The following is a 1,153,433-nucleotide window of genomic DNA, read 5'->3' on the forward strand; positions in this document are numbered from 1 at the left end:
CCTTTGCCCATTTTTAAATTGGATTGTGTGGGGAGAGGTTGGTGTTGAGTTACATGTGTCCTTTATAAATTATGGATATTAACGCCTTATGAAATGTATCATTGGCTAATACAGTCTCCTATTCAGTAGGTTGTATTTTCATTTTGTTGAAAGTTTCTTTTGCTGTGTTTAAAATTTTTAGTTTGATGTAGTCCCATTTGTTTATTTTTTCTTTTGTTTCTTTTGTCCAAGGAGACATATGAGAAAACATATTACTAAGAGAAATGTCAGACATTTTACTGCCTATGTTTTCTTCTAGGAATTTTATAACTTCAAATATTACATTTAAGTCTTTAATGAATTTTGAGTTTATTCTTGTATGTGATATAAGAAGGTGGTTTAGTTTCATTTTCTTTCTTGCAGATATCTGCACAGTTTTCCCAACACCATTTATTGAATAGACGATTTCACCCTATTGTATGTTCTTGACTCCTTTGTCAAATATTAATTGACCATATGGGTGTGGGTTTATTTCTGGGCTCTTTATTCTCTTCTATTGATCTATATGTCTGTTTTTATGCCAATACCATGCTGTGTTGATTACTATGGCCTTATAGTATAGTTTGATATCAGGTAGTATGATTCCTACAACTTTATTTTTATTCTCAGATCGCTGTGGCTATGTAGGTCCTTTTGTGATTTCATATAAATTTTCAGATCATTTGTTCTAGTTCTGTGAAATACATCATTGGTATTTTTTATAGGAAGTGCACTGAATCTATAGAATGCTTTGGGTAGTATAGACATTTTAACAATGTTGATTCTTCCTATCCAGGAACAAGGTATATGCTTCCATTTATTTATGTCTCTTTCAATTTCTTTCTTCAGTGTTTTATAATTTTTCAAGCACAGTTCTTTTACATACTTAGTTAAAGTTATTCCTAGGATTTTTTTAATGCAATTGCAAGTGGGATTTTTTTAGGTTTCCTTTCTGGTAGTTAATTATTGGTGTATAAAAATGCAATTGATTCTGGCTATTTATTTTGTGTACTGCTAATTGACTGCATTCATTCATTGGTTGTAGTAGCTTTTTTGTGGAATCTTTAGGGTTCTCCATATACAGTATCATGTCATCTGCAAATAATGACAGTGTTATTTCTCTCTTTCCAATTTTAATGCATCTTATTTCTTCTTCTTGTCTGAACGGCTATGGCTAGGACTTCTTTTTCTACATTATATTTTATTGATTATGCTGTTACAGCTGTCCCAGTTTTTCCCCTTTCGTCCCACTCCATTCAGCCCCATCCCCAACTCCCTTAGGCAATCCCCACACCATTGTAATATGTTGAATTAAAGAGTAGTGAAACTAGACATGCCTATCTTGTTCCTGACCTTAAGGGGAACACTTTTAGTTTTTACTCATTGAATATGATGTTAGCTGTGGGTTTACTATATATGGGCTTTATTATGTTAAGATATATTCCCTCTATCCTCACTTTGCTGAGGATTTTTTTCATAAATTGGTGCTGGATTGGACAAATGCTTTTCTGTATCTATTGATATGATTATATAATTTATGTCCTTCATTTTGTTTATGTGGTGTATAGTGTTAACTGATTTGCTGGTATCATACCAACCTTTCATCCCAGGAATAAATTCCACTTGATCACAGTGTATCATTTTTCTAATGTATTGCTGGATTCAGTTTGCTAATATTTTGTTGTGGATTTTTGTGTCTATGTTCATCACAGATACTGGCCTATAATTTTATTTAATTTTTTTGAAGTGTATCTGGTTTCAGACATCAAACAATGCTGGCCTCATAAAATAAGCTCTGGAGTCTTTCCTCCTCTTGAAGTTTTGGGAATAATTCAGAAGGATAGATGTTAATTCTTCTTTTAATGTTTGGTAAAATTCGCCTCTAACGCCATCCAGCCCAGGAATTTTGTTTGTTGGAATCTTTCAAATATAGCTTCAATTTCATTAGTTGTGAACATTACAGTCAGATTTTCTGCTTCTTCTTGATTCAGTTTGGAAGATTGTATGTTTCTAGGAATTTATTCATTTTTCCAGATTGTTCTCTTTGTTAGCATAATATTTTTTATAATCCTTTGTGTTTCTGTGGTGTAAATTGCTACTTCTCTTTCATTTCTGGTTTTATTTATTGTGGTTTTCTCTCTTTTTTTCTTGACAAGTCTAGTTAAAGGTTTATCAATCTTATTTATCATTTTAAGGAACCACATCTTGACTTTATTAATCTTTTGTATTCTTTAGACTGTATTTTGTTTTGTTTTCTCTAATATATGTTATTTCCTTTCTCCTGCTTTGGGCTTTGTTAGTTTTTGTTTTTTAAATAGTTCCTTTAAGTGGAAGTTTAGATTGCTTACTTGAGATTTTTCTTATTTGTTGAGGTAAGCCTGCACTAATATAAGTTTCCCTCTTAAGACTACTTTCTCTGTGTCCTCCAGATTTTATGTTGCTGTGTTTTCATTTTCATTTGTAAAGTTTCTTTCTCAATCTCAATGTTACCTATTTATTGTTCTGTGACATATTATTTATTCTCTGTGTTTTCCAAGTTTTTTCTTATAATTGATTTTTAATTTCATAGCATTGTGGTTGGGGAAGATATTTGATATAATTTCAATCTTATTAAATTTATTGAGAATTTTTTGTGCCTCACATTTGGTTTATCCTAGAAAACATTCCATATGCACTTGAAAAGAATGTATTTCCTGCTGCTTTGGGGTGAAATGTTACAAAAATATAAATTAAATTCATCTGGTCTAGTGTGTGAGTTAAGGCCACTGGTTCCTTGATGATTATCTGTCTGAAAGATGTATCTGTTGATGTTGATGGGGTGTTAAAGTCCCCAACTATGACTGTGTACTGTCAGTTTCTCCATTATGCCCATCAATATTTCCTTTATATATTTAGGTGCTCCTATGTTTGGTACATAAATGTTGTCAATGGTTATATTCTCTTATTCGATTGATTTTTTATTATTATGTAATGACCTTCTTTGTCTCTCATTTGTCTCCCTTTGTTTTAAAGTTTTTCTTATACAAGTAACTTTTTTGTTTTCTTTTGCATGCAGTATCTTTTTCCATCCCTTTACTTTTAGTGTGTGTGTGTCTTTTTAACCTGAAATGGGTCTCTTGTAGAAAACAAACATAAAGGTCTGTTTTTTATCCACTCAGCTACCCTGTACCTTTTGATTGGGTCATTTAATCCATTTACATTTAAAGTGATTACTGATAGGTGCATACTTATTACCATTTTATTATACATACATATTTATGTTCCTCTTTTTATCTTTTCTGAAGAATATCCTTTGACATTTCTTGTAATACTGATTGGACAGTGATGAACTCTTTTTGTCTTTTTTGTCTGGAATACTTTCATTTCTGTTTCAATTTTCAATAATATCCTTGTTTGGTAGAGTAGTCTTGGTTGTCAGTCTTTACTTTTTATCACTTAAAATGTTTAGTGCCAATCTTGTTTTTTTGATAAATGTTTCTGTTAAAATATTAGCTGACAGTTTTATGGGAGCTTCCTTATAGGTAACTATATTTCTCTTGGTGCTTTTGTGATTCTCTCTTTGTCTTTAACCTTTGCCATTTTACTAATTTCATGTCTTGAGGTAGACCTCTTTGTGTTCATCTTGTTTGGTACTCTGTGCTTTCTGGACTTTAGTGTCTTTTTTATTACCCCACCAGGTTAGGAAAGTTTTATTTCTTCCAATAGGTTCTCAATCTCTCTTCTCCTCTTGTTACTGATTTTGTAACTCTTAATGTTGTTCCAGAGGTCACTTAAACTATCCTCATTTTTTTTAGTTATTCAATTATAATTGTTCTAATTTTTCCCCTGTTGCTCTCCCCTGTCTGGCCCATGCTCTGCTCCCAAAGCTGTCCTCACCCTGTTATCCATGTCTATGGGTCCTTTGTACATATTGCTGGAAGAGACCCTTCCCCTTCTTTCCCCCATTATCCTCCTCCCCGCTCCCCTCTGGTCACTGTCAGTTTGTTCCTTATTTCTGTCTCTGTTTCTATTTTACTTATTTTTTTTATTCATTAGTCTCCACTTATAGGTGAGATCATATGGTATTTGTCTTTTGCTACCTGGTTTATTTCATTTAGCATAATAAAATCAAGGGGGTAGGGGTTTCTTCTTTCTGCTGCATAGTATTGCATTATGTATATGTAACACAGGTTTTTGACTCACTCATTTACTGACGGGCACTTAGACTGTTTCCAGCACTTGGCTATTACAAATGGTGCTGCTATGAACATTGGGGTGGATAGGTTCTTTTGAATTGATGATTTGTGATTCTTAGGGTATAATCCGAACAGTGGGATGGCTGGATGAAAAATCAGTTTCATTTTTAGTTTTTTTATGAAATTCCATACTGTTTTCTACAGTGGCTGCACCAGCCTGCATTCCCACCAACACTGCACTAGGGTTCACTTTTCTCCACATCCTTGCCAGCACTTGTTGTTTGTTGATTTGTTAATCATGGCCATTCTGACTGGTGTGTAGTCTCTATAGTCAACTAATATTTGACAAAGGGGAAAGGGGCATAAAATGGAGTAAAAATCGCCTCTTCAATAAACGGTGTTAGGAGATCTGAACAGGTACATGAGAAAAAATGATACTAGACCACCAGCTTACACCACACACAAAAATAAACTCAAGATGGATAACAGACTTAAATATAAGTCATGACACCATAGAAATCCTAGAGGAAAACATTGGCTGAAAAATTTCAGATATGCTATGCAGCAATATTTTTGCTAATATATCTCCTAAGGCAAGGGATATAAAGGAAAGCATAAATAAATGGGACTATGTCAAATTATAAAGCTTTTGCATGGCTAGAGAAAACATCAGCAAAATTAAAAGGGAATCAACCATATGGGAAAACATATTTGTCAATCATTCCTTGGACAAGCTTTTGATCTTAAATTATATAAAAAACTCATCCAATTCAACACCAGGAAGGCAAACAATCCAATTTAAAATAAGGGACATGGCTCCAAGGACGACATACAGAGGGACCATAGACATATGAAAGAATGCTCAACATATGTAGCCATCAAAGAAATGCAAATTAAAACCACAATGAGATACCACTATCCTCATTTTTTAAACTTATTTTTCCTTTTTGCTGTTCTGATTGGGTGGGATACCATGTCTTCCAAATCATTGATTTGATCCTCTGCTTAATCTAATCTGATGTTGATTACTTCTAGTGTAATCTTTATTTCAGATATTATATTCTTTATTTACTTTTTATGGTTTCTATGTTCTTTTTACACTTTATACTATCTATTTAAATGTAATTTCAACTATCTCTTTAAGCTCTCACTGAGTTTACCCATTCTTCTCCTAAGTTCCTTGAACATCCTTATTACCTTTGTTTTCAACTCTGTATTTGGTAGATTTCTTGCCCTCATTTCATGTAGTTCTTTTTTTCCTTTCCTTGAATTTGGGGCACATTTCTTTGTCTCCCCATTTGGCTGCCCCCCATATTTGTTTTTGTGTATTGTGTAGATCTGCTATGTCTCCCAGTCTTTGTATTGTGGCCTCATATAGTAGGTGTTCTGTGGGGCTCAGTGGTAGTCTCTCTGACCACCTGAGCTAAGTGCTCCTGGAATTTCTCTTGTGTGGGTTATGCAATTATCCTGTTGTAGTTTTGTCTCGATTGCTGATGTCCCATTTGTGGGTAAAGTTGACCCTCAGGCTGGCTTAACTGTGAAGATTCCCCTGACCACAGTGTATGAGCTGTTGTGCAGAGGCTTATCCCATGAAGTGGAATTTGCTCCAGTAGTTTGTGGCACCTGCCAAAATCTCTGAGTATGCCACTTGTGGAGCTAATCAGATTGTACTCTGATGCTGTCTGAAGCCTATCACTAGGTGTATTGGCTCTGGGGCCTCTTGGGAGCGACTCCGGCACAGATCAATGTCAGATGCTGCCTGTGAATGGCACTGGGCTACAAAGTGATCCATAGGTGGTTAGTGGTTCTCTCTGCTAAGTCTAGGTTCACATAAGAGGGGCTACACTGCATACTATGGTCAGCTTCCACCAGTACCAGCTCTAGGGTAGGCCAGCTAATGCTCAAAGCACCCCAAGATTTACCTTTGCCTGCTGGTTGCCTGCTACTTGCATGAGTTAGGTTTTCTATTAGTCATGAGATAGGGCAAGTGGTGTTTACTGGGTTTATACACATTCAAACTTGGCACCAGTGCTGGGCTTTAAGTCACTCAGCAAAATTCTCAGTATATACCTTGGCCAGCTGCCAGCTGCCTGGGGCCTGTGGACCTTTGTGGTAGGGCAGCGTCCTAGAGAGTCACAGGTTCAGTCAAGTAGAGCTCATGAGGCTAAAACAGATTTGGATTTAGTAGTAGGAGGGTGGGCTCTACACAGCAATAGTGGCACTGGTCAGGGCAGGGCATGGGGAAGAGTTGCCCTTGCCCTAGAACCACACAACTTAGTCTCTCCCTGTGCATCTATAATACCTCTAATTCTGCCTGCACCTCCTTGAAAACCTCCCAAGAAAGACTGCACTGTGGACTCACATTGGCCACAGGTAGCTGATTTCTCTGCAGTGCACAGAACACAGGGCATGAGAATAACAGGAGTGTTCAAAGGGAGTTGGGAGTGTGGGGCTATGTTCTCTCTCCTAGCTGATCACATAGGGGATGGTGCTGGTCTGGCATTCAGGAAAAATGGCCCTTGCCCCAGAGCTATTGATTCAGTCTCTCCCTGTGCTTCTCTAACACCCTCTGAGTCTGCCCACAACTCCTCAAGAGCCTTTCAAGAAGCAATGCCCCATGGGTTCAGGCTGGCCTCACTTCACTGATCCTTATGTGGGGCAGAAGCCTGGCAGGGCAAAGCCCCAGGGAGTCAGAGGATGGGGCTGGTGTATCTCCCCAAATTGATGCCATATGGAGGGGAGTGCTCAGCCAGGAAACATGGCATCTGTGGGTGGTATGGGAGAGGGACTCAGCACAGGGTCATTGGCAGGTATCCCTGAAGCCCTCTCCCTGAAGCCACATAACTTAGTTTCTCCCTAGATGACTCCTATCTACTCTGAACTTCTGTCCCTCCACCAGAGCCCAGGGTGAGTGGCCACAAATGAGATTTTGTGTGCTGACCCTTTAAGAGGGTGACTGGGTTTCTAGCAGTTTCACATATTACTCTGATGGATGGAATCCCCACGGATTTTCACAGCCAGATGTTATGTGGTCACCTTTTCCCAGCAAAGGTGCTCCTAAGGGGGAGACTTTTGCAGCTGAGATATCCCTCCTGATTCTCAACTGCACCATGTGGTTGACAGGCCAACCCTTTTCACATCCCTACCTTTCCTACCAGTTTCAAGGTAACTTCTTTTGTATATCATTGGTTATAGGACCAATGATATAGTCTTTTCAGCTAGTTTCCAGTTGGTTATTCAGGTTTATTGTTCTATAATTTAGTTGTAATCCCAATTTGGTCCTGGAAGTAGGTGTGTGTAACTTCTTCCTATTCTGCCACCATCCTGGATCTTGAGCTTAACATATTTTTAAGTGTGTAATACAGTATTTATTGACTGTATTGTGTTATACAGATCTCTAGGACTCACTCATCTTGCTTAACTAAAACTTTATACTTATTTCGTAACTTACTTAGTATACTTAGTAACTCCCTATTTCCCATCCCTTCCCCTGGCTACCAGCATACCCCTCTTTGAGTCTATAAATTTGACTATTTTAGTTACTTCACATACATGGAATCATGCAGTATTTGTCTTTCTGTGACTGGCTTATTTCCCTTTTAATAATCCATATTGTTCATATTGTAGAATTTTCTTATCTTTTTAAGACTGATTAATATTCCATTGTATATAAATACCACATTTTCTTTATCCATTCTTCTGTCAATGAACATTTAAGTTTTCCACATCTTGGCTATTATGAATAATGCTGCAGTGAATACAGGAGGGTTTATATCTCTTTGAGATATTGATATTGAATCTTTTGGAAAAATAGCCAGAAATGGGACTCCTGGATAATATGTTAGTTTAATTTTTAATTTTCTGAGAAAACTCCATACTATTTTCCATAGCAGCTGCACCATTTTTCATTCAACAAACAATTTATAAGGTTTCCCTTTTCTCCACATCCTTGCCAACATATGTTGATTTTTACTTTTTAATAATAGCTTTCTGGAAATGTGTGAGGTGATAGTGTGTTTTTTAATTAATTTTCATTTTGATGTCATTTAACATTGAAGTTTTTTCATATATGTACTGGCCATTTTATAAATCTTCTTTGGAGAAGTGTTTATTAAAGTCCTTAACCAATTTTATTTCTTTTTCTTTTTTTAATTTAATTGTTGTCCAAGTACAGTTTTCTGTCTTTTACTCCCATCCCAGCCAACCCCCCGACCCCCCATATCCCTCCCATTTCCACCCCCCTTAGTTTTTGTCCATGTGTCCTTTATACTTGTTCCTGTAAACCCTTCCCCTTTTCCCTTGAAATTCCCTCCCTTCTCTCCTCTGGTGAACCTGTTCTCTTGGTTATATTTTGCTTTGTGTGTGTGTGTGTTTAGGTTCCTGTTAAAGGTGAGATCATATGGTATTTGCCTTTCACCTCCTGGTTTACTTCACTTAGCATAATGCTTTCCAGTTCCATCCATGCTGTCACAAAGGGTAGGAAGCTCCTTCTTTCTTTCTGCTGCATAGAATTCCATTGTGTAAATGTACCATAGTTTTTTGATCCATTCATTTACTGATGGGCATCTAGGTTTCTTCCAACACTTGGCTATGAACATTGGGGTGCATAAGTCCTTTTGGATTGGTGTTTCAGGGTTCTTAGGATATAATCCTAGCAATGGAATTGCTGGGTCAAAAGGCAGGTCCATTTTTAGTTTTCTGAGGAAATTCCATACTGTTTTCCAAAATGGTTGTACCAATCTGCAATCCCACCAACAGTGCACTAGGGTTCCCTTTTCTCCACAACCTCATGTCCAAGGGGATGCTTCTCACTGCTGAGTTTTGCTGATCTGGGGTATGGAATAATGTAGGTAAAATGCTTCTTCTTTTTTTTATGTGACTGTCCTCTGCTTTTGTGCTTTACTGGATCACTGCAGCTTCTTTATGTATTACAGCACTCTTCCAGAGCTATTTTAGTTTGTGGATATTTGTGGAGAGATTCGTGCCGGAACTTCCTATATTCCCAACTTGATAACATCACTCTTGATAAATCTTTATTTTGATTTACACAAATGATCATACTGTTTACACTGTTCTGTACTTGGCACTATTCACTTACTATACATTAAAGACCTTTCCATAGAGGCACATGCACATCACTCTATTATCTTTCTTTCCCTCCTTTCCTTCTTGACTTTCTCCCTCCTTTTTATCTATTGTTTTTTACTTCCTACCCAGAAAGAAAAATTTTGGTGTTGTTCTCACTTATATTTTACAGAAAGAAAGTGAAGTTAAAAATGTCTATAGTTTTTTAATCAGAAAATTCTACTGTAACAATACCTGTTTGTTCCTTTAATGTATTTCACATTTTTCTGAATGCATAAATAATATTTTCTCATTGCAAAAGAATAAAGCGATATGTGACCATTCAAGTAACAAAGACTTATCTACTGCTTACTCTGTCCCTAGTTCTGTTCCCAGTGCTTTAAATACTGACTCATTTAATTAACTTCTTATTTAATTAATGTCTCAGTTTCCTCAATGATACAATGGATTTATAATACCTAACTCACATGTGAGTTAGATGAGGGGATTAAGTGAATTTAATGATTATAATGCAGCTGAGGTGGACTTCAAATTCAGCCTATCTGGTTCCAAAGCCTGTCCCCTTAGCCACTGTGCTCTGTGCCCCATCTCAAGACTCAACTGACCCTAGGGTAGTTTAGAAACCTCATCTTGCAGTCACCACAGAGTGATCTTTTGGTGTCCATCTTTTCATAAGATATTGGTGCATGTATTTGTGAGCATACATACATCTTCAAATATGTAAACAACACAAAACACATAAAATTTAGGAGCTTTTTTGTCATTAACTCTTACAAAAGTGGGATTGTATTATATTTCCTCTGCATCTTGCATTCTTACTTTCACAGCTTCATGAAATTTCTGCATGTCAACTAGTGTAGCTCTAGCTGTTTTTTTAATAGCTGCATGCTATGCTTTGGTCAGCTATACCTCCATTTATGTAACCATTCACCTATTTATGTGTATTCACTTTGTTTTTTAGGATTTTTAGTAGTATGAAGTATACTGAAACAAACATATGAGTACATATCCCTTTTTGTATTGGTACTTTTATACCTAGAGATTATATTTCCAGGTTTGGGGTTGCTTTTTTTTTTAAGAAAAATAGATTTTGCTAGATTATTTTCACATAAAGCTGAGCAATTCACACTTTAATCATCAGTGAACAAGCATCCCCTTTTCTTGACAGTAAGATACCAACAACAGGTGCAATTCCTTTTAAATATTTGCCAGTGTTGCTGATAGATAGTGACACTTCATAATTTGACTTCCCTACTACCACAAAGCTTAAAGACCTTTTGTTGGTCACCCAAGCCATTTGGGATTACTCTTCTGTGACTTGCTTATTTATAATCTCTGTTCATTTTTTTCTACTGAGTTTCTTTTGTGTGGTTATACATTTGTTATGGTTGTTTATACCCTTTAACTGTTATACCCATTACAAGTGGGTTTTTTTCAATTCACTGTTTGTATGCTATTTCCATATTTGTTATATTTTACCTTTTAAAAATTTCAATATTTATAAAATCAAATATGACCAATTTTTTAATAACTTATGAGTTTCTTGCCCCACCAACCACGAGTTTGACATTTCCTTCTAAATTTTATTGTTGTATTCTTTACATTTAAGATTTTACTCCATCCGGAATTTTTTTCTTTTAAATTCTTCATTGTATTTTGTCCACTACCATTTACCCTCCCATACTCTTTTCCACCTCCACCCATCTCCCTCCCCACCCCCAATCACCATACTGTTGCTTGTGTCCATGGTTTCTTTTTCTTTATTTTTGTATGAGAGATAGGTATCAAATTTATTCTTTCCAATGAATAGTCAGTTTTGCTAGTATTATTTATTAAATAAACCACTCTTCCCTGCTGAATTAAAAATATTTTTCTATATTAAATTCCCAAAATAAGTGGGATCTATTTTGGGGTGCCGTATTCTACAAAGTTCTACTTATATTTTTGCTGTTCATATGCCAACATCATACTGTTTTTATTATAATGGCTTCACCTGTTTTAATATATGGTCCTTTCTTTCAAAATTTTGAGTATTCTTGAACATTTGTCCTTTCATATGAATTTTGTTTATTTAATAATAATAAAAAACCCAGATCAGAGATGTGGTTTGGATTGCTCTTAATTTCTATACTAATGAAAGGATTCAGATTTTCATAATATCAAATTTTCTCATAAGGAATGTGATACAATTTTCTGTTTATTCATGTTTTATTTTATGCCCTCATATGGAATTAACCACTGTATGTCTTCATGTGAAGCCATGAAGGGTAGACTTGTCAGAACTCTTTCACTTGAGTTGACTCTGAAGTAGGAGTAATCCTCCAAGTACCTTTTGCATCTGCCACCTGATCTCCCTAATGGTGACTTTGCTAATCTCATCCCATGCTCTTGACTCTTTTAAGACACTGCTATTGTCCCTCAGTGTTCTCAGTTGAATCTCTGAGATCCTATTTACTGAGCTGTCACAGGACATTTGTAGCTGCCACTCACTGATTCCAGGGCCTTAAACATTTGTCCCCCAACTTTCCTGACACTGGTTATGTTCTAGGTATATTTCTGTTTTCATTAATATATAGAACTTTGGCTTCTTGGCAAGCCACTTCAATTTTGGATCTCTATGTTACTTGAGAAGTGAGTCAAACTGAGCTAAGAATGTTCTTGCCCCAGCTGTTATGCCTCAGTTGGTTGGAGTGTCATCATACAAATAGAAAGGTTACAGATTCGATTCCTGGTCAGAGCATATGCCTAGGTTGTGGGATCAGTCCCCAATCAGAGCAAACACGAGAGGCAACCAATCGATGTTTCTCTCTCACACATTGATGTTTCTTTCCCTTCCTTCCCCTCTCTATAAAAAAAATCAATAAACATGTCCTCAGGACATACTTATTGTTCTTACTTTTTCTCTGTGCATTCTCTTTACAAAGAGGAGAATGGCCTTCTACAGCATGTTTTCTAAGACACTTAGCTTTTGACCCAAATGGTGCTTGAATTCAAGCAAAATGGACCCATGTGCAAACTGAATAAGGACTTAAGGTCACAATTTATGCTCCCAGGTACCAACCCACCCCTATTTCTGAAAATAAAAAAAATCAGTCCCACAAGTGCCCAACAGTTTCATTCTGTAGGCCAAGGATTTTATGGGGAACATATAAACTACAGAACATAGTTTATATGTTCAATGTGTCCAGAAGAATCTGAAGACATAGATAAATGAATATACTCACCAAAGAAGTAAGCAATTTCTGAAGGAGGAAGATGTGCAAACAACTGTGTGCCCCCAGCAATAAGTCAACAACACCCCATTAAGAGTCTATCTTAATTCTGGGACTATTGGCAGATTGAAATCATTTACAACCATGGCACACATATTAATAATCTTGGACAAGTTACTTAGCTCCTTTCTACCCCAGTTTCCTAGTCCTTAAAATTAGGGTAAAAATGGTACTTCTTTCATAAATTTATGTTGAGGGTTAAAATAGTTAATATATATGAAACTCTTGGGGCAGCACCAGGATCATAGTCAATGCTTTAAAATTGTTGTCCTCATCCTGTTTGTCACTGAACTTCATTTCATACTCTTTCTTCTCAGTGTTACCATTGCTAGGATGCCTTTTTTTTGGTCTTTCTGGGATCCTGTGGGAATGGATAGAAAAGAAAGATCAATCTGTTTATAGAACCTTAGAATATTCTGATGTTCTTCACGAAATCCTTCGTATTCAGAAGAGTAGCCATAACAACATTTAATATCATATCAAAAGAAAAGACTTTTGCCTCAAATTTTTATAGACTAAGCCCCTGGTCACATTATAATGCCTTCACAAATACTGCCTGCCTCCATGTTATCACAATACCCACATCCCATAATATAACTTCAACTTTTAGCAAGACAGAAAGGCAGTGAGAAGCTTTTGATATTCCTCTTCAATAATGTTTTTTTTAATATTCTTCCTTTGGGCTCTTGGTATCTTATCCTATAGTGCCTATAGTACTATTCATATAATAATTTTAGGTGCATCAAAATATCCAGTATGCCAATGAAATCCACAACTCTCTGGATATTATCCACACAATAAAATAAAAGAAGTACAAAATAATACAATCCAGACTTCAAAATACAACAAGCATCTGAGTTATTTAACTCTTACATAGTGTATAAATTATATCATACTACATACTAATCATTAATTCACTTATGGTTACACACACATGCTTTAACCAAATATTACTGAGTACCTGCTCCATGGGTGTCAGGCACTGCACTAGGCACTATGGACATACTGGAGCAATGGGGGAGGCAGTTAAGAGTCCAGTGGCAGCCCCAAAGACTTACCAAATATAAATGCTAATTAACAAATGCAAACATCAAATTTAGATAAGTATTTTAAAGAAAAGAAATGTAATGCTGACCTAGGCTTGTGGAGCATGAAAGATTTCTCTGAGGGAGAGACAGTTAACACATAAGGAATGTCTGGAGTTATCTAAGGAAAGAGACAGGAGGAACATTCCATGCAGGTAGATTAAAATGTGTGTAAATGTCCTATGGTGGGACAGAGAAGGCCAGTAAGATGTGTGAGGAATCCATGAGACAGGGATCACTGGCAAAAGACCAAATTTATGGGGGAGGAACCTGGGTTTGGTCTTGGACATGAGGTGTCTGGAGTGCCTTTGCAACATACTGAGGGATGATATTAAATTGGTGTTGGATATCTGCATCTGAAACACAAAGGTAATGTCAGAGCCTAAGATATAACTGGATATAAGTATAATGATCTTAGGTGGGATTGCCTAAAAAGAATACATTCACTGAAAAAAAAAAGACGTAGACCTTGACAAGTTTTGAATCTAATGACTGAGTAGAAAGCAAACCCACAAAGTAGGCTAAGAAGGGGCAGGCAGAGAGGTAGAAAGGAAACCAGCATTCAATGTAGCAGCATTGAAGGCAAGGGGAGGAAGTGTTGCAAGAAATTAAAAGTGACTAATAGTGTTCAAGAACATGCTGAATTGTGCAGTAAGATAAAGTCTGAAAAATGTCCACTGTTGGAGGACATGGTGGTCATTGTTGACCTTATTAGAGCTGGCTCAGAGAAGTGACTGGCAGAGAGGGGAGTGTAGAAACTGGAACAGGTTGAGGGGAGATCAGGAATTAAGAAAGTGGAGACATAAAATACAAACTTCTCTTTCAAGAAGTCTGGTTGTGAAAGAAAGAAGTATGGTGATGGGATAAAAATTGATTTGAGATTGAGAAAAGGGTTTGTTTTGTTTTGCCTTTTTAATCATGAAAAATTTATGTATACAAAAGTGTAACATACAAACATAGTTTAAAGAATAAAATAAACAAATAGCCATAGACCCACAACTAACTTCCAGAAAAGAACATTACCAGAATTTCAGAAGCCCTACTCCCATGTCACATCCTCCTAAAAGGGAGGTTATTTTTAAGAGAGAAGGGACTTGAGCACAGTTAAATGGTGTTATGAAGGTTCTAGCTGGGAAGGACTGGTTGAATATACAGAAAGAGAAGGGATATTTGATAAAGGTGTGAGTGTGATAGCAGGAACAAATAAAGTCCAAGGCACAATAGAAGGTGTGTACTATGTATAAGGGGAAGGACAGTTGGGTGTAGATGTGGGTAGGTTATGTAGGTTTGGTATTAGGAAGTTGATGGATTCACATTTTTCAGTAAAATAAGACATGGTCTCATTTGCTGAAAACCAAAAGGATTCAGAGAATTATGGAGCATGATTTTAAATAGTTATTGTTGAAATCAGGAGAGTTGATCAGAGAATATAATAGTATTGCTCACACTAGTCAGTGTGAGTGTATATTTGAGACAGATGATTATGTATTTTAAATAACAATTTGCTCTATAGTTTGTCTTTCTCCAGGGGTATTTGGCCATTTGAATGTAGGTATAAGAGAATCCAGAGTCTTTCATTCACGTTTACTCTGGATGAGTTGGAAAGGAGAAGTTAAAAGTGGGTACCCAGCTCTTTCTCCCTTATCTCCTTCACCACACCAGGAAGTGCACATTCTGATCTGCTCTCCTGACTTCCTCAGGGGGAAACCTGTACTTTTTCAGCTGGGGAGATGCATCTAATTTGGGGGCCCACTATCAGGAAGCTTAATCATGGCTGCTCAGCTAAATCACACTCTCTGATCTAGCTATTACATGTAATAAATAAATTCATTTTCAGCTGTCTGATTTCCTCTATATATTATAATTAGTATAGAACTTAGTTAGAGGAGAGGAGTGGGACTATTTATTGTCCTCTTCAATCCAACAGTATGACTTTGGGAGATGGTAGCTTGAGAGGGAAAGGAAAAGGTCATTAGAGATAAAGTGATTGAAGAATGGAAAAAATTACATAATAGATGGGTTGTTTCAATAGATGTGGAAGTCACCTAGAATGAAGAATTTGGAATACAACTGATTATCAACCTGATTTCAAAATTTTTAATAAATGGAAAGGATTAACTATGAGCTAGACTAGTGGCTAATAGATCAAGTATGATAAATCCAGTGGTGTGAGCTTCCAAGGAGCCAAGTTTTTTTTGTTTACTTTGTGATACAGTGGTGTCTAATGTTTGGAAATGGCAATGGGAGCAAGGAGGGATACCAGTTCCACAGCCCATAAATGTATCAGGAACATAGTCAATTGGAGCATTATAGGGATGATGGCAGAGTGAAAGATTAACATCCATGACAGCTTACATTTTGTCACTGAAGGACAGGGATTCCGGGCAGAGTTTAGATTAAACAGTTTCTTTGAGTAGTCATAAGTTTAGCTTCCTCAGTGTGAGAAGATGAAAGAACTTATTCCCAACAACTGCACTCCCTGCTCATATGGGCTGGCTGATGACCAAACCCAAAAGTTTACAGTGAGCATTCATTTAGGGGTGGCTCTAGAGCTTTAGGCCCAAAGTCTGTGACCTGGGGAGGTGGTCTCACAGCCTAAGGAGGTGAGCCCTGTGGCTGAAACCTCACAAAGCAGGCTGTATCCACCCCGCGCAATGAACCCCTCCCCCACTGCAGTCCATTCTTATTTATGGACCCCCCCACACACACTAGCTAAATGACAATACCTTCAGATGACTCTATCATTAAGAAATTGAAATACATCTGAGAAAGCTATTATCCATTCTAACAGTTGCTATGTGATGGGTCTTAGATAAGGCCTGTCCAGTAGGACAGGTTTTCTATCCTAAGGGTTTCTAAGCAAACCCTTAGGATAGAAAAGTTATGCAAAGTTATAAAGGAAACTGAAGAAGGCAGGCCATTTGAAAGTTTAGTATCTTCTACCTTTAAACAAGAAGTGAGAGTGGTGTCAGTTGTATGACAAAGCAGATGTATGAAAAGAAATAAACTAAAAATTACTTTTCTAACAGATCTCATTTCCCTTTATGAGATCCCATTCCTTCTCAGCAGAACCTAACTAGATATTGACCTTGTCTCTTCCAGCTATTCTAGTCACTACTATTTTAAAATTGCATCTCATCCAGGTAAATAGTCAGTTGAAGTAAAATATTACTTTAACCATAGCTTCTCCTCCCAAACTCTTTACCATCCTAAGATCTTCCTCTCACCTCCTACTGATCCTATTTCTATTTCCACAGGCTCTGGTGTTCCCATCTCTGGGAAGCATCATGAAGAAGTGTCTGTTTCCATGGGGAGCACTTGGATGGAAATGCGAGGAAGTCACATATGTCTTCATTTTCATCAGATTTGCTGGTTCTGGTGCACAAATGCCGCTGATGATGGCTCTTAGCTTATCATCCTGGATGTACTCAATATAGGCTTTTTGTTGTGACAGTTAGATGATTTTCAGGTACCTAGGTGGGCCCTCCTGCAGCCTTGTCACTGGCTGATCCTATGGGAAGATGACCACTTTCTCCCATACTCTATTGCTTGGCACCTTACAGCTTTGTCACTGCCCCAGCAGCACAGCTGTCTGCAGATGCCACCTCCTCGCAAATTCCAGTACAAAGCCAACATCAGTTCTCTATGGTTTTGAATAAAATTCCTCAGAAAAAGACTCTGAGATAAGTATTTGGATGCATGTGATTTATTAAGGGGATGCTTTCAGAAAAGACAAACAAAAAGAGAGTAGAAGGTGGCTAGGGGGTAAAGGGGACAAAGGCAAGAAAGGGTACACTTTCAGGCAGATTCTCAGGAGAGGATGGCTGCAGCCTGATCCCTCAGAAAAACTCTGGAGTGTAAATGAGCCTCAGAGATGTCTGCACCTGAGTAGGGAGGCCAGGCAGTCTTAACTACCCTAAACCACAATAGTCCATCTGACATTGATAAGGTGTATGGGCGTGGGGTAACCAACTCCCACTTACCTGGGGCTCTATGCTCCTGTAGATAAAAGCTGCTCCAGAAGGCTGTGGAAGTCTTCTGGAAAAAGCACAGGTGCAGAGCTCTGGGGGCAAAAGCAAATGGAAGCAGGGGGAAAGGAGACAGAGAAAACAATCCCAGGACTGGGAAGAGCACAGGCAAAGCCTGCTACATCTATATTTAGAATAATTTTCCAACTTCAGAGAAGAATTCATCCTTTCTGGACTCTGCGGAAGGCAAGGGGCAACACTCCATGTATCTTAACTCCAGCAGAGCTAAACAAGCAGTTTTTCTGGTCTGTAGACCTTCCCCAACCCCCTTTATCTCACAACTGGCCCATTCACATCGCTATCCCTGTCACTGTCATGTCAGTCCTTAGGTTTGTATGTCTCTGTGTGTGTCCATGCACATCTGTGTGTACACACATGTGCATGCCTGAAAGCATCAGTCATGGGGGGAAGTGAAGCAGGCTCACCATTTTTGTCTCAAATTCTCAATTATTCCCATACTGCCATAAAACAGGAGAGTTTTCCTCTCTGAAGCCCATCCAGCACTTGCCTTTCTTCACCCAGGTGTCAGCTTTTGCTGAGCAGAGCCTACAGCAAAGCTGTCACATTCCCTTTAGGCTGCTGGACCTTTTCTTCTATTGGGCATGCATCCTATTACAGCTGTCACAGACTGATCCTGCCAGCCCCCTGCTTATTCCAGCTACAGGCTGGCTGGCTCCCTCTAATTATGTGTTTATGGCTTAGAAAACTGCTTGTTGAAACACAGTCACTGTACTTGCACCTCTAATCAGTTGAGGTATATTTAATTATATTTATGTTATGAATTAAATGACCAGGTATAGGAGGAGGTACTAGTAACACCTCCTCTTCCCTGACACCAACACCATGTGCCTAAACTGTCCCCACAAGATAGAGTCACAGAAGGACAATGGAATTGCCACTGTGCTGATAGATGTAAGAGAGACAGTATTAAAATGTTAGCCCAGAATTAGTCAAGGTGTTTCCCAGGCCTCCCTCTACTCTCATCCCTGACCTTCACCAGGCCACCAGATGAGGTCTCCACTGCTCCAGAGGGACTCATCATGGCAGAAACAGCAAAGCAAGGCATCAAATTCCAGTCTTGCTTTGGACTGGGGTAACATGTGTGCCTTCCAGTCTTAGGGTAACATGTGTGCCTTCTGTAACAGTAGAAAGTCATCTTCATGATACCTCTTTTCTTACAATTTGGGATAAATCTGCAGAACCCAGATTCTTTCTACTGTTTCCTGCTCTCTCAAGCAGGTCCATTTGGGTTCAAACATCTAACCAGCTTGTACAATGGTCCTGTTTCCTCTCTAGTACATGTAGGGCTGACACTGTGCATTGGACTAGAGTACTCTCTTCCCGTTTTCATTTTGTCTTTTAGCTTAAACATTTTTTTCTTAACATAATTGCACATTATCTTCCAGGATCCTCCACAGTAAGATATCTTAATGTAACAAGTCCTGAATCTATAAGAGCACATATTTTTTAAAATCATGCTCACCTCTATACCTCCACCTTTCTAAATGGGGCAATTTGACTACAGAAGCATCCTTCCATTACCCCAACATCTAATGATGGCTGGCATTCCATTCTTTTAGTGGTGACCAACTTGTCTTCACTGTGCTTTCATCCCATTCTTCCATTAATCCCTCAGCAACCCTGATTTACCTAAGCAAAGTTTCCAAGCTCACCTTAATTTTATTTCTAGCTTTTTGAGTTTATAATAATTATGCATTAGTGGGGATGGGTTAAGTTATGCTGCAGTAACAAACAGCACCAAATCTTAGTAACTTATAATGGTAAAGGTTTATTTTTCACTCACATGACCTGTCTATTGTGACAGCTTGCTATGGTTTTGCTCCATATCATCTTCATGCTGAAACCAGGCTAATGGAGCAGTCTCTACCTGAAATATTGCCATTTGCTGCATCAGAGAAAAAAATAGACATGAAGAACCACGTACTGGCTTCTAAAGCTTCTGCTTAGTAGTAACATATATCACTTCTGCCCTTATTTCATTGGTCAATGCAAGCCACTTGGCCACTCCTGATTTCAACTGTGTAAGAATATATAGAACTGCTGCAGAATAAGAAAGGAAAGCTAAAATATTTGGCCAAAAATAATACAATCTATTAGAATCCACCTTAACTCAGGATGAGATAGTTCTTGTGTAATAAGACCCTCAGGCATCTTCATCTATTTATTGGAAATTAAATTCCATCACCCACTGAGATTTAAATGATAGTTCAAGTCATGAAATCCCGAATGCAATTAAAGGGTATATAATTAGCAATCCAAAGATAAGTTGTTACATGGGGGGTTGGGGGAGGAAGGAGGTGAATCCAAGAGTCTGCTCAAGCTACATAAATCCAAGAAGTCAGTTGTGCCGTGTTTCCTTTCTTGTCTCTGGGTACACAACTGGGAATACTGATCCAGGGCCACATGTCTATGCCTGCAGCTAATAAACCAAAGTCCCTGAACATTATACATGAGAGCTCTGAAGCATATGAGGAAATTAGGTGCTTTTTGCAGTTTACCAGCCCTGTATGCTGTCCTGACTGGTGAACAGATTAAAAGGGAAAAGAAGCTGTGACAGCAAAATAGCATTCTCCCCCAAGCTGCCTGTCTAAAGCTCTGTCTGTTCTGAAGTCAGCCTTAAGTGGAATTAAAAGAATCTCCATTTCCAATAATGTCATACCAGCCTCACCTACTCTATCAACTTCCACAGCTGTCCAATGAACTGTGGCTTCCCCTGAAGTACATTTGTCTTTGACTGCCAGCCTTGAGGTTGTCCTCTCTGGGCTGGGCACTGGTGTCTATGGTTCATGCCCCACAATTCATCCTTCTCTCCTTTTGCATTCCCCACTGAGGGACTGAGAATTAACAACCAAATGAGAAACATACCAATTTTATAAACAGCTAAACATATAATCTATCATCTAAACATGATTTTTTTGAGACTGAAAAAGTTTAACAATGAGTCATATAGTTTGAAATATTTAGTTATTTACCTTCAACTGATTTTATGATGTTGATAGGCTTATGAAATCAATCCATAAAAAATATTTTTTAAAATAAAATACTTTCAAGCCCTGGCTGGCGTAGCTCAGTGGATTGAGCATGGGCTGTGAACCAAAGTGTCGCAGGTTCGATCCCCAGTCAGGCCACATATGTGGGTTGCAGGCCATGGCCCCCAGCAACCACACACTGATGTTTCTCTCTCTCTCTCTTTCTCCCTCCCTTCCCTCTCTAAAAATAAATAAATAAAATCTTTAAAAAAATAAAATACTTTCTAAACAATAAAAGTAACATGTTTTTATTTATATTAAAGCAAAATTTATATTAAAGCAAACCATATCTGTTTCTGTCTTCTAATATTTTTCTGAAAACTTAATTTTAAAATGTTTTTAAAACTTTTAAAAATTGCCAATAATCTTCAATGTGTATTTTATGGTTAATAAATTTAAAATTGTTCTCACCTTCACTTGCCTCTCCTCTGTATACCATAATTTATATTTTAACTGAGAAAATACTATCTTTACTAATATGTACTAATATGTACTATATGTACTAATAGGTCAAGAAAGAGCAGAACAAATTCTGCCAAAGAAAAAATATACTTAATTCTAATTTTATATTGAAAAATGTAAATATTTCACTCTAAATATTTTCACAGATCTTGTATTTTGCTTCCCTTCAAGGTATCTTTAAGCAAGAAAAAAATTACTTACATTTTTAAATTATCATAAAATATACATAAAAGTTACCATCTTAACCATTTTTAAGTATAAAGCCCTGTGGCATTAAGTACATTCACATTGTTGTGAGCACCACCGACCAGCAGAGCTCGTTTCATCTTTCAAAACTGAAATTCTCTTTCATCACCTGGCTTATTCTACTTAGCATAATGCTTTCTAGTTCCATCCATGCTATCAAGAAGGGTAGGAGCTCCTTCTTTCTTTCTGCTGTGTAGTATTCCATTGTGTAAAACTATATGATTTCACCTATAAGTGGAATCTAATCAACAAAACAAACAAGCAAGCAAAATACAACCAGAGCCATTGAAATAAAGAATAAGCTGACAGTAATCAGAGAGGAGGGGGGAGAGGTATAATAGGAGAAGGGCCATCAAGGAACATGTATAAAGGATACATGGACAAAGCCTAAGGGGGTAGGTTTGAGGGTGGGAGGCAGGCATGGGTGGTGTGGAGAAGTGTGGTGGGGTGAAAATGGAGATAGCTGTACTTGAACAACAATAAAAAAAACAACCGTGAAATTCTATACCCATTAAACAATAGCTTCTCTTTCTCCCCTGACCTCAGCCTTTGGCAACCCCACTCTACTTTCTGGCTCTATACATTTGACTACTCTATGATTTAGGCTTTTCTCATTTGTCTTTGCCTCCACACTGGTCACCAGAGTAAACTTTCTATAGTCAGCTCCCTCAAATGGCCTTTCATTACTGTGTGCTGAAGTTCAAACTCCTTCGCCTGGAAGACAGTGGTTCCTAAAACTGATTGGGTACCTAAGCTTCATCTCAGATGCACTGAATCCTGAGGGTGGGGCCCAGGAATCTGTGTAGTACTCTCCACACAAACCTTCCACAGGGTGACCTCAACCACACTTCCCATGTCCCCACAACCCACCATACTCTGAGGCCACATAGATTATTTTCCATTTTCTTACCATGACAGATGTGTGCTGAGTAACTTTCTATATCTTTCCTAGTATGTTCTTTCCTGCCTTCCTTGCCTTCCTCATTCCAGGCACTTCAACATCTAGCCCCAATAACATCTACTCTGTGGGGTGCTTATTTTTTCAGTGGGAAGAAGTGGTTTCCCCTCAGTGCTCTACAGACTTACATACTTATTATACACATGTCCTGTTTCTTTCTTTTTGAGTCTTTATGAGCACAGTAAAGTAACGTCTCTCTTTCTTGCCTAGTTCTAAGAGAGAAACATAGGAAACATCAGTTGAAAATCAAAATTTCAACTCCATTACTAATAGATAGTATCCTGGAAGCTGAAGCTTAAGTGTGTGGTCACATGGGCTTACGACTACACAGTCTTGTCAAAATGAAACTATCTCCATCTGATCAGAATTTGACCTATCACGTGCCCTTTAAGTAGAGTGGCAGAGAGCTTAAGAGCAGGAGTGGAATGAGGGGAGAGAGAAAAGCAAAGAAATAAGTCCATTTTCCTCCTCCAAACTCTCCATTTACCCCTGGCCAGCTATTAGTGAAGGAGAAAGAAGGTGGGAGGGTGGAGAAAAGCCTAGTGTTGTCTAATGAAGCTCCTCATGAACTTGGGAATAAATGCCTCTTTAACAGTACTGTAATTATGTTTATATGATCATCTCACATTCTGCCTTTCTAGATTCTTCAAATCCCAGAGATGCTTTTGCTTATTTTTGAATTTCCTGTGCCTGGTACTAAATTCAATAAATGTTTGTTAAATGAATGCTTAATTCTGAAATGATATTTAATACTTCAGATATTAAAGATAGTGGTAGCTCAGATTTCTAAATCAAATGGCTTCCAGTAGTTTCTAATTTCCAGTGGACTCTCTAATATAATTATGTTTTATTGGTTATATCTGAACATTATCTATAAGTGTTACTTGTTGTAGAACTTCCTTAAATAGCTAAGTCTTCCATCTATTTTTAGTTGCTTTTTAAATTATATTCAAACAGGACAAAAGCCAGTATCTAGGTCCTGCTGCAGTGTATACAACTTAAGAATTATTTCTAAATGTTGGCTGGTTTCTATGAGTAGAGACCTTGTGCTGCACCACTTAGCTAGATTGATGGGAATCAGATGAGAAGCATATGATCCTGATTCCAGAATCCTTCACATAGGAGAGGGGCTGGCAGGTAACAGCTGAAAGTTATCCTTATGCATAGAGGGAAAATATCCACAAGGCAGACCATAGCTACATCTGCCTAGTCAAGCTATGCAACAGTTTGGATATTGGCAAAGATGGGGAGATGCTAAAACTAACCTCAGGCACTAGAGAGTAAAGTAGAAAGAGCAAAAGCATTGAAACCAGAGGCCCTGGAGTTGGAACTTGGGCAAGTCACATTTCAAAGTAGCACAATTTTTTCATCTCTGAGAGGGGTTAATATTGCTTCTGCAGAGTTGGCCATGAGTACTGAGTGAAGCCAGGTATGGCCGGTGGGTGAGCAGACACCAGTCACCACCACTTGTACCTTAGGCTAATAGCACAAATGTGTTATGAGCATCACCCTCTTTCTGTGTCAGCTCTGTGGACACAGGAGTGGACATTTCATCTGAGTAAGTGCATTTTTCTCAAAAAGTCTTTCTTAAGCACAGCCCTATGTTCAATGGTTGATTTTTTTTTTCATCTGTGAAAATGTGAAAACACCCTTGGGCACTTCCCCTACCGTAGCTGTGCTAGTTACCTTTTTGCTTGAACACAAGCTGTAAGTTTCAATGCTCATCTGGTCTGCTTGGCTAACAGGATGATTTTTATGCCACTTAAGAATGGTTGACATTTAAATGTCAACTGTTGGAATACTTCCAGGTTAATTTTGGAAAATTGATTTAAATCCAATTTTTTTCCTGAAAGGAATCATAAGAAACTATTAACAGTGTTCACTTTTGGGTGACAGGCACATGGGGGGAGAGAAGTTGTGGCAGACAGCCTCTAAAATGACCCCACCTCCCAGGATTCACACTCTTGCACAATCCCCTCCTCCTGACTGTAGGCTGCACTTATTGACTTGCTTCTAATGAGCAGAATTCAGCAGAAGTGATGGATCTCACTTCCAAACTTAGGTTATAGAAAGACTGTGGCTTCCACCTGGGGTGTTTTATTTTGCCTTTTCTTGTCTGGTCACTATGTTGTGAGATGGCCTGTACACTGGCTCATGTGGCAGGGAACTGAGGGGCCTACATCCAACTGCCTGTGAGGAACTGAGGCCCTGAGTCCTTTATCTGTGAGGGACCAGATCCTACCAACAACCAAGTGTGTGAGCTTGGAAGGAGATCCTCCCCTAGTGGTGCATTTAGATGAGACTTAAGTCCTAGTCAACAGCTTGACTACACATCATGAGAGACCATGAGCCAGAGACAGCCGGCTAAGTAGTTCCTAGATTTCTGACCCAAATAAACTGAAATGGTAAATGTTTCAGTGTAAAAGCTCTACATTTGTCCCTTATACAGCAACTAATATAGGAAAAGAGAATGGAAGGGTATAAGAAACTTTTACATTTTATTTTATGCCATTGTTAGTCAAAATGATTCCTGATACTTTAAACAATGTGACTGCCAGTTTGCCTGGAAGGGATGGGTACCTACCACCTGCAGGGAATATTCCTGCATAGAGAAATGGGCTCATTAAATTGCTTAAGGTTTGGATTTATAGAGTCCTTAAAAAGCACATGCCTCCTGGCTACAAGCCTCTTGTGTTAGCAGGAAGCCCCAGCCCTCCCTGGCTGAGGAGATTTAACTGCCTTGTTCCTGTCCAAGGTGCTGCTTCTATCCATAAATTCCCTTAATGATCTCTTGATGTAATTCTGGTGTCATTTTCTTTGGTCTCTCAGCCTCAGGAAATCCCCAACAGCCTTCTATACTGTGTGAATTTTCTATCTGTATAGATGCATTATTTGTATTCTTTAAACTACTGTCAATAAGTGTTATTAAGGTGGATAGATATGCCAATTCTACAAATTGGCTCACTAAAGACAAACTCCTACACCCTCTATTGCCTTCCTGTATGGTTAGAAGTTGGAATTTTTTTTTAAAAAAGGTATAAACCCACCTTTCCCATTCTCTTTTGAAGCTGAGGATCCATATGTGACGTAGCTTTCATCAAGCACACATGCCATTTGTTTAAAACTTAGAAGAAGGGACTTTGCAATTTGAGATGATAGAATCTCCTGGCAAATCTGTGGGTGGAGATACCTATTATTTTATACTAACTGTGGCAGAGGCTCTGCTCTGAGAGTAGCTTAGACTCAAACCTTTAATATCAGAAGTGCCAAATGACAGGGTATGGTGATAATGGAGTTTCCAAAAGAGCAGTTCTGTAGGGTGTTGTTTTTGGTTGTATCTGTTCCTGTTGGGGTTACATCCATGACAAGAATGTAACTCACTCTAACACTCCTCTCTCCTCTCCTTCTGCTCCTTCTAAACTTTTATTTTAAAATTATGTTTAATTTTTCTTTTGGTATCTTCAAACCTCAATTAATATACACAAAGTTTTACTTTTTTGGTTCAGCCAAATTTATCTTGACTTTTCTAACCTCTCCCTAAAACGCTATCCTTTTCTCCAACTTTTTTCCCCTTTGCTTCACTAAAACATTTCTGAGAGTGAAAAAAAAAAGGCAACACTAATAATTACACTGGGACAATAAGTATGATCAAATGAATCTTTGTCCATGCCATGTAAGTAGAATTGTATACCTGCCAGATCTCCTTCCACCTGAATAGGAAATTTATTTACAAGTTTCTACTAGCAAAAATGTAACATCAAAATTCAATTATATACATTTTCTCTCAATAAGTTAAAATACATAGAAAAATATAGAGAGGACCTATGCAAAAATGTCAGCATTGTTTACTTCAGGTGGTATGATGATGTGTAATTTTTATTTGTTTCTCTACATTTTCCATGCATTCCCAACTTTCTCCACTATGCATGAGTTATTTTTAAGCTAGAAAACAGAACTTATTGGGAAGTAAAAATAAAACAAAACCTTCCTTATAACTCATCTAAATGGACAAAAATTTTTATATAGTATTTCAAAAAACTTTGTATATTCAGAAACCAAGATCATTTATTTTTGACCAAGTTGAAGAAGGAGTCAGCACATAGTTCCACTATTTAAGAGCCTGTTGCTGGTCATGAGGAGAAAGGAAGCAAGAGATTTTTGAAGTTTTTTTAAAAATATATTTTATTGATTATGCTATTACAATTTTCCTATTACCCCCTTCATTCCCCTCCACCCTGCACACCCTCTCCCACCCACATTCCCCCCCTTTAGTTCATGTCCCTGTGTCATAAGTTCTTTAGTGTCTACATTTCCCATACTATTCTTGCCTTCCCTCATCTATTTTCTACCTACCATGTATTCTACTTATTCTCCATACCTTTCCCCCTCTTTCTCCTCCTCCCACTCCCCTGTTAATAACCCTCCACGTGTTCTCTATTTCTGTGGTTCTGTTCCTGTTCTAGTTGTTTGCTTAGTTTGTTCTTGTTTTTGTTTTAAGTGTGGTTGTTAATAATTGTGAGTTTGCTGTCATTTTACTATACATGTTTTTCATCTTCTTTTTCTTAGATAAGTCCCTTTAACATTTCATAAAATAAGGGCTTGGTGATGATGAACTCCTTTAACTTGACCTTATCTGAGAAGCACTTTATCTGCCTTTCCATTCTAAATGAAAGCTTTGCTGGGCGGAGCAATCTTGGATGTAGGTCCTTGCCTTTCATGACTTTGAATACTTCTTTCCAGCCCCTTCTTGCCTGTAAGGTCTCTTTTGAGAAATCAGCTGACAGTCTGATGGGAACTCCTTTGTAGGTTACTGTCTCCTTATCTCTTACTGCCTCTAGGATTCTCTCCTTCATTTTCACCTTGCCTAATGTAATTATGACGTGCCTTGGTGTGTTCCTTCTTGAGTCCAACTTCTTTGGGACTCTCTGAGCTTCCTGGACTTCCTGGAAGTCTATTTCCTTTGCCAGATTGGGGAAGTTCTTTATTATTTGTTCAAATAAGTTTTCCACTTGTTGCTCTTCCTCTTCTCCTTCTGGTACCTCTATAATTCAGATATTGGAATGTTTAAAGTTGTCCTGGATATTCCTAAGTCTCTCCTCATTTTTTTAAATTCATATTTCTTCATTCTTTGCTGATTGTACGTTATTTTCTTCCTTTTGCTCCACTCCATTGATGTGAGACCCAGGTTTCATTCCATCACTATTGGTTCCCTGTGCATTTTTCTTCATTTTACTTAGTTTAGCCTTCATTTTTTCATCTAATTTGCAACCAAAATCAACCAATTCTGTGAGCATCCTGAACACCAGTGCTTTGAACTGTGCATCTGATAGGTTGGCTATCTCTCAGTCGCTTAAAAGTACAGCTTGTGGGGCTTTCAATTCTGTTTGAGCCATCTTCTCCCCGCCCCCTTTATGTATGTTGTGCCTGTTATGTATGAGGGGTGGAGCCTTAGGTGTTCACCAGGGCAGGGCACCTCAGTCGCTAGGTTGTCATGCTGTATGTGGGGGTGGCATCTGAGAGGGAACAATGGCACTTGCTCCACTTTCCGTGGGACCTCAGTCCCTTCTGCTGCTTCCCTTGAGCAAACTGGGCCCCTCTGGTGCCAATTCCCATGTGGGTGGGCTTGTGCCCCGTGGGACTTTCCAAGGACCTCTCCTGTGAGGCTGGGAGTCTCTCCCTATGCCTCAACTCCCCCAGGTGTTTTCAGCCAGTGCCCCAGGGCTCTATTTCCCAGCTCTGTGATCCTAGGTTGCACACAGTGCCTTGCTTCACAATTGCTGGGTCTGCTGGTTGCCACCCCTCAGCCAGGGTCTGCCAGCTGCCACTTGTGCACTCAGGGTCCACCTGCTGTGGTCTTGCATGCCCTGGATGCCTTACTCACCCAGTCCCAACTCTCTCTGCTCTCCACGCCACACCCAGCACCCAGCTGCCCTACTCCGCCCCTCTTACCAGTCTGGATGAACATGTCTATTTTAACTTCTTGGATGTCTGACTTCCATACAGTTCAATTTTCTATCAGTTCTGGTTGCTATTCTGTTTCTAAATTATTGTTGTCCCTATCTTGGTTGTGCAAGGAGGCACAGTGTGTCTACCTATGCCTCCATCTTGGCCAGAAGTCCCCTGGAGGTCTTAATAAGGATTCCCAATTTGGAGGATGTAGGTGACTATCTGGGAAGCCAAGAGAGAAGATGGGTCTATGGCCATACCACCCTGAACACGGTCTCAGATCTAGTCTTATTCAGAAGCTAAGCAGGGTTGGGCCTGGTTAGTACTTGGATGGGAGAAGATGGGGCCAGTATCTCACTCAACATTATACAGACCTAGGTAATTTATGAACCCTAATCCATGGTTGACTGAACTACTTTTCGCTATGTTTGTGAGAAATTCTGTGAGATATTCTAAGGTCTGTCAGAAGAATGTATGAGAACAAAGTTACCAGATAGCCTAGTTTCATTCCCAGTCCATCAACCATCTTAGGAAATGGACCTAGCATGGGTCTACTAAGGTGCAAGAAACTTAAGAGGTCTCAACAAACCTAGGAGACCAGTATGTAGATAATTTGGTGTTATGGTCTGCAGTAGAGGACAAGCAAATGAAACAAAAACTCATATATGCTTGAAGATGCTTTCAGAAAAAAATTCTCTAAGTGAAGGAAGGCAGTGATCTTCAGGTTAAAAATAAAATGTATAATTGATATTCAAGGCCATGACATATTCTGGTGAACTTGATAAACTACAAGGTTAAAGATAGTCTTATAAATAAATACTTATGTCACACTATTAAGTGTAAAACTGAAGATGAACTCAGACATCTAAGTAGCATTAAGTACTAATAGATTTCAGAGCAGTGCCACTCAACTGTGGACTGTAGACTGGCAACTTCAGCATCACCAGGCATATTCTTAGGACATCAAATCCTAGAGCCCAACCCTATACATACTGATTTCTATTCTCTGAAGTTGGGGCCAAGAATTCTGTTTTAATTAGTCCTCCAGGTGATTCTGATGTATGTTGAAGTTTGAGGAGCTCTGCTTCAGAGTTGTTTTTGTTGTTTTTTTTTAATAAACACAGTGAAAGCCATGAATTCTAAACCATACTCCACTGACATTTACATGAAAGTTTAACAGACAACTATCTCTTCTATGTATAGACTCAGGAAATCTATTTATCATGAGCATTGAAACAGGGAAATTGAATGAAGAAAGTCTGTTTCACAATTGCTGTAAGAGTTAAGCTAATAAGGGCCAATGAGACCCTTCAATATTAGCCACAGCAAGTCTCTCAGCTGTCAGGACAAAGGTAGCCCAGGAGCCAGAGTTATCTGAAGGAAGCTGACCTGTCCAGCAGGAATGGAGATATTGTTTGAGACACATGAGGAGTTGGTGCCTGAGATGTTATCTGAAGTGTACAGGACTAGGGAGAAATTCTCTGCTTCACCCTTCTTCCATTGTTCCAATTTCTTATCCTCATCTCCCATTAGCTAAACCTTGCTGAGAATCAGCTGACTCAAGGACCTGGGAAAATATTCTGCAGAAACAAGCCTCTCTGTGATTCAGAGCAAGTAGGAGAAGGGTGTAGAACACAGGTGGCAAACACAAGGCCCGCAGGCCAAATCTCATCCTCTACCTTGTTTTATCCAGCCAAGCACCTCGTTTCTACCCAGCAGCAGCCTCAAGCTCTTTGCCTCTAGTTAAAAAGTAGTTACATTTATATAGTCCTAAAATTGCATTTGGCCCTTTGAAGGCAACCACAAGGCTGACGTGGCCCCTGGTAAAAATGAGTTTGACATCCCTGGAGAAGGAATGTGTGGCTAGCCAGTATAGGACTGGTGCAAAGTCTTAACCCAGTCTATCAAATGGTAAATCAAAATGACTAACAAACAGGCAAGTTATGTGAAAAGGCTGTAGCAGGGTCTCCTCCATGAATATTACAATCCATGCAGCTGTATGGGGCTCATACTTCAAAGAGCCCCATGTGGTTAAACACTTTGCTGTTGCCATCTGAAAATTCTTATTTTTGAACAAAGAGCCCTATGTCTTCATTTCTCACAGGGTTCTACAAATTATGTAGCCAGTCCTGGCTAACAGTAAACATCAAATTACTTAAACATAGCATAATTATGTTTATAATACAGAGTGTAGGTGTTATACCTATTTACAGAAAAGCCCCATAATATTTAAAATAATAACAATGATTGGAAAAAATCCTAGTATATCCTGACAAAAACTGACCTGATATCAGAAAGAAGTTCAAATGGGTTAATTCCCTCACCTTCCACAGAAGTAAATTTATAAGTATTAAAAGGTTTTATTTTGCTTATAAAGTTAAATGAAATTGATTTGAAATATCCACATTTAATTTTGTTAAAGTTGAAATAAGATCATTCTTAGTAATTTCAAGTTATCAAAGAGAGGTTAAGATAAATTCAAAGGAAATATAGGCCATGTAGCAAAAATGAGAAATAAAGAAATCATACTCACAAAAGTGACAATGAAAATGTCTACCGTAACAATACAGATATGTGTATTTTTTTACTTATGTATTGGATCACAAAATTAAACTGATGAATTAATATCTTTACAAGATATAATTCAAACAGCAGGTCTATAATTATGAATGTCTATAAGAGATCTCAAACAAGAGCAATCAAAGCTTAAAGTAAAAAGATGGACAGAAGATATCCAAGACCAGAGGAGTAAGTGGAAGCTACACCAAACTCCTCTCAGGACCAATCTGAAAGTACAAGTAAATTATAGAGAAATCATCCTGAAAAATCAATAGAATACTAGCTGGAGAGAAGCCTTATAACAAAGGAAAGACAAAAGAAACAACTTCAGCACAACGAGACTGGTAGGGAGTGAGGAGGTGGCACAAAAGGCCTAGCTGGGCTCCCACAGGCAGCAGCTGAAGTTCTTGGGGGATATTTCACTGCCTGGGGGGTTCCACTAAGAAGTATGGGCTCTAAATCCTAAGTGGGTTTCCACAGCCTACAGCACTAGAGCTGTAAAAGAACCCAGAAAACATCCAGCTGTGAAAAGCAGCATGATTTTCAGTCTGCCAGGGAGAGACAGCTAGATACACAGACAGCCTCTTAAAGGGCCAATGCACAAAATTTTTTTTCAACCACTTACCTTGGGCTCCAGGTAAAAGAGTATAGAGTGGACTAGAGATGCTTGAGGAAAGTCTGGGGTGGTGCTCTGGGGAGAGAACTGAAGGAACAACTGACAGGATCCCTGTGCTGGGTCATTCCCCATACTGCATTTGCCATATTTCTTAGGTAGAGCACTCCTCTCAAAGCATAATCAGCTTGAGGGGAAGCAATATGCCTGCCTGCACCACCCTGTGCCCCCCACCCTGTGGTACTTAAACCCAGATGCTGATTACAGTTTAATACTTTATCACTGATCAGTTTAACAACTAAGGTGGAAAAAAACAAAGTAGCAGCCAAAATGGGAAGACAAAGAAACAGACCCTAAATGAAAGAATAAGACTTCTCCAGAACTAGATGAAATGGAGCAAGCAATTTATCAGGTAGAGAAATAAAGTAATGATTATAAGATATCAGCAGCATGAAATAGATATAGAAACCATAAAAAAGGACCAGACAGAAATAAAGAATGCAATACCTGAAACAACAATACACTGGGAGGAATAAACAGTAGGTTAGGGGAAGAAGAGGATCAAATCAGTGATGTGGGAGACAAGGTAGGAAAAAAAACCCAGGGAGCAGCAAAAAGAAAAACAAATTTAAAAAAATGAGGAGAGCTTAAGAAACATTTTGGACGATATGGATTGTAACAACATCTGCATCATGGGAATACCAGAAGGAGAAGAAAGCAAGCAAGGGACTGGAAGGCCATTTTATAAGGCCAGCATTATCTTAATTCCCAGACCGGATAAAGACACTACAAAGAAAGAAAATTATAGGCCAATATCCCTGGTGAACATAAATGCTAAAAATATCAACAAAGTGAATATAGCAATACATCAAAAATATCATACACCATGATCAAGTGGTATTTATTCTGGGAATGCAGAGTTGTTGCAACATTCACACATCAATAAATGTCATTCATCACATAAACAAAATGAAGGTTAAAACCCACATAATCATACCAATAGATACAGAAAAAAATTGATAATATCCAGCACCCACTTATGATAAAACTCTCAGGAAATTGGGATTAGAGGGAACATACCTAAACATAATAAAGGACATATATTGTGTGTGGGGGCTCCACTCACAGGGTCCCCCTGTCCACTATGAATGAGAATAAGTCTACAAAGACATGATCTGCTTGGGGAGGAAAGGTGGCTAATCTCTCAAAGGATAACCTATTCCTCAATGGGCTTTTATTGAGTTTAATTTGCATAGAATACAAGGCATATACATAAAGCTCATCAATCATTGTCAAGCAGTAATGATCAAACAATAGATAACATTCAAAGAACTCTGAGGGCTTATTCTGAGTCAGAGTCAGAGTCAGATAATTAAAGGGCCATGAAACTTTGGGGAACAAACTCACTTCCTGTTTGGACACTTATTATTTAAATTGAGGGTATCAACAAAGTAGGTTTCACAGGATTTTATGCATTCTTTCTTAGGCTTGATTGTCCTAGGGAACCTGCCCTTTCCAGCACAGGGCCACACCCACCTCAGGCATTGTTTTAGGCTTAAGGCATTGTTTCAGGCTTAAGTCAGGTAGGGGAAGTAAGGCGACTGAGAGATCAGGAGACTTCTTGCAGACAGAATGAGAACTCAGGCTATGTCAAAGCCGAGGGACTATGGTCTTTTACCCCCTTTCTCCATAGCCCCCCAAGTCCTTCCCTGAGGTCTCCCTCATGACCACATCTGTCTTAGGTTGTCCCTCCCTTGAGGAATTTTACCCGTCATTGGCTAACCAGTCATGCACTGGTAGGGTGCCAGGCAGGGTGAAGTAAGGTGGGCAGAGGCAGTGCTCCTGCCAGGGAGATAAGCTTTGTCCCCTCAGTGGCTTAGGGTCTCAAAGTTCTTTTACACTGCCTTAGCCATGGAGGGTTACAGCTTCTGAAACCAGGCAGGGTGGTTCCCAACATATATGACAAATCCACTGTCAGCATCATACTTAATGGACAAAAAAACTATAAGCATTCCCTTTACAATCAGGAACAAGACAGGGATGTTCGCTTTCACCTCTCTTATTCAAAATAGTACTGTAAGTCCTAGCAATAGCAATCAGACGAGAAGAGGAAATTAAAGGCATCCAAATTAAAACAGAAAAAGTAAAACTGTCATTATTTGCAGATGACATGAGACTATACATAGAGAACCCCAAAGATTCCATCAAGAAACTACTAGAACTGATAAATGAATTCAGCAAAATATCAGTACACAAAATAAATATCCAGATATCAGTTGTATTTTTGTATTCCAATAATAAACTATCAGAAAGGAAATTAAGAAAACAATCCCATTCACAATTGCTTCAAAAAGAATAAAGTAGCTAGGAATAAACCTAACCAAAGATGTAAATGTCCTGTACTCAGAAAATTATAAGACACTGAAGAAGAAATTGAAGACAATACAAATAAGTGGAACACATACTGTGTTCATAGATAGAAAGAATTAACATCATTAAAATGCACATACTACCCAAAGCAATCTTTAGTTTCAACACAATTCCTATAAAGATTCCAATGATGTATTTCATAGAACTATATAAAATATTTCAAAAAGTTATATGGAACCAAAAAAGACCCTATATAGCCACAGCAAACATGAGAAAAAACAAAGTTGAAGGAATCATACTACCTGATATCAAATTATACTATAAGGTAATTTTAATCAAAACAGCATGGTACTGGCATAAAAACAGACACACAGGTCCATGGAACAGAATATAGAGCCCAGAAATAAACCCACACATTTATAGTCAATTAATATTCAACAGAGGAAGCAAGCACATACAATAGGATGAAGATAGTTTATTCAATAAATGATGGTTGACCCTGGCTGGTGTGGCTTTATAGGAGACCATTCTGCATGGTGTGGGCCCAGCTTCCACTCAGAAAGGCCAGTGGAAATCGAGGTCCGGTACACAGGACCCACGCCCATGGATGGGTTCTCCCATGGGGAATCAGGCCTGCACTCTACCTAGGCCACTTTGAGACTCGCTTTTTGCTAAAACTCCCTCACCCTGAATTGAGGCAGCAGCTTTAAAGTAACTTCCTAAAATCTATGCTAAACCTTCCAAGGACAAGTGCAACCAGATCAATCACTTTTCCCTTTGCATTTGCAAATATCCTTCTTCTGTGATGTAATTAGTGGCATCCTCTCCTTTGTTTTCTGTAAAAGTGAACCTTAAGCAAAAAACCACCTAAAGCAAACCTGTGCATAGTAAATGAGGACTATCCTTAATGTAATGTGCTCAGAAAAGCAAAAAAGCTTGTCAAGGCAAGGGCCGGCGCTCTCTCCTCTTGAGAGAGTGGCCCAGGTGCTCTGAGGTGCTTTCCCCTTGAGAGACTGACCATGCCATCTCTTTTCCTCTACAGGACTCGGTAGTCCATGTGAATTTGTCCTGTCTCATCCATAATGCTGTGGACCCCATGAGCTGGGGTCCTCATCATAGCTCAGTGGATTCAGTGCTGGTCTGAGAACCAAAGGTTTACCAGTCAATTACCAGTCAGAGCACATGCCTAGATTGTGGGCCAGGTTCCCAGTTGGGGGCATGCAGGAAGCAACCCCACATCAATGTTTTTCTTCCTTTCTTCCTCCCTCCCCCCCAAAATAAATAAATAAATAAAAATAGTGTTGGGAAAATTGGACAGATATATGCAGAAAAATGAAACCAAACCACCTTTTTATAGCACACATAAAAATATGTTCAAAATGGATCAAAAACTTAAATGTTAGACCCAAACCCATAAAAATCATAGAAGAAAGCATAGGCAGCCAAATCTCAGACATTGCTCATAGAAATATTTTATCAGATATATCTCCCTAGGAAGAGTAAGCAAAAGAAAAAATAAACAAATGGAACTATTTCAAACTAAAAAGTTTTTGCACAGCAAAGGAAATCATCAAGTAAAAGACAGCCCACAGAATGGGAGAAAGTATTTGCTGATACATCGAATAAGGGGTTAATATCCAAAATGTATAAAGTACTTAAAAAGCTCAACACAAAAAAACAAACCACCCAATTTAAAAAAGGGAAAATGACCTGAATAGACACTTCTCCAAAGAAGATATACAGATGAACAATTGACATATGAAAAGATGCCCAAAGCCAATCATTAGAGAAATGCAAACTAAAACCACCATGAGATATTCCTCACACACGATAGAATGGTTATTATCAATAAATCAGAAAAGAAGTGCTGGTGAGGATGTGGAGAAAGGGGACCTCTTTGACATTGTTGGTGGGAATGCAGACTGGTGCAGTCATTGTGGAATGCAGTATGGAGATACCTCAAAAAATTAAAAATGGTTCTGCCTTTTTCCCCAGGAATCCAATTTCTGGGAAATATCCAAAAGAACCCAAAACATTAATTTAAAAGAATATAAGCAACTCTATGTTCATTGCAATGCTATTTACAATTGTCAAGATATGGAAACAGTCCAAGTTTCCATCAGTGGATGATTGGATAAAACAACTATGGGATATTTACACAATGAAATACTACTCGACCATAACAAAGAGGAAATTTTTACTCTTTCCGACAGTATGGGTAGATCTGGAGAAAATGATGCTAAGTGAAATAGGTCAGTCAAAGAAAGACAAATATACAATACCATATGATTTTGCTCATTGTGGAGTCTAATGAAAACACTGAACTAACAAAGAAAATGGGTACAGACTCATAGATGGAAAGCAAGATGACAGCTGGTGGGGGTGGTTAGGGCATGGAGGGATTGAACAAAAAGTAAAAGGGACTCATGGACATGGACAACAGTGTGATGATGGCTTGGGGGGGGAGTTGAAAGGGACTAAATGGTAATGGAGAAAATACAATAAAGATTAAATTTAAAAATAAATTAATAAAATTCCAAAAAATAAAATGACAAAAAAGTAAAATAAAATAAATTGTAAAAAATGGACAAAGTATGTTAGGGAAATGCAAGCAAAATGAAATATAAGTCACATTTAAATCAAGTTAAATTAAGCAAAGAACATTAAACATGCCTGAGAGTATCACTTTACATGGGTGATGGGTAAAGAAATTCATAATATGTTCCTAATCTTTATAAACCCATAGCATCAAAATATCATCTAAACAATTCTCTCTTTAAAAAAATATATTCATACTCTGCTTAGTGGTTCAGCTGGTTGGAGCATCATTCAGTATACCAAAACATTAAGGGTTTCATTCCCTGTTAGGTCACATACCTAGGTTGAGGGTTTGATTCACACTAAGGGCATGTATGAGAGACAACCGATTAATGTTTCTCACATAGATGTCTCTCTCTCCCCCCCCCCCGTTTCCTCTCTTTCTAAAAAATCAATAAACATATTTTTGAGTGAGGGTTTATATATAAATATATATATACATATACACACATATATACATATGTATATATATGTACATATATATGTGTACATATATATGTATATATATTAAAACTAGAATTTATTTATAGAACATTGTGTATTTATTTTTACATGTTTAAACTTCAGTCACCTTCAAAGTACTCTCCATTTGATGCAATAAACCTATGGAGACTTTTTTCTCCACTGCTCAAAACAGGTTTTGAACTCATCAATTCTGATAGCTTTTAGTGCTGTTGACATTTTTTGTTTCACTTCTTCCACATAGGCAAACATTTCCCTTTGAAGACTTTTTTATCAGGGAAACAAAAAGAAACAAAAAGAAAAGTCACTCAGAGTTACATCAGGTGCATAAGGAGTGTGGGGCATGGGGATCATGCCCTTTTTGGTCAAAAACTGCCAAACACTCAGCATGGTGCAGGCAGGTGCACTCATAAATCACCCATCAAGAAAGTGGCAAATGTATTGAAATACCTAGTCTTCAAATAAATTCATTGAAGCAGAACACAGCTTTTCACAACATCAGCTGCTACACTGATACAGATGGGTTCCTAGTACACCCACCTAGTGGGAGAAGCCTGTACTACAAGGGGCCTGCCCTCCAGAAGATAATTCCGTTTTGTTTTGATTTTTGTTTTTGTTTTTACGGGGGTAGTGGGAGGTGGTCCCACCTCATATATATTCGTAATAAAGTTTAGAAAAATGTAATGTGCCAAAGATTGACAATGCTTTAAGTTACAAAGGGAATTTTATTCTAAGAGACCTAAATAATATTAAGATTCCTAGTTACACCTTACCTTACCAATCTGTATCATCCATTACAATAGCTACTAATTACCTATGAGTACTTTAGAGGGCTTGAAAACTGAGCTGGCCTGAAGTGAGATACTAGAAGTATAAAAAGAAATACCAGCTAAGTCCTAACAAAAAAAATCAACTATCAATAAGATTTAATATTTAGTATATACTGAAATATTTTGGAATCATTGGGTTAAATATTATTAAATTAATATATTTTCTACATTTTCCCCCTTTTAATGAAACTACTAGAAAGTTTAAAGTTACCTATGTGGCTTATATTATATTCCATTGAACATTGCTCTTCTATATAACCATCTTTATTGATAAAATTTTGATTTAATTCATCTGGTTTCTTTAATTTTTCTTTATTTTTATTTATTCTTGTTTATTATATTACAGTTGTTCCAGTCTTTTCCCCCTTTTCCCTCCTCTGCCCAGCACACCACTTGCTCCCACAGTCAATTCCCACACTGTTGTCCATGTCCATAGGTCATTCATACACGTTCTTTGACATTTAAGCCCTTCCCTTTCTTCCCACCATTCCCTTCTCTTCCCCCATTCCTCTGACAGTTGTCGGAGTGCTTTATGTTTCCATGACTCTGGTTCTGTGGAGGATGCCAGCCAGCAGTATCCATCTCGGCTGCGGATGCTCACCGAAACATGCTAAAAACATACACAGAGACAACCAGGTCCTGTGGGGGAACAGGAACAGCAGGGCCACTCCTCACGTGGGGAGCACCTCGTGTCCATATCCAAGCAGATTTTTATTGAGAAAACAGACTTAGTTTGTGGATTCACAGTCTGGCAGAAAAGATCAAAAGATGTAAACAACTTACAAAGGTGGGGACAGCACTCCTGCTGAGATTCCGGGCAAGGTTTGTGGTCTTTAACATATTGCTTAAAGGGCTAGTTTTGGTTTCCTGTCTGTGTTTTTAAATTCCAAGTTAATAACATCCTCCAGCAAACAGATCTCACAGGATCTTATGTATTCTATGTCCCAGGCCTGATTACCCCAGGGGGTCCGCCATTTCTGGTCTGGGCTGTTTCACCCCTGCAGGTCTCAGAAGACAAAGGCAGCCAGGAGACTTGGATTTCTCACATCCAAGAGCAAAGACTCAGGCTTTGACAAAGCCAAAGGGGGCAGGGGTTGATGTCTGATCACCCCTTCATTTTCCACAGCCCTGTGAGTCTTGTCCCTGTCATTCCTTCGTGAGCGCCTGTCCTAGATTCGTTCTCTATCGAAGAGAATTGTTACCTGTCATTGACTGCCATTCAAGCCAGGGAAATAAGTTTTGTCTCCTTAGTGGCTCCTGGTCTGGAGGTCTTTCACTCAGCCTAAGTCATGGGGGGTTACAACTTCCTGAGACTAGGCAGGGCAGCCCCCAACATGGTTCTGTTATGCTTTCTACTTTATTTTGTTCATTAGATTCCTCTTAAACTGAGATCATAAGGTATTTTTCTTTTACTAACTGGCTTATTTCATTTAACATGAGCCTCCAGTTCCAACCATGCTGTTGCAAAACATAGGAATTCCTTCTTTCTTTCAGCTGCATAGTATTTCATTGTGTAAATGTACCACAATTTTTAATCCACTCATCTACTCTTGGGCATGTAGGCTGGTTCCAGCACTTGGCTGTTATAAATAGCACTGCTGTGAACACAGGAGTGCATAAGTTCTTTTGAACTAGTGTTTCCAGATTCTTATGGTATATTCCCAGCAGTGGAATCACAGGGGCAAAAGGCAGTTCCATTTTTAGTTTTTTTAAGGAAATTCCATACTGTTTTCCACAGGGGCTACACTAGTCTGTATTTTCACCAATAGTGCACAAGGGTTTCCTTTTCTCCACATTCTTATCAGCACTTGTAGTTGATTTATTAATGATAGCTTTTCTGACAGGTGTGAGGTGCTATCTCATTGTGGTTATAATTTGCATCTCTCTGATGGCTAGTGATGTTGAACATTTTTTCATATGTCTATGGGCTCCCTGTATGTCCTACTTAGAGAGAGAGAAATGCCTATTCAGGTCCTTTGCCCATTTTTTAATTGGATTGTTTGTCTTCCTGGTATTGAGTCATATGAGTTATTTATATATTTTGAAGATTCAATTCCAGTCCAATATATTATTGGCAAATATATTCTCCCATACAGTCATTTCCTTTTCCATTTTAATGATGGTTTTTTTAGCCAAGCTGTAGCTTTTTAATTTGATGTAGTCCCATTTGTTCATGTTTCTCTTTCTTTCCCTTGCCTTAAGAGATATATTGGTTAAAATATTGCTATGAGGAACATCTGAAATTTTACTGCCTATGTTTTCTCCTAGGACTTTTATGGTATCATGGCTTATATTTAAGTCCATGTCAAGGCTTATATTTTATCCATTATGAGTTTATTCTGGTGTATGGTATAAGTTGGTGGTCTAGTCTCATTTTTTTTGGACTGTACCAGTCTAGTTCTCTCAACACCATTTATTGAAAAGGCTATTTTTCTCCCTTGTAAGCTCATTCCTCCATTGTCAAATATTAATTGAACATAGAAACATGGGTTTATTCCTGGGCTCCTATTCTGTTTCATTGATCTATGTGTCTGTTATTATGCCAGTACCAGGCTGTTTTTGTTACAGTGGCCTTGTAGTATTGTTTGGTATCAGGTATTTTTGATCTCTCCAACTTTGTTCTTTTTTCTCAATATTGCTGAGGCTATTCAGGGCCTTTTCTGTTGCTATATACATTTTTGAAGTATTTGTTCTAGATCTGTAAAGTATGTCAATGATATTTTAGTAGGAATTGCATTTAATCTATAGATTGCTTTGTATAGTATAGACATTTTAATGATGTTAATTTTCCAGTCCATGAATAGGGTACATGCTTCCATTTATTTGTTTCTTCCTCAATTTCTTTCTTCAGTGTTGTCTATTTTGCTGAGTGCAGGTCATTTACATCCTTGATTAAATTTATTCCTAGGTACTTTTTTTTGTTGCTATAGTAAATGGGATTTTTTTGAAGTTTCTCTTTCTGATAGTTCATTGTTAATATACAAAAATGCTATCAATTTCTGAATTTTGACTTTGTATCCTGCTATTTTGCCAAATTCACTTCTTAAGTCAAGTAGTTTTTTGGTGGAATCTGTAGGGTTTCCTATGTATACTATCATGTCATCTTCAAATAATGACAGTTTTACTTCCTCCTTTTTGATGTGTATGCCTTTTATATATTCTTTTCTGATTGCTATGGGTAGGACCTTCAGTATTACATTGAATAAGAGTGTCAAGTGGACGTATTTATCTTATTCCTGATTTTAAGGAAAACAGTTTTAGTTTTTGCCCATTGATATAATATTGGCAGTAGGTTTTTTCTATATGGCCTTTATTATGTTGAGGTACACTCCCTCTATTCCCACTTTGTAGTGGGAGTGTTTTTATCATATATGGGCGCTGGAATTTATCAAATGTTTTTCTGCATCTATTAATATTGTGTGATTTTTGTCTTTCATGTTAGTTATGTGATGTACTACATTTATTGATGCAAATATTATATCATTCTAGCATCCATAGCATAAATCCCACTTAATCATGGTGTATGGTCTTTTTAATGTACTGTTGGATCTCATTTGCTAGTATTTTGTTGAGGATGTTAGCATTTATGTTTATAAGAGATATTGGCATGTAAATTTCTTTCTTTGTTGTGTGTTCACCTGGTTTGGGATTAGATAATACTGGCCTCATAAGAAAAGTTTGCAGTCTGCCCTCTTCTTGAATATTTTTTAAACAGATTGAGAAGTATACATGTTAGTTCTTCTTTGAACATTTGGTAAAATTCACCTGTGAAGCCATTTAGTCCAGGGCTTTGTGTGTGGGTTGTTGTTTTTTTTTAAATTACTGATTCAGTTTTGCTAGTTGTTAGTCTATTCGGGTTTTCTGCTTCTGCCTTTTTCAGTTTTGGAATATCACATGTTTCTAGAAATTTATCCATTTCATCCAGGTATTCCCATTTCTTGGTATAGAGTTGTTCATAGTAATTTTTTAAAAGATTTTATTTATTTATTTTTAGAGTGGGAAGGGAGGGCGATAGAGAGAAAGAGAGAGAAACATCAATGTGCGGTTGCTGGGGGTAATGGCCTGCAACCCAGGCATGTACCCTGACTGGGAATCGAACCTGCAACTGTTCGTAGTAATTTTTTACAATCCTTTATATTTCTATAGTATCAGTTATTTCTTCTCTTTTTCATTTCTAATTTTATTTATTTGTGTTCTCTCTTTTTTCTTGATGAGTCTGGTTAATGGCTTATCATATTTTTTTCTTATTGAAGAACCAGCTTCTAAATTCATTGATCCTGTGAATTGTTTTTATAGACTCTATGCCATTTAATTCTCCTCTGACCTTGATTATATTCTTCCTTCTGCTTGCTCTGAGCTTTGTTTGTAGTTGTTCCTCCAGTTCTTGTAGCTGTAGGGTTATGCTGTTTATTTGAGATTTTTCTACCTTCTTTAGGTAGGTCTGTACTGTTATGAACTTCTCAGGACTGCTTTTGCTGTGTCCCATAGGTTTTGGGTTGTTGTGTGCTCATCTTCATTTGTTTCCAGAAACTTTTTGATTTCTTCCCTGATCTCATTGTTAACCCATGTATTATTTAATAACATATTATTCAGTGTCCATGTATTCGAATATTTTTGAGTTTTTTCTTGAGGTTGGTTTCTAGTTTCAAGCCATTGTGATCCAAGAAGATTTGACCTGATTTCGATTTTCTTGAATTTGTTAAGGCTTGTTTTATGTCCTATCATGGTCTATCTTTGAAAATGATCCATGTGCATTTGAGAAGAATGTATATTTTGTTTCTTTGGGTTGAAATGTTCTATAAATATCAGTTAAGTCCATTTGATCAAGAGTCATTCAATGCTACAATATTTTTGTTGATTTCTTGTTCGGAAGATCCACTTATTGTTGATAGTGGGGTGTTAACATTCTCTGCAATGACTGTATCACTGTCTATCTGTTTCTTAAAGTCCTCCAAGATTTTCCTTATATATTTAGGTGCACCTATATTGGGTGCATAGATGTTTGCAAGAGTTGTATCCTTTTGTTAGACTATTCCCTAGGTATTATGTAGTGACCTTCTTTGTCCCTTGTTATGTCCTTTGTTTTAAAGTCTATTCTATCTGATATAAATATTGCAACTGTAGCTTTTTTTCATGCCCATTTGCATGTAATATTTTTTTCCATTGCTTTACTTTCAGTCTGTAGATCTTTTGTTATGAGGTGAGTCTGCTGTAGGTAGCAAAAATGCAGGTCATTTTTTTCTTATCCATTCAGCTACCCTGTGTTTTTTATTGGAATATTTAATCCATTTACATTAAGTATCTGTTACTAATAGATACTTATTCTTTGCCATTTTTCTTCTTTGTACCTCTCTCTCTCTCTCTCTCTCCCCCCCATTCTTCTTAAAGCATTCCCTTTAGCATCTCTGGCAATGCTGGTTAATGGAGATATGCTCTTTTAGACTTTTTTTGTCTTGGAAGCTCTTTATTTTGCCTTCTATTTTAAATGAGAGCCTTGTTGGGTAGAGTAGTCTTGGTTATGAGCCCTTGTTTTTGATTACTGGGAATATTTCATGCCAGTCCCTTTTCACCTATAATATTTCTGTTGAGAAATCAGTTGACAGATTTATTGGAGTTCCCTTGTATGTTACTAGCTATTTCTCCCTTGCTGCCTTTAATATTTTCTCTTTGTCTTTAAATTTTACCCTTTTGATTGTGTTGTGTTTTGGAGTGAGCCTCTTTGAGTTCATCTTGATTGGGACCCTATGTGTTTTTTGGACTTGTGTGTCTTCTTCCCTCACCAAGTTAGGGAAGTTTTCTGTATTTATTTTTTCAAACATGTTCCCTAGTCTTTTCCTTCTCCTTCTGGCTTACCTGTGATATGATATTGTTAGTTTTGTGTTGTCCCAAAACTCCCTTAATTTATCCTCATTCTTTTTGAGTCTTTTTTCATTTTGTTGCTATGACTGGGTGTTTTTTCTACTTTGTCTTCCAATTCACTGATTTGATCCTCTGGTTCATCTATTCAGCTTTTAATTCCTTCTAGTGTGTTCTTCATTTCAGATAATGTGTTTTTCATTTCCAACTGGTTCTTATTCAAGGTTTCTATGTCCCCTGTCATGCTGATGTAATTCCCACTAAGTGTCTTATAGTTCTCACTGAGTTCATTAAGCATTGTTTATAACCATTACTTTGAACTCTATGTCTGATAAAATGTTTGCCTTATATTCCTAGAGATTCTTCCTTTTGTTTTGTTTGGGGGTTGTTTCTTTGTCTCCCCATTTTAGTTGTGTCTTTGTGTTTGTTTCTATGTATTAGATTAATTTGCTTTGACTTTATATCTTGTGGAGTGGTCTTGTGTGTTAGGAGTCCTGTGGGACCCAATGGTGCAGACTCCTTGAACTCTTATTTGTATGCTCTAGGATTGTCCTCTGTTGACTCCTCTGTTGTATTTGGGTCTTGATTGTTATTGGCCCATTCATTGGTGGGAACTCCCCTCCAGCTGGCTGACTAAGAGACTCAACCCCAACCATATGTTGTATGCTATTGTATTTGTGCCAGCAGAACAAAGCAAAACAATACCAAAACAACACCAAAACAAGCAACCTCCCTGACAACCACAGCAACATGAATGACAAGAGAGTAAAGAATAATAAAAGAATAAAGAGAAATGGAAGAGTAGATAAGGGGAAATGGAAAAAGAATGAGAAGACCAGAGGAAAGAAAAGTGATTATGAGAAGAGGAAGGGGAAGAAAACTACTATAAATAATGAATTGAAAGAGGAAAATGGGGAAAATCAACACAGAAAAGGTACCAAAAATAATAAAAGGAGAGAAGGGAAGAATGGAGTAATTAAAGAGTAGCATAGGTAATAAAAAAGAAAAATTAGAGCACCAAAGATAAAGAAAAAATAGATTAAGAAAATACATAGGCCATGAAAAAGAAAAAAATAGCTAGGATAATGAAAAAAAAAACCAAGTATATTTGTCTCAGTGCAGTTTAGATCTTGCTTTCTCGTTTCTCCCTTTGTATACCACTCTGATGTCCGAGTCTGGTGTAAGCGAATGTGAGGTGCTGTCCACACCTGGCCCTCAGCTGCCTTTTCAAAACTACAGGCAATCCATAGTTTGTAACTGATTCCTCTGGGCTTGCTTGGCTGCTCTCAGGATGGGCCAAGCTGCTCTGCATATTTGGCTTATATCAGCTCTGGGTCCAGGGGTATGTCAGCAAATATCCCAAGTCTCCACAGGATCTGCCTCTGCCTTTCTCTGCCTGCTGGCCTGCTGTCAGTCTTAGACTAGTTTCAGACCAAACTATTTCTGGTAGGACTTCTGGCGGAAACAAGGGGCTGTGATTCCTGAATCTGCCATGGGAGGTGCCTTTCAGACTTCGGGGAACATGGAGTGTTTGTTCCCCGTCCCCTGAGTCACTAGTCTGAGTCAGTCCAGGATTATTTCCCTGTACTAGGCAGGACAGGGCCTCTAGTAGGCTTTCAGAGCTTAGATTTTGTGCCTTCTGGATGCCAGGAGAGTGTCTCTGTGGCTCTCCCCTGAGGGGGAAGCACCAGCCTGTTTCCCAGGATAGTGTATGTATGATTGTGCCTTACTACCAGTCTCTGATGACCCCTGAATCTGTTTATGTTGCTGTCCCCTCAGCAAGGGTTAAGATGCAGGATGGGAGAAAAGAAAAAACAAAACTCCAAGCAAAACAAAATACCAAGATAGAGCAAAACTGGGAAAAGAACAAAAAAAAGAGTTGCTAAGTGAAGCTAACAGGATTTCAGGTGAGGTAAATCCCAGAAGGTGGTGGTGTGGTATTCCACCGGTAAGGTTATTGATTTTTTCCCCTGGGAGGGACTAGCTCTTCTCAAGAAAGATGGCTATCCGGGCCCCCAAAATCCCACAGCTGCTTCTCCAAAACCCTCTCCAGTGCCTCCCACTCTAAATTCTCCTTGTGGAACTCCAGTCTGTGTCACCTCCCCTCACTGGGGCCCAAAGTGGGTAGCTGCAAACACAAAACCTGTGCTTTGCCCCTTTAAGGAAAAAAAATGATGATGGTTTTGTCTCTAGCAGATTTCGTCTCTCCCTAGCACAGAGTCCCCATGGTGCCAACTCCTTGATCTCCTGAACTGGATGCTCTAGGAATGTCCTTTATGTGGGTTATGTGGATTTTTCTGTTGTATTTGGGTTTTGATTTTTATTGGCCTATTCATTGGTGGGAACTTTCCCCCATCTGATTGACTAGGGGCTCAACCCTTACCACAACCACTTCTGCCTTGAGAGGGCTTCTTGGTGTGGGTTTGTCCCCATGTCCAGGCATGCACAGAAGGCCACAATTGACACTTCTCTCTTACATCAATGCCCCTCTCCCTCTCTCCCAAATCAACAGAATATATTCTGTATGCATGGGCTTCTTCCAAGTCATATCATCCTCATGGGGTGGGGGAAGGAAGGGAATAGTCCATAAGCAAAACAATAACATGAGATGGTGGCAGAGTGCTTCTGCTCCCTCCAGTGAGCCTCTGCCTAGGGCTTGTTCTGCTGTACTCCCAGTGTGGTCTCTGCAACCACAACCATCCTAGCTGAATGTCTCCCCCTGCCCCCTGGCTCTTCTGGCTCCTTGGCCTATCCATATCCTCCTCAGTCAGACTCTGTTCTGTTTCTGGTTCCAGTAGTGCCAGGGACAGGGGAGGTGACAGCCTCCTCCCCAGAAAGTACCACAATCCCCGGACTGTGGCTCCCAGTGTGCAGCCCAGTGCAGAGGGCACAGAGGCAAGTCCAGGCACTGAGGCACAGCTGCTCCAGCTGTTTCTTTCTGAGAAGGATGTTGTAAATTTCACAAAATGGCTCCCACTCCAAATCTGCACAGCCAGAAGCACCAGGCTGGGAGGAGGTGGTGGTGGCAGCCTGGTCCACCCTCCCCTGAGTGCCTTCATAGGAGGACAGGGATTTACACAGTTGCATGCACACCCACCCACTTGCCCACACATACGTTCATCCACATGCAGCCTCAGATTTAACTGGATTTGTGAGTTGATTGCTCTGTGGTTTAGCTGCAAGACCAGTTCTGGGCTGAAAGCAAGTGGATGGAGCTTTCAGCCACTCTGCAGTTATCTTGGAACCTAATTTTGCTTTATTTTATAATAAGTGCCTGGATATATCTGAAGATGTGCTATTTTGGGTACATCTGATGAATTCCATCTGTATTGTAATAGAATTAAGCATATAAAACTACAATTCTTACCTCTAGTAGCAACCCATTTATGTTCATGTGTTTCAATCATTTTTATAAAAGTAACAAAATGCAATTAATATTCAGATAATTTTATAAGACAAAATAATAACAATTGTAAAGTGTACTGTTGTTTTGTTGAGAGACACCACTACCATGAAAGAATTCAGCACAACAAAGTTGATATAGAGGAATCAACAGCTACTTAAAAATGTATAAAAGTTTAACTGTTATGAACAAATGTAAGTTGAGGATTACCTTTAAAAAAACTGCTTAAAATATAAAGAGAATGTGACAGAAACATAATCATGGAGAGAAACTTAAGTCTTTTAGCCACTGAAATGTTATATTGATAAGACTATAGTTAAATAATATAATTAATAATATGTAGATTCTTTTATTTTGAAAATATTTGTCCTTTAAGAAAACTATCAACATATCTCTGATTGGGTCCAAAGATTCCACATTGTAGAGATGCCATATCTTCCCAAATATATCAACAAAATTAAGTGCGGTTGCAAACAAAAACAAAAAATTCTTTATTTTTGTTGTTTGCTCAAATAATTTAAAGGTCAAATGAAAGAATATATTACAGAATAGCTAGGAGAAATTGTAAAAAAGAAAGTAATAAGGTTGATTTGGCCTTTGCATGTAAAAATACATGAAACTATAATAATTAAAATAGCACTGACAAAGGACTAGACAATGGATGAATCATGGGAAATTGGTATGTGGTAAGAATCATTTGTGATTGGTGTGGGTATTCAGTCAATGGCTAACTACTTGGGAAAATAAAACTTAATCTCTTCCTTCTTATAACAAACAGAAATCTAAAATGGATCAAAGTTTATATAATAAAACATAAAACCTTAACATGTGTAAATATTGACCTACATTATGTTGCATAGCTTTTATGGTTTGTTTTTTATGGCTTGTTTACATTTACATCTTTAAGCTAGATACTTAGGGGCTAGTCTATTCCAGTGATATTTATTTTTCTTATTACAACTTTATAATTTTAATATCTTCTAGGGATAGTTCATCTTCATTACTTTCTTTTTCAAACATTTTCTAAACATTCTCACAGGTGTTTTCTGCTATGTTAATTTTAGATTAATTTTTAATAGGCTGTATAAGTAATCTTTTGGGATTTTGACTGAAATTGTGCCTAATATACAAGATTAATGTGGGAAGAACTGCTCTCTTTATAATTTTGAGTCTTGCACTCCAGAAATCAGAGGTGTGTCTCTATTTATTCAATTATTCATATGTTTCCATAAGTTTAGTTGTTTTCTTCCTATTGATCTTTTACACTTCTTTTTGCCTTTGCTTCTAAGTACTTATAAGGTAAGTTCCTATGATCACTTTTTTCTTCCTTGTAGCTTAGTCACAGAGGTTTGGGTTAATAACATCTTTTACTCCATTGATCTGCACAAGACTTCTTATTTTCATTTTTATTTTTTGTTGATTTGTTAATTCATTAGTTATTAGGTGCTGTATCATTGGGTGTGCATAGATTTGACTAGACCGGGCAGTACTCTTGGGAATGGCTGCCTCAACCTTGGTCTCCTTGTGTCTCACTCTCAATGTGCACCTCTCTTTGGGAATCATCAAATGCCTAAATGGCGAATTCCCTGCAGGATGTGGAATTCCTTCTCTGCAGTTTCTCATTCTCTGGATCTTGGCTTCTCACTTCTTAGCTGCCGTGATAGCTCTAAACTCCAGTTATGACTTCCCAGCCCAGAGAGACCATGTCAACCTCTATTCTAACCCAGTATTGGACTCTTTTGGGCCTCTTTGACCTTCACTGTGAATTAGCAAACACTCTGCAAATAAGAAAGCTCTAGCAGAGGTCCATCTCACCTCTGTGAGTTTCCTCTGGCACCATCAACAGCTTTGTTTTGTTTTGATGGGGTTAGAGGGGTGTTGATTTCCAGCTTTTATTGTTGGGTAAGTCAGATAGGTATAGCCACTCTGCTATATCCAAGTGCAACTCCTCCAAGTAGCTTTTGGTAGTTAAATTATTCTGTATCCTTCACATGGGCTCACAATTGCAATCACATGTTTATTAAGTGTAAAGTTAAATAAATAAATTACCCTAAAAGATGACACCCAGATTGCATGACCAAGAACATACCTGTTTTTAAAATTTAGGATTTTGGATACTCTCTTAATTGAAAATTTACCTTTGGAGGATAGATCTCTAGCCTCTTTCTCCCCAGAAAATGTACTTTCTTCCTGACAAATACTAAATATCAGGTAACTGAAGGGGCCTCTGATCTGAAACTCAAGGTGAGGAAAGGGACACTCTTTTTCACTTAACAACACACAGGAGAGATGCCTGGGGGATGATCATAGCAGTGTGAAACAGTTAATTATCTTTTAATTAGGTAATAGCTCCCCTCCATTCTCTGGTCTGAAAGGATCCCTCTCCTTTCTGGCTGAACCAAATAAAGCTGAATAGCAGAAGCTTCCATCAGAGGCTGTGTTCAAGTCCTGGATGTGGGTTACAGGTAATGGGTTAAAATGAGCCCTTATGGGCCGTGGGAGAGAGATGCAGGGGAGGGTTTCCCTGCTGAGTGTGAGAGGTAGACAGGTGTTACTCTGAAGGGATTAGTTTTAGCAAGTTTGCTGGAAATTTAATTATAAACTAATCATATGACCTAGGGAGACAAATTGGAGTAGAGAAGCAGTATCTACCTCTCCTTAGTACTGCAAACTCTGCATGGGCTGGAATGCACCAACTGCGTTCTAAGTGAAGGACTGCATCTACCTTCCCTGTTCCATATGTACTGTCTTTAGGGGACCATGGGACTTTGGATAGGACCATCCTGGGATCTGAATCAAGCTATCTCATGGATGCATCTGGTTGGCAAGCTATTGCTTTTTTCAAAGTCTAGCAGGCTTTTCCTTTCCCATTGGGAATTATCTAAATGTGGAGAGAATGTTCGGGAGATTTGGAGTACTTGTGAATGACAGATTTCCTTACACATGGAGACCTCTGGGACAGGAAGTGACTGTTCATCTTAAAAGAAAATGGAAGGCAGAGAAAATCAGTTTTAAAAACATCCAGAAACACAGAGGCAATAGTATTTACTACCCATTGAAGGGTTATTCTGTGCCAGGTCCTTTAAATTCTCACCACCACCCTTGAGGGTAGATGTCACTTATTTCCATTTGACAGAGGAACAAGATGAGACACCAAGAAGTGAATTGTTCCAGGTCCCATAGGTTGTGTGTGGCAGAACCAAGATGACACACACATGGCCCCTTCCTAAGCCTCAGCTCATCACCTCCTCACCAGGTTATTACTCTTCTGTGGTGTAGACACCACAATCCTTACAATGCTGGTGTTTATAATTATGACAAATTATGTTTAGTGTCCCCTGATAATAAAAGGTTAGCATATTTCCACTGAACATTAAAATTTCACTAGGAAGCACAAAACATTTTAAAATTATTTTTAAAAATCATGTATGTGGATAACTTCATTTTTGTGACAAATAAAGGATGCACACAATTGTTATACAAATGCATATCAATTATGGAGTTTTAGATAAATTATGCTACAGCCATAACTCACACAAATATGGGAGGAGAAATAACCATTACTAGTGTCCCTGGCAAGTAGAAAGAAGTAGAAAGAAAGACCTCAAGCACTAGACCCTATACAAAACTTAATTTTACATGGATCATATTCAAGTAGCAAACAACATAAAAAACAGCTGGCAACAAGGCCACAGTCTTCAGGTGGCATATAAACTACATGAATTTTCTCATGCTCTGTGGGAAATATGCCCATTAGGATATGCTCCAATTTTAGAACTTGTTCTGAGTCTTCATGAAGTGACAGAAACCTGAGAGGAAGGGGCTGCAGGAAGGGATGGGAAGGGACCCATGAGTAAAGAGGAACTCAGGCTGGCCCTGGTCTGGCTCATTAGTGGTGAGCCTACTTTATTAGTACTTATTAGTGGAGCAAGTCACATCTCCCTCTGGCCTCAGTTTCCTTCCTCTGTAAAATAAAAGTTGACATGACACAGATGCTTTTATTGCTAGACCATCAAGACTTTGAATATATTAATGTGCTTTTTCGTATTTCCAAGGTGGAAACAGAATTTGTAATATTCCTTAAACTTATTTCATGACAAAGGCCCTCATTGGGAAACAATGGACTGGGGAGAGCTCTGAAGACTTAATTCTAATGTTTTAGATTTGTCCTGAAGGTGATAGTGTAATGTCTCTCTTTTTCTGCTCAGAAACATTTATCCTACACTGTATAACACACTATGTCACTTCAGGTAAGATGAGAAGAACAGGAAGCAAAGGAAAACTTTCATTCACTCAGCAGGTACTTGGCCAAAGGAAGGGTCAAGTAACATGTCTACTGTAGGTGTTGGATTTTAGAGAAATGAGACACGCAATTTGAGGTCTGCTGGAATAGTCATTTGCCATCTGTGATTTCCAAGGTGTCCTGAGTGCCCAGTTTCTGAAATTATGGGTCCACTGCCTTATTTGAGGGCTGTACACTGGATTGGGCAGGAGAGAGTGGTATGGTCGTAATAGGGCAGAATATCCTGAATCATCACATACAGGCCAGGGAAAGCATTCTGGGAAAACTGGAAAATTTTCAAGATGTTAAGTGGTTTCTACCAGACTTGTGATGTTGGGCAACTTCTGTGATTTTATTTTTTAATTGTTATTATTTTTTTTAGTGAACATGTATATCTTTTCCAATAAGAAAATAAAACATTGATTTATTGTTTTTAATTATGGCTAGGACATTGGTCTAACTAATCCATTTCATCTTAATGAAGTTTCCAGGGAAAATGGTGTTAGGAAACAAGCAAATGATTTGACATTTCATTTTTAAATAGTGAGAAAAGATCAGGGAGATGAAAAATTAGATGCTCTCACCTGCAATCTATCAGAGTGTTTACCCACAGCAATTCCAAAGGTCAGGTTGCCATGATAGAAATATAATAAGGGCTTTCCCTTCAATATCAGGTATGTCCCCTAAAAGAACATACGTGCTTACAAACAGATATGTCAGAGTTTACAAGCTAGACATTTTTCCTACTTTTTATTCAGTTTTAGTTCTTTCTGTGTGGTTTTACTTCAACTGATAGCTGAAATCACACCAAGTGGGGGAATTGTCTCCCACACATACATTCATGAACCACACCATTTCCTTTTCTGGACTATTTTCTTTTAAAAAGATTAATTAATTAATTAATTTGTTTAGTTATTTACTTTATTGTACTTTTTATTACTGTTTATCCTCCTATGCCCTTTTCTACTTCTGACCATCCCCTACAATCACCACACTGTTGTTCATGTCCATGGATTTTTCTCTCTCTTTTTTTTTGTTCAATCCTTCCATCCCCTCAACTCCCTCCTGAGCTGTCAGCCTGCCCTCTATTTATGAATCTGTATCTATTTCACATCTTAGTTCAGTTTGTTCATTAGATTCCACATATGAGTGAAATCATGTAGTACTTGTCTTTCTCTGACTGGCTTATTTCACTTAGCATAATGTTCTCCAGGTCCTGATGGGTGTGGCTCAGTTGGTTGGAGCATCATCCCGTACACCAAAAGCCTGGCCTCTTTTCTTTTCTTGAACAAATAAGGCTTTCTTTTTTTTTCAGTGAAAAATATTTTTTCAACTGCTTCCTCCAAATGGACAAGAAGACACTTTTCTGCCTGTGCCCTAGGAAGTGAAGCCATCCTACTGAAACCATCTCTCTGTGACTCACATGTCAGGGCTTATGTACCTGAGCACACATATCCAAGTAATCCATAGGGAAGAGAATGGAACCCTGAAACCTGCTCCTCACAGCCATTAACTTTACAGGAACCCAAACCTGCCTTATTCTTCCTTCTCAGTAATCTCCCCCTGCTTCTGTCCATTCTGGGCATTCAGGGACCCCCATTCCATTAGAAATGAACTCCTCTACATCCTAGAACAAGTCCTCCCATGTTTCACCCACAGGCTGGTCTGTTCTTCCTGGTCTGTGTTCTCAGAGTACACCAACATGGGTAGCTCCTCTTAGCCAGCCCTCCATGCCAGAAAGCAGATTCCACAAGTTCTACCTCCAGTGCTTCTTGCCTCACACCTTCATTCCTCTAGCTGGGGCAAAATTTCCTGTTGCACTGACCCTTGAGCCTGTTATTTTTACATCATTTCTGATGGCTCAGTTGCTGAAGTCCTGGCCCTGCCTCACACTTCCTGCAATGTCCAGGAAAGTGACCAAAACAACACACATGCGCATCTTTGATAACCTCCCCTTCAGCTATGCACTGACAAGGCCACACCATAAACCTTGTAGTTACCTGGAATTACTCATCTCAGAAAATTGTAACACAAGCATCCATTCTCTACCATGATCTCCTATCCTACCAGCCCAGCACTTGTTCTTTCTCTTCTCAGCTTCATCACAGTCTCTATATCTTTGGTTTTCCCATTTATCAATGGTGGTCTAGTCAAAACCATCTTCCTTTTCTTGATTCCAATAGTTAACACCTCTAGGTTAAGGGCCCATCTCTTTACTTCACTGTCCTGGGTCTCCAGCCAGACTATAGAGAAAGTCATTCAGTCTCACAGAGCAATGGGTACAGACTTGTGTCCCCTGACCTCAACAGGACCTTCACACAGTCTTGCATTGATCTCATCTTCCATTCCTTGGCAGCAGTTTGAAATCCTTACAACTTGAATATGTTCCCTAACTCCCCTCCCTGTTCTGAGTATAGCAAAAAATGTCCTCTTTCCCAGAAAAACTAATAAGCCACTGGGCAGAACTCATTTTGTGTATCACCCTCTAGTGATTGCTCAGTATTTTCCATCCTCACCACAGCCACCTCTTCTTCCTGTCCTCTGGACCACAATCACTCATCCTTCCTCAGGCCCTCATTGCATCTGTTTTTCTCTTGTGCTCCAGCCAGTCCCTCTATCTAGCTTTTTTTCTGCAAGCATTAAAGATGCTCTAGCCTTTCCCATTTCAAACAAACTCCCTTTCCTCTGGTTATCACCTGTTTCTGTCCTTGTCTTATTTGTTTTGTTTTGTTTTAGACATGGCAGATGTAATCCACTTTGTCCCTCCCTAGTCACTGCAAACTCAGGTGACTAGGGAGCAACAAGGTGGATGTATCCAGAAGGCATTTGGATATGTGAGTCTGAGGTTTCAAAGAGCTATCTGGGCTAAAGACTTGAATCAAGTCATGGAATTTAGAGTAATTGGCAAACAAGATAATATGAAGCTACAGAGTGGAGGTGATTGTCCAGGGATGAGGTTTAGAGAGAGAGAAGAGGTCCAAGGTAGAGGAGCCCCTCATATGCAAAAAATTTCTATGAATCTTGGGAGCCACCCAAGCTTGGGAAGCTTGGCACAAGTAGTCTTTTCAATCTCTAAAATTACAATAACTAACATATACTGAGCCACAACTATGTGCCAGTAATTGCTCTAAGTACTTCATAATTCTCACGACAACTGTAAAAGCCAGATATTAACATTCTCCACTCTACAGAGAAGGACACTGTGGCTCATAGAGGTTGTATTATTGTGGTAAAGTTTCAGGTAACCAAATAATGGGACCTATGTTGTAGCATTTTAAAACCTAATTCTTTAACAGTGTCCTATACCATAACTTCTTCTCAACAGTGAACAGAGCAAGAATATGAGAGGTCAGGAGAGTTTTTATTTAATTTGTGTATTAAGGGTTTTCTATATGCATAGACAGAGTTAATGAGAAAATCCTTATAAGGATTTCTGGCCTAATAATCCCATTAATATACATTCATACCTTCTCCTTGCATTTCTTTATTTTTTTAAGTACTTTTGATTTTTATTGCTGTTCAAGTGCAGTTTTCTGCCTTTTCCCCCTACCCCTCCTCACCTCCCGAGCCTTTCCCACCTACCTCCCCTGTTTCTACTCCTCCTTGTGTTTGTCCATGTGTCCTTTATAGTTCCTGTAAACCCTTCACCCTTTCCCCTCATTATCCCCTCCCCTCTCCCTTCTGGTTACTGTCATCTTGTTCCCAATTTCAATGCCTTTGGTTATATTCTGCTTGCTTGTTTGTTTTGTTGATTAGGTTCCTGTAAAAGGTGAGATCATATGGTATTTGTCCTTCACTGCCTGGCTTATTTCACTTAGCATAATGCTCTCCAGTTCCTTCCATGCTGTCACAAAGGGTAGGAGCTCCTTCTTTCTTTCTGCTGCATAGTATTCCATGTGTAAATGTACCACAGTTTATTGATCCATTCATTTACTGATGGGCACCTAGGTTGCTTCCAACACTTGGCTATTGTAAATTGTGCTGCTGTGAACATTGGAGTGCATAGGTTCTTTTGGATTGGTGTTTCAGGGTTCTTAAGATATAATCCTAGCAGTAGAATTGTTGGGTCAAAAGGCAGCTCCATTTTTAGTTTTCTGAGTAAATTCCATATTGTTTTCCATAATGGTTTCACCAGTTTGCAATCTCACCAACAGTGCATTAGGGTTCCCTGTTCTCCACATCCTCTCCAACACTTGTTGTTTGTTGGTTTAAGTATTTACAAAGAACTGTAGCCTGTGGCAACTATTCAAACACTAGTAAACCGTGAACATGACTGGGTAGTACTCAAATAATGTCTGGATCTCCTTAGCAAGGTTAACACATCTAGCAGAATCATGTGTAGAAACTAATAATTTAAAGATTTATTTTGCTCCTAAAACTTATTTCTTGAGATCCCACTCATAGAATTTATTTTTTAAACTTTGTTTCCTTTATTGAAACTAGAGAGGTTAAGCAAGGGAAAGAGAGAGGGAGTGAATCATCGATGTGAGAGAGAAGCATTGATTTGTTGTCTTTTGCACGTACCCCAACAGGGGACTGAACCCACAACCCAGGCATATTTTCTGACTGGGAATTGAACTTGTAAATCAATGCCCAACCAACTGAGCCAAACCAGCTAAGACTCACTCATAGAATTTATATGAAGTATACCATATATACAAATTTATTGCTATTTATTTTGTTTGCAAGAATGACTCATAGTTAGCAGCAGACAAAAATCACAAACACTCATGTATGACATGGCAACAGCTACAAGCAAGATAGTGGGATGAGATGTAACAACTTCCCTTCTCTGTGTTCCATTCCTGAAAATGTTGACCTTAACCTTTGATTCCCATATTGGGGTTCCTGTCCTTGATGTCAGTGAATTCCCTTGAAACAGTAATGCCTCTGTGTTGACTATGAAACTTTCATCATTAATGAATTATACTACTTTTTCCATTTTCCCAATTGCTTACTGATTTTTTTCTCAGGATTTTCAAAAACTAATAAATTTTGGATTCAATTCTGAGAAGGTAACCCTGTGTGAGAACACTAAATCCAAGTAGAAAGTCACAAAGAACTTAACCAGATCAGCAGTAGTGGGATAGGGAGGGGCCTGGATTTGAGCAATCTCTTGAAGGTAGAGGCAGGATAATTTAGTATCTGCTAAGGGATGTGAAGAGTAAGAGAGAGAAATTATCCTAGAATGACTATAATAATAACCTATTTCTGTACAGACAGGGCTGTCTACCCTAGGTACAATGATCAAGAGAAATGCGATTAATATTCTAGTTATCTATTACTGTGTAACTAAATCATCCCTAAATTTTGTTGCCCTCATTATGGAAGTTAAAACCATAATGAGATACCACTTCACACCCATTAGAGTGGCTATCATAAAAATAAACAAACAAAACCAGAAATAAGTGTTGGCAAGTATGCAGAGCAATTGGAACACTTGGGTATTATTGGTAGAAATATAAAATGGTGTAGCCACTGAGGAAAACAACACAGCAATTCCTCAAAAAATTAAACTAGAATTACCATATGACCCACTGATTCCACTTCTAAATATATACCTAAAAAATTAAATTAGTGATTTGAACAGATATTTTGTACCTCAATGACCATAGCAGCATTATTCATGATAGTCAATAAGTTGAAACAACCTAAATGTCCATTGATAGATGAATGGATAAACAAAACATGGTATATACATACAGTGGAAACATTCAGCCTTAGAAAGAAATGAAATCCTGACACATGGTATAACATGGATCAACCTTAAAGACATTATGCTAAGTGAAAAAAGCCAGTCACAAAAGGACAAGTACTATATGAGTCCACCTATTTGAGGTACCTAGAGTAGTCAAATACTTAAAGGCAGAGAGTAGAGTGGTGGTTGCTAGGGGCTGGAGAGAGGGAGGAATGGTGAGTTAGCATTTAATGGGCACAGAGTTTCAACTGGAGAAGAAGAAGAAGTCCTGGAGAGGGTGGTGGTGATAGTCACACAATAATGTAAATGTATCTAATACCACTGACTGTACACTTAGAAATGATTAAAATGTCCTTTCACCAGCAGTTTTTGAAAGCATGATCATAATCTTCCATGATTAGTGGGGCTGGAATAGAAAATCAATTGGTTTTGAAAGGTCAGGGAATCTAGAAGGAATCTAGAGATGTTATATTTATTTTACTACACTCACACAGAAAAAAACTAGAGCAAACTGTTGTTCTTGACTGGGTCATGAGCCAGTAATAAGGTGCATTGGGGCCTGCACCAGTCCTGAGTGAAGAATAGGAATTGAGAGATATAGCTTCTGTTCTCCGTTCATGTAGCTTTCTCCTAGAGCACAGGAGGGGAAGCCTGTCTTGGGCTATCTATGCAAGCCAGGCAAGCCATTTCCTCACTCTGGAACAAGGTGGGTGGACTGGACAGCCTCCCAGGCCCCTCTAGGGCTCATTTGGTACCCTTCCAAGTAACAGGACACTGAGGCAGAAAGGAGATTGGGCTCTACACTCATCTGGATCTGAAGCTCAGGTTGCCGGTTCCTACTGGGTAGTGTTGGGAGATTTACTTGATTCTTCTGTGGTGTCCAACCTTTTGGCATCTCCAAGACACACTAGAAGAAGAGGAGTTGTCTTGGACTACACATTAAATACACAAACACTAATGAAAACTGATGAGATAAAAAAAAGGTTTTAAGTGAATTTATGATTTTGTGTTGGGCCACATTCATAGCCATCCTGAGCCATGTGTGGCCCGTGGGCTGTGGGTTGGACATATAATAGGATGGTTGTGAAGTTAAGTGAGAAAAATTCTTAACAGTATCTATCACATCATAATTGCTTAAGAGATACAATTATTACTACTAATAAAACACCTCTAGTAGCTCAGAACAATAGCAATCATTTTGTTATCCTTTATTGTACTGGGGGTTGACTGAGCTCAGAAAGGCATTTCTTACTTGGAGTTGCACTTACATGGTGGCTGGGGCTAGAGTCACCTCATCCATGTGACTGCCTTATCAGAAGCTATCATCTGGACCACTTGCATGGTGTGGCCTCAGAACATGGTCGGGGAGCTCTAAGAGAACAACATGGAAGTGCACGTCATTTTTGTGACCTGGCCTTGCTCACCTGTGCCACATTCTAGTGGTCAAAACAATAGTGAGAACAGTATGGGAGATATACTGTGGAGTCCATCTTAACTTTTACTAGTAATTATTTTCTTTTATTTTCCTTGATTTAATTCCCTTATCCATGAAGTGCTTGAAGAAGATAGACAATCAGAGGTTTTCCCAGGTCACAAATTGTCCCAAGTATGATGCTAGATAAATTCCTATTTTGTACGTATTTCAGCATGCCTGTGTTTTATTTAAATAGCCATCAATGGTGGTGATACATACAAAGGATGAAACACAATAAAAGAAAAAGTAACTTAGAATTTCTGTAATTGGAGCCAACGAAAGACCTCAGACACATCCACATCTTTCCATATACTGAGACCAAACTGCTGCCCTGGATGTTTTCCTCGAAATCATTGCACAATGCTCTTTCATCTAACATGCATGTTCATGACCAACATACTGAAGTGGACAATTTCTTGTCCCCCTTTATCTCCATAGGCCTTCTGCATATTTCTTTCAGGAAAATGTCACTGCTCATACCATGATGTGCCTGGCTGATGAAAGTTTCCAGATTATCTTCTTAAAAGACTTCAGAAACATTTTATTTTCTCTTCTAATTTAGCTTAAATTAAAATATTTTTCATCATTGATCCTAGCAATTTTCTCAACATTGGTCACAAGATGCACAGATTGAGAAAATAAAATTACGCCTTTCAAAAGAAGGCAAGGCAAGTTTTGCTGCTTTCTTAAAAAATGTGCATCACCCACAAGCCAGGTGATGTGGCAAATGCACAGCTTGAGTTGGCTATGAGAAAATGCCTTAGAAGGTTCATTCTAAAAGTGTATCTTCCTTATTAATCAAGACTGCAAAGTCACAGTGGTATCTAAGCACATCAAAAGAGTAGCTGATATAAATATATTTTTTTGGTGTTATTAAGAAATTCACTAACCAGCAGCTCAATCTAGAATTCTTTCCAGATCAGGATGCATGTGGAATTGAATTGTCAATTGGAAGAACTGGCAATAGAGAAGCAGTAAGATGGAAGTGAGGTAGGTAGGCGGGAGTGGAGCCCAGTTTTCCCTGTGCCCAGGTGGAACACCTAGCTGATCTTCTGAGAAACAGAGTGAACAGCCAATGGAATCCCAGCTTATAAGAAGTCTGTAGGCCAAAAATTGTAGAGGACATTGAAAAACAGGTGGTGAGGAGATTGCACTGGGATGCTAAGGTCCCTGGGATATGTGGAGGGACCCAGGCTTCTCTGACCCCAGGCCTCGCACCTGCCAAAGGATACAGGGAGGAGAGTTAGATCACCAGTTCCCTCCCCTACCAGAGCAGGGAGGGCAACCCGGTACCAGGAAGGACCTAGATGCTGGAAGTCGCTGGGGGGAATGGAGATGGAGTGGGAGACACACAGAAGCAGTATACATCCACTGGGACTGTGGATGCTGGTGCCAGAGAAATTGGGGCACCTGGTGATACCTGGAGAAGGGAGGAGTTGAACTATGTCGGACCCTGACTTGTGTAATCTCCAGACTGGTTGGAAAGTTGGGCTGTGTGAAAAGCCATGTGTTTGTTAAGAACAGTGGGCAGCTGCTTTGTAAGGAACTCTCAAGCAGTGGCTTGCTCTCCCGAGGGTGATTTGAGCTGAGACTGGCCCAGAGACTGAGTGGTTGATTTGAGCCTGGCAGCTCATGGAGGACCTGGGCCAGAGGTTGGGCAACTGTGAATATTGCAGCCCAGACCTGGTCCCCATCCTCTCAAAACTATAGAAAGGGAGAAAAGTGAAGCCCAGGTCCCTCTTCCTGTGGCTTCCAGGAAGACCAACACTACTTGCTGAACAGGTTTAAAGTCAGTAGGAGGCTTATTTTTTTTCTTTACTCTCTCTTTCTTTCCCTTTTTTTCCCTTTCCCCAAGTGAGAAAATGAGACATGGAGTTACAAAGGGTCCAGAGACAGATCCAAAGCGGGAGTACAAGGCTAACCCCCAAAATTGAGAAACTGAAACAAATGTCATTTTGCTATCCCATAGAGCTGGCATTTTATTGTTTGTGTGTATTATTATTATTATTTTAATTATTTTTAACACATTTATTTTAATAGTATTTTTATTTCTCTTTCTTATGTTTAGTTTTCCTAATTTTATTTCTCTGTTTAATTGCAATGTTTGACTGGTTTTCCTTATTCCCTCTTTATTGTATTTTAATTTTCCATCTTTCACTTCACTCATGTTCCAATAACACACTACTCTTGATTGTATACTTTCTTTCTGGTTATCCAAACCATATATTTCTTGTCATATTATTGTTGTTCCAGTACTATTGTAAATAATTGTTGTTCCATACAATTGTACATACTACACAGCAACCTTTCATGATCTTAGCCCACTTCACTGTATTCCTGAGCATTATTATTGTTGTGTTATCCCTCTGTTCTCTCTCACACTATGCCTACTTTCTATCCTTTACTCTCACTATATCTCAGCATCTAACCTTGCACAAGCGCTGTGTTTTCTGGACTCAGCTCATAATCCTCCTCCCCTTCAACAAGAGTCTTATCTCTCTTTCACCTTTTATAAAAAATGGCTAGTTCGGTGAAATATCACAGTTAACACTATACTTATCCAAAGAATCTCCTATCCCTTCTCTACTTACTGGTACTTTAAATCCCATAAAATACTCTTCTGCTGTCTTACTCCATTTTGCCTATCCCCTGCCACGTATCACATACAAGAATAGGTGGGAGCTGCAAACATTAGTATACCTGCTGGAGGAGAGAAACTACCAACAAAGGAACCACCAAAAGGTAAAAACGCAAGTACAGCAAGAGAACCCACACAAACAGAAGAAAGGGCAAACCTAGAGCGTCCAGACAAGGAGATCAAAGAGACCACACCACTGAACCCCATAGAATTCCTACCATAGAAGTGCATGCTACAAAGACAGCTAGCAAACCAAAACACCAGGAAGCTCAGAAACAAACAAAAAGAGTCACCTGAAATGGGGAGAGAAAAAGAGAACATGCAATCAAAAGAAATGGAAGACTCCTCACTAAAACAGCTAAATGAAATGAAGGTAAGCAAACTATTAGATATAGAATTCAAAAGAATGGTTACCAGGATGCTCAAGAAACTCACAGACAACTACAAAGAACTGAATAAGAACTACAACAGAATTAAAAAGGAAATAGAAACTATAAACAAAAATGGGGAAGAAATGAACAATAAATATTGGGATAAGAAACATCCTAGAAAGAATTACAAGCAGGCTGGATGAAGCAGAGGACTGAATAAGAAAGCTGGAGGACAAGGCAGAAAGAAACACCCAGGCATAGCAGCTGCATGAAAAATATGAAAAAATATGAAGATAGCTTAAGGGAACTCCAAGACAATATGAAACTCAATAACATTCAAATCACAGGAATACCATAAGGAGAAGAAAAGGAACAAGGGATAAAAACCCTGTTTAAAAAATAATTACAGAAAACTTTCTGAACCTGGAGAGGGTAAAACCATGAAAATTCAGGAAGCAGAGAAACTCACAATCAAGATGAACTCAAAGAGGCCAGCTCCAAGACATATCATAATTAAAATGCTAAGTATTAAAAACAAAGAGAGAATCTTAAAAGCAGCAAGGGAAAAACAAGAAGTAAGATACAAAGTGGTTCCAATAAGGCTAACAGCTGATTTCTCAATAGAAACACTCCAATCCAGGATAGAATGGCAAGAGATATTCCAAGTAAAGAAAAACAAAGGACTGCAACCAAGATTACTCTACCAAGCAAGCTCTGTTATAAAGGAAGGTGAAATAAAGAGTTTCCCAGACAAAAAAAAAAAAAGACTGAAAGAATAAATCTCTACCAATCCACCCCTACAAGATTTAATAAAGGGACTACTGTAAGAAAAAGAATGAGCGAAAGAGAGAGGAACACAGGTACAAAGCAGGAGAAATGAACAAATACCTATCAATAATAACCTTAAATGTTAATGGATTAAATGCTCCAATCAAAAGATACAGAATAGCTGAATGGATAAGAAAACATCACCCACACATATGTTTCCAACAAGAGACCCACCTGAGAACAAAAGACCTACACAGACTGAAAGTGAAGGGCTGGGAAACAAATATTCCAAGCAAATGGACAGGAAAAAAAAAAGCCAGGGTAGCAATACTTATATCAGACAAAATAGACTTCCGAAAAAGTCCATAAAAAAGACCCAGAAGGTCACTTCATAATGCTCAAGTGAAGAATCCATCAAGAAGACATAAACATTGTAAATATATATATGTACCCAACATAGGAGCACCTAAATACATAAAGAAAATCTTGGAGGACTTCAAGAAAGATGTTGACAGCAACACAATTATAATAGATTTCAACGCTCCACTGTCAAAAATGAATAGATTTTCCAATCAAAATATCAACAAAGATATTGCGACACTGAACAATGTCTGAGATGAAATGGACTTAACTGATATACATAGAACCCTTTATCCCAAAGAAGCAAAATACACATTCTTTTGAAATGCACATGGAATATTTTCAAAGATAGACCACATAATAGGACAAAAACAGGCATCAAAAATTTCAAGAAAAACTGAAATCATACCAAGCATTTTTTCTGACCACAAGGGACTGAAACTAGAAACCAACCTCAAAGAAAAAGTAAAAAAAAAAAATATTCAAAATCATGGAGATTGAATAGCATGGTATTAAACAATGAATGGGTCAAAAATGAGATCAAGGAAGAAATCGAAAAGTTTCTAGAAACAAATGAAAATGAACTCACAACAACCCAAAACTTATGGGACACCATGAAGGCAGTCCTGAGAGGGAAGTTAATAATGATAAAGGCCTACCTAAAAAAGATAGAAACATTTCAAATAAACAATCTATACCTACACCTAGAAGAACTCAAGGAACAACAACAAAAACAGCCAAGAGCAAGTAAAAGAAAGGAAATAACCAAGATCAGAGCAGAATTAAATGACATAGAGGCTAAAAGCACAATTCTAAGGATCAATAAATCCAGGAGCTGGTTCTTTGAAAAGATAAACAAAATAGACAAGCCTTTAAGCAGACTCATCAAGAAAAAATAAGATAGGACCCAAATAGACACAACCAGAAATGAAGGAAGAGAGATTACAACTGATACCATAGAAATATGAAGGGTTGTAAGAAATTACTAAAAAGAACTATATGCCAAGAAATTTAAAAACCTACATGAAATGGACAAATTTCGAGAGAAACACAACCTTCCAAAATTCAATGAAGAAAAATCAGAAAGCCTGAACAGACCAATAACACCTGACGAAATTGAAGCAGTAATCAAAAAACTTCTGACACACAAAAGCCCTGGACTGGATGGTTTCACAGGAAAATTGTTCAAAGCATTTAAGGAAGAGCTAATCCCTACCCTTCACAGACTTTTCCAAAAAATCCAAAATGATGGAAGACTCCCAAACTCTTTTTATGAAGCCAACATCATCCTAATCCCAAAGCCAGATAAAGACACAACAAAGAAAGAAAACTCTAGGCCAATATTGCTGATGAATAAAGATGCTAAAATCCTCAACAAAATACTGGCAAACTGTATCCAGCGATACATTAAAAAGATCATACACCATGATCAAGTGGGATTCATCCCAGGGATGCAAGAATGGTACAATATTCACAAATCAATAAATATAATACATCACATAAACAAAAGCAAAGACAAAAAATCACATAATCATATCAATAGATGCAGGAAAATCATTTGATAAGGTATAGCACCAATTTATGATAAAAACACTCAGCAAAATGGAAATGGAGGGAGCATTCCTCAACATAATAAAGGCCATATATGAGAGACATACAGCCAACATCATACTCAATGGGCAAAAACTGAAAACTTTTCCACTAAAATCATGAACAAGACAAGTTTGTCCACTTTTACCACTTCTATTCAACATAGTATTGGATGTCCTAGCCATAGCAATCAGACCAGAAAAGCAAATAAAAGGCATCTGAATTGGAAAAGAGGAAACAAAACTGTCATTGTTTATAGAGGACATGATAGTGTACATAGAAAATCCTACAGACTCCACCAAAAAACTGCTCCACCTAATAAATGAATTTGGCAAAACAGCAGGATACAAAGTCAATATTCAGAAATCAAAGGTATTTTTATATATTGTTTATGAAATATCAGAAACAGAAATCAGGAACAAAATCCCATTTGATATAGGAACAAGAAAAATAAAATACCAAGAAATAAACCTAACCATGAAGCAAAAGACATGTACTCAGAAAACTACAGAACACTGAAGAAAGAAATCAAGGAAGACACAAACAAATGGAAACATACACCGTGTTCATGGATCAGAAGAATTAACATCATCAAAATGTCCATATTACCCAAAGCGATTTATAGATTCAATGCAATCACTATTAAAGTACCAATGACATATTTCAAAGATATAGAACAAACACTACAAAAATTTGTATGGAACCAAAAAGGACCCCGAATAGCTGCAGTAATTTTGAGAAAGAAGAGCAAAGTAGGAGGGAACACAATACCTGATAGCAAACAGAATTACAAAGCCACTGTAATCAAAACAGCCTTGTAGTAGCATAAGAATGGACACATGGACCAATGGAACAGAATAGAGAGCCCAGAAATAAACCCAAGAATATATGGTCAGTTAATATATGACAAAGAGGGCAGCAGTATAAAATGAAGCAAAAATAGCCTCTTCAACAAATGGTGTTGGGAGAGCTGGAAAGCTACATGCAAAACAAGGAAACTCAATCACCAACTTACATCATACTCAAAAATAAATTCAAGGTGGATAAAAGACCTAAATATAAGTCATGACACCATAAAGGTCCTTCAAGAGAACATAGGCAGGAAAATCTCAGATATTCCATGCAGCAATATTTCAACTGATATGTTCTCTAGAGAAAGTGACATAATGAAAAGAATAAACAACTGGGATCTCATCAAAATAAAAAGTTTCTGCATGACTAAAGAAAGCAGAATTAAAATGAAAAGTGAATCAACCATATGGGAAAACATATTTGTCAATTATACCTCAGACAAGGGCCTGATATAAAAAATATACAACTCACACAACTCTACTCTAAGAAGACAAGAAACCCAATTAAGAAATGGGCAAAGGATTTGAACAGACACTTCTTCAGGGAGAACATACAGAGGGTCCACAGACATATGAAAAGATGCTCAGCATCGCTAGCCATCAGAGAGATGCAAATTAAAACCACAATGTGATACCACCTCACACCAGTCAGAAAGGCCATCATAAACAAAGCAACAAACAAGTGTGAGAGAGGATGTGGAGAAAAGGTAACCCTAGGCACTGTTGGTGGGATTGCAGACTGGTGCATCCACTGTGGAAAACAGTATGGAATTTACTCAGAAAACTAAAAATGGAGCTGCCTTTTGACCCAGCAATTCTACTGTTAGGATTATATCCTAAGAATTCTGAAACACCAATCCAAAAGAACCTATGCACTCCAATGTTCACAGCAGCACAATTTACAACAGCCAAGTGCTGGAACCAACCTAAGTGCCCATCAGTAAATGAATGGATTAATAAACTGTGGTACATTTGCACAATGGAATACTATGCAGCAGAAAGAAAGAAGGAGCTCCTACCCTTTGTGACAGCATGGAAGGAACTGGAGAGCATTATGCTAAGTGAAATAAGCCAGGCAGTGAAGGACAAATACCATATGATCTCACCTTTTACAGGAACCTAATCAACAAAACAAACAAGCAAACAGAATATAACCAAAGACATTGAAATTGGGAGCAAGATGACAGTAACCGGAAGGGAGAGGGGAGTTGGAATAAGAGGGGGGAAGGTGAAGGGTTTACAGGGATAACTATAAAAGACACATGGACAAAAACTAGGAGGGGTGGAAACAAGGGAAGTAGGTGGATATGGCTGGGGAGGTGGGGAGGGGTGGGTGGAAAAGGTAAAAAACGACTTGAACAATAAAATTAAAAAGTATTAAATAAATAAATAAAATGCTTTATATGTCTCAAAAAGGAAAAAAGAGGAAGAACTGGCAATATAGTTTAATTTCTTAGTCAGGTAAACATGGAGGGATCTACTGTAAATTAGAAGATGTAAACCAGAAGGCATATTTACTTTCAAGGAGGACAGAAACCTGATAACTGTAAGAATCTGTATTTTTTACAAGTTATATTTCAGACACCCAAATAATGTATAAATACATTCTTATAAATACAATCCAGACAAAGCCAAAATATCTTTTACAGTTCTTTCTCCAATGTGTCTTGCCACTCCAGAGATAACTTACTGTTTCTACTGCTACGCATTTGCCTGCTTATATACATGCCTAAGGAATGTGACTGCTTTGTTTTCTTGTACATAAGTGGAACCATTTTATATCTACCATTTTTTGACTTGTTTACTTACATTTTAAAATTTGTCTAAGAGATTGGTCCTTTTTAGGACTTAAGCTGTTCTCCAGAATTCCATAGCATGAACCAGGGCTTATGCAAGACTTTCCTGTTTGACATTTACAATGGCTACTACCATTGGGCATACTTTCTGTGCATAAGTGTAAGAATTTCTCTAGGATTACTATCTACAAGTTGAATTATTGTGATGAGACTATGTATATTTTTAATTTTAATTAATGTTGCCAAATTACCTCCCTCAAGACTGTGACCACTTTACACCTCCAACATACAGTATATAAATGTTTCTGTTTTCTGTACCTTCACCAACAGTCCTGGCACTTTTTGCTCCATTTGCCTAAGAGTTATTGATGTTGGACTTTTTCTATCTGTCATTCTCCCATTTGTCTTTATCATTTCAGTACATTGCTTCTTCCTATCTTTTGTAACTTTCTTACTTGGGCATTTGATTCTTCTCTTTTTTTCCTTCTAAAAATTGATATTAGTTAATTAGATGCTTTAGATATTTAGAGGAATTTCTAAAGTCCTGGGAGGTGGAATAATATCTTTTTTGTTCCTTGGACCTACCAATGTGCTAAATTATTTCTGTGGTGTTTACAAAATTAAAAACCATTTTTAGTTAAGCCTCAGCTACTTGTGAGATTGCAAAGCCACATAAAAAATAGACATAAAATAGTAACTAGACTAAAAGTTGATATCCTGACAAGGACCAGCACTGTGCAGAAATATTTGGTGTGTAAATAAAAAAGATTTAAATACATTTTTATGAGGAAATTATCATATTCTTTTTTATTAGAAATTAAAATGGGAGCAAGGGAGGAAAAGTGAAAAAAAATCTGTGTTCAAGGACAGATTCACAATTTGATTTCACAATCAGGAAGGCTCCTGGATGAACAGGCTGGAACTGACTGGAAGGGCTTTAATCCTTGGTTGTCAAGACAACTCAGTTCCAATAGACTATGTCGGCAGAATTCTTAAATAATTCTCAACGTTCCTGCTGCTTGTGAAGGTCTCTTTGACTGTTAATGTCCCCTTACTCAGTAGACCAGGTTTTTACATGGCTGTCTGATAAAGAGGCTGCTGACCTGACTCTGTTCCCATGATGTAACAGCCCACCGTTCTCCCTGACTCATCCTCATGCTTGTCTTCCCCAAAGCCCTCTTCCTGCCTCTCTGACATCTCTGGACTTCAAAATCTCCCCTGACCTTTCCAGACCAATCAATCTTCTATTCCATCCCAGTAATCACTGAGGCTTATGCTCATGTTTTCAAGCACTGCTGTTGTGAATACAGATTAATGCAGTCTTTCTGGGGGACAAATAGCTAACATGCCTCAAAATATCTTAAAAATGAACGTATTTTGGGCTGAAGATTTATTTTAAGGACATCATGCAACAAAAATATATAGAAACACATAATCTATAGATAACTATGTCAATATTTATCTATATCTCTCTATCTAAAGACAGTGTGGAGGATGGGAGTGGCAGAGGACAGCAATGGTAAGTCTTTCCACAAGGTGGCGTTCTTATGTTTTCTTTCTGTTCCCTCTTTACCTTGAACTGTATCAGGAAGGAAATAACATCAAAATGTTGATTATCTTAAATACTGAAAATAGGGGTGATTTTAATTATTTATTTATTTATTTTTAAGATTTTATTTATTTATTTTTAGAGAGGGAAGGAAGGGGGAGAGAGAGAGAGGGAGAGGGAGGGAGGGAGAAGGAGAGAGAAACATCAATGTGCGGTTGCTGGGGGTCATGGCCTGCAACCCAGGCATGTACCCTGACTGGGAATCGAACCTGCGACACTTTAGTTCACAGCCTGCGCTCAATCCACTGAGCTACGCCAGCCAGGTAGGGGTGATTTTTAAAACAATTACATTGTGCAGTTTTGCATTTTCCAAACTTTCTTTAATGAAAACACAAACTTACTTTTATAATCAATAAAATATTTTATTAATACTAAAAACTATCAAGAAATAAATTCTTAGTGGGGGGGAGAAGAGAAAAGGATAAACCTAAACCTATAGCTTAAAAAAGAAACATGTCAATGTGACTTACTTGGCCTATGATTTGAACAAACCATAAAACTTTTGAAGAGAAACAGGTTAGTGTGATTTATAACTAGATATATAATGATATAAAGAGATTATTAATTTTTAGATATAATACATCTTATTATAAAGTTTTTATGTTTTCCTCCATGTACATAAATATTTATGAATGAAATAATATAATATAATATTTGCTTTAAAATTATCTAGTGGTGTAGGGAGAGGATGGGGAGGGTACAGAAGAAACAAGATTGAATAAAAACTAATAATAATTGAAGTTAAAGGATGGGTACTTAAGGGTTTATTACAATTTCCCTATTTTTGCAAGTGCTTAAAAACTTTCAAAACAAAACATAAATAGTAACAGTGGATAACATACTTAGAGCCCCATGTGGCACAGCAGGGATATGTAGGGGTACTGCAACAGGCCTGCCCTTTGTTCCCCCAACCAATTTTATCCACATCTCTCCCTGTCCATTGTTTTCAACTGTCACACTCATTTGATCCAAAAATCCTCTCATATTTTGTGCCTCAAATATGAAGCCATTTAATCTCCCAATTATCATCCTCCTTGCTTCTGTCATGGGCTTAAAATTTTTTCTCTGTCTTGGCCAAGAGCCCATTGACCTGGTAACTCTTAAAAATACTCCCCTTGGGACCTCCATCCTCATTTCCTTCTTTGCCTTGACTGGGCATAGAGCAAGCCTACAGGATTCAGTCACTTAACATGTAATCAATGTCCATTGTCTACGATTCCTAGTAGTAGAGGGTTTGCTCCAGTCACTTTCTAGCTGTGTTGCTGTTATGGTTAACGCATGTTGCTGCTACCAATTCAAAGGAGAATATCAGCCTTTTAAAGGTGAGCATTAGTTTTTTTGAAAATAAATCTTGTGGATACATGTTCTGTATCCATCCTAAATGACCCCAAAGTTCTCATACTAACTTGAACTGACAGTGGAAGTAAGCAATATATGTTTTCCCTATACACACTTTTGTTTCTTAAAATAATTATTACTAAGTATACTCATGTGCCACATAACAATATTTTGGCCCCTGATGAACAGAATTTGCAATAGTGGTACGCCATACAGCCTGGGTGTGGAGTAGGCTAGACCACCTGAATTTGTGTGAGTGCACTCTATGATGGTCACACAATGATAAAATAGCCTACAAATTTCTCAGAATGTACCCCCTAGTTAAGTGGCACATGGTACACATGCAGACTGCAGCAGTGGGAGTGATAGTAAGAGTGCACAGCATATCTTTCTATTATCTCTCATCCTGGGCTTTGATAAGCATGCTTTGTAACCAGCAATATCAGTCTTTACATTGTGATGACTCATGTTTCTTGCTAAGTATATTGAATTTTCCATTTATAATATTCTCAAGTGTAACATATTCAAAATATGTGCAGTGTCAGGCTGAGTTGGACCACAGTTTCTCCCAAGTGGAACTAAGCTCATATGTAAGGTGGGTAGCCTCCTATGAAGGGTGCTTTGATTGACCTAGAAAAGTCTGAGTCCTAAAGGCATGTTTCATGCCTATGTTGTTACCACTGACTTTATGGTTTTCCATATCAACAAAATTATCTCTGCAGTTTGATCATGTCATTCCCCAACTAAACACTTCAATGATTCCCATTTCCCCCTGTCCGTCCCCATACTCCATACTTCTCTTAGGAGTAAAGGCCAGCCCCACAGCATAGCCTATACATCCTTCACAGCTTCACTCATTTACCTGTCTCCTCCTATCTTGCATTTCCATTATGTGACAGACAGCTTTCTCACATAAGCTGCTGCCTCTACTTGATCTCTCACCTGCCTTTTATTTTCTGGTACAAAAAGGCATTTTAATACTGATGAATTAAGAAATATATAAATTGCTAATATATATGTATCTTTTCAGAATTGGCTCAGGTTATTTTCCTCAGTCCATATTGGGTTAGATGATTTATTCATCTGCTCCTATGGCATTTTATACTTTTTCCTGGTTTGAAAGAATCTGCTTGCATCATGGTGCTGGTTATTTATTTATTATCTCTAAGCCCCCCATCTGCTCTTCTGTATTTTGTTGGGGCTGGAAGTCTGCAAACTACATTTGGCCAGATTTTTATGATCTGCCAATACAAAACATGAATGGGAGCTCAGATGGCAGGAGGAAGAAAACATCTGACTTCTGACTCCCATGGTATGTGCAGTTTTTAAAAAAATTTTTTTTAATCATTGTTCAAGTACAGTTTTCTCCCTTTTACTCCCAATCCAGCCCACCCACCCAACCCTCCTCTCTTCCCTCCCATTACCACCCTCCCTCTAGTTTTTGTCCATGTGTCCTTTAAATTTGTTCCTGTAAACCCTTCCCATTGTCCCTTGAGATTCCCTCTTCTATCCCCTGTGGTCACCGCCAGCCTGTCCTCTATTTCAGTGTCTTTGGTTGTATTTTGCTTGTTTCTTTGTTTTGTTGTTTAGGTTCCTGTTAAAGGTGAGATCATATGGTATTTGTCTTTCACTGCCTGGCTTGTTTCACTTAGCATAATGCTTTCCAGCTCTATCCAAGCTGTTGCAAAGGGTAGGAGCTCCTTTCTTTCTGCTGCATAGAATTCCACTGTGTAAATGTACCATAGTTTTTTGATCCATTCATTTACTGATGGGCATCTAGGTTGCTTTCCACACCTAGCTATTGTAAATTGTGCTGCTATGAACATTGATATGCATAGGTTCTTTTGGATTGGTGTTTTAGTGTTCTTAGGATACAGTGGAAGTGGAATATAATTCCAGAAGTGGAATTGCTGGGTCAAAAGGCAGATCCATTTTTAGTTTTCTGAGGAAGTTCCATACTGCTTTCCATAGTGGTTGTACCAGTCTGCAGTCCCACCAACAGTGCAACAGGGACCCCTTTTCTCCACAACCTCTCCAACACTTGTTTGTTGCTTTGTTTATGATGGCCATTCTGACTGGTGTGAAGTGGTATCTCATTGTGGTTTTGATTTGCATCTCTCTGATGGCTAGCAATATTGAACATCATTCAATAATAATGGCATAATTAAAATTTTGCCATTTTAATTATGATGTGTCTTGAGGTGGGCCTCTTTGGGTTCCTCCTGATTGGGACTCTCTGTGTTCCCTGGATTTGTGTGACCTTTTCTCTCACCATATTAGGGAAGTTTTCCTTCATTACTTTTTCAAATAGGTGTTCTATCCCTTGCTCTTCTTCTTCTCCGTCTGGTATCCCTATTATATGGATATTATTACGTTTCATATTGTCTTGCATTTCTCTTAATCCCTCTTCATTCTTTCTGAGACTCTTTTCCTTTCCTTGCTCTTTCTGGGTGTTGTTTTCTACTTTGTCCTCTAGCTTGCTAATCCAATCTTCTGCTTCATCAATCCTGCTTTTCATTCCTTCTACTGTGTTCCTCAGTTCAGAAATGTCATTCTTCATTTCCTCTTGGCCCTCGTTGAGAGTTTCTATTTCCTTTTTCATGTTTATATAGTTTGCAGTGAGATCATTGTAGCTTCCCTCTAGTTTCTGGTAGCTCATTGTGAGTTCATTGAAATTCCTGATAATCATTGTTTTGAACTCACTATCTGATAGTTGAGTTGCCTCTATTTCATTTAGCATTTTTTCTGAGGCTTCCTCCTTTCCCTTCATTTGGGGATTGTTTCTTTGTTTTCTCATTGTTCGTGGGATTCTTCTTGTTAGCCTCTGTTTCTTAAATTGATCTGTTCTGGTTGCCTGTGATTAAGGTGTGAACTTCTGTGGTAGAATACCTGTGAGATTCAGTGGTGCAGTCTCCTTCATGTATCCTGGTGTTCACAACTTCCCCCTACTCTTTTTTCTGATCAGTTGGAGGAGTAAGGCAAAATGGTTTAAGACAGCAAGACAGTATACTATGATATTTATATTAGCAGCCAGTAGAGAAGAGATGGGATATCCTTTGGCTACTTATAGTGTTAACCGTGATCCTCTACCCCACTATCCATGTTTTAGAAAGGATGGAAAGAAGGTAAGACTCTTATTGGGGATGAAAGGACTGTTAGTTGGATTTAGAAAGCTGTGAGGCTGTGGGAGGTCAGATTCTGAGGTAGGGTTGGAATAAAGATTAGTAAATAGGAGTAGTGTGCAAAAGAATAGAGACAACCCCCACAATAATATAGTTCAGGAAATTGCAAAGTGGGCTGAGATCAGGTAGGGGTGTTGAGTAGTATTTACAATTGTATGAACTAGGTCTTATTTACAGTAATAATTAAAGCAACAATCTTGTGGCAGAATCTATGAGATCTAGATAACAAGAATAAGGAGTATAGAACCTTGAGAGGTGTACTAATGGAACACAGATGAAGGATAGTAAATTATCAACACACTGTGACTGAGATAACAGGGGGAACCTATCAAATGACAGCCAAGCAAGGAAGATTATACAGAAAGAAAAGGAATACCAAAATACCAAAGGAATACCAAATTTGGGCTTGTGTTAAAATAAAAAATGATGGAGAAGTGAGAAAAAGATAATACAAATTTGCAGTAACTTTCAAGCTCAAGAAAAAAGGGGGAAAAAGCAGAAGATGGAGTGCAGGAGAGATAAATTTGGAGTGGAAGGAATAATACCAGGATGAATGGAAGAGAAACATAAGGTATTGAGAGATATAAAAATAATAAGAATTGAAAAATAAAAAGTCACTTAAAACACAAGATAAAATCAATCAACCAACAACAGCCAAAACAAAACAAAACAAAACAAAACCTCTTGTTGGTTTCTAACTGGGCAGAGCAGTTTTTCTGATCTTGCTGGCTTCAGCAGGCTGAGGGGCGTTTGAAATGCTTATCACTCTTCCCAGTCAAATCTCAGTAAGTCTCTCAGGTACTATCCCCAGGGCCAGCAGGGCACTCTCTCCTGGGCCAATCTGACTTTCCCCTACAGGACCCTGGGCTCTCCCGAGCACGGTCTCTGGAGCTCACTGCTGCGGTCTCTGGGGCCCCACAGGGCTCCTGCGTGTTTTCGATTTCACGGTGTAAGCTCCTGCCCTTCCCCCAAATTCCACCGTGGTGGGCGCTATGTTCTCAGGAAGCACCCACAACTTTTTTGGATTCACGGTGCAATCTCTCGGGATCGTAAAAGGGCACACCCATCCACCAAATTTTTGAGTTTTGGGCTTTAGGAACGCACTAAGCGCTGCATCCCTTCTGGGTTCACAGCGCTAGAGTCAGGATTCCCGAGGGGGTGCATGCTTCCACAGTTCAGCACTACAGGCTCCAGAAACCTGAGAACCCCAACGCCCTTTCCTTGATCGGGGCTTCGAGGTCTGGGTTTTCCACCAATCCACACTCCCACCAGGCTGGGGGTGTGGGCCTACTTCCAGGCTGCCCCTGGTTGTGCCGGCTGGAGGCACTCACTTCTCCCAGGGCTATGCGTGGGTGCTTGCAGCCCCTGGGCGACTCTCTCCCAGTCCAACTTCCCTCTCTGTGCCTTCAAGCCACAGGGTCTCCCCTGGTGTTACTCAACCCCCGTAGTCTGGGGAGGGAGCAGCGACTCCGCTCTCCTAGGTGCCCTGGGGCAGACCTGGGAGCACTGGGCCTGGGGACTGCAACCCCCCTGGTCCCTGAGCTGATCCCTGGGTCCCTTTTTTCCTGAAGCAGTCTCCTTACCGTCTGGTTTTTCAATGATTGCTATAATTTTTGATGTCCTGTTTTCAAAAATGTTTCGGTAACCTTGGCCACTTGCTCTGTTCTTCCACTGATCTGTGAGTTTCCCTCCTCTTCACAGAAGCCGAGAATCATGCTGCCTGGAGCAAAGCTGCCATCTTTCCTCTATTCCCAGTATGTGCAGTTTTGCTGGCAGCAGCTGATAGTTGCTTGTGGTTGCTAACGCTGACATAGTAATAGCAGGATTGGGGTGATCTCAGACTCTAGCAGCACCTTTCAGCAGTTTCATCACTGGTCAATGCAGCATTGCTTTGAGATATGCAGAACTGAAGATGTCTCACAGCAAACTGGCAGATCACACCTGTCTATGGGCTCCAGCCCAGAGGCATTCATATCTTCTAGTGTTTGAGTGTCACCCCTTCTTCCCATGTGCCTTGCCAGTCTTTTTTTCCTTTTGCTTTTTTAAAGCCTTTAGGGCATCTTTGTCAACATCCCTGTGTTAGATTTCCTCTGTTTGAAATATGTTATAGGGGTTTCTCTTTATTTGATCTATCTGAGAGAACCTCTAATTAGTTACAGTTTCTTGAGGACAGGGACTCCCTTATTTAATTTTTATTTTAACCCTGCTCCCAGGGCAGTACATAGAACACAATAGTCTTATGTGTGAGGATAGATTGTGGAAATTCTTTTTAAATTTTATTTATTTTTATTTTTAAGTATGTTTTATTGATTATGCTATTACAGTTTTCCCAATTTTTCCCTTTATCCCCTTTCCACCCTGCACCCCCACCCCCCTCCAGTAACCGCCCCCCAGTTCATGTCCATGGGTTATACATATAAGTTCTTTGTGTTCTCTGTTTCCTGTACCATTTTGACCTCTCCCCATCTATTTAATTCATACCAGTTATGCTTCTTCCCTGTACATTTTCCTCCCTATTCCTCCCTTCCCACTCCCCACTGAAAATCCTCCATGTGATGTCCATTTCTCTGATTCTGTTCCTGTTGTAGTTGTTTACAGTTTTTGTTTTTGTTGTTTTCTTTCATTTTGTTAGGTTCATTTGTTGATAGTTGTGAGTTTGTTGTCATTTTACTGTTCATATTTCTTATATTCTTTTGCTTGGATAAGTCTCTTTAACATTTCGTATAATAATGGCTTTGTGTATTGAACTCCTTTAACTTGACCTTATCTGGGAAGCACTTTATCTGTCCTTCCCTTCTAAGTAACAGCTTTTCGGGATAGTGTAATCTTGGATGTAGGTCCTTGCCTTTCATGACTTCAAATACTTCTTTCCAGCCCCTTCTTGCCTGTAAGGTTTCTTTTTGAGAAATCAGCTGATAGCCTTATAGATACTCTTTGTAGGTAACTCCTTTCTTCTTGCTGCTTTTAAGATTCTCTTTGTCTTTAATCTTGGGTAACTTAATTATGATGTGCCTTGGTGTGTTCCTCTTTGGGTCCAACTTCTTTGGGATTCTCTGGGCTTCCTGGACTTCCTAGAAATCTATTTCCTTTTGCCAGATTTGGGAAGTTTTCCTTCATTATTTGCTCAAATGTTTTCAATTTCTTGCTGCTGTTATTCTCCTTCTGGCACCCCTATAATCTGGATATTGGGGCATTTCAGGCTGTTCCAGAGGTTCATAAGTCTCTCCTCATGTTTTCGAATTCTTGTTTCTTCATTCTGTTCTGGTTGGATGCTTATTTCTTTCTTTTGTTCCAAATTGTTGATCTGAGTCTTGGTTTCCTTCCTGTCACTTTGGTTACCTGAATATTTTCCTTTATTTCATTTTGGGTATCTTTCATTTGTTCTTTCATTTTTCAACCAAGCTCAATCAGTTCTGTGAGCATTTTGATTACCAGGGCTTTACATTCTCCATTAGATAAGTTGGCTATCTCATTGCTTAGCTTTCTTAAGTTTTGCTCTGTTCTTTCATTTTGGCCCTATTTCTTTGTTCAGGGCACCTGTTAAGTTGTAAGGGGGTGTGGCCTTAGGTATTCACCAGGGCAGGGGAGCACTCCTGGCTGCCTTGCAGCACTGCTTGTTGGGGAGGGGCCAGAGAGGAAACAATGCAGCTCTCCTGCTTGTTGCTAGCCCATTTTTCAATAAACTCTCGTGTGAGACCAGGAGTTTCTCCCACTGAGGCAACTGCCACAGTCCACAGCCAGCTCTGAGTCTGTTTTCCCTTAAGTCAGCCCGCTGCCTCGCTGCAGCCAGCCCCACCTGCACTGTCCACCACCTCGCTAAGGGTTCTCTCTGTCTACCACTTTACCTGTTGGTTGTTCTGTTTGACTGTTTAATTCTGTGGTTTTCGGAGTTCCATGCAGTTTGATTCTCTGGCACTTTGGTTGCTTATTGATTTTAGATTGGTTGTTATCCTCCTTTTGGTTGTGTGAGGAAATGAAGGGTTTCTACCTATGCCTCCATCTTGGCCAGAACTCCAGACTGTAGAAATTCTTGAGGCGGTTTTTTTTTTGGGGGGGGGTTGTTTTTTTTTGTAAATAGGTTTATGGGTGTTCATATATTTAAAATATGTTTACTTTAATGCTTCCTCCTAACCCAGTATCCTTCCCATTCCCAATGTCAATCTTTGTGGTTAGTTAGGATGGGACTGACTCTTATCCAATGGCTCCAAGTGTATCCATATGAACCAATTTGGGCTAATCACAGTTAATAGAATTTTCTGGAACTATTGGAAGAGGGCTCTTTTCTCTGAGCTGTGCCTCATGTGGACTCTAAATACCTTTCTAGGAAAAAATCTTAGTTAAGTTTTGTTGAGGCGAGTATGTCTTTCCCATTCAGGAACATAGCCATTTGTTACAGAGAAAATAGACTTTCCATTATTTTTGTGGCCACAAATAAAAATTATATTCATAAAATCTTAGCTGTGGATACTGCCAGAACAAGGCTTCTGAGGGTATTAAAGTCATTTTTTTTCTATATTAAATGAATATGAGATTGTAGGCACTATGAGAAGAAAACTACAATCCAGTGTGTTCCAGTGATCCTGAGGTAGTACCCTAACTATGAACCAAGAGTGCATTCTTGAATACAGGGTCATTTAAAGGTTAATTGTCAGGGAATCAAAGATGTTTCAGATGGGACTGAAGTTGCTATTGAGGTATAAAGAGGAAAGGAAGCTAAAAACTAAGCATTTTAACTCCTTGGTGGGTCTTCCATATTGTGCATCAAAAATGGTGTGTCTTAGGAAACTGCCAATTTCATGAGCACTTTCTGGATGACCATGAAGTGGAATCATTCTCCCACCATCTTGGCTCACTTCTGGATTTGGTTAGCACAATAAGAGGAGGCACAGCCATCAGTAAAGTTGCACCAGCACCCTTTTGGGAGCATTTAAGTCAAATATAAATTGAGAACCTGATGTATTTAAAATACTTTGTTAGGAGTTGAGGCAGAGAACACCTCTTAGCTTTCACTCTTCATTTTATTCCTGTGACAGAAGGACATGTTGACGGAGATTTAAAAATAAAAATGTACAGTTGAAAGTGTAGTATTGTAGAGGCTGGAGTGTCAAAGAGTCACAGAGACTGCTTATAACTGACTCGGACACTTTCCAATTTGAACAAGTCATTCTGCCTCTTTGGGGCTCAACCACTATCTTTGTAAAAGAAAGACAACAGCACTTCTCTTGTGGAATTATTGTAACAATTTCATTAGATAAGGTATGTACCTAGAAGACAGAAATGAATGTGAAGAAACATTCTAATTATGTACTGAGGATACAGCCTTGAATTAACTGGTCATCTCAAGTCAGCAATTACCAGGTATCTTTGGTGTCAATCTTTTTCAGGATGTTTTTGTCCATTTACAGGATACCTGTAAAAGATTTATTAAGCCTTGAAGGTGTAGGAACTCTCTTAGATATGCCCTGAGATATCTATATGTGAAGAAAAAGCCTTTGCCTTCCAGGGTTCCCATATGCTTGAGCAGATAGACACGTGGATGACTAGAACATGGTATGGCAGAGAAATATGCAAGCTGCTAGGTGAACACAGAAAAGGAGAGGCCAATTCTGACTTATTCTGGATGTAGAAAAGCCAGAGGTTTGGGAAATGAGCCCCTTAACATAACTGCCCTATTATCAAATTGTTACAGTTCACAGGCTATTCTCTTCACTATAGAACCTATTGACCTCCCAATTCTAAGGCCAGTAATTTTTCCCCTGGTTTTTGTTCTTCTCCATCTTCCTCTCCTTTCCTCCTCCTCCTGTTTTTTTTCCTCTACTTTGTCCTTCTTGAACACCCCCACAGCATATAGAGGACCATACCTGATTGTTTGAACTATCTCCAACCACAATGACTAGACCACTTGACTAGAGAGGGAGACAGAATAAAGATTGGCCTAGGAGTAGACATTACAGGGGCTAACATGTCTTGGCTTCATCTATTAGATTTGGGCCCGAGAAGACTGCAGTAGATGCAGAATTAACTCTACTGTTATCCTACTAATCAGTGAACATACTAGATTTGCCAAAAAGTTCAATTGTTTTTTTTCTGTAAGATGGCTGTTATGGTGCTTAGTGGTCTTGAACTTCATTCAAAACTATTTTGTTAGATTGTATTGTGAAAACTGTCATATCACTGTGCATTAAAAAAAGTTTATCAAAATTGGTGAATTTTTGCAGTCATTTTAACATTGAAAATGGAAGAAAACGGGCAATATTATTCAACATATGCTTTATTATTTCAAGAAAGGTCAAAATGCAACGGAAACACACACACAAAATGTGCAGTGTATGGAGAACGTGCTGTGACTGGCTGAATGCTTCAAAAGTGCTTTGCAAAGTTTCATGCTGGAGATTTCTCACTGGACAATGCTCTGTGGTCAGATAGACCTGTTTTGAAGTTGATACGGTCAAATTGAGACATTAACTGAGAACAATCAACATTATAACACATGGAAGATAGCCAACATACTCAAAATATCCAAATCAAAACAGTTTTTGGTGAAAATGAAAAATGTCTTTTATTTCATGGAAAAATCCACACAGACTTTTGGCCAACCCAATATATTTGAGTGTCTTTTATAGAAAGCCCAGGTACACAACTAGGCACTGGGGATAGACATAGAATTGACTCCCCTTGCTATCTGGGAATTAATAGTCTAGTGGGAATCAAATGAATGATTAAGGAATTTCATGAATTCAAAAGTATTTAGAGATATCCAGGTTGCTATAGATGTACTTAACAGGGAAGCTAGCCTTATCTGGGAAGGCAGAGAAGGCAACTCTAGGGAAGCCATGTTGAAGCAGAAGGATATGTAGGTGTTAGTGAGGAGGCATTGGGAAGAGTGGCTCATTCTCCTACTTGTCATCACTTTCTCCTCCATTAGTGTTGAGCTCAGACCCCCTTACTCATCATGGAGGAGAGTGCCCCCCTCCACACTAGATGACACTATTCACAACTGAGAAGCAATATGTGAGAATGTAGCTAAAAGTGCTTGCCCAAGTCTTGAGGAACTGCCCATCAGGTAAAACTCCAGGCAACCATGGATTCTCTCAGGCTCATCAGTTTTCTCTCGATTGCATAGGGAAATTAGACCGTGGGTGCTACGTCGTCCAGCAAGTCATCTGTGTCACCTTAAGCTGCCTGAAGGTCTCTTTTGCAGTTAGAGCACATACCTCACCATGGTCCCCACAGCCCAGGCACATCATCCTTCTTCCAGTTCCATGACCCTTACCACGAATTCTCCATTTTGTCCAAGCTTAGTCTAAATAGTTTTCCTCTTACTTGCAGCTAAATCCTGACCAATGCAGTCACATTACTGACTGTATAGGTGAAACTACATATTTTGAACCTAAACCTTAGCAAAAACATTTTTATTGAAGCCAAAAATAATCATAAAGAAGCTACCTATGTTAAAGTGAACTTCAAATTAGAGTAACATTATCTACAAATATTTTGCTGAGCTCTTATGAGCACCTCTTTTAGATTTTTGAAATTAGAAATGTATGTTCCTGAGTCTTTTCACATTGGTTTAAACAGACAATTCTTGTTATGCTCTCATCAGTACTTTTTGGTGGGGAAGCCTGGCACCAAAGAATCTGAAAGCATGTTAGATAACACCTAGAGAGATGATAAAGACATATGGCATTTTGGGAAGAGATCCAGCATGTCAGTGGGCAAAGTGTCCTGTCTAGTGTTTATCAGAAGTGCAGGCAGCGGTCCCTTGGGCAGGGAGTGGCAGCATGTTCCTGTTGCTGAGACAGAGTCCATTTATGGAATGAGGAATTACGTTGTATTCCCTTGCTTGGAGTGCCATAACACAATATCACACACTGGATGGCTTAAACAATAGAAATGTATTTTCACATAATTCTGGAGGCTCAAAGTCCAAGAACAAGGTTTCCTTAGCTTTGGTTTCTTCTGAGGCCTGTCTCCTTACTTGGCAAATGGCCACCTTCTCAATGTCCTCCTGTGGTCTTTCCTCTGTGTGTGCACAGACCTGTGTCCAAATTGCCTCCTCTTATAAGGGTAGCAGTCATATTGGATCAGGGCCCACCAAGGTGACTTTATTTTACCTTAACGACCTCTTTAAGGGTTCTGATCTCCAAATACATTCTGAAGTGCTGGGGATTAGGACTTCAACATACAAATTTGGGGGGAAACAGTTCAGCCTCAACACAGGTGGAAACACAAATTTTCCTTTTTAGAAAATTAAAAGCAATGTTGGCAGTTCTGTAAGAACTGGCATTATTATGATCTGAATAATAATATACATTAATCTGGCAAAAAATAAAGCTGTAAAATGGTCAAATGGGAGAGATGAGTGGATCTTGCCTGGGGGGAGGATAGGAGAAAGGACCCTGTATTGACACTAAAAGAGTAAGCCAGCCAAAGATATGGGTATTCAGACACATGGCAGATGGGCACAGGATCTGAGTATAAAAATAAAAAGATCATGAGAGGAACTGACTAAATTTTGTTTCTGGAGGGATCTAGATATGCTTAGAGTTCAAAGGGACTTTATACACCAACTACTCTAATTGGAGGCCCTGGGGTCAGCCAGCAGTAACCGGGGCTGAAACCAGCCCCACTCCTCCAGGGTGTGACCCTAGTGGGACTCACTCATCTGTTACTGGACACCTTGGATGTTACAAAGTTTTCTTACATTGAGTTTACATCATTCTTGCTGTAGCTTTTACTGATTAACCTCAGCAACTGGACTTCTGGGCCAACAGAAATGTATCTTTGTCCTTTGTATGTGACATATTGAACTTCTAAACCTTGTAGATTAGTATGACCCTCAGATTTCAGGTCTTTGAAATAAGTTACTTTCCAATTCCTTCACTTGTTCTTTAAATGGTATGATTTCAAGTTCTGTCACTCTTCTAGCTACTCCTTTCTACTTTGTCAAATCACTGTTAAAAATCGTTCTAAACAAAGTACTCTCACATGCAAAGTGGAGAATGTTGCTTTGTGTGAATAGGACAAATAGTCCAAATGTTGCATTAGATTTTTTAGCACTCACTGACTGATGGTCCATATTTGTGGTCAAGGAACAGTAAGCAGGAAGTTAATAAAAATTTGCTATATCAGTTACCTACTACTGCATAACAAATTCTGCCCCCTAACTCCCACATTTAGCAACTTGAAATAAAAAAAGAACACTTATTATCTCACAGTTTCTGAGAATCAGGAGTTCAGAAGTGGCTGAAGTGGGTGGTTCCAGTTCAGGGTCTTGCACAAAACTGCAGTCAGCTGTTGGCTGGGGCTGCAGATTCTGAAGACCAGATCAGCACTGGTGAACCACTTGTGAGCTCCTTCCCTGCTCTAGGCAGGAGCTTTGCTTCCTCACAAAGTGGCCTCTCCATTCCCAACATGGCATCCCCTAGAGCAAGGAGTGTCAAGCCACAGGTCTTTTATGTCCTAACTTTGGAAGTGATGTACCATCAATTTTGCCATGTATTATTAGTCACGGGCCAACACTGGTAAAGGTGGGGATCATGGGGATCATCTCAAAGGCTGGCATTTATGAAGTATTTGCTTCATGCCGGTTACTTTTCCTGTGCTTGTACTAGCTGAGTACTTTCCATGCATCATCTCAATGCTCTCAACAACCTCCAAAGTAGACACTATTATCATCATTCTGTTTTACATTTGAGTCAACTGAGGCTTAGAAATGCTAAGTAGCTTAACCAAATTGTTTCTTAAGGAGAGCACAGATTAAGACATAGGTCTAAACTCAGGGCAAAATGGTCTTTTTTTTTTTTTTAACCAAAAACCTCTATTCACTGAACTACTAACCAGGTCTCTCCAAATCCATCCTTGTACAAATAATTTTTTAAGTATTGATTGAAGAACTTTGCATTTCACCTCTATTAAATTTTGCATACTTATTAAATATTACAAGGGAATTTTCATTTGATTCTCTCATTTGTGAATTCCTTTCACCTATTTATGCCATCTAGAAATCCTTCTCCTATTTGCACACAGGTCATGATGGAAAACAATGCTGAAGAAACCAGAACGCACAGATGTGTCTATAAAACAGAGTATACATTAGGATAAAAAAAAGTCTGTTGACAAAATATATAGTTTTTGAAGTAAAATTATCTATATAATTGAAGGTTAAATTTGTCCTCCATAGCCAAATTTGTCAATATGGATATACCACAATGGACCTGCCCAGTCTGTCCTATGACACTTACATAAAATTGTCTCAAGACTTTTATCCCTTTCCCTTTGAGAAGATCAGTTCTCTCCCAACATTTCAGCAGGTTCCAGGTTTTCATATTCCTTTCTTCACCTGTGCGTCTGAATTGTTCCCAGTCAACTCAAGCAGCTCCTGCCACTGTTCACTTCTGCTCTTCAGGGTCTTGGTTGTAGAACACTGCTCATCTATTTTTCCTAGAAACTACTTACAAGAGACATTATTTATATACCAGACTTTACTAGACATTTTGGGGAGATGGAAAGATTCAGTATCAATGTAACATAAAATTGAGTATTAGTATTTCCTTTTCTTAAGAGTTCTTTGAACAGCTGTGTTGCTTGTTCGTATTGCCTAAAATCCTTAACTCTCAACTCCCCTCACTTCAGAAAGCAGAGCAACTTGGGCCTGCATTCCTGATAGAACTCTGGGCTTTCATTATATAAGGATTCAATAATTTGCTCTGCTTTCAGCAAAGAATTTGAAGAGGTCTTGATGTTTCCATGTTTCCTCTCTCCCTCTTGAGCCTCCATGTCTATTGTCCCACCTGTCTTTATAAGTAGAGATGAACAGTGTATTTATTTTTTTCACTGGTAGGCCTTACACAATTTCCCTTAGAAGGTAGAACCTACTGTCAGTTTTGGTTTTAAGTAACATTATTTTCTTTCTTCTGTTACAAGCAGGACTGAACCAACAATACTATGAGATACAGAGGGTTACCAGGGAGAGTCCAGTTGGCTTGGAGTAGGGTTTTTTTTTTTTTTTAGTTTAAGTAATTACTTTTTTAATTTAAATTACTTTATTGTTGTTCAATTACAGTTGTCTGAATTTTCTCCCCACCCCTTCAACCCCCTCCAACCCCACCTCCTTCCCTTGCTTACACCCTCCTCCTTGGTTTTGTTCATCTGTCCTTTATAATAGTTCCTGAAAACCCTTCACCCCACTGCCCCTCCCTCCTCCCCGCTGGCTATTGTTAGATTGTACTTAATTTCAATGTCTCTGGTTATATCTTGTTTGCTTTTTTATTTTCTTATGTTCCAGTTAAAGGTGAGATCATACGGTATTTGTCCCTTACCGCCTGGCTTATTTCACTTAGCATAAGGCTTTCAAGTTCCATCCATACTGTTGCAAAGGGTATAAGCACCTTCTTTCTCTCTGCTGTGTAGAATTATATTGTGTAAGTGTACCATATTTTTTTGATCCACTCATTTGCTGATGGGTACTTAGGTTGCTTCCAGCACTTGGCTATTGTAAATTGTGCTGCTATGAACATTGGGATACATAGGTTCTTTTGGATTGGTGTTTCAGGGTTCTTAGGATATGATCCCAGCAGTGCAACTGCTGGGTCAAAAGGCAGTTCCATTTTTAGTTTTCTGAGGAAATTCCATACTGTTTTCCACAGTGGATGCACCAGTCTGCAATCCCACCAACAGTGCACTAGGGTTCTCTTTTATCTGCATCCTCTACAACACTTGTTTGTTGATTTTTATATGTTGGTCATTCTGACTGGTGTGAGGTGGTATCTCATTGTGGTTTTACTTTGCATCTCTCTGATGGCTAGTGGTGCTGAGCATCTTTTCATGTGTCTCTGGGCCCTCTGTATGTTCTCCTTGGAGTAGTGTCTGTTCAAGTCTTTTTAAAATAAATTTTTAAAAAGATTTTTAAAACTGTATTTATATTTAGAGAGAGGAAAGGAAGGAGAGAAACATCATTGTGTGGTTGCCTCTTGTGTGCCCCCAAGTTGGGACTTGGCCTGCAATCCAGGCATGTGCCCTGACTGGGGGTTGAACTGGCGAAAATTTGGTTTGCAGCCTGTGCTCAATCCACTGAGCTACACTAGCCAGGGCTTGTCTGGTTCAAGTCTTTTGCCCATTTTTTAAATTGGGTTATTTGTCTTCCTGGAGTGGAGTCATGTGAGTTCTTTATATATTTTGGAGATCAAGCCCTTGTCTGAGGTGTGATTGGCATATATGTTTTCCCATACAGTCGGTTCTCTTTTCATTTTAATGTTGTTTTCTTTAGCCATGCAGAAGCTTTTTTAATTTCATGAGGACCCATTTGTCGCCTTCCTTTATGTCCCTTGTTTTAGGGGACAAATCCGTGAAGATGTTGCTGAGATGTCTGAGATTTTCCTGCCAAAGTTTCCCCCTAGGACTTTTATGGTGTTACAACTTACATTTACGTCTTTTATTCACCTTGAATTTATTTTTGTGTAGGGTGTAAGTTGGTGATCAAGTTGCATTATTTTGCATGTACCTGTCCAGCTCTCCCAACGCCATTTGTTGAAGAGGCTATTTTGGATCCATTTTATGCTTTTTCCTCCTTTGTCAAATATTAATTGATGGTAGAGACTTGGGTTTATTTCTGGGCTCTCTGTTCTATTCCATTGGTCTATTCATCTGTTTTTATGCCAGTAGCAGGCTGTTTTGATTATAGTGGCCTTGTAATACAGTTTGGTATCAGGTATTTTGATCTCTCCTACTTTGTTCTTCCTTCTCAAACTTGCTGCAGCTATTCAGGGTCGTTTATGGTTCCATATAAATTTCTGAAATGTTCATTCTGTATCTGTGAAATATGTCATTGGTAATTTAATAAGGATTGCATTGAATCTATAAATCACTTTGGGTAGTATGACCATTTTGATGACATTAATTCTTCCAATCCGTGAGCTTGGTACATACTTCCATTTGTTTGTGTCTTCCTTCATTTCTTTCTTCAGTGTTGTATAGTTTTCTGCATATAGGTCTTTTACCTCCTTGGTTAGGTTTATTCCTAGGTACTGTATTTTTCTTGTTGCTGTTATCAAATGGGATTTTTTCCCCTGATTTCTCTTTCTGATGTTTCATTGTTGGTGTACAAAAATGCATTTGATTTCTTAGTATTGATTTTGTACCTGGCTGTTTTGTCAAATTCATTTATTAGGTCAAGTAGTTTTTTGGTGGATTATGCAAGATTTTCTATGTACACCATGATGTAATATGCAAACAGTGACTTTTGTTTCTTCCTTTCCAATTTGGATGCCTTTTATTTCTTTTTATTGTCTGATAACTTGGCTAGGACTTCCATACTATGTTGAATAGGAGTAGTGTAAGTGGGCATCCTTGTCTTGTCCTGTCCTGATCTTAGAGAAAAAGCTCTAAGCTTTTGTCCATTGAGTATGAGGTTGGTCATAGGTCTCTCATATATGGCCTTTATTATGTTGAAGAGTGCTCCCTCTATTCCAACTTTGCTGAGTGTTTTCATCATAAATGGGTACTGCACCTTATCAAATGCTTTTTCCACATCTATTGATATGATTATGTGATTTTTGTCTTTTGTTTTGTTTATGTGGTATATTATGTTTATTAATTTGCAAATATTGTACCATCCTTGCATCCCTGGGATAAATCCCACTTGGTCATAGCGTATGATCTTTTTAATGGATTGCTGGATCTGGTTTGCCAATATTTTGTTGAGGACTTTAGCATCTATGTTCATCAGCAATATTGGCCTGAAGTTTTCTTTCTTTGTTGTGTCTTTATCTGGTTTTGGGATTAGGATGATGTTGACATCATAAAAAGTTTGGGAGTCTTCCATTTCTGAACTTTTTGAAATAATCTGTGGAGGATAAGGGTTTGCTCTCCCTTAAATGCTTTGTAAAATTTTCCTGTGAAACCATCTGGTCCAGGGCTTTTGTGTGTTGGAAGCTTTTTAATTACTGTTTCAATTTCATCAGGTGTTATTGGTCTGTTGAGGCTTTCTGCTTTTTCTTTATTGAGTTTTTGTAGATTATACTTTTGTAGAAATTTGTCCATTTCACCTAAGTTTTCAAATTTCTTGGCATATAGTTCTTTATAGAATTTCTCACAATGCTTTGTGTTTTGTGGTGTCAGTTGTAATCTCTCCTCTTTCATTTCTGATTCTGTTTGGGTCCTCTCTCTTTTTTTCTTGACAAGCCTGCTTAAAGGCTTGTCGATTTTGTTTATCTTTTCAAAGAACCAGCTCCTGGATTCACTGATCCTTAGGATTGTGCTTTTAGTCTCTATGTCATTTAATTCTGCTCTGATCTTAGTTATGTCTTTTCTTCTACTTGCTCTGGGTTGTCTTTCTTGTCGTTCCTCAAGTTCTCATAGGGGTAGAATTAGGTCATTTATTTGAAATGTTTCTATCCTTTTTTAGGTGGGTCTGTATTGCTATGAACTTCCCTCTCAGGACTGCCTTGGCTGTGTCCCCTAAGTTTGGGGTTGTTGTGAATTCATTTTCATTTGTTTCCAGAAACCTTTTGATTTCTTCCTTGATCTCATTTTTGACCCATTCATTGTTTAATAGCATGCTATTCAATCTCTATGATTTTGAGTTTGTTTTTTCCTTGATGTTGGTTTCTGGTTTCACTCCCTTGTTTTCACAGAAAATGCTTGCTGATTTCAGTTTTTCTTGAATTTGTTGAGGCTTGTTTTGTGTCCTATCATGTGGTCTATCTTTGAAAATATTCCATGTGCATTTGAAAAAAATGTATATTTTGCTTCTTTGGGATGAAGATTTAAGTCCATGTGATCTAGGGCATTGTTCAATGCCATGATATCTGCTGATATTTTATTTGGAAGATTGGTCCATTTTCTGACAGTGGGGTGTTAAAATCTCCTACTATAATTGTGTTACTGTCAATATCTTTCTTGAAGTCCTCTAAGATTTTCTTTATGTATTTGAGTGCTCCTATATTGGGTGCATATATATTTGCTATGTTTATGTGTTCTTGATGGATTCTTCACTTGAGCATTATAAAGTGACCTTCTGGGTCTCTTTTTATGGTTCTTTTTTGAATTCTATTTTGTCTGATATGAGTATTGCTGCTCCGACTTTTTTTCCCTGTCCATTTGCTAGGAATTTTTGTTTCCTGCCCTTCACTTTCAGTCTGTGTAGGTCTTTTATTTTGAGGTCAGTCTCCTATAGGCAGCATACGTGTGGGTCATGTTTTCTTATCCATTCTGCTATTCTGTGTCTTTTGATTGTGGCATTTGCTCCATTCATGTTTAAGGTTATTATTGATAGGTACTTTTTCATTGCCATTTTTTCTTACCTGTGTTCCTCTCTCACTGATTTCCTTTTTGTTTATAAAGCAGTCCCTTTAGCATCTCCTGCAAAGCTGGTTTGGTAGAGGTATATTCTTTGAGGCTTCTTTCATCTGGGAAGCTCCTTATTTGGCCTTCCATTTTAATTAAGAGCCTTGCTGGATAAAGTAGTCTTGGTTGCAGGCCTCTGGTTTTCATTACTTGGAATATTTCTTGTGATTCTCTTCAGTCTCGGAGAGTTTCCATTGAAAAGTCAACTGCTAGTCTTATCAGGGCTCCCTTGTATGCTACTTCCTGTTTTTCCCTTGCTGCCTTTAAGATTCTCTCTTTATCTTGGAATTTTGCCATTTTAATTATGATGTGTCTTGAAGTGGGCCTCTTTGGGTTCCTCTTATTCGGGACTCTCTGTCTCTCCTAAATTTGTGTGACTTTTTCTCTCATCAAATTAGGGAAGTTTTCCATTATTACTCTTTCAAATAGGTTTTCTACCCCTTGCTCTTCTTCTTCTCCTATCCCTTCTGGTATCCCTATTATACAGATATTATTATGTTTCATATTGTCTTGCATTTCTCTTAATCCCTCTTCATTCTTTCTGTGCCTCTTTGCCTTGTCTTGCTCATTCTGAGTGTTTTTTTCTACCTTGTCCTTCAGCTCACTGATCCAATCCTCTGCCTCATGGAGCCTGCTTTTGATTTTTTCTACTGTGTTCTTCAGTTCAGAAGTTGTATTCTTCATTTCCTCTTGGCCTTTGTTGATAGTTTCTATGTCCTTTTTCATGTTAATATAGTTTTCAGTGAGTTCACTGTAGTTTCCCTGTAGTTTTTGGTAATTCTCTGTGAGCTCATTGAGCTTCCTTATAACCATTGCTTCGAACTCAATATCTGATAATTGACTTGCCTCTATTTCATTTAACATCTTTCTGAGACTTCCTCCTTTCCTTTCATTTGGGGATTGTTTCTTTGTCTTCCCATTGTTTGTGAGACTCTTCTGGTTAGCCTCTGCTTCTTCTTGTTCTGTTCTGACTCCCTGGGTTTATTGTGTGAACTTTTATGGTAGAGTACCTGTGAGATTCAGTGGTGCTGTCTCCTTGATCTCCCAAGCTCATTGGTCTTGGCTGTCATTTATGTTTGCTCTCTGTATGTCTTTGAGTTTTGATTGCTGTTGGGGCTTTCTTTGGTGGATCTCTCCCACCAGCTGGTTAACTGAAGGTCACTCTGTCCACCACCTCTTGTATTCAGTTGTACAGGTGTGGGCAGGTTGTGTTGAAGTTGGTTCTTCTGTGTGTACAAGATTTTGAGGATTCTCTCTTGTTCTTGTTCAGTTGTTTGTTCTGGGTAATTTCTCCACTATTTAGCTGTATTTCCAGATAGGTCTTGGGTTGAGTTAGTGTGGCTTCTACTCCCTCCTTCACCTTCTTCTGTTTTCATCTGTTGGTGGTTCTTTTGTTGATGGGTTTCCTCTTCCAGCTGGTACCCTGGTGTTTACAGCTTCCACTTACTCTTTTTTTGTGTGTGATCATTTGGAGAGAGAAGGCAAAATGGTTTAAAACAGCAAGAGTGTATTTTATGATATTTACAGTACCAGCCTGTAGAGAAGAGATAGGAGATCCTTTGGATATGTATAGTGTTAACCATGATATTTCACCAACTAGCCACTCTTTAGAAAGTGTGGAAAGAAGATAAGACTCTGGTTGCAGGGGAAGGATCTTGAGTTGGATCTAGAAAGCAGTGAGCTTGTAGAAGGTCAAATTATGAGGTAAAATGAGAATAAAGCATAGAAAATAGGTGTAGTGTGTGAGAGAATAGAGTTAACCACTACAGTAATAGAGTTGAGGAAACTGTGAAGTGGGTTAAGATCTGGGAGGGGTGCTGTGTAGTATTTACAATTGTATGGAACAGCTATTATTTACAATAATAATGGAGCAATAATCATATGACAGAATCTACATAATACGTATAAGGATAGGGACTATAGGACCTTGAGTAATGTGCTAATGGAACACAAGTAAAGTGAAGGACAATAAATTAACAATACACTATGAAAGAGAGAACCAAGGGAAAACAGTCAAACAATGCAATTTAACCAGCCAAGTGAAGAAGACTAATCAGAAAGAAGAGGAATACAAAAATACTAATAATAAAAGATGTAAGAATAATGAAAAAAATAATACAAATATTCAATAACTTGCAAGTTCTCTGAAGTAGCAAAGTAAAATTTGTCTCACTGTCTCAGCTGTTGAGATGCCCCCTCTTTGGGTCCAACTCTGGTCTTTTCACAGTTTCAGGTTTTTTTGTCTCAATTTTGGGAATTATTAAAACAAAAAAAAAAGAAGGAAAGAAGAAGAGATAAAAAGGGAAAGAAAGGAATAAGGAATAAGAGAGGAAAGAAGGAAAGAGAGGAAGAAGGAGTTAAAGTTAAAAAAAATTTAAAAAATAAAGAATTACTTAAAAAAATAGTCTCCTGTTGGCTTCAAACTAGCCAAGCCAGTTTTTCTCTTCTTCCTGGCTGCAGCAGGCTGGGGGGTGATTGATTTTGCTTTTCTCCCTTCCTGATTGGCAGTCAGCCTCCAGCCCAGTTCCCCAGCAGCCTCTGATCCCACAGGTTTGGGTGTGCACTCTCTCTGGGCCTTTGGATGTGGGCTCGGGGCCTTCTACAGAATGCACTCTCCTTGGGTTGTGGGCATGTGCGCTTGGCCTGGCCATCTCCAGTCCTTTAAGTTCAGGCACGCACTCTTCCTAGGGCTATGGCAGTGTGCGCAGGGCCTTTGGCACCACCTTGGGGGCGCCACGCAGCTGAGTGGGGAGAAGGCTGGAGTAACTACTGCAGGAGAATTCCCCAAACAGCCGCCAAGCATCTTTTTTCACTTTTTCTTTTTGAGAAATTCTTCCTGTTCAAGCCTGACACTCCCTACAGAAGCCTGGCCTCTCTCTCCCACAGCCCAATTCTCCAACCAGACCGGGGACAATCGGGGTCAGGGCCTGTCCTGGCCCAACTCTTAACTCTCCCCAGTCGGTGTCCACAGACTCTGTGGGTGCTCACAGCCCCCATGTGTTTGCCACTTAGTTCTTATTCCCCTCTCAGGGACTCCAAGCAACCAGGTCTCTCCCAGTGCTGCTCAAACCTTGTTTGACAGGGGACAGAGCCACTGACTTGACTCTCTCCCAAGAACCCTGTGGCAGACACAGCAGGTGCCCAGCATGGGGCAGCAGCTGCTCTGGTCCCCAAGCTGGTCCTGGGGACCTTATTGTCCTGAAGCACTTTTCTTACCATCTGGTTTTTTAATGTCCTCTATAATTTTTGGTCTCCTATTTTCATATATGCTGGGGTACTACTGCCTGTTCACTCTGTTCCTCAGTAGATCAGCTAGGTGTTTCATGACTATGTAGAGGGAAGTGGGCTCCACTCCCACCTACCTCACCACCACCTTCCTCCTCAAGTTCATGGAGTAGTTTTTTAAAAGTGCTTCCTCACATTCTCAAAAAGTCCTGGTTGGGATCACAACTTACACAATCATTCTAGTCAATGACAAGTTGACAAAATTTTTAAAATGTCATTGATGTGACAACATCATACCAAAAAGGAACTGGGGCAAACACTAGATTAATTTTGGAAAAAATGTTTTAGTTTAATGCCCTTGAACACATTGACCAGTAGTGACCTGACCTATTCAGGCATTTATAGTTTCTGCAGTAGGGACCTTACCAATGTGTCTCATATTTTTACAGTGTATGGAGAGGTTCATTTTTAGAAAATAACAGCATGAAAGGGGAACTAAGGAAAGCAGATGTGTCTGTGTACACATCAGGTATCAATAAAGATAAATCACAGGAGCTCCCTGAGCTAGCAGGTCTCATCTCTGCTCTGTTTCTGCCATAGCATTTCCCATATTCCTTCCTGAGGAAAGAACCCAGGGGGAGAATGAGGCGCTTCTCTGTCCACTGGGGAACATTGCAGCATGTCTTTGGAGAGTCTACCAGATTTGTTTCCTCTAAGGAACAATTTTTGAGGGGATAAGACATATATACAGGATAATATATCACAAAAAGCTTTGTTATGTTTGTGCCACAGTGACTGGATGTTGAAGTGCAAATTAATATAGGTTGGGGGTAGGCAGAGTGTGTTGAGAAAGAGGATGCGGAAATTGTAAGACATTAAACTAGACTTTGAAGGCTGGAGGGGCATTCAGTTGATGAAGAGATAGAAGAGAAGAATTAAAGACATGGGAAGAATTTATCAGTAGAGATTTTAAGCCCTGTGAATAGCAAAGTACCTGGGATCTTCATTGGATCAGTCTGGAAGGAAGATTAATGTAGAAGCTGGGTACATAATAAAATCAGAAAAGTATAGATACTGGAGGCAAGAAAACTGGGAAGGAATCAGTTAAAACCCATTCAGATGCTAGATAAAAAGAACCTGGGTACAAGACAGTGGCAATAAGTGTGCAAAAGACAGTGTGATGGTGAGAAAGGATGGCTAACTGGTTGGGGAGGCAAAGCTGGAAGAACACTGAAAGATAAGGTTTCAATGGGATGAACATGAAAATAAATTGTGCCCTGTTACAGAAGTAAGAAAGTAGACAAATGGGACTTTTTTTTGATAGCTGTGGTAAGGATCAAGAGAGAGGAATACAAGGGAGTAGAAATGACAGCAGATTATAGATAAGAACATGCACCAGGAGAAGGCCACATGTACAAGCCATGTCACTCTTTGACATAGAATGCTATAAAACATACATCTCTGTGTCTATCTGTCTATGATTTATCTATCTTGAACAGGGAAGGAGAACTGGCCTTACTTTCCTTCCTTCAACATTTTCAAGTGCCTCACTCCACCATGGGAATTATTAACACAATGAATTCTTTGTCTTTACTGAGATCACAGTCCATAGTATGAGGCCAACAAGTAAGTGGAATTGGCAGAATCGTATTTTGGTGTAGTGATCAAGGTGGGGTGCCCCCTGCCCCTGGCCTTTCTCCTATTGCTCCCTTGTTCATAGTAAAATAGCAACAAGGGCAGGAATGATACAGCAGGGAAGGAAAACCAAACCTTTAAATCCAAAAATTGAGTCTTAAAAATTTAGAGTCCAGAGCTTAGAGAAACCTCATCCTTTTGAGTATCAAAAATCAAAGTTGACACCAAAAACAATAAATGATGATAATGTGAGAGCCAGTCCCACTGCCCCAGTAAGAATGTGTTGGACTGCATTGGAGTGGGGCAGGAGGACAAGGCTCAGGGAAAAAGAGAGCTGAGAAGGAAGGGCACCTTGCTCCATACTCTGGAACTGAGTTCTTGGGGCAGGGGTTTGGGAGATGGTGTAGAGGCAGACCCAGCAGAGGTTTGGAGCTTTGCAAGCAGAAGGTCCCCACTTTCCATTTCTTTTGAGAGGTAGCAAGTCTTGTAAACCAAATGTCCACCTTCTCCAAACTTTCCCAGGGGCATGGATGGTGAGGAAGCAATAAAGGCCAACTTGGTTGGCAAGAATTTCTCAGAGCACCAGAGCCACAAGGCAGACAGAGGTGGGAGTCTGAAGAGGGTTGGTGGCTAGAGGTTGGAAACAGCAGGGTAGTACAAGAACCAAGGACTGAGATTAACTGCGGCTGCTGACATGGGGAGCGGATGCAGGTGACTGAAGGCTGTGGGATGATGGCATTTCAACCAATGCCAGTATGGACAGAGGTTAACTGATAACCATATGCCACATCCTCACTGATAGTGGACCAATGGGATCACCCCTACTATCACTCCAAAACTTACTGGTAATACAGGAGTCCCTGAACTACCTAGAAAAGCCTGATTTATCTCAGTTCAGAATGAACTGAGATGAAATTTAGGCCACTAGGTATACTAAAGACTTGGCAAGATTTAAACATTATCCTTTTATCGATCTGAGTTTGTGGACTGAGATTATGCTTGCTTCAGGATAACTGCAGTGTAGTGTGACAAAGGCAGATGGAGCCCTGGGTGCTCTATGAGGACAAGTAAGAGGTCTATCCAGTCTGATGAGGTTGGAGTGAACAATGTGCCACACTGAGCAGAGTACTGTGGGGTGAAGGAGAGCAGTGGTGAGGGGTGAGGTAAGGGACCCCCTTCCTAGCCAACCCCTAATGGCCACAGTTCAGGGAGTGATAAAAATGAGGCTGCCAAGTGAAATGCAATGGGTTGACTGGGTCAAACCCAAAAGCCCTTTCACATGCAGTACATTCCTGAGGTTTGAAGAAGAGGAATGACATTTTCATTTCAGAACAACCATTCTGGGTGAATGTAAAGAAAGGACTGGGGACTGGCTAGCTAACTAGCTGCTTCTGGAGGCTGTTTTTCATTCTGCCTCCTGTCTTATCTTTACTACTGATACCACAGTGATCCTAATCATCCCAAAGCCTGCACTGCATCAGAAAAGAGGAAAGCGCTTCTTTCCAAGTTTTATAAAGTGACAATCAACAAAGAGTCCAGAAATAAGTGTTTGGGAAGTAAAAGTTACTGTTAGTATCAAAATTGGTGGAGTTTTAATAGCCCAGTCTTAAGTTTAGAAAACAAAATAAGCTGGTGTGATATAGCACATAGAAATGTCTCCTACACACATATGCACACACCTAATATTCTATATTTAGTGTTACTGAGAGGGAACTTTATAATAAACTGAGAAATGTGTATACTTTTATTTACTCGAAGTTTACTTTAAAATAATGATTGAGATATTTATTGAGAACTCAAAGATTCTCAAAGATGAACAAACAAACTAGTATAAAATCCTTTTGGCTAAAAAAGGCAAAATAAAACTGCTATCACAAAACAACTTTGAACTTGGCTGTTTCACACTCAGAGAATGGCTTTCTTTCAGGGAGGATACGAAACATGCACTTTGCAATGACGTTCTTCTTTTCTAATATAAGTGGAAGTAGCTTAGCTTTCTATTTCTGATTCAAATTAGATTTACTTGTGAGTTTGTTCATTTTTTGTTGTTGTTTTTATTGTGATAGAAGGGCTTCTTTGGTTAAAACAAAAACAAAAACAAAAACTGAAAACTAACTTTGTAGCAGAGAGACCACTAGTCTTGGGAGAAGAGAATACTGAGATGACTGAGAGTTACATTCAGTAACAACAAAGGAATTTCCAGTTCTAAATATTTAAGAATACCAGAAAGAGTCTGTTATCTAATAGAGAATATCCTTTTTAACAACAATGCAATGAGATGCACTGCACATTTCCTCAGAGTTTGGCCCTATGATTGTTCAAAGTGGAGCCTTGTGTTCTGAAGTAAGGCAGTCACCTCTGCCACTGTGATAACATCTCCACATTTTGGTTTCTTCACCAGCAGACTGAGGGATATAATATCTTCTTCTTGGGGTTCCATGAGAATTAAGTAAGTTGTTGCTAAGGGAAATGCCTGCACCAGTATTGGGGTTGGTATGTGCTCAGTACTCATTAGCATCCTGCCCTCTTCACCAAAAAACTGAAGCAGAAAGCTGCATTTATTTCTCTCCATGGAACTAAGAGAGTGGGGACATTGAGTATATATTTTTCATGTTTTTTCACCCTTTAAGGGCTGGCAATATATCCCAGTATAGATGAAGCTAATAACAAGAAAACAGTCACAAGTTTCCATTCTCTCTCTCTATCCTACGCTAAGTTATACAAGGGCAGAGAAAGCACTAGAGAAGAAAAACATCATTAAGCCCATCCTCTGGCATCAGACAGTCCCATTTCTCCTGAGAATCCTTCAGAGTATCTATAATAGGACTCATTTCCTCTGGTTGGGCAAAACCTAAACACAACCCATCACATTCCAGGGTGCTGGGAGTCTGTTCTGTTCCTCAAGAGGGTGCCAGAATTCTTGACTGAAGCTGTTCAACCCAATAAATAAAGAGTCTTCCATGTGGGGAGAGGTAACATTTATTCAATCAACAAATGCTGAGTGCCTGCCAGGACCACTGCTAGTCATTGGGATACATAGAACATGTGATCAGTCAACATGAAACTGCATGACATCAGCATGCTCATGTCATGCAGATGCCACTGAATAAGTGACAGTGTGCACAATGTTTCATTAAACACCTATTGACATAATAACAACAGCTGATGACATTACAAAAAGACAAACTCAGATGCAAGAACTGCAGAGCATACAGACCAAGGTCCAACGCAGCAGGAGCTAGCTGGACAGCAACATGGGTGATGCTTAGACAGCTGGGGACGACCCCTGACAGTTCACTTTAGGAATGAACAATTTTACTATGATTTAAAAATTTCTAATTCCCAAACTGATGTTTCCATTCCTCAATAAAGAGTGAGCCAAACAAATGATGAAATATTGACTGTGAATCCAACTATTTCATGCATGGATGGGGAAAAATCTAACATCTTTATCAACTGCAAAGAGAAAACTCTAGTAGACAGGTAAAGATGACAAAAGTTTTTCTGAGCATAACATAAACATACAAAACTCAGCAAATGCTTCTGTTGTTGCAAACACTATCTTCAAAAAGAGTGGTGAGGAAGATACTGACAATGGGACAAAGCTATTTTTTCATCTCCAAAATGGCACTTCCTGGTCCACGGTGCTTAGCGCTGCAGATGTTGCAGAACTGTGCAGGAGAGGTCTAAAATATAATTTAAAAACACAGATAAAAAAAACCTTTTGTTTCTACTTTCATATTCAGAAATATTATGGGAGCATGAGTCAGGGGACAGGGAGGATGCTATGAAATGTCATTTCTTTTCCTTGAGATTATTGCTGATTCACATAGGATTCCATTTAGAATAGCTGTTATTCAAAGAACACCCCACAGAAAAACAAGTCCAATGTGACAGAGAGGAACATGACACTAAAAGAGAGCAGGGCCATGATGCAGAAATTAGGTTGAGAGCTGTACAAAACATCAAATGGTTTACTGTATCATGTCTCCATAGCTCAACAGTCATCAATTTTACCTGAGTAAATTCACTTCAATGAATATGATTTTATAATGCTTAGTTTAATAAACATTTTTATGTTTGAGTATTAGATGAATTAATTTTCCTAACATGATATAAAACTCTATTATAATTTTGGGAACTCAGAGAACCATAGGATGACAGGCTACAATTTTGAGCACATCTACAGAATTGACTGCATCAATTTCTCTTTAGTTAATGGCGGCTAGCTGCCAACTCACCATGCTGGGCACGGGCAGGCACTCCTTGTGGAACATATGCCGGCAATGGAAGACCACCACACTGAAGAGCTTAGCTGCGTCTGGGGGCAGAGGGCAGAAAAGAGAGAAAGACTCAATGCAACAAGCAGATCAGAAACTTACAAAACCAGTCTTTTTTTTTTTTTCCCCCATTCTCTCATACCCTTCCCTTTGGCAACTGTCAGTTTTTTTCTATGTAGATCTGTTTTGTTTATTCATTTTTTAAAAAGATTCCACATATTAGTGAAATTATATGGTATTTTCCTTTTTCTTTCTGACTTCACTTAGCATAATATAATACCCTCTAGGTACATCCATACTGTTGCAAATGGCAAGTTTTTTTTTATGACTAATATGCCATTGGATATCCCACATCTTCTTTATCCATTCATCTATTTATTGATGGATACCTAGGTAGCTTCTATATCTTTGCTATTGTAAATAATGCTGCAATGAACATAGGGGGTACCTAAGTCTTTTTGAATTCATGTTTCTTTCAGATCAATACCAAGTAGTGGAACTGTTGGATCATTCAGCAACTCTATTTTTAATTTTTTTTCAAGGAATATCCATACTTTTTTCCACAGTGGCTGCACTGATTTATAATCCCAACAGTACAAAAGTGTTCCCTGTTTTCCACATCCTGGCCAAAACTTGTTATTCATTGATTACTTGATGATAGCCATTCTGACATATGTGAGGTGATATCTCATTGTGGTTTTAATTTGTATTTCCCTGATGATTAGTGATATTGAGTATCTTTCCATATTTCTGTTAGATATCTGTATATGTCCTCCTGAGAGAAACGTATAAAGAGGTCCTCTGCCCATCTTTTAATCAGACTGTTTGGTTTTCTTAGTGTTAAGTTGTGTAAGTGCCTTATACATTTTAGATATTAAACTCTTATTGGACATATCATTTGCGAGTATCTTCTCCCATTCAGTAGGTTCTTTTTATTTTGTTTATGATTTCCTTCAGTTTAACAATTTTTTTCAGTTTGATGTAGTCCCACTTGTTAATTTTTGTTGTTGTATACATTCCAAAAGATATTGCTAAGAGCAACGTCAAAGAGTTTATTGTATGTTTTCTTCTAGGAGTTTCAGGTCTTAAACTTAAGTCTTTAATCCATTTGGAGTTTATTTTTGTATATGGTCCAGTTTAGAAAGTGGCCCCATTTCATTTTTTTTGGCATGTATATGTCCAGTTTTCCCAACACCTTTTACTTAATGAGACTGTTTTTAGCGCATTGTATATTTTTGCTTCCTTTGTTATAGATTAATTGATCATATAAGCAAGAGTTTATTTCTGGGCTATTTTATTCCATTGATCTATATGTCTGTTTTTATGCCAGTATGCACTGCTTTGATCATTTTAGTTCTGTAGTAGTTTGAAATCTGGGAGTATGTCACCTTTCCCTTTGTTCTTTTTCAAGGCAGGGCCTTTTGTGGTTTCATATACATTTCTGGATTACTTGTTCAAAGAAATATGCCACTGACATTTTTAATAAGGATTGTAGTGCATCTGTAAATGACTTAAGATAGTAGTAAAGACATTTTACAATTACTAATCTTTCCACTCCATGAGTGTGGTATATCCTTCCATTTATTTGTTATCTTCTTCAATTTCTTTTAATATCTCACAGTTCTCTCTGGACAGGTCTTTCACCTCTTTGGTTAAGTTTATTCTGAGGGTTTTTTAAATGTAACTGTAAATAGGATTTTCTTAATTTCTCCTTCTGGAGAAATTAATTCATTACTGGTTAATGAAACAGTAAAAAATTCTGTATAATGATTTTTATATCCTGAAATTTTACTGAACTCACTTATTAATTCTAATAGTTTCTTGGTAGAGTCTTTAGGGTTTTCTATGTAAAGTATCATGCTATCTGCAGATAATAAGAGTTTTATTTCTTCCTTTCTGAGTTAGATGCCTTCATTTCTTTTTCCTGCCTGATTGTTCTGATTAGGACTTCCAGGGCTATGTTGAATAGAAGTGGTAATAGTGAGCATCCTTGTCTTATTTCTGATCTTAGAGGAGAGGCTTTCAGCTTTTCACCACTGAGTACAATATCAGCTGTGGGTGTGTCATATATAGTCTTTATAATATTGAGGTAAGTTCTTTCTATACCCACTTTGTTGAGAGGAGTTTTTATCAGAAAAGGATGTTAAAGTTTGTCAAATCCTTTTTCTGCCTCTACTGAGATGATCCTATCATTTCCATCGTTCATTTTGTTACTGGGGTTGATTGATTTACATATAATGAAGCCTCCTTGCATCCTTGGAATAATCATACTTGGTCATGGGGCATAATCCCCTTAATGTATACTTCATCTGGTTTACTAGTATTTTGTTGAAAATTTCTGCATCTATGTTCATCAAGCATACTGGCCTCTAATTTTCCTTTTTTGGTAATGTCTTTGGTTGAATTTGGAAGTGTTTCTTTTACTATAATTTTTAAAATAGTTTAAGAAGAATGAGTATTAATTCTTCTTTAAATGTGTGGTAGAATTCCCCTGTGAAGCCATCTGGTCCAGGACTTTTATTTGTTGGGAGTTTTTTGATTATTTGCTCAATTTCATTACTAGTAACTGGTCTGTTTAGATTTGTTATTTCTTCCTGTCTTGTAAGAAATTTATCCATTATGTGTCAAGTTTGTTGGCATATAATTTTTCAAAGTATTGTTTAATGACTCTTTGTATTTCTGTGGTGTAAGTTGTTAACTTCTCTTTCATTTATGATTTTATTTACTTGGCCTCTCTTTCCTTTATTCTTGATGAATTTGGTTAAAGGTTTAATTTTATCTTTTCAAATAACCAACTCTTAGTTTCACTGAACTTTTCTATTGTTCTTTAAATTTCTATTTTGTTTATTTCCATTCCAATCTTAATTATTTCCCTCCCACTGTTTACTTTGGGTTTTATTTGTTCTTCCCCCCCCCCCCCCAGTTCTCATAGATGTAGAGTTAGATGGTTTATTTGCGATTTTTCTTGTTTCCTGTTGTAGGCCTGTATAGCTATGAATATCCAACTTAGAAGTGTTTTTGTGGCATTCCATAGTGTGTTTAGAAAAGTGGTGTTTTTATCTTCATTTGTGTCAAGGTGATTTTGAATACCTATTTGATTTCTTTGATCCACTGGCTGTTTTTTCATGTACTTTAGTTTTCATGTATTTGTGTTTTTTTCTCCCAGTTTTCTTTCCATAGTTGATTTCTACTGTCATGCCATTGCAGCTGGAAAAGATGCTTGATAATGATTTCAATCTCTCTGAATTTACTAAGGCTTGCTATATGGCCCAATATGTGATCTATTCTGGAGGAGGATCCAGAAAAGAAAAATTGCACTTGAAAAATTGTGTATTCTATTCTCAAGTTTTTGGATGAAGTGTTCTATAAATATCTATTAAGTTGACCTGGTCTAATGTGACACTTAAAGCTATTATTTCCTTATTAATTTTGTCTCAATGATCTATCTATTGATGAGAGTGGAGTATTAAAGTATCCTCCTATTACTGAATTTCTCCTTTTATCTATCTATTAACTTTTGCTTCATATATTTAGTTTCTTCAATGTTGGGTCACAGATATTTGTGATTGCTATAGACTTTTTTTTTTGATTGACCATTTTACAATTATGTATTTCTTTGCCTTTTTGTTACATATTCTATTTTAAAGTCTATTTAGTCTGATATGAGTATTGCTACCCCAGCTATCTTTTCATTTCTAATTGCATGAAATATCTTTTACCATTCCTTAACTTTCAGTCTGTGTGCCCTTTGATTTGAAGACCCTTGTAGGCAGCATATAGATGAGTCATATTTTTTAATTATTCATCCCCTCTGTGTCTTTTTTAAAAGTATTTTCTATTTCATGTGTTTATTTTTTAGAGAGAGTGTAGGGATGGAGAAAGAGAGGGAGAGAAACATTGACTTGTTGCCTCTTGCATACCACCAACGGGGACCTGGCCCACAACCCAGGCATGTGCCCTGCCTGGGGATCAAACTGGCAACCTTTCTATTCACAGGCCAATGATCAAACCATTAAGCCACGCCAGCCATAGCACCACTCTCTTTTTATTTGAGCATTCACTACATTTTACACTTAAATTAATTATGATAACTATGTGCTTATTGCCATTTTGTAAATGTTTTTGGTTGTTTCTATAGTTGTGTTCTTTCCTTTTCTTCTCTTGTTCTTTTCCCTTTCGGTTTGCTGATTTTCTTTAGTTTCTTGTTTGAGTTCTGTTCTCTTTATTCTTTGTGTCTTTTGTAGGTTTTTGGTTTGTGGTTGCCAATAGGTTTATGTATATCATTCTATATCTATAGCAGTTTATTCTAAGCTGATAGATATTTAAATCTGAATATACTCTAAAAGGACTATATTTGTATACCCCTCTCCATGCTTTAAGTTTTTGATGTCATATTTTAGATGTTTTTGTGTTATGTATCTTTGAACTATTTATTGTAGTTTGAGTTGAGTTTGGTACTTTTATTTTTTGACCAAAAGGCAGTAGCTTTTTAAATGTCTGATTTGCTACATTTATTAACTATTTGGCTTTACCTGTGATATTTTTCTTTTCTCATATTTTCTTATTTCTGGTTAGTGTCTTTCCTTTTTACTTAAAGCAGACCCTATAACATTTCTTGTAGGACTGGTTTAATGGTGATGAATTCCTGTATTTTATGTTTGTCAGGGAAACTCTTTTCTCATCTTCAGTTCTGAATTACCTTGCTGGGTAAATTATTATAGGTTGTAGGTTCGTAGGTTCCTTTCTTTCAGTACTTTAAATATGTCCTGCCACTCCCTCCTGGTCTGGAAAGTTGAGGCTGAGAAATCAGCCTTTTGGGGTTTCCTGTTTTCAAGATTGCCACTTTATACTTTACCAATATAATTACTATACGTCTTGGTATGGGTCTCTTTGGGTTTATCTTATTTGGAATTCTCTGTGCTTCCTGAACCTGGATGTGTATTTCCTTTTGCAGGTTAGGAAAGTTTTCAGCTGTTATTTCTTTAAATAAAGTTTCTGTTCTTTCCTTTTCCTTCTGGAACCTCTATAAATGCAAATGTTTGTGTGCTTGATGTTATCCCAGAGGTTCTTTAAACTATCTTTGTTTTTTAAAATCTTTTTTCTTTTTACTGTTCTGATTGATTTCCACTAGTCTGTTTTCCAGGTCACTGATTCATTCTTCTGTATAAGCTAACCTATTATTTATGTATTTTTCATTTTAATTATTGTGTTCTTCAGTTCTACCTGGTTCTGTGTTATGCTTTCTAAGTTTTTGTTGAAGTTCTCCGTAAATTCCTCTATTTCACTCTCAAGTTGGTGAGCATCCTTATGATTGGTTCTTTGAATTGCTTACTGGGAAAATTACTTGCCTCCATGTCCTTAAAATTTTCTTCTGGGGATTTTTCTTATTCCTTCATCTGAGAGGTATTATTCTGATTTTTTCATTTAGTTTGATTTTCTATTTTGTTATATAAAGACAAAATAGCCATCTCTCCCAGTCATGAAAGCAGTGGCCTTGTATAGAAATACCTCTCTGTAGGGTGTGTCTGCTGGATCGTTTTAGCAGGCCAGCTGGAGCAAACAAGAGCCTACAGTGTCCAGGGCCCTCGCCTATAGTGCTAGAGCAGCTCTGGGTGGGGAGGCTAGGTGAAGCAACTTTGTCTGGAGCTGAAAGAGCTCAAGTGACGTGTCAGGGAATACAGTGTGGTGACCTTGCAGCTGGGCCAGAGCACTTGAATATAGCTCCTGGCCACCAAATGGAGCTGTGAGGGTGGGGGGTGGTATGGAATGTAAGCAATGGCGCTCACTAGGCCCCTGGCCCAGACATTTTCCATAGCTGCTGGAGAGCTCCTGTGTTTCCCAGTTTTTTCCATTTGGTCTCTTTTTCTAGTTTGTTGGTCAGAAGCTGTTCATTCAGCACTCATTGTCTCTCAGGAGTAACTGCTCTCTATGTATGTGTATATTTTAGTTTGCTCGTAGAAGGAGGTGAGTTCAGCGTTCTACCATTGTTGCCATCTTGAATCTATATCTTAAAACAGTCTTTTTTCCCCATCTGTTAGCATACTTTTTATAAAATTAATTTAAATTTACCACAGTGACACTGGTTAATAAAATTATAGAGGTTTCAAGTGTACAATTCCATAATATATCATCTGTATACTGTATTGTGTATTCAGCAGTCAAACCAGTCTTAATGAAAATCCAGCTGTAGTTAAATCAACTGCTTTAGAAGGATTGCTTATTTATAAATGCATTCCTGAGTTGGGGTGGTAGTCAAATGAAAAATAGATATTCTATTCATGTTGCCATGTGAGTCACAGGTTACTTGCTTGGCTTTTATGCCATTTACTACAACAACAAACTGGGGAAAGTTCCATAAGCAAATTTATCCATGTTTAACCATATTAATCATATTAGAGCCAGTACATGTTTGTGCATCCTCTCCTCCTGAACCCTGCTCCTACACAGAATTGTTACATTCCACATAGTGAGGTCAGTTTTGTGGCTTTATGAAAATGCTTTCTGCCTGTTCACCTACTATCTTTGTCAAGACCATCTTCTGATTTCAGGGCAGAACTTGGTTAAACTGTAGGCTGTGACCTTGCATTGTATCTCACTTCTGCAGGAATTTAATCTAACTGTACAGTGCCAGTGTATACAGTCTCTTTCTGTTAAAATGCTGCCTAAAACACTATGGAAGCTCACTTCTTTCCCTGTGCCCACTGCAGTTTGTAACATAAACAGTTAAAATCCAAACGTATTTATTTCTTCTAGAAAAGGCCCTAAGTGGAAAAACTTTTCATGCTCCTGCCATATTTTTCATGCTCCTTATAGCTAAGTAAATGCTACATCAACTAGATCATTCAGTATTTCTCTAAGATGAATTTATATTAAAACAACAATAACAAGAAAGATTTTTTTAGTATCCTGACAATGTTCTTTAATTTCTACTTTTAAATGACAGACTTTTCCTCTTCTCATGTCAGATTATCCAATGTAAGATGATTTGATTATACATGAAGATAAATAAACCACAAATTATAAACAAATGTTTATGTCTCTTAAGAAGTCACCATTCCAATTAGATGGGGAGGGGTGTGGTTAATTATGTTTCCATTGACATGCGAGGTAATTTGGATGCCAAAACCATATAAGAGAGAAAAGGTTTTAAAAAAGGGAAAGCCATATAAAAAAATTTCCCACATACACACATTGTTCTTCAACCTTGGAATTTAAACACATTGACAGTAAGTTTTATTTTGTTTTACTCTATAGCAGTGCTTTGCAAAGAATGGCCCCTGAACCAGTAGCATCAACATTGTTTGGGAACTTGTTAGAAATGCAAATTCTCATGTCCTACCCTGGAAATACTAAATTGGAACCTCTGTGAGTAGGACCAGCATTCTGGGCTTTAACAAACATGTCAGGTGATGCTGACTTACTCCACAGTTGAAGATCCTTGGTTCTAAAGAATGGCACAATCAGCAGGCAACTGAGTAGAGATGTGGGCTGAAATTATTCTGTAAACTGGATTATTCTGAAAGTTATATAATTTTCTTAAAAATTCACTCATCATTAACACATATTGGGGATTTTTGCCCCTCCCAAGCATCTTACCTGATGGAAGAATAGGGGAAAGGCACGATTCACAAATGTTCTCCTCTGCAAGGAAACGCATACACTTGAGATTACACAGTGTTTCTGGTTTCTACTTGCTCTGTCTCTTCTGAAAGCTAGACATATAGTTCCATATGATTATTGCAATTTTACCCACCATCGACCAGAATGCCTTTCATCTGAGTACGATGCATTTTCTTCAGTAAAGACAGAGAGTCAGCTACCAGAATCTTCTTGCAGCCTTCACGAAGCAGAATCTAATGCATACATTGTAAGAGAAAAGCCATCTTAAAAAGATTCAAGTATCTGGGCTGGGGGGGAGGACCCTCTCACTGGGCCCTCAGAAAACTGGTGTCATTAAAATACTTCAAAGAGACCCACCCTGGCTCCTGCCCACAGCACCCTCCTCCCTCCAAACCTTTGTCAGACCCACCTTGCTAGCTTCCATTTGGGTATGACTATACAATTTTTCTTAGCAACATATCATGGTTCCTGCAGTGCTTGTAACAAAAATTCCAATTCCAAAGTCTGACGCAAAAGGCCTTCTATTAACTACCTCTATTGTTTTATAGGTCTTCCTAATACAGATTCTCTGGAACAGAGTTTGGCCCCTATGTGACCTGCTGATTCCAAACCCCAGATCTTTGCCCAGGATGGAAAACCTGCTATTCCCAAATCATTTATTTCATAAAGCCATCTATTTACTACACAAATGTTTTACTGTACTGGATTTCTATCATATATTAGGCATAAGACATGGTGTAATAAATTAAACAGACATGATTTCTGTCCTAAGTCCCCTCTAGGGTACTAACTGTTCCGTTCTCTGCAAATCTGACCCAAACCATTTGGCAATTAATGTAGTATATTAGTGTAATGGACTATATCAACCCCAAAATTTAATGAGTCTGAAGTGTCTGGCAAGTGAAAAAAGACCACAGATATTACATATTCTGTCACAAGATCATTTTCTTACTCTTCATTCCAGCACTGTACTTTGTTCCTTCCTACATGTTCGTTACTCCAGAGGCTTATTTCCTTACTCTCTGCCTGAAGAATGATGCAAGCTAACACTTCAGCACCCTCTGAAGTCAGGATGCAGACAGCAGAGGTCAAACACCTGGTTTTTGATTGATACCAACTTCATGTTGCAGAGCTGGGGAAACAAAACTGCCCAACTGCTTTTAGGCAGGTAAGCAGCAACCCACCTTATTTTTGAAACCCATTCTGTTGGGCATAGTGTGAGTTCACACTCTTTTCTGAGTTTTCTTTGGTATTTTATTAGAAATTGAGAGATGCTGTATGAGGTGTGCTTAAGCCAGATGACATTTTTTTTAACCCAAACTCCCTGCTTTTCAAAGAGGGAAATACTCGAGACCTAAAGGGCTGAGCGGGTCTCAGGCAGTGTCTGCAGCATCCCAATGTCTTCTGTGCAACTCCATGTAACTGCCATGGAAACTCACATGATGACACTGCTACCTCACTGCAGCCAGCTTTGCATCACCACAGTTTGCTTTCTTATGTTTTCAGGTAAAGGAAGTGAGAGACTGGCCAACTTGGAGCTCCATCCTTAGTCATCTGCAATAACAGGTGCTCCTCTCAAATCACAAAGAGCACTGACTTTGGGTGAATGAAGCCAGAGGGCTTCTCCCTAATGATATGAAGGCTAATATTCAAGAACACAAACGTGATGTCCAGATTAAAGTTTTATACCCACCATGTCTAGTATTGGTGAGCAGGAAATAACTAATAGTAGTACTATTTCTACATTAATTGAAGCAGTGTGTATAGTTTTATTTTTAAAATGCTATTAGAAATAGAATTTTTCTGATTCATTTTTAAAAAGATATTAAAACTTTGACATCATTAAAGCATAGAGAAAAAATAATAAAGATATCTAAAAAATATTCATGTCAGTAAACTTCAATAAAATTTGTAAGCAAACAATATAAAATTCCTCAGCCTCTGATACCAAAATAAACATTTAAGAAAAATAGTAACAATCATAGCCTCTTTGGTGAAATGTTTCCAAAAGAGCTAGCTCTGACCCTCACTGGGTGTTTTAGGTCTACTACATGAAACAGGGGTGCCCAACCTGCAGCCCGCCAGCTGCATGCCACCCAGGATGGCTATGAATGTGGCTCAACAAAAAATTTGTAAATTTACTTAAAACATCTTGAGATTTTCTTGTGATTACATGTTATCATGTATTTAATGTGTGGCCCAAGACAACTCTTATTCTAGTGTGGTGCAGAGATGTCAAAAGTTTGGACACCATTGGAGAAGCCACAATATCTACAAACTTAAAAAAGAAAACAGCAAAAAATGCAAACCAAGAGGAACTATTTTTTTCACCAGTTTTACATTTTGAAAAATAGGTCTAATCTGTTTGCCTGCATAACATATTTTCTAGGGAAAACTTTATTATTAAGAGGCACACAGCCAGGAGAATAGAAAATACACAAATACAGCTGAGTATGTTACTTTCTACTTCATTTGATCAAAACCCACCCAGGCTTCAAATCAGAAAAACACGAAAACCTTTTAACTTCATTTACATGATGCCAACTAGGTGTATATAAAGAGACTATCATCTGTAGGAAAGAAGTACTTATTCTATAACATCTGTAGTACTCTGAGGCAATCAGAGGTGGTGAAACACTTGTACAAGAATAATGTACTATTGCACAGGTACTGTTTTACAATACCAGACACACGGCAATGCATTATGTTAGTCAACATAACAGATTCCCGATAGCAACTACATCAGTGATTCATGAAATCAGTTGTTTATACTGAGTTTACACTCGAAAGCTAATACTTGGTATTTCCCATGAATGCATTTAGTAAGAGACTAATTAGTGAAAGTCAGATGCAGTAGCATTTTGCCTAAGGAGGGGGTCTTCATCTCTTTCTGACTTTCACACTTATGATTTCTAACTATGTCCATATTCCAAGGTCATCTGCCCAGCCTATCTTCCCAGCTGTGGAGTCTCAACTGTCACCTGTCTTCTTTCTATCCTTGAACACTTGATGTTATTCACAAACTTAGGGCACATGTACTTTCTTCTGTCATGCAGTTTCCCAATGACCAGAACAGCATAAAATCACTGCTACTCACATTCTGAGTACTATGTTCTATTATTTTGTGCTATTTTTCTTTTTAAAATATGAGATGTTTAAGTTATACAGAATAAAATAAAATAGACTGTCTCCACCACCTAAGTTGAACAAATCTATTAATACTTTGCCATCTACTTCAGATTTGTTTATTTCAGAAAATAAAGTATTACTGACATAACTGACACTTCCTTGCTTTCACCTTCCTCCCTCCTTCCTTACAAACACACTCCAACTTTGTTTAGTGTGTCCAACTATCAAAATATGCAGCGGGCTGGGGTTCATGCGACATAGATCTGGTCAATGAGATAAACAGAGCCTGGGGAGACATTTCCCACAAAAAAACAAAAGCCCCACTAGGAAAATATCCCTTTGCTTCTCACATCTTCTTGCCTGGAATATGGACATGAGGCCTGGAGATACAGCATCCACTTTGTGAACAAAAGGCAGCAATCTGGAGGTGTATTATTCTGTTGATGGATGTTCAGGCTGTTTCCAGTGTAGGAATATTAAGGATAAAGCTACAGAAAACATTCTTGTACAAATCTTTTGTGGACCTGCTTTTTATCTCTTGGGTAAATAGTTAGAAGTGACATGGCTAGGTCATGAAGTAGGTGTATGTATAATTTTTTAAGTAACTGCCTAACAGTTTTCCAAAGTGGTTATATACCATTTTATGTTGCCACATATTGAGCACCGATACCTGATGAATCTACCTCTTTTTCTTCTTGGGTAATCTTAGCCCTTTACTTTTTAATATATAATTTAAAACCCCAATAAGGTCTTTTGGCATGACTAGAATTTTACTAAACATATAGATGATTACTTTGGGGAGAACTGATAACATGATATGTATCTACTTTTAATAATTAAGTAAGTGGTCCAATTCAGTTTAATGATTTATATAGAATTTTTACATTTGTGTTAAAGAGAGAGGGCTATGATTATTTCATAGTGCCCTTGTGGGATGCTGGTAAGATTAGATTTAGCATCCCATGAGGAACTGAGTTTTTCCATTCTGTTCTCTGAAAGAATTTATGTAAAATAAAACTTGCCTATATTTATAAGTATGGTAAAGATTATCTCTAAAGTTGTCTATAGAATAATGATTTATTGTGGCTATGTTTTGACTACTAGTTTATTTAAACACTATTGGCCTATTTTATTTGCTCTTAAGTAAATTTTAGTACTATATTTCCTAGAAAATTGTTTATTGGATTTATTTTATATAAAACTGTAGCATTTACTTTGTTTTAAAATTTCATCTGTATCTGTAGTTCTGTTCCCCTTTGTTTCTGATATTTGCTTCTTTTTCTTGATCAACTTTGTTAGAGATTTTCCTATTTTATTAATCTTTCAATTCTTTCCTTTGGAACTTTGGTGAGGACATTTTCATTCTAACATCCATGTTTCTGTTAACAGCTCTTTTATATTTTCTATCTCTTAACTATTCTGTGCTTCATGCTAAATGATTTAATCAGATCCTTTTCTGAGTTATTTAATTTTTTTCAGCTGTATCTAATCTACTATTTGCCTTGTCCACCCAGTTGATAATTTAAATTAATACACTCACACAATTTTTATTTAGCTTTTCTTTTCAATTATTCTTATTTTCTATTATATTGTTCTCTTTCATATTATGGCGTCTACTTTTTCTTTCATGCCTTTATTTTAAATGGACTAATTAGTAAAGCCTTTGAGATTAGTCTTATTTTCAGTTCCTGGAAATATGAAGATTGTTGTAACATTTTTATTCTTTTGTGTAGAGTATCTCCTGACTACCATTCATTATATAATTTATAATTCTTTTTATGGTAAGCTCATCATCAGTGGAGAGTCCTGTGCATCCTAGCTGAAGAAACACCATTTTGAGTATTTCACTTCTGCTTTTTTTGAAGTCTCAAGGGGTTTCAATGGTTCTCGAAGAGTTTTCCCAAGCAGGATAGCATAAATGCAGATCCTCCAATTTCTTATGGGTAAGCTATTCTTTTCCCCAACCTTCTCTCCCTTGTTAACCTCTGAGGAGATGGCTAGCTCCTTTGTCACTACACAGAACCAGAAGGTAGTTATTTAATATGGCTTGAGACTCAGGCTCTGTAGAAGGCATTTGATTTTAGTTCCTCACTTCAGGTGGGCCAATGACCATTTCTCCTGCTCCCATTTAAGTTTAAGAAGCCCATAATCTAGAAATGGTTTCTGCTTATCTAGAGGACTACCATAATAACAATATTCCCTTCCACTTTGGATTTGCTCTCAGTATTTCTGGGTACCTGTTCCGATCCCTTTTGGAGATGAGCTATGAATTAAAAATGAATTATTTTTAACATTCTAGTTAACATTCTTTTTAACAGGAAGGGAGTATTCAGTTTAGTCTATCATATATCCAGAAATCTAAATCTTCTCTGGTTAAGAAACATAAATTTCTAGTATACATACTGTTGAGAATGTTAAGTAAAGCAAATATCTATAAGCATAGACTATATCTATATTTACTCTCCTCTAAATGTATTTTACTTGAATTCTTAGAATCTTAATCTTTATCACTGACCTTGACAGTTGATTACATACTTTTATGCCTTATTGATTTTTTTTATTTTTTAAAGATTTTATTTATTTTCAGACAGAAGGGAAAGGAGGGACAAAGAGAGGGAGAGAAACATCAATGTGTGATTGCCTCTCATGCATCCTGCCTTGAGGAAACTGCCTGCAACCCAGGCACGTGCCCTAGACTGGGAATTGAAGCAGTGACCTTTTGCTTTCAGCCCGACACTCAATCCACTGAGCCACACCAGGCAGGGCTCCTTATTGAATTTAGATATTAAAAATTTAAATAGACTTACAAGGCCTTGTTTTGATGTTTATCTTTTAATTTCTTCTTTACTATATTTTTTTTCCATTGCCATTTTGCCTTTGTGCTCCCCTCCCCCAACAATTACCACACTGTAATCCATGTCCATGAGTCCTTTTTCTTTTCTTCTTAATCCCTCCACCTCATACCTCCCACTCCCACTAGTTATAATCCTGCTCTCTATAAGAATCTGTCCCAATTTTCCTTGTTAGTTCACTTTGTTCATTCGATTCCAGATATGAGTGAACTCATATGGCATTTGTCTTTCTCTGACTGGCTTATTTCACTTAGCATAATGTTCTGCAAGTCCATCCATATTGTCGTAATGGGTAAAAAAAATTTTTTACAGCCAATTAGTATTCCATTGTGTAAATGTCCCACAGTTGTTTTATCCACTCATCTACTGATGGACACTTGGGTTGCTTCTATATCTTGGCAATTGTAAATACCAGTGCAATGAACATAGGGGTGCTTATGTTCTTGCAAATTACTGTTTTGGGTTCCTTCAGTTATACTCCCAGAAGTGGGATTGATGGGTCAAAAGGCAGATCCATTTTTTAATTTTCTGAGTTATCTCCATCCTGCTTTCCACAGTGGCTGCACCAGTCTGCATTTCTGCCAACAGTACAAAATTGTTCCCTTTTCTCCACATCCTCACCAGCTTGTTGATTTATTGATGATAGCCATTCTGACAGGTGTAAGATATCTCATTGTTTTAATTTGCATTTCTCTAATGATTAGTGACGATGAGCATCTTTTCTTATGTCTATTGGCCATCTGTATGTGCTGTTTGGAGAAGTGACCATTCAGGTCCTTTTGTTTCCCTTGCCAGAGGAGATACATTTAGTAGCATATTGCTATGAGCAATGTCAGAGACTTTGCTGCCTATGTGTTCTTTTAGGACTTCTATGGTTTGGGGCCTAACATTTAAGTAGATGATCCATTTTGAATTTATTCTTATGTGTGGTACAATGTGGTCTAGTCTAATTTTTCTGCATGTTTCTGTCCAATTTTCCCAACACCATTTATTGAATAAACTATCTTTAGCCCATTGTATGTGCTTGCTTCCTGTGCTGCATATTAATTGCCTGTAAAGGTGTGGGTTTATTTCTGAGCTCTCTATTGTGTTCCATTGATCTATGTGTCTGTTTTTGTCCCAGTACCATGCTGTTTTGATTACTATGGCCTTGTAGTATAGTTTGATATTAGGAAGCATGATTCCTCTAACTTTGTTCTTCTTTCTCAGGATCACTGCTGTTATATGGGACCTTTTGTGGTTCCATATACATTTGTGAAATATTTGTTCTAGATCTGTGAATTACATCATTGGAATCTTGATAGGAATTGTGTTGAACCTATTGATTGCTTTGGGTAGTATGGACACTGTAACAATGTTAATTCTTCCTATCAATGAAAACAGCATATGCTCCACTTATTTGTATTGTCTTCAAATTCTTTCTTCAGTGTCTTATAATTTTCTGAATGCAGGTCTTTTACATCCTTGGTTAAGTTTATTCTGAGCTGTTTTATTCTTTTTGTCGCAATTGTGAATGGGACTGTTTTCTTAATTTCCCTTTTTCATAGTTCATTATTGGCATATAAAAATGCAACTGATTTCTGGATATTAATTTTATATACTGATACTTTGCTGAATTCATTTATCAGTTCTAGTAGTTTCTTGATGGAATCTTTGGGGTACAGTATCATGTCATCTGCAAATAACAACAGTTTTACTTCTTCCTTTTCAATTTGGATGCCTTTTATTTCTTCTTTTCTGATTGCTTTGGCTAGGCCTTCCAGGACTATGCTGTATAAGAGAGGTGAAAGTGGACATCCCTGTCTTGTTCCTGATTTTAAGGAGAACACTTGTGGTTTTTGCCTGTTGAACATGATGCTGGCAGTTGCTTTGTTGTATATGGCCTTTATTTTGTTTAGGCATGTTCCCTCTAAACCCACTTTGCTGAGAGTTTCTATAATGAATTGGTGCTGTATTTTATCTGATGCTTTTTTCTGCATCTATTGATATGGTCATGTGATTTTTATCCTTCATTTTGTTTATGTGGTGAATCACATTTATTGATTTGTGAATGTTGTTTAAACCTTGCATTTCCAGAATAAATCCCACTTGATCATGGAGTATGATCTTTTGATGCTTTGCTGTATTACTGTATTTTTAGGACTATAAGACACATCTAGGTTTTAGAGGAGGAAAATAGGAAAAAAATTGCGAAGCAAAAATTGTGGTAAAATGTTTAATAACCTGTGACCCTGCTCCACTGCCCCCCACATAGGTAAGCTAAATTCAGACCATAAGATGAACCCCCATTTCCTCCCAAATTTGGGGGGGAAAGTATGTCTTATAGTCCAAAAAATATGGTAGATTTGCTAATATTTTGTTGAGGATTTTACCTTCTATGTTCATCAGAGATATTGGCCTATGCTTTTCTTTCTTTGTAGTGTCTTTATCTGGTTTTGGAATTAGGATAATGCTGGCTTTGTAAAATGAGTTTGGAAGACTTCCCTCCCCTTGAATTTTATAAAATAGTTGAGAAGTAGAGGTGTTACTTCTTCTCAGAATGTTTGATAAAATTTACCTGTGAAGCCATCTGGTCTAGGGCTTTTGTTTGTTAGGAGTTTATAGATTATTGCTTTAATTTCAATAGGTATAATCTGTCTATTCAGATTCTCTGATTCTTCCTAATTTAGTTTTGGAAGACTGTATGTTTCTAGGAATTTATCTGTTTTGTCCAGGTTATCCAGTTTATTGGCATACAGTTGCTCAAAATATTTTCTTACAATCCTTTGTATGTCTCTAGTGTCAGTTATTTCTCCTCTTTTATTTCTAACTTTATTTATTTGAGTCCTTTCTTTATTTCTTTTTGATGAGTCTGCTTAAAGGTCTGCCAAGCTTGTTTATCTTTTCAAAGAATCTGCTCTTGGAGTCATTGATCTTTTGTATCTTTTTTTAGAGACTATTTCATTTATTTCTGCTCTGATCTTTATTATTTCCTTCTTTCTTACGCACTTTGGACTTTGTCGTTCTTTATCCAGTTCCCTGAAGTGTGAAGCTGGATTGTTTATTTGAGCTTTTTTGTTTTCTTTCTTTCTTTTCTTTTCTTTTTTTTTCTGAGATAGGTTTATAATGCTATGAATTTGTCCCTTAGAATTGCTTTTCCAGTGTCCCATAGATTTTGGATTGTTGTGTCCTCATTTTCATTTGTTTCAAGGCATCTTTTAATTGCTTCCTTGATTTCATTGTTAACCCATTCACTGTTTAGGAATATGTTATTTAGCTTCCATGTCTTTGTATGATAATCAGTGTTCTTGTGATTGATTTATAGATTTATAGCATTGTGGTCAGAGAAGATGCTTGATGTGATTTCACTCTTAAATTTATTGAGACTTGCTTTGTATCCTAATATGTGGTCTATCCTAGAATACATTCCACATGTACTTGAAAAGTATGTATATTCTGCTGCTTTGGAGTGAAACGCTCTGAAGATATCAGTTCAATCCATTTGATCTCAGCAGGGTGTCCAACCTTTCAGCATCTGTGTGCCATACTGGAACAAGAGTTGTCTTGGGCCACACGTTATACACATTAAATGTATTGTAATATGTAATCACACAGAAAATCTCATAGTGTTTAAAGTAAATTTATGATTTTGTTTTGGGCCACATTCACAGCCATCCTGGGCTGCATGCAGCCTGAGACTGCAGATTGGACACCCCTGGTCCTAATGTGTTGTTTAAAGCTGCTGTCTCCTTGTTGATTTTCTGGCTGGAAGATCTATCCATTGAAGTCAATGGGGTGTTAAAATGCCTGACTATGGCTGTATTTCTGTCATTATTTCCCTCAAGATTTGCTTCACATATTTAGGTGCCCTTATTTTATGTGCATAAATGTTTACTAGGGTTATATCCTGTTTTTGGATTGTTCCCTTTACCATTATGTACGGTCATCCTTTGTTTCTTCCTATAGCCTTGATTTTAGTCTATTTTGTTGGATATGATTACTGCTTTCCCAGCTTTTTTTCCAATTCCATTTGCATGAAATATCTTTTCCTATCTCTTTAATTTTAGTCAATGTGTATCTTTTGAATTGAGATGGGTCTCTTGGAGGCAGCATATATATTGGATCTTGTTCGCTTATTCATTCAGCTACCCAATGTCTTTGGTTGGAGCATTTAAGCCATTTACATTTAAGGCGATTGTTGATAGATACATATTTAGTGCCACTGTATTGTTAGACTATTTTCTTCTGTTTTAGTTTTCTCTTTTTTTCTTCTTCTTAAAAAGCAAGCCCTTTAGCATTTGTTGCAGTAGTGGATTAGCGTTTATAAACTCCTTTAGCTTTTTTTTTCTTGTCAGGGAAGCACTTTATTTCTCCTTTGATTTTAAATCATAGACTTTCTGGGCAAAGTAGCTGTGGTGGTAGGTCCTTGTTTTTCATCACCTTGAATATTTCACACCACTCCCTTCTGGCCTCAAATGTTCCTGTTGAGAAATCAGATGACAGTCTAATTGGTGCTCCCTTGTATATAACTAACAGCTTTTCTCTTGTGGCTTTTAGGATTACTCCTTGTTTTCAAGCCTTGTCACTTTCATTATGATGTGTCTCGGTTTAGGCCTCTTTGAGTCCAACTTGTTGGGTACTCTGAGTTTCCTGGACTTATGTGTCCTTTTCCTTCACCAGATTAGGGAAGTTTTCAGTCATTGTTTCTTGAAATAAGTTCTTGATCCATTGCTCACTCTCTTCTTCTGGTATTCCCATGATGCTTCATGTTGTCCAAAATGTTTCTTAAGCTCTCATTTTTTAAAATTTATTTTTCTTTCTGGTGCTCTGCCTGGGTGTTTTTTTCCTACCTTGTTTTCCAAATCACTAATTCAATCCTCTGCTGCATCTAACTTACTGTTTACTGTTTCCAGTGTATTATTTATTTCAGATATTACATTCTTTATTTCTGACTGGTCCTTTTAAATGGTTTCTATGTTGTTGTTTTTTACATTGTTGAATATCCTTTTTATTATTACTCTAAATTCTCTGCTAAATTGTTTGCCTCCATTTCATCCAATTCTTCTTCTGGAGAATTCTCTTGTTCTTTCATTTGGAGTCTGTTTCTTTGTCTTCTCATTTTGGCTGCTTATTTGTATTTGTATGTATTAGGTAGATCTGCAAAGACTCTGGTGTAGGCCTTTGTCAGATACTGCTGTGACTAGATGTGCTCAACCTGTTTGGAGCTATCAGTGATTCACAGCATGTTGCTCTCTCTGCTGGGCCTGTTTGTGTGCTGAAAGAACCAGGCTGCACACTAATGCTGGCTTTTGCCAGCACTGGGCCCTGGGAAGGGTCAACTGAAATCTCAGAGGTGTGCTTTAGTTGTTAAACTAATAAGGATATAGTCTCCAGCTGTAATCAGCAGCCAGGCTTAAGCACCAAGGGTGGGCAGAGTAATTCCTGTGGACAGGCTATTCCTTCCCCTCAGGCTGACACCACTTGGAGAGGAGTGCTCTGCCTGAGAAAGATGGCTACTACAGTATGGGGGATGACTCAGCACAGGGATCCTGGAGGCTGTTCCTTCCGTTGTCTCCTCAGAGACACCAACCCTAGACTTTCCTCAAGTGTCTATAGTATACTGCCTTCCCTTTGCTGGAGCCCAGGGAAAGTGGCTGCAAATGAAATCTTGAGCATTGGTCCTTTGTCTCTAATTGTCTCTCCCTGGCAGACAGAAACTCTGCTGCTTTTCACGGCTGGATGTTATCTGGGTTCCTTTCTCTCTCTGGTGCTCTAGGCTGGGGAGCCCAGTTTGGGGTTTAGACCCCATACTTCTCAGAGGGTACCCCTCTGGCCGCTGAAATGTCCTTCTGGAATTTCAGCTGCCTCCCTTGGGAGCACAGCCAGTCCTCTTGTATCTCTTCCACGTACCCTACCAGTCTTGTTGTGGTGAAGTGATTTATTCCGTCTGTCCTTGGTTATAAGGCACAGCCAAACTAATCTTCAGGGGTTATTCCTTATATATTTATTTATTTACTTACTTAGTTACTTACTTATTGTTATGCTGGTGGTTTCCCCATATTTTTTTCTCAGTCTTTATGGAATTTACAAATACATACATTTTGTGATGTTTTCAGAAAATTTTAGGCTACAAAAGTTAAGCTCAGAAGAAGTTTTAAGGATATATGGCCTGTCTCCCATAAATATACTCTCTGTCTCCAAAGGATGCCTTTTGCCTCTCAAAGATCAAGTCATTTTTGGCTCAGCAAAATATTTCTGTTTCCTATTTTATTCTGTGTAGGATGGCCTCTGATATTGCTTTCAGAAATTAAAATCAGTTTGAATATCCTTTATTGTGTCATCTATACAATGTCTCCACCTGATAAATGAGACAACACTGTTACTAAACTTTGGTTTGTAATCTATATCTGATAACTGTAACTCTAAAGTTTACCAAGGTAAGTAAGCCACTGTCTGATCTTTTCCTTCCTTAACTTCATAATGGCATTAGCTTCCATCTCAAAACAAATGGGTAGGCATTTCTTACCATGTACAATATTATTTTACCTACATATATTTTCCTTATGGGACTTTCCTTTGTTTTTTCAAGGTTATTCAATTTGATGGGCCAACTTCTTCCTACCTCCTTCTCTACCACTTCTGTTTTCCTAATAATGTTCCTCTCTATAATTCCAAGTTTTTCTGAATTCTATATTTTATTAACATTACCTTTATCCTTTGTCCTCAACATTCTCAAGACAACCAGTTGTAGCTTCTACAAAGTTACAAGCATACTTTTTTCTATTGTAAATTTAAATAACAGTGTATTTATAAGATAGCTACTGAAAATGAACATGAGACTCTAGATTCTCTCTACTTTCCTTCTCTGTAGTTCATCATTGATAATAATTCTAACCAAAAGCAAAGTAGCAAACTCATGGATATTTACTAAAGCAATAAAAGAACTGAACATCAGTGAAGTTATTATGGTTCATTAGAAATAACTGCCAGGGAAAATGCCATGAAAATTGCTAAGTTCCTGAAATTTTTATTTTAAAAGATTCTTTGAATGTTGATCTTTTTGCTGACATTGGTGCTTATTCATACTACAGTGCTTATCATTTGAACTGCAAATGTCAGATAGTTACCTGGTTTTTACAAGCATCCAATATTATATCAGAGCTATACTGAGAAATCATTTTACTTAATTTCTAATTCATTATTTATGCCACAGTACTATGGGATTCAAATTCTACTTGAAAAAGCTTTGCTTTTTGTTGGGATTATTATCAAAGATGAGGAAGTGGAGCAAAACAAGAAGAAAAAGCTAGAAAGACTCTAAGGCCTCATGTTAGAGATAAAGAACACTATTATAGTTGGTTGTCACAGGTCACTTATGTCACATAAAAGCTGTGATGAGGCCAACCTGAAATAATGTGAAAGGGAAAAAAATCCATGTTATTTTAAAAATCCATGTTTATTTCAGGGTTATAAATTTAAAAACTATGAGCCAAAAGAAACCAATGTGTCCCCCCAAAAGTACAAGTAAGAAAGAAGTCATTATTTCCTCTTAATTCGTCTCTGTTTTCAAAGTAGAGAATTTGAGAAATTATAAAGAAATATGGGAGTCATAGCAAATGTAAATAAGTGAAAATAACTTTGATAGTCATGGAGACATCTGGAGTCAGTTTACCTCTCTTTGTGTGTGTGAAGTTTAATAAAATGCAAGTGTTAAACCTTTGTACTTCACACAGAAATAGTAATTCAAATCACTTGAGCAAGGGCTGCATCCTACTCATTTCCAGGTCCATGAGACATTACATGGAAGTCCTGTTAGCACTCAGCACCATATCTAACACAGCAGGCACTCAAATATTTAAATAAAAGTATTTATAAACAAGTGTATGCCATTTAAAAAAATTACACCTTCACTGTGTCCAGATTACTGAGTGTTCCTGAGACACCTGTCTTCTGTCTCCAGAACACATGACTCACAGTGATAGTGAGACACAGCAGTTTACTGTGCACACTTACCCAGCATCAGCAGTGGTGGAGACCCAGCCTTGCTTCTGACAGGCTGCACCACTGGGTGTTCACTTTTCATCATCACTGTGTACAGTCAATGCTTGAAGGGAACCAACTACAGAAACACAGCTATGCATACATTTATATATAACTTATACACAGATTTGTACATGAAAGATAAAGCCTAAGGGCCTGGATTTTAATGAGATAAACAAAATTACAACTAAAAATCTAAGCTACTTTGTTACAGATTTAAAGAAAGGTACTATGCATGATTTACACTGAGATATTAAGTTAACATTCACTCTATAAAGGTGGGTTTCTGAAAATACTTTGTTAAGAACTTGAGAGATAGAAGGTATTAATTAGATCATCTAGTTCTGAGGTCCCTAAATGCCAATGCACAGTATTTCGGGGACAGGTCGGGTGTACTTCACCAAGGTACTTTAAGGACATACTCCCTATCTGTCCCCAAGAAATTCTAACCCAGCAGATCTGAGGTGGTACTTGAATCTAGGTAATTTAAAGAAGAATTCAGGTAATTCTGGTGTGTGGCCAGGCTTGACAAACAATGATTTAATTTAATAGGAAGCTGAAACCCAGAAAGTTTATGCACCCTCCCTGAGGTCAACAGGCTTGTTAGTGGCAAAACCAGGACTAGAGCTCAGGTCTGCAAACATCCTGTCCACTGCTTTTTAAAGATAACAGCCTGCCTGTTCATTTTCTAGGCCAGTTCTAGATATTCCTCTGTTGTAACTGGCCAGGACATAAGTGCCTTTCCAGAGACCAATGCAACAATTAGTGAGAAATACACAAGATTTAATTAGAAAATCTTGCTTCAAACCTAGTTCATCAGTTTCCCAGATCAGCGAGGCATTTAACCTTTGTAAACTCATTCTTCTCGTCTGTAAAATAGAGGTGACAGGTCCTTAAGGACCACTGTGAGGATGAAATGACTGGCTAGTAAGTCTATCAAAAGAGAAATATTTCAGAACAAAGATGCTTAAGGGGGAAAAAATAGAAATGGATATAAATGCTAAATAAATAAAATAAAAATGTTTTTAAAATATAAAAATTTATTCCATAAAAATAATTTGGAAATTGTGGCCATACATTGGAAGTATCATTTATACCATATTGTTTTATAAATAATTTCTATCAAAATAAATGCTATTTGTCCTTGAAATCAGGCCTAGATTCGTTTTAAGTTTATGAAGTATGACAGGGGTAACTTTTATCATACTGGCTTCATGAAGCTTTTAAAATTTGTTGAATAATTATACTAACAGTGTAAGAATGTATAAAACCATAATAAGTTAAATACATTTTTAAAAACTTAAACATTAATAATGTGGTTGATTATATTATTTTCTTAACTTTAAGGATGTCATCAACATCTAACATGCCTTATACTAAACTTCAGTTGAAGTTGTTTAATTTTAGAAAATGTAAGAGTTTAAAACGAGAGACATTTATTTAAAAAATTTTCCCAGAACTTTCTCTACCTTCCCTCTTTATGTAATTAGCAATTTGCTAATTAATGATCTCTCAAAACATTTTCAGGGGCCAAATAAGTTTAAAATGCTGCATATTCTATTGTAAATCCACCCCTTTGAGATTTCCAGGCATATTATATAAAAAGAATCTGAGAAGCCTCGTGAAAGACTTTCTTTCACATTTGACCACGGGTCATTATGTTTACTGACTGGGTCTTAATATCCCCTAGAGTTGTTACCCCTTCTGGCCTTGCTGCCCTTTCTCATATGAAGTATGTTCCAGATTCTTGCAAAATCTAGGAGCTACAAAATTTCCCCCCAATTTTCGGGAAATTAACAGGGTTGGCAACTTTCTATCCTGTTAAAACATGTGAAAATCAACTACAGTTTTATGGAACAAAGGACTAGATAGAATGAAATTAAAACATGTATGTGAAATTTTTATGGAAACTTCAAAATGTTCTATAAATAGATTTGTTATTTTTATGGTGATCCCTAACTAGGTTGCCCAGAGAAAGAAACAGTTGTCAATATAAAAACAATAGGCTTTTCCATAGGAAAATCATCTAAACACTTTCTTTATATCTATTAAGTAGGAAGTATCCTCTAGAATTCTTTGAATCTGCCTGAATAGAGCATTCTCTCTGGGCATCTTCCAGTAAGACATCAGAGCTCCAGTGGATTCCCACAGGCTCTGATGCCTTCCCTGAGGGTCCCTTCCCCTTTGTTCCACAGAATCTTAAGAAAAATCTCTCAGACCATTAAAAAATATAATTAAGAGGATAAAATGTTGGGTTAACAGCTGTTTTAGTGGATAATCTTTTATATGGAATTCATTCTACATTAATAATTTTATTTTTACTCCAGTTGACTCAGAACTATGCAAACTTATTCATGAAAAAATGAATGAGCAGTGATACCCAGTAGTGTCCATGACCTTGGCTCTCTAGGTTGAGAGCCTAGTAACAGGGATTTACTAGGCATTTCTATAGGCATTGTAGAAGCTGGGAAAAAAGTGGCACATTTTTCAACCCACAGGCTAGGCTTCATGCACTATAGCTGGAGGATAGAAGGGGTAATTATTTCATCACCTTCCTCAGGGTAGAACTGTTCAAAGACACCTAAATGGCTTCTTCACAAATTTGGATTAGAAACTGAGCATATCCCAGCACACTCAGGGGTAGTTAAGAGCCGGTGAAATATAGACCATTATCAAGCTCACTCATACCCTGAGCTTTAAAAGGTCAGACTGTGAAACCACTTCACCCAAAGTCCCATGCTAAGCCTCAGAATTAGTAACTTATTCCCTGCCTGGATTGCTCTTCTGCATCCCTTGGGTACTACTACACAACGCAAGCTCCTCTTGTCACCACCTCTACTCAACTACTGATCCACTCCCATGTTACTCTTTCCTTCCTTAATTTTCTCATTCCCCTTCTGATCTCCATTCCTTGGGTCATCTGCGAACCTCCAAATTCCACTGTAAATAAATAGCTGTATATTTTGGAGTATTTTGCAGAATTGGCCTCTCTTCCTCTTTACCTTAACCTGTTTCTCTCCCAGGACCCTGAATTCCCATAAGCCCTCCTGAGTGAAGGCTTCTTGTTCTCTCACATCCCACCTCCAGGAAACCTCTTCTCCTTTAAAGTTTTGTTACCCACTAATACCACAGTCACCTGTGGGCTGTGCATCTAAGCTCCCAGCTCACTGAGAATGCTGGAGCCTGGCTTACAGTCCCCACTCCTCCCTCCTCTGTGCCCATTTGGATGACTCACTGTGCCCTCACAGCTTCTCCACAATTCCTCCAATGATCTTTACCTTCATCCCACTCTTTGAACATGTTTGAAGTGACTCCAGAAATTTTAATGTGACAATATCCCACTCTCTGGCCACAGCTCTTGTCCCTCCAGCTCTGTCACTCCTTTGTATCTCCTACATCTCCTCTTGTGCCAACAATCTTCCTTAATTTCTCCTGCTTCTCGCCCTGCCTCTTAACTGAGGCCACCGCCCAAGTCCAACAGGCAGCTGCACTTGCACCCTTTATAGTGACTGCGGGCCCCACAAATTCTAATCATGACCCCCTCTCTCCTTACTTAGCCCAATTACCACTTCTCTTCCCCACACCCTATCTTTCAGCTCTGTCTGAAAAAATCTTGTTTCCAGGAAAGCAATTTCATCCACATTATAGCAAAAACTCATTTTCAAATAAATTAGACAAAGAATAGTCTGATCTATTAAAGAAATATGTTTGAAATAGTTCTGTGGCAGCAACCGGCATCCTAAAAAATAATAATTGTTAACAGTCCTTTTAAAGAAAAGATTGGGATACTATGTAATTAGCATATTAATTTATATGAAAATAGTGTTTCAATGCTCTTATCACACATTCTAAATTATTACAGATAAAAAAATGGTACTCATCTAGGAAACAGACAAATGGTTAAATAAAAGATAGAATTTTAACATATTTTGGGCAATAGGTTACTGAGCAGCTTCAAGGGAATTATTAAACTATTTGAAAAATATTTTTTTTATTCTCTCAAATGGACATAATACCCATTTTACTCAAAATGGTTTGGGTGGTTTGATCTAATGGCCATGGTAACTACCCCTTCCCCAGTGCCATGCTGTATCTACCACATAAATGTAAGGATGCCTACTCATCAATAAGAGAAAATTTGGGGATAGTTCAAAATCAGATGGCTTCCTTAAAGGGTGATATTTCTTAGTTTCTTTATTTGAACAGTTTTCCAAATATCTGGATCTATATAAAATATAAGTATCAAATTGAATGATTCTACTGATACCTAAAATAAACCTAGAAAAGTTTATCCATAGTTATCAACTCACTCAGCATGTTTATTTCTCCAAGAAAGGATACTTACTTGTAAATTGTAATCTTGCAGAATCTTAACCAAGGAATCTCTCAAATTGGGAATCTCCATTCCTTCCTTGATACGGTGAATCAGCAGAATTGGGTCAACATGTGTGCCAATGTTGTTTAACAAGCCAGTAATGAATGCTACAAAATACCACAAAAAAACAACAGACAGGCAATGTACATAATTATTGGGAACTGTCCAATTGGTTTCAGAAGTTGTAACCTCCCATGGCTAAAGCTGAGTAAAAAGACCTTGGGACCGCAAGCCACTTAGGAGACAAATCTTATCTTCCTTGCAGGCACTGCCTCTTCCCCTTTTCACTTCACCCTGCTTGCCCCAGATGGATGACTGTTAGCCAATGATGGGTAAGATTTCTCAAGGGAGGGATGACCTAAAACAGGCATGGTCGCAACGGGGCCCTCAGGGAAGGGCTTGGGGGCCTATAGAAAAAGGGGGTGATGGACCCTAGCCCCTTGGCTTTGACATAGCCTGATTCCTCATTCTGTCTGCAAGAAGTCTCCTAATCTCTTGGCTGCCTTACTTCCCCTGCCTGATTTAGGCCTGAAACTATGCTTTAAGCCTGAAACAATGCCCAAGGTGGGTGTGGCCCTGTGCTGGAAATGGTAGGTTCCCTTGGGTGATTGGGCCTAAGAAAGAATGCATAAAATCCTTTGAAACCTGCTTTGCTAATACCCTCAATTTAAATGATAAGGGTCCAAGCATGAAATGAGTTTGTTCCCCAAAGTTTTATGGCCCTTTAGCTATCTGACCCTGACTCAAAATAAGCCCTCAGAGTTCTCTGAATGTTATCTATTGTTTTATCCTTACTGCCTGACAATGATTGAGCTTTATGTATACACCCTGTATTCCTATGCAAATTAAACCCAATAAAAGCCCATTGAGGAACAGGCTCCTAGCTCTTCTCCTTTGAGAGATCGTCTACCTTTCCTCTCCAAGCAGATCATGTCTTTGTACACTTATTCTCATCTGTGGTGGATGGGGGTTGGGGAGGCTCTGTGGGCTGAGCTCCCCGCACACATAATGCAACTTTAAGCCAAAAGTAACTCAAAGATAAAACTATTTCCTTCAAATTTGAATTTTTTCTTCTTTTTTTTGAATTGTCCATGTCCGTCCATCATGACTTTACCCTCATGAAGGCAAAATCAAAAATGATTGACACAAGATTTTCTTTCAGCAGGATAACAAGTTTGAATTTCTAACTCTCAAGAACTAATCTTCCTTTACTTTCCTCATGACACAAAGGAGAAGCTAAATTTAAAGAATTTAAAACAAAGCACAAATGACTACTTCAGAATACTGTCTGCAATGTTAAAGGGTGTGCAACTACTATGATTCAGCTATCTGTGAGGTAGGAATGCTATTTGTCTCCATTTTACAGCAATGGGACATGGAGTGGTTAACTAATCCATCCATACTGCTAGCAAGTTACAAGCCCAAATTCAAACTCAGGCCAGACAGTTCACTATGTATTATATTATACTCACTTTGCTTCTTTTGAGATCCTTAAACTACTACTCTTGTCACATTAACATTATCCTCTTACACCTCTTTATTAAAAAGATAATTATAACAGCAATTTCTAGAATCTGAAAATTTTGAAACAGATAAGCCTTCTAACTAAAAAATAAAAAAGAGAAGGGGGAAGATTTAAACCACTATTGCTAGATTCTGAATCATTTCTTTTTTCTCCAAAAGAGAACCTGGGTTACTGTTAGGAACCCGCTTTTGTTTCTTTCCAAAATGGGAGACCCACGGCAAATGGTCAAGCAGAGGGCCAACAAATATATTCCTGGTGCAGTAGGTAAAAATATGCTTCATGGGGACACAATTACTATCATTAAGTTAAGCACTTGTTCTTTATCACTTTCAGGTAACACAAAGTGATGGGGCTCTAGGCCTCTCTGCACAGGAATAGTATTGCAAAGTGTTAAAATGTGGCCTGCTTTTATTAAAAATACTTAACCATATTTTTAACTCAATGTGTCTTGAGGTAATTCTTACTGTAGACATAACTGGCTATTCTGAGAGAAAAAAATTATGACAGCAGATGGCTTTTCTGCTTACGTGGTTTGTCGATGGAGTATAAAATCAGATCTTCCCAGAGCTCTCCATCGTCCTGCTCCTTGGCAAATTCAATCGCTTTATCAACATCATGTAATTCCTCCATGATCATCTTCAGGGCACTTCGGCTATTACCCATTCGGCCTAGAAAAGATGTGAGAAATACTTCATTTAGGACACTTTAATAAAGTATTGTTAAAGAAACAGCATACTTCATAATTTGTTTACACAGTTTGAAAGCTAAAAGTATATTTTCATATGTGACATTAACATAACATGGTAAAATAAATGTCTGCTATTTACTGGGTGTGTTCTATGTGCTGTGTACTCATTTAAGTTCTTCACACAAATGACATCACTTCATCATCACTGAAATCCTAAGAGGTATGTTATACTAATATTTTGCTATTTTATAGAAGAGGACACAAAAATGTTAGTAACTTTCTGTTCAGTGGCAGATTTGGTATGTCAGATGCTGACTTCCTGGTCACAGGCCTGTATTTCTTTTGAATGACTTTATACCTAGATACAATTAAGACTTTTAAAAGGCTGGGTGAAAAAAAGGTGAAGGGATGGAAAAGAGGGTCAAGGGAGGAAGCAGAAGGTAAAGTGGGAGTAAATGGTGATGGACAGAGACCTGACTTGGGGTGGTGAACACACAATACAATATATAGATGGTGTATTATAGAACTGTACACCTGAAACCTATATAATTTTATTAACCAATGTCACCCCAATAAACAATTAAAAATTTTAAAATTAAATACATTAAAAAATAATTATAAATAAAGGCCTTGGAGTCCTTCTGCCTCTTTAGGTAGCTTTGCATATTGCTCTTCTGATACAGTGTGTGCCAGCTTCAAATTCAATTATCAGAGGGCCACCTCATCTTCCTTCTTTTTCAAGATCATGGGAAAGCCTTTCAATAACTCTCATGAAATAAAAGAACTTACTATGTTTCTATTTGATCAATTATCTTCATATATTCTGCTCACTGATTTATTGGCATTTTAATGATTTTGGTAACAATTTCCATGAGTTTTTAATACAGTACACATAGAATACTTTACTCAGTGCAAGGACAGCAACTGCCTGGCTGTGGGCTATCACCCTTGGCCTTGGCCCCTGGCCCACAGCAGGAACTGTTAATGACCTCAAGTCCTCCTCGCTCTAGGCAGCCATTATCAAATGATAACAGCTGGCGTGTACATAAAATTATATCCCATTTGTTGTATCTTCTATAGCATTTTGCTTTTCCTATATTATTCCCGCAATTTGTCTTTACAAAATCCCTCATTTTTAAAAAATGTGTGTATGATTTTTAAGATTTTATAACTTAGGAAGGATACTATGTTTTTCTTGTAAGTTCATTTCTGCTTCTAAGACAATATGACATTATGGCAAAAATTTTCTAGAATTTATCTTGGAAGCCATTCTGTTTGGAAGAGGTAAACTGATGAGCTACTTGAGATTGTGATTGGAACCGCAATAACATAAATTATAAAAACACTGTCCCAAAACACTTTTCCTAAGGATAGTAGGTCCTAGAACTGATGAACAGTTTTAGGTTTGCTGTTAAATATCTATAAATCTGCATACCCATTAATCAGAACACAAGATTTGAATTATTTTCACTAGAGAAGCCCAAGAAGCCAATGAAGCTGAGTGCTGTAAGAGGGGAAGACATGAAGTGGAAAAACCCTACTGTTGTAGGGAAGAGAAGTGACACTGGCTGGAGGAACACCTAATATGAACTCTGTTTTAGGTACAAATATCTGCACAGAGCTCCCTTAGGAAATCTTTAAGAGTCTACATTGCTTTCATGCAAGTGGTTCATTTTGGGAGAATGTTAAAAGATACTAAGTTCTTTTTCATGGTTTACATGGTACAAAGACTATGATACATGTAGAAGTAGCAACCTCAGGACCAGGGACAACTGACAGCTATATCATATTAAAAACTTTTTCTCTTTTGAAAATTCTGATATTCAATCACATTCCCTCCATTATTTAGGGTATGATTTTTGAAAATGAACATTATTTAATTTCTATCAAGACGGTGGTAATATAAGCCAATATGTTTATTATACAGTACTAATAAGTTACCTCATCAGCACTTATTAAATAACTCTTCCTTCTCTACTGAGCTGTGAAGACTCACTCCTTTTCCATGTATTAAATTCTTATATAAAATTGGTTTTAACCTCCCAGTTACTTTGGTTTAAAACCTATGTCAATTCCTAGACAATTTAAATCACATTGTCACCCCATTTCTTAGTTTATGGGGGCCAAAATGAGTGAAAACTACTTACTCAGAAGATAAACTGTCTCTTCCACAAAGTTTCTCTGTTGGCATATCTCAAGAGCCTTCAAATAAAGCAGGGGAAAATATTACTGAGTTACCAGAAAGAACAAATGTTAATAGAATCACTGAAAACACACAAGTTTGAAAGATTTTTTCCACTGCCTCACTTAAAAAAAAAAAAGGAAGCAAACATATAAAAACACAGATCTCCTTAGGTGTTACTGGTGGCTGTGCCCATTCATCTCTCACAGAGGTGCTGGTTCCTATGCAATTTAAGCACTAATATACAGCTCCAAACATTCCATGAGTAAAGACAGAAAGCAACATGCTGAAAGGCCCTTTCCCACCAAGCTTGCTCTCTTTTATGCTGCTTTAGGCTGCTTCACAGCTTTCCTGTCCCCCAACTGACCCACAGTCCCTGGTTTATACTCTGTTTCCCTTCACTGGGATGTAGCTGCAGGAAGGACCTGTCCAGGTCTACTGAGCATGTTCCCAGTAGAGAGTGTACCACAGCTCAGTAAGCATTTGTTACATAAATAAATACTGGGAATATTTCCACTGCTAGCTTACAGGTTTTAAATAACTCTGTTCAAGGATCTGTCAAAAGCGAGAGAGAAAAAACATATCTAACAATTTGGAAGGATCAAGAAGGAGATCAAGTGAAGAAATGAGGAAATAGACAAATGACAGCATTTCCTTGAGTAAAACAATAGGTGATTATAAATAATTCAATAATGTAAATGAATTGGCACAAATTTACACTCTGCTGGGCACTAGAGAGTCAGGCTGGATGGAGGTTCAAAGATGATAGTAACACAAATGCTGACTGGTGACATATCAAAGGGCAACAAGGAGGAAATGGAGGTGGCTCAGGAGAGAGGGAGGCAGCATGAGTCCACCAGGGAGTACAGAGTCTAGAATGTGGCAGAGATATGACAACATAGAATCCCATGACCAGAGGGAACATGAACAGAGGGCTATGTGCACAGATATACGACATCAGCTTCACAGAGGAGGCAGCATCTGAATGGGGTACAGTATGAAGATTAAGAGCTCACCAGGAACCTCCCTCACACATCTACTATGGAACCCTCCAACTGTTATTCTGCTCCAACTTAAAGTGGAGAATCTTTAATGTGCCCTCGGATGCCCTGCCACTTTGTGTAGCAACACCTCACACCCTGTTCATCTCTATGCTATTGACCCCTGGACCTGGAATGCTGCCCTCCCTCACCACTCTCCACCCCTGGCAAATCCTTCAGACAAATCCTCATTGGACCCACACTAGGTCAGAACCCAGGCACTTAACTCTGCTTATACCCACACCCATCTTCACAAACTCCCATTTCTCTGATTTCTGTCAGCTGGGACCATGAGTACCTCAAGCCCTGTCCTTTTTTGCATGACTGGCTTATGGGTGTGCAATAAATTTTTTTTCAATAAATGAGCAGGCAAAAAAGGTCTCAGGAGGAAGATTACTGGATTGCATAGTTACAATAATTATTGAAAAACAGCCAAGTTTGTTTTAAAAACAAGAACGAAGGAGATAGAACAGTTCAGGGTAATTAGCTCTTTCGGCTCAATAATCTACCTTGGGAAATGACAAGCAGGAGCTAGTTTTGAAATTCTGATTTTTTACTTAAAATATTGTGTAAAATATATATTTAAATCTATGTCTTTTGTTGGAGGATTAACAACTAAAAGGGAGAAGAACAGCTAATCTTAGAGATCAATGTAGGGGGTAAAACCCAAATAAAACATAAAAAAGGAAAAAAATAACACCTTACTTTGGCATGACAATGAAATTTGGATGACATTTTAAAGTATACAAATCAGTCAGGTGTGTGTGAACCTGCCCAGAATTAAAAAAATAAAAATATCTTTGAGTCTCCACATGGTAGGTGAAACCTATGTGATTAATGCCCCCAGAGATGAAACAGAAATATGGAAGCTTCTGGAAAGGTTCTTTATGAAGCGGCATGTGTGAACCCTTTGCTTTTTTTATTTTTAGTCCTTTCATCCAATCTGATCCTGGAAACAAGGATGCTACTGTCTCATATCATGAGGTCAGGGTCATACAAGGTCGGGGAACAAAAGAAAAGGGCCTGGGTTTCAGGCCTGGTGGCATGCTACCACCAGCAGGGACACTCCACCAGGATATCCATGTGACAGAGAACATTGCTACTCTGTTTAAGCCACTATCATTTGGGGATTTTTACCACTTACAGCTGAATCCAATCCTAACTATCACTTAGAAAAAACCTCATTCATTTTGATTAAAAATATGGTTTACTTCTCTCTCTACCAACATACCCTTACCAACTCTTAACTCTTCTAGTATGATAGTAGAGAAGCTTCAGGGATACACATGTGAGAAGTTTAAATAGTAAGGGAAAAAGCAAAAAACCTGAAATCGGAGGACCTGGGACTATTTCAACAAAAAATTATTGAGAAACCAACTAAGTGCTTAGATTTGTGCTAGCTGATGGATAGTCTATGGTTTAGTGGGACTGTCATTCACAGATAAACAGATAATGGTAACACAATTGGATAGGTACAATGTTTAGAGCAAGATAGTGTGATTAAAGATGAATATGCTGCCTCAAGTATTTTATTACTGAGAGGTATCCATAAACCAATTATGTACTTGGAAGTTTACTGCCATTTAAAAGTCCTAGCAGAAGTTTCCAACAAAACCACATCCCCTTTTCTTGAGCAAATGTAAATTCTTCAGAACATGTTTGTCTGAAATCACAAAGAATTTGCAGTCTGAGGGCTCTTCTGAGCCATCCAAGGCAGCAGCCACTTGCTACATACATATGGCTACTTAAATTTAAGTTAAATTAAAAATTCAGTTCCTCACTAGCCACATTTCAAATAGTTGCAGAGCATTGTACAGGATGGTGCTGCTGAAAGCTCTTTTAGGGTACTATCAAAAATGGTCATTCATATACAAAAAATATCTAAATGCAAGTCAGAAGTTAAGAATGGTCTGGAGTATAAGCAGATGTGTCACACCAAGCTCAAAGAGTCTCTGAAATTTGAATTTCACAGATTTTTAAATGTTTTACGACTGGTTCCTAACAGTATCTTAAATTATCCTTTCTCATATATGAGAAAGTAGAACTTCTAGATTAATCTCTAGCAGTTCTGAGTAAAGTGTAAAAAATATTTCTGATATGAAGGTTTTTTTCTATTGTTGACCACAGTGAAGCATAAAAGCATGCTTCCTTATTTTAGATTCTTGAATGTTCCTGGGCCATAGTGCTCCCTCTAGAGGAAAGAGTAAGGAAACAAAGATTTTTTAAAAAATATATTTTATTGATTATGCTATTACAGTTGTCCCATTTCCCCCCCTTCATTCCCCTCCACCCTGCACACCCTCTCCCACCCATATCCCCCTCCTTTAGTTCATGTCCATGTGTCATAAGTTCTTTAGCTTCTACATTTCCCATACTATTCTTGCCTTCCCCCTGTCTATTTTCTACCTACCATCTATGCTACTTATTCTCTACCTTTTCCCTTCCTCTCCTCCTCCCACTCCCCTGTCGCTAACCTTCCAAGTGATCTCCATTTCTGTGGTTCTGTTCCTGTTCTGTTTGCTTAGTTTGTTTTTGTTTTAGGTGTGGTTGTTAATAATTGTGAGTTTGCTGTCATTTTACTATACATGTTTTTTATCTTCTTTTCTTAGATAAGTCCCTTTAACATTTCATAAAATAAGGGCTTGGTGATGATGAACTTCTTTAACTTGACCTTATCTGAGAAGCACTTTATCTGTCTTTCCATTCTAAATGAAAGCTTTGCTGGATAGAGCAATCTTGGATGTAGGTCCTTGCCTTTCATGACTTTGAATTTCTTTCCAGCCGCTTCTTGCCTGCAAGGTCTCTTTTGAGAAATCAGCTGACAGTCTGATGGGAACTCCTTTATAGGTTACTGTCCCCTTATCTCTTACTGCTTCTAGGATTCTCTCCTTCATTTTACTTTTGGGTAATGTAATTATGAAGTGCCTTGGTGTGTTCCTCCTTGGGTCCAACTTCTTTGGGACTCTCTGAGCTTCCTGGACTTCCTAGAAGTCTATTTCCTTTGCCAGATTGGGGAAGTTTTCCTTTATTATTTGTTCAAGTAAGTTTTCCACTTGTTGCTTTTCCTCTTCCCCTTCTGGTACACCTATAATTTGGATGTTGGAATGTTTAAAGATGTCCTGGATGTTCCTAAGCCTCTCCTCATTTTTTTGAATTCTTGTTTCTTCATTCTTTTCTGTTTGGTTGTTTCTTCCTTCTGGTCCACTCCATTGATTTGAGTCCCAGTTTCCTTCCCATCACTATTGGTTCCCTGTGCATTTTCCTTCATTTCACTTAGTGTAGCCTTAATTTTTTCATCTAATTTGCAACCAAATTCAACCAATTCTGTGAGCATCCTGATCACCAGTGCTTTGAACTGTGCATCTGATAGATTGGCTATCTCTTGATCACTTAGTTGTATTTACTGTGGAACTTTGATCTGTTCTTCCATTTGGGCCTTTTTTTTTTTTTTTTTGGTCTTGTCACGCCTGTTACATATGAGGGATGGAGGCTTAGGTGTTGACCAGGGCGGGGCAACCCAGTCACTGGGTTGGGGAAACAAAGATTTTTAAAGCTAACAGGACACACAGGTAAGAAGAGAATAATACTAAAAATAAAGGTGAAAAGAATAATGACAGAAATTGAGTAAAACATAATTTTAGTTTTCTTTTTCTTATTTAGTATATTGGTAAGGAACATAGAAGTTTGGGGGTAACTAACAGGAACCTGATCAACCATAAATTAAATAATTATTTCTACCTTGCCTTGAGCCTGTCATCTTTTATCTAATTTTGTCTTTAAATTTATTTAATGAAAATCTACTAACTTTATGTTTCCCAGCTTTATTTCTCCAAATTCATAAATACTGCCACCCTGTTAACACCACTAGATAAGAGAGATCATACATTAAAATATAAATTTGCTAAAGCTATTAAGCAGATATTCTGCTTTTAACTATTCTGTGCATAAGCAAGTCAGATTTGCAAAAACTTATGCCTGATTTCCAAACCTGGAAATTATAGAAGGCCAGCTTCACAGTTTAAAGACTTGTATCTTTCAAATGAGGTGGCGGGGTGTGTTGATTGCGGCCTCCCCAGCAAACACAGAGATGCAGATCTTTGTGAAGACCTTGACTGGCAAGACCATCATCCTTGAGCCTGAGCCCTGACAAGGTTGAGAATGTCAAAGCTAAAATCCAAGACAAGGAGGGCATCCCACCTAACCAGCTGTGACTGATTTTTGCGGGCCAACGGCTAGAGGATGGCTACATTCTCTCAGACTACAACATTCAGAAACGGTCCACCCTGCACTTAGTGCTTTGCCTACATGGTGGCATCATTGAGCCCTCCCTCCGCCAGCTCACCCAGAAGTGCAACTGTGATAAGATGACCTGCTGCAAGTGTTATGCCTGCCTGCACCCCTGCACTGTCAACTGCTGCAAGAGGTGTGACCACACCAGCAACCTGCGCCCCAAGAAGGTTAAATAAGGCCCCTCCATCACCTCCTCTGGCCTACACTTCCACCTAACTGGGGCCAAAATAAAGTTTCCCTTTCACTAAAAAAAAAAAGATTATATCTTTCACGATTCTTGCAATATTAGAAAATATCTTTAATATTGTTTTTGTTACTATTTTAATTAGCTTTTTAAACCAGAAAAATATTTCCTCACCATAGTGTAAAGAATATGGGACCTGAAGTTAAGACATCCAGGTTCCAAGGCTTGGTTCTTTAACTTATTAGCTCTAGACTTTGGGGTGTTTCTTTCAACCCCTGAAGACTCAGTTTGTCATGTACAAAATGACTTTAACCACCTACCTACACTAAATAAAAAACAAGGTACATGAAAGCACAGCACATATTATAAAGCACAATATAAACAAATAATTTTATTCTTTTTAATCTGCTGTAGAATCAGGGGTGTCCAACCTGCAGCCAGTCTGGGACCTGGGATGGCTATGAATAAGGTCCAATACAAAACTAAATTTATTTAAAATATCATGAGATATTTTTCTGTGATTACATCTTGTAATGCATTTAATGTGTGGCCCAAGACATCTCTTCTTCTTCCTGTGTCGCCCAGAGACGCCAAAAGGTTGAACACCCCTATATCCTTACTACCTTTGTATATCCTTTATATTGAACAATTTCACAGATGTTTATGATTAATTTTGGAATTTAAGAGTTCTGGTGATTTTAAATCTTGAACTCTAGTCTTTGATAATCCTAAGGGGCTTCTGATGTCATGTCATAGATTCTAAAAAGTTTTTGGCCAAATACCCTTGATTGTGGGATTTCAATCAATTCAAAGTAACTCTGACTTGGATTCTTGAAGATTCCAACCTACCTCTCCTGTCAACAATTACCCAATCCCAGCAAAGTTGAACAAGCAGAAATGAGGAAGACAGAGCTGCTATTCTGCCAGAAGTGAATTATGAACAACAGTAGGTCAACATGCTCTGAATAATGCCTTGAAACCTTAAACACCTCTCATTTTAAATAAAAACAAAAATCAAAATACCACCTAAGCATCTATGAGACTAAACAATCTACAAGATATTATGAAGTACAGACTTCTGGGGTGGGAGGGGCATTAAAAATTTTAAGTTCTTAACTTTATATCCAGAAAAAAAGACCAGCTTTTCTGAGTCTGTCTTTAGACAAAACAGGTGAGCATGAACTCCATGACCTTCACTTCACTGTTAGCCGGCTTGGGAGACATTTACTGGGGGAAAACCTATTTTGCTTTTTATGAATTGGTAGATTTTTCATGTTACAAGTAAACATAAAAGGAATTAGTTTCTAAGATGAGTAAATATATACAGAGTTCTTACTTCTAGAGCAAAAGGAATGAGATCCTTCATGAGTTAATAAAGTCAAGAATGTCTCCTTTAATATGGCTTTGGGTACCTGAGCAAAAATAGTGACATGTTTTTTGCAAATATACAAATTTCCCACAATGGAGCCTGATGAAAAAATAATCTCTCATGAAGAAGTCTAAATGACCTGTAACATAAAAGCCCATTTAAGGAGCTCTAAAAATGTGGGTTTTTGACTTGATTATTTTACAATGCCATGTTTCCACCATTACCATCTCTAATCCATTTTATTCAAAATTCTCTTTCAGTGGAAAACATGAGATAACTAAAAAAAAAAAAACTATTTAAAACATAATTAGTTTCAATATGCTTGTGTCAACTTTTTTTACATGCAATTTGTTCTTCTCAGTAGATGAGAGAAAAATTCTACAAAGTCTACACAATTCTCTAAGCGAATTCTATGTGTTAGAAGTACCATTTGTAGGTTTGCAAATTTGCTGATGCTCCCCTTCAAGTGGAGCAGTGCACTTTCTGTTGAACTGTAAACCAGATGGGTGGAAAGTGTGTGAGTAACAAACATATTGGAATTTGGGTAGCACCTCTGTTCCTGTGTTCAGTGAATAAGAAGGAGTCCTTCAACCACAGACAGCAATGTCTTCCTGGAAACAAACAATGTTTTCTCAAAAATGAGATACAAATGAAAGGGCACTGTGCAAAGAGTAAGATTCTCATTCCTTTTCTAGATTATAGGTTCCATAGTTAGAAAAAAAGGGGAACATTTGCTTTTATTTTTAAAGTAAAATGATGTATTTCCAAATGTATTCTTGAGAGAATGTCTTAGGGCTCAAATATAAAATATTAAAGTTTTTTCATAAATCAAGGTAATATGCAGGTAAGGTATTTTTTTCATTAACTAGATTTTGAAAATCCACTGAGCTGACACTGGTTCATAGTAAGTCCAACATATTTAAAATTATTCGATACCCTGCCTGGTGTGGCTCAGTGCAATAAGTGCTGGCCGGCTGGTGAACCAGAGGGTCGCCGGACTGATTCCCAGTCAGGGCACATGCCTGGGTTGCAGGCCAGGTCTCCAGTAGGGAGAATACAAGAGGCAACCACACATTGATGTTTCTCTCTCTTTCTCCCTTCCTTCCCCTCTCTCTAAAACTAAATAAAGAAAATTTAAATAAATAAATAAAATTAATAATCATGGGTTGAAGAAGCAACTAGGTAGTGAGTACACATAAGGTACATGTTATCAATCAACTTCTTACTACGTATTTCTTATGAGTCAAATGCTTTTTTGTTTTGTTGAAAAGTATTTGTTATATGGCTATCTAAATTTAGTAAGACACTTGTAGATGTTAGATAGCATTCCAGACGTTATCAAAAATCACTGGAAACAATACTGACGGCCTTAGATTGCTTAGTTTCTAGTACTTTCACAGGGAGTATTACAGATTATTTTGAAACAGCAAGTATATAAAACTTGATAGTTTGTATTCACCCTAACTAGAACCTCGTGTGTATTAATTTGGTCATTTATGTACTCACTCATGATGCAACAAACATTAAATGTCTAATGTGTGCTGGTTACTGGGTTCACCAAAATAAGAAAGAAAAACTCCTTGTCCTTGTAGAATTTACAAGACAGTAAGAAAGAGACACTTATATATATATATTTATTTATTTATTTATTATAGTTATGATTGGTGTAGTATGCTAGAGAAATAAAATGCAGCATGAGACAGAAATACATAAACACATGAGGTGGGTATTTAAAGCAGACAGGGTCCAGGGCCTACCAGTCCTTGTCTCCCCACCAGGCTGACTCTGAGGTCCTGTGCTAATCCTGGTAAAGTGACTCAGACTCCTGACAGTTTCTGCTATGTGAATGAATCCTAGACCCTAGATTATAAACCTTCATTACAATTAAACCTGGCACAGAAATACTTGAGCTCCTAACCCAAATCTAATCTATCAGGACCTGCACTTCTCATCAGAATGCCCCAATGAAACCTAGAGCAACAGTCTTCACCTTGAAGAGGGATAGGTGAGCAGAGACAGGGAAACTAGAAAAAACAAGAGCTTACCTATGATGACAACTTCCCCTGCTGAAGTGTGTGAGTGGGGGAGGCTATAACTTACCTTTTCAAGTGGGCAGTGGGTACTATCTCGGAGAAATGGAAGTAAGTTTGGTCGGTCGTATTCAGCGTAAAGGCTGATCTGTTTTTCATGGTAGCACTGCCCCTTATGGTGGTCTCTCTTGAAAAGCTTATGCAGATACTAAACAAAACAAAGGAATAAACCATGAATGTTATAATAAGAAAAGCAATACCTGTTTAACACTGCTATTTTCAATTCTAAACAGCTTCCACAGAGAGGCTGGAGGAAAGAAGTTTCTAGAGAAAAAAAACTGAATGTAAGAGAAATATCTTTGTGAGAGTAAAGAAATTCTAACACTTTCTCTAGAATGACCCAGAGTAACTTGGCTCTATCACTTACTAACCAGGTGACCTTGGAAAGTCACTAACCTCTCTGTGATTGAGTTTCTTTATCTGCTAAAATCTCATTGAGTTGTTGTGAGGCTTGAATGAGTTATCATTTGTAAATTTCTCAGAACCATGCCTGACATACAGTAAGCACTACAGAAATGTTAAGGATAGTAGAGTTGACCCTTGGTGCAACATGGGTTTGAACTGTGTGGGTCTACTTACATGCTGATTTTGTTCAATAAACATATAATCAGCCCTCTATATCCTGGGGTTTGCATTTGTGGATTCAACTAAGTGAAGATCAAAACCAGGATTTTTGATCTGCTGTTGGGAATCAGCTGTTGGATGTGGAGGGCTGAGTGTATGCATTGTTCTACACCATTTTATATAAGGAACTTCAGCATCTGCACATTTTGGTATCTGCAGGGGGTCTTGGAACCAATTACCCAGGGTGCAGGGGGTAAGGTAGCTAAGTTTTGGAGGAGTCAAAAGTTATCCTTGAATTTTCAACTTTGTGGGTTAACCCCAGCATTGTTCAAGTGTAAACCATAGTTGTTAATACTGTCACCATCATCTCCTCTGCCTCAGAAATAAAAGGCTTGATTAATGGTCTTTCTAGAGCATAAAAATTCTTGCCTTTATATATAAGGAGGAGAATCATGGGATAAGAATATGGTCTTAAAAATTCAAGCAGCATGAAATATCTGAGATTTTCCTGCCTATGTTCTCCTCTAGGACTTTTATGGTATCGTGACTTACATTTAAGTCTTTTCTCCACTTTGAATTTATTTTTGTGTATGGTGTAAGTTGGTGATTGAGTTTCATTTTTCTGCATGTAGCTGACCGGATCTCCCAGCACCATTTGTTGAAGAGGCTATTTTAACTCCATTTTATGTTTCAGTTCTCTTTGTTGAATATTAATTGACCATAGAGACTTGGGTTTATTTCTGGGCTCTCTATTCTGTTCCATTGGTCTATGTGTCTGTTCTTATGGTAGTACTAGGCTGTTTTGACTACAGTGGCCTCATAATATAGTTTTATATCAGGTATTGTTATCCCTCCTACTTTGTTCTTTCTCAAAATTGCCAAAGTGGTGGAAGACAGATAAATACCATAGGATCTTACCTACAAATGGAACGTAATCAACAAAACAAACAAGCAAGCAAAATATGACCAGAGACACTGAAATAAAGAACAAACTGACAGTAACCAGAGGGCAGTGGGGAGGGGATAATGGGGGAAAATACGGAAAGGTCCACCAAGGAACATGTATAAAGGACACATGGATAAAGCCAAAGGGGATAGGTTTGAGGATGGGAGGCAGGGATGGGTGGGGCAAGGGGGCTGTGGGGGATGAAAATGGAAACGACTGTACTTGAACAAAAATTAAAAAAAAAAAAGAAAACTACAGAACACTGAAGAAATAAATTAAGGAAGACACAAATAAAGGGAAACATATACTGGATTCATGGATTGGAAGAATTAAGATCATTAAAGTGTCCATACTGGAAAAAAAAAATTCAAGCAGCAAGCACTAAGTAAATTCTCATATAGTCCTCATCTCCTGTCTGTTAGGATTATTGAGAATCTGTGTTTGCAATGAAATGCTGCCTGTACTGGTGACATCAAAAACAAAAATAACAAGTAAACATCAAGAGGAGTACAGGTATTCTATACCAATTTTTAAAACGGATTCCTTTCCCTAGCTGTTTAAAACAGTTAATGGACTTCAAAGGAAATGAGGAATTCACTTTCTACTCAGAGGCAAGAGTAAGTCTATCAATATATTACAAAGAAGCTAGAAATCAATGTTCAATGTTAAATGTAAACAAACATCCCACAACCCACCAGAGATGAAAAGATTTCATCACAACATTTATATAAACTGCACTCACACCCTGAGTGATGGTTCAAAAGAACCACAGAGCATCTGCCTGCCCTTGCAGCTGTGACTGACAATGAATCATTGTGAAATTTGATGTTCACAGTTGTATACAGTCACAAAAGAAGCCTAACTATGACAGATGCATACTGAGAAACCACTCTTCAGGTTAAGTGTTCACATCTCCCTAAAGCAAGAAAGTGGGAGAGCAGCTGGACAGAACTCCATGCAGTCTGATAAAGGTGACTATCAGTCTTCTGGTCCGGGATCAGTGTGTGAGCTGGACACCTGGTGCTATTTCCCAGGAGCACACACAGGATAGGAAGGTTCTGTCACATCTATTGAGGCACATTTATAGAGAAATTACATTACCTGACAGGAAGGTGAACCATTTTAGTGTGAGCTGTGCCACCATTTCACCACTGCACTAATTAGACTTGTCACACAAATACGTACTGCCTGTAATCCTGTCTCATGGTATGAGGAGTCCAGAAATCACTGCTTTATAAACAAATCCCAAGGTGGCCAGCATAATGCCACCTGTCTTGGGCCAGAAAATGATCTTGAGATTTCTAATCATGAGCAACATTGCAATAGCATCTGCACAAAACTAACTTTTTTATTGTTGTTCAAGTACAGTTGTCTTCCCCCCCCCACTACTCCCCTCACACCAGCCATCCTCACCTCCTACCTCCCACTGCTGATCCTACCTCCCCTTGGTTTTGTCCATGTGTCCTTTACACATGTTCCTGAAAACCCTTCCCCCTACATCCCCCATTAACCCCTCCCACCTCCCCTCTGGTTATTGTCCATTTGTTAATTTCAATATTTCTGGTTATATTTTGCTTGCTTGTAAGTTTTGTTGATTAGGTTCCATTTATAGGTGAGATCATATGGTATTTGTCTTTCACTGCCTGGCTTATGGTATTTGCCCTTCACTTAGTATAACACTCTCCAATCCCACCCATGTGGTCGCAAAGGGTAGGAGCTCCTTCTTTCTTTCTGCTGTATAGTATTCCATTGTGTAAATGTACCATAGTTTATTGATCCACTCATTTACTGATGGGCATTTAGGTTGTTTCCAGCACTTAGCTATTGTAAATTGTGCTGCTATGAACATTGGGGTGCATAGGTTCTTTTGGATTGGTGTTTCAGGGTTTTAGGGCAAAACTAACTTTTGAATAAAATATTCTATTCCCATGGCCTCCTTCTGGGTACAGAAAAGTGGGCAAAGATAAAGAGAACGCATGGTATTTGATGCTCATAGTCCTACAGGAATAATCCCTATTTTCAATGAAGCTTTTTCTTGTATAATTTTTAAGGGAAGTAGAAAACATCTACTCCTCTTTATTCACATGATGATAGCAATGCAGAGAATCAAAGTGTTCCCCCAAAAGAAATCCAGGAAAAAGGGCCTTCACATCACCACCACCAAGACCACCCTAGAGAAGTAGGGTTTGCTACTGGCAGGTGAGGAATGAGAAAACAAGACTCCATTCCTTGATCATGCTGTGGTATTATAATTTATGCTATAATTACATTAAACAGTAACTATAGGAGGAAGTGCTTAGTCCCAGGCACAGTTTGATAATACAAAAATGAATATGATAACTTTTTAAAAATCACAATTCAATTGTGAATCAAATTAAAGTGGCGTATCTGTAATTAATCCCTAACCTGGATTCAGAGCACATGTTGAATTTTAATAATTACGGAATACTGTTTGTGGTCAGACCTTCTATCTGAGTATTAACCCGAAGAGTTCTCTCCAGCATTCCCACATCAATACTGAAAAGTGATGTGCCCCACTAGGCCATCAAAAGAGCAGCAGAAAACAGCTTTCATGCTCACCACATGCTGTAATTCTGGTCTGTCTTCTAACTCTTCCACTACCTTTTTTATCTAGGGAAAAAAGACAATTTTAAGCATAGAGTTATGAGGATACAAACATAACTGCAAAATTATCTGATAAACATCTCTCCTCTTTTTGGCTATCATGGTCCTAGATACTGACCTGGTAATATATACAAAAATAAAAGACACTCACTGAAATTTTATCTTCATTGTCCAAAAGCATGTCAACAGCTTTCTGAAATAAAAAAACAATAGCCACAGTCACTAAAATTTGCCATCTAAGTAGAGATCATTGAACATGACATAATGCATATGCTGTCACAGTTAATAGTAGAAGGCTTATTTTCCATACATAAGGAATCCCTTAGCTTTCAACCACCAGTAAGTGATATATTTATAAAAGAATGCATTTTAAAATGGGCCTCAATCTGAGGTTTATGTGTTTTGTATACTATTGAAATGTTATCTTGTTATAGCTCACCAAATACAAACTATCCTGACTACATGTATTACAGCCTCCTTGATGTCTCAGACACCTTCACAAGTTCTCACGTGACTCTCAGTACTTAGGGAGAAAGTGTTATTCCCTGTACCACAAAAATAAGCTTTTCTTCTGGTCATCTGATTATTAACCAATTCCCTCTATAGATTTCACAGATTTAAGGAGCTGGTCTTACATAAAGAAGATAAAAGCCAAAAAAAAGTAAGATACCTGAAGTTTCATAATGATATAAGGCTTATGAACCTTTAGAATTTAGAAGTTAGCTACTCTTAATATGCATGAAACACAAATTAGAGTCTGTAACAAGAGCCCACCAGACCTGGGTCCAGTTCTTGCCTTTGCTACTACTTACCTCTCTGCTCCAGACAATTTTTCCCTCTGAAATATGAGGTATTAGAAGAGATTATCCTATATATATGTTATAATTAAAAAACCCTATGATTCCTTAATTTTGGTTCATACTCTTAAATAGTAATTAGTTTCAGCTCACTCACCTTTTTTTCTATAACTACATATGAAAAACTAGACCCTTGAGACATACTGGTAGATGAGTAAAGAGGCATGAGGATATGGGCAAATGTAATTAATTTTTATATAAGCATCTCATCCTCTTGATCATGTTATGCCAAAGAAGGAGAACCTGTGTACCTAAACTTCCTGGGAACTGCACTAATTCTTTTTAGGTCTGTAGTTCCTAAGGATTTGATTCATTTAGAATGAAAAATGGGCTAAAAGCATTTTTCAGAAAAAAAGAGGTCTATTTAGCTCCTATTTAAATTAAGTTTAAGCTTGTGAAGACTAATAAACAGCACATGGTATATGTATATGTATATAAAATATACATACACATAATATAACATATAATACCCTTAAATACATTAAAATAAAATTGAAAATTCCAAGTAAACATTTTAGATCCTTAAGGTTCTCCTCTTTATCTAAAATTTTAATTTTGTGAATAAGAACTACTCTGTTTTATGAACCTCTTTATTTCAATTACTAGCAGTTGTCATTAGCTTTCTTTTTTAAACACACACACACACACACACACACACACACACATACACACAGAGTTTGCATGCCTGTACAAGAGCTGCTGTGAGCTGTGGAGGCTGGGTGCCATCATTAATCAAGCAATCCACCATTCAAATTTGTCTTAAAATAAAATAACATACTTCCCTATCCTGGACCTAAGTGTCATCTGAGACCCATGGACACCACACATGCTAAATCTGTAAATGCCAAGGAATAAAATTACAATAAATAGATTGAAGTAAAAGTTTACTTAAAATTTTAATTCTGGGACATACAATTTGTTTCTATGAATTACATGAATTGTTTGACTAAAAATTTACTTCACACAAAATTTCAAAGGTTACACATCAAATTATGATTGCTTTTACAGAAAAATCACATCAAATAAAGGATTTTTGAATGCCAGCTTCTAAAATACCTAACATCTAGAAAGGGTCCAAGTGCTCTGAACATCATGGGCACACAGCCACGGTATGTGATTTACTATTCTAGCATTTGGATATATGTCTAGTTGCTAACAATTTGGAAGAGTAAAAATAAATTATCAGTATTAAAATTTAATAAAAAAACCCCACACATTACCTCGGAATCAAAATCCATTAATAAAACAATTTTATCCTTGATAGAGCTAAATAGATTATGCTTGTGAATCAACTGGAAAACATCCTTATGTCTTAAGGTTAAGTATATCTCCAGAGCGTTGCCATAGTTTTTGTCATAGGTGTACCTGGTAACAAAAATTTTTTACATTAATGTTCATCAATACTTCTGATTAAACACTCATACTCATATATACTTTGCTCTTCTTTCTCAAAACTGCAGAAGCTATTCGGGCACATTTATTTTTGATATTTTTTAATTAATGTTCCAATACGGTTGTCTCCATTTTCCCACCCCCACCTACCACCCTCAATCCTACCCTCCTTTGGCTTTGTCCATGGGAAGGGAAAGGGTCATAAAGGAGTCTGAGGTTTGAGAGACTAACCAACTTACAGATCCAAGAACAACAGAATCCAGAGCCTCAATTTGCCTAATTAATCTAAGACCTGCATCCTTCCCTCCTAGAACCACTGCCACTGCCCACTATTGCTGACTAGGATTCTTCTCTGGGGAAGAGATTACACTACAATTGCAGTTTCACACATTTTTCTTACCTCTTTGTTGTGCACTGAAGGTTTATGAAAAGTTTTCACTAAGAGTGAATATAAAAAAAATGGTATAAAAGGCTCAGTCCTCTGTGTCCTCCCTATTCAGTTTACTAGATCTAATATATGAAAAACTTTCCATATAGATTGATTTGAAAAGAAGAAGCACTAAATTATACTCACAATTCTGCAAGGGTTTGAAGTAAGGTCCTGTTCTGACTATCTTTCTTCAGGTGATCTCGAACTGCTTGAACTATTACTGAATTGTTGTACAGATCTCCGGGCCATTCTCGGATCAGAGTGGCAAAACCCTAACCAAGAGGGTAAAAAGAACACTCTTTAAATAGGATAACAATTCAAATATTTTAAACAATGTCTAAAAGTATTCATGTAAACAGCAGAATAATTTTATGATGAAAATTTGCTCCACAAGGATCACTTTCCAGACTATGGGTTTCAGGCTGGCCAAGGGAGACAGAGAACTACTGCACACTAATCTCTATTTGCCACTCCTGAGAAGTAGGTGGTGCCATCCACCTCTGTTCTTATCTGATGAAATGTACAAGTAAGAAAGGCACTCAGGTCTGTCAATAAAGTACCTCTGCATAAGCAGAGTGTAGGTCTGACTTGCTATGTCCTCACTCTGGACTAACTACAACATTTGGAAGACATCTTTAACACCTTACAGATACATGATACATGTCAGATCTGGGCAGCATAGCTGGCACACTGCACACCATGGCCTGTCCCACAGTGGAATCACCTGCATCCTTTAGCAAGTTAACATCTTTGTCCTCCTTTCATGCCCTCCTCTGACCCTAATTTTGTTTGGTAATTTGAGACTTTGGCTCAAGTCTTATTCTCTAGTTCTTACCCTGACTATCACTGGAGCACAAAATTTGTGGTTCTGATAGAAAACTCCAAATATCATCTGGGGTTATCATCTGATTGGATCCTGTTTCTCCCTCATCCTGTTTCTTCCCAAGTCCTAGGAAGCCCCTGCCCTCCTGATTCCCAACTTTAGCCCTCAGGTTTTGTAACTCAGTACAGCAGAGCATTTTACTTACTGATCCTTTACAACTTAAAAACAAAACAAAATGTATGTATTTAGAAGACAGCAAGTAGAAGTAATAATCTTTATACTATAAATTATATTAAAAATCATATTAAGTAACTCAACCAATGCCTTAACTACTTTGAATGTGTTTAAATGATATTTAGAAATGAAAATAGTGACATAAAATTTGCTTCTATAAAGTGTGATAATTTGGTAAGAAGAAAATTACAAAAGAATCAGGAATACAGTCTGCATTAAAGTCCTACCCACTTTCTCCTAAAGCGATTCCCAGAAAGGATGGCAAAAGACAGAAACAATGGGCTATACTTTCCATTCAAACTGCAACCTCTCTAGGTATTAGCATGATTGCAGTTTGACTTGAGACATTTGTGAAGGGGGTCACACTGAGTAAAGATGATATATTTTACAAAACTACTGAATCAGAACATTAAAATGTTCTCTAAACCAAAATGATAGTTTGGATAAAGTTTCTGTTTTCTTAAGGCTGTACAATTTATAAAATGAAAACTCAAAAGATTTCCACCAGAATAACTGGCAGCTTTCAGTATCCCTGAGACCAAGAATAACACTATTCAAGGAAAGAAGAAAGCTTGGTTCCATTTCCTCTTCCTCATGTTTACGCAACAGCCTCGTGCCACTGCCAACTTATAATACAAAATAAGACAAACTGGTCATGTTGTGTGATAAAAGCATGATGATTCCTACATAAACTGAATTAAGCATTTATTACATGTCTTATTAGGCTTTCCCCTCCTTAATGGGCTTTGTGCTAAGAAATACTGATGAAATTAACACTGTGGCCATTATTATTAATTAGAAAAGAGAGTTATCAGGGAGCTGTTATGACTGAGTGAGCAAAGTTAGAGAACATCTCAGTGCCCATTAGTTAGTAAAAGGTTAAAAATATTCATTAAATGAAATGCCATAGAAATTGTCTCACTTGTAACATGCTTATACATTTCTAATTAATATTATAAAACAAAGCTTAACTATTTAGAACTATTTTGCAAGGTTGTAAATGAAGAGTCAAAGAAATATGCATTTGGGTAGAAACCCCATAAAAATAAGTCATGAAGCATCATCACCATAGAAGAAAATTCTAAGCCACTGTGTATACTCAGAACATACTGGAAAGAAACTCAAGTCCATTATAAGCTTTACACACTGAAGAAACCTTTTCTAATAACTATGGGCAATAATGGCCTCTCTTTCAATCTCTTAGAGAACATGTTGCTCTGTTACTTATTTTCTAGTTGTTTGAAGCCTATTAGTATGGTCTCCCTGGTTAGTCTGTAAATCCACTGAAGGCCAGGACTGTGTTAATTTTCAGAAAGAAAAGAAAGTTGAGAACTCAATATTCCAGAAGTACAGTTGTTTTTTAAATCTGCTCTTTAGTGCTGTTTAACACCACAAAATTTTCATGTACGTAAGTGATCAAAAGTCTTGCCACAAAATACTGCTAGCTGATCAAATATGTGACAATTTAATTAAAAATTAAGATTGAAACTGAGAATAATAAAGGCTAAATATGAATTATTTATAAGAGCTTATGACAATAAAAATTGTTTATAACCTTCTTAGTAGGAACCAGGAAGATACCCAAAACATCCAGAGGAAAATAATCTCTAAGCTGTGAGTTTAAGTCACAATTATTTCTTTCAGGCTCAGTCAAAAGTCTTCTAGATAAGAATCAAAAGGGTAATTTTTTTATCTTCACCTATGGACATTTTTCTACTGCTTTTAGAGAGAGAGGAAGGAAGAAAGAGAAACATTGATTAGTTGCCTCCCATACATGCCCAGACTGGGATCAAGCCCACAGTCCAGGCATGTATCCTGACTGGGAATTGAACCTGTAACCCTTCAGCTAAAGGATGATGCTCCAACCAACTAAGCAACACCGGCCAGGGCAGGATAATTTTGATGGCACAAAAATCGAGTCTCTTGAAAAAGTAAGAGTTGAATCATGTGAAAAAAATTGTAACAGAACCATAAAAATAATAAAGTTGCTTTTTATGGTTAAATTGCATTACTTTAAAAAGAAGACAAGTATAATAAGCTGTAATATCTCTAAGTAAAGTATATATGCTTTCCCATCCTTTTCACAGAACACTCATAATTTTCTTTTGGGATGATGTATAAAGACAGAATAGAAACACAAGTCCATTATAAGTCTTTACCCACTGAAGAAACCTTTTCCAATAACTATGGGAAATAATGGCCTCTCTTTCAATCTCTTAGAGAACATATTGCTCTGTTACTTATTTTCTAGTTTAAGCTTATTAGTATGGTCTCCCTGGTCAGTCTGTAAATCCACTGAAGGCCAGGATTCTGTTTTTTAATTTCTCTAGCATCCAACTGAGGACAGTTCGAGAACATGGTAGCTTCCCAATAAAGGTATGTTGAATTAAACTGAAAAGGAAATAAACAGAAACCATAGTCTACATTAGTTGGTATCTAGCATAAATGGCAGAAACTATTACCATAAAATCTTCTGTACAGATCCAGAAAGGAATAGATTCATGCTGTTAGAGAACACTGGATTTTTAACATACATGCTAATAAGAAAAGATGAGGAAACACTGCCTCCATTAGTATGTATGATTAAAAGAAATATTGATATTTTGTTGTAGTTGAACTCATGCTAAAGCATCTAATTTCTTCCTATAAGAACACAGGCCTATAAAAGTAAAGGGACTATATAAATACATGCATCAGGATGCTTGGATCTTATATATCCAGGAATACCTGGTTGACAGTAACTGAGCAAACACTTCTGTTACTAGGGTAAGAGATCACTATTTTAAAGGTCCCTTAGATTCTAAGGTATAAAATATCATTTCAGAGTTGAAACAGTGTTTGCCATATTACCACTCCTTAAACTAAATCAGTTATTGGTTAAAAAGAAGTCTCTTAACAAGGTGTTTAGTACTCAGTAGGCACTCAAAAACACAGGAGTTCATTTTCTCATTCCCCCTCTAGTCTTATTGCCTCTTTTTATTTCTGTATGTTAACCTTTGGCAAGCCACCTCACATTATCATGGGAAAAAGAAAGTTGTAAACAAAGCCTTCCTTATCTTTAAAACCTAACATAAGAATAAAAAAGAAGGCAATGACAACCTGCATCATACTGTGAGGTACCAAAAATTAAAACTGATCACAAGGTTAGGGCCCTGAACTTCACAAAGACTAAAGGTGGTTCCACTTTTATGACCCTGCAAGTTGGCCCAAAGCTACAGAACATGTTACAGCTCCTCGTTTATGGATCTTCCTAGCACCAGTCACAGCTCTGGAAGAGTTTACTGGCCCTGTCTAGAACCTGCCCACCAGAAATCTCATCTTTTTCTTTGGTCCGAAGGGGAACTAAGCTGAGTTTTAGCCACAACACTTTGTTGATGCTGTATGAGAGCATCCAGCATATTATGTAATAATGTATCTTTATATCAGGGTTCTCAACCTTAGTACTGGCATCTAAGGATAGACCACTCTTGGTTGTAGGGGCCTGTCTTGTGCCATTGTGAGATGTTTAATAGCATTTCTGCTGGCCTCTGGCCACTAAATGACAGCACCAATTCCCCAGAAGGAACAACTAAAAATGTCTCCAGACATTGTCAAATGTCCCCTGTGGGAGAGAACCAGTCATTGTCAAGAACCACTGGTTCACATGCTTGGGTGTGACTCATATTGAGTGACTGCTGAAGGGTCATCATTCCATTCACAATTGTAGGCCTAGGGCCTACCATATTCCTGGAACATAGCAGGAACTAAACAGATACTTTCTCAATAAATATGTGTCAAATTAACAAACCTTAAAAATTATAATCCATTTTGGGTAAATGCAAAGAATAAACTTAAATTACAATCTAAGCATACTATTTATTAAATGTATAGCCTTGGACAAGTTATTTAATTTCTTCATTTTTTAGTTGTCTCTTCTCTAAAATTGGACATTACTACTCATAGTGTTGTTAGGAATAAAATCACAATTTGCATGTACAAGTGCAGAGTTACAGTAGATAAGCAATTTATGTATTGCCTTTTTCCTTAATCAATAAGCACACAGATCATTTCCAATCCCTTTCCCCATTACTGCCCCCTCAATTTCTCTTTAATTCTCCTTTGACAAACTTAGTTCTGAGTTTCACCCATTAGAAAGGTCTGCTTTCTTTAGGGGTAGTATAAATGTTAACAGAAGTTGCTATTCTATTTCTGAAATCCCCAAATGGCACTCAGTCCCTTTTCCTATTAACGGTGGTAACTTTAAGGAATTCTCCAAAATGTACATGGATTAGAGATTTTCACTATCTACATAAACATTAGTTATCATTAGAGTTTATCTATCTCAGTTTCATCTACCACACACAAACTGCAAATCAGTTAACTTTAAACCAGTTGCTCCATTACATTATTTTTTTTAATGTGTTAACATTTTCTATTGAGAACAAGTAAATATGACCATGCTTGAATATTGTACCTCATAATCAGTTTCCAAAAATTCGTGTAAGATCATTTCATAGATGAGTGGTTTCAGAACTGGATCCCCTCTTGGCAAATAAGGACTAATAGCCTAGGGAAGGAAAAGGAAAAAAACAAAACAAAAACAAACCCTTAAAAAGTGGCAAAACAAAACTATACTCAAATTAAGCAGAAAACATAAAAGTATATTTCCAATTTTTTAAAAGTGTACTTTATTGGTTATGCTATACAGTTGACCCAATTTTTTCTCCCCTTTTCCCCCCTCCTCCCTGCTCCCCCACCCTCCAGCATTTCCCCCACCTTAGTTCATGTCCATGGGTTATACATGTAAGTTCTTTAGCTTCTCCATTTCCTATACTATTCTTAACATCCTCCTGTCTATTTTTGTGCCTACCTATTCTGCTTCTTATTCCTTGTACCTTTTCCCTGCATTCTCCCTCTCCCCCTCCCCACTGATAACCCTCCATGTAATCTCCATTTCTGTGATTCTGTTCCTTTTCTGGTTGTTTGCTTAGTTTTTGTTTGTTTTTAAGATTCAGTTGTTGATACTTGTGAGTTTGTTGTCATTTTACTGTCCATAGTTTTTGATCTTCTATTTCTTAATAGTCACTTTAACATTGCACATAATAAGGGCTTGGTGATGATGAACTCTTTTAACTTTACCTTATCTGAGAAGCACTTTATCTGCCTTTGCATTCTAAATGATAATTTTGCTGGACAGAGTAATCTTGGATGTAGGACCTTGCCTTTCATGACTTCAAATATTTCTTTCCAGCCCCTTCTTGTTTATAAAGCTTCTTTATAGAAATCAGCTGATAGTCTTATGGGAGCTTTGAGTTACTTTGTAAGTAACTCTCTTCTTTCCTCTTGCTGCTTTTAAGATTCTCTTCTTATCTTTAATCTTGGGTGACTTAATTCAATTAATTAATGATGTGTCTTGGTGTGTTCCTCCTTGAGTCCAATGTCTTTGGTACTCTCTGGGCTTCCTAGACTTCCTGGAAGTCTATTTCCTTCACCATATTGGAAGTTTTCTTTCATTATTTGTTCAAATAAGTTTTCAATTTCTTGCTCTTCCTCTTCTGTCTCTAGCACCCCCATGATTTGGATATTGGAATACCTAAAGTTGTCCCAGAGGTTCCTAAGCCTCTCCTCATTTTTTTTGCATTCTTGTTTCTTCATTCTGTTCTGGTTGAATGTTTATTTCTTTCTTTTGTTCCAAATTGTTGATCTGAGTCCTGGTTTTCTTCCCTTCATTATTGGTTCCCTGTATTATTTTCCTTTATTTAACTTTATGTAGTCTTCATTTCTTCCTTCATTTTGTGATTGAGCTCAATCAATTCTGTGAGCATCCTGATTACTAGTGTTTTGAACTCTGCATCAGCTCAAAATGCTGGTAATTAGGATGCTGGAGCTTTGATCTGTTCTTTCATTTGGGCCATATTTCTGTCTTGGAGCACCTGTTACATGGTAAGAGATGGAGCTTTAGGTATACACCAGGGCAAAGCAACCCTCTTTGCTCCACTGTGGCGCTGTCTGTGGGGTGTGGTCAGAGAGGGAACAATGCCATTTGCTCCACTCTTGTCCCACTTTCCATCACTTCTCTCGCTTCCCATAAGCAGCTTATGAACTCTCCTGTGAGGCTAGGAGTTTCTTCCACTGCCGCAACCCCCACAGATTTTTTACAGCCAGGGGTTTTGAGACTTTGTTCCCTGTGCTGGAACCCTGGGTTTTGCTGTCTGTCTCACTTTCCTGCTGTTTCTCCCTGCTAATATGTGCATAAATGTGGGATCATACATGTGGTCTGCTGCCTTGCATTGCCGCATTCCTCTCCGCCCTGGCTGCCCATTTCTGCCCTTCCCACCAGCCTGGCTGAATGTTTCTTTTACTCCTTGGTGGTTAGACTTCCACACAAATGATTTTCTGGCAGTTCTGGCTGTTCTTTGTTTTTAAATTGGTTGTTATCCTTCTTTTGGTTATTTGAGGAAGTGAAGCATTTCTGCCTACACTTCCATCTTGGCTGGAACCCTACCCTGTATATTTTCAATTTGAAAGTTTAAGGCAACAAAGTACTTTGGAAAATTACTATGTAGAGAAAAGATTCAAATAAACTACTTGCAACATATAACTATATATATGTATATATTTAATCTTATCCAAGGATATGTTTTTATTGATTTTGAGAGAGAGGAAGGGAGAGAGGAGAGAGAAACATCCATCAATTGTCCCTGGTACCTGCCCTGACCAGGGATCGAACCCACAACCTAGGTATGTGCTCTGACTGGGGATTGAACCTGCAACCTTTTGTTGTGTGGGACAGTACTCTAAACAACTGAGTAACCTGGCAAGGGCTATAATATTTTTTTAAAAAAATTTATGAGGGGTATGTGTGCATGAATGAATGAATACAAAATTGCCCAGGTTAACCTATATCTCTGTTCTTCCTGATGAATTAATGAAAATCTAAATAATAAGAGGGAGAATGCTACAAACACGATAAAAGTCAATTTCATAAGTAATCAAGCAGTATAGATCGCCTATTCAACATTCTTCCCTTCAACTGGAATGTATCAACCTTTAAAAACTCACAATCATCTTTTGAAATTAGGGGCAAATATGTTATTGTGTTCTTCAGCTATTCAGAACTATGTTAAGGGTCAAATTTCCAAATACTGTCAAATGACTCAGCAGTATACTGTGCACCAAAATCACCATTCCAAGAAGCTCACAGTCCCAGAGGAAAGGTCAATGAACATCTAAATAGCCAACTGCAATATTACGTGGGAAGTGATATAAGAGGGATTAACAAGAAGGTGTGGCAAATCTTACACATTGAAGCTGAGATCACAGAAGCCGAGGTCTGTTTAGGCAAAGAAAGTGAAAAAAAAAAGGGCACCCTGGCACGGGGACCAGCATGAGCAAAGGCATGGAGCCATGAATGCACACCCTGCATTCAGGGATGTCACAGATGTAGAATGGAGTCACTGAAGGGAGATGAGGCTGGAGAGGAAAGTGAAGTGGTGTCATGAAAGGAACTCAGATTTTATCCTATGGGCGGGAGTGAAACAACAGATATTAGGGAAGTGAGAGAAGCACATTTATTTTTTAAGCAGTTAACTCTGGGTGACGGTTGCCTATAGATCTATCAAGAGTTAAGGCAGTGTTGGGAACCGCCCTGACTAGTATCAGAGGCTGAAACCCCCACCTAGGCTAAAGCTAAGGGAACGCCCTTGGAACCGTAAGCCGGCAAGGAGATAAAAGCTTATCTTCCTGGCAGGAATGCTGCTTCTGCTGCTTTATTCATAACTGAACCCCCAAAAAGCTTGGTCAGTTAGCCAAAGACGGGTAAGATTCCCCACGGGGGAACGACCTAAGACAGGCACGATCACTTTGGGAGGCCCCCCCAAAAGAAGGACTTGGGGGGCTGCAGCAAAAGGGGGTGATGGACCCTCGCTCCTCGGCTTTGACATAGCCTGAGTTCTCAGCATCTGGGAGAAAATCTCCTTATCTCTCAGTTGCCTTAGTTCCCTTGCTCCACCTAAGCCTGAAACAATGACAGGGTGGTGCAGCTCGGTACTGAGAACTGCAGATTCCCCAGGGTGATCAGGCCTAAGAAAGAATATGTAAATTACTGTGAAACCTTCTTTGTTTAGAATGCTCTCAGTTGAATGAGAAGGGTCTTAGGAGGAAGTTAGTTTGTTCCTCAGTCTTACAGCTCTTTGACCCCCAACTCAATAGACCAGCAGAGTTCTTTGTTTTCTATAGTTCCTTACTTCCCCCTAATGAGTACTGTACTTTACCTGAATTATTATGCAAAATGAGCCCAATAAAAGCAGGTATGGACGGTAAATCAGTGCGCTCCCCACTAGGGGGGGGTGGCCATTCTGTCCCTACTTCCCCACAGAAACTAGTCTGTCTCTGTGCATGTGTTGTTTTTTCTCGCATGTTTATTGTCGAGCCATCCACAGCGTTCCGTGGTCACTGCTGGCCGGTGACCCACGCGCAACAAGGCAGCAGTACCAGAAGGAAAGAGGAGAAGCTGAATTGATACTGATGGGGTAAAACTGACAAGAACTGGAGGTTAAATAGGATAAGGTAAGTTAGACATTCTCATCGAAACAGTGGTTTTGAGCTATTAAGCATGGAAAAGTGAGTATAATGTAATGTCATAAACACAGATTAAAAGGAGAAGAATCAAATTTGGGAAGGAAAGGGATTCAGATTAAATTTGAGTGATCCTTATTAGCATTATATACAAGGAGAAATGGCCATCACACACTTTCAATGTAGATAAGGAATTCAAAAGAGAAGTCTGGGTTATGGAGCTGTCTAGGTAAACATGGCCACAGGTCCTGGTAACACCCTCGAGGAGCAGCCCAATAAACTGAAGAGAGTGTCCTTGGGGTTTTCCAGGGAAGAGAACACTTATGAGGCTGAGCAGCTGAGTAATTGGGAATTTTTAGAAGAATATTCATATCATTAAGAGAACATTGAAAATGTTCAGTCATAAGAAAAAGTTTTTAAAAACTTTTAAACAAACACTGAATACTTTATTGATTTGGATATTATGCACCAAGTTGAAAGAAAAAAATGAAGTATAAAATTTATTTGTTAGAGTTACATGGTCAAACTTTTCCACTTATTTTCCAGTAAGTAAAATATTATTTCAAAAAGCATTAATCTTAATTTCAGAAAAAAAGAACCCCATGTCTTACAATCTCCTGCATGAGACTATACCTGTTTTCCATATTCATTAAAAAGAACATGAAAACTTCATCTGAGCACAGAACTAGGAAATAAAGTAAGCACAATGTATATGTAATATATTATACATATAAAACATAAACTATGTTTACATTTTGAAGCTAACTTCTAAAAGTTTGAATCTTCCTGGCTGACATAATTTGCTTCCCAATAAAGAACTGACTACTACTGTCTTAATTTTATTTCCATCTCAATAAACATATACTTTATTTTACTGTGCTTTACTTCATAGCACTTCACAAATATTGAAGATTGTTTTTTTTTTAGGGGGAGCAACCCTGTGTGGAGCAAGTCTACCATTTTTCCAACAGGCTCAGATGATGATTGGCATTTCTTAGCAATAAAGTATTTTTTAATTAAGGTATGTGCAGTGTTTATTTTTTAGACATAATAATGCTACTGCACATTTACTAGACTACAGTATACTGTAAACAACTTTTATATGCACTGGGAAGCAAATTCATGTGACTTGCTTTAATGAGATACCAGTATTTGCTTTATTTGTGCTGGTCTGAAAACTAACCCACAATATCTCTGAGGCATGCTCATATTAATATACTACATATAAAAATTAAGAGTTAAAAATAAAGTAATGCTTACCTTAAGCTGTCCAATTTCTTTAAATTTATAAACTTCATATTCCCAGAGTGCTGCATTTTTCCCAAGAATTCTCTGGCATTTGCTGGCACCCAAAACATCCCAGAGAGAAAGCAAGTTTTAAGTAAAAGAATAAACAGAGATAAAATAAATATACATTTCTCCTAGTGTTTTAGATAATCTCTCATTTCAGAGTTTTGACAAATTTCTATCTCAAGTACCACTGAATATAAAGCTATTATTGGTGCTCACTTGATTGTATATGAAAGGTTGATGAAAATCAATAAAATTAATATAAAAATACTTATAGATAAACATGAATAGCTTTCAGAAAACTACAATTAGGAGTTTTCCCCATGACTTTCCTGTGTTGAGTTGCCTATTTATCCAGATGAGCACCGTTCACTTGGGGTCTTTCTTGACTTGAAGAAATGTCATCATCCCCCGAAGTGCCAATTTAAACCACTTCTTGAATGGCTTTAAATAATGGACTACAAAATCAGACTTAAGAAAATTAGAATCCTATCATAGTATGTAACGTGGAGAAGTGTTTGCATATGGATAAAACCTTACACATTTTGCACATCAAAGAAACTTATTTCCCTAAATCTCAGGGTATGAAAAGTAGGCCTGAAGTCTGTCTTCCTGGTCTGCCATGTACATGTAGCCCTGGCAGAGAGCACTGCACAGCTGCAGGGAAGCCACTCAGACAACACCTACACGACCACATGTCTGCTTTCTGTTCACCATAGACTCCTGTGAACCAGGAATCTGGGGTCTGATCACATCCATTTAACTGCCACCCTCTTGTTGAGAGATAATTCTGCTTGAATTGTGAGCAGACGTGCTGACTGTCTTTATTCTAGACTACCTTCTCAAGGATGCTTCTACAGTGAAGAACCCTGAAAGTTAGAGGACCCAAAGAGTGCTTCCCTCCAGAGCAAAGGGAAGGTTTGTTTTCTGTCCAGTATAGTAAAAGTAACACTTTCCTCTGCAGCCAAAGGAAGGCAAGCTTAAAAGAATTAGATATCCAAAGTTCAGAGTCTTCCTCCTATAACACAACCCACTGCCTGTGTAGTGCCACCTGACCCTCCTTGTGTTCCCTGTGAGAAATGGAGCTGTGGGATCGATCTGGCACAAGTGCTGGTCCTTTGGCTACTACTATTGCTGAGGCGCCCATGAAACTGTGACAGGCTAACCTGTCACCATATAGAAAGGATAAAATCTCATACTCTTCATGGTTTTTGATACCTTTCTCATTAAGTAATAAGAAAAATATTTCTTGTTTGGTGAAAATGAGATAGTTAAAAGGTATATAATAAGTTTTGATCCATTCTGTTTAAAACCATTAATAGTCAAAAATTACTCATTAGAAGGATCTTTAAAAATGCCTATCAACTGCTGAGAACAGCGTATGTTTGCTGTTAACATTGACCAATTCTATTTATATTAACAAGTTAATGTCATTATTACCGTGCTGCTATGTCATACTCTCCTTTTTCCACCAGGTGGTTTATATATGCCAAGCCAATGTCCTAGAGAAAATCAAATAAAGGAATTTCGTAATTAACTGGAACGACTGAAAAGCTGAGTCACAGTTTCTGGGAAGGCCGTGACTTTAGGGTCCTATTAGCACTTGTGATTGAAACCTATTTATATATCTTAGTTTGCTTTATGTAATTATGTTTTTTTTTCTTAAGCATAGTTTTGTAATTGTGCTTATTTCCTTCCTAATTATATTTAAATATACTTGCTACACAAATTTTCAAATTTACAATAAAAATGTTACTATTTTAAAGCCTTCTAATTTGCCTCCTTCCAAGAGATTTTTTACAAAAGAAATCTCCACATATTAGAAACATGATCTAAATTGGGACAACTGTAACTGAACAACAATAAAAAAATTGCAACATAAAAAAAAGAAAACTGATCCAATGATTTAATGTTGTCAAGGATATAAAATTGTTTTCTTGTGCTTTCATCTATAAAATGTGAGCTATCCGTCTCCTATATCAAGTCTGAAGAAATGTAACCCGAAAAACACAATGAAAGAAAATCATATTAAAGGGCAATATTAAATATTAAAGTTAACATTCAAGTGAAATGAGCTCAGAAAATGTGTAATTGAAACCCATGTGTTAACAGATGAGGAAACTGGGCCTCAAAGCAGAACTGACTGGATTCAGAGTATTTCATGTTCATTCACTATTTCCACTTCGGACTTGAAAGATTTGGTATAACCTGTGGCAGTGGAGGCATGGGAGCTCTTGCTTGGCCTCCCCATGACTCCTGTTATAAAATACTACTTTCGCTTAAAAGCATTTTCATGAGAAGCTTAAACTCAGCATATGTAACAAAATTTGGATGTTAAGTTCTACTTTATGTACAAAGAAGTTTTTGTGAACTTCTTCCTGGATGATAAAATTGGCAGGAGATTATTTCTCTGCCTGCCTGCTTATGGAATTACAATGTACCAGGAGAAAAAAGTCTATATATAACCAATGTATTGTACATGCCTATTCCAATAATGAAGAAAACACCCATGATTCTTAGTTTATTATATTTTTACTTTATTGACTACAATGTAGGAAATCATATTTTAAAACTATAGGAACTGCATAGTGAGGAAAGGGTGCCTAAATTTATTTCTCTGAAAACAGACCACATCTCAATATCAATGGAGAGTCTTCCTGTCCAGGTTCAGAGGTCTCCTTTGCAGTGCCAATTTCTACAAACTTTTTCCTACTGTCATGCCCCCTCCTCATGTGGAGTTTATTCTGCCACTCATCTTCTTTCTCTATTAGACCTTGAACTTTAGTCCAATTTTATATCTTTTCCCTTAACATAACATGTTGTGTCTCTCGTATACAAAATACCCACCATCACCACCAACCTTCCCATGATGTCACAGCCCCCAACCAACCAGTCCTCACTCTCTTCTACCTCAGAACTAAACGGTCTACATTAAACTCTATGTTATCATCTCCTATCAATTTTCCACTTCCTAAAATGTTAAGAATAAATAATACATATACATAAAATTCACTAGTCACTTTTGTAACTACCACACCAAATGTACCACTGACTAGCTGAGGTTGTCTTACTTTTGACGCACTAACTTCAACGATTTAAAATTTATCTCTTATTACCCTGAAATCCTCTCCTTCAGCTCCCATGACACAACCTTCCTTTGGCTGTGCCAAGTCTGCCTGTATGAGTGTTCCCAATTGTTCCATTCACAGTCCTCTGTTCTCTAATGCTAGACATTTGCTCTGTGTGGATTTGCCCAAACACTTCTCTGTCACTGAAGAGTCTCTCAAATTTATTTCTGAGTCCAGACATCTAGGGTGTTCTGTAAGTGGCAAAAACTTAAATGTGTCTAAACCAGAATTCACCTACCCCTCCTGCCACATACCTGATCCTACTAGTACTCCCCTCCCTTCCCCTAATCTCCTCTCTTTTCTTCCCTCCCCCCTCTCCTCCTCCTTCTTACCCCTCCTCCTCTCTTTCTCCCTCCCCCACCTCTCTCCCCCACCTGTCTCCGTGACTGGGAGTCAGCCTAGAATATTCACTCTCACTTCCCTGTGCACACAGAGTCAGTCAACAAATCCCAAAGAGTCTAGTAGACCGTGTCTTCCATCTATCTTCACCATTCCATTCCTATCAACTCTGCAGTTCTCATCACTTCCACCTTCACACCAAGAAGGGAATTGTATCTTATTGATTCCCATTTCAGCGGGCTTCCCTCTGGCCATCTCCAACAGAGAATCTTTCTAACAAGCAAATGTGATGTAGCAATGAAAGCTTAAACTATGTCTAGAGGTTACAAGACAGAGCAAAGCCCCTAATTAAACATGGCCCTTTAGGATCAGACTCTTCATATGTATAAACTCTCCACTGCTTCACATAACCAAGCAGGCCAAGCAGTTTCACTTCTCTGTACCATCACATATACTATTCTATTGGCTGGAACACCTTCTGTTACATTTCTAGATAATTTTTGCTTATTCTCCACAATTTTTAATGAAAAAAAAAGATGCTCTGGTTATTTCTCTGTTTAGTTACTGAATTATTTTGTTTGTACATTTTGGGAATTAGGCTTTTATATGGAGTTTTACAGAGAAGTTTAAGGTGGGGAAGTGTAGGCAAAAGGAATTTGTGCTGAAAACCACGTAGCTCTGATAGACTAAGTTTTCAGTTTTCATCTATAAATAAGAGTCCTGGACTAGACGTTGTCTAAGGACCCTTCACACTCAGAGGGTAACATTTCTTTTCTGCTTTCATTCTGCACATTCACTGTCATATCTAGCAAATAAATAGGTTTTCAGTCACTATATTTTTCCGGAATCCAAATGTAATAAAAATGTATTTGATGTCCTAGATTAGTCTCCATAAGAAAATCAATTATTATGAAGACACTAAAGCAATCTACTTTTATGAAACCACTCTTGATATTTTGTGATAATGTGATTTTACCTATGATTTAAAGAAACTTTCCCACACATAACGGGGGAGCTTTATATTTAAAGTGTATTTCACAAATCCAGTTTCCAAATTACCTAAAACCATCTCCTAGCAGACGTTCGAGTCTCTTGTTTACATGCAGAAACTGACTCAATAAAATGAAATACTGTGACCTTACATGTTGGAGAATTAGTTTGAAATAAATTCTCAAAAGGAAGGAAGAAATCAGTCCTTTTCATTCAGTCTCATTATAACCTACTGAAAGGTAGTTATATTTCAAATAATAAAATTACATACTTACCAGAATCTTATGTCTTTTAATGTTCTTTTGACTAATTTCAGCTGCCATCAAAGCTTCCTATATTTACACAAGCATTATAAAGTTAGAGAAGGAGGAGAAAAAATGGGAGAAAGTGGGAAAGACACTGAGATTAAAAATATTATATTTATTATGTTTAAAGTTCTGGACTACTTAAATAAAGCCCCATTTTCCTGTAGTTTTTGCTTCAAGCACAGGAATTTCTAATGTTATGGTTGAATGAACCTCACTGCATTCCAACGCTAACAAAAGCAGTCAACCAAAATAAAGACTTCTCTTATTTGAATTTATTTTCACATTAAGATATTAAAATTACTTTTCAGACAGAAATCAAAATACATAAAAAATTTCCAGGTTCAAACAACAACAAAAAATTCATCTGTCATCATAAATCTGTATGACATATATTAATGACAGGGTACCTTTCCTTTATGAAATATAAAAAGTAAACTATATGTATATGTTTAGATATATCTACAAATAAGATTTTGAAAATCTCTGATTTCATTTTTATTCTAAGAAGTTTACAATTATTACTTCAACACAAATGTTTAAAACACAGAATTATCTCTTCAAGAAACTACTGGAGGTAAAACAATATGGTATGAACTTGAGGTCAATACCTGGACTCTAAATAGTTTATACATTAAAAACATTTTCCCCCAAATCCTTTCAGGTGGTTACAAACTTAAAGCAACATACAAATGGACTATTTTTTGTTTGTTTTTTACTGATTAATACAAAAGCCCATCCAGTTTCTATAACTAAACTAATGCAATAATGCCTTTCTGACTACTAAAGTTAAAAAAATGGTTTCTTTTTTTAAAAAAAAAACCTGATAACACATTATTTACTAAAATTAGTCTGAACCAAGGCTCAACAAAGCAGACAATATCATTCTATCCGAACCGGTAGTTCAAACTATTCTAAGTGAGCATTAATTTGATAGCTTTCCTTTTACATAAGAAATAAGTACCAAAGGAATGATTTCACAAAAATATCCCAAATTCACAATTCTGAAATACTAGCTCTATTTCATTTTCCTTAAAAAAGCACAGAATAAACACTTCAATAGGCTGGATCTAACCTACTCCCTCCCTCTGCTACTAATTCCTCCTCCATTAAACAGTGAAGCCAGTTACTCTCCTTATAATCTTTTTGCTCCCAAATTTCTAAAAAGAAAATTGTAAAGTTATTAGCCTCCAACATATTTCTAGCTTAGGGCATTCTAATTCATCTACATGAAAGATTTACCCCCCAAAACACTTATCCTCTCTACGGTACAGACATGTCAATACTTTCAAGAAAGTGAAATCAAAATTACTTCATATTTCTTCTTTTCAAGGAGCCAGTCAATGTGGTCATCTTGGTCCCGTTCCTTGGCTACTACGACATCTCTTGGACTCACGATGTAGAAGAGTGATTCCCCTTCAGAGTACTCTGTAGTTGAGACAAGAAAGGAACATCTCAGGTGACTCAACAATAGAAACCTTGGCAGTGGTTTCATGGGACATGGTTAGACAACTCAGCTTATTAAGAGTGAACAGAAAACTCCCTTATCCTTGGAATAAGTGTGTTTGGCTCTGTTTGAAGGAAGGGGTGGGACATGGTAGAGAATGACAGAATATATACCAGTGCTTTAAAAAGTATTTAACTGTAAAATTATTTGGAAGAAAAAAGAAAGGAAGGGAGGGAGGGAAGAAGGGAATACCACCAAAAATTTTTTTTTAATAACATGCTTTTTTTTTTAAAGATTTTATTTATTTTATTTTTAGAAAGGGGAGGGAGGGAGGGGAGAGAGAGAGAGAGAGAGAGAGAGAGAGAGAGAGAGAGAGAGAGAAACATCAATGTGCGGTTGCTGGGGGTTATGGCCTGCAACCCAGGAATGTACCCTGGCTGGGAATCAAACCTGGGACACTTTGGTTCCCAGCCCGCGCTCAATCCACTGAGCTACGCCAGCCAGGGCTAAATTTTTTTTAAGTATGGTGGGTTTAAAATTCTGTGTTTAATACATTAACATTCTGACCTCAGATAAAAATAGGTATTCAAAATTCTCCATGTCTCCTACATATCAGAATTCATTTACTGCATATAAACATTTATGGTCATTTACAACACTGTTCTATTTTTATGGAACAATCACACCCCACAACCTGAGATAAATGTTGCTTCCTCATCAAGGTCAAGGCCATCTAAAGCATAAATGACAGATGCCCCAAGCCCTGGGGATATAATCTGACATTTCAGCATGTTGCGCACAGTGCCAGTTGTGAGGGTTTCCTGAAGATTCAATTATAAAACCTGTTCTGAAGGATGTCTAGGTATGCAGCAGTTTGCTCTGAGCAAAATACCTTGATTGGACACTTTCAGTTGTGAATCACGTTTGCTTTTTGCCAAGTCCAGAATATACTATTCTCACATTTCTCAGCTGATTAGGTGCTTCATGTAAGGAAGTTCAAACATGTACAGAATATACCTTCATTTCTTTGGGGTAAAATGAGAACAGAAAATATTTGCTACAAAAAGGTGAATTGTTTTTAAAAGCAGAAAGAACTTATAAAAAGCTTAAGCTGCTCTATTTTCATCAATGTATCTTTCAATAAAGTGATAACACCCAAATACAGACGCCCCAGGTATGACTAAACAGCACTGGCTTTCCCTTTATTTCTGAGCAGTGCTTTAGTATATTTATCTATGCACAAAACAAATATTCAGTGAATGCCTAGTTTGTGCCAAGCGCTCCTCTAGGCTCTGAGCATTTGGTCACAAAGAGAGAGATAACTTTTCTGCCACCCCAGAGTACATAGTCTAGGAACGCAAGTTGGGAGTGATTAGAACCATGATGCTTGACATCAATGTAAGTTAGGCATCACATTAAATAGTTAAGATAATAGACCAACTATAAGAACAAAGATCACAGAGCTGACTCACCTCCATCCAGGCCTCCTCTTTTCCCCTCTCTTCTGCTGCTGGAGCTCAAGCAAGTTCTACAGTATCGCTTGGTCTCAATGACCACATTTGTAATGTAAGAGGCCTGCCTGGATACTCTTTAAGATTCTTTCAGAAACTCAATTTAAATTCCTGTTGTGCTACTTGCATGGAAGGGGAAAAATTAAAAATGTAAGAATAACACAAGCCAGATCCTCAATCTCCCTCACCTAAGTGATAATCTCTACATTCATTTTCCTGAAAGCCTCTCACGGTCAGAGCATCAGAAGAGATCTCTTCGCAAGTCTCGGAAAGTGGCTGGATAATATCCAACCTGGGCCTGGCACAGTATTCTCTTTCCTAGGGCAAAAAAGAGAGGGAAAAGGCTCATTTTAATTACATTTCTATAAATTATACAAATTAAATTTAGTTACACATAATTAAATGCCTTGTTTTATCATTTTGGCAGACATAAGCCCTTCTAAACACCACAGATGGCCTCATAGCTGTGTTTTATTTTCTGGCCTTTTGCATGAGATAAACAGAATAGGTACTGCTGTGTCATGTCTGCAGCCCCCTACTGCAGCCCATTCAACTCCATGACTACCACAGCCTTAGGCAACTTTGTTATACCCCTTCCTGAAAAATGTGAGAAAAGTAAAAATAATATTACAAGCTACTCCATTATTCAAACCACTGCCACTACAGATAAACTTACTGGTAATGCTAAAAAGCCAGAGATTCTAAAGCAGAACTTTCTGAGATGATGGAAATGTTCTCTACCTGCATGGCCCAATGTGACAGACATAATACACAGGTACCTACTGAACACCCAGAAATGTGACTACAGTGTCTGAGAAACTGAGTTTAAATTCTATTTCATTTTAACTAATTTAAATTTAGTTTTAAATTAATTTAAATTAAATACATGGTCAGTAACTACAGTTTTGGACAGTGTGGTTCTAGATAAAGATAGAAGAGGAAAAGATTTATTGAGGGCCTCTGACAGCCCCACTAACCTAGTATGATTATACAAAGACTATTTTCTTGGGGTTCTTAAATTACCCTTAGTAAGTTTTATTGTTCCTCATTTTACAGATGAAGGAACTGAGGACCAAAAAATTTAGCCAGGTCAAAGTTACATAAGTAAATGGTGAAACTGGGATTTATAGAAAAACTGGGACTTATGGTAAACCCTGAATTTCAAATCAAGTTTGTTTTACCTTAAAGTTCATACTTTTTGGGTATTCAGCACCCAGGCATAAAACATAGGTTGACTATTTTTGAAAGCAACAGGCCTGGAGCAGTGTGACACTGGTGAAGAGAACACAGATGACAGAAACAATGAAAGAAGTCCAGAACTACCCCCAACTCTCAAGTTCCCTAAGTAAACAGTAAGCCTCACAAATTTCTTTCACCAATTTTGTTAGGTTAACTGAGAAGCAATTATATTAGCTCTGCGCTTAATACATTGAAAACATTCTAAAAATAAAATAGTAATTATAAAAGATCAACTAGCAGAGGAAAAAAAACAGTAAATACAGAGCATAATTTTCAGAACTATAGAGAAATGAAAACTATCTCAATTTTGAAACAAAAAAATGAAGGAAAAGCTGAAAGATCTGAATACTTAAAAAATTAACCGCTATAACAAAGACAAAAATAACAAAATAGAAACATATTTGAACTAAATATTAAAAAAGAAAACTGCCTTGCTAGACCACATAAAGAGCCCCTTTATATGTGTAAGGAAACCATCACTTCATTGTTTGATAACTTTTGCTCACTGGCAAAACAAGCCCTGCTTATCTGTGAATTCCTAGGAGCAGGAATTTGGTCTTATTGATCTCCAATTCCCAATGCTTAGCACAATTTTTCACACACATGTGCTTTATTAATGAAGGAAAGAAAAAGAAAACATTAGGGGAGCAACTTAACACATTAGGATATATCAACCAGATAAAATAGTACACAACCACTCTAAATGATAATGATGGTAGACAACACGGCCATAGGGAGAGAGAATGGAATAAGGCTCCAAAAAATATGGCAGTGCAGGATAGCACGTAACTATGACTGCAACTGTGTGGAAAAATGCACACATATAAAAGGTATAACTGGAAAAATATGTTGGGAGATACATCATATAAAAGCAAATTTTAATGTTGCGGTTAAGCTATGTTTTTGATATGGAGAAAAAAGGTGGAAGGCATGGATGGCCCCAAGCTGCTTTTTTATCCTTTTTGTCTTAATTTCATCAGTTTATTGTTTTAAAGATTTAAGGTATACTTTGGTGTTATGTGAAATGAATATAATGACACATACATTTTTAATTCATCTTCACAACCCTCACTTCTTTCTCTGAAAAATGCCATTTTCTTATTTGCTCTGAGGTTGGTCTTTCTTGGTTTTCACTCCTTTCCAATGCTCTCTTTTATTAACAAAGGTTTCTTCTCTTTCTTTCTCTCTTTTTTTTTTTGTCAATTGTTTATTAGGCTTTTCCTTTTTCATTTCAATGCTTCTTTCCTTATGTCTTTGAATCACATCCTCAATCCCCCCCACATTTCTCATCAAAAAGCACCATATTTACTCCTTCAGGAGCCACTGCTTTTCTTTATTTAAAAAAAAATTAATAAACTGATATCCTGCAACAGAGCTAGAAGCCAGCCCTATTGATTTTAGCAGGTTTGAGTGTTCACTTAATTCTACAGCATCCCATTGCCTAGCAACATGGGCATCCAGAGCTTCAGGTTACTATAGTGATAGCTTCCTGATGGAAGTGCTAGCTCAGAGAAATGCTTGAGAGCAGCTACCACTTCAAAACTGGGGCTCCCAGGGTTTTTCTCTCTATTTTATTCCTTGGCATTTGAGAAACGGTGGGGGAGGAGAGGGTACAGAAAAGGAGGGCCTACTTACTGTAAAGGGCTAGACAATCAATTGCAATTTTTTTTATATACAGGATGCAAAGAAAATCCTTTACAATAAGCTCTCCTTGTTTATGCCTTGAAGCTACCCCCTCCCTTTCCTGATAGGACTCCTGGACTCAGACAGTAAAGACTCACTGCAAATGGGGCCCGCCTAAGCTTCAAAGGGAGACTGTGTGTATATGCCTCTACACTGGACCATATAGATACAGGCTTTATTCCAAAGTCACATATAACAAAACTCAGATTCTCTGTTGCTTCTTATCTGCCATACATTTCATACCATCACATTAACACTGATAACTGAGAGTTAGCAATAATCATTGTATTTAAAAGCAAGAATCATGCTACTCAGAATCACTGGGGCACTGGGAAGTAAACAAATATGTCTGGACCACAGGAAATAATGAACTGCCTTTTCTGTAATTCCCTCTGACCACAGGGGACATGCTGTTGCAGCAGATCAACTTTACTGCTGTCATTTCTGGTAATGCACAGTGTCAGCTTAGTTTCACTGCCTTTCAGCATGAGGAATCCTTCATTCCTTTCTACTAAAATACTGAGACAGATAGGAAAAAAAATTACTTCCCTTTGCTCAGCAAAAGGAACAAAGGCAGGCAAAGAGTAGAGCTTCTGAAAGGCGAATATGTTAGGTCTACAGGGTAATCTCTGCTGACCTTATTTTATAGGTCAGGAAGTTCTGCTCAGCAGAGCCCGTTCATGGACAACCTGGTCTGGGTATAATGATCTGGGTATAAATCCCTTGTATTTGTGGTGAAATAAATTACCGTTTTTTCTGAAACCTCCTTTACGTAGGAAAGCACAACAAGCTGATCACAGAGAGGTGCAAGACCACTGATGTAGAATTCAGTTTCAAACTGCGACACTGCAAACAAAAAGGATACAAGATTCACCATTAACAAGAGCAAAAAGCAGCACAAAAGGAAAGGACACATCTACTCTGAATTCTTGATGGACTCATTTTAGAAATCTAACACAAAGGGACATGGATAAACATACCTTCTTGACAACAATCAGTACCAGAAAAGTGTATCTGGAAACCTACACTTGAAAATTTCTATCACAAACAACAAGCAAACCTGACAATAAGAGCAGCATGAATGGTCAAATGTGACACAATGACATAGTTAAATACCATGAAATCCCAATGTAAACTTTATTAGTAAAGAGTAATAATATCTTAAAATGGCCCTAGTTTAAATTTTTCATAATTAGAGCATTACAATTATAAAGTTAACAAGGAAGGTTATTTTATAAGTATCAAAATACTTTTTAGTTTTATTTACTATAAATATAGTATTTAATTTTAACATTTAATAAACATTTTATTTAAAGATTAAAAGGGGAATTAAGTGTATAGATTACATTATGATAAATCTATTATTTCTTAAGCAAAATAAAGATCAGAGGAAACAAATTCCTCTCTCCTTTTTATTTATTTTTATAATTTATAGTTCTATAATTTTCCTCTTTGCCCTTCTCCACCCAGCCCGCCCCCCACTTCCACAGTCAATCCTCACCCTGTTCCATGTCCATGGGCCCTTCATATATGTTCCTTGACTAATCCCTTCACCTTCTTTCAAACAGTCCCCACTTCTTTCCTTCCTCTTACTACTGTTAATGTATTCTATTATTCTATGTCTCTGGTTCTATTTGGATGGTTTTATTTGGTTCACAGGTTAGTCTTATAAGTGAGATCATGTGGTTATTTGTCTTTCACCGCCTAGCTTATTTCACTTAACACATTAGTATTAAGTTCCATCCATGCTGTCACAAAAGGTAGGACTTCTTTCTTTCTGCTGTATAGTGTTCCACTGTGTAAATGTACCACAGTTTTTTGCTCCACTCTATTGAAGGGTTTCTAACTCTTGGCTATTGTAAACAGCACTTCTGTGAGCACAGGGGTGCATAACTTCTTTTTAATTCATGTATTTGGATTCTTAGGGTATATTACCCGCAGCAGACTTGCTAGGTCAGAAGGCAGTTCCATTTTTAGTTTTCTGAGGAATGTCCATACTATCTTCCACAGTGGCTGCACCAGTCTGTATTCCCACCAACAGTGCATTTTTCTCCATCCTTGCCAGCACTTGCTTTGTTCATTTATTAATGATAGCCATTTTGGCAGGTGTAAACTGGTATGTCACTGTGGTTTTAATTTGCATCTCTGATGGTTCGTGATGTTGAGCATTTTTTCATATGATTATCGGCTATCTGTATATCTTCCTTGGAAAAATGTCTATTTAGGTCCTCTGCCCATTTTTCAACTGGATTGTTTGTCTTCCTGGTATTGAGTCATATGAGTTCTTTACATATTTTGGAGATTAAACCCCACTCCAACATATTATGGCAATATGTTCTCCCATACAGTGGGTTCTCCTTCCATTTTGATTTTTTTTTTTAGCCATGCAGAAGCTTTTTAATTTGATATAGTCCCATTTGTTTATCTTTTCCCTAATTTCCTCTGCCCTAGGAGATATAACAGCAAAAATATTGCTGCATGAGATATCTGAATTTTTACTGCCTATGTTTTCCACTAGAATTTTTATGGTATCATGGCTCATATGTAAGTCTTTTATTCATTTTGAGTTTATTCTGGTGTATGTTGTGAGTTGCTGGTCTAGTTTCTTTCTTTCTTTCTTTTTTTTTTTTTGCATGTACCAGTACAGTTCTCCAAACACCATTTATTGAATAATCTATTTTTACTTCACTGTATGCTCATGCCCCTTTTATCAAATATTGACAATAGAGACATGGGTATTATTATGGGGATCTCTATTCTGTTCCACATATCAATGTGCCTGTTCTTATGTCAGTACCAGACTTTTGTTTACGGTGTCCTAAGTATAGTTCAATATCAAGTATTATAATCCCTCCTACTTTGTTCTTCTTTTTCAAGATACTGAGGCTATTTGGGGTCATTTTTGATCCATATAAATTTGGGGGGCATTTGTTCTACATCTTTGAAATATGTCGTTGGAATCTTCACAGGAGTTGCCTTAAAATCTATTGATTGCTTTGGGTAATATGGACATCTTAATGATGTTAATTCTTCTAATCCATAAACATGGTATATGCTTCCATTTATTTGTAGCTTCCTCAATTTCTTTCTTCACTGTTCTATAGTACCCGAAGTACAGGTCTTTTACCTCTTTGGTTAAGTTTATTACTAGGTAATTGTTTTTTGTGTGTGTGTTGCTTTATTAAATGGGAATTTCTTCTTAGTTTCTCTTTCTGATAGTTCATTGTTAGTGTACAAAAATGCCATCAATTTCTGGATATTGGCTTTGTATCCCATTACTTTGCTAAATTCAATTATTAGGTCAAATAGTTTTTTCAGTGGATCCCATAGGGTTTTCTAAGTACACTATCATGTTGTCTGCAAATGACAGTTTAACTTCCTCCTTTCCAATTTGGATGTCTTTTATTTCTTGTTTGTCTGATCACTGTGGTTAGGACTTCTAGTACTATGTTGAATAAGAGTGGTGAAAGTGGACACCCTTGTCTTGTTTTTGATCTTAAGAAAAACACTTTTAATTTTTGATCATTAAACATGATATTGGCAATAGGTTTTTTTGTATATTGCTATTATTATGTTTAGTTATGCTCCCTCTGTTCTCACTTTGTTGAATGTTTTCATCATAAATGGATGCTAAATTTTATCAGATGCTTTTTCAGCAGTTGATATGATCATGTGATTTTTGTCCTTCATTTTGTTTATGTGATGCATTACAGTTACTGTTCTGCAAATATTGTACCATCCTTGCATCCCTAGCGTAAATCCCACTTAGTCATGGCATATGATCTTTTTAATATATTGCTGGATCTGGTTTGCCAATATTTCCTTAAGGATTTTAGCATCTATGTTCATCAGAGATATTGGCCTGTAATTTTCTTTATCATGGCATTATTTGGTTTTGTAATTAGGATAATACTGGCCTTGTGAAAAGAGTTTGAGAGTCTTCTCTCTTCCTGAATTTTTTGGAATACTTTGAGAAGGACAGATGCTAGTTTTGTCAGGACCTGTACAACAACATAGGAGATCAAGGACACAACACCAGAGTCCCACAGGACTCCTACCACAGAGGGTCACCCCACAAAACAGAGAGTCACAGCAGATCAATATGTAGAAACAAAAAAAAAGAGTCCCCTAAGATGGGGAGACAAAGAAATAACCCACAATTGAAAGGAAAGGATGAATTACCAGAAAGAGTGCTAAATGAAATTAATCAGACATAGAGTTCAAAGTAATGGTTATAAGTATGCTACAGGAACTCAGTGAGAACTACAAGGAACTTAGTGGAAACTACGTCAGCATAAAAAAGTACACAGCAGCTCTGAATAAAAACCAGGAGTAAATGACGAATACAATAACTGAAATGAAGAATAAACCAGAATGAATTAAAAGCAGGCTAGATGAAACAGAACACTGAATCAGCAAGTTGGAAGACAAGGTGGATTAAAAACACCCAGTCAGAGCAACAAAACAAAAGGAGACTCGAAAAGAATGAAGATAGTTTAACGGAGCTGCAGGATAACATGAACCAGAAGGAGAAGAAAAGGAGAAAGGGATAAAAATCCTTTTTGAAAAAATAATGACAGAAAACTTTCCTAACTTGGTGAGGAAAAAAGTCACGAAGTTCACGAAGCACAGAGGGCCCCAAACAAGAAGGACCCAAACAGGCCCACTCAAGACATAACCTAATTAAAATGGCAAAATTTAAAAACAAAGAGAGAATCTTACAGGCAGCAATGGAGAACCAGCCAGTAACATACAAGGGAGCTCTGATAAGGCTAGCAGCTGGTTTCTCAACTGAAATACTCCAAGCCAGAAGGGAATGGCAAGAAATATACCAAGTAATGACAAGCAAAGACCCAAAACCAAGAGTGGTCTATTCAGCAAGTCTCCCATTTAAAACAGAAGGTTAAATAAAGTACTTCCCAGACAAAAGAAGGCTAAAAGAATACATCTCCACCAAACCAGCATTGCAAGAGATGCTAAAGGGACTGCTTTAAGAGAAAGAGAAAGAGAAGAAGACAAGCACAAAGGAAAAAAATGGCAATGAATAAATACTCTTCAATAACAACTTTAAATGTAAATGGATTAAAAGACATAGGAAAACTGAATGGATAAGAAAACACAACCTGCACATATGCTGCCCACAAGAGACCTACCTCAGAACTAAAGATCTACATAGGCTGAAAGCGAAGGATGAAAAAAAATATTCCAAACAAATACACATGAAAAGAAAACTGGGGTAGCAATACTTGGATCAGACAAAATAGACATCAAAACAAAGGCCATAACAAGAGACTACAAAGGTCAGCATATAATATTTAAGGGAGTTGTCCAACAGGACAAGAGGATAGAACTCTTGTAAACATACATGTACCCAATATAGGATCACCTAAATACATAAGGAAAATCTTGGAGGACTTTAAGAAAGAAATCAACAGCAATACAGTCATCACAGGAGATTTTAACACCCCACTGTCAACAATGGATAGATCACCCAAACAAAAAAATCAACAAATATATTGTGGCATTGAATGAAATCCTAGATCAAATGGACTTAACTGATATTTATAGAGCATCTCAACCCAGAAAAGCAAAATATTACATTCTTTTCAAATGCACATGGATCATTTTCAAAGAGAGACCACATGGTATGACACAAAACTAGTCTTAATAAATTCAAGAAAATTGAAATCATATCAAGCATTTTCTTGGGTCACAATGGCTTGAAACTAGAAAACCACCTCAAGGAAAAAGACTCAAAAACATTCACATACATGGAGACTGAATAACATGTTATTAAATATGAATGGGTTAACAATGAGATCAAGGAACAAATAAAAAAGTACCTGGAAACAAATGATAACTGAACACACAACAACCCAAACCTATGGGATGCAGCAAAGACAGTCAGTCCTAGAGGGAAGTTCAGAGTAACACAGGCCTACCCAAAGAAGATAGAAAAATCTCAAATAAACAACCCAATCCTACACCTAAAAGAACTAAAGGAACAACAACAAATAAAGCCCACGGTGAGTAGAAGGAAGGAAATAATCAAGATCAGAGCAGAATTAAATGACATAGAGACTAAAAAAATTCACAAAATCAGGGAATCCAGGAGGTGGTTCTTTGAAAAGATAAATGACATTGACTATGTCATTATTTATTTATTTATTATTATTTATTTATTATTTATATGTCATTGACAATGACATATAAATAAGAGGTTGTGGCTGCCATCACTCCTGAGGTTACTAAGTTTATGAACTGACTCTGGTAGAGATGAATTTGAGTTCTGTTTTACTAAATCACATTCCATCAGTGAAATGTTACACAAATAGTTCCCTTACCAGCAACCTGGGTGAAGAACAAACAATTGGAGATGCCACAGAGACTGTTTCATGGGCATCACATGAAGGCTTTGTAGATATTAATATGTAGATGTAATATTAAATGTAGAGTCAGGAAATCTAGGTTATAACTTCAACTAAATTGAACTTGAACAAGTCATTTTAATTTCTGTGGGTATAACTTTTCCTATTATAAAATAAAGGAATTAGAGGTCTTGGCTGGGTAGGTCAAGCGTTAGTTAGAGCATCATCCCAATATGCCCAGGTTGCAGTTTCCATCTCTGTTCAGCACACATATAAGAATCAACCAATGAATGCATAAATAAGTGGAACAAATTGATGTTTCTTTCTCTTCCTCTCCCCACCCTTCCCTACCCCTCCACTCTAATCCACTCCACTCCCTTTCCCTTTCTCTCTAAAATAATAAAAAGTTAAAATTAAAATAAAAAATTAAAATGAGGGAATTAGAGTATAAATAAAATCCATAATGCAGATGAAATGAGGAGCTACTGAATTTTTCTTCTTCCTCCTCTGCATTTTCCTTGCAGATTATTGTTACTTGTCTCTGCCTCTCTTTAATAACTGCTCCTTAATAAAACTGTTTTCACAATTTAATTTTCACATAAAAATGAAATTGAGGATAAACAAAAAAATTACTCAACAGTTAGTAATATGTTAAAAGAATAATATTTCTTATGTTTTGTCCTTAATTAGATCTCATAGGTGGTACCAGTGCTCTGGACAGAATCAGAAGTGCAAAGGCAAGGCTCAGGAGCTAGCTCTGCCACTAACATTGTTTTCCTCAACCTCTGAGGGTTTGAACTGAATATTCTTATCCAGGCACTTAAAAAATAGTTTTGATAATGTGATATTGTGATAAAGGTTCACATGAAGCCCATGTGTAGAAGACTACCTGCACCACAACCACATGCTCAGAGATGAGCACAGACAGCATAGTCAGAGCCTGAAGCCTCCAGAGAAGCTCCAAGGGCTATGTTAGTTGGGGTGGATGACAGGGGAGGGTTGAAATGTGCAGAATGCTATGAAACAGTGTGCCTCCCCGACCCAAAGAGGTGAAAATCTCACATTCTAGAAGACATAGAGGCATATAAATAAGAGGTTGTGGCTGCCATCACTCCTGAGATTACTAAGTTTATGAACTGACTCTGGTAGAGATGAATTTGAGTTCTGTTTTACTAAATCACATTCCATCAGTGAAATGTTACACAAATAGTTCCCTTACCAGCAACCTGGGTGAAGAACAAACAATTGGAGATGCCACAGAGACTGTTTCATGGGCATCACATGAAGGCTTTGTTGTGTTTGTCTGCCTCAGCTACCTGAGGGAAAACATCATCTAAGAAGTGGTGGGTGAACTAGGTAGTCTCCCCATTTGGGATGCCAAATGGGCTGCCTAGGCTCACTGACAAGCAACATCAGTGTCTCTCCTAAAGGTAACCAGATACACATTAAGGCCTTGGTTTTTATGAATGAGCTGTAAGATACAGAACAGAGAGGCTAGAAAATAATCCTATCCAAATCTTTTCTCCTCTACATCCTGATTTCCTAGTCCCCAATAGCTTGCACTAATGAGACAGAACATTTCCAGTTCTCTAATTAAGAACATGATAGAAAATCTAATGTGTTCTTAAAGGAAACAAGAAAAGCTTTGTACAAGCACATATCTATTTTACTTCTCAATTCCAGGTACTATAATAAATGCTTATTTAAGTACTAAATCTTACAAGATTTTACAAACTGAGAATTAGCAACAGTTTAAGCAGAGACTACATGAAGTGACTAAATTATAAACTAAACAAAAGTGCTACTTATGAAAGAAAATACATGGTCCATTAAAATAGCATTGTTAAGATTCCAAGAGGCACAGTTAAGGAAGTTATCGACAACCAGATAGAGTTGAAATTAAATACTTCTTTTCATTTTATTAAAAATTAAAACTTACATCAACAAAAATCTTATGGAAAACAAAATTGCTACTATAGTCATACCCAGTATTATTCACAAACTGAGTTAAAAAATAATGATGGTTTATCTTCCATTGAATATTTCACCACTTAGCAAATTATTTCCCTTAATCATGTAGAAAGAACTCACTTCCTAATGTGAGTTCTTCATTTAGGAAAATGTTTATAGGTATTCTGCATTAATAAAAAATTCAGAATGATGTTGTTTTGCTTTTGGATCTATCATGATTCAGTTTATTCTTTATATTAATGTTGAATCCAAGGGCTGGTTATAGACAGCGGTGTTAGAATGAACACGAAATTATTCTTCCTACTGAACAGATATAGAGAAAGAACTGTTGAATGTTAATATGCATTCTTGTGAAAAACATACATAAATTATGTAAAAGTTTATGAACTGACTCTGTAAAATATCTTAAATTAATTACTGACTTTCTATTGCAAATTTTCAACAGGCCAATGAAAGGTTCAGTTTGTTTACCCTGAAATTCTATCTTCCCCAAATAATGATTTAAATAATTTTAATAAAAATTATTTTTCTTTTCCTAAATGAAAACCAATTTGAATACAAGTGGCTTATAAAAGTAAGCTCCCTTTAAACTAATTATCTGAAAAAGATAAATCACAAAGAAAATAAAGACAGTATCTGGTGGAGAGCACTAAAATAGAAAAGCAAAAGCTGGAGAAAAAGGAAGAAGGAGAGAAAATATAGAATTTCTAGAGGGAATCACAAAAAAGAGAGTACCTCTGTATCAGATCAAGATCTAGAAAATGAGGCAATGGCTCTAGAGCCCAGCAGGGAGTGTGCCATGTTCCCTTTGGTTACTACAGACTTAGGCAAGGTACCTGTTATAGCTGGAGTACAGCCTTCCTCACCCTGATACAGATGAAAAGATTGCTGAACTCCGGTTTGTTCTGGAGGACAAAGCATTCCTAGATATGCTAGAAGAAATAATTCAAGGGAAAAAAAAAACGAAGATATTCTAAGTGGATTAAGAGAGAAAGAGAAAGAGAGAGAGAGAGAGAAAGTTAAAGTTTCAAAAGGACTATTCACATGAAATTCTATCCAGGGAGATTCTTTGGATCCCAGAGAGAGGACTATTCTGGACACAGCCTTCATCCAGAAGGGAAGCTAGAATTCTTCATCAGTTCTGTCCAATAGAATATTAAGCAAATTTTACATTTTCCAGTAGTCACATTAAAGAGTAAAAAGGGGTGAAATTTTTACAAATACATTTAACACAACATATCCAAATATTATCATTTTAATATTTTAATACATAACGAGGTATTTTACTTTTTGTTTTCATACTACATCTTTGAAACCTTATATGCAGCACATTTGAATCTGGGTTTACCACATTTGGAGTGCTTAATTAATAGCCTCAAGTGGCTAGTGGCTAGAGTTCACAGCACAGGTGTAGTTGCCCAAAATATTTGTCTTTAAAGTGCAGGAATTTAACTCAAATATATTTTGATGGTGTTCATCATGGGTTGCTATTTTCAGATACACACTGTACTATTTTAATTTATATGAATCTAAGTTTTGTTTCTTTGTAGTTTTAGAAAATTGTTCTCAAAATATTATTTTTGGTATTTATTGTATTCTCTCATTTTGAGGGGCTCTTATTTGTAGGTTGGATCAGTTTTGCCTGTTTTCAGTATTTATCACTCAATTACAAATTTTTTTCTTCCTGATTTCTTTTTTTTTAAGATTTTACTTATTTATTTTTAGAGAGGGAAAGGTGGGAGAAAGAGAGAGAAACATCAATGTGCAGTTGCTGGGGGCCGTGGCCTGCAACCCAGGCATGTGTCCTGACTGGGAATCGAACCTGCGATGCTTTGGTTCGCAGCCTGAGCTCAATTCACTGAGCTACGCCAGCCAGGGCTTTTCCTGATTTCTTTTTTATTTAAATTTTTTCTTCTACTTCTCATGCAGCATTATCTTTGTGTGTATTTGCTCATGTTCCTTCTAGTTTAATCTTCATTGCTGAAATGATCTTTTACTGATATTTTCTGAGTTCTGTCATCTTACTTGAGATTATTAAATTCTTATTTTTGTTATTCTTTCACACCTATATCACTTCTTAAAAATGTCTTATAACTTGTTCTAAATAGTAAATTACAGTTGTGATCTATTTTGTGGGTGTTTCTTTTTGGTGTACTTCTGTTGTCAAGGATGTTATTCTACTTCATGTTCACTTTTTCTTAAAGGTTAGTATGGGAACTGACCTTGGTACTTTTCTGGTCTTGTTTTCAGGCTCTGGCAGAAAGTGCTGGCTGCTCAACTGTGAAAGTTCACAGGGGCTTCTGGGTTGCCCAAGCCCCTTCATCTAACTACAACCCTGCACCCACCCTTCTCAGAGGACGCCATGGTCTTTGCCAGGAAACTCCAGTCAGCTGATTCAATGTTCTCCTGGCTTAAGTCTGCTAGACACTCCCTTGCTCCTCTCTACTTTTTTCTCACACAGACACTGATACCACAGTGGGACTTGTGGCTATTGGTGGTTTTTCCCATCCACTTGGGGTTTTTAGGACCATCCTGTCACTCAATTTTATTGCTAATGTTGCCTATGGGTATTTGGCTGTGATCCAGTTGTTCCATTTTTATGTGAGGTCTTGGTCATCCTGAAATATTATGCTTCCATTGCCATCATCTTCCTAGAATTCTCCAAGCAAAAAGTGTTAACAGATCAGTGTTATATGTATTATATACACCTAATATAAAGGTGTATATGTGATATAGCCTTTATATTAGCCAGAGTGGAGTCAACTTTAGAGTTACAGATGCATAAATACTGCTGGGCCATCAACAGTGCATGTGCTATCAGTTTCAGAATGATTGCCATGCGATTGGAATAAAACGTAACAAGAGTTTTCTTGTACTTTCAGTCTTATATCCCTGAAATTATGAACAACTTAAAGAATTACTAAGTACCAATTAGTCATAAGACACTCTTCTAGAAGTATCAAAATGATGAAGACCCTTTCTATAAAAGAGACTATGAGTCTAGAAGCTAAAGAAATAATTAAAATACCACATGGAAATAGGTGTAAATCAAGAAACAGTACAAAGCAGGAAATTTTATTTCTGAGGAGGAGCAGGGAGAGGAAACAGCAGCCATAATCATGACTATAAGCCCCTTAAGGGTGGAAATGATATTTATATCATGAGACAACATTTCATTAAATATTCATTATAAAGTTTCATGAAAAAAATTTCATTAAAAAAAGATTTTAAAAATTAATGTATGTTAGAGTGTGAAGGATAAAAATCAAAATTTTATTTAGGTCTGAATAAAAAGACCATCTTCCAACAATTAACAATTAGATTACCTAAATTAATATTAGTATATTCAAACCTTAAGGGATATATGAAGCTAGCAAGATGGTAGAGAAGTGAATGAAGCCACACTAACCTCCTCCCAGGACCAATCTGGAATTACAACTAAATTGTGGAGAAATCACCCAGAAAAAAAAAGGAACAATAGTGAGAGAGAAGCGTTAAAGCCTCAGACAGATAGAAGAATCAGCTTCATTACAACCTGAACGGTAAGGAGTATAGTAGAGACTCAAGAAGGCTGGCTGGACACCCACAGTGGCAACGCCAGAGGGATAATTAAGCGACTAGTTGGATCCCCCTGAGAAATATGGGGCCTAAATCCTAAGCTGGGATGCCCAGCCTAGAGCATTAGGGCTCAAAAAGTACACACATAACAACAGGCAGCAAAAAGCAGTAGGGTTGCTTTCTGCCAATGAGAGACGGCTAGAGACACAGAGTCATTTAAAGGAAATGCACAAATTTTCGTTTGCAGCCACTTACCCTAGGCTCTGTCAAAGGCAGGGGCAGAGTAGGCTAAAGATGCCTGAGGAGAGACTAGGGATGGAAGCTTTGGGGAAAGAACTGAGAGAGTAGACACTGGGATCCTGGTGATAAGTCATCACCCCTATAGCAGCAGCCATCCTGCTCAGGCAGACCACTCTTCCTGAGCAGCAGCATTCTGAGGGGAAACAATAGCCCCAAGGGTGCTTAAGCTGACTGCTGAGTGCAGAGTAACTAGATTAACAGCTGAAAGAGTCAGCCACAGATAGTAGATCCCTGGCAGTCTTGGAGCAGGTGGCCTAAGGTCAGACGGGGTCAATATCTGACATTATCAGAGGCAGATCCAGAAAGAGAAAACAGTGGTAAATACTAAAGGTTACCAAGATGAAATCCACTGTGGTCTTCTCCATGATTTGCAATATTTTCTTTCCTGCATAGCTATTTAACATTCGTTTCTTGTCCAGCAAGTTTGTGCATATTAAGTCACTAGATTTTATACTATAGTTTATTTCTCTCCTTTCTTATAATAGTCTTAATCTCTTTACACACTTATTAATACTGGTTCATTTGCTGTTAATAGTGGGATTGTGGGGGGGTATTTTTGTGGATATGGGTTTGTTTCCTGGGCTTTGTGGTTTTGTTCTGGCAGTACCTGCAGAACAGCATACAAGGCAAGGTGGGTGGAGTGACCCTCAGTCAACCAGCTACAGGGAAGGACCCACGAAAGAATGACCCAACAACAATCAAAACCCAAGTACATCCAGAGAGCCAACATAAATGACATAAAGGGCATCGCAAGAGTATCAAGTTGAGATCAAGGAGGCTGCACCACTGAATCTCACAGGTCTCCTACCATAGAAGTTCACACCACAAACTCAGGGAGTCAAAACATCAATTTAAGTAGCAGAAGCAAACAAAAGTCTCACAAATAATGGGAAGACAAAGAAACAACTTCAATCAAAAGGAAAGGAAGAATCCTTAGAAAGAATGCTAAATGAAATAGAGGCAAGTGAACTATCAGATATTGAGTTCAAAACAATGGTCATAAGGAAGCCCAATGAACTCAGTGAAAATTACCAAAAACTACAGGGAAACTATGAGGAACTTACTGCAAACTATATCAGCATGAAAAAAGACATAGAAACTATCAACAAGAGCCAAGAACTCTTGGCTCTTGTTGAAATGAAAAATACAATTTCTGAATTGAAGAACACAGTAGAAGGAATCAAAAGCAGTCTAGATAAAGCAGAAGGCTGAATCAGCAAGTTGGAGGACAAGTTAGAAAAAACTCCCAGAAAGAGCAAGAAAAGGAAAAAGACTAAAACAGAATAAAGAGGGTTTAAGGGAACTGCAGGACAACATGAAATGTAGTAATATCCATATAATAGAGATACCAAAGGAGAAGAAGAAAAGCAAGGGAGAGAAAACCTGTTTAAAAAATAATGATGGAAAACGTCCCTAATTTGATGAGAGAAAAAGTCACACAAATCCAGATGCAGAGAGGGTCCCAATAAAGAGGAACACAAAGAAGCCCACTCCAAGACACATCATGATTAAAATGGCAAAATTCACAAACAGAAAGTCTTAAAGGCAGCAAGGGAGAAACAGGTAGTAACATACAAGGGAGCCTCAATAAGGCTAGCAGCTGGCTTCTCAATGGAAACACTCGAAGCCAGAAGGGAATGGCAATATTCCAAGTAATGAAAAACAAAAATGCAACCAAGAGTACTCTACCCAGCAAGGCTCTCAATTAAAATGGAAGGCCAAATAATGAGTTTCCCAGACAAAAGAAGCCTCAAAGAATATACCTCCACCAAACCAGCACTGCACGACATGCTAAAGGGACTGCTTTAAGAAAAGGAAGAAAAGGAGTGAAAGAGAGGAACACAGGTATAAAGGGGGTAGAATGGAAATGAATAAGTACCTATCATTAATAATCTTAAATGTTTATAGATTAAATGCTCCAATCAAAAGACAGAGGGTAGTTGAATGGGTAAGAAAACATGACCCACACATATGCTGTCTACAAGAGACCCAGCAAAGAATAAAAGACCAACACAGACTGAAAGTGGAGCATTGGAAAAAATTACTCCAAGCAAATGGACAGGAAAAAGCCAGGGTGGCAATACTCATATCAGACAAAAGACTTCAAAACAAAGGCCATAACACAAGACCCAGGACACTTCATAATACAGACCTGTAAGAGATATTTAAGTCTATATTCTTTTTTTTTAAGATTTTATTTATTTATTTTTAGAGAGGGACGAGAGGGAGAAAGAGAGAGAAACATCAATGTGCAGTTGCTGGGGGCCGTGGCCTGCAACCCAGGCATGTGCCCTGAATGGGAATTGAACCTGCGATACTTTGGTTCGCAGCCTGAGCTCAATTCACTGAGCTATGCCAGCCAGGGCTTTAAGTCTATATTCTTGATTATTACTTGTACCTCTATCATAAATACATTTATATCTATGTAAGTGTATCACATATATATTTATATCTATGTAAATATGTCATGGATATATGTATGTCTATGTGGCTTAAAGATATATTTTAGTGAGAAATACAATTATGAAATGTATTAATCTCTTCAGAATAATTTAGTAAAGGGTTATCTATATCTTTCCACCAATTTTCTTTCAATTGATTTTATTGAACACAATAGTTTAATTTTCTGACTGTTAAAAAATAAAACAGTCTTTCTTTTATTGAATAACTAAATATATTGGTAACATTAACAATAACTTAATAATAACTCTCACTTAATGACTATTAGGTTGAGATGCAACATGCTAAATATTTTACAGACATTATCTATTTTTACCATAATAACCCTATATATATATATATTTTAGAGGGCACTGATGCTCAACAAGGTTAAGCAGCTTGACTAAAGTCACTTAAGTAGAAGGTAGCAGAAGAATTTGAAGTCTTACTTTTCCCAGTTATAAGTCACACTTGAAAACAAATCAGATCATAGAGATGCTAGATTAGAAATGAACTACAGTTAGAGAAATGGAAGTTAAGGGCTTGACAACCCTCTGGTAGAGTTGCATGCATGTAGCCATGGTACCCCAGCCCCTCTCTTGAATTTGCTAGGCTGTGACAAGAGCAGAAGTACCACAATACACGAACTTTTACTGCTTTTTAATTTTTGGCCTTTTTTTCCCCCTTTGCTAGTGGTCTCAAAAGGGCCACTAGCTAAATGTGATGCAGAAGCATTTGGTATCTTACTGATGCTAAAGAAGTGATATCCTATAGATTTTAGCTTCTATGATTCTTAAAAAGCAGATGAAAAAGGTATGTCAAGCAACCTATAAAGATGAATAATTACTTTTATTGTCTTATATTCACTTATGAAAAAGTATTAAGGCCATTTTATGATATAACATCCACACACTTTTCATTAAGTTTGAACATTGTCAGCATGAGCACTGACCTAAGAAAATACATTTGGAAATCACAACATTACAACATCTTCAATACTGTGCTATGAAGCAGATATATTTAAGTAAAAATGACTTCACAGTGCTTTACGTCAGCAAGTTATGGAGAAGACCTAGTATTTGGGAGCGAAAGAGAAGAGAATGACTAATGGATGAAATAAAAATATTCAGCTCAGGAGGTAACAGTACACACAAATCAAAACTATTTATAACAAGTTTAGTCTGCAATTTAATTCCATCTTTTCTAATCAACATTCAGCACACTTCTGTGTTAAATGACAAAGTTAAGCTGATGTGATTATCTCCTTTACTAAACTTCAGCACTCCTGAAGCAGCACTGAGAAAAGAGTGAATTCAGTGAGTAGCCTACAACACACTGCTTAAACAACAGAAAAGGTAAATGATTTATGATCTGCTGGGTCAAAAGGCTCAAACCAGAGTTATACTTTAATAGGTTATAAAAAAAAGAAAACAAAAGACATCGAGTGTTGGTGGGGATATGAAGAAGTTGGAAATCCTGAACACTGTTGGTGGAAATGCAAAATGATATGGCTGCAATGAAAAGAGTATGGAAGTTCCACAGAAAATTGAAAATAGAACTACCTATACAATCTGGACACATACCCAAAAAACTGAAATCTGGATCTTAAAGAGGTATTAGCATTCCTATGTGTCTTACAGCACCATTCATAGTAGCTAAGGTATGGAAACAACTTAAATGTCCATCCACAGAGGAATGACTAAAGAAAATGTGGCATACACATACAATGAAACATTATTCAGCCTTAAAAAATTCAGCAACATGCAACAATATAGATAAACTTTGACAAGATTATGCTGAGTGAAATAAACCAGTCACAGAAAGACAAATACTGCCTGATTCCACTTATATGAGGTATTTAAAAACAGTGACATTCATAGAATCAAAGCGTGGAATGGTGGTTGCAAGGGCTGGTAGGAGGAAAAATGGGGAGTTGCTAATCAATAGACATAAAGTGTCAGTCACACTAAACTCCAGAGAGCTGCTTGCACCTGTGGTTAACAATACCATATTGTATACTCAACAATTCGTTAAGAGGGTAGATTACATGTTAAGTGTTCTTACCACAATAAAATAAAATTTAAAAGTAAATAAATAATTTCAGAGACCAATAAGATCCCCAAACTACTTTGATTCATCAATTACATTTATCAAACACTAACAAATAGCAAACAAGAGCTCTTCTTCTTTGTCAAAAAGTTGAAAGAATCACATCACAGTCTGGATTTGGATTCCTTTCCTTAGAAACAAATTTGATAGCCAGCCAGGGCAACTATGTTTAGTCCCTAACAATCTGAAGGAAAAACAATGAAGGGCTGTCAATCCCAGGATAAAACAACAAGAAATATATTTGTTACTTTTCGACATGAGATAAGTCTCTGAACCAAAATAAAAGAACAAATCTACTGCACTTCTGTTTCATTTGGCTGTATGAAGAAAAGGTAAGCAGACATCACTGATATATTAAAAGGGATCTCTGGATTCTACAGAATTTCTTCCCTACGCTTTTTATTTAAATGCCCAGAGCAAGCCTCTGTCCTTCCCATGAGTTCTCTGGCTGCCAACAAGGTCCAGAGGTCAGGTAGAGGGAATACATGGGAAGAACGTATGGCACAGAGATTATGAGCAAGAGATGAGAAACTAGGTGTATCTGAGTTCAAATGTTGCCTTCTTTGCTTATAAATGTAATCTTGAGCAGGTTGCTTAACCCTTGTAAACCTCAGTTTCTTCACCAATAAAATGGGATAAGAGCTGCTCCCTATTGAGATCATTGTGAAGATTAAATGAAATTTTAATGTATTTAGCATTTGCCTGGTAGTTGTTCTTATAAAAGGGATAAAATATATTTGTTACTTCAGGTACTTCAGATTTTTTACCAGTACTTATTACTGAAAAAAATATTAATTCTTCTAACAACAATAAACATTTGAGTCTTTAGCACTGAGAGGGAAAGAGTTCTTACTCTGAGGAGGAATGGATAGAGAAATGACATAATAAAAAGCATATATACATAACACATAGACACAGACAACAGTGTGGCGATAGCCAGAGGGAAAGGGAGGTGGAAATAGATGGAGGTGGGCAAAGGCGGGTAAAAGGGGATGAAAAGGGACGTTGCTTGAGGCAGTAGGCACATGATGCAGTGTACAAGTAATGTTTTATTGAGTTGTACAATTGACACCTGTATCGTTTTGTGAACCAATGTCACCCCAATTAAGTTCAATAAAACTAAATAAATGAAGCAAGTGTAGTAAAATCTTAACTGCAGAATCTAGGAAGTGAGTATATGGGTGCTCACTGTAAAATTCTTCACCTTTTTGTATGTTTTAAATATTTCATAACAAAATGTTGAGGAAAAAATTCAATGCAGAACAGGAAAATTAACAGACTATAGACAGTCAAAGTGAATTATAGCAGAACAGAAAACCACACATAGCTAGATCCTTAAGCAAAACACCTTGAATGATGCCAGAGCTGTCCTGACTCTTGATGAAACAGACTACCAGATGGACCACATCATGCACATGAGAACTGTGCCACTGCTGGAACCTGCATGTCAGGGTCAGAACAGTAACAGGTTAATGGAGAGACACATTTAGACCTAAGAAAGACATTTATTGCCCTGGCTGGCATAGTTCAGTGGATAGAGTTCGGGCTGCGAACCAAAGTATCGCAGGTTCAATTCCCAGTCAGGACACATGCCTGGGTTGCAGGCCACAGCCCCCAGCAACTGCACATTGATGTTTCTCTCTCTCTCTCTCTCTCTCTCTCTCTCTCTCTCTCTCTCTCCCCCCTTCCCTCTCTAAAAATAAATAAATAAAATCTTAAAAAAAAGAAAGACATTTATCTTACAGTTCTCCTCCACCACAGACATAGCTTCTGTTTCCAGGTCATTGTGTTCCTAACCAAGAGGCTGAAGATACAATGATATGCTAAATTCTAAGAGTCACAGTCACTGACACCACTTAATTAAAATGAAAAAGATGTCCCATCTTGTTCCCTCCCTTTTTTTTCTTGGATTCTTTGTCATTTTATACAGATTCCCACATAGTTTTTCTCTATTATTATTTTTTGAAACAAATTTCTACATAAAACAAGATTAGAAAGTAAAAAATTAATTCTCTGCATGTAAGTCATCATGTCATCAGCCCCTGAAAGCAAACACCCAGAAAATGATATATAAATAAATATTGGCTTCATTTCCAAAAATATTGGCTTCATTTCTAACTACAATTCTATAAGGACCATGCGAAACTTTGGTGAAAAGTGCCAAAGGATTAGGGAGTCCTATGAGAACACAGGAGATCCAAGTTAAAATGTAGGGCAGGTATGGACTGTAACCTGCTTTTATCAATGTAATCTGAAAAAAGAAGTGACATAAAAAAGCCTTAAGTATACAGAATACCTTCATGAGTTGGTGACTAAATAGTAATCTTATCATCATTATTATTTTTCATTTACAAAAATAAATTAATATCCTATTGAAAGGAGTAGCTTTTGTGTTGTTTTTGAGATTCTGACTTACAAGGAAGAGTTATAAACATCTGACTTCTAAGAAATGTATAGCCACAGATGCTTCTTTAATCTCAATGTTGTTTTCACCTCATTTCCTGAAGAACAGTAGATCATACTATTCAGGGCTAAAGCAAATTATAATCCAGACCTCCTAATATTTCTCTTTACCTTATCCTACTCAAGGACTCTGATCTAAAACACTCTGCCTCCTGCTGTGGAAATGGTTTATATTATTAAAGGTTTGTTCTAAAGAGGGGAAAAATGGTACTTAACCACTAACCATAGTAGTAAAATGTCAGTAATGTGATATTGTTGGTACAAGCACAGTGTATTTCACATAAATTGTAGTACAGATGAACTACACTCTAATAGCATGATACCAGGGTTCCAGGGCCACTACTGGGACAGCTATTGGCAGTCACAAAGCTGGGATGGAAGTTTGCATGGTGATAATAACCACCATGATTCAGTGAGCACCTACTGTCTGCCGAGCACTGTGTGACAGACGTTATTTATGTCATGTCTAATTCTCACAATGGAGGTGAAGTAACCTTATCAAGAAGATTCTACCCTTTTAACACTATAACAGTAAGACAGTGGTCAAGTTATTTATGTCCCAAAGCCCCATTTTTTCCATCTATAGAATGAGAAGCACACTGCCTGCCCTTCAAAGGGCTGCTGTGAGAGTGAACTAATGCAGGGAAAGTGTACAGCACAACACCCCGTATCTACTACATGAGCAATAAACATCAACTAATGAGCTATCAACTACACTTTTATGCCCATAAAAAGAACAAACAGAACAAAAACAGAAAAAAAAGTTCCCTGAGTTCTTGCCTTTTTAAAAAACATCTGTATTTAAAATATTTTAACACTTATCTCTGAGGACACTATGTATTGAAATGTTCAAAGCTTTTTTTAAAATTTAATCTTTATTGTATTTTTATTCCATTACCATTTAGGTCCCTTATACTTCCCTCCCTACACAGTAATCACCACACTGCTGTTCATGTCCATGAGTGTTTTTTCCTTTTTGTTCAATTCCCCCACACTCTAATCTCCTTTTGTTTGTTTGTTTTTGGTAGGCAAGAGGACAGCAGGAAAGATGATAGAGATAATAAAATAATTATCTTTATCTTAGTGTTATCAGTCTTCTTTATTATTTTATTCTTGTTTTTTTTCAGTACCATTACATTCTGCCAATACCTATTCTGTCCATATGCTGAGCAATATGAACTATGTATTTATGTATTTATTTATCCTTCTAAGGCAAAAAGTTATTAAAACCCTACCACCAACATCTGACTTCAAGTACAAAATATCCTAGATTTAAATGCTATAATCGTATTAGCCATGTGGGTAAGATACGTCTTTCTTGGTTTTAGAAATATGGTAATGTGCAAATGATTTATCTTGGCCTCACTTCATTATAATTACCCATCAAATTTATATTCCCTATTCATCATCCAAATGGGTAAATAAAATTTTCAGCTGACTTGTAAGACAGCAAAACTTTTCTTGCCATGCAACTGTTACCTATTGCTCTCAGTTCTAAATAATATAAAAATAGCTTTTACTATACCTGTTTAATTGACAAAAGTCAGTCAGTTTTCATCCTTTCTATCTGAATGTAACTTTTGCATTACATTATAAAACTCAGTTGTAGAAGTAAATGATATGTCATCCTTGGCATACTTCTGAACAGTTCTTTCTCCTAGTCACTGATTCATTCAACACAATATTATTTAGCACCTACTATGTGCCAGGCATTGTACCAGGTTCCTAAGATACAAACACTGAGCAAAAACAGACCAAATGTGTACTCTGAGGGAGGCTATAGTTTTGTGGAAAAGACAGAAATGTAATAAATAATCATACAATCACTGCAACTGAAACAAGTGCAACACAGAGGAGTCTTCTACATGCCCATAACGGGAGAATGGGACCTAGTTAGGGAGGTCCAGAGGGCTTTCCCAGGAAAGCAATACTTGAGCTGAGGTGTGACTGGGGATGATTATGGGTCAATGAAGTAAAGAGGCATGAAGAGCATGCTAGACAGAGGAGAGAAAGGACCAGGGAAACGTAAAAGACCAGTATGGCTGCAGCAGAGACTAAGGAGAAGCTTGGCTGATGCGTGAGGGCTGACACAGATCCCTATAGTTATGTTCAAGAGTCTCCTTTTTACCCTAAGAACAACAGGAAGAGGCTGATGAGTGGTGACATGATCTGATTTGTATCTAGACTACGCTAGGGAGATGAGATTACAGTAATTCACAGGGAAAAGAGATAAACCAGTTAGGAGGCTGCTACAGTGATCCAGAAAAAAAGATTATGGCAGTTTGGAGCAGAACAGTAATGATGAAAATTAATACTCAGAAGATACATGGCGACAGAGCCAGATGTCAGTGTTGTATTATGAACGGTGCATGTATTAACTTTTGGAATTCTTACAAACGGCATATGAGATGGGTACTCTTTTCTATTCTTTTTTATATTTTATAGATAAGAATATTGAGGCATGTAGAAACCTGTCCAAAATCCAGGTGGTAAACAGAAAACCCAAACCAATAGTCAATGCCAACTACAAAATTATTGTGTAAAAAATTAGACATATAGCTAGAAAAAAGGGTCTCTATAAAGAAGTTTAAAAACTTAAAAGCTTCTTGACCTATTTCATCAAGTTCCCAAGTGATAAGGCCTGAAGAACACAGCCTTAGGTTTCCCCACAAAAAAATGGATTCTCTTTTGATGATTTATACTTATGGAAGGCATACCTATTTCAACATATCGACTTGGCAAGTCCCTCATTTCACTGGCATGCCGTTCCTTCACTGAGCATATCTAGAAAATAAATTCATAGGTTATTTCGTTCATTTGATGAATAACTCTTCATAACATTTCTTTCCACGTATGATACTTTCATTAAATCAGCCATGTAACATTGAAGATGGAATGCATACAATCTACCTACTGATTTAAATGACAAAAAATAATTTCAATAGCATACATATAGCTATTGTTACTTATATTCTTCAATATTATTCTTTGATAAAGTCTTATTCAAAGGCAAAGAAAGAAAGCAAACTATAAAATAGTTTTGTTTCCAATGATCCATTCTCTGCAACTCTGCTTATTTGTGTGATAACAGAAGTATCTGTTATCACACAAATAAAGCTCTGGCAGAAATACATATCCAAAATGCCCAACAGCTAATCTGGGCAACATTCATATTAGGTCTTGTGCTCCTAATTACATATTAGTAATTTATTTTACTATTGCTAAATAATACTTTGCACAAGTGGCACATGCACTTTTTCTTTTGAGTGTATTAAAATCAATGTACTACATAGTTTTAAATCAGGGGTTGGTAAACTACAGCTTGGCCCTAGCACAGGCCTGTTTTTTTTTAGGTCTGCAAGCTAAGAATAGTTTTTATACTTTTAAGGGCTTGGAAGGAAAGAAGGATGGAAGGAGGAAGGAAGGAAGGAAAAAGGGAGGGACAGAGGGAAGAAGGAAGGGAGGGAGGGTGGGAAATACTCAGCAGAAACAGAATGTAGTCCATAAAATCTAAAGTATTTAATGCTAGAAAGTCTGCCAATCCCCATTTTAAATTATATGTATACAGTTTAGGTATATATGTGTGTATTTATCTATCACACACACAACACATGGTTGTTTTAGGGTTGTAAGACTATAGATATTTTCTATTTTCTTTGTCATATTTTCTAAGGTAAATAAGACAACAAAATTTTAAGTTTAGCCATGGAGGTAAAAACAATCTGAAGTTAAATACTAATTATACCCACTTTTGTAAGGGATCAGGTTTTTTCCTTTTTCTTTAGATAGCATTTATTATGTTCTTTTATAGCTGCTACCCTAAGTGTAGCTACAATATAGAAAATTCTAAAATATAGAAAACCCAAAAGGAAAAAAACAAATACTATTCATTGTTCCTTCACAAGGTGAATGCCATTAACCTTTTTTTAAAAAAGATATTTTATAAACCTAACAACTTACTACAAATAATAATACATTATTTAAATATTCTTCCACAGTTCTTTAATGTCTTTATAGCAACATTTCATTACATGAGTATACTATAATTTACTCAATCAGTTCAATTTTAGACAGTTTTTGTTTCTATCTATAATGCAAGCAATAGTACTATCAACATGGTTGGACTTGAAAACTTTTGGACTTTTGATTCCTTTGGACAAACTCTTACAAGTAAAACTGATAGATCAATGAGTATGTACAAGGTTTTCTTTGGTTTGCTTACATACACATCCAAACTGCTGTCCAGCAGCACAGTGACTATGTGAGAGCCCTCACTTTGTCTAACACAGGACTTGAACACATGCCTGTGGAAGTATACACATTTACTTAGAAGTGACCAGCTATTTTCTCTCTTGATTGTTTTTTTTTTCATTTGTCTCCTGTCCATCTCAGACAATTTCCTCTCTACTTCCCCAGTATTCACAATTTCCTCCTCCTTTTGATAGACTTTTGTTATTCACTCTTCTGTCCACAATGCCAAATGAATAACCGTTTTACTAATAAAAGTACACAAGGATAATGTTTCAAAGGGTTTGAAATATAATAATATAATGAATGAATGTATGTTTCTGTGTGTGTGTGTGTGTGTGTGTGTGTGTGTGTGTGTGTATATATATCAGTTGTTTGTATGGAAAAGGACATGCAGGTTATGATTATTATAATAGTTTTATTAACTCAAAGGATGTCACAAGGCAACTGTAGACCTACTTTTGCCCACCCCTGTATGTGTAATATTAACTAGCACTTCTGAGCAACTCTGGACACCATTCCTCAATTAAGGGCTTTATAAAACAGACATAGCTCTTTTCTCAGGAAGATTGTGGTACAGTGGCAGAGACACACACTTAAACAAGGCATTTTCCTCAAGTGTAATGGGGAAGTGCAGAAGTGTAGAGCAGGGCATCTACACGTTGGGGAGAAAGGCTTCCTGGAAGAAGTGAGCTAATGCCAGGCTAAACTGTCTCCAGGGCCATGCTACAACTTCTCCCAGGACAAGGACACATGGTACCACTGGCAGCAAGGTCATGGCTCTATTCTACCCTCCACAGTTCTGTGGTCTGAGCTCTTATCCCAGCACCTGTCTTACAGATGAGTGGCAGCTGGTTCAGGTGTGTGAATAGCAAAGTGCTTCCCGAAGCTCATGTCCTGCATAAGAGCAGATCAATGATTTCAAGAGTCCTTTTTACCTTGACTGGTAGTTTCTCGCCCACAGACACTAATTTGCTTCATCCAACTCTCTCCCCCAGTTCTCCACTTACAAGTTTAGTAGGCATCTCAAGTAGAAACATATAAAAACAACTCCTGACTTTTCCCCTCTAAGCATTCTTCATTAAAAGTCTTCCTATTTCAGTAAAAGGTAGCTTCATTTTCTAGTTCCTCAGGTAAAACAAAAACACCATTAACTTCTTTTTCTTACATGCCATATCTAACCATGAACAAATACTGTGAGGTCTACTCTCAATGTATATCCAGAATCCAGTCATCCCTTTCCTGCTCCACCAGCTCATCCAAGACACCACGTTACTCTGAGGTGACTTGAGTAGCCTCCTAACCAGTCTCCTCTCTTCCCTGCACCTTTGCTATTTAGCTCCACAAGGCAACCAGAGTGAGCATTTAAAAATCCAAGTTGGATCATTTAACTAATTCCTCCTCTCGAACCCTCTGCTGGCTTCCCAACCCTCTCTGAGCCCCCACATGATCTGCTCCACCACAAAACCCACATGCATCAGTCTCTACTGTCCCTCTCCTCTGACCTGCTCCACCTACTCTGGTGATGGTGGTTTCCTCCAGTTCCAGAAAGAAACACCAATCAAACTCTTGCCTCCAGGAATCTGCCCTTAAGGCTGCTACCTCTGCTGAACCCCTCCCTGACAGCTGCAGCTGCAGGGCTTCCTCCTTCCAGATCTGTGCCAGGATGACACACAAGTTAAGAGAGATGTCTTCTCTGAACCACCATAAATTAAATGGCACCCATCTCCATCCCTTTCCCTACTTTCCTGTTTAACTACTGCCCCTGATTTTCACCACCAACATGGAATGTTGACTTATTTATCCATTTCTACGCACTAGAATGAATATAAATTTGCCCAGAGAGGGAATTACCCATTTGTTTATTTATTTATTTAGGTATCTGCCACACCAGAACATTGTCCATGCACATGAACGAATGAATGAATACATGAGTGAAATGGTTAGCTCCAATTTTACACTTTTCTACACTGTGGTGGTTATTTCTCCCCAATAAGATTGCTCTCTCTGCCCTGAGTGGTGTGGCTTAGTGGACTGAGAACCAGCCTGCGAACCATAGGGTCACTGGTTGATTCCCAGTCAGGGTGTAACAGGGTGCAGCCAAGGGGGAGGTGGGTGGTCCAAATAGGGATTTGTAATGGGGTCCAGAACTCAGGGTGTCCAGGAAATGTTAGAAAAAAAATAAATAGGATGTCCTCACTCTTACAAGTCTGAGCTGTGGGATGGGACACATGGAGCAGGGCCATTGAAAGCTGTTTTGCAGCAACAGTTTTGCAGTTAATCTCTGGCATGGTCATTTAACATATCTATAAATTTTAACTGGTTTCATGGATATGTTAAATAGCTGTGGCCATGCTTTGAGCTGGGGGATGGAAGTAACTTCCACCCAAGTTGTAACTGGGAGGCAACTCCCCCTGGGTACAGTGCCTGTGTGAGAGCTTGGAGATGACTGGCTCCACACCGTGAGGTCATGCCTGCCCAGACTTACCATGGCAGCCTGGTAAAGCTGGACAAATACGGGAATGTTGGCAGGTGTAGCTAATTGTGGGAGAAGTCAGAAATTAGGCTGCAGAGGAAGACTGGTGCTGGGATTTAAACCCAGACATGGCAGCCATGCCTGGCTGGGACCCATGACTTTGGAGTAACATTGGAACCACATGGTTTTGGGGTGCTCTCTTTTGCCATGTGGCTTAGAAAGCAGGAGAGACTTTGCCGGGAAGAAAAGGGGTGAAAGGATTCTTGCTGCTGGGCCATGAAAAGGTGCCACATGGTTTTAGATTAACTGAAGGTCACAGTGGTGACACAATGGATGGTGCCAGAGCCTGAGCCACAGACTTCTACTTCTTTGCCTGAGATATGGTACCCTGGACTGGGCAGAGGGAGAAGGAAGTGTGTGTCTGTGGATATTCTAAAGGACTTTAATATTTTAATGAAGACATTAAGTCATTACTCTAAGTCTATATAACTTTTTAAATAAATAATTTCTTTCCTTTTCACCAATCTCTGGCATTGAGAGATAGTCTTTCCCCTGGCAGCAGGCAAGTCAAACCTAGTACAGGGAGGGGGATCCCTGGAGCAAAAGGAGGAAAGGGGGAGTCCTTTTGGTAATAGTATATCGTTCACCACCCCCATCCCGTCCTATTCTATAACAAGAACATATTATGCCTGGGTTGCAGGCCAGGTCCCCAGTAGAGGGCGCATGAGAGGCAACCACACACTGATGGTTTTCTCTCTCCCTCCCTTCCCCTCTCTGTAAAAATAAATAAATAAAGTCTTTAAAAAAAAAAGAATGCTCTGTCTGAGAGAAAAAGATGATGTCCTATCTTATCTTCCCTCAACAGCAGGCAGAAAGATTCTCCACCAAGAAGTACTCAATATATATTCCTAATTGATTCTGAAGAAGAGGAATCCCCAACAAACTGAAATATTTGACAAGAAAAATCATGACTTGGATTGTAATTCAGGTACAAAGTGCATTAGTTTCCCATGGCTTCTGTAACAAATTATCACAAACTTGGTAGTTTAAAATAACAAATCACTTCTTTCATAGTTCTGTAGGCAAGAAGTCAGATCAGTTTCACTGGGCTAAAAATCTAGGTATTGGTAGAGTTGCATGCCCTCCGGAGGCTCTAGAAAAGCATCTAGAATCCTTGCTTCCTCTAGCTTCTGGGGCTGCTGGCACTCCTTGGGTGAGTCACTCCAATCTCTGCCTCCATAGTCACACTGTCTTCCTTCCTTTGGTGAGAGCACTCCCGCTTTAAGAACAGGTGTGACTGCATTTAGGGCCCACCCAGTTGATGCAGGATAATGTCCCCATCTCAAGACCCTTAATTAATCACATCTTTTGCAATAGTATTCTACCATTTAAAGAAACATTTCCAGGTTGCAGGAATTAGCGCTTGCTCTCTTGGGGGCTGCTCTATGCATCCTCATAGAGAAAGCATTTCTTATAGAAATCAGCAAACTACTTATGTGTCCCTACAGGCTAATTTTCCTTGTTTTTCACCAAAAGAAAAAGCAACTTTAAAGCAAACAAAAAAAAGCCACCTGGTCCATTTAAAGAACTTTAAAACTATCAACAACGTAAGGTGTTTTTTTTTTGTTTTTTTGTTTTGTTTTTAGTGAGTAATGACACACACGGGATAGGGAAACTGGAGAATCATTTTTTTTTATCCTAGGCTCTGGACATAACTTCCTTCCCATTATCATTAATATGAATCAGGCTGTGTTCATTAACACAGGAAAACAATTAGCGCATGTTAAATTAAGAAAGAGAACTTGAATCCTACCAATGTGAGAGACAGGAGGTACCTAACCTCAGGTAAATTATGCTTTTGTTTTGGTAATAAGAAGCATGACATTAATTATTTTTATGCTTCCATTTTCCACAGAAGAGTAAATTTTAAAAAGCCATGTCTCTTTAATGACTTTCCTAGAATTTTATGATATAACAAAGACAACTAATATTTATTAGACGTAATAGGTCAGATTCTATGCTAAGCTCTTTATTTGCATTACCTCATTTAATCCTCCACAAAATTTAGGATGTGAGAATAACTAGTACTCCCATTTTGTGGATGAGGAGATTTAGTCTCAGAAAGGATCACACAGGAAGTGAATGGAGACCTTGTAATTGATGCCTGATCTGACTCTAAAGCCAGAGCTCTTCCATTGGACTACTGCTCGTATACTTTCTCATACCATTTTTACCTCAGCTAGTTTCTATTTTATTCTGTTTAGGTTAAGCTATATAGCTTTTGGGAAACAACTTTTGGCTCTGAAGTATCTAATACAAAACAAGCACTGTGATCCATGAAATAAATGTGAGTAAGCTTTGGGCCTCTTTTGTAGAATAACTAAATTTCATTTACTTGGGCACATAAAGGGGATAGTTATATGCCACAAAATAGTCCTAAGTCTTACTGACAAGAAGCCTGGGCCTCTACTCCTTTATATTATTACCAAGCAAGCAGGATGATTTAGTTTTATCCTTTCTCTGCCATTAACTCTAATGAAAGAGCTAAGGGAAATGGAAAGAAGAATAGAGAAAGGAAAACCTGATGAACCCACAAAACTAACACCATGTTCTATAACTAGCCAAAACCAAATGGGCTATAGGAAATTTTAAAAAAGACTTTAAAAAAAGTAGCATCTTGTGAACATAGAAAAGTTCAGTTTGTTTTCTACAACGTGGGAAAGAAAGACTGTCTTAAAACTTATGCTTAGGAAAGGACTGAGTATTAAATGATTATCACATGGCAAAAATACTATGGTTGCAATAATACTCATGGTGAAAATATTCTGGTTGCAAGGAGTCATTCAAGAACTCGTATTCCTTTGGACCAACCTCAATGGATCTGTAACAACATGAACTTATTATAAGCCAAGCAAAACCACCTTGACAGATGTCCCCCAGCCGATAATCAGTGTCACACTGTCCTTCCAGCAGAGGCTGCAGGGATACATATCTGGGCGAAGACTTATATCATCCCGGGGCACATTGGTGATTCTTTGCTTTGAGGTAATGTCAAAAATCTTCACACCCTGTAAAATAAAATAGCATTAAGCAGCCTCTTCTTGGGAGAAGAAAAGTAAAGAAAAATTTATTAACAGCCACTGCTACATACCACTGATAACTAGCACTACAAAATATTGACAGTGTTTATTGAGTACTGCTGGGAGCCATGCAAAGGAAATGCTCCTACTCCACAGAAACCTGTGAGAACCCCGAACAAAAGAAAACCTCAATATTTCTTTCTGGACAAAAGCAATTTTATTGGTAGATGCCATCACTGGCTCAAATACAACACAAATGTGAAATGTATAGAATGTCAACAACTGCATTTCTAAAATGAAAGACAAGTAACATTTCTAATGTATCATTCCACTCACTACAAAATGAAATTTGCTGTTTAGAAACACTTTGAAATTGAAAATCCACTACTAAAAAAAAAAACTACACCTGACATTTAAAGTGCTCAAATGGAAACATCAAGCAAGCTGCTAACTAAAAATAAACCAAGGGACCACTAGTTTGTTTACCTTTACTTGACCAAGGAAAACAGTAAGAAAAGTCCTGAATAGCAAAGTAGATTCCGGGAGAAAAGAATAGAGCTAATCTACTAAGTTATATACCTTGAAATTTCAAAGGATATGCCAGCTGTCAAAAAGACAATTTTTAAACTATCAGCTCTAATTCACATTGAGTAAACTTTAAGTCTGGCACCAAAAACCATGATCCACTTTTTAAAAGGCAGGCACATATTTTGCTTGTGATTATAAGGGGAGTGAAAAAATAGAATTGGCAATATTCTGTACTTGTTTCATATTCACTGTTACTTGCCCTTGGCTAATAAGCAGATGGTATTTTCAAGACCACATTCCCAATGCAGCCTTTCAGTTAAGATGCTTTTTTATTTTCTTGGCTATTCTCCATACCTCAGGTTTCTTCCTCTAAAATAGAGTACAGAATATGTTGGGAGTTACTCTATTATGAAAGCCAAGAGCAATCTAATTTCTTTAACCTTCCGGGTATGATATGAATTGCCATTTGTATCTTTTAGAAATGACCATTGCAGCAAGTGGCATCTTCTCCCTTTGTTACCTCCCTCTCAGTCTGGCCCCTCCTTTGGCTCTGCAGAAGCATTAGGAAGAAGGAGACATGCTTTTTACCATATTATTGGCCCAAGCAATCAGATGGCCTCTCCACTTCACATTCCTTATGTTCCCTTCCCCTTCATGCAGAATAGAAGACTTCCACCTGCTCATCCAAGATCGTTCAAACAGCAGCAACTAGGGACAAATATAAAACTGAATTTCAAAAATGAAGAAAAATGTCTTAGATACTTTTCTCATTATTTTTGCTTGGCCATTGACCAAATGACAAACAAGTCATTCCCAACAATTTTTATGCAGACTGATAGTACTACATAATTTGTATTTTGGAAAGAATTTCCACTATTTTCTTCAGCCCAGGATACTGTTTAAAATGTGAGAGTGGAAGTTACTACAAAGTCAAGCCACAAGGTGGCACCAAAATACCAAAATTCATGGAGAATAATACACAACAGTCAGTTAAAAGATGTATCACAAAATGTTCTTCAAACAATTGCCCAAGAATTTATTTACTTTGTAAACTGGGAAATCAAAGCCTCATAATCTTTCCCTAAAGTAACATATTAATTACAGATTAAACCACAATAGTTAGAAGCAGTGGGTTTTTCATTTAACCCAAGAAAAGTAACTTAACAATGACATTTGAGTAGTAATTCAAGTCATAAGAGAAATAAATTTGCTTCAGTATTAAACTTCTTTTAAAAGTTCAGAGTAGCTGGGGTCTTTATTTTAAAGGGAAGAATCTATAATAAAAAATCTGCTGGGTAAGTTTTACTATCAAATATAACTGATCAAAACCTCTAACTATAGTTCTAATAATTCATACATTATTAAGGATACAATAAAATATTTTTCTTAATATATCCAATTTAAATATTTTAAGAAAAGACATTTATACATGTATAATATTATACATGTATAATATATACATGTATAATATTATACATGTATAATATATACATGTATAAATGTATATCATTTATATACATATAACTTCACACATGTAATCCTGAAACGTTTACCATTTAAAAGCAAATATTGATGACAGATTCCCTAACAGAATTTTTTTAAATTACTTTATTATTGTTCAATTCCTAACAGAATTTTTAAAGTTCCTATTATCAGAGTCAATTTCAGTTTACTTAGTGTATTCCGTGTCCCTTCCTACCCCCAAAGAAGGGAGACAATAGGTATGGGAAGAGAGTAAAATTCATATTTTACTTATATTTTTTATATATCTTTCCCAATACTTACAGTCATATAGTCAGAAAGTGCACAATAAAGAAAAAAAACCTAAAACTAAATTAGTGTCCATCTTTACAAATAAGTAGAGTACGGCCACTTTTAAGTGCCACAAGTGTCTGAAGTTATCTATTATCCTTGGAAAAGAAAGGAGGCCTCACACAGTCCACTATGGAGACTGGAAGCAGGGCTTTTACTAACACATGTACTCCTGTCTTTCCATTAGATAGATATAGGACATCCTCTCACAGGACCTTCTAAATCCCCTTCTTGTCCTCTCCTACCTCAGGTCCTAACTAAGAAATGTCTCCACCACCATGTCTCCCTACTTCCTTAGGCCTGCTCTCTGTCTGTGATTCAGCCTCTCCCTAAAAGCCAAGGAGGTCCCTGAATGTGTTCAGTATTTTGTACTAGGATAGGTTTGAAATTCAGGGAAGGAAGAGAAAGTCTGAGAATATAGCTCCTGCTACACATTCCACTAAAGATGGGGAGCTAAAATTAATTATATTAAACATGAGGAAATGATAAGATTGAAATATCTATCTTCCATCTGTCATCTGGATTGGGTGGGGGTGACTGAGGGCTGGGCTCAGGGAGTGCTCCATCGCCACCTGCTGGAAGGAACCGTGGCGGGATGGCCAGGATGAAAGTGTGCTGGAACTCAGCATCAAGTTCCTGTCCCCCACCAACTCCTACCTAGAAATGAATGATGCAGTATTAAAAGGGAACAAATTGCACCTGGGTTAGAAAAGTTAAATATGCCCCAAATTTTAAATTAAAAATTCTATGAAATGATAGAAATAAGACCCCAGTGAAGGCATGACTCAACTCACTACAAGAAAAATCCTGCCTCTTCTGGGCAAGATGATGGTGTAATAAAAGCAGTACACACCTCCCACAACCACATCAAAATTACAACTAAACTATAGAACCACCATCATTCAGAATGCCTGAAATCTGGGTGAATGGAAATCCTACAACTAGGGAATTAAAGCACAGGCCACACTGAGACTGGTGCAAGGGTTGGAGACAGAACAAGCTGGCCCCACACTCATGTGTGGCTGATAAAAATTGGGAAAGATATTACAGTAGCAGAGGTCCCCCCTGAGAAGCGAGGGTCCCATCCCTACACCAGGCCCTCCAGCCCAGGGTTCCAGTGCCAGGAAGAGAAGTCCCCACAACCTCTGGCTGTAAAAACCAGTGGGTAGTGTGGCTGAGGAAGACTGAAGGCTTCAGGAGTCCCAGGCAGTTCCTCTTAAAGGACACAGACTTAGTAGGACTCACTCCCATCTGAGCTGCAGCACTGGGGTTGCAGCTTGAAAGGCACCAGAGACATACTGGAAGAAACTTAATTGTCTGGCACGAGGATGAGAGCTAGGGAAGAAGGGAGACAGCTTTCTCTCAAAGAGAAGTGCTGTCAGAGTCCAAGGTTCCTTTGATGAGCCTTCCTTGCACAGAGCCAGCAGGTGGGCACCATATCTGAGTCTTCAGCAACCTGGCTCACAGTGTCCTCCAAGGTGATTCTCTGAGCTGCCCCACCCAACTTTCAGGCCCTCCTAAGCTATTTCCAGTGGCTTTTCCATACTAATGGCCTATCTTGGCTCATGCTTCACATATTTCCCTAAAACCTCTCAAACAAGCAGCACGCCCCATACCACTTACTAAATGGCTCCAGCCCCGGGCACTCATAGCAGCTGGCCTGGGTTCACAGCCTGGCCTCACCTGGGCACCTCCAAGCCCAGCACAAGTAGCAGCCACCTGCAGATACATTTGCAGTTTATGCCCAGTGGCCCTGGGCAGAACACAGGTGGCAGCTGACCTTGGCCTGAACCTCCTAGGAGATCTCAGAGTCAGTGTACCCAATCAACAGCCTCAGACCATGTCAAAGCATCACCACCCAACCACCTCCACAAAGATATACTCAAGGGGTGGACTCAGTGGGCACCAGAGCTCCACTAGAGTGAGTTCTGCTCCATGGAGTCAGCAGCTGCACAGCTGATCATCCACAGTGGCCAGAGTTCCATAGTTGGTGGTCAAAATCAGTCCTTGCAGTGGATCAGCCTGGGGATAAACCCCTCCTAGTGATGTTGCAACAGCATTCAAGGCTCAACTATAAGAGGAGGGTATACAAAGCCCACACCCACATGAGGGGGGGCAACTGGAATGCCCACCTGGAGTGATCAGAGAGTCTGGTCACTAGAGAGCCACTACACACTATAGAACACCTACTACATTAGGCCACACTACCAAGCCTGGGAGACATAGAAGCTCTGCCTAATAAAGGGAAACAAACACAGGGAGGCTGCCAAAATGAGGAGACAAAAAAAACATGGCATAAATGAAAGAAAGAACAAAATGCCAGAAAAAGAACTAAACAAAATGGAGATAAGCAATCAACTAAATGCAGAGTTCAAAATACTGGTTATAAGGATGCTCAAGGAACTCAGGACCTCAACAGCATAAAAAAGGACCAATCAGAAATGAGAGACACTAATTGAAATGAAGAATAATTTATAAGGAATCAACACTAGAGTAGATGAAGCAAAGAATCAAATCAATAATTTGGAATATAAGGGAGTAAAAATACCCAATCACAACAGCAAGAAGAAAAAAGAAACTAAAAAAAAAATGAGGATAGAGTAAGGATTCTGGGACAATTTCAAGCATACCAACATTTGGTTATAGAGGTGCTGAAATGAAAAGAGAGAAATCAAGAAATTGAAAACCTATTTGAAAAAAGTAGTGACAGAAAATTTCCTAACTTGGTGAAGAAAATAGACATACATGTCCAGGAAGCACAGAGAGACCCAATTAAGACGAACCCAAAGAGGCCCACACCAACACAAATAACTAAAATGCAAAAGGTTAAAGACAAAGAGAGAAACTTAAAAGCAGCAAGAGAAGAGCAGTTAGTTACCTAAAAGGGAGTTCCCATAAGACTGTCAGCTAATTTCTCAACAAAAACATTCCAGGCTGAAAGGGATTGGTAAGAAATAATCAAAGTGATGAAAAGGAAGCACCTACAATCAAGATTAATCTACCCAACAAAGCTATCATTTAGAAATGAAGGACAGAAAAAGAGCTTCCCAGATAAGAAAAAGCTAAAGGAGTTCATTACCACCAAACCAATATTATATGAAATGTTAGTCTTCTTTAAAAGGAATAAAAAACATATCAAAAATATGCACAATGAAATGGCAACTCATACATATCTATCAACAATTGAATCTGGAAAACAAAATAAACAAACAAGTAGAACAGAAACAGATTCATAGATACAGAGAACATTTGATGGCTGCGAGATGGGTGGAGGATTGGGGGGATGGGTGAAAAAGATGAAGGGATAAGAAGGACAAATTTGTTGTTACAGAATACTCATGGGGATGTAAAGTACAGCATAGGGAATATAGTCAGTAATATTCAAACTATGCATGTTGTCAGATGGGTACTGGATTTATTGGGATAATTATTTGTAAGTTATGTAATGTATAATTATTGGTATAATTAATGTATAATAATTAATGTATAATTATTATACCTGAAACTAATATAATAATGTATGTCAAAAGTAATTGAAAAATTAAAATGAGGAAGGAGAAAAATATGCAATATAAGCCTATAAGGATATCATATATAGAGTACATAAAGTAATGAAAATATAAAAATGAAAGTTCTCCCTTTTTATAATAATTTCCATATTCCCTGTGTGATGTGTATACTTTTGGACTTCTTCATGGCCCTACAAACAACATATATTTACATGCATGTATAAATGAGTGGGTTTTCCAAAAAAGCTGCCACCTGCTATCAGTGGACAAAAAAAATAGCATTCTGGTTTAACATTAGTCAGAAAAATGTTTATTGTTTCTCAGCTTTTTTGTTATGACTCAGAGTGAGAAACACAACTTACATCACAATGGGTATACAGATGCCTGTGCGTGTATGTATGAAATGGAAAAAATGTATTTACAAAACACAACATTTCCCCTTAGTATATTTAATTTACTTGAGTGCTGTCTGGCTCTATTTTATTCTTTTCTTTTAAATTAAAAAAAAAAAATCTGGTGGCAATCTCCTAGATTGATGTTGTGACCAACCCATGGATTGTGGCTTACAATTTGAAAAACTAATTAAAATGGTTTCCTTGAAGCTTATTTTTTCCAGTAATTCGTTGTTACCCAGTTCTAAATATCTTCTGCTTTTATCTGGATGATATCTTGAGTGTATGGAGGCGGCTCCCAGGATTTCAAGAGACGGAAGGTAGGAGACACTAAACTTCTTGGCAAACATTCTCACACATGTTAATTTTTGTGTACTTGTGTATTTCTATAGTTATGCATTGCTAAAGGTGTAAATGTTGGATCAAAAAGTATGTGCTTGAGAAACTCTGATGTGCGTATTTCAAATTGCTTTTCCAGAAATCATCTGTACATGTTCTATAATATGTAAATACATGCAGGGCCTACAGATGCCCAATAATGGAACATCAAGGCAATACTCACTGTCACTCGATGTCTAACCAATCCACAGATACTTTGTGTTTTTAATGTACACATCAGTATAAAATAAGTATTAAAGAACACATAAGGAGGTAACCATATTCTCCTTTCACATTAGCATTACCATCCTTGGGCAAGTCTGAAAGGACACTCCTCATATTATGTCTGTTTCACTGATGTGTCCATTTTTAGAACAGAATTGTATGCTCTCCTGTCTCTCAAAATGACTCTAATGTGATTTTTATATAAGTACTCATTTTATTTTTTAATGGTAGTATGAAATAAAATTTTTAAGGGATAAATTAAAGTGTGGAGGAATGTTTACTTGTGTTACATGTCACATGTTTAGTGGCTAATTAGTTTGTTTTTGATCCTTATATGTATAGAACTGATGACTCAGGCAGCAAGCTCAGGTTCTGCAGCCACCACCAGGTATACTCCTTGGTCCTATAGCTCCAACACTTGGAATTGGGCCTTGGTTTGTGTATAGCAAAAGTCTCTAGTCTACTCAGCTGGCGTCGTTGTTTTGCTTTCCAACTTCATAAATTATTTTGAAAAATCGGGAGATTATATACATACACACACCTGATTTTTCTTGAAAAATTAAAATATGCAGCAGCACTGGTTTACATTCTTTGTGTTAATCATTAACCAGAACTGAGTCACAGCCACCCACTTTAGATGGAACTTGAACTCGTTCCTGTTTGCCATAGTGAGGGTTCCCAATTTTTTAATTAAATTTCCCTTTTAATTTCATCTCCAGCTCCTCTAGATTTGAATTTGAGACTCCTGAGGGTCACTGGAATTTATTGGCAAGCCTCCACCCTTTCTAAATTGATTATATTCTAGATAATATAACATAATGAATGGATGATTTGACTATGCTCTACCATCCCTACATCATCTAGACAGGCTCACTCATTACCCCACTGCCTGGTTTGCGATCCTGGATGCATATTTGAATCACCTGGCAGCTTTTGATGATACTGGATATTCTGATAGATATTCTGATGGAATACAAACATAAGTTTTATAAAAATCTTCCCTAGTGTTTGCAATGTGCAAGTTGGGTTAAGAACTGCTTGTCTAGTTGGTGCTTTGTACAGTTTTATTTTACTGAGTAATTTAGCAAACAAAAACAATGAAAAATTCTAATATGTAAGCAGATGCAACAAGAAGGGTGTAATTACCACCAGAAATAGATGGATCTAAGCCAGGGCTGGCGAGTAGAAGATTCTAAGAAATATGCTGAAACCCACTGCTCTGCAGCAGCCTTGATATCTGCATCAAGGTTTCCTAGCTGTCCCCAGATCGTTAGCTTGAATTTGATTAATATTAGAATAAAGAACCCTTTATGGTGCTAAAGAAATTTAGTTACCTTTCTCTGAGCATGAGCATCTTTTTATACAATGTACAAATATATGGATTTCACACTCAAAGGAGAGTTTCCTATGGAAAAACTATGGTGATATTTTTAAGTTATATTTAGGTAACAGATTTCGCTTATGAATTCTTGGCTCTTTACCACTATCTACAGTGAAGATTCTGTGAAAATCTATGCTTGTGACCAGATGTTAATTTTCAAGGGTTGATATTTATTATGTATAAAACCTAACTTCAAAATACAGTTGATCCTTGAACAATATGGGTTTGAACCGTGCAGGTCCACTTACATACTGACTTTTTTCAATAGATACTGTAAATGAGTTTTCTCTTCCTTATGATTTTCTTAATAATATTTTCTTTTCTCTAGCTTACTTTATGGTAAGAACATAGTATATATATAGTAAACTTAACATACAAATATGTGTTAATTGACTTTTTGCATTCGCAGTCACTGCTGAACAGTAGCTGTCACAGTAAGGCTTCCAGTCAATGGTAGGCTATTAGTAGTTAAGTTTCCCTCACCCTGGCATTATTCAGTGTCAACTGTAGCTACTTTTCTTTCAGTTATTAGAAGAAGCTATATTAGATCAGTACATGCTAATAAATGGCTCACCATTAAATCTTATATTCTTGAAATTAAAAAAAGAAAAAGAAAAAGCCTGCCTGTGAAGTAATGGGTTGGGCAGAGCGGGCTGGAGGTGAGCTGAGTCATAGAGAAAATGTCACCCAGGGTCACAGAGGCTTTGGTCAGCACTGGTAGCTGACACTTGAGTAGCTACTCCTACCATCGCTTGGCAACACATTTGAAAAGGAAAGCAAGCACACTGGCAATAGGAAGACACCTATCAAGAATAGTTTTGCCCAGTTATGACAGGTGGGCAGTACCTATACACACTTCAAATTGCCTTAGTAAATGCAGAAAGCAGGCTTTTAAAAGATACAGCACTTCCCTGTGGCATCAATGCTTATATTCTTTGGTAGCCATTTTTCCAACAGACAACTGTGTTCCAATTCAGGCAAACACAAAAACTTCCTTCTCTACCATTGTCCAGAATAAAAAAGTTCAAACAAGTTCTCAGAGAATCTACAATAAATTCACAGCAACTTCAACTCTGAATACTGAAAACAGAAAATGAAAATGTTTTATGAGACAGTCATAAAACAGAGAACTTTAAAAATAATTCTTCTTGTTCTCAGATGACAATAAAATTAACCAAGAAATTAGTAACAAAGGATAAGCAAAACAAAACCAAAAAAGAAAAAACTTAAGTAAAAAATAAGTAACCTCTATTAATGGATGAAAGAGGAAATCAAACTATATCCAGAGCACTCTGGGAATGAGAACACAAATACTACAAATCTAAACTTTAGGGGATGCAATCAAAATTATAAACAAGAAAAAGTCCACAGCTCTACAAGTTAATGAACAAAAACAGATGTGCATGTACTAGCTACATGACAAAAACAAAAATATTTTATCGAGATACGTAAAAGGAGAACTAAACAAATGGAGAGAGACATCACATTTCTGAATAAAACAACTCAAAATTCTCACTGAAGACTTTGTCTTACTAAGTTAACCTATGATTTTAATGTAAGTCCAAAGAAAATCTCAAAGGAATCATTTGTAGAACTTCTAAAATGCTATAAATTCATTTGAAAATATGTAAGAACAGAAATTTTTTTAAAAATTATTTTATTGTTGTTCAATTAGAGTTGTCTGCACTTACCCCCCACCACTCCCACTCCAACCCAGCCATCCTCACCTTCCTCCCCTGCTTCCAAGCCCCCTTGGTTTTGTCCATGTGTCCTATATAGTTGTTCCTGAAAACCGTTTCCCCCTTTCTTCCCATTATCTCCTCTCACCTCCCCTCTGGTTACTGTCAGATTGTTTTTAATTTCAAAGTCTCTGGTTATATTTTGCTTGCTTATTCGTTCTTTTCATTAGGTTCCACTTAAAGGTGAGATCATACGGTATTTGTCCCTCTCCACCTGGCTTATTCACTTAGTGTAATGCTCTCCAGTTCCATCCATGCTGTCGCAAAGAGTAAGAGCTCCTTTCCTTCTTTCTGCTGCATAGTATTCCATTGTGTAAACATACCATAGTTTATTGATTCATTCATTCACTGATGGGCACTTAGGTTGCTTCCAGCACTTGGCTATTGTAAATTGTGCTGCTATGAACATTGGGACGCATAGGTTCCTTTGAATTGATGTTTCACAGTTCTTAGGATATAATCCCAGCAGTGGAATTGCCTGGTCAAAAGGCAGTTCCATTTTTAGTTTTCTGAGGAAATTCCGTACTGTTTTCCAACATTGGCTGTACCAGTCTGTATTCCCACCACCAGTGCCCTGGGGCTCCCTTTTCTCCAACACTGCCTTTTGACCAGGCATCCTCTCCAACACTTGTTTGATGATTTGTTTATGATGGCCATTCTAACAGGTGTGAAGTGGTATCTCATTGTGGTTTTTGAATAAAGCAATTTGTGTATGGACTGACCCTGCCAGACAGCAAACATTTTATAAACTTAACACTCAATAAACATTTTATAAAATTTACACTCAAAACGCTGTAACAATGGCCCAAGTACTGGCAGATGAAGGAAAAAGAAAAGAACTGACAAAGGTGAATCATGACAAGGTCAGGCATTGTTTATGTGTGTACACGCATACACAAAGGAAATGGTACCCTCACACTACTGAGCAGTAATCCCACCATCTTCCTGGAGGATCCTTTGGGATTATGGACTCATAGTTTAAAATGAAACCAGTTATGTCCATGCCTAGAAATTCATGTTAAGAAGTGATCAGGCAAGAGAGTAAACATGTATGTAAAGTTATTTATAATGACCAGAAATGAACTAAAAAGTGTGTATTAATTGAATAAAATGTGGTAGGTAGAGCTAGACATATGAAGCATATGCATCCACTTTTAAATGACTTTGTACATGTACACTTATTAATATGAAAAGATGTTTAAGGCATATTAAATAAAAAAGCAGATTGCAAACTAGTACTAAATATAATGACCTTTAAATAAAACATGAATGTGTGTCCATGTATGAAAATCTAAAATATATTATAAAGTAATCACAATTAATTCTAGAAATAATTGATAGGTTTTTATATTGTTTCAGTTTTATAATTATTTCTCATGAAACTTATGAATTATTTTTATAATGTTAATAAATGTGGCAATAAAAATCCATTCTCTTACTTTGCAATTAGAATAATTCAGGGGAATAGTTGAAACAAAACAATAAAACAAATAAAAAATTCACTGGTACTTAGAGAAAGAAGGAATGTGTGAAGTTCCAGGAATATGTATTAGAATTAATTCACATAAACTGTAACTATTTTTTAAACAAAACATTAACTGTGGAAAATTATTAGTAAAGTCTTGCAATAGCAACCAAAATCCCAACCCACTCCAACTGATCCTTTCAGTTGTGGTTGGTATGCTTTTGGTTATGGGAGGACCCTGAGGGCCAGCTGGACCCTGGCCTCCCTTTGTCTCCTACTCTAGCTCCAAAGAACACTTCTAGAAGAGGGCAAGAAAAAAAGGAAGGAGAGAATTCTGAATTCAGTCCATCTCACAGTTGAGTCTGAGTTTCCAGAGTTCCATTACAACAAGTCTTGTATACTCTGCTCTGATGTGGAATCAAAGGAACAAAGAAGCTTCTCCCTTAACAACCTTTTTACAGTATAGAGGACACACGACATTCTGTGCAACTGATGGGGTGATCAAAAAAGTGTAGGAGGCTAATATACTAACTTCTGCAGAAGAAACAGATGTTAATTAACTTGCATTACAATTTTAGACATGATTCATGTTATTTTATGTTTTTCAAATAGTAGTAACTTCAATCACTTCATCTTCATATTTTGTGGATGAAAATAAGCAATAATCTGTATATAAATGCCCTTAAATATATTAGGAAGATCATCATTTAGAATTATTCTTTTATAAGTCAAAAAATTTCCCCCTAAATTCTTGGTTCAGTATATCTTTTAGGGTCATGCTGTTTCTATTGAGGGATAATGAGAACCATATTCTATCTTGGTTATTGAGATTCATGTATTTACCTTTCATCTCCCAGACTGCAAATGCTTTGGGGAAAGGACCACATCTTATACTTTGCTAGACACACGTCATAATAAATAACAAATTCTGAGTAGGGTTTCCTAGGCCTACCAGTCTTAATCTTTACTTCATTGTCCAAACATACAATGTGTTTGCTTTAGGATAAGGGTGTCAAACTCATTTTCACCAGGTGCCACATCAGCCTTGCAGTTGCCTTCAAAGGGTTGAACATAATTTCAGCTCCTCAACAGTTAAGGAGTAGTTACATTTATATAGTCCTAAAATTACTTTGGCCCTTTGAAGGCAACCATGAGGCTGATGTGGTCCCTGGTGAAAATGAATCTGACACCCCTGCTTTAGGAGGAGCTACAAAAACTCTCCAGGTACTTAGCCCATCTGCAGTTAGTAATGTCCAGTGGAATCTGCCCTAATCTCAAAAATCTAAAGAAAAGAACCCTGTGACTGTTCCCATAATATATATCCTTGCTTTGAGAAAGGAGCCACTTATACTGACCCCATGTCCCATTCCAGAAATGTTGGTCTATATCCCATTTCTCAATGCAAGAGGATATAATTTATGCACAGCCTGTCAAAAAGTTGAAAACTACTTTTAAGGTTAATATTCCCCTATTCAGTTTAGATAATTGCAGTTCCTTCATTTTAGGGATGTCAACTTGGCCTAGAAAGTGTTTACTTGAAATGTGTCTGCCTGCCTGCAGAAGGCTCTCTGGGTTGCTGAAGTGCCCACTTCTCCTCATTGTCTTGCACCCAGCCTGCTTCTCTCCTCTATGTTACCTGCCTGGCCCTTGAAGCATTTATTTTTGCATTCCCTTTGCACTCCACTTTATTCTTTACTAATGAATCTTATTTTCCAACCCATATATAGTATAAAAATCTTAAATATCAGCTAGTAATTATGGAATCATTCCCATTACTAGTCTTCGAAACTCTCCAAATACATCTGCTGCATATGCAGGATTTGATTTGTAACATTTTGTAGGACATACAGTTTCATACAGGACAGAAAAGGACCAGACAATACACTCTCCATTTGCTTTTTTAATCCTAGTCTATGGGAATTTCAAGCAGAAACACATTGCCTGGCAGGAATGCCAAGAAAAGTTATGTTCCAGTGACTTCAGTAAAGAGAAGCTGCTTTTCTTACAAATATTCTACACTAATTTAACTATCACAAAACTATCTGCCTGTATTTCACCAACATTTAATAAAATCCATTTCTTTCTTCTAGTCATAAAACTGCCTAGAAACCTACTGAGCAGGAATTTTCTACAAAGCATTTGAGAGGGTTGGCCACTGAGTAAAGTACCTTAAAAGCCGCTGGTTAATTTATTTGGTTCATCTTCCACATCCTGTAACACTGAATTGTCATTATCACAACACTGAGAGAAATTTAAGCTCAATGGGAGCTAAGTACATAGAGAGAAAAAACTGTTTCCAAAAGGTCTATTTTTTGTTGTTGTTGGAGAAAGTATTTTAGGGCTTTATTTCCCATAAATCCACATTCTGGCAGTCAGCACTCTCGGTACTTATATTTTAGTAGGAGCCCTCACATCTTCAGCAATATACTTTATTTTTCTATGTTTTGTGCTGATAAATCTATCTAGTACTTTCCTACAGTACACAGTATAAGGATGCACATCCCAGAATCTCCCTTACATGTGGTAAGATTCCTACTGGACTGTAATAAAACTGCCAATTCTAGTCGCCTAACACCTGTCATTACCCATCACCCACTCTTTCCTGTTGGAGGAAGGGGAGTGTGACTGGACCCTTTATAATCATCTTGTGATTTTTCAGGTATATAAATCACTGGACTCCTTCAGGCTTCCTAAACCCCTGCAATACTGCTTGCTCAGAGGCAAAGAAGAAAGCTGGAACAGCTGTGGCCTGGGGTACAAGGCCCTGGGCAAGTCTCAGGTACCAGGTGCATTCCTACAGGAAGCACCCAAGGGGCTTAGAGGAAACGACTCCACAAAAAATAAAATGATTGATCAGAGAAAATTCTGGAACTCAAGATAATAAAGTAGAGAAACAAAGAAATAAAAGAAAAACCCAGAAAATCATGGCATGCCAAAGACGACTTTTCTCCTTAAAAACAGACAGGGAATAATGATGAGGAGGACCTGTCACAGAAGGATTTACAAACCCAAGATTAGGAATTAAATTTTAAAAGTCAAAAAAACAAATGAGAAAAAATGACCTGGGATGGTAGCTGGCTGCTGACAGAAGACAGGAGGCTTCAACCTGGATGGAGGCAGGAGTGACTGGAGGAAGACCCCAGTGAACTACAGAGAGAGCCTTTTTCTTGCTTCTTGGCTTTGGGCTCAGTACCAAAGTTTAAAACACATAGCTTTTTTAAACACCATCATGAGAGAACATAAGACACGTAGGAAGAAAAAGGGAATTTCCCCAATATATTATTGCTTTAAATGTAGTGGTTATTTTCTGAACAAGTTACAATCCTTCAAACTCCCTTCTTTAAAGGTTATTTAACAAGTTTAAGAGCAGTTTAAAATAGGCCAAATACTGCTGCCATAGAAAGTCTCTGTATATAGATGGGTTTCCAAAACCCACTTGACAAGCTGCTTGCTTCCACACAATATTTGAGTAAACACAATTCCAATGCCACACAGGTTTTGGAAAAGCCCTAGAAGTTAACTAATCCTGTGACAATGATGTAGATGAAATTATGTTTTTAAATTTAATAGGACTCAGTATCAACATAAAGAAGAGTCAATTCACTGACCAAGAAATCCAAGCTATGGGTTCAAGGTGAACAAAAGAAACTGAACACTCTCAGTGCCACTTAGGAGTAGTTTCCTTTATATTAAAAACTTGTGATAACAGATGGCTATAAATCTATGTATTTACCTGCTCACCTGTATGGATTTAGGAATCAACTGTAGCCAGCATGTGAGATAGACTCCTACTTAAACTAGTGATCTGCAATTTCTGCATAAGCAAACACAATCACAACTGTGATTTCAGAAACAAAGGGGACATTTTAAAACAATTTACCACTGAAACCAAACCAAAACAAAGGTTCCAATATTGATTCCACAGATTTAATAGATCTGGCTGTTCAAACATCTTGGGTCGATTTTTCAGTTTGCAGCTACCTGAGGCTACATTTCCCAGGGCTGGGTTCAAGGTTGGCCCCTTCAGCAGCTAAAGACAAACAACATAAAAGTCATCTGCTGTGTAAGTAAACTTGAATTAATGTTCTATGTGATGAACAAATATCTCTAATTTTAACTATACATAATCTCAATCATAGATGACTGCAGTGAGATTCTGCACATCAAGGACATGAAAACAATACAATACTGCTAAGTCCTGACTAACAAAAAAGGTCACCTGAACACACAAGTTTATGTATTTGAATAAGCACTTTAATTAGGTAAAAGAAAAGCAAGCCCTGACCAGTGAAGCTCAGTTAGTTGGGCATCGTCCCAAAAAGCAAAAGGTTGCTAGTTCGATTCCTAGTCAGGGCACATGTCTGGGTTACGACCTGGACTCTGGTCAGGGGGTGAGCAACAGGGAACTGATCAATGTTTCTCTCCCTCCCTTTCTCCCTGCCTTCCCCATCTCTAAAAATAAATAAATAAAAGCAAAATGTTTAGCTCTGGCCAGGTAGCCGAGTTGGTTAGAGCATCATCCCAATATACTAGGGCTGTGGTTCAATTCTTGGTCAGGGAAAATATAAGAATCAACCAATTAATGCATAAATAAGTGGAACAACAAATCATGTCTCTCTTTTATTTCCTGTCTCTCTCCCCCTTCTTCTCTCTCTAAAATTGTGTGTGTGTGTGTGTGTGTGTGTGTGTGTGTGTGTGTGTGGCCCTGGCTGGTATGGCTCAGTGGATTGAGTGCCAGCCTGTAAACCAAAGGGTCGCCAGTTTGATTCCCAGTCAGGGCACATGCCTGGGTTGTGGGCCAGGTTCCCAGCTGGGGCAAGAGAGAGGCAACCACACACTGACATTTTTCTGCCTCTCTTTCTCCCTCCCATCCTCTCTCTCTAGAAATAAATAAATAAAATCTTTAAAAAATTAAGTATATATGTTATATATACATGACCTTTCTTTAGTCAAAAAGAGGAAGAAAAGAAACAGGAGGAAAAACAAAAGGGCAGGGCATTACAGAAGAAACTAAGTCAAGTAAACCTGCCTTTAACTGGGGGCACTGGCCTGTCCTTAACAGCTTAACAGACTCTGCAGAAGTGGCAGGACTGACGGTTTGGGGCAGATGCACATCTGTGTAGTAGAATATATTCATCCTCTTTTATACACTTCAGTGTCTACTCTAAATGCTCATTATGACTCCTATATAAAGCCTCTGGGAGAAAAGAATAATTATTCCAGATTTAGCCAAAATTGGAGAAAAGGCCACAGGCTATTCAGCAAGCAGCAATAATTTGCACTCAAACTGACAATAAATATCAAATGGACAGTCTTCATTATCTGGGCTTCTATGGCAATATTAAAAGCTGCCCCAAGCAAAGCATGCAAGCAGACAAATCACAAAGGAAGATATGTAAGTGGCTAGTTAGTAAAAATGCCCAAAATCACTAATAATGCAAAGAAATTACAAAATAGAACAGTAAACTATCTGTATACGTTAAATTGGCAAATAGGATGTGGTGAAACAGGTCTGCTCATACACAGTTACTGTAAAATTGTTATGTGTTCTGAAACACAATTTTACTTTGCAGTATATATCAAAAGCATAAAAAGTAACCATAATCCTTGATTCAAGAATTCCCAAATTAGGAATCAGAGCAAAAAAACATTCAGAAGCACAGACAAAAGTTCATGCCCAAATATCTCTAGCTTCCTTGCAGTTCTATTTATTAACCAAATACTGGATACAACTTAAAGGTCCAATAATATGAGAATAAGTTAAGAAAATTAAATAGATTCATAGTGTGGAATATTATGTCACTATTAAAGACCTCAATAATGTTGGGAATTTAATTTGATTTACAATGTTAAGTTTAAAAAAAATCCAGAGTTGAGGTGACTATGTATTCTTTTATTATTATAAAAGTAATACCTATTTACTATAAAACTGCAAGAAATAAAAGGCAATGAAGGCCAGAAAGAACACTTTTAATTCTACCCAGATATTTTTAATAATATAATAATAATATTGCTAACAATTTGCTATAGAACATTCCATAAATATTGCTACATACATAATCATATATCTACCAAACAAAACAAAATCAGATCATACATATATTTTTGAGTACATACCTCAATTGAAGCAATCTAGCTAATGCTGGGCATCTGACTTGTTCCAACTGAGAAAGAGAAAAGCTGACATCCAGGACTGATCTGGCACTTAACACTAAGCCCTGGTATTCTTCGGACGAACATAAACAATTTCACAGAACACCAGCATCAGACCAAGCCTCATGACCATGAAAGATCAAGACAAAAACACCACCACTCCATAATCATGTCTGAATGCAGACAAAATAGAAATGTTTTCCAAGCCACATGAATGACCAAGCATCCCCCTAATCAGGCTAAAATGAGTGACTGTTGCTTCTACACCAAGTATGTTTTTAGCCTTGGTTTAGTCTTTCCTCTTTCCAGATAAGATTTATTAAAATATGCAATCAGAGAATTATTCTTACTTCCTGACAGTATCGAATCTAGAGCAAAGCCCTTTTTTCCTTAAACCCTCCCAAATCACCTCATACCAACACAAATCCTACAATAACTTCTTTCTAACACCCTCTTCCTCACACCCCATTGGTGTGTTCCCGGTGACCTTTGGCTGCATGTCAAGACATAGCTAATTCACTATTGTTAGACATTTAGGTTGTTCCAATTTTCACTGTTACACACACATCAAAGAAGGATATTCGTTAACACTGAATAAAATTGAAAGGAAACAAATGAACAATAGGGGAGAAAACCCAAAATGCTCTATAACAAAAGATTATAAAATTACCACATAATGATACATACATACATATACACACGTTCTTCCTTCTCAAAAGATTTGAAATACTCATTTTCTACAAATCACATTCAGATTGTCTTATTGTCTAACTGCTTTCCAATAATAGCATTTTACCTGTTTGCTTTTGGAAATATACTGTCATTCTTGAAATCCAGATGCTACATACTCACAGAACCAACATGGACCCTGACACAAAATTGTCTTCAAGAAGCCAAAGATTCCAGCGAAACGCATGAGATTTACTTTGTATTAGTGAACCAACTTAACAATGGCTGAAATTATGACCACTTGCTTTATATAGCCTTATCTTTAAATAAAGAATAGAAGAAAAAGGAAAAAACCTCTTAAAATTAGTAACAGTAGTTAATAGAACCTTGTTAAAAGAGACAGAGAGAGAGAGAGAACCACCCAGTGTTAATGACAGTCAACTGGTATTAAACTCAAGAAAACATGATAAACATTCTGAACTAGGCAACGATTTTCACAGTCATTCGCTATTCAAAATATTTAAGAACAAACAGAGCATTTTCAATGTGCAAAGGAAAATATTTTCTGCAGGAGCAAAGGTAGTTCGATTGTTCTAAGGAGACAGATAGTAGGCCTAACATCAGAATTCAGAGGGATAATGCAATCCATATGTAGACATTACATATGAAAAAGTTAGTTGAAATCATTAAAAGAAAAGAGCTTCCATTCTCAACAGGCTTTTGATGGACATGAAACAAGGAGAATCACTGAGGAAAATACAGTTGCCATGGATACATCTCAAAGACTTTGGGAGTCCTACATATTGGCCTGAAAAAAGTAATTATTCAATATATTTAGACAAACTTAATTTTGAGAGCAATGAAGAACACCTATTTTTGAGACTAAACATCTCTATTTTCATCACTGGATTTCTATTTTTAGCTTCAGTTTGGCACATAAAGAAAACTATACCCAAAAATACTTTTACAATACAGTTATTTTACAACTTAGTTTTACATATATAAAAAAGTTTGTAAACATTGTATTTGTTTTTACTTCTCATTAATTGGTGGTTTTTAATCAATTTTAATATGATTAAAGCATGAAATAAATTTCTAGGAATGGAACCACGATGTATAGCATAGTACTCAGTAAAACTTAAGGTATTTATTTACAGTGGTTCAACATGCAACCACTAGGACAAAAAACTGATAGTTGCCTGTGGAGTAATATGTGAGAAAAGTTTGTATATACAAGGCTGCCTAAAATCAAGCATCTGTCCACTTGCAGAAATATCATTTTAGAGATCCACTGAACAGCAGACCAAGAGGCATAACTGATGTCAAATCCCTTTTGACCCTAAGAGCCCTAGTTCCAATCTGACCAGAAGATAAGCAAACACCGCTACATTTCCGTGTTTAGCGCTCACACTGGTTTGGGCTGTCTGAAGTCTAAGACCAAACTATTACAAAGAGCTACCCTATTAAATCCTCTCCCAAAAAGATTTAAAATGAAATCTGCCATTGCAAATCACCATTGGAAACTTATAGAAACTAGTTAATGCTACCACCTCTGTCCTTCAGGGAAAATTTGCCACAACCTTCAGCCCTGATGTGTGAGACACTTTTCCTTACTTCATTCATACAGGTCCTTTCCTCATTTGCTGAGTGGTATTTTCCAGCTTACAAAGCAACCTATCCTATGGCCAGGCTCTCTCATTCTATACCACCACAACACTAAATGGCTGACTATCTTGTTTCTAAAAATTAACTCTGCTGCAAACAGTACTGCAACAATTTAATAATTTGTCAAAGTAGTAGAAACAGTTATTACGAAGTGTATTTCAAAGTTCAGAGATAAAGGTTGTAGGAAGCTAAAATTTACCTGATGACAGAGAAAGTTGAGCAATTAAAAAAAAATCCAGACAAGTTCTGCTTGGCAGACTTATTTCTAAAACAGAAACCTCACTGCTATGCTCATGTACTAGAATTCTTGCTGCACGAGGAGGTTACACTTAAAAAAAAAAAATTGGTTCACATGTTTGAAAGCTCTCTCCAATGGCACTTTTAAAATACATGCTTTTTCTTTAAGTTAGACATCTCTTTCAAATAGTCTTATGAAATAGCAGCATGAATATCTCATCGTGAGACTTCTATTTTTCCTATTTCACTTCTCTACCCTCCATGCAACTTTCACCAATGGTTACAGAAGTTGGCATATGATTCCAAGATTCATTTGACTGTCAGTCTATGGAGGATCAGTGTTCTTAAGGGTTAGGAATGCCTTCATTCTACATTACACCTTCATCTGGCTAGTCTTTACTCCAGTTTTTATTTTTGAAAATTAAATTATTTCTTAAAGGTAGAAGGTCTTAACCTCTCAGTTACATGATATTTATCTTGACTTCTTTTTCTTCCCTTGGTCTTCCATCTGCTCTAAAGAGAGAGGTCTTAATATCTACAATATATAGTTATTGCAAAGTGAACACCATTTGCTGAATGTTGGACTCTCAAACTTGTCCTGCTAGTTTATGATGCTAGCTGAAAAGTATAATTGGAATGAGCAGTGTTATGAGTGGGCCAATGTAAATCTTTGCTCTTTTCATTTTTCAAAGGTCTAAAATACTGTAACTTGGTTATTTAAAAAGATCAAAACAACTCTTCTTAAAAATGTGCTCTTTAAGGTGAAAATAATTATTTTACAGTAGTTCCCCTTTCTTAATTAAAAACTTTTTTCTTAGTTTTTAAAATCAAAGACATACTCCTTAATGAAATTAGAAATATATTTCTTAAAATATCTTCACTTAAATAAATCTATTTTAAAACTAGCAAAACATATAAAGGCCAATACTATACGGCTTGAATAATCGTTAAAAGTGCATACAGAAAGAAGAACTTTCTTTGAAGATTTCTGCAGACCATACCACACTGGTGCACATTTTGGAAATCTCTATAGTTATTTAACTGTACACAAAGAGGTCACTATAGTTTATTGAATATACACTACTTTTTACTACTAACTAAATATACATTTACATAATAAATGTTAATGTATCCAAAGAAATCAGTCAATAGTTTGTATGTTTCAAGTCCCTGAAGACACAGAAGACACATTTACATACCAATGTTTCTTAAGCCCCTAACATAAATAGAAGAAATTATGGCTTTTTAAAGGGAAAGAACTCAAAATCAAAATGCCTGAAGAGGAGTGTATTTGTTTGTTAACCCATAAATAATTAAAACAAAATTGGTGGCTCTAAAAGGGATACTAGTACAAGAACAGATTAATATAGATCATTAGAAAAGAAAGTTCAGAAATTTATGGTTAACTGATTTTTGACAAAGGGGCCAAGACAATGGTGAAAAAAGTCTGTTCAATAAATGGTCCTAGGACAACTAGACATGCATGCATATGGAAAAGACTGAAGTTGGACCCCTCCCTTATACTATACACAAAAATTAACTCAAAGTGGATTCTAGAGCTAAATGTAAGAGTTAATACTATAAAACTCTGAGAAGAAAACACAGGTGTAAGACTTCATGACCTTGAATTAGGCAATGACTTCTTAAATATAACACCAAAACCACAAGTGTCAAAAGAAAAAAAAATTAAATGAGACTTCATCAAAATTAAACTTTTGTACTTCAAATATCACATCAATAAAGTGAAAAGACAACTCACATATTGGGAGAAAATATTTGCAACTCATATGTAGAGAAGGAACATATATATGTATGAAAATATTTGCAAGTCATATGTAGATAAGGAAGAGAATATATAAAGAATATATATAACTGTATAGTAAAAAGACAAATAGTGCAATCAAAAAATGGGCAAAAAATTCAAATTGACAATTTTCAAAAAAAATATGCAAATGGCCAATAAGTACATGAAAAGATGCTCAACATTAGTAGCCATTAAAAAAATGAAAATCAAAACAACAATGACATACCACTTCACACCCAACAGATAGTTATCATGGAAGAGAGATAAAACTGAGTGTTAGTGATAATGTGGAAAATTAACCATCACATATTGCTAATGAGAATGTAAAATGGTGTGATCACTTTTGAAAACAGTTTGACAACTCCTCAAAGTGTTCAGCATAGTTACCATATAACAACAATTCCACACCCAAGACACATGAAAATGCATGGCCACACAAAAAGCTGTACGTGAATGTTCACAGCAGCTTTATCCCTAATAGTCAAAAGGAGGCAACAACTTAAATGTATATCAACTGATAAATGACTAAATAAAATATGATATATCCATACAATGAAATATGATTTGGTCATAAAAAAGATGAAGTACTAAAACATGCTATAATATGGACATATCTAGAAAGTGAATGAAAGAAGTCAAATAAGAAGGCTAAGCACTATATGAGTCCATTTATACAAAATATCCATAATTTATATGAAATATCCAGAAAGAGAAAATTTATATAGAAATAAAGTAGATTAGCGGTTGGCTAGGGCTAAGAAGGGGAAGAAAGGAGTTAGGGAATGATGTTAGTAGGTATAAGTTTTCTTTATTGGGATGAAGAAAATGTTCTAAAATTGCACTTGGTGATGATTGCACAACTCTATAAATACATTAAAAACGATTGAATTCTATGCTTTAAATTGGTAAACTTTATCATATGCAAATTATATATCAACAAAGCTATTAAAATTTTTAAAAAGTGACTTTACAGTGTATGTTTCTTTACTTCAAAACACCATACATATACTTTTATTATGACCAATAAACTAAGCTCTTTATGGAATATACTAAACTTATAGTGTGTTTTTTCTTTTACATTATTTTAATTAGAAACACTACCTTAATAACATCATTTTTAAAAGTTTTCACCAGATGATCTAAACTGTTTTTATTCTGTATACACTTAATTAAACACCTTTTCGTGCTTGGGAAGAAATGTCTACAGATGCGTTTCTAGAGAACCGAATAAGGAAAAGGGAGATATGAGAATGTTCTCTCATAGACACTAAACATAGAAAAACTTGTCAAGCAGTCAAATACAACCAAAGAGATAAACCAAAAATCATTATTTTCTTTCCTGTTTCAGCATTCAGTGAATTCTACTTATTTTGCTGTTTGCTTATCAGAATGTATATCTTAGTATAAATTCTAACTTCTTTCCACATTACCTCACCTGTACTTGGATGATGGACTTCTCTGTTGCTTACATAATGTCCATTTATCTACTCAATGTGCTCTAACCCAAACAGCTACATTTACACTGTCCTTTCTATAGATGTTTACAAATGATATCAAATGCTAAGTAGAAGAATGGAGACTATGTTATTGGCACAGTTAAGCCAGATATACTGCAGGTTAACAACACATTCATGTAGGAAAACTGTGGCAAACTTGATGAGACTACAGATATCCTTCACAGGATAAAAACAATCATTAAACTCCACTAATCAGCTGATTATTAAGAATACAAACTAACTCAGAAAAATCTCATCTCTCATCTTACCCCTTGGGCATCACTAGTCATAATATCTCTAATATGTTCTTTCATTTCAGAAATAAGGCACAATTGTAAAATCTCTAACTCCTGAAATTGAAACTGGAGCTCCAAAATTATATCCCACACTAGGAAAAAATGTAAAACACAGTGATTTATAAATATTTTAAGTTATCAATATTTTATGAAGATTATTATTAAAAAGATAGCAGACATCTTAGAATCAGATTCTCCAGCCCCAGTCAGGCCTTCAGATAACTGCAGTCCCAACCAAAATCTAGACTGAAACCTCATGAAGGATCCTGAGCCAGAAACATGCAAGGCAAGCCATGCTTTAATTTTTGAATTTTACATTTTTGTGAGGTGAAAAAATATATTGTTTTAAGCCACTTAAAAAACAAACCAAAAAAGTGGCTCAGCATTCTTTCTCCCTACTGTGTTTTAATTTAAAAAATGCATGACTTTAAAGTATAGCTAAATGAATGTATGCTAAATCTGACATAACATGTGCTACATGAAGAGAGTTCAGTAAAAACTACTTTCACAAGAGGAATTTGAAAGCTACCCTTTCCTGAGATCAACAAAAGCAAGTTATTTTTTAGGAGTAAATCAACTGCACGTGTAAGCTACAGAATGACTAAATCTGCAATTCCCACTGATGAATTCCACAGACAATTTATATGAGGCTAATGAGGCTAAAGCCTAAAGATAACAGAGGCCTGATGGGTGGGAGGAAAGAAACTGGCTAGCTTGCAACCAGAAATCAGAGCTGGTGCAATTGTGGCTCAAGCTGTGAAATGGAATCAGGATCTACAGGACCTATCACTCAACCATGACAATGAACTAAAACCACTGCTTGAAAAATGCTGGGTAAGGTAATAACCAATATGCTTTACTGCCTTATTGAAACAGCACACTGATTCTGCTCCCTTAAAGCAAATTGGTAATTAATACAATCTTTGAATTATTTTACAAGGACAGTTGTAGTGTGCATGTACCAACCCAGTCATCAATATAAACCTGAAACCAAGACTCTTCAGTCTACAGAACTCTAGTAACAGAATTACAGTAACTCGAGTAACTCTAGTTACAGAACTCCAGTAACAGTAAAAGATGATGCAGTGTCTAGATGAAATATGGACAAATTTAGAACTGACCAAACAATTTCTTTGTGTTTTCTCTTGCCCATCAACTCCAAACCATAATTGGCAAAGTTTCAAAACCCTCTAATCAAAACTTGCTCCTCAGCACTACCACATACCACCCTATTCTCCCTTACCCTTAAAATTTGTCCAGACCCCAGATTGGGAAAAGAGATTTGAGTGGTGCCTCCTATCTCTGAGGGTCAACTCAGCAATAACAAAACCGTCTTTCCTTTTTCCAAAACCAATGTCATAGTTTTGGCTCTTATGTGTGTTGGGCAGCTGGTCCTTACTTGGTAACACTATCATTCTGCAAAGCAGCAGAACAAGGGAAAAAGACATAACTACCATAAACCACTAGAAACCACTTAATATCTGGGCATCAAAGGAGCCATTCCATAGCTATGCACTGCCACAGAAATAACCACAGACTACCTCCTTTCACTGCTCTAAAGTGAATATACAATAATATTCACAGTTCCAGCACAGTAGTGACATTTTGTTATAGAAATGGGTTTTAGCTCTGGCCAGTGTGGCTCAGTTGTTTGGGTGTCATCCTACAACCAATAGATCTTTCTCTCTCACACAGATGTGTTTCCCCCTCTCTATCTCCCTGCCTTCTCCTCTCTAAAATCAATACGCATATCCTTAGGTGAGGATTAAAAAAATGGTTTTAAATGTATCTCTGGTTCATAAAAATAGAAAAAAAACTAACAACCTTCTATAAGTAAAAATACTGCTTTACAATTTACTATATAAACAAACATGCACAAAGGATTATCTTATTCTCTTAAAAATCACACTAAGATAATAAAATATGCCAAGGACATATCAAAGAACAAATACCAAGAACAAATAGTCAGAATTGTTCTAAAACTTTCTCAAGGCCTGCAAGAGATTTTCTATAAAGGGAAAAAAAACACTAGTTGAATTGCTTTTTTGTTATTTTTAAATGCTATCTCTTTTGGGGGAGGAGGGGGGAGAGACAACATTTCAGAGTTAGAAGGTAGTTTGAGTAACACACAACCTATCCCTTTCTGCCTTGCACTGAAGCCACTCCAAAGGAATGTCAGTGAGAAACACTGGGGCCACACCTCCCCCATGAGACAATGGTCTTAGTGTTACATTGTTATTTCTCAAAATATCTCCTAATGAACAGTCACACATTCAAAATATTAAGGATAAATGAAAGAGCAAACCCCACCCCCGCCCCCCAAAAGACTGCACATTATGGTAAACAGTGTTTACCTTCTTCCCTCCAGTCACAAACTGCTTGCAGCTGGATTTCACAAAATGCGGATGCACAGCAATGATCTACAAGGGAACAAGGACCCGACACTAGTTTAGGAATCATGGTTAAGACACAGTATAAAAACTCTATGCATTATAGGGAGCATGATCTAAAAATCATCCTTCTATCATAGTAGGAAGTAATCTATTCAGGTAATATGAGGATGTCTGAGTTTTGCTCTTGTGTGAAAAGATTTCTGCTATGAAGCCAGGTCAAAGTTAAAAGATTAGAGTGAACACTAGATCTAGTTTTGGCTGAGTGAGGACTCTGAGTAGGCACGCTCTCTGTATAGAAGGCAAAGTAGACCAATCAAGGTAGAAAGATGTCACAAATGCTTGCAACTGAATATAGTTCATAGAAGGATCCCAAAGAAAGAACCCAACTAGCTCCTTCCTTGTCCAGGATGCCTTCCAATGATTGAAGGCACCAAGTGGAAGAACAGGTAGGGCAATGCAGCCTCATAGACACTTAGTGTAGCTACATCAAACAGCTGTAGGATCCAACAGTTATGGAGCTAATCATTCAGGATCTTCTCTTTTAGCTCCAGCCTCAGTTCCTGTCCCTGATTCTCATTGACTTTCCACTCAGCCAGTCTCTTCCCAATCCCTTACACAGATTTCTCCCCAAGCTGTTCCACCCCTCATCACTTCCCACTTCATTTGCCAGTGGCTTTCTGAAGGTGCAGTGGCACCACTCAGTGCCAGACTGTCTGAGGGACCCCCTTCTGTTGCTGTAAGCCTGCATATATGTAATCACCAATACATTTTGTTTTTTTCCCTAACTTAACATACAGACTATTTTCAGGCATTAAAAAAATCCACACAATTATACTTTCATAAGCCTTCAACTAAATACATTTTATGTTCTTATAAATTTCCATTTCCAATGGAATGAATTCTTCCTCCTACACTATCATTTTAGGGCTTGTGGAAGGACCCCTTCTTTCTCTAAACACACCTCCTTCCCAGGCTGGCCCTTCTTTCCTTCAACACTTTTCAATTCTGTCCTAGATACCAATGAAATCATGTATTCATTCTGTTGTTACACATTCTTCAACCCTCTCATTAGAGTACTTCTAGTGTTCTTGTAATACATAACCCTAGGTAGCAACTGTTATTCCAGACATCCTCTATGCAACTCAGTCACATTATCTTACCCTTTCCCTCCTTCACCACTAAGAAAACAAGGCCATCAGGGTTACTACCCTAACTACTTTTCCTTCACCCCCCAACTTAGCAGTAGTTGGGCTTGGCAGAGGCCTCACAGGCAGAGGCTACAGGACTCTTTCCCAAGGCTATTCTCTGTCCCTGCATGGTGGATTGCATTCTTTCCTGCTGTTCCACTAGGTATTCCCTTCTTTTGTTTCCAATGTTCCCCTGCTACTATTTTTTTGCTTTTACCATCTACCAAAACATGATCTGCAGAAATCTCTGGGGACTGACCTCTCCCTACCCACCAGATGATCTCTCTTCTTCGTTACCAAATTTCTTGAAGGAAGAGTCTAATACTAGTTATTTCTATCACAAAATAACTATATATCTATCTAAAGAAGTTATTTCTATCTTCTTTATCATGAATTTACTTCGTAATATATGGTGATCCTCTTACTCTTGAAACTGTCCTCACTAAGGCCACCAATGCCTTCACAATTATCAAATAAAATGCCGTTTCCATTCTTACCTTGTGTGATCACACTGCCTTCCAACACTGCTGCCCACTAATTCCTTTGTAAACCCTCTCTCCTTTGTCTTCCCAACACCATTATTCTGGGTCTCCTCTCTTCCTTCTAACTGATTCTTCTTAGATCCCTTGCTGTCATTCACCATACCCCCCCAACACCCCCACACCCCACTACCTGACTTTAATTTCATCATCTAGATTTCTAGAATTACTAGATACTAGATCTCTTTAAAAGTGGCTTCATTTTACTCAACTCTGGTTATCAACTTTGTGTTTTTAGGCCCAATCTCCATCCTGAGCTCCACACTCATGTTTCCAAAGTCTCCATAATATACTATAGTTATCTAAACTCAAAACCCAATCAGCAACATCCTTACTCAAATCACCCTTTATTTGCAAGATGGCATTCCCACACCAATGCCAAAGCATGTACCTAGATTTACCCTTATCTCCTTCACCTTTCATCACTCTCATCAAATCTATCACTAAGGCTTGTTAAATCTACCTCCCAAAGGCTTTCCAAATTCATTTCTTCTACTCCATCTTGAATATGGGCATACCTCATTTTATTGCACTTCATAGGTATTGTGCTTTTTAGAAACTGAAGTCAAGACCCTCCACTAGCAAAAAGATTTATGACTTTCTTTATTGCCAAAATTGCTTTATTACAGTGGTCTAGAACCAAACCCTCAATATCTCTGAGGTATGACTATATTCACTATTGCTCTTTTTAAATTTTTTTTTATTTGTTGATTTTAGGGGTGGGGGTAGGGGGGAGAGAGAGAGAAAGAGAGAGAGAGAAAGAGAAAGAAACATCAGTTTTGTTGTTTCACTTTGTTATTTATGCATTCATTAGTTGCTTCTCGTATGTGCCCTGACCAGAGTTCAAACCCACAACCATGGCATAGCAGGATGATGCTCTAACCACTGAGATATCCATCTGGGCCTCACTGTTGCTCTTTTTACTGATATCCTGTAATGCCCTTGCCTACAATACTGCATTAGCCTTCTAAATTGTCTCTTGTCCACAGTCACTTTCCTCTTTAAATCACCCTTTATCGTGACAGATTTGACTTTCTAAAACACTATCTGACCTTATCTCCCCTTTACCTGTCAACCCATAAATGTTAGAATAAACAAGTGAAAACAATAAATGACCTCTTCCTCCCAACTGCAATAATCACTTTAACTAATGAAACTGTTATCTAAAACTGGTCTTCCTGTCTTGTGGCTATCAGCCCCCCAATCTACATTACATACAGTTGCTATATTAATTTTCCTTAAGTTTAGCTTAGTTTATATCACTTTTTTTCTCTTAAACATTCAGCAATTTCTCCCTATCAGACAGAGTCCAAATACCTTAGCCTAAATATACAGCCAGCCCATCTGTCTATATAACAATCCTGCCAAATCAGTATTTTATGCACCATCTAAACTAGACTATTTGCCACATCCTGAACACAATTTGAACTTTCTAGCATCTCCACTTCTATTACATTGTTCTTCCACATGGAAAGCCGACTTCTCCATCTGCCCTGTCCATTTACTAAAGTCCAGTCAAACATCACTCCATCTAAAGCCATCACTAACAAAAATAGCTAAAAGAAACTGCTCTCAGCTTTGGACTGCTTAATATTGTTTTACCAGCTTGAGTCATTAATCAGATGTTGTGTGTGTGTGTGTGTGTGTGTGTACCACTGTACCCACTACAAGAATATTCTTGAGGATAAGCTGAAATCACAATCACATAACATACATCCTGTGCTCCCTTAAAGCATCAAATAGTATCTAGTACATTGTGTTTAATAAATGCTTACTGACAAAATTAATGGAAAATTGGTAGTACTCAAAGTATTAGAATCCTTATGGCCTTCAGTGAGAATACCCTTAGAAAAATTAAAACTTACTGAATACCTACTTTAATGGGACAGTCAAAAGTCTCATGAAATTCTTCTCCAGAATAGAGTCCAAACACTTGCACCTGAAAAGGAAATAGAACTTGTCATTTCACCATGAGAGCAACAAAGAAGGCTGCTGAATCAGTGAGAACACACACTTTCAAAAAAAAACCAAAACAAAGTAAAACATTTAATAATCCAGGGCTCTTGTGATCTCCATCACATATCCAATAAAAATAATTCTCATAGGGTGAGAGTACTCCACTGCAATCTCATGGATAGAGTTCCCTTTACTCACTACACATTTTTTTTTTAGTTAAATGATGACAACTTTTAAAATAAAACATATATGAATAGGTTATTAGTACTCTTTTATCAGCCTCTCATATGATATCCTAAAAGAATTATTTTCCAGCCCTGGCTGGCGTAGCTCAGTAGATTGACCGCGGGCTACGAACCAAAGTGTCACAGGTTCAATTCCCAGTCAGGATACATGCCTGGGTTGCAGGCCATGACCCCCAGCAACCACACACTGGTGTTTCTCTCTCTCTCTCTCTATCTCCCTCCCTTCCCTCTCTAAAAATAAATAGATAAAATCTTTAAAAAAAAAGAATTATTTTCCTTCCCTTAAAGGAAAAAAGAACTTCATTTTTGAGATATATATATATTAGGTGAACTGCACTTCATTTACAATCTTATGCTGAATATATTAAGAATGTATAAATGTATGATTTAAGTTTCTACTTATCAGTGCCTTCCTTAAAGTTGTTCCAGGCTACTTTACTCATACTTATCTAATTTCTCAGTTGTTTAGTTAAAAAATAAATAACATATATTGTAAGGGGTACAAATGATAAATTTACAGCTTCACAAACTTTATGACATGAACACACCCCTGCAACTACCACCCAGACCAAGAAACAGAACCCAAGAAGTTCTTTTGTGTCCCTCCCCCATCACAAACTATTACTCTGAAATTGATCACCATATATAAGATGTGGAGGTGCTTAAATTTTATATAAATGAAACCATAATCTATTTTACTGGCATCTTTTGCTCAACATTTTCTTTGTGAGATTTACCCATACTGTTGTATATAGCAGTAGCTGGTTTTTTTCACTGCTATGTAGTATTTCAGTATAAGAAATTTATGTATCACCCATTTTCCATCGATCACCTGGGTTATTTCCAGATTTGAGCTATTATGGTAATGAAACAATAAACATTCTTTACAAATCTTTTGGTGCATTTATGTACACAGTTATATAACTAAGAATGAAATTGCTGAGTCAGAAGTTATGCATCTGTTCACATTTAACAGCTACCCAAACTATTTTACAATGTGATTTTGATCAACATATACTCTCAAAAGTAGAGCCTAAGAATTCTAGAAGCCCTCAAACACTTGAAACTATTAGGCCACTCAAAAAATATTTCCCAACACTTGGGATGTGTTTACTGTTTTTTCTAGTCTCTAGAAAAGCGGTATTATTCCTTCTTTAAATTCTGTAAGAATTCACTAGCTATGACATCTGAATCTAATGGCTTCTTTGTGAAAAGCTTTTAATTACAAATTCAATTTCTTAAACAGATCTAAAACTATTTTAACTTTTGATTTCTTTTGTTTTAATCTTGGTAAGATGTGAGTGATTCATTGTTGAAAGTTCAAAGAGGAAAATTTACTCATGTTATAATTATTGGAGACAAATCTATTCAATGAAAGCTAAAGTCATAGGACTCTCCATTCATTTTATGACTACTGATTTTAACCCTGTGCTAAATATGTTATTTGGATCCTAAGAACAGCACATGGTACAATGTAACAGAAGGAATCTGATTTACCCTGAAGTATTCTTTTAGAATGTATTCTTTTTATTAAAGATTTTTATTTACTTATTTCTAGAGAGAAAGGAAGAAAGAGAGGGACAGAAACATCAATGTGTGGTTGCCTCTTGCACGCCCCCCACTGGGGACCTGGCCTGCAACCTAGGCATGTGCCCTGACAGGGAATTGAACCAGTGACCCTCTGGTGATCAATCCACTGAGCCACACGAGCCAAGGCAGAATGCATTCTTAACATGACAATACATGTATGCCCACCACCACTTTCTCATTATTTAGAAGGTATCAAATCACTACTTTTATATAAATGTATATGCAAAAGAGGCAATAGACTTCTTATGTAAAATGGTGATTAAGAAGTAGGAAAGAAAGGCATTGCATTCAGAGTTTTACTTTACCCAAGTGAAGTTTACCCTGATCAGTCCCCCAAAATCCAAGGAAATTGGGTAAAAGTAAGGGTGGTACTATATCATCTGAATCTTGATTAAGTAAATCAAAAAGTAGTCACCTTACTGAAGTTAGTTACCTCAGTTGAATGTCAGGCTGAACTAGGAAGTTTAAATTCTTCCAACACAAGCTATTTCCCTTCTGTACAACCATGTGACATGTTCCTATGTCAAATCATGTATTACGATCACTAACATATCTCTAAATGCTTCCACATGCTTTACCTTAGTGGTTCTGGAACCTGCCTGCACTGCAGTGACTAATGGCTAGACTCCAACCTAGACAAATTAAACTTTTTGGTGCAGGAGGGCGGGGCAAGGGGATGAAACTATATTTTTAGAGGTCTGTGACTGACAGGATGTAGTCAGCACTGAAAATCCTGCCCTACCTCCTTTGGTCCTGATAGCAAAACCATTAGATATGGGAGCAAACACCATTATGCCTATTCAACAGATGATTCTGCAGAAAAATAAATGACTTGTCTAAGGTCATCAAAAGCAAGAAAAATGTTTCAAGTCCTATTTTTCTAGATACTATCATTATGTGAGATAGCCTAAAATTTGCAAATAAGAAATTTATATTTCTATATAAAGTTAATAAAAGTAAAATAGGAAAAAAAATTCAAAAATAGCAAATATTTGCCAAATTGAAGATAAAGTCTAATGACTTTGAATTATGCAACTCTGTCACAGAGGCTGAAAAATGAAGCAGAGTATTAATTCAAAAGTATAAACTTCCTTCTGTCTATAGTAAGGAAAAAGTGATTTTAAGAATAAAAGTTAAGTGACGTTCATTGCAGAGAAAAGTATTTGAGATGTACACAAATGATGCATAAGCCTGTTGAAAAAGATTGAGGTATTAGTAAATGAGAAGATAATTATTAGGATTGTGACTCTAATGGTAAAAATTAAATTATAAATTGCCAGGGCTGAACATCCCTGTAAAATTATGAATCCATATTGAAGAAAAGAGAGCAAATCAAAGAATTTCTTAACAAATAGGCTGACACTCATCACTACCCATGAGAATTAGTCAGAAGCAAAAATTCTGTCACACCCAGAGTGGGACTAGAGGAGCGTTTCCTGAAGGTAGGAAAACTAAAACTCTTAGGTCAGTCTCTATTACTATGTTTAACTAAATAACATTTTCCTGAACTGTCCTTATCTTTTCCTTCCGGATAAGAAACAAAACAAAACAATATAAACTTCACAAGATCTCAGATACTTTATCAGTACAAGAGGGTGATTTGTAGAACCTTTGATGTTTCAGTTTATTTCACTTATGCAACAGCCCAAACTAGCTGGTCTTAGTTATATTACTAAAACTAATAAAATCCAAAATAATTCTCATTCATTTCCTTACTGTCCTTCTTACTTACTTGGTCATTTTTTCAGTGAATATCCTATTCATCTGTGAAAAGACTCCATTGAATGACAGCCTAGGGAGTTTTTAGGAAGACCTCACCTAAGAATCATACAAAGGTTAAAATAGAGAGGATTCTTTTGGAAATGGTATCCCCTATAGCAATCCTAAAAACCTCTTCCAATTTGTCAGCAAAATACCTAATGAAGGAAAACAGAAAATTCAGAAAAACTGACCTTATAGACACACTACTGCAAAGTCCTAAAGGAGTTCTCAATGAACTACAAAATCACAGAGACATATGGTAAGGACCAAAGAAGGTATGTGATACATGTTTTACTGCCTGAAGTAAAGAAGAGCTACCTTCCTGAAACAATAAGGAAGGTATGTATTCTTCTCCACTTTAGCATAGATTTCTACGTATTTGCCAACCACAGAATTGGGTGACAGGCCATCTGATGTAGAGTGACTGAGTGAGGTGGCAAGAGGGTCAGACAATCCTGCCAATTGGTACTTCCCTTTTAACAGTCTCTCAAACCCCAGCTTTCCAATAACAACATGTCAACAATTTAAACAGGGATGACCATGCAAACTGTCATTATATTGAGGGAGGTAGTTGAAGGAGGGTACCAGTGGGGAAATTGCTGGTTTTTATATTTCCTACCCCTGTAGTGTTAGAGAGCAGGGAGAGATGACAAGAGAAGCTCCCACTTCATTCTGGGGCAGCTGCCTTAACTAATTACCTTTGGTGAGAGGAAATTGAGCTCATTAACTGAGCCCGTGTAGAACTAAAAAGTGATTCTACAACACTCAAAATTGTAACATGCATGGCCAAGAGTAGTCAGACATCAATCTCTTTGCTAACAGAGGTTTAAGAAAGAGCTCTTCTTGTTCTGAAATGAATAAACAAGCAACAAACACACACACAAGGGCTATTAAAAAGAATACTGCAGAACAAAATTCCAACTACTTTGAGAGAGAAAAAAGAAAGAAAAACTAGAACACTCTTTGGTAACTTGAATAAGAAGAAAAGGCCTCCATGAATCTGGCACAGAAACAAAGGATGATGTCACTGATGGTGATGATAATGAAAGGACGATAATAGTTAATAATTACTACGTGTTTCTTCTGCTCTCTTTCCCAAACAATTTACATATATTAATTCATTTATTCCTCCTGATAATCAATGAGGTAGGTACTATTATTATCTTCATTTTATAGAGCTGGAAATAGATTAAGGCACAGAGAGATATGAATAACTTTGTTGGCATCGCACAGCTAAAACCAGGGGCAGATAATTTCACTCAACCAATAGACCATACAGCCTGACCCTCTATGACATATAAGAAGTTGTAATAAAAAAATTAAGTATCTATCAGGCTGATATGAAAATAGAGCTATGAGAAGAAGATTTCGGGAATATTAAAAATGCAAAATGGAATAAAACTCTACTTCACGAAGTAAAGTTGACACTGGAAGAAAAACAAATCAGCAAAGGGAACAAACAAGTAAAAGAACGTACCCTGACTACAAAGAAATGAGAGGATAAAAATAATGAGAAAGCAAAGCACATATGTAGTGGTGGGGCGGGAGGGGGGGTTATGCCATACAATATGACCAATTTTCTTACAACTTATATATTTTAGGAAAGAGAGAAAGGGTGAATAGTCCTGATTCATTCACCCTTTTACCCTGAAAAGTTAAGGTACAATAATGTAGGCAGAGAAGAGGCAAGAATGCAATGGGTTGAGAAATGAATGGTTAGCAATAAAAATGGTTAATCTAGGCTGAGAGCTCACAATACACTTGTCACCTTGAGACATTCCCACGCAGGACTCCCACTGTGCTCACTGCCCAGTTAAGGAAGCAGAGGTACTAAGAGGGCAAACATTATGCCCACCATGGTTCAGGAGAGTGGTTCCACCACATGGGCAGGTAGAATACAGAGCTCTGCTCTTAGCCTCTGCATGGTACTGCCTCCAGCATAAGCGTTATTGAGTTATTTCTTTAAAGAAATGAAAACAAATGGAACTGAAGCAATAATCAAAATCAGAAGTGAAGTAAACTTTCCTGAAATGAAAACAATACTTCAGAATATGGATCAAAAGAACTTACTGTGTTCCAGACAAAATTAATGAAAGCAGACCCAAACAAGACATAATTTAGCAAACTGCATTACAAGAGATGTTTATTGTCATTGTTGTTGCTACTGTTATTAGTCTGAGCTCCAAGACAGGACAAGGAAAAAATTAAAAAGGTTTTGTGAAAGAACCAAAGTAGATAGATAGGCCTCAGATAGGTCTACAAGAATAAAGCTTAGACAAAAGGGAAAAACATGTCCAAAATTTTGAGAGAAAAATTATTCAACCCAGAACTCTATACTAAATTGATTCTAGTATATGTATTAAGGTAACATTTATATATATAAGAGATTAAAAATAAATCTTGTATGCACTTATCAGAAAGTTAACTAAAAATGTATGCCCATAAACTGAAACCACACATGCACAATATATGTGTGAATGTATCTCAAAACTTAGAACTGAAGCACAGCAAAGCCCTGGAATAAAGATAGAAATGAATACCAGCTGAATAAACAGAGTACATTTTAAACAACTGTTAGAATTATGACTTTAAAACTGAATACAAATATCAAAGTTTATCTTTGAAACAGTACACAGATGATTATTATCTAGGAGTCTTAATACACTAAAGAAAGGAAAAGCACAGTCCTTTTAAGATGCATTCACCTAGATATTTACAGTCTACCTATGTAATGATCTCTATCGTCACTAACCACTTTACCAGGTCACTCTATGCTAGCTACTAAATTTTCACAATACTGACTAACCCATGGTAAAGGCAAGCTTACACAAAAATGTGCCCTGAAATACTTGCAATTCCACCTTTACTAATAAAATATATAAGAAAAGCATTTTTAAAAGGTATCATGAGTCTACACAAAAATACAGCAGTTACAAATTTGACTAAAATTAAAAAACAGAGGTGTTTGTCAAGTGTACCCTACAAGACATCTGAGGGTCATCTCATTATTCACCAAAAGTAGTTAAAATATCCACCCTGCCACATCAAATAATAATTCTTTAATATTTAAAGTTTGAAAATTTCTAGATGAACTATCATAGTAAAAAAAAATTTAATTCAAAAAATGAATATTTTCTTTCAATAAATTAGTTCAATTAAATTGATAACAGCCCAGAAGGAATTCCTCATTGTTAAGAAAATAAAGATCTTTCTTACAAGTATATAAATATAAGAGTGTTTCAATGGTTTGGATAATTCTCCTCAACTTCTGTACATACCAACTCCTCCCACAATCTCTCTTTGACAGTCTGATTCACTGCAGAATTTCAGAAGGTACTGTAAAATCTGACAGTGCTTTTTGAAAAGCACAAGTGTTCTAATTACTGTTTCAATACACTCTTTAAGAAACATTAGGTATAGATACATAAAATGCATTCCTGCATGTCAAGAAGGGTTCATTTTTCTTTTGTTAACAGATTAAATGGGTATAAATCTTTTATACTGAGGATGTTTTTAATTTACTCATCCTAATGGCACATTAAATTTAGATCACATAAAAAATACAAAATTAGATTAGCAAATCTGCTCTCCTCAGTCAGGAACAAGTAAGGTTCTATAATGATTCTTAATGCATTCTCTTTTTAAACTGTTATTTTAGAAAAGTATCTTCAATACATTGTGCATGAGAATTTTATCATTGCAAACCAACATTAGAAAAGACTTCCATGGACTGAAAAACAAAAAAGACATTCCTTTAAGTGGAAAATCAATCACCACAACAACTAATGTCACAGCTCAACATCAGCAAGAAGCACTGATAATTGTTAGTTATACACTGCACAAATGATGTATGTCCTCAATCGAGGAAGTGGGTGCCAGGTTTTTAGAAAACTGTACATATATTGATTTTATATTTATTTAATGTGACTATTGTAAGATACTTTATTCTTCTGATAAACTATGATTGCTTATCAAAAGATTCTATGGTTCAAGAGAAACATTCATAACTTGTGTGAAAATGAAAGCCACCGGCCCACAGAAATCATGCCCACAAAATCCAATTTTGTGGATTTATGGCAGAAAGGCATTAAACTACTGGAACTGCAGACTAGTCACTGAAGTCTAAGTGGCACAGCAGTAATGATTAAGGTGACAAGTCCCCCTGCCACAGCTGTTAATCAGCTTAATACTAGTTATATTATTGACATTCTCGTAATTACTTTTCCTAAGGCACATTTGTGAAAAAATATATTTTACTTTAATTATGAGCAATCAGAAGCAAGTTCATACCCAAAAAGAATAACCAAGTTTCTCCTAATGCAGGTATACAAGAAGCAGAGTGCTTTTCCAAGCACCTGGACTTGGGTAACAGCTCAGCCCTCAGTGCAAGAATGCTTTCAAGGTGACCACATCAGCACCATACCTTGCCATCCTCCGAACACACGCCCATGTGTTCTCCACTTTCATCCAGGCTAACCTGATTTACCTTCACAGGACTCTATAAAAAAAAAACACACACACACATAAAACTTTAGGAAAATACATACTGATAATCAAATGTTATTTTTCTTACATGTTATAGGCCTTTTATTTAAGTTTTTAAAAAAGATTTTACTTATTTATTTTTAGAGAGAGGGGAAGGGAATGAGAAAGAGAGGGTGAAAAACATCAATGTGTGGTTGCCTCTTGCCTGCCCCAAACTGCGGACCTGACCCACCATGCAGGCATGTGCCCTGACTGGGAATGAAAGAGGCAGCCCTTTGGTTCACACGACCGCATTCAATCCACTGAGCTTAACCAGCCAGGGCTGTTATATGCCTTTTTATTCGTTTTGTTCTATTCATGCCACACTCCTAAAATTCTTTCCCAACCAAACCCTTTAAAAGAACGAAACAAAAGCCAAAATAAAAATCATGATGTAAAGAAAAATTTTAGTTGTTTGACTTTGGTTCACCAGACAATCTATTTGTCCTTCTCTTACAAATTACTAAATCAACTTTTATTTATACTTTATGCTTAGTACTTTCTGGATTTCCTCCAGAAAGCAGTACTAAGTTAGTTATAACTAACTAACTATATATTAACTAACTGTTATCCCCATTCTCTTGAGTAATCTCAAATTTAAAAATCTATCAAGATACAAACCAGGCTTTCTACTTCATCTGTATTTTCCCAAATATAATATAAATATACAACTGTACATTAAAAATTTTTTCACTGCTTCCCAGTTCTCTATATAGCTGTTTATTTACTAAAATATTCAAGTAGGTAGATATTCTAATAGAAGTAAAAAATAAATCAGTAAATATTGAGAATAAAAAATGACAAGCTCTTCTTTTTTCTTACTTCTTAAATAATCACAATCCTCAATATTTTACACAAAACATGACAAAAACAACATAACCCCCAAAAGTAAGCCTTCACTGATTACAACATGAGCTTGCAAATTAGTTTTTTAAAAATATCTAACCTTAGCCCTGGCTAGTGTGGCTCAGTTGGTTAAGAGCTCCATCCCATAAACCAAAAGTTTGCTAGTTCAATTCCCAGTCAAGGTACATGCTTGGGTTGCAGGTTCAGGCCCCAATAAGGGTGTATAAGAGAGGTAACCAATTGATGTGTTTCTCCCTACCTCTTTTCCTCCATTGCCCTCTCTAAAATTAATAAGCATGTCCTCGGGTAAGTATTAATGTATATATAAACATTAGCCCTGGCCAGAGTGGCCAGTGTGGCTCAGTTGGTTGGAGCATCATCCCATGCACCTAAAGTTTGTGTGTTCAATCCCTGGTGAAAGCACATACCTAGGCTGAGGGTTCAACTGGTAGGGGTGTTTATGGGAGGCTGCTGAACAATGTTTCTTTTTCACATCAATGTTTTTCTCCCACCCCTTTCTAAAATCAAGAAACATATTCTTGGGTAAGGATTAAAAAAAATGTTCCCAGAATGTTAGAAGAAGAAAGGCCTTGGAGACAGATATTTGATCCACTTTGCAGGGGAGTAAACTAAAGCCCATGGATAAGAACCACAACAGAAAAATGGCAGAGCCAGGGCTCTGACCTTGAGAGCAATGAAGAGGTGTCCTACAAGGGAACCCTGTGATGGCAGTGAGGTAACACAAAAGCCGAAAAAGGAAAGCACCAAGAACCAGCATGTCTGCACTTCTAAGTATGAATGCTCAGAGCTTCTACAGTCTTCTGTGGATAAATGCTTTCCAAAATAAATACCTTCTATTAACAGTTTCTTCATCCTGGTCTTCTGTTTACCAAATGACATTTTAATACTCATTTTATTCTTGGCATATATAAACCTAACATACCTCTGATGTTTACAAGTGGGACTTGGCTGTAATCTACCTCAAGCTATAATTTAATATATTAAACCAAATCAATGTCAAGGATTCCTGTCCTGTTCAATAGAGTACTAACCACATATGACTATACAGAAATTTAAATTAGTTAAAATTAAACATAATTAAAAATGTATTTCCTCAGTTGCACTAATACATGCCAAGTGCTCCACAGACACATCTGACTAGAGTTATTAGAAACCAGTCACCACAGAAGGTTTTCATCACTGCAGAAAGTTCTATTACACAGTACAATTCCAAGACTACGAAACTCAGTTCAATGCAGAATGCAAATCCTTTACAAGCCCTTCTCCAGTACAACATACATGCAGAAGTACATTTTCTTCTCAGATATACTTCACAATTTACATAATTTGTTCTTGAACTTGTGCTTTCAAAAAGCTCTTGCCCTAAGAAAAAGAAGATTAAAAATATGAACAGTAAAATGACAAGAAACTCACTACTATCAACAACTGAACCTAAAAAACAAAAACAAAAATGAACTAAGCAAGTAACTAAAACAGGAAAAGAATCCCAGAAATAGAGATCACATGGAAGTTATCAGCAGAGAAGAGCAGGGGGAGGAGGTGAATGGGTGAAAAGGTACAGGGAATAAGAAGTATAAATGGCAGGTACAAAACAGACGGGGAGGTTGAGAACAGTGTGGGAAATGGAGAAGCCAAAGAACTTACATGTATAACCCATGGACATGAACTAAGGTTGGGGAATGATGGTGAGAGGGGGATATGGGGGGGGGGGAGGGGAGGAAAAAATGGGACAACTATAATAGCATAATCAATAAAAATATATTAAAATTAAAAAATAAAAATAAAAAGCTCATGCCCTGAAGTAATATCCTCTGAATCACAATGTATCATTTCCAAAGCCCTGACAGACAAATGATCTGATCCTTACAAACTCAGGGGAAAGCAGTCAGTGCAGATAGATGGTTCACAACAAGGAAAATGAGGCCTCTAGAACCACAGTGACTAATACTCAGAACCTAACCCACCAAGAGGTATTCTACATACAAATAAACCAAACTTTTCATTACAATGTGTTTCTGAGTAGAAACTTTTTGTGCCAATGCATATGCCATACTGGGGTGGTGGGCAGAGTTATACCTATAAGGTATTAGAATCCTCTATCCCTCAATCACATTTGTTAGCCACAGAAGTTATTTTTTAAATGCTTTTTTAATTTCAAAGATCAATATTCATTGATTTATTTCCCTATTAATGAACTTAAATATTTTTCTAAAGTCTTTTATTGGCCAATTAACTTGAACTTATGCAAACTGCTTGTTCACATTTCTTACCAATTTTTCTATTACAAGTTTGCTGTTGTCTGGTAAATTTCCTTTTTTAATTTTTAGGATATGAGGCCTAGGCACAATTCCTCAAACAGACATTGTATATGTAGTCTACTATGTTTTTTTGTAAGATGGTTATTGCTTTCTAATATTTAAGTCTTTAATACTTACAAGATTCATTTTTATTTTCTTCCACTTTCTTCCAATGGATATCCAGTTGGGCTTGCTCCATTTATTAAATAATCCACCTTTCTCATTCTAAAAAGAACTATGTTTATTATATTATAAATGTTTATATACACTGAAATAACCATCTGGGTTTTCAATTCTGGTCTCTTTGTCTACTGCTATTTCATTTTTTTCAAGTACTGACTATGTTCTAGATATATTTTTTAGGTATATTTTTTATTATACTATTACAATGGTCCCAATTTTCTTCTCCCCTTTCTTCCTCCCACTACACCCTCACTTGCACCAGATTTCCCCCACCTTAGTGGGGGAATTCTGGTATGATTCATGTGCATGGATCATACATGTAACTTCTTTGGCTTCTCCATTTCCTATACTATTTTTAACCTCCCTTGTCTATTTTGTACCTACCTTTTATGCTTCTTATTCCCTGTACCTTTTCCCTTATTCTCCCCCACCACCTCCCCACTGATAATCCTCCATGTGACCTCCATTTCTAAGATTCTGTTCCTGTTCCAGTTGTTTGCTTACTTTGCTTTTGTTTTTTTAGGTTCAGTTGTTACTCGTGAGTGTATTGTCATTTTACTGTTCATAGTTTCGATTATCTTCCTTTTCTTAGATAAGTCCCTTTAACATTTCATATAATAAGGGCTTGGTGATGAGGAACTCCTTTAACTTGACCTTATCTGAGAAGCCCTTTATCTGCCCTCCCATTCTAAATGATAGCTTTGCTGTATAGAGCAATCTTGGATGTAGGTCCTTGCCTTTCATGACTTTGAATACTTCTTTCCAGCCCCTTCTTGTCTGCAAGATCTCTTTATAGAAATCAGCTGACAGTCTGACAGGGACTCCTTTGTAGGTAACTGTCTCCTTTTCTCTTCCTACTTTTAAGATTCTTTCCTTATCTTTAATCTTGGCTAATGTAATTATGATGTGCCTTGGTGTGTGCTTCCTTGGGTTCAACTTGTTTGGGACTCTCTGGGTTTCCTGGAACTCCTGGAAGTCTATTTCCTTTGCTAGAATGGGGAAGTTCTCCTGTATTATTTTTCCAAATAAGTTATCATATTTCTTGCTGTTCCTCTTCTCCTTCTGGCACCCCTATGATTCAGATGTTGGAACATTTAAAGTTATCCCGGAAGTTGCTAAGCCTCTCCTCATTTTTTAAATTCTTGTTTCTTCATTCTGTTCCAGTTGAATGTTTATTTCTTCCTTTTGTTCCAAATTATTGATTTGAGTCTCGGGTTCCTTCCCATCACCGTTGGTTCCCTGTACATTTTCCTTTACTTCACTTTTCATAGCTTTCACTTCTTCCTCTATTTTGTGACCATACTCAGCCATTTCTGTGAGCATCCTGATTACCAGTGTTTTGAACTGTGCATCTGATAGGTTGGCTATCTCTTCATCACTTAGTTGTATTTTTTTCTGGAGCTTTGATCTGTTCTTTCATTTGGGCCATATTTCTTTGTCTCAGTGTACCTGTTATATGGTAAGGGGCAGAGGCATAGGTATTTTTGAGGGCAGGGCAACCCACTTCACATTGTTGTGGTGCTGTATGTGGGCGAGGCGTCTGAGAAGGAAGAATCCTGCTTGCTCAGCTCTTAGCCAGCTTTCAGTCACTTCCTCCACTACCCACAAGCAAACTGGGCCCTTCAGGTGCTGATTCCTGGGTGGATTGCTTTGTGTATGTTCTAGGACCCTGTGGGTCTCTCCAATGGACTCTCCTGTGAGGCTGAGAGTTTCTTCCACCACTGCAACCACCAGTGCTTCCTGCCTGGCCTGGCTGGAGCCACTGCCTTGCCATGTGTCCTCTCTGCTTCAGCTGCCCATCTTCACCCCTCCTACCAGTCTGGATGAATGTTTCTTCTTTCATTCCTTGGTTGTCGGATTTCCACACAGTTTGATTTTCTGGCAGTTCTGGTTGTTTTTTCTCTTTAAATTTAGTGTTGTCCTTCCTTTGGTTGTGCAAGAAGGCAAAGCGTATCTACCTACGCCTCTACCTTGGCTGGACGGTCCACCGCTGTATTAATTCCACATTGATCTAATTGTAAAAGATGTATACAGTATGTTCTGATATTTGGTAGTGGCAAGACTCAGTTATAATTCCTCATACTTTCCTTGGCTTTTTAAAAGAATTTTAATTCCTCCATGTAAATTTTAAGATGAAATGCCCCCCCCCCCCGTTACTAAATGTAACGATCATTATTCAATCCTAACTTACTTTACCTAATAGGAGCATGTAAAACTGATGACAACTCTCTCCTCTTTGTTGCCATATTACCATCCTTATTTTTCTATTGAATTTCTGGTTGTTCCTTCTCAGTCTCTTTGAGTAGATACTCCTGATTTCCTAATCTCTGTATTTCATGGTTAGATCCTTCCGCCTCTTCTCTTTTACGTCTACACTGGCTCTCTTGATATTCCCTTTCAGGTCATAAAATGACTCCTAAATTTCTGTCTCCAGACTGGACCTCTCCCTACTTCACACCAATATACATAACTACCTATTTTACATATGTACTTGGATACCTATTAGACATCTCAATTAAAACATATCCAAAATTGAGATCCTGATATTTCCTCATAAAAAGGCCCTACTTGATATCATGCCCATCTCAGTTAAGGACTAATACATTCTTTTTGTTGTTCAGGGCGAAAAACCTCAGAGCCATTCTGACTCCTGATTTTTTTTTTCATGCTCTCTATTTATCTGTCAGCAATTCCTATCATCTCTTCAAACAAAATTTATCCAGACTTTGGCCACTTTTCCTCACCCCTATAGCCACCATCATTCTTCTCTGAATTATCCTAGTGATCTCCTAATTAGTTGACCTACTTTGCCCTAACTTTCCCAGAAATCTATTCTCAACAAAGCAGCAGTGCGATGTTGTTAACAAGCTGATCAGATGATGTCATTCCTTTCCTGAAAATCCTCTAATGGCCTCCAATCTCAATATAAAACCCAAGTTTTTACTATAACCTGATAGTCCTAAGAGATCTCATGACAACCCTCCTTGCAACTTCTGACCTTATCCACTCTCTGCCTTATTCTGTCTCCTCCAGCCACAATGCCCTTCTTGCCCTTTAGCTGCCACAGAGTCTTCGCATTTATTGGATGAACTCTGGGATGCTCTTCTCCCAGCTCTCCCCGGTAGCCTTCCTCTCAGTAACATTTCTTTGGCCATATGATCTACAATCTCAATATATCACCCAAATATATTAAAACTCCTTCACTGCTCTATTTTTTCTTAGTATTTACAACTATCTTATTTATTTTTACACTTTACTAACTTATATCAGTAAACTATTATTTACTACTTACGTCTTTCACTTGTTTAGTGTTAAACACACTAACTAGAATATTAACTTCAGAAGAAACAGTTCAAAAAATAAAAAATTCCAATCATACACAAATTCTTCTAGAAAACATGAAAAAGAAAATGCTCCCAACCTTACCATAACAAAACTCAACAAAGGTGTTACAAGAAAGAAAAAGTATGAGTAAATCTCACTTGTGAACAGAATCAGAAAAATCTTAAAGAAAATATTAATGAAGTCAGCACATATAGAAAAGCCAAGTTTATGCCAGAAATATAAGACTGATATAACTTAAAGAAATAAATCATTATATTATAATTTTCTGCACTAATAAAATAAATGAGAAGTATTGAAAGATCATTTCAATAGATGCAAAAAGTGTTGATGAAACGTAACACCCATTCATGGTAAAAACTCTTAGCACGCTAGAAGAAAAATTGTTCAATCTCACTTAATAGTGAAATGTTGAGAGACAATGTTGAGATGGCAGTGAGGTAGGAGGAAGTGGATTCTACTTTCCCCTACACACAGGAGAAAAACCTAGCCAATCTACAGAGAAACAGAGCAAACAGCCAACAGTACCCCAGCATATATAAAGATACAAGACGAAAAACTGTAGAGGACATTGAAAAACCAGACGGTAAGGAGAGTGCTTGAGGACAATAAGGTCCCTGTGACCTGCGCTGGGACCATGGCGGCTGCAGCCCCAGCCAGGCACCCGCAGGGTCTGCCACAGTGTTCTTCGGGAAGAGCCATGTCTACAGCTCCCTTCCCTGCCAAACAAGGTTTGAACAGCACCGAGAGAGACTGGGTTGCTTGAAGTCGCAGAGAGGGGAATAAAAACTAAGTGGCTAACACACAGGGGCTGTGAGCATCCAGGGAGTTTGTGGACACCGGCTGGGGACAGTTGAGAGTTGGGCCAGGAGGGACCCTGACCCCAATAGTCCCCAGTATGGTTGGAGAATCGGGCTGTGTGAGAAAGAGGCTAGGCTTCTATAAGGAGTGGCAGGCTTGAGCAGGAAGATTTCTCAAAAAGAAAAAGTGAAAACAGGCGCTTGGCGGCTTTTCCCGGAATTCTTCTGCAGCAGCCACTCAGGCCTCCTCCCCACCCAGCCTGCAGCGCTCCCGCTCCCAAGGTGGTGTGGAAGGCCCTGCACACTCCCATAGCCCTGGGAAGGGTACCCACCCAAACCTGAGGGGCTGGGGGGCAGACTGGCCAAAGGTGCATTCCTGCAACCCGGGGAAAGTGCACCCTGCAGAAGGCTCCAAGCCCACATCCCTAACCCCAGGGAAACCTGAACTCTGAGGAAAACCTGGACCCTACACCCAAAGCACCAAGAAAAGGCACCCAGCTAGCCCTGGGGAGAATGTGCACCCAAATTGTGGAACCTGAGGGACCAGAGGCTGCTAGAGAGCTAGGCTGTAGGCTGACTGACTGCAGATCAGGAAGGGAGAAAATTGAAACCAATCCTCCCTCATCCTGCTGCAGCTAGGAAGACCAGTCAAACCAATTTTTCTTGATTAAACCCAGCAACAGGCTTTTTTTTTTTTAGGTAATTCTTTATTTTTTATCTTTCAACTACTTTTTCCTCTCTTTCCTTTCTTGTTTTATCCCTTCTTCTTTTTATTTCCATTTTATCTCTTCCTCCTTCCTTCTTCTTTTTTTTAAATTCCCACAAGTGAGACAAACAAACCTGGAACTGTGAAAAGACCAGACTTGGACCCAGGGAGGAGTCATCCCAACAGCTGAGATGGTGAGACAAATTATACTTTGCTACTACAGAGAACCTGCAAGTCATTGCATATTTGTATTATTTTTTTCATTATTCTTACATCTTTTATTTTATTAGTATTACTGTATTCCTCTTCTTTCTGATTAGTCTTCTTTGCTTGACGGGTTAAACTGTATTGTTTGACAGGTTTCCCTTGTTCTCTCTTTCATACTGTATTGTTAATTTACTATCCTTCACTTCACTTGTGTTCCATTAGCACACTACTCAAGGTCCTATTCTCCCTACTCTTCTTATACAGATCACATAGATTCTGTCATATGATTGTTGCTCCATTATTATTGTAAATAATAGCTGTTATATACAATTGTAAATACTACACAACACCCCTTCCAGATCTTAGCCCACTTCACGGTTTCCTCAACTCTATTACTGTAGTGGTTAACTGTATTCTCTCACAAACTACACCTATTTACTATCCTTTACTTTCACCTTACCTCAGAATCTGACCTCCCACAACCTCACTGCTTTCCAGGTCCAACTCACAATCCTTCCTTCCCCAACAAGAGTCTTATCTTCTCTCCACACTTTCTAAAAAGTGGCTAGTTGTATGGAATGTCATGGTTAACACTATACATAGCCAAAAGATCTCCTACCTCTTCTCTAATGGCTGGTACTGTAAATATCATAGAATATACTCTTGCTGTCTTAAAACCATTTTTGTCTTCCCCCTCCAACTGATCACAAAAAAGCTTAGGTGGAAGCTGTGAACACCAAGGTACCAGCTGGAAGAGGAAACCCATCAACAAAGGAACCACCAACAGATGAAAACAGAAGAAGGTGAAGGAGGGAGAAGCCCCACTAACTCAACCCAGGACCTATCTGGAAATACAGCCAAAAAGTGGAGAAATCTCCCAGAAAAAACAACTGAACAAGAGCAAGAGAAAACCCTCAAAACCTTGTACACACGGAAGAACCAACTTCAACACAACCTGGCCACACCTATACAACAGAATACAAGAGGTGGTGCACAGAGTGACCTTCAGTTAACCAGCTGGTGGGAAGGACCCACCAAAAAAAGACACAACAATAATCAAAACCCATAGATAAACACAGAGCCAACATAAGCAAAAGCCTAAGACCAGTAAGCTCAGGAGATCAAGAAGACAGCACCACTGAATCTCACAGATATTCTACCATAGAAGTTCACACAATAAACACAGGGAGTCAGAAGAGATAAATTTAAGAAGCTGAGGCTAACAAGAAGAGTCTCACAGACAACGGGAAGTCAAAAAGAAAAAAAAATAACAATCCCCAAATGAAAGGAAAGTACGAAGCCTCAGAAAGAATGCTAAACAAAACAGAGGCAAGTCAAATCTCAGGTACTGAGTTAGAAGCAATGGTTATAAGGAAGCTGAACGAGCTCACACAGAATTACCAGAAACAGCAGAGAAACTACAATGAACTCACTGCAAATTATATCAAAATGAAAAAAGAAATAGAAACTATCAAAAAGGGCCAAAAGAAAATGAAGAATACAATTTCTGTACTGAAGGACACAGTAGAAGGAATCAAAAGCAGGCTGGAAGCAGAGGATCAGATCAGTGACTTGGAGGACAAAGTAGAAAAAAACACCCAGAAAGAGCAAGAAAAGGAAAAGAGGCTAAGAAAGAATGAAGAGGGATTAAGGGAAATGTAGGACAATATGAAATGTAATAATATCTGTATAATACGGATATCAGAAGGAGAAGAGCAAGGGATAGAAAACCTGTTTGAAAAAGTCATGATGGAAAACTTCCCTAATTTGATGAGAGAAAAAGTCACACAAATCCAGGAAACACAGATAGTCCCAATCAAGAGGAACCCAAAGAGGCCCACTTCAACACACATCATACTTAAAATGGCGAAATTTCAGGACAAAGAGGGAATGTTAAAGGCAGCAAGAGAGAAACAGAAACATACAAGGGAGCCTCGATAAGGTTGCTAGCGACTTCTCAATGGAAATGCTACAAGCCAGAAGAGAATGGCAAGAAATATTCCAAGTAATGAGAACCAGAGGCCTGCAATCAAGGATAATTTAACCAGCAAGGCTTTCGATCAAGATAGAAGGCCAAATAAGGAGTTTCCCAAACAAAAGAAGTGTAAAAGAATACGCCTACAGCAAATCAGCTCTTCAAGAAACGCTAAAGGGACTGCTTTAAGGAAAGGAAGGAAAACAAAAAGGGAGAGGGAAACACAGGTATGAAAATGCAATGAATAAGTACTTATGAATAATAACCTTAAATGAAAATGGATTAAATGCCCCAATCAAAAGACACAGAATAGCTGAATGGATAAGAAACCATGACCCACACTTATGCTGCCTACAAGAGACCCACCTCAGGACAAAAGACCTATACAGACTGAAAGTGAAGGGCTGGAAACAAATTTTCCAAGCAAACAGACAGGGAAAAAAAAGCCGGGGAAGCAATACTCATATCAGACAAAATAGATTTCAAAAAAAGGGCCATAAAAAGAGACCCAGAAGGTCGCTTCATAATACTCAAGGAAATGATCCACCAAGAAGACATAAACTTTGTAAATATATATGCACCCAACATAGGTGTACCCAAATACATAAAGGAAATCTTGGAGGACTTCAAGAAAGATACTGACAGCAACACAATTATAATAGGGGATTTTAACACCCCACTGTCAAAAACGGACATATCTTCCAAAGAAAATATCAACAAAGATACTGTGGCATTGAACAATGCCCTAGATGAAATGGACCTATCTGATATATATACACCCTTCATCCCAAAGAAGCTAAATACACATTCTTTTCCAATCCACATGAAACATTTTCAAAGATAGACTGCATGATAGGATACAAAAAAGCCTCAACAAATTCAAGAAAATTGAAATCATATCAAGCATTTTCTCTGACCAGGAGGGACTGAAACTACAAACCAACCCCAAGGAAAAAAACTCAAAACACTCAAAATCATGGAGATTGAATAGCATGCTATTAAACAATGAATGGGTCAAGAAGAAAATTAGGGAAAAAATCAAAAAGTTTCTGGAAAATGAAAATGAATTCACAACAACCCCAAACTTATAGGACACAGCAAAGACAGTCCTGAGAGGGAAGTTCATAGCGATACAGGCCTATCTAAAAAAAATAGAAACATTTCAAACAAACAATCGTACATCGACAAGAACTCCAGGAACAACAACAAAGACAGCCCAGAGCAAGTAGAAGGAAGGAAATAACCAGGACCAGAGCAGAACTAAATGACATAGAGACTAAAAGCACAATTCTAAGGATCAATGAATCCAGGAGCTGGTTTTTTAAAAAGATAAAATCGACAAGCCTTTAGCAGGCTCATCAAGAAAAAAAGAGAGAGGACCCAAATAAACAAAATCAGAAATGAGAGTGCAGAGATCAGAACTGAGACCACAAAAATACAAAGAATTGTAAGAAATCACTATGAAGAACTATATGCCAAGAAATTTGAAAACCTAGATGAAATGGACAAATTTCTCCAAAAACACAATCTCCCAAAACTCAATGAAGAAGCAGAAAGCCTAAACCAGTAGCACTTGATGAAACTGAAACAGTAATAAAAAATTGTTCACACACAAAAAATTCTCCTGTAGGAGAATTCTACAAAGCATTTAAGGATGAGCTAACCCCTAACCTTCACAGAGTATTCCAAAAAATCCAAAATGATGAGAGACTCCCAAACTCTTTTTATGAAGCCAGCATCATCCTAATCCCAAAACAAGATAAAGACATAACAAAGAAAGAAAACTTCAGGCCAATATCACTGATGAACATAGATGCTAAAATGCTCAACAAAATATTGGAAACCCACATCCAACAACACATTAAAAAGATCATACACCATGACCAAGTGGGATTCATCCCAGGGATGCAAGGATGGTACAATATTCGCAAATCAATAAAAGTACTACATCACATAAACAAAAGCAAAGACAAAAATCACATGATCATATCAAGATGCAGAACAAGCATTTGATAAGGTACAGCACCCATTTATGATAAAAACACTCAGCAAAGTGGGAATAAAGGGAGCATTCCTTAACAAAATAAAGGCCATATAAGAGAGACCTACAGCCAACATCATTCTCAATGGGCAAAAACTAAAATCTTTTCCACTAAGATCAGGAACAAGGTTGTCCACTTTCACCACTTCTATTCAACACAGTACTGGAAGTTTTAGCCACAGCAATCAGACAAGAAAAAGAAATAAAAGGCATCCAAATCGGAAAGGAGGAAGTAAAACTGTCACTGTTTGCAGATAACATGACAGTGTACATAGAAAGTCCTATAGACTCCACCAAAAAACTACTCAACCTAATAAATGAATTTGGCAAAACAGCGGGATACAAACTCAATATCCAGAAATCAAAGGCATTTTTGTATACCAACAATGAAACAGCAGAAGCAGAAACCAAGAGAAAAATCCCATTTGATATAGCAACGAGAAAAATAAAATACCTAGGAATAAATCTAACCAAAGAGGTAAAAGACCTATACTCAGAAAACTACACAACTCTGAAGAAAGTTGTGTAGTCAAGTTGTGTCTTCCTTGTGAAATCAAGGAAGACACAAACAAATGGAAACATATACCATGTTCATGAATTGGAAGAATTAACATCATCAAAATGTCCACACTACCAAAAGCAATTTACACATTCAATGCAATACCTGTTAAAGTACCAATGGCACATTTCACAGACATAGAACAAACACTTCAAAAATTCATATGGAACCATAAACAACCCTGAATAGCTGCTGTATTTTGAGAAAGAAGAGCAAAGTAGGAGGGATAACAATACCTGATAAACCAAAGTGTATTATAAGGCCACTGTAATCAAAACAGCCTGGTACTGACATGAAAACAGACAGACAGACCAATGGAACAGCATAGGGAGCCAGGAAATAATCTCAAGTCTCTACAGTCAATTAATATTCGACAAAGGGGGCAGCAACATAAAATGGAGTGAAAATAGCCTCTTCAACAAATGGTGTTGGGAGAGCTGGACAGCTATATGCAAAAAAAAATGAAACTCAAGCACCAACTTACACCATACACAAAAATAAATTCATGGTGGATAAAAGATTTAAATTTAAGTCGTGATACCACTAAAGTCCTATAGGAGAACATAGGCAGCAAAATCTCAAATATTTCTCACAGCAACATCTTTATTGATATATCCCCTACAGCAAGGGACATAAAAGAAAGAATAAACAAATGGGATCTCATCAAAATAAAAAGATTCTGTATGGCTAAAGAAAACAGTATTAAAATAAAAAGAGAACCAACCATATGGGAAAACATATTTCCCAATGATACCTCAGACTGATACCTCACACAAGGGTTTAATCTCCAAAATATATAAAAAACTCACATGACTCCACTCTGAGAAGACAAGCAACCCAATCAGAAAATGGGCATAGGACTTGAACAGACATTTCACCTTGGAGGACCTACAGAGGTTCCAGAGACACAAGAAAAGATGCTCAGTGTCACTAGCTATCAGAGAGATGCAAATTAAAACCACAATGAGATACCACTTCACAGCTGTCAGAATGGCCATCATAAACAAAGCAACAAAGAACAAGTGTTGGAGAGGTTGTGGAGAAAAGGGATCCCTAGTGCACTGTTGGTGGGATCACAGACTGGTACAACCACTATAGAAAACAGTATGGAATTTTTCAGAAAACTAAAAATGGACCTGTCTTTTGACCAGGCAATTCCACTGCTAGGATTATATCCTAAGAACCCTGAAATACCAAATCAAAAGAACCTATGCACCCCAATGTTCATAGCAGCACAATTTACAATAGCCAAATGTTGGAAGCAACCTAGGTGCCCATCAGTAAATGAATGGATCAAAAAACTATGGTACATTTGGAATTCTATGTAGCAGAGAGGAAGAAGGAACTGGAAAGTATTATGCTAAGCGAAGTAAGCCAGGTGGTGAAAGACAAATACCATATGGTCTCACCTTTAACAGGAATCTAATCAACAAAACAAACAAGCAAAATATAACCAAAGACACTCAAATAGAGAACAGGCTGACAGTGACCAGAAGGGAGAGGGGAATTTCAGGGAAAAAGGGGAAGGGTTTAAAGGAACTAGTATAAAGGACACCTGGACAAAAAGAAGGAGTGGGGAGTGGAGATGGGAGGGAGGTGGGCAGGGCTTGGGGGGTGGGCTGGGATCAGGGTTAGGGGCAGAAAACTGTACTTGAACAACAATTAAAATAAAGAAAAAAGAAATGCTGGAAGCATTCTCTTTGATATACCTACAATATTGATTCTTCTAATCCACAAACATAAATCATTTCTCCATTTATTCTGGCCTTCTTTAGCATCTTAACTAAAAGTTTTATACTTTTCCCTTTAGAGGTCTGACATTTTGTTTTATTTTGGGAGTAGCAATGATAGTGAGCATCCTTTCCTCACTTCTGATATGTTTAATCCCATTAATACAACATACAAAAGTATAGCGCACAGTGAGTATACCTACAGGATATAAAGTGGAAAAAAAAGCTAGGCAGTTATTACTGTAGTATAAGGTTGAGTACAGTGGGACCCCCTAAGGGAACTGTGAACAGAAGGATTACATGATCTACTCTTAACAAAGTGATAGTTACATGATTGTTTGTTTTATAGCTGTTTTACTGCACATATTATCTACTTTTTAAAGTTATATTTCACAATAAAAATAATCGTGGAAATTTTTTAAAGAAAATGAAAAAGAACCCGCCCATGAAAATTTCTGGGATCACGAACTTCAATGGGTTTATTCCTTAGATTATGTTCTTTCCCATGATTGTCAAATGCTCTAATTTTATTATGGTCATTTATATTTTCCTAGAAAACAATGCATTTCAAATTCCTAGTGATAAAAATATTTTTATTTTACTTTATTGTTCATTTAATATTTTAATAATACTAATATATTAATTTTATTCTAATAAGTAATAATATTACAACTAAGTTAATATTTATTATACAATTATTATGCATCAGGCTTTATTCCATGAGATTTATACATATCTTTTAATCCTCACATCAATTCTATGAGGTAGGTGCTATTTTTCAATTTCATTTATACAAATTACATAGCAGTATCTTACAGGTATTCAAATACTTTATTCCTTTTTTTTTTGATTACCTTTATCAAGTATTCATCAGTTGTAGAGGCCTTTTTCATCAATTGGCCATACTTTTTAATGTTTTCTATTAGTTTCTATTCTTAACAAATATTAATTTTCCCTTTAAGTCTTAGAACAATATTGTTTACCTCACTCTTCCTCACATTAATATACATAGTTCTTGTTCATTATAATTGCTCATTTGTTAATCATAAAATAATAGTGTTTCACATTTTCTTTTGAGTATACCATTGGTCATAAACCAGAGACCAGAAAATTATGTGAAATGCAATAACTATTTCCTCTTTGAGAAAAGTAATATTTTATTTCATTTCATTTCTAAGGATGGTGACAGCATTATTTGCTTACCTATCTAGTTATTAACAAACTCTGTACCATTATAATAACATTCAGAGAATATGGTTTGTATATCTATTTGTAGAAATTCACATTTCTCTTTGAAACCTAAGCTATTAGCCTTTCTTATTCTCTATTTGACCTCAAAATAAATATATTTTAATCATGTTATTTGTATTATTTAATTTCTATGTATCATTTAATGTCTTAAAAACTGATAGCAACATATTTCAAAATCTTCCCACTATAATAGTAATTTGTCTATTTGTCCTTGAATGTCCAACTTTGGCTGGATATTAGATGCCTTATAATTTGGCACATCAAAGCGTATATATTTCCCCTTTATCTTGTAAATGTGATCAGTATGATGTATCTTCTACTAGTTAATGCTCTTTGCCTTAAGCTTTACTTTTTCTCACACTTTTATTGCCGACATGTATAGCTTTTGTTTGGCTTTTCATAGTCTACTTTGCTCACATCTTTGTTTTTTACTTCCATCATCTTATGAGATACATGTCCTTCAAAGCTGAGGCAATTTTTCTTTTAGTAACAAGTTATCTGGCCCATTTAGTGTTACCTTGGTTGCTACATTATTTTATACATTTTAGAATCATGTTTTCCCTTTTCATTGTTCTTCTTTTGCTATAGTACTCAAATTGTTTTCTCTTGTCTATGAAGGAAAATTTTAGTTTTGTTCATTCTATTTTTATCTTATTAATGATTATCTTTAAGTTATTATAAGTTACAGTTGAATTATGTCTCCCCCCAAAATCAACACAATTGCATTAACTGACTCATTCAGAAGATAGGGTATTTAGCACATGTTCATTTACCACCTCCTTCTTTACCTATTTTAAAGTGAGAGTACCAATACTTTGTATTTCTTGAGCCACTTCAAATAGAATTGAAGAAAAAAGCTAGCTAATGTATCAGTAAAAACTGCAATCCTAAACTATTACTTCTAGGCCTCAATTCAGAGAAAAAGACCATTTTACTACTAGAGTGTCCATAATTTTAAAGCTGATTCACAAGAGATTATTATAGATTAGGGATATTTACCCCTTGTCACATACATTGCACACAATTTTGCAGTTTACTGTATATTTTAAAATTGTATTCGATTTCTAAAGAAATTTGGATTTTTTACTCATAAACAGTTAACTCACAAAATAAATACTATAAACCGTAGGTAAATGAGACCAAGAGTAAACCTCTGTAATAACAAATACATGAAAACTAAAATAGATGTTTTTCCTATGGAATCAGAAAAAATGTTTTTAAGTACCTAGTTTTGCCAAGGAAGTACAAAGGTAGATACTCCTCTTACACTGCTGGTAGGAATTCAAATTTGGGAAAACTTTCCAAAGTAACATTTCACAAGGCAAATAATAATTCTTTAAAATATATATTGACTATTATACCCAAGGAAAAGATTATTTTACAAAGATGTTTTTCACAGCAGGTTTCTTTTGCAAGACACTGGAAATTATCTTATTTTCTAAAAGCAAGGAATCTAAATGATAATTAAAAGAATAAACACAAAATAAATTACATTTGTTATTCAGAGTTTTATGTAGAAGAGAATTTGGAATTGCCCAGAGGCCTAGCCTTTTCCCTTGGCTTCTGGGAGATAATCTGTCACACCAACATACCTGATAGAGATGTCTTCATTAAAAGCAGGGGCCTGTCACACCTGATATGTGGGCTGGCCATGCCAGAAAGACCAAGCCTATGATTTAGGATCAAGTCTTTGGGTCACAGGGCATCAGTCAACCTGGAAGCTGACATCAACCATGTGGAAAAACCATCTACCAATCATGACTACATAAGAGAGCCCCAATTAAAACCCTGAATCCCAAGATGAGCTTCTAGGCACACATATGCCAGGAGGGTAAAATGTCCTGAATACCATGGAAGTGTCACTTTTAGAACCATGCCAGGCTCTGCCCTATGCATCTCTTCCTCTGGCTGATTTTTCAACCTGTATCCTTTCCCTGTAAATAAACCATAATCATGAATACAGGTGTGAGCAAAAGTAGGTAAATTACCAGCCATCATTACCCAAAAGATAAATCATAAGTAAGGATAAAAAATAATTAACTAATAATAATAAGACAAATAATACAGTAACTAACAATAAATAAATAATACAAGAATAAACTCTGTTTCACATACTCACAACTGTAAATCTACTTTTGTCTACCCCTGTATAATAGCTTTCGGTGAGTTCTATGAGTCCTTTAACCTGATCAAACATGAGGGCAGATTTGGGAACCCCCAGAACTTGCAGTTGGTGTCAGAAGTCTTTAGCAGGCTTGGCAATCTGGAGGACTGTGCCCCTAAACCTCACAATTTGGCTAACTCGGGGTAAGTACAACTCAGTGTTGATAAATACTATTATAGTCACAGGTATTTATATATAATACAGGTGACTAGAAGTACATACTCCAAAATATCACCATTGGTTATATCTAGAGCTGAGATATTATTTAGGTGGTTCTGTTTTATGTTATACTAATTTTCTAAAACAAATATTTATTTTGTTTGTAATCAAAAGATAAATATTTTTAAAATAATCACGTAGCAAATTCATCAATCTAAAAACAAAAAGAAACCAAAATAAATCTTGACTGATAAATAACAGTTACATAACATTTAATGAAGAACAAATAAATAACTGGATTTCAATATTACAGCTGTTAATGATACAAAATCATTCCTCTCAGACATAGAAACAAATGTCTTACATGTATCTGTCATTTCTATATACTAGAAATAAACAATAACAACAATAGAAAAAGAAACAGGAAAAAAGAGAAAGAGTGTAAGAAAAAACTAGATTGCAAGATTTTGCCTTTCTTCGCCACTGATTTTTTTCAAAGGGCCTGTTTTGTACATATAATTTAGGGGTATATTTACAAAAATGGGATACTAGAATAGATATAGATAAGGGTAAGAGCCCAGAGGCAAAGAGACCAGAGAAAAAATGTCCTCAGCTGTATTTTCCATTAGCTACAATTTTATTCCTAATGGAGACATGTTTAGAATACTGAACAATATAAGTGAATTTGTTCAAAAATCAATAATGTCAAGCTGACACTATAGAACATACAAAAATGTTTCCTTAATGGAACAAAAAAAGAAGTCCAAGAAAGCAGGAGGGGGCAAAGACTTGCATATACCTTCTAAATCCAAGTCCACTACAGGTGGTCTCAAGATCTTACACTTAAAGAAAAGGCAAAATTACCAACATGTACTCCTCATGTGATAATCAATTACCTAATGTAAAATGCTTGAAATAAATATACTCAGTATGGATTATGTCAGCTCTTCAATTAGGAATAAATTCACAGTCATTTCAAAAGCTGCTTTTAATGGTGTTCTTTGTGGCAACTTCTTTTCCCCTGACGCTCCTCATCATCCCAACTTAAGCTATCGGTCCTCCAACAGTGAACCTTAAAAATCAATCTGCTAATGTATAATTTGTAAGGCTCCTCTAACAAATGGATAATTGATTCCTTCATAAATGTTGCATCCCCATGGACACAGGGTGGAATGAATAAGAAACAGAAGATGGGATTTCATTTTCATTTTCTCAGAGATCCACTAGTTAGCAATCCCAGCATCCACATGGCTGCCTATGCAGCTTTGTGCTCTTCAATCACAGTTAGCAAGCAAGCTATATTTATAGTACATGAGTGAAAAGCAAATGTTTGTTCTTCATACTTGGGAAGAGCTTATCTTACTCTTCCCTGATGATACACCCTAAGGTTAAGCAAGACCTCCATCAGGATTTAAGAAGTGGGTTTTCTACAAATCTACAGAAACATTTATTTTCTCACTGACTTATTCTGTAGTCAGAAAGACATAACTTTTAACTATAAATTCTCAAATCTTCTCATTTGCTCTAAGATTTCACCTCTAGGTTCGCTTAAGATCCTTCTTTAAATTAAGATGGAATAAATTTACCAACAGGCAATCTTGAAGTTGGAGAACTTTTATGAAGCTTTCCTGAAAGTCTCAAAATATGAGTTTATAAAAGCAGAAGAAAAGATGTAAAGCCTCCAGCCAATTCCCTGGGAGATCTGCTTAAAGTTCCCACAGCCTCATTATCTCCGAACCTCCTGATATGGTTGTTGTCCATCCTTCCACTGCCAATTACTCTCCCTGGGGCTGAAGTAAGGGAACTCTTTCAGCCTTACCTTTTCTTTTTGGTTGAAATCATATTTTTAATATCTAACTACAAAAGTGAACACTGACATTTTTCCCATCTCTTAGACATAGACATGAGTCTAAGAACCAAAATGTGCAGAGAAAGTAAGCTACTGCTCTGCCCTCCTCAGTCCCCATCCTGTGGTTTAAGCGGCTGCCGGCCGCCCCTCTTTTCCAATATGCACAGAAATTCACAGTGGCTGCTATACTACAGCTGTAATGCATTTTGTATTTCATATAGTGTACATATCAAAACAAAACAGCCAGGTAGACATCCTTCCCAATGGCCCCCACAATGAGATACTGAAGAGATCTTCTGGTCAGGAGTCAATTTAGCGAAAGATGTGGGATGGGCAGAGCTGGAGTAACCATCTGCACTGCTGCACTCTGGTATCAGAGTGAGGACAGAAGTAATAAGTCAGGGTAGCTTGGAGGGCACATTTGCAAGTAAGGAGTCTCTCTGTGACACATCATGGGGAAAATTCTCCCAGCGAGGTTTAGATTCGTCAATGTGCCAAAGTTTAAAAAAAATCAGCCATTCAAATACTATGGAGTTTCAAATTTCTCCCACCAAGACAGATCAAAAGTAGCAGTAACAATCTAGATCTTTCCAGGAAGTGAAGATAGAGCCCCTGGTATTCCTCCTGAGAGTCCTATGTTAGGCCCTAAAAGTATCTGCTACTGATGCAGTTGCTGCTGTTGCTCCATGTGCACCATTTTCCAGGGCTGCCTTGTGGATCGGGACAACTTCCTTCATGATCCTGGTTCTTCCTGTTGTCTTTGAGACTAAGAAGTTGCAATCAGCCTGACTTTAACTCATCCACTATGACAACTGACCCTGCTGATCACTGCTTTCTTCCAACCTTCTCTTCCCCCAACAGGGGTAATCACATTCTCTATTGTTGAACTTACTACAATGAGCTATATAAACACTGTTGAAAAAGAAGAAAATAATAAGGGCCCTTTTCATTATTTATGGTCTTATGACAGAAGCTAAATACATTATACTTACCTGGCACAAAACACAAACAAACAAACAAAACTTTAAATGTCAAGTGAATATGCATAATACTAAGGGAAGAAAATGTTTAAAAAAAAACCCTGCAAGACAAGATGAAGGACATACTTGTAGTCTGGCTTTGAAGCAATATTAAATTATGGATATTTAATAAATGTGAAATTAAAAAATTAAAATTTTAAAATCTTCAATAATGACAACAAAAGATGGGAACAATGATAATAAACATATAATGAAGAACTGGTTCAAAATTAAAACAATATAGTGCAAAAGTCAACATAAAGTTTAAAATGACAGAGACAAAACTTAAGAGTCTATAAATATCAGTTATTATCAGTAAAAACAACTATGGTATTGATTACCAGGAAGCTAGGTTTCTGGCTTTCACTTGAAAGTAAGAATACATAATGACCTTCACTTAAACAGTAAAGCTATTCAATTTTTGTGCACCAGGGACAGATCATAAACATCCACTCCTCTGGAAAGGATCCCAATTTACTCTGGCTAAATGGGATACCCCCCTTGTGTATTCCCGTATCACACTCTATCAGAGAACACCTGTTTCAGAACAGTAAGTCACTCTATCGTCTGCCTCTGGCACTTAACTTGAGCTCCTAGAGAGCAGAAATCTACTTTAAACCCAGCAGCTGTCACAAAAGGCTCAATGAAGCTGCCAAAAGAATGGGAACCACAGTCTTTCAGAGTCTGAGGCTTTGACCGAGAAAACAGGTAAAACAAACAAATAAAAGCTCTGTAAAAAGACAACTAATTAAGAACAAACGACACAAAAACTGGACCAAGTCTGTTAAAATGGTATAGTCCTAAAAATGAATAAAGTTTTCTTTGTCTTTTTTTTTATTTTAATCATTGTTCAAGTACAGTTTTCTCCCTTTTACTCCCATTCCAGCCCACCCACCCAACCCTCCCCACTTCCCTCCCATTACCACCCTCCCCCTAGCTTTTGTCCAGGTGTCCTTTAAATTTGTTCCTATAAACCCTTCCCATTCTCCCCTGAAATCCCCTCTTCCCTCCCCTCTGGTCACTGTCAGTCTGTCCCCTATTTCAGTGTCTTTGGTCATATTTTGCTTGTTTCTTTGTTTTGTTGTTAAGGTTCCTGTTAAAGGTGAGATCATATGGTATTTGTCTTTCACCACCTGCTTATTTCACTTAGCATAATGCTTTCCAGCTGCATCCAAGCTGTTGCAAAGGGTAGGAGCTCCTTTCTTTCTGCTGCATAGAATTCCATTGTGTATATGTACCATAGTTTTTTCATCCACTCATTTACTGATGGACATCTAGGTTGCTTCCAGCACCTAGCTATTGTAAATTGTGCTGCTATGAACATTGGGGTGCAAAGGTTCTTTTGAATTGGTGTTTTAGTGTTCTTAGGATATAGTACCAGCAGTGGAATTGCAGGGCCAAAAGGCAGATCCATTTTCAGTTTTCTGAGGAAGTTCCATACTGCTTTCCATAGTGGTTGTACCAGTCTGCAGTCCTACCAACAGTGCACTAGGGTCCCCTTTTCTCCACAACCTCTCCAACACTTGTTGTTTGTTGCTTTGTTTATGATGACCATTCTGACTGGTGTGAAGTGGTATCTCATTGTGGTTTTAATTTGCATCTCTCTGATAGTTAGCGATATTGAACATTGTGTCATGTGTCTTTGGATCTTCTGTATGTCCTCCTTGGAGAAGTGTCTATTCAAGTCCTTTGCCCATTTTTTAATTGGGTTACTTGTCTTCTTAGAGTGGAGTCGTGTAAGTTCTTTATATATTTTGGAGATTAAACCCTTGTCTGAGGTATCATTGGCAAATATGTTTTCCCATATAGTTGATTCTCTTTTTATTTTGATACTGTTTTCTTTAGCTGTGCAGAAGCTTTTTATTTTGATGAGGTCCCATTTGTTCATACTTTCCTTTATGTCCCTTGCTCTAGAAGACATGTCAGTAAAAAAGTTTCTGCATGAAATATCTGAGATTTTCCTACCTACGTTCTCTTCTCAGACTTTAATGGTGTCACAGTTTATATTTAAGTCTTTTACCACCTTGAATTTATTTTTGTATAAGGTGTAAGTTGGTGCTCGAGTTTCATTTTTTTGCATGTAGCTGTCCAATTCTCCCAACACCATTTCTTGAAGAGGTTATTTTTATCCCATTTTAGGTTGCTGCTTCCTTTGTCAAATACTAATTGACCACAGAGACTTGGGTTTATTTCTGGGCTCTCTGTTCTGTTCCATTGGTCCATGTGCCTGTTTTTAAGCCAGTACCAGGCTGTTTTGTTGATTATAGTGGCCTTGTAGCATAGTTTAGTATCAGGTATTGTGATCCCTCCTACTTTACTCTTCTTTCTCAAAATTGCAGCAGCTATTTGTGCTAGTTTATGGTTCCATATAAATTTTTGAAGTGTTTGTTCTATGTCTGTGAAATAAGCCATTGGTATTTTAATAGGTATTGCATTGAATGTGTAAATTGCTTTTGGTAGTATGGACATTTTGATGATATTAATTCTTCCAATCCATGAACACGGTATATGTTTCCATTTGTTTGTGTCTTCCTTGATTTCTTTCCTCAGTATTATGTAGTTTTCTGGACACAGTTCTTTTACCTCTTTGGTTAGGTTTATTCCTAGGTATTTTATTTTTCATTTTACTATTTCAAATAGGATTTTTTTCTTGATTTCTGCTTCTGCTGTTTCATTGTTGGTTTACAGAAATGCCTTTGATTTCTGGATATTGAGTTTGTATCTCGCTGTTTTGCCAAATTCATTTATTAGGTCAAGCAGTTTTTTGGTGGAGTCTATAGGATTTTCTATGTACACTATCATGTCATCTGCAAACAGTGACAGTTTTGTTTCCTCCTTTCCAATTTGGATGCCTTTTATTTCTTTTTCTTGTCTGATCACTGTGGCTAAAACTTCCAATACTATATTGAATAGAAGTGGTGAAAGTGGACAGCCTTGTCTTGTTCCTGATCTTAGTGGAAAAGATTTTAATTTTTGCCCATTGAGAATGATGTTGGCTGGAAGTCTCTCATATATGGCCTTTAGTATGTTAAGGAATGCTCCCTCTATTCCCACTTTGCTGAGTGTTTTTATCATAAATGGGTGCTGTACCTTATCAAATGCTTTTTCTACATATTGATATGATCATGTGGTTTTTGTCTTTGCTTTTGTTTATGTGATGTATTACATTTACTGATTTGCGAATAGTGTACCATCCTTGCATCCCTGGAATGAATCCCATTTGGTCATGGTGTATGATCTTTTAAATGTAGTGTTGGATGCAGTTTGCCAGTATTTTGTTGAGGATTTTAGCATCAATGTTCATCAGTGATATTGGCCTGAAGTTTTCTTTCTTTGTTGTGTCTTTATCTGGTTTTGGAATTAGGATGATGCTGGCCTCATAAAAAGAGTTTGGGAGTTTCCCATCATTTTGGATTTTTGGAACAGTCTGTGAAGGATAGGAGTTAGCTCTTCCTTAAATGCTTTGTAGAATTCTCCTGTGAAACCATCTGGTCCAGGGCTTTTGTGTGTTAGGAGTTTTTTGATTACTGCTTCAATTTCTTTTGCTGTTATTGGTTTGTTCAGGCTTTCTGCTTCTTTTCCATTGAGTTTTGTAATATTATATTTTTCTAGAAATTTGTCCATTTCATCTAGGTTTTCAAATATCTTGGCAAACAGTTCTTCATAGTAATTTCTTACAATCCTTTATATTTCTGTGGCATCTGTTGTAATCTCTCCTCTTTCATTTCTGATTGTGTTTATCTGTGTCTTCTCTCTTTTTTTCTTAATGAGTCTGCTTAAAGGCTTGTGGATTTTGTTTATCTCTTCAAAGAACCAGCTCTTGGATTATTTGATCCTTAGAATTGTGCTTTTAGTCTCTATGTCATTTAATTCTGCTCTGATCTTGGTTATTTCCTTCCTTCTGGTTGCTCAAGGCTGTCTTTGTTGTTGTTCCTTGAGTTCTTTTAGACGTAGGGTTAGGTGGTTTGTTTGAAATCTTTCTAACTTTCTTAGGTGGGCCTGTATCGCTATGAACTCCCTCTCAGGACTGCCTTCGCTGTGTCCCATAAGTTTTGGGTTGTTGTGAGTTCGTTTTTATTTGTTTCCAGAAACCTTTCTATTTCTTCCCTAATATCATTCTTGACCCATTCATTGTTTAATAGCATGCTGTTTAATCTCCATGATTTTGAGTGTGTTTGGTTTTTTTCCTTGGGGTTGGTTTCTAGCTTCAGTCCCTTGTGATCTCAGAAAATGCTTCGTATGATTTCAATTTTTTGAAATTGTTGAGGCTTGTTTTGTATCCTATCATGTGGTCTATCTTTGAAAATGTTCCATGTACATTTGAAAACAATGTGTATTTAGCTTCTTTGGGATTAAAGGCTCTCTTCATATATCAGTAAAGCCCATTTCATCTAGGGTATTGTTCAATGCCACAATATCTTTGTTGATATTTTGTTTGGAAGGTCTGTCCATTTTTGATACTGGGGTGTTAATATCCCCCACAATAATTGTGTTGCTGTCAATATCTTTCTTGAAGTCCTCTAAGATTTTCTTGATGTATTTTTGTGCTCCTATGTTGGGTGCATATATATTTACAATATTTATGTCTTCTTGGTGGAGTCTTCCCTTGAATATTATGAAATGACCTTCTGGGTTTCTCTTTATGGTCCTATTTTGGAAGTCTATTTTGTCAGATATGAGTATTGCTACCTCGGCTTTTTTTTTTTTCCTGTCCATTTGCTTGGAAAATTTGTTTCCAGCCCTTCACTTTCAGCCTGTGCAGGTCTTTAATCCTGAGGTGGGTTTGCAGGCAGCATATGTGGGTGGGTCATGTTTTCTTATCCAGTCAGCTATTCTATGTCTTTTGATTTGAGCATTTAATCCATTTATGTTTAAGGTTATTATTGATAGGTACTAATTCATTGCCTTTTATGTACCTGAGTCCCCCCCCCCTCTGTTTTCCTTCTTTTCCTTAAAGCAGTCCCTTTAGCATGTCTTGCAGAGCTGGTTTGGTGGAGGTGTATTCTTTTAGACTTCTTTTGTCTGAGAAGCTTCTTATTTGGCCTTCTATCTTGATTGAGAGCCTTGCTGGGTAAAGTAGCCTTGGTTGCAGACCTCTGGTTCTCATTACTTGGAATATTTCTTGCCATTCTCTTCTGGCTTGGAGTGTTTCCATTGACAAGTCAGCTGTTAGCCTCATTGGGGCTCCATTGTATGTTACTTCTTATTTTTCCCTTGCTGCCTTTAATATTCTCTCTTTGTCTTGGAATTTTGCCATTTTAATTATGATGTGTCTTGAGGTGAGCCTCTTTGGGTTCCTCTTGATTGGGACTCTCTGTCTTTCCTAAATTTGTGTGACTTTTTCTCTCATCAAATTGGGGAAGTTTTCCATCATTACTTTTTCAAATAGGTTTTCTATCCCTTGCTCTTTTTCTCCTTCTGGTATCCCTATTATATGGATATTATTACGTTCCATACTGTCTTGCATTTCTCTTAATCCCTCTTCATTCTTTCTGAGCCTCTTTTCCTTTTCTTGCTCTTTCTGGGTGTTTTCTTCTACTTTGTCCTCTAGCTCGCTGATCCGATCTTCTGCTTCATCGATCCTGCTTTTCATTCCTTCTACTGTGTTCTTCAGTTCAGAAATTGTATTCTTCATTTCCTCTTGGCTCTTATTGACAGTTTCTATTTCCTTTTTCATGTTGATGTAGTTTTCAGTGAGTTCATTGTAGCTTCCCTGTAGTTTCTGGTAGCTCACTGTGAGCTCATTGAGCTTCCTGACGATCATTGCTTTGAACTCAGTATCTGATAGTTGAATTGCCTCTATTTCATTTAGCATTCTTTCTGGGGCTTCCTCCTTTCCTTTCATTTGGGGATTGTTTCTTTGTCTTCCCATTGTTTGTGAGACTCGTCTTGTTAGCTGCAGCTTCTGAAATTGATGTGTTCTGGCTCCCTGGGTTTCTGGTGTGAACTTCTGTAGTAGAATAGCAGTGAGTTTCAGTGGTGCAGTTTCCTTGATCTCCCAAGCTCACTGGTCTTGGGTTGTCATTTCAGTTGGCTTTGTGTTTGCCTTTGTGTTTTGATTGTTGTTGGGTCTTTCTTTGGTGATTCCTTCCCATCAGCTGGTTAAATGAGGGTCACTCTGTCCACCACCTCTTGTATTTTGTTGTTCTGGTGAGGGCAAGTTGTGTTGAAGCTGGTTCTTCTATGTGTATCAGGTTTAAAGAATTCTCTCTTGCTCTTGTTCAGTTGTTTGTATTGGGTACTGTCTCTACTGTTTAGTTGTATTTCCAGATAGGTCCTGGATTGAGGTTTGTGTGGTTACCACTTCCTCCTTCACCATCTTCTGTTGTTAACTGTTAGTGGTTCCTTTGTTGTTGGGTTTCCTCTTCCAGTGGGTATCCTGGTGTTCACCACCTCGACCTATTCATTTTTGTCATCAGTTGGAGAGGGAAGGCAAAATGGTTTAAGACAGCAACAGAGCTGATATTTACAGTAGCAGCAAGTAGGGAAAAGATAGGAGATCCTTTGACTATGTATAGTGTTAACTGTGATCTTCCACCCAGCTAGCTGATTTTTAGAAAGGATGGAAAGAAGATAAGACTCTTGTTGGGGAAGGAAGGATTGTGAGTTGGATCTATAAAGCAGGGAGGTTGTGGGAGGTCAGATTCTGAGGTAAGGTGAGAGTAAAGGATAGTAAGTAGATGTTGTGTGTGAGAGAATAGAGTTAACCACTACAGTAATAGAGTTCAGGAAATTTTGAAATGGGCTAAGATCTGGGAGGGGTGTTGTGAAGTATTTACAATTGCATGGAACAGCAATTATTTACAATAATATTAGAGCAACAATCATATGACAGAATCTATGAAATCTAGGTAACAAGAATAGGGAGTATAGAACCTTCAGTAGGGTGCTAATGAGACACAGGTGAGGTGAAGGACAGTACATTAGCAATACACTATAAAAGAGATATCAGGGGAAACCTGTCAGGTGATACAATATACTAGCCTAGCAAAGCAGACTATACAGAAAAAAGAGCAATACAAAAATACTATTTTAAAAAAAGATGTAAGAATAATAGAAAAATAATAATAATACAAATATGCAATAACTTGTAGGTTCTCTAATAGCAGAATGAAATTTGTCTCACTGTCCCAGCTGTTGTGATGCCCCTTTTTGCGTTCAACTTTGGTCTTTTCACGGATCCAGGATTTTGTCTCACTTGTAGGTATTTAGAAAAAATTTAAAATAGTAAAAATAGAAAAGGCAGATGAAGGAAGGAAGAAGAGATAAAATTGGAGGAAAGGAAGGTGGAAGGAATAAAACAAGAAATCAGGAAAGAGAGGAAAAAGAAATCAAAAGAGAATAAAAACAATAAAAATTAAAAAATTAAAAATTTGTTAAGAAAAATAGAATCAAATAAAAAAGTCTCTTGGTTTCAAAGTGGCCAAACTGGTTTTTCTGCTCTTGCTGGCTGCGGCAGGCTGAGAGGTGATTGGTATGCCTTTTCTTCCTTGGTCAGCGGAGTGCGCATTGGCTCCTTCACTGTCTGGGAAGCTAACGTGGTTCCTCAGCCTTGCGCCCTGGGTGTGGGAATCAGGTCTTTCCCCAGGGTTACTGCTGTGGACTGGGGTGTGGGGATGCTCTCCCTGCACACGTGCCCACGTGCCCACGGCTGGGTGGTAGGGAGGCTGGAGCGACTGATCACTTTAGGAGAATTCCTCAAACAGTGTCTGTCCATTCACTACTTCCTCTTGAGAAATTTCTCCTGTTCAAGCCTGCCTCTCCGCACAATGGACTGGCTTCTCCCACAGCCCCACTCTCCAGCCAGACTGGTGACTGTGAGGGTCAGGGCCTTGATGCCTGACCCAGTCTCTCTGGTGTCCACAGCCTCCAAAGGTGCTCACAGCCCTGTGTGTTTGCTAGCACCTGGATTCCTCCAAGTGCTGCTCAGACCTTGTTTGGCTGGGGAGAGAGCACTTGTCTCGGCTCTCTCCCAAGGACTCTGGCAAACCCAGCAGCTGGCCCTGGGCCTGGGGCTGCAGCCCTGGGACCACACGCTGGTGCCCGGGACCCTACCTTGTTGCAGCACTCTTCTTAGGGTCTGGTTTTTCGGATCCGCCACAATCCTTGGTCCCCTATTTTCACATATGCTGAAGTATGTTGGTTGCTTGCTTCTCTACTCCATAGATCAGTCAGGATTTTCTCCCCTGAGCAGAGGGAAGCCAAATCTGCTCCTTCTTACTCCAAAGCCATCTTAGCCTTCGCTCTGAATAAAGTTTTTAAAAATGGAAAAGCCTCAAACTACCTTCAATGGAAAGAGTTAACTTCTAACATACCCCTCCTTTTTGAGGGGACCCAAGGTTTTCAGTACTCAATATAGGCTTGAATAGCTGAAGAAGAGTTGATTATCTACATATGGCAGGCATTTAACAAAAGCCAATGTTTCTGCAGATAAAGGAATATGTTTTATTAGTAGCAATTTATTCCAATTCGAGAAATAATTAGGAAATTTAAAAGCTGCAAAGTCATTTACTTTTCATTCTGAATAAACAGGAGTAGTGGTAAAATATGGCATAGCTGCATATAAACTACACTTAAAATTATGCACAATAATGTGGCTGAATTTACTTTATTCTACAACCATTGATCACCTATCATAAATTTATACTTTAAAAGCTCATCCCTTCCACAGAAACAGAAAAACATCCTAAAATTCATATGAAACTACAAAAGACTCTGAATAGCCAAAGAAATCTTGAAAAAGGAAAAGCTACCCTGGCTGGCGTAGCTCAGTGGATTGAGCTCGGGCTGCGAACCAAAGCATCACAGGTTCGATTCCCAGTCAGGGCACATGCCTGGGTTGCAGGCCATGGCCCCCAGCAACTGCACATTGATGTTTCTCTCTCTCCCTTTCTCCCTCCCTTCCCTCTCTAAAAACAAATAAATAAAATCTTAAAAGAAATCTTAAAAAAAAGGAAAAGCTAGAAGTATCATACATCCTGATTTCAAACTATATTACAAAGCTGCAGTAATCAAATCAGTGTGGCACTGACATGAAAACAGAGACACAAACCAGCAGAACAGAACTGAGAGCTTAGAAATAAACCCAAGAACTGAGAGCTTAGAAATAAACCCTATACAGTCAAGTATATTTGACAAGGAGCCCAAAAATATTCAATAGGGAAAGGACAGTCTCCTTAATAAAGAGTGGGAAAATTGGATAGTGGATAGTCACATATCAAATAATGAAACTGGACCCCTATCTTATACCACTCACAAAAATTTACTCAAAATGGATAAAAAAAACTTATTTTGGCAATGATTTTTTGCATATACACCAAAAGCATAAGTAATAAAACCAAAATTAACAAGTGAGACTACATCAAACTCAAAGCTTCTGAAAAAAATCAACAAAATGAAAAGGCAGCCTAACAAATAAAGTATTTACAAATCATATACGTGATAAGAGATTAATCTCTAAGATATATGTGGAATTCATACAACTCAATATAATTCTCCCTCAGTACCCCTGGGGGATTGGTTCCAGGGCCCATGCTGATACCAAAACTAATGGACACTCAAGTCCCTTTTATAAAATGATTATAGTATTTGCATATAATCTCTGCATATCCTCCCGTACACTTTAAATCATCTCTGTATTACTTAAAATACCTAATACAATGTAAATGTATCTAACTAGTTATTATACTGTATTATTTAGGAAATAATGACAAGAAAAAAAAAAGGTTATATATATTCAGACACAACCATCTGATTAGTGATGTACTCAGCATATGTACATAGTTAGGCCTATGTAGTTGTACACATAACTACATAGTACATGTTGGCAACGTAACTTTCTTCCCCCAAATATTTCCATCCATGGTTGGTTGAATCCATTGACATGAAACCCAAGAATACAGAGGGCATACTATAGCAAGAAAACAAACAATCTGATTTAAAAATGGGCAGAGGACTTCAATAGTTCTTCGAAGAAGACACAGAAATGGCCAGCAGGTACAAGAAAAGCCATTCAACATCATTAGTCAAAGGGAAATGCAAATCAAACCACAATAAGCTTCACCTCACACCTGTTAAAATGGTCATAATTAAAAAGATAAGAGATAATAAATGCTAATAAAGATATGGAAAAAATGAAACATTGGTGCATTGTTGGTGGGAATGTAAATTGGTATAGCCACTGTGAAAAACAGGATGGAGACTCCTGAAAAAAGTAAAAATACAACTACATTATGACTCAACAATCTCACTTCTATATACTCAAAAGAAATGAAATCAGCACTTCAAAGAGATATCTGCACTCCTATACTTACTACAACATTAATCATAATAGCAAACACATGGAAATAACCTAAGTGTTCACAGATGAATGGATAAAGAAAATGTGATAAATGTACTTATGATGATACCAACAGATGTTGAACGCATTATGCTAAGTGAAAGAAGTCAGACAAAGATAAATACTGTATAATCTTTCCTCTATGTGGAATCTAAAAATATTCAACTCAAAGAAACATTGTAAAATTGTGACTGCAGGGGCTGGGGGTGGGTAAATGGGGAGATGTTGATCAAAGCACACAAATCTTCAGTTATAAGATGTACAGAATAGTTACTGTAGTTAGTAATACTGTATGATATATGTGAAAGTTGCCGTAGGAGTAGAGCTTTAAAATTCTCACCATAACAATAACAACATCAAAATGGTAATTATGTGAAGAATGTGTTAACTAACCTTATTGTGGTAAACATTTTGAAGTATGTATGTAAGTGTAGGAAATCATTACTTGCATAACTTAAACTTATTGAACATTATATACCAATTATATCTCAAGAAAGTTTAAAAAACAAAATAAAATCACATATTGTAAAATGAGGTAGTGCTTCAAGTAGCATTATAGTTCATCATAGCTTTCCATTGGTGCTGTAAAATTAATATGAATATGAAATGATTACTTTAGGGTACAGAGTACACTGACTACATATATCTCCAGATAAGCTTAATAAGTATTATATAACTTCCACAAGAATACAGTTTGAGAGGAAAACATAAATTTAAGTATCTCTAATTAACCAATTTAACTGCTGCTCTAATGATCAAAAAATAAAATTACCCTACAAGAAAATGAATGTCCTTGATTTAAACTCTAACTAATATCTTGGAAATAATCTAATAGAAATAAAAGTTATTTGGGAATGACAAGAATGGAAAGAAGTTTTAAAGAAGAATTACCTTGTTTGAAAAGAAAACAATTTTGTCCATTCATTGTGTCATCACTATTTTAACACTTGGGTTTAAGTTTTCTGAATTTATAAGCAAATTTATATATCAGTCTTTGCTATTCATTGAAAAAATTCCTAAGTACTTTTTTCTTTTAACTTTAAAAAATATCCTCTAACAAGAGTTTTTAACCACCTCCCCCATAAGAGCACACTGCGTGGGATTTAGATGCTATAAACTTACAAGGACCATTTGCAACCTCATCTGACCCCTCAAACCCCAGGATACTATCCCTGCCCACCGCCCAAGACCCACAGGCCCTATGCATAGCTGACTTGTGAGAGGCTCAGACATTCATCCACTGCTGCGCACTGCCAGGACGGTACAACCTCAGCAGAGGCAGGGGCACAGAACAGCCTTTCAGCCTTCAGAAGTCTTATTAGATAATGTTCGTTTTCTAAATCCTAACAACCTTGAAAAACACAGGGAGGATTTGGAAAGGATTGCCTCCTAAGAAGCAGGCATACTGCTGATTCCTAGCACTGTTTTCCTTTTGTTAAACTTCATCTTCTGCTTGTGTCTGCCACATCCCCGCAGAAAATAGTAGGAGGCTGGCTGCACACAATATGCAGTCAAGACAGTTATTCACAACCTGGGCACTGACTGAAATGGAGCTTCAAAAAAGGCTAAATCAGGTCTTTGGTCCACATTTCCTCTTTTATTCACATGCCACTCACTGTGCTGGATGCCAGCACACACAGTGAAGATGGTAAATGTTGCCCATATGAGGCTTGCAATTCACTGAAATACTGTTCACGTTGAAGACAGTGACCTTCTGGAAATTCTGCAAATCTGCAGTTGTCCTCTGAAGAGAGATGAATGAATAGCTAATCAAAGTCAGAGTTTATTCTCCCCAGAGCTTGTAATGTCCACCTGCTTAACAGTTCAGAGTGGACATTTTGGAGAAGTCTCCTGATGATGCTTTGGATGGTTGTGTACAGTACTAAATTTTGGCATGTGAGTGAGGAAAACTCTAGTAGTAACTTCTAAATAAGTCAGCTTTAAGCAACAGCATAAGAAGCCAGCAAAGTTTCTCTTACTAGTATCTGTGCTAGAATTGCTAAGCTCCTGCCCATTACCAGACACTATGCTGTTGGTAGTTGTGATGCCATTGTAAATCAATCCATTTTACTACAAAACCATTGTTAGAAGAGTTTATGTTTGTTCTGTATATAAATGACCTGAAAAGAAATATAACTGAAAGTTTTCAAAAGTGAAGTATAATGTGTGAAGTATGATTAAAATTATTTGTTTAAACTGAGTCATATTTTCCTTGCTTAGACATGTATCCAAAAGAGATACAAAAGGAGTGATTTAAAAAAAGGAAAGCTGAGTTATCAAAGAAAGCTAAGTCATTGAAGTATTGCAAAGAAATAGTACAGAAGAGAAATTTACTACTAAATGCATTTAATAAAAGAGGAACTAATATTACCAAAACCCCTACATGATACAAAGAGCATTAAGTAAAAACTGGACAAAAAAGGCTTGCCTTCAAGGTATTTTGTGTACAGTGTGATCCCAGCACTTGGTAATACTTCTGTTTTAGAATTTAACATTTTATATTACCAATCATTGTTTACATGACTAGCTCCAAAAGTAATTAGAGCTGAGAACAGGGGGCTGCATTTAATTATTCTTTATATCCCTTGCACATCCTTACAGAGTGTTTGCTGAAGGAATAAGAAGCAAACTCCTGAATGAATATGAAATATGTACTCTTCTGTGTAAGGTCATCAAGGAAGGTGTCACAAAGCAGATAGGATACTGGGCATTGCCATAGGCAAAGATGGGAAGGTACATTCTAACAAGAGCAAAAGGACAAAGTCTGGGCACACTACAGGCCACAATGTGGAGAGGACTGTAGCCCAGACAGTGAAAGCTCTGAGGGCCGCAGAGAAGAGCTTTGTTTTATTCCACAGGCATCAAGGAGGCACTCAAGTGTTTTCAGTCAGGGGAGTAACAAAATCCCTGCACTGCTCTGGGAAGATTACTTGGGCAGTTATGTGAAGGATGGATTAGGAGAGGCATAAGGTGGGGAGATCAGTTGGGTTTCACTGCATTAACCCAGGTGAGACTCAATAGACTTGAACAAGGAGGTGGGGGGGACTGGCATCATAAAAAGTGAGCAAAATAAAGAATGAGTTAAGAGAAGAATCTAGAGAATATACAGGGAATAATGGAGGATATAAACATCACAGAGATGGAAGTAAACACTGTGGAGTAGAGAAAATGGGGCTTTCTGATTGATGATATTCATCAGGAGCCTGGACTACCCTACTCTTCTTTTCAATTAGGCAAACACTGAATTTTCTTGGCTACAGTACTTAGATTAAAAACAATAACAACAACAACAACAACAATAAAACCTTTATTTGCCCTGGCAGGGTACCTCAGCTGTTAAGAGCCCTGTCCTGATACACCAAGGCTGTGGGTTTGACCCCTGGTCAGGGCACATATAAGAATCAACCAATGAATTCATAGATGAGTAGAACAAAATCTCTTTCTCTCTCCTCTCTGTCTGTCTCTCTTTCCCCTTTTCCTTTTTCTCTCTAAAATCAATAAAAAATAAATAAAAATAAACCTTTACTTTGGCCCACTAGATCCCACTGGTAAAGAAATAAGGACTTAGGAAGGATACACTGTCTAATTGAAAGGCAGGACCTTGTTAGGAGCAGTTTAGTGCTGTCAGGCCAGGGAGGCAGGACTCAGCAGAAAAGGTGCAGTGTGGTCCCTTCTGTCCCGATGGTATTCACAACACAGACCCTGCCATGCATCACACAACCCAACCTGACTAAATAATTAAAACACTGATGTGTTAATACCCAAACATGGGTTTGGCTGAAAGGTGATACAGTGAGTAAGATGTCTTCTGCAGTTGGCCATACTACCAAGATTTCTAGTCTACAAAATTCTAACACTACAATTCCAAAAAAACAAAATTCCTTTTTTCCTAAAGAACATTGCCCCAAAGTATATAATTTTTTTCTATAAGTTAATACAACAAAAATGAGACTGTCACTCCAGAAATGTATAACTGGAAAAAGAGTAATTAGCATATTATTATTCTTCAAAGTTAAGTCTTAGAGGGTTACCTGTTAGACTATCCAAGTCCTAAGCATCTGCTATGCTACACCTTTAAGGACAAACTTCATGAACAAATTCAGCTCAAGAAAGCCAAGCATGGTGCAAATCCATGATGACTGCAAAGGTATGCGAACATCTCAGCAGAGCCCACAGGTATCCTTGCTTAATTTCTCAACAGATAAGATACTATCAATGATAAAGGAAAAATCTGTTCAGAGTAACAGATTTTTTTTCTCACTTTTATTTATAACCTAATAATAACAGCAGCATTGCTAATACATTCTATTTATCTAAAAATATCTGAGAAAGTAAAGCCTTTATGTTTTCACAGGTGGGGAAAAAATCACTTATTTAGAAAGGACAATCCAGATGCTTTAAATACAGACTAAGATGAAGTTATTAATCAAACAGAAAATGCCCAACTTGTTTTTCAGACATAACATGAAGACCATTTAAAAAGTCACAAATTCAGCCCTGGCTGGTGTGGCCCAGTGGACTGAGCACCAGCGGCTGAACCACAGGGTCACTGGTTTGATTCCCAGTTAGAGCACAACCTGGGCTGAGGGCCAGATCCCCAGTAGAGGGTGTGTGAGAGGCAACTACACATTCATGTTTCTCTGCCTCTTTCTCCCTCTCCAACTCCTGGCTCTGGACCAAACCCTGCCAACTCCAGGACCTGGCCCACCACTATCTGCTGGCCTTACTGCCCTGTCCATCTTCTCCTCAATCATCCCATCAGCACTTCTCTTTCTTTTTTTTTTTTAATTTTTTAAGTGAACTTTTTTTTAATTTTACTTATTTATTTTTAGAGAGGGAAGGAAGAGAGATAGAGAGAGAGAGAGAAACATCAATGTGCAGTTGCTGAGGGTCATGGCCTGCAACCCAGGTATGTACCCTGACTGGGAATCGAACCTGCAACACTTTGGTTCGCAGCCCACGCTCAATCCACTGAGCTACACCAGCCAGGGCTAGCACTTCTCTTTCTAACATCCATTCAGTGTAGCTGAATTCCTAGTAATGCAACCAAGTCAGGACCTAGTACGGCAAAGGAAAGAAAATAGGAAATCAGTAGTTTCAGGGGATTGCAAATCTTTGTACAATTATTTTCCAGGCAAGGCAAGAATAAATTCTTCTTGCAGTACAGTCAGGATTGAGGAAGGCTGAAGACTTAAATGTAAAAAGCAAAACTAAAACTTTTGGAAGAAAATACAAAAGAACACCTAAAAAATACAAACCATAAATGAGAGGATTGGTATTCAGATAAAAAATTTTCTGAACAGAAAATACAAAAACGAGGAATTAAAAGATAAGCCATAGACTAGAAGGCATCTGACACTCTTGCAACAAGGAGCTTCATCCAGACTCTAGGCACCCTGTGCCCTGGAGGGCAGCGCCAAGTCCCTGGCTCACCTTTGTCTGTTTTCTGGTATTGATCATACGTTTAAGTGTTCTTCCAAACTGACATGTGTGAAATGGTACCTTACTGTTAATAAATTCACACTTCCCTGATTACTCCTTGATTACTAGAGAAATCAAGCATCTTTTTATGTGGATATTGGAGACATTTCAAGGTTTCCCTTCTGGGAACTTCCTGTTCACACTGTTTGCCCAGTTTCTTTATGGATTGTTTGTGTTTTCCTTATCAACCTGTAAAAGTTTCTATAGAAGTAATATTTTAACAAAAATATATTTTAACACTGTTAATGTTGCTACAAATAGCTTATGATTATAGCTTTTATAGAACTCAAAGAGTCAAAACAAGTAAACAAACAAAAACAATGAAGTTCAGATTTAAAGTACTAATTTAGTATGAAAATGGATGCTATCCTAAAAGGAAATCATCAGCGCTTCATTCAATAATTGAAGACTTATTTGCAAGTGCTAAATTTGACTTGCTGGTGATTTCTGATTTTAAACCATCACATACACCACCATGATCAGTGTTACCATTTTTTTAAATAAACAATCAACTCTTTGATTACAGATCAACGTAGAACTTTACACATATACTAACAAAATATACAAACTGACAATTCTCAAAAGAATAAACAGCCTCATTAGTAATCAGAAAAATACAAATTAAATCAAAAATTCCATTTTCTAGAAATTGAAGTGGTAAAGAATTTTTGAATGATAAAACCAATGCTGGTGATGAAATACAGTGACATTCTCTTATTGTGCTGATGGGAATACAATTCGGTATAACTTGAAGTGCAATGAAATGCAGCAATCTGCAGCAAAACCTTACGCATGTTAACAGTGCTTCACCTAGTGATTTCACCTCAAAGTACTTGTTCAAAAGAAATAAATAATCAGTCACAAGATTCCCCTGCCCACCCACGAATGTCCATTTCACATACCTAGATTTAGCATCATTCATTAAGTGTACATTCATTAAGGGCACTGGAAAGTTGGTTCCTGGACAGCTCCAGGCAGTAACAGACCTACTTTTTTAAAGAAAATGATTCTATATGAGTAGAGTGGGGCTCAACCTCTGCCCTTAATTCCACTTCTAACTAAAGCCTAACCAGAGTATTCTATCAAAGGACGTACAGCTTCAGGTAGAAGTACATACCCCAACCAAGCTCATCAAACCTTGCTCACAGTTTTTTGCCAATTATTGAAGAAGGAGTCCTTTCATGTTTATGAGGACTACAGTGCTATGACATCAGTCTTGGACTGTTGGCCAACCATTATGCCTACCAAGTGAAAAAAGCCTATCCCAGAGATGGGACTCAGCAAAAAACCAGGAAGAGAAAAAGCAGTTAGTTAACTACAGCAAAGTTCCCATAAGATTATCAGCTGATTTCTCAAAGGAAACTTTGCAGGCTAGAAGGAATGGGCAAGAAGTATTCAAAAGTCATGGAAAATGGAGACCTAAAGCCAACACTCCTCTGCCCAGCAAAGATATCACTTAGAATCAAAGAGCAGATAAAAAGCTTTCCAGAAAAAACTAAAGGAGTTCATCATCATGAAACTATTACTGTATGAAATATTAAAGGGACATATTTAAGAAAAACAAGATAAGAACTATGGACAATAAAATGGCAACAAATACTTATCAACAATTAAATCTAAAAAACAAACTAAGCAAAGAAGAACGGAGACATAATCACAGATTGAGAGAGCATTTTGATGTTTTGCAGGATGGGAGGGGTTATGGGGGAGTTGGTGAAGAGAAGGGGATTAAGAAGTACAAATAGGTAGTTATAAAATAGTCACAAGAGGGTAAAGTACAGAATTGGAAATGGAGTAGCCAACGAAACTATTGATGACACATGGATATGAACAATGGTGTGGGACTCTGCCTGAGGGATTTGTGGGCGCTGGGTTGAGTGGGGCAAGAGGGAGAAATAACTGGGAAACTATAATAGCATAATCAATAAAATATAGTTTAAAAAGATATTGATAAATCCCAAAACAAGAAAAAGACATAACAAAGAAAGAAAACTTCAGGCCAGCATTGGTGATGAACATGGACACTAAAATCCTCAACAAAATATTAGGAAACTGCATCCAATAATATATTAAAAAGATCATATACCATGATCAAGTGGGATTCATCCCAGGGATGCAAGGATGGTACAATATTCACAAATCAATAAACATAATACATCGCATAAACAAAAGCAAACACAAAAATCACATGATCATATCAATAGATGCAGAAAAAGCATTTGACAAAGTACAGCATACATTTATGATGAAAACATTTTTTATCATAGCAAAGTGGGAATAGAGGGAGCATTCCTGAACATAACAGAGGCCATATACGAGAGACCTACAGTCAACATCATACTCAATAGGCAAAAACTAAAAATTTTCCCACTAAGATCAGGAACAAGACAAGAATGTCCACTTTCACCACTCCTGTTCTACATGGCATTGGAAGTCCTAGCCACAGCGATCAGACAAGAAAAAGATATAAAAGGCATAAAAATTGGAAAGGAGGAAGCAAAACTGTCATTGTTTGCAGATGACATGACAGTGTACATAGAAAATCCTATACACTCCACCAAAAAACTACTCAACCTTATAAATGAATTTGGCAAAACAGTGGGATACCAAGTCAATACTCAGAAATCAAATGAAATATTAGAAACAGAAATCAGAAAAATAACCCTACTTGATATAGCAACAAGAAAAATAAAATACCTAGGAATAAACCAAACCAAAGAGGTAAAAGACCTGTTCTCAGGAAACTATGCAACACTGAAGAAAGAAATTAAGCAAGGCACAAACAAATGGAAGCATGTACCATGTTCTTGGACTGGAAGAATTAACATCATTAAAATGTCCATACTACCCAAAGCAATTTATAGATTCAAGGCAATTTCTCTTAAAGTACCAATGAAACATTTCACAGATATAGAACAAACATTTCAGAAATTTACACGGAACCATAAATGACCCGAATAGCTACTGTAATTTTGAAAAAGAAGAACAAAGTTGGAGGGATCACAATACATGATATCAAACTGTATTACAAGGCCACTGTGACAAAACAGCCTGGTACTACCATAAGAACAGACACATAGACCAATGAAACAGAATAGAGAGCCCAGAAATAAACCCAAGTCTCTATGGTCAATTAATATTTGACAAAGGGGGCAGAAGCATAAAATGGAGTAAAAATAGCCTCTTCAACAAATGGTGTTGGGAGAGCTAGACAGTTACATGCATAAAAATGAAACTCGAGCACCAACTTACACCTTATACAAAAATAAATTCAAGGTGGATAAAAAACTTAAATACAAGTCATCACACCATAAAAGTCCTATAGGAAAACATTAGCAGGAAAATCTCAGACATTTCACGCAACAACATCTTCACTGATATGTCTCCTAAAGCAAGGGACATAAAGGAAAGAATAAACAAATGAAACCTCATGAAATTAAAAAGCTTCTGCATGGCTAAAGAAAACAGCATTAAAATGAAAAGAGAACCAACTGTATGGGAAAACATATTGGACAAGGGTTTGATCTCCAAAATATATAAAGAACTCACACGACTCCACTCCAGGAAAACAAAAAACCCAATTTAAAAATGGGCAAAAGACTTGAACAGACACTTCTCCAAGAAGGACATGCAGAGAGCCAGGAGGCATACGAAAAGATGCTCAGCATCACTAGCCATCAGAGAGATGCAAATTAAAACCACAATGAGATACCACTTCACAATGATGAGAATGGCCATTCATAAACAATTCAACAAACAAGTGTTGGAGAGGCTGTGAAGAAAAGGGAACCCTAGTACAAAGGGAACCTTAGTACAGTCTTGTACTAAGAATACAGACTGGTGCAGCCACTGTGGAAAACAGTATGGAATTTCCTCAGAAAACTAAAAATGGAACTGTCTTTTGACCCAGCAATTTCCCTGCTGGGATCATACCCTAAGAAATCTGAAACATCAATCCAAAAAACCTATGCACCCCAATGTTCATAGCAGCACAATTTATAATAGCCAAGTACTAAAAGCAACCTAAGTGCCCATCAGTAAATGAATTGATCAAAAAACTATGGTACATTTACACAATGGGATACTATGCAGCAGAGATAAAGAAGGAGCTCCTAGCCTTTGCAACAGTATGGATAGAACTGGAAAGCATTATGCTAAGTGAAATAAGCCAGACAGTGAGGGAGAAATACCATATGATCTCACCTTTAAAAGGAATCTAATAAACAAAAGAACAAAGCAAGCAAAATATAACCTGAGACATTGAAATTAAGGTGGGAGGGATAATGGGGAAAAAGGTTTTCAGGAACAACTGTAAAGGACACATAGACAAAACCAAGGCAGGGGGTTGGAAGCAAGGAAGGGAGGTGGGTTTGGCTGGGGTGGAAGGGGAGTTGTGAGGGGGTAGATGCAGACAACTGTAATTGAACAATAAAATAATCTTAAAAAAAGATATTGATAATATTCATAAAATTCTCTCACAGCTCATGTAAAACAAACTTTTGGTATATTCTCCAACTATAGTTCATTGGTCAGAAATAAGGAAAATAATTTAAAAATTTAAAAGACAGATTTTGTTTTTTTTCTTTTGATTCATGACTTAAAAAAGGTCAAAGAAGCCAGTAATTGAATAATCTAGAACAGATCCCACTCTGTACAGCAGGAGTGTCAAACTCATTTTCTCCAGGGGCCACATCAGCTTCACAGTTGTCTTCAAAGGGCCAAATGTAATTTTAGGACTGTATAAATGTACTTGCTCCTTAACAGTTAAGCTAGAGCCTGGCACTGCCACCAGGTAGAAACAAGGTACGAGCCCGGTAAAACAAGGTGGAGGACTGGATTTGGCCCTAGGGTCCTGTGTTTGCTACCTGTGCTGTACAGCGTCATTTAAAATGTCAAGCACCTTAAGAATACCCAATAGTTTAAAGTTACCTACACGCAAATAACCTAAGTATTTTGATGTGTAAACATCACCTCTGGGAACTATTAATCTGTGTTTTTTTGATACTTTGTCTCTTTTATTATTATTTTTAACAGCACTGAGGTATAAATGGCATACAATAAACAGCAGATATTTAAAGTGTAAATTTGTAAGTTTGAACATACATATACACTTGTAAAACTTTGCCACATTTTTATCAGCCTTGAGAATCTCATGCCACTTTATGATCCATCCATGCCATCCTCTGCCCATCTCTAAGCAACCATGATCAGTTTTAGCCACTATACATTTGTCTGTATTTTCTAGAATTGTATAGAATTCAGCCATACAATATATACCCTTTCAGCATGGCTTTAGTCACTTAACATAATAGTTACATCCATGCTAGAGTATTTATCAAAAGTTCATTCTTTTTTTCTCAGTGAGTAGAATGCCATGTGTGGATATACCACATTTTACTTACCCACTGACCTGTACATGGGCATATAGGTTGTTTCTACTTTGGGACTATAATAAATAGCACCAATATGAATATTCATGTAGAAGTCTTTGTATGAGTACATGCTTTCACTTCCTAAGGATGGGATGGCTATGTCATACTGTAGGTGTACATTTAACATTTTAAAAAACCGTTAAGCTGTTTTCCAAAGTGGTTATATCATTTTACATTTCCACCAGCAGTCTGTGAGAGTTCCACATTCTCCATATCCTGGCCAACACTTGGTATGGTCAGTCTCTTTAAAAATCATATGGGACCCTGGCTGGCATAGCTCAGTAGATTGAGCGCAGGCTGTGAAACAAAGTGTTGCAGGTTCGATTCCCAGTCAGGGTACACACCTGGGTTGCAGGCCATGACCCCCAGCAACTGGACATTGATGTTTCTCTCTCTATCTTTCTCCCTCCCTTCCCTCTCTAAAAAATAAATAAATAAAATCTTTAAAAAAATCATCTGGGAAAACTTTTTAAAATAGAGATTCCACAATGCTCCCACCCTCTGCCAAAAAAACGCACTGTTGATTGGGGAGGATTTTGGACAATTGCTTCATGACTTTTACTACTGGAATCAAAACTATAAAAGCCATGAATGGGATAAAGAAATAGATAATGTTATGCAAATAGAAGGTATTATTATTTTACCTAATTTTATTTTGTTTAATTATTTTCAACTAGATGTGAAAACTAAAGTCAGGGGCATTTATTCATTCATTTCCCCCCCTAATACAGGGTACTTGTTTCACTCTAGTTGTGTTTCTAATGAAGAAAAAAAAGTTCTTGATTAAATATGGTGATTATTATCTTCAAAGAAAATTAGCAAATTCAAGTCATAACAGTGTTTTTAGAATTGAAAGAAGCCCTTTTAAGAGAAATAATACAAAGCCCCACAAAGCAGTTAAAACATCAGAGACAGAAAAATAAAATAATAAAGGAAAAAACTCATCAGAGATGAGAAGCTAAAGATTAAGGCTCCTTTCAAAAGATAATGTCAACCTAAAACTGCTCATCTGAAAGTTAAATATCTAAAATGGCAATAATCATGAAGAAGTCAGGGCTTCATGTAACACCCACAGTAGACTATCAAATTCTTAAGTAAGGTAAACAAATAAATAAAACAGCACCAAACCACCTTCCTCTCCTGCTAAAAAAAATAAGTGCAAAGCTAAAGAGAACTTAGTTTTCAAAGATGTCATGTAAGCAGGACACAAACAAAAGAACTGAAAAAAGGTGTATACAAATTTAAAGATGATATAAGTTACCTAAAAAAGGATATAAGATATACTTGACATAAAAGAACATCAGAGAAGATTTAACTTAAGGTATATACTGAGTAGACACAAGATCGTACTAAATAAATAAATGAGAGAATACATGAATAAACCCTACAGTATTTATTTTTTCTTTTCTCTTTTGGCAATGGAACCAGCAGTGTATGTCCCATGAACCTTAGCAATCAAACACAGCAATCACTATGCAATATTAAAAAGACATTAGAAGCAGGGTGTCACATAATCACCAAACTAGAGTGGGAAATTTAAGAGATCATACAGGCAAGGTTTTTTAAAGGCGAGGAGATATGACTAACACCACAAAAGAGACCTCTACCAAGCACCAGCTCCCTGTTTTAATGGATGGCAATTCAAAGACTAAGTGCTTAAGTCATCAAGTTGGGTGTCTGATGTCCAGGAATAAATGAGGGAGTGCCAAAAGTATTTTCTTCTTGCCTAAAAGGGATGCTAAAGCAAAAAAAACCCCATAATTTTCCTGATGTATCAGTATATTTAGAGCATATAAATCCCTTTCTGAACTATTCCAAAGATTCTGTCATCATTCAATCATTCCATTTCCTTTTTAAGCAAATAAACAAATAAACAAAAAAAAACCCAGTCCTTTTCCTTTCACACACAATATGTCAACTTTCGAAACTACTGTCTCCTTTTTAAACTACATCAATACCTTATAATGGATCTTTCAATAAGTACTAATGCTTTCTTCAAAAAAGTATTATCTGTTCCCCAAAATGATCACCTTTTCACCCCAAATGTTCACATTCATACAACCACAGATGATACTTGAAAGGTACAACCACTGATACTTTAAAGGTACATCTTAAACACCAAAGTCAAGTTTCAAAATCAACGTTTCCTTCCTCCTTAATGATTCCAAATCACAATTAAAAAAATTAAAAAGCAGCCCTGGCTGGTGTAGCTTAGTGGGTTGAGCGCGGGCTGTGAACCAAAGCATCGCAGGTTTGATTCCCAGTCAGGGCACATGCCTGGATTGCAGGCCATAGTCCCCAGCAACCGCACATTGATGTCTCTCTCTCTCTTTCTCCCTCCCTTCCCTCTCTAAAAATGAATAAATAAAATTAAAAAAAATTAAAAAGCCCGAATCTTTGCTTTTGATTAATATAATTCACATAAAATATTAGCTTTCTATGTTTAGAAGAGAGAAAATGAACCAGCAAAGTGATCAATTGATTTTCTATTACATTTGGCAACTGAATGAGATGGAGATGACAGGCATGTATATGCAAATGACACCAGTGACCAAATGAGGGGGTTCATACTTTTAAGGATTCCACATACCCTGAGTATGTAAATGAGTACCACTGTTCACTAATGAAGGTTTTTTCTTTTAATAACATTTCACCTAGACATTCTACAGCATTATAATTTAAAAAGAACACACAGAAGTATTTTAAATGCTCCACTTAGGCCAAATGGATAACTATAATTAAGTAAAGAATTGCAATTAAATGGATTTATAAGAGAATTTTAAATGAAATTTGTATATAAAAATAATCAGTCAAAATATATAATATATACATGTAAGACTTCTCTCTAAGTTCACCTTTAAAATTTTTAGGACATACCATAACAGTCAGAGTTGTATATGGTATATAACTATATATATAGTACATGTTCTTAGCACTTGGCTTTAATTGATAAAGACCCTTTATGCTATTAAAACAAATTGCTAATATTCTAAAGCACAAATTTTTGCATAACATTTAGCTCACACATTATTTTATACTGTATACTTACTACATCAAACTTCTGAGTGATGTTCCCCTGGACATCAAGTAAATAAACCTTGCCATAATGTGTGCCCAGTGCCAAAAACTGTAAGAAAAACAAAGGGATCAGTTTACTAATGTACCATTAACACACAATTACTAATAAAACCATTTTCAAAGTCAAGAGTCTCTATCCTTAGTGATCTGTAATGCCTTAGAAGACATGCAATCCTTGGAGATGGTCCATTTCCAGCTTCAGGGAAATAACAGAACAGGGCCCACTTTATCCTTATAGTGCAAGCTAACTGTCAGAATGACTCACTGACACAGGAGGACCTTCGTCTACTGACAGCTAATAGTGTGTATGTGGTCTTTATACAATAAACTGTGGCAGCAAATTAAAATGCAGCTGTGAAAGCATGGCCAACCTAAGGTTGAACTCAAAAGTCAGCAGGGAATGATTAAGCAACTCACCTTAATTATGACAAGTATGTAAATTTGTGCTATCATTAAAATTCAATACATATATACAAAGTAATATTTTTAGAAAGAAAAATTTATGCCATATCAAGGAATGAAAAATATTCAGATATACTTACACAGTTAGCATTAGAATGCCTCCATGTTAATGTAATAATGAGTGTAATTTTTTATATTCTAATGCAAAAATCCTTTTCTGTTTCAAAATAACTGTTGAGCTACATATTCATTTTATGATATGAACCTAGTTCAGAACTTCTTTTAATTCTCTGAACTAACCTAAGCAAAACAGAAGAAACTTTAGGACGTGAAATATGACATGAGATTTTTCTTCCTTTTTATTTCTTTATGCATTACTCAAATAGTTTCAAATTCTCTGTATTTCACTGCATGTGAGCATGCTTCATTGCAACCTATAATGAAATGCTCAAATTTACAGGCACTACCAGGCATTTCAGTCAAACAGCACAATCTTTAAAAAATTAACCTATAGAAGGTCAAGATTTAAAAAGATTTATCAAAATGGAATTGCTTAAAATTAAGTTTCAGTTGAGGCACTGAAAATATAAAGCTACACTAAAAAGGAGTCACAAAAAGGGAAAGAAGGGGTTCATTAGAAATTCAATCCCAGCAATGCCTTTCACTCCTGCAAGGTTGCCTTTTTTCAAGAAAAGTCCCCTGGGTAAAAAATCAATACTGGTTAATAAAACATCAGGTGTGCAGACATAACTAGGTATGACGATTCCGCTGCACAATCCTGCCTGAATGCACCAGGTGCCATGGCGAATATTCATCTTCAGCAGACAGCAAACATGGTGAAAACAGGATGCCTGGGTCCTAGAAAGGGAAGGGGCAAGTGATAATTCTGGGGGGGAAATTAGTTTGAATATATAAACCAAACCAGGATGTTTTCACCAAAGCAAAAGAATATTATAATCAGAAACACAGGACTCAGATGGTTTTAATTTTTCCTCTACAGTGACACTGACAATATTTCAATTAAAAAAACCACTTAACACTAACTAAAAACAAACAGTACTTCAACTCATTATACCCCAAGTACTGGACAGTACTGATTCTCCTCATAAATACTGCATTTAGTTTATTAGAAAACTAAGGAGAACTGGATTCTTCAAATGTTTTACTACTACATCATCTCTGACACCTCTGTGAAGGCCATATTTGAACTTCCAATTATACTTTATTTTATTAAAGTTTTAAAGGTTCTAGCCCTGGCTGGTGTAGCTCAGTGGATTGAGCGCGGACTGGGAACCAAAGTGTCCCAGGTTCGATTCCCAGCCAGGGTACATTGCTGGGTTGCAGGCCATAACCCCCAGCAGCCGCACATTGATGTTTCTCTCTCTCTCTCTCTCTCTCTCCCCCCCTCCCTTCCCTCTCTAAAAAAAACAATAAATAAATAAAATCTTAAAAAAAAAAGTTTTAAAGGTTCTATGTAGGGTACATTAGTTCCTTTTCTTTTTCTTTTGTCAAAATTACTAACTGAATCCATTTAATATTTAAGATAGAAAGGAAACATAAAATAATTATTTTGATTTTATAGTTTTAACCTAGAATTATAATTACTTTAGAATTATTTTGAAAAATACAGTGCTTTTGACAAACTACCTTTTGTTTACAAAAATATTTCATCAATTAGACAAATTACTGCTATTCCCATTTAGAAATAACTGTATATGCTTAAAAAATAACAAGTTTGGTAAGCCAAGTGGAGAGGTCTTCAAAAATGTATTTAACTATGAAAATTATTAATGAGTCACATATTTGCTAATGGTTTTGACTACTTAAATACAACAACAAAAAAGCAAAATTGTCCACAAATCACAAATGTAAATACAAATTATTTAAATGTGATTACCTTTCCAGTCATTAAAAGTCTTGAGTGTTTGTAACTATTAATTATTTTTAACATGAGAGCACCTACAATCCAGGATGGGCAAAGAATAAATATAACTTAATTAGCCCCTTTCATGTTTGATTACAGAAACTTGACTCATTTAACAATCAGATTGGGCATCTAATCCTTCTGAACCATCCTCTAGCATAAATGTTTTTACTTTGAATAACTGGGGTTTTTTTATATAAACAAGTGGAAATGATAAGCAATCCTTTAGATACCACAGTCAAAACAAGAAGTAGCATATTTTAAATGTGCTCAGCTATAGAATATCATTTATGTTTAACATAGCATTTTCCAAAGTAGGGAGTGCCTTTAATTACATAAGCAGAAATAAGTCTGACAGTTTATGTGATTTCCCTAGAAATAGCCAATGAACAGCAGAGCTAGGGTCAGAATTAAGAGATAAAAAACTCCACTGGACCAGAAACTTCACTAAAAGTTAACAAAAACAAAAACAAAAACATGGGCCTCAGATCAAAGTGTATGGTCTAAAAGTTAGCACATATTACATTTCCAACAGTCAGGCTCCATGGCAAGTTTGTTTAAGCATGGTGATAATGAAGTGTAATCTGAACAGGTACACTTTGTTCTCTATTTAATTCACTCAATAGTTCATTCAACACACAAAAACACAAAAGTGACTGGCATGTAACAGAGGGGTCAGGACTGATCACTGGGGAGCAGGGGAAACCTCAATCCAGTGGAGAAACCCTGAGACTGCATGAGAGTCTGCACTTCCCCTGAGATGGGGCAGGGGTCACAGAGGAGGCTGCCCAAGGCAACAGTGAACAACCAACAAGGCTCCAGTTGCCCCAGTGTAATGCCCAAATCTGGGCTGAGACACTTGTGCCCCTGCATGTGGCTGGGAAACTCCTACCATTTTCCAGATCATGATGGCCAGAGGGGCAAAGATACTGGGCAGACTGACACTCATGGCGGGTGTTGACCTGGAATTGGTTGGGATCTGGACACTCCCACAGCGTGCAGGATTTAGGGGAAAAGATTTAAAACAGTGGACATGCAGAAGCTTCCTCTCTCTCTTCCTCACCCCTTGTTCTTCGTCATATTGGGACAGGGAGTGTTCACAGGATCCAGTGGGATGCCAGGCCCAGCTCACAGTTCTTGCCTTGCCCTGCTCACAGGGTCTGGAGTAGGTCCATATGTAGGACATGCACCTCACCAGCAGCAGGCAAACAGGACACTATGCCGCATGGGACACAGGTCCTGGACTGCTTCCACTCCCTCATCCTGACAGCAGCACACAAACACACATGCCATAAAAGTTCTTGAGCAGCCTTGGACACTGGAGACCAGTGACTTAGCCCCTACCACAACCAGCTATAGTAACCTGGCAGTACACTCCAGGCCCCGGGAAAGAGAAAAGCTGTGTGAGGTGATGGCGACACTGAAATCCACATGTGTACACATCGGAGAGAGCCAGAGGATGGAGATCTGTTCATGTAGCCACCTTGGGCTCCAAAAATATCAGATAAGAATGGAGAGAAACTTCTGGGCGTGGGTTTGGATTTCAGTCTTTCTGGGAACAAGAGGAATTTTGTGTTTTGCAGTAGAGAATGGCTAGGATCAGGGGAGACTACAGCTCCCTCAAACTATGCATCCTGTTAATATAAACCATTTCCCTTCCCCACTAATCTGTGTTTTATTGTTGTGTACGGTGGCAGGTAGCCAAATTCCAAATTACCCTGTAACAGAACTGGACACCCTTAGATGGGACAAAGCAAACTATAAGCCTATTCCAGCCACCTATGGTAGATCGACCCCAGGAGCACAGCTGTGGGAATTTCCCAGTTTAAGGAAACTTCCCTGCACTCCTACTCAAGGTGCCAATCACTGGGAATGCCAGGATAATAGAAGGAAACAGTTTGGGGGAGAAAAGGGACCCCAGGACTGGGTGAACTGTACTGGCATGCATACTGGGGGTTGGGCACAGTGCCACATGCATCCAGTTAGAGCTACATGGGGTACCACTTGGCAGGCCACCTCTGCCATGCAGGCTGCAGGTCACATGGGGGTTGTGCCAGTTGGGCTGTGTCATGTAAGTGCACCGCCACACAGGGTATGCCACCTGGGTTTCACTTCCATTTTGGCTCCAGGCAACCTGGTGGGCCACACCCACCATTCGGCTACTTGCCTGTTTTCTCCGCAACTGGGATTTGATGGAAACAGCTCTGGTTCTGGGATCATAAACTGGCATCTATGAGAGACCATCTGAGCTCACTGGGATCATTTGAGCTCTGGAGGCCATGTACCAGTGTCCAGTGGGGGCCACTCTGGGAGCCATAACCTGGGCTCTGGTCAAGGACTATCCACACATTGGGAAGCTACTGAGGAAACAGGCCTTCTAGAAAACAGAGACTCTAACAAGGTGTGAGGATCACCCAAGCATTTGGGGGGCACCATTCAGAGGCCACTATTTGTTCCAGCCCCACGCACAGGTCCCCAGGAAAGCCATGTGGCTAGGATTGGGTGAGGATCACCAGAGTTTTAAGGGGCCACAATTTGCCCCTGGTTGGCAAAGATGAGACCCCAAAACTTGCTTATGAAATGAAGTTCTGGGTTCAAGTTCTGCTTCTATGTTCCCAGTTTGCCTGGTGTCTTGTTGGCCTCATAATTATGGGTCTGTACACCTGGGTCAATAAAGGTTATTCTGTTTTGGCTACTGGAGTGAGCCCACTAGGCAGATTTTTAGTAGACTGGACTACATACAGTCATCATCCAATGTGTAAGGAGGAGCTGGATTTCCATTGCAACACTGTTTGGCCTATGTACACTTTGGACTATGGGGAGAAATGGCCCATAAATGGTTCCCAATATTGTTATACCATCTTGGAGTTGGAGTGCTATTGCCAATGGTTAGGAAAGTGGAAAAAGATCCAGTATGTTCAGGCATTCAGGTCATTGTACAACAGGATTCCTATAGAGTCTGTTTTGCAAGAAATTACAAGATCTGCTTGCAGACCTAAGGACTTGTAGCTGCCTCATACAGAGTTAAAGCATGGTCCTTCCCATTGTTAAAAAGGACGAAGACTGAAAGTGAGTTATGGTTATTTTTGAATGAGTATAAGGTATATAAAAAGTTGAAGAAGGTTTGTAAAGTTGATCAAAGTTTGGTAGAAAAGTTGTGAAGACTATAGAAGGTTTATGAAAATTGCACGAGGGTTCCAGAAAGTTAGCAAAGGCCTTTGAAAGTTGTAAGAGAATATGTAAGGTCTGTGAAAGTTGCAGAAGGTGTGTAGAAAGTTGTAAAGGTATGTAGGAGGTTTTAAAAATTTTAAACTTGAAAGAAAAGAACTTCAGCCCTTGGTAACAGCTATTCTTTTCTTGCTTTCTAAATTTCTGGGGATGTTAGTTGAACTTTGCTGTTTTGTGCACAATGGGAATTCTCTGTTTCTACCATGAGACCAGTGATCAATAGGGTGTCACTGCCACTGGACCTAGGAAAGGTCAATGGGTGCTGGCGGCAGGCCAGCTGCGGTGAGCGATCATGTCTCAGCCATGAGACCAGCTAGAAAGAACATGTATCTGCTGTGAGATCAGTTGGTGCACTAATAGTCAAGACAGTGTCTCTACCATTGGGAGCTGGGGACATTTGGACCTATGGAAAGGTCATCTCATCTATGTTACTGGTTGGTATGAACAGTTGGTGTGAGTCAAGATTCTAAGTCTAGTCCTACTGCCCCACTTTTTTTGGAACTCTATCTTTGCTTTAGATTTTGCTTCATTTCTGTCTTGAAAGAAAACTGAGGTTTCTGAGAGTTAAAACTTTAGATTAAGTTGGAAAGTAAGTAATGAAAGGTATAACACATGGAGATGCAATTTGATGGATATTGGAAGAATAAGGATATACCTTTTGGCTTTGTATTTTTCTCCCTTACCTGATCCCTCCAGAATTTGCTTTTATTAATGACTGAATGATGGCATAAAGTTTCTTTGCATAAAACCAGTAAGACCAGCTGACAATGGTGGTTTTCTTAACCAAGACTTTCACTGGAAAGACATCCCTGATGGAGGCATGCCTGGACTCTGGCTCTTACCAGAAAGTCTTGAGGAACTGAGAAGAACTTTCAAAGCTAACAAAAGCCCACTGGAGAAATGGCTGGTACCTTGTTTGGTCATGTGGTTCACGACAGTCTTTCTAGGGAAGGAGCAAAGGTTACTTTCCTGAAAGAGGACAAGGAGGAACCTTAAGGCACATTGGGAACCTCAAGGACTTGAGGAATATAGGTGCTACAAGCAAAGCCTTATGTCAGGTGTGTGGATTGGCTTTTGTGCCCTGAAGGGCCGACTAAAGCTCAATCTAAAAGTTCCTTGTAAAAGTTACAGCAAAGCAGATTTAAAAACCCTATGTGAGCAATTGCTGTTCTTATTGTGTTTATGCAAATAAACAGGCAAAAATTAAAACTGGCAGTCTTTGACAACAATGAGGGTGATCTCAAGGAGAAAAATTGTGTTTCAAGGATAATCACAATGCTTGGATGTGGACATTGGACTCTGGTAGAGCTAACTGTCTTCAAAGTTTTGTTTTCTTTTGAAAGATGAACTGGGTTTGTGATATCACCAGAGATGTACAATATACAAGCAGGAAGGATGTATCAGATTGTCACCGTTTAATGTCATTCCAGCAAAGGCCTTGCAAGTGATGTCTTCTCAAAAGACAGTCTCATGGACTCAGAGACTAGTCTGTGATTAGTTATGTGAATTAACCTGGGTGTTCTTCCTTCTATTTTCATAGGGTATATGCCTGTGACTTCATCTACCTGGGTGTTTGGTTACATAGCATAGGCTACACTTCAGAAGTCCATCTACATCACCACTTCCTGAGACTCAACAGTTTGACTGCACTAGTGGTTGAGTTAGTGAGTATGGGGTAGCCTATCAACCTCGATTTAAAACTGCTTTCCTTTTCTGCCCTAATGGTTTAGATAGAAAAGAGCCAAAAGTGTTATATGGGGAATCATAGAATATTACATATATCCAATTTAGGTATAGAGGGCAAAAGGGCTGCAGATGGTGTGACACACCTTTCACATTATCCTGCAAGGAAGCCACTCTTTCTTAATCTGCAACATTGTAGAGTTAGTTCCTACCTTTGTCATTTAGTTGTTACGGTTCTGATTGCAGCTTCTAATAACCCTCTTGGCAAAGCTGTCACCAAAAGTACCAGAGGGATGCCAACTTGTCCAGCTGTGCCATTTATTTGGACATGACACATGCTGCCTTCCAGGGACAGTCAACTGCCCTGGATTCTGCAAGATCCTTCCCATGCAGGAAGGCCACCCTCCACTCCAGATCCCTATTCTGTTAGGGATCTCTGGAACAGGGGATAGGTAGGACAATTCCCAAGGTCAGCAGGAAGTAGTTACAGAAAACAAGACCTTTGCCCATTGTCTTTGAAAGATTACAAAGTCCAAAGTGTTAAAGGGAGAAACTGTAACACAGGGATTTGACCAGATTGCTGCAGACCAGGAGACACCCCAAGCCAGGGGAGAAACCTTAGGCATGCATGAGAGCCTGCACTTCCTGGGAGATGGAGGGATAGCCACAGAGGAGGTTGCCTGAAGCAACAGTAAACAAAACCAAAGTGGCTCTAGCATGAAGCCCCACTGTGGGCTGAGATGTTTATGCCCTTGTGTATGTCTGGGAAACTCCTAGCCTCTTCCAGATCTTGGTAACCAGAAGAGGGACAAAGGTATAGTGCGAACTGACACTCATAGTAGATGTTGGCCTGGAATTGTCTGGGATTTGGAGAATCCCACAGTGTGTGGGATTTGGAAGGAAAAATTTAAAATGGTGGGCACACATAAGCCCACTCTCTCTCTTCCTCATGCCTTGCTCCAAGTCAGGGTGGCATACAGAGCATTCACAGGACCTCACAGAACACTGGGACCAGCTTGCAGCTCTTGCCTTGCCTTGCTTGCATGGTCTGAAGCAGGTCTGCATGCAGGATATGAACCTCACCAGCCATGGGTCAGCAGCACACTGCAACCTTATGCTGCACAGCTCATGGGACCTGGACTGCTTCCACTCTTTTGTCCTGAGAGCAGCAAACTGATGAGTAAATCAGGAAAATCCCTCGGTCCCAGAGGCACAAGCAGCCTTGAATGCTGGGGTCCAGAGGACTAAGGCTCTAGGATGACCAGCTGCAGTGACCTGGCAGTGCAACCTGGCTCTGGGAGGGAGAAAGAAAAATTGCACGAGGTGATGGTGACATTGAAACCCACAAGTACATGCACTGAAGAGAGAGCCTGAGAATGGAGACCTGATCACGTTGCCACCTCAAGCTCCAAAAAGGACAGAAGCATGTGGGGGACCTCTGGAGATGGGTTTAGATTTTAGTCTTTTTGGGTATAAGGGTATAAATTTCTATATTTTGCAGAAGAGAGTGACTTGGAGCAGGGGAGACCTCAGCTCTCCCAAGCCTTGAATCCTGTTAATAAAAACCTTTTTCCCTCCCCACCAATCTCTGTTTTATGGTTGTGTATGGCAGCAGGTGGCCAAATCCCAAATTAACCTGTCACATGCATAGATAATAAGTATGCCTTAAAAAGGTGACAGTACAATCGGAGAAATAAAAAAATGGTTGATTATAATTAAATTTAAAGAGTTTGCTTAACATGGAATATCTCTAAGACTTTATGGAACATCAGAGATGACAGCCGTGCTGACCTTTGAATTTTTAAGGAGTTAAACAAGACACTAGGCAAATGTGGCTGGCTGTGAGAAAAACGATTTTAGGCAGAGTGAATACAACTAGATCAAAGGCATGGAGTGAAAATAGCAGAAAAAAGTTAAGAAATTACAAATAGTTTTATATGACAGAAGCATCCAGTTCATGACCATGGGAGGAGACAGGCAATGGAATGGGAAAGATTGGTTAATAGAAGGTATTAATATTTATGGAGATAAAAGGTAGGAAAGTTAAGGGAAGGAGTGTATGTGTCCAAATCATGAAGACATCAGAGAGCCAATGAAGAATTCTAGGAAGGAGGATTAGAAGATCAGCTTTGAGTTTCTAGATTATTTTAGTGTAAAGAACTGTGAGGCACAGACTAGAATGAAAGCAAATCTGAAGGAAAACAGATTGGTTCACCCTGCATGCATTAGTTCCAGGAAGAAACAAAGAATTTCTGAAGTGAACCAGAAGGGTCAGGATGGGAATGCATTCAAGCAGCTGAGATGGGTTGGAAGCCAGGCAAGAGATGTTATGAGTTAAAATAGCCAAGCACTACAGTCAGAGTACCATCTTTACGGCCAATTACATAGGAGGCAAGATCATACAGAGTCTTACATACCACATTAAGGAACCTTGGCTTTATTTAATAGATTATGAAAATCATACAAGGGTTTTAAAATCTGTATTTTTGATAGATGATTCTGACAACCAGGATGCAAATTGGTTTAAATTAGAAAAATTTGAGTGCTGACAGAAGATGAGGGACTCAACTAGGGCACGAGTGATAAGAAAATCACCATGCCATAGGGAATGACTGGGTAGAGAGGGAGAAGAAGTCAGCTTTGGCCTACATGACAAAGGAGATAGTGACACCACCAAATGAGAATCAGAATAAAAAATAAATACAAGGTTAGATGGAAAAGAAAATGAGTTTGTTATGAACATACTAAGTTTCAGGTCAAAACAGAAACATAGGAAGCATGAAATTTAAAATCAAGAAAAGTACAAATTTAGAATAAATGTGGACAATGGGCCAAATACTGGGATAACCAAGATGTACAGGAAAGGCAGAGGTGAAAGTAAGTGAAAGAACCAGAGGGAGAAACAGAAAGATCAAGAAAACAGTAACAGAATGGTATCATGATTAAGGGGGTAGGGGGGGTAGATGCTGGTGCAGCTAAAAGGCGGGCACCTCAAGGTGTTGTTTCTGGTAAAAGGAGAGACAACAAATGTTCTAGAGATATGATGAATACAGGAAACATGTTTATAATGGAATATAATTTGAAGTACAAAGGAAATGGGTGGAGTCGAGGATGAGCAACAATAACACAGGATAAAGTCAGGAGATGGATCAGAGCTGGGGAGTCTGCCTTTTGTAAAAGATAAAGCGTCCTCACAGGGCTCATTGGGCAATGAATGAAACTGCCTGCCTCTAATACCCAATCATGACACATTTTGCTCTAGCCCAAGAACAGGCAAACAGTACAGCAGTACTTAGCCTGTTGGTGGGACTCAGAAAGTTGGTGGGAGCTTTGTTACAGCAAAGACTCAGTGGAATAAATTAATCCATTCATATAATATATGAGTAATAATTTGTGATCTTTCTGCTGATTACTGCCAACATAATCCCTTCTACCTTTGTGAAAGCACTGAGATCCACCAAGTTTCTAATCTTAATACTTTTCTACTATACTTTGAGGAATTATGTGATAGTGCTTCCAAGAACCACTCACTATAAATCTTGCACACCCATCATTGTCTAAATTCTATCATACAGCCTTACAGTGTGCTCTCTGTGAGTGTACAAATACACACATAATATTTTTTATTGTTCTTCTGATTTTTTTATGGTGAGGAAGAAGAAGGAAGAATGGCAGAAGGCACAATTACTGTGAAAAATCACCATTAAAAGCATGAGGACTGCAAAGTATAAACAAACTTACAAAAGAAATGACAAACAGAGGAATCTTCTACAAGGGCTATCTTACCTTATCATGGACTGTCATGCAGCTAGCAGCATCCTTCTGAAGGATTTCAGTTACCCCATTGGAAAGCCTTTCATACTTAAGTTTGGGTTCCTCTTCACTCTCTTCTTCCTGTACAAAAAGCAGAGAAAATAACAGCTGTCATGGATTTACCTGATATTGTCAAAGATTCAAAACATATTTCTTAAGGGAGACCCAGAAATGGTTCCCTCAGTGATTATAAATAACTACAACTATAGCTAAAGGTTAAGATCTTGATGTTTCACTTTTCCAACTGGGTGTATCAACCTCTACAACTACACTGGTAGAATAAATTCAAAGATTGAAAACAAGGTTATATATACTTACTATTAACACTAATCAACTCTGGCATATTAGAATAAATATAAAACTGGCCCACTATGTAAATATATGCCAAATTTTCATTTTAATTAGAAAATATAATTACAAAAAATTAAATCAAAGTGAACTGGAAATTTTATATACAGAAAAATATATGCTTCCCCTTCCACATTAAAAAATATTTAATATTTCTTTTAACTAACTGATAATCCATGAACAATCACTGCTTTTTTATGTCAGAAAATATTTGTTTACTCTCATACAAATAAACCTACTTATGCATTAAAAATTTTTTAATCGTTTTATAGGTATTATTACTAACTTTATATGTTTAAACTCATTATGATACAGCATTATAAGATATCTTTAATCCTCACAGTTATGGAATAAAGTTAGGAATCTCTATTGACTATAACGGCTATTAATTAATAAATCCAGGATTGTTATAAAAATTAATACAGTGATTCAGAATAAGACTTTATTTAATAATGAGAAACAAAAAAGAACATGCACATATCAATACTTATGACAGCACAAAGCTGGCCAAAACAGAAGTTCACAAAAATAATCTACTCATGGACTTTTCCTTAAAAATAATTGTACAGTCTTTACCTTTCAGCTAGTATTTAAGTAGCCTGAGTCATACCAATGCTCCAGTCCAGAAAAACTAGAAAGGCTTAATGAAATACATGGCAACATCAGTCTAAGGCATAAATTAAAAGGCTGCTGGGGCAACCTGAACTACAAGAACCAAGATTCCAAGGTAGCAGAGAAAGGATAGAGAGGTAAGCTTGAGTTCTACAGCCATTCTTCCTAGAGATTTTCACCAGTTCTGGGTACAGTACAAGGAACTGAACACTCAAGATCTGCTTGGGAAGATGGCCACTGCTGGAGTTATGAAAAGCAGCAAACCTTTTGGTACTTGTGGGGATAGGATGACAAACTGGAGACCTGAGGGGCTAAGATCCTAGTGCAAGAGTGAGGCAGCCACTTTTCTCCACAAAACAACTGCCAATTTTCAAAGCTATATGAGCTATATATTGATTACATTATTGATTATGAGGCTAAAAAGTTAAAAACAGAAAGCCTCAAAAATGCAAACAAACCAGCTACGTCAATATGCTGAGAAAATAAGAATTAATGTTCAGGAGCCATCAGCAAATAAGGTTCTGGTGAATACCACAAACTTTCAATTGGAACTCTGGGCCCCAGGGCACACAAAAAGTTATTTACCAAAATGTCAATCTAGCTTTGACTCAGTTCAACGCTGGATTGGAATAAGGTATGTAACTCCAATCTATCTGTCCAGTAAAATAATGGGTGACTCCTGGAGAAAGAAAACTTCTCCCTGGAATTTTCACTTACAATATTGACAATTAAATAAAAAATGACTAGGTATGCCACAAGACAGGACAATGACCAGAAATCAAAGAGAAAAAAACAAACAAACATAAAAGTAGGCCCATGGGTGACCTAGATATGGCAATTACCAGAAAAGAATTTTAATATAACTATGACTAATATATCTATGTTCAAAAAAAAAAAAAACAAAGGAAAAGATGGAGAAAATAGATGAAAAGATAGAAACTTTCAACAAGAATTTATAACCTGTAACAGAGATTCAAAAAGTTTAGAACTGAAATTAAGAACTCAATAGATGGCTTAACAGAAGATGAACAAAGAAGACGACAGGATTGGTAAAACGGAGAACATGTCAAAATATATCCAAAGGGAATCTTAGAGAAAAAATGGATTAAAAATAAATAAAAGAATGTATGAGATATGTGGAACAAAACACAAAGGCCTGACATACTTTTAATTACAGTCTCAGAAAGATAAGGAGAATGGGAGGCAGAAACAACATTTAAGAAGTAACAACTCAGAATTTATTAAAACAAAAGGCATCAACTCACACATTCAAGAAGCTCTACAAGCCCAAGCATGAAAAATATGAAGAAAATCACAAGGTACATCATATTATAAAGAAAAAATGACTCACAGCGTAAGAAGTGCTGGGCCTACTGAAGATTTTAAGACTTGATAGAACACACTAGGAAGAGACTGCAAACTCAAGTGCTTATGAAAGTTTCCACCTCCATGGCTAAGAACTGTATCTTCACATGGAAAGAGGCCAATTTGTGTATAAGGGGATAGGATGACACATATCAAACATTATGCCATAAGCTTAATGTCAGATCTCTTATTTCATACTGACTCTAAAAAACACTATTGAGAGTTAAATATATTTATTTCATTTTAAAATTTTTCAGTAAACACTAATCAGAAATTTTAAGTAATTTCATTAAGACACACACAATGACAAAATTCAAATTCAGTTATAAATGCTCTCAAGTCAATGCTCTGAATAACACACTACCCAATCTTCTATGAAAGTAATGCTACAAATCACAACAGAAGCCTCCCTCACAATTTTTACGACTACAAATAATATGAACTATGGGATAAACAGAAAACGTTTTAAAATGTATTTATTTAGCAGATGCATTAGTTTTCTATTGCTGTTATTGTTATACTAATATTTATTGACTTAAAACAACAAATATATATTATTTCATATAGTGTCTGTGGATAAGCAACACAGAAGTGGCTTAGCTGAGTGATTCAGACTCCAGGTCTCTCATGGGACTGCAGGCAAGATGTCAGCTGAGGTATGAACCATCTGAAGGCCTGACTGCAGGTAGAGTATCTACTTCCATGATGGCTCACGCAAATGGTCAGCAAGCTGGTACTGGTTGTTAGCAGGAGGGTTTATATTTATATTTCATTGCCTCATCATGGACCTCTCCCTAGTGCCCCATGAGTGTCCTCAGGTCATAGAAGTGACTTCTCCCAGAGTAAGTGATCCAAGAAAGAGCAAATTGGAAGCCTCAATGTTATATATGACCTGGCTTCAGAGGTCATACACTGACACTTTAGCAATATTTTTTGATCATACAGGTCAGCCATGATTCAGAGTGAAAAGGGAGGATACAGGACAGGAATAATAGGAAGCAAGGGTCATTGGAGGCCATTGTGTAGTCTAGCTACAAGAGTAGTAATTACATTTTAAGAACAATAAACCTGGTTAAAAATAAATCAGTATGCCATACATATGATGAGCTGTCTTCTCCAAGCATATATAAGCTATTAGATGTTTATTTAGAAACAGAGTGTTAAAATCAAAGAAAACATTAACTACTATTAATTTTCCAAGAATATCTTTAAGAACCACTAGCAACAAATGTGCATGTAATGAGCAGTTATGTAAAAGACCTATACTATTTTTAATTATATTTTATTGATTATGCTATTACAGTTGTCCCAATTGTTCTCCCTTTCCCCCCTCCACCCAGCATCCCTGACTCCATCAGGCAATCTCCACACCATTGTTCATGTCCATGGGTCATGTGTAGGTTCTTTGGCTACTTCATTTCCTACACTGTACTTTACCTCTCCATGGCTATTTTGTAACTACCTATTTGTACTTCTTAATCCTTAATCTCTTCACCAATTCTCCCACCTCTCCTCCATCTGGCAACCATCAAAATGCTCTCTGAATCTATGATTCTGTCTTTGTTCTTCTGGTTTACTTAGTTTGCTTTTTAGATTCAATTGTTGATAGATATGTATTTATTGCCATTTTATTCTTCACAGTTTTGATCTTCTTTTTCTCAAACACGTCCCTTTAACATTTCATATAATAATGGTCTGGTGATGATGAACTCCTTTAGTTTTATCTTTTCTGGGAAGGTCTTTATCTGCCCTTTTATTCTAAATGATATCTTTGCTGGGTAGAGAAATGTTGACCACAGGTCTCCATTTTTCATGACTTTGAATAGTTCTTACCAATCCCTTCTAGCCTGCAAAGTTTCTTTTGAGAAATCAGCTGACAGTCTTACGGGAATTTTGCTTCAGGTAACTAACTGCTTTTCTCTCACTGCTTTTAAGATTCTCTCTTTATTTTTAAGCTTTACCATTTTAATTATGATGTGTCTTGGAGTAGGCTTCTTTGCCTCCATCTTGTTTGGGATTCTCTGTGCTTCCTGGACTTGCATGTCTATTTCCTTCACCAAATTAGGGAAGTTTCTTTCATTACATTTTTCAAACAGATTTCCAATTTCTTACTCTTACTCTTCTCCTTCTGGCACTCCTACAAAGCAAATGTTGGAACACTTGAAGTTGTCCTAGAGGTAGCTGACACCATCCTCATTTTTGGGGATTCTTCTTTTTTCTTATTGTTCTGATTGGTTGTTTTTTGCTTCTTCATATTTCAAGTCATTGATTTGATTCTTGGTTTCATGCACTCTACTGCTGTTTCTCTGTAAATAGTTCTCTGTTTCAATTAGTGTACCCTTTGTATCTGAATGGACCATTTTTATGCTGTTGAGGTGTTCAATGAGTTCCTTGATCATCCTTATAACCAGTGTTTTGACCTCTGCATCTGATAGATCGCTTATGTCCATTTTTAGTTCTTTTTCTGGAGTTTTTATGTGTTCTTTCACTTGGGCCATGTTTCTTTGTCTCCTCATTTCGGTAGCCTCCCTGGTTGTTTCTATGTATTAGGTGGAGCTACTATGACTCCCTGTCTTGGTGGCATGAGCTAATGTAGTAGGTATCCTATAGGGTCCAGTGGCACAACTTCCCCTATCACCCAACCTGGGTATTGAGATATGCACTCCATGTTGGCTGAATACACCTTCCTCTTGTAAGCTGAGACTTGATTGCTGTTGGCAGGTCAATTCAAGGAATTTACCCAGGCCAGTCAGCTGCAAAGATTGGCTATGACCACTGACCACCAACCTCGGCTCTCCATGGAGGATCAGCTGTGTGGGGGCAGGGTGGTGGTGCTTCAGCATGATCTCCAGCTGTCCACTGGTTGTGCAGGCTCTGGGGTTTCACAGGTGGTGCAGGCCAAGGTCAGCCCCCTCCTGTGTTTTACCCAGGCCACCCTGCATGAGCTACAAATCAATCAGATGGCTGCTACTTGTGCTTGTCTTAGAGGTTCCCAGGCAAAGCCAAACTGTGCACCTAGGCTGGCTGCTACTAGTTCTGGGCCTGGGGCCACTTAGCAAGATGTATGGAGCTTCAGGCTCTTTGAGGCTGGCTGTTGCTTGAGAAGATTTAGGAAGTTACGAAGCATGAGCCAAGACCAGCACCACAGTTAGGACTTCTGGCCAACATGGAGGCGTAGGTACACACACTGTGCCTCTTCACACAACCAAAATAAGGACAACAACAATTTAAAAACAAAAAACAACCAGTACTGACAGAAAATTGAACTGTATGGAAGTCCAACAACCAAGGAGTTAAAGTAGACATATTCATCCAGACTGGTAGGAGGGGTGGAGTCAGGCAGCCAGGTAGAGACAGGGCGTGGCAAAGTGGCAGCTGGTGGACCCAGCAAGGCGGCAGATTGTGGAGGGGGCACAGTGTGCAAGGCAGCTGGCAGACGAGGCAGTCCCACATTCCCATGCAGTGAAACTGGGAAGCAAGACAACCGAGCAACGCAGGGTCCCAACCCGGTGAAATAAAGCCTCAAACACCGACTGAAAATACCTGTGGGTGTTGAGGTGCCAGAAGAAATGCCTAGCCTCACAGGAGAGTTTGTAGGAGAGACCCACAGGGTGCTAGAATGTACACAAACCCACCCACCCAGGAATCAGCACCAGAAAGGCCCAATATGCTTGTGGGAAGCAGAGGAAGTGACTGAAATTCAGCAGAGAGCAGAGCAAGCAGCATTGTTCCCTCTTGGACCCCTGCCCTACATACAGCATCACAGCCCAGCAATGTGGGTTGCCACACCCAAGTGAACACCTAAGGCTCCACCCCTCACTATGTAATAGGCACATCAAGACTAAAAAAAACATGGCCCAAACAAAAGAATAGATCAAAGCTCCAGAAAAAATACAACTAAATGATGAAGAGGTTGCCAACCTATCAGCTGCACAGTTCAAAACACTGGTAATCAGGATGCTCACAAAATTGGTTGAATTTGGCCACAAACTAGATGAGAAAATGAAGGCTATGCTAAGTGAAATAAAGGAAAATGTACAGGGAACCAACAGTGATGGGAAGGAAACTAGGACTCAAATCTATGGAGTGGGCCAGAAGGAAGAAAGATACATCCAATCAGTAAAGAATGAAGAAACAAGAATTCAAAAAAAAAATGAGGAGAGGCTTAGGAACCTTCATGACATATTTAAACGTTCCAACATCCAAATTATAGAGGTACCAGAAGGAGAAGAGGAGAGCAACAAGTGGAAATGTTATTTGAACATATAATAAAGAAGAACTTCCCCATTCTGGCAAAGAAAATGGACTTCCAGGAGTCCAGAAAGCTCAGAGTCCCAAAGAAGTTGGACAGCAAGGAGGAACACACCAAAGCACATCATAATTATAAGATAAGGAGAGGATCTTAAAAGCAGCAAGACAAAAGGAGAAAGTTACCTACAAAGGAGAGCCTATAAGACTGTCAGCTGATTTCTCAAAAGAGACCTTACAGGCAAGAAGGGGCTGGCAAAGAAGTATTCCAAGTCATGAAAGGCAAGGACCTACATCCAAGACTGCTCTATCCAGCAAAGCTTTCATTTAGAATGGAAGGGCAGATAAAGTGCTTCTCAGATAAGGTCAAGGTAAAGAAGTTCATCATCACCAAGCCCTTATTTTATGAAATGGTAAAGGGACTTATCTAAGAAAAAGATAAAAAAACAAGTACAGTAAAATGACAGCAAACTCACAAATATTAACAACCACACCAAAAACAAAAAACAAAACAAACAAAGCAAACAACTAGAACAGGAACAGAACCACAGAAATGGAGATCACATGGAGGGTTAGCAACAGGGGAGTGGGAGGAGGACAGAGGGGGAAAAAGTACAGAGAATAAGTAGCATAGATGGTAGGTAGAAAATAGACAGGGGGAAGTTAAGAATAGTATGGGAAATGTAGAAGCCAAAGAACTTATAAGTATGACACATGGACATGAACTAAAGGGGGGGAATATGGGTGGAAGGGGGTATGCAGCGTGGAGGGGAGTGAAGGGGGGGAAATGGGACAACTGTAATAGCATAATCAATAAAATATATTAACAAAAAAAGAAAGAAAAGCCATAGGTAACTGCTTGTCTGTGGGCCTGTATGTTGTGTGGGACAGAGCCTCAGAGAATCTCTAGGTCAGGGGCAAACACTGTTAGCTAGGTAGATGGAGTCACAGAAATGGCACCCCCTGCTGGCTCTGTGGTTCTTTGAAGGAAGGCTTCAGAAAAGGGAAAACGGCCTCTGCCCCCCTTTCTGTCTTAGAGAAATCTGTTTCCTTGCTCTTGCCTTTATGCCACACACCAGTTCCTCCCCATATGCTATTGGTGCTTTTCAAGATGCTATTCCAGTGTTGAAACTCAGAGGGAGTGGGTCTGAGTAAGTCCTTGTTCAGGCCCTTTAAGAGGCCCTTCTTGGGAATCTTGGGATTCCTTTCACTGACTCAAACCCCACTGGTTTTTACAGCCAGAAGTTATGGAAGCTTATTTTCCTAGCACTGAAGGACCTAATGTGGGGTTGGGATCCCTCACTCCCAATATACCCCACCCAAAAATGTATCTACTATATGTGGATATGAAACCAGCCCATTCCACATGTCTGCCATGCCTATCACTCGGGATGGATGTGCTTTCTTTAATTCTACAGTTGTTGCACTTCTATTTTACTGGATTTCTGACAGTTCTATGTTATGGTTTTTTCTATAGTTTGGTTGTAATTTTGATGCGGTTGTGCAAGTAGGCAAGCCATGTTTACCTATACCTCCATCTTGAGCAGAAGTCAAGACCTATATTTCTTATAAAAACTAATGTCCCAGACAGTTGGCTCAGTTGGTTGGAGTTGATGCCATTTGGCAAAAGGTTGAGGGTTCAATCCTGGTTGGTGCATGTGTGGGAGGCAACTGATTGATGTTTCTCACAAAATAGTCTTTCTTTCTTTCCTCTCTCCCTCTCTCCCTCTCTCCCTCTCTCTCTCTCTCCCCCACTTCCTTACTTTCCTCTCCCTTACTCTTTCTCTCTTGCTCTCCCCATCTCCCTCCCTTTTCTCTCTCCCTTCTCTAAAATCAACAAACGTAACCTTGGTGAAGGTTAAAAACTAAAAATAAATAAATTGAAAAATAATGATAACTCAACCCAAGGAGCTGTTACCTGTCAAAAAGTGACATGTTGTTAAAACATGAAACAGCTAATTAACCAAGTCTAAAGAAACTAAAAAAAGGAAAAGTCACAAAAAGTGACAAATAGACACTTCTATTTATGTACCTACAGGCAAAAAATAGAAATCATTACAAAGTTAACATTAAATGTAGCAAAAACACTGTGTGCATTCTGAAGTAAATGTAGTAAATACAAATTGAATCTTGAATGGTAGTCTTTATAATAAGATGTCACATATTGCTCAAGTCTGGACATCAAATGTGCATCCAATGTGAAAAGCTAATTCTAGCCTCTTGACTATTTTGCATAAAAGCACTCATCCACGGACCATTAGATAAACTTACTGTAAATGACGTTTGCCTGTCTTATTTACAATTGAAAACTAAATAATTCCTCTCACATAAATGTACAAAAATACTTTCACAACCCAGTTCACTGATGTATTTGTGCCAGGCTTCAAAAAACATAAATAAAATGAAAACCTCAATATTAGGCATTTGATATAGCAAATATATTTTTCTGACAGGTATCTTTTATGTTAAGTTCAAAGCAGGCTAAAGGTGAATTTTTAAGGTGTTTTTCTACTAGCTGTAAACAAAGAAAATGGAAAGTGATTCAAAAATACAATTCACAGAGGTTATTCTACTGCTGTAGACTATTTATCACATTTTAAATAAAAACATTTTTTTAAAAATCAAGCAGATGTAATAGTTTCACTTTATAAAAAATTTAAATACAAAGAAGACTTCCATACAATTTGAACTTCCATGGAAAACCACCAGTGTTAATAAAAAGCTAATCATATTTTTTGTTAAAAAGCTAATCATAATTTTTGCATAATTATTAACATTGTTAAATGTTAATAATTGTGCAAACCTACAAATAAAACCATCAACAGTTTGAGTTGAGATGACAGTTAACTGTGTTTCTAACACAACCTAGTGGTACAGTACAAGTCCTAACTTGCAGCTAAGCAAAGATAAGAACAGACTGACATTTACCCACACTAGAAAAATTTGTAGCTTTCCTTTCAAAAAAATCAAATAACATAGATTTTCACTAAGTGTACAGCATTTTTAATTCAAGACAAGTCCTTTAAACCACTGTATAGGATTCTAGAACACTCTGAAAATAAATTTCATACCATAGTCATTCTTACTAAATTTTGAACTTAAAAAATTTACTTTTAGGATAACAAATTAAGGCAATTAAAGATTATAATTTTGTTACTAACTATAGGAGACCGTTCTGCATGGCGTGGGCCCAGCTCCCACTCAGAGATGCACAAGACCCATGCCCACGGACAGGTTCTCACGTGGGGAATCAGGTTTGCATTGTACCTAGACTGCTATGAGACTTGCTTTTGCTAAAACTCCCTCATCCTGAATTGAGACAGCAAACGATTACTGCAAATCTTTAAAGTAACTTCCTAAAATCCATGCTAAACCTTCCAAGGATGAGTTGTAAACCAGTTCAACCACTTTTCCCTTTGCATTTACAAATATCCTTCTTCTGTGATGTGGTGATTAGCACCATCCTCTACTTTGTTTTCTGTAAAAGGTAACCACCTAAAGCAAACCTATGAATAGTAAATAAGGACCATCATGTAATGTGCCTAGAAAAGCATTAAAAGCTTTTCAAGGCAAGGGTCAGGGCACTCTCCTCTTGAGAGAGAAGCTGTGCCATCCCTTTTCCTCCACAGGACTCGGTAGCCCGTGTGAATTTGTCTTGTCTCATCCATAACATCGAGAACCTCAGGAGCTGTGGTTCATGTCAACTAACACCAAAGGATAAATTTGCATGGACAGAGTCCTCAAGAATATTGCATTTTTCATCTCATAATTTCAAATTTGTGTACAAGAACATTTTTTGTGTCTACGATCAAGTTTTCATGCTGTCTTAACTTTATCCATATCTTCCTCACATCAGTACATTTTAAAAATCATTATTATAGTCCAAATAAACCCTTGGATTTTACTTTTTAAAACTGTGTGTCATATGATTTCTGGAGGTTAACCAGAATATCACTAAATTTTCTATTGTTACTATTAATACATAGAACTTAAATTTTTATTTCTGGATATCATTTATTAAAATCCAGTTCTATCTTGTGTGTTTTTTTCCCTACAAAATAAAATGATACTAACTAGACTGAAGGGGAAAAGTAAGATAAAAAGTTCAATTAAATTAGTGAAAAATAGCACCAGTTGAGCACTCTTAGACAATTCATAATCTTACTTTATGGAGATGGCCTTTATCCCATCCCATTTCACCTATGAAAAAGACTTCAGCTGAACTTGTAGGGATATCAATAAGGTGAATGGTTTAGTTCTCTTACCATCGACTACATCTGACTAGGACAAATCCTTTTAAATGAATATCCAATGTTTTAAACCTAGATATAATAAGGAACACTAACATATTTTAAAAAACTCTTATTGTTAAGAAGATGCAATTTAAACTTCCACAATGAAAAAACAAGTATTAATAAAAGCAAATTAATAATCAGTGTGGGTATGAAGGTACAAAATAAAGTTTTTCCTCCTCTAGAACATTCTCCCTTGAATTCTAATTACCTTAAGGAAAATTGAAATTTTCAAAATTAGTAGTCAACCTTTTAAGTTTAAAATATAAAGAAGCCATTAAATTTTAATATCAAAACATTTGAATTTTAGAACATTTGAATTTAAAAATTTTTTCTTTTTACAAAATCATACTCCATGACACACTAAAATATTTCTTTCTGATCATTATTAGAAAAAAATAGAGGGAAAACAATAACAAAAAGTTGGTGTCAAATACAAATTAAGATTTTTTTTAAAAATCATAATTGAAATTATACTGTAAGTCAATCACATTGAAATTGAGTTTCAAAAACAAAACTAACAAACTTAATAACACATCTCTATAACATGGTACTATCAACAAATTCAACAGAGTCAAAAACAACTACCTATCATTGTACAAATCATATATAAATAAACATTTATTTGAAACTATAATGGTATCAATAAATGTACACAGACAACATAGGACATCCCCAAATATATCAATTTTGAACTTCTCCAGAAAAAATAGAAGAGATCTATGATGAGAAAATTTGTATTAAAAAAGACCCTACATATTAAGATTCAAAATTAATTAAGGACAAATGAAGACTTTAATTAGTTTTGTAATACCACCACCCCTCCCCACCCCCACAAATGAATAGAACTTCCTAAAAAGGTAAACTCAACTATTAATTATTGTACACAACAGTACTATTACAGAAAGATGATTTTACTTACACAAAAAGATGATTGCCTGGTAAGAAAGATGGCTTTACATATACTTCTAAAATGTCAAAAGATATCAAGAAAATTACATAAACATGCTGAGAGAGTAATTTCTGGTGTTTATTAATAACACAAGGTATTTAGCTGCCTCAATGACCAAACTTTTTAAGAAAGTGGCATAGAAATAATAGAATTCATGTACAATAAAACAACTGTGGTCAAAACTCTCAGGATGCCTTTCATTCAGACTGGTGACAGGTAAGCAATTACATTCATATATGAATGCAAATAATGTTATCAACTTCTTGGTTTTCAAGCAATACTACTATTACTAAAAACATATTAACCCCCCTAAATTAGCTAAAATTAGGAGATAGAAAATGTAACCTAGATGATATGGGTCTACTTTATCATATAGAGAGAAAACTCATAATGAATCTATTCATATCCATATATTATTTTAAAAAGCATAAAATACATATGGTTAAATAAGTGGTCTTTAACTGGAGATTATTTTGTGCTTCTGGGACATACATTAGGTGATGTCTGGAGACATATTTGTTGTCATAACTGAGTGGGAGGAGATGGTGCTATTGGCATCTTGTTGGTAGAAGCCAGGGATGATGCTAAACATCCTACAATGTATAGGACAATCTCCCAGAGCAAAAAAATTATGTGGCCAATGATGAGAAGGATGAGAAACCCTGGGTTAAATAAATTTCACAAGATTAAATATTGTACAGACATTAAAATATATTTGCAAAGACTAATAACAAAGAGAAATATTCTCAAAATATTTTATTAGGTGAAAAACACAGGTCATAAAACCTGTGTTGCATGATTCAAGTTTTACCGAAGAAATTTATATACATATGTGGTGGGGAATCAGCATAACTACCAAAACCACAGTAACTGTTCCATGCTTCAGTTTCTCCATCTATAGAATAGAAATGATAATAGGACCCATATCATGGAGTTGCTGTGATCATTCCAGAAGACAGCAAATAAAATCACTATTGTGAGCTATTGTCAATATTTTCTAAATTTTCTAAAATAAACATATATTTATTACAGAAATAACTATATGACAAAAATAAATATTATTTTTAAAGCCATTGTTCAGCATCCTCTTCAAAACCTTATATCGACTGAACTAAGATACTAATCTCTCAAAGCTGTTTTCCTTACCATAGTATTTCAACTGGACAAGTGAGAAAAAGTTGAGCTTTTAGTAACTGAAGAGCTCTACTTAAGATTCACAGGATATGAAGTCTTCATAAACCCTGGTCTCTCCTTTGCCCTGTAGTATCAGAATTTCATGCTCAATTGAAGGAGGAAAAATAAGGTGAAGGTTCCTATGCCCCAAGACAAATACCATAAACAGGATCTACTCCCATCATTTATTTTATATTGGGAAAGCAATAAGAATACATAGAAGATAAAAGAGAGAGAGAGAGAAAAGTAAATAAGCTTTTCATTTTCTTCAGCCATTTGGAAGAACCTTACCAATCTTCCAGATACGCCACTCAGGTGGACAATTCCTGCCACTAAAGCCAACAAACATAACACTCTTTTCTTTTCTTTTCAATATGCCTTGGTGATCACAACATCCTTAGAAGTAGGGTTTATGCCTTTTCATTGTTCTGAACTTCACCCAACAAAACTACGGGTACCTAATAAAGACCAGTGAAAACAAAAGTATCATATTTTGCTATGCATAAAATGCTCCTGTATATAATGCACACCCATGTTTTTTGTGCATATTACACATGTGATTATTATACCCATTACTGCACCCATGGTATGTAATAATGATATCCATGTATAATGTACATCCTTATTTTTCCCTCAAAAATTTGAGCAAAAAAGTGCACATTCTACACAGCAAAATATGGTACCTAGTAACAATAGACCATATTACTAATAAGAAACTTTCCTAAGACACTCTCATTGAGATTTTCACATAGGAAAATTCAAATCATACAATATCAGCCAAAAGGAACCTCTAAGAGCATCTGAACTATGTAGTATTTTACAGACAGGGAGGTGGAGGTATCAAAGAAAGGGAAAGGGGGGGGCTATTTTGCAACAGTATAAATTAGAATTATAGATAAATGTACAGAAATGAAGCTCTATCACCATCTTCTAACATCAGTAGCAGAGGTCCTACAAACTAAATTTTCATGAAAATTTACATTTATTTATAATGTATATGTTTAATCTTATATAAAAAAATGCTACAGTTCTCAGGATTATTTTATGTTTTAGAGGAGATTAAATACCTCTGAAGCATTCTCAATTGCACATTCATAATCCAGGTGCAAAGAAGCACCTTGTTGACCACTCCCAACAAAGCCCCTGTCAGCTTCTCAAAAGTTTCTATGAAGAAACAAATAAAGATAAAAACCTACAATAGCAATAAAAATTAAGATAAATGGTTATCAAAATCAAGGAAAATCAAATACTTATGTTTAATATGAATTAGAATTCATGACACACCTTGATTTGTTTGATGAAAACATAAACCACCTGAACAAAAGGTAGAAACCACCTGAACAAAACCACCTATCAACCCTCCACACTCAAAACTTGGAGCCTGCCTCTCTCAACTGAGCAGATACCCACCTCACCCCTTAGGCCCTGTCCTTCAAAAGGAGGTAACTATCTGCAGCCTCGCCCATTGTTTCTCCACAGCGACACTTTCAGCTGGGGCTACCAATTATCTACATCTTTCTTCTACTAGCAGAACCACCAGTCCCTAATAGCTGGGCAGTGTATTATCAATGGCCTACAAGTCCCTGCCATAACCCCTGCAGGAGTAGAGAACACTGATAGCAGGAAGATGGGCACTGCAGGGAACCGAAGAACACTAACAAAGTTAAAGCAAAAATGCATTAATAAACTAGAAAACTGAGTAAGTAGTAAGTCTAAGGATGAATACTTTTTAAAGACAAATGGAATAAAATAGCCACAGAATAAACCAAGAAAAGTCAAAATACTATAGCTTATCTCCTGCAGAAAGGCCTGCACAGTTTTAGCAGCAAGTTCTATTAACTCTCAAAGAATAGGAAATTTGTAAGCTATTTCACCAGTTGTACAACATGTAGATATTAAAAACTTCTCAATCATTTTTAAACCCTGATATCAAAACTCCCAAAGTATATCAAAGGAAGAAAACATAGTTTAGTCATCTCACATAAAAATTTAAATGTGGAAGGTCTAAATAGAATTTCATAAATTAAATCCAGGCTGCAAAGAAAGAAATCCCTTAAAGTTTTGATCCATTTATTCACTCAGGGAACAATCAAGCCCTAATGTCAAGTGTGATTATCATTTAAACAACATTCTTGAACAATTACTGAAAAAAAAGATACACATTTTACTAAAAATATAGCCCCTGACAGTATCAGCAGTTTCAGCACAACTATTTTTTCCCTTGTTGGATGTACTTTATTCCCAAACCCTGAGAAATAAAGCCTAATGAAAAGTATAAGGGAACAAGATCATTCAATCACATTGTTTACTGTATTAGTTTCCCATATCTGCTATAACAAATTACAATAGACTCAGTGGCTTAAAACAATACCAACTTGCTGTCTTACAGTCCAATACAGATCTCACTGGGCTAAAATCAAGATACTAGCAAATCTGCATTTCTCTGGAGGCTCTTGGGGAGAATCTGTTTACTTGACTTTTCCAGCTTTTATAAGCCACCTCCATTCCTTGTTTATGGGTCTCCTCCTCCCTCTCTATCTTCAAAGCCAGCAAGGGTGAGTTGGGTCCTTAATCACTCTGAACTCTAGCTCCATCCTCTACTGGTAAAGACCTTGTGACTAAACTGGCCCAGCCTGGATAATCCAGGATAATCTCCCTATTTTAAAGTCAGCTGATTAATAAAGTTAATTCCATCTGCAACCTTATTTCCCTTGCCACCAAACAACATAGTCACAGATCCTAGGAATTAAGACATAGGCATCTTGGGGAGACCATTATTCTGCCAACCAATTTTCTGCCATTACTAAGAACAGTATAAGAATCAGAGAGAATACAAATAATGGTGGGCTATGGAACTGAATGCCCCAAGCCAAACCCAAAGCTAAAACCCAGTTCTAACTTGTTTGTCCCTAAATTAAATCAAAATACTTTCATGGAATACAACAGTTCTCTGCTTAAGTCAAGAGGCCAGGAGTGGTCCTTGATATCTATTTTTGATAAAGGGATCTCAAAACCCCAGTTTCACCATTCCCGAAATAAAGACATAATGCTAATTTCATATAGCTGCTGTGAGAATTACTGAAATCGATCCATTTATTCACTCGTGAGCAGCTCTGCTAGTGAGACCATAGTGACAGGGTCCCTGCCCTCATGAAAGTATCTGGCATAGAACTGGACAAATAATAAAACAGCATCAACCACATGCTTAATGAACACCTTCTAAAACAGGCATAGTGCTAAATACATATTACCTCCTTTAACAGTTATTCAATAAATGTGTCCCTTATGAGCATTCTAGATGTCACCAATTGAAAATACACAGTAAAGAACTTCCTAGAGTATCAAAAACATTTTGCCAACCCAGTCTCTCTTATGTCCACTCCAGCCAGGTCCTACCAGCACCCCAAACATTAGGAGTCACAACTGCTCTTGTGAGGATCACCAATGGCCTCAACTTTGCAGATCCAAGGATGAATCCCCGAAGTTCATCTGATTCCTCCTCTCAGGAGCATTTTGCACAGTTGACCATGCTCTTCTTCTGAGATGCATTCCACCCTCACCTTCTTGGACACCATTCTCATTCTGTTCTCTTCCTACCTCAGTGACTACTCATTTTCAGTTTCCTGTGCTGATTTCCTGTCATGAACCAGATGCTGCAGTACCATTGATGATCGGGCATCAGACCTGATTCATCTGACCTCATGCCCTAAATGATCTCAATCCAGTTTCATGGTTTTAAACGCCATCGAAATATTGACTCAAATTCTCTCCAGCTCAGACCTGCACTAGTATATCTTCATCCAACTACCTACCTAAAATTTCCCCCTGGATGTCTAACTGACATCTCCAATTTAAAATACCCACATTGAAACTCCTAATATACCCCCCACCACCAACACCTCACCCTGAACATCAAAACCAGTTATAGCCAGTCTTCACCTATCTCAGTTAACCTCTCTACCTTTCTAGTAGGTCAGCCTTGATTCCTATCGTTCACTTGCATGCCCACATCCTAGATAGGAAATATATTGACTTCACTTCAAAATGTCCTAAGAGTTCAGTCAAAGCCTCCTAACTGATTGTGCTGCTTCCTATTTGCTACCTCTCCCACCCATTTGGTTTTTTTTTCAAACGGCACCCAGAGTGATTTTACTAAAACAATGACTCTCCAGTGGATTCCCATCTTACTCACAGTAAAAACTGAAATCTGTAATTGACTTACAGGCTATATGTTCTTGGCTACTCATTACTTCATTCCCTACCACACAGCTCCAACCCCAGTCATATCCTTAAAGATGTCTAGCATGACCCCACTTGACAATACTGCATTTGCTCTTGCTTTTACCTACAATACCTTTCCCCCAGATATTTACTCAAATGTCTTCTTCTTACAGAGGCATTACCTGACCAGGACAAACAGTACCTCTTCAGCCCACTCCATAGGCCTCTTAACCAATGTTATTTTTTTATTATCTACAACATTTATCACCACCTGATATAACTACGTATGTTTCTGCCTGCTGTCTCCCTCCTTAATCAAATACTGGTGTATGTTAGCACCCAAAGATGAAAGTATTCAATAAATATTTGCTGAGTAAATATAATAATAATCAATCAGTCTATTTTGGCCTACTTAAATAATTTTTCTCCTAGGTAGTGAAATTAAATTCTGTTCAAAGATATATCATACTAGAGTCATGTTTATCTTTCCAATCTCTAACAAATAGCAGAAATACAGGTTCACAAATCTGTACTGCATCCAGAAAGTTTCTACTAAGTTTCCAAACAAATAATTTTTATAATATATACTTCAAAGGGAATGTTTATCCATGCCTGAATGATGCAATAATTCATCATTCAGAACCTGTTAATATTAATAGCTCATTAAATGAAACAGCAAGGTTTTACTTCAAATGTATTTGAAAGAATATATAATAATTCTGTGGTCTATTTTTCTCAGCAATCAATCTCCTAACAAGACACATTACCATTTTAGTTACCAGTTGCTCTAAGTTTGTTTATTAAAACTAATATATGCAAAGAATCCATTTATATTTCACTAAATGATTCACAATGTTCTGCCCACCAGGTAAGATAAATAAATTATTTTTGTGTGATGTATTTTCTGATTAAAAAAAGCTATCTACTGATTTCTCATAATGATTGATTTTCACTTTAACAAAACTATAAAGAACACTCCTTGTGACTGATGCATCTAAAAGTAGCATTTTAATATTAATTTCCCATATACATTGCATGCAGGTTTATTTTAAATAGCTATTTGTCAGTCCATTTGGTTTATAGAAATTAATATATATAACATATTAAAGGCCTCCTATTTGTGATATTTGCAAGAACTAAGCCAGATATTAATGGACATCTATGCAGGGAGTATGTTTATTAATAACAGAAGTTACAAAGACAGGGGTAACACTAATTAAGTCTCTGTTATTACATGCCATGGTCCAGACAAGGTGTATTGTAATTTATAAGCAATATGCAATCTTTGCTACAAAGGAACACAATACAAGCAGAATAAGCCTGAGTTTAACTATTCAATTGCTTTCACAAATAATAAAAGGACACTGGAACCCATACCTGGTACAAAGCAGACCTTATTACCTATCAATTTCCACTAGGTACAGTCCTCTATTTCCTTGTCAGCCCTCTTCAGCCTAATTGGTTTTCCCTTGTTGTTATTCTCTGTGCTGTACAAGTTCAATCTTGAAGTGTTAAGCTAACAATTTGAGGCTTCTACTGCAAACTTCTCTGTATAACACACTAAACTCTTTTAAAAGGTAAAATATACTTCAACATAAACAATATACCAAGAACCTATTCAAAATAAGCAGAGCTTTAGAAAATACACTTCTCTATGAAACAGAGCTGCTTCAGTTTCCAGCTATATGATCAAAGTATTACATAGTACACTCGTCCATACATAAACAGGAAAACACTCTACAGAAAATGATGACATTTCCGTATTGTTGATGACATAATTTCCTCTCCCTGCACCACTGAATCTACTCAGAAATAAATGTATTCTCTGTTAAGCCACTATAATTTTGGAACTATTTGTTACTACAGCACAAACAGCCTCTCCTGCCTCATACAGTACCTGATAAGACTGTAACACATATTAAATGAGATAATTCATGCAAAAGCACTTAGCACATAGTAAGTGGACCTGAAAATTGAAGCAACTGATGATTCGTCATTATTTAAATACTGTTTTCCTTTAAAATGTACAAGAATGAATCAGAAGTTAGATTTATCTGGCCAGGATTTTAAAGCAGCCATCATAAAAGTGCTTCAATAGGCAATTATAAATCCCCTTAAAATAAATGAATAGGATATCTCAACAAAGAAAGAGATATCATTAAAAATGAAACATTTATAACTAGAAAATATAATAACCACAAGAAATAACTCACTGAAGGACTTCCAGCCAAGATGTAGGTAGATACACTTTGCCTCCTCGCACAACCAAAAGAGGACAACAAATTTAAAACCAAAACCACCAGAACTGCCAGAAAATCGAACCATATGGAAGTCCAACAACCAAGGAGTTAAAGAAGAAACATTCAACCAGACTGGTACGAGGGACAGGGACGGGAAGCCAGGGCACAGAAGACAAGCAGCAAGGCAGCAACTGGCAGAGGTGGCTGGCAGTCCCACATTTGCACAAGGATAAACAAGGAGGAACAACAGGGGAGTGAGACAAACCACACACTCCAGGGTTCCAGTGCAGGGAAACTAAAACCTCAAAACCTCTGGCTGAAAAAACTTGTGGAGGTTCCAATGATGGGAGAAACTCCCAGTCTCACAGGAGAGTTCACCGAAAAGACCCACATGGTCATAGAATGTACACAAACCCATCCACCCAGGAATCAGCATCAGAAGGGCCCAATTGCTTGTGGGTAGCAAGGAAGTGACTAAAAGTTGGCAGAGAGCTGACTAAACGGCATTGTTCCCTCTCAGATCCCTCCCCCCACATACACAGCAACCTGGGTTGACCCACCCTGGCGAATACCTAAGGCTCTACCCCTTACTACAAACAGGCAAGCTGAGACAAAAGAATATGTTCTTTGAAAATGAAAGAACAGATCAAAAGTCCAAAAATAGAACTAAGCAACAAAAAGGCAGCCAACCTATCAGATGCAGAGTTCAAAACACTGGTAATCAGGATGCTCACAGAAATGGTTGAGTACAATCGCAAAATAGAGGAAAAAGTGAAGGCTATGAAAAGTGAAATAAAGGAAAATGCACAGGGAACCAACAATGAAGGGAAGGAAAATGGGACTCAAATCAATGGTTTGGACTAGAAGGAAAAAATAAATATTTGACCAGAAGAGAATGAAGAAACAAATATTCGAAAAAAAAGAGAAGCTTAGGAACCTCCAGGGCAATTTTAAACATTCCAATATCTGAATCAGAGGGGTGCCAGAAGGAAAAGAGGAACAGCAAGAAACTGAAAACGTAATGAAGGAGACCTTCCCCAATCTGGCAAAGGAAATACACTTCTAGGAAGTCCAGGAAGCTCAGAGAGTCCCAAAGAAGTTGGACGCAAGGAAGTACACACCAAGGCAAATCATAATTACATTAGCCAAGATTAAAGATAAAGAGAGAATCTTAAAAGCAGCAAGAGAAAAGGAGACAGTTACCTACAAGGGAGTTCCCATAAGACTCGCAGCTGATTTCTCAAAAGAAACTTTACAGGCAAGAAGGGGCTGGAAAGAAATATTCAAAGTCATGAAAGGCAAGGACCTACATCCAAGATGACTCTATCCAAAAAAACTATCATTTAGAATGGAAGAGCAGATACAGTGCTTCCCAGATAAGGAGATCATTATCATCAAGCTCTTATTACATGAAATGTTAAAGGTACTTATCTAAAAAGAAGACGACGATCAAAAATACGAACAGAAAATGACAACAACCTCACAACTATCAACAACTGAACCTAAAGAAAACAAAACAAAAACAAAAAACAAACTAAGCAAACAACTGGAACAGGAACAGAATCACAGAAATGGAGATCACATGGAGGGTTATCAGCGGGGGAGGGCAAGGGGAGAATGGAGGAAAAGGTACAGGGAATAATAAGCATAAATGTTAGGTACAAAATAGAGAGTGGGGGTTAAGAATAGTATAGGAAATGGAGAAGCTGAAGAACATATATGTACAACCCTTGGACATGAGCTAAGTGAGAGGAATGCTGGTTGGAGGGGGTGGATACAGGGCAAAGGGGAATAAAAGGGAGGAAAAAATGGGACAACTATAATACCATAACCAATAAAGTATATTTAAAAAAAACACTATAAGCAATATCAACACAAATTTAATAGACTGTAACAGCTACAATCACATCGATATTAATCTCTAGCTGTTTATCATAAATATATTAATATTCTTCTGAGCTAAAAATATTAAAAGAAAATATATAATTATTATTAATACATCTGTATAATTGATGCACTAATTAATCTGTATTGTGCTTAAAACTTTTTCTTCTGCAGTCTTGAAAAGGAATTTTTTAAAAAGCCCTTCCTTATATATCACTTGTTTTCCTTAAAATACAATCTTTAATACAACTTAGTTCCCAACAGCTTTTAAGGTAACTATTTCCCTTTTGATTTTATGAAATAAGCCATCAATTCAATGACTCAGATATTTCAGCAATGAGTACACCATATTTATGAAAAGAATGAGGTAAGAATAAATATTGTAGAACCCACAATGGTTGTTTTTTAAAATAGGTTTATAAAATGTCAAGATTAGTTTATAAAACTTTGTGTCAATTTTCCCATGCTCCGGGTTAACAGACTGTTCAACAAAAGGAGAAAACTTTTTTGTTCCTTTTCTTGTCTGTTTTTGAAGATAATCCATTTAACATTTTTAAAGACAACTGGTATGTTTTTCCCCAAGGGCTCAATCACTTATGGCTCTAGTTTATCATCCCAGCCTTGGGAACGCTGTATTTAGCAAGACTGAAGATGGTCATGATGATAACGTGGTTAGCTAGAAATCCTCAGGCTCCTGAATCACCACCTTACCTCAGAGTCATCAGTAGATTCTTCAAGAGACCCAGTTTCCTACAAAGCATAAAGGGGGAAAATGGTCAGAAAAATTGAGAAAAGAATAAAAAATATTTTGTCTTTTCTTTTGTTTTTGAGTATATTTATGTTTATTTGTCCCCACCTCCACTTTTTAAATATATTTTATAGATTATGTTATTACAGTTGTCCCATTACCCCCCTTTATTCCCCTCCACCCTGCATACACTATCCCAAGCACATTCCCCCCTTTAGTTCATGTCCATGTGTCATAAGTTCTTTAGTGTCTACATTTCCCATACTATTCTTGCCCTCCCCCATCTATTTTCTACCTACCATCTATGCTACTTATTCTCTGTACCTTTTCTCCCTCTCTCTTCCTCCCACTCCCCTGTTGCTAACTCTCCATGTGATCTCCATTTCTGTGGTTCTCTTCCTGTTCTAGTTGTTTGCTTAGTTTGTTTTTGTTTTAGGTGTGGTTGTTAATAATTGTGTTTGCTGTCATTTTACTATACATGTTTTTTTATCTTCCTTTTCTTAGATAAGTCCCTTTACCATTTCATAAAATAAGGGCTTGGTGATGATGAACTTCTTTACCTTGACCTTATCTGAAAAGCACTTTATCTGCCTTTCCATTCTAAATGAAAGCTTTGCTGGATAGAGCAATCTTGGATGTAGGTCCTTTCCTTTCATGATTTGGAATACTTCTTTCCAGCCCCTTCTTGCCTGTAAGGTCTCTTTTGAGAAATTAGCTGACAGTCTGATGGGAACTCCTTTGTAGGTTACTGTCCCCTTATCCCTTGCTGCCTCTAGGATTCTCTCCTTCATTTTCACCTTGGCTAATGTAATTATGATGTGCATTGGTGTGTTCCTCCTTGGGTCCAACTTCTTTGGGACTCTCTGAGCTTCCTGGACTTCCTGGAAGTCTATTTCCTTTGCCAGAATGGGGAAGTTCTCCTTTATTATTTGCTCAAATAACTTTTCCACTTGTTGCTCATCCTCTTTTCTGCCACCCCTATAATTCGGATGTTGGAACATTTAAAGATGTCCTGGAGGTTCCTCAGCCTCTCCTCATTTTTTTGAATTCTTATTTCTTCATTCTTTGCTGATTGTGTGTTATTTTCTTCCTTCTGGTCCACTCCATTGATGTAAGACCCAGCTTTCTTTCCATCAATATTGATTCCCTGTGCATTTTCCTTCATTTCACTTATTGCAGCCTTCATTTTTTCATCTAATTTGCAACCAAAATCCACCAATTCTGTGAGCATCCTGATCACCAGTGTTTTGAACTATGCATCTGATAGGTTGGCTATCTCTTGGTCACTTAAAAGTACTGGTTCTGGGCCTTCATTTGTTCTTCTGTTTGAGCCACCCTTTTTTTTTGTCTTGTCACACCTATTATATATGAGGGGCGGAGCCTTAGGTGTTCACCAGGGCAGGGCACCCCAGTCACTGGGTTGTGATGCTGTACATGGGGACAGGGTCCGAGGGGCAACAATGGCACTTGCTCCACTCTCCGTAGGACTTCAGTCCCTTCTGCCGCTTCCTCCAAGCAAACTGGACCTTTCTGGTGCTAATTCCCATGTGAACCCCATGGGTCTTTCCAACAACCTCTCCTGTGAGGCTGGGAGTCTCTCCCTGGGCCTCAACCCCCACAGGTGTTTTCAATCAGTGTACCGAGGCTCTATTTCCCAGTGCTGGGACCCTGGGACTGCCTGGTCAGCCAGCTGCCTTGTGAGCAGTGCCTTGCTTCCCAATCACTGCCTCACTGGGTCTGCCAGTTGCCACCCCTCAGCCGGGGTCTGCTCGCTGAGGTCTTGTGAGCCCAGAATGCCTTACTCCAGTCCCACTGCTCTTTGTTCCATGACCCCTCTCTGTGAGGCTGCCCGACTCCACCCCTCCTACTGGTCTGGATGAATACGTATATTTTAACTCCTTGGTTGTCCGACTTCCACACAGTTCAATTTTCTGTCAGTTCTGGCTGTTATTCTGTTTCTAAACTTTGTTGTCTCTATCTTGGTTGTGCGAGGAGGCATAGTGTGTCTACCTACACCTCCATCTTGGCCAGAAGTGGAATAAAAAATATTTTCAAGGGAAAAGAGTCCTATGTCCCCACCACGAATATCCACCTTCCCTTTTTTTTGAGATAATCTGCAAATACAGTTTAAAGGACTCCATATGGCCCAATTCTCACAGGTCTCTTACTTCTCCACACCTTGCAGGTCTGAGATGGTCACTCTGGGGCCACACGAATCCACTCCTCCTGATGGCCTCCCTTGAGTGGTCAGCAGGCTGACAAATAACCCCAGAAATTGTCATGTGAGTATATGGAAGGCTTTTCCCTTGTTAAAAATATAAATTGCTTTGGCAAAACAGCCTTACCAATCTCACAAGGGAGGAGGGAACTGCCATCTCAAATTATCTATAAGCCAATTTTTATACTGAAAAGCTCCTGTGCTATTAGTTATTATGCTATTAATCTAGTTGCATAGAAATAATTGTCTCACTTAAACAGCATTTAAAAAAGAATCCCCCTACAGTGGCACCTATCAGACACTGTGCAAACAAGTTGTATAATTTACATCCACTCTTTAAACCATTAACTGGAAGACAAATTCTACCATTTAACAGTTTCCCTCTTGCTAGACAATGAATCTTGCTGCTCTGTAGAAAACAAAGCAAAAAGGGAAAAATTGACTTGGTCCCGCTAATCTCTCACCTGTCCACTGAAAGAGAGAATCTGCTGATGCCATGCATCCTCAAACAGGTCAGCAAAATGAAGATTTACTTAACGTACTCATAGATATCAATAGCAATAAAAAGTTACAACTAATATGCTGACACTGAATGTAAGATTTTACAATAATCCATGAGATAAAGAAGAGAAAAAAATGAGTCAAGGACATTTAGACATAACAGATATTTTTTCAACAAAAAGAATGACCATTTTAAAGAAAGTATGATGTGTATATATATTACTTAATACAAATTGGACAAGAGGACAAACATAAATTTGGTGTTTGAAAACATTTTAATTTCATTCATGGAAAATCAGTAAGAACCTGGCAGGTGGCAGGCTGCCCAGGTACCAGCCTTGTGGACAATACAGTCCCTGCTCTCAAAGACCATCTTTAAAATGGGGATGAATGTTACCTGTAATTAAGAATTTTATTATAGTTATATTATTAACCATGATGAAGATGAGACTCTTCTCTACATTCCAATGCATTCTATTTACTTTCATGTTATTCTAAGTATTAGGAAGTTCTTAATTAACTTGGAGCCACAATCTCTCCACAGTAACTTTTTAAGACCAATAAGACACATAAAAAATGCAATTATTCTACTACTATGTGATAGCTCTCCACTGAATTAATAACACAGAGTATGCCTATCCTTCTAAATTGTTTCTCCTTTGTGCTAACCATCCCCAGTTCTAAGTTTTAGTACACTTACTATCCTCTTTAGAACACACTCCACTTAATATTAAGTCACTATTCTGACATCTTTACTGAGCATCTATTATATATATTCCCATAATGCTAAATGCTTTACAGGTAGCATCTTGAAATGTCCTAATTATCCCTGATATTAGAACACTGAGGGTTAAAGGCGAACTTCTGAAAGTCCCTGAATATTAAATTATTAGCATTAGCAAAACTAGGCTTTGATAACTGTGCCAATGAATCACACATAGGTTCCTACTCCCTAACTCTAGAACTCTGAAAGGACACCTGACTACTCTTTTCAGAAAAATGACATTCAACAGAAGGAATTTTTTTTCTTATTTGAAAGCCATTCAAATACATACATGGGCAAAGTGCAAATGTCCCACTTACATTCTTGATTAAAACAAAAACTTCAGTCCCCACCCAGCAATTTCAATCCAAAAATTCTAAACCAGGTTATACACTTGCTCCCCAGAGAAAGCAATCAGACTGCAGAAACAAAAGTCTTCAGGGAAAACCAGGCTTTCAGAGGTACTTCCCGTGAATGATAGTATCAATCTAGCTCATTTACTCCAGGCCTCACTCAGATTGATCCTCAGCAGCAGCACAGACCTCCCAAACATAGCATGGCCTCAAAAACTTACACTTGTGTCCACAACCCTACCAGATCAATGAATGAGTGACTTTGAGAATTATCCTGGTCTGTTATTTCTTAGCTTCATTCATTCATCAAGCCCCTGTGTTTAATAAGCTGTAGAGCCAGGCAAACAACATGTGACATCAAAGTCCCCAGTGAAGGATCTAAGAAATAAGGATGAAACTTGAGAAACATTACAATTTAGGAAGTCAGTGGTTTTCAAACATTTTGTAATGTCACACTCTATCTTTGAAAGAATCTAACTTCAAATCATGAAAATACAGGTTATAAAACTGTGTTGTTCTCTATGCAAAATAAGCCAGATACAAAATGACAAATATTGTAGGATTACTCTAATATAAGAAGAAAGTAAAATAGAGGTTGGGAAAGCTAGGGAAGGGAGCACTGAAGGGTACTATTTAATGGGTACACAGTTTCAATCTGTGATGATGAAAAGTTGGTGAGGCTGAAGCAGGTGATGATTGCACAACAATGTGAATGTACTTAATGCCACTGAATCATTCACTTAAAATGGTTAAAGTGGTAAACATTATGGTATGTATATTTTACCACAAAAAAAAGTGCTGTTCTGATTGAAGCAAAAATGATGAACTAGAAGGTATGCAGTGACAGAAATGCACAGCCCAACAAATTCTGGGCAACAGGTTGAAAGCTACAGTCAACAACTAACTGCTTTTACACACCAATCCCTTAAACTCAATCATCTATCCAAACCCAATGCTCTCCATAGCTTGAAATGTGACCTCTGAAATCTATTCAACTGTGTCAGATTACATTCCCAAACCTCATATCAGGCTGGACACTGCCCTCCCCAAAGAATCCTCAGGAGTCAGGAGATTTCAGATTCCTCAGCAAGGTACTCAATGACCACCCTGGCCCCATATAAACACCTCAATTCCCACTCTGCACAACCCAGGGCCCTCCAGCCCTGGGTAGTATCTTTAAGACTGCCATATAAAAATCTGTATTTCTGCCTTCATAAAAATCAGACAATATGTCTACTAGGATCTACATTTCCACACAACATCAGTTGTAGCTACGCAGCTATGTCCCCGAGATAGAATGCACTTCACCCACCCATAGCACGCCCAGTTTCCCTGTATCAGGACAATTCTACTCATTTCTATTGTCAGGTGCTTGCCCTGAACTTGCAGTGTTTGTACTGAGCCTTTCCTTAAGTGTTTCCCTCAGCTTAGAAGGCCCTTGTCCCAACTCCACACTCATCCTAGCATTCTTCCAAATCCCAACATGTTCTACAGGTTTGGTGAAACCCACAGGGGCACCTCTGGAAGGTAGGTAGTCAGGCTAAGGGGCTTCACTCTTGCTTCACCAACAGAGTTAGGATTCCATGGTTGATACTTTCATGTTGCCAATCAGGTTTTTTTAAAAGTTTAAAACACATTGGCCATTTCTAAATCCTAATATTTCTTCATAGCCCAACCTAGGTCCCACCTCTTTCACAGAATAGTCTCTAGTAAGCCCAAAACACAAGGTCCAAATCTGAGCTCCTGTGGACTTTGTTTTTTCCTATAACCCTCAACTTGTAATATTAACAGCCTTGTCCTAATGGTTACCCTTTAAAATACAATGTAGATAAACCCAAATGTTTTTGCTTCTTGTCTCCCATTATCTTATCTGAAGGAAAAGCTCAACATCCATCTGTTGGTGATGATTATTAAAAATAAGCAATTGATCTAACATTCTCCCTCCTCTATATATTCCTTTTCCACTTATGAGCAATACCAGGTGTATTATCTCCAGGCTTGAATTATTAGTTTGTGGCTATAACACAGTTACAGAGGGGGCCTGCAGGGAGGCAGCAACAAACAAGCATAGAGAAAGTCAAACAAAATGTTAACCACCTGGTAAAAGTCTGAGGAAGGGAATAATAGGGCTCTCAGATGACACTTCTAATAAAAGCTATCAATCTATCACTCCCATTTCCAACATCAGCATGGGGCCCATGACAGTAGCTTGGGAGAAGACTCAGCACAGCTGGCCTTAGAGGCAGAAGGGTCAGGAAGGCTGTCAGCCCAGGAGAGAGAGAGACCAGGACCTCCAAGGTAGTGAAGCCCTCAGAATTCTGAGGGTATACTCACTGTTTGTTGGGGGGTGGGGGTGGGGGTGATGGGAATTTGGGAGAGGAATGGGCAGCTGGAGTTTGAGGAAGGCCAGCTGCAAACTCTGCAGAATGAAGAAACAGAACAAAGACCAGGGCTCAGGAAACCAGACTGGGCTGGATATGGACAATGAACATTCAAGGTTGTACTGCCACTTTCACTCCCTTCCCTGCAATCTGTGTGAAAGAGCAATGCTTAATGGAAGAGGTGGTGTGAGAACTCTCAATATCTGACACAAGCACAGGAAATGGGGTATATTCTATGTGGTATGTATTTGATAGCCTTGTATAAGAGAGACTCAATTTCAAAAAGTTTTGAGGTGCCTTGGAACTGGCTGGTTTAGTAGGAAAGAAAACAAAACATATCTAGGGAGCTAGCAGGAGCAAGGAGACTCAGGTGACCAACCCTGTTCAATTCACTAGCCTTAGCTACTGCACTCATCTTGCTCTGCAAGTGAAAAAACATCTTGACACTTGCCCCAGCTTGGTGACTTAGTGACTCAATCCCAAAATCTGACATTGCATTAGAACCATCTAAACTCAGTTTGGGGAACTGGCTAATACCTGCCAATACATGCCATTTTGACAGATTCTGATTCAGTGGGTATTAATAAAAGCCTAGAATCACAAGCATTTGGTACAAAAACATTAGAAGAATCAAGTACCTAGAAGACAAAAAGGCAACTACAACTAGGCAGGCATGAATGGGGAGCTGCATGAAACCGAGAAGCCCCTGATTTGATGAGAACTCCCTCTCCAAGGTGGCCATACAACCTCTAGGAAGACTACTAATAATCAGCTAGTGACGTCGGCCTTCAGCCAACCAACCCAGACAAATATGAGAGGAAAAAACTAACAAGGCAATAAACACGTCCAGCTAAGCTAACTTGTAACTATACTTTAGTTACATGACACTAAAGAGTGGGCCATCTAAAAATTTATCTTGCAATTTATTTGGGGCTTTGATTTTCCTTTCCATATTAGTAGATCCTTTTAAAAGTCTGTCTTGGTCAAAATTAAGAGAAGAGAAACATGCATACCTAAGCCAAGCCCATATTTGGATGATAAATTACTGTGTTCTTTATAAGAAAATCATTTCAATCTGGACACTTTAAAATGCTTTATGTCATATAAGAGCTCTGGAGAGTAAAACCCCCATTTACAGGCAGAGAAACTGAGGCATTCAATTATTTATTGACTTGATTTTTCCTTTACACATGGGACACAACCACATGAAAGTATACATGTTCATGAATATGTCTCTGATAATAAGTAAATGCTCTACAATAAGGATAAAATTTCCCTAAGTTTTAAAACATAGAGAGAGAAGTCAAAAGAGAAACTATCCTATTTGGTTAAGAAATGCATGGTCTGATTGATCAAATAGTTTAACACCTAAGTTCCCTGCTGTGAGAAAAATGAAAGAGTACCTGGGAAGCTGGCAGAGTAAGGAGTCTACATAGGGGAAGTAATCTACAATACATTTGAATTAGTAACTTTCAAAAGTTTAGAGTAAGATAAATAACACCACAAAGTCTATTTAACCTACTTACAATTTGACATTTTCAATTCAGAAGGCTATTCTTCCCCTAATAAATTCATTTAAACATTTTATCAAGCTCCTAGTACTAGCCCTGTGAGATTTACAGACATGAGAAAGCTCTCATCATTCTTGAGGACTTAGCAGTCTGTAGTAGATAAGACAAATATACAAACAACCAGACTTGAAGCAGAATGTTATTCATGAGAGGTATAAACAAATATGGTTGAGCATCTTATGATTATCAAGATCAACTGTAAATTATTTTGGTCCTAGATAAAACTGTAGTTTAGAAGATTTCCAGGCAGAAGGCAGGGTATTAGTTCTTCCTGTGAACTATATAACATATATGTAAGTATTTTTGAGAACTACTGTACCTTTACCATACTCAGCATATACAAAGATATCTCAATAGCCCTTAAAAAATATTTATTCATATCCAAAGATTGATTTTTAGTTTGAGAGTTTACTGTTTGAAGTTTTGTTAACTCAATACAGATATCACTATTGGTTCTCCCTAATATTAAAGCAATCATCAAAAACAATGCTCAGAAACAATAACAGGGCAGATTTAGTTTTGTCATGGAGGAATGTTTGCATTTACAATAAAAAAGCTTCCTTTGCCCTAACATGTCATTATAGTTAGTTCTTAAAGCATTTGGAGGAGAAAAATTATGTGAAGATTTTCTAAAAGGTTCAAAGTATCAGAACAGAATCAGCAAATGTACTTAACTCCACTTTAGTGCACTTTTAGCCTTCAAAAAAACTGTATAATAAAGGCTCATTATCTTATAGTTGAGGTTATAATGGCTTTCAACTGTAAAATGTGAACTGCACAAACAAAAAGTGAGAAAATTTTAACCATTTTTAATCTATAAAGGATTAATAATATAGATACAATTATTTATTAGCTTTCTTTCAAAAAATACACAAAACAACAATTTGTAAATGTCTGCTCCGTTCTGCTGTTGACTGGTCTTTTTGAAAGGACACTAACACTACTGGGGTGGGGGCAGAGAGCAGTGAATGCCTGCTCCAATCCTTTCCTGGCTGTTAAAACATCAAAAGTGAAATAATGACTTACAGGAAATGTATAAAGGTGGTAAGGGCTAATTCTACTTCATAAAGTTAAAAAAATATTTAGGATTAGGTTCTTAAGTATTTTTTAAAAGACAGGATGTTCTAGTGAAAAATTATGAGCTTTGAAGATAGATGACTAGAGATATAGATCTCCAGTCTGATCAAGCTACTTAAGTTGTCTGAATTTCTATTGTTTACCTAGAAAATTTTAGTATGTACTGACTATTCAATCATTTTAATATGTACTGAGTATTAAGCACTACTCTAGGTATCAGGGAGACAGCGGTGAACAAACCCTTGTCATCATGGAGTTTATGTTCCAATGGGGAAAATATACAGAAAGATTATAAGAACATACAGAATACACAGAAAAGATAGACGAGCACAAAGAAGAAAATATGAAGGAAAGAGGTTTCAAAGAATGATCAGGGAAGGTCTCACTCAAAACAGATAACACTTGAACACAGACATAAAGGGAATGAGGGAGAAAGCCCCTGTACCTATCTTGGGTCAAAAAAGCATGCAGCATGAGCAAAGGTGCTTAGGCAGAAACATGCCAGTCTTGTAGAAAAAAACAGTAATAAAGCCAGCATAGCTGATTCAAAATGATAGAAGGGAAGAAGAGTTGTGGAAAATGAGGTCAGAGAAAGGGGACAGAGCGACTGGGGCAACGTCACGTACAGCATCAAGTCTATTATAAGGACTCTGGCTTTCCCTCAAGAGTGCAATGAGAAGCCACTGGAAAGTCTGGAACATGGGCTGGACCTGACATAAATATGAGAATAAACATTTACCACACAGAATTCTTTTCTGAGGACCAAATGCAAATGTGAAAGGGTTCTTTATACTGAAAAGTACTGTACAAATTCAAAGCACTGTCATTTTATCATGAACTTTCTACATCAGGCAGCTTTGCAAAAAACTCCTGCACAAAACAACAGCAAAAACTAAGAGTAACTCTCTCCATTTCTACTACCCTATATCTAAGATTTGAAGGAGGTTTTTTTTTTTTTGCTTTTGAATCAAACCACCAAAAAATTATATTTCAATATGAAAGGGAAACAGTATGCAAACCAATCACACTAATATCATCAAACCCAACAATGAGCCATGAAATTACATGTGCTTAATGAACATTTTCCTTTGAAATGCCCAAAACACAAAGGAGGCTCCAGTGGTAAGTAGGAGACTCTTATCTCAATGACCACCCAAACCAAATTTCTACCTTATTCCTTAATCATTGGCATAGATCAAATGTACAAAGGGCATACTTTCATTATGTAAGTATGTTGCAAATGGTACAAATTATAAACTAGGTAAACTTCTGTTATTATGTTGCTAACCAGCTCATCACCAAATCACTTCTTAGAGGCGATTATGGATACGGATGGTCCTGTTCATTTGTGAGGAGAAACAGTGCTAAGCTGAAATGACCCTCAAAATGGAAAATTAAGGTATTTCTCCAACTTCCAGCCTTTGTCCTCTCTTTTTGTCTTCTTTATGTTACTCTGTCATTTCAACTAATTTCTGGCTGCCACTCTTGCCTGTATGAAAATAACTACTGCCATCACTATTTCTCCCGTAAACTCCAGTGTCACTTTGCCAGCTGTTGCCTGGACATTGTCACCTTATGTGCCAGCAACACATAATTCCTCTCCTAATTTTATGCCAACTTTAACTTTGTGTACTAATTCATTCCAATTTAAACCACCTTACAAAGACGACACTATATTATTTCTGTCTTCTATGTAAAAGTTAAATAACCTCAAGTCATATATTTAAAAAGAGAACCAGCGCTGGAGCCTACTCATTTTCACTCCAGAATACATGCACTTAACCACCGTTGCACGGCGCAGCGATTTAGCTTTGTAGTTAAATGCAATAGATAAGAAACAAAAATCATCATCTACTTTCTCCCATGACTCCTGCAAATCGCTCTCACTGCCCTTCTTCGAGTATAAAGCAATTTAAATTCAGTCACCTGGACTCAAAACTCAAGTCATCTCTTATGCTTCCCACAGGCAGTCAGCCGCTGGGGTAGCCCAGGCTGCCTTCAAGCCAAAATTTCACTGAGCACAGGCCACAGTAGCAGAGCCAGGAAAAGGAACGCCTCACAAAGGCTCGCGGTGGGTCACTGGGCATTCCCAGGCTGAAGGCCCTCCAAGAACAGGCATCCCACCCGCGTCTCTGCTCCTGAAATGGCCTTTCGATGCACGCCCTGCTGTGGGCCTACCGGGCCCTCCAGCAGCTCCACACCTCCACACGCTGCTTTCCAAGCCTGGAACCACCTCACCCTCATTTCCCTTCCCTTGCCCAGTGGCCTTTACCTGTTCCTCAGCTTCCGCCATGGCGCAGTCAGGGAGTCCTGGGACAAACCCGGAAAGGCTAGAAGTGGGGACACTGTGACCCAGTGCCTGCTGGGAAATGTAGTTTTAAGCGCATGTGAGCCGGGATGGTCTTTCTATCCGGTTAGGTTGTTAGGCCCTGGTTTCGGCTTCTGACTCTTCAAACTTAACAAAGCCATGCTTTGAAGAATCTAAACATAACCATTGTTAATGCTTTATTTTATTGTTGGTCTTATTTTTTCCGTGATTATTATGGTATTTATTAATATTTACTATGTATCAGGTCCTGGGTTTATAAGTTTGCATAAATTGTCTCATTCAATTCTACCAGTAATCCCTCCTACTTTTATCCTCCTTAAAGAGAACACTGTGTGTCCGAGGTCTCACAGCTAATAAGAAGCAGAAATAGGATTTAAGTTTGGCCTCATCTGATGCTAAAGACTTGATTACCAACTACTGCTTAGTCTAAAAGTGTTCTTGCCTTTTTTAAAAGGCATATTAAGGGAATGTAAAGCACTCTTTGCAGGAACAGCCAAAAAAACATTTTACACTCCAAAAATATTTATTTAGCTTCTACTCTTGTTACTTTAAGTTGACATCTTCTTCTGGCATCTGGACATTGACATTAAATTCTCTGTTGTTTAATTAAATTATTCATTAAACTATTATTGAGTATATTCTATAGGTAAATATTTGAAATAGAATAAAAATTTGTTCTTTGTAAAACACTGTAAAACCACTGTATTACCTACATCCTTTAGAATGAACGACCCCCTTTTCATGTTTCCAGGCATTTTAAACTTTCCTACCTAACCCTCAGGAATTTGCAGTATCTTATCCAAAGGCAGGCATTTTCTTCTTTCCACTCATCTCCCATAGCTGGTAACAAGCAAAAGGTATCATGTATAGCAGCAAGTGCTGTTTTCCAGATGTCCTTTTGGACTCCTTATTCTTATTGACTCTGACCTAGTAGGTAATCATAGACTTAATATTCTGTGCCTCCCAGGTGTCTAGCTATACCCTGCTCAACCCATGATTCCCATGGCCAGAGTGACTTCATCTGAGACACTTGTCTTCTCCCCAGGACCTAAACAGTTTTAGTTACACCCTCTTCCTCCAGGCCTTGCTGGGATATGTTTTCCAGTCTGCTGATCACTCAGTCATAAGTGAGTGAAAACCAACCCCAAGACATTGAGATATCCATAGTGAAGTACCCAGTACAATAAGATCTTCTCTTGAAAAGCAGCCCAGTACCAAGTATTTCTCATGATAAGCTTCAAGTCCAACAAGGACTCTTTCTTATACAGACCAAAGATGTTATGGAAACCCTCCTCCACAGGAAAAAGAAATAAGCCTAGCCCCTCTACTTTTCTGACTTTCCTTACAAACTGTAATGCTCCCATATGAGATAGACCTACCCATAAACCTCTAATGGGCCTGACTGAAGATGTAGCCAAAGTTTATGCAGATAACTACCTTACTCACACAACCTCAGAGCCTCTGGATCCCCAAATCTGTTCCCCATTAAGTGTTCTGTCTTGACTATAATAAATATGATGAGCATTGGATCTATTATTATCTCCTTTTAGACAGACTAGAAAGGTAAAGAGACATGGGTATAAAAACATGAATTAGAAGAAGAAACCCATTAGAGGCAAGCAGGTTCATGCTGGGCCCATGAGCAAGATGAAATTCACATATGACCTCCAAACACCAAGTTTTCTCAAGTGAAATTAAAGTTTGAGGCTCCCTTATCTAAGAAGTCCTCTATCTTCCTGCTGCTCAAAATGTGGTCCATAGACCAGCAGCATCTATATTACCTAGGAGCTTGTTAGAAATGAAGAGCTTAGTGCCCCTCCTGAGACCTACTGAACCAGGATCTGAATTTTAATAACATCCTCAAGTGATACGTACATTAAAGTTTGAGAAATGTTTGACTTAACATTCTTTCATTCTCTGGAAAAATCACCTGTTTCACCTTTCTCATCTTCAAGCTATGGAGGTGGAGGTAAGAGTCAATTTCTCATTGATAGTCTATAGGAGCTAACACAGTGAAGAGACTTCAAACTAACCCTAGAACACTATATTTGCAGAGAAGTTTACTGATTTTAAGAATCTGCCTCATAAGTTTGTTGTATAGGTTAGAAACAATTAAAAACTCAATAAATTGTAGGCATTATTCATAATAACCTATGTCATCTTTTAGACAATATGAATGCCTTCAAGATTTTCCATTTAAGACAGTGTTTCTAAATTTAGTTAACTTGAAAAATCAGCAAAATGGAAAAGTTATGTAAAAATAGTAGCCCCTATATTCTTTTCCCAATCTTTGGCTTCCATTCCTTCTTCAATTGCTACCTTTTTCAGTCTAGTAGTCTTTGTTGATTGCCAGTGACAAGGAAACTTACACCACATTAAATTACTAACTCCAAGCAATGTTCTTAGCTTTTCTTTAATTTTCTTTCACAAATAGTTAAAATAGTATTTGTTATTATTAATAATTTTGGAAAGCCTCAGCTTATTTTGCAGTTTAGATTTTCAAAATGTGTACCCACTGAAACCTATTACCTCCAAGAATTTTGGATATCATTTAAAAATATAGTTTATTGGAAGGTTTCCTAAACAAACACAGCAGATTTTTAAACAACATTTTCTAATTACAAAAGTAATGCATATTCATGATAAAGAATTGGGAAAATACACATGAAAATAAAATTCAAACGCCAGTTATAATTTTTTTCACCCAGATCATCATTGTTGGATATACTTCTTTTCCTTCCCTCTCTCAGTCTCTCTCCCCTCTCTTTGTTTTATTTAAAGCAGTGATCTTTAACCTTTTTCATCTTATGGTACACATAAACTAATTACTAAAATTCTGTGGCACATTAAAAATATATTTTTCCAATTTGACAAAAAATAGATATAATTTTGATTCATTCATACTAGACAGGTACTGATGTGTTGGCTGTTGTCATTTTTCAATTTGACAACCTAAGGGAAAAGACGTCAATGCCCCTGATTAAATAATCAGGTATTTCATGTTTTAAAAATTCTTGTGTGACACCAGTTGAAAATCACTGATTTAAAGTGTTTTCAAAGAAAAGTTATTATCTTCAAGTTTTATCACACTGGTGACAGGCACATTGCTTTCTTCACTTATTCACAACTCAAGATCATTTTCCAATAACATTATAAAGTGTTGTTCAAAATATGATTTCATGGTGCACATTAAAATCACATTCTATGAAAATACCATAATTTATATAATTCATTATTTTAATGTATATTTTGAGTATATTTAATTAATATCCATGCACATAATTGGGGGAGACACTTTAATTATCTGCCAAAGGTAGTGTAACGTAGTATCATTGGAGAAATTAATGAAAACCAACTAAATGAGAAAAATCCAAGGCTATTTATACAAAAACTGCTCTAGCAAGGAAGTCAACCACTATCACCTGCATTTTGACAAGAGATACTAAGGTGGACAAGAGTGGAAAAGTGTTATAGTAGAAAAAGGGAAGGCTTCAGGTGTGATGTTTTGGAAGCTATTCACATGGGGAAGATGTAGGTGGGGTACCTAGAAGGGGCATTCTGTGTGATTGGTTAGGGGTGCATATTTAGCTCAAAGTTGGAAGTGGAGATAAAAATTAGGGAGCTCTTCATTATCTAAATCAAGACCTAGCCACTTTAGGGGAACTGTTACAATTTGTTTTGTTTGTTTGTTTGATTGTTTTTTAGCTTCTTGGAGTTGTACTAGAGACAACAGTCTGGTTTCCTCCAAGTCTGCTTTATAGCAGGCTGGCTTCCTGAGCTGCTTGTTTTAGTATAAGGGGTTGGTTTCCTGAGCAAGTTGTGGCAGATTGCTGGTCAGAGTATGGTTTTTATATATAGTCTGATCATTGTCTTTTTATATCTTCCATCCCTCACAATTTATATTCCCAAAATCTATATGATTTGTAGCCTTCTAGGTATTATCATTTTCTTGAAAACTTTATCAATTTATTTGATGAGAAAATAGTACTTTACGTTTTTAATATGTAGTTATTTGAATTTAGGTAAGTTGTTATTTTTCATAAATTTGCTCGCCATTTTCAATTCTTTTCTGTATTTTCTACTCTGTTCTTTACTCATTGTCTGTTGGTAAATTGATCTTTTCCTTATTGAATTAAAAATGGAATCTCCAGCAGACAGCTGATTATTTAGTTTTGAAGCTAAGAGAAGTCTGGTACTGGAGATAAATATTATGAGATCTTCAGCATGCAATTGATATTTGAGGTACACAGGGACTAACCAATAAAGGTAAAATGAAACCTAAAATATAACCTTTTGGAATACATAAATTTGAAGGCACATTGAAGAGGATGGAGTTTAGACTGATTCCAAGAAAATATGTAAAAGTCCTAAGTGACATATTTTCCCAAGTAATTAAAGTTTTACTGTAAATTGGGAAATGCTATGACTTTTTAATTTTAGCAGAGATATTTCTTGATTCTAGCTGGTCACACATTTATATTTCTTCTTAGAATCTTTGATTTTGCCATTGCAGAGCTACAAACAAATATAAAGACAAAAACATTGAAAATAATAAAGAAATACTAATAAGAGAATCCAAAGAAACTATCAGACTTGCTTTGACAGCTCCTTATTTTTAAATAAATATATGCCCAGCACCAAGCACAGTGTCTGGCACATAATGGAGTTTAATAATTATTTGTTGATTGAGTCAATCAATTAACTAGTTGATTAATTTAACATATCTCCTTATCATGATGTGTTCCCAAGAAATAGACTTTCTTGGTGTCCTGCCACCATCTCTTCTATGAGTAAACAAGGAGACATTGAAGATTTAGAACAAGGCAGTTGATGACACAATGAAGGTGGTGTTTGGGATATTTATATCAGCAGTTGTATGAGAGTTCAAAGAAGGGTGTGAATAAATCCATGGTAAAGTTCAAAAATGACTTCATGGAGGAAGTAGCACATCAAGTGGTGCTTAAAGGATAGGTAACAAAGTCTCAAAGGATGGGGTAGAGGCTCATATTAGAAAGAAGAAAAGGAAAAAAAAACTATGTAAAGGAAACAGTTTGGGAAGAGACATCAAGATGTGAAACAGAATCCAAAGAGTCGGATATAGGACTAATTAGGGTGGATGGTGTTTGAGTCAGTCAATGCCAAACACATTTCTGGCCAAGATGGAGGGATAGGTAGAAATGCTTCCCTTCCCTGCACAACCAAAAGAAGGATAACAACCAACTTAAAGACAATAAACAACCAGAACTGCCAGAAAAATCAAATTGCATGGAATGCTAACAACCAAGGAGTTAAGGAAACACTCATCCAGACTGGTAGGAGGGATGGAGAGGACGCACAGGAAGGTTGCAACTGGAGGACCGGGCAGGCAAGGTGGGGCTGGTTGACTGGGAAAATAAAGACTCAAAAATGTAGCTGTAAAATACTGTGAGGGTTGTGAAGGTGGGAGAAACTCCCAATCTCACAGGAGAGTTTGTTGGAAAGTGGAACTAGAGTGGAGCCATCAAGCAGCATTGTTCCCTCTCTGATCCCTCCCCAACAGACAGCGCCATGATGCAGCAAAGAGTGTTGCCTCACCCTGGTGAATACTTAAGGCTCTGCCCCCTTACAACTTAACAGGTACAATGAGATGAAGAAATATGGCCCAAATGAAAGAACAGATCAATGGTCCAGAAAAAGAGCTAAGTGACAAGGAGATAGACAACCTATCTGATGTAGAGTTCAAACACTAGTAATTGGGATGCTCACAGAAATAATTGAGTACAGATGCAAAATAGAGGAATAAGTGAAGGCTATGAACAGTGAAATAAATAATAATATTCAGGGAACCAACAATGAAGGAAAGGAAACTGGGACTCAAATCAATGATTTGGAACAGAAGGAAGAGATAAACATTCAACCAGAACAGAATGAAGAAACATGAATTCAGAAAATGAGGAGAGGCTTAGGAACCTCTGGACAACTTTAAACACTCCAACATCTGAATCATAGGGGTGTCAAAAGAAGAAGAGCAAGAGGAAGAAATTGAAAATTTATTTGAACAAATAATGAAGGAAAACTTCCTCAATCTGGTGAAGGAAATAGACTTCCAGGAAGACCAGAAAGCCCAGAGAGTCCCAAAGAAATTGGACCTTTTTCTAGGAGGATAGGAGGAACACACCAAGGCACATCATTAACTTACCCAAGATTAAAGATAACAAGAGCATCTTAAAAGCAGCAAAAGGAAATGAGAGAGTTACTCACAAAGGAGTTCCCATAAGACTATCAGCTGATTTCTCAAAAGAAACCTTACAGGCAAGAAAGAGCTAAAAAGAAGTATTTGAAGTCATGAAAGGCAAGGACCTACATCCAAGATTACTCTATCCAGCAAAGCTATCATTTACAATGGGAGGGCAGATAAAGGGTTTCTCAGATAAGGTCAAGTTCAAGGAATTCATCATTACCAAGACCAAGCCCTTACCATATGAAATGTTAAAGGAACCTATCTAAGGAAAAGAAGAAGACCAAAAATATGAACAGTAAAATGACAACAGCCTCACAACTATCAACAACTGAGCCTAAAAACAAAAACTAAGCAAACAACTAGAACAGGAACAGAATCATAGAAATGAAGATCACATGGAGGTTTATCAGTGGGGAGGGGGAGAATGAGAAGGGGAAAGCTACAGGGAATAAGAATCATAAATGGTAGGTACAAAATAGACAGGAATAGTTTAAGAATAGTATAGGAACAGAGAAGCCAAAGAACTTATGTGTATGACCCATGGACATGAACTAAGGTGGGGGAGAATGCTGGAGGGTGGAGGGGTACAGGACAGAGGGGGGATAAAAGGGAGGAAAAAATATTATTACAACCATAATATCATAATCATAATAAAATATACTTAAAAATAAAAAACATACATTTGTGCATAATTCCATAGGTAGTTGTGATAGAAATGCCTATTTTCTGCCTAGCATCCATTTACTTCCACTTCTTTAACAAAAGCACTTCTATAATACTGGGGGCAGCAATTCCCTTAGGTAAAAGACTACATGTCTTGCCCTCCAAAACACGTTTAGGTGTGTCTATGTGTTTAGACTGCAGTCAATGATACATAAATGGAAGTGCTATGTGCCTTCCAGGAAAAACTCTTAAAGCGGTACAGATAGCTGGGGGTAACCTTTTTACTCTTTCAGTTACCAGATTCTCCAGTAACCATCTAGTCTATGAGGTAACTTTAAGGATGGAAACCAAATGTGAAGGACGAAACAGAAAGATAGAAGGAGCTGGGTTCCTGATGACTTTTGGGAGCCACCATGCCCACCTAAACTACATGCCTCCAGGTTGATCCTTGTGCTTGTGTGGGCTATCTATCATGTGGAGCCAGGCTGAATCACAACTGATGCAATGGTGGAGACATACTGAGGATCTGGGGGACTAGAAATGACCTGGCCATAAAGACATCACCTGTTGCACAAGAGTGAGAGATCACTTTTTTATTTGCACACCTGAGAATAGAAAATGGAGGATAGGAAAGATCACACAGGCATGTGTGTGAGAACAAAATTTTATATTACAAACTTTTTGGATCTTGGGACATAGGGCTAGTACAATGTCCCTGGGGTATAAATTTGCCTTTGCTCTTTGAAGTTCATTGTGATGTCAAATGTGATAACAGTACCTTCCTCCCAGGGTTGTTATGAAAAAATAAATGAGGAAAAGTATGTAAAGCTCTGATCAGGATGTTGGGGCTTAGATATCTTTATTATTGTTGTGTGGCTATTGTGTTTTCTGCAGTTGAATATCCATGCAACAAACATTGCAGTCTCCTCTCCAGGTTTCATTTTTCATGATCCTCACTTAAAGGCTCATACCATTCTCCAGCCTTATTCATTTTCATAAGGAGAAAAAGAATTTGGAGGATATGCAGACCTGTCCTTAACCTGGCCTCTGAAAGGACACATTATGCAGGAATCATCAGATGCCTTATATGGATAAGTCAAAGTTTGGCCTAAAAAATATTCTCTGAAGACTTCCAATTTCAGTTTCTTCCATGTAAGGAACTTGGAAGTCACCACTCTGTCCTAACAACAAGTAAAAAGCTGAACAAACTGAAATATCAACACTCTTCTAGGACCTGTAACAGAGTGGAGGCCTCAGGGCAAACCCCTATCCCCAAGATTGATTGGTGAGACTAACGGGAGAGTAAGAGGGAATCATAGCATCCCAGAGCAGAGATCACAAGGAGAAACCACCATGAAAACCAGTGCCAGGATAGGAAATCCTGAACTGTACTTGATGAATTACTGGAGGCACAGAGCATATTGATCTGAGAGTTAGAAACTCCAGGGAGACCTAGTCATAGTGCTCCCCCAACCCTCTAGTGCACACACAATATTGTGAGATTTACTTCCAGGACTTCAAACAGATTCTTTCAGTAAATATTAAAGAAAAATTGCCTCAGTCTTCAGGCAGGGAAGGCAAGAAGGAATCATTATGAAATTAGCCAGAGGACTCTGTTCTTAGCAAGATATGCCATTAGGGCAAACTATTTAACTAGAACCTAACTGAACTGAGAAAAGGGAAATACCTAATCCACTCTAACCATCCTGTTTCACTTAAGAGGGAGGAAAGTACTGAGAGACAATTGTGAAGTTCACAGTCTCACTAACAGCACAGGCTCACTAAAAGAAGAGACCTAATCATGGGACTATAGAGCCCTTTCCCTTCTCATGCATCTTATTGCCACATTTTTAAAGGCCTCTTTACAGTAGTTCCTTTTCCTAGTGTATCATGTCCAGTTAATGAAAAAAAAACAAAAACTACAGGGTATATCAAAAGGCAAAGAGTGGGAGAGAGGGAAGAAGGAAAGGAGGGAGGGAGGGACGGAGGGAGGGAGGGAAGGAGGGACGGAGGGAGGAAGGATGGGAGGGAGGGAGGGAGGGAGGGAGGAAGGATGGGAGGGAGAGAAAAAAAAAAGAAAGGGAAGAAAGGAAAGAAAAAGAAAGAGAGAGAGAGAGAGAGAGAGAGAGAGAGAGAGAGAGAGAGAGAGAGAGAGAGAGAGAGAGAAAGGCAAGAACAATTTGAAGAGACAGAGCAAGCACCAGAAACAGATATAGCAGGAATGTTGAAATTATCAGACTGGGAATTTAAAGCAATTTAAAACAACTATTATTAATATGATAAAGGATCTAATGGATGAAGTAGACAGCATGCAAGATCAGATGGGCAATGTAAGCAAAGAGCAGGAAATCCTAAGAGATTAGAAAAAGAAATACTAGCTATAAAACAAAACAAAACAAAAGTGTAACAGAAATAAAGAATGCCTTTGGTGGGCTTATTTGAAAACAAGACTTTGTTAAGGAAAGAGTCTCTGAATGAGAAGATATACCAAATGTTCTTGAAAAGCAAAAAGCAAAGAAATAAAAGACAAAAAGAGCAGCATATCCAAGCACTATGGAACAACTACAAAAGGTATAATACATGTAATGGGAATACCAGAGGAAAAGAGAAAAGGAACTGCATAAATAGTTGAAATAATGACTGAGAAGTTAAAGAGAGACATCAAACCCCAAATACAGGAAGCTCAGAAAACACCAAACAGGGTAAATGTCAAAAATTGCACATAGACATATAATTTCCAAATTATAAAAAATCAGAAATAGAGAAAAATTCTCTATAAAGCCAGGGGAAAAAACCCTTTATCTATAAAGGAAAAAAGATAAGGATTATATCCAGCTTCTCCTCAGAAAGCATGCAAGCAAGAAAAGAGGAGTGATATAATTAGAAAAAAAAAACACCAACTTAGACCAGTGAAATGGTTTTTTTATATTGAAAAAGAAACAGAATTTCTCAGCAAACAAAAAATGAAAGAATTTATTACCAGTACACCTGCTTTGCAATAAATGTAAAATAAGTTCTTAGAAAGAAGAAAAATAATACAGATCAGAAACTCAGAGCCACATAAAGAGAAGAAGAGCATCAAAGAAGGAATAAGTGAAGGTAAGAATAAAGCTTTTTACAAAATTCTTAACTGATCTAACAAATAAAAATTTATTCAAAATAATAATAGCAACACTATATTCAACTGCATGTTTAATACAATATATGTTTATATATGTTTTATAAGTGAAATAAATGATAGCAATGGTACAAAAGACAAGAAGAAGGAATTAGGATTATTTAGTTATATCATACTACCTGTGATATAATATTAGTGTTATTTAAAAGTGGATTTGTATTAGTTATAAATGTATACTGCAAACTCTAAGGCAACCATCTAAAACTTTTTAAAAAGAAGTATAACATATGCTAAGAAAAGAGAGAATATGGAATCTCATAAAATGCTCAATTAAGACTACAAGAGGCAGAAAAAAAGACAAAAATAGAAACAAAGAACATGGGCAACAAATAGAAAGTAGTAACAGACATGGTAAATATTAATCTAACTATGTCAATAATTACTTTGAATGTCAATGGTTTAAAAGCACCAATAAAAGACAAAGATTATCAAATTAGATAAGAGAACACAACCCAACTACATAGTGAGTATAAGAAACCTGTGTTAAATATAAAGACATTTATATTCTCTCTCTCTCTCTCTCTCTCTCTCTCTCTACTATACTATACTTTACTATATATATATATATATATATATATATAGTAAATGTGAAAAGAAAAATATAACATGCTAATACTAATTAAAAGCATTAGTAGCCCTGGCCAGGTGGCTCAGTTGGTTAGAGTGTCATCATGTACACCAAAAGTTTGCAGGTTTGATTCCTGGTCAGGGCACATATGGGAGACAACCAGTTGATGTTTCTGATCCTGTCTGTCTGTTTGTCTGTCTCCTTCCCTCCTCTCTTTCTAAAATTCATTTTAAAAAGTGTGTCTTTGGGTGAGTATTAACAAAATAAAAATAAAATTTTAAAGCAGGAATAGCTACATCAATTTCAGACAGAGCAAACATCAAAGTAAGGAAAGTTAGGGATAAAGCCGGGCATTACATAATGATAAATGAGTTCAATTCTCCAAGAAGACATAACAATTCTTAATATGTATGCAGCTGATAACAAAGTGTCAAAATATGTGAGGCAAAAATTAACAGAATTTCAAGGAGAAATTGATGAATGGGCTATCATAGTTGAGACTTCAATACCTCTCTAACAAAAATGGACAGATCAAAACACCAGAAGATCAGTAAGGACATAGTTGAAATCAAGAACACCATCAGTCAATTGGATATTAATGAATATCTATAGACTACTTCATTCAACAACAGCAGAATACACATTTTTTTCTCAGTCTCACATGGAATGTTCACCAAGATAGACCACATCTGGGCCATAAAAAATACCTTAACAACTTTAAAAGAATAGAAACCAGACAAGTCTCACAGACCACAGTGGAATTGAACAAGAAATCTGTGAGTAAAAAAAAATTGGAAAATCCCAAGGTACATGGAGATTAAATGAATGCTTCTAAAAAAATGCATGAGTCAAAGAAGAAATTTCAACAAAATAATAAAAGTATTTTGAACTAAGTGAAAATATAACTCAGTTTATCAAAATATGTAGGATACAGTGAAAGCAGTGTGTAGAGGGAAATTTATAGCATTTAATGCATATATTAAAACAGGAGAAAGATCTAAATTTAATAATCTATGTTTCCAGTTTAGGAAACTAGCAAAAGATGACTGAACTAAATCCAAAGTAACCAGAAGAAACTAAATAATGAGAATTCAAGTAGATCAGTGAAGTTGAAAATAGAAAATAAGTGGGAAAATACCAACAAAATCAAAAGCTTATTCTTTGAAAAGATCAATAGAATTGATAAACCTCTAGCCAGGTTAACTAAGAAAAAGGAAGACATAAATTACTAATATCAGGAATAAAGAAGGGACATCACAACAGATCCCATGGACATTAATAGGATAATAAAGGAATGCTATGACCAACCCTATGCCCATGAATTTGATAAGTTAAATGAAATGAACCAATTCCTTGAAATACTCAATCTGCTAATACTTACACAAAAAGAAAGACAATATGAGTAGGCCTAAATCTCTTAAATACATGTAATCAATTAATAATTGATAGCATTCCAAAAAAGAAAGCAGCAGGCCCAGATGAGTTCACTGGTGGGTTTTGCCAAACATTTAAGAATGAAATATACAATCTCTTTCAGAGGATGGAAGCAGAGGGAATATTTACTAACTCATTCTGTGAGGCCAGCATTACCCTAATACCAAAACTAGACAAAGACAATACAACAAAACTGCAGACCAATGTCTTTCATGAACATAGATTCAAAAATTCTAAACAAAATATTATCAAATCAAATCCAAAAAAGGATAAAATTATACACCATGACCAGATGGGATTTATTTCTGGTACACAAGGCTGGGTCAACATTTGAAAATCAATTAATAAAATACATCATATTAACAAACTAAAAAAGATTAATCATGTGATCATAACAGTGATACAGAAACACCATTCATGATAAAAATTCTCAGTAAACTAGGAATAGGGGGAAATGTCCTAAACTTGATAAAGACCATCTACAAAACAACTACAGCTAACATCATACTCAATGGTGAGAAACTCAAAGCTTTCTCACTAAGCCAAGTACAAGGCAAGGATGTCCACCCTCACCAGTCCTTTCAGCGTCCTACTGGAAACTCTTGCTAATGAGATAAGGTAAGAAGGAGAAATAAAATAAATACAGATTGGGAAGGGAAACATGAAACTAACTTTGCTTGCAGATGCCATGATAATATAGAAAATCTGAAATAATTAGCAAAACAACCTCCTAGAACTAATAAGTGATTGTGGCATGGTTGCAGAATACAAGGTTAATTTACAAAAGTCAATTGTTTTCCTGTATACCATCAATGAATAAAAAAAAATTTGACCTTAAAAACATAATACCATTTACATTAGGACCTCAAAATCGAAATTCCAGTTGTAACTCAAACAAAATATGTACAAACTACACAACTGTGGTGAATGAAATTAAATAACAACTAAATAAATTGGAAACCATACCATGTTCTTGAATAGGAAGACTCAGTATTGTCAGAGGTCAGTTCTTCCTAACTTGATCTACAAATTCCATGCAATTCCATTCAAAATCCTAGCAATTTATTTTATGGATATTGGCAAACTGATTTTAAAGTTTATATAAAGAGGCAAAAGGTCTGGAAGAGCTAACACAATATTGAAGGAGAACAAAGCTATAGGATTGATGCTACTCAACTCCAAATATTACTATAAAGCTACAATAATCAAGTCAGTGTGGTATTAGTGAAAAATCTATCAGCCAATAGATCAATGGAACAGATAAGACATGATCCACAAGGAAATAACTGTTAAGTCAAATTTCATTAAAATTGAAAACTTCGGCTCTGTGAATGACAATGTCAGAAGAATTAGAAGACATGCCATAGACTGGCAGAAAATATTTGCAAACGACACATCTGACAAAGGACTTACCCAAAATATACAAAGAACTCTTCTTTTTTTAGTTTTCTATCTCTTTTTGATCACTCCCTTCACCCATCCTAGCTCATGCCGCTCCAACAGCTGTCAGCCTGCTATCTGTGACTCTTAAGAAAATAATCTAATTAAAAATTGAGCCAAAGACCTAAATAGACATCTCACTAAAAAAGATATATAGAGGCCAAATAAGCTTATGAAAAAAAGATGCTACATATCAAATACAGAGAAATGCTAATTAGAACAATAGTCAGATACCACTACACACCTATAAGAATGTCCAAAATCTGAACACTGACAACACCAAATGCTGGTGAGGTTGTAGAGCAATAGGAACTCTCATTTACTGCAAGTGGGAGGGCAAAATGATACTTTGGAAGATAGTTTGGCAGTTTTTTACAAAACTAAACATTCTTTTATGATACAATCCATTAATCTTGCTCTTTGGTATTTACCCAAAGGCGATTGAAATTTATGTCCAAACAAAAGCCTGCACATGGATGTTTATGGCAACTTTATTCATAATTGCCCAAATTTGGAAGCAACAAAGATGTCCTTTAATAGGTGAATGGGTAAATAAATTGTGATACATGCAGACAATGAAATATAATTCAGCACTAAAAAGAAATGAGCTATCAATTCATGAAAAGATATGAAGGAAGCTTAAATGCATATTACTTAGTAAAAGGAGGAAACCTGAAAACACTACCTACTGTATGATTCCAATTATATGGCATTCTGGGAAGAGCAAAACTATGGAGACAATAAAAAGGTAAGTGGTCCTTGGTGGGTGGAGTGGAGTTGGAGTGAGGGTAGGATGAATAGGCAAAGCACAGAGGATTTTTAGTGCAGTGAAAATACACTGCATGATATTATGATGGATATATGTCCTTAGATAGTTGTCCAAACCCATAGAATATACAACATCAAGACTCAATTCTAGCACTTGCTGGTGTGGCTCAGTGGACTGAGCACAGGCCTGTGAAGTGGAAGGTTGCTGGTTTGAATCTCAGTCAGGGCATATGCCTAGGTTGTGGGCCAGGTCCCCAGGTGGGGGCTTGGGAGAGGAAAGCAATTGATATTTCTCTCATACACTGATCTTTCTCTCCCTCTCTCCCTCCCTTTCTGTCTCTCTAAAAACAAATAAATAAAGTATTTTTAAAAATGAGCGAACTCTAAGGAAAACTATGGACTTTAGGTGATTATGATGTGTCAACACAGGTTCATCAGTTGTAACAAATACACCACTCTGCTGAGTGATGTTTGTAGTGGGGGAGCTCATGCATGTGTGAAGATGGGAGTATATGAGAAATCTTTGTACCTTCCTCTCAATTTTGTTGTGAGCCTAAAACTGCTCTACAAAAATCAAGTCTTTTTAAAAAAATATTTCCTGTGTAATTATAGAGAGTATCAGGTTGTATCTTGACCATAGTAAGGGTAGAAAATATTATGGTAATACTTTTCTTATCATAATTTCCCTTAAATAATCATTACTTTATGCATGTTAATTCATCACATCTATGATTTTTTTAAAGGGAATGGTGAAGTTTAATCTCTTTGTGAAAAGACCTGTCAAATATTACACAATAATAAGAGAGAAGAGATTTTTAGAAAGATTTTTTTCTTCTTATGTTTATTGTGATAGTTTTGTGGGTTACTTTTCCATACTATTTTTCTCATATGCATATACAGGGAACTACCTACATGTGAATTTTAAATATAATTTGGATCATACCCTATAGCTCTGTGGAGCATTTTTTAATTATCAGTATATAAAAATGTAATTTCACATAAATATGCATTTGGAACTACATAACTGTCTGTGCTTATATAGGCTTCTATTGAATTATTATAACTTATGTATCCAATCCCCCACTTTTGAACATTTAGATAGCTTCAGTTTTTCTTATTGCAAGCCATACTGTGATGAACATTGTATCTTTGTGCACTTTTACAATTTATAAATATTTTCTTAGAAAAATGTCTAGAAATGGAATGGCTTGGTCAGAGGACCTTTGAAGTTGTCATATGAGTTCTTTGGAAATAGCAAGAATGCCCTAATGTGATAATTTTTAATAATTTAGGAAATCTTTTATTCATCCTTCAGATTTCTATTATATGTCTTACTAACAAATATTTCAAAGGCCATCTGTTTCAGTTTCCCCCAGACATAGACTGCTTATGTGCAATCTATTTACAGAATTTCCTTCATATTTTTGACAGGAAAACACAAAACTAATTTTTTAGCTTAAAGCATGGATTCAATCTGTTCCGAATCCAGGTGTTTAGTTGTGCCAAGAAAACATATTATTTTATAGAGAATCTTTCATTTTCAATCAAAATTTTGAAACAAAATACTTAAACACATCCTGCCATTGGATTCAAATATTATTTGTGAAACAAGGTCCATTTTTCAGCAAGAATTCAATTTCAAGGTATGTTTGTGGAACAAGAGCCTTTCTCTTCCATATATTTGAGTCCTTCAAACACAAAGACACAAAAATTGAAAAAGAAGAAAAAGAGGAGAAAAGAAGAGGAGGAAGAAGGAAGGGTCTGCTACACTAAGCAAAAGCAATGGTGCCTCCAATTGTATTCCAAGATTTAACATAATCATTACATTAATTAAATAAAACTTAATATTCACTTTTTGTGTAAACAGTAATGCAAATGTTTCTTAGCCAGAAAACTATTTAATCCACAGTACTGTTGAATCTATGCATGTTATGAAAGAGAAAACATAACTGTTGCGGTACCAGCAATTAAATAAAATAAAAACACCATGATGTTGGTTCAATGGTTTTGTGCTTTCATAGCATTGGTTCATGAATGAAACTACACTTAGTCATCACAAAATGTTGTTTTTACTTTGTCGTGCTTGTCCGGAGTTCCAGTTATTTATTGAAATGTGACAACCTAGGAGTTTATACACCATTTATGGCAGTTACCACAGGATGGCACCACCTTAGCTGCAGATCACTGACCTAGAAATGAGATTCGGGTCTTTTGATTGTTGCTTTAAAGAGAGAAATAACTTTAACCATCACTAAGGAAGCCTTATCCCCTTAAAAAGAGAGCATATCGGGAAGACTATAAGGAAGCAGAAAGTTCACAAAATGAATGCATAAAGTAACACTGCATACTAAAGTGAAACCAGCCCTGCATCTTTAGGTAATACTTGTTAGATTCCCATGTGATATTTCTAGCTGATTCAGGAGCTACTGGAAAAATATTGTTGCCTAGTCCCCATTATACTTATATAGCAGCACAAGAACCTAAGGCCTAATATCTCTAGATGATATATCACCAACTTCTTTGAAATATAAATGCCTGAAAAATTTTGGAGGGACCCCTCTACCCACTGTTCCCCTCCCATTCCCATCTGCAATGCTCTTCCCTTCACACCTTTCCTTCACACACTTTGATTCTTATAGATACCACTTCAAACTGGGATTTTCTGGCCTTCCTGTTCCCACAAACCAGTTCCTACTCCTCATTCTAGAGACACTAAGTTTCAGCCACTAACTGATTTTACCATGCCTTCTTTGTTGGATTTCAGACAGGCAATTGCAGATTAGCTGGCTACTAGGCCAGGATCCAGTGTAAAGGCAATTTCAAATTCAGGAGAAACTATAATACTGAGTGCTTTTAGCACTCAGTATTATAGGATACTAGCTCATTTATATGGTTCAGGGACTAAGTCAGTAGAGTACTAGCCTTGGGTCCCTGCTCCTGGTTGACCTGGAGGTGGGTTGACTATGAAGGAGAGAGTGTTCAGGAAAATCCTGAGGCCAACCAGGAAGCCAGTCAAAACCTACATGCAATTGTCATAGCATTATGACTATTTGAGTTCAAAGTAACACATAGCCACTTGTTTGAGTGTCATGTGGTTGAAAGAGACGTCTCTTGCTTGTTGACAGAAAAAAATAAAGCACTGAACAACTAAGACTTAGACATGACTTTCTGCATTCCAACCCTTCCTAAATAAGGTACTGTTTGCTCTCAGAGATTGAATTTCTACCTTCTTTGAGTTCTCATCTTACAATACTTGGAAATTTTCCTCTTCCACAAACAAACTGAAATGAATTGGTATTTCTCTTTATAATAATCTAAAATGTTGCTAAATTTGCACTTTGGCCCACAATTTGTCAGTGTTATCTAAGATGCTTCTTCTATGTTAAACTGCAGGATTGAGGAAATAGTTAGATCTTAATGTTGATAGTCTTTATAGACCTGGTGTGATTTCAGTGTAATTTCATACCTGGGAAAGGATTCACTACTAACAGTTATATATCATGCTCCAAGTGCCACATAGCTGCAAACAGCTGGAGGATCAATGCATTTAATGTATCTATAGACTCAGAGTCATTTCATCCTGTAATAGTGGCTCTTTTCTGTGTTTGCTCTTCCTGAATTCCATGAAGTGAGCTAGTCTAGATGAAAGTCTTAGAAATCACACCAGAGTGACTCCCAGATCCACTGGTCATGCAAGAACTGTGCTACCCTGTGGATAACATGTATTTCAACCAGAAAGTCCCCTCCCAGCTTTTTTTTTCTTTTAAAATCCTCACCCAAGGATATATCTATTGATTTTTTAGGCAGAGAAAAAGAAATATCAATGAGAGAGAAAAACATCAATCAATTGCCTCCTTTACACCCCTAGCCGTGACCAGGAATTGAACTAAAACCTAGTGATTTCCAACTGGGAATTGCACCCACAAATTTTTGGTGCCTGGGACAATGCTCCAACCAACTGCGCCACCCAGCCAGGGCAGTCCTCTCCCCACTTTAACAGAGTGTGGATTCTTGCAAGGTAAAGGCAGTTGGCTCCTCACTGGATAGTACCCCAACTTATGTTAGGAAGTTATTCCTTACTCTGTGCATAAGATATTGGTATTTATAATACAGCAGATCTTTGAATAACATCATTTTGTTCAACATCATTTCATTATAATATTGATGACAGGCCTTAAGAACTTAATTCTTGTTTACATCAATTAACCTATGGAAAAACTAACTTTAAGTTGTTCCGCTTAAAGTCACAGAACCTACAAACAATGTTAAGTGAGGATTTACTGTATATTAAGTCTGGTGCTGTGTAGTTAATATTGTGAGAGTAAAATGTGCTTAAATACTTTCTCTCATTGTTTTTTGAAGGAAGGTTTCTGAGAGAATTTTTATTCAGCCCATTCAAAAGATTATATGGGGCAGCAGCTTTACCTAGGGCTTCCATAGTTTGTTCTGAGTCTTTACTGAATTCTTTCATCCACAAACTGTGTCTAAGATCCTTATTCACTCAGAAATATTAACAATATATTATTACTATGTAATTTTCTTTGAATATTGTTCCAAAGGCAAGGCTTTTATTACTAATTTAGGCAGATGGTGTCATTCATTTAAGGATTAGTCTGTAGTAAGGGTAGACACATGAACCCCCCAAATAAGAAACTGCACATTATGAGAATGTTCAATGAAATTTACAGAGACTCAAATAAATTGCTGCCATAAGATATCTTATTATTACCAACTTTTTCTCTCTTTCTTTGAGGATATATCTAAAACTAATTCCATTATCTCTTATCCAAAACCTCCTCCTGAATTTTCTTTTCCTGTGATTGGAACCACCTTACAATAGTTGCCCCAGTTAGAAATAAGGTGTCATCTCTGATGTATATCCTTCATTCATACTTCCGTATCCCAACAAGTCACCCAAGTTCTGTTAATTTGACTTGTTCACATCTCTCTCTGTATACTTCCCTTTCTTCCCATTATGTCTTTCCTAGTTCAATGCACCATTAACCCTCTCCTAGATTACGTTAATAGCCTCCTAATTAATTGGTCTCTCTGCCTCTTTGACTACTTCTCTCTCCTTCCTTTTTCTCATTGCAGCTAGTGATATTTTAGAAAGGATACATGTTTGCAAAACTCCTCTGCTTTAAACTCTTCATTGGCTCTCCACTGCTCTTGGAATAAAATCCAGGGGCTTTATATACTCTACCTCTCCAGCCTAACATGCTGCCACTTCCTCTTCTACTGTCTTCTCCAACCAAACAGAATCACTTGGAGTGCCTTATATGCCTCATTCTCTCTAATTTCTGGGCCTTTGCATGTGCTATTCTCTTTATCTCAAATAATATCCTGTCCCCTGTCCCCTTTACCCCACATCCATACTTGTTTGCTAAAACTTCTGGCTTCAGTGTTGTCACTTGTTGTTGTTGCCTTCACAACATCAATACAAATTGTCTATTAATCTTTTCCATTGGGAATATAGTTTCTATTTTTGGTTTGTACTTGTAGCAAATTTCCTAAGATTTTGGCCATCTCAAGATGCTAGTTTATCTATGCCTGGTTATCATGAAACTATAACATTTTTTGCAGACATAGAATGGTTCTTTTATTCTAAGCAAGTGAGTTATTGTAAAATAATGTAGCCCTCAAAAAAACCTTTGGTTCTTGGAAACTTAGCATAGTTTTTCTGAATCTTTGCAGATTGCTGTCCTGCCTTCTGAAAGACATACGACTCCAATGCTGCTTAGTTACTAGATGAAGTGTGCCACTTATGTTGTTCCACAGCCAGCCAAGTGGACTGTCTATTTCTGAGTTTACAGCACCAAATCTAGAACATTCAAACCATGGGCACTTGTAAGCACTATAGGGATTTTTGGTTTCATTGTTTTCTAATGGTCAAAGCCTTTAGAAACATCTTGATATAAAGTCATTAAATATGGAAAGTAAATTTGATTTCTTAATGGAAATATTTAATCTTTCCAAGTGCTGAGTAGAATTAATTTTTATCTTCCAAAGAATTAAGAGTATGCTTTAAAAGTCTCTCTGCTAGGTGGGTTAACTTAGTGTACTTTAAAGGTTTTTGATTCTTTTGGGTTTTGTTTGTTTTGTTTTCTACCTATTGCATCCCACAGTAAGAAATCTATATATATGAAATAATACTTACCTGTAGTTTATGTAATTCACATTGGTATCATTGAAATTTTTTATTTTTTCTAAACCTATGCTATGCTATCCTATAATATTATGGCTAGTACAATTAAGCAAAACCTTGCAATTTTAAAAGCATTGGATTATTATTTTTAACAATATGATGACAATAAGGCAAGTAAGGTACATTGTACTAACTCTAGGGTTTTTCCTTTCCTTTCTTTTCTTTTCTTTTCTTTGCTTTTTCTTTCCAGAACATTTTCCCAATCTTTTTTCTTTTCATCTACAGGTGATCCTGGTGGGGCTCAAAAACTTCTCTTTAAAATTTCACTTTCAGAGCAAATGTGGAATATGGCCTCTTTCTTTTGGGGTTGCCAGCTTGTGAGATATGGGTGTGGGCTGTTGGCAGTCCCTTTCGTCTTGCTGGAGAAAGTGTGAATGAATAACAAAACCAAGGTCTACTGAGGGATGGCAAGAGACAGAAAGAACCCTAAGAGCAATGTTTGAACAATTAGGTAAAGATATGAAGTATTCTATATTTACCTTCCATTTCTAAGGTGTGTAAGGATAACATAGTCTTCTTTAAAGCAGATGGATACAGAGGGCTTGATATTTGTGATGTGCATGCAAAGATCATGTGCCTGTACCCCTACTGGAAATATTAAAGGCTATCTTTTGGCTCTTTCCTTAAATCCATAAAGAAATCGGCTGTTCTGTGACTAATGTGGCAGGAAATTTTATTTTAAGAGTATTTTAAGTATTAATTCATATGTCCTTTCCCCTATTGGTTCTTCTACTCCTTGCCTTTCCCTCCATTCAGTCAGCTTGGCATTCCTTATTAATTTCCTCAGAAAAGGGATGGCACTAAAGAGATACAAAGTTTTGGCTTTTCATTTTCAATTGCCTGGGCTTCAGGAGAACACTAAGGAGATGTGGAATAAGAAAAAGAAGCTTTCTAATTGTAAGGCTGATACAGGGTGCAGCCAAGGGGGTGGGGAAGGGGAAAAAACAGATTTGGAATGGGGTCCAGAACTCAAGGTGTCTAGAAAATATTAGAAAGACATATAAGATGTCTTCACCCCTTCCCCCACAGGTGTAAGTTGGGGGAAGGAACACATGGAGCAGGAACATGCAGAGCTGTTTTGTACAGCCACAGCTTTGCAGCTAATCCATGGCATGGTCATTTAACATACCTAAGGCCTTTGGCTGGTCACTTAGATATGTTAAATAGCTGTGGCCATGTTCTGGGCCAGGGTGATGGAAAGGGATTTCCCCCCATCCAAGATGTGACTGGGGGGAAGGTCCCCCAAGTTACAGTGCCTGTGTGGGAGCTTGGAGAAGACTGGTTCCATGACATGGGGCCACTCCTGCCTAGACTAATGATGGCAACTCACTAGACTTGGAATGATACAGGAATGCTGGAATGTGTAACTGATGTAGGAGGAGTTGGAAATGGGGGTACAGAGGAAGATTGGCACGGGGATTTAAACCCAGACATGGCAGCCATTGTAGAGAGAGCCAAGAGGTTTGCCAGGATGGGGACTCCCGCAGCTTTGGTGGAGAGAAGGACCATGCAGTCTTTGCCAGAGTGCAGACCCCTGCAGCTTTAGTAGAACAGGAACACAAGGCTTTGGGATGCTCCCTTTGACCATGTGGCCTGGGAAGCAGGAGAAACTTTGCCTGGAAGGAGGGTGAAAGAACTCTTGCCAAGCAGCCTGAAATATGGCTTTGGATTAATTAGAGATCCTGCCTGGACTGTGATACAGCTGATGGTACCAGGAGCCTGAAACACCGATGTTTGCCTCTTTTTCGGAGTTACAGCACCCTAAATTAGGGCAGGGGGAGAAAGAAGCACTGTGGACCGCTGTGGGTATTCTATAGGACTTTGATATTTTAATGAAGATGTTAAGTCACTACTTTAAGTCTGTATAGAATTAAATAAACATTTCCTTTCCTTTTCACAAATCTCTGGCATTGAGAGATGTCTTTCCCATTGGCAACGGACAATAGAGCTCAGTAGGGGTCCTTTCAGTGGTAGTAGTATATTGCCCCAGGCCCCCTGGGTTCTGTAACAAGGCTAGAAAGGAATGTCCAGGCTGAGTGGAGTGAAAGATGAAGGGGGCATGAGTGGAGAAAGTTCAGAGAGGTGCTAAGAAAGCCACCCAGTTCTGCTCCAGCATCTGTGAGAATCTCTCTTCTACAGTGGTAATTACACAAAAGGCCCGAGTATTGGGGAAGATGCCTCTCTGAATCCCTATGTACGCACTCCACAAACCCTGAGCAGACAACCTCCACTGGGACACACACAAGCCTCCTGAAATAGAGTGTGAGGTCTGGGTACACAGAAAGATATTACGGAGAATGAAGAACTGAGAATGAAGGAAACCCTACTGCATCTGAACTTGGATGAAGCAAATTATTAGCAGCCAGAAATCTCTCCAGAGCTAGGCAGTAATAAGAATCCAACCTGACTCCCAAGCCTCCTGTGCTCAACATACATCATCACCACCACCACTGCTGCCACCACCACCACACCATCACCTCTGCACTTGAATATGTACTGAACAGGGACTCAGTCAGTCAGCACTAAACTATTTTATATACTTTTGTATCATAGCTTTTCAACAAAAGTTAATCAATGTTAATTCAGCCCAGTGCCAGGCACTGTTGGTATATAGATGACTAATAAAAGATTCCCCACTCTGATGTTGCTCACAGTGTAGGGGAGTGGGTAGGTGCCGAAATGCAACTGATTCAAAGGGCTGATGGAATAGGGATCTGCCTGGGTGGCCTCCCAAGACCTCTTCCATTCCAAATCTGTTATTTTTTTATTTTTAGTCAAAAGCTACCCTGCATTGTCACAAACTTTGTTTGGTTTAGCCATAAATATTCAGCCTGTATAGTTCAATGAAGGAGTTTTCTTATAATATCTCCTGAGGAGAAAAATTTGGCATTAATTGCAGTTTAAAAAACCCAGAGTAAATGATGCATGAAACAGTCTTTGATAGATCTTGTCCCCAAGCTTTTTTGATAAATTCTGACAGAAGTTCATGGCACCAGTTCCATCTGTCCCAAGTGCTTTCCACTGGGTCTGGCTCCCAATCACACACAGCTTTGCCAATGGGATAACCTCTTTTAGTACAATTTCCACTCCAGTGCTGTATCAATTCTCTTCTCTTCATAGAAATAGCCTGCCCTTCCTATTTCCTCTATTTCTACCCAAACTCCTTCAATAATTGTCAAAATCCCAGAGCCCAAAGGCCGCAACACTCATTCTTAGACAACCCTTGATTAAGAAGTCACCAAGTGGCAGCACCCTACGTCAGAATCTTGATCTCTGCACGTCAGCTGCACACCATTAAATGGTACTTGAAAGAGCCTGCTTAAGTACATGGTTTCATGGTGGGTTGTGCTGTTTTTCCCTCCACTTCTTCTCTGAACCTTTCTAAGGAAATACATTTTGAGCTAAGAGCCTCTTCCAGGGTAGAGACTACATCAGCAGGTTTCACGGCATTAAAATCCAAGCTGTGCCCCCCCCCCCCCCAAACATAATTAAAATGGAGGCAAACATCTGTCCTGGAGGAGGCTGCTGCTCTTAAGGAAGTGACCCACCTTACTAATCAGTAAGAGAAAGAAAGAGAGGGAGGGGGAGAGGAAGACGGAGATGGAGACACAGAGAGAGAGATTTTTCAGAAACGGAAGATGTGCAATTTTGAAAAAATTATGTGACATTCCAAAGACACACACTTTAAGTAGAGCATTCCAAACTTGTTGTAGGATAAGTTAACTAAACTGATCAGGCATTAAGTACATGCAAAGCATTTCCCTCAACAATAGCTTTTCTACATTATTTTCATTCTGTAGACTCAAACAAAGTATTTTGATGGATCATAAGCCTTTTATGAACCCATGGCCAGTATTTAGAAAAGCTGTAATCACTGCATGCTGATCTTTTTTTCTTTAAAGATTTTTTAAATTTATTTACTTTTATAGAGAGGAGAAGGAAGGGAGAAAGAGGGAGAAAAACATCAGTGTGTGAGAGATACATTGATCTGACCCACAACCCAGGCATGTGTCCTGACTGGGAATCGAACCTGCAACCTTTTGGATCACAGGCTGGTGCTCAGTCCACTGAGCCACACCAGCCAGGGCCACATGCTGACCTTTCATAATAATCAGAGTTCCTCCTTCTGGCTTGCAGCACCAAAATGAATTCTAAAGGATAAAATTCAGAAATCTGGAAATACATATACTAGGAATTATAACCAAAGTTTAACATAACCTTATTACATTTTGGCAATAAATTAACTAGTTAGATGTCATATTAGGTGGAACATATTCCTGTTTATTGTCATGGACTAGATATTGAACTTAAGTGCCATTGTTCATATATTTGCTTTATAGCCACAATATAATAGATGCCTCTCTTTAAAACAACAAAATTCACCTTACTCATGTTCTTCACATATATGGCTGCAACTTCATTACATTAACATGTTCCAAGGCTGGCAATGGAGAGAGAATTCTCAGATTAGAAGGCCTGGCTGCCTCCCTTGGCAGAGGCCATTTTCCATACCAATGTAGACAGCTCTCAAGCATTCCTTAGAATACAGGCCAAAGAAAAAGATAACTGGAGACAAGCAAGATTTACTTCTGGCCACTGATTAAGGCTCAGTTTCCAATTTTCAATTCCTTTTCTTGGATATTTTTCCAGTGTGACTGACATCTAGAAAGTTTCCTTAATATCTCTGAACTGTGGGGGAGTGGTCCTACTTTAACCCCATAGGATATCATATTAGAACACAGTTCTCCAACATCAGAGTAAGAAATAGTATGTAGGTCTTTTCCTTATGTGATCACCTACAAATAGAATTGTAGTGCTTTGCAGAAATGTATTATGTTTATATATAGGTGCTCCTTAAATTTTCTCAACATTCTGATGAGAATTATGAGAATCAGAATATCAGAACTCAATAATCACAATCACGCCCCTTCCCTACTCAAAATTTTCTACCATCTCTCATCTAACTACAAAGTAATGTCTAAGCTTTTTAGCATGACATTCAGGGCCATTCAAGGAATAGAAGGAACAATAAAGGAACAAAGTTGAACAACATTAAATTTTTATCTGTGGCCAATTCATTTCTAGATTGTGGTCCTCACAGTGTATGATTGCATTTCAATTCTGTCTCTGTCATTTTCCATTCATGTGACTTTGGAGAAACAACCCAATGTTTCTAAATATATAAGGAAAATGAGCTTCAGAAATATTAGTTTCCCCAAGGTTATCTGGATGGGAAATGGCAGATGGGATTGGGACCCAGTCTGATTCCAGAGCTGAGCTACTTTAGGCTCCTGAGAGTCAAGTCACTGATGTTTACAAAGTTTGGGACAGAGCAGAAGCTCAATACACGCTCATTGTTATAGTAAGTCCTTCTCCCGCATGGCATCCAGAGTTAATGCTTCTGGTTATTGGCACCTCATGTATCTTGCATTAATGGTCAGATCAATTACTTCCATATCTCAAATGAGGAAAATGAAACTAAGGAAGATTAAATGGCCTGCATGGTTCTAGTGGCAAAGTTGGGATTAGGACACAAGTGCTTTAATTCTTAGTCTACTGTTCTTGCCATGTCACTCACTAATCATATGTTTTAAACTTATAATTAAGGAAAGAGATCATTGAGAACAAAGAATGAACATTTAAACTTCCTAAAATAAGAGATTTTTTTGGAGAAAAATTCACCTGATTCCTCTACTGACAGGATTGACAAAATATCTATTGTCTTAAAAGTGATCTATTATTGCACTTTTAGAACAGAATCTTAAAGTAAAATCCATCTTTCCCTGTAGATGAGTAAAACCAAATTTTAGCAGGCAGGCTTGGAGGGGCTGGAAGTATATTTATGATAAATGGAGAGGAAATCTATTTTTATTGATTAAATCCTTAGAATATCAGAATGAAAGTAAATGTGTGTGCTTCTGCATTATTCTCCTAACCATTTCCCCCATTTCAATGCCCATCTTACTTGAAAATATTGGGTGGAAGGGGAGACCTAGAATTTATAGTAGATTTCTTAGCTCTGATAAGTATTGAATAACAGAAAGCCACAACCTAAAAAGTTAGATGTAGTCTTAGCCAAAATGAATATGTTAGGTTTTCTGCCCACTATTTGTTTCAGAAACTCATCTAGCACTGAAAGTGAATATAGCCTTAAGTTTCAAAAAAGAAAGGAAAAGAGAATTTTCCCCTTCTAGTGTTAAGATACCCCATTAAAAGCTTGAGAATAAAACTCCTGCCCTATCAGTGTTTTCCTTTTCTATTAAGCAAATATTGATTTGCCCTCCCTTGCTTCTGATACAGGAGTCCAAATGACCATGGCCCTTTACTTTGCTGTCTTCTTTGTGTACTGGTGACTCACAAGGCGGCAAGTTTATGACTTGCTGTTGCTGCTGGGCAGCCAACAGGGGGTGCTCACTGCATATTTGGATGAAGGGGAAAAGATTTGATTTGAAACAACCCAGTTTTATTTTTCCTTAAATTCAATGCAAAACTAAAAACTGTAGTTCTCCTCAAACACAAAGATTTTGCAAATATGTTCAGAATCAGAGTGAAGGAATGCAGAGGTCAGTGAAGGGGGCCTAAGAGAGAGCCAGTATTTACACATGGATCAGGACTGAGATTCTGTGGTATCGGGATGCCTGAAGAATTTGGGTCATTGATCATGAATTATATCTGAATTCTCTTGGCTAAATGACTTAATTTATTGGATAATTTATCAACTTCTGACTTTGTGTGCCCAGAAACAGAGTGAACAGTGAGAAAATATCCTCTAATTTTCCTTTTTCCCCTGTTACTCCTAACACATAACTTAGCACTCAGTTTCTGCTGTACACATATAGAATGCAAAATGTTGTTGTGTGTTCCCATGGACAGTTTCTTTTAGGAATAAACTTCATGGAGTCCAAAAAGCAAATGAAAATAAGGCATTTTATTATATAAAATTCTGAGGACAACCACACATTTTAAGATTAAGGAAAAACTGGAATGGTGTTAGGATTTGAAGTAGTTCTTACCTACTTAAAATTCAGATTCAGTTTGAATTTATAAAAGCCGGGCCCTGGCTGGCGTAGCTCAGTGGATTGAGCGCAGGTTGTGAACCAAAGTGTCACAGGTTTGATTCCCAGTCAGGGTACATGCCTGGGTTGCAGGCCATGACCCCCAGCAACCGCACATTGATGTTTCTCTCTCTCTATCTCCCTCCCTGCCCTCTCTAAAAATAAATAAATAAAATCTTTAAAAAAAGAATTTATAAAAGCCCTAAAAAAAACATGTGGCATATTTAAATATTGTCTGGTTGTAATGTTTAAAACAAAGCTTAAACTTTGAAGGGTAGTAAAAATAAGTTGCTTGAACATCAACAAATGCTAACAGAAACAAGTTATTTTGAACCATTTTGAAGACAGAGATGAGAAAGATCAGAAGCTCTCATTAGAAGAAAATACAGCATGTGGCAAGTCCTAAAAAATTTATCAGGATATATTATCAAAGAAATACCAAAAGTCACAGGTATATATTGATAAATTTTAAAAAACAATTAACATTGCTTTCTTCTTATCAGAGTATTTAATAAGTTTTCCTGCAAGATTATCAAAGCCTTTGTTTGATTTATACAGCCAAGACTTCGAAAGAGTGATGGTCTTGCTCATTATTCAACAAAAACCACAAGGAAAAATGTTCATCTTAGAAACATACTTTGTTTCCTTTTTCTGGAGCCCAAACAACTTCCAGCTAAAAGATATATTTTGATTAAGATAATATTTTTCCCTAATCAATATTTTTTACCTCTGGGTTATTACTTCCTTGAAGGCTTCTCTGCCTTTTTTTTTCTTTCTAAATTAATCCATGTAGTTTATGAGAAATCATCGACACTGCCATATACTGCTGTTTACATTAAATCTTTCCCTTAATATTTACTGCTGGGTGGCAAGGCATGTCTCTAGCTTTTATGGTTAGACATCAAATCTTGAAATGTGTATTTTATACTTAATTGGAATGGGGATAGGAGTGCAGGAGCAGAATTAACCATTAATAAAATAACACTCCTGTCGACCAACTTCACCAGTTTCCAACCTGGTTGGCAATATGTCTGAGCTCTCCTTGGTGTAAAACCATACCTGTTGGGGTGTGCTTGCTTTATGCGTGTGCCTAGAATCATGTACTATTAGATGTGCATCAAATTTTTCTAAAAGTATCTGAACGCTTACTCTGGATTTTTGTACTTACCTCACTGCAGACAGGTGGCATATGGTTCACAGACCAGCACTCCTTTTGATCTTGTTAACCTCCTGTGTCCTTTGTTTCCCCACTCAGTAGCTAAGTCCCACCCTCACCTCACCGTAAAACATGTAACACACAGTGATGTAAGGCCTAAAATGAAGGTTCAATATTATGTGCTGCCTTGACATTTGATAAAATTGGGATGGCTTTGAATGGCATAACGACCACAAGCTCCCCTCCCAACTCTTCCCACAAATAAGGTACTATCCCAAATAAAGAGCCAAGAACAGTTTCTACTTATTTCTTACTGCTAAGTTTCAGTTCCCTCTCAGTGCTTGATATTATTCAAACAAGCCAATCACACACTCCCATGGGAACCAGGGGCAGGTACCTTCTTGATAACTGCAAAGACTGCCTCTCACAAACCCTGCTTGTTCACTCTGCTCCTGAACGTGAACCTTATGTGGCTCTGTGTGGTGTGTGGTATTCTCCTTGCTGGATTGTGAGTATACATAAATGATGAACTGCTGTTGATATCACCTGTCCAGTATTGGTTCGTGTGTTCAGCTCTCCCCCTAACCCTAGGACTGGGGATACCTTCCTCATCAATAAAGTAAATAGGATGCAGTTAAACACACACACAAGTGTGTTTACACACATGCCCCCACACACAGGGTTCCTGAGAAGGAAGAGGTCTACCCTAAGCCTAAATTCTTAGGAAAATGCCTTAGTAAAGTCCTGTGCTCTAAATCAGTGTTTGTATTTTTTAAATGAGGGGGGAAGAATCAGGACAAGGAACACTTGGATCTCCAGGTTTGGAATCAGAAGATGTAAGAGGAAAATGGACAGTATCAGAGATGCCCTTGCGTATTATTAGCATTTTTTTAAAGATTTCATTTATTTATTTTTAGAGGGAGGGAAAAGGAGAGAAAAAGAGGTGGGGAGAAATATCAATGTGTGCTTACCTCTCACGTGTGCTCTATCGAGGACCTAGCTTGCAACCCAGGCACATGCCCTGACTGGAAATTGAACCGGCGACCCTTCGGTTTGCAGGCCCCACACTCAATACACTGAGCCACACCAGCCAGGGAGCACATTATTAGTTTTTAAAAATGTACAAACTTTCCCACTCCTTTGACAGAATCATTGTGTGGTCTAATGTGATATTGGATGTCATTTTAATAAAGTGTTGTATGTATATTTTTAAATAGGAAGAATCTTAACATGGCTAGCTTATAGATGCTGATTTATTCTGCCCTGTTTTTCCAATGAAGTATCCATGAAATTGAATAAAGACATGTAGCATTGCAACTACACTGCACTCAAAGAATGGCTAGTGTCTTGACAGGAGCAGAGTCTATGATGCTTTTGGTGAGAGAAGTCAGACAGTTCTCCCTTGTTCCTTTCATTCTCTGCACCCTCATTTGTTCTCCATATATCCAATCTAAAAAAATGCAATTGTGGCAATGTTTAACATGAAATGTACTATTTTTACCATTTTAAAAAGTACTGTTCAGTAGGATTAGGTACATTCACATTGCTGTTCAACCTCCCTTCAGAACTCTTCATCTTGCAAAACTGGACCTCTATACTAATTAAACAACTCCCCTTCACTCCCTCCTCCCTATTGCCTGGCAACCACCATTCTACTTTCTATCTCTATGATTTTGACTACTTCAAATACCTCATATAAGTGCAATCATATAGTATTTGTTTTTTTTTTGTGACTGGCATATTTCGCAAACATGTAACAATAGTTCCAATTTCTTTCCTTTTTAAGGCTGAATAATATTTCATTGTATGAATATACCACACTTTGTTTACCTACTCATCTGTCAGTGGATACTTAGGTTGTTTCCACATTTTGGCTATTGCGTATAATGCTGCTATGAACATAGGGGTGCATATATTGTTTTGAATTGTTTCAGGATTACTAGGATGCATTTCCAGAAGTGGGACTGCTGGTTCAAAAGGCAGTTCCATTTTTAATTTTTTGAGGAAACTCCACAGTGGCTGCACCAGTCTGAATTCCCATCAATAGTGCACTAAGGTTCCCTTTTCTTCACATCTTCTCCAGCACGTGTTGTCTGTTGATTTATTGGTGACAGCCATTCTGGCAGGTGTGAGGTGGTATCTCATTGTGGTTTTAATTTGCCTCTCTCTGATGACTAATAATGTTGAGCATTTTTTCCATATGTCTATTGGCCATCCATATGTCTTCTTTGGAGAAGTGTTTATTCAGGTCCTTTGCCTATTTTTTAATTGGATTGTTTGTCTTTCTGGTCTTAAGTTGTGTAAGTTTTTTATATATTTTGGAAATTAACCCCTTATCAGATGTATCAGTGGTAAACACATTCTCCCATACAGTGGGTTCCCTTTTCATTTTGTTAATGGTTTCTTTTGCTGTGCAAAAGCTTTTTAACTTGATATAGTCTCATTTGATTGTTTTCTCATTTATCTTTTCATATATTGCTACATGAGGTGCCTAAAATTTTATTGCTTATGTTTTTTTCTAGTATTTTTATGGTCCGCAACTTACATTTAAGTCTTTTTTCCATTTTGAGTTTATTCTTGTGTATGGTATAAGTTGGTGGTCTAGTTTCATGTTTTGCATGTACCTGTCCAATTTTCTCAGCACCATTTACTGAAGTAACTGTCTTTATTCCATTGCATGTTCTTACTTCCTCTGTCAAATTTTAATTGACCACAAAGACATGGGTTTATTTCTGAGCTCTCTGTTCTGTTTCATTGATCTATGATTCATTTTGAGTTACTTTCTGCATAGGTGTTAATTAAGGGTTTAATTTCTTCATTTTGCATGTGGATATCTAGTTTTCCAGCACGACTTATTAAAACACATACTTTTTAAATGCATCCTTAAATTTTATTTATTTATTTACACACTATTTATTTATTTATTTGTTCAGTCTTGGAGGAGGCATGTTTCCTCATTTGTATGATAGAGAGGCACCAACCTGGGATAGAGGATAAAATCAGTAGAGCAGAACAGATAGTGTATGAACTCACTGGCCTGAAAGGCTGTTTTAGCCATTAGGGAAGAATTGGGAAGTTGGAACTGAAAGAGTTGTATTTACAAAATACCCTATGAGAGGATGGGTCTTTTTTAGTTATCTCCTGCAAAATAATACATTACTCTAAAACTTTGTGGCTTAAAACAATGAACATTTATTAACATGTTAGGAATCTGGATGCCAGTTAGGCATGTGCCTCTGACTCAGGCTTCCCATGAGATTGTAGTCAGGTTGTCAGCCTGAGTGGTGGTTTTATCTGAAGGTTTAACTACAGAAGGATACACTTCCAAACTTGTTGACATGGTTATTCACACAATTCAGCTCATTACCGGCTGTTGAACTAAGGACTTCAGTTTCATGCTGGGTGTTGGTTAGTGACCTCCCTCAGCTCCTTGCCACACATGGCTCCCCCATAGGGCAGTTTACAACATAGCAACTGACTTCCTTCAGTGACTCAGCAAATACTACCAATGGAAGCCTGTTTTTCTGAGAATCTGATCTCATAAGTGGCATTCATTCATTTCCGATGCATTCTATTCCCTAGAAGCAAGTTGTTGAATGCCTCACACACTCAAAGGGAATGAATTACACCACAGTGGGAATACCAAGAGGTAAGGATCACTGGGGTCCATCTTAGAAGATAACCACATGGTCCATTATAAAATAGTGACCAAGGGTCACACAGTTTTGGAGAAAACCATTCATTCTCTATGTCCTGTGTCACCACAGGCCATAGTACAGAAGACCTACCAGCACACTCATCCTCCACTGAGACAACCATAGAGAAGGCTTTGTGTTGAGAAAGAATCACGGTAACATTGAAGCAGCCTGGATACACTTTCAGGTAGAGGAGAGTTGTCCTCTGCAGTAAACAATAGGTATAGATGAACAAGAAAATTTTGACTGTATTGAGCCTCTGGGATTTGGGGGCTATTTGTTACTGAAGCACATCTTGGTCTTTCCTAACTAACTCAATTGTTTTCCTCTTTCACTGTTGGCCTTTGTGATAACACTGTGGGGTTATAGAGAATGGGAGGAGTTTTGGCGTCCTCACTTCCAGTAACTTTTGAGGCAGCTGAAACAAACTAGTAAGAATGTGTTGATTGGAGTAGGATCTCTGTGGAGACAACAGTTGTAGTCTAGCCTTCAGAGATGACTCTAGGTTCCTATTCTATTGGTAGATAGGAAGGAAGACTATGATTATTTCAAAATCAGACTCCAGATGGCCTCAAGTTTTTGTTCTTTAATGCTGAATTTGAGAAGAAAGTGGATTAATATCTACGGGGTTCTACAGGGATAGATATTACTCTAGGATTATACAACCAGCCAGTTTTTAAAAAAAATATTGGCTAAATAAACAAATTCTCTGGTCAGGACAACACAAGGAATAAAACCATGTATTTAGCAGAGATTAAAATAATATCAAATGTTATGTAATAAAAATTGGAAAAATATGTAATAAAATTTTTTATAAAATATATACTTTTCTTAGAGAAAAAGGTATTCAAATTATTGGAAATAGAAACAATGTGGAAGAAATACCTGAAGAGAGAGAAAAATAATTAAAGTTCTGAATACAATATCAAAGAGTAATATTTTTAAAATCTTCAGAATCGCTTAGTTTTACTGGAAAATTCCATTGCATTATAAATGTTCCAGAGTATTAAAGTAAAATGTAGGAAGCTGTATACTCCATTTTTATAAAGTTATCTTGACTCAGATATAGAAATTTGATAAAAGTAGCATGAACATATTGCAAACTGATTTTAATATTTAATTGCATAAATAATAAGTAAAATTCTCATCTTAACCTGGAACAATACTACTATTTACATGTCATGAGGATTACATGAGATAATGATATATAGCATCTGGAAGCATTAGATCACTTAGCAATTATTCAATAAATGGTTGCTATATTAATTTTGCAACATGTTATAAATATAAAATATTTTAACGAATGATATCCCATTCTTGTTACAAAGATATTGGTTTTACTAAAATGAATTTATAGGTTTATGACAATCAAAATACAAAGGAAAGGCTTTTATGAACCAGAAAAATATTTCCAGTTATTCTTGAGGAATAAAATGGCAATAACAGCACAGAAAATTTTTAAAAGAGAATTACTATTGAGGTATTTTTCCTAGCAAGTATTACAACATATAACAAAGCTAGAACAGTTAAAACAGTGTGTAGATACAGATTAGTAGAATAGAATAAAGAGCTTAAATTTATTCTGCTTATTATTTGACCAAAAACACCACAGCGACATGGTGAAAGATGAATTCTCCAATAAATGGTGTTTAGAATGTTATCTACTTGAATAAACAATAACACAAAGCCTATACCTTATATCTAGTATGCCAAAACAAATTGCAAATGAAGTTAATGTTTAAAAAAATAAAATACCATATAGTTAAATACGTTTAAGTAATCTTAGCATGAAGAAAGACTTTCTGATTATCAATGCAATAAATAAAAGAAAAAATGATAGGTTTGATTAGTATTATGTACACCAAAAATCATTTAAAAGGAAAGAACAATGTTGGAAAAATATTATGTAATACAATTTTTTATAAAATATATACTTTTCTTAGAGAAAAAGGTATTTAAATTATTGGAAATGGAAACAATGTGGAAGAAATACCAAAAAGCACCAATGTTCTTTCCTTTTAAAGGACAATTCTTATAAGAACAATTCTTATAAGAAAATGTTCATCTTTATTTTTTATTTTATTTTTTAATTTTTAAATTTATTTTTAGAGAGGGAAGAGAGGGAGAGAGAGAGAGAGAGAAACATCAATGTGAGGTTGCTGGGGGTTCTGGCCTGCAACCCAGGCATGTACCCTGGCTGGGAATCGAACCTGGGACACTTTGGTTCCCAGCCCGCGCTCAATTCACTGAGCTACGCCAGCCAGGGCTGAAAATGTTCATCTTTAAAGATGACATATACATTAGTAAGAAACCATTCCAAGAGAAAAGGAGAAAAGACAATTCACAAAAAAAGAAACTGAAATTGCCAATAAACTTATGAAGAAACATAGTATTTTGTATTTAAAGAAATGTTAGATCAAAATAACAAAGAAATACTGTATTTTACTGGACATATAGAAAGCTGATTTTTTAAATGTTAATACCCAGCACTGGAGAGAATCCAGGGAAACTCTCTTAGGAATCTCTGTGCATAAATATTGCACACATGTTGTCCATAACCACAGGAGAGAATTCTGGGGGCTGAATTGCATTTCCAGTGAGGCAGCAGGGGACAGGGAAGGGTTTACAGTCAGTAAGAGTGGTGTCACAGCAAGGGGCAGGGGAGTAGCCGAGAACAATGTCAGGACAGGCCAGATGCCGCTTATTGTCTGTCAGGACTCTTGAAGCAGCAGACAATTAGCTTTTAGTTTTAAAAGACATTTGTTTATCTCAAACGTGTTTGAGTCAGTCAATAAATTTCTCTCTTAGGCAATAATTTTGTGAATACCTGTCCATATGAAAAATGTGAGATGCTACTATTAAAATGATCATTGTTTTTTGATCATGGGATAAGATCACAGGTGATTTTTTTCTGCCCTCCCCCAATACAGGCAATTCTCTTTGTTGAGTTTCTTGCACAGCACTAGATTTAATTAGATCCTAAAATAGGCTTCCTGATCATGAAGAAAAAATTAATGATCTTCCTTACAAAAATACATGCCTTTTTTTTTTACCAGAACCAATACTCAAAGGTTTTAGAAAATTCTTATATATAGCAATTCCTGCATTTTATACCAGCTGCTTTAGGAATAAAATGTAATGTCTCATGTCTTTTTATGTCAATTTCAAGATCAGTGGAACAATTTTGTATCATTTCAAAATCAAACAAACTTTTATGTTCAGAGACTGAAAATGGCATTAAAACAACAGTAGAATTATAGATATTCACAGCCTCTAACCACTAATTTTCCTGTTTCTACAACCTAAGTGTGATTCTGGCCCAGTTGTTTTATATTTAAGACTTGGTATTGGCATATTTTTGCCTCTCTGAATGGGCATGCCTATGAGCATAACAAAGTAGACTGTTTAGGGTTTGTATAGCTCTAGTTTTAAGCACCACCTTGTAGATGTATCAATGCTTGTTTACACTGTCTTCACACAAGTTTATTACTAGTCTTGGTTTTAGTGACAGGTATTTTAAGATAAATTATGCAGGGAAAGAACCATATTGGTCCAAGATTCTAGTTCCTTCTGCATCCTGGATGAATGTAGAAGGAACCTGCACAGAATTAGGAAATCTGTGAGAGAGAAGGGACTTTCTGAGTACAGAATCCTTGGGGAAACATATATGTAATTTACCTCCTTTTTCTTATTTCATGATTTTTTCTAAAAGAGGTATGTTAATAAAGGGCTTGCAAACTCAAATGGTAAAAGGGGCCAGCAGTTGACAAAAGTGAGTTGTTATGATTTGTTAAATTAACATTTGTTAAGTGGAGTACAGGATGTTGGATGGTGAGTTCACAGTTCAACAACAGCCCATAAGAAAAACTGGAATAGAGAAGTTTCTTACCCACAGTTCCTCGAAGAAGTACACAGCACACCACAAGGGGCCACAAGGGTAGGTCAAAGCAGAGTGCAGACAGAGAAAGCAACAGGACTTAGGACCCCTGCCTTTATTATGGTCCACAGGTGTAGTAATTTGGAATTCCTGGGATAAGGTCAGAGTACTCAATTCAAACCAAAAGAGAAGGGTTTTTATCTAAGGAGATTGTCACAAGGTCTGTCACATCAAGAATTTACATTTGCTGGTGAGGATGTGGAGAAAAGGGAACTCTAGTGCACTGTTGGTGGGAATGCAGACTGGTGCAGTCACTGTGGAAACCAGTACGGAATTTCCTAAAAAAACAAAAAATGGAACTGCCTTATGACCCAGTGATTCCACTTCTGGGAATATACCCTAAGAATCCTGAAACACCAATTCAAAAGAACTTATGTGTTGGGAACCTCCCTGCTTGGTTTCAGAAGCTGTAACCCCCACTCCTCCATGACTAAAGCTGGGTGAGCAACCTTGGGACCATAAACCACTGAGGAGACAAAGCTTACCTCCCTGGCAGGAGCACCATTTCTGCTCCTTTTACTTCATCCATAACTGGCCCCCAGTGCTTGGTCGGTTAGCCAATGATGGGTAAGATTCCTCAAGCGGGGAATGACCTAAGACAGGCATAATCACATGGGAGGCCCCCAAGGAAGGACTTTGGGGGGTACAGCAAAAGGGGGTGATGGACCTTCACACCTCAGCTTTGACAAAACCTGAGTCCTCATTCTGTCTGCAAGAAGTCTCCTAATCTTCTGGCTGCCTTACTTCCCTTGCTCCATTTAAGCCTGACACAATGACAGAGGGTGGTGCAGCCCTATGCTGGAAAGGGTGATCAGGCCTAGGAAAGAATATGTAAAATCCTGTGAAATCTGCTTTGTTTAGAATGCTCTCAATTAAATGATAAGGGTCCAAGCAAGAAGTGAGTTTGTACCTCAAAGTTTTACAGTTCTTTAGCTATCTGACTCTGACTCAAAATAGGCCCTCAGAGTTCTTTGTTATCTATTGTTTGATCCTTACTGCCTGACAATGATTAATGAGCTTTACCTGTATTCTTGTGCAAATGAACCCAATAAATGCCCATTGAGGAAAAGGCTCCTGGCCCTTCTCCTTTGAGAGATCGGCCTCCTTTCCTCCCCAAGCAAATCATATCTTGGTAGACTTATTCTCAACTGTGGCAGCTGGGGGAGCTGTGTGGGCAGAGCCCCCCACCCCAACACTTATGCACCCTTGTGTTTATAGCAGCATAATCTATAATAGCTAAATATTGGAAACAGCCCGAGTGGCTATCATTAGATGAATGGATTAAAAAACTGTTGTACATTTACACAATGGAGTATTAGAAAGCAGAAAGAAAGAAGGAAGTCCTACCTTTTGCAATAGCATGGATGGAACTGAAGACTATTACTCTAAGTGAAATAAGTCAGCAAAAGACAAATACCATATGACCTCACTTATAACTGGAGTCTAATGAACAAAACAAAATAATGAGAAAAATAGAACTAGAAACATGAGATCATGGAACAGGCTGACAGCTGTAGGAGGGGAGGAAGAAATGGGGAATGGTGGAAAGAAGGGGAAAGAAGGTACATGTATAAATGACTCATGGACATGGACAACAGAGAGAGGATTGACTGGGAGAGATGGTTACACTGGGTGGAAGGAGGCAAAAGGAAAAAAAAGGAAATTGGGATAACAGTAATAGAATAAATAATAGAAAATTTATAAAGTCAAAAATATTTTTAAATAAAAAAATAATTTACATTTGTGCCCTAGATGGTGTGGCTCTGTTGGTTGGAGCATTGTCCCATAGCCAAAAGGTTGTGGGTTTGATTTCCAGTCAGGGCATATATCTAGGTTTTGGATTCAATTCCTAGTCCCTAAACAGATGATCATCTGTCCCAGGGGGTATAGAATGCAACCAGTGGAAGTTCCTCTTTCACACCAATGTTTCTCTCTCCCTGTTTCTCCTTTCCTCTCTCTCTAAAAGCAGTGAAAAAATGTCCTAGGGTGAGGATAAAAAATCATTTATATGTGCTTGTGAATGCCATGTACAGCATGTGCTTGTAGGAGAGGTCTAGTATCTATTTAGCATCACTACAGGCTGGTTGGCCAAAAAAAAATGGATGCTGAAGCAGCAATACTGAAGCAGCTAAGCAAAATCTGGATGTGAGTGGGATGTCTGAACTCAGCCAATGATAACTGGAGAGGGATTGCTCCCCCTAAAAGGGTTTATTAGCTCCTGTCTTCTGATACCATCCTGGCTGGAATGCAGCCCAGTGAGGTCACTCAGTCAGTATTTTTATGAGAAATTTCCTGGTTTTTAGATATGATGGTTACAAAGTAAAAAAGAAAAAAACTCCAAAGATTGTGGGTAAAGCAGGAAATGTCAGCAATGCGTACAGCCACTGGCTCTCTAGTGTGTGGTCCCTCCTTACCATTACATCAGGTTCCTTTCCCTGGTGAGACAGAGCTGTCTGCTTAACTATTCTTGAGAAACAATAGTACTTCCTTCCTGGAGTTTTGATGCACAGCATCCTAGCTCTGAGAGAATTTATGTGGTTAGTTCCTCAGTAAAATGAGGATACTAATACCTACCTCCCAAAATTTTTGTGAGGCCTGAACAGATTGGGATGTACAGATCGGGATGTACAGATCTGACATGTTAGTTCTGTTTTGTTGAGTCTCTTGGCTCCACCTTCATCAGTTGCATTACTTTCTCTTTTTCTTATTCACTGTGTTTATTCTTACCCCCTGCCTTTCTTCTAGCTGTGCCCCTAGTCCAGAAGGTTCTCCCTACTTCCTTTATCCACTCTAAATACCCTACCACAGGGGTGTCAAACTCATTTTCACTGGGGGCCACATCAGCCTTGCGGTTGCCTTCAAAAGGCCAAATGTAACTTTAGGATTGTATAAATGTAACTACTTCTTAACAGTTAAGTGAGAGCTCAATGTTGCTGCCAGGTAGAAACAAGATGCCAGCCAGAATAAACAAGGCAGAGGGCTGGATTCAGCCCTCGGGACTTGTGTTTGCCACCTGTGCCCTATCTACAAGATCTAATTCACCTTGCTTTCTACAAGACATCCTCTTATCTTTGTTCCACCCACACTGATCTCTATAATCTTATTTCACCATTTTTCCTTTTGTAACTGCAGTTCCAGGCACAAAGTAGCACTGAATGAAGTTGTGTTTTCCCAATTACAATTAAGATTCCTCATGAAGGGTTTTCAAGAACTACTATAAAGGTCACATGGAAAAAAACAAGGGGCAGTGTGGAAGCAAGGGAGGGGGGTGGTTTGGCTGGGGTGGGGGCAAGTGGTGGGAGGAAAATGCAGGCAACTATAATTGAACAACAATAAAATAATTTAAAAAAAGATTCCTTGTGAGTAAGGATGTAATTTTGATTTTTTTTAATAGTCCATAAAGTTTAATGTAATGTTTTCACAATAATGAGCATTAAAAATGTGATGAACAAAATAAGTTAGATATTCATATCTGAAGAAAAAGGTAGCCTCTCAAGGTTTGTAGGTCAGATCACCAGAGTTACCACAGAATGTACCAAGTAAAACAGGATATTTGTGAAGTGCCTTGTAATGAGTCTTGTGCTTCCTTGACATTGAAGAGTGTTATTTATGTGCTGTTGGTACAGAGGCTAGGAAATGCCAAATACATGCTAAATTGAAGCATATTGTTAGGGTCCACATAAAATGTAACAGTAAATATTACCTTAAAGTAACATAATAGACAGACTTGTAAGATTCAATGGTAGCAAAATTTAAGGTAAAACTTTTCTAAAGAAATCCATAATTGCAAGACAATCAGAACATGTCAACAGAGAGGGAGCCTTGGTCATCAGCTTTGTGCTCCATTATCAATGTCATCCATATCGTAGAGAAAAATGAGACAAAAACAGCATAACCTGGTGGTTTAATGTTTGATTTGTTGATTCAGTTACTTAATACTTATGTTCACTAGGTAACTTTAGTTTTGTGCGTGTGTGTGGCAGAACTATTTTTACTATAAATAGTGAGGCCTTCTCCCAGACATCCCTGATGACCAGGATGGCACTGTCCTGGGGTAAGGTGGTCTTGTAGTGGAAGAGGCAGACAGCCCACCCTCTTCTAACCCTGGGCACCTTGCCCTGAAGCCAGCTCACAGAGCCTGCACTCCTTCTGGAAGTGGATGAGGACATCTCAATGGTTCACCCCCTTCACCAGTTTACTCAGGATCTGGTCTTCAGCCTGCCCCTCGGCAACTGCCTTCAGGATTTTTTCCTGGTTCACATAGCCTTGTACCTCCTGGTTCAGCTGCAAATGTTTCTTCTTAGAGCTCAGCTCCTGGACTGTAATCATGAGCTTAGTCTCCTCATCCACTAGGCTGTTTTTGTTTTTTTTTTCCCCCTGAAGTGTAGCAATTCTGGGGAACTGCTCTGGTTCCTCAAGGCCTAATCCAATTCCATTCTCTAGGCCTTCAGCTCCCTCAGGCCAGCCACAATCTCATTTAGTCTCTGCTGGATGGTTTGGGCCTTGCAGAATCTCTTCATCTCCTGCAGCAGAGTCCACTGACACATTGGGTGCTTGTTCATAGTTCTTAGTGAAGATTGAAGGTCAGCAGGGCCTATTCCACATCTAAGTCCAAAGCTACATTCTCCTCTTCCTCTTCTTCCTCTTCACTGAAGAAAGGTTTCCCTTCATTCTCTCTCCCCATGGCCTTAAAAACCTGAGGGCTCTGGGTTGGCACTGCCCATCTCACAAAGCTGCCCACCAGGGCATGGAGGGCCAGGTAAGAGCAGCTATGAGGGGTTTCGGTGGAGACTCCATTTCCTAGTCAAGGTTCAAATTAAGGAAGGACAACCGCTGGTGTTCTAGGTTAGAGAGGTGGATTAGCCAATGGGTAGACTAGCTGAGGCTTGGGACAGGACTGGCCCCCTCCTGGGGGACCATGGGAGTTGAGGGGCCTGATATCATGTTATTTTCATCTGGAGTGGAGACGTCCTGATTCTCAGGGCCTCTGTCATTGCCATCTTCTTTGTGGCCTGGCTGGGACAAGTGCTGGAAGCAGTAGAAATGTCCATCTCCTGGGGGCTGTCCATAACCACTGAGCCACAGTGTGGCCTCACAGACATGGCAGCAGAAGCAGCTCAGATGATAGGCGTAGCCATTAACACACAGGTGTTCCAGGATAGACAGGTGTTCTCTTCCCCACAAAGTGCACATAAGTTCTTGCCATCAGCCTCCTGGTATTATAATGGGAAAGTCAGGGGTATAGCAGACTCTGGAACAGGGGTCTCAGCCTCTGTCTGCTGGTGTTGCTTCTTACCACCTGCATTCTCCATTTTCCTGGGTCTGGCTCCATTTCAGTGTCCTCTACAGTTTGACAAGAAATAGTACAGCACTGGAGTCCCTGGAGAGCCTTGGCTGATGGTGTGCTCTTGAAGGAACTGTGAAAGTGGCTGAGGTAGGTGATGAGGCCCAATAGGTCACTTCCTGACACCACTGTTTCTGTGGACAATATGGGTGATATGCTCAACTTATGCTCTACCATCTTCAGTGCCCAAACAGTCACTTCCAGAGCCCCTACCCTCTGCAGCATTGAGAGGTCCAGTAGGCTAGGCTGAAGCTGGTTCACCAAAACACCAGAGCCAGCCCATTTGCCCAGGAGGAAAAAAGGTTGGCGACATGGACATGAGGGTACCTGAAACCTGCTCCTGGCACCAGCGTAGCAGTTCTTCCTGTGTGCTCATTAATCTAATGTCAGGCTTTCCTGAGTCAGTCTTGTTACTCTTCCTCCACACAAGTTCCTTGGCAATCATGTCATGTAGGACTCACACCTGATTGGGGGACATAGCCTAGAGGTTCAGGTTGGGGTAGGGAGTGACTGGGTTGAGCCCATACTGGGCCAAGTTGTGGTGCATGTTTTCCGGGGATATCTATGACAGGAGCTGGTACAGGCTTTCACATTCTGCCAAAACTTCTAGGGGCCCAATCCCCTCCACCCACCACTTCACCATCCAGGTGGCATCAAAGACTGCCAAGAAGCCCCAGGCCACTCCAGTGACCAGGGATCAGAAGGGCTTCAGCAGGCATTCCCCCACCAGCCCCAACAACAGGCAGATGCTGTGCTTCTCTTGTGCACAAGCAAAGCTATCTGCCCACACCATGCTTGTAAAGTCAAAAGCAGAGATGTCAAGCCATCCATGGGCATCTTGGGCAAACTCCAGCCTCCCAAGTTTGCTATGGGTGGCGATGTCAGCAACTGCACAGGCAAAGCCCTGCAGACCCTGAGGCTCCACATTGGCACTGCTCAACAGCCAGACAGTTTCTGGTCACTGCTGATGTAGCACCCCCAGGTGCATCAGGCACTGTTTCTTGGCTTCCATCACAAAGTAGGTGCATTGTCTTTGTAGTATACAATGTTTTCCAGGTCAGTGCCTGACTTTGAGCAGGCTCTGGAAGAAGCTCTGGTTATGGATCCTGGCCACGCTGCTGATCTTGGGCACCTGTGTCTCTTCCATGGTGCACCGTTCACACAGTTAACCATGATGCTAATAGCCAGTTCACTGTGCATTTCTCACAGTACAAAATTTGTCTTCAGGGACAAATTTACCTTGAACAGCAGAGATGAGAACATCAAATTCATAGTTGGCCAGTTGGGCAAGGGGATTGGGCTGGAGCTGGGCCTACCAGCCACTCCCTTTTTGGGAGAAGATGGAGGCCAATGAAATTGACACCCCAGTGAATTTCCACCCCAGCATTAGTGCCACTTTCAACAAAAGCAGCTAAAGGTGTGAGATACTAATGTAGTCCAGGGTGCCTTTGCAGAAGTACTTATAGAACTTCTTGGCACCAAGTGCCCAAAGGTCATGAATGATGATGGGCCGGAGGTGGTGCACATTGTACCAAGAGAACTTGGTTTACTTTTCCACCAGGACCACACAGGCCCCCAGTAGTGGCCAGCTGCATAGCAGCCCATAGACCCCAGGTTCAGTGTCAACCACCAGGCACTTCATGCTAGTGGAGGCCCAGCCCTGCTGGTAGACAGGCTGGCCTGCTCACTTGTCCAGCTTGGCCCACATAGACTTAGTGTTCCAGTAGTTGAATTGGGCCTTGATCTTGTGCTACTAGGGTAGCTCCCCACCAGGATCCAGCCCCAGGGACCAGCATAACCCCTGGAAGGTGCTCAGCACATTCTGACACAGCTGGGCCCACAGGAAGCTCTCAAAGTGGGCATGTGCTGGGCCAGTGGAGGTGGGTGAGGCCATGGAGGCCCCTAGGTCTCTCAGGGAAGGGAGCAGCTGGGTATAGTTAAGTGGCTGAATCTGGATCACAAAGTCTGGAGAGGGGCTGAACAGGATGGGAGTGAGGGAAGACAGACTGGAGGGCCAGGAGGGGTTTTGGAGCACCCCTGTTAGCATTTCCCCAGAATTGCACCCCCACACCACATCTCCACCCCATAGTGGGCAGGGGCACATTAGGTAACTTTTTAATTTTGACTTGTCTTAGCATTATGCTCTAAGACTTTCCTTGGTCATGTTAATGTCAGAATTTTGGTCCAAATGACCTTCGTTTCTCATCATAAATCAACACACTGATAGTTTTGGTGCTCGTTTAGTTTTTCAAATGCTTTAGTTTTTCAAAAGTTCCTCCAGCCTGATCACTCCTGTATACTAAGAAGAGTTTCTGATTTAGGTACTCCTCTGTGAGACCCTGTCCTAATGTAGTCAACCTGTCTAATTTCACCTCTATCATGTCCATATTCAAACTTCTACATGACACACCAGCATGACAATTTGAACAAATATAATCCATTTTCCTCTTCATCCTTATCTCCCCAGTAGTCTAGTTAGATTTATGGTGTACCCTAGTTATTCATTCATTCAGCATTTACTAAGAATACACGATACATCCACTTTTGTGCAATGTACTGTGGAAGCCAATACTGACCCTGCCACAGTGGGTTTTGAACCCATCTGAGTCATGTGCAACCATTAGGTTTGTTTAAGTAGATACTGGTAGCCACTAACAGCAACTCACTGACAGCTAATCCTCCACAATCTGGTTTTAAAGACAGCAAGTCTCAGGATGAGTTCTATCACCCATACAAATGTTTGTTAGATAAACATGTATAGCAATCAGGTACATAAAAACCATTATAAAACCCATTCTGTGAGTTCCACAGAGAACTAGCTCTCTGCTCTTAGAGTGATCTGTGAACATCTTGAATGGAAAGTTCACTGCAAACAAATATAGCCACAGTTCCAAGATATCATTTAGTTTACTTGATAATTGGCAGCAGACAACCATTAGCATTTAAAATTGAGACTGGAATCATATCCCAGCTGCTGTCTTGAGGGTTTGCTGGTTCATGTAAGGTAAGGGCCTACCTAAAGTAATTCACTCACTCGACATGCCTCAAATGTCACTTGTTTAACTAATTTAGCCATTGTTAACATTCTTTACATTAATGATCTAGCCAATAGTTCCACCAACACAAATTCATTTTGGTTGCAATTTGTAAATTACCAATGCGCCTAGTTTAGATTGCACATAAAGATAGCTGTAGCCTCTGGATAGCTGTGGCCTTTCTGATTAAATGTTAGCTGACCTCCCTTTGAGTGTAAATTCCTGATTAGAATAAGTGACCTCCCCGAGGGTGTAAATGAAAGTTAACACCCATATCCATTTACATCATGCTGTCTGTGTCAAAGTATTTTTAGGTAAATTATAGACTTTATAGCACAGGGTTTTAAGATATATATGGTTTTAATACCATTTCAGTTTATTCCAAATAGTATTAAAGCTCAGGAAGAAGAACTTCAGAAGAATGGAGTTTTGGACTCTTCCCTGGAATGATTTATATTAAAATACTCCTTAATGACAACTCTACTAAGAAAAGGAAAAACATTATTTTAAATTTATTTAGCTATCAATCTATTAGTTTTTTAGTTTAAACTGGCAGGACTAAGAGAAAGGCAGAGTTTCCCTAAGGGTAAAAACTTCAGTTTTATAGAGTAAATTAGCCTATTTGACACAAAAAGTCTGTAGGGCACAGCCTGGAAACTTAAGATGGAGGCCAATAAAGAATTAAATTACTCTGCATTAAAAAGTCATTAGGAGGCTCCAAGCTTGAGTGGGAGTTGAGATGGAGAAGTCAAGTTATGGCTGAAAGAAGGTACTTGGAGAAATGGAAGCAAATGAAGTCTGGAGGGTTGAAGGACCCACAAAAATTATCTGCAGCAGAGATGACCTCTCTAACTCTTAGCACAGTGATGTCTAACACTCAATTTTATGTGGTTGCCAATTCTAACCTCTCTGTATGTGATTCACTTCTGTTAGCCTAAACCTTCAATAAAATGTCTGTTACCCAAAACAGCTATGGTTAGTGATCCTTTGAGAACATGAAGAGAGGAGGGGTATACATGGATTAAGGAAGTTCAGAGAGAGGACAACATCTCAGGCACTGACCAATGAATATTGATTTCTCACTGAACTCAGTTGACCAATTGAGAACTCAGAAACAGCATACATATAGAGTGGGAGGTGATCATGAACTTGTACAGTACTACTGGGAATCCTCTAAAATATACAATCTTATAATACTCCCTACAGTACATGCAGCATAGGTTGGTGCCATTGTACTTCAGGTATTAAAGCGACAGATAGCCCCAGGAGACTGGAAGACATCTAGACCTAGAAGTTGATATTATGTAAAAGCAGATCCAAATCTAGGATGCATCTCTTGACATTGATTTGATCCATTTGTTACATTTTCTCTTAGATAACTAAACAAATTGAACTTACAGTAGAATGAGAAAAGTTTCATCCAATATTGACTGTTCCCAAAGCAGGGAGTTTGTTCAAGGAATTTGCATTTATTCAACAGAGAAAATGAATTGTTTTTTTTTAATTGGAATTTTTTTAAGGAGGCAATATTCTTTCTATGATTAAACTATGTTCTTATTCAAAATGTTTTTGATTCCAGAGTGATCTGGTGTTTAAAACAAAATCATGTCATGAGTCATAGCTGCTATGCCTCAGGCCCTATCCAGTACCATGGGTCTGGCTTGGAACTAAGTGTTGAAGACACATAGAGAAAAAGACATTTACTGTCACATTTAAGCTTCTTTTAGCAGAAAGACAAATGCTGTTGCATTTAATGAAATCAGTTTACTCCTTTTTCAACCTAAGCAGCCTTCTAAAACTTAATATGATGACTTTAAGATCATAAAATACACATTCCACTGAAATATATCCTAATGAGCTTCTTTGGGATGCGGATATTCTAGGAAGATTCAACCCTAGAATCTGATTCTGAGGAGGATATATTTGTCTTTGAGACTAAAGTTTATTCACAAACAAACAATTCCTGTGCATCTTCTGCACTCCATCCAAGATGTTAAAGCAGTTCTCTAAGTCACTGATAATTTTGGATTTTCCATTGATCTTATTTATGTGTTAACATATCTAAAAACATTAGGCTGTGCTTTTTTTGTTTGGAATATCTGATTATCTTTATCATATAAGTACATGCCCAGTGTGTTCCTATGTATTCAGTATCCAGACAACACTAAAACGGAGGCTTATTTGGCTTTCTGAGATGTAGTATAATACAGAGAATGCCAGGGCAGTTACTTTTGTGGTGCTGGTGTACACTGGATGGGGTAGGTATTAGTTACAGTCTGGAGGAAGATTTAACATAGTAAGTCTGAGAATGTAAAGTTGTGACTTTTCAGAGAGAAATGGGCAGGCTGGGAATGATTAGAGAAAGAAAAGGGGTATTTGTGATAGGATATATAAGCTGGTGTGTTGCTGCAAAGGGTGCAGGTGAAGAAGATGCAAAGTAGATAATTCATGTTCTGATCTCTCACCTACGATTTGGTGTCAGACCATTCTGATGTCCTCTTTTCTTTCCACACCATGATATAAATAATGCTTCATGAATCAGATTTTAATTCCAAGACCCACTATTATTTACCATGAATCTTTGTGAAAAACATGTTACCTCTCTTACTCTCAGTTCCTTCATCAGTAAAATCAGTATAATCGTGTTAAGCAAAGATTTTGGTCAGATTACTATATTTCGCTGAATGTAAGATATGATTGATTATAAGACAGAATTATTTTATTGCAACTAAGAAAAGGTTAAAACTCTGTCAATTGAACTGATGTTAGAGCTATTGAAATGTGAAATCTTGGAATCAATGAGATAGAAATATTTAATGTTAATGAGTTTTGCAAAACATAAAGTACCATATAGATATTTATTATTTATTTATTGAAATGTACAATGACATGAACCTGATGGATACACACAAATGATGAACTTGCATCAAATTTTGGCTCATGAGAATCCCATGAGAAGGTAGCAACTTTATGGAATACTACATTAAGGTTTGTATCATAAAGGTGGAAATAAATGCAAAAGACAAACATTTTCTTATAAAGCAGCAACATTATGTACCACAAGTGAGCATTATTTTTGTGTTAGAACATAAATATATAAGGTCTATTACATATAAGATCATACTATTCAGTTCTCCCCCAGAGAAAATGCAAGAGGTCAGATTTAGAGCAATAGGTTTTGTTACATTCACTGTAAAAGTTGCAATGAATTGGGCACTTCTCAGTAAGCCAGAGGAGGTCCAAAGGACAGGAAGTCAGTGAATAAAAAGGAGAATCACAAGGGAGGAGTATGAAAACTAGGCAGGGAATGTTCTTGAGTAGGGAATGCTTATGGGCTGAATTGTGTGTGTACCCAACTGCCACTTTCTCCAATTCATTATTGCATTATTAACTCTCAGTACCTCAGATTGTGACAGTATTTAAAGATAGCACCTTTAGAAGGTAAGTAAGATAAAGAGAGGTCACCCTGGCTGGGTAGCACAGTTGGTTGGAGCATCATCCCATGCAATAAAGAAGGTTGCAGGTTCAATCACACTCAGGGCATGTATGGGAGGCAACTGATTGATGTTTCTCTCTCTCTCTCCTCTCCTCCCCACCTTCCTCTCTCTCTAAAATCAATAAAAATATCCTTGGGTGAGGATTTTAAAAAAAGATAAATTGAGATCATATAGATAGGCCCTAATCCAATATGATGGGTGTCATTATAAGAAGAGAGGATTAGGAAACAGATACACACACAGGGGGAAATAGTCACCTACAAGCCAAGGAGAGGGGACTCAGAAGAATACAACCCTTTGATTTTGGACTCCTAACCTCAAGAATTGTGAGAAAATAAAATTCTGTTGTTTAAGCCATTCAGTGTATAGTACTTTGTGAAGGCAAAGCTAATATAAAGTCATTGTTCGATACTTCAAAGCATTTAATTTTAACTGCCTTCAGGTAATCATATCAATATTAAGTTTGTGTCAAATAAAGCTTCAGGGCATTAGACTTCCAGCCAAGATGGAGGTGTGGGTAGATACACTTTGCCTCCTTGCACAACCAAAAGAAGAACAACAAATTTAAAAATAAAAATAACCAGAACTGCCAGAAAATTGAACTGTATAGAAGTCTGACAACCAAGGAATTAAAGAAGAAATATTTATTCAGACCAGTAGGAGGGGTGGAGACAGGCAGCTGAGGTGGAAAGGATTTACAGCAAGGCAATGACTGGAGGACCAGGGCAGGCAAGGAGGCAGCTGGCAGAGTGGGAGCTCCCACACTTGCATGCAGATAAACTGGGAGAAACCACTGGGGAACAGGACAGATCATGCAACCCAGGGTTTCAGTGCAGGGAAATAAAGCCTCAAAGCCTCTGACTGAAAAAACCTGTGGAGGGTGTGGTGGCAGGAGAAACTCCCAGCCTCACAGAAGACTTCATTGGAAAAGCCCATAGGGTCCTAGAATGTACACAAACCCACCCATGCAGGAATCAGCCCCAGAAGGGCCCAATTTACTTGTGGGTAGTGGAGGAAGTGACTGAAAGCCTGCTGAGAGCCGAGCAAGTAGCATCTCTCAGACCCCTCCCCCACAGACAGTGCCACAACACAGCAATGTGAATTGCCCTGCTTTGGCAAATATCTAAGGCTCTGCCCTTGCCATATAACAAGCGAGCCAAGACAAAAAAAATGGCCCAAATAAAAGAACAGATCAAAGCTCCAGAAAAAGTACAACTAAATGACAAACAGCTAGCCAATCTATCAGATGCACAGTTCAAAACACTGGTAGTCAGGATGCTCACAGAAATGGTTGAGTGTAGGAGCAAAATGGAAGAAAAAGTGAAGGCTACAAAAAGTGAAATGAAGAAAAATGCATAGGGAACTAACAGTGACGGGAAGGAAACAGAGACTCAAATCAGTGGTTTCGACCAGAAGGAAGAAACAGACATTCATCCAGAACAGAATGAAGAAATAAGACTTCAAAAACAGGAGAGGCTTAGGAACCTCCAGGACAATTTTCAGCATTCCAACCTCCAAATCATAGGGGTGCCAAAAAGAGAAGAGGAAGAGCAAGAATTGAAAACATAATGAATGAGAACTTCCCTAATCTGGCAAAGGAAATAGACTTCTAGGAAGTCCAGGAAGCTCAGAGAGTCCCAAAGAAGTTGGACCCAAGGAAGCACACACCAAGGCACATCATAATTACATTACCCAACATTAAAGATAAGGAGAAAATCTTAAAAACAGCAAGAGAAAAGGAGACAGTTACCTACAAAGGAGTTCCTTCCTATAAGACTCTCAGCTGATTTCTCAAAAGAAATCTTGCAGGCAAGAAGGGGCAGGAAAGAAGTATTCAAAGTCATGAAAGGTAAGGAGCTACATCTAAGATTACTTTATCTGGCAAAACTATCATTTAGAATGGAAAGGCAGATAAAGTGCCTCTCAGATAAGGTCAAGTTAAAGGAGTTCCTCATCACCAAGCCCTTATTATATGAAATGTCAAAGGAACTTATTGAAGAAAAAGAAGAAGATAAAAAATACGAACGGTAAAATGACAATAACGTCACAACTATCAACAACTGAACCTAAACAAACAAACAAACAAACAAACAAAAACACTTAAGCAAACAACTAGAACAGAAACAAATCATAGAAATGGAGATCACATGGAGAGTTATCAGCTGGGGATGGGAGGCAGGAATGTGGGAAAAGGTACAGGGAATAAGCAACATAAATAGTAGGTACAAAATAGACAGGGGGAGGTTAAGAATAGTATGGAAAATGGAAAAGCCAAAGAACTTATATGTATGACCCATGAACATGAACTTAGGTGAAGAAATGATGAGGGGGCACAGGGCAGAAGGGAATAAAGGGGAGAACAAATGGGACAACTGTATTAGCATAATCAATAAAATGTATTTCAAAAAAGCCTCAGAGAATTATCATGTGGATAAACTGCTGGCATAGTCCCAAATTGGCTTTTTAATTCTCAAATATTAAATAAATACCAAAAGAGAATATTTCCCTCTACCCTTAATCATGGGTAAGATTGGTAAGAAAATAAGCCTCTATGGCATTTAACCTCTTATGTAATGGCTGTCTGTTTAAAGTGTATTTCATGAAATATAGAGTAGTTAGTAGTTAGTAGTTACCTGATGAGGTGTTTGATAGCTAAGTTCCAGTTAATATTTGTGGGCTAACTTCAGTCTACAGCATTGGCTTGCTCTCATGTTTAAAAAGGTATCCTTTGATAACACCTATCCAACCTTTTTTGGAGGAAATGGTTTGGATGATCTTTTAAATTTCAGGTTTAAAATTTGTCAATTTAATATTAGAGGATTTGGCTTCTTCAAAATTTCTTTTTTTATTTTTAGATCTTCATCTGAATATATGTTCATTTGAGAGAGAGAGAGAGAGAGATAGATGTGGTTTGGAAACAATAATTTGTTGCCTCCCACACATGCCCTGAACAGGACTAAACCCTAGGTATGTGTCCTGACTGGGAATTGAACCCACAAATTTTTGGTGTGCAGGAGGATGCTCCAAACACCACCTGGCCAGAGCAGGATTCTATTGTCTTTTTTTAAAAAAAAAAAACCTTCACCCAAGGGCATGGTTATTGATTTTAGTGAGCCGGAAAAGGAGGGAGAAAGGAGGATACAAACATTGATGTGAGAGAGACATAGACTGGTTGCCTCTCATTCATGCCCTCGGGACTGAACCCATAGTCTAGACATGTGTCTGACTGGAAATCGAACCCAAGGCCTTTTATTTATGGGATGACATTCCAACCAATTGAGCTGCACCAGCCAGGGTTCTGCTGCTTTTTAATGTATTCTGTTTACTGTGCTTAATGTGAAGGCTATGGGATACCTGCAATTGCAAATATTAACATTCAGGTATGTAAATGATATTGTCTGTGTTTAGTTGTTACAAAACTACGATTTCTTAACATCCAAGACACTGCATTGGACTGTTAAAATAGTCCTCTTTGATGCACTCTTAGCCTGCTCTTCAGTAAGATATAATTGTGCCCATAGTGGAAGATGTGTTGGAAGTATTCATAGCAGGATATACTTAAAGTAACTCATGTTGAATGGAGTTACATTATTAAGACTGCAAATGTGGTGAAAAATTTGTTACAGTGTTCCCTAACAAGTTAGATGTCTTATTTGGAGGGATGACTATGATTTTCCATTTATTATGAAGTCTGCCTTTTATATCAGTAATCAAGTGAAATAGATAGCAAAAGATGTCTTAGATCATAGTTTTTCAGAATAACATCAGAAACTTTTGAACATAGAGTTATCATTTGCTCTGGCTAGAACACAAGAAATAAAATACCACAGGTTTTATTTTGGTATATGGTTTGCTGCTAGTTATTCAGTAAGCAGTATATATTCAGTATAGAATTGAAGGACAAAGTTAAGGAAAGGTAAACAGTCTAGTTTTGGATGGTTCAGAAGAGTGGATTTAGAAGAAGAGTGCAATATAGCCAGAAGGTCAAAATTTACATATCTCAAAAAAAATTCTATTCACAATACAAACCCAAACCAAAAGCTATCTAGCACAAGGACCTTAGCAAGAGATGTGAGGAATTATAAGAAGCAAATAAAACTTAAAAAAGAAAAGTGAATAAGTGAGAATATTAGATGGGTAACAAAATATAGTAAAGATACTGATTATTTGCAAATTAATGCAATTCTAATAGATTTACTAGTAGTGTTTTTTGGTGCTTTCTATTCCCATGGCTCCACTTTTCTGTAGATACTAAATTTTATAAAAGGTGCATGTATATTTTTTAGTGACAGCATACAGTTGTTCATTTAAAGGTCCATTGTCATTACTTGAGACTGCAGGGCTGCTATTTTGCACATTCATTTCTGAGAGTGCTGCATCTATGTGAACAGCACTCTTTGGAGTTGTACAGTGTACAATCTAAGCTGTTGTACAGGGTGACCTGCCTGTTTCTGCACATTGAGATTTTTGATTTTGCCTTTTTCCTACATCCAAGAGAAGTCTCTTACTCTTTTTGTTTAAAAAATAAAAACTATTTATTTTTAAGATAACTTGCCTTACCTAAGAGTTTATATCACCAAGTTATAGAAGCTTCACCAGACTGAAAACAAGATTGTTGTAAAGCTCTGAAGGTATTTTTACAGCTCTCCATTGCTTTAATGAAAAACCAGCACTCTGTACCAAGAACTTTCTGAACCCTAGACAAAAGTCTTTGTCAGAAAGAGAATTTAAGTGTTGCTTGGAAAGCCAGTCATTAGCTACCCTTCGCTTAGCCGAATTAGTAGTGGCAATGATGCCAACTGTTTACTGATTGTGCTATAAAAAGGACTGATTTTGGTTTTAAGAAACTGTTGGAATCATTAATTTCTGTGAGTGAATATGTAATTCCTTATTCCTTTACAAAATTTAAATGTACAATAAATTGTAAAATTTTTGTTTTACTTTTATTAAGCTCTCAACAATGTTTGTCTCATATTTCTTTCAAATAGCAACAATGAGTCTACATTGAGCCCACTGCATATATTTAATGGCTTTCTTGAATAGAATAAGAGATTTAGCTGAGTGAATACACTGTTTCCTTAGTAATTCTATGAAGAAACAAAAATGGCATAGGAGAATGTGTTTAACTGTTGTCATAACAAGCAAATAAAAAACTGAATAAATGTTGCACATGAGAGAGACCCAAGATGGTGGAGAAATAAGTGGAAGGTACATTAACTTCCTCTCAGGACCAGTCTGAAATTACAACTAAATTGTACAGAAATCATTATGAATAATGAACTGAACACTAGCTGAACAGAAGCCTTATAACCACAGATAGAAGAAAACGCACTACAATGAGACATAGGGAGTAAAGAGGAGGCACAAGAAGGCTGGATGGGCTCTCATTGATGGCAGCTGAAGTTCCAGAGGGATATTTCAGTGGCCAGGGGTTTCCGCCTGAGAAATGTGGGATCTAAACCACAAGCTAGGCACCCCAGCCTACAGCACAGAGCCTAGAAAGGAACCCAGAAAACACCCAGCTGTGAAAAGCAACAGGGTTTCTGTTTGCCAGGGAGAGATGGCTGTAGAGACAGAGAGCCTCTTAAAGGGCCAAACAAAAAAAATAGTTTGTAGTCACTTACCCTGGGATACAGCAGAAGAGGGCACAGTGTACTAGAGACTCATGAGGAGAGTTTGGGGCTAGTGGCTGTGGGGAGAGAACTGAAGGAACAGCCTCCAGGATCCCTTTGCTGAAATCATTCCCCATACTGCAGAGGCCATCTTTCTTAGGCAGAACAACTCCTCTCCAAGTAGCATCAGCCTGAGGGGAAGCAATAGCACCCTCCCCCGCCCACCCAGGAATACCCTGTGGAACTTAAGGTGGCTTGAGGCTGTATCAGTGATTAGTTTAACAACTAAGACATATTTCTGTGAGGGTTTTAGACTTTAGTGGACCCACTCCCAAGTCCAGTGCTGATAAAAGCTAGCCTTGGTGCCCAGCCTGGTTCGTTCTGCACATATCCAGGCCCAGCAAAGAGAGCCACAGGCTATGAATCATCGACAGCTCCAAACATGTTGCCCAGGGACAATCACACACAGAGTCTGACAAAGGTCTTTATCAGAGTCTGCAGATATACCTAATACATAGAAACAAATACAAAGAAGCAGCCAAAATGGGAAGATAAGGAAGCAGACCCCAAATGAAATAACAAGAGAATTTTCCATGAGAAAAACTAGGTGAATGGAGGCAAGCAATTTATCAGATAGAGAGTTCAGAGTAATAATTATACAGGCACTCAACAGCAGGGAAAAAAAGACATAGAAGCCATATAAAAAGGGCCAGTCAGAAATAAAGAATGCAATATCTGAAATAAATACTACCCTAAAAGGAATGAACACTAGGTTAGATGAAGTTGAGGACTGAATCAGTGATTTGGAAGACAGGCTATAAAAAGACACCCAGGCAGAGCAGGAAAAAGAAAAAATAATTTAAAAAAAATGAGAGCTTAAGAAACATTGTGGACAACATGAAGCATAGAAATGCATGCATCATGGGAATAGCAGATGGAGAAGAGAGTGAGCGAGGGATTGAGAACCTATTGGAAGAAAAAATGACTAAAAACTTCCCTAATCTGGTGAAGGAAAAAGACCTACAAGTCCAGTCTCAAACAAGCTCAGAGAGTACTAAACAAGTTGGACTCAAAGAGATCCTACACCCACACACATCATAATTAAAATGACAAGGTTTAAAGACAGAGAGAATACTAATAGCTACAAGAGAAAAGCTTTTAGTTACTTACAAGGGAGCACCAATGAGACTGTCATCTCATCACTCAACAGAAACATTTCAGGCCACAGTGAGTGGCATGAAAATATTCAAAGTGATAAAAACAAAGACCTACAACCAAGCCTACTTTACCCAGAAAGTCTATCTTTTAAAATCAAAGGATAATAAGAAGCCTCCCAGAGAAGAAAAAGCTAAAGGAGTTTAACACCAAACCAGTGCTGCAACAAATGTTAAAGGGCTTGCTTTAAGAAGAAGAAAAAGAAAAAGAAAAACAAAAACAAAAACAGAAGAAAACAATCTAACAACAAAATAGCACTAAATACTTACCTATCAATAATCACCTTAAATGTAAATGGCTTAAATGCTCCAACCAAAGACATAGGATAGCTGAATGGGTAAGTAAATAAGACCCATATATATACTGCTTCCAAGAGGCCCATCTCAGACTGAAAGATACACACAGACTAAAAGAGATGGAAAAAGATATTTCATGGAAATGGAAAAGGAAGAAAACCTGGGGTAGTGATACCTATATCAGACAAAATAGACTTAAAAACCATGGCTATAATAAAAGAGAAAGAAGGACACTACATAATGATAAAGGGAATAATCCAAGAAGAGGATATAACCCTCGTAAACATTTATGCACCCAACTTGGAACACCTAAATATATGAAGCAAATCTTGATGGATATAAAAGGAAAGATTGACAGAAATATAGTCATAGTCGAGAATTTAAACACCCCATTGACTTCAATGGGTAGATCTTCTAGACAGAAAATCAACAAGGAGATAGTGGCCTTAAATGACATGCTAGCTCAAATAGGTTTAATTGCCATGTTCAGAGCATTTCACTCCAAAGCAGCAGAATATACAAACTTTTCAATTGCGCATGGAATATTTTCTAGGTTAGATCTCATGTTTGGACACAAAGCAAGTCACAGTAAATTTAAGAATGTTGATATCATATCAAGCATCTTGTCTGACCACAAGGCTAGAAATCAATTACAAGAAGAACACTATAAAACACAAAAAGACATGGAAGCTACATAATATATTAGTAAACAATGAATGGGTCAACAATGAGATCAATGAAGAAATTCAAAGATACCTTGAAATACATGAAAATAAGAACAAAACAATATAAAACCTGTAGGACACAGAGAAAGCAACCCTAAGAGAGAACTTATAGTATGACAGGTGTGATTTGAAAAACAAGAAAAAGCTCAAATAAACAATCTAACTTTACACTTAAAGGGACTTGACAAAGAACAGCAAACAAAGTCTAAAGTGGATAAAAGGAAAGAAATAATAAAGATTGAGCAGAAATAAAAGAAGTAGAGTCTTAAAAAAAGATACAAAAGATCAATGAATCCAAGACCAGTTTCTTTGAAAAGATAAACAAGACTGACAAACATTTAACCAGACTCATCAAGAAAAAAAGAGAGAAAACCCCAATAAATAGAATAAGAAATGAAAGAGGAAAAATAACAATTTACACCAAGGAAATACAAAAAATCATAGGAAGAGATTGTGAACAACTATATGTCAACAAACTGGACAATCTGGGTAAAATGGATAAATTTTTAGAAACATACAATCTTTTAAAACTAAATTAGGTAGAACAGAAAATCTGAATAGACAGATTACACCTATTGAAACTGAAGCAGTAATAAAAAAAAAACCCAACTCACAATAAACAAAAGCCTTAGACTGATGGCTTTACAGGTTAATTTTACCAAACATTCTGATAAGAACACCTTTTCTTCTCAAGATATTTCAAAAAATTCAAGAGAAACTAAGGCTCCCATGCCCATTTTATGAGGTCAGCATTATTCTAATTCTAAAATCAGATAAAGACACCACAAGGAAAGAAAACTATAAGCCAACATCCTTGATGAACATAGATACTAAAATCCTCAACAAAATATCAAATTGAATACATCAGTGCATCAAAAAGATCATACACCATAGTCAAGTTAGATTTATTTTTGGAAAGCAAGGGTAGTACAACATTTACAAATCAATAAATGTGATTTACCACATAAAAATGAAAGATAAAAACCATATGATCATATCAATAGGTGCAGAAAAGTTGTTTGCTAAAATGCAGCAACTATTTATGCTAAAAACTCTTAAGAAAGTGGGAGTAAAGGTAACATACCTAAACATAAAATGGCCATGTGTTACAAATCCACTGCCAGCATCATACTCAACAGGTAAAAACTACAAACATTCCCCTTAAAACTGGAAACAAGATGGGGATGTCTACTTTTGCCTCTCTTATTCAACATGGTACTGAACTTCCTCGCCACAGCAATCAGACAAGAAGAAGAAATAAAAAGCATTCAAATTGGAAAGAAAGAGATAAAGCTGTCATTATTTGCAGATGACATGATACTGTACATAAAGAATCCCAGAAATTCCACCAAGAAACCACTAGAGTGATCAATTAATTCAGAAAGTAGCAGGACACAAAATTAATATCCAGAAATCAGTTGCATTTTTATATGCCAATAATAAACTAATAAAAATGATATTTAAAAAATTCTATTCACAATTGCTACAAAGAGAATGAAATAGCTAGGAAAAAACTGTGCTGGCTGATGTGGCTCAGTGGATTGATTGCCAGTCTGTGAACCAAAGTGTTACTAGTTTGATTCCCAGTCATGGCACATGCCTGGGTTCTGGGTCTGGTTTCCAGTTGGGGGCAAGCGAGAGGAAACCACACATTGATCTTTCTCTCCCTCTCTTTCTCCCGCCCTTCCCCTTGCTCTAAAAATAAATAAAACATTTTTTAAAAGATTTTATTTATTTACTTTCAGAAAGGGAAGGGAGGGAGATAGAGAGAGAGAGAAACATCAATGTGCAGTTGCTGGCAGTCATGGCTTGCAACCCAGCCATTCCAGGCATGTACCCTGACTGGAATCAAACCTGCAACACTTTGGTTCGCAGCCCGTGCTCAATTCACTGAGCTACGCCAGCCAAGGTTAAAAATAAATAAAATCTTTAAAAAAATAACCTTACCAAGGATGTGAAAGACCTCTACTCAGAGAATTGTAAGACACTGAAGAAAGAAATTGAAGAATATATGAATAAGTGGAAGTACATGCCTTGTTTACTGATAGAATTAACAACATTAAAATGTCCATACTACTCAAAGCAATCTGTAAATTCAACATAATTTGTATCAAGATTTAAATGATGTGTTTCACAGAACTGCTGTGATGTATTTTACAGAACAAATATTTAAAAACTTTATATGGAACCACAAAAGGACCCCTGATAACAACAGCAATCCTGAGAAAGAAGAGCAATGTTGGAGGAATCATGTTACTTAATATGAAACTATAGTACAAGGCCATAGTAAACAAAATGGCATGGTACTGGCATAAAAACAGACACAGGGATCAATGGAATGGAATAGAGAGCTCCCAAATAAACCCACACCTTTATAGTCAATTAATATTTGACAGAGGATGCAAGCACATACAATGGACTAAAGATAGTTTATTCAATAAACTGGTGTTAAGAAAATTTGACAGATACATGCAGAAAAATAAAACTAGACCACTTTCTTATACCATATACAAAGATAAATTCAAAATAGATTAAACACTTAAATGTTAGACTTGAAACCATAAAAATTCTTGAAGAAAACACAGGTAGCAAAATCTCAGACTTTGCTCGTAGGAATATTTTATCAGACATATTTCTCTGGGCAAGGTGAACAAACAAACAAACAAACAAAAACAAATGGGACTACATCAAACTAAAAGTTTTTGCACATCAAAGGAAGTCATCAATAAAATAAAAAGATAACCCACAGAAAGGGAGACCATATCCACCCATACATCTGATAAAGGGTTAACATCCAAAAGTTATAAAGAACTTACAAAACTCATCACTACAAAAGCAAACAATCCAATGAAAAATTAGGCAAGAAAACCTGAATAGATACTTCTGCAAAGAGAGCATACACATGACCAATAGACATATGAAAAGATATTCAACATCACTAACCATCAGAGAAATGCAATTAGAACCACAATGAGATATTAGCTCACACCTATCAGAATGTCTGTCATCAATAAATCAGCAAACAACAAGTGCTGGTCAGGATGTGGAGGAAAAAAAACTTTTTGATTTTTGGTGGGAATACAGATTGGTGCAGCCACTGTGGAAAGCAGTATGGAGATACTCCAAAAAATTAAAAATGGATCTGCCTTTTGACCCAGGAATCCCACTTCTGGGAATATATCTAAAGGAATCCAAAACACTAATTTGAAAGAACATAAGCAGCACTATGTTCATCGCAGCATTATTTGCAATCTCCAAGATATGGAAGCTGCCCAGGTGTCCATCAGTAGATGAGTGGATAAGTACAACTATGGGACATTTACATGATGGAATCCTACTCAGCTGTGAAAAGAGGAAAAATTCACCCTTTACAACAATAGGGATGGATCTGGATAACATATGCTAAGTGAAATGAGCCGGTCAGAGAAAAATACCATATGATTTCATTCATAGGTGGAATCTATTGAACAAACTGAATTAACAAGCAAAATAGAGACAGATTCACATAGATAGAGAGCAGGATGACAGTCAAGATGGGGCAAGGTTAGGGGGTGGAGGGATTGAGCAAAAAGGAAAAAGGACTTATGGACATGGACAACAGTGTGGTGATTGCTGGAGGAAGGGAAGTATAAGGGGACTAAATGGTAATGAAAAAATAAAATAAAAAGAAGTGCTAGGCAGAGAAAGTAAACACACACACACACACACACACACACACACACACACACACGAGAGAGAGAGAGGGAGAGAGAGAGAGAGAGAGAGAGAAATTTCAATTCCCCTCTTAAATTTTTCTGTTGGACATTTAAGTTTTAAAACAAAGATGAGATTAATTTTAAGAATAAGGTGGTTTTATTTTATTAATTAATTTACTAATGAAAATGATTAATTTTCAAATTAAAATTTTTATTTTAATTACAACAATATATAGGCTTATAGTTAAAAAGTGAAATCATTATTCAAGGCTTATAATGGAACACAGCTGTCCCTTCTATTCTGGTCCCCAGAAGCAACAGATTTCAAATTCGTAGCTTTCTCTTCAGCTATACCCTGGTATTTCCTTTCTCTTCTCTTCCTAAATTGCAAACTGTAAGTACTGGTTTACTCCTGTTGTCACAGCATTATTTACAATCTCCAAGATATGGAAGCAGCTCAGGTGTCCATCAGTAGATGAGTAGATAAAACAACTATGGGACATTTACATGATGGAATACTACTCAGCTGTGAAAAGAAGAAAAATTCATCCTTTGTGACAGTAGCAATGAACCTGGATAACATTGACCTATGATTGTATCAGTTAGCTTCCATTGGAAAGCACCTGCTTGGAATAGCCACATACACTGCTATAGGGTGAAGCTGTAGCATCTTCTCTTGTTAGGTGCTCTATTTCTAGTAAGCAACTTCTTGGATCACCTGGTTAATTCATCAAAGTAGCACATGAAAATTGATATCTAATATCTAAAGATGTCCATCAAGTATTTTGACTTTTCCTATAGGTAGGGGATGGAAATTGCAGCAATTTGTTCTTTACTTTGGAGCAAATATCTTGATATGCCCCAGAACACTGAATCCTCAGAAACTTCAGATTGCAGAGTTTTGTATTCTAGATGTTTACACATACCTTCTGTTATGCCTATGTGTTATCAGAACATCTAGAGTTCCTGATCCTTCTAGTGTTTCAGGCCCTTTCAGCAAGATATTTACGGGGCTCAGAACAGGCCATCCCAAAATATGCCACTTTTGCATATTGGTTATTTTGAATTAAAGTTACTTGAGAACTAGCTGGTGCAAAAAGAACACTCTGACCCTCCTTTGTCCCCCTGAAAGCAGAAAATAAATCTCCCATATGAAGTTATCCTTCCTATACAAAGAGGATAAAAGTCCTTATCACCAGAGAGGGAATTCAAAGCCAAGAAAGTTGTATAAACAAACATTGTTGCTTCTTCATTAATTTGCTATCCCAAGCAAAAACCTCTTCATTTATCAAATCTTCACACACAAAAAATGTTTCTTTGTCTAAAATGTATAAAAGCTACTCACTTTGGTCACTTCTTTGACCACCGTATCTTTGGTGTTTCCATATGTATGAAAGTAATTTTAATTTTCTTCTCTTAATCTGTCTTATGTCAATTTAATTATTAGGCCAGCCAAAGAACCTAGAAGGGAATAGAAAAACTTTCCTTTCCTACAATGTCATTAAAATAGAAGACAAGTCTGATGTCTTTGTTTTTATTTTAATCATTGTTTAAGTACAGTTTTTTGTCTTTTACTCCCATCCCAGCCCACCTCCCATTTCCACCCCCTGTAGTTTTTGTCCATGTGACTTTTATACTTGTTCCTGTAAACCTTTCCCCTTTTCCCCTAAAATGCCCTCCCCTCTCCCCTCTGGTTATTGTTAGCCTGTTCTCTATTTCAGTGCCTGGTTATATTTTGCTTGTTTGTTTGTTTTGTTGTTTAGGTTCTTGTTAAAGGTGAGATCATATGCTATTTGTCTTTCACTGCCTGGCTTATTTCACTTAGCTTAATGCTCTCCAGTTCCATCCATGCTGTCACAGAGGGTAGGAGCTCCTTCTTTCTTTCTGCTGCATAGAATTCCATTGTGTAAATGTACCATAGTTTTTTGATCCATTCATTTACTGATGGGAATCTAGGTTGTTTTCCAGCAGTGGAATTGCTGGGTCAAAAGGCAGATCCATTTTTAGTTTTCTGAGAAAATTACATAGTGGTTGTACCAGTTTGCAATCCCACCAACAGTGAGTATACTAGGGTTCTCTTTTCTCCACAACCTCTCCAACATTTGTTGTTTGTTGCTTTGTTTATGATGGCCATTCTGACTGGTGTGAAGTGGTATCTCATTGTGGTTTTAATTTGCATCTCTCTGATAGCTAGTGATACTGAGCATCTTTTCATGTGTCTCTGGATCTTCTGTGTGTCCTCCTTGGGGAAGTGTCTGTTCAATTCCTTTGCCTATTTTTTAATTGGGTTGCTTGTTTTCTTAGAGTGGAGTTGTGTGAGTTCTTTATATATTTTGGAGATTAAACGTTTGTCTGAGGTATCATTTGCAAATATGCTTTCCCATACAGTTGCTTCTCTTTTCATTTTAATGCTGTTTTCTTTGGCTGTGCCATCAGTAAATGAGTGGATCAAAAAACTGTGGTACATCTACACAATGGAATTCTACACAGCAGAAAGAAAGAAGGAACTCCTACCCTTTTAGACAGCATGGATGGAATGGGAGAACATTATGTTAAGTGAATTAAGTCAGGTTGTGAAAGACAAATACCATATAATTTCACCTGTAAGTGGAACCTAATCAACAAAACAAACAAGCAAGCAAAATATAACCAGAGACACTGAAATAAAAAATGAGCTGACAGTAACTGGAGAGGAAAGGGGAGAGGGATAATAGAGAATAATAGGGGAGGGTCTAACAAGGAACATGTATAAAGCACACATGGACAAAGCCGAAGGGGATTTGAGGATGGGAGGTGGGGATGGGTGGGGCATGGGGGAGTGGTGCAGTGAAAATGGAGACAACTGTACTTGAACAACAATAAAAAAAAAGAAATTGATCTAAATAAAAATAGTTTCTACTTTAGGAAGGAGTCAGGTGCTGGTTGATAAAATATGACATATTAATCCACCATGTGTATTTAGAGATTACTCAAAGTTTTACAGGTTTCATTGCTCTCTGTCTCTTCCTTTGGGCCTCTTAGGACCAATAGTTGAATTTCTTATCTTGGTTATTTTCACAGAGCTCTAGAATATTTCTTTGGGTCTTGCTGTGTGTGTGAGAGTTTATTTTTTAAGATTAAAGAAATTTAATTGCTTTTAGAGGAAGGAAAGGAAAGAGAGAAAGAGAAGGTGGGGAGAGAGAGAAATATTGATTTCTTATTTCACTTATTTATGCATTCACTGGTTGCTTCGTGTATATATACACTGACCAGAGATTGAACCCACAACCTTGGCATATTGGGATGACATTTTAACCAGAATGACAAATGAGCTATCTGGCCAAGGGTAAGACTTTTTAAAAGTAGTTCAAGGCTCCCAGAAAAATTGAGACGGAGAAATTTCCCTTATGTCTTCTTCCCCCACACATTCACAGCCTTTGCTATTATCAACCTCCCCCACCAGAGAGGTATATTTGTTACAATGGAAGAACCTATCTACATTGACACATCATAATCACCCAAAGTCCATAGTTTACATAATGGTTCACACTTGGTATTGTACATTCTATGGATTTGGATAAATATATTATGACATGTATCCATCGTTATGGAATCATACAGAATATTTTCACTGATCTAAAACTGTTCTCTGCTCCACCTATTCATCTCAGCCTCCCCTCCCCAACACCTGGAAAACACTCAATTTTTTGCCTTTACAGTTTTGCCTTTCCCACAATGTCACCTAGTTGGAACCATGCAGTATATAGCCTTTTCAGATTGGCTTCTTTCCTTTAGTAACATGTATTTAAGGTGCCTCCCTGTCTCTTAATGGCTTGATAGCTCATTTCTTTTTAGCACCGAGTAATTTCCATTCTCTGACTATATCACAGTTTATACATTCATGTATAGAAGGTCATTTTGGTTGCTTTCAAGTTTCAATAAGTGTGAATGAAGTCACTATTAAAATTTATATGCAGATTTTTATATATGCATAATTTTTTCAACTCTTTTGGGTAAATACCCAGGAGCAAGATTACTGGATCATACAGTAAGAATATGTTTAGTTTTGTAAGAAACTGCCAAACTGTATTCCAAAATAGCTATATCATTTAGAATTCCCATCAGCAATGAATGAGAGATCCTGAATGAGAGATCCTGTTGCTCCACCTCCTCACAAGTATTTGATGGCAATGTTTCAGATTTTGACCATTCTAATAGGTGTGAAGTGGTATCTCATTGTTTTATTTTTTATCCTCACCTGAGGACATGCTTATTCATTTTAGAGAAAGGGGAAGGGAGGAAGAGAGCAAAGAGGGAAAGAAACATTGATGTGAGAGAGAAACATCAATTGGTTGCCCTCATTTGCACCCTACTGAATGAATTCACAACCTAGGCATGTGCCCTCACTGGGAATCAAACTCACCACTTTTTGGTTACTGGATGATACTCCAACCAACTAAACCACACTGGCCAGGGATCATTGTTGTTTTAATTTGCTTTTCCTTGGTGACATATGAGGTGGAATATTTCTTCATTCACTTATTTGAGATCTGCATATCTTCTTTGATGAGGTGTCTGTTAAAGCCTTTGGCTGATTTTTAAATCAGGTTGTTTATTGTTTTGGGGGTCATTTTTTTTTACTAAGAATATAGTAATGAAATACATCCAGAAACTCTCCATATCTGAAAATATTCCTCTGTTGTTCCCACTGAAAAACAATACATTGGCTGAATACAGAAATACTGTAGGCATTATTCTAATATTTCCCTTAATTTTAGATCAAATCTAATGACAACCTGAATTTAATATACTTTCAAATATTATGAAGCTTCTAATAAAGAGATGTCAAGGTGAGAGACAAAAATTAAGAATTAATCAAGCCCTGGCTGTCATAGCTCAATAGATTGAGCATGGGCTGTGAACCAAAGTATCACAGGTTCGATTCCCAGCCAGGGGACATGCCTGGGTTGCAGGCCACGGCCCTCAGCAACCGCACATTGATGTCTCTCTCTCTCTCTCTCTCTTTCTCCCTCCCTTCCCTCTCTAAAAATAAATAAATAAATCTTAAAAAAAGAATTAATCAAAGAGTTATAATTACCCTCCAGCACAAAATAAAGCATATTGACAAAAAATAAAATACATTAGATTTATACAAGAAAAAAGTTTAGAGTTAGAAAAGATCCCAAATAGAAGATTAAGCCCACCAATCACATTCCAGGAACAATTTACTAAGGAAAGAATAGAAAACATCCACCTTGGAGACCATTCTCTGTCTGACAGCAGGAAGATGTCAAGAGGCTATGCAGTATTTTTATTTTCAATTGCTTAATGAACTTCTTGAGAGAGTGGTGGGAAACAGAATAACTGGAGATGCAGGAAACAGGAAGCCCACAGCCAACTTTATAGCTACTGAAAATAATCTGCTGAGCAAAGAAAACTGTATTAGAAAAAAGGCTAAAATACAGTGGGTTCAGAGAATCCAAATGGAGGGATTTGGAATAAAAGGGGGACAATGTTCCTGGGTTGTGGATGTTCCTCTTCCTAACTCCTTCCTAAACCATCAACATCCAGCTTCCACATCACTAATTTTAAAAGTGAAAGATTTAGTCCTGGAGTATCAAACTCATTTTCACCAGGGGCCACTTCATCCTTGAAGTTGCCTTCAAAGGGCCGAATGTAATTTTAGAACTGTATAAATGTAACTACTCCTTAACAGTTAAGTGAGAGCTCAACACTGCCGCTGGGTAGAAACAAGGTGCCAGGCCAGATAAGACAAGGTGGAAGGATGGATTTGGCCTGTGGGCCTTGTGTTTGTCACCTGTGATTTAATCAATATGTAAGTAAACAAGGATAGAAATTGAGCAAGACCCAGCCATTAATATTCTCGGCAAAATCATAGGTATAAACAGAACTGGCCCCATCCCAACATGAACATACCAAAAACTATATAAATCAGTGTAGAACCTATGCAAATATTCTGCAAAGTTATACAGTAATAAATTTGAAAAATGTTCACTGCCAATCACAAACATAGTTAGTAATAAATGAAGCAAAAATACTCAAAGATACAATAAATTTAAACTTCCCAGAAATGAAACACTGCTTTTGTGCATCAGAGTAACTTGTTTTATTTCTGAAAAATAAGCAGATAGATAAGAAATGACCAAGAATATTTTTTATTTTATGAATTATTTTATACCCTAGATTAAACAAGCATATATTTATCTTAATGTAATTTTGAACCACAATATTTACCATGAGAAAAACAGAGGCAAGAGATAGAAGTATAAAATAAGTGAGGTAAAAAAATCTCTAATTTTAAATTTTGAATTGGAAATATCAGTGTGAATTCATAATTTTTATGTTAATAATTTTTCTAAGTTTTTTATCTCTTTTGAGAAATCAGCTGATAGCCTTATTGGCACTCTTTTGTAGGTAACTCTTTCCATTCCTCTTGCTGCTTTTGAGATTCTCTTTTTGTCTTTAATCTTGAGTAACTTAATGATGATGTGCCTTGGTGTGTTCCCTTTTGGGTCCAACTTCTTTGGGACTCTGGACTTCCTGGACTTCCCAGAAGTGTATTTCCTTTACCAGATTGGGGAAGTTTTCCTTCATTATTTGTTCAAATAAGTTTTCAATTTCTTGCTGTTGTTCTTCTCTTCCTGGAACTCTTATAATTCAGATATTAGGATGTTTCAAGTTGTCAAAGAGGTTCAAAGGTCTCTCTTCATTTTTATGAATTCTTGTTTCTTCATTCTGTTCCAGTGGATGGTTATTTCTTCCTTTTGTTCTGAATTGTTGATTTGAGACCTGGTTTCCTTCCTGTCACTTTTGGTTCCTTGAACATTTTGCTTTATTTCATTTTGGGTATCTTTCATTTGTTCTTTCATTTTTCAGCCAAGCTCAATCAGTTCTGCGAGCATTTTGATTACCAGGGCTTTAAATTCTCCATCAGATAGGCTGACTATCTCCTCATCACTTCATTCTCTTTCTGATGTTTTGCTCTGTTCTTTTATTTTGGCCCTATTTCTTTGTTCAGGGCACCTGCTAAGTTGTAAGGGGGCAGGGCCTTAGGTATTCACCAGGGCACAGCAACCCTCCTTGCTGTGCTGTGGAGCTGCTTGTGAGGTAGGGGTCAGAAAGGAAACATTACAGTTTGCCTGCTCATCTCTATCCACTTTTCAATGAACTCTCCTATGAGACCGGGAGTTTCTCCCACCGAAGCAACCATTGTAGTCCACATCCAGCTCTAAGTCTCAGTATCCCCTTAAGTCTGCCCTGCCCAGGCAGCCTGCCCCTAGCCACACCCAGCCCCACCTGCCTGGTCTGCTGCCTAACCATGGTCTCTCTCTGTCCGACACCTTACCAGTCTGGTTGCTCTGTTTGACTATTTCTTTAATTCTGTGGTTGCTGGAGTTCCATGAAGTTTGATTTTCTGGAACTTCTTGTTGTTTATTGATTTTAGGTTGGTCATTTGAGGAAGCAAAGGGTTTATACCTATGCCTCCATCTTGGCTGGGACTATCAGTTGATTTCTCAAAAGAATCCTTACAGGCAAGAAGGGGGTGGAAAAAAGTATTTGAAGTCATGAAAGCCAAGGACCTACATCCAAGAATACTCTATCCAGAAAAGCTATCATTTAGAATGGAAGGGCAGATAAAGTGCTTTCCAGATAGGGTCAAGTTAAAGGAGTTCATCATCACCAAGCCATTATTATATGAAATGTTAAAGGGACTTACCTAAGAAAAAGGAAGATCAAAAATATGAACAGTAAAATGACAACAAACTCACAACTATCAACAAATGAACCTAAAAAATTAAAAGAAAAACAATGAAAACAAAAACTAAGCAAACAACTAGAAGAGGAACAGAATCAGAGCAATAAACATCACATGGAGGGTTATCAGTGGGGAGGGGGGAGGGAGGAATGGGGGGAAAGGTATACAGAATAAGAACCATAATTGGTAGGTATTAAATAGATGGGGAGAGGTCAAAAAATGGTATAGGAAACAGAGAACTCAAGGAACTTATATGTACAACCCATAGACATGAACTAAGGGTAGGGGGATACTGGAGGGTTGGGGATTGCAGGGTGGAGGGGAATAAAGGGGGGAAAACTGGGAAAACTGTAATAGCATAATCAATAAAATATACTTAAAAATAAGTTTTTGGTCTCTTAAAATATTGCATAATCATTGGATCTAAGTACCACTCTTCTCCAAAACAAACTTAGAACTGGTGTAGGAAATGTATAGGAAGAATATGGAGCATTTTGTCTGCACAAAAAACAAAGAAGCTATTAAAGGCTGATGAGATCATATCAAAGCTTGATGGGTTTCCATAGCAAAAGATGTGACAATTGGAACATCAATGAGAGTAATGATTGCACTTGTTTAAAACTCACTGAAAATATTTTTAAAAAGCTTGAATTTATTGATATTTAAAAATAAAACATAACCCATTGTATGGTACTGGAGGTTGCTAGGGCATACACTCTCTGAAAATTGATAATGAAAGGAAGAAAACTGAACATTTGTCCTGTCTTAGCAGTAGGAAGTGTGCTGCGGAGGAACCACATATATCCTGTGGATGAGAGCAAGCTTTTTGTACTAAAACTGCTAATACATCAGAAAAAAATCACAGCATTAGAAAAATTACCATTTTGCAACGTCTAAAGCATAACAACTTCAGACAATAGTCATCAATGGATCATAAAACTATTGGATGAAATGTCAATGGAAATTTTTACAATAAAGGGAACAGGATTTTAGCATCTGAACCTTGAAGTTAATATCCCCAAAAGTGAGACAACCAGATTTTAGGTGTCTCCTAATAAAATGTAATGTGAAACTACAGCACCATCAATGATGAAATTTGTAGCTGAGTATAAGCAAGTCTATAGATGTAATTCTCAGTCTTCTGGAGATATAGGAGACAGAGAAACAAGTTAAATCATATTAGAAAAAACAATCAGCAAAATTCAGAACATGGAACACAATATCTTAAAAATTTAAAGTATAAGAAACAAAATGAAGAGGAGATATTTTGTGGTAAAAGTTTCATGAGAAACTTAAAGAGATACAAAAAACACAATAAATATTTTAATATTAATTAAACCAAACCAACAGTAATAAGACATTTTTGACAATGTGTCAATTTTGAGAGTTTGAATATGCAGTGGATATTATAAGACTGATTATTAATATATGAAAAATTGACTAATAGTCAATAATAATAATAATAATTTATTTTTAATGGACTGTGGTTATGTAAAAAAGTAGCCTTTTTAAAAAAATTCACATTAAAATATTTAGGGGTAAAAAAACATGACCTGTTCAATTTGCTTTAGAATATACTAACCAAGAAAGCAGAGAGGAAGTACTAAAAAAGGTCTAATAGTGTGGATGGTTCTTGAGGTTGGATGGTAGTTACACATATCCATTGCCCCAAATGGTTTCTCCCAGCTCTTTTAATTTCTTCCTGCCCCCTGTCCCATATGCATGTCAAAAATCCAAGATGGTGGCAGAGTATCTGGAAACTCCATCTACTTGCTCCTGGACCCAGATGGGTTAGGCAGTCAAAACACACAGCAGTTGACTTGAGACACCACCAGAGAGTGAGAGTATGTGTGAGTGAGCACATACGCAGATGAGAGTACAAAGACTGTGCAGGAGTGGGCAAGAGCCTGCCTATTTGCAGGGTCCCCAGGAGCTGCCTCCAGGGCTCTCCAAGAGCACTTAAGGCTGCTCAGAATCCGGGCAGCTGCTGATTGGCTCAGGAACCAAGAGCTAGGGCTGCAGAGAGACAGTGGGGGAGGTGTGGGCTCCAGAAATAGTGCAGTGGGAGCAAGCCTGCTGGAGGTTAAAGATCTCTGGAGGAAGCAGAATCAGCTCTTCCATCACCCTGTGTTATAACATCACCACGTGTCTCTTCCAAACGTTATTTGTGAAAGATCCAGAGAGAAAGTTTATCTAAAACCATCACAGGCTCTGACAGGCAATGGACAGCCCTGACTGTGAGGGACTCTGTGATCTTTGTTTTTTGAAGGGGAGTGCAGAAGAACAGGTAAGCTTAGAAACTCTTTTTTTTTAAAAGATTTTATTTATTTATTTTTAGAGAGGGAAGGGAGGGAGAAAGAGAGAGAGAGAGAAACATCAATGTGCAGTTGCTGGGGGCTGTGGCCTGCAACCCAGGCATGTGCCCTGACTGGGAATCGAACCTGCGATGCTTTGGTTCGCTGCTTGCGCTCAATCCACTGAGCTACACCAGCCAGGGCAGAAATTCTTTTAAAAGGGGAGCTGAGGCAAGACCTAAGACTTGGCAAGGACCAGGAGCTCCCACGTACGTGCTCGCAGGTGAAACGGCTCTACTAACCAAGAACTCAGAGGGGTATAGTCACATTGAAGGGACATAGGACCCAAGCCAGCACCACTGGTGGCCCGGGAGCTGTTCAGAGTGGAGAATTTGAGCCTGAACCCCTTGCAAGAGAGTGGCAGGTTAGGGGTTGGAAGGCAGGAGTTAACACCTGAGATTTGCAGCGATCAGCCGAATCCCATCACAGTCAGGTGAGTCTAACCCCCACCTACAGGTTTATAGGCTAGGCAGATCAGGAGTCTCCTGCTAGGTACATTTCCAAAGGGAAAAGAAGAAAAAGTTCTGAAAGGGCCCTTCACCAGACACTAAGAGCTGTACTGTTCCTTGGGTTCTGATTTACTAAACCTAGCAGAGCACAGATAATAGAGACAGGTGTATCCTGAGGTGTTCAGGGCCCCACCCAGCCTAGGTGTCTAGACAGGGCTGTTGCATGGGCAAACAGGAAAGAGCTGCCCCTTTTACACAGATTAGCCCCCCACAGGAAACAGTCAGCTGATTCACCAGAAACCATACATTACTGGAAAGAATCTGGAACAGAACAAGACATGTGGCAAGGGGATGAGGAAACACTCCTACCATGTTCCCTGAAGACTGAATAATGTCCCCTAGGATGACCCATCCATCACCAAGGCCCCCTGTGGAGGCAGGTGGGGAAGGCACTGGCAGTCCTTTTGGGTCTTTAAATGAACCACTCCTGGACCCACAGCTGATGGAAAGACAGCAGGGCAGAACAGTGGGGTCCAGCCAAATCTGAAGGAGACAGACACAGACTATGGATCACATGCAGTCTTGAAAAGGCGAACTAGAGCTAGACTGGGACACCATTGGAAACCAATAGGGGCAAATTCAGAAAGAGAAGACAGTGGTAAACACTAGATTCTACTGAGACGAATTCCACCACAGTCTTCTTCGTAATTGGTGTTATTTTCTCTCCTGCATAGCTTTTTAACATTCATTTGTTATCCTTTGAGTTTCTGCCTAATATGTCACTAGATTTTATATTACAGTTTATTTTAAATTTCATATTTTGCTTCCCCCTTCTCTCACTCCATTTTGCCTTCTTCCTTCCTTTTCATAGTTTTGTTTTAAATTCTATTTTCTCTATTGCTACAATTTGTTTCTATTTTACACTCTTACTATTTTTCTCCCCACCAGCCTCTCAAAACCATTTTTCTTGCCTAGAGGCATCTTACATTCTTTTTCCTGTTCTTAAAATACCCTTATTCTCTCCTCACCTTTATGAATCTTTGCTCATTAGTTCTGGATAAGGTGGTAGTTGTTGCATTTATTCAATTTTATTTCTAGATTGTCACTATTTTGTATTTCAAATTGTTACAGAACAGACCCAGTGGGGGGAAAATGATAAACTATTACTGAATGGACTCACTCTTGTGATCTGGGGGGATCCCCCCTCATACTAGGTTTTCCTTGCCCACTGCCAGGGAAAGATGTCTCTCAATGTCAGAGATTGGTGGAAAGGAAAGGGATTATTTGTTTTAAAAGTTATACAGACTTAGAGTAATGACTTGATGTCTTCATTAAAAATACTAAAGTCCTTTAGAGTACCCACAAATATACAGTCATCCCTTCTCCCCTCTGCCCAGTCCAAGGTACTGTATTTCAGGAAAAGGAGTAGAAGTCCATGGTTCAGGCAGCTCCTCAGTTCCAGCACCATCAGCTGTGTTGCCACTGCAATCTCCAGTTAATTCAAAACTATGTGGCACCTTCTCATGACCCACCAGTAAGAATCCTTTCACCCGTTTTCTTCCAGGCAGTCTGTCCTGCTTCCTAGGCCATATGGCAAAAAGGACACACCCTAAAACTTCACAGTCCCAAATTTTGCCAAAGCCATGTGGTCCCAAAAAGCCCTGCATGGCTGCCGCACCTGGCTTTAAAGCCCAGCGCCAATCTTCCTCTGAAGCCCCATTTCCAACTCCCCCCACAATGAGTTACACCTGCCAGCATTCCCTTATTCTTCCAGCTTTACCAGGCTGCCATAGTAAGTCCAGGCAGGCATGGCCCCATGGTATGGAGCCAATCATCTGCAAGCTTTTATACAGGAGCTGTACCCAGAGGGAGTTGCCTCCCAGTTACAACATGGGTTGAAGTCATTCCCATCTCCCTGACTCAAAGCATGGCCACAGTTATTTAACATATCTATGAAACCAGTTAAAGTTTATAGATATGTTAAATGACCATTCTAGAGGTTATCTGTAAAACTGTTGCTCTTTAAAACAACTCTCAATGGCCCTGCTCCATGTGTCCCATACCCCAGCTCAGGCTTGTAGGGGTGAGGACATCACACACACACACACACACACACACACACACACACACACACAGTATTTCCTGGACACCTGAGTTCTGGACCCCATTACAAATCCCCATTTGGCCCCCCTGCTTGGCTGTACCATGTAATAAAATCTCAAATTTTACTGTTCCCTTCTCCTGCTCCATTTTGCCTTTCTCCTGCCTTGTTTTTTAGGTTTATTTTTAAATGTTTTTTAATTCATTTTGTTCCCTCCAATTTGTTTTTTTTTAAGATTTTATTTATTTATTTTTAGAGAGGAAAGGGAGGGAGAAAGAGAGAGAGAGAAACATCAATGTGCAGTTGCTGGGGGCTGTGGCCTGCAACCCAGGTATGTGACCTGACTGGGAATCGAACCTGCCACACTTTGGTTTGCAGCCTGAGCTCAATCCACTGAGCTACGCCAGCCATGTTTTTTAGGTTTAAATTTTCATTTTTCCATGACAGCCTGGTTTTAATTCCTCATGTTTAGTGTTCTTTCTCCTTCAATTATCTCAAAATCACCTCTTTTCCCTCTAGACATCTCTTAAGCTTCTTTCTTTCTTTCTTTCTCTCTCTCTCTCTCTCTCTCTCTCTCCCTCTCTCTCTCCCCCACCTCTCTTTCTTTCTATTTCTTTCCTCTTATTCCCAGACCACCTATATTAATCTTAGCTCATTTGTTGTTGATATTGCTGTGGTGGATCTTCTTCTCCAGTTTGGTCCCTATTATATATACATATTTTAAACTTCTGTTTAAACCTAATACTACATGCTTCTTTTCTCTTACTCCATTCCTACTACCTGCCTCCCCTTTTTATTTATAATATAAGTTTTATTGTCTGCCTCTCTTTTCCTTGTTTTTAATCCCTACACTTATTATTGCTCCTTCTCCTACCCTCACAAAAATCACTTTTCTTTCAGTTAGTCATCTCATATTCATTTTTCTTTTCTAATACTATTCTTAATCTCTTTATACATTTATTAATGTTGGCTCATTTGTTGTTGATAGTGTGGTTGTGTGTGGGGGTTATTTTTTTTTTCTGTGTAGGTTTCTTTCCTGGGCTGTTTGGTGTTGTTCTGGAAGCACCCATACAACAGCATACAAGACGTGGTGGGCAAAGTGACTCAGTCAGCCAGCCAGCCAGAAGGATGAACCCACCAAAGAATGACCCAACAACAAACAAAACCCAATCACAACCAGAAAGAACACATAAATAGCACCAAGGGCATGCCGAGATCATCAAGCTCAGGAGATCAAGGAGACTACATCACTGAGTCCCACAGGTCTCCTAACATAGAAGGTCACACCATGAAGACAGGGAGTCAAAGCAGATCAATCCAATATGCAAAAAACAAACAAACAAAAAAAAACAAGGAGAGTCACCTAAAATGTGGAGAAAAAGAAATAAACTCCAATTGAAAGGAGAGGAAGAATCCCCAGAAAGACTTAAATAAAATGGAGACAAACAGTCAAACACTGAGTTAAAAATAATGGTTATAAGGATGCTCAAGGAGCTTAGTGAGAACTACAAAGAGCTCCAAGGAAGCTCCAAGGAACTTACTGTGAACTATACCAATATGAAAAAGGACACAGAAACTATCAATAAGACCCAGAAGGAAATGAAAAATGCAATATCTGAAATGAAGAACACAGTAGAAGGAATTAACTAAAAGCAGATTTGATGAAGCATAAGATCAAATCGGTGAGCTGGAGGACAAGGTAGAAAACAATTCCCAGATGGAGCAATAAAACAAACAAATAAAAAATGCAATAAGAATGGAGAGGGCTAAAGGGAACTATAGGACACTGTGAAATGTAATAGTATCTGTATAGTAGGGATACCAGAAGGAGAAGAAGAGAAACAAAGAATAGAAAACCTATTTGAAAAAGTAATGACAAAATACTTCATTAACTCGATGAGAGAAGAATTCATGCAGGTCCAGGAAGCACAGAGGGTGCTAATCAAGATGAACCCAAAGACATGACTGCAAGACACATCAAAATTAAAATGGCAAAATTCAAAGATGAAGAGAATCTTAAAGGCAGCAAGAGAGAAACAGCTAGTAACATATGAAGGAGCTGATATCAGCAGATCTCTCAAAAGAAACACGATAAGCCAGAAGGGAATAGCAAGAAATATCCCAAGTAAAAAAAGCAAAGGCCTGCAACCAAGACTGCTCTACCCAGCAAGGCTGTCACTTAAAATGGAAGGCAAGAGAGAGGCAAGATGGTGGACGAGTAAATGGAAGCCACACTAACTTCCTCCCAGTACCAATCTGGGATTACAACTAAATTGTGGAGAAGTCACCCTGAACAAACAACTGAACAATAGTGAGAGAGAAGCCTTACAACCATGGACAGACAGAAGAATTAGCTTCAGCTCTAACTGGTAAGAAGTGCAATGGACACTAGAGAAGGTTGGCTGTGCACCCACAAGTGGCAGTGCCCCTGACAAATGTGGGGTCTAAACCCTAAGCTGGGATCCTGAGCCTAGAGCACCAGAGCCCAAAAACGTACATAGATAAAAGCCAGTGGTGAAAAGTGGCAGGGTTGCTCTCTGCCAGAGTCAAATGGCTAGAGGCGCAAAGAGCTGTTTAAAGGGCCAATATACAAATTTTCATTTGAAGCAACTTACACAGGCCTCCAGAAAAGGTGATGCAGAGGGGGTTAGAGATGTCTGAGGAGAGTCTGAGGATGAAAGCTTTTTGTGAGAGAGCTGATAACTCAGCTGCCATGATACCAGTGCTGAGTATTCCCCATATGGCATCAGCAATCCTGCTCAGGCAGACTAGTCCCCTATGAATGGCGGCAGCCCGGGGGGAAAACAACAGCCTTGCCCCTAAGAGGGTCTCTGTCCCGACTCTGTGGTACTTAAGCCTAACTACTGATTGTGGCTAGATTAACAACTGAAGGAGACAGCCATAGAAAGTAGGTCCCTGGCAGTTTTGGAACAGCCTGCCTAAAGTCTGAAGGGGTCAACATCTGACCTCACCATAGGTGCACCCAGAAAAGAAAAACAGTGGTAAATACTAGAGGTTACCCAGACAAAAACCCACTGTGGTCTTCATGATTAGCGATATTTTGTTTTCTTCATGGCTTTTTAACATTAATTTCTTGTCTATTAAGATTGTACATATTAAGTTACTAGATTTTACTATAGTTCATTTCTCTCCTTTCTTATAATAGTCTTAATCTCTTTATACTCTTATTAATACTGGTTCATTTGCTGTTGATAGTGGGATTACAGAGAGGGGATATTTTTATGCATGTCAGTTTGTTCCTTGGGCTTTGTGGTTTCATTCTGGTAGCACCTGCACAATAGCGTACAAGATGTGGTGGGTGAAGTGACCCTCAACCAGCTGGAGGGAAGGACCTGTCAAAGGATGACCCAACAACAATCAAAACCCACAGACATCCAGAGAGGCAACATAAACAGCATAAAGGGCATCCCAAGAGCATCAAGTTCAGGAGATCGAGGAGACTGCTCCACTGAATCTCATAGGTCTCTTACCATAGAAGTTCACACCACAAACTCAGGGAGTCAAAACAGATCAATTTAAGAAGCATAGGCAAACAAGAAGAGTATCACAAATAATAGGAAGATAAAGAAAAAACTGCCAAATGAAAGGAAATTAAAACCATAATGAGATACTACTTCTCACCAGTCAGAATGGCCAGTCATAACCAAATCAACAAACAACAAGTGCCAGTGAGGTTTTGGAGAAAAGGGAACCCTAGTACACTGTTGGTGCAAAGGCAGATTGTTGTAGCCACTGTGGAAAATAGTATGGAATCTCCTCAGAAAGCTAAAAATGGAACAGCCTTTTGACCCAGCAATTCCACTGCTGCATTGTACCCTACGAATCCAGAAACACCAATTTAAAAGAACCTGTGCACACCAATGTTCATTGCAGCACAATTTACAATAGCCAAGTACTAGAAGCAACCAACAGCCCATCAGAGAATGAGTGGATCAAAAAAACTATGGTACATTTACACAATGGAATACTACACAGCAAGAAGAAAGAAGGAGCTACTACCCTTCATGACAGCATGGATGGATCTGGAGAGCATTATGCTAAGTGAAATAAGCTAGGCGGTGAAAGACAAATACCATGTGAACTCACCTATAAATGGAACCTAATCAACAAAACAAACAAAGAAGCAAAATATAACCAGAGACATTGAAATAAAGAACAAGTTGACAGTAACCAGAGGGGAGGTGTGAGGGGATAATGAGGGAAAAGGGGAAGAGTCATCAAGGAACATGTATAAAGGACACATGGATAAAGCCAAAGGGGCAGGTAGGAACAAGTGTGGGAGGTGGGGATGGCTGGGGTGGTGAGAGTGGTGGGGGAAAATGGAGACAACTGTACCTGAACAAGGATAAAAAAGAGAAAGAGAGAGAGAAATAATAAATTGGAAGGCAAAAAATGGAGTTTCCCAGCAAGGAAGGCTAAAAGAATACATCTCTACCAAACCAGCATTGCATGAGATGTTAAAGGGACTGCTTTAAGGAGATGATGAAAAAGAGAGAGAGAGGAACACAGGTACAAAGAAAAAAATGGCAATGAATAAGTACCTATCATTAATAATCTTAAATGTAAATGGATTAAATGCTCCAATAAAAAGATATAGGGTAGCTGAATGGATGAGAAAACATGACCAGCATATATCAAAAAGATCTACAGACCAAAAGTGAAGGGATAGAAAAAAGTATTCTAAACAAATAGACAAAAAATAAAAAGCTGGGGTATCAATATTTATATCAGACAAAATAAGTTTCAATACAAAGGCCATAAAAAAGACAAGGAGGGCACTTTGTAATACTTGAGGGAATAATCTATCAATATGATATAACCCTTGTAAACATATATGCACCCAACATAGGAGCACCCAAATGTATAAGGAAAATCTTGGAGGACTTCAAAAATATATTGATAAGAACACACTCATAGTAGGGGATTTTAGCACTCCACTGTCAACAATGGAGACATCTTTCAAGCAAAGAATCAAAGGATATTGTGTCATTGAACAACATTCTATATCAAATGGACTTAATTGATATATACAGAACCTTTCACCCCAAAGAAGCAAAATATTCACTCTTTTCAAATGCACATGAAACATTTTCAAAGATAGACCACCTGGTAGGACAGAAGGCAAGCCTCAACAAATTCAGCAAAGTTGAAATCATATCAAACACTTTTTTGGATTACAATGGCTGGAAACTAGAAACGGACCTCGAGGAAAAAGCTCAAAAACATTAAAATTCATAGAGACTGAACAACACGCTATTAAACAATGAATAGGTTAAAAATAAGATCAAGGAAGAAATAAAAAAGTTTCTGGAAAAAAATGAAAATGAATACACAACAGCCTAAACCCTATGGGACAGAGCAAAGGCAGTCCTAAGAGAGAAATTCATTGAAAGTCAGGTCTACCTAAAAACAATAGAAAAAAGTTCAAATAAACAGCCTAAACCTATATCTACAAGAACTGAAGGAACAACAACAAACAAAGACCAGAGCAAGTAGAAGGAGGGAAATAATCAGATCAGAGCAGAATTAAATGACATAGAGACTAAAAGAACAATCCAAAGGATCAATCAATAAATCCAGGACTAGTTTTTTTGAAAGATAAATAAAATTGACAAGACTTTAACCAGATTTATCAAAAAATAAAGATGGAAGACCAATATATAAAGTCAAAATTAAAGAGAAGAAATTATGACCGATACCACAGAAATAAAAAGGATTGTCAAAACTTACTATGAACAATTATAGGCCAAAAATTTGACAACCTGGGTGAAATGGACAAATTTCCAGAATCACATAATTTTCCAAAACTGAATTAAGAAGTAGAAAGCCTGAACAGACCAATAACAACCTGTGAAAATGAAGCAGTAATCAAAAAAACTCCTGGTACACAAAAGCCCTGTTCTGGACAGCTTCACAGGCAAATTTTACCAAACATTTAGGAAAGGGCTAACTTTTATCCTCAAACTATTCCAAAAGACCCAAGAAGAGGGAAGCCTCTCAAACTTTTTTTATGAGGCAAGTGTTATACTAATTCCAAAATCATGTAAAGACACAACAAAGGAAGAACACTATAGGCTGATATTGCTGATGAATATAGATGTTAAGATCCTCAACAAAATATTGGCAAACCAGATGTAGCAATACATTAAAATATCATATACCATGATCATGTGGGATTCATCCCAGGGATGCAAAGGTGGTATGATATTTACAAATCAATATATGAAATATACTACATGAACAAAATGAAATACAAAAATACATGATTATATCAATAGATACAAAAGGAGCATCTGATAAAGTACAGAACCCTTTTATGATAAAAACACTCAGTATAGTGGGAATGCAGGGAGCATACTTCAACATAATAAAGGCCAGATATGAAAAACCTATAGCCAACATCATACTGAACAGGCAGAAACTAAAAGCTTTTTTCCTAAGATCAGGAACATGATAAGGACATCTGCATTCGCCACTTTTATTCAATAGAGTATTGGAAGTTGTAGCTATAGCAATCAGAGAAGAAAAAGAAATAATAGGCATTCAAACTGGTTAGAAGGAACTAAAACTGTCATTATTTGCAGATGACAGGATAGTGTACATAGAAAACCCTATAAACTCCAACAAAAAACTACTCCACCTAATAAGTGAATATGGCAAAAGAGCAGGATACAAAGTCAATATTCAGAAATTGAAGGCATTCTTGTACACTAACAATGCACTATCAGAAACAGAACCCAGAAAAAAATCCCATTTACTATCGCAACAAGAAAAATAAAATACCTAGAAATTAACTTCACCAAGGAAGTAAAATAACTGTACTTAGAAAAGTACAGAACACTGAAGAAATTAAGGAAGACATAAATAAATGGAAGCGTATGCTGTGTTCATGGATTAGAAGAAGCAATATCATTAAAATGACCATACTACCCAAACCAATCTATGGATTCAATGCAATCCCTATTAAAATACCAATCACATATTTCACAGATCTATAAAAAATATTTCAAATATTTATATGGAACCAAAAATGATCCTGAATTGCTGAATAGTGTCAGAAATTTTGAGAAAGATGAACAAAGTAGGTAGGATCACAATACCTGGTATCAAACTATATTACAAGGCCACTGTAATTGAAAGTCAATTATTAGCATAAAAACAAACACATGGATCAATGGAACAGAATACACCTATGTATCTATGGTCAATTAATATTTGACAAAGGGGCAGAAGCATAAAATGGAGTAAAAATAGCCTCTCCAACAAATGGTGTTTGGAGATCTGGATAGATATATGCAAAAATATGAAACTAGACCATCAACTTATACCATACACAAAAACAAATTCAAGGTGGATAAAAGACTTAAATATAAGTCATGACAGCATAAAAGTCCTAGAGGAGAACATAGGCAAGAAAATCTCAGATATCCCCTACAGCAATATTTTCATTGATATGTCTCCTAGGACAAGGGATAGAAAGAAAAGAATAAACAAATGAGACTACAACAAAGTAAAAAGCTTCTGCATGGCTAAAGAAAACACCAGCAAAGTGAAAATTTAACCAACCTCATGGGAAGCATATTTGCCAATGATACATTAGACAAGGATTTGATCTCCAAAATATATAAAGAACTCATAAGACTCAACAACAGGAAGTCAAATAATCCAGTTAAAAAAATGGGCAAAGGATCTGAACAGACACTTCTCCAAAGAGGTCATACAGAGGGCCCAGAGATATATGAAAGGATGCTCAGCATCACTAGTTTGTATCATATAGATACAAACTGAAGCCACGATACCACCTCACATGGTCAAAATGATGATCATTAACAAATCAACAAACAACAAGTGCCAGCAAGGTTGTGGAGAAAAGTAAACACTAGTACACTGTTGGTGGGAATGCAGACTGGTGCAGCTGCTGAGGAAAGCAGTATGGTGTTTCCTCAGAAAACTAAAAATGGAACTGCTTTTTCATCCAGGGATTCCAGTGCTGGGATTACATCTTAAGAATCCTGAAACACCAATTCAAAAGAACCCATGCACCCCAATGTTCATTGTAGCAAAATTTACAATAGCAAGCGTCGGTAGAACCTAAGTGCCCATCAGTAAATAAGTGGATCAAAAAACTATGGTACATTTACACAGTGGAATTCTATGCAGCAGAAAGAAAGAAGAAGCTCCTACCCTTTGTGACAGCATGGATGGAACTGGTGAGCATGATGCTAGTGAAACAAGCTAGGCAGTGAAAGACAAATACCATTGATCTCACCATTAACAGGAATCTAAACAACAAAACAAACAAATGAGTAAAATAAAACAGGAGGCATGGAAACAAGGAACAGACTGACAGTGACCAGAGGAGAGAGAGGAGGGGTAATGGGGGAGAGAAGGGGAAGGGTCTAGTCAAGGAACATGTATAAAGAACCCATGGACATAGACAACAGGGTGCAGACTGATTGCAGGGGTGAAGGGGATGAGCAGGACAAGGGAGAGCAATGGGGGGAAAATTGGGACAAGTGCAACAGAATAGCATTAAAATTTAAAAAATAAATAAAAAAAAATAGAGCAGACCAAATTAACATTTCAAATAAAAAATTTAAAAAATGAATAAGCATTCTCTACAAAAAAAGTTTTCAAGTAGTACATTTTAAATATGTCTCAATTATATGTATCAATTATATCCTAATTTGCTTTCTGTTGCTATACATTAGTTTGCATTTTCTAGAATTTTATATGAATGAAATAATACAGACTACATTTTTTGTCTGACTTCTTTTAGTCAGAGTAACTATTTTGAGATTTATTCACGTTGTCATGCATGTGAACAATTCATTTAATTTTTATCGCTGGGTAGTATTCCATTGTATGAATATACATAACTTATCCATTCATCTATTGATGGAAATTTGAGTTGTTTTCAGTTTTGCCTACTACAAGGAAAGGTGCTGTGAATATTCATGTACAATTCTTTGAATAGTCATATGCTTTCATTTTTCATGGGTAAACACCTAGGAGTGGAATGGCTTCATCCTATGATACATATCCTTTTAACTTTTTAAGATACTCAAACTGTTGAACAAAGTGGTCACACTGATGTGGACCCTGGCCTGCAAGGTCCATGTTGTGGCTGCGACAAACAAATTCACACCAACTACAGAAGTCCTGTGAAGAAAAAGGGATGGCATGGACCACTGTCTGAGTGAGAGAGGACCCCAACCACTGCCTGGACAAGCTTTTATTGCTTTTCCGGGCACATTACATTGAGTATGGTCCTCATTTACTATGCACAGGTTCACTTTAGGTGATTACCTTTTACAGTTAACAAAGGAGAGGAAGTTGCTAATTACTACAAAGAAAAAGGATATTTGCAAATGCAAAGGAGAAAGTGGTTGAACTGGTTACACTTGTTCCTGGGAGGTTTAGCAGAGATTTTAGGAAGTTACTTTAAAGATATGCAGTAAACATTTGCTGCCTCAATTCAGGATAAGGGAGTTTTAGCAAAAAGCCAGTCTCATAGCAGCCTAGGTACAATGCAGGCCTGATTCCCCATGGGAAAATCAATCTGTGGGTTTTGCTTTCTGTGTGCTGACCTTGCTCCCCACTGGTTTTCTAAATCAGGGGCTGGGCTACATTTGCCATACCACACAGACAGATTCCCTATATCATACCATTTTACATTCTTGCCAGCAGTGTAGGAAAGTTCCAGTTCCTCAACATTCTTGCTAATACTTGTGTGGTCACTCTTTAGTTTTAGACATTCTAATAAGATTAGAGTAGTACCTCACTGTAATTTCAGTTTGTATATTCCTAATGAAAAACTGACATCTTTTTTATGTATTTATTTGTAATGCGTAGATCTTCTTTGGTTCCAGTGTCTGTTCAAAATCTTTTACACATTTTATTATTGAGTTTATTGAGTTTGGAAGTTACCCATATATTCTGGATACAAGTCCTTTATCAGACATATGATTTGCAAATATTTTTTCCAATTCTATGGTTTGCTTTTCATTCTCTTTACAGTATCTTTTTTTTTATTCTCACCCAAGCATGCTCATTGGTTTTAGAGACTGGGGAAGGGAGGGAGAGAGAGGGGATGAAATATCAATCTGAGAGAGAAATATTGATTAGTTGCCTCTTGTATGTGTCTTGACTGGAGATCAAACCCATAACACAGGCATGTGCCCTGATTGATAATCAAACCTGCAAACTTTTGGTTATAAGACAACAATCTAACCAACTGTGTCACCCTGGCCAGGGCATACTCTCTTTACAGTGTCTTTTGAAAAATAGTTTGTAATTTTAATGAAGTCCAGTTTATCACTTTGATCACTTGTGTGCTTTTGGTATCATATTAAAAAATTTTTGCCCAGCTCTAGATCATAATGTTTTTATCCTATATTTTCTTCCAGAAATTTTATAGTTTTAGGTTTAAAATTTAGGTCTCTGATCAATTTTGAGATAATTTTGTGTGTATTGTATAAACTATGAATCAAATTCTTTTATATTTCTATGTGGGGCTATCCGATTACTCCAACACGTCTTATTGAAATTCTTCAACAATTAATTACTTTTTCATTTTAATAAAAATCAGTTGTGCATATATGCATGGGTCTATTTCTGGACTCTATGCTCTTTTCTATTGATTCATTTATCTGTCTTGATGTCAGTTCCCCAGTGCACTGTCTTCATTCTTATAGCTTTACAATGTCCAAGTCAGCTAATATTAGTCCAACTTTCTCTTCTCTTTCAAAGTTGTTTGGTTAGTCCAGATAATTTACTATTCATATTATTTTTAGAATCAGTTTGTCAATTTGTAAAATGAAGCCTGCTATGCTATGATTTTGGTTGGTATTACATACAATATATTGATCAATTTTGGAAGAATTGACATATAAAGAATATTGAATCTTCCAATACATAAATGTAGTGTATCTGTCATTTATTAAAATTTCTTTTAATTTCTCTCAGCAATGTTTTATATTTTAGTGCAGTTATTTTACATTTTTACTAAGTGGATCCCTAAAAATTTTATATTTTTATGCTACTGTAAAGTGTATTTTTTAAATTATAATTTTCATTGCTTATTACTAGTATATAGAAAGCTATTGATTATTATTTATTTCTCATGAATCTGGCAACATCTCTAACCTCATCAGTTCAGTGGCTTTTTTATGGATTCTGTTATATTTTCTACATGAAATTTTAATAGGAAAGTAGTATAAGAATGCCAATTTTGTTTATCTATCTTGGGAATGGGAAGAGACAGTACTAGACACAACTGTTCTGAGGGTTTTTTCCATAAAACGGCAAGGAAATGGGGTAAGAGCTGAAAGAGGTTCATGTGACAGGTGCTTTAAAAGATAATCTAGTATGTTCTTTATACTAATAGACATACTCTACTAAAGATAGAAATTTTGCTGCTGCAGAAGAGAGTGGGGAAGATTGTAAGAACAAAATCCTCGAGGAACTGAGGTGGCATGAGGTCTTGTGCACGAGCCACAGTGTTCTTTTTATTCATATCATGAGGGAGGGGGAGCGTTTGGTACAAATATACATAGGTTGGCAGATTTGGTGGCAGGAGTAGGTAGCTGTTCTCTGTTCCTGTGGTTGTGGTGAAAACAGAAGCAGGGCCATCACTGAGAAGGAGAACTATGGGATTGCTATGGATTTCAGGAGAGGAGAAAAGGAAACATTGTGCATTTGGAAAATGGAAAGTGATTGGACCAGGAGAATGGTATTGGATTGTAGCCAGCACCAAGGCTTGTCTCAGATAAATGGGCTTACAATAAGACCAGTGGGCATGATTTTGTGTGTTTCTCCTCCTACATTCTTGCACTTGAATGTAGGAACAGAGTAGAGAAAGTGTTAGATTTAATGTGGGCTGGGTTTTCCCACTAGTATGACTGGTGAAGAGAAGGTAAGGTTGTGGTCAGTGCCTTAGCTGGTTGGGGGCGTCTGGGGTTCAGATGGACAATCCAACCCATGAGAAACAATGGACTCCACAAAGTCCCAAGTTTACTTAGATTTAAGAAAGAAAAAAAGATAGACAACAAAGGATACAGAGTGATGGCATAGACAAGGTCTGTGACCCTTCAATGAACTACCAGTTTCCCCATCATTCTGCACTTGGGATGTACACACTCAAGATAACATTGGCCCAGGGAAGCTATGTACTCAGGGTCTCCAGCTTTTATACTTAGATGGTCATAAAGCTCCTCAGGAGCAAGTTCTCAACTCACTGCTTCCAAGTGTTTGGTCTAATACCACAACCAGCTTCTCATTCATCAATTTGGTAGAAGGTGGACTACTAATGACTCCTTGTGTTAAAGTTCCAGGAGGGACCTAAATGCTAGCCAAATTTTCAGGTGTCCCTGAGGCTAGAGGAAAGATCACAGAACCAGCTGTTAATCCTTTCATTCTAACAAGTAAATGAGTATTATTATGAACCATGATTTTTAAGCTTGATAAAAAGGGAAATAACATCAAAGAGGATAAAGGTCAGTTGTTTGGGGTATCAGTGGAGTCAAAGGAATGATGGAATTCTGTTAAGTTCTAGATATATGGAGGGTCATAGGTGACTGAGATGCTTGGAGTTGAGATGATACAGGTTGCAGTGGTTGGGAGGATCTAGATTTGACTCTGGGAGTAATTGTCTGAGATGGGTGGGGGGATAAGAGCACTGAGCATGAGCAGGTCAAGAGTCATCTACCAGTTAGTAAACATACATTCTTTAATCTGTACAATTAAAATAGACTAAGATACTAATTTTTGACTGCTTGGGTTTGACTGCTGCTTCTAGAAAAAAACTTCCTAAAACTTCACTAAAAATGACTTCCAATAGCATGGGTGTTTAACAAAATTTATTGTTTTGTTTTATTGCATTTAGAATAATTCATCCTTTAAGTGTGATTTTTGTGTCTTAAGCTACATTCCCATCTTATTACCAGATCAACTTTCCTCTTACAATGAGCCCAAAGTTCAGTTTTTACTTGTCCTTTCACTGTACTACTTCTTGCCGTCAGCATCCTTTCTTCCTATTAATCCCACCATTCTGCCTTCTCAGTGTCCACACCAACAGCATCATATATTTGAATGCATTCGGTAATGGGATATGTGAAACAACACAAGCATTTTGTGGTGTTTTATTTATGTCCTTATCATTTCTATTTATACTGACAGCCCCAAATTTCTGTATACTGCAATAAATACAACTATACCTAGGTATTTCTCTATACCAAGGTAGCATTCCATTTTTCATGTAGCTTTATAACTTATAAATCTTCTTTCTCATTTAAAATGTGTTTCCGAAACTCAACACTGTTGCTTAAACTCCAAGTTATATTAAGTACATTCTGTAGAAGAAAAGAAGAAGGAAAATAGAAGGGAATTAAAACTTGTAAAAATGTACTGTTATACCAAGCACTGTAATAAGTATTCATGAATGTTGTCTTTTAAAACTCAGAACAACCATCAGGTCAGCTGAGTTCAGCCAATTCTTGGCAATTTGGGTAAAAGTGATGCAAGCCTTGCTTATCATTCACAAAACTTTTGTGAATTCTCAGAGTTTGTTGTAGTAGACTTGTTTTTTTATTGTCCCTCTTCCTACTCAGTATTAATTCTTTTTTCTAAAACCCCTGATTGCAGTTTGTATTTTCAGGACTTCTGATTCTTGCCTCTAAGAGAAGACTACTGCAACAGGTAGCACAACTGAGGCTAAGCCATCCTGTGTATCCTAGCCCATTGACCACAGAAGTTGAGGGCTCCCTATGTAACCTAATCTGGTCTAATCAAAGAGAATCTCTGTACTTTTGTTGCAGTATTTGAAACAAAGGGTCTCTTTCTCGTTCTGGATGGTGTGTCTGTGCTGAGTGAGGTGTAAGGCTTGGAGCTGCTGTAGCCATTTGCTATCATGAAGGAAGTCAATCAGAGGCAAATCAATGTTCAGATTGAAACACAGCCAAGAGATTCAGGGAGAGATGTAGCTCTGTTGACATTATAAACCTGTAGTCTAGATCAGACCTCTGTACATTTTAGTTTTGTGAGCCAGCAAATTCCCTATATTGTCCAAGAAAGTCAGAGTCCAGTTTTACATTTTGCATATGATAGCAGATACTAGTTTACATTCTGTCACTACGTTAGACTTTGCCTGAACTCATTGCATCTCACTTTTTTTTAAATCCTCACCTGAGGACATGTTTCCATTGATTTTTAGAGGAGGAAGACAGAGAAACATCAGTGTGAGAGAGGAACATTGATCAGTTGCCCCCTGTAGACACCCCAAATGGGGATTGAACCTGTAACCCTGGTTGTGCCCTGAGCAGGATTAGAACCTGCAGATTTTTGGTGCACAGGATGATGCTCCAATCAAGTTAGTCATGTGACCAGGGCTGCATCTCATTTCCTATAGCTCTTCTGTTTACCTGTTGCTATTGGCTCAGATGTGAATTTCAGGTCTTCCTCTGAAAGAAGTGTTCATCACACAAGAATTTGTGTGTGTAGCAGATTTTGCTGAAGGTTTGGAAATCACAGAGTAGACACAATGCAGGAAAAAAAACAATACTAACAACAGTATATTCAATTAACATTGAAAGTTTATTGCTGTTTATGTCTTTCTCATTCACCCCATGGGATATGGTGGAAAATTTCTCACTCACTCCCCCAATGCTCTTAACAACCCTGTCCTTCTTTTCTGTTCTCCCTGACCTAGAATTGTATTGTAGTTTGCTATGTTTTTGTTACTTGTCTTCTTCAACCTTGCTTTTGGGCCTTCTTGGCTAAGCAGTTTATCAAATATTGTCCTGAAGAAATAAAATTCCCTCCCTAAAAGGATAATCCCAAATGGCATGGCTAGATAATTATTCCATTGCATACATTCTGTTCACGGGTGTCATCATTTTTTTTTTAGTCCAGCACTTCCAGCTATAGTTTTATAGTCAAATAAATGTTTAAGAATTATAAATATTACTCTTTTATGTTCTGTATAGATTAGACTGCCTACCTGATATGGGGATTTGGCACATACAAATTGTTATAACTAGAAAGGGTATTAAAAGTCCAACATCTTCATTCAGGCCCAATGTCATAAAGATGTTAGTGGCAGAGACAGGAGTGGAATCAGACAATTATTATTATTTGGGGCTTTACTTTGGGGCATGTGACAGTTACCTGGGATAGTCTTCAGTTACTGTGACATGGATTTGATACTGATTACAGATGAAAATTTCATATAAGACCTTTAAAGACACTAATTTAATGATTTTTATAAAGCTTCCATTCAGGAAGTATTGCATAGCTCAGTTTACTCATATATAAAATTATTTTTTGCATATCCCAGTTTACCTATATACAAAACTGTTATGTTGGTTTGTTGATATCTAAGGACCTTTGTATTTATAATAGTTAAAATACTGCAATCAGTCTCCTTATTGTAAAATCAACATAAAAAATGATCTACCTGCTAAAGCCAGTGTGAGGATAAAATGCATTATACAGCACTTCATAGGACAGTACATGGCACACAGTAAATATCATACTATGTCTGCAATTCTCAGACTTTTTGGTCTTAGTACCTCTTTATTGTTATAAAATTATTTAGCACCCCAAAGTTTTTCTGTTTGTGGGCTATATACAAGAAATCCTCAAAATGTTTATTTGTGGCTATGGAAGTTCATTGGAACATCATCCTGTACATCCAAAGGTAGGGGGTTTTATTTCTTGTCAGGGCACATACCTAGGTTTTTGGTTTTATCTTCAGTCAGGGTGCATAAGGGAGGCAACCAATTGATATTTCTTGCTCCCATCCTCTCTCTCTAAGATCAATAAACATATCCCCTTGTGAGAATTTAAAAATGTTTATTTGTGAAGTCATTTAAATAATTATATAATAACATAATTTTTAAATGGAAAGAAGCCATATTTTCCCTAAATTAAATAATTAATGAGAAGAGTGGCATTGTTGTATGTTTTTGCCAGTTTAATCTTGGTAGTGCCTGGCTTATTGAGAAGATAATTGGAAACATATATGTTTCTGCATTCAATCTGCTATGAAATCACAAGTCAGAAAACCTTGGAAAAAATTGTACTCACCTCATAAAAATGAGAGTTAAAAAAGCAAATCTCATTTTCTTATTCTTTTGAGAAAGTTTTGATTCTGTGGGCCCCCTAAAAGAGTCTCAGGGACCCTCAGGAGTCCTCAAACTAAACTATACTTTGAGAATCACTTCTACATTTTCTATTGTTAGCATTTTTATGATTACTAATAATAGTTCTGACAGAGAAGTGGATTTTCCAAAGTTAGAGCTGCGAAGTTCTCTTAATGAAACTGGTTCCATGCAGACATCCATTTAAAAATGCTTGTCTTTGAAAGAGTGGAAATAGGTTAGGGTTGAAGTGCTGTGAACTATTGACATGACAAAGAGCATTTTCAGCCATACAGAGCTATAGCAATGAAATAAAGAGGAAAATTTCCTCTCGTGTATTCTTTAAAAAATAACACCTCTATTTTTATTGTTGACACTGTTACAGATGTCCCCAGTCCCTTCCCTTCACCCAGTCCTCATCCCTTCCCTCATGCCATCACCACACTGTTTTCTGTGGCTATTGGTTATGTATATATGTTCTTTGGCTAATTCCTTCACCTTCTTTCATCCAATATACCACCCCTCTGCCCCGGACAGCTGTCAGTTTGTTCTGTGTATCCATGCCTTGGTTTCTATTTTATTAGTCAGTTTATTTTGTTCCTTAGATTTCACATATAAGTGAGATCATTTGGTATTCATCTTTCTCTGACTGGCTTACTTTACTTAGTATAATAATATCTAGGTCCATCCATGCTGTCACAATTGGGAAGATTTCCTTCTTTTTTATGCCTGTATAGAGTACTCTTGCTGTAAGGAGACAGAGCATGTGTCTGTGCTACCATGGAGAATTTTCATGAGAAGTTATGGGTTAGCATTTGCGCTCAGATATCAAAATTGCAGATAGTACAGTGAACCTGGGAGCATTTGATTGACTTTTTTCCTGAGAATGTTCAGGGAGAAGAAATAGATTATGGAAAACCAAAATGCATAACTGTCATCAAATCATTTCATGAAAGGGGCAAATAAAAACCAAGTGATAATTGCCTCTCTGTGTTGGTTTTTTTTTTTTTTCTGTTTTTATCTTGGATACAGTCACCTGGTAGAAAAGATGACAAAATCAGAGGTCTAATAATGAATTCGTATGCTCAGAGGCCATCCTTGCTGGGAGTCCACAGGCTCTTGAATTTCTCAGCTATTTATTTGAAAGGTGAAATTTTGTCCCTTTGTCTCAGGGGAACTTATATTGTAGAAGAAATCAAAATCACAGGTCCTCACAACCAATGGTGCCTGGCTCAGCATTGCCAAGCCACTCCCCTTCCTGTAGTCCCTGGTTCTTGTTGTGAAGTTTCTCTCCTCCTCCTGTTCTCTTATAAAAATAATCATTTGGCTTTGTGTACTTTTCCTGTGCTAAATTTCCCTAGAAAGAGTAAGATGATGACAACAATAACAACAAATTCCAGGATTTTTAAGGGCCCATAAAAGTAAATCCATCTAAATGTTGCTTAAGGAAATTGATGATGGTTGAAAAGACCATTCCAGAAAAATGATCTACAAAACTTGAAAGTATAGGCAAAAATGTGGTATTGAGCAGGGTGCAAGAGAGAAAGCAATGGATCATTCCAAAAGCTGATGATTCCAAATGAAATTCTGGGGAAAAAATGACCTTAAAAAAAGAGGGCAGTAGTTGTGCCAAAGGGGAGTGAACTAAAGACTGTGGAAAGGGAGCCAACAAGAAGTCTTCACTGTGTACTTACTCACACTATGCTGTCTCCCATCCACCTCGTATCTGCTTCCTGCAGTAGCCTTGAAAATTATGCAGCAGGTGCGTGGTGAGCAAACTCTAGAGAATTCTCTACCATGATTTATATTCTAGGAAAAAGGCTAAAGTCATGTGGACATGTAAAAAATGTGAGGTTGTGGGAGACTTGGGATAAAACATAAACAGACTAGTTGAAAGATTGGTGAGATGAATATTTTTAGAGATCAGGAAGCAGAAGAATAAAAGGCAAAAAGAAGTAGAGAAATAAAAAATAAAACTGTAACAAAGGAACAAACAAGAGAAAGAACAGGTCTAACACAGAGAAAGGGCAGGAGTATAGAACTGAAGTAAACCTACATGTTATAATAGCATAAATGGAAATATAGTAGAAGTGGATCCCTTTTGATTTTTGTTGAATATTTTCTCTTGGTTCTGGCATTCTAGAGGCACTCAGCTATACAGTACCCTACCCTCAATAATTTCACTTTCCACAGTTTCAGTTATCCACATTCACCTCTGATCCAAAAATATTAAATAGAAAATTCCAGAAAAAAGAAATTTATAGTTTTAAATTACATGCTGTTCTAAGTAGTGTGATGAGAGCTCTTATTACCCCACTCCTTCCTGAACAGGACATAGTTCATCCCTTTGTTCAATGTCTCTACTTTATATCCATTAGTCATTTTGTCACTTAGTAGTTGTCTGTTATCAGATCAGTTATTGGAGTGGGGGGGGAAGACCACATTCACATAATTTTTATTACAGTATATTATAATTGTTCTATTTTATTATTAGTTATTATTATTAATCTCTTACTGTACCTGATTTATAAATTAAACTATCATAGGTATGTATGTATAGGAAAAAAACATAGTATATATAGGTTTTGGTACTATTACAGATTCGGGCATCTGCTGTTGGTCTTGGGACATATTCCCCTTGGATAAGGGATGACTGCTGGATTTTCTCTTCTCACCTTAAACATTGCAAATGATTTGCTGAATACTAAAGATGACTGATACCTCCACTTTGTCTTTGTTCTCTGTGTGACATTTATCTCTCAGTCTACTTTGTGGTTTAATGATTAAGATATTGAGAACATCCCTATCATAAGAAGTTGGGGGCTAGGTTTAACTTGTGGTGACCTCTTGTTGTCTTGTATTCAAAATGGTCAGCCCTGGAACAAGGGCAGGTCTAGATGACCTGTGATGTAAGGAGGGAGACTTAGATGGCTGGAAAAAGCATGATTTTATGGAAATTTGGTGGAATGGAGAGCAGAAGAGGTGATGCTAATGTTAAATGTTTCACTTAAGGAATTTTCTTTCCTAAATTCTATTGTGGAAGTGGGAGTAAAAGTTAATTGAAATACATCCTGCCCTTTGCAATTTATTTTTCATTTCTAACCTTAAAAGCATCTACCACCCACATTAATGGTTTTGCTCATGCCATTCCCTATGACCTGAATACAAAATGACCTCTGTTTATGTCAAAATCCTCCCACCATCTTCATGGAGACTTCCTCAGTTCCCCTGAAGAACTCATCTTTCCTATCTCTCTATAATCCTCACATATGAGAAAATAATTAACATTTGCGAGGTACTTACAGAGTATAACTCAATAAGCTCTTACAAAACATGATCTCCTCAAATCCTTATAGTACCATTGGGGAGTTTTCAGAAACTGCACAAAAAAGTTTTTTCCCAAGGCCACACCTAGTCAGAGGTAAAGGATCGAGTAGATCTTAATCCAATCCATACTTTGCAGTGCCTAAAAATATAAGCATTTTCAACCAGGTAGAATGAAATGATCGTCACAGATAAATTTTTATGCATTCAGTTTATTTTTTTAAAACACAGTCTGTGCTGTATTTGAGTCATTTATATGTGTCTGTGTTTCCTACTAGGTTAGTAGTCTTTGAACATCAGGAAGCACGTCTTATTCAAATCTCTATTATCCAGAATGCCTACCAGGAGGTGGCTACATATATATTGTTAATTGAACAATTTAAAACTACCTTTGCATTTTTATCTTCACATCCTTCCTGCCATTGCCATGTTAGACTTGGAGGCCAGTCTTTCCATTTTATTTGAGCGGGGTCTTAGGCTCCCAACCATACTTTCAGGCCGAACTAATCCATGTTATATGGAGACTCTTCATTATGGGGGCTCCTAAGAATGGTTTTGGTTATTGATTTTACCTTGGTTGCCTGGTAAGAAGATTTTAATCAACTAGGCAATGCCAGAACCACCAACTTGTTCCAGAGCAGCTTAATGGAGGTGCCAAGAACCTTGATTTTCCCTCATATGAATGTTACCTGCTACTTCCTCATTGTGGGAAAGTTTCTTTATCCCTCAGATTCCTAGATTTTTCTTTTTAAAAAGGGGGATAATCATTCATACCCTGAGGATTGTAGTGAAAATAAATCTCAAACCAAAATTGTGATATCTACCACCTTCTCCCAACATAGTCTTCTTCTAAATTCCCCAGCTCAGGAAATAGCATCGCCAGCTGTGCATTTTGTGCAAACCAGAAACAATCTTTTTTTTCTTCAAGTTCCATTACCAATAAACCACCAAATTCTGTGGATTATACCTCTTATCTTGAAATCATCAGTTTCCTGCATCACCAGCACTATCACCCCATAACTAAATTGTCCCACCAAATCCACGTTTATTACCCCCACCCCACTCCTAATTTTCCACTATAGCCAGAGAAATGTTTCAAATGAAATATGAGACTACATTGTTTAAAGTACTCTCAGTGGCAGTGCAATGCTTCTTGCTAAGGTAAGGGATCTTTGATACAACCCTAAAGAGCCTGTGTGCTCTGCTCTGCCTCCAGCCTCTCTCTCCCTTGCTGGTTCGACACAGGCACCTGGCTTTCTTTGCGCTCCAATAACCCATGTTCTTCCCCACGTTTTGCACATTTCTTCTGTGGAGAATGTTTACCCCCCTCACCCAATACCCCCTTACCTGTGTTCACCTAACATTCTTTCAGTTTTAGTTTATTTCAAGTTAATTGCTCAGGGAAGTTTGCTGACTCCCCTTTGCTCATTTATACACTGAACACTAGGTTAATTCCTCTCATATAGGTTGTCATATTACTCTTTTGCTTTTTTTCCGTAGCTCTCAGCATAGTTTAAAATTTTACATTTCTGTGATTATTTGACAAATATCTTTTGAAACCACTAGAATGTAAAATTTCTGAGGGACTATGCCTGTTTTGCTGTATCACTAGCACATAATACAATACCTGGCACATAGTACAGGCTCTATAAATATGTATAGAATGAACCCCATTTAGAATATTCCTTGACTTCCAGGTTTCACACAAAAAGCTTCATCTTTGAATTCAAAGCGGGTTCGAATCAAGGCCCTGTTTATTTTGGGCACTTATCTTTTTTTTTTTTTAGTCTCATATGTAAAATGGAAATAATTGTATCTGCCTTACTGTGTTTCATTGAGGATTTAGTGAGCTAATGTAATGTCAGTGTCTGATCCAGTGCCTGGCTCAGGACTCCATCAGTGTTGGCTGGTAATGACTGTGATTAATATTGCTTAGAAGGTCAGCTAAACAACCAGAGTGTAACCTGCGTTGTCTCTATGCCGACCCGGACCACCATAATTTAGAAGACGGAACTTCAAAAGGAGTATTCGGCCTCATCTGGCAACCTGGACACCTCTCCACCCCCGCATCTCCCTGGGGAGGTGCTCACGAAGCTTAGATTCCAGAGGGGAGTTGAGCTTGCAGTGAGGTGGCTTCCAGTGCCACCCAGGCTGAGGTACCGAGGTGCGGGACTGCCACCCAGCTCCAGGCTCGCCTCCACCTCTCCTGCGAGGGCGCAGGAGGTGCAACTTCGGGCTCTTGGGCGACTGGTAGGACAGCACCGCTGAGGTTGGGGGTTCGGGAGCCAGTGGAAGCTACTCAGCTCGCTCCTCTTCCACAACTTTCCCTGGTCCCCCACTCTCCGTGCGTGTCTGGTGTTTGCGTGGGCAAGGTCCCAGGAAGGTGACACCGGAGCGGTCGCGCCTCATATGCCCTCTGCGAGCACGCAGGGCTTCTGGCAAGGCAAGTTTGACACAGCTGTGGCTGGTTCCCACCACGGCTCGGGCCACTTCCCGGTTCAGCTGCCACTGCTTCTCTCTTTCCCCACGCCAGAGCAAGCAGCGTCTGGATCTGGGGTGACTGACGGAATACCCGGGTAGGTCTGCCTGTATCTCCAGGGGCATGTTTAGGAGGACTTTTCCAGTCGTCAGTTTCCAGTTTCCAAGAGGGCTACCCAGTTGGTGCACGGTTTCACTTTGTTTGGGGATGCTGAGGGGTGTGTGTGTGTGTGTGTGCGCGCGTGTTTATGTTGTGGGCCAATTCTTAATGATGTCTATGAGACATCACTCTCCTAAAGCTTTCTTTTAACATGCTGATCTTTTCACCTTACTTTACATTTATTTTATTTAATTTTAAGCTATGATATAATACAATGTCATAAAATATGCATTTTAGTCTATAGTATATAGTCTGTATTAAACATTTCTCATAACTTCTCTCCCTCTCAATCTTAATGCTAGTTTTGAACCTTGAAAATGTATCCCCATTTTAATAACACAAAGTTTTACTGTAATTTTTTTCTGAAAAGATAAGAGTGGGCCAACTAATGAACTTAAGTTAAAGAAGTGGACAAATGCAAACTTTAATAACTCCACAAGGTTACCAAATTAATGGATACTATTATGGTTTGGGATTTTCAAAGAGCAACCTCACTCTACCTGTTAGGTTGTACTGAAAATCAGTTTCTGATCTTAATTGTGAAAGGGTTAAATAGCTACTAGGTTATATTCATGTTACCTTTACTATAGCTGTTCCATAACACATCAACAATCCCAGAGTGTGGCATAAAAATAATTAAATGAAAAAAGTTGAAATATTTGTCATCATATTATATCAGTTCAGATGAGCTGGAAGTAAAGCATTTTCTAACCTTTTAGAAGATGAAAAGTTTAAGTGAATACTATTTACACACTTTAAATATTTTATATTTTGAGTGGTCATCACAGTTTATACAAATGATTGTATATATCCATTTTTAATCAATACATATCAGGACATCTTTGTTATGTGGTGGTTAACATTTATGGCATTTATGGGACGGTTAACATTTCAAGCTTTTCTAGGAAGGTGATGTTAATAAAACTGCCGAAATTACTGTACATTGTCAAAAGGTTGTTTAGAGAATGTGAAAATAAAATCACTTGGGGCAGCTTAAGAAAAGTAAGATAATTAATTATAACTGAAAACATTTATATGGAAATCAAGGTCTCAAATAGCACATGAAACAGTTAATTTTGTTTTAAACATAGGTTCCTAGAGCATTAAAAAATCCTTTTAGGATTATTAAAGTGTTAGTGGAAGATTACAGGCAATGTTTTGTCTTTGGTGAGTAGCTGTTTGTCTCACTTTATTTACTTGCTATTGGATATTTGTCAATGTCATTTCATATCTACAGAAAATTCTTACGCTCTATGGAGGTAGTGAATGTGTGTGTGTGCCTGCCGGAGGTCACATGACGGTTTCATCCTATTTGGTGGAACAGCTTGACTTTTTCCCCCTTGCTTTTGGTGATGGTTGTGAGTGCAGAAGTTGATTGACAGATGCATGCCAGAAACCCCTATTCTCCTTTTCAAAGACAACATATGATGGATTGCGATCTCTCGGCCCAGCAGAACACGGGGACCATGCAAGCTGTAATTGGTCAGGTACGGAGTCAGCCATTTCTCAACTCCCCTTTTTTCCATGAGGGTCTCACCATATCATTCACATAATTCATATTTACAGTACCATCTTTCTATCTGTATCTCCGGCTACCTGCCAGCATAGTGCTGAAAGTGCAAAAGGCAAAAGGCACCCATTAAATCTAGCCAGGAAACCCCAGCTTGAAACTTCATCACAATATTTAAAAACTAAAACAACAACAACACACAAAATAGAAGAACAAATCTAATTTATAATTTGGTCTGGATGTTTTAAAAATTTTATCTTTAAGAATTTATTTTCCATTGAGATTGTGATCTCTGAAAGAAATAAAGAGTGAGAAGAGAATAAAGTGTTATATTTCCTGGGGAGTAGTTAAAATTTTTCTGTTCAATATTTTCTGTATTCTCTCTTCTCTCTCTTTCTCTCTGGAAAATATAAATATACAAATACACATGCCTTAACTTCTAACACAGAAGGTGTGTAATTGAGCTTGGTAAATGTAGTAGTGGTCTTGGCTGCTGCAGAGGGGCAGGCTGCAAATTAAACACTGACACACTCTGAAAGGTCCAGGTGGTCCGCTTGTGTTTCCTAATGCAATCCAACACAACAGCTTTAATAAACAGCTCTATTTAGTTCCTCCTCCCTGGATACTGGTCTGGGGCTGCTGATGAAATACCAGAAGAATATCTCTGGGAGGCCTCACAAGCTGATTTTTAGAGCTTTCCTCTTTTGTCGTCTTTGTCTTCCAAATGGGTCAGTGAGTCTTGCTTTCTGTTCTGTGCTTTCTGTTAAATCGGTACTTTCTGTTTGTGTTGAAATGTTTGCATTGTAAGCTAATGGGGAGAGGAAAGGATCATTGTATTTTCATTTGCCTTCAGATAACTGAAGTGGCGGAAAGAATGCTAGTGCCTGGTTGCAAAGGAAGGGTGATTTTTCTATGATGGGGGTGGGGTGAATAAAAAGGGAATATATGTGGTTTGTTTCTTTTTTTTTTGTAATGTTATTTTTGACCAAAATTTTTCCGAGTTGTCACTGCTTACTTATGAACTGTTAACTTATCAATCAGAATATGGTTACGAATATTGATAAACAACTGAAAGTTTTTTTCACACTTTCCAATCAAGACATGCTGGCAAAGTGATGGCATAAAATTTGTTTTCTGTGTGTTAAAAGTATGGGGGGAAATGCACCATCTTACTCTGTTTTCACAAAATTATAGCAAAGCACTTCAGGGCTCTGGAAATACATGGTTTATTAATACCAGCATGCTTCATAATGTACTCTTAGATGGAAAATGTCATATGTAATACCATGTTTCTACAGACTTACACTCTTAAAAGCAGTTGATATCTGTTTCAATAGAACAATATTTTTGAAACTTTCAAGTTGGTTTTGTTATACAGGCACACACATATAAAGTGAAGTCTTCAGGCATATATTTGTCAGGAGAAAATATGTAAAGTCTGAATTTATATACTGTTAATAGCCATTTCAGTGTAAGTGTTCAATGATGAGCAAGTAAGTCTATGGAATATAGATAAAATAATGAAACTTGACATAGAAAATTAAATAAATACCTGTTAAAAAAACTTTTTTTGTGTATAAATAAAACAAGCTCCTGATAAGTGCCTTGTCCTGTTTAATAAGACTTTATTTAGATTGCAAGCATGTTCTATCTTCCTTACATAATAGTATGATCTTACTGTTTCAGTCACAAATAAAAAATGGCATTTTACTTTGTATATATTTTCTTATTTGGGTAAAGAGAGGCTGGTGAAAAAACAGGAGATATATCTGTAAGTTGTTGTTTAATAATGTTTACAAGAAATAGTTTCAAAGGTATTTGCACCTTTTAAAAGGTTCAAGTATATGTTTTAAAATGGGAATTAGTATTCACTTTAAAGATACCAGATTTAACTTCTAATTTGTCAGCATTTAAAATTGGTTATTAGATAGTTCTGTATTTTATATGTACTGTAATTTTTAAAGGCTCAGTATGTGTAGGAGCTATACATGTGAGTGACTTGTTATGAATACTTTATAAATCGTTGTGTTGAAATTTTCTGAAAATTTAATTTCTCCAATTATTTGTTTAAAAACTCAGATACTTATGTCAAGCTAGTAAATTATAAAGCTATTGTAAAATTTTCTGTACTGAGAATGTACAAACTAAAATACTTATTATGTTTTAGAACTGAAACACTAAGTATTCAAAAGGAAAGAAAAATAGTATACTGTCCCCTATGCATAACATAAAAGTAAGAAATCCTAAATTTAACCCATATGCATAAACAAAAAAGAAGGATGGCATACACATTTGAAATACTTTTTTTGTTATAGCACAGATAAGAATATTGACTCGAAAATGAGTACTTCTAATAGTAAATACAAGAATGTGAAAATATTTTTATTGCTTTGCAGTCATTCATAATCAGAAAGAGATGGTTTATATTTCAGCTCTTGATTTCAGTATTGCATATACCTATTCAGAAGGTGTGACAGTTCCATTTGATAATGCAAATGTTTATGTGTGTTTCTTCTCAAATACATATTGTAATAATTATTTGTCCTTTTTTCTGTTTTGAGTTTTGTTCCTAAATGACTTAGGGCTGGAGGAGCAAATAAACTGTTTTCAATGTCATTTTCCATTCAGAATACTGAAAGATTCCCTTGAAATATGATCTTTAGATTTCTTTCATTCATCTCTAGAATCATATATCTAGTTGCTTTCTACTGGAGGGAAAGAGTAGACCTCTGTGTTGCTGGCCATGGTCCAGCTCAGGAGTGTACTGGCTTAATGGAGTAGATGTTGTTCATATATGTTTTTCCCCCAGGATTCTCTCTCTCCAAAGCAAGCAATTAAGAAATCTAGTACTTAACATACTTCCAATCTAGTACATCAAGATCAAGAAACTTGGTTCTTTCATACAGTTTTAGAAAAGAAATCCAGAGTTTTGACAGTTATCTGTAGCCAGCTTTCTAACCCTTAGAACCATAAAATGGATTGTTACCTGCAGATGAGTTTTTAAAACACTTCAAACCAAACATTTAAAGAAGGTTATGAGCTGTAGATTTGAATATCATTTAAAAATGAAGACTCACATTTCTACCTCTCATAGTCATTAAATGTTTACTTCATCTTTTCTTTTTTTTTTTTGCCATTTTGAGCTTGTGAGTGACAGATTAGTTCATCAGTATTATAGACCTTTTCTTTTTTTTTTTTTCATCTAATGGAGAGATGAGTCACTGTGTCCAGTCCTCCTTCTGGCATTTCTGTTCCCAGAGGACCCTTGGCCAACCTGCCATCTTGATGCACAGGCCTGAGGGTCTGAGCTGGCAGCATGTGTCTATATACTGACTTCTGCAAATATTACAGAACAGGGGATATTAAATTAGTTGTTAATAAGAAAACAACAGATGAGGCAAATTATATAAAAGTATTTATCAAGCATATCTACGGGTGTTTTGGGGAATGGAACAGACATAGCAGGTTAAAAGTGCTCATGGACACACTGATAGTGGACATGGCTAATGAACTAGTGCAAGAGTGAAGAAACTAGGTTTAAGGCATTGCAAGTGCAATCAAAGGCTTTTGTGATTTTCCTTACCAGTAAAATGGGTCTTTTTTTTCAAGGTAAATTTAGGTATTTTAAAGCAGTTAAAAGTGGCACATTGGAAAGTGAATGCAGTTATCCCAAACAATGCTCAATGTGCTAATAATGGCTCACAAGGGGAGTGAAGGTAATGATGCATTTGGCTCAACAGTATCTCAGTGCTTATTTTCTCATATGAAGTAAGACACAAAAATATTTCAATCTTCTAGTAGCAAAATAATTTTATGGATCATTTTATTTTTCTCTCCTTTGTTCCAAAAAGTGTTTAATGTGGCTCTAAGAACAATGTGCTTACCTGGAACATACTCAAGCCGATGTGAAACCGAGGTGGCCTAGAGGAGAGGACTCAACAGTAACAACACAACCACAGGTTGTTCTCAATCTATTTAGATTGACTTTCATGCTCTTTATGTGAAAATTCAACTTTGGTGCTATCCTAACCCTGTTTTACACATACCAAGCATAATTAATATACCCTAAAGAGTCATTTTTGTTGGAATCACTGTCCCTCTTTTTTGAAACTGACATATCATTTAAACAAATTTATATATTTTGGAGATGTGAAATTGTTGTTTGGATTTAATTATAAATATCTTTTTTGAGGGTATTACAGGTAAATAGTATACTAGGAAGATACAAATTAAAGATGATTCTTTCTGAGTACAAAAGAGTGCTAGTATTCCTTTTTGTAAGTGTGGGACTCACCAAAATTGAATTTATATTATACATTTTTAATTGACCTTACATACTTCATTCAATACTCCACTTAAACTTATAGGAAAGTTGAAGTTAGCTTTTTATATTTATTAAATGAACTAAATTTTTATTAGCTTTAAAATATTTTAAAGTTGAAGTTCAGTGTATTTTACCTGAGCAAGTGTTTTAATTATAAAGCCAGTTTTGTCCATTAAAGTGAAATTTATCAATATATTCATAATGTTATACAATACTTTAACAATAATACTAAACAACCAGCACATGAAATCTGGCCTCAAAACCAAATTTTCTTTTCAATTTCTCAGTTCAATTAATGGAACTCTCTCTATATTTTATTCATTTCAGTGTTTAAGAATTTAAAGTTTTTGAATTCATATCGCTAGATCATGGAGAAAAGTTGCTGAAACACATAAAATATAAATGCTTATGAAAGAAAGTTTGGCTGTAACATGGTTATGTGTAAAATCCATCGTGCTTGTTGTGGAGGTGAAAGAAGACATTCCTTTGTTGGCTGTTTCTTCACTGTATAAAGTACATTTTATCACACAGTTTAAAACATCTTTCTCTTTTCATCATTATTGTTTCCAAAATTAGAATTTAACTAATGTCTGCAAATACTGTAGAGCCTTTTTTATTGCATTGTGATATCCTACAAGCTGTTGCTTTTTTACAACACTTGATTGAGTAGAAAGTAAGATGGTGAAATAAGATTCAGATTAAAAAGCATGAAGAAAAATATGCAAAAAAGATAGATATTGACCATAATTTGGACATTAACAGAAAGCCCAAATTATGCGACTTTTAAATTAATTTTTATTTTGTGGCCAAACTTTTACTTGAGAGATAATAGCTGTTCTAAATATAATTTGAAACCTGCATTTGTGTTCTTTTTTTCTCTCTCTTCCTTTCTTCTTCCCTCTCTCACATTCTTCCTTCATTATTATTATTAGTAGTAGTAGTAGTAGGTGAGATGTGTGTCCAGTAAATTAAATTACCAAGTCAAGACTTGTTCTGGGATTGCATGTCAATTACTCTGTTAGCCATGCTGTCCTGATCTGGTTCAAAACTGTAATCAAAATTTGTACCAATTTCACTCTACACATTTCTTCTAAGTCTTAGATCGAAGAAGGGGTTATGTGAGACTGTCATTACATTTCAGTAAGATCCATTTTTCTTTCTATTATTTTCTTGCTCTTTCCAACTCTATAATGTGAGCCAATTATGGCAAAAATTGCCTACTTTTTATTTAATAACTTTCTTCCTGGTTTGCCCTGTGCTTGTGTTATTTTCTTTACTCCCCTCCCATAACTGACCATATTGTTATTTCAGAGCTACCCTTCCTTCTAAATATAAAATCCATTGTATGTAAATAGTAACAAAATAATTGCGCACGTCTGATTATTATATTAAAGGCTGCTCTCTAGGCTTTGAAAGACTTTATTTTTCAATTTGGCTGGTTTAAGATAATAACTTTTTGTATTATCACTTGCTTTAAAACTCCTATGATGAGAAGGACTCTTTCTTCCAAAGAGAGAGATTAGCTGTTGGTAGTTGAAACTGATTTCTGGTGAGCTGCAACTTTATTCCCTTCAGTAGCATTTTTCTAACCTTTGACCTCCTACCTCCTAAGGTCGAAGATGCAAAATAATGTGTTGACAACTTGAATGAAAAGGAAATAGTTACTCAAATGCATTGTTCTGGTATTTTGCTCTCTCTCTTTACTGTCATTTCTACATCAGCTTTTCTTCTCCTTTCCATTGTAATCCATAGTGAGTTTCATGAGTAATAAGTGAAGAGTGAATCCATGTGGGCTTTTTAGGCAGCAAAGGGCACTAGAAAGATACAAGAGCTGAAGCAAAACAAATCAAAACAGTAGCAGAAAACTCGCAACACACTTGCTTCTATAGTTAGTATTTTTATTACATTTATTTTTTAAAGATTTTATTTATTTATTCTCAGAGAAGGGAAGAGAGGGAAACATCAATGTTTGGTTGTCTCTCAAGCGCCCTCCCACTGGGGACCAGGACTATAACCTAGGCATGTGCCCTGACTGGGAATCGAACCTGTGACCTTTTGTTTTGCAGGCCAGCACTCAATCCACTGAGCCACACCAGCCAGGACCATGGTTAGTATTTTTGTTAAGATATTTTGTAAGCTTACTTCATCTCACCTATCAATTTTAGATCACACAAGCAAGCAATAAAACAATACCTTAGGAGAGACATATAAAACTATAAAACAAAACCAAAAAGAATAAAAACACTTTATAGTGCTTGTGCCATGGAACACAAATTTCAAAATTAAGGAACAGTTTGTTTTTGGATCTTTCTACAAGAGCTTAACTGGTGCTTGGGTGCTGTGAAATAACATCTATTGAAATAGATGATTCTAGCTGTTAATATGATGTTGACTCTGTTTGCATATTTTACAACTTTGAGTTTTTCATGAATAAATAGAAGTTATTTTAAGAAGAAAACATTTATTCCTGTCACCCCCAAACTTAAAGAAACAGATATACTTTTTAAAATTAAATACCTACTAGATGGTACTTTTAGCATAGACCTGAAGAACTCACTCAGGCAAACTCTTGAAAAGAATAGAGTGCATCATTTATAGATAGCTTAGTTTTCAGTATAGAATTCCTAAACAGATTTTTTAAAATGAAATTATTGTTGAGAGTGAGGGGCAAACACTGCAACAATACAAAAGCATGAGTGCTAGAAACCCTAACTGTTATTGAAGCTATATGAAAAAATAATAGGTAGATATTTCTTAGATCTTTAGCTGTATTCCTCCAAAATTGAAGGCCAGGGTGAGAAAGGAGCCAGGCACATGACACTAGGCTGAACAGGCCTGACTTACTTCAGACAGAGCCAGTTAACTTTGTAAACCTTAAATAACTCCAGAAAACAAGGCTCCTTAAACTTCTTGGAGAAAAGGTTGAGAGTTGAGACAAATGTAAAATTTTGCTTAATGTGCATGAATAAAGACAAGAATATCAAGTTCATTTCACTTAGTGTCAGTCCCAATGATTCATCACTATGGACAGGGCAAACTGTGGTCTCTGGGTTGCAACAAGTTTATCTTTTAAAAAAAAAAACAAACCAGAATGTTCCAGCTTGGATCATTCCTTAGGGTTACAATATTGAATTCTGAATCAGGACACTTAATCTTGCAACCAGATTTGACAAGATGCTGGTTGAATGGTGGGCAGAAGCGCTGAATGTGGGATGGAATGCCCCAGGTCAGAATTTGGGAAAATAAGGGATATTGTGGAAATTTGGTTGTGATACAAGAACCTCAACTTTGAAAATTTGTCACTGTTCACATCAGCAGATATTCTAGGATCTGAAAAGTAGATCACTGGTGTATTCATTTTCTTTGCTTCAAATCTTTTTCTAAAAGAGTGAGTTTTTACACATTCTTAGATGTATTTCTTAGTGCATTTCTAATTTTGCTAATATAAAAGGTGTTTCTAGTGATATTCAAAGGTTTTTGGGAATCAAGGATAACATTATTGCACAAGACAAGACAGTCATACTTCGTTTCTTGGCAAAATGTTAATTATTACTGAATTTAGGAACTAAAATAGCTTCTCTTTTGACAACTTTTTCTATTTGTAAATAAATCAATGTGTGGATTTCCAGGAACTAAAGAATTCAGAGTAAAAATGAAAATGAGGCAGTCTAATTAGTGAACACACACACACCCACCTTAGACATTTTAGAAATACCTGACTATCTAACCTCTAATAATCTAAAAATATTTTAGGTCTCTGTTTTCAAATTTAATACATTAAAAATTATGGTAAGTGTTTACTTAAAATACTGCTCCTCTCAACTAAGTTGGTCAAGAGAATAATTCAGGCAGAACTAATGAGCATTTGTATAAAACCTACGGGATATGAACTCAGTTATTATATAGAAACAATTAAGGTGAGTTACATGGCAGAACTCTATGAGTCTTTGGAAAATTTTTATTAAACAAATTATAAAAGTAATCTGAGCTTAGGACAAATAATTTCAACAATACAGGAGAGTATAAAGTGAAAATTAAGTGCCTTGTAATTCCACTCTCCACAAATAACCACAGTAAATAATTTCTTATACACTCTTCCAGAAATTTTTTATGAATATATAAAATTGGTAAAAACTTCATTCAACCTGAGTAGATCCATAATATGCATAGAAGTCTGCAACTTACTTTTACATTGTAAAAACTTATGTTGGCCCTGGCTGGTGGCTCAGTTGGTTGGAGCATTGTTCCCTACACCAAAAGTTTGTGGGTTTGGCTATTACTGGTCAGGGCACATTTCTAGGTTGTGGGTTCAGTCCTTGGTCAGGGTACGTATGGAAGGCAACCAGTTGATGTTTCTCTCTCTCTCTCTTCCTTCCTGTCTCTCTAAAATCAATAAACATATCTTAAGGTAAGGATTAAATAAATGTTGTTCCCTTCTATGCTAACAAGTAGAGATGTTTAATTTCTCCTAGAATAAAAAAATTCAGAATCTTCCAAATGGGTGTTATTTTAAAAGTGAAAGATAACTTTATGCCACAAGAATAGGTATTTGTCATTGATATATTGAACACTCAAACTAATTATAAAAATAGCAATAAAGATCACAGTATTTTATTTAGTAACAAAGAAGTAAGAGATAATGACATAAAAGCACCACCTCTTAAGCAAATACATTATGACTTTAAAACCTCTATGTTTGTTCCATCCACCAGCTCAAATGAATGAAATACACAGCTTATTTCTTTCATGGGCCTCAATGTTATTTATTAAAATAATTGACAGAGATATATGTGTGCAATGCATTATTCAGTTAGTATACCTAGATTAGTGAAAAAGACCCTAGAAAAAATTCGTGGTAATTAATGTCAGTTAAATTCCTGTTTTCTATATTTTGTATTGTCAGACCAATCTTTCAACCATGATTCATAGGTTAAATAATACAGTCAGGAGAAAGGCCAAATCAAAACTAATCAGACGTAGCCATTGAATTCAACTAACTTCGGGTTTTGGTAAGGTAAACAAAATATATACTACTTAAATATTTAAGAGAATGTGCAAAAAACTACAGTCTACTTTTTTTTCAGGGCATGTCTCTGCTCATTCATCTTAACCACATCCTTTCACATATGCTAAGAAGAAAGTGTAGAGGTTAGTAATGAAATCTTGTATTTGTATGAAATGGAAGTGTGAGATGACTGATACCTTTCTCACAATTGATTCTGTGGAACTGCGGGTTGGGTGGGTATAGGTTTCCTCCCTCTCCATCCTCCCCCACAGATGCTGGTACAAGTACCCTGAATAGGAAATGATAATACTTCATTTATAATTTTAAAAGCAGCTGGCTCCCTCGCTGGAGGCTCAAAAGAGGTTCTCAAGAGCAAATTGTGGAGTATACCATCGAGAGTAATGCTCTCGTTTGAAACCTAAACTTATGAGAAACAGCTACAAATTGTCATTCTCATTTTCTGGAAGTGGATACTGACTCAGAGAGGTCCAGTGTTGTATAGCCATCTACTGAGTAGAAGTGAGGTTGGAAGCCAGACATTCTTTCTAAGGGTTCACTAGAAACCTTAGTGTTTGCTCTGCATAGTTCTTTTTTATATAAATATTTTTAAAATTTATTTTTAGAGACAGCAAGGGAGGGAGAAAGAGAGAGAGAGAAACATCAATGTGTGGTTGCCCCTCCTGTGGCCCCCACTGTGGACCTGGCCTGCAACCCAGGCATGTGCCTTGACTGGGAATCGAACCTGTGATGCTTTGGTTCGCAGCCTGCACTAAATCCACTGAGTTATGACAGCCAGGGCTCATAGTTCTTAACTATGCCTGCCTTTTAGAATCATGTGGAAGAACTTTTGAAAATAGGAAAATAGGACACATTCTTAGAAATGTGATTCAATATATCTGGGTTTTAGTATTTTAAAAGAGGTTTGCAGGTGATTCTAATGCATTATATTAAGTACCTCTTAAAATTAATGAAGATTATTTAAAATAGAAAGGGAGCAGTGAAAATTAAATAATGCAAGCCCCACCCCCCCATCATAAATTCACAGGAGAAAAAAAGACTAGGTTAGTCTGGTATTTAGTGAGAGTATGTGTGTTCAGTGGGAATCTTGTAACAGAGTAAGTGGAAGCTACACTCACCTGCTACTGGCCCCAAACCAGATTTACAATTAAATTATAGATCAATCAACATGAATAACCAATTCAGGGCTAGCTGAACTGAAATATAATAACCAAAGACTTCCAGAAGAAGCCATATAGAGACAGGTAAGAATGGCAGAAACTCAGAAAAGGCTGGCCCTCACACAGAGGTATGACAGTGGCTTAGGAGCCAGAGGGATATCAAAGCTGCAAAACTCTCTGCCCTCAGGAGCATGGGGTCTGAACTCCATGCAGGGGTCCCCAACCCAGACCAACAGAGATGGGAAGAAGAGTCTGCATAGCATCCAGTGGTGAAGATCAGTGGGGATTCAGTCTCCCTGGGAGACCCAGACGCTATCTCCCCAGGTAAAAGCACTCCTATTGTTACAGAACCAGCCTGGGAAATGTGCTGACCAGTCTGACTGCTGGAAAGGCCATGCTCTCATACTCGGATCCTGCAGAAGGGTCTGCTCTCTATACCTAGCAATGACTTTTGCAATCCTCTTTTCCTGGGGAGGCTTTTGGCAGAGACTCAGACAATGATTAAAATATGTGGCTTTGGAAAGAGGGTTGGGTTCCCTCAGCTCAGGGCACAGTTAGTGCCTGTCCCCACAAGTCTCTTGGCAGGCCCTGTCCTGCTGAGTTCAGCAGTGCAGGGCAACCAGAGTGCCAAGCAGAGCTAGAACTTTCAGATATTTGTCTCCCTGGGAAGCTTTTGTCTGGGAACCAGGAGGGCATGTGCTAATGGGTGTGGCTACATTACAGGTGCGGGGTGCAAATCCTGACTCTCCTCTGAGATCAGCCCACCCTACTACAATAAGAAGGGGAAGAAGTCCTTGCCCCTCTCTTATAGGCTTGCTGGAACCACCCTCAACGGGAGACTGGATTAGCCCTGCCAGGTCCTGGATACCCTGCCCCACTGGGCTCAATTCTGTGACAGAAAGGAAGAATGACTCAGAGCTGAGACATTCAAAGTCCCTTGAGGGCTATTGTCTATGACCCGACCCACAGGGACAAAGTGCTTAGCCTCTTCCCGCAGGCTGGGCCAGCATCACTCCCAATGGGACACTTTTGATCTGTCCTCCTGAGACTGGGGTGGCTGAGCTTTCTTCCACAGACCAGAAAACCAGCTGTACCCAACCTGAACCTGTACTGAGTCCTTCTAGGGTTACTAAAGTTGGAGATTCTGGCAGACACTGAATGGTTTAACTCTGGGGCAAAGGACGCCTTCCCCTCACTGAGTGCCTGATTGCATGATCCCCAAGAAGGGATCCACTAGCTCTGACCTCCCAACCCCAGTTTCCATGGCCTACCAAGTCCACAACCTGTGGAAGGTGCTTTGGTTTGCAGCCAGCTTGGGGCCACCCTAGTCTTTCTTTGGAAGGTTCTGAAAGAAGACCAGGCAACCTCAGGGAGAGGTGGAGTAGCTGACAGGTAGAGGTGAACTTCAGGGACCCTTGGTCCTTTTACAGATCTGTCCCCATCTGTAAGTGGGAGGAAGTCAACACTTATACACGGACTGGACCCTCCCAGGTACACCAAGGCCCAGTAGACACAGCCACCAATAGTGAACAGCATGATAGTTCCAGACATATAGCCCAAGGCTGGCTTCACACAATATCTGACATTGACCTGTGCTTGAACCCTTCCCAAGTGTACCCAGAACCAACACAATCAGTGTGGGCTTCATACTACACACAGCTCCATCCAGCTAGCCACACAAGCAGCATACCCAAAGGGAGATTCTGGAAAGTACAAGATCCTGCTGAGAGCAACTCTGCCTTGGAGGACAGCCCCTATACAACATATAGTGATCGAGGTTTACCCTTATAGTCAGCCAACCTGAAAAGCTAACTCCATTCACAAAGAACAATGGCATTCAAGAGTCAATTACAACAGCAGGGTGCAGTTAACCCACAAAAAACATTCCTGGAGTAAAGAGATAAGGTGATCTGGAAGATTGCGTCACTGAGCCCCAAAAGACACTTTTATCGTCAAGCCAGCATGACAAGTTTGGGAGTCGTAGGAGATCTACATAATACACAGATTTAAAGTCAGAAGACAAAGGAATATGCCCCAAGAGAAAGAACAAGCCAAATTCCCAGATAAATAATTAAATGAAATGGAAGCAACCAAAATACCAGATGCAGACTTCAAAATAATGTTTGTAAGGATGCTCAAGGACCTTGGGGAACAATGGATAATCTCAGAACTTAAACAGAGATAGTAAGCATTAACAAATACATAAAAACCATAAAAAACAGTCAGAAATGAAGAATACAATGCCTGAAATGAAGAATACACTAGAAGGAATCAACAACAGGTAAGATGAAGCAGAGGATCAAATCAGCAATTTAGACAAGATAACACTAAACACCCAAACAGAGATTCAAAATGAAAGAGAATTTTTTAAAATTAGGAAAGTCTCGGCCAAGATGAAGGCATAGGTTGATACACTGTGCTTCCTCACACAACCAAAAGAGGACAACAACAAATTTAAAAGCAAAAACAACGAGAAATGCCAGAAAAATCAAACTGTATGGAAGCTCGACTACCAAGGAGTTAAAGAAGTACATTCATCCAGACCACTAGAGGGGGTGGAGATGGGCAGCCAGGTAGGAAGGACTGGTGGCAAGGTGGCAGAGGGCAGACAGGGTGGTCCCACATTTGCATATGGATAAATGGGGAGGAAAAACTGGGGAGAAAGACAGACTGCACAACCCAGGATTCCAGAGTAGAGAAATAAAGCCTCAAAACCTTTGACTGAAAAACCTGTGGGGTTTGAGGCAGCAGGACAAATTCCAAGCTTCACAGGAGAGTTTGTTGGAGAGACAGATGGGGTCCTAGAACGAACACAAACCCACCCACCCAGGAATGGGCCCAATTTGCTTGTGGGTAGTGGAGAAAGTGACTGAAAGCTGCAGAGAGATGAGCAAGCAGCATTGTACCCTTTTGCACTCCTCCCCCACAGATAGTGCCACAACACAGCAACATACATTGCCCTGACCTGGTGAGTACTAAGGCCCTGCCCCTTACTACAAAACAGGTGTACCAAGACAAAAAAGAAAAAAATGGCACAAATGAAGTAACAGATCAAAGCTCCAGAAAAAAAATACAACTAAGCTATGAAGAGATAGCCAACCTATCAGATGCACAGTTCAAAATACTGGTACTCAGGATGCTCACAGAATTGGATGAGTATGGCTGCAAAATAGAGGAAAAAGTGAAGGCTATGATAAGTGAAATAAAGGAAAAATACAGGAAACCAACAGCAACAGGAAGGAAACTGGGACTCAAATCAATGGTTTCTACCAGAAGGAGGAAATAAACATTCAACCAGAAAAGAATGAATGAATAAATAAAAATTCAAAATAATGAGGAGAGGCTTAGGAACTTCCCAGAAAACTTTAAGCATTCCAACATGTGAATCATAGGGGTGCCAGAAGGAGAAGAAGAAGAGCAAAAAATGGAAAACTTATTTGAAAACATAATGAATGAGAGGTTCCCTAATCTGGTAAAGGAAATAGACTTCCAGGAAGCCCAGGAAGCTCAGAGAGTCCCAGAAAAGGTGGACCCAAGGAAGCACACACCAAGGCACATCATCATTAAATTACCCAAGATTAAAGGTAAGGAGAGAATCTTTGCCTACAGAAGAATCATTGCCTACAAAGGAGTTCCCATAAGACCATCACTTCATTTATCAAAAGAAATCTTGTAGGCAAGAAGGGGCTGGAAAGAAGTATTCAAAGTCATGAAAAGCAAGGGCCTACATCCAACGTTATTCTATCCAGAAAAGCTATCATTTAGAATGGGAGGGCGGATAAGGTGCCCTTCGCAGATAATGTCAAGTTAAAGGAGCTCATCATCACCAAGCCCTTATTATATGAAATGTTAAAGGGACTTATCTAAAAAAAGATCAGAAATATGAACAGTAAAATGATAACAAACTCACAACTATCAACACTTGAACCTAAAAAAACAAATGAACAACAACAACAAAAAACCCCTAAGCAAACAACTAGAACAGGAAGAGAATTGCAGAAATGGAGATCACGAGCAGGGTTATCAGCTGGGAAGGGGAGGCAGGAATGTGGGAAAAGGTACAGGGAATAAATAACATAAATGGTAGGTAGAAAATAGACAGGGAGAGGTTAACAATAGTATAGGAAATGTAGAAGCCAAAGAACTTATGTGTATGACCCATGGACATGAATGAAGTTGCGGGGGGGGGATTCAAGTGGGAGGGCATGGGCAGGGGGAATAAGGGGGGAAATGGGAAAACTGTAATAGCATAATCAATAAAATATATTGAAAATAAAAATAAGAAAAATTATGAATGTGTAAGGGACCTCTGGGACCACATTAAGTATAAAAACATCCACCTCATAGGTAGACCAAGAGAATAAGAGAGTGAGCAAAGTATGGCAGACCTGTTTGAAAAAATAATGGCTGAACACTACCTTCACCTGGTGATGGAAAAAGTCACACAAGTTAAGGACGTACAGAGAGTCCCAATCAAGATGATTCTAAACAGACCCAAACCAAGACACATCATAAATAAAATGGTAAAGTTAAAGACAGAGAGCATATTAAAGGGAGCAAGAGAGGAATGGTCAGTTATCCCTAAGAGAGTTCCCATAGAACTGTCAGCTAATTTCTCAACAGAAACACTTCAGGCCAGAAGGGATTGGCATGAAATATTTAAAGTGGTGAAAAGCAAGGACCTACAACCAAGAATACTTTATCCAGCATGGCTATCATTTAATATTTAGGGTGAAATAAAGAGCTTCCCAGACTTCCTTCCCCCGCAAAAGCTAAAGGACTTCATTACCACCAAATCAATATTGCAAGAAATGTTAAATTTCTGCTTTAAGAAGAAGAAATGGGGGGGGCAGAGATGGAGACAGGATAGAGAGAGGAACATAGGTATAAAGAAAAATGGCAATAAATAAGCACCTATCAATAATAACCTTAAATGTAAATGGGTTAAATGTTCTAATCAAAACACATGATTAGCTGAATGAATAAGGAAACATGACACATATATATGCTGTCTAGAAGAGACTCACGTCAGAACAAAAGGTACACAGAGACTGAAATTGAAGGGATGAAAAAATATTCCATGCAAATGGAAACAGACAAAAAAGCTGAGGTCGCAATAGTTATATCTGACAAAATAGATTTCAAAACAAAGGCTATAATGAGACAAAGGACACTACATAATACTAAAGGAATCAATCCAACAAGGATATAACTTTTGCAAACATATGCACCCAATATAGGAGCACCTACATATATGAAGAAAATATTGGTGGATATTAAGGAAGAGATCAATAGCAATACAGTCACAGTAGGGGATTTGAACACCTCACTGTCATTAATGGGTAAAATGTCCAAAAAATCAAGAAGAAAACAATGACTTTGTTGGATTTAATTGATGTTTACAGAATGTCTCATTCCAGAGAAGCAGACTATACATTCTTATAGTCTTAAAAAAATGCAAGGAGATTGAAATCATCAAACATCTTCTTGGATCACAATGGTATGAACTAAGCAATCAACCACAATAAAAAAAGGAACTGAAAAAAAACATTCAAACACATGGAGGCTAAATAGCATGTTATTAAACAATTAATGGGTTAATAACGAGACCAAGGAAGAAATAAAAAATTACCTAGAAGCAAATGAAAATGAACATGTAACAACATAAAATCAATGAGACACAGCAAAAGCAGTCCTGAGAGGGAAGCTCAAAGCATTATAGACCTACCTCAATAAGCCAGAAAAATCGCCAATAAACACTCTAATCCTACACCTAAAAGAGTTAGAAAAGAACAAAGCCCAGAGTAAGTAGAAGGAAGGAAATAATAAATATCATAGTGTAAATAAATGACTAAAAAAAGCAATACAAAAGATCGATGAAATGAAGAGCTGGTTCTTTGAAAAGGTAAACAAGATTAACAAACTTTTATCCAGACTCATCATGAAAACAGAGGAACCAAATAAGTAAAATCTGAAATGAAAGAGAAGTAGCAACTGACATCACATAAATAAAAAGAGTTGTAAGAAAATACAGTGAACACTTTACCTGGAACATAATCAACAAAAGAAAAAAGCAAACAAAATATAACTAGAGACATTGGAATTAAATACAATCTAATAGCCAGAGGGGAGGAGATGATGAGGGGAGGTTTTTCAGGAACTACTATAAAGGACACATGGACAAAACCAAGGGGGAGGGTGGAAGCAAAGGAGGGAGGTGGGTTTGGCTGGGGTGGCGGGTAGTAGTGGGGGTAAAATGCAGACAACTGTAATTGAACAACAATAAAATTATTTTTAAAAAGAAAAGAAAATATGATGAACAACTAGATGCCAACAAATTGGACAACCTGGGTGAAATGGATAAATTCCTAGAGACATGCAATTTTTCAAAACTGAATTGGGAAGAATCAGGAAACCTGAATAACCAATTACAACTAAAGAAATTAAATCAGTAATCAAAAAATTCCCAACAAACAAAAGTCTTGGAAATTTGGCTCCACAGGTGAATTTTACCAAACATTCAAAGAAGAACTAATACCTAACATTCCCGTACTATGTCAAAAATTTCAAAGGAGGAAAGAATCCCAGGCTCTTTTTGCAAGGCCAGTATTATTCTAACTCAAAGCCAGATAAATTTACTATAAAGAAATAAAAGTATAGGCCAGTATCTCCAATGAGCATAAATGATAAAATCCTCAACAAAATCTTAGCGAACAGGATCCAGCAGCACATTAAAAAGACCACACACAATGATCAAGTGGGATTATGTGAGGGATGCACGGTTAGTACAATATTTGCAAATCACTAAATGTGATACATCACATAAACAAAATGAAAGATAAAAATCAGATGATCACATCAATAGGTACAAAAAAGCATTTGATAAAATCTTGCACCCATTTATGATAAAAACCCTTAGCAAAGTGGGAATAGAAGGTTCATACATCATATTATACATCAACATAATAAAAGCCATATATGACAAACCTACAGCCAACATCATACTCAATGGCCAAAAACTAGAAGGGTTTAATCTCTAAAATATATAAAGAACTCACACAACTGCACTCTAAGAAGACAAGCAACCCAATTAAAAAGTGGGCAAAGGACTTGAACAGACACTTCTTCAAGGAAAACATACAGAGGATACAGAGACACACAAAAAGATGCTCAGTATCGCTAGCTATCAGAGTGATGCAAATTAAAACCACAATGAGATACCACTTCACACCAGTCAGAATGGCCATCATAAACAAAGCAACAAACAACAAGTGTTGGAGAGGTTGTGGAGAAAAGGGAACCCTGGTGTACTCACTGTTGGTGGGACTGCAAACTGGTACAACCACTATGGAAAACAGTATGTAATTTTCTCAGAAAACTAAAAATGGATCTGCCTTCTGACCCAACAATTCCATTGCTAAGATTATATCCTAAGAACCCGAAACACCAATCCAAAGGAACCTATGCACCCCAATGCTCATAGCAGCACAATTTACAATAGCCAAGTGTTGGAAGCAACCTAGGTGCCCATCAGTAAATGAAATGGCTCAAAAAACTATGGTCAATTTACACAATGGAATTCTATGCAGCAGAAAGAAAGAAGGAGCTCCTACCTTCTGTGACAGCATGAATGGAACTGGAGAGCATTATGCTAAGTGATATAAGCCAGGAAGTGAAAGACAAATGCCATATGATGTCACCTTTAACAGGAACCTAAACAACAAAACAAACAAACAAGCAAAATATAGCCAAAGACACTGAAATAGAGAACAGGCTAACAGTAACCAGAGGGGAGAGGGGAGGGAATTTCAGGGGAAAAGGGAAAAGGTTTAAAATTAAAATAAAATAAAATAAAATAAAATAAAATCATTTCTTTTAAGACCAGGAACAAAACAGGGATGTTTGCTTTCACCACTCTTATTCAACATAATACTGGAAGTCCTAGCCACAGTAATCAGACAAGAATAAGAAATAACCCTGATTGGTGTGGCTCAGTGGATTGGGCATTGTTTTGTAAACTGAAAGGTTGTGGTTCAATTCCCAGTTAGGGCATGTGCCTGGGTTGCAGGCCAGTATCCCTGTTTGGGGCATGAGAGGGCAACTGATCAATGTTTCTCTTGCATATAGATGTTTCTCTTTTTCTCTTTCTCCCTCCCTTCCTCTCTGTCTAAAAATAAATAAATATTTTTTTTAAAAAAGAAGAAGAAAGGCATCTAAGTTGGAAAGGAAGAAGTAAAGCTGTCAGTATTTACAGATGACATGATACTGTATAAAGAAAACTGTAAAGACTCCACCAAAAAGCCACTAGATCTAATAAAATTCTGCAAAGTAACAGTGCACAAAATTAATATTCAGACATCAGTGGCATTTTATGCACCAGTAATGAACCATCAGAAGGAGAAATTAATAAAACAACCCAATTTACTATTGCAACAAAAAGAAAAGGTACCTAGGACAAAATTTAACCAAGCAGGTAAAGATATGTACTTGGAAAACTATATGACATTAAAGAAAGACACTGAGGAAGATACAAATAAGTTGTATCATTTACACCTAACATTAACATCATTAATGTATGTCATTGGAAAAATTAACATAATTAAAATAGCCATACTACAAAATGCAATCTATAGATTCAATGCAATTTTTATTAAAATACCAATGGCATATTTCACAGACTTACAACAAATATTTCAAAAATTTATATGGAACCATAAAGGTCCCAAATGGCTTCAACAATTTGAGAAAGAACAATAAGGTTGGTGGGATCACAGTACCTGATATCAAACTATACTACAAAGCCATTGTAATCAAAGCAGTCTGGTACTGGCATAAAAACAGGCATAAAGATCAATGGAACAGAGCAGAGAGCCCAGAAATAAACCCATGCCTTTATGGTCAGTTAATATTTGACAAAAGAGGCAAAAGCATATGATGGATATAATGGATATAAAAACAGTCCCTTCAATAAGTGTTGGAAAAGTTGGACTGGTACATGCAAACAATTGAAACTAGACCACCAAAACATACCATACACAAGAACAAATACAAAATGTATAAAAACCTTAAATGTAAATTGCAAACCATAAAAATCCTAGGAGAAAACAAAGGCTGTAATATCTCAGAAATCTCGCATCAATATTTTTGCTGATATATCCCGTGAGCAAGAAAAACAGGAAAAATAAACAAATGGGACTACACTAAATTAAAAAAGTTTGGCACAGTAAAAGAAACCAGCAACAAAATAAAGATGGAACCCACTGTATTGGATAACTTACTTGCCAGTGACAACTTCTAATCAAGGTTTAATTTGACAAAGATGTGAAGAACTTATACAACTTAACACCAGGAAGATAATCCAATTAAACAATAGGCACAAGACCTGAATAGACATGTCTCCAAAGAAGATATACACATGGACAACATATGAAAAATCATCAGAAAGATGCATATTCAAAACACAATGAGATATCACCTCACACCTGACAGAACAGCTACCTTCAGTAAGTCAACAAACAACGAGTGCTGGTGAGGACATGCAGAAAAGGGAACCCTAATGCATTGTTGGTGGGAATGCAGACTGGTACAGACAGTGATCCCACTTCTAGGAATGTATCCTAAGAAACCAAAACACTGATTGGAAAGAATACATGCACCCCTATGTTCAATGCAGCACAATTTACATTAGCCAACCTCTGGAAATAGCCCAAGTATCCATTTTTAGGTGAGTGGCAAAAAAAGCTGTTATGCATTTATACAATGGAATGCTATGTGGCTATAAAAAAAATGAAGTCACCATTGGTAATAGCATGGATGGACCTGGAGAGTATTATGCTAAGTGAGATAAACTACTCAGAGAAAGACAAATGCCATTTGTCTTTCATTTTTTTTCATCTCACTGACACATGGAATCTATTGAACAAAACGAAGTGACAAACAAAATAGAAACAGAGGCATGGATACATGAAACAGACTGACAGCTCTCAAATGGGAGTGGGGAGGAAGAATTGGATGAAAGAACGTGAAGGATTAGCCAAAAACCAGACATAGACAACGGTATGGTGATAGCCAGAGGAAAAGCGGGGGGGGTTAGGTAGAGGTGGGCAAAGAAGGGGGAAATGGGGACATTGGTCATAGTGTCAACTTTAAAAATAAAATTTTAAAATGTTTAATAACAATTTTCATCCAGAAAAGAGATAGTTATCATTTCAGAAGTAACAGCGACACCAATAAATCTACCAATTAGTACTACTAGTTGCTGAGCACTTAACAAGCATAATTTAATCCTCAATGACAGGTCTGTGGGTTAATTACTGTTATTTTTTATTACTATCATATCATTTTTATTCATTTTATTTTCTCTCTTTTTTTATTGTTGTTCAATACAATTATCTCCATTTTCTCCCCACCACTCCCATCTACCCCAGCCATCCCCACCTCCCACCCTTGATCCTGCCCCCTTTTGGCTTTGTCTATGTGTCCTTTATACATGTTCCTTGATGACCCTTATCTCCCCTTATCCCTTCACACCTCCCCTCTGGTTACTGTCAGTTTGTTCTTTATTTCAATATCTCTGGTTATATTTTGCTTCCTTGTTTGTTTTGTTGATTAGGTTCTACATATAGGTGAGTTCATATGGTATTTATCTTTCACCACCTGGCTTATTTCACTATCATCATGCTCTCCAGTTCCATCCATGCTGTCGCAAAGGGTAAGAGTTCTTTCTTTCTGATGCATAGTATTCCATCGTGTAAATGTACCACAGTTTTTTGATCCATTCATTTACTAATGGACACTTAGATTGCTACCAATACTTGCCTATTGTAAATTGTGCTGCAATGAACACTGGGGTGCATGGATTCTTTTGATTTGGTCTTTCAGAATTCTTAGGGTATATTCTCAGTAGTGAAATTGCTGGGTCAAAAGGCAGATCCAATTTTAGTTTTCTGAGGAAATTCCATACTGTTTCTACAGTGGCTTCATCAGCCTGCATTCTCAAAAATAGTCTATTAGGGTTTCCTTTCCTCCACAACCTCACCAGCACCTGTTTGTTGATTTGTTTATGATAGCCCTTCTGACATGTTTGAGGTGACATCTCATTGTGGTTTTAAGTTGCATCTCTCTGATGGCTAGTGATTATGAGCATCCTTTCACATGTTGCTGGGCCCTCTGCATGTCCTCCTTGGAAAGTGTTTGTTCAGTTCCTTTGCCCACTTTTTAATTGGGTTGTTTGTCTTCCTGGAGTGGAGTCATGTGAGTTCTTTATATATTTTTGAGATCAAACCCTTGTCTGAGGTATCATTTGCAAATACATTTGCCCATATGTTTGGTTCCCTTTCCATTTTGCTGATGTTTGCTTTAGCTGTGCAGAAGCTTTTTATTTTGATGAGGTTCCATTTGTTTATTCTTTCCTTTATGTCCCTTGATGTAAGACATATTGGTAAAAATATTGCTGTGTGGAATATCTGAGATTTTCCTCCCTATGTTCTCCTCTAGGACTTTTATGGTATCACTACTTATATTTAAGTCTTTTATCCATTTTAGTTTATTTTTGTATATGTTGTAAGTTGGTGGTCAAGTTTCATTTTTTTTTATGTAGCTGTCCAGCTCTCCCAACACCAGTTGTTGAAGAGGCTATTTTTACTCCATTTTATGCTTCTGCCCCCTTTGTTGAATATTAATTGACCATAGAGACTTGGGTTTATTTCTGGGCTCTCTATTCTGTTGGTCTATGTGTCTGTTCTCATGACAGTACCAGACTGTTTTGATTACAGTGGCCTTGTTATATAGTTTGGTTTCAAGTACTGTGATCCCTCCAACTTTGTTCTTCTTTCTAAAAATTGCTGCAGCTATTCAGGGTCATTTATGGTTCCATATAATTTTTTGAAGTGTTTGTTCTATATCTGTGAAATATGTCATTGGTATTTTAATAAGGATTGCATTGAATCTGTAAACTGCTTCTGGTAGTATGGACATTTTGATGATGTTAATTCTTCCCATCCATGAACATGGTGTATGCTTCCATTTATTTGTGCCTTCCTTAACTTCCTTGTTCAGTGTTATGTAGTTTTCTGAGTACAGGTCTTTCAGCAACTTGGTTAAGTTTATTTCTAGGTGCTTTATTTTTCTTGTTGTTATATCAAATGTGATTTTTACTCTGATTTCTGTTTCTGGTATTTCATTGCGGGAGTACAAAAATGCCTTTGATTTTTGAATGTTGATTTTGTATTCTGCTGTTTTGCCAAATTCAATTATTAAGTTGAGAAGTTTTTTGGTGGAGTCTATAGGGTTTTTTATGTACACTATCATGTCATCTGCAAACAGTGAGAGTTTTGCTTACCCCTTTCCAATTTTGATGCCTTTTATTTCTTTTTCTTCTCTGATAACTGTGGTTAGGACTTCCAATACTATGTTGAATAGAAATGTTGAATAGAAAGCAGACATTCTTGTCTTGTTCCTGATCTTAGTGGGAAAGCTTTTAGTTTTTGCCCATTGAGTATGATGCTGGCTCTAGGTTTCTCATATATGGCTTATGTTTTGTTGACATATGCTCCCTCTACTCCCACTTTGCTGAGTGTTTTTATCATAAATGGGTACTGTACCTTCTCTAATGCGTTTCCCACATCTATTAATATGATCATGTGATTTTTGTCTTTGCTTTGTGTGATGTATTATGTTTATTAATTTGTGAATATTGTACCATTCTTGCATCCCTGGCATCAATCCCACTTGATCATGGTGTATGATCTTTTTAACACAGCTGGATGTGGTTTGCCAATATTTTGTTGAGGATTTTAGTGTCTATGTTCATCAGCAATATTGGCTTGTAGTTTTCTTTCTTTCTTGTGTCTTTATCTGATTTTGAGAATAGGATGATGCTGGCTTCATAAACAAGAGTTTGGTAGTCTTCCAACATTTTGGATTTTTTGGAATAGTCTGTGAAGGATAGGGATTAGCTCTTCCTTAAATGTTTTCTAAAATTCTCCTGTGAAACCTTCTAATCCAGAGCTTTTGTGTGCTGGGAGTATGTTGATTATTGCTTCAATTTTGCCAGCTATTATCAGTCTGTTCAAGGTTTCTGTTTCTTCTTCATTGAGTTTTGGAAGAATATATTTTTCTAGAAACTTGTCCATTTCACCTAGGTTTTCAAATTTTTCCTCATAGTAATTTCTTGCAGTCTTTTGTATTTCTGTGATATCATTTGTAATCTCTCCTCTTTCATTTCTGATTTTATTTGTGTCCTCTGTCTTTGTTTCTTTATGACTCTGGTTAAAGGCTTGTTGATTTTATCTTTTCAAAGAACCAGTTTCTGGATTTATTGATCCTTAGAATTGTGCTTTTAGTTTCTATGTCATTTATTCTGCTCTGATTTTGGTTATTTCCTTCCTTCTACTTTCTCTGGGCTTTGTTTGTTGTTGTTCCTTGAGTTCTTATAGATGTAGTGTCAGGTTGTTTATGTGAAATGTTTATATCTTTTTTAGGTAGACCTGTACCACTATGAACGTCCCTCTCAAGAGTGTCTTTGCTCTTTCCCATAAGTTTTGGACTGTTTTGAGTTCATTTTCATTTGTTTTCAGACACTTTTTGATTTCATCTTTGATCTCTTTCTTGACCCATTCATTGTTTAATAGCATGCTATTCAATTTCCATGAATTTTATTGTTTTTTAGCAATTTCCTTGAGGATGGTTTCTAGTTTCAGCCCCTTGTTGTCAGAGAAAATACTTGATATGATTTCAATTTTCCTGAATTTGTTGAGACTTGTTTTGTGTCCTGTTATGTGACCTATCTTTAAAAATGTTCCATGTGCATAGGAAAAGTGTATTTTGCTTTTTTGGGATGAAAGGTTCTATATATGTCTGTAAGTCCATTTGATCTAGGGCATTGTTCAATGCCACAATATCCTAGTTGATATTTTTTTGAGAAGAGCCATCCATTTTTGACAGTGGCATGTTAAAATCCCCTACTCTAATTGTGTTTCTGTCAATATCTTTCTTGAAGTCCTCCAAGATTTCCCTTATATAAGTGGGTACTCCCGTGTTATGTGCATATATGTTTATAATGTTCAAGTCTTCTTGATGGATTCTCCCCTTGAGCATTATGAAGTGCCTTTCTATGTCTCTTTTTTTTTATGGCCTTTTTCTGAAGTCTCTTTTGTCTGGTATATGTATTGCTAACCCAGCTTTCTTTTCCTGTCTATTTTCTAGGAATGATTTTTTTTCCAATCCTTCACTTTCCGTCCGTGTAGGTCTTTTTTTCTATGGTGAGTCTCTTTTAGGCACCATATGTGTGGGTCATGATTTCTTACCCATTTAACTATTCTATGCCTTTTGATTGGAGCATTTAAACCATTTACATTAAAGTTTATTAATGATAGGTACTTATGCATTGACATTTTACTACCTTTACACCTGTGTCCACTCTCTCTCACTCTTTTCTTCCTTTTCTTAAAGCAGTCCCTTTAGCATCTCTTGCAGTGTTGGTTTGGTGGAGGGGTATTCTTTCAGCCTTCTTTTGTCTAGGAAACTCCTTATTTGGTCTTCCATTTTAATTGAGAGCCTTGCTGGTTAGAGTAGTCTTGTTGTAGGCCTTTGTTTTTCATTACTTCGAATATTCCTTGCCATTCCATTCTGGCTTGGAGTGTTTCCATTGACAAGTCAGCTGCTAGCCTTATTGGAGCTCCCTTGTATGTCGCTACCTGTTTCTCTCTTTCTGCCTTTAAGATTCTCTCTTTGTCTTGAAATTTTACCATTTTAATTATGATGTGTCTTGGAGTGGGTCTTTTTGTGTTCCTCTTGACTTGGACCCTCTCTGCTTCCTGTATTTGTATGAGTTTTTCTCTCACCAAATTAGGGAAGTTTTCCATCATTACTTTTTCAAACAGGCTTTTTATCCCTTGCTCCTCTTCTTCTTTTGGTACTCCTATTATATGGATATTATTACATTTCATGTTGTTCTGCATTTCCCTTAACCTCTCCCTTCATCCTTTCTCTGTCTCTTTTCCATTTCTTGCTCTTTCTGTGAGTTTTTTTCTACCTTGTCCTCTTGCTCGCTGATTTGATCCTCTGCTTCCTCTAGCCTGCTTTTGATTCCTTCTACTGTGTTCTTCAATTCAGAATTTGTATTCTTCATTTCCTCTGGGCTCTTGTTGATTGTTTCTATGCCCCTTTTCACACTGGTGTAATTTGCAGTAAGTTCCTTGCAGCTTCCCTGTAGTTTTTGGTAATTCTCACTGAGCTCATTGAGCTTCCTTTAAACCATTGTTTTGAACTCAATATATAATAGTGATTTGCCACTAGTTTTCATTTAGCTTTCTTTCTGAGGAATTTTCCTTTTCTTTCATTTGGGAGTTGTTTCTTTGTCTTCCCATTTTTTTGTGAAACTCTTCTTGTTTGCCTATGCTTCTTAAATTGATCCATTTAGACTCCCCGAGTTTGTGGTGTGAACTTCTGTGGTAGGAGACCTGTAAGATTCAGTGGTTCAATCTCCTGAACTTGATGCTCTTGGGATGCCCTTTATGCCACTTATGTTGGCCTTTAGGATGTGTTTGGGTTTTGATTGTCGTTGGGTCATTCTTTGGTGGGTTCTTTCCTCCAGCTGGTTGACTGAGAGATAGTCTGCTCATCATGTCTTTTAGGTTGCTGTGCAGGTACTGCCAGACCAAAACCAGAAAGCCCAGGGAACAAACCCACACACATAAAAATATTCCTCCCTCCATAATCCCACTATCAACAGCAAATGAGCCAGTATTAATAAGGATATAAAGATATTAAGAGCCCTGGCTGGTGTAGCTCAGTGGATTGAGTGCGGGCTGCAATTCAAAGGGTCACTGATTCAATTCCCAGTCAGGGCACATGCCTGGGTTGCAGGCCAGGTCCCCAGTGGGGGCCACATGAGAGGCAACCACACATTGATGTTTCTCTCTCTCTCTCTCCCTCCCTTCACCCCTTTCTAAAAATAAATAAATAAAATTAAAAATATAAAAAATAAAAGATATTAAGACTTATAAGAAAGGAGAGAAGGAAACTATCATATAAAATTTAGTGACTTAATATGCACAAACTTGATGGACAAAAACCAAATGTTAAAAAAACTACACAGGAAAGAAAATATCGCTAATCATGGAGAAGACTCTAGTGGATTTTGTCTTGGTTGTCTCTAGTATTACCATTCTTTTTCCTTTCTGGACTGCCTCTGGTGATGTCAGATGTTGACCCTGTCTGTCTTTAGGCAGCCTGGTCCAAGACTGTCAAGGATCTGCTGTCTGTGGCTCTCTTCTTTGGTTGTTAATCTAGCCACCCAGCACTCAGTAGTTAGGCTTAAGCCCCATAGGGTGATGCAGAATTCCTCACCATGGGGTTGGGATTTTTTTCTCATCTACCTCACTTCTCTCCCTAAAGCCTCTGTCCCCATCTTTCCTCAAGCACCTCTAGTCCATTCTGCCCCCACTTTGCCAGGAATCTACTGTCTGTGGCTATTTCCTCAATTTTTAATCTAGTCACTCTGCACTCAGCAGTCAGGCTTAAGCACCACAGCACCTGGGCAGAATTTTTTCTGCGGGTGGGGCTGTTGTTTCCCCTCAGGCTGCTGCTGCTCAGAGGGGAGTGGTCTGCCTGAGCATGATGGCTGTTGCCACATAAGTGATGACTCAGCTCTGGGTCCTGGCTACTCTCTCATTTCTGTCCCCAAAGCTTCCATCCCTAGTCTCTCCTCAGGCATCTCTAGCCCATTCTGCCCCTGCTTTTGATGGAGCCCTGGGTAAGTGACTGCAAATGAAAACAAATGAAAATTTCTGTGTTGGCTCTATAAACAGCTCTTTGAGTCTCTAGCCATCTGTGTCTGATAGAGAACAATCCTGCTGCTTTTCATCACTGGTTGTTATCTGTGTAGGTTTTGGTCTCTAGTGCTCTAAGTTGGGGATTCAGCTTAGTGTTTAGACCACATTGTTCTCAGGGCGATCCAAGCAGCCACTTAATTCTTTCTCTGGTGCCCCCACCTGCGGGTTCCCAACCAGCCTTTTCAAGTCTCCACCACACTCCTTATCAGTCAGATTGTGCTGAAGGTGGTTCTTTTGTCTGTCTGACATTATAAGGCCTCTCTCTGGCTATTGTTCAGTTTTTTGTTCCAGGTAATTTCTCCACAATTTAGTTGTAATTCCAGATTGTTCCTGGGAGGAAGTTAGTGTGGCTTCCTTTTACTCCTCCACCATCTTGCCTCTCTTAATTACAGTTATTATGTACATTTTCCCTATTAGATATTTAAGGAAGTGGCACAAGATGACATAGATAATAAGTGGCAAAACTGGAATTTGACCTAAGGATGTTGGAGGATGGGGTGTAAATCCTTAATCATACACAAAATCATGGAATTGAAACATGGCCTTAGCAGTTTTCTTTGAAAAGTATAATCCTTAGTACCATCTCTTGAATAAGACAGATTTTTTTTTTAGATGTTACCAATTTTATAGTTGCCATCATTACCTGCATAATTGTGCTGTACACAGTGGTTTTGGTTGTGGGAGGATGGAAGAGCAAGTTGGTGCTCTCTGCTATGCTTGTATAAAAAGTTGCTCCTAATCAAGTAAAGAGTCAGACTGGCCTTGATTTTCTAGTGGTCCATGAGATACGCTTTCAGACCCAACAGACCTTAAGCACTGTGGCCAGTAGGCACTATTCTACATTTGTGAGGGATACAATTTTTTAGAAAATTTCAAGGAAGTTTTAAAAACAAATATACTTTATTATATGTAAGTAAAATATTTATATTTTATAATGTATATTTTATATTATAATTTATATAATATATAAAACAAGTTTATATTTTAATAGTCCTCACTATTTGAAATTAATAGTATCACTCTTTTGTTTTTAATTCTTTAATTGATTAACATCCTATTATATCTATTGTGTATTTGTCTATCTATGTTATCATCTATCTGTCTATCTGATTAACATTCTTGCCTGAATTTGAATTCAGGCATTAAATTTGCAAGATGAGTTTGTTTTCTATCTTTATTCCTTTCTATTGTATTTTTTCCATTATCACTTAACCCTCTTACACCCTCTCTGCCTGGCAATCACCACACTGTTGTCCATTATCCATGACATGTGGAAAAAAAGGAAAAAAAGACTTTTCTCCTTTTTGCTCAATCCCTTCATCCCCTTAGCTCTGCACCCCCAGTAGCTGTATTCCTGCTCTCTATCTATGAATCTGTCTCTGTTTTACTTATTAGCTTAGTTTGTTCATAGATCCCACATATGAGTGAAATCATATGGTATTTGTCTTTCTCTGCCTGGGTTAATATTCTGCAGGTCCGTACAAGCTGTAGCAAAGGGTAAAATTTTCTTCTTTTATGCAGCTGAATAGTATTCCATTATGTAAATGTCCCATAGTTTTATCCACTAACCTACTTGTGGGCACTTGGGCTGCTTCTATATCTTGGTAATTGTAAGTAATGCTGCAGTGAACACAGTGGTGCTTATGTTCTTTTCAATTAGTGTGTTGGGTTCCTTCAGATATATTCCTATAAGTGATATTGCTGGATCAAAAGGTAGGTCTATTTTTAATTTTTTGAGAAGACTCTATACTGTCTTCCACAGTGGCTGCATCAGTCTGCATTCCCATCAACAGGGCAAAAGGGTTCTCTTTTCTCCCCATCCTCGCCAATACTTGTTGTTTATTGATTTATTGATGATAGTCATTCTGTCATGTGTGAGGTAATATATCATTGTGGTTTTAGTTTGCATTTCTCTGGTGATTAGTGACATTGAGTATCTTTTCATATGTCTAATGGACATCTGTATATCTTCTTTGGAGAAGTGTCTATTTAGGTCTTTTGGCCATTTTTTAATTGGGTTGTTTGTTTCTTTGGTGTTGAGTTTTGTAAGTTCTTTATACATTTTGGATATTAACCCCTTATCAGATGTATTGTGTTTTCCCATTCAGTGAGTTGTCTTTCTATTTTGTTGATGGTCTCCTTTGCTGTGCAAAAACCTTTTAGTTTGATGTAGTTCCATTTTTTTTCTTGCCTGGGAGACATAGCAGATAAAATATTACTATGAGCAATGCCTGAAATTTTACTGCCTATTCTTTCTTCTAGGATTTTTATGGTTTCAGGTCTAATATTTAAGTCTTTAATCCATTTTGAATTTAATATTGTATGTGGTATAAGGAAGTGGTCTAGTTCCCTTTTTTGCACATATCAATCCAACTTTCCCAACACCATTTATTGAGTAAGCTATCTTTAGCCCATTGTATGTGCTTTCTTCCCATGTCAAATATTAATTGACTATAAAGGTGTGGGTTTATTTCTATGCTCTCTATTCTGTTCCATTGATCTATGTGTCTGTTTTTATGCCAGTACCATGCTGTTCCGTTCTTTGTAAAAAAACACAACTAAATTGCAGCCAAATGTGCATTGGCATCTCTAAATTAATTTTTATGAACTCATTAGATTGTTTAGTTAAGTATTATGGTTATGGGAAATCACTGATTCTACTAAGGATATATTTTTAACTCAATTTTGGACAACTTTTTAATAATATTGTGGGTTTTATTCTATTTCAATTCCATTTTTTAAAAAATTGAAATAAATGTAGGATATCTTAGTTTGCTTAACTGTTTTCAACTACATTTCTCCCTGTCAAGTAGAATTTTTAACATTTGTGGCCCTGGAGGCTCTTGTGGGGCTGAAAAAGATAAATCTTTCCTCTACTCAGTAATTTGAAATTATTTCATTTGCATTTCTGTGGTATAGATGCAGGACCAAGTAGTGTTTTCTCTTAAATATCTCCTTTAACTTTTACACTTTATTCAGTTCTGTTTGAACTTACAGATATATGGTTAAGAAACAATATGATGATTTGGTGAAAATAAATTACCACGATCTTAAACAAAGTACTAATTGCTTTGGAACATCAACAGTGAACATAATACTTGGTAAAGACTGTGATTTTTGCCTGGGGCTTATAATCCACTGTAGTATATCTTACATCTTGTCCCATAACCTCTTCCACACGTACACGCCTTCTCTTGGTGATCACTCTGAACAAAGGGAGGGGACATGCTCATTGTTCAGACAGATGAGCTGAATCTCAACATCTCCTGCAACAGCACAGCAGCGTGGGGAATTGTTGAGATGCAATACTAGTGAGGTGTATGCTAGAATTTTAAAAAGCAGACAAAGATATTAGTCAAAGATTTTGTGCATTAAAATCTTTGAAGATTTTTTTCATCTATTAACACCTGTCTTCCTTCAGTATTTCTTGACAGTTTTCTTTCTTTCCAGTTGGACCAAATCTTCATAGAAATAGAGTTTTGAAGGAACCTTTGAAGGTGAGGGATCATTCTGCCTCCTGGTTATTTGATTAAAGTCAGCACATGAAGTTGATACCACATCATAACATAGGGGGTCAAATTATGTTTATGAGCAAGTGAATGGGAGAGTACATTTCTGATCCACCAGCCATTATATAATTTTAGGAAAAATATGATTATAGATTAATAAAAATAAAGAGGTGCCTCATGCAGTCATTTATTTTATTCTTATTGTGGTTTCAAGGGACAATAAATGAGGTCCTTTCTTTAATTCCTGAGTTTATGTTCACTTTATTACTTACAGAGCTTATTGAAAATGTGGCTTTACATTTACAGCCAGATAGGCCTGTTAATTTCTCATGTGCATACATTTTGGTCTTGGAACATCCTACCAAAGAAAAGTTTGAGTCTGATGAAGAGACCCATTTACTCTGGATTCTGCTTTCTGTGGGAGTGAGGCAAAGAGGGAGAAAATGTCAAATCCCTGTATACATGTGGAGGACCATGGGTATCAGACTTGTCACTCACCATTATGATACAGAATTTCTCCTCTTGTAGGTAAGAAGTCCATTCACAGGAAAACAGAATTTCCCCCACTATCCATTTCCTAGGAAATTTCTTTTGGCCTTTTTTGCATGAAGTGGGTAATATTGGTGTCTTATTGGAGCCATTGTCAGACTGAGAGTCCAAACAAAGGGGCTTGAATAAAATCAGGTCCTGGGCTCTTTGTATTATTGGATTCCACTGGTACATAAATGCTTTTTCCTTTCCTTCCCTTTTCTTCCCTACCTTTTTATTATTCTTTTGCTTTTTCCCTCCCTACTTCCCCCTCCCTCCTTCCCTCTCTTTCTTTCTCCCTCATTCCCATCCATCCATCCATCCATCCATTTTTCTTTCTGTGAAAATGGCCAATAATCATCTAGAATAGTTACAGAGTTTAAAAAGTTTCTGTAGAACATAAAGATTTTTTCTCTTTATATTCACTATCTTATGCTCTCCCCTTGCTCTCTACTTTCGAAAATAATATTTAGGTCTTTCTAGAGGTACATCTTAGCACATCCTTCTTCTAATATATATCTTGGTAGAATATTCTCACATGGTATTACAATTTCAAGTTGCCCTTCCTCCATTTAATTCCTTCTCAATATTATTTGTCTGAGAACTTTTGTGTGTGTGTTCTACTCCTAGTTTTATTTCAGGATATATAAGTAGATTATCCTTAAAATTAGTATTTGATTTTTTATATTGATATCTAAAAGGAAAGGGGCTTTCTTAGCTATAGTTTCTTATTCATATTCTATGTTGCATTTAATTTAAGCAACTACTGCCAAATAAGAACCCAAGTGGGTTCTTATTTTTAGCACAATTTAATGTTGAATCTTAGTACATGAAGAGGGATGCAAGGTCCTATTTAACAGACTTTATAAGACACAGCAGAGTGAATAATGGGGGCACAGAATTAGTGTTTCAGAGTTTATATTCACTACATATTATGTTGTATGTGGATCAAATAAACAAGACATGACCAAAAAACATGACTAAAAGAAATCTTATAAATCTGATATCATAGTTTTTAGGGATTTCATGAAAATATTATTATACCAGTTTAGTGGTGAAAAGAAATTTGCTTTAAAATGTAATCACATATTCCTTAAAATATTTCTGTGGGTGGAATGATACTCACTTTAGCATTATTTTATGCAATACAAACTAATTGACTGTGAATAAATTTTATCTTTCTATGGTCTTGGAAGTTGATTATCCAAATTATGCTTTAAAAGTCTTAATACCAAAGACAGCACAGTAATTGGCATCTACATATATGCTTATCATTTGAAAAGGTAATAAATAAAAAAATAATGAATGAAGAGATTATTTTTGTACTTGGAAAACAATGCTATAAGTTTATGATCTGCTCTAGTTGATTCTTGAATAAAATTTTCTCAATATAACGTATAAGCAAAACAAACTGGAAATTTCAGCCAAGGTGGAGGTGTATGTAGACCACTGTGCCTCCTCGCACAACCAAAATAAGGACAGCCACAATTTAGAAACAAGATAACAACCAGAAATGGCAGAAAATTGAACTGTATGGAAGTCAGACAACCAAGGAGTTAAAATAGACACATTCATCCAGACTGATAGAAAGGACAGTTGGGCAGCTGGGCAGAGAAGGGTCCTGGAACAAAAAGTGGTGGCACCAGATGCACAAAGCATCCCAGGCACTCAAGACCACAGCTGGCAGACCCTGGGCCCAGGGTGGCAACAGGCAGACCCAGCAAGGCAGCGATTGTGAAGCGAGGCACTGCACACAAAGCAGCTGGCTGACCAGGTGGTCCCAGGGTCCCAGCACCAGGAAATAGAGCCTCAAAACACCGATTGAAAACACCTGTGGGGGGGTTGAGGTGCAGGGAGAGACTCCCAGCCTCACAGGAGAGTGCATTGAACAGACGCACAGGGTCCTAGAACGTGCACAAGCACACCCACATGGGAATGCGCACCAGAATGGCCCAGTTTCCTTGGGGGGAAAGTGGAGGAAAGGACTGAAATCCAACAGAGAGCAGAGCAAGTGTCATTGTTCCATCTCAGACCCTGCCCCCCACATGCAGTGTCAGAACCCAGCAATATGGGTTGCCCCGCCCTGGTGAACATCTAAGGCTCCGCCCCTCATATGCAACAGGCACGACAAGACAAAAAAAATGGCCCAAACAGAAGAATAGATCAAAGCTCCACAGCAAATACAACTAAGTGACCAAGAGAGAGCCAGCCCATCAGTTCAAAGCACCGGTGATCAGGATGCTCACAGAATTGGATGAATTTGGTTGCAAATTTGATGAAAAAATGAAGGCTACACTAAGTGAAATGAAGGAAAATGCACAGGGAACCAATAGTGATGGAAAGAAAACTGCGAGTCAAATCAATGGAGTGGACCAGAAGGAAGAAAGAAACATCCAAACAGAAAAGAATGAAGAAACAAGAATTCAAAAAAAATGAGGAGAGGCTTAGGAACCTGTAGGACATGTTTAAACGTTCCAACATCTGAATTATAGCGGTGGCAGGAGAAGAAGAGGATGAGCAACAAGTGGAAAAGTTATTTGAACAAATAATAAAGGAGAACTTCCCCAATCTGGCAAAGGAAATAGACTTCCAGGAAGTCCAGGAAGCTCAGAGAGTCCCAAAGAAGCTGGACCCAAGGAGGAACACACCAAGGCATGTCATAATTACATTAGCCAAGGTAAAAACAAAGGGGAGAATCCTAGAAGCAGCAAGAGATAAGGAGACAGTAACCTACAAAGGAGTTCCCTTAAGACTGTTGCTGATTTCTCAAAGGAGACTTTGCAGACAAGAAGGGGCTGGAAAGAAGTATTCCAAGTCATGAAAGGTAAGGACCTACATCCAAGATTGCTCTATCCAGCAAAGCTTTCATTTAGAATGGAAGGGCAGATAAAGTGCTTCTCAGATAAGGTCAAGGTAAAGAAGTTCATCATCACCAAGCCCTTATTTTATGAAATGTTAAAGGGACTTATCTAAGAAAAAAGAAGATAAAAAAACATGCATAGTAAAATGACAGCAAACTCACAATTATTAACAAAAAACAAAGCAAATAACTAGAACAGGAACAGAACCACAGAAATGGAGATCACATGGAGGGTTAGCAACAGGAGAGTGGGAGGAGGAGAGAGGGGGAAATGGTACAGAGAATAAGTAGCACAGATGGTAGGTAGAAAATAGACAGGGGTAAGGCAAGAATAGTATGGAAAATGTAGAAGCTAAAAAACTTATGACACATGGGCATGAACTAAAGGGTGGGGAATGTGGGTGGGAGAGGGTGTGCAGAGTGGAGGGGAATGAAGGGGGGGAAATGGGACAACTCTAATAGTATAATCAATAAAATATAAGTAAAAATAAATAAATTATAAGCAAAGCTATGTTAAACTGTTTTATAGTTTATAGTTCTGAGAGTTACACAACTGGTAAATCTGAACATTTGACAATTTTTTCTTGGCTTTTATGCTGAATTTTGAACATAATAATGAATATATATATATATACATATATATTATATACATAGTTATTTTAATGAAATAAATGTTGTTCTTCTGCATAAAAGACTGAGGAAACATGAAGATAGGCATAGTTAGGAAAAAAGAGAAACACTTTTAGACCAGATTAGTAAAAAATGAAATGTTGGTTGTGTGGTTTCATTTATTTGAATGAGTGTTATGCAAAAACAGTTATGAGTTTCAAGTTTCAAATTAGAATTCTGCAGTGTTATAAAATATGAAATGGTATCTAGAAAGGAAAACATAAGATGCTAGGAACAATGTTTGAGAGCGAAATAGGGGTTTTTCAGGGGTTGTGGGTTTATGATTCCAAAAACAACCCAAAGGGAAGTATCTACCATCTGAAGTGAGACTGAGCAACACTGACACTTGAATTTCAGGATTTCACACACATGCATGCACATGTGTGCACCAATCCATGCACATGTGCATGCACACAAGTATGAAACAATGGTTTTTCCATGTAGGAAATCTTTATTGTTTTCTTCTTCAAAGGGTTCAAAGCTTGTAACCTCTGAAACACTTCATGTTCAATGCATCACCATAGAATTCCATGGAAGAGGAAGTAAGTGTCTGGTGGTCTGAAAGCATCGGGTCCCTGGATAGACAAGAGGATCAACAAGTTCTATAGTCTTGGGCTCTCCCTCTGGGGAAACATTTTTACTCCAATTATTCCTTAGTATTGTTTTACTTCCCTGGGTAACATTCATTGTACTGCCTCTCCTAAAACTGACTTTCCTGCTTGGCCTAACAAACTGTTTGTTCACCTAGAATTCAAAGTATCTGTGGTTAATAAAAAGGCAAAACAACCAATTTTGTTTTTGTCAACTCTTCATTATTCTGTTTTCTTATATAAAAATATTTGAATAAACATTCCTTCCTAAAGGAATAGGAACTACAAGCTACAGGAGTGCTCCATGGATGAGGTCTGGTGAAGAAGCAACAACTGAGAAGAAGGAAACATGCACTGGGAGAGTTGGACAGGAATGGGAGAGAGTCTGCAATAGATGTGTGGTGTCATAGTGATGTAACAACTGGCACCTAGCAGGTTTCAGAGAAGGTAAGGGGATGGGAAGGAGGGGAAAAGGAGATGGAGATGAATTCTGCAGGTCCCAGAGGAAGAAAGGAATTCAGCAAGGAAGATGCAATTACTGGGACTAGGGTGCCAAGGGAGGTTTGGGCAGAGAAACAAGGTGGCTGCCTGACTCCTAAACACAGTGCACAGGGAGAGAAGGACCAGAAGGGTGATATTATGTGAGTGGTGTTTCTTTTGCATGATGGGGCTTTTTACACAGAGCTGGGGTCAGTCTGAGCTTTAGGTTCATGGTCAGTGGCCCTCAGGATGAAGAATGGTTGCATGGTTAGAAAACAAAACTCTTCTCTACAGAAGTATGAATTTCAATATTATTATAGATGTTTTAGAGGAAAGAGGGCATCAGGTTCAATTGATCCAAGCCCATTGTTTTACTCAGAGGTGAAATGATTTAACCAAGGTCAATAGCCAAATCTGAATGAGAGAGACCCCATACTCTGGACATTGTGTCACAGCTCTTAGGCTACCTCTGATTGGTCCTAAGCATATCAGCAGAAAAGTAGGTGAAGCAGAGACTGTTTTTGCAAAATTATCTATGTTCTGTGGCCACTTTATAATGATTAAATCTTTTATCTTTCCCTTCTTTTCTTTTTATCCCACCCCTGCCAGCAAACCCCTCGCCTTCTAACAATCCAGTGAACAATAGATGCACTTACCATTGCTCTGCTGCCTAGAAATGTCACAGGTAATAAGTAACCTGTGACATTGCCTAGACCCAGAAACTTCCTGAGTTTAGGAGTGGGGGAGGAAGTGTTCTCTTAACTTCTTTTTCAGGTACTTGTAGGTTGCACTGTTTTAAATGATTAAGGGGTACTAGAATTAATGTTAACAATTCAGGAAGGTGGGGTTTTAGCCAACTCCCAAAGAAAGAGGGAGTTTACATGATATCCAACATGTCTCATGTTTAAAAAGCATACCTATATTTAGACATAGGTATATTTTGATAGTTATTGAGATTTCATGGGCTACATAACAAGCCATTAAGCAATGTGAACAAGTATAAAAACCACAAACATGCTCTTTAAAGTATTCTTTATTCAAGGAGAATGCTAGGGAAATTTAACTAGTAAATATTTTGGGGGGGCAGTGGTTATTGTGTTAGTTGTTTTATTGGTGAATTAGAAGAGGACAAAGGAAGAAAGGGTAGACCAACACAGTAATTTTAAAGACCCAGCAGTGGAAAGCCCAGTGATAAGCATCAGAGGTTTAGCTTTAGGAGACAGTCACTGGAGTTGAAGTAGTAGGCACTTAAGGGTAGTTTCTCATAGTATTTCCACTTTACATACTTCTCCACATGGTGTTTGAAGAATGCTATGGGAAGCTTCTGCTCATTGACCACAGAAGGAATTCCCCATTGCTTGTAGAACAACTAGAAGATCCCATTGGATATGTTTTCATACAAACTACTTGAGGCAAGGGCCATATTTTCTCACAGCTTCTAGAACAATGCTTTTCACATAGTAGGCATTCAATAAAGATTTGTTCAATGTATGAGTGCATAGGGTTTCCATAAAGACATGATCCAAAGCTTTTTGGGTGATTCTTACTCCATTTTTATTGCCATTCCAAAGTTATAGCTCCCATAGCAACAATAACTTGTACCCCTGGAGCACATGTAGTGTTTAGTATTTCTGTATGTGGTGTCAACTTTCATGTCATGTTATACGATATATGTAACTGGTTAAGTTACAGGTGTTTTGGGAACCACAGGCCTTTTCCCATCTAAAATAAGCCCTTTCTGACCATACTAGTCTAAGCATAGATAACATTCACTGTACAACCTTTTAATGCCTAACTTCTTCCCCCTAACCCTGGACCCTGTTTGGTTGACATATCAATTTGCAAGCTTGTGTGCTAATTAAAATGATAGTTCTGTGCTTAATAGTGTTTTTGCTAGTAACACTATGGTATTAATTGTTCTGAAAGCCACTGTTATACTTACTATTGTTTTTTCAGAAGTTCTTTTATATTATACCTACAGTTTGAAAGAGGATCAATTCAAGAGTTGGGTTGATTATGTAAGATGTTTCTAGGGATGATGACATAGAATAAATATGTTACTTCATCCTGTCTCAGGCAACCAAAGATGAAATGTAATGGCTTCATTTTCCTAAAGTAGATACTTTAACTTTCCCTTTTCTGTTTATAATTAGATTTTTAAAAAGGAGTTTCTTGAAATTTAGAAAGAGAACTAAACCTCTTATTCTTCCATTAATTCTTTGAACTTTATGAATAGAAAGCCAAGGAAAGGGGGCAGTGTGCTGGTGAGAGGGAGGTTAGGACAGGTCAAGTGGAGTGACATGCTCTCCTCTCCAGGTTCCAACAGTGCTTTCTGGTAGATATTGGAGCGCATCATTTAAACAGATTGGCTGTAAGCAGCAGCTATTGCTGTTTGTGTTATTTGAAGCTTAGAGATTTATCTGTTGTACTCTTTAAGGGAAAATGTTATTTTATCTATGTCTTTTAAAGGGAAAACACCTTATTGTTTAAGGCTGATTTACTTACAAGACTTTTACCCTTCTGATAATCATTCAAACAGTTAGTGAAGCAATATGATATTTTACCAATGTTTATTACACATCAGCAATTAACATCAGGTTCCTCACCAGAACACAATATACTTATCTTTTGTTTTTGAATTTGGAAGATTTAATGACATGAAAAGAATCTCAGTTATTTTCTTAATTGGAAAAGAAAGTTATATACTGCATGCTTTAATCTTATACATAATACAAAAGTATAAAGTGCAAGGGTCATCAATGATACACTGATATTAATGTCTTACTAGTGGGATACTTTGAGAAAATTTTATGTTTTTTCTTCACTAATTTCTAAAATTTCAGCAACGAAGTGGCTAGTTTTAAACATAAATACAGACAAAATAATAGGTTGTTTTGGCCTTTGACCTGGTAATTCTAGTAATTTAGAAAATAATCAGAGATCTGGGTAAACAAGTTATATCACTTCCATCACTTATATTATTAACACACACAAAAAAGGAAGAATCTGATGTCATAAAAGAGAGGAATGGTTAGATGTGTTAAGGTAAATCCATAGATAATATGACATTAATGTTTTTTAACAACTTGAATGACCTAGGTGTATGCTTCTGATTTAATGTGGAATGAATGTTAAATGAAATAAATTAGCTTATATAGTTAGATACTAATTATATAAAACATAAAATGTATATGTAAGAAAAAGATCATAGATAGATAACCAAACTTCTAGTAGTGTTAATTTCTAGGTTTGGGGAATCATGCTTCTTAATTTTTCAATGAATAAGCACTCATTCAATTTGCAAGCTTGTGTGCTAATTAAAATGATAGTATATCATTTTATATAGCCCTTTAAAACGAGATATATAAATACTATGATATTTTTTCAGAAAGTGTCAGAAGATGACCCAGATAAGATTCCTTTAGTGTTTTGGTGAAAATAATTAGACCTAGAGCACAGTACTTTTTTTAAAAAGATTTTATTTGTTTCTTTTCAGAGTGAGAATAAGGGAGGGAGAATGAGAGGGAGAGAAATATCAATGTGCAGTTGCTTCTCGCATGCCTCCTGCTGGGGACCTGGTCTGCAGCCCAAGCATATGCCCTAAGTGGGAATCAAACTGGCAACCCTTTGGTTTACAGGCTGGCACTCAATCCACTGAGTCACAGAAACCAGGGCTGGAGCATGGTACTTTTTTCTATGTTCATCTAGGGGCTTAAATTAACAAGAGCAAATAAGATCCTTGAATTTCTGGGACACTTCTCATATATTGCAGAGACATACAAAGATGTCTCAAGCTTTAGGATAGAACTAGTGGATTGTTTAAGCAGTTATAGCTTAGACATATTATTGTTAATATGATTATTCAATACATTATCAACTCTGTCCAACTGATCAGGAGAGTTCTATCAGATTAATGAGAAACAGAACAATATCCTACAGGATTTGCTGCATACTGGACATATGGATTAAGAATTGGCTGTATTAACCTCAGTGCCTCTGTAAAGCTACAGGACAAGCCCAATATATGAACTGACCCAACCTCTTAGGCATCCCTGAATCCCTGGCTTGGAGGAAGTAAACCTGTGGACTAGCAGTGACCTATGCAAAGAAGGCCCTTCATAAATAACTAAGTGATCAGAGGGCACCTAAAGCACATTTGGTCCATCTATATCCCATCCCATAATAAGGTACATACAGTTGACCTTGGAACAACATGGGTTTGAACTATATGGATCCACGTATATGTAGATTTAAAAAATACTGTAAATGCATTTTCTCTTTCTTATGATTTTCTTAATACTTTCTTTAGCTTAGTTTATTAAAAGACTACAATATGTGGTACATATAACATAAAATATGTGTTAATTGACTGCTTATGTTGTTGGTAAGGATTTCAACAACAGGCTGTTAATAAAGTTTTTGAGGAGTCAAAAGTTATACAATGATTTTCAGTTGCATGTGTGAAGGGTGTTGGTGTCTCTAACCTCTCCATTGTTCAAGGGTCAACTGTACTTTATATATGACATTTGCATGAGTGGTACCTATCTTGGGTAAAAAAGTAAGAATAGGAGAAATAATTGTAACAAGAGCACTAAAAAGATACTGAAAATCCTGGCTGCCAATTATTGTGTGCCTGCTGTGTGCCAGGCCTGTGCAAGAGATGCTGGCATTTGTCTTGCCATGATCAGTGACTCCTGCTCCCGATTTGTTCTAGGCTTTGTTCTTGCCTGACAGTTATAACATTTGAAAAGACACAGTGGCCAGGCTCTTGACATGTATGGTGCCCGATGCCCTTTACTCCCTGTCCATATCTCATTTTTGGCCTGTGCCTTGATGATGTTCCATCTAGGTCTGAAGCAAATGAGATTCAAGGTGAGAGAAAGAACAAATCCTGGAAGATAATTCTGTCACTCACCTCATCTTCATAATCTTCCCTGAGCTTCCTCTGATGCTCACCCTGGTATTGATCGTGTCACAGGCTATAGCAGACCGAGGCAGGGGGCCGAAAACCTTTCCTCACAACCCTTGCCAGTGCCCCTGTTTCAGTTCCAAGAAGAAAAGCCTGCTGTGAAAACAATCAGTGCATTTGCTTTAGATCTAAGTGATTCCAACGAGGTCGATGCTTCATGCTGATGTGTTGAAAACATTTAAAAAATTTCTCAGAGTTTGATTTCCACTGGAATATTGTGGTATGTGTCTCAATGTCTGAAAATCTGCAGTTGTTATTTCTCATGAATGCAGTGACAACTGCTTCCTGACACAACACACACAATGAGTAGGAAAACAGAGGCTTTTGTCTGCATGGATATTTACTACGAAGAATTTTTGGTGGGGGAAGGGAGGAACATGTGTGCAAGTGTGGTTGATAGCCACATGCTATATTGATCAGCAGTGGTAGGATTTTTGTTTTTGTTTGGTTTATTCCTGGAGTGAATATGATCCAATGTTGACTGACTGTAAATGTGAGAGAATGGACAACTCTCTTACTTGGTTTTGAATTTTGAAGTTGTCTGTTTTGGCACAGACTTTTCTTAAAGCCAACCATTTATAATAGTGCCAAGAGTGGCTTATCTTCTAAAAGATCTATCAGAAATTTAGATATTTTTAGATATTACTCTAAATAGATAAATATTTTTCTAGATATTAGATAAATTTAGATATTACTCTACAAATTTATATATATATTCAGAAATGATTGGACTTCTTTATCACATCTTGCAATCAAGTGGCAAATAGGCATTACAGAAAGGCGCTATCTATAGCCAGGTTAATATTTATTTAATCCCTGGCAAAGACCTGGGACAGTATTTAATTGTAGAAAGTACAGTAATAAATTTTCCACTTGAAGAAAAATCCCTAAAGAAAAGGAATGCTGCACTAAGCAAGCATTTACATGTTGTTGGGGAATACGATTTGGGGTTGGGGTATGGTTTGAAAGTGTGGGGGTCAAGGGCATTTATAAACGTTATACTTGTTGACATTTCTAAGCTCCCCATCCTAGTTATTAATAGCCAAACCCGAGATATGTTAAAAACAAAATAAGACTAATCTACAAGCCACAGCTTTAAAATTACTTTTCTTTTATTTTAAGATGAAGTCAGAGGACTGACATTAAAGCTTTTTGTTTTTTCCATATAGCTGTGTGAAAGATCTGTGCCTGAATCAGCTAGAACTCAGTTGTCTAGTGTACTGTCTTCCAAGTTCTATCAAAAGTTATGTGCGTCATTTCAGCTGAATGTTCTTGGCAGTGCTGCCATTTAAACCAATTGTTGGTGTTTTCTTCTAGGCATGAGCCCTCTGGGGCTATGTGACCCTGTGTGCTGTTTGCTATCAAGATCCTGAGAGAATGTTCTTATAATGATCCAAGAGAAAGTGGCAAATGAATGCTCTGCTTCAGGTGTTTTGTTGATTTTTCAGAAAGCCTACCAATAGGAAAGTTTCCTCAAAACTATAATCAATGAGTTTATTGCATAAATCCAAGTGAGGGGAAGCAATGTTATGTTTCCTTTAGTCAAATGAGTGAGATCCCCTTTTCCTCTGATCTGCTGCTTTTCCAAATGGTTAGATTTATTTTACACCAGAATTATTCCTGTTCATTAACTGTTCCCACCTGTGGTTATCCTATATTCATGAGTGATATAATGGTTTATTTTGCTGAACACTAGCATCGAGTATATTGTTTATGTACTTGACTATTAGAGTTTATATTTTAAGTACAAACTGCATGTACATGATCTTTTGTGGAATTTTTATCTCTTACTGTTATATCTCATTTAGAAGAGATAGATAGGGTGTGGCTTTTATGGGGAATGACGCTATAGGTCTTTGATTAATCATTTCACACTTGCATTTCCATGTAATCTGTCTATCTGGAAAGAGAAAAGTGTTTTCAGGCCGTTAAGCTAGTGATAGTCATAATTTCCTTATGAAGAAGATTGGGAAGAAAATTTCAACTGACTATGTATATACTGACTGTATCTTAAAGGCACAAAAGTTTTGTGTTGTTTAAGGGGGACCTAGGTCACTGCTGACAGCTCTTAGAATATAATTTGTCTCCAGCTTTCTAATTCTCTTCTCTTTATATTAGATATAAGCTTCTCTAAAATGGGACTGCTGGAGTCCAGCTCCAACAGGTCCAGGGATTCCCAATGGAGGGATGGCGTTGGAGGAGGAATGACACAAGAGGTGCAGTTTCAAGCTCAACAACCAGACAGCTGTGCTTGGGCTCTTGAGTTGTTTATTTTTCTACAGTTGGTTGTGTACATGTGGCATATGTGAAAGCAATCAAAATGTGGTTCTTAGGACATATTTGCTTTGTCATTGCTCTGTAGAAAATATGACACAGACATAATAGGAAGTAGCTGTCCATTGCGTATTATTGTGCAAGTTTTTAGCTCCTAATCTTTGCAATTAATCAGTAATACATTTTACCACATTATATAACACCTTAATTTCTTAAAGCTTAACTTAATTTTAATCTATATATTTTAAAGTTGCAAGCTGGGCACATAGATGGGCACAGGACTGTTTTAGCTCACTGACAAAGGCCATGCAGAAGGCTTTCGTGGTCAATGTGGTTAGTATCTGTCTCTCACTCCTCACTTCAGCACCAGAACCCTGTCACCTTATGCAAGTAATAATCTTTGTTTTGCTCAGTCCATGTGGCTGCCTGCCATCCACCTTGGTATTGATGCATTTTTATTATTTGTTTCCATCTTTGATGTCTGACATTTTTAGGCAATAAACACCATGGGGGCCCTGATCGCTTAAGCATTTCACAGAAGGGGAGTGTATAATAATCTTTCCAATACCCATTTATATTTACCCATTATGTCCCTTTATGATAGATTCTGGTATAGGGTGAAGGGGGATCAGTGGGCCTAGGAGTTAGAGGGGGAACAGACCATGGATACTGGTACAATGCTGACCAAATGTGTTTTTTGAATCTATGTCTAGTTCCTGGAGCCCTGGTTTTAAGGAATTGTGTGATAAGGGTGGGTGTAGGGGCTTTTGTAGGTAGTAATCCTAGGAGTCTTTTCCATTCCCATTCTTTGAACTCTCTAACCCACTTAGGAGGACACTCTGGTAGGGAGTCACTCTCCAATAAGCTGTCATTTTCTTGCTTCCAAAGAACTGTATTTCTTCTGTGGAATTGCCATTTGTTCCAGTCTCATGGTAAATCACATAGACCCTAAGCACGGGTAGTAACACAATGATTAAGCAGAGGAGTGCCAGGTACTTTCCCCCACTGTGTCTGCTGTGCGGACGTGTGGCTCCCTCTGTGACTATGTCAGACAGCAGGGCTGGGCTGGCTCCTGGCATGGGACAACTCTTGTTTTTTCACTGTTTAAAAATGCCAGTTTTATTTTAGAATGTCTTTGGTGAAGCAGTAGAAATTATCAATTTTTATTAAAGCTTAGCTTTCTTTTTTTAAATATGTTTTATTGATTATGCTATTACATTTGTCCCATTTTTTTCTCCTCTATATTCCCTTCGGCCCTGTTCTCCCCGCCACCAGCATTCCCCCACCTTAATTCTTGTGCATGGGTTGTACATATAAGTTACTTGGCTTCTTCATTTCCCATACTATTCTTAGCCTCCCCCTGTCTATTTTGTACCTACCATTTATGATTCTTATTTGCTGTATCTTTTACCCTATTCTCCCCTCAGCCCCTCCCTGCTGCTAACCCTCCATGTGATCTCCATTTCTATGATTCTGTTCCTGTTTTAGTTGTTTGCTTAGTACGTTTTAGTGGTTTTATTTTTTTTTTTGGTTCAGGTATTAATAGTTATGAGTTTGCTGTCATTTTATTGTTCATATTTTTTATCTTCTTTTTCTTAGATAAGTCCTTTTAACATTTCATATAATAAGGGCTTGGTGATGATGAACTTCTTTAACTGGACCTTATTTGGGAAGCACTTGATCTGCCCTCCCATTCTAAATGATACCTTTTCTAGATAGAGTAATCTTGGATGTAGGTCCTTGTCTTTCATGACTTTGAATATTTCTTGTCAGCCCCTTCTTGCCTGTAAGGTTTCTTTTGAGAAATCAGCTGATAGTCTTATGGGAACTCCTTTGTAGGTAACTGCCTCTTTGTCTCTTGCTGCTTTTAAGATTCTCTCCTTCATTTTTACCTTGGCTAATGTAATTATGAAGTGTCTTCATGTGTTCTTCCTTGGGTCCAACTTCTTTGGGACTCTCTTAGCTTCCTGGACTTCCTAGAAGTCTATTTCCTTTACCAGATTGGGGAAATTCTCCTTCATTATGTTTTCAAATAAGTTTTCCATTTTTTGCTCTTTCTTTTCTCTTTCTGGCATCCCTATGATTCAGATGTTGGAATGCTTAAAGTTGTCCTGGAGGTTCCTGAGTCTCTTCTCATGTTTTTGAATTTTTTTCCTTCATTCTATTCTGGTGGAATGTTTATTTCTTCCTTCTGGTAGAAACCATTGATTTGAGTCCCAGTCTCCTTCCCATTGCTGTTCCCTGTACATTTTCCTTTATTTCACTTATTATAGCCTTCACTTTTTCTTCTATTTTGCAACCATACTCAATTACTTCTGTGAGTATCCTGACTACCAGTGTTTTGAACTGCGCATCTGATAAGTTGGTTATCTCTTCATCACTTTGTTGTACTTTTTCTGGAGCTTTGATCTGTTCTTTCATTTGGGCCATTTTTTTCTTTGTCTCAGCGTGCCCTTTTGCATAGTGAGGGGCAGAGCCTTAGGAATTCACCAAGGTGGGGCAACCCACATTGTTGTGTTGTGGTGCTGTCTGTGGAGGAGGGGACAATGTCGCTTGCTCACCTCTCTGAGGCTTTCAGTCACTTCCTCCATTACCCACAAGGAAATTTGGCCCTTCCAGCGCCAATTCATGGGTGTGTGGGTTTGTGTACATTCTAGGACCCTATGGGTCTCTCCAACAAACTCTTCTGTAAAGCTGGGAGTTTCTCCCATCACCTCAAACCCCACAAATTTTTTCAGTCAGATGTTTTGAGGCTTTATTTCTCTGTGCAGGAACCCTGGGTTCCAGGGTCTTTCTCCTCGGCTGTTCCTTTCCATTTATCCACATGCAAATGTGGGAATGCCTTCTCTGCTAGCCACCACCTTGCCATGTCTGCTAACTGTTGCATTGCCACAAGTCCTCTCAGCCTGGCTGCAGGTCTCTACTCCTATCAGTCTGGATGAGTCTTAACTCCTTGGTTATCAGACTTCCCTATGGTTTGATTTTCTGGCAGTTTTGCTTGTTTTTGTTTTTAAATTTGTTGTTGTTCTTCTTTTGGTTGTGCGAGAAGGCAAAGGGCATCTACCTTTTCCTCCATCTTGGCCGGAAATCCTAAAATGGGACAACTCTTCAGAATGTCTTGGTAGATGGAGTTTTAGAACCCTGGGGATAATATAATCAACTGCTTTTTCCGTGAAGAAACTACTTCACAGTGTTTCATGGTGTAAAGAAGACAGCATATATGTAACCTTGTTCCTTTCTTTCTAATAACATTTGTCTAAAATTGTTAAGGTAGTGGAGCCACTGTAAGTCAGTAAGTGGGGAAAATAATTCTAAAATGTCATCTCTTAGTATCATGTCATTCATTTTAAAAATGAACTCTTTGGGTGTGCTGTACAACTACTATTTGTACTTTCTATGTACTATCAAGAGCCCTATTTGTAAAGAATTTATGTACTTAATTTATGTATTCAGCTTGTCAAGTTACTTTGTTTCTGGATTCACCCCCCACCTACCCTGAGAGCAATGGGGGAGAGTTCACATGAGTTACAAAAAGAAAAAGTATAGGCTTATAATAAGCTTATACTGGCCCATGTGTGAAGCTTAGGCTACTGTAGATTTTCCAGAAAATCAAATATGAATGCGATGGAAATATCTTTTTCTTGTTAGAAGAATTGACTCATTATGGTACCATTAACTGTATATCTCTTCAAAGTCTCTAAGCAGTTACTTAAAAACCAGTGTTTAACAGCCAGACTTTCAGAGAAGCCTTACCCAATGCTGGCAGTTCAGTAATGCTTCTTTAAATGAACATTTCCCCACAGACAATTATTTCAGATGGGCCAGTGGAAGTGGCAAGTGGCCTGGGGTTCTCTTCCTGGTAATTGGAAGAGCATGTTTTCTCTAGAGTAGTTGCTATAAGTATAAAAGTGGAGGTGAACATACTGAAAAATAAATGGAGAAAATTAGCTTTACAGAAATAATTTTAGACATTGTTTAGCAACTTTCTAATGTTAAAACAATCTTTCTTCTCTGCCTTGATATGAAGGCTGCATTATTGAGTAGTTTAATGAGAAGTCAGTGTATAGGGGTAGGCTTAATTAAACTGATGAATCCCACTAAAATAGTGTGTGTTGAATCTCATGGATTCAGACAGAGCTGAATTGTAGAATTTTCATACTTTGTCAATTATTTGTATTTATTTTTTTTTACCTTCTACTTGTTATTGCTTAGACCTGGAAAGGAAACTCCACAGGTTTTTTTTTGTTTTTAATTTTTCCTAGTTCTTTTCTTGGCCCTCTCTGAACTTCAAGGGTTACATAGAGAGTCCTCTCACAAATGTTGGAGAGCTCTTTTTCACAGTAGGCAATAAAAATGTATCCCTGGTTTAATAAGTGGTGGGCCTACCCTAGTTTTTACTTTCCTTTTGGCAAAATGGAATTATTTCTGTGAAGCTATCACTTCCTTCTTTGTACTGCTGTTGACCCTTCAATTCTATTAGTGGGTTCAAGAGACTTTTGGCAAAAGAATGTTTGAGAAGAGCAAATTATTGTCTCTCTCCTCATGGCTCCATTCAGATCACCACCAAAGATGTTTTCCTTTTTAATATGGATTAAAAACAGCAGCAACAACACTGAATTTTTAAAAAAATATATATTAGTAATGGTCAGAATATTCTATGTTGTTGATAAGCAGAATTTTTTAAAAAATGTGGATATCTAATCATTTCTTGCTCTTCAAATCTATTTTCTCTTCTGTGTTTTAAAAAATACCTATAGGTCTGACTATATGTCTATCCTTCCTCATGGCACAAAATAGAAAGAGATTTAATTCAGAAGCAGAACTTGGTTTTAGGAAAAATTATTTTGCCTATTCATTTGTTTTTTCATTCATTTCATTCATTCACTAATTTATTCACCAATTAATCAAAATATATTTGTTCAGCTATACTATTCATAGGCATTTTTTTAATCTGAAGATAAAAGTAAAAACATACATGGTTTCTGTGGTAAAGGGGATTTGATTTATTATAAAAATGCCAACAAATAATCACAGTATAGTGATACTTGCTCTAATTCATCCAACTAACAAATACTTATTAAATCCCTATTGTGAGCCAAACACAGTTCTAGGAGTGGGGACATGATTAGTATGGCCCCTTTCTTCTTATAGTCCAGGAGACTTTATCTCTTACCATCTGCACCTTTGTCCACTCTGGGATAACCATTCCAGTCATTTTTGTAGTTCTCAACTGTGCTACACATGCTCTCAACTTAGAGGCTTTGAACTTTCTATTCCTTTTGTCTGGATGCTCTTCTTTCAAATAGTTACATGACTCCTCCAATACATAAGATAGTCAACATTTTCATTAAGCTTATTTCTAGATACTATGTGTATATGTGTGATTTGAATGGAATTTTTTTCAGAATTCTCTTGTTAATTCTCTTCATTTGTTAAGCAGTTCTCCTGGATTTTCATTATATTTTCTGTTAATTAAGTTAACTTATATTCTTTTTTCTAATAATTATACTTATTTTTTTCTCTTGTCTTGTATTGCCTATTACTCCCACGTCAATGTAGGAAGCACATGGTGACGGCAGGCATGGTTATTTTCTTCCTAGCCTATTGAAAATTATTGTGATTTGTTTTAAATATAGAATCAATCTGAACTCATGTAGTTGCAAATGACAGAAACCCAAATTAAACTGTTAAACAAGCTAGCTCACCTAATTGATAAGTCCAGGGATAGGACTGTCTTCAGGAAGAGGTGGACTTTGAGGTTCAAATAATTATTTCAAAGTAGTGTTTCTGCCTCTTATCTCTCACCATTATTTCCTTTGCATCAGTTTATTCTCAGAAACACTTCCTCCCTATAATAGGAGATATGGAATGATTCTGATTGGTCTTTCTGAGGTTATAAGCCCACCCTTCTGTTCAATTTCTCTGTCCAGTGGCAAGATTAACTGTGCTTGAGGCAATTGACTGAGTTTTTTTTTGTTCACAAATCCTGACCTGAATGGATAGGTCAAGCATTTATACATTATTTCCTACAGAACTGTTAATCAGTATGATGTTCCAGAATGTACTGGAAGTGTTACTTAATATAAGTCTAAGTATTCTACTGTCTTTGTAAAATCTGTGAAATTCTGAGTTCTTGTTCGTATCTTTCTTCAATGGAATCACACAAGGGGTTGCGAGCCTGTAAAATTAAGTTTTCCATATTTATCTATAAGTTGAAATGGGGAAAGTTTCAGTATTTGAAATATTCACCATAAAACAAAATAGAGTGTTTCATAGGATAAGACACAAAGTCATATGTCTTTAAAGCAGTGTCAGTACAAGTAGACATGTAATTAATAAAAGTTGGAGGTGGGGAGGGAACTAGAGCAGGGTATTTTTACTTTCAGATATTTTAATATGCCTTTACTTATTAATCAAGAGTAATCACATCTGTTACCAAGAAATTTATTGTTTAGAGTTAATTTCCTTCTGGGAAACATTCCATTCAGAGTTCCAGGACTCCAAGTTCTATTGCAGCCTGGTGTTCCAAATGCACTGCATGGCCATCTCTTGGAATTTCTTTTCATTTTGATCACTTATTTGTTGCATGGTTGCTTAAATCTCATATTTCCCTCACTCTTAAATTCTGGGTTTTTATTTTGTTGCTGTTTTTGTTAGAGCACATTTTCAAGTATTTCTTTAAGAACAAAGCTATAGATGGTAAATTCTGTAAGTCCCCGAATGCCTGAAAATGACTAGGTTCAAAATAACCTTCATAAAGAACTTTAAAGGCATTACTCTGATGTTTTTTTGGCATCCAGCATTGCTTACAAAAATGTCTGAAATTCATTTGGTCCTTCTTCCTTGGAAGATAAATGTTGTAATCACTTTGGACACTTTTAGGATCCTTGGAATCCTGGTGTTCTGAAATTTCACAATGCCAGTAGATTTTTCCCCCATTTTTTCTTGCTCAGAACTCTATGGAATCTTTCAAAATCAAGACATATTTTTAAAATTTATTCTTTTAAAAATATTTTATTGATTATGCTATTAGAGTTGTCCCATTTCCCCCCCTTCATTCCCCTCCACTCTGCACACCCTCTCCCACCCACATTCCCCACCCTTTAGTTCATGCCCATGTGTCATAAGTTTTTTAGCTTCTACATTTTCCATACTATTCTTGCCTTACCCCTGTCTATTTTCTACCTACCATCTGTGCTACTTATTCTCTGTACCATTTCCCCCTCTCTCCTCCTCCCACTCTCCTGTTGCTAACCCTCCATGTGATCTCCATTTCTGTGGTTCTGTTCCTGTTCTAGTTATTTGCTTTGTTTTTGTTAATAATTGTGAGTTTGCTGTCATTTTACTATGCATGTTTTTTATCTTCTTTTTCTTAGATAAGTCCCTTTAACATTTCATAAAATAAGGGCTTGGTGATGATGAACTTCTTTACCTTGACCTTATCTGAGAAGCACTTTATCTGCCCTTCCATTCTAAATGAAAGCTTTGCTGGATAGAGCAATCTTGGATGTAGGTCCTTACCTTTCATGACTTGGAATACTTCTTTCCAGCCCCTTCTTGTCTGCAAAGTCTCCTTTGAGAAATCAGCAACAGTCTTAAGGGAACTCCTTTGTAGGTTACTGTCTCCTTATCTCTTGCTGCTTCTAGGATTCTCCCCTTTGTTTTTACCTTGGCTAATGTAATTATGACATGCCTTGGTGTGTTCCTCCTTGGGTCCAGCTTCTTTGGGACTCTCTGAGCTTCCTGGACTTCCTGGAAGTCTATTTCCTTTGCCAGATTGGGGAAGTTCTCCTTTATTATTTGTTCAAATAACTTTTCCACTTGTTGCTCATCCTCTTCTTCTCCTGCCACCGCTATAATTCGGATGTTGGAACGTTTAAACATGTCCTACAGGTTCCTAAGCCTCTCCTCATTTTTTTTGAATTCTTGTTTCTTCATTCTTTTCTGTTTGGATGTTTCTTCCTTCTGGTCCACTCCATTGATTTGACTCGCAGTTTTCTTTCCATCACTATTGGTTCCCTGTGCATTTTCCTTCATTTCACTTAGTGTAGCCTTCATTTTTTCATCAAATTTGCAACCAAATTCATCCAATTCTGTGAGCATCCTGATCACCGGTGCTTTGAACTGATGGGCTGGCTCTCTCTTGGTCACTTAGTTGTATTTGCTGTGGAGCTTTGATCTATTCTTCTGTTTGGGCCATTTTTTTTGTCTTGTCGTGCCTGTTGCATATGAGGGGCGGAGCCTTAGATGTTCACCAGGGCGGGGCAACCCATATTGCTGGGTTCTGACACTGCATGTGGGGGCAGGGTCTGAGATGGAACAATGACACTTGCTCTGCTCTCTGTTGGATTTCAGTCCTTTCCTCCACTTCCCCCCAAGGAAACTGGGCCATTCTGGTGCGCATTCCCATGTGGGTGTGCTTGTGCACGTTCTAGGACCCTGTGCGTCTGTTCAATGCACTCTCCTGTGAGGCTGGGAGTCTCTCCCTGCACCTCAACCCCCACAGGTGTTTTCAATCGGTGTTTTGAGGCTCTATTTCCTGGTGCTGGGACCCTGGGACCACCTGGTCAGCCAGCTGCTTTGTGTGCAGTGCCTCGCTTCACAATCGCTGCCTTGCTGGGTCTGCCTGTTGCCACCCTGGGCCCAGGGTCTGCCAGCTGTGGTCTTGAGTGCCTGGGATGCTTTGTGCATCTGGTGCCACCACTTTTTGTTCCAGGACCCTTCTCTGCCCAGCTGCCCAACTGTCCTTTCTATCAGTCTGGATGAATGTGTCTATTTTAACTCCTTGGTTGTCTGACTTCCATACAGTTCAATTTTCTGCCATTTCTGGTTGTTATCTTGTTTCTAAATTGCGGCTGTCCTCATTTTGTTTGTGTGAGGAGGCACAGTGTGTCTACGCATGCCTCCATCTTGGCCAGAAGTCCAAAATCAAGACATATTTATTGGCTTGTTTAAGTTTTGGGTAATTTCATTCTCTTATTCCTTTGGTAAATTGTTCATATCCCCTTTCTTAGTTGCCTCTTTCTGGAACTACTGGTTAGATGTTGGTCCTTGTAGATTGATTGTGTTGAAATCTTTCACATTTTCTGTTTGTCATTTTTTTCTAGATCCTGGAAGGTTTCCTTGACTTTTTCATCTAGTATTCTATCAAACTTTTAAAGGTCAAAAATTACATTTTGAATTTTCAAAAACATTGTCCTTTTACCATTGCAACCTATTCTTGTTTTATGGATGAAATAATTTGTCAAATATGTCTCATACAACCTATTAAAATTATTTTAAGAGTCCTTTCCCTTATCTGAATTGCTTTCTCTAGCATCAGTGGATTGTTTGTTCTTTTGATTCTTTTGGTTATTTGATATGACTTTTCTCAAGAATCTGACAGTTGTTGGTTGTTCACTTGAATTTATGAATGAAGGAATAAGAAATTATTATCTTTCCTGCCATGGTTTTCCTTTGAAGCTTACCTATGTCAGATGTCACTCTGTTATGTGTGGAACTAGGAGCAGGTGATCAGGTTGGGTGGCCTTCCCTGATCCCAAAAGTAAGTTGGTTCCTACTCTGGGATCCCATCCTCACTCTGGAAGCTAGTGCTACTGTTTTAAAACTTGTTGACAAGGATCCAAGGGGACTCGCTCATTCAGGCCCTGATTAAATAATTAATTTTTTTATAGGGATGTGAGATGAAATATTCAGAATTGTAAGAGAAAGGAATAAATGATATTTATTTACTCAAATATCTACTCAGGATATTATGTAATGACCTGATATTACCCATATTGTTTTCTCAGTCCACTACTGATGTGATTTTTTAAATTCCAAAGGCTGTACTGTAGCATTAATTTCTACTTGTGGCATTAAGGATAGTGTGGGCTAACTGGTATTTCTGCTTTGAGGATTTGTTGAGATGGTGTTTGCAGTCTCATCCATGACTTCTTTTCATCACTATTCCATGAAAATTTGAAAATAAAATGTGTTTTTTCATCTGGAAAACAAAATGGTTTTTCTCTTACTCTTTCTCCTCAATAAATCAAACTCCTTAATTGTGTTATTCAAGTACTGTCTGTATTTATCTACTTGATCTCTCACATCCTGAAAGAGGTGTTAAGATTGCAGTTCCTACCAATTTCTCCTTGTATTTCTAAAAGTTTTCTGTCTAACATATTTTGAGATTGAATTTTTTCAGTATATAAACTTCCTCGACACATCTGTTAGGCAGAATGTACCTTTCATAAATATTAAATATCCCATTTAATACATTTTACTTCATCTATGCTTTGATAGTAATATTGCCATCTGCCTTTCTTTTGTTTTCATTTCCTTACCATATCTTCAACTATTTTCAACTTGATCATTTTATTTAAAATCCTCTTTTAAACAGCCTGTGGAGGGAATTTGCCTTTCTTTTCTCATTGCAATTTTAGACATAGTCTTTCATAGAAAAATTTAGTTCATTTCATTTGTTATGTTAATTTATTTGTTTGGTCTTGTCTTATTCTTATCTGCTACATTTTATGTTGTGTGGTTTACTTTAATTTTTTTTATTTTTTAAAGATTTCACTTATTTATTTAGTTGTTTGGATTTCTAACTTTTGAGATCTTTCCTTGCAGTGATCAATGTTTTTTCTTTATTTGAAGTTGCACATGTTATTTCTTTTGTACTAGTGGCTAATATTAATTTTTGTAAAATATATGCTTGACCAAATGTATACAACATTTTTTTCTAACAGCAAGATCTAAATTGTATTTATACCCTCTCTCTATAATCCTAGGGCAAGATAAAAATTTTAGTATTCAGTTATTCCAATCTAGTTTGCCATATTTTATTGAAAGTATATGAAATTTTAGTTCTAGAATTTATTAAAAATAATTTATTTATCCTTTAAAGAATTCATTTTTCATAATTGATTAAGCTTTTAAAACATATTGTTAGCAGTTTCTTAGGATGAATATTTATTTTGTTGGTTTTATCCACAAAATATTTCCTGCATACTATAAATTTCCTGCATTCAACTACACTTACGTTGATTCATATCTTCCTCAAATAATACTTCACAAAGGGCACTTGATGTCATATTTCAATCCTTATATTAAAAAGTATAAAAATGATGATTTTCATAAGAACAAAATCCCAGAAAAGTAGTTCATTTTGCAGATTTCTAGAAATCTATTACATATCTAAATATTTGGAGATTTTTGTATGAAAATATGTTCACTGATCTGCAAAGAAATAAGGAAATAAGGACAATGTAAAAAAAAATGTATGTTTGTGTGTGTTTATATGCATATTTTTGAGTAATGTTTGCTTATAATTTTGATATATCTTTTCTGTTTTCTTGTGGTGATAGTAGATGATGGTGATAGATGATAATGACATGTTTTTTACATATATAAATAAAATTTGGCAGCCATTTTTCAAAATGTGATATTGGAACCTAAAATCCAGTTTTGGAAACCCTCAATTCTAGCACTTTTTCTTTGAAAGTAATCTTTTTATTTCTTTTTTCTACACATATTCAGTATTATCTTTAACTTTAAAATTCAGAAATTTATCAGGATATGTCAAGAAACAGGTCCCTTAGAAATAATCCTGCCTTGCTTTGAAGAAGACTTTTGAATATAAACACTTTTGACTTTATTCAACTCAAGAAAATCTTGTGGGTTTTTTTATCTCTGATTAATGCTTTTCTTCCATTTTCTCTGTGCTCTTTTCTTTTATGATATGCTTTATTTGTTATTTTCTACATTTTTTTTCTCACTGGATTTTCAGTTTACTAACTTGTCTTATTACTCGTTTGTCAATTGCTTATTTTCCATGCTGATTACTTCTTTTTTTCTGGATAAAATGTCTTCTCAAAATTTACTAAAATGGCTTAAATATATATGATTATTTAATGTTCTACAGTTTCCTACATTCACTCTTTTCTGTAAGTATTAATTCTGATTGTTCAGTCTGATTATCCTATCACCCTCACTTTTTATAATAAAACACACAGATGTTCATTACAACTTCTGATACTTGTGTATGCCTGTGTAACCACTACCCCAAGCAAGACATAGAACTCTTCCAGGGGCTCAGAAAGCTCTGTAGTGCCTCAGAGGCATTCACTAATTGGTTTTGCCACAATTTCATTTTTCCTGTTTAGGGCTTCATATAAATGAAATCATACTGTGTGTACTCTTTTATGTCTTGTGTTTTTCCCTCTGAATGTCTAAAAGATTCATTGATTTTTTTAAAATTGATTTGAGAGAGAGAGAAATGGAGAGAGAGACAGACAGACAGAGAGACAGAAAGAGAGAGAGGGAAACATTGGTTTGAGAGATAAACATTGATTGGTTGTCTCTCATAGGAGACCCAAACAAGAATCGAACCCTCAACCTTTTGGTGTACAGATCAATGCTCCAATAAGCTGAGCCACCTGGCACCTGGCCAGGGTTCATTGATGTTTTTGTATGTATCAGTACTTCTTTCTTTCATTTTTACTTTTGTATCTTTCTTTTTACTTTTTCTTTTCCTTTCACTGCTGGAATATTCCACTGGAGGATTAACCATTGTGTTCAATCACTTATTGCACAGGTGGCAAACACAAGGCCTGTGGGCTGAATCCAGTCCTCCACCTTGTTTTATCCAGCCCGGCACCTTGTTTCTACCCCCGATGTCTCACTTAACTGTTAAGGAGTAGTTACATTTATACAGTTTTAAAACTACATTCAGCCCTTTGAAGGCAACCACAAGGCCGATGTGGCCCCAGGTGAAAATGAGTTTGACACCCCTGCCCTAGGGAATGTATTGGTGAAAATATTGCTGTGTGGAATATCTCAAATTTTCCTGCTTATGTTTTCCTCTAGGACTTTGGTGGTGCCATGACTTATATTTAAGTCTTTTATCATCTTGAATTTATTTTGATGTATGCTGTAAGTTCATGGTCTAGTTTCATTTTTTTTTCTTTTTGCATGTACTTGTCCAGATCTCCCAACACCATTTATTGAAGAGGCTATTTTTACCACAGGTGATGTTCCTGTGCACTTTGTCAAATATGAACGGACCATATTGTTATGGGTTTATTTCTGGGCTCTCTATTTTGTTCCATTAGTTTATGTGTCTGTCCTTATGTCGGTACCAGACTGTTTTGATTACAGTGGCCTTGTAATATAGTTTAATATCAGGTATTGTGACTCCTCCTACTTTGTTCTTCATTCTTAATTGCTGAGGCTATTCAGGTTCATTTATGGTGCCATATAAATTTTTAAAATATTTGTACTAGTTCTGTGAAATATGTGATTGGTGTTTTGATAGGGATTGCATTGAATTTATATATTGCTTTGGGTAATATGGACATTTTGATTATGTTCATTCTTTTTTTTTAAAGATTTTATTTTTAGAGAGGGAAGGGAGGGAGAAAGAGAAAGAGAGAAACATCAATGTGCAGTTGCTGGAGGTCATGGCCTGAAACCCAGGCATGTACCCTGACTGGGAATTGAACCTGCAACACTTTGGTTCACAGCCCGCGCTCAGTCCACTGAGCTATGCCAGCCAGGGTTGATTATGTTAATTCTTTCAATCCATGAACACTGTATATGCTCCCATTTATTTGTTTCTCCTTAATTTCTTTCTTCAGTGTTGTGTAGTTTTCTGAGTACAGGTCTTTACCTTCTTAGTTAGGATTATTCCTAGGTATTTTATTTTTCTTGTTGCTATAGTAAATGGAATTTTTTTCCTGATTTCTGTTTCTGATATTTCATTGTGGGTGTACAAAACTGCCTTTGATTTCTGAATGTTGATTTTGTATCCTGACATTTTCCCAAATTCATTTATTAGGTTGAGTAGCTTTTTGGTGGAGTCTATAGGTTTTTCTATGTACATTATCATGTCATCTGCAAATAGTGACAGCTTTACTTTCTCCTTTCTAATCTGGATACCTTTTGTTTCGTGTGTGTGTGTGTGTGTGTGTGTGTGTGTGTGTGTGTGTGATTGCTATGTCTAAAACTTCCAGTAATGTGCTGAATAGAAGTGGTGAAAGTGGACCCCGTTGTCTGGTTCCTGATCTAAGGGGGAAAGGGTTTAGTTTTTGCCTGTTGAGTATGATGTTGGCTGTAGGTTTCATGTATATAGCCTTAATCATATTAAGGTATGCTCCTTCTGTTCCCACTTTCCTGAGTGATTTACCATAAATAGGTGCTGCACTTTATCAAATGGTTTTTCAGAATCTATTGATATGATCATGTGGGTTTTGTTTATGTAACACATTAGTTTATTCATTTGTAAATATTGTACCATCCTTGCATCCCTGTGATGAATCCCACTTGATTATGGAGTATGATCTTTTTAATGTATCACTGGATCCTGTTTGCTAAGATTCTGTTGAGGATTATAGCATCTATATTATCAGCAATATTGGCCTGCAGTTTTCTTTCTTTTTTGTGTCTTTATCTGGTTTCGGAATTAGAATAACAATGGCTTCACAAAAAGAGTTTGAGAGTGTTCCCTCTTCTTGGATTTTTGCAAATAGTTTGAGAAGAATAGGGGTTAACTCTTCCCTAAAGTTTTGCTAAAATTTTCCTGTGAAACCTTCTGACCCATGGCTTTTGTGTGTTGAGAGTTTTTTGATTACTGCTTTGATTTTGCCAGCTGTTGCTGGTCTCTTCAGTCTTTCTCCTTCTTTATGCTCAGTTTTAGAGGATTATATGTTTCTAGAAATTTGTCCATTTCATCCAAGTTGTCCAGTTTCTTGGCATATAGTTGTTCATAGTAATTTCTTACAATCCTTAGTATTTCAGGGGTATAAGTCCTAATTTTGCCTCTTTCTTTTCTGATTTTATTTATTTGGGTCCTTTCCCTTTTTTTCCTGATGAGTTTGGTTAAAGGCTTGTCGATTTTGTTCATCTTTTCAAAGAACCAGCCCCTGGATTTATTGATCCTTTGAATTGTTCTATTAGTCCCTATGTCATTTAATTCTGTCCTGATCTTGATTATGTACTTCCTTCTACTTGCTCTGGGTTTTATTTTTTGTTTTTCCTCTAGTTTTTGTAGATGTAAGGTTCAGGTCATTTATGTGAAATTTTTCTCTTTTTTAGGTAGATGTGTATTGTTCTGTTGTTCTTCATTTTAAAGGTACTTGCCATTTTTCATGATCAAGAATGATGTTTCCCATAAGTTTGTTATAAAAATAAAATAACAAGACATTCTTTTCTCTTCTCAGTTTGCTAAAAATGATATCTTATATTTTATATTTATGGTGGAATTTTAATCAAATGCTTTTTATGAATACATTGAAATGACTGTGTAATTTTTCACTTTTTATCATTTAATATGTTGAATGTCCTTTATAGATTTTAAAATATTAAGTTATTTTTACATTTCTGAGACAAATATGACTTGCTCATGATGCAATATTTTTATTAACTAATGGATTTTGTTTTTTAAATAAGATTTTGAACCTTTGTTAATGGATAAGATTAACTTGTAAATATATTTTGTTCTATATCTTAGTCTGGTTTGGGTATTAAGGTTTTACTGACTTTACAGATTGAGCAGTGTTCCCTCTTTTTTTCTTTGAAAAACTCTTCATAGATCAAAATAATGGGTCTTTTCAGGCCCTTTGCCCATTTTTTAATTAGATTGTTTGTTTTTTTTGGCATTGAATTCTGTAAGTTCTTTTTAAATTTTGGATATTAACCCCTTATTGGATGTAGATACTTCTCCAAAGAGGACATACAGATGTCCAGCAGACATATGAAAAGATGCTCAACATCACTAATAATCAGAGAAATGCAAATGAAAACCACAATGAAATATCATCTCACATGGTGAGAATGGCCATCCTCATTAAATCAACAAATAAGTGTGAGAAAATTGTGGAGAAAAGAGAACCCCAGTGCACTGTTGGCGGGAGTGCAGACTGGTACAGCCACTGTGAATAACAGTACAGAATTTTCTCAAAAAATGAAAAATGGAACTGCCTTTTGACCCAGCAATACCACTGTTGGGATCATACCCTAAGAACCTAAAACACCAATTCAGAAGAACACATGCATCCCAATGTTCATAGCAGCACAATTTACAATAGCCAAGTGCTGGAAGCAACCTTAGTACCCATCAGTAAAGGAGTGGATCAAAACACTGGGTTACATTTACACAATTGAAATTCTATGCAGCAGAAAGAAATAAGGAGCTCCTACCCTTTGTGACAGCATGAATGGAACTGGTAAGCATTATGCTAAATGAATAAGCCAGGCGGTGAAAGACAAATACCATATGATCTCCCCTATAAGTGGAACCTAATCAACAAAACAAACAAACAACCAAAATACAACCAGGAACATTGAAATAAAGAACAAACTAATGGTAACCAGAGAAGAGGAGGGAGAGGGATAATAGGGGAAGGGCCATCAAAGAACATGTATAAAGGACACATAGACATAGCCAATAGGCGTAGGTTCAAGGGTGGGAGGCACAGATGGGTGGGGCAAGGGTCATGGAGGGGTGAAAATGGAGACAACTGTACTAGAACAACAATTAAAAAGAGAGAGTGTTGCAGTGCAAGGTGCTTAGATCGTCTCTTGAAAATAATTTGACATCATTTGCTTTAGTCAAAACATTTTGATTATAATAGTTAAAATTATTAACATAAAGCTTGGGTGAAGTAATTTTTTATATTAGAAATTATTATATGATTATACTGATCCAGACAAAATATATAGATAAGAAAGATGCTCATAGTCATCTTAAGTATTTAAAAATTATATATAACTTAAATAGCTAACCATAATTCAGTAATTACCTTAGATAGAATACAGCCATTATTGGGCTATCATTGAGGATTTTTGAGCTAGGTAAATGGCAACAATATAATTGTAAGTGAATTGAAATTAGATAGTAAATATACCTTGTGATAACAAATTTGTATTAAAAAATATCAAAGAGTATGACTGTGGGTCATTTTCTAATGCATATATTTATTTTCCAAATTGTCTTCAGTAAGCATGGGCTTTTAAAAATATTATTTATTTACATACTCCTATGTATTATACCATTAATAATACATAAATATTAAGTATTATTTTAATACAAAGAAGTTGGAAGAAAATAGAAAAAATAAAACCATGAAATGATACTACCAAGACCTATAGAGTTTATCTGAGGCCATTTAGAAGGCAAAGGGGTATTTCCTAAAGCTGATGCTTTTTTCCATCCTTCTCAATTGTCCTCAGAGAGCAGAAGCTGCAGGTTCTTCCTGAACTTTGAAGAAGCTGGGCCAGAGAAACCCATAGGATGATTCCCATTTTGCCCAAGACAATCATTTGGATCCCTGAGATCATTTCTTGCACCAATAAAGTGTTTCTTAGATGAAGGTGGACAAAACTCAATTCAACAAAACCTTGATGCAACAGTTCCATTATGGTCAGCTTATGATGTTGCCCAAGAAGTGCTGCCTTTGGCCAGAACCTATTATTATGTTGACTTAAGAAAAATTATCTGTAAACAATTTTATTACAAGTTTAATAAAGAACAGGGACTTCCAATCAAGATGGAGGTATAGGTAGATAGCTTCACCTCCTCCCTAAACCAAAGAAAGAATTACAACTAGATCTCAAAACAAATAACACCCAGAACAGTCAGAAAATTGAGTTGTATGGAAGTCTAACAACCAAGGATTTAAAGAAGCCACATTCATCCAGGCAGATAGGAGGGGCTGAGGTGTGGGGATGGGTGGAGCAGAGTAGAGACATAGTGTGGCACAGAGAAGTGGCAGCAGTAGTGGAACAGACAATCCTATATTCATGTATGGTGGATGAAAATCAGGAGGGATACCTTGAGAGCAAGTGATCCCTGTCCCAGGCTAGACTGGCAGCCCAGGATTCCAGCACCAGGAAAATACATCCCTATAACTTCTGACTGTAAAAAGCAGTGGGCATTGCCACAGCAGAAGAAACTGCCAAATTTTTAGGAGACTTAGCATAAAGGGCTTGCACAGCCTTAGAATGTATGCACAGCCACCCACTTGTGATTCATCACCAGAGCAACAGCTGGAAGAGTGCTGGTCACATACAGGAGGTGGGTAAAGTGACTGGAAATGGTGCGAGTACTGGTCAGACCTCCAGACGCCCAGCAATGGCATTGTTCTCTCTACAAACCCTCGCCCCACACAGATCCACAAAGCAGTGAGGTTGGTTGCCCTGCCCTGGCGATTGATTACCTAAGGCACCATCCCACACAATTTACAGGTGCCTTTTCTATAATAGGCTATGTTATTAAGACAGGGAGTCAAAGTACCTCTATCTAATACACAGAAACAAACACAGGGAGACTGCTAAATTGAGGAGACAAAGACATATGACCCAAATGAAAGAACAGAACAAAATCCCAGAAAAAGAATTCAGTGAAATGGAGATAACCAATCTATCAGATGCAGAGTTCAAAACACAGAACTTATTGAGTATGGCAACACATAAAGGAAGAAATGAAGGCTACACTAAGTGAAATAAAGAAAAATCTATGGGCAACCATCAGTGGAGGGGAGGAAGCCAGGATTCAAATCAACAATTTGGAACATAAGGAGGAAATAAACATTCAACCAGAATAGCAAGAAGAAACAAGAATTTTAAAAAATGAGGACAGTATCAGAAGCCTCTGGGACATTTCCAAAAATACTGACATCCAAATCATAGGGATGCCAGAAGGAGAAGAGGGAAATCAAGAAATAGAAAACTTATTTGAAAAAATAATGAAAGAAATGTTCCGTATTTTGGCAAAGGAAATAGACATACAAGTCCAGGAGGCAAAGAGAATCCCAAACAAGTTGGACCCAAAAAGGATGACACCAAGATGCACCATAATTAAAGTGCCAAAGTTTAAAGATAAAGAGAGAGTCTTTAAAGCAGCAAGAAAATAGCAGAGATACCTACAAAGGAGTTCCCATAAGACTGTCAGATACTTCTCAAAACAAACTTTGAGGACAAGAAGGGACTGGCATGAACTATTTAAATTGATGAAAAGCAAGGACTTACAAACTTGATTACTCTATCCAGCAAAACTATCATTTAATTTTTAAGTATATTTTATTGAGTATTCTATTACAGTTCTCCCACATTTTTCCCCTTTATCCCCCTCCACCCTGCACCCACCCTCCCACCATCATTCTCCCTGCCGCCTTACTTAGTGCATATCCATGGGTCATACGTACAAGTTCTTTGGCTTCTCCATTTCCTGTACCATTCTTAACTTATTCCTGTCTATTTTGTACCTACCAATTATGTTTCTTATTTCCCATACCTTTTCCCCCATTCTCTCTCTATCCCTCCCCACTGATAACACTACATGCAACCTCCATTTCTGTGATTCTGTTCCTGTTCTAGCTGTTTGCTTAGTTTGTTTTTGTTTTTTAGACTCAGTTGTTGATAGTTGTGAGTTTGTTGTCCTTTTACTGTTCATATCTTTTTCTTAGATAAGTCCCTTTAAAACCTTTAAAATTTCATATAATAAGGGCTTGGTAATGATGAACTCCTTTAACTTTATCTTATCTGAGAAGCACTTTATCTGTCCTTCCATTCTAAATGACAGCTTTGCTGGACATAGTAATCTTGGATGTAGGTCCCTGCTTCTCATTATTCTGAATACTTCTTTCCAGCCCCTTATAAAAAACCTTATAAGGTTTATTTTGAGAAATCAGCTGACAGTCTAATGGGAATCCTTTGTAGATAACTGTCTCCTTTTCCCTTGCTACTTTTAAGATTCTCTCCTTATCTTTAATCTTGGGTAATTTAATTATGATGTGCCTTGGTGTGTCCCTCCTTGGGTCTGTCTTCTTTCGGACTCTCTGAGCTTCCTGGACTTCCTAGAAGTCTATTTCCTTTGCTAGATTGGGGAAATTATCCTTCATTGTTTTTTTTCTTTCAAATAAGTTTTCCATTTATTGCTCTTCCTCTTATCTTTCTGGCACCCCTATGATTCTGATGTTGTAATGTTTAAAGTTGTCCCAGAAGTTCCTAAGGCTCTTCTCATTTTTTAAAAATTTTTGTTTTTTCATTCTGTTCTGGTTGAATGTTTACTTCTTTCTCCTGTCCCAAATTGCTGATTTGAGTCCCAGTTTCCTTCCCTCCACTGCTGGTTCCCTGTATGTTTTTCTTTATTTAATTTTGCATAGCCTTCACTTCTTCCTCTCTTTTGCATCTGTACCCAATCATTCCTGTGAGCATCCTGATTACCAATGTTTTGAACTCTGCATCTGATAGTTTGTCCATCTCCTCATTGCTTAGTTCTTTTTCTGGATTTTTCATCTGTTCTTTCATTTGGGCCATATTTCTTCGTTTGGTGCTCCTATTACATTTTTAAGGAGCAGAGCCTTAGGTGTTCACCAGGGCTGGGCAACCCATGTTGCTACATTATGGCACAGTATATGGGAGAGGGGTCAGAGAGGGAATAAGAAGACTTGCTCAGCTCTCAGTACACTTTCAGTCACTTCCCCTGCTACTTCCAAGCAAATTTGACCCTTCTGGTGCTGAATCACAGGTGGATGGGTTTGTGTATGTTCTAGGACCCTGTAGGTTTCTCCAGTAAACTCTCCTGTGAGGCTGGGAGTTTCTCCTGCTTCCACAACTCCCTTAGGTTTCTAAAGAGGTTTTGAGGCTTTACTTTTATGTGTTGGAACGCTGGGTTGTATTGTCTATCTCACTCCTCAGTTGTTCCTCCCAACTTATCCACACATGAATGTGGGACCACCTAGTCATCCAGCAATCACCTTGCCTCACATCCTCTCCAACCCAGCTGTCCATTTATGCCCCTCTTACCAGTCTGGATGAATATTTCTTCTTTAACTCCTTGGTTATTTGGACTTACATGCAATTCTGTTTTCTGGTAATTCTGTTTTTTTTTTAATTTGTTGTTGTCCTTCTTTTGCTTGTACAAGGAAGCAAAGATTATCTACCTATGCCTCCATCTTGGCTGGAAGTCCTTTTAGTGGTTGCAAAGCTATCATTCAGAATGGAAGGACAGATAAAGTGCTTTCCAGACAAGATAAAGCTAAAGGAGTTCATCATCACCAAACCATTATTACATGAAATGTTAAAGGGATGTATCTAAGAAAAAGATCAAAACTATGAACATTAAAGTGGCAATAAATGCACAATTATCAACAACTGAATCTAAAAAAGCAAACTAAGCACAAAAGCAGAACAGGAACACAATAATAGATATGGAGATCATTTGGAGGGTTAACAGGTGGGAAGGGGAAGGGAGAGTGGAGGAAAAGGTACAGGGATTAAGCATAATTGATAGGTACAAAATAGACAGGGGATGTTAAGAACAATGTAGGAGATTGAGAAGTCAAATAACTTATATGCACAACCTATAGACATGAACCAAGGGGGAGGGCTGCTGGAGGGAATGGGGGAATCAGGTGAAGGGGGAAATGGGGGAAAAATTGGGACAACTGTAATAGCATAATCAATAAAATATATTGATAATATATTTTATAATATAAAAACAATATTTATTAATTATATATTATATATAATTTATTATATATAACACACATGCTTTATTAATTATATATTATATAATCAACATGTTTGTTATTATATATATTTATTATATTAGTAAATATATTGATAAATATATTAAATAAGTAAATAAAATGGCTACACACACAAAAATAATAAAGAACAGTTAATAAGATAGCCAAATAATTTTTGATACTAGTAATTCTTTTCATATTTAGTATGCAAATTGAAACAATAACAGAGAAAACATTCTATTTTAAGATTTCAATGTGAATATGAGCACGTAACCTACTCTATAGCTCCATCAATATTTTGATTACCAAGCAGCCTCTATTTCTTATTTTAAAAAGGACTGAATCCCCTCCCTTTTGTCATTTAGCTTCCTTAGATAATTTGTCTTATGATAGTTTAGATGTAAGAGCCCATGTTACCACAAGCTGTCACTTGTAGAAATTCGAGTTTTTATATTTCAATAGTTGAATATGACTTGTGAGTTAAAAAGGATGCTACTCATGATTTCTAGATTGATGCTGTATTTTGTACACATAAAAGAAGACACATTTCCTCAAAATGTCTGGAGATACTCTTATTGGACAGTGGTCTGGTCCTGAGTGGGTCTGCCTAGGGCTAGCTGTAGTGAATGGATTCTTGACTTTGTGTAGGAAAGATTTCACAACACGAGTCCAGGTGATTATGAGGATACATTTATTAAAGCTGAGGACAATGAAATAAGGAAGAGCTTAGCATAGAGGAAGAAACAGGAGACCTTTGGCTTGTCTACCTTCCCTCACTAAGAAGTCAGAAGAAAGGGGACTTTAGGGAAGGGTTCAGGGAATTAGCCTGGGACAAGCCACCAGCTGCCCATTGACTTGGAGTTTAGGAGCCATGTGCCTGTGAAGAAAGAAGTGGGTGGGGGGTGAGGAGAAAAAAGGGAAGGGAAAGGCACATGGCTGCTCCCCAGAGGGAGAGCACACACCAGAGCTGGGTCCTTTGTCTTGAAGCTGTTATCTCTAGTGGGCAGGAATCTTAGGGGAGGTCTCAGGGGAGGGTTCAGTAGAATATTCATCACTTCTTCAGGCATGTGCTTTCAGGATTGTGGTCTCCGCTGATTGGTCAGTGACAGGGCAGGAGGTCCTTAGTCATTGCAGTTTGCTGTTTTTTTCTGGGCCTGGATGCCTAGGCCCAGAAAAACAACTGAGGCCTAGATGTTATCTCCAGGGAGGAAAGGTGAGGGGAGGAAAGATTATCCTGGGGGTGAGGTCCTTGTTTTCCCAGTTTTTCCCCTGCCAGGCCCTCTGCCCTGGTGACCCTCTGCACCTCGCTGTAAATTCATCAGCCATTGTGTACATCTATCTGTCTCAGTTTCCCCATTCTACTTGTCAAGGAATTTTCCTAGCTTTTTGCTATTCTGTCTCAATACCAGGAGATAATTCATTTGCTAGCCCCACAGACTTGCCTGTCAGTGTATTGTTTACTAGTTGGATAATGTATTTGATGGAGAAACTTTGACTTTGCTTCTTGGGTCTCTGACACCCTGTTGTCAGAAAACTTCACAAAGGCCAGATGGTAGAGGAGATTATAATTATAGTGAGGCCTTTTTCATGCCCCAAAGAAATGATAGTTCCTCTTTATTATTCCTGAATGCATGTCCACATATTATTCAATGAAAAAGGAGGAAAGGAGGCATTTAATACAAAATTTCAGCACAGCTTCTACCCCTGAAAATATAGTATGAGGATAGTTGAGGAGGTTTGCATACCTTAATCACACCTGTTTGCTGGGGTTTAACATGCCAATCCTTTTTCTCCCTTTTTTGTCTAAGGAGGAAAGCAGTGCATCTCATGGAAGAGCCTTTTGTTCCCAAGGGAGCTATCCTGATGTTAATTCTTACATAAACTTGCATGCAATACAGGGAAATTCAGATTTAAGCCTGCCATGCTGAGAGTTTGCTGGGTTTTATCTGGGTATTACAAAACACTGTATATTCAGTATGCTCCAAGGCCCCTGAAATACCTTTCTAGCACACAGGCCATATTTTTTAATAACCACTTTAACACAGTGCAGGGGAAATCTCAGCCACACACAGCTCAGGATGCTATAATCAGGGAGCCTTCTGGGAGCTGTTGGTTCACTCCTAGGCTTGTTTTTTTATGACACACGTCTTCTGTCTAAATTTTTTTGCAAGCATTCCCAGCCTTGGAGTTGTAAACAGCAAAGACTTTCCAGTTGTGAGACAAACAGAGAATATGTTAGTTAGGAAGGACTGTTAGCTACACCAGTTCTGTGTCATCCAGTGTGTGTGATAAAACTAGTGAGTAGGTTTCCTTGGTCTTTGCCTAAGTAGAGAAAGAAATAGTCCTGGAAAGACCAGTAACACCTACAATTCTTTGCATATTAAACCCCACATATTTTTAGGTATCAAAAGACAGTATGTATTGATATTAAGTACCTCAAAACAAGACAGATACATATAGCCAAGGAATGCCTCAAGCTTACCATGTGGCTACTCAGAAAGCTGATGTAGTTAGAAACATAAATGTGTGTACTGTTACAATGACATTTCATTGTATCACATCTATCAGGTCACAAACAGCTTATAATTTTCTTTTTTTCTAGTCACAGCCAAACATTATAATGGTACAAACCATAAATCACATCAACATGGAACACTGCCTAGCAAATATAAATGTATGTGCATTGCACAATGATTTGAGATTACAATAATATATCAGAAGTCAAAAGTAGCTGGTGGAGAAATGCTATGTCTTTAGTTTATTGAGATTGTTTGGAGGATCCTAACGTACTGCTACTGCAAGAATAATTTTTCCTTTACAATCTACTTAGCAAGGATTTATCGATTCTTTTCCCTTTCATAGAGAATTACTGATCCATTTTAGAAAATCAGATTTTCACCCCTTTCAAGAAAATGTGCCCAGCACAGTTCTCAAGAGACTGTGCTGGAAGTTGACTTTGACACAGTCTCTTGGAACTTGCACACCACAGCTGAGAGTCTCATCACTGATTTGTTGTACCAGGCAGTAAAATACTTTCATACGTTTATAGAGAAATGATTGTACTGCAGGACTTATTTTTTCCATGTTAGTGGATGTATTCAGGGTACTGTTATTTGTGTAAACAGCATTTTTCAGCTGTGGTGCTTTTTCTTTTTTACCCCCTTCCTCTCAGCTGTGGTATTATGAACAGCAAAGCAAGATTAAAAAATTGTTGAAATTCAGGCTACAAAGTCATGGGATGCTGTAGAATTACTTAGTGTGTGTGTAAATAACTTGGAGATGTACATATCTACTACCCCTCATTATGGGAGTATCAGAGTAGTGAAGAAGTCGATGTGCTATACTGAAGTGTGCATCATAATGCAGGTGATTTATTGTAATTAAAATAGTGTGGAGAGGAGCTTTGTATTAGACATACTGTTTCACAAAAGAGCTTAGTAAAAAGCATTATTATTAGTTATGGTTTTGGGTGAATGATGTTGCTTACTAGGAGTTACGTGAGTATTACTCAAAGTCTGAAGTTGCTCTTTGAGTTGTTCTGCATTGGGAGGAAAGAAATATTCATTAAATGAAGGATTTTAACACTGGTAGGTGGCTAGTGTGTAAGTGTTTGTGTGCAAGGAGGAGAGAGAGGAGAAAGAGAAGGAAATGATGCAGACCTGAAGTGTTCTCCGCAGGAGAAATTCTGGGATACTTTATTACATATCTATGGAGACAGTGGCATGGACTGCAAGTAGCTCCTGTCTCTTAATATAATAATGCACATAAAGTTGGGGTCAGACTGGGTTCGCTTTGGGCTATGATGCTGCAGAAGGTCACTAGGGGAATCGATGGACCAAAATGAGCCCTGAGTTTCATGCAATCAATGCGATTTTTCTATTTAAAGTGGACACTGCTGGGTGTGAGTCTCAGGTGTCACATGGGGTTTGACTCAGCTTTTCAGATCAAGAGCAGATTGCAGTGCAAATAGGCTGTTTATTATCATAATTGAGATGAGATGATATGGCGAATGCAGAACAGAAGAGGCAGTCTGCAAATGCTGCTTTCAAATTTGGTACCCTGTTATTTGAGTAACCAAATTAATAGCCACTTGATTGCTAGGGAATACCTTGTTCTCTATTTATTTTGCTATTTTTCATGAATCAAAAACAAAAGAGCTCTTTAAAAATTAAAAAATATTGTTACTGAAAACAAATACTTAAAAACCTTTTTAATATTCTATCTATCCATCCATCCAGCTATTCTTCCATCCACAATCTACCCATTGTCAGTTTTCTGATTGAAAGACAGAAGGATTTTCTAATGTATGTATTTTCATCAATACCATTTATAAAATGTTTTGTTCAGTCAGAATGTGAATGGAAGATTTTTGACAGTTCATGAAGCTAGAGGAGTTCTGACTTTGCACCAACTCTTTAAGCTCTCCTACTACCTGCAGTGGAAAGCAGCTTCCTATTCAAAAGGACAAATTATAAATGCAGTTTTCCCACCAGAACAAAAGTTCTGGAACTGCTGAAGGATCTTTTATTGGTTTCTCTTCATCTTGTCACATTGCCACTGAGATATGCTATATGTTATTTAGGAAACGGATTATGGAGGGAAGGCCAGGTCTCTTTCTCTTTGGGAGAGAAGGTAAGTAAGAAAAGACTGGGGTTTAAAAAATATTCTAAGTAAGACTATGGAAGGACCCCTCTTTTGTTCTTTCCCACAGAAAGTATGCCAGCTCCTAAGACAAAAGTAACTGGCAGATCTGCATTTTACTTAGGGTAAAACTTTACTTCTTCCTACAAATAAAGATTCTAACCTACTGAGAAAAACAACCTCAAGATTTTAGTTATTAAAGGCCCAGGAAGCTGGAGAACTTAAGGAATATTAGCCTTCCATAATATTAAAACACATTTGCCACTGAATTGGTACTTTCTTACCCTCTAAAAGATAACATTGTTGCCCAGCTTTTAATTTAAACTTAATTTAATTTGAACCTCCAGGGTTTTAATTTAGTAAAAGAAGGCAAGAGGAAATAAGTTCAAATCACTGTTGACCCATGGCAGACAGCCAAGTTCATGCTCTCTGACAGAGGCTCTGGCAGCCTTTCAAATTCAAATAATTTTTTTTAAAAGAGCTAATTGAGTATATTCGTAATAGTATAGTTCAAATTCAAAGAGGTCTAAATTTATTTACTGAAATGGGAATAATGCCCCCAGAGACAAGAGGTGATAAGAATGAGGGAGGAGAGCTGTGCTGAGAACAAGGGAAGCATTTTTCCTATATATAGCATGTTGTTATCAGGGCCTTTGCAACTGAAACAGGGTGTCTGCCTGCAGTCATGAATCTTTGTATGTAGCCCCCCAGTTGTAGTAATTTGGTTTGCATTATCATTCTTATCCCTCAAAAGCCTTCTTTTGATGATCTCTAAGAATGATTAAAGTTCTTAGCCAAACCATTTGAGTTTGTGTATTTAATTACAATAATCCCTGAAAAGACTCAGAAAATAAGCTACTAAAAATGACATTTAATAGTATGTTTTCGTTTTGTAGAACCTTAAAATTCTGGAATTTGAAATACTATGTAAGCATCTGAAAGATGTGGAAAGAATGATTTCATTGTAATTAATTGTCCTGAATGCTGCTGTATTGTTTGCTTCTGGCTACTAAATTATTTTTAAGAGAGTCATCAACATTTATTTTACAGAATACTAAATACAAAATTTGACTTATGAGCAGAATATTTTTTTTGTTTGTTTCACCAGTGATTCTGTAAGACATATGACCTTTAAAAATAAGAGGTAGGGGGAACTTTGAAATTTGTAGTTGTTATTTTTACTTTATAAAATAAATTTATTTGTGAAAATAATGTTTAAATTTCTTCTGATACAAATATTTTAAATCATGTATTTTATATTCCATGAAGGAATTCCTGCTAAATGTAACTTGCATAGGAACTTACAACATATGTCATTTTATATCTTGCAATATATTAATGTTTTTAGTATTTTGTTATATCTTTCATTCCATTTATATTTATTATTCCTTATATTATTTTACTTTTATACTTAACATATTTATTATATTTTTTATTCTATTTAACTCTCAGAGTCCTAGTATTTTAACTTGTAAGGTCTATAGTAAAATGAGAGTCCCCCCTCATTGATTATGATTTTGAAATCCTTATTACTTGATCCTCATTTGAAAAATGGATTTGACAGACTCAGTCACTGTTTAAAGGCCCTGAGGCCTTTCAGGGAGGGTGAATTAAGACTGCCACTTCGATGTTTCTTTCTACAAAATTACTTCTCTTCAGATGAGGATACTGGGATAATGAAAAAATCCTCAGTCTCAAAAGGATCCCTGAATGTGCCACACTGAAAATTAACCTGATTCATCCCCTTCCCCCACTTTCACTTTTTTTCTTTCTTGAGATCTCAGAAAAATAGAGCACATAAATTAAAGTGTCCCTTTAGTTGCCATAACTTCTACAGCCACATTCACTAAACAGAACTCTGGGATTCAGAGACCTTAACAACCTCACAGAGGTCATATTTTCACCCAGATGAACTGCTCATAAGCAATTTTTTCAACATCTTAGACCCAAATAGGCTTTTCTTCAATTTCAGAGATAAAGGCTGTCTTTTTTTGTCTTAATTTTTTTTAAGAAAACATCATGGTTTATCTGGAAAAATCACACTTTCCTCTGATGTTTGGTTTCTACGGTGCATCCAGCACCAGCAATACATTAGGCAAATAAAGAGCCACAGGATCTAATTTTGCACTTACATGGTTTGTTTTCATTTTTATTTGGAGGCACCCCCCTTCATATTTTTAGTTCCACAGACCAACAAGTCATGTTTATTGACCTTTTTCAAAAACCGGTCTAGTCCTAGGGAAAGGTTTTGATTGATTATGCTCCTGAGAAATCCTTTTCTCATCACCCTGATGGTTTTGAAGTATCATCAGTAGAGGTCAGGATATTTTTCTAGTTTCCTGAAAGCCAAGAGTAAATAAAACATATTTTTACAATTTATCACTCCAAATTAGATTAGGCAAAGAAGAAATGTACAATAAGCAGTTTCCTATAAATCTCCTGAAATTCAAGTAGACAGTAGGTTTATATTGATGGTCTTGAAGAAGGGGTCTTATTGGAACCTTTTACTCCTGGATAATCTACTGAAGGGACCAGGTGAATAAACATGATGTTCACAGATTTGTGATAGTAGGAGCTGCAGCTAACTGAACATCGAAAGATTAAGGAGGCAAGTGCTTTAACAAGTCTGGAGTCCCTGTCTGTGTCACACAGGACTGACTGTTCTTTCCACTTGGAAGAACTATTGGAAGATTTACTCCATTCCACCAAGATACAGGTATAGTTCACATTTTCCTGCCATGTACACTATTCTCTTATATAATTGACTCTTGAACAACATGGGTTTGAACTGCATGGGTTCATTTACCTGAAGTTTTTTTTTTTTTTTCAGTAAATACAGTAGGCCCTTTTTATCTGTGGATTTTGCATCCACAGGTTCAACTATCCAGGGATGGAAAACAGTATTTTTGCTTTCCCAGCCTTGGTTGCTTGAATTTGCAGATGCAAAGGGCCAACTATAGGTGAGATTTTGTGGAGTCAAGTTATACATGGATTTTCAACTGGTGGCGTCCAACACCCCAACCTATGCTGCTAGGTTAACTCTACTTTTCCATCATTTAGGTCATCTAGTCCTTCTGAGCATTAAAATTTGCATTTGTTTCAGAAGAAAATTAAGCCATCCCTAAATAATTTGAATACTGCTACAAACATGTAAAGGCCCCTGTTTCACAGAAAATAGTAACTTAATTTTGCCAAGAGTAAATGTATTTGAATCCCAAAATGTTTGTTAGTTTAAAAGAAGATAACTAACAGCAAAGGTCCCACAAAAAAAATTGACATCTCTAAAATAACCTTAAGGCAATTTAAATCTTGGAAAAATGTTTTCTAATTTTTCAATCTGACTTGACTTTGTTATAACCTGGAATTAAATGTAGTGTTTATTCTTTTTTGTACATCCCTTTGAATACCTCCTTAGTAATGCTGCTAAACCAGGGTTCCCTAACCCTCAGACCATGGACCCATAGTGGTCCATGGCCTGTTAAGACCCCACCACACAGTAGAAGGTGAGCTGTGGGAGAGGAAGGGAGGGAAGACTTATCTGTATTTACAGCCGTTCCCCATCACTAGCATTGCTGCCTGAGCTCTGCCTCCTGTCAGATCAATGGCAGCATTAGATTCCCATAGGAGCATGAACCCTACTGTGAACTTACATATAAGGGATCTAGGTTGCACACTCCTTATGAGAATCTAATGCCTGATGATCTGAGGTAGAGCCAAGGCAGTGATGCTAGTGCTGGGGAGTGGCCACAAATACAGATTATCATTAGCAGAGAGGTTTGACTGCATAGAGAATATAATAAATCAATTGCTTGCAGTTCATATCAAAACCCTCTCAGTGAATGGCAAGTGACAATTCAGCTGTATCTAGTGGCAGGCTATAAAGCCATCCCTCCTCATCCACTGGTCCATAGAAAAATTGTCTTCCATGAAATGGTCCCTGGTGCCAAAAATGTTGGGAACCACTGTGCTAAACTCCTGAGAACTTTGCCTTATTATTTATACTCACTCTGGCTTTTCCTGTTACCTTAATAAACCCTCAGTCCTCTGGTTATGTCTTGACTGCTATAGAATGTGCCCCAGTGAAAATAATACTATGTGGGCTGGCCTTAATTGCACCTTTGTTATTTGTCTTGGGCAAATGAGAGAGCTTGCTTTTACCTCATCTCTCATTCTGTTGACAGATAACATTATGTCACTACAGAGACACCAGAGGGGAAAATGTGGGTGCTTAATAAGGGTGGAAGACAAAACTACCTATAAAATGTTTTTAGTTCCTTGGGAAGATGTGATTATATATATAAATCACATCTATATAATATATAATCCATATATATATATATATAAATGTTTATAAGCATAGATTTAAGCTAGTTTGAAGCCACATAACTTTTTTTGGACAACTGTATCACAATATTGACTCAAGTACAAATTAGGGCCTCTGGGGTGTCCCCTTTTCTACTGACTTGCAGTTTATTGGTTCCATGATTCCATTACTCTGTATCTGATTTTCTCAACATTCCCCTTGCTATCTTACTGTAATCAAAAGTTCTGTTTGGGAATGGCAGATACAAGAGGTTATACTTGTGTTGTATAGATGCTGGCATCATGTTTAATTTCCTTGATTCTGGGACTTTCACTTTGTTTTCTGCAATTTATTAAAAGTAGAATCAATTGTTGAGAAACCTTATTAATTTACATTGAAATCTGGCTTTTTTTCCTGTCTTCTATGTCCTCTGATGTCTCTGTCTTTAATTTTGTGAAGTATAGATGAGTCCCTTTATGGGCAATGCATCAACTAATTGAATTTGCTTGAAGAACAAAAAAGAGACTATTTTTTCTTTACTCACTGACTATGGACATTCCTTGTAACTGTAAAAAGAAAAAAAAAGCTACAATAGTGATCCCAAGTAATCCTAATTAGTTCAATGGATATTTGAACTCTATCAATTACTTGAATCACTTAGGGAATGGGGGTGTGTTGGGTAAAGAACTATTGTTGTGTGGGTGTGTAGTCTCAAGTAAAACAATTAGTTTGAAACACAGATAATGAATGCCCCAGACTCAGATATTGAGATAATTTTGAAAATAATGCCTGATGAAAGGCATTTCTAACATTTGCATTTCTAGTTTTTGAGCAATGAATTTTATGTGAAGGTTAAGTGAAGAAAGCAATTGGAAATTAGACTGTGAAACCAGGAGTTTGACTGGGGCTGGACAAGTAAGGTATTGGATTAACTATAAAGCTGGATTCAATGACTTCAAATCCCTGGTGAAGGCAGATGTCTGGAATCATGGGCTTAAGTGGGTTGTACTGAATTCCCTTACCTGCTTTTTATCAGCAGCTGTATTGACAAGATTTTCATTACTTCCTAAATGTGTGCTCTAGTTTGCTTTATTTTCCCTGTTAAAGTTTGATATTTATATATATAAAAGCCATTGTTAGCTGTACCATTTTAGTCACCACAAATTTCATCATCTTTTCTACTTATTAATGGTCCTGCTTTCTCTCTAACACCTCTTTTCTTCCTGACATATCTATGAAACACGTTTTCTTCCCCTGAAGTTTCTTTATCTGGAATTAACCTGGGCCACTTCCAATGTCTTTTGTTTCTCTTTAAGCATTATAGGGCCAACAACTTCCTTCATGTAATGTCATTCATATGTAATAAAATATATAACACTACAGGGGTGGAAAAGTAGATTTACAATTATAATAAAGATAAATAATACAATAATTAATAAATAATAAGAATAAACTGCTTAGTGTACTCTAAACTGTAAAGCTACTTTTGCCCACCTGTGTATAGTAGTAGCATTTCTTTATCTCTACTGTCATAAAAACCTATCTATATGATTTTGTTAAATTTAAGAAATAAAATCTGACTGCATAGTATTAGCTTGAATTGCATTGAATAAAATCTAACCATCCTCTCTTTAAGATGTATTTTATAATCTTACCTTTAATCAATAATTAACATCACTTATACCATAAAATATTAGTTCCTAAGAAAATAATCAGAAATAAAGTCAAAATTTATGTAAAATTAAATTATTCATGAAGTGTAAACTTTGTTTAAAATATCAAAGAATATTACACCAAAATATTAACAGTGGTTGTCCTGAAAAAAGAATGATTATGGGTAATTTATATTTTTTCTCTATTCTCTTTTATATTTTGAAATTTTTCTAAAGTAATACTACATTACTTTTATAATAAAATACTTAAATCTTAATTTAAGAAAACTGTTAAAGCAATACATGTTCAATGAAACTAATTCAAACAATATTAAAGTATGAAAAGTTCAAGATGGTGCTTTGCATCTTGTCCTCCTATGATTTTGGTCTAGTTTTGGGGTTGTTTTTGTGTGTGCCTTGATGCTCATATGCAAATACATGCTCATATACTTAGATACTCACACACATGTGTACTTTTTAAGAAATGAATATGGTCCCATAGAGTTTTGCAACCCAATTATTATTAAACATTGGTAGCTGGAGTGCAACCGTGGTCAGAGTGTTTACTTCACTGAGAGCAACAAACACTAACAAAGACTTTATATTCATTTATTTATTTATCTATGTATTTATTTTTAAATATTTTATTTATTTTTAGAGAGAGAGAAAGAGAAGGAGAAAGAGAGGGGGAGAAACATGGATGCCAGAGAGAAACATCAATTGGTTGCTTCTCCTATGCATTTCAACTGGGGACCGAACCTGTGACCCAGGCATGTACTTTTACAGGGAATCTAACCTTTTGCTTTTTGAGAGGACACCCACCCAACTGAGCCATAGTGGTCAAGTCAAGGCTTTCTTTTTAAATGATACCTCACCCCGGCCAGGTGGATCAGTTGTTTGGAGTGTCATTCCATACACCAAAAAGGTTGCCAATTTGATTCCTGGTCAGGGCACATACCTAAGTTGTAGGTTCTATCCTTGATGCCCAGTCGAGCTGTGTTCAGGAGACAACAAATTGATGTTTCTCTCTCACATTCATGTCTGTCTGTCTGTCTCTTTCTCTCTCTTCCCCTTTCTCTCCTTGTAAAATCAATAAACATGTTCTCAGGTGCTGATTATAAAAAAATAAAATGACACCTTGTGTCCCAGGATACCACTAAACCATAATGTATATTTTATTCTGTAACTTGCTCTTAGCTGTGCAGGCCATGTTCCATGCAGCTTATCTGATTATTTTTATGGTTGCACAATCTTTTATTACATTGATGTAATGATATCTCCATTAATACAATTTATTTTCTAATTTTTGATATCACGCACAATACTGTAAAAAGTATCATGCTTATAACCTTTGATGTATTTGTGAAAGTCATCCTGTAGGACAGATTCCTAGAAGTGGAGGTCCCTGTGTCATAAAGCATACAAATTTAAAGTTTGACTACTACTGACAAATTGCTCTCTGAAAGAATTATTATAGTTTGTATATCAGCCAGTTCTTCATCCTATGTCTGGTACTTGATACCAATCCTTAAAATTTTTTTAATTTTATAGGAAAAATAATTGGTACTTTGCTTAATTATCAGTGAGACTATGTTTTATAAGTTTATTGTTCATATATATTTTTTATTTCTTATTATTGATTTGTAAGCATTCTTTATATTATAGGTACTACATTTTATTACTATATGTGTAGTAAATATATTTTCAATGTATATATATTTTTTTATATTATTAAAATCTTCTTTTACCTTATGGGAGTTAAAATCTTCCTTTATGACATCTAGGGTTCAGGATTACAAAGTGTTCTTTAATCTGTGACTATGAAATTATTGGTGATGTCTTCAGACTTTCTCCACATATTTTCGTGAAAAAGGCCCAAAGAGTGTTGGAATGATCTCTTCTTTGCTACTTTACTTGTCCCCATGGGAGCATTGCTAATTTGCATGATAATACTATGAATATTTATTGGGTCAGATTTTCAAATGTGAGGTCTGAGTGTTAAAAGTCATAGTTTCTTATGGCACAGCCCCTGGCTTCTTGGCCATATACACTGAAGTATAAAGAAAAGATGGGCAGAAAAAGATGTGGAAAGAAGAGAGAGAACAGTTGGACATCCCTAAATACATTTTTATAAGAGTGCCTTTCCAATGCTTAAGACTATGAAAATAAGATGTTAGAGAAGGTAGAAGAATATAGACAATTAAAATGTGAGTAGTCAACTGTATCTGTGAGATACCTAGAGATAAAATAAAATAAATGGTGATTTTAAAATGCTACTTTCCATTGTGACATACATTCCTAGTGTTCACAATTTTTTAGTTCATGGAAGAATTGTATTTCTCTGTTCCTTTAGATTGAGCCATTTGACAAGTTCTGGACAGAGGATTACAGGGAGAAGTGAAATGTGTTACTGCCCAGTCAGAACATTTCTGTTCAGATTGTGAGACCTTTGGCTATAGTGGTCCTGGGAGTATGTATCGAGAAGGAACCTTTTTCAGCAGGGTCTCTGAGAGACTAGGATGAACAGAGCCCTCCTTCCATCCTATGTTTGACAAGTAGCATGAGAAAGAAAAAAAATTCCTTTTAAGTCCCTGAGATTTTGAAGCTGTTTCTTGCAGGGATGTCCAGTCTGTGGTCCATGAGCCACGTGTGGCCCAGGGTGGCTATAAATGCAGTCCAACACAAAATTGTAAATTTACTTAAAATCTTTTTTTTTGCCAGCAGTTTTTGTTAGTGTTTGTGTATTTAATGTATGGCCCAAGGCAATTCTTCTTCCAGTATAGCCCAGAGATGCCAAAAGTTTGGACATCCCTTAAAACTATAGTCAAACCTAGCCTTTACTGATTGTCACATGCATGAATAAAAGGTGTAGGCCCCACTCCAGGCTCATTCCCTCAATGTTACCCTCTTTAGTGGCTTGCCTTGAACCACCAGTTTCCCAGTGTAAATAGATCTTATCAGAGCCTGCTGGAAACTCGGTGAGATGCTTGCTGTCTGTTTGTTTCTGCTTTACACTTCCATGTAGATAGTTAAGCCATGCTCTCAGTGCATATGTTCTATTTTCAATTAGGGCAGAGAGGGAACAATATTTTTGTCTTAGGCTCTATTCTATGATGCATCCTCCAGTCGGAAGCCCTGTGTTTTTTGGGAAGTGGCACTTACCAGGGCATGAATAAAACTGGTGCATTCATCCACACAGGGCAAGTAATTCTTGAGTCTGTGTATCTTCTCTGTAGGTTGGAACCCAGAAGGGATAATGGAAAGTGTTAGACTTCCCAATATCCCACAGAAGAAAGTCTCCTTAATTTTATTCTTGTGGAAATTTTATATTTATATAATAGGGTTGAAGTTTTTTTGTTTGGCTTTGTTTTTGTTTGTTTAATTTTACCTTTCAAGTACACTTTACATCCAGTATTATTTTGTATTAGTATCAGATGTACAGTATAGTGATTAGACAGTCATATACTTTCCAAAGTGGTCTCCCCAATATTTCAAGTATCCATCTAGCCTACGTAGTTATTATAATATTATTGACTATATTCCTTATGCTATACTTTATACTTCCATGACTATTTTGTAACTACGAATTTGTGTATCTTAATCTCTTTTCCTTTTTTGCCCAGTCCTTCAATCCCTCTTTCTTCTGTGAACCATCAATCCAATCTCTGTATCTATAAGTGTTTCTATTTTGTTTGTTTATTTTGCTCCTTAGAGTCCACATATAAGTGAAATTGTATGCTATTTGTATTTCTCTGTCTGACTTATTTCACTTTGCATAATACCCTTTAGGTCCATCCATGCTGTCACAAATGATAACATTTCATTGTTTGTTATGGGCAAGTAATATTCTATTGTGTATATGCACCCCTCTTCTATATCCACTCATCTATTGATGGGCAGTTGGGTTTCTTTTATATCTTGGCATAAATAACACTGCAATCAACAAAGAGGTGCATATATTTTTTCAAGTAAGTGTTTTGGGTTTCTTTGGGTATACACCCAGATGTGGAATATATGGGTCATATAGCAGTTCCATTTTAAATTTTTTTAGGAACCTCCAAACTATTTTCTATAGTGGCTGTACCAATCTGTACTCCCACCAACAGTGCAAAAGGGTTCCCCTTTCTCCACATTCTTCCCACCATTTGTTATTTGTTGTTTTATTGATGATGGCCATTCTGTCAGATGTGAAGTAATATCTCATTGTGGATTTACTTTGCATTTCTCTGATAGTTAATGACATTGAATGTCTTTCATACATCTACTGTCTATCTGTACTTCCACTCTGGAAAAGTGACTATTCAGGTCCTTTGCTCATTTTTTAGTGGGATTGTTTGTTTTTTTTAGTGCTTAGTTGTATGAGTTCTTCATAAATTTTGGATAATAACCACTTATCAGATATATCATTAGTGAATATATTCTCCCATTCAGTGGGTTGTCTTGTCATTTTACAGATTGTTTTCTTTGCTGCATAAAAACTTTTTAGTTTAATGTAATCCCATTTGTTTATTTTTCTTTTATTTCCCTTGCCCAAGGAGATATAGCAGAAAAATACTGCTAAGAGGAATGTCAGAGAGTTTACTACCTATGTTTTCTTCTAGGAGTTTCTTATTGTTTCAAGTCATACCTTTAAGTCTTTAATCCATTTTGGGTTTATTCTTGTGTATGGTTTATAAAGGTGCTCTAGTTTCTTTTTTTTTTTTTGCGTGTATCTGTTCAATGTTCCTAAAACCATGTATTGAATAGACTGTCTTTACCCCATTGTTTGTTCTTACCTCCTTTGTCAAATAGCAATTAACTATATAGGTGTGGGTTTATTTCTGGGCTCTCTATTCTCTTCCATTGATTTATATATCTGTTTTTATGCCACTACTATGTTGTTTTGATGACTATAGACTTGTAGTATAGTTTAACATCAGGTAGTATGATTCCTCTGATGTTCTTTCTCAAGATTTAGTGGCTATTTAAGGTCTTTTGTGATTGCACATACATTTTTGGATTATTTGTTGTAATTCTGTGAAAAAATGTAATTGGTATTTTGATAAGAATTGTATTGAATCTACAGATTGTTTGGATAGTATGCACATTTTAATGATGCTAATTCTTGCTATCCATGAGCACAGTATATGCTTCTATTTATTTGAATCTTCTTCAGTTTCTTTCATGTCTTATAATTTTCCAAGTACAAGTCTTTTACCTCCTTGGCTAAATTTATTCTTAGTTTTTTTTTTATGCAATTGTAAGTGGGATTATTTTCTTAGGTTCCCTTTCTGATAGTTTAGTATTGGTGTATAGAAATGCAACTTATTTCTGGATATTAATTTTTTATCTTGATACTTCAGTGAATTCATTTATCAATTCTAGTAGTTTTCTGGTGGAATCTTTAGGGTTCTCTATATACGGTATCATGTCATATGCAAATGATGACATAGGACTCAAGTTTTAATAAGTTAAATGTTGCATATTTTTGTGATTAACATTATACATTTAATTCAAGGATGCAGCTGTCAACTCCACCCCCTCTTTATATTAATGGCAAAAAAACATATTGGAGGAATATAACTCTTGGAAATTTCACACTGTGGCCTAGGAATGGACACCAAAACTACATAATTGCATAGAATATTTGTGAGAGCAATTTGTATGACATTATTCTGCTGTCTATAAATAAGTCCTAGATGCAAGAAAATCAAGGAGAAGGAAACTTCCTGTAATGCTCTCAGGGAAGAAGACTGATTTCCAAACCAAGGAGAGTGCAGTTGAAATAATGGGGCATCAAACAGGCAAAGTTGTCTGTGTTGTCATGAACTACAATGTACTTTTATTGATTTACAATGTTTAAAATGAACACATGGTTTCTTGCTTATATAAGGTGTCACACTGGAGTAACTGCACACCAACTGGATTTGTGACCAGAAAAGAACATGGTAATACCCACACTGATTCCTCAGTCTATCTTGCATTTACTCTTTGCTCAGTAACTGGGGAGTTATTATTAGCAATTGTCCTGCTTGAATACTCATAGAAGGCACAGATGTTATGAGACTTGGGGGTTTATATTAGTATAATTATTTGAGTTATCCAAAGGAAAACATTTTCGAGTTGCTTCCTTGGTTTAGTCTGGATCCATTCTGTCCTTTTGGTTCCCAAGTGTCTAGGTTTTCACAAATCCCCATAGTGATTTCTAGTATGTATTGTAACTTAACTGATGCTCTAGTATGAAAGCTTTGGGAAATATATCTCTCTTTAAGCAGACCACCAGGGGCTGGAGCAGTGTCACTCCAGGTGTGATTATGACACCACCTGCATCAGAATCACTAGGAAGCAAGTCTGTTTCCTGGACATATTGAACCAGAATCTCAGGGGCAGTAGGGCCTTGAGAAGTACATTTGAACATGCCTCCTAGTGAATTCTTATGCATACTAGAGCCTGGGAACCTGGGTGTGAGGAAAGAATGTACATAACATATGACCCAAGTGAAAAACTTAAAGAATATATAGGTTTTATTTTTATTATCATTTTGTTTTACATTTATAAAGTATCTTTATTCAGAGAAACTCAGGTATCCAAATTTACATGACCTTTCCAAATAGTTTTTGTGTGCTTTTAAGTCATGTCACATTTAAGATTTGAAGTGCGTAAGAATGCATGCCATATATTTATCCTTATACAGAGATTATAGGTATATTCTATGTAAAGACCATGTTTGGAGTTTAATTGTACCATTTTTGAAAATGAAATGCTTCAAGGTGTTTTGAGAGAAACATATCTAGTAAAGGAACAGACTGTAGTATTATTATTTGAAATTAAAACATGTTAGTTTGACAAGACTGACCCAAGTTTATAAAGTGATTTTCCATATATTGTCTCTTTCATTGTGGAATAATAAATGTTCCATGGGACTGACTACTACTGTGATGTGGTTAAATTAGAAATCCATTTCTGGTCTTCAAGTTGTTATGGTCAACATGGGATGTCATTTCTCATAAGCTAAAAATTGCCAACCAAGTTCATGAATAAGTTGATAAATATGAGCATTTTTTGGCAGAAAAAAGATGTGTTCAAGTTAGCATTCCAGAGAAAAGTATCCTTCACATGATGTTTTATAAGAAGACTCTAATTTTGTTTTTCATAATTTTGATTGGTTTAGTTGGGAAACATGTTAACTGGTAATTACCTTCAGCCCTCCCTTTTTGAATTTTTAATATCATTTAATTTTTATTAATTTAAATTTACATTGTAAAATGAAAACAATGCAAACTAATTTTCTTTTTAAAATTAAATTTATTGGGGTGATACTGGTTAATAAGATTATATAGGTTTCAAGTTCACATTTCTCTAATACATGATCTGTATATTGTATTGTGTGCCTACCACTCAAAGTCAAATCATATTCTGTCACCATCTATTTGACCCTTTTTACCCTTTACTTCTCCACTCCCCCTTTCCCTCTGGTAACCACCATACTTTTGTCTGTGTCTATGAGTTTTTGTTTATTTTTCTCATTTGTTTATTTGTTGCTTTCAGTTTTATATCCCATAAGGTGAGTTCCTATCTGTGATCATTCCAAGGACATGATCTGAGCCCTTTTTGCCCTTTTCTGAGCCCTTGCCAAATGCAAATCTTGTGTGACGTACTTTGCAACACCTCTGTAAAGGTAGGCTTATTAGTAACTTCTAGTTAGTGGTTTCTAAGGGTACATAGGTCCCTCCCTTTGCAATGACTTTTCTCAAAACTCTTTAAAGTTGTCAGTCCTATAGATACAACTCTAGTACACATTTCTGTCTCTTTCAACACCTCACTGATATAAGCATCATGAATTCACACCCTGTATTCATGACTTGAGTTAAAAAATTGTCAGCACATCTGTTAGCCCCAGGACCCAGTTAGTGGTTGGAAGCCAGAAGAGGTGGACTCCGTGCTCACATCCTAAAATACAAGAAAGCACTAAGGCTTCTTAAACACAGACTGGAGGCAACTCAGGCCTCATTCATCACAGAGTTGGAAAGAATAGTTTCCAAGCTAGGTTATAGCTCTTTGTGTTCTTCTTTCCAAGATTACAGACACAATGTAATTCATAGACTTTATGGCATTTTCCAATATCTGTTTTATTTGTTTTAAACTTACTTCTCTTCTGACCTTCCTTACATATTACCTGCATCCTCACATTAGAGCTAGGCTCTTTGGAGTAATAACTGGCTTTGATTTAAAAATAAAAACTTATTGAGGCATAATTTATATACCATACATTTATTCATTATAAATGTACAATTTAATCATTTTTAGTAAATTCACAGAGCTGTACAACCATCACCACAAGCCAGTTTGACATTTCCATTATTCCAGAATGTTTGCTCATACCCATTTACAGCTAATTTCTACTCCTCCCCTTAACCCCAGGCAATTACTGATCTGCTTTCTGTCACAAAACAAATTTGTCTTTTGCAGATATTTTATCTATTTTATTATAATTTCCACCACATTTTATTTATCCATTTACAGCTTTTTTGTGTGAGCATCCAATGATCCCAGCACCATTTCTTGAAAAGCCTATCACTTCCCCTATTAAATTGTCTTGGCACCAGGAATACACAATAAGGAAAATGATAGTCTTTTTAATAAATTATGTTGGGAAGGCTGGATATGTACATGAAAAAGAATGAAGTTGGACCCTTAATCTCATGCCATGTAAAAAGATAAAAAAAATAGATTAAAGATTGATGTGTAAGACCTGAAACTATAAAGCACAAGGAAAAAGCTTGACATTGTCTGGGAAATGATGATTATTGGTTTTTGTTTTTGTTTTTGTTTTTTGGGGGATATGACATCAAAAGCACAGGCAACAAAAGAAAAAATAGACAACTGGATTGCATCAAACTGGAAAGCTTCTGCACAGCAAAGGAAACAATCAACAAAATGAAAAGAAACCCATGGAATGGGAGAACATGTTTGCAAACCATCTGAAGAGGTGTTAATATCCAAAGTATAAAGGAACTCATGCAATTCTATAGCAAAAAATCAACAAATAACTTGAATGAAAATGGGCAAAGAACCTGAATAAACATTTTTTATAAGAAGACATATAAATGGCCAATAGGTGTATGAAAAAGTCTCAGTTTTACTAATCATCAGAGAAATACAAGTCAAAATCAACAAATATCACTTCACACCTGTTAGAATGGCTATTATGAGAAAGATGAGTGGTAAGAGGTGTTGGCAAGGGTATGAAAAAAAGGAAACCCATGTACACTGCTGGGAGAAATGCAAATTGGTACAACTACTATGGAAAACAGTATGGAGGTTACTCAAAAAAAAATTAAAAAATCATACTACTGTATGATCCAGCAATCCTACTTCTGAGTATATGCATATTCACAAGAAATTAAATCATTATCTTGAAGCAATATCTGCACAATTATGTTTATTAACATTATTCACAAAGCCAAGATATGGAAACAACCTGTTTAGCTACAGATGATCAGATTTTATATAAATATATCATAATTGCATACATGTACACTCTGCAGAATATTGTATATACAGAATATTATACATAGTATAGACTATATAAGATATATATATTTATATATAATGAACTATTATTCAGCCATAAATAAGAAAATCCTGACTTTTGTGACAACATGGATGAATTTGCTAAGTGAATTAAATCAGATGCAGAAAGACAAATACTGTCCTGATCTTATTTATATGTATAATCTAAAAATGTCAAAGTTGTGGAAAGAGAGTAGGGTGGTGTTTACCAGAGACTGGGGAAAAGCATTTGGGAAGATGTTACTTAGGTAGTACAAAATTTCAGTCATCCAAGAGAAATAAGTTTTAAAGAACTGATGTGCAATGTGACTATAGTTAACAGTATTATATTGTATACTTAAAATTTGCTAAAAGGATAGATCTTGATTGTTCTCACTACATGAAAAAGTAACTGTGAGGTGGGTAAGTTAATTAGCTTGATTATGATGAATATTTCAGAATGTATGCATACATCAAACTGTCAAGTTTTATTTTTGATTGTCAACCATAACTCAGTAAAGTGGGAAGAAAATAACTGTTTTGAATATCTGATAAGTGGGATGAAGATAAAAATTAAAATTATCTTGGTACCTTTGCCAAAAATCAATTAACCAAAAATTTAAGGGTTTACTCTGACATTTTCATTTTGTTGCATTTACATATATTATACAGGAGTGGACAAAAGTAGGTTAATAATAATAAATTATACAATAATTTAATACATAATAATGTAAGAATAAACTCTGTGTTTCATGTACTTACAACTATAAACCTACTTTTACTTACCCCTGCATATACTTATACTAATTCTACACTGTCTCAATTACCATAGCTTTATAGTAAGTTTTGAAATAAGATAATGTAAGTCCTGCAACTTGATTTTTCTTTTTGAAAATTATCCTGGTTATTCTAGATCCTTTGCATTTATATATGCATTATTTATTTGATCAACTTATACATTTCTACTAAATAAGCCCATTAAAATTTTAACAGAAATTGCAGTTAATCAATATAGATAAACTTATGGAGAATTGTGATTTTAACAATAATTAAAATTTGTATTCAGTGAACAGTGTATCTCTCTTGAATTGCACCTTCTTTAATTTTTCTCAGTACTTGTTTACAGTTTTCAGTGCATAAGTTTTGTACTTTGTTAAATTTATTATAAGCATTTTATTATCTCTGATACTGTTGTGCATGAAATTATTTTCTTAATTTAATTTTCAGAATGTTCATTTCTAGTATTTGAAACTAATGTTGATTGTTGTATATTGGTCTTACATTATGCTACTTTAGAGTAAGTTTGTGTATATGTGTCTCCTCCTTAGTATTTTCTCCATGTAAAATTATGTCATCTGCAAATGAAAACAGTTTTAATTATTTCTTTCCAATCCTGATGCTTTTAACTTTTTTTTTGGTTGTGGTGAGGAAATTCCCTTCTATTCTGTTTGTTGACATCTTTTTAAAATAATCATGAGTGGATGTGAAGTGGTCATGTATTATGATTGTCATATGTTAAGCCAAACTTTCATTCTTAGGATAAATCCCACTTGGTCATGATATAAAATATTTTTTTATTTGTTGATTGGTTTTGTTTGATAGTTTTCAAAGATTTCTGCCTCTATATTCAATGAGGGAGTTTAGCTACAGTTTTATTCTCTAATGTCATGTAGCTGACTATTTATTACTAAAAACTTTGCTTGGCATGGGATTTTCCAACTACTACTCCAAATCAAGTCATTTTCCACCTACAGTGAATCTGCTGGTTATTCACCACTTGCCCTGCTCCGTTGGAACTACCCTGAAGAGTTGGGGAAGGGAATGGAGGCATGCTCAGGCAAGAACTCATGGATTCCCACTGGTTTTACCCCAAATTAAGTAATTTTTCATTAGCTAAGTGCCTATAAATTTGTTCTAAGCATTTGGTCAATTTCTAGGGCACTAATAGGTTATTTTGATACATTTGTCCACTTTTATAGTTACTATTTGGTGAAAAGTTTTGGTGACCTTTTCACTCCATCCATCCACTAGCTTTGCTTTTTGTGTTCCCATAAACTGCAACAACTTGGCTGCTGCAGGTCCCTAGGCTGGCCCAGGCTACAGGGAGCCTTATGTAGCCTAGTCATAGCTCTGATAATGTGACTCAGACATCCTGGGGAAGAAAGAATTAAATCTATTTTCATTCTTTTGTATTTTAATGCCAGGGAGCTTCAGGTACTTTCTTAGAGTGAGTCTGCTAGACAAAATTCCTACCAGCAAAGGGGATACCAAGGGGGCAAAGGGCGCTGATCTGCATGTTGACATCACTGAACAGGAACAACTCACTTTCTGTTTTTACTTAAGATCAAACTGTATAGCTGGCTAGTTTTCATCATGTTTTGTATCTTATTGTATATGTTTGAAAGTATTTAGTTAACAAATGCCCATGATAACTAATGCTCAATGGTCTACTTGTTATACTATATGAACATAATATTCATAGTGCTGAGGTATTTGATAGGAAAATATTAGAACATTTGGGGAATGATCACATTTCTCTACATATACTTTTCAGAGATACTGTGCAGAAATATTTATCTGGAAAAAGTCAAAGCTCTTAGTGTGTGAATTGAACAATATTTGAGTAAGGCTATTAGTAATAATAGTCTTTGAGACTTTTATAGGGGACTATTTTTTCCATTAGGGTGTAGCTATCCTTTTCATATTGTTTACCATCCTTTCCAGGAAAAGGAAGAATGTTCTATTAAAACAGTTACTAAGAAGCAATATGGACCTAGTTGAGTGGGGAAGTGAATAGGAAGCTCATGAAAAAGGTTTGACTCTAGCTCCTTACTCAATCTCACTGTACCTATGAGTGTTTTTAATCTTTCCAGTTTATCATCTGATGAAGCTGAGGGTACCCTTATGATGCACAGTAATGTGTTGTTTTGGAAGTATGTAAATTAACTATATACTTTCTATTTGTGTGGCTAATCACCTCTCACATATTGATGAACTCTAAACCTGGCTGGGCCCACTTTTATCAGTAACCGTGGTAGGTGATGGGTGCCTGACTGATGATCATTTGGTTATCAGATGACTCAGCTCTGAAACACTGCACTTCAGGTGGCACATGTAACTTTTGGGAACTTTGGAACAACAGTAGAAAATAAATGTTATATATTGTGTCTTTACAATGTGACATGTGCTGTACAGGGCTAGTTTAATGTCTATTATTTTTAATATTCAGAATAACTCTGTAAGGTAGATATTATGACCCCAATATAAAGATGAGAAAAAATTAGGCCCAGAGAAATTAAATAATAATCAAGTGACACAAAGCCATTATGATATACTGCTTCCTTAGGTCATTCATAAAAGCTTTTAGCAAAAAAAACTACGCATTCATCATCCATTAATTTATTCAATATTTATGGGGTACCAATGTGTTCCAGAAACATGTTAGATCTTGACTTTGTCCACTGTTATTTATCTTTTAAAACATAATTCTCCTTCAAAGATTTTCTGCCCTTTCCTCTGGGCTTTCAGAACTTCCTGAAGGTCAGGTTCCCCAGACCAGCAGCATCAGCATCATCTGGAAACTTATTTAAGAGGCAAATTCTTGTGTCTGCCTCAGACCTACTGAATCAGAAACTCTATGGCTTTATTGAAGGGGCAAGCACTAACACTATAAAAGGACTTGGCGGAACTAATCTATGATGAAATAGTCCCTTTTGGATGATAGGCAAAGTACTTAGTTCTCATTTTTCAAATTATTCCTAAAGTAAAGAAAGAAAATTCCAGGGGCAGCATCACAACTCTATCATATGTGCCTTTTATACTTATTCCAGAAAGTAAGCCATCATTGGGGAAAGTTTACAATGTAATAATTATGTCAAACTGCCTGTTCTACATTGTTTTCTGGTAACTTTGTCCATTAAGGGACTCTATTAATAGAGAATCCTGATAATTCTTTTCTTTTTTTACCCTCTTCTCTCTTTCTTTTCCTCTTATTTCCTTTCTTTCTTAGATATACTAAATATATGTATACATTTGGCAACACCGCTATCCTTTTCAGAAAATCCTTAGGGTAAATATGAATTACTTAAAATATTTTTTCTGACACATGAAATGGATATGTATGATTTGCAAGCATATGTTATAGGCTGAGTAATCCCCACTTACCAACAGAGGATTCATTCCAAGACTCCCTGGCAATGCCTGAAACCATGGATAGTGCTGAACTCTACATATACTATGTTTCCTCCTATACATACATAACTATTCTTTTAAAGGAAGCACTTATGGCTTCTCTTTCACAGATGTGAATTGCCAGCATCACTACCCCTTGTGCTTTGGGGCCATTAATAAGTAAAATCAGGGTTACTTGATCACAGCACTGCAAGACTATGTCAGTTGATCTGAAAATAGAGATGGCTGATTAGTGGCTAACAGGCAGGGAGTGCATGTAGAGTGACAAAGGGATAATTCAAATCTAAGGTGGGACTGCGTGGGAATGCCATGAGCTTTCATCATGCTACTCACAATGGTGCTCAATTTAAAACTTATGAATTATTTATTTCTGAAGTTTTCTATTTAATATTTTTGGACCACAGTTGACTACAGGTAACTAAAACTCAGAAAGCAAAATGGTAAAGGGAACTACTGTAATTGCCCTTTTTTGGGGGGGACAGCAAATACTGTTGTTCTGAACACTAATACTATAGAAAGATTCATACTTAAAAAGTTCTAACTTCATGAGGGAGAAAATTACACAAATAATTTATTGAAGCTACTCTGCCTGTTAAAGATATTTATCCTTAAGCCATTCAATTAGAGGAAATGGAAATTTTTATCTTCTTTCAAACCATGAATTTTATTCCTTCTTTTCCTCTTCTGTCAAGTATAGTTTCTTTCATTTTGGGGGCCAGATTTTATGTGTTTGCCCAATTACAAAAGTAAAAGCAGGTAAATCAAATTCTAGACATTTGTAGAAAAAAAATACTCCTGAAACTGAAAATAGTAGATTCTTTTTATATACACGTAACCACAACATACAGAGTTTCCTTTTCATGTAATAACATGATTTTTTTCTTGATGTTAATGGTTATGTGTCAATTTTTCCTTAGGAAGGGGTGGGACTTTTTTAAACTCTAGATTTGTCTTCATTTACTTCTAGAAAATGTTATTCTAATTTTTACAGGATAGCTAAATTTATTTATTTTTTTAAAATAGTTTTTATGGCATTTTTTCTATTACCATTTAGTTCCCTTATACTCTCTGCCCTCCACAATCACCACCATGTTCTCCATGTCCATGAGTCCTTTTTCCTTTTTGCTCAATCCCTCCACCCCCTGACCTTCACCACCCCTTAGCTGTCATCCTGCTCTCTATCTATGGGTCTATCTTTATTTTGTTTGTTAGTCCAGTTTGTTCATTAGATTCCACATATGAAATCATGTGTTATTTGTCCTTCTCTGACTGGCTTATTTCACTTAGCATAATGTTCTTCAGGTCCATCCATACTGTCACAAAGGGTAAAATTTGTGGTCAAGTAGTATTCCATCATGTAAATGTCCCATAGTTGTTTTATCCACTCATCTACTAATGGACAATTGGGCTGCTTCTGTATTTCTGAGATTGTAAGTAATGCTGCAATGAACATAGGGGTGCTTATGTTCTTTTGAATTAGTGTTTTGAGTTCTTTCAGATATATTCACATAAGGGGGATTGCTGGGTCAAAAGGCAGATCCATTTTTAATTTTTTGAGGTATGTCCATACTGTTTTCCACAGTGTCTTCACCAATCTGCATTCCCAACAACAAGGGAATTGTACAAGGGTTCCCCTTTCTACACTTGCCAGCATTTGAAGCAGATGTGAATGGGGTTGTTTGCTTAATTTCTTTTTCTGTTAGTTCATTATTGGCATATAAAAATGTGACTTATTTCTGGATATTAATTTTGTACCTTGCTACATTGCTGAATTCATTTATCAGTTCTAGTAGTTTCTTGGTAGAATCTTTAGGCTTTTCTATGTACAGTATCATGCCATTTGCAAATAAAGATAGTTTTACTTCTTCCTCTCCAATTTGCCTTGTATTTCTTCTTCTTGTGTGATTGCCAAGGCTAGGACTTCTAATACTACATTGAATAAGAGCAGTGAAAGTGGACATCCCTGTCTTCTTTCCAATATGCTTGTAATTTTTGCCCATTGAGTATGTTGCTGACCATATATAAAGGTCATATATGGCCTTTATTGTGTTTAGGTATATTCTTTCTATTCCCACTTTGCAGAGAGTTTTTATCATAATGGGTACTGGATTTTATCAAATGTTTTTTCTGCATCTATTAATATGATCATGTGTTTTTTACTTCATTTTGTTTATGTAGTGAATCACATTTATTGATTTGCAATATTATACCAACCTTTCATTTCTTGAATAAACCCCACTTGATCATGGTGTAAGATCTTTTTGATGCATTTCAGTGTTTTATTTGCTAGTAGTTCATTGGAAATTTTAGCATTCATGTTCATCAGGAGTATTGACATATACTTTTCTTTTTTTGTGATGTCTTTACTGATTTTGGTATTAGGATGATGCTGACCTCGTAAAATGAGTTTGGAGCCTTCCCTTTCATGAATTTTTTGAAATAGTTTTAGGAGAGGAATTAGGTCTTGGAATGTTTGGTAAAATTCACCTGTGAAGCCATCTGGTCCAGGGCTTAGTTTTGATTACTGTTTCAGTTTCACTAGGTGTAATCCATCTATTCAGATGCTCTGATTCTTCCTGGTTTAGTTTTGGAAGACTGTATGCTTCTAGGAATTTATCCATTTCATCCAGGTTGTCCAGTTTGTTGACATATAGTTGTTCATAATAGAAAATGTTATTAAATTATATTAATTTCCTCCTAATATTTTGGTTTCTTCTTCTGGTAATTACTTTGAACCTACTTTTGTCTGGATTCCTTGCTTATCAATATTTCTCTAATCTTCTAAAAAGATCTTCTCATCTTTTTGTTTGCCTTTAATTTTGCTTGGCTTTTGATCCATATTGCTATATTTTCAACATTGTCTATGTTCCTAGGTGTGTTATCAATAACTTAAGATGTGCAGTTGACTCCATCTTACTAGCAGATAGTAGCAATAATTTAAAATGTGTTCTGGTGAAAGTGAAAGAAGAAAGTGTCAAAGCAGAACTGTGTTTGAACATCATGAAGGCTAATGTTATAACTACAAAAGAAATATACAACTTTAACATAGAAAAATGTAGACATTGAAATTGTTAAAGATTTTGATTATCTTGGTTCAGTCACCAGCTCAAATGGAGGCTGCAGCTGAGAAATCAAGAGAAGGTTGAGACTTGGAAAGGCAGCAATAGAATTATGAAAGATCACCAAGAACAAAGATGTGTCATTAGAGACCAAATTTATCCACACCCATGACTTCCCACTTACTATGTACAGATGTAAAAGATGGACTGTGAAAAAGGGCACTAGGGAAAAACTCATTTGAAATATGTTACTGGAGGAAATTTCTATGGATAGATACCTTGGACCGCCAGAAAGATGTCCCCTAGAGCAAGCTAAATCTGAAATGTCACTGGAGGAAAAAAGAACAAAACTGAAGCTGTCCTATGTCAGGCATATCATGAGAAGCCAGTCCTTTGTAAAAGACAATAATAGTGAGGAAAATAGAAGAAGGCAGTAAAAGAAGAAAACTAAATATGAGATGGATTGACTTCATGAAAGAAGTCATATGTATGTGTCTACAGGAGCTGAGCAGGGTTGTTGAAGACAGGACATTGTGAACATCACTCACTCATAGGGTTACAGGGAGTCAGAGCTTACTCAATGGTGGGTGGCACATTCTTGTTTTATAAAGGTTATTGTTTCATTAGGTTTAAAAATGTAAAATAATATATTTGGGTACTTTCTTAAGCTGCCTCATGACAGAAGCTTTTTGGTGACTGTTCTTTGCCTGGTGCTTTTGTTGTCTTTTCTCTTATTTTTTTATAGTATTATTTTATATGACTAAAGTATTGGGCTTTTTTTTCATTATTATTTTCTAGGAAGTCAGTACTTCCTAGAACTCAGGAGTAGAACCAAACAGAAGCCATGTGTTGATGGTTGCCAATGCTGTGTTCCATACCAGCAGGAGTTTGTTTTTTTTTTTTTTAATTACAAGAGTGTGCATTTGACGGTGCTCTTTCAGACTTCACTTCTCCACAGTCAACTGAAATAGGCATTGCAGGGTAGTTCACAAGTTGACTGGACAGACTTTTTTTCTTCACATTGTCTTACCAATAGAATAATTCTTGAAAATATGACTTGATATATGATTCTTCTCATTGGAATCAAACAAAATTTAGAGAAGATTTATTTCTCTGTTAGCTTCTGTTCCATTGTTAAAAAGTCATAATTGGTTTTAAATTCAGCACCATTCATCTTGGAGAAGGGTACATTAGTAGCATTTTCTGAGCTCTGTAGTTGTGGATGTCCTTTCTCTTAAGTCTTTCCTTACTCCATTATATCTTCATTGCTTTTATGGTTCAAGGTTTCAGCTGTCCCTTAGTTTTGTTGAAGGAAGACTGGGCTTCTGATTCTCATTATCCTTTTTACTTTTGCATGCATTTAAAAAGATAATTGGGAAAATATCACATTTATACCATGATTCTAAACCAAAAAAAATTTTTATAAAATCTTTTTAAGTAAAAAATGGTTGATCTTTAGTGTAGTCTAATTTGCATTCCCATTAATATTAATGATTTGACTTTGAAAAAATCTTTCCCTACTCTAATGTGCTTTGTTTTTAGCTTTACTCCTTTGCATTATTTTTTTTAATTTGCAAAAGAATATTAACTCATCGTATCTCTAATTTGTTGCAGTTATTATGACATTTGCCTCCTAATGGTTTTAGTGCTTGTGATTTCTTCCACTGCTTTGTGTTTAGAAAGATAGTTTCCTACTCCAAGACCAGTTAATTTTTACAATTCTTTGAAGTTCACTTTTTGTGTTTAGCTCTTTATTCTATTTTAATTTATTTGAGTGTTTAATTTGAGATAAGATTTTAGTTGAGAGTTCCTCAAATAATCATTTTACCCGTCATTCACTGAAAAATGCCTTTCTTTCCCATTGATTTGTGATGTTTTCTGTAGTGTTTTCTAGATTGGTCTATTCCTCATATAGTGAGACCCACACTGGGTGTTGATTCACTTCTCCAGATGGAGATCAGTATGGTCTCTAGCTATCCTCCCATGTCCTCAGCTCCTGGCTGACCAGTGATGTCAATGAGCAGAATCTATTTCTGTGCCCAGCAGGTTATAAGATCTGATTGACTCAAGTTAATCTCTCTTCTTCCAATTCTTAGACACTTTTATCATTCCATAAAGCCATAAATAGTATCTATTTGCTCCTTATTTAAATGTACTACATGAGAGGCAGCATAGTCTGCATGTATCCTCTTCTCCAAGACACCCTCAGTTCTCTCATGTAAGTTGTTCTCAAATAGGCAATTCACCAACATATAGGTGAGTTCTGTACTAGTACTTAACCAAAATTTTCTGATGAATTGGGAGAGCAAGTGCAGCTACTGATAGGGTGAAGGTGGAATTAATAGGGGAAGAAATGAAAAGATTGTTAATGGTGATATTTGCATATCAGTAGTGCCAGCCAGAGAGTTGTGAACCAGCCAGTCTCCTGCACAGGGCAGAATGCCTGTGTTTTGGAAATTCATTTCTTCAGTGATCCCAATTCATCACTAACCACTGACACTGCAATTGCTCTACATCTCCCCTTGGAACTTGGAAAATCATCTTTCATTTTTTTTTGTCTGTCTTCTTGCTTCTAGTGGCTAGTCATTTTGGAGTTCTTAATGAGTACAGTTTGAAGATGAGTGACTGTCACTATGGAATGGAATTATAAGGAACAGATTTAGATGATTCTAACATTTGCAAAGTCTTAGGGGAATAAATTCTTCTTTGTATGATTGGATATTTGTAAGGGGTTACTTATCAGTTTTGTATTGCAAATGTTCATTAACATCTTTATGTAATTTGAAGGGATTATCTATGAAAATTCAAATTACGGGTGATTGATGCTAGGATAAGGAATTTTTTTAAATTTTGAATATTTATAGCTTCTAACTACAGAAGTATCATTTTATTTTTAAAGTTTATTTTTATGAAAACAATCTAGATTTTATGAAAAGTGTGTTTAATTTCCTAAGAAGGTAAGAAATAATTTCAAACACTTAGGGAAATAAAAATGTAAAAAACCCCACAACTTTTAGAAAAATGCTGTGACAACAAATCAACATTCTTGGTATATTTTTGTATTAGACCTTTTACCTTTTTTGTAAGCTGACAAAACAGTAGGGAAATAATGAAACAGCATAATAATTTTCATAATAACTTCTCAGAGAATGACCATGTAATTCTTAAGTGTTCATATAGGAACTTGATCATAAGCATTGAATAGAATTTTAGAATATTACACTTTGAGAAAGATTTTAATTAGGAAATGAAAGCAATGTTGAGATATTTTAATCACATTCTTAGATAAATGCATATGTACTTCTAAGAAACTCAAGAGAACAACAACAAAAAGAAACAAGGGGAAAGAATTAACTGGAAAGCTTTAGAAACTTGCATATAATATTTAAAATGAATGGCCAGCCTTTATTCATAAATGTAATATTGAAAACATGCTCAATTTTTTAAAATCACAATAAGTTACCACTTTATACCAACTAAGATGGCTATGATTTAAAAAATGGAAAATTACAAGTGTTAGAAAAGATACAAGAAACTGGAGGCCCATATATTGCTGGTGGGAATGCAAAATGGTGTAGCTGCTGTGGAAACATTGCCATCTCCAAACACATAATTCTGAACCAATAATTATACTCCTAAGTACATTTCTAAGAGAATTAAAGACATATATGTACATAAAAAAAAACTTGCATGCAAATATCTATAGCAGCTTTATTCATAATAGCCAAAAAAGTGGGAACAATCCAGATATCCAGCAATTGATATATTCATACATTGGAATATTATTCAACTATAAAGAGGAGTGAAGTACTGAGACATGCTATAGCATGGCTTGAAAATATTGTGCTAAGTTAAAAAAGACAGACACAAAAAGTCACATACTGTATGACTTCATTTATAGAACATGTCTAGAGGAGGTAAATCTGTAGAGACAAAACGAATATTAGTGGTTTCTTAGCGCTGGGGGAATGAGGGGATGGGAGGATATAGCTAAAGGATTATTTTTTCAAAGTATTGAAATATTCTAAAATTTACTTGGTGATGGTTGTATAACTGTGAAAAACACTGAATTGTATATTTTAGAATAGTGAATTTCATGGCATGTTAATTATATCTCAATTTTATAAAAAGTTCTCAACTTTCCACTTAATACATAAAGGACCCAAAAACACAACAATTTAAAAAAAACAAATAAAATTAATATCCACCTACTTATTATCCAGAACTGAGAGGAATTTTCACCAACTTTAAGACAGATGAAATATGAATGATACAGTTGATAGTCCAACAATGCCTTGTGACCAGAAACAGAAAGTTGAAAGTTGTATCTGCACAAAATAGAGTGGTAGTTCTCAAATTTTTTTATCTCAGGGCTTCATGAGAGTCTCAAAAATTATTGAGAATGGCAAAAAGCTTTCATTTACATGGATAATATATATTTATCAAATTAGAAACATAAATTGGGGAAAGTTTGAAATATTACATGAATATATTAATGCATTTAAAAATAATAATTAGTTACTCATGCTAACATAAATATTTTATTAAAAGCTAAATTTTAATAAAAATTTTCATTTAAAAAGTGAAAACAGCCTGGCTGGTGTAGCTCAGTGGATTGAGCATGGGCTGCGAACCAAAGTATCGCAGGTTCAATTCCCAGTCAGGGCACATGCCTGGGTTGCAGGCCATGGCCCCCAGCAACCACGCATTGATGTTTCTTTCTCTCTCTCTTTCTCCCTCCCTTCCCTCTCTAAAAATAAATAAATAATAAAAAAATGAAAACAGTTGGAATCTTATATCTACTTCTGCATTTAATTTTGCTGTGATATGTTCTTTTGGTAAAAGTGTATGAAGAAATCAAGTGTTATGCAGATATGTGATAGAGAGAGGAAGGAGAATTTTTGTTGTTCTTTTAGAATAATTGTGATTATTCTTTGATACCACACCAAAGTGTGACAAATGGTAGTTTTGTAAAGCTTTGTTGTCATGTAGATTTGAAAACCATATTAATAAAACTTTTATGCTCATCTACACTAAAATCCATTGATTTGTCTTGTACTTTGAATGGATATTTAATTAATGCATAATTTTGCAACATTATACATTGATCATTGGGAAAATATTGATTTACTATGTTATGCAGCATTTCCAAATGTTGGCACATTTCATTAAACAATATAAAAATATCCATGTTTATTAATATCACCACTTATTTTACCAGAAAAATCTTTATGTACTAGGAAGTTCTCAAACTTAATTTTCTCTTTAGAGTTTAAATTTTTATCATTGGCAGCAAATACTTTTTGTCATTTCATTGAAATAACAGACTCATTTGTGTTTTATTCACACAAAAGAACCTCAAAAAGAACTCAAAAATCATATTCTTTGCCATAATGTGTTAAAATTAAAAATAGTAATAAAGGCCTAATTTTAAAAACTCTGTGCTATGCTCAAACACCTCCAAAATAACTGTTGCATCAAAAAAAAAAACAAAACAAAATGGCAAGACCAGGTACTTGCTAATTAACAAAATATAAAGGAAAAAATTTGAGGATTCACAGGACATGTCAAACTCATAACCTTCATTATTTTTATCATTTTAATAGACTATACGAATTAACCAAGTGTAAAAATCAGGGAACATAAGGATATTGGGCAGACAGATACATTAAAGATAAGAGAAATAAATATTTTTAAGTGGACAAATGTAAGAACTCTTTAAAAAATAATAAAATAAAGATTTTTTTAAAATTTTATTTTAATCATTGTTTAAGTACAGTTTTCTCCCACTTACTCCCATTCCAGCCCACCCACCCAACCCTCCCCTCTTCCCCCCCACCCCTAGTTTTTGTCCATGTGTCCTCCAAATTTGTTCCTGTAAACCCTACCCATTCCCTGCTGAAATTCCCTCTTCTCTCCCCTCTGGTCACTGTCAGTCTGTCCCCTATTTCAGTGTCTTTGGTTATATTTTGCTTGTTTCTTTGTTTTGTTGTTTAGGTTCCTGTTAAAGGTGATATCATGGGGTATTTGTCTTTCACTGCCTGGCTTGTTTTGCTTAGCATAATGCTTTCCAGCTCCATCCATGCTGTTGCAAAGGGGAGGAGCTCCTTCTTTCCTTCTGCTGCATAGAATTCCATTGTGTATATGAACCATTGTTTTTTGATCCATTCATTTACTGATGGGCATCTAGGTTGCTACCAGCACCTAGCTATTGTAAATTGTGCTGCTATGAACATTGGGGTGCAAAGGTTCTTTTGTATTGGTGTTTCAGTGTTCTTAGGATATAGTCCCAGCAGTGGAATCGCAGGGTCAAAAGGCAGATCCATTTTTAGTTTTCTGAGGAAGTTCCTCAGAACTTCCATAGTGGTTGTACAAGTCTGCAGTCCCACCAACTGTGCACTAGGGTCCCCTTTTCTCCACAACCACTCCAACACTTGTTGTTTGTTGCTTTGTTTATGATGGCCATTCTGACTGGTGTGAAGTGGTATCTCATTGTGGTTTTAATCTGCATCTCTCTGATAGCTAGCGATATTGAACATTGTGTCATATGTCTGGATTTTCTGTATGTCCTCCTTGGAGAAGTGTCTGTTCAAGTCCTTTGCCCATTTTTTAATTGGGTTACTTGTCTTCTTAGAGTGGAGTCGTGTAAGTTCTTTATATATTTTGGAGATTAAACCCTTGTCTGAGGTATCATTGGCAAATATGTTTTCCCATACAGTTGGTTCTCTTTTTATTTTGATACTGTTTTCTTTAGCTGTGCAAAAGCTTTTTATTTTGATGAGGTCCCATTTGTTTATTCTTTCCTTTATGTCCCTTGCTCTAGGAGACAAGTCAGTAAAAAAGTTTCTGTGTGAAATATCTGAGATTTTCCTACCTACGTTCTTTTCTACAACTTTAATGGTGTCACGTTTTATATTTAAGTCTTTTATCCACCTTGAATCTATTTTTGTATAAGGTGTAAGTTGGTGCTCGAGTTTCATTTTTTTGCATGTAGCTGTCCAGTTCTCCCAACACCATTTGTTGAAGAGGCTATTTTTATTCCATTTTATGTTGCTGCCTCCTTTGTCAAATATTAATTGACCGTAGAGACTTGTGTTTATTTCTGGGCTCTCTGTTCTGTTCCATTGGTCGATGTGCCTGTTTTTATGCCAGTACCAGGCCGTTTTGATTACAGTGGCCTTCTAGTATAGTTTAGTGTCAGGTATTGTGATCCCTCCTACTTTACTCTTCTTTCTCAAAATTGCAGCAGCTATTCGGGGTTGTTTATGGTTCCATGTAAATTGTTGAAGTGTTTGTTCTATGTCTGTGAAATATGCCATTGGTACTTTAATAGGAATTGCATTGAATGTGTAAATTGCTTTTGGTAGTATGGACATTTTGATGATATTAATTCTTCCAATCCATGAACACGGTATATGTTTCCATTTGTTTGTGTCTTCCTTGATTTCTCTCCTCAGTGTTATGTAGTTTTCTGAATACAGGTCTTTTACCTCTTTGGTTAGGTTTATTCCTAGGTATTTTATTTTTCTTTTTGCTATTTCAAATGGGATTTTTTTCTTGATTTCTGCTTCTGCTGTCTCATTGTTGGTGTACAGAAATGCCTTTGATTTCTGGATATTGACTTTGTATCCCACTGTTTTGCCAAATTCATTTATTAGGTCAAGCAGTTTTTTGGTGGAGTCTATAGGATTTTCTATGTACACTATCATGTCATCTGCAAACAGTGACAGTTTTGTTTCCTCCTTTCCAATTTGGATTCCTTTTATTTCTTTTTCTTTTCTGATTGCTGTGGCTAAAACTTCCAGTACTACATTGAATAGAAGTGGTGAAAGTGGACATCCTTGTCTTGTTCCTGTTCTTAGTGGAAAAGATTTTAATTTTTGCCCATTGAGTATAATGTTGGCTGTAGGTCTCTCATATATGGCCTTTATTATGTTGAGGAATGCTCCCTCTATTCCCACTTTGCTGAGTGTTTTTATCATAAATGGGTGCTGTACCTTATCAAATGCTTTTTCTGCATCTATTGATATGATCATGTGGTTTTTGTCTAAAATAAAGATTTGCTCTCAGGTTCGATTCCCAGCTAGGGTACATTCCTGGGTTGCAGGCCATAACCCCCAGCAACCGCACATTGATGTTTCTCTCTCTCTCTCTCTCAGTCTCTCTCTCCCTCTCTTCCCTCCCTAAAAATAAATAAATAAAATCTTTAAATAAATAAATAAATAAAAATAAAGTACTTTAAAAAATAAAATAAAATAAAGATTTGATAAAGCTAAGCAACATAAATTATAAAAAATACAGCAACATGAATGAGACAAATTTAACAATTAAAGTGAAGGACATTAAAATGATAAAAGGATATTATGTATAATTTCATTCAAATATACTTAATAATCTTGATAAATATGAATTATCTAAATTGACTAAAAATTAAGGTAATATGATAGTATAGTTATAAAACTCTTTTTTTTTAAGATTTTACCCATTTATTTCTAGAGAGGGATGGGAGGGAGAAAGAGAGAGAGAGAGAAACATCAATGCGTAGTTGCTGGGGGCCGTGGCCTACAACCCAGGTATGTGGCCTGACTGGGAATCAAACCTATGACACTATAAAATTCTTTTTAAATTGCTTGAATGGGAAAGAGGAGAAAAATGATTCAGTACAAATAATTTTACTAAAAAATTATTTCAAATTTTCAAAACGTATATATTCCTCTTTCACATTAACTATTCCATAGATAGTAAAATACAAAAAATTACCTGCACCATATTATAAGTCTGTCTTTATCTTGACACTCAAATGCAACACAGCATTTGAAAAAAATTATGAATTATTTATAGTTGATATCAATGCATAATACTCAATAAAATACTCTGAAACCAAAATTCACTTTAATTTTCAACAGAATATTCCTGGAATCCAAAGATGCTTTCCTTTTAGGAAACTTATCTGCATATACTTTACATCATGGAATTAGGTGGAAGAAAAAGGGAAAATATATGATAAAATACCATAGCCATTTTTATAAGGGAAATTCTTAGTGAATTGGGGATTTCTTACATGGTAAAGCTGAGTTTAAACTAACATCAAAAATCCTACAAATGCCTTACTTAAGTGAATCAGAGGCATTCCAGTTAAATCAAGGCCTCATAATTCTGTTATGTACTATTTTTCTTACAGTGTTATAAGAAATATGAAACAGCCATAAATAGAAAGGAGACAAGTATTTTTATTTATGAAATTTATGAATATATATGTATGGTTCAAAAGAATCAACTGAAAACTCAGTAGCTTTTCTGTAGAAGAGCAGTACCCATTTATAACTTAGGTATAGAAAGGGAAATTGATTCTATTCACAATAGGAACAAAAGAAAATATTTGGAGTTTTTTAAATAAAAGTGTCTGTAATATGCATGAAAAATAACCACATATTACTGATAATAAGAAAGAATATTTAAATAAATGAAGAGGACCAAGTTTCTTGAAGGTGACACTGAATATTGTTAAGATGATATTTATCCATCCCCCTTTTAACTTTAGAATTTGAAAAAATGATTCTAAAGTTCATCTGAAAAATAATAATAGAGAATATGTATAAGAGGATTATTGCTCTACTATATATTATACAATATAGGACATATTACATAAAATATATATTAAAACATAATATCTAAAACATATATACTACATATCCAGATATTTATATTCTTAACCCGTGTGTGTGTGTGTGTGTGGCATTATATATGGTCATTCATATGTATATTATTCAAAAACAGACCTGAGATTCCATTAGAACTTAGTTTTTTATTCAAAAAAGAAAGCCTGATATGCCAATAGGTTAGTCAATGAATTGTCTAAATGGGAAAATTTGACAGTTTGGGTTATTGACAGCTCTAAAAATTGACAGTTTGGGTTATTCAAGATTTTCAATTAATGTCATATACACACATAAATTCTAGATGGATTTTATAATTTCATTAAAAATAAAATCAGAGGAAAAAGTATTGGTGAATATTTATTTGTTTTCATGGGTGATCTCTCACCATAAAAGCCATAGAATAAAACATATAGGAAAGAATTGATAAAAATGACTGGATAAAAAATATTTTAATTTTTTTAAAATAAAAGGGAAATAATAAATTTGAAAAAACATTAGGAATTCTTACAGTTTGAAATCAGGAAGACTGCCAAAATAATTATGTTATTTAACTTCATGTATCTCAATTTCATCATTAATGAAATAGGAATAATGATGCTGTTGGTTGTTTAGAAGGCTAGAAATAAAGCATTTATTTATAGGACAGCTAGTGCTTAAAAGAGTGTTAGCAATTATTTATTATGATTATTACTACTTGCATATATCTATGCAAACTTCAGTGAGTAAAGTAATTAGATCTCAATAGAAAAATAGGCAAAGAATATGAGTAATTTATGGAAAAAGAAAGTTAGCTAATAAACTTGAAAAATTTAACCTTGCTAATGAAATGCAAATTAAAACATTAACAAAATAAACCAGTTTCCAGCTAATGAATTAGACAAAAAACTTTTAAATATCATATAAAAGAGAAGCTTTCTCATACACTGGGAACATACATTTTCCACCAACTGACCTTGAAGTCAATTTGGCAATGGTCCCTACTCTTTCACGTGTAATTTCACTCTTGAGAATGTATTTAAAACTTCCAAAATTTTACTTTTTTGTGAATAATTAAACAAATCTTTTTTAAATTTTATTTTAATCATTGTTCAAGTACAGTTTTCTCCCTTTTACTCCCAATAATTAAATATATCTTAAACCAAGACTAAAAGTTTTTGTGATAACCCAGTTTTATCAATGAAAATATTTTACCATGTACTTCTAATATACATACATTTATTTCTTGTTTATTTGTACTATACATTTTTTTACCACTGAAAACATAAACAAATAGAATTGAAAAAATTGAAATGAAATAGTAATTCTAATACTTTCTTCCTGTATCTCAATGTGTTGTCTTGCAACTTCTACTGTGCATGTGCTCCATTTCAAAGACCACATCCTAGAATGTAATACAGTTGGAAAAGAGTTAAATAAATCACAGCACATCCATCATAGTAAATATCATGCAGCTGCTTGAAATCACAACTTCGGATAATATTTAATTTTGAGAACATGGTTACAATACAATAATGTCTATGAAGGCAAATATAATGCTTAACTAGTTCACCATTATATCCCCAGGACCTAGCTGTGTACTGCGGGTATGAGTGACTCAGAATAGATGACAACAGAGAGATGGGTTAGGAATGAAGTAGAGACTTAAAAAGTACAAGCTTCTTGCCAGTGCCACTGCAGAAACAAAAGTTGCATTAAGAAGAGGACTCTTAAAAGCAGGGGTCCCTAAACTGAGGTCTCTACAAGCCATCGACAAGCTTTTATCATGTGGACTTACGTCAAAAAGCCCAGAATTTTAGGGACCAAGTGTGTTAGAAGAGACTTACTTCCAGAGGTAGAGCAGAGGCTGCTTCCAAAATGTTATCTAGGCTGTGGGAGGAGCATTATTGAAGGGAGAGTACTGCAGAAGATGGTTTTATTTATTTATTTAGTTAGTTATTTTTCTGACAAGCTCAAACTGTGTACAGTTCTTAAGACCCACGAGGAAGTGACTGGTATTGTTTAAGCTGAAGGAAATATTCAGAGAAGTAAAAGTGACAGTTCTAAAACTGCACTGGGAGCTAATCAGGTGTCAAAAAGCTGTGATGTTAGTAAGGACCGAATCTCTTTCCCATCTTGCCTGAGATACCGATGAAGCAAGAAGGAAGCAGCCAGTGCAGGTTCTGCAAAGGCCGGTAAAGTTGAGAGATCATTCATTTGATTACTTCTTAAAATAATTAAATTAAAGACTGTTGGGGTAACACAGTAAGAAAATATTGTGGCTTTAATTTGGGTTTTCATAGGTTTCAAGTTATTGAAAATTTCTCTGGTCCCATAGAAATGGTACAGTAGTAGAGCTTTTATACAGTACAGTAGATATCTTGCAATCTTTGATTTTTAATATAAAATTTATTCAAAAGATGCATGAGGAAACTTTTGGATGTGATATATATGTTTGTTACCTGCATCGTGGTGATGGTTTCACACATGTATGCGTATGTTCAAACTCACCAAATTGTGTACATTAAATATGTACAGATTTTTGTATATCAATTACATCTCAATCAAGCTGTTAAAATTTTTTTATTGCCAAGGATCCCTTGTCTATGCCACCTCTCTTGATTGTGTTGTATCAATTCCACACCCACACTCCTCCACACATTTCAGCCTGTTTTCTTTCTGTTTGTAGCACTCGTTACTACCCAACATTATGTCATTTCCTTAATTGATTATTTGGCTAACATCAGTCTCCCCACCATCATTTCAGTTGCAGGAGGGCCCACACTTGTTCAATGATGTGTTCCCTTCACCTTGCTGAGTAGACAGTGTGGTATGCAGGACTCACTCAATACATGTTTGTTGAATAAACATGAATAAATAGCATTAAAAACACTCCCAATATCAAAGTTAAATGAGGAGAAAAAATCTCCAATAGTCTTTATGCAACAAGAAACAAAACTGTTTTTCACTGGACTTAAAAACATTCAATTTTTTAAAATCTATCATAATTGACTATATTTAGTTTATAACAAAAACTTGGTAATTTGTTTCCTACTTTATCTTGATGCTAATTTGAGTTCACTCTCCTGTTGATATTTAATAAAAAGATGATTTCTTGCTGATTTTTTAAAATAAGTGTAGGTTTGATTAGTTTTGCTTGACATAACTAAGGAAATGCATGCCCATAGGTGGCCCCCTCAAGATCCATGATCTGAAAGCCAAGGGCAAGCCTTGTAGGCAGAGGGCAGATCCTGAAGGCTTCCCAGTAGGACTGTCTATTATTGGGCATGGAGGAAAGTAGATGTGGACCCTTGTAGCTGAAGTAGTGAGAAAGTTGGAGAACCCAACATTAGTTCATTTCTCATTTGTTTTGTGCAGGAAACAGAAAACTTTTCAGGCAATATGCATGTGCAAGTGGAGAAAAAGTGCAGAAGCTCAGTGGAGTAGAAGAGGGCTGTGTAATGGGGCTACATTCCAGCCATGGCCAATTGACCCTTCTTGGGGCAGTGATACATTAATACCATTGGGATGGGCCCTCTTACGTAATCAGATTTGGTATAGTTCAGCAGCAGCGAGTCAAAATAGTCTATTTTAATCTATGAAGCATTAGTCTATGCAAATTAATGGTAGAGGTGTGGAGATGGGGGTAAATGGAGGCTTCTAAATCCACTGAAAATAGCAAATTATTTATAAAGACTTTATAGCTCATCTGTTTTTATCAGTATGCTTTACTGATTTGTTAAAACAAGTCTGTTTTCCTCTTGAGAACACATTACTCATTCTCATTATTGCAGGTGATTGAGGATATTTGGAAAGCAATTCTTCGAAAATACCCAGTGACAAACAAAGGTGCTCATCTGTTCCATTTGGTAGTGCAGCTCTCCATAGAGACAGATCCTGGGGATGGCTGTGTTCATACCTTGTTATAGTGTGTGAATCAAGACAGTGGGATTTAGTCTAGACAAACTGAGTTAATACTCACTGGGAGGAGCAACATATTTATTCATTAGCATCCATAATGATGTTAAAACAGTGCTTCAAAGATAGGGTGTTGAGTTTGTGTGTGTGGAGTCCACGTGCTTAGAATACATTGGCATTTCACAGAAAGGGAAGGTAAGGGATGCCAAGAAAATGTTGTATCTGTGAAAGAAAATATAGTAAGCTCATAGAAGATGTGCAGTAGTGTTTCCTTTACCGATGTCTGTTAGATGGTGACCTTTTTGATGGTAGCAAATGTTTCTTGATCCTTACATTACCCATAGTCCCTAGCATAGCACCTCATACAGGATGAGCAGTCAATAAATATTTGTTGAATTGCATCAGTTTTGTCTTCAGTAGTCCCTGCTCTAGAGCCACCCCCAATCACAAAAACTAGAGGACATAAATTGCTATTAATAAAATCCAGCCTTGTTCTAAAATTGCCCTCAATTTTAAATGTTAGAGATTTAAGGAGATTTTTTATTTGTCTTTTTTATAGTTTGGGTTGGAAACAAAATATTTTAATAGGGGTTAATAAGATAACTGATAGCTTGGGGAGAACCTATAAAAAACAAACCACCCAGCTCATGTATTTGTGAGAACCCAAATCCTTAGGAATGAGAAGATTTAGCTAATCTTTCCAATCACATTCTCCCGTCCTCCCTCCTCAACCCCATTTCCTTGGAATTATGTTATCTCTGCTCAGTTTAAAAGCTCAGAAGCCTTTTGAATTGGAGTGACATTCAAAGGATGGTCAAGGGTCGCCCTTGGAATTTCAAAAGAGAGTGCATTACAGGAGAGGGAGGGAAAGAGAACAGCTGGGGCCAGGCATAGCCATATACTGACCCAAGCAGAAAATGAGAGGAAAACTCCATAGGAGCTGCTGTTGGCCAAGAGAAAGCTTCCAGTATTGCTAGGAATGGCAGGAAGTAGCAAGGCAGCAACCCACATTATCAGTGTCCAATGAGGGCAGAAGAAAGGAAAATACATATTAGTGAAATCAATTAGGCAGTGACCTTTTGAACAGAAATAGAATGGTTCCTTTAGAGAAAATGGATACATGAACCTTGGAAAATTAAAAGTCAGATGATGTTTTAGTTCAGAGATAAAATTCTACAAAATTTACAGCCCCCCAATGGTTAATTTCTTAAAATAATAAAGCCTTGGGATTTATAAAGTAAATTCCTTCTCAAAAGATATCAAAGTAATTTAGTTTTCAAAATCTATTTTTGACCTTTTTTCATTATTTATAAATACTGAGTCTTGTTTTTATTTTTCAAATAAAATCAATGTATACTTAGTGAGAGCTTATTGTGTCAGCCAAGCACTGTCATAATATTTGGAGTGAGAAGATGCAGTGACAGACCCCTATGCTTCAGCAGTAGTTACTTACTAAAGCTTTTGTTGGGGGGATGGTAGGAAGGTAGATCATGAATCTCTCTGAATATCTGATGAAGGCCGGGGGCTTTTCTATAACAAAAGGATGCACAATCCTATTTTTTCAGAAGAGTCACAGACAAAGGACAGTATATACATCTCTTATTATTACTATGCTGTGGGCCTATTCTGAGTACTATTTGAATTATTTATTTAATTTGTGCAGCCCTCCCATGTGGCATATATAATTACTCCCTTTTCATTTTAGGGAAATTGAAGATCAGAGAGATGTAGTAAGTCCCTTGCCCCAGTCTCTTCACTGAGTAGAAAGTGATCCCTCATGTGCATGTGCGTACAGGCTCTTGGCTCCAGTGTCCAAGTTCTCACTCTGGCACTGCAGGCCCTTGGATGTGCAAGGTCCTGGTGAGGCAGACCAACAGGGCCAAAGGGAAGGAATCTCTGTGCAAGGTAGACCAGTCAGTGCCCTAACACTTTATTGCTACCTGAAATGAAATCATCTTAGTGTGTTTGCAATCATTACAATAATACGCATAACATATTTTGTGGCCATGCAGTGACTGTCAGTATGCTGTAGCCACTGTACCTGGGCTGAATGTGGAGGGTCTGTGTGTTAAGCAAAGGTTTGGACCTAACTGAGAAGGTACTGAGGAAACTGTAAGGTTTCAAACTGGATTTTTAGGAATATTAGTTTGTCAGCAGGGGGTAGAATAGAGTTTTCTATTTGTTTATGAAACTATAGGGAACTGGATTTTGTTTTGAATAAAAATTTTCTTTTCAAATGTGTGCCCTTTGCCATTCAGAATGAGAGGATAGAATTAGGTGTCTCCACATATTTAATGTATTATTCATTTAAATGAATATTTGTCTCTGAGAAAAATGAAAGAATTAGAATATTTATAATACAATTATATTTCTAATATGCTGTATGAGTGAGGTGATACTGCTCCTGAATGACCATGTTGGAATGATGTCAGGCTCCCCTTGGTGAGAAAGAGACTCTTCCAGTTGAACAAGGGGCATGGACAGAACTATGAGGCTGCACTCGTCTGGGGCCACCCTGAGATCCAGTTCTTGTGCTTTTGCCTGGGTGAGTATATCCCCTGGACCAGTCAGTGGTAGCTTTTCTCCCATTCAATCTCAGCTTCATGGAGAAAAAATAAAACACTTTCTTTTTCTCTTTAGTGTTCCTATTAAATTCCTCCATTTTGTTCCACAGTTAAACAAAGTAACACAATCACACAAAACTAGACTTCTACTTCTAGAAGCAGAATATGGGTCAGTGTGTATGTATACACATGCCAGACAGGTAGGATAGTCAGGTGAGGCCTTGGTTTCATATTGGGTAATTTCAGACATGATTAAGTATATTCAGAAGATATTAAAAATATCAATCAATGATAATCCTTTAACTTAACCAACCAACCTTTCCTCCTTCCTCCCCACCCTTCTTCACAATCCATCAATCAATCAATCAAGACACATTTATTGAAAGACACCATTTTTTATCAGTCATAATACCCTGTACTGGGATTCTGAGACATGTCTGCCTGCAAAGGACTCAGACATCTCAGCTATAGAGTCTAACACTTTAAGTATTTTGGAATATCCAATAGAAACAATGTTGCAATTTTACTGCATATTTTAACTATGTAATATGGGCAGATATGGGAAACCCTTTCTTCATGTATACTGAAGACTCCATGTAAAATAGGTCAGAGGAGCCCCTGTGGTGTTAGACACCCACAGTGGTCACTTTGGTCTTCTCCTGTTTTCCTTTGAGGACTTGGAAGCACTTCCTTAAAAACCTTAGGAAGTTCTCACTTCAGCATACAGTTTGAAAACTCTGAGACTATTTGTGAACTGACTATGTCATCCACTTTCTTAAAAGGTTACAAATGTTGAGACCCCAAAAATTATACACACATACACACACACACAGTATTTGTGTATGTATATTTATATACATACGTTAAGTATCTGTTAGAGTTTCTAAGATGCTGAAAGTAAACTCTTTTAGTCTAGAGATCAGATGTTCTCTCTTTATACATTCAAATCACTAAGTGCAAAATCACTTTAATCTGAGTCATATTCTGATTAAATTTTTATACCCATTTGAAGCCATCAGATTATGAAGAACATATGAATATAGGGTATGTATATGCAATGTCAATACTGCTGCATAAACCTATCACCAAAAGTTCAGATGTAGACGAGCCTGGATTGAACTCTTATTGATGCTTTTTCACAAAGGCAGCAGAAATTGAATTGATGGTGCTATTAGGTTGTCAATACTAGTGTCTCCCTTTTTTCCCAGATAAGTATACATGATGCATCATCCATACAGTCATTTTAACTGCTTGTGGGCAAAAGAGCTATAGAAATTCAAGGTAATGATCTAGATGAGGCATGTCTAACTGCACAGTAGATGCTTTGTAGAAGTCAAGAACTGGCAGACTCCTGTCTGATTGATTGTTATGTTGTTATTTCAACCTACAGGTTTGTGTTGATGAGCTGTTTTGCTTATATTGTTTGCTTGTTTTTGTTTAAATACAGCTCTTTCTAATGCTCTAATCTTTAATTGGAGTTGTCTCTAGAGTATAAGCAGAGCTAAGAAGGCTCTAGGTGGGGACTGTCAGGGGAGAAGGAGATTGCACGCTTATCTGAGGTCTGACAAAAGATGAGACTCTAAACTGTGCTCATATGTACACCCTTAAATGAAATACTATCCTCTGACACCAAAGCAAATCGGATATTTTGCAGTCTTATTTTATTCTTTCAGAATGATTCTGGATATTCACCTTAATATGTTCTAAAATATTTATTTTTAATATCTTTATTTACCTTTAATATGGGAGCAGCAAATAGTGTAATTTTCCCAGGGCATAATTGAACACATGCTTTAAACCCTTTTCCACTCTGTAATGACCTTGCTTGCTCCTAAGGCAGTGTCATCTAACTGTAGGTCAAAACCCAGTAGAATGGGTTATCCTACAAATGTCCTATACTAACATATACACACCTATTGGGTTCTTTTTGGTAGATAACGATAATCAGTAATGGTTATAGATGGGTGAGGGCTTGCTACCTCTCCAAAGCCTAGCTACCTGGTTATAATGAAAACAAGCTCTGAGACCAGAAGCTTGTTTTCAAGAAGCCATACATAGGGATATCAAGTGCACTTTTATTAATACACATTCCCCAAATAGTTTCTTCAATCTGTCTATAAGCTTGATGAAGTCATAATCTTGTCATTTTTTCAGTGAACCTAACAAAGTTTGCATGAAAAGTTCATTAAACCAGATATAGCAAGGTGTTTCTATCAGAATCAGCATCAGGGAACTAGAACTCTCTGACCCAAAGACTGGATGGACATGGGACAGTATGGGGATCAATCCTTAGCCCTTGGCCCAAGAGTACAGGTGACAGGACTTGCTTAGATTCATAATACTCTCTGGTTCCCCACAAGGGTGGGGAATGTCTCCCAAGTACTTTAGCTAATACATATTTCAACTTCCATTAATGGGGATCAAGTCATGAATTTAACTCAAAGAAAGTTATCTTTAGATAACTTTAGATGAGCCTGGATCGAACTCTTATTGATGCTTTTTCACAAAACACCACAAGTTATACTAATCAGCAACATGCAGGGTGAGGGAGTGGTGGTAGACAGTGAACAATGAACTGAGGCAGACTAAAGAGTTTGTAGTGGCCAAACCTGGGGTGATGCCCTGGCATATTGATTAAGGGAACTTACTGAACCTAGGGTGCAGCTCAGGGGTCTAAAAACCTTTTCTGTAAAGAGGGAGAGAGTATTTTAGGCTTTTCATGTCCTAGGCAAAATGTGGGCTGCCCTAAGGAAAAGACATGACCTTGGAGAGGCAGGTCCCTTTAGGCAAAAGCAAGTCCTGGGGAAAGACTCAGTTATGAGCCGTCCTCAGCCATCGTTTGTGGCAACTGGGAAATTAGTGAATTGGTCTTCAAAAAGGGAATCTGGGTGTCACATCACAGCATTCATTACAGCATATTCTCTTCCTCCAAACTGAAGGCGTGGAGAGAAAAGTAAACAACAGTTACTTGTATGCCTTAATGTGGGAGCCAGTATGAAGGAAGTGTCTGTGTGACATTTTCTTTCTTCAAAATGATATTAATATACATTATCTATACATTACTTCCCTCTAGTCTCATAATATCCTCCTTAAGATATATAAAGCCATGTGGGTATGGAAACCAAGACAGAGGAGATGGTAATTCCCTGGTGGTCATGCAGGTGCATAGGTGCTAAATCAGGGAGCAGCCATGATGTCTCCTCATGTACGTCACAGGCTAAGCCCATCACTCATTTTGAATTTTGAATGTCTTGCTTGACTTTCACACCCAATACTCAGTTATTTTGGGACAGAATTAAAAATTAAATAAGATTTTAGCCACACTAACTGTAAAGTGGAGAGATGGTGGGGGTGGGGCAGGAAGCTAGATATTTGAGATTATTGGATTGAGAAGAAAATACAGGTTGGGATTAACATTTTGCTGTTCCAACCTATTGTGAAATAATCAAGGGCAAATAAATTTATTGTAATTAAGTTCATTATAATGCAAATTTATGTCTGTTTAGTATTTGCCAAAATGTGGGATTTTCTGCTTTTTCTCAAAACCATTTTTGTTTGCAGCCTAGGATGTGACATGTAAAATAAAATAATCAGTGGTGAGTGAATTTATGGTGTGTCCACTGATGGTTATTAATTTTCAAAATTTCAACAGTAAATATGTTTACTCATGTCAATAAAACATAAAAATAAACTATGTTCTTAATTTCAAAAATCAAATAGAATGTGATAGGAGAAAATATTAATGATTGAAAATTAGAAGCTCTCTGTAACTTCTGAGAAAAACATTCTACTCTACTTTAAATATCATATTGAAAACTAACTTAATAATATTTGGTAATTGGTATAAGAAAGATAAAAATTATTTTTTTCATGACTAAGGTAATGCAATACACACTTCAAGTTTTTTTTTCCCCATATCTAGGAAGGTCTAGTTTCTTCCTCTTAATTATTTGCAATTTTGATTTTTACCTCTTCTCAGTGGGAGAAATTAAATACAAATAGTGATGCTGTTTTTGCATCTCAAATTGGCTGCAGATAATTTGTTTTCACTCCTTTTCTGATTGAAACATGGCATTTTAAGGTGGGTGAGAATTCAGTACATTTTTTTCTTTAGAGTGGATATAATTTTTCTATTGATCTGTTGAGTCTGACTTTGCTATGCTCTGACTCTTCACAGCCAAATGAATTGTTTCCTTGGTTTTTGAAGCCTGCTTGTCTTATTTACATTTTTTTTCTGAAAGCCCTTCTGATTGCCTGTTTTATAGTTGTTTTGAATGTACATAAGATTATGCTGCACCTAGTTCAAGCTCAGTTTAGAAAGGTGTGGCTATTTCCATAGCATGGCTGCCCCTGGACACAGATGTTTCGCTCAATTAATAATTTGCTGTCTTTAGTTTCTCTGACTATAAAATGAGAATGATTATGCTAACAAAACCTCTGTTGGTTAAATTATTTAAGGTATTTAGCTGAGTTATATCTTTATTTGGTGTTATTTTAAACAGCCTGCTAAAAGCAGGGTTGAATTCTCCTCCTTCATACAGTGTCCTATATCTACTTTTCAAATAAAGGTTTTACATCAGGGACATCTTTATTTAAAAATCATATTTAAAATATCAGGAATTATTATATGCTGAGCATATATAGTTACTGTGTACTAAGCTATGTTCAATTGTATATAAATAAATGATAAAGAATATTAATTAGGTAAAATTATTAGTATGTGAGAAGCATTAGACATATATGTATTTGTTGAAGTCTTCTAGCCTATTATTGCAGAATCATTAAAAATTAGAGCTACAACTTACATTACTGATTTACATCAGCTGTAATCTGTGTGCATTCTAAAATGACTTTCAAGAAGCACTAGATCCATTAGATAATGTAATAAAGATGATAATGGAAAGGACTTCCATGGTTAGATAATTTGGGGAAATGTTAAGTTTAGGAGAGTTGAATTTGTTTCTTTCCTGGTAGACTTTTCTACTGTGTTTTTCATGAGTGTGTCTGCAACACTCTTTTATTGTAGAATATCTTCTGGGGCAAGTGTTCTGTGGTATGGGCTTTGAAAAATATTATTTTATTCCAAACTTTTCATTTTCCAAATGAGAAAACCAAGGGTAAAAGTGGTTAAGTGATTTGCTAAGTTTATGTAGAACCTGAATGTGTGCCTGGATATTTGACACTACTTGATGTCCTGTCTACTACACCACATCACCCCACAGATTTCACCAAGCAGCAGTGGACAGAGAAGTGCTTTGTTCTCAGAGTCTGAAGGGAAGAAAACAACTAACAGAGTATGCTCTGGGAATCCATTATCCAGGGTGTAAGATCCTTCATGACACATAATTCAGGTTCTGGAAAATACCATGAATTCCTAAGTCCATAAGCCTTGGTTTTTCATCCAGTATCTACTGTGCAGTATAAAAAGACATCTTTGGAGATCAATATACAAAGGCTCAAAATACAGCTTCACCATTTATTAGTTGTATGGGTTTGGGATGAGTCATTTAGCCTCTCTGAGTCTCAGTGTTTTAACTCTAAAATGGGTCTAATACATGGCACAGTTTGGGTGACAATTAAATATATATGAAGTGCTTATCTGGTAAGGACATTTGATAAATGGGATCCATTTTAATGCCTGAAGAATATTTAAATAATTTCTATGTAGTTGTGATGTTAATTGCAGTCCTTTCAATGTAAGACATGGTAAAATTTTTGTTGAGATTTTGCTAATGGAAACTATCTCTCCTGCTTTTTCTTTTCTTACTGTCTAGCTTGGGTCTTTGATGACCCTTGTGAGTGTCCTGTTTTGGCCTGTACTATGTCCTATTCTTGCATATATTCACCATTATTCATATTGGACCAGTCGCTTTGTTCTATCAGGCTGATAAATGAATTGCAGAGAAGTTCCATCTTCTTCAATTGTAGTGTGACAATTCCAGATTTTCAAGTAAAAAGTCTTAACCAACTCAATTTTTTGCCTACACTAGCTATTTCTGTTCCTGTTTGCTGCTGCAAGGATCCTTGTACACATTGAACTTGCAACTCTCTTACATTCCTGCAATCATCTATGTAGGTGCACATTGGAAAATCTTTTCTTCACTGTGGTAGAAAGATATTTTACAGACTGCCATCACTTTTGGCAGGGAGAGAATGACTTCCGAGCTGAATGCTGCTTGAAAGAGGCACTCCCCCATCACTTACACAACTGTACTCAGTGGTTACTGCTTGTGACACATTTTCAAATGGACCCCCCAGTGGCTGCAGCTGTGATTAAAAGCTGTCTGCTCTCTATCCCACTGGGGGGTTTCCTGTTTAACCATGTCATGCACATACGTATGTGGGCTGCAACTGCATCATAGCAAATGTAAACTGTTTTGTAAGATGAAAAATCAAATGAATACTTGAATGACTAACTCCTGAATTTTCCAAGCTCAAGTCACTGAAAGACACTGGTTGGGAACAAAGTCATATATGAGGTACATAAAAGTAATTTAAAAAATAAGAGCTAATGGTCAGTGAATGTGTATCATCTGCCAGTGCATGCTCTGCACATATCAACCAGACTGAACATCTTAAAAATTTGAGTGTGCTTGAATTTAGCGGCTGCATTTCAGCTCCTCCATACAATTCATACTTCAGTTTGACCATTCACAAATAAAGCAAGAACAAAATATTCTTGTTTTAAGGTTATTCGGATATTCACTGATACACTAATAACCATGTCTGGATAATCATGGGGGTGGTGAATGCCATTATGAACATGTTTACGGTTAAGAGTACCTTAAAAAATGTTCAAATGAGCAGTGTGGCTTCAAAGACTGGATGTCTTGAAGGCACAAGTCACACCCTTCTGGTTAGAGTAGAGATATTGAGAATTCAACATTTTATAAAGAAAAAGAAAAGGTTAGCATATAAGTTTAGGCTCATTACTTCACATAATGAGTATAGTTATCAAAGCTGTGAGGTAAAGCAGTATTCATTTCTCAACGCACTAACTGAAACAGAAGAATCCAAACACATATTCTTCCCTAAATACATAAGAAAGAAATTTGGAGAAAATCTGAGAATTTTGTGTCTCCTTTCATCTCCACCTGCTTTCCTGTCGAATTTTAAACTCTTCAAATCTCAGCAACTAAACACAGCATTTGAAATGCTAATCTATCACTAGCAAATTTAGGCTGACGATATTGTGAATTGACCACATTGATTACATTGATTATATTTCAGATATTTACAATATGGTAAGACAAGCTTGATTTATTTTCTAAAAAGTTCAAGTTAGGTATCACTGTTGTAGAGGGGGGAAACAATAGAGAAATGTTTGTGGTTGCTATCTGCAATAATCTGATGCTGACAGAGAGTAGTATTTTATTTAGTAATTAACAGTGTAAAGGGGAGAGGAGCTGTCATGTTGGTTCTTAAGCTGGGGAATGTGATGAAAGATGATATCTGCGATCTCATCCTTTCCACTTGTTTAGGATTGTCAGGATGAGAAATGTCAGCATTATGAAAGCTCGGCTCTGCTCTTGATATGATAAAACCCTTCAAAAGCCAGTCTTTCTCTCGCCCTCATCCCCCTCCTTTCTCACTCTCTCTCTCTGCACTTGCTTTTTGTTTATCCTGTTTTGTTAGATGGCAGAAATATAATTCTTTTCTTTCTTCCTATTATAAGCCACCATTTTTGTTTTATTATATGTTTCACAACCCCTAATGCCCCACTGAAAATTACCTTGTTAAATGACAGTGTTTCAAAGCCATGAATCCTTTCCACCATTCCCTCAGAGGTTTGAAACAGTCAACAGACTGTAAAGAATAAATAATAAAAAAGTATTGATTATTTTGATGACTGTGAGATTCAATTAAGTATTAATTTTGCCCTCCAGTGGACCTATCAAGGTATTCAAAAGGGAGGATTCAGCTCAGCTAAATGCGTGCTGAGTGCTTCACCCTTAAATAGGGAGAAAATGTGTTTACCTACAGTATTTGAAGAAGTGCATTGATGCACAGAGTCCAATATTTAAGTGCTGTGCAAATTAAGCCCTGGTGACAGTGACATTGTTTTCAGTGGTATGAGTATTGACTGAAGAAGTGCATTTGATGACAACTTAAACTATTTGTATTGATTAACATTTTCATAGATTATCATGTGTCATATCAAATTCACTTTTCAGGCATGAATACATTAAAAAAAATAACCACCGGCAAACCACAACCAATGTGTGATGGGACAAGAGAGCATGTGGCCCCACCTGCTCCTGCACTGGTCACCTGTTTCCTGCTCAGGAACCATTTAGGCATGAACTTGGCAATAAATAGCTCCCAGATAACACAAAAAGGCACTTCTTGCTTTTCTATTCCTTCTGCATTCAGTATTTTTGCTAAAACAATATTATGCATGTTGATTTGCAAATGGAATAAAAGGCTACACTTGGAAAATATTTCTGGTATCAAATTGCTCTCCTAATGAGCTGAAGATAAAGCAGATTTAAATTGTTGGAGCTGAAAAGTTTGGCTTTTTTGAAGGTGATTTTTGTTTCCTTTTCTTAATGCTCTGGGTGTATGATGCTCTAGGTTTCTGAATTATTGAACACAGTTTGTAAGTATTTTTCCAATTCTCTTAAATGTTTAAGTCAATTTTCATATATTTTGTCATGTATTGTTTGCTTTGAAATGTTCATTTGATTTGGGATTAGGTTCAGTCCCAAATTGGGGACAGGTGGACTCAACTTCTAAGGGTGTTTATGGAATTTACATAAGAAATCATTTTTATTCCCATGACAGCATTTTGCAGACTCTTTTCTCCCTATCTCTTTTTTCTGCTCTGGGTATAGGGTTTAATTGCTTGTTCCCCGGGGAGAGGTCTTCTTAAAATAGCCAGCAGTTCCTCTGTAGGGTGCGCCTTCCTTTTCAGTGTTTTGCTGAAGTACAAACCTAGCACTTTCTTTTTTCTTATTGCATTAAAGACACAACAAGGTGTAAATACATTCACATAAAAGCACATCCTACAATTAAAGCTGTGTTGGTTGGGTTGCTTTCAAAGAAGTTTTTTTTTTCCTCCTCCAAAGCCTCCTGAATCTCTCACATGCTAGTTGAGCTTTAATAGGGTGGGGAGTAATGGAGAACTCCTCGGATCTGTAATAGCTCTTCACTTGACTGCAGCCAGCAATAACAGCGGGAGCAGCCAGAGATAAGAGAGAGAGGAGAGAGGGAGAGTGAGTGTGCGTGTGCAAGAGAAAGAAGAGAGGGAGAGGGAGAGAGGACACGCACACTAAAGCTGCCACTTTTTTCCTCCCCTTCACTCTTTCCCCCATCCTAGGATCCAATGATAGCTGGACAAATCAGTAAGCCCTTGCTGTCAGAGCGGAGTGAAATGAATGCGGAGTTGAGAGGTGAGGACAAGGCTGCTACTTCAGACAGCGAGCTGAATGAGCCCCTGCTTGCGCCTGTGGAATCAAATGACAGCGAGGACACTCCCAGCAAGCTCTTTGGTAAGTCTGTCTAGGTATTTCATTTTATTCCTACCATGTTGTCTGAAAGAGCAATCTGCACACACACACACCCCTTTTTCTCCTGTTATTCATTCAATTTTCTTGTAAGTCCTAAAAAGAGAAGGCTCACATCTTGGAGGGGTTGAGGCACTAAAGCTGATTCCAGCTGGTTAGGGTGATGCCCTCGAAACTTTTCTCAACAAGGAACTTCCTCACTGTCCATTTTGACTTGTGAAATACTGCTGAAGTGCTCAAGATAGAAATTATTTGAAAAAAGAAGATGATATTAATAATCAGGAAATCAGTCCCATTGTGAGAATTAGTTAACTTTTATTAAATAAATATCAGCTAGGTTTTGGGTTGCTTTGCAGCCTTTTGTTAAGGAGAAGGGGAGTAAAATGTTGTTATCTGTAGTCAAAAGACCAGAGAGGGGAAATGAAGAATATCAGTACAAGTCATTCTATACCAGGTAAACAAAGGTGGTTGCAGGAGCTGTTCAGATAAACGACATTTGTAATTACAATTAATGTCTCCTTTTAAAAAGGTGATGAGGAAAGAAAATAGGTCCTTCATGTCCCTCACTTAACCCTCTCCCCTTTAACAGATGTTCATAACCTCTTCCTGCATGCAAAGGCAACTTAGGACCTTTTAGGAATCTTTGTTTCATAAACAAAACAGAACAAGCAGAGTGCTACTCCAGCAAAGGCATCTGTCATTCAAACAGATGACAATGTGTAAACCAACTCAAGTAACTGTGATCTCTAATGAGACAGGAGAGCGGTTTTTTAAGCTGATGACTAAGTGATGGATGGTGGATAGATGTCTCTGCTGGAGAAGCACTTTATGGGATGGAGTGACTTGCGGCTTCCAAACAGTTGCTCCTGAAACTTTTAATTATTTTCCAGTGTTTATATCACTAAATATCTATGTATCTATCTCTGTCTATCCCATACATACCTACTTGTTTATACATATATATAGTAGCATGATATATGTACCTGATACACATATATGTACATATCAGGCAGAAAAATGCTTGGTCTCAGGTTATAAACAGCCATGTACCTGAACTTAAAAAAAAATCAGTGCATAGACTGCTTTGTTAAGAAAGTCATTAATTGGGTTACAAAATGAGCTTGATTTTTGTTTAAACTGTAGAAAGAAAAGAGCTTTGATAGTTTGCCAACTCTAGGCCAGCTTTACCTGAGGAGCATTTCTCTGATTTTAAATGTTCAATCAAACATTAGAGGGGTGTTGCAGAGAAACTTTGTTTTAAATTTTCTATTCATAAAATACTGTTTTATAGTTAAAAGTATAACGTATTTCAGTTTCAAGAAATTCTATCATATTTTCCTTTCTTCAAAATGCAGCAATTCTACCTCTAACATACATTTTCCATACCTAACCATTAAGGTTTTAGCATTTTTCACTGTAAAGAAATATTTTTGTTGTAGTCTGTTGTTATCTGTGTAGGAAGAATTATGTCCTAACACACTCATTTTATTTTAGGGGGTTAGTGAGATAAGTCAGATAAAATTATAAATTACAGAAAGGAAAAAGGCATGCTGCAGCCTCTCTGATGTTGAGTATTTTGATACTAAGCACTTTGACTTTTCAAAAGTAATCAATTGTGAATTAAATGTAATTGCAGATAATGGATTATTTGTCCCTAAACTTTCCATGCATTTTAAATAAGTAAGTGTGTTTTGTAAACTTTTACTTATACCCCCAACTTAGGTTCCCCCCTGCATTGGCTTCAGTAGAGGGGTAATTAATTTGACTTCTCAACATTTTAGGTTTTCCACTGTTGAAAATTTTATAGATAATATGCCACTTCTTACTGATCTGCATGTGTAGAGAAATAGCTTTAAAAAATCCAGGAGAGTCAAAGAGAATTTAATTAAAACTTCACTGAAAATATAAGTGGACTTTAAAAAAAAGAAAGCAAAATTAGAAAAAAAAGAAGAGAATCTTTATGTTTATACTGGGAATCATAGTTTATTTTAGAAATCATAGTAGATTTTAGAAGGTACTCATCTTCTCTTTGGACTTCTTAGTTCTGAATTTTTGAGAGAGAACCCAGCACAATCTATATTATATCTAATATTCTTTTTTATATTCACTTCATTATATTTGGGTGCCTACCAAACACTCTGAATATTTTCCAGCTTCCAATTAGGTAAACATGAAATCAGTAGATGAACAGTTTTGAAAACTTAGGAAAACTGGAGCCAGTATGAGACAGACGAAATAGACGGCATGTTGGGAGGAAAGCATCCCTGTGTTCCTTCCCTAAGGGCTCTTAGGAATTGGTCCCAGAACTGTTATGCTCCTAGTTTTCAATATCATGGGACCTTCACTTAGGAATTCAAGTCTATGCAACTGACTAAAACTTTCTAGGATAATTCTCTCTCAGAATTTTTAGCAACTTTGGCAAAACTTAATGGGTGATAATGTAATAGGCCACTATTTTATTTGCCACAAATATTTTCAACTTTTTGTTTTTGTATGTAGTGTTGATCATGCTTTTTACTTGATAATAAAGAATTACATTCTTCCTGAATAACTGAGAATATCCAAGTTTATCTCTAAATAATGATTTTCTAATAAACTCTCTTAAAGCATAATTTTTATATGTACTATATTTTTGAAAACTGTGCTTCTATAATGAAAAAAGCAGATTAAGACAAATCATGTGCATCTTGATATATTTACTTTTGTGGTGAGACAAGAGGCAACACCAGGAGATAAGAGGAGCTCAGTGTTGTATAGTACCTGAAATTACAGTATAAACCTATTTCTTTGGAGCTTCTTCCTCCTTCCATGTCTTGTTCAAATTAGCAGTCCATAGGACAAGTCTGTTTCTCTCACAGTATGGCACCTTCAACAAAAAACCACAGGAGAAAGGCTAATATCGATGCCCTCTATGGATAAACAAAGGAAATTCCAGGAACCATTGGGCCTTTTATGCCTCCCCCTAAATTGCACCTCTGCACTTAACAGCATCCAAGGAGGAACATACTGTGCAGAATATTTCAGTGCTCTGAGCAGCTCAGAACACCAGAAGGAGAAGCCAGAAGCCATATGCCAGCCTAAGTAAAAAGTATAGAAAAGTGCCCTTGTGTTTTATAGAGTAATTACATCAGAGGTAACGTTTTGCTTAACTTGAACAGCCATGGAAACTAAAGTACACTTAAGAGAGATGGATTCACATTTCATTGAGAAACATGTTGGTAGGTTGTTCTCTGTGATATCATTAAGTGGTATATTATTTACTCTTGAAGCCTGTGGAATAACAGTCTCCTTTTTTCAGTTCCTGACTGTATTATGCTAAGCTCCAAGCCACAGTAAACAGTTTGTAGGAGAACAGACTGGCATGTCTTGGGGTATTATCAGAAAATCTGGTTTTGTGTTTTAATGTATTTCAGCTGTGTGATCAAATGAGCAATGCTACACAGGGCCAGTCATCTAATATGTGACTAGTAATGTGCATATTCAAAACCATTCTCAACATTGAACTTTGGCAAATAATCTCCAAGCAAGAAGTTGCTGGAGTTCTCTAGTGACATTTATAGCATTCGTGTCAACATGGTGCTTCATTTTTAGTTATGCCCATCAAGAATTCAGTGTTCCACATTCAATCAAGTTGGATGCTAAAATTCAAATGGTAGCATCAACAACTTGGTCAGGAGAATGGCCACAGAAAGGATAAAAATAATATATATCCCTAGAAAAAATATCTGTACTAAAGTTTGCCCATGCAGTGTCAGCAAAAGAAGTGAGACCACATAAAACATGCCCTAAATATTTTCTCCCCTATGTCCTTGAAATTTGCAAGATTATTTATTAACAGTTTTCTTCCTATGGATATTTTTGTTTCAAATTAAACCTCATGATTGCTTTTCTTAAAGTCCCAACTCCTTTGGGTGGCTGGGTCAATCTCTGTGGCTTGCTTCTCAGTTGCATAACACTGTGCATGAACTGTGGTACAAAGACCTAAAGCCTTGCACTGAGATGTAAACAAAAAGCCATTTATAAATATTGTACCCGAAATAAAAATTGGTGGTTGGTTTTCTGTTAGGATATTTTGTTTTTCTAGGTTAAAATCAATTGCATACAATGATACTTGTAAGAGTGGATATTTTCAATGCCATTTATCTGTGAACTATTGGAAAAGGGTTGAAAGTTGGGTCAGTGATTCTTCCTTGCTAGAAAATGTACTGAGCTGTTCCCTTTCCTTTCCTTTCCTTTCCTTTCCTTTCCTTTCCTTTCCTTTCCTTTCCTTTCCTTTCCTTTCCTTTCCTTTCCTTTCCTTTCCTTTCCTTTCCTTTCCTTTCCTTTCCTTTCCTTTCCTTTCCTTTCCTTTCCTTTCCTTTCCTTCCTTTCCTTTCCTTTCCTTTCTGTTATTTTTCTCATAGAAACATGCATTATAAGATTATTTTTTAAATTGCCATCCAGTTTGACTTGATTAGAATTTATGGCAGCCGGGTCATTTTCAATGACAAAAGGATAAAGGACTAAATTGTCTGTCACCCCTCGAGACAGTGGTCTCTGCAGGTCAGCGTAGAGGTCATTGGAAGGGCGTTGTGAGGACTGCACTTTATGGTGATGCTGCCTCTTAACTGTGCATAAGTGGAGCCTTCATTATGTCATCAGTATCTTTATTACTTTATTCAAACATCTCTTCAAATTTTCAATGCCTCGGATATTTATAATATTCTGGTAAAATATGCTGGGTCTGGTAATCAGGACAGAGGGCTTAAGTCCAAGAAGGGCTTAGCTGAGAGGTGATGAGAAAAATTCTCTAGAGAATTATATTTATTTAAAATATGTATCATGATTTGATATTTTGTAAGTTTCAATGTTCTGTCCATTAAAATTCATACTATTTTTCACTGAAGAAAGTGTATTTTGCTAGGGGAATATTAAAACAGAACATTTTTAGATCAACTAAATAATTTGAGTGATAGATTCTATGCAAAAAGTTACTTAAATGAAACTAGTAGAAACCTATGTTTGTGTAAGTCATTGGATGCATGTAAGGTATTTGTCAAAAATCAGTTATGGCCCAATAGTCAGGCAAGCCCTTGTGGTGCTGCTGTCTGACTACTGAGGGAAATGCACATTTAGATACATTTCTTAACAATTTAGAAAATTAGTGCACTAAGGTACTTCTTCTAAAAGCCCAGTGAGAGTCTGTGTTTCAACAAATTTAGCTGTTTTTAACCCTTGAAAACCCTGGTTAACACTGTGCTGATAAACAAACCTACTTTAAACAGCAGGTGGAAGCTTCAAAATAAAAATGAATTCATGTTAAATGGTTGTGGTGTTCAAACTTTTCACCATGTTCGTTCATTAAGCCATGCTCATTTCTAAGTGACACTTTAATGAGAACAGGGAACAATCCCTACATGAGGTTCAGTGGGGACTTCCTTAGTGCTTCCTTTTCTGTCCACTTGCCATGCTTAGGATGCTTAGGTCAGACCTCTCTGTTTAAAGAAGAAAGTTCAATATTGCAGTGTCTGAGGATACTGCTATGTTGGTAACATATTAGCAAATCAAAATGCTGCTATGGTTTTACATTTTTTCTTTTCTTTTGATTGCTACTATTCTGATTTTCTTGTTAAATGGTGTTATAATCAATTCAAAATAAGACAAAGTATTAGAAATTATATTAATCTATACAATCACCCCATAAAATGATCCCATTTTAGTTTCTTTTTTAATGTCTTGGGTATTTCTGATTTAAAGGTTACATGGCATTATAGTGTTTTTGTACTTTGCCCAGCCCAGTTTATGTCATAATTAATAAATAGAGGTGCATTCCAGATTCAAGCTCCCAAGGCTTAAGTAAATTGCCTTCTTTCTCAATTACCTGGTTTAATAATAGAGTTAGTACTGTTCTTTTTAGGAACTGACCCTATAAAATTTTCTTTCATTTCAAAAATGAGATGTAACTGTTGGAAGTGGGCCTTGCTTTTTATTAGACAGTAAACATAATTTGTGAGAGAACTGGTACTTTCTTTGATTGGTGACCTTGCTGGTTTATGTTTGGAGATTAATAATACATCAGACATTCACACATTAAAAAGAAAGTAGATGTGAAGGAGGAAGGGCAGAGGATGCAGTTCTGCTATTGGGCTGCTGATGATTATTCAAGCCTTCCCTGGGAACGGAGACCGTTGGAGAAGCAGTCACGTTTGCCCAAATATGCACCTGGCTCCATGTAACATGTTTCTTGATTTTCTTATGCTAAGGAAAACTATAGCAAAGTGTTTATACCATACTGGCACCCTGTCAAGGGGCAATCTGTGTAAAGTTTCCTGCTGTCAGGTTAATAAATTTTTAAAAAATATCCAAAGGCAGGGGTGGCTGGAGAAAGCTCCTAGTAACAGTTGCCATTCTTCAGCAGATGGGTTTTTCTTTAATATCCAGTGTGGTGCTGGAATTTTCTTGTTTGCTATCTTCCTAGGTCCTATACATTGCTAGTGTTTTTGTTCAATTTTCATTTTATTAATTCCATTTAGGTTTTACTTTTAAAATATGTATCCTCTGCAATTTTAAGTGTCTTTTAGAGGGGAATAAGTGAGCATAATTTGTTTCAAATATGGTATTTTACAGTTGCACATATACCTTATGCTGTGGGCCTAAATAAAGTTCTAAATCTGTCAACATTGGACTTTTATTTAGGAATACCTTTAAGTGATATTTAAGTTAAAAGGCACTCACAAAGGAATATTTGGGATATGGCAATATGGGGGCTTTTAATGCTGTTTATTAAGCATGATGACATGGCTTGGTATTTTAAATGTAAACTCCCACCGTCTGATTCTCAAAATCAGCTTTCATAAAAATATGAAACAAAGACAGACTAGTTTGGTGACATCTCTTACTCTATGTTGTGTCAATGTTGTGAACTATCAAAAATGGACTAAGCCTTTTTACTATGAACACAGAGATCAGAAAAAATAACACTGAATCTCTTTTGGTTAAAGCAAGTTTGTAATTCTCAGAGAATGGAAATTAACTTTTTAAAAAGTATTCAAATATCATTTTTAAAAACCACTTACTCAAGGTGCCTAGTTCCTGACATTTCTTTTTAATACTTACCTGCTATAAAAATCTTAGTATATTATATGAATGTCTATATTTCAGAATTTGAGAGTTTAGAAGAAAATCTATGCTCAAACTTCTCTTAGTCTTTTGCCTTCAAGTGCTTTTATGGTCTTATATGTAGTAAGATTATGCTGTTTTTTTATTTTAATTAAAAAATTAACCACTTGGAACAACATAACTTATATAGTCTCAGTCATTTTTATTAGAGGACTACACTGCCATCAAAACTATTTGAAAATAGAGGAAAAGTTATAGATTATGATTAGACAAACTAATATCATTACACATAAACTAAATGCTTAAGAGGTTTGTTTTACTGAAGACCATTTGAAAATGGGTTTCTATGATGAAACCTTCATTTATTAAGATACTTAAAAATATCCTTAGTAAATAACTAAAATAAAGCCTGTTAATTTAGTCTGAGAATGAGGTAGAATTAGGGTGTTTTTAGGACACTTATAATGTACTAATGATAGCTAGCATGAAGTCATTTAATGAATGCGCTTGGCATTAGCAGTTTTCTTAGTATTTCATTTTTTCTGTAAAATAATCATTGTTGTCTAAATTGATGTATTTTACAAACATTACTTTAATTTCATCCTATTAATGAGGAAAAAACTTCAATAGTAATAAAATTTTAAAAGCCAGGAAACATATGTTTAAATATTAATATTAACAATGTTTTAAATAGCAATTTTAAAATGTCATTTTCTTATCAGCTCCATACTTTATTTTCATTTTCCTGTTTTTTTCCTTAGACCCAGTGAATGCACAATGAATAGATGCTAGCCATCTAAAATGTGTGTGTGTACATGGTGTGTACTCTACATTTTTTCTTGTGTTTGTATCAGACTTCAAATTGTCTTACCAACTTTTTAGTATGCATGTATTTTCTCTATCATAAAATTAATAAAGACTAATTTTTAATATTTTTGTCCATGCTATATGTACATCACTTATTGTACTTCTTCTGTACTTATGTATAGTATTAAAAATAGTTTCCAGATAAGCTTATTAAAATTAAATTTGTGAATAAAGAACAACTAATTATTTTACAGTATTGATTCATGCATAGTTGGACTATAATCCAGGTTCCAGTGTCTTCTTTGAAGCTGCTATTACAGAAGAGAGAGAATAGGGTTTCTCAGAATTTGTGCAGTTTAATTCAGTTATTTGGGGGATTTCTGCACACTTTGATTTTATATATTTATATAAATATACATATATATTTAAATATACATATTTAAAGAACATCAAACTTACCCAAGCTAAGGAAGAGTTTTGAATCTAAATATTGAGAACCTAAATATTTGTCTATTTGTGGGATAAAACATATATCACAAGATAAACAATCTTTTTCTTTTTCTTAAGTAAACAGTATTGTTTCAATAGTAAGCATAATTTCTGTTACACATTCCTGTAAGGATTCCATGTGCCTAAATATACATTTACATGTACACATATCAAGACAGATGCACAGTAAAGAAATATTTTAAACATTTGCTGTTAAAATAGAATGGCATTATTAATCTCCTTTTGCAGTTCTTGAAGGCCACCTATGTGGTGATTTATCTTTTAATATCAATATAGCAAGATTTGTTTTCATAAATTAATGATTTGGGGTTATGTATTGTGTGACAGAATTATTGCTGTTGAAATAGAAGGGAGCTGAAGGATTAATTTGATTTAAAAATTCAAATGTTGAAAGCTATTTAAAAAGCATGAAAAATTATTATTCCAGAATGAATTTTTGCCAGACTCCACCGATGCTAGGAGAAAATAAAAAGTCAAGTGGAAAAAGGCATTTTCTTGTTTTAAAAATGTATAGATGTGGAAGTGGTGTAAGGTGTGAAATGCCTTTTCCAAAACCTGCATTTTCCCTTAACATAACTAATTTCATTTAGCAAAATATTGTAAGACAGAAGTATGTCAAAAAGGAAGCATATAATCTGAAACAGAAGAAGCATGAAAGAAATAGTGAATAAAGGTAACATTTTAATGAATTTATTTAATTATATACATATAGTGCACTGTAACGTATGCCTCGGTAAATATTCAGAACAGGATTTATCTGGATTATGTAGGAAGGCTTTCATATACTTGAGAAAGAAGTATAAATCATTGTTTTAGGTGTCGATTGACTCATCTTTTTATGATTCTTAAAATTAAGTCAGGTTTTATTCTTAAGCGTTACCTAAGAAATCATTCAAATTTTCAGGAATATTGGTCTGTTTCTTTGCTTTTAGTTGAATCCTTTCTTCTCCCATTAAATTCCATGTTTACAGTAATTCTCTAAATCCAATCAGAATCTGTAGGCAATCATTAAAGTGTTCAAAATAAAGCATCATGCTTTCAAAGGGATTGATGTCTATAGGTGCTTGCTTTAAAAAAAAAAAAGACCTGGTCATATTAGTGAATGCTGATGGGATTGAGTGGGTTGCACTAGAGCCTAGAATGGTAGCTACCCATCTTGTCATCTATAGTGTATCAATATGTTTTTATAATGATACAATAACCTGAACCCTGTAACAGTTTATGGTCCTTTGGAGAATTCTTATGGATTCTTAGAGTGACGGAGGTCTAAGAAAAGATCTTGAAAGCTTTCACAAAATCTGGCCGAGTGACAGAAAATGGGCATGGCTATGATTTAGTTGCTAAGGAATCTTATTGATGGGGAACATTATTAAACTTTTAAGTTAAAACAAAAACCACAAAATAATCAGTAGATACAAAGAGTAAGGGTACCAAAAGAACAGCAGAAATTAAAAAATGCTAAAGGGTCTGAGATAAGAGGTAAAATTGAGCAAGCCAAATGATCTCTTTATATCCTACTTAGAAATAAAATTTTGTTTAAATACTATTCTGAATAATGCAGTGTGCACTGGAAATCAGTTTAGTGCATTTCCTTCATGAAATCAAGCAGACTTGGTTGTTGCTGTTTTATTTTGTCTGGTTATTTTTAGTCAATGATAAATAAAGAATTTGAATTTTGAATTTGGCACTAGAGAGATATAAAAACAGAAACTGCAGGAAATAACCATGATGAGTAACTTCTCATCAGTATATGTACATCACAGTCCTCTCAATATTTGTAATATTGCTAATTTCTGTGGGCTTTTTAAAATACACTTCCGCATGAGCTCTCAAACCCATAAAAGTGTGGCATGTAAAGTAAATTGTTTGTCACTTGCCAACGACCTGCCATATTTATTGTCAGGAGAAATGGACGTTAGTTGGAAAAGCAGTTGTTAAAGGCCAAACAATTTTTAAAGATGGCAAAGATGCGCAAGGGTTTTCCTTTTTCTAACAATGAGCCACCCCTTCAGACATCAAAAGACAAGATAATAAGACACTTCAAGCACAATTCAAGATTATATTCAACATCTAAAGGCTCATCTCTTGTCAGTTTGCATTTACTCTCCCAGGGATGTGATGCTTCTATCATCTTTCTGTCAAGAGGAGTCTGGCAGAAGAGATGAGGGCTCTTATTTCACACACTTAGGGTTTTTTATCAAATAGCCCACACTGGTTATGATTCAGCCAAAATGGGAGGATAATTTGAAGAAGGTCATGCACAAGCACAAAAATCTCATATTAATTGGTGTGATTAGAAGGTATTAAAATTGTACATTTATTTTAGTTGCTAAGCTATTGTGTCAGTTTATTTGGTAATACACTTTTGTAGCCTAGAAAAAAAGATGACTTAAAATTTAAAAACGGATGGCTGAAAATCAAAATTATTTGCTTTAATATGACCATATCTGAACATTTAACAAGTGAACATAAAAATAATTTAATACCTTTAATTCAATAATATTTGAAATCAGCTTATGCAGTGAAATACTTCATGCAATGTAAAAGCAACATAGCATGATTATGCCCATCAGAGGAAAGAAATATATATGTGAACTATTTTTAAATACTTTAAAAATTGATTTTATTTTAATATACAGATAAAAGATGATGACATTTTCAATATAAATGTGATTATGTGGCTATTTTTTAATGGCTATCAAATTTTTAACATGCTGTACTCTGAAATTACAATGTCATATTTGTCATTCTATGCCATTCTTAGTACATATGTCCTTTTCCAGAGAGGGTACTAAAGAATAAATAAAGTGTTTATTAAATTATTATTATTATTCTCTGTCAAAATTCATCACATTTTCTACTTTGCTCTCTGACAGTCACAAAGCTGTGCAAAGAAACACTTCCTTTTTTTCATTTTTGGAGAGGGGCACATCTGTAGAAGTTTAAAGAATAAGTCTTTCCTTTCAAAATAAAACAACTGATGAAAATAAAACCATAATATGCTGGGATCATTTCTATATTGTATCTTTGAAATTACTTTTCTTAAGAATTTTTATCAACTCTATGTTTCCATTTCTTATCTATCTCATCTTTGCTGTGAAAGATTTTGAAGCTGGTTTTCTTACTTTTGTGCTACTCTGACATATGAAAAGAAAGGAGATGTACATACAGGTTGGGGCAAAAGTGGGTTTATAGTTGTATGTAAAACACAGTTTATTCTTACATTACTATTTATTCGTTATTGTGTTATTTTCCATATGAACAACTGTAAACCTACTTTTGCTCCCCACTGTATACACAATGTAGTTACAGCATGGTGTAATAGAAATAAAACCCATACTGCATCCTATTTATTATACAGGTCTTTTCTCTACTAAACAGTTCATGCAATGAATTCATCTACTCAACAAATAGTGTGAGCACCTGCTCTGTGGCAGGAGCTGTGCTGCTTCTGGGGCCTTGGTGGAGTATACACCAGACAGAACCCATCAGCTAGTCTAGCTCATCTACTACACTGGATGATGAGGATGCAAAAGTGAACAAGGTATGGTCGCCCCACCTTCTAATAGTCCACAGTCAACATTATATATTGATGTTCTATTTACTTCATCATTTCCTGTGGCTTTTCAGGAAAGCTTAATCTTGAAACTCATGCATTCAGAAATTGTTTATTGGTCAGAAGCCTAAATATTTGAGAAAAACAGTTACCCCAAAAAGTGAGGAAGAAGAAAGGATTAATAAGTGATTCAGGACATATTACATTCACAATGTTTTTATCATAGAGTTTGGTGCTTACTGCCATGAAACACAAATACCTTTTTTTTATAATTTAGTGGGGTGAGATATTGGTTAATAAATTATGTAGGTTGCAGTTGTACAATTCTATAATACATCATCTGTATGTTGTATTATGTGCTCACCACCCCAAGTCAAATCTCCTTCCGTCACCATTTATCCTCCCTTTATTCTCTCCTACTTCCACCAACCCCGCTTCCCTCTGGTAATTCCCATATTGTTTGTCTATGTTTTTTTATTCTTAATCCCTTCACCTTTTTTCACCCATCTCCAACCCTCTCCTCTGACAGCTGTCAAATGCCATTCTTTAGTAATTGTTTCTTCATCTTGTCGGAAAAGAAGATGAACTAGATTTATCTCTTCCTCCCTGTCTCTCCTACCTCCATTCTTTTTTCACAATTCATGTTTGCTTATTGCATGATACAGTGTAGTGAGTCAAAGCTCTGGAGTCAAGTTGTTTTGTGTTAGCTGTCTGTGCAAAGTATATACAGGTTCAACCTCATCTTCCCCATTTCTAAATGGAGGTATCCTTGGTATTTAACCCATAGAGCAGGCTTGAAGTGGCAATGAGGTGACATGTGTCAGTCCCTACTGTGTGCCTGAAATGTAACCAGCTCTGCCACATTTTATTAAGAGTTGAAAATGAAATTTCCATTCTTGGAAGGAATTTGATTACTTTTTAGCAACAGGTATCAGAAAACCAACAAGAAATCCAGTGCCTTCAAAATGAGCTATGCTATTCTCTAAGGGAGCCCCAGACCCCAGGAAGCCCTGGGCCAAAGGGCAGTCCTAAGGATCATTTTCTCCTGATGACAAAACAACACCCTTTCCTCCTTCAGGTACATTAGATACTGCTTTCACCAACAGTCCATTCAGGAAAAGATTCAGACATAAATAGATGACAAACAGTTTCAAGGAGAAACTGACTCACTGTCTATCTTGGACAATATGTGAGCAAGGTGGTTAGCAAGGATGGAAAGGGGCAGTTACATAACTTATTCTCTAAATTTAATATATTGGAATATGATTCTTTCAAATCTTAAGGATTTAGGGATTTCAAAAATAATTTTGGCATTAAAAATGATGCAAAACCAGATGTCTGTGGATGGTAGCAAATGCTTCTCTAACTTGTGGTTCAGTCAGGTACCCTGATGGCAGCCTGCCTTTGGACAGTGCTTGTCCACAGTGCATGAGCCACCTCTCCCAGGGAATGCACAGTTCTTAGGCCAAGCACTTCTTTCCTTCTATATTGACCACATTGTTGCCCAAACTAGAACATAGCATTTGCCTTCAATTAAATGCTCAGAGGTCTTTCAGAGGATGCTTTTGTGACCATATCAAGGTGAACTACACAAAATTTCAGGGCAAGAGCAACATTCTATTGAAATCATATGAAGATAGGGGAAGAATGGTGCAGCAGAAAGACTGTAACCAAGGTTTGAATTACTGCTCTTGACCTTCACAGAGGGGTGTGAACATGAGAATTCACATAACAATCTGATAGGGTGATAAAGATTATAGAAAGGAAGGCAAGTGAGGTGTCTACACATAGGAATGTTTAATAAATGTTGAGTTCCCTTTCCTCCACCTCTTAGAGCAATAAGGTATCTTTCTCAGGTCTGAGAAGTAAACTGTAGTGAGTGTGGATCTGATACAAATGATCACAGAGGGTTGGGTTTGGTATGATAAGGTCTAATTTCCTAGTTGAAGTTTCTCCATAAAAGTCAAAATTCAAGCTAGATATGGAGAGAATTATCTCTGCTAAAGTAAAAAGAATTTGATTAGGTGAGTGTCTTCTGTGTTCTAATGAAGAGCTGTCTTCTGCCTCCAAAGTGAAGCACTTGTCTGAAAGTGTTAGTTATGTGTTAGGCACTGAGACACAGTTGCAAATAGATATATGTCCATAGTGTCTTCATTCCTTTGAGGATTTTTTTATAGCCAATGCTTAAATAAGATTTTCTAATCTTTAAGAATAAACCTTTTATTTTTTAAAATATACCAAAAATAAGATAATCTCAAAAATTTTTTTCCAGTGCAACACTTCTAAGAATTGAACATGCTGTGAATATTTAAGTAGGTTAGATTGACATTTCAAACCATATTTGGGAAAATATTTTTTTATTAAGGATATTTAAAAGTTTGGTTGAGATTGCTAAAATCTACTTCTTTTTATAGACACCAGAGTAGTCAGGATCACTAAAGGCACATCTTTGTGTTGTTGCTGTTACCATGGCAACATAACACATTTTTAAATTACATATTTATTCATGTCCCATGCACATGTATCAGAAATTATTGGCACTCCTAAAACCACTTATTTAACATGTGTCAATTGATGTTGACAAATATATGGTGATATTGAAAAATACAAAATCCTGTTTTCAGATTGAATTAAGTACATGTTTGTGTTAATATTAGAAGAGACAAACTCTCCTTGAAGCCAGTGGCAGTGACTGTCTCCTTCATATAATGTGGTTTTTGACAGTGCTGACTTTTTTCACTGAGTGTATAGGGTGTTTACCCATTAAATGTTCCAGCTTTTATTGCTGTTTCTTCTTCCTCTTTGTGTATGTGTACATTTATCTTTTTAAAATGTTTTTCACTTTTTTCCTTTATTTTTTAAGTATATTTTATTGATTGTGCTATTACAGTTGTCCCATTCTTTTTTCTCCCTTTTATTACCCTCTGATCCATACTCCCATTTCCTCCAGCTTTCTTCACCTTAGTTCATGTTCATGGGTCATACATATAAGTTCTTTGGCTTCTACATTTCCTATATTATTCTTAACCTCCCCTTGCCTATTTTGTACCTACCAATTATGCTTCTTTTTTCAATTTTAAGTTATTTTTAGCTAAAGAAAAACAGCCTTTTCCAAGGGCAACAAAGTGAACTGAAGGTTAGAAGAAAGCGGGGTGTGTGCCTCTCACAAGCTCTTGTTCAAACCTGGACTTGAGGAAAGAGGGCCCTCCTGGGAACTCAGGGGTGACTGGCCAGTGGGGGGATGACGTTGGTGGGATGGGGTGGAGCTGCAGCCCACCTTGGCCACTCAGTTGATCTGCATGGGCTCTCAGGTGATTTCTACCTGCCAGTCACTTGATGTGATTAACACTATTATTCTTGGGGACACTGAATGAAGGAATAATGCATGGGGCCAAGAGAGTGGCTCATTCAGTTGGATTCTGAATCACAATTGGGAAATGGTCTATATCTGGGGCAACCATAAGTTCATTTTTCTTGGAGCGAATTCGAAGGAAGGTGAGGTCATTCTAGGGGTCGGTTTCACTCATGGTGCTCCAGACCTTCAAGACGAAATTGCCCATGAAGTTGGTGTACTGTGTGGTGGTGGGATTGTCCATGGTGCTCTTAATAGGGATTCCTAGGTTGCAGGTTCAATACCCACTCAGGGTATATATGGGAGGAAACCAATTGTTTCTTTCTCACATCAGTGTCTCTCACTCTCTCTTCCTCTCTCTCTTCCATGTTCACCACAATAATTCCCAGCACTCCTTTTTGGCTCTGAAGTTACTTCAGTGTCTCCTGCACCTCTGCCATCTCGGACCCATTGGGTAGCTTCTGGTCTCTGCCCAATTATGCTTCTTATTCCCTGTACCCTTTTCCCCATTCTCCCCCACTCCCTCCCTGCTGATAACCCTCCATTTGATCTCTGTTTCTGTGATTTTGTTTCAGCTCTAGTTCTTTGCTTAATTTCTTTTTATTTTTTTAGGTTCAGTTGTTGATAGTTGTGACTTTGTTGCCATTTTACTGTTCATAGTTTTGGCGTTCTTCTTTTTCTTAGATAAGTCTCTTTAACATTTCATATAATAAGGGCTTGGTGATGATGAACTCCTTGAACTTGACCTTATCTGGGAAGCACTGAATCTTCCCTTCCATTGTAAATGATAGTTTTTCTGGATAGAGTAATCTTGGATGTAGGTCCTTGCCTTTCATGACTTTGAATACTTCTTTCCAGCCGCTTCTTGCCTGTAAGATTTCTTTTGAAAAATCAGCTGAAGTCTTATGGGAGTTCCTTTGTAGGTAATTCTCTTTCTTCCTCTTGCTGCTTTTAAGATTCTCTCCTGCCCTGGCTGGCGTAGCTCAGTGGATTGAGCAAGGGCTGTGAACCAGGCATCGCAGGTTCGATTCCCATTCTGGGCACATGCCTAGGTTGCAGGCCATGTACCCTGGCAACCGCACATTGATGTCTCTCTCTCTCTCCCCCTTCCCTGTCTAAAAATAAATAAATAAAATCTTAAAAAAAGATTCTCTCCTTAATTTTAATCTTTGGCAATTTAATTATCATGTGTTTTGGTGTGTTCCTCTTTGGGTCCAACTTGTTTGGGACTCTGTGAGCTTCCTGGACTTGTATGTCTATTTCTTTTGCCAGATTGGGGAGGTTTTCTTTCATTACTTTTTCAAATGACTTTTTAATTTTTTGCTCTTCCTCTTCTCCTTCTGGCACTCCTATGATTCTGATGCTGGAATATTTAAAATTGTCCTAGAGGTTCCTAAGCCTCTCCTTGTTTTTGAGTTCTTGTTTCTTTATTCTGTTCCAGCTGATGTTTATTTCTTCCTTTTGTTCCAAACCATTGATATGAGTCCTGGTATCCTTCCCTTCATTGTTGGTTCCTTGTATATTTTGCTTTATTTTACTTTACATAATCTTCACTTCTTCATTTATTTTGTGTATGTACTCAATCATTTCCATGAGCATCCTGATTACCAGTGTTTTGAACTGTGCATCTGATAGGTTGGCCATCTCCTCAGTTCTTTTTTTTTTTTTTTTTGAGTTTTGATCTGCTCTTTCATTTGGGCCATCTTTCTTTGTTTTATTGCACCTGTCATGTCGTTAGGGATAAAGCCATAGGTATTCGCCAGATCTGGGCAACCCACTGCACTGCACCGGGAGCTGTATGTGGATGAGGGTTCAGAGGGAACAGTGCTGCTTGCTCAGCTGTCACTCCACTTTGAAGAACTGGAAATTTTTCCTGCTACCATAACCCCCACAGATTTTTACAGCCAGAGATTCTGAGGCTCTATTGTGCTGACACTGGAACCCTAGGTTGTGCAGTCTGACTGGCTCTCCCATTGTTCCTCCTGATTTATCTTCATTTATCCACATCTCCTCCCTGCTTTGGCTGCCAGTCTCCACCCATCCTACCAGTATGTATGAATGTTTCTTTTCTAAATTCTTGGTTGTTGGACTTCTATGATGTTTGATTTTCTTGTAGTTCTAGTTTTTTATTCCATTTTTAAATCAGTTGTTTCCTTGTTTGGTTGTGCAAGAAGGCAAAGTGTATTTGCCTACACCTCCATCTTGGATGGAATTCTATTTTTTCCTTTTAATTAAATTTATTGGTGTGATATTGTTAACAAAACTATACAGGTTTCAGGTGCACAATTCCACAACACATTATCTGTATACTGAATTGCGTATTAACCACCCAAAGTCAAGTCTCCATTCATCACCATTTATTCCTCCTATACCCTCCTCCACCTCCCTCCATTCCCTCTGCCCTGGCACTCATTGCACTATTGATCATGTTTGTGAGTTCCTTATCTCTCTCTCTCTCTCTCTCTCTCTTTTTCTCAGTCCCCTCAACTTCCCGGCAGCTGTCAGCCTGCTCTCTATCTATAGCTCTGTCTCTATTTTGCTTGTTAGTTCATTTTGCTCATTAGATTCCACATATGAGTGAAATCATATGGTATTCATCTTTTTCTGACTGGCTTATTTCACTTAGCATAATGTTCTCTAGGTCCATCTATGTAGTTGCAAAAGGTGGATCTTCTTCTCTCTTTATGGCTGTGTAGTATTTCTTTGTGTAAATGTACCACAGCTTTTTTATCCACTCATCTACTGATGGACAATTGGGATGCATCTAAATGAACAAGTGTTGGCTGGCGTGTGGAAAAAAAGAGCCCTCATGCACTGCTGGTGAGAATGCAGACAGGTACAACCACAGTGGAAAGTTGTATGGACATACCTCAAAAAACTAAAAATGGAACTGCCTTATGACTCAATGATTCCACTTCTGGAAATTTATTCGAAGAAATCCAAAACACTAATTTGAAATAATATATGCACATCTTTGTTCACTGAAGTACATTTACAATAGCCAAGATTTACTGTTGTTCTTTTTATGGTTTTGTCATTGGGTAGCTAAACAGATCTGTTGGAACTTGGCTGCACCACTGGGTAGCATTATCATGAATAGAATAATGTTGCAGAAATTAATACAAAATTGAGTTCTGTTAAGGAGTTTATATTGTATAGAGGGAACAAAAGCCACCTCTTCATACTGTGATACAGATTGCATACAGATTTATTTACTGAGCCTCTTTTACAGCTCCTATGTGCCTTTCCCATAATGCTCTCTTCTAGCCACCACCTGGAAGATACTTCATCAAGCACTGTACTCTACAGCCAGGTTTTCCAATTTTTCATATTTTTATAAATATTAATTTGTATTTTAATAGGTCTTGACTGAAAGTCAGTATTTAGGAAAACTATTGCCTATCCTATGTAAGATTTTTTAAAAATATTGATTTCTCTGATTTTATGCTTCACAGTGGTTCAAAATCTTCTTCAAAATCCTTGAGACTTTAACACTCTTAGACACACTTAAATTTGTAGTTTACTTTCTTTATTTAAATATTAAAATAGACTTTCTCACTACTAGGCAATATTTTTATACCACCTTTAGAAAGGACACTTTAGTTCTTGGTCTTTTCATTCTTGAGAGATGATTTTTTCCCCTATCAGATATTAGCCTTCTAGAGAAAAACCTATAGAATCTGTATAGCAATACATTGTTAGCAAATAGCACTTCATTTCAATTAGATAAAAGAGCCAGGAGCAAATATCCATTTCATATCTTGATGTGTTTTTTAAGTTGCTTTTAATGAACTTATTAAGAGATTAATTTATTCAGAAACGCTTATTGTATGTTGTCCTAGTCTGTTGTCTCCCACCTTTTTGTGGTCAAGATATTTTGGCTAAGCTTCATGATTTCCCATATTACAGTGAATTTTGCCTTTCCTGGCACTCCAACTTTTCTTTCATTTATTAACCTCTTTTGTAGCCCTTTCCAGTGTTTGTCCAGTATCATCATGACTTGTGCATTTGTCTGTCTCCCTTGCTGGGTAGCAAGCCTCAGAGGATGGATAATAGATCTTGCATATATTAAGTGTCAGATAAATGTTTTTTGAATTGAACTGCTTCTGAATTGGATGTTTCTGGATATCATCAACACTTAGTAAATACTTACTGAATATTAAGGGAAACAGACTTTACCCACAGGAGTCTACCATTCAACTAAAGTAAGAGTATGTGTATTTGTATTGTGTATCAGCAGAAATGAATAACAAAAACAAGTTAAGTGTTTGTTCACATATTCAATAAATATTTACTGAGAAACTTTCACTACTGTACTAGGTACTGAGAATTTAGTGATGGATTAAATTTAATAAATCCCTGTTTTCATAGAATTTACAGATAGTAGGTAAGACAGATATTAAACAATGATTATCCAGAAATTTAATAACTTACTGTTGTGAGACGTGTTCTGCAAGATATGTATTGGATCATATAGGAATAAATAATAGGGGAATATGACTTAGTTTGAAGGATTAAGTGTTATGGTGGCCACTGAGTAGACAATATATGGCTATTACTTTGGTAAATTACTCCTTTTCAATTGGATACAGTCTTAGTGAAACTATCAAACAAGATGTTCAATCTTTTCCTGGATAAAGGAATTGTATGTGCCCTAAATATTTATAACTGAGTGATCCAAGGACTGAAAAATAGCTGGAGTATGTGTAAATGGAAGTAACTCTAAGGACTGCCACTGGTTTTTACCACCTTGATTCCTGGAAGAGTCTTGATTATTGTCTTCAGAGATCTCTATCTTCAGCTTTTTTCCTTTGATACTGTGAGCGGCTTCCAGCTCTTACAACAAACTAATCTCTCCCTTTCACTTTTTTTGCATAAGTAAGCCAGAGTAGCTCATGTTACCTTCAATTGAATAACCCTTCTACTGGATATTTATGATCATTAGCTGCATTTAGACAAGATATTTTTCTAAAACTGTTGTCTCAAAGTTAGAACAGAGAAGGCATTCCAGTTTGGAAAAACACCACAGGCAAAGGAACAGAATGAGAGAGTTGTGTTTAGCTACAACTTTCTCTGATGGGACATAAAGAATGGGACAAGCTTTCCTGCTAGAAAGAGGCAGAGTTAGGTGGAGTGTTAATACTTAAATCTGCCTCTGAATTCACAAAACTGGGAAAGCTTGAGAGAAACTATATTCTTTCAATGGCTAATATTCTATAGGTACCTCCAATTCTTTCTGCCTAGTCTCACACCTACCTAGAACACCCACGATCAGCCCTGAGTGTCTCCTACTAAACTGCCATTTAAAGTAACACTGATTCTTTTTTAATTGACTTTATTGGGGTGACATTCATTCACAAAACCATACAGGTTTCAAGTGTACAACTCAATAAAACATCGGCACACTGCATCGAGTGCCCATTGCCCCAAGGAAAGTCTCTCTCCATCCCAAGTTCCCCCACCTTTTGTCCACCTCCACCTAATCCCACCCTCTTTTCTCTGACTATCACTATACCATTGTCTATGTCTATGTGTCAAGCATATGTTCTTTGGCCAACCCCTTCACCTTCTTTCTTTTAAAAAAATATTTTATTTATTCATTTTTAGGGAGAGGGGAAGGGAGGAAGGAAGAGAGGGAGAGAAACATCAATGTGTGGTCACCTCTTCAGTGCTTACCTACTGGGGACCTGGCCTGCAACCCAGGCATGTGCCCTGACTTGGATTTGAACCAGTGACTCTTTGGTTCACAGGCCAGCACTCAATCCAGTGAGCCACACCAGCCAGGGCAACCTTCACCTTCTTTCATCTAGTTCCCCAACATACCTCCCCTCTGACTGCTGTATCCATGTCTCTGTTTCTATTTTGTCAGTTTTATCTGTTCATAATATTCCAAATGGAAGTGAAATCATATGGTACTTGTCTTTCTCTACTATTTTATTTCATTTACATAATAATGTCCAAGTCCATCTATGCTGTCACTAAATCTAAGAGTTCTTTCTTGTTTAAGGTCTCATAGTATTATGTTATGTAAATGTACAACAGCTTTTTTTATTCACTAACCTACTCATGGATACTTGGGCTGTTTTCAGATATTGGCTATTGTAAATAATGTTGCAATGAATATTGGCATGCATATATTTTTTCAAATTAGTATTTTGGGTTTCTTAGGACATATTCCCAGAAGTGTGGTCACTCAGTCAAAAGGAAGTTCCATTTTTAATTTTTTGAGGACACTCCATACTGTTTTCCACAGTGGCTGCACCAGTCTGCATTCCCACCAATAGTGCATAAGGGTTCCCTTTTTTCCACATCCTCACCAGCACTTGTTGTTTGTTGATTTATTGATGGTAGTCATTCTTACAGGTGTGAGGTGATATCTCACTGTGGTTTTAATTGGCATTTCTCTGATAGTGACATTGAGCATTTTTCCATATGTTTATTGGCCATTTGTATGTCTTCTTTGGAGAAATATCTATTCAAGTCCTTTGCCCATTTTTTCCTGGTGTTGAGTTTTTTAAGTTTTATATATATATGTTATTAACCCATTATTGGATGTATCATGGACAAATATGTTCTCCCATTCAGTGAGTTCCCTTTTTATCTTGCTGAAGATCTGCTTTAGATGTGCAGAAACCTTTTAGCTTGATGTAGTCCCATTTGTTTTTCCCTTTGTTTCCTTTGCCTGAGGAGATATATTGGCACAAATATTGCTATGCAAGATGTTTGAGATTTTACTGCCTATATTTTCTTCTAGAATGGTTTTGTGACTTACATTTAAGTCTTTATCCATTTTAAGTTTATTCTTCGAATAACACCATTTATTGAAGTGGCTATCTTTACTACATTGTATGTACTTGCCTACTTTGTCAAATATTAATTGACCACAAGGGCATGGGTTTATTTCTGGGTTCTTTGTTCTCTTCCATTGATCGATATGCTTGTTTTTGTGCCAGTACCAGGCTGTTTTTATTACAATGGCCTTGTAGTATAGTTTGTTATCAGGTATTGTGATACCATCAATTTTGTTCTTCTTTGTCAAGATTTATGAGGCTATTTGTAGTCTTTATATGATTGTTTTCATTATCTATGGCTGCATTATAACCTACTCCAAAGCTTAGTGGCTTAAAAATGACATTTATTTTCCTTACAAATCTTCAATTTGGGGATGAGTTAGTAGAAACAGTGCATTTCTCTTCTACTTGGTTTCATCTGAGGCAGTTTAGTTCAAAGGCTGAATTTGGAATCATCTGAAGTCTTGTTTTTCTCACATGTCTGGTGGATGCTTCTGATTGTTGGCTGGGACTTTATCTGGGGTTGTTCACTGGATTACCTACTCCATGTGACATGGCCTTGCTCATAATATAGTGGCTGTGTTCCAAGGGCAAGGGCAGGGCATAGAGAGATAGGGAGAGGGAGAGGGAAACAGGGAGAGGGAGATTTATTGGAGAGGATAAGAGAGAGAGAGAATGAGAATGAACAGGTGAAATCTGGCTTTCATTATGAGACTTAAATAACTTGTCCTTGGAATTCAACATGTCTTCCACCACCTTCTGTGGATCGAAATTATGTCATTAAAGTTGTTTCATATTCAAAAAGAGAATTAAACTCGACTTTTTTATGAGAATGTCAAAAATTTAGGGGAAATGTATAGAACTACTACAAATGCAATGTTACTTCTACACATCTATTTGTTTTCTTTCTGATAAATTAAAATAAATAAATTTATTTTGTTGGCAGTATTGTCTTATTGGTGAATAGACATCCCTAATGAATCAGAAGATCTTGTTTAAAGGAAGGTTAAACAGGGTTAAACAACTTTTATAATACATAATAAGCAGAGCTCAATATTTTCTAGACATTTCTCTGTTAAGTTTTACTGAAAGTTAACTTTATCACTTTCGTTTTTTCTCACAGAGATTAAGAGGTTTAGTTTAGATTTTAGAAACTGGGTTGTTACTCTATAAACATGAAAAAAATAAAGGAAGTCTCAATCTTAGAGTGTCAGGGGCAGACGGAAGATAGAATCTGGAAGTCCACTATGTCCACGCTTATGGCAGACCATTGGTTATAGCAAATGAAAATAGATTTCCCAAACCTAACATATTCAGTTCAATACATTTCTCTTTGGTAATAACAGACAGAAATTCTAGTTATAATAAACCATTCTGAGTGTTTATGTCTACCACTGGACATTCAAAAGGAGAATGAGTTGGTAAAAGAAAGTTGGTATGTTTAAAGGCATTTCATAGTAATTATTGTTGTTTGTAAGAAAATAATCTATATCACAATTTTATAAAAATATATTTAAATTAAATTCTAAACTTAAGGGATTTTTCACCTCAAGTTTTTATGGTTATATCTGGAATATTCCCTCTTTAAGCATATTGAATTCTTATAAAAATTGATTTTATATTTTCTAGTGTATGATGATTTTTATAAAAAATTATCATCAGAAGCAAGCATACATATATATACTTGGTGTCTTAGATATATAAATGAATATAAAGTTCTTTCTGGTTCTGTTGAGGAAAATGGGGTAGCAAAAGACCTCTTTAAAACTCAGGTGTATTTGTGGTTATTTTAAGTATGGACTCAGCAAATGAAAATGTACTCAACTGCTATGTGTCATTCAAGTAGCAGAATAAGCAGTTCTATTAACTGAAAATGTCATGAACTGAATTCTGAATTATTTTTACTGTGATAAGAATTCTATCCCCAAATCTTGTTTTCCTTGGACCAATACCATTCAGTCCTCTTTCTCCCCCAGGAAATTCTTGAGAAGTCTGGATAGAATTTTGCTCGTGCCTACCTTTACACACAGTGCTGTCACCATACATATCTAGAAGGGAAGGGGAGTAGGGCACCATGAGAAAATGCTGAATTTGGTGCTTTCAGCATTTCCATATTCCATAAATATACAATATGAAATTCCAGTCTTCACAAACCTTCACCTTTCTTTTAAATCCAGTTAGAAGAACTTCATAATAAAGTAGATTGCTGAGTCCATCTATAAGCAAAATTTCTTTTTTAAGTTATTTTTTAATTACAGCTTATATTAAATATTATTTTGTATTAATATCAGGTGTACAGCATAGTGGTTAGATAATCATATAATTTTACAAAGTGTTCCCCCTGATATTTCCAGTACCCACTTGGTATCACACATAATTATTATAATATTATTGACTATATTTCTCACACTATATTTTATATCCCCATGAATGTTTTGTAACTAGCAGTCTCCACTTCTCAATCCCTTCACCATTTTCACCCAGTCCTCCAAACCCAGCACACTCTGGCAACCACTCTCTGGTTACTGAGTCTGTTTCTGATTTGTTTGTTTATATAGTTCTCTAGATTCTACATTAAAGTGAGATCATATGGTATTTATCTTTCTCTTGCTGACTTATTTCACTTAGCATACTACATTCTAGGTCTATCCATGTTGTAACAAATGGTAAGATTTCATTATTTTCTATGGCTGAGTAATATTCCCTTGTATATATGTAGCACCACATTTTTATTCACTTGTCTGTTGATGGGCACTTGAATTGTTTCCATAGCTTGGCTGTTGTAAATGATGCTGCAATGAACAAAGAGATACATATATTCTTTAAATTAGTGGCTTAGGTTTCTTTGGATATATTCCCAGAAATGGGATCACTGGGTCAAAAGGAAGTTCCATTTTTAATTTTTTGAGGACACTCTATATTGTTTTCCACTATGGCTGCACCAATCTGCATTCCCACCTATAGCACACAAGGATTCTTTTTTCTCCATACCCTTGCCAGCACTTGTTTGTTGATTTATTGATGATAGCCATTTTGGCAGGCATGAGGTGATATCTCATGGTGGTTTTAATTTGGTTTTCTCTGGTGATTAGTGGTGTTGAGCATCTTTTCATATGCCTATTGGCCATCTGTATGTCTTCTTTGGAGTAGTATCTATTCAGGTCCTTTGCCCATTTTCTAATTGGATTGTTTGGATTGTTTTTGTGTTGTTTTATAAGTTCTTAATAAATTTTGGATATTAATCCCTTATCAGATATATTACTGGTGAATATGTTCTCCCATTCAGGGGATTACCTTTTCATTTTGTTGATGATTTATTTTGCTGTGCAAAACATTTTAGTTTGATGTGGTTGTATTTGTTTAATATTTCCTTTGTTTCCCTTGCCTGAGGGTGTATATTAGAAAATAAATTGCTATGAGAAATGTTTATGATTTTATTGCCTATGTTTTCTTTTAGAATTTTTATGGTTTTAAACCTAACAATTAAGTATTTTATCCATTCTGTGTTTTTTCATGTGTATGGTGTAAGAAGGTGGTCTAGTTGTATTTTTTGCACATATCTGTTCAATTTTCCTAACACCATTTATTGAATGGACTACTTCTACCCCATTGTATATGTTCTTGCTTCCTTTGTCAAATGTTAATTGACCATAAGGATTATGTTTATATCTGGGCTCTCTATTCTGTTCCATTGATCTATATGTCTGTTTTTATACCAGTACCACACTATTTTGATTACTGTGGACTTGTAGTATAATTTGATATCAGGTAGCATCATTCCTCTAACTTTGTTCTTCTTTCTCAAGATTACTATGGTTTTTGGGGGTCTTTTATGGATCCACATAAATTTTTGCAATATATGTTCTCGTTCTGTGAAATACGCCATTGGTGTCTTGGTAGAAATTGTGATGAATCTCTAGATTGCTTTGGGTAGTACGGACATTGTATGATGTTAATCATTCTTATACATAAGTATAGTATATGCTTTCACTTATTTTTATCTACTTCAATTTCTTTCTTCAATGTTCAGTTTTCCTTTCTTTAATTGATTTATAGTTCAATACCATTGTGGACATAGATGATGCTTAAATTTATTGAGACTTATGTTGTGTCCTAACATGTTGTCTATCCTAAACAATGTTCCACGTGCACTTGAAAAGAATGTATATTCAGATGCTTTGGGATGAAATGCTCTGAAAATATCAATTAAATCCATTTGGTTTAGTCTGTCATTTAAGTTTACTCTCTTCTTGTTGATTTTCTCTCTGTGATGAGAAATTTTCTCCCACTGATGTTAATGGGGTGTTAAAACCACTACTATGACTGTATTACTGTTGATCTCCCTTTATGACCATCAATACTTGCTTCATATATTTAGGTGTTCCTATGGTGTATAAATCTTTACCAGGATTATATGCTTTTGTTGACTTGATCCTTTTGTCATTATGATCCCTTCTTTGTCTCCTGTGATAGCCTTTGCTTTAAAGTCTGTTTTGTCTGATATAAATATCGCTAACACAGCTTTTAAAAAATTCTATTGGCATGAGATATCTTTTTTCATCTTTTTACTTTCATTGTGCATGTGTCTTAATTCTGAGGTGGGTCTCTTGTAGGCAGCAGACACTGTACATGGGTCTTGTTTTCTTATGCATTCAAGTACCTTATGTCTTTTGATTGGAACATTTAAGCTATTTATATTTAATGTGATTATTGATGGAAATGTGTTTATTGCCATTTTATTCTTGATAACTATGATCCTCCTTTTTATTTTTCTTTCTTCTTCTTAAAGAAGTCCCTTTAACTGTTCTTGTAATACTGGTTTTTAGGTAATGAACTCCTTTAGCTTGGTAGAGTAGTTTGGTTTTGGGTTCTTCCTTGTCATCACTTTGAATGTTTTGTGCCAATTCCTGTGGCCTGAAATGTTTCTTGAGAAATCAGCTGACAGTCTTATTGGAGCTCCCTTGTATGTAACTAACTGTTCTCTTGCTGCTTTTAAGATTCTTTGTCTTTAACCTTTGCCATTTTAATTATGATGCATCTTGGAATAGGATTCTTTGAGTTCATCTTGTTTGCAACTCTCTGTGCTTCCTAGACTTCTGTATCTTTTTTCTTCACCAGGTTAGGGAAGTTTTCAGTCAGTATTTCTTCAAACAGGTCACTTGTGCTCTCTCTTTTCTCCTTCTGGTATCTTTATGGTGTAGATGTTGTCGCACTTGATGTTGTCCCAGAGGTACCTTAAACTACAGTCTTCATTTAAAAAATATTTTTCTTTTTGCTGTTGTGATTGGGTGTTTTCTGCTTTTTTGTCTTCCAAATCACTTATTTGATCTTTGCTTCATTCAACCTACTGTTAATTTTTTCTAGTGTATTTTTCACTTCAGGTATTGTAGGCTTTTTTGACTGAATCTTTTATATGGTTGCTCAGTTCTTTTTTATATTGTTCTATTTTTTAACTCTGTACTTCATAGATTGATTACCTTAATTTTATTAGTTCTTTTCCTGGAGATTTCTCCTTTTTTTCATTTGGGGGCATATTTGTTTGTCTTCCCACTTTGGCTGCCTCTCTGTGTTTGTTTTGATGTATTAGGTAAATCTGCTATGTCTCCCAGTCTTGGTAGCATGGCCTTATGTAGTAGATGTCCTGTGGGACCCAGTGGCACAGTCTCTCTGGTTAGCTGAGTGCTCCAAAATATCCCTTGTGAGAGTTATATGAACCCTTCTGTTGTAGTTTAGTCTTGATTATTGTTGGCTTATTAATTCATGGGGTTGTCCCTCAGGCTTGATGACTGTGAGGATTGACCCCGACCACAGTGTACGAGCTGCTGTGCTTGTGTTGACCATATGAAGCAGAATTTACCTCAGCAGGGTCTGGTGCCTGCTGAGATCTTCTTTTGGAAGTACTACTTATGGAGCTAATTTGGCCCTGCTCTGAAGCTGTCTGAAGCCTGCAACTAGGTATGTTGTTTCTGGGGTCTCTTGGGAGGTATTGTGGAGCAGCTCAAAGTCAAGCAATGCTTGTGCCTAGCCTGCGGCTGCCTGTTTGTAGTTAACAACAAACAGGGTCCACAGTTTGTGGCTGCCTCTGCTGGTCCTGGGTGTGTGTGGGAAGGGCCAAGCTTTACAACAAGGCTGGCTTCCACCAGCACCAAGCCCAGGGGCAAGTCAGCAAAGGCCCAAGTCACCCCAAAATGTACCTTTGCATGCCTCCATCTGCTGACTGCCTCTTAGGCTCAGTCACTGAAAAAGTTTCTGGCAATAGACAAGTTGTGTGAGGTAGATTCTCTGTGAGTCACCAAGTAGGGGTGAGTGGTGTTCATCAGATTGATACAGATTCAGATTTCATGCCAGTCCTTGGTCTGTGGCCTCTCAGCAAATGTTCCAGAGTACAGCAAGGCAAGCCAGATGCCTGCAGAATTTTGTGGTGTGGCGAGGTTTCAGGGAGTTGTCAGGGTGAAGCTGGCAGTGTATATCAGTCCCAAATAGACCAATATTTGGTCATGTAAAAGGAGAACTCTGTACCAGTTAGGGGTGTGAGGGAAAAATGGTCTGGCCCTAGATCCACACAACTCAGTCTTTCTTGGATTCTACCCAGACTTGTTGAAAGCACAAGTTTAGGAGGGCAGGCCACTGGGAGTCAGAAGGGTGGGACTAGTAGATCTCCCATGAGGAAATGATGCTAGTCAAACTTTAAGGGAGAGGAGACAAATAGCCCCACTCCAGAACCAAACAACTCAGTGTCTGACATCCCCTGAGTCCTCTGGGAGCTCTACACTGAAGTCCAGGCAGCTGCTTCCTCTGTAGTGCATGAGCTCTGCAGGAAGGATGACAGGGAGTCTGGGCGGGGGGAGCATTTTATTCTCCCAGGCTGGTGCCAGGTGGAGGGGAGTGCTCAACCCAAGAAAGATGGTGTTTGATGTGGTGTAGGGGATGGATTCAGCACAGGGATCCTAGCAGCTGCCCCTTCAGCTTTCTCCCTGTTTGAAGTCATAGAACCCAGTCTTCCTATGCAGAACTCTAGTCCACTTAGAGCCACTCTCCCTCCACGGGAGCCTAGGGTGAATGGCTGTGAAAGAGATTTTGTGTGTTGGCCCTTTAAGAAGGCTCCTGGGTTTCTAGAAGACTCTTGTCTCTGCCTGGCAGGCAGAATTCCAACTGATTTTCACAGCCTTATGTTATATGGGCTCTTCTTCAAGGTCTGGTGCTCTGGACTGGTGAGCCCAGCATGGTATTGGGACCTCACGCTCCTCAAGGTATAACCTTGGACCTGAGATATTCCTCCAAAATCTCAATGATATCTATGGAAACAGGCCCATCATCTTTGGCATCTCTGCTCTTTCTACCAGTATTGATGTAGCTTCTTCTGTACATCCTTGGTTATAAGGCTTCTATTCAGCTAGCCTTCAGTTGGTTATTCAGGTTGATTGTTTTATATTTTAGTTGTAATTCCAGTTTGCTTCTGGGAGGAGGTGAGTGTAGCTTCTACCTCATCCACCACTATCTTGGATCCCCAGGCCAAACTTCTAATTTTAGGATTTCTTTGATGATGATGATTGCATAGATTAGCATTTTCAAAATATTTTTACTCTCAGAAACCCCAAGATGTCAATGTTTACCAGGATTTGGCTTTAAGACCCCAAGTAATATAGAATTTATAAAGTTGTGAGCATAGTTTTTATCTACTACTTAACGCATTTCTTATTTCAGAATATATTTTGGATTTCCATAACATGCCTTCTTTGTTTTATATGATGGGCTCTTGCTTACCTGTAGGCAATCTATAATCATGCTGTAATAAAATATTTTTGTAGCTTGCTTTTTATTTTAGCTTATTTGTATGAAAACTGCATTTGCCAAACATTTTTCTATGCAAACAAACATTTTTATAGAAACATCTCAAATGATTAAGTATTTTCTCTTTTTTTTAGGTTTCACTTTCTTTTTTTTTAATATATTTTATTGATTATGCTATTACAGTTGTCCCATTACCCCCCTCATTCCCTTCCACCTTGCACACCCTCTCCCACCCACATTCCCCCCCTTTAGTTCATGCCCATGTGTCATAAGTTCTTTAGCTTCTACATTTCCCATACTATTCTTGCCCTCCCCCGTCTATCTTCTACCTACCATCTATGCTACTTATTCTCTGTACCATTTCCCCCTCTCTCCTCCTCTCACTACCCTGTTGATAACCCTCCATGTGATCTCCATTTCTGTGGTTCTGTTCCTGTTCTAGTTGTTTGCTTAGTTTGTTTTTGTTTTTGTTTTAGGTGTCATTGTTAATAATTGTGAGTTTGCTGTCATTTGACTATACATGTTTTTTATCTTCTTTTTCTTAGATAAGTCCTTTAACATTTCATAAAATAAGGGCTTGGTGATGATGAACTCCTTTGCTTTGACCTTATCTGAGAAGCACTTTATCTGCCCTTCCATTCTAAATGAAAGCTTTGCTGGATAGAGCAATCTTGGATGTAGGTCCTTGCCTTTCATGACTTGGAATACTTCTTTCCAGCCCCTTCTTGCCTGCAAGATCTCTTTTGAGAAATCAGCTGACAGTCTGATGGGAGCTCCTTTGTAGGTTACTGTCTCCTTATCTCTTGCTGCTTCTAGGATTCTCTCCTTCATTTTCACCTTGGCTAATGTAATTATGATGTACCTTGGTGTGTTCTTCCTTGGGTCCAACTTCTTTGGGCCTCTCTGAACTTCCTGGACTTCCTGGAAGTGTATTTCCTTTGCCAGAATGGGGAAGTTCTCCTTTATTATTTGCTCAAATAACTTTTCCACTTGTTGCTCTTCCTCTTCTCCTCCTGCCACTGCTATAATTCGGATGTTGGAATGTTTAAAGATATCCTGGAGGTTCCTAAGCCTCTCCTCATTTTTTTGAATTCACATTTCTTCATTCTTTTCTGATTGTATGTTATTTTCTTCCTTATGGTCCACTCCATTGATGTGAGACCCAGCTTTCATTCCACCACTATTGGTTCCCTGTGCATTTTTCTTCATTTCACTTATTGTAGCCTTCATTTTTTCATCTAATTTGCAACCAAAATTAACCAATTCTGTGAGCATCCTGATCAGCAGTGCTTTAAACTGTGCATCTAATAGGTTGGCTATCTCTTAGTCACTTAAAAGTACTGCTTGTGGGGATTTCACTTCTGTTTGTGTCATCTTTCTTTTTTTCCTTTGGTCTGGCCATGCCTGTTATGTATGAGGGGTGGAGCCTTAGGTGTTCACCAGGGCGGGGCAACCCATATTGATGGGTTGTGATGCTGTTTGTGGCTGGGGGGGGCGGATCTGAGATGGAACAATGGTGCTTGCTCAGCTCTCTGTGGGACCTCAGTCCCTTTTGCTGCTTCCCCTGAGCAAACTGGGACCCTCTGGTGCCAATTCCCATGTGGGTGGGCTTGTGCACTCTGGGGGACTTTCCAACGACCTCTCCTGTGAGACTGGGAGTATCTCCCTGGGCCTCAACCCCCACAGATGTTTTTAATCAGTGCTCCAAGACTCTATTTCCCAGCGCTGTGATCCTGGGTTGCATGCAGTGCCTTGCTTCACAATCGCCACCTCACTGGGTCTGCCACTTGCCACCCCTCAGCCAGAGTCTGCCAGCTGCCTCTTGAGTGCTCAGAGTCTGCTTGCTGCAGTCTTGCATGCCCCAGATGCCTTAGGCACTCAGTCCCAACACTCTGCTCTCCACACCTCCACCCACACCGACTCCACTGGTCTGGTCTAGATGAACTCTACTGGTCTGGATGAACGAGTCTATTTTAACTTCTTGGTTGTCTGACTTCTATACAGTTAAATTTTCTGTCAGTTCTGGTTGTTATTCTATTTCTAAATTGTTGTTGTCCCTATCTTGGTTGTGCAAGGAGTCACAGTGTGTCTACCTATGCCTCCATCTTGGCCGCAAGTCTGATTAAGTATTTTCATATGGGTGTTCCATCATTTATTTATTTGCTACAGTTGGACAGGTTGTTTACAATTTTTTCAATTTAAATATTTAAATTTAAACTTTGTTTATATACTTATTCATTTTCTTAAGATAAGTTAACTTTATTTATTTATCTATCTATTTATTTATTTATTTCACATAGTTTCTAGATTAATAGGTATGCCCATTTTAAGATCCTCCTGAAAGGATATGCAATCTTTACATCCATGAATAGCATTTGAGACTTCATTTTCTGGTTCCTTCACTAAGCCTATTTCTTTTTACCCTTACCTGATCACATTTTTAAAAATAGTTTTTAGAGAGAGGAAGAGTGAGAGTAATGCATTGATTGGTTGCCTCCCATATTACCCAGACTAGGGATCATACACATCTGGACCCAGGGTTGAATATACCTGAGTCCAGATAGGAGATTGAACCTGCAACTTAGGTATATACTCTGGCTGGTTATTGAACCCACAAACTTTCAGTTAAGGGATGATACTCTAACCAAATGAGCCACACTAGCAAGGGCTAAGCCTAATTTTTACCATTACTTTTGATTTTGGATAATTTGATAAGTTAAAACTTATCTCTTTTACTTTGTAATTATTTACTAATTGGGCTAAAGTAGCCTTTTTGTGATTTATGGCTTTTTGTAATTCCTCTGTGAATTGCCTGTTCTTAACTTCTATTGGAGAATTCTTTTTTTCTTATTACTTTTATGTGCTCTTTACATAGAAAGGCACCAGTATTAATTTCCACATGTATTAACTTCCATAAACCTTTTAGATAAAAGCAAATAAAATACATTAATAAAAGTTTAATAGAAAAATGTTTTCTTTTGAATTATCTAGTGTTATAAGGACCACCAATTTTTTACACATGACAGAATATTATACTGGCTGTTTTAGTCAGGATCTTGGCAGAAAAGAGATGGCACACTGAAACTGGGTAAATTGAGGAGAGTTTAATAATAGTAGTATTTATAAAAGTTTTCATATAATATAGGGAAATACAAGTGATAGTGGGAACCTCCTCCCCAAAGATTCATAACAGTCTCCTCATCACCCTTGGACCCTTGGACCTCCTCTCCCTTGGACCAGTGTTCTATTTCCCTTTACCTGAAAAGGTAAAGTTACCATGAAAGGATAAAGGAGAAGGAAGATACCAAAACCCAGAAATGGAATGTCATTTGGAAAATACCACCTTTTGCAGGGCTGGGGGTGGGGGCGGGATGCAGCCATTTCATTCATGAGAAGGGAAGCAGAGAAAGTAAATCCCCCAATTTTATTCTTTCCCTCCCTCCTTTGAAAAAGCCCAACTGGAAACCAGACAGAGGGGAGGAAAGGTTTTTATGTAGTTCATGTAGATCAGCTTCCCAGGGCACCAAACAAAATGGAAACAGTAGAGTGAAACCTGTAGGACAAATGGTTTCAGCACAATGGAAGAGAACTGTGAATTTGGAATTGGTCTCAAGAATGCTCAATTCCCCAGCCTTGTCTCCTAACTGTTACCAACATCTATGACCCTCATCTGTAACATGAAGATACCCAACTGTCACAAAAACCTTACCCATTTCTTATGTTTTTTTTATGATAGAAGGAGTGAAAGCACTTGATATAGTCTTGACATACAGTGTATATGCAGTTAAGGGTCTAAAGAACTTGGGATGTTTTCTTTTGTTGATGTCTTCTTTTTCTTTCCCTTTTCCCCTCTTCTTTCATAATCCCCATGTCTGTCCTTCTCTGGTCGCTGGTGCCAATTCAGCTGGTTAACCAGAGTATAAACCACCAGGGATCAATCCTATTACTTTCAGCTAGAGAGTCTGTGGTGATGGGTCCCACCCAGAATGCAGACAGAGATGCTTATCTCCTTATGGATCCTCTGACTGCTGACTCAGGGTAGGCTCTGAGTTACCTTGTACCAGGGTCCACAGTATTTTATCATACTCCTCCAGCCTAGTTCATGGCATATATGCTTAGGAATTCTTTTCTAGAGGTGCTTTCACTTGCTCAGAGAAATTATGAAGTAAAATAAGTGTTTTCCCCCAAAGGAAGTTTTTCCTTGTTCTCACAATAACCATATGAGTTGAGTCTCCAAATGCTATCTAGAGACCTTCTTCAATATTCACTTTCTAGATTAAAAATAAAACAATATCATCAACCTAGCAAAATAAATATGTGGAGACATTGGTGTAACTGAATATATATCAACTCATAGAATTATATGTACTCTTCAGATTTTCTAAGTAATGATTTGCAACAAAAAGCATACCTTTTCTTGGAGCATTAATAGAAGAATTTCCCAATCAAAACTAGAAGAAAATTTCACATATACAATTATAAACAAAAATTACTTCCTGGGAGCCTTTAGTTGTCTGTGTGTTGGGTTTCCTATTTTTACTGTTGGTTATTTTCTGAATGAAGTAAGAATAATTCTATATATAACTATTACCATTTTCATACTCACTAGTAGGTATGATATTGACAATTTTTATTGGTTGCCACTTATCCATGGCATTGATACCTAGCTTGAGTTGGCATGTGGAAAGGAATTAATTTTGACTGATGAATATTAGCATAATGTGACCATGCACATGCTGAGACATTCTCTCCATCTGCTTGATGGAGATTTTATATTTTCAAAAAGTAACTTTACTTCTTATATATGAACTTATAATATTTGTATAGAATAATAAAACAAATTTTTAGTTTGATAGAGCAATTTATAATATATTTTAATGACAGAATAAATATCAAAGATGTAGGTCTAGTACATCTATTACGTAGTAGGAAATGTAAACATGTGGGTGGCATTACTGATGAAGTTATTTTGGCTTTAAATTTTGATTAATGTTTCCAATTTAAGTCTATAATTTCAGAGCTCAGAGAGGAGTCTGGTAAATCAAGGTAGATTTTGAAAAATTTAATGTCTATTCAGTTCTACTGCCAGTGGTGTGCTGGAGCTAGCACATGCTGGCTTGTGAGAGACAATAGTTATATTCAGGAATTTCATGAGCCAGTTGTTAAACATCATCATTGTTAAGAATTAAATTATACAGTCCTATAATTATATAAATTACATTTAAAAATAAAATTAATATTCAAAACTCATCATTTCCTAAATATTTGCTATACTTTATACTTTATTATTAGCTTGGGACTATTTATATTTCTTGTATTTGCATGGTGGAAATACTATATATAATGATATTGTACATGTTTTTTCCAACCCTACATTCACTGATATCATGTTGGTAGCCTGAAACTGGCCACAGAAAGAATATTTATACCATGGAAATTGGCAAATGATAAAAATTAGGACTGCATTTATTGTCTTGTTGATTATTTAGACTTGAGAAAGTGATGGAGGAAATATTAATAATGTGGATTAAACTTAAATATGTGTTTCTCTACAAGTATTATATTGTGAGTAACACACAGAAATGAAGAAATAGTCTTCCATTATTCCAAAAATATATGATTCTACAAAATATTGATAAATGAGTGAAGTTTCAACATATGTCTTCACTATTTGACTTTCATCTAATTTGTTGACATTAATTAAAATATTGGCCAACATTCAGTGAGAATGTTTGCCAATGGCATGAGTGAAGTCTTGCTGAATCAAGTAATAATCAAACATTTATTTGTAGTCTTAATTTTGTAACATTACTGTTGATAATAGACATAGCAGATTTTATAATAGTAAATCACAATTATAGGGTGTACCAAATTTTAGTTTATATATTTTGTTGTTATTTATAAATTGTGTGTTATAATTATTTGTCAGCTTATAATAAATGCATATACATGTATATATGCATACATTTTTTCACAAAGAGCTGGTCATTAAGCAGTTACCAGCACACAGTTGACTGGATATTATTAACCCTAAAAATAAGTCTGAAATGCTCTGCATCTTGGCTCCAACATATCAACTGTAGGTTTGTGAAGATCCACAAAGAGATTAAGAAGTTTTACTAAGATTTATTTGGCCCGAGAAATATAATGAAGACTTTTTAGGAAAGGTTATTGTAGTAGCCTTTGGTTCCAATACCAATTTTTTTAAAAGAAGCAGCTGTTTATGAAGTATTCTTAGTATTTAGATTTCTGTGAATAGTAAAATTAAAGTGAACTTCTAGTGTTTCTGCCCAGCCATTTAGGCAGAAAACATCATGTTGTTTTCCTGCCTAAGGAATTCAAGAAATACAAAATCATGGATGTTACCTATTACATTTCTTAGCTGCATTAGAGACATATATACTTAAATAGATTAGATATAAATATGGATAAAAATATAGGTGTATAGATATATGTACATAGACCAAAGTGACATGATGTGCTCTTAAAAGTGAAGAACATTCAGTTCTGCAGGCTGTCCTCTTTAGAAGTGAAGAACTACAGCATGTTCAGATACGAGAGTGCTCTGAAAGATTAAAGGAGTCATAACCATGTCACACAAGGATGGAATAATGAAACAGAATAGTCAACCTGCAGTAATGAAAATTTAGAAGGCCATGACAGAGGTCTGAAAATATTGGAAGGTTTAAAAAGCAATGTTGGAGAAAGACTGGATTTATTCCAGGTGGTTTTGGAGGGCTTAACAAACCCCAATATATGGAATGGTAGGGGGGTGGATTTGGTACAATGTAAAAAGAATTATCTAATAATTAGAATTGTTCAAAATGAAAACATGCCTTCTACTAAAGAGACAGTGCTTTCTTCATCATTAGAGGTCCTCAAGCACAGCTGAGAGTTATTATAGATGGGATTTGGATGACCTTTATGATCACCCTTTCAATTCTGTAATTCTGTGAGTCACCTGACTTCTCACTTGTGTACAAAGGAGGAGCCAGCCCTTGTAAATGTGTCTGCTTATTTGAAAATTGGCTCAATGTGTTGGTTCAGAAAGTTAAAAAAAGAAATTAGTCTTTTAAATGTGATAATTAAAATATATACACAATCATACACTACTTTTAAATTAGTGAATTCAGGTAAAATCCTATTGGAAGAAATCCTTTTACAAAGAAGTACTCTCTGTAATGAAAATATTTCTGGCCCTGGCTGGCATAGCTCAGTGGATTGAATGCAGGCTGCGAACCAAAGTGTCGCAGGTTCGATTCCCAGTCAGGGTACATGCCTGGGTTGCAGGCCATGACTCCCAGCAACTGCACATTGATGTTTCTCTCTCTCTCTCTCTCTCTTTCTCCCTCCCTTACCTCTAAAAATAAAAATAAATAAAATATTTTTAAAAATAGTATTAAAAATGTCTTAAAAAAAAGAAAATATTTCTGTGTACTGGAAGTAGCACATAGCACACAAGCCCTGTGATCTATTAACAGTAGATGATGTATTATTGTATGCTTTTACTGCTGGTACTATGCTTGACCACAAATTCCCTTTTTGCTCACTCAGTTTTCAATACAGTTATTATATAGCTAAAAAGGGGGAACAGGGAGCAGGGCACAGATGAAACATTCAAAATACTGTTTAAACTGAATTGCCACTGGCAAGCTATTTCAATCAGTATCTATGTGGAATTGCTTAGGGCACAAGAATTTAGTGGGATTTTTTCTTTCTACCATAAAATACATTATACTCTCTAGGGGCCAATTATATCCCCCAAATCAGTGTTTTACTTGAGAAAGTTCACAGAGCAAATGAAAAAAATAAATTTTTACTGGCAGACTGGAATATTAATTAGACTTGGCATGTAGCTATATAATAACTATGTACTGAAAGGATCTGTGTTGATTAGCAATGCTAATCAGATTTCTCAAGTTTCTGTTCCCCAGAGAGGAGATACTGCTATCTTAAACTATTATGGATTAGACATTTATAATTTAACCCAAAATTAACTATTTTTGATTTCATTAAAATAGTTAAAAAATTTAAATTTTATTCTTACAAGAAAAAAACTATTTCCTGGGATCAGAAAACTCTCATAAATATCCTAGTTTTATCCCTGAGTCAGTTTGAAAAATAAATGACAAAGATCCATAAGATATAAAAAGAAAAACATTAAGTATATCATTGTCTTGAATTTAAGGAACATGCCTCTTGGTACCAACTTTATGAAAATATATCACCGTGGTTTGCAAAACAATGAAGGTAGTGGTAAAGTGCCCGTAGTATAATTTTTTAAGGCATCAGGGATAAAAAAGAGACACACCCTGAGCAAATGAATCGGTAAACTTTGCCAGAATTTTAAAAGAATACCATCAAATGATCTTTCCCTAGAGGCTGCCCACTTAAAGGAAAAACAAATCTCGTGTTTTCTCCTGATATCAGAGTAACAAGGAAGGAAAATATGCAAGAGAAGAAAATGGTTAAGGGAATGGAACACTTTTCTTAAAGTTATAGAGCAATTTCAGAAAAGTTTCAGAACAATAGCTGAAACAAGCCAAGTAAACTCAGGGCTCCTGAAGATCGAGCTACCAACCCAGTCAACTGACAAATGAGGCAGAATCTTGAGGAACTGGATATGATAATATTGCATCTTTTATCCTAGATTTCTTTCTTTTTATCACAAATTGGCTATTCAGTGACCATGCCTCAGACCATACTATCTGTAGTTTCTAAAAGCTAGGAGAATGCCTCATTTCAATAAAATCCACCCCAGATCAAAATAATCTGTGAAGCACACTTAAAATGAAGATTCACCAGCACACATTTGCTTCCAACATGATGTAATGTTGTTGGTCACAGGCTAGCAGGAGGTGAGCAGGTGTGGGCAGTGGAGCACAAGTACACATTTTTAGGGAACAAATGAAGGAAAATGTCCCTCTGGCTAGGTTCACAGTATACTTTTAATTTTTAGAGATCAGCAGGTTGTAATGCTTTATGAAATAGTTTAACTGAATGTTAATTTGTGCCCCACTAGGATGTTGACTATAAGGTTTACAAAAAAGGTGAATAAATGCATCAGTATATAGGTAAACATATGTTGGATATGGACATGAAATTGCATAGAAAAGTGCTAGGGCTCTCCCACACACATACCACATAAATATGAAAAACAAAGTTATTTGGTGAAGCCAAATTTTTTTGTCATTTTTGTCATTTCTAACAGCCAAGTGATGGCGATGGTGATGATGATTATGATTATTACCTTTCAACTGATAGTAAAAATTTTATCCATCTTAGAGTAATTTAAATAAGAGGTAAGCTCACTCATCTATTCTGAAGGGTTAGAATGAATATTTGACTATAGGAACTTAGCATTTATCCTTCATGGGTCAATGGATAGGTGATTCTTAAAACCTCTTTAGGTGAAGATTATTCTAATGGAAACTTCCTCCAGCTCCTGCTTTCCAAAGGCCTAAAGCAATATTCTATATTTCCTAAAATAAATAAGGTCAAATGTAGTGAAAATGCAGATAAACAATATCATTCACATGGAAATTATCACTTCAAGTTAATGAAAAGGTGACTTTTCTGAAAAAAAAAAAAGAGATGGAACTGATTATTGATGGTATAGAAAGGAGTTTTATTTAAAATGTTATTGTTCACTATGTGCTGAGTTATAGTTTAATGCCATAAAAATAAAGATGCTAAACTTTACACCAAAGGAAGATTGTATTCTAATGTTTATATATATGTGTATACACACACACACACACATATATATACATATATACATATATAGTGCCGGAACACTGTGCTGCTAATTTGAGAAATTACTAATGTATCTTAACTGAAGATGAATTTTAAATTTTATAAAGTAAATAACAAATTAATTATATACACTTATGTGAGTACATGTACAGATAGGTAGATATGTGTATATCCATGTGTTTGTATGATATGCTTGTATTCCTTTGATTTACACAGGTATAAATCATAGTGATTTAGGTAGCTAAAATGCATTATTGTCAGTTAAAATATATTCAATTAGCAGTTATTGTGAAAAGAGAGGACAGATACTCCCAATATCAAGCAGGCATAGAAAGTGAACCTTTGAGATTATTAGTCTTATTCTTCATTCTGTAGACCAAAGACCCAGATTGGTATCTATGATCATGCAGCCACTCAGGGGAGGGCCAGACCCAACCAAGGTCTCCTGACTTTCAATATTCCTCAGATCTCTCTTAGTTATTGGTGGTGAGGTGGCAGGAAGTAATATGTAAACATCTTACTTCTTAACAAATATCTTTTCACCCTCATATGAAACCTCAGCTTTCCTCAAAATTTTCAAAGCTTTTTTAACATACCTTCAATTTACATTTCTTCTCCCTCCTCTCCTGCTCTTAGTTTTCAAGTACATGGGGATCCAAAGAGGTAACTTCAGTCAGGAGTCCCTCTTTGCTGTCTTATTCCCTGGGCTCTGTCTATAGAGGCTGCTACTCCATGGCCCCAATACCCCACCTCCAAAAGACTTCACATATTAAAAGCCATACCAGGACTTCCCTGATCCATAAAGATTTTTTGATTACCCTCAGGTGAGAACAGAAACTCTTCTGTATTTACTGAGACAGAAACCATAAGAACCTAGACTTGGGCTAAGATGTTGTTTTCTTACTGAAGATGGGAGTTATCAGGTCAAAGCTCTGGGAGCTCAGGTGTCAGGCCTGGAACGTTTTTCTGACTCTACCATGTTTAATACGGAGAAGAATGAGAGCATTTGGCAAAATAAACTGAAGATCTGTTTCTTAAAAAGACACCTTTGTATAATGTAAATATGTAGTTCTGGAAGCAACTGTTCTTACCTGGATTATGAAAGTATGTATTTGATTAAAGACCAAATTTGACATTGAGCACTTGTTCTCATTTACAGATGAGAGAGTAAGAGATTGTTCTGAGGTTAAGTAACTCATTCACTCTTTTGCAGTGAATTGAGGCAAAGTCTACTTAGCAGACCTGAACCTGCATGTGGATATTACCTTTCTGCTCTAAGACACCCAGGACTAGCTCTAATTAAAATTATGAAGCAAGTTATCATGATCACGATCACTATCATTATTAACTACTATTTATTGAGCATTTACAAGATGTCAGGCACTTTGCTAAGTACTTTTCATATATAACTTCATTTAATTCTCACAACCTTTGAAATGTATATTAAGATCTCTCTCTTACAGATGAGAAAACAATGAGAGAGACTAACTGTTCAATATTACACAGCCAACTGCAAAAGAAGAAAATGATGCTACAGAAAAGGGACATTCAGAGGCCAAATACAGAAAATGAACATAGGATAAAATTGATTAAAAACAATATTAGAGATTAGAACCTGGAAATTCATTATCTGGTTACAGGAGTAGCAGAAGAAGAATGAAGAAAGTGGAAGAGAGGAAATTATCAAATAAATAATACAAAAACAATTTCTCATAAATAAAGGATCAGCTTCTCAATCAAAGGGTCCAATAAGTACCTCAAATACAATGAATAACAATAACATCATCATGAAATTTAGAACACTCTAAACATTTTTAGAAATAACAAAAGGCACATATCAGGAATTGAGATAATATCAGATTTCTCAATAGTAACTTGAGAAGTTATAATACTAAAGAGAAGCAATTTTCAACTTTTTTTCATCTCATGGCACACATAAACTACAAAAATTCTGTGACACACCAAAACATATGTATTTTTCCAGTTTGACAGAAAAATAGGTATAATTTTGATTCATTCACACTGGGCAGCTATTGTTATGTTGGCTGTTGTCATTTTTTATTGGCAATCTAAGGGAAAAGAGGTCAGTGCCCCTGACTAAATCATCAGGTATTGCATATTTTAAAAATTCTTATAGCACACCAGCTGAAAATCATTGCAATAGAGCAATGCTTAGAATTCTAAGTTCAGCAAGTGATAATTTTCATTCACTTGTGTACAACTTCCAAAAAATGCATCTCTCATACACTGATTCTTGGGAAGCTGCCATACACTGATTCTTGACCAAGGGGATGTGTTTCGCCAAAATGACAAAATAAACCAAGAAAAAAGACCTGAGGGCCATAACAAGGTTGTGGTCCAGGATTTGGGTGGAGGGAATTCCCAGGAGGATGATAAAGCAAGGCCTCAAGAGCTGGCAGTCCTGTTGGGAACAGGAGAACACCAGGAGGTTCAAGGGTGTCTCTAGGATTTACAATACCTGATGTGTTTGACAGTGTTAAAGGCATGTTACAAAGAGTTTGGAAGAAGAAACAATGATTTGCAGTTAGAAAATTGCTAAATAAATAGACAAGGAAAGTATTAATTACCAAAAATGTTTTAAGAAATAATTAAATATCACAATTGCACAGTGTTTCAATTGTGAACAATAAGTACATAATAATATTAATATAAACATCAAAAATGAGATTCATTTAAAGACAATGATAGGAGGGCAAAAATAAGAAAAAATAGTCTACATAGAGCTAAGCAGAGAAAGCCACAAATAATGGCTAAGGTAGGCAAATCAAGAAATAGCATGGTGAGCATATGTAGAAATGTGGGTGTGGAAAGGAGCTAAGGAGTGAAGAATAGGGCAGGATAAGCAGTTTCTCTTATAAGTTTTGTACTACTTAACTTTTAAAAAATTGTGCTGATGTGTTACTTTAGTAAAAATTAAAATGAGTTTAAAAACATGAAAATTTGGCCTATAGAAATAGTACTATTATTTAAGACCTAAAATAATTTAAAGTGGTGTTGATGCCTTATGCCACAATTTCTCCAGATTAATAAGAATATATGTCATAAATGGTTCAAATAAAAAGAATGTCTTGAATCAAGACCTTGCAAATTGTAAGTGGAAGAAGTCTGTGATGAATTGAAGTTCTTAGGATAGAGGAATGCAAGGTCCTTATTTGATTTTGTTTAAAATGGCATGAAATAAAATCCAAGGCAAGTTAAAGAGCTGTATGGTAAGAAGAGCTAAATTATAAAATAGCACTTCTTCACAAGAAGTTGACAAACATCACACCAATTCTTTAATGACTGAAAGCCCATTAATTCCATGCATATGATAATTTTTATGAAAAAAAATTTAGTACTATATTCAAGTTCATGTATCTGATTAAAGTGCCCAATGTACCTAAAATAATTATTTATAATACAGGAATAAGACACCAACAACAGACTATTATCTCTGTCTTTCATGAAAATCCATGCTTTTAATAAAAAGCAATACAGTATTATATGTAATGTATTTCTGATGGTGATATCAATTTGTTGAACAACGATATATACTTCTTTTTTTTTGGTAGCTATTCCATGATAGAAATAGCTGAAGAGAAAACCCTAATGTTCTAATTTACTGACTAAACTCAATAGGATGATCTTTGTATTGAAAATATTTCTATTCCATTATTCTCTATTTCATTTTAAAATGTTGATTTCCATCTAGTGTCATGAAATCAATGTAGTGGGTTATAACAAAATTTATTTAACAGTGGAATAAAGTAGAATGTTGCAGAATATTATGAAGTGAAATCGAGTTTTTATGACCCCTAATTTGAAAAATACAGCACAATTCTTTAATGCTTCCTTAACAGAAACCCTGTTCCTTTCATTATACTTCTCCAAAGCCTCAGTCCTCATTGAAATCTGATACAGGAGTGCCAAGAGTGGTGAGAAACATGTAAGCTAGAGAAATTTGGTGAGCCAAAAGTTTTGGTGTTCTGATAGACTTTCTGGCCAACTTGGATTTACTTAGCTATTTTTTCAATCCCTTAAGCTTTATTTTTACCATGACCCACAGTGAAATAATGTTGGCATGCAAAGAATATAATTAAGGGTCATTAGTTTTCTATAAAACTTTTATTTCAACTGTGTGTGTATGTGTATAAAACACAGGCAAGTTGCTTATCCTTTGTGAACCTCAATTTCCTCACCTGTTAAGTGGGAATGCTAATACCTTCCTCATGGTTGTTTCTGGTATTAAATGCAGTAACCCCTATAACAACACTTTCCCCAGTTCATGGCAGAGAGAAAACCCTCAGTAGATGCTGTCTTGCATTGTCAAGTGTTTTCTCCCATCCAGACTTCTCTTTCACCAGAATGCCTTGCTATGTAGCAGAGTTAAGATGGACAACTTGTGATTTTTCCCAAATGGTTAGAAGATATTGGTCAATATTTTCCTTACAAAACATGTACTTCTTGCCCTGGCTGGCGTAGCTCAGTGGATTGAGCATGGGCTGGGAACCAAAGTGTCCCAGGTTCGATTCCCAGCCAGGGTACATTCCTGGGTTGCAGGCCATAACCCCCAGCAACCGCACATTGATGTTTCTCTCTCTCTCTCTCTCTCTCCCTCCCTCCCTTCCCTCTCTAAAAAAAAAATAAAAAAAATAAATAAAATAATTAAAAAAAAAGAATTACATGCTTATGACTTTAAAAAAAAAACATGTACTTCTTCTTCATTCATTACCTTATGATAGGCAATAATATGTTTACTGTTTTCTTATTTAACTTACACATTTGTGCAGGGTATCTTTTGTTCAAAAGTTTGTATATCCACCAGGAGGAAAAGATTAGTGTGCATTAAGTTAGTTTATATCATGTCATACAGATAAATACTCAATAATCAAGTTTAAATAATGGTGGCAATCACTGAAAATATACCACGAATAAGAGATCTGATTCCATTCCCATTGCTACTCCTAATTTGTAATGTACTCTAAATGCTATCATTGTGCCTTTTGGAAAATCTATGTTTTATGAAATATATATATTGCAGAAGGATTCTACACTTTTTGAAAGTTGTACTATAACTTATTTTTAAGTCATAAACTTCCTTTTGTGTTTAGAATAGGACAAATTTATAAAATTCCTATGATTCACACACACTGGGATTTGGGTAGAGCACGAGGCATAGCACAACCTAGTGGAAAACCACCTGCCCTGGCGCAGCTGCACCACCACTCAAAAGGCAGTTTTCCAGCCTACCAGGGACCCTTGTGCAAGCTAACCTCTAAAGAGACTGTTTCTTCATAAGTTGAATGGACATAGATAGTCATGGGCCACTGTCTGAATTAAAGTTTGTAAAATATTTAGCACAGGACCTCATGAAGAATAAGCAGTTAACGTGTCTTTAACAAGAGAACTTGAAGATATAACTGTGGGCGGGGGTGCAGAGTTTAAGGAAGCAGGAACATTGCCTTTCCCTGATGCTCTGTTTTCTTTCTTCTTTATTCTAAATTGACCACTTCTGTCTCAACTTGCTTGCTAACTGGTCACTGTACCAGTTAAGAGCTGTGTGATCTGGGCAAGTTACTTAATTTCTCTGAGCCTCAGGTGTCTCATAATTAAACACTAAACCATATTTACTATTGTGCAGATGAGAGAGCTGTGTGCATAAGTAAGGTTTCATGATAACTGACAAAAATAGTAGGTCCTCAGTAAGTGCTAAAGTTATGAAATTAATTATTCAGGCAATAAGAGCCATTGTCCCATTGTGCTTTATATAACAAACTTGCTTTTTCTTTATCAGTCTGCCTTCTTATGGCAGAGATACACAATCCTCAGACCCTGAGGAAAACAACTGGAAGGTTTGCTTCTTCATCAGAAAATATGAAAATCCCAAGCCCAGACCTTCATCAACAACACAAAGAATCAAGTATTCACAAAGGTGGTAGGAGATACCTGTGAAAAAAATGTTTAATTTCCATTGGTTTGAGTCTAAGTAAAACTAAAATGTAGTTTCTGGTAGATAAGCATGATGTTCTCAAATACTATCAAAGAATCAATTGTTGGTAAATTTGGGGCAGTTTCATAACTTTTGTGGAGCTGCCTCTATAATTCATTTTGCTTGGCCAGAATTTAAAATACAGTAACATTTCTATTATCCATTGTTCATTTTCAAAATGTCATGGATATTTTTAAGGCATCTATTTTGATGGTACTGCCTCCAAGTACCTCAGCTTCTTGGAGAGGGAGTTTTAGCTTTCCTAGATTGAACCTTTATTTTCTTTTTCATTCTTTTTAAAATTTATGGTATATATACTAACATTTCAACAACTTCAAATATGACAAGAAGAAAAGTAACTGATTTTGGAATCTATAAATTAATAATAATATAAGTATTTGTAAACATATATAGGCTATAAATTAAATTGCATACATACATACCCACAGTGACTAACCATGACTAGGAAACTAAAAATGTTCTTCAGCCCTCCATAACCTTATGGTCTAGCTTCATTCCCCTGTCCATAGAGTGGGCTTTTCCTGAGTTAGGCTCATGCAGATCTGGTGCAGAGTTATGAGTTAACATCTATGGGACATTGTAGCTGAACACTTCAGTAAACAAGGGCTATGGAAGTGAAAGCCCACTTGTTTGCTATGAAATTCAATTTGCTACTAAATTTCCACTAATGTGAAAGTTCTATTTATCTTTCTGCATTTTCAGAAATGTAATTGCACTATTCAAATGTACTGTTTGGTGGTCAATGACTATTGGTCAATGATTACAGACTGTTTTAATGAAACAGACTGTTGTATTTTGAAATAAAAAACAATAACTTCCTAGACAGTGTGAAGACTTGCTTTGTCATTATAACTGTTGTCATTCTGGTGACAATAACAGTGGCTTCTGAGACATATTGGAGAGTATAATTTTCAAATGTTCTACACAGTACTAGGGGCCCATTCCATGGAAGCAGATTAAAAATAAAGAGCAGCGATAACCAGAACAATTGAAAGCTGATTGGTGAAGACTGAGCCTTGTAGCAAAACCACCACAAGCATTCAGTGGATACAATTTATGTGACTCACAGAATAATTCCAAAGGCACTGAGGTTTGACTAACAGGTTTCCCTAACTCTATAAAGCCAGACATACTTTCAGCAGTTTAATTTATCTACATTTTGGTTGGGACATTTAGCTGAGATACAGATACATCCTTAAGCATCTGGTTAGGCCTTAGTTTTCTTCTCTATTTTTACTTTCTTTCCATATGTGTTTTTGTATGGAAGAAGGCAAAGTTGATATTGCTTAAAGAAATATTCATAAATTTACCAAAATAATCCAAATGTGCATGAGGTACCTAACATAAAATGTCTATGAAATGTCTGTATATAATATAATCTATGTAATATATAAAATTATAGATCCTGGGGCCTTATATGAAAATATTTATCACTACCTTCTTTATTCTTCCTTTTTTTAATTGCATTTAACTTCCATACTAATAGTATGCATACTTCCATACTATTCCATACTACTATACTGAAAAATACTATTTTTCATGTATAAATGACAAAATTCCATGTCATTAGACTTGAAATCACCTACTAGCTTAGTACTTACATTGAAAGTTGGGAACCATATATATGTGAGGTAGGCATTTATGTATCTGTGGAATGTGTTGGCAGAAAGACTCCTATACAATTGAAATTCAATGCTAGATGGTATTTTTTAGATGTTATTTTAAAGCTGAAATTAGATTCTCTGCTTTGATTATTCCATTGTGGGCCCCCAGTTACATTTTAGTGTCCTTCACCCTTTCCTCCTTTATTATTTATAACCTGCACTCTTTGAGCAATGACCAGTACTAATCTGTAACCTTCTGTCCTTCTGCATGATTTGCTACCTTTTTTGAAACTCTAAGATTGAAGCATATATTCTGAGACTTTCTGTTAAAAAATATGTTACATTTTTTCATATTTCTGAGTCTGAAGTAAGAGTCAACCCTAGGTTTGTTTGTCTCATCCATTTTCAGCAGGCTAGCTTCAAAAAAATAAAAAATAGAAAGAGAGGCATGTTGGGGTGGGGGGAGAGAGAGAGAAAGAGAGTAAATTATAAAGTAGCCACACTTTTATATTCGTTATGTTTTAATATTTCTCACAAGAATAAAAATATTCTTTTACATATACTTTTATTAAAAATATTTTTGTTTTGCTATCTTGATTGTTAGATTAATGTATTGGGTCTTTTCTTGTTTCTGTTGCCTCTTTTTTGTTTTCTTTCTTTATCCATAGTAGCTGGACCCAAATAATAATAAAAACAAAGAACAGAAATTTATTTGTACATGATGTGCATTAAAAAGGAATGGCATAAAGTGGGATTATGGGCAAATTCCAGGACCAAAGATTCCCACTGGTTCCGGTCTCCTGTATTATGCCCATCCCTCCCACACAGCTAATGACTGAAATGGGATCCATCGTTACCAGGAGCTTTTAATTTCTTTACATGGTTCAGGTCATTCTGATACGATGCAAAGTGACAGCTTCCATTTCAGTCTGGCTCATTATCAGCTCTTACACCAGACAGCAAGGACACACATCCTTATCTTCAGGTTGGACCTAACCCTCCTCGCCATGTAAATTTAATTTGGCCTTAGCTAAGGTATAAGGTAGAGTACTGTGGGCATGTGTGCAAAGCACATCATATCCAAAGGGATCAGGAAAAAGAAAAAATGGAGACAAGGCAGGGATTCCTCAGAATTCACAAACTGAAGAATTTATGTTTGGTTAAAATCCACCACCTGAAGGCCAAGAAAACTTCTGAGGAAGGTGAAGGCAAATTTAAAGTGTGGATCTGGAAATGAATGCAAGGTGGTTCTCCCTTATATCTACTGTTGACTATCATATTTGGCCATGAGCACTCAGGCATTTACTAGGATACTGAACCAGCTCATGCCAGTTAAGTATTGTTGTGAGTTTCTTTTTCTTTCAGAAATGGCTGCATGAACTATAGCATGGTTCATGGATTTCCTTGTTTAGAAATAAAAGTTAGCACATCTGTCCTAGACATTTCATAAATAGCCCTCAGCAAATAATTCAAAAACAGCCTAAATTCTCAGTATTTTGGTGATCCAGTCCCCTTTACCTGACAGGTAACATAGGACACTGTATATGAGGAATTGGAAATAGATTGTGTGTATGATTTTTTTAATGTACACATAGATACACATAATTTATAATTTATATCAAAATATAATTATATGCAAGGCACTCATTAGTATTGAGTGATGGTAGGGTAAGTTAGGTCAGTGGGCTAAAGAAATAGATGAAGGACTTAAAAATCGAGGTGAAATATATGTTAAATGTGCTTTATTAGCAGTATCCAATAGAAATTTAATATGAGCCACCTTATAATTTAAAATTTTCTAGTAACCACATTTAAAAAGTAAAAAGAAACAGGTAAAATCAATTTTAATAATATATTTTATGAAATATAATATATAAAATGTTATCATTACAGCACACAAATTAAAATTATTTGTTGGGAACCGCCCTGACTGGTATCAGGAGCTGAAACCCCCGCCTAGGCTAAGGCTAAGGGAACGCCCTTGGAACTGTAAGCCAGCAAGGAGACAAAAGCTTATCTTCTTGGCAGGAATGCTGCTTCTGCTGCTTTATTCATGACTGAACCCCCAAAAGCTTGGTCGGTTAGCCAAAGACAGGTAAGATTCCCCACGGGGGAACGACCTAAGCCAGGCACTATCACTTTGGGAGGCCCCCCAAAAGAAGGACTTGGCAGGCTGCAGCAAAAGGGGGTGATGGACCCTCGCTCCTCGGCTTTGACATAGCCTGAGTTCTCAGCGTCTGGGAAAAAACCTCCTTGTCTCACAGTTGCCTTAGTTCCCTTGCTCCACCTAAGCCTGAAACAATGACAGGGTGGTGCAGCTCTGTGCTGAGAAGTGCGGATTCCCTGGGGTGATCAGGCCTAAGAAAGAATATGTAAATTACTGTGAAACCTTCTTTGTTTAGAATGCTCTCAGTTGAATGAGAAGGGTCTTAGGAGGAAGTTATTTTGTTCCTCAGTCTTACAGCTCTTTGACCCCCAACTCAATAGACAGGCAGAGTTCTTTGTTTTCTATGGTTACCTGAATTATTATGCAGAATGAGCCCAATAAAAGCAGGTATGGACTGTAAATCGGCGTGCTCCCCACTAGGGGGGGTGGCCATTTCATCCCTACTTCCCCACAGAAACTAGTCTGTCTCTGTGCATGTGTCGTTTTTTCTCGCGTGTTTATCGTCGAGCCATCCACAGCGTTCCGTGGTCACTGCTGGCTGGTGACCCACACGCAACAATTATTTATGAGATAAAATAAAAATTATCGAGATTGTTTACATTCTTCTTTTTTTGTTTTTAATTTTTGAAATCCAGTATGTAGTTTACACTTACAGTGCATCTCAGTCAGATTTGGCACATTTTAAGTGTTCAATAGCTACAAGTGGCTCATGGCTGCTGTAATGGGCAACACAACTTTAGACAGATGTAGTGACTCATAAAAAGCTCTGGTTCCTTACCAATATGTAGCTATTTAAGAAATAATGAAAAGAGATTGTTTTAGTCTGTTTAGGCAGCTGTAACAATACCACAGACTGCATGGCTTACAAAAAACAAGATAAATTTTATTTTTCATAGTTCCTGGAAGTCCAATTCAGGATGCCAGTATGGTTGGATTCTTGTGAAGGCCTACTTCCTCATGAAGGTTGCTCATTGACAAATTCTCACTGTATCCTTACGTGGTGGAAGGGTCATGGGCTCTCTGCATTCTCTTTTATAAGAACATTAATCTTATTAATGGGGACTCTACTCTCATGACCTAAGTACCTCCCAAATGCCCTACCTTCTAATATCATCACATTGGGCATTAGGATTTTAACATACGAATTTTGACAGGACCCAAAAATTCAGACCATAGTAGGGATTTTGATAGTATCTTGGCTAAGGCAAGCAAAAGTCAACCACTTATTTATTCAACCAATATTCAGGGCCTAACATGTATGTACTAGGTGTATAGGGAATGTAAGTCATGTGTCTTCTAAGGAATGGGTACAGTGAATAAAAGGGGCAAGACCAACAAGGTGTTTTCAATCATGGGGCTGACAGTCCAGTGGAGAGTATAGGAAGAGAGAGATAAATGAGTATGTAATCCATCAGATGGAGACAAAAGCTATGGAGAAAAATAGGGCAAGATGGAGAACTGGAAGGTGATGGTGGTACTGTGCTAGACTGGAGGATGATCTGATAAGGGAACACTTGCGCTGAGGTCTAAATGATGTGAGACATTGGGTCACATGGATGTCTGGAGAAAGATTGTTTCAGGGAGCAGATGCAAAGTTCCTGAGGCAGGGAAGTAAATTTTTTATGGTCCTGTACGCCACTATAAGGACTCTAGCTATAATTTACTCTAAATAAGATGGAATGCTACTGAAAAGATTTGAGCCAAGGCATGACAAGATCTACCTAGATTCTTCAAGGAGAATAGACAATTTAGGCAATATTATTTGTATGTATTTGTATTTATATTTTAATTTATTTTTATTGATTAATTTCCCTTTTAACCATACAGTCTCTTCAAGATTAAATTCAATATGGAGCAGAGTTAAATTTCTAAACTCTACTCAGACAATGGTTTTATTAATCAAGCAATGGTAAGATCTGCCTCCCAAATATAGAAAAGCTGAAATTTAGACATAAGTTGCATATTAGGGCTGGTGCATAGACTAAGCAGCTGATCTGAACATCAGCAAAAGTTAGGATATGTGGATAATTACATATAAATAAATGGGTAATTGCATATAAAATTTTAAGTATATATACATATATATATTTTTTCAAAGTGTGGTTGCCTTTCACATGGTCCCCACTGGGGGAACTGGCCTGCAACCCAGTCATGTGCTCTGACCAGGAATCAAACCAGAGATCACTTGATTCACAGCCTACACTCAATTCACTGAGCTATACCACCCAGGGCTAAGTATTTTATTGATTATGCTATTACAGTTGTCCCATTTCTTTCTCTCCTTTATTCCCCTCTGTCCTATACACTCCTTCTCACCAGCATCCCCCCCCCCTTAGTTCATGTCCATGGGTCACACATGTAAGTTCTTTGACTTTTCCATTTCTTATACTATTCTTAACTTCCACCTGTCTATTGTGTACCTACCGTTTATGCTTCTTATTCCTTCTATCTTTTCCCCCATTCTCTCTCCATCCCTCTCCACTGATAATGCTCCATGTGATCTCCATTTTTGTGATTCTGTTCTTGTTCTAGTTGTTTATTTAGTTGTGTGTTCTTTGTTGTTGTTTTTTTTTTAAGTTTGGTTGTAGATAGTTGTGAGTTTGTTGTCATTTTACTGTTCATAGTTTTGGTCTTTCTCTTTTTCCTAGATAAATACCTTTAACATTTCATATAATAAGGGCTTGGTGATGATGAATTCCTTTAATTTTACCTTATCCAGGAAGCACTTTATCTGCCCTTCCAGTCTAAAGGATAGCTTTGCTGGATAGAGTAATCTTGGATGTAGGCCCTTGCCTTTCATGACTTTGAATACTTCTTTCCAGCCTCTTCTTGCCTATAAGGTTTCTTTTGAGAAATAAGCTAATAGTCTTATAGGAACTCTTTTGTAGGTAACTGTGCCTTTTCTCTCGCTGCTTTTAATATTTTCTCCTTATATTTGATCTTGGGTAGCTTAATTATGATGTGCCTTGGTGTGTACTTCCTTGGGTCCAACTTCTTTGGGGCTGTTTGAGCTTCCTGGACTACCTGAAAATCTATTTCCTTTGCCAGATTGGGAAAATTCTCCTGTAATATTTTTTCAAATAAGTTTTCAATTTTTTGCTCTTCCTCTTCTCCTTCTGGCACCACTATGATTCAGACATTGGAATGTTGAAAGTTGTCCTGGAGGTTCCTAAGCCTCTCCTCATTTTTTTTTAAATTCTTGTTTCTTCATTCTGTTCTGGTCAAATGTTTCTTTCTTCCTTCTGTCCCAAATCATTGATTTGAGTCCTGGTTTCCTTCCTTTCACTGTTGGTTTCCTGTACAATTTCCTTTATTTCACCTTGCATAGCCTTCACTTTTTCCTCTATTTTGCAACCATATTCAACTATTTCTGTGAACATCCTGATTACCAGTGTTTTGAACTGTTCATCTGAGGTTGGCTATCTCTTCATCACTTAGTTCTATTTCTGGAGCATTTATCTATCCTTTACCTTGGGTTATATTTCTTTATCTCAGCACATGTTATGTTGTAAGGGGCAGATCCTTAGGAATTCACCAGGGCAGGGCAACCCACATTGCTACGTCGTGGTGCTGGATGAGGGTGAGGGGTCAGAGGGGAACAATGCTGCTTGCTGGGCTTTCAGTAACTTTCTCTGATACCCACAAGCAAAACTGGCCCTTCTGGTGCTGATTCCTGGGTGGGTGGGCTTGTGCACATTCTAGGACCCTGTGGGTCTCTCTGATGAACACTTCTGTGAGGCTGGGAGTTCCTCTCGCTTCCTCAACTGTCTCAGGATTTTACAGCCAGAGGTTTTGAAGCTTCATTTCTCTTTGCTGGAATCCTGGGTTGCATGATTTGTCTTGCACCCCATTTTGTTCCTCCTGGTTTACTGCATGCACATATGTGACTGCCAGCTGCTGTCTCACCTGCCCAGTTCTCCAGCCTCCACCTTGCTGTGCATCCTCCCTACCCCAGCTTCCCATCTCCCCTGCTCCTACCAGTATGAATTAATGTTTCTTCTTTAATTCCTTGATTGTTGAAATTACCTACAGTTCAATTTTTCTGGCAGTTCTTGTTATTTTTTGTTTTTAAATTTGTTTTTGCCCTCCTTCTGGTTGTGTGAGGAGGCAAATTGTATCTACGTATGTCTCCCTCTTGACCAGATAGGAAATTACATATACATGAACAAATAATTATATATAAAACATATCTACATATACAGCATATGTGTACATTAATTTGATGGTTATTAATGGGAAATATTTCTACATAAAAACTGTATGTTTGGACATTTTGGTGTGTAAATATAAGATTCTAGTATGCTGTCAGTCTTTACACAAAATTCTGATTATCATCAGTGAAAAATGTGCACAGGATAAAATTGATGGTATTTTATTCTTATTCAACATGTGTATCACTAGGAAACAAGAAAGAAGACCAAGAATATCTAGTTGCTTGGATCTATGATCACCATGTGTTCAGGCAGCATGGCAGCCAGATATAAGCCATTTCTTATCTCCTATTAGAATCACAAGTTTTTCTTGCTTTCTGATTTAAGTCTTCTGCAGAGTGAAGAAAGTACATTTACCTCTGAAAAGGAATTTAACTGAGATTCAGTGGGAGAATATTGAACTCTAAGAACAAATCTCTTGCTAGCATCCTTATTTAGTAAAAGATTCTCTAACTGCAGTTAGAATAAAATCCAGGATAAGGATAAAAGTGGATATTGCTTTTGGAATATCATGATGAAAATAAACATATCTGAAAAGACATGAATGCCCCTCAGGAGTTTACACTGAATGATTCAAGCAGGAGACTCTTTATCTTGATAATTGGTCATTGCTTAGTGTGGTCAGGAAAATTGTTTTTAAGTTGTTCCTGGCCACTGTTCTTAGAACAGCTTCCTCCTTGGGAACATCAAGATTTAATAACACCAAAGAAGTAGGTTAGAATCCCAGGCTCTATGAGAGTAGAAACTGTGTCTACCTTGTTCACCATTGCATTCTTATTGTCCAGAAAAGCGCTTAGCATACAACAGATGCTCTCTAAATACCAGTTGGATGAAATTTGACCTGCATTGACTTAAACATAAAACATTCTTTAGGAAAACATTTACAGCTAGATTCCTCTACCCAGCACCCCCACTCAGCTTTGCCTGTGAACTTAACATACAATTTGATTTGAAAGTAATGGACATTCATTGTGATTAAATGTTCCTTACTTGTTATTTTTTACAGAATTTAAGGGATTTTTTAAAAACCAGGTTTGTTGCCACCCTTCAAGGCCAGGCAGGTTCATGGTATTCGTGCAGATCGAAAAATATTCATGGAGCCGTTGGGATGTCTGGCATGTCTTTATTCATGGGTGGGTGAGCCATGCACGCTACAAGCTGTATGTCTCATGTTGTGCCCCTGCTCCCCAGTATGGCACCCATCATGGCACCTGCCCCTTTGTGTGTCTTTCATCATCATTGCCCCCAGGAGAGAGTCCCTACTTGTTTAAATACTAGAGGGGAACAAAGCTTGCAAGATGCCAGAACATTACATAACATAACATAATTCTGTGCATGTGAGCCCACTTCATGTTATGGGAATAGTTTACCAGACCCAGTCTCAAGGCTGTGAAACATTAGTTATCAGGCCCCTCCAAGGCTATAGGAACAATGTTTTCCTTAGCTACCCAGACACTTGGGTGAGGAAGCTAGACTGCTTCCACTTACCCTACACCAGGTAATAATTCAAACTTTAAATAGAATTATTATACTTATTTAAAAATGTTTTCACAGCATAACTCTAATAAAATATCATATAAAAAACTAAAGAAAGGTGTGTGTGTTTGTGTGTGTGCATGTGTGCATGTTTTAATGCCTTTTCCTTTCTGTAGGATCTTTTTTATTAACTGGGAAAATTACATTTCATATTGACAAAACAAAACAAATAAGGTAACCAACTTCAAATAACTTTCCATCTCCTGGAAAGCAGGGAAACACTGCACCTATAGAACAGGTGACCTGCATTTTTCCTTAAGAATTCTACTTTTAAAAAATTGGATGCCTGCTGTAGGAACACAGAGGCCAAGCTATTTGACATTGTTGACAATGTATGGAACTGCATTGCAGCTGCAAAAAATTCACTTGAGAGAAGTTATGTAGGTACAGCCAACATGCTGAGCTAAGCATACTATGGCTTGGAATTTTCTGATTTAAAGTGTTTCCTTATCTCTCTACACAAAAATAAAAATGAAACTCATACAACAAATTAGAGAATCTTCCATAGATTGTTTTTTATTTTTCTCATAGACTGTTGTTTAGAAGACAGTTTTGCAAATATTTGTGGAAAAGTCACTTAATCACAATGAAGTTCATTATTCATAAAAACAACAATGAAAGAGATTATTTTTTCAAAGAGGAATAAAATAATTCATTTAAAAACAATCTGTCCTGAACCATGTCCTAAAATGCTTCTTAATTTTTAAATGCTAAGTAGGGCTTGGATGAGATTGCCAGTCACTGGAAATTAACAAGTGGTATCTTAAAAGGCACAATTTAATTAGAACACACTTGAGATTTTGTTTCTCGGTGTTTGGGAGGAATTTGGACCATCAGCGCTCCCACCTGCTGCCCAGCGCACTGGCTGCAAGTGTTGTTACTGTGACTCCCACTGCAGGTGAACCACTTTCACAGTCCAGAAAGCATGACATTCCCCGTTACCAGTGGGAGGAAGGGCTAATTGAGAAGTGTGTATAAAGGCTGTAATGAGTAGCATTTACATGTATTGATTAGAAGCAGGGCCACCGTTTCTCATTTATCACCACCAGCAGCTGTGAAATTTTCCCCACGTCGATTGGCACGGCTCATATTCCCATTCCTCTAGTTCTTTATTGCTTTTTTTCCCCTTCCCCTTCCGAACCAGAGTGCTGATCCACCAGCTGGAATGGCTTGGTAATTACTCCAGCTCCTGTACCAGCTGCCACAATTGCCAAACCGCTGGAGTGAAAAATTCCATCCCACATTTCCGATTTTTTACATTACCATTGCATAATCATATTTGACGAATAATTAACCTGGGTTAATACTTCAGGGAGCCATTTGCAAGTAAATTGATAAGCTGAGGTCTGTAAAGGCGAACAAGGGCTGAGGACTTGGCAGTGGCATGCTTCTGCTTTGTCCTGCTGCGTTCAGGGAAGTATTTATTCTGACCACCTTAACTGACCAAAACTGTCAGCTTCAACAATAGCCCTTGACTTGGTTGGAGCAGAGACTCTAAATTTAAGGTCACCTTGATTGCTGGGGAGCTCTTTTTTCCTAAAGGGCTACCGTCATTGTCCATATCCTGGATGTGGAATAGGTATTTTAAGTGCCATATGCCCATTTTGTAAAATATACTGACTCAGGAGATAGTGGGCTGGTGTTGGGACATTACTAACTTTATGATGGAGAGGCTCTTTTGCCTGGATGGAGAATGATCACCTTTGTAAAAGTAACAGCCACTTTGGAAGTAAAGATGTACTAGTATATCTATATGTGTGTGAATGAATGACAGAGAATGCATGGTGGAGTAGTGAATATAACCATATTTCCAGATCAAATAATTTGGCTGGCCATTTTGGAGAACTATTCATAAGACTAAAGTAATAGAAGAACATCAAAATTTAACTATTTGAATTCAAAGTGTTCATAACCCTATTTTTGTGAACCATTGGGATTTTGAATATTTTTTAGTTGCTTAATTCCAGTATCTCTTGATTTCTTACCTCTTCACTTGTTCATTTTGGGCCATCCTGTCTTTCAAGGCTAATCAAAGGACAAGGGATGACCCTGTGAGCTCAGAAATAATATTTATGTCATGTGGTTGGGCTTTGACTGTGAACTGAGTATTCTAAAGTGGAATCAGTATGCACAAGCCACACAGGAAGTCAGTGCTCAGTGTTTGTCACTGTGTGAGTCTTTGCACAGAAAAGCATTTCCTTTCAGACTCAACTGTAGCACTAAGTGAAATCAATGGCCAAACAATCTAGCACAATTGGTCATATATTGATAGAATTAAACACTGCTGTTAACATGACTTGTCATTGATCAAACAAACATGGAGTTCAGGGTAAAAGTAGCTGAAACATTTAGACTCTGCGTTTATGGGGAAAGGGAAAGAGAAATGAGAATTATTTTGCTCCATTTACTTAAAACATGATTTTTGTTTTCTCTAGACACTATGTTTCACTCTGGAACACATTTTCAGGACCTTGACTTTTTTTCCATTGGTGACATGAAAGAGGGAACTAGAAGTAGCTCATTTAAATTTTCAGATGTGTTACACTCAAGGAACATTTCTCAATGATATGGAGATTACCTCCTTGACAGAAGTCATGGATTCCTGTGGGTGATGAAACAAGTCAACCCAGTTCATAACCACATTCTACTACATCCCACATCTCTGCCTATAAACAGGAATATGCTTGATAAAAACAAATTCTGAGAGTATTCTCATTTATTTGCATGTAGTCAGATAATATTATAAACTACTGTGGTGAGGAGGACAAGGTCATATTGTTCTGCTTTGCCTCTGAGCATTATAGTCAGCTGTTTTGGGGACTCTATCTGCCAAAGCACATGCACAACTAATAAGAGAATGTCATGGCTGACCAAGTCAGCTGCTGTGTGTAGCCTGTGTGCATGGTCTGCCACAAGGACCCACATCAGTTGCTGTGATTTCTGAAGTGCTGTATAAGAGGGAGCAGGGCTGTGTCAGTGCCTGCAATGAATAAAGTCAAGAGAGGGATGGGATATGTTTGAAAGGGGGATCTCTTTCCTTATTGTGTTTCAAAATGATCATGGGTGCATTGGTGAATATATGCAAGGATTTGAATATGGAATATTTTTCTCCATTGTATAGCCTGTTTAGTTTATTCAAAGCACTTCCACAGTCTATAATCACCTTATGCTTTAATTGTCTCCCTGACTAGAATTCATACTCTATGAGTGCAATAGCACTGTCTGACCTCGTATCAGCTTAATGCATAGCTGGGGTGGAGTAATAACCTGTGATTTGGTAGATTGTGCTGTGCACTGCACAACTCCAGAGGGTGATATTCATATAGAGTACAGTGTACAAACTATGTAAGCTGTACATGGCATCACTAAGAAGCTAGAATACAGAAGATAATAAGTATTTTTGAAATGAATGAATACATTTTTATGTTATTCTGGACAGATAAATTACCATATCCTTTATTGAATAATAAAAACAATAAATAACTATAAAGCAGTGGTTCTTTAATATGCATGAGAATCATCTGCTGAAATAGAAATTGAAAACACAGATTGCTGAGCCTCACCCTCAGGGTCCATGATCTGGAGCAGGGCCCAAGATACAGTTTAACTTCCCCAGGTGATGCTAATTCTGCTGAGAACCATTGCTCTAAGGCCCCACAAATGATAATGGTGATAAGATGATGCCAATGACAATTTCTTTCTCTCCCTCTTCATTTTATTTTTCATATTGGAACTCTAGAGTTGTTTTATTAAAGAATTGATTGAATCTAAACTTTAACCCTACTACAAACTTTTGATGATGCTTGTATCTACAGTATAGCACGAAGTCCAAATCCTTCCACACAGCACTTAGAGCTATCTGCCATCTTTCAGGGTCACCAGCCATGCTCCTCTACACCACCCCAAGCTCTAGATCCAGGCATAGGAGAACTATGAGTCAGAATCACCCATGGAGCTCCCCCAAAATGCAGATGCCTGGGTCCTGTTCTGGAGATTCTGTTTCAATAGGTCCTGGTTAAGTTCTGCCTTTAAGAAAAAGCTTCACAGATGATTCTTACATAGTACATTCTGATATGCACCAAACTATCAACTTACAGGATATGGGCAAAGTTTTAATCAAAGGTGAAATCTTAATTCAAAATTTTTCATAACAAAAAAATGAATAAAAATAAATGAAATAGGCAATATCTTAAGTTGTGAAGAAAACAAAAAAAGAAAATTTATAAATTGATTTAAAAATTAATTTCTAATTCACAGAAGTATTCAGTGAATTGGAAAACTAAAAAGAAGTAGAAAGAAAACTGAAATCCTAGCAACAGATCTTGAAGAAACTAATAAGTCACAAGGTTCTGATAAGTACATGAAAAAATAGATGCCCAGAAATTTGAAAAGTGATAAAATAGATAATTTCATGGGCTAGCAATTATGAACATTAATTCAAGAACTCTAAAAATACCAGATATATTCTATTAACTTGATAAATATTTATCAAGTACTTACCAGGCACTGTCCTGGGCAGTGAAAAGAACAGAAAAAATCCCAGCCTGTGTGAAGTTTATTTTTTATGAACCATAGTGTCAGACTCTGATAGCACATGCAGAGGACAATAAACCAATTACACATATAAATAAAGACAGGAAAATGTAAGTAAAAGACCAGGAAAGTATATTCCATAGTACATTAAGTATGGACTAATCATCCCTGCTTGTTTCAAGATTATAATGATAATTTAATGCATTAATATAATGCATCAAATCAATATGTCCACGAATTAAAAGAATGTCAATCTCAGTAGATGCTGAAAATGTGTTCAATTAAATTAAATATCCCTACCTGATAAGAAATTCCTTGGAACACTGAGAATAGAAGGATATTTCCTTAACCTGATAAAGGGTATCTGAAACCAAGAGCCAACATCATACTTCATGGTAAGACAGTGGAGACATTTTCATTTAATCCTGAGACAAGAGATGAATTCTTACTGTCACCATTGTTATTTAGCATTGTCTAAAAGTTCAGGAAAATACAATAAACCATGAAAACAACAAGAATAACTATAGAATGAGAGTTAAAATTATGGTTATATGATGACAGTATGATTAGACACATCTAGGAAATCCAGGGCAACAACTAAATAATGTTTTGAATTAACAAACAACTTCATCAAAAGTGAATGGCTTCAGGATAACTCCATAAGGATCAGTGACACTTCTATATAACATCAATAAATACGTTAGAAGATATGATGACAACTAACACTATGAATTTTCAAGGAACTTATGACATTTAAATGAAGAAAACTACAAAATTTTATTGAGTAATATAAAAGAAAATATGAATGAATGGGAGTGTATATTATATTTTTAGATGGAAATACTGTAAAACAAAGTAATCTTTTCACCTAATTAGCAGTTTTCATATAATTCCAACAAAAATCCATATGGAATTATCTGGTTGGCTTGACAAAATGTAAATGCAAAAGAATAAAAAATTTAAAAACCAATAAAATTTTGAAAAATTTTTCAAAACATTTTTGGGACAATGGAGTAGGACTTGACCTACTAGATACTAAAATGTGTTATAATGATATAAACACTATAATGGAAAGGTACTATTTTGAGAAATAAAGGTCAAATCAAAGAACAGTTGAAGATCACCTTTGAGACAGATCCTAGGGTATGTTAATGTTCAGACAGTGTGCCAAAGTCCTGGGCTAGAAAAGAATCAACATGTTGAAGAACTGAAGTAATGTGGCCGGGCTGTAAATAAGTTTAGTACACTTTGGAACAAACTTTTTAAGAAAGCAATTTCCATATGCTTTTAAAATATTCAGTTTTAAATATAAGAATAAAGGTATTTGATCCATTGATTCTTCCTGAAAGAATCCTAGATGTAAGTAGGGGTGAAGATCAGTTAAGACTAGAGGTGTTCTTTGCAGCATTGTTAATATCAGCATTGAAGCTCAAAACAATTGAAATAACCTGCAACAAGAAACATGTCATGGCACTTCCATAAATTAGGATGCTTTAAACTATTAAAAATGTGATTTGAATAACCCAAATACTATATACTATATTAAGTGAAAAAAAGTAGGACTTCCCAACCCTGGCTGGTAACTCATTTGGTTAGAGCATCATCCCAATACACCAAGAATGCAGGTTTGATCCTGGGTGAGGGCACGTATAAGAAACAACCAATGAATGCATAAATAAGTGGAACAACATGTAGATATTCTCTCTCTCTCTCTAAAAAAAATCAACAATTTTTTATAAAGTAGGATCCTATATTCACCATATAATCCCATCTTTAATCAATATGTACACATGTAAAATATCATAAAATATATCAAATTGTGATCCTGATATATCCTAGAAGTAATCACTTATAGGATGTTTGGTTTGTAGATTTTTTATACTTATGAAAACATTTAATTTTTCAAATATTTAGTTAATTATCACAAATATAAAAACAATAAACATTAAAAACTTCATTTCATATCTAGCTCAACTATCACCTCTTCCATGAATTCTTCACAGATTTCCCAATCAAAATTAATCACTCCTCTCCAGAGCTCCCGTAAAGTCAATGTGTCTCTTCATAACTTTATATAAAACGCTCCTGAGTGAAGTACAGTTAATAGTATGCATATTGATCTCCTCTGTTTCGTGCTAAGCTTCTCTGGGTTGCATGCTTTAACTAAAGATTTTCTGTGAAGAACATTATAAACCTTTGAAGAGAGATGTCAGCAAGCATATGGCCATGTGAGGAGATGCTACAGCATGGGGACTGAGGAACATGAATGCAAAGTTGGGTATTTTAACAAATGAATGTCTTCATGTGTATACATGAGTTGGGGGGTTATAACATTTTGATATTAATTTAAGTGGTGGTACTTTTCTAGACACTGTTGCATGTAAGAAAACAGTATAATTACAAACAAGACACTTAGACTTTAGATCTTGGAAAAATTAACTCCTATAAACCTATTTCCTCATCTGTAAAATGGAGAGTGCACTATTACTTACTCATGAGTGGTGGTGAAAATTAAATAAGATGAAGCAAGTTTATAGGCAAAATGCCTGGCTCATGATGAGTCTATTATATAATAAACGTCATGACTTAGGATGATTTATTATTTACAATAGCCTAACTGGAACATCCCCTTCTTTCCATTTCTCATCATGAAGTCAAAGTTTTAAAATCTCCTCTGCCTCCTCTTGCTTCAGACCAGTAAACTATTAGCCCAGCCCAGTAAACTGTCTGGAGAGGGAGCTATTATTCACTGCAGGGCCAGCTTCATGGCATGAGACTTGTGCATTTACAAAGGCCCCAAAGGACTCATGCTTGGATTAATGCTCCCCTGTCACCATCTTGGAATATTTGATAATTTTGAACAAGGGTCTCCACATTTTCATTTTGCATTAGCCTCCCCACCCCCAATTGTATAGCCAGCCCTGTTCAGTAAGTTCTTCCATCTTACTGATTCCATAGCAGTCACTAAATTGTTATGCTCACTAATGGACTGTTATAGTTCCTAGATTATAGATTTGAGAAACAGTCTTTGCCCTAGATGGGCAGTCCCTTGAGAGAAGGGCTTAGGGGACATTTCAGTGCTGATGCTTTGCTGCTGATCATGAGTCCAGGTTTAGATCTGTTTTGCTCATGCTGTCTACTACCTGAGTTATTTTGTAAGAGTGACCACTAGTCTTTTGCTGTATATTTTCTCTTATTTTTAATTCATTAAAAGCCACACTGCTCTTGCTTTTGGTGGCATTCATTGCCTTTTAATCCTCGTTTTCTGGACAATGTTCTACCATCATTTGCACTCAAATCCTTCTTCCCATGCAATCTCTGTTTCAGAATCTAGGCTGGAAGGGTTTCTGAGGAAGTAATCTTTAGTGAAAACAGAGGAGGGTTTCCTTGGATCAAGTTAGGCTGAACAATGGCTCTTTAATGCTTCTGAATCCAGGAAAGTGCAAAGTAGGGATGTAGCATATGTTCCTGGCATGCTCTATAAGTTGTCACTTCTAGATTTACCAATTCATTCAGGCTGTCTCTTCAGGAAAGATACCTGAATCTGGCTTGGGCTTAATGGCTATCTGTATATAGGAAAGCCTTAAGAACAACCAGTAGCTAGGCTATTTGAACTTGGGTTGAAAATTGGAGATCATTGCTGTTTTTATGGACGCTGAACATTCACAACAAATTTATACCAGGAAAAGCATTTGAGATAGAGTCAGGAGCCTAATAATGTCATTAACCAGCTGCCATGAGATCCACTCTGTAAGCCTAAGTTTTCTTATATAGAGAGGGTGACATTTTTCCTTACCCTTCTTTATATTATAGGGCTGTTTGAGGATCAGATACAATGGGGGAAAGCCCTTTGTCAACTGCAGAACACTGCAAATGTGTAGGAGCCATATACCTGTTTTTACCAATCTAGGCACAGAATCAAAGTTTATTTATGTTTTCCATTTTGGTGTTCATCCACCTCCTGATTTTGAGTTGACAGGAGTGCCTTGGCAGAATAAATAGCATATGCTAAGGGCTGGAAGCTAAATGGAACCATTTGCTTGGGAAACTACAAATTGTTCCAGAATGGCTGTAGAGGAGGTAGAACGGGAAAGGTAGGGAGGAGTTGCAGGTGGGGACAGCAAGAGATTGTATTAGTTTCCTATGGCTGCTCTAACAAACTATCACAAATCAGGTAGCTTAACAACAGAAATTTATTTTCTCACAGTTCTAGAGGGCAGAAGTCTGAAATCACAGTGTCAGCAGGCCTCTGTTCCCATTGGGGGCTTTAGGGGAGAATTTGTTCCTTTCCTCATCCTTTCCTTTCCTGTTCCTTTCCTTTCTGATGGTTGTTGACATTCTTTGTCCTGTGACTACATCACTCTAATCTCTGCTTCTGTGATTGTATTTCCTGCTCTCTGTGTGGTCAAATCTCCCTCTGCTCCTCTCTAAGGACACTTGTGATTGCATTTAGGGCTCACCTAGATAATCCAGGATAGTCTCCCCATCTTGGGATCCTTAAGTTTATCATATCTACAAAGATTTTCTTGCCATTTAAGATGACATTCACAAGTTTCAAGGGTTAGGAAGTGCATACATTTGAGAAGCCATTATTCTGCCTACCGCAGGAAGGGATATAGAAGGTTATTGAAAAACAATGTGAGCCTTGCTCAGGAGTTTGAAATTTATCTAGAGTTCAGTGGGGAGTCATTGGAGGCTTGTGCAGGTTTGTAGAGAAAGGCCAGTGATCTGGAGCAGAGGTCAGCTCAGCTACAGGACTGCTGAAGGCCACGTGTACATGCCAAGCTCTGGAGTAACCTTTGAGCTCCTTCCCCAGACTCTGGAGAGTGTGTTTCCTTTGACCAATCTTACAGTCACAAATTATTCTGAGGGCTTCCTGGGCCACCATGTGCTGTGACCTAATCCACACCAGAAGCTTCGACTGTTAGGTCAAACATTCAGGAGACTGTATTCTTCCATGTTGTGCACCTGGTCTCATGTTCTATTTCTTTCACAAGGAAAGGATTGAGAGCACACACAAGCTGACCATTACCACTGAATATCTCCTTTCTCATGAATATTTATAGCTTAATTAGCAATGAGGTCTGAATAAAACAACTTGGTTGGGATTTCAGATATCAGAAAGCAATTGGAAGGAGTTTGGGGGAAATGATCTATCCCTTTCTTTATGGGCAAAGTTTATCTTGTTCTTATCATTTTCCCAAATCCCAACTCAAACCCAGACATCTGAAACTCCCCTACAGTTTGGGATGTAGGACAAAGAAAAACCTTATCACATTCTTTATATGTCTTAAACAGAATTAGAGAGATCTTTAGTGCTATATAGTTCTATCCTTAATATGCATCCCTCAGTTCTGAAAACAAGTAAAAATGAAATACTGTGGCCTATTTTAATCTTCACCTGAGTATATGTTTTTATCAATTTTAGAGAGATATAAAGGGAAGGAGAGAGAGAGAAACATCCATGTGAGAGAGAAACATTGATTGGTTGCCTCCCAGATGCACCCTGACTAGGGATCGAACATGCAACCTAGGGATGTGCCCTGACCAGGAATCAAACCTGCAACCTTTTGGTGTATGGGTTGATGTTCCAACCAACTGAACCACCTGGCCAGGGTGAAATACTGTGGTCTTAAATTCCATCTCAGTCCCATAATAAATTATCAATAATAATTAAAATGAATATTTGGGTTGTTAGAAAAATGTATTTATAGATGGAGCTTTTGGAGTTTTGTAAGACTAAACAAAGTATTAAAAATGTTGCTATACCAAACAAACCTCACTGTCTTAATAAAATACCACAGTGTCTTACAATATATAGCTCAGCTCTTTGTTGTTGTGTTTTTTTGTGAAAGTCAGTGATATGAGCTGGAGCCTTGGGGCCTGCCTCAATGGCCAGCAGCTTGAACTCTGCCTTTCCAGAGGGCTAGTGTTCTGTTCGTACTTCTCAGAACATTCTATGGGAGCCAGCAGAAGAGACTGTTCATGTCATTTGTGATCTTAAGTGTAGGGCAGAAGAGGTGGGTAATGAACTGCTGAAAATTGTATACAAGCTTAGAGTTTTCCCGTCACATTTAGCTACTGTCTATTTTAAGGGATGAGAAAGAATTCACTCTGGTAACTAAAGAAAAAAGATAAGGAATGCTTTTTAGAAATAAATTAATATATTGCTTAATAGAGTTTATATAATAAAATTAGATTTTCATTGAGACTTCATATGCCCTTAATGTTGTTTCCTTATTGATGACTTTCATTGAACCTTAAGACTCTTGGCTATCAGAATTACATTGAGTCATCTAATCCTGATGCAAATAGAATTTTGCGTTTTTAGTTAAAATACTCTTCTTGATCACTTCTTTATTCTCTATAGAAGAAAAACTTATATAGCCACCCTCCCAGTTTCTTTCCTCTAATTCAGCCCCTGAGCTAATAAATATTAGCAGTTGTGCATGTAACCTTCCATGTGTCCTATGCTTTTGTAAACACTTAAAAACCTGTGAACACTGTCAGATTTTTAAAAACATATACATTTATTTAATATAAATTTAGTTAAAATAATTTATTAGTTGAACTGATTTTATTACATTGTTATATGTATCTAGCATTGTTCTAGATGATGGGTATATAGTGTTGAATATAACAAATAAAAACCCTGTCCTCATTTACATTCTAGATGAAGGTATGATGCATCCAAAACTCAGTGGTCTCTGAGTTGGTCCTCAGTATGAAGTTTAGGATCAGAAGGGAGCTGCCAAACTGTACATGTGAACTACTGAAGAAGTCCTTCCTTCTTGTTTCCCTTCCTCCCTCTCTTTTTCAAATATTTATTTAGTAGCTACTAGTTGCCAGGCACTGAGAACATGAAATTGAACTCAAATTGGCCTCTGCCTTTGAAGAATTGCCTTAAGTAGTGACAGAAGAGACTTTACTTTGGGTGGTGAACACCCAATACAATGTACAGATGATGTGTACCTGAAACCTATATAATTTTATTAATCAATGCCATCCCAATAAATTCAATTAAAATTAAATAAATAAAAAGAAACCACTATATATTCTCAATGCTTCTGAATGAAGTCATAGAATAAATATGTGAAAAAGCTCATTTTCAATAGGGATTATCCATATCTTGCCACCATATATTAGAAATCAAAGTACTGGCCTGGAATAAAAAGTTTCTTCTGCTGAATAATTATTTCTGAAAAACTGTGGGTAAATCTAACAATTACAAAACAAAGTCTATTTTATTTGTTATGCATTATGATTTCTTCAGAGCTCTATTCTGATTGCCAGTGGTCTCTCAGTCAGCTATGGCTTCTTTCAGTTTCTCTTACGTTTATTCTACCACCATTTCATCCTCTATCTATTCCCTAATTATCACTATAGGTAAGTAACTAGATTATTTGAGAAGTTGCCATTTAAAGAAATATCTGTAAGGTTAAGTAATCTTGGAATGTGATCAGACAGCACCTTTCTGAGTTTCTCTCATGGTTTGGATAGTCCGTATTGCTCTCTAATACCACATGGAAATTACCAACTATCTTTCTAAATGCTTACTTTTTGCATGGGAGACCTCAGGTAAAACTATCATTTGGTTTAATTGTTAGACCAAATCCCTTTAGAATTACTCAAGGTTATTTTTTCTTCTAGAGTGTTAGACACTTTGAGGGGTTGGGGGTTCTGCTCCCTTCTCCCGCAGGCTTCCTTGGCCTATCTAGGCCTCCTTTCTCCAACAGAGGCTGGTAGTCTCGTCATCCTCTTGACTTATAGGCAAGACACTAATGGCTTTATGGAATGAAGGCTTGATTCTTTCATGTTGCAGCACATTTGCTCACTTATGATGCACATTCCAGGCCAGTTTCCCAGCTGTAACATCTTCAGTGGTCTCTGTCCACTTAAATCTAATATTTCAGGGGAAAAGAAAAAATAAGCCAATTTTACCACTCTATAGTCTCTTTTTGTAAGATTCACTAAATATCAAAATGAACAATTTATTCCCTCAAGAAGTTGACAATCAACATGTTCATTGAGAAATCTATAGTGAGGCAAGGTATTATATAAATATCATCTTGGAAAACAATTATATTGCCACTGTATACCATACTTGGAGTTGGTGGGTATATGACATATGAGAGAGAGACACACACATACATACAGAGCCACATTACACAGTTTTAACTAGCATATGTAATTTATTATAAGCTGTCAAGTAAAACTGACCTGAGCAGAAAGACGTAACTTTGGTGCATTTGTTGGCCCTATTGGCAAATGTATAGAATTGACCTACCTGGATTCCAACTTTCCTACTTCTAACCAGCAGTGGTTTTAACAGGTCCCAATGAAAGTGGAATGACTGAAAAGGTTTTTCAAGTGTTTTATTAGCCCTGGAAGATCCTCATGCTATGGCTTTAGTTGGGTGTGGAGCATTTTGATCTCATTGGTCATCTTTCAGGGGAAGCAGAAGGGGAAGAGCTGAGCTTCCTGGTGGGCTGTTACCAGCCTCCCACCCCTTCCTCAGGAGGTACTGTGCATATTTTAAAGGGAGTGGGATTGTGCATGATTCTTACTTTATTTTTATGTTTTCTTTAAGAGAGGGAGAAACATAAAATAACTCACTCTGCATTTATTTTTATTTTATTTACTTTTCTCTCCCTGGATCCAGAAAAGACATGAGAAAGCTTCCCTTAACAGACATAACTCAAGGCAAAGTAAAATTTAATATATTTAAAGGATGAAATAGGCAAAGATAAAATTCATTCATTTTTTAAAACAAATATGTATGCGTAAGAAATGCACTAGGAAGAAAAGATACAATAATGAACCAGACAGTTATGCTTTCATAGAGCTTAGAGTCTAAAGAGAAAGATATTTATCAAATAACTACACACACACACACACACACACACGCACACACTCAGTGGTAAATATTATTGGAGGGAAAACACAAGAAACTGTGATTTAATTAATTCAAGGGAGGAAGGATGGATGTGATTAGCTTTCCCTGAAGGATGAACTGCTTTTGGAGCTGCTACAGGTAGTAACAGCAGAATGCTGAGTGTAGCTATAGCAGGCTGGTGGAACAGTGGGTGTCAAAGCCCAGAGGTCATAGGGCTTTGATGTCTTTGAAAAACTGAAAGGAACAGGAGGGCAGGAAATTGAGTGAGGAATGAGGCTGACAGGGTGTGGGGGCCAGATCAGGCAAAGGCTTTGTAAGAGCAATCATGGACCATTGATAAATATTATCTGCAGAGCCATGTGTTAGATTTTTTACAGTGAAAGCAGGAGAGATATAATGTAGTTGTGGTACAGTGAATACACCAAAATCAAATTATAAAGTTTCATACATTTAATAGCAGGAATAACACAGAAGGGAGAAAAGAAGGGAAGTGCCTAGCAGTGGGCAGGAAAAGGTACAGCCAGCCTGTGGAAGGAAACTTCCTCCAGTTCTCCTCAAGGTATTGTGGAGGGCTAGTAATTCAGGTCAAGAACTTCCTCCATGGAGGTGGCGGTGGTTGGTTGGTAGATATTACTTTATTTATAATTCTCAGTCAGTGCATGGAAACTGATATCCATAGAAGTGCAGTGACTTGCCCAAGGTCACACACACAGCATGTTAGTTGCACAGCAGACTATCCCCAGGAAAGGAATCTTTTCACCAGGCTGCTCTTGATTCCCAAAATTACTGGCTCATGTCATTTAAAGTAATTATATAAAGAATTCAATAGCTAGAATATTTTTAAAACATATAACATTAAAAATTAAATTACAAAACACTAGATACAAATAAAAATATGACTATGTAAATCCACTTCCATATATTTCTACGTGTGTTTGCATATACTCAGAAAAATGCATAGAAGAATGTATATTAAAACATTATTTTATCTGAGTGGTGGGACTATGGATAGGTTTTATTAACTTTTTTATATTCATCAGTATTTTCCAAATTTTCTACAATAAGAATATGTTACTTTCTAAATTATTAAAACCAACTTCATGTTGTAAATATTTTTCTGTCTGATAAAATTTTCAGGACAACTAAATGTAGCAGAATCAGGTAAACCCTACTGCAAGCATAGCACATCTGTTTGTATATATAATTATAGGAAACGGTATATGAGCTTTTAGAACTGAGTGTACAGAGCACAAATGTTCTGAAAAATGCAAATTTAACTTATGTGTGAACTAAGGTTGCTTGTAAACTAATAAAGAATGAACAGGTGGACAAGTTTTTATTTGTAAGAAATTGATTGTATGAAACATAATTTGAAATGAATGGGCAAAAACCCCAGACTGAGTCAGTGTGTCTCCACACCACTCAGTTCTCTCCACTCACTTTGTATTTTCTCTCTCCCATTGAAAAATGCTCTGATATTTTTGCATTTCTGTTTTTCTTTCCACTCCTCATATAGTAATTTAGAGAGGAAGAAGGCCTGGGTTATTTGGGGAACTTGGGGTGCTCTGGAAATTATAAGTGGAAATAAATTAAACTTCTCTCAAACATAGTACAAACAGGTATCTGGGCTATAACTTGTCTACAATCACCTAATTTGTACCCCATGGTCTAATTAGAGAATTGCCTAATTTGTACTTCATTTCAAGAAGACCTCTTTACCACACGAGCCTCACATACCAAGAATACATGGAAATCTGGACCTCACACTCACTTTATACAATGGATAACACATACACACATACATACACACCTCAAATCTTCAAAAGCAGTTTTTAAACATTTCAAATGTTTTCCAAATGATTCATCACTCCATTCCCCAGGCACCACTCCCAATCATACCCTTTTAGTCACTTTTGTCAAACCCTGACCTGCCAGAGCTCTCCTAGGGATCTAAGGAACCATTTCACCACTGGGATGGGTCCCTCTGCCTATTGACAGAAAGGTTGGCACAGAACAGGGTGGCACAGAAGTTTTCATTTTGGCTGGTATGGTGCACCTCTTCCCTCTACACAGGTGCCTTCTGGATCTCCTTAAGAACTAGAGATGAGACCAGGGGCCATGTCTGGAGCATTTATATTCAGAAGCTAGTTCTCCTTCTAACTGTGTTCTGATCTCTGCCTGCCTGTTACTCCCTGCTCACTGAATGGTCTCAGAGTCCCACACTTCTCATCTCAACTTTCTTACCACTGGCATTGCCATTTGCTTGTCCCAGCTTCTATTCCTTTGGTTGATACTGGTTTAGATACTCCCCACAAGGATAGTGTTAACTATGATGGTGATATGATAATGATGACAATTTTCACCTTTTGACTGAATTCTATAGACACATCATTAACTCTATTAGCAAATACTGTTTTTATCCCATTCATTTACAGAAGAGAAGCACATAAAAAAATTAAGTATCTTGCTTACTTGAACATAGCCGGCAAAATGCAGGCCTGATGTTCCAACCATGTATCTGACTCTAAAGATCATGCTTTATCAAAATGGAGATTGGTCACCCTGAATGGTGGGGTTGAGTAGTCATTAGAGAGGATGCAGATACTGATAATGATAATAACATCTAAGAATTTTGCTGGTAAATATCAAAAGGAGTGGAAGGGATTCATTGAGAAGGGTGGAGGGCTTGTTTTCCATAATAGCGCCTGGAGCATATTTATTTGGTAGGAGAAAGCACTAGTAGAGAGGTTGAAGATGCAGGAGAGAGAAGGAAATTGATAATGAAGGGGACCATGAGGACAGAGGGATGTAGGAAGATCAGACTCTGCTGAGGCATTCTTGAGTTGGCATCTATAGATTGTGATAATTTGCTTTATCCCATTACTGTTTCTCTTCATCTCTCGAGCAAGTCATCTTAGTCATGCAAGTCATTACACCTCTGGACAGAGATGTAATGTAGGCATTCCATGTATGAATGGTTATGAACCCTCCATTCATTAGCCCATGTAAAGTTGAGTGTATATGCAGCCACATAGTTACTTACTGGGAATTTTATGGCAAAATCTTATCAGAAACCCTTTTGAAAAAATATATAATTTGTCCTGGCTGGTGTGGCTCAGTGGATTAAGTGCCAGCCTGCAAACCACAAGGTCACTAATTTGATTCCCAATCAGGGCACATGCTTGGGTTGCAGGCCAGGTCTCCAACTGATGGCATTCAAGAGGCAACCAATTGACATCTCTTGCACTGATGTTTCTTTCTTTCTCTTTCTCCCTCCTTTCCCCTCTCTCTAAAAATAAAAATATATATGACATAATTTACAGAATCAAGGGAAGATTCCTCATTCAGGAGGAGAAAAAAGCTTTTTTCTGATAATAGAAATCTTCAGCCCTATGGGAAGTAGGAGCTCTGCCCTTCGAGGTTCCATGATCCCAAATACAATACTGAAGGGGTATTGCTTTCTTTGCTATTAATCATGGTTTTTGGGGTTTTTTGCCTCTTCTAGAAGGTTCTTTCCCTGATGGAGGTCAGCAAGCTGCAAGGTCTAACATTGATTGATCCCAGCTTTGCATGGCATTTCACAAAGCTGAAGTAACAACAGCCTGAGCCACTACACAGTAAAAGTGGTTTTATGTTTCCAATGCCTGTCCCAAAGTAGCTTTAAAGGTCAGCATTAATCAATAAATCATTCTGATCACATGTATCCTCTCTAGGAGCCCATTACTTGGTGGTGATGACTTTGTCATCTTACCATCAGCTTCCTTAGCCCAGAAGTCCTGGGGACCTGCAAGTTCAAATCCCTGTTGAGCTGATGTAGCTCTTGAGTCTTCTGAAGAGATAAATTGAGCTTCATATAATTTGTTGTACAGAGTCATATGAAGCATTGCCTGCTCTCCAGTGGTCGCACAATATCCTTTGTCCTTTTATTTAAAATAAGACAATGCTTGACTCTGTCCATGTACCTTCTCTTTCTATCTAGCTGTCTAATAAGGCAGATTGATGGCTTCTGAAATGGCTGGATTAATTTGATTTTTCTAAACAGAATGTCATGAGAATGATGACGTTTTGAAGATAATCCCACACTCTTCCTTGTATACAGATGCTGTGAGGGCTTAGGAGAGATAGAGTTTCAAATCTGGTGGTACCCAACTGACAGGGGAGGTTTGGGGTTGGGAATTAATAAAGAATGGAACTATTGTAAACCCTCTTGAAAGACAGGAAATTGACTTTCTACCACATGTTGTCATGTGTAATCCCAGAGCAGTGTTGGAAATCTTGGTGCAAAGGTCCCACTGCCTGGATGCACCTTGTTAGGTGGTAACAGAGATTTCTGTAATTATTTTTTCTCTTTGTGTCTTGTGACTGGTCAGGTGATCAGGGTGAGAGTAACATTCAGGCTGTGTTGTCTTTCTCCTGTAGCCAAAATAGAGAAAAGAGTGATGTGCAGGCTCAGGAACATTGTTCAGTTGTGTATTTATATAAGTATACTCATGCTCAGCATCTTTAAAGGAAGTCCTAAATAGTCAGTACCTAATTAATCCCCCTCAAAGAGTAACTGGGAATCAACCAAGGGCCAATATTATCTTTTATGCTTGTGGATGGATAAGCAGCCCCCAAATGGTCACCAGTGACTGACTGTGGCAATTGTTTATTTTAATGGGCTGAGAACAGCACAAGAACCATTCTGTCCCCAAAGGCCTTGCCTATCATCCTGACCACTGGAGATAGATGTAAGGAAAGGTATGGGTTTGCAGATCTCTTTGGGGCCCAACTCTCTCTTCTCTTGTCTCTGTACAAAGAGGTTTCCTATTCCTGCTGGCAGAGCCTCCCAAGAGGTGGTAGATGGGTGAACAGTGAGGGGTGCAAGCCCAAGAGCCCCAGTCTCTCTGTGGCTGAGCTGGCTGAGAATCCCAAGGTCACTGAGTGATTTGCTGCCAGAGTGAAAATCAGTTGCTAGGTCCCCTGACTGTAACTCCTGTCTCCATCCATTAGACCATGAAGCCTCTCACCACCAGTGGGACACACTCAAGACACTTTAATTTCAGAGTTTGATTCCATGTCTATTTTTCAGCTATTTGCTACAACACTCTGGGAAAGTAAGGTTTAAATTTCCTACAATCCAAATCATTTTCTAGTTTACTTATAAGAGATTCTGAAACAAGTTGGCCCTGGAAACCTGACAACTTGATAAAATGCATCTTTCAAATCAACCTAGTGCTGCCTTTATATATAGTTAAATCATCCAAATCCAGGATGCCAACTTCAGAAATAGAGATGTTCTGTTCTCAGGCTGCCTGTCACTTTGGGTAAGAAAACTCACAGTTATACTCACTTACACTTAGTCAAGTGTGGCCTCTTGGGAAAGAAATAAACACTGGCTTTTGTCAAGTTTATCTGATTTTAGCCTATAAGAAATGGTTTCTTCAGTGATATGTTTTGGACAAAGGTAGTTTGGGGAAACTTAGTGTCGAATTGTTTTATTATTATTATTATTATTATTATTATTATTATTATTATTATTACTATTACTATTGAGTTGAAGAGAAATCCTGAACATTCAACACTAATGATGACAATTTCTATTCCTTTAGAAAATAGATTGACCTGTGTTTGAACTGACATGGCATCCATTCATGATACCAAGCCAAGATTGATGTGACATACCTAGCACTTTCCTTGCACTAGTCAAGGCTCCCAGATACAGTGGCTTCTCTTATTTTGCTGAAATAGTTACATTCCATCCTTTGGGACTAAGAACACTAAAAAAATTAAGAATCATTTCAAAACATCTAAATTTATATCTTTGTATCTAGAGATTTTGTTTTTCAATGAAAGTGTTTTGATGCATTTTTATTTTGGGGTAAATCAGTGTGTCTTGATACCACCACTATAATTGATAATTAATTAAAATTAATTAAAAGAAGAGAAAATATATAGTGATTAAGCTGATGGTCTTTCAATTTCAACAGCCCTAACAAAATTGTGGTGCTACTTGCTTGTAAGGGGACAGTTTTGTCCCCCTTCATATTTATATGCCCCTCTTCATAGTTTTTTTGTCCCCCTTCATATTTGTATGATGTTTGTTTTTCTAAAGAGCAAGAATGTAAAAATCAGCAGTTGAGTGCCTGAACATCCAGCAAAAGACTGCAGTACCACAATCTTTTGGGACAAAGAGAGGCTGCACTTTGATAAATGTGTTCAGCCAGGTTACTGGGAGGGCAAGAGACCAGAAGAGTACCCTTGCCACTGATAGTAAGGGTAAGTGACAGTTAACTTAATATTCTGCACCATATATAATGTTCAGAAGTAAGTGGTAGTGATACAGTAAACATGAATAGGAGTCTGGCTAGTCTGTGGTATTATTGGCTTTAAGAAATGAAGGAAACATTATTTAGATTGTGAGAAATAATGTTTGGGAACACAAATAAATAGAACACAATATTTTCAGATTCTCTAACCAAAGATTTCAAAGTACAAACATTAACCCAATGAAGTTGTTTAAAATTAACTTACAAAGCCTACATTTCTTCTTTGACTCAAACTCCCCACTGCTCTACACTCTGACCTGGTAGCTGTGCAATGCATGTAAGTCATCAGAGCATGGGCTTTGGAGAAGGTTGAACTGAGTTTGCATCCTGCTTCTACAGCCCTGTATGGCCTTGGCACATAAGCTCTCCTGGCCGTGGAATAATAATGCTCATATAAGGATTCTGTAGAATTAAATGAGCTAAGATATACAGGGTGGGACAAAAGTAGGTTTACAGTTGTATATATGGAAAATAACACAATAATTAATAAATAATAGTACAAGAATAAACTCTGTTTCATGTACTCATAACTGAAACCTACTTTTGCTCCACCATATATATAGCTCTTTGCTTAGTTGCTTATTTACTAGTATAATAAGTGCTCACCTAACAACACCTATTACTGTATTGTGCTCTTTATGTGTCTGATCATCATGCCTAAGTTCATTAACCTATAAGATCCTTAAGGGCAAGTTCTCCTCTACAGAATTTTTCATATTATGAATTATTATAAATTATATTGAAATTAATTGGATTAGAAATTGCAGTGATGGGTAGAGACATTCCTGAGCTCAGAGATGGACCCTGAGCAAAATATGCATAGAGGTATGGTGGTGAGGTTGGGGTCTCCTGGGTAGGGAACCACCTTTACTGCAGTGAATGTACTGATGAATGTCATGGGTCAAGGCATGGTCAGCAGCTGTGAATCCAAGGAGAACCAGAACAATGGAGAGGCTGGCTCTGTTCTACAGTTATCTCAGGGTACAATAAGAAAATAGTTCAACATCCCATCCAACTGATATCATGTGCTGATTGACACTCCTAGGTTGTAGAACAGTTGATATTTGTGCACGAGTGGTGGACCTGTTAGATAACATGAGCTCAGTACACAGATCCAAAAAGAAAAAAAAACCCACTCCTGAAGGGTCTCCTTCACAAGTCAGAAGGTCAACAAATGCACTACACAGAGTAATACATCAAAGTAGGCAAAGCAAAAGCATACAGAAGGTAAAGCATCTGGAGGTTTGAAAGGACCTGAGCAACTTTGGAAAGGAATGATAACCCAAACCAATATTTCTTTTGCTTTTATTGATTTTTTTTGAGAAGTTCAGTATTAAATATTTTTTAGTAGTGAGAAAGAGCAACTTTTTTGTGAGAGAAAGGGAATGAAGAGGGTGAGATGGAAAGAACATTAAGTATCTTTTTCACTATAGCCAGAATGTCTTGCTTTCCAAATGCCTCTGAAGATGGTGAAAAGTGGTTTTTATTTTTGGGAAAAAGAAGGATGAGAATAAAAGGGTAGCTTTTTGAAAGCCTTTCTGAGTGTGTAATTTACAGTTGGAAAAAACAACTTGCAAACTGTGAGCTCTGAAGTCACAAATATCTTTAAAACACTGTTAACAAATTTAAATCAAATGTATTCTGTAGTATTTGTCTTCAACTGATATCAACTTTACTGTTGTTTTATTTTTTTCACTGTTTTTAAATTTCATTTTAATCCTCTTCAAGTAGAGTTTTCTGTCCTTTACTCCCATCCCAGCCCACCCTCGCATCCCTCCCCACCTCCTTCCCATTTCCACCCGCCCCTAGTTTTTGTCCATGTGTCCTTTATATTTGTTCCTGTAAACCCTTCCCCTTGTCCCCTGAAATTTCCCTGAAATTCCTTCCCCTCTCCCCTCTGGTCACTGTCAGCCTGTTATCCATTTCAGTGTCTTTGGTTATATTTTGCTTCTTTGCTTGTTTTGTTGTTTAGGATCCAGTTAAAAGTGAGATCATATGGAATATGATTTTCACTGCCTGGCTTATTTTGCTTAGCACAATGCTTTCCAGTACCATCCATGCTGTTGCAAAGGGTAGGAGCTCCTTCTTTCGTTCTGCTGCATAGAATTCCATTGTGTAAATGTACCATAGTTTTTTGATCCATTCATCTACTGGTGGACACCTAGGTTGCTTCCAGCACTTGGTGAATGTAGATTGTGCTGCTATGAGCATTGGGGTGCATAGGTTCTTTGGATTTGGTATTTCAGGGTTCTTAGGATATAATCCCAGCAGTGGAATTAATGGATCCAAAGGCAACTCCATTTTCAGTTTTCTAAGAAAATTCTGAAATATTTTCCATAGTGATTGTACCACTCTGCAATTCCACCAACAGTGCACTAGGATTCCCTTTTCTCCACAACCTCTCCAACACTTGTTGTTTGTTGCTTTGTTTATGATGGTCATTCTGACTGCTGTGAAGTGGTATCTCATTGTGGTTTTAATTTGCATCTCTCTGATATCTAGCAATATTGAACATCTTTTCATGTGTCTCTGGATCCTCTGTATGTGCTCTTTGGAGAAGTGTCTGTTCAAGTCCTTTGTCCATTTTTTAATTGGGTTGGTTGTCTTCTTAGAGTGGAGTTGTGTGAGTTCTTTATATATTTTGGAGATTAAACCCTTGTCTGAAGTATCATTGGCAAATATGTTTTCCCATATGGTTGGTTCTCTTTTTATTTTGATACTGTTTCCTTTAGCTGTGCAGAAGCCTTTTATTTTGATGAGATCCCATTTGTTTATGCTTTCCTTTATTACCCTTGCTCTAGGGGACATATCTATAAAAATGTTGCTGCATGTAATATCTGAGATTTTCCTGCCTATGTTCTCCTCTAGGACTTTAATGGTGTCACAGTTTATATTTAAATCTTTTATCCACCTTGAATTTATTTTTGTGTATGGTATAAATGGTGCTCGAGTTTCATTATTTTGCATGTAGTGGTCCAGCTCTTCCAACACCATTTGTTGAAGAGACTATTTTTACTCCATTTTATGTTGCTGCCCCCTTTGTCAAATATTAATTGACCATAGAGACTTGTGTTTATTTCTGGGCTCTCTGTTCTGTTCCATTGGTCTATGTGCCTATTTTTGTGCCAGTACCAAGCTGTTTTGATTACAGTGGACTTGTAATGCAGTTTAGTATCAGGTATTGTGATCCCTCCCACTTTACTCTTTTTTCTCATAATTGCAGCAGCTATTCAGGGTCATTTATAGTTCCATATAATTTTTTGAAGTGTTTGTTCTATGTCTGTGAAATATGCCATTGGCACTTCAATAGGTATTGCATTGAATGTGTAAATTGCTTTGGGTAGTATGGACATTTTGGTGACGTTAATTCTTCCAATTGATGAACACAGTATATGTTTCCATTTGTTTGTGTCTTCTTTGATTTCTTTCTTCAGTGTTGTGTAGTTTTTCTGAATACAGGACTTTCACCTCTTTGGTTAGGTTTATTCCTAGGTATTTCATTTTTCTTTTCACTATATCAAATGGGATTTTCCCCTGATTTCTGCTTCTGCTGTTTTATTGTTGGTATACAAAAATGCCCTTGATTTCTGGATATTGACTTTGTATCCTGCTGTTTTGCCAAATTCATTTATTATGTCGAGCAGTTTTTTGGCAGAATCTATAGGATTTTCTATGTACACTATCATGTCATCTGCGAACAGCGACAGCTTCGTTTCCTCCTTTCCAATTTGGATGCCTTTTATTTCCTTTTCTTGTCTGATCACTGTGGCTAAAACTTCCAATACTATGTTGAATAGAAGTGGTGAAAGTGGACAACCTTGTCTTGTTCCGGATCTTAGTGGAAAAGGTTTTGGTTTTTGCCCATTGAGTATGATGTTGGCTGTAGGTCTCTCATATATGGCCTTTATTATGTTGAGGAATGCTCCCTCTATTCCCACTTTGCTGAGTGTTTTTATCATAAATGGGTGCTGTACCTTATCAAATGCTTTTTCTGCATCTATTGATATGATCATGTGATTTTTGTCTTTGCTTTTGTTTATGTGATATATTACATTTATTGATTTGCGAATATTGTACCACATCCTCGCATCCCTGGGATGAAACCCACTTGACCATGGTGTATGATCTTTTTAATGTATTGTTGGATGTGGTTTGCCAATATTTTGTTGAGGATTTTAGCGTCTATGTTCACCAGCGATATTGGCCTGAAGTTTTCTTTCTTTGTTGTGTCTTTATCTGGTTTGGGGATTAGGATGATGCTGGCTTCATAAAAAGAGTTTGGGAGTCTTCCATCATTCTGGATTTTTTTGGAATTGTCTATGAAGGATAGGGGGTTATCTCTTCCTTAAATGCTTTGTAGAATTCTCCTGTGAAACTATTGGGTCCAGGACTTTTCTGTGTTGGGAGTTTTTTGATTACTGCTTCAATTTCATCTGCTGTTATTGGTCTGTTTAGGCGTTCTGCTTCTTCTTCATTCAGTTTTGGAAGATTATATTTTTCTAGAAACTTGTCTATTTCACCTAGGTTTTCAAATTTCTTGGCATATACTTCTTGGTAGTAATTTCCTACAATCCTTTGTATTTCTGTGGTCTCAGTTGTAATCTCTCCTCTTTCATTTCTGATTGTGTTTATTTGGGTCCTGTCTCTTTTTTTCTTGATGAGCCTGCTGAAAGGCTTGTCGATTTTGTTTATCTTTTCAAAGAACCAGCTCCTGGATTCATTGATCCTTAGAATTGTGCCTTTAATCTCTATGTCATTTAATTCTGCTCTGATCTTGGTTATTTCCTTCCTTCTACTTGCTTTGGGCTGTCTTTGTTGTTGTTCCTCAAGTTCTTGTAGATGTAGGGTTAGGTTGTTTGTTTGAAATGTTTCTATCTTCTTTAGGTAAGCCTGTATCACTATGAACTTCCCTCTGAGGACTGTCTTTGCTGTGTCCCATAAGTTTCGGGTTGTTGTGACTTCATTTTCATTTGTTTCCAGAAACTTTTTGATTTCTTCCCTAATTTCCTTCTTGACCCATTCTTTGTTTACTAGCATGCTCTTCCATCTCCATGATCTTGAGTGTTTGTTTGTTTTTTTTTTTTTCTCTTGGGGTTGGTTTCTACTTTCAGCCCCTTGTGGTTGGAAAAAATTCTTGATATGATTTTAATTTTCTTGAAATTGTTGAGGCTTGTTTTGTGTCCTATCATGTGGTCTATCTTTGAAAATGTTCCATGTGCATTTGAAAAGAATGTGTATTTAGCTTCTTTGGGATGAAGGGCTCTGTATATATCAGTTAAGTCCATTTCATCTAGGGCATTACTCAATGCCACAATATCCTTGTTGATATTTTGTTTGGAAGATCTGTCCATTTTTGACAGTGGGGTGTTGAAATCCCCTACAGCAATTGTGTTGCTGTCAATATCTTTCTTGAAGTCCTCTAAGATTTTCTTTACATATTTGGGTGCTCCTATGCTGGGTACATATATATTTACAATGTTTGTGTCTTCTTGGTAGGTTCTTCCCTTGAGTATTATGAAGTGACTTTCTGAGTCTCTCTTTATGGTCCTTTTTTGAAGTCTATTTTGTCTGATATGAGTATTGCTACCCCAGCTTTCTTTCCTTGTCCGTTTGCTTGGAAAATTTGTTTCCAGCCCTTCACTTTCAGGCTGTGTAGGTCTTTTGTCCTGAGGTGGGTCTCTTGTAGGCAGCAGATGTGTGGGTCATGCTTTCTTATCCATTCAGCTATTCTATGTCTTTTGATTGGAGCATTTAGTCCATTTATGTTTAAGGTTATTATTGATAGGTACTTATTCATTGCCATTTTCATACCTGTGTTCCTCTCTGTCTCTCTCTTTTCCTTCCTTTCCTTTGGCATCTCTTGCAGAGCTGGTTTGGTGGAGGTGTATTCTTTTAGACTTCTTTTGTCTGAGAAGCTCCTTATTTGGTCTTCTATCTTGATTGAGAGCCTTGCCGGGTAAAGTGGCCTTGGTTGCAGGCCTCTGGTTCTCATTACTTGGAACATTTCTTACCATTCTCTTCTGGCTTGGAGCGTTTCCACTGACAAGTCAGCTGCTAGCCTTATTGGGGCTCCCTTGTATGTTACTTCCTGTTTCTCCCTTGCTGCCTTTAATATTCTCTCTTTGTCTTGGAATTTTGCCATTTTAATTATGATGTGTCTGGAAGTGGGCCTCTTTGGGTTCGTCTTGATTGGGACTCTCTGTGTTTCCTGCATTTGTGTGACTTTTTCTCTCATCAAATTAGGGAAGTTTTCCATCATGACTTTTTCAAATAGGTTTTCTACCCCTTGATTATTTTCTTCTCCCTCTGGTATCTCTAGTATATGTATATTATTACATTCATGTTGTCCTGCATTTCCTTTAATCCCTCTTCATTCTTTCTGAGCATCTTTTCCTTTTCTTGCTCTTTCTGGGTGTTTTTTTCCTACTTGTCCTCTAGCTCACTGATCAGATCTTCTGCTTCATGGAGCCTGTTTTTCATTCTTTCTATTGTGTTCCTCAGTTTAGAAATTGTATTCTTCATTTCCTCTTGGCCCTTGTTGATAGTTTCTATTTCCTTTTTTATGTTGATATAGTTTTCAGTGAGTTCATTGTAGCTTCCCTGTAGTTTCTGGTAGCTCATTGTGAGCTCATTGAGCTTCCTGGTAATCATTTCTTTGAACTCAGTATCTGATAGTTGAGTTGCCTGTATTTCATTTAGCGTTCTTTCTGAGGCTTCCTCCTTTCCCTTCATTTGGGGATTGTTTCTTGTCTTCCCATTGTTTGTGAGATTCTTCTTGTTATCTTCTGCTTCTTAAATTGATTTGTTCTGGCTCCCTGGGTTTATGGTGTGAATTTCTGTGGTGGAATACGTGTGAGATTCAGTGGTACAATCTCTTTTGGGTATCCTGGTGTTCACAGCTTCAACTTATTCTTTTTTGTGATCAGTTAGAAGGGTAAGGCAAAATGGTTTAAGACAGCAACAGAGTGTTCTATGATATTTAAAGTAGCAGCCAGTAGAGAACAGATAGGAGATACTTCGCCTATGTTTAGTGTTAACTGTGATATTCCACCCAGCTAGCCACTTTTTAGAAAGGATGGAAAGAAGATAAGACTGTTGTTGGGGAGGGAAGGATTGTGAATTGGATATAGAAAGCAGTGAGGTTGTGGGAGGTCAGATTCTGAGGTAAGCGGAGAGTAAAGGATAGTAAATAGGTGTAGTGTGTGAGAGAACAGAATTAACCACTATAGTAATAGATTTCAGTAAACTGTGAAGTGGGCTACAGTCTGGGGGAGGGTTGTATAGTATTTACAATTGTATGGAATAGCTATTATTTACAGTAATATTAGAGTAACAGTCATTTGACAGGATCTATGAGATCTAGATAACAAGAATAGGGAATATAGAACCTTGAGTAGTGTATTAATGGAACACAAATGAAGTGATGGACAGTAAATTAGCAAGACACTATGAGTGAGATAATAGGGTAAACCTGTCAAATGATACAATACAACCAGCCAAGTAAAGAAGACTATACAGAAAGAGGAGGAATACAAAAATACTATTAAAATAAAAGATGTAAGAATAATGAAAAAATAATAATACAAATATGCAATAACTTGCAGTTTCTCTGTAATAGTGAAGTGAAATTTGTCCTGCTGTCTCAGCTGTTGGGGTGCCCCCTGTTTGGGCCCAACTCTGGTCTTTTCACAGTTTTGGGGTTTTTTTGTGTCACTTTTGGGTATTTAAAAAGAAAAAAGAAAAAAAAAGAAGAAAAAACACAAGGTGGAAGGAAGAAGAGATAAAATTGGAAAGAAAGGAAGAAGGAATAAAACTAGAATTGAGAGATATAAAAATAATAAAAATTAAAAAATAAAAAATTACTTAAAAAAACAAAGTCAAACAAACAAACAAAAAACCTCTTGTTGGTTTCAAACTGTCCAGACCGGTTTCTCTGGTCTTGCTGGCTGCAGCAGGCTGAGGGGCAATTGGTTTAGCTTTTCTCCCTTCCTGTTGAGAACTCAGACAGCCTCACTCTCCTTAACCAGCCCAGTGCCTCTCTGCAGGGCCCTGGATGTGGGATCTGGGCCCTCCGAGGCAAGCTCTCCCCAGGTTAATAGGTGTGAGCTCCAGGGCTCTTGTGGAACCCTCGCGCCCTCCCTGGATTGTGGACTCCAGGGTTCCCGCGGAGAACCTGCGCTTTTCCCGGGTTTACAGGTGTGGACTCTGGGTCTTCCTCAAGGCACACTCTCCCCAGTTTTGGGGGTGCGGGTGCACAGCCATGCTGTCCTTGTTCGCATAGGCTCAGCACGCACTCTTCCCAGGGTTATGCATGGGTGCTCACAACTCCTGTGTGTGTGCCACTCAGTCCTCACTCCCCTCTCTGTGCCTTCAAGCAACCAGGCCTCCCCCAGTGCTGCTCAATCCTTGTTTGACTGGGGAGGGAGCAGCTGACCCAGCTCTCTCCCAGCTCTGTGTCAGATCCGGCTAGCGCTGGCCAGGCGGCTGCAGCCTCCCTGCTCCCCACTGATCCCTGGGCCCTTATTGTCCTGAAGCACTCTCCTTACCATCTGGTTTTTCAATGTCCACTGCAATTTTTGATCTCCTATTTTCATATATGCTGCAGTGCTGTTGGCTGTTTTCTCTGTTCCTCCATAGATCAGCTAGGTTTTTCTCCTGTGTGTAGGGAGAAGTGAAAGCTGCTCCCTCCTACCATGCTGCCACCTTCCCTTCCACTGTTATGTTTTAAATTTGAGGCAACCCCATATTGAATCAAAGAATGAATTAAATAAAGGACAAACACCCAAATATATAATACACACTACAATTTGGTGGTCTTAAGCTTTGGCTCCTTAGCTTTCTAAAAGGAAGACAGACTTGAGTAAAGAAAATTCATTTTAAAGGTTAACCTAGTATTTAATCTTTAGTATTAAAACTTAATTTTTATATTTAAGATAAAATATATAAATAACAATATGGCAAACACTATTTTACCAACCACTCAGTTTAAACAATACAGGGCAGGGCAAAAGTATATTTACAGTAGTTTTTATGGAAAATAATATAATAATAAATGATAATACAAGAATATGCAAGAATAAAATCTGTTTCATGTGCAGCTATAAACCTGCTTTTGCCCCGCCCCATATAACACTACCTACAGTTGAAGTTCTGTAGTACTCCTCTTTGAACAAAAATTCCTCTCCCTACTTCCATATTATTTTTTATGTTAAATAGCTATGAGACACTTTTCTAAAAATACATATCAAGTATGCATTTTGGCTGATAGGGACACAAGACACAAGAAAACATCAGTATCTTGCTCTAAATCACCAAAATTTCAATTGTGAATTTCATGTTTGGCTGATATACAGCACAAATAATGGAAAGATATACACGCTGAGTTATGGTGTGGGAGCTAAACATGCATTTTGTAAAAGGCCATCTTAATCACAGACCCTTATCAGATAATTTAGTTAGAATGATCATGAAAGAATTGCAAGTGTTCATTGACTTTTGAGACTTTTCTGTTATTCAATAGTTATTTTGTAGCTTCATGTTATTTGGCCCTTTTGGTCCCGTCTTTAGTCTTTATCACAGCCACATAGTTTATGTCCAATATATACCAATATATTGGGATAATATATGAAAAAGGTTTAAGCAGCTGTGCAACATGAGACAAATCTCATCTTTGCTCTGTTACTGAGAAAAGAGCTGGAAATTTCAAAGGTACTAGTTAGAGGGTAATGGAAAAAAATTCAGAATGGGCTTTGCAAATTAGTTACCACACATGAAAGACATAGTCCTAGATTTTTAGAGTTTTGTAACAGGAAAAAATCTTCAGAACAGTCTAGTTCAACCTATTTATTTGAAGGGGAGTTGAGTAATTTGCTCAAAATCATTCAAGATCTTTCAGAAGACTGAAGACTAAAATCAGCTCTCCCCACTGCTTGTCCCATGCTCTTTTCACTTTTGAGCTGACCTCTTCAAGACGGGGCACCTGGGAAGGGTTATCTAGATTTCTACCATGGACCATGTAGGTATAAACACCACCTAACATCAAAATAAGGCTTTTGTGTTACTTGGACAGGCAGCACCAAAGAGAACATCTTTCTTCATCATCAGGCCTTTTAAATGACCTTATCTTTTTCTAAGCAGAGGTTTCTTTTGTTTCACTTTTAAAAAAGTAACCTGTCTCATCCTAGCCACCTCCAGGTATGTCCTCAGAACTTCTTCGTATTTATTGTAATCTGTGAATATTGTGTTTTACAGCTTGTAAATTAGATATAGAATTGAATACTGAGGCAGAGCACAGAGTGTTAAAAATGTTCAATTCCAGTGGGGAACCAGCGAGCAGTTAAGGCCTGGAGCATATAATACTAATATTACATTAAGTACTATGTTATTGCATGAGATGCTTATTGTTAATGTCTGTGGGGAGGATCCCTTCCAAAGATTTCAATTTCAATAAACAGATTACACAGTTCCACCATATACAATTAGGGAGGTGGTAATGAAATGGTTATAAAGTCCCTTGTGGGTCTGTCATCTTTTTTTTAATTTTGTAAATAACATCAGAAGCATTCTAGAGGGAAGTGCTTATGCATTTATTTATTATTGATTTTTTAAAAATACATTTAACATTAGTAGTTATTGCAAATCCAGTCTCAGTGAGTTGAAGAAGATAAGCTGTTTCTACATTATTAAATGCTTGAATGTATAGGGAATTGTGAAATGGTATCCTTCATATAACTGCATTAAATATTAATGAATGATGATTGCAAGAAATTAATTTACAGCTACCTTTACTTGGTAAATAAATATTTTTAAGGTCTTACTCTTTTGTTGCACATAAAGTGTGTTTTAAATACATCCCTTTGGTGAATGATTTGAGTGACAACTGATTCTGTCCTGCAGCTGGATCATGCACCACTGCAGAGAATCAAGTTGGATTAACAGACACACTTTCATCAGGCAACTAATTGTTAGAGGGTGACTTTAATAAGCTACCAAAGTTTTGAGGTATCACTAAATGGTTAACTGTTATTCCTTATGGGGACTATAACAAAGTAGTAAAAATGAATTCTGGATGGCCAGAAGCTGGTATATCTCCTTATATCTACTGAATCTCAGTAAAGTAGATTCAGGATGCCAGCCATTTGCCCATGAAGCCATTCTGCAGGATGAAGGGCAGGTGTGTGAAGGAGGCTGACTCGATTCTATTTTTCCAATGTCAGCAAGTTGTGTAACTTCTCTGACCTTCAGTATCTTTATCTGTAAAATAGAAGTAATAATAATATATTCTTCCTAGGGTGTTATGGAGATTAAAGGAATAATACATATTCAGCACTAAACAATGTATATTGTTCATGGTGCTAAATAACTGTTAGTTATTTTTTAAAAGTGCTTTTCATTCATGCATGCATTCAGTAAGTAATTATTAATCTGGCAGAATTAAGGATACAGTCATAAATAGCAGTCCTCAAGATTCATGGATTTTGACAAATTTCTGGATATGACTGGAGATTGTCAAGGGGTTTTGATGCCCTCCTCCACAGCTATGTTCTTGTAGGCTTCCTCTTGTCTTTAATTGGCACTTAATAATTACCAAAAACTATAGCAACTGCTTTTTCTTTGTTTCTTTGTTTCTTTCCCAATCTTCAATCCAGTCTTCAATGTTCATCTAAGAAATGGTATTGGCCAGAAAGCTCCCCAAAACTTAAACACTATGGGGTACATGAATATAATCTACTCACTCAGAGTAGATCACTCACTCATTGTCCAGAGACTTACACCTTTATAGCCCTAACACCATTTTTAATTTCTATGGAGTCTTTTTTTAAAGGTTGAAATGTTCATGCCTTTCTATTTGGTAAACATGTAAGCATATTTAGCTCAATCTAGATAATTATTGTATACCTACTCTGCACAAGTCACTGCAAGCAAAAATGAATAAACCATATTAAAGTGGACATTATATTATTGTGGTGGGAAGAGGTAACAAAAAAGATGATAGATAGATAGATGATAGATAGATAGATAGATAGATAGATAGATAGATATGGGGAAGGGGGAAGGAGGGAAGGAAGGAAGGAAGGAAGGAAGGAAGGAAGGAAGGAAGGAAGGGAGGGAGGGAGGGAGAAAGGGAGGAAGGGAGGGAGGGAAGAAGGAAGGGAGGGAGGAAGGGAGGGATGAAGCAGAGCTAATAAATGCACTGTTTATTTTGCAGAGAGTTGAAACTAGGAGTTAGGTATTGAGAAAAATTAGAGAGAAGGAAGTGGAAAAGGGAGGAGAGGAGAAAGGAAGGCAGGGAGGGAAGGGGAGAGTAGAAAAAACAATCTACTTAATCTTGTCAAAAAGGACACAGTAAACGAGTGATTCTCCTCCAAAAAAAAAAGGCCTCAGAATTTTTAGGAGACATGGGCAGTTTAAATAAGCCTACTCCCACTCCTGAGATTTTGTTATAACATGAGAGGCTGCCACTCTGACTTTGTATCTCTGGCAGAGTGGACAGAAATAGAATTAGTAAGGGACTCTGGGAAATAAGAGTCACAGGGATATCAGGAGACATGGACAAAATGAGGAAAATGCCCCAGAATTTGAGAGCTTCTAAAAGAGTGTGTGGCTAGTATAGAGTACGTATCATACTTTCTAATACATGCTACACACTTAATAAACACTAGTTATTAAAATCATTCATAAATTCTTCATCCAGTAAGATGAAGACTAAGGAAAGGAAAGTGGGGTTTTTAATTTCAGGAAACTGGGGTGGAAGGCTGATTTTAGAGTTTAGGTGAGAGTAGTTTAAGAGAATATGTCACTCCAGACCCTCCCTTACTTCTCTGTCCCATTGATACTCTCCTGGTTCCTTCTACCTTAGTATTTCCCACTGGTCTCTTGGCTGGGAGTCCTGCTCCAATCTGTAGCTCAAAAACCTTAGGTGTTCTCTGTCTTCTATTACCACTAATCTTTGACAAACTCCTCAGCTATCTATAAGAGAAGGCCAGTCTGTGTTCTGCCTCATAGGACATTGTTTGTCTGTACCTGATATTCATCTAACACTGCCCTTCATGTCTTCTTGTTTCTGGATCTTTGCTTAAGCTCATCTCATCTCTGTTAATTGAAATCTTGACTACACCATAAATTCTATTTATAAATAAGCATATTTTATGAATACTTTGCTGATTAATTCTTCAGAGTTGGTTTATTCCTCTAACTGGTCTTAATGTTCTTAAAGGGTGTATAATATTCTAACTTGTGTGATAGTTGTGAACTTCTAAAAGTTTCTTTGCCAGGTTTAAGGGAGGGCCTGGAGTGTTGTAAGTGCCATAGGATAACTTTTGTTAGAGAATCAATGAATGAGAAAATTACCTTTTTTTGTCTTGAACATAATAATAGTTGTTTGTTAAACAGATGTTAAATTGAGTCCATGTCTATCACCAGTATCTTTCATTTACCCTTAAGTCTTCACACTGTGCACAGAGTAGGAATAAATTCTGGTGAAAATTTTGGGTCAAACTATCAGAACTGCTTAGAGCTTGGGAGAAGCAAATGTTAAGGAATAAGTACTAGAGAGAAGATTCACCACAATTTAGTTATCTGTTCTAGTATTTCACCTGTTCTAGTCACTACCTGGTTCTGATTACACTCCCTTAGAGTCTTTCTTTTCCCTTTCTTTTCTCTTTTGAGTTTTATGAAACAAATCTTTTGCTAGAGCATTCACCTGTATCTCATTGAAACCAATATGCTACTTGAGTCACTTGGTCTGCCTTGAGTATATTTCTTTGTGCTAACTTATTCTCATTTCTGGAAAGGTCAGTAGAATAGTAGTACAAAAATTTAGTATTTCCATAGTTTACAATCTGCCAAAGACAGCTGTATGACAGACATGTTGGTATAGGTATTGACCCTGCCAGCCAGGCAGATCCATATTGGTGTCTTTGTTTTATAGATTAGAAAATAGGAGCCCAGAGAGGTCAAGTGGTTTGCTCAAGGCAACTGATTTCAGAATGATCTGTGAAGACTGATATCTTTCAAGTCCTGAGAGCAAAGCCATGTGGGTATTGATTGACTCATGATTTCACTGGTCAGTGACAGATCCCTTGTCTCCTCCACACAATTTCATGATTACAATGAAATTTCCATAGCAGTACCGAGGAAATCATGGAATATCAGGAGAAAAAGCAATGAAGATTAGGGGAAAAGATAAATAGGTCATGTATGAGAGGAGATAAACTGCCCTGCCCCTGTGTAAGTCCACTTTTCTATGACATTTAGGACAAAGAATTTGGTGTATTCGTATGTTTTGTCATTCCATGAGGTATACAGGTCATCTTCAATGTTCATTTAACCTGCATGGCAGAGTAATGTTGTCATTCAATCAGAAAATAATTCACCTGGCCCACCATTCATCATGATATAGACTTTGGAGGTTTTTTTCTGTTTGTGGGGATACCTTTCTTAGGATCTATTTATACCCTCTCATCAAGTTTCCTTGGTGACCAGGATGCATTTTTATGATGCATGGTTAGGGGCTGTGGGTACACTCTGTGGCTATAGAGCATAAAGAAGCTAAGTGCACATAGCAATAGAAAAACTCAGTAAATGCAGCCATGTGATACAATGGCAAGAACATAAGAGAAGGAGATAGGATTGTGGAAATAAGACTGAGTGAGGAGCATTTAAAATACTTAAGACTTTTTTTTTTTTTTGCATTTTGATTTCTAACAATGGAAGCTCTATAGAAGTGTGGTACATGTTTACTAAGCATTCCTGGTTGCATGCCAATTTGAAAAGGTTTTATGATTAGCAGTCCTAATTATTTCCAAGATCAGATAGTCTCCATTTAACAAGTCAGATAAATCCCCACAATGCAAGCAACTATCACTCCTATGGCATGGTGTTTCCCAAAGTATGGAGTACCACTTCAGTAGGATGTTCATAAGTATAATTCACAACTATAGTTTTGGGGGCAGATAAATTTGATATAAACAAAATTAAAGTTTGACTTTCTCAGAGCCATCATGTGATTCTGCTGGTACATTTCAAAGGAGGAATAATACTATTCAGTTCCCCAGACTTTATAATAAATAAAACACTTTTCCCTAGGGCATATATTAAGATCTCTTGGAAAATGAAGGCATTGGGTAAATGCTGTTACAGAACCTGGGATTTTCAGCATCTGGACATTGTTCATTGTCTCACTAGAAGGAGGGTTGAGGCAGGAAAAACGTCAAACCTAGGAATTGTGTGTTTTTACTGCTTTCTCCACCCTCTGGAGGGTCCATATACCTCTGTGTCAGCAGCTTGCTTTACTTTTAAACAGCTGGCTTATGACCTTTGCTGTACGAGTTTAACCCTTATTTTCTCATCAGAGACAATTATATGTATCTGTCAGAGACAGTGTGATCAAATAGAATCAGACTGATGTGAAATGACTAACAAGCCCTGATATAACTGAGGATGTAGACTGGGCAATTAATTAGATGATTTTTAACAAGTTACCAAGAGTCATGTTTAAACCATCAGTATTGACAGAAACGAGCTGCTTTTGGTTCCCATTGGAATCTCCAGTGAGAGAGAAAGCTGCTCATCGGAATTGACTAAAGTGGTGGAGAAGTTTCTAGGAGCACCTAGTTCTTGTGGAAGCTATAGCACAGAGAACAAGGCATTGTTAACTAGGGAATGTCTGCAGTGGGAGGAATTCTAGATGGACATTCAGGGTCTAGTCCATGCTTTGACACTTTATGAGGTGACGTTGAACAAGTCCATTAAAACCTCTCTTGGCCTCAGTTTCATCTATGACATACAACAGTTAAACCACTGATAGTTTTCACTATCTTTTCCATCTTACATCCATGCTTTTTCAAATGAAATCGTTTCTGTAAAATAGTAACAGCATGTGTGCCAAGATTAAAGCGGGAGTCAGAGTTCCACTACTCTGTCAGCTTGTCATTCTCCAAGGGAAGCCCTTAATACACCCCTTGGAAGCACCAGGCAGCACTCTGTGAGCCAGGCTATGAGCACCATTACTCCCTAAGGTCCCCATCAGCAATCAGTGCTTGCTAAGTCCTAATTACTTTAGTATTTTTTAATCCTCATCCAAGGACTTTTTCATTACTTTTAGAGAGAGAGGAAGGGAGAGAGGAATGGAGAGAAAAAAACATTGAGGAAAGAGGGAAGCACTGATTGGCATGTATCTAGACTGAGGATCACATGCACTTGAACCAGGGATCAAACCCACAACCTAGGTATGTACCCTGATGAGGGTGACACTCCAACCAACTGAGCCACCCCAGCTGGGGTAGCAAAGTCCTAATTAGTATTGGGCATGGTGTTGGCTGGGAAGGGAGACTGAATGCATTCACTATCCAGAGCTGTGGGTGGCCATTAGTGCTGGCACAGATGTAGGCCCAGAGTTCACAGAGAGGGCTGTGTGGAGGTGCAGTCCAGTGTAGGTGAAGGAGGGACAGGGCATGATGGTTTTACATGTTTATACAAAAGAGGGGAATAAAAATGAAAAGAAAAATATCAAGTCTACCCCTTAAAGTTAAAAGTGTGTTTCTACCAAGAATTTTGTGTCTGGCAGTTATTTATTTATGGGAGGCTTTACAAAGAGTTGTTGGTCCTATTGTGAGCCAGGTAAAGCTTTCCATGCTTAATTAATTCAATTTCCAACTTTGCATACAGTGTGATTCCACTCTTCTTTTTCATTAATATTAACCACTGGGCCATTCATTATTTCCATTTTTTTAAATTCACTTTGGCCTCTTTAATTAAATCATGCAAGGAGTTTGTATTTCCTAAGATTATAACTTTATTAAGATCAATTATTATGTCATGCTTCTCTGGGGATTACAGCTCACTCTGACTGGCAGGCCCACTCAGTGTGGTGGCAAGGCTGTTCCAGGCCAACTATAATCTATTACAAGCAATAAAAAGGAATCCACACTCTCCTCAGCCCCTCATAAGGTAACACCTCAGATGGGACTTCATATGTTAACCCTTTCAAGCCAGGCTTTGGCTATGTGTTTATGTTTGATGGGATGAAAACTCATTGAACTTCAGGGCCTGAGGAAATCTTAAAAGTCCATATAGTCTATCCCATTCCATCCCATTTCATATGAGAGAATGGAAAGAAGTGGTTTTCAAAAATAAAGATGAGAATAATGATAATGTAAACATTTATACACCTTTGCAATATACCAATAGCATTCTAAGTGTATTATATATTATCATGTTTAATTTTTCTATAGCACTACCAGTGGAGAACTAATAGACTTTTTTTGAAAATGAGAAAGTTGAGGACCACAGAGCTTAAACTTGGCCAAGTTTATGATCATGTACAGTCAGTTATGAGAGGCTAGATTGGACTGAACCCCCTCTGTTTGGCTCATAGTGTATTCTTTCTCCACCTCCCAACTTCCCTGGCACTTCAACATTATCTCTGGCTGTAATACCTCAACCTTTTTGTTTTTTATGTTCTTGCCACATTTTAGTATATTAAAGTTTTTGATGGTTTGCCAATTAAAAAAAACAATTCCCATTTTAAAAAAGTACAACCACAACAAAATAAAACAACCCTTATACAGTGATCACTCTGTTCCCCTGGCAAACTATTTTGCTGTTTCACTAGAGCTGCCCTGTGCCCAAACAACTCTGTCTTCTGGATGTGTATGGTTCTTACACATTCTAGACATAGGAATTTTGGGTTTCCATTTTATCAGCTCTGCCTTTTTTACTCACAACTATCCCATTTTACTTTAAATCTCTGAACTTCTCTGCTCAGAGTTCTGTCCAACAGAATCATAGTAAATACCTCTTCAGTTGTAGGACAAGTAAATGATATACATTCATCAAAATCTGGCAGTCCAAATTACAACAGTTTGCAGCCTAACTGCAGATCATAGTGCACCTATTGAGAGAGATTAAAGGTCAAGCCTTGAACCCTGGTTGAACATTATTTGTTTACATTTGAATTGGATTCCAAATGCCTTAGTAGTTGCATTTCTCTTATGTGTCAGAGAGATTAGTTCTTTTCTTCTCTTTTTATACCTCTATCACTAAAACCATGCTTCTGCATTATTAATTAGCTTGAAAAGGGCTATTATTTATTAGTAACAGTAATTGTGATCTAGTCACCAATAAAACAATTATCAAACTGTTTTTGAATGTTTCAACATTTTATTTCAATTTAATAAGAATTTATGAAACACCTAAGATGTGTCCATGACTACTCTAAGTATGATGGAAGGGAGAAAAGAGATATAACACATGGTCTTATGCCTAGTGGAGTTTATAGTCTGTGTGAAATAAAATCTATTCCCATTAAACAGTTTAATAAACTGCTTAAATAATCACCATGGACAATAAATGCTCTCAGAGTTGTTAAAAGGAAAATCCTCTATAGGATAAAGTGACTTGAATTAGGCCTCCAATGATGGATTTGATCATGACAAATGGAAAGAGGGCATTCCAGGTCTAGAGATGACAGAGACAGAGGCACAGAGACACAGATGAGCCTGTATAGGTGACTCATTGAGTAGAGACTGGAAAGGCTGTAGCTAACTTTACTCTGCAACTTAAGCAGTTCTGGGAAGTAATGGTCATCTTTGAAAGATGGGTCCAGAGCCTAGGATATGGGACTCAGAAAATTCCTTGAATATCTGTGCATTATTTTGAGGGATGTGAGGAGCACTGAAGGGTTCTGAGCCTAGGAAAAGCTCAATGACAATGATGCATGGTACACATCAATGAGAGGGCAATGGGTAGGATACACTAAAGTAAGGAATACAACAGCCAGTAGAGAGAGCAGTCAGAAGTCAATTATAGTAACTCAGACATGAGATGGTGAAAATCTGGAATAGACAGATGTGAGATAATTTACTAACAGAGACAAAACAAAAGGGAATGATTAGTTAGACATGAAATGTAGGGAATCAGTTGAAACTGACTCCAAGGTTTCAAACTTTGGTGTTTGAAGGGATCCTGTTTTGAGGGGTCCCCCAATGTTTATTAAGAATCCATTTTATAAACACTATATTATGCACTATAACAAAAACTTTCTATGCATTGGTTCACTTATTCCACAGATTACCTTGAAAGTCATATGTAAATATAGACCTTTCACTCAGTACATGAAGATCCCTCAGGCTCAGGGAGGTTATGTAGCTAGTCAAGCTCACACAGCTGACAGAGCCAAGACCCCAGCCTCTGGCTTTAAAGCTGACATTTACCTATTGGATTACCATGAGATGATCCCTTAGTTGCTAAGTCTAGTGGACCCTTACCCTCTTCTTATTGACTCTCTGACACAATAGACTCTCTCAAATTTCCATCTCTCTTCCTTTGGCCTTGTGACTTTGTTCTATTCTAGTTTAGATGATAGATAGATAGATGATAGATAGATGATAGATGATTGATAGATAGATAGATACATAGATCGATAGAGAATAGTTTCTTCTAACTACACTGGTTTTTATTTCCCTGCCTGCTACTTAAATGCTGCTGTTCCTGAGGGGTTTGCCCCCACACTTTGTGGGCTGTATCTATAGCCCCAAGTCTCCCTTACTATATATGCAAATGATTCCAACATTAGTTTTTCTGTCTCAAACCTCTTTCTGAAGCATGAGACTCATACTTACCTACCTGTCTCCAGAGTCTCTCCATCTGGGTAGCTCATAGACACCTCAGACTCAACATGCCTGCCATCTTTCTGCACAACCTGATTTTCCTCCTACTGATTTCATTTTTCCTGTTCCTGTGCCACAAGAAGTACCACCATGTACCTGGCATCCCAAATTGAAAAACAATTAGTCTAACCCATCACTTTACAGATGAGAAACACTTCTTACCTATTGTGTTAAGTGCTACCCTGATGTAATCCATGAATTTGGAAACATGAAGTATACTTCCAAGCCATAACTCAACCTCAGACAGAAACTTCTTTAAATTAAAAGCTCCTAACTAACTTTCTCATATTAAAGATTTGCCTTTCTCGCATTAAAAAGAGCTGAGATTCAGATAGATGATGGGTATAAAAGGGAGTCTTGAATGAAAGGATGATGGAGATGTTCAAATGTCAATGCTGCTTAAACTGTAATTGAGTTTAGCCACTTAGAAATACTGTTTGTTCACTGCAAAAAACCTACCGCTTCAGTAAATGGTGACAGTTCTACAAAATAAATATAACTTTCAGGCCACTATCTTTCTCTATCATACAAAGAATTCTTGGTATTATTAGTGATTACGGAATGTGAAAATTTTATTCAAGTTCTATAAAAAATTCAGACCTCCTCCCAAAGTACATTATTAGGTATAAAAAAGACAAGTTTAGAAAATAAATTACTCAAAGTATTCTCTTTTGATACAAATATGTTAAACTATTCAAAGTTGCTTATTCTTTGACCTCAGACCATACAAAAGACTTTATTTCCACTAAAATATGATATATTGAAATTAAGCACATTATAAAATTAATTGCCTAAAATAATAATATTTTATATGAGTCCCCAGAACCCTACAGATTCTGAAGGCAGTATTGGCAATTCGTTAACTATTTTTTTATTGTTTCAAAGCCAAGTAAGAATTACACATTTACTCACATTGAGTAACTGAAATATCAGATTTCTTTCATTAGGTTAAAATTATATTACTTTTGTAGATCAATTCTGACCTGTAATTCTGAAAAAAATAGTGATATGTGTTTTGGTAAATAACAATGAGATGGAAATATTATTGAATAAGAGTAGCTTATTTGGTAAAAAAAAGTTTTCTAAGACATATGTGCCTATGAGAGAAAATTGTTTGAACTTTTAATGGTAAAAACCTAAAATCCTAAGAGAAAGGAGAGGAGGAACAAAAAGGAGAGTTTTCTAAGTAGGGGATTAAGATGAATAAAAATCCAAAGGCAATAAAGCAATAAATGCAGTGATAATCAGAAATAGACTAACCATAAATGAGTAAAATTTTCTCAATTCCAGTTCACCAAATCCAAGTAAAATGTTACAGCTTCAAGGTGATAATTGTTGGTTTGTGATGAGCAAAATCACATCCTCCAAAGAACTACTCCCATTCCTTCCCTCACCTGGTTCCAGGACACATTATGCCACCTGTCCTCACTCCTGCCATGCCACTGTCATGCCTCCATCACTGCACTCAACCACCCTAGAGTACAAATATGTGTTTAATATCATCAGCCAGACTATATGTCTCGACATTTTCACTACTCTGCATAGTGTCAGACATAAAGTATTTCATCAATAGTGGTTGAATAAAAAAAAGAAGAAGAAGGAGCCTTGCTGCCAAGAACTAAGACATTTTATCATTTCAGGTTCTATTTTTCAAGCAATGTAGCAAACTTGATTGGTTCCACAATTAAAAATAACTTTGGAAAATGCTAAGAACCCTTATAGATATTCACTGTACACTTTACATATTCAAGATAGACATTCTCACCATATTAAACTTGGGTTGACATAGGATATCTCAAACTTATTTGAATTTGGAAACTTTATTCTCTCACTAAATTATTGTTCTTAGGGAGCTAATGTTCTACAATACACTGGTTAGGAATGGTTCTTTGGAGAAGGAAGATGGGCTTGAAGAGGTTCAGTGGTTTTCATTTTTGGCAGAGCCCACAGTCAGCCTATCATCTATTAAAGCTGGATCATATCACCAGTGATTATAAAAATCACACTCCCAGGGAACTGGGGCCTTGTCCTAACCAGCTTCCACCCCTAGGCTTTCAGAGCATTTCCTTCACCTGGGTGATTCTTGTTTGGCCTTAATTGGCCCTTGCTTATAACCAGTGAACTGTTAAACCTACTTGAGTAATGTAGTGTAGGGATGTTCCACCCTCTCTAGGATGGCAGAAAACCTCTTCCCAAGTAGGTTCACTTCTTGGGGATAATGGCGTCACTTTGGTGGTTAATTGTGTCCCAACCTTGAGTAGGGCTTGCCCAAAGACTAATGCTAACTTAGTAAGTTTTATATATGAATATAGAGAAACTTAAAATCTTGGGAAATTTTTATGGTTTTTGCTCTTAACTTATTACAAAATAACACATGCTCATTGTTGCATATTCAAACAATATAGACATTTTGACTCACTGTCTCACATTCCACTCTAGTTTAAATTCTTCAAGACAGTGTACAATATTAAAACAAACTTGAGATACACACACACACGTATGTCTGTATATATGAAGGTACATAGATAAATATATAGGTATATAAGTATAGTTTGGTTTTAAACTAGGCTCATTCTACTTGTATTGAGAGTTTCTTTTTTAAAAAATTTCATTTATTTATTTTTAGAGGGGAAGGAAGGGAGAAAGAGAGGGAGAGAAACATCAGTGCGTTGCCTCTCGCACACCCCCTACTGGGAACCTGGCCTGCAACCCAGGCATGTGCCCTGACTGGGAATTGAATCAGTGACCCGTTGCTTCACAGGTTAGCACTCAATCCACTAGCCACACCAGCCAGGGCTAGAGCTTTTCTTTTTTATATTAGAAAACATTATAAACACTTTTCTATGGCAGAACTCTTTTATTTTTTTAAAGACTTTATTTATTTATCATTAGAGAGAGGGGAAGGAAGGGAGAAAGAGAGGGAGAGAAACATTCATGTGTGAGAGATACATTGATCGGTTGCCTCTCACATACTTCCAACTGGGGACCTGGCCTGCAACTCAGGCATGTGCCTTGACTGGGAATCAAACTGGCAACCTTTTAGTTTGCAGGCCAGCGTTCAATCAACTGAGCCACACCAGACAGGGCCAGAGCTCTTTTTTTAATGGCTGCAGAGTAACCTAGTTTTCCACGTTATGGATGACTCATAATTTATTCAAATAATCTCTTATTGATTGATTAACTTGTAAATCACTTGTAAAATATTCACCTGTAAAGATAATATCTCCATGAATATCCTTCAATAAACATGTTTATATCAGTAACTCTCAGTGTAGAAATAGAATTTGGGGAGGCCTGTATGAGCATCTTTTGCTCTAATGGATACTACCATGTTTCCCTTTAAAATGACTATACCATTGTAAACACTTCTCCAATTACTAGTGATGTTAAGCAACTTTTCCTTTGTTTGTTAGCTATTTGTATTTCCTTTATAAATTGTTTATTCATATGTTTTTCTTATTTTTCTATTAGGTTATTTATCTTTTTATTATTGATTTATAACCAATTTTATATATTTTTGGATATTAATGCTCTGATTATTACATATGTGAAAATATTTTATACCAATTCTTCACTGTCTCCAAAATTCGTTTGTACTTCAGAGAAGTTATGTATTTTTTTATAGTCAATATGTTACACTTTTTCTTTTTGGCTTTTAGGCTTTGTCTATGTTAGTAAGACTTTTTATATCTCAGACCTAAAAAACTATTTCCATATTTTCATTTGGTACTTTCTCAAGTTTATTTTATTTTTTACAAATATCAATTAGCCTATCTGGAATTTATTTTTGTGGCTAGCATGTGGTAGGAATTTTCAAATTGAGAAGGATATCACAGAAAACACACTGGCAATGGTAACACTATTTATTATGTCTTATAAAATATATTTTAAAGTCTTAGAAAAAATAAAATTAGATATTTGGACAAGCATCAACTATACCCTATATTTATTTTCTCAAGAGTCATAATATAATAAAATGTCTCATATTTGCATAGCACCTTAAAATTGTGCAGTTTTGTATGTGTTTTTTTCAGCATTGTAATGACCTTAATGAGGTAGATAGAGCAGATGATATTATCTGTTTTAAATGGCTTGTCTAAGGTCTCTAAGAAAACTAATCTTTTCATTGATGCTAGAAACCAGCACTCTTCCTCCTACACTTTCTACTATTCTTTGACTATTTTTCTATTGTTATGACCATTATAACATGTACACCAGGTAATAATCTGCATTAGAAAAAAATTCCAAGGCAGAAAGTCTTGATTATAATAAACGTGAAAGCCTTAAGTTAAGCAATAAAGATTTGTTAAAACCACTGGTCATGAGCCCTTTTCCCCTGTCTCTAGGCTAACATAAATGGTTGTGACTGGCTTACAAAACCTACTGGAAATGATCCTGGTGTGGGTATCTGTGCCGGCTTAACTGGAGAGGTGCAAATTGTGCCAGGGTCATTCCTAGTACCAGACAGTGGGAAATTGCTAGCACAATTGAGAGTTGTTAACACAATAGAAAAGACTCTGAAGAAAAACCTGATGTGTCTCTCCTGCATCTTTTTTGTCCCCACTGCCATTTTCTGAAGGGATAAAATGAGATGACATTGGGAAGAAAAGTACCGCACCAGAGCCGTTAGTGATTGCTACTTTGAATGCTGCACTGCTGAGCCTGTGTGGCCAGATTGATCCATTTCAAAGCAATGGTCATTACATTGCGTTTTACTCTGAAAATGCAGTGCTTTTCTGTTTCCTGTCTTGTATGTGGTGATGGATGGCATGATGCTCTACCTCAGTACATTATTTTATGTTTAACAATCTTGAATCATGGAATTAACTGCAGTGTACATCTCAATAGTATCCCCAAAGAAAGTCTGGACTATGAAAGGAATGCAAATTAGGCAAGACAAAGTGTGAGTAGTAGAAAAAGAGTTTTAGTTTGTTCAAACAACTGCTTTCCAGATCTGATTAGACCCAGCATCTATTTTTACACCATTATCTTAATACCTACTGATTTCTATTCTGAGAAAATTCCTATTCTTAGACTAATTGACTTTAATTTCTCTCTCTTATTTATTTTAATTTCTTAAAGTCATTATGCTTTGAGAATGACAGTTTTGGCAAAAATTGTTGTACTTGTTAAGTATATGTATGAACTGACACATGGTCATAAACTGTCAGGGATCCCCAAAACAAACAAACAAGTAAACAACAACAAAAACCCATCTGAAGGGAATAGAGAGTTAGCATGTAACAGGTACACATGCATTGTAGTAAATAAAGTGCCATCAAATCATACAATGTTTAAAATTTTGTGCATGAAAATGTAACTTCTATATTCTTCTTGGGCTCACTATGGACACCTAATCAGATTGTGACTAAATATATATATATATATAACTTCCATCACTCCCACTAGATTGAAATTTGACCTTTAAGAACACAAAGGACAGGGTTGAGCATGGCGCCACAATTATTTGTTGAATAATTGGATAAATTAATGAAATAAAAGTGAATGCTTAGAATCGACAACAGTGTGGTGATTGCTGAGGGGAGGACTAAATGGTAATGGAATAAAAATACAATAAAGATTAAATTTAAAAAAGTGAATGCTCAGAATTCATATGTTTTAATAAAATCATTTAAAATAAAATGTTATGTCATTTTGTGATTAGAAACTGAACTAAAAGATGCAATATCCTATTATTTCTTATGATGTTTTTGTTTAGGCTCCCCATATTTCTATCTCTTACTATACTTTTACTTAGTTTTTTAAAGATTTTTGTAAAGATTTTTTAAAGATGTATTTATTTATTTTTAGAGAGGGGAAGGGAGGCAGAAAGAAAGGGAGAGAATCATCAATGTATGTTTGTCTCTCACGTGCCCCTCACCAGAGACCTAGCTCACAGCCCAGGCATGTGCCCTGACTGGGAATTGAACTGGCAACCCTTTGGGTCTCAGGCCAACACTCAATGCACTGAGCCACACTAGCCAGGGCTCTTACTATGCTTTTAACTTTACATATTGGAGGGTTAAATTGGCAATATGCCTATTCTTATATTTTGTTTATCTTCTTCAAAGGAAAAAATGACATAAAAGTTAGGAAATACCCTAAATCCTTTGTAAACTACATGCTTTATATAGGCTTTGATGATAATTTTATTAAAACAATTAGGTCTGGGAACTAGGAATGAATTCATATGGCCAAGAAAACTGCAAATTTCCAATTTCCTGGCTTTGGCAGCATAACCATGCAATTTTCATTTTGCAATATCTTATCTATGGTATATATGTTTAATCATAAACTAAGAACAAGAGACAGAAGATATACCTAATCTTCATTTAACTAATCCAAATGCTTCACATTCACACACAATTGCTAACCATTTTAAATGACTTTTCAGCAAATATGGAACAGAATTCACATATATCTTAGATTTATTTTAAATGTAGACTTATACTATAAATTCTTCTCTAAAGTACTGCTGTGAGTTTTTCTATTTTTCTTTTTATTGTAAATCCTCACCTGAGGACATGTTTACTGATTTTGAGAGACAGAGAAACATTGATGTGGGAGAGAAACATTGATCTGTTGCCTCCTGTATGCACCCCAACCAGAGAGCAAACCTGCAACCTATTGGTGCAGGGGATGATGCTCCACCAACTGGGCTATGAGGCCAGGCTGCCATTAGTTTTTCTATTAAATTATTAACTAGCAGTTAGGACTTCTGGTCAAGGTGGAGGCATAGGTGGATATACTGTGCCTCCTCACACAACCAAAAGAATGACAACAAATTTAAATTAAAAAACAACCAGAACTACCAGAAAATCAAACTGTATGGCACTCTCTCAACCAAGGACTTAAAGAAAAAACATTCATCCAGACCAGAAAGAGGGGCAGAGATGGACAGCCAGGCAGAGAGGACATTCGGCAAGGCTGCAGCTGGAGGACTGGAGAAGGTGGTGGCCGGCAAAGTGGGTGCTCCCACATTTGTGTATGAGTAGACTTGGAGGAACAACTGGAAAGCAAAACAGACCATGTAATCCAGGGTTCCAGTGCAGGGAAATAAAAGCCTCAAAACCTCTGACTGAAAAAAAAAACAAAAACAGTGGAGGTTGAAGCAGTGGGAAAAAAACCCAGCCTCACAGGAGAGTCTGTAGGAGAGACCCTCAGAGTCCTAAAACATACACAAACCCATCCACCTGGGAATCAGCACTAAAAAGTCCCAATTTGCTTGTGGGTAGCAGCGGAGGGGATTGGAAGCCAGCAGTGAGCTGAGCTGCCCACGTTGTTCCCTATCAGACCCCTCCCCGACATACAGTGCCACAGCACAGCAATGTGGCTTTCTCCACCCTTGCAAATTCCTAAGGATCCTCCCCTTACTATGTAACAGGCTTGCTGGGACAGAAAAAAAAATGGCCCAAATGAAGGAACAGATCAAAGCTCCAGAAAAAAATACAACTAAATGATGAAGAGATAGCCAACCTATCAGATGCACAGTTCAAAACACTGGTATTCAAGATGCTCACAGAATTGGTTAAGTGTGGTCTCAAAATGAAGGGAAAAGTGAAGGCAATGAAAAGTGAAATGAAGGAAAATGTACAGGAAACCAATGGTAAAAAGAAGGAAACCAGGACTCAAATCAACAATTTGGAGCAGAAGGAAGAAATACATATTCAACCAGAAGAGAATGAAGAAACAAGAATTCAAAAAAAAATGAGGACAGGCTTAGGAACCTCCAGGACAACTTTAACCCTTCCAACATCTGAATCAAAGGGGTGCCAGAAGGGGAAGAGGAAGAGCAAGAAATTGAAAACTTATATGAAAACATAATGAAGGAAAACTTCCCTAATCTAGCAAAGGAAATAGACTTTCAGGAAGTCTAGGAAGCTCAGAGAGTCCCAAAGAAGTTGAACCCAAGGAAGTACACACCAAGGCACATCATAATTACAATGCCCAAGATTAAAGACATGGAGAGAATCTTAAAAGCAGCAAGAGAAAAGGAGATAATTACCTACAAAGGAGTACCCATAAGACTATCAGCTGATTTCTCAAAAGAAACCTTACTGGCAAGAAGGGGCTGGAAAGAAGTATTCAAAGTCATGAAAGGCAAGGACCTACATCCAAGATGACTCTATCTAACAAAACTATCATTTAGAATGGAAGGGCAGATAAAGTGCTTCCCAAATAAGGTCAAGTTAAAAGAAGTTCATCATCACCAAGCTCTTATTATATGAAATGGTAAAAGGACTTATCTAAGAGAAAGAAGATAAAAACTATGAACAGTAAAATGACAACAAATTCACAACTATCAACAACTGAACCTGAAAAAACAAAAACAAAAATCAAACTAAGCAAACAACTAGAACAGGAACAGAATTACAGAAATAGAGATCACATGGAATGTTAGCAGCTGGGAGGGGGAGGGGGAAAATGAGGGAAAAGTAGAGGGAATAAGAAACAGAAATGGTAGGTAGAAAATAGACAGGGGGAGATTAAGAATAGTATTGGAAATGGATAAGCCAAAGAACTCATATGTATGACCTATGGACATGAACTAAAGGGAGGGCACATGGGTGGAAGGGGGTGTGAAGGGGGAAGGGAATAAAGGGTTAAAACTGGACAACTGTAATAGCATAATCAATAAAATATATTAAAAATTATTAACTAGCATTTAAATACTTTTTCTTAATCAAAGTGTATTATGTATTAGTAGTTATGTATAAAGATAGAATATCCAACTTTTAAGTATCAAAGCATACTTTAATTTGGGGAACAGCCTATAAATTGCTGGATTTCTGTTATTTAGATTTTATCTGGTGAATTACCATCTGCTCCATCGATTGTACCACTAGCAACATTAGAGGAAGCAGGAAAACAGGGAAAGCTTTCTCTTTCCCCAGATATGTTTCATGGACAGTCATCATTGTCCAAGATGCCTGACTCATGACTTTGCTATCGTGGTTTTGAAATGTTCTCTCATCCATAAATGAACATGGAAAAGTTTAAAAAAACACACATACATACAAACACAAACTCTATATCTTGGGTCAGCAACAGATAACACATTTTAAAATTCTAGAACATCAAAGTTTTCCAAATACCATTTGAAACATAATAAGAGTCCATAGCATTAAGCATAGGAAATAAATCAACAGTCCCTGATCCTATTAAAACCCAGGAACACATTAGTGCCCACAAGAATAAAAGCTGATGCACATAATTAAAATAGCAATTTTATCAACATTGGAAGGATGGACCTTATTCAGAAAAAATGGCAATAGAAAACCATAAATTTCATCTACAGGTTCACAATTTATTCTTTAACCAGCCTATTCTTTCTATACATGTCTCAGTTTTAGACACTTTTACCACTTTTCAAATACAATGTATAGTAACCTGCATTTGCCCATTAGATCATTTATTTTTATAATGACATTTGGGCCCAATAGGAGGATACACGTGCATAATTCAGTGTCCATCATTCATTGTACCCATCCCTAAGATACCAGCCTTTCTCTCCTTCACACAAGCTCCACCCCCAAGTTTACACAATTCAGTAACAAGAAGCATCTCCTTAGGACTTCCCCAGTCCTGCCTTCATACAGAGCTCAGAGCAAGGGTCAGTCGAGTATCTGTGATAGGAGAATTCTGAGGGGCTGTGTCAGGATTGACTAGCAATGTCTGCCACAGAAAGTCATTGGGGAAGTGGAAGATTTTTTTGTTGTTGTTTATTTGTTTTTTGCAATCTCTTGGATCAGAGACAATCCTAAATTTTTGAAAGAAGAGAAACAATGTCTTCTGAGCTATATAGTTTAAAAACAACACAGAATAGATAAAACAAACAGAGATATCTAAGTCACTTTCAACAGGCTTAAGAGGTTTGTTCAGCTGAGGAGCCGAAAAAGTGGGCAGTGTTCCTTCAAACACTGTGCAGAAGAGGGGCCAGCAAGGCCTCAGAATCTGTCTGAAGGGTTCTGTAGTGTTTGTTCTATGAGCTTAAGCTCTCAGCCTGATACCATCAAATACATGACATTCCAATCTTTTTTTTCTTTTATGATTTTTAACGTTCTCAAATTAGGAATTGTCTTACTTTTAGTATAACCAATTATACTAAAAGTATAATAAAAGTATAATCAATTATACTTTTAATATAGCATTTCATCTAAGAAGTTATTACATTGACACAATATTTTAAAATCAATGTTGTTTCTCTGAAGAGATGAATCTAATATGACTCTTACTCCTTTTGCTATAAACCCATTTACATAGATTTATAACTGTAAACTGTATTCCATGTAGCTCTGCCTGTATTAATTTTTTTCCAAATTTAAAACTCACTCTAAATACAAAATTTTACTATCCTTCATTTATGTATGCCTTGTCCCCTCCTCCTCCACCCTCATATCCTATGACAGTCTCTAGTCTATATATCGTCATTGAATAAGAGTTTATAGAGTTTTACATTCTATAGTTTGATTACAAAAAGATTGTTTTATTTTCTAAGTATTATATTTTATTAATGTAATAAAATTATAATATTATATATACTTTTTAAATTAACCATGCAGAAACTCTCTCAATGATGAAGTATAGCCTACTGGGAAAGGATATGTTGTTTTTAAATTAAACATAATATGTTGCCATTTTGGTGTCTACAAACCTTATGAGCTTGATAATTATGAGTTTGTCTTTGAAGAAAGCTTCTCCCACCCTTGCTGGTGTGGCTCAGTTGGTTGGAGCATCATCACATACACCAAAAGTATGGAGTTCAATTCTGTTCAGGGCAGGTATCTAAGCTGAGGGTTTAATCCCTGTTTGGGGCATAATTGGGAGGCAACCAATCAATGTTTCTCTCTTGCATCAATGTTTCTCTCTCCCATCCTCTCTCTCTAAAATCAATAAATATATTTTGACAATAAAAAAAAGAAAAGCTTCTCTCTGTGAACCAACAAAAGCATAGAAGTCAAATTAAGAGGCAGCAAAGCTGAGAGCAGACTCTGGGCTGCAGTGACCTACCAATGGTAGACCCTAATGGGGTTGCCAGGCAGGAAACCAGCCTGCCTCCTCTCCAGAGGCCTGGCATTGCTAGAGGCCCTTCTGGACAGTAAGCATGTATCTGTGTCCTCTCTCTACTGTATGTCTCACTTCTCCTTGTTGGCTATGGTAGAAAAAGGCCCTGTCCAGATATTTTTATCCCATCAGAGCATTTCTTTTTATGTCCAAGGCAAAGTAAGCAAGTCTGTTTCTGTGGGGAGGGCATTCTCAGCTGAGTTGTATTAGGGTAATAAAAACTACTTTTTAATAACTAAAGCACTACGGAGTTTTCTCTAAAGGCCTTCTGCAAGCCTGAGTGTCCAGGATTCTGGCCTCCAAATATCTGGAGCTACAATTGCATTATGATAGTATGATTATTTTCTACTTTATTATAGCATTATTGGTCAGTGTACTGAGAATGTTGTCTTAAAGGCAATGAAATGACCCTGAAAGGCCAGGGAGGGTGCTCCTTCACTTCACTGGTGAGGGGGAATAATGTAGTGCTGGAGAACTGACACATTGGTGCCTCACTGCCTGGGTTGATATCCCAGTCTGGCCACATTTACTAGGTTGGACAAAGTTATTTAGCCTTCCCATGCCTCACTTTGGCTATTTGTAAAATGTGGATCATAGTGCTACCCTCCCCTCCTGCATTGGGAGCTAGGGTTGTCAGGAAGATTGTTAGTATATATCACATATTTAATCTGTCACCTGATAAATCCAATGTGAATCTTACCTATGGTTATTGTCCATGATACTCAGAGAGATAACACACATAAACACATACATGATCTCCAGCAGTGGTTCTCAATCTTTGACAGGTAATACACATAGAAACCACCTGGGAATTTCCCCCCACCCAGTTTTATTGAGACATAATTGACATGCATACAGTACTATGTAAGTTTAAGGTATATAGCCTAATGACATCACTTACATATATCACATATACACAATAAGTTTAATTAATAACAATTAGTTCATGTAAGTAAAAAAAAAGGTTTTTCATCCTTGTGATGATAACTCTTAGGATCTGCTGTCTTAACAACATTCAAATACCATACAGCAGTGTTAACTATAGTCATCATTGTACAATATATCCTTACTACTTATTTATCTTAAAAGTGGAAGTTTGTATCTTTTGACTCCTTTTATCAAATTTCCTCTTCCCTCAACCTTGACTTCTGGCCACCACAAATTTGATTAATTTTTCTATGAGTTTGTTTTTTTCTTTTGTTTTTAGATTCTACATGTAAGTGGAATTCCACATGGAAGTGAAGCCACCTTATTTGTCTTTGTCTGACTGACTTTTTTCAATTATCATAATGCCCTCAAGTTCCATCTGTGTTGTTGAAAATGTCTGGGGATCTTAAACTATGGGTTACATCAGGACAATCTGAGATTCTACAGTTGCTGCTGCCTCTCAGACCACACTTTAAATAGTAGAAGTCTAGGAGCAGATGAAGAATAGGACTAACTGAAAAATATATTAAGAGTAGAAAATTAATAGGGCCCCAGTTACAATCACTCTCTGTCTACTGATAAGTAACCAGAGCTGTCAGGGAGTGGAGAAAACTCAGTCCTGAGTCTGCCATTGACCAGCTGTGTTTGATATCACTTAGTGTCCACTACTTAAGTGTGTTGTATTTACTTGCTATACCTACCTCACAGGCATTTGTTATAAGGGTCAAATGAAAAGATGTATGTGAAAGCTCCTTGAAAAATTAAAAGTGCTTCCCAATTGTGAAAGGATCAATATAACAGGAGGAAGGGTGGGCAGAGTGATGTTTGGCTGTTAATGCAGTGCTCCCCAGAAGAGTAAATTCTGATCATGAGTTTGAAGGCAGCATCTAGGGAGGCAGATTTGCTGTTATTCCAATTGAGAAGTAACTGCTAATGGAAAAAAAATGCTGCAAAGACGGAAGCAAGCAAGTCTGGGTGTGTGTGTCTATGCATGCACCAGCCACAACAAAATAATATGCTTGCTCAATGAAGGGTACAGATTCAAGAATTGATGAGATATTAAACTTAAAAAATAATCAGAGAAAAATAACAAAAGAGAAGGTAAAACACTGCATCTGAAATCTTGACTGAACTGATGCAAAGACAAAAGAGGGATTATTTTACAAAGTAATTTCAGTGTTGCTCATTTGGCAAACAGGGTCCTCCATTTGGCAGGAATATTGTACAGATGAAACTTCCACATACCTGGCCACTAATATTGTCTGCAAAGCCTGATGCAACTAGCTCGTGTCTGCACCAAAGGCTTGATCCCAGAACTGTATGAGCAGCTCTTTAAATCTTTTTAAAATAAACTGTTGTTCTAGTACAGTTATCTCCATTTTCCTGCCACTACTTTACCCTACACCACCCATCCCTACCTCCCATCCTCAATCCTTCCCCACTTTGGCTTTGTCCATGTGTCCTTTATATATGTTCCTTGATGACTCTTTCCCTTCTTTCTCCCTCCCCACTCTCCCCTCCTCTCTGGTTACTGTCAGTTCTTTATTTCCATGTCTGTGGTTATATTTTACTTGCTTATTTGTTTTGTTGACTAGGTTCCACTTATAGGTGAAATCATATGGTATTTGTCTTTCACCACCAGGCTTATTTCACTTAGCATAATGCTCTCCAGTTCCATCCATGCTGTTGCAAAAGGTAGGAGTTCCTTCTCTCTTTCTGCTGCATAGAATTCCATTGTGTAAATGTACCATACCTTTTTGATCCATTCATTTATTGATGGGCACTTAGATTGCTTCCAGCACTTGGCTATTATAAATTGTGCTGCTGTGAACATTGGAGTGCATAGGTTCTTTTGAGTTAGTGTTTCAGGATTCTTAGGGTATAATCCCAGCAGTGGAATTGCTGGGTCAAAAGGAAGTTCCATTTGTAGTTTTTTGAGGAAATTCCATACTGTTTTCCACTATGGCTGCACCAGTCTGCATTCCCACCAACACTGCACTAGGGTTCCCTTTTCTTCACAACCTCACCAGCACTTATGGTTTGTTTATTTGTTTATGGTGGCCATTCTGACCAGTGTGAAGTGGTATCTCATTGTGGTTTTAATTTGCATCTCTGATGGCTAGTGATGCTGAGCATCATTTCATATGTCTCTGGGCCCTCTGTATGTCCTCCTTGGAGAAATGTCTGTTTAAGTCCTTTATATGGAACCATAAATGACCCTGAATAGCTTCAGCAATCTTGAGAAATAAGAACAAAGTAGGAGGGATCACCATACTTAACATCAAACTATATTACAAGGCCACAGCAATCAAAATAATTTGGTACTGGCACAAGAACATACAAAGATCAATGGATCAGAACAGAGAACCCAGAAATAAGCCCAAGTCTCCATGGTCAATTAATATTTGACAAAGGAGGCAGAAGCATAAAATGGAGTAAAACTAGCCTCTTCAACAAATGGTGTTGGGAGAGCTGGACAGCTACATGCAAAAAAATGAAACTTGACCACCAACTTGCACCATACACAAAAATAAACTCAGGATGGATAAAAGACTTGAATTCAAGTCATGATACCATAAAAGTCCTAGAGAAGAACATAGGTGGAAAATCTCAGATATTCCATGCAGCAATATTTTCACCAATATGTCCCCTAGAACAAGGAACATAAAGGAAAGAATAAACAAATGGGACTTCATCAAAATAAAAAGCTTCAGCATGGTTAAAGAAAACATCAGAAAAATGAAAAAGGAACCAACTGTATGGGAAAATATATTTGCCAAGGACATATTGTACAAGGGTTTGATCTCCAAAATATTTAAAGAACTCACATGACTCCACTCCAAGAAAACAAATAATCCAGACTCACATCTTTTCTGTTCTTGGCCATTTGCCTTTGTTCAGGATAGGACTAGCCTCATGGATATGCAATAGGTGCAGTTGCATAGGGCCCCATATTATTAATAATGTTTAAATAAGAGGCACTGAATTTTCATTTTGCACTAGGCCCCAATGCTGGTTTGTTTTCCCTCCTGTCCTTTCCAACTGCCCACTGCTGACCTTCCTGCCAACCTTCCCTCTTTCTCTTTTAGGAGAACTTTTAATTTGCCTCATTTATGATTCTTGATTGTCTACACATCAGTATCACCTGAAGCATTTTAAATAATACTATTATCTAAGTTCTACCCCAGACAGTTAGACCAGAATTGCTGGGCTGGGTGGCAAGCGTGCATTTATGTTATGGTATGCATGCGATTCTAGTGTTCCATTCCAGGGCAGAGAATAACTGTCCTGTTTGCAGAAAGCATTCTCCACCTCCTGTCTTTAGCTGAAACTTGGCTGTACCCTATGAACATGGTTTTCTTTGCAGTCCTGTCAAGTAGAAGCTGCTCATTTTTGTCCACTCCACAAACCATAGCATTACAAGGTCAGAATCATCATATCACCCAAATGTTGCTAACATACCATTACTTCTCTATTGTAGTCCTTTGAGAACTTGCTCTTCTGCAATATAATGCATATTTCAAGGCACTATTATTGAAGGCAATATTCTTGAAGGCAATATTCTTTGGATCCCCCAACTCCAGTGGCCTTCAACTTCTCTCCATGGACATGCATTCTCACACCTAATACTCTTGTCCCTTAGAACTCTTCCACTTTCAAAATCATGTGCTGAGCCCAGCCACACTCTGTGTCATCTCTCAGCCGTTTGTGCCTACCATGCCTATTTTTCCACCCCAAATAATGTAATAGGCACAGTTTCTGGGGATTAGGGCATGACTATATTTTTTGGTGGAGCACTACATAAATTCATGCAACTTTGCAGATTGGAGCCACTAAATGTCTTCAACCTCTTCACCCATTCCTGTTACTTGTTCACAAAAAGCTCATGTTCCCAACCTTTTTAATGACTGTGTAAAATACCAACAATTACCCCTCTCAAATCAAGCCATTACCTCTCTCACAGCAGTTGAATTGATGTCCTCTTTGACTTAGAAAATTAAAATCATCAGGATTCTTCTCCATCAACTTCTTCCATATACACTCATTCTCTTTCCTTGCAGTCACAAAGGGTGATCTTTCCGTTTCCTTGCTCAAACTTCTTTTGGGGACCTTATTCCATTAGGAGTATGAGCTTTCTTACTAGTATTCTTAACTTTTCCTCTTAACTATCTCATTCTACTCAGATTATAATAAACTCTACTCTCAACCTCTTTTAAATGAACAAAAAACTCCTGTATTCACACCATCTTTTCTTGCTTTCTAATCTAATGGATTTCATAATTTTTACTTCCATTTACAGTACAAAACACATTTTATATTGGGACTCAGCATACACACAAATAGAACATAATTAAGACTAAAATTTCATGAAATAATATTTGCCCTTAATATGTGCTAAGCACTCTTATTTCATGTTTTATTCTACTCCCTTCTATTACATTCTTTACTCTAATTTTTTAAATGTTGGTTGCACTTACTAAACTTATTTCATTTCCTAGCAATAGACTGAAACCCATAGTCTAAAAATCACTGTTGTAACCTGTCCTGTCTGTTTAAACAAATAGATACACTTCTTCACTTGCTATACATTTCTTTACCCATTAAAATGTGGCCACAATCTCCATTATTCCAATGAAACTGCTCATACTAACTTTTATTTATCCAAATAATTTAAGTAGCTAGTATGTGTTGCATATTAACAAGTGTAGTGTTTATCTTTCTCTTCTTCTCTTACTTGATCCCTCTAAAGTTTTGGAATGGCCAATTATACTATCCTACTGCACAACTTCTCCTTCCCTGGCCACTGGATGATTGTGAACTCAGTTCTTTTCTCAATTCACTGAGTATTTGTCCTCAGTTGATTCCCAGGCTTCTCTTTTCTGCTTCAGTCTCAAACTGTTGGTGTTCCTCAGAATTGCATCCTAAGTTTTGTTCTTCTAACACACATTTCCTAGGTGTTTATTCACTCTGTGATTTTAAATACCACCTGTTTGTTGATTGTTCCAGAGTCTGTGTCTCCACTTATCTTCTCTTCCTTGAGCATCTGGCACTATCAACATCTCCAGTGGAATCCCACAGGCACTTTCTATGCGTTACATCCAAATTTGACCTTTTTATCCCAGCAAAAATACAGCAAGGAAAATCATGGGCTCTGTAACCTGTGCTGACAGCAGTTGAAAGCATCCTCTAGACCAATAATTCTCACATTTTCTTAGCCCTGATGATGCTAAGAGTTCTTTAGACTAGCTTCTCCTAGAGCTTTCATTTGCCAAAGAGTGAATTTAAAAATTGGCATTATTATTCATGATCTATGATGGTGAATAAAATTTCTTATTATAATACCAAAAATGCTATGTAAATCTGAATTATATTTCATGCTCCAAGCCCATGTACAAACATACCCTGTTCCCAGTATAAAACCACTAAGGATCCAGTATTTCACCCACCTAATTAAGGCCCTTAAGTCCAGGCTGGCACCTGCATTCCCTAACAAGCCTTGTACATGCTGGGGACCTCATTTCCCAAAAGTCCCAGTCCTGTTTTGGTCAGTAATAAAAAGGGACAATTTCATGTATCTGTCTAGTCCATGGGAGAGAACGAGTTGGTCCATGTGAATGGGCCATTAAATCATGGACTTATTTGCACAGCAGTAGGATCCTCATGAAGATTGGAGTGACCCAATCTATTCTTTCTCCTTTTTCTTTATTTTGGTTATCTTTTCTCTCTCAGGTGCAGAAAATTTGGATGAATGCCAATTTGTTTAATTGGATTTTTAAAATAAATGCAAAAAATACTAAGCAGTCCTTCTAAGCTCTTTTAGTGAGCTCAACAAGTGCCAAATCAATTAAGCAAATTGCTTTAAAAAATAACCTACCAACTCCAAGTAAACCTTTTCCCTTCTTCAGAGAAAGTGTATGCCAAGGTTTATGCAGAGCAAAATTTTCCAACTGAATTACTAACTTCTCCACACTGGGGATTTAAAAGGGAAATGCTGACACAACCTCAGCCTCGGTAGCAAAAGGGTGGGGCTCTAGTCCTAATCACAGTTGTTTTGACAGCAGTTAGGGACAACCCCCACCCCACCCCACCCCTGCAAATGGCCTGCAGACACCATGCCCGTGGCTGTGACCTGATTTACTTGGGCCTTCCTTGGGGTACTCGTACTAAAAATATCTGCACTTGAACATATAAAACAAAACATTTTCCTCTCTAGTTTCTTTAAATAAACATAGTAAAATATGAAAACACACCTGGATAGATGTTTTCATAGGTTTCTTTTTCCCCTTTGTTTCTCAAGTTCCCTCTAACCTATCATTTAATAATCAGTAGCACAAGATCTGTGTTTTCTTTGCAGTGGTAATATGTAACAGGAACAACCAGAGGACAAAAGAAAGGTGGAAAGAAGTTAAATATATAAGCAAGAAAAAGTGAGCCATTGATTTTATTGACAGATCTGTTAACTTGTGACATTGCAATAGTCTTGTTTATTTGTATACAGAAGACTCAATTACATAGATACACATCATTTTAACAACTGGGTTATTTACAGGAGAACTGCAGCTTCATAAATAATGTAGACTTGGAATTCCTCAAGCTGCTGTTCATCCATTGTTACATAAGGAATGGTGATGGCTACACATACACCTCCGTGAAGTCATTAGAACAGCATTACAATAGGTTAGGGAAAAGAAGGAGGAGGCCAAGGAATCCCCCCACTGAAATTTTCAGTAAATCATCCTGGGGTGATGGTATCCCAAACAGAGTTGCTGAACTCTTTTCTCTCCTGCCAGTATAGGACTGTTGCCATTGCAGTCGTGTTAAAGGATCAAGGTCTTTAAACTTCTGCTTTAATTGCACAAGCCATTAGGATTATATTATAGATTTTGTTTTTCTAAACATGAAGGATATGTCTCAAAGGAAGTCTTGTAAGAATAGGATGAACTGTTCCCAAGCATCTTCTCTTGATGGGGCACCTGATGGAAATGGAGAGAGAGATCCTGGTGCTGCTGTCCATAGTTCTCTAAGGTTCCCTGGAGTCTTGTTCAGGGAGTCTCCTGAAATAATTCTTTCTTTAACAATACTAGTTTAGTGCATAGTTTCCCTGCTAGGCTGTAAACCCCAAAGGCTCAGGAGACATATCTGGTCATTATTCAGGAAGTGTTTGTTTGCAAATGAGTAAATTAATTAAGTAATCAGGAGAAATGGGACAGCACAATATTATTTTCATGTATTCCCAGCACCTTGCAAACACCCTCCATCTAGTAAGAACTTAATAATATCCCAAAGAATGAATGATCAGAGAAGATTGTTAGCATCCCAATTTTAGGATGAGGTAGCTAGAGCTTGCAATTAGTAATAAACTTGAAGCTCAGACCAACATCTTGGGATTCAGAATCCTCCAAGGACAGCTCCCCTACAGAGCAAGGAAGGATCACAGAGCTACTAGGAGGCAAGTGTAGGTTAAGAGCAACTGCATGAAAACAATAAGCATACCTTGTGAATAAGGGTGCAATAAATATAGGAGGGCATAATCTCCTTGAGATCCTGATTTCAAGCCTTTTGAGTATATACTTAGAGTGAGATTGTTGGATTGTACGGTAGTTTTATTCTTAATTTTAGGAGGAACCTTATACTATTTTTCATAACAGCTGTACAATTTGTACATTCTCACCAACAGTGTACAGGAGTTTCAATTTCTCCATGTCACCAAACTTACCTTTTTGGTTTTGTTTTTGTTTTTTGTTTTTTTGATAATAGCTATTTTAACTGGTGTGAGATGATATTTCACTGTCCACAATAGCCAAGATATAGAAATAACCTAAATTTCCATTGATGGACGAATGGATAAAGAAAATGTGTTATATACATAGGAGATTTGGAAGATGGCAGCGAGGTAGGAGGGAGTGGATTCCACTTCTCCCTACACATGGGAGAAATACCTACCTGATCTATGGAGGAACAGCGCAAACAACCAGCAGTACCCCAGCATATATGAAAATAGGGGACCAAAATTGTAGGGAACATTGAAAAACCAGACGGTAAAGAGAGTGCTTCAGGACAATAAGGTCCCTGGGACCAGCACAGGTTCCAGGGACCACTGGGTCTGCTACAGGGTTCTTGGGAGAGAGCCAGATCAAAGGCTCCCTCCCCTGCCAAAGAAAGATTGAGCAGTGCCAGGAGACGCCTCGTTGCTTGGAATCCCAGAGAGGGGAATAAGGACTAAGTGACAAACACACAGGGACTACGAGCACCCACAGAGTCTGTGAACACTGGCTGGGGAGAGTTGACACTTGGGTCAGGATGGGCCCTAACCCAGATAGTCCCTGGTCTGGTTGGAGAATTGGTCTGTATGAGAGGCCAGGCCTCCGTACGGAGCAGCAGGCTTCAATACAAGAATTTCTCGAAAAGAAAAAGTGAAAAAAGAGACACAGTTTGGGGAATTCTCCTGTAGCAGCCACTCCAGCCTCCTCCCCACCCAGCTGCGCAGTGCTTCTGAGGTGGCCCGGAATGCCCCGTGTGCACTCCCTAGCCCCGGGAAGAATGTGCACCACAACCTGAGGGACTGGAGGTGCCCAGCCAAGTGTACAGGCCCACAACCCAGGGAGTGCACTCTGAGGAAGGCCTGGAACCCACACACAAATCCCCCAGGGGAGTGAACACTGCCAAAGGTCCTCAAACCTACGGGCAAATCTGTGGAACCTACCAGACCAGAGACTGCTGGGGAACTGGGCTGGAAGCTGACTGAGCGCTGATCAGGAAGGGTGAAAAGCAAAACCAATCACCCCTCAGCCTGCTGCAACCAGGAAGACCAGCAAAACTGGTTTAGCCAGTTTGAAACCAGCAAGAGGCTTTTTTTTTTAAGTAATTCTTTATTTTTTATTTTTATTATTTTTTTATCATTTAACTCCTTTTCCCTCCCTTTCCTACTTTCTTGCTTTATTCCTTCTTCCTTTCTTTCCCATTTTATCTTCTTCCTTCCTATTTTTTTTAATTCCCACAAGTGAGAAAAAAAAAAACAAACCTGGAAATGTGAAAAGATCAAAGTTGGACCAAAAGAGGGGGCATCCTAGCAGCTGAGACAGTGAGACAAATTTCACTTTGCTACTACAAAGAACCTGCAAGTTATTGCATATTTCTATTATTTTTTTTCATTATTCTTACCTCTTTTATTAGTATTTTTGTATTCCTTTTACTTCTGTTTAGTCTTCTTTGCTTGGCAGGTTAAGTTGTATTGTTTGACAGGTTTCCCTTGCTCTCTCTTCCATAATGTACTGTTAATTTACTGTCCTTCATTTAACTTGTGTTCCACTAGCACACTACTCAAGGTCCCATACTTCCTATTCTTGTTATCCAGATCACATAAATTCCATCATATGATTGTTGCTCCATTATTATTGTAAATAATAGCTGTTCCATACAGTTGTAAATACTACAAAACAACCCTCCCAGATCTTAGCCCACTTCACGGTTTCCTGAACTCTATTACTGTAGTGGTTAACTCTATTCTGTCACATATTACACCTATTATCTGTCCTTTCTTCTCACCTTACCTCAGAATCTCAACTCCCACAACCTCACTGCTTTCTAGATCCAACTTACAATCCTTCCCTCCACAACAAGAGTCTTATCTTCTTTCCTTCCTTTCTAAAAGGTGGTTAGTTGGGTGGAAGATCACAATTAACACTATACATAGCCAAAGGATCTCCTATCACTTCTCTATGGGTTGATAGTGTAAATATCATAGAACACTCTCTTGCTGTCTTAAACCATTTTGCATTCCCCCTCCAACTAATCACAAAAAAAGAGTAGGTACAAGCTGTGAACACCAGAATACCTGCTGGAAGAAGAAACCCACCAACAAAGGAACTACCAACAGAGAACAACAGAAGAAGGTGAAGGAGGGAGTGGAAGCCACACTAACCTCAGTCCAGGACCTATCTGGAAATACAACTAAATAGTGGAGAAATTACCTAGAACAAACAGATGAACAAGAGCAAGAAAGAATCCTCTAAACCTTGTATGTATGGAAGAATCAGTTTCAACATAACCTGCCCTCACCAGCACAACAAAATACAAGAGGTGGTGGACAGAGTGACTCTCATTTAACCAGCTGGTGGGAACGACCCACCAAAGAAAGGCCCAACAACAATCAAAACCCAAAGACAAACACAGAGCCAACATAAATGACAGCCCAAACCAGTAAGCTCGGAAGATCAAGGAGACAGCACCACTGAATCTCACAGGTATTCTACCATAGAAGTTCACACCATAAATCCTGGGAGTCAAAATAGATAAATTTATGAAGCTGGGGTTAACAAGAAGAGTCTCACAAACAATGTGAATACAAAGAAACAATCCCCAAATGAAGGGAAAGGAGGAAGCCTCAGAAAGAATGCTAAAGAAAATAGAGGCAACTCTCAGATATTGAGTTCAAAGCAATGGTATCAAGAAGCTCAATGAGCTCACAGAGAATTACCAGAAACTGCAGACAAACTACAAGGAACTTACTGCAAATTATATCAATATAAATAAAAATAGAAACTATCAACAAAGGACAAGAGGAAATGAAGAATACAATTTCTGAACTGAAGAGCACAGTAGAAGGAATCAAAAGCAAGCTCCATGAAGCAGACAACTGGATAAGTTAGCTGGAGGAAACAGTAGAAAAAAACACCCAGAAAGAGCAAGAAAAGGAAAAAGAGGCTCAGAAAGAATGAAGAGGGATTAAAGGAAATGCAGGACAACATGAATGTAATAATATACATATACTAGAGATACCAGAGGGAGAAGAAAATAATCAAGGGGTAGAAAACCTATTTGAAAAAGTCATGATGGAAAACTTCCCTAATTTGATGAGAGAAAAAAGTCACACAAATGCAGGAAACACAGAGAGTCCCAATCAAGACGAACCCAAAGAGGCCCACTTCCAGACACATCATAATTAAAATGGCAAAATTCCAAGACAAAGAGAGAATATTAAAGGCAGCAAGGGAGAAACAGGAAGTAACATACAAGGGAGCCCCAATAAGGCTAGCAGCTGACTTGTCAGTGGAAACGCTCCAAGCCAGAAGAGAATGGTAAGAAATGTTCCAAGTAATGAGAACCAGAGGCCTGCAACCAAGGCCACTTTACCCGGCAAGGCTCTCAATCAAGATAGAAGACCAAATAAGGAGCTTCTCAGACAAAAAGAAGTCTAAAAGAATACACCTCCACCAAACCAGCTCTGCAAGAGATGCCAAAGGAAAGGAAGGAAAAGAGAGAGACAGAGAGGAACACAGGTATGAAAATGGCAATGAATAAGTACCTATCAATAATAACCTTAAACATAAATGGACTAAATGCTCCAATCAAAAGACATAGAATAGCTGAATGGATAAGAAAGCATGACCCACACATCTGCTGCCTACAAGAGACCCACCTCAGGACAAAAGACCTACACAGCCTGAAAGTGAAGGGCTGGAAACAAATTTTCCAAGCAAACGGACAAGGAAAGAAAGCTGGGGGTAGCAATACTCATATCAGACAAAATAGACTTCAAAAAAGGACCATAAAGAGAGACTCAGAAAGTCACTTCATAATACTCAAGGGAAGAACCTACCAAGAAGACACAAACATTGTAAATATATATGTACCCAGCATAGGAGCACCCAAATATGTAAAGAAAATCTTAGAGGACTTCAAGAAAGATATTGACAGCAACACAATTGCTGTAGGGGATTTCAACACCCCACTGTCAAAAAATGGACAGATCTTCCAAACAAAATATCAACAAGGATATTGTGGCATTGAGTAATGCCCTAGATGAAATGGACTTAACTGATATATACAGAGCCCTTCATCCCAAAGAAGCTAAATACACATTCTTTTCAAATGCACATGGAACATTTTCAAAGATAGACCACATGATAGGACACAAAAGAAGCCTCAACAAATTCAAGAAAATTAAAATCATATCAAGAATTTTTTTCCAACCACAAGGGGCTGAAAGTAGAAACCAACCCCAAGAAAAAAAAAAACAAACAAACACTCAAGATCATGGAGATGGAAGAGCATGCTAGTAAACAAAGAATGGGTCAAGAAGGAAATTAGGGAAGAAATCAAAAAGTTTCTGGAAACAAATGAAAATGAAGTCACAACAACCCGAAACTTATGGGACACAGCAAAGACAGTCCTCAGAGGGAAGTTCATAGTGATACAGGCTTACCTAAAGAAGATAGAAACATTTCAAACAAACAACCTAACCCTACATCTACAAGAACTTGAGGAACAACAACAAAGACAGCCCAAAGCAAGTAGAAGGAAGGAAATAACCAAGATCAGAGCAGAATTAAATGACATAGAGATTAAAGGCACAATTCTAAGGATCAATGAATCCAGGAGCTGGTTCTTTGAAAAGATAAACAAAATCGACAAGCCTTTCAGCAGGCTCATCAAGAAAAAAAGAGACAGGACCCAAATAAACACAATCAGAAATGAAAGAGGAGAGATTACAACTGAGACCACAGAAATACAAAGGATTGTAGGAAATTACTACCAAGAAGTATATGCCAAGAAATTTGAAAACCTAGGTGAAATAGACAAGTTTCTAGAAAAATATAATCTTCCAAAACTGAATGAAGAAGAAGCAGAACGCCTAAACAGACCAATAACAGCAGATGAAATTGAAGCAGTAATCAAAAAACTCCCAACACAGAAAAGTCCTGGACCCAATAGTTTCACAGGAGAATTCTACAAAGCATTTAAGGAAGAGATAACCCCTATCCTTCATAGACAATTCCAAAAAATCCAGAATGATGGAAGACTCCCAAACTCTTTTTATGAAGCCAGCATCATCCTAATCCCCAAACCAGATAAAGACACAACAAAGAAAGAAAACTTCAGGCCAATATCGCTGGTGAACATAGACGCTAAAATCCTCAACAAAATATTGGCAAACCACATCCAACAATACATTAAAAAGATCATACACCATGGTCAAGTGGGTTTCATCCCAGGGATGCGAGGATGTGGTACAATATTCGCAAATCAATAAATGTAATATATCACATAAACAAAAGCAAAGACAAAAATCACATGATCATATCAATAGATGCAGAAAAAAGCATTTGATAAGGTACAGCACCCATTTATGATAAAAACACTCAGCAAAGTGGGAATAGAGGGAGCATTCCTCAACATAATAAAGGCCATATATGAGAGACCTACAGCCAACATCATACTCAATGGGCAAAAACCAAAACCTTTTCCACTAAGATCTGGAACAAGACAAGGTTGTCCACTTTCACCACTTCTATTCAACATAGTATTGGAAGTTTTAGCCACAGTGATCAGACAAGAAAAGGAAATAAAAGGCATCCAAATTGGAAAGGAGGAAACGAAGCTGTCGCTGTTCGCAGATGACATGATAGTGTACATAGAAAATCCTATAGATTCTGCCAAAAAACTGCTCGACATAATAAATGAATTTGGCAAAACAGCAGGATACAAAGTCAATATCCAGAAATCAAGGGCATTTTTGTATACCAACAATAAAACAGCAGAAGCAGAAATCAGGGGAAAATCCCATTTGATATAGTGAAAAGAAAAATGAAATACCTAGGAATAAACCTAACCAAAGAGGTGAAAGTCCTGTATTCAGAAAACTACACAACACTGAAGAAAGAAATCAAAGAAGACACAAACAAATGGAAACATATACTGTGTTCATCAATTGGAAGAATTAACGTCACCAAAATGTCCATACTACCCAAAGCAATTTACACATTCAATGCAATACCTATTGAAGTGCCAATGGCATATTTCACAGACATAGAACAAACACTTCAAAAAATTATATGGAACTATAAATGACCCTGAATAGCTGCTGCAATTATGAGAAAAAAGAGTAAAGTGGGAGGGATCACAATACCTGATACTAAACTGCATTACAAGTCCACTGTAATCAAAACAGCTTGGTACTGGCACAAAAATAGGCACATAGACCAATGGAACAGAACAGAGAGCCCAGAAATAAACACAAGTCTCTATGGTCAATTAATATTTGACAAAGGGGGCAGCAACATAAAATGGAGTAAAAAATAGTCTCTTCAACAAATGGTGTTGGAAGAGCTGGACCACTACATGCAAAATAATGAAACTCGAGCACCATTTATACCATACACAAAAATAAATTCAAGGTGGATAAAAGATTTAAATATAAACTGTGACACCATTAAAGTCCTAGAGGAGAACATAGGCAGGAAAATCTCAGATATTACATGCAGCAACATTTTTATAGATATGTCCCCTAGAGCAAGGGTAATAAAGGAAAGCATAAACAAATGGGATCTCATCAAAATAAAAAGCTTCTGCACAGCTAAAGGAAACAGTATCAAAATAAAAAGAGAACCAACCATATGGGAAAACATATTTGCCAATGATACTTCAGACAAGGGTTTAATCTCCAAAATATATAAAGAACTCACACAACTCCACTCTAAGAAGACAACCAACCCAATTAAAAAATGGACAAAGGACTTGAACAGACACTTCTCCAAAGAGCACATACAGAGGATCCACAGACACATGAAAAGATGTTCAATATTGCTAGATATCAGAGAGATGCAAATTAAAACCACAATGAGATACCACTTCACAGCAGTCAGAATGACCATCATAAACAAAGCAACAAACAACAAGTGTTGGAGAGGTTGTGGAGAAAAGGGAATCCTAGTGCACTGTTGGTGGAATTGCAGAGTGGTACAATCACTATGGAAAATATTTCAGAATTTTCTTAGAAAACTGAAAATGGAGTTGCCTTTGGATCCATTAATTCCACTGCTGGGATTATATCCTAAGAACCCTGAAATACCAAATCCAAAGAACCTATGCACCCCAATGCTCATAGCAGCACAATCTACATTCACCAAGTGCTGGAAGCAACCTAGGTGTCCACCAGTAGATGAATGGATCAAAAAACTATGGTATATTTACACAATGGAATTCTATGTAGCAGAAAGTAAAAAGGGGCTCCTACCCCTTGTGACAGCATGGATGAAACTGGAGAGCATTGTTAAGTGAAATAAGCCTGGTGGTGAAAGAGAAATGCCATATGATCTCACCTTTAACAGGATCCTAAACAACAAAACAACAAAGAAGCAAAATATAACCAAAGACACTGAAATGGATAATAGGCTGACAGTGACCAAAGGGGACAGGGGATGGAATTTCAGGAGAAAAGTGCAAGAGTTTGCACGAATAAGTATAAAGGACACATGGACAAAAACTAGGGGTGGGTGGAAATGGGAAGGAGGTGGGGAAGGATGGGAGGGTGGGCTGGGATGGGGGTAAAAGACAGAAAACTGTACTTGAACAACAATTAAAATAAAATTAAATTAAAAAAGGGAAATGTGTTATATGCATAGAATGGACCACTTGTTGAGCCTCAAAAATGGAGAAAAGCATGCCAAATGGGAAATGGATGAATCTCCAGGACATTATGACAAATGGTTATGCCAAGAGAGTAACGTAGTGGTTGTCAGGAATTGGGGGGAAGAGTTGCTGTTCACTGGGTATAATATTTTACTTATAAACATTAAGTTTATATCAGTTAAGATGAAGAAGTTCTGCAGGTACAACATTGTGCCTATACTTAACAATACTGTATTGAGTTCCGCAAAATTTTTTGAGGGTAGATCTGATGTTAAGTGTTCTTACCACAAAAACAAAAAAATAATTAAATAGAAATTACAAACAGAACCTAGTCTGGGCTCTGAACAATCATTTGTTGCTTACCCATGAGAACTGTCACCACCTCCTCTATACCTGTTGTCTACCTCACTCTTATTTCTAAATTCCTCTTATATATACATCTGTGTTTATGATCCACTTAGGAGCCTAATTCTTTTTTTGGACACACATTCAGATACGACGTCAGCCACATGTAGATTCATAGGCACCAAGTGAGTCATTTTGGCCAAAGCCATCACTGCCAGACATTGTCCTGACAACGATACCATCTTTTCTGAAGTATAATTGCTTTCACTCTTTTCCACTTGCAGCTCACACATGATGGCATGCACTTCTGTCCTCAGCTCTATCTCTCTTGTATCTGATCCCTGAGCTGTGCCTGTCATCCCCCTACCACAGTCTTTGCAAACCACTAGGAGAGGTTGCTGTCAAGTTCTGCTCCATCCTATCTGTGTCCTTTTCCTGACACACTTGTAGGCTATACTCTGCCCTTGAGGCATTGATGATATTTGAGACTAATGCTTAGAATCTTGTCAGATCAAACAGCTGTGACCACATTTCCCAGGCCTACTGACTGGAGTGCTGCTTGATTTGTGTAGCGGAGTCCCACTGGGCGACATATGGTTATATGCCTAGCAATTTAGACCTCAAGGGTGGGGCTGGGTCTCTCTCCAAAAAGAATAATGATGACAAAACTCACATGTATTGAGTGTTTATTATGTGTCAGAAACTGTGATAATGCACTGTTTTTGTGCATATTATTGTACTTAACCCTCACTTTATGATGGAGGTACCATTTTTATTTCAATTGACATATGATGAAACTTAGTCCAGAAAGATTAAGCCACTTGCTTGAGGTCCCATGTCTGGTAAGTGGTAGAAACAGGCACTCCGACTTCAGAGCCTGTGCCCCTCACTGGAAGGCTATCATGCTCTTGTCACTCTCTCTTGGTGCTGGCCTGGGCTGCTGCCAGGTCTCCTGATAGAAGTGTCTCCTTGACATCCCACTCCACCTCAAACCCTTACACCCCCATTTCTAGAACCAGCTTTCCATCTGAGAGGTAAGGGCCACAGTAGGGACATCTATTGGATTTCACTCAGTGGCAGTATTTACAGGTCTTGTTGCCATCAATGTGTAGGATGAGAAGGAGAAGAGTAGACCAGATGCACAGTGACTATGCTTATGATCTAGGTAAGTGACAATGAGGGCAGCTGAAGCAGAGGAGGGGATAGTTGTCAACAGTACTGGAGTGCAGGACTTGGGATTTGGTAGTTGCCTGTAGGTGAGGCAGAGAGACCAGGCAAAAGTAATTTGGATATTTGTTTTTTGAGCGTGTGTGATTATAATGATGAACATGAATGGAAACTGTACAGTTAGGAGGAAGTGGAGCTGTTTTGTTTTGTTTTGTTTTGTACCTGCGGGAGATGTGCTGTGTAGAAATACTGGACAGGGACTCAGAAGAGTTTTTAGATGTAGCTAGAAGTAATCATCATTTCTCAGTATTACTGCATTTTCTCCTGTGCTTGAATTCATTCTTGGATATCATCTGTATATAATTTTATGGGCTCCTCTCAAGTGTCCTCTTACTAAAGGATATCTTCTGTGGCCACAGGCCTTCCTCTTTCCTTCTTTATTGACACGATCACCAACCAGCAGTGACCATGGAACACTGCAGATGGCTCACGAACACATGAGAAAAACATACACAAAGACAACCAGGTCCCGTGGAGAAGTAGGAACAGAATGGCCACTCTCTATAGTGGGGAGCACCCCATTCTCCCACCGGAGAGGCTTTTTATTGGTTTCATTTGCATAAGAATTCAGGTAAAGTCCATTATTCATTTTTAGGAAGTAAGGATCAAACAATAGATAACAAGGAAGTCTGAGGGCCTATTTTGAGCCAGGGTCAAAGAGCTGTAAAACTTTAAGGAACAAACTTACTTCTTTCCTGGACCCTTCTCATTCAACTGAGAGCATTCTAAACAAAGCAGGTTTCACAGGATTTTACATATTCTTTCTTAGGCCTGATCACCCAGGGAACCCACCCTTTCCAGCACAGGGTGGCACCACCCTGTCATTGTTTCATGCTTAGGTGGAGCAAGGGAAGTAAGGCAGCCATGAGATTAGGAGATTTTCTCCCAGACAATGAGGACTCAGGCTATGTCAAAGCCAAGGGGCGAGGGTCCATCACCCCCTTTTGCTGTAGCCCCCAAAGTCCTTCCTTGGGGGCCACCCATGTGATCGTGCCTGTCTTAGGTCATTGCCCCCTTGGGGAACCTTACCCGTCACTGGCTAACTGACCAAGCATTGGGGGACAGGCATGGTGAAGTAAAAGGAGCAGAAGCCGAGCTCCTGCCAGGGACATAAGCTTTTGTCTTCTTGCTGGCTTAGGTTCCAAGGTCATTCCCTCAGCCTTAGCCTTGGTGGGGGTTACAGCTTCTGATACCAGGCAGGGCAGTTCCCAACACTTTATCTACATCCTTTGTGATTGGATAATCAGGTCAATGTCACCTGTGACAATATTCCAATAAGAATTGATAATACAGCCATCATTGTTGAATATTTACTATGTGCCAGGCACAATGATGGGCTCTTTCCACTCAGTAATTTCTACCTCCATTTTATAGTTAAGGAAACTTAAGATCAGAGTCACACACATAGCATGTGTGATGTAAAGATGAAAATTCAAATCATTGTGAATCCACACTATATTGTGGGAAATATTATTTTTTAAAGACTTGCGTTTCCTTCTTTTTATGAGTTCTAGTTATCGGCTCATGTGGATAATTTTTTCTAAATTTTTAGAACTCTGATCTTCTAGACATACCTCACTCTGCCCCAAATTCCTTTTCTTGATAAATAAAACTTCTATAAATATATGGTCACATTATCCCATGGATTCTATTACTTTGGTGTAGCCCTATTGATCACAATTAAGTCTAGACTAAGAATACCACTCTCTGCTTCCAAACCTCCTAAGAAATACAACTGTCAGGCAAGCTCACTAAAAACTTATCAGCTATCCTGCTTTTAGCAAACACATCTAGGAGAAGCTAGCTCTTCATTATCAAATGCTTCCACTTTACCAAGGAATTTATATGGTAATTAGCTTAGATAGCATCTTCCACATCTTCCTCCTGGTTTGGGGTCATATCCCTCAAACCAAAATTTGTACTTGTTAACTGAGAAAGAGAAAAGCAGCCCTGATGTCGAGGAGCTGGCCTGGCACTTACAGTTAGGCCTTGTAAGTGCCCTCAAACAATTTCATAGAACACTAATATCAAACAAGGCCACTCTGACCATGATGGATTGGGAAAAAACAAAGTCACTCCATCACTGTGTCTGAAGACAAAAATACCAGGAACATTATCCAAACCACAAAATGACCAAATAGTCACCCATCCTGGCTAATGTGCCTGAATACCATTCTTTCACAAAAATGTTCTTTCATCATTCGTTCACAGCTTTAGCTTTGCTTCACCTCTCTTCTAAACAAGAATTATTAAAATACCGCAGCCCAGGAGTATGAGGCCCTGCTGAATTGAACATCAAGGTCAAGCTGGAGGCTGAGATTGCCACCTACCGCCACCTACTGGAAGAATGGGAGGAGTTCAATCTTGTTGACACCCTGGACAACAGCCACTCCTTACAAACCATCCAAAAGACCACTACCCACAGGATTGTGGACAGCAAAGTGGTGTCTGAGGTCAACAACACCAAAGTTTTGAGATGTTAAAGGCAGCAGAAGTGGGGCATCCCTTGGTGGGGCAGGAAGCCAATAAAAAGTTCAGAGTTCATTGAGCAACAACAACAAAAAAGAATTATTAAACTATTCATTTATTTTTTTAAAGAATTTTTAAAATATTTTCTTTATTTTTAGAGAGAAAGGAAAGGAGGGAGAAAGAGACAGAGAAAAACATCAATGTGTGGTTGTCTCTCCCACACACCCTACTGGGGACATGGCTTGCAACTCAGGCATGTGCCCTGACTGGGAATCAAACTGATAATTATTAAAATATTTAACATAAAATTGCCCTCACTTCCAAAGAGTATCCAAATTTTGAGGATATTTTAGAGGTTGTATGTAAAATTTCCAGTGTATTATATTTCTATTCTTTGTGCTAAATTTTATAGCTATATAAAGGCCAATAAGTACTAATGTATTCTGAGCTACAAAGAGAAATTGTTACACATTTGAAGCTGTCATGTAGTAGAGTTAAAATGATGATAAAAAGTATTCTAAACAAGTTCTGTGAAGCTTTGTTCTATTTGTCTTTAAGTGGACCAAAATCTTAAGAACAAGAGGACAACAAAATAATGATTTGCTAAAAGGATAAAAGAATCTGACCTAAATCTGTTAGTGATATAACACTCTGTGAATGCACTCAAGTTAATAGCAACTTGGGTAATAGATACTTTTTCAATTACAATAATGCTAGGAAATAAATAGCATAAGTGAGAGCCAAATGGTCAGAGACGCATGAATTAGACTGGTTGTTTGGCTGTTTGGTTTTTTATAACCAACTTTCAGAGGGGGAGAAAAATCTAACCAGTAATCTATTGATTGGCCATTAATCTTAGTTTTTATATTCTAGATCTATTTAATCTTATTACAGATGCAATGTTTTGTTACTCTGCCTTTGAGGAAGACTTTGTAGCACTCGGCAGTTTGTTCATAGTGAGTCATGTGACATCCTTCTCTTCCTGCACAATTTTGTGTTGTCATGTTGTCATAGAAGCTCCATTACCTTAGGGGTTGCTAACTATGTGTGATGCTACAATTTCATGCAGTATAATTTTTCTGGAGGTTATTCCTCTTGCCCTTTGCTGGGTTTGAAATAACCCCACTTTCACCAATCTTAAGCTGCACACAAGAATAACTGCAAATGCTACGCTTTTGGAGTATCAGTGTAGAAATGCATTTTTATTTCAGCTTTAAGAGATTTAAAAATTTTATTCCACGTTTTTAAAGTGGCTCTCTGGCTACTTTTGCAAAATGTGGTGTTCTGAGAGCAAATGACTGAAATGGATAGACCAGACTCATTTTATGGGCCCTCACACATAGAATAGCAAAGATATAGATACGGAAGAAGAAAATGTCATAAAAAATGCCATAAATCACAGAGCAAGGATATTGGGTTACATTTGGCTTCAGTTTTGTTGTATTTTAAGGATAAATATGCACTGCTTTCCTTTAAGATCAGTTATTCCTGCTGTGAACTTCTTTACTGGGAGTCCTCCCACGAGGTGCACAGGATGAGGGTGGTCAAAGGTTATTGAGAGTATTCCTTATGAACAGTTGCTTTTTATATATTCTCACATATGCTCACTCCAACATTTGTGAGATAGGATAAAAGTTAGGTATTTTAGGTAAATTTATACCTAAATGCTGCTCAATTAAAGGAAGGAAGTAAAGAAGGAAGGAGGGAGAGGAGAAACAAGAAAGGGTGGAGGACAGGAGAGAGGGATAGAGGAAGGAAAGGAATAAGTGGGGGAGGGAAGGAGAGAAAGGAGTTATAAACTCCAAGCACCACCAGGGGATTTTATTCCAATGAAGATTCAGAATCAGTGGGCCTGTGACCTGGGTGGACTGGGACCAGCAGGCCCACTTTTCTTACAAGGTACCAGGTGGTGCTGATGTTGCTGGTAAAGATGTGATGCCTTGAATAAGGAGACCCTAAACTAAGATTACAGCCATTGTGTATGCCATTTACTTCCTCCATCACCCACTTTCCCAGACCTGGACCTAGAGGTCCCTGGAGTCAGGCTCCACTAGGAAAATATCTGAAAAACACAATTTATATCATGGCATTGGGTGTTTATTGTGTTCTGTCTCCTTGAAACATTGTACATGATGCATAGTGTAGTGTAGCCTTGGAGTCTAATAAAACTGGTTTCAAATTCTGATGCTATCACTCACTATGTGATCATACATGAGTTGTTTAACTTAACTAAACCTTAATTTCCATGTCTGTAAAGTGGGAATGATAATCCTGACAACAGCAGGACTTCTGTGGAGATTAAATGAGAAAACATATATAAAATACTGAGCAAAGTATCTGGCCCATAGTAAGTTTCACTAAATGGTAGCTATTAAGAAATATTTGAGCAGTACATAGTCTAGGTGAAAAAGATGTGGCCTTCCATTAATCAAATTGCTCAGGATATAATTGCTTCTGTCACTTCCTTCTTATGTAAAAGAAAAATGAGTTAACCTCTATAAAGCTTAGTTTCCTGTATAAATGGACACAATAATTATAAACTCCTTATAAGGTTATTGTAAGAGTTGACAAAATGATATATATAAAATAATTAATGCACTACCTGACACACAAAACTTTATATGTATAAAGAAAATTATGCAATGTCTCTAAAAAGGGAATTGAGGGAAAAGAGGAATTGTTTATTCAAAAGAAGAAACACTCTAAAAGTATTTGGTCAGACACCGCCTGTGCCTGCAGGAGTAGAGGGAGAGGGCATGCTGATTCCTCAGATCCTACCATGTCCACAGAAGCTTCCAAATGCTCTGTGATGGATCAGTGTCCTGCCATAATAAAAGACACTGGTTGAAGGGGAAAAATGTCCAATGCAGTGAGTTTTTTATCAGGCTAAATTTCTTCAGTTAATGGAGAACACATCCTTTCGGGAGAGAGAAGGGCATTGAAATGTCTTTATTGTATGATAATGTGAATGTATGGCAATTTTTAATGATGTTTTTCCTAGGCAAAATTAAATGTTGAGATATTTCTAGTCACACAATTATTACTTACTCCTTTAATTTGACTGCCCGACCTATGAATTCTCAAAGTCTGGGAAAGTCAATGTTCTGTGGTTATCTAATCATCTGCTCTTTGCAGTCACAGTGTAGCTACTGCATTGGGGGTCTCTGACATGTTGTACCAAGTGTATTATCTGAAGTGACTATAGCCATAGGCCATCATTTCCAATTGAAATAATGTTTTTTTCTATTGTAGTTCATGGTTAAATCATATTCTGAATATCATATTGGCGGCCTCCTTGCTGCTGAAAGGTTGTGCAGAGTTCAGACCTCTGGAAAGCAGCTAGGTCTGGGAGAGCAGGGGAATGATACATCACTGTGATTTTCATCGGACTGATCTGAGCCCAGTGTTTGGGCTCTTGTTACTATGACATATATCTCTCCATTTCATCCCCTGTTTTTTACACTTGGGTTGCCAGATTTCCATGTGGGACTGCTAGCTAAGAGTCTCAATAAACTGAAAAAAGTTTAAGAATTCATGATAAGGTTTTTAATGGGACAGCCCTTTAGGCCTATAGGTCTGCAAAGACAGCCTTGCAGGTATAAGAAAACAAATCCAGACATTGCTGGAAGAGGATGGAGGACTGGATATTGCAAAAAGAAATACAGAGACTTCTGACTCTACCAGTTAAAGCCCATAGTACTAATAACACAGGTGTTAAGAAAAAATGGACTGTTTTCCCTTCCTTCCCTTAAGCTTTATCTCCCCATCCCAAAACATGCATCACACACACACATACACACACTTCACAACTAAGCCAGTACCAACATTTTAAAGGAGATTATTTAACAATGTGAACTTTTTCAAGCACATTTAAGGTCAGTTCTAAGTAATTCTTGCATGTTTTACCAAAAGTAGGTAACTGGGGAGAACTTTAAAACAGTTAATTACATTGCCTTGGAGAATCTAGATGATGTCCCCTTGTCAAGTATGTTGATGATCCAGCAGTCAGGAGGGAAAATTTTTGTTTGTTTTGTTAGTGAGGGTGTAACACTGTTAGGAAACTAGGTCTACAACTGAGAAAAGATATGTGACATCTCCTATATGTTTTCTCTTTTGAGGAATTCATGCCTCATCTCTCCATTATTGGCATAGGTAACTGAAAATTAATAGAAAATAAAATAGTATTTAATCTTAATTTACACCAAATGGTATATTTATGTGGTCATTAATAATGATGTGATATAGATGCATTGATGACTTATAAGTTTAATTTCTTGTTGGGGGAAAAGCCATGTCTAAATTCCTTTGCAGACACAAACACTCTTTAAAATTTACACTGATTTGGAAAAATAACTCTCTTAATGAAGTTGTAAAGTTAGGTGCAATTATTAAAAATTTGAAGACCCCATACATACCTGGTAGGGGGGGTATACCATGATCACAAAGGTGGTTTTCCAAGGGCGAGGCTTACCCATTACACTCCAGATATGCTGACCTCGGCAATTTCCCCAAATGTGGGAAACTTGACTGCATAATTTGTGGTAGTGGGGGACCTCATTCATTCTCTCCGCTGGCAAAAAAAATAAAACTATATAAAAATTTGAGGACCCTTTATAAGGAGGTCCTCAGATGAAAAATTAGTAATCCAAAATTGTATGGAAGCTGAATACATATGACCTACAGGCACACAGAGCTCCCAACCCAGTAGGTTTAGGGCCTGAGGTCACCATCTTGCAATTCTTAATAATTTACTTTTGTGTGCTTTGTGAGTAAAGTCTGATGAGACAGCAAGATCATGTGGGTGGATCTGTGGCTTGGAACAGCTAGTGGCCCAGCTGCTCCTTCCTCATCTTTTCTGGACAGGGTGAGTTCTTGGCCACCTGCTCCTGCCTCTGGCACTCCAAGACCCCTGGAACCCTAAGTATGGCAGTTACCTTCTTCTTTCTGCCCTTTGAAGGGGTCCGACTCATTGTGCAACTCAAAAGGGGCTTCATGTCCCCCCCTGATTCAGGTGTCCAGTGAATCCCAGCAGAGAAGTTGCAGTCCTTTGGCTTCACCCATCTACCATGAATCAGGGTAGCCATACCTGGGAAGGAGAGATTGACTTTCAGGCCCAGACCAGGGACCTGCATTTTCATTTTGTACTGAGCCCCACAGATTATGTAGCTGTTCTTGATTTAGGATTGAACATGGGTGAAGCATGAGAAAGGAAGCTCTGTAGATGGGCATAAAAGCACAGGATAAAATAACCTTAGAATCCACAGGGTTATGCCAGAGTTCCCTCAATCATTTGAGAGCAAAGACTTTATCCCTGATTGAGTGCAATGTGGAGCATTTCCCCTAACAGTGACCTTGTCAGAGGAAGAGTCTGTTTCCTGGGAGAAGTGTGTAGAAATGAGCAAGCCTTCTTAGATTAAAAAAGGCATTTTTAGATTAGGTTAGGCAAAATATTCTCAGGTGGTTTAAAATCTGTGTCAAAATTATTTCAGTTAACTCTGATACATATCTCCTCATTTTAAGAATACCAACTCACAACAACTTACATAAATGCCGACGACATGCATATATACACATGCCAAGGCCCAGAGCTGGCCTGCAGAAGATACAAAATTGAGTTTAAAAGAGTCTTTGCCTCAAAAAAACTTAAACTCTTGTGGACATAGCAGTACTTAGGAAAAATCCATACCCCAAAGCTCCCTATATGCCAACAGTGTGTCATGGAATTTTGCCTATGTTTGATGACTCTCTCATTTTGTATCTCTTTTTTGAAAGGAAGCATTTATAGAAATTGAGACCTTTGCTTGATTGGATATTATAGGACTTCAGCTCTTCTTTTATTAGGTGGATGTAAAAACAATGATTAAAAAATTGTTGGAGGAAGACTGAGTGAGATTTCATAATAAAATGTGTTTAAGGAGTCTTCTATACCAACATAGACTAAGTCTACATGTACAACTCAAGCAAATATTGACTAATTTTGGTAAATATTACAAAAACATTTTCAGATAATCAAGTCCAAATAAGAGATTTGTAGGGTTTCTTGTTTTGCTTTATCTAGATATCCCAGATCTCACTTTGACTTTTCATGCAATCTGTGAGGCCTTTAAATAAAGATCAGCAATTAGGAACACTTAAGACCTAGACCCCTCACAAAGAGAAAACAAGACTTCCCTCCTCTAGAGGCCTGTTAAGTTACCTGCTAGAAGAAGAAAGGAGTACATTTTGCATAATTAATGTAATCAGACATTCTCTGTTCTCCAGACCTCAATAGGTGAAGTTACAAGTACTTGACAAGAAAACTTACAAAAATATACAAACCTTTATGTGAATAAATGAATGTTTGATTTTCAAGTGTAGTTAATTACTTTAGAGTCTCCACTTCCACTAGACTCCTGTATAGTGTTCTGTACATAAATACGTGTGTGATCAGTATTGTAAAGAACTTCCCACCAACAATACAATTTGACAAACATTGACAATGTCTCTGAAAAGACTTAGAAACATCTTCACTAAATGCCAAGTCCCTCCTTGGCATTTAGTAATCTTGAAGAAATTGAAATAAAAGGAAGTTTAATTGAGAGGGGACTTTTGCCCTGCTTAGTTGGGTGCGCATACCCAACATAAAATAATGCATTCAACTGTCCATCTTATAATAAGCAACCTTTGCATCACCTTACTCACTGGTGAAAACCACAAACAATGGGTAAGAAAGGTATGAATACCAGGAAAAGCCGAGGGATCCCTGCAACGTTCACATGATAATGTTTGTGCTAATGCATAGAGGACGGAAACCCAAAAGCTCTCTGCAGAACATGAGTCATTAAAAATGCATCAGTAATTAACAAGAGAATATGGTGCATTGAATGGAATGGCATGGCCACCACATGGGAGAAGGTACAAATGGTTTATTCAGGGTGAGCAATTCATATTTGCAATTCTGTTTCCTTCTCAATGCCTTGGTCATTGAATCTTCTTTGCAAATGTAGTGGGATAATGCTTCAGAAAGGAGTATACCCTCTCAGGATTAAAAATGTTTTGTTTGTTTCTTAAAATGACTTATTTAGAAGTCAACTCCAAAATGGGAAGAGTATAAAACTCTATACTGGAGTACACATCTATCACACTTTAGAATAGCTAAGCAATGCTGAGCCTAGTTTGCCTTAGTTAATGAAAAACCATTATACCAAAAAATAAAAATAAAAAAGTAACTTGCTATGAAGAACAAGTGATGGTCTCTTAGGAACTCAGACCTTGAGTTGGGTGGGGAAGGTGGAACTTGTGAGGCTCTCTCCTCAGAAAGGCACTGAAGGGAGGAGTCCAGGGCCTCAGTACCACCCCTCCTGGTTCTGCAGGTAAGTCCAGTCTCTCCAGAGTAGAGTGATCTGCAGGCAGCTTTACAGGTTTCAGATGTGAGATCCACACTGGAAGGATGGTGTTGAATAAACCAGTGCTCTGACAAGTGAATATTTTAACAATTAAAGTAAGTTTTAGCCTAGTTTACCAGCCAAAATCCTAATCGATCTTCCAGTACCTTCAAAAGATTCCCTGTATTTGCAGAGAACTAATTCCTATTACATAACTATTTTAAATTTTATGTTGTGATACATCTTGAATCAGTTTTTATACTCCTTGAATTAACAGTCAACAAATCTAATTACAAAATAAGTATATCTGAGATGATTCTTCTCCTTGCTAAACTATAAATCCCCCAGGATTATGATGGAAGAATGTTCCAGGTAAAGAAACTTGGAAAGCCAAGCAAGTAATGCTAGCTGATGACCCACCAGCTGCTCATAAAACTAATTGAATATGCATCTTCTGCATAAAGCAAATTCAGACTTGCCCCAGCAGTCTAAGCCATTATTTTCTCTCATGGTCTTCAATCACTAGTGGAATTTTATAAAACATGCATGGGAGCCACCTCTTAGATGATCTGTTAGTAGCCTCATGAGAGATGTGAACCTCTGTGTTCAAAAATCCCTGCAGACCATTCTGATTCACAGGCCTGGGTAAGAACTACTGGTCCAAGCCAGGGTCTGTGTCAGAATTTGGAAGCCATTTGGCAGTGTCATTCTGTTATATTTTCTGATCATGCTACTGTAGACTAAAAGAAGCATGATATATGAACATCTCACTTTATAGGCTCTTAAAGGCCCAACTATTTAGTTCCTTTCCCAACATTCATTAAATGGTACAGAATATGGAGTTAGGGTCGTGTGTGAGGGAATGAGCATTTGTACACATAGGGACAGGAATATGTATTGAGTTGACTTAGGACAGATGAATATTATAGGCAAATTAAATAACATTAAGTATTATATTAAATACAAAATAAATCTTGTTAAATAGTGATAGTCAAGAGAAATAGCAGATATGTGACAAGTATGCATTGCTCCAAAAATTTACATATTTTCTTATTCAATCTTCACAACAGCAACCCTATGAGGGAGGTACAGTTATTTTCCCAGGCTAATAAGAGGAGGTTAATACATAAAGAAGAGGGAAAACAAGCCCAAGTTCACTAAGTAGTGAAGTGGCAGAGCTAAGTTTAAATGCAGGCAGAGTTTAAAATTTAAGAGTCCTTGCTTTTAAACTATATATCAAACTGTTTTTAATATCTAAATTGGAATTGACATAGAATTTGCCCATAAGCTCATAATTTAAAGATATTTCCAAGGTTTATACCAAACAGTAGTAAATAGGTAGATATCAATACCTCTCTTGAAGGAATTATACCACCCCCCAAATTAAAAAGCCAAGCCTCTGTTTCTATTGGGTGATTGTTCAATCAATATGAATAAAATGCCTACACTAGGCCTGGGCATAAGTGGTGAACTAGTGAAAACAGTCCCTGCCCTACTGGAGTTCACAGTTGCTGCCTGAAAAACACTGACTGTTAAATTCAGAACAGAACACAGAGAACTTTCTGGACATTCTTGGTCTCCAGAGAGGTAACTCTTTTCCCAGGATCCTGGTCAGGAGGAAGCTACCCAATCCATTTTAAGTTCATATTTTCATGCTTGTGCCTGGGGAAATAGCTAACCTCAAATTCTTTGCTAACATAGGCTAAGCACTGCTTCAAATCTCTCTGAAAACCTTAGCCATGTCATTTATTCATCTAACTGTTGGATTCTTCCACCAGCTCTGGAAAGACCCCTGACTTGGGAGATGCCTTACAACCAGACAGATTAGTTTATGGTCCTACAAAGTTAAACATGACACATGTGTTTGTGACAAATGGAGATGTGCATTAAAAAGAAACATTACTTTTTGATCCATGCAGGAAAACATACATAATCTCTTCTACAGCCTGTTAAAGACATCATTTTACACATAAAATTGGGTGCAATTGCCTTGTACTGCACTAAATATGGTTTTTGAAAAAAACAAGCCTTAGAACAAGCTGCTCTATGCCAGTGAGGGTCTCCAGCAGTAGAAAATAAAATATAAGCAAATATGCTCTGTGTAAAGTTATGGGTAACAGACATATACTCTTGTTGACACAGTGCCTGTATGGGACAAATCCTAAACTTTATAATGGGATGTCATCAGGAACACGGTACAGAATGGGTATGATACTCGTGAAAGAAACATGAAACTGAAGGGCCTGGCATAGTATAGAATTTTTTTAAATTAAGGTATATATTTTTTAATTGTGTAAAGTGTTTTTTCTCTTTTTCTATGCATTGTAAAACTCTCTTTTCACAATCTGGTGTAAATATCCATACCTGGCATATATGAGGAAGCAAATAAATTTTTAAAACATCTTCAAAAACTAAACTGGGTTTTTAGCCATTTGAAAATTTACCTAATCTGAATATTTAACCAAAAGCATCACTTGGACCTGGCTAGTTCTATAAAAGGACATAAAACTCTGCTGACAGTTTTAAAGTAAAAATAGGACTTGGATATATGAGGAGAGAGTGGTGAGATTTAAAATGCCTAATACAGCTCCCAGTTTAAAGTGCCCTGCTATATAAGCACAATAAGTAAATCATATACAACAAATTTAGAAGAAGGGTCTCTCACACATTATGGGAAAATTATTGGCATCTTATAATGGGTCATCTTATCCTTGTTATTAAATGACAGAAATCATTAAAATGCCAAAATATTTTGACAGAATTCGCTTTATAAAATGTCAGCAAGTCTGTGTTTTTATTAGCTTGTTCAAAATCAATTTAGAAATTTCAATAGAATGCTTGTAAGTATTCCCCAAGCAATGTCTAGTCCTGACTTTCTGCACACAAAAAAATTACAAATTAATCAGATTTTCAGATTTCTGCATAATGGCTTTGCACATTTATTGCTTAATCCCATTATAAAATGCCATTATGATTGACACATCGCAGTGGAGATAGAAGTCAATTGAATAATATGTAGCAGTCAATTTTATTTGTAGCTTAATGTGTTGAAGTATATTTCCCCACATTTCCATTATTTATAAGTCTGTCCCTTTGGAGAATATATAGAAGAATTTGTTTTAAATGAACCAATAATACCTTCTTTAAAATTTATAAGTGTGAAAGAATCATATCTTTTTTCTTTGTCTTCCATGGCATGCCAGTAAACAGAGTTGTCTTCCACATGCTCTTCATAGGACAAATATCAGGAAAGAGAGTCTTGTTAAGGATGGCTTGGAATTGGATTTAAACCATCAAGAAAATAAAAACTACCAACTAAAACTCTTCAAAAATTGCTGTTACCTCTATTTGTTTGTTTATTCATGTATTTATTGTTATTGCCACTATCGTACCTGCTATGCTTTATCCTGAAACAAAGTGCATAAACCCACACAAAGAAACTATAATGTTTAAGAAAGCTTGAAAGCTCTGCTATTTTGGTGCTATTTCATTTTTCATCCTTTGGTGTTCAACAGGATTTCAGCAAAGGAAATATGTGTTCTATGGTTAGCACAGTGGGACTCCCTGGAGTTAATGTGGGACTCCTGTTGTTTCAGTTAGCACCCAGGAAGTTTGCTTAAAGAGTTCTATATTCTTTTTTAGGTGATCACATAAGATGACATTGAAAAAGGCTTTGTTTTTAGGAAAACACATTCATAAGATTCATTGTCTGAAGGGTGTCTGGAAAAAGGCTTAAGCATATGATAACATAGTTGTACTTGATCATGTCTGATATCACATTTCCTCTGGCTTTGGGAAATCAGATTAGCTGTAGCCCACTTATGCATAAAGGGTGCAGTTTCGCACACAAACGATGCATTGTGGTACCCCATGTCAACTGATGCACAGTACAAGCCTGTTAGCACTACTGATGATAGTATCATTTTCCCTGTTGTCATAGCCTACTACCTCCTGGAATGACTTTGACCATCATTAGCAAAATTTATACAGTTAATAAGTGAGTTGAACACTGGAGCTTTGATAAATTACTCTGGCATATCATCTGTGCCTTAATGTTATGTGATATACAGGTTGGGTTGTATATTAAAGGAGTACCTCTCTTTTGAATTCCAGGAGCCAGAGGAAACCTGGCACTATCAGACCCAAGTACTCCAGACCAACACCAGGCCGGTCAGACCCACCCCCCATTCCCGGTTGGGCCACAGGTCAGTATCTTTTAACAACACATTAGCTTGCATAAAGGATGATTTAATCATGTAAAGAGCCAAATAAATAATAATGAATTAGATCTAATTAAGTCTAACAGAGAAAAGATGGTGATAAATATCAATATGGGAAGCTGACTACATTATTTATTAAATACCATCAAGAAAAAATGTGTTTGCAGAACTTTTCTCTTTTTTTACAGGAAAAAAAACTGGTTTTAATCATTTGGAATCCTGTTTTTTTTTTTCTTCTTAAGACCTACTACAACTAAGCTATTGGTTGCCATGTAATTTTCTAGAAAGTAAAACTTTAATGACTGGATTGTGAAGAAAATTAAGTTATTTCAGCCTTACTATAGGCATTTTTGAAATATAAGATGTGATCTAATACAAAAGTTAATGCAATTTTAATGCAAGTTCAGCTTATTGGGTTTGACAATATTGTACATCACTTACAGCCTCTGCATTAATAAAGAAATACATTCATTATTTTTTAAAGTCTAATATTTGTTTTTTGCAGCCCAGTGTGGTTATATAAAGATATAGAACACAATCACAAAAGGCTGGGCTTTTTTTTTCTTTTTACCTCTGTCATTCAGTGTGAAGCTTTCAGAGTTCACCCTAATTTTATGGAAAATGAAGCTGATATTTAAGCCTTTCTCTCTCATTTGCTGTCAATTTTGTTTCTAGAAATTTCTTATTTCTCCACACTTTGAGGGCTCACCAGTTCAAGGCTTGAAAACCCAAGTTTAGAGCTTGGGTTGGTCTTGACTTTCTTGTTCCAGCACCAGCAAGTCCCTTGATGGCCTTAAATCCCAATATGCATCTTGGATGCCAAGGGCTCAAGGACAGAAATACTGGGGAGATATGTACTCTCTTGTGGAATCCCAGAGAAAGTTTACTGGAAATCTCAGCAACCAGCTTTTTCTGGCTGTTTCCTTTCTGATTTCACTTTTATAATACTGTGTGTGTTTGTAAACTTACCAAGGGTAGTATACTCTAAGGCTTCCAGGTTATATGTGCTGCACAGCAGACCCAGATGGTGAGACGTGGTAGATGCCGTGAAAAACTGGAGAGTGCATGCCTGACTTTAAGCCTACAAATTCCATTTAAAAAATGCTATAGGCCAAAACTCCCAAATCTGTGGCCTGTATATAGTCTGAGGACTGCCCATTTCCCTGCTATCTTGAATTACTTTCTTCAATGATATAACACCAGCCATTTAAGAAGTTTATAATTTTTTACTTATTTTAAAAATATATATATATTTATTTTTGTGCTTCAGAGTACTTTAAAAAAAGCACAGTTAATCTGGGTGAATTTGGCAAAATATGACAAATATGTTAGGAGCAAGGCCCACAGAGCCTAGAGAATGGTTCTACAAAACTAGGCTGCATGGAGTCCTAGGGCTTCTTCAGAGGGCTCCCCAGAAAGAGCCTTAAAGGAAGACTTTAGGAAATGACCAGAAAGTGGGCTCAACCCTCCTCCATCCCATTCTGCAAATAAAGCAGCCCCATTTCTCTAAATCTTCTCCATGAATTGAGAAGGTGTAATTAGAAACAGGTGCAATGTGGGCTCTGGAGCAGCCTATCTGGACTTGAGTCCCCAACACCCACTAGACATGGGATTTGGGGCAAGTTACTAACTTCTCTGTATCTCAGTGATGGGATAACAGTTAATACACATACAGTGCACTAGAATAGTACTTGGCTGTTAGACACTGGGCTTTATACTCTGCCTTATTGAATTACCATTTACTTTATAGAATTAACACCAAAAACTTGAAACCCTTCCGTAAGAGTTTTATATTGGTTTGTCTAAAAAAAAATGGACATGGCTCACAAAGCTCCCACAATGGTGCAGTGAAAGTCCTGGATCATCTGGCTTGGCCAGGGCAGGAACCCTGCCTATGTCACCCTGGTAAAGAGCACTCTCCAGCTCAAATATGTCTGATGCCCAGAATATATACCTATAAGACTGCCTTTCCATGTCAAACAATGACAATTGGCTAAATAGTGGATATAAATATGTATTTTAATGTTGTTTTAACTGAACATAGAATGTTGGAATTATAACAAAGGAAATATTTAAAACATTTTATAATTTATTCTCATTAAATATTTTTGTTTTTCTCAAAATCTTTTTAGATCTTATCATTATACATATACAAGATAATTTTCCATTTTAAAAATGATTTCATTATTACTTGCTTAATCATTTTCCTTTTTTTGTAAAGGATATCAGCTTTTATTTATTTTTTTTAAGATTTTTTAAAGGTTTTATTTATTTATTTTTAGAGAGGGAAGGGAAGGAGAAAGAGAGAGAGAGGGAAACATCAATGTGCAGTTGCTGGGGGCCGTGGCCTGCAACCCAGGCATGTGCCCTGACTGGGAATCGAACCTGCGATGCTTTGGTTCTCAGCCCGTGCTCAGTCCACCGAGCTATGCCAGCCAGGGCTTCATTTTCCATTTTATTTCATGTATTCTTATAAACTTTTTCTATTTTTCTAAAAATATATCAAAGTGATTCATTTTAAAGACTATGTAATATCTTACCAAACTTAGTACTCTAACCATTTGTCAGCATTTATGTATTTTAATATGTAATACATACTTTCATGCATTTATCTTTTTTCTGTTTGAATTATATCTTCAGCCTATATCCTAGGAGTATATTCTGAGTCAAAATGGGATGAATATTTTGTAGCTATTGATGTGGATCTCCAAATTGCTTTCCAAAAGGTTATGACAGGGTACATGTAATAAATCTACATAATAGTGTCACTATAGACTTACCAGCACTGAGTAAATCTTTCATATTACTTTTGCTAATTTAATAGATGAGAAAAGAGTTTAATTGCTATTTTCAAAATAAGAAAAATTCCACAGATCCCAATGAATTCTTTCTGGAACAACACAGAATAAATTAGCAAAGTTTCAAAATTATAAGGGTAGAATAAAATAAAACTGCATTGGAAAAATAACATATAAGTGTAAGGTGTTATTTTTAAAGGTATTTGAACTCCTTAGAGGATGTTAGGACCAAATGGAATTTTTCAAAAATATAAGTAAAAGGCTATTTCCATTTTTTTTCTACCAGTCAACATGTTTGTTTTTTTTCTGAATTAGAACATGTTTATTTACTACTTGTCCAGGAACTTTACTGACCCTGCATAAATAGAAGAAAAAATGCTCTAAGGCCTGTATCTTGGTTTCACTGAAAACTGAGCTGGGATTATCTGTTTCTGTGCAGCCACTTCTGACAGCACAGCAGTTAGCCTCTGCTGTCACTGGTGTGATGCCAGGAGGCACACCGGCCCTCAACCAGCCTATCCTCATCCCCTTCAACATGGCCGGACAGCTAGGAGGCCAACAAGGACTGGTCCTCACACTGCCCACTGCGAATCTCACCAATATCCAAGGTCTGGTAGCAGCAGCTGCAGCCGGAGGCATTATGACTCTGCCATTGCAAAATCTACAAGGTAAGTCATTGTGTCTGTGTGCCATGTAGGTCTCTGTCCACTGGCCAGTTTTTTTCTGTGGAGGACAAGTACCCCAAGTGTTAAATGTGGTTCAGAGCTGCTTCCACCATAAAGAACATAGAAAGCTTATGTAAGAAGCAACATTTCAAATTGTCTTGGGAATCCTTAGCTTGCTCAAGCCCTGGGCTTTATCAGTCCTTATTTCCTAAAATTAATTTCAGGTATTATGGAAACATTTATGAGCAATCATCATCAAAAACTCACATTTAAAAGTATTATGCTGTTACTTAAGGACCTGAGATACAATCTCATGAGTTCTTCAATTTAGCCATCTTCAACGAAAGGTTAGACATGACTGGTTTGTGCATGAAGTGGTTGAAACATCTTAAGAAAGAATCCATTGGAATAATTAGTTTAATTACTATTGTGTTTATTAAGTATATTTCAGTTATAATTATTCAATGAAATTATATTATTTGAAATCATAGTTTATTATGAGAAAAACAGACTCAACTATTGAGCCTTTCTGTTTACATGAGCACATAGCAAGAGTTGAATTCTAACTTTATTCAAAAAGAGTAGTTCGTTTGACATTATGAAGGCTATGACTTTTCTTTAAGAGATTTGTTAACACTAACTGATAAACTTGTTTACAAGAGATTCCCTGAGAGAAAATATTTTATGATAGAAAATGACTTGAATATAATTAAGATACTTAATAAAGAGTAAATAAATTTATTTTGGATTAAGCAAAGGTGTTTTCTCTATTGATATAAATGTTAGTGACTAAATTTCTTTTTGCAGGGTGGGAGTTTTGGTGGGTATGTTTTCAGAACAACCATATAAAGTAAATTTTTAGTTGGTCAGATGTCAGTGTTCCTAATAACCTACTAAATTGGTCAGAGCATCAGTCCACAGATTAAGAAATAGGCCAAGTAAAAACTGATTAACTCTTGACTCAAACTTCTTAACATACTATTATGTTCTAATATCCCATCCACTGTTGCCACTTCTTGACTTTTACTTTAATGTTTAAAACAGCCTCTCTTCTACCATTAAATTGTGCCAAGAAAACCACCATTCATAAATTGTGCATGCCCAGGACACATAAATGAACAAATTTTGGTTGTTTCAAATTTGAGAGTGCCTGGGAAGCCAAGATCTCAAGATTAAGCAAATATGGCAGGAATAAACAAGGTGAAAGCAAAAGCAACACAGTGTAGGGAGAGACTTTTTAATGTAGGTTCATGATGAAATCTTAATGAAGAAATGGGCATTATCGAAATGCAGTCTTCTATTTGGAACATTTGTACTTGTGGGAATATTGGATATTATAAATAAACATAAGCTTGTGGGGTAGGTCATGAATTAATCCTGCTTGGTTAAAATGGACACCAAAGTCAGAGTTCAAAAAACTGGGCTTGTTATATCTTTATTACAGTTTGGTATTCTTAGGGCTTTATTACTTTGTTATTTTAAGGGTTCAGAATTAGTTACTGGTCCAGCATGAACTTCCAAACTTACATCAAGTTTCTCTCTCTTTCTCTCAATATAAAATTTAGTATAAGCTTGTAGTTTGGAATTTGGTTCATTTTGGTATCTTTGGTTTCATAAAGTAATCCTAAAGTTTAGCTCTCTTTATTTCTTTGTGCTTCTCACATAATTTCTCTATGGCCTCTTCATCAGAAGTGTATTGGAATTGATGGCCAAGACCTTGTCTACTGTACAAGCAGTAAGGGAACATGTCTCTTGTTTCCATCTTTAAAATTCCAGTGATGTTGGGAGGGGGGGCCAAGGTCACTCAAATGAAACATGCCCAGTTGCAAGTCAGACAGTTATAGGAAAACTTCCCAGTTAGTCTGAGTACTACAGCCCCTCCCCAACATCCTTTTCTTTAATATCCTTATGAATGAATCTTAATTTCTAAAACACTGTCAGGATCCAAGAGAGTTCTGTCTTCCGGCTTTCTTTGGCCTTTCTGTTCCTTTCATATCTTTCCACATAATTTCTTCATTACCCAGACCTCACTAGTCTAAGAAATGACCAGCCATCCTGGTGTCCTGAGTCTGGGGGTTCTCTTGGGACACAGGACATTTACTGTGAAACCAGGAAAGTCACAGGCAAGCCAGAAATAGTTGGTCACCATGCAAGGAATCCAAGGGCAGTGAGGACAATAATAGTGAAATGTCTCATATCTCCAAGGTGCTCAAGATCACTGTCTACCACCTGAAGGGCGGTGCCAGTCAATTACTTTGTTAGTCCAGTGGTGATATCACCACCTTTAGGGAACCAAAGACCTTGACAATCCTCTTTCAAAGACACCAATATTATAAATGGGCTACACAATACCTCAGAAAGAGTCCTTATACACATTTATATAGTCAACAGGATAGACTTCTCTGCCCCCTCCCTATGGTCCACCCCTAGACAATAAGCACAATAACGTTAGCCTCAGGCTTGTAAGAGTCTTTGGAAACAACCAGTAAGTCTTTCTGCCTGTAATAGATGCCCAAACTTATCAGGTGGTTTTATAAGACAGATTTGATGGGTCAGTGTGAGGGGGAGGGATTTAAGTGTTAAACTCCTAGTATGCAGTAGGGCCTGCTTCCATATGGCAGGCTTAGTTATGGATGGTTTCTCTTTCCTCATTGTGAAAGGTTAAGGTTTTATTCATGAAACAAATTGGCCAGCTGAAATTGTCTCTGACTATTCTCCAACTTTTGTGCCCAGCCTTCCAGCCTATCTGTTCTTCTAACACAAAAGCAACAAATTTTCTAAGAGAAAAAAATTACTGATATCAGTTTTTTAATGGTTTAGAACTCAGGAATATGTTTTCAAGTATTTTCCTCTTCACTAAAGAGATTGAGAGCTGGTTCATTTATATTCCCTATCAAGTGACTGGAATAGCCCTCAGAGCCTTGGAAGCCATGATTCATGCAAGTATTTTAATGAGTGCTAATGACATGATGTTACACAGGTGGCTGTCTTGGCTCAGACAGCAAATGTTCTATCACAATCTCTTCTAAGCATGGTCCCAAGATCAGTGGCATCAGCATCTTATGGAAGCTTATTAGAAATGCAGAGTCAGACTCCACCCCAGACCCACTGAACAGAGTCTTCATTTTTAAAAGGTTCCCAGGTGATTCTTTTTTTAATTATTTTTTATTATTGTTCAAGTACAGTTGTCTCCATATAGATACAAAAGTTTAATAAAGCCTGGTTTAGTAAACTTTTTCAAAATTTATTTGTCATCTCTGCCACTACTTCTGGATTCTGAGAATCTCAGGGTAATGGGGAGCAGTGGGATTGTGATAAGTGTCTTCATTAATTTTCCTTCTGTCCCTCACCACCCCAGGCTTCTGAATGAGGGTAATGATTGAAAATAATAATTTATTTGGGAATATTTTTGCTTCTGTTAGGACACTGATGTCCCCAAGACTAAGAGGTGTTCTCTTGCCTAATTGCTTATTATTGAAACCATTGCTGTAAGATTTTATCCACCAAAAGATTTTCATTGTTGAGAGAGAAAACCTATCTGCATGGCCTGTGACTGTTTGCCCTTCCCAGATCCTCCCATGCAAGAAAGAGATGCATTCCTGTCTCATAAATGGTAGGATCTTTTTGTAAGGAAGCAGATGGGAATGAGAAGTTAAAAATCTCACAGAATTTTGGGAATAGCCCTGCAGCCCTGCCTCAGGGTTGGTAGAATGAGATTTGGGGATGAGACAATCCAGTGAACCAACAGGCTGCAAGCTGCACCATTCTCCCCTCTGAGAAAGCAGATCCTGACCTCCTTACTCAGGGTGACTAATAACTTGTACCCTCTCTTCCTGATCCTCCTTTTGCCTATCCTCTACTGCATTGGTTGACATTTTGGCTAACTCATCATTTCAGATCACTCATGTCCCATTTTATCTCCTTAGAGTACATACATCTTTCCAAATCATGCACCTCTAGGAGATATACAGTGTTATCTCTACCTCCAAATCTCTATCTTTACATCTCCATGTTTATCCCTATCTCCACATCAGTCTAAAATCCAAACTCCCCAAAACTGAAGTTTTTGTTGGGCTGAGGTTTTTCATTTTAATCTACCTCATCAGTCACTCGCTAGAGTAGAGATTGACTGCCTTGTGTTGAAGTGTCCATTCCTGTCCAATAGTTGCAATGTGGGTAGGAGAGGGAAGCCTGAATGATGGGGTATGGAACACAGGAAATATGTTTAAGAAACATGCTAAGGCTTCCCTCAAAAGTAGAGAGGGCTCTGAGCAGGATGTGTGTTGGCCTATCCACTGAAATTACTTATAGACCTATAAATGTGCATGGATTGAGATTGAGACAAACTCTCAACCAACTCTCAACCTGAGATGCCAAAGTTGGGATCTAGGTTCTGAATATTTTAAGGGAAGTCCTTAGGAGTTCTGGCTTGGATTCAAGCTCAGAAATGCTCTAAACTCAGATAAGACCAAGAAATGAAGTAGGTGAAGTTTGTGTTGTCTCCTGTCTTTTGAGATCCCCTTTCCCTTCCACATACTTCCCACTATCACTATAGGTCCCACCATTCTTCTGCTGTGTGTTCATGAGGATTTGGTTTTAAGTGACTGTAAGAAAACCCACACTTGTAAAATGAGACTAATAATGCTGATAAACCTCAGAGAAAGAAAATGAGTAAATTTGCTCTGTCACATACTTTATGAACTTCTTTAAGAATCAGTGTCTTCCTGGCTGGCGTAGCTCAGTGGATTGAGCGCAGGCTGGGAACCAAAGTGTCCCAGGTTCGATTCCCAGCCAGGGTACCTTCCTGGGTTGCAGGCCATAACCCCCAGCAACCGCACATTGATGTTTCTCTCTCTCTCTCTCTCTATTTCCTTCCCTTCCCTCTCTAAAAAATAAATAAATAAAATATTTTAAAAAAAAGAATCAGTGTCTTCTATTTTCCTTATTATTTTGAAATACAGTAACTGTACTAAAAATGTAATTTTCATTTGTATTAGTATGGGAATTGGATGATTATTTGACATGGTAAAATAAAGTCCTCTTTATGGAACTCATGCAACTATACTAGATTTTTTGCTTTTTTTAGATCTGCGCAGAAAATATATATAATTACAACCTCAACACATGGCAACAAGTAGCAAAGGGGTTAGTGGGACAGCAGAGGTGGGTCTGCATTTAGAATAGATAATTCAGGTTCTGTATGGTGACTTGTTCTCAGTATACAAGCCAGGTTGGGTAACCCTCTAATCACTGCGGGCAACGTAAATAGAGAATATAAATTCACTACCTAGAAGATTTATATCAAACTATGAACATTCCATTGAACTCCAGCATAACATTTAAATAAGTAACCAAAAGTACATGAGAGAGTGCTGTTTAATCTGACTATGGAAAAGCAATTAGATTTAAAACAAGTTGAAACTCAAGGCCAAGGATGTTTTTTCTGTTCCTACCATTGGCAAGAAACCTTCCCTGGTTTGCTTTGACTCTCCAAATTAAAGGTTGTGCCAAGTAAAGTATATGGGAATAGTTTTGAGGTTAGGAATTTCATGTGCAAGTTATATTTTCTTTTCATTAGTTTTTATTGTTGGTTTAATTGAGGTGTTATTTACATACAATAAAATACATGACTCTTAAGTGCTCAGCTCAATGAGTTTTGATAATTGTATACACCCCTGCAATCTCCATCCACTGCAATCAATAGATAAAACATTTAATTATCTCCCAAAGTTTCCCTTGTGTCCCTTTACAGTCAATCTCCTCCCTCCAATGGGACTATCCTGATCTGCTTTCTGTCACTATTCATTAATTTTATCCGTTCTAGAACTTCATATAAATGGATTCATACAGTGAGTATTCTTTCATGTCTGGCTTTTCTTTCTTGGCATAATGTCTTTGTGATTCATTCATGTTGTTGTGTAGATCTATAGTTTCTTTCATTTTCAAGTAGTGTTCCTCCATAAGAATATGCCACAATTTGTTTATCCATAGCCATCCCTGTGTCCTAGTAGGCAGACATTGTGAAGGTCCTCTTCCTTGGGGACAGGGAGAAGGACTTCTATTGAGCATTAATATGGAAGACCCTGGGCCACTCTTTTCCTGGGCATGTGGCCACACTGCTGGGAGATTCTTCCCAGTTCATTACCTTCCTTGGACACATCTGAAGAAAAAGTTGAGGAATACACCATCCTTTGTAGGCTTTCTCCACCCATGAATGCCTTTTGGGAGCTTAGGGACCAGCAGTTGCTTAAAGTTTTCAACAGTTAAAAACTTGTAGCTCCTTTGGGAATCTTGTTCTCTGAGAAATCAAGAATGCTTCTGATCTTTTGCTTTGAGTCAGTTTCATGTGCCAATGGTTTTTCTAAGATATACATTCTCAGCATAATTTATATTGCTTTCTCACCTCCACACCTCTTTCAATTCAGTCAGCCCTGGTGTGAGGGCATCTGCCCTCTTTGGTGTTCTTTGAATATGTTCCTACCCAAGAACCTTTGCTCAGGCTGTTACTTCTGCCTGAAGCACTTTTCCCCAAGAAAGCACCAAACCTAATATCTTCCATGTACTCCTCCAGTATTTCTGTTCCCCCTTACCTCTATTTCCTTTTTACATGACACATATTACCTTCTACATAGATCTAAAATCTCAAAAATGGTTGAGGTTTTTTTTTCCCTTCTTTCTTTTTAAACACTTTGGGTCATGCTTACTAGTGTAGCCATGTAGAACAGTGGAGGCCATACTGTGACGCATGGCCACCTTCCTGTGGAGGAGCATTTCCCGTGTAATGTATTGATAATATGTATTGTTTCTGTCTGACCCTGCCCCTAGGATGTAAGCTCCATGACAGGCATCTTTGTTTGATTCAGTGATGTGGTCCAAGCACTAGAGCAGTGCCTGGCTCAAATAGGTGCTTGGGAATAAATGAATTGATGGAAGGATGGAGGATGGATGCATGGTGGGTAGATAAATAAATGAATTTTGAAGAATTAGTATGAGTTAGTCAAGTGAAGAGAAGTCAAGGGGACATTCAATGTAGAGACAAAAGAACGAAGAACATAAAGTTTACAGAGTTCTGTGAACAGCTTTGGTTGTTGTTGAAGTGAAGATTAGGGAGTCTGAGGTGGCAAGCAAAGAGGAGCAGGAAGAGGTCACACAGGAGGGCCTTCTCTGCCTTTCCTGTGCATGCTAAGTGGCCATGATATGGCCTGATGTGTTAGAGGCAAATGTACTTAAGGACAATGCAATTATGGCATGATATTTGCATAGATATATATTTGTGTTTATTTAATTATACTTCTGTAACTCTAAGAGTTTGGAGCACATTGTAATATAAGTGTGAAAGAACAAATGCTGTTTATTAGAGGGAAAAAAACCTAGACAAAGATTTGGAACCAGAGGGAAAAATCAAAAGGGCAGACACATCATGTTACATAGTTCTAATTATCTGAGAGTAAAAAGAATCATACCAGCTTAACAAGAAATAGGCTTATTTATCTTTGTTTTTGTTTTTTACTTATTTTATTCATTTACTCAACAAATACTGATTTTTCATAGTGTACTAGGCCATGACCTTGACTTAGAATACAGAGATCCCCAAAGGCACTTCTCTACTAGTCCAGGGATTAATGCAGATGGAAGGGATAAGGGTGGCAAGAAGGGGACATGATGTATTTTGTACAGGATCATCAGTATCAGTCTCTTCACTGGACAGAGGCCAAGAGGACACAAGGGACCTGGAAGAGTGTCCCATGGAGAATACCTAAGTGCTAGGAAAAGCTAACTACAGATTCTCAATAAAGAAACATTGAATAACCTGATGGACAGATGTTAGTATCTTTAGATTTCACTAGGTTATGCTGCAGTTGCAAATATGGACAATTCTCACTAAGATATAACAAAGGTATTATGATTTATTTCATAATATATGCTGGCTACCAGTCAGCCATGGCTCTGCTATACATCTTCATTCTAGGAATTCTGAGCTTTGGCTCACAAGTGGCCCACATCACCTCCACTCACATCTTCTTGGTCAGGCAAGTCACCTGGTCAGATCTGCTGCCAGTGGGACTGAAGGTATTTCTAAGGAGAGGGTGTTTTCCTGCATGTAATTGGAAACCAGGTGCTACATGGTTCAATGGCCACAGCACTGAAGATACACCTCATGAGTAAAGCTCTAAGGAGAGCTTTAAGATTCCTTCCAACACTGAGATTCTATAATCCTATTAGGTGAGCCCATTAGGTTGCATGGACTCTCTGTGGTGTTCCTTACAGTACAACACATTAACTATTTCTTAAAGTATATGTCTTATATTTATCGAATTCAGACAATAAATGTAAAAGTGTATAATAAATACATGGAACAACTGGGGAATATTTAAAATAGTGAGTGAGTGTGTGTGTGTGTGAGACTCCTTTTATGTAACATTTAAGAAAGGCAAAACTATAGGGACAGAAAAAGATCAGTGGTGACCAGGGATGGACAGGGATGGGATAGGGAGAGGGGTTACCTGTAAAGGAGTTCAAGGGAATTTGAGGGCTGATGCAACTCTTCTCTGTGTTGATCATGATGGTAATTACCAGATATATGCATTTATCAAACTCGTAAAACTGTACACGAGAAAGGGTAAATTTTATGTTTGTAAGATACACCTCAGTTTTTTCAAAAAAGGAAAAAGGTAAATGGACACTGTAGTGATTATAAAATACCAACTTGTTTTAAAACATTAAAAATAATGAGTGAGTACAAAACTACTAATAAAATGAAATCTAGGAAAAAACTCATGGAAATGAGAAACTTGAGTTGTCCCATTGTAGAAAGTGTTAATGGTTGTATTTCTCAGAGGAAAATGCTAACATTAAAATAATAAAGATTTCAAACATACAAAATTTGATCCCAATTTTTTAGAAGAAGCCTGTCCCCTCCACACACACATTGCACAGAAAAAGTAAAAGAAAAATACTACATACAACAAAGTGTTACTGTGGACTCTAGACAGTGAGATGTTATAGGTGATTGTTTTCCTTCATAAAGATTCTCCATTAATAAGTATTATTTCAAAATTAGAATACCTTGCATTCATTAAAGCAAAAGATCACATGGCAAGATTAAGTCTATGGGTCTGTTGTCTTGATCTTCTAACCACCTTTGTAAGAAAGCATCTCTCAACTCAAAGTGGATTAATTTTCAAATTAAAAACAATATGACCACAAAGCAATGCACTCTATGCACTTATTTTATATGGGTGACTTTTAATATTAATAAAGTTACCTTTGAATGCCTTGATTTTATTGACCAAGGGAAAAATTATTGGTGGGGAGTGGCTGGGGGAGTTGGAATGTGGATTGATCATTCTGGTATCATTCTTGAAGAAGTAAACAAGTAGGAAGCCATGTGCAATGCTATTCCTTGAGATTTACTTTTCAGCTAGTCTCACAATGTCCACACTCAGAAAGTTGCATCCCTAGGGGCATCATGAGCATGTGAGCAGAGGTCTAATGTCACTCAGAGAAAGGACAAAGGAAAATGCAGTACCTGCCACAGAAATGAGAACAGACCCTGGATTTTAGTATTATATGTAATGATTTATCAGTCTCTAGTTAGTGGCTTGATTACAAAGTCCAATATTAAAAATACTTAGTGCATGAATTCATATTTGCCCTGTTGTTCAGTAGAGCCCCACATGACATGCCATTATAATGACACCAAATCCACTGTAAAGAAGTTACGAAAAGTTGTTGCAACATGTCTTCTTTTGGCAGTTTTTAAACCTCCATATCTCCAAAGCTTCAGAGGCTTTATTTAAAGTACCTGGAGAGCCTATTCTGCAGTACATTATTCTTGAAGCAGGTGTCGCTGAGGCACTGGGTCATGGACTAAACTGGAAGAGCGTGAATGAGGAGTATGACTAGTATACTGTGTCCTTAAAGATACTGTCAATGGAATAAAGCATTGTCAAAGGATAATGGTTTCCAGCTGCCACATAAATGTCAAAGGAAAGCCAAAGCATTTATTTTCAAAGCAAGAGGCAGGGAAGTAATGTGATCCCCAGTTTGTACATAATAAAGCTGTAAATCCATCAGGGCTCTTGATGGCATCTAGCAATGTGTCTACAGTAGGATGTGCAGACTGGATTAGATTCCAAGCCAGACATCAAGCTCTTTTCAAGATGGCTGCCACTAGAATGGCACTGGTACCTAAAAGGGGGAAAACTTAAAATGCTTTAAATGCTTCTCAGTCTTACTTCATTATCACAGATGAGAGGGGACTGGGATTATTTTTTCAAATTTTCTCCAGAACCAAATACAGGGGACTTCTGTATCTGCAGAAAGTTTGGGGAGAGAGAGTGAGGAGGTACTGGAAACAGTGAAATTAGAGATGGTCCCCAATTCCCCTCTGCCCATTATTTAGTGACCAGAGAGCTAATACTCTCCAATAAAGTCCTGTCTTCTCTTATGTGTGCACTTATTGTGGGGCAGGTTCCCAGTGAATCTGGTCATAGCTATTATTTCTCAGCCCCATATAGGGAAAAGCTAAACCTCATTTCTTCCCATGAACAGTGCGCAGTGATTGATCAAATTTCCAAATACTTACTAAGCATCCTCTGTTTTCCAGGTACTGTGGTAGACACTCCTGTCTAGTTAGGAAGGAGGCTTTTACAGTAATTTAGGAAAGAAAGGATGTTGGTGTCACTAATGAAAGGTGGAGGACTGGGCTTGGAAAGACTTGGTGATAAATTAAAAGTAGAATGATAAGGGGAAAGAAAGAGAGATTGCTTATTCAGTTTGACATTATTAGTACAAGTTTCCTGTAGAAAATTTAAATGGAGCTACAAGTAGCCAGTTGGAAGTACATGGATCTAGAACTCAGAATGGTATTGGTGGTGGAAATCCTGAAACCATCAATGTATGTGACCATAGCCAGGAAGGGAAGAAACTTCTGGGGGAGAAGAGGTTAGGGGAGGAACACAGCAATTTAAATCACTGGCAGAGGAAGATGCAGGCCCAAAGAAGACTGAAAGAATTCCCAGCATGTGTGGTTGTTCTGCACCAGGTTTGGCTAGAACTCATGTGATTCTCTGGACTTAATACTCCTTCATGGGACTTAATCTATGCATTCATGATGAAGTTTTGATTGTTGCTTACCCTTATATAACCAGAGTGCAATAAGAAGCTAAAAATGTAACTGTCTGTTTTTTATCTTCTAAAGACATGCCAAGTTTTCATGTATAAAGAAGATATTTTAAGAGCTTGTACATAAAAGCTTCAATCGTGTTTGCTCTTTTGCTGAAAAGTAATTCAGTTGATTTAGATCTGTTATTTAAAAATGTATTTGAGACTTAAAATTTGAAAATGAAAATGTTTGAGGTTTTTTTCCTTCCTTTCTTCTTTTTAAAGCACTTTGGTTCATGCCTACAGTAGCCGTGCAGGGCAGTGTTACATTTGGTAACGCTGGTATCATTCTTGAAGAAGTAAACAAGCAATGCTAGAGAAGAGGATGTCTGTACTTGGGAAAACTATAGTTTAGCTAATATAGTTTTAATTTTGGGGAATGGTTTATCTTGGAAAATTATGTCTTATTGTAAGCAAAGTTTATCTCTGAAATCTTTTGTTTCTACATTAACTTTTTCCTTGGGTGTAGTGTCACCTCCAATTCCCAAAATATATCAACAAACTATGCTCACCAAGTTCATAGCTAAAAATACCACCCAAAACAAAAAACAAAAACAACTTAGTATGTTTGCCATTTGTCACTGGATTAAGATTAGCACAAACATGCAGGTGCATTAACACATTCTTATGAGTCTCAGTTCACCTGTGTGCCATAATTTTAGAAATTCTTAGAACACACACACATTCAGAATTTGACATAAAATAATTTGAATTTGCTGTGTTTGGAAAATAACTCACATGGGAGAAAATTGCATTAAATAAATAATAGAGATAAAATTTATACTTCCATATATTTCAAAGCTAATGTTGCTAACTTACAATGGAATTGTAACATGAAGATATAGTGCTATAATTTGATTGATTTGTTTTGACAGCAGCCAAATAATTGAGAGTGAAAGGTGTCAGCACAGATAAAGCCATGTTCATCTTGGTTTGTATATTGTGTAAGCCATGTTCAGAAGGCAACCCTGGCAGCAGCAGCAACTAGAGTTTTATTTCCTTTGATTCCATACCGGTATTCACCTCCAGTTTATTATAAAACCATGAAAGGTGTACTACTTCCCCAATTAGGGAGACTTTTATGGAGAAGCTAGAAATAGAAGTTTGTCAAATAGTTGAACAATAGCTATAGACAGAAAGATCGAAGATGGCTACAGTCTGCTGAGCTTAATTATATCAGCCTTTCTCTTTCTTTTGCACATTGCTGCTTTCCTGCATTTTACCTTATGTTGAAGAGGTTCTCAGTCAGAACAAATATTAGGTCCCATTTTCCAACCTCTTGATAAGAGATGGGCAAAAGAGAGGGGTGTGCATATCACCATCTCTAGGCCTAGAGTATTCACCCAACTAAAAGCCCTAACACCTGGTGAGAATGAGATTTGAGGTCTTCAGTTAATAAGAAGCTAAATGGTCAGAAGAGGATTACCTAAGGAGAAAGCCACTGTCCATAAGTGACCTTGGAGTATGGTGGTTAGTAGCATGGGCCATGAGTCACATTAACCTGGTTTAATTCCAGACCTGCAGCTTGCTAGATATATGACCTGGGCAAGACACTCTGATTTCTATTTGCTTTCCACACATATATTGTTTTAATGTTCCTAACGAGTATTCTATTTCTGGAAAAAATGTTTATTGGTATTTTTTTTTAAAGTTTTCCCCTCAGCCCTGACTGGTGTGGCTCAGTGGGGCTAGAGTTGTCCCAAAAGCTGAAATGTCTCTAATTCCATTTCTGGTCAGGGCACATGCCTGTGTTGCCCACCAGGTTCCCAGTTGGGGGCGGGCCAGAGGCAACTGATCAATGTTTCTCTGCCACATTGCTGATTCTCTTACTCTCTTTCTCTCTCCCTTCCTCTCTTTCTAAAAATAAGTAAATAAAATCTAAAAAAATATTTTTCCTTTAGATATTTTACAGGGTGGTTTTAATGACTGAATGTAAACTGTATAGAACATGCTAGTGTAGTGGCTGACACTTAGTAAATGCACAATGAATGAGAACTACTTTTATTATGTAGAGCTGCAAAAGTCTAATATAGTAGCCATGAGAGATGCTATAAAATTCACACATGTGCAAAGAATCTGATTAATATCTTTATTTTGATAACATACTAAAATAATATTTTGGATATGTTAGGTCAAATATAATATATTATTACAATTAATTTCATCTGTTTCTTTTTACTTTCTTAATATGGATACCAGAAACTTTTAAATTATATATGTTGCTCACATTATATTTCTACTTAGATAACACCAGCTTAGTGTGGAGGATCTCCATAAATCTCATATATATGTGGCAATAGTTAAAAGCTGTGTTCATTAAAATACAAATAATTAGCACACATTTGAATTTTGGACCTTCAAACAGAAAAGTCACGAAGCATTGTCTTTGGTGCAAAAATTAGACAGAACACATTTTTGTAAGTCTTTTGCTATGGTTTAGGAATTGCTTGGGATTTTTACCCATATAGAAAGAAAAAGGATGAAAATTTTATGAATAATTTCCATTGATCAAAATCTAAAATTCTCTTTTCTCTTGAAAATTATCATACTTCATAGTTTCAAATATACAGGGAAATATATAATAAAACCATCTAGAATTTTAAAATGTTAACATTTTGCCCTATTTGCTTAAATCTTTTATCTTAAAAATGAAACATTATAAATAATGCTAAAATCCTCCTTTACTTCTGCTCCCCACAGGCATTCCATGGCATTCCCTCCCTCTGAGAAAGTAGTCTCTATCTCCCCAGTGCATGTGTTTATAAATTTACTAAATGCATACTTGAAACATATAGTATTTTGATTATATTACAACTTTACATAATGATAGCACATTCTATATTTTTGCATCCTGCTTATTTTCTTTCAACATTTGCTTTTGAGATTTATCTATGTTAATACATGTAGAAACTGATATAATTGAGTTTATTTTGATTATCTTATTTTTGGGTGGGGGGTTAACCATGCTTTTTCTGCCTTTTTCCTTTTGTCTAGCATTCTAAGGGATTTATTGAGTATTCTTTTTTCTAACTGCTGAATTAGAATTTAAATATCTATTTTCATTCTTTTAGTTGTAATCAGTATATCTTGAACATGCTTTGCTTTAAAGAGTCAAATCAATATTTTCATTTTTTTCTCCCACATAACAATCGCAACTTATTGATCATTCCTTCCAATATTTTATATTATTATTGCCTAGCATTAATTATTATTAGTATTATTTTGTTTACCAGACCACTTAGTTTTCATTACCTTTGCAATTTTTTTACTTATCATTATGTCTTGTATCCTATTCTTTCCTTCCAGAGATTTTTTTTTCAGGGAAGTTCTCTGAGTGATAAACTGAATTTTATTTGTTTGAAAATCTCCTTTTGCCCTTTTTTTACTGTTTAGCTGGGCTTAGAATTCTAGATTAATAGTTATTATTTTTAGCAAATGAAGAAACTATCTTCTGGCTTCTGTTTTTTCCTGATAATAAATATATTGTCATCACTTCATAGATAAAATACTTTTTATTTTACTTTATTTTTGAAAAGATTTTTTTCATGTTTTATTGTAGTTTTTTCCATTACCATTTAAATTGTGGTTGATATTAAGTTTTTTTCTTTATCTTTGGGATTCACAGTTTTACTATCAAATACCCTATTGTGGTAAGGTATTAAGACTTGTGATTCCTGACATTTCAGCAATAATCTCTGTTATTTCCTGAAAGAACTCCTATTATATGTATACTGAATCATCTCATTCCATCTTCTATGTTGCTTAACATCCCTCACATATTTTCTTTTTATATTTTGTGTGGCATTTTTATGATTTCCTCATATCTGTTATCCAGTTTACTAGTTCTCCCTGCAGTTATATTTAATCTTATGTTTAATATTTTTGTCAATTTAAAGACTATAGTTTTCACTTCTAGAAGTTATATTTGTTTTTCTGATGCTATCTATTTTTTTATTTGTCTTTAATCAAAAACAATCTTCTTCAGATGCCATTTAGCTTAAGTACTTGAGGAGCTAATTACTGCTTTCTCTCTCTTCCTCATAGAGGAATATTTTCTTGTGTGGTAGGTAAATTTTTACTTAATTTAAGTAGAGATAGTTTGTCTATGAAATTATATAAACTTTGGATTGCATAATAACTGCTAATAAGAGGCTCTGCATTTCCTTCTGCCAAATGGCCAAGACATTTCACCCAATGATCTTTCTGAAAATGTGTACTATGTATATAGTATAATTTTAGACTCCACACTATAAAATATTGAAACTTGAGTTGTAATTTCTTACAGATATTTTCTCCTTTCCAGATCCTCTAACAGACACAATCATCTTTGTTAATTCCCTGGTCTAGTGGATGGGGTTTGGCTTATCTCTTTTCACTGTTGGGATAGCCCTTTAAGGTTCTGGATTTTTATAGAAGTCTTGGTTCAAATTTCTCCTCTTGTACTGTCTCTTTGTTGATGCCCAAACATCAACCCCTGAGCTGGCCAGTCTTTACCCCTGTCTGCTCCTTGGGTGACAGGGTATCAGTTAATTGTCTGCTGTTCTTGATTTCTAATGCCTGAGGCTTCTCTTTCTGTGTGTACATTTAAATTTGATGTATGTTTTCTACAATAACTACACATTGGAAGCAGAAAGGATGTACCTGTTAAGTCAATCTAATGTTTTTCTTTTTAAAATATATTTTATTAATTATGCTATTAAAGTTGTCCCATTTTTTCTCTCCTTTATTCTCCTCCACCCTGTAACCCCTTCCCCCACCATCATTCTCCCAACTTACTTCATGTCCGTGGGTCATAATATAAGTTCTTTGGCTTGTCCATTTCCCATACTGTTCTTAACCTCACCCTGTCTGTTTTGTACCAACCATTCATACTTCCTATTCCCTGTATGTTTTCCTTCATCCTCCCCCATCCCCTTCCCAGCTGTTAATGTCCCATGTGATCTCCATTTCTGTGAATCTGTTCTTGTTCTAGTTGTTTTCTTAGTTTGATTTTTGTTTCTGTTCTTGTGGGTTTTTTTTTTTAGGTTTGGTTGTTGATAGTTGTGAGTTTGTTGTCATTTTACTGTTCATAGCTTTTTGATATTCTTTATTCTTATATAAATCCTTTTACCATTTCATATAATAAGAGCTTGGTAATGATGAACTCCTTTAACCTGACCTTATCTGGAAAGCACTTTATCTGCCCTTCCATTCTACAAGCTAACTTTGCCAGATACAGTAATCTTGGATGTGTGTCCTTGCCTTTCATGACTTCGAATACTTCTTTCCAGCCCCTTCTTGCCTGTAAGGTTTCTTTTGAGAAATCAGCTGACAGTCTTATGAGAACTCTTTGGTAGGTAACTCTCCTTTTCTCTTGCTGCTTTTAAGATTCTCTTTTTATCTTTAAACTTGGGTAATATAATTTTGAAGTGCCTTGGTGTGTGCTTCTTTGGGTCCAACTTGTTTGGGACTCTCTGGGCTTCCTGGCCTTCCTGGAAGTCTATGTCCTTTGCCAGATTAGGGAAGTTCTTCATTATTTTTTCAAATAAGTTTTCAATTTCTTGCTCTTCCTCTTTTCCTTCTGGCACCCCTATGATTCAGATATTAGAATGTTTAAAGTTGTCCCAGAGGTTCATAAGCCTCTCCTCATTGTTTTAAATTCTTATTTCTTCATTCTGTTCTCATTGAATGTTTATTTCTTCCTTTTGTTCCAAATCATTGATTTGAGTCCTGGTTTCCTTCCCTTCACTGTTGGTTCCCTGTACATTTTCCTTCATTTCACTTTGCCTTCACTTCTTCCTCTATTTTGTGACCATACTCAGTCATTTCTGTGAGCATCCTGATTACTAGTGTTTTGAACTGTGCATCTGATAGGTTGGCTATCTCTTCATTGCTTAATTGTATTTTTTCTGGAGTTTTTATCTGTTTCTTCATTTGGGCTATTTTTTTTTTGTCTTAGCACATGTTACATAGTAAGGAGCAGGGCCTTAAATATTCACAATGGCGGAGCAACCCAGTTCACTTCCTTGTGACCCTATAAGCAAATTTGGCCCTTCTGGTGCTGATTCCTGTGTGGGTTGGTTTGTGTATGTTCTAGGACCCTGTGGGTCTCTCTGACAAACTCTCCTGTGAGGCTGGGAGTTTTCCTGCTTCCTCAACCCACACAGGATTTCTCAGTCAGAGGTTTTGAGGCTTTATATCCCCATGCTGGAACCCTGGGTTGTGCAGTCTGCCTCTCTTCCCAGTTGTTCCTCCAGTTTTATCCACATGCAAATGTGAGACCATCCAGTCTGCCAGCTACTGCCTCACCTGATCCTCCAGCCTTGCTGTGAGTCCTCTGCACCAGCTGCCTGTCTCTGCCCCTCTTACAAGTCTGGATGAATATTTCTTCTTTAACTCCTTGGTTGTCAGACTTCCATAAAGTTTGATTTCCTGGCAGTTCTCTTTATTTATTTATTTATTTATTTATTTATTTATTTTGCTTTTCAATGTGCTGTTGTCCTTCTTTTGGTTGTATGAGGAGGCAAAGTGTATCTACCTATGCCTCCATCTTAGTCTGAAGTAGAATACCTATGTTTCTTATTAAACAAACCAAATTCTGTATGGTTGCCCAGGGTTATTCAGTTAACTTTCAGTCTTAAAAATAAGTAATTACAGGGATCATAAATAAGTTAAGAAGTTTTTCACGTTCAGAAAAAAATAGAATTTAACTTTTTTAAATTTTAGAATTTTTAAATTTTTATTTTAGTGTATTTTAATTTAAATTTTTATCAAGATAGAGTTTAATTTATTAATTTTAACTTATTACAGATGTGGAAATTACTCTGAATTCTGCATATTATAAAATTCTTAATATTTTTATTTGGAAATATTTATATCGTAACAGAGGAGTACAATGAATAACATAAAGAATCCTGTGTATCTACCAAACTGTTCTATCAAATTCTAACATTTGCCCTTCTTGCTTTATATTGTTTCTTTTAAAAGTATAAATAGAGTTGAAGAACTTTTTGTAACACTCCCAGATCCCATCCCCTCCCTTATTATTTGCTCTTTTTAAAAAATTATGGTGAATTATGTATAAAATAAGACTTACCACTTTAATCATTTTTCAGTATACAATTTACTGGCATTAAACACATACACATTGTTGTACAATCATCACCACCATCATCTCTAGAACTTTTTCATCTTTCCAAACTGAAACTTAATACCCATTAAACAGTAACTCCCCATTACTTCCATCCCCTATTCCCTACTAACCACCATTATACTTTCTGCTTCTATGAATTTAATCTAGGAAGCTCATACATGAGGAATTGTACAATATCTGGGGTTTTTGTGATTGGCTTATTTCACTTAACATAATATCTTCAAGATTCATCCATATCATACCATGTGTCAGAATTTCCTTTCTTTTTAAGACTGCATAATATTTCCTTGTATGGATATGCCATATTTTGTTTATCTATTCATCTGTTGATATATACTCAGATTGATTTTACCTTTTGGCTACTGTGAATAATGCTGGCTGGAACATGGATTTTGAAAAGATTATTTCTACTGCTTTCAATCTTTTGGGTTTATACTCATGTGTTAATTTCATGTTTAATTGCTTGAGTAGTCCCCATACCATTTTTCATAGTGATTGCACCATTTGCTATGGCCACCAACAGCGTACAAGTTTCTAGGTTTCCACTTCCTTGCCAATACTGTTATTTTCTGTTTTTTTTTGTTTGTTTCTTATGTTTTGATCTTAGCCATCTTAACATGTGTGAAGTGGTTTTTCATTGTGGTTGAAGGATCATTTTTGAGAGAATAATTACCCACTGCCTTTTCCTCATTTGCTTAAACACATTTACGTATGATTCCAAATTTTTAAATAATCCAAAGGAGAATGTGCACTTTAGAAGTTGTCTTATTTATGCTTCAGCACTTCAAATGGTAAATATTATAATTGTAGTATTTGTATAATTGCAGTTGGATTTATATGTTCAAGTATATATAAATGTGTTATATATGCAGGTACTAGCAATATTTGCACTGAAAAAATTCCTGCAATGTAAATACTCTTTTTCTGTTGATTCCCATTACAATGAAAGATTTTACTGGACAAAAAAAAATTACCTATGGATAAAATGAAAAAGTTCCTTGAAGAAGACTTTCAAGTAATGGCGTGTTCAGTGGAATGAAAACTGTTGCAATTAAACAGAAGTACTCTTTGAAGAGATTCAGGACCTAAACAACAGTTTTCTTTTCCTTTGCAGTTTTTTTTTCCAGTTTTGAAATCTCCCCTTCCTTTGAGAGCTATCTAAACTCCTTCCCAAATCATAAGGATTTCTTCTATGCTGAGTATTGCTTTATCTCCTGCTTTGAATGCCATGAATGTATCTACCATGTTCATGCTTTGGTCTGGTGGGGACCACTCTCTAATAAATCAGAATATGATATTTACTTCTCTAGTAAATGCCATGCACTAGTTCTTATTTTATTCCAGCCTTAATTTGTATCACTTAAGCTTTAAATTACATTTTAAAAGTAAGTTGGTTCTCTCCTTTACCATTTCTATCCAATCTTACATGCCTAATGCATTTATTTACATTTCTGATGCATTTTCATATACAATAGGTGGTACTGTTTAAGTCAAGTGTGAACTGCACTTAGCAGAGCTACACTTTACAAGCAAGTTTTTTTGCATCTGTATAATCCATACGATGTGCCCTATACTCTGGCAGAGAACTAGATGCAGAATATAGTACGCAGGTCACCTCAAAGAAATGAGCTAGTGTACAAAAGCCCTTTCAAAATCATGAAGTCTTTTATGCTCATAAAACCATATTGCACACTTTTTTCAGGAGCTTAATGAGTGAGTCATAAAACAGCATTAATTTTTTGAGCCAGATTCCAGTCAGAAAGCTGTGTTTCCTAAGTAGTGCCCTTTCAACTGCAAAAATCTTGCTCTGAGAATATTTGTAGTACAAAACACTAATGCTATTTCATTTCTTCACTTTAAAAATAAAAAGAAGAAAAGTAGCTATTGAAATCACTAACCTATCTAGTTATCTCTGCCCAGGTTTGCACTGAGTTATGCTTTCAGCTAAACTCCCCCTTTCATGAGATTAAAAAGGAGGCAGTTAGGGCAAGTCCTACTAAGGATACACTGGGACCCCACACATCTGGGCATTTTATCTTATCCTAACCAGCAACTTGAAAATATAATTTATTGGTTACAAGAGTGATAATATCATGAAATACAAACCAAAAAAGAATCACTGCTGGGGGGAAAATACCTGTTACTAAGCCCCAAAAATCTCTGTACTTACACAGCCACACACATAGTGATACAAAAAAAAAAGGACATGGCCACAAGCCATCACAGCTTTCAAAAAATCCTAGGAGCCTCTCAGTACATGCAAGTGTGTAAGTACATCTGAGTGTTCAAGTACAGATTCTCTCTGAAACCTGGGACAGCCTTTAATGTTGGTACTTGTCTCCTGAAATGTTCCAGAATATTGTGAGACCATGCAACATACTGATTTATAGTTATTTGTCAACTGCTTTTTAAAAATGAGAACTCCAAGGACTTCTTGCCTGAAATATTCCAATATTGTATACACATACAAATAACATGTATGAATTTTTAAAATTTTAATACACTTCCAATTTTACAGGCTATTGTGAAAAATCTGGAGTATTATCAAATGCAAAAATCTATTCAATTCAGAATACCATTAAAATAATAATTTCTTAACTAAGGAGTTAAAACTGAAAAAGAGGCCTGTTTTATTATGGTTTTAGGTCCATAATTGCCCAACTCTCTCCCAAGTTATTGTTTTAATTGAGATTTTTTACATTCTCATAACAAAAGCATAAGACAGCCTTTTCCTAGAAAATCTCAGTGTACTGAGGTTGAACTCCTTTTCTTCACTGAAGAAAAATCCAGATTTCAAAATGTGTTTCCACACGGCAAAATTTTCACCCACAACATTCACAGAATTATCAGGTATGAAAGAGGCCTTATCTAAAATTTGATCTATAATTTTGTTCTGGAAACTAAATTATATGTCTACATGCCTATGTGTGTAATAGATGTATATGTATATGCTTTACTGTGCTATATGCCAGTGTAAAATGTTGCCATGCTTGTTTACACCTGCATTTTAGGGGGAGAATGGGATGTTTTGGTTCTCATGCCAGCATTTAATGTAAAATTAATTCCTTTAAAAAATTTTAAAAGCACAACATTTTTCTAATGTACATTAAGGATGTTGGAGAAATTCACTGAAGCATATGCTTTGAGCTTTCAGAAGCAATCTCTAGTCAGGCATTTTAAATGAAAATTGATTTGTGATTTACATGGTCAGTGGAAAGAAAATTAACTTATGGAAGGTTGTAATGATATATTAGACAAGTAAAAAAGTAGATGGTGATCTAGTGGAACTAAAAATCCCATCTGGAAGAATTCTGTGACATTTTTACATTTATCTGTGTTCTGCATGAGTTGTAATGTTAGTGGTAATTTTATGGGACTGAAGTGAAATGAAAAGGGTGTTATCACAGATTGCCTACAATATAGGATTGTGTTCAGTGGAGAGTCCTGTATCCTTTTCTCCATTTTCCTATAATATGACTCATTGCACTTTTTTCAGCTACTGTTGTTGAATGCATTCAGCCTTTTACTCGAGGTTATTAAAGAAGAACATCGACACTCACAAATGCAATCTAACTGCACATTTAAAAGCATACTGCATCTTCCCCTTAGTTCTGCATTGTTCAAGTAATGTTCAACAATGAACATTCAAAATATACATGAAAGAGGCAAGTGCACTGAATATAAAGCTTTTTACCTTAACCCATTTTTTGTCTCAAAAGTATGATTAACACCTCACCAAAACCTAGAACATGTTAGCAAATGGTGAATTCATGTATTCCTAGAAATGGGTCATTCAGAAGTTGTCTATTTTCTCCCTTATTTTTTCAATTTTTCAAAAGCAATCATAATTGCTTCTGTGGTCAGTATGTTCTTGTTTTTTTAAAAAGTGAAACCTCTTCCTTTGCTGTTTAATAAGAAATGTCCACCATATTTCAGTATTAATTAGCCGATGTGAATTTTTAAAGAAAGAATGCACAATGGGCTTAATTCCATATTATTCTTTTTTTTATATTTACAGATAGTCTTGACTTTTGAAAGTATATAATTTCAGAATAACTGCCCCTTAACATTATAATTTAAATAATTTGACCCTGTGCTAAAACATAAGCCATGAAATTATTTGCCTTCAAATTTCAAAATCCATTTTCTGTCTGCTTTCTTTTCTTTCCTTTTATTTCTTCCTCCATGAACCACAGCTAAAAATAAGTAGAACTTCTAAAAAATTATGAACATTAAGGTCTTTGGCTAAATTCATACTTTTATTATATTTAAATAAACAAATCCACAAAAGGTTAAAAAACCTCACTTTTAGGTTTGCCCTCTTTTATTTTAAATTATTTTTACCAAGTATTTTTTATTTGTGATGTTTCTTACTTTTACTTTTATATTGTTTCCTCTATTAGGAAAATAGCTAGTTATTTCAATAGATTAAAAGTGTATCATATTTATTTCAACCACAATGGTAACATTTTATCTCTGTAACTGCAGTGCTGACTCTCAAGCCAGACTGTCCATTAGAATCACTGGGAGCTTTGTAAAGAATATCAATTCCTAGCCTCCATCACAGAGTTCTGATTTAAAGGGCCCAGGGTACCTCCTGACATTGGAGCATTTTAAAAACTCCCTGGCTGAGTTGACTATGCAGAGTTGAGACTACAGCTTTGTAAGAACAGGCCATTAGGGAAACTCTTTGCGAAGTTGGTGAGGGGAAAGGAGGAGATCAGGGGAGGTGGAGGAAACAGGTGGATTCACCCCTGCTTTACCAAGGAACACAGCTCCACCTTCTTTTCCTGCATGCTCTTCTTATGTTTGACCCACAGAACTTGGATTTGTGCATTTGACCCAAGTACACATAAAATCAGATTATAAGAGAATTCTGCTTTGTTTATTTAATTGTGTTTTAAATCATATGCTCAAAATACACTCTGAATCTTTTTTTAAAATATTTGATGACTTAAATTGAGATTTCTGTTCTGATTTAAAATAAAAATTATTTAAACTTAGAAGTTGCTCCTGAGAGCCAGCTAGAAGTGTCTGTTTTTCTAGACAGAGAAGGGCTTATTGCTTCCATCCTTTTAGCTTAATTTTCAGTTGTTTTATGCAAATGGAAACAAATAGCACCCTACCAAAATGTCCTCTAAGGCAGGACCCAAGACTATAGCTGTGGGTACTGACTTAGCATTTAAACAACCATTTGACATCCATTCCTCCTGTCATTTCTGCAGCTCATTCAGTTCATAACATTTATAGGGGAAAGGTCACAGATCTGTCACCAGCAGTGTTTTTGGCACTCAGAAAATAAAATGGGGTGGTTAATGATAGCTGGGGTAGGCTGCATAATCACAGGATGCGGCTGAGGTCAATACTCTGTATTGGCTTTCTGTCTTGTCCATCCAAAACAATATACTGGAGGAAATGTAATCAGTAAGTGGTTGCAAATGAATCTTTTAGGGACATCAGCATTATAGAAACAAGAGATTCAAGAAGAGATGCTAAGTGGATCTTTGCGTTTATAATTGCAGTCCTGAGAATCATCACCTTAATTGATAGCTGCTAAACCCAGGACCCTTGCTCCTAGGCACATGGGTGAGTTTGCAAATTGCTGTTCTGGGAATGTGTTCTGTGCTCTGCAGAAAGTGTCAGTGGGGTAAACAGACCCTGGAGACCTGTCTTATGCACCAGGAAGCTTCCTGGCCCCCATCTTTTTCTGACCACAAGAACATTCCTGGTGATCAGATAGCTCTCTCCACAAACCACAAAGTGGTGAGTGGTGGTGGTGGAATAGGATTAGGAGATCCATTTCAGCAATAAGTTCCTGTTTAGTAAAGACAGCCTTAAATATATGCTGCTTCTGGTGGATGGATAGCTCTGGTGGAAAGGGAAAGACAACAGCCCTCTTGACATTTACCTGTGAATGTATAAAAGACCTCAAGGGAGAGAAAAATAACAGAACTACTTTTGTTTGTGTATCCTCCAGTCCTACTACAGTACACTGTCTTTAAAAGCTGGCAAAACTCTTGTCTGAAGGGTCATCCATGGGAAAAACTGTGAAGAAGGCCAAATTTGTTTCCAAACCCTTAGTTTTCCTTTGCCCTCGTTAGGGATACTCACAGTCTCTCCCTTCCTCACCTTCCCTCAACTGTCCAGATTGCTAGGGTCTATGTCCCCTCTTCTGGTCCAAGCTTCCTTTTGGAGAAGTTCCCAATGAACTCATGCATCTGAGCTGCAATTCCTGATAATGGTTTCAGAAATATTTATAGAGAAGCAAAAGCATGAGCCAGGCATCAGCTAACTGGATTTGGGGTTGTTTTAGAAAGGAGAAGAAAACCTCCACATTATATTCTCATCCTGTGACTTCACTAAGGCAGTATTAGTTATTGATAGAACGATGCAATCATTGACTCATTGATTGATTTATTCACTGCATAAACTGATTATTAAGAACCACTGCAGACTGAAGTTTTCTCAGCGATGATCCAAGTATCTACACAAAAGATGTCATCTACATCCACACTTCCCAAGTGTGTTACCCTTATAAATGCCCAACAGATGGGCATTTATAATATCAATAAGTGCCTCTATTTACCTTGTAATCTTTGCCCTAAATAGCCCATGTGATCATGGAGATTGTGAGAAAAGAGGGGATATTAACTCAAATATTAGCACTCTCAAAACTTAGCTCTCTTGGCTCTCACAAACACTCTATGAAATGAGCATTATCCTCTTGATGTGTGCTCAGTAGTTACACCAGGCACATATGTAATTCAGAGATTTTCCCACAAAATACAACCAGGAAGCAGTAGAGCCTGAGTTTGAACTTTTGAGCTTTTTGGGTAAGACTCCCTTTTTCCTTCCACTGTAATGTTACGGTGGCCTGGGGAGTTGTGCTTACCTGTAATTGGTTTGGAAGGTTTAAAATGACTCCCACAGGCTCTATAAAATGTTCAGTATAGCATGGTTGGATTACACAGTTCTGGTATGCTCAATAGTAGTAGGTGCTCAATTAAATGATGAATTGAATTGATTAACTACAGTACTTCTTGCCTCTTAATATATCTACTTCCCACAGCAATGGAAGAATTTTCAAGTAAAACCATAAAGTGAGAAAATCACTGGGCTCCTACAGAAGTATCAGAACTGGTTCAAGTGGTTTGTGCAACTCTTCAAATACATAAGCCAAGAAAGACTGCCAGTCAGTGCTGGTCAGTATATGAGGGGGGGGGATACAAAAAAATGGAATTTATTTATAAAAATACTGTGTATTTATTCTTACACATTTAAACATCAGCCACCTTCAAAGTACTCTCCATTTGATGCAATACAACTATTGAGATTTTTTCCACTGCTTAGAACAGTTTTTGAATTCATTGATTTTTTGCTTTTAGTGCTTCTGACATCTTTTTGTTTTACCTCTTTCACATTGGCAAAACATTTTCCTTTGAGGATGTTTTTCATTCAGGGAAACAAAAAACATGCTGCTTAGGGAAAGATTGGGTGAATAAGGAGAATGAGGCACAGAGGTCATGCTATTTTTGGTCAAAAACTGTTGAACACTCAGTGTGGTGTGGGCAGGTATGCCCATAAATCACCCAGCATGAAATAGGCAAATGTGTTGAAAGAGTCTACAAAAAAAATTCACTGAAGCCAAACACAGCCTCTCACAACAACACCAGTCGGTACACTGATACAGATGGGTTCCTAGAACACTCACCTAGTGGAGAAAGGATGTAGTATTACAAGAGGCCTAACCTCCAGAAGATAATTCTGAGTATCTTGGCTCCCCCCTTGAACTTAATGTGGCTTTTTTGTGTGTCGGATAAAAATTATTGGTAAAACTTTAAAATTAGAATGTTAACCCCCCCACACACACAAATAGTTCAGTTATGAATTGTGTAAGAAGATGCTAGAAAAAGGATTAGAGCAGTGGTTTTCAACTAGGAATGATTCCCCCACCCTAGTATGTGTTTGGCAATACCTGGAAACACTCTTTATTATCACAACTGGGTTTGGTAATGCTACTGGCATAGAGAATGGAGGCCAGGGCTGTTGCTAAACATCTTATAACACACAGGATAGCCCTCACAACATAGAATTGTTGGATCCCAAATATTATTTGTGCTAAGGTTGAAAAATTCTGAATTAGAGAATTAAGGGGAAAAAAAACAACAAAGGGTAAGCCCTGACCAGTGTGGCTCAGTTGGTTGAACACTCTTCCACAAAGAGAAAGGCTACTAGTTTGATTCCTGGTCAGGGCTTATGCCTGAGTGGCAGGTTTGATCCCGCAGGCAACTGATTGATGTCTCTCTCTCACATTGATGTTTCTCTCCCTCTCTGTCTTTCTCCCCTCCCCTCTCTCTAAAAATAAATAAGTAAAATATTTTTAAATGATAGCATAAAGAAACCTGACTGAATTTCAGTCTTAAAGTGAAAGTATATTCTGCCTAGAAATTGTGTTAAGAAAAGAGTCTTAAAATTGTTAGTCTGATTTAAAAATTATTTCAGCTCCTACATGGATTAATTGGATTAGTAGTTTTATAAGAAATTTCAGTCAGATGGAGTTAAATTTCTGGAAAACAGCAATGATATTAGTAGCATTTTTTGACTACCTACTGTAGGCCAAACATTTACTTTATGCTTACAAACATCATATTTAGTCATCACAACTCTGAAGTATGTATAATTATGTCCTTTTACATATGATGAAATTTTGGCTGTAAAAGATTGAGTGGTATAGCAGAGATACTTATTTTGGTATTCACCAAAACCCATTTCCTTTTTCTCCTGAATGCACAAGCATATTGTCTACCCTCTCTTGCAGTTAAGTGAGGCTCTGTCATTGATTTGGTCAAGGGAATGGGGGTGAAGTGAGATATGCTCTTCCAGGACTGGATCCTAAAAATTTACCCATGCAATCATCTGCATGTTCCCTCTTCCCTCAGCTGCTGGCCACATACAGAGGATCTAGTAGAGGACTCCAAGGGTCCTAGGGAATAGCCTGGATCCCTGAATGACTATGTGGAGCAAAGCCCCTGACCCCTCTCCCCTATCTCCTATGGCACCTTAATGTAAAAGAAAAAAAAACTTCATTGCAGTCAATTGCTAAAGAATTGGGATTGTTTCTTGAAGTAGTTATTATGCCTTGATTAATATAGGAAGCTGTAAGTAAGCTGGAATTTGAACCCATGTTTTTCTGATCTCAATACCTTCGTTCATGACTACTATGTAATACCACAAACAAGTAATTATTAACCTTTTCAAAACAAGTAAAAATTGTTTTCAAGATATAGATGTAAAAAGATGTCTTTGATTCTCTGTATTTTTTCTAGATAGAAAAGCCAAGGGATATAATTATTGCATTTTCTCATTATGAAGATTTATAAACTAGTACAAGTGTTTCCCTAGAGTGTATAACCATTCAACAATTTTAGAAGCAGATAAAAAAAGTATGACTTTATGATTATCATATGAATAGACACTGTTCTTGACATGCTCTTCAGATATAAGATACATGCCTACTGTTCAAATTTCCAAGCACAAAACACAGATAAATAGATTAAATAGATTTCAGAAAAAATGGGAAGATGGTAGAAAAGTTTTCTAAACTAGAAGAACTAAGTGCTGCTTACCCATTTCTATTCCAAATCATATTCAAATGCTGACTCTTGATGAGTGGTAGAGGCCATGTGCTAGAAAGACAAGCACTGTATTTCCAAGCTGGAGAACGAAGTGGAGCATTTCTGAAATGACTAAGACTCATGGTTACTAGATTGAGGACTCCTTAATAGAAAAGACACAATTTTATAAGAACATGTATTGCTTCTTCCAGCATATAGTAGGCATTCAAATACCTATTGAATGAATTTGAACAGTACTATATTAAAATTGTAAGGTTTAAATGCAATGAACATATAGTAAATTTTTGCTGGTAGATCTCTTTTCACTTGCTTCCAATGATTTCATTTAACTCAGCATATTGAGCAAATATTATTACAGTGGCAACCATTTTATGTGTCCCTGATATGTGAAGATCAAAAGTCATCTGAGCCCATGTCATTTCCCTGAAATGATATACTTTAGCTAATGGTGTGGGATTTTCTTGTGTGGCATCCATTTCCATGGCATTAATCTAAGGACTTGCCCACGAAGTGAAGTTTTGTGCTCTCTCAAAGACATCTATGAAATTTCTTGACTTCGTGTATAATATTTTGGGGGACTATTTTTTGTTTGTTTTTGAGCTTTTAAGCCTATTGTAGATCACACTGTAGCCTATTATATATTTAAGATATTTTCTTATAAATAATGTACAATTTTTTTCATTCACTCATTCATTTATCCATCAGGCATATTATTAATTTCCTACATGTGTTGTGCTTAGGAAATATCACTTATCCAGCACTTCAAGCCAGTCTCAATATTACAACATTCTAACAAGAGTAATTCAGGGTTCATAGTTTAGTGGGAAAAGTAGATGTATAAAAAGATAATTTATAAAATAATGTGATAGAATATTAACATAAAATATATGTTAAAGAAACAATAGTCTTGTTTATCTTACCAATAAGATATTTATATTAAGTAGCCTACAATTTGAATTTAGCATTTAGTTTGTCTCAAAATTATTAACTTCCCTTCTTAGTTAAGTTGCCAATTAAGTTGTTGGTGATTTAATTAATATTTTTAAAAAAGAGACATTACTGCAAAGCTTCTTACACTGTTTGTTACACTGTCTTTGGGACTGCAGTAATGGTGCATCCCAAGGATGATACCTCTTCACTTTCACTGAACAGAGATGAGGCATGTCTTGGGGGATTGGATGATGAGCTGGTTATGGAAAGCTGGGTATAGGACCTAGGTATCTTTGTCCCCTGCTGGCCTCCATCCACACAGTCCTCACTACTAATACAATGACAGGATTCTGCTAACATTAGCCATCATCTCCCCAGAAGAAAGCAAGCAAATGAGTGTGGTTACATTACTGAACCTCATGATGACTCATTTTCTCCTGCACAGCTGAATCTTAAGAAAACATAAAACCCAATAATAACTTCAATTATATCAATCCATCTGCTTGTTTGTTCCCACTTGTGTTTTCCACGCTCTAGGTTGTGAAATTATAGCATGTGGATATTTCCTCTGAGGGTTTTCATTAAAAGACATTCAGCACAGAGAAAAGCAGTGTTGAATCTTTAATATTTTGCTACCCATATATATGTGGGCTTCCTGTCCTTGTTTTTAATGTAAATTTTAGGGAAAATACATCTTTAGTATATGCTAACCATAAGGGGCCATAAGAGCCCCACCCTGTGGAAGGTAATCCAAGGATACTGTAATTTACTGTTAGATAAAATGCTTGTTTCCCTTTTAATGATAAATTGGCCCACTCAAATATTGAATAGGATAGTACTCTAAGAACTTCTTGTGATTAAAATTAGATTATCGAGGGAAAAAGAGTCTGGATGGATATATTTTGTGGGTCTTTGATTAGTGCTTGGGTGCCTTCAGTACTGCCCTGTTGAACACCCTTCTCCCTACATTATAGGTAAATGCTCCATACCCCAGAAGATGCAGTGTAAGTGGTGGCCCCTGGTGGGGTATTTTTTTAAGATTTTATTTATTTATTTTTCAAGGGGATGGGAGGGAGAAAGAAAGGGAGAGAAACATCATTGTGTGGTTGCCTCTTGTGCGCCCCCTACTGGGGACCTGGCCCACAACCCAGGCATCTGCCCTGACTTGGAGTCATACTGGGGTCACCTTGCCTCACAGACCAGCACTCAATCTACTGAGTCACACCAGCCAGGGAAGCCCCTGGTGTTATATGATGCTCTGTTCTGCATACTCTTAACCTTTGCCTCTATGAGATTTGATGTTTAGAAGATTATTTTGATTTGTTATTGGATTTAGTAATATTTTCAGGTGAACACAGAATGTAGCTATGTTGCTCTGTGCCTCTCTCTAGATGGGAAACTGACCGTAAAGGAATGACATCATACTCAATACTTTGGAAATGCACTTTTCTTTGTGTGTGTGCTGGTCTATTGGCTGCTGCATACACTACCTCTCTCTAGATTTAGAAGCATCTTTTTTTCCCAATAATACCACTTTCCCAGTTTTCATATGAGTAAAACTACTTAAGATCAAGAAATTAAGAAATTTATCAAGATGCAACCAAGATAGACTTATCAAGAAATTTGCTCTCTACTAATGTCAATTTTCTGACCCAATACAATGCATTTTCCATGATCATTAATGTCATCATTCCCATTCATTTCTGTTACACATAACATTTTTCTAGAAATAAAACTATCCAGATGGGGCACTGGCTAATAAAGTAACTTTTTTGCCAGACAGCTCACTGAACACAAACTGTTGTGGACATTTTTCCCTTGCCTTGGCTTTATCATTATGATCAGAAGCCAATTCTTTCATGCTACTGTAACAAAACACCTATCTTCCTACTTTTAGTTGATACATTTCTAATGCCTTGTAGGTGCCTACTTTACTGTCTCTTTGAGGCTACACTCTATACCACCAAGGTGGTGATTCTGGTTCAGTCTCTTGCATTGCATTTTATGATTGTTAGTTTTAGCTTCCTAATTATTACACTGCATTTTCCTTTCCTTACTGTATAAATACCTACTGCTCACATCCTCACCTCTCTTAGCACCCTACCTTTATTTAACTCAGATCTATAGCCACTCATTTTTATAAAAGAAGGAGGAAGCAATAAAAACAGTATAATAGATGTACCTATGCAGATCACAATAAAAATATATTCCTAGTATTAGGTATTGTGCTCAGGATTTTCCACCTATTATTTTATTTTTTACATGTACTGATTTAGTGAAGGAGTTATTATCTTTGCCATTTTTCTTGTTCAAGGTCACACATCTAGAATGGTGGTGCTGAGATTAAAAACCAAGGTCTCCCTGCTTGAACCACTGTACAACACTGCTCCTTCTCCTTCCAGTTCCCTGGGCTTTCTTCCCCAGAAGTCAAAGTTTCATCCTGTCCTGTCTCTGACGTATTTAATGTTGATAAGACCTCTGTCTAGATTAGATCATGTTTCATTCCTTTATTCCCCATGCATTCTCTTTACTGAACTTTTTAACATATAAGAAGCTCTTTCTTAGATTAGCTGTCACCTGGGCCTATTTTAATTTATACCTATTATACTATCCTACAGGTATTTCACCCTTGCAAACTGTCATTCTCCACTGTCACCAGAAGTAGCTAGCAAAGGGAAATCCTGTGCCTGGTGCCTATCAATAGAGGGCCTAGATGTCACCTGATGTTTATGTGGGGGAAGATGAGCTTCTACCTCTTGGAATACATAAATGCCTTATTTCTGAGCAAGAACATCATTTGATGACTGAAGGAAATAGAAGGAAGATTAACCCCTAAAATATGGTCATTATCAAAATAAAATACTGAACAGGTACATCTGCATTTTCTGGAATGTACTTCCTGTAGATCTTTTGTTGTGTTAAGTAGCAAAATTCAGTTGTAATATTCTTCTAAGAAACTATTAATATAATATGTATTGAAAAACAAGCTGCACCAACCACTTCTTTTTGAGTGCTTAAAGAATCAGAGAACTATAGGATTTTATTTAAGTGGAAAAGACTTTAGAAATTATTTGTCTGTGTTATTTATAATAATCAAGTACTGGAAACAACTTAAGTGCCCAGTAAATGAGTGGATCAAAAATCTGTGGTACATTTACACAATGGAATACTACACAATAAAAAGAAAGGAGGATTTCCTACCCTTTGCAACAACATAGATGGATATGGAGAGTGTTATGCTAAGTGCAATAAGCCAGGGGGTGAAAGACAAATGCCATATGATCTCACCTATAAGTGAAACCTAATCAACAAAACAAATAAGCTTTAAAAAAGCAGAGACATGGAAATAAAGAAAAAACTGACAGTGACCAGAGGGGCAGTGGAAAGAAGGATAATGTGGTAAAGAAGAGTCAAGTCAAAGAGCATGTAGAAAGGAACCCTGGTTAAAGACAATGGGGTAGGGATTGCCTTTGGGAGTGGGGGTAGGACAGGGCATGGGACAGCATCAGGGGAAAATATGGGAACAACTGTAACTGAACAACAATAAAAATAAATAAATAATAAAATAAGATAAAAAAATAAATTATTTGTCCCCACCTTCTCTTAACAACTAAAGAAAATGAGGCACAGAAATATTAATAAACTTTGCTAATGGTTGAACATGATGAGGACTCCTCAAAGAATATAATGAAAGAGTCTTTCAAATTAATATCATAGCAGTTATATACATTTCTGTACCCTTTTTCTCTGCTTCAGTGGTGCCTATGATAAAAAGTAATTTATAAATTCAGTAATAATGGAAACCTATTCCTGCCTTCAGAAGGTGTTTGCATTGTTTTCTCATCCTTGTAGTTTGAAACAGTTAAAACGTCAGCCCCAACCAATATGTAGTTGAATTTGAATTTACTGTATGATGCTTCTGCTTTTCATTTTTTACCATTTCACACCTTGTTCGCATCTTGAGCAAGCTTGTAAGTTTCCAGTGCATCCATTTCTTGTGATGATATATTGTCCTGGTGGAAAATTTCATTTACTGGCTGTGGCCTTTGCTGAACCTGTTGCTAGTCAGGGAACATGATAAGCGTATAAGTAGCATGCTACTTCATTTATCATACATCATTTTAGACACTCAAATATCTCATATACAATTCTACATTCTGCTCAGAGGGGAACTACCCAACTCATAAGAAAAATGTTCAAATAAATTGTCAGTTTATGATACATAAATGAATCCTCTTAATAAAAATTCATCATAGTTTATAATAAATCTGTAAGTACCCTTTCTTTTATAACCTTGCTAACCATATGCTATCAAACAATAATAGAAAGGATCTGGCTTTTTTGATTTGGTGTATAAGAGAACTGGAAGATATAAAAATGCTGTCTATTTTCAATAATTGAATCACATTGTGAAATAAATCGGGGCATTGGAAATCTCAACAGTGTTTCAAGGGTTCTCTGGTGCCACACTTCTCACCAGAAGAAGCCCTTCAATATTTTCTTCCTGTTACCTTAAGTGAAAACTGCCATAAGTCAGAACCACTTTCGGAGAAGTTGGAATTAAACTGCAGGAGGTGTGCAACTGTGATTGGAAAGCAAGAAAAACCAAGCTCCGGGTGAGTGTCTACCTTAGAAATTCTTTTTTTTAAAGGGTGATTTTTGGAGGTTGCTACAGGAAGTCAGGCCTACCTAATTTCAGTAACTTTTTATGTATTGATTTCTGTTCTTCCCCTGCCTGTCATTACAGTGTTTTTACTACACCCATGTTTTATGTGTGGCATTAAAAACATCTACATTCTGTCAGAATGGGCCCTTGAAATTTTGAAAGCAAAACTTGATTTACATTAAATACTGCTTAGGCTAATTAGAACATTTCTCAAAGGGATTGTGAACATGAAATACAGCTAACAATTACTTGGTTGCTGTCTCCCTGTTTCTTACAGTCTAAGAAGTACTTTAGCCTAATAGAGCCCATGTAGAAAAATGAGGGCTATGGGCACTAATATAAAGATATAAATATAGATAGAGGCCCTGACATTCTTATTTATATAGGACAATTGTTTTTTAGAAACAACAATAGGTTTCAGCAGCAAGCTCATTTATCCGCATGTAAATGTGGCCAAGCTGGGCCTGCCTTGAAGGGGGTGCTCACACAAAAGGAAAAATGACTCAAAGATGAAAACTCACTTATTGTTTTATAAGGAATAATTCCCCTTTCTGGATACAGAATTAGGACGTGTAATTTAAATGTAACATGACTTCTGGCACCTGAAAAAACACCTTGGCTAGATATATGACACTAAACCATTTGCTTTTATCCATTTCGCATATTCATAAAACTCTCTAGGTATTGTTTCTTCCTGCTGAATGGATCACAAAGTCTTTGCGATGCTCAGCTATGGATCTTCTCCATAGAAAAATGCACATGTCCTGGAACACACAGAGTTCTGCATATAATTCAGGGGGTGCAATGCTCTGAGGTTCACCCTTGGGTCTCTGAAGACCATGGAAAGGACACTGGATTCAAATCATTAGCTCCAAACTGGGGCAGGTGATTCAACCTATCTGAACTCAGTTTGGGCATCTGTAACACCAGCACAAAGATAAAACTTGCCTGACTGGGTTGTCATAGAGATTAAAAGAGACAATAAGTACATAAGGACAAATTCTGCCTGGCATGTGATAGCTGCTCAGTCAGTGTCCTTTTCAGACTAACTTTCCAAAAAGTAAAGTCACCCACTGGAAAGCAGGGCTGGGACAACTCTGACCCTTCATCTGTTTTTTTTTAATAAAGTTGTATTGAAACACAGGTACAACCACTTGCTTACATATTGTCTGTGGCTTCTTTTGTGATACAATGGCAGAATTGTGTAACTGTATAAAGAGCATATGGTTTGTGAATCCAAAAGTATTTACTATCAAGCTCTTTAAAGAAAAAAATAGCTAACCCCTGCTCTAGAGCTATTAGCACTAGTCAAGATCATTTGCAGGTGGTTCCCTTTGTCCTGATTGGAGGGATCCTTTGATCCCTATTGTGACCTTGCCCTATTAGAGGTTGGATCTGAGATAGAAGTTGACAGTTGGTGGCAGTAAATCTGATGATTAACACTCCAGCTCTAAACTGGAATCAACTCAAATGTTCATGAAGGGGAAAATGGGTGAATATATCATGGTATATTTATTTGTATTGCAGAAATGACACCCAACAATGAAAAGAATGAATTACTACTACATACAGAAACATGGATCCAGCAAAAGGAGCTTGGTGTAGAAGGTTACATATAGTTCAGCTGCATTTAATAAAGTTCTAGAGTATGCAAAATATTTTATGGTGATACAAGTCAGAATTGTGGGGGAAAGTGTGTTCCCTGAGAAAGAGGTACAAAGAAAACCTTCTGCTAAATACCTTGATCATTTAGCTCAAGATTGTAGTTACATATGTAAAACTTTCTTGAGTGGTATATTTAAAATTAGTGTACTTCCTGTACTTAGTATTTTTGAGGGGAGAGGGGAGGATGCTCTGAGCTGAGCCTGTCAAGGTTTGACTCCAGCACTGACTAGTTATGGAACATGGGGCAATTCTCTTCTTGGTACCTCAATTTCCTCAACTGTAGAATAGCCAAATAAGTGCATAGATACAAATTTCTCTTTCTACAATTCCAAAATCCAGACATCTCTGAAAGGCAGTAGTGTTTTCATAATCCATTTTAGCAACAAAATTGAGCTCAACTAGTATCAAGATATTTAAAGTTTTTATCCATCCCACCTTGTATAAAAAGTAGTAGGTTTTGTTACAAAAGTATTAATGTATCTGATTATGAAATGCTGTCCTAAACTGTACTAAGGGTATTATGTGATATATGGTATATAATTTCTACATTAACTTTCTAAAACATAAAAATGTTCTGAGTTCTAAAGCATCTGCCCCAAGGGTTTCATATAAGGGATTGTGGAGTAATATCTGCCTTATAGTGTTTATGAGAATTAAGTAAAGTGACATCTGAAGAGCACTTAGAACAATTAATATTATTAATTGTGGTCTCTGCTTTCATTCCAAGAAGGCTTGAAACTGTTGTTTTCCCTAGAGCTAGTTGACACCAATTGTGAAAAACCATCATGAGTCCAATCTCTAATGACCATCTTCTATAAGCTTTCCTTGAGAAAACTTTATAGAAAAGAGGTGGAAAACTCATAGAGGAACAAAGCCCTGAATCACCAGGAAACCTTCACACATGGGACTCTCTTAAAAGAGATTGTTTTCTACCACATCACCAAGTGTCTGCTTCTTCCACTAAGATAGAAATTGTTGTGTCCTTGAACATGTATGAGGATTTCTCTGAAGAAGCAGGAGAGGGGAGTTATCTAGTGCTGATTCTACTTGAGTTAAAAACTACAGTTCCAACATCCCTGCCAGGCCATACATACATATTTGAAACATTCTGCTGTATGGACTCCACTGTCCCTGATGGCTTCACCTGTCCTGTGGTTAAGGTGATTGTGAACAAAGAAAGCCCTCCAAACCAAAATAAGGGAAGGAAAAATTAATCAGAGAAACAAATTGAATAAATGATCCTTCAGAAGGATTTTCAACACCTGGGAGTAATCAAAATAGTGCTTTAATGAAAAGGATTATGTCTCTGAGTACCAAATTCCAATTCCAGCCTCTACCACCACTAGCCGGGGATTTGAACTCTCTGTGCCTCACTTTCCTCATTTGTAACTTGAAGGAATCTTGTAGATTGAAATTATTTTTTAATATTCCTCCCAATTCTTTGAATTTTGATTGTCTTTATTTTGGAAGGCTGGAAACAAATTCTTACCAATAACTTCAAAATCATGCATATGACCTGACTTGAGGATCTACAGATGTGACAAACCTTACAAAACAGTTGTTAAAATATGGCTTTGTTTTTGTGTACTGCTACATCCCCTGAATCTGAACTCAACAAATATTATTGAATGCATTAATAAATGATTATTTTATGATATATCTTTTGAGGCAGTAGTTTTTTTGATAGATACTAGTGATTATGTTATTTAATGACTTGCAAATAATGAGTAGGATATTTTTAGCCATTCAGAAAGCCCCAAGTCAAAATGGTTTATAAGGAAAAAAGTCCCTTCTCATACAACAAGAACTCAAAAGGTAGACAGCATCATTATAGCTTATTTGGGGCTCAAGAGGGTCATTCAAGATCCAGATTTCCTCTATGTTCTGCTCCACTGTCTTTGGAATGTTGGCTTTCTTGCAGCGACCTCACCTGTGGTTGTAAAATAGCTACTGCATTTCTAAATGTCACCTTTTCCAGAAGATCCCAGCAGACTTCATCTAATTTATTACTGTCCAAAATTAGGTCACATGCCCACCCTTAACTTGTCACTGGCAAGAGGACTGGGCTTCATGCTGTCTTAGATAAAGTATGGGACATGCTTACCTTCTCAGAACAAAATCATATTCTCATAGACAGAGGAAAGTACAGGAATATATTTATATGGTCAACATATAGTGATTGCCCTAGTATTAAATATATATGTAGTAAATACCTGATCAGTAAATGAAATAATAAATGAATGAATGGAGAAACAAATGACATCAATATAAAAAGCCAAATATTGAAACACCAATGAGTGATCCAAAGAATAAGTGCCAAAGGAGTTTCCTAGAGATGTCACTGGAACATCACTGAATAAGAAGAGGATACAGAGAGAATGGGCACATGATCTGAACTTGGGTGCTTTGGTATGGCTCAAGGGATAGTGAAGGCACTTCATTTCTAGAGACAGTTTGATCCAATGTAGGAAAGTAGAAATACATATAAATGTAGTAATGGCAAGGGGGACACTGAGTGAAGCAAGGAAGTTTCAATAAGGGACAGTAATTGAGAATCAGTCTGGAAGTATCGATTTTATTGCTCAGTTAATTGGCTAGACTTTGTTCTATTGGTAATGGGAGAGATTTCTTTTTAGTCTCATTTATTAAGTTATATTTTACATAAAGTAAAATTCACCTTTTTATTTCACAGTTTCATGAATTTTGACAAACACATACACCACAATCAAGATAAAAAACAGTTCCCAAAAATGTTCCTTTGTGTCCCTTTGTAATCAGCTCCTTCTTGACCTCAAACCTGGAAACCACTCATCTGTTTTCTGTCCCAACAGTTTTGCTTTCCTGAATGTCATATGTGGCCTTTTGAGTCTGGCTCCTTTCACTTAGTACATACAAGAGATTCACCAATAGCAAAAGTTAGTTCCTTTTAATTTGAATGGAATTTCATTGTGTGAACATGCCACAGTCTGTTTATACATTTGTCCATTGAAAGATATTTGGATAGTTTCTCATTTTTTGGCAATTATGTATGAGGCCACTACAAATATTTGCATATAGGTTTTTTCTGTAAACAAAAGTTTGTATTTCTCTTTGTAAAATACTTAAGAAAAAATTGCTATGTTATATGGTAAGTATATGTTTAACTTTATAAGACATAGTCAAACTGTTTTCTAAAGTAGCTTTGCCATTTTATTTATCTCACTCACAATGTATGATCATCCCAGTTATTTCACATCCTTATCAGCACTTGGAATTGCCAGTCTGGGTTTCTTTCTTTTTCTCTTCCTTTATTTAGTTTAGCCACTCTAATAGGTATGTAGAGGTATCTCATTATGGCTTTCATTTTCATTTCTCCAATGATTAATAATCTTTTATGTGCTTATTTTCCTTCTATAAAATTTCTTTTGTAAAGTATGTAATTAGAAAGATTTTAATTTTTAGGTAATAACATAATAAAAGCAAGCTTTTAGAAATATGAGTTTGGAGGGAAGGTATTGGTGACACAGAAACCAGATAGGGGCTAATGCATGAGCCAAATAAGAGGTGATGAGAAGGGCAGAATATTCTCACCTAGTATATTTGTTCTAACAAATAAATATCAAACACTGAAACCACTTTGCATTATGCTTTCTAGTGTAGTGAAAATAATGATTTCTACCACTTATGATGGACCAGACATATGCAGTCACTCATGTGCACTTTACAGATATGAATTCATTTAATCTTCACACCACAACCATGGGGTTCTAGTTATCATTCTCATTTTAGATCTGAGAAAACAGATACAGAGACCAAAATCACTCACTTAACATCATACAGCTAGCAAGTGGCTGCTGGGGGATTTGAACACTGATAATCTATCTGCCTTTGTGGTCACTACATGATACTGACCTCATAGAAGCATCTTCATTAATATTTATTAAATTAGTTGAATTAACAAGCTATAAGAAATCACCAGTCATACCAATTTAAAATCAAAACTGGTTTGACAGCAATGTCAGATGTAACTCTGCTCAATAATATGCAGCATATATGCCATCGTGTTTGGACAATGTTCTTCCTTATTTATCCAACTGGGTCAAGAGTAGTGGTCTCCAAAATTAACAGACTGTAGGGTTCTTTATTAATTTTCTGTGATTCTGTCCCAAATCTGTTCTCCTGATGATAGAAAGGGGAGAAACTTCCACCACTACTTGGCCAGTGCATATTTGAGCCATTTCCTCACTTGGCCAGATGTACACTCTCTCCATGCCAGGCTCCAATTAAAGCCCAGCACCACTGTCAGGAAGCACTTATGCCCCTCAAGAGCATGACAGCACCTACCTTCTAAACCACTTCTATAGCACCAGAAGGATGAGGGAGAACAAATGAACAACAACAACAAAAGAAACATAACAAAAAGCTCTTTTATACTTCCTCATTTCTTAGTTCAGCTGTAAGAGATTTTTTTCCCTGAGTCCCTCAAGAAGAGATGAGGTGTTAATTGTAGTATCAATAATTCAGTCTAGGGACCAGGTCCATTTGTGCTACTCAATCAAAATGGACACATTTTTAGAGTTTCTATCATAAGAGTATGAAAAACACAGCTTCATTGGGATAGTAAATTAATCTCCAGAAATGAATTCCTTAGAATCCATCTGTTTTGTCTCAGGCAGGAAATTGAGACTTTGCTTCCCCCCACCCTCTGGGAACCTTCCTTGAAACAAGTATTTGATATTGTGCTCCAACCAAGATGCATATGTGGACAATGAAGAGGTAGGAGGCTATACAGAAATGTCAGATCTATTTTCAGTGCCAGAAAGTTTTCAGGCCATTGACAATTTAAGACACACAACATTAATCTACAGCTTCTTAAAACAAGATCCTTGTTGAGAGAGGAGACTTGAAGAAGCCTTTAATGAAAAAGGTAACAGTGTCTGATAAATTTTCATTAACTGACTTAATCTCTTCTCAGTAATGTCCATTGTGAAATCAAAGATAGGTTTTCTCATGGGGAAAATGTTGGTTTACAATACTTCTAGATGAAGTAAGACTGCAAAGTGGAAAAATTGAAAAACCCTAAAACTGTATTTTTAAAAGACTAAATTTGTGATGATACTTTATAAGTTTTAACTGCTATCAACTTTAGATTGACCTGTGTTATTCCAAAATGTTGTCATATTTGAAAATGATTCTAAAAGGAAGATGACACATCTTATCCCACTCCCCATACCTGCTTTTACTGTGGCAAATCCCACACACCTGTCCTTTGGTTAACTGCAGGAAAGTCTGATTTTGTGGCAAGAGCCAGGCTTCAGTATTACTCCACTCACTGCCTATGTGGCCATGAAAAATTTCCTTCTCAAAAAACAAATTTTCTCATCTATAAGGTGGGCATAATATTTACACTGATGATATCACTTACATGTGGAATCTAAAAAAGCCAAACTCATAAAAACCGAGAGTAAAATATGTTTATGGGACGGGGGATAAGATTGAATATGTTTAAGGGTACAAACTTGCAACAAGTAATAAGCCATAGAGATCTAAAGCACAATATGATGAATGTAAACAACATTATTATACTATAATCATCAAACTTGCCAAGAGACAAGAATTGGATTCCAACCACTGAAAAGAAAAGATAATTATATAATGAGATAGAGGTGCTAAGTATTGCTGCAATGATAATCACTGCAGCATTTACAATATATAAATGTACAAAATTAGCATGTTGTACACCTCAAGTTTATATGATGTTATATGTCATATATATTCAGTTGAAAATAAATTGAAAAAATTTTCTGGGTAAATATGAGGATAATTTGAGTCAATGAAAGAAAATGATGGAGAAAAACAACAAAAGACTAATAAAAATTAGTCAATAAATAGTGTTACCTACCAAAGCTATTTGTGTACAATGAAATATAAAATATAAATTTCATTATTAATCTTTTATTGGAATTTTGTGCCTGAATAAACTTATTTGCACTTAAAAAAGAATATTTTGTGAGGATTTAATACATTAATGTGTGTGAAATACCTGGAATAGAATAGAATAGTCATCATTGTATTAATAGTTCCCTTTGCCTAAAATTATAATATAAAGTCAAAAGGAATCTTATGTAAAGTGATCATTCATTCCTCTGTATGTACATGCATGCACACACACATATTTTAAACAAATCATATAATATTAATACAGGGAAGATCATAGCCCCAAGATGGTCTACACTATGAAGTTTCCAAATCCAAGCTGGGTATTTAAAATCATGGTTCCCCTTCATATTTACCATGAACAGAATCACTATATTCAACTCAGAAGACCTGAAGCTGCCATCAGCTCTTCCTTAGTATTACTTTATAACTGCACCTTGCCCAGAAATGATTCTTCCATTAGAAGTGATTTGATTTACAAAAATTCTGTTTTAATGGTCCAAAAGTCAGAAGAAGCCAAAAATACTCCAAAAGCATTTAATATTTCCAAAGGACTATTGGGAATCTCTGAACTTCACAGCAACCCAAGAAAAAAGGTGTCTTGAAGATATCAAAATTCTATAACCTTGTACATATTTATAGAAATAATGTGGGGCTTCAGATAACAAATTGCTAAAGTTAAGAGTTTCATTGAGTGAATTGCTATCAAGCAAAGCTAATGTCTACTTTGGTTCTATATATCATGGAGATAAATATCTTTATTTTTTTAATTATGAATTTTTTATATAAGAAGTACACAAATATAAAAATTTATTTTTTTTAATTTTTAAAAATTTATTTTATTGTTGTTCAAGTATAGTTGTCTGCATTTATCCCCTACCACTCCCCATCACCCCAGCCATCCCCACCTCCCTTCCCTGCTTCCACCACCCCCTCTTGGTTTTGTCCATGTCTTCAAAGGTTAAATTTGCAGAAGAAAATATCTGACCCTGGCTTAAGATCTTGAATTGAAAATAATATCAAATTAATTTATTCATAAAATTGACCCAAGTACAATTTTTTGTGAGGCCTACCCAGTTCTCCACTGCTTCTGAAGTCTACAACATGCAAATAATATGTGATTATCTACCTTATACTTTTATACCAAGTCATCAGGGTCTCTCCATTCTGTTTATTATTAGACCCTCTGGGAGAATGTTAGCAAAGTTATTGGCCCCAAAATTTGTCTCAGTAGTAATATCTACTGCTTTGAAAGGAAATCTTTCTTTACAACTTCGCTTTTGGTCAATTTTTCACCTTCAACTTAAACCTATTAATAAGAGACTGCTGTCCCTGACACCATTTTCTTTATCTGACAGTCTGTTAATTCTATATACTGGGTTAGGATTGAATACAAATGTGAATCTCTTTCCACCTAGGAGGGTCTAGAGGAGATCATGTTATCATCCCTAGTAATAACCCTGGTTGTCCCCAGTAACACAAAGAATGCACATAGTTATAGCTAGATCAGTAGAGAGCACTGATAGGAAGAAACACAATCCTTAAAAAATAGAAGGAAGACCAAACAATTTGACCAACCATGTGTCATGGCTTTGATGGCCTTTGCTGCCACATTTACCACTATTTCAAACCTTTTTTCCCCTACAAACATAGTTAAGGGAACAAAGAAGACATGGGCAAATGAGCAATAGATGTATAGAAGAAAAACTTAAATATTATTCATGATTCAGCTTTTTCTATTTCCTCATATTGACCATATCAGGGAGCACGTATCTCTGAGTTTTAGGGTAACTGGTAAGAAAAAAAAACAAAGAAGACTTTAACATGATTAAAAATGAACCTAAGTTGTTTTTGGGTTTTTTTTTTTTTTTTTTGCCACCTGATATCACCTTTTAAAATTGTCTCATTGGATTAATACTGGTCAACCTTTGGAGAGATAATCAATGAAATCATGTTTTTCTTCCATTAGTGAATATGCACTGAGTCCCTCCTATGTCCCAGTCTTTGAGGTTGACACTGGGACTATAATGGAGGACCCCAAAAGACTTAGTTTCCCAGGAGACATTCCAATGAAGGGCAGTCATTTATCCAAAGAAGTGCACAGACAACACAGTACATACCAGTAGTATGAAGAGGGAAAACAGTTTCAGGGCACAGAAAATAAGGGGGCTGTGATTTAGATCAAAATAGTTCAGATTTACCTCTTATAAAAGTAACATTTAAGGAACATGAATGGTTAAGACAAACTACCTGGTACTGAGTCTCAACTCCAGCCTAATTATTTGACCTACTTAACCTGCCAGAGCCTTGGTTCTATCGTGTAAAATTCAAATGAAAAAATGTCCTATCTCATGAAATTAATGGCCTGATTCTCTGAGAGTGAGTTAATTCTTATAACTTGTTTAATAAATATCAGCTATTATCACTACCACCATCATCGGTAGTGTTGTTACCAGTAAGTAGTAATAGTAGTAGCAAGCTGAGACCCAAAGAATCTCATGAACCAGGACAATCTTTTTCATTCAGGTTTTCCTTAAACATATGTTCAATGGATGATGCTAGCCAAAAATAGAGAATGAAAGCTGTTTTTCTTGTCAGTTTTGAGACACATTCCAACTCATCTCAAATCCAAGATGGTTTGTTTTTTGCTTGTTTGTTTGTTTGTTTGTTTGTTTTTGCCAGTAATCACTCTGATTGAGGAACAAGTTAAAGAACAAATATTTCTTCAATGTCTTTTAGTAGTGTTCTGTGTTAGGTGCTGCCTCATGGAGTATTAGTATTTATTTACAACAACTGTTGGTTAAGGATTATTGTTTCCACTGTATAGATGAGGAAATGGGTGCTCAAAGAAGCTCAAGAAATTTGCTTAATGTCATGTAACTAATAAATGGCAGAAAAGGATTGAGATTGAGGATCTCCACCTTCAAATCCAATGGCCCTTCTACTCTAAGGTAGTTACTGAGACATTGGTGCATTCACTGATACACCAAGTACTCATCAATAGTTATTTAATGGCCAATGTCACTCCCATAAGAGACCAAGAGGAAATTTTAGCAATTACTTCCCTAGACTAGCACTTGCTTCCACCAAAATCAAGAGGTTACAGACTCTCAAATTAATGGTCACTTGTGACACAGTATTCCAGAGCATCTAGTAGGTGGTATCCCTGTCAGAGCCTGCAAGTCCTCGTCTGTTTTCTGAGCACCTCTAGAATCATTTTATTTTCCACTACCATTTCTGGGTAGTGGTTAGGTCTTTCATGACAGTCTGAGATGGATTCTTTCCCCAAGAGATTATAAGGTACATTTACTTTCTCGGGTATACATGCTGTGTGGAAGCCTCAGAATACATTCAATATTAAAGATAGGATTTTGTGTGCTGATTCTGATAGACCTCAGGTCAGTGTTTTCTTTTCTAGGACTAAAAGTAGAGCGGCATTACTATTCTGGGAGAAGTGGATGTATTGACTTAAAAGATATTGTTGAACTTTCAAGTGCCAGAGAGACACTTAACAGGATATGGGATCAAAATAATATTTCTGGCCAGTGAGCTCACTTTCATACAGAGCACAGTAAAGAAGGAGTTGTTAAAATAGCATCTTCCCAATTTAAAAACAAAACAAAACTTAGGAAAGAATTCTTACCAGGGGGCCGGTAGAAAGGTATTTCATAGTGATGAGGTGTGCTCAGGAAAGCACAGAAGCTTAAAGAGCACCTGAGCTGCATCCTTTGTCTTTCCCGACCCAGAGCCAATCACAGAACTCTAACATGAGAGTGTTCCTAGGGTTGCCAGATGTCTCTGTCTCTCTACCGAAATTTGGCAGACCAGCAATGGTAGAGATCCTTTCTATATTGAGTTTTGGAGCCCCAAAGGCCCTTTTTGTGATGCATGCATGGATAAAATTTGGGGATGGGTAATTTTTTGTGAAATGCCATATCCACATTTTAAATTCTTATTATCAGAATAATCAGTGTGTTTCCAGCAGTTTTCAATAATACTGTTTTTTATTTTTGAATACATATATAAAGCAACTTTAGTGCTATTAATTTAGAGCTTGAATTCACTTGCCTTGATTGCTATAGTCTAGTGTGTTGCATGGTGAAAGAGACAGGCTAGCTTTGTTTGTCATCACACAGGAACTCTCCTTTCCCCACTGAGCCAACTGCCCATCTCACTCCAGCGTTTTCAGAGTTGGAAATAGTAGCATTTCTTCCCCTCCCCTGTGACAAGAACACATAAGCACAGTCTTTCATGGCTTACCAATAAGGAGCTCTCTCTTGCCACAGTTTAACCTCCAGATCCCTCTTACAAAGATTCATTGTGGACTTTTCTTCCTGGTTCCCTGTCCAGTCTCTGTATTCCTCTGACTTTTGGGCCCCAACACAATCTTCACTGCAACAGGACTTTGAGAATAAGAAAAAATCTTATCTGCGTTGTTGCTCACTAATTTAATGTACTGTTACAACATGTCTTTGAGCTCTCTTCTGACTGAATTGATTTCAAGGACTGTTATTTTTTTTGCTTCATCATTAAATTCTAACTTGTAAACCTCTCTGAACTTCCACTTAACAAATGTTACCAGCATTTGCAACCAGGGTTCCTGATAGGTCTCCCTCTCTGTCTTCTGCAGCACCCTTGAATTGTACTCTTCCCACAAAACCCCAGCTGCTTAATGTGTCTCTTTCAAAATGCATGGCACCCACTCCATTTCTGTGCTTTCTAAAATCATGTCTGGGGAAACTGAGAAGCTCCATTTGAAGGATTACATTATGGCTTTGATTTTTATTTATAAAACATAAAAGGCTAATATATATCAGTTAGGACATTTTGCTTTCAAAGTGCATTGTAGCAAAATAATTGGAAGGCTGTTGCGGTGTGAAATATATGACAGCTTTACAGGACATAAAAAGCAGCTTTTTCTTTGTAATAGTGTAATTGCTTTAAACCCCACAATCATAATTGTTATCAAAAAATAATCCCAAGGAAAGGCTAATATAAGGTGAGCAGACTATTATAAGACCTCTAATACACTCGATTCCTTGAACAGCAAATGCAGCTCTCAATCTCCTTGTGCTTTTAGTGTCAGTCAGAGAGCACTCAGTCATTTCTGTGCATCAAGCCTGCAGTATTGATTTTTTCACTGACTGAAACAGCCATATAAGCATAAATTTTGCATGAGCCTTTCACTTTGTAGACTCTCCTTTGGTCAGATGACACATGATGTGAACATGAAGACTGTATAATAACAATGCATGGTCAACCTGCAGGCATTAAAGCATGGGCTCTCATAGCTCTGAAGGACAAAAGCTGGATGGAGAGAGTGTTTCCTCGCTGGTGCAGTGTGAGAAAAAAATATCATCTCCATCTTGGCAGCCTGGGTGCAATTTTATTTTCTACTTCCCTCCTGTATTTTCACATCTCCTCTCTAAAAGCCCTCACAACACACATACACACTCATTCCCTCACACACATCTTATCATCTCCACCCACTCCAGGTAAAACTTGGCTTTATACAGAGAGACACTGTGACAATGACTGAACCCGCTTACTGCACCACCCTCTGGTTTTCTCCACGTTGTTTGTGTGCTGTCCTTGATGTCATTTCTTTTGTGCTGGTCCTGGAGACTAAATAGTGTGTAACAACATTTGATAAGATCTATTATCGTGCTAGAAAAAAAAAGCCTTATCTAAAGATGTGGCTCGATACACATGTACAAGAAAAACCAACCCTTCTAAATAGCCACATTCCTTTTAACCTGCCTTGGCCCTGTTTGTGATTTCCTTATTCATTAACAGTTCTTTATCTCAAGTCTTTCTGATTTAAAAGGTTCTGTGTGCAGTGCAATCACTTTGTTAGGAGATTTCACTGGTGGAAACAAGAGGTGAGTATAATCCTACCCCACTGTGTCTGATATCACCTTATCCCAGGTGGCATAATTGCTAGGTCACAGCTACCCTGCCCAGTTATATGAATTTGGGTGATTTGATGTAATTAATTTATATTGTGATGTGGAGGATTCTAAAGATTAAGTTGAATTGGCCTGGGGAGGAGTAAGTTTAACTATTTTTAAAAAATCTATTGGCAAGGTAGAGTCAACTAGAAGGAGGTCACTATTTTCTTTTAAATAAAGATCATTGTGCAAAGCAAAGACTTGCTGTAATGAAAAACTGCAAATGCATTCACTTTTTCCTTTTGTGTAACCATTTGGAATAATAGTAATACCATTCACCTGGAAGCTAGCTAACTTAGAGGAAGAGAGGTACTGAAATTCAAATATCAGTATCTTATGAAGGATATAAACTCCACATATGGGCAGCATTAGCTTTGATGAATGTAAGCATGATCTGATTTATTTTTAAGAAGTAGACGTGGGTTCATTGAGAGTCTTTCCATTGCTCAGAAAAGAAAAATGGGACTCTCTTATCTTTAATTCTTTTAATATTTTCCTGTTCCAGAGGGGATGTCTGCTTTTTGTGATTGGCTTCATCAACGCTGCTCATTGTTTGAAAAGAGTTTTGAAAATCATTCTTTTTTATTTCCAGTTCATGGCATCACAGGAGATATTTCTACTTAAAACCAAAGTTATTATAGTGAATAGTGTTCTCTGAGATGAGTGTTGGCTGAAGAGAATGAGCAAAATGACACTTGTGAGCCTAAGATTTTAGATGAGCATATTCTCCAGGCTGGAGAGTGAGGGGAAGGACTGGTTTATTTGCTCTTTATAGGAAAGTAAAAATTTGTGAAGAAAACATAGTAAACTCTCTTGCTAATGCTTTATTTAATTGCCTTATCCTCTAAAAATTGGCTCAAATACCAGCTATTCAAAATAAGGATTCTTTATGGTTACCATATTTTACCATGTATAATGTGTGCCCATATTTTGTGTGCATTGTACATGGGATTATTATACCCTTCATTATACCCATGGTATGTAATCATTATACCCATGTGTAATGTGCATCCTTATTTTTCCCTCAAATAGTTGGGCAAAAAATTGTGCATTATACAAGGCAAAATACGGTAAATTAAAAGAAATTATAAGCTCCTCATCCCAGCTGAGCTCCCACTTCTAAGGTTCCTCCCCTCATTCAGGAAATTTAAGAAATGCAATCTCAAGCCTGGGATCTGGGAAGGTGTTGACAAATACATGGAAGGTTTATGGGACATACACAGAAACCAGAATCTGCTCACCAGACCACCAGCTAGACATAAAGTTTCTTTTCTTTCTTTATTTTTTCTTTCTTCTTTTTTTGCTCCCTTTACTGTCCTTTGCTCCAGGCCCACAAAATTTGATTATACCCCTAGGAACAAAAACAAGGAGACTCAAAGACATCAAAGGGTTGGTAATAGACTCTATAGTGGTTACTTCAATGACTGTAGCCTTGAATCCATCCCTATGTCTAAAACTTGTTCCTGCCTCTTCAATGGCTTGTTTGAAATGTGATAGCCAGCTCTACATCCTTCTCATGTATGGCCGTTCTTGTCATCTGCTTAAGTCTCTGTGGAGAGATCAGCATGTAATGGCAAAGGAGGCTGAATTTCTGATTCTATTTGGTGAGCTCTAGGAGGATTTATCATCACCTTCTCATCAAGGGACAAACATCCCAATATGGTTCCCTTTACCTGTTGTTTCTCAGTCTGAATGTGGGCACAGTTCCCACTGCGTCAAAGAGGGCACTGAGGAGGTTTGGATAACCCTATAGATCAGTTACAAGGTTTAGGTACACAGTTTAGGCCCACACTTATGACACACACACACACACGCACACACACACACTTCTGAGCAGACGTAAAACTCTCCTAGACCCTGTGGGTATTTAAGAATGAGCATTGTAGAATGCTGCCAAAATACCTTCCTAGAACCTCTTCTGATGCCAGATCTGGCTGGGTGGTTGTGGCAATGGTAGTGGTGGTGGTGGTGTGTGTGTGTGTAAGAGATAAAGAGAAGAAGAGAAAAACGGGATGATGGAGCTGGGCGTGGGGAGACACTTGTTTATTAAGCACAAAGCAGGGAGCTAGGTGTTTACAAATGCTGTAAGATTTAATCTTAATTACAGTCTTTCTGAGTAGGTACCATTTTTTAAATTTTACACATAAAAAGCTGAGGTGGAGAAGGAAGTGACTTGTCAAGATCTCTCATCCAATAGATAACATAATGAGAATTTGCATTTTTGGTATAATTTCTAAACTCTTTTCACTGTTGTCAGAGAGAAGTCCCTTGTATACCAGCAGTTATATCATGACATAAGCACTGGTATTTGCTTAGGAGAGAAAATGAGGAAGGGGCCTGTCTGTGTAGGCTCAGCTTGGGGTATATAGGTGGTTAAGCTGACCCTAGTTCAAGTGTAAGTATGACAGATTATGAAAAAATACAACAGACTGAAAAATTGAAATAGAGACATCTTTACTAGTGTAAAATGAAAGCATTAACCAAAAACATGTTTCAGAGTACACACAACTTTTTCTCCCATGGAAATGGTCCTTATATCAAATTGTGAAGAGCGTCCTGTGTGCAGAGGTCGGACACTTGTGTTTGGAGAAACATACAACCTCTTCTTTTGTTCACATGTGCTCAGAGTCTGAGATTGCTATTCTCTTCCCCTGGAATGCTTTTCCCTTCAATGTCCATGTGGTTTGCTTGCTCACTGTGTCAGGGGCTGCTTATGGCATCTTATCAATGAGACTTTTTTGAACCACCTTATAGAATATAACACCCTCCAGCTCCCACTTCACTGGCACACTCTATGCCCTCTCCCTGCTTTACTTTTAGCCATACACTTAATACCATGTGACAGACAGTATATTTCCCTGTATATTTGTCTATTTTCTGTTCCCCCATGGACTGTAAGTTTTAGCAGGGCAGTGGTGGTGGATGCTCTCTGTTGGCCTCCCAGTTCCTGAGGTACTGGCCATTCCATCAACATTCCTGTGTGGAAGGTAGCTTAATGACCCTCTCAGTTTCCACCTTCAACAGAGGAAAGAACCCATGTAGAAATAGAAATGTTCCCTTAGTCCCCAGGATGCTGTACCGGAGTGTTTGAGCCCAGTAGAGAGAACCCATGAGGGAGCTCTTGTACCCTCTTGGAATGGTGGTTTAGAGGCTGGAGAATTTTCTAGAAGATGCAAGGCCCTAGATGTGTCTGTTGCTTTCTTTGCCTCAAAGAGAGAAAGAGAACTTGTTGCTTTGCCTCTGTCTGACAGAGGCAGGAAGCAGAGGAGATGCAGAGTTTGCTGATTGAGTTGCCAGGGAGTGCCTGGCATTAGCCTCTATTCTACAAAGGTCTACAATGGCTTGTGATAGACAAGCTTTATAAAAATAATAGCAATAATAGCCTTTATTTAATTTTGGTATTTCTATATTTTTTGTACATTGCCTTTGGCAATGTGCAGCTTTAATAAATAAACACAGACCTTCTAATGAGAGAATGAAATTACAGAATTGCTATCAACCCCAGAACAACAGCAGCTCACTACTGCCCATAGTCACCTAAATAAGAAGCATGTAATGTAGGTCACAATATTGAGATGCCAGGGACCCCAGTGTCATGCAAAGTGGTGAAATGGGTATACGGGGAGGAGAGGGGGCATGGAAATGCCTAAAGCCACCAGCAACCACTGAAAATGGGGCACCCTGGAGAAACCTTTATTTCTTTTCTCTTCTATGATGAAGTTAACTGTTTGTTTCCTGTTATGCTTCCCCATTAAGATAAGCAAACCATTATTTTTCTTTTAGAATTTATTTATTATCAAAATTCTGCCTCTGGATTCATCTCCTTTGATTTCCTAAAATTTATCTTGCCTATTATGCATTATGTAAACACAGGGCAGTAAGCTACAAGTTGCTGCCATGAGCCCATTCAAAAGCCAGGACACACAGTAGGGTCTTTGGAAAATCAGTGTAAAGGAAGTGTTCATTAACCTGTGTTTTCTTCCCTCCATAGAACGTGCTACTTGTGTCATAGTTTTCTCACTATGCAGTATCTTTAACTCTTCCCCAGAGGCTAGACATCTTGAGGGCAGGCACTGGCTTATGTATGTCTGGATTTAAAAGCTCAGCACAGACCCTTGCACAAATATTTGCAGAAAATGTGCAAGACTGAATAATTTGGAAACCAATGACAATGAGATTTGGTTTTCTTATTTCTTTGCAAAAATATTTCCAACAGCATAATGCCCATCAAGACAAAATCTTCTTTTCACATTTGCTTCAAAAAAGAGAGCAGCTCTTGCATTACCACCAAAAGTTATCAAATGACAGAACTGAGATTTGTAAAATGAATGAGCTTGAATAGGTTTATCCCCATTCCATGCTGGTCTTGCTCTTTCAATGTCAGAAGTAGAAGCTCACTCAAACTGACTTAAGTAAAAAGAATTTTATATCAATACTAATGAAGATTTCTTTAAAATCTAAGAAAGAGTGAAGCAATCAAGTCTCAGAGAACCAACTTTGAGAAGTCATTAGGAACCCATGTCATACTTTAGTGGCTGACATTGTTTCTCACAGCATCTCAGCTTCTCTCCATGAACCTGCCCCATCCCCACCTTCTGCAAATTGTAGGACTCTGATTAGTCATAATTCTCCTACACCTTTGGCTCGATGGCCATTTTGACCACACTCCATCTGGTTTCTGGCTCATTTTTGTAACTTCAGTGTCAGTGCCCCTTGCTAAAGATCTCTCAGTTCCTAATTTCACATTTCAGAGAGAAATATGATTGGCCCTGCTCATTCATCTGAGCTACAACACATCCATCTTCTAAGAGAGAATTAATTGTAACTTGGAATGCCAAGAAGGCTTTATGAAGAAAGTGACCCCAGTTCAAGTCTTCAGCAGAGACATAAGCTCTAGATGTAAAGGGTTTTAAAATCTTTTCATTCTACTCAACCCATCTGTGTTATTTTGCAGCCCAAGGACAACTACACAGATTAACCTACAGAGAATTTAAATCATCTGACAGATTTATAAAATAGCTAGATAATTTTGAAAGCATGAATATATCCTTTAATTAACAATTGAGTATACAAATTAAAAAAGATAACTTGAAACACTCCTAAGAAATAAAAGTTTGGTTTTAAATAAATTATTACAACTATTGAAAATTGATGTCATTTCTTTAAATCAAAGTGCAAGTGGCCTTCTCAATTAATGATAAACATTTACTGTTGTCAAAATTATTTTCACAGGTATAAAATTATGCCTTCACAGAGTGAATAACCATAAGTTTCATTAAACTATTCAACTTGCCTAATAAAAAGGAAATTCTTTATTCTATTCTCCATGCTATAATTTAGGACAAAGAAGCACACATTTTCCAACTTTGTGTGTCTGGTGTTGAGCTCAGAATCTGACACATATTTGTGGTAAGTAAACGTTTAAGGAATTAATAATAAAAGAATTCTGTATTAATATTTTGGGAAATGGAGCAGATGACAAACTGCTTTAGGAAGCAAAAAGGTTATAGTTCAAATTATTTAAAACTTAAATCCAGCTAAATTCCTAGTTCAGATTTACCAGTCAGAGAAATCATTGTTAGCCTGACACTCACCTAATGTTAGAAGTGATAGCCATGGCCCTGGGTGAGGTGAGACATTTCAGACAGGTTCTCCATCCAAAGCTGAGGGACTCTCAGACATTCCAAATGATTTAGTCTAAGAAAGTTAGTGTACGCATATCTGTCTCTTCATTTTTTCCCCTTTAAAAACAGCTCCTCTGCCACTCCCCCAATTTTTGAACTGTGAGCTCCTTCAGGGGAGCAACTAAAGCTGTTTGCCTTTTCTGTTTCTAACAACACAGTGCCCAGTACATGTTTGCTGAGTAAATGGATTGCTCCATACATGAGCAAAATTAAAAATCACCGAGGAGTGCAGGACAGGGTCTCAATGGGTTGATAAATTTGAAAGGGTTGCAAGTATATGAACAAATTCTGCCCCACAGAATTTGGTCACCTGAATTCTCCATTGATGCTTCTTTATTCCACACTGATATTATCAGGTGTACTCTTCTGCACCCTGTCAGTTTTCTCTTTCATAACTTTCATCATTCTCAGCTTATTATTTCTATAATTCTACTTCTGTTTAATAAAGCACATAGCCTTGCACACAGTAGGCCCTGAAGTACAAGAAGGATGGAATCTGGTGAGCAAATGAACAATGTGCTCCAAGGCCAGGAAGAAAAGGAAGACCAGGGTATTGAAATCCCCCAGAAGGATGGCATAGGACTAAGGGAGAAAAGAGAGAGGTCATTAATTCTTTAGGGGAAAAAAGATGAGTTAGGAAGCACAGAATAAAATGTATTCCATATCAAACTCTCCCTATGGCAGGCAAAATAATGCCTGCCCTCACCCCAAACACTCCCCTGTCCTTGTCCCTGGGACCTGTGAATGTGTTATATTATATGACATAGAGGAATTAAGGTTGCAGATCAAATTCAGTCTGTTAATTTGCTAACCTAAAATAGGGAGATTATCCTAATTATTGGATGGACCCAACCAAAAAGGTGCTTAAAAGCAGAAGAGGGAACCTTGGCCAGTGTGGCTCTTTGGACTGTTATCCTATAACCGAAAGGGTATGGGTTCGATTCCCAGTCAGGGCACATAGCTAGGTTGTAGGTTTGATCCTACTGTCCAAGTGTGTATGGTAAGCAACCAATAGATGCTTCTCTGTTACATCAATGTTTCTCTGTCTCCCTTCCTCGCTCTCTAAAATGCAATGAAAAAATGTCCTTGGATAAGCAGAATAAATAGGTGGAAAAGGAATAAGAGTTTAAGAAAATTATATGATGCCAGAAGCAAGTCAAAGATATGCAATATAAGAAAGATTTGACAAGCCATTGCTGGCTTTGAAGATGAAAGAAGGGGGCCATGAACCAGGGAATGTAGGGGACCCTTAAAAATGAAAAGGCTAGAAAACAGATTCTCCCATGAACCTCCAGAAGGACTACAAGCTCTGTGACACCTTGATTTTAGCCCAGTAAAAGCCCTTGCAGACTTTTGACACCCAGAAATCTAAAATAACAAATTTGTGTTATATATACTGCTAAATTTGTGGTAGCTTGTTACAGCAACAAATAGAAAACTAATTCACACCATGGGAATCTATCATGAATTGGCATATATGCACCTAAAAGTTTACCAGCTACTTTATGAGGAACTCCTATCACACTCTCTCAGATGAAGGTTGTCACATCTGTTTCATTTTGCAAGCCAAAGCTAAGCTCACTAACCACATATATTTATATTTTAGGAAACTTAGCCTAGATGATAAATAAGAATGGGTACTCAAGCGAGGTAAGGAACAATGGAGGCTTTCCACTTTCTCATATCATGACTGATGTACTTGACATATTTCCTACTACTTTGGGGAAAATACATCTGCCTGAAGTCAAGAGTAACTTAAGTTCTAGAAACCTAGAGATTATTAGCCATTGTAAAGCTAGTTAAATTTCAAATAGTTTAATATACTAAGACATAAATTTCAACTTTTGAAGGGACAACATCTTTCTAATGCAATGAATTTTTACATTCCTGTTTGTATTGGTTTTGTTTTTCTGCTGCCCACCTTTACATATTATTGAGTAACAAAACCATAATCAACCTTGTTTAAATGGCCTGCATAGTGTTTCCATGCAATTATACACCCACAATCTAGCCATGTGTAGGTGTGCAAGGCACAACCTCAGGCTCCATACATACCTATCAAGTTTGAGAAAACACCTACTGAGAAATAAAGAACAAAACTAAAAAAGAGAGAGAAATTGGCTTAAAATAGAGCCTTAAACTGCAACCCCAAGCCTAAAATACCTAAAATAAAAAGATAATATTTATTTATCTGAATAAAAATCACATACAGAATCACAAAATCCACTCAGAAAATACAAGTTACTGAAACTTTTTGTACCTAGGAAGCAAGTGAGCATAGGGGAAATTTATACATGCACTGCCACTCATGCTTATTCTATGTTTATTCTTTTACATAAATGTGTTTTCATGTGTGTAAAAGCTTTCAGACATGCAAAGACAACCACAAATTCTTAAAAGAAAATATCAGTGCTCAATACTCTTTACATCCACAATTTTGAATTTAATTGGTTAGGTCCACCAGTGTACCCATCCCTCCATTTCATACTTATGCAAGATTTGCTGTCAAGAAGAAATTTAAGGAAAATTAAAAGTAAACATAGATAAAAACATCAAATATTCTTAGTTCTCATATCCTTGGATGGTGGAATTAACTTTCAGATGATACCATGCAGATGACTTGATTATGATTGTAACTCACATAGAAACAATGGTCACATATTTTTATATTTTCATTTATTTGTCTCCCATAAAGAAAAAATACCCAGAGGCAACAGCACTTCTCTCTACTGTGAGAGATTTGAAGAGGAAAGATGCCTTTTACTTTTGGAATATATTTACTAGGTATAGATGAGAACACTGGGAAGGAATGTTAATATCTTTATGCTGGAGCTTTAGATTTTATCCAGAGAACTTTCATGTTGGTTATACATTATGTTTCAATTCATTCTGTCCTCATCAGCAGCTGGCATGAGCTCCAAGTTTTACATTTTAAGAATTTTATGCCTAAATCTTGTACATAATAAATTAGTCAACCCATCTTTTTTCCTGGTCATTTCATTCTGTAGAGATTCTTCTAGGACAATCTGGAGTGTGGTAATGCCACTGTCTCTTGCTAATTTCTCACTAGGCTCAAATTATGCTTAATAGCTTTTTGACATTTCAGGTATAAAAATCACTGATAGCTACTAACTGTTTTTTTTAATACTTTGTGTACTTTTACTCTACATAGTAAAGGGGGTGAGGGGCAGGATTTGTGATGTAAAGTGACCCAGGTGGTCAGAAAATCACCATGGCAGCTATAAACTACCTTGTTCATTTCATATCACGAAGAAGGAAAAACATAAATGGAAAGGAAGAAAGTAAGCTAATTGTAGGCCATTTATAACTGTTAAGAATGAGTAAATATATTACCCTTCTCCCAGTATAACATACTGTTCTGGATGAATTGCACCTAATTTTTTTTTCTTATTATGCCATTTGAAAGACAAACTAATTCTTTACAGAAATTACTTCAGGGCCTCAGGGCTCATGTAATGTGTTTAATCATGATTGTTATTTGATAACATTAGTTGGTAATCACTCCATCAAAAATTAGATGATTACTTAGAAGCAGAGACTTTTAAAGACCATAGATTGGTTAAAAACAAAAACAAACAATCGGCTCTACTTTCATAACAATACAGTCTATGAACTTCAAAGCAGCTGATTTTTATTTTCCAGTCTCAATGTTGTCCTGTAATCAGGAAAAAAAAATCCCTAAAACTAAAACAGTGGACAGATTTTTGAGCCAATGAACTATTTATCCAAATGTAATCCTCAGTAAATTCTTTAGCCTGACTTAGTATTGAGAAGCTTCCTGGCTCTTCAGAATAAAACCAAGGAGAAGAGTAGAAGCAAAGGAGGGAGGTGTGTTTGGAGGGGGTGGAGTGAAGAGGTGGGGAGAAAATATGGACAACTGTAATTGAACAACAATAAAATAATTTAAAATAAAATAAAAATAAACAAACTGACAGTAACTAGAGGGGAGGTGGGAGGGGAGAATGGGGAAGGGGGAAGAGGAAGGGTTTTCAGGAACCTGTATAAAGGACACATGGACAAAACCAAAGAGGGGTAGGATCAAGGGTGGGGAGCGGGGATGGCCAGAGTGGGGGGATAATGGAGACAAGTGTACTTGAACAACAATAAAAAAAGTTTTAAAAAAAGAAAAAAAAACAAAATAGATTATTCTTCTAAATCATACACAAACCACATCTTTTCCTTTAGGAGAAAATAAAACAAAATGGCTAGTTGGGCCCTAGGAGGGAGGTAGTAGGGCCATTTAGATAGTGTGGGTAGATCAAAAGCAAGAGGCCAGCCCAGAGAGCAGGCCAGGGGTGTTTCAGCAGGTACAGCAAGCTCGGGGATGCACGCAGCCCAGAGTCTTGGCCCCACATTCCTCCCTGAGGACTTCCAAAGTCAGTGCTGCTCCTCTGAAGTCAATATTGATCGGGTCACTCCAGGACACACAAGTAGCCTGGCCTGTGCATTCTCAATTTTTCCAGACCTTGAGAGCAGAAGTGTGGGATCCAGGGAAGCCTATTCAAGCACAAGAACAACTCTCACACTTGCCATTTGTTTCTCTGAATGAAGCCTTTTATTTTTATCCAACCACTAGCTCCCATCACTTCTACTCTAATACTATCTACTTTTGGTATGTTCCTGCCATGGGTGTACTTGTGTATGCACTACACATTTCTGTGTCAAAAACCTTTATCAGGCTGCTCCAGATTATATCTATTTGTCTCCTTTTACTCTCCAACAGCCTCCTCTACCCCTTTGGAAAATTTGTGGAGTGCTCATTTCAGCCCATTTACCTACTCCCAGCTCCCAGCTTTGTTATAGGCCAAGCAAAACCTAGGCCTAGGGCTTCCTCGTCTTGTGAGCCTAACCACAGCCTCAGACCCTGGGTGCAAAGTGGGCCTGGGAGCCCAAGGGCACACATGTGTGCATGTACACATGCACACCCCCACCCCAAAAATCTGTCTCCTGAATCCTTCAGCCAACAATAAAAGTTGCCATGGAGACACTCCTAAGCAAAAGTTCTGGGGCTACCAATTCCATAACCATCCAGGGTTCAATCAAGCTGTCTTTCTTGCAGGGAACATTATATAACAGGAAGCTGCTCCCTTTAGTCAGGCATCTACAAAATGTTGAATTCCTTCCTAAGACTGCCTCAGCTAACTCCTTATGTCCCTTTATTAAAGTTGTATAATTCAAATGATTACCTTTTAGTACCTATCCAAGTCACAAGTATACTTTTGTGTTTCCTTGGAATTAATTTCCCATTTTGGACTATCTTAAAGAATTAGCTTTTCTGTACCTCACTTTTATAAGGCATTATTCTCATCAATTTGCTGACATGTCTCACTGAATCATCCCTAAAGTCCTCAGTTAGGTGATATTGTTAACCTTTTTTTATAGATGAGAAAACCAAGGCACAGAATGTTTAACTTATTCATGACCACTCAGCTATTAAGTAACAGAGGCAAGACTTGAACTTGGAACAAAACACACGACACTCTGCTGTCATTTCTCACTGAAGAAATGGCAAAATAGAGCTGGACTCCCTAAGGTCCTTTTCATCTCTATAGTTCTGTGATCTGTTTTATTCTATGCTGTTCAGGTAAATGAGTTTTTATTTCTGCTATATTTATGGATATTGGCTTAACCAGAAAATTCACTATTACTTACACCTTTAAGAACTCAGAGCCAATGGAAAGGAAATGAGCCAGTAAATCTAAAATACATTCAATATTTCCTCTCATTTTGATTTTTGGCTTCATGGGAATGGTATGCATGGGAAAGCTTGAAATGCGTTTTCTGAGTTGGCTGCTGCTGGAAGCAATGCAGAAGGAAGAAATAAGGCTGGAAAGGGGTCCATGCACATGAAACTTGCCTAACAGTGTCAGTTTGGGGACATCTCTAAAAGGTTCAAAAATCTGTCATCTTAATTAAATTTATAGCTAAACATGAGCCTCATACATTTCATACCTTAGTGGAAAATAGTGGCTCTTAAAGATTCCCGTTTGTGGTTTAAAAAAGGTGGGGGAGTTGTTGGGCCTCTGGGGAATAAACAACAAGAGGAAGAGACACAACTGGCAAAAGTCAGATTTTGTAAAAGGACAGCCTAATGGGACAGGACTATTGGTCCCTGAATTGCCTGTTCTCTTTGGCTCATACTCACAATGGCTGAAGACCCCAACACATACTTGTTTAGTCTCAATTTTAGACCAGTTTTCTTTTCCCAGTGTGTGTTAACATGAGTAAACGTTCATTGATGGAATGCTCTTTTTTCCACAAATGTCAAATCACGGCAGCTACTGTATAGCTACATAGAACAACTTTGTGCTCCTTTTTATAAATAACTAGGTTTTATGTTAATACTTAAAAGTAGCCCTGGCTTGTGTGGCTCAGTGGATTGAGTGCTGGCCTGTGAACCAAAGGATCGCTGGTTTGATTCCCAGTCCTGGCACATGCCTGGGTTGTGGGCCAGGTCCCCGGGAGGGGGTGCACAAGAGGCAACCACACACTGATGTTTCTCTCCCTCTTTTTCTCTCTCCCTTCCCCTCTCTCTAAAAATAAATAAATAAAACCTTTTTTTAAAAAGTATAATAACATGTTGATCAATACCACACCAGGAAAACTTTCAAGTTATCATCCCAGAAATGTGCAGAATTCTTATATCAGAACATAAACTTCTTTATTTTCAAGTCTTATAATATGCATTTTATTTATAGCATCATTGTAGTTTGGTTTTTTTTCCTAACCTACATGAATCATGGAGTTGGACTTGTTTTTAATATAAAATGCATTGGAACCTGTAACATATACTTAACGAAATTACCCAGTGCATTTTCTGTGAATAGTACCCAACCCTCTTTCCCTTCTCTTCTGATGGCAAGAGTTCTATTGCTCAGAAAATCACCATTTCCCTTCACTTTTATTTGACTGGAAACAGCCAAGTTCCTATGGGTTTCCTAAGGGAGGTTGTTCAGCTCATCTGATATGAGATCACGTTAAAGATGATTGTGGCAATTTGTTTCCTCTTGTTGTGAAACCACATGCTGTCCCCAGAAATTCAATCACATTTTCAGAGACTTCTTTGTGTGCTTTTATTATTATAAACACGTATATGCACAATTCGAAAATTCAAAACATGCAGAAAAGTATTAAAAAGAAAACTAGAAAATCACCCCTAATTTGTCATAAGATTAAGAAAAAATTTGTTTTCTTCTTTCTCTTTTCAGTGCTACTAAATTAAAAAATTGTTTTCAGATCATTAGAATCTTAGAACTCAGTTTACTACTGATAATGTTTTAGTGTTTTTCCTTCCACTGTTTGATCTAATCGTATATGTTGTGTCTATGTTTTTAAAAGTTTAAATCACATTTTCTATAGTAGTCAGGGTTTTTTCATTTAGCATCTTATTTTGAATATATTCCTCTAGCTATACCTTTAGCTTTGAACTTAAGGGGGCCTTTGGAGATCAGAGGGCTCTATATTTGTTTAATTAAGATACACACAGTTATACAATGTGGCTGGGTTTTTTAGATACAGTGTATTCAATAAAGAAAAATAAATTCAAAGGCAGAAATTCAGATATAATTTATATTGGTATTTGAGTTGTGAAACTTATTAAGTATGCATACAATTATAGACACACACACACAGAGGTATGCTGGTGCCTGAGCACTTGCTATTCTCTCAACCTGGAAGTTTCTGCACAGCTTCACATTTTCTAATCCCTCATATGACAACATGACAGAATATTGAGGTATTGTTTACTGTCTATTCTTACCCCACCCCGTATCACCACCACCCATGCTCAAATGTAACCTCCTTGAGGGCAGGGACTTTGTTCACTTCACCATTGTATCTCCAGAACCTAGAACAGTGCCTGACACATAATTGATACTTAACAAGTGGAATGAATAGAGATACTTACAGGGTTACTTCCTGTAGTGCATTCCACCCCTCAGTCTGGCATCTGGTGCATTTCCTGACTTTCTGCTCACCTGCAGGAAGGGCTGACTTTGGCAGGTACTTCGTGGCAGTCTGGATGTCTCTAGGACATCAAAACTGAAGTCCAGGCTGCTCAGTTTGGTGGTCAGGAGCAAGAGCCCTGAGGACTGACTTCCTGAGTATGAGCTCCAACCTGCCCACTTCCTGCCTGTGCTGGCATGGGCAGTGCATTAGCTTCTCTGCCACGGTGAACAACCAAAAACTTAATATCTATAAAGCTCTTGGAATAAGGTCTTGTTCATAGTATGTCCTCTATGAATGTTAGTGATTATTAAAGAAAATCATACAGCAAAGAAGGAAGAAGGTGGGCTCATGTTTCAAATGGACTTGGACACCCAGCTATCCAACTGTCCCCTGCTTTTGTCATTGCTGTCACTCACTTATTTAGCCTATCTCTTTCAAAGAAATATCATGGGACTAGAAAGGCAAGTTAAGTGTGTGCCCCTGGAGGGTAGGTGACAAATAAGGGAGTGAGACGTAGACATGGGGTATTTTTCTATTTTCAGATACAATAAACTGCCTGGCCAGAAAATCTAATCCCTATGTTATAATGAAGATCTGAGATACCTTTTGGTCCCAAGAGTAGACTTGTGGCCCACAAGTTTATTTCATGAATGTGTTGATTGTGATGTGGTGAGGATTATAGCTTGTGCCTAAACTGTGTACACCTCTGATTCTGCCCAGCCTGGCCATATCCGAGACATCAGTTATTTACCCATTTGACTCCCATCCTATTAGTATATATCCCTGATACCTAACTTGGGGCTTGCCACATGCTTGATAGTCAAAACATGTTGAATGGGTGAATAAATAAATTAAAAGTATTCAATAAATAGTCTAGGTGTAGATGTACACACATGTATGCTCCCTATACCACAGAGATTGTTCCAAAGACTAAATCCAAAAGGTATCCAAATTGATTGACAAAACTGAAGTTGTCTCTACAACAAAAAAGCATTTGCTCTTATTGTCAAGTATGATCAGAAAATGATTATTATAGAGAAAAGGATTGTTAGAGAGATCGTTAGGCCCTGAGGTGAACTTCGAAGGAAAGGTACAGTTTGGCCTGGCAGAGGAAAGCTGGCTTGGTGAAATAAATGGAAAAGGTCAGACTGTGTACCTCAGGCAGTTCTTGATTTTCTGGCTTATAGAAAAAAAACAAAGGTACCCCTTCTCTTCAAGCCCAGTAATAATGCTGGGTCCCTCTGATTTTGAGTATTTGGGATAGGAATCAAGGCTGCAAGATGAGCCCCAAGCTTGAGGCTCAGAGCATTTGGTCTGTGTGTGCCCACCTCCCCGGAGCCAGCAGGCCTGTGGGGCGTTTTGGGAGCCAGGAGGCTTTGGAGCATTACTATCCTTCTACCCTGCCTTCCTTCAGGGAGCAAACCAGAGTACCACAAAATCTCAAACCCAAGGCTTTTTTCATAAAATCTAACCCATGTTATTATTACTTATGTTTAGTTCATTTAATAGTAAACTATATGCACTTACATGTGTTTACATGCACGTTTCAAGAAGAGCATGCAGTTTTAAATGTTATCCATATTGTTACTATTGAAATACTTCCCATTTTAGAACCTATTATCGAGATTAAATTAATAATTTGGTTTAATCAGCAGTGGTTTTACTTGACTTGGTGCTCCCAGAGAGGGGCTTTATGTGGTGAGGCAACATTGCAGGCCAGCAGGCAAGATTTCCATCTCACTCTGACTCCATTAAAGTGAGCTTCTGTAAACAGACATCAATTACAACCAGTTTTGAGGGTTTTAAAATGTAATCCAACAGTTCTGCTTAACTAAATGAATCCCAGGAAGTGATCTCCAGTGAATTAATAGAGCGGTGTGCAGATGACACACTATGGGTCTGAGTTAATGACTGAAGATCAAATTAATTATAAGTGTCTCCAAGGAGCTTCCAGGAAGAATTCTCCCTTATCACTTCAAATCTGTTTAACCCTTCATGTTCAAAGTGTGTATATATTCAAATTGTTAAAATTTCAAATAATAATGGGGAGAGGAAGGCAGGTCTGATTTCTTTTTCAAAGTATAGTCTTCAGATGTATCAAAGCATCTCATCCACTGAGAAGGAATAATTCCCATGAAGACACTGTGATTTTCCAGTCCCCTTTCATGGACTGAAATCCAGCTGGATTTGTGTTTAACCCACCAATGAGTCCTCTTGGCAAAAATCCATGAGAGACTTTAATAAGGTTTTATGGTTAAAAAGCATCCAGGAAAGATAACTATAATTGGGTGCAAGGGATATCCATGTGAGCAGAATCAAGGTCATCAGACATTATTTTGCACAAGATTGCAAGAAAGTTGTAGTGCCTCATCACCAAAGAGCTCCTGGCTGAGCTGATTTTCCCAGGAAATCACAGAGGGGCCACGAACAGACCCTGATCCTCTGCACTGCTTATCTGGCCTCCAGGAATCACCCTCAACCAGCCCTGAGCTTTGGCCCTTGCAGTCCCCTGTTTAGTGATTTTTAGATGAAGGTTCCATCTTTTGAACACAAACTGCCTTGTATTTTATTATGATCATGACCAAGAATTATTTTGAAGGGTGCTGGGGTGGAGTGCTTGCTCAAATAGTATAACTGGAGAGTGAAATGGCAGATGTATTAAAACTAAAGAAGAGGAAAGTTGAAAGTAAGAGGTGAATCATAGTGTGTGAGGATGGGGCTTATGCCCCACACACACGAAGGAGAACACACACACGAAAATTATATTGTACTTGGAAGCAACCAAGATGTCCTTCAGTAGGCAAATGGGTAAGTAAATTTTGCATATCAAAATATGGAATATTATTCATTGCTAAAAAAATTAGCTGTCAAGTCATGAAAAGACATGTAAGAATCTTAAAAGTATATTACCATGTGAAAAAAAGCCAATCTGAAAAGACTACACACTGAATGATCCCAACTAATGACATTCTTGAAAAGGCAAAACTGTGAAAATGGTAAAAACATCAGTGGTTGCCAGAGGTTGGAGGGGGGAGATGAATAGGTAGAGCTCAGAGGAGTTTTAGGGCAGAGAACATATCTGTATGATGTTATAATGGTGGATATGTGTCAATTATACATTTGTTCAAATGAATAGAATTTACAGCACCAAGAATGAACCATAATGTAAACCGTGGAGTTTGAGTGATTATGATATGTCAATGTAGGTTCATCAACTGTAACAAGTATACCACTCTGGATGTTGATAATGGGGGAGGTTTCATGACTGAGAGTAGGGATATATGGGAAATCTCTGTACTTGTTGCTGCAAACCTAAAACTGCTCTGAAAAATAAAGTCTGTTTAAAAAATTATGTTGTTGATAGCCCTGGCTGGCATAGCTCAGTGGATTGAGCGCGGGCTGCGAACCAAAGAGTCACAGGTTCGATTCCCAGCCAGGGTACCTGCCTGGGTTGCAGGCCATAACCCCCAACAACCGCACATTGATGTTTCTCTCTCTCTCTCTCTCCCTCTCTTCCCTCTCTAAAAATAAATAAAATCTTTAAAAAACATTATGTTGTTGAAAAAACAAAGGGAATTGATCTCCTGGATTCTCTTTTCTTCAATTATACAATTTAATTTTCTGTAGTTTTCATACCCTTTGTACATGCCTTATTTTTGTTTGCTCATGAATTAATTAATTCATGTATTCAGTAAATGTTCACTGAGTGTCCTTTCTGAGAAAGGCATGAGCCAGGCTCTGGAGGGTGGGGGGGTAGCAAGAAGTCTCATATCTGCTACCTAACATGGCATGTCCTGTGAAGGTCTAATTTGTGCCTGGTCTGACATAACTTAGGGAGAATCCAGGTAACTTTCTGTAATTTGCATAATTTGGACAATATATTATTCTATAAAGTAGTATGCCTAATTGATAAATACTAGTTACTGACTTTTCAAAAAAATTTTAAAGATTAATTGAGCATGTGCAATTAACTATAAATAGCCAGTCTGCTTGCTGATACTTTAATTCCTCTTCTTAGATATTTTTCAATATTGAATCTATTTATAATATGAGGCTTCCCTGCTCAAAGCCTTTGTCTCTCAAGTGATTAAATAAGATGACTAGTACACAGCTTGCTTGTGAATAGAGGGATTACTGAAGTTGATCCTTGAGGTGCATCCTACAGCAATGCTTAGCATCTGTTCAAAAGATCCTTATTCTAGAGAAGCATTAGCTCTTAGTGACTTCCTCAGTTTCAGCCTCTGAGATAACCTGCCATGTTTTTATGTGTCATTTGCATAGGGAGATGTGGCAACAGAGTGTGGAAGTCATGGAGTCACACGCCACATGGACTGTGATTTTGTTACTGCTGTAAAGTCCATCAAAGACAATAGAAAATAGATAAAATAAAATCATGTACCCAGTCTGTACCCACCCAAGCTGAAATTTTAGTGCCAGGATACTCAGTGGTGCTAGTTTAGGTCTGCCTGATGTTATCTTTATGAGTGTTTGTACTTGTGGGACGATCATAGAGAATATGTCAGGGTGATGGCTCACATGGGGAAAGGGAGGGAAGTATAGAAAGCATGGAGGCAAAAGATGCCTGATGACTTTTAGTAGATATGTTTAAGCTGAGACATATAATTGTTGTAAAGTTGCTCATGCAGAAGTGTCTACAGGGCACTCAAACAGCAATGTTTAGAAAGACCTCCTTTGTGGCTTAGTATTCCATAGAAGAGCAGGTGAGGGACAGAGAAGCCATGTCCTACAACACATGGGCCAGCCTGGCACAATGAAGAGTCTCCCTGATCCCACATGACTCTCAAATGTCCTGCCAGCCATTCATGTTCACAAGCAAACTTTTAAAAATGATCTGAGCTGACAAACTTAAATCCATTTTACATATAAATCCAAATCATTTTATGTACAGAGTTAATAATACACAGTAAATTTTCCAGGAATACAACTCCTTGATTTGACATCAAGGGAAGATTGAATTTTGTTTTGTTCAAATTTGCTACCAAATTTACCAAGTTTTCACTGCTTTGAAAAAGCCTCCAATTCAAATGTTTATGGTGGTACTTAAATTACTAATGCCATGCTCCTGTTTCATTCTATCAACAGCATAATCTGAGGGATTCTACCTATAGGTACAAAAATCAAACTATTTTACTATGTCTTTTAATATAGTCATGTCCAGGCATTTCCAGGTGGAAATATGTATATTTCTTTCCTACAAATTATTTTCCTTTTGTTTTTCCTTCATATTATAGTTGAAAGATTGTATGTTTAAAGAAATCATTGGCATAGGTAGGTACTATGTCATTTCAGGCCAGTAAAGGGGGTGTTAGAGAAGGTTTGTTACAGAGAAGTGGGCATGGGTCTGATGTGGTGGAGAACCACTGCACAGAGTGCAGCCTGCACGAAGATTCAGATATGCTGCCAGCCACCCAGGGCATGTGGGTTATCTCATTTCCATATGATGTTCACTTTTTCTGGATGACTCTTCCTAATATGAGGATGCATTTGCTTCAGGGATCAGGAAGGAGGTCTTAATCTTCCTGAGGTTCCTGCTGGGACTTTCCCCAGCCCCTTGACAGAGCCCTCCTGGTGGATACAGATGGTCTACAGGCGCAAAGGCCCAGCTTGGCCTAAAATGCCAGACATCCAGTTGCAAGCGGTTCCCTTTCACTCACTCTGCATCCCCTTCCCCTTCATGTAGTTCTCCTTCCTTCATCAGCTCCTTGTAACTCAGAGCATAGGATTTGCCTCCTCAGGATATCTCATCTTCTAGAGCACAGGTAGCAAACACAAGGCCCGTGGGCCAAATCCGGCCCTCTACCTTATTTTGTCCGGCCCAGCACCTTGTTTCTACCCAGCACCAGTGCCAAGCTCTGGCTTAACTGTTAAGGAGTAGTTATGTTTATACATTCCTAAAATTACATTTGACCCTTTGAAGGCAACCATGAGGTTGATGTGGCCCTAGGTGAAAATGAGTTGACACCCCGTTTGTGTATAGAGTTTGTGGCAGAGTTGGGGTGCCTGGCATGTCTTCTCCTCAAGAGTCCCACATGATCTGTTGGAGCACAGTCTGCTGTACTTTATGTTCAGTTTTGGTACAAAGCAGGGGTGTATGATGTGTTCTTTACTGTATTGTTTGCATGGAAAAGAAAGGCAACAGGTGAGAGCTGTATAGTCACAGGCATGTTGACTATATTTTTGTTGCCATTGTAAAGACTATCCAAGATGAAAGAAAGTAGATAAAATGAAATTACACTGCCCCATTCCAGACTCACCACAGCTGGAATTTCAAAGCCAGAACAAAGTCAAGATGAACTGTCAACATTTTTTTAAAAAACAGGAAATATTTTTATTAAAATTGTAGTTGAAACAATAACCATTAGGAGAGGAGCCACACCTAGTGCTGGAAAGCAGACCCCGTTCATTTCTCCCTGCCTTTCCCTTCAGGGACACAGAGCAGCTTCACAGGTAAGAAAATGAGCAGACCTGGCTTCACCTGCCAGTGAGAGATCTTTGTGCAAGTGACTTGCCCAAGTCTTGGTGTCCTTAAACATGACACGTTATTTGTAACTGCCTGTAAGGGTCATTCTGAGGATGGTAGGAGAGGACAAACACATACACTGTGCCAAGCTCTCTGCTAAGCACCTTGTAGATACAATCTCATTTAATCCTCAAAACAATTCTATTTTACAGATGAGTAAAGTGATTCAGAGAGAGGGTAAAGAACTTGTCAAGGTCCAATAAAGAGCACATAGGGACCCACACCCAGGCAGTTTGACTTCAGAGACCATACTCTTAACATATGTGCTATACTCCCTTTAGAAAATTTATATAGTAAATAATACTATTATTATTCTTACTGCAATTTTTCTTCTCCTCCCTTCTCTGGTGGGTTGGAAGGTAAGTGAAAGGGCAAAAATCCAGTGGGGCTTTCCCAACCTACACTGCCTAGACCTGACTCTTGTTACATAATAAATTGGGTTAGAGAGCAACAATTGAACTCATTGACCACTGTGAGGCTTGGAGGGTCACACTGCCACTCAAACTTTATTTTTCTATCAATTATTTCACTTTCTCTAAATTTTGGAATAATAGAAAGATGGCTAGATTAGGATGTCAAAACACCAGTATTCTGGTTCCATCTAATCACCTAATTTTAAATCAGTTCATTAACTTCTCTTAGACTCACTTTCTTTCCTTGTAAAACAGGACTGCTTTGTTTCAGTATTCATCAAGATCCCTTCCTTCTTGAGGATTCTAAGATTTTCTTTCAAAGTCCTGAGCCAGTCAGTGTCCCTAACACACAGCCACAGGGCACAGAGCAACTTCTTCCACCAGCAAGGGGAGGACCAATCTTGCCCCAGGGAAGCTGGGTGATGCATCCCTGTATTCATCTACATGAAGGGTCAGGCCCTAGTTTGATTCCTGGTCAGGTCACATGCCTGGGTTGCAGTTTAGTCCCTGACTGGGGACACCTACACGAAGCAACTGATTGCTTGATGTTTCTCTCTCACATCAATGTTTCTCTCCCTCTTTTCTCCCCGCCTTCCCATCTCTCTAAAAATAAATAAATAAAATATTTTTAAATAAATTAAGGGTCGGCCCAGCCCTGATTTTTAGTGGTTGGGAAAAAAATAAAAAGGAGAATAATCTTTCATGGCACATGAAATGCAAATTTCATTGTCCACAAAAAAATTATATTGGAACCCAGCCTTGCTCATTTATTTATATTTTGTGTATGGTTGTTTTTGCACTCAATGGTAGAGTCGAGTAGTTACTACAGAGCCCATAAAGCTACAAAGCTCAAAGTCTTTACTATCTGGTGTCATACAGAAAAAGTTTCTAAGCCTGGATCTCAATGAACAGCAAGAGAAAAAATTTCCAAGTTGGCTATGTTTTCCTTTCTCCCTTTCTTAAAAAAAAAAAACCTAAGGAAATCCAGGTACTGTCCTGGGTTCAGTGTGAAACAAATAACCCTTATGACCAGGGAGCAGTCCTTATAGTCAAGAAACTACAGAAAGCCCAAATACTGGCAGTGTGCTAGCAGAAGTGGCTGTGGCAGCTGTGAGCCACAGGGAATAACAGATTATCCCAGCAGTGTGAGCATTTCGAAATTTCCCTCTTATGGCTGATGAAACCTGCTTGATATGCCACAACTTTCCATCAGTAACATGCCTAAAATGCTCATTTTTAAATATGATCTCTGCCAGGAGGGATAATTTGCTGTAATGTAGGGGTGAGAAATCCAGGAGTAGTTCATTCAGTCATTCAATTTATTTCACTTTCTTTAAAACTCAAAATCCTAGAAATGGAAATGTGTTCAGAAAAAAACAATTTGCTGTGGAAGAAAAAAAGCAAGATATTTGACTATTTCTAATCAAGAAGGAGGCTGGAATGATTAGATCTATGAGGTTACAAAGGGGTTGAGGAACTGGTATTTGTATGTATGTGTATGGTTATTGTTAGGTCAGATTATAAAATAGCTAGTATTCCTGGCTCTTTTTTTTTTACTTTACTTTTTTTGTTGTTGACACTTATAGACGTCTCCACTGTCTCCCTCCCTTTGCTCACCTCCTCCAAGCCCCCATTCCCTCTTCACTCTGGCCATCACCACAGTGTTGTCTGTGGCTATTGGTTATGTGCATATGTTCTTTGGCTAATCCCTTCACTTCCTTTCATCCAGCCCCTCTCTCCTCCCTCCCCTCTGACAGCTGTCAGTCTGGTCTCTGTGTCCATTTCTCTGTTTCTATTTTGTTCACCAGTATATTTTGTTTTATATATTCCACATATAAGTGAGATCATATGCTATTTGTCTTTATCCAACTGGCTTATTTCACTTAGCACAATAAACTCCAGGTCCATCCATGTTATAAGATTTCCTTCTTTTTTATGGCTGTGTACATTCTGGTGTGTAATGTACCACAGCTTTTTTATCCACTCATCTACTGATGGGCACTTGGATTGTTTCTAGATCTTGGCTATTGTGAATAACCCTACAATAAACATAGGAGTGCATATATTCTTTCAAATTAGTTTTTCTGAATTCTTAGGCTATATTTCCAGAAGTGGGGCCACTGGGTGAAAAGGCAGTTCCATTTTTAATATTTTGAGGAAACTCCATACTATTTTCCACAGTGGCTGCACTAGTCTGTATTTTTACCAGGCTCTTCTATTTAAAAAAAAAATTTAGGTGGTAAACATGAAGATAAATTTAAATATTATGATAATTACATAAGCAATTCAGGAGGTCCAGAGATAACTTAGGATTTTGAGGAAGAAACTATATTGTGTGTTTAAGAAAACACAGATCTTATTAGTTGCTTGGAAAGAAATGAACTGTAAGTACCAAATAGAAATTTGTTAAGAACCAGTCAAGTTATCATCCTCTCAACTACCACACATAGGTGCAGAGTCCAAGCTACCTCCTACTTCATTTCCATGACACCCAGCTGCTAATCTTCCCAGACACTTTCCTCCCTCCTCCTCTCTCAGGGCCAGAGACCCTCTCCTGTGGCTCCAGATTGTATTGAATGTCTGTGTTGATGTGTTTTCCTTCTCTACCAGCCCAGAAGCCCCTGGAGACCAGGGTCATGTTTTATACTGCAGTGGACCAAAGAACGACTGCTTTCTAGGACAGAGCCATAACAGGGACTCAATACATGAAATGTGTGTTAAATAAAACCAAACACCAAATTAACTCAATTTGGGGGGAATAATAAAGAGAGGAGTAACTTTTTATTGACTTTGGATGTCTCTGAAAATAAATGTGCTAAGTATTATAGCACCAGACACCCTCCAAACATAAATTTCAAGATCAAGTTCCTCAAATATTGGTGAAATGCACATCAACAAAAAATATGAGTCAATTTGCTATATTTTACTTTTGGATTCATAATTTTTTACTTCTAGAAAGACCTATTTTTAAGAAAAAAGGCCAATTCTTAAGTAAGATAATTCAGTTGGTGGCAAAATCTCTCCTTACTCAAATTCTTCTCTTCTAAAATGAGTAGGACTCATGGACATAGACGACAGTGTGGTGATTGCTATTGGGAGGGAGCATAAGGGGACTAAATGGTAATGGAAAAAACACAATAAAGATTTAACTTAAAAAATAAATAAAATAAAAATAGGAAAAATAAAATGAGTAGGAAAGAAATTCATGAGCATTTAGATTACATCACAGAACAAGCAGTTACCACTAGTTATTTAACAAGCAGTGAGAAAGTTAGAGCTGCTGACTTTCATCCAAAATTTCTTGATAATGAGGATAAAAGACAACTTCAAGCAAACTATAAATATTTTAAAGAATAAAAATATGGGAGATGATGGGGGAAGTTTGGAAATAAAATCCTTTGTAGGGTATTAACCAAGAACCTTTAAAGACTAACACAGGTGAGTCAGAGATAAGAAGAGGATAAAAAGGAGTCTCAAATCTTCCTTAAAGAAGAGTTTTATATAACATATGAGTATATAGAATTTCAAATAACATATATATTCTCTGCCCCACAGGAGGTGGAGCTTAATCCTGCCTTTTTCCTCATCTCATTCTCCGGGATCACCTGGACTTTGTGATTTGTTTCCACACAACAAAGTACAAAAAGGGGAAAATAGTAACTTTACTTTGAACAAACCTGGCAAACACTACTTTAACCAAGTGATGAAAGTTAACATTTCCAGTTAGGTAAAGTGGGTGTCATGTACCTCCTGATGTGATGTGATGAGAAGGGTTCTTCATGTCTGTGGTATTCTCTCCAAAAACCCATAATTTTTTAATTCAAATAAAAACATCAGACAAACTGACATTGGCGCACATTCTATAAGAAATGTACCCAGCACTCCTCAAAACTTTAAGGTCATGAAAAATGTGAAAAAGACTAAGAAACTGTCAGACTAGAGGATACTGGGGAGACATGTCAACTGCATATAAAATGGTACCCTGGGTGGATTCTGGACCAGGAAGAGGACATCACTATAAAAACTAATGAAAGTCAAAGTCCACATTTTACTAAAAAGAAAAAAGGGAGTAGCATAAGATGAAGAGTACTAATTATCTTCGTCTTTTATCTCAGTAACTTGCCAGCTACTTTCTAAGTGCATCATTTTTGCTGCTTGAGAAAAGTTAAAGAAGATTCTGGTTTTTGGAGGGCGTGTTCAGATGAATATGGCCTGAGAAGCTAATGTGAAGCATGGTGACTAAAGTTGACAATATTGTGTGGTATACTTGAAATTTGCTAAGAAAGTAGAACTTAAATGTTCCCACCAAAAATAAATAAACTTATAATTGTGTAAGGTGACATATATGGTTATTAACTAGGTGGTGGGGAATCTTTTCACAGTATATACAGGGGGAAAAGCAATCTGAAAAAATGATTGTGATATAGAGATGTAAATGAGTAAAAGATTATATAGTTAAAGCACTCTTTGGAAATCCTTTATAAAACATTAAGGGTAGGGAGAATAATAAGGAAGAAAAATATAAATAATAACCATGTGAATATGACAACTCTGCAGGCTTACCCCAACAAATTTGATTTGCTTAATGTAAATGACAACACATTTAACAGTTTTGTGCCCCTGTCACTTCACCTTCAAACTACTCACCAAGGTACTTATTGTTGTTCACTAGCATTTAATTTGAACCAGTTGCATATAAAATTCTCTTTCAAAATATAGCTAGCAGCAATGTGCTTATAGAGAAAGTGCCTTTCAATTCAAAAAACAATAACTAAGATTAAGGAAACAGTAAAATTTCAAGGTAGATAAGAAGTACTCTGTTTTATAATCCCCTAACAGATCGACATAGTCAGAAAAACACATATGACTAAGTCTGCAGGCACCCTAGGGAGTAGGGGGCAGAGTGTTTAGGATCTCAGAATCTTTGTCGTCATCACTTAAGCTGGGCAGACTCAGGAAAAGGGATGCCCTAGTTAAATTTCCCGTCACAAAATTTCATGGTGGGGGGCTACCTGGATGGTCAGGGAGAAATCCTCTTAGGGATGCTCTTGAGGCCCAGCTGCCCTATAGGGCAGGGCTGGGAGACTGTGGGTAAGAGGCAGCAGCTCTAGGTTCATGTGTAAGAAAAACTCTGGGCAAAGCAGAGAAGGGTGTTTCAGAATAGCACCTGGGACAGAACCTTTGGAAACTTCCTCCTTAGAGTGCTGCCAGGTACTGTAAGTCAACTCCATGCACCTACGTCTGGGAAGCACATGCCAGTGGCATTGAGCTTATTTACTGCCACCTTCTGTGTGGTACTGTGGGTGAGGGAAGTTTGCTCACCCTGTTTTGTTCATTCTCCACAGAGGTCAGAAAGAGTCCACTGGGCCCAGGTTCCAATATATTTTAGCTTTGTCCATCATGAAAAGAAGTTAGTAGAGAATGGCTGAGCCTCCACTCTAATTAGAATGCTTTACAACTTACCATGTATAGGGGGATGCAGTAAACAAAGGGTGCTCAGTGCATTTCCCCATTGGTTTCTAGATCTTCCTCGTGAGTGTGAGTAGATTGCAGGTGGCTCAGTCTGGACACACATGTTGCACTTGGCACACTGTGTTTTTGGTGGCAGGATCCACACTACTGTTTTAGGGATTTCTTTCAGATCACTGATAACCCTTTGCTTATTCACCACAGGAAAGCCCTTTCACTCAAGGGCTCTGAATGGATGCCTTTTCTTCACACCAGTATCGCACTGTATGGAGAGCTATAAGAACATGAATAATGTGATGGTACTTATTACCAAATGAAACACATGACTCAGCTGAGAAGCATTTTTGTGCATTTCATCCTGTGTATTACCTTTATTAGTTAAGGCATCACCATCTAAGTTCTGCAGACCAGAGAACTGAGACTTGGATTTCCTTCTCCTTCTGTGCCATTTGGAAGTAGATCTTCCAAACCCATGAACCCCCACATTAGAATCTGTCTCTAAAATAGCACCCAAATCCACTTCCTGCTTCCTAAACCTACTTGCATAGCCTGAGTTCCAACGCTTATTGTTTTTAACTGGAACTAGGAACTACCCAGCCTCCCAATTTCTCCCTACTGGCTCTAGTCTCTCCAAACTTCCTGGCATGACATACATAGCCATTCTGAGTTGGTCTCCAACTGCCCTTTCATCCAATTGCCTTTCAGTTGCCTCTCATCCTATATTCTAGTCATTCAGAACTGCTCTTATGTTCACTTCAGCAGCACATATAGTAGAATTTCTCTTCATACAGCATCTCCTTCCTTCAAATCACCCTGGAATGCACTCCCTTTTCCACTGAGCAAACTCTTCTCATGTTACAAGCCCAGTTCAGACACCACCATCTGACTTTCCCAGATGTGCTGAGCAGTTCTCACCTATGACACTCAGATGACTTTTGTTCCATTCCTTACCTTTCTGAGCCTCAGTTTCCACATCTATAAGTAGGAGACAAAAAATAACATCTGTCCTATAGAGTGGTTGTGAAAATGAAATGAAATAATGTATTGGTTTGCTGCCAAAAAAAAAGATCACAAACTGGGTGGCTTAAAACAATAAAAATTAATTGTCTCACAATTCTGGAGGCTAAAAGTCCAAAATCAAGGTGTTGCCAGGGCCTTTCTCCTTCTGAAAACTGTAGGGAAGCCTACCTTGCCTCCTCCTAGCTTTTGATGGTTTGCTTGCATTCTTTGGCATTACTGGCTTATAGATGCTTTACACCAATCCTCTGTCTTCACATGATTCATGTTTGTGACCATATTTTCCCTTTTATTGGGACACCAGTTGTAATGGATTAAGACCCTCTAATGACTTCATTTTAACTTGATTTTCTCTGTAAAGACACTATTTCCAAATAAGGTCATATTTAGAGGTTAGGACTTCAACATCTTTTGGAGACAACTTAATTCAACTTGTGAGAAATAAAAAATACTAAGTTTGGGTCTGTGCTAAACCCAGGCTCTCTCACAGTATATTTAGATGGCTTGCTCAGTCTACTCTCAGGGGCAACCCCAGGGCCCAGAACAGTCAACTAAACATGTATGTTCATCAAAGGAAAGACAAGTGGTTCTGCTTCCCCCACCCCAAGAGTTCACAGCTGACCTTTGAGAACCTCAGAGTCTGAAACTATGCCACTGAGAAATAACACAAGCCCAAAGATAAAGATTCAAATGGACCATGTCTCTGGAACTTACTCTCCTTTCAGTTGCTGCTGAAAATTGCTGGAGAGGCAATTACAGCTGCATGTTGGTAATGGAAATAATTATCACTACTCTCTCTGAAATTATGTATTTGATATATTTTTCATAGGTACCTTAAGGGGCCAGTAAAGTGGGATAGGTGGGTTCTTTTGCTAAAAGCTCACACTAGATAATTGAACAACATAATGGAGGAAGAAAACTACATAAGTGAGCCTAAGATAATGCAACCAAGAGAAAATAAGTTAACGTGCTGATTGCTTTGGGATTTCACTAGAATCTCACAATGAAACACTGGGAAAGACCTATGAGTAAAGGTATCTTCTGCTTACAAAGTGATCATAAAATACCATTTTAGGTCCCTAAAACAAAATGACCCTCACAAGTTGGCAGACACCAGTGAATTTCCAAACATTCAAGACCTTGCTAGAATCTAGAGCATCCTGGTGCAAACTCGCTTAGGGTGGCATAAAAGGACACTTTGCAGGATAAACACATCTTCCAAAAGTTTTAGCATTTACTAAAGGAATGTACCAGGAAAATAAACAGAGAATGAAAGACATATAAAAGCAGACTCACTTACAAATCATGGGTTTTTTATTTTTAGTTTTTAAAAATTATAATAACATGTACATAACATAAAGTGTACAATTTTAACCATTTGAGTATACAATTTAGTTGTATTAAGTACATTTACACTGGCTTTCAACCATCACCACTATCCATCTCCAGAACTTTTCCATCTTTCTGAAACTGCAACTCTGTGTCCATTAAACAATAATTTCCTATTCTTCCCTCTCTCCAGCCCTGGCAACCCCCATTCTGCCTTCTGTTTATATGAATTTGACTACTCTAAGTACCTTATATAAATACAGTGTTTGTCCTTTTGTGTCTGGCTTATTTCACTTAGCATAATGTCTCCAAATTTCATCCATACTGTAGCATGTAAAGAATTTCCTTCCTTTTTAAGCTTAATATTACTTTATTACATCATATATATACATTATATATATATATATATATATATATATATATATATATATCATTTTGTTTATTCATTTGTCCATTAAGGGACATTTGGGATTTTTTCATCTTTTGACTATTGTTCAGGTCATGACTTTTTAAGTTTACTGCAGTGCATTCCCAAGACACACAGATTTTGTCCATTGAACATGGCAAAGAAACACTGTTCTGAGTAACTCACCCAAAAGACACAACTGATTTTCCTTTCTGACTTGTGAGAAAACTTAGTACCTACAATCTCTCAAAATGCGAGGCATGAACTGTTATTGCAATTATTGTAGATGAGGATACAATAACTTACACTTTTTAAGTGACTCACCCAAACACACTTAATAGTAAGTGACAGAACCAGAATGAAAATCCCATCTGTCTACCTCTGAGTCTGAGGCTTTTTCCTATACCATCCAAGTCCTATCCATATTATCAAGATCCTGTAGTCTTGAGAAACCAGGCAAGTCCTTTATAAAAGAAACTTGGTAATGAGATAAAATTTCCCCAAATGAATATGCTTAAGACATATTAAGGATGTCATAATATGTATGTTAGAAATCTGGTGGATTCCACTGAACACATCTCAGGAGGGACTGGTGCAACTCTATAGACATAAATGTATGTTTGTAGCCCAAAGTCTCCATAGCGGGGAGCAAATTTACAAGGCACAGATACAATAAACCCTTGTGAGCTCTGGGCCTTCTGCAGGTTTTGTAGCTGTGGCAATAACTATTCATAAGATAAAGGGATCTGGTGGAATTAGAAAAGGCTGCCACGCTTACTGGTATTTTTTCCAATGAATGTGCTGTAGGAAATTTCTCCTGACAGGTTATTATGACTACTTTAAGGTACATATGGCCAGCTGTCTGGAAAAGAGTTCAAATTATAAATGGTTCATAAGTATACTGACACACATGGTGACAGCACAATGTAGCACTAAATGTTTAATTTGATCTTTATTCTTTAAAATAGTGGTACTGCCTTCTGAATGGGAGTAAGACACTATATCCTTTGGAGAAATACACATCTCTTTTTCTTTGTGCTAGCTTTAAAATACTTCCTATTTGTGAAGTGCTCAACATTAAAATTATAACAGGTTTGTGGTTCTTCATGACACTCAAGGAATAGGAAATGGCATTTCCCCCACTAAGTTCAGTTCATTTAAGGTTGGTAAAAATATGACATTCATCATTAGGAGGTTCAGTTAGAGGAGGGCTGTCTCCTCCTCTGACCATATAAGATCCCTGGGTATGTATAGCCCTCAACACCTGGGTGTCCTGAGTCTTCAGTCAGGGTTGTTCTTGGCAGCCATTGCTTCTCAGCTAGACCTGTGAGGTCAACACAAAGTGAAGGCTGGAGGCTCTGTGCCAAGTTCATCCATGGGCATTTCCACCTAGCCCTGGAGCCCACAGTACCCACAGGGGATAACCTTCTGTCTTAAAAATCAGGCATTTAGCTATTGCACTGGTTTGCCTTAGTTATACAGAGTATAGCAAAGCCTAGATTCCACTCTCGTCTTCAGATCCCAAATGAATAATTCTTTCTATTTTGTCTCAGCTGTATTTGGTGGATTTCCCCCCTACAAGACTATAACTCATCTTCAACTTCCTGTGATGTATCCTGTCATTCCAGATATCATATTTTTCCATGGAAACTCTGATGTTGTGGTTGGCAATGTGTATAATGCATAGACCAACAAAGGGACAGTATATGTTTCAAGACTTCCTTAGAAACCTAGAATGTATGACCACTATATATACCATACTGGATATATTAGTCACCCATAGTTTTTTTTGACAACTGACCACCTAGCAAAAGGTATTTTAAATATAAGGTTTGTTTCCATAACTAGTAACAAAGGTTGAAGAATTTCTACTGGGAATATAGGCAATATTATCATATTATTTCAGAAAATGTAGGACCCAGTTGCTATAAAGAATTCCTAAAACTTGAATGTTAAATGTATGGATCTTAACATTTTGCAAAACTAAAATTGTTGAAGAGCTAAAACCATTTTATAATCACATGAGTTAGATTTTGAAAAAAAAATATATGTCCCAGTGAGCCAGAGAGGAAAGGAATATGAAATTATACAAATGCTCTAAAAAGACTTCCTTTGGCTCCTACCTGAGATGTAGAAGTTTGTCAATACAACCCCAGGACTCTATGGTCTCCCTCATTGCAGCTTCTCTGACCCTATCCCCAACCTAGAGCCCTCCTTCCCATCTTCATATCTAAACCTGAATTTTTTATTCCCTGACTGGAGGAAGTATGTGGCTCTATAATCAAATGACTTGTTGTTTCTCAGTAAGTATTGATCGATGGAGTGAATTAGTAAATCAGTTAATAAATAAAAGTCAATGAGTCTTCTTCCACCAGTGTTTGTACTTGAAACCTCATCTCTACTTGTTGACTTAATGCAGTATTTCCCTTAAATAAAGGAACTTTGGGCCCCAAAAAGGATTGAGAAAGTTACTTGTGCAGTGAAGATTTTGAAAACATGGTTTATTACTCAATGGGGAAAAAAACTAAAAGTATTTCCCTTAAGATCAGGAAGAAGATAGGGATGTCTTATTTAACATAATACTGGGGGTCCAAGCACAGCTACCAGACAACTGGTAGAGATAAGAGGCATCCAAACTATAAAGGAGTAAAGCTCTCATTATGTGCAGTTGACATGATACTGTACATAGAGAACCCTAAAGATTCCATCAAAAAAACTACTAGAATTGCTAAATGAAATCAATAAAGTAACAGGATACAAAGTTAATATTTAGAAATCAGTTGCATTTTTATATACCAATCATGAAATATCAGAAAGGGAAACTAAGATAACAAATCCATTTACAATTGCATCAAAAAAATAAGAATGAAATAAAATACCTAGGAATACAAATTTAACCAAGGAAGTAAGAGACCTATAATCAGAAAACTATAAAGCAATAAAATAATTTAAATTAAAAATATGTAAAACAAAAGGCAAAAAGAAAAGAAGATTATAAGGCACCAAAAAAAAAGAAATCAAAGAAAATATAAATAAATGGAAGCATATACTACATTCATGGATAATAAGAATCAATATTATTAAAATGTCCATGCTACCCAAAGCAATCTATCAATTCAATGCAATCCTTGTTAAAATACCAAAAATTTATATGGGACCACAAGAAACCCTGAATAGCTTCAGCAGTATTGAGAAAGAGGAACAAAGTTGGGGGTATCACACTGCTTGATATCAAACTATACTACAAGGCCATGGCCATGGTAATCAAAATTACATAGTCCTGTCATGAAAACAGACATATAGATCAGTGGAACAGAATACAGAAATAAACCCACACCCTTATGGTCAATTAATAGTTGACAAAGGACACAAGAATAGTTAATGGAGTAAAGACAATCTATTCAATAAATAGAGTTGAGAAAATTGGAAAGATATGTGCAAAAAACTGAAACTAGACCAACTCCTTACACCTTATACAAGAGTAAACTCATCATGAATTAAACACTTAAATGTAACACTTGAACTATGAAAATCTTGGAAGAAAACATAGACAATACAATTTCAGACATCTGTCACAGCAATTTTTTCCTTATATATCTCCTCAGGCAAAGAAAACAAAAGAAAAAAATAAATTGGATTACATTAAACTACATAGTTTTTGCACGGCAAAAGAACCCATTAAAAAACAAAGAGACAACTAACTAAATGGGAGAACATATGCACCAATAATAACTCTAATAAGGGGTCAATATCCAAAGTTTATAAACAACTCATACTACTCAACACCAAAAAAAAAATCAAATTAAAAAAATGGGCAGAGGATCTGAATGTCCAAAGAGAACATACAGATGGCCAACAGACAGACATATGAAAAGTTGCTCAATGTCACTAATCATCAGAGAAATGCAAGTTAAAACAACAATGAGGTACCACCTCACACTTGTCAGAATGGCTATCATCAATAAATTGCAAATAACAAGTGTTGAAGAGGATGTGGGAAGAAAGGAACCCTACTGCCCTGTTGGGAATGTAGATTGTTGAAGCCACTTTGGCAAACAGTATGGAATTTTCTCGGAACAGTAAAAATGGATCTGCCTTAAAACCCAGTGATTCCACTTTTGGGAATTTATCTGAAGAAACCCAAAACACTAATTTAAAAAATATATGCACCCCTATGTTCATTGCAGCATTATTTACAATACCTAAGTGTCCAGCCATTTGGATAATGGATAAAAAAGCTGTAGTATATGAGGTCTGTCTAGAGAATGCCCAGCCATTGTTAATACAACAAGAACAGTTTGTGCAACATCAATGTGATCTGACAGCCAAGGAGAGTGGACTGGAATGCACATGTGAGAACAATGACACCATCACTGTACTAGTTAGTGAGAGCAGTAGATGCCATTCAGTAAGCATGTGTACTGTGTGGCCATTGCATTCAAAATGACTGAGCAAGTAGAGCAACGGATCTGCATCAGATTTTGCATTAGGCTTGAACATTCCTCTGCAGAAACTATTTGGATGATTCAGAACACCGCAGCTATGAGCTACTGGTGATTGGCAGCTTCATGATGACAACATACCCTCTTGTGCATCACATCTGTGCAGAGATTTTTTGGTGAAACATCAAATCAACCAGGTGATTCAGCCCTCCTTCAGCCCAGATTTGGCACCCTGCAACTTCTGGCTTTTCCCAAAACTAAAATCACCTTTGAAAAGGAAGAGATTTCAGACCATCAATGAGATTCAAGAAAATATGACAGGGCAGCTGATGTCAATTGGGAGAACTGTGTGAGGTCCCAAGGTGCCTACTTTGAAGCGGACTGAGGCATCATTGTCTTACATACAATGTTTCTTGTATCTTGTATCTTCTTCAGTACCTATCTCTATTTTCTATATTACATGGCTGGATACCCTCTGGACAGACCTCATATATATACAATGGTATATTACCCAGCTATAAAAAAAGTATGAAATTTTACCATTTGCAACACTGTAGATGGACCTAGAGGCTATTATGCTCAGTGAAATAAGTCAGTCAGAGAAAGAAAAATTCCATATGTTTCACTTACATGTAGAATGTTTGTTCTAAAGAACAAAATAAATGAACAAAATTGAAACATACTCATAGACATAGAGAGAGAACTGGTGGTTTCCAGAGAGGGAGAGATTTGGGGGACTGGGAGAAAAAGGTAAAGGGCTAAGAAGCACAAATGGGTAGCTATGAATAGTCACATGTAAGTAATGCATAGGAAATATAGACAATAATAGCGTTATGACTATGTATGGTGCCAGTTGGGATACTGTAAATATCAAGGGGAACATTATGTAAATTTTATAATTGCCTAAGCTGTACATCTAAAACCAACACATAATAATAATATAAAAAGAAAGCAGGGTTTGTATGGTTACACATCTATCTTATTCACCTATGAGATGGGTCTCTGTGCCACATCACATAAATTCAAATAGCTGTGACCCAGGCCAAAGATTTTTTTCTTTTCTTTCTTTTTTTACTATTGTTCAAGTACAGTTGTTTCCATTTCCCCCTGACTCCAGCCATCCCCACCTCCCACCCTCGATCCTATCCCCCTTTGGCTTTGGATTACAAAAATATTCCTGTAACAAGATGGCTGGGGAACACATGGTTTATAAATGGAAAACATCCTGACTCAGCAGTAAATCCAAAATAATTGTATTATTTGCAGTGTGTTTATAACATCATTTCTTAATGTGTTTGTTTTAGTACCATAGCATGTATTAGTGTTACTGTCAAATGGTAAGACAAAATCAACAAGACCACCCACAACAAAGATGGTATTATAACACCAACTTCAAGTTCCATATATGGTATGTCTTTTCAGGTGTGCTCAACTTGCTTTCAAAGAAAGTGTCCTGGCCTCCCCTTGAATATTCCTGATGATGGGAGTTTATTACTTTGGACATATCAGATTGTTAGAAAGTTCTCCTTTGTATTACTCTGAAATTATCTTCCTTGAAACTTTTACTCATTGGCCATAACTCATCTGTTGACATCAGTATTTCCTGAAGTGTGTCTTGAGGATACTAATTAGTTCCATGGAATGATCAGAAACATTATTTTTTTATAAAGAGAAAGAGTGTCTTGTGTTCAAATAAGAATGAAAATCATCACTTAAAAGATGTCAGAAGGGTCTGCTTGCCTACAGACTTTGAGAGCCCTTAATAGAGAAGGCTGTGAATCTCTGTGAGGAGTTCACACAAGCACTCTCCTGACCACAGCATCACATTTTTTATAGAGTAGCTCTCAAACTTAATAACCCAAGGAGCAATGTTTACAAATAGTTATACAAAAAACATACATAAATCTACTTTTCCTTCCACAAACAGCTCTCCAAGTATCTCAAGCAAATTCCAAGGAAGATAAGTTATAAATCCTGGTTAAGTACCCTCATTTCCTAGAGGATTATACCTGTGATAAGGTTTTACACCTCCTCAACATCCTGGACTCTCTTCTCTAGATTCTTCTCTTAATACATTGTAACTTTTCTAAAGCACAACAAGTTGAAGCAGAACTCCACATTTGTCGTTGCTGCTGGCTGTGTTATGCATCCTCTCTATGCCTCAGTTACCTCACATAAAAATGGGGGAAGTTATAATCTACTGACCTCACTGAGTCATTTTGAAGCTTAAATATGTTAATGTATGTAAAGTACTATGTAAGTGTCTGCTATGTCCTGTTTTTTAAAATCTTATCTTCTATTTAGGGCCTATTCCCTTTTTTTAATTTTTTTTATTTATTTTTAGAGAGGGAAGGGAGGGAGATGAGAGAGAGAGAGAGAGAGAGAGAGAGAGAGGGAGAGGGAGAGGGAGAGGGAGAGGGAGAGGGAGAGGGAGAGGGAGAGGGAGAGGGAGAGGGAGAGGGAGAGGGAGAGGGAGAGAGAAACATCAATGTGCGGTTGCTGGGGGTTCTGGCCTGCAACCCAGGAATGTACCCTGGCTGAGAATCGAACCTGGGACACTTTGGTTCCCAGCCCATGCTCAATCCACTGAGCTACGCCATCCAGGGCCTATTCCCTCTTAAATATGTTTTGGTCATGTCTTTCCCATTCAGATTCCAGAAGACACACAGAGAGAAATCATTGGGTCAATCATATAATGATCTAAATCTTATCTGTCTAAGGTCCCTCTTTGGTTCTCAAGAGCCTGACTACTCCAACATCACCTGGAAACTGTTTAAAAATGGACAAATCTCTGATCCTAGTTAAGATCTACTGAGTCAGACCTTGCATTTTCTCAAGATCTCCAGGTGATTTGTGGGTACATGAATTGAGAAGTGCTGGCTTACAGGATGCACAAAGCACTGAACTTCTCCATTCCTCGGAGCACCCAGCCCAGGGCTCTGCACCCAGCAGGAGCTTACTGTGGATTTCTAGCATCAGTGTTTCTTAACTGAATTTGTATGAAACCTGTTAGTAGGAGGATTGCTAATTGGGAAATTCTGACTTCAAAGGCATGCAGAGGGTAGATGGAAGGGGGCTTGCCTCATGTCAATTACTACAATTTGCTTAAATAAAATCAAAGAGAAGATAGGGTTTTAAACATTAATAAATAAAGATCCAGCTTTTGAATTATCTTTTTTAAAATTATTTTTAATTAATCTCTTTTGATTACAATCAAAGCTTTACATTGTGAGAGGTAATGTTAACAATTCAGTGGATTATCTATCCTTAGAGGCAATAAGGTGTACTGTCAAGACCATGATCTTTGCATTGAGATAGACCTGAATTCATAGTTTAGCTCCACCTCTTACCAGCTGTGTAGCAGTGGGTAAATCACCTCACCTCTTTGGGCGTCTATGTCCTCATCTGTAACAGATAATGCATATCTCATAGACCTCAGAAGAATAAATGAATATAATGCATATAGAACTTCTAGCATAATGACTTACATGTAAAGGTATTCAACAAATATTGGCTCCTTACTGCTTCACAACATACCAACTTTCTCATCACGAAAACCATAATGAAGGGGGAAACCAAAAGATTTTTTAGATGTACAGCCACTCAATTCTTTAGTTTGCAGCCATCACTGAAGCATGGATTATGAACTATCTGTCCTACAGTGCCTGCAATCATCACAATGAGCAAAGGGACAAATTTCCAGTCCCTTCTCCAATGACCCACAGTAGAGACTACATGATGAAAAAGCAGTCAAATCGCTATTCCATGCTGATGATACCAGATACTTCATAGAATTATAATGTCTGGCACATAAAAGATGCCCAATCAATGTTTTAAAATGTATTTATCAATTAAAGGATAAATTTCATAGTTATGCAGCCTTAGAGGACATCTAGTCCAAGCCCCAATCTTATTGGGCTGTTCTTCCATTCAGGTGTTCACAGGGTTTCTGCCTATAGGTCTCCAGCAATAGGTGCTTAGTGCTTCTCAAGATAGCACATTCTATTTTGATAATCAAATTATTAAGCCTTTATCTTCATTTTGAGCTCAAACCCCACCTTGCTCCAGCTTCCAAACATTGTTCTTGACCTTGCCCTAGAGAGAACTGTACTACCTAAATATAAGCAATTTTTTAGAACATCTTACAATAAGTTGATAGCACTCAGGCCTCCATTTTCTGTTCATCATTCCCCCCATAATCTCTTTCACTTTGGCACCTCCCTCTAGCTACCTTGGTAGATAGACACTGCTGTTGGTTCTGCCTGGCCACAGGTTCTTCCTTCAAACCCAGCATCACCCTGCAAAAGCCACACTTACAAAGGCAACTGAGCCCCCACACTGAAAACTAGACAGCAAAGATCAGAAAGGCTTATATATCCTTGGTTTGGATTCCATTCCAGCTATTAAACCACCTACCACCACATGACCATTTCATAGCTATGTCAAATTCTTGGATTATAATCAGCTAAAATCTTTTGTTTGTTTCCTATGCATTGCTATTAAGCCAAGTTTTCCTGGTATTATATTTGTAGAGTTTGTTCTTCTTTTTTTAACCTAAAAATAGGACTTTTTAAAATTGAGACCCACGTTAAAGACTGTTAAGGTCTTTTAGCATTTTGGTTCAGTTGTGAAAAGTACTAGCTATCATTTTCGCTAATACATCTACCAGTGATCTTGTTCCTGACTTTTGCAATTTTAGTATGGCTATTGGTTACTCAATAGCATTAAAATGGTCTTTTAAAAATTTTTAATAATAATTTTTAACATTTTTTCAATAATCTGAATTTATTCCTATTTGAAACAGTTAACCCTGCTTTTGATAGTCCATTAGAACAAATGCCATAGCCTCACAAGATAAAATCTAGGTCACTCGCAGTTAGGGTTGCTACATTTCCATTATTATTTGTAGTTTGGGGCAATCCTTTGGGGGCTTATTATGTCATCTCTGGACTGTGTTCCTCATTTTTGCTGTCAGCAGTATGAACAGTGTTACCATTAAGCCATCTTAGCTTAACAGCATGGCCTTGGGCCTTCATAGTAACCACCAGGAAGCCCCAATGACACAAAAAAAGAATAAGCGTAACAGTCATAACAATAAAATGTAAAGTCACTCCTTTTCATTACAAATTATCAAATTAAATAACATTCAAAGTTAGAAAACAAATATGATCTAAGGAAAAGTATATTTTGTAACATAACATTTATTTTGTAACATAAATTTATTTTTAATTTTTTCATATACATGGATTTCAAGGTTTGTTTTTTTAATAATTTCATATTTTGGGTTGTCAGTTTCCACTTTCATATTAGTCTGTCTCCTCATTGGTGAACTGCCTGACTTGCTCTTCACAACTCCCACCTTCAGGGCTTTCCATCCACACCCATCCTTTTCAGAATTCAAATCTCACTCCCAGGATTCTTGTTGCTGCAACCAGTCAACTTTCACTGGTCAAAATTGACCTCAAACATCTCCCTAGAGCAGGATTTAAAACTTAAGGCTGCCTGGGCAAGTGTCTCCACCAAGTCACTCTCCTACAGAATTTTTCTTTTGAGGTATTTGCCCTTATCTTCTAGATTCTAAACATGGCTGTCCTTTTTTCTTTTCTTTTCCTTTTTCCTTTATTTTTATTGTTGCCACTATTACAGATGTATGCAGATGGGTAGATCCAGTGTGTAAAATAATATGGAGTTTTCTCAAAAAAATTAAAAGTAGAACTGCCTTTTGGTCCAGTGATGCCACTTCTGGAAGTATAGCTTTATTTCTTTTATTTAGCTCCTTCAAGCTGAACCTTATGAAGGACTTTGCAAGTGCCATTTTTCAAGGACCAAATATATTGTGCTACAAAATCAATAGGCACTGTTTTCAAAGTTAATTATCATTTCTTTGTAGATTAAAATTAGCCTAGAATTTCAGTGTAGGTTTTTGTTTATTTTTATCATTATTTTTCCTCCCTAAGAAGGAGATCAAGTGCTGATCTTACACAGATCCAGCCTCCTGAGATACTCAACAGGGCCTTTTGGGGTGACTCCCATCCTTTAGGGACTGCAGGTGTGTGATCATGAAAGAGAAACAAAGCAAAATTTACTAGCCCATATAATATTTGAGTTATATTATACAGTTGTCAACCAATAAGAATAACCTGAGCTAGTGAAAATTACAAATATTTGCAGAAAAGATTAGACAATTGGTTCAAATAATGTCACTACTATAAACAAAAGTCCAACCTAGATTTATAAATCCACTTTGGTCCAGGTATCTGTATGAACAATATTTAGAGGCAAAGAGGACAAAAATCAGAACAACATAGAAATACAAAATAAGGAACAAATCATCATTGCTAAAGTTTTCCACTTTAAGCTGCTATCTAGCTATTGATGTAAATTTGTGGATTATAAATGAGTTACCTTTATTATCTAATAACACAGCATTTGGCAGATCTATGCTTAAAAATTCATAATCCAATTTCTACCTAATTATCATTCTCTTTCATTTTAGAAAAATTAAACATGAGCTAATTAAATGAGCCTTTTGGAGGTGAAGTTATTTGATAGTGTTAACCTACATTTGACCTGCTATGGATGGCATGTTAAACTCCTAGCAAAATCAATTCATTGTTTTAGGTTTCACATTATGTTGTCATGACCAGCTATAATTATAAGGAGAGAATTTCTTTTCCTTATATATGGCACATAATTTTAGATGGCTTCCAGATATTACATCTCATTTTGTTTGCCCCTTTATGAGATGCAAAAATATTGCAGCCATCCAATTATATTAGATCACAAGCTTCACACTTGCTATGATTTAATTACATTTTTGTTCATTCAAACATTTATACCTTGTGTATATTTTCAAATCATTCTCACTCTAGTGGCAATTTTCCAATGTGTCTGTGGGAGAAAATGGCCTTTGAAATAGTTCCTTCTCTGTAGTGCTTAAGAAAGGGAGGCAGCATGTGAAGAACCTCAGAAGATGAGGGCCAGGCTTGAAGCAGGATTTCATTAATACTGGATGGCAGAAAAGGAGCCAAGTCCCAGATAATGAGGAAGGAGTTGCAATTTTTTAAGCTATCTGGTGACAGGGAAAACAAAAATGACATTCAACTGACGAATGAGAGGAGTTTGACCTAGCCTTTTGACCCTTGACAATCAATCTTACCTGCTACTTCATAAAGAATTATAGCTCTGCCACTCATATTTGACTCTGCATTTTTACTATTCCCTTTTCCTTTTTTTTTGAATGCATGGTCCAAGAAGATAAATGTTTATGTTGTATATAGCAGAGAGGAGGAAATATGGGATACTCAGAGAGGGGGAAAAAACAGAGAGGAGAGAACAACATCACCAACAGCCATAAAATGGTTTAGACATGCAATTCAGAATTGTCAGGCATATTTTTTATGTGACTGATAAAAATAGCAAATGGAAATAACTGATGACCCCACATACCTGGCCTAGATGTAAAACCAGAAGAGTGGGGGTGAGATCTAAGCCCGCCTTCCAGCCCAGCCCACCTCGGCTCCCCACCTCCCCCTTACACCAAAGGCATCAAATGAATTTTGATAGATACATTCCCTGTCCACAGGCTCTGATTAAGGTGTGTGCTGTCAAGGGTTTCAGTGCCATCATTACAAGAGAGAAAGGGCATTGGGTCCAGGCCGCCAAGCTGTTTTCATTATGTGTTAAAGGTGCCAACGCAAGCACTAAGCCATTTGCGCTCTGTCCTCCCTGTGTCCACCAAGGGTGCGTAAATCAGCAGGAATGAAGAGACTTTCCCTGGGAAGGAGAGCAGACAGACTCCTTAGGAATGAGAGATAAGGTCCTCTTTGGCATTCTGGGTACTTTGTTTTTATATATAATTTGACGTAGTTTGTCTCAGGACACTCAAACTCAGGCTCATCAGTGAATGCAACTTTTACGGAGCTCACCAGGTACAAAAGCTGGCATGGGGACTTCTTCTTGCCTTTAAAGAGTAGAGATTCTTTTTCACAATTGTACTGGAGACTTCAGCACAAACTCAGTCTCACAGAAGTAGAATGAAATCTTTGACCATGTAATCCATTCAGGATCACTGGGGACTCAAAGCTGCTTCCCACATCTACCCTGAATAAGAGAACCAGGTTGGGTGGTGGGGAGATGGATGGCACTTGGGTAGCTCTCAAACACAAAAAAGAGACATCGAAGCAGGCTATGCACAAATTGCCCCTTTCGGTAATACATATCTGAACTTGAATCATTCACCTTGGCTTCTTCTGTCTCACTGAAGAGAGAAAGCATCCAGGCAAATAAAAGAAAAACACTGGTTATTGCATGAAAATCCACCAATCTGTCACTGACACCTTCTTCAATAGACAGAGATTAATTACACTTTGCTTTTAGCTGCTTCCTTCCCAGACCTAGTCCAGTGCCTCCCTCCCCAGCCAGCTGTGACTGTGCCAGGCACATTTTCCCAGACGGCTCCAGCTGGCCAGCTGGTCTCCAGTCACTTCCCTCCCTTTCTTTGGTATGGAGTTTGTTACTTCCAGAATCACAAGGCTGACAAGCTGTTTATGAGGTGTTTCTCTGCTCTGTGTTTGGAAAGAATCTCCCCTCAAAATAGGGTGAGCTTGTTAATGGAAGAAGTGAAGTCAGTGCTGCTGACAATCCTAACAAGATGACAGAATTTATGAAGTGCTCTGGTAGAAAGATGGAGTTATCTGCAGTCTATTCACATAATAAGGCCACTGGGGGCCCGTCGTTACAGCCCTTGAATTTGTTTTCCTTTCTTCATTCTTTTGTTGACTGGCTCTTCTTGGTTTCCCCTTCTGATCCACATAGAACCGTGATTACTCTGGATGCCACCATAGCGGAGGTAAAAGGTACAGTTCCTCATAAGGTTCACTGTGAACCATGGTGACAAGGGAGACCTGTATGGACCAAGTCCTTGGGTCAAGTTTTGTGTAAAATCTAAACACGGGATCAAATTGGTGGCATCTTAAGGCCAAGTTAAAATTTTCAGCTTTAGAAACTGGTTGCAGTTTCTTTTAAAGTCCACTGTCCTTTTATTTCCAATGAATGGTGACATCTCTTTTTTCATAACTCTTTGAAGTGGGGGTGAATTCTATTGTCCCTGTATAAACTACTCATAGCCTGAATAATTAGGGAAGATTTGATGGGGATGCACAGCTTGGGCTAAACAAGCATACAGCAAAAGATGTGAAAACCGTAAGGCAAGAAGGAAAAAAGTTAAGCTAACCCATTTCTGGTATTAAAAGGAACAGATAGCTTGCTAATAGATTTTATTGGTTATAAAAACTAGTGACAGGCTAAGTCGATTTCTAACAAAGAATAAAATAATCCCTGTTTTTAAATGTTGAGAATTAAGTCTAATAAGATCATTTTGCTGTGGAAGATTCAATCACCTGTGCAGAAACGCACCACCATGGTGGAGGCACCTGTCTCTGTTTTTACTCTAACCAAATATTACTTGTCCATTAAAAGTATTGAAAGTAGGCTTTCCCAGCCAAATTATTAGAAAGAGGCATTCTGTATAAGTTCTGTGAACAGTACTTCACAGTTCATTACAGAAAGGAAAAAATAAAATGATTTATATCATATAAGAAAAACAAAAACACACTACACTTTTCTCTGCCTATCTGAACCCAAGCTATTAAGTAGCAAGTGGTCCAAGTCTGTATGAATCCAGAACAAAGCTTGTGTCAATTTTGATTTAAAGAAAAAAAAATTCATGTTACCCTTGAATTTTATGAACTAAAAAATGTTGGTTGTTTGACTAGTTGCTGTCCCATTGGGCTCCACCAAATGCATCTTGATTCATTCCAGAGCTCAAGAAAGGGTCAGGCTGACCTTGGCAAAACCACATCACCAGGAGACTGCAGGACCTGTAGTCTGCCTCCCATGGGTGACTGATATTTGTCCAGCCTTATCTGCATGTGTCTATGGTGTCCTTTGACCTCCCCCTCCCTCAGGGCTGACTTGTATTTGACCCCAGGAAAGACCTCTTGTGGGACACTTGCTGGACTGAGCCCGTGACATGAAAACATTCCTGAGTCAGATCTGGGACTTGCATCAGTGAATGCTCAGCAGTGGGATCAGGGCTGGGATCAAGGCTGGGGGCAGGGAAACACAGCCCTTCAGTCTGGCAGGTGAATCAGAGCCTCCCACAGCATGGATTCTGAGAAAAGGATTGTTAAACATATTCTCATCTGTGAGTCATGTTACTAATTACTCTAAGGTCAAAAGACTCCATTTATGAGTTTGAATTCTTGTAGTGTTAAGCAAGATTATTTTAAGAGCTTTCATTTTTTCCCCAAAAATGTTTTGTCTGAATTGTCTTTTGCACAGTTTCTGTACAGCTGACAGATTCTTGAATTATAAACCTGTATCATACATGTGATTGAGTTCTATAAACAATACAGGAAAATCAGTTTTACTGCTCTCTTGAGACTAACAGGAGAAACATGAGGTGACAATAAGAAATTGGATATGGGGAAGAAAAGTGGCCGCCCAAGCCTAATATTGAGATAAAATAGTCATGTGTGTTGCTGTGTCTTCATAAGTATTAGGAAGGCCATATTACTTAATGATCTCTATAGTCTTTATGCCAAATTACCTAAAACATATCCCTTAGAAAGTTTTTCCTATATATTATTAAACACATTCTTTCAAAACACAAGCAACTTGGGATAATTAACAGTTTCATTCCATATGCACAACTATGAATGAGACACTACACTAGGATATAAAGAGGGACCCTGGTCCCTTCCTCCACAGAGCAGCATATTACGATTATCAGCCCTTCACACCTTAGTGGAAATTAACTAGGAGGTAGTTAGGCTGTTATCAGAACTTCACACCTTAATTTGAATTAATTTATCACATAAATATCTCCTGTTATAGCTTAATGAGAACAAAGTCACATCATAAATTTAAGGAAATTGAAATCCAGAGGTAGTAAGCATACAATTTTCTATTTTGTTATTTCAGAGTGGAGCCCAGTTTTCCCACATAAATTTCTCCTGAAAATTTTCTGGATTTTTACCTTTTGTGGGACCACAAAAAATAGAAGAGCAATACTCATCAATTGTAATAATTCTCAAATTAATCATTTCCCTTCTATTTTCCCTACCTACCAAACAATTTTAAATCTTAAGTTTTGCCTCCCCTGCGGAGTAAAATAGTCATAAATTCACTTAATATTCCCATCTTCTCTCCTGTCCCTTCCCCAAACCCAACCTGTTCCCATTGCAGCCCAAGTGATCTTTTCAAAATTTAAATTTTAGCATGTACCACTATAGCTTCTAAAATAAAATCCCAAATCCCTAAACACAGCCCCAAGGCCTCCTTCTCCAGTTCCACTGCCAGCTATGTCCACTCTTTCCTGCTCAGAGTCTACAAATTATGTTCCCTCTGCCTGGTAGCTCCTTCCTGTCCACCTTATCAACAGACTCATCTTCAGGGCAGCTGGTCCTCCCACCTTCACCCCTTCCAGAGGAAGATGAGGTGTCCTTTTGTTTTCATTTGCGTGATCTCTGAATTTATAAATTTTAGATTTTATTTGTTTATGTGTTTTCCTCTCTTGAAAGTCAGAGCCCCAGGGTTCTGTGGCAACAGGCTCTGTGTCTGTTTTGTTTTGTTTTGTTTTGTTTTGTTTTGTTCACCATTTTTTCCCCAGTGCCTGGCTCATGTCTGGCAATTAATGGGTGGATGGATGGACAGACAGATAGATGAATTAATGCATAAATAGGTTTAATTGCTGAATAAATGCTCAGTGAATTGATCTGATTGAAGGTCATAAAAGCCCTAGCAGGGGTGTCCAAACTTTTGGCATCTGTGGGCCACACTGGAAGAAGAAGAGTTGTCTTGGGACACACATTAAATACACAAACACTAATGAAAACTGGTGAGTAAAAAAAAAAAGGTTTTAAGTAAATTTATGATTTTGCATTGGGCTGCATTCATAGCCATCCGGGGCCACATGTGGCCTGCTGGCCATGGCTTGGACTCCCCTGCAGGTATCACAAGAATATGGATAACCTAAAGGGTTTCTGATTCTAAAATAATTTTGAAAGCCTAGGTCTATTTAAATCTGGGATAAAAGAGTTGAATTAAGGAGTAATTAAGAGTTAATGATTAGAATAAAATGTCCAATAAAATCCTGTTTAAATTGTGTTCTTTAATGTCATGCTTAATTATTTTAATAGGAGTTTTTACATGCACACACACACACATTCTTTCTTAGACTAAATTGAGCATATCTGTTGGAAGTCTGGAATTTTGCACCATAACTATCACCAGTTTCCTATTGGCATTTTACCTTCACTATAAGACAAAAATCACTTGAAACTCACATTTAACAAGTGGTAACATGGGCCACATTATTTTAATAAAGGAAAAAGTTGGTTAAGTATATAGTATTGCCTTAGACCAATGCCTTATGTGACTATTTCTAAGACCAGAAAGTTAGGGGGCCTAGAAATCCATTGCTTTAACATTTTCCAGTTAACATTTAACATTGCATTCATTTCCCAGCCTTAATTCCAGTCTTAAACATATTGCTACAAAATAGCTGCAAGGCTGGAGCTGTCCCTTTTGTAAAATGTCACTGGCTATATGGGCTAGGATCCATCCAGCACAGTCAAATTAAACTACCCCTCACCTGCTTGGGAAGTCTGGCCTGTCAGATACTTGCAGTTTTATTTATCATCACTTACTTCACATATTTCTTTTTATCTTTTTTTTTTTAATAAACAGACAATCTTATCTGTTGACCCTTTTGGCTACTACTGCTGTGTTTTTCATCTGCCTCTGTTTGAGTCCACTTAGCGAGGGAGCCCAAATAATTAATAAACCCCATTCCCTGGATTGTGTCCACAGCATTGGTATTTCTGAAAGACACTGAAAACAGAACAGAAACAGCTAGCAGCATGTCAGTTTCACAGCAGGTCATGAAAAAGACACTCCTTTCCCAGCAGAAAACTACTGCTAAATAGGTAATGAGGGGCTGGAATTGTTTCACATTTAGTATAAGCCTCATTCATAATTGAATGTTGACATCTAAAAGCTGAGAATTAAGTACACTGGACTGATTAAGCATTTGCTTAAAACCTAAACAATGCTCAGAGGTTCCCATCTTACTGGCATTTGCAAGGTTTGCCCGTGGCCCTCATTCAACTCAAAAGAGCCTTTGCTGTTGTCAAGGTCTCTCAGGAAAGGCTCAGGAGAATTCTCAGCCAGAAAAATAGTGGTGAGCCACAACTTGATTAACTTAGCACTGGATGTTCACCCTAGGCAGCTTCCTTTAGGCCATGCTTTTAGCTGCTAGACAGCCACTGTCCTTTCCTTCCCCTAGCCAGCAGGAAGATTCCTTCTCACATCCTGCCTGCCCTCCCTGAGCACCTTCCCTGACTTCTGGCTGGAGAACCAAAGCCAATCGGGAAAGCCCCACAACCTGAATATTTCCCCACAATAGTCAACTTCAGTCACTAATGAAAGCCTCAAACCAAGTGTGGAAAAGTATACCCTTAACAAAAAAAGTTGTATGAAAAGATAAATAAATTTGATTTTATAAAAGTTTAAAACATGACTCGCTTAAGCACTGTAATAAATAACCAGACATAAAGTCGAAGCCAGAATTCAGTTAACTGGGATGGAGATGTCCCAAACGGTAGAGGGTATGCCAAGCTTCTTGAAGTCCAGGGAGGGAATGGAAAGCTAGTAGAGAAGTGAGAGTTCCTTGGTTCAAAGTGCCCAGTGCCACAGGAGGAGTGAAAAGTGCTGGTGGTGGGGATGGGGGGTGCTTATGACCTTCAGTCCCATTCCCCAAAGATAGGTCACAAATGCTGGAAATAGTAGACAGCCACAGTCAGCCCTCACTTAACTTCTGTGCTGGTCTGCTGAGGCTGCCAAAATGAAGGACCACAGACTGAGGGGCTTAAACAAGAGAAATTTGTTTTTTCATACTTCTGAAGACTATAAATCTGAAATCAGTGTCGGTTTCTTCTGAGAGCTATGAAGGAAAGATTTGCTCTAGACCTCTCTCCTTGGCTTGTAGATACCCATCTTCCTGTGTCTTCATTTTGTATTCTCTCTCTGTCTGTGTCATTATCAAACTATATTATAAGGCCACAATAATCAAAACAGTCTGGTACTGGCATAAGTACAGACATGTAGACTGATGGAACAGAATAGAGAGCCCAGAAATAAACCAAAGTCTCTATGGTCAATTAATATTTGACAAAGAGCACAGAAGCATAAAATGGAGTAAAAATAGCCTTTTCAATAAACGATGGTGGGAGATCTGGACAGATACATGCAAAAAAAATAAAACTTGACCACCAACTTACACCATACAAAAAAATAAATTCAAGGTGGATAAAAGACTTAAATATAAATTATGACACTATAAAAGTCCTAGAAGAGAACATACTCAGGAAAATCTCGGATATTCTACGCAGCAATATATTCACCAATATGTCCCCTATAGCAGGGGACATAAAGGGAAGAATAAACAAATGGGACCTCATCAACTAAAAAGAGCTGTATGGCTAAAGAAAATAGCAGTAGAATGAAAAGGGAACCAACCATATGGGCAAATAGATTTTCAAATTATACCTCAGACAAGGTATTGATCTCCAAAATATGTAAAGAACTCATACTACTCCATTCCAGTAAGACAAACAACCCAATTTAAAAATGGGCAAAGGACCTAAACAGACACTTCACCAGGGAGGACATACAGAGGGCCCAGAGACATATGAAAAGATGCTCAGCATCACTAGCCATCAGACAGATGCAAGTTAAAACCACAATGAGATACCACTTAACACCAGTCAGAATGGCCACTATAAACAAACAATGGCCACCATCAATAAACAACAAGTGCTGGAGAGGTTGTAAAGAAAAGGGAACCCTAGTACTATGTTGGTGGGAATGCAGACTGGTGCAGCCACAGTGGAGAACAGTTTGCAGTTTCCTCAGAAGACTAAAAATGGAACTGCCTTTTGACCCAGCAATACCACTGCTTGGATTATACCCTAAGAATCCTGAAACACCAATTCAAATGAACCTATGCACCCCAATGTTCATAGTAGCACAATTTACAATAGCCAATTGCTGGAAGAAACCTAAGTGCCCTCCAGTAAATGAATGGATCAAATAAACTATGGTATATTTACACAATGGAATACTATGCAGCAGAAAGGAGAAGCGCCTTCATGAGAGCTTGGATGGAACTGGAGAGCATTATACTAAGTGAAATAACCCAGGCAGTGAAAGACAAGTACCATATGGTCTCACCTATAAGTGGAACCTAATCAACACAATAAACAAATAAATGGAATGCAACCAGGGACACTGAAACAAAGAAAAACCTGACAGTAACCAGAGGGGAGGAGAAAGGGAAATAATGGGGGAGAATGGAGGAAGGGCCATCAAGGAACATGTATAAAGGACACATGGACAAAGCCAAAGAGGGTAGGTTCGAGCATAGGAGGTGGGGAAGAGTGTGGTGGAGGGGCATGGTGGGGTGAAAATGGAGTTGGCCGTACTTGAATACCAATAAAATAAATCAATAAATCAATAGATAGATAGAATTTAAATCAACATCATTTGAACCAATATTTAGTGGGCCTCTTCTGAACAAGTGTGTGACCTCAACTGATTTTATCATGACTGGCTCCTCCTGAACCTCCTCCTCTCACCAATCTCTATGTTATAACCATGTATATTATATGATCTTTCCAAAATTCTGATTCAAATCAGATTAAGTAAAAGAAAACCAATTTAAAACAAGAGTAAAGAAATAAAAACACCATCTTAATCTGAATTCTAATGGAAACAACCTATAAACAGAGTCTCCTGGCACCAGAAATGAAAACCCATCTGGGATTAGGCATTTCTAAAGTATGTTTAGACAGAGGACCTCATCCAAAGATGAACAGAAAAAATATGCAAGCTGAAAACAGACACAAACTGCATGTTTTTGTATTTGAAAATGAAGTCATTTTTCTTTATTACATAAAATAGTACTTGGTACTTAGTAGGTATTCAATGAGTACTTAACTTGTTGAAATAATTAATTAGTTAATTAATTTTCCATGGGTGCATACATAATGTTACAGCATTAAAGAAGAAATAATTCAATTATGTAGCTATATGGGTATAGGCATAAAGATATAGATGAAAATGACTATAGTTGCAAATAAAGTCACATGTAAGGACAGAGACAGATGTGGATAGATGTAAAATAAAGGAGAAGAGTATGTAAAAGCCAAGTGAAAAATTTACCCTGGGAGAAATTTAGAAAACATTTTTTAAATCTTCTATAAAGGAAATAGAACATAAAATTGTGAAACAAAACCTTAAAGAGAGTGAATACAATTTATAAAGAAAGAATTTAGGAGCTCTGCTTGATTTTTCTCTTTAGCAATTATCACCAGCTAACACACTCTCCTTTTTTTATGCATCTTCTTTTTTAACAAGATGGGGGAGATAATCTGTCTCCCCCAACTAGAATAGAAGTTCCCTAAAAACACAAATTGTTCTTTTTGGTCTACTCCTTTATCCCTGGAACAGTGCTAGAACATAGTACGCATTCAAGCATTTATTTAATGAATGCATAAATACCCTGGGGTACAAGGCCATTTATTTTCATCCATCCTCTTAAAATTTTGGAATTTTAATAGTACACTGAGTCTGCAAACCAAACCTGGTTAGGATAATCTAATGAATACTTAGCTTCTGTGTTAATTCACCCTACAAGTATTAATAGGAATGTCAAAAGATGTCTTGTATTGCCCCTTGGTATTGTTGTAAAGAAAAGACAGAATTTGGACATTTACAGAAAGGTAGATTTCCAGCTTTCCAAGAAAATTACCTTATTGTCAGAGCTAATGATGGAATTGGGCTCCTCTTAAACACTGAGCTCCCTGCCCGTGGAGATGTGAAAAAGGATATTGGACATTTTCTGGAAGGAACCCTATGAATGAAATTCCCACCATGTGAAGGAGTTTAGTCCAACTCCTTTAGCAACACCCTTCAACTTCTCTTTCTGCTCTGAGATTCTGTGGTGCTATGCATACATAGCACACATAGTTTCCATTGTGTGTGATGGTGTTTTGTAAATGTTTACATTTGGGGACTTGAACTATACTTCTAACTGGGTCGCTGGTGCTTCACTAGTTCGTATTCACTGTTCATTGAACTGTAGCACTCCCAATGAGTAGGAGCCCAGCATAGCTGGCTGACTGATTTTTCTTGAAAATATTCTCAATTCAGCAGTAATTCCAACAGGAGAAATCTATTTACTGTAATTGAGTAAGCAAATTACCTCCTATTTCTTATGAAAATTGCAACTACAATACATCAATATGATCTCTCGACAACTCCTCCAAGCTAGATGTAGCCATGTTTAGAGGAAGATTCTGCATTTCTCTGTAGTACAGATAAAAGACCTTATAAGAAGGAGCTAAAGATTTTAAAGAGAGTTGAATTAGTTCTAGGTGAGAACCATTTTGGTGAGAGGACGTATTCTTGCCATGGTGTTGGAAAGAAGAGCATGCAACAAATGTTTTTGTTTGTTTGCATTTTGATTTTGTTACCATTTTTTAATAATGCTATTTTATGTGACTACACTTGATGAGATGTGGAATTTGAAACAGTCAAAATTCAAAACTCTTATTCCCCTGTAAAGAATACTTATTTAGACTGGAAATTTGGAAGATAAATTAATCATGATTTTATTTTATAGGATACATGAACTAAATTGTAGCAAAGACATTAGAGAGATTTGAGGCTCTGGTGGGGGGTGCGGAGAAAATCATTATTCCCAGATGTTCATTAGAAAATGCAACTTCTCAGTCCAAATGACGTCCATCAGACTCCTGAGCTTTAAAGTAGGCAACTTTTCAAGAATCTTTTGGCATTGGAACCATGACAGTGATAATCTTTCTAAAGGTGGTCTGGGTGATCAAAATTAAAACAGAGCAAAACCCTAAACCTCTATGGTCTTAAGTACACCTTTTCATTGTGTTTCATAGCATTTCCATGACTGAGATTTATGATTCTTTCAGTTTTTCAGTTTAGTATCCTGTTTAGCAACCATGGAAAGAAAGGTTTGTGTTTTCCATTCATTGCTGAGTGAGAGATCACTATATACTGGTTAGAACTTTTAAGGGAGGCTTGCTGGCTAATTCTATAAGCCATCTGAGAGATTCTTCTCTCCACTTGTAAATGTTTCCTTAGAAACTTGTAATTTTTCCAGAGAAGCACACAGACTGTGAGGCCTCTGTAAGAAGGACTTTCCTGACTGACTTGTGTCTGGTCATTTGCATAGGTCCTTAAGCCATCTGTGCAAATTAACCACCATGGGTTTTTAGAAGGGTTGCAAGAGGTTGAGTGTGGCATATGATCACTAAACTTTTTTATTGTGTTTATTAGTGTTTTCAGGAAGATAACTGTATTGTCAGAAAAATAAATACCCATTAGTTTACAGATAGTTTCTGTTCTCCATCCCCCTGGAAGGCTGCCTTCCTATACCACTGGCTTCTTGTCATGGCTACTAGAGAAATATAGCCCTGCTTTTCTAAAAGAACACCTTCCCTTTTATACCTCTTTATTCCATTCCTGTTTCTCCTTCACTCTACCCACCTGCCTCACAGATCTCACATTTCTGTCCAGCATGGAGCCTTCAGTAGCAGGAATAGTGGTGAATTAGGGAAAGAGGAAAGGAAAGAATTGATATTTTTACTTGGTGGCTGGCACTAAGCTAGGAGCTTTACAAGCACTGTATCATTTTAGCTTTATTAAATCCATGTGGAGTTGCTAATTTTTTTTCTAATTTTGTAGACAGAAGACCCAATATTCAGCTACATAATTTGCCCCAAATTTATTTTCTCATTCTTTTGACATATTTGTCCTGTGAGGAAATCCAGCCAGTTAAGGTGGGAGAAGTTGGCTGAGAGCAGTTTGAAGATGTCCTCCTTGAATTCAAGTTCTACTTAAAACTGTGTTCTAATAATAACAGTGGTAACAATAGAAGTACAGCAATGATAGTAGTCATAGTAATAACAGTAGTAGCAGTAGCAGTAGTAGTGACAGAAGCAGAAATTGTATAAGTCATATACATCTGGATCTATTGACAGCGTTCAATACTAACTAGTCTTTCCAAAGCTAGGAAGCTCAGTTGGTTCCATTCAGGTCCCTGAGTTTATAGACATGAATTTAACTTGTTGCCAGGGACCTTCTGAACACTAGTAAAGATGCAGTGTTTTGATTTTAATTTTTAACTCTAACACTAACAGAGCAATTGTGATCTTAATCAGAACTGCCTTTGGCACTCATCTCCACCAGATCCAGGGACTCAAATGGGAAGATTTGACAACAAAGGGTTAAATCTCAGACGAGCAACTAAGAAATACCTAACAACACAGCTTGGCCTCAGGTCCCTTTGAGTTACAGCCAGTGTCCACTGGTTGCAATATGAGTGAGTCACACCACAAAAGTGAAGGGCAAGTGAAGTGTGCTCAGGATTAGAGCACAAGGGCACCAAGCAGTCCCTACAACTGCAAAGTTTTTTTCCATGAATATTTAGGACTAGGACTTGGCAGCACCCAGTTCAGCCTAGCACACAATGCTCTGTGCCTAGTATCATCTGAAAGACTTTTTCTTTCTTACCTTCCAAAGTTTGGATCCACATATGTATTTGTAAATAGTTTGATATATATATTTATAAGACAGCAATAGTTTCCTCTACCCCATTGCTCCACTTTACTATAGTTAGAGAAAGATGAAATATTGCAATTATGACTTTCAGAATAGAATCTGATTTTATTAACTACCTAATAATAACAGAGAAAACCTTGTTACTGTGAATTTAAGATTTTTGAGTATTCATTCACTGTTTAAATTCTTTCACCTCAAAAGTGAGGAGCAAAACCAGAGGGCACCAACACATGCATGGCCCGAAGATTATAAAAACTTCCCATGGACATGGGTTTACCTCAGTCTGTGAGGAATTGGGAGCTCGCCTTTGTTCCTGAGATGAGTGAGACACTCTATTCCAGAGCAAAATTTCTTTTCTTCAATCTCCTATCCTCTGCAATAAGCCATCATTTAAGCTAGAAGGAAGTAGATGTTATCAACATGCTTTAACTGCCCTTGAACGCATTAGAGGGTCAATGTTTCCCAGAGGACCCCTAGCATATAAAGCTGACTCTCGGTCAGCTGGACCTAGCAATGGGCTGCCCATGTAGCCAGCACACACCTAGAAAAAGAGCTATAGTCCATTCTAATGTAAATGCCTCATTCTTTATAATTTCAGATTTGCTTGAGAGCAATCACAGTATCTAGAACATAGTAGGCTCTCAGTAAATACATGTTGCCTGAACAAATGAAGATGTATACACAATTCAGTTTTTATGTCTAAGATATTTTTCAAGCTTAATAATTTATGTTCAAAAGCTAAGAGATAATAAATTATCATGGGGCTTTTTTCACTTGTTTTGTCTTAGATAAAATAGTTCTTTAAAAAGAATGTTTTAGAGGCCTTTCTAATTATTTTACTCATTTAATGATAAATTTGAAGGGATTTTAACTATTACATTAGAACTGCCTCCAAAATTCTAAGCTAATAAAAGACTCTCCTTGGTATAAGTGGTTACTGGTTTAAGATATATCCAAAATGTACAGATAAACAATTCTCCCCCTTCCTCTGTGTGTGCTTGAGCAAATCACTTAAAGTCTCTTGGTCTCATTTTCCTTATTTCTCAAGGGTGAGGCTGGATTTGATGAGTTCCAAGAACTGTGCCAGCTCTGATTCTTATACATTTGGCATAATTTTGGGAGAGGAATTCTCAAATTTTAAGTCACCCTTTCACTGTGACTGCCCTCTTAAAACTTTGGTTCATTGTTTTACCTTTCTCATCAACCTGACTCTCACACCAGTAGAAACACTTGTCTTTCTTGGCACTCACAATGGGTTTTCTCTCTTTTTTCCTACTAATCCTGTTGCTGTGCCATGGTTTATAAATAACTCCAAAGAAATATTGTCCCTACAGTATACAGTCAATAAATATCTGTGGAATGCTGAATGAATGTTTCCAAGAAAAGAAAATTTAGCCCTTCCACCCAAAAGTCTCAGATTCACAAAGGCAACCAACACCAGGGAGAAAAGGAGCAAAGGCAGAAAAAAAGATGTCTACTTTAAACCAGCAGTTATTAAGTATCTGCTGCAGAGACACCTATCTGCCCTTTTAGGCAGACTACATCAAGGCTTGGTTCCTCTAAGGTTAGTGTAACCATATATTGAATGAGCAAGGCTTATTTAACTTTATTTTGTCCCCTGTTGTTGCTTTCAATTTATTGACTCATGCTGGTTCTTCCCCCTGCTCCCAAATGACAATACAAGGAGGTTCCACACATTCTCTGGTCACTCCTAGGTAATACAAACAGGACTTCACTTTCATAGGAACAACGTGCAGACACAAGTAATGGCCAAAACTCCAACTTGGTTTAAAGTTTCAACTCTCTTCACCTCCCATATCCTCTTTCTCAATCCAGATCCTGCACTTGGGGAATGGGGATAGTCACCAGTCTGTCCCTCTCAAGTTATAACTCCTCCTCACCTGATTATCTTCAGTTTTGACCCCTTCAAAGTGAGGAAGGCAGGAATCCACATTGGCTGGCTTACCAATTGGACTGGGAGATATTTATAGTTGACTTTTTCTGAGGGGTGTTTTTTTTTGAAACCTCCCAACTCTGACCTCTTGAACATACATTTCTTGGTACATGTGATACACTACCTCTAACTGCTCTCTGATGAAATCTGATCATCCCTCTGCAATACTCTCAGACAAGATCTAAAATAGTCCACCCCAGCACTACCTGGTATACACAGCCCTCATCTGGCCCACAGGAAACCCTCATTCAAACATGAAGCATAAGCCCCTAACTTTGATGTGCCCCCTAAATACAAGGAAACAAGCTCTCTGTGTCCTTCCATGGAAGCACACCTTACATGACATGAGGTAAAGAGGTTAACAAACTCCTTTAGCTTTTGCTTGTCTGGAAAGCTCCTTATTTCTCCTTCATTTTTAAATGATAGCTTTGCTGGGCAAAGTAGCCTTGGTTGTAGGTCCTTGCTTTCCATTACCTTGGATATGTCATGCCACTCTCTTCTGGCTTGAAATGTTTCTGTTGAGAAATGATATGACATTCTAATTGGTGCCCCCTTGTATGTAACTACCTGCTTTTCTCTTGCAGCTTTTATGATTCTTTCCTTGTTAAGCCTTGTCATTTTAATCATGATGTCTCTTGATATAGACCTCTTTGGGTAAAATTTCTCTGGGATTCTCTGAGATTTCTTGACTTGTGTGCCATTTTCCTTTCCCAGATTAGGGAAGTTTTCAGTCATTATTTCTTCAAATAGGTTCTCGATGCCTTGCTCACTCTCTTCTCCTTCTGGTATCTCCATGATGCAGATGTTGTTATGTTTCATGTTGTTAAAAATATTTCTTAAGCTCTTCTCAGTTTTTTTAAATTCTGTTTTCTTTTTGCTGCTCTACCTCAGTGTTTTTTCTACTTTTTCTTCAAAATCACAGATTCTATCCTCTGCTTCATCTAACTTGCTGTTTATTTCTTGCAGTGTATTATTTATTTCAGATATTTCATTATTTCTGACTAGTTCTTTTTTATGGTCTCTATGTCTTTTTTCATACTGTTAATTATCCTTATAATCATTACTCTAAACTCTGTATCTGATATATTGCTTGCCTCCATTTCATCTAGCTCTTCTTTTGGAGAATTATCTTGTTCTTTCATTTGGGGTATTTCTTTGTCTTCCCATTTTGGCTGCTTCTTTGTATTTGTTTCTGTGTAATTAGGTAGATCTGCAAAGACTCTGCTATAGATCTTTTTTAGACAGTGCTTGTGACTGGCTCTAGTCAACCTGTTTGGAGCTATCAGCAATCCAGAGCATGTGGCTCCTTCTGCTGGGCCTGTGGGTGTGCAGAAAGAATCAGGCTGCACCAAAGGCTGGTTTATCAGCACCAGCCTTGGGCAAGGGTCAGCTGTAGTCTCAGAGTTCCCAGAGATCTGCCTAAGTTGCTAAGCTAATTGATGATATAGCCTCAAGCTGTAATCAACAGCTTGGCTTAAGCTCCACAGGGTGGGCAGAGTAATTCCTGAAGGTGTAGCTATTGCTTCCCCTCAGGCTGATGTCACTTGGAGAGGAGTGCTCACCCTAGGAAAGATGGCTCCGCCAGTATGGGGAATATCTCAGCACAGGGATCCTGGTGGCTGTTCCCTCAGTTCTCTCCACAGAGCCACCAAATGTAGACTCTCCTCAAGTGTCTCTAGTCTAGTCTGTCCTCTCTCTGCCAGAGCCCAGGGTAAGTGACTGAAAATGAAATTTTGGGCACTGATCCTTTAAGAGGCTCTCTGAGTCTCCAGCCATCTCTCCCTGGCATATAGTAACCCTGATGCTTCTCATAGCTGGATGTTACCTGGGTTCATTTCTGGCTCTGGTGCTGTAGGCTGGGGAGCCCAGCTTAGGATTTAGACCCCATACTTCTCAGTGGGAACCTCCTAGCTACTGAAATATCCCTCCAAAACTTCAGCTGCCCCCCTGAGGGAGCCCAGCTAGCTTTCTTGTGTCTCCTCCTCACTCCCTACCAGTGTCACTGTGGTACAGTAGTTTTTTCTCTCTGTCCCTGGTTGTAAAGATTCTCTCCAGCTAGTGTTCAGTTGGTTTTAGGATGATTTCTCTACAATTTAGTTGTAATTATAGATTGGCCCTGGGAAGAGGTTATTGTAGCTTCCACTTACTGCTCCTCTATCTTGTATCTCCTCCAGGTAAAGGGGAAATAATGCCTACTCCCTGAAGAGGTGGGACTCACAGAACACTAATATGCTTTTCAATAAATACATTTTAAAAAATTATATTCCTTTATAATACAAATGACAAGTTAAGAGACATCCATTTAATTCTCAGGCAACCTCTTTAAAAATCTATACCTTACTCTAGGAATGCACTGTAGTGTCTGATATCAGCCACTGTGGGATTACCTTGAGCTCCCATAACAAAATGAGACTCTGTTGGAATATTTAAACTTGTGATGAGTGGGAACAGAAGAGGCTGCACAGATGATCTGGGTTTTGAAAAACTGTAAGGTCATGATAAAAAACAAACAGGGGGAAGGACCATTTCAGAAAGTGGAGAATGAGCAAAATCATAGACACAGGAAAGCCAAGTGTGTGTGGACAATGATATTCAGTAGATCAGCTGGAATGGAGGTCACACATAGGAAAATGGTGGGAGATAACACCAGAAAATAGGCTAGGGGCTAAGTTGTGAATGGTTCCAATGCGAAGGGTAAGGATTTAAACTTATTTGGAGGAAAGTAAGGAAACAGTGACAATTGTTAAATAAGAAAATATTAACATGTCACATTGTATCATGATTGAGCATTGTCTGTTTCCCAGACAGTATCTAGCAAAATCAGAATCTAATTCCTGTTTATGCTTCTTGCACATTCCATGGCACATGGTGGGTGCTTAAAAACTTTTTACAGTAAAGATGGAAGCTAGGTAGAAAAAAAGGAATGAAGGAAAGTGGAGGAGGAAGAAAGGAGAAAGGCAGAGGGACAGCTAGGGGAGTAGAGAAGTACTTTACATATAAATATATAAAGAGAAAACATCATCCTATTACTTTGGTCATTAAAAAAAGCAATGAGAGCTTCTACGCAGGGAGTAACATATTTATGAGATGCTATGTTGCCATAACATTCAATTACTCATCTAAGTCCTGTAAACAGCTTTTCTGTAACCTGTTTAGGATTTGTATTTAATGTCTTAATTCATTATAAGTAGAAAGGATCTATAAGTGTTGTTTTATCAGTACTGTTAGTGAATTGTGTTTATCTATCCTACACTTTTGTCCAGTTTTTCTGGTGAACACAGCATGCATTTACAGATGGTGAGGAGTAGACTGTGACTGTAAAAAGAGGAGGTGGTAACTCACCCTTGGGACACTGGCATCTACATTGTGAGTCTGCCCTTCTACCACCTGCTCACTTAACAGGGCAATACGATTGTTATGCCTGGCTAATTTTCACATGCTACTACCCCAGACATACTAAAAACCTGACCTTCAACTAAAACCCACTTAATCCATATGCTCTATGATGTTTTTCCCTGGATTTTGGTGGAATTTGGGTCAGCCATGAGTTGTGATGACATTTTTCACTCTTCCAAGATTGTGATTTAATCTGTCCATCTCAGACCCAATCATTTTTCTGCTTTCCCAGATAATATTTCAGGGCTTTCTAAGTTTGTCATTCCCTCTTTGACTACATTTTATATACATACTTTATGTTGAATTTCAATAGCACACCTTCAAATCCTGAATTCTTAAATGTTCATTCATTTCCTTTATGAACTTTCTAGGTCACAAACAAAATTATTTTACAGAATTTTTAGGACCTTGCTGTAGATGTTTCAAGATAGCTACTTTTGCCTATATAGTTATAAAAAAAGAAACTGAGAAATTTTACCCTTTTTAAAATAAATCTACACATTCCCCAAAGTTCATTTTAGATCCTGGTATGCTTAGAGGTCACATCACTTGCATGTAGTCCCTGAGAAACATGAGCAGTGGATCTCTTCAAACTCAAAAATGCTCCCATGATATCTCTTCTCTTTGAGCTAAGCCAGAGCAAGCATATGGCACAGGATAATAAGAATAAGATAAAGTTAACAAGTGGCAATCAAATTGTAGTTCCCTATAGTTATGATTTCCCAATTATTTAAGGAACATCTACTATATGCAAATTACTGAGAGGGGGCAGGAAGATTAACAGAAAAAACAATGTGACTAAAACAGAGCTACCTTCTGTAGGAAGCTATTTAGTGAAAGAGGCATCCAGGTGCACATTATTCATTGTAGTGCAAGATACCACATGAATGTTCCCTTATGAGAATGCAGAGGAAAGCAATTCATCATGACTACTGTGAATACCAGCCCAACTTGGCAGGGCAACTGCTACTCAGCTCCAGTTCCCATACAGGAAAAAGAATCATGTTGCTACACCTTCTGATTTTTACAAAGAAAAATAGACAATGCATATTTTAGGCAGACTCTCTTGATTTTTAATGTTGTCAACCAATTCAAACTTTTTTAAAGCCCTGTTTCCATAAGCCGTGTTGAGCCATACCCCACTAGTTTCTATTTCTTAACTAGAAGTGAGAGTGTCAGAGAGGATTAAAAGGAGTCTGAAAAGATGGGCTGTAGCCAGAGTGCAGTCATTCTCCAATATGGTCAAAGGATCCTGGCTTCATTCCCTGGATGATGGTAACTACCATGTTGTTGTTGTTTTTTTAAATTAGTGGCATAATCCTATCTGTGCTTTAGAAAGATAATATTCATGGCAGATGGTCACTTGAAATTATTTGATAACAGTTGTTGAAATAATGAATGAGAAAGAGAAAGGTTAGAGAAGGTAAGAGATTAGAGGCCAGTTAATATGCACTTTCAGTGTTCTAGATAAGGCATAAAGTGACCAAACTAAGGAAAATGGAAATGGAAAAAAGTCATAAATATGGAAATTATCTGAGAGGAAGAGTGATGCCTTTGTGGAGGCAGTTAATGCTGTTTGCTAAATTTTTCTGGTTCTTGTTTCTGAGAGTTGATAGCATGACACTTTTTGGTCCCCTTGTCTTTGAGTGGTACCATGTGACTAGTCATTGGCCAATGAGTTGTGAGAGAGAGTGACAAGACTACTTCCAAGCCAGAGCATTTAATTCCCATCCTGAAAAGCTCTCTTTCTTTTTTGCATCATCCAATATTCAAGATAGTGACTGCTTCATCAGCTTGGGCCCCTAAGGAACTACAATGAGGTAAGACCTCCTGCCATCATATGCTGACATGAAAACAAAGTTTCTTGGGTAAAACCACAGAGATTTTAGGGCTGCTGTTACCACAATATAAACTAATCTATCCTTACTGATACATTTGTATTTGCTTCTTATTAATACTCTATTAACAAAGTAAAGATAAGGCTACTTTACTTCCCATAAGCAAGAGCAACCATCCTGGTAGGGATCCGTGAGACATTTGCAAAGACATCTGTACCCATATAGGTAATAAGACCATATTACATTTTAACCTCATTAATTTTCCAACCTCTATTGCTCTTTATAAATTTTCCCAAGATTCCTTTTTTTGATGACTCTTTTCCTCCAGTAGGATTATCATTAATGTAATTAATAATTCCACTAAAATAATTAGTCTTCTTTTTTAATCCTCGCCCGAGGACATGTTTATTTTTTTATTTTTTATTTTAGAGATAGAGGAAGGGTGATAGAGCGATAAAGAGAGAGAGAGAGAAACATTAATGTGACAGTAACATCTGTCAGTTCCTACCCGTACACACCCCCACCAGGGATTGAACCCGCAAGTTAGGGTTGTCCCCTGACTGGGAGTTGAATCCACAACATTTTGGTGTACTGAATGATGTTTCAACCAAGTGAATCACCCAGCCAAGGCTAGTCTTCTTTTTAACTTATTACATATGAAAGCTTAGAATGGACTATATAAATTGAATGGCTAATTTGCAAATAAATACAAAATAGCCAAATTGGCTTGTAGTATATGAATTTTCCTACTAAAGAATTCTACTGTAGATACAGAAAGAGCAAATACAATTAGAAATAATAATATTTATGATGTAATATGAGTAACTTTTAAACAGTAAATATTTTGCTACATGATTAAAGTCATTTTGTAACAGGTTTCTTTTTAGTGAATCTGGAACAGAATTGCAAATATGTCAAGGGTATGTTTTCAATTCCTATGTTTCAAAATACAAAAATAGGTATAGCTTAAGAAGAACATTATAATTTATTGTGCAAAGCCAAGAAAAGCTACAATACACATGGTTCGAGAATCTTGTCTGAGTTATATTTCTTCATCTATAAAATAAGAAGAAATACATGCTATCTCCTTTTCTCAAAAAATAAGAAAGAACCAAATGATGTAAGGTATGTAAAGCTTGTTGGCAACCCTGAAGTTATTGCACAGGAACAACATTGAATTATCTGCTTAGGGAATTTAAGTTCAGACTATAGAAGGAAAATTTGTGGTGATATGGGAGAAATTAAAAAGAGCATAACATAGTCATATTCTCAAAAGAAACCCTTGCTATAAATTCTAGCATTCAAAAACTTCTAAAGGAATCAGCCCCCACATCTTTGCCACTTAACTTTTTAAAATCTGAACTGACAGGTCACTAGAGAATAACTGTAGGGAATAATCCCCATACTGGCAGAGGGGATCAATTAAATCAACCATGAAAATAAGCACTGGTCCATGTACCTAAAGAGTAAAAGAAATTTGAGTAAACATAGTGCTGTGTTTGAACCAGACAAGAAATCATTGAATTGCCTGTAATATTTTCTCCTGCAAATGTCCATTTGAAGGGAAAGACAAATGCTAATGCTTTGAAAACCATGGTACATTGTGTTTTGTGTGGCAAGTTTTAAAAATCATGTTATTATTTCACTAGCATAGGAATATAAAATGAGCATACTTCTTCCCTTTCCGTATACACAACTTCATTTTTAGTGAATATGGCTTCACTTTTGCCCTAATAATTCAAATTTTTTTTCCTGGAAAAACCATGCTCAGTAAATGTTAACTATAATTTTAAGCCTTTTAACCTCCAGTTAAAAGGAAGATGGGCCTTCAGAAAAGAGGTCATCAATGAAGTAAATAAACGTTTGCCACATTTATGGACAAAAAATAATGGAATTAAATGTTACATGAGCACTTCTTTGATCTGTTTCTTAGCTCACCCAAATGTTCTTTCTGTCATTGAACTTATATGGTATTGAAAAAGGAGAGTGGCATAGTCAATGATGTCCTGTGAATTTCAAACCCTTCAAAACAAAAACTACCCATGATTATCCATGGAGAATTGGATAATGAGCAGAGGAAGACTCTTACTGTTTCAGCTGTATTCTTCAACAAGCCTCCTCCAAAGTCCATAAAAGAAGGAAACCAGTTATTGCAGGAGGGTTAAGATTCACTGATGAATAAATTTGGCCTCATCTGTTGAGCAAACGGATTTCAAATCAGGAATCTGTATACAATCAATGAATCCCTGAAGGTTATGGAAAAGTCAATCAAGCAAATTCAAGGAACATGTACAATCTATCCACTGGATTTGTCAAAATACAAATTAAAATTCTAGTTCTCATTTGATATGGTGTCACCACCTGAAGAAGAGTTGAAAGTCTAGTGGAAATGGCAGGAAGGGTTATTTAAATCTTTTCTAAAGGAATATCTTCTGTAAAAAAATTGTACTGGTATAATTGCATTTCCTTTCCCTATTCATGCTACACACTTACTTCAGGCAAAAGACATTCACACCAGGTTCCTCACCACTGAACGTGTGTAATAGTGGTGCTTTTGCTCTGCTTGGGGAGAGTTCAGCTAGGACATATGATGTCCTAACTAGTCAGAGAAAGTTCCAGTTCTGGTTTCCCACCTTTGCATCCTTCAAGAAACTTTTTGTATTTATTTTTTCTTTTCTACTAAACTATCTGAAAGGCTTTCCTTCAATAATTTTTTTCAGAAATTCATATACATACACCTTCTTAATACATATTTATGGTTTCAATCAATCAAAGGTGTTCATTATACTCCTTTAAAGCCAGCAGCATGAATTAACCAGTTTTACCACAATGGATAAGTTTGACTATAGATTAATTCATGCAGCTTTATTACAGTGCTCATCAACAAAAAAGTGGGTAAAGAATATGTAACATACAGGTAAGGCAAAAGTAGGTTTACAGTTGTGAGAATGTGAAATACAGAGTTCATTCTTGTATTATTACTTATTGTATTAGTTTTCATACACAACTTTAAATCTACTTTGTTCCACCCTGTGTATATAATGAAATATTATTCCACCATGAAAAAGTAGGAAACCCTGCCTTTTGTGACAACATGGATGGAACTTGAGGTCCTAAATGCTAAGTAAAATAAGTCAGACAGAGAAATAAAAATACTGTATGATCTCACTTACATATAGAGTCTTAAAAACAACAAAATTCATACAGAGAACAGATTCATGGTTGCCAGAGAAGGGGCATGGGCAGGAGGAGAGTAAAATGGGTAAGGGTGGTTAAAATATACAAACTTCCAGTTATAAAATACACAACTGGGAATGTAGTGTATAGAGTAGTGACTGTAGTTTAAAAAATACTGTATTGTGCCCTGGCTGAGTGGCTCAGTTGGTTGGAGTGTCATCCGTACAGCAAAAATATTATGCATTCAATTCCAAGTCAGAGCACATAACTAGGTTGCAGGTTCAATCCTGTATGGGGTGCATACAGGAGGCAACTAATCTATATTTTCTCTCACATTGATGTTTTTTTTCTCCCCCTCTCCCTTCTTCTCTCTCTAAAATCAATAATCGTATTCTTGGGTGAGGATTAAAAAAGTAATGTTTTGTGTATTTGAAAGTTGCTAGGAGAGTAGATCTTAAAAGTTTTCATCACAAAGAAAACAAGTAACTGTGTGGTGCTACATGTTAACTAAAACTTGTGATAATCATTCTGCAGTATATGCATATATTGAACCATTATGTTGTATACTTAAAACTATTAGGTATAGCTCAAAGAATTTCATCAACCTTATTTAATATTAAAAATCATTAATTACTTCATTCAGACCTTGACATATAAGTATACAAATAATATATAAGTATATTTATGTATACATATGAATTATGCATATATGCACATTACATACTGCTATCCAGAAAGTATCCAGCCATGTAATATGAAAAAATAAAGACATTTATTAAAGAAGAATAAAGAAACATTGTACATAGGACAATGACACCCCAGACCCCTTCAAAGTAGGCACCTTGGGACCTCACACAGTTCTTCCAGCATCTTTTCCACTATTCAAAACACTCTGCAAAATCCTTTGCTGGAATCGCCATCAGCAGCCCCATCTTATTTTCCTGAATCTCATTGGTGGTCTGAAATCTCTTCCCTTTCAAAGATAATTTTAGTTTGAGGAAAAGCCAGAAGTTGCAGGATGCCAAGTCTGAGCTATCGTGGGGCTGAGTCCCCTGGGTGATTTGATGTTTTGCTAAAAAACTCTGCATGAGATTTTGATGCATGAGCGGGCGCATAGTCATGATAATGCTGCCAATCACCAGTTGCCCATAGCTGCAGCCATTTTCATTGTATTGCATCACTGATCTGATGAAGAACATTAAAATAATACTCCTTATTAATTGTTTGTCCTGGAGGGGTGTACTTGTGATAGACAACACCTTCCCAATCAAAAAACACAGTGAACATGGTCTTGATCTTGCTGTAACTTTGCTGCACCTTCTTTGTGTGTGGACAACCACACAACTTCCATTGGGATGACTGAGCCTTCATTTCTGGATCACAGCCATAGACCCAGGATTCATCTCTGGTTACAACCCTCTTGAGGAAATCTGGTTCATTGGTAGCAGTTTGAATCGAGTCATTAGCAACTGCTCCACAGTGTTTCTTCTGCTCTGATAGCAGAAGCATGGAATGAATTTTGCCACAACACATTTCATGCTAAGATCCTCCATCAAAATCTTGGACACAGCACTTTTGGAATCCTACAGTATTTTTGGAATCTTGGACAGAGATCAGCTTCCAGTTCTCTCACTGTCAGTCACCAGTCTTTATTGATTGTAGCCTGTACGTATTCAACATACTCAAGTGTTCTGCTTTTCTCAGGCCTCCCAGAACATGGATCACATTCAACAGATTCTCCACCATCTTTGAAGCATTTGTGCCACACTTTTATTTGCACCGCACTCATTACATGGTCCCCAGGGGGCTTCTGAATCACCTGAATGGTTTCCACAGAGGAATGTTCAAGCTTAAGGCAAAATTTGATACAGATTCATTGCTCTACTTGCTCAGTCATTTTTAATGCAATGGCCACACAATACACATGCTCACTCAGTGGTGTCTACTGCATCTACTGACTAGTATAGTGAAGTCATCATTGTTCACACATGAACATTCCAGTCCACTCTTGTTGACTGCCAGGTTACATCAATGTTTCTCAAACCATTCTCATTATATTAACAACAGCTGGACTTTTTCTAGACAGACCTCAGTATACATTGTGCGTACTTATATAAATATATTATGCACATATACATTGTACATTGTGTGTATTTATATGTCTTTATATATTTTGTATATATTTACATATACATGGTACACATATTTATATACATATATAAAAATAAGTGCACCATGTATATATGTACATATGTGTATATGTACATATATGTGCATATATGTATACCATGTACACATATTTATATTTTTGCATGTATACCATGTACAAATATGTATACCATGTACACATATTTACACAGATGAATATATAAATATACATTCTGTATATACATCTATTTTTGTATATGTATGTATCTATATACATATATCTTTATATAACATAAATATATATTTATATACACATATATGTATACATATACAGATACATGAATATACTATATATTATATACAATGTACATATACAATGCATACATATTTATATAGATGAATGTGTATATAAATATATGTATTTATATATATACATTCTGTGTATATATATTTATAAATATATAAACTCCATGTATAAAATTGTCATGTTTGACTACAACAGACAGAGATACCTTCTGGTTACTCCTAAATAATTCTCTCACAATATTAGTTCCACATAAATGCATATATTTGGTTCAAAAAAGGCAATATGATGGGATTCCAAGGTCAAAGGAGGCTGGTCAGTGTTGGATGAAAAATATTAATCAGGTTTCTTTAATGCTGAAATTCTAAGCCATTAATATCCTAATAGTCACCATGGGTTTCCAAAAATAGAATACATGTAGTGTCTCCCAAATTATTTGACCAGAATGTTATTTTTTCCATGGGGTATACCTGGGAAACTAGCATTCAGTGAAACATTTCTTGGACTATCAGAAACAAATGTCTATAGGATACTTTTCCAGAAAAACACCACATTTGGTGTCATCAATAGAGCCCAAGGTGAATTTTGCTTCCATTCAGGGTCTTGATCTCAGCACGCAAAGCTCAAGAAACTCAATCTAATTAGTACACTGGAATGGATCAGTTGACTTGCACCAGAAGAGAAAGATTTGTAAAACTAGAATGTCTGTTTTTAACTTACCAAGAGAAATATAGTTGTTAAGGAGACCTAACATGATTGTCCTTTAGCCAACACTTTTCCTGTTTATAGAATGACAATTCCATGAAAATCTTTATCTTCACAGATTTCCAGATGAGTGTGAATACAAAACTAGACATGTAAATTATTCTAAGAAAAAATGGCCACATAACTCTCTACCATGGGTTATTTCTTCCACATGAACTAGATAGGTTGTGGCCTTAGACCACCATTCAAACCCCAAAACTGGATTCTGTAATGAGTCATTCTATCATTCCCAAGAATGACTAACCTCTCTGTCTGATGGATAGTTACTCTCTAGAGATGTATTAAAATTTTAATCACTTTAAGGCCTTTACTAGAACTGAACTCTAAGCATTATAGCAGCAAGAATTGTTTTGTTCAATCTTGTGTCACCAACACTCTGTTCAATAATTACCTTGTCAGGCTTTTGGAGCCTGGACATGGAGCTAGAGATAGATATGGTATTATATATACTTACGGTTTTATAGATATAGATACAGATAGATACACCCTTGCCTGTACATAGAAAAAGCTGATGGGACCTGATATAATTGAACTTTGACCAATCCATTATTGACAATTTCCATAAATATTCATATCTTATCTGAGTATTTCCATAGTACCATATTGGGCCTGCTACACAGTACAATCACCTCTAACAGTAATTTTTAAATACTGTACTTTGATTCTTGGGCACTTAAGCCACTTCTCTTTATAGAGAACTAGAAGTCTCAGAGCTTATGCCCCATACTCACCTAGAACTATTGACTGACTGGTGTAGGGAAAGAGAGGAAGATAAACTCTAAGGTGCATTTCATGCTTCAGAGCTTCCAGGGGTGAGGATGGACTGGGACTTCACCTGAAATCTCACCCCTGCTGTGCTTCTTACCCTTCCCTATCCTATTTTTCTTACCTCCTGGTTTCTCCTGGATGACATGCCTTCATAAATCACTTGCTCCAATCCTTGGCTCAAGATCTGCATCTTGGAAAATCCAATTTAGGAAACTGACTTTACTAGTAAGGTTGTTGAAAAAATTGGTAAAAAAAAAAAAGAAATCTCAAGGGCATAGAACAGTGCCTGGCACATAAAAATTAGCTATTATCATACAAGATGCAGCCAAAATTTTGAAACTGACTTTTAAAAACATTAGTCAATGTAATGCGTGTATGTGGTTAAACATAATTTCAGTACAGAGGTTTAATAAAGAAATACCTGAGACTGACCTCTATTCTCCACTCTCAGGATTACTTCCTTAAGTCAATTGCATTTAACCATTTCTGATTTCAGGTCTTATTGGTTTACCTCTACATTTCTCAATACTTTCTTTTTACCTCTGCCTCTTGATTTATTAGCTTTGTGTATTATCTGTTCATTTCCTGCTATGTTGTATGAGGTCTTAGCTCACAACATCTCCCGCTTTCTCTTCCTCCCTTCTGCTCATAGAAGTATAGTGCTATTTTTAGTTAACTTTGGAACATTAAGCAATATATTTAAATTCCTATTTGTTCTGTCAACTGTGGACCCATCTCTTTCTTTTTTATTACAGTTTACTTTCAATATTATTTTGTATTGGTTTCAAGTATACAGCATAATGCTTAGACAAACATATACTTTACACAGTGTTCCCCCTGGTATTTCCAGTACCCACCTGATGCCATACAGGGTTATCTCAATATTACTGACTGTATTCCCTATGCTGTATTTTACATGCCTATGACTGTTTTGTAATTACTTGATTTCCCAGTCAGTTCCCTGGTCTTCATTTCTACTCCTTCCTCCTGTCAATTTTTCACTTCTACATTATCAGGATAATAGCATTTACGTGCTTTTTAAATCTTTCCTGGCTTGTTTGCAGATTGTTTCAAAAATTGAAAACCAGTAAACAACTTTTAACCTTAATATGGCTATCTTATTATTCTCTGTAGAGCCAAGAAATATGCTGTGATCAGATGTCCTTATTTGGGATTTTAATGCCACTCAAAGAAAACATTCAAATACATTACCCTTTCTTACTCCACCAAGTGCTCAAAATCATACCACATCTTCATGTTGGATGTTCCTTGTATCGTTTCTTATAAAACCATACATTTTTTCTTAGATTGCTTGTTTTTCCTAATGTATCTTATTGGCCATTCATTTTTCTTATTGTAAGGAGAAACATACTTCTTCAGAAAGCGGCTACCATCTTCTAGTAACTAGTCTAGTTTAGTTTTACTTTTCTAATTTTAAATATACTTACTGAGGTATAACTGACACACAATAAACTGTATATATTTAAAGTGTACAATTTGATAAGTTTTGATAAACACATACATATATGCAACCATCACCACAGTTAAGATAATGAACATACCCATCACTCCCAAAAGATTCCTAGTGCTCCTTTCTAAATATCTTCACTTCTCTCTCCTCCCACCCCACTCCACCATCCCCAAACATACTGATATGCTTTTTGTCACTAGATATTAATTTGTTTTGTCTACAGTTTTATTAAAATGAAATCATATATTACAAACTTTTTTACAACATACTGATCAGACATTATATTATATAATTTATGAAGTGATCATCCTGGTAAATCTACTACCCGTCTGACACCATACATAGTTATTACAATATTCTTGACTATATTTTTTATGTTGTACCCTATATTCCCTGATTATTTGTAACTATCAGTTTGTATTTCTTAATCCTTTCTTCTCCTTCACTTATCTCCCCCAATTCCTTTCACATCTTTCAACTGTCAAAATGTTCTCTCTATCTATGAGTCTATTTCTGTTCTGTTTGTTCATTTATTTTGTTGTTGTTTTTTTAGACTCTACACATGAATGAAACCATGTGGCACATGTCTCTCCCAGTATGACTCACCTCACTCAGCACAACACTCTCCAGGTCTATCCATGTTGTTACAGATGGCAAGATTTCATTATTTTTTATGACTTAGTCCTATGCCATAGTATATATGCACCATTCTTCTTTATCTATTCATTTATTCATGGGCCCTTAGATTGCTTTCATACCTTAGCTATTATAAATAATACTGTAATTAACATATGGATGTATATATCTTTTTTATTAAATGCTTTGGGTTTCTTCAGATTCAGAAGTGGAACTACTGTGTTGTCCTTTGTCTCTTGTATAGCCTTTGCTGTAAAGACTATTTTGCCTGCCATAAGTATTGCTATCCTAACTTTTGTTTGTTGGTTGGTTTGCATTTTGATAAAATATCTTTTTTCCATCCCTTTTCTTTCAGGCTGTGTGTGTTTTTTGATCTGAAGTAAGTGTGTTGTAGACAGCATAAGTGAAAGCCTTGTAATGTTATCTATTCACCCACTATCTGTCTTTTGACTGGAGCATTTAATCCAGTTACATTTAAAGTTATTGCCATTCTGTTATTCCCATTTTTCATCTTTTTTCTCTTCTTAAGGAAGTCCTTTCTACATTTCATGCAATACTGGTTTTGTAGTAATGATATCCTTTAGTTTTTTTCTTGTCTGGGAAGCTCTATCTGTCCTTCTATTCTAAGTGAAAGCTTTTCTGGGTAGAGTACTCTTGGTCGTAGGCCCTTACTTTTCATCATTTTGAATATTTAGTGCCAATTCCTCCTAGCCTGTAAAGTTTCTGTTGAGAAATCAACTGACAGTCCTATGGGAACTCCCTTGTAGGTAACTAACTGCTTTTTCCTTGCTGCTTTTAAGATCCTCTCTTGGTCTTTAACCTTTGGCATTTTAATTATGATGTGTCTTGGTGTGGGCCTGTTTGGGTTTATCTTGATTGGGACTTTCTGCACTTCCTAGGATTGTATGTCTATTTCCTTTTCTAGGTTAGGAAAGTATTCTGTCATTATTACTTCAAATAAGTTTGCAATTCCTTGCTCTTGTTCTCTCTACTTGTGATACCCTTAAGACATGGATGTTGATATCCTTAATGTCGTCCCAGAGGCTCCTTAAACTATCCTCATTACTTTTGGATTCATTTCTCTTTGTTGTTGTAATTGGGTGTTTTCTTCTACCTTATATACCAACTCACCAACTTGATCCTCTGCTTCATCTACACTGCTATGGATTCCCTTTAATGTATTCTTCATTTCATTTATTGTATTTTTCATTTCTGATTGTTTTTTATGGTTTCTATGTCCTTTTCTATGCTGAAGATCTCACTAAGTGTCTTGAGCATCCTTACAACCATTCTTTTGAACTCTATATCAGGTAGAATGCTAATCTGAATTTCATTTAGTTCTTTTTCTGGAGGTTTCTTCTGTTCTTTCATTTTGGGGCATGTTTTTTGTCTCCCTATTTTGGCTGCCTCCTTTGGTTTGTTTTTGTTATGTCTCCCAATCTTCGTAGAGTGGCCTTATGTCCTGTGGAGCCTAATAGTACAGTCTCCCTGGTCACCTAAGCCACATGCTTCAGGTATGTCCCTTGTGTTGGTTGTGTTTGTGTCTTCGGTTATAGTGAACCTTTATTCCTGTTTGGAAAGACTGACCCTGAGGCTGATTGGTTATGAGGACTGGCCATGACTACAGTGTAGATGCTGTTATGCAGAGGCTGACCCTATTATGTAGCAGGGTTTGCTTTAGTGGAGCTCTGGTGCTTACCAAGTCTGCCCCTTGATTTTGTCATTTCTCAAGTTCATTGGGTGGTGCTCTTGTGTGGTATGAAGCTGGCCACTGAATATGTTGGCTCTAGGACCTCTTGGAAGGTACAGGCTAAGGTCAACTGCTGTCTGTGCCCTGCTCAGAGCCACCTGGTATGAGCTACAAAGTGATCTGCAGACAGTTGCCACTTTTGCAGGGCATGGCAGGTGTCTCAGGATGCTAAGCAGTGAACTGGGGCAGATTGCCTCTAGTGCTGGAGTTGGGGCTACTTAGCAAGAGGTTAAGGCATGCTGAAGCCAGTGCTGCTTGCTTGAGGTTTGTGAACCTTTGAGAGATTTTAGAAAAGTTCACAGGATGAGCCAAGACAAGCCATTTATGTGGAGATGCCACTAGAAGCATTTTGGGTGTCCCTGAAAGTTGTGCAGGACAGTCTCAGGGAATTATCATGGGTGCAGTAAACTTTGTGAGCCAGGTTCACAGAAGCTCAGATATGGTGCCTGCCTGGGCCTGGAGTGGGAGACTTAGCAAAGGAATAATGGCTTCTACCAGTGCTTCTGTCTGGGAAAAAGCTCCCCCCTTAGCCCTCCCCCTGAAGCCAGATTATTCAGTTCCTCCCTGTATGTCCTTGGTGCCTTTCAAGCTCTGCCCCAGCAATGGACCACAGAGTGAGTGAGTCTGTCAGTAATAAGTCCTTGTGTGGGTCCTTTAAGAGGAATACCTGGGACTCTAGAAGCCCTCCATCTCACTCAGCCACAATCCCACTGGTTTTCATAGCCATAATTTATGGGGCTTTTCTTCCTGGCACTAGAACCCTGGACTAGGGAGCCTGGTAGGGGCTAGGTGCCCCTTGATCCTTAAGGGGACCTCTATAGCCAAGATATCCCTCCTGTTTCTTACCATTTCTTAGTCGCCACCACTGGTTGTGGGGCCAGGTCATTCTGTTACTCCAGCACTTCTACCAGTCTCTATGTGGCTTCTTCTGTATATCCTTAGTTATAGGACTTCTGCTTAGCTAGACTTCAGGCAGTTCTCAATGATGGCTGTTCTGCACTTTAGTTGTAATTCTGAAGTAGTCATGGGAAGAGGTCCGTACAGTGTTTACCTACTCAGTCGTCTTGACCAGAAGTCCCTAGTTTCTTATTTTTCTATGGTATAAAGTCCATTCAGTTATTCTTTTGTCTTTTTTAAATATTTATTTATTTATTTATTTATTTATTTATTATATTTTGTAATTTTAATCATTGTTAAAGTACAGGCTTCTGGTTTTTACTCCCATTCCAGTCCATCCACCCCTCCCTCCCCACCTCCCTCCCATAACTGCCCCCCACTAGTTTTTGTCCATGTGTCCTTCATATTTGTTCCTGTAAACCCTTCCCATTCTCCCCTGAAATTCCCTCTTCTCTCCCCTCTGGTCACCATCAGCCTATCCTCCATTTCAGTGTCTTTGACTATATTGTGCTTATTTCTTTGCTTTGTTGTTTAGGTTCCAGTTAAAGGTGAGATCATATGGTATTTGTCTTTCACTCCTTGGCCTATTTCGCTTAGCATAATGCTTTCCAGCTCCATCCATGCTGTTGCAAAAGGTAGGAGCTCCTTCTTTCTTTTTGCTTCATAGAATTCCATTGTGTAAGTGTACCATAGTTTTTTGATTCATTCATTTACTGATGGGCACCTAGATTGCTTCCAGCACTTAGCCATTGTAAATTGTGCTGCTATGAATATTGGGGTGCAAAGGTTCTTTTGGATTGTGTTTCAGGGTTCTTAGGATATAGCCCTAGCATAGGAATTACTGGGTAAAAATGCAGATCCATTTTTAGTTTTCTGAGGAAGTACCATACTGTTTTCCATAGTGGTTGTACCAGTCTGCAGTCCCACCAACAGTGCACTAGGGTCCCCTTTTCTCCACAACCTCTCCAACACTTGTTGTTTGTTGCTTTGTTTATGATGGCCATTCTGACTGGTATGAAGTGGTATCTCACTATGGTTTTAATTTGCATCTCTCTGATAGCTAGCAATATTGAACATCTTTTCATGTGTCTTTGGATCCTCTGTATGTCATCCTTGGAGAAGTGTCTATTCAAGTCCTTTGCCCATTTCTTAATTGGGTTGTTTGTCTTCTTAGAGTGGAGTCGTGTAAGTTCTTTATATATTTTGGAGATTAAACCCTTGTCTGAGGTATCATTGGCAAATATGTTTTCCCATACAGTTGGTTCTCTTTTTATTTTAACACTGTTTTCTTTGGCTGTGCAGAAGCTTTCTATTTTGATGAGGTCCCATTTATTTATTCTTTCCTTTATGTCCCTTGCTCTAGGGGACATGTCCATAAAAAAGTTTCTGCATGAAATATCTGAGATTTTTTTACCTGCGTTCTCTTCTAGAACTTCAATGGTGTCACAGTTTATATGTAAATCTTTTATCCATCTTGAATTTATTTTTGTGTAATGTGTAAGTTTGTGCTCGAGTTTCATTTCTTTGCATGTAGCTGTCCAGTTCTCCCAACACCATTTGTTGAAGATGCTATTTTTACTCCATTTTATGTTACTGCCCCCTTTGTCAAATATTAATTGACCACAGAGGCTTGGGTTTATTTGTGGGCTCTATGTTCTTTTCCTTTGGTCCATGTGCCTGTTTTTATGCCAGTGCCAGGCTGTTTTGATTACAGTGGCCTTGTAATATAGATTAGTATCAGGTATTGTGATCCCTCCTACTTTATTCTTCTTTCTCAAAATTGCAGCAGCTATTCAGGGTCGTGTATGATTCCATATAAATTTTTGAAGCATTTGTTCTATGTCTGTGAAATATGTCATTGGTATTTTAATAGGTATTTCATTGAATCTATACATTTCTTTGGGTATTATGGACATTTTGATGATGTTAATTCTTCCAATCCATGAACACGGTATATATTTCCATTTGTTTGTGTCTTTCTTGATTTCTTTCTTCAGTGTTATGTAGTTTTATGAATACATGTCTTTTACCTTTTTGGTTAGGTTTATTCTTAGGTATTTCATTTTTCTTTTTGCTATTTCAAATGGGATTTTTTTTCTTGATTTCTGCTTCTGCTGTTTCATTGATGGTGTACAGAAATGCCTTTGCTTTCTGGATATTGACTTTGTATCCCACTGTTTTGCCAAATTCATGTGGTAGATCAAGCAGTTTTTTGGCAGAATATATAGGATTTTCTATGTACACTGTCATGTCATCTGCAAACAGTGACAGTTTTGTTTCCTCCTTTTTGATTTGGATGTATTTTGTTTCTTTTTCTTGTCTGATCACTGTGGGTAAAACTTTCAGTACTATATTGAATAGAAGTGGTGAAGGTGGACAGCCTTGTCCTGTTCTGGATCTTAGTGGAAAAGATTTTAGTTTTTGTCCATTGAGTATGATGTTGGCTGTAGGGCTCTCATATATGGCTTTTATTATGTTGAGGAATGCTCCCTTTATTCCCACTTTGCCAAGTGTTTTTATCATGAATGGGTGCTGTACCTTATCAAATGCTTTTCTGCATCTATTGATATGATCATGTGGTTTTTGTCTTTCCTTTTGTTTATGTGATGTATTACATTTATTGATTTGTAAATATTGTACGATATTCCTTGCATCCCTGGAATGAATCCTACTTGACCATGGTGTATGATCTTTTTAATGTATTGTTGAATGTGGTTTGCCAATATTTTGTTGAGGATTTTAACATCTATGTTTATCAGCGATATTGGTCTGAAGTTTTCTTTCTCTGCTGTGTCTTTATCTGGTTTGGGGATTAGGATGATGCTGGCTTCATAAAAAGAGTTTGGGAGTCTTCCATCATTTTGGATTTTTTGGAATAGTCTGTGAAGGATAGGGGTTATCTCTCCCTTAAATGCTTTGTATAATTCTCCTGTGAAACCATCTGGTCCAGGGCTTTTGTGTGCTGGGAGTTTTTTGACAACTGCTTCAATTTCTTTTGTTGTTATTGGTCTGTTCAGGCTTTCTGCTTGTTTTTCATCAAATTTGGAAGATTATATTTTTCTAGAAATTTGTCCATTTCACCTAGGTTTTCAAATTTCTTGGCATACAGTTCTTCATAGTAATTTCTTACAATCCTTTGTAGTTCTGTGGTGTCAGCTGTAATCTCTCCTCTTTCACTTCTGATTGTGTTTATTTGGGTTTTCTCTGTTTTTTTCTTGATGAGTCTGCTTAAAGGCCTGTTGATTTTGTTTATCTTTTCAAAGAACCAGCTCCTGGACACATTGATCCTTAGAATTGTGCTTTTAGTCTCTATGTAATTTAATTCTGCTCTGATCTTGGTTATTTCCTTCCTTCTACTTGCTTTGGGCTGTCTTTGTTGTTGTTCCTCGAGTTCTTGTAGGCTTAAGGTTAGGTTGTTTGTTTGAAATGTTTCTATTTTTTTAGGTAAGCCTGTATTGCTATGAACTTCCTTCTGAGGACTGTCTTTGCTGTGTCCCACAAGTTTTGAGTTGTTGTAAGTTCATTTTCATTTCTTTCCAGAAACCTTTTGATTTCTTCCCTAATTTCATTCTTGACCCATTCATTATTTAACAGCATGCTATTTAATCTCCATGATTTTTGAGTGTTTTGGGTTTTCTCCCTTGGGATTGGTTTCTAGTTTCAGTCCCTTGTGATCCGAGAAAATGCTTGGTATGATTTCAATTTTCTTGAAATTGTTGAGGCTTGTTTTGTGTCCTATCATGTGGTCTATCTTTGAAAATGTTCTGTGTGCATTTGAAAAGAATGTGTATTTAGCTTCTTTGGGATGGAGTGCTCTGTATATATTAGTTAAGTCCATTTCATCTAGGGTATTGTTCAATGCCACAATATCCTTGTTGATATTTTGTTTGGAAGATCTGTCCATTTTTGACAGTGGGGTGTTAAAATCCCCCACTATAATTGTGTTGCTGTCAATATCTTTCTTGAAGTCCTCTAAGATTTTCTTTATGTATTTGGGTGCTCCTATGTTGGGTGCATATATATTTACAATATTTATGTCTTCTTGGTGGATTCTTCCCTTGAGTATTATGATGTGACCTTCTCTTTATGGATCTTTTTTGGAAGTCCATTTTGTCTGATATGAGTATTGCTACCCCAGCTTTTTTTTTCCTGTGCGTTTGCTTGGAAAATTTGTTTCCAGCCCGTCACTTTCAGCCTGTGCAGGTCTTTTGTTCTGAGGTGGGTCTCTTGTATACACCATATGTCTGGGTCATGCTTTCTTATCCATTCAGCTATTCTATGTCTTTTGATTGGAGTATTTAATCCATTTGCATTTAAAGTTATTATTGATAGGTACTTATTCATTGCCATTTTCATACCTCTGTTCCTCTCTCTCTAAAGCAGTCCCTTTAGCATCTCTTGCAGAGCTGGTTTGGTGGAGTTGTATTCTTTTAGACTTCTTTTGTCTGGCAAGCTCCTTAATTGGCCTTCTATCTTGATGGAGAGCCTTGCTGGGTAATGTATTCTTGGCTGCAGGCCTCTGGTTCTCATTACTTGGAATATTTCTTGCCATTCTCTTCTGGCTTGGAGTGTTTCCATTGAGAAGTCTGCTGCTAGCCTTATTGGGGCTCCTTTGTATGGTACTTCCTGTTTCTCCCTTGTTGCCTTTGAGATTCACTCTTTGTCTTGGAATTTTTCCATTTTAATTATGATGTGTCCTGAAGTGGGCCTCTTTGGGTTCCCTTGATTGGGACTCTCTGTGTTTTACTGTATTTGTGTGACTTTTTCTCTCATCAAAGTGGGGAAGTTTTCCATCGTGACGTTTTCAAATAGGTTTTCTATCCCTTGCTCTTCTTCTTCTCCTTCTGCTATCCCTATTATACAAATATTATTATGTTTCATATTATCTTGCATTTCTCTTAATCCCTCTTCATTCTTTCTGAGCCTTTTTTCCTTTTCTTGCTCTTTCTGGGTGTTCTTTTCTACTTAGTCCTCTAACTCGCTGATCTGATCTTCTGCTTCATTGATCCTGCTTTTGATTCCTTCTACTGTGTTATTCAGTTCAGAAATTGTATTCTTCATTTCCTCTTGGCCCTTGTTGATAGTTTCTATTTCCTTTTTCATGCTGAGATAGTTTGCAGTGAGTTTGTTGTAGCTTCCCTGTAGTTTCTGGTAGTTCATTGTGAGCTCATTGAGCTTCCTGATCATCATTTCTTTGAACTCCATATCTGATAGTTGTATTGCCTCTATTTCATTTAGCATTCTTTCTGAGGCTTCCTCCCTTCCCTTCATTTGGGGATTGTTTCTTTGTCTTCTCATTGTTCATGAGACTGTTCTTGTTAGCCTGTGTTTCTTAAATTGATCTCTTCTGGTTCCCTGTGATTATGGTATGAACTTCTGTCATAGAATACTAGTGAGATTCAGTGGTGCAATCTCCTTCATGTATCCTGGTATTCACAGCTTCCCCCTACTCTTCTTTTGTGGTCAGTTGGAGGAGTAAGGCAGAATGTTTTAAGACAGCAAGAGAGTATTCTGTGATATTTATAGTAGCAGCCAGTAGAGAATAGATAAGTGATCCTATGACTATGTATAGTGTTAACCATGATCTTCCACTCCACTAGCCACATTTTAGAAAGGATGGAAGGAAGATAAGACTCTTATTGGGGAGGAAAGGATTGTGAGTTGGATCTAGAAAGCAGTAAGGCTTTGGGAGGTCAGATTCTGAGGTAGGGTGGGAGTAAAGAATAGTAAATAGGAGTAGTGTGTAAAAGAATAGAGTTAACCACTACAATAATAGAGTTCAGGAAATCTCAAAGTGGGCTGAGATCTGGGAGGGGTTTTGTGTAGTATTTACAATTGTATGAAATAGGTTTTATTTACAGTAATATTAGAGCAACAATCATATGGCAGAATCTATGAGATCTAGATAACAAGAATAGGGAGTATAGAACCTTGAGTAGTGTACTGATGGAACACAAATGAAGGACAGTAAATTAGCATTACACTATTGATGAACTAACAGGGGAAACCTATCAAATGATACAATATAACCAGTCAAGCAAAGAAAACTATACAGAAAAACAAGAAACACCAAAATACTATTAAAATAAAAAATGTAAGAATAATGAGAAAAAGATAATACAAATTTGCATTAACTTGGGGGTTCAAAAAAAAAGGGAAAAAAAAGCAGAAGATGGAATGCTGGAGAGATAAATTTGGAAAGGAAGGAATAATACTAGGATGAAAAGAAGAGAAACATAAGGAATTGAGAGATATAAAAATAATAAGAATCAAAACATAAAAAGTTACTTAAAAAAGATAAAATCAAACAATCAAACAACAACAACAAAGAAACCTCTTGTTGGTTTTTAACTGGCCAAACTAGTTTTTCTGGTCTTCCTGGTTTCAGCAGGCTGAGGGGTGACTGGAACGCTTTTCACTCTTCTCAGTCAGAACTCAGTCAGTCTCTTGAGTACTGTCCCCAGGGCAGCCACATGCTCTCCCCAGAGCTGGTCTAGTGTCTCTACGCAAGGCCCTGGGTGTGGGTCTGGGTGCTCCCAAGCACGCTCTCTGGAGCTCACCACCATGCACTCCTGAGCTCTGGGGTCCTGCAGCACGCCCTCGTCTTTTCCAGGTTCACAATGTAAGCTCCGTGGATACCCAAGGGGCATGCACTTCCACCAATTTCCCCACCCCGGGCTCCAGGAACCGGCAAAGCACTCACATATTTTCCGGTTCACCATGTGAGATCCAGGAATCCCAAGGGGGCGCACACTTCCCCGAGTTCACCACCAAGTGCTCCAGAATCCCAAAAATGCCCATGCCCTTTCCTTGTTCAGGGTTGTAGGGTCTGGGTCTTCCACAAAACCACTCTCACCAGGTTGGGGGCCCGGACACACAGCAAGGCCACCCTTGGTAGAGCAGGCTGGGGCACTCACTCTTCCCAGGGCTATGTGTGGGTGCTCACAGCCCCTGTGTGATTGTCTCTCAGTCCCTCCTCCTCTCTCTGTGCCTTCATGCAACAAGGCCTCCCCTGTACTATTCAATCCTTGTTTGGCTGGGGAGGGAGCATTGACTCTGCTCTCTCCCTGGTGCCCTTAGACACCCAGGGGCACTGGGCCTGGGGGCTGCAACCTCCCTGGTCCCCACGCTGATCCTTGGACCCTTATTATCCTGAAGCAGTCTCCTTACTGTCTGGTTTTTCAATGTCCACTATAATTTTTGATGTCCTGTTTTCATAAATGTTGCAATATTGTTGGCCCCTTGCTCTGTTCCTCTGCAGATCGGCAAGTTTCTCTCCCATGAGTAGCGGGGAAGGGAAATCCACTCCTTCCTGCCACGTTGCCTGCCATCTTCCTTCCCATTCAGCTTTTCTTCTTGGGGCTCAATAACTTCTGGCTCTAATTTGGAACAGTTGTTTCATTTCTAGATTGTGGCTTTCCCAACAGCTTTGTTTTTCCTGTAGTTTCTAGTTTTCTTTTTTTCCATATTCTCAAATCCTTCCAAAGGTTGAAATATTTTATCACTTCTATATGGGGGGAAAGAGGGAAGGGTCATCAAGGAACATGTATACAGGACACATGGACAAAGCCAAATGGGGATAGGATTGAGGGTGGGAGGTGGGGATGGGTGGGGTGGGGGCCAATGGTGGTGGGGAAATGGAGACTGTACAACTGTACAGTCTATTGCTCAACTGTACTTGAACAATAATAAAAAAATGAATTATTTTGTCACTTCTATAGAATACCCTTTTTCTGGACATATTTTATCTAGAACCTTGTCTTTATCCTGACTCTGGACTAGGTGATCTGTAAAACTCTGGAAAGCTGTCACAGTGTCTCTTGTATTGCTCTCCTGGGTGACATACACTGTTTCTTGAATTCTAAATATTCCTCTTTCTTGGTGTACCACCTTATTTTGTTAAAGTACTTATTCAATTTCCTAGGAAAAAGCATGTAAAAATAAGATTGCTAAATCTTTGTATGTTCCGAAATGGGCCTTCTCTACTCTTGCTATTGATAGATAGTTGAGCCAGCAACAGAATTCTTAGCTGGAATCTTTTCCTTCAGAACTCTGAAAGCATTGCTTTACTGATTTTAGCTATGTAGTTTTGCTAATGAGATACAGGATGCCAGTTTGATTTGCATTTCTTCGTAACTTGCCTTTTATTTGCCTCTCTGAAATCTTTTTAGTATTAAAAAATACCTTTATCTTTGGTGTTCTGAATTTCCATGGAGAAGTATCAGGGTGTGGACTTTTTTATTTCACTTGAGTCTTAACTCACTAGGAAGCCAGAGGACTCCCTAAGGACTTGAAGGAGTGATTGGGAGTTTGGTGGATTGGGGTGAAATTGCAAACAGACTGGCTTTCTTCAATTGAGTCAGGAGAGAAAGAATTTATCTTGGGGTGTTCATATTCACAATATAAACCTTAATTCTTCCCCAGAAAGTGTTTAAAATTTCTCTACAGATGAGCTTTCCCATTATTTTCCCAAGAATTTAGGCCTAGCTACAGGCCATTCTGCAGGTACAGATGGTAGGCGGTCAGTTGTTTCATATAAAAGCCTCAGCAAATGCCCCTCAGAATTCAGGAGATACTCACCACCTCTGCTTCTCAGGCTCTCTGAGTCATTGCTGGTTGGGTACTACTCCCCTTTGGGTGACCCATGACACTACTTCTTCCTTTTGATTTACAGTGGGCATTTGTCCTTCAGTTTTCATCTTCCCTTTTTAGTGGGGCAACTAAGAGCTAACATTATGTCTCAAATTTCAGATACTCCCAAAACAATGTTCCACCAAGTGTCAATAAAGATAGCAACGGGTGGCAAATTGTTCTAATATCTAAAAAATTATGCTAAATAATGCTGGAAGATTCCCAGGTGCCTGCTTTCTTTTCTTTCAAACCAGTGATAATTGTGGGTGTGTATAATATATATAATATAACATATTATATGAGCTCTCTCCATAGAATATGAAAAATAGAGATATTTATTGAAGAAGATACAAGATACAGGAAACATTATACATAGGACAATGACACCTCAGTCCCCTTCAAGGGAGGCACCTTGGGACTTCCAATCTCCATAGTTCTCCCAATCTCCATTAGCTGCCCTGTCATATTTTCCTGATTCTCACTGATGGCCTGAAATCTCTTCCCTTTCAAAGGTGATTTTAGTTTTGTGAAAAGCCAGAATTAACAGGGTGCCAAATCTGGACTGTAAAGGGTTGAGCCACCTGGGTGATTTGATGTTTCACCAAAAAAGTGCATAAGATGTGATGCATGAGCAGACGTTTTGTCATGATGAAGCTGCCAGTCACCAGTTGCCCATAGCTGCAGCCTTCCCATAGCTGCAGTCATCAAAATAGTTTCTGCAGAGGAATGTTCAAGCCTAATGCAAAATTTGATGCAGGTTCATTGCTCTACTTGCTCACTCAGTCATTTTGAATGCTACAGCCACACAGTACACATACGTACTCACAATGTCTACTGCCCACCCTCACTAGTACAGTGAAGTCATTGTTGTTCATGCATGCACATTCCAGTCCACTCTCCTTGGCTGCCAGGTTACATCAATGTTATGCAAACCATTCTTGTATATTAATAATTGCTGGACTTTTTATGGACAGACCTTGTATATATATTACATATAGAATATACAGGGTCTGGCACAAATAATGCCCCTTTTATCATAAAATCTTTTATTACAAAATCATACACATATAATTCTGTAACATAACGATATTACACTCAAGCCCACCATATGACATTTTAGGTGAAATGTTCAAACTAAAACTATAAATTCTTCTGGCCATGATGGAGGCATAGGTAGACATACTGTGCCTCCTCACACAACCAAAAGAAGAACAACAACAAATTTAAAAACAAAAAACAACAAGAACTGACAGAAACTCAAACTGTATGGAAGTCCAATAACCAAAGAGGTAAAGAAGAAACATTTATCCTGACCAGGAGGATGGGTGGAAATGGGCAGCCGTGTGGAGAGGACATGAGTCAAGGCAGCAGCTGGAGAACCCAGTGAGGTGGTGGCTGGCAAACAAGGCAGTCTCACATTTGCATGCAAATAAACTGGGAGGAACAACTAGGGAGCAAGATAGACTGTGTAACCCAGGGGTTCCAGCACAAGGAAAGAAAGCCTCAAAGACTCTGACTGAAAACACCAGTGGGGGTTGAGAAAGCAGTGGGAGAAACTCCCAGCATCACAGGAAAGTTTGCTGGAAAGACCCAAGGGTCCTAGAACATACACAAGACCACCTACCTGGGAATTAGCACCAAAAGGGCCCAATTTGATTGTGGGTAGTGGGGGAAGTGACTGAAAACTGGCAGAGAGCCAAGAAAGTGGCATTGTTCTCTCTCAGACCCCTCCACCACATATAGTGTCACAATGCAACAACATGGGTTGCCCCACCCTGATGAACACCTAAGTCTCCACCCCTTAGGATGTAATAAGCACACCAAGACAAAATAATGGCCCAAATGAAAGAATGGATCAAAGCTCCAGAAAAAATACAATTAAGTGATGAGGAGATAGCCAATCTATCAGATACACAGTTCAAAACACTGGTAATTGGGATGCTCACAGAATTGGTTAAATTTGGTTGCAAAATAGATGAAAAAATGAAGGCTATGCTAAGTGAAATAAAGGAAAATGTACAGGGAACCAACAGTGCCAGGAAGGAAACTGGGACTCAAATCAATGGTGTGGACCAGAAATGAAGAAACAAGAATTCAAAAACTAAGGAGAGACTTAGGAACCTCCAAGGCATCTTTAAAGGTTCCAACCTCTGAATCATAGGGGTGCTAGAAGGAGAAGAGGAAGAGCAAGAATGGTAAACTTAGCCCTGGCTGGCGTAGCTCAGTAGATTGAGCTCAGGCTGCGAACCAAAGCATCGCAGGTTCGATTCCCAGTCAGGGCACATGCCTGGGTTGCAGACCGCAGACCACAGCCCCCAGCCCCCATCAACCACACATTGATGTTTCTCTCTCTCTCTCTCTCTCTCTCTCTCTCTCTCTCTCTCTCTCTCTCTCTCTCTCTCCCTCCCTTCCCTCTCTAAAAATAAATAAATAAAATCTTAAAAAAAAAGAATTGAAAACTTATTTGAAAACATAATGAAGAACTTACCCAGTCTGGAAAAAGCTCAGAGAGTCTTAAAGAAGTTGGACCCAAGGAGGAACACACCAAGGCACATCATAAATACATTACCCAAGGAGAGAATCTTAAAAGCAGCAAGAGAAAAGGAGACAGTTACCTACAAAGGAGTGTCCATAAGCCTTTCAGCTGATTTCTCAAAAGAAACCTTGCAGGCAAGAAGTGGGTAGAAAGAAGTATTCCAAGTCATGAAAGGCAAGGACCTACATCCCAGATTACTCTATCCAGCACAGCTATCATTTAGAATGGAAGGGCAGATACAGTGCTCCTCAGAAAGGTCAAGTTAAAGGAATTCATCATCACCAAGCCCTTATTATATGAAATGTTAAAGGGACTTACTTAAGAAAAAGAAGATAAAAAATATGAACAATAAAATGACAACAAACTCACAGTTATTAACAACCAAACCTAAAACAAAAACAAAAACAAAACTAAGCAAACAACTAGAACAGGCACAGAATCACAGAAATGGAGATCACATGGAGGGTTATCAGTGGGGGAGTGGGAGTAGGAGAGAGGGGGAAAAGGTACAGAGAATAAGTAGCATAAGTGGTAGGTCGAAAATAGACAGGGAGAGGTTAAGAATAGTATAGGAAATGTAGAAGCCAAAGAACTTATATGTAAAACACATGGACATGAACTAAAGGGAGTGGGGAATGCAGAGGGGAGAGTGTTCATGCCATAGGGGAATAAAGGGGGAGAAATGTGACAACTATAATAGCATAATCAATAAAATATATTTAAAAAAAACAAACTATAAATTATTACACTTATTATTACCCCACCAACCACACTCAAGCAAGATTTACTTCTGCCAGACCCTGTATATTTAATAAAATGACAGACCCAGTTCTTTTTTAAAGACATTCCTCCAAGTTATGGAGATGAATAAGCAAAATGGCTCTTATTGGATGCTAACGGAGAACCACTCCTTCTGCTCCTCCTATTGGAGTTGCTAAGAGCTCCAAAGGCTACAGTTCCTGCTCCCCTGGAGTGGGTCTTTAGAATACATATTTTGTTCTACTCTCTAGAATATTCTTTCTAACAAGCTCCCAAGGTGATTCTGGTTCACAATTTGACATGCACTGGGAGACTTGGCGAAAGCAACTGATCTCAGAAAGAAGCTTAGGTGATTCAGGCAATACATGGAAATGTGTAGGGATATTTTAATTGAAAGAATTTTTCTTTTTATTTCCCCCTGACATCTCAAGAGATATTTAGATCTCTGCCTTAAATACAGTTGACAAACTAAAGAAATCTGTAGCACTATTTCTGGAACTAAAAACACTGAGATGATGTGAAACTGTTATACATCATAATCTTTGAGGCAGAGCTAATTTTGCTTGTTTTTGACATTGTTACCAAAAATAAAGACAAATTTTCCAGAAAGTTTTCACCTTCTGCACTTTTGAAAGTCCCAAGTCCCTGACCTGCCATTTTCCATCTGCTCTGCAAAGCTTCTGTGTGCCAGTGCAGGCTGGGGATGCCCTTAGTAGAGGCACCAGAAATGGTTCCTGACCTGCACGCACCCTTGCTCAGCTACCTTAGATGTTATTTCTCAGGCAAGGATATGCAGGTGTCCAATTTTACTATCTCAAATTCCTTTGTCTGGGTTTTTCCAGATTCCAGGTTTTCTTCTTCTAGAGATTCTAGTGGGCAACAAAAGCAAACAATAAAACAGAATTAGAGAGGCAAAGGCTACATCCAGGAGCATAGCTTTCCGTTTTGGTGGCTCATGAGCCCAGTGTTTATTAAAACTGGTCCCCATTAAGAATAAACCCATCTGGAGAGCTTGTCCCTGCCACCCAACTCTAGAGGCAACATATCAGAGTTCTGTGGATGACTTATGTTGATGCCCTACTCAATTACTTTCCTCAAAATATCACACAAGCCTGAGCACAGTGCTGCTGCTGCCCTGTGTCATCACTGTTCTCTTCCTGCTCACAGTGTCCAGGTTCTAAGACTTCTCCATTTCCAGAAGTAACAGGAGGTGATTTGCATGTGCTCAGATATGTCCATGGTCCCTTTTGAGAGTAGTCCCATTGCTCTGCTCTGTCAGACCTGTGCCTCTTCAGCAAGCATAGTGTTTTCCTTCTTGTGCCACCCAGCATCTAGCTGCCCCGCCCATGTCTCTCTTTCTGCTTCACCAGGTACACTGCTTGCTGGTGGCTGCCCTTCGCCCTCTAGACTACCCAACCATATGGGGGGAAGATTACTCTCTTCCCTTGTGATGTCTCAAGGCAGTATGGCTTGGTCTCCAGGGTGTGTATATAGAGAAACAGCCATTATTATTTTTAAAGTAAAATACACATAGCATAAAAATTACCATTTTCACCATTTTAAAGTGTACAATTCATTGTCATTAAGTACATTCATAATGTTGTCCAACCATCACCGCTATCTAGTTCCAGAACTTTTTCATCACCCCAACCAGAAAACTATGTACTAGTTAACCACTAACCTGTTTTCTGTCTCTAAGGATTCACCTACTCTGCATATTTCATATAAGTAGAATCATACAAAATGAGGCCTTTGGTATCTGGCTTCTTGCACTTAGCATCATATTTTCAAGGTTTCCCTTTTTGATTTAACTCTGTGTTTTCTCTCCCTGGGACCAGGCTTGCACCAGACAACTGGGCTAAGGGTGGGTTTGAATAGCCATCATTAACATTCCTTGATCAGGACTCCTAGTCCCTTTCAATGATAAGCTCCCACCTGCTTCCTTCCTCCTTACCATGAGACTTGACCCCGCTGTAAATATATTTCTGTGAAGCTACTCTTATTTCCAGACATGTCCATGAGTGTGTAAACATTAGCCATGAATAATAGCTTGTATTCCTTCCAACAGACTCTCAAATCCAAGCCCAGTTTGCCAGCCATGGCTACATATGCCTTAATCTGAAAAGACCAAGAAATGCTGACACTGAGATCCCCACTAGAGTAATGATAATAGCATGTTTTACTTTGTGTTACAAAAGTGAGGGTGTTGTTAAGAATCACTCTTTAGCATTTGAGCACTATTTTGCTTTCTGTGAATCCTCAGGTATTTAAAATACCTTGCTAAGTGAAAGACACATTTGTATTTCTTCAGAATAGTTCAGGGATTTGCACTTCACATATGGTTTATGTTATTCTTTTACTTTCCACTTTCCTGATTTGGAAGTAGTCTTATGTGAATCCCATTCAGCACAATTCTCGTACTTCTGCTGGTGTGGTTCTGCTTACATGTGTGGATTCCTGAGTAAGTCTTTAACAAAAATTCAAAATAAGAAATTTTTTTTCTAATTTACAGTGGATATAAAGAACTGAACAAATGGAGAAATGCAGAATTCTTGGCTAATCCTTTGTCATATTAAATTATTTATTTTGGAAGTTTCAAACAACTGGTTTTCCACAGTACTGCCTTCTCTCTAGGAAATTTAGAATGATGGAATTTTGTCCTGTGTTTCTCTTTCAAAATTATAGGCTTTGAAATTTTATAATGGCCTAATGTAAATTTCTATGCATCTCTTTTTCTCTTATCTACTGTTATTGTAGTTAACTTTTATGCTTAACATTGGCCAGTATAATAGAGTAACCAGACATAGAGGAAACAATCACAAAAAATTTAAATACCAGGGAAGAAATTAAAGTCTTCAGTCTTTCATAAATAGGATCAGAGTTTTGCACCCCCTCCAAATTGCCATTTTATCTGCAAACATTCCCTATAGTTCAAATATGTTCATAAGCCTTCCTAAGTTGTGTCCATATCTCAGCATGCTTTATACAATTAGCCATTTAGAGGCTTCATATTTTAACATTTTTAAAACTTTTGTTTTTATACTATTATATAGGTGGCTTTGACATTTTTTAGACAAGTGTTACATTACATTGTCACAAAACCACCTCACGCTTTTCTTTGAATCCAGGATATACCTAAACATATTGTGTTGTCTGTGATTTTTCACTTTCAGATGCCAGATTAGTTTATGTAATGCAGAAGTTTAGGTTATGCATTTCCAGGCAAGCTACAAGTCATGGGAAAGAAATAGCCAATGTGAACTCACCAACATAAAGGAATAAAAACCATGTCTCATTAGTAGGTTAGGGTCTACTGCACCTACCCATCTGCCAATATCTATCTGATAATATTCTCCAGTCTTTCCTGTCTCTAAATGCTGATTTAGATCAATGCTTTCCTAACCAAAATGAAACAGGATGGTGTTTAATGCAACCATAAAAATAAGCACTGACATCTGTGCCCTGAAAGATATCAGGACAGGTTTGGTTTGAATCAGACAGGAGGCCAGATGCCATCAGTTTCCCAAAGTGTGTTAAGTCTACCCAAAGGAGACATCCAGCCTCCCTCCCCTAGGATCTTCCAGACTGCAGAAGTTCCTGGGAGGTAAGATTGAGCTGGGCTCCCAGATCTTCAATTAGATGTAATTTTGTACAATAGGAGCTAGGGAAGGGAGGAGAATGGCAAAATCAAGCCATACTCTTCAAGTCCCAATAAATGGGATGATGGCTGGTTATTTTCACGGTATAAACTTTATTTCTCCAGTTTTAGGTTCACAGCAAAATTGGATGGAAAGTTCAAGCATTTGTACTGACTGTGTATTGTCCAGCATCTCTCATGCACACCACTTCCACCTCTAGAATTCTAGGGCACTTTGGATCTATGTGCAAGACAGGACGCACACCATGCTGACAGTCTGAACAGACCTAGAGTAATCTATTGACCCACTGAGGACTGGCAACCCCAGTAGTCCAACATGGAAGCCCTGCACATGATACCTGAGAGCACAGAATTGGTATTTGGGATCCCTGGGAACTGTCAAGCTGTCATTTTACCACTACAGCTATGCCTTACTTTAAACAAACCTGAATCTATATTTAAAATCTGACTTTTAACTGGGAGTGGTCCATCTTCCCACCACTCCACAAGATAGGTTCTTTACCTTCTCTAAGGTCTAAAGTCATTCAAAACTTTCCAAGCCTCTGTTCCAAGCAGTCCATTCTCCAGATTGTCCTTCAAAATATCACTTGAGCCATGTTGACTTCTGGATATTTCTCCAGCCCAAAATACCCTCTCTTGGCCATTTGGTTAGTTTCCACACTGTTGAACACTTAGTCAATTAACTGATATGTATCAAGCATCTATGATTAGCAGGACTCTGTAACAAATTACCTCCATGCCTGATCATTTCTTATGAGTTTATTGTATCTCCACAAATAAATTATAAACTCCTAAAAGGCAGGACTATATGTCCTTTTAAAATACTATATATTATATGGTACAGTACTAGTGCTTATCTGTTATTCAATAAATTTTACAAAATGAGTCTTAACTTTACAAAGATAGTCAGTCTCTGGTTGATTAATGCACAGAGAAAGTTCTGTAGGTGTTCTCAACTTATGAGTCAACAAACCAGAACATATTTGTGTGAAGGCAGGTATGTGATATGTCACTTTACAGAATCACCAGGTTTGTTTAAGGAGCATTTTTTAAAGACAGTGACTAGTTTAATGTTGCAAACAGGTGTTATTACCTTTGGAAATCTTTACAAATTCTAGGTAAAGGGGGAGCAGGAAAACATTGCAGGCCTTTGTGTTCAACATTGATCCTTAAAATTATTTGTAGCCGTTGTGGAAAGCTTTTAGACTGAGATTCAGGCAGAGAAGGAAGTGAACTCATAGCAGTAATTTTCTCTAGACCATTCTTTGGCCAAGCTAAATGTCTTTCTGCTTCAGAAATTGTTCAGTGGTAGATGGACATCTGAGAACAAATTTAGTGTGCTCAGTGTAAAGACAGCTTGTCCCACAAACTCTTACTTTTCACATAGCAAGAAAACCTTGAAAGATGATTTCATTCTCTCAATTCTCTGTGTGTCCTTGAGGTGCTAATGTGTCTAGTCACCACAGTGTACAATTCGCAGTTACCTACTATAATCCTCCCAGTGTGGGGGATCTCTGTGTCTTTGATTAGCAGGCAAAAAAAAATCAGGCTCAGGATTTTGATTCTGCCAAACAGAGAAGCATGTACTATCTTTATACTCGAAAAATAAACTATATACACTTGAAACTAACATGTCTAAGCAAATTGGCTGAGGTCTAAAGTAGCAAGTGAAAATGACATGATTAATGGCAATGATGATGAAAAGATTACAAACTATTCAGTTCCCTGTTCTTAACCCCAGTCAAAGCTTTACCAAAAGAATTAAAGTGGTTGAACTTTAATCTAAATCAAATCTTGAAAGCATAAGTGTATTTCCCAAGTATTGTAGAAAGGAAGAGAAAAAGTACTTAAAGATGACCTCTGTTTCTAGCACATCCCCTTGGCTTGGACTGCTCAGTACTTTTCAAAGTAATACCTTGATATGGTACCTTCTTGTCCTCCTTAAGTCTTAAAATTTTCCCAAGAAGTAACTCTTTCCCCAAGTGCCCCATAGGTCTTTTACATACCAAAGAGGTTCAGAGTGAGAGGGTAAAACTTTTCCTACAGGACAGCCTTCTCAGCTTACACAGGGAAAGCTGCCAAAGGCACACAGCAAGATGTTTTGTAGTGTTCGTTTCACTTCCACATTTCTTTCTTTCCTTATAGCTACCTCATCCCTGAACTCCCAGCTCCAGCAGCTCCAGCAGCTCCAGCAACTCCAGCAGCAGCAGGCGCCCCCTCCACGGCCAAGCAGCCACCCGCAGCCAGCCCCACAGGCGCCCCTGCCATCCCAGCCGGCCCAGCCCACCCAGCCCCAGTCTGCCCTGCCCCAGCAGCCGCCAGCCCTGCCGTCTCAACCCCAGCAGCTTCAATCCCACCCCCACCTCCAGAACCAGAATCAATCGTCTCCAACCCAGCAGAGTTCAAGCCCCCCTCAGAAACCCAGTCAGTCTCCAGGACACAGTCTTCCGACGCCGCTCACGCCACCCAATCCTCTGCAGGTATGATCCCCCGCCCCAGCCCCTGAGCACAGAAGACAGTCCCATGGGGTGTGCCATCCCCAAAGGCAGAAGGCCAGCAAAACTTAACATCCAGTTCTGCAGTGTCTAATTCAAATTGATCTCTTAGACAAACGGAAGAGGAAGCAAACAGCAGACAACTGGGGATGCATGTGAGGGAAACAAATAGAACCCCATTGATGTTACCCTCCAAAGGATAAATGTTATCTGTTTCCTCCTGTGAGAGGCCAGCACTGTAAGTGCACTTGTAGTCTGTAATAATTCCATTTTATGATACTTTTTGAAGGCAGCAAAGATAGCATCCAATTAAAATTATTACTGGCACAGTTTTGTAGCCCCGCGGAGAACTGTATCTCCTGTCCATGAGGCATAGTGGTTATTTCTCTATATTATGAATACAACAGTGCCTTACCTTAAGTACTTTGTGCTCTTTTGTTCCTATTTTTCTAAAGACTCTCTGGGGTTAGGAGGGTAAAGAAATTTAGCCCCAGTCTTATGTCCCAGATTCCAACCATCACTCCATGGACTAACAAGCACTCTAAATTCATGCCCAGAGCCTCAACAAATTTGCATTATAAAGATTATAAAAAATAGTGAGGCTTCTGTATGTATACCATATTTTGCCTTGTTTACTGCGCACTTTTTTGCCCAGTTTTTTGAGGGAAAAATAAGGATGTACATTATACATGGGTATAATGGTTATAATGCCATGAGTATAATAATCCTGTGTATAATGCACACAAAAATGCGAGTGCATGTTATACACAGCAAAATACATACTTTATTACTGTGAAGATTCAGGGCATGCAAAATAGATATTTCAAGCTAATCATGAAAATTCATCTTCAATCTGGTATCATTGAGGAGCAATGGGAGCATTCAGGACTATATAACTTGATCGTTCAGAGAACCACCCTTAAAGGCCTTTAAAAATAAATTAGCTTCAAAACATAATGACTTTGATATCAACACATCAGATCTGGAAATTAACAGCTCAGTTTTAGACTTACATAATGATGTTCCCCAGTGAGATCTCAGATGATTTAGTACATTTGGAGTGCAGTGACAAAGTCCCATAGAGTAAGCAGCTCATGCACTCATTTCACATCCCCACTTCTTGATGGTGGGGCACGCAGACCTCCGTACCTTAGGATAACAATAGCAATTGCACTCTTAGGGACAAAATAGAAAAGTATACCAAATCACAGTAAATTGGTACACAGGCAGAAAGGCAAGTAGATAAGACACTTAGTATTTTAGAACCATTTTTTTGTTATGTTTGTTATTTTAGAACCAACTTTTTTCCTATGAACCCAATTGGATTCTCAGTGGTGGCCCAAAGCTTTCTTGGAAATGAAAATGTTTGGGTGAGATGAGTAATTGTGTTTTGCCTGGCACTTGGGTCATGGCTACTTTCAACTTGAACATTTTCCTGTGTGTGGTTTGAAGGTGTATTTTTAAAAATATCACAAATATAAGACAACATAATACCTTTGACATAGGACTGAAATGATAGACTTAAAAAGTCTTCCTTGTACAGTTGGCCTCTACCAAGCGCTAGATATGATCAAATTTATAAGATGCATGATTACAGCAATTGTAATGCTTTCAACATTTGGAATTCAACTCTATTATCCCAAAGAATGGGTTTATGCTTTTTAAGAGCAGTTAAATTGCATGTACCTGTATACCATGTGATTAAACACTTCTTTTGAAGCCATCAAAATAAGTGAAATTACAAAAACAAAATAAAACAAATTTTGTCCCACTCTGAGGGAGATTACTCAGCTATGTCTTCAGTTGTTGTATGTAGTCCAATAGTCCTTACAGCTGGGTAAAAGCTTTGAGTTCTGTGGACATCAGCCTTCTCTGCACATTTTCAGCTTATAAATCTCTATTGGCTAGTGAAAGCCAAGTGAAGACAACCCATTTGAAGGCTGTGGACAGGACTTTAGATGAGGTGACCACTCAGACTGAGGGAAATAAGTTGTATTAGGAGAATTTGTTATAAATGGAAGCAATAAACTTTTGGGGGGCAAAATATGTCCTAATCACTCCTGGATAGCAAAAGAATGTACAATTTTAATTTCAGAATATAATTTTGATCTGGATAAGGACCCCATTAGTGCAATAATGTTGAAATAATTATCTCCTTTCTGTGTCCTTTGAGATGACTTTTCTACGGACTATTCCTTGGGAGTTTTCATTTACACTAGAGAAATTCCAAACAGTGTGTAAAAACCCTAATGTGTGCTTATTCCTTCCTGGGTGATCTGGGGATGAAGAGGACATGATCATGGTGCTGTGGGAAGGGGGAGCTTGAGGATTTGAGGCCTCATTCTAGTTCTCACCCAGCTTCCAACTAGCTCACAAGTTTGGACAAGTCACATTGGTTCTCTAGACTTTGTTTTTCTCATCTGCTAAAGGTGTAGGATATATGATTTTTAAAATCCTTTTTACACCTATGAGTCTATGTTCTAAATATTAGTGGCCCTCTAAAATTTTACCAGTTACCAAAAACCCAATGGTCTTAAAGATTCTTTGATTATTCTTCAAGGTCAGGTTAATTTCTTCCCATTCAGCTAGGTGGCAAGGTGGAAACAGAGTGGGGACAAACATAAGTGGGATAATAATAGTGCAGGCAGATTTTATCTTAGCCAGGGAGTCCAAATTAGAGTCAAGTTTTTATCCTCAGAGAGTCACCACTGTAAGCTGTGGTCCCAGATTGCTTTTCCATACCTATACATTAGAGAAGCTTAAGAAACCAAATGCTGCATTTAACCTAGGCCTTCTACATACCACCTTGTGTAGCAATAAGCAGAATAATCTCTCCTTTTTTGTTATATTGTACATTTTAATAAATAACAGAGCAGGAGAGAGCTCAATGGAAGCAGCTAGGGGAAAGAAAGCTATCTGTGTTTGTATGAGAAATGAGGAGTGTGGTCACCTCCTCAGGTGTAGTTGCTCAAGAGATAGCATAAAATCATTCCTGACTATGTGCATTTGCTAATGTAAAGGTCTTGTTACCACTCGGACATCCAAGACTAAAATGCACCTAAGTTCCTCCTCTGTTATACAGTAGGCAGAAGCCTCCTTTGTGACCTTCTCATTGGGGATGTTTTCACACCAGGAAATTTTCAGTACTAAGTTCCAAAGTCAATGAGTGATAGAGAGAGTAGTACATGATCACTTTTTAAAACTAAAAACCCAAACCCTTGAGAAATAGACCTAGGCCTACATGACTTTCATTCTTTTTGAAAGTAAATGGTCTCTAATGATGGTTCCTTTTTAAGGGTAAAGGCCCATTGTCCTGGGCCAACCCTTTCCCTCCCCAGCAGTTTATCTTAATCAATTTAACATGGTGTTAGTCAAAGCTTTGTGGCCTTAAGTTCTTTACCTATAAAGAGAAGGGATAAAATTATTCAATAAATATTTTCTAGAACTCCTTCCATTCTATGTAGAGTTTTATGTTACAAACCCCTAAAACTGTGTTGGATGATCTATGCAGACGCAAGGGGAGAAAGAAATCATTTTCCTCTACTCATCCTAGATTCTCAGGCTGGAGCTCTGTAAATTAGACTAAGAAAAAACAGATGAACAAGTGAGAAACTGAAGTTTATTAACATGTGCAACACATGTACAAGTGGAAGCTTTCAGTGATGAGTAACTCAAAAGGGGTGGTTAGAACTTGGATTGATGTAGTATTTTAACAACAGAACAATACATTTTTATTTTATTTACTTTTTATTTTATTGAATTTAATAGGGTGACATTGGTAAATAAAACCTCACAGTGTTCAAGTGTACAACTCAATAAAACATCATCTGTGTACTGCATTGCGCATTTACCACTCAAAGTGGTCTCTTTCTGTCCCCATTTATACCCTCTTGCCCAATTTCTGCCTCCCCTGCTCCCCTTTCCCTGGGTATTATCATACTGTTATCTATGTCTATGCCATGTGCTATATACATATATGCATGTGTGTGTGTCTTAATCCCTTCATATTTTTTCATCCAGCCCCACAACCTCCTTCACCTCTGACAGCTGTCAGTTTGTTCTATGTATCTATGCTTTTGTTTCTATTCTGTTTGTTAAATTATTATATTGATTAAATTTCACATATAAGTGAGATCATGTAGTATTGTCTTTCTCTGACTGGCTTATTTCACTTAGAATAATAATTCCCAGGTCCATTCATGCTGTTACTAAAAGATTTCCTTCTTTTTTACAACTGAGTAGTATTCTATTGTATAAATGTCACAGCTTTTTTATCCACTCATCTGCTGATGAGCACTTGGGCTGTCTCAAGATCTTGGCTATTGTAAAAAACACTGCAATGAACACAGCAGTGCATATATTCTTTCAAATTAGTGTTTTGTATTTCTTTGGATATATTTCCAAAAGTAAGATTACTGAGTCAAAGGTAGTTCCATTTTTACTTTTTCTTTTTGAGAAAATTCTATATTCCGTACTATTTTCCACAGTGGTTGCACCAATTTTCACTCCCACTGGCAGTACACAAGTGTTCCCTTTTCTCCACATCTTACTTCTCCACATCCTCACCCACACTTGTTGTTTGTTGATTTATTAATGATGGCCCTTCTGATAGGTGTGAGGCAATATTTCAATTTACATCTCTCTGATGATTAGTGATGATATTGCAGAAAAAAAGAAAAAAACTAAGGTACATAGGAATAAATTTAATCAAGGAGGTAAAAGACCTATACTTGGAAAATTATAGGCTACTAAATAAAGAAATTGGGGAAGATACAAATTAGTGATAAGTGGAAGCATATACCATAGCCATGGATTGGAAGAATTAACATCATTAAAATGTATACACTACCTATTGCAATCTATAGATTCAATGCAACTCCCATTAAAATACCAATGGCATATTTCACACATCTAAAACAAATATTCCAAAAATTTAAATGGAACCACAAAAGACCCCGAACGACCTCAGCAATCTTGAGAAAGAACAACAAAGTTGGAGAGATCACAATACTTGATATCAAACTATGCTACAAAAAGAACAATACATTTCTAGAGAAGCGACAAGACAAAGGAAAAGGATTATGAGCTCCTACGGGTGGCAAATTGTGGGAAGGCAAATATTTGGAGAAACTAATAGTAGATAGGGTTAGTTTTAGCAAGACTTGTTTTACAGATTTTTCTGGTGCCATCTCTGGACTGATGAGGACCTACTGTTGTCTCCAGTAATTAATATCTGTCCTTCCTGATAGAGAGAGAAGGGGGAACACTTTTACAAATTTATGTTCTATTTTTAGGTAAATAGGCAGATGATGGAGATCTTTTCTTTTATCTGCTTTTCTTAGTTATCTTCAGCTCAAAAACTCCTCATGCTACAGTGTCACACTTTGGGATGGTATATTCTGCTACCTTAAACAGGCATATTCATATAACCTCTTTGTGGTCATTGTAAATTCTAACAGAACTCTGACATCTCCACACCAATACAGGGCTAACTCTCTGTGTAGAATTCTCCCAGCCTAGGCCAATACTAAGGTAAGGCAAGTCAGGCACTCATCTCAAACGTAAAACTCAAGGTGCACCCAAACATGCATCTTTCGGTTACACTCCATTTAACTGAGGCACACCAGCCAGGGTCATTTTGATTTTAAAAATACTGAGTTAAATATCAAATTAGATGTTATCATCTTTTCCTCAAATTTTATTTATTGATTTGAAAGAGAGAGAGAGAAAGCAAAACCTCATTTTGTTGTTCCACTTAGTTATGCATTCATTGATTACTTCTTGTATGTGCTATGACCAGGGTTGAATCTGGAACCTTGGCATATTGAGATGACATTCTAACCAAATGAGCTACCCAGCCACAGCAGATGTTACTGTGTTTGGGCCACACCTTTAAATTTATGCCCCAGGTGAGTGCCTAACTCACCTCACCCTAACCCCTCCTAGCTTGGCCACCCACTGTGTAAATGATTAAGTTAGCAACTATTCTCCAAGGTCAGTGGGATTCTGTCCACTGTAAATTTCAGCCAGATCTTGGATTTCATTTTCTTTTTCAACTTGAAAATGGCACTAAATTTTGTACAGTATAAAAGCACAAATACATGTTGGATAATAGATGGGGCATCAAGATGGGATGGAAATCCATCCTCCTTGACTGTATTGTACAGGTCTAACAAACCAATAATTTTTTATTCAATTGAAATGTTAGGACAATCAAGTAACTTTTTTGGCTGACATTTTATACTGGACTAATTTATGGTTTTATAAAATTGAGCAAGTTTGGTGAATATGATAGATGTAGCCAACTTTCTCTCACAGCAATCCAAGCCCTGAGAACCTTTTAAATACTGGAAGAGTCTACACAGACTAGGTAAGGCTTCCTCTTGGGCTAAAATACCAAAAGGCACTTTATTATTATGGATGAGAAAATCCATCCAAACCCAGAGAGTTATCTTGAAGATTAAATATAGTATACTGATGAAAATGCTTTTTATGCTATAAATTTGCTAAGAAAATGTTGGTCATACTACAGATATGAACAAGTATGAATTTATTTCTGTTTATACTACCATCCAGCAAATTGAGAGCTTCATTCATTATTCACTCATTCAGCAAGAGGTCAGTGGGAAATGGGAGTCCCTTTTCCCAACTCTATTCAGCACTGAATAAAATAAACAAAACATATTTACCCACATTGTCTACAAAGACAATTTTTTCTTTTATGAAAGAAAGAAAATCTCCTTTAAAAAACCCTCAGTTCAACATTACTGACATTTCAAAGAATTTATTACAAGCATTTGAGATCCAGGAGGAACAACAAAGTTTATATTGCTTTGAGAGTGGCAGGGGGAAAATTAGTTTACCAAGAATATACTTTATACACTGCAGTGCTTCTTTGTCATTGTCTAGATTTACCGTTCCTGGGTGCTACTCTGTAGATTAGTCAAATCATGTAGAAAAGGGTTTAACAAAGCAGGCAGCATGTTCACACCACTGACTTTCAAAGCCCACATCAAGTATGGCTAGATGGAAAGGGTGCCAGATTCAAACAGGGGTGGAAATATTCTTGCAACATTTGAACACAGCAAATTATAACTTCTCAAGGAAAACAACACTGCTCTGATCATGACAGAGGAGGATCCATGACCTGTCTGCAGCAAGCTTAGCAGTGAGACTGGAGCCTCACATGCCATCCAGTCCCATTGTCATCTGTTGGATGAGGCTGATAAACTAATACCAAAGTGTAACTCAGAATGCTTCTGAAACAGTTTTTCCTCCATGTACACAGATGCAGATTTTAGTGCCAATTTGAGATACCCAAAATATGTTGGTTGACACTTCACTCTGAATGAGAAAAACACAGTCAATATTTATGTTAACTCAATATTCTTGTGCTTTCATGATCAAGTGCTATTCCTCATAATTTAGCCTCAATTCATTTTCTACAGGTTGAGGCAAATTTTACACAGGCTTTTAAACTGATTTCCAAAGTATAGACTTGCAAGTGACTATTATCCAGGTCATAAAACTAGTACTTCTATTGTTATCTACAAACATTTAGCAAGCATATGTGCAGTGTATTGTGGCCATAGGGAAGGTCTGCAAAACAGACAGTGTAGTGCTGTAGTGACAGCATGGTCTTTAGAAGCAGACAGACTTGGGCTCTGATGCAGGCTCTGCTGGGCACTTGGGTGAGGTCAGCCCATCCTTCTGAGCTTCAGTTTCCTCACTGGTGGGGGTGTTGATGTGGAGATTGAATGAGATGACTTAAGTGAGAATATCTAATTCAATTCCTGATAGATGGCTGGCACTCAATATCATGGGAATATAAGAATGCATGTGTGTACTATAAAATTATTCACTGCATGCTAAAGAAAAACTCATATAAGCTAGAATGAGGCTAATAATTACACATGTGTTTTGTACAATTGAGTCAGAGTGGGTAGGAGGATATTGTGGAGGACACTTAGCAGAGGGGATGTGGAGCACATGCAACACAAAGCAAGCCTGCACAAAGGCCTGGGAGGGGACTAGAGAACAGGAAGAAAGAACTGTGGTCATGTGCTTGTGTAATCTTGAATTCTTTTTTTTAATTATATTTCATTGTTTATGCTACTATAGTTGTCCCAAATTTTCCCCTTTGTCCCTCTCCAACTAGCCCCTCCCACTCCCTCAGGCAATCTCCATGCCGCTGTCCATGTTCATGGACCCAGTATGTATGTTCTTTGGCTACTCTATTTCTATGCTGTATTTTATACCCCCATGACTATTCTGTAACTACCAACTTGTACCTCTTAATCCCTTTGCCTTTTTTACCCATCTCCCCAACACCCCCATCTGACCACTATCAAAATGTCCTCTGTATATGATTCTGTTCTGCTTCTTAATTGTTTTTTAGATTAAATTGTTAACAGATATGTATTTATTGCCAATTGATTGTTCATATTTTTAATCCTTCTTAAAGAAGACCCTTTAACATTTCATATAATACTGATTTGGTAGTGATAAACTTTTTTTACTATTTTCTTGTCTGGGATGCTTTTTATCTGTCCTTGGATTCTATTAAATGGTGGCTTTGCTAGGTAGAGTAATCTTGGTTGTAGGTCTTTGCTTTTCATCACTTTGAATATTCCTTGCCAGTCCCTTCTAGTCTGCAAAGTTTCTTTTGAGAAATCAGCTGACAGCCTAGTGGGGGCTCCTTGTAGGTAACTAACTGCTTTTTTCTTGCTGCTTTTAAGATTCTCTGTTTGTATTTAACCTTTGGCATTTTAATTACAATATTTCTTGGAGTGGGCCTCTTTGGGTGCATCTTGTTTGGGACACTGTGCCTTTCCTGGACTTCTATGCCTATTTTTTTCACCAAGTTAGGGAAGATTTCTTTCATTATTTTTTCAAACAGGTTTTCAATTTCTCATTTTCTCTCTTCTACTTCTGACACCCCTATGACGTGAATGTGGGTATGCTAGAATTTGTTCCAGAGGCTCCTTACACTTTTCTCATTTCGGGGGAAGATTCTTTTTTCATCTTGTTTTGATTAGTTGTTTTTTTGCTTCCTTATGTTCCAAATCACTGATTTCATTCTTGGCTGCATCCACTCAACTGTTGATTCCCTCCCTATAAATTGTTCTCTTTTTTTTTTTTTTAGAAATTTCCACACTATTTTCCACAGTGGTTGCACCAACATGCATTCCCACCAGTGCATGCAAGTTCTCTTTTCTCCACATCCTTGCCAACACTTGTTTGTTCTTTTATTTATTTTTAAAAATAATTTTATTTTAATTATTGTTTAAGTACAATTTTCTATCTTTTACTCCCATCCCAGTCCACCTACTTACCCCTCCCTATCTCCCTCCCATTGCCATCCACTCCTAGTTTTTGTCCATGTGTCCTTTATACTTGTTCCTGTAAACCCTTCCCCTTTTTCCCTGAAATTCCCTCCCCTCTCCCCTCTGAACACTGTCAGCCTGTTCTCTATTTCAGTGTCTTTGGTTATATTTTGCTTGTTTGTTTTGTTGATTAGATTCCTGGTAAAGGTGAGATCATATGGTATTTGTCTTTCACTGCTTGGCTTATTTCACTTAGCATAATGCTTTCCAATTCCATCCATGCTGTCACAAAAGGTAGGAGTTCTTTCTTTCTGCTGCATTCCATTGTGTAAATGTACCATAGTTTTTTGATCCATTCATTTACTGCTGGGCACCTAGGTTGCTTCCAACACTTGGCTATTGTAAATTGTGCTGCTTTGAACATTGGGGTGCATAGGTTCTTTTGGATTGGTGTTTCAGGGTTCTTAGGATATAATCCTAGCAGTGGCATTGCTAGGTCAAAAGGCAGATCCATTTTCAGTTTTCTGAAGAAATTCCATACTATTCTCCATAGTGGTTTTGTACTAGTCTGCAATCCCACCAACAATGTACTAGGGTCCCTTTTTCTCCACAACCTCTACATGTCACTATTAAAGTCCTAGAGGAGAACATAGGCAAGAAAATCTCAGATATTTCACACAGCAACATTTTTACTGATATGTCCCCCAGAGCAAGAGACATAAAGGAAAGAATAAAGAAATGGGACCTCATCAAAATAAAAAGCTTCTTCACAGCTAAAGAAAACAGAATCAAAATAAAAACAGAACCAACTGTATGGGGAAACATATTTGCCAATGATACCTCAGACAAGGGTTTAATCTCCAAAATATATAAAGAACTTAAATGACTCCACTCTAAGAAGACAAACAATCCAACTAAAAAATGGGCAAAGGACTTGAACAAACACTTCTCCAAGGAGGACACACAGAGGATCCAGAGACACATGAAAAGATGCTCAATATTGCTAGCTATCAGAGAGATGCAAATTAAAACCACAATGAAATACCACTTCACACCAGTCAGAATGGCCATCATAAACAAAGCAACAAACAACAAGTGTTGGAGAGGTTGTGTTAAATTTTTCTTTATTTCAATTAGCGTATCCCTCATTTCTGACTGGATCTTTTTTATGCTAGTGAGGTCCTCACTACATTCCTTGAGCATCTTTATAACCAGTGTGTTGAACTCTGTATCTGATAGATTGCTTTTCTCCATTTTGCTTAGTTCTTTTTCTGGAGTTTTGTTCTGTTCTTTCATTTGGGCCATGTTTCTTTGTCTCCTCATTTGGGCAGCCTCTCTGTGTTTGTTTCTCTATATTATGTAGAGCTACTATGTCTCCCAGGCTTGATAGAGTGGCTTAATGTAGTAGGTCTCCTATAGGGTCCAGGGCACAGCCTCCCCTATTACCCCAGCTGGGTACTCACATTGGGCCCACTGTGTGGGCTATATACACCCTCCACTTATAGTTGAGCCTTGATCGCTGTTGGCATATCCAAGATAAACCACCACCTGTGTTCTGTCTGTGTTCACACAACATTTGCTACAAAGTGATCTGCAGATGGCTGCTACTTGCAGTGGGACTGAAGGTGCCAGGAAAAGCTGAGCTGTGAACAAAAGCTGGATACTGCTAGTGCCAAGCCCGGGGCCACTTAGTGAGAGGTATGGGGCTTGCTGAAGCCAGAGGCTACTTGTTTGAGAGAATTTAGAAATATCTGAAGCATGGGCCTAAACAAGCCTTTCATATGGAAAAGGCACTGGAAACAGCTTTTGTGGACCTGAAAGTTGGGTATGGCTAGGCCTCAAAGAATCACCAGTGTAAGGCAAACAGTAGAGTCTCAGATATGGCACCCACCTGCTGTCTCTGTGGCAAGGCGGTGGCTCAGAAAAATAAAAATGGCCTCTGCTAGCACTTTTGTCTGGGAGAAAGCTGTCCCCCAGCTCTCAACCTGTTGCCGAACAATTTGATTCCTCCCCATATGTCTCTGGTATCTTTTAAGCTGCTGCTCTGGTGCTGGAGCTCAGAGGGAGTGAGTCCTAGTAAGTCTGTGCATGGGTCCTTTAAGAGGAATTGCCTGGGATTCCCACAGTTTCTTTTCCACGGCCTCAATCCCTGCTGGTTTTTACAGCCAGGAGTTATAGAGATTTATCTTCCTGGCACTGGAACCCTGGACTGAGGACCCTGTTGTGGAGCTAGGATCCCTTGCTCCTGAGATACCCCTCCCTATTTTTATCTGCTATATATCAGTGTGGGACCAGCCAGTTCCATGGCTCCACCCCTCCTATCAGTCTGGATGTGGTTTCTTCTTTAATTCCGTAGTTGTAGGACTTCCATTCAGTTCAGTTTCTGATGGTTATTAATGATGATTGTTCTGTAGTTTAATTGTAATTTTGATGTGGTTGTGTAAGGAGGCAAACCATGTTTAGATATGCCTGCTCTAGATCTTGTCTAAAGAAATCCTAGTTCAGAACATGGGATTGAGCCTTGGTTTCTTCACCAATATTATTATAAAATTTAAAAAAAATATTTTTTCTTCTAAATTCCCAGAGTTGTGGTTTTTAGTGTGTGGATACAAATCACCTGATCCCTGGGACTCAGTTGTCCCAGAGATTACATGGAAAGTTTGTGTTAGGTGATTTTTAAGTTCTTTCCAGCTCCACATTCTGTTTATGAAATAGCACAAGTAAGGTGGTTTAAATTGCATGAAAGGAAAAATCTATGTATGTACAACACCATAACCCATGATACATATGCAATACTAAAAAAAATATGCCTGATAATATCTGATTAATATTTGCAGTGTATTTTGAAATTTACAAAGTGCATTTTATATACATTTGTTTCATGCATTGACCTCATGGGTTCACTATTCTACTCAGAATAATCACTATCATTTAGCAAATGTGTCTGTATATCTTACAGTCTCTAAGTACTTCAGTCTCTCATTTTCTCCTCTCTTCCTTAGAAGAGGCAAAAATATTATTCTTTTTTTTAAATCCTCACCTGAGTATATGTTTTTTTATTTATTTTAAAGAAAAAGAAATAGAGATTGGTGTGAGAAACATTAATTAGTTGCCTCCCATACACAGCCTGACCAGGAATCAAACCTGCAACTTAGGGATGTGCCCTGACTAGGGATCAAACCCTCAACATTTTGGTGTATGGATGATGTTCCAGTCAAATGAGCCACCTGGACAGGGCAAAAATTATTTTCATTCAGATCTAATAAAAGTGAGTCTCAGAAAGTTGAAGCAACTTTCTCAACATCAGTGATCAGACTTCCAAGTTCCTCCATTTATATTTTGCTGCCTCTACAATGTTCATTTGGGTTGTTAGTAAAATATATGTTCTTATTTCCTTATTTGACTTCCAGAATTTTCTAATACAGTATTTCCCAAGTGTCTCCCATAAAATATGAGTCCAAAAATGTGTATTAAAAACAGATTCCATGGTTGGAAGGTAGATAAATGATAGGAGATAGATAATAGGTGATAGATAGATAGATAGATAGATAGGTAGATGATAGATAGATAGATAACATACACTCTTTGTCATTCCTAGCTATTTCTCAATAAACATTCAAATAATTAAAACTAAAAGACATCCTGCAGTAAAGGTATCTAGTGAACATGATTTAACCAAAGAATTCTTAAACTTATGTAACCACTAAACTTTTTTTAATGTTTTCATATAACACTAACTAAAATCCACAGAATGATTCAGGAATCATTGTTCTAAGGCCTCCCTCTCTACTTACTGTAGCATCCACACAAATAAAATATCCTTACATTTCCTTGCCTAAAACATCATGCAAAAGTCCACAAACCCACTCCAATGGACTAGACAGAAGAGAAATGAAAGTTCAGAAAGATGCTGAAAGAATGGAAGAAAAAACTGAAATCAAGAGAAAGGAAGGCTGAAACCAAGAATGGCTCTTACATTTGACAACAAGCCAAATCACTTAGCCAAAACAATACGGGAAGGTCTGGCTTGGTCACTCCTCATAGCAGCTGAGATATTCTCTAATATCTTAAGACCTTGTCCTTAATATGATTTCTGCCCCTCCTTTTCTTCACTGCTCATTATTTTTCCTGTTCACACACTACTCCCACCAGGGCATGGAGAAGGGACAGATAACCACTGGGACACCTATCCCCAAACCCATGGAATCAAAAGGAAGAAGAAAGGGCATGTCCTAGACTCACCTTACATCTACCCTTTCATCTTTTGACTGAGAAATTTCCAGTGATCAAAAGATTCCTCATTACCCTGAGAACCTCATTCTCCACCCGTGTTTTAAAAAGATTTGGATTCCAAATGACAGGTCAAACCAATCTGAAATCTGTATGGCAACCAGAGACTAAGTCCTCTAGACTACTAGACTGTCAAACTCCATGTCTTTGGGGCATTGCTTCCATCCTTGCTCTTTTTCCTGTGTTTTTCTTCTCTTTCAGCCCCGACAGTTTAGAACTAAATTCAGACACAAATACTGGGCCCCTTGAGTACAGGGTTAAGATGGAGAAAATCACCATGTTGAGAACACTAGTTTCAGGATCTGTTCTTTCATGAATAAGAGAAGCCCATATAGCAAATGCTCAGGTGCTCCTTGGAGTGGTCGTCAACCAGAAAAGGCAATTCTTTGTCCTTCACCATTTGCTGGGGATGCCTGTGAGGCCACAGATGAATGCAGCAGTGGAGGGAGCACTCTGCCTTTGTGTGTGACACCTCTCTCCTGGGAACCTGTGGTATGTGTCTAATGGCCCAGGTAGGCTTCCAATCAATGCAAACTTTCCAGCTAACACATTTTGTCTGAACTGTCATTTGGTCAGGATCAGCTTGGCATGACCACTTAGTTTTCTATACCAGAAGATACTTGATTGTTATTTTTTTAAAGTAAAATTAGGGATCTCCTTTTCTCAACTGGGTTCCATCCCCTTGCAGAGGCTGGTGGTTCTTTACAGAGCTGAGCTCTCCATCCTTGCATTGAGAGGCTACCGATGTGATACTTAAAGAGAACAAAGCAATATGGAAGCATTTGGAGGGGAGAAGGTTTCGCAGGAACCCCAAGGAAAGCTCTCCTGAGTCTGGCTGGCTTGGAAACTTCTACTTTTTAAATCAGAGGGGAAGTAATCTTGTATTTGTATCTAAGGTTCTAAACTTTGGGAGCTATCACCTTCAATACTCTGCACCTCATGAAGGGAATTTGATCAATTTAAGGCTAAAACCAATGGTCTTTGGACCCAACCTTGACAAGAAAGTTATTAAAGTCTCAAAGCAAAGATGGGATATGAAGTTTTCTTAGGCTCCGCTGAGGAATAAATGCTAATCAGCCACAAAGTTAGGCAGTATAGAGCTTTATTGAGGATTGCGCGCTTGGGTGAGGTTTCCTGGTCTATGCTGTGGGGCCGAGAAAGTCGCGCCTGAGCAGGGAATATGGCAGGGTTTTATCTTGGTTGGCTCTCTTTGTGGGAGCTGGGGATTGGTCCCCTTTGAACAAAGCGGCAATATATCATTGGTGGCTCTCCTCGAGCCCTGGTTTTACGTCAGATGTCTTTTCCAGGTTATAGTTCAGCCGCCATGTTTGTAGTTCAGCTGCCATTTTGTCCTACCCCACCCGTCCTGACATTCTGACCTCTTTGGTAGGATAAGGGGTGCCGTGTTTGATCTGGCTACTTCCTGCTGTCAGGGGAGTGTAGACAGGAGGGGCTAGAGGTCGGTCATTTCTGGTTCGTCAGGGAGGGGCAAGGGGGTTTGGGCCTGAAACAACATCTGGTTAAAGGTAACCCAGGAGGCTTCACAAATTCTTTCCGGAAGACTGGGGATGATAAGGAATATGCAGCTTCCAGGTGATGCCGAGGAGGTGGAGACCTGCTGGATGATTTGGGAGATGAAGCCTGGGCCATTGTCTGACTAGATAGAGGCGGACATGGGATGGGCCTCAATCCAACCTGAAAACATGTCAACAAAAGTTAAAAGGTAGCAGAATTTCTTGTGGGGAGGCATGTAAGTGAAGTTGATTTGCCATTCCTGGCCAGGGAGATGTCCTCTCATCTGGTGAGTTGGAAACCGGGGTTTAAGCCCTCCCTGGATTGACACTTGAGAGCAGACTGAGCATTCAGCATGCACATGCTTGATGGACTGGAGAAGATATGGGAAGGAGAAGAGGGGATCTAGGAACTTGAACAGAGCTTTGGGGCCCATGTGCAGTGACTGGTGGATTTCTGAAAAGAGGGGAACAGCCTGCTGCTGGGGAATGGCAATTTTTCCATTGAGGAAGATCCAACCTCCGCTGCCAATGCAGCCACCCCAGGCATACAAGGCAGAGTATTCCTGAGGAGTATAGGAAGGAGATACAGGGGTGGACAGGAAGAGTATGGGGGAGGGAGAAGTTCCAGGGGTCAGTTTTCGTGCTGCGGCATCAGCCCAGGCATTGCCCTGGGAGACGGGGTCTCGTGAGGTTTGATGCCCCTTGCAGTGAACAACAGCTACTTCTGCAGGTAATTCTAACGCTTGGAGGAGTTCAGAGATTAGAGATGAATTAATGATTGGAGAGCCTTTCGATGTGAGAAACCCACATTCCTTCTAGAGAGTAGAGTGACTGTGAACAATGAGAAAGGCGTATTTGGAGTCTGTGTAGATGGTTACTCGCTTGTTTTTTTTTGTTTTTTGTTTTTTTTTGTTTTTTTTTGCCAGAGAGAGAGCTCGGATGAGAGCAATGAGTTCTGCTTTCTGTGAGGTGGTGCCCTCAGGCAGCAGTTGTGCTTCTAGGGTGGAAGCATAGGCCGCCCTCCGCCTTCTGTAGGCCTCCACCACAGAACTGCCATCGACGAACAGAGTGAGGTCAGCATTGGGGAGTGGAATGTCAGACACCCTGTCTAGGGGTTGCCTGAGAAAGTTAAGAACTTCGGGACAAGAGTGAGTGGATTTAGGATTGATGGTAGGTGCTGGTAAGAGGGTGACCAGGTTAAGCCAAGGGGAGAGGCGAAGGGATAAAGTGGTACTCTCTATAAACAGAAGGTGCAACTCTTGGAGGCATGAAGGTCTCAGTAGTGAGAGAGCCCCGTGTGAGAGCAGATCAGTAAGGCAGTGGGGCAAGAAAATGACCACGGCTGGCAGAGAGTCAGCTTTAGGGTCTCCTTGCCTAACTCTGCAGCACTACCCAGGGCACGGAGACATGGCTGCCACCCCCATAAGGTTGGATCCAGTTTTTGGAGAAATAAGCAACCGGACAGTAGGAGGGGCCAACAGGTTGGGCCGGGACACCAATTGCTATGCCTTGGCATTCATCAGTGAAAAGATGAAATGGACAGGTGGGATTGGGAAGGCTTAGAGAGGGGGCCTGCAGGAGTGTGTCCCGTAACATGGTGAAGGCTTTTTCTACCAGCTTGGGAGAAGTAAGGGATTCCATAGGAGTTTTGGTTTTTTGTTTTTTTTTTTTTTTGCAGCATTGTACAGGGGCTTGGCCAAGAGGGCAGAGCAAGGAACCTGGTGTCTGAAGAACCCCACTGATCCCAAGAAGAAGAGAATATGATCTCCATTGGTGGGGGGTTGGAGCTCACAGAGGAGGCGAGTGTGGTCTGCAGTGAGACTCCGTGTGGTAGGGGTTATGGACAGACCTAAGTAGGTGACAGTCTGTGTGGAAATCTGAGTCTTGGTGGGAGAAACCCAATATCCTCTGCTAAAAAGTTAAGGAGGACGGCTATGTGTTGCTGAGACTCTTGTAACAGGGACTGCACAGGAGGAGGTCATCTACATACTGGAGGACAGTGCTTGAGCCTAAGTCACAAGCAGCAAGATCCGGGGCAAGAGCCTGACCAAAGAGATGGGGGCTGTCTCTAAAGCCTTAGGGAAGGACTGTCCATGTCAGTTGTTGTTGGAGGTTGGTGTCAGGGTCAGTCCAAGTAAAGGCAAAAAGAAAATATGAATCCTGGTGGAGGGGAATAGTAAAGAAGGCGTCTTTGAGGTCCAGAACAGAAAAAAAATGGGTGGTGGTAGGTGGGATGCAGGAGAGGAGAGTGTAGAGGTTTGGGACCACTGGGTGGATAGGGACTACTGCTTCATTAATGAGCCTTAGGTCTTGGACTAACCAGTATGCTCCTGATGGTTTCCAAACTGGAAGAATTGGGGCATTACTCGGGGAGTTGGCCGGAATTAAAAGTCCCTGCCCCATAAGGCAGGAGATGATAGGCTTGAGACCTCTACAATGGGTTTCAGAGATTGGGAACTGAGGTCTAGAAGGAAAGATGGTGGGGTTTTCAGCATGATGATGATTGGGGTGTGGTGAGAGGCCACAACAGGCTTGGAGGTGTCCCATACCTAAGGGTTGACTGGGGTGGGTGAGATTAGAGGTTGGGTTAATGGGGTAGGGTCTTTGAGCAGAGGAAGGAGAAGGTAAGAGGAGGGATTTAGGCTCGCTGTGATCTGTAAGGAGGCCCCTAGGAGCTGCAAGATGTTTCTTCCTAGGAGTGGAACGGGGCAGGAGGGTATGACCAAAAAGGAGTGTGTGACAGGGATATTATCAAGGCTGCAGTTTAAAGGAAAGGTACGAAGGGGGCATGGTGGAGTTCCATCAACCCCCATGACCGAGATCTGGGAAGGGGTAAGGGGACCAGAATGTGATGGCAAGACTGAATAGGTAGCCCCCATGCCCACTAGGAATGAGATGGACTTACCCACTACCTGTAGCGTTACCCTGGGCTCAGCAAGGTTGATGGGGGTCTTGGAGTCCAGGCTGCATCAGTTATCCATGAAGCCAAGGAACTTTAAGGCCAGAGAGGAGTCCTCACCTTGGCTGGATGGTCCCTGGTACGGAGGTGCTGGGAATGAGCCTTTAAGGGGACAAGCATCTCTCCAATGGCCAAGCTTCAACGGCAGTCGAAGCACAGTTTGGTGGGCATTCGAGGGTTTGGACATTGGCAGACCCAATGTCCTTCCTTACCACATTTGAGGCAGGCTCCTGGCGGCATTCCTTTTGGTGGCCCGGACTTTGACTTGGCCCCTGGGCTGTGATGTCCTGGGTCTTCAGCCAGCCTCAGGGCTGCTACTATAGCCTGGGTCTGCAAGGCTACCTTCTGCTGCAGGCATGCTTGGGGAGCAGCCTCGGCCTTTTTGTCCTGGTTGTTAAAAACTTTAAATGCCATGTTTACCAGATCTCAGATGGGGGTTTGAGGACAGTCCTATGCCTTTTTTAGTTTTTTTCCTGAGTGTCTGGGGCTGACTGAGAGATAAAGTGGGTGGCCAGCACAGTGGCCCCTGCACTGGATGTAGGACCTAAGCAGGTATGGAGACCCATAGCCTCAGTGAGGCGGTTAAGGAACAGGGCTGGGTTCTCTTCCAGGACTTGGGTAATTTCTCTGAGTTTGTCATAGTTAACTGCTTTCTGAACTGACCATTTCATTCCTGCTAACAGGCACTCAACCATTTGGTCATAGCTAGCGCCGTCTGCCTGTCTGTCCCATCTGATAATCCCAACCCGGTCGGCTTCTGGCACAGCCTCAGCTCCTACCGGCATAGTAGGGTTTGTACCGTGGGTTTGGTCTGCATGAGCTCTAGCAGCAGTTTGAACACGATCACATTCATCTGGAGTTAGAGTAGAGGTTAAAATAATATGTAAGTCATGCCATGTGAGATCGTAAGCCTGGACTAGGTACTGGAATTCCCTGAAAAAATTGGTAGGGTTAATGAAGAACGAGCCTAGGCATTTTTCAATTGAAGAAAGGTCAGTTAGTGAAAAAGGGACATGGACCAGAACAACACCTTCTGCTTCTGCCACTTCCCAGAGGGAGGCAAATACGGGAGTTTAGGGGCTCTAGATTCAGGCGGGAGCAAGTATGTGAGCTAACCGGGGAAGAAAGGTTTTTAGAGGGAGGGGGAGAATCCGGTTGAGAGGGGAGGGCCAGGGCTGGAGTAGCCATTGGCAGGAGCTGATAAGGAGGGGGAGAAGGAGGAGAAGCAAGATTTTCGGGAGAATCAGAAAAGGAGGAGGGAGGTTTGGGGCAGTAGGCTTAGGAGGCTGTACAGGTTCAGAGTTTCCTTGGGCTAGGAGAATCTGAGCTGTGGAGCATTGGGTGCACAGATCAGAGTGGGTGCACAAGGCCCAAAAGCCTTGAATGTAGGGGAACTCAGACCATTTGCCAGTCTGTCTGCAAAAATTATCTAAGTCAGTAAGGGTAATGAAATCGAAAGTGCCTTCAGGAGGCCAGGTTTCATGATTATCGAGCTGATATAATGGCCAGGCTGTAGTGGACAGAAAAATCAGCTGTTTTTGCTTGAGGCCAGGCACCCTACAGGTGATTTAGGATCTAGCTTGGACCCCTGCCCCCCCATTCCTGGTCCCAAGGACGGAAGATCAGTGACTGAGAATTGGCGTCCCGCAACTCAAGTCACCAACCAAGTCGGACAGAAGTGGAGTTCAAGGCCGTGGGACATCTCCGCCTGTACTTGAATCCCAGAGGGAGAAGTTTCTCCCAGAAGGGCTACCCACTACATAGCACTGTGATTTTTTTCGGTAGGAGAGCAGCCTCTCCGGCAAACGGGGACCCGGAGTCGGAGTCCAAGGACCAGGAAGTTGAGGGACAGCGTCACTTACCCTAGTTCAGAGCTCGGACTGGTGGGGTGGCCACGAGGCCTCCTCGGGGAGTCAGGAGAGGAGCGGTCTTCAGAAGACAACGACTCCTCCCGGGTTTTGGCACCAAATGAAAGGTGTTTTTAGGCTCCACCGAGGAATAAATGCTAATCAGCCACAAAGTTAGGTAGTATAGAGCTTTATTGGGGTTTGTGTGCCTGGGCGAGGTTTCCCAGTCCACACTGTGGGGCCGAGAAAGTCGCACCCAAGCAGGGACTGTGGCAGGGTTTCATCTTGGTTGGCTCTTTTTGTGGGAGCTGGGGATTGGTCCCTATTGAACAAAGTGGCAATATATCATTGGTGGTTTTCCTCTCGCCCTGGTTTGACGTCAGCTGTCTTTTCTAGGTTATAATTCAGCTACCATGTTTATAGTTAAGCCGCCATGTTTGTACTTGAGCTGCCATTTTCTATTTCAGCGGCCATTTTGTCCTACCCCACCCGTCCTGACAGGATATTCTCCAAGCTTCCTGCATGTAACAATCACATGGAATCCACTTTAAACACCTTCAAGGGACAACCTGCATACTATTTTTGTTGCTGGTGAGCGTTCTTAAGTGGTGCAGTGATTATCTTCATACCAGAAAGGAAGATTTCCATATAATTCAATGTTTTCTGGGCCATGGGTACCACCTCACTTCCTTGCCTGACCTTCCTCCCTCTTCTTGACTCACCCACGCCACACTATCTCCAAAGAGCTGAGGCCACTGTATTTTGTTCAATCCGTTGTTTTCCTTTTCAAGAGAAAATTTCCAAACTCAATGGCAGTGTTTCTCGGTGTTGGCTGCATATTGAGACCACCTGAAGAGTTTTTCAAAAATATCAATGCCTGGATTGCATCCAAAGATTCTGATTCAACCTGAGTGGGATGAAGTGTGGGCATCAGCATTTTTTAAGCTCCTCAGGCAATTCTGATGTGGAGTCAGGGTTAAGGACAACTACCCAGGGTCTTGTAAATAGGCCCCCAATTATTCATTTCTAAAAGAGCAAATTTCTGCCCCTTATTTAAGTAAAATGTTTTTTACCCAAAGTGTTGGTTCCATGAGTTGTTACTAACTTTACTTCCATGATATAATAAACCCAGGTCTTGATTTCTAAAAGAATGAGCCAGTGTTACCAACCATGTTCCCCCAGATTCATAGCCCATTAGGGAATTAAAGAAAATTGTATCTGTACTTTGTCACCCACTCACGATTCTCCCAGACCCTGAAGTTGGGTTATTAGCCAATATTTATAGAAAAACCTCAAACCTGGTGATTCATACTCAAAATATAATAGAGGAAAGAAATAATCCTTTCAGACTCTTTAACATCCTCTCCAAACAAGAACAGCTGCTTCTGATTGAGAGCTTATTAGATGTCCCACTGTTGCTAAAGGTTGTCTCATCTAATCTATACTAGGGCTTTTCAAACTTTTAATGGCAGATGAATCTCCCTGGCACATTGATGAATGTAGACTCATAGTTCTGCCATAGAGGGCTCACCTCGGGTTCTGCATTTTTAACCAGCTACTGGTCTTCTGCTCACCTCTTGAATAGTAAAGCTTTACTCAATGAATTTTTGACATTCCTTCCTCAAACTCCATTTCACAGATGAAGAAATTAGGGGTAAGGACCTATAAGAGGCAAGATTCAAACCAAGATCTGTTTGACATAAAACCCTGTCCACTGTGCTGCCCTGGCCAGGTGGTTCAGTTGGTTGGAGCATCATCCCTTGCACCCAAAGGTTGCAGGTTCTATTCCTGGCAGGGTACATACAGGAGGAAATTGATTGATGCTTCTCTCTCACACTGATGTTTTTCTTTCTGTCTCTCTCTTCCTCCTTCTCTAAAATTAATAAACATATCCTTGCATGAGGATAATAAAAAATGATACGAAAAAATAGAAGCAAAACAAAAACTTTGTTCACTGTGCTAATCTGCCCCTTTTTAGTTGTTTTTTTTTAATTGTGGGATTTTCATCTTTTAAAAGAGATAATATAATGATTTTTTTCCTTGTTGATGAAAATGGAGATAGATGCACTGTCAGAAGAAAGACTCTCCCTTTCCCATCTGGTGCTCCTTTCAGCTCCTGATCTAAATCTTGTTCTTATCATTGCTCAAGAACCAGTTACTTTGAGGTTGGTGGTGAGGATATGGCTACACCTTCTTCTTTCTTTAATATATATACTAGTTTTGTTGAAACTCTTTCTACCAAATTGAAACTCAGGTCCCAAGAGATTAAAGTGGTCTATGACCACCAACTAGAGTAGAGCTAAGATAGCTGACAAGATCTCTGTGAGGAGTCCGAAGGTCTCATTCCAATTTTTAGACCCAAGATTGCCTAGATCTACAATGACTACACCCTACCTATATTCCACCACCTTTCATTCAGCAATAAAAGTGCATCTGAGTCTGTCTGCCTCAGCAGGGGAGCAAGGGAGTCTTCTTGACACCATCATTTCAATACTCTTTTTCAGGAACAGAAGCTAAGATGCAAGTAAGAGTAGCAAAATCATCATCCAAATGTAGATACAGGCCATATGCAGAGTCAGAATGTGGTTGTTTACCTAACAAAAATCCTATAATGCAGGATTGTAGAAATTCTTTACCCTCTTAATCAGGGGTGTGGGAACTGTGTACAAATTGACATCAACCATCTTTATTCAAGTCATATGTTTATTTTCCAAAATAGTCATTCCTATTATAAGGGGGAATTTAGTTTGTGATTATTGAGACTTGTGACAGCATTGTAATGTTTTCTTCATAAAAATTGCAAAAAATCTTCAAAAATATCCATTCTTTTGAAGTTCTCAGTCATTTTCCCATAAGTGGACATGTAGTCCTAGTAACCCAGGCAAATGCTCGATACTTTACCAAAGTCTGCAGGTACCAGATTAGACAGGTAGGTCCTGCTGATTAGATAGTTTTAAGGAGAAAATCTCATTAACACTTTCATCTTCAAAGAACAGAAACCTAACAGAGCTTGTACAAATATCAGCCACTGGCCTTAGGAGTCATAAATAAATGCATGAGTTAACCTAAAAGTAAACAAACAGAATATAAACTAACTCTTAAACCCTGCCAACTGTAATCTAACACATGGATGGCTGTGAACTTCCATTAAAGGGTTAGATTATATATGTGTATATGGACTTTAAATCTTCATATGTATGTGTGTTCCATATTTGTGTGTACACATTTGTATGTATTTGATATATACATATGTGCATATTCATTTAGAATCTTTTTCAGGAACACCAACTCAGGGATTCTGAAAGTATCTACTTACAGGGTTATCCATGTAGTTTGGCCAAATCAGTGTGGCATGTGAGCACAGGGGAAGGAATGACATCGTCTGGGACTTTTCTTTCTTTCCTTTGCTGCTTCGGACCTTTTTTTTTTTTTCTTGAGAGGATGACTAAGCAGTGCTGGAGACTATGAATTTGCTTAAGTGTGAATGGCTGATTGCTGAGAGAAGCACCAGCCCTCCTGCAAGGTGATTGACTAGGGATGTAGGTCTTCACACTTGATGCCTGGATTTGACTTGGAAAGTCTGCCAAGTCTTTTACTGGGATATTTATCTTAATTAGATCTGAAAGACCTGCCACAGCAGAATAGTCACACCGATTAAAATGAAAAACAGGAGAAATTACTGATCAAATTAATCATAATGTCGGGTTACAGCTGTAGGTCTGATGTAATTTGCCACTCCAGTGAGTTACATCGGCTTGGCCTGGGAAAGAGAGCCGGCTTTATGCTGATCCATAACACCCGCCCGCTCCAGGCAGCTCAGCAGTAAGCTGGCTCCATTCATTTTCTTGGCTTGCTCTGACCTCCCTGCTGCAACTAGAAACAAATCGGGCACCAAACAAATGGTGTGGGGGGAGGAAATATTCTCTTATCCAAGCAATTGTACTATTTCAAAATGAGCTTCTAAATGGGCAGGCTTGGAGCTTTGTGCTTGTTGGTCTTTTTGCTTTGTTTTTTTCCCACTTAACTTCCTTTTAGTTTTGTTTATGCTGACCTGACATTGATTACAGATGCAGGACAGGAATCAAAAGGTCAGAAGACAAAACCTTTGGCTCTAAGCAATGAGAAAAGCCTTTTGAAAAATCCCCTTGCCAAAATGACTCTACAACTGGGGAATGGATTGAAATAATCTAGAGTGTCACAACAGAGGATGGAGAAACCCAAGATCTAGTAAGAGCTGATTGTTTCCAGGAAGGTATGGTTGTCCTGGTATTCTAATTTTTTAAATAAGCCCCACTTTACCATGTGTTTGGGGTAAGATGGGTGAGTAATACTATTTTTTTAAGAAAACAAATGAGAGCTCAGATTCTTTTCAATGTATACCCTGAGCTGTGATTCATCATTACTCATTCATTCAGTGTTTATAAAACACATCTTCCCATTAGTGATACAAAGAAAAGGCCTTAAAACATACCCACATCTAGACATTCAATTGGGAATTCTTAAAAAGTAAAATTTAGGAGCAATGTAGGACTTCTCTCCAACCAGTTCTGTTTTATCAAGGATCTAGATAAGCCACCCTAAAATGGGGAAATTATCCTAAAACAGAGGTGGTTAGAAAGTGAGGAGGCCTTCTTCCCAATGTTATCAGATGACTGCAGCGCTAAGATTTTTCTTTTTGACCATCTGATGTGACACCCAAATTCTATTATTTATTCCTGGACCAGATGTACTCTTTTGTCCCCCATTTTAAAAGGCCCTGTCCTCTATCCCATCAGCAATGAATCTGGTATATTTTGCAAATGAGGGGGATGGGCAGTTATAGAAAACAAGGTGCCTTGGCATTCAAGCGATGATATCTTCTGGACGTTTCTATGGACCACATTGTGAGTGGTTATTATATTGGTTTAGTGTTTTTAACCAGAATTTTTTTAAAAATTAAGAGGTAAGCTTATGTATTTTTTCTTGAAGCTTCTGTTTAAGTTATATATTACTCTTACAGACATATTAATATAGTTACTAGGGAGGACCCCCAAAAACCGAATCATCTTCTGGAGGGTGGGTCCCTAATAATACAGGCTTTCCCTGCTAGGTGAGTATTCTAGGAATCCATCTGTATCAGTGTACTATCTGGTGTTTTTGTACATTTGGCTTCAGTGAATTTTTTTGTTTTTGAAGACTCTGTCAACGCATTTTCCCATTTCATGCTGGGTGATTACAAGCACACCTGCCTACACCACACTGAGTGTTTAGCAGTTTTTGACCAAAAACAGAATGACCCCTGTGCCCCACCCTTCTTATTCACCCGATCTCACCCCAAGCAACTTTTTTTCCCCCTGGATGAAAAACATTCTCAAAGGGAAATGGTTTGCCAATGGGGAAGAGGTGAAACAAACAAACAAAAATAAAAAGGCAGAAACACTAAAAGGCATCGAAATCAGTGAGTTAAAAAACTGTTTGAGCAGTGGAAAAAATGTCTCAATAGGTGTGTTGCATCAAATGGAGAGTACTTTGAAGGTGACTGACGTTTAAACACGTAAGGATAAATACACAGTTTTTTATAAATTTCATTTTTAGGGGGTCCCTCCTCACACATGTAGACAGAAGTATACATAGGGACAGATATATTTATTGGTACGTATATTGTTGCATGTATGTGTGTGTTGACTTTTGTTGTAAAATATATTTCTTACTATGTGATAAGGTCAGAAGAATTTGAAAAATACCACCCTGAAAGACCTAGTTATTTAGAAAGGCAGAGGTAGGATCTCTTAGACATGGAACAGCTCAGGATGCAAATTTATCAGTGTTGCAACATATTAAATGTGATGATGAACTCCTAAACACTGAATACCATCCCCAACAGTCAAAAAGAACAAAAACAGATACCCCCTACACACACAAACACACACATCCTGGACCAGACATACTCTTTATCCCCAATCTGAAAAGTCACATGAAATTATTAGTTTAACAAACCTATTAAGTTGAAAACTAAGTAATTTATTAAAAGCTGACAAAGTAGTCACACAAAATGAATAGATAACTCTAAAGAAAAAGAAAGGAGAAAATAGTAGGAAGGAAGCACAGGGCCCCACACTGATTAATTTAGGTTCCTAGAAGATATACCAAGGGAAAAAGCCTTGTCCTTTCAGAGCTGCTAATCAGGAACCATGTCCATAGACTGTGTCTAGAAAAACCATGGGCCATAGTTGCTTAGAACTTTCCTAGTTCTCCCACTTGGTCCAGGCCCAAGGCAAAGCTGGCACTAACCCCCTGACCTGGTCTTCCTATTTTGTTTCTCCCTAATTCAATCCATTTTGCAAACTACTGTGAAACTATCTTCCTAAAAGAACATGTTCACATCACGCTCATGCTCAAAGCTCCTTTTTGGCATTTTAGCCTGGCCTTACTGTCCACCCTGTCTCCCACCTCCCCCCACTATATTCAGCCTCTCCCAATACCTGATGTCCCTGTGCAGCCCACTTTCCTGGCTCTACTGGTGTTATGCCCACAGCTACAATTGCCCACTCCTCTCACCACTGGTCCCTCATGGCTTCTTTCTCTTCCTACCTCTTTCATGAAGTGCCCACATATGGCCAGTACTCAGTAATTTCCCTGGTCTCTGAACTCACACATTGGGCACTTAGCATATGTAATTTGAGCCTTTTTTCATAGTGTGTGTGAACAAGTTTGTGATTTTATTTGAATTATAAACCCCTCAGGGAGAGACAGTATATCTCATACATCTGTATATCCCAGGACTATCAATAATTGTTGTAAATGATGATTTCTCACTTAACAGTTACTCATTTGGAAAATATGTCCCTATTGTCAGACCATCTTAAATTTATTTGCAAAATTACTCAATAAAGATAATAATTACTAATGAAAAAATGTAACCTATTTATTTTTATATGTAGAATAATGCCTGGTGCATAGCAAGGACTATAAATAAATAGATCTTATATGACTACGATGCCTTTTAAATTATTTTAACCCCATTATTCTTTACACTATCTTCTCAGTGGGTTTTGGGAAATGCACACTTGATTTAGACTGCTTTAAAACAGCTTCCTTCATTTGGAAAGAAATGTACATTAAAGTAAGAATCATCATTTTCTAATTAATCTCCTGTTTCTTTTCCCCACCATCTCAACAATATATGACAGTTCTTGACATTAAGAATATAATAGAGAGAGGAGCAGGCCTTCTTAATATTATGTTGATCTGGTTATCTGTGAGTTAAAACATATTTTCTAAAGCATAAAAATATTATGAAGCAGATAGACCCAAGGAAAACAGAAGTGGCTCTCCCACTATGGGTGTACCTTGGGCCCCACCATTGGATACCAGAGACTCTCACATGACATGCTCTGGCTGCCCAGACCCCACTGGTAAAATGGACAAACATGTACAAAGCCTCCCAGTAGAAAAATGATGATCCAGTTTAAAAAATAAAAGTGCTATTGAGCATTTAACACATATCAGGCATTGTGCTAAGTATTTTGTATACATTTTTTATTTGATACCTTGATATCATAGGGGGAGGAAACCAAGGCTCAGAGAAGCTGAAACTCACTGAAGGCCCACAGCTTGTCAGAGGTGCAGCTAAGATTTGAGCCCTGTCTGCCTGGCTCCAACCTGGGGGACCTCATGTGCCATTTTAACTGGACAGCATGTCTGTTATCCAGTGTAGTTACTAATACCACCCATTTCATTCCCAGAACTGTCCTGGTTTGGCAATAAATTATTTGGGCAACTTTTCATGCTCACTATGCAACCTCCAACATTTATACAAACTGCTCCCACCTGATTTCACTCCACTAGATGCCACAAAAGGCCAAGATATTAGTATACTTAAAATAATGAAAATATGGCAATAGAAATTTTTATAAGTATATTCTATTCTCTCTACTTGATAACTAATAATTAATCAAAATGTGCTCCTACTTGAGATGAGAATGCTTGGTGAAAAGCAACAGGAGACATCCCCTTCTTCCAAATGATTGGGAAAAAAACATGACAGCAATATTTCTAGGAACTGGCTGAGGTGACTGACACTATGCTAGCAGAGTTATAATTTAGAATAGAGTTTCCCCCACCAAAGAAAGAGAGGTTCAATAAGGAGAGAGGAATAAATCACACCCACATACATACTCATGAGAATATAACTAATGATTTTTTTAAATCTCATGGTGCACAAGAGCCAAAAATGAAATGTTATGAAAAGGCTTGCAGGTGACATGGAGGGGAAGGAGGGCAAGGTTTCATAAATAAGGTGGGAGCTCCAGCCCCTGTCCTAGGTGGTCCCTAAGAGTACATCAAAGCAGTCATGATTCCCAGAAGGGCTACACATCAAAACATCATGGAAATATTTCTTCAACAAATAAATTATAAGATAAAGAGAGGAGGAGAAGCAAAAGAAGAAGAGGAGGAGGAAAGGGGAGAGGAGGATAAGGAGGAGGAGGAAGAGAAGAAGGTGTGAGGGATTTGGACCTGTAGATCAAAAGACCTGATAATAATCTCATTATGTGGATCATTTTTAGATTACAATTCAAACAAACTGTACAGAGGAAAGAGTATGAAATTTATGAGACAATTGGAAATGTGAGCACTGATTAGGTATTTGATGATATTAAGTGATTATTTTTATTATTTTTAATATTTTAGGAGTGATAATGGTATATAGTTTTCAAAGAGTATCTTTTGAAGGTACATACTGAAGTACAACTAAAGTGATAGTATGTCTGGGATTTTTTTCTAAAATGACATGTATAGAAGGGGAAAAAATAATGTGGGTGGGAGTGGTTGGATAGGGTACAGATAAAAGGAGATTGGTTATAAGTTAATAATGATTGAAATAGAGTGATGGGTCCATGGGAGTTAATTATAGTATTGTGTCTTCTTTTATGTGTGTTTAATATTTTCCACAAGAAAAAATTAAAGAGGAAGTTTTAATCACCTGGGGATTCTTTCATAATATAGATTCCCCCCACCCAAACCAAGAACTACAAAATCAGACTCTCTAGGGTGAAGCCAGTAATTCAAATGATCAATGAGTTTTAAGAACTCCTGCTCTAGAATTATAAATAATTTATTAGAACAAGATAGGTTAATTAAGGCTCAGGGACAATATACACACAAAAAAATGGTTAATGTGTTGAGACAGTATCTTTAAAAACTGAGGATTTTCATCTGAAAGATTAAGTAACTGAGGATACAATTGTTAGTTTTTCAGTAATTTAAAGAAGATAATATAAAACTAAAAATAGAAAGTGTCCTTTCAATTCTCAAAAAGAAAAAATGGGATGACTCTCTATCAAATGAGGTAGATTGAATACATATGTTTATTTCTACACCCTCCTGAAACCCCACTAAAATGACACTAAGAGAAAATTTTTTAAATGAAGAAAAGACAACAGCAGACAAGCAATGTCAAGAAACATTTGGAAAAGCAGGTAGAGTTAACCAAACTGGGCAAACTAAATACTAAGGTCCTAATAAAGGGACACAATGATAAACAAGGCAACTCTGGGGTCCCCAAAAGCCTTAAGGGTTAGACACCAGCTGCTGTGGAAGATGGGAAGTGGGAAAGCAGAGGTCTGTTGCTGAAAGCAGGGGATTAGGTTAATGACAGCAAAATGAGTAGTTAGACGCTCAGGTTCCTCCCTAATTGAAGCAGACAGGTAGCTCTCTGTTCAGCACTTTATACATGAGAAATTGAATGAGAACCTCTACACTTGAAGACATCAAGTATGCTGGGGTGAGCTCCTTGCTAATGACCAAGGCATCAAGAGAAAGTCTACATCCTGAATGACAAGACCTAACTTCATTGGGCCGCTCAGATTATCCACAGGCGTTCAAGTAAGCAGGCATCCTGCTACCACCCAACCTTATCACCACCTCAGGTAATTTTGGGATTCTTCTCTAAAGAGACTTCCCAGCTAATCAGAAAGGAAAGAGTCATTTATTGATCTTTGGGGTCTCCAACAACATAGACACATCACTGCATTATTCTTATACATAAAATGACAACAAAGAATTACTAGATGTTTGAAGATTTCCTTTATCTGAAATCAGAAACCAAAATAAAGTGGAGAGTAAAAGGAATTCATAGGAAAAAGAGACAACACAGGAAAGAAAAAAACTTTACTAAAAAACTGAAAATTAATGTCCTAGAAAATATATAGAGAGAAGACTATGCATCTACAAAATTTTTTAATAGGTGCTAATCACAAAAAAAACATTTAAAAATAATTGAGATGATGTTTAGACAACAGTTTAAATAATTATAGCTGAAATAAAAAGTTCAATAGAAGGTTTAGAAAACAAAGTAAACACCTCAGCATGTAGAACAAAAGTGGGAAAAGAGAGAACAAATAAGTAAAACAGGAGAGAATAGCAAATCATTCCAGAAGGTCCAACTTCTAACTAATAGAACAGGAAAAAAAGAGATGAAATTACCAAAGAAATAATTCAGAAAATGTGAAATTTGTTACCTTATGGAAAATATCATTTAATGCGAAACTAACACATGAAAGAAAACACCCATCTCAAACACATCACCGTGAACATTTTTCAGAAGGAGGAAAGCAGGTAAAATACAAGGAATCAGGAATCTGAATAGCACTGGGTTTCCATAGCAAAACTTGAATCCTTTCAAATTCTGAAAGAAAATGATTTTCAACTTGTATTTTATATACTGCCAAGTTATCTATCAAATGTGAGTATAAACTAGAGTCAGATGCAGAGTCTCTGGAAGATTTATCTCAAATTGATCTGTCACATATCTTTCAACTCTACTGGAGGAAGTGTTCCACCAAAGCAAGAGAGTAAACCAAAAAGGAAGATTGGAGGTTGACCAGTAGGAAGGAGCAAAAACAAATCCCAAGCTGACAGTTACAGAATGGACTTACAAAGTGATGAGTCCACCTTGACATCAGGAGAAGAGGCAGGGGAGGGGAAAGTAGGGAGCAGAAGAGAAACTAAGAATGCTCCCTGTGGTTGTCCTGATGAAAAACAGCAGTTCTGCCTTTCTTGTGATGAGTTTGGAGAGAATTATGGACAGAAAAAGAGAACACTAAGCAAACAAATAGGAAAGCAATAATAATTGACTTTAGTAAGAACAAAAACTTTTTATAAGAAAGGACACCTATTCATGGTATACTATTAGGCTCAGCAGTAAGCAGAAATTTCATGCTCTAAAAAGAAATTTTGATTAAGTCAGAAACTTAGAAACTTTGCTTTTTTAGGTTTGAAGTCTTTTTTATTTTAAATACTTTATTTTTTTTTGATAGCAGATTTAGATCCACAGTCAAAGTAAGAAGGTACAGGTGCCCCATATACCCTCTGCCCCATACATGCATAGTCTCCCCCATTACCAACACTCCCACAAGAGCAGTATATTTGTTAGAACTGATGAACCTATATTGGCACATCATAATCACCCAACATCCATAGTTTACATTAGGATTCACCATTGGTGAATGTACATTGGTATTGTACATTCTATGGGTCTGGACATATGTATAAGAATCTATTCATTGGTACAAGTATCCTTACAGCATATTTTCACAGCCCCTTGTAACAAATAAATTCTTTTACTGTCTGCGTAGTTTCACAAAAGTATTTTTTAATAAAAAAATTCTCCCTAGATATCAAGAAAAAAGGCAGTTTAGATAGATGAAAAACTATAAGTAAGGCTATAAACTCATCAAGGAAAACTAGCTTTGTTGAAGATAAAGATTGTTAAAGAAATGAGAGAATGACTTAGAGTTTCATAAATGACAGTAACAAGGATTTTTTAAACTATGGTTTTTAAAATGTCTCTTTAAAAACAGATTCTAAGTTGTATGACAATAAATAGAATGAAATCAGAGAGCAATCAATGTGCCATTCCCAGTTCCTCTAAATTAAACTGTTCAAAAGAAAGCTGGAAACAGCAGGCTTTAGTTTGAAAGCCATGAGTTAGAAGTCTAAGTCTTTCTCCACAGATGTCAGTTAAAAGCATAAAACAGGTAAGAAATCCAAACAAATAGAAAAGAGAGATCTGAGGATTGATTTGTAGAAATTCTCCATGATTAGAAATTGAATAGAGGGAGCAGTGTTTTCAAAATATTGGAGGAATAGTGAAAACAGGGAAAAGATGCAGGAGTGCCAAAATTATAGAAGCTACAGATATGAGAGCTTCCAGAGGGTCCAATGTGGTCAGTGCTTTAAGGGTTGCATATATTAAAGAGTAAAAAAGGAGAAATTATATGATTTGGTGATTGGAAGAGTATTGATGATCTATAATTAGTGATGAAGCCATTTTTAAAATACTACTAACATACCCAAGGGGATAGAATTGAACTCAAAATCTGATTCAGAATTAACATAAAAAGATAGTGGCTAAATACCAATGATAAAAATTTAAATGAAGAGGAAGGTTAACTTACTCTTTAATATCAGATTTGGATGAAACTTTGAGAATGCGTTTTGTCCTAATGATACATGATTAACCTGAGCTCAAGCACTTTTCATTTTTAACTTGTATTTTATGATAATTGAAAATAAATTAGTTTGCCATCAATATAATTTTGCTATAAGGAGGGCTTACTTGTTGATCAAATATATGTTTTGAAATAAGATTTTATAAAATAATACTTGTACTTTACTCTGGAGCTTGACTCCACTGATCTGTGAATTTCCTGAGAAGGAATCTTATAGACAAATTCAAGATGAGAAACATTATGTTAGCTTCAAGCTGTTTTATTTTCACATTTTAGGAAAATCTGAATGTTTTAAATGGAAGAAAGTAATAAGATAGTAAATCATTAAAATTGTAATATCTCAAGTTATTTACTTTAAGTGGTCATTTTCTTTTATTATGTCTCCAGTATTAAAAATATAATTTACTTGAATGTTGGATCACCATCCAGTTGCTATTACAGTGGAGGTGAAGCAAGAAGAAGACATTAAACCCCCTTCTCCACTGGTTTTAAATTCTGAACAGAGTTACACTTTTGAGCAAAGAGAAGAACATGAATTAGTACATCTTATGGAAAGATCTGTGTTGCCATCACTTTCCTCTGTTGATGTGAAAATGACATTGTCTCCATCTTATATTCCAAGGAGAGATGACTTTTTTCATCATGGGAATGGAGGACACTTCAGGTCACAATTAGGGTATGGCCCTCAGCATTTGCAGAATTTGGAGCATCAGATAATTTTAGAAAATAAAAAAAAATTTGGACTGTATGTTAGGAAGAAGAGGGATGGATTGAAAAGAACACAGCAGCTAGAAGAAGAGTTGCTACAATTAAAAATTGAAGTGGAGAGGCTGAAATCAATTCGCTTACAGCATGATCTGCCTGAATATGATAGCTTCTAAGGTTTTTTTCAGTCTCACAATTTGATAATTTTAATTTTGTCCAAATTACTTTCATTTGGGAATATCTTAAAGCTGAATACATACTCTTAAAAAATATTGTTAGTCTCATTAAAAAACCTTGACATTTTTAATTATTTAATTTTCTTTTAAGATATATTAAAACTTACTGATTAGATGACAAAAAAATATCATTTACTTGAGTCTTTGGAAATGATGTGATATTTTAGCATTTGGTAATTATTGTATTCCTATAAATTTCAGTGATTGTTTGTCTTTCCTGAGCTTACAAATCTATTTGGTTTTAGTCAGAAAAACCACCCATTACCCTTGACTCATCAATAAATAGTGAGAATTTACTTTTACTTTTATAAGCCATGTATAAAGCAATGGATGAGCCAAATAATTATTTATATTATGAGAATGTGTGTGGTTAAATAATAATTCTCCTACTTTACTTTCCCCCTTCTTCTTCTTCTGAATGTAGAGAAACTCAATGCAATTGGCTTCCTAATGTTTTTGTTTAATGACAGTTTTAATAGACTATGACTAATTTTTACCAAGCTTAGAACACTGCTATCAATTTGAATCTTTAGACTAAATCAGAAACTTTTCAAACAATGAAGGGAGGAAGTAGGAGGAGGAAAAATACAGTGTGGGTGGCAAAAGTGTGCAATTCTCATCTTCTATATTAGAAGCCAATAGATAATGTCCTAAATTGACAAACCAAGAAAAACTATTTAAGCATATTATTTAAAAGTGTGGAGGTAAAAACCAGAGAAATACCTAAAAGAATTTGGAGAAGATTCTTAGGGGTAAAGAAGCTTTAGTTGTATAAGTTATACTATTTCAGTGTTTGACTTTCTACACTAAGTAAGGTCTTTGTGCTTACTGTTCCCTCTGCCTGGATATGTTTCCCTTAGATATAGAGCTTTCTCCGTCATTTCATTCAGGTCTTGGCTTACATTTTGCTTCATCAAAGACCTATTCCACTTATGGAAATTTATCTGAAGAAACCCAAAACACTAATTCAAAAGAATATATACACCTCTATGTCCATTGCAGCATTACTTACAATAGCCATAGACAATAGATTTGGAAACAACCCAAGTTTCTATCAGTAGATGAGTGGATTAAATAGCTATGGTACATTTACACAATGGAACACTACTCAGCTGTAAAAAAGAAGGAGAAGAAAAAAATTTTACCCTTTTAAACAGCATGGATGGACCTGGAGAACATTATGCTAAGTGAAATAAGTAAGTCAGAGAAACACAAAAACCATGTGATTTCTCTCCTGTGGATTCTAATGAACAAACTGAACTAACACGCAAAATAGAGACAGACTCATAGAGAGCAGGCTGACAATTCTTGGAGGGGCAGTGGCAGGGGTGGAAGGATTGAGCAAAAAAGTAAAAAAGAGAAAAGCTTATGAATGTGGACAACAATGTGGTGATTGCAGGGGGATGGTGGTAGGTGTAGATGGAAGAGGGGAGATAAATAGTAATGGAAAAAATAAATTCAAAATAAAAGAATCCTTTGTTTAATATCTTATATAAAATTGTACATATGGCACCTCTGTTTCTTCATCTTTTTAACTTCCTCCATTTTTCTTCAGAGGGTTTATTACTACCTAATATATATTTGCTTATTTTCTTCTTCCAGCTAGAATGTAAATTTCATAATCACAGAGACTTGGTCTTGTTTATTGCTGTATCCTAGCAACAATAAAATTACTCACAGTGGTAAAACTAGGATCAGTGGGTACAGCCCTATAGCTTCCTAAGGGATGTGTGCAAAGATGGGAGTGCTGTCAGGTGAGCTGACAAGATGATCCTGAGGGAGATAGTGCAGAGATATTGGGCCAGAAGAGCTTGGTGGTCCTATCCAACTTGGCTTCTATGGTCAACAACCCTGAAAGTTGAACAAGAGAATGATAGACATCTGTATAAAAACTGGTTTTGAAAGGAAAATGCTTTTATCACCAGCTGAATTAAACTGTGGATGAAGAAAAGTTAAAATACTTCCTTAGTACACTTCAAACACAGACTGTCTTACTGCATAGGCTTGGTGCAGGGGTTTCCCATTGCAGTCCATGGGCCACATGCAGCCCAGGATAGCTATGAATGTTCCCCAACACAAAATCATAAATTTACTTAAAACCTTTTATTTGCTCATCAGTTTTTGTTGGTGTTTGACCAAGTGTGACCAAGAGAGGCCAAAAGTTTGGATACCCTGGTAGTGCATCTGTGAGTCATTCACCTCTATGTCCTTTAAGCTTACCATAGAACCTAGAACATGGTACTTATAAAATATGGATAATTGCAGACTTCCAGCCAAGATAAAGGCATAGATACATACGTTTTGCTTCCTAGAACAGTCAAAAGAAGGACAACAACAAATTGAAAACCAGGAACAACCAGAACTACCAGAAAATTGAACTGTGTGGAAGTCTGACAACCAAGGAGTTAAAGAAGAAACATTCATCCAGACTAATAGGAGGAGCATAGACAGGCAGCCAGGAAAGGGCCCATGACAAGATGGCAGACAAAGGGTGCAAGGCAGTAGCTGGTAGACCACATTCACATGCAGATAAGCCTGGAGGAACAACTGGGGAGTGAGACAGACTGCACAACCCAGGGTTTCAGTACAGGAAACTAAAGCCATAAAATATCTGGCTGTAAAATTCTGTAGGGGTTGTCATGGCTGGAGAAACTCCCAGCCTCACAGGAGAGTTAGAGAGACCAACAGAACATACACAAAACCACCTACCCAAGAATCAGTACCAGAAGAGCCAAATTTGCTTCTGAGTGGAGGAGGAAGTGACTGAAAGCAGGATGAGAGCTGAGCAAGCTGCATTGTTCCTTCTCTGACCCCTTCCTCACATACACTACCACAACACAGCAAAGTGCATTGCCCTGCCCTGGTGAATGCCTAAGGCTCTACCCCTTAAAATGTAACAGAAGTGCCAAGACAAAGAAATATGGCCTTAATGAAACAACAGATCAAAACTCCAGAAAAAGAACTAAGCAACAAGGAGATAGCCAACCTATCAAATGCAGAGTTCAACAAAACACTAGTAATCAGGATGCTCACAGAAATGATTGAGTATGGTTGCAAAATAGAGGAAGAAGTGCAGGCTATGCAAAGTGAAATAAAGAAAAATATACAGGGAACCAACAATGAAGGGAAGGAAACCAGAACTCAAGTCAATGGTTTGGAACAAAAGGAAGAAATAAACATTCACCTGGAACAGAATGAAGAAATAAGAATTAAAAAAAAAAAAAACAAGGAGAGACTTGGAAGCCTCTGGGATAACTTCAAATATTCCAACATCTGAAGCATAGGGGTGCCAAAAGAAGAGGAAGAGCAAGAGATAGAAAACTTATTTAAACAAATAATGAAGGAAAGCTTCCCCAGTTTGGCAAAGGAAATAGAATAGACTTCCAGGACATCCAGGAAACTCAGAGAGTCCCAAAGAAATTGGGCCAAAGGAGGAACACACCAAGACACAACATAATTAAATTATCCAAGATTAAAGATAAAGAGAGAATCTTAAAAGCATCAAGAGAAAAGGAGACAGTTACCTACAAAGGAGTTCCTCCAAGACTATCAGCTGATTTCTAAAAAGGAATCTTGCAGGCAAGAAGGGACTGGAAAGAAGTATTCCAAGTTATGAAAAGCAAGGACCTACATCCAAGATTACTCTATCCAGCAAAGCTATCATTTAGTGAAAGGGCAGATAAAGTGCTTCCCAAATAAGGTCAAGTTAAAGGAGTTCATCATCACTAAGCCCTTATATGAAATGTTAAAGGAACTCATTTAAGAAAAAGAAGAAAATCAAAACTAAGAACAGTAACTAACAACAAACTCACAACTTTCAACAACCAAACCTAAAAACAAAAACAAAGCAAACAAATAACACAGGAACAGAATCACAGAAATGGAGACCACATGGAGGGTTATCAGTTTGGGGGTGGGGAGATACAGGGAATAAGAAGCATAATTGGTAGGTACAAAATAGACAGGGGGATGTTAAGAATAGTGTAGGAAATATAGAAGGCAAAAACTTATACATACTACCCATGGACATGAAAAAAATGGGACAACTTTGTTAACATAAATAATAAAATATACTTTAAAAATAAAATAAAATGTGGCTAATTGAACGCTGTGACATTTTTAAATTACTTTGCTGCTTGAGAGGACTCCCACAAGGAAATGGGTGTTTTTTTCTGGGCTTAGTAGCCAAGGAGAGAGAAGGAAATTAATATGGAATAAGAATTCAGCACTGTATCAGGCAGTACATGAAGGATTTCCCCATCTCTACTATTGGATTTTGAAATGGACGATACAACTTCTAAGTCTCATTGCTACTTGGCCTCAAATGGCATCATCTTACCCAATAAGATGTTCCTATATTTTTAACTTTCTGTGGATTTCTTATAGAAAAATTATAAACATTTATATTTGTGGGGTTTCTTACCAGAACTGTAAATAGCCTTTGTATTAAAATATGTTTTAGGTAAAGTATCTGCTTTGAGACCTAATTTATGGAAATAGGAAAATAGCTATATTGCAGGCTTTAATTGCTTAAATTACCATTTTTTCAGAACAAAGAGGCAGGAAGAAATAAAAAAACCTATAGAAATAAAGTTTTATCTTTTGGATTCCCAATGCTTTTTGTAACACCTGATCAGGGTGCTGTCAAATGCACTGATGACAGGCTTCCTAAAGTTAATTTTTATCATAAACCATATTTGCTTTAACACTTGAAAAGGCCCATCCATACTAAAAGGAATCAGTTGCTTAATCCTAAAATTAAAGATTATCAAATGCAAGAGAAAATAATTACATGCTCAAAGTATGGAAAAAAGAAAACTTTTTCTAATATGTAGGTATTTGTATAATTAAAGACTAATCAAGCATGAAGGGCTGCTGACTAAACCAGAAAATGAGATTGTTGGCAAGCAGTATTGTAATGTAAATGCCACTTTTGTTTAACTACTGAGAAGCTGGAGAAATGATATCCTAACAGATTAAAAGCAAACAGCATTTATAATAAATATTTATCAGATGCAAAACAAAACATATATATATATATATATATATATATATATATATATATATATATATATATATATATATGCAAGAGTTGTTTGCACTGAAAGTATTCAGGTACTTTTTAAGGGAGTAGTGAATATCCTTATTTAGAATTGCTTTTTCAGATGTAAACTATTAATAAGAGAAAGTGTCCCTTCTGAAATATACCACCTACAATATAGTTATGTGTTAGAATTTTGATAATTGGAATTACTTAGTATTAAGCAAAGACTTTATAACAAATACACTGCATGTATTCTTAAAGAGAGATGAGATACAAGCCATATACAATTGTTAGAACATGTATATATATTCATTAAATGTAAACAATTTATCTAAACTTTAGGTGTATGGTTTAAAGTAGAAAAAGGAGAAACTTTGAAGTCACATACAAACATTTGGAGACTTTCTACAACTGTGAAATAGTACAAGGCATCCTCAATTTGTCATGAGGATTAAATAACATAGATAAAGCACCTTTCAGACCGAGGATGTAATAGCCACTCAGTGAATATGAATTTTGCTCCCTTTCTGCCCTCTCCTCTGCTGACTGAATTAAATCTGCTCATTCACATATCTGTACTCACAGAGACTGTGTTGCCTCTGGAGACCCTGCTAAGACATCCAATTCTGCATTCTTGGTAGGCACAGAGAGCCTGACCAGATCTGACCCCTCAGCATTCCTAAAATATGAAAGTAGTTGGAAAAGTGGGGAGTCTACAGTTTTCTCTTGGCAGGAAGGAAGCCAAAAATCCAACAATTTGTCACAATGAGACTAAAGATTTTATTCTAATGATGCCCTCACTATAAAACTTACTTTCAGTTTGTTATGTGGTAATTTTCCTTTGTTCAACTGTACCCAGTCCTGATTTGTCTTAGAAATCAGGAGTTGCTGCATAAAGGGAGATGTGAGCTCTAGCAGAAAGCAGACTTCCTGGCCTACTAATAAAAATATGAATTAATTAATAAAAAGTAGCTTTATTTTTATAGAATTTAACCAGGTGATATTGGTTAATAAAATTGTATAGGTTTCATGTATACAATTCTATAACACATCATCTGTATATGGTATTGTGTATTCACACCCCAAGTCAAGTTTCTTTCCATCACCATGTATTCCCCTTTACCCTCTTCTATCTCCCCTTATGCCCTTTTACCTCTATTAATCACCATACTGTTGTCTGTGATTATGAGTTTTTTCTCTGCTTAATCCCTTCACCATTTTCACGGAAACCCCCAAACCCCCTTCTCTCTGACAGTTGTCAGTCTGTTCTGTATATCAGTCTCTTTCTATTTTGTTTTTTAGGGGTTTTTTTCTTCATTAGATTCCACATATAAGTGAAATCATACAGTACTTGCCTTTCTCTGACTGGCTTATTTCACTTAGCATAATGCTCCCCAGGTACATCCATCCTGTCACAAAAGGTAAGATTTCCTTCTTTCTTAAGGTCGAGTAGTATTCCATTGTGTAAATGTACTGCAGCTTTTTTTATCCACTCATCTACTGGTGGGCACTTGGGCTGCTTCTAAACCTTGGTTAGTGTAAATAATGCTGCAGTGAACATAGGGGTACATATATTCCCTTGAAATCCTAACACAGTATTTCAGGTTTCCTTAGATATATTCCCAAAAATGGAATTGCTGGATTATAAAGCAGTCCCATTTTTAATTTTTTGAGGTATCTCTGTACTGCATCTCCATTGGCTGCATTAATCTGCATTCCCACCAACAGTGCTCGAGGGTTCTATTTACTCTACATCTTCACCAGCACTTGTTGTTTGTTGATTTATTGATGATGGCCATTCTGACATGTGTTAGGTAATATCTCATTGTGGTTTTAATTTGCATTTCTCTGATGATTAGTGTCCTTGAGCATCTTTTCATATGTCTATTGGCCATTTGTATATCCTCTTTAGAGAAGTGTCTTTTCAGGCCCTTTTCCCATTTTAAAATTTGATTGTTGTTTTCTGGCATTGAGTTTTATAAGTTTTTTAAAAATTTTGGATATTATCCCTTATCAGATGTATCATTGATGAATATGTTCTCCCATTCAGTGGGTTGTCCTTTTATTTTGTTGATGGTCTCCTTTGCTGCACAAAACCTTTTTGTTTGATGTAGTCCCATTTGTTTCTTTTGTTTCCCTTGCCCAAGGCAATATATCAGCAAAAAATATTACTATGAGAAACATCTGAGATTTTACCGCCTATGTGTTCTTCTAGTATTTTTATGGTTTCAAATCTGACATTTAAGTCTTCAGTCCATTTTTGAGTTTATTCTTGTGTGTAGTGTAAGAAGGTGGACTAGTTTCCTTTCTTTGCAAGTACCTGTTCAATTTTCCCAACACCATTTATTAAATAGACTATCTTTACACCATTGTATGTTTTTTTCCTCCTTTGTCAAATACTAATTGACTGTAAGGGCATGGGTTTATATTGGGGTTCCCTGTTCTGTTCTATCAATCTATATGTCTGTTTTTATTACAGTATCATGCTATTTTGACTATTCTGGCCTTGTAGTATAGTTTGATATCAGGTAGCATAATTCCTCCAACTTTGTTTTTCTTTCTCAGGGTTGCTGTTGCTATTCACAGGTTTTTGCAGTTCCATATAAATTTTTGGAATGATTGGTCTAGTTCTGTGAAGTATGCCATTGGTTTCTTGATAGGAATTGTGTAGAATCTATACATGGTTTGGGGTAGTTATGGACACTTCAATGATATTAATTTTTCTTATCCATAAGCATAATATATTCTTCCACTTATTTGTATCTTCTTCAGTTTATTTTTTCAGTGTCTTATACTTTTCCTTGTACAGGTCTACTACTTTCTTGGTTAAATTTATCCACACATACTTCAATACAATTGTAAATGAGATTGTTTTCTTACTTTCCCTTTCTGATAGTTCATTATTAAAGTGCTAATTTTATATTAAAATGCTACTGTTTTCTGAATATTTAGTTTTGGTTCTGCTACTTTACTGAATTTATTTTTCAGTTCTAGTAATTTTCTGGTGAAATATTTAGGGTTCTGTATATACAGTATCATGTCATCTGCAAATAATGACATTTTTACTTCTTCCTTTCTAGTTTGGATGTTTTTTTATTTTTTATTTTCTGATTGTTGTGACTAAGACTTTGAGAATAACAGACGTCTTTATTTTGTTCCTGGTTTTAAGTGAAATGCTTTTAGTTTTTACCCATTGAGAATAATGTTGGTTGTGGGTTTATCATATATGGCCTTTATTACATTGAAGTATGTTCCCTCCACTTCTACCTTGCCTAGAGCTTTTTTATCATAAATGGGTGCTGGATTTTATTAAAAAAATTTTTACATCTATTGATATAGTCATGATTTTTATCCTTCATTTTGTTTATGTGGTGTATCATGTTTATTGATTTCCATATATCATACCAAACTTGCATCCAGGCAAAAATCCCACTTGCTCATGATGTACGATCTTTTTAATGCCTTACTAGATCTTTGCTAGTATTTTGTTGTGGATTTTAGTATCTATATTCATCAGGGCTATTGGCCTATAATTTTCTTTCTTTGTAGTGTCTTCATCTGGTCTTGGAATTGGGATAATGCTGGTCTCATAAAATGAGTTTGAGAGTCTTTTCTCCTCTTGAATTTTTTGGAATAGTTTGAGAAGGCAGGTGTTAGGGGGTTTGTTGTAGTTATTGCTACTTTAATGTTTGGTAAAATTCACCTGTGAAGTCATCCAGTCCAGGACTTTTGTTTGTTGGCAGTTATTTTTTCTAATTACTGCTTCAATTTTATTAGTTGTTAATCTGTCTATTCAGATTTTCTGCTTCTTCCTGTTTCAGTTTTGGAAGACTGCATGTTTCTTAGAATTTATTCATTTCATTTAGGTTGTCCAATTTGTTGGTACATAGATGTTTATAATATTTTCTTACTATCCTTTGTATTTCTTTGACATCATCTGTTATTTCTCCTATTTCATTTCTGATTTTATTTATTTGGGTTCTCTCTCTTTTCTTCTTGATGAGTCTAGTTAATGGTTTGTCAATCTTGTTTATCTTTTCAAAGAACCAGCTCTTGGCTTCAATGACCTTTTGTATTTTTTCTTAGATTCTATTTCATTTATTTCTGCTCTGATTTTTATTATTTCCTTCCTACTACTCACTTTGGGGGTTGTTTGTTGTTTTTATTTCAAGTTCATTTATATGTAAAGTTAGCCCTGACTGATGTAGCCCAGTGGACTGAGTGCTGGCCTGCGAACCAAAAGGTCACCAATTCAATTCTCAGTCAGAGCACATGCCTGAGTGGTGGGCCAGGTCCCCAATGAAGCGTGCATGAGAGGCAACTACAAATTGATGTTTCTCTCCCTCTTCTTTCTCATGCCAATCTTTTCTGGCCCAAAATACTTCTGTTGGAAAATCAGCTGAAAGTCTTATGGGTACTTTCTTTTCTTTCTTTTGCTGCATTTTGGTTTGGACCTCTTTTGGTTCATATTTTTGGGGTCACTGTTTGCATTTCCTGAGCTCAACTCTTTTTCCTTAACCATGTTAAGAAAGTTTTCAGTTACTATTTCTTCAAATAGTTTCCCAATCCCTTGCTTTCTCTCTTCTCCTCTGGTACCCCTATTTTTACTCTTTTGTCTCAAAGGGCCCTTAAACTATCCTTATTTTTTTAATTCTTTTTTCTTTTTGCTACTCTATTTGAGTGTTTTCTACTACCTTGTTTTCCAAATCACTGATTCAATCCTCTGCTTCATCCCTTTTACTGTTTATTTTTTCTAGTGTGTTCTTCATTTCAGATATTGTATTCTTCATTTCTGACTGGTTCTTTTTTCATGGTTTCTATGTCCTTTTTCATACTCTTGTAAATGTCACCAAGTTCCTTGAGCATTTTTATAACCATTTTTTTGAACCCTATATCTAATAAATTGCTTGCTCTTGTTTCATTTAGATCGTCTTCCGGACATTCCTCCTATTCTTTCATTTGGGACATGTTTCTTTGACTCCCCATTTGGCTTCCTCTTTGTGTTTGTTTCTATGTATCAGGCAGATCTGCTGTGACTTTCAGTCTTGGTAGAGAGGCCTTAAATAGTAAGTGTCCTTGGAACACAGTGGTGCATCTCCTTGATCACCTCAGCTGGGTGCTCCAGGAATGTCCCTTATGTGGGCCCTCATATTGTAATTGAGTATTGATTTCTATTGTCCTATTCATGTGTGGGGTTAACTCTCAGGTTGGCTGACTGTGAGAATCAGGGAGTCATCCGGGTGTGGCCAGAAGAATTTATCAGGCCCAAACAGACCAAGACTTGGCTGTGTCAAGGGAGGCCTTTGCATTGCTCAGGCATTTGAGGGGAAAATGTTCTCCAATCCTAGAATCACACAATTCATACCAACCCAGAATCTGCTAGCAGCCTGATCTCAGCAGGGTGTGGTGGCCAGGAGTCAGAAGGATGTGGCTAGTGGATCTCTCATTGGGGAGGTGCCAGTCAGGCTTGGGGGGATATGAGGAGAATAGCCCTCCCTTTAAAGCCACACAACTTAGTCACTGACAGACACCCCCTGAGTCTGCCCAGACCTCTGCATCTCAGCCCAGGCAGCTGACTTCTCAGTAGAGCACAAACTCTGCAGGGTGAGATTACAGGGAATCCAAGTTGTGGACTGTTGCTTTCTTCCAGGCTGATGCCATGTGGAAAAGTGTGCTCCACCCAAAAAAGATGATGTTTACAGTGTAGGAGAGTGACTCAGCACAAGGACCCTGGCAGCTGTCTCTTTAGCTCTCTGCCCAGATCCACAAACCCCAGGGTCTTCTCACTCAACTCGAGACTTCTCTGTCCTCCCTCTACTGGAGACCAGGGTGGGTGGCTGTGAATAAGATTTTGTGCATTAGCCCTTTAAGAGGGCACCTGTGTCTCTAGCAGCCTCCCACCTCTCCCTGGTGGACAGAATTCCCTCTGATTTTCAAAATCAGACGTTATGTGTGTGCCTCTTCTGGGCTCTGGTGCTCTGGGCTGGGGAGTCCTGCATGGGTTGATACCCCATAATTCTTATGGGTAACCTTTGCGGTGAAATAGCCCTCCAGAATATGAGCCGCTGCCTATGGGAGCGGGGTCAGCCCTTTTCATGTCTCTGCCCTTCCTACCAATCTCAATGTGCCTTCTTCTGTGAATCCTTGGTGATAAGACTTCTGTCCAGCCTCTCTTAAGTTGATTGTTTAGGTTGTTTGTTCTATATTTTAGTTGTAATTCCAGGTTGGTTTTAGGAGGAGATAAGTGTAACTTCCACCTACTCTGCCTCCATCTTGGATCTCTCAAAAGTAGCTTTTAAAACTGAAATGCTGTGCACAGAATATATGCTGCTTTCTTTCCACCACAAAGCATAATTATAGATAAGTTTTCAGGAGAAGAGGCAAGACTGTCATTTTTTTATACTCATAAACAATATAAAATTTACTTTTAGGTATCTAAATTAGAATCCGTCAGTTTTTCTTTTGGGTATACTGCATATGGCATGTGATTCAGAAAGTTGAAAGCTTGTGGACCTACTAAAGTGCATTTGGGGTTTTTTTAGAAACAGATTATTGAGTGACAATATACTAACTTCCAAGCATGCTGCAGGAAATATTTATTTAACTTATTTTCTACCTAATGTGGTAGTAACATGTACCAATTTTCTGAAGATTGAAGAACATATCATCAAATGATAGTTGAAAAAGCATTCTAAAGTTTATTCTTTCTCTTTTCTGTGTGACTTACTTTTAGAGTCAGGAAATAGTAAAAGATACGTTTCTCTTACAGCTTCACCTGACACACACAGTTTGAAGAGATCAAAGTGATATTGTGAGTTCTTAAATTTTAAAAGGGAACACCCACAAATGTCTGAGCTCTGGTTTTAGAGAGGACCTGAGGCTATTTACACAAACAAATGCATCAAGTAATTGGGAGTAGCCCACAGAAAGTGTCTCTGTCACATAGAGGTTGTGTGTCCCTTCACAAGCTGCCAGTGGACAAAGTGCCTGGCCAACAAGGACAGCACCAAATACTTTTTGGTGCCATTATCTGGTGGCAGTGTCAGAGAGTGCAAATGTTAGCTCATAGCCTATATTTCTACAGCAATCCTTGCCGACCCCTGTCTGGGAATGTGAAGTAACTGTTTTAGTGAATCCCCCCAAAATTATAATTTAGCCTTACATTGCTTTAAAAACACCTTCCACTAAAATACATCTTCAAGTTTCTGGTCCTTACCAAAATCAGAGAGCATGCATTTAGTCAATGTCTTTTTATTTCCCAGTGAAAGCTATCAATTGCCAGAAATAAAGAGAGGGGGGTGGGGATAGGGTAGGAAAACGCAAATGTTTATTCCAGTGAATATAATTTGAGTAAGCCAAGAAAGACCTGCCAGCATGGCTTTGGTAGGCCCTGCCTTTCTGGACACATCTTCCTTGAAGAAGAGCAAAACCAGAAGGATTCATGGGATACTGAGATTCTCTGTAGAATCTATGGCAAGCTGACCCAGACCTTATCATCTGGGGAACTTTATTTTCAGTTTTATGTTAAATTTCTGATGCCATTTTAATTCTTTGAGTCATGCATTCATTCATTCAACAACTATGTGCTGAGCATCTACAGATATCAAACACTATTCTTGGAGCTAGAATAGGAATCAAATGTGTGTACAAATAAAATAAAATTCAAGCACTTAAACCTTTAGTATGCCAAACATTGATAATTGCTATGGGGAAATAATAAATGGGGTCAAAGGGAAAGAAAGTGACAGAGAAGGGGTTACTATTTGACATAAGTTGATCAGAGAAGGCATCTCTATTGGAATAGGCCTACTGGGAGAGAACCTGCCAGTGTGTGGAAAGTATGCGCTCCATATAAACTTCAAATTTATATGCAGTTTGCAGTGCTGCTGGTGGAAGAAAAAATTGATTAAACAAATCTAGGGTGTTCTTGAATAGGCAAGAGGCACAAGATCTATTGCACTAGTGGAAAGTTTTCCTTAGAAAGGAGCTTAGTATGTTCATCTATCAGAACAAAACATGTGTAGATAAAACACCTGATCAATTCTTCTTTCTCAGTGAAAGAAGGATCAAGGTCAACAGCTGAGAGCAATAATGGGCAAGGAGGTGCTAGAAGTTTGAAGAGAAATGAAAAAATGTAAAATGATCTTTCTAGGGTGAAGGAGAGTGATCTGACTTGGGAAATATCATAGGCTTGCTAGGTATTAACAAGGGTCTGTCTACTTGAAGTTAATGATTTTGTATTTAAAGTGAGGCTGGTAAGCATAGTTGTGAGGTTTTCTCCAACTAAGTTCAGCTGTGTACACACAAAGTCAAAAGAGAGTTGTACCATAAAATCTAAACTGAGCAAAGAGGAAAGGACTCAAGACAGGGAGGTGAGGGATAGTAGAAAGGTGGAAGGATTCATGGCCTATATATTCCAGTGGATTAAAAGAATTGTTGTAGTTTGTAGTACTAGAGGATGTGAACTGGAAACATAGGTGGCAGAGGCCAGAGAGTGGGATACTTGTAACTCAGCCAATGAAAGGGGTGTGGTTATTGTACAATACCAGGGTGTGACCTTCAGAGAGATGGCTGAGGTAAGGTGAAGGACATGCTCATTAGAGGACAGTAAGTTAAACAACTAAGAAGCCTGGGTATTGGAAGAATATACAAAATTACATACACATAGCAGTCTTGACTCCACAAAGAGTAACAGAGAGCCAGGAACAAAAACTTCAATGAATGAGGTGGGGTAACACTTAGAGATCTATAGATTATTGTATCAAATGATAGCAAGTGTTGTAGTCTGAGAGCATGAGCTTCAAAGCTCAGATTTTTCCAGTAGATGGGAGGGAGAATGGCCTGAGAGCACAGATGAGAAGCAAGCAGGACACCTACATTGCCTACAGGCCAGGGACTCTAGGAATAGTAGATAACAGCCACCAGCTCTGAAGTCTTTGGGAAGCAAGGCCCTTAAGGGATAGCCAGATTTCTGTTGGGGCAAAAAGGTGATAAACACAAATGAGGATACAGGATAGACTTCTGGCCAAGATGGAGGCATAGGAAGATATAGTGTGCCTCCTCACACAACCAAAAGAAGGACAACACAAATTAAAAAAAAAAAAAAACAACTAGAACTGCCATAAAATCGAACTGTATGGAAGTCCCACAACCAAGGAGTTAAAGCAGAAATATTCATCTAGACTGGTAGAACGGGCAGAGACAGGCAGCCATCAGAGAGGACTCGTGGCAATGTAGTGGCTGGAGGACTTGGGTAGGTGGTATCTGGCAGAGTGGGCGGTCCCACATTTATGTGGGGATAGACAGAGAAACAGCTGGGGAGCGAGATAGACCACACAACCCAGAGTTCCAATGTGGAGAAATAAAGCCTCAAAACCTCTGATTTAAAAAAATCCTATGTGTGTTGTGGTGGCAGGAGAAACTCCCAGCCTCAAAGGAAAGTTCATTGGAGAAAGTTCAACAGGGTCCTAGAATGTACACAAAACTACCCACCCAGAAATCAGCACCAGAAGGGCCCAATTTTCTTGTGGGTACTGGAGGAAGTGACTGAAAGCCATCCCAGAGCTGAGCAAGCAGCACTGTTCCCTCTCAGACCTCTCCCTCACATACAGCACCACAACACAGCAAAGTGCATTGCCCCACCCTGATGAATGCCTAAGGCTCTACCCCTTACTACATAACAGGCATGCTGAGACAAAAAAAAAAAAATTCCCCAAATGAAAGAACAGATCAAAGCTCCAGAAAAAATACAACTAAGCAATGAAGAGACAGCCAACCTATCAGATGCACAGTTCAAAACACTGGTAATCAGGATGCTCACAGAATTGGTTGAGTATGGTTGCAAAATAGAGGAAAAAATGAAGGCCATACAAAGTGGAATAAAGGAAAATGTACAGGGAACCAACAGTGAAGGGAAGGAAATTGGGGCTCAAATCTACATTTTGGCCCAGAAGGAAGAAATAAACATTCAACCAGAACAGAATAAAGAAACAAGAATTCAAAAAAACAAAGAGAGGCTCAGGAATCTCTGGGACAACTTTAAACATTCTAACATCTGAATCATATTGGTGCCAGGAAGAGAAGAGGAAGAACAAGAAATTGAAAACTTATTTGAAAAAAATAATGAAGGAGAACTTCCCCAATCTGGCAAAGAGAGTCCCAAAGAAGTTGTACCCAAGGAAGCAGATACCAAGGCACATCATAATTAAGTTACTCAAGATCAAAGATAAGGAGAGACTCTTAAAAGCAACAAGAGAAAGGGAGACAGTTACCTACAAGGGAGTTCCTCCAAGACTGTCAGAGATTTCTCAAAAGAGACCCTGCAGGCAAGAAGGGGCTGGAAAGAAGTATTCAAAGTCCTAAAAGGCAAGGATCTACATCCAAGATTACTCTATCCAGCAAAACCATCATTTAGAATGGAAGGGCAGATAAAGTGCTTCCCAAATAAGATCAACTTAAAGGAGTTCATCATCACCAAGCTTATTATATGAAATATTATTATATGAAATGTTAAAAGGACTTTTTAACATTTTATACTTATTATAGGAAATGTTAAAAGGACTTATCTAAGAAAAACAGAGGGTTATCAGAGGGGAGTAGGAGGGGGGAGAACAGGGGAAAAGACACAGGAAATAAGAAGCATAAATGGTAGGTACAAAATAGACAGGGGGAGGTTAAGAATAGTATAGTAAATGTAGAAGCCAAAGAATTTATATGTATGACCCATGAACATGAAAGAAGGAGGGGAATATGGGTGGAAGGGGGTTTGTAGGGTGGAGGGGAATAAAGGGAAAAATGGTACAACTGTAATAGCATAACCAATAAAATATATTTTAAAAAAGAATACAGGATACATGACTTAATCTTAGTGGCTTCCAAGGCAGACTGTGAAGGGAGGTGTTGTTGTTGCTATTTTCAGTTTAAATCAATAAACAGGTATTATCTTACTCTTCATAGAAGTGACATACACTAATTTCTGCAGTATCCTACTGGTTACACAGGTCAGGCCTATTTACTGTGGGAATGGACTATACAAAGACATTAATATCAGGAGTTGAGAACCACTGAAGCTTCCAGTCTTCCATCTGAGAACCACCAGTCTTCCATCTTGAAGACTGGTTAGCATAGTCTTCCCTCTAGCCCTCACTGATTCCTGTCCATGCAAAATTCACTCTCTCTCCCCAAGACTCTGAAGAGTCACATCCCATTATAGTACCAGCTCAAGGTCCATAATTACATTGAGAGCCCAGAGGACGGAAGAGTGGAGGTTGTTGCAGAAGTACAAAGTTTTGGGGTTCATCTTCACTCCCAATGATAGAAATGGAGACCAGGAGAGGGGCAATATTTTGAGAATCACAAGGAGGTCTTTGGGCCCTGTTCACTCATGCCAAACACTTATTTAAACCATTTATTTAAAAAATGTTGATGAATTAGAAAATTCTGATATATTTAAATTTGAATCTTTAATTTTAAATTAAAACATTCAAATATATAATGAGCCTGGGAAGCCATTTATCTAACAGGCACCCATTGCATGAAAATAAACACAATTTTAAAGTCTGAGAAAGCATGTACTTTTAAAAACACATAATGGAAGAATATCAGGGAAGTATAGAAACATCTTTGCTATCCATTACCCTCTTAGAAATAAGTTTCTATTGATAGCTGAGTTTCCTCAGAAAAGCTAAGTGTTAAACATTTTAGTGTTAGAACTGTAAAAATTTTTAAATGTAAATAATTTAAAAGCATTTTACTTCCATCCCTTGTCTTCTTAAACAAAGTATCATAATAATAAAAATCTCCTATTTGTATCATTCCTTGTGGTTTACAAAGTACTTTCACAAACATTATTTTATATTATTCTCCAACATCTTGGTGAAGTAGGCATATCATAGATTTGATAAATTGGTCAGGTGGACAGTCACTATGTATGAATCACCCCAATGTAGATGAAAGTGAACATAACTGCTACTTCCTGATGACTCTGGGTTATTATTGTCTAAAGAGTATAAAGATGTCCCCATAAGGCAAGAATAACGTACAATATAAGAGAACTTGATGAAGGATTTAACTGTTTGGGCAGATAGCAAGTGTTCTCAGAGATGCCAAGAGGTGTCAAATGAGGACCAGAATGTCTGAGAGGACTTCTAGAGGCAATGAAACTTAGGCAGACCTCCAAAGTTCTAGCAGAATTTAGAAGGACAAGAGCCAGAGGAAGATATAGTAAGCAAAGCATGTTCCTGGATATTTGAATCAGCAGTAGTTATTCAATTGTATATATCTATTTGGCTGCAAATGGGTACCACTGTCTTGGTCAAATGTTCCCTTTTCCCACCACTCACTCTCCCACCTAAATTAGTCTCTGTGATGGCTAATTTTATATGTCTACTTAACTGGGCCATGGTGTCCAGATATGTGGTCAAACATTATTGTGGGTGTTTCTGTGACAGTATTTTTAAATTGTACTTACAGTTAAATCAGGGGAATTTTAGTAAAGCAGAATGCCCTCCATAATGTTAGTGGGCTACATCCAGTCAGTTGAAGGCCTGAATAAAACAAAAGTCTGATTTCCCCTGACCAAGAGGGAATTCTGCAGCAGACAGCCTTCAAAGCTGAACTTCAACATCAGCTCTTCTCATATCTCCAGCCTGCCAGCCCACCACTCCCTGCTGCACCCACCCACCATAAATTTTGGACTTGCCAGCCTCTGTATTTTCATGAACCAATTCCTTTAGACAAATTCTCCTCTCTCTCTCTCTCTCTCTCTCTCTCTCATGTAAACACACACACATCCTATTAGTACCACTTTTCTGTAGAACCCTGACTAATACTATCTTTTTCTCATACATTATATGAATTTTCAGAAAGACAAAAGACAATTATCCTATGCAGAATATGGACCTGTGCAGATGGTGAAAGGAAGAAATTACATATAAAGTTGGTAGGATCAGACATTCCTGTTGTAAAAGAAGCCAGACTCTGGGAAGTGATTCTCAAAGTTCAGTCTGAGAATAACCTAGCCACAGAGCATTAAAGGTCCCATCTTTCAACCCTCACTGCTCTTCTCAGAACCATTTCATCAGTTACCATGTCACCTCTACAGGTTTCACCTTTGAGCCAGCTCTGTGGCTTTCCCCAATACCATCCAAGGGGAAAGTTGTGCTGGATACACTGTGGTTACCTTCTGCCAAACAATCAATGTGAACAATTGGTCAAAATAACTGCTACTTCACATTCCACCCCAGGCTCATTGCTATAGTGCAGGAGGTGGCAAACATTTTATGTAAAGAACCATATAGTAAGTATTTCAGACTTTATGGGCTAAAAGGGAAAAATTGAAGATATTCTTTTTGTATTTATATAACAAAAGAAAGCAAATTTCCATACATTTTTTACTGATGAAGTTAAAAATATAATAGTAATGGAGTAGAATTTTTGTAACACAAGTAACTAACTGAAGATTTAAATTTTGGAGGTATTTTATATATATTATATGCAAAGATACATGTATAATAAATACATTTATTAGATATAGATATATAGATATTTCTCTTTTTTTAAGATTTTATTTATTTATTTTTTTAAAGAGGGAAGGAAGGGAGAAAGAGAGAGAGAGAGACATCAATGTGCTGTTGCTGGGGGCCGTGGCCTGCAACCCAGGCATGTGCCCTGACTGGGAATCAAACGTGCAACATTAGATATATAAATATTTCTTTTAAGGAATTGGCTCATGATTATGGGAGCTAGCAAGTCTAAAATCTGCATAGCCAATGCCCTAGTCTAAGTTCAAAGCCTACGGTCAAGAGAATTCTGTCTTATTTGGGAGATGGTCAGCCTTTTGTTTTATTCAGGCCTTTAGTTGATTGAATGAGGTTAGTCTTCTTCACTCAAAACCCACCAATTTAAATGTTAATCTCATCTAAAAATATAGAAATGCCCACAATAATGTTTGACCAATATCTGGGCACCTCGTGGCCTAGTCAAGCTGACACATAAAACTAGCTATCACAGTGGAATAACATTTCACTTAACTGAAGTTCAGAATCAGTCATCTTCATCATCAAATAAATTGCAAATGTTAGCTTATGAACCATAAAAAACAAGCTGAGGGGCAGATTTGGCCTGTGAACAGTAGTTTGCCAACCCTTGTTATGGAATGATATTTTAATGAAAATAATAATAGTTATGCTCCTAAAAATAAAGGTAATGAGAGTAAGTAGTGTATAATTAAGAGAGGAAGCTAAAGTCCAACTGCATGGGATAAAGCTCCAACACTGTAAACTAGTAGCTACATGATTGGGCAAATTGTCTAGTCCTCCTATGCTTGTTTTCTCCTTTTTTAAATGCAAATGAAAGTATCAACCATACTAGCAATTCAAAGGTGGGACACTCTCTTGTATTCCAAGCACCAAAAATTCTGATCCTGTGTTGTAGCCCAACCATCAGGATTATTCCTGCTTAGTTTACTAATAGGCTCAGAGGAGTATGGGCTGGAGAGAAAGAGATATTGAAGAATTTTGGTACTAGAAGTGATTCAGGACACAGTACACAGGAGAGAGACTTGCCTATCTAGTCTTAGCTAACTGTGAGTTTACTGGAGGGGCAATAATTTTACAAAGAGGCTGGAAATTGGTGTCCTCATTGAATAAAGAATAAGCTTTCAGATTTAAATTTATTGATTTTTCTATCCAGTTTCTATCTCTGTTCATCATGTTGAATTTCTTATCAATATCCCCAAATCAAACCACTGTTAAAGCAAATGTATCTTTAGCTGTGCCCCTATAATGCCCACATCTTTGTAATGTGGCCTATTTTATGTAGATTTTAACTCTTAATTCTACTCGTTTCAAAGAGATTTTTTAAAAAGAGATGAAATAATGAATTATGAAAAATGAAAAGATCTAGCCTTATTGCCTTGTTGAAGATTAGCTACCCATGACCCTTTAAATATTGAATTTGGGCTATAAAAATATTACTTCTTATTGATCACATGGTTATTAAAGTCAGTCAAATGCTGAATTTATATGTCAAACACTTGTAATATTTCCTGTAAATATTAGGGCAAAGGGAAAAGATAATTATGCCATTGCAAAGAGTTACATCAGATTTGTTCAATTACATATAACAGAAAAAAAATAAAACTGTCATCAAGAATTTCATTGTATATGCCAAGCACTTGTCAAAAACTGCAGTACATCATTTATGCATGTATATGTCTGTGTATAAGCTCATAAAAAATACACCCATGTGTGACATGGAGGAGAATGGAATGAAAAGCAATCGTGTGCTTATACACCTACACTGGGCTCACACAGCACAGTGTCTGACAGCTGCTAAGATTGTGTGGCAGCCACTGTGCACAAACACACTTGGGTTCACTTTTTCTTGAACCCCAGTCTACAGTGAGTGGCTGATGCTTTGGGTCTGGAGGAAAGCCTTGTTGTTCAGTAAGTCAACAAATGCTAACCAAGGATTTAGAGCAGATTCTTAAATCCCCTCAGATTCTTAACATCCCCATCTAATGACTTTCAATAGTTCTTTTGGGGAGAGGTCAGCATAGAGATCCTTAGAGATAAGACACAACTTTTCATGTAATAAACCAATGCTTTCAAATGAGTAACAGAAAGAAACCATTAATCAATCACAGACATCTTTACTGGGAGATTCCAATTGGAGGCCCAGTGCAGGTCTCTGAACACAGGAGTGCGTAGGCATTTCTAATGGCATTTTGATGTACATGCACAAAATTGATGTCGGAAGGATCGTTGTAAAGTCCCAAACAGTGGAATATTGAGGACATTTTCAGGTGGCAGTCTGATTCTGGCTGGGTAAGCCCACTATATTTTCTCATGTCACAGTTGATTAGGTTCACAGGGAAGTGGAAAGAGTAAAAAATTCTCTTATTACTGCAGCAATGCCGCCTCAGCCTCTTTTCCCTTTGAATGCAACATTAGTTTTTGTCCAGAAGTCTAACTGCTTTCTACAGTTTGGGGAATTGTAAAGCAGAAACAATTTTCCCAGCCAAGCTGACCTTCACAATAATGAGAAATGACTGGAATTTTTCTCTATTTCTCTAGCATTTGGGGAGGTTTTGGAAGGTGGGGGCCAGGGGGAGAAAGAATATGCTTGTTTTACCTGATATGTTGTGGGCATCCATTTGGCACTTTGAGTCTAATTTTTTTCCATTCAGGGGGTTACATGGATTGTTGCACCATATGACCCAGGAGCCAGACCACAGTGTACTGAGAACCAACAGTAATGCACTTTAAATCTTTTGTTATCACAACAGAGATGGCATTTTGTTTCAGCCATTAAATGAATAAATATTTTTCTCCTGGGGACTGCTATTTTCATTTATTCTCTAGATCTTACTCAGGTGATGAGCTCAGGGTGGGGAAATTAACCTTCATTCAGACTAGGCCCTGAGCTTTCAGTGCCCTTGCTGTCACCCAGCCTCTGGGACCTTCAGTGGGACCCCCAACCACCAGCCAGCCTAATGGTGCTCCTTTCCAATGACTTCTACCTGGCCCCTTGTTCACCATTCCCCTTTCCCTTTGTCAGGATGGCAGGATTAACAGGCCCTCTGACCAAGGCCTGCTTCCTCCTTGATTCTTTCAAGTACTTAAGGTTCCTATTTGACTGAAGAAATGTAAAAACTTTCTGGAAGGAGGTGCAGAAGAAAGAATTTAACTCAACCTATCCCCGCAACCCAGAAGAGGCAGTTAGCCCTAAAGGAGAAACTTAATCCTGAACCGTCCTGTTTTGGATGGCTTTCATCCCCCAATGATGATGATGATGATGGCAGAGAGAGTAATGTGTTGGGAGGCAGATTGTTTTGTAGCTCCTCTAACCCCACATCAAAGGTAGGCAACAGAGCAGCATGATTATAGTGAATCTAAGTCCTACTCTGCCACTTACTAGCTGTGTGATTTGGGACAACTGCCTAAACTCTTGGAACCTCAGTTTTCTCATCTATAGAGTGTGTCTGTAGTAGCACCCACCTCTCAAGGCATATTCACTTGAAAGGGGAAAAAACGCTTTGCACAGTTTCTGCCATGTGCCCTTGATAATTTGTACCTTGTATTATTAACTCAATTTTGTGCTTTTAAGGTATATTGTAAGTTGGTGATTAATTTCCTTATGGTATTATATAAGACTCCATGACTGATCCACTCAAGTGTCATGTGCTATAGAAATGTGCTGTTGGAGGACCACCTTAGGACAGAAACTTTGTTTTTTTCTGGACTATAGTGCTGCCTGAACATTACATGAGACAGAATAGTGAGGCTAACACTAAATGTTAAAACAAGCAAAATAAGTGTTGGCGGAGTGAGTGATCATGTTTTCTTTTTAAAATTCATTCCCTTCTCTCTGTCCCCACTGCCACCATTCTAGGTTGCAACTAGGATATAATAACTCTTGACTTTCTACACAGTCTCCTTGACTCAATGCTTCTCTGAGGCCCAACCTAACCCATCCTACATACCAAACCAGTTATCCTGAAACTTAAGTAATGATCAAGTTTATGTTGGTGGCACAACATGCCATGATGTGGTATGACATAATGTGAAGTAGCATGACATGGCATGGTGTAGCATGGAAGAGCACAAATCCAAGAGTCAGAAAACAGAGTTCAAACAAATCCTAACTCTGCCTATCACTCTATGCCCTGGACATCTGTTGCCATAACTGAGCCTCCCTTTCTCTATCTGAAAAATGAGCCCATACATAGCTCATCTGTAAGACCTTTTCTTTCTCCAACATGTTGACATTTATCCAAGAAAACATGAAGTATCATCCTTGCAAATTGGGTCATTCAAAAAGTGACATAAACTCTTCAGATTCTAGGAGGACCAATGTGAGATGCTGATTATATTATCTCTGATCATTTGAAAGGCTAAGTCAGCCATTCTTGGTGAGCACAGAAATGTCTGATATTCATATTATGACTGAATTATGTAGTTATTCAAGATTTTCTCCTATGGGGAAGATTAATTAAAACATGGAAATATTAGAGACCAATTCAAAAAGATGATCTTGCAATCATCGAAGTGAGAAGAGATGGGGACATTAACTAAGCCAATGGTGGTGGGGTGGAGGAGAAGAGGAAGGATCTTCCAAGTCAAATTGATGAGATTTAGTCATTGATTGAACCTTGGTGAGGAGAGAGAGGAGCTGGGAAGAATGACCCAGGAATTGAGCAGGAGGGCTCTGGGAGGAGAAAATTGAGCTCCACTTTGAACATGCCGAGTTTTAGGTGCTGTGCATCATTACTTGAAAATATACAGCACACTCTTGGGATTAATCTGGAGGTAGGCCACAGTCAGAGCTACAACCATTGATTTTCATATGGAAATCACAGCTACTAGGACCTCTCCTGGAGTGAACATGGCCTTTGCTACCTTGCTCTTCCTCCAGCAATCACTCCTCTGCTTTAATACGCTTGGCTTTATAGTCACTATTGCATTTTGAAAGTCCATGTAGCCACTTTCTCCGTCTGTCTCCAAACTACTATCTCTCTTCACCTCTCACCTATTTCCCTTCAGTGTCATTTCATCTCTTTTCCTTAAGTTCCAACCCTCCTAACTTAGATGTCAATGAACACACATAAATTGTTTATTTTTCTCTTTTGCATCATTCATTACTAAATATTCTTTAGGTAAAATTCTACCCAGTCCCTGTAATCCTACAGTGGAACCAAATAATTTACAAGCTCTGCTATTTCCCACATGGTTACTATTGTTCTCCTTTACCCCTTTCTAATTTTTTAAACAAAATGAAATCCAGGGCCAGTTTCTCCACCTAATTCCACCACCATACCTCCCCTCCACATCACCAACACTGACACTTCTGGTTTTCAGAGCTACTGTTCACCTGGGTCAGTACATGAGAGGATGTTCCTCCTCAAAATGAAGCCTCTCATCATTTTGAGGTAAAATACACTTCTAAACAGAGCTGTATGACTTTCTGAAGGAGGACATTTATAGAACCTCAAATGGATGAATCGTTTCCTTTCAAACAGGGAAATGTATTTTACTCTTCTTGCTTCCAGTGGGATTGAGCCCATTCATTTCATTTTTTATGCTTTCCTGTTTTATTTAGAAATGATCTATCCCTACTCAGTTGAAGAAATACAGATAACTCAGAAAAAAATTGCCATATTATTCACACAAGTAGTATAGATGCTCTCACTGAATATTTTCATGGCCCCATTTAATTTAAGCTGTATAAACCCAGCCTACAAAATTCTCTTTTATTTGTTATGCTGTAAGGTGGCAGCATAATCTCTGGAGTGAGTGAAACCCAGATTCTGATTACAGCTGTGGCCATGCCCCTTGGTCAAGTTATTGAACTTCAAGCATAATAGAATCTGTTTTTCACGGTGTTGTGGGATTAAGTGAGATGTTAAGCATATGACATATATTAGGTTATATGGTAAATATTACAATATGCACAAAATCATACTTTTCAGGAATCTTTTTATATCTCTAGTGTTGTTGATATATGCCACTCTACTAGCCTAATTGGGAGGATACTCTGTTTCACACCTTTATTTTCAGTTCACTGTTTGTATAGCAAATAGTAGGAGCTGTTTAAACTATAATAAAATGAGAACATTGTAAGTGTAAGAGTTCTAGGTGGAAGCAAAAAATAATAATAATCATAAATTGAATCCTCATTTCTGTAACTATGTTTTACTATCATGTTATAATTTATCTACTCCTATGATAACTGTCTGTACAGAGGCAAGGCAGTGAAGTTTCAGAAGTTCTCTTCCTATCCTTTTGCTCCTAGAGGTTTTCCTTTATGTGCTTTCTTTATTGTAATATTTAGTAATATGATACAGATTTCACAACAGATCCCCAAATCCTGTTATGTCCACCAGAAATTCTACTCATACTAGAACACTGATTTCCCCAGTGGTCCCCAGTGGAAGTTGCCACACAACAGTCAGGGGGGAGAATTGTATGCCCTTCAATTACCTCATCCCCCAGATAAAGACATTTTACCCATAGAAGAGCCCACAGCAAGCACGTACGTGACATAGGAAAAATGTGATGGGCAGTCTTTCCAGTTTCTTATCTTTTCACACTCCCACAAACTTGGTGGGCTCTCTCTTTCTCCTCCTTAGACACTTAGTGGTTGGTCCTCTTTCAGTCATCTCTTACTAGCCCATCCAAAGCTACTTTCAACAGAACCCCAATAAAGTCTTTTTGTACGGATTACAAAAGACTCATTTGTATATATAGATGTTTTCTTCCTCAGGGTATTTGCCTGATTGCAGGGGACCATGTCCCTGTTCTAATTTAAATAGAAAAATGATCTAATTATGAAATGGAGTCTCATAATCAGTTGATTAGATTCCTGGTTTCTGTTTATTAATCCAGTTTATGTCTTTAGTAAAGTTTATGAACTGTTCTAGAAACTGTTTATGTCTTTAAAAAAATTTATCCTCACCTGAAGACTTTTTTTTTCATTTCTTTTAGAGAGAGAAGAAAGTAGACAAGAAGGGATAGAGAGAAACATCGATTAGTTGTCTCTGGTGTATGTCTGGACCAGGGACTGGGGATCATGCACACCCTGACCAAGTGTCATAGGTACCCTTAGGAAAAGAGATTTCTTAGAAAAAGGCCAAGGACAGCTGAGAAAAAATGACACTTTCTGTCAGAACAGAAAAATACAGAAACACACAACCCAGAAAGCACAGCCCTCTTGCCTCCTCTGCCTTCTGTGGGGTGGAGGAAAAGAATGCAAATTTTTTAGTAGCCATGAGGACAACCCCAGCTCTGAGCCTCAGGGTGGGAGGACCCAAAGGACCAAGGGCTCTGGAACAGACCTCAGCCATGGATCCCAGTAGAGGAGACAGCCCTCCATCTAGGAATTCCCCAGATTGATACAACGCAGGCCCTGCAGGGCAGACAAGATTCAGGACAGAGCCACACTCTACTGGGAGACTGGGAGAACAAAGTGATGCCCAGACTGGAAGGAGTAGCACCATACAGGTACTAGGGAAGAACTGAAGGGAGAGAACATGCTTGTGACCCTGTTAGAAAAAACTGGTACAGGGCTTTAACTGTGCAGTTGTTCTGAGAGGGTTGGGTTCACCAAACCAAGATCTTAAACCACCTGTGAGGACAAGACAGGGACAGACAGGTAGGGCACATTTTATTAATTGATTTTCATAATGATGCCCTAGAATTATCAAGAAAGAGAAATTCCACTGAGATTAGGAAGGCACAAAAATGTTATTGGTATGAAGATGTGTAAATTATATATAATGCAGTAAAAAGAAAGTAAATGAAAAGGATGACTTTTGCCCCAAAGTAACTATATTGTGTTCCTATTACTGTTATTATATATATCACCTGGGAGAAGTATGAGAGGACAGAAACCACAATTTGACATTGTTATCTCTGGGCGGCGGGTAGTTTTCATTTACGTCACATTTGCTTTTATCTGTTTTGTAGTTTTCTCAAACAAACAAGAACCTCATATGTAATAAATCTGATACAGAATAAAAGAGGGTAGTAATGTCAGCAAGCCATCTTTAATAGGTTGCTTCCAGAACTTGGCTGCTGTAAATTGTGCTGCTATGAACATTGGGGTGCATAGCTTCTTATGGATTAGTGTGTCAGAGTAGTTCTTAGGATATAATCCCAGCAGTGGAATTGCTGTGTTTGACATCATACACAAAAATAAACTCAAGGTGGATAAAAGACTTAAATATAAGTTGTGACACCATGAAAGTCCTAGAAGAGAACACAGGCAGGAAAATCTCAAATATTTCCTGCAGCAATATTTTCACTGGTATGTCTACTAGAGCAAAAGACATAAAGGAAAGGATAAACAAATGGGATCTTATAAAAAGCTTCTGCATGGCTAAAGAAAACAGCATTAAGCTCTGGCTGGCATAGCTCAGTGGATTGAGCGCAAGCTGGGAACCAAAGTGTCCCAGGTTCGATTCCCAGCCAGGGTACATTCCTGGGTTGCAGGCCATGACCCCCAGCAACCGCACATTGATGTTTCTCTCTCTCTCTCTCTCTCTCTCTCTCTCTCTCTCTCCCTCCCTAAAAATAAAATAAATAAATAAAATCTTTAAAAAAAAAGAAAACAGCATTAAAATGAAAAGAGAACCAACTGTATGGGAAAACACATTTGCAATGATACCTCAGACAAGGGTTTGATCTCCAAAATATATATAAAGAACTCACATGATTCCACTACAGGAACACAAACAACCCAATGAAAAAAAAATGGGCAAAAGACCTGAACAGACACTTCTCCAAGGAGGACATACTGAGGGCCCAGAGACATATGAAAAGATGCTCAGCATCATTAGCCATCTGAGAGATGTAAATTCAAACCACAATGAGATGCCACTTCACACCAGTGAGAATGGCCATCATAAACAAATCAACAAACAACAAGTGTTGGAGAGGATGTGGAGAAAAGGAAACCCTAGTGCACTGTTGGTGGGAATGCAGGCTGGTACAACCACTGTGGAAAACAGTGTAGAATTTCCTCAGAAAACTAAAAATGGAACTGCCTTTTGAACTGCCAATTCCACTGCTAGGATTATATCCTAAGAACCTTGAAACACCAATCCAAAAGAACCTATGCACCCCAATGTTTATAGCAGCACAATTTATAATAGCCGAGTGCTGGAAGCAACCTAAGTGCCCATCAGTAAGTGAGTGGATCAAAAAACTTTGGTACATTTACATGATGGAATACTATGCAACAGAAAGATAGAAGGAACTCTTGCCCTTTGTAATAGCATGGATGGAACTAGAGAGTATTATGTTAGGTGAAATAAGCCAGGCACCCAAAGATAAGTACCATATGATCCCACCTTTAAGTGGAACCTAATCAGCAAAACAAACAGTCAAGCAGAATATAACCAGAGACATTGAAATTAAGAATAATCTGACAGTAACCAGAGGTGGGGTGGGAGGAGATAATGGAGAAAAAGAGGGTAGGGATTTCAGGAACAACTATAAAAGACACATGGACAAAACCAAGGGGGAGTAGAATCAGGGGAGGGAGGTGGGGATGGCTGGGGTGGGGGGATAGTAGTGGGGGGAAAATGCAGACAACTGTACTTGAACAACAATAAAATAATAATTATAATAAATAGATAAAATAAAAAAGAATTAAAACTGTCAAAAAATAAAGTTTAAAACTTTTTAAAAACCTTATTCAAGTCCCAGTGATCTCACATGATTCATACCTCTGGGAATGACAGACAGCTGATATTTTCTTTTATCTAAAACAAGAACCTCAGCCTAAACCACTGCTGACAGAACTTTATAAACTGCTATCTGTGCAATATTTTAGCTTATTCTCATGAGAAAAAATGTTAATTTCTTGACCAGGAGATCAAAGATCCCCAGTTAGATCAACCCAGTGGTGAAGCTCTTAGGCATCAAGAGCCATGTCTTTGACCTCTGTTGTCTTCACCAACAGAGTGCCAAAACCAGCACTGTGACCATAGGAGCCACTCAGAGATGGTTAGTCTTTGACTGAAACTCAGAAGGGTATACATGAAGATTTCCATGGTCACAAAACAAACTAGTGCTTAGGATGTTAGAACCTAGGCCTCTGAAGACTTACGCATCACTGTGTCTACCCACCAAAGACACAGAGAGTATCCAAAGTACTTGGAAAGCTGCACTTGTTCTAAGTACAGACAGTACCAAACTTAACAGTGGTTTGACTCACAAATGTTCCATTTACAATTTTTCAGCTTACAATGGTGAAAAAGCAATACGCATTCATAGAAATGGAACTTCAAATTTTGAATTTTGATATTTTTCTGGACTAGCAATGTGAGCCATAACACTCTCTCTTGATGCTGGGCAGCAAGTCTCAATTCCCAGTTGGCCACTCAATCAGGAGGGTAAACAACCATGACTCAACAGTGTGTTGTGTCATCAGCATTTTTTAATATTGTGTTCTGAGCACATTTGAGGTAGACTAGGCTAAGCTATAATATTCATTAGGTTAGCTGTATTAAGGCATTTTCAACTTACAATATTTTCAAATTATGATGGGTTTATCTGGATGTAATTCCATTGTAAGTTGAGGATTATCTGTAATTAGAGCTTTCTGCACCTATAAAAACGTGGACAACTCTGAGCTTTAGCTTCTTCATTTGTCAGTTGCCTACCTGTCAGCATTCCTGTTGCATGAGATCACCTGGAAACGCATCTTCAATTTTTCCTGTTCTTGCCCACCCTTTTTTGCAAGGGCAGCATAATTTAATTCTATCTTCTCCCAAAATGCTTAATTTGAATATGATAAATTCCCCCCATAAGTGTCTTAAAATAGGTAGTAAATCTTGACTAACAAATCATTAAAACATAAGGAACTAAAAGACCTTTGATCAAAGACTTATTCAATAATCTGCAGCACTGCTCAGTTACAGTCAGGGAGTGGGGGATAAATCTAAGCAGGCCCCAGTGGTTCTGGTTTGTTCCACTAGCATCTGGAGAAAAAATTGTAATTGGCTGTGTCTCATAAAATAATAGTTATTCCATCATTAGAAATACTTGCCATTGCTTTGGATCAAATGCTCCAGGCTTGAACCAGACACCATGACTAGGCTGTTTCCTTTTTGCAATGGTAGTGACAGATTGCAATGTTAAAAACCTTGTAAAGGTTTGTGAAGTTTTAACAAAATACACTGCAACTCAAAAGTATGCTGATATTGGTTATTGTGTCTGAAGTCTATATAAATGTCCAGTAACAAATGAGCTGAAAACTAAAGAGTCTGTTTTGGAGTCTGCAGATGATTTGTGATTATTTACTGAGGTAAAAATAATCTGCTATGTGGGTTAAAATAACCAATATTTAAATAATTACAAATGTCTTTGAAGCCTGGGACTTATAAACAGCCTTGTTTGGTTCTGCCTCCGGGCCTTTGCACTTGCTGTCTTCCTCCACACACACAGTTCTGTGTCCAGCTACTTACATGGTTAGCTTCCTCTCATCTCTTAACTCTCACCTCAGACTCACCTCAGAGATTTCTCCTGACCACACTATCTAGAACCTCTACTCCCACCAGTCCCTCTATCACATTTTCTTGTTTAGTTTCTTCCTAACACTTCCTACTACTTTAAATTACTTGCCTGTTGCTTACCCATTTACTCTTGATCTCCCCCACCACTAGACTGCAGACACCTTGTCCCCATGTCAGTCTTGCTCCCTGCTATACCCCCGTATCTAGAATAGTGGTCAGGCACATGAAGGACACTCAGCAAATATATGCTGAATAATTAATTCCGCTTATTTCCCCTTTGTCTCAGCATTTACGTTTCTGTCCTGTGGACCACATTTAGACAAGTTCCCTACAATATCTCAGCTATATCCCATAAACACAGAATGGGAGCAAACTATATGAGTCAGATGATTCAGAACACATTTGGAAGCTGTGCATTCTATAAACAAATCCTTGTAAATGAAAGGATGAATTCTAGTCAAATAGTAATACCCAAGTGTTTTAAAAGCCAGAACTTAGGTGTTATCTGCATATATATAATTTTTAATATGCCTCCTTCCAAGAAGGAGTTGAAAGGGGTTATGATCAATAGCTATAATTCTCATAAGCAGAGTCAATATAACAAACACCCAAATCCATGCAGAGTGAAAGGAAAAGAAGACACCAAATACCTAGGCTTATATTTCTACAACTGCCCAGCAAACTTAATCCTGAACCCTTAGGGTGAAAACAGAAAAGGAAACAATAGAATCTATAAAATCTCAAATCTTTGCAATAGGAAGTATTGATGTGTCACAAAAGACCCCTACTCTCTTTCATGTATTCATTCAACAAACACATTGCTTGCCTAACAATTAGGAGTAGAGGAAGGAGGTAAAGAGGAATGAGACATATCTTTGCTCTTGTTTTGCTCATAGTTCTTGGGGAAGAGAAGAGGTTTAGACATGGCTGTAATTAATTTTAATATGATAACAATTATATTAAAATCACATATCAAGTGCTATGGGAGTAACAAGAGGAGGTAGCCATTCATTCTGCCTGGGGCTAGGCCTTGGAAGGGAGGTAGTGTTGGCTCTGTGTTAGAAAGAAGTATTCTAGTCAGAATCTTGGAGGTTTGGGGGCATATAGGGTTCTAAGAGTAGCAAATTATTCAGAGTGGCTGGAGCATTGAGAACCCAGTGATAACTGTATAATAGTATTTTTTTAGCATTTACTGTGACTGGTCATTGCACTTCAGACAGATGCCACAGAGTGAATGCTTTTGTCACAACCCATTGACAATGGAGGAACCTGAAGCTTAGGAAGGCTAAGTGTGGTGGACACTGTAAAGCACTCTCCCTCCCCCAGACCCCTTTTCAGTGCAAGGCGTGTTGAGGACATGTTGTGCCACCTGTCTTATTGTCAGCAGCCTCAGTGGAAAAGAAACCTCATCTAAAGCCTCACCCAAGGCCATGCCCCTTTCCAGGATAACCCACATCAAATTACCTATTGTTGTGAAGGTTTAAATGTCCAACTCTGACCACTCATATGGACCATTCTAGCTCCAAAGCTTCCCAATGGAGTTGGGAGAGACATCAGGCCTGAATCACAGCTCAATTCTCCTTTGCTCTTTCCTGCTTCCACTGCCCTACTTCAGGGTAGACCCACTTGTAATGCAGTCAATGTGACTAGGTGGTAAAGTCTTGTTTAGAACCCAGGTGATATGACTCTAGAACTTTTAGTCTTGCTCTGGTACCTGAGATAGAGTAAAGATGAGGCTGGGATTGTAAATTTAGGCCTGTGAGTAACCTTTTGTGTCATCCCCAAAAGGTGAGATGTTATCCTGCATCCAAGGGAGAACCAACAAGGATTTTAAATGGGAGTGTGATATCTGATATATTTTAGGACAGTCCCTGCCAACAGCACAGGGACTAAGCTATGAAGGGAAAGATTACCTTATCTTCATAGAGGTTGTGGTTGAGTCAGAGTTCCTACTTATTTTATTTGAAGTCTCTTCTTTAACCTTCTGAAAATAATGCAAAAGAGAGCAAGAATAAATTGGATCAGAGAGTGGTGGATATAATTGTGAGCACACTTATCCTGTGTATAAAACTTAGAGTAGATGGCTGACTTCCTGTCTGTTTTTAACACAAAGAGGCCTTTGAATAAATAGTCCATAGTCCAGTAGGGAGATGACTAATAGTCAATGCCATGTACCTCCTTCTTCTCCCTTTTTACTGGGCTCATGGCATTAAAGTTGAATGAGGGCAGAAACAATCTAAGAATCGACTATTCAGAGGAGTTGTATACCAGCTGGGAGCATGACCTTCCCAGGACTGGTTGTACCCAGAGGCCTTGTGGAAGGTTGAGTCCACATAGAGCATAGCCTGATAGGGGAACAGGAAATCATTGGATCTGACCACCTCATCACCAAGAACCTGGGTCACCCAGTAGAAGGTCCTGCCTATCTCTCCACAGTGGTTGTTTCCATGAAAATTTGCTTATGAATCTTTATTTTATTGTCTATATCTTTCCATCTTTGAAGATATGCCACAATGGCAAAACTCATAGAAACCTAACATTTGCCTCATAGTTTATGTAGCTGATAATATACTTTCTACAATTCCACTATGTCTCTAGCAAGTACATTTTTCTCCTTTAAAGAATAGGGAATTGCAATGGAATGCTGGTGTGAGGTTAGGATGTTGGGGAGCAACTTTTATCAATACGAATTTCCATAAGGTGGAAGGCTGTAACTTGGCCTGTTAGGATACAAGAAAATTTCTTCCAAAATTAATTGCTTTTCATTTGATCCAATTGCTCTTGATCTGCCATCTTGACAGTAATCAAGTGTCATGTTTTAATCAAACATTGATAGAGAGTCCTTTGGATGTCACCCACTGAGTGAGATGTAGAAGTCACAGAATGAATCTAAGATTCAGAACTGCCCCTAAAGCACATAGCTAGCATGTCCATCTCATTCCTAAGGCTGCTCCAAGTTCATAGGAAGAAAGTCAGGTGTTCTGTCTGGAAAACAGTCATCTTACCCACCTAAAGCCACTTCATATCATTTACTGATAAAATAAAAATAAAGGCACGCCAGAAAAACTTATTTCTAGGAAGTTAGTAAAACCTGGGTTATGACCCTTCAAGAAAAGACCAAAGTAGATCCTTTTCAGCCTTCATATGAAAGAGAATGGAGGGGTCTTTGGGTGAAAGCAAGGACTGAACATGTATCTGTTTTCACAGTACAGTGCTTCACTGTTTTGTGCAGTGATCATATGGAAAATTTAACCACTCTGAGAATGGAGGCGGTGACTTCTGTATGAGTCCTCACAGACCCCCAATCAGTAAAAGTAATATCCTTACACCTATTGTTTAAATGTCCTGTTGGTATCCTTGTTTAATTATCAAAATGATTTTTAAACAAAGAAAAATTGGCTATGGAATGACTCTCTTAATGGTGAATTGAATTCCCTGAATAAAGTTATTATTTTGCTGCCAAGTTCATCTTTTATCAGTTCTGTTAAATTAATGTCTAGTACATTAACCCCATTTTATATTTGAAATCATCTTTACTTGAGATAACCTATTTTATAATGTATTCCATGATTACTATTTGAATAATAGGTGACAAAATTCATGAGAAAGAATGCATTTTAAAATGTTTAGAAAATTATAGAATTGTTCCAAAATTTTTCTGAAATGGAATGCAATTTTTCACTATACTTCCTGGGTTTATTTACCACAATTTTATTCTTTTACTTTGGGCAATTTATAGACATCTATATACATCAGTTTATTGATTCTATGCCCTTCTGGACAAGATGTGTGTCACAAAGAACTGTATCTGTAGTGGTCATAGTGTAAGTAACAATGGCTATAAGAAGGAAAAATAGTGTCATTCATTTTCAGAAATATCAAGTCACTGTACCATATTATTTTTATATATCCATAGTGAAAATTAAATAAAAAGACAGTAGCACATGATTATATCATGTTTTGAATGAATTATTTCCCAGAACAATCATTTTACATGCTTTAGTTTTATTCTGACATGCTTCAAAGTAACCTTATCATTGACAAGTTTTAAAACAATATTGATTTATTTTATATTTAGGCTTTTATTTGTAAGGTTTACAATTTATCGTAATTATATTTTATGTTAAGGAAATTTTTTTTTAACTTTGGATTTAGTCAAACTATCATCTTTGAGTAACTCGCCTTCACTGTTAATTGTCAAGTAGCTGATCTATATAGGTGCAAATAAATTTAGGCACAAATATTTCTAAGGCTTAAAAAAATGCTGTGGTTACAGAAACTGAGGAAAATAAAGGACAAATTGTATTTGTAAATTTACTTCTAAATATAAAATTTTTTTCTTAACTGTAATATCCTAGATATATGAAAATGTGTGCTTCTTGGTTTTGTTAACACTGAGGTTTTAAAAACAAAATGAAAGTTTTAATGGCCCTTGGTTCTGTTTAGCAATTATTCACTAGGGCATATGCAATAGAAAATAATATGGTATTATTTTTAGGCTAAAGTTAGGCACATCACAGATCAAGTTTAAAAACCTATAGCCTTTAAAGTAGACACACATGAACACACATGGCCCTATTCCAAATTCCCACATACCAGTACAGAGAGATAACTTTCAGATTTCCTTTCATCTTTCTTCTCTAACAGGTGTGCTTGCTTTCCATTGAATTCCATTCCATTCTGACCTCTTCCTAACATGTAAAAGGTGCTACCTCAAGTGGTAATAATGAAAATACCATCAGACACCATCCTGCTCACTTAAATGGTGATAATTTCATCTAATAGTAAAAGAGAAATAGTACCTTTGTGCACACATAATGGTAATGTAGATGTATTTGTGAATTCTCAAAGGTTTCTCTCCAGGATTCTTTTTAAATCAGTAAATTTATCTAAACCAATTTGCATGAACATTAACAAAAAAAAAACAGAGGGAATTTTGTTCAAACCTAGCTGGTTTGTGGAGCATCTAGATTTGGAATGTAAAGTCATTTCTTTCCATATAGTTGATGAGAAGACCCCAGGTAGATTACAAACTTATGGTAGATTCCTTTAGCCCATTTGTTAAATCTGCAGATAAGAAAGCAATACCTCATCCAACTTTTCTCATTGTCTAATGTAGAACACAAGTTAGTGTTACATGCAGAGGGGACTATATGATCAGATATTTGGGGAAAATACAGAGTTAAACATGCTGAACAGGTTTCTTTATCTGTGGAGAGCTTTCAGAAGCTTTAACATTCCGAGATGCATTGTAAATCACCAAGAGGTCATTGCTTTGTGTGGTGTTTTCCAAACCTTTTATTCCACAACAAATCCCAGGACCAGAATGGCACGAAATATACTTTGGGAATTGCTGTAATTTTCAACTATTTCACCAAAACACCATTGCAACAAGCTAAAAATAGATTATTCTAAAGATATGAACTTCCAATTCAATTTGATAAATTCTTAAAAATTACACTTCCCTTTGTTACTTGATGTCTCTTTTTGAAGCCTTTTATTTTTAATATATTTTTAAATTGCAGTTGACATACAATATTATATTAGTTTCAAGTGCACAACATGGTGACTAGACACTTATATACCTTACAAAGTCATCATCCTGCTAAGTTTAGTATCCATCTAGAAAATGTTTTTTTTAAGTCAGGTGACTATCTTGGTCAATTTGTCCAAGTTCTTGAAACCAAAATCTTGAAAAAGTAAACCTGTTTATTTATGTTTTTTTAAAGATTTCTACATTTTATTTTATTTAAGTTATGTTTTCTATAAAAGAATTATATAATCACCTCTAAAGTTATATATTTTCTTTTTTTCCTTTTTTACACTTGACCATTTTGCTTTATTTTTCCTCCATGTACTGCAATGGGGAAACATAAAACATAAAGAATTTGAAAATGTGATCTTATTTTTTAAAGCAATATTCCAACAAAAGCTAAATAGTGTGCATGCTAATACGAAAAATCAAACAAAGCATGAGGAAAACTTTCTACCATCCAGGCACAGGAATACATGCCCCAAAACCCAAATAATTCAGGTGTTTCATACTAAAGCTGTACTGACACAAATCCCCATCAGCTGTATTTCTGCTGAGTTTTATAGCAATGACCAGCCCTCTTTTCTCCCTTCTGCAGTGGTTTGTTTTTCAGTACTTGGCAATACTGGCATATGCCAGTTCTTAGTTTTTGTGATTGTCATGAAAGCCTTTTCTTGATTGACTTGGAGTTATTTATCTTTTAACTTCAGGTATTTCATTTTTTATTAAAATCCTATTATAGATTTCAAATTCTATTGCTATTCCCTTATGATAGAGCATTATGACAGCTCTGAACACAAAGCCTCAGAAAGGCTTATAGCCCAGTCTCAGGCCAGTGTGATCATGGACTGTGCTGCTGCCCAATGTCTGTGGAAGCCAGCCCTGAAGTCGGTGAACAGTACAGATGTTAGACACTGGCTGTGAGCTCTTACCTAATCATTTACTTCCAGCCTCATTCCTCACTTGCTAAAGCAGATTTATAAAACATTTAAACATACTTATTTAGTAACTCTTACAGGAATAGAATTTGAGAAATTATAGCACTGTTCTGAATTTTATTCAATCATTTTAGCATCATCATAGAATTTTACTGTCTGAAGAAGCCTTAGAGGTCATCTATTTCAGGGTGTTCAGGCTTTAATGTGCATCAGCATCACCTGCAAAGCTGTCAAAACCCAGATAGCTGTTCCCTTCCAGAAGTTCTGATTCAGCAGATCTGCGGTGGAGGCCAAAAATTTGCATTTTTAACAGTTCCCGGGTAAGGCTGGTGTTGCTAGTCCCAGCCCCCCACATTAAGAACCTCTGTGGTAGAAGCCCTTGCTTCCAGCCTGCTCTGGAGAACCTGAGCATTCCTGGACCTGGCCTTCAAACCAAAGCCTGCAGAGCTATCAGAAAAGAGGGAAAATTGTGATTTCTCCAGACCTCAGATCAGCATGAGGAATGATGGATTGGTGGCCCTCCATGCTTATCAGGGGCATTCATCAGGGAAGACTAGCTCAGTAACACAGGTCCCTAAAACCATTCTGTCTTCTCAGCCTACTGAGGCCCATTTTTGAGAACAACTGATCTCATTCAAACTTCTCATTTTATGGAAGTAAATGGAGGCTCAGGCAGGGCAAGATGACATGTCCAATTAGCTGCTGACTGGGAACAGAACCCAGGTGTGATGACATCTACTGATTTCACATTCCCTCCTCCATTACTAGTTACCTATATTCTGCCTAAGAATGCGCAACCAAACCTTTCTCAATAGTTACCAGTATTGGCAAAATAATTTTTAACAGATTTTCAGAGTGGATATGTTAATTTCTTTTTTTTTTAGTTTATTTTTAGAGAGGGGAAGGGAGGGAGAAGAAAGGGAGAGATTCATCAATGTGTGGCTGCCTCTTGCGCACCCCCTATGGGGGTGCCCCACAACCAAGGCATGTGCCTTAACTGGGAATTGAATCTGTGACCCTTTGGTTCACAGGCTGGCGATTAATCCGCTGAGGCACACCAGCCAGGGTGGATATATCAATTTCTTAGTCAGTGACTTTCTCTGCTCTTCTCCAAAAATGGGGAAAATCCTGATACAGTCTTGCTTTTGCTTGTGGTGAGATTAAGCTTTAAGTTGTTTTGTTTGTTTGTTTGTTTGTTTAGTCTCACCTCCATATATTTACTTATTTTATTTTTTATTTAATCTTTATCATACCTTTTCCATTACCATTTAGTCTCCTTACACCTCTCTCCCCCCAGCAATCACCATGCTGTTGCCCATGTCCATGAGTCCTTTTTCCTTTTTGCTCAATCTATCCACCCCCTAACCTCTACTTTTATTAACAGAAAGTTCCCAAACAATTTTTTGGAAACAATTCTAAACAACAATTTTTTATATTTTCTTAGTTTACATCTCCTATAGGTAGTGGTCCTTGCTGTTAGCTTAATGTTTTTAGAACAATCTATAACCAGTTTATTTTGTGAACACAGTAATTTTATTTAACTCTGAGCATTCTGGTGATGTTTTCTGTTTGTTTTTGCTTTCTTTCATGTATTTATCTTCCTCTTTCTACAGAGTCATATTTTCTTTAATAATTTGGACCATTTGTTTTTTCTTCTTTTTATTTATAAAAAGTTGTGTATTTATTCTTACATGTTTAAACTTCAGTCACCTTCAAAGCACTCTCCTTTTTATGCAGTACACCTATTGACACATTTTTTCCCCAGCTCAAAATAGTTTTTGGGTTTGTTTGGGGTTTTTTGGACTTTTTTAAACATTTTTTAAATTTTAATTGTTGTTCAAGTACAGTATTCTGTCATTTACTCCCATCCCAGCGCTGCCCCCCGCACCGTGCTCCCCACCTCCCTCCCATTTCCACCCACCCCTAGTTTTTGTCCATGTGTCCTTTATACTTGTCCCTGTAAACCCTTCCCTTTTCCCCTGAAATTCCCTCCCCTTTTCACTCTGGTCATTGTCAGCCTGTTCTCTATTTCAGTGTCTTTGGTTATATTTGCTTGTTTGTTTGTTTTGTTGTTTAGGTTTCTGGTAAAGGTGAGATCATACGGTATTTGTCTTTCACCACCAGGCTTATTTCACTCAGCATAATGCTTTCCAGTTCCATCCATGTTGTTGCAAGGGGTAGGAGTTCCTTCTTTTTTCTGCTGCATAGAATTCCATTGTGTAAATATACCATAGTTTTTTGATCCATTCATTTACTGATAGGCACCTAGGTTGCTTCCAACACTTGGTTATTGTAAATTGTGCTGTTATGAACATTGGGGTGCAAAGGTTCTTTTGGAATGGTGTTTCAGGATTCTTAGAATATAATCCTAGCAGAGAAATTGCCTGGTCAAATGGCAGGTCCATTTTTAGTTTTCTTAGAAAATTCCCTGCTGTTTTCCATAATGGTTTTACCAGTCTGCAATCCCACCAGCAGTGAACTAGGATCCCCTTTTCTCCACAACCTCTCCAGCACTTGTTGTTTGTTGCTTTGTTTATGATGGCCATTTTGACCAGTGTAAAGTGGTATCTCATTGTGGTTTTAATTTGCATCTCTCTGATAGCTAGCGATATTGAGCATCTTTTCATGTGTCTCTGGATCCTCTGTGTGTCCTCCTTGGAGAAATGTCTGTTTAAGTCCTTTGCCCATTTTTTAATTGGGTTGTTTGTCTTCTTACAGTGGAATCGTGTAAGTTTTTTGTATATTTTGCAGATTAAACACTTACCTGAGGTATCATTGGCAAATATGTTTTCCCATACAATTGGTGCTCTTTTCATTTTAATACTGTTTTTTTAGGCATGCAGAAGCTTTTTATTTTGATGAGATCCCATTTTATTCTTTCCTTTATGTCCCTTGCTCTGGAGGACATATCAGTAAAAATGTGGCTGTGTGAAATATCTGAGATTTTCTTGCCTATGTTCTCCTCTAGGACTTTAATGGTGTCATGGCTTATATTTAAATCCTTTATCCACCTTGAATTTATTTTCGTGTAACGTGTAAGTTTGTGCTTGAGTTTCATTTTTTGGCACGTAGCTGTCCAGTTCTTCCAACACCATTTGTTGAAGATACTATTTTTACTGCATTTTATGTTGCTGCCCCCTTTGTTGAATATAAATTGACCATAGAGACTTGGGTCTATTTCTGGCCTCTCTGTTCTGTTCCACTGGTCCATGTGCCTGTTTTTATGCCAGTACCAAGCTGTTTTGATTACAGTGGGCTTGTAATACAGTTTGGTAACAGGTATTGTAATCCCTCCTACCTTTCTCTTCTTTCTCAAAATTGCAACAACTATTTGGGGTCATTTATGATTCCATATAAATTTTTGAAGTGTTTGTTCTATGTCTGTGAAATATGCCATTGGTACTTTAATAGGTATTGGCATTGAATCTCTAAATTCCTTTGGGTAGTATGGACATTTTGATGATATTAATTCTTCCAATTGATGAACACAGTATATGTTTCCATTTGTTTGTGTCTTCCTTGATTTCTTTCCTCAGTATTATGTAGTTTTCTGCATACAGATCTTTTACCTCCTTGGTTAGGTTTATTCCTAGGTATTTTATTTTTCTTTTTGCTGTATCAAATGGGATTTTTTTCTTGATTTCTGCTTCTGCTGTTTCATTGTTGATATACAAAAATGCCTTTGATTTCTGGATATTGACTTTGTGTCCCACTGTTTTGCCAAATTCATTTATTAAGTGGAATCTATAGGATTTTCTATATATACTATCATGTTATCTGTAAACAGTGACAGTTTTGTTTCCTCCTTTCCAATTTGGATTCCTTTTCTTTCCTTTTCTTGTCTGATCGCTGTGGCTAAAACTTCGAATACTATGTTGAATAGAAGTGGTGAAAGTGGACAACCTTGTCTTGTTCCCGATCTTAGTGGAGAAGACTTTAGTTTTTGCCCATTGAATATGATGTTGCCTGTAGGTCTCTCATATATGACCTTTATTATGTTGAGGAATGCTCCCTCTATTCCTACTTTGCTGAATGTTTTTATCATACATGGGTACTGTACTTCATCAAATGCTTTTTCTGCATCTATTGATATGATCATGTGATTTTTGTCTTTGCTTTTGTTTATATGATGTATTAAATTTACTGATTTGTGAATATTGAGCCATCCTTGCATTCCTAGGATGAATCCCACTTGGTCATGGTGTATGATCTTTTTAACGTATTGTTGGATGCAGTTTGCCAGTATTTTGTTGGAGGATTTTAGCGTCTATGTTCACCAGCGATATTGGCCTGAAGTTTTCTTTCTTTGCTATATCTTTATCTGGTTTAGGGGTTAGGGTAATGTTGGCTTCATAAAAGAGTTTTCGAGTCTTCCATCATTTTGGATTTTTTGGAATAGTTTGTGAAGGATAGGGGTTAGCTCTTCCTTAAATACTTTGTAGAATTCTCCTGTGAAACCATCCAGACCTGGGCTTTTGTGTGTCAGGAGTTTTTTGATTACTGCTTCAATTTCACCAGGTGTTATTGGTTTGTTCAGGCTTTCTGCTTCTTCTCCATTCAGTTTTGGAAGATTATATTTTTCTAGAAATTTGTCCATTTCACCTAGGTTTTCAAATTTCTTGGCACACAGTTCTTCATAGTAATTTCTTATGATCCTTTGTATTTCTATGGTGTCAGCTGTAACCTCTCCTCTTTCACTTCTGATTGTGTTTATTTGGGTCCTGTCTCTTTTTCTCTTGATGAGCCTGATTAAAGGCTTGTTAATTTTGTTTATCTTTTCAAAAAAACAGCTCCTGGATTCATTGATCCTTAGAATTGTACTTTTAGTCTCTACGTTATTTAATTCTGCTCTGATCTTGGTTATTTCCTTCCTTCTGCTCACTCTGGGCTGTCTTTGTTGTTGTTCCTCGAGTTCTTGTAGATGTAGGGTTAGGTTGTTTGTTTGAAATGTTTCTATCTTTTCTATGTATGCCTGTATCACTATGAACTTCCCTCTGAGGAATATCTTTGCTGTGTCCCATAAGTTTTGGGTTGTTGTGAGTTCATTTTCATTTGTTTCCACAAAGTTTTTAATTTCTTCCTTGATCTCATTCTTGACCCATTCATTGTTTAATAGCATGCTATTCAATCTCCATGATTTTGAGTGTTTTGGGTTTTTTCCCTTGGGGTTGGTTTCTAGTTTCAGTGCCTTGTGATCTGAGAAAATATTTGGTATGATTTCAATTTTCTTGAGTTTGTTGAGGCTTGTTTTGTATTCTATCATGTGGTCTATCTTTGAAAATGTCCCATGTACATTTGGAAAGAATGTGTATTTAGCTTCTTTGAGATTAAGGGCTCTCATTATATATCAGTTAAGCCCATTTCATCTAGCGCACTGTTCAATGCCACAATATCTTTGTTGATAATTTGTTTGGAAGATCTGTCCATTTTTGACAATGAGATGTTAAAATCCCCTACTGTAATTGTGTTACTATCAATATCTTTCTTGAAGTCCTCTAAGATTTTCTTTATGTATTTGGGTGCTCCTATGTTGGACACATATATATTTACAATGTTTATGTCTTCTTGGTGGATTCTTCCCTTGAGTATTATGAAGTGACCTTCTGGGACTCTCTTTATGGCTCTTTTTTAAAAAGTCTATTTTGTCTGATATGAGTGTTGCTACCCCGGCTTTTTTGTGCTGTCCATTTGCTTGGAAAATTTGTTTCCAGAACTTCACTTTCAGTCTGTGCAGGTATTTTGTTCTGAGGTGGGTGTCTTGTAGGCAGCATATTTGTGGGTCATGCTTTCTTACCCATTCAGCTATTCTATGTCTTTTGATTGGAGCATTTAATCCATTTACGTTTAAAGTTATTATTGATAGGTACTTATTCATTGCCATTTTCATACCTCTGTTCCTCTCTCTCTCTTTTCCTTCTGTTCCTTAAAGCAGTCCCTTTAGCATCTCTTGCAGAGCTGGTTTGGTGGAGGTGTATTCTTTTAGACTTCTTTTGTCTGGGAAGCTCCTTAATTGGCCTTCTATCTTGATGGAGAGCCTTGCTGGGTAAAGTAGCCTTGGTTGTAGGCCTCTGGTTCTCATTACTTGGAATATTTCTTGCTATTCTCTTCTGGTTTGGAGCATTTCCATTGAGAAGTCAGACGCTAACCTTATTGGAGCTGCCTTGTAGGTTACTTCCTGTTTTTCCCTTGCTGCCTTTAAGGTTCCCTCTTTGTCTTGGAATTTTGCCATTTTAATTATGATGTGTCTTGAAGTGGGCCTTTTTGGGTTCCTCTTGATTGGGACTCTGTGTTTCCTGGATTTGTGTGGCTTTTTCTCTCATCAAATTAGGGAAGTTTTCCATCATTACTTTTTCAAATAGGTTTCCTATCCCTTGCTCTTCTTCTTCTCCTTCTGGTATCCCTATTGTATGGATATTATTGAGTTTCATATGTCTTGCATTTCCCTTAATCTCTCTTCATTTTTTCTGAGCCTCTTTTCCTTTTCTTCCTCTATTTGGGTGGTTTTCTTCCTATTTTGTCCTCTAGCTCACTGATCCTATCTTCTGCTTAATCAATCCTGCTTTTGATTCCTTCTACTGTGTTCTTCAGTTCAGAAATTGTATTCTTCATTTCTTCTTGGCCTTTGTTGATAGTTTCTATTTCCTTTTTTATGTTGATATAGTTTGCAGCAAGTTCATTGAAGCTTCCCTGTAGTTTCTGGTAGCTCATTGTGAGTTCATTGAGCTTCCTGATAACCATTGCTTCGAACTCAATATCTGATAGTTGACTTGCCTCTATTTCATTTAGCATTATTTCTTAAGGATTCCTCCTTTCCTTTCATTTGGGGATTGTTTCTTTGTCTTCCCATTGTTTGTGGGGCTCTTCTTGTTAGCTTCAGCTTCTTAAGTTGATCTGTTCTGGCTCCCTGGGTTTATGGTGTGAACTTCTGTGATAGAATACCTGTGAGATTCAGTGGTGCAGTCTCCTTGATCTCCTGAGCTCACTAGTCTTAGGCTGTCGTTTAAGTTTTCTCTGTGTTTTTCTTTGGGTTTTGATTGCTATTGGGTCTTTCTTCCTTCCCACCAGCTCCTTAACTGAGGGTCACTCTGTCCACCACTTCTTGTATTTTGTTGTGCTGGTGAGGGCAGGTTGTATTGAATCTGGTTCTTCTGTGTGTACAAGGTTTTGAAGATTATCTCTTGCTCTTGTTCAGTTGTTTGTACTGGGTAGTTTCTCCACTATTTAGTTGTATTTCCTGATAGGTCCTGGATTGAGGTCTGTGTGGTTTCCACTCCCTCCTTCACCTTCTTCTGTTGTTATTTCTTGGTGGTTCCTATGTTGTTGGGTTTCCTCTTCCAGTGGGTAACCTGGTGTTCACTACTTCCACCTACTGTGTTTTGTGATCAGTTGGAGGCAGAAGGCAAAATGGGTTAAAACAGCAAGAAAGTATTCTATGATATTTACAGTAGCAGCCAGTATAGAAGAGGTAGTAGATCCTTTGGCTATGTATAGTGTTAACCGTGATATTCTACCCCACTAGCCACTTTTTAGAAAGGAAGGAAAGAAGATAAAACTGTTGTTGGGGAGGGAAGGATTGTGAGTTGGATCTAGAAAGCAGTGAGGTTGTGGGAGGTCAGATTCTGCGGTAAGATGAGAGTAAAGTATAGTAAATAGGTGTAGTGTGTGAGAGAATAGAGTTAACCACTATGATAATAGTGTTCAGGAAACTGAGGTGGGCTAAGATCCGGGAGGGGTGTTGTGAGGTATTTACAATTGTATGGAACAGCTGTTATTTACAATAATATTAGAGAAACAATCATATGACAGAATCTATGTGATCTGGATAACAAGAATAGGGAGTATAGGACCTTGAGTAGTGTGCTAAAGGAACACAAGTGATGTGAAGTACAGTAAATTAGCAATACACTATAAAAGAGAGAGCAGGGGAAACCTGTCAAATAATACAGTATAACCAGCCAAGCAAAGAAGACTATACAGAAAGAAAAGCAATACAAAAATACTAATAAAATAAAAGATGTAAGAATAATGAAAAATAATAATACAAATATGCAATTACTTGCAGGTTCTCTGTAATAGCAAAGTGAATTTTGTCTCACTGTCTCAACTGTTGGGATGCCCCCTCTTTGGGTCCAACTCTGGCCTTTCACAGTTCCAGGTTTTTTTGGTTTCACTTGTGGGAATTTAAAAAATAAGAAAAAAAGCAGAAGAAGCGGGGGAAGAAGAGATAAATTGAAAAGGAAGTAAGGAATAAAATAAGAAAGGAAAGAGGAAAAAGGTAAGAGAGATAAAATTGGAAAGGAAGAAGGATTAAAATAAGAAAGAGAGGAAAAAGGTATTTTTTAAAGAAAAAACAATAATAAAAATTTAAAAAATAAAAGATTACTTAAAAAAACAAAAACAAACAAACAAAACACCTCTTGTTGGTTTCAAACTGGCCAAACCAGTTTTTCTGGTCTTGCTGGCTGCAGCAGGCTGAGGGGCAATTGGTATGGCTTTTCTCCCTTCTGGATCTGCACTCAGCCTGTCTTTTTTTTTTTTTAATCATTGTTCAAGTACATTTTTCTGTCCTTTACTGCCATTCCAGCCCACCCACCCATCCCTCTCCACCTCCCTCCCATTTCCACACCCCCTAGTTTTTGTCCATGTGTCCTTTGTATTTGTTCCTGTAAACCCTTCCCATTCTCCCCTGAAATTCCCTCCCCTCTCCACTCTGGTCACTGTCAGCCTGTCCTCTATTTCAATGGCCGCCTCCATCCTGGAGGCTAGGGCGTGCACCCTTCCTAATGGTATGGGGATGGGCAGGGCCTTCTGCGCAAACTTCCGCGCCACCTCAGGATCGCTGCCTGGCTGGGCTGGGAGGAGGCCCAGTGGCTGTTGACAGAGTATTCCCCAAACAGTTTTTCTTTTTGAGAAATTCCTCCTACTCAAGCCTGCTGCTCTGTACAGCCCAATTCTCCAGCCAGACCGGGGTCAGTGCCCGTCACTGTGTGACTCTCAACTCTCCCAAGATGGCATCCACAGACTCTGCAGGTGATCACAGCCCCTGTGTGTGCCACTTTGTCTTTTTTCCCCTCTCTGCCACTTCAAGCCACCAGGTCTCTCCCAGTGCTGTTGAAACTTTGATTGGCCAGGGAGGGAGGGAGGTTAGTAGTTGATCCGGCTCTCTCCCAAAGACTCTGTGGCAGACCCTGGGGTCAGGAGCCCTGGTTCCCAAGCTGGTCCCTGGGACCTTATTGACCTGAAGCACTCTCCTTATCATCTAGTTTTTCAGTGTCCGCTACAATTTTTGGTCTCTTATTTTCATATATGCTGTCGGCTGATGGCTGTTTGCTCTTTTCCTCCATAGATTAGCTAGGTTTTTCTCCCATGCATGGGGGAAAATGGAATCTGCTCCCTCCTACCCCATCACGATCTTCCCTCCCCATTTGTTTTTTCTAATGGCAAAGTTCTCTTCTGGACCCTTGAGGCTGCCTGAATCTGACATGAGTGTGGCATCTGCAAAAAATACCTCTCTACTCTTTACAATAGGTTTTAACCCAAGGCTGCATATGGACACCCACTTAAAGATGGGTGTGACACTACCAGAAATGGCATTATTGTCTCCCTATAGTCTAAATGGTAAACTTGATCCTTATTGTGAATTCAAGAAAGTAGACATTCAAGTTCAGCTGCACACTGACAATAAGTGGGTAGATTTCTGCTGGTCCTGGAAAAAAATAATGCATGGCCCAAATGTAGTATTGTTTTGTGGGAAGAATGGCATATTTACTGACCAGCTTTCTTCTATAACAGCTGTTCAGTGAATATATTTTATGAAGCAAGCAAGCTATTATGCGTAACAATAAAATTCAGTAAAAGCTTGCCCATGAATGGATAAAACCAAGATATTATGCATGATGTTTGTTACAAGCACATTTTAATAACTAATGTGGTTATTGAGATGGAAGGAAAAAATGCATATGTTTTGTTCTTTATAAGTGATCTAAATGAGCTTTATAAATGAGCTGGTTGGACTTATAAAAATTTGTTAAGTTTCAATAGTAAAATTAGTATCTATAAAATATATGCACATTCAGGAGTAAAATAGCCCCAAAGTAAATAAAAGAATTTTATCTTCTCTGGGTAGATTCTCAGAGACCTGAAATCTTATCATAAACTAATATAACCCTTATAATTAATTTTTAATACTATAATTCACAGCTCAGTCTTTACACACAGATGCAGTTATAGATACAATGATGGCCCTTCATAATACATCTTTGCCATTTTTTGTAATGGAGAACCTTTTGTATTTTAAAAGATGATGGCTTTGTTTTTATTACTCAAAATTCAATTGTTAATTTTTGGTCAGTCAGCATTTTAGCATTTTAGATTTCTCTTTAATAAAATGAATGAAAATATTTTAGACTTGCTGACTACCAATTGGTGTTGTTTCTAAAGTTACAAAGCTGTTAAGGCCCTCTCCATAATCTTGCAAAAGGGTACAAATATTTAGGTGCTTTCACAGCAACAGTTTACAGGGAAATTGCTCAGGAGACACTCCATGCCATTTGAACACATGCATGCCATTCACACACATACATACGTTTCTTTACTTTCTTTCTCTGCTTCTAGTATCCAGCTCAAAATTTTCCAATTTGCTCTAGACATTTAGAACATACAAGATGTTCTATTGTTCCCATAAGTTTGAACTTAGTCTTTTTCAGCTCTAAAAATCTGCTTACTTGATCTACCATTTATTCAGGATTGAGCTATCAGTTATTGTGTGAATCTTCACTGACACCCTTCTCCTTCCTGCATTGAGCAAGCCAGTTCCCCAACGTTCCCACAGCTCACTGTGCCAATCCCTACTGTGGTTGGTACCCATTAGCTCATAATTTATCTGTCTACGTAACTGTCCCTGTACACCCTAGGAGATCTTTGGGAAAGAGACACATCTCTGTACCTGGCATACATATAGTTGATGTTCAATGTTTGCTGAATCAATGAATGGTAAACTGGACTGTGCTTTCATGTGCAAAAGCAGCCCAGGCCACACCCTTCTCCTAGTGAAGGGCAGTCTTCTGCCTCTGTCTTTGCTTGAGCAGCCCCTGTCCTCCTTCCCCTCCAGCCTGACCTGCCCCCTCCCCAGTTCAACTCAGTCTCCAAAGTTACTATTCTAAACTTCATGTGTCATCATTCTCCTCTGCCTTTGCCTATAGAATGAAGGACAAGGCCTGTAAAGTGACATTCCAAGTCCTCCCTCCATAAACTCATTCCTTACCTCATCATCTGCTGCTTCTCTTCTTCCTCTTCATGATCCTAAAATATCCAAGTACCAGCCTAGTGGCTCCACACCCACAAAACACTGTCCCTTATCTCCACATCTGTAGCCACACTATATCCAGTGGTTGAGAAGCCTTTCTCTCCCCTTCCCACTTCCCCAAACAACTACTAATAATCCCTTCAGATTTGGTTCCTAAATGGTTTAGTTGCCTGAGGTCTCTTCCAGATTCTATGCTTCCCTTTCTTACTGCACAAGCATCCAGGAATAGAAATCAGCAGTTTATCAATTAGATTGGAAGCTCCTCAAGGCAGGAGGCTCTGGTCTTGGTTACAGCTTTATCCCTGGGGTCTGGCTATTTATGGGAAATAGCTAATGAACAGAATTGAGGCCCCCTAGGGCAGACTACTCTCTGTCTTTCATCTTTTCTTGTCTTTCTTCTGCCCTTAATAGCACCTGTTTTCCCTGCAGGGACTCAACAAGTGTTGGGAAGTAACTTTAAGTAAGCATGGGAGGGGAAGAGTTTTCTTTGTGTTCCCATAGCTCAAAACTAAAATAATACCAACTACTGTACTGTGGCAACAATTTATTTCTTTAAAAAAAGTATAGCCTTTTTTCTTTCATCACAGGAGTGCTTCCAATCACTTGTTTAAACTGGATGATAGAATAAAAAATACAGAAATATCAACAAATTCAGCAAACTAATGTGCCATGACAATAGGCAATTGGTAAGAGGAGCACTATTGTACTTAAGTAAGAAAATAGCATGAAACTCAATAAAAAGATAGATTTTCAGGTTATTAAATGGACGACTAGAGAGAAAAGGAAATGAGATGTGTAGGCTTGTGGTAACACAGTATTTTTCTACATATAACTTAGTTGAAATCTGATTTAGAGTTGGTGTGTTCCCATAATGCTGACCTCTCTACTTCCAAGTCAAATGTATTAGATTAAGTTAAAAGCTATTTTTTCCCTCAACTCTGGGCTTGACTATTTTATCAATAAATTTAAAACTATAGGGAAATTTTTATAGTTTGCCACCAAATCATAGTGTGCCAGCCAGACTTATTTCCTTCTCCTCTTTCAAAGGTTCCCTGTTCTCTCAGTACTGATCTCATTGATAATCGTGCACAATGTGACCTAGGCCTCCTGAAGAAATCTACCTCTTTCTCCAGTGTACTTCTAGAATACTTTCACAGATGTCCACATGTGCTCATAGGTACAATTATGTCCAGGGTTCATGATATCTGCCTAAGAGTTTCACTTTTGACTCTGCATCCAGTGATTCTAGGAGCCACAAACCATCTAAATGCCAAACTAAACAGAATCCCTGTGAAGTCCCACCACAGTGAGGTTGCACAAAATGAGAGCATGCCCCCTCATTCACTGATGTTACTCCATAACCTGGCCTCAAAACAGTGTTGCTTGTGCCCAGAAGCATATGTCTCCATCCTTCTGTTCCCATCCATGCTGCTGTCTACATGCGCTTTGTTCTAATCCCAAAGGCTAGGCTGCATATGTAGCCTCCATTGTCCACCTTCATTTCTTCTACCACAGCCCAAGGATAAAAAATATAAAAGCCCTCATTCACTGCCATCTTCAACTCCCAAACAACATCAAACCTAGAGATTAAGCCCTCTGCCCAGCCATATCCCCACTCAATTCCAGCCTTGCAATTTCTAAGGCTATCAGGGGCTTTTGATCCAAGATGTCCAGGGAATGTCTGGGTCTTACTCTTCAGATGCTGCCAATGTTGAGTTTTATATCCTGGAATATTTCCAACCAGTCAGAAAGACTGTTAATTGCCCCTTTCACCTTGTGAGAATCTTCCTGGGCAGATGAAGGAAAGGTGTAAGGGCTGGTGGCAAATCACATGATTGACACATCAGGGATTATTCAAGAACCCTCAAGACTGTGTCACCTATGCTCCCTGCTCTCACCAGTCAGCACAGTGTGAGACCATAAAATATGGTGATATATTTTTTTAAAAAAGAGTTTAGACAAATTTGCCTCCAAATTTTTACTCCTTTCTGTAAATATTGAAGAATCAAACTCACACCAATTTCCCAGTGAGGCCTAGAGATCTTCAACTTCCTTCTTCATACATTTATTCAGTTAACATTGGTTGAGGGCTTACTGGGTGCCTGGTACTGTTGAAGAGGCTGAAGATATAGTGGTCAACTAAAATTTACATTCTAGAGAGAAGAATGAGAATAAACAAATGAGTAATGTACTATCCGATTCAAAATGCTGTGAAACAAGTAAGACAAGATGGAGAGGAAAGAAGAAATTTTAAAAACTTTTTTATTATGGAAAATTACAAAAAATAAAAATATAGTACAGCTGATCCTTCAGCAGAGGATTGGGGGACTAACTTTCCACATACTCAAAAATTTATGTGTAACTTTTGACTTCCTAAAGATTTAACTACAGTTGGCTCTTCATATCTGCGGGTTTCACATCTGTGGATTCATCCAACTACATATGAAACATGGTATTTTCTATCCACTGTTGAGAATCCATGGATGCAGACAGCTGACTGTACTAATAGCCTACTGTTGACCAGAAGTCTTACCAATAACATAAACAGTTGTTTAACACATATTTTGTATTATATGTATTATATACTATATTCTTTATAATAAAGAATGCTAGGGAAAAGAAAATATTATTAATAAAATCATAAAAAATGTATTTACTGTATTTATTTCAAAAATCTACATATGAGTAGATGTACACAGTTCAAATCCAAGTTATTCAAGGGTTAACTGTATATCCACCCTTGTACTTCTACATCAACCCAAGACCCTCTTCTCTCTCCCACCCCACCATGAATTTTGAAACAAACCCAGACATTATATCATGTCCTTATACATGTTTTGGCATGAATCTCTAAGAGGAAAGGAATGTTATTTAGATAGGGTAGTCAAGAAGGTGTCTCTTAGGAGTTAATGTGGGAAAAGAGATGTGTGAATGGGAGAGTTACAGACTTTTAGGACCCATAAAAAGGCCAGTGTGACAACCCTAGAGTGAGTGAAGGGCAGAGGGGACTCAGTTCTAAAACAGCAGTATGAGAAGAATTTTCGAGAAAGAATAAAAATTATTAGCAAAATTGATACAGTGCTTCCTATATGCCAACAACTCTTCTAGTGTTTTGTCACATTAACTCATGTTTTTCACAATAACACTATGAACTCATTAGCATTATTATTATTCCCATTTTACTAAAACTGAAGAAACTAGGACACAGAAGGTCTGTTTGGGCTGCTCTAACAAAATATCACAAACTGGGTTGCTTATAAACAACAGATATTTATTTCTCACAGTTCTGGAGGCTAGGATCTCTAAGAGCAAGGAACCATCATGGTCACATTCTGATGAGAGCTCCCTTCCTGGTTCACAGCACCTTTTCTCTGTGTCCTCATGTAGTAGAAAGGTCTAGGGATCTCTGTGGAGTCCCTTTGATAAGGCTATCATGAGGGCCCTGCCACATAAGCACCTCCCAAAGGCCCCACTTTATAATACCATCACCTCTAGAGGTTAAGATTTCAACATATGAATTTGGGGTGAAGAGACACAATCATTCAGACCATAGCATAAAAGTACAACTAGTTACTGGCCGCCTCAGAATTGGAACCCAGGCAATCTGGTTCTAGAACTTAAGTTCTTAACCCTTACGCTATACTGCTTCCCCTTTCAGATATATTGACTCATTCATTGCCAGTCATATTTTTGTGCAACTCCAAGCAAGTAGAGGTGCACAGACTCAGAGATGCTCCTCTCAGGTCTTTTTGAACCCACCTCTTCTCTCACTGACTCCAACCCCAGACAGCCACCAGGTCTGGACCCTGCTCCCTGGCCCACTCATCTTTTCCTACTTCCCTTCCCTTCTAACCAAAAGCTCTTCCCCTGTTTAACTGTAAGTGCTATGAGGGTAGTGAATGTGTCAATCTGCTATTCACTGTCTCTCTTCACAGAGCTCCTAAAACATAGTGGGTACTGAATAAATGTCTGTGGGATTAAACATTAATAAGTAAAAGGAAGTGACATTTGCACTGTAGCAGGTAATGCTAATGTTCCACCCAGAATCCCTGAAATCCCTCTTTTCCATGGTTTTCCCCATGCCTTTGGGAGGGGTTTCAATGACCAGCACCTGTAGCCCTCCTTCTAAGGACTTCACTTTCCCCCAAGAGTAAAGAGTCCTCTCTTTGACCCCAGCTTCCTTGCATTAGAGTGGGACCTAATTCATACTCCAGAGCCCCTGGGGGATTGGAATTCCTCCCTTCCTCTTCCTTTCTGGAGATCCTCTGACAGTAGGTAATTTAAAAATGTCCTCTGTTAACCAACATGGCTGGGTCTTAGAGCATTAATGGAAAGTTACTATACTTAAAGCTTCACCACAAAATCAAAGTAAAAAATATAATTATTCTAAAACTATACTGAAATGTGATTTTATATTGATGAATTAAGGTGTCTTAGCATGTTATAGTGGTTTGGTCATCACTGAAAATCTGAGGCACTACTAGCCTGAGACTTCCCAACAATGAAAACGGAGACTTCTGCTGGCAGAAAGTTGGATGATCAACATCAAGCACACTGTCATCTCTGTAGAGAAGTGGGCAGAGAGCAAGAAGGAAAGCTTAATTCAATATTCAACTTCACAAAACTTATTCTCAACCATTATATGAGTTTTATAACATGTGATAATCATGAGACCAAAGGAGAAAACCTAGTATGATAAAACACACATCAGGTAGGTTGCTGAGATGAATATGGCCACCCTTCCTGTAGGTATCTGCTGGAATTTCCTTGACTTTTGAAGAGAAGACATGAGGGTAACAAGTGGAAGTACTGAGTTGGTTAAAAGATCCCTAAGGAACCACAAGATGCAGTTTTCACGTATATGGTATAAGAAAAGTAAGGACCTAATGTGCGAATGAATTCAAAAAGCCACATTTGTCCTCATCTTTCTAGGCAGCCACTTCAAGTCACTTTTTGCCTTAAATAAGGAGTGAATTGTGATGAATGCATTTATGAACATCCTCATTTAAAAACAAATTGCACCACACTTTCAGGATTCTAAATTGAAAAGTTAGTAGCAAAGAGAGCTGCTCCAAAATCCATACTCTATAAAATCCACATAGATCATGAGGAGAATGATAAAACTATAGATCATGGGTCCATTATGCTCTAAAGAATGGTTTTGAACCCCTGCATTCATAAAACCCTCTTGGAATACAGGCATAAACACAGGAATATAATACCATAGCTACACTGCCTCATCTTGCTGCCATATTTTTCTAAATAGTATTTATAATAATACAATAACATCATCAACAAATTTTCGTGAAAAGTATTGCTACTACTAATGTTCAGATTCAAAAATCCTGAATTCTTTACCAAGCTGTAGGATGTTCACCTTTCTGAGAAAAACAAGATGGGACAAAATTTGGATCAAGCTATCTCTCCATCATGTAGTGGCATCACCTATGGTGATACTTATTTATTGTCATACATATGACATCATCCAGGAGTATACCTTTAAGAAACTTTATCAAAGTTTTTCTTCCCATTACCATTTAGTGTCCACAGAAAACAAGGATGTGCACAAAGCACTATAAGTTTATACCCAATATCCAATTTTGTTATATTGATGTAGAAATTACAAATCCTAAAATTTTTATAAATCTTCATCCTGCATGCTCTCACTATCAAATCAGCAAGTGTGGGATTGATTTATTCATAATATATTGGCATGAGACAGGAATTAAACTCCAAATGGGTGTCCTTATAGAAGTCTAACAAATGTAAACCAAGTATGAGGACAATGTACTAGAAAGGAGTTTTCCCTTGCTGGTCTGTCACATACTGACAGTGGCCTCAAAATTAAAACACTGTTTTCTCTATAAATTTCTCTATAAATAATCACATATGAGAGGTCCAAGACAAGCAAGTAAAATCACATTTTAAATACTTCTTTCTGATGTCCTCCAGTCTGAAATATTTTTAAACAGCTTATTTGTCTTTTTAACTGTGAAACTCACCTCATCTAATAATCATGTTAGTTAGCTAATATTTTCTTTCAAGCTCCCCTTTAAAAAATAACTACAGTAAAATTAGAGAATACAGGTAAAATATAAAAATAGAGAATAGTTACCTGGGTTTACATTGTTTCAAAAGTGAAAAGATATTTGTGGAGTTGAGTTCTAATTCTGATAAATTGATTAGTTCAATATCCTCATGCATAATATTAATTGTGAAAATAATAGCTAGCATTTATTAAGAACATGATATATGCCAAGCATGTGTAATCCCACTTAATTCTCAACATAACTCTCTGTGCACCTGAAATAGTAGTATTTTTAATGGATATTCTTTATTTCATTTTGTATTGTTTTATTCACTTGTGTCATAAACATTTTCCATCTTTCCGTATAGCAAAATAGATGCTCTTATTACACACATTTACCCATGAGACAATGAGGCACAGTTTACTAAAAGTCACAGCCAAGACGCTCTGGTTTCAGAGCTGATGCCCTCAACTGCATGAATGGAGGACAGGACTCCGTGAAATTTGGGATCTTTCCTTACTAGGACAAAGCTATTTCTTAAAATTATTCTGTTATTTTATCTCTAAAATTCAGTGGGGTGGAGTGTCTTAAGAAATTAGTGTTTCTATTTGTAGGTTTTAGGTTATCTGAGGATTCCAGAGCTATAGCAGGATATATTCAAGGACCAGAATCATTTTGGATGAAACCTGAGAACTCTTGCCCTCTGCAGATCCTTGCTTTGAGAGTATCCACATTTATAAATAAGCATACACCAGAAGTCAGCGTGTCTTTCAAATTGGTCTGTTGAAAATAAAAGTATGTAATGCAGTCAGACTTTATTTGGGCTATTCTTTGCTGATCAGGTACATTGGCAATGAAAGATCTGAAGGCATAAACTTGGCAGCAACTTCAAAATATCCACTTGGTCCCAGAACAGTCACATGCTCATTATATGCATTTATTGTTCCTGGGTGCCCGGCTGTCCAAACCTACTCTGAGTTTCCAGTCAAGAGGAAGTTTTCATAGGAACAATGCTAATGTGACATGACTGGGGACACTACAGAGTGACATGACCTGAGGTGATGAAGAAAACATGTATGGTTTCCTTACCATCTCCTCCTCCCTCCCTGTCACATATATTATGCATATAACATCCCTGCCTTGGCAGTCACAGACAGAAAAGCCAAAAGATATTTATTAAGCTGCATCCCTCAACAACCCAATGGTCCACCTGAAATACTGTCAGCTTACAGATTGACTTGTAGCTGCTGTCTGCACATACCATATTCTCTCACCTTTGGTTCTAGCTGTACATTAAGGGGCCAACAAGGCACCTCCCCAGAGTCCACTTGCTTTTCACAAAGACCTAGGGATACCAGACAGGAAATAAGAGTCATCCAGTTGGCATTTGGTCCATTAAGAAACAGAGGCAGGAAAAGGAAGAACAAACTGAGTTTCAACCTAGGCCCAGGATGTAAAGGAAATAACCATTAAAAATCAACAAAATCTGTATATTTGTGGTTGCTGAAGCAATCTCTCAAAGCGGCAGAAAGGTACCCATTCCTGGCCCCGTAACACAAAGGCTCAGAGCCTACTTTTAAGCATCAACTTTGTTTTATATTTAGAACAATTGTTTAACCTTTATATAATGCCAGTAGTTATAGCAAATACATGGGACTATAGCTGAACAATACATAAGTGTCCTAAATGTAGGCAATTCTCAATATACACTAGTGTATTATATCGAGAGAGTAATTCCATAATTTCCTACATGAATTTTGATTAATCTAGATGTTAGAGAAATGTATTAAAATTTATAAAGAATATTTTCTCTCCATTAAGTAAAAATCATGGTCTATCTTCTTCAGAAAGCATTCCATATATATTGACTTAAATTGTTTGCCCAAAATTGTACATTCAACACTGAAACTGAACTATACAAAATTTAATCTTTCTTTGAGATTTAAGATTATTTTGAGATCTTCCTGAATCTCAGGGAATTTCATTATGATTTCAACTTGCATTGTATAAAAGAAATGTAAACATAGCACCTGGCAAATGGCCTGAGAATAGTGTACCAATGGACAGTGTTTGTCCTGGAAGTTTGGGGATGGGCTTCCTCAAGGGGTCTCTTCATTGTAGGAGTGAAAAATGAACACAATATGAACTCTATCACTTTACACATTTATGCCAAACACAAGGAGAGTTTTCTATTAATATTACCATTACTTGCCTCATATACACTACAAAAATATACTCAGGAAACCACAATGAAGGTCAACCTGAATTTTAAATCTCATGGTGGTAATCTGGCATAAGACAGGGTTTCTCTTGAAGCTGATGATGAGAATTTTTTCTCCTTAAAAGAAAATCACTGTTGTCTTTTGAGAGATAAAGACAAAAGACACATAAAGTAGTAAGCTTACATGCATTTTCATTTCTAAAAAAAATGTGCTGGGTTAATGAAATTTTTGTTGAACTAGTTACATGAAAATTGGCTATAAATGAATAAAGAAGTCAATAAGATAAAGATATCACATTAATGAAAAAAGAATTATTAAATTCCTGTCCTTTTTGATGTTCCTCTAACAATTAGTATTTCCTTCTTCATGGGATGATATAAATTCTAGGCAAGTTTCCAAAGGAATTAAATAATAAAATGCTTTGAGGGAAAGAAAGAGGGGAGAAGGAAAAGAAAGAGAGAAAGAAGAGAGACTGAGACAAAGAAAGGAGAAAGTAAAGAAGAAAGTTTATTTTAAAAAACAGGGTGGCATCTTTCAAAGAGTTTCTAAAACTTAAATTAAGTATGGCATTAATTCTTCCCCCGCCCAAGTCTTAGTCTTGGCAGGTTAATGATAAAATGCAGGAATTTCATGGATGTGGGAACTGGTGATAGAAAATGTATTATTATATTCAACAATTGTTGTACTTGAGAGGAACTATATGGGGGAAAATATCACCCTGGAATAAATACAGATGAAATTCATGTATCAAAACCAATACTGTGAAAATAGTTTAAATGTTTCTTGAATTTATATCTAGTTATTAACCTAAATGCAGATTTTAGTTCAAGCTACACTTCTGCCTCATGGTCAGAAGGCCTGAAAACCTGTGGTGTGGAAAATTGACAGGATAAAGAATATTGAATTGGTCTCCATGAAAAACTGATTTTGGCATCCATAACCTCTGCCCTGAGTGCACCCCCTCCAATCAAATTCTTCTTCCTCTTTCACTCTTGTCCCAGGAAAGAGGCCAAGGGATCAGTATATATTAGCTAAAACAGCAAACAGTTGTCAACCTAACCATTCACCGTAGGACCTTTTCCATTTGCCTTGAATTTCATAGGCAGACAGAGCTATACCCCAAAAGTCCAACCCTAAACTTAACCTCTGAGAGCACAGAGGTTGGAGGTCCATTTCTACTGACTTTGGTTTTCTTCTTCCTTAGAGAAGGAAGTGGAGTGAGCCACTTCTGATAACCCTAAAAGAAACTGCAATTCTCAAATGAAAAAGATCAATTTATTTGCAGAAAACCTTAAAATCTATTTCTCTCTTTCACACCTACTTTTGTTTTAATCTCACATTCTGTCTGGTTACCTCATGGAAAGTAAGCATTTCCTCCGAGTTTTATTTAGTATAGAGGAAAAAATCCAGGAACTTCTGCTAAATCATTTCTCTACCTGGGAAGATCCTAATGGCTCACCCCACCCCTGGGGCCCACCTCACTCTCTCCTGGGCTGGTCCCAAAACCAGGCTCCATTAAGCAACCCAGCATTGATGGAGAATATTTTCCTTCCAGCCTCATTTCCAACATCCTCCAAACCCCATAGCTTCAGAAGGAATGTTCACCAAGCCTCCTCCAGTGGGTCCCGAGCCCTTTGCATGAACCAGTTGGGGAAGAACTTTCTCCCCCCAGTGAAAGTTGTATTCGTGTGCTGTACCTATGCCTCTCTTGGTGGTTTCACCCTGATCTTTTCTCTCTTTGCAGCTGGTTAATAATCCACTAGCAAGTCAGGCTGCAGCGGCTGCAGCAGCAGCAGCCATGGGCTCCATAGCAAGCTCACAGGCCTTTGGCAATGCCCTCTCCAGTCTTCAGGGGGTCACGGGTCAACTAGTTACTAATGCACAAGGACAGGTGAGTGGGAGATGGGAACAAGAGTGAATTTTTATGGCAGATTGAACTTGGAAAGGAAATGAATTTCTTTTGCATGACAGTGATATGTAACCACATCCATTTGAGGCAAATAAATAATGTTTACTAGTAATGTCAAAAATAGGAGGAGGGTTGGAACATTTTTCTATATTTTAAAAGGAAGGGTTTTTTCCCTTCCTCTAGAATGTCTCTTTAATTTTGTTTTTATTTCTTCGTGATGACTTATGTTCTGACCTTAATTAAAGAAATTGCTTTTTATACCAAGGCATTCCTTTAAAAAAGATAAATTTTAAAAATAAAATTTTGTTTTGCTTTTGTATTTATTCATTCTTTTTAAACTTCAGTAGTGAGGAAAACTGGTAAGTTTCCTTCCCTAATTGCTCTAAGATTTCTAAATTTAATAAATTGATTTCAGTAAAGACAATTTCTGAATGTATGGGGAAGTGATGGGAAAAGACTGAAGAAATCACATAAAAACATCAAGAAAAAGGGTGAGTTAGAGTGAGACCCACTCCAAGTGGGCGGCGCATCCCAAGCCTCTTACAGATCCTCATGGGAGGTAGGCAGTCTCTTGTATGCTTGTAGGTTTCCTTCAGTCTTCCAGATCCAACAGATTTTCTTCCTATCCTGAGCAGTACACCTGTTTTGTTACACAGCTAATGTGCCAGCTTTCCAGTCACCAAGATACTGATAGAACTTGATGAGGCTGGCTCCATCTTCAAGACCCCAATAAATGTAAAAGCTGTTTGAGTAACAAATAAGAGTTGAAGCTGGAGGTGTTGGGAGTGCTCCATTCAAAGGCCTGACACTCAGTCTCAAATGTTGCTATTTCTGATTATGAAACACAAAGGAGAAGGAGAGCCTGCCCGCTCTCCAAGATTTGTCCTCCCAGAGTTATTTACCCAGCAGTGAGTTTATTCATCCCTGCTTGGCCTGCCCTGTGGAGAAGAGGAATTGTGATATCTCAAACCCTTATGTAAAATATTTTCATTTTACATAAAAAGTAAACAGAGATGCATTATAAGCTAAACCATCTCTGTCTATATCCCAGGGGAAAGGCTGACCTTATTTTATTTCCTGGGCGGGTGCAGAATTGTCCCGTCAGAACCCCAAGGGCTGAACGATGGAGCTTGTCAAAGAGCAGCCCCAGGTAATGAATCATCTTATCACAGGTGCACACCACACATATTAAAGAAGGGCTGTATGAAAACTATACCCTCCACAGTCACCTTTCAATGTCGGCTTTAACCCTTGTTCCTATCCCTTTTCATCAAAGGATCATTTTATGCAGCAGCTCTCAATGGGGGCTCCAAAAAGCCTATTAAGATTTCTGGAGGGATGGGGTATTGGTGTGGAGGAAAGTTGGTTGTAATATCTATAACTTGTTCTCAGATCAGGTCAGTCCTGGAAGCTGTTTCCTAGGGTTGTGCCCAAAATAGAATACTCGATTCATTCCTGCCAGGCCACTGGCCCTTGAGATGTAAATTTTAAGAGTGCACAAAAGAAACTCTATCCACTGTTGTGTATTTCTCTCTGACTTTTCTGTTCCAGCGTCCAAGTAAAATGTTTCACTATGCTCCCACTTTAGAATTTGTGGTGAAGAAATGCTTTATTGCTTAGAAGGAATTATTAGGGGCTTATTCTTCTGATAATTTAATGGTTGGTCATTTTTCCAGTTACAAACCCATCCCCTTATCAGAGGTTAGAGTGTCAGTCTTTGCTTTGCTTGGCTTTTGCCTGCTCCCATCCCTGCAACCCATAATTGCCCATAAGGAAATGAGCTTCAAAATAAAGATTTGATTGATACCTTGTATATAGTGAATAGGCATTGATTTTATTTAAATTTTTTTATTTTACAAACTGTGCTATCATAGTTGATTTTATAATGTATGCCAGCCTCCTAAAGTGAAAAAATTTACATTTACAGAGAAATCAGTATTGCCTACTCATGAAGTCTTGTCTGAGAGCTTTAGAAATGTGTCCAATGGGATTATGTCCTCTTCCCAGTGCCAGAAGAGAACAAGATATTCACAGTTCCAAAGAAGATGAGTTGGCCACATTCATGTAGCACTATGTTTTCAAAAAAATGTTTGTAATATAAATACAATCATATTCCCAGAAAAAGGTACATGCCCTGAATCTGTTGGCAGAGATGCTTATTCAGGTCTTATAAAGTGGTCAACTTACACCAGAAAAAAAAAGGAGAGGAAAAATTATTTGCTCTGTGTGTGTACATTCCTTTGGCTTTTATTAATGTGGACAAAAAGTAAGAATATATTGTAATCAGGTTAATACAATTAGCCTTGTTCAAAATAATGCATAATGTAGATTACTATACCCAGCCTATTTTCAATTCCTTAAAGATTTTGACAGAGCTTTCCCAGAAAGGTTACAAAAACAAAACTCAATATATTTAGAGATTCTTTTAAGTTCTTGACATTAGCTATTTTTCATATTTGAAAATTCACTCAGAAGTAATAACATTAAAATCTAAATGTACATTTGAAAAGCATGTTTTACTCCACTGATAATTTGGTGAGCAGGCCTACAGAGGAGGTATTTTCACTGCTAAAAAGTCTCTTGCCTGCCTGGAAAACAAGATGGATGAGCCAACAGCTAAGAGCCCTGACTTAATTCAGACCTGCCTGGGATTAGGTTTAGGTTTCGGTTTTCTAGTTATATGACCTTGGGGCAATGACTCAACCTTCCCAAACCAGAGCCTCATCCTCAAAGCTCTAAGGCAACCTCTATGAGGCAGCCTGGGCCAGTGGCTTGTGCTCCCTGGGCAAAAAGTCCTAGGACGCAGATGCCCCTCCTCATAGGGAGACATGTCCTAATCTCTCTTCAGGCACTTGGCTTTCAACTCTCAACCAGAAGTCCCATCACCTGGAACTTGTGGTTTTGCTTTATTGTCTAGAATCTGCCTATGTTTCCATTTACTGGAAAATCTTGATATATTTGAGAATTTTTGTTTTCTGTTCTTTTTTTCCCTAATCAGTAATTATGAACAAACATGGAGGAAAAACTTCAGTCATTTTTAATAACTTTCTGACTCTGTCATTCATTTACAGTTAATTCAGAAGTCAGACACTGTTCTAAAGAGTGATTGATTTTAACAGACTACTAAATTCTAAAGCCACAAAGTACATATTTTACCCAGGAATGTTAAGGTATTTTAAAATTATATCATACACAACTTCAGTCCTGAGGTTGGAAGATAGCAAACTTCCAATTGGTGATCATGAATTTCACAATGACTATTATAGTGCTGAGAAGAATATTCTAGTTCTCTTTACTTACCAAATCAGGAACTCATGCAAGTGTGGAAGCTAAGCAATATAATGAGCACTAGCTATAGACTTGTTTGAATTCCCAAGTCATCAATAAATAGCTATGTGACTTTAAGCAAATTATTTGAGCTCTCTGAACTTCAGTTTCACTGTGAAATAAGGATAATGAAATCTAAACCCCTGGATTATGAACATTAAATGAGATACATGTGTCAGGGCATGGGGAGAAGCCTACCATAGTGCCTGTACAGAAGACTCAGTAAATAGTTGCCATTTAGACTTTTGTCTAGCATTTTCTGGAAACCTATATTTGGTTTGAAGACATAGCAAGAGGCAGTATACCATACAAGCAAAAGAATATGGGGTCTGAAATCAGACTGCCATTCATACCTTGGGCAATAGATTTGCCCTCTCTGTGCCTCAATTTCTTCATCTGATAAATGGGGATAATAATGGTACCAGTTTCTAGGATTAAAGTGCTTAGAATAGGGTCAAGCAAAAAGTCACCATTCAATAATGCTATCACTCAGTAAATGCTATCTGTTATTAATAATCAACATGCTATGTGGTTTCAGTTCATAACTGCAGACAAACTTGCTGTATTCTGAGGAGTTTGAGAATGTGAGAATCTTGGTAGTAGGACATTAAGTGATTTTAAAAAAACTCACCTTCACCCTGGATAGTTCAGTGTGTGTATGTATATGTGTGTTTCAACACTCATTCAGTGGGTATGTTTAGGATTTGGCAAGTAAATTTAGATTTTTTTCAATTATGGACCTTCCTTTGTGCCCCTAGCAATATCTCCTTATTGACATTATTGCAGAAAAAATAAAGGCAAATGAAATTTTATTTTATCCTGAGACTAAAGAAGGCATTTTACATTTTTTAAAAGATTTTATTTATTTATTTTTTAAAGAGGGAAGGGAGGGAGAAAGAGAGAGAGAGAGACAAAGATCAATGTGCAGTTGCTGGAGGCCGTGGCCTGCAACCCAGGCATGTGCCCTGACTGGGAATCAAACCTACGACACTTTGATTCACAGCCCGCGCTTAATCCACTGAGCTAAGCCAGCCAGGGCTAGCATTTTACATTTTAACTGAAGCTCAGAATGTTTCCTGATGAAATTAGCTCTTGATTACTGTGAAATTTTCTTAAGTGGCACAAAGTCAAGTCTAAGACCTTCTCTTAGGTCTTTAAAGAGCCAGTCAAGAAAAAAAAAAAGAATCAACTAAACAACATTACCTTTTTTAATATATGAAAAGAAGAAAAAACTGAAAAGACTTACCCATTCAACTTACCCACAAATACACACACTATTTTATAAATAAACAGTGGTTGAGCAGAGATGGTTTCACAAGGGGAAAGGATTTGCTATCGCACAGGTGCTGCCTCCTAAAAGGACCACAAGGCCTTGATCAAAGAAAAACTGTTGCGCGTGGGTCACCGGCCAGCAGTGACCACGGAACGCTGTGGATGGCTCGACAATAAACATGCGAGAAATAACAACATGCACAGAGACAAACTAGTTTCTGTGGGGAAGTAGGGACAGAATGGCCACCCCCCCTAGTGGGGAGCGCGCTGATTTACCGTCCATACCTGCTTTTATTAGGCTCATCCTGCATAATAATTCAGGTAAAGTACAGCACTCACCAGGGGAAGTAAGGAACTATAGAAAACAAAGAACTCTGCCCGTCTATTGAGTTGGGGGTCAAAGAGCTGTAAGGCTGAGGAACAAACTAGCTTCCTCCTAAGACCCTTCTCATTCAACTGAGAGCATTCCAAACAAAGAAGGTTTCACAGTAATTTACATATTCTTTCTTAGGCCTGATCACCCTGGGAAATCCGCACTTCTCAGTACTGAGCTGCACCACCCTGTCATTGTTTTAGATTTAGGTGGAGCAAGGGAACTAGGTAACCAAGAGATAAGGAGATTTTTCTCCCAGACGATGAGAACTCAGGCTATGTCAAAGCCGAAGAGCGAGGGTCCATCACCCCCTTTTGCTGCAGCCCCCCCCCCAAGTCCTTCTTTTGGGGGGCCTCCCAAAGTGATCGTGCCTGGCTTAGGTCGTTCCCCCCGTGGGGAATCTTACCCGTCTTTGGCTAACCGACCAAGCTTTTTGGGGTTCAGTCATGAATAAAGCAGCAGAAGCAGCATTCCTGCCAGGGAGATAAGCTTTTGTCTCCTTGCTGGCTTACGGTTCCAAGGGCGTTCCCTTAGCCTTAGCTAGGCGGGGGTTTCAGCCTCTGATACCAGTCAGGGCAGTTCCCAACAAAAAACAATCTGTTGATACTAGCAGAAGCCTATGTCATGTAGGTGAGATCATACAAGACCATTCATAGTGAGTCACCTCTATTGAACAGCTCTGGGCTGGAGAGGGGTGGGTGGAGATGCAGGAACACCAGCAACACCACATTTGTACACACCAACTGGAAAACCATTTTAATATTATAACTTTCTAATGTGGTGAAAAATACATGTCTTAGAACTGAAGAAACATGATGCTTACATTGGGATGTTCCTCTGAATTATAATAATAGTAAGCTAAATAGTACCTCTAGAAGGCAATAGAGTAGATAAGAGCACTGGCTTTGAAGGGAACAGGACTGATTGAAGCACATTTCTAGCTTTGTGGCATTGTATAAGTTATAGAACTCTTCTGGGCCTCTGTTTCCTCATCAGTAAAAGAGAAGTGGTAAGACTTCTCATATACTTTTTTGTTGTGGGGCTTAATGTGTAATAGCAGGAAAAATGCTTAGCATTTGATAAATTATATTAATTTATTATATATGTTACAGGTATTCTTTTTAGGATAAAACACCAGCAATTGAAGTATGGGTTGCTAAAGTAATTCAACACATAATATAAATAGCAAGATGAAAATCTTGTAGAGAATTAAAGCACTACAAGATGAATGAAGATTAGGTTATAATAAGTACAGATCTTAACCAAAGGATTGAGATATAATGAATTCATTCAGTAAGTGTCCACTGAGCCCTTCAGTGGGTTTTATTAGATCTGTTAGAACTAACAAATCCACAGCTGCCCACATTTGTAAAACTAATTTCAAACCCTGTGCAAAGGAGATAAAGTATATCACTTTGACAATGTTACTAGAGCAAATAAAGTACATTAGATGTATCCAGTTAAAGCTAGTTGATTAAGAATTTAGGGAATTTCACACATACTTGTACTCTTTTGTTGCATTTTTAACAATGAAATGCATAAAGGCACAGAAAAAATTAAAATATTTTTTCAAAAAATTAATACAAACAAGATCCTTGTTCACCACCTAGGTATTATCATTTTTTCATGTACACTTCTCAGTTCGTCTTGTTATTTTTAAAAGAAATAAAACATTACTGATACAGCTAAGACCTTAACATCTTCTTTTCCCATTCCTCTCCTTCCCTTCCCAAGGTGATTACTATGATAAAATTGATGATTCCTTTCGTGCAGGTTTTGCATTTCCAATATAAAATACTAATTTAAAAAAGAGCTACAAAATCATAGGTACAGAATACCATTTTTAATACAAAACATAGAATATATTCTTAAGACATTTTGCATAAATAAGACTCAAGTACATTTTGTTGAAAATTCAGCATAGGTGTCAAGAATTCAGGGCCATTGTCTGTATGTCTCCCCCCAAATATTCTGAACAAAGCAATATGCTGAATGGATTTGGCCATGTTTTCTAAACCAAAACCATCTCACAAAAGATTTTATTTTATCTTTTGCAAATATCACTATATGAAGTTTTTAGAAGGTGTAAAAATTCGATCACATTCGGCTAAATACAGAACAAATGGCATTTTTATAACAGAATCACATTTTTTTAAAATAGGCTCTTTCAAGAGACTGGAAAATATATGTTCACAGGGTTCGTAACATTGTAAGAATTTTACCCTGGCTTCATCTGAGTAAAAATGATAAAACAATAACAATGAACAACCTCAATCGTCCTACTAACAAATAAAATTTCCCGTTTGAGCCCAGTTGAGAGCTTTATTTCCTCCTTTCAGGAGAGGCCACAGCGTTAAAGCGATGTTTCCTTAAGTGCGCGCGTAGGAGGGAGTGGGCTGGTAACCACTCCAGCCGCTCCACAAACAAGGACTGCTGGTAGAAATCTGAGACGCACCCGCCGTCCTGCGGCCCCGCCGCGCAGACATCTCCCCAGAGCACCCTCGACTCCGCGGTCAGCTGCAGCCGATGAATGGTGGTGTATCCTGCCAAGGCGCCACCCCGCCCAGTTGACTTGCGGCACACCTCTTCACTTTTTAACCCGACTTATCCCAATTTACTGCCCACCACCCAACAGTCGTAGAATTTATGGTCGCAGAGCACACTTTAGGAAATGCTGCAGGAAGTAATTCACATTCATCCCTGTCCAAGTTTTCTTTACTGAAATAATGGTTTAAATCAGAAAGGAACGCCCTCCAAGGAGGCACCTCTTGGCCGCGCCCGCGGAGGACTGGCAGTGATTTCCGTGTCGCCTTTTGGGTGCACACACCTGCATGGCAGTTTTGCAGCTAGAAGGGTCTTAACACCTCCCGAGGAGCTCCCAGGACTGCGGGGTGAACTCCCAGGCCAGAGGGATGTGTGGCAGTCCCGAGGGGCGGAGGGTCCTTCTCTGGAGCTTTGTTAACAGCTAGGACCAGCCCGAGGCAGACTGGGAGCCCAGTGAGACGGTCTTGGCCACCCCCCACCACCACTCCTCCCCACCACCCCGCGCGCGGCTTCTCTCTTCCAGATCTGAAAAGTGTGGCGCCCTTGATAGTAAAGGCCTCTAACAAGCCCTAATAGCCCTTGGCCTGCTCCGTGGTAATTACGTGGGAGATGGACTTGTTGGGAGGCCTTGCTCCTTGTTGTGGCTCAGCTGCTGAGACGCGGGACATAATCAAGTCTCAGAGCCGGTGCACGCTATCAGGAGAAGGGAGGCTCTGTCCCTCATTATGACAGAAAATTGTTCAGCCCAGACCTTTACTGCCCTGCCAAAGGTCGCCCCTCCTTCCCTCTCCCTCCTTACCACTCTCACTTCTGAAATGAAAGGGTTAATCCCATTGATGTCACCAGCCCCAAGAGTAGGCCAAGAACTGAAAGTAAAGCACCCTCTGAAATCTTTCTGCCTTCCTCCCCAGCAAAACTCAGCAGTGCCACCTGCCATATACAGTTAAACGGGTCGGCAAAAATCTACAATAAAAAAAATTCTGTTTGAGGGATTGCCTCTGAAGATCGAGCCAGAGGGAACCAAGACCTCTCACCTAAAACAGAATTTTGGATTGTTATGTCGTCACATTTTTTTTCTGGCCACTGCATTTCATCTCATGAGTATTTCACTTTCCTGGGAATAGAGAAATGTTTTCTTGTGTGAGTTCCTGGATCAAGACTGCTGGCACATCCTTTCCAGCTAAAGAATAGGAAAAGGGCCAATTAAGTAATGGAGCAACGTATTTAACAGCTATAATTCTAAACAGGTAGTAAGTTACAAGACACCATTTGAGACGCCTCCTTAGAGATGGTCTGACTTTTTCTATCTTTTTTTTTTTTTGCCTGCATAGTTTATATTCTAATTAGTGTACTTTTATGGCAAAATAACATCACTCTAGTGTTTGTGTGGCTCATTCCAATGTGCAATGTTCTTTAACCATCTTATTTCCTAGAGCGGCACTAGGTTTCAGCAAAATGTTCCTTCAGTCTAAGCAATTTTTTAAAACATATAATGAAAATAATGATGTCTCCCATGCACTGAATCTTCACAATGAGGCTACTATCATCTGCGATCCTGTTGAAGCACAGGTTTATCTGTAATCTGTAGGTGTGATGATCCCAGCTATGCAGATGAGCAAGCTCTCAGAATGATGAAACTTAAGTCTGCTCCCAGAGATGACACCTTTAGTAAGTGGCGGAACTGAAATCTAAGCCCAAATCCACACCCATCTTCTTTTACCACCATCAATGTCTTGGGTTCAAAGACCTAGGTTCTTTTCCATGGTGCTGTGTAAATATGTCACTGTGAAACCTTCATTGCTCTTTCTGCAAACAGGAACTGTTAGTTCTTGCCCTATCCAACTCACATGTTTCTTTTGAAGGAATATAAACACTCACACACTTAGAGCTATAAACCTTGCCAAAATAAAAATAGGGTATTTAAATCAATGTTCTCACCATTATTATTTGTGTTGATCAAAGCAACTGGAGAAGTAGGTTCAAGGAAATCTCTAAAGCAGGGGTGTCAAACTTATTTTCATCAGGGGCCACATCAGCCTCATGGTTGCCTTCAAAGGGCTGAATGTAATTCTAGGACAGTATAAATGGAACTACTCCTTAACTAGGACCAAGGAGCTCTACATTTGGCTCTAAAGCAATGATGTAATCTTAAAAAGTTGACCTCAGGTCTCTACTTAATCTTACCAGAGAAAATCAGCCTCAAGTCACCTGTGTCTAGCAGTCTATAGGTCTGCCTCTTTCCAGCAAGGCATCTTATCCATGAGGAAAGAAAGATGTGCATGGTGAGGGCTTCACATGGGCTCATTAAATGAGCTTTTCAAAGCTAAATAGGAAGCTCTGTCCCAATGAATCTTCTGTTGGACTTTTTGTAATATAACACAAAAAAATGATTTTAGAACTAATTAAGCTTCCAAAGTGTTGAGACCCCAGACTTTTCCAGATCTTTTTTTGGGGAGGAGCTGTCCCACTAAGGAAAAGAGAAATATCTATCCTAAAAGTCTAAGCAACCACTGATTTTAAGTTACACCATCAATTTAATAACAACTTTTTTGAAATGGAAGAAAACACTACCACATTAAACAAATATGTTCATTGTTAGGGACAGCCAATGTCACAAAATTTTAAAAAATTCTAAAAATGTGTGAATCTTATAATTGAAGAAATATGTATTTATTTAATAAATAGCCTTAAGCCAGCACCTGAAAGACTGTACATTGGGCTGTTGATGATGACTCTTTTTAGTACATAGTTTTTGATAAAAGTTAGGAATGAAGAAGGAAGGTATTTAGGTCTCAATTTTTCCCACTAGAGAATGGAAATTGAACTTGATTTGAGTCTGGGGACAATAAAGAGGAAATTCTAAATTTCAACTTAATATTCCTAGAATAACATCAGCTTTTTCTACAAATGATTTTAATTAAATCGTATGTGAGATTCATTCAACCATCAAATAGATGTTCACTGTACCATTTACTACACCATATATGCAATAATGCATTCAATGTCCTTGTTGGTCCTTAAGTTATTGACATGATGCATTCTTCTTAAAGGTATAGGCATCATGTCAACTCACAAGACAATAGGAGAAAAATGAGAAATAGAGCATAGATATGTAGAAATGGAAAAGTCACATCTCAGAGCAGTAAAAAGAACCAGATTCAAGTTCAGTGTACAGAAGTAGGCTTTTGCATGGTTCAATTGAATGTTTATTAGCCATGGAACATTGCTCTAAATTGCTATTCATCTCATTGACTACTACCCTTTTTCTGCCTTGTAAAAATAACAACATAAGTAGATCTTAGATGTCATTAGGTGAAGAGTTGAGAACATGACAATAATTTCAAAATGTGATACATCTTTAAACTTGTAAGTAAATGGCATCAATCAAGAACACAAAAACACACAAAGGGAAGAGAATTCCACACTCCTTATATCTGACACTTGCCAGTAGATACTCACAAAAATTCAGTCTTGTCAGAGTAACAGGTAGACAGTACAAATGTCCATGTACACACATGAAAGTCAGCCCAAGGTAAATAACAAAGGCTTTCAAATCACATACCATCCCCAAGGAACTCTGCGATCCCAGGCAAAACACCTAATCTTAGTCAGCTACAATATTCTTTTCTATGACAATATCTTCCTCTCAGAGTTGTAAGGAAATTAGTACTTACAATAATAAAATTAATTAATTGCTGCTATTTATTGAACACTTCATACATACTAGAGAGTGCTTAGCATTTGATATATTACTTCATTTCATCTTGACCACAAACATGGGATATACTCTATCCCCATTGTACAGTTTAAGAAACTTCCAAGTGCACCCAGCTGGAAATGCTGGGATCAAACTGTTTTGTCTGGTATCAGAGATTGCTCTTAATCACTGTGCTCCAACAATAATTTAAATTTTTTTGTTTTTTTCATCATTGTATCCCAAGTGACTAGAATAGCATCTGGTACAAAGTAAGCATAAACAGAGTAATAAAATCTGTGGACTGAATGAACAGTTTTATATAACTTAATACACAATCCGATAAGCAATTTGCACAAATTCATCATTTCCTTTCATTCTCACAATATTCTTGCACTATTGTGTCTAATTTACAGCTAAGGAAATGGAGGCTCAGAAAAGCTAACCAGCTTCCCAGGGCCACACCAGTAAGTGATGGAGCCTGGATTTGAGCCCAGATCTGGCTGCTTCAAAGCCCAGCTTTCCTCTGAGTAAAGGCACTTTCACCACTATGTATCTAAGTGCCTAATACCATGCTTGCCATACAGTAGTCATTCCATAGACACTGTGCTGTCTTCACTCATATACATTTTAATCCACTTAGAGTGGCTGATCTAAACTAGAATCTATATAATATATTGAAGTTTTATTTGGAAATGCTTGTGAGCATAATGCCATCCAGCATTACCATATCCGATGAAAATGGCATTTGTCTATTTACTCCCTTCAATTTTTAAAACAACTTATGTTTCAGGGTTGTTGTAAGAAGTAAAGGGAATAAAGGCTGTTAAGTGCTTGACACAGCACCTGGAACACAGTACATACTGAGCAAGTCCTGCCTCTCCCAACTTGTTCCCTTTCAAAACCACCTCAGTCTTGAAATCCATGGTTACTCCAGCAAACAGAGAGGGCCAGTGTGATGATTTTGAGTCCGCTGCTCACACCTGTGTGTAGTAAATTAAACTGACTATCTTGTTTTCTCCAGAAGACAAGCCGTATTATCAACAGCAGAAGACTAGCCATATCTGGCTTGCTTCTCGAACATGACTGTGTGACTGTTGGACACAATAACATCCACTTTTCCTTATAACAAAATGGTGTACTTATTTAATCAAAAGGCAGGGCCACGGGGATATTACCTGCTAGGTTGATTTAACTATTGTGTGTTGCCTCTGATTCTCTAGAATGAAAGCATTTTCATCTGCCTTCATGAATCTGCAGGTGAGCTTAGCAAGCTAACCCAGACAGCCAAAAGGAGATCAGTGATATGTACAGCTAGAAAAACAAAAGTTGGTTTCAAATTCACATGGAATTTGAGGACTTGATTGCAAGTTAAAAAAGGATTGCAAGTTATAACCCAGCATCACTGGGTTATAAAAGAACTATTTCGGATGTTTAATACAAAGGGTGATAAAATGGAGAAACGGTACTTGAACGACAATAAAAAAATGAAAGAAAATAAAATGATTGCCAGGGGCTGAAGAGAGAGGGGACTAGGGAACTATTGTTTAATGAGTATATACTCTTAGTTTTATAAGAAGAAAAAAGTTACAGAAATGGTTGCACAACATTATGAATGTACTCAATACCATTGAACTGTACACTTAAAATGGTTACGATGGTGAATTTAGTGCTATATGTATTTTACCATAATAAAAAACTGAAAAAGGGAAAAAAGATGATATTCTTAAGAAAAAGGATCCTTAAATCATTAATGTGTCAAAGGTGATATACAATTACTTAGATGAACACAAAAGAGATGGTGTGCTACTCAGGCTTCTAAGAACCCATTTTAATTTTTTAGATAAAAAATTCTTATACTCTTTAAAATATTTAAAAAGTAGAGTTGCTGCCCCTCTCAGCTCACATGAAGATAAGACAGTAGAAAAGAAGATAATATGGATGGTTTTGCACATCTAGGCTTCTTACTGCAATCTGGAACCCAAATGAATCAGAAAAATGGTAAGAACTTATTCTTCTCAGACACCAAATCTGTTCCCACACACATTGCTAGAAATATACCAAAATTTTTAGAGTAATTAAGATGATAACTTTTTTAGCTTTGCATTATGGATTAAGTAATAATTTTGTGATTAAATATCTCAATTGTCCTTCAGTTTAAGAATCATAAAAAAAGAGGAGAAAAAATGGGACAAATGTAAAAGCACAATCAACAAAATATATTTTTTAAAAAGAACCCATTCGAGCTTCTCCATAAACTATCACATCCTGGGCTCCTGCAGTCACCCAGCCAAAAGCCCAGCCAGACATCAGCTCAGTCAGCATCTATGTAAGCTTGGGATACTTAGGCTTCCTGGTCTCCATGGCCCACTCCACCAGTATCCAGGTCAGCTGTGGATATGTGGTTCCTGGCTGTGGTAATGAACAGGGGTCTGGCAGGCATAGGGGACATCCAGAGCCAGAAGGAGTCTTCCCAACATCTGAATGACTGCCTGGCCTCCTACCAGAAGATGGTGAGAAGCCTGGAGTCTGATAATCAGAGATAGAAGAGAAAAGTTCAGAAACACCTGGAAGAGAAGGGACCTCAGAACAGAGATTGAGGACATAATTTCAAGACCATTGAGGACCTGAGGGCTCAGATCTTTGCAAGTTCTGTGGACAATGCTCACATCTCTCTGCAGATTGACAATGCCCATCTTGCTGCTGAAAACTTCAGAGTTGGGTACAAGATGGAGCCGGACTGTGTAGAGAGTTGTCAATGGGCCCAGAAAGTTCAATATGCCTGTTTTATGTGTTTACTTGAGTTCCTATTTATTTTAATTCAAATTCTCTAAAAGTAGAATGACAGTTTATTATGCTTTCTACTGCAATATATAGACATTTTCTCTTTTGACCATTTTCTCACTCTCATAAAGTTTTTCCCAAATTTGAATAAAAAATATTTGGAAATTCCATTTATTTCCTGGGGCCATATGGACTACCTAAGAATAATTTCTTCTCATCAAGTCTCAAGAATTTTCCCTCATATTACTAAAGAATATTCATGAGATGTATTAACCACATGGAATAAACTCCACCTGTTAAAAAAAAAAAGAATCATTATACCAACTTCTACATTATGTTATAATATGTATGTATAGTTTGCGAATGATTTCATCAGGCAAGACTATAAAACTTATTCCTGATAAGGCTGTACCTCAAAAATAGTTTTGAAATTAAAAATTCCAAAATGTTTACCATTGTTATAAATTATAAATTACACAGCTTAGAACAGCCTAGTTGGAAAGTAATTATTATATTAGTGGTGATAAAATACATTAGTAATGATAAAATATATTTTTCTAGAACCAAATTTGAAGGAGCAGAATATAAATGGTTTTTGAGTGAGAAACCACAGCTGGAAGAATGCAGTGGCCCCATTACGTAAATTTGTCAAAACCTGCCTGTGGGTTAGGGGTAAGAATGCAGATTGGTCACCTATGAAAATGAGAATACAATTTTATGAGAAAAACTCATCAACATAATTCTAATGAGTTATGGTCTTTGTTATGAGAAATAAGAAATTCTGTGGTCTCACCCTAAAGAACATTAAGAAAACATTACTAAGAGGAAATTGAAAAAGTAATATATGTTAGAGTGATGAGCACAACTTTTTTCTGGTTGAACAGGTAGATAAATATTGCACACAAGTATCAAAATACATTTAATTTTGCTACAACAATAGATATTCCCTTCACAAAAAGCATATTAATCATCTTGGACTTATGAAACTGGGTGGTGATAAACAGATGTATTTTTAAAGACAGGGTTTTTTTCTTAGAAGCTTGTTTTGTTGTTTATACTAATTTAAATTCAGCTTTACAGCCTGAATGCACTCACAGCACTATGTGATGCTAAATGTGTGCTGCATTTTCTTGAGCCTTTGCCAAATATTTCCTTCACCAAATCCATTGCTCCAAAGAATTTGCAATATTGGCAATCACTGGTCTCCAATTTAGGTTAGTTTTGCTCTGATTGCTGTAGTTCTTTTTTTTTTTGCACTTGGGAAGAAATATAAAATAAATGGTTCATAGGCCCAGTGCTTCATTTAGGAATGTTTACTACAGCTTCTAAGGACAAAAGTTGAGTTAAACTAAAAGGTGTTCTTACAAGCAATACATTACTTCAATCTGATTTAGTCACTTAATCTGCCATCAACAGGCAAAGCAGAAATACTTGCCCAAATTCTACACTGGTTTTTGCTGGCATTAGAACTTAAAGTCTTAAGCAAAGCCATATAAAGACTTCCGAAGTTGGTTTTGCTGCAAAATTATGGCATCAACACAAAAAAGTGCAAAAAGATGATTAAAAAAAATGTTTCTGGTTCATCTTTAAGAATTTGTCTTTGTTTCTGGTTTTGGTCCTACTGGAAAAATGTAATGAATATCATAATAAAAATGTAAAATCTCTAAAGAAAGTTGGAGATTAAAGTACTAGATCATATTCACAAACATTTTCATTTCCTCCCATTGAAAATAAAATGAGAAGCTACAAATTGAAACCAAGGTTACAATGACTTGAAGGAATTTGACTTCACACTTGAAGTGTGACATGTCACACTTGCCTTTGTCATCAATAGCTATAGATTGAAGTATACATTTCAATTAGGACTCTATAGATGGAAATATTATAATAAAAATTAAAACATTAAAATTATATAAATTGATATAACATTCATAGATGAAGGTGCAACTTTGAGAGCCTGGTAGAACTGAGCCCTTACTAACCATGTAATGAATTCATATGGATCCTTGTGGCGGAATCAAGAAGGCAGAAATTACTACTGTAGTGTGGTCACTGAGAAGACACAATGTTCCAGGGGTGTTCAACCTGCTGCCCATGAGCCACATGTGGCCCGGGATGGCTATGAATGTGGTCCAACACAAAATGGTATATTTACTTAAGACCTTTTTTCTTTTGCTGATCAGGTTTTGTTAGTGTTTGTGTATTTAATGTGTAGCCCAAGACAGCTCTTCTTTCAGTGCCACCTGAAGGTGCAGAAAGGTTGGACTACCCTGGGCCCTTTACCATACACTGAAGGGCATCTCCCACTGTGTGCCTGTCATTTCTACTCTCCAGTGGGAACTAGCCTTTTCAATTTATCTTCTTGGAGACTAGAGTCCCAGTGAATTTACTTCCCACTTACCCCCTATTTACTATCTGACTTCTGAAAGCATTTTAGCTATCTTCCTTTTTTACAATCAAAGTGATTTTAAAGCAAAATTTAGGATCATCAGATATTTCTCAGACTTCCAAAATCTAGGGCAGTGCCTGAAATCAAATTTCAATAATATTGATTTAAAAGATTAAAAATCTACCATTTTTCAGGAGAAAATAAGACTATTTCAATGAAGGGTGAATTCAGCAAATAGTCACAGGAGATCAACTCAAGTCATTGACAGTTGCAAAGAGCAGGCAGGACTCTTGCTAAGGACAGGGGTTTCAGCTTTGTGTAAAATGCTGCTATCTTGACTGTCCTAACTACTGGAACACCAGACTTTCTTCCTCACTGATAGGTTACTGGTGCCATATATGGCAAGATTTACAGAATGTTCCTATTAAGCCAAAAGAAAGAATTTTCAAAAATTCAGATAGATAATGTCCCTGTCTTCTATCCAGGGAACCTGAGCCATATGGTATGGCCCAAAGTAGGCACACAACAGGCCCCCAGAGAGGCTTTGCTGACTGAGTGGGTAGGTGAGTGAGTATGTGAGTGATCAATTTGTGCATGAATCACTGCATGAATAAAACACACTCTTAATTTTGAAGCCACTCAGAATAAGACAGAGAGGTTCTGAAAATTGCCTTGTCTGGATTTCCAGGCAAAGTTGAGTAGGTTTTTATTTATTTGCCAGAATCATCCACAGTTATCTCAGTCCTCCACTCCTGCTACATGGTGTCCATACTATCTATCCATATAGGGATACTTTTAACATGTGAAAGTATTAATATTTGTGTAAGTAACTAAACTTATAAACTCAAGCCTTTAGTATATGCTAATAAATAGGCAATAAGTTTTCAAGGAGAAGACTTAGGCATGGAGCAAGTGGCAAGTTCTCTGTCCATTTCCAAAGGTTTTCTCCAAATTCCATTCTCCTTGCCCAAGGAGAATTGTTTGTAGTGCTGAGAGTCTGCTTATCTGACCTTTTCTGAGAGAACCTACTTTGTATCATGGAGTATTTTTCCCAGTCACAGATGAAGTCATTTAATTCCAATATCATGGTCAAACAAACTGTAGACTTAACATTTTACAAAATCGACTCTCCCCTTTTCTGTCTTCCTCATCTCATCTTCTAGTAGAGTAAAAGGGAAGCAGAGCAGTAGAGGGAAAACACCATGGAAAAACCAAGAACTCTTAAATAATCCAGAGTTTGACAATATGCTTTTTAGTATAGTAGATCTACAATTCAGATATAATTTTTAAACTTGTGTTGATGGTGGGCAACTGTGCTATATTCAAGAAAAGGATTGATTTCCTGGACACTGTTCCCCACATATCAGTCACTCTAGAATAAGCCATGTAAATATTAATGATGGCTCCTTACTAATTCTCATCTCAGTGTAATGTAATCTTGTATAAATTTAATTTGATTTTTTGATTATACACCGGATCAAAACTTTTATTCTGTCAATGTTTCCTAGCACTTGAATGAGAACTGAAATAAAAAAGAAAGTAGAAAATCTTACAATTATAGCCAAATATGTAAGAACAGATATTATGATGCACCTTAAAAGTAAAAATGATAAAAAAAGAAACCCTTGCCTCCAGAATGTAGAGTATGCCAGAATCAGCTGTAGTATTATGGAGGTAGAAACTCTTAATAGTTTAGAACATGGGTGCAGCTGCTAACTTCATTTTGCCAAGGCATTTGAGAAAGATTCAGGTCCAGTAAGAAAGAGCATTGTATCAATTGAGTTGACTTTTCCCTGGTAGACCTGTCAGTTCCTGAGAAGTAGAGTTTTTTCCACGATGTCTGCAGCTCATGGACTGCATAACTAGAGTTCAGGTTGTATGCTCCATAAACATCATTCCTTCAAAACACCTTTGGAACTGACATTGCAACCAAAAAGTCAGGTTCACCTGCTTTCTACAATAACAACCAAACTTGTGAAACAAGTGCTGGTGCAAAAGGAAAGGTTTATTCAGGTGCCCTGATCTAGAATAATGATGAAGGTCCATCTCAAGGACCAGCCCCTATCCTGCTAAACACCAGAGGTTCTTATAGGGATAGGAAGTGATAGAGAGTGGAGGGCTTATTTTTTTCTATCCAATTATCTTGCTATCTTTTGGCACACTTCAGTCCTATTCATTCGTCTTTCTGGCTTTTGGTGTGCTCAGTATAAGAATGTCCCTCTGCACCATCTTGGCCAAAGTGGAGACTCCCCATGTTCCCTGTCTACCAGTATCAGGGTCAGTGGGGAGGGGTAGGAGGCTACATGACCTGCCATCAGGAAGCCTGGAGATGCCACAGCCCTCAGCCCACCTTTCAGTTGGACACAGCACTTACACATTTTGGGGAGCTGGTTGGAGTCAGCAGGCCACCCCTGGATCCCTACTTCGACTGATGGCTGCCTATGGTAACATCATTCATTCTGTCTTACATCATTAAGATCTAGTAGGATCCTTTAACCCTGCCTCATCATTTGTAACTGGAAAACAAAGGCATACACATTAGATTTCTTCTTTCTCAACAATTAAACAAATGACAGACTGTTGGCAATAGTGAGTTTAGGAGTTTGGAGTAGTCTTGTGTTCAATTAAAGACAAGAGGGGAAATGGAGACCCATAAAAGCACATCTTTATTGTACCTTATAAATATTACTGATGAGAATAATCTTTCTAACATAATTGCCAAATGATTATGCCAAAATTCCTCCCAACTCTTTTCTTATGTGTTGTCACTGTGCTCTCCTGGGGTGGGCCTTCCATGTTAGAATTTTCAGGTTTTCAAAAACTTCAGAAGAACTTTAGCAACTAAGGCATTTGAATAGGATCTATATGTAAGTCAGCTGAAACTTCAACAATCAGTGTTATAAATAGCAGAAACTACCACTCAGAAATAAACTGAATTCACAGTTTATGGGAAAATGTATGTTCTGCTCGCAATTTTAAACTCTCTACCTCTGGTAACTTGTTAATTTCCCTCCTCTCTTTTCTTCCATGTTCCCTTCTTGCTTTCTTTTCTCCTCTACTTTTCAAGTGTTCTTAGTTAATGAAGTCCTGACAGTATAACCCATGGCATCTCCTTTTTTTAGCGTTATTGACCTTAATAAAAGTAATGGCAGTCCTTATCTTTAGCTAATTTCAAAATTGTGGATAGCAATAGCTAGGTAATTCTCACTAATATTCATGAATAAGTCATGTATATTATTTAATTTATATAAACTACTTAATTATAGACCAAAAATGTTCAAGTTAAATTTAAAAATAAGACAGTACATCACTCTCACACTTGACACCCTCACACATGCAATGGTAAGATAGCCTAGAGGGGTTGGAAGATTAGTAGAGAATTACAAGCTTGAATTTCTTTGTCTAGTAATTTATGATTATCAAACCCCTTCCCATATGAGTGGGGAAAGCAAACAGAACTAGCATTTGGGCATATAATCATCAAAGCTACACACTGTCCCTTTCAACCTTTTGGGCCTTCCCCTCCCCCTTGATAAAAGCTGGGTATTTTTCCTATGACTGTTCTTAGGCACTCTTAAGGACTACAATCTTCTATGGTCACTCTAAATTACAATTAAGATGCCCAGTTTTCTGACAATAATGAAAACTTAACCTAACAAACTTCCTACCATCACCACAACAGCCCCAGCTGAGCCTTCCTCTTGCTGCTTGCTACTATGGGAAAGGGTTGCCAGGTCTCACTTTCTTTCCCATTGGAATGATTGTCCTTTTGTCAGTTTGTTAAAACTATTTCTGACAGGTCAGGTTGAAGTGGGGAGAGGACAGATGGGGCAAAAGAATGGTCTCACTTTATTGAACTTTCATAAGATGGTTTCTGCTCTCTGGGCCAGCAGATGACTCAAGCCAACTTCTTTAAGCATTTCATGAGGTCTTCTGAGGCCCAGTTGGGACTTTCCAATAGCACACTGCTGTGGTAATGTGTTTTCTTTCAGATGCTTGCTCCATTCTCAGGGTGTGGTTTCTCCAGGTCCATTCTCAAGGCTCTCTCTGTGATACTGCCACAGTCCTCATTCCTCTGGAGGTTCTTTGGGACAGGATTTTACATGGATCAGACTCATGACATGAAGTCCAGGGAAAGACCACATATCCTTGCCCTCTATCAGTGGGAGTGTAGCTGGTGCCAATACAGTGCTGCTGCTCTCTCCTTCTTTCTTCTCTTCCATTTCTTCTTCTTTCTCTTCTACTCTTTCCTCCTTTCCTTGCCTTTTTTTATCTCCTTCCTTCTCAGCTCAAAAGCTACAGCTTCTCACCTGTAAATTTCTCAGGGGGAGTGTATCCCAAATTTTAGGGAACAATATTAATTCAACCACTTCCATTAACCATGAGGAAAGGAAAAAGTCTCCCATGCCCCATCCCTGAGGGTGAGGAGGCCACACAATTTCCAAACTGTGAGGGTTGAGTTCTGGACTTTCTGATTGGGTTTTAGAAACTACCAACATGAAGGTCTCATTGCTCTTTTGTACTGTGGCACCTATCAAATCTCAGTGCCTTAGCATTCTATTACAAGAAAAGGAAGGGTTCATTATTTTCTGTGGTAAACTACTGTTTTCTCTTCTTTGTAGTAAACAATTTTCATGGTGAAATTATAACATTTTGAAAAATTCAAGAGGTCTTTTACAATTTAGTGTAAAAATCCAGAAATTACCACAAAAGCATGTAAGCAAAATGAAGTTATGAACAAACATTTATTAAACATTTACTTGTATTTTGATTCTTAAAGCAGGGTGTTGAATGTTTTGCATACATTATCTTATTTAGTCCTCACAACAACCTTATGAAGGGGGCATTATTATTCCCACTTTATAGATGAGTAGACTGGGGTTCTAAGAAATTAAGTAATTCACCAACAATCTTCCACTAGTTAGTTAGTGGCACAGCCTAGGCTTGAACTCAGCTAGTGGGAAGCTTTTGTCTCTCTCTCCCTCTCAAGAGAGAAGGGGAGAGAGAGAGAGAGATACATATATATATATATCTATGTATAGATATATGAATACACATATCTATATAAACACACATATCTGTAATCTTAAACTGTATTGAGAATTACTTTTAATGACTTTTTAAAGCTTTTAGAGGAGAAAATTGTTTATATTTTGTTATTGATGCTTTTACAAAATCAGTGTTCATGAAAATTATCTTTCTTTTAATGCTACTGAAAGTGACATTCTGAAGATCACAACATCTGCAATTCTTCAGTTTTGTCTGTGAGTATGTTTCTAAGTTGAAACCAAATATAGAGCACCCAGCAAGGATTCTTATTCTAACTGACAGTGAAAAACACTGAGTAGGTAGGTATTCCAAGGGGTAGCATACCTATCAATATCCATGATATAAGTATGACAATGTAAACCTTATTAAGTTCTTCCTCACAGTTGCTCATTAAGGAAATGGGTGTCATTCACTTCTTTCAGGATGGTCTAAGTTAATTTGTCTCATATCCTGGGCTTTTCAACTATGTCACTTTCAGGCACACTGTCATCCCTTACATCCATACCCATGCCAGACAGTGTAAATCATCATGGCACTGTTTCTTCCTGAATCCCAGAACTCCAGAGCCTGAGAAAGTTATAGCCAACTGATTGATGTTGCCTGCAACATTACATCTATTTGTCCTTAGTTGAGTGTCTTCCTCTAATTGAACTCCTTGATCTGCTCATCTTCATGCTTTTACTATTCTCTAATTCAGACCCTCTGCTAGAGAACCATCTCAGCATTCACACTTCTTTTGTTCCCCATCTTGAACAGAGCTCCATTCAAGAAGGCACTAGATTGCATCTTGCAAAAATAAATAATTGTATTGTCTTACTTTTCCTGGAATCAACATCAGAGCTGCCAAAATAACTCTGTTAATTTAACCTTAAACCTAGGAGAACAATGAGACTAAAATGCATATATTATATAAAGAAGACAAAAATCATCCCTTGGAGAAAGAAAGGAGTGGCTACAGCCAGACCAGGAAGGAAGGTTAGGTGACTGGCTGCTTTCATTCTGGTGAGCTCTCCTACCAGTTTCTTGGCTATAAAATACTATAAGCACTTTTTTCAAGAATGGACAGAGTGATGTCAGTGTTAACAAAAGCCTCCTGATCAAAAACTGCTGAGGTTACACAAATATTTGCCAAAGAATTATCTCTGCTGATGGATTGAAAGACATGAAGAAGTCATCAATTTACAACATTGGTGCACTCTTTTTTTTAAAGATATGTGCAACAAAATTATTTGTCAATTTGACATCTGTAATCTCATACTCTGTAGCAAACTTTAACAGCATGTTATAGACTATTACAACATATAGCCAATCAGACAACTTGTCTGGAGGCCCTGGACTTCTTTGATGCCACTCTCAACTGCTACTGCTGATAATGATGACACCTACATGTTAACAGTGAATAAATTCAGCACAATCTATCTTCCCTCAGTTATAGCTCATCCCTACTGAATACCTCAACTAGACTGAGGTTCATAAGGGCATTTTTAAAAATCTTCAATCAAGGATATATTTTAATTGATTTAGAGAGAGAGAGGAAAGGGGAGGGGGAAGAAAGAGAGAAAGAAGAGAGAGAGAAAGAGAGAGAGAAACATTGATCAGTTGCCTCCCAAATCCACCCCAACTAGGGACTGAACCCATAACCTTTTCTGGTATATGGGACAATGCTCCAACCATCTAAGCTACCTGGCCAGAGCATAAAGGCATTTTAAAAAACAGATTTTAGAGAAAGGAAGAGAGACAGATAGACAGAGACACAGAGAAAGAGAAAAACACATCAGTTTGTTGCTCCACTTATTTATGCACTCATTGGTTGATTCTGTCTGTGCCCTGACCACGGATTAAACCTGAAACCTTGGCATATCAGGATGACACTCTAACCAACTGAGAGCTACCTGGCCAGTGCCAGGGGCATTGTAACAATAATCTGGTGACCCAAAGGAGTAATGTGGCCCTAAATCACCAGGGTTTGTTATAATTGCAAGCTAACCTTTATGGTGGCTAAAGTTATAATTGCCACTGTATTAATAATAGTCACATTTATGTGTAAGCCACCCAAATTCTTAGAAAAACAGTAATATGTGTGCTAATGAACACTAGCAGTCATTTTAATTATTTGTTCTAGTTGCTCCTGCAACATGGATTTCTTAACTTCTCCAAGGAAACAGACAGAGGACATGAACAGCAAGAACAAAATAAGTCCCCTGTCAGAGAGGCTGGAACTCTTTTAGGTCACAAATGATCATTACAATACCAGTATGGGCCTTGGCCTGATTAAAGCATTCATCAGAGATAAATCATTACTGTTAGAGTCAGGACAAAGACATACAGGATCATTGCAAATGATGCCTTAGCTATTTGCTGTGGGATTGATGCGGCAATAACCTCACTCAAAAATTTCTAATGTTGCAACCAAGAAATAAAGTAGGCCGTGCTTTTTGAATTGAAATGGAAGTGAAAGAATCAGGCAAACCCTCTGTCAAGGATTCACTGAGGCATTGCTTCACACTTGGACAACTGCAATAGCATCCTAGTGACTAAGCTCCTTGTGCGTAGTCTCTTGCCCACTTCAATCCATTCTATCCACACTGTTTGCATTGACACCTGAAATAGCTCCATTTCAGCACTCCTCTTCGCCCCCACAAAAACCATTCATAGAAACCCCTTGGCAGATGAAATTTGACCCTTCCAGGCTGACCTTTCATTGCTCCACTTTCTCTGCCCTCATTTTCATCCATGTCTTTCTCCTCCAGGATAGAAGAATCTTGTTTGGAATGGTTTCCCTGCCTTTCCAAATCCCACCCAGCCTCCAACACACTGCTCTGCCTCCATTTCTTCTGTGAATCCTTTCCTACAAATCCCCATGTTTCTTTCTCTGAAATCACTCACCGATTCCCAAAGTTCTTTTGAGTACCCACCACATAGGTGCAGAGATTCTTATCAAATAGAACTTGCCTCTCGTTTGGTGCATAGCATTTCTGTATTGGATTGTTAGAATCTTTCCATGCTATGTGCCTGTCTTATCACCTCATCCTATGTCCCATCGCATCTCCTGGTGTCCCCCATGGCACATGACAATATGCCTTACATAGAGAATGGCCTGCAAGTACTAGGCTGCCCTGCCAGAGTCCTCAGCATCTTAACAGAGCTATAATCTGTCTTGTGAAGTTAATGCATTGAGCAGGAGTCACAGCCTAGGGGCTGCATTTGCTCAGTGACATGTCCTTAACTCTGGGAGCCAGAAACTCACACTCCAAAAGTCAGACTACAAGTGTCTCAAACACATCCTTTTTGTATCTTTGTCCTCAAGTCAGAATTTCCCTAATGTCAAAATTCCATTTTAATTTCCTGATATAGTTGAAATATGTGTAGATGAAAATACTTTCCTGGAATATGAAAAGGCCTTTAATTTAAATCACAGTTTCCACAGGTAAAATTGCCACCTTTTTAAGAATGCCAATATCCTCACACCTTGGCTGCCTCAGCTCCTCTCATTTCCTCTTTTTGATCTTTGATATCAGTCTGAGGAAGTGTTTTGAGGAAACCTGTAGAAGTGATGAGAGGAATGAGGACCATCCTTAGTGAAATAAGTACATCCGACAATTTTTAGGCAATACAATGTGCACTCATCTCTACCCTTTGTTGAATGGGATCTAGTTACAATCAGTATGTTGTAAATACAGTGGGGAATACTAGAAAATTCACCAAATGCACTGTCAAGTGTTTGACATGCTGAAATGGCAGTACCAGCTCCCCTGAAGGGCAAACAAAAATGAGAAATGCATAACTTCATAGAGGCTTCCTGACCAGCATGGCCTCTGACCCTGACCCCACAGTGAAGGAAAATTCTCCTTGTTAAAGGGTTCCTTCAGTCATGCCATTCCAGATTCCTCTGGCTCTGACACTAGTGCTGTCCTACCTTTGTTAAGTGATTCTAGGGCTTAAGAAAGAAGAGAGAAGCAGGTGGCGCCATGTTTTAGTAATATCACAGCACAATATGTGGATGCAAGTTTGCACATAAGGAAAAGGCTGGTGATTTGTTTGCATTTTTTAATATATTTTGTTGATTATGCTATTACAGTTGTCCCATTTTCCCCCTTCATTCCCCTTCCTACTGCTCACCCTCTCTCACCTACATCCCCCCCTTTAGTTCATATCCATGTGTCATAATTTCTTTAGCTTCTACATTTCTCATACTATTCTTAACCTCTCCCCATCTATTTTCTACATACCATCTATGCTACTTATTCCCTGTACATTTTCCCCCTCTCTCCTCCTCCCACTCCCCTGTTGCTAACCCTCCATGTGATCTCCATTTCTGTGGTTCTGTTCTTGTTCATTGCTTAGTTTGTTTTTGTTTTTGTTTTAGCTGTGGTTGTTCATAATTGTGAGTTTGCTGTCATTTTACTATACATGTTTTTTATCTTCTTTTTCTTAGATAAGTCCCTTTAACATTTCATAAATAAAGTCTTGGTGATGATGAACTCCTTTAACTTGACATTATCTGAGAAGCACTTTACCTGCCCTTCCATTCTAAATGAAAGCTTTTCTGGATAGAGCAATCTTGGATGTAGGTCTTTGCCTTTCATGACTTCAAATACTTCTTTCCAGCCCCTTCTTTCCTGTAAGGTTTCTTTTGAGAAATCAGCTGACAGTCTGATGGGAACCCCTTTGTAGGTTACTGTCTCCTTATCTCTTGCTGCTTCTAGGATTCTCTCCTTCATTTTTACCTTGGCCAATGAAATTATGATGTGTGTTGGTGTGTTCCTCCTTGGATCCAATTTCTTTGGGACTCTCTGAGCTTCCTGGACTTCCTGGAAGTGTATTTCCTTTGCCAGATTGAGGAAGTTCTCTTTTATTATTTGTTCAAATAACTTTTCCACTTGCTGTTCTTCCTCTTCACCTTCTGGTACCCCTATAATTTGGTTGTTGGAACGTTTCAAGATGTCCTGGAGGTTCCTAAGCTCGCCTCATTTTTTTTAATTCTTATTTCTCCATTCTTTTCTATTTGGTTGTCTCCTTCTTCCCTCTGGTCCACTCTATTGTTTTGAGTCCCAGTTTCCTTCCCATCACTATTGGTTCCCTATGCATTTTTCTTCATTTCACTTAGTGTGGCCTTCATTTTTTCATCTAATTTGTGACCAAATTCAACCAATTCTGTGAGCATCCTGATCAGCAGTGCTTTGAACTGTGCATCTAATAGGTTGGCTATCTTTTGGTCACTTAAAAGTATTGGTTCTGGCCCTGGCTGGCATAGCTCAGTGGATTGAGTGCAGGCTGCAAACCAAAGTATCGCAGGTTTGTTTCCCAGTCAGGGCACATGCCTGGGTTGCAGGCCACGGCCCTCAGCAACCGCACATCGATGTTTCTCTCTCTCTCTCTTTCTCCCTCCTTTCCCTCTCTAAAAATAAATAAATAAAATCTTTAAAAACAGCAACAACAAAAAGTATTGGTTCTGGAGCTTTCATTTGTTTTTTGGTTTGAAACTTTTGTTGTTGTTGTTTGGTCTGGTCATGCCTATTACATCATGAGGGTCAGAGCCTTAGGTGTTCTCCAGGGCAGGGCAACCCAGTGCTGGGATGTGACATTATATGTGGGGATGGGGTCCAAGAGGAAACGATGGCATTTGCTCCTCTCTCCGTCAGATTTCAGTCCCTTCTACCACTTCCCCCAAGCTAACTGGGCCTTTCTGGTGCAAATTCCCTTCTGGGCGGGCTTGTGTATGTTCTAGGACCCCGTGGGTCTCTCCAACACACTCTCCTGTGAGGCTGGGAGTCTTTCCCTGCGCCTCAACTCCCACAGGTGTTCTCAGTCAGTGTACTGAGGTTCTATTTCCTGGCGCTGGGATTCTACGTTGCGTGGTCTGTCTCACTGCCCAATTTCGCCTGGTTTATCTGCACACAAATGAGGCCCAGACAGCCAGGTGCCTTGCTCGCAGTGCCTCACTTCATAGTCACCACCTTGCTGGGTCTGCTAGCCACCTGTGCGCTCTGGATGCCCTATGTGCCCAGGATGCATTAAGCATTCAGTGCCACCACTTTTTGTACTGAACCCTCTCCACATGGCTACCCGACTCTGCCCCTCCTACCAGTCTGGATGAATGTGTGTATTTTAACTCCTTGGTTGTCTGACTTCCATACAGTTCAATTTTCTGTCAGATCTGGTTGTTATCTTGTTTTTAAATTGTTGCCGACCTTATTTTGGTTGTGTAATGAAGCACAGTGTGTCTACCTATGCCTCCATCCTAGCTGAAAGTCTATTTGCATTTTTCTTTCTTCTTGTTTCCACCCAGAAAGTAAGCAAAGCATCACATTACACAAGGACAGCATAGACTCCTGTCAATCTTCTAAAAGCAGAACACATCTCTTTGCATCACAGTGTGTTTTATAGCTGTCAGGTGCTGTGCCTTACTCTGTAGCCTTCCCCCACGCTACTTACTCACACAGCTCCTAAATGTGCTGACATCCTACCTAAAATAGAACCCACAACCTTGCAACCTAAATGAACCCAGCATTCAACACAGGACAGTCAGATGGAGTGGGGTCTCTTAGGCTTTTGACAAGGAGTAGCCAGAGTGGATGGGTCAGCCATTGGGTTTTCATAGTGTATTGCGGAAAGGGGGATTGCTCAGTTCACAGTACAAGTGTGGAGAGGGGAATGGTACAGTTTACAGTGCAAGTGTACAGACAGGGATGGTAGAGTTCATCGTGCAAATGTGGAGAGGGGATGGTGAAGTATGCAGAGCAAGTGTAGAGAGGGGGATGGTACAGTTCACAGTGCAAGGGTGGAAAGAGGAATAGTAGAGTGTGCAGTGCAGATGTGGAGAGGGGAAGTATACAGTGTGAGATCCAGAAAAGAGCCCTGCTCCCCATGTCTCTTCACATTGTTGTGAGGTCATGGAAATAGCCATTGGATACTCAGCTGCTTAATATAAAACTGCTCATTAATAAAGTACTTATGTACTCCAATCTATTGATGTGGACTTCTCCTGACCTTGCTAGCACTGATGGGACATGCTCATTGCTGATGCTGCAGGACAAGCATCACAGGCTTGATCAGTGAAACTGAGGAGCTGTAAACTCCCTAAGGGCCTACTGGCCACTCTCGCAATAATTCTTTTATCAGCGTCCATTGACAACTGCCACTGATACTTGATATTCACAAAGATCCTCCATTAGTGCTGTCCAACAGGGGCTTTCATGGTGGAAGCAAGAATGAAATGAGGGGGATGGAAGGGACAATTTTGTCAGTGAGTGGTGGTGTTTTGCAGTTCTTCTGCAGAGCAGAAATTTCACCTGGAACCCTAGAGTCTAGAAGCCATACATTTATTGAGAAACATGTTTAAAAGCCTGTTTAGGGTACAGTTGGGGTAGGAAACATAATCATTTATGTGTAAACTTAGTCCTGAAGCAGCTTATTGTTTTGAGGGGAAATGCAGACAGAATGCATGTTTTTTTAAAGCACTGGTTCCCTCCAATGTTCTCCATGTTGTGGGAGCCAGGTGATATAACAGAAAAGCAAACATTTAGGGGTCAGCCAGACCCGGACTCCAGCTCAGTTGCCACTCTATCGAGTCACAACTGAGCCACCCTTGTCTTACCTACTAAGTAGGGTCAGACTAAAGTCCACTTCTCATAACTTGTTGTTAAGAATGTGGACTGAAATGAAATCATACACATGAAATCACTTTTAATACACATGAGAAGCATTTTTAATATGTCTTGGTGGCCTCCATGCCATGCCACCACAGTGCTGCTCTGTCTGGGAGGTGGCCATAGAAGATAACCAGCAGAGCAGAACTGGTTAACCGTCCCATGGAGTGCAGAGGGCAAAGCCTCCAACCTCAAGCTCTATGACTTCCCCAGGAGAGCCTATAACATTGGAAACATAGATCAAATTTCTATTTTTTACAGATTCAATTTGTCTCTAACAATGCATGAATGTGTCTAGAGCTCACAGACACCCCGTATACTTGCTGCTCTACTCAAGCTGCTTTTCTCCTTAGCACAGTAATGGGATCCAGCCAGGCACCTCCTGTGGCTCTCTGCATGATACTGTTACTGAGCCTAGTGGCTCCTAGATGCAAAGATAACCATCTCTGCCACCTGCCAAGAAGCCCTGACCTTTAACCTTTAGACCACAGGTTGTTGTTGTTGTTGGTTTATTTTTTTTTAGAGAGAGAGGGGAAAGAAGGGAGAAAGAAAGGAAAAGAAACATCAATGTGTGAGAGAAACATTGATTGGCTGCCTCTCCCATGTTCCCACAACCTAGACATGTGCCCCAATAGGGAATTGAACCAGCAACTTCTCAGTCCACAGGCTGGCACTGCTGGGACACAAGCCATCAAGCCACACCAGCCAGGGCTAGACCTCAGTTTAAAATGCACCTTTTGATATTTTACTTCAGCAATCTGTAGTCATATCACCTCTATTTTAAGAGTTTCAAAATTTTGTTTATGAAACTCTTTCAAGCCTCAGAAAACTTAGATTTCTTGACCAATCTCATAGAGCTAATAGGTGGTCCTGCTGGGAATGTAAGACTAACTCCCTGACTCCAGAACGTGGGCTCTCAGTCATGGCCGCCTGGGTTCTGAAGCCCCAATCCTGCTAGGGTATCAGGGAGCTGACCCCTGACTTGGAGAAAGAAGCAGGATGTCGATGAAGGAAAGGAGAGAAGGAGAGAGCAGAAGGGAATTAAGACAAGGAAAGGATGTAAGGGACATCATGTTAAAGGAGCCACTGTGGACAAGGGATGTATGTGGCTCTCCAGCTGGCTGAGGGCTGTAAGTGCCAAGATGAATTTGTCCTCCATCTGATTCTGAGATGAAGCAGACACCTGTGCTGCCCTAGCAGCAATCACGTTTCTGTCATCACTACTGCTTGATTTCATTTTTAAATAAGATGTTTTCCCCTTCAGTCCATGTATGCCTATCTCTCCCTCAGACTCTCGTCACCTCCCACTTTCTTCCACATTTGAATTTCCAGATCTCCAGGTATGTTCACAGATCCTGAATGGCCTCTCAGGAAGCCTCCTACAGAGACTAGGAAAGAGTGGTCTGTAGATACAGGTGTGGACCCAGAACAGAGTCCGGCACCTCACCTCTGGGCCTATCTTTTGCAGATAATTGGGACCATTCCTCTTATGCCAAATCCGGGGCCATCGAGTCAGGCAGCGAGTGGCACTCAAGGTCTTCAAGTACAGTCAATCACCCCCCAGCTCCTGACAAATGCCCAGGGCCAGATCATCGCCACAGTCATCGGGAACCAGATCCTGCCAGTGATCAACACCCAAGGCATCACACTCTCACCCATCAAGCCTGGCCAGCAGGTAAAGGCTCCCTGTCCAGGCAGCAAGGCTACCTGGACACCTCTTCTTACAACCCTTTTTCTGTTTGTTCTCGATCAATGGAAAATAATTTTTAGATTATAAAAGATTTAATTCCACTAATCCTAATATATCAGTACTCATAAACAAACAAGCAGCTTTATTTTTTTTCTTAGTGGTTATGGGTAAGAACTAAATAGTTCTGTAGTATAAAATATGAATATATTATATTACAAATACAGATACTGGTCTAAAATAAGAATGTGTTCTTATCTGTCTATGCCATGATGCTTAATTATCAATTTAAAAAGGGGTCAAGAAAAATCCAATACCACTCATGCCTTAACTTTAATTTTTTTAAAAAAATTATTAAACACCAAAAGATCCCATCTAGGCACTGCTGAGACTGCTGCCTGCAAATTAGGAAATGCAAAATAGGAAGTTCTACCTTGTTGAATTTCATTAAAACCCTGACAATCCAGTTCATTTTTTTTCACTCAGATATCAGTACAGCACTTCCTATGTGTTATGCTAGAGGCTGGGTACACAGCATTGAAGAAGAAAAAATGAGGTCATTGACCTCAGGGAGCTTCTGGTTAACTGGTTTCTCTAATAATTTTTGAAAACCAACTGTATAGAAGACCCCTACTAAAGGAATGAAAGAGCAACACTTTCTGATTTTAAGGAGCTCATAGTTTTCTAGAGGACCCAGATACATAGCAGAGCCCCACTGTACAATAAAGCAGAAAATGTCCTATGACAAGACAAATGTGTACAAAGTTTAGTATCATCACAGGGATGGGAGTAACCAACTTGGTCTAGAGAGTTTTACATCCTCACAGAGAAAATGATTTGGTGACTAAATTTTAATGGATGAGTAAAACTTAACCATGTAAATAATGAGTTAGTAGTGGGAACAGCAGGCATAAAGACAGGGCAATATGAAGGAGGGTGGAGTGTTGAGAAAAAAAAGATATAAGTTTTATGCAATTGGAAAATAGAAGGAGGCTGAGAACAGTCTCGAAAAGGACTATGTAATCAAGCCGAGAGTCAAGGACTTTGTCTTTGCATGTTCTTGAACATGTTACATACCATCTTTGTACCCCAGTTTTCTCAGCTGTAAAATGGGGGTAACCAGTACCTACCTCACAAGACAGTTGCAAAAATTATATGAGTTAATACATATACAAAATGGTTAGAACAGTGCCTGGCACATAGTAGGCACTTATATAGCCATGATGATAGTGATGATGATACCCCACAGACCTGGTCATTTATAAGAGGTATTTAAAAGAAGAATGGCACACTCAGCTTTATTTTTCAAGAAAACAACTCTGGTAGCAGATAGAGGTTGAACTGAAGTGGTGAAACATCCATTGTGAGCCAATTTCTTGGAAAACTCCAGCAAAATACAAATAGAAATTCATGAAAGCAGACACTAGACAGTTGAAACTAAGGGTCTGGAATTGTAGTGGAGCTCAAGACAGGATCTGAGCACAAATGTTGTAGCTAAAACAACACATCCAGAGAAATCATAAGGAGAAAGGGAAGGAAGAAAGACAATGGAGTCATCCTAGGAAACATCAGCATTTAAGGAATGAAAGAAGGGAGAGAAAGAAGAAATGACTGGATAAGTAGGAGAGGAACCTAGAGCATGGTGATCTAGCATCCAAGAGTTTTAAAAAACTAGAAAGTAGACAACAGTGTCAAAGCTGCAGAGATGAAATTACATAAAGCAATGGAGAGAAATCATTTCCTCTATTTCTTTGTTGTAACATTTTAAAGCACAAGTGGCAAACACAAGGCCCACGGCCCGAACCCGGCCCTTCACCTTGTTTTATCCACCCAGCACTTTGTTTATACCCGGCGGCAGCACCAAGATCCTTGCCCTTAATTAAGGAGTAGTTATATTTATACTATTCTAAAATTACACTTTGAAGGCAACCACAGAGCTGATGTGGCCCCTGGTGAAAATGAGTTTGACACCCTTGTCTTAAAGTCTGTATTGTCTCTGCTTGAAACATTTGAAACAAGTGACTGGGTGAGTTAAGAAGAGATGGGCAATGCTAAGGCCTAGATTTACATTTGGAGGGTGCACCAAGAAAGGTGGTAAAGAGAAAGATGGAGACTAACAGTGAGTGCATGACTGACGATAAAAGTGAGATTATAGATAGGGCTTTATGAGCCATCAGAAAACTGTATAATGTAAAGGATTTAGCAAGGAAGTAACATACAAAGGAAAAAGAAATAAAGAAACACTGATACATCATTCATTGGCAACAAAGTGAAAGTGTCCTACCAGAGACCTCTGCCATTTGGCTGCAACCAATTCTTGGTGGCACTCTTTGTGGCTATGCTTCAAATATCCATTTGCTTGTTCAATAAATAAAAAAAATGTGTTAATGTAAATATTTACTGGCCACCTGCTATTTGCCAGGCACTGTAGATGGAAGTTAGGCTAGTGGACAAAACAGTATCATTAGCCCTTCCTTCATGGAGTTTTCAATCTAGTGAGGGAGATGGATATTCATCAAGACTTGCACAAATATGTACCTAAGGTCTTCAGTAAGTGCATTGAGGGAGTAGTGAGGGAATTTATGAGAGTGTCAGGCAAGGAACCCTCCTCCAGTGAGGGTATCAACACCAGGAAAAACCAAGTCAGGTCTGACTATACTTCCCAAGGATAAAGACCTGTCTTACTCCCTCTGATTCTCACTCTAAATCTAAATCACTGCCTGGGGAGACAAGATTCCTAGCCATACTATTCCTCAGCTTCATCCCAGTCCAGTGGGGCAGTCTCTGCCAAGTAAATCATTGAGAACTTATATCCCCTACCCAGCCCCCATCTCCCAGCTGGCTCATTTCTTTTGCTATTTACAAGATTGTTTTGCATTCTGACCTTCTAAATAGTTTCCCAAATAAGGCAAGATTCTCTTACATTGCTTTTTTTAAACCCTTATTCTATCTGCTCAAACTTATGTTCAAAATTATCTCTGGGGGTGGGGGGCAATGAAGACATGACCTATTTTATATAGTCCGCTAAAAACTTTCTGTCAGCGAAGCCAAACTGTAAATTGCCAGGAAAAAAGTGATGAATTAATTAGAAATCATCAACATTAATACAACACAGCTCTCACTTTCACCTTGAATTTCAAAGGATGGCATTTGGGTGACAGACTATTGCTGTTACATAAAATTACAGCTTTAGATTTGAAGTAGTACAGTTTTAATTCAGGAGAAAGACCCAATTAAGAAATTGCAAATAAGAGGCAAGTATAGTGCCACTTCTCAACTTCTTGCCCATAGTATACATCATTAATCTATTTCCACAGTCTCTCTCATGAACAAAAATGCACCTCAAAAGCTGTCTCATACCACACTTGTTGGCCCCTGGAATGAAACCTCATTACCGCTGTGACAACAGCTGGTCCTCTGCTGGTATAACAACCACCATGGTCCTTTTCAGGGTAGATTTTGAGACCTAGCAACTGGGAAGAAACAAACAGATTCGTGGGGGTGTGCTTTGCAAATCCAGCTAATGCCAATTACAACCAGCATCCCATAGAGCAGACTCTCCTCGAATGCATGTGTGTGCTGAGAGGACACATACACACAGATGAAAATAATGACATGTGAACCTTCTTCCTGAATCCCCAAGTCACAGTGGGCACTGAGCCTCATCCCTTTTGTTCAGGGAATGTGTCAGCAGTCTAACCTAGTCCCAGAAAGAACTAGGGAACCAATGGTGAACCTGGTGAGAAATATCAGGGAAATGGTGGAAACCAATGACTAATTATTGCAATTTTTTGGCATCAGCTCTGGTTGAAATATCTTAGAATATGTAGTAAATCAACAAGTTGGATGAAGTTGCAGAAAATTCACAAGTCTGAGTCCCATTTACTAAAGCTGGGATTCTGAGGATAGAGGATCATAAAATGCTCAGAGTCCAAAAGTAAAAAACTTCAGAGTAAAAAACTGTTCCTTATTTTTTCTTTAAATATTACCCATCATTCAATAGAGAAATTTCTCCATTTATTTTTTCATGTGATTTATGACAAATGCTTGATCTCACAAGAGCATAGTTCCAATAACAAAATAAGTCATAAATTACAGAAGAAATCCTTTTTTATTGTATTTCTTAAAATTATTCATTTATTTATTTTTAGACAAAGGGGAAGAGAGGCAGAGAGGGAGAGAAAGATCATTGTGTGGTTGCCTCTCACACACCCCCCACTAGGGACATGGCCCACAACCCAGGCATGTGCCCTGAATGGGAGTCAAACCAGTGACCCTTTGGTTCACAGGCCAGCACTCAATCCACTGAGCCACACCAGCCAGGGCTGTATTTTTTTTCCATTACCATTTATTACCCTTATATCATCTTCCATCCCCACTCACCCCTCCCCCACCACAATCACCACACTGTTGTTCATGTCTATGAATCCCTTTTCTTTTTTGTTTGATCTCTCTACCCCCTAACCCCCATCTCCCGAGCTGTCAGCCTGCTCTTTATCTGTGAGACTATTTTGCTTTTTCATTCAGTTTGTTCATTATATTCCACATATAAGTGAAATCATATGGTATTTGTTTTTCTGTGACTGGATTATTTCACTTAGCATAATGTTCTCCAGGTCTATCCATGCTGTTGCAAAAGGGTAAAATTTTCTTTTTTATTGCAGAACAATATTCATTGTGGAAATGTACCATAGTTGTCTTATCCACTCATTTACTGATGAACACTTGGGCTGCTTCCAAATCTTGGCTATTGTAAATAATGCTGCAATGAACGTAGGGGTGCCTATATTCTTTTGAATTAGTTTTCAAGTTTCTTCAGATAAATTCCCAGAAGTGAAATTACTATGTAATAAGGCAGCTCCATTTTTAATTGTTTGAGGTATCTCCATTCTGCTTTGCACAGTAGCTGTACCAATCTGCATTCCCACCAACAGTGCAAAAGCATTCCCCTTTCTCCACATCTTCACCAGCACTTGTTGTTTGTTGATTTATTGATGACAGCCATTCTGACTGGTGTGAAGTAATATGTCACTGATGTTTTCATTTGCATTTCTCTGATGATTGGTGACATTGAGCATCTTTTCATATGTCTCTTGGCCTTCTGTATGTTCTCTTTGGAGAAGTGTCTATTCAGGTCCTTTGCACATTTTTTAATTGGATTATTTGGTTTTTTGGTGTTGAGCTTTATAAGTTCTTTATAAATTTTTGGATATTATCCCCATATCAGATGTATCATTGGTGAATATATTCTCCTATTCTGTGGGTTGTTTTTTTATTTTGTTGATGGTTTTCACTTTGCTGCACAAAAACTTTTTAGTTTAGCATAGTCCCATTTGCTTATTTTTCCTTGTGTTCCCCTTGCCTGAGGAGATATACCAGAAAAAATATTGCTACAATGTCTGAGATTTTACTGCCAATGTTTTCTTCTAGGATTTTTATGGTTTCAGGTCTAATATTTAAGTCTTTAGCCCATTTTGATTTTATTCTTGTGTGTGACATAAGAATATGATGTAATTTCATTTTTCTGCACATATCTGTCCAATTACCCCAACACTATTTATTGAATAAATTATCTTTAGCCCATTGTATGCATTCACTTCCTCTGTCAAATATTAATAGACTATAAAGGTGTGGGTTTATTTCTGATCTCTCTATTCTGTTCCATTGATCTATGTGTCTGTTTTTATGCCAATACCATACTGTTTTGAATACTATGGACTTATGGTATAATTTGATATTAAGTAGTGTGATTCTTCCAACTTTGTTCTTCTTTCTCAGGTTTGCTGTTGCTGTTCAGAACCATTTTTGGTTCCATATATATTTTTGAAATATTTGTTCTATTTCTGTGAAATATATCATTGGAATCTTGATAGGAATTGCATTGAATCTATACATTGCTTTGAGTAGTATGGCCATTTTAGTGATGTTAATTCTTCCTAACCACTGAACACGGTATGCTCTTGCATCTATTTGTATCTCCTTTAGTCTTCAGGTCTTTTATATCTTTGGTTAGATTTACTACTAGTTATTTTAATCTTTTTGAAGTAATTGTGAATGGGATTCTTTTCTTAATTTTCCTCTTGGATAGTTTGTTATTGGCATATAAAAATGCAGCTGATTTCTGGATATTGATTTTGTATACTGCTACTTTACTGTGAATTCATTTATCAGTTCTGGTAGTTTCTTGGTGGAATCTTTAGGGTTCTCTATTTACATTACCATGTTATCTGCAAATAATGACAGTGGTACTTCTTCCATTCCAGTTTTGATGCCTTTTATTTCTTCTTCTTGACTAATTTCAGTGGCTAGCAGTTCCAGTGCTATGTTGAATAAGAGAGGTAAAAGCAGACATCCTACTTGTTCCTGATCTTAAGGGAAATGCTTGTAGTTTTTGCCCATTGAGTATGATGTTGGCAGTGGGTTTGCTATGATTCAGGGTTTTTAGGGTATAATCCCAGAAGTGGAATTGCTGAGTCAAAAGAAAGTTCCATTTATAGTTTTCTGAGGAAATTCCACACTGTTTTCCACAGTGGCTGCACCAGTCTGCATTCCAACTAAGTGGGCTAGGATTCCCTTTTCTCCACATCCTCTCCAGCACTTGTTGTTTGTTGATTTGGTTATGATGGTTATTCTGACTGGTGTGAAGTGGTATCTCACTGTGGTTTCAATTTGCATCTCTCTGATGGCTAATGATGCTGAGCACCATTTCATATGCCTCTGGGCCCTCTGTATGTCCTCCTTGGAGAAGTGTCTGTTCAAGTTCTTTACCTGTTTTTTAATTGGGTAATGTTTATTCCTGGAGTAGAGTCATATGAGTTCTTTATATATTTTGGAGATCAAACCCTTGTCCAAGGTATCATTTGCAAATATATTTCCCATATGGTTGGTTCCCTTTTCATTTTTTTAAAGATTTTATTTATTTATTTTTAGAGAGGGAAGGGAGGGAGATAGAGAGAGAGAGAAACATCAATGTGTGGTTGCTGGGGGTCATGGCCTGCAACCCAGGCATGTACCCTGACTGGGAATCGAACCTGCAACACTTTGGTTCACAGCCCACACTCAATTCACTGAGCTATGCCAGCCAGGGCTGGTTCCCTTTTCATTTTGATGTTTGCTTTAGCTGTGCAGAAGCTTTTTATTTTGATGAAGTCCCATTTGTTTACTATTTCCTTTATGTCCCTTGCTCTAGGGGACATATTGGTGAAAAATTGCTGCATGGAATATCTGAGACTTTACTCCCTATGTTCTCCTCTAGGACTTTTATGGTGTTGCAATTTATATTCAAGTCTTTTATACATCTTGAGTTTATTTCTGTATATGGTGTAAGTTGGTGGTTGAGTTTCATTTTTTTTTCATATAGTTGCCCAGATCTCCCAACACCATTTGTTGAAGAGGTTATTTTTATTCGATTTTATGCTTCTGCTCCCTTTGTAAAAAAAAATAAAATATTAATTGACCATAGAGACTTTGGTTTATTTCTGGGCTCTCTATTCTGTTCCATTGATCTATGTGTCTGTTCTTATGCCTTTACCAGGCTGTTTTGATTACAGTGGCCTTATAATACAGTTTTATATCAAGTATTGTGATCCCTTCTACTTTGTTCTTTCTCAAAATTGCTGCAGCTATTTGGGGATCAATCATGGTTTTACATACATTTTTGAAATGTTTATTCTATATCTGTGAAATATGTCATTGGTATTTGAATAGGGATTGTGTTGAATCTATAAATTGCTTTGGGTAGTATGGACATTTTGATTATGTTAATTCTTCCAATCCATGAACACGGTATATTCTTCCTTTTGTTTGTGTCCTCTTTAATTTCTTTCTTCGGTGTTGTGCAGTTTTCTGAGTACAGGTATTTTCCCTTTTGGTTAAGTTTATTCCTGGGTACTTTACTTTTCTTGTTGCTATATCAAATGGGATTTTTTTTTCCTGATTTCTGTTTCTGATACTTCATTGTTGGTGTACAAAAATGACTTCAATTTCTGAATATTGATTTTGTATCCCACTGTTTTGCCAAATTCACTTGTTAGGTTGAGTAGTTTTTTGGTGGAGTCTATAGGATTTTTTGTGTACACTATCATGTCATCTGCAAACCATGACAGTTTTGTTTCCTCCTTTCCAACTTGGAAGCATTTTATTTCTTTTTCTTCTCTGATTGCTGTGGCTAGGATTTCTAATACTATGTTGAATAGAAGTCGTGAAAGCAGACATCCTTCTCTTGTTCCTGAACAAAAATCTTATAGTTTTTGCCTGTTGAGTATGATGTTGGCTGTAGGTTTCCATATATGGCTTTTATGATGTTGAGGAATGCTCCCTCTATTCCCACTTTGCTGAGTGTTTTTATCATAAGTGGGTGCTGTACTTCATCAAATGCTTTTTCTACATCTATTGATATGATCATGTGATTTTTGTCTTTGTTTTTGTTTATGTGATGCATTACTATTTTTGATTTATAAATATTGTATCATCCTTGAATTTCTGGGATGAATCCCAGTTAATCATGGTGTATGACCTTTTTAATGTATTACTGGATACAATTTGCCAATATTTTCTTGAGGATTTTAGCATCTATGTTCATCAGTGATATAGGCCTGAAGTTTTCTTTCTTTGTTATGTCTTTATCTGGTTTTGGGATTAGGATGATGCTGCTTAATAAAGAGTTTGGGAGTCTTCCCTCTTCTTGGATTCTTGGGAATAATTTGTGAAGGATAGGGGTTAGCTCTTCCTTAAATGTTTTGTAAAATTCTCCTGGGAAGCTGTCCATTTCAGGGCTTTTGTGTGCTAGGAGTTTTTCATTACTGCTTTGATATTGTCAGCTGTTATTGGTCTGTTCAGGCCTTATGCTTCTTCTTCATTCAGTTTTGGAAGATTATATTTTTCTAGAAATGTGTCCATTTCACCTAGTTTTTCAAATTTCTTGGCATATATTTCTTTGTAGTAATTTCTTACAATCCTTTGTATTTTTGTGGTATCAGTTTTAATCTCTCCGCTTTCATTTCTGAGTGTGTTTATTTGGGTACTCTCTCTTTTTTCCTGTTGAGTCTGCTTAAAAGCTTGTCAATTTTATTTATCTTTTCAAAGAATTAGCTCCTGGATTTGTTGATCCTTAGAATTGTGCTTTTAGTATCTATGTTGTTTAATGCTGTTCTGATCTTAGTTATTTCCTTCCTTCTACTCACTCTGAGCTTTGTTGTTGTTCCTCCAGTTCTTCTAGATATAGGGTTCGGTCATTCATTTGAAATAGTTTTATATTTTGTAAGTAGACCTGTATCACTATGAACTTCCCTCTCAGGACTGCTTTTGCTGTGTCCCCATAAGTTTTGGACTGTTGTGAGTTCATTTTCATTTGTTTCCAGAGACTCTTTGATTTCTTCCTTGATCTCATTCTTAACCCATTCATTGTTTAATAGCATTCTGTTCAACCTCCATGAATTTGAGTGGTTTTGAGTTTTTTTCCTTGTGGTTGGTTTCTAGTTTCAAGCACTTGGGGTCTGAGAAAATGCTTGATATGATTTCCATTTCTTTGAATTTGTTCAGGCTTGCATTGTGTCCTATCATGTGGTCTGTCTTTGAAAATGTTCCATGTGCATTTGAACATAATGTGCATTTTGCTTCTTTGGGATAAAATGTTCTATATATGTGTCTGTTAAGTCCATTTGATCTAGGGCACTGTTCAATGCCGCAATATCCTTGTTGATATTTTGCTGATAACATCTATCCATTATTGACAGTGGTGTGTTAAAATCCCCTACTATGATTGTGTTGCTGTCAATATTTTTCTTGAAATCCTCCAAGATTTTGTTTATATAAATGGGTACTCCTATGTTATGTGTGTATATGTTTATATTGTTGGTCTTCTTGATGGATTCTTCCTTTCAGTGTTTTGAAGTGTCTTTCTGTGTCTCTTTTTACAGCCTTTGTTTTGAAGTCTATTTTATGTGATATAATTATTGCTACCCTGACTTTCTTTTTCTGTCCATTTGTTGGAATATTTTTTCCAACCCTTCACTTGCAGTCTGTGTAGGTCTTTTGTTCTGAGGTGGGTCTCTTGTAGGCAGCATATGTGTGAGTCATGTTTTCTTATCCATTCTGCTACTCTATTTCTTTTGATTGGAGCATTTAAACCATTAATATTTAAAGTTATTATCAATAGGTACTTATTCATTGCCATTTTACTCCCTTAATACCTGTGTTCCTCTCTCACTCACTCTTTCCATTCCTCTTTTTATAGAAATCTGTTTAGCATATCATGCAGTGCTGATTTGGCAAAGGTGTATTCTTTGAGCCTTTTTTTGTCTGGGAAACTCCTTATTTCCCCTTCCATTTTCATTAAGAGTCATGTTGCATAGAGTAGTCTTGGTTACAGGTATTTGTTTTTCATTACTTAGATATTTCTTGCCATTCCCTTTGGCCTGCAGTGTTTCCACTGAGAAGTCAGCTGTTAGCCTTATTGAGCTCCCTTGTATGCTGCTTCCTGTTTCTCCCTTGCTGCCTTTAAGGTTCTATCTTCATCTTGGAATTTTTGGCATTTTAATGTTGATGTGTCTTGCAGTGGGCCTCTTTGGGTTCCTCTTGACTGGGACCCTCTGTGCATTCTGGATTTATGTGATTTTTCCTCTCATAAAATTAGGGAAGTTTTCCATCATCACTTTTTCAAACAGGTTTTCTATTCCTTGCTCTTCTTCTCCTTCTGGTATCCCTATTGTATGGATATTATTATGTTTCATGTTGTCCTCAAGTTCCCTTAACCCCTCTTCATTCTTCTTGAGTCTTTTTCCTTTCCTTCTCTTCCTGGGAGTTTTTTTCTACCTTGTCCTCCAGCTCACTGATTTGATCCTCTGCTTCATCTAGCCTCCTTTTGACTCCTTCTACTGTGTTCTTCAATTCAGAAATTGTATTCTTCATTTTTCTTGGCTCTCGTTGATAGTTTCTATGTCCTTTTTCACGTTGATATAGTTTTCATTAGGTTCACCTTAGTTTCCCTGTAGTTTTTGTAATTCTCAGTGAGCTCATTGAGCTTCCTTATAACCATTGTTTTTAACTCAATATCTGAGCTAAGGCTGAAGAAAGGCTTCCTCCTTTCCTTTCATTTGGGAATTGTTTCTTTGTCTTCCCATTGTTTGTGAGGCTCTTCCTGTTAGCTTCTGCTTTTTGAATTGATTTGTCTTAACTCCCTGAGTTTATGATGTGAACTTCTATGGTAGAAGACCTGTGAGATTTAGTGGTGCAGTCTCCTTGATCTCCTGAACTCGGTGCCTTGAGATGCTGTTTATATTGGCTCTCTGGATGTAATTGGGTTTTGACTGTTGTTGGGTTGTTCTTTAGTGGTTCCTTCCCTCTATCTGGTTGACTGAGGGTCACTCTACCTACCATGTCTTGTATGCTGTTGTGCAGGTGCTGCCAGAATAAAACCACAAAACCCAGGAAACAAACCCACATCTGCAAAAATATTGCCCCCCCCCCACAATCCCACTATCAACAGCAAATGAATCAGTATTAAAAAGGATGTAAATAGATTAAGACTATTATAAGAAAGGAGAGAAATAATCTATAGTATAAATTCTAGTGACTTAATATGCACAAATTTGCTGGACAAGAAATGAATGTTAAAAAGCTATGCAGGAAAGAAAATATTGCTAATCATGGAGAAGACCACAGTGTATTTCTTCTTGGTAGCCTCTAGTATTTAACACCATTTTTTCTTTCTGTATCCACCTCTGGTGATGTCAGATGTTTACCCTATCTGACTTTAGGCAGCCTGCTCTGAGACTGCCAAGGATCTGTTGTCTATGGATGTCTCCTTCCGTTGTTAATGTAGTCACTCCGCACTAAACTCAGGCTTAAGTACCACAGAGCTGGGGCAACATCTCTCTTGGGGGTAGGGCTGTTGTTTCCCCTCAGGCACTGCCAATTAGAGTGGTGGTCTGCCTGAACATGATGGCGGCTGCCAAATGGAGCCTGACTCAGCACCAGGATCCTAGCATCTACTCTTTCAGTTCTCTTCCCAAAGCTTCTATCCCCAGTCTCTCCTCAGATGTATCCAGCCCACTCTGCCCCCACCTTTACCAGAGCCCCAGAGAAGTGGCAACAAATGAAAACTTGTGTGTTGGCCCTTTAAATAGCCCTTTGCATCTCCAGCCATCTATCTCTGGCAGTGAGCAACCCTGCCACTTTTCACTGCTGGTTGTTATCTGTGTGCTTTTTGGGCTCTGATGCTCTAGGCTGGAAATCCCAGCTTAGGGTTTAGACTCCACATTTCTCAGGTGGATCCAACTGGCCACCTAAGTATCCCTCTGACACTACCACTTCTGGGCACCCAGCCAGTCCTCTCAAGTGTCCATCACACTCCTTACCAATCAGTTAATGTTGAAGCTGATTCTTCTGTCTTTCCAAGGTTATAAGGCTTCTCTCTCTATCTTTATTATTTCTTTCCTTTTACTCACTTTGGGCTTTGTTTCTTTTTCAAGTTCCTTTAAGTATAAAGTTATACTGTTTATTTGAGATCTTCCTTGTTTTTTCACATAGGCCTGTAATGTTATGAATTCCCCTCTTAGGATTGCTTTTCCTTTGTCCCACAGATTTGGGGTTCTCATTTTTATTTGTTTCACATTATCTTTTCATTTCTTCCTTGATCTTATTGTTGATTAATTTATTGTTTAATAACATGTTATTTAGTCTCCAAGTCTTTGTATGTTTTTCACTTTTCTTCTTGTGATTGATTTCTAGATTCATAGCACTGTGGTCAGAGGAGATGCTTGATATGGTTTCAATCTTCTTAAATTTATTGACACTTATTTTGTGGTCTATCCTAGAAAACTTTCCATGGGAGCTTAGAGATCCTTAAATCTCACTCAGAAGGAAGTCCATTTTCATGAAGTAAAGTACAGGGCTCTTGGACAACCTGGAGTTTTTTGTAATTGAATAAAAATAATTATATCTTTAATATCTACCTACCCTCATTAAGAGAGCCTGAATAAAATCTGATTGAAGTGTCTACTACTCATGATGATGATTTATTTCAATGAAGAAAGTTCAATTACCTGCAAAGTTATAATCTGAAATACGAACACTTTTTAAAATATATATGGTACCAGTATTTGATAGCTCTGGATATAGCTTCCAGTATGACATCAGAGGTCCTTGGTGAGAATTACAAGTAAATAAGAGTTAGAAAATAACTAGAAGAAAAACAGAGGTGGGGGAGGGGAGGAATCTTTCTGTGCATGCAAAAATTACTTAATACAAAAATATTTGGTAGAGCTCAAAAGTAACCTTTTGTTCCCCCCATGGGACTTTGCAGCTAATAGAGATGGTGGTGAACTCCAACCTCCCAAAGTCAGAATGCCCCAAACCCCCTTATTTGCCCTTATTATTCTGTGACTGTGAATTGCTGATTTCTTCATAAGCAGCTCAAGCATCATTTTTGTATATACTTATTCTTCTGTTGACTAAATCCCAACATAAGTTGAGAGGAAATATGTCACAATTTGTAAAATCAAAGTATTGATATTATTCAATGATATGGTAAAAATTAAATGTCATAGGTATAACACTTGGAGACTGTGAACCATAAAGACATTCAATTTTTCCTCAAAAAGTAAACTTGTTAATAGGAAGCAAGAGGAAGGTGGTTTATCTAAGTTAGCTCTCTAAAATGCCATATGATTATTCACATCCATCCATTTTTTCAGCTAAATACAAAATGCTCTTGCTTACCTATTGTTGAAAATCAACTTCCCTTCCCAGTCTTTGCCTGCATCAGTGGTTCCCATTTTTTTCTTTGACTCTCCCAGAATGCAACATAAAGGAAGCATTTCTACCCACTAATGATCTAAAATAGCATAAGGATACTCCTAGAAGGATGAATGTATATCAGTGACCCCATTATAAAACAACCCTTGGTCTTCCAGCCACATATCTGGATATCTCACCTCTCTGGTGTCCTCTTATCACTCCCTGCCAAGCCCAGCCAACATGGTATGTGCTCACTGTGCATTCTATCCTTCTGTCCTGGAATGCCTTACCCACATTCTCTGTCTGGAGATTTTCTGCAATTGTCCCTTTCTCTAGGATCCCTCCTTCATGAAGCTTCACTGCATTGCTGCCTCATCTCTGCTTTTCCCATGCTCCATTCATGTTCATCAAACTGTACTGTCATTAACAGTCTAGTCCTGAAAGTCAGGGACCAGACTTATTCAGCCTTGTCAGGGACCCAGAACATGGTGGATGTTCAGTCAATTGAGTTCAGTTTAATTGTTATCAAATTGTATTATGTCCCTATCCAGGGAAGCAGCACCCCAGAACCATGCTTCCAGAGAAACCCAGCTCAGTCTCTTTTATGGCTTTTTGATTCTGTGTCTTTTGTCATTTTCCAATACATTCTAAGTTAGCACCTCAAGACAGCTTGGGAAGACCTTCAACACAGCATTGTCTTTTCTATTTATCATTTTTCAAATTATCAAATCCTTTCTCTTGTCACACTCTCTAACCTCATCATCTCAACTATATTTAATTCCTTGTTTCCTGTGCTGTACTAATATTTGACCCCTGTCTTGTAATTGTCCCCACCAAGCCCTGGTTGTGTGTGTCACAACCTGGTCTGAGGACTGCCTTGGCCTTCCCTGACTGTATCTGAGCATCTCTCCTGAATCCTGCTCTCATTCTACTCCCCTCACTTCCTCACATACTCACAGCCTGGCAGGAGCCACACTGCTTTCAGCTCTCTTGAGACCACTGGAGCTTCTTCCTTACTTACTTTCCTGAGGACAATAAGCAGAGAGAGCTTTACATTTGAAGCTCTACCTCCTGCTTAGGTTAAACAGCTGTGTACAAGTCATGGAAGATAGCTGGAAGGAAGATCCAGTAAGTTTCTTAAACTCTGCCAAAAAAATAACTCCTTCCAAGACTTTTAAACATTCCACAAAGATAACTAAAATCTCTCCTAGATCTCATGTCCAGGTCCTCATGATTTTTCAAGTCAGATTGTCCTGATGTCAAGCCTAAATCTTTCAGCAAATCTAAAACCTGCTCTCTTGTTCTGTCCACAGAAGAATGAACTCTTCAATAACACTATTCATTACATCCTCCTAATTATTGAAGGGTCTTATTAAATCTGGGCTCTGGCTTTTCTTGTTTAGACATAATAAATCCAGTTTCTTTACCCTTTTTTAAAAGAGAAGCTTCTTCCAAAATTGTCAAGAACACAACTTCTTGAGCCCTGCCCCAGACCTAATTTCTCTATATTTAATCTCATTTGAATTTTACTGTTTATATGCATTTACTTTTACAAACTGCCTAGCATGTTCTTCATTTTATTCCATATTCCAAGATGCTTGCCATCCACACTTATTTTTACATCAATTGTGAATTTAATTAGAAGATGTTTTGTTTCAGAAACTAAAACATTATTAAGGATATACTTTGTTACTCACAGAAGATATATATATGGGGAGCAGTGGGACAGAAAATCAAGAAAGCATTTAGAGTGTGCTTGTACTTGAATCTATTTTTGTTGGATATATTAAACACTGTGGCAATGCCAACCAACAGTAACAAACCCAATGAAGCCAGACTGTGAGTGGCAGTAGATAGTACAGGCACACCTCAAAGATATTTCAGGTTCAGTTCCAGACTACCTCAATAAAGCAAGTATCACAATAAAGAGAGTTGTGATATTTTTGCTGGTGGAGGGTCTTACTTCAATTTTAGAAATGCAGTATTTTTGAAGCACAATAAAGTGAAATGCAATAAAACTGGGTATGCCTCTATAAAGCTTTTCAGACTCTGAATTCTGTTCTTCCCTGTTTCTCATTCATTCTCTGTATCAGATGGATGTTGTTCCATCCTCTCTGATAATGCAGAGCCCAAGGCTAAGATGAACTGCCCCTTTCCTCTTTTTTCGTTGACTCTTCAGTCTCTTCACCTGCATTATTAGTCAGTTTGGGCTGCCATGACAAGTGCTACAGATCTTTTGGCTTAAGCAACAAAAATCTATTGTCTCACAGTTCTGAAGGCTAGAAGTCTGAGATAAATGTATCCGTGGTTTCTGAGGATTTTGTTTGGCTTTCAGATGGCCATCTTCTTCCTGTGTCTTCACATAACCTTTCCTCTCTGTCTGTGTCTTAATCTCCTCTTCTTAAAAAAGTACCAGTCATATCATATACCTCATTTTAACTTAATTACCTATTTGAAGAAACTATCTCCAAATATAGTCACATTCTGAAGTACTAGGGGTTAGGACTTCAACATGTACAAGTTTAAGATGGGACACAATTCAGCCTATAACAAAACCTATTGTATCTACATCTGACTTACAGCTCAAAAAAGTCAGAAAAGTGATTATCACAACTACCTGGAGGTAAAATCCAGCTCCTTTAGGTAGTCTAGTGTGGTTATAGTAAATAAAATAGAAAATACAATCATATAAACAGGAGTTTTGTGTACAACGGTTACCAGGATTAATTTTACTAAGCAAAGGACAATCTATAGGCAACTCCATCTGTGTCCTAGATTCTACCAAAATTGTTACATTTTTAGATAACACTCTAGCCACCCAAAGAGTATCATCTTTCTTTAAAATATGAAAATTTAGATACTTTGGAACCTTTAGAAAATAATGCTAAACTAGAAAAATATTTAAATTTTCATATATAAAAAAAGATAAGATGTATTCAAATTGATAGATCATGATCTACACAAGTGCTGTCATCTCTAAAGTGCAGCTCACCATGCTCAGCTAGAACACATCTCATTTGTCCCCACACCTCCCAGCTAAGCTTTCTGCTATTTCTCTGACTCATAGCCATTCATCTTCAGTGATAGCCAGGAGTTGAGACGCTCCTAGCAGAAGGAGTGCTGGCTGTTGAGTCACACTTACCTGAATTCAAAGCTCACTTGTAGCAGCTGTGTGATCACACATAAGCCACTTAATCTTTTAAAGCCTGTTTTCTCTTCTGTAATGATTATCACCAATACCTAAATGGACTAGTTCCAGATTTAAAAACAATGTATGTAAAAACATGTAGGAAGCATCTAATAAGGTGTCCATAGAGTTTGCCTCTCAAGATCAAGGCAATGTAATGAAACATCTGCCTGTATTGAAGCTTCTAAATTCTACTTTCCCTCCACCTATTTCTGTTGCCAATAATTATCAATACAATTACATATGATTTTCATGGTTGTCAGTGTCTGAAAAAAAACCAATATAATTAAATCTAACTAAATAACACTTGCTAATGCTACTTTTTAAAACTATATTAAATATTTATACTGAATCCCAAAGTTGTTTCATAAGGTAGCTTAAGTCTTAGCTTTCTCTTTTATTATTAAGTACAAAATTTCTAAAGATCAATGCACTAAAATCATTAAACTAAGAATAGCAAAGATAGGGCTATTTTTAAAGTTGACTTGAAAGAATTGTAGTTTTAGGGATGAGGGGTAACATAAGTGTTACCTCTAATATCTTCCTTTTTGAAGGAGGATAGAAGTTATGAAATAGAAGTCTATTTCTAGAATGATTTTGGTATGCACAATAAGCTAGTCTACATGGGCTCGCAAGTGATTCTGGAATTAACAGATATATATCTACCCTGACAATTGGAAGAACATACATAGGTTCCATTAGGAAGTTACTGCTTATATAATCTTGATTCTTGACAAGAAACATTTCTAACTCGTTTTGGTCTTTCTGAACTGTGTGGTTGAACTCTAGAGGATAAGCAGGATCCCAGTGTCTTTTTAAAATGTTTATTTTCTTTGGAAGAAATATATCTTTTTTAGATTTTTAGATATCTTAGATTCATCTTTCTCTTGTATTATATAGACCAGAACTCGTTTATCTTCCCTTCAAATTTCTTATGCATAGCTAAATGCATAAGCCCTAGATTACTTTTGAGACTCCTAAGTGAGATTGCAACCTAGTAATTTTTTCTTTACTGAGTTGTGTCTGAGGAAGAAAAAAATTAATTGATTATTGTCTTATTCAGTTCCTTGATAGTACTTTACCACACCCAGGCCCAATAAAATATTGATGAAGTAGTAAAACTGAAGACTATCTCATGATTCAGTAACTCAAAACTATAAAAAGCTTTTGTCTAGTAACAATATTTAGAAGGACATCTCAGTAGGTTAGAGAGGGAAGACTAATATGCAAATATCCATCACATTTTATTAAACAAATTAAAATAGATTTATTCTTTCATGTGTGTCCCACAGAACAAAACTGATTGGATTTCATTGTTGATTATGTTCTCAGCAGATTTGTTAATTACTGCAAGCAGATGCCTGATACTAATTTTGATTTAATGTTGATTATAAATATCTTTACTTCATAGTCTAGCCTCCACTTAGCATAGTTCAGTAACAATAAGGATGTTCACTTGAAATGTAACTGCAGGCAATTATGTAGGTGGACAGGATGGCATTATGAAGCTCTGAACTACAGGTGGGAATCTGGATCCTAATAGTCAGCAATCCACATGGCTTTGAGCCGATTGTTAACTTCTCATAATCATGCTAGGCACATCTGCTGCATAAGAATATGATGAGAAGTCAGGGAGCAAAAGTATTATCATGAGGAACCAAAAGAGAATAGCTTATTAAGCACATTTCCAAATGAGCACCTTATTGTTTGAAGGTAAAATGTTAATTGATGGTTAAAAACACTTGAGAATTTAAAAAATTTTATTCCTAAGTATTGACAATGGCATGGAGCAACTGGAATTCTAGTGGGACTATCAACTGCTACAATCATTTTGGATATTACTGTGGTAGTTTTTTAAAAGTTAAATATTCATTTACAGTATGATCCAGTAATTTCCACAATTCCACTTCTAGGTATTTACAAAAGAGAAGTGAGAACACAGGTACACACAAGACTTGTAAATAAATGTTTATAACAGCTTTATTCATTAAAGCCTCAAACTGTCCATCAGCTAGTGAATGGGTAAACAATTTATGGCATAGGTTTAGATATAGATATTTATATATATTATTCAGCAATAAAAAAGGAATGAGCTACTGATTTATGCAAAAAAATGAATGAATCTCAAAAAAAATATCCAAGCAAAATAAGTCAGGTACCAAAAGATTATATACTGAATAATTCCATTTCTAGAATCATGCCAAACAAGTCCATCTAGGCAGAAAGCAGGGTAGTGGCCAGGAGTTTGAGGAAAACTGATTGCAAAGGAGATTAAGAAACTCTGTGGAATAGTGGGAACATTCTATATCTTGATTATGATGGTGATTTCACAGGTGTAAACCTTTGACAAAATTCATCAAACTATATGCTTAAAATGGATTGTATTTTATTATATATAAATTATATCTCAATAAAGTATAATGTAAAGAATAAACACACACTTTGAGAAAGCAATGGCAAATGTGAAATTTAAACATCCCACACTAGCTCTTACAACCTGAGTAGATGGTAAAAGATTGGAGTCTGTTTTGTAGTTGGCTCTTACACAAAAGCTGAGGGCTTGACATGATTCTACTCCCAGGATGACATCCTTAAGCAACTCTGTCAAGCCTGAGAGACATAACAGCTTCATCTAATACATAAAAACAGCACACAGGGAGGCTGCCAAAATGAGGAGACAAAGAAACATGGCCTAAATGACAGCACAGAACAAAAGTCCAGAAAAAAAGAACTAAACAAAATGGAGAAAAGCACAGTTAAAAACACTGGTTATAAGGATGCTCAAGGAACTTAGTGAGGACCTCAACAACATAAAAAAGATCCAGTAAGAACAGAAGAATACACTAACTGAAATAAAGAACAATTTACGGGAGATCAAAGGTAGAGTGGATGAAGCTGAGAATCAAATCAGCAAGTTGGAACTTAAGAAAACAAAAAACAACCAATCAGAACAGCAAGAAGACAAAGGAATCCTGAAAAAGGAGGATAGTGTAAGGAACTGCTGGGACAATTTCAAGCGATCCAATATTTGCATCATAGGGGCACCAGAAGGAGAATAGGAAGAGCAAGAAATTGGAAACTTATTTGAAAAAATAATGAAAGAAAACTTCCCTAACTTGGTGAAGGGAATAGACATAAAAGTCCAGGAAGCTCAGAGAATCCCAAACAAGATGAACCCAAAGAGGCCCACTCCAAGACACATCATATTAAAATGCCAAAGGTTAAATACACAGAGAGAATCTAAAAGGCAGCAAGATAAAAGCAGTTATTTACCTACAGGGGAGTTCCCATAAGAGTTTTGGCTGATTTTTCTAAAGAAACTTTACAGGCTAGAAGAGGTTGGTGAAAAATAGTCAAAGTGATGAAAAGTAAGGACCAATAACCAGTATTACTCTATCTAGCAAAGGAATCATTTAGACTCAAAGGACAGATAAAGAGCTTTCCAGAAAAGAAAAAACTAAGGGATTTCATCATCAGCAAACCAGTATTACGTGAAATGCTAAAGAGCCTTCTTTAAGAAGATCGAAAATATGAACAATAAAATGGCAATAAATGTGTATTAACAATTGAGTCTAAAAAACAAAATAAACAACCAGAGAAGAAACAGAATCATAGATACAGAGAACATTTTGATCATTGCCAGATGGGAAGAGGGTTGGGGAATATGTGAAAAAGGTGACGGGACTAAAAAGTATAAATTGGTAATTACAGAATAGTCATAGGGATGTAAAATACAGCATAGGGAATAGAGTAGCCAAAGAACATATATGCAGGACCCACTGACACAGACAATGGTGAAGGGATTGCTTAAGGGAGTGGGGGCAGTGGGGGACTGCATGGAGGGGAACAAAGGGGGGAAATGTGGGAAAACTGTAATAATAAACAATAAAATATAATTTAAAATGAATAAATAAGGAAATAATTGAGCAAATAAATAAATAACCTTTCCTACTGTGAGTGTGAATATAGCTATGAAAGCACTTCGTATGCCAAAAAGTGCTATGACCAATTAAAAAAGGTGGCAGGTGGCCACTGATGAAGGTCCTGGGCTGCCCTTTGTGTCAGCTTACTAGGAAGGCAAGACACAGATCAAAAGAGATCCTTCCCAGGCCCTTAAGTAGACCTGACACCTGCAATCATTTCCCTTTCCTCTCTCCTTCTTCTTCTCAGCTGAGCTCTTCTCACCTCTCAGAACAAGAGTCCTTTGATAACTTGTGAAGGAGTCATGAATAAATGGACATAAAAACAACCTTCCCTAAGGCACACCAGATTTTTAAAATTAAGTAAATTCTTACTTGTGGCATTTTGACTAAGAACTTGAGACCAAGGTCAAACTTCATATGTCCAGAGACCAGCTCCTCCACACCTGCTGAATGAACATACAACACCTCTCATCTTTCAGTGCCTCGGCTTCCTTGTTTGTGAAAAATAGCAGTCAAAATAATAACCCACTTCTCAGGCTGACATGAGAATTCAATGAGAGAATGTATAAAAGTCCTGAACCGAGTGCTGGCACAGAGTAGGAGAGTGACAAGTGAGACCCACAAATGTTAATAGATTTTTTTGTCCTGACTGCCCCAATGTTTCACTTAATTTTCTATGGGATATTAGAGAGCCTTTTTTCTAACTCCACAGTAATGGTCTGGGAGAGCAGAAAGTTCCTATATATACTCAGCCTTACTAAACTGGAACTTTCCTAAAAATACCAGTTACATAAGACAAATGGTTGAACATCGCCACACCTTTATATTGACTTTTGTATTCCAAGTTGATCGTAAGAATTATAGTTTATCTATGTATACTTGAGAACCCTGTCAAATGTGCTGTAATTGTTTGAACAGGCAGAAAGAGTCTAGCTACACATGGTGGTCAGGAAATATAGGTATTCCAGCAAGCTAAGTAGGGCATTAATAATATATTTAGAATCACTAATAAAATGCCTATCGAGCAAGCAGCAACGTATTATATACAAAAAAAAAAATCCTGCCTGTTGTGTGGGAGAATGTTCAGTCTTTCTGAAAAGTACCAATGTATGTTCTTGGAAATAAAATGATTCAACCCCATATGAAACTTTTGTTCCCTGGCATTGTCCCCCTAATTTATCATTCATTTGTGTATTTTTTTTACAATCCCATGTAGCTCCACCAACCATCCCAGACGTCAGTGGCTCAAGCAGCCTCCCAAGGTAATCTTCTGCACCTAGCCCACAGCCAAGCATCTACGTCTCAAAGCCCTGTCCGGCAGGCTTCCTCTTCTTCCTCCTCGTCCTCTTCTTCTTCAGCTTTGAGCGTGGGCCAGTTAGTCAGCAGTAAGTATCCTTTCTGGCTCAGATAAATCACAGTGGCCTTCTTGTTGCCTGTTTGCAATGCCTTGCCTTCTTTCTCTCTCCTTCTCTTTCTCCTCTCTAGCTCTAGCTCTAGCTCTGTTACCCTCCTACCCTACCTCCCTCTCCCTTTCTTAGTCTCTCAACCTGGAAAAGGAATTTCCTGGCCCTACTAAGTCAATATTTCAATGAAGTCCATGCCATGGGCCACATGGTTCCTTTGGCATGCAGTCCCCCAAAGTGCAAACTCTCAATAAGTGCCTGTAGGAACCAGTTCCTATCTCAAGTGCTTTCTGATGAACTCAGTCAGTCCTGCCACTTGAGAAGGGAGAAACTGATCAGCTTGCAGGGCATGAGCTGTATAACTGAGAACTGAAATAACTAACAATAGACACTCAGCCCTGTAGGTCAAACTGCTTTTCTGTGAGTTTAAAGACCCCTGCCATTCTATTTGTGGATGTCAGGGGAAAGAAAAGAGAGTGTACCTGTGGACAGGTAGCTGTGTGTGCACAAGGAGCTGCCTACAGTGGCATGTGGGGGAAGCTGTACAGGCTGGAATCCAATGGGAAATCTCTGGACAACCATTCATAAAAAAAATAAGCCTGAAAATCTACTTCCCTGAGTATAGGCCACATTGCCAGAAATGATAGTTGGCCCTAGGTGATGACAGCATATGTATCACATACAAATATAAACGCATTAAGAAGAATGGGACAATGGTCTAATTTAATGTTATTTATTCACATTTAGCACAATTTTGACTTATATATAACATTGTAGAACATGTGCATAGATTGTACTTCTCCAGGGGCCAAGAATCCAGTAGTTATGGATTTAAAGGGCTAAAGCACTGCATAGGCATTTGTACCATAAAACAAGGACAGATGTGAGTATATTTGGTCAAGTGTCATAAATGGTCCATTTTAACATGAACAGTAAGGATTCTCACATATCATAAGGCAAGTTTAGTAATGCACAGCAAATGAAGAGTTGCCATGTCCTCTCCCCTATAAGCTACTCCCCTCAAAAAGAATACATATATACATACACATGTTGTTGAGTACATGTGTTTGTGTTATATGTGTGTACACACACATACACATTCAATTATATGGCTAATTCATAAAGGAAAGATGTTTGTGGAATGAAAGAGAGATAAAGAATTATGGAAGGATATTAAAATACCCAAGTAGCCTAAATATTCTTGATCTTAAAGATGGGTCAACACACAACAGAATTTCAGGCTATACATGGAGTTTGCCATCAACCTTTTATTTTAGGTTGTTTAGACAAATAACTCCCCTCATTTGGGCCAGAAACTCTAGTCTTTCTTAAATAAAAATCATGGATAAGATTAATTTAATTATAGCTAGATTTTTCCTCAATAAAAAACTTCTCATATGGTTGTTGTGGGGAAAAAATCAAACTTTATCTTAGTTCAATATTCAGCAAATTTTCCGCAAAATATTCTATTTCTATGTAGCAGCAAAGTCATAAATTTGGGATAGGCTGTTAAGCTTTGGTCCTTAAAGAAAATAAAACAAGATCAAACATCTTACAGATAAGAATAAGTTAAATATGAAGTCAAAGTACAAATAACCTCACAAATATAGTACTTGACACAAAGGTAAAGACTGTACTCAATACATGTTGAATGGATAGAGAGATAATTGAATGGATAAATGAGCATACAGACTGATGGATGATGGGACTGAGTTCTCAATAATCTGAAGCAGCCCAGGAAAGGAGTTTTCCTTTTTTTTTTTCAGAAATCAGTATCAGAGCTACTTAATAGACCAGATGGAATTTCAATTGAACAATAGCCAACAGGGCATCTAAGTTCTAGGTCTATAATGAGTGACTGATATTGCATATCCTTGATATAAAATATAAAGAATTGGGGGAGAGAGACTCCTTTACCACATACACCTGAAACAGGAGACTCAAAACTCATATGCAGAGCCTCAAGAAGGAGCCTTCTCTGGAAAATATGAGAGTCAAGCAGTACCACCAGGCATCAGAATTTACACAAACCCACTGCTGGTCTTACAGTTGCTATAGGTTTTGAGCATGTTATTTAGTAATACCCTTCTGCCTCACAACCCAACTACAGAATGAATAGTGCATGGAGTATATTCTGATGAATAGTACATGGAATATTTTCTGAAACCACTGTTTGAGCTTTCATTTGTAGAGTTTTCAAAGCACTTTCAATATTTTTCTCATTTTAATACTCACAGTAAGGTATTATAAATCCTCATTTTCAGATATTAAAGGCAGCATCAAATAGATCCTGAAAAATACAACTCATATTGACCATCTCATGTCAGAGGGACCAGGTATATAGTCTTAGTTGAGAGAACGTGATACCCCATGTAACAAGTCTAATGGTGACAAAGCCAGGATGATAATAGTTAATGGGCTGTACACATTCTATACACCAGAGCTGCTGTAAAAGACAAAATGTTTACACATAAGTTTTATCCAGTGAAATTTGAATAACAAAATATATCAAATCACTTGAATATCTTTGAATATTTTTTAAAATCCTGGGCCCATGCCTCACAATTAAAGCATAGGCTTTTCTTTGAGCCAGTCTAAAGATAAAAACTAGACATCTTGCATATTATTAAATTTATATTCAAGTATTAAATATGCAATTAAAATATTTTTCTCCAAGATTAAACTCACCAAATCTGCAGGTACGCTAATGTGGGGAGGCCCAACCCCATACTTTAGATGTAGTTGTTATGTAGATTAAACTACAGGGGGAAAAAAGGGTCAGAGTCAGTCAACCTAAAAAGAAAACAATATATATGCATTGAGCACCATGTATATACCAGGCACAGGGATAAAAATTAAGAAAGCAAAAATAAGCAAGATGTGGTCCCTGCCCTGGGAGCAGTCATGAACTGATTACAAAGAAACATAGAGAACAAAGCAAAATAAATGCTATGATCAATATCTGTATAGGGACAATGAGCATATTGTAGATGGTTACCTCAGTTTTAGAAGATGAGGTAGAACAGAAGGACTTGGTATAGTAGTTAATCCTTAAATTGAGTTTGGATGGTTAATGGAGAGACAAATCCCTCCAAAAGGCAAGGTCATAGTTTGGACCAGGTCAAACTGGACTTGAACCTGTGATCAAAACTTTGGTCAATGAGGCCTGGCTGGTGTGACTCAGTGCATTGGGTGCTAGCCTGAAAACAGAGGGTCACCAGTTGGATTCCCAGTCATGGCGCATGTCTGGGTTGTGGACCAGATCTCTGGTTGGGGTCATGTGAGAGGCAACCAGTCAATGTATCTCTCACACATTCATGTTTCTCTCCCTCTCTTTCTCCCTCCCTTCCCATCTCCCTAAAAATAAGTAAATAAAATCTTTTAAAAAAACATTTTGGTCAACAAACTCTCCCATATCATGCTCGAAGACTCTCACCTTAGTGTTGAGCAAACTATCATTGTTCCAGTTCTTGGGCAGATCATCCAAAAATCTTCCCAATTCCAGGCAAAAGGTCACAGAGTTAATATGTTAACAATGATAACAGGATTGTAATGGGCAAAGAACACCACAGCTGGGCTCAGAATTACCAGATATGCACACTCATTAGAACACCTGCACAGAAACCTACACAGCTTGTCCTATATCAAACCTTGTTAGGTCTCCACAGTCATCAGAGATAAATATAGTTTCTATAAGCAGGGATTTGGGAAAGTCTGCAACAAACAATTGACCTGACAAATGTCTCAAATTTGTTTAAGATTTACATACTATTGTTTAAAAATAGGTAGATTTGAGATTACTTTATTCTTTGCAGTGTTTGGTTTTTCAGTACACTTTTCTTAAATTCCTGGCCTATAAACTTGATTCTTATACAGCAAAGAATTCATAGTCAATACAAGAAAAACCAAAACTATAGAATGAACATAAAGATGCATGGTGATAGCTTATGGCACAGTGGAACCCCTGATTCACATGATCACAATTCACATCATTTTCTACAACCCAATGAAGTCACCATAATGCAAGTAAGCTGTTGTCCCAAATTGCATTGTATGTTCCTAAATGGTTTATTTCTCAGAAATATTTGGTAAATATGCCCATTATTTGCCTTGAGAATAGCACTAAAAAGCAAATGGATGTTTACATAAGGCAGTTAATTCATACTTGGCAACTTCTTTAAAGATGCATATTTCTTTTATAACAATCCCACAAGCAGAGGTTGTAGAAGAGTGATGTTGAGAGATGGTGACTATTCAACAACCCATTTAGCAACTCCTTACACTGATGAAATGTTAATGCCACAGACGTACGGCCTACCTGTTCTGTTTATATACTGTGGCCCTTTGGAGAGCCACAACTGTTGTACTAATACTTTTCCACTGTCTCCACCAACACCCAGAACCAATCTTACCCCCCTTCAGAATGCAAGCCAGGCTCAGCAAGGCAGCAGGTCTGAGAAGAGCTTGGAGTTGAGGATGATGATGAAGGAGCAGCCAGAATCAATTCCAGCTGACTGATTGTTCCCAAGTACAAATATAGTCCTGATGCAGCCAAATTTTCTAACATTTCAAAAGAACATGGAAAATCTAGATTTTTCTTTAAAAACCTCCCAATGTTTAAATGTTGCAAGTAATTAAAAAATATGTAAGTACTAGAAAAGCTGAGTTTTATTTGCAAGCTGCTGATTTACAACTTCTGCTCTAGGAATTTTTTTAAAGGAAGAAATGAGAGAAGGGACTCAAAGCTGGTGTGCATGCAGATGTAACCTTCTGGAGTCCCCAGCAAATCCTTCAAGCGGCTCTGCTGGTAGGATTTAAGATCTGGTGGGTGGCCTCCACCAGGGACAACCCAAATAAGTCTTTCACTAGCCAAGTGTTACTGGCTTTCTGGGGCAAATTTGGGGGAGGAAAATTCAGGATTTTAATTAATCTTAACAACTAAACCAGTTTTATAGTAACCCTCTGCCCCTGCCCATATAGTCTCAATGTCCTACACTGAAATATTCATCACTCAAACTTGACCCTACCCAACTCCATCCTACCAAAACCCTTGCAGGCTTTGCTTCTTCCTGCATCTGTGCCTCTCTGCCAGCTGTTCCCACTCACCAGAATACACTGCCTTCATTCTCTGAAAGCTGCTCACTGGGTAAGACCCAGATGAATCCTCTCCTGTCACCTCTCCTTTCTCTGCCAATTCCAGTGTGGATGTCACACCATCATTTCTTGATGATATTCTGCTTGCCTTTTTCTCTAATTTTTTTGTTCATACTATTGGGCCCCTTACTCCACTCATTAGGGCTCCCAGGAGTCACTTTAATACTTACAGATTGATTGCAGTGCTTATACCACTTTTTAATCTTTCCACAATGAAGTTATGACTAATGACTTGTAAAAATCTGACAAGCACAGTGTACATCTGTATTGCTGAGTCTATTGAGTCCATTCACCCTGTAATGAGAGAATCTATACACGAAGCTCCAAGCTCCCCAGAAATTTTAACATTTTTACTTAAAAGTCCTTGAAAAATTGGCCCTTGAGATGAAAATATATCTTTCTCTTCATGATAACAAGAGTGTCCAGAGCCCTGAGCCCAGAAGAGTAATAAAATCCACCACAGTCCTTAGACAAGTACTCGAATTTACTGAAATTGATGGGTGATTGTGCAGAAAAAGGAAGAGAAAAACTTTTCACCTATGTCCTAAGAGTGAGGTGAAGGACAATAGAATTGCTGGCAGGGAGAATAGCTTCACTCCAGGCAGGATGGAGCAGCACTTTGAAATCCTCCACCATCTCCCACCCATGCAATCTCCAGCTTGGTGTGTGCTTTCATTTATCCAGGGATCAGTAGCCAGGGGAGAAGAGTTTCATTCTCCAGCTGTTGTGTCATTTCCCTTGATAAATCCTAAATTGACCGAGTTATCTGGCACCAAAGGAGACTTCCTGCAGTAGGCATTTTTTATTATGTGCCTTTTCAGGGACAAAGGCGTCTGTGTCAGTAAACTGCTTTATGGAAGTGGGATATATTTTCCTCACAGCTTCATAGCGCGCTCTTTTGAAGGGTTAATGTGAGCATAAGAAATTATGCAACATTGACATCTGTTAGCCTGGGTGAATTGGTGATCGAGTGAAGGAAAAACACAAAATACTATTTTCTTCAAGGGCAATTTGTAACATTAAAGATTTTAATTAAGACATTACAAATTGAAATCTTTCTATTTTTATATTTTTGTGCAATATTTGAACATACTTACAGGCAAAATGCAGTTGCTTCCCCCATAGCAGGTGCCTTCCTACACTATTTGTTAAGCCCTAAGGAACACATCCTTGTATTGTGGAGGTGTCAGTGTAAGCAACCCTGGAATACCTGAAATAGAAATATGTTGAAGAATGATTTGTGGAGGTGTAATGAGTTGAGGATGAGGGTTTGGTGCCTCACCTGGGAGACAAAGAGAACATCATGCAGTGTGGGAGAACACCACTGCACTATTAAAAGGGTCACTTTCCCATAAACCCTAATAAACAGATATTACTCAGTTGTGTGCTGATGTATTGATCCTATTTTTAAAAACATCTCCACAGATCCTCAAACGGCAGCGGGTGAGGTGGATGGGGTTAATCTGGAGGAGATCCGAGAATTTGCCAAAGCTTTTAAAATCCGGCGCCTGTCCCTTGGCCTGACCCAGACTCAGGTGGGACAGGCTCTCAGTGCTACAGAGGGCCCTGCGTACAGCCAGTCAGCCATCTGCAGGTAACCCGAGCCCTCATGCTGTTACCTCTCCTGGCCTGGCCAATCTGGGCCTTATTTGTCCTTTCCATTCAGCTTTTCTTTGGGTGGGGAAAGCTGGAGGGGTAAAGTGTGGGAACAAAGTTTAGGGTAGCTATATGTGGAAACTGATGATATTGGTGGAGATTAAAATGCTAAAGCAGGCTTGCAGACCCTGGCTTGATAACTCCTGTCAACTAGCAAAGAACCTCCAAGGCCGTCTCATTGGAAATATTCTAACCCACCCTCCTATACAGCTGGGAGCCACTGTCTCCTGTCTGCAGATAGGTGTCCTGTACAAATGTAAACCTGCCAGTCCCGGTTGGTGTTAATGCTCCCACCATTTCTGCAAGGGATGGCTGTCAGGATTTCCCAAGAAAATTCATCTTTTAAAAAAAATAACTACCTTGTGAGCTCAAAGGAGTTTTTTTACTTGCCTTCTCAGACCCAAGTTTAAAAGCACATTTTTAAAAAGATGCAACTGCTTTCCAGGCTCAGAAAAGGGTACTGAGAATCTAGCCTAATCTTGCCCACCCTCACCCCTCCACAAATAAACTAAATAAATGACAGAATACAGCCTTGGTTGTGTTCAAGTTGATCTGGGTCAAGCCACCAGAAGCAGACTCTGTGCATGCATGTGTGTGTTTATGCATGAGGTAACAAAGGCACTTCTGTAAGAGCTTTTTCCTCTTGGGCAATGCCTTATGAGTCCTCCTCCATCAGGAAAAGCCAAGAAACCAACTCTAAACTCATTTAAGTGGATTTTGTTCTTGGTGATCCATGAAATGCTGTCTTTTTATCTGCTCTTTATACTTTTAATGTATTCCCCAAAGGACGGAAGTGTACTTTTCCTGCAGTTTAAGACTAAGGTTATAAATAACATCACTATGGGGTAGTAGCTTGCAGCTTGCATTTTGCTCAATGATTTTCCATAAAACCCATTGATTGTTGTTAAATACAAAAAGCACCATAGGATCCTCTCACTTCTATGGCCTCCCCTACTGTTTTTTCTTATAAGATACCTCCCTGTAGAAAATAACCTTTATTCAGTCTATACAAGGATACTACTGCTGGGAAATTTGTTTCAAGGCTTGTATATGTTATTCCAAACAATATGTACAGAAGCATCAACACTAACAAGCAGCATCAATGATATGAATACTGTTGCTCCCTGTTGGGAAACATTAATTTTGTTTCATCTTGAAAGCCTTGTGATACAGGCAGCAACAGGTTTTTTAAATTGTTGCCAATTTGGTATTGTTGCTAAAGCCCTCTTTGGCTTATTTTTAGTCCTAAAATCTGATTTCTTTTTATTGGTTTAAGTGTTATTTAATGTTTTCACTAACATAGGTAGTATTTCTTGGGCATTCCCAATCAAATATGTTGATTTCTAAAGTCTTCCCTAGGGAAAGCCGAAGAAGGTATGGCTGTAATGAAAAAAGACCTTGGGAATTCACTGTGTAACCAAATATGTCAGATGCCTTGACTTTTTGGCCTTTTTCTAGCTTCTGGAACTTCGGTGAGGTAATTTTAGGAGCTAACTATCAAGAAAAAAATGAACAATTTTTGGAACAATTCAAGTTAACTTAGTGGTGACACGTAATCTGCATTTGAGCTTGCATACTCAGGTGTCACTCTTCCTTTCTTAGCTTCAGGGACTCTCAAGTGCTGCTGTGGTAAGTCCCTCCTTATTAGAGGACACAGAGGAAAAAGCACTGCCAACACACTGGGCTCCCCTATCATAAGCTTTCTCCCTGTGCCAAGGCCTGTAAAGCCTGTTATTATGCTATTAAAAGTTTGAGTTTGGGGGCTGTTATATTGAATGGTGGTAAAATGTGGTATGTGGAAATTAACAGGACAGTGAGAGCTCTGGGGAAGCATGCCACGATTGACAAGCTCATTAAATGACATTAATGACTCATTCATTTTGTATTAAAAGCAAAATGTACTTCTTCCCTCTTTGACTAGTACTGGAAGTTGGGTTTCTCTAAAATAAATAACTCCTTGAACTATGCTTGGAAGGGAATGCTATAGGAATCACATTAAAATTTGATAGCATTTGCACTTCTTATCACAACATATCTAAAATGAAGCTCCAAAACTAAGGTTATTGTACATAAAGGAAGCTTATCCTTTTGGGTTGTTTTGTGAGCATCCTTATAACACATCGTCTGGCTGACTAAAGGAGGTTTGTTTTAGCTCCATGTAAACAGACTACTGTAATAAGATGCACTCTGCAGTCAGACGGTTTTTCAACAGCACTGAACTTTAAAAGAGAGAGGAGAATTCTGTGTATCCAAAGTTGTCATAGTGGAGAGTTGTAAATTTAGATTTAGAATAAACAAGCAAAAGGAATTGGAATGTTTTTGTATTTTATTGAAAATGAGTATGACACTTATACCAGAATGACCTGTTTAAACACTGTACATAATTTTGTCCAGGATGCTTTATATTTTTTAAAGTCAGTGTAGCAAGAATTGCTGATGGCAATTGATACACAAAAGACCTCGTTTATAGAAAATAATATTATTCAAGTACAGTTTGCAGATATCACACATTAAACATAGCTTGGTGCCCTGGTGCAAAAGTACACTTAGGCTGAACAGGTTTTGGAAGACACAAGGTGGCCTTAGTTCATCTGGGGAGGGGTGTCCATGGTAATTACAATGTGTCCAGCTGCTTGAGTCGAGGAGTAAAGTAGCAACAGGACATGTTTTACCTGGAAAAGGAACATGTTATTGAGTTACATATGGTGAAAATTGTTTGTTACTAGAAGGTTGGGGGTGGAAGAGGAGAGAGAGAGAGAAATTAAAATAAAACACAGTGATGAAAAGAGGTATAAAAGAAACTTGTCCTAGTTGGCATCACTATTATAATAGATGTAATATTTCTATAATCAAGTCAGTGGGGGGAATTTAAGGAAAACCAAGTGTAAAACATAAAAAGAATCATTTTAAATGAAAGAACATGACAGCTGTTGTCTTTGATGTTGACTTTCTGGTGTTAATTTTTTATTTTAAGGTTTCTGAAGATTGAGAAATTGGTGCTGGTATGATTAAAATAAAAGCTTAGATCTCAAGTTTACAGGAAAAAGATCTGAGAGTTGTTTGTTACCATTGAGAAGGCTCGCATGTCGTGCTGTCTCCACCTTCCTCACCCTCATCTGTTTATGTGTGCGGGCTGCATGCATTGGCATGAAGCATGAGGGGAGGGTGGGTGCTGGCTTGAGCTGGGACAGCTGCTTTGCAGCTGGCTGATAATCTGCAGTGAACTCGCTCTGCCAGTCAGTCGGTCAGGCAGGCAGGCAGGAGGCCCACCCTGGCAGAGGACTCAGTGTAAGACTGTTCTTTCTCAATTTTCCCCCCAGACACACCATCCTGAGAAGCCACTTTTTCCTACCACAGGAAGCCCAAGAGAACACTATAGCTAGCAGTCTGACAGCCAAACTGAACCCTGGCCTTTTGTATCCTGCCAGGTTTGAAAAGCTGGACATCACCCCTAAAAGTGCCCAGAAGATCAAGCCGGTGCTTGAGCGGTGGATGGCTGAGGCTGAGGCCCGCCATCGAGCAGGTATGCAGAACCTGACCGAGTTTATTGGGAGTGAACCATCCAAAAAGCGCAAGCGGCGCACCTCCTTCACACCCCAGGCCCTTGAAATTCTCAATGCCCACTTTGAAAAGAACACACACCCGTCTGGGCAGGAAATGACCGAAATTGCTGAGAAACTGAACTATGACCGGGAAGTAGTTAGAGTTTGGTTCTGCAATAAGAGGCAGGCCCTGAAGAACACAATTAAACGCTTAAAACAACATGAGCCAGCAACTGCTGTTCCTCTGGATCCCTCAACGGACTCTCTGGAAGCAAATTCCTAAAGGAACACCCACCCAGAATCAGAAGCAAACTCCGCAGAAGCTGAACTCCATCCTTCCGACTTCACCAAACAATAAATAAATAAATAATAAATTAAAAGTAAAATTAAAACTAGCCCTAATCATCTACCTTGTTAGTAAAAGACTAAGAAAACCACTAAGTGGACAGAATGGTTTATACATGTCCGTTGGTTTTCCAAAAAAAAAAAATTAAAATTTTTTGGAAAATTTTTAAACAAGGAATGACCCACACTACAGGTGTGTGAAGTAGGCTAGTTCCTTCTCCCACCTGTCTCCCCAAAGCCAGTTTTTTAATGGACTAAAATCGAACCAAATAACCACTACTTTTTTGTATATTATGAAAATGTGAAACATTTAAGGAAAAAGAAAAACAAAACTAAACCAAAAAAAAATACAACAAACCAAAGCTTTGATCTGTTCAAAGCGAATACAAGCCTGCCACCTGGAGGAGAGACTGCATTCTTTCAGGTTTTAAGTGCTGATTCACTATGAAACCTATTAACCAAAGTCATTGCAAATGCGATCATTAGTCTGCTCTTTTCTGCGTGTAAAGTTGTGTTATGAAGTTTTACATTTATATTTAATGGAAAGCAAAGAAACCTGTTGTCTCCCATCTTTCCTATCACCACTACCTAAGGAGTGGGTGCCATTGTAGTAGCAATTCCATGAGGCTCACTATTGGTTTCTACTTTGTCTGGACAGGGTTCTCTCTCTCTCTCTCTCTCTCTGTCTCTCTCTCTGTCTCTCTCTCTCTGTCTCTCTCTCTGTCTCTCTCTCTCTCTCTCTCTCTCTCTCTCTGTCTTTCTCTCTCATTGGAGGTGAGCATCCTGGATTGTGTGCCAAAATGTTCCTTGCTTTCTTCTCACTATGACTTGTGGATTTGAGAAAAGAAAATGAAGCTTGCATTTCTCTTTTTTCCTTCATTTCCACCTCCCTCATGCATGGCCCCAGGATGCTGGAAGGCCACATCCTGCTGGAGTGGGAACAGTGTCTTTTCCACTTAGATCCCAGTGAAACACAAAAGAGACTCCAAAATAACTAGGATTTTGCTCAGTGAACTGTCAACATTGGCATAAACTGTAACATTGTGCTCACTGTCTACACCAGAGCTTGGGATTTTTCTTTGATCTGTTGGCCATGTACATGGAAAGCTGACCAAAACTAATTTTGTAATATAAACATAAGTTGCACATTTGGTTCAATACTTACATCTATGTTATGCTTCTGTACAAAGCAATTTCTCTCAGAAGTCTGATAGCCAAAGAAATGTCTCAAGATTTCAGTCAAAATATACAGGTAGCATGCACACACCCATGTAAACACACACAAAGAAAACAAACCAAAAAGAAAGAGATAGTGACTGTATCTTTAAAGGCCATCATGTATCCTATAAATCACATTTTTTTCTGCTACCACTTTCATTCCAATAGCAATGGCAGACTTTTTTGCAGGCGGGCAATTGTTCTTGGGATATGTAAATGGAGCAGAGAGTTGGCAGACAGATTTAAACAATTGGAATTGGTCTTTGAGTTCTTGAGGGGAAAAGAAGTTTTAACAATGAAGTGCCTCCTCTCAAAGGAGAAATACAGAGTGGTTTATCTCACATATCAGAATAGCCTTCACTATTAAAGCTTAGGAATTATTTCATTTTTCAAAATAAGTTACTCAAAAGATTTGTGAGCCAAAATACTAATAAGCAAGAAGAAAAACTGAGATTGGAGGATGGTTGTGCAGGTGAGTGAGCACTTGAAACCTGTGATTGGTGTTTTCTTCAGGTAAAAGGTGTTTAGTTAAAGGAGCAGGCAAAAGAAAACCATCAATTTACCTGATTTTGAAATGTGAATATTCCTGAATAATTCATTAATAAGCATGCTCATGTACTCTCTACAAGTAAATTGTAAAAGAAAAAAGAGAACCCCTCCACCTCAAGTTGCCCAACTGGTTAGAAATGCTATCTTCCCTCCCCAATGAGGGTTTGAGTCTCTTCTGGTAGCCCCTTTGCTGGTTGCATAAATGCAATGGTAGAATTGTCTCCCTTCCCCCAGATGATTCATACAGCCATCAGGATATCACCAGCAAGGAAATTCTAAGAGAAAATTCTTGGAAGTGGGAGCAGTCACTTGCAAGGGTGTTTCCATTTTGCCAGTCTAATGCTAAATAGAACCACAGCTAACTTGATATTCAATGGAAATGACATCCTGGTACCCATCCTACCACTTCAAAAACTGCACAAATACACCACACCAGAAATCCAAAAGTGTATTGATTTAAAAGATTCTGTATTCTCCAAGACCTGCTCCAAATTCCATCAAGAAAAGCTCCCAAAGAAAAGTTATGAGATAACATATGATGGATGCTAAGTGTTATGCTAGCAGCAGTTACATAAGGCCTGCTCAGTTTAGAGATCTATAATTGGGAGGGTATAACTGAGACAGTGAAGATATAAAAATAGTCTTCCAAAATGGAATATAAAAAAAAATATTTATCCCATAGTCATAAAACCATTCATGTGCAGTGATCTTTTTATTGTTTTATAATTTTATATTGTTATATAAATTATTTATAAGGTGTTATAATGCTTCTTATATTAATTTTTTACAGATAATTTTTTGCTACAAGGCATAAAAAGGTGCCTGAACAGATTCTTAGGAATATAATTATACTATGTATACAAGTCTTCAGGACCACACCTATTGCTTAATTTTATTATTTTTATTTCCACTTGTAAACAATTTCATATGCCAATAGCATTTAAGTGCTTTTTATATTTTCATGAACTGAAGGTTAAGGTTACCACTAACAAAAAATAAAAGCCACTTTGGCCACATGTGATTGAATTTCAAGCTCCAATATTTTTCTTACATATTTTTAAATTATTGTCATCTTCATTTTCTTCATTGATGAAAAAGAGAAACAACTGATGTTATATAACACTTGTTTAAACATTTTGAACAGTTGAGAATTTTAATTGCATTGCAAAATTTTGGTTTCTTTATACTATAATCACATAAACAAGCAGGCATACACATACATGCACATAACAAAAGAACAAGAAGATGAAAAGAACTAGGAAAGAAAAAAACAAGTAGAGGTGTATCAAAGAACTCAAGCTATAACCAAAAAGAAATTGTAAAATGCCTTTGCTCATTTTCTCTATGCTGGACCAAAGCTCAATATTTGTAAGGATATGCACATTGTATAGATATGGCTAAATGTTGCTGACAATCTCGCAATACTAAACTGTTCCTATTTTAAGAAAAAAATAAGAAATACAAACAGCTCATCAATTTTTTACCTCAGCACTCTACTTGTACCCAGTTAATGACCAAGCCTAAAAAAATGGAGAAAAAGGAAATTGACTTTCATTTAAATGTTTGACTGTAAAATCTGTTTGGATAACATTTTGTAGTAAGCTATTTGTCATGTGATTTGTTTGTCTTCAACTTGAAATTACGTGAAGCACATTTATTTATTTGTTGTTGAGAACGTGATTTTTTTGTCCTACGTGCTGTGATCTAGACAGGTCACCAGGGTCACTGATGAGGCACCACAAAGAACTGCTCCTCCGTGCCTGGAGCAGACAGTAGGGTGGAGGGCAGGAAAACAGAGTGGGTTGTTTTGAAAAATCATCATGATGAGTTGACATACTGGACTTGTGACCAAGAAGCCAAACTGGATATCTAAAAGCTCCTTACTTGCTCTGACATTGAAACCAAAGCTGATTTATCTGCACAGGTTGCTTAACGTTTAAAAAAACTGACAAAACTGTACTTATCTAGAGCAATACCTGTATGGTCAGTAAAACTGCACTTTGTGTATTTCTTAACAGCTTCAGATCTGTCACTTTTAATTTGTACCATAAAAAATAAAGAATTGTTTGACATGAGCTCCTAGGCTAAGTGTAGCTTGAACTCATATCTGTCATTTAAATTGTAAGCCTGTAGATAAGCCTATGTTATAACCACAGATGTTAATAAAAGGAAGGGGTTAATATGGTTATTTTAAATTAAATACTATATGAATTAGGGTTCCTTTGGTTGCAGGTAACAGAAATCCAACTCAAACTTAAACAGAAAGAGACTATGCTGTCTGACTTGACTGAGGAGTCTGAGGGTGGACCTCAATCACAGCTGGATACAGTGGTGCCAAGGATGTCACAAGCCTGTCCTGCTTGGCTTCCTTCTCAGGCAGAGACCTTAGATGTTGACTCATGCATCTGTCTCTAAACTAAGGACTATTTTGGATGATGGTGTATTTGTCTATTTGAATAGACAAATACACCATCATCCTATTGATACCTATACACCACCATGCCTATTCAAATACAATAGGCAACTCGGAGTCACATACCCATTGTTGTCTGTGGTACAAAGCATAGGCCTCATGATAACAACCCTATAGGACCACAAGGATGAAGGAGGATGGCTTGATGAGAACCAGAAGACAGAAGGTGAGAAACTGGGGTAAGCAGGCAAAACCCAGAGCCACTGAAGTCTGCTACTAGCACCTAGCTATGTGCCAGGTGTTGTAGAGAACTCTGCTGGGAGAGGTTTTGCTACTCTTAAGCATTGCTTATCATTGCATGTTCTGGAAAATTTAGAATTTAAAGTATGCTCCTGCTTGAAGTTGAATGTAGGTAAGAAAGGTAACTTCATGTTGCTAGATAATTTACTAATTTGAGAGGAACTTAGGAACATCTTGCTACAAATATCAATAATTTTTTTTAATTAGAATCACAATCTCCATATTTTTAGTGACCTTTAGCAAACAGTTCTTATACTACATAGAGATCCATGTATCAACTTCGGGTTATGATTCATAAGACATGCTTTGGAGCAAGCAACAGAACTAAAAATTGAGTGCCCATACATTATAAACCAAGCACAGGGGCCAAGAAGCTCCCAGACTGACTTTAAGAGGAGCGAAAAGGTGCTGATGCTTCTAACTTCATGAGTGGAAAAAAACAGAATGAAGTCATTTTCAAGCTTTCTTTCCATCTAAAATACTCTAAAATTAGCCTGGGTAAAAGTATGGTCTATGATAATACCTTTTATAAAATATGTTTGACTCAAAAACTCTAAAATGTCTTCTTTAAAAGAGATAGCCATCTCTTTCTGGCCCCATTTATCCCCCCTTTGCCCTCTTCCTTCTCACCCAACCCGCTTTTCTCTCTGGATATCACCATACTGTTATCTGAAGGGATCTTTTATCCCTTCACCTTTTTTACACCCAGCCCCTCAACCCCTCCCCTTTGATTGCTGTCAGCCTGTTCTATGTATCTATGTTTCTGTTTCTATTTTGTTTGTTAAGTTATTTTGTTCATTAGATTCCACATGTAAGTGAAATCATATGGTATTTGTCTTTCTCTGACTGGCTTATTTCACTTACCATAATATTCTCCAGGTCCATGCATGTTATTGCAAAAGGTAAGATTTTCTTCTTTCTTAAGACTGAGCAGTATTCCATTGTGTAAATGTACCAAAGTTTTTTTTTATCTACTTATCTACCGATGTTTACTTAGCTAAATAAGATATTTACAATATCTTGGCTATTGTAAATAATGCTGCAATGTTTGTTGAGCTGTACACTTGAAACATATGGTTTTGTTAACCAGTGTCCCCACACTAAACTCAAAAAAAAAGAGAGAGAGAGAGAGAAGAAAGATAACATAACCTGGAAGACAAAGTCTGTGGAGAAGCAATTTAATTTTAACCTCAGTTACAAATTAATTTCTCTTCAGAACACCACTTTTTCAGGATTTAAAAACATTTCTGAATAGGCTGTTGTATGAAAGTATATCTTCAACACTGAAATCAAAAGAATCGTAAATCAGAATTAAAGAGAGAACATTTTAAATAAATAAATAAATAGCCATCATTTAAATTCAATTAATTTCATATTCCACAAATATCTGCTAAGCACTTTATATGTACCAGAAACTTTTATGTGTTGGGCCACAGAAATAAACAAATGAATTCTTGCTTTCAAGAAACTCATAGTCATTGTGAAAAAAACCAGTAATATTTCTCCAGAAATTAAAATCATCTCACATTTCTTGTACTACAATATTTTACAAATAAAATCAATTTCAGAATTAAAATGATGAAAAGCAGTTTTGAGGCTGACTTTGAAACAGTAAATGGTTAGAAGTAGCCTTGTAAGTCAATCAGCAGTATCTGTTTTAAACAATTCCAAAAGCAGTTCCAATAATAATTTACCACTAAACCATCCATATACACATAATCTATTCAATGGCAATTTTAGCAGAACAATGGTTGGTAAGTTTAATAAAAAATATATGGTTGTAAAGAATTCAAAAGCAGCCCATCACAAAGTAAATGAAACTAGCTCTTTACTAACAGACAGGTCTGGGCTCCTCATCCATTGCTCTGCCCTTTGGATGGAGTCTAAGCAAATACCTCTTCAGACTCATTTGGCTTATTTGCTGTATCATGAGGAAAGCCATGGTCGGGGAAAGAAGAATACATCTAAAGAGGTTTTCAAAAAGATGAGGAGATTAATCAAAAACAACAACTCATAGTCATAGACAACAGTATAGTCATGACCGGAGGGAAAGGGTTGAGGGGAAGGTAGAAGAGGACAAAGAGGGGATAAATGATGATGGATGGAGACTTCACTTGGGGTAGTTAACACACAATACAATATACAGGTGATGTATTATAGAACTGTACACCCAAAACCTCTATAATTGAATTAACAAATGTCACCCTAATAAATTCAATTAAAAAAGTAAAAAATAAATAGGTTTTCGGTATATTGGATTAAAATCTATCTAAAACATATGACACATTTCTGTTTTCTTCAAGCTGATTGTGGATGTAATTCTTGCTAAGCTTTCTTCTCCTCTTTGTTTTATCCTTGTTAATGACTCCATCCTTTAGCCATCTGAAGCAGAACAGTCATACTGATCCTTGTACACATACCAAGTCACCAAAAATTCCTAGCAACTGTGCTTCAAGAATTCCTTTTGATTTGGTCTCTTGGTCTCCAATGGCCCCCAATCCCCACTGCTATGACTTAGTTCAAACCCACCCACTTCTTGCCTGGTACCATAAACTCAGGCCCAGGGAAATCATTCTAAAAGACCAATATGAATGTATCTCTCTTTTATTTAAAATCTTGCAATGTTTACCATTGTCTTTAGAATGAAAAATGAACTCTGGCACAGCATACAGTCCCTTTCATGATCTGGCCATTGTTTACTTTTAAAGTCTCATCTCTCATTCATTCCTAGTTCATCCAGCTGTATCCTAGCCTCACCCAACTGTCTAAAATTCCTCTAATTCCCAAAGTGTTTTGGTATTGTAACCTGCTTTAAACATTCTTCCAGTACACTGTTGACCTATTCAATTTCTATTCATTCTTTAAGACTTGTTTCTGTTTAATTTCACAAATAGTTATTGGACTCCTACCATATGATAGACATTGTGCTGCCTTCATAATAGTATGTACTGAATTTGTATTTTCATCAGTCACTACTTCCATGTGACAAAATCACTGCCAGAAATTTCTGAATGGCCTATAGACTTGCCTTATGGATAAATGTGCTTTGACAATATATTACTTTAGCTAGTTGTTATTTGTACATGACATATCTTCCTTACCTAATAAAATTAACAATAATCTCATATTTATATAGTTTTCATGTACATATAGTTTTCATTTATATAGTTTTTATGTGCATTGTTTTATTTGCTCATAATATAAATAAGCTCTTGGAAGTGTGATGATGATTTCTATTTTATAGATGAGAACTAAGAATTATAAAATCATTAGGCTTGATCAAGAGACCCAGACATTCATAAATAGAGCTGTCATTAGAATACATTAGGAATCTCAGTATTCACCAAGATGGATACACACTGAATCCCAGTGAAACGGTGTCTGACTTCACTACATCTTTGAATCACCAGTGTAAAGTACAGTATCTGATGTATGGTACAGTTCAGGAAGCTTTACTGTTGTCGACAATAAATTCCAATTATCTAATTACCAAGTCCATTATGATTTACCCTGAATGATTAGTGCTTGGCAGAAGTAGTAAAAGATACATGAAGGAAAATTAGAAATGCCTATACACATGCCTTTTCATCATCACTGTGTATTGGATGCTCAGATAAGAACACAGAGAGTTTTAATAATTCCAAAGGCACGTTAGTCAAAACCATTAAAAAGTAAGAGTAAGTCAGTGAATCCTGCAGTTATTTGTCTAATCCCATCAGCAAATGAAGAACATGCAATATGTGTGGTAACAAGAAGCTCGACTGGGTCAACTCCAGAGCTTTCTCTAATACTTCCATGCTGCTTTTAAGATCTTCAGTTGTCTTCCTAGCTTTTAAGGGCTTCTAGCTTTACAGACCTGATGAGACATCATTTAGGAACAAATCACACTCTTCCCATTGCTTTATTAATACCACCGAAGTCTGGTATCTATGGCAGCCTCTGCATATGTTCATGAGCTTCATTATTGAGGTCACTGGAACATCACTGCTGAGAGTGGAGATTTTCCAGGGTGTTTGGCTGTTTGCACATATGCAATTGTAGGAAAGTCAGTAAAACCATGCAGATCCAGAGGTGCTCCAAAAACTAACTTCAGTAAAAGAGCAAGGACCCATATTCAATAACAACAGTCATGGTGAACTAGATAATATTGATATCCTTTGCAGGTGTTTTTAAAGATGCTGGGTAAAAGCATGGAAGAGACTGGCATTTCTTTGATTCTTTTTTTATTTTTTTAATCTCTATTATATTTTTCCATTACCATTAAGTCCCCTTATACACCCCTTCCTCCGACAATCACCACATTTTGTCCATGTCCATGAGTCCTTTTTCCTTTTTGCTTGATCCCTCTATGCCCTAACCTCCCCTACCCACTGGCTGTCACCTGTTCTCCATCTATGAGACTGTCTCTCTTTTTTTTTTCAGTTTGTTCATAAGATTCCACATATGGGTGAAATTACATGGTATTTGTCTTTCTCTGACTGGCCTATTTCACTTAGTATATGTTCTCCAGGTCCACGCATACTTTGCAAAGGGTAATATTTTCTTCTTTATGGCCAAGTAGAATTCCATTGCGTAAATGTCCCATTGTTGTTTTATCCACTCATCTATTGATGGACACTTTGCAATTGTAAGTAATGCTTCAATGAACATAGGAGTGCTTATGTTCCTTCAAATTATAATTTGGGGTCCTTTGCATATATTCCCAGAAGTGGGATAGCTGGGTCAAAAGACATTTCTAATCTTTTGAGGTACCTCCACACTGCTTTGCACAGTAGATGCACCAGTCTGCATTCCCACCAACAGGGTAAAAGGGTTCCACTTTCTACATATCCACCAGCACTTGTTTGTTTCTTTTTTTAATATATTTTATTGATTATATTACAGTTGTCCCATTTTCCTCCCTTCACTCCCATCCACCCACCCATATTCCCCCCTTTAGTTCATGCCCATGTGTCATAACTTCTTTAGCTTCGTCATTTCCCATACTATTCTTACCCTCCCCCTGTCTATTTTCTACCTACCATCTATGCTACTTATTCTCTCCACCTTTTACCCCTCTCTCCTCTTCTGATTGCCCTGTTGCTAACCCTCCATGTGATCTCCATTTCTGTGGTTCTAGTTGTTTGCTTAGTTTGCTTTTGTTTTTGTTTTGGGTGTGGTTGTTCATAATTGTGAGTTTGCTGTCATTTTACTGTACAGGTTTTTTATCTTCTTTTTCTTATATAAGCCCCTTTGACATTTCATAAAATAAGGGGTTGTGATGATGAACTCCTTTAACTTGACCTTATCTGAGAAGCACTTTATCTGCCCTTCCATTCTAAATGAAAGCTTTGCTGGACAGAGCAATCTTGGATGTATGTCCTTGCCTTTCATGACTTGGAATACCTCTTTCCAGCCCCTTCTGGCCTCCAAGATCTCTTTTGAGAAATCAGCTGATAATCTGATGGGAACTCATTTGTAGGTAACTTTCTCCTTTCTTCTTACTGCTTTTAAGATTCTCTCATCTTTAATCTTGGGCAATGTAATTATGATGTGCCTTGGTGTGTTCCTCCTTGGGTCCAACTTCTTTGGGACTCTCTGGGCTTCCTGGACTTCCTGGACGTCTACTTCCTTTGCTGGAATGGGGAAGTTCTCCTTTATTATTTGTTCAAATAACTTTTCCACTTGTTGCTCTTCCTCCTCTCCTTCTGGTACCCCTATAATTTGGATGTTGGAACATTTAAAGATGTCCTGGAGGTTCCTAAGACTCTCCTCATTTTTTTGAATTCCTATTTCTTCATTCTTTTCTGGTTGAATGTTTCTTTCTTCCTTCTGGTCCACATCGTTGATCACAGTCCCAGTTTCCTTCCCATCACTATTGGCTGCCTGCATATTTTCCTTTATTTCACTTAGCATAGTCTTCATTTTTTCATCTAATTTGTGACCAAATTCAACCAATCCTGTGAGCATCCTGATTACCAGTGTGTTGAACTGTGCATCTGATAGGTTGGCTATCTCTTTGTTGCTTACTTGTATTTTTTCTGGAGCTTTAATCTGTTCTTTCATTTGGGCCATTTTTTTTTATCTCAGCACACCTGTTATGTGGTGAGGGGCAGAGCTTTAGGTATTCACCAGGGTGGGGCAACCCAGTTGCTGAGTTGTGACACTGTATATAGGGGAGGGGTCCAAGAGGGAACAATGGTGCTTGCTTCACTCTCGGTTAGATTTCAGTCACTTCCCATTTCCCAAAAGAAGATTGGGCCCTTCTGGTGCTGATTCCCATTTGGGTGGGTTTATGTACATTCTAGGACCCTGTGGGTCTCTCCAGTGAACTCTCCTGTAAGGCTGGAAGTCTTTTCTGGCACCTCAACCCCCACAGGTGTTTCCAATCAGTGTTTTGAGGCATTATTTCCCTGCACTAGGATTCTGGGTTGCTCAGTCTGTCTCGCTCCCCAGTTTCACCCAGTTTATCTACATGTGAATGTGGGACCACCAGGTCCACCAGGCGCCTTGTGCACCATGCCCCTCCACAATCCATCATCTCACTGGGTCTGCCAGCTGCTGCCTTGTTTAGCCAGGGTCCACCAGCCAGCACTTTGCCATGACCCCTCTCCACCCAGCCGCCCAACTCCACCCCTCCTACTGGTCTGGATAAATGTGTCTACTTTAACTCCTTGGTTGTCAGACTTCCACACAGTTTAATTTTCTGTCAGTACTGGTTGATGTTTTTTTTCCCTAAGTTGTCATTGTCCTTATTTTGGTTGTGTGAGGAGGCACAGTGTGTCTACCTATGCCTCCTTCTTGGTCAGAAGTCCTGTTGTTTGTTGATTTATTGATGATAGCCATTCTGACAGGTATGAAATGGTATCTTGTTGTGGTTTTTATTTGCATTTTTCTAGTAATTAGTGATGTTGAGCATCTTTTCCTATGTCTATTGGCCATCCATAAGTCCTCTTTGGAGAAGTGCCTATTCAGGTCCTTTGCCCATTTTTTAATTTTGGAAGGGGGTGTTGAATTTTGTAAGTACTTTATAAATTTTGGATATTAACCCCTTATCAGTTGAATCAGTGAATATTTTCTTCCATTCTGTGAGTTGTCTTTTTAATTTTGTTGATGATTTCCTTTGCTGTGCAAAACCTTTCTAATTTGATGAAGTTCCATTTGTTTGTTTTTTTCTTTTGTTTCCATAGCCTAGGGAGATATATCCAATAAAAACTTCTACAACCAATGTTCAAGATTTTGCTACCTATATTTTATTCTAGGATGTTTATGGTTTTGGGTCTAACACTTAAGTCTTTGATCCACTTTGAATTTTTCTTGTGTGTGGTGTAAGAAGGTGGTCTAGTTTCATATTTCTTCATGTATCTGTCCAATTTTCCATGCATAATTTTCTTTTTTAATTTTATTTTAATCATTGTTCAAGTAGTTTCCTCCCTTTTACTCCAAATCCAGCCCACCCACCCAACCCTCCCCTCTTCCTTCCCATTACCATCCTCCCCCTAGTTTTTGTCCATGTGTCCTTTAAATTTGTTCCTGTAAACCCTTCCCATTTTCCCCTGAAAATCCCTCTTCTCTCCCCTCTGGTCACTGTCAGCCTGTTCTCTATTTCAGTGTCTTTGGTTATATTTTGCTTGTTTCTTTGTTTTGTTGTTTAGGTTCCTGTTAAAGGTGAGATCATATGGTATTTGTCTTTCACTGCCTGGCTTGTTTCACTTAGCATAATGCTTTCCAGCTCCATCCAACCTGTTGCAAAGGGTAGGAGCTCCTTCTTTCTCTCTGCTGCATAGAATTCCATTGTGTAAATGTACCATAGTTTTTTGATCCATTCATTTACTGATGGGCATCTAGGTTGCTTCCAGCATCTAGCTATTGTAAATTGTGCTGCTATGAACATTGGGATGCTTATGTTCTTTTGTATTGGTGTTTTAGTGTTCTGAGGATAAAGTCCCAGCAGTGGAATTGCTGGGTCAAAAGGCAGATCCATTTTTAGTTTTCTGAGGAAGTTCCATACTGCTTTCCATAGTGGTTGTACCAGTCTGCAGTCCCACCAACAGTGCACTAGGGACCCCTTTTCTCCACAACTTCTCCAACACTTGTTGTTTGTTGCTTTGTTTATGATGGCCATTCTATCTGGTGTGAAGTGGTATCTCATTGTGGTTTTAATTTGCATCTCTCTGATAGCTAGTGATATTGAACATTGTTTCATGTGTCTTTGGATTTTCTGTATGTCCTCCTTGGAAAAGTGTCTGTTCAAGTCCTTTGCCCATTTTTTAATTGGGTTCCTTGTCTTCTTAGAGTGTAGTCGTGTAAGTTCTTTCTATATTTTGGAGATTAAATCCTTGTCTGAGGTATCATTGGCAAATATGTTTTCCAATACAGTTGGTTCTCTTCTAATTTTGATACTATTTTCTTTAGCTGTGCAGAAGCTTTTAATTTTGATGAGGTCCCATTTGTTTATTCTTTCCTTTATGCCCCTTGCTCTAGGAGATATGTCAGTAAAATAGTTTCTCCATGAAATATCTGAGATTTTCCTACCTACGTTCTCCTCTAGGACTTTAATGGTGTCACGGTTTAGTTTCAGTCTTTTATCCACCTTGAATTTAATTTGGTATAAAGTATAAGTTGGTGCTCGAGTTTCATTTTTTTGCACGTGGCTGTCCAGTTCTACCAACACCATTTGTTGAAGAGGCTATTTTTACTCCATTTTATGTTGCTGCCTCCTTTGTCAAATATTAATTGACCATAGAGACTTGGGTTTATTTCTGGGCTCTCTGTTCTGTTCCATTGGTCTATGTGCCTGTTTTTATGCCAGTACCAGGCTGTTTTGATTACAGTGGCCTTGTAGTATAGTTTAGTGTCAGGTATTGTGATCCCTCCTACTTTACTCTTCTTTCTCAAAATTGCAGCAGCTATTCGGGGTCATTTATGATTCCAAATAAATTTTTGAAGTGTTTGTTCTATGTCTGTGAAATATGCCATTGGTACGTTAATGGGAATTGCATTGAATGTGCCAATTGCTTTGGTTAGTATGGACATTTTGATGATATTAATTTTTCCAATCCATGAACACGGTATATGTTTCCATTTGTTTGTGTCTTCCTTGATTTCTTTCCTCAGTGTTATGTAGTTTTCTAAATACAGGTCTTTTACCTCTTTGGTTAGGTTTATTCCTAGATATCTTTTTTTTTTTTTTTGCTATTTCAAATGGGATTTTTCCTTGATTTCTGCTTCTGCTATTTCATTGTTGGTGTACAGGAATGCCTTTGATTTCTGGATATTGACTTTGTATTCTGCTGTTTTGCCAAATTCATTTATTAGGTCAAGCAGGTTTTTTGTGGAGTCTATAACATTTTCTATGTACACTATCATGTCATCTGCAAACAATTATAGTTTTGTTTCCTCCTTTCAGATTTGGATGCCTTTTATTTCTTTTTCTTATCTGATCGCTGTGGCTAAAACTTCCAGTACTATATTGAATAGAAGTGGTGAAAGTGGACAGCCTTGTCTTGTTCCTGATCTTAGTGGAAAAGATTTTAATTTTTGCCCATTGAGTATGATGTTGACTGTTGGTCTCTCAAAGATGGCTTTTATTATGTTGAGGAATGCTCCCTCTATTCCCATTTTGCCGACTGTTTTTATCATAAATGGGTGCTATACCTTATCAAATGCTTTTTCTGCATCAATTGATATGATCATGTGGTTTTGGTCTTTGCTTTTGTTTATGTGATCTATTATATTTACTGATTTGTGAATATTGTATCATCCTTGCATCCCTGGAATGAATCCTACTTGACCATGGTGTATGATCTTTTTAATGTATAGTTGGATGCGGTTTGCCAATATTTTGTTGAGGATTTTAGCGTCAATGTTCATCAGTGATATTTGCCTGAAGTTTTCTTTCTTTGTTGTGTCTTTATCTGGTTTTGGAATTAGGATGATGTTGGCCTCATAAAGAGTTTGGGAGTCTCCCATCTTTTTGGATTTTTTGGAATAGTCTGTGAAGGATAGGGGTTAGCTCTTCCTTAAATGCTTTGTAGAATTCTCCTGTGAAACCATCTGGTCCAGGGCTTTTTTGTGTTCGGAGTTTTTGGATTACTGCTTCCATTTCTTTTGCTGTTATTGGTCTGTTCAGGCTTTCTGCTTCTTTTTCATCAAATTTTGGAAGATTACATTTTTCTAGAAATTTGTCCATTTCACCTAGGTTTTCAAATTTCTTGGCAAACAGTTTTTCATAGTAATTTCTTACAATCCTTTGTATTTCTGTGGTATCTGTTATAATCTCTCCTCTTTCATTTCTGGTTGTGTTCATTTGGGTTTTCTCTCTTTTTTTCTTGATGAGTCTGCTTAAAGTCTTGTCGATTTTGTTTATCTTTTCAAAGAACTAGCTCCTGGATTCATTGATCCTTACAATTGTGCTTTTAGTCTCTATGTCATTTAATTCTGCTCTGATCTTGGTTATATTTCCTTCCTTCTACTTGCTCTGGGCTGTCTTTGTTGTTGTTCTTGTAGACGTAGGGTTAGGTTGTTTGTTTGGAATGTTTCTAACTTTTTTAGGTGGGCCTGTATCTCTATAAACTTCCCTCTCAGGACTGCCTTGGCTGTGTCCCATAAGTTTTGGGTTGTTGTGAGTTCATTTTCATTTGTTTCCAGCAACCTTTTGATTTCTTCCCTAATATCATTCTTGACCCGTTCATTGTTTAATAGCATGCTATTTAATCTCCATGATTTTGAGTGTTTGGGTTTTTTTTTCCTTCAGGTTGGTTTCTAGCTTCAGTCCCTTGTGATCTGAGAAAATGCTTGGTATGATTTCAATTTTCTTGGAATTGTTGAGGCTTGTTTTGTGTCCTATCATGTGGTCTATCTTTGAAAACGTCCCGTGTACATTTGAAAAGAATGTGTATTTAGCTTCTTTTAGTTGGAGGGTTCTGTATATATCAGTAAAGCCCATTTCATCAAGGGTATTGTTCAATGCCACAATATTTTTGTTGATATTTTGTGTGGAAGATCTGTCCATTTTTTATAGTGGGGTGTTAAAATCCCCCACTATAATTCTGTTGCTGTCCATATCTTTCTTGAAGTCCTCTAAGATTTTCTTGATGTATTTGGGTGCTCCTATGTTGGGTGCGTATATATTTATAATATTTATGTCTTCTTGGTGGATTCTTCCTTTGAATCTTATGAAGTGACCTTCTGGGTCTCTCTTATGGATCTTTTTTGGAAGTCTATTTTGTCTGATACAAGTATTGCTACCCCAGCTTTTTTTTCCTGTCCATTTGCTTGGAAGATTTGTTTCCAGCCCTTCACTTTCAGCCTGTGCAGGTCTTTTATCTTGAAATGGGTCTCTTGTAGGCAGCATATGTATAGGTCATTTTTTTCTTATCCATTCAGCTATTCTATGTGTTTTCATTGGAGCATTTAATCAATTTACGTTTAAGGTTATTATTGATAGGTACTTATTCATTGTCTTTTATGTATGTGTGTTCCTCTCTCTCTCTCTCTCTTTTCCTTCCCTTCCTTAAAGCAGCCCCTTTAGAATCTCTTCCAGAGCTGGTTTGGTGGAGGTGTATTCTTTTAGAATTCTTTTGTCTGGGAAGCTTCTTATTTGGCCTTCTGTCTTGATTGAGAGCCTTGCTGGGTAAAGTAGCCTTGGTTGCAGACCTCTGGTTCTCATTACTTGGAGTATTTCTTGCCATTCTCTTCTGGCTTGAAGTGTTTCCATTGAGAAGTCAGCTGTTAGCCCTATTGGGGCTCCCTTGTATATTACTTCCTTTTTCTCCCTTGCTGCCTTTAGGATTCTCTCTTTGTCTTGAAACTTTGCCATTTTAATTATAATGTGTCTTGAGGTGGGCCTCTTTGGGTTCCTCTTGATTGAGACTCTCTGTGTTTCCTGGATTTGTGTGACTTTTTCTCTCATCAAATTAGGGAAGTTCTCCTTCATTATTTTTTCAACTAGGTTTTCGATCCTTTGTTCTTCTTCTTCTCCTTCTGATATCCCTATTATACGGATATTATTATGTTTCATATTGTCTTGCATTTCTCTTAATCCCTCTTCATTCTTTCTGAGCCTCTTTTCCTTTTCTTGCTCTTTCTGGGTGTTGTTTTCTACTTTGTCCTCTAGCTCACTAATCTGATTTTCTGCTTCATCAATCCTGCTTTTCATTCCTTCTACTGTGTTCCTCAGTTCAGAAATGACATTATTCATTTCCTCTTGTCCCTTGTTCAGAGTTTCTATTTCCTTTTTCATGTTTATATCATTTGCAGTGAGATTGTTGTAGCTTCCCTCTAGTTTCTGATAGGTCATTGTGAGTTCATTGAACTTCCTGATAATCATTGTTTTGAACTCACTATCTGATAATTGAGTTGCCTCTATTTCATTTAGCATTTTTCCTGAGGCTTCCTTATTTCCCTTCAACTGGGGATTGTTTCTTTGTTTTCTCATTGTTCGTGGGATTCTTCTTGTTAGCCTCTGTTTCTTAAATTGATCTGTTCTGGTTCCCTGTGTTTATGGTGTGAACTTCTGTGGTAGAATACTTGTGAGATTAAGTGGTGCAGTCTGCTTTGTGTATCCTGGTGTTCAGAATTCCCTCCTACTCTTTTTTGTGATCCGTTGGAGGGGTAAGGCAAAATGATTTAAGACAGCAAGACAGTATACTATGATATTCACATTAGCAGCCAGTAGAGAAGAGATGGGTTATCCTTTGGCTACTTATAGTGTTAACCATGATCCTTCACCCCACTATCCATGTTTTGGAAAGGATGGAAAGAAGGTAAGACTCTTATTGAGGATGAAAGGACTGTTAGTTGGATTTAGAAAGCTGTGAGGCTATGGGAGGTCAGATTCTAGGTAGGGTTGGAATAAAGATTAGTAAATAGGAGTAGTGTGTAGAAGAATAGAGACAACCCCCATAATAGTATAGTTGAGGAAATTGCAAAGTGAGCTGAGATCAGGTAGGGGTGTTGAGTAGTATTTACAATTGTGTAAACTAGGTCTTATTTACAGTAATATTAAAGCAACAGTCTTGTGGCAGAATCAATGAGATCTAGATAACAAGAATAAGGAGTATAGAACCTTGAGAGGTGTATTAATGGAACACAGATGAAGGAGAGTAAATTATCAACACACTGTGACTGAGATACCAGGGGGAACCTATCAAATGACAGTATAACCAGCCAAGCAAAGAAGATTATACAGAAAGAAAAAGAATACCAAAATACTGTTAAAATAAAAAATGACGGAGAAGTGAGAAAAAGATAATACAAATTTGCAGTAACTTTCAAGCTCAAGAAAAAAGGGGGAAAAAAGCAGAAGATGGAGTGCAGGGGAGATAAATTTGGAGTGGAAGGAATAATACTAGGATGAATGGAAGAGAAACCTAAGGGATTGAGAGATATAAAAATAATAAGAATTGAAAAATAAAAAGTCACTTAAAACACAAGATAAAATCAATCAACCAACAACAGCCAAACAAAACAAAACAAAACAAAACAAACCTCTTGTTGGTTTCTAACTGGCCAGACCAGTTTTTCTGATCTTGCTGGCTTCAGCTGGCTGAGGGGCATTTGAAATGCTTATCACTCTTCCCAGCCAATTCTCAGTAAGTCTCTCAGGTACCATCCCCAGGGCCAGCAGTGCACTCTCTTCAGGGCCAATCTGACTTTCCCCTATAGGACCCCGGGCGCTCCCAAGCATGCTCTCCGGAGCTCACTGCCATGGTCTCCCTGGCTCCAGGGCCCCGCTGGGCTCCTGCATCTTTTCGGTTTCAGGATGCAAGCTCTGGGGATTGCAAGGAGATGTGCCCTTCCCCCAAATTCCACCTTGGGGAGCTCTATAATCTCAGGAAGCACCCGCGACTTTTTTGGATTCGCGGTGCCATCTCTGGGGATCGTAAAAGGGCATGCCCATCCACCAAATTTTTGAGTTTCGGGCTCTAGGAACCCACAAAGCGCTGTGTCCCTTCCGGGTTCACAGCGCGAGAATCAGGATTCCCAAGGGGGTGTTTGCTTCCACAGTTCAGCACTGCAGGCTCCAGAAACCTGAGAACGCCAGTGCCCTTTCCTGGATTGGGGCTGCGATGTCTGGGTTTTCCACCGATCCACACTCCCTCCTGGCTGGGGGTGCGGGCGTACTTCCAGGCTGCCCCTGGTCTTGCCGGCTGGAGGCACTCACTTCTCCCAGGGCTATGGGTGGGTGCTCACAGCCCCTGGGCAATTTTCTCCCAGTCCAACTGCCCTCGCTGTGCCTTCAAGCCACAGGGTCTCCCCTGGTGTTACTCAACCCCCGTAGTCCTGGGAGGGTGCAGCGACTCCGCTCTCCCGCTCTCCCGGGTGCCCTGAGGCAGACGTGGGAGCACCAGGCCTGGGGACTTCAAACCCCCTTGTCCCCACACTGATCCCTGGGTCCCTTTTGTCCTGAAGCAATCTCCTTACTGTCTGGTTTTTAATGATCGCTATAATTTTCGATGTCTTGTTTTCAAAAATGTTTCGGTAACCTAGGCGACTTGCTCTGTTCCTCCACCGATCTGCGAGTTTCCCTTCTCTTCACAGAAGCCGAGAATTACGCTCTAATTTTCCATGTATTACTGTCCTGCTTTCCAAATCTCTCACTCTTATCTGAGATTTTCAGCCTACTTAGATATACTTATGCTGCTAAAAATTGTTCTTATAGAGGAAGATCCACTAAGACTTACTTGCATCTAGAATGACTAAACTCTTCAACCCACCATTGAAATAGATCACTGGGCCTCAGAAAAATCCATTGTGGATTCAATGGCTACCCTTGCACCACATCTACAACTACAGATAAAGGAAAAGTTATTAATTTGGAAATATTTTTGCTTGCTTTTCTTTCCAGTTTTTGTTGTTTTTAATATCTTGTATTCTACAGCTAATATTTGTTGTAGAAAATTAGAAAGTACAAAGAAACAAAGACATTTCTATTGTAAGCATATTATAGTTTAACCATTTATCCTTATATTGTTCTATTTTAACATTTTATTATCTGTTTTCAATTATTTTCTTAAATGCAGAGACAGAGGGTAAATTAGGAAATCAAAAATGGAACTCATATCTTGAAATACCCTCTATGAAATACCACAGCTACATGAATTGCCCAAGCTCAGAAATATGTAGCCAGAATCCTAACTAAAGTCATCTTTCAGCTCATTTTGGAGGGAAACACAACAGTTTGACACTGCTTCCATGAAAGCCTTGTTAGCCAATAAGAGGCACAAGTAAAGAAAAAGTTAGTTTAGTCATGAGATATGCATTCCTGCGTATTACCAGGACTGTGATAGCTGAAATCATGAACTCTTTCTTAAAGTGAGATGTTCTGCCTTACATTTAAAAAAAGATTTTGTCTTCTAGACAATCATCATGTCATATATGTCTTCCAAACCATATTAACACCTTCTATGACCATATCATGCACACACTAAGCATTATGCATATGCACTTTGTGGGGAACCAATCTAGTATATAATGGCATGGAAAGAGAACTTAAACCATCAAAACCATTCTCTGTCATCTAATTTGACAACACACACATACATCAAATATGTTTAATTATTTCCAGTAACACAAGTTTCATGTTTACCTTATAATACAACCCCACTGTGCCATCAATGTTCAAATGCCTTGGCCTTGGTTTTTGTTGTTGTTGTTCGTTTGTATATTTTTTGTATTTATTGAATTCAATGGGGTGATGTTAGTTAAAATTATATAGGTTTCAGGCATACAATTCTAAAACACATTATCAGAATATTGTATTGGGTGTTCATCACCCAAGTCTACCTCCATCACCATTTATCCCCCCATACCCACTTCTGCCTCCCTCCATTCTCCTTTGCCTCTGATAATCACCACATTGTCGTCCATGTCTATGAGGTTTATCAGGTTTTTTGTTTTTTCTTTTTGCTTAATCCCTTCACCTTTTTCAATCAGCTCTGCCACCCTTCTTCCCCACTGAGAGCTGTCAGTCTATTCTCCATCAATGAGTGTGTTTCTATTTTGTTTGTTAGTTTATTTTGTTCATTAGATTCCACATATGAGTAAGATCATATAGTATCTGTCTTTCTCTGGCTGGTTTATTTCACTTAGCATAATGCTCTCCAGGTCCATCTATGCTGTTTCAAAGGGTAAGACTTTCTTCTTTTCTACAGCCAAATAGCATTTCATTGTGTAAATGTACCACAGCTTTTTTTAATCCACATATCTACTGATGGGCACTTCAGCTTCTTCCAAATCTTTGCTACTGGAAATGATGCTGCAATGAACATATAAGTGCATATATTCTTTTAAATTAGTGGTTTTGGTTTCTTTGGATATATTCCCAAAAATTGAATCACTGGGTCATAAAGCAGTTCCATTTTTAATTTTTTGAGTTAAGTCCATACCTCTTTCCACAGTGGTTGCACCAATCTTCATTCCTACCAACTGTGCATGAGGGTTGTGTGTTGATTTTTCTTTAATTTTTTATTATAATTCCAATAGAGTTGTCCCAATTTTTCTCCCTTTGCCCTCCTCTACCCAGCCACCTCCCATTCCCATAGTCAATCCCCACACCATTTCCATGTCCTTGGGTCATTCTTACATGTTCTTTGACTAGTACCTTCCCCTCCTTTTCACCATTATCTCCCTTCCTCCTCCCCCTGACTGTCTATTCTATGTTTCCATGCTTCTGGTTCTATATTGCTTGTTAATTTATTTTTTTCCTTGTATTCCTCTTATAACTGAGATCATATGTTATTTGTCTTTTACCACCTGGATTATTTCACTTAGCATAAAAGTCTCCGGTTCCATCCATGATGTCATAAAAGGTAGAAGTTCCTTTTTTCTTTCTGCTGCATAGTATTCCATTGTGTAAATGTACCACATTTTTTGATCCACTCAAAAAAGTGACCATTTTACTAATGGACAATTAGGCTTTTTCCAGCACTTAGCTATTGTAAATAGCACTGCTGTGAACACAGGGTTACATAAGTTCTCTTTAATTAGTATTTCAGGATTCTTAGGGTATATTCCCTCTGACTGAGCATTGGAACACTCAGTCAGAGGTAGTTCCATTTTTAATTTTTTGAGGAAATTCCATACTGTTTTCCACAGTGGTGGTACCAGTCTGCATTCTACCAACAGTGCACTAGAGTTCCCTTTTCTCCACATTCTTGCCAGCACTTGTTTATTGATTTATTGGTGACAGCCATTCTGACAGGTATGAGATGATATCTCATTGTGGTTTTAAGTTGCATCTCTCTGATGGCTAGTGATGCTGAGCATCTTTTCACATGTCTATGGGCCCTCTGTGTTTCCTCCTTAGAGAAGTGTCTGTTAAGTTCTTTGCCCATTTTTCAATTGGGTTGTCTGTCTTTCTGGAGTGGAATCATGTGTGTTCTTTATATATTTTGGAGATCAAATCCTTGTCTGAGGTATCATTTGCAAATATGCTTTCCTATACATTTGATTCCCTTTTCATTTTGCTGATGTTTTCTTTATCCATGCAGGAGCTTTTATTTTGATGAATTCCATTTGTGTATTCCTTCCTTTATGTCCCTTGCTCTAGGGGACATATCAGTGAAAATATTGCTGCATGGCATATCCGAGATTTCCCTGCCTATGTTCTCCTCCAGGACTTTTACGGTGTCACAACTTATATTTAAGTCTTTCATCCCCCCTCAAAACCCAGTTTTTTTTATGATTAAAATAAAAAAAGTCTCAGCAAAGTGGGAATAGATGGAACATCCCTCAACATAATCAAAGCCATATAGGAAAATCCCACTGCCAGCATTATACTCACCACTCTTATTTAACATAGTAGTAGAGGTCTTCACCACAGCAATCAGACATGAATAAGAAATAAAAGGCATCCAAAATAAAAAGGAAGAAGTAAGACTGTCATTATTTGCAGATGACATGATACTATAGAGAGAACCCTAAGGATTCCACCAGAAAACTACTTGAACTGATCAATGAATCCAGTCAAGTAGCAGATACAAAATAAATATCCAGAAATCAGTTGTGGTTTTATATTCCAATAACGAACTATCAAAGAGGAAAATTAAGAAATCAATCCCATTCACAAATACTTCAAAAAATAAAATAAAATACCTGAGAATAAATTTAGCCTACCTTTTCTTTGAATAGAGGGGAAAAGTCTCCACAGTCTCCTGGCTCAGCTTCTGCATAGATTATCTGTCTTTCCAATAAGTAATATGAGCTGAAGCACTTGCTATGAATGTATTCTTTATTTTTGCTTCTAGAACTATCAGATACGTCAGGACAAACAAAAAGATGGGAAATTGATTTATCTTAAGGCCCTGAAGAGGGCAGGAACATATGATTTCTCCATTATTCCCCTTTACAGGAAGCATTAACCTCTGAAGAGGACTATTTATACTTGCTGCAGAGAGCAAAAAGCTAAGGGAGACACCAATGCCACCCATCCTTCTCTTAGAAAAGCAACCAACCCACTCTGCTTCTCCTCTCGCTAGTCCTTGGTTTTCTGCTCTCCTTTAATCTTACTTCGTCCTTGCTTTCCCCAAAACTGCAAGAGTGAGAAGCATCACCACTTTAGCCAGATGAGACAATTTGCTGTTTTTTGCACACACTCCCTCAACTTCCTCAGCCAAGAAACTCTTTTTACATTTTGTGTTTTCTTGGCCTATTATTTCTTCCCTATCCTTAATTCCAAACCCTGATCAGCTTCCATGGTCCAGATGAAAACTTGAGAGGTGAAAATATTACAACAGTGTAGCCAAGTATTTGAAGCTGTGGTCAAGATGAGGATCTATTACACAAGCCAGCAAATATTTTCTGTAAAGGGTCAGAGATAGCAAATATTTTAGAATTTGAAGGCCATACTCTGCTGTTCTAGCATAAAAGCAATCTTGGATGATATTTTTAAAAATGGAAATGGTTGTGTTCCAATAAATCCTTATTAACAAAATAAATCAGCTGACTGAATTTTGCCCAAGGACTGAAATGTGCCCACTCCCACCTATTAGGCTAAGTTGGTTTGGAAGCTGCATGTAAGTCTCCTATGGACTCAGGACATGGACCCATATTCTGCTCCACCCAGACCCCCTAGGATTCTTTTACCTGTTTTCTATACACCCCTCTACCTGCTTCAAAAACCTTTGTCCTAAAAATTGTGCTCCTGTGACTCTTCCGGAGGACTTCTTAAGGCTACTGTGCTCACCTTGTCTGTAGGATCACACAGCCTTAAGTGGCTGGGTATGTATGTCCTCCAGCCCCTCCACCCCTGGGCAGCCCTTAACCTACAACTAATGTGTGTAGGAGAATGACTGCTGGGCCCCCTGCCTCTGGTCTGGACACCTCTGAGGATCCTGCACATTCCAGAATCACACAGATTGAGGGATCCAGCTACAACCACCCTCCCTGGGGATCTGCCTGAAATTTCTCCCCAATTTGTCCTGCTTCTCCACTCCCTTACCAGTTTTTCCAGGAAACTCTTCCTTGATAAATCACTTATACTGAAATCTTCATCTCTAGGAACCTGACTTCAGTCACCTTTTCATAATGTTCCAGCAACTTCTTACCTCCATGAAATGTTTGCTGACTCTGGAGCAGATGCTCAGGCACATCCTTAGATTTGCATGCAGCCTAGGTGCCCAGTGGAAAAGACCTAACACTCAGCCCACAATTGAGGTTCAAACATGAGGAGGGCCTTGAGAGAAGATGATAGTGAGTATGGAATTGCTCAACAGAAGGGACTAGCCTGAGACTAGAAGAGCCCAGAGCAGCAGTTCTCAATAGGTATGAGGTAGAGATCCTAGCTGTACTAACAGGAAGTAAAGAAGCACTGGAGTTAAATAGCTCCCCACCTCTAGTGTGAAGAGGAGACTGAAGACTTCCACACTCTTTACATGTTGAACCAGAAACTGCAAGTCCATACACTTATTATTATAAATGGGTAAAAATGTTCAGATAAGTCCAGGGCTTTTTGTCACCAGCCTATACTTTCCAAATATATGTATTTATTTGACAATATTCAGCATTTAAACTTCAAAATGCCATAATGGTGAAACACATGCCTTAATTTCCAATCAGATTACTAGAGCTAGTAAAATCATAATAGAAAAATAGATAGTTTGAACTCCATAAAAATTAATTTGGTTTCACAAGGAATAAATACCCAGAACCAAATAAGGCTCCTAGGGCTACCTTCTTTCCTTAATGATAGTTTGGTGGTCATGTTACCTCAAGGATCTCCCACATTGAACTTTAGAGGTGAAGGAGACAAAGGGGAGAAAATCAAGACAACTGTAATAGCACTATCAATAAAATATAATTAAAAAACACTCTGTCATGTGAACTGCTGCTGTCATATCTTCACCTCATTAAATTAATTTACCTTTTTAATCCAAATGCAAAATTTTTCATACATTCCTGTTTAATTTTATCTCATTAGTTTGGGCCCACATCTCAGTTCATCAAGGTGTTTCTCATATTAATTCGGTCATTTAATGAAAATATCTGCTTGCTGTTGAAGTATAAGGCTGAATTTTTGGAGATGCTAAATGGATGCCTTCTCAAAAAGTTAAAAAGATCATCTCTGACTTTCTTAGATAAAAAGAAAGGATTTATTAAGAGAAAATTTGGATCTCATAGAATTAAAATGCTCCCAAGTGATCAGGCTTGGAAAATGTACAGGAACCATCTTTTGAGAGCTATGAAGCAGAAAGGACAATTATTTTTTAGTAGAAATAATCTATTTAGGTGACTTCCGGCCAAGATGGAGGCATAGGTAGACACACTGTGCCTCCTCGCACAACCAAAAGAAGGACAACAACAATTAAAAAACAAAAAACAACCAGAACTGACAGAAAATAGAACTGTATGGAAGTCCAACAACCAAGGAGTTAAAGAAGAAATATTCATCCAGACTGGTAGTAGGGGCAGAGATGGGCAGCTAGGCAGAGAGGACTTGGGGCAAGGTGGTGGCTAGAGCCCTGGGGCTGGCAAGTCAGTGGCTAGCAGACACAGTGAGGCAATGGATTGTGGAGTGGGACAGGCAAGGCTGTGGCTGGCCTGCAAGGCAGCAGCTGGCAGACTGGCAAGGCAGCAGGTGGAGAATGGGGTGGTCCCACATTTGTGTGCAGATAAACCGGGAAGAACAACTGGGGAGTGAGACAGACTGTGCAACACAGGGCTCCAGCACAGGGAAATAAAGCCTCAAACCTCTGATTGAAAACACCAGTGGGGGCTGAGGCAGCAGTGGGAGAAACTCCCAGCCTCACAGGAGAGTTCTTTGGAGAGACCCACAGGCTCCTAGAACATACACAAGCCCATCCACCCCAGAATCAACGCCAAAAGAGCCCAATTTGCTTGTGGGTAGTGGGGGAAGTGACTGAAAACTGGAAGAGAGCCCAGCAAGCACCCTTGTTCCCTCTCAAACCTCTCCCCGACATGCAGTATCACAATGCACCAACTTGAGTTGCTCCCCACCCCCCATGAACACCTAAGGCTCCACCCCTTACTATGTAACAGGCATGCCAAGACAAAAAAAAAAAATGGCTCAAATGAAAGAACAGATCAAAGCTCCAGAAAAAATACAACTAAGCAACAAAGAGATAGCCAACCTATCAGATGCACAGTTCAACACACTGGTAATCAGGATGCTCACAGGATTAGTTGAATTTGATCACAAATTAGATGAAAAAATGAAGGCTATGCTAAGTGAAATAAAGGAAAATATGCAGGCAGCCAATAGTGATGGGAAGGAAACTGGGACTGTGATCAACAGTGTGGACCAGAAGGAAGAAAGAAATATTCAACCAGAAAAGAATGAAGAAATAGGAATTTTAAAAAATGAGGAGAAGCTTAGAAATTTCCAAGACATCTTGAAATATTCCAACATCCGAATCATAGGGGTGCCAAAAGGAGAACAACAGCAAGAAATTGAACACTTATTTGAACAAATAATGAAGGAGAACTTCCCCAATCTGGCAAAGGAAATAGACTTCCAGGAAACCCAGGAAGCTCAGAGAATCCCAAAGAAGTTGGACCCAAGAAAGCACACACCAAGGCACATCATAATTACATTACCCAAGATTAAAATGAAGGAGAGAATCTTAAAAGCAGCAAGAGAAAAGGAGACAGTTACCTACAAAGGAGTTCCCATCAGACCATCAGGTGATTTCTCAAAAGAGACCTTGCAAGCACGAAAGGGCTGGAAAGAAGTATTGCAAGTCATGAAAGGCAAGGACCTACATCCAAGATTGCTCTATCCAGAAAAGCTTTCATTTAGAATGGAAGGGCAGATAAAGTGCTTCCCAGATAAGGTCATGTTAAAGGAGTACATCATCACCAAGCCCTTATTATATGAAATGTCAAAGGGGCTTATCTAAGAAAAAGAAGATAAAATATGAGCAGTAAAATGAAAGCAAACTCACAATTATTAACAACCACACCTAAAACAAAAATAAACTAAGCAAACAACTAGAACAGGAATAGAGTCACAGAAATGGAAATCACATGGAGGGTTCTCAACCGGAGAGTGGAAGGGAGAGAGAGGGAGAAAAGGTACAGAGGATAAGTAGCATAAATGGTAGGTAGAAATAGACAGGGGGTGGTTAAGAATAGTATAGGAAATGTAGAAGTCAAAGAGCTTATATGTTTGACACATGGACATGAACTAAAGGGGGGAATGTAGGTTGGAGGGGGTGTTCAGGGCAGAGGGGAATAAAGGGGGGGAATGGGACAACTGCAATAGCATAATCAATAAAATACGTTTTTAAAAATAAAAATAATAATCTATCTAAGATATTTCTGCCACTACCCTCAGACACTATGGACATTGCCCAGGACACGGATGCTGCCTCCATCTTTAAAGAACACTAAAATCTCTTGCCTTCTTTGAATTTGATCCAGAAATTGTCTAATTGGCCAAGACTCAGCCACATGCCTGGAAGCTAGGGAGTGGAGAGAGCAAAATCTTGTGTCATTTACCATCAGCAATAAGAGGGTGGATACTACCCACTATATCATGAAGGACACACACAATGAGGATTACTGCCAATATGGCAGCTATAATTAGACACTGGAAAGACAAAAAAAATGTCAAAGCTCACTATAAATGTGATATTTGTATTTTAAGAAATGTTTTGAAAGAGCATAAAACAGAACTGATATTCAGAGGATATATATCACTATGGGTATACCTGCTGGTCACAACCAGGATCTGTTCTAATTGACCTGTGTTGTCAAATATTTTTAATATCATCCTGTATATAACTATATGAAGCAGATTTAAATAAATTGGGTTGATAATTCTGCATATTATAATTTTTGTCAAATAACAAGAAGTGAATAATAAGCAATGAGACCACTTTTTTGCTATGACTTAAAGATAAGTTCTAAGGGCAATTTCAAAAGAGGAGTCCAGAGGTTTGGTTTTTGTTTTTGTTTTTTACCTTTGAGTAGCATTGGAATAAGGAGGCTGTTGGGAGAGATAGTTTGGGTTTTTGTTGGTTTTGTTTTTGTATGTAAATGTTGGTATATTTGTTTAGCAATCAGGTTTGGGTTTTTTGTTTTGTTTTGTTTTGGGTTTCTTTTTTGTTTTTTACCTCACAGTCCCAGGATAAATTTCACCACATACAAAAAGAAATCTTTTATGTGTAAAAATAATATGTCTTACCAATTTTTCTTAGTCATAAGCTTTGCAAAGAGCAGCAATAGGCAACTTAGGCTAAGAAAATGAGTAATTAAAAGCTTCTTTTAAAGGGCAGTTATTGTGTTCAAACAGCCTAGCATCCACACCAGCATGAAAAAGTTGCAAGGGAAAACATCAGATTGAATAACATGGGCATGCATTCAATGAACCAAAAGGATCAACACAAAGAGAAAAGCAAACTGTACTCACAAGATAAAATTTTTAAAAGAAGACAATCACAGGCACAGGAGGACAAGGGGAGGGAAGAAATGAAGAACTCAAAATGAGTCAAGAAAAAATCTACAAAGAAAATTAGAATTATATATCTTAGAGCTGAAAAAACAAACCCCTGGGCCCACATAAAGCCACTGCTGAAGGGAATACTGTTCTCTGTATTAAACATTTTATTTTTCATCTGCTTGGCTCGGAACACTCAGAGAGGGGCATCTGTCTGCAAACTTCTCCCTATTCCCCATTTTTAGGAAGTTGGACCCTTATAGCTGAAAAGTTTCTCTTATTTTGATGAAACTCATTATCCTTTGCTATACTTTTAACCATAGTCAATAACTTGTCCCTTTTCCTTCCATTATTACTCTTTAATATTTATAGATGCATCAGTGGTTTTTTTCCCCTTCAAAATGTGCATATTCAATTCCCTTTACCCCAGCTGCCTTCAAAATGCATGATTTTGAAAAGACTGGAAAGGAAAGACAAAGGTCATCTTTATGATCCTTTGCATATCTGCAGTATCAATGTCTCCTCAATAATGAAAAAGGCCAAGCTGGACCAGGCATTTAGTCCTCTAAGTGGGCATGTTTACCACCCCTCCCTATATATCAATCAGTTCATTGATTTTTAAGATTTATTGAAATGCACTCACTGCCAAGGTCTCTGGGCACCTTTATGACATAACATTAAAGCAACATAAAGAGGTAGATGGTTCTTGTCCCAAAAGCTTTGTCTTGCCATTCAAGAATTTTTTAAATGCACATTTAAAGGTAGACTTTATGCCATCCACTGAGGGTTATCCAAACAAGGTTTGCTCAGGGATCAAAATGGAAAAGCTTGCAATGTCAACAAGAAGCCTATACAAAAATCGCCCACTCTAGCCTTCAGAAGTTCTTTAGAATCATAATCTTGGAAAAGTTGTTAAGGCTCAGTTTCTAGACATTAACTAACCCATAGTGTAGAGCCGGTCTTTCATTGGTCCAAGTAAAGTTAGAAAAAAAGAAAAAGAAAAAAAGACCAATGAAGTAATTTTTCCTGGAAACTAATTCAAAATAAAAAGTTAATCAGTATTCTGTTATGATATTCTTCCTAATTTTAGTATTAAAATATACTTCATTTTATAAAATGAGTAACTGATAGTTGCTTTAGATATCTTTACTTAACAAAGCAAAAAAAAATGGCAAGATGCCTATGTTCACCTCTAAAATTCCCTTTGACACTTTATTGGTCAGTGAAATTCCAAATCTGAAAACAATTGATTTTGCAGACAAGAAAACTGAGGCTCAGAGAGGCTGAGTGACTCTAATGGCCCGAGCCGGGAAGTGGCACAATGTAGACGAAAAGGCAGACATTCTAACTCCCACAACTACATGATGCTTCTTCCCATCAGCCAGGGTTCTGAGAAGTCCACTTAAGTCCTCAGTAAATATTTGTCATTTCTTGCTACTCCAATTAAAAACTTTTTCCTCTTTGGAGAATTTCTTCCCACTGTGTAACTCAGAGATTACTTCCTCTCCCACCTTCTGGTTACCAGACAGTGTCGATGCATGGCCCAGGTGAGGTGACTCAGATGCTCCCATTTGGGATTTTGAACCTTGAAGGAGTAATTTAGAAGTGCAGAGACCATTAAACATTTTGATGGAGGCAGAGCTAAGAGCCAACAAAGGACATACAGAGAACCAATGGCTCCAGAGGCACCTTCCTAAGTAGATACTTCTGCATTGTGGCCTCGGCTGTACATTTGGTTTCTCAGCCCCCTTGGTTCCTTCCTTTTCTTAACCTGGTTCCACATTCTTCTCATTGATTCTATGAGTTATCTTAGATCCTTCCAACAAATTCCTCTTCTGATTAAATTAACCAGAGGAGGTTTCTGTTATTTGCATCCAACAACCCTGACTGGAACTGCCTCCCAAATTAGCATTCTTGAGCATCTGGATATTTCAACCCAGTTTTCAAACAATCAATAGTGAAGGACCAATTAGATATTTTGTTTCCCCAATCCCTCATGCCATATTGCCAGATTTAGAAAATGAAAATACAGAAAATCCAGTTATGTTTGAATTTCAGAAAGGTAATAATATTTTAATGTTATGCATACTTGGCATAATGGCATCAACATTAAAAGCATTAACAGTATAATAAACAATGTTATTTATTTTTATATTAAAATCAAATTTGACTGGATTTCCTGTATTTTATCTGGCAACTCTTCTTATAGGCCAACATACGATCTTAATATGCATAACCAGAAAACAGCTCATCATATAAGACTCATCACACAAGTTTGACATCACCTGAAATGTCCTATACTCTTCAAAGAAATGAGTGAAAATACTCCTGTGCTCCACCTCCAGAGATTCTGATTTAATAGGTCTTGAGTGGGCCCAGGACATGGGTATTTTTAAAAACTTCCTAGGTGATGTTAACATGTAACCAAGATTGAGAACTTGCAACACAGGTCAAGAAATTTTTAGTTCAAATTCACAGGCTGTACATAATTAACTTCAGAAAAAACAAACATATCCAAGGTCCTGGGTAGCTTACAGCTGAATTGAGCTCAAGGTCAGGAACTCCAACATGTAACCATCTTAGGTCACTGCCTAGCAATGGATATTGAGGACCTAAGCTCATCCCTAAGTGCATAGAGCATCTTGGCTTCTCCAATAACCAAAACAACCTCTCCTTCTTGGTGAAAATTTAGCCCAGGCATGGACTGCCACAGCAAAAGATACAACCACTGTGACTATAATACAAATAAGAAAAATCTAAGGAGCTAAGGGAACAATTCATTCATTCTGGAAATGTTTACTCATTGCCCATACTTTCCACACAATATTACATTTGCTGAAAATATAGTGTTATGCAACAAAGAGCAGCTCTCTATCTCATAAGGCTCACATTCTGGTAAGAAAAAGAGTCACAAGGATGGTGAACAAAAGCTATTTGTGACACACATCAGCTCACCGCCATTTCCAGTAGGTATAATCTCCCTCTGCACTCAGAGGGCCCCTGAATCCCTGCTCCTCTTGGGCAATTATCCAATGGTCACTTTATATTGTAAACACAGTCTCACTTCAGTAACTAACTTAGCATTAAATCTCCCTTTCCCCAGCTCAGGTCTTCCTCAGACTGGGAGCCTTCAGTCAGGAATGAAGTGGTCCTTCTGCAGCCTTCTCCACCACTTGCTAGTTACTCTTCACTGCCTGAGGTGAAGTGGGGAAAAGGAGAAGAGATGAGAGACAGGATAGTTTTCACTTGGTTATATGGTTTTGGGCTTGGTGGTGTTAGACATACTCTTCTGTGTCTCACCCTCATAGCCCTGTGAGAAACTCTCCTCTGAGCCCTTTTCTGCAATTCCCCTTGCCAAGGTGATGCCTCTATTCCAGGAGGGTGTTTTGACGCTTTCTTCAACTGAGGAAGCAGCTATTTGGCAGCTGTTTTTCAGTCCCATTGTTATTCCCTGTTTTTCAGTCCCATTGTTATTCCCTGATGGACAGGACTTAGGAGTACTCTATACAAATGACCACTGCTTTTTCACCAATGGCAATCCTGACCCGACTTTGTTCTTCTCATCTCTTAGATACCAATTAATGAGACTCCCAATCATTGAATTGCCCCAAATTCTTGAAATCATTCAGTCTAGAATGAGTCCTCACTTCTTTAAACCCTCCCTAGAACCATCCAGAAAAAGCTCAAGTCCTATAACAAGTCCCTCCTGACTCCTCTTCCTAAGCTACTTACCTATTATTTCCCTAGTTTACAACTTCCCTTGTTGCAGCAAGGTAATACATCAAATTTTGTTTGATCTTAGGTGTGTTTCTGGTGACTTTTAATGGATAAGATTCAATGGTATCTAGAAATAGTTTCTACCATAAAAACACTTTAAATATGTGAAATTGGCTAAGGAGGCAATTAGTGCACTAAAGAATCTGTTATTGGAAGCTGCACATCATGAAGTGATGAAACATGGGTGAAACTGTCACCATTGATTTCTTGGAAGGTAAATAATATTCTTAATAAGCTTGCAACTCTGGGAAAATGTAACAATAATAGTATGCATTGGCTGTTGTTGACTGCTGTTGACAAGTTACCACAAGAAAAAAGATATGTTCAGAAAAGTAGTTGCTGGTGTACAAGTAAGAATGAAAGAAAAAAGAGCCTGGAAATTCAAGGACAACAGGCTGAAAAAAAGAAAGCTATTCAACTCCAACTGAAAAAAGCTCCTCTGAACAATGAAGGCCAAATAAAACTTTGTCTTGAGATGAGGGTTAATTCAACATCACTGCTGTCAACTCACTGATAAAAACTATGGATGCATTAAGGTACCCCAGTAATGTTCAACTAAAAGTGTGATGCCCAGAAAAATATTTTCTATTGGAAGAACATCTTTGTCAATAGAGACTAAAAGTGTGGGTCTTATGCCTAAAGGCACTGGACAATTAGGGGGAGAGAAAGAAACAGTTCTGGGAATGAGAATGCCAAAAATTATAGAAAAATCTAAGGATCATGTCCAGAAAAGAATTATAGGTGTGGTTACATGGAACTAAGAGAATCAATTAGATCAAGGGCCAGCAATTTTTTTTTCAATAAAGAGACATATGATAAGTATTTTAGGTCTTGTAGGCCATATCATCTCTGTTGCAACAACTTGATTCTACTGTTGTAGTCAAAGAAACCATAGACAACATGTAAATGAATGGATGTCTCTGTGTTCCAGTAAAATTTTATTTACAAAACTAAGTGGTGCTCTGGACTTGGCCCATAGGCCATAATTTTGTGACCCCTGAACTAAATTAAAAGCCCAGAAAATTTGAAGTCACTTGTATAGCCTAGATTTTAAAAGTCTGCAACTGAATTTGAAATATAAAATGAATCTTCCACATTGTCGTCCCATGGAGTTCTGTCCTAGCCTCTTTCCTCTTGTTTTATATTCTTTTCCTAGTAAGCCTAATCCTTTGGTTGCAAGAAACAGTAACCCACTTGAGCTACACTTACTACAAAAAAGAGGGATTTAATTACAAGTGAATAAGCTTTGTTATTAATACAAGCTATTAAAAAGTCAAGCAGCTACTACCCTGTGTCTCTCTCTCTCTCTTCCCCTCTCCCTCTCTCCTCTCTCTCTCCCTGTCTTTCCAAATTCTGATTTCTCTCTATAAACTGCTTTCTACGTTCCTATACAAATATGCTGGATGATCATACTTAAGTGTCCATCAACCCTGGTCTAACCAGCAATGTCTAGAGGAGCAGAGTCAACAAGACACAAACTTGGATTCTGAGCTCCACCCTTGATGGTGAGGCCATTTAATGATGGTCACATTGGACGGGGAAAGCACTGATACCACTGAAAGTGTCCTACAAGACCCCATGTTCCTTCCTGGTGTGGTCCCTGACTACCTCTCAACCTCATCCTTCACTACTCCTCTGCAGTCCTTTATACCCCAGACATCCTGCACTGATCTTGCCATCTTCTTTCTCTCTCACCACCAAGTCTTCACCCAAGCTGGACCTTCTACCTAGGAACATACTTTCCTTTCTTCTCTTGGCGAACTCTTCCTTGACTACCAGGTATTCATGTGGGTGTAATTTTCTTCAATCAATTTTCCAAGACAAAGTTAGATGCTCCTCCTCTCTTTTCCCCCAGCTCCCAGATCAATAAAGCAGTTTGCACACTATACCATGAACTTATTTACCCCTCCAATTGGCCTGTAAACTCCTCAAGGGCAGTTCTCCCAGAGCCTGTGCCTGTACCTGCCTGGGATACTGTCAGTGACCAATAAATGCTTGCTAAACAAAGGGCTCCATCAACTCCCCAGATTCTCCCTCCTCTGCTCCACCCAGCTGAGCTTCCCAATCAATCACTCAAACAATTTTACAAATTTTTTCAGTTCCCTCACTCTGTATTTCTATGCCTTCCCACCCCTGATCATCTCAACCCTGATTCAGTTCCTGTACGAGACCGTTCTGCATGGCGTGGGCACAGCTCCCACTCAGAGATACACAGGACCCACACCCATGGATAGGTTCTCCTGTGGGGAATCAGGTCTGCAATGTACCTAGGCCTCTATGAGTCTTGCTTTTTCCTAAAACTCCCTCACCCTGATTTGTAGCAAACATTTACTGCAAAGTAACTTCCTAAAATCCATGCTGAACCTTCTGAGGGTGAGTGTAACCAGTTCAACCATTTTTGCCTTTTCATTTTCAAATATTCCTCTTCTGTGATGTGATTAGTGGCACTGGCTCCTTTGTTTTCTGTAAAAGGTAACCACCTAAAGCGAACCTGTGTATAGTAAATGAGGACCATCATGTAATGGGTGGAGAAACCCAATAAAGGTCTGTCATGGCAGAGGCGTTGGCTTTTGCTCCCCTTGAGAGAAAAGCCATGCTGTCCCTTTTCCTCCACAGGGCTTGGTAGCCCATGTGAATGTCTCATTTCATTCACAATGACACAGACACTGCAGGCCGGTGTCTGCATCAAGTTCCAACCTCCCTTTTCCTCCTGGGCTGCCCAACACTGCTAGAAAAATTGCAGACAAATGTTGAAAGGAACCATTTCAATAGAAAGTCTTTGGTATCCATGGAGCAATGAGTGGAGTTCAGTAATTTTGAAACTTTTCCTTAGTCTTGTAAATAGGTTTTTCATCCCCTTGACAGCTGTTCTAAAACCTTCCCAACATGGAGTTTCACTTAAGTTTCAGCTTGATACTGTCATGTTCTGGCCTGTCTGGATATGTTAGGAGAGCTATTAAGAAAGGGTTCTGTGAAGTCTGCTGCCATGGGGATGTAGGTTGTGCCCATAGCTATGTTTGAGACTATATAGTGGGGTGAGGCAGAAGATGATGGAATCTACAGATGCCTTCAAGACAGAAATCTTAAAAGGCACAGTGATGTTTATTTAGTCATTGGAGCATAGGGGACCTGAGAACAGCAAGGAGGCTATTATTCAAATGTACACCTAATTCAGTCCTGGGGTATTTGTCTTTATACAGGAGATAAAGAAATAAAACCTGAAAGAGCTGTTTTTCTTCTTACTGAAGCCCATGAAACCTTTGGAGCATGCTAACAGAGAGTGCTCAGAGGAGCCCGAAGTAGGAAACTGCCAGATCAGAAGAAGCAGTGGGTAGGACCACAGCCTAGAAAAGCAGCGTAGGGTCAAAGAAGTGGCATCTATATGTGACTGTGCAGCAGTAGCCCACCCACTGGGGTCACTGACAAGGAACTTATGGTGCCCAGGGAGCACTGTGGGGACTCTGATATCACAGAATAAACACATCCCTAGGAAAATGAAAGATACTCTGGTAACTCCTGAAATAATTGTAGGACTTTTTGAAGGGCTGCTAGACCTAATGAAAAAGATGTAGAGCTAGAGAGACCTGGATTTTTGTTGACTGTCCTTCCTAATCTTTAACCTACCTCTGGGTACTGTATTTGCCCCCCACTCCACAGAGAAAATAAACATTATTAGATATAGTCTTCTACCATTTCTTTTCTCATCTCCAAATAGTTAGCCAAAATTCTTGACCTTCTTTCCTGTGACAGAAATGACAGGAATGAGAATGAGAAAACATGCTAGAGTACTCATTAGGGGTTGGAGGGAATCTTGATGAGAAGGAACAAAAGTAGAGTGAGCAAGTCTGAGTCTGGGTTAGATGAACTCAGGGCCTTATCTTAGGGAATCTGTGAAAATAAATCTAAACTTCACTCTGCAGTATTATTTTCTTCCTTTAACAATAGTTGTTTCTTAATATCTTTTTTATTTCCAATGGTACAAGAGCCTAGTAAAAGCAAGATGAATAAATGAATGAACAAATTAATGAATCCCCTTAACTATATGATTTGATGTCTGCTAGAAAAAAAGAGATTTGAGAAAGGTGGACTTAATAACTAAAATAACATTGGGACCTCCTTTAGGTTCATGAATACATATATGGGAGATGCTGTGTGTCTTCAGTACAGAGGCTTAGACTCTGGGGAAGGAGGAAAAGCTCATACACAAATTCAGACCATGTTTACATCGATATTCACCATAGTTTTTAATCATGTGGCCCACCTGGAAAAGTTTTACCTGTCATGGTCTTTCACTGTGAGGTTTGAAGGCTGGGCAGGTGTGGTCTGCAATGGACAGTGGACAGGCTTTGAAAGGATACTTATAAAGTATCAAACTGAGAAAAGAAGCAAAGAAAACAGAAGAAACAGCAGACTTCATAAACACAAAACTAAACTTCAGTTGAGAGAAAAAGATACCCTCATCTGAGCTATGGTCCAACTTAGGAAGGGAAAATGAGTTCCACCAGTGGCGATCTTGTTGCATCTATTTACAGCTGAACTTTGGATCAAAATTCCCAGGAATTCCCAGGAATGGCTTTCCTAGGCCTGTACGTAAGATGCACCAGCATTCTTCTTGAGCCATGGGGAAAAAAAAAAAAAAAGGCTTGGTATGGAAATGGAATAAACTTAAACACAGTAGGTCCATTATTTTTTTCTCAAGATTGACATTTATCAATATATATCAACTTATGCCTGGCCTAGACATGTAATATTTAGTAATACATGTCACATTTGCAGTGAAAAAGTTCTCTGACCAAAAAAATTAAATAAAATAAATAAAGCAAGTTATTTAAATTAAATATTTTCTTGATTAGATCCAGCTGCTTTAATTTATTTAATAGAATGTTTCCCTTGCTTCCAAAGCTTTTGGCTGAGCAATGATTATTTGTTCAGTCCTATGGCTTTTTTGTATGTGTGTCAATGGCAATTAAATACACAAAGATGATTTGCTTCCTAGCTATTTGAGATTCTTGTTTTCCATTGCACCTCAGAAATTTTGCTCAAGTCCACTAAATTTTGTTAGGAAGATTTTAATTAATAAGAAAGGATCCCAAATCCCAAACTTAAAATGCAAACATCTTAGGGGCATGCCAACTGCAAAGTATGTTATTGTATAATTACTATAGGGCTTTGTAATTATTGATAAGCTGAAAACCAAATCTATTGGTCTTTTTGTTTTCTTAAAGTGTATTTTTTAGACTTTCCTAATATAAATCTCTACAAAAATGTTTCCATGTTCCTTACCACTGTGTGGCCTCATATTTTTATGTGGAATTTTAAATCTTAGTATTTCAAATGATCATTATGTACCATTTAGTGATCATAGGTGAATTTTTTAGATAAAAATAAACAAAACAGGCCCCAAAGCTATTTTTTAGAAAGCTCAGCATGTAAAAACTCTTGTTTAACCATAAAAATAAATATTGAAATCAGATTTAAATACAAAGTTTCTTCCTTTTTTCACTTGTTTCTGAACTATGCAAATCAATTCTATGTGTTATTGCACTTTTAAATGGTTTCAAAACCCAAACTTAAACACTTTATTCAATCCTCCGAAAATGGGGTCATACTCTTTGAAACACACACAATCCAATTGATCCCAACTTTCATACAGAATGTTATTTTTGTCTATATAATTTTATTCAGCAATCTAAATGAAAATAGATTCAATCAATGACCAATGCAGCACTTAATGCAGATTTTCAAAAAGAAAAAAGTGTATATTAAGAAAACTGTCTATTCTAGACTCAGGTTTGAGGTGGGAGAAAAATGTCTTGCCCCCAATTGCCCAGATAGGAGAGATGAACAAACCTGTATTCCATTATGCCCACAGAAAGAACCTGGCCAAGATGATCTGAGATGTTGTTTTTCTCCTTTTCACTTTAACTGAAGACTAGACTGATGTAGACACTGACACGCAGTTTCTGTGTCATTATGGGTGAAATGAGACATTCACATGGGCTACCAAGCCCTGTGGAGGAAAAAGGACAGCATGGCTTTTCTCTCAAGGGGAGCAAAAGCCAACGCCTCTGCCATGACAGACCTTTATTGGGTTTCTCCGCCCATTACATGATGGTCCTCATTTACTATACACAGGTTCGCTTTAGGTGGTTACCTTTTACAGAAAACAAAGGAGCCAGTGCCACTAATCACATCACAGAAGAGGAATATTTGAAAATGAAAAGGCAAAAATGGTTGAACTGGTTACACTCACCCTCAGAAGGTTCAGCATGGATTTTAGGAAGTTACTTTGCAGTAAATGTTTGCTACAAATCAGGGTGAGGGAGTTTTAGGAAAAAGCAAGACTCATAGCGGCCTAGGTACATTGCAGACCTGATTCCCCACAGGAGAACCTATCCATGGGTATGGGTCCTGTGCATCTCTCAGTGAGAGCTGGGCCCATGCCACGCAGAACGGCCTCCTACAGTAGACCTTAGGCAATAATACTTCTTTCAAGATTTTTTTTGTATTTTATCTTAGTATAACACTTCCTTCTCTGTGTGCACCATAGACATTTGCACAAAACTATTTAGCTTTAATAACAATCATAACTGCTACTTACTAAAAACCTTTCCTACCAGGAACTGAACTAAGTGCTTCACCAAAAGTAGAAGTATGTGTGTGCACACACATACTTACATGTACTTACTTGCATGTACTTGCATGTACTTACACGTACTTAATTTTCATATCACCCCATGAAGGCGATCTTATTACCACCACTATAAGTATGTGAAAAATAAAACTTGGAAAGTTTAAGTAACTTAGCAAAGAAATTGTCAGGTAGAAATTAAACCCATGCCTATCTGACATAATAGTTCGTGCCCTGAATCTCTCCCCAAAAAGCCCATATTTGTTACACTCATTTCTAAAGTGCTTCTCACCCAAGAATACTGGTCTCCAGCCCCAGAATTATTGGTGAAAGGTTTCTATTCTACTGGAAACCAAGAGCAAAATTTATCCAACTTTGCAGCTTTCAAGGGCTTTTAGAATTTCTCAGTGTAGAGGTCTGCATGGACAATCAAATTGTATGTGTTCTCTGACATCACTCATTCCTCAGAGTCACAGAAAAGAAATAACCAATATTAACCTCCCTGCAAGCTTCCCCCACCTTGTAGTCTCAGAGGAATAATCTACTTCTTTCACTACTTGAAGGCAGGTTCCAAAATAGAGTTCAAACCACAAATACATGAAAACGTTATCATCGTTTGAGAATGAGAATAGTGGTTTCCCTCAAATCTTAATTTCTTTATTATAGTAGAATCACTGATATATTTTTAAAAGGGATAAATTTTGAAATTTACAATTATGAAAAGTGCTGTTTCTCTCCATGGCACTTGCATATAATAGAGCACTTTGTGACCATGCACTGAAGGTCAATAAAGCACTTCACTAATGGACTGACTCACTTCCATTTAAAACTTTTAAGGAAGAAAAAATGTGGCACTCTTTTAACTGAGCAAAAGTTTCCTTTAATTTGTAGGTAAGAAAAAAAGAGTTCTTCTATAAAACACTTGTGTAAAGCTGTTGAAATATGCTATTTTAATCACTGTTTCAAATACAAGGGAGTTTGTATGACCATTTGCTACAACCTCCTCCTCCTCAAAACTCATTCTATACTGTTCACTTGTTCAAATGACATTGTCTATTTTTCTTAATTGAACATTTTTTACTAAACTGAAACAAAAAAGAGAAGAAAATCAGGCATAATAATTGCAGCTTTTCCCCACTAAAGAACAAAACAGAGATGAAAGAACTAAACAATTTCCCATTCTGAAGTCAATGAAACAGGAAGATGGAGTGTCTGAGAATTTCCAAAATAGTAATTGATGTATTTTTCCCATTTTTAAAAATTCATAATTTCAAAATTTATTAAACATAAGTTGGTATATGTATTTCTGATTTGTGAAACACTTGTAAACAACTTCTTTGATGACAGAAGAAAAGAGCAAACAAAGTGAATTGTTAAATATCATAAATATTAGTAATGGCTTTGTTCTCAACAGTTTGTAACTTTCACAATGTTTGATTTTCAACAGGACAAATAAACATGACCTGAAATAGTTTAAGACAAAGCCCATTTTCTTTTATCAGCAACCAAAGTGTTTTCTCTATGATCACAAATGTATTCTGACTTAGAGATGAAAATAGAAGATTGGTGATACTAATGTTATCAATTATCAAGTATCTACCATATGCCAATACACTACCAAATACTTTGCATAAATTATCTCACTTAATTCTTATTTTACCTGTTAAGAAACTAATGTTCATGAGGATCCCAGAACCAGTAAGCAACACAATGTGTTGGTAAAGCCATATTTTTGTCTGTTTAAGATGTGTGACTGGCCCTGACTGGTGTGGCTCAGTGGATTGGATATCATCCTGCAAACCAAAAGATTGCTGGTTTGATTTCCAGTCAGGACACATGCCTGGATTGTAGGCCAGGTACCTGGTTGGGGGGCATGTGAGAGGCAACCAATCGATGTTTCACACATCAATGTGTCTTTCCCTGTCTTTCTCCCCCTCTTCTACTCTCTCCAAAAATAAATAAAATAGAATAGAATAAAATGTATAATTGGCCTAATGGAGTAATTTATGGCTGTCACAGTCAATAATAACCTAATGCATAACTAATGGGGAGAAAGAAAGAAAACTCAAATCTAATAGGCAAGACAGTCATTCCTTAATGTACAGCATAGTCATGGCCAACAATGTGTCATATTTCATAAAATCTCCAAGTAAGCAAGAAACAACTAATATTGGTGAAACATCGGGAAAGAGAGTATCCCACTCTTCCCTTACTGAGAGCCACTTATTCTTCTTTGATTAGGACATGTGGGATTGCTCTTACACACACATACTTTCCATAAGTTTTATCCAACTAGCAACTTAGGCCATTCCATTCATTCCTTCACTCATGCTTCCAGGTCGTCTCCTCTATAGCAATCTATAATCCTCACTTCCTCTAGGATCCAGCTCTCAGCTTTCAGAAAGCCCTCTCTGACCTGCTATTCTCTATACTGATCATTCATTACTTCCTTTTTTCATCACTCCATGCAGTGCTTGGAATCATGCTTCCCTGACCAGACTGTAAGTTCTTCAGGGGCCAACATTTTACCTTTACTTCTCCTATCTCTCCAGGTACATGTTCAATTAATGCACTAATAATAATTTTATTCTTCTTTAGGTTAAAGATATTGAATACAGAGGATGTGACTTTGAAACCATACTAATCTATCAAGATTGTCATACCTATGACTCAGGGACTCAGGAAGACTGTATAATGTATTATTTATTTAGTTTATTGATTATATTTTCCATCTACAATAGATGTATATGCCTTCTTCCAAAATAATAACTCAGTAAGTATAATTCAACTTACTTAAAACCTGCCACTGGTTTCTATTAGCTCTTTAAGCACTTACTTGTTATGAGCTCAGAGCTCTTGGGTCTATCAGATTTTTGTCTTTAAATGAATCTTAATTATATCACTCTGGATTTTGACATCAGATCTTGTTAAGTAATTCTACACATTTGTTAGTTCAGCTAACCTGTGCTGTAATATCAAATAAACCCAAATTTCCTGGTTTTGTAACATAAAATTTTGGATTTAGCTCACAAAGTCCTTGCTTTGTAAAGCAAAGTTCTCCTCCAGTCTTTATGGCCACAGAAGAGATAACATGCAGAAGGGACCATTGCTTCCACCTATGTGACTCTATATCTCTTCCATTTAATCCATTGGCCAGAATTGGTCACATGGTCTCAACTCACTTGCAAGGGAAGCTAAGAAATATAAGACAGCACATACACATTCAGTAAGCATTTATGAACAGTCTGTGACACACCATCCTTTGTGGCCCAACTCAAATGTTTTTTGCTTCACAAAGTTTTCTGTAATCTTCCCCAAATTAAGTGAGGTGTCATTTTGACTCCAAATTTCTAACACCACACTGGCCCATGTTCATGTCTTCCAGTTTACATTCCCTGCCACATGTGGGATGTACTTTTTTAAATTTAAATTATGTGTTATTGTTTATGCTATCACAGTTGTCCCAATATTTTCCCTTTGCCCCCACCCCCACCCAGATGCCTGCACTCCCCCCCACCATTGCCCATGTCTATGGGTCATGCATGTATATTCTTCAGCTACTACATTTCCTATTATGTAGTTTACATCCCCATGATTATCTGTAACTACCAATTTGTAATTTTTAATCCCTTCTCCTTTTGCACTGATCCCCCTTACCCTGCTTCCATCTAGCAACCACCAAAACATTCTCTATATGTATGATTGTTTCTGTTCTGCTTGTTCATTCATTTTGTTTTTTAGATTCAATATTGATAGATATGTATTTATTGTATTTTATTGATCGTGTTTTTTATATTCTTCTTAAAGAACACCCTTTAACATTTCATATAATACTGGTTTAGTGATGAACTTCTTTAGCTTTTTCTTATCTGGGAATCTCTTTATCTGTCCTTCAGTTCTAAATGGTAGCTTTTCTGGATAGAGTAATCTTGGTTGTAGGTCCTTGTTTTTCATCACTTTGAATATTTCTAGGTACTACCTTTTGGCCTGCAAAGTTTCTATTGAGAAATCAGCTGACAGTCTTATGGGAGCTTCCTTATAGGTAATTAACCAATTTTCTCTTGCTGCATTTAAGATTCTTTCTTTGTCTTTAATCTTTGGCATTTTAATTATGATATGTCTCGGTGTGGGCCTCTTCATGTTTATCTTCTTTGGGCTCTCTGTGCTTCCTGGACTTGTGTGTCTATTTCTTCACCAAGTTAGGGAAGTTTTGTTTCATTGTTTTTTCAAATAGGTTTCCAATTTCTTGCTCTCTCTTTTCTCTTTCCAGCACCCCCATGATGTGAAAGTTGGTAAACTTGAAGTTGTTCCAAATGCTCCTTACACTATCCTCTTTGGGGGGATTTTTTTCTTCCTGCTGTTCTAATTGGGTGTTTTTTTAATTTCCTTATATTCCAAATCACTGATTTGATTATTGGTTCCATCCACTCTACTATTAATCCCTGCAAACTGTTTATTTCAGTTAGTGTATCCTTCATTTCTGACTGGTTCATTTTTATGGTTTCCATGTTCCTTTTTATGCTCTTGAAGTGCTCTTTGAGTTCATCTACTCTTCCCCTAATTTCCTTGAGCATCCTTATAACCAGTGTTTTGAATTCTACATCTACTAGATTGCTTTCTCCATTTTATTTTGTTCTTTTTCTGGAGTTTTGTTCTGTTCTTGCATTTGGCACATGTTTCTTTTTCTCCTCATTTTGGCAGTCTCCCTGTGTTTGTTTCTATGTATCAGGTAAAGCTGTTATGACTCCTTGGCTTGGTAGAGTGGTCCAATGTGGTGATGTCCTGTAGGGTCCAGTGGCACAGTCTCCCCTAACACCCAAGCTGGGTACTCAAGGTGATCCCACCATATGGGTTGTGTACACCCTCCTCTTGTAGTTGAACTTTGATTGCTTTTGGCACATCAATAGGAAGTATTTACCCAGTCCTATCAACTGCAAGGATAGGCTGTGACCACTGACCACCAACCAACTTCTGACCACCATGGAGGATCAGCTGTGCAGGGCCTCACTTCAAAGATCAGGACTTATTTTAGCAAGGCTCTTGTGCCCCCTGAGTCCACACCCTAAGTGTGTTACTAGTGGAGGTAGTTGTGTGGTATTGCTCCAACATGTCCTGTAGCTGTCCACTGGGTACGCAGGCTCTGGGGCCTCCCTGGAGGTACAGGCCAAGGTCAGCCATCACTGGTGTTCTATGTGGGACCACCTGGCATAAGCTATACAGGACTCTGCAGATGGTTGCTATTTGTGCTGGGCCCAAGAGAGGCCCAGCTGTGAACAAAGGCCAGCTGCTGCTAGTGTCAGGCCTGAGGTCACTTGGCAAAAGGAACAGGGCATGCTGAGGTCAGATGCTGCTAGTTTGAGAAAAATTAGGAAAAATATGAAGCATGCACCAAGACAAGCCTTTCATATGGAAAAGTCACTGGAAACAGCTTGGGTGGGCCTGAAATTTCAGTGGGTGGAGACTCAGGGACTCACCAGGGTGGGGCAAGCAGTGTGATCCAGGCTGATGGAGTCTCAGACATGGTGCCTGCTTGCGGACTCTGTGGAGGGAGGGCTCAGAAAAGGAACAGTGGCCACTGCCAGCACTTCTGTCTGGGAGAACACTGCCCTCCAGCTCACATCCTGATGTCAGACACTCAGTTCCTCCCTGTATGCCTCTTTTGCCTTTCAAGTTGCTGCCCCAACACTGCTGCTCAGAGCAAGTGAGTTCAAATAAGTCTGTGCATGAGCTCTTTAAGAGGAACTGCCAGGGAACCCAGAAGTTTCTGTCTTCCACAGCTTCAATCACCACTGGTTTTTATAGCCAGAAGTTATGGGGCCTTCTTTTCCTGGCATTGGAACCCTGGCTGGAAGGCCTGGTGTGGGGCTGGGACCCCTTGGTCCTGTGATATCCCTCTCAATTTTTATCCTTCATACATGGGTGCACAACCAGCCCATTCTGCATCTCCACCCTTCTTACCAGCCTCAGCATGCTTTCTTCTTTAATTCCATAATGTAGGACTCCATTCAGCTCAATTTCTGTTGGTTCTGAATAATGGTTGTTCTGTAGTTTAGTTGTAATTTTGATGTGGTTGTGTGAGGAGGCAAACTGTGTTTACCTATACCTCCATCTTGACCAGAAGTCCACTGGGATGTGCTTGTTTTATCCACACTTTCCAAACCCTATGCTCTTTAAAGTAGGGGGCTACGTTATATATATATATATTTCACTTTTTAAGACCCCTTTTAAAACCAAGCACTGCTCAAAAATCTTTGCTGAGCCCACAAGAATCAGATGGGGGCTGAGGAATGAAGAATCTGAAAGCATTTTTGAGAAAACAAAGGGGGGAAGGCAGCAAGATTTATAGAAATTCAGAGACAAAAACCTCCCTTTGGAAAATACTTGCTCATTTTCTCATGTTTGGTGGGAACAGCAAGATGGCATCATTTGAAAACATTGGCTGTGACTGAACAATACATTAAAGATTTGTATAATATTGGCAGTTTTAGAAAAAATGTTCCTTTGAACAGTCTCAGAAAAGGAAAGTTCTCTCTCCTAGCACTACTGTAAAAGTTAGATGGCAGCTTTCTGCCAACTCAAAATTGCCAGAAGTGAAGCATCAAGTCAGAAATGCCCCCCAGTGACTGCCTGGGCTATCTGGTATGGGTTTTTTCCCTTCTACTTTGCAGAAAGTAAAGACAGTAAAAGTTCCTTTAGAGAGCTGCCAAGGTGCTCCCAGGCCATTGTGCAGAACCATTGTCAGGTTAAATTAGGGAGTACAGACTCCATGAGTGTAAAAAAATCAATACTTGATGGAAGATTGCTCCCTGGAAAATCTGTTTTGATTCTAGTATTAATTCATGACCAAAGGCTTCTGCAAAATGACATGCCATTAGTCAGAAAATGAATACATTCTATACTTGAAATTGGATGGAAATATGTCAGCTGATTGACCCATTCATTCTCCTCACTCTCTAGGCAGAAAGAGTGGGTGTGGTAGCTATGGGAATTAGTGCCCCAAACCTGGTCCATTTTCAAAACAAGATAAAAAAATATTTTTTAAAGTCCAAAGTGAATTGGGAGTAGTCTCTAGGCCACTGTTGGAAAGCTATTGCAAACGTGTTCTGTCAAGGCAAATGCATTTGTCTGGAAGGTCTGACTTTCCTGAGTTTTCTAAGCCTCAGAAACCCTACTAAAAACCTTAAAATAAAACAAGAATTTTCCCCCCAAAGCAGTGACCTGCAGTATTAATGTCAATGTAATGTCTTTGTCATATATAAAGTAACATTCCTCTCATTCCTATCTATTAGATTTCTTCAACTAAAAACTTCTGCAAGAGGCAAGTTCCAGCCCTTCATTTGTGCTAATGTCATCAAGTTTGGGGGCCTTTCCCAATGGGTACAGCTAGATCTGCAGCTGGGGTAAATGTCATTCCACAACCCTAATACATGTAAATATCACTTGTTGCATTTCCTTTAAATAAAATTAAGTCTAACTTTGAGTCTATCTGTCATCATTAGAAATGTTTCTCCATCTCCAAGGTAATGAAAAGGGCCCAGGAGTTTGACAAAGCAAATGTTCAAGGACACCCTTCTGTTCTTCTGTCCAAAATCTTCATCACCAAGTCCCAGCTTGAATGGTCCCTTGACAGCAGGTGGTTCTAACACAGACACAGCAAACCTTGCCAACCTTAAAGTTTCAGTATCAAAAATCAGGCTTCCTTCTTTTCTCTGCTTTCTGCCATTTGTCTAGAAGACATGTACCTCTTTCTGCTCTTTGAATTTCCTCATTAGTTCATCAATGCAAAAACCAACACAAATAAAAGAGTTGTTTTCAAACTTTCCATTATGTTTAGCAAGACAGCACATAGTCCTAGTTAACTTTTTCAAAAGGGAGAGGGAAATTAAAGGAAGACAAAACCCACAAACACATCCTAAAGGACTGCTTCTGCAGAATCTCCACTGAAGATTTCTGCCTCTGCTGTACCTGCCAAGACACAGACCTCCTCTCTCAGCACAAATGGACATTTTCTGATGTGCTCTGTATCCAACTATGGCTGCTAACAATGTTGAACATGCTGAATGTATGGAACAGAAGAGGGGTCATGATATTGGCTGTTTGTATGAATTTCATTGGGAGAGGAATCGCCAGGGTGAAGCTCCATCCCTGAGCACCTTTTCCTGCAGATACCAAAACAAAGACAGTAGTTTCACAGCTCATAAATTAGGCAACAGAAAATGTCCCTGCAGGAAAGGACCAGTTTACCCACCACCCTCATTACCCATGGTGACTTCATTAGAATCCTTATTCAGGAGTAAATTGGGATTGCAGAAGATTGTCTTGAAACTCATATTTTAAAAAGAAATCTTCAAAATTGATGTGTAGGCACTGGTGCTCCAGATGCCCCAAAGAGCTCCTTGTTATCCCAGCTTAACAACTTGACCTTTCTTTAAAAGCTCGCATTGGCTACATTTGACATTCAGAAGGGAAACAGGAACTTAGAGAAGAAATAGATACCAGCACTTAATGGAAGTCACACCATCCTGGGGTCCAACATAAGGCATCTAATTCAGATAGTTCAATTTGCTAAAGCAGCCTGAGCCCCTTAGGCACCAGAATTGTACCAGGATCCAATTATAATAGCATGAATCTTTACTCTTTTAAAAAGTGTGGATTATTGTAAAACTAAATAAATAGTCCTGGATGGTATCTTCAGTGGGTTGGAATGTCATCTTGTCATGGAAAGTTATGGGTTCAATTCCCAGTCAGGGTACACACCTAGGTTAAGGGTTTGATTCTCAATCCAGGTGTGTACAAGAGGCCACCAATTGATGCTTCTCTCTTGCATCAATGTTCCTCTATCTTTAAAAGCAATGAAAAAAAAAGTCCTTGATGAGGATTAAAAAAACTAAATTGATAAATTAGATGACTAAACAAACTTATATGAGGTTTTCTCACCACCATTTACAAATGGGAAGAAGAAAATAACATTAAACACCAAACACTCTAGTAACAAAATAATCATGTTTATTCTTTTGCATAGTTGCAGATATTGGTAGAGCTATTATAAAATTTTTAAAAAAGATTTCTGAACAAATGAAGAGAGTTTTCAAAATACAGCCCCTTCTAGATGTGAAAAAGCAGTTTCAACTGAAATTAAGACCTCAATCTCTAAAATCTTTCCAAAGTAAATAAACATGGAAGAGGTTAGCATTATAATTGATCACATGAAAATATTTCTACTTTCACACAAGGATCTTAAATATTAGGGCTCAGTTGCTGAAAGTTCTCTTGTATTTCCACTTTATAAAATCGCCCTCCCATATATTAGAAACATGTCCAGCCTCATCACGGTAAACTGTAGGGACTGAAACACTAAAACACTGAATAAGGAATCTGTAAACTTAGATTTTTTTTTTGGCCTGTCATCCACCAGCTTCAGAATTCTAGGGGCTTCTACAAAGTACATGACTTCTCTAAAGCACACATATTTAGGAAGTTTTTTAGATCATATCCTCAGAACTTCCAGTATTCCCTTTGTCAGCCGTACCAGCTGGGGCAAAATTAGGTTTAAGTTCTGAATATGCAAAACACAGAGTTTATTCTTGTATTATTATTTATTAATTATTATGTTATTTTACATATGAACTACTGAAACCTACTTTTGCCCCACCCCGTATTGGAGAAGAGGTGTTTCCACACACCATACAATGGAGATGTGGTATTTGTATACTCACTGGAAGTAGACCCTGGGGGTCTCCAAGTGTGATAAATTTTGAAAGGTAAATGATAACCCAAAATGATGACTAGTTCCCCTCTGACTTTGTTAGCACTAAGGCAACATGATGCCAAAATTCTCAATTGACTAATAATGTTTACTGATGAGCTTAAAATACAGTGCTTGTGCATACCCTTTTTTTATATTCATATAACCTGCACCATACCAGCCTTGAAACCATGTTAAAAGAGAAAGGAAATATTCAATATATATCTGCAACTAATTCAAAAGAACCTCTCCTTAAACATTCTAGAAGGAAAGAATTCTTGGTTATTCTTCCCAAACTATATAGTGAGAATATGTAACTTTTAGGGTTAGTAAGGGGGAATATATATTTCTTAAGAAAGCCCTTGCCCACTCTTAGGTAATGCCATGCATGTCCTCTGAAAAAGTCATTGATTTATTTGAATCATACTTTCTGGCCTGAAATGTTTCATATTAAGCATTATTTTGTGAGGAGTTGCAGAGATGTGAACTCTAAAGGGTGAGCACAAAGAGAAGAGCAGACAGCCCAGAACTCCTTGGGGAGAACCTACTTACCTGCCCACCTTTCCTTTGTCACAGAAGCCACTAGAGACCTGTGAAGTAAGGCTAGCACAGTCATGAACTAAATACACACGCGCACGCACGTGCTGCTCCTCCCAGAGCTGAGATGCTTTCTCAGCTATAAAAAACAGTTATGCCACTGGCATCAGAGCTGAATTATAGGCTGCCCCACCCCTGTCACATCACTTCCACCTCTACTTTGGGTCATAGAGTTCCACCTTTCCTAATTAACTCAGCTTGCAGTGTCCTTTCCCATCCTTCCATCTCTATAGCATTTCCCAAGCACAGTGACATACACTGTTCCTTGATAATATTTTTGGAGGTCTTTGTTCTAAGTGGAGGCATGAAGCACTAGGGAGGTATAACATCCAGAATCAAAATGAACTATGGTCAAGATATGATTGGTTGTAAATTTCCCTGGGGAAATTTACTTATGCCTGCTCAGCCTAACTTCTTGTCCCATTAACTATCTGAGAGTTCTTGATTCCAAAGAATGGCCTCTAGTACTGGTTAATGGTAGATGTTTGGTACATCTTTACCCATCCCCCTGGCCTTTAGACTCTCCTCCATGTGCATGCTCCTTGTATTTTCAACTATACTACAAGCTCCTCAAATAAGGTGAATACTTCTCTTGCAACATAGCATGGTATGATTTGAAGTTAAAAACAATGGATTCAAATCTAAGCTCCCCCATCCACCATTTCCCTTCCTATCAGTGAAAGTTTGAAGTTATTGGGTCTCTTGAAGTCCCAACTCCCTCATCAAGTGGGGTTGTAATAGTAATCATCTGTTAGGGTAGACATAAGAACCAGTGACATTAGTACCCAGCACATTATGGGCACTTGGTTAAGTGTTTAATAAATAAATCATCCTCTTCCTAGTAAATGTTCTTTCATTTTAGATAGGATGTATCTAGATAATGCTTCTGCCTGGCCCTCAGCACTGAGAGGGATGGAATTTTTCACTACAGTTTTGGTAAAAAAATTCTCCCAAAATCATGTCTCCTCAGTCAGTGAACACTGAAGATTCCTGACCAAGAGAAGAACAGCTTAATGAGGCATACAGCAGCCCCAACCAAACTGCTGGGACAATTCATTGAATAAAACACAGTTAATTTTAAGATTTAGTGTTAACCCCAATTTTTCTCTTTCTCTTTTGCCTAAACTTATACTCCTAAGAGAATGAAGCAGGAAGTCAACATTAAGAAAAATTTCCCAGAAAGGTCATTTATTTATTCACTGTCCTATGTGTGGAGAAGGCTCTAGAGATGAATTTACAAAATAGAAAAATTAGCTGGATTATTAAATACCATTTTTTTAAAAACCTGGGTAAGATCTTATAACCAAATGGAATTTTCCTGCAGAAACCAGGACAATAAAACTTTGAACAAAAATCAGATTTCAGTTTTGAAGTTCAATTAGATATTTCTTTAAAAATGTAGTTTATGGGATTTTCTATTTTGTCTGATAAAGGAAAATGAACTTTATTTTTTAAATTACTTTATTGTTGTTCAATTACAGTTGTCTGCATTTTCTCCCCACCACTACCCCCACCCCAGCCAAACCCACCTCCCTCTCTTATTTCCTCCCTCCCCCTTGGTTTTGTCCATGTGTCCTTTATAGTAGTTCCTGAAAACCTTTCTCCCCACTGTCCTTTCCCTCCTCCCCTCTGGCTATTGTTAGATTGTTCTTACTTTCAATGTCTCCAATTATATTTTGTTTGCTTTTTTCTTTTGTTGGTTATGTTCTAGTTAAAGGTGAGGTCATATGGTATTTGTCCCTCACCACCTGACTTATTTCACTTAGCATAATGCTCTCCAGTTCCATCCATGCTGTTGCAAAGGATAGGAGCTCCTTCTTTCTCTCTGCTGTGTAGTATTCCATTGTGTAAATTTACCACCATTTTTTAAAGAGTTTTATTTATTTTTAGAGAGAGGGGAAGGGAGGGAGAAAGAGAGGGAGAGAAACATCAGTGTGTGAATGATACATCAATTGGTTGCCTCCCATATGCCCCCAACTGGGGACCTGGCCTGCAACCCAGGCATGTGACCTGACTGGGAATCAAACCGGCAACCTTTTGGTTTGAAGGCTGGCACTCAGTCCACTGGGCCACACCATCCAGGGCATACAGGTGAGTTTTAACCACACACACATACATATACAAAAGCAGGAAGGGCAATTTGATACACACAAAAATTGTAATCTACATCTCAAAAACCAGCAGTTGTGGCAGCAGAGCCAGAATTTGTAGGAGAGACTTTCCATTTTCAAGTTTCCCTGGGCCCAGCCTGGCCACCGAGCAGTGGCCTCTCCTCTCACCTCCAATAAAGGGAAGGGTAGTCACCAAGCCAGACCTCTTGGTTGACTCCATAGGCATTTCCAGTCTAGCAGATTCAATTGAAGCTTCGGGGGAGGGGGCACCAAGGATGGAACAGGTGAGAATCTTGGTTTGGAAACAGAGGCAGTGGATGGTCAGCTGAGAGTGCACAGTGGGACTCAGCCAGTGGTGGGTTCAAGTACTGGCTCTAGAATGTTAACAACATGACCCACCCTGGGATGAAGTGATGTACAGAAAGCACTAGAACAATGCCTGGGCCATAGGCCTAATGGACATTTTGACTTTTTTATAGATCAAGGTGCCTTCCAGCAGTCCATAAGTATATTCTGGTTGAATTGGTACCTTGATGGTGTCAACACCCATTCTACAGATGGAAAAATGGCTCCCTATGTCTCCTGGCTTGTGCTGGTCAGAATGGGTGAGCTGAGCATGTCTGGGGAGAATGTGCAAGTGAGTAAGGAGGTTGGTGTGAGCCACCTGAGCTTGGAGGGAGGTAAAGACTCTCCACCAGCTCCCAGACTGGACACTCAGGAGCCCAGTCACCCTTCCCTGAGCATGTAGCTGGTCTGCAGAAATTGCTGGGGTTGGCCAGGTCAGTGTACCTGGCCTACAGCCCCACAACAGTTCTGTTCACAGGAACATGTGACTGCAGGAGGAATGACAAAGCCAGGTTTATTGTGCCAGGTTAAACCAGTGGACACAAGATTTGAAGGGGCAGGGGGCACAGAAAATTGGTGAACATGTCTTCAGGGCCATTGCCAAGTTCTCAGCATCCTGGGAAGCTGACCAATGCCCTACAGATGTGCTGATCAGCTGCCCACAAGCCACACCACCCTTACCCAAAGTTAGAGCAGCAAGCCAAGGCTCTGGTGGGCAAGGCTCCTTCAGTGCACAGTACTGCCCATGGAGCTAGTCACAGAGGTGTGGCCATAGAGGCAGGTGCTGTGTCCTTAGAAAGGTATCTTGTCTTGGTGGTGGAGGAAGAGGCTGCCCACTTCTTGGCAGGGGCCTTCAGCAGCACCAGCTTCTTGGGCAAGCTGGTGCTGGCTTTCATCACCACATCATGTTCAGTCTTCTGGATCCCAACCTCCAGGCCGTTCTTGAGCTGTTGCTGCTGCACAATGAGCTCCTTCTTGGGAGAGATAACACAACTTCCCTTCCTTGGTCCAGTTCCGCTGTGAGACTGCTGCCACTGCCTTGGTCTTGACTGACCTCTGCGCCTGGGACTTACGTTGTCCCTGCGCCATGATCAGGCACATGCCAGAAGAGGTTTGTACCATCGTTTTTTGATCCATTCATTTACTGATGGGCACTTAGGTTGCTTCCAGCACTTGGCTATTGTAAAGTGTGCTGCTATGAACATTGGGGTACATAGGTTCTTTTTGATTGGTGTTTCAGCATTCTTAGGGTGCAATTCCAGCAGAGGAATTGCTGAGTCAAAAGGCAGTCCCATTTTTAGTTTTCTGAGGAAATTTCATACTGTTTTCCACAGTGGATGTACCAGTCTGCATTCCCACCAACAGTGCAATAGGGTTCCTTTTCCTCCACAACCTCTCCAACACTTGTTTGTTGATTTGTTTATGATGGTCATTCTGACCAGTGTGAAGTGGTATCTTGTTGTGGTTTTAACTTGCATCTCTCTGATAGCTAGTGATGCTGAGCATCTTTTCACATGTCTCTGGGTCCTCTCCATGTCCTCCTTGGAGAAGTGTCTGTTCAAGTCTTTTGCCATTTTTTAATTGGGCTTTTTGTCTTCCTGGAGTGGAGTCATGTGAGTTCTTTATATATTTTGGAGATCAAACCCTTGTCCAAGGTGTCATTGGCAAATATGTTTTCCCATATAGTTGGTTCTCTTTTCATTTTAATGCTGTTTTCTTTAGCCATGCAGAAGCTTTTTAATTTGATGAGGTCCCATTTGTTTATTCTTTCCTTTATGTCTTTTGCTCTAGGGGACATATAAATGAAGATATTCCTGCATGGAATATCTGAGATTTTCCTGCCAATGTGCGGGAAGAAGCATAAAATGAAGTAAAAATAGCCTTTTCAACAAATAGTATTGGGATATCTGGACAGCTACATGCAAAAAAAAAATGAAACTTGATCACCAACTTACACCATACACAAAAATAAATTCAAGGTGGATAAAAGACTTAAGTATAAGTTGTGACACCATAAAAGTCATAGAGGAAAACATTGACAATTGACTTTATACACAACTTTCCATCAGAGTTTGCTAATGTAATTCACAGGAGTTAATGACTTCTTTCCTCTTCAATTTCATGTAGCAGATAAAACTGAGCTCACTAGAGTTTTCCTACAGCAGAATGACTGGTCAATACTTTGCTACTTGCTCTGTCAATGCTATCAAAATATTGTTTAATATTTTAAGAACAAGCATGTAATTTTCTTCTCCAACAAGAGCAAATTAGGCACTTACTAAATAATTGACAAAAATACTTAATTGTAGGGATTTCTTGAGGACTTTCTATTATTAAAAGAAGAATTTGAAATAAAATTTTCCTTCATTTATTCAACATGTTCTTTTTATTTTCATGCCTGATGATGAAAACTATATTAGAGTTTGTCTCCCCACCAATCCCAAGTTCCAGACTCAAAACTGGTCTACAAGAGCCTCTATAGGGTGTGCATGTGTGGGACTTAAGTGGGTGAGACAAAGCCCCTTTTATTTAAGCCTTTACCAACCAAGAACACCAAAGGGCACCAAGAAATTTTGGTCCTTAGAGTTTTAATTTCAAATAACAAGATGCCGTCATCAAGGACATTTACAGTTGGAATGCTTTCCCCTGGCCATCTGTCAAGACAGCTGCACCCTCATCCTCAGGCTGTCGGGCTAAGATCTATCTATTCAGTCAGGCCCTTTCTTAAATATCTCATTTGCAGGCATTTTACTTAACACTTAACCACTGAAATGCCCTTGTCAGACTCACAATCCATAGGCCAGCATCTTAACCCTTGACTTTACAAGTTAAAAAGAAAGGGAGTAGTACTAAGCCTTCTGTCCCTATTTCAACAATCAGTTTCTAGAATATTCTTGTCTCACTGTTCTCTAACAAAAGGACAAGTCCAAGAATAATACTTTGTTCAAATAAGAGTATCACTCTCCCTCCCTCTCTTTGACTCTCTCTCCCTCCCCACTTTCAGCATTTTTCCACATTAACCTAATATCAAGGAAATGGAGAAGAGCATCAGCCCACCTCTCTGACACCACCCTCTCCCTACCTGACTCATGAACACTGCAGCTTTCCTAGGAGCTGACATTTCTTCAGTGTCCATCAGGTGCTGAGTACTCTTCTTGCCCCATTGATAGCAGGAGTGACAGGTTGTTCCAGAATCCTTGAACCCTGCCTCAGTTACCGAGACCCAAAAGTTATTCTAGAGATTACCTTTTTGGATGATGACACAATCAGAATTCCAGCAGAAGACAGTGTTCTAACAATAACTAGCTAGCTCTTGCATTGTAAAATCCAGGCTACTTTTTAAAAATATATTTTAAATGGTTTCAATTACAGTTAATGCTCAACATCATTTTTATTAGTTTCAGGTGTTAGTAGTCATCATAGTAGTTAAATAATCACATACTTTACAAAGTGTCCCCCCATGTTTCCAATATCCATCTGGCACCATACATAGTTATTAGAATATTATTGACTCTATTTCCTATGTTGTACTTTACATCTCCATGATTATTTTGTAACTACCAATCTGTACTTCTCAATCCCTTCAGCTTTTACACCCAGTCCTCCAAACCACTTCCATCTATCAACCATCAATCTGTCTTTTGTGTCTATGAGTCTATTTCTATTCCATTTGTTCATTTATATTGTTCTTTAGATTGCACATATAAGTGAAATCATATGGTATTTGTCTTTCTATGACTGACTTATTTCACTTAAAATTAAGCTCCTGCATCCATCTATGTTGTCACAAATGGTAAGGTTTCATAAAAATATGGAACACTTCACAAATTTGCTTATCATCCTTGCACACAGGCCATGCTCATCTCTGAATCATCCAATTAAAGGATATATGCTGCTGAAGCAAGCACCAGGCTACTTTTTATACAGGGTGTCATGATCAAATACAAACATTATAGCAATTGAGATAATTAAAAATAGTTTAACATTTTCTTGAATCTCTTGAGGAACATTAATAATAATAGCACTTGTTTAAGTCTCGTTCTTTTCCCCTCTCATTTTCACACATCCTGTGGCCCTTCAGAAATGCTCACTCTGTAAAACTCTTTCTCTCAACTCCATTTCCCAGATCTTCTTGGCACCTGCACCCATGCCTCCCTTGGCTTTGTTCCTGTCCCCTTTTCCTTTCACCACTAGTCCAATCTCCAACCCACCATAAAAGCCTGGGAACTTGGCTGGCAAAAACACCAGAGTATAAATATGAAGTTTATATTCTACTGAGGGAATACAGATGATAAATAAATAGGCAGTAAACCAAAATTATCAGAAACAGTGTGATTTTTGATGGACATAGTGCCAGAAAAAAATAGAAGATGGTAAACTAAAAATGAGTGCTGATAGAGGAGGAGGATGAGAGTCATGTGGATTAGGGTCAGGAAAGACATTTCTGAGGAAGTGATATTAAAGCTGACACCTAAATGACAAGAGAAAGTTAGTCTTAAATCACCTGAAAGGAAAGTTTTCTAAGAAAGGGGAACAACTACAACAACTGCACTAATGTGTAAATAAGCTTAGCATAATTGTGCTTATGTAGTAAAGGAAGACAGAGATGCCTGGAACTGACTTGTAGAACTGCCTCTTTTTACTTCCTCATATCAATGCCCTGAAGTCTGATCACAACAAAGGAGGGGCTGCAGTAGACATTCTTACTCTTTATCAAAGTTCTCTGTCCCACTCTGTAGGTGGAATATACTACCCCATGCCATTGAATTCATGTGTGGTCCTGTGACTTGTTTGGACCAATTATGTGTGATGTGCATCAATTCCAAACAAAAGCTTTTATAGCCAAATTCACTTTATCATGTCCTTTCTCTTTCCCCTCTGCCAGGTCACCAGCAGTGTTCAAGAAAACAGCTGCTCTGTTAGTCCTGGAATGAAGAAGCAATGATGTGTAATGAAGTTTTAGCCAAAGCACTGTGGAAGTAATAACTGTTGTTTTAAACACTGTGTTTAGGAGTTATTTGTTATTGCAGCATGACTTTCTCAGCCTAAGTGATACAAAGTCCTTATGCAATAACCTAAAATGACTCTACTTCTAAATAAAAGTAGTTATTCAACTGGCCTCTCAGAACTCCCCAAACCCACCCAACACAACAATCTTAGAGTACGTAGAGAATATCACATATGGAATTTAAGAAGTTCAAAGAATTTGAATGAGTTAGTTTCCTCTTTCTTCTGCCCTCTCAAAGAATTTATCATGAGTTAGTTTCCTCTTTCTTCTGCCCTCTCTTTCTCTCTCTCTTTCTTTTGTCTTCTATTGTTCTGACAGTATCCCTTTGTCTGAAGGGTATTACCTTCCCTGGGCACCACAGCAACTTCCCACTTTCATCACTATTTCCCACCAGGTCCTGTATATCAGCTATTGTTTAGTATTTTGAGACACAGGAGGGGAGAATACCTTTCTCTTTGTTGTGTATTAAATTGAATTAGAATAGTGCTACCTGTGCCTTTCAGAAGCTGAAAGACAGTTGAACTGGTTATCTTGGTTGTTACTTGTAATTTTATACCCTTTTTGCCCCTCCATGGGAATGAGCCGGAAGGCAGAGCCAAGAGCTAGAGGCAGGAGGCCCTTCACAGAATTGATGTTCCATTACAAGTAACGTTTTGTGTCTATGCCCAGCTCATTGGGCCTAATCATCTCTCCCTTTGGGATGAGTTCTCCACAAGGCTTTTTAGTCTCCTTCACAAATATTATTCTAGCAAGCCACAGACACTAGAAGATAATTCCCTTTGGGGAAGAGAACTTAGGCACAAGTTGAGAGGTACCTCACAAATCTTAAACTACAGGGAGCATAAGTATCCAAGTACCCCAACTGCTACGTTCTGAGAGCCATCATCTTTACCAAGGCCATGCTTCCCATGGGTGCTCCCAGCCAACAACTTAGTGTAGCGGGAATAATAAAGCAGGTCAGTTCCCAGAAGACACAGGTTTCCCCTAATAAACAACATGGGCATAAGGACACCCAAATAGCGGTGCTAAACTTTCCTTAGACTGCAAGGCAATCTAGAATATCTCCATTCAACATTTTCTTCTTCACACACAATCAGGCTTTTTTTGCGGTCTCATGCCTCTGTTATCTTCATCCAGGTCCTTTCCTGTTTTCTCTCTCACGTTTCTCCTTAATAATTGATATGTTTTTAATTCTGTCTTGACAACTGATTCTCATAGGATTTTTAACATACCCTGCTACGCAGACCTGGAATATCTATCAGCTAGGGAAAGCATCACAATAGTGTGAATTTGAAGCTCCTCTAACAATAAAAAATAAATCATCAATCATAATTCTAAAGAAATTTACTGCACATAAGGCTCATTGCAACTGAAAGAAGTTTTAATATAATAAATGCAGATTAAAACAATAATAAGATACCCTTTCCCCCCTCTGAAGTTGGGAAAAATGAAAAATAAGTATGATTCAGGGTTTGCATGGTTTCAGAGAAATGGTATCCTCCTACATTGCTGTTGGGAATATAAATTGATACAACCATAAACACTTTGGATATACAATTCAACTTTTAGAAATTTATCTTAAAAATATTTAAGGGTAATTACAAAATTTAATCATAAAATTGTATAGTTTATAATGTGGCCTTGTCCTTTGCATACATTTGGTGAACTATCTTTTCATGTCCTTTGACCACTTTTTATTCTTCCCTTTCCAACTGTGACATCCTATAATATTTTCCTTTCCTCAAACCCCCTTACCAAATTGGTTTTCAAATTCTTCCTTTGAAATAGAGTCTATCATTTCACCACAGGGCCCTAACTAGTAGTACCTGTAAATGAAGAAAGCAGATTTGGAAGAGACAGTGACAAACTAGAGGCCCATCTAAGGGCACAACCTGGCCAGTTGTGACCATGCAGGAATGTGACCTGGTGTAGCCAGAATCTAGACATGCAAATGTTCAGCAAATTTTCAGATTTTCAGTTGCTATTCTAAGTGAAATAAGCCAGTCAGTGGAAGACAAATACCATATGACTTCACCTATAAGGGGAACCTAATCAACAAAACAAGCAAGCAAAATATAACCAGAGATATTGAAACTAAGAACAAACTGACAGTAACCAGAGAGTAGGTGGGAGGGAGTAATAGGGGAACAGGAAGAAGGGTTGTCAAGGAACATGTATAAAGGACACATGGACAAAACCAAATGGGGGTAGGATTGAAGGCAGGAGGTAGGAATGGCTGGGATGAGAGGTAGTGCTGGGGAGGAAATGGAGACAACTGTACTTGAACAACAATTTAAAAAAATAAAATAAAACCACTTACCAAAAGGGGGAAAAAAGATTTTCAGATATTGGAAACTAATTTTTTAACATTAAACTATACTTCCAATAAAACATACTTGTAGGTTATCGGTTTAAACCTTGAAGTTCAATACTGTCATTTTTACAAATGATCAAAAAATGTGTGATAGCAATACAAATAGACCTCTTGGATTTTATGTTGCAAGCAACAAAATTGATGAATGCCCTCGGCTCCTGCTTTTCTGGATCTATCCCCAAATTCACATGAGGCCATATTTCCCACAGGCTACTCTCAGCCAGTGACTGAGAAGAGTAGAGGTACTAATACCTTACAAAGAAAGCTCCTTTAATGTATGACTCTGGATCATGGATTCCCCATTAAGTTGACAAGAACTTTCACAGAACTGTGCTGGAGTCTGACAGTCTTCCTACCCAATCATCCTTCTTTCTCCTCTCCTTCAGAAGTGTCAGAACTGTATCACACTGTAAAGTTTCTCATCTTTTCCTGCTCCTTCCCTTCTACTTTGAACTGAATTTTATCTCCCCCTAAATTTTATGTTGAAGACATAAACTCCAATGTGACTGTATTTGGAGATAGGGTCTCTATGGGGTTATTTAAAGTTAAATGATGTTATAAGGATGGAATGTAATAGGATTAGTGTTCTCAGATAAAAAGACACCAAAAAGCTCACTTTCTTCCTTTCTCCACTCTGAGGACACTGTGAGAAAGTGGTTGTCTACAAGTTAGGAAGACAGCCCTCACCAAGAACCAAATCAACCAGTAACTTCATCCTGGAATTCTCAGCCTTCACAACTGAGACAAATAAAAAAATTTTAAGTATATTTTATTGATTATGCTATCACAGTTTTTCTAATTTGCCCCCTTTATCCCCCCTCTGCCCTACACCCCCCCCAACCCTCCAGCATTCCCCCCCCCCTTTAGTTCATGTCCATGGGTTGTGCTTATAAGTTCTTTGATTTCCTTGTTTCCTATACCATTTTTTTACCTCTCCCCATCTATTCTATGCCTAACAATTATGCTTCTTATTCCCTGTACCTTTCCCCCCCATTCTTCCCCTCCCCTGCACTGAAAACCCTCCATGTGATGTCCATTTCTCTGATTCTGTTCCTGTTCTAGTTGTCTCCTTAGTTTTTGTTTTCTTTGTCTTTCTTCCTTTTTTTGTTTTTTAGGTTTATTTGTTGATAGTTTTGAGTTTGTTGTCATTTTACTGTTCATAATTTTTTATCTCCTTCAATTTCTCAGATAAGTTCCTTTACCATTTCATATAATAAGGACTTGGTGATGATGAACTCCTTTAACTTGACCTTATCTGGAAAGCACTTTATCTGCCCTCCCATTCTAAATGAAAGCTTTGCTGGATAGAGTAATCTTGGATGTAGGTCCTTCCCTTTTGTGACTTCAAAAACTTCTTTCCAGCCCCTTCTTGCCTGCAAGGTTTCTTTTGAAAAATCAGCTGATAGTCTTATGGGCACTCCTGTGTAGGTAACTGTCTCCTTTCTTCTTGCTGCTTTTAAGATTCTCTCTTTATCTTTAATCTTGGGTAATTAATGATGATGTGGCTTGGTGTGTTCTTCTTTGGGTCCAACTTCTTTGGGACTCTCTGGGCTTCCTGGACTTCCTGGAAGTTTATTTCCTTCTGCAGATTGGGGAAGTTTTCCTTCATTATTTGTTCAAATAAGTTTTCAACTTCTTGCTGTTGTTCTTCTCCTTCTGGCACCCCTATAATTTGGATATTGGAACGTTTAAAGTTGTCCCAGAGCTTCCTAAGCCTCTCCTCATGTTTTTGAATTCTTGTTTCTTCATTCCGTTCCAGTTGGATGATTATTTCTTCCTTTTGTTCCAAATTGTTGATTTGAGTCCTGGTTTTCTTCCTGTCACTGCTGGTTCCCTGAATATTTTGCTTTATTTCACTTTGGGTATCTTTCATTTGCTCTTTCATTTTGTGACCAAGCTCAGTCAGTTCTGTGAGCATTTTGATTACGAGGGCTTTGAACTCTCCATCAGATAGGTTGGGTATCTCCTCATCACTTAGCTCTCTTTCTGGAGTTATGGTCTGTTCTTTCATTTGGCCCATATTTCTTTGTCTCAGCACACCAGTCAGGTTGGTCTGGTTGACTGTTTCTTTAATTCCTTGGTTGTTGGAGTTCCATGCAATTTGATTTTCTGGCACTTTTGGTTGTTTATTGATTTTAGATTGGTTGTTATCCTCCTTTTGGTTGTGCAAGAAAGTAAAGGGTTTCTACCTATTCCTCCATCTTGGCTGGAATCGATAATCATATAATTTACAAAGTGATAACACCAACATTTAAAATACCCACCTGGCACCATATTTACTTATTACAATGTTATTGACTATATTCCCTGTGCTGTAACTATTTTGTGTAACTACCAATTCATACTTCTTAACCAGTTTAACCCAGCCCCCCAAAACGTCTCTCCTCTGCAACAATCAATTTGTTCTCTGTAATTTTGAGTCTGTTTCTTTTTTGTTTGTTTTGTTTAGTTTGTCCGTTCTTTAGATTCCACATATAAGTGAAATCATATAATATTTGTCTTTCTCCAGATCCATTCATGTTGTTGCAAATGGTAAGATTTCATTTTTATGGCCAAGCTACATTCCCTTGTATGTATGTATGTACATATGTATGTATGTACATATGTATGTATGTATATATGTATGTATGTGTATATGTACCATTTCTTTATCTATTCTTCCATTATGGTGACTTAGGTTGCTTCCATATCTTGGCCATTGTAAATAATGCTGGTACCATGTGCAGTTTAGAAGAGTGTATATTCTGCTTCTTTGGGGTGAAATGCTTTAAAACTATCAATTAAATTCATCTGGTCTAATGTGTCATTTAAGACTGCTGTTTCCTTGTTGATTTTCTGTCTAGAAGATCTATCCATTGATAACAATGGGGTGTTAAAGTTCCCTACTATGACTGTGGTAGTGTTGTTCTCTCCTTTTATGTCCACCAAGATTTGCTTTATATATTTAGGTGCTCTTATATTAGGTGCATAATGTTTACAAGGGATATATCCTCTTGTTGGATTAATCTCTTTATCATTATGAGATGTTATTCTTTGTCTCATTAAAGATTTTGTTTTAAAGTCTATTTTGTCAGATATAAGTATTGCTATCCTGGTTTTTTTTTTTTACAATTTGCATGAGATATCTTTTTGCATTCCTTTTCTTTGAGTCTGTGTGTGTTTTTCAATCTGAACTGCGTCTCTTGTAGAGAGAATATGTATAAGTCTTGTTTTCTTAGTTTTCATATTTTTCATAAGGTATCCATTCAGATACCCTGTTTTTTGACTGGGAAATTTAATCCATTTACATCTATTTTTTCTTTTTCTTTGAGTAAGTTTTTTATTGAATTTATTGGGGTGACATTTGTTAATAAAATTGCACAGGTTTTAGGAGTATAATACCACAATACATCATCTGTATATTGTATTGTGTGTTCACCATCCAATCTACTTACAGTTTAAAAGATTATTGATAGGTAGGTGGTGATTGACATTTTATTATTATATATATTTTTACTTTTTTTGTTGTTGTTGTTCTCAACCAGGGATATTTTTTTTCATTGCTTTTAGAGAGTGAGAAAGGGAGAGAGAGAAACATCAATGTGAGAGAGAAACATCAATTGATTGCCTCCACTACATGCCTGGACTGGGGATCAGTGCCCAGACCAGGAATTGGACACATCTGGACTGGAGGGTCACATGTGCTCACACCTAGACTAGGGATCGAACCCACAATTCAGGCATGTGCCCTGACTTGGAATCAAATCAGCAATCTTTTGGTTATAGGATGACACTCTGATCAACTGAGCCACACCAACAAATCTCTGTCTTCTTAAAGAAGTTTCTTTAATACTTATAATGCTGGAATGGTGGTGATGAACTTTTAGTTTTTTCTTGCCTGGGAAGCTCTTTATCTCTATATAAAGTTTAAATGAAAGCATTGCTAGGTGAGTGGTCTTGGTTATAGTCCTTGCTTTTCATTATTTTGAATAGTTTATGCCAATCCCTTCTGGCTGCAAAGTTTCTGTTAAGAAATCAGCTGACAGTCTTACAGGAGCAAACTTGTAAGTAACTAACTATTTTTCTTTTGCTGCTTTCAAGATTATCTTTGTGGCTTTTCATCAAGATGGTAGAGTAGGTAAATGTGGTACTCACATCTTCCCATGATAACATCAAAATTGCACCTAAACTACAGAACAGCATTGAGAACCACCTCAAGTTCAGTAACTAAGGATGTACAGAAGAAGCCATTTTGAGACCAGGAGGAGGGAAAGAGAAAAAGAACAGGCAGGCCCCACTACTGTGTGAGGTTACAAATCAGGAGAAATATCTCAGCTGTGGAGGGGTTCCTCCCCACCACTGAGGGTTGAGGAATCCTAGCCCCAGACCATGTTTTCCAGCCCAGTGCCGGAAGAGAAGTGCCCATAATCTCTGGCTGTGAAAACCAGTGGAGAGAGTGACTGAGTGAAAAACAGAGGGTTTCTGGAGTCCTGAGCAATGTTCTTAAAGGATCTACCCATGGACTTTTGGACTCACTCTGAGTTCTAACACTGGAGCAGCAGCTTGAAAGGCACCAAGGACACAACAGAGGAACTGAATCATCTGGCCAGATGGTCAGCTTTATCTCAGATAAAATTACCTGCAGAAGCCATTGCTCCTTTGCTCACCCTCCCCCTATAGTCCCATAAGGGTGCAATATCTAAGTGACCATCACCCTGGCTAACACCATGTGCTCCTCCCTGGTAATTCTCTGAGACTCCTCCCAGACAATTTGGGGGACCACCTAAGCCCTTTCCAGTGGCTTTTCCATACAAATGGCCCATTTTGACTTATGCTTCAGACTTTCCTAAAATCTCTTCAAGGTCTACAAACCCCAAACAAACAGCGTCTGGCCAAGGCATGTCCCTTACCTCTCAATAAGCAGCCCCAAGCCTGGTACTAGCAACAGACAGTCACGGTTGGAAGCTTAGTCTCCCCTGGGTATCTCCAAACCCAGCACAATTGTCAGTCATCTGCATATCATTTTGCAGTTCATGCCAGCTGGACCCAGGCAGGGCACAAGCAACGGCTGATCTAGGCCTGCACTTATTGAAACTCCTCAGAGCCTGTGCACCCAGTAGCCAGCTTCAGACCATGACAGAGCACCACACAACCACCTCCACCAGCAACACACTCAAGGAGGGGACTTGGCAGTCACTAGAGCCCTGCTGAGCAATTTCTACTGCATGGAGTCAGCCCCTGCATAGCAGCTCCTCCACTGTAGTCATGGACAGTCCTCAAGCTAATTGGCCTACAATTCAATCCCTCTCTTTGATGTACCAACAGCAATCAAGGCTCAACTACAACAGGATAATGCATACAGCTCACACAGCCCAAAGCACCCCACTTGAATTACCAGGGAGGCTGTGCCACTGTGTCGCACAGGACACTTACCACATAAGGCTACTCTACCAAGACTGGGAGATGTAGCAGCTCTACCTAATACATAGAACAAAACACAGGGAGGCAGCTAAAATGACAGTCAAATAAATACATCCCAAATAAAAGAACAAGACAAAACTAAAAAAAGAACAAAACGAAATGGAGACAAGCAATCTACCAGATGTAGAGTTCAAAACACTAGTTAAAAGGATGCTCAAAGAACTTATGGGAAGAGTAGATGAACTTAGTGAGAACTTCAACAAAGAGCTAGGAAATGTACAGAATTCTTGTTGATTTTCATGGCTGGATATTGTGGAGACTCCTCTTCTCATCACTGGTTCTCTGGACTGGAAAACCCAGTGTGAGTCAGGGACCCCTTGTTCTTCAGGGGGATCTCTGTAGCCAAGATATCTCTCTTGATTCTCATTTCCCACACATGGGTATGGGGACAACCCATTCTGGGTCTCCACCCCTCCTACCAGTCTCAGTGTGGCTTCTCATTTATACCCTTAGTTATACAACTTCTCTTCAGTTAAACTTCTGATGGTTCTCCAGGTTGATTATTCTATAATTTAGTTATCATTATCATGGAAGTGAACAAGCACAGCATTTACCTACACTGCCATTTTTAAGGCATTTGGACACTGACACATAGAAAGCCAAACAACAGCTTTTCAACAAATGGTTATGGAACAACTAGATATCCATATATGAAGAACTTAAAAAGAAAAAACCTAACCTAATTATATATCTCAAATTATATTCAAAAATTAATTTTAAATGTGCAGCATTATTTATAATAGCCAAGATATGGAAGCAACCTAGAAGTCTATAGATATATGAATGGATAAAGAGGGTGTGGTATGAATAAATAAATATATATATATTTAGATTTGTGTGTGTGTGTATATACATACAATGAAATATTAGGAAGAAAAAATAAATTAAAATCTTGCTATTTGCAACAACATGGATGGGCCTTAAGGGTATTTTGCTAAGTGAAATAAGCCATACAGAGAAAGACAAATACCATATGATTTCACTCTCATGTGGAATCTTAAAAAATAAAGCAAGCAAACAAATAATACAAAACAGAAACAGACTCACAGATACAGAGAACAAAATGATGGTTGCCAGAGGGGAGTGGGGTAGAGAGAAGGGTAAAAAAGATGAAGGGGATTGAAAGATACAAACTTACTAGTTATAAAATAAATAAGTCACAGGGTGTACTGTACAGCATTGGAAATTCAGTCAATAATATCATAATAACTGTACAGTGATATATGACTCCTAGGCTTAATATGATGATCACTTTTTAAGGAATATAAATATCAAATTGATATGTTGTACACCTGAAACTAATATAGTATTGTATGTGAACTATACTTTAATAAAATATGTCAACTATAGTTTAATAAAAATGAGAGAGAAACAAGATGAAAAATTAACATAAAATGGATCATAAACCTAAATGTAAATTTTATTTTTTTAACATTTTTTATTGTTGTTTAAGTACAGTTGTCTCCATTTTCCTACACCCATCCCTCCCACCCTAGTTATCCCCACTTCCCACCCTTGATCCTACCCCGGCTCTGGTTTTGTCCATGTGTCCCTTATAGATTAAAACAATAAAACTTCTAGAAGAAAACATAGGTGAAAACCTTTGTAACCTTGCATTAGGCAAAGCTTTTTAGTTATAAAACCAAAAGCACAATCTATTAAAACAATAACTAATGTGGATTTCATTAAAATGTAAAACTTGTGTTCTTTGGAAGACAATGTTGAAAGAATAGAAAAAAAGCTACAAACTGAGAGACTATATCTGCAAATCACATATCTAATGAAGGACTTATACATAGCAAATTTGCCCATAGACAATAATAATAAAACTTTAATACCTAATAAGACATTGAGATTTTTAGGAGATAGACATTGTGCTAAATGGTTTACATGACCTATAACATTTAATCCTCACAATGCTGTGAGTTAGAAAATATTTACAATATTTTATTAAAAGGAGAATAAATATTAGAAAATTCACCTAGATTATCTCATTTAGTGTCACAATAACTCAGGATAAGCAAGGTTTTACATTACAGAAACCCACAGAGCTCATTGGCTTCACATAACAAAAGTATGTTTCCTACTCACAGAGTCAGCTGTGGATTCAAGTTACTCTCTAAAACCACTGTCCTCCACACAAAGACTCAAGATCCAGGCATAGTCTAGAATATAAAGCTTCAACAGACATAGCAGAAAAAGAAGAGAACTGAGAGTTTTCACATCAGCAATTAAAAACTTTGGTTGGAAAATTACATGTGCTGCTTCTACTCACAATTGACCAGAATTAGTCACATGGACCCACCTAACTGAAGGAGGGAAGTATCCATCTGTGTGTCATGAAAGAAAAGAACTGGATATGGGTGAACAGAAGACATGCCTATTATAGACAAGTAATATTTAGATTGTATTTCATGTAACAGTTTAGAGAAATTGCTTCCCTTCCTAACTAAAATATTCTTCTTTGATGTACACAATTATCTTTATAGTTTCTTCCTGATGCTCTTGTTCAACATCTTAGAATAGCATTTGATATCAGAGATCCAAGTTTCCAGGCTTAGGAATAGTCTACTCATCTTCTTAATTGATGGAGCCTCAAGAGATTGCTAAAACGTTAAGTCATGGTAAACTTGAAAGGGTAAAGAGAGAACTGTGATGATCACTGTTAATGTATGTTTAAGTACTTTAGCTCTTGTGAAAATGTAAATTAGCCCTTATTCCTGTGGTCCTCAGAATCTTCTAGAGACATGCAGAGGAGAAACACAAGATTATAAACCTGAATCAGGAAAGGTTGGGTCACCCATTGAACATCTATATGTATTCTTGCAGTAAAAATCAACTAAGGTAAAGACATTTGCATGGTCAAATAAGTGTAGTAATAGTCAATTAAGCGAAGTAATAGTTTTCCATTCTACATAATTTTGATTATCATTAGTAAGCCAATATACAATATGAATTTTATAATGGGAACATTATATGATGTGTTTGTGAAACTTGCTCAATTTTGGAAATGTCTCAATATCTTGAGAAACCCTAATGTTTTGCAAAACACAGTTTAGGAAATCTTGCCCTGGAAAGATTAAAATGAGATATTAGTTCTCTACATAGTCTTGTCCCCACACTCTAATCAGCATCATGAAAACTACCATGGGTTAAGAGCTGAAAATCCAAGTTGGTTTCATGGAGTTCAGCACCCATCTACCTGCTGCAATCTTCTTCCTGGATACCAATAATTTTTCTTCTCTTAGTTCTGATTTTCCCAGGATGGATCACATCCATCTCCACCTATGAATCACTGAGCTGGCTTGTTGCACTCCACATTATTAAATATTCATTCCAAAGGAGTTCACATATTCCAGTAAGGGCCTATCTCTTTGCTGAATCCAGCCAAGCCAGTGGTAGTCTCCTCACAGTGAAGCTCTGAAAGCTGCTCCAGGATAAATGTTACAAGGTCACTTAACACCAAGCATAAAGTTGAAAAGATGACATGCCCATGCATAAATGAACCATTTATGAGATTAATTAACGAATAGATTGAAACACTTCAAACTTGAGATCCACATTCTAAAGTCAACTCACAATTCAGTATCCTATCATTCTTCTTAGCTAGCTGATAATATATTTCTAGTGGCAACAGTTTGACAAGACTGGCACTGGCAGTTCTGATAAGGAACCATTGTCAGGGAAGTTAGAACTACAGAGAATATGTCTGCTAAGTGAGTTGGACTTACTAGAACTCAAAATTTCTCTGTAGGGTTTACAATCTCTATCAGTCACCACTTATGGGTCTAATACTCCTTGCCTGTAAATGAACATCACTAAATGAATAAATTTATTATAACATAATAAAGTATTTTTAAATTTGAATATATTTTCTAGATAAATTTTACTGTCAAAGAGCATGACTATTAAGGGCCCATAATAGTTCCTGAATGGAAATGGAATTCAGCTTCCCAAGTTTAAGATTTCTAAACCATAATATCAAGCTAAGTCTTTCATCTTATATGCTAATTTGGGTTAAAATCTTGTCTAAAGTGGTTGCCTGTCTGCAGACTAGCAGTGTGGACCTGGGTCCCCCTCACTACCTTGGGAGGCTGACAACCCCTCTGTTCTTCCATTTCCTAATTTACAAATCAGAGAGCACCACAAGCACCCTTCTACTTTCCAGGACCTACATTTCAGAATATGCATGTTTGGCAAATTTATATAGAGTTCCAGCCCCCAGGAATGGGAAAAATGTGTCCCAAACACATTTTTATTTGCTTATAAAGCTTTACTAATTGGAAAGGACAGTAAAGTTAAAAAAAAAAGAAAAAAAACATAAGGGTTCTTTCTTCCCTACCTCCTGTTTTACCCAGAGAAGAAAAACATATTCAATTAATAACTTAGCACAGAGATTAAGACATATGGTTCTGAAAAGGCAGCTGGTGCACATCATCTCCCTTCTTATGAAAACAGAATCTAGCACAGGGTGGGGTTAAAAACCTAGAGACTTTTACTTTCTGACTGGCATCTGAGAACTTGCATATCTCAAAAAAAGTAATAAAAATAAAATTACTACTTCAAGGAGCCTGAAAAAATATCTCAGCTAGGTAACCTACCTTTAGCTCTGAATAAAAGGATGTAATATAGGAGGATGAGAAACTCCACAGTGCTACTCAGGCCCTTTATCCGATCACATATAATGATTATACCCTCTAGAACCTCACTACCCCCACCCTTCCCACCATACATACACACACATGCACCTGCACACACTCACTCATGCTTACACTGTCACACACACACATACTCTCATACACTCACATTCACACTTCTACTTTCTAATCCAACAGATCTGCCAGGGCAGTAATTATATCAAGCATTCAAAATACCTTCAAAATCAAGTTTCATATTTTATTCTTGGAGCCCTTAACATGAGTATATAAAATATTTTATAAAACAAAAATGCCTAAAGGAAGGACCCAAGACAACAGAGGAGTAAGTGGAAGCTACATTAAACCCCTCCCAGAATCAGACTGGAATTACAACTAAATTAAAGAAAAATCATCCTGAATAACCAACTAAACACTAGATGAAAGAGCAAATGAAAGATAACCAAAGTGAAATAAAGCAAAATATTCAGGGAACCAGCAGTGACAGGAAGGAAACCAGGACTCAAATCAACAATTTGGAACAAAAGGAAGAAATAATCATCCAACTGGAACAGAATGAAGAAACAAGAATTCAAGAACATGAAGAGAGGCTTAGGAACCTCTGGGACAACTTTAAACGTTCCAATATCCAAATTATAGGGGTGCCAGAAGGAGAAGAACAACAGCAAGAAGTTGAAAACTTATTTGAACAAATAATGAAGGAAAACTTCCCCAATCTGCAGAAGGAAATAAACTTCCAGGAAGTCCAGGAAGCCCAGAGAGTCCCAAAGAAGTTGGACCCAAAGAAGAACACACCAAGCCACATCATCATTAATTACCCAAGATTAAAGATAAAGAGAGAATCTTAAAAGCAGCAAGAAGAAAGGAGACAGTTACCTACACAGGAGTGCCCATAAGACTATCAGCTGATTTTTTCAAAAGAAACCTTGCAGGCAAGAAGGGGCTGGAAAGAAGTTTTTGAAGTCACAAAAGGGAAGGACCTACATCCAAGATTACTCTATCCAGCAAAGCTTTCATTTAGAATGGGAGGGCAGATAAAGTGCTTTCCAGATAAGGTCAAGTTAAAGGAGTTCATCATCACCAAGTCCTTATTATATGAAATGGTAAAGGAACTTATCTGAGAAATTGAAGGAGATAAAAAAATTATGAACAGTAAAATGACAACAAACTCAAAACTATCAACAAATAAACCTAAAAAACAAAAAAAGGAAGAAAGACAAAGAAAACAAAAACTAAGGAGACAACTAGAACAGGAACAGAATCAGAGAAATGGACATCACATGGAGGGTTTTCAGTGCAGGGGAGGGGAAGAATGGGGGGGAAAGGTACAGGGAATAAGAAGCATAATTGTTAGGCATAGAATAGATGGGGAGAGGTAAAAAATGGTATAGGAAACAAGGAAATCAAAGAACTTATAAGCACAACCCATGGACATGAACTAAAGGGGGGGGGGAATGCTGGAGGGTTGGGGGGGTGTAGGGCAGAGGGGGGATAAAGGGGGAAAATTAGAAAAACTGTGATAGCATAATCAATAAAATATACTTTAAAAAATAAAAAAGTAGAAGATGAAAAAGAAAAAGGAAAAAACAGAAGCAAATGGTTAAAAAATAAAATGGCAATGCACAGATATCTATCAATAATCACCTTAAATATGAATGGCTTAAATGCTCCAACCAAAAGATATATGGTAGCTGAGTGGATAAGAAAACAAGACCCATATATATACTATCTCCAAGAGACACACTGCACAGCAAAAGATACACACAGACTAAAAATAAAGGGATAGAAAAAGATATTTTATGCAAATGGAAATGAAATAAAGCTAGGGTAGCCATACATATATCCAAATACATAGACCTCAAAACCAAGACTATAGAAAGAGACAAAAAATGACACTACATAATGGAAACAATCAAACAAGAAGACATAACCCTCATAAATATTTATGCATCCAGCATAGGAGTACCTAAATATGTAAAACAAATATTGATAGACATAAAGGGAGATCAACAGAAATACAGTCATAGTAGAGGATTTAATACCCCATTAAAAACTTCAATGGGTAGATCTTCCAGACAGAAAATCAACAAGGAGACAGTGACCTTCACACTAAACATCACACTAGATCAAATGGATTTAATTGATATCTTCAGAGTATTTCACCACAAAGCAGCAGAAAGACGTACTTTTCATGTACATGGAATGTTTTCTAGAATAGACCACGTGTTAAGTCAAGAAGCAAGTCTCATTAAATGAATTCAAGAAGATTGAAATTATATTAAGCATCTTTTCTGACTACAATGTTATGATGAGAAATTAATCACAAGAAGAACACTGAAAAATTCCAAAAGGCATGGAAGCTAAAATCACCTTATTAAAAAGCAATGGGATGAGGAGGAGATTCAGGCCAAGGTGGAGGCATAGGTAGATACTCTTTGTGTCCTCAACAAAAAGGATAGCAACCAATTTAAAAACAAAAAGCAACCAGAACTGCCAGAAAATCAAACTGAATGGAAGACCAACAACCAAGAAGTTAAAGAAACATTCATCCAGACTGGTAGAAGGGGCAGATACAGGAAGATGGGACAGCAGGGATGTATAACAAGGCAGTGGCTGGCAGATTGGGTGATCCCACTTTTTGTGTGCAGTTAAACATGGAAGAACAACTGGGGAGTGAGACAGATCATGCAACCCAGCCTCCAGTGTAAAAAAAACTAAAGCTTTAAAACCTCTGGCTATAAAAACCTGTGGAGGTTGTGGGGGTGGGAGAAACTCCCAGTCTCACAGGAGAGTCTGTCAGAGGGTTCTACAAGTATCCTACAATGTGCAGAAGCTTCACACATGGGAATCAGTGCCTCAAAGAGCACAATCGGCTTGTGGGAAGTAAGGGAAGTGACTGAAAGCAGGGAGAGAGCTGAGCAAGAAGCATTGTTCCTTCTCTAAACCCTCCCCCACAGACAGCACCACAACACAGTGAAATGGGCTGCCTTACCCTGGCAAATACCTAAGGCTCTGCCTTTAAAACATAACAGGTGTGATGAGACAAAGAAATATGGCCCAAATTAATGAACGGTTCAAAATTCCAGAAAGAGAACTAAGTGACAAAGAGTTAGCCAACCTATCAGATGCAAAGTTTAAAACACTGGTATCAGGATGCTCTCAACACAGTCGCAAAATAAATGAAGAAGTGAAGGCTTTTCAAAGTGAAATAAAAGTATACAGGGAACCAACCATGAAGGAAAGGAAACAGGGACTCAAATCAAAGATTTGGAACAGAAGTAAGAAATAAACATTCAACCAGAATAGAATGAAGAAACAAGACTTCAAAAAAATGAGAAGAGGCTTACAAACCTATGGGACAATTTTAAACATTATTATATCTAAATAATCATAGGGGTGCTAGAAGGAGAAGAGGAAAAGCAAGACATTGAAAACTTATTTGAACAAATAATGAAGGAACACTTCCCTAATCTGGTGAAAGAAATACACACACAAGTTCAGGAAGCTCACAGAGTCTCAAAAAAAGTTGGGCCCAAGCAGAAACACACCAGGATATATAATAATTAAATTACTCAAGATTTAAGATAAGGAGAGAATCTTAAAAGCAGCAAGAGAAAAGGAGACAGTTACCTACAAAGGAATACCCATAAGACTATCGGCTGGTTTCTCAAAAGAAACCTTACAGGCAAGAAGGGGCTGGAAAGAAGTATTCAAGGTCATGAAAAGCAAGGACCTACAACCTAGATTACTCTATCTAGTAAAGCCATCATTTAGAATGGGAGGGCAGATAAAGTGTTTCCCAGATAAAGTAAAGTTAAAGGAGTTCATCATCACCAAGCTCTTGTTATATGAAATATTAAAGGGACTTATCTAAAAAAAATGAGATGATCAAAACTATAAATAGTAAAATGACAACAAAGTCACAACTATCAACAACTGAACCTAAAAACAAAAAACAAACTAAGCCAACAACTGGAACAGAGTCACAGAAATGGAGATCACATGGAGGGTTATCAGCAGGGAGAGCTTTGAGGGAGAATGGGGGAAAAGGGTATAGGGAATAAGAAGCATAACTGGTAGGCACAAAATAGACAATGGGAGGCTAAAAATAGTATAGGAAATGGAGAAGCCAAAGAACTTATATATGTATGACCCATTGACATGTACTAAGTGGTGGCATGCTGGAGGGAGGATGGCTCAGGTTGGAGGGGGATAAAGGGAAGAAAAAATGGGACAACTGTAATAGTGTAATCAGTAAATACACTTAAGAAATGAATGAGTCCATAACAAGATCAAGGAAGGAATGAAAGATACCTGGAAAAAAATTAAAATGAAAACCAACAACCCAACATCTGTGGTACATAGGAAAACCAATATAAGAGGATATTCACAGCATTACAGGACTATATCTAGAAACAAGAAAAATCTCAAATCTAACTTTACACTTAAAGGAACTCAAAAAAGGACAGCAAAGCCTAAAGGGAGTACAAGAAAGAAAATAATAAAGATCAGAGCAGAAATAAATGGAGTCAAAACAATGCAAAAGAACAATAAGTCCTAGAGGTGGTTCTTTGAAAAGATAAACAAGATTGAAAAACTTTTAATCAGGCTCATCAAGAAAAAAAGAGATAGGACCCAATAAATAAAATCAGTAATGGAAGGGGAGAAATAACAACTGACACTGAAGAAATGCAAAGGATTGTAAGAAAATACTGTGAACAAAGACATACCAACAAATTGGACAACCTGAGTGAAATGGATAAATTCCTAGAAATATATATTCTTCCAAAGCTAAATACAGAAGAATCAGAGAATCTGAATAGACAGATTGCACCTAGTGAAAGTGAAGTAGTAATCTAGAAACTCTCAGCAAACCAAAGTTCTGGACCCAGAGCTTCACAGGTAAATTTTACCAAACATGCCAAGAAGAATTAACACCTCTCCTTTTCAAACTATTTCAAAAAATTCAAGAGGAGGTAAGACTCCCAAGCTCATTTTACAAGGCCAGCATTTTCCTAATTCAAAACCATATAAAGCAGGGGTGTCAAACTCATTTTCACCAGGGACCACATCAGCTTCATGGTTGCCTTCAAGGGTCAAATGTAATTTTAGGACTCTATAAATGTAACTATTCCTTAACAGCTAAGCAAAAGCTCGGTGCTGCTGCTGGGTAGAAACAAGGTGCCAGTCTGGATAGAACAAGGTGGAGGGCCAGATTCAGCCCATGAGCCTTGTGTTTGCCACCTGTGATATAAAGACACTACAAAAAAAAAAAGAAAAGTATATTCCAATACCCCTGATGAACACAGACACTAAAATCCTAAACAATATATTAGCAAACCAAATATAGCAATCCATCAAAATGATCACACCATGATAAAATGGGTTTTATTCCAAGGATGCAATTTGGTACAATATTTGCAAATCACTGAATGTGATATGCCACATAAACAAAATGAAGGATAAAAACTACATGATCATATCAATAGATGCAGAAAAAGCATTTGATAAAATCCAACACCCACTTGTGATAAAAACTCTCAGCAAAGTGGGAATAGAAGGAATATACCTAAACATAATAAAGACCATATGTAACAGCCCGTGGCCAGCATCATATAGGAAGAAAACACAAGTCTTCCCCTTAAGACTGGGAACAAAACAGGGATATCTGCTTTCACCTCTCGTTCAACATACTTATGGAAGTGCTAGCCACAGCAATCAGATAAGAAGAAAAAATAAAAGGCATCCAAATTGGAAAGGAAGAAGTAAAACTGTCTTTATTTGCAGATGACATTTTACTATACATAAAGAACCCTAAAGATTCCACCAGAAACTATCAGAACTAGTAAAGAATTCAGCAAAGTAGCAGTATACAAAATTAATACCCAGGAGCCAGTTGTATTTTTATATGCCAGTAACTAACTAACAGGAAGAGAAATTAAGAAAACAAACCCATTCAAGATTGCTTCAAAAAGAATAAAATACCTAGGAATAAACATAACTAAGATGTAAAAGACCTGTGTGTGTAGAAAATTATAAGACACTGAAGAAAGAAACAAGAAGATAAAATTAGTGGAAGCATATGTATTCATGGTTAGTAGGATTTAACATCATTAAAATGGCCACACTACCCAAAGCAATCTATAGATTCAATGCAATTCCTATAAAGATTCCATTGACGTACTTCCCAGAACTAGAACAAATATTTCAAAACTTTGTATAAAACCACGTCTCTGAATAGCAACAGTGATCCGTAGAAAGAAGAACAAAGTTGGAAGAATCACACTGCCTAATATCAATTTATACTACCAGGCCATAATAATCAAAACAGCATGATACTGGCATACAAACAGACACACAGATCAATGGAACAGAATAGAGAGCCCAGAAATAAACTCATACCTTTATAGTCAATTAATATTTGACAAAGAAAGCAAGCACATACAATGGGCTGAAGACAGTTTATTCAATAAATGGTGTTGGGGTAATTGGACAGATATGTGCAGAAAAATGAAACTAGGCTACTTCTTATATCACACACAAAAATAAATTCAAAATGGATTAAAAACTTAAATGGTAGCTCTGAAACCATAAAAATCTTAGAAGTAAATATAGACAGTCAAATCTCAGACATTGCTCGTAGAAATATTTTATCTGATATATCTTCTCAGGGAAGGGAAACAAACAAAAAAATAAACAAATGGGACTATATCAAACCATTCATTTTTGGCACAGCAAAGGAAACCACCAACAAAATAAAAAGACAATCCACAAGTGAAAGAACATATTCATCAATACATCTGATAAGGTGTCAATATCCAAATTTTTTTTAATTTCTAAAACTCATCACAAAAAAAACAATCAAATTAAAGAATGGGCAAAGGGTTTGAATACACACTTCTGCAAAGAGAACAGATGGCAAATAGACATATGGAAAGATACTCAGCATCACTAATCACTAGAAAAATGCAAATTAAAACCACAGTGACATATCACTTCACACAAATCAGAATGACTATCATCAATAAAACAACAAATAACAAATGTTAGTGAGGATGTGGAGAAAGGAGATCCCTTTTGCACTATTGGTGGGAATGCAGATTGGTACAGTGACTATGGAAAGCAGAATGGAGATACCTCAAAAATTTAAAAATAGATCCACCTTTTGACTCAACATTCCAACTTCTGGAAATATATCCTAAGGAACCCAAATCACTAATTCAAAAGAACATAAGCACCCCTAAGTTCATTTCAGTGTTATTTACAATACCCAAGATATGAAAGCAGCCTAAGTGTCCCTGAGTAGATGAGTGAATAAAACAACTCTGGGGCATTTACATGATAGAATACTACTCAGCCATAAAAAAAGAAGAAAAATTTACCTTAACAACAACATGGATGGACCTGGAAAACATTATGCTAAGTGAAATAAGCCAGTCAGAGAAAGACAAATACCATATGATTTCACTAGTATGTGGAATCTATTGAACAAAATGAAATAATAAGCAAAACAGAGACAGTCACAGAGAGAGCAAGCAGAATGACAGCTATGGAGAGGGGTTAGGAGATGGAGGGGTCAGACAAAAAGGAAAAAGGACTCATGGACATGGACAACAGTGTGGTGATTGTGGTGGGGAGGAGTGTATAAGGGAAATAAATGGGAATGGAGAAAAATACAATTAAAAAGCTAAATGTACTGTAAACAAAAGAAAAGAAATGGCTGGAGAGAGCAGAGCCTTCACTTTTGGGTGATAGGTACAGTACTAAATAAACAATAGTCCAGACGGTTTAACTAATAGAGTCCCAGCAGTAAGCCTATATTACACCAGAGGGAACCAAGATTACTAGAAGTGAAATAACTCAGGATTAAGCAGGACTCTAGCTGTTTTCTATGAGGAAAACTTCAATGGAGTTAAATGTTCATAACTTGAAAAATTACTCAACAAAATCAAGTGAAGACAAGAAGGTGATAAAGGAGGGGGAATAATCTGGTCACAGAAAGGGCTGGAAATTACTTGAAGTTAGTTCACACACAGAGTCAGATACATGGAATCCATTTTTTTTACCTACAAACAACATAATCCTGTTACACACACATATTCAGGAATGCCAGAGGATTGGCCAATGTTTTGGAGAATTTAAAAAATGGTGTTCTGTCTTTTATACACTCTATAGGGGACATTGGAGAGCTTATGTGATGTTACAAATATTCACTTAATTTTTAATTGAGGTATAGTCACAACATGAAGTTTATGCATAGCCAGTATAGATGGGGTTTGGTTCTCAAAAAGAGAACAGGAATTAATAGTTAAGTCTCTCTTGCCACATAGGTACCAACCTCGCACTTCATTTTACATTATTTTTCCTACCCTTATTTCCTAAGCCCTGATCCTAATGACTTTTCTAAAAGTGCGTTTTGTATTTTTTGTTGTTCACCACATTTAAATTATTTTAAAGGCTTAAGTCATACTACTTATATTTATGTGTCACTTTAAAGATACAGCTAAATTACTCCTGGTTAACATTAGTTATATTCCAGAAGCATACAGTGAGTGTCCATTCCCAACATCACTGATAAAATCAGCTGCCAAGGGACACTGAACTATAACAATGTTTCTGAAAGTGCTCCTGGATCAAGATCCTGGGCATCACCTGAGAACTCATTACAAATGCAAATTCTCAGCTGAACACCCACCCACTAAGACTACTGTTTTAACTTTCCATTACTACATAACAAATTATCACAAATTCAACAGCCTAAAATGACATATATGTATTACTTTCACATTTTCCATGTGATCAGGATCAGGAGTCAGACACAGCTTGGCTTACTCTTCTGCTTGGGGCCTTACCAGGTTAAAATCAAGGCATAGCACATGGCCACCACCTCACCTGAAGCTTGGAGTCCTCTTCCAAATTCACTGTTTTTTTGGAAATTCAATTTCTTGTGGTCATAAGACCAAGGTTCTTGCATTCTCGCTAGCTGTCAGCCAGGGCCTATTATAGCTCCTAGAGGATGCCACATGGCCTTCACCACAGATAGTTTGCTTTTTTGAGACCAGCAGGAGACCTCTTTTGCTTTGAATCCTCTAGTCTGCTAAGACAGAGCCATAGATAACATAGTATAATATAGCATAATGATGGTATCTCACCTTTGCCACACAGCATAACCTAGTCAAGGGAGTACCATCCCATCATATTCACAGACCCTACACACACTCAAGGAGGGTATTACACAGGGTGGGAATCTTGGGGCCATCTCAGAATTCTACCTGTCACAGTAACCAGTCTGAGATCCTGAATGATTTCCCCATGTCTCCCAAGAGTTCAGCATAAATTGAGAAATTTAAGGAGTTGGACTAACTTAAGGATCCTGTCAAATGAATGTCTTCTAAATTCTTCAAATGAAACTTTTCCCCACAAAAATATTCATCTATCCTGAGCTTCACATGTACATCTTAATCTACAGGAACATGGAAAATCAGACTTTCCACCCTGACAGCTGAAAGACCAAATCAGTCAAGGGTTAATTATACAGATCATTTTCCTGGTTGGCTTCCATGGGCATAAAGGTTATAGATGGCTGCATATTTATGCAGTTAAATTCAACCACAGCATTTATTTCAACAAACTCCTGGGATTGCACATTCAACAGATGCACTAAGGGACTACATAAAACATTTTCTCTATTAGTTCAAATTTTCTGACTCCTTAAAAGCTTTCAGTGACTGAAGGTATAATGCATCTGTAATATACTCCCTGCCATTACAAATATATTTATTAAAATAGAAACAGCTTGCCAACAGTGAGCATGATTAGCAGGTGTCGTGCATACACACACACAGAGTAGCTTGAGTGTGGAGAATTTTTAATAGCACATTATGCTTATGATTTACAGTTACTAACAGACCCAGGAGATATATACAAACTTTTAAAACATCATTTTAAATTGTAATCAATGTTTTAGATGTTTTCTAAGTACCCTTAGTGCTGTCTACTACTGACCACTGAGAACAGCAGGGGCTTCTGCTCTGAGTGGACAGAAGAGAGGCTGATGTTCCTAGGAGTCTTTGGTACATCCCTGCTCAATTTCCAGCCTTAAATCTCCTCCCAGATGGAGGTGTCTTTGTAGTATAAAACTAATTCATATGGTGAATTCCATATCTTTATTGAAATCTACCCAGGGATAAATCCCCAAAATATGAAGGCATTTGTCAGTTTACTGATGCAGAGGTACATTGCCTTTGAAAGGAGAATAAAAGACATTCCTCTCAACACTGCAGTGGCTTTGCCCACACACCACCCAAGTCTAGATTACATCAACTTTCCTGACTGATAGTGAGACATGCCTATGCTCACACCTTGTTTATTTAACTGTGTACACTTACAGAAGGTGGCTGATTGTAACCACCTCAGAATAGTACACACATGGCACTGTTCTCACCCTGCCACCCGGTGTAATAGTATTTCCTTTTAATCAGATAGAGTTGTGTCAACAGAAACCATTGTCAAAGATGTGAAAGGACTAAGTCTGCCAAAAAAAAATAATAAAAACCTTAGGAACCATGCCCACCATGAGAGAAGTGGTTTGCCTATTGCGAAGGCAATTAGGAGAGAATTTCTCTATAGGTTCAAGTTCCTCTAGTTCTGAAAATTACTGTTTGTCCTTGAAAATTCACCCTGTGAGAAGACTCACAAGCTGCTCTCTGTAGAGTGTGAAGAGCACTCTTGTTGGAGAAATTGGGACTCTGCAATGGGGAGCAGAATAATTGGACAATTCCAGCCTCAAATGATGAATGAGAAGTTTCCCTGTCATATTGGAAAGGCTGGGTTTGAGGACAGAGAAATAGGAGGAGTTACTCCTCTTTCCCAGTACTAAGTATGGTAAGGTAAGGGGGACAATTCCCTTAGATTACATTCATTTTGCTGATAAGAAATTGACACTCAAAGGGTTTGTACCACCACACAGCAAACCATTGATGATGACAGGACTCATACATTCATCTCCAAAAACTGTATCTCGATGATTTTCTTCTCTTTAGCCTATCTTACAGTTTTGCCTGGGTAAGCACATGTTTCTAGAATCCTTTTCAAACATTAAATGAAATATACTATAGAAGTATGGAGTAATGCAGAATCATACGCTATCTAGGGAAGAGAAGGTTATCTTAATCACACATTTAACTTAGAGTCAACTTTTGAGAAAGCTAACGATATTCCTTCTCTGTTCCTATTGCTCTTGGATGATAAATGAATTTCAATTAGCAATTAAATATTTAAATAATGGTTCAAAAAAAGAAGGCTGAAATGAGTGGAACAAACACAGAAGGCCTAGGAGACACAGTTGTTCCCTATTTGCCAAGGAATGACCTGTTTGTTTGAATTTTGCCAAGCAAAATAATTAAAACTAAGCTAAAGACATCAAGAGAGTTAGCCCTCCCTAACACCTTCTCTCCATTTTCTCATAGAGGACCTTGAAATGTGGAGAGAATGGAGTGGGGAGAGAAGAAGAAATCATTTTATTTTAAATCAGTAATTCCTGCTGCTACTGTGTTTGGGGTTCACTCTACTCAGGAATTTACATTCTCAGCCTCTGAAAGCAGGAGAGTAAAGTGCACAGGGGATGACAGGGACAACATACTTCATGTGGGAGCCAGGTCAGATCATGTTAGATGAGATGGTAAATTACTGAAACAGGGTGAATTACGTGGTTCAAAAGCTGAAATAAAAATGTCCCTTGGTGATGTGTGCTTTTCATCTAAAGGAGTTCCCACTTCAAGAGATTCATGTAAATCAAGCAATCAGCAAGATGCTTAATTCCTGGCCTGTTCTATTAGTGGGCTTGACTTCCTAAAAAGAAGAGCTGATGAAAATTTTAGACATTTACTAATACACCTCTCCTTCCTTATCCCACTCTCAAAATCACTTCCCACAGACCATCCCTCTCAATGTTCCAGTTTCTCAGCCCTAGGAAGCATCCTCTGTGTACCTTGACTCCTTCCAGAAAGATCCATCATTCCGTAATTTGGTAGCCTCCATCTTTCAGGCTCCTGGTATTTACCTGTAGCATGCCTTTTTTTTTACTTCACCTCCTGCTTCTCTCCTTGGAAGCTGTGGAAGTTTATTTTTATTTTTAAATCTATAGTCTTTGTTTTGAGATTTTATTTTACTCATTAACAGTCCTAAAGAAAAACACTCATGAGCACAAAGAAGGCTTCCAGGAAAAGGGGATTGCGTTAAGTAATGAAACCCAAGTTGGTGGGAATTCTGATCCCAGTTATCCTACAGTGTGTGGGTATAGAGTGATGAAAGCTGCTTTTGCACAAGCTGCTCCTGGAGGAAGGAATTTCACAGGATGTTTTCTTCTCCTGCTGTTCTTGTCCAATCTACATTTCTGGGTACCTACAACCATGAGAACAGGACTGAATCCACTCCAAAAAGCAATTTTAGGAAGGATTTGTGTTCAATTTCCTTTAGAAAAAATGAATATTTTTTCCACTTGACCTCAGAAAAAGGTACTATGTGATCTTTAATTTTAGGCAGTGTCAACTCTCCAGAGAGGGGTGCTAGACAATTTGAAAGAGGCAATACTTCATCACTGGTAACAGGGCACATTAAGGGCAATGCTTGCCCTTCTTTGGCTTAACCCACCAGTTAAATGAAAAGCATCATGTTTCTCCCAATGTTTAGTAAGAGCACCTAATAGTCTCTTTCCAAGTTCAGTCCTTTAGCGCCACCTGGTGCTAACTACTCTAATCAGTCTATCCAGCAAAATGAAAACATATTTATAAAAATGTTTAATTATTTTATTGTTGATCAATTACAGTTGTCTGCATTTCCCCACCACCACTTCCCCCCAACTCCAGCCAAACCCACCTCCCTCCCTTGCTTCCTCCCTCCCCCTTGGTTTTATCCATGTATCCTTTACAGTATTTCCTGAAAATCCTTCCCCCCATTGTCCCCTCCTCACTCCCTTCTGGTTAATGTCAAATTGTTCTTTATTTCAATGTCTCCGGTTATATTTCGCTTGCTTTTTGCTTTTGTTGATTATGTTCCAGTTAAAGGTGAGATCTTATAGTGTTTGTCCCTTAACACCTGGCTTATTTCCCTTAGCATAATGCTCTCCAGTTCCATTTATGCTGTTGCAAAGGGTAGGAACTCCTTCTTTCTCTCTGCTGTGTAGTATTCCATTGTGTAAATGTACCATTGTTTTTTGATCCACTCATTTACTGATGGGCATTTAGGTTGCTTCCAGCACTTGGCTATTGTAAAGTGTGCTGCTATGAACATTGGGGTACATAGGTTCTTTTTTATTGGTGTTTCAGGGTTCTTAGGGTATAATTCCAGCAGTGGAAATAGGCAGTCCCATTTTTAGTTTTCTGAGGAAATTTCATACTGTTTTCCACAGTGGATGTACCAGTCTGCATTCCCACCAACAGTGCAATAGGGTTCCTTTTCCTCCACAACCTCTCCAACACTTGTTTGTTGATTTGTTTATGATGGTCATTCTGACCAGTGTGAAGTGGTATCTTGTTGTGGTTTTAACTTGCATCTCTCTGATGGCTAGTGATGCTGAGCATCTTTTCACATGTCTCTGGGCCCTGTCCATGTCCTCCTTGAAGTGTCTGTTCAAGTCTTTTGCCATTTTTTAATTGGGCTTTTTGTCTTCCTGGGGTGGAGTCATGTGAGTTCTTTATATATTTTGGAGATCAAACCCTTGTCCAAGGTGTCATTGGCAAATATGTGTTCCCACATAACTGGTTCCCTTTTCATTTTAATGCTGTTTTCTTTGGCCATGCAGAAGCTTTTTAATATGATGAGGTCCTGTTTGTTTATTCTTTCCTTTATGTCCCTTGCTTTAGAGGACATATAAATGAAGATATTCCTGCATGGAATGTCTGAGATTTTCCTGCCAATGTTTTCCTCTAGGACTTCTATGTTGTCACAACTTATATTGAAGTTTTTTATCCACCTTGAATTTATTTTTGTGTATTGTGTAAGTTGGCGATTGACTTTCATTTTTTTGCATGTAGCTATCCATACCTCCCAACACCATTTATTAAAGAGGGTATTTTTACTCCATTTTATGTTTCTTCCCCCTTTGTCAAATATTAACTCACCATAGAGACGGGGTTTTTCTGGGCTTGCTGTTCTGCTCCCTTGGTCTATGTATCTGTTCTTATGCCAGTACCAGGCTGTTTTGATTACAGAAACCTTGTAATATAGTTTGATATCCGGTATTGTGATGCCTCCTACTTTGTTTTTTCTCAAAATTGCTGCACCTATTCAGGGTTATTTATGGTTCCACATAAATTTCTGAAATGTTTGTTCTGTAACTTTGAAATATGTTGTGGTAATTTTATAGGGATTTCATTAAATATATAAATTGCTTTGGGTAGTATGGACAGTTGATTATGTTAATTCTTCCAATCCATGAGTATGGTACATGCTTCTATTTGTTTGTGTTTTCTTTAATTTATTTCTTCAGTGTTGTGTAGTTTTCTGAGTGCAGGTCTTTTACATCCTTGGTTAGGTTTACACTCGTTGGTAATTTATTTTTTTGTTGCTATATCAAATGGGATATTTTTCCTGATTTCTGTTTCTGATATTTCATTGTTGGTATACAGAAATGCTTTTGATTTCTCAATATTGACTTTGTATCCCGCGGTTTTGCCAAATTCACTTATTAGGTTGAGTAGTTTTTTGGTGGAGTCTATAAGATTTTCTGTGTACACTATCATGTCATCTTCAAACAACAGCAGCTTTGCTTCCTCCTTTCCAACTTGGAAGCCTTTTATTTCTTTTTCTTCTCTGATTTCTGTGGCTAGAATTTCCAATACTGTGTTGTATAGGAGTGGTGAAAGTGGGCATCCTTGTCTTGTTCCTGATCTTAGTGGGAAAGCTTTAAGTTTTTGCATATTGAATATGATGTTGGCTGTAGGTCTCTCATATATGGCCTTTATTATGTTGAGGAATGCTCCCTCTATTCCCACTTTCCTGAGTGTTTTTATCTTAAATGGGTGCTGTACCTCATCAAATGCTTTTTTCACATATATTGATATAATCATGTGATTTTTGTATTTGCTTTTGTTTGTGTGATGTATTACGTTTATTGATTTGCAAATATTGTACCATTCTTGCATCCCTGGGATGAATCCCACTTGATTATGGTGTATAATCTTTTTAACATATTGCTGGATGCGGTTTGCCAATATTTTGTTAAGGATTTTAGCATCTATGTTCATCAGCAATACTGGCCTGAAGTTTTCTTTTTTTGTTGTGTCTTTATCTGGTTTGGGGATTAGCAGGATGCTGGCTTCACAAAAAAAGTTGGGGAGTCTTCCATCATTTTGGACTTTTTAGAATAGTCTGGGAAGGATAGGGGTTAGCTCTTCCTTAAACGCTTTGTAGAATTCTCCTGTGAAACTATTGGGTCCAGGACTTTTGTGTGTTGGGAGTTTTTGAATTACTGCTTCAATTTAATCTGCTATTATTAGTCTGTTCAGGCTTTCTGCTTCTTCATTGAGTTTTGGAAGATTATATTTTTCTAGAAATTTGTCTATTTCACCTAGGTTTTTAAATTTCTTGTCATATATTTCTTTGCAGTAATTTCTTGCAATCCTTTGTATTTCTGTGGTATCAGTTGTAATCTCCCCTCTTTCATTTCTGATTGTGTTTATTTGGGTCCTCTCTCTTTTTTTTCTTGATGACTCTGCTTAAAGGTTTATCGATTTTGTTTATCTTTCCAAAGAACCAGCTCCTGGATTCATTGATCCTTAGAATTGTGCTTTTAGTTTCTATGTTGTTTAATTCTACTCTGATCTTGCTTATGTCCTTCCTTCTACTTGCTCTGGGCTGTCTTTGTTGTTGTACCTCCAGTTCTTGTAGGCATATGATTATGTTGTTAATTTGAAATGTTTCCATCTTTTTTAGGTAGGCCTGTATCCTATGAACTTCCCTCTCAGGACTGCCTTGGCTGTGTCCCATAAGTTCTGGATTGTTGTGAGTTCATTTTCATTTGTTTCCAGAAACTTTTTAATTTCTTCCTTGATCTCATTCTTCACCCATTCATTGGTTAATAGCACGCTATTCAATCTCCATGAGTTTGAGTGTTTTGGGGTTTTTCCTGGAGGTTGGTTTCTAGTTTCAGTCCATTGTGGTTGGAGAAAATGCTTGATATGATTTCAATTTTCTTGAATTTGTTGAGGCTTGTTTTGTGTCCTATCATGTGGTCTATCTTTGAAAATGTTTCATGTACATTTGAAAAGAATGTGTATTTTGCTTCTTTGGGATGAAAGGCTCTCTATATATCAGTTAAGTCCATTTCATCTAGAGCATTGTTCAATGCCACAATGCCACAATGCCACAATGTTGATATTTTGTTTGGAAGATCTGTCCATTTTTGACAGTGGGGTGTTAAAATCCCCTACCATAATTGTGTTGCTGTCAATATCTTTCTTCAAGTCCTCCAAGATTTTCTTTATTTATTTGGGTGTTCCTCTGTTGGGTGCATATATATTTACAATGTTTATGTCTTCTTGGTGGATTCTTCCCTTGAGTATTATGTAGTGACCTTCAGGGTCTCTCTTTATGGCCCTTTTTTTGAAGTCTATTTTGTTCAATATGAGTATTGCTACCGGCTTTTTTGTCCTGTCCGTTTGCTTGGAAAATTCATTTCCATTCCTTCACTTTCAGTCTGTATAGGTCTTTTATCCAGAGGTGGGTCTCTTGTAGGCAGCGTATATGTGGGTTATGATTTCTTATCCATTTTGATTGAGGCATTTAATCCACTTATGTTTCAGGTTATTATTAATAGGTACTTACTTGTCATTTTTTTGTGACTGTGTTACTCTTTCTCTAACTGTTTTCCTTTCTCTTCTTAAAGCAGTCCCTTTAGCATCTCTTGCAGAGCTGGTTTGGAGGAGGCATATTCTTTGAGGCTTCTTTTGCCATGAAGGTCCTTATTCGGCTTTCCATTTTAATTGAGAGCCTTGCTAAATAGAATAGCCTCGGTTGCAAGCCATTGATTTTCATTACTTGGAATATTTCTTGCCATTGCCTTCTGGCTTGGAGCATTTCCATTGAGAAGTCAGATACTAGTCTTATCAGGACCCCCTTGTATGTTAGTTACCCTTGCATTTTTCCCTTGCTGCCTTTAAGATTCTCTCTTTGCCTTAGAATTTTGCCATTTTAATTATGATGTATCTTGAAGTGGGCCTCTTTGGGTTCCTCTTGATTGGGACTCTCTGTGTTTCCTGGATTTGTGTGCCTTTTTTTCTCATCAAATTAAGGAAGTTTTCCATCACTACTTTTTTGAACAGGTTTTCTATCCCTTGCTGCTGCTCTTCTTCTTCTTCTTCTTCTTCTTCTTCTTCTTCTTCTTCTTCTTCTTCTTCTTCTTCTTCTCCTTCTCCTTCTCCTTCTCCTTCTCCTTCTCCTTCTCCTTCTCCTTCTCCTTCTCCTTCTCCTTCTCCTTCTCCTTCTCCTTCTCCTTCTCCTTCTTCTTCTTCTTCTTCTTCTTCTTCTTCTTCCCCCCTCCTCTTCCTTCTCGTTCTCCTCCTCCTCCTTGTATATCTATTATACAAATATTATTACATTTCATGTTGTCCTGTATTTCCCTTAACCCCTCTTCATTCTTTCTGAGTCTCCTTTCCTTTTCTTGCTCTTTCTGGGTGTTTTTTTCTACCTTGTGCTCCAGCTTGCTGATCTGATCTTCTGTTCCACCGAGCCTGCTTCCTTCTACTGTGTTCTTCAGTTCAAAAATTGTATTCTTCATTTCCTCTTGGATCTTGTTGATAGTTTCTATTTCCTTTTTCATGTTCATATAGTTTGCAGCAAGTTCATTGTAGTTTCCCTGTAGTTTCTGGTAGCTCATTTTGAGCTCATTGAGCTTCCTGATAACCATTGCTTTGAACTCTATATCTGATAGTTGAGTTGCCTCTATTTCATTTAGCATTCTTTCTGAGGCTTCCTCCTTTCCTTTCATTTGGGGATTGTTTCTTTGTCTTTCCATTGTTTGTGAGACTTTTCTTGTTAGCCTCAACTTTTTAAATTGATCTGTTCTGGCTCCCTGGATTTATGGTGTGAACTTCTGTGGTAGAATACCTGTGAGATTCAGTGGTGCAGTCTCCTTAATCTCCTGAGCTCAGCAGTCTTAGGCTGTGGTTTAAGTTGGCTCTTTGTTTTTCTTTGGGTTTTGATTGTTGTTGGGTCTTTCTTTGGTGGGTCCTTCCCTCCAGCTGATTGACTGAGGGTCACTCTGTCCACCACATCTTGCATTCTGTTGTGCAGGTGTGGACAGGTTGTGCTGAACCTGGTTCTTCTGTCTGTATGAGGTTTTGAGGCTTCTCTCACCATTGTTCAGTTGTTTTTTCTGGGTAATTTCTCCACCAATTAGTTGTATTTCCAGATCGGTTTTGGGTGAAGGTTAGTGTGACTTCTGCTCCCTCCTTCACCTTCTTCTGTTGTTATTTCTTGGTGGTTACTTTGTTGGTGGGTTTCCTCTTCCAGCAGGTATACTGGTGTTCACAGCTCCCACCTACTCTTTTTTGTGATCAGTTGGAGAGGGAAGGCAAAATGGTTTAAGACAGCAAGAGTGTATTCTATGGTATTTAAAGTGTCAACCCACAGAGAAGAAATAGGAAAGTATTTGGTTATGTATAGTGTTAGCCATGATAATTTACCCAGTTAGCCACTTTTTAGAAAAGATGGAAAAAAATACAAGACTCTTGTTAGTGGTGGGGGAAGGATCATGAGTGGATCTGGAAAGCAGTGAGCTTGTGGGAGGTCAGATTATGAGGTAAAGTGAGAGTAAAAGATAGAAAATAGGTGTAGTGTGTGAGAGAACAGAGTTAACCACAACAGTAATAAAGTTCCAGAAACAATGAAGTGAGCTAAGATACCAGAGGGGTACTGTGTAGTATTTACAAATGTATAGAACAGCAATTATTTACAATAGTAATGGAGCAATAATCATATGACAGAATCTATGTGATCTGAATAACAACAATAGGAAGTACAGAACCTAGAGTAGTGTGCTATTGGAACACAAGTGGAGTGATGAAAGATGGAAAATCAAAAATACACTATGAAAGAGAGAACAAGAGATATCAGTCAAACAATGCAACTTCACAAATCAAGTGAAGAAGATTAAACAGAAAGAAGAGGAATAAAAAATACTAATAAAATAAAAGATGAAAAATAATAATAATACTAATATACAATAACTTTCAAGTTCTCTGTAGTAGCAAACTGAAATTTGTCTCAATGTCTCAGTTGTTGGGATGACCCCTCTTTGGGTCTAACTGTGGTCCTTTCACAGCTCCAGGTTTTATTATCTCACTTGTGGAAATAAAAAAAAATTAAAAGTAAATAAAAATTTTGAAAAGGAAGGAAGGAAGAAGCAAGATAAAAAGAAATAAAGAAAGGAAGAAGGAATAAAAAAAAAAGAAGGAAAGAAAGGAAGAAGGAATTTTTTTTTAAGCCTCCTGTTGGCTTTAAACAAATCAAGCCAGTTCTGCTAGTCTTCCTGGCTGCAGCAGGCTGAGGCCGGATTGGTTTCACTTTTCTCCCTTACTGTGGTTTTGCAGGGATGGGGGGCCAGGCCTGAGCCAAATTCTTCACAGTTGCCTAGCCTCCAGCCCAATTCCTCAGTTTGCTGCTGGGCTGCCAGTGCCTTTCTGCACCCAGCCCATGCATTCAGTCCACCAGTGCTGTCCTTGAGGTGCACCAATTAGGGGCAACTCACACACCACCTTCTTGCTCCTAGATGTCTCTTCTTTGCTGTCCTAGATGCTAGGGACTTTAGCAGTCTCTTTAGGGGTAGTTCAGCCCTCACCCCTGCTGAGTTAAGTCTTTCTGGGGATTGCTGACTCCCTGAACCCTGCTGCTCTCCTCTGTGGGGGGGTGTCTCTGCCTTCTCCTTAGAGAGCCAGTTGGCCCTGCAGGGGGTGCCACCATGGCTGCCACGCAGACGCGAGCGCACACCTCCTCTGCTGCTGCGCACAGGGCAGTGGGGGGGTGGGGTTGGGCACAAGGTGCCTCTGGACGGCAGGGCCAGACACACTCAGTCCCAGGGCTGTGGGCATGAGTGCACAGCCTCCAGTGCTGCAGTAGGAGCACAGTCTCAGGGAAGCGGTGTCAGGAGCTAACTGACCTCCGCTGCTGTTGCAAAAGCCATGGAGGGGTGGGAAGCATCTGGGTTGGTGGCCCACCACTGGGGTTGTGGACGCGTTTGAACATCCTCCACTACTGCAGCCAGGGATACAGGCTCACTCGCCGTCCTGATAGCAGAGATGGACTCACGGCTGAGGCTACAGAGGCTGCTCAGGTGGAGCAGGGATAGGTGAGGATGGCTGCTGCAGGAGATTACCTAAACAACCACTGAGTGCCTCTTATTTTTCATCTTTTCGAAAAATTCCTCCTATTCAAACCCACTGCTCCAAATGAGCCCCTGGCCTCCCAATAGCCCAACTCTCCAGTCAGACCGAGGGCTATCCAGGTCAGGGTTGGTCACAGCCCAGCTCTTTTCAGCCCGTGTCCACAGTCTCAGCGGGTGCACACTGTCCCTGTGTGTTTGCCACTTCATCCTTCCCCCCCCCCCAGCAACTTCAAGCATCCAGGTCCATCCTGGTGCTGCTCAAACCTCCCTATTTGGCAGCCGAGGGAGCCATTGACCTGGCTCTCCCCCAAGAATCCTGCAACAGACCTGGTGGGCACTGGGCCTGGGCTGCAGCCGCCCTGATCCCCATGCTGGTCCCAGGGACCTTACTGTAGACTCTGGGAAGTGGACTCTGCTCCCACCTATCTCACCGCCATTTTCCTCTCCTATCTATAAATTGCTCTATTATTATTGTTTATGCTGTTAATTTTGTCCCAATTTTTCCCTTCTATCCCCCTCCACCAAGCCCACCCTCCACTTCCGTAGTTAATCCCCAAACCATTGTCCATGTCCATGGGTCTTTCATATATGTTCTTTGACTAATCTTTCCCTCTCTTTCAAACACCTCCCACCTCCCTCCTCCCCTATTACCATTGTCGGTCAGTTCCATACTTCTGTAATTCTGGTTCTATTTTGCTTGCTTGTTTTGTCAATTAGATTCCAATTACAGGTGTGATCATATGGTATTTGTCTTTCACTGCCTGGCTTATTTCACTTAACATAATAGTCTCCCATTCCAACCATGCTGTCAGAAGAGGTAGGAATTCTTTCTTTTTTTCCACTGCATAGTATTTCATTGTGTAACTGTACCAGTTTCTTAATCCACCCATCCACTGATGGAAGGAGCTTAAGTTCTTCTGAATTGGTGTTTAGGGTTACTTAGGGTAATCCACCCAGAGGTGGATTGCTGGTCAAAAGATAGTTCCCTTTTTAATTTTTTGAGGTATCTCTATTCTGCTTTCCACAGTGGCTGCATCAGTCTGCATTTCCATCAACAATGCACTAGGGATCCCTCTTCTCCCCATCCTCACCAGCACTTATTGTTTGTTGTTGATTTATTAATGATAGCCATTTGGCAGGTATGAAGTGATATCTCATTGTGGTTTTAATTTCCATCTCTTACATGGCTAGTGATGTCGAGCATTTTTTCATGGCTATGTACCATCTGTATGTCCTCCTTGAAGAAGTGTCTGTTCAGGTCCTTTGGTCATTTTTCAACTGGATTTTTTCAACTTCTTTGGTGTTGAGTTTTATAAGACTGATGTGTTGCCTACTGTGCTAAGGAGGCCCCGTGGTATTGAGTTTTGTGAGTTCTTTATAAATTTTGGAAATTAAACCCTTGTCTGATGTATCATTGGCAAATATATATTCCCATACAGTTGGTTCCTTTTTTTTTTCATTTTGGTGATGGTTTCTTTAGCCATGCAGAAGCTTTTTAATTTAATGTAGTCCCACTTCTTCATTTTTTCCTTATTTTCCCTTGCCCTACAAGATATATCAGCAAAAATATTGCTACATGAAATATCTGAAATTTCACTACCAATATTTTCTGCAAGGATTTTTATGGTATCATAACTTATATTTAAGTCTTTTGTCCATTTTGACAAAATGGACAAAAGTGGTGGTCTAGCTTCATTTTTTTTTACACTTACCAGTCCATTCTCCAAACATCATTTATTGAGGACACTATCTTTTCTCCACTGTATGCTCATGCCCTCTTTGTCAAATGTTAATTGACCATAGAAACATGGGTTTATATATAGCTTCTTTATTCTGTTCCATTGATCTGTGCCTGTTCTTATACAAATACCAGAACTCTTTTGATTACAGTGGCCTTGTAGTATAGTTTGATATCAGGTATTGTGATCTCTCCAACGTTGTTCTTCTTTCTCAAGATTGCTGATGCTATTCAGGGTATTTTTTAATCCATATAGATTTTTGGAGTATTTGCTCTAGTGGATTGGCCAGAAAGTCCATATGTTTTTTACCACTCCCCCCCCAAAAAAGACATGCTTTTCATTTTCACCAATAACTTTATTGATTTGGACATTTTGAGTATGTCAGCTGTGTCTTGTGTGTTATAATGTTGATTGTTCTCAATTTAAGTTCAATTTGATCACTGTCAATATAAACTGGTCTACCCAACTGTTGAGCATCTTCCTGTGGGAAATCTCCAGCATGAACTTTCCAAACCACTCTTGACATGTTGGATCTGTCACAGCACTTTTTCCATACACTGCACAAATATTTTTTTGCATTTCAGTTGTGGTTTTACCTTTCTTAAAATAGTAAGGCATAATATGCTGAAATGTTGCTTATTTTCTTCCATCTTAATATTAAAATGGCTACACAAAAATTCAATGTTGATAAATTTTTTAAGCATGCTGATATTACAGCTGTCACAATACAATCTAACAAAATTGTTTCCAATGAAGTTAAAGACAACAAGTGCTACTAAGAGTCATCCTATGGGAAAAAATCAAACGTTTGGCCAACCCAATAGATTTGCGAAATATGCCATTGGTATTTTAATAGGAATTGTGTTAAATTTATAGATTGCATAATGTGTGTAATATGGACATTTTAATTATGTTAATTCTTCCAATCCATGAACATGATATATGCTTCCATTTATTTGTATCATCTTCAATTTCTTTCTTCAGTGTTCCATAGTTTTCTGGGTATAGGCCTTTTACCTCCTTGGTAAAATTTATTCCTACATACTTTATTTTTCTTGTTACTATAGTAAATGGGATTTTTTCTTAGTTGCACTTTCTTATACTTCATTGTCAGTGTACAAAAAGTAACAGACTATTGACTTTGTATCCCACTACTTTGCCAGATTCACTTGTTAGGTTGAGAAGTTTTTTGGTGGAGTCTATAGGATTTTCTATGTACACTGTCATGTCATCTGCAGATAATGACAGTTTTACTTCCTCCTTTCCAATATGGATAACTTATATTTCTTCTTCTTGTCTGATCCCTGTGGCTATGTTGAATAAGAGTGGTGAAAGCAGACACCTATTTCTTGTTCCTCATCTTAAGGGGAAAGTTTTTAGGTTTTCCCATTGAATATGATATTGGCAGTAGGTTCCTCTTACATGGCCTTTCTTATGTTGAGGTATGCTCCCTCTATTCCCACTTTGTTGAGTGTTTTTATCATAAATGGGTGCTGGATTTTATCAAATACTTTTTCAGCATCTATTTATATAATCATGTGATTTGTGTCATTAATTTTATTTATATGATGTATTATATTTATTGATTTGCAAGTGTTTTACCATCCTTGCATCACTGGAATAAAATCCATTTAATTATGGTGTACAATCTTTTTAATGTGTTGCTGGATCCAGCCAGTTAATATTTTGTTGAGGATTTTAACATCTATGTTTACCAGAGATATTGGTCTGTAATTTTCTTTCATTGTAGTATCTCTACTTCATTTTGGAAGTAGGGCAATACTGGGCTTGTGAAAAGAGTTTGGGATTCTTCCCTCTTCCTGAATATCTTGGAATAGTTTGAGAAAGATAGGTGTGAGTTCTTCTTTGAATGTTTGATAAAATTCACCTATGAAGCCATCCAATCCAGAACATTTGTGTGCTAGGAGTTTTTTGTTGGCTTGTTTGTTTGTTTGTTTTACTGCTTAAGTTCTGCTAGTTGTTATTAGTCTATTCAGGTTTTCTGATTCATCCTGATTTACTATTGGAAGATTGTATGTTTCTAGAAATTTATCCATTTTCCTCAGGTTGTCCAGTTTCTTGGCCTATAGTTGTTCATGCTAATTTCTTACAATCCATTGTATTTCTGTGGTATCAATTGTGACTTCTCTTTCAATTCTGACTTTATTTATTTGAGTCCTCTCTCTTTTTTTCTTGACAAGTCTGGTTAACAGTTTGTCAGTTTTGTTTATCTTTTCAAAGAACCATTTCATAGATTCATTGATCCTTTGAATTTTTTTATTGTCTCTGTGCTCTGATCTTGATTATTTTCTTCCTTCTTCTAGCACTGGGCCTTGTTTGCTGTTTTTCCTCTACTCATTTGAGATGTAGGGTTATGTTGTTTATTTGAAAATTTTCTATCTTTTTTACATAGGCCTGTATTGCTATGAACTTCCCTCTCAAAACTGCATTCATTGTGTCCCATAGGTTTGAGGCTGTTGTGTGTTCATCTTCATTTGTTTTCAGAAACTTTTTTATTTCTTCCTTGATCTCATTGTTAACCCATTCATTTTTTAATAACATGTTATTCAGCCTCCAGGTAGTTGAATGTTTTTGAGCTTTTTTTCTTGAGGTTTGATTCAAGTTTCAAGCCATTGTGATCCAAGAAGATGCTTGATATGAATACAAATTTCTTGAATTTGTTAAGCCTTGTTTTGTGTCCTACCATGTAGTCCATCTTTGAATATGATTCATGTGCCTTTGAAATGAATGTATATGGTCTGTCTACAAAGTATCCAGCCATGTGCTATGAAAAATAGAGACATTTATTGAAGAAGATACAATAAACATTGTACATGGGACAATGACACCTCAGTATCCTCAGAGTAGGAACCTTGAGACCTCAGACAGTTCTCTCAACTGCCATCAACTGCTCCATCATATTTCCCTGAATCTCAATGATGGTCAGCAAATTCTTCCCTTTAAAAGGTGATTTTAGTTTGGGAAAAAGCCAGAAGTTTCAGGTACCAAATCTGGGCTGTAGGAGGCTGAGTCAGCTGGGTGATTGATGTTTTGCCAAAAGAGCTCTGCATGAGACATGATGCATGAGCAGGCACATTGTTGTGATGAAGCTGCCAATCACAGTTGCCCAGAGTTGCAGCCTTCTGAATTACCCAAATAGTGTCCATGGAGAAATGTTCAAGCTTAACACAAAATTTGATGCAGATTCCTTGCTCAACTTGCTCAGTCATTTTGAATGTGATGACCACACAGTACACACACTCACACAATGGCATCTACTGCCTCACTGACTAGTAGTATAGTGAAGTCATCATTGTTCACACATGCACATTCTAGTCCACTGTCCTTGGCTGCCAGGTTACATTAATGTTTTGCAAACCATTCATGTTATCTTAACAATGGCTGGACTTTTTCCATACAAACCTCATATATTTCACTTCTTTGGGGTAAAATGTCCTGTAATTACCAATTAAGCCCTTTGATCTTGAGTGTTATACAATGCTGCAATATCCTTATGATATTTTGTTTGGAAGTTCTATCCATTGTTGACAATAGGGTATTAAAATCCCCTACAATGACTGTATTGCTGTCTATATCTTTCCTAATGTCCTCCAAGATTTTCTTACATCTTTAAGTGCTCTTATATTAGGTGTGTATATTTTTACCAGTTTTATCCTCTTGTCAGGCTACTCCCTTAAGTATTATGTAGTGACCTTCTTTGTCTCTTGTTACGACTTTTGTTTTGAAGTCTATTTTGTCTGACATAAGTATGCCACCCCTGCATTTTTCCCACCTATTTGCTTGGAATTCTTTTTCCCATCTCTTCACTTTCAGTGTGTAGGTCTTGTTCTGATGTGGGTCTCTTGTAGACAGCATATATATGGGTCATCTTTTCTTATCCATTCAGCTTCCCTAATCCTTTTGATTGGAGTATTTAATCCATATACATTTAAGGTTATTATTGATAGATACTCATTCATTGGTATTTATTCCTTTGTACCTATGTGCTCTCTCTCTCTCTCTCTCTCTCTCTCTCTCTCTCCTTCTCTCTCTCTCTCTCTCCCTCAAGCAGTCCCTTCAGCATCTTGCAATGCTTATTTGGTGGAGACACACTTTAAGCCTTTTTTTGTCTGGGAAGCTCTTTATTTTGCCTTCCATTTTAAATGAGAGTATGCTGGATAGCGTAGTCTCGGTTGCAGTTCCTTGATTTTCATTACTTGAAATATTTCATTCCAGTCCCTTCTGGTTTGGAGTGTTTCTGTTGAGAAATCATCTGATACCCTTATCAAAGCTCCTTTATATATTGCTAGCTGTTTCTCCCTTGCTGCCCTTATGATTTTCTCTTTGTCTTTAAATTTTGCCATTTTGATTGTAATGTGTCATGGAGTGGGCCTCTTTGGGTTCATGTTGATTTAGACCCTCTGTGATTCTTGGACTTGTATGACTTTTTCCTTCACCAAGTTAGGGAAGTTTTCTGTCATTACTCTTTTAAACATGTTTTCTATCCCTTGCTGCATTTCTCTCTCAACAGGTTTTCTATCTCTTGCTCCTTTTTTTCTCCTCCTCATATCCCTATGATATGGATATTATTACATTTCATGTTGTCACAAAGGTTCCTTAAACTATCCTATTTCTTTTTTAGTCTTTTTTTTGTGTGTGCTATTGTTCTGACTGGGTGTTTTGTTGGAGTTTTTTTTTTACCTTGTCTTTCAACTCACTGATTTGATCCTCTGATTCATCTAGTCTGCTTATAATTGCTTCTAGTATATTCTTCATTACAAATATTGTCTTTTTCATTTCCACTGGTTCTTATTTTTAAAGATGTTATTTATTTTTAGATAAAAGGGAATGGAGGGGGAAAGAGAGGGAGAGGAAGAGAGGGAGACAAAGATCGATGTGTGGCTGCCTCTTGCACACCCCCAACTGGGGACCTGGCCCACAACCCAGGCATGTGCCCTGCCTGGGAATTGAACCACTGACCCTTTGGTTTGAAAGCTGGTGCTCAATCCACTGAGCCACACCAGTGGCTCTTATTCATAGTTTATCCACCTGGTTCTTATTCATAGTTTCTGTCCTTTTCTCATGCTGATGTACTTTCCACTAAGTTTCTTTTAGCCCCCATAAAGTTCCTTGTAATTTTCACTAAGTCCCTTGAGCATCTTTATAACTATTACTTTGAACACTATGTCTGTTAAATTGCTTGCCTCAATTTCATTTAGCTCTTTTTCTGGGGATTCCTCCTTTCCTTTCAATTGGTTGTTTCTTTGTCTCCATATTTTCAGTAACTCTTTTTGTTTGTTTCTACATATTAGATTCACCCACTTTGACACTCTGTCTTTGTGAAGTGGCCTTCTGTAGTAGGAGTCCTGTGGGACTCAGTGGTTCAATCTCTATGATCTTCTGAGCTGGATGCTCTAGGGATGCCTGTTGTGTAGTTCATGTGGGCTTTTCTGTTATGTTTGGGTTTTGATTGTTGTTGGCTCATTTGTTGGTGGGTTCTCCCCTCTGGCTGATTGGCTGAGAGTCTCAACCCCCACCATGTCTTATATGCTGTTGTAGAGATTCTCTTTCTGGATACATTTCTTGGCAACGTCAGGTGCTGTCTCAGTCTACTTCTAAGCAGCACAAGTGATCTGTGGATAAGCAGACAGTGGTCTGTGGATGTTGCCTTCAGGCTTGGCTGTGTATGGGATGGACCTCACTGCTCTGCACTGCTGACTTTTTATCAACACAAGGCCCAAGGATGGGTCATCTAACATACAAAAGCACCACAGATACCAACCCTACCCACTTCTATTGGCAGTCCTTCCATTAGTCTTAGCCTTGACGCTGACCCATCTGTTTCTGAAAGGGCTTCTGGTGATATTGGAAGAATGAGTCCCCTCTCAGGTGACTGAGAGGCACTGTTTAGACTTCAGGGATGATGTTGGAGGTGTTTCCCCACTCCTACACCACACATTGTGGCCTGTCCCAGATTATTTCCAGTAATGTATAGTTTTTCATGAGTTAGCTGTCCATTTCATGTGAGGGGACACTCTGTGCAAAAGTGTCAACTATTTCTTGCTTGGCTCAATATGAGAGCCAAGGCTGGGACAGGCCCTGAATGCCACCTGTTGTGCCAATTTCTGCTCTATCTTCCCAGCTGGTTTCATTGGAATCAGACTTAGGGAACCATCATGGCTTGCTGGGCTGAGAAAAGATCAGAAAAGTCCCTTTTGGAATTTCTCTCTTTCCCCTGCAGAAATGCATCCAGCAGGTAGATCTTGAGCTTGGAAAACTGTTCTGTAGAGTTTCCCTATTGGTTGTGGTATTTGCAATTCTACAGGAAGAGGGTGAGCATGTGTTTCCCCTTGTAGAGGTTTGTACTCTGTTGGGGAGGGATAGTCTGCCTGATTTCAAAGAATCACAGGTGCTCAACTCTTGCCCATCTAACTCCCAGCCCACTGCCCCTGCATGAGACACAGTCCAGACCTCTGTTCTGTGCATCCCCCATGTTGCTTGCTAGCCAAGCTGGGTGTGGCACAGCAAACCCCTCATTGTGCACTTTCCCATCTCCCTTCCTAGCTGGATTCAGTGGGAATGGACTTGGGGATCTACCATGGCTTGATGCAGGTGAGAAAAGTTCAGAATGGGTCAAAAACAACTCCCCCATTCTGCAAGGTTCCTCTCCACAACTGCATCAGCAGTAGCTGATTAGCTCATGCTGGGGGATGGTGGTGGAAACAGGGCACCTCTCACAGACCTAAGACTGGGGAAAGTGGTTTTCTTCCCCAATCCATTCAACAAGATCTCTGTTCTGGCCTCCCCACTATGTTGTAACAGTCTCTCATCTCTCTGCCCAGCTGGTCTCATTGGGAAAGAACCCATAGATCCAGTGTGTCTTGGCATGGCTGACAGAGGTTCTGAATGGGTCCAAGAGAAGCACTTTTCCTATTCTGCTAGATTTCTCTCTGTACCTGCACTTTCAATCTGGTCTCTTTGTTGGCAGAACAGCTGTGTGTGGCATCCTTGCTTAGCCATGTTTCAGCTTCTTTTTAAAAAGTCTCCATACAGTAGCCACACCATAGCACTGAGTCATTCTTTGGTTCTTCACACACACCACCTCCCTCAAAAGCAAAATATGTCTTCAAGTTTATAGCTAGCTGCAGCCTTCAGGTTTCTCTGACACACCCAGGTGAGGCAACCTGCTTGTCTTAGGATATTGAGTCTCTATCTGGAACTCTCCATGTTGGCAATACAACTATGGATGTGCTGCTTGCTGTGTGTGTGTAGCCTGGACTCCCAGACTCTATATATCCTCCTGAGTCACTCCCAATTAGAGTCGGATCCCTGTGCGGGACTGGGGCCTCCTGCTCTAAAAGAGGAGGGAGCTCCAAGCTGCGATTTCTGTCTGGTCCCTCTATTGCTGCAGGCACCACGCATAGGGTATTTCCCCTTTACCTTGTAAAATCTCCTTACCTGACAATGCAAAGCATCTTTTGTACTCCTTGGCTTCATGACTTCATATCAGCTAAGATTCCATTAATTTCTCAGGTTAATGGTCAGATGATGAGCCAAAAACCCAAGTTGGGGGCAAGAGCAAGTGGACTCAGCTTCCACCTTCTCAGCCACCATCTTCTTCCCCCACTACAAATTTCTTTTTTAAAGGCCTAACTACAGAATTGAAGATGGTGATGGAGTAGGTGGAAGCTATACTTACCTCCTCCCAGGACCAAACAGAAATTCCAACTAAAATATAGAACAATTATTCTGAACAACCAACTGAAGAGTAGCTGAAGAAATTTCTTATCAAGATGGAGGCATAGGTAGATATGCTTTGCTTCCTTGCACAACTGAAAGAAGGACAACAACCAGTTAAAAAAAAAAAGAAGTGTCAGAAAATTGAACTGTGTAGAAGTCCAACAACCAAGGAATTAAAGAAGAAATATTCATCCAGACTTGTCAAAGGAGCAGAGACAGACAGCTGAGGCAGAGAGAACAAGCTGCAAGGCAGCAGCTGATGGACTGGGTGGGCAAGGCAGTAGCTAGCAGACCAGGCTGTCCAACATTTTCATGCAGATAAACCAGGAGAAACAACAGGGCAGTGAGAGAGACTGCACAACCCAGGGATGCAGTGCACAAAAATAAAGCCTCAAAACATCTGGCTGTAAAAATCTGTCAGGGTTTCAAGAGCTCAGGAAACTCCCAGTCACAAAAGAGAGTCTGTTGAAGGAACCAACAGGGTGCTAGAATGTACACAACCCACCCACCTGAGAATCAGCACCAGAAGGGCTCAATTTTCTCGTGGGTAGCAGGGTACATGACTGAAAGCTGGCAAGAGCTGAACAACTGTTCTTATTCCCTCTCTGAACCCTCCCCCACACACAGTGCCACAATGCAGCAAAGTGGTTGTTCCATCCTGGCAAAATACCAAAAGCTCCACCCCTTACAATATAAGAGGTACACCAAGACAAACAAATATGGCTCAGATAAAAGAATAGATCAAAACTCCAGAAAAATAACTAAGCAAAGAGGAGATAACCAACCTACCATGTGCACAGTTCAAAACACTTAATCAGGATGCTCACAAAAATGGTTGACTATGTTTGCAAAATAGAAGACGAAGTGAAAGCTATGAAAAGTGAAATACAGAAAGATATACAGGGAACCAATAGTGAAGAAAAAGAAACAGGGACTCAAATCAAAGATTTGGAAGAGAAGGAAGAAATAAGCATTCAACCAGAACAGAATGAAGAAATAAGACTTCAAAAAATTGAGGAGAGGCTTAAGAACGTCTGGGACAACTTTAAATACTCCATCATCTGACTCATAGGAGTACCAGAAGGAGAAAAGGAAGAGAAAGAAATTGAAAATTTATTTGAACAAATAATGAAGGAGAAGTTCCCTAATATGTCAAAAAAATAGACTTCCATGAAGTCCAGGAAGCTCAGAGAATCCCAAAGAACTTGTACCTGAGAAGAAACACACCAAGGCACATCATAATTACATTACCCAAGATTAAAGATAAGGAGAGAATCTTAAAAGCAGCAAGAGAAAAGTAGACAGTTACCTACAAAGGAGTTCTCATAAGACTGATTTAGTCTGAACTCAACTGAAATCAGCTGATTTCTCAAAGGAAAATTTACAGACAAGAAGGAGCTGGAAAGAAGTATTTAAAGTGATGAAAAACAAGGACCTACAACCTAGATTACTCTATCCAGCAAAGCTATCACTTAGAATGGAAGGTCAGATAAAGTGCTTCCCAGATAAGGTCAAGTTAAAGGAATTCATCATCACCAAGTCCTCATTATATTAAATGTTAAAGGGACTTATCTAAAACAATGATCAAAACTATGAACAGTAAAATGACAACAAACTACAACAATCAACAACCAAACATAAAAAAAAAAAACTAAGCAAACAACTAGAACAGGAACAGATTCACAGAAACAGAGATCACATGGAAAGTAATCAGTGGGGAGAGGGAGGGTAAAGAATGGGGGGAAAGGTACAGGGAATAAGAAGCATAAATGGTAAGTATAAAATAGACAGGAGGAGATTAAGAATAGTATGGGAAATGGAAAAGCCAAAGAACTTCTTATATGTATGACCCATGGACATGAACTAAGGTGGGGGAATGATGGTGGGAGGGGGATACAGGGCAGAGGCCAATAAAGTGGAGAAATAAATGGGGCACCTGTAATAGCATAATTAATAAAATATATTTAAAAAATAAAAAATATATCTGGCATATAAAGAAAATCAGATGTTGCTATCTCTCAATGGAAAGATTATTTGCATTTTCTTTTTAACTTCTCTTTGTTTTCTAACTTTTCTACTCAAATCTCTCTGTTGTATAATAAAAAATATTAATTATGATGTGTCTTGGTGTGGTCCTCTTTGGATCCAACTTGTTTGGGACTCTGTGCTTCCTGGACTTGCATGTCTATTTCCTTCACTAAATTAGTGAAGTTTTCTTTCATTATTTTTTCAAATAGGTTTGCAATTTCTTGGTCTTCCTGCTTTCCTTCTGGCATCCTTATGATTTTGATATTGACACCTTTGGAGATGTACCAGAGTCATCTTATACTATCCTGTTTATTTATGAATTTTTACTTCTTCTTTCTGTTGTAGTTGAATGTTTATTTCTTCCTTATGTTGTTAAAAGCAGCAGGAGCAAAGCAGAGTTTCCTACAAAGGAGTACTGATAAGACTATCTGCTGATTTCTCAAAAGAAACTTTGCAGGCAAGAGGGGACTTGCAAGAAGTATTCAAAGGGATGAAAATCAAGGACCTAAAACCTAGATTACTCTAACCAGCAAAACTATCATTTAGAATGGAAGGACAGAGAAAATTCTCAGACAAGGTAAAGATAAGGAGTTAATCATCATCAGGCCATTACTACATTAAATATTAAAGGAACTTATTTAAGAAAAGGAAGATCAAAACTATGAACATAAAAAGGCAACAAACTCACAACCATCAACAACTGAATCTAAAAACAAAAACAACCAGAACAGGAACAGAATCATAGGCGTGGAGATCATTTGGAGTGTTATCAGTTGGGAGGGTGAAGGGGAGAGTAGAGGAAAGTTGCAGCGATTAAGCAATACAAATTTGTAAGTACAGAATAGACAGTAGGATGTTAAGAATGGTATAGGAAATGGGGAAGCCAATGAACATATATGCACAACCCATGGACATGAACTAAGGGGGGAATTGCTGGAGTGAATGGGAGGTACTAGGTGGAGGGGGGCAAAGGCAATAAAATTGAGACAACTGTAATAACATAATCAACAAAATATACTTAAAAAACAATTTGACCATAGGTTTAATTTTTGTATAGATTAAATGTGGGCAAGATAGAGAAAGGCTTTGACAGTTACTCAGGCATGAGATGAGGGCTTGGGCCAACACAAGAACAGTATAAAAAAAAATACAAGCAATGTCTTGAAAGAGAATAGAAGAGGCCAGACTTGATGAATGACCTAAAGCAAAAGACGGAGGGATAGGCTTAAAAAGCTGGTCTACACAGATGTGAGTGACTATGCATTTAGACACCCAACTCTATGTCTTAAAAGTCTGTCATCAACTACTCTAGCAGCAGTGCCCACCCTCCACTGCTGAGATGTTTATCCACATACTTTCAGGGTCACAAAGGCCTTGTTCAGTCACCAGACATAAACCTCATAGATCACAGGTAGCAATCACAAGGCCTGCGGGCCAAATCCAGCCCTCGACCTTGTTTTATCTGGCCTAGCACCTTGTTTCTGCTGAGATCCTTGCCCCAAGTTAAGGAGTAGTTACATTTATACAGGCTGGTGTGACCCACAGTGAAAATGAGTTTCATACCTCTGTCATAGACAGTTCTCTCATTTTTCAAGAAAGATGAGACTGCAATTACAGGAACATTTGCCTTAACTTACATTACCATAGCCCAGGGTTGGATGTAGGCTGTGGCTTCTAATATATTCCACTGTTGGCATAGCTACTATTTATTAATCATTTTCTAGGTGTCAGCACTGAGCTCCATACTGAAGTATATTGCCTCAGTTATTCCTCATCACTTTTCGTGTTAACTGTACTTTCCCTCTTTTACAGAAGAGAAAACTGTTATTGAGAGAAATTAAGTTACTTGCTCAGTGCCACTGCTAGTTAACAGCAAAGCTCAGCATGAATCTGCTTCTGTCAAAAGAAACAGAATAAACCTCTAGCAGTCTCTTTTCCCAAGAAAGGTCTGTGTTGAAGGCAACACAAATCTGTCCTGACCAAAAAGTTTTGGGTTGCTGGATCAAGCCAGTCTTGAGCTCTCCATCTGCTACCAGTGCCACTGCTTCTGGGAAGGGCTGTCTCAGTGACGGAAACAATCATGACATCAATAATTTGAAGCCACAGCTTTGACAGGAAAAGAGTAAACAATAGTGCTTCTAAACAGCAAGCTCTGCAATTCTGTCTGTAGGAATATTCCACAGGCAAAAGACATTAAATAAACAAAGTTTCCAGAAAAAGGAGACCAAGACACAGATATTTCTCAGAGAGCCTACAGGTATGTTGAACAGGAATATGAGTAAAAGTAATGGAGATGCATTCTAGCGAGCACCTGCCTCGTTCTAGATGAAAAGCAAAGAAGAAAAATGAGAGGGGAAAGAGAGAAGGATGGTGAAAGAAACAAGAAACCAGAGAAGGAAGGTACAGGGAGGGAACTAGGATAGGGTGGGGGAGGCTGGAGAAAGTGAGAACCAAGATCAAGGAACTGGAGTATGAGTGGTGAAAGGACCAAGGAGAGGAAGAGAGGAGAATGCACATCCTTGAGTTCAGGACTCCTGAGAGCTCTTCACACCAGAAGAAAGAAGGCCTTGCTCAAAGAAGTCTTTACATATTTTCTCTTATATCCTCATTTTCTTCAAGGAATTTTGGGGAAGGGGAAAAAAGCCTCCAGTGTTCAATAAACACCAAAAGATTGAGAAAGACTGTCTTCATTAGTTGCTTAAACATTAGAGTAAACAGCAAATCTTGCACTATAGGCAGATATCTTTCTCTGATCCTACATACAAACACACACACTCCTGCACATCCACATACATACTCTTACACATTCATGCATACATACATATACACAATCCCACCTGCACTCATAAACATATATCCACACAAGTGCCCATTTATACACACACACACTTACCCCCCCTTTCCAACCCATCCCTTAAGCCTCTATGGCCCTGCACACTGCTCTATAGTGGGCCCCTTGGGGCATTATCTTCCTTAGGAACAACACCCAGTGCCTTAGAATTCCAATACCACTCCCTCCAGTGTGCTTTCCTAGGAGTGCAGTTGAAGATTTGGCCAATTCTAAGAGAAAAATTGAATTCATTATATTGCTTCCAAAAGAAAACTTGAGGAAAACAGAAGAAGAGAAGGAGAAATATATAACCCTTATTAAGAAACTGCAAATTACAAAAACTATGCTAAAGGTCTTAATCCACTCGGGCTGCTATAACAGAAGTATCATAGACTGGGTAGCTTATAAACAACAGAAATTTATTTCTCACAGTTCTAGAAGCTCAGAAGGGGCAAGAGAGCTCTCTGGGCCCTCTTTTATAAGACACTAGTCCCATTCGTGAGGACTCATGATCTAATTACCTCCCAAAGGTCCCACTTTATAATGCCATCACCTTTGAGGCTAGGATTTCAACATATGAATTGTCTGGGGACATAGCTTTCAGTTCATTGCACTAAGCATTCTCCATTTGACTTCTTGTTTATTCCTCAAAACAGCATAGGGAGGTGGATTTTATGATCCTCTTTTGACGATAAGGAAACCAAGGTCAAGAAACATTAGATCACCTGTCCAAGGCCACCCAGTTAACCAAGGTCTGAACCAGATCTGCCTGGTTCCAAATATGGAATCAAGAACTGTGTGATGGGAAGGGGATCCTAAACTGAAAGGCTGCCACTGAGCACAGCGCCCCCTGAAGGAAGTTACTGGAGTGTGGGCTAGCCCTGGCACCTCACCAAAGAATGACAGGATCTGACTTTACAGTTTGGCTTTGCCTCCTTACAGAGTCCATTTTGTTCCCTGCTCATTTCACTTTTTTTCTTACACTTCTATGCTAATGAGTCATATTTCAAGTATTCTTCCAAGCTGAGAGGTATATTTTTAAAATCTCCTTAAATAAAAACAACATATACATAAAGTAAACAGAAATGTGCTGATAACATAGATTCTAAATCACCTAGGACTAGAGTGGTCCAATTGAGATGTGATTGATTGAGGGCAGGATTAGATCTGAGTTGTGAGAGGGGCCTAAGTGTGACTCCATTTCTGCAAAACAAACTTGTTCTGCCATCAGTGTCCTGAGTGAGCATACTCAGTTGTTACTCTGCAAAGTAACAACAGGATTTCTCACAAAGTGTTTTATAAAGGTTTTTAAGTGCTTGTATGAAAAGAACCATAACACAATCAACCTTCTTTCCTTCCTTCCTTCCTTCCTGTCTTTCTCCTTTTGAATGCCAATACTTCATACCTACTTACCAGTTACCTTTTAAGACCAGATGAAGTGTGTGGTGCTCCAAAGCTGTTCACTTGGAATAAAGAACCGTTCACTGAAAATACTTAAAAGCTTTTTAAAAACAACTAATGGAATGCATCCAAGAGCTTCCTTCTGAACCCCAGTGAGGCACACAAGACCCCAGGTTTTCTCTTGCAGGATAGATCTTTCTCACTTCACCACAGCAGTAAGTCCCCTGGGTCACAAGCAAGCTGAAAGCAGTTGCATAGACCAACTTCAAATCTTCCCTTCACCACTAACCAGCTACGTGGTCTTGGGCAAATTATTTCACTATACTGGTCTCTATTGCCTTGTCTGTGAAATAGAAATAATAGTGGTACCTACCTCAAACTTTGTTATTAGGATTAAACCAGATAATAAATATAATGTGCCCAGTAAATGTGAGTTGCTAGCTCCACATGATTAGCAGCAACTGTGCCATCATCTCTCGGATAGTTGTTCGTCTTCTCTCCTCCACACACCCTTTCTTAAGGCAGACACAACAGAGGTTTTTGTGGTGTAAAGGTTAATTTTGGACCTAGCAGAAAGTGTAGTGAACTCCATTTTACTGATAGAAAATCTTTTCAGTCACCTCTTCCCCTAGCCACTGCTAGCGATTTGACATTACCCTCCTTAAAGTCCCTGTCAATTATCTCCAGTACCATTGAGACATTCTCCGTCTTTCTGTCTGCAGGATTCAACCAGGCAATCATCCCATATGAAAATGAAGGCAAAGTTCCACACATCTGGAAGTCAGGAAGCTAGCCATCTATGTCAAAGAAGACAGGGGGATTAGATGCTCAGGATTTCCTCCCCTGCCTCTTTGTTTTTGCTCTTTTAAAAGTTGGAGACCTTGCTGTGGGATTTAGGAGAGTATAGAATTAGGAAGAAAATTGGGGGAAGAGATTGATATTTTCAAAAGCACTTTACCAGAACTGCCCTGGCAAATATATATATTTTTGCATAGCCTCTATCTATACAAACAATTTGAGTCACCAAAATTCAGGTACCAGCACATCAGTTTTGCCCAGGTCCTCATATGTTCCCATTGAAATAAATACCAGCCAAGGAGCAGGAGCTATCTACTCTCTAGGCTGCCCTTTAGAACTGGGTCCCTGGTTCTAGAGCAATATCACAGGCCTGAGTCACAGATCTGGGACATGTGATCAACCCCACATAACTGGTAAAGGGTGGGAGAATGCTCTAAAGGGGACAAATGGCCACCAATGCCCACATGAATCCACATGAATCCTGGTACAGAGCCAATGAATCCCACTTGGATGACACTGCTACTCCTGCCTGTCTCCAGCATCAGCAGTAGAATGAGACAAGTTCAAGAAAGGCACTCCAAAGATCAGAATGCACTGAGGTACAGGGCTAAGCCAGTGGCCCAGGGTGGCCTAGGTCCTGAGGGACAGGACCGCTTTTGAGTCAAAAGCCTCTGTGAAAGTTTCCCTCTCTGAGTCAGGCTCCAAAGGAACACTGCCTCCTTCCTCTAAGAATGGGTGGACATCCTGGGATTCTCCTAAATTCTAAACTTACTATTTGCCCTTTTAGTGACATAGCAGATAGAGGTTAAATCAACTGGGGCTGAATCTAGGGCAAAGGCAAACCAGCTCAATTCTAACAGGAATTATTTGCAAATTTGTTGTTTTTATTTGAAAAGTTATATCTGGACTCCTGCACAGGCCTACCTATAACATTTGCAGACCTAGGACAATACAAATGGAGGCCCCTAGTTGACAACCCACTCCTCTCTTTCCTCCCTTAGTTCTGCCCAGATCATAAAAGGCCTTTGCCATATACATATAGGCATCCCAGCTCACCCAGCCATTCCTTGGCTACCCTTTGGGTACAAAGGTGGCACTATTAGCCCTCAAAAGGACATATCTAGGGAATAAATTCATGCAAGCATTGGGTTTTGGGCAGTGAAGTCCAGTGTTCCTCATACTTAGCAGATAGTCTAGACATAAGGGGCACTGGCTCCAGTGGAGACACATCCCTGGGCCTCCTGGACTTGCAATTCTATGGCAAAAGCATAGCTGGAGGAGGGCTATAGCCAGGCCCTTGAAAGTGTAGGATCAAAGCAGAGGCCCATCTGCCTGGGTCTAAGGGTAAATCCACCCCACCATATGATTTCTAAATCCATACCCTGATTCCTATTTCACTTTTCAGTTTCTACTTCCTCATTTTCCTTCAGCTCAGTCACCAAATGTTCCTTTTATGTACAAGAATTCTTACTTCCTATTTTTGAGTCATCCTGAATCTGACCTTGCAGCTAGTGGTCTACAAAAAAAAAAAAAAAGATACTGAATCCTTTTAAAAAGTCTACAGAACCTGAATATTTATGATATAACACATCAAGATGTCCTGGTAAAGAAATGTAATTCTTGTCAACTATGGCTACTGAAAAATGACTTTCTGAATACACTAGTGGCATTTTTTATCTTCCACAGGCTGACAGACAATGGGATTGCAAGTTTCGAGCAGTAATCTCCTCATCTTTATTGTGGTTTCTGGGCAGTGGGGGGATGGGCAGGGAAAGCAGCATAATTAAGCTCTATAGAGGACTAAACAGACAGAGTAACTCTCTACATATAGAGGGGATAAATGGTAATGTAATTAATACAATAACATAAAATATATATATATAACACTTTACAGCAAGAAGGCCCTGTCCTATAAGAGATATGAGCTAATTTACACTCTTTGCAGGGGGATTGACATTGTCCCGTTTTGTGATTGAGGATACCAATGAAGAGGCAGGGGAGTGACTATATGAGTTTTCCCCAGAAATCAAATCCAGATTCTAGAATCCAAGTTCTTTTCACATTGCATGATATCATGATATCACAATATGAGGTCTGAAAAAAATATATCTGATCTTCCTGTTTTTGAAGTCGGGTAACACTTTGCTTGTAATCTCCTGATGGTGGTTATGATAAAATAAAAGTAAATATTTGGTCTTTGTCCCGTTCCTGGCACACTGCTCCTATAACCTTTGGGATCTCTGAAGTGAAGAGTGTCTTTTATATGGTAATGAGAGGACTGCTGGCTGAGTGCCCCTAAATAGCTTCAGGATAGGGGCTGGTCTCAAGAACAACACCAAATACCTTGATTAGAAGCTTGAAACTTTCAACCCCACCCTCCAATCTTCAGGGAGGGTAGAGGGGCCAGATACTTGAGTTTAATCACTAATTACCAATGATGTAAACAATTGTGCATATGTAATGAAACTGTCATAAAAGCCTTGAAATAATGGGGTTCAGAGAGCTTCTGGGTTGATTAACATACCCACATGCTGGAAGGTTGATACACCCTAACTGCACGGGATGGGAGACCCCTCCAGCCCTCATCCTATGTACTTCTTCAGCTATATCCTTTATAATAAAACAGTAAATGCAAGTAAAGTGTGTTCCTGAGTTCTGTGAATCATTCTAGAAAATCACAAACCTAAAACATTGGTCATGGGAGCCCCTACTTTAAAGCTGGTGGGTCAGAAGTATGGGGCTAGAAACTGAAGTGGGGGCAGTTTTATGGGACTGATGCCTGTGGGGTCTGCACTAACTCTGGATAGTGTCAGAACTGAATTGAATCATTGAACAGTGTCAGAACTTCAATTGAACCATTGAAGTTGGTGTCTGTAGGAACAGAGAATTGGTCATTCACATGTAAAACACCCCAGACTGTCTATCTAGCACTGCTCTATAATACAACCATTTGTTAAGGGGGGGTTCCTCATTTTGGTTATATTTTTTTAGGGAAAAAAACTGGATCATATTCATCTTTGCATTTCTTACAACATTTAGCATAGGCTTAGCCCATAAAAAGTTGAATAAATAATGTTAAATAGGCTCAAATTTGTTCTGTTGACTCCTCCTTGGGTCTTCTTTATGCTCCTGCATGTTTAGGAAGGCCAGCTGAACTAGGTTGGGCCATGGCTTGTAGTTACCAGCCATTTAAGAAGCACAGTATTCACCAAGGATATGTGTCCATAACATTCTTACACAGAACAATAAAGAATGGCAAGGGCTGCTATAAGAGGCAGAGGCTGGGCAATAAGCTAGGTCCACTCACTAGCTGACTGACTCAGCTACAACTCCCTTGCAATTTTGGTGATTCCAATTTATACTCCAGCAACATTTTGTACCTTATAGAATGGGCTTCCAGATCACACTCAACTGGCTTAAACTGTAAAAGTTACAAATAACCATAAATGGCTAGATAGAATCTGCAATGTGAAAAATTGCTGCATATCCCAAATTAACTGAGAAGGTGTCAAATAAATTGAACTAATGAGGGGAAACTCCACAAGAGCTGACTTATGACCTTCTCAGCCTCTTTTTTTTTAACTGAGGTATAGGTCACATATATACTATATTAGCTTAAGGTGTACAACATAATGATTTAATATTTGTATATGTTGTGAAATGATCACCAAAATAAATCTAATTAATGACCATCATCATACACAGGTTACAATATTTTTTCTTGTGATGAAAAAATACATAATGAGATACTATTCAGCCATAAAAAAGAAGAAAATTTTATCCTTTGCAACAACATGTATTGGACCTGGAGAACATTATGCTAAGTGAAATAAGCCAGTCAGAGAAAGACAAATACCATATGACTTTACTCATATGTGGATCTAATGAACAAACTGAACTATCAGGCAAAACAGAGACAGACTCATAGATGACAGCAGGATGACAGCTAGGGGGTAGGGGTAAGGAGTGGAAGGATTGAGCAAAAAGGAAAAAGGACTTACAGACATGGACAACATTGTGGTGATTGCAGGTGGGGCAATATAAGGGGACTAAAAGGTAATGGGAAAGAATATAATAAAAAAATTTTTTAAGAAAAAATTTTAAGATCTGTTCTTTTAGCAACTTTCAGACATACAATACAGTATTATTAATGATAGCACCTATGATTCACACTGCACCCAATGATGTATTTATTTTATTGCTAGAAGTTTGTACTTTTTATCCCCCTTCACCCATTTTGCCCACTCCCAGTCTACCCCACTCCTACCTCTGGCCACCATCAATCATTTCTCTGTATCCATAAGCTTGAATTTTTTGGTTGCTTGGTTGGTTGGTTAGTTTATTTTTGTTTGTTTTCTAGATCCCACAAATAAGTGAGATCATATGGTATTTGTCTTTCTATGTCTGACATATTTCGCTTACCATAATGTCCTCAAGGTCCATCTATGTCGCCACAAATGGCAAGTTTTTATACATTCTTTTTTTTATGGCTGAATAATGTTTATATATATATATATATATATATATATACATACATATATATATATATATATATATATATATATATACATATACACACACACACACACACACATTTTCTTTATCCATTCACTGATTGATGAACACTTAGGTTGCTTCCATAGCTTAGCAGTACACATAGGACTGCATATTATATTTTCAAAATTAGCATTTTTATTTTCTTTGGCTAAATACAAAGAAGTGGAATTACTGGGTATTTCATGTGGTAGTTCTACTTTTAATTTTTTGAGGAATCTACATACTGTTTTTCAAAGTAGCTGTATCAATTTATATTCTCACCAACAGTGTACAAGGGTTCTCTTCTCTCCACATCCTCACCAACATTTATTTCTTGTAATTTTTTATTATAGCCATTTGGATAGGTGTGATGTGATCTCTCATTGTGGTTTTGATTTGTATTTCCCTGATAATCAGTGATGTTGATCACTTTTTCATAAACCTGTGGGTCACCTACATGTCTTCCTTGGAAATATGTCTATTCAGATCTCTTATGCATATTTTTAAGTCAGATTTTTTTTTGTTGAGTATGAACTCTTTGTATGTTTTATATTTTAAATATTTTATTTGTTTATTTTTAGAGAAACAAGAAGGGAAGCAGAAGGAGAAGGAGAGAAACATTTATGTGTGAGAAATATATCTATTGGCTGCCTCTTAGATGCTCCCTACTGGAGACGTGGCCTGCAACCCAGGTATGTGCCCTGACTTGAGTTGTACCAGCAACCTTTCAGTTAGCAGGTCAGCATTCAGCTTACTGAGCCACACCAGCCAGGGCTTTTTTTTTAAGATTTTATTTATTAATTTTTAGAGTATATATTTTAGATAATAACCCTATATCATATTTATAATTTTAAATACTTTTTCCATTCAGTAAGTTGTTTTTTCATTTTGTTGAATTCTTTTGCTGAGCAGAAGATTTTTATTTATTTGATTTTTTCAAATGTCTTTACTGTAATTTACCTTTTTCCTTTTTATTGAATTTTTTAGGGTGACACTGGTTAACAAAAATGACACTGGTTTCAGGTGCATAATTCTACAACCCATCATCTGTACACTGTATTATATGTTCACTATCAGAAGTCAAATGTTCGTCCATCACCATTTATTCCCCCTATAACCTACTACACTACCCCTCATCACCTTATTCTCCCTGTCCACAGCAATCACAACATTCTTTTCTGTGTCCATGAGTTTTCTCCTCTTTTTCCTTTTGCTCAGTCCCTCCACCACCCTTACCCAGCCCCACCCCTACAGCCATCAGCCTGTTCTCTACCTATGAGTCAGTTTCTACTTTGCTTGTTATTTTTGTTCACTAGATTCCATTTATGAGTGAAATTATATGGTAATTGTCATCCTTTGACTGGCTTATTTCATAATGCTCTCCATTTCCATTCATGCTGTTGCAAGGGGTAATATTTTCCTCTTCTTCATGTCTAAGTAGTATTCCATTGTATAAATGTACCACAGCTTTTTTATCCACACATCTACTGATGGACACTTGGGCTGCTTCCAAATATTGGCTATTGAAAATAATGCTGCAATGAACATAGATGTGCATATATTCTTTAGAATTATTGTTTTGGGTTTCCTCAGATAAATTCCCAGAAGTCATAAGGCAGTTGCATTCTAATTTTTTGACATAACTTCATACTGTTTTCTATAGTGGCTGCATCAATCTGTATTCCCACCAACAGTTCAAAAGGGTTTCCTTTTCTCCACATCCTCACCAACACTTGTTCTTGTTGATTTATTGATAACATCATTCTGATAGATGTGAAGTGACATCTCATTATGGTTTTAATTTGTATCTCTATGATGGTTAATAGCATTGAACATCTTTAAACATATCTGTTGGCCATCTGTATGTCCCCTTTGGAGAGGTGTCTATCTTTGGTCCTTTGCTCATTTTTTAATTATTGGATTGCTTGTTTGTTTGTTTGTTTATTTGTTTTTAGTGTTGGGTTTTATGAGTTCTTTACAAATTTTGGATACTAACTCCTTATCCAATGTATTGGTGAATAAGTTCTCCCATTCACTGAGCTGCCTTTTCTTTTTGTGGCCAATTTCCTTTGCTGTGCAAAAACTTTTTAGTTTAATGTAGTCCCATTTGTTTATTTTTTCTTTTGTTTCCCTTGCCAGAGGCAATATATCAGAAAAAAAAAATTGCTATGAGAAATGTCCAAGGTTTTAGTGCCTACACCTTCTTCTGGGATTGTTGGGAACTGCCCTGCCTGGTATGAGAAGTTGTAACCCCCACCTAGGCTAAGGCTAAGGGAATGCCGTTGGAACCATAAGCCAGCAAGGAGACAAACTTATCTCCCTGACAGGAGCTCCGCTTCTGCTCCTTCATACCTCACCCTGCCTGGACCCCAATGCTTGGTCAGTTAGCCAATGACAGGTAAGATTCCCCAAGGGGGGAACGATTTAAGACAGGCACGATCACGTGGGAGGCCCCCAAAAGAAGGACTTTGGGGGCTACAGCAAAAGTGGGTGATGGACTCTCGCCCTTTGGCTTTGACAAAGCCTGAGTCCTCCTGCTCTGCAAGAAAATCTCTTAATCTCTTGGCTGCCTTACTTCCCTTGCTCCACCTAAGCCTGAAACAATGACAGGGTGGTGCCGCCCTGTGCTGGAAAGGGCGGATTACCCGGGTGATCAGGCCTAAGAAAGAACATGTAAAGTCCTGTGAAACCTTCTTTGTTTAGAATGCTCTCAGTTAAATGAGAAGGATCCAAGGAGGAAGTTAGTTTGTTCCTTAAAGTCTTACAGCTCTTTGACCCTTACTCAAAATAGACCCTCAGAGTTCCTTGTTACCTATCGTTTGATCCTTACTTCCTCGCAATGAGTAATGTGCTTTACCTGAATTCTTATGCAAAATGAACCCAATAAGAGCCGGTTTGGACAGTAAATCGGCACATTCCCCACTAGAGGGGGGGGCTGTTCCACCCCTACTTCTCCACAGAAACTGGTCTGTCTCTGTGCGTGTTTTTTCTCGCATTTCGACGAGCCATCCGCAGCATTCCGTGATCACTGCTGGCTGGTGACCCACGCATCATGGGATTCTTATGATTTTGAGTCTAAAATTTAAGCCTGTAATCCACTTTGAGTTTACTCTTGTGTGTGGTGTAACAAGGTGGACTACTTTAATTTTTTTGCACCTATCTGTCCAAAATTCACAACACTATTTACTGAGTGGACTATCTTTACCCCAGTCTATGTTTTTACCTTCTTTGTGAAATATTAATGGACTATGAAGGCATGGGTTTATTTCTGGGCTCTCTATTCTGTTCCATTGATCTATATGTCTGTTTTTATGCAAGAATCATGCTGTTTTAATTACTATGACTTTGTAGTATGGTTTGATATCAGGTAGCATGATTCCTCCAACTTTATTCTTTATTTTCAAGATTGCTGTTGCTATTTGAGGCCTTTTCTGGTTCCATATACATTTTTGGAATGTTTATTCTAGTTCTGTGAAATATACCATTAGAATCTTGATAGGAATTGCATTGAATCTATAGATTTCTTTGGGTAGTTTGGACATTTTAATGATGATAGTTCTTCCTATCTATGAACACAGTATATGCTTCCACTTATCCATCTTCTTCAATTTCTTTCTTCAGTGTCTATAATTTTCTGACTATCAGTCTTTTACATCCTTGGTCAAATTTGGTCCTAGGTATTTTATTCTTTTTGTAGCAATTGTGAATGGAATTGTTTTTCTTAGCTCCCATTTCTGATCATTCATTTTTGGTGTTTAAAACTGCAACTGATTTCTGGATATTTATTTTATGTCCTGCCACTTTACTGAATTCATTTGTCAGTTCTAGTCTTTTTTTTTTTATTTTCAGTGGAATCTTTAGGGTTTTCTATGTACAGTGTCATGTCATCTGCAAATAATGACTGTTTTACTTCTTCCTATCCAATTTAATGACTTTTTTTCTTGTCTTATTGCTGTGGCTAGGATTTTCAATACTGTATAGAATAAGAGTGGTGAAAGAGGACATCCCTGTCTTGTTCCTAATCATAAGGAAAACACTTATAATTTTTGTGCATTGAGAATGATGTTGGCTGGATTTGTCATATGGCCTTTATTGTCTTGAGGCATATTCCCTCTGTTTCCTCTTTGCTGAAAGTTTTTATCATAAATTTATGCTAGATTTTATCAAATGCTTTTTCTTTTGCATCAATTTATATGGTCATGTGGTTTTTATACATCATTGTATCAATACCTTCTGGCTTGTAATGTTTCTGTAGATGAATCAGCTGACAGTCTTATGAGAGCTTTTTTGTAGGTAAGTAAATTTCTTTTGCTTCTTTTAATAGTCTCTCTTTGTCTTTAATCTTTGTCATTTTAATTGTGATGTGTCTTGGTGTAGGCCTGTTTGGGTCCATCTTGTTTGGGACTCTCTGCACTTCTGGATTTATGTGTGTTTTTCCTTCAGCAGATTAGTCAATTTATTGGTCATTATTTCTTCATACAGACTTTTGATCCCTTTTCTCTCTCTTCTCTTTCTGGTACTCCTAGATGTGGATGTTGTTACAATTTATGTTGTCTTAAACATTTTTTAAACTATCTTCATGCTCTTTAGCAGTTTTTCTTTTTAATGTTCTAATTGGGTGTTTTTTTTTCTACCTTGTCTTCAAAATCACTGATTCAATCCTCTGCTTCATTCTACCTATTCTTTATATATTTTCACCATGTTTTTCATTTCAGATATTGTATTCTTCATATATAAGTGGTCTTTTTTATAGTTTCTATGCCATTTTTCATGCTGCTGAGAAACCTTGTAACCATTAGTTTGAACTCTACATCCAATATATTGCTCACCTCCATTTCATTTAGCTCTTTTTCTGAAGATTTCTCCTGTCCTTTCATTTGGGGCTTGTTTCTTTGTCTTCCCATTTTGGCTGCCTCTTTGTATTTGTTTCTGTGTATTAGATTTACTATGACTCCAAGTTTTTTTGTTGTGGCTTGGTGGTCTTCTGTAGTAGGTATCCTGTGGGATCCAATGGAACAATCTCCTTGATCATCTAAGATAGGTTCTGCAGGAATACCTCTTTTGTGGGCTATATGAGCCCTCTTGTAATTGAGTCTCAATTGCTATTGACCCATTCATGTATACAATTGACCCTTTAGCTGGCTGACTGTGAGGCTCAACTCCAATCACGGCATATGAGCTGCTGTGAAAGTGCTGACCACATGAAGCAGAATTCCCCTCAGAAGGGTGTGGTGCCTACCAAGATCTCCATTTGAATATGGTGCTTGTGAAGTTTATTGTGTCTTGCTCTGATGTTTCCTGAAGTTAGCCACTGAGTGTGTTAGTCCTGGTCCTCTTGAGAGGCACTCTGGTGCAAGCCAGTATAAGAGGCAGCCTGTGACTGGCCCTTGGCAACCTGTTTGGAGTTAAGCATAATCCACAGTTTGTGGCTGCCTCTGCTTGGCCTGGGTATGCACAGGAAAAACCAAGCTGCACACCAAAGCCAAGTTTTACCAATACCAGGCCCAGGGGCAGGTCCAAAAAAGTCCAAAGGCACCTGGAGACCCACCCCTTCCAGCCTTTGTCTATCAGCTGCCTGACAGGCTTTGTTTATGAAAGAGCCTCTGGCCATGCTTTTCAGCAGTGCATAAGCTCCACAGAGTAGGATGAGAGAGTCCAAAGGATGAGACTATTGCTTTCCCCCAGGCTGATGTTTCCCAAGAGGGGAATGTTTCAACCAGGGAATATGGCATCTGCAGCATTGGGAAATGACTCAGCACAGGGATTTTGGCAGTTGTTCCTTCATGTCCCTTGCCAGAGCCACAACTCCAGACTTTTCTCATGCCATTCTAGTTTTCTCTGCTCCTCCTCCCCCAGAGCCCAGGGTGAGTGGCCATGGATGAAATATTGTGTGTGAGCCCTGTAAGAGACTGCCTGTGTCCCTAGAAGACTATGATGTCTTCCTGGGGGACAGAAAAAACACTGCTTTTTACAACCAGATGTTATGTGGGCACCTACTCCTGACTCTGGTGGTCTGGGTGAGGGAGCCCGGTTTGGGGTTTAGACCCAAGGCTTCTCTGGAGGAACCACCTCCCCAACTGAGATATCCCTCTGGAAACTCAGCCACCACTTGTGGTAGCAGGGCCAGCCCTTTCGTCTTTCCACCCTTTCTACCAGTCTTGATATAGCTTCTTCTGTAAATCCTTGGTTATAAGACTCCCCTTCAGCTAGTCTTCAGTTGGTTATTCAGGATGCTTATTCTATAATTTAGTTGTAATTCCAGTTAAGTCCTTGGAGAAGGTGAGTGTAGCTTCTACCCACTTCATTGCCATCTTGGGTCTTGCAGAAACTTTTTAGTTTGATTTTTGCTTTGGTACTCTTTGTTTTTTGCTATCAAATCCAAAAAATCATTATCAAGACCAACATCAAGGGGCTTAATCCCCATGTTTTCTTCTAGAAGTTTTATTGTTTTAATTATACATTCAAGTGTTTGATCCATTTTGAGTTGATTTTTTGCGTGGTGTAAGATAGTGGTTCAATTCTGTTCTTTTGCATGTGTATTTCCCAATGTCACTTATTGAAGAGACTGCCTTTTTCTCGCTGTGTATTCTAGGCTGCCTTGCAATAAATTAATTAACTATATATGTGTGGATTTATTTGGACTCTCTATTCTGTTTCATTGATCTTTGTGTTTATTTTTATGACAATAACATACTATTTGGATGACTACAGCTTTGTAATATAGTTTGAAAGTAGGGCACACAGTGCCTCTAGTTTTATTTTTTTCTCTCAAGATTCCTTTGACTGCCCTGATCAGCATGTCTCTGCTGGCTGAGCATCATCCCAGAAAGCAAAAGGTTGCTGTTTAATTCCTGGTCAGGGCACATGATTGGTTTGCAGGCTTAGTCCCTGGTTGGGGTGTGTGCAAGAGGCAACCAATCAGTGTTTCACTTACATATTGATGTTTCTCTCCTTCTTTTTCTCCCTCCCTTCCCCTCTCTCTAAGAATAAATAAGTGAAATCTTTTTTTTAAAAGATTGCTTTGACTATTTGAGATCTTTTATGGTTTCACAGAAATTTTAGGGATATTTGTACTCTTTCTAAAAAAAAATGCCTTCTCAGGCAAAAAAAAAAAAAATGCCTTCTCAGCAACCACAGGGTTCAGGCATATCAAAAAATGCCTCAGATCCAGTTTTACAGCCAGGTCAGCAATTTGTCCCAGCTCCAGCTTCAGAGACACTTCCCAAATATATTTTAGATCAATTACAATTCATTTGAAAAAGAAAGAAGAATGAGCAGCTTTCCTTCAACATTTTCAACCTGGAGTCTCTTAGAGCTGAACTTGTTGAAAGGTTAGGTCTGTCCTTAGGAAATCAAACCTTTCCCCACCTCCTACCTCTTCCCCCAACCCTACTTCCACATCAAATCATTAGCAATAGCTGAAAAACAGATAGGCCTTCTAACTCCCCGAATATCTCTGAGGCAGGAGTAGAGAGGAGATTTAAATGGCAATTCTACAGATTCTGCAGAGTTTATGCATTGTGAAATGGCCAGGAGACCTCGTTAATTTCTATAGCTCACATTGACTTTGGTAGGCTTAAACCCATATTCTCCTCCAAACCCCAAACCACAGTGCAGGTAGCAGCAGAGAGCATTCTACAGAAACACCATGATGACTCATTCTCAGAGGAATGTTTTCCAAGGCTTTGCCACCCCCTGTCTTGTTCCTTTATTTAGAAGAGAGTAAGGCAGGGGCAGGGAGGAGAGATGAGGAAGGGAGAATAGGAAAAAGGAAATGAGGTGAGAGAAGAAGGGGGAGGATAGAAGACAAGAGAAAAGAGAAAAAGAAAGGAGAGGGGAAGTGTGGGAAGGGGCAAGGAGGAGATTGCACCATCAACCAGTGCAATGGGCAAGGCAGATGCCATACCAAATAGCCTTTTAACTAGCCAGGACATGGGTGTGCAGTCCCACCAAGGCTCAAATTCTGAAGTGTTGTTCTTCCGTTCAGACTGGAGAAACTCCTATTGGTTATAGCAAAGGACAAAATAAAGCAAGAGATAACTGGACACTTAGAATCACAACCACAAAAGACCATTTTGTGGGTTTTGTGGCTGTTTTAGTTCACTTTCTGGACCAGACTACATTTGACTCCCTGCAGGATAATCTTTAGTATATCATCCAATTTTTCCTCAAATGCCTTAAGCAGTGGGATTTTCACAGCTTCCCTTGGGAAGTTATTCTTAAAGTAGAATGGCAGAGGTATTTTTTTCTGATATTAAATATCCATCTTTCCTTTTCTTAGCTTCATCCCTGTTATTCTGTGGAATAAGCTTATGCCCTCAGCATTGTCTTTTTCTGTTAGTGTTTACTGATGCATTTCCCAGACATACTTACTGTACTACTTCAGTTTCTATGCACTTGAGCCTCAGAGATCAAGAAATGGCTAAGAAATTCAATGACAAATAAAGGCTTTTCCATTTGCCAGGCATGAACATAAATGAGATGTGAGAATAAAATCTCAGTAAATAGGGATCATCACCAATCCACCTTCCACACAGAGGCCCATGACAACAGCAGAATTACTCTGTAGTGACTGATGCTCTGCCAGTGGAACTCTTGTCATCACTGTGATTCATTTTTACAAACTAAAGAATTTTTCCTTCCCCCAAAATAATTTTATGAACACCAAATTTATCTTATCACATGTATCTTTCATTTCATTTACCCAGCTTGTTATACTTTTATCTTCATTGTTCTATGATGTGAAAGTGGGTGTCTGTTTTATATGTTCTCACTGTACAAACTCTTGAGAGTTAAGAGCTTACTAGCTCTTTGCTTTAGGTATAGGAATGAAAGTGGGTTCTGAAAGTGGGCTACCCAAGTGAACATTAGCCTTGTTTTTACCCTGAAGAATGTGAAGGTATTTGGCTGTTTTCTCCCTAACATTTAGGACCTTATTTTACAATCCAGAAAAACTCTAGATTGAAAAATGGCTACATCACTTCCAGTAAAGATGGTGGAGCACATACCTGCTATGCTCACCTCATTTCACGACATCAATATTACAACTAAACTATAGAACAATCATTATTGAAAAACACCTGAAGACTAACTAAATAGAATTCCTATAACTAAGGATATGCAGAAGAAGCCACATTGAGGCTGGTAGGAGGGACAGAGATGAGGAATAGGCAGGTCCCATGCCTATCTGTGGAAGTTAAAAATCTTGAGGGATATCTCAGTTGTGGAGGTCCCCCTGAGAAGTGAGGAGCCCCAGTCCCACACTAGGCTTCCCAGAGGAAAGTACCAGTGCCTGGAATAGCAGTCCTTATAACATCTGACTGTAAAAACCTATGGAGATTTTGGCTGAGTGAAATAGAGGGTTTCAGGAAACCAAGGCATCATCCTATAGAGCCCTCACATGAACATGCTCACAAATTCATTCACTCTGAGCTCCAGCACTGGGAAAGCAACCTTGAAAAGCACCAGAGAGATACATAAAGCAGTGGAATTGACTAGCTGCAGAATGACAGTTGAAGGGGTATGGGTCAGGACAACTCTCTCTGGAAACAGAAGTACTGGCAGGCACCATTGTTCCTTTGTTGAACACCACTCTGACCTAGCCTGCCAGGCACAGGTTGATGTCAAATCTGTGCTTGATATTAAAGATCCAGAAACAACAAACAGTAGCAGCTGCCTTCACTGTGCCTTGTAGCACTTGCTAAGGGGTCCCACGCCCAGTACAAGTGGTGACTAATCTCAAGTTGCATTTTAACTCCCATCAAATGGCCTCAAGCCTAACAGAAGCTGCAGTTATTCTGGTCCCTGAAAGGTAGCTTCAACTAAGTGGCCACAAGTCTGGAATAAGTGGTGATTGGTGACTTCAGTGCACATCAGGGTATCCACCAAAGGGTCCCAAACCTGGTACAAGTGGCAGCTGGCCTTGATTCACAGCATAGCCTCTCCCAGACACCTTCAAGCACAGCACAAGCAGCAACCAACCACAGATCACTTTGTAGCTCCTACCAATAGGCCCTCAAGCCCTGCAAAAGTGTGGCTGATGTTGGCCTCACTGAAGCACCTAGTAAGAGACTCTATAACCAACATAACTGGTGGCTGGCTTCAGACCACACCAGAGCACCAGCCAACCAGCTTCACAAATGATATACCTATAGGAAGACTTGGCTGACACCAAGAATGTTGCTGAAGCAACTCTTACTCAGTGGGGTCAGTCCCCACACAACAGTTCATCCGATGTACTCACAGCCAGTCACTCTGATGGTAAAGTGAACCCACTGACATACAACAAAAATTAAGGCTCAACCAGAAAAGGAGGGCATACGGAACCCACACAGAAGACACCCCTAAAGCACCCATCTGAGGTGAATAAGGAGACTGTACCACTGATCCCCAAGGACACCTTCCATATAAGTCCACTCTGTCAAAACTGGGAGACATAGCAGTTCTATCTAATAAATAGAAACAAACACAAAATGATAGCCAAAATGAGGAGACAAAGAAATTTGTCCCAGAGAAAGCAACAGGATAAAACTCCAAAAAAAATAACTAAACAAAATGAAGACAAACAATCTACCAGATACTGAGTTAAAAACACTGGTTATAAGGATGCTCGATGAACTTAGGGGGAAAATAAATGACAGTAAGAACTTCAACAATGAAACAGGAAACAAAAAAAAATGAAGATAGAAAACATAAAAAGAACAGTGAGAAAAGAAGAATGCAATAACTGAAATTAAGAACACATTACAAGGAATCAATAGCGTATTAAATAAAACAAACAACTGAATTAGCAACTTGGAAATCATGGTAGCAGAAAACACCCATTTAAAAAGCAAAAAGGAAAAAGAATTATAAAAATAAGAATTGTAGCCCTGGCTGGCATAGCTCAGTGGATTGAGCACAGGCTGGGAACCAAAGTGTCCCAGGTTCAATTCCCAGCCAGGGTACATTCCTGGGTTGCAGGCCATAACCCCCAGCAACCGCACATTGATGTCTCTCTCTCTCTCTATCTATCTCCCTCCCTTTCCTGTCTAAAAAATAAATAAATAAAATATTTAAAAAATACTAAGAAGAAGAATTGTAGCCCTGGCTGGTGTAGCTCAGTGGATTGAGCACAGGCTGTGAACCAAAGTGTCACAGATTTGATTCCCAGTCAGGGCACATGCCTGGGTTGCAGGCCACGGCCCCCAGCAACCGCACATTGATGTTTCTCTCTCTCTCTCTCTCTCTCTCTCTCTCTCTCTCTCTCTCTCTCTCTCTCCCTCCCTTCCCTCTCTAAAAATAAATAAATAAAATCTTTTTTAAAAAATAAGAATTGTTTACTTACTTATTTATTTTTTTAAATGAGGATAGTTTAAAGGACATCTAGAACAATATCAAGTGTAGCAAAATTGCATCATAGGGATACAAGAAGAAGAGGGAAAAAGGGATTAAAAATCTATTTTAAAAAATATTGAACAAAAAGTTCCCTACTTGGTGAAGAAAACATACATACAAGTCCAAGAAGTTCAAGGAGTCCCAAATTAGATAAACTCAAAGAAGCCCATGTGAAGATACATCATATTAAAATACAAAGTTTAAAGGCAAATGAACAATCTTAAAAGCATCAAGAGAAAGCCAGTGAGTGACCTACAAGAAGGCTCCAATAAGACTGTCAGCTGATTTTCCAAAAGAAAATTGGCAGTCAAAAAATAGCTACTTCCAGCCACAGTGGAGGTGTAGGTAGACACATTGTGCCTCCTTGCTCAATCAAAAAAGGGACAAGAACAAATTTAAAGATAAGAAACCACCAGAAATGACAGAAATTGAACTGTATGGAAGTCCAACAAATAAAGTGTTAAAGAAGAAATGTTCATACAGACTGGCAGGAGGGGCAAAGATGGGCAGCCAGGAGAACAGGACACATGGCAAGGCATTGGCTGGAGGGCCCAAGTGAGTGAGGCAGCAGCTGACAGATCAGGCAAGGTGGAAGCTGGCAGACTGGGGCAAGCAAGGAGGCAGCTATCAGACTGGATGGTCCCATATTCACATGAGGACAAAGTAGGAAGAATAACTAGTGAGGGAGACAGACCGTGGCAACCCAGTGTTCCAGTGTGGGGAAATAAAGCCCCAAAACCTTTGGCTATAAAAATCTGTGGGTTGTGTCAGTGGGAGAAACTCCCAGCCTCACAGGAGACTTTGCTGGAGAGACCCACAGGGTCCTAGAATATACTCAACCCACCCACCCAGGAAGCACCACCAGGAGGGTCCAATTTGCTTTTGGGTAGTGGGAGGAAGTGACTGAAAGCTGGTAGAGAGCTCAGAAAGCAGCACTGTTCCCTCTCAGACCCTCACCCCACTGCCAGCATCACAACACAGTGACTTTGTTTGCCCCACACTAGCAAATACCTAAGGCTCTGCCCCTTACTGTGTAACAGGTGCACTGAGACAAAAAAAAAAAATGGCCCAAATGAAAGAACATATCAAAGCTCCAGAAAAATGCAACTAAGCAACAAAGAGATAGCCAACCTATTAGATGCAGAATTCAAAACACTGGTAATCAGGATGCTCACAGAAATTATTGAGTATAGTTGCAAAATAAAGGAAGAGGTAAAGGCTATACAAAGTGAAATAAATAAAGATATACAGGGAACCAACAGTGAAGGGAAGGAAACTGGGACTCAAATCAATGATTTGGATAGAAGGAAGAAATAAACATTCAACCAGAACAGAATGAAGAAATAAGACTTCAAAAAATTAGGAGAGTCTCAGAAACCTCTGGGACAACTTTAAATGTTCCAACATCCAAATCATAGGGGTGCCAGAAGGAGAAGAGGAAGAGCAAGAAACTGAAAACTTATTTGAAAACATAATGAAAGAGAACTTCCCTGATCTGGCAAAGCACATAGACTTTCAGGGAGTGCAAGAAGCTCAGAGAGTCCCAAAGAAGTTGGACCCAAGGAAAAACACACCAAGACACATCATCATTTCATTACCCAAGATTAAAGATAAGGAGAGAATCTTAAAAGCAGCAAGAGAAAAGGAGACAGTTACCTACAAAGAAGTTCTCATAAGACTATCAGCTGATTTCTCAAAAGAAATTTTGTAGGCAAAAAGAGGCTGCAGAGAAGTATTCAAAGCCATGAAAGACAAGGATCTACATCCACAATTACTCTATCCAGCAAAGCTATCATTTAGAATGGAAGGGCAGATAAAGTGCATTCCAGATAAGGTCAAGTTAAAGGAATTCATCATCACCATGCCCTTATTATATAAAATGTTAAAAGGGACTTTCAAAGAAAAAGTATGATCAATAATATTAACAGTAAAATGACAACAAAGTCACAATTATTAAAAACTGAACCTAAAAATAAACAAAAAAACAAAAACAAACTAAGCAAACAACTAGAACAGGAACAGAATCACAGAAATGGAAATCACATGGATGGTTATCAGCAGGGAGGGTGGGGGAATGGGTGAAAAAGGTATAGGGAATGAGTAGCATAAATGGTAGGTACAAAATAGACAGGGGGAGGTTAAGAAATGTACTGAAAATGTAGAAGCCAAAGAACTTATATGTATGACCCATAGACATGAACTAAGGGGTGGGGTATGAGGGTGGGATGGTGTATGCAGGGAAGAGGGGAATAAAGAGGGTAAAATAAGACAACTATAATAGCATAATCAATAAAATATACTTAAAAAAGAAAACTGGCAGACAAGAAGGTATTGACATAAAATATTTAAAGTGATAAAAAGCAAATACATACAACCAAGGCTGCTCTCCCCAGCAAAACTACCATTTAGAATTGCATAATAAACAGTTCTCCAGTCAATAAACAGCTAAAGAAGTTTATTACCATTAAATCAGTATTAGAAGAAAGGTTAGAGTGACTTCTATGAAAAGTAAAGATAAAAATATAAGTAAGAATACATAAGAAAGAAATTCTCACTGACAAAGGCAGTAAAAAGCAGTGAGTCAATCAACTATAAAGCTAGTAGAAAGGTTAACAAACCAGAAATAGAAGCATTATGTGTTATAACAACAATAAATTAAGTGATATGCACAAACACACAAAAGAAGTGTTCAAAGAATGACAAAAATATAAACATAGAGAGGGTAAATAGAAATTGTAATGATTTTAGGGAATGTTCAAACTTAAGGAACTATCACCTTAAAATACACTGCTATAAATATATGTTGGTATATATGAAGATCATGATAACCACAAACCAAAAATTTAGAAGTGGCATACAAGAAATGAAGAGGAAAGAATCCAAACAAGATTATGAAAAGTCATCAACATACAAGATAGCAATAGAATAAGACACTAACAGTGAAGAACAACAAAAAACAGTCAGAAAACAATAAAATGGAAAAAACTACATAGACTAAATGCTCCAATCAAAAGATGTAGAGTGGTTGAGTAACAAAATAAGACTTGTATATATGCTGCCTACAAGGGACCCACTTCAGATCAAAAGATACACACACACTGAAAGTAAAGGTATGGAAAAAATATTTCATGCAAATGGAAACCAAAAAAAGGCTGAAGCAGTACTACTTAGACAATAGAGACTTTTAAACAATGACTGTAAAAAGAGACATAGAAGGACATTTCATAATGGTGAAGGAAGCAAGCCAGCAAAAGGAGAGAACTCTCATAAACATCTACACAACCCACATAGGAGCATCTAAACATATAAAACAAATATTGATGGACATAAAGGGTGAGATAAACAGTAAACAATAAGAGTGGGGAACTTCAACACTCTGTTGACATCAATGGTTAGAAAATCAACAAGGAAAGTGTGGCCTTAAATGACACATTAGACCAAAGTAATATAATTGATATTTCTGAGCATTTCATTCAAATGCAGAACACCCTTTTCAAGTATACATGGGACATTTTACAGAGTACAATGCATTCATAATATATTTAAAGACTGAAATCATATTAAGGAACATTCTGATCTCAATGGTATGAAACTAGAAATCAATTACAAGAAGAAAATTCAGACACACAAACACATTAAGGCTAAAACATGCAACTAAAAAATGAATGGGTTAACAGTGAGATCAAGAAAGAGATTAAAAGATACCTGGCATGAAAGAAAATGAACACACAATCCAAAAATATAGGGGACATAGTCAAAACAGTTGGCAGAGGGAAATTCATAGCAATATATGTACCACCACCACCCCATGTTCATTGCAGCATTATTTACAATAGCCAAGATTTGAAAGCAGCCCAAGTGTTCATCAGCAGAAGAGCAGATAAAACAACTATGGTACATTTACACAGTGGAATACTACTTGGCTGTAAAAATGAAGAAAATTTTACCCTTTGTGACAGCATGGACAGACCTGAAGAACATTATGCTAAGTGAAATAAGTCGGTGAGAGAAAAAAAAGTACCATATTATTTCATTCATATGTGGAATCTAATGAACAAACTGAGCTAACATGCAAAATAGAGAGCAGGCTGACAGCTCTGGGGGTAAGGTGGAGGGATCAAGAAAAAAACATAAAAGAACTCATGGGCATGGACAAGAATGTTGTGATTGAGGGTGAGCAGGGTGGGCGGAGGTGAAAGATGCTGTAGAAGGGTAAATGGTAATGGAAGAACTACAATAAAATAAAAAATAAAAAGAACGAAAATGTCAGGGACTTCCTATCTATTCAAATGAAATCAAACTTCCTATTGGACATACACAATTATGCAAGATCTGGCTTTCTCTACCTCTGTAACTACATTTCTTATCACTCTTTCTTTTTTAAAAATACATTTTATTGATTATGCTATTAGTTTCCCATTTCTTTCTCCCTTTTAATGCCCTCTGCCCTATACTCCCCTCTCACCATCATTCCCCTGCCTTAGCTCATGTCCATGGGTCATACATGTAAGTTCTTTGGCTTCTCCACTTCCCATACTATTCTTAACCTCCCCTGGCCTATTTTGTACCTGCCAATTATGCTTCTTATTCCCTACACCTTCTCCCCCATTGTCTCACATCCCCCCTACTGATAACCTTCTATGTGATCTCTATCTTATCACTTTTTTCATGGCCCATCATATTCCAGCTCCATTAACTTGTTTTCAACTCCTAGACTTTAAAAAAAGGGTCAAGGGGCTCACTCGCCTAACTTCCACTATGTGAGGACACAGTAAGAATTTCCCAGTTAGCAACCTGGAAGAAACCAACTAGGCAAACACCTGATCTTGGAGTTCCAACCTCTGGAACTATAAGAGCATGTGTGTTGTATGTGTTGTCCTCCTCATCAACATTACAAAGTAAATGGTTTCTGCCCCAGTGGTATAATAAAAAAACTTATGTGGCTGGACAACCTCCATCTCCTAGTAAATGATGATTTGAGAACAAAAACAGCCTCTCCAATGTTTATTGATTTATACTTTCCCCAAAAAAAGTTAAAAATGGAAAATGTAGACATTTTTAAATCATAAAACTCTTGGAAAATTACATTCATACCTATCATCCCTGATGATTGAACATGATCCTGTCTCTATTTACATGAAGAACTGTCACATCTCCAGGGGAATTATTTTCCCCTGAACTCAGTACATGATGAGAAGCTCTAAAGAAGATAAACAGAAAGGAAATCAAAAGAAGTCTTGAACACTGATCTACATTCAGCTGACTCAACTAAATAAAAGGCGAGATTCAACTGCTACTCTTCACTATGCAGGGAGATGCTTCCATTTTATTACTGGAATAAATTCAGACCAGAAAGTGACAGAATATTGGCATTTCAATCAAGGCAGTTTCACATAGGCACACATGCATGCAAGCATGCACACATATACAAACATACAAGCACACACTCCCACATACACATTCTCTGCCCATCCCATTGAACACTGTGTGTTCAATGCTTAATGAAATAAAGCCTGGAGGACAGCCAGAGATCACTTACAAGATTCAAAGGGATGGAATTTTACAAAGCCTTATAAAAGAACTGGGAGCCCTCACCAATGGGCATTTGAAATATGTCCCTTCACTCATCTGTACAGAAAAATGTCATAAACAACATGTAGAAAATATACATTCCCACAGAACACATCATGCTCAAGCTAAGTGCTCATTTTCCTCTATTTTTTTAAAAAAACTAGGAATTAGTGATGTTACTGGGTTAGTACAGATCTGCCTGACTCCTTCAATCACTTGGCAAATTATAGAACATAGGTGCATCACTTCAGCTATTAAAATAAGGAGGCAGACTGACATTACCAAATAAGCAAGTACAGTACAGGGATATAAGAAATGGGGTGACATTTCAAGCGCTTAGGAAGTAACAAATTTTATGTTGAACCAGTCGCTGCAGAGCACCAAATGATATTTCTTCAGGTGTAGGCATTACATGAGGATAAGTTGCTGTTCTGTGCACATTTGTAAAGCATTTATATTCCATCAGCTTTCTTGTCAGGAGGAAAATAATAGTGGTTTTTTTTTTTTTTGCACACATGCCAGATAAATTTTGTAATGAAAACTACAGCCTGTTTCTAAGTAAAATATTAAATCACCAGCTCTCTGATGAAATGGAATTGTCTGCACTGATTTCCATATAAAAGATCCTCTTCTGTAGAAAATGACTGTCCTAGGATAAGAGAACTAATTGGACCAACACTTCAGAAGACTGGAAAATTAAATAAATCAGCATTTATTGAACAAATGCCAGGCACTGAGTAGGTATTTGCTATGTGATTTCACTAAATCCTAATACCAACTTACAAGAAACAAACAATTTCTCCCATATCAGGGATGATAACTGTTGGGGACCTTCCTGCCTGGTCTCAGGAAGCTGTAACCCCCTGTGACTTAGGCTGAGTGAGAGACTTCTGGACCAGGAGCCACTAAGGAGACAAAACTTATTTCCCTGGCATGAATGCTGCCTGTTCTGTGCCTGACCTCCTAAGCTTGATCAGTTAGTCAATGACAGGTAAGATTTCCCACAGGGGGAATCGCCTAAGACAGGCATGATCATGAGAAAGCCTCTTGGAAGAGACTCAGGGCTGTGGAAATGAAGGGGTGATGGACATCAACTTCTGCCCCCCTTGGCTTTGTCAAAGCCTGAGTCCTTGTTCTTAGATGTGAGAAATCTAAGTCTCCTGGCTGCCTTTGTCTCCTCTGTTGACTCAGGCCTGCAGAAATAGCAGGGGCGGTGAAGCCCAGACCAGAAACAGCAGATCCCCAGGGTAATCAGGCCTGGGATATAGAATATGCAAGATCCTGTGAGATCTGTTTGCTGGAGGATGTTATTAGATTAGAATTTGAAGGCACAGACAGGAAACCAAAACTAGCCCTTTGAGCCATATGTTAAAATTCCAAGCTCTGCCCAGAATCACAATGGAGGTTCATCTGCACCTTTGTAAGTCATCTACTTCTTTTGATCTTTTCTGCCAGACAGTGAATCCACAAACTAAGTCTGTATTCTCAATAAAAATCTGCTTGGGAATGGAGACGGGGCGCTCCCCACTCAAGAGAGTGGCCATTCCATTCCTACTTCCCCACAGGACCTGGTTGTCTCTGTGTATGTCTTTCTTGTGTTTCGACGAGCCATTGGCAGCGTTCTGTGCTCACTGCAGGCTGGTGAGTGCATGCCAGAGAACATTCAAAGAGTCTAGAGCACTTGCCCAGAAATGCAATGCTAACATGTGGTAGAAATAAGGTTTGAAAATCTAGGTCTTATTAAAACCTAACCTCATTCAAATGCTGTATGCAAACTCCCAATCTGAACAAAATTGGCCTAGATAATCTTGTCCTGGCTTTTCAAAAAAAATTAAATATAATCCTTTTTATTTAATCTTTATTGTATTTTTTCCATTATCATTTAGTCCCTTATGCCTCCCTCCCCCCAGAAATCACCGTACTGTTGTCTATGTCCATGAGTCCTTTCTCCTTTTTGCTCAAGCCCTCCACTTCCTAACCTCCCGCCTCCTCTAGCTGTCATCTATTCTCCATCTAGGAGTCTGTTTCTCTTTTGCTTGTTAGTTCACTTTGTTCATTAGATTCCACATTTGAGTGAAATCATATGGTATTTGTTTTTCCCTGATAAGTAAGTCACCTGTCAACCAATGTGTGCCAATGCCCATACATATTGAGTAATTGGTGGCAGCCATTGTACTAGATTTCATACATATAGACTATATACCCTAATACAGTTGCTGTTAACAATCACAAGTAAGGTCAGAACAAATTTTTTGTCAGTCTGCCCAGACCAACTCTAACATTAGCCAGAAATTCTACTTTATCCAATGTTCAATCAACAAAGTTTTATTTACACTTATTACTAAATTCAGGAAACAATGTGATGTAATTTTCAGCCACCCATAACATTGTGTCATATCCCACTGCCTGGAGACTATTTTTCACTTTAATACTAACCCACAAGCAGTCAGTTAGTGTTCCATAGACCCACATTTTCATGTAGAGCTTCCTCCCAACCTTGGTCATGAGCAGGTCTTCAGTCAGACCACTTAAAATCAACAATGATGGCAATGTCTTCTTGAGATTTGGTTTAGACTGAATACTTTTCCCAGGAAATTTGTTGCTTCTTTCTGGATCCAATGAATCAGAGAATTCTATAAGCAACTTATCTTTTATTTCAAACTGTTCGTGAAACCATATTCTCACATGTACTTGTTCTAGGATATCTTTTTCATCTATACAATCAATGTGAATATGAATTTTTAGACTTTCTTTGCAGAGAAATTCAACCATGGATGGAGCTTCTTTCTACTGCCATTTATCATCCACAGTCCCTTCAAACTCCAATGTAACATGATAAATTGCATCTAAATAGTCTTCATACAATTAAAATTAACATGAGTGGCCTGTACTCTTGGTGTCAGCATGTGTTTTAATATTTCCAGGCCTTCCTTAGTAGCAAATATTTGGCTAGCTAAAATGACTTTTGTTAGTTATGGATTATACCTTGTTCTCTCTGGAAAAATCACAAGATACATTGAAGTTCCTGTGCTCATACAGCTCTGCAGCTTCTTTCTCATCTCCTTCTTGTTAAATCTGACACCTTGACATAGATCCCTCTATGCTGAGAAAAGTAACAGCCATACAACAAAAGCCACTTTAACCCATCTTTCAGCACATAGTGCACATGTACAAGAGCACTCTGCCAAAAATGGCAACAATCTAGTCAATGATTATTTGCTCAATATATTTTCATTGATACATTGATTATTTGCTAAATATATTTTCTTTACTTTTTGTCAAGTCTCCATATGGAAATATCTGCACCCCAGTATAGCTTTCAAAGAAGAAAAGCACCATGCTCTGGTAGATGCAGTAGAGCTGGTTGTCCACTGCCTGGTAGAAATGGGTGGGCAAAACCAGAACAAATTTTCGAAGAGCTGAGTAGAATGGGAAGCTAAAGATCATAAAATTCATCCTTCAGTTTACTCACTAACTCATTCAACAAATATTTACCGAGTGTCTGTGGGCCATGCTCTGTTCTAAACACTGTGGATATAACAGTAAACAAAATATATATTCTCTACTCTCGTAGATCTTACATTCTAATTGTGAAGACAGGCAATAAATAATATTTTTACTATGGAGAAACCTGGCAAACACTACATTAAATAAGTAATGGAAGTTAACATCACCAGTAATATCATGTAGGTAACATTTACCATCTGATATGATGGGATTAAAAAAGGCACTTCACCTTTCTAGTACTCTTTCAAAAGAAAAAAAGCATAACTCTAGTCTAGTTATGAGAAAAGCATCAGGCAAACTCATAATGAGGACATTCTAGAGGATACTTAGCCAGTACTTCACAGGACTGTCAAGGTATTAATAAATAAATAAATTTACAAATATGTGGAAACTAAACAAAACAACCCTGAACAAACAAAAAGACAAAAAATCAAAAGGAAAAATCAAAATATACCTTAAAACTAATGAAAATGGAAACACAACACACCACAATCTATGCTGCAAAAGTAATTCTTGGAGGAACATTTATAGCAATAAATGCATATGTTAAGAAAAAAGAAATGTCTCAAATAAGAAACATAATTTTACATTGTAAGGAATTAGAAAAAGAAAAATAAATTAGTCCAAGTTTACTGGAATGAAGTAAACAAAAATAAGAACATAAATAAGTGAAATAGACCATAAAAATAATAGAAATAACAAAACTAATAGAAAATAACAACACTGTTTTGAAAAGATCAAATTGACAAACCTTTAGCTATGTTAACTAAGAGGAAGGAATATGCAAATAATACAACTGTACTTGAAAAACAATAAAAAATAAATAAAAATTTAAAAGAATATATAAATAATAAAATCAGAAATGAGAGAAGATACATTATGACTAACACCACAGAAATATATAGGATCATAACAGACCATAATGAACAATTACAGGGTGGGGCAAAAGTGGGTTTACAGTTGTCTATATGAAAAATAATACAACCATTAATAAATATTAATACAAGAATAAACTCTGTGTTTCATGCACTCACAATTGTACACCTACTTTTGCCCTACCCTGTACATATCAACAAATTTGATAACCTAGAAGAAATGGATAAATTCCTAGAAACACACAACTTATCAAGACTGAATCATGAAGAGAAAACCAGCCTAAACAGACTAATAATGAGTAAGAAGATTGATCAGATTAAGAAACCTCCCACACAAAGGCAAAGGGGACAGGTTCAAGGGTGGGAGGTAGGGAGGGGCCCCCCAGGAGGAGCATGGGGGGATGGAAATCAAGACAACTGTACTTGAACAACAATAAAAGAATAAAAGATATTTGTTCAAAAAGAAACATCTTAACACATCAAAGCTCAAGACCAGATGGCTTTATAATTGAATTGTACCAAATGTTTAAGGAAGAATTAAAACTAATTCTTCCCAAACTTTTCCAAAATATTGAAAATATTTTGAAACTCCTTATACAAAATTAGCATCAGCCTGATACTAAAGCCAGATAAAAAACACTACTATAAAAGGAAATTATAGACCAATATCCTTGAAAATATATAGATATAAAAAATTCTCAACAAAATACTGATCAAAATAAATACCACAGCACACTAAAAGGGTCATACACTATAATCAAATGGGATTTATTTCTGGGATCAAAGATGGTTCAATATATGATATCAAAAAATCTTATATACCATATTAACAGAATAAAAGATAAAAATCATATCATCATCTAAATAGATGCAAAAGCACTTGACAAAATACAACATCCTTTCATGACAAAAACCCTCAACAAACTAGGTATAGAAGGAACACACTGCAACATAATAAAGTCCATATATGACAAAAACAGCTAACAGCAAACTCAACAGTGAAAGGTTGAAGCTTTTGCTTTAACATCAGAAACAACACAAGGGTACCCACTATTATTCTTTTTTCTCTCTCTCTTTTTATTTATTTATTTTTCTTTCTCTCTACCTTTCCCTCCACCACTCTCCTCCACCTTAGCCCTCCCCCCTCCCTCCCCCATTTCCACCCCACCTTTGTTATTGTCTATATATACTTTATAATTGTTCCTGTAAACCCTTCACCCTTTCCCCCCATTATCCCCTCCCCTCTACCCTCTGATCACTGTCAGCCTGTTCTCAATTTCAATGTCTTTAGCTGTACTTTGCTTGCTTCTTCCTTTTGTTGATTAGGTTCCTGTTAATGGTGAGTTCATATGGTATTTGTCTTTCATCACCTGGCTTATTTTACTTAGCATAATGCTCTCCAGTTCCAACCATGCTGTCACAAAGGGAACTTCTTTCTTTCTGCTCTGTAGCATTCCATTGTGTAAATGTACCATAGTTTTTTGACCTATTCACTTACTGATGGGCACTCAGGTTGCTTCCAGCACTTGACTATTGTAAATTGTGTTGCTATGAGCATTGGGGTGCATAGGTTCTTTTCGATTGGTGTTTCAGGGTTCTTCAGGTATAATCCCAGCAGTGGAATTGCTGAGTCAAAAAACAGTTCCATTTTCGGTGTTCTGAGGAAATTTCATACTGTTTTCCATTGCGGTTGCACCAGTCTGCAATCCCACCAACAGTGCAGTAGGGTTCCCTTTCCTCCACAACCTATCCAACATTTGTTGTTTGTTGATTTATGTTGGCCATTCTGACCAGTGTGAAGTAGTATCTCGTTGTGGTTTTAATTTGCATTTCTCTGATGGCTAGCTATACTGAGCATCCTTTCATATGTCTCTGGGCCATCTCCATGTCCTCCTTGGAAAAGTATCTGTTCAAGTCCTTTGCCCATTTTTTAATTGGGCTGCTTGTCTTCTTCGAGTGGAGTCTTATAAGTTCTATATATACTTTGGAGATAAAACCCTTGTCTGAGGTATCATTGGCAAATATATTTTTCCCATATAGTTGGTTCTCTTTTCATTTTAATGCTGTTTTCTTTAGCCATGCAGAAGGTTTTTATTTTGATGAGATTCCATTTGTTTATTCTTTCCTTTATGTCCCTTCCTCTAGGGGACATATCAGTGAAAATATTGCTGCATGAAATACCGGAAATTTTCCTGTCTATGTTCTCTTCTAGGACTTTAATGGTGTCATGGTTTATATGTAAATCTTTTATCCACCTTGAATTTATTTTTGTGTATGGCGCAACTGGAATTTCATTTTTTTGCATGTAGCTGTCCAGCTCTCCCAACACCATTTGTTGAAGAGGCTATTTTTGCTCCATTTTATAGTGCTGGCCCCTTTGTCAAATATTAATTGACCACAGAGACTTGGGTTTATTTCTGGGCTCTCTGTTCTGTTCCATTGGTCCATGTGTCTATTTTTATGCCAGTACCAGGCTGTTTTGTCACAGTGGCCTTGTAATACATTTTGATATCAGGTATTGTGATTCCTCCTACTTTGTTCTTCTTTCTCAAAATTGCTGCAGCTATTCAGGGTCATTTATGGTTCTATATATATTTTTGAAGTGTTTGTTCTATATCTGTGAAGTATGCCATTGGTACTTTGATAGGTATTGCATTGAATCTATAAATCACTTTGGGTAGTATGGACATTTTGATTATGTTAATTCTTCCAATCCATGAACATGGTATATGTTTCCATTTGTTTGTGTCTTCCTTGATTTCTTTCTTCAGTATTGTGTAGTTTTCTGAGTACAAGTTTTTACCTCCTTGGTTAGGTTTATTCCTAGGTATTTTATTTTTCTTGTTGCTATATCAAATAGGATTTTTTCCTGATTTCTGTTTCTGATATTTGATTATTGGTGTACAGAAATGCTTTTGATTTCTCAATATTGACTTTGTATCCCACGGTTTTTCCAAATTCATTTATTAGGTCAAGCACTTTTGTGGTGGAATATATAGGGTTTTCTATGTACACTATCATATCATCTGCAAACAATGACAGTTTTGTTTCTTCTTTTCCAACTTGGATGCCTTTTATTTCTTTTTCTTGTCTGATTGCTGTGGCTAGGACTTCCAATACTATGTTGAATAGAAGTGGTGAAATTAGACAACCTTGTCTTGTTCCTGATCTTAGTGTGAAGCTTTTAGTTTTTGCCCATTGAGTATGATGTTGGCTGTAGGTCTCTCATATATGGCCTTTATTATGTTGAAGAATGCTACCTCTATTCCCACTTTGCTGAGTGTTTTTATCATAAATGGGTGCTGTACCTTATCAAATACTTTTTCCACATCTATTGATATGATCATGCAATTTTTATCTTTCCTTTTGTTTATGTGATGTAATATGTTTATTGACTTGTGAATATTGTGCCATCCTTGTATCCCTGGGATGAATCCCACCTGGTCATGGTGTATGATCTTTTTAAGGTATTGCTGGATGCAGTTTGCCAATATTTTGTTAAGGATTTTAGCATCTATGTTTATCAGCAATATTGGCCTGAAGTTTTCTTTCTTTGTTGTGTCTTTATCTGGTTTTGAGATTAAGATGATGCTGGCTTCATAAAAAGAGTTTGGGAGTCTTCTATCTTCTTGGATTTTTTTGGAATTGTCTGTGAAGGATTGGGGCTAGCTCTTCCTTAAATGCTTTGTAGAATTCTGCTGTGAAACCACCTGGCCCAGGGCTTTTGTGTGTCAGGAGTTTTTTGATTACTGCTTCAATTTCACCAGGTGTTACTGGTTTGTTCAGGCCTTCTGCTTCTTTTCCACTGAGTTTTGGAAGATTACATTTTTCTAGAAATGTGTCCATTTCACCTAGGTTTTTAAATTTCTTGGCATATATTTGTTTGTAGTAATTTCTTACAATCCTGTGTATTTCTGTGGTATCAGTTGTAATCTCCCCTCTTTCATTTCGGGTTGTGTTTATTTGGGTCCTCTCTTTTTTTCTTGATGAGCCTTCTTAAAGGCTTGTCAATTCTGTTTATCTTTTCAAAGAACCAGCTTCTGGATTTATTGATCCTTAGAATTGTGCTTTTAGTCTCTATGGTGTTTAATTCTGCTCTGGTCTTGGTTATTTCCTTCCTTCTACTTGCTCTGGGCTGTCTTTGTTGTTGTTCCTGGAGTTCTAGTAGGCATACAATTATGTTGTTTATTTGAAATGTTTCTACTTTTTTTTTAGATAGGCCTGTATAGCTATGAACTTTCCTCTCAGGGCTGCCTTTGCTGTGTCCCATAAGTTTGGGGTTGTTGTGAGTTCATTTTCATTTGTTTCCAGGAACTTTTTGATTTCCTCCTTGATCTCATTCTTCACTCATGCATTGTTTAATAGCATGCTATTCAATCTCCATGAGTTTGAGTGTTTGGGGGGTTTTTCCATGAGGTTGGTTTCTAGTTTCAGTCCCTTGTAGTTGGAGAAAATGCTTGATATGATTTCAATTTTCTTGAATTTGTTGAGGCTTTTTTTGTGACCTATCATGTAGTCTATCTTTGAAAATGTTCCATGTGCATTTGAAAAGAGTGTGTATTTTGCTTCTTTGGGATGAAAGGATATGTGTGTGTGTGTGTGTGTGTGTGTGTGTGTGTGTGTGTGTGAGTTAAGTCCTTTTGACTCTAGGACTTTGTTGAATTCCACAATATCTTTGTTGATATTTATTTTTGGAAGATCTATCCATTTTTGACAGTGGGTGGTAAAAATCCCCTACTATAATTGTGTTGCCATCAATACCTTTCTTGAAGTCCTCCAAGATTTTCTTTATTTATTTGGGTATTCCTATGTTTGGTGCATATATATTTATAATGTTTATGTCTTGATGGATTCTTCCCTTGAGTATTATGAATTGACCTTCTGGGTCTCTTTTTATGTCCCTTTCCTTGAAGTCTATTTTGTCTGATATGAGTATTGATACCCTGGCTTTTTTTCCCTGTCCATTTGCTTGGAATATTTGCCCTTCACTTTCAGTCTGTGTAGGTCTTTGCTCTGAGATGGGTCTCTTATAGCCAGCATATGTGTGGGTCATGATTTCTTATCCATTTGGCTAGGCCTTGTCTTTTTATTGGAGCATTTAATCCACTTACATTTAAGGTTATTATCTATAGGTACTTGTTCATTGCCATTTGTGTGCCTGTGTTCCTCTCTCTCTCTCTCTTTTCCTTCCTTTCCTTAAAGCAGTCCCTTTAGTACCTTTTGCAGAGCTGGTTTGGTGGAGGTGTATTTTTTTTAGACTCCTTTTGTCTGGGAAGCTCCTTATTTGACTTTTCATTTTAATTGAGAGCTTTTCTGGGTATAGTAATCTTGGTTGCAGGCCTCTGGCTTTCATTACTTAGAATATTTCTTGCTATTCTCTTCTGGCTTAGAGTGCTTCCATTAAGAAATCAGCTGCTAGCCTTATTTGTGTTCCCTAATATGTTACTTCCTGTTTCTCCCCTTCTGCCTTTAAGATTCTCTCTTTGTCTCACAAATTTGCCATTTTAATCATGATGTATCTTGAAGTGGGCCTCTTTGGGTTCCTCTTGACTGGGACTCTCTGTGTTTCCCGGATTTGTGGAACTTTTTCTCTCATCAAAATAACAAAGTTTTCCATCATTACTTTTTTGAACAGATTTTCTATCCCTTGCCTTTGCTCTTCTTCTTCTTCTGGTATCCCTATTATATGGATATTGTTACATCTCATGTTCTCTTGCAGCTCCCTTACCACCTGTTCATTCTTTCTGAGTCTCTTTTCTCTTTCTTGCTCTGTCTGGGAGTATTTTTCTACCTTGTCCTCCAACTTGCTGATTCCATCCTCTGCTTCATCCAGCCTGCTTATAATTCTTCCTAATGTGTTTTTTTATTTTTGAGATTTTATTGTTCATTTCTTTCTGGTTTTTGTTTATAGTTTCTATTTCCTTTTTCATGCTGATATAGTTCTCATTCAATTCCTTGTAGTTGTCTGTGAGCTCCTTGAGCATCTTTATAACCATTAATTTGAATTTTATATCTGATAGTTTGCGTACATCCATTTCATTTAGCTCTTTTAGTGGGGAGTCTTCCATTCCTTTTGATTGCATGTTCTTTTTTTGTCTCCCCATTTTAGGTGACTCTTTTTGTTTGTTTCTGTGCTTCCTGATGTTTCACTTTGTTAGTTGTCTTGGTAGGGTGAACTTCTATGGTAGGAATTCTATGAGGTTCAGTGGTGTGGTCTCTGATCTCCTTGACTGGATGTTCTAGGTTTGCCCTTTCTTCTGTTTGTGTGGGCTCTCTTGTTGTACTTGGGTTTGTATCTTTTGGTGGTTCCTTTATTGGTGGTTTTTCTTCTCCAACAGGTATGCTGGTGTTCGTAGCTCCCATTTATTCTTGTATGTGATCAGTGGCAGGGGATAGGCAAAATGGATTAAGACAACAGGAGAGTATTTTATGGGATTTAAAGTACCAGTGAGTAGAGAAGAGATAGGAGATTCTTTGGATAAGTATAGCAGTAACTGTGATATTTCACCCAATTAGCCACTTTTTATGAAAGGTGAAAGAGAGATAAGACTCTTGTTAGGGCGGGGGAGGATTGTGAGTTGAATCCAGAAAACAGAGTGCTTGTGCAAGGTTAGATGATGAGATATAATGAGATTAAAGTATAGAAAGTAGATGTAGTGTGAGAGAGAATAGAGTTACCCACAACAATAATAAAGCAGGATTAAAGTAAAGTGGGCTAAGATCATGGAGGGTTGCTGTGTAGTATGTACAATTGTATGGAACAACAAATATTTACAATAGTACTGGAACAACAATAATATGACAAGAAATATACAATTTGGATAACCAGAATAGAAAGTACCCAATCAAGACTTGTGTGTTATTGGAACATGGGTGAAGTGAAAGAAGGAAAATTAAAATACAATGCAGAGAGTAAGGAAAACCAGTCAAGTGATGCAATTAAACAGGGAAATAAAATAAGGAAAACTAACATAAGGAAGAGAAATTAAAAAACTAATAAAATAAAAGTGGTAAAAAATAATTGCAAGATAATAATAATGCACATACACAATAAAATGCCAGCTCTGTGGGACAGCAAAGTGACATTTGTCTCAGTTTTTCAGTTTTGGGGGTTAGCCTTGTGCTCCCCCTTTCGATCTGTCCCTGGAACCTTTGTAACTCTGTGTCTTATCATCTTATTTGGAGGAAGAAAAAAGGGCGGGTAAGAGAGAGGATCCAAAAAGAAAAAAAAGATAATAATAAGCCTCCTGCTGACTTTAAACCTGCTCAGCGAGTTCTGCTGGTGTTCCTAGATGCCACAGGAAGAGGGAGCTGGGCTTCACTTTTCTCCCTTCCTTTGGTTCTGAAAGGATCAGGACCAGGTTTGGGTCACAATAGTCACAGTTTCCTGGCCTCTGGCCCAGGTCTTCTCTGAGCTGCCAGACTCAAATCAGCCACTCAGCTGCTCAGTGTGAGTCAATCTCTGGCGCAGAGTCCAGTACAAGTGGAGTGCACGATTTCCCTCTGCTACTGTCTCCAGGCATACAGTGTGAGACTAGTGGGGCAAACAGTTCCCCCCAGCCACTCATTCTGGGTGTGCACAGTGTGAGACAACCAGGTGCACAGTTCAGTTCAGCTACTGTCTCTGGGCACACAGTGCCAGACAGGCAGGGTGCATGGTTCCCCTCCACCACTCACTCTGGGTGCACACAACTGAAATCACCCTCAGGGTGTGCTAGACACTGCTGAGAGTTCCTTACAAAGCAGCTGCCCACTATTCTTAATAAGTGCACAGCTTTTCACATAGCCGCACTTCTCAACCAGTCCGGAGACCAACCAAGTCAGGGTCTGACAGAGCCCAACTCCTACCTTCTCCAGATGTCACCTGGCACCCCAATTTCTCTGGTTCCAGTGTCCACAGTTCCAGAAGATGTTTACCACCTCTGCGTGTCTTCCACTTCATCTCTACTTCCCCGAGCAACTTCCAGCACCCAGGTCCCTCCTGGTGCTGGGCTGCCCTCCCTACTCTGGTAAGGGAGGGAGCTGGTGCCCTAACTCTACTCCACCTATCCTGCAGCAGGCACCAGACCAGAGGCACAGCAGCCTTGGTCCTGGCACAGATCCCAGGGACCTTACTGTCCCAGTGCACACCCTTCACTGTCTGTTTTTCAATGTCTTCTGCAGTTGTTTTGCCTTCAGGTGTTCCAGCTGGGCACAGGAGAACTGGGCTCCACTCCCACCTACCATGCCACCATCTTCCACTCCATTATTATTCTTATTCAACATGGTACTGGAAGTCCTAGCTAGAGCAATTATGCAAGACAAAAAATAAATGGTATCCAAATCAGAAAAGAAAAAGTAAAATTACTTTTATCTGAAAATGATATGATCCTATATATAGAAAACCCAAAAGACTCAATCAAAAATTCTGAAATTAATCAGTAAATTTAGTAAAGTTGCAGGATATAACATCAACAACAGAAGTCAGTTGCATTTCTATACATGAGCAATTAAATACCTGAAAGTTTTTAAGAGAACAATTTCCTTCACTATAGTATCAAAAACAATAAAACGCTTAGAAATAAATTTAACCAAGAAAGTGTATAAGACTTGGATAAAAGAAATTGAAGAAGACACAAACCAATGGAAAGATATCCCAAATTTATACATCAGAAGAATTAATAATATTAAAATGTCCATACTACTCCAAGCCATTCATACATTTAAGATAATCCTTATCAAAATCCCAATAACATCTTTTGCAGAAATAGGAAAAACAATCCTAAATTCTATAAAACTACAAATGACCCCAAATAGCCAAAGCAACCATGAGAAAGAAGAAGAAAACCGGAGGCATCACACTTTCTGATTTCAAACTATATTACAACACTATAGTAATTAAAATAGTATGTTACTAGCAAAAACACAGGTAAATAAACCAATTGAGTGGCATAGACAAGCCAGGAATAAACCCCTACATATATGACCAACTAATATTTGACAAGGGAGCCAAGAATAGTCAATGGAGAAAGGACAGTCTCTTCAAGAAATGTTATTAGTAAAATTAGATAACCATGAGCAGAACAATGAAATTGTTCTACTAATGACTATCTAACACTACTCACAAAAACTAATTTGAAATGGATTAAAGACTTAAACATAAGACCTGAAGCCATAAAACTCCAAGAAGAAAACAAAGGAAAAAAGCTTAAGCTTCTCAACCTTAGTCATGGCAATGATTTTTTTTTTTGGATTTGACACCAAAAGTACAAGCAACAAAAGCAAAAATAAACAAGTAGGAATATATTAAACCAGAATGCTTCTACATACAGTAAAAGAAGACATCAACAAAATAAAAAAGCAATCTATGAAATAGAAGCTATTTGCAAACCCTATACTGATAAGAGGTTAATATCCAAAATACATGAAGAATCCATACAACTCAATAACAACAACAACAAAAACTGATTTAAAAATGGACAGAGGCCCTGGTTGGGTATTTCAGTTGATTAGAACATTGTCCTGATACAACAAGGTTGTGAGTTCAATTCCCTGTCAGGATATATACAAGAATGAAGCAATGAATGCATAAATAAGTGGAACACTAATTGATGTCTGTCTGTCTGTCTGTCTGTCTGTCTCTCTCTCTCTGTAAAAATAAATAAATAAATTTTAAAAATAAAAATAACAGGCAGAGAATGTCTTCTTCCCAAAGAAGACATACAAATGACCAACAGGTACATGAAAAGGTGTTCAACATCATTAATCATCAAGGAAATACAAATCGAAACCACAATGAAATATCACCTCATCCCTGATAGAATGGCTGTCATCAAAGACAAGACAACAAGTGTTTAAAAGGTTGTGGGAAAAAGAGAATCCCTTCTACACTGTTGGTGGAAATGTAAATTAGTGCAGCTACTATAGAAATCAATGTGGAGGTTCCTCAAAAATTAGAAATAGAGCTGCCATATGATCAAGAAATCCAAGTTCTGGGTACATATCCAAATGAAAAAAATAAATATCAAATATATATTTACACTGTCATGGTTATTACATTATTCATAATAGCCAAGATATGGAAATAACTTAAGCACTTATCAATGGATGAATAAAGATGTGGTTTACGTATACAATGGAATATTATTCAGCCATGAGAAAAAAAGGAAATCATGACACTTGCCATAACATGGATAAACTTTAAGGGCATTATGCTAAATGAGATAAGTCAGCCAGAGAATGACAAGTACTGTATGATATCACTTAAATGTGGAATCTAGAAAAGCAAAACTCATTTTAAAAAACACACACAGCGTAGAATGATCATTGCCAGTGGTTGGGGGTGGGGGAATTGGGGAGATGTTGGTCAAAAAGTATAAACTTCCATTAGAAGATGAATAATATAGAAATCTAACACACAGCATTAGTCAAAAGAGTCCACAAAAATACCCACAGAATTAATAAGCAATTATAGCAAAGTTGCAGAATATAAGTTTAATAGACAAAAGTCAATCACATTCCTATATACCAGCAATGAACAACTAGATTTTGAAATAAAAACACATTACTATTTACATTAGCACTCAAAAAGATGAAATACTTAGGTGTAAATATAACAAAATACATGATCTATATAGGAAAACTAGGATCAAAGATAGCAAAGAAAAACTAAATAAATGGGGAGATATTTCATGTGCATGAATAGGAAGACAATATTATCAAGAAGTCAGTTCTCCCCAGCTTGGTCTAAGACTCAACAAATCCCCCCAAATCCCAGCAAGGTATTTTGTGGATATTGACAAACTGATTGTAAATTTTAAATATAGAAGCAGAAGACCCAGAATAACCAATTCAATACTGAAGGAAAAGAACAAAATCAGAAGACTGACACTATCCAACATCAAGACTTACTATAAAGATACAGTAATCAAGGGAGTATGGTATTAGCAAAAGAACAGACAAGTAGGTCAGTGGAACAGAATATACAGCCCAGAAATAGACCCACATAAACAAAGTCGACTAATCTTTAACAAAGCAGCAAAGGCAATTTAATGGAAGAAAGGTTGTCTTTTCAACAAATGGTGCTGGAACAACTGGAAATTCACACAAAAATAAATTTAAACAAAAATCTTATACCCTTTACTAAAATTAACTCAGAATGGATTACAGACCTAAATATAAAATGTAAAACTCTAAATCTCCTAGAAGAAAGCATAGGGAAAAACTAGATGATTTGGAAATGGTGATTACTTTTTAGACACAACACAAAAGCCATGATCCATAACCAAAAGAATTTATAAGATATACTTTACTGTAATTAAAAACTTCTATAAATTGGCAGTTATAAAAATAGCCATGGGGATGTAAATTACAACATAGTAAATATAGTCAATACTATTGCAATAACTATGTATTGTGTCAGCTTGGTATTAAACTTATCAGAATGATAAGTTTACCACCCCAGAATGATAACTTATCATAAGGTATATAAGTGTCTAGTCACTATGCTGTACAACTAAAACTAATATAATACTGTATGTCAACTATAACTGAAAATTATTTTTAAAACTTCTACTCTGCAAAAGATACTGTTGAGAGAATGAGAAGACAAGCCACAGATTGGGAAAAAATTAATTGCAAAAGACACATCAGCTAATGGACTGCTATGCAAAATATGCAAAGAACTCTTATACTCAAAAATAAGAGAATTTGAAAATAGGCAAAAGACTTGAAAAGACATATCACCAAAGAAATATGGATGGCAATAAGCATATGAGCAGGTGGTCCACATCATATGTCATCAGGAAAATGCAAGTTAAAACAACAAGGAGAAACTGCTCACCTATAAGAATAATCAAAATTCAAAACACTGACAACACCAAATGCTGACAAAGATGTGGAACAACAGGAACTCTCATACATTACTGGTAAGAGTATAAAACAATATAGCCAATTTGGAAAGCAGTTTGGTGATACCTCATAAAATTAAACATGCTCTTATCATATAATCCAGCAATCACATTCCTCGGTTTGCTGAAATCAATTGGAAACATTTCCACACAAAAGCCTGTCCATGGATGTTTATAGCAGTTTTATACATAATTATCAAATTTGGAAGCAACAAATATGTCCTGCAGTAGATAAATGGGATGATGGAAGAAATGAACTATCAAGCCATGAAAGGATACATAGGAAATTTAAATGCACATTACTAAGTTATAGGAGGGGTGGTGATGGGAAGCTGGGGTAGCAAGGACACACTACAGGATGGCAGCTGGGAGACTGGGTGGGCAAGGTGGCAACTGGCAGATCAGGATATTCCACATTCGAGTGTGGATAGACTGGGAGGAACAACTGGGGAGCAAGAAAGATCATGCAACCAAGGTTTCCAGTATAGGAAAGTAGGAAACTAAAGCCTCAGTACCTCTGGCTGTAAAAATCTGCGGAGGTTCCAGTAGCAAAAGAAACTCCCAGCCTCACAGGAGAGTCCATAGGAGGGACCCATGGGATCCTAGAACATACAAAAGGCCATTCACCCAGGAATTAGCACCAGAAGGGCTCGAATAACTTGTGGGTAGCAGGATACATGACTGAAAGCAGGAGAGAGCCAAACAAGCAGCATTGTTCCCTTGAGGACCCCTCCCTCACATACAGCACCACAACGCAGTGAAGTGGATTGCCTCACCCTGGCAAATACCTAAGTCTCTGCCCCATAAAATGTAACAGTTGCACCAAGGCAAAGAAATATGGCCCAAATGAAACAACAGATCATAATTCCAGAAAAAGAACTAAGCAACAAGGACATAGCCAACTTATCAGATGCAGAGTTCAAAACACTGGTAATCAGGATGCTCACAGAAATCATTGAGTATAGTTGCAAAATAAAGGAAGAAGTAAAGGCTATGCAAAGTGAAATAAAGAAAGATATACAGGAAACCAACAGTGAAGGGAAGGAAACTGGGACTCGAATCAATGATTTGGAACAGAAGAAATAAATAAATATTCAAGAAGAAATATTCAAGAAGAAGAAGAAATAAATATTCAACCAGAACAGATGAAGAAACAAGACTTCACAAAAATGAGGAGAGGCTTAGGAACCTCCAAGACAACTTTAAACATTCAAACATCCAAATTGTAGGAGTGCCAGAAGGAGAAGAGGAAGGGCAAGAAATTAAAAACCTGTTTGAAAACATATTGAAGGAGAACTTCCCTAATCTGGAAAAAAGAAATAGACTTCCAGGAAGTCCAGGAAGCTCAGAGAATCCCAAAGACGTTGGACCCAGGGAGAAATACACCAAAGCACATCATCATTTCACTACCCAAGATTAAAGATAAGGAGAGAATCTTAAAAGCAGCAAGAGAAAAGGAGACAGTTACCCACAAAGGAGTTCCCGTAAGACTTAGTTGATTTCTCAAAAGAAATTTTGTAGGCAAAAAGGGGCTGGTAAGAAGTATTCAAAGTTATGAAAAGCAAGGACCTACAACCTAGATAACTTTACCTAGAAAAACTATTATTTAGAATGGAAGGGTAGAAAAGTGCTTCCCAAATAAGGTCAAGTTAAAGGAGTTCATCATCACCACACCCTTATTATCTGAAATGTTAAAGGGACTTATCTAAGAAAAAGAAGATAAAAAATATGAACAGTAAAATGACAACAAATAACTATCAACAACTGTACCTTAAAAATAAATAAAAACAAACTAAGCAAACAACTAGAACAGGGACAGAATCACAGAAATGAAAATCACACGGAAGGTTATCAGTGGGGAAAATGAGGGGAGGATAGGGGGAAAAGGTACAGGGAATAAGTAGCTTAAGTAGTAGGTACAAAATGAATGAGGTTAAGAATAGTATAGGAAATAGCAAAGCCACAGAACCTATGTGTATAACCCATGGACATAAACTAAGGGGTGATGGGGGGCAATGCTGGAAAAGGGGGTTTCAGAACTGAGGGGAATAAAGGGGAGGGGACAAAAGAGACAACTGTAATAGCATAATCAATAAAATATACTTCAAATTTTAGTAGTTATTGTTTTCCCTTTTATGTTTCCCTCTGGACTGTCCCACCTGCAGCCTGTGGGCTGCATACAGCCCAGAACAGCTGTGAGTGTGGCTCAACACAAAATCATAAATTTATTAAAACATTATGAGATTTTTTGTGATTACATGTCACAATATATTTATTGTGTGGCCCAAGACAATTCTTCCAGTGTGGTCCAGAGATGTCAAAGGGTGGGACACCTCTGGATTCTCTTAAGGTTTTACTTCTTACAATTTTCTTTGTTTGGCTTTCCAGTTTTCTCTTCTATGTTTGTTTATCAGACTTTGTAATACATTCTTTTTCCAAAGTCAAGTATTTCCCTATGCTAATCCACTCTTTTTAAAATAGGTTTGCTGAGTGAGGTATAATTGACATGTACTTTTTCTTGAAGCAAAAAGTTTTATTTTTCTGTAAACATGTTTTAAGTATAACATAGAAACAGAAAAGTGCACAAATAAGTGCAGCTAGCACACAGATGAAGAAATATAATGACCCTAACTGGCACGGTTCAGTTGGTTGAGTGTTGTCCCACAGGCAAAAGGTCACCAGTTTGATTCCCAGTCAGGACACATGCCTGGCTTGTGGGCTCAGTCCCTGGAGTGTGTACGAGAGGCAACTGTCAATGTTTCTCTCACACATTTAAGTGTTTCTCCCTCTCTTTCTCCCTCCCTTCCCATGTCTCTAAGATAAATATATAAAATCTTTTATAAAAATAGAATGTTAACCCAGATACTACTTTCTTCCTTTTTTCACTCACTGCCCTTTCCTCTTTCAAGGGGTAACCAGTCTCCTGACATCTAACATTATGGATTAATTCCACTTGTTTTTGAGCTTCTTAGGCATGGAATCATAAAACATGTACTTTTTTGTATTTGTATCTTTTTGATCAATGTTATACTGTGAGATTTACCCATATTGTTGCATAAAATTGTAGCTTGTTCATTCTTGTTAATGTTTAGTATTCCATTGCATAGACAGAGTATTCATCTATTCTACTAGTGATGAATACTTGAATTATTTCCAATTTTTTAGGCATTAGAAATAATCTTTTGGTAATTCTATACACTCATTCCTATTGGTATATATTGGGAAGTGGAATTTCTGAGCTATATGGAATGTTTATGTTCAGCCCTATATAATGTTTCTTTTCAGATAATGCCAGTTTTCTAAACTGACTGTACAAATTTATACTCCTACAATCAGCATCTGAGAATTCTGTTTGCTCCACATTCTCACAGTCCTAACCCCTAATCAGTTTAGGAAAAATCAACATATTCACAATATTGAGTCTTTAATATTTTATTAATTTTAGCACAAAGTTTCACATTTTTAAGACTTATTCCTATTTTATTTTTTCTTTTTATTGTATTTTTTCATTACCATTTGTCCTACTTAAATCCTCTCACCACCCCTCAATCACCACACTATTGTCCATGAGTCCTTTTTCCTTTTTGCTCGATCATTCCACAACCTAACTACCCACCCCAAGCTGTCAGCCTGCTCTCTGTGACTCTGTCTCTATTTTGCTTGTTAGCTCCATTTGTTCATTAGATTCCACATATAAGTAAAATCATATGGTATGCCCCATAGTTGTTTTATCGAAACAACGTAAGCAATCTTATGTTCACATCAGTGTTATTTACAATTGCCAAGATAAGGAAGTAGCCCAAGTGTCCATCAATAGATGAGTGGCTAAAGCAGCTATGGGACATTTACACAATAGAATACTGCTTGGCCATAAAAAAAAGAAGGAAATTTTATCCTTTGTGACAGTGTTGGGGTCCACCCTGCCTGGTCTCAGGAAGCTGTAACCTGCCATGGCTAAGGCTGAGTGAGAGACCTCCAGACCAGAAGACACTAAGGAGATAAGCTTATTTCCCTGGCAGGAGCGCAGCTTCTGCTCCTTGTCTGGCCCCCAATGCTTGATCAGTTATCCAACGATGAGTAAGATTCCCCAAGGGGGGGAACATCTAAGACAGGCATGATCACATGGATGCCCCAGGGAAGGACTTGGGGGTTGTGGAAAAAGGGGGTGATCAACCCTTGCCCCTCGGCTTTGACAAAGTCTGAGTCCTCATTCTGCCTGTGAGACATCCAAATCTCCTGGCTGCCTTAGTCTCCTCTGCCCAACTCAAGCCTGTGACAATAGCAAGGGGTGGTACAATCCACACTGGGGACTGCAGACTTCCTGGACTTCCTGGGATGATCAGACCTGAAAAAGGAATACGTAAATTCCTGTGGAACCTGCTTGCTGAAGATGCTCTTAATTAGATTATGAAGACCCGGGCAGGAAATGAATTTGGCTCATCAAGTTCTGTAGTTTTTTAGGTGATAAAACCCCAACTCAGTGGGAGCCCTTTTTAGTTCTTTGACTATTATCTATTGTTTGATCCTTACTGCCTGACAGTGATTGATGAAATTTACTTGTATTCCTGTGCAAATTGAAACCCAATAAAAACCCTGTGACGGGAAGGATTGGGACACTCTCCTTTGAGAGAGTGGCCAGGCCGCTCCGAGGCACCCTCCCCTTGAGAGGGTAGCCAGGCTATCCCTCTTCCTCCACAAAGGACATGGTAGTCCGTGTGAATGTCTCCTGTCTCATCCATGATGCCACAGACACTGCGGGCTGGTGTCTGCGTCATGACAGTATGGATGGACCTGGAGAATATTATGCTAAGTGAAATAAGTCAGTCAGAGAAGGAACTTGAAAAAGAACAACAAACAAAGCACAAAGTAAGTAAAAGGAAGGAAATAATAAAGATCAGAGAAGAAATAAATGAAAGTATCTTTAAAAACTATACCAAAGGTCAATGAATACAAGAGCTGGTTCTTTGAAAACATAAACAAGATTGACAAACCTTTAACCAGATTCATCAAGAAAAAAAGAGAGAAGACCCCAATAATAAAATCAGAAATAAAAGAGGAGAAATAACAACAGACACCAAAGAAACACAAAGGATTGTAAGAACATATTATGAGTAACTATCTGCCAACAAATCGGACAACCTGGATGAAATGGAGAAATCCTAGAAACATATAATCTCCCAAAACCAAATCAGAAAGAATCAGAGAATCTGAATAGACCAATTACACTGAGTGAAATTAAAGTAGTAATCAAAAAACTCCCAACAAACAAAAGCCCTGGATCAGATGGCTTCACCTGTGAATTTTACCAAACATTCCAAGAAAAACTAACACTTCTCCTTCTCAAACTATTTCAAAAATTCAAGAGAAGGGAATGCTCCCAAACTCATTTTAGGAGACCAGCATTATCCCAATTCCAAAAACAGATAAAGACACTAAATATTTTATTTTTATTCTATTATAAATGTTCATTTTTAAATTTCAATTTTCTATGTGTTACTGCTTTGCTAAGATAATTTTTATTGTAAATCAGTGGTGAATATTCTTGAGTCTTGGGTTGCTTCCATTGTGATGATTACCTCATTTTTATCCTTTTTCCCCACAGACATGCACATTTATAAAATGTAAAATTCAATAAACATTGACATATCTATATGCAGGTGAAGTCACCACCATAACCAATATAAACATATCCATCAACCCAAAGTTTCTTCAAGCCCCTTTATAATCCTCTCCTCCTGCCTCTCCTTGCCCTTCTCCAGCCTGTCCCAAAGTCACCACTGATCTGTTTTCTGTCACTACAGGCTAGTATTCATTTTGTAGAATATATATAAATGAACTCATATATTATATGTTCTTTTTTGTACCACTTCTTTCACTCAGCATAATATTTTGAAATTTGTCTATGTTGTTGCATGTACCAATATTCATTCCCTTTTATCACTGAGTAGTAGAATCCATGGGATGGATAAACTATAATTTGGCTAATCAAAAAAAAAAAACCCTCCTATGGTCATGTATGTATGTGTGTGTGTGTGTGTGTGTGTGTGTGTATATATATATATATATATATATATATATATATATATATATATATGTCTTTGTATGGACATATGCTTAAATTTCTTTTGGGCAACCATCCAGGAGTGGAATGGGTGGTTTATATGGTAGTTTTTCAGAAACTGTTTACTAAGTGGATGTCACATTTTATAGCATGCAATATCATGAGGCAGGATTTGAGAGTTCCAGTTCTTCCAGCAAGTGGTGTGGTTGGTGTTTTTCACATTAGCTATTCTAGTAAGTATGTATTGCTATCTTATTTTGGTTTGCATTTTCCTAATGACTAATGATGTTGAGCATCTTTTCATCTGTATATCTTCTTTGGTGAAGTATCTGTTTTAATCTTCTGCACTGAATGTTTTTATAATGACCAGTAAAATCTGAGGCATAGGATCATATTAGGAGGACAGTTTATTACCTTTTTTCTCCATGTAACCTCCCTTCACACTCTCTTACAAAATTCTATCTTTTTGTGAGAAGCTGCTCATTTAGCCCTGGCCAGGTGGCTCAACTGATTGGATAGTTGTTCCATATATCAAAAGGTTATGGGTTTGGTTCCCAGTCAGGGCACATATCTAGGTTTCAGGTTCAATTCCTGGTTGGGGCACAAATGGGAGGTAACCAATTTATGTTTCTCCCTCACATGGGAGTTTCTCTCCCTCCCTTTCTCTCTTCTTTCATCTTTCTTTTCCTCTTCTTCTTCTTCTTCTTCTTCCTCTTCTTCTTCTTCTTCTTCTTCTTCTTCTTCTTCTTCTTCTTCTTCTTCTTCTTCTTCTTCTTCTTCTTCTTCTTCTTCTCCTTCTTCTTCTCCTTCTCTTTCTCCTCCTCCTCCTTCTCCTCCTCCTCCTCCTCTTTCTCCTCCTTCTCTCTCCCTCTCTTGCTCTCCCCCCTCTCCCCTTCCTCCCTCTCTCCTTTCCCCTCTCTCTTTAAAATCAATAAACATATCTTCAGATGAGGATTTAAAAAAAAGAAGCCAGTCAGTGAAAGACAAATACCACATGATCTTATATGTGGAATCTAATGAACAGTATAAACTAACAAATGAAATAGAAACAGAAGCACAGAGACATGGAACAGACTGGCAGCTGCTGGATTGGGGTGGAGGGGTGAAGAGATCAACCAAAGAACATTTATGCATGACCTATGGATATGCCAAGGGGATCAACTGAGGGAGGGAGAGTGTGGAGCTGGGTAAAGGTAGGCAAGGGAGAAAAAAGCAGACAACTGTAAACAACTATAATAGCATAAGCAATAAACAATAAAAACAACGTAAAAAATAAAAAACTAATACTTTGTGTGTTTGAGCAGTTTTAGGTTCACACCAAAATTGAGTGGAAGGTACAGAGATTTCCCATATAGCTCCTGACCCTCCAACTCCCCCAGGGGCAACATGCTAAACTAAAGTGGTACCCTTGTTACAATTGGTGAATTTACATGGACACATCATTACAATCCAGAGCCCATTGTTTATTTTAGGGTTCACTCTTGGTGCTGTACATTCTGTGGTTTAGACAAATTTATAATGACTTGTATCCATCATGCTAAAATATCATACAAGGTAGTTTCACTGACCTAAAAATTCTCTGTGCCTCACCTATTCATCCTTCTCTCCCCTGTAAACCTGGGTAACCACTGTTCTTTTTTACTGTCCCCATAATGTGGCCCTTTCCAGAATGTCAAACAGTTGGAAACAAAATAGTATATAGTCTTTTCAGACTGGCTTTTTTTACTTAGTATTATGCATTTAAGTTTCCTCTCTGTCCTTTCATGGCTTGATAACTCATTTCTTTTCAGTACTGAGTCATATTCCACTGTCTAGATATACCACAGTTTATTTTTCTTTTTTGTATTTTTTTCAGGTATACAGCTTAATGGTTAAACGATCATATATTTTATGTAGTGTTCTTCTCAATGTTGCCAGTACCCCAACTGGCACCATATGTAGTTATCACAATATTATTGACTATGTTTTCTATGTTTTACTTACTTTCCCAAGAGCAGTTTCACGGAATGTGTGAAAGAGGTAAAGGGACAAGAACAAATTGGTATCAGTACAGTTTATTTACCCATTCCCCTACTGAAGGACATCTTAGTTGCTTCCACATGGGGTCACTCCTATTACTGGGTCCCCCTGGAGCTTTTAACTCACACTGGTTGACTCTGGACCTTCAGCAATTCATCAATTACAGTTCAAGTTTTCACCCAGAAACTGGCTCTCTCCAAGGTTTCTGCTTTTGGGTTTAGGCTCCAGTAGGGTATCATTCTCTGTATCTACTTTCTGTCTTTTCAATTTGGGGGACCTCAGTTTGTCCTGTGACCTCACTTCTCTAATAGGTCTAAGGATACCTGTTGATTTGTCCTTTTTTTGTATGTTTTATTTCGTTTTTTAATGTAGTTCAAATACAGTTATACAGTTATCTCCATTTTTCCCCCACCACTCCCCCACCACCCCACCCATCCTCGCCTCCCACCCTCGATCTCACCCCCTTTGGCTTTGTCTATGTGTTATTTAAACCTGTTCTTTGACAACCCTTTACCTATTTTCCCCCATTATCCCTCTCCCCACTTCTGTCTGGTTACTGTCAATTTGTTCTTTATTTCAATGTCTCTGATTATATTTTTCTTGCTTTGTTTTGTTGATTAATTGTTATTAGGATAAAACAGCAACTTCTAAGCTCCTCATCTGCAGGTCTGAAAACTGAAGTTACTCAGTTACATTTTTATTAGAAGTCATCTAGTGTGTATGATTTTGGTCACAACATTTTTTTAGTGGTATAAAATATAAAGATACATCTTACAATTTATGGCATGATCTTCAGTTTTGGACGGCAAAATTGAAGCATAAGAAAGGTAAGACCAAGACCAAATAGATAGAAAGTGTAAGGGCTGGATTTTGACTGAGCCAGCCAGTCTAACATCAGAGCTCATGCTCTTTCTTTTTTTAGCCAACTAGGTTTTAATTACATAATAGAAAACTGTATCAGTATAACTTTAATTTACATTCCACAAAACAGTTTTGATTTCCAGACTTGTGTTATGTAATTTTTTAATCTTACACTTGCATATGCTTCAACTTAACACATTTCTAAAGCGTTTTCCCTTTCTCCAATTTCATTCTGCTAGTCATCTTGGAGTGATACTGTTCAGTTTAAATTGTGCTGTTGAGTTTGGTTTTATGGTGTAAACACTGATGTTATATCATTACTAGAGACAACATGTTCTCCAAACATTGATGGTGTGTTTTATTCTTTAAATGAAATCTGTGCAGTAAAATAACAGATTGTCTTTAAAACTGGCCTTTTATCTAAAAGTGTGAGCTATTGAATTTTTAAATTTTCATTCTTCTCTAGGGATAATCTTTTAATTGAGATAATTTTTATGCTATAAGATTCACATTTTGAAGTATACAATTTAGTGATTTTTAGTATATTTTCAAAGTTGTGTAATGATCAACATTATCTAATGTTTCAGAATATTTTCATTATTCCACAAAGAATCCCTGTACCCATTAGCACTCTCCACTTCACCCTCCTCCCAACCTCTGACAAACGTCAATCTATTTTTTGTCTATATATATTTGCCTGTTCTGTACATTTAATGTAATGGAATCACACAACATGTAGCCTTTTGTCACTGGCTTTTTTCACTTAGCATAATAATTTTAAAGTTCACCCATGTTGTAACATTTAATAGTACTTCATTGCTTTTTATGGCTGAATAAATACCCCAGTATATAGATATACCAGTGTTTTTTTAATCTATTCATTGCCCATATTCAACTTCTCTGCTCTATTGTCTGTCAAAACACAGAGAGCACAGTGGTGCCACTACCGATATTAATACAGGAGGGAGACCAGGTTTGGGACAGAAAGACAATGAGTTCAGTTTTAAACATATTAAATATGAGGTTCATGTGGTACCTGTTGGTTCAGATGTTCAGTTTATAAAATACACAAGTCTAAAGCAGAGGTAAATTCTGGCATAAAGACATTAATGGAGAGTTGAAATTCTTAGGTGCTATTTGAAAACATGTGAGCATATAAGAAAACACCCAGAAAGATCAGAAGGAACACATATAGTACTTATACTTGTGTTTACTCCTAAATCTTAGTAGTTTAACAAATTAAAGTTCACTTCTCCTACACCCAAAGCCTACCATAAGTCCAATGGTTCTCCAGCACTCCTTTTAAGTGATAACTCAGAGATCTAGGCTGGCTCCATCTTTTGACCTCAATATCTGAACATCATGATTGCTATATCAGAGGAAGAAAGAGCTAGAGCTCAAGGAGGAGCTTTAAGGGCCTGTCCTTACTGGCCACTGGCCAGAATTAGTCATTTTTGGACCTACTTACGTGCCAGCAGATGAAAAAGTACAGTATTGCAGATAAGCAGAAATAGGAAAAGAATTAGTTAATAGTGAATATTAGCAATGTCTAGGATATTTCAAAAGGGGTGCAGTCCCAAAATCTCATTCCAAATGCAGTCTTTCCACTAATGCCAAAGAGGGAAAAAATGGGAATCCTCCAAGCAAACTCCCTGAACAGAGACAGGGGCTTTTCATAATTTTTATTTTCAACGATATACTGAGGGAAATGGCTCAAGAGATTGCCCCATGGGAAAGTGCTATGGTCCCACTGAGACCAAGACCTTAGGTGGCTTCCACAAATCAGGTGTTACTTAGGTATAGTGCAGTGCAGCCTCAGTTGCCCAGCAGCTGGATCTTATGGAAAACTGGAAGCATTCAGGCCCATCCCAAAGAAAGAGTAAAGCCATGATAGGGGAAGAGAAGGCAAAGATGGGAAGATGTAACAAGGAGAATTCTATTTTACTCTTTCTTAGTACCTATCACAGTACTTAGCACTCCAACTATCTCAGTAATTGTTGCATTAAATATGTGATACAGCAGAGAAAAAAACAATTATTGATAACCAAAAGTGACTGCCCATCTTCCTCTGAGGAATTTTTCCATGTAATGCCTAAAAATCCCCAGAGATATTTACTAGGATCCAAAGAGGTTATTCTTACCTCTTGATAACAAAGTAGGAGTTAATTAGCACCCTTTGAAGCTAGAGTCCTCTGCCACCACCCTTACCACCTCCATCCACCCTGCTGACCTTTTGACACTACTCCTTAAAATCAGAAGCTGTTTGCCACCCTATCTGATTGTTCCTGTTGTTTCTAGAGACCTGTGCCCTAATCTTCTGAATCCCATTACCCTCTACTCTGACTTCATAAAAGGAGGAAATAAATCTCTCCTCCACAAAGCTTTATCATTCTCATACACGATCAAAGTGTAACAAATGTTTGTGCTTTTAATATATCCACTAAGAAACTCTCAGATCATACCAAAACATATATACATACAGATATAGGATATGTGTGAGTGTATGTGAATGTATACACATGTAATACATATCTGTTCAGGGGGCAATTTTACAATAAAATGATCCAAAAGCTAAAGATAATATGATACACTAAGTGAAACAAGCCAAGTGGTGAAAGAGAAATGCCATATTATCTCACCTATAAATGGAACCTAATCCACAAAACAAACAAGCAAGTAAAATACAACCAGAGACATTGAAATAAAGAACAATCTGACAGTAATCAGAGAGGAGGAGGGAGAGGGATAATAGGGGATAATGGGGTGGGGGGGCAGTGTTGCATCAAGGAACATATGAAGGACACACAGACAAAGCCAAAGGGGGTGGGTTCAAGGGTGGGAGGTGGGAATGGGTGGGGAGAGGGGCATGGCTGAGTGAACATGGAGACAATTTTACTTGAACAACAATAAAAAAAAACAAAGAAAGAAAAGATAGGTAATGAAATATCAGAAAAATAAAATTAAAAAGGTAATAGGAATGAAGATATTGACATCAGATATACATAGACTCAGAAAATATACCACTTATAAGTCATCATTGGAAAAAGCTAGAGACCTCAAAACTAAAAGGTAAATTAAAACTAGACATACAAATATGAGAAACACCAAGAATCCTAAGGTTCACTGTGCACACTAAAATCAACTAACTATATGGACCTTAGAATAAATAACTATTAAAAATATGGTTATGCCCTGACCAGCATGGCTCAGTGGGTTGGGTGTTGTCCCACAAACTGAAGAGTCACCAGTTCAATTCCTGGTCAGAAAACATGCCTGGGTTGTGGGTCAGGTCTCTGGTTGGCAGCATGCGAGAGGCAACTGATCAATGTTTCTCTCACATCAATGCTTCTCTCCCTCTCTTTTTCTCTCCCATCCCCTCACTCTAAAAATACATAAATAGGAGGCTTCTGGTCAAGATGGCAGCATAGATAAAGATAGCTTGCCTCCCCTCACAACCACATAAAAGTTAAAACTAAACTATAGAACAACCATAATTCAGAACTGCCAGAAATCAAGTTGAAAGAAGTCTTACAATTATGGAAGTAAGAAGAAGCCACATCAAGGCTGGTAGGACCATCAGAGGTGCAGAATGAGCTAGTCCCACACCTACATGTAACCGATGAAAATTGGAAGGGTTATCTCAGGAGCAAAGAATCCTAGCCCCATACTAGGACCACCAGCCCAGGCTTCCAGTGTCAACAAAAGAAGTCTCCATAACTTCAGTCTGTAAAACCCAGCAAGACTGAGGCTGTGGAAAACAGAAACTTCTGCAGTCTCAGGCAATTCCTCTTAAAGAGCCTCTGCATGGACTTACTCAGACTCACTCCTTTTGAGTTCCAGCAGAGAGGCAGCAGGTTGAAAGGCACCAGAGACATACAGGGAAAAACTGAATTGTCTGGCATCAGCATGTGAGCTAGGATCAACATTCTACCAGACGGAAGGGCTGAGGCTATTGATCCTCTTCTGAGCCCTCCCCTCACAGAGACACAGTTGGCAGGCAGAACCATATCTCAGACTCCATCAACCTGGCTCACTGTTTGTTCCACCTAGGTAATTCCCTAAGGCCCAGCCCCACCCTATTTTTTGAGCCCACCCAAGCGGTTCTCAGTGGCTTTTCCATACAAATGGTTTGTCTTGCCTCATGCTTCAGATTTTACTAAATTCTCTCAAACAAGTAGCATCTGGACTCAGCAAGCCTATAACTCTTATGAAGTGGCTCCAGGCCTGGCACTAGCAACACCCAGCTTTGGTTCATAGCTTTGCCTTGCCTGGACACCTCCAAGACCAGCACAAGGAGCAGCGATCTGCTGATCACTTTGTAGTTTATGCCGGGTGGTCACAGACAAATCTCAGGTATTGGCTGACTTTGGATGTGTCAACAGCCATCAAGGTTCAACTATAAGAGGAGCATATACACAGCCCACATAGGGGACACACTTTGAGTACCCAGCTTGGGTGACTGAGGGGCTTGTGCCACTGGAACCCATAAGATACCTACTACATTAGGCCTCTCTACCAAACCTGGGAGAAATAGTAGCTCTACCTAATACATAGAAACAAACACAGAGAGGCTGCCAAAACAAGGAGACAAAGAAACATGGCCCAAATGAAAGAACAGAACAAAATCCCAGAACAAGGAAATCTCAACAGCATAAAAAGGATCCAGTCAGAAATGAAGGATACATTAACTGAAATAAAGAACAATTTACAGGGAATCAACAGTAGAGTGGATGAAGCTGAGAATCAAATCAGTGATTTGGAATATAAGGAAGTAAAAAACACCCAATCAGAAGAGCAAGAAAGAAAAAGAATCCAAACAAGTGAGGATAGTGGAAAGTGCCTCTGGGACAACTTCAAATACACCAACATTTGCATCATGGGGGTGGTGGTAGAAGGTGAGAGAGCAAGAAATTAGAAAACTATTTGAAAAAACAATGACAGAAAACATCCCTATCTTGGTGAAGGCAATAGACATACAAGTCCAGGAAGCACATAGTCCCAAATAAGATGAACCCAAAGAGGCCCACACCAAGACACATCATAAATAAAATGTAAAAGTTTAAAGACAAACAGTCTTGAAAGTGGCAGGAGAAAAGCAGTTAGATACCTACAAGGGAGCTCCCACAAAACTACCAGCTGATTGTTCAAAAAGAAACTTTTCAGGCCAGAAGGATAGCAAAAAGTACTTGAAGTGATGAAAAAGCAAGAACCTACCACCAAGATTACTCTACACAACAAAGCTATCATTTAGAATAAAAAAACAAAGAGTTTCCTAGACAAGAACAAACTAAAGGAGTTCATCACCACCAAACCAGTATTATAGGAAATGTTAAAGGATCTTCTTTAAGAAGATGAAGATTGAAAATATAAACAATAAAATGGCAATAAATACATATCTATCAACAACTGAATCTAAAAAAAAACAAAATAAACAAGCAGAACAGAAACAGAATCATACATACAGAGAAAGTTTTGACAATTGCCAGATGGGAGGGTGGTCAGAGGAATGGGCAAAAAAGGTAAAAGGATTAAGAAGTATAAATTGGTTGAGGGAAGAAGATGGTGGAGGAGTGAATGGAAGTCACACTAACCTCCTCCCAGAACCAATCTGAAAGTACAACCAAATTGTGGAGAAATCACCCAGAACAAACAACTGAGCAATAGTGAGAGAAAAGTCTTATTAACCTAGGACAGACAAAAGAATCAGCTTCAGCACAACCTGTCTAGTAAGTAGTATGGTAGAAACTTGTGAGGGATGGCTGGGTGGCCACTGGTGGTAGCATTGGAGGAATAATTAAGCAGCTGGTTGGATACCCCTGAGAAGAATGAGGTCTAAACCCTAAGCTGGGATACCCAGCCTAGAGCACCAGAGCCCAAAAAGTACACAGATAACAACCAGTGGTGAAAAGTAGCAGGGTTGCTCTCTACCACAGATGGATGTTTGGAGACACAAAGAGACATCAAAAGGGCCAACACAAAAATTTTCATTTGCAGCCACTTACCCAAGGTTCTGGCAAAGGCAGGGGCAGAGTGGGCTAGAGAAGCCTGAGAAGAGACTGGGGATGGAAACTTTGGGGAGAGAACTGAGAGTGTAGACTCTGGGATCCTGGTGCTGAATCATCATCTCCCATATGGCAGCAGCCATTGTGGTCAGGCAGACAACACCCTGAGCAGCAGCAGCCTGAGGGGAACCAATAGCCCAGTCTCCAGAAGGGACTCTGCTCTGGCCCTGTGGTGCTTAAGCCTGACTGCTGAGTGCAGATTGATTAAAAACTGAAGAAGACAGCCACAGACAGTAGATCCCTTGCAAAGGGGGTGGAGGGCAAAGTGGACTAGAGGCGCCTGAGGAGAGACTGGGGACAGAGGCTTTGGGGAGAGAATTGAGAGAGTAGCCACTGGGATCCCAGTACTCAGTCAACCCCCATACGACAGCAGCCATTGTGCTCAGGCAGACCACTCACCTCACTGCACCAGGGGAAACAATAGCCCCAACCTCAGGAAGGATTCTGCTCCACCCTACAGTGCTTAAACCTGACTACTGAGTGCAGTGACTAGATTAACAACTGAAGGAGAGAGTCACAGACAATAGATCCCTGGAAATCTTGAATAGGCTATCTAAGGTCAGATGGGGTCAACTGACATCACCAGAGGTAGATTCAGAAAGAAAGAAACAGTGGTAAATACTAGAGGCTACCAAGACAAAATCCACTGTGATCTTCTCCATGATTGGTGATATTTTCTTTCATGCATATCTTTTAACATTCATTTCTTGTCCAGCAACTTTCTACATGTTAAGTCACTAGATTATATACTGTAGTTTATTTCAATTCACATATTTTGCCCCCTCCTTTCCCTTACTCCATTTTACCTTCTTCTTTCTTCTCATTAATTTCATTTAAATGTTGTTTTCTCTCTTGCTACAACTTGTTTCCATTCCACACCTTACTATTTCTCCCCCTGTCCAGACAAACAAAGGCAATTTTGGGTGATCTCACATCTTTTTTCCCTGCTTTTAAAATACTAACATTCTATCTCAAACTTGAGCAAATCTTTGCTAGCTGGTTATGGGTAGGGGAGTTGTTGTTGCATTTTTTCTTTTTTTAAAGATTTTATTTATTTGTTTTTAGACAGAGAGGAAGGGAGGGAAAAAGGGAGAAACCCATGTATGTGTGATTGCCTCTCATGTGTCCCATACTGGGGAACTTGTCTGGCAACCCAGGCATGTGCCCTGACTAGCAATTGAACCTGAGACCCTTTGGTTAGCAGGCTGGTGCTCACTAAGCCACATCAGTCAGGGCTATTGTTTTCAATTTTATCTCTAGATCTTCACTAATTTTGTCTTTCAAGTACCAAATTTTACTGATCTCCTCTCCTCTTTTTTTTTTGTCTCCAATTTTTTTATTTTGCTCTGTCTTAGCCTGTTTTTTCTTTTTTTTCTTCGATTTCTCTTTCATCCTATCCTTCAGTTTTTCTATATTCTCCCTTTTTCTTTATTCCTTTTCCTTTCATCTCATATTTTAATTTTCCCCAGTCTTAGCCTGGTTTTTTATCTTCACTCTTAATATTCTCTCTCCTTCTATCATTCCAAAGGCCCTTCCCTTTCCTCTAGACATCTCTAAAGCTTTTCTTTCTGTTTTCCCTCTTATTCCAATACCACCTATAGTAATTTTAGCTCACTTGTTGTTGACAATGCTGTGGTGGATCTTTCTCTCCAATTTGGTTCCTATATTTTTATCATTTATTTACTTTATTCCTTCCTTTTTCTTTCTCTCACTCACTTTATTTTATCTTAAGATAATCTTATTTTATTTTAATTTCTGTTTAAACTGCATACTATATGGTTCCCTTCTCATACTCCATTCCATATTATTTATTCCCTTTTTTATGAACAATGTAAACTTTACTTTCTCTTTCCTTATTGCTCCAACTCCCAACTCTTATTAGTATTCCTCCCTCTACCCTCTCAAAATCATTTTTCTTTCAGTAGGTCATCTCATATTCACTCTCGTTTCATAAAATAGTCTTAATCTCTTTACATCCTTATTAATACTGGTTTATTTGCTGCTGATAGTGGAATTGTGGGGGTGGGAATTACTTTTGCAGTTGTGGATTTGTTTCCTGAGTTGTGTGGTTTTGTTCTGGCAGCACCTGCATAACAGCATACTAGACGTGGTGGGCGGAGTGACCCTCAGTCAACCAGTTGGAGGGAATGAACCTCCAAAGAAAGACCCAACAACAATCAAAACCCAATAACACCCAGAAAGCCAATATTAATGGCACAAAGGGCATCCCAAGAGCATCAAGTTCAGAACATCAAGGAGACTGCACCACTGAATCTCACAGATCTCCTACCATAGAAGTCCACACCACAAACTCAGGGAGTCAAAACAGATCAATTTAAGAAGCAGAAGCAAACAAGAGGAGCTGAACAAATAATGGAAAGACAAAGAAGCAACCCCCAATCAAAAGGAAGGAAGGAACCCTCAGAAAGAGTGCTAAAAGAAACAGAGACAAGTCAACTATCAGATATTGACTTCAAAACAATTGTTATAAGGAAGCTCAATGAGCTCAGTGAGAATTACCAAAACCTACAGGGAAGCTACAAGGAACTTACTGTGAGTTACATGAGTATGGAAAAGGACATAGAAACTATTAACAAGATCCAAGAAAACTGAAGAATACAATTTCTGAATTGAAGAACACAGTAGACAGAATCAAAAACAGTCTAGATGAAGCAGAGGACCACATCAGTGATCTGGAGGTAGGAAAAAACTCCCAGATAAAGCAAGAAAAGGAAAAAAGACTCAAAAAGAATGAAGAAGAGGAAAGGGGACTGAGGGAAAACATGAAAGGTAATAACATCCATATCATAGGGATACAACAAGGACAAGAATAGGAGCAAGGCATAGAAAACCTTTTGAAAAAGTGATGATTGAAAACTTCCCTAATTTCATGAGAGAAAAATTCACACAAGTCCAGGAAGCACAGAGGGTCCCAATCAAAAGGAACCCAAAGAGGGCCACTCCAAGACACATCATAATTAGAATGGCAAAATTCCAAGACAAAGAGAGAATCTTAAAGGCAGAAAGGGAGAAACAGAAAGTAACAAACAAGGGAAACCTGATAAGGCTAGCAGCTGACTTCTCAATGGAAACACTGAAAGCCAGAAGAGAATGGCAAGAATGAATAAGTGGCTATCAATAATAACTTTAAATATCAGTGGATTAAATGCTCCAATTAAATACATAGGGTAGCTGAATGGATAAGGCAGTCTTGAGAGGGAAGTTCATAAAAAAGATAGGAATATTTCAAATAAACAACCTAACCCTACATCTACAAAAACTGGAGGAACAACAACAAACAAAGCCCATAGCAAGTAAAAGGAAGGAAATAATCAAGATCAGAGCAGAATGAAATGACATAGAGACTGAAATAATTCAAAGGGTCAATAAATCCAGGAGCTGATTCTTTGAAAAAATAAACAAAACAGACAAGCCTTTAACCAGATTCATCAAGAAAAAAGGGAGAGGACCCAAATAAATAAAATCAGAAATGAAATAAGAGAGATTACAACTGATATGACAGAAATATAAAGGATTATAAGAAATTACTACAAACAACAATAAGTGAAGAAATGTGAAAAACTGGATGAAATGGACAATTTTCTAGAAAAATATAATCTTCCTAAACTAAATTAAGAAGAAGCAGAAAGCCTGAACAGACTAATAACAGCTGGTGAAATTGAAGCATTAATCAAAAAACTCCAGGCATACAAAAGCCATGGACTGGACAGATTGCAGGAGAATTTCACAAAACATTTAAGGAAGAGCTAATCCCTATCCTTCTCAGACTATTCCAAAATATCCAAGAAGAGGAAAGGCTCCCAAACTCTTTTTGTGAGACCAGCATTATCCTAATCCCAAAAGCAGACAAAGACACAACAAAGAAAGAAAACTACAGGCCAATATCACTGATAAACATAGACACTAAAATCCTCAACAAAATATTGGCAAACCACATCCAGCAATACATTAAAAAGATCATATACCATAATCAAGTGGGATTCATCCCAAGGATAAAAAAATGGCACACTATTTGCAAATCAATAAATGTAATAAATCATGTAAACAAAAAGAGAAAAATCACATGATCATATCAATAGATACAGAAAAAGCATTTGATAAGGTACAGCACTCATTTATGATTAAAAAAACATTCAGGAAAGTGGGACTACCTCAACATAATAAAGGCCATATATTAGAGACCTACAGTCAACACCATACTCAATGGTCAAGAACTAAAAGCTTTCCCACTATGATCAGGAACAAGACAACAATGTCCGCTTTCAACACTTCTATTCAACAGAGTATTGGAAGGCCTAGACACAGCAATCAGACAAGAAAAAGAAATAAGAGACTTCCAAGTTGGAAAGGAGGAAGCAAAGCTGTTATTGTTTGAAGATGAAGTGATAGCGTACATAGAAAACCCTACAGACTCCACCAAAAAACAACCAGAACTGGTTGTTAAGGGAATGTGGCAAAACAGCAGGATACAAAATCAATATTCAGAAATCAAAGGTATTTTTATACACCAACAATAAAATATCAGAAATCAGGAAAAAAAATCCCATTTGATATAGCAACAAGAAAAATAAAGTACCTAGGAATAAACCTAACCAAGGAGGTAAAAGACCTATACTCAGAAAACTATACAACACTGAAAAAAGAAATTAAGGAAGACACAAACAAATGGAAGCATATACCGTGTTCATGGATTGGAAGAATTAACATCATTAAAATGTCCATATTACACAAAGCAATCTACAGATTCAATGCCATCTCTATTAAAGTACCAATGACATATTTCACAGACATAGAACAAACATTTCAAAAATTTATATGGGACCATAAATGACCCAGATTAGACACAGTAATTTTGAGAAAGAACAAAGTAGGAGGGATCAAAATCCTGATATCAAACTATACAAGGCCATAGTAATGAAAACAGTGTGGTACTGGCATGAGAACAGATACATGGACCAACAAAACAGAACAGAGAGCCCAGAAATAAACCCAAGTCTCTATGGTCAATTAATATTTGACAGAGGGGGAACAAGCATAAAGTGGAATAAAAATAGCCTCTTCAACAGATGATGTTGGGAGATCTGGGTAGGTACATGCAAAAAAATGAAACTTGGCCACCAACTTACGCCATACAGAAAAATAAACTCAAGATGGATAAAAGACTTAAAAATAAGTTGTAATGCCATGAAAGTCCTAGAGGAGAACATAGGTAGGAAAATCTTAGATATTCCACACAGCAATATTTTTGCTGCTATGTTCCCTAGAGCAAGGGACATAAAGGAAAGGATAAACAAATGGGTCCTCATCAAAATAAAAAGCTTCTGCACAGCTAAAGAAAATATCAGCAAAATGAAAGGGGAACCAACTGTGTGGGAAAATACATTTGTAAATGATAGCTCAGATAGGGGTTTGATCTCCAAAATATATAAAGAACTCACATGACTCTACTCCGGGAAGACAAACAACCCAATTAAAAAATGGGCAAAGGACCTGAACAGACACTTCTCCAAGGAGGACATACAGATGGCCCTGAGACATATGAAAGGATGTTCAGCATCACTATCCATCAGAGATGCAAATTAAAACCACAATGAGATACCACTTCACACCAGTCAGAAAAGCATCATAAACAAATCAACAAACAATAAGTGCTAGCAAGGTTGTGGAAAAAGGGGAACCCTGGGACAATGTTGGTGGGAATACAAACTGGTGCAACCACAGTGGAAAACAGTATGGAATTTTTTCAAAAAGCTAAAAATGGCACTGCATTTTTACCGGGCAATTACAGTGCTGAGATTATACCCTAAGAATTCTGAAACACCAATCCAAAAGAACCTATGCACCCAATGTTCATAGTAGCACAATTTACAATAGCCAAGTGCTGGAAGCAACTTAGGTGGCCATCAGTAAACTGAGTGGATCAGAAAACAGTGGTACATTTACACAGTGGAATACTACACAGCAGAAAGAAAGGAGCTCCTACCCTTCACGAGAGCTAGGATGGCACTGGAGAGCATTATGCGAAGTGAAATAAGCCAGGTGGTGAAAGACAAATACCATATGATCTCACCTATAAATAGAGCTAACCAACAAAACAAACAAGCAAACAAAATATAACCAGAGACATGGAAATAAAGAACAAACTGACAGTAACCAAAGAGAAAGGGGGAGGTGGAAAACGAGGGAAAGAACAGAAAGGGTCATCAAGGAACATGTATAAAGTACCCATGTACAAAGCCAAAGGGGAGGAGGATTGAGGATTGGGGGATGGGGAGTGGCGGCAAGAAAATGGAGACAACCGTACATGAATAACAATAAAAAAATAAAAATGAAATGAAATACAAAATAAAATAAAAGAAGAAGTATAAATTGGTAGTTACAGAATAGTTTGGGGATGTAAAGTACAGCATAAGGAATACAGCAGTCAAAGAACATACTCGGAACTGCATGACCCATGGACATGGACAATGGTGTGGGGATTGCCTGAGGGAGTAAGGGGTGCTGTGTGGATTGGGGGAAAGGGAAAAAAATTGAGACAACTCTAACATCATAAAAATATATACATAATTTTAAAAAGGCAAAAATAAAAATAAATAAATAAATAAATCTAAAAATGTATAGTTACAAAATTGAAAGGAAAGGGTTTTTATAATCCATAAAAATATTATTAATGCTAACTTTCTATATCTTGCCTAGCATACTCTACCTTCCCCTATAACATCCTAATATTAGTAAATTTTTATTTTATTTACTCTAGATTTATAGGCACTATTTATTACCACATAATTATAACTGGAACATGGAGTTGTTTAGAATATATTATTTGAAGAATGGTTAATGAATTTCATTCATTTATTTAATAAATAGTTATTAATGATTATACCACACAGTAAGGATAAAACAATTGACTAAGACATACAGTCTCTGCCTCAAGGAATTACAGACTAGTAAGGCATGTAGAAAATTAGGCTTCATAATATAAGTTGGTGAAGATAACTAACACAGACTTAGATCAGAAAAAACTTCCAAATGGAAGTGCATCTAATATGTTTTGAGCAGGAGAGCCTACATTTCTAGGCAGAGGAAAAGTTACCGTATTTTGCTGTATATAACGTGCACTTTTTTGCCCAAATTTTTTGAGGGGAAAATAAGGATTTGCTTTATACATGGGTAATACTAGTTCCATATCTATACACCATAAAATGAAAGATTTTTTTCTAAAGGTTTGGCCCTAAAACATGGGTACACATTATACAGGGCAAAATATGGCATGTGGCAAAGGCAAAATGGATATGTGTAAGTGAAGGGAAGCAAAAAATGAGACCAGAAAGGTGAACAGGAGCCAGATCACATATGGCATTTGGTACCATGTAAAGACATTTGGACTGATCCAAGATGGTGGAGGATAAGTGGAAGCTACACCTACCTCTCCCAGGATGAATCTGGAATTTCAACTAAATTGTTGAGTAATCCTGAATAACCAACTAAACTCTAGTTGAAGAGAAGCCTTAAAACCAAAGGCAGACAAAAAAACACTTCACTGCTACGAGATTTGTAGAGAGTGCAGGGGAGGTGTGAGAGGGCTAGCTGGGCTCCCATAGGTGGCAGCTGAAGTGCCAGAGGGGTATTTCAGCAGCCAGGGAGTTCCCCCTGAGAAGTGTGGGGTCTAAACCCCAAGCAGGGCTCCCCAGCCTATAGCACCAGAGCCAAAAGTAACCCAGATAACATACAGCTGTGAAAAGCAGCAGGGTTTCTGTCTGCCAGGGAGAGACAGCTGGTGATGCAGAGAGTTTCTTAAAGGGCCAATGCACAAAATTTCATTTGTAGCCATTTACCATGGGATCCAGCAGAGGGAGGACAGAGTGGACCAGAGATGTCTGGGGTTGGTGGCTTTGAAGAGAAAACTAAAGAAACAGACACCAGGATCCCTGTGCTAAGTCAATCTCCATACTGCAGAAGTCATCTTCCTCTGGCAGAGCACTCCTCTCCACGTGGCATCAGACTGAGGGGGAAGCAATACCCACCCCACATGAATTACTCTGCCCCATTATAAGGAGCTTAAGCCTGGCTGCTGATTACAGCTCAATTAGTTTAACAACTGATGAGTTCAACTGATGATTAGTTTAATAGCTAAAGTAGAAAATACAAAGAAGCAGCCAAAATGGGAAAACAAAGACACAGACCCTACATGAAAGAACAACAGAATTCTCCAGAACAACTAGATGAAAAGGAGGCAAACAATTAATCAAATAGAGTTTAAAGAAATGATAGAGTTTAGAGTAATTAGAGAGTTTAGAGTAAAGATTATAAGAACTCAACAGCATGAAAAAAGACATAGAAAACATAAAAGAGGACCAGTCAGAAATAAAGAATGCAATATTTGAAATAAATAATATACTGAAAGGAGTAAGCAGTAGGTTAGATGAAGCACAGGACTGAATCAGCTATTTGGAAGACAAGGTAGGAAAAAACACCTAGGCAGAGCAGCAAAAAGAAAAGAGAATGTTTTTTAAATGGGAGCTGAAGAAAGATTTTGGACAACATGAAGTGTAACAACATCCATATCATGGGAATACTGAAAGGAGAAGAGAGCAAGCAAGGGATTGAGAACCTATTTGAAGAAATAATGACTGAAAACTTCCCTAATGTGGGAAAGTAAAAAGACACACAAGTCCAGAAAGCTCAGAGAGTTCCAAACAAGTTGAATCCAAAAAGGCTCACACTGAGACACATCATAACTAAAGTGACAAGGCTTAAACACAAGGAGAGAATCCTAAAAGCTGCAAGAGAAAAGGAGGTAGTTATATACAAGGGAGCACCATTAGACTGGCATCTGGTTACTCAACAAAAACATTTCAGATCAGAAGGGAGTGGCATAAAATATTCAAGATAAGGACAAGCAAGGACCTACAACCAAGGCTACTTTAATCAGCAAGGCTATCTTTTTAGTCAAAAGGAGAAATAAGGATCTTCCCAGACAAGAAAAAGCTAAAGGGGTTTGTTAACACCAAAACAGTACTGCAACAAATGTTAAAGGGCTTTCTAGAAGAAAGAAGGAGGAGGTGGAGAACAAGGAAAGAACAAAGAGGAGGGGGGAGGGGAACAAGGAGGAGGAAGAAGAAAATGAAAAAAGAAACAGAGGAAAACAGTCTAACAATAAAATAGCACTATATATGTATCTATCAATAATCACCTTAAATGTAAATGGCTTAAATGCTCTGACCAAAAGACATAGGGTTGCTGAATGGATAAGAAAACAAAACTCATAAATAGACTGCTTCCAAAAGCCCCATCTCAGATGGAAAGATACACACAGACTAAAAGTAAAGGTGGAAAAAGATATTTCATGGAAATGAAAAAGAATCAAAAAGCTAAGGTAGCAGTACTTACATCCAACAAAATAGACTTTAAAACCAAGGCTATAGTAAGAGACAAGGAAGGACACAACATAATGATAAAGGGAACAATCCAACAATAGGATATAACACTAGTAAACATTAATGTACCAAATATATGAGCACCTAAATACATAAAGCAAACCTTGATGAACATAAAGGGAGAAATCAAAAGAAATACAGTACCTAAAAAAAGGTACACAGAATAAGTAGCATAAATTGTAGGTAAAAAATAGGCAGGAGCAGACTAAGAAAAGCATAGGAAATGTAGAAGCCAAAGAACTTATATGTATGACCCATGGACATGAACTAAAGGGGTGAAATGTGGGTGGGAGAGGGGTGCAGGGTGGAGGGGAATAAAGAGGGGGAAATGGGACAACTGTAACTGGACTTAACTGGTAACTTCAGAGCATTTCACCCCAAGGCAGCAAAATATACACACTTTCCAAGTGCACACAGAAAATTTTCTAGGATAAGCCACATGTTAGGACACAAAACAAGTCTCAATAAATTTAAGAAGATTGAAACCATATCAAGCATCTTCTCTGACCACAATGTTATGAGACTAGATATCAATCACAAGAAGAACATTAAAAAATATGTGAAGACATGGAAGTTAAATAACATTTTATTAAGCAATGAATGGGTCAATGAGATGAAGGAAGAAATCAAAAGATATCTGGAAAAAAATGAAAATTAGGACAAAACAAACCAAAATCTGTGGGACATTGGGAAAGAAATTCTAAGAAGGAAATTCATAGCATTATGGGCCTATCTAAAAAATATATATTAAAAAAACAGAAAAAGTGCAAAAAAATCTAATTTTATACTTAAAGGAATTTGAAAAAGAACAACAAAGTCCATAGTGAGTAGAGGGGAGGAAATATTAAAGATCAGAGCAGAAATAAACAAAATGGAGTCTAAAAAAATAATACAAAAGATCAATGAATCCAAGAGCTGGTTCTTTCAAGAGATAAATAAGATTGACAAACCTATCAGACTTTTCAAGAAAAAAAGAGAAAGGACCCAAATAAATAAAATCAGAAATGAAAGAGAAGAAATAACAACTGACACCAAAGAAATACAAAGGATTCTAAGAAATGTTATGAACAACGTAATACCAATAAACTGGACAATGCTGACAAAATGGAGAAATTGCTAGAAACATACAATCTTCCAAAACTAAACAAAAAAGAATTAGAGAATTTGAACAGACAGAATACAACTAGTGAAACTGAAGCAGTAATCAAAACACTCCCAAACAAACAAAAGCTCTGGATTGGATGACTTCACAAGTGAACTTTACCAAACATTCCAAGAAGAACAAACACCTCTTCTCAAACTATTTATAAAATTCAAGAGAAGGAAAACCTCCCAAACTCATTTTATGAGGCCCACATCATCCTAATTCCAAAACCAGATACAGACACTAAAAAAGAAAATTATATGCCAATATCCTTGATAAACATAGATGCTAAAATTCTCAATAAAGTATTAGCAAACTAATACAGCAATACATCAAAAAGATCATACATCATGATCAAATGGGATTTATTCTGGGAATGCAAGGGTGGTACAACATTCACAAATCAATAAAACTGATTCACCACATGAACAAAATGAAATATAAAAACCACATGATCATATAAATAGATGCAGAAAAGTGTTTGCTAAAATCCAGCACCCTTTTATGATAAAAACTCTCAGCAATGTGGGAATAGAGGGAACATACCTAAAAGCAGTAATCAAACATAAAAAAGGCCATATATGACTAACTTACTGCCAGCATGATACTCAGTAGAAAAAAACTACAAGTATTCCCCTTAAGATTGGGAACAAGACAGGGATGTCTGCTTTCACCTCTCTTATTCTACATAGCCCTGGAAGTCCTAGCCAAAGCAATCAGACAAGAAGAAGAAATAAAAGGCATCCAAATTGGAAAGGAAGAAGTAAAACTGTCTTTATTTCCAGATGACATGAGAACTCCAAAGATTCCATTAAGAAATTTCTAGAACTGATAAATGAATTCAGCAAAGTAACAGGATACAAAATTAATATCCAGAAATCAGTTGCATTTTTATACACCAATAACAAACTAACAGAAATGGAAGTTAAAAAAAAATCCCATTTACAGTTGCTTCAAAAAGAATAAAATACCTAGAAATAAACCTAACCAAGGATATAAAAATCTGTACATGGAAAATTATAAGACACCAAAAAAAATAAATTAAAGAAGATACAAATAAGTGGAAGCACATAACCTACTCATGTATAGGAAGAATTAACATCATTAAAATGGCCATACTACCCAAAGCAATCTATAGATTCAACACAATTCCTATCAATTTGTAGATTCAACATAATTCCTAGATCCAATGACAGGTCAAGAACAAATTTTTCAAAAATTTAAATGGAACCACAAAAGGCCCCAAATAGCAACAGTGATCCTGAGACAGAACAAAGTTGGAGGAATCACGCTACCTAATATCAAACTATACTAGAAGACCATAGTAATCAAAACAGCATTGTACTGGCATAAAAACATACACATAGATCAATGGAACAGAATAGAGCACCCATAAATAAACCCACACCTTTATAATCATTTACTATCCAACAGAGGAAGCAAGCACATACAATAGGCTAAAGATAGCTTATTTAATAAATGGTGTTGGGAAAATTGGATAGATATGTGCAGAAAAATGAAACTAGACCACCTTCTTACATCACAAACAAGAATAAATTAAAAATGGATCAAAGACTTAAATGTTAGACCCAAAATCATAAAAATTCTAGTAGAAAACATAGGCAGCAAAATCTCAGACATTGCCTGAAGCAATATTTTATCAGATATATAACCCCAGGCAAGGGAAACAAAAGAAAGAATAAATAAATGGGACTACATCAAACTAAAAAGGTATTGTACAGAAAAAGAAATCATCAACAAAATAGAGATAGCCCACAGAATGGGAGAATATATTCATCAATATATCTGATAAGGGGTTAATATCCAAAATGTATAAAGTACTTACAAAACTCAATACCAAAAAACCAAACAACTCAATTAAGCAATGGGCAAAGGACCTGAATAGACACTTTTCCAAAAGAGAACATACAGATGGCCAATAGACCTATGAAAAGATGCTCAATGTCGCTAATCAGAGAAATGCAAATTAAAACCAAAATGAGATACTACCTCACACCTGTCAGAATGGCTATCATCAATTAATCAACAAATAACAAGTGTTGGTAAGGATGTGGAGAAAGGGAAACCCTTTTGAACTATTGGTGGGAATGCAGATTGATGCCACCACTGTGGAAAGCAGTATGGAGTTACCTCAAAAAATTAAAAATGGATCTTCCTTTTGACCCAATGACTCCACTTCTGGGAATATATCCAAAGGAACCCAAAACACTAATTCAAAAGACATAAGTATCCCTATGCTCATTGCAGCTTTATTTACAATTTTCAAGATATGGAAGCAGCCCAAATGTCCACCAGTAGATGTGTGGATAAAACAGTTATGGGATATTTACATATTGGAATTCTACTTCATCTTAAAAAAAAGAAGATTTTACCCTTTGGGACAGGATGGACGGACCTGGAGGACATTATGCTAAGTGAAATTAGACAGTCAGAGAAAGACAAATATCATAGGATTTCATTTATATGTGGAATTTAATGAACAAACTGAACTAACAAGCAAAACAGAGACGGACTCAAAGGTGGAGAGCAGATGACAGCTAGTAGGGTGTGGAGAGGTTAGGGTTGTGGAGCGATCCAGGAAAAAGGACCCATGGACATGGACAACAGTGTGGTCATTGCTGCCTAGAGTGGGGCAAAGGAGACTAAATGGTAATGGGAAAAAGTATGACAGAAATTAAATTTTAAAAAGAATGAAGAAAAAATAAAAGTATGTGTCTATTCGTTTTACTTTTTACTCAGTCCCAATGATTTCCTGGCTTCGCTTTCTTCCACCTTCCTATCTATCACCAATGGATTTCATGTAACCCCTTAAGCCTCCTCTTTTGATTGCCATTTATAAAATGCCATATTTCGCAGTGTATAATGTACTTTTGCCCAAATTTTTTAGGGTAAAATAAGGATGTGCATTATACTAATACTAATATAGTATACTACTAATATAAGTAATACTAATTCCCTATCTATATAAATGTTTTTTAATTCTTTTATTTATGCTTATGCTTTAAAAGTGTAACTCTAGAAAGCATTGACAATATCCATATGGAAAAAAACAAGTATCTACATACAACTAAATAAAAATTGAATTAAAAATTTAAAATACAAGATTTTTTTCCTGAAAGTTTGGGCCAAAAATGTGGGCTCGCGTTATACACAAGAGTTCACTACACACTACAAAATACAGGTCAGTGCAAAACTGCTATTTTCTGGAGCATCTTTTCAATCTGTTGAGATTTTGCCTCCCAGCAGTTGCCCTCAGTTTGGCTCAAATAATCTCATAAAAATTCTCTACAGATTTAAGCATTTCCTAAATTGATAAACCAGAAAATACCAGTGAGCAGAGTGTGCATAGGAGGCAGTAGCCAGGACACATCAGAGACTGCCCGCACCGCCCACACCGTATCCGCCCCTTGTGCGCAAGTGCAGCCATCCAGCGAACAGCACTCTGTCATCAGACCCCGCCCCTCCACCTCACCCCGCCCCCCCAGACCGGAAGGAGTTCTCAGAGCTTCCAGTTCTCAGTGGCCTTATGGTTACCTCGGTGATGTCTTGGGTTCGAGCTGCTCCTCTGGTCCCAGGCAGTGGAAAGGAGGAGGAAGTGTTTGACGAGGAAGCGGACGAGTCACTTCTGGTGCAGCGAGAATGGCAGAGCCACATGCGGAGACGAGTCAAAGTAAAGCTGTCTGGAGGGCGCGGAGCGGGGTGGTCCCTTGGTATGCCGGGTTATGGCGAGGGAGGCGGGATTGTGATGAGGTTCCACGGTAGATTGAGGCCTTCGCGGTCCCTGCCGCCGGCGCGACCTGCCTTCGAGTTGCTGCCCAACACAGACTGCATCCTCTTAAGGTTACCCAGTGGGTTGCCGAAAGCCTGTGAAACCACCGGGCGCTTTCCGCGAGAGCCGGCGGAGTGGGATAGACAGGTCCCACCAAAGTAAACTGTCTAAACTTTGAAGAGATTGCAGTTCGGTGGGGGATGGTAGGGAAGGGAGTGGAGTGGAAATGTGTGCACTTACTATACTAATTATGACTATCAGAGGATTTGTTCAGTTTACAGGGTTGCTTGAATCCGTGGAAGTTAGGGGCGGTAGTAATCAATGTATGTGGAAGAAGTGGATGTAAGAATGTTGTCAAAGGGCAATAAGCGAAAGCTAATATGGAATACTGGTGGCTAGGTAAGGAAGTATTAAAGTTGGTTTCTTTTTTGTTAGGTGTGCCTTATCCATCTCTAATTTGTCTCTTCATTGAGATTAAGCTTAATACCACACACCCAATTTCCAAGTAGCACTCAAAGCTTAGTTCGGGGCCAAATGGTGAGGTCCACTTTCACTTAAAAAATGGTTCACTTGCCAACCATTAAATTGCCCTAAATCTGCTTTTGTTTAATGTTTCAGTAAAATAATTGTTTAGCCCACAACCATGTTGTCAATTCCAGAAATGCTGTGTGTGAAGCTAGGGTATCTTTTGATTGACCATCTTTTGAGCATTATGGCATCAAAGGAGATTCAGTACAAAAAAAAATCCCTGTCCACACTGAATTTGCAGGTTGGTTGAATTTAGGTATCAAGCAAAATTTCTAAAGCCAGATTTCTTATTTTCCTTTTGCTAAACCAATTTCTTCTTTCCCTACTTCAGTTAATTATTCTGAGACTTGATAACTCTGTTTACTGCCTTGCCTCCTCTTTACCCACACCAATCCAATCAGTTGCACAGAGCCAGGCATATAATTCTCCCTGAATCCTTACTATGAAGCCTTTGCTAACACAGGACTTTTAATGGGATAAAGCAGTACTACATTTTTATGAGAATTACAGTCTACTTTGTGTGGCTATGCTGTATGTTTTTAGATTCATTATGTTAACACAGGAAAGGCTTGTCTTCATTGATTTTCTAAATTAGTTTTATGACTTTCTAGAAAAACCTACAGTAATCCACTTGATGTTAGTTATAGCTGCAGTTCTTCATTACTTATTTTCAGGAAGGCTATAGAGATGGACTAGAGGCTGGCAAAGCAGTTACTCTTCAACAAGGCTTCAATCAAGGTTATAAAGAAGGTGCAGAAATCATTATGAACTATGGACAACTCAGAGGAACTTTGAGGTAATTTTTAAAATTTAAATGCTGAGTCATTTTATCCTCAGTACTACCAGAGGATTTTTTTTAAAAAGTAGTATGTAAAAATAAAGTGTTTAAACTAAAAGGCTTTTCCTACTGTTAAATCCACAAGAGTGCTGCAAAGCATTAGAATAATAATATTGCCTTCAAAAAGTCAAGATCATCAGCTCATTCACTTAATATATGAGCTAGATGTCCTTTATAGCAAAGAAAAGATAGGAAGGTGTTTGGGGTTTTTTGTTTGGTTGGTTTTTGTTTGTTTGGTTTTAGTTTTTTGTTTTGCTGCCTGAATTATCAACAGTCTATATTTCAAAGTAATTTAAAAGATCCTCAGGGTCTAAATAAAGCTTTTAGTCTTGTACATGTGGCAGAACACAGCACAGGAGAATTCTAGACTAGAAGTACATGATGAAAATTATAACTGGTAATACAGAGAAAAATGATCCCATTTACTTGTGTCCTGAACATTAAGTACCTCTCCAGACTCCATAGCAATAATGGCATGTTTCTGAGCCAAGTACTGAAATGGCACATGAAGCAAGGAACATGATGGGGTTGTACTCTTTAATACTCCATACCTTTTAAAAGACCCTCTATAGAGAAAATGGTGCAAAGAATCACTGATTTTTTAAAAGGGTAGAAAATAAAAGTTATCAAAACAAAAAAAAATCTTGTGTTAAAGGTTTTAGAAAATGCAATGGTCAGGAATAGAAATTTGCACTCTACTACTATAGGAAAATGATCGTATTCATCTTCACATCAAGTTAAATTAATCTCTTATAAGCTTAGAAAGTTATTGCTAAATCTTTTATATCACTGGATTCCATTTTTTTTAACCCTCACCCGAGAATGTTTATTGATTTTTTAGAGAGAGAGGAAGGGGAGAGAGAGAGTGAAACATTGATGTAATAGAGAAACATTGATCAGTTGCCTCCAATAAGCACCCCAATCAGGGATACAACCCGCAACCTAGATATGTGCCCTGACTGGGAATAGAACCCGTAAACCTTTTGATATACGGGATGACACTTCAACCAACTGAACCAACTGGCCAGGTCAAAACATTACATTTCACAACAACTATTTTATGACAGGATTATCTGAACAATCTGAAATTTTTAAAAAAAAGTACTGTCTGTATTAGAATAGTAAAGAAAAATATTTATTAGGACTAGAAGAATTTTTACCTTCTTCAAGAAAATTGTTAGTTAGCTCAGCAAACAGTGTCTACTTATAACAAAGTTGGAAATGTAAAGTCACCTAAAAGCTTTTTTTTCTAACCTTCAGTTTTGATGGCAAGCAACTACTGTATATGATTAGAACAATGGTTTTCAACTTTGGCTGCACCTTGATATCAGCCAGATTGCTATGCAGCTCTAAAAAATAACACCTCTAGAGATTATGATTTAATTATTCTGGGGTATGACAGACCTTGATAGTTTTAAGAGCTCTCAGGTGATTTTAATGTGCATCCAAGTTGAAGAATGACTTGTTTAGAAGCTGTTTGCTGTCCTTAAAGGAGAAACTAATTTTTCTGATCTGTCTTTTTCTGAGTTGTATCCCTCAGAAGCTCCACAGCCACAGGGGAACATCTAAAATGAGGAAGAGCGGATGCGGAGCTGTGAAGGGGTGGTTATGTATTAGAACAGTTTATATGATTAAGCCCAATTGTTTAATTTCTATTGAAAGATAATATCCTTATATTTTTTAATCCTATTTACCATTATTACTTTTCTGATTTTGACTTGCATTCTTATTATTAATTTGGTTTGCATGCTGTTATCTAGAAAAGAAACATACAAGGTAGAAAGGAAACATCAAAAATTCTAAAAGCCTATGGTTGTTTAATTTTTTTCTTATTTAACTCTTGTTTATATTTTCATTCAGTGCTTTGCTCTCCTGGTGTCACCTTCATGATACTAGTTCAGCTTTGATCAGTAAAATAAATAATCTTCTGGATGCAGTTGACCAGTGCGAAGAGCATGTGCTCAGACATCTGAAATCAGTCACCCCACAGCCCCATGTTGTCAATTTATTGGACTCCATTCAGGATATGGACCTTTGTCATGTAGTTCCAGCTGACAAAAAGATTGATGAAGCTAAGGATGAAAGACCCTGTGAAAATAATTCTGAGTTTAACAAAAACTGTAGCAAGAGTCTTAGCTGGGTAGATTGTTCATCTTCAGAATGTTGTGGAACATGGGAGCATGCACATTCTGAAAATCCAAGCCTCACTTGGATTTTAGAACAGACAGCCAGTTTAGTAAAACAGCTTGGAGTATCAGTAGACATATTACAGTACCTCAAGCAACTTTGAAAATTATCTTCTTTTCTAATGAAAATAATGTTCAGAACATTCCTCAGAGCATTTTGTCTGTTAACAAGTTTACTAAAATTTGTACTGGTATCTACATTGAACACTTCACTATCCTTCATGGAAATTTGAAACATGTTCAGAATTAACACTATTAAATGCAATATAAGCCTTTTTTCTCTATCACTGGTAATTTTTTTATAGGTTAAGATATTCTCATAAATTCCGTTGGTCATTGTCATTTTCAAATTTCTGATTAAAACCAAGTATTTTCGAACTCATTAGCAAAAATGAATCAAACATTTTGTAAGGACCTAACCCTACTTTCTGTTCTGTCACTATCACTTGGTTAGGACCTCATCTCCAACTAATCAAACCAAAGTTACCAAAAACAATAGCTAACATTGTAAATGTATATACATATATATATGGATATGTTGATAATATATTGAAATTAAGAGGCTATAAGTGTTAGAAACTGAAGAAATGTTTATAATGATCAAAAACATACTACACACATTAAAATTAGTTTGTTTCATATTAAGTAAAAGTAAAAACTACACAGTTGTTGTTGTTTTCAATTTTATTTTAATCATTGTTCAAGTAGAGTTTCCTCCCTTTTACTCCCATTCCAGCCCACTCTCCCCACTTCCCTTCCATTACCACCCTCCCCCTCGCTTTTGTCCATGTGTCCTTTAAATTTGTTCCTGTAAACCCTTCCTATTCTCCCCTGAAATTCCCTCTTCTCTCCCCTCTGGTCACTGTCAGTCTGTCCCCTATTTCAGTGTCTTTGGTTATATTTTGCTTGTTTCTTTGCTTTGTTGTTTAGGTTCCTGTTAAAGGTGAGATCATATGGTATTTGTCTTTCACTGCCTGGCTTGTTTCACTTAGCATAATGCTTTCCAGCTCCATCCATGCTGTTGCAAAGTGTAGGAGCTCCTTCTTTCTTTCTGCTGCATAGAATTCCATTGTGTAAATGTACCATAGTTTTTTGATCCATTCATTTACTGATGGGCATCTTGGTTGCTTCCAGCACCTAGCTATTGTAAATTGTGCTGCTATGAACATTGGGGTGCAAAGGTTCTTTTGTATTGGTGTTTCAGTGTTCTTAGGATATAGTCCCAGCAGTGGAATTGCAGGGTCAAAAGGCAGATCCACTTTTAGTTTTCTGAGGAAGTTCCATACTGCTTTCCATAGTGGTTGTACCAGTCTGCAGTCCCACCAACAGTGCACTAGGGTCCCCTTTTCTCCACAACTTCTCCAACACTTGTTTGTTGTTTGTTTATGATGGCCATTCTGACTGGTGTGAAGTGGTATCTCATTGTGGTTTTAATTTGCATCTCTCTGATAGCTAGCGATATTCAACATTGTTTCATGTGTCTTTGGATTTTCTGTATGTCCTCCTTGGAGAAGTGTCTGTTCAAGTCCTTTGCCCATTTTTTAATTGAGTTCCTTGTCTTCTTAGAGTGTAGTCGTGTAAGTTCTTTCTATATTTTGGAGATTAAACCCTTGTCTGAGGTATCATTGGCAAATATGTTTTCCCATATAGTTGGTTCTCTTTATTTTGATACTGTTTTCTTTAGCTGTGCAAAAGCTTTTCATTTTGATGAGGTCCCATTTGTTTATTCTTTCCTTTATGTCCCTTGCTCTAGGAGACATGTCAGTAAAAAAGTTTCTGTGTGAAATATCTGAGATTTTCCTACCTACGTTCTCCTCTAGGACTTTAATGGTGTCATGGTTTATATTTACGTCTTTTATCCACCTTGAATTTATTTTTGTATAAGGTGTAAGTTGGTGCTTGAGTTTCATTTTTTTGCACGTAGCTGTCCAGTTCTCCCAGCACCATTTGTTGAAGAGGCTATTTTTATTCCATTTTATGTTGCTGCCTCCTTTGTCAAATATTAATTGACCATAGAGACTTGGGTTTATTTCTTGGCTCTCTGTTCTGTTCCATTGGTCCATGTGCCTGTTTTTATGCCAGTACCAGGCTGTTTTGATTACAGTGGCCTTGTAGTATAGTTTAGTGTCAGGTATTGTGATCCCTCCTACTTTACTCTTCTTTCTCAAAATTGAAGCAGCTATTCGGGGTCGTTTATGGTTCCATATAAATTTTTGAAGTGTTTGTTCTATGTCTGTGAAATAAGCCATTGGTACTTTAATAAGTATTGCGTTGAATGTGCCAATTGCTTTGGTTAGTATGGACATTTTGATGATATTAATTCTTCCAATCCATGAACACGGTATATGTTTCCATTTGTTTGTGTCTTCCTTGATTTCTTTCCTCAGTGTTATGTAGTTTTCTGAATACAGGTCTTTTACCTGTTTGGTTAGGTTTATTCATAGGTATTTTATTTTTTCTTTTTGCTATTTCAAATGAGATTTTTTTCTTGATGTCTGCTTCTGCTGTTTCATTGTTGGTGTACAGAAATGCCTTTGATTTCTGGATATTGACTTTGTATCCTACTGTTTTGCCAAATTCATTTATTAGGTCAAGCAGATTTTTGGTGGAGTCTATAGGATTTTCTGTGTATAGTATGATGTCATCTGCAAACCGTGACAGTTTTGTTTCCTTCTTTCCGATTTGGATGCCTTTTATTTCTTTTTCTTGTCTGATTGCTGTGGCTAAAACGTCCAGTACTATATTGAGTACAAGTGGTGAAAGTGGACAGCCTTGTCTTGTTCCTGATCTTAGTGGAAAAGATTTTAATTTTTGCCCATTGAGTATGATGTTGGCTGTAGGTCTCTCATATATGGCCTTTATTATGTTGAGGAATGCTCCCTCTATCCCCACTTTGCTGAGTGTTTTTATCAAAAACTATACAGTTTTTGAAAAATACAGAAAATACATTTCATGCTCAAGTACTACTTAGTTTTTCCAAGTACTTAGGAGTTAGTACTGTTGCCTAACAAATGTGTCAGTTTATTATATCTATGCTGCAGTTTTACTTCATATCCACATAGGAATAAACACTGAAACCACTGACTTGTAACAGTATTCTGAGCCTGGCATAGATAAAATTAGATTCAAACTTTTATTCCAGGACCTAAGCCTATAAGATTAGGAAAAGATTTTTTATCACTTTTTTACCTGAAACAAATTTATGTGAGGGACCAGACTTCAGAGGCACCCAAATAATTGCCATATGGATAGCCTTAATTGTTTTTTCACCAATATTTATATCTACCATCAATTCTAAAAGACAGATATACTGAGATGGTGAGAGAATCTGATAAAATACATCTTTCAAAAGATGAAGAAAATGTACTACTGTAATCTTACAACCTCCTCAAACTTCACAGAACATTAAGGAATTGAAACAGTGAATTTGAAATCAGAAGACCGTATAGTGTTTCAGCATTTACTGAAATATGCTGAAGATATCAAGTGACATTTGACAGTTGTGTTTTTTTAAAGTGTGTTTATCTCTAGAAGTAAACAGTATTTCAGAGATTCACATTTTTTTCACATTTATGGATGCAGCAAAAATCTCAAATCCTCATGGAATATTATAAGCAGTCTCTAAAGTCTTCATGTTACCCTGTCCTGCATATTAGGTATGAAATGTCCATTCGAATGTTACATACGAGGAAAGCCAAAATCACCCTGAGTAGAACTTTCATGAGTGCAGAAAATCTTGAGATTTTATCTCTCGTTTCATTCTGATAAGATTCCCTGAAGACAACAGTCCTTGCCACTGGAAATACAGTGTTTTTGTGTGGATGTTCATAGCAAAAGAAGTCAAGAATTAGCTGAGTTGATGAGGCTATTGGGTTGAAAACATCTTATACTTGCTTTGCCTTTATAAAAATACAGGAGTTCATGAACTACAGAGGAATATTAATGGTGTGCTCCTTATACCTGTGCTGCATGAATGTGAGCCTATTTACTACTATTTGCTCTTTTTCTCATGTTTTTTATGTATTATATGTGTATTTTTGTTTCTTTTATTATGACAGCATCTCTATTTTACTAGAACCAAGAAGAGCAAAGGAAAGAAACCTCGCTCACCTTGTATCTTTTACCTTGCCTCATATGTTGTAGACCTGCCATGTCTTGCCATGAAAAGGCCCTAGAGGAACATAAACATTTGGCAAAACTGTCCCAGAACAAACAGCCAGAGTATCAAAACCTAAGACACAGTCTCGTTATTTAACTGTCTTGTTTTAAAATCCCTTGGGTATATATTCTAATAAAGCCAAAGATAAATGCAGTAAAAGAAGCAGTTTTGGGATATAGGAAGAGCGACAAATGAAACAAAAACTTACAGTTAAATCTAATGGCTGATCATATGTCTATGGTATTTCATGTAATTGCTAGGGATTTCTAAGGAGGGGAGGCCTAAGATACAGGACTTTACTCTGTGTTTCTAATAATAAGCATTTCTATGAGACTTTAAAGACTCATGGTACTTCATCTAACTGTATTCTATAGCCATTGGTATTTCTACATTATATTATAATTACTTGGGTATATGTTTAATGTTTGTCCACTAATATCTACTCTCTGAGGAACAAATTTTTTTCACCTTAAATGTTACTTCTAGATGGCGACACAGTCTGGCATTTTTGTTGATAAGGGTGCAGAAGCCCACAGTACTGTGCTTTTCTGACATTTCAGTTGCTAGAGCTGCTGAGGCCACCATATTTTTATGATAAATGAACAGGAAGTATGGGCAGCTGAACTCACATACGTGCATCCTTATCTCATTTATATCCTTAGCGCTGCTTATGCACTGCTTTGTGGTAAACTAAAGCCAAAATAAAAGCTTTGAACCAAGTCCAAGTTGTGATTCTCACTCATCTTTAAACTAAAATGAAGGTTTTGTGTTACAGTCTAGGATATAGAGAAATAGTCAACATATAAAGACCAAATATATATAGATGTCTTTGTAGGAATTGAGTCTGTTTTAGTAATTTCAGACCGAGGATTAAGTAAATATATGCTGTGTTAATAAACTACCAGTCAGACTTGTTGTGCTCCAGAAATTCTCAAAGTTCCATCATGAAGATCCTTTACCACCATAGTTGGCTTTCTTGCTTCTGTTCTTATATACTGTCTTTTCCCAACAAACTTCCTGTAAGAGGAGTTGTCACTGTCTTCCCATTCACACTTCTTGGCTTCAAACTGCTTTTGGCTCAGTGATGGCTAAAGTCACACAACTGCCCCTGACTTGTTTTCAGTTCTATCATGTGTTTCCTTCACTGGAGATGATGAACCATCCCTACTTTTTAAGCCCCCCTTCCTTCTGCAGCAGCACTTTTTCTTCTAGTTATTATTTCTACTGGATAAATTATACATTTGAATTTTTCTGAGCCCAGGCAGCATTGTCAGTCTGATCTCCCCTCCTGTCTCCTGCTCCCCAGCACACACCACAATCTATAGATGATACTACAATGATTTATGGGTAATTTACAGCTTGTGATATTGCTCATTCGTGACACCTCTGCCCAGAATACTTCATGCCATAGCATTGCTTTCCAGAAAAGTCCTGTTTAGCCTTCAGTAACAGCTCAGGTTTCAACTTGGTCAATCAGAGTTCATTGTTCTTCCCAGTGTTCCCTCTGCCTCATTTTGAGTATCTCAGACTTCAGCATTTCATTGTTACATCAGCAACACTGAGTACCGTGCCCTCTGTACATAGATGTATAGGTGGTACTTGATAAGAGAAAAAAATATTTAAATGCATATACTAACCAAAATGAAAATCAGAATTTTAAAATTCCCAAATATAGCATGTTATATTCTTTTTTTAAATTTTATTTTAATCATTGTTCATGTAGCATGTTATATTCTTTTGTTTTCAGAAAAAGGTAAACCTTTATGTTTACTTTTTTTAATGTTTTCATTCTGCACGTTAATAAAAATCTACATATATGCTAAGTTGTAAGATAATAATATTTACCAATCACTAACAAAATTGCACTAATGAATAAATATTACAATATAAGCTTTAAAGATACAAAATTATATTTATAATACACTTTCAGCTAATAAAAGACAGAAACTAAAAAAAACTGGAGGCACACAAAAATACTAGTTTCTATGAGAATGCCTGGTACATAGTATCTAATAACTATAAGAAGGAGTTGGAAGAAAGAGATGGAAAAGGAATTGCTAATACATGGTGTTAACAATATACAGGCACTATTCTGAAAACTTTTCATATGTTAATTTGTTTAATCCTCATAACAACCCTATGCAGCATACTTATTAATTCTCCCCATCCTGGAGATGAGGAAATTAGGGCACCAAAAAGACTGAGTAACTTGTCCAATTCACAGCCACCAAATGGCCCAGTTGAGATTTTAAAAAGGCAAACCCAGCTGCAGAGTTTGCTCAGGATAGAGGCATACAAAATAATAACAGCAGCAGTGATTGTGTTTAGTAAAAAGACTACACATATATTTTCCCTTTGCTATTAATTTCTACTCTCTATTTTTCAAATCTAACCAGCTAGCAAGTATTTTTCTATAATGTGTATAGTAATCAGCAGCTTCAAGGAACAAAAAATTTACCAGAAGTTTGTTTGCTATACATCTAGAAAAAGAAATATCATTCCCTACTGGGAGGAGAGAATCTTTGTCATCTAGGAAGTGTTATGGAAAGGTGTGTTGAACTTACACAGAAACTAAATTCCCCTTGGACTCCTTAGACATTCTACACTACTGGTGGAGAGAATAATTTGTGTCACTTATTTTGAGGTAATGTTTCTTTAGCTTTCATAAACTGCTTAACTTTCAAAAATGTGTGTTAGCTCACTACTATGTATGTTTGGCATATGTATGGCTACAGATATGCCAAAAAGAGCCAAAAGTCCTTAACATACACCAAACTATATTTTATTGCCCTATAAATAGTCTGATATTTCCAGAATGTAGGATTACAAGGTAAGGTCAGAATAACCTATAACAGACTCAATTCTACAAAAATTGAATCCTGGTGTTTTATGCATGCATATGTAACATGTCATCAAGAGAGGCCCTGGACTTCCTGATCATATTTCCAAAGAGCTGTTGAATTAGTTGGAAGCCACTGGGTGGTGCTGGTGCATCCTGATGTGTAATGTGGCCTTTGCTTAGTCTTCATGGTAACAAAGACAACAAGCCAATGATTATCCCTAAAGCTGTTCCAAACAGATTGAGTCATTTGTAAGATTCAGTGGATGGGAGGGTTTTCTGAGGTATGTCCAAAAACTCAAAAAATTAGGGTGCCCCCTCACCTTTTAATTTTAGACTGAGAATTTTTCTAAATCAAAATAACCAATTATAAGGAAACTCGTTCACAAGAAAAAAAGCAATTTTTATTCTCCAAATCCCTGAGACCCAAAAATAATTAGAATCCAGAGCATATAGCCTTTAATCAGAAGTGACATAAAATAATTTCACATGCTTGAATCGTATTTCATTTGTCAAGCAGGACTGGACCTAAACTTTGAAATAAAAATGTTAAATTCTCACCTTCTCTCTCCCTCTATATATATATATGTTTCTATATAGTACACACAAACACAAGTCATTATAATTTAAACATACGGAGAGACAA

General features: G+C 37.6%; 4 protein-coding genes, 3 non-coding genes and 5 pseudogenes across 9 annotated transcripts; 5 read left to right on the plus strand and 7 right to left on the minus strand.

Moving 5' to 3' along the window:
- Positions 1-96,139: 96,139 nt before the first annotated feature.
- VPS41 (VPS41 subunit of HOPS complex) lies at positions 96,140-321,953 on the minus strand. Of its 3 annotated transcripts, XM_045827609.1 has the most exons (30): positions 321,885-321,923; positions 312,917-313,003; positions 310,712-310,750; positions 288,639-288,746; positions 277,587-277,664; positions 232,036-232,110; positions 223,937-223,999; positions 220,296-220,361; positions 195,309-195,428; positions 194,034-194,180; positions 187,106-187,172; positions 165,929-166,026; positions 162,447-162,576; positions 160,613-160,728; positions 159,271-159,327; positions 155,979-156,040; positions 154,509-154,590; positions 149,146-149,238; positions 143,780-143,907; positions 143,034-143,178; positions 141,108-141,149; positions 140,912-140,962; positions 136,832-136,969; positions 127,814-127,868; positions 125,506-125,646; positions 123,424-123,560; positions 105,212-105,311; positions 105,055-105,099; positions 97,420-97,499; positions 96,140-96,864 (listed from the first exon to the last, which is right to left on the minus strand). In XM_045827609.1, exons 1-30 carry the CDS (start codon positions 321,903-321,905, stop codon positions 96,784-96,786), a joined length of 2,652 nt encoding a protein of 883 aa, XP_045683565.1. In that variant the 5' UTR covers positions 321,906-321,923; the 3' UTR covers positions 96,140-96,783. The 3 variants fall into 3 exon arrangements, with proteins under 3 accessions (XP_045683565.1, XP_045683567.1, XP_045683566.1); XM_045827611.1 differs by lacking the exon at positions 312,917-313,003 and having other exon boundaries at positions 321,885-321,953; XM_045827610.1 differs by lacking the exon at positions 220,296-220,361.
- On the minus strand, positions 124,537-124,668 carry LOC123812262. Its single transcript, XR_006784542.1, has one exon. It is a non-coding gene; the product is annotated as a small nucleolar RNA SNORA69 (small nucleolar RNA).
- LOC123811470 lies at positions 132,976-133,354 on the plus strand (annotated as a pseudogene).
- A 40,405-nt stretch (positions 321,954-362,358) lies between the features above and the next one.
- LOC123812056 lies at positions 362,359-365,498 on the minus strand (annotated as a pseudogene).
- A 52,345-nt stretch (positions 365,499-417,843) lies between these two features.
- Positions 417,844-969,047, plus strand: POU6F2 (POU class 6 homeobox 2). Its single transcript, XM_045828318.1, has 10 exons — positions 417,844-417,948; positions 535,518-535,689; positions 673,221-673,312; positions 676,565-676,793; positions 813,676-814,010; positions 905,230-905,376; positions 935,944-936,150; positions 958,226-958,394; positions 964,992-965,160; positions 968,543-969,047. The coding sequence occupies exons 1-10, from the start codon at positions 417,844-417,846 to the stop codon at positions 969,045-969,047; spliced, it is 2,130 nt and encodes a 709-aa protein (XP_045684274.1).
- On the minus strand, positions 551,080-551,467 carry LOC123811822 (annotated as a pseudogene).
- LOC123812307 lies at positions 666,151-666,312 on the plus strand. The gene has a single exon (XR_006784581.1). It is a non-coding gene; the product is annotated as a U1 spliceosomal RNA (small nuclear RNA).
- LOC123811821 (fibrinogen silencer-binding protein-like) lies at positions 846,863-847,333 on the plus strand. The gene has a single exon (XM_045828319.1). The coding sequence runs from the start codon at positions 846,863-846,865 to the stop codon at positions 847,331-847,333; it is 471 nt and encodes a 156-aa protein (XP_045684275.1).
- Positions 969,048-1,021,431: 52,384 nt separating the features above from the next.
- LOC123811240 lies at positions 1,021,432-1,021,765 on the minus strand (annotated as a pseudogene).
- Positions 1,021,766-1,024,481: 2,716 nt separating this feature from the next.
- LOC123812245 lies at positions 1,024,482-1,024,584 on the minus strand. Its single transcript, XR_006784530.1, has one exon. It is a non-coding gene; the product is annotated as a U6 spliceosomal RNA (small nuclear RNA).
- Positions 1,024,585-1,098,897: 74,313 nt separating this feature from the next.
- On the minus strand, positions 1,098,898-1,100,028 carry LOC123811241 (annotated as a pseudogene).
- A 41,941-nt stretch (positions 1,100,029-1,141,969) lies between these two features.
- YAE1 (YAE1 maturation factor of ABCE1) lies at positions 1,141,970-1,146,535 on the plus strand. Its single transcript, XM_045828117.1, has 3 exons — positions 1,141,970-1,142,138; positions 1,143,440-1,143,561; positions 1,145,464-1,146,535. The coding sequence occupies exons 1-3, from the start codon at positions 1,141,995-1,141,997 to the stop codon at positions 1,145,891-1,145,893; spliced, it is 696 nt and encodes a 231-aa protein (XP_045684073.1). The 5' UTR covers positions 1,141,970-1,141,994; the 3' UTR covers positions 1,145,894-1,146,535.
- Positions 1,146,536-1,153,433: the final 6,898 nt, after the last annotated feature.

This window comes from Phyllostomus hastatus, unplaced genomic scaffold (genome assembly GCF_019186645.2).
Source record: "Phyllostomus hastatus isolate PE091 unplaced genomic scaffold, TTU_PhHast_1.1 phas_scaffold_78, whole genome shotgun sequence".
In the NCBI taxonomy this organism is placed as follows: Eukaryota; Metazoa; Chordata; class Mammalia; order Chiroptera; family Phyllostomidae; genus Phyllostomus; species Phyllostomus hastatus.

Bases quoted from the DNA above. Each gene is read 5' to 3' on its own strand.
- POU6F2 (XM_045828318.1), top strand. From the start codon at position 417,844: ATGCATGCCAGAAACCCCTATTCTCCTTTTCAAAGACAACATATGATG. The intron at 535,690-673,220 runs GTAAGTCTGTCT...TTTGAATTCCAG, and splicing joins CACTCCCAGCAAGCTCTTTG to GAGCCAGAGGAAACCTGGCA. The intron at 958,395-964,991 runs GTAAGTATCCTT...ACATCTCCACAG, and splicing joins CGTGGGCCAGTTAGTCAGCA to ATCCTCAAACGGCAGCGGGT.
- VPS41 (XM_045827609.1), bottom strand. From the start codon at position 321,905: ATGGCGGAAGCTGAGGAACAG. The intron at 159,328-160,612 runs GTAATTTTGATT...GTGTAAATATAG, and splicing joins TTGAAAAGAAGAAATATGAA to GAAGCTTTGATGGCAGCTGA. The intron at 105,312-123,423 runs GTAAGTATCCTT...TGTATGCATTAG, and splicing joins TGCAAGATTACAATTTACAA to ATTCTGCTTCGTGAAGGCTG.
- YAE1 (XM_045828117.1), top strand. From the start codon at position 1,141,995: ATGGTTACCTCGGTGATGTCTTGGGTTCGAGCTGCTCCTCTGGTCCCA. The intron at 1,142,139-1,143,439 runs GTAAAGCTGTCT...ACTTATTTTCAG, and splicing joins ACATGCGGAGACGAGTCAAA to GAAGGCTATAGAGATGGACT. The intron at 1,143,562-1,145,463 runs GTAATTTTTAAA...ATTTTCATTCAG, and splicing joins CAACTCAGAGGAACTTTGAG to TGCTTTGCTCTCCTGGTGTC.
- LOC123811821 (XM_045828319.1), top strand. From the start codon at position 846,863: ATGTTGGATCACCATCCAGTTGCTATTACAGTGGAGGTGAAGCAAGAA.